Source organism: Parasteatoda tepidariorum, chromosome 9 (assembly GCF_982258835.1).
Source record: "Parasteatoda tepidariorum strain Cologne lab strain chromosome 9, Ptep-v5.0, whole genome shotgun sequence".
Taxonomy (NCBI): Eukaryota; Metazoa; Arthropoda; class Arachnida; order Araneae; family Theridiidae; genus Parasteatoda; species Parasteatoda tepidariorum.
Genome location: NC_141763.1, coordinates 50,202,083 through 51,287,219, shown reverse-complemented (window position 1 = coordinate 51,287,219; position 1,085,137 = coordinate 50,202,083). Strand labels below are relative to the sequence as shown.

The 1,085,137-nt window shown below is 28.9% G+C and overlaps 24 protein-coding genes and 2 long non-coding RNA genes across 65 annotated transcripts; 16 read left to right on the top strand and 10 right to left on the bottom strand.

Moving 5' to 3' along the window:
- Positions 1 to 12,673: 12,673 nt before the first annotated feature.
- Positions 12,674 to 19,098, top strand: LOC107456188 (uncharacterized). The gene is made up of 2 exons (XM_087151797.1): positions 12,674 to 12,970; positions 15,699 to 19,098. The coding sequence occupies exon 2, from the start codon at positions 15,718 to 15,720 to the stop codon at positions 17,845 to 17,847; it is 2,130 nt and encodes a 709-aa protein (XP_087007923.1). The 5' UTR covers positions 12,674 to 12,970; positions 15,699 to 15,717; the 3' UTR covers positions 17,848 to 19,098.
- Positions 19,099 to 22,953: 3,855 nt separating this feature from the next.
- LOC107456207 (uncharacterized) lies at positions 22,954 to 29,857 on the top strand. Of its 7 annotated transcripts, none has more exons than XM_016074007.4 (3): positions 22,954 to 23,409; positions 25,951 to 25,988; positions 27,243 to 29,857. In XM_016074007.4, exon 3 carries the CDS (start codon positions 27,283 to 27,285, stop codon positions 29,743 to 29,745), a length of 2,463 nt encoding a protein of 820 aa, XP_015929493.3. In that variant the 5' UTR covers positions 22,954 to 23,409; positions 25,951 to 25,988; positions 27,243 to 27,282; the 3' UTR covers positions 29,746 to 29,857. The 7 variants fall into 7 exon arrangements, with proteins under 7 accessions (XP_015929493.3, XP_042905685.2, XP_042905683.2 ...); XM_043049751.3 differs by lacking the exon at positions 25,951 to 25,988 and adding an exon at positions 25,896 to 25,950; XM_043049749.3 differs by having other exon boundaries at positions 25,896 to 25,988.
- A 9,681-nt stretch (positions 29,858 to 39,538) lies between these two features.
- Positions 39,539 to 47,184, top strand: LOC107456204 (uncharacterized). Of its 3 annotated transcripts, none has more exons than XM_016074004.4 (2): positions 39,539 to 39,852; positions 44,078 to 47,184. In XM_016074004.4, exon 2 carries the CDS (start codon positions 44,125 to 44,127, stop codon positions 46,831 to 46,833), a length of 2,709 nt encoding a protein of 902 aa, XP_015929490.3. In that variant the 5' UTR covers positions 39,539 to 39,852; positions 44,078 to 44,124; the 3' UTR covers positions 46,834 to 47,184. The 3 variants fall into 3 exon arrangements, with proteins under 3 accessions (XP_015929490.3, XP_015929491.3, XP_071042564.2); XM_016074005.4 differs by lacking the exon at positions 39,539 to 39,852 and adding an exon at positions 40,117 to 40,269; XM_071186463.2 differs by lacking the exon at positions 39,539 to 39,852 and adding an exon at positions 43,072 to 43,242.
- Positions 47,185 to 53,391: 6,207 nt separating this feature from the next.
- On the top strand, positions 53,392 to 64,676 carry LOC107456205 (uncharacterized). Of its 2 annotated transcripts, none has more exons than XM_087151795.1 (2): positions 53,392 to 53,411; positions 61,907 to 64,676. In XM_087151795.1, exon 2 carries the CDS (start codon positions 61,945 to 61,947, stop codon positions 64,366 to 64,368), a length of 2,424 nt encoding a protein of 807 aa, XP_087007921.1. In that variant the 5' UTR covers positions 53,392 to 53,411; positions 61,907 to 61,944; the 3' UTR covers positions 64,369 to 64,676. The 2 variants fall into 2 exon arrangements, with proteins under 2 accessions (XP_087007921.1, XP_015929492.3); XM_016074006.4 differs by lacking the exon at positions 53,392 to 53,411 and adding an exon at positions 57,395 to 57,713.
- A 6,705-nt stretch (positions 64,677 to 71,381) lies between these two features.
- Positions 71,382 to 79,564, top strand: LOC107456209 (uncharacterized). Its single transcript, XM_016074012.4, has 2 exons — positions 71,382 to 71,644; positions 76,003 to 79,564. Exon 2 carries the CDS (start codon positions 76,045 to 76,047, stop codon positions 78,274 to 78,276), a length of 2,232 nt encoding a protein of 743 aa, XP_015929498.3. The 5' UTR covers positions 71,382 to 71,644; positions 76,003 to 76,044; the 3' UTR covers positions 78,277 to 79,564.
- A 2,872-nt stretch (positions 79,565 to 82,436) lies between these two features.
- Positions 82,437 to 93,567, top strand: LOC107456208 (uncharacterized). The gene is made up of 2 exons (XM_016074011.4): positions 82,437 to 83,672; positions 89,430 to 93,567. Exon 2 carries the CDS (start codon positions 89,471 to 89,473, stop codon positions 92,531 to 92,533), a length of 3,063 nt encoding a protein of 1,020 aa, XP_015929497.3. The 5' UTR covers positions 82,437 to 83,672; positions 89,430 to 89,470; the 3' UTR covers positions 92,534 to 93,567.
- Positions 93,568 to 93,680: 113 nt separating this feature from the next.
- Positions 93,681 to 120,514, bottom strand: LOC122270822 (uncharacterized). 3 transcript variants are annotated; one of them, XR_011638075.2, is made up of 4 exons: positions 120,394 to 120,514; positions 118,933 to 119,061; positions 110,972 to 111,137; positions 93,681 to 94,044 (listed from the first exon to the last, which is right to left on the bottom strand). It is a non-coding gene; the product is annotated as an uncharacterized LOC122270822 (long non-coding RNA). The 3 variants fall into 3 exon arrangements; XR_011638076.2 differs by lacking the exon at positions 93,681 to 94,044 and adding an exon at positions 110,053 to 110,192; XR_006226008.3 differs by lacking the exons at positions 93,681 to 94,044; positions 110,972 to 111,137 and adding an exon at positions 117,356 to 117,489.
- LOC107456199 (uncharacterized) lies at positions 100,681 to 163,907 on the top strand. 3 transcript variants are annotated; one of them, XM_016073992.4, is made up of 2 exons: positions 100,681 to 100,834; positions 160,553 to 163,907. In XM_016073992.4, exon 2 carries the CDS (start codon positions 160,601 to 160,603, stop codon positions 162,602 to 162,604), a length of 2,004 nt encoding a protein of 667 aa, XP_015929478.3. In that variant the 5' UTR covers positions 100,681 to 100,834; positions 160,553 to 160,600; the 3' UTR covers positions 162,605 to 163,907. The 3 variants fall into 3 exon arrangements, with proteins under 3 accessions (XP_015929478.3, XP_042905679.2, XP_087007919.1); XM_043049745.3 differs by lacking the exon at positions 100,681 to 100,834 and adding an exon at positions 150,708 to 151,140; XM_087151793.1 differs by lacking the exon at positions 100,681 to 100,834 and adding an exon at positions 152,305 to 152,434.
- LOC107456197 (uncharacterized) lies at positions 117,360 to 130,788 on the top strand. Of its 2 annotated transcripts, none has more exons than XM_016073990.5 (2): positions 117,360 to 117,499; positions 125,372 to 130,788. In XM_016073990.5, the coding sequence occupies exon 2, from the start codon at positions 125,410 to 125,412 to the stop codon at positions 127,876 to 127,878; it is 2,469 nt and encodes an 822-aa protein (XP_015929476.3). In that variant the 5' UTR covers positions 117,360 to 117,499; positions 125,372 to 125,409; the 3' UTR covers positions 127,879 to 130,788. The 2 variants fall into 2 exon arrangements, with proteins under 2 accessions (XP_015929476.3, XP_015929475.3); XM_016073989.5 differs by lacking the exon at positions 117,360 to 117,499 and adding an exon at positions 120,493 to 120,633.
- A 4,918-nt stretch (positions 163,908 to 168,825) lies between the features above and the next one.
- Positions 168,826 to 208,746, top strand: LOC107456190 (EF-hand calcium-binding domain-containing protein 6). Its single transcript, XM_087151788.1, has 20 exons — positions 168,826 to 169,013; positions 174,310 to 174,369; positions 175,621 to 175,733; positions 178,558 to 178,677; positions 182,010 to 182,113; positions 182,914 to 182,968; positions 184,530 to 184,666; positions 184,792 to 184,953; positions 186,373 to 186,472; positions 186,547 to 186,695; positions 188,298 to 188,402; positions 188,472 to 188,574; positions 189,785 to 189,955; positions 191,373 to 191,510; positions 193,182 to 193,370; positions 197,184 to 197,414; positions 199,945 to 200,439; positions 204,675 to 204,846; positions 204,934 to 205,115; positions 208,394 to 208,746. The coding sequence occupies exons 1-20, from the start codon at positions 168,995 to 168,997 to the stop codon at positions 208,658 to 208,660; spliced, it is 3,072 nt and encodes a 1,023-aa protein (XP_087007914.1). The 5' UTR covers positions 168,826 to 168,994; the 3' UTR covers positions 208,661 to 208,746.
- Positions 208,747 to 209,321: 575 nt separating this feature from the next.
- LOC107456202 (G-rich sequence factor 1) lies at positions 209,322 to 224,263 on the bottom strand. 3 transcript variants are annotated; one of them, XM_016073999.4, is made up of 8 exons: positions 224,052 to 224,263; positions 222,859 to 222,959; positions 222,636 to 222,777; positions 219,863 to 219,961; positions 219,051 to 219,157; positions 213,124 to 213,265; positions 211,695 to 211,757; positions 209,322 to 210,024 (listed from the first exon to the last, which is right to left on the bottom strand). In XM_016073999.4, the coding sequence occupies exons 1-7, from the start codon at positions 224,128 to 224,130 to the stop codon at positions 211,720 to 211,722; spliced, it is 708 nt and encodes a 235-aa protein (XP_015929485.1). In that variant the 5' UTR covers positions 224,131 to 224,263; the 3' UTR covers positions 209,322 to 210,024; positions 211,695 to 211,719. The 3 variants fall into 3 exon arrangements, with proteins under 3 accessions (XP_015929485.1, XP_015929484.1, XP_042905677.1); XM_016073998.4 differs by having other exon boundaries at positions 209,322 to 209,441; XM_043049743.3 differs by lacking the exon at positions 209,322 to 210,024 and adding an exon at positions 211,124 to 211,257 and having other exon boundaries at positions 224,052 to 224,240.
- A 177-nt stretch (positions 224,264 to 224,440) lies between these two features.
- LOC107456194 (calcium uptake protein 1, mitochondrial) lies at positions 224,441 to 258,073 on the top strand. Of its 2 annotated transcripts, XM_016073982.4 has the most exons (13): positions 224,441 to 224,956; positions 228,501 to 228,837; positions 230,528 to 230,708; positions 232,129 to 232,291; positions 234,016 to 234,053; positions 234,359 to 234,409; positions 238,700 to 238,811; positions 246,723 to 246,805; positions 248,384 to 248,578; positions 249,612 to 249,752; positions 252,360 to 252,468; positions 255,459 to 255,548; positions 257,759 to 258,073. In XM_016073982.4, the coding sequence occupies exons 2-13, from the start codon at positions 228,521 to 228,523 to the stop codon at positions 257,911 to 257,913; spliced, it is 1,635 nt and encodes a 544-aa protein (XP_015929468.3). In that variant the 5' UTR covers positions 224,441 to 224,956; positions 228,501 to 228,520; the 3' UTR covers positions 257,914 to 258,073. The 2 variants fall into 2 exon arrangements, with proteins under 2 accessions (XP_015929468.3, XP_015929471.3); XM_016073985.4 differs by lacking the exon at positions 234,359 to 234,409 and having other exon boundaries at positions 224,442 to 224,956.
- LOC122270821 (uncharacterized) lies at positions 240,161 to 244,763 on the bottom strand. The gene has a single exon (XM_043049742.3). It carries the CDS (start codon positions 244,481 to 244,483, stop codon positions 240,272 to 240,274), a length of 4,212 nt encoding a protein of 1,403 aa, XP_042905676.2. The 5' UTR covers positions 244,484 to 244,763; the 3' UTR covers positions 240,161 to 240,271.
- A 1,862-nt stretch (positions 258,074 to 259,935) lies between the features above and the next one.
- LOC107456192 (uncharacterized) lies at positions 259,936 to 318,961 on the bottom strand. The gene is made up of 19 exons (XM_016073979.4): positions 318,321 to 318,961; positions 314,043 to 314,397; positions 312,397 to 312,762; positions 310,705 to 310,804; positions 309,011 to 309,123; positions 307,214 to 307,295; positions 305,016 to 305,154; positions 304,268 to 304,350; positions 279,925 to 280,019; positions 278,578 to 278,696; positions 278,059 to 278,131; positions 276,590 to 276,820; positions 275,734 to 275,827; positions 273,885 to 274,043; positions 272,829 to 272,916; positions 272,447 to 272,585; positions 270,301 to 270,664; positions 269,091 to 269,701; positions 259,936 to 265,752 (listed from the first exon to the last, which is right to left on the bottom strand). Exons 2-19 carry the CDS (start codon positions 314,274 to 314,276, stop codon positions 262,837 to 262,839), a joined length of 6,006 nt encoding a protein of 2,001 aa, XP_015929465.3. The 5' UTR covers positions 314,277 to 314,397; positions 318,321 to 318,961; the 3' UTR covers positions 259,936 to 262,836.
- A 54-nt stretch (positions 318,962 to 319,015) lies between these two features.
- LTV1 (LTV1 ribosome biogenesis factor) lies at positions 319,016 to 348,342 on the top strand. Of its 3 annotated transcripts, none has more exons than XM_071186052.2 (12): positions 319,016 to 319,183; positions 320,862 to 320,914; positions 322,355 to 322,492; positions 325,379 to 325,490; positions 327,576 to 327,693; positions 340,703 to 340,868; positions 341,569 to 341,655; positions 341,746 to 341,864; positions 342,367 to 342,503; positions 343,722 to 343,774; positions 346,709 to 346,912; positions 348,162 to 348,342. In XM_071186052.2, the coding sequence occupies exons 2-12, from the start codon at positions 320,912 to 320,914 to the stop codon at positions 348,270 to 348,272; spliced, it is 1,248 nt and encodes a 415-aa protein (XP_071042153.1). In that variant the 5' UTR covers positions 319,016 to 319,183; positions 320,862 to 320,911; the 3' UTR covers positions 348,273 to 348,342. The 3 variants fall into 3 exon arrangements, with proteins under 3 accessions (XP_071042153.1, XP_071042150.2, XP_071042152.1); XM_071186049.2 differs by lacking the exon at positions 319,016 to 319,183 and adding an exon at positions 319,208 to 319,323; XM_071186051.2 differs by lacking the exon at positions 319,016 to 319,183 and adding an exon at positions 319,433 to 319,573.
- LOC147804054 (uncharacterized) lies at positions 337,503 to 339,876 on the top strand. The gene has a single exon (XM_087151790.1). The coding sequence runs from the start codon at positions 337,537 to 337,539 to the stop codon at positions 339,760 to 339,762; it is 2,226 nt and encodes a 741-aa protein (XP_087007916.1). The 5' UTR covers positions 337,503 to 337,536; the 3' UTR covers positions 339,763 to 339,876.
- A 4,522-nt stretch (positions 348,343 to 352,864) lies between the features above and the next one.
- Positions 352,865 to 361,722, bottom strand: LOC107447635 (uncharacterized). The gene is made up of 4 exons (XM_087151791.1): positions 361,397 to 361,722; positions 358,913 to 359,034; positions 356,044 to 356,848; positions 352,865 to 354,708 (listed from the first exon to the last, which is right to left on the bottom strand). The coding sequence occupies exons 1-4, from the start codon at positions 361,566 to 361,568 to the stop codon at positions 354,620 to 354,622; spliced, it is 1,188 nt and encodes a 395-aa protein (XP_087007917.1). The 5' UTR covers positions 361,569 to 361,722; the 3' UTR covers positions 352,865 to 354,619.
- Positions 361,723 to 372,294: 10,572 nt separating this feature from the next.
- On the top strand, positions 372,295 to 417,866 carry LOC107447619 (uncharacterized). 2 transcript variants are annotated; one of them, XM_071186543.2, is made up of 7 exons: positions 372,295 to 372,414; positions 383,681 to 383,964; positions 385,538 to 385,921; positions 399,392 to 399,679; positions 401,447 to 401,592; positions 413,649 to 413,727; positions 416,756 to 417,866. In XM_071186543.2, exons 2-7 carry the CDS (start codon positions 383,721 to 383,723, stop codon positions 416,806 to 416,808), a joined length of 1,194 nt encoding a protein of 397 aa, XP_071042644.2. In that variant the 5' UTR covers positions 372,295 to 372,414; positions 383,681 to 383,720; the 3' UTR covers positions 416,809 to 417,866. The 2 variants fall into 2 exon arrangements, with proteins under 2 accessions (XP_071042644.2, XP_021002428.3); XM_021146769.4 differs by having other exon boundaries at positions 413,649 to 413,774.
- Positions 391,266 to 399,224, bottom strand: LOC139426730 (uncharacterized). The gene is made up of 3 exons (XM_071186545.2): positions 399,089 to 399,224; positions 393,294 to 393,366; positions 391,266 to 391,917 (listed from the first exon to the last, which is right to left on the bottom strand). Exons 1-3 carry the CDS (start codon positions 399,164 to 399,166, stop codon positions 391,304 to 391,306), a joined length of 765 nt encoding a protein of 254 aa, XP_071042646.2. The 5' UTR covers positions 399,167 to 399,224; the 3' UTR covers positions 391,266 to 391,303.
- A 547-nt stretch (positions 417,867 to 418,413) lies between the features above and the next one.
- On the bottom strand, positions 418,414 to 465,176 carry LOC107447634 (acylamino-acid-releasing enzyme). 3 transcript variants are annotated; one of them, XM_087151786.1, is made up of 24 exons: positions 464,923 to 465,176; positions 463,003 to 463,063; positions 461,026 to 461,249; positions 460,100 to 460,193; positions 458,853 to 458,928; positions 456,253 to 456,386; positions 451,687 to 451,830; positions 449,749 to 449,840; positions 449,265 to 449,305; positions 446,474 to 446,598; positions 441,559 to 441,616; positions 439,263 to 439,357; positions 437,233 to 437,311; positions 435,966 to 436,054; positions 435,696 to 435,816; positions 432,664 to 432,741; positions 432,489 to 432,569; positions 431,506 to 431,594; positions 431,150 to 431,260; positions 430,509 to 430,557; positions 426,640 to 426,670; positions 421,392 to 421,500; positions 420,725 to 420,831; positions 418,414 to 418,788 (listed from the first exon to the last, which is right to left on the bottom strand). In XM_087151786.1, the coding sequence occupies exons 1-24, from the start codon at positions 464,943 to 464,945 to the stop codon at positions 418,689 to 418,691; spliced, it is 2,211 nt and encodes a 736-aa protein (XP_087007912.1). In that variant the 5' UTR covers positions 464,946 to 465,176; the 3' UTR covers positions 418,414 to 418,688. The 3 variants fall into 3 exon arrangements, with proteins under 3 accessions (XP_087007912.1, XP_087007913.1, XP_087007911.1); XM_087151787.1 differs by having other exon boundaries at positions 464,841 to 464,967; XM_087151785.1 differs by lacking the exon at positions 463,003 to 463,063 and having other exon boundaries at positions 464,923 to 465,155.
- Positions 465,177 to 465,536: 360 nt separating this feature from the next.
- On the top strand, positions 465,537 to 498,805 carry LOC107447630 (serine/threonine-protein phosphatase 2B catalytic subunit 3). The gene is made up of 13 exons (XM_016062587.5): positions 465,537 to 465,834; positions 471,785 to 471,988; positions 474,925 to 475,049; positions 475,819 to 475,930; positions 477,738 to 477,883; positions 478,604 to 478,743; positions 481,311 to 481,388; positions 482,203 to 482,297; positions 484,493 to 484,618; positions 485,566 to 485,643; positions 488,829 to 488,913; positions 489,023 to 489,120; positions 495,875 to 498,805. The coding sequence occupies exons 1-13, from the start codon at positions 465,786 to 465,788 to the stop codon at positions 496,039 to 496,041; spliced, it is 1,503 nt and encodes a 500-aa protein (XP_015918073.1). The 5' UTR covers positions 465,537 to 465,785; the 3' UTR covers positions 496,042 to 498,805.
- Positions 498,806 to 509,474: 10,669 nt separating this feature from the next.
- LOC107447618 (uncharacterized) lies at positions 509,475 to 666,237 on the bottom strand. Of its 18 annotated transcripts, none has more exons than XM_043039528.3 (26): positions 665,888 to 666,235; positions 611,845 to 611,990; positions 606,638 to 606,753; positions 587,307 to 587,402; positions 550,693 to 550,928; positions 548,788 to 549,016; positions 548,431 to 548,481; positions 546,283 to 546,473; positions 544,419 to 544,500; positions 543,201 to 543,260; positions 540,522 to 540,624; positions 540,297 to 540,420; positions 535,829 to 535,864; positions 534,351 to 534,412; positions 529,313 to 529,476; positions 522,283 to 522,398; positions 520,188 to 520,276; positions 517,428 to 517,577; positions 517,188 to 517,302; positions 516,640 to 516,750; positions 515,315 to 515,438; positions 514,202 to 514,244; positions 513,482 to 513,563; positions 513,295 to 513,377; positions 510,695 to 510,870; positions 509,475 to 509,739 (listed from the first exon to the last, which is right to left on the bottom strand). In XM_043039528.3, the coding sequence occupies exons 1-25, from the start codon at positions 665,990 to 665,992 to the stop codon at positions 510,702 to 510,704; spliced, it is 2,883 nt and encodes a 960-aa protein (XP_042895462.1). In that variant the 5' UTR covers positions 665,993 to 666,235; the 3' UTR covers positions 509,475 to 509,739; positions 510,695 to 510,701. The 18 variants fall into 18 exon arrangements, with proteins under 18 accessions (XP_042895462.1, XP_042895463.1, XP_087007905.1 ...); XM_043039529.3 differs by having other exon boundaries at positions 513,482 to 513,560; XM_087151779.1 differs by lacking the exon at positions 665,888 to 666,235 and adding an exon at positions 654,617 to 655,006.
- Positions 666,238 to 673,414: 7,177 nt separating this feature from the next.
- Positions 673,415 to 686,118, top strand: LOC107447626 (uncharacterized). Its single transcript, XM_016062580.4, has 10 exons — positions 673,415 to 673,767; positions 673,887 to 673,978; positions 675,948 to 676,116; positions 676,948 to 677,059; positions 677,355 to 677,497; positions 678,986 to 679,124; positions 680,972 to 681,113; positions 681,776 to 681,881; positions 682,129 to 682,227; positions 683,681 to 686,118. The coding sequence occupies exons 1-10, from the start codon at positions 673,575 to 673,577 to the stop codon at positions 685,981 to 685,983; spliced, it is 3,498 nt and encodes a 1,165-aa protein (XP_015918066.3). The 5' UTR covers positions 673,415 to 673,574; the 3' UTR covers positions 685,984 to 686,118.
- Positions 686,119 to 689,367: 3,249 nt separating this feature from the next.
- Positions 689,368 to 693,578, bottom strand: LOC107447627 (uncharacterized). Its single transcript, XM_016062582.5, has 2 exons — positions 692,273 to 693,578; positions 689,368 to 689,874 (listed from the first exon to the last, which is right to left on the bottom strand). The coding sequence occupies exons 1-2, from the start codon at positions 693,293 to 693,295 to the stop codon at positions 689,536 to 689,538; spliced, it is 1,362 nt and encodes a 453-aa protein (XP_015918068.1). The 5' UTR covers positions 693,296 to 693,578; the 3' UTR covers positions 689,368 to 689,535.
- Positions 693,579 to 693,750: 172 nt separating this feature from the next.
- LOC107447617 (tyrosine-protein phosphatase non-receptor type 13) lies at positions 693,751 to 861,663 on the top strand. The gene is made up of 34 exons (XM_087151783.1): positions 693,751 to 693,889; positions 695,648 to 695,845; positions 697,804 to 697,982; positions 699,795 to 699,863; positions 701,088 to 701,177; positions 703,335 to 703,430; positions 704,979 to 705,042; positions 708,040 to 708,396; positions 711,729 to 711,852; positions 713,172 to 713,292; positions 714,033 to 714,107; positions 715,991 to 716,153; positions 717,482 to 717,623; positions 728,360 to 728,651; positions 731,502 to 731,552; positions 732,918 to 733,138; positions 733,222 to 733,313; positions 733,396 to 733,510; positions 739,476 to 739,642; positions 833,413 to 833,619; positions 835,077 to 835,237; positions 837,513 to 837,591; positions 840,865 to 841,235; positions 842,425 to 842,524; positions 843,362 to 844,045; positions 845,099 to 845,191; positions 847,067 to 847,281; positions 848,205 to 848,300; positions 848,372 to 848,461; positions 849,315 to 849,479; positions 852,038 to 852,802; positions 855,877 to 856,068; positions 858,634 to 858,725; positions 860,018 to 861,663. Exons 2-34 carry the CDS (start codon positions 695,692 to 695,694, stop codon positions 860,034 to 860,036), a joined length of 5,901 nt encoding a protein of 1,966 aa, XP_087007909.1. The 5' UTR covers positions 693,751 to 693,889; positions 695,648 to 695,691; the 3' UTR covers positions 860,037 to 861,663.
- LOC147804053 (uncharacterized) lies at positions 763,727 to 769,181 on the bottom strand. The gene is made up of 4 exons (XR_015429217.1): positions 769,039 to 769,181; positions 767,155 to 767,216; positions 766,177 to 766,241; positions 763,727 to 763,848 (listed from the first exon to the last, which is right to left on the bottom strand). It is a non-coding gene; the product is annotated as an uncharacterized LOC147804053 (long non-coding RNA).
- Positions 861,664 to 1,085,137: the final 223,474 nt, after the last annotated feature.

Below are 1,085,137 nucleotides of genomic sequence, written 5' to 3'. Positions count from 1 at the left end.
AAAATAAAAACCTTTAGAACCGAAAGTAAAAGTAAACAATAAATATATTATTCTTATCATTGCACTAAGAATTTAACAGCTTTCTACACATGCTAATGGCCGAAGACACCAGAGTAAAACTTGCAACAAAACATATTTGTATTGATACTTATATACAAATATGTTATATAACCATTGCTACAGCTTGCAACATGTTATCTCAGAGAAACAACGTTAGGTTCTGCGAGATATCATGTTGCAAGCTGAAACTAATTGTTCACATTTATATAAAAAATTATATTGATTAAATGTCTCTAATATCCCCCTTGTACTGTTCCAAATCATATATACCGTAAACCGGGGTGAGTCTGCCCATCCAGGGGCGAGTCTACCCATTTTAGTTTTATTTAATTTTCACTATTTTAAATTGCAAATAAAAAAATTTTTACCGACGGAGGACTTAGTTCAGACTCTAAGGAAGATGGCGCTGAAGTAGTTCGAACCGTTTTTATTTATTTGGTGTCTTTTTAACCGACCTGTTCAAACGTCTTTTGAGAGATTTGTATTGAAAATCAGCAAACTTTTAGTTGGTGCTCCGTAAGTATATTATTATTATTACTATTTTCACTTTGGTTAAGCGATAAACTTATCTAAGACTAAGATTGCATTAATTTTATATGAAAAAAAAACAAAAAGAATGTACGTTTTGCTGTTGTAAACAAAAAGCCAGAATTCACGGGGCGAGTCTACCCATTCGTATTTAGTTTTAATAAAGCATAATAATATAATTTAAAACTTTGTTCATATTAAAATTAAGTCATTTTAAATGAATTTGAGTATATTATTTTAATTCTGCATTGATAAATTTATCATTAATAAGAAAATTTATAGGTTAAATATAAATGTAAATATAAAATATGTTTATTTTGCCTTTTTTTTCAATTTTTATATTACAAAATTAACTTTTTTTATTTAATGCAAGTTAAATAAATTATTATTACAGATTTATTATTACAGATGGTTCGAAATTATATTCGCAAAACAAATGGATTTAAATGTTACAAAAAAATGCCACCTGAGATGGAAAAAGCTATCCGAAGGATAAAAGCCAAACAAATAACAATTCAAGATAATTGTAAATTTATATTAATTTTAATTTATTTTTGTCAACAATAATCAGAAAAAATGTTATTTTATAATGTTAATGATTATAAAAACAAAACTGTGATCAAAATGTGATAATCGATCAAATACTCAATTAGTGTTATTTTATGAATAAAAAAGTGGAATATATAATAAATTTATGAATTTTACTTCATAAATATCCTATATAGTAACTAAAATAACAATTTTATAGTAAAATTTGATTATTTACAATATTAACATTCATTTTAGTAGAATGGGTAGACTCGCCCCATACGAGAGATTTGTCAGCAGTTCTATAAAAATATACAGTAACAAATATACAGTAACAGCGTAACTGTTAATATTTTCTAAAATCGATTTCACAGCTTTAAAGAGGGACAAATAGCGATTCCGAAACACCTATTAAAAGCCTTTTTTCCTTAATATTTACAAAAGTTTGACCACTAGAAAGTTGACAAACTGAAAAAATGGGTAGACTCGCCCCGGTTTACGGTAGCCTAATTAAACAAATCTTTAAAACTATAATTAATATAACATTGATACAGCTTGGAACATGGTATCTTACAAAAACAACATGTAGTTCTGCAAGATATCAAGTTGTAAGCTGGAACTAATTAATCAAATATATATAAAAAAATTCGATTGATCAAACCTCTCATTTTCCCTGTTCCGAAATATATTCAGTTTAATTTTAAAAAAAAATTTAAAAATATGATTAAGATACCATTGCTACAGCTTGCAAACATAGTATCTTACAAAAACAACATGAAGTTCTGCAAGACACCATGTTGTAAGCTGGAACTAATTAATCAAATATACATAGAAAAATTAGATTGATAAGACCTCTCATTTCTCATTATTTTCGAGAACCATATATTTAGCTTAAATTAAGACTTTTTTTAAATATAATTAAAAAGAAATATTACATCAAAAGTTTTTGATTTATTTTAGTTTGTTTATTAAAACGAAGCACGGGTTATATAAGGAATGGTCGTTGTAATTAATCATAAAATATTATTGCTCTATAAAAGATAATTTTATTTGCCTTAAAACGTGTGTTGCTTTACGTACGTGAACTAAGTTACAAGAAACGTGACTCGATGATATTTTTAAATAAGCTCTGATAAAAATAAATACTTATATTTTTGCTTGTATAACCTTTTATGGTATATTCCTATTTGTCTTAAACTTACATAAGTAAGTATTACTTAAACTAACATGCCCTATAATTATCAAAATTTTCCCACATAAATTCTAACCTGCAAATATATTATTTAATCAGATTTAGAAAATATACTTACGTTTTTAAGACTTTTTTTCATTAAACTTCACTAATGAGATAATAATCTATCTGATTTTAGAGATTAGATTGTTAATTTGCAGATTTTCAAAATTTTATTTCTATTTCTTAATGTTTTTTGGAGATTTTAAATATCTAACTTTAAGTAAATTGTTAAGTAAAAAATGTATCATGTGTTATAACGTGCTTTGCAATCTTCTGTTAATTATGCTATAGCCAGAAGGTAAGGAAAGATTTTTTACTATGTAAAACAATTCAAAATTCAACAATTTTGTATTAGTTTTAACTATAACAAACCAAACTAAGGCAAACAAAGTTAAAGAGCACAAAAATATTTATAAAATGCAGACAGCTGTTTCGGATGCTCAAAGGGCAACCTTCATCAGTGCAACAGTTGCGCTGATTGTATTCCGTATTTGTATTACGTATTTGATTAGTGCTGACATCTTGCTTAAAATCAACTAACTATCTGCAATTACCTTAAAAATATCCCGGTACTACCATCTGGTGTGTAAAATGAGAAATAAAATGTTTTCCGGGCAAAAAAAAAGAATTAGTTTTAGTCTTATTGGCGCGTTACTACTGAACACTCCAGCCCATCAATATCACGGGAACGAGAAATAGAGGGCGAAACCTCACCCCGTCATTTTCACGGGAGCGAGAAGGAAGGGGTTAAACATTCTTTTCCAACTTTTACAGAAGCTAAACTGGCAGTTCAAGATCATAGTGAAAATGATCATCTTAAGTTAAATTCTAAAAGCACTCCGTTTATTTGTGCTTAAGAACAAGTTATGTTTGACTGTAAGTATGTATCAAGCAGATGAAGAACTTAGTGAAAACAAACAGGCTAAGTAATATTCTGAAAACAATCCATTTATTTGTGTTGAAGAAAGTGTTAATGTTTGACTGCAAGTATGCACCATGCATGTGAAGAGCTCAGCTAAAACAAGCATGTTAAGTAATATTTTGAAAGCATGTATTAAAAACATGGTAAGTAATATTCTGAAAACACTTCATTTATTTGTGCTTAAGAACAAGTTATGTTTGACTAGAGATATAAATCAGGCAAATAAAGATCTTAGTGAAAACAACATGTTAAGTAACATTCTGAAAACATTCCATCGTTTTGGGTTTAAGAGTAAGTTGCGTTTGACTGTTACATTAGACAGTTCAGGAACTTATTGAAAACTATAAGTCTAACATTCAGAAAACACTCAATTCAGTTGAAAGCAAGTTATGTTCGACTGTTAAATTCAAATATTATTTTTTTGAAAATTGCTTCTTGAGGTGTAACAGCCGCTATAATATATTTTTTAAAGGTATAATCTTCTCCACCACATGGTTTTCAATTTTGAAAAAGTTTTTAAAAAGTACAATGTATAAATAAGTTTATCTCCTGCTTTAAGAGAAATCTAAGTATTGTAATTTATTAACTGAACATTCCATAATGTTCTAGTGAAGAAGAGCATAGATAATCTAATATTTAATTTTCGAAAAAGGGAAAATACATGACAAATAAATATTTATTATAATTATTTTTTGCGTAAATCTAAGTATTAGGTACATTTTAGACAATAGCATTTCAAAACTTGAATTAAACGTTAAAAAAAGCAATTAAAAGAGTAACCCAACATGTTATGTTCTTTTACAGCTTTTTTTTCATATCAATTGATTTTGCACAGCTAGAAAATATACGCTCTATATTTATTTTAAGAATTGTTGAAACTCATTGAACAGTCTTAAAATTACTTGATTAAAAATTTTCATTCGAGTCAAAAATATACAAATTGGAAATAACAGTCTACATATTTCTAGAGCTCAAAAATAGGTGCCCATTTTCAAGACTTGCCAGACGTTCCTTCTCGTCCGGCAAGTCTTGAAAATAGCAGAATCTGAGTTCTATAGGCATAATGTAAATGAGCTGTAAAAGCTTGTTTATTTTTTTATATCTTGTTTATTTATGTATTTCGCTATACAATCAAAGTGATAGCATCATTCTTTGCCCTAAATGTTTGTAAAGACCTCTAAATCAGACGCATAAACTGAAAGTTTATTGTGAAATTTTTATAAATAATTTTTTTTTCAATGAACTTAAATCTCCATTTCAGATAAGAAAACCATGATGCTAATGTTAATAAAAGTGTAGAGAGAGAGTTTAAATGGCTTTTGTTTCGCTACGTTTCAGACACAAATATGTGATAGTTCTTTTCTTCTGTTTCGGAATTTACTGTTTATGCCATTGGTATATTGTAGGCAAAAGTTCGATCAATATGAAGGATTCAGAAGACATTTCTATAATTACCAATGCATATACCAATGCATTCCACTCTTACACATGATGTGGTAAACTATGCCAGTTATGCTGATGCCCCAACAGTAAGGTTTCTAAAAGCTCTCGATGACGCAGGAGCTCTTAATAACACTTTTCTAGTCCTCTTCAGCGATCATGGTATTCGATATGGAGCACTGAGATACACATCCATTGGTAAATTTGAAGAGAGGATGCCATTTATGTACATACACGTTCCCAAATGGTTCTTGAAGCAATATCCTAAAGTAGGAAAAAATCTGTTCGTAAACCAAGACTCATCACTCTTTTTGATATCCATGCAACTTTGAAGCACTTACTTCATCTGAATCAATACTTGTTGGAAGACACTGATGAACTAGGAGTGAGTCTTTTTAACGAAGTATCCGAGAAAAGAACATGTGAAGAGGCCAATATACAAACTCATTGGTGTCCTTGTATACATTTTGAAACTGTGCCATTACATGATTTGGTCGTAGTTACGGTTGCCTATTCTATAGAACGGTATATAAATGAACTGTTAGCTCCTCATGCTAATATTTGTGAAATGCTGGATCTTCATGCTATAACGGACACTCTAATGGTATTATCAAATGATTTAGGATGGAATTTTGCAGGGAGTGGGGACGTAATTACAAATTCAAGGAATAAGCAAACAAATTCATATTATGGTTTTGTTGACTATCTCGTCACAATAAAAACGCAACCGGGAAGTGCCATATTCGAAGGGACTGTACAGTATGACGACAAAAATAATGTTACAAAGGTACTTGATGTTAGTAGAATCAACATGTATGGCACGCAATCATGGTGTATAGACAGTCCAAATCTTCAACTTTATTGTTACTGTAAAACACAGCTAATTTGAAAGTTTTGATGTATCCGCACAACACAATACTTCCATTAAATAAAAATTTCTTCAAACCAAAACCTTCTTACTCCTGGTACTGTACGTAAAAAAGGGATACCTGATATAATTTTTAATATAATAAATGGTTTTTTTTATACACTATGCCTCAGTCTTAATAGTTCGACTTATCCTAAACATGTTAATTAATCAGTGTAGACAATATATAAAATTTCTATATCAGACTCAAAAACGTACTTCTTCTGAAAGTATTTTCAATTTATTTGGATTCCTGAGCCTTAAAATATGGAGATAACCGTAATTTCAAAGGACAAAATCTTGGTCAAGAGAGATTGCAAAAATTTGAACCATTAAATGATAATTTTAGCTTCTGTGTTGCGATGCAATACCAATGTACCAATTCTGTACCAATGTTAATTTTACTTTTTCGGGCATTTTTACTCGAATCGAAAAGTTTTTGCGCATATATAAAATTTGTTTTTCCGAAATATTTGTTTAGCCAAAGATTCCATTTCACGAAAAAAAAACTTTTTTTCGACTATTTATTATTTTTTTTTACTTATTAAAAATAACACTTACTTTAAAATTTTAAAGTGTACCAATTTAAATAATGTAATGTTATCTTTGAATGAACAGAATTTATAATTGTGTGTAAAGAGTTTTTAATTTGCTTAAAAAATTCCCGAGATATGACTGAATGAGCAAAAAAAAATTTTAACTTTATTGGGTTCAAACTTTGGATCGTTCTTTTGACCAAACTAAGGGGACCATATTTCCAAGATTGTGTCTGCCCCCTAAATTTTCGGAGTCAAAAATCCGAATCTGTTGAACAAAAGGCATGTTTATTCAGAGAAAGTACATTTGTGTATCTGAGTTCGTAATTTTAAATATGGTCTGGACTAATTAATTAGCATATTTGAGATCACGCTCTCAAACCATTAAGTTTCAGTCGTAGAAAGTAAAGATCTAATTATTAAATCAAGAGTTATACAGGGTAATCCAATTTTTTTGTCGCACTGTACCTCTGTTGTAATCATACGCAAATATTTTTCTGAATAAACAATTCAAAATTCACATGGTTGTATTCCTCATATGGTTATGCTGTTTTTCATCATACTAAGAAAATTAATTTGCCTCAGACAAAACATTTATTTGGAATGCGGTTGCAGACATTCATTTAACTGATAAGGAATGTCCTAAATTAGACAGGCAATTTTTTGAAAAAAAATCTGTCAGAAAAAAGGATTTTAAAAAAAAACAAAAACAATCATTGATTTAAATTCATGTTATACTGCAATATTTCCCCTCTCATAGTTTCTAGTTCAAAAACCTATCGGCAGAGGGCCCTGCAAAAAATGAACTTATTAAACTTAGAAATAGTATTGCATCGCAATTTTTTAAAAGCGTTCAAAGATGGAGAATATATAAGGAAATTTTCGTGGTTGTCAGAGTAATACATTCAGAGAATATATTACTCTGACTGATATATTACTATGACGTGGATGTCAGAGAATATTTTCGTGGATGTCAGAGTAAATTCTTGCAATTTAAAAAGTAACACTCAGGTCCCCACTTTATGATAATGAAACTTTTAATCATCTTACGAAAAAGTAGACTTTATTGCTATATTATCACCAGATGAAAATTAACCGCAATCGAAATTTCGATAACTTTAGGAATAACTTACGAGAAGAAAAAAATTCTGGTAAAATTACCATATTGTATGGTAATAGCATTTCTGGTAAAAAAAATTTTATTAAACCCTGGTTGATAAAACCAAATTATAAGGTATTCAATCCATTCATTTGGTAATTTTTCCGATCATATGACAGCCGTTCACAGGGAATTCTGGTTTTTCAAATTGCAGTTCTTTTCACCACACTTTTAATAAAAAATACGTAGCTGAAAAGTAAATTCAAACAAATAAATGATATTTTTGACATGCTCTAGGATATGATCATAGCTATAAAATGCTATAGATCATGATAAAATTGCAAAATTTTACCGCCATTTACCAAATTTAATCACATATTATATCGCCATATTTTATGCAATATTTTCGAGAAAACTAACATCAGTGACAATCACATATCATCATGACAGGATATGATTCTTTGATTTGTAGATCTACTATCCGCAGCGCCATCCGTCAGAAAATTACTGAACTAAAATCAGGAACTAAAGAAGGGAAAAATGTAAGTCTTGTCACATGAATTTCTTTCACGAATTTTCGAAGAACATTAAAACTGGTTCCCTAAGAAAAAATAGGAGTCATATTTTTCAAAAAATACCAGTAAGTGCCCCGAGATATATAAGCATTATTTTTTAAAAAGAAAAGAAAAGAAAGAAAGTAAGAGAAAGAATTTTTATTTAAAACAATATAAAATGCAGAAATAACGCTAAAATCCCCAATTAAAAAGTTAAATTTCTAAACAGATGCAAAATGCTGAGAAACCTTTTCTTTTTTTAGAGCTATAGACTGAAATTTGTATTTACGAATTCCCTGGTAAGTTTGCTTCATATTAATTCAAACTGTGCAGTCAGTAGCCACATTAATAAATTAATTTTTTGCACCGTGAGATGCATTTGAAACTGATTTCATATAAAGAAATATGCTTCATATTATCTAAAAATATCCTAAATAGTCTATTAATATTTAAAAAGAAACGTTCTTAAAAATATTTAATAATATCGGAAAAACGAAAAATGAAATGCAAATATTAAACGCGTAAATGGTGAAAAATCTCAAATTATAACGATAAGTTTTGAGGCAAGTGCAAAATATTATGTAACACTCCGTTTAAATTATATGTTTGGAAATCGTCCGTCGTTCCGGAAATCGTTCCGTTTCATGCAATATTGCTTAGTTTGTTTACAATTTTTTTTAAATTGGCTGTTATAAGATGGACACATTTCGAATATTTTAAATAATTTTTGACATTGAAGGTTTCATCTTAAATGAACTTTATACAAAGTATTGGACATTCAGTTTTTTTAAAATGACCATGTATAGCTTAGATATATAAGCAGGAGCAATAAATTGCGCAACAAAAACTCGACGCTGCAAAGCTTAGGAAGTTCATATTCATGTGGGTCTTATAGTCCACGGCCAAAAAATTTTATTTGGCGACTAAATGACAATAGATATTGTTTTTAGTGTTAAAAAATTGATTGAGACTTTTTAAACATTTTAACAATATTGTAAAGAAATGCTGGATCAAATTACGTTAAAAAGTGCTGGTAGTCAGAGTGGTGATAATGTTTACCTTAAATCTATTTTTACTTGAGCATGTTGCGCAGGGCCCAAGCTCAGCACTCGCCATCTAGCCAAATGCAATAAAATCGTAAATTTGGCTAATAAAATTGTGCTTCGGTTTTTTCCACTTGAAGAAAAAATATATATTTAACTCGATCCTCAAAATTACGTCAAAAAAAATTTTTCAAATCAGCATTTCAGCTGCATTCAGCATTCAACAAATCAGCATTTCTTATTCGATTACAGTTATTTTCGGTAGATGCACTGCGTAAACAATTAGAATTGGATACAAATAATATAAGCCTGAAACAAACTACTGTAAAATACAAATAAAACTCCGTTAAATAATTCTATGGGGGAAAAATTAATCATGAAAAAACTGTTAAGATTTGCACTTGGCGAAGACTTTTGAAAATTGGCGAATACTTTTAAAATTTGGTTAATTTATTAGCTAATAATTTGACATCTTTAGCCAGGGCCCTGGTTACGGAACAACAAAAACTGAAATATCGTAATTTTCACAGTAATGAAAACCATAAAGCAATTGAATCACTGTAATTAAAAAATATTACTGTAAAAATTGCGATTTAATATTTAACGGCAAAGAAATTTTTTATGAATGATTCAGTCAAAGTATTGGTGCTTTAATCGTAATTTGATCTGGACTTTTTTTTTTTTACAGAGTACGTGGAAATCAGTTAAAAATCAAATTAACGATACATTCCTTCACGTGATAACAAGACTTGAAGTTCCGCTAGTAGAGCAATCAAAAAATTATTGAATCTTTAAATCATACAGCACAAGGCTCCAGATAAAATTTGAATATTTTACAATGAGAAAAAAAATATGGTCAAAACTGCCAGAATACGATTTAATTTACCGTGTTTCTGACTCTAGGAAAATACCAAAAAGTTAACTTTAGCAGAAGCACTTTAGTAATTGCATTGGCTAAATAAACAATAAAATATGGCGATATGTGATTAAATTTGGTAAATGGCGGTAAAATTTAGCAATTTTATCATGATCTATAGCATTCTATAGCTATGATCATATCTTAGAGTATGGCAGAAATATCATTTATTTGTTTGAATTTATTTTTCAGCCACGTATTTTTTATTAAAAGTGTGGTAAAAAGTACTGTAATTCGGAAAACCAGAATTCCCTGTGAACGGCTGTCATATGATCGGAAAAATTACCAAATGAATGGATTGAACACCTTATAATTTGGTCAACCAGTCAACAATTAATCAACCAGGGTTTAATTTTAATTTTTTTTCTACCAGAAATGCCATTACCATACAATATGGTAATTTTACCTGAATTTTTTTCTTCTCGTAAGTTATTCCTAAACTTATCGAAATTTTGGCTGGGGTTGATTTTCATTTGACGATAATATTGCCATAAATTCTGCTTTTTCGTAAGATGATTAAAAGTTTCATTATCATAAAGTGAAGATTTGAGTGTTACATTTTAAATTGCAAGAATTTACTCTGGCACTCATGAAAAGGAAAATAGCAGAAAAGAAATTATCGTATTAATCACACGAATTTGTATGATGATCTTTTTTATACCGAAATATTTTATGGAACGTAAATTCTTGTTATAATGTAGGGGAGAGTGGGGTCAATTGTAACATTTTTTACTTAACTATTTTTAACTAACATTAAATCCAATATATTATTAGTATTAATTGACAGACGGGTAAAGTAGACTTTCCTCTACTAGGAAAAAAATAAATACTTTATTTTAAATGTTATTATATTAGTTATTAGTATTTTTTGACAGCCGTGCATTTCTTACAATTGTCCTCACTTACGGGGTCAATTGTAACAGTTCATAAATTCAACTAAAACATAGTTAATTATACATATTATCATAGTTGTGATATATTTTTTTATTGATCAAAATAGTAGTGGTATTTTAGGAGTGAAAATAATAATGAGAAGAGACCTAAAGGGTTAAACGTTTAACTTTAAGGGGTTAAAAATTTCAATTTATGCTGCGAAAGGTGACAAATAAAATAATGCACATGCAGCATAATATAAATGATATAGGAAACTATTGGTGGTTCTAACAGAGTTAAGTAATGGTTTGTAAACATAAGATTATTTATTTTCAGCTGTTACAATCGTCCCTTTACTTATTGTTACAATCGTCCCCAAGACGCCATTTCAGCTTCATTTGTTAAAAACAATGCTAGGTAATTAACAAAACTAATCTTTTTTTTTAAATGTTAATTAAGGTGTCCACTTACATATTCGGTTAATAATTTTTATTTGTTTAAACAAAATTACTTTGTTACAATATAATATTCTAATACCAAAAAAAGTACTTACGTAGTGTGAAAATATCTTTTGTGATGTAACTCTTTCAAAAGTACATAAAAATGGTTGCCAGCAGGGGTGTTCATGTAGATTTATTAAATACACCTTGTGCGCCACCTAGGAACCAAATCTAGAACCCGACACTCGAAATTTTTGCTCTGTTTCAATCGTACCCTGTTACAATTGACCCCACTCTCCCCTACAGTGCACAGAAAAAAACGAACACCATGAATAACTTTTAATCTAATGATAAAATTTTCACGTTGTAGGACTCAATCTTACTGACTCGAGGGGGTGACCTCAATTATGCTAATTAATAATTAATCTAGGGGGTAGCCGCAATCTGGGAAATATGATCCCAATAGATTGGTCAGGAGAGCTCTCCAAAGTATGAAACCCTTAATGTTAATTTTACTTTTTGCGTATTTCTCTACATCTTGAGAACTTTAAAGCAAATTGAAAAACTTTTACTCACAATTATAAAATTTGTTCATCCAAAGATAATTATATGCAAAAAAATAACTATTAGTAAGTATTTGTTATTTCAGTTAAGAATTATCAAAAAATTTTCGAAATGTAAGATATAAAATTTTTTGCATAGTTTCAAAGAATGGAATTTTATATGACAAAATGCAAAATTTGAGCCAAATCGGTTAAATAGTTCCTGAAAAATAAAATTTTAAGAATCTAACGTTTTTAAAATTCAATTTCTCAGGAACAATTCGACCGATTCCGCACAAATTTTGTATTTTGCCCTACAAATTACATTCTTTATGCTATACATTCTATATGATGCGAAAATCGTATACCCTATAATTTAAAAATTTTCTTAATAAAATCATTCTTAATAAAATAATAAGAAGTAATAAATATTTGCGAAGAGTTATTTTTTGTATGGAATTATCTTTGGATGAACAAATTTTAATAATTGTGTGTAAAAAAATTCCAAATCGCTTTACAAAGTCTCGAGATATAAGGAAATAAGCAAAAAGTAAAATTAACATTAAAGGATCGAAACTTTGGCCAGCTCTCCTGAACAAACTATGGTCCAGATGTCCCAGATTGCGGCTACCCCCTATATTTTGGGGGTCAGAAATCCGAATCCGTTCGAAAATAGGTATGTTTATTCAAAGAAAGTACGTTTTTGTGTCCGATTTCGTATTTAAAAATATCGTTTGCACTTATTAAATAGCATATTTGTAGGCACCTGCTCGAGCCATTAAGATTAAGTCCTAGAACGTGAAGATCCTATCCCTAGATCAAAAGTTATTCAGGGTGGTCCTTTTTTTGCCCACTATACATGTATAACTTATTCGAATATACCGAATAGTGCTACATTATCTTTCCAAAACATCAATGAAATTAAATGTTACAGTCATTATACATCTACTGTATAAAAAATTATTTTTTTATGTCCATAAAATATCTATTATGCATTAATGATTTTATGATTTAAAGCGGAACAGTAGATTCAAATCTAATAAGTACACCGTTTTCAACCACTTTTAATAAGTTATTTCCTAAAAGAAAATATTAAAAAAATGTTTTTAATTAAAATCTTTTATGAATCAAAAACATAACATTTATTTTGTTCAAAACAAATGTTGAAGAATATGTTTATTGCTTTTACCATAATTTTGTTGTTTGTCACAAAAATGTTTTGATTCGATTCAAAGAGATTTCAGACTATTAACGGAAGTGTGTTAAATTCTGTAATGTAAAGATGAGACCACGTTCATGAAAATATTGCTTATTTTGCATTTTTATACAGAAGTGATATAGCTAACAGGTTAGTAAATTTTTCTAATATCGGAATTTTATGAAACAGTTATGCTATAAATTTATTAAAGAAAACAAACATTTGATTCAGAGTCAGTAAAATATTTGAACCAAGTTATAGTGTTCTTGCATTCTACGCTGGTAATTCAAAGCACATTTTCTGATTATTTGGTTTGAATATAATAAATATGTTTATTTACTTTTAATGCAAGGGGCATTTTATTCACTTTGATCTTGAATTCTAGTCTTTTGTTTTCATATTTCTCTAATGTTGTAAAATTACTGTAAAAGAATTAAGTCAAATTATCTACAGCAAGTTTATTAAGTTTTACTGAGGTGAGTTTTTCTTTCGATAGTTAGTTGAAATTCTGTGGGGAAAAAATCTGAAACAAGAAATTTTTCACTTTTTTCAACAAAAAAAAATTTCGGACTTAATTTCAAGAGCAATTTTGCTATCACTTAGTAAACACTTATAAACCAAAGCGATTTTTCGAATAAAACCCTTTTTTTTTACTCTGTTCCATTAAAAATTAACTCGAAATTTTATTCGTACTAGTGGACTGCGACCCCTGCTCGCTAACGCTCGCCAACCCCCAAAAATTGCTACAAAATCTTATATGGTTTGCTTCGCAAACCAAACTCGCTTCGCTCGCTACTGACTTAGGTACATTGCAAATGCACAATATTCTAAGAATTCAAGACAAGCATTCAAATCCATATAACAGCTTTTTTTTTACTGAATCATTAAAACAAATTGGAATTCAAATAATTGACACGTAATTCGTTAAACCTAATAGAAATGTGCTATAGTATAAAATCTTAAGATAAAATTTCTAAAATTGATATCTCTTTAAGAAGGTTAAAATTTTGGATATAATTAAGTCTATTAAAAATTGAAATAAGTGAATTGCAATGGAAAAACCTGCATAAACAAATAAATTCTAATAAAACAAATAAATTCGTGATATAAATCAAAAATCGTCAGATAAATTCGTAATATATAAATTCGTGAAAAAAAAAGCGCTTCCGACAAAATACTAAAATAGAGATCTATCGACAAAGACTACTCACTTCTGCCTAGCTTATGCTTTCTCTGGTTATTTCAGTTTCCGTTTTTAAAAGCGCTATATGTTGAGCCATCTCAGCTAGATTTGGCATGCGACATTTTTAGCGGCAATCATTGGTCGATTTTCTACAGTTGCCATTCGGGGAGTTGTAATGAGGCTTTTTTTTGTCGCCGTGTAAGAGAAATATATATATAAATATTTTCGAATTTTTATTCCATTGTGTATTTTTTCTATATTATCCTATTTTTTTCTTTGTAATTTTTTTTGGAACAAAACAAATGCTTACAAATTTAAGTCATTTTCAATAATAATTATACTTTATTGCATTCTTCTTAACCCGATATTGCGGGGTAAACTAAATCAACATTCTTATTCATTTACTGGTGATTTTAATATTGTAATGGTGAACTGTAAAATTATTCTCGGTGATCCTTTTTTATTTTTTTTTGGAGCTCTGTGTGATCATTTTTTTTCATGTGGATGTTTCACTTCTATAGACCACTTAGTAACCCTGGGTAATATGTTAAATTAACAAATGTCTTAAATTTAAAAATGATATATGTAATACCAAATGAGAGGAATAAAATAGTATGAGTTTACATTAAAGTGCTGAAAAATTCATTCTTAACTCAAGCAAATGTTTATTAATTAATGCACCACGGAGTTCAAAAACTATTTTTCAAGTAGGAAAAAGCGAAATTATTAACTGTAGTTGCATTTTCAGAATTCAAACAAATTATGCAAAGATCGTACTCAATTTCTTTAACCTTAATTTTAAGTGTTTGAAAAAAATACTAATACAATTTAAATACTATAACAGATTTCAATTTCTGTTATAGCTATATTTATTTATATAACGCATAATTCGTAATCCCCATAAATACTATTCGCTTTTACTTAAAATCAAAACTCTCTCTTTGTATTTCTATAAAATTTACTGACAATTTAAATTAGATTTTTAGATCCCCTTCATTATTATTTCACTAAACTATTTAGAAAATCAAGATGTGATTTAGATTTGAAATTTCTCAGTTTCTTAGGAAAAGGAAAATTTAAATAAATAAATATTTAATTTTTAAAAAAATAACTCGCATAATTGTTTTTAAAATTTAAATAAACGTAAAAGTAAGCTGCAGACCTGATTCAGTGCAATATTCTAAATAAGGTATGTTACATTTATATCATATGTTATATATTTGCACACATATCGTATGTAATGTTTCATAATTACAACCCTTAACTTTCATTTTTAGAATCCTTTTTGAAATTTAAGTAAAAATTATACGCAGTTGGAAATGACAAACCGAAAGATCATAAAACTCAAAATTTGACAAATAACCATAGAGAAGCACGTGTAAAAACATCAAAGCATGTTAGGTTGCTGGGTAAAATTTATAAGTGTTTGAACTAACCACTGTTACGCTCTTTTCTCAAGTAATCAAACATGTTTTGATGGTTATACAACCACAATTCTTAATAATGATTCATCTAACTTCGATATATATTTTTCCTGTCTTAGACATTTTAAGACTCTTAATATGTACATACATTCCTTTTAACCTCATTTTAAGCAAATATTCTAAAAATTAGATTAAGAGCAGTGATTATGGAACACCATACATTTCAAATGATATCCAAATAATTTTTATCAGTGATTCATGTTTCTTTCAGGTATCAAGAATTCGGCGCAATGGCTTTTACTTTCTTACGTTACAGGAATAAATACGTAATATTGATTATGTTTGCATTAGGTGCATTCTTTGCATTCAATTGCTATATTTTAAATAAAAGTTCAACAATTTTAGATATTACAGCTGACACTGTGATTAGAACTGCCCTCCTAAAAATCCAAGGGACTGAAAAGGAAGTGGGAGACACTTCTCTAGATACACAATCCATATTCAATAAAGTATCTAACAATAGTTTCGAATTCACCCCAATTTCGTTAAACAGTGAGTATTCATTAAAGAATATCCCAAAAAGCTCACGCAAAGCCATAAAATCCACTAAAAATCATGCTTCTATAATAAACACTCCTGGCTGTAGAATACCAAAAATGGACCCTTTGGATCCTTCGGTACTTCCTTTCATTCAGGTACTGGATCCATTAATCTGCTCTGGAAGTCCCTTATTCATGACCCCTGAACCACATGGTATTGTTCATCTGAATGAATCGGTGCTGCAAAAATATTACAATTCTACAGCGAAAGATCTAGAATGCGTATATGAAGGGGTACGGCGTATCGTTACACCAGAAATGGACAGAGAAAATGGCATCTACAAGACGACTGAAAGCCAGTTAGTGTTCGATATCCCTATTAATGAAGACAACATAGCTGTGAAATGCTTTTTTAAAAACAACAATACTCATGAGCAGTACATGCCTCTCACAAGACTTAAAGAAAAAGTAGAAGAAGAAAAATCTCAACTGAAACCTTCTTCTCAGCTAAATGTAATCCTTTATGGCATTGATTCTGTTTCTAAGTTGAATTTCCTCAGACATTTCAGACAAACAAAGAGTTTTCTAAAAGACAAAATAAACATATTTGACATGAAAGGTTACACTAAAGTAGCTGATAATACATTTCCTAACCTGGTACCATTACTTACAGGTCATTTCGTTGAGTTCTATTGGAATGAATCAATGGCAGATACATTCTATTTTGATAATATAAGTTTAATTTGGAAAGATTACGCTCAGCAAGGATACAGAACATTTTTTGCTGAAGACGCTCCTTTATTTGGAACGTTCAACTACTTCAAACGGGGATTTCTGGCGCAGCCAACAGATTATTACTACAGACCATTGGCACTAATGTTAGAACACTCTACAATAAAGGAAGAACCAAGCAAATACAACTCCACTTGTTTGAATTCAGAATTAGAAATGGACCTTATCAATAACTATTTAAGGAACTTTGTTAAAACCATGGGCAACAGATCATATTTTGCTTTTGCCATGCATTCTACTCTCACTCATGATGTCTTAAATTATGCCAGTTACGCTGATGCTCCAACTGCAAGACTCCTGAAAGCCCTTGATGATGATGGTTCCCTAAATAATACTCTTTTAATCATGTTCAGTGACCATGGTATAAGATACAGTGATATCAGATTCACATACATCGGTAAATTCGAAGAGAGGATGCCATTTATGTATATACACATACCCAAATGGTTTTTAAAACAACATCCAAACATTGAAAGAAATCTCCTCATTAATCAAGGTAGACTCATCACTCATTTTGATATACATGCAACTTTGAAGCACGTGCTAAACTTGAAGCAAGATTTGTACGAAACCACTGATGAACTCGGGTTAAGTATTTTTAATGAAATACCTGATAGCAGAACATGCGAAGATGCTAATATACGTCCACATTGGTGTCCTTGCACCAGTTTTGATGCGATATCTTTGAATGACAAGACTGTGGTAAATGTTGCCGGTGCAATCGTTAGACACATAAATGAAATGCTACTTCCTTTTTCAAATGTGTGTAGTGTATTGGATCTTAAGGAAATAACAGATGCCTTACGTGGATTACCAAATAGCATTGTGCTAAAATTTAGAGGTTTAGCTGAAAATAATTCCACAATCTTGAAATTAGGCAGTACTCCTCCTACACTTGGAGATTATCTAATAACTCTGAAAACGCAACCAGGAGATGCTATGTTTGAAAGTACTGTGCGATACGATGAAGTCAGTAATATCACCAACGTATTGGATATCAGTAGAATCAATATGTATGGTAAACAGTCATGGTGCATAGACAGTCCGAGACTTAAATTGTATTGTTATTGCAAAACACAGATAGTTTAACGAGGTATCGTTATAGCAGAGATCAAGAATTATATTGCCGGATATGCTCTGGCGCATATGTTTTTAACCCTTATGGGCCCGGCAGGGTACGTAAATCTGCAAAAGGAAATGTCGATTAAATACATTTTTAATTTCAACGAAAATCGCTAAAATGTAGGTTGGATAAATAAATGGCCACGAAAATGGGTTAAAGGTATCGATTATGTCTAGATATTATTGAATTTGATTATACAAAGTAGAATGTATTATTGTCAACTTTTCCTTTTATCCTCATTATCCTTATCCTTTTATCCTTATTATCGTTATCCTTTTATCCTTATTATTCTTATCCTTTTATCCTTATCTTATCCTTTTATCCTTATTATCCTTATCATTTTATCCTTATCATCCTTATCTTATCCTTATTATCCTTATCATTTTATCCTTATCATCCTTATCTTATCCTTATTATCCTTATTCTTTTATCCTTATTATCCTTACCTTATTCTTTTATCCTTATTATCCTTATCCTTTTATCCTTATCTTTAATCATGTTAACTTATTCTTTTTTATTCCAATAGACATACTTATTTTCATTTAAACAATTTTATCTGAACAATTGCATTGTAAAAAATAATAGTTAAAAGTTTATAACGATGATTTTAACTAATATGTCGAAAGGTATGTAGATTGTAGTTAATTTGTAGTGATTCCGCTTCGCTCTATAAAGCGTCAAATCCGACAAAAATCAAAAGAGGAAGGGAAAAATAAGGTATGGCGCGTCTCCTGAAATGCGTAAAAAAATAAGAGCAACATTTCTTTGTTAAGAATGCTGTCCATTTTCTCCATCAATGCTCATTTGTACTTCATACTTCCCTGTTTATAATGCCTAATACTTCTTAGTTATACTTAAAATAAAAGTTTTGACGTAGTTATGTAGCTAATATCATTTTCCTCATATATTAATAATAGGTACATTCATATGTTTTCATTAATATGCCACAGAAAAAAATGTTCGGGCATGTAATAGCTTCATTCTGGCATGTATTTTCTAAGTCAGAATGTCCGGCAGACTGTGTAAAAATGTTAAGATCTTCCGAGCCATGCGTTATATTATGTATATGAAACTAGATGGTTCATGAATGATTAACAATAATCTGTAGATTTCACATGCATGCAATGCTATTATACTTTGCATAGCCGCAGTCATTAACTTTCCATATTTTGCAATTTTACTTGATTTTTGTTTCATAAAAATACTTAATACGTTTGGACATCGTTTCGGGTTTTCGTTTTAGATCATTTGAACGTACATAAGAGATTTTGAAAAAATCCATACATTGTAAAAAATCAGGATCATTATAAAAGCACCAGTACTTTGGGAGAATCGTCCGTAAAATTCCTTTCTACCGTAAAATAGTATACCGTAATTTTTACGGTAATATTTAATTAGAGCAGGGTTTCTTAACCTGTGGTTCATGGACCCCTTAGGGGTCCATGGGTCATATTTTAGGGGTCCACCGACTGCTCCTAATTTTTAAAACGTTTTGATCAATAATATTTAAATAACATTGATCTTTTTTTTCTTTCTAAAAGGTGAAAATACATACATATTTGAAACTAGGTGATCGAGATACCCAAAATTCAGTACGGACTGCACACAGCCCTCTAATATCCCTGTCATATTTTTAACATCCTCCACTAACCGGTTTTCAGTTTGCACCACCAGGGGCAACCCCTGATGACGTCCGCTGTACTATTTTTATTATCCCCTATCAAGCTATGTACATTTGACACCTTGTTCAGGTTACTAGATCTAGAATTTTTTACTAAGAAGAAAGCCCAGTTTTTGAAATCTGGAACATTAGACAAACTTGGATTTGGTATTCTTTAAAAACCTCTGGTTGAGGCATCTCTCAAAGTTGCATATTATATTGCTGAAAGCAAGAAACCGCATACTATTGGAGAGACGTTAATTAAGCCATATGAGCTGGAGATGATTGAATTAGTTTGTAGATTGGAACAGAGAAAAAAAAACTTGAGGCAATTCCATTTTCAAATGATGTGATACAGTCAAGAATAGTTGAAATTTCTTGCAATATCTTGAAAAAGATCATCGATGAATTGAAAGTATCGCCATTTCCCTTTAATATGCAACTGGAGGAAACTACAGATATCTCGAATTATAGTCAACTTCTTGTTTTTGTTACGTGTCTCTTGATACTATCAAGGAAGAATTTTTATTTTGTGAGTCTCTTTTGCAAACTACAAAGGCAGTTGATGTTTCAGCAATATTAAATGTTTTCTTTACCAAACAAGACTTCGGCTGGAAAGAAAAACTTCATTCACTTCGTACAGATGGAGCACCTCTGATACTTGGCAATAAATCTGGTTTTGCCCTGTTGGTGAAAAAAAAGTCTCCTAATGTTCTTGTTACTCATTGTTTTTTACATAAACATGCGCTGGCTACAAAACTCTTCCAACCAGCTTAAAAGAAGCATTATCAAACGTTATTAAAACTGTAAATTTTATTAGACGTAGAGCTCTTAATCATCGTCTCTTTAAAACGCTGTGTCAAGAAATGGACGCAGAATATGAGGTACTTCTGTACCACACGGAATTGCGCTGTCTGTCACGAGGGCAGGTTTTGAAACAATTTTTCATGTTGAAGATCGAATTATCACTTGCTCTAGAAGAAAAAGATAACTCATTCTTCGAATATTTAAACAAAAAGGATTTTACCTATAAATTGGCTTACCTGGCAGATAATTTTAACCACATGAACAATATAAGTCTTTTAATTCAAGGACCCGATATCACCATTATGGATGCAACTGAGAAACTACAAGCATTCCAATTGAAGATGCTACTTTGAAAAAAATAGAATTCAAAATGAGATATATGCAAACTTTTAAATGTTGGACGAAGTGCTTTCAGAAAATGGATCTTGGCAAGATAATTTGTTACTGAATAACTTAAAAAATGAAATCTGTGAACACCTGGAAGTACTTCAAGTTTCATTGAAAAAATATTTTAATTTAGATGAGATAACGATAAAAGATGAGTTGTGGATTCGTCATCCTTTTCTTTGTGATATAGACTGTATCGATGATTATGAACCTTACCAAAGATGAGCTTATTGATCTTAGAACAAAGTCCTTGCTAAAAATGGATTTCGATTCAAAAACATTCGGAGAGTTCTGGTCTTCTGTGAAAGTAGCCTACCCATTGCTTGTAAAGCGAGCTATTTCAGCTATAATTCCGTTAGATACAGTGTATCTTAACGAAGCCGGACTTTCCAGAGTTGTGACAATAAAAACAAAACATCGTTATCGATTGAATGTTGAACATGTTATGCGCGTTGCTTTGTCGAAAACCATCCCTCTATTCAATTTATTAATTAAGGAAAAGCAGCAACAACCTTCAGACTAAAAATTTTAATTATAAATATTTTGTATACTATTGAAATAATAAAATTAAATGCTAAAATAAATTAAATACTAAAAATGTATGTTTTTTTTAATTTTTTTTCTCAGAGGGGTGGTCCGTGACAACGTGAAAATTTTAAAAGGGGTCCATTGTATCAAAAAGGTTAAGAAACACTGAATTAGAGTGATTTAGTAATTTTACAGTTATTATTGAAAAAATTACGGTTCCGCAACATTTTCCGGTAAAAATGGATTTTACATTAAAAAAGCACCCATCCTACTTTTTACCTAATTTCATCTGTAATTTTTTACAGTGTAGGTAAGTTCATATCAGTTCTTATGAACTTACTTTTGAGGTATATGGGAATTGAAAAAATGGGTATTAAATAAAAAAAATTTGTGGTAGTTTCAGAAAATCACTTCTTTGTCTACATGTCATTTATTTGAAACTAATAGAAAGTATTTATGTAAAATGGATTAGATTGCTATTTTGTAAATTACTGCATTTTTGTGATTATTGTCAAAATCAGATTTTTTTTTCATTTCCACATTAGATCAGTTACATGGAAATTTTACTTATTTTCAATGTTTCTTTAGTCCCAAGATTTACATGTATTGTATACTAAAGAAATAAATGAATAAAAAGAACTCATTATAATTATCAAAATATTCCTAATCTCTGCTATAAATTTTTTTTCAAACATTTTATTATGTATTTTGAAATTAAAGCAACAGATTTGTATTCTCTGATTAAAACCTTCTTTTGCTTCAAAAATATATAAATCAGAAATAGCAGTCGACGTATTTCTAGCACTCAAAAATAGGCACTCATTATCAAGACTTGAAAGACGTGAATGAGCGGAAATAAAAGTGATTTAAAATATAAAGCCTAAAGTTTCCAATGGAAAATAGAAAAATAAAGAGGAGAAACTAAACAAGAAAAAAAATTATTTAACGTTAATTTCAGAATTTTCCTCGTGTTGTTTCTCACCTTTATTGTTCCATTTTCCGATGGTAACTTTGCGTTTTATTTTTCAAATCACTTTTATTTTAAATGACTTTTATTTTTTCTCATTCACATCTGGCGAGTCTTGATAATGAGCCCCTATAGCAGGTCGACTGTTATTTTCTATATATATACTTTTGAAACCCATAATCTTACCGCTTTAGTTTCTTAGGATTATTTATTTATTGTTTATTCCACAAAATTAACACAAATTACTTTTCATACAGTGATGTGTTGTTTATACCACGAAAATTAACACAAATTACTTTCTATAGAGTGATGTGTTGTTCATACTAAAGAAATTAACACAAATTACTTTTTATACAATGATGTGTTGTTTATACCACAAAAAATTAACGCAAGTTACTTTTTATACCGTGATGTGTTGTTTATACCACGAAAATTAACACAAATTACTTTCTATAGAGTGATGTGTTGTTTATACTAAAGAAATTAACACAAATTACTTTTTATACAGTGATGTGTTGTTTATACCACAAAAAATTAACGCAAGTTACTTTTTATACCATGATGTATTGTTTATACCACGAAAATTAACACAAATTACTTTCTATAGAGTAATGTGTTGTTTATACTAAAGAAATTAACACAAATTACTTTTTATACAATGATGTGTTGTTTATACCACAAAAAATTAACGCAAAATACTTTTTACACAGGGATGTGCTGCTTATACCAGGAGAATTAACACAAATTACTTTTTATGAATTAATGTGTTGTTTATACCACATAAATGAACACAAATTACTTTTTATATCGTGATGTGTTGCTTAAACTATGTACAACAACAAATCGTTGTTAATAATGTCTTAGACGCAGTAACACATTTAATTTGTAGATATTGATAACGGATAATAGCACCTGAGTACACACTTTAAAAGCATTAAAACCAATCTTGGTATTTAGATGTTTTTACAACCAAAGAAATAGGCAGTTATAATTAAAACTTTACTTCGTTCACAAAATAAGCTTTTTTACTTTAAATACAGACGTGAATTATGTACTGGTTTAAATCAAACAAACAAGTCATTGAAAAATTCAAGAAATATATAAAATTTAGAATAACAATTTCATAATATGTTTCATAAAACATTATATGTTTTGACTTTTTATCGAAGTATATAACAGGTTAGTAAAATTTTCTATTATTATATTCATCTGAAGCCATGTATTTTTTTTTTTGAAGGAAAGGGAACTAATTGAAACAATTTCTTATAAATTTTCTAAGGAATGTATTACTTTGAACATATATATATATAAATATTTTCTTTAATTAAAATTTGAACTTCTATCTTCATTTTTTTTCTTTTACAAAAGTTATTCAAACGAAAATTATCACAAAAATTTCTCTTTTTGAAAGTAATATTTGTTTACCATATAAAATAAGCAATAATTTATAGACAAGTCATAAAATTGATTATTTTCTTAAATAAAAATGACTTTAAAATTCCTGCTTTCCTTTTCCTTTTATTGAACAGAAATAAATTGAAAAAAGAAACTGTCATAATCATCTCTTTCTCTCAATTTGTTTTATTCCACACTAAAAAGTGATTGTAAAGAAGTCTCATAATTGACTACTTCAGGTATTGTTTTTTAGACAAAAAATCAATTGAAATCAAAATGGAATTAGTTTCAACCTAAAAATTATATTATTGACCAGAACTAAAGCCGTTACCTTACCTGACGGGAGATTCGGAGATTCTTGTAACTTCGATTTTTGAGATCATTTAATTAACGTTGCATTAACATTCTCTCTATATATAACGTTAATTATAATATGCACTAATATTCCTGAATTAGGCCACATATAAATTATATATTTAACTACTGATCTATATTCCAATTATGTAAACATTTTTATCAAAGACAAAATTCTATTATTATTTATTTAGTCGGAGAACATGAATAAAGTGCAATAATTAACATGTTTGACAAATCAATAATAAATGCTAGCTAAAAGTTAGGTTTCATTAATCATGTGAGTGAACAATTAAAACATTTTACGAGTTTAAATTTACAACTGTTATTAAATATAATAAAGTAAATATAATTGAAATTAATAATAACTTTACAAAATCAATCTAATTTATTCAATAATTGCCCGAATATTTTGTTTAGCCCTATAGCAAGCTCATCAAAAACTGCCAATCAAAAGCGACTATTAGCAAACAACTGCATATATATATATATATATATATATATATATATATATATATATATATATATATATATATATATATATAGAGAGAGAGAGAGAGAGAGAGAGAGAGAGAGAGAGAATTAATATTATACATGCATATAAATATAATAACAATACAAATGCATATAAAAGTAAATAGTTTGCCAAAAAACATCTTGAATAACTTTTAATCTAATTAGTGCAGAGGAGGCTTTAAATTGTAAAATTAGACGCATTTGCTTTCAAAGATAAAATACATGCCTCTTTTTCGACAGATTTGAATTTTTTATCCCCAAAATGGAGGAGTTGGCCGCAATCGGGGAAGTATGGTAACAATAGTTCCTTCAGGAGAGCGGTACACTGCGTATTTCACTATATCATGGAGATTTTTTAAGCGAATAGAAAAATATTTGCACACAAGTATATAATTAGTTTGTTCAAAGATAATTCTGTGCAAAAATTATGACTTTGAAAAATGATTTATTAATTTTTATTATTATATTTAATAATAGTCGAAAAACTTTTGAATTGTAAGGTATACACATTTTACTTTATTTTATAAGGAATGTAATTTTATAAGGCAAAATACGAAATTTGGCGAAATCAGCTGTATAGTTCTGAGAAAGTGAATTTTAAGAAAGTTGAATGTTAAAAAGTAATTTTTTGTTTGTTTTTGTATTAGTGTATAAATATTTTAAGTCAAGTTTTAAACTTAAAATTTCGAAAAACAGGACATGAACAGAGGGACGTATTTTTAATTGTTCACTTTTCAACAACCATTATATAAATTTAAGGTATACATTTCGAACCATGAATATTGCATTTCATGCGTGAAAATAACTTTACTCATTATGTTCTGTTTTTCTTTCCGAAGCAATGCAATTATTTAAAAATTTTCATTGTATAATAGTATTGTTTCGTCATAAAACTTAGAGTACTCATAATTGATCATAAAACTTATAACACAAGCCAGTTCTCAATAAAAGGCATTTTTATTACCAGTCTGTTACACGTGTCATTCTCTTTAAATTTTATTAGATGAAACGTGATAGCACAAAAACTTGACACTTAAACTGTTTCTTTTTCCTTAACCATTATTTTATAACAATCAGACTTACTTAAAGCAAAATTATATTTAGCTTAAATACACAATGATGAAAATGTTGTGAAATTTTATGAAGAGAATCATTCTGTAAGTGTGCAAAAATACTAATGTAACTCAGATAACTGTTAAAAATATTACGAAATTCTTTATTTTCTCCAAAAATTACACGGAGTTCTAATTCGATTTGTAGAAATTTGATATTTTCAAATTAGATTATTCAGTGATCTATGTTAAATCATATCATTTTCTAAAATTATCTAATTCAAAAAGTTTCCAATCTCTTCAGCATACTACTCTAATTCAGGTAGATGAAGTTTTTCGCACTTTCAGATATGCAATGGAAATATGTAATATACTGAAATGTCAATGTGAAAATATGTTCCAGGTAATGCTCTGTTCTATAGAATTTATTCTAGATAACAGGTAAATGAATTTATTTAGTCTGTAAAATAACATGAATTTTTTTAATCTTCATTATGCTGTTTAATGCTTAAACATGAAACAGTATTGTAATTATTATATATCAGCTGTTTTAATTAATTTTCGGCATTTCCAATCTTTATTGGATTTTTCAATTTGCTAGTTTAGCATAAAAGGTCATACACATCAGCGGTTTAGCTATTACGTGCATATATATACATATTTATAAAGAACTGTAAGAATGTATTTACTGTGAGAAATGTCCGTGTACCTTAGCGCTTACACGAAAGTGGCGTTCCACTACTCCAACCAAGGATGCTCTTTTACACTACTTGGTGTTAGGCCGTCGCCTTTTTTTTTTTAATTCAGTAACACAAAATTTATAATTATATTACGATATTGGTCCTAAATGAGGTGAAAAGAAAGATTATATATATTTGTTCCCAGCATACATGCAAAACATTCGATTTTATAAATAAAAATAATTTTTAAAAAAAACGCTTGTAACTATATTTTGCTGTCATTCACAATTAAAATCATATTTGCTCCTGTGTAAGAGACTGATATTTTTTCTTTACACAATTGCAGAACTTTACGTATATTGCCCTGATATAAAATTCCTCAATTCATTTATCAGTTGTGATGGCATATATTTTTCATTATCAAGAAAAATAATAAATAGAAAGCAGCTGAACCAGAAATCACCCTCGTACTTTTACAGCCTTGGCAAACGTACGACAATAATCGTGTTTTTAATGACACAGCAGTCGTCAGTTCTGATTGAAAATATAAAAAGTGCAGTAACGTCAAAAATATTTACATGTAACTACAAAATTAAGTACATTAAAATTTGTTTTTATTTTATTTTTTTAAAACACTCTCTCCTTCCAATAAATGTTAGCTAGGTGCCCCTCCCGGTAACAACTGCTGTACTATATTAAACTTAGAACAATAACTTCAATCTAGGCTTCTTTTTTCTTTGAAAAAACATTAAAACGTATTTTAAAAAACAAAGTTAAATTATTTTGGATACTAACTTTTTTCTATTTTTAAATTCCAGAAAATTAATAAATTGTTACAATTTGTTCGCTCTAACATTATTGGAAAAAGTTATGCGCGTTTACATGCTAAAAACAAGGGGAATCGAAAAATAATCTGTTTTCTTTCCTTTTAAATATTCACTAAAAATATATATATATTTAAAATTTAGTATGGCATTTCAATAGTTTGTAATATGATCCAAATCATATCTTTCAGGTGTAAAGAACCCAGGAAGTCATCTAGAATTTGAGTTTCAATGGCATTTATTTCCTTGCGTAATCGTAATCAATGTGCACTGTTACTTCTGTTTTGCTTGGCAATATACTTCTTATTCAGTTGGTTTATATTAGGAAAAAGTTCACAAATTTTAAATGATGCAACGGACATTAAGAGGAGATCGGACATCCAAAATATACACAACATAGAACAAATACACATAGAGGATGAAGCATTTATTCACAAAGATCAGTTATTAATTACATTAAATTATGAAACGAGCCTTGCAAACTTCAATAAATATGATAATTTTATTTCTAAGCGCAATAAACAGCCTTTCATGCGCGCAAGAATTGACCCGAAAAAAGCGTTTAATGGTATTGATGGTTTGCTAGCATCGCAGAAGCGCGTAAGCACAGTCTCACCTACGCATCATCCACAAATTGAAATGAAGCCAGACAACATAGAAGAAGACGTTTATTTGAAAACAGGGCTTAATACAGTGTCTCCAACATATTCACCAGACCTCGAATTGCAGCCAGACAATATAGAATCAGCTGTTTCTCTAAAAACTCCATCGTTGTCGGAAGAACAATTAAACTCTAATGATATATCAGAATTCAATACAAAAAACCAATATAATTCTACAGAAAATTTAACAAGTCACTTTATCGGCACTAATCATACCAAAAATCCTGCTTTTATAATTGACACTATGGGTTGCAGAATACCAAAACTGGATCCATGGGATCCAACTATAGTTCAGTTTATTGAGCTTCTTGATCCATTAATATGCTCCAATCGCCCTTCATTCATGACTCCTGAACCAAACGGGGTCGTTCATTTAAATGAGTCAGTGCTACAAAAATACTACAATTCCGCACCAGGTGATATGGAATGTTTATATCAAGAAGTACGACTTAATTCTACAACATCTATGATTAGAGAAGACACAATCTATTTGATGAACCAAAAGCCATTAGTATTCAATACACCTATTGATGCAGAACATATTGCTGCTATATGTTATTTTAATAACAGCAATACTCATGAGCAGTACATGCCTCTCACAAGACTCAAAGCGAAAGTGGAAGAAAAAAAATCTAAACTTATACCTTCTTCCCATCTAAATGTCATTCTCTACGGTATTGATTCCATTTCTAAACTAAATTTCTTCAGACATTTTAGACAGACAAAAGCTTTTCTAAAAGACAAAATGAACATATTTGACATGAAAGGTTACACAAAAGTGGCTGATAACACATTCCCTAACTTGGTACCAATGCTCACCGGTTATTTTGTTGACTACTTCTGGAATGAATCTATTGCAGACACATTCTTTTTTGACAACATGAATTTGATTTGGAAGGATTATTCCCGACAAGGATACAGAACATTTTTTGCTGAAGATGCTCCCTTTAATGGGATCTTCAATTACTATAAAAGAGGATTTCTTGAGCAGCCTACAGATTATTATTACAGACCACTAGCTCTGATGGTAGAAAAGTCTGTAGTAAGACACGAAGCTAAAAAATATAACTCAACATGTTTGAATTCAGATTTAGAAATGGATCTTATCAATGACTACTTAAAGAATTTTGTGAAGACAATGGGAAGCAGGCCTTATTTTGCTTTTGTCATGCATTCTACTCTTACACATGATTTAGTGAACTATGCAAGTTACACTGATGTTCCCACAGTTAAGCTGCTAAAAGCACTCGATGAACACGGATCTCTAAATAATACACTTTTGATAATGTTCAGTGACCATGGTATACGATATGGGGATCTAAGATTCACATATATAGGTAAATTCGAAGAGAGGATGCCATTTATGTACATACACATACCCAAATGGTTTTTAAAGCAGCATCCAGATATCGAAAGAAACTTTTTCGTTAACCAAGACAGACTCATCACACTTTTTGATATCCATGCAACTTTGAAGCATTTACTTCATCTGGATCAAGATTTTATGGAGGATAAAGACGAATACGGGTTGAGCCTGTTTAATGAAATACCTGAAACTAGGACATGTGAAGATGCTGAAATACTCCAACATTGGTGTCCTTGTACTAGTTTCGATCCAGTACCTTTGAACAACCTGACTGTAGTAAACGCCGCAGAGGAAATCGTTAAGCACATTAACAAAATGCTACTTCCTTACGCAGATGTGTGTAGAACATTAGAGGTCAAAGAAATAACTGATGCTCTACGAGGATTGCCAAATGATATAGTACTGAAATTCATAGGCCAAGAAGGTGTGGTCGAAAATGCAAGGATTGCAATCGGCCAAGCACCTCCAACGCTTGGAGATTATCTAATAACTTTGAGAACACAACCAGGGGACGCTATGTTTGAAGGTACTGTGCGATACGACGAGGAAAATAATATCACAAGTGTATTGGATATCAGTAGAATTAATATGTATGGAAAACAGTCATGGTGCATAGACAGTCCAAGGCTTAAGTTGTATTGTTATTGTAAAACTCAACTTAAATGACAGATATCATAGTATGTGGAAAAAATTAGCCGATACTTAACATTTGTAAACACTTAACTGAATTTTAAGGAATTTTAAAAAACTACAAAGTCTAAAAATAATTTTTCATAAATTCTATGGAATACATACTTAAAGGATCATAATTAAAGCTTCACGCATAGGTCTCAGTAAAATAAAAATTGCTAGCTCTAAAATTACTGAACTAGGAAATCTTATGGAAAATGCAATGTGAGTTATAATTAATTGTATATTGAGCTAAGTAAAAACGAATTATCATAACCACCTTCATGAGTATGCATGATGTGCTTAAGAAAGAATTATCTATGTTGTTCAATGACATTTTAATCAATAATTGTACTGAGGTTTTCAATGTGTTAATACTAGAATCCCCCACCCTTTAATCTTTAAGCGAAGGACTTGTTCAGATAAAATTTCTCTCAACGCTGCAGAAAGTTCTTCTGACATAGTACATCATATTAGTTTTATGCTCTCTCAAAACGATTTGCGTGGAAGCATTGAAAAGTTAACTCTGAAAACTAAATTCCTTCCACAGTAATTGGTAGAAATTCGGTTTTCAGTGTTTGGTTTAGTACTTTTCCTTTTATATAGATCTCAGAAAACAATTTTAATTCTTTTGACTCAGCATAACATATAATACTTATAGATTGTTTATTATTATTCTTTTGTAAATCAGACTAATACTTATCCTTTACTGCCAGCATTTAAATTATTTGTTTTCAAACATTATAAATATTTACGTTGTAGTAAATTGTCATCATATTAGTGATGAAATGCTGCTATATATTTTCAACGTAGGAAATAAATTTTAAATAATATTATTGTCATTTCTTTTAATTGTATTCTAAATCGTATTGACTGTGTTGTAAACTATTCGTTTAAATATTTAAAACATGCACACTTACAAATGTTTAACTCTTTAGAGGTTGCATAATTTTGACGGCATAAGAGCTCCTATTTTTTATTTAAGAAAATTATATGAAACTAAGTGTATGTACAATATATGCATTCATTTTTGATTTCTGGGTAAAATTTTTTGCTTGAAGTAGAAAGAAATAATTTTTGGGGAAAAATGCGACCTTTAAGGAGTTTAAAAAAATTTATCACAAAACGCAAATCACATGTACTCAAAAAGAGCCTAACTAGTAACTAAGATTACAAAAAAAAGAATATCACAATTATTCATGTTTGATGAGTGCTGACATCTAGTTTAAAATAAACTCTCCCTAAAAATATTACAAATAGTCTGGTACTGCAATCCGGCTTATAGATTGAGAAATAAACAAATTTCGGACATAAGACACTTATTGTTTTAATCTTTTTTTGGAGTATTGCTTTTCAACACTTCAGACCGGAAATATCATGAACACGAGAAATGGAAGGCGAATCTTCACCCTGTCATTTTGACGGGTTAAAGAACTAATATTAACTTCATAGTGTTTGCTGAAGTTCTTTCACTGAGGAAAATAAAAAGCCACAGTTTAAGTGCTTTTAACTCGAAGCAAATCTATAATTTAAACCATACATAGGATTTTGCTAATAAACTTACATATTTAAAAACTTTGTAATTTTTTTTTTCCAAAATCGTTAAATTGGCAAATTTTTCTTCCCAGAAAAACTTACTTAAATCATTAATTATTCTCAATTTTCTAGATTTTTATGCGTTTATTATTAAAATTCATATCAAAGACGCTTTCTTCTTCGTAAAATTATGCTTTATCTTTGCTTTTTGCGCCATTTTAATTATTAGCATAGAGGTCGAAGATAACTGTTACGAACTCAAAACAATTATATAATTATCTTATTACTTGCTTAAAAGCGTTATTTCATATAACTAGAGATCCTTCGAAAAAACGACAGCTAAAAAGGACACTCATAGGACAATTTTGTGAGTGGAAAGGCCGAACTTGGTACAGTTGTTCCTAAATTAATAAAAAGACTTTTAAAATGTATTATTGTTCCTGCTTTTATCTTTTATAATTAGAAAAATCATAGATCCGGAAAATTGAAAAATAAAATAAAATTGAAAAATAAAAAGTTTAGAAAAGGACATTTGATGTACGACTTTTTTAAAAATAAGATTGTTTTGAGCAAACTAGAAAAGGCAGGCTGGAAATATAAATAAAATATTGATGACTAAAAATTAGAAGAAAATAAAGCTAAATTTGCACCATAATTCTAATAATTAATTTTTCCCTGAAATTTTTAATGAGGAACTGTTCTTGACTTTTATTACTTTTACATAACATAATTCTATCCATTATTGTTCTGAGCCATTAATGTCATGATTCTTTGGTATATGAAAACTCAGGATGCAAAATTGCCATGAACATGGCATAACGTTGTAGTATTAATACATGTCATAGGACGTCAGCTCATTGAAAAAAAATTAGATTTTATGGAAAAAGGTACTATATTAGTTGTATTTCATTATACAACGTAATTTATTGCGTTAAATTTTAAATTTCTTAGATATTTGGAGACGAAAAATTATTAAAGTGCGTTTGACAACGAATAATAAAGGACATACCTTAAAAAGGAATTTCACAGATCTTTGGAGACGAAAAATGATTAAAGTGCATTTAGCAACAAATAATTAAGGAGACACCTTAGAAAGCAAATTAAAAGAAAAGAAAGTGAATACCTTGCCGTGAACAGTAGGGTGGAGCTCATTTTTTTTTTACGTTAATTTTTTTTTTCTTTAATTTTCATTTCGAACAGTTTGACCCACTTTTCGAGGAGGATTCAAAAATGCACCAAAAAATGCACAAAAAATTTACTAATAGAATTTTTCTCCTACAGGCATTTACCTTGAAAATTTACATATTCCTTGAAACTACAGATATTTGCCTCTATTGCACCTTAAACAAAAATATTTTTTTCAACGAACTAGTTTTTTTGAATAGAAGATCACAAATGATAAATAAATCTGTACTTCTTAACACTGAATTCAGTTTATTCCTTCATAACTGGAAAGTATAAACTAAGATAAATAAATAAATTAAAGTCATTGTAAAGTCTTATATTATTCTTTCCTGTCCTGGTGGCTTTACATTAAGAATGATTAAGTAAATAAATTTAAGTTTATACTTAATATCATCGATCCCTGTCGATATATGATGATAGCACATGTAACACAATCAAACAAGCTTCCCGATTAATTAACCCTTCAGTGTATTACTTTTTTTTTTTTTTATTTCGATTACTGTTTTCTTTACGCTGAAATTTCATTTAGAGCCTTCATCGTCTCAGCTCTTCAATTATTTTGATATATTTAGTTAAAACTGGAACACTGTAAAAAAATCCGGTAAGACGTATCGGCACTCAAGTTTTCGCTACTTTTTGCTGTAAAATCCATTTTCACTGCAAAGTTTTACGGACTAAAATATCTGATATATCGTAATTTTACTGTGATAAATACAAGTAAAGTCCCTGTAATTAAATAAATATTACTGTAAATGTTACGGTATATGATTTTACTGTAAAGATGGATTTAATGGTGAATTGAATTTTACGCATCATGCACACAGGGTTCCAGTACACTTTATCGGAATTTGATCTGGATTTTCTTACAGTGTAGATGAACATCCAAATCATTTTCTCTTCTGTCACAGGTAAGTTATATTATTTTTCCATCGCTATACGTAATACTTGATTTTTATTGCACTTAACCACACAAGTTTTTATCTTCGTCATGTAAACAAGGTTAAAGGCACCCCTGTTATCATTCTTCATTTTATTTTGCTTAGCTCAGTTTTCTTTCTTTTTTTTGGCTAGACCTATTTTATATCTCCATTTGATTTCATAAAAGAGTAGGTAATACTTTTTTTAAGTTTAGCACACTTTAGTCGATTTTGACTCGTGTATCATTAAAATCTAAATTCAGACACAAAAGTTTTGAAATAAAAATGTTGATTTCAGAAAATTCTGCATTTCTTGAATCCATTAATAAAATAAAACACATACTGGGGAATTTCTAACATATAAACTAGATTTTTTTTAAAGGAAATAAAGAAGTTTTGGGATTGTTTATGGGAAACAGGTGGGTATGCCAGCTTTTTTCATCAAATCCTTTTTTGCATTTAATTGTAAAAAATTGTTCAATGTGAAATTTGTTCAGTTCAGTATTTTTTTTGCGTACTTCAAATACTGATTTGTTCCTTTAAATTTAGTTGGTTGGTGTGTAGTAACATTTCTTGCTAATACAGGCATATTTGAAACAAAAAAAAACAAAAGACTCCTGCAAATAGTGACTTCTGCTGGCAACTGCTTTATTATAGAATAAAATAGTGATAATACGTGAACGAAATTAGCAAAACGCTCCAAAAGCATGGATGAGGGAAATTAAAACAGTTTTCCTAACTTTTTTCAAAAAGAAAAACATTTTGTATGTAAATTCTCAAAAAAAGTAGGATTATTTCGTAACTATATAGCTGTTTTTGTCATACAATTTCTCATATATATCAATAAAGTTTAAAGCTTTCAGAGGTTTGAGAAACCGGCAGTAAACTACGGGCAAAAATAAATATTTTTGAACACTCTATGCCAGAAAATATAGCTATAAGCCTTTAACTTGTATTAACTACTTTGGTTGTTATTTGCAATAATTGCATAAAATTTCGTAAATCTGGATACAATATTTATGGAGATATGGACATTTTAATAAAAATTTGTTTCATGTTTTTGCTATAACTTGAAAAATATTCTAATAAAATCAAACGAAACCTTCGGAACAATTTTTTATTATTTAAAAAATTATTATTTTATTCTTTGAAAATAATTTACTAAAAATGGCACAAGATATTAATATTTAAAATAATTTCTTTATACTGAAATATTTTTTTTCTAAGTTTTGTAATGCCTTGTATCTGATAACTATTTGAAAAAGTCCAATTTGGATATTTTAAACATTTAAAAAGTTACTTAAAATTTTCTAAGCAGTTTTTAAATTTTTTAAAGAAACCTCTAAAGGACAAGGGGTTTCCCACAAATTTTAGTTTGAAACGTATCATAAAATTTAATAAAAAAATTATAATACCTTACTCATTTAAAAACATTCTAATCTTTTAAAAATTTAAACTCTTGATAACGGCCAATGACCGTAAAATAAAATTCTGTCCATAAAAACCACCATGACCATAATAACACGAGTCTAAAAGTAATTTCTTCCGCTTAAAATACATAGTCACTGACCGTAAATTAACATTATGCTCGCAAAAGTTGTCTTCAGTAAAGACCTTCAAGTTGCTTAAGACTCCAGTGACATGTATGTCGAACCAAGGCAAATCGTTGAACAAGACAAGGTAGTGTAGTGCTGCCATCTGTCCAGGAGTGAGAAAGATGAGTGTTTGTGATCACCAGTGTGGAGGGAAAGTGAGAGATGTGTTCTTTTCGAGCCGGCAAGGTTTAAATTAAGAAATTTAAATTTGGGGGCTAATAAGTTACATATATTTATTGATAGTCCCAAAAAACAGCCAAGCAAAGTCGCTACCACAAATGAATATTTTAAGATAACCCATAGACTAATTCACGAGAGGAATACTTAATTTTACTCTGTTGCTAAGCAACCAAATTCAGGGTATTAAAAAAATTTAAATAATGTTCTGTGATAGCTGGGCGAGGTTTATTTATTAATAGTTAATAGAAAATATCTCGAAGTTTCTAGGCAATAGACAATTTTTCAGCTGATTTCTGACCAAAAAGCAGAGATATTTTTTAAATCTCCTATAAAAAGAAAATTTGAATCAATTTATAAATTATTTATGATCTTCTAAGCTTTTAGAATTTGAATATATGAACTTTTTATCAGACATATTTGAGCTTTTTTTAATGTTGTTTTACTCCCTTTATACAAGGATTTCATGCTAAAATCAAATTTGCATATCTTTTTATAACTACATACAAAATTTTAGGATAATCACTTTTGCAGCTTTGATCGAGTCTTCTAGGCAAAAAAGTTAAATAAACAAAAAAAAGTGTCTGAAAAAAATGTAAATTGTACAGTAATTCTAATGCACATTCTGTATGTCTTATATAATTTACGATATTTCTTTTTTCTATAACTGAAGGAATTGCTGAATGTTAAAATGCATTTTAAAGACAAATATGTTATGTTTAAGAAAAACATATTGAAATAATATGTTACATATTGTATGATTCATTGTTTAAAGAATCGCTTCATTCTGCCACATATTACCATGGTTTTCCATGGATATAGATGATTTGCAAATAGCACCCTGATGTTTCGATACATTCTGAAACTTATTTTCACAAATTCAAATTAAAATGTTTACATGTTACTTAATTACGATAAATTAAATTTATAACCAAATACTGGTGATTTCTTTGTTTTCTTACATATATCTGATACGATATTCTCCCTTTAAACAAAGTTCGTATGGTTCTTAAGATACTGAAATGGTGGCACAAAAGCTTAAAAGATAAAATATTCAATTCCATTAGCTCAAAATATCGGGTCTCAAAATTTTAATTTTAAAATTAAATAAAACCTTCATAGTTACAATATTGCTGCTACGGTTCTCTTACTTTTTAAAAGAACACATGAATTCTGATAGAATATTAAAATGCATATGCTTATTCTTACGAGCACAAATTCCTTATCAAAATAATGATCAAGACTCAAATCTAAAACAGAATAATAGATAATAGAAACTTCACCGCCTTCAAGAAATATGAAAAGAGAAATAAAAATCCACATGTTTCAAGCGTTCAAATATAAGAGCCCTTTCGCAAGATTCGTCAGGCGTGAATGACAAGTGACGTTAGTTATTGGAAGCTCAAAACATGTCTACTTTTATTATCATCTATTATTTTTTAAATCAATGAAGTTTTTATCTTTTTGATACAGTTTCTTGGGATTATTCATTTAGTAACACAGTATATGAAATTACTTCACGCGATATTAAAATAAGTTTTACGTAAGATAAAGGCATAGGTTCTTAGATTGAAAAAAATAATAATTAGTCTCTTCTATTTAAGAAAATCAATACAGTACATAGGGATATCCTTAATACATAGTGATATCTCTCTTTAGGACATACAAAAATTCCATCCACAATTAAAATTTAAAAAGTCTAATATGAAAAGGAAATGTTCCCCAGAACCAGGAATCAAAATTAAATAGTTGCAAGGACAGTTATTTCATACAAGTTGCTCCGTTCCGTCCTACTCGAAGTTGTTTGAAAGTGTATTTATTATTTATTGATACAAAAGTTTATTTTGCATATATTTTAGGGTGTACTTTAGGCGTAATTTGACCGAGTTTATTTTTACAACCTTATTTGCTTCAAATTATTAAATAATTTACTTAAAATAAATTATGCAAGCTATATGATTTAATACATTTATTGTATAATAGTAAACGAGGCTCCCTATTCATATCTTTAAACTTGATACCGCTATAATTAAATTAATGGAATAAACTTCGATAAATAATAATAGTTAAATTTTTTTTTCTCGTTTTAGCTTTCGAGGAATAATATGTTTCGTTATATGCTAATTCTGGATATAACGAAATTATTCAGTAGGTGCCTTGGAGCAATATCATTCTTATCCACTTATGACAAAATAAAGGAAAAATTAATATTAACAGTTTCTGTAAAAAAGTATGTGTATTTTTTTAATTAAAATAAGTTCGAAAATTACGTATGTTTTATTGCATTTTTCAAATCAGATGATGATTCTAAAATTGGCACAGCTTCGGAATCCTTTTGCGAATTTTAATTTTCAGTATTTGCTACTTATCAAAATGAAGTATTTTCTTAATGACAAATTATGCTACAATAATATCTTGGGAATTGTGCTAATGTTGAAAAATAGTTTTAACGGGAAAAAAATTTTAGACATCTTTTTTTTTTTAAAAAAAAGCTTTCTTACAGTTATTGGTGCAATTTATAAGTTTAAACGAAAAATAAAATTGCTGTTCGAATTTGTTCATTTGAAAAACAAGGAAAACAGTTATGGTTTTTTGAGTGGCACTAATATGTGTTTACTTTTTACAAACCAAACAAATAAGAAACAATAAGGTAAATAAATAAATAATTTGTTTGCTCAATTTTAGAGAAAAGGGCGCACTTATTTACTGGAGTCAGTCTGCATTGTACTGAGTAATCTAAACTTAGAAAATGTTCTTAAATTCTCATCAGCTAACTTGCTATAGTTCTGAGACTTAAAAAATTTGGTTGAGTTGATAAAAAACTTCTGAGAAGCACACGCGGACTGGTAATTACGAAATTTTATTTTAAGATTAAGACGCTATATTATAGTATATCGTCCAGTATATACCTGAGGTATTGATTTATCAAAACAAATCAATACCTCTGGGCGTACTGGATTGGAGATCGATCGTTCTCTGATTCAGGTCAAAATTACGATCTGTGGATGAATGAATGGATGTATGAATGGGTCCGCCCTATAAACGGGTATGACGTATGGTGCGGCAGAAGTCGAATTCCAGGCCATAGATGGTGCCACTGGAAAACAAGAATGATCGCACCCCTCTCTGCCTAAGCAGGCATACGTCAACAACAGCAAAACGATATATAAGATGTTGAGAAATTTTAAGAATGTTACAAATGTTGACTGTGTATTCATATTGATAATTATAAAATATACATTGAAGAAGTTGATAAATATATTATTCCAAATCTATGCATACGTATCTATAATATTGAAATTGTATCAATTATTGAATAAACAAACTAAAAAATAAAATATAATCACAATCTGATGTATAATCAGATTCCATCTGTAACATGCTTTCATAAAACTCGAAATTCGTTGAATAAAATGTTTTTTATTCAATAATGATGTAAAATGTTTTTTATTCAATTAAATGCTTTATTTAAATATCTTCACTATATTACGTATAAAATTTTAGACGACTAAAAGAGGAACATCCTATTTTATGAATAAAAAAATAATAAAAGATTAACAATCGGCTATTTTCGAAAAAAATATTAATGAAATTTTACGCTACCAGCGTGAAAGTCAAGTTCCTCCTAAGTTAACCATATTTAAATATTAATTCCCCCCTTTAAATATTTCCTCATTGCCGCCAAATGATTTTTTAAAAAGAATAAATTTTAATTTTTCTCTGATACTACTAAATAAAAACAGTTGAAACTTCAGATTTTTCAATAGAAAAATCTATAGATTAATATGGTATAAAAATTCATACCTCAGCATAATTCAAATTTTTTTTAATTCTCAATTAAATTAAATAATAAATAATAGTAAACAATTATTTCAAATTATTTTTTGCATGAAATTATCTTTGAGTAAATAGGCTTTATGAGTGGGTTAAATCTTTCTCGAATTGCTTTATTAGCTTTAAAAATATGACTAAAAATGCAAAAAGTGAAATTAACATTAAGAGGTCGAACTTTAGATCGCTCTCCTGACCAAACTATGGGGACCATATTTCAATTGTGTTAATCCTAAAAGTGGACCAAAAAATCAGCAATTGTGTTAATTAAATCTTGACGAAAATGAAATTGAAGGGACGAAGATGCCCTCGTAGATCAAATTAAAATAAATTAAATTGATAAAAAAAATTGGTTAAAGTATTTATCTATCGTAAAAAAGAGTATATCGATTAAATGAAATTTTATGACCCTCACAGCGTAGTTTCCTTGCATCGTTTCACCGTAAAAAAATACGTAAACAGTAAATTCTACAATATTAAAGTAGAAATAACCTTGAAAATCAATTACTATTTGTAGGAATATCATTTTTACGATTTATATAAAATATTAGAGCAGTTTGAGCATTTGTGAACTATGTCTTTATGTCCAATATTTAAAAATCACTATTTATATTAACTGTCTGTGCCAAATATTTCTAGAACAGCAATTTTGAACGTATATTAGAGAATCAAAATTATTTGACAGCTTTTATAAACGTTCTCTATGTGTTCATTTTTTCGTTTTTTGTTTCGTGTAGCTTTAATTTACAATTTAATGAATGCAATTTTTAGCAAACATGATATATATCTTGGATAAATTGCACAATATTTGCATTTAAAGTTATTGTTAACTGATACTCCTTTCTTGAAATTGCCACTAACAGGTAAGAACAGTTATTTTATTATTTTATTTTATAAATAGCGGTTTTCGTTAACATGACCAGATATTTATATAAATTTTATTTATATTTCTTCTCAAAATAAACACAATCAAAATTATTATACTTTAGCACATTGTAGTGTGAAATCCATATCTGATCGAAGAAAAACGAAAAATTACATTGAAATCTAGCGAAATTTATCTTCTGACGCAATCAATCAGGAATTGATGTGTTATTTGTTCTGCCTTCTTTTATAGTTATTTGTTAGATTTCGAGAGAATTTTTCTTTTCTTCGCTTTACCTTTTCTGGTCGTATTAAGTACGATCAGTACGATTTTTTGCTGTAGTGGCTGAGAACAAACAAGCAACTGGAACGGTAAAAATTCTTTAATGGCTGATAGCAGGTATACGACTGGAATGGTAAATATTCTTTGATGGATGAGGTTCTACAATTTTTCTTTTAAACGACGTATTTGAATAGTATTTTTTCTGATACTATCAAAAGTTTTTTAAATTGATGTAGACTTATGAATATAATCGTTATAAATATAATCCTTACTATTTTATTAAATGTGTTTACCTATGTTCGTCAGGAAAAGAAGAAGTAGAAATATTTAAAGAATGATTTAATATTTTTCAGCAATGTTTTAGCACGATGTTATGTCAATCATTGATATAGCAACCGTGCATAATCAAAATTATTCTTTTATAATGAAATGATAATACTCGTTTTCTGTTATACACTCTATAACAAAAAAACCGACGCACCAAGAACGCACTAAGACGCTCAAAATCGACACTCGATCAGGCTGGAATGGTGCCGACTGGGGACGTATTATGAGACGTATTATGGACATATTATGGGGACGTATTTAGCGACGAATCCCGCTTCCAACTGTGTCCTGACGATCATCGAAGACGTGTTTGGAGACGCACAGGGCAGAGGGGGGACCCTGCCTTCACTATTGCATACCACCCCGGCCCTCAACAAGGCATTATGGTCTGGGGTGCTATTTCCTTTGACAGCCGGACCCCTTTGGTCGTCATTAGAGGTACACTTACTGCACAACGGTACGTCGACGACATCCTAAGACCTGTTTTGCTACCGTTCCTTTTGCATCGCCCTGGGCTGGTTTTTCAGTAGGACAATGCCAGACCACATACGGCACGTGTTGCTATGAACTGTATGCAAGCTTGTCAAATTCTTCCTTGGCCTGCCAGATCACCAGATCTCTCTCCCATCGAACATGTCTGGGATATGATGGGAAGGCGATTGCATCTGGCACGGAATGTTCATGACCTCGTTTGACAATTGGATCGAATCTAGCAGGAAATACCGCAAGAGACCATCCGGGAGCTTTATCAGTGTATGCCACGTCGTGTGGCAGCTTGTATCCAGGCTAGAAGCGGGTCAACACCTTATTGAACTTGTTATTATAACTCTGCAATAAATTATTCAATTGTTCTGAAATTTTAATCATTTACTATTCTGTACATTGTCTTCCTATCCACCAATTTTCGTTTCAATCGGACAACTCCTTCTTGGTTCGTCAATTTTTTTGTTATAGAGTGTATTTTGATACACGTGTTTGTTTCAGTTTGTATAAGTAGCAATTTTAAAATTGTCATTTTTGTTCGTTCGCCAACCGATATCTGCGCTTACAGAATTGAAAAAAAAAATCGTTTGACTTTAACTTAAAAATGGCACTTCTATAAAAGCATTTTGATTGTAATAGTGAATCAATAAGGGAATACACAAATTAAGGATTGAATGAATAAGAGAATGAATGAATCAAAAAAAAAGAGGAAAAGTGGTAAAAATCAGGTAAATAAGTCAATGGATGGGTAAATTAGTAAAGATGTATTCAAATTAAAAAATGGGCAAATCGAAAATTAGACAAGTCACTAATTGAGTAAAATTTGTATAAATGTTTTAATCAGTTAATAAGCTTATCACTTTGAAAATAAAAATAAAAATTAATGACTCATAATTTTTGATACGGCAGTTTTCTTAAGCATTATATTTAAAAATATTATTACAATTTCAGAAAAGTAAAATAATAAAAATAGAAACTTATACAGTGAAAAAATATCATTTAGTTAATCAGCATGTGTACTAAAAAAATAGCTGCTTAAAACTACCAGAATATGGTAAAGTTTTCCATGTTTCTGGCACTAAGGGAACACTTGAAAGCCTTGTAAATATTACCGAAAAGCTTAAATAATGATTTTGCTAAAGTTAACAATAAAATATAATTTTATAATGAGCGATAAATATTTTTAATTTTATCATGATACCTTAGAGCATGGCATAAAAACTATTTACGAGATTAAATTTGCTTTTCAATTTTGTAATTTTTACTAAATGTGTGATAAATAGAACTAAAATTTTTTAAAACCATAAATTTCCAGTAAGCCGTTGTTAAATGAACTAAAAAATTACGAAATCAGTGGCCTAAATATCGTATATTTTGGTTTTTTGACCAGAACTATGTTGTTTTTTTTTACAAGAATTAGCACTACCATAAAGTATGATAATTTTACCAGAATTTTTGTCTCCGTGTATTACATAGTATACATGAAATTATCAGACATCAGTAGAGCTGCAAAATTATAATTTGAAACAGTTTATATTGTTTTTTTAATCATAAATATTTTTATTGTCAAATTGAGCCTCACAACTGTTAACAAAATACTGCAACATAAGTGTAGGCAATTAAGGACAGACAATTAAAAAGTAATGAGGATTTTGCATTTAAAATGTATAACAACGAATAATACCTATTATTATAACATCTATTATTATAATTAGTATAACACCTATGAACATGGGATAATTGGATTTATTTTTCATGCTATATCATGTGAAAACAAGTTCATGTCAATCTAAGTTCAACATAGTTGTAAAGTTATGAAAATTATATAAACTAATTGTCTAATGAAAAAATTGTTCTGCTTTTACACAAACATCTTTTATCTTTAGTGAATTATTTGGGGTCGATTCTGTCAATTTTTTTTCCAGTCAAGATAAAGAGAAAACAAAGGGTATGTAACTCGTCTAAAGAGCAATATCAGATTCATAAAACAGGTATAGGTCAATAGAATAAAACTTTCATAGCTTCTGAACTATTTGTTCCATCAAATTGCTTTTTATTTCATTCAGTTAAGCGTAAAAAAAATACATGAGAAAAAATACCTTGGTTATGTAACAGATATTGTTTAAGGTTCTTCCTTATTTCGATCCCTTTCTTCCAAAGTAAATTCAAGATGGCGGCTAAACTTTATCGATTGATTCTAAATCTGAACCAAAAATTTCAAAACATTTTCCAGCTAACCTCTTAATGTTTACAAATTCAGCATTTTTTTAATAAAATAGAAACTGGACAATAAGAGGTAAGTTTTTTTGTCATTAGTTTATTTAAAATTTAAAAAAGAAACTACAGCTGCGAATTGCTGAGATCGTTAAAACGGCCCAGTTGACCACTGGATACAATCAGTGCAATGAAAAATATAAATCCAAGAATGCACTGTTTAATCTTTTTATTTCGTTTTTTAGACTCAGATTTTGTACTAGAAAAAGCAACAAAAAAATTTTTATTTTCATATGACAGTTCAAAGTTTTTAAAAATAATTTGACTCTATTTTATGAGATAAAGTTCTTATTTAAAAAGTTATTTCAGTTTTTATGCGGTAACGTGTATCCTAAAAACACACGATGATTCGAAAATTCAGTTGATAAATAAAAGAAAATGGATGTGTTCGGTTTGCTGCAATCTACATTAGAAATCATAGCTATCATCTAAGTTTCATAATTAGTTGAAAAGTTTGTCAACAGATGGCACTGATAACTGAAGAAACAAAATAATAAAAATACACAGCAAGAATAGTATGGACTAAAGATATAAATTACCGTCTCATAAAAAAATTTCAGTTGAAATTGTTTGATAAGTAGTCAGCAGTGCCATATAGGGACAAACATTACAACGAGTTCTTAATTTGGAGAGTAAAAACACCTTAAAGCTTGATGTGTTCCTTAGCACCATACAAAGCAAACCATAAGTTTTTATATCCTTCCGTTTATCTTCAAATATTTTTTTCAAATTTCTGGTTATTTTTAGAACACACTATATGTATTCGAAATATATTTGATTAAAACCAAATACAGAAAGTAGACATAAATTTTATGAAAAATATTTTGTCTTAATTATTTAACTTGTCTCTTTTTCAGGTTTGGAAATGCGAACACTATCCACACCATCAAAGAGCTGAGATTCAATGGCATTTTTTTCTTTACGATATCGTCCCAAATACATATTTTTACTTTTATTTTGCGTTGGAACATATGTTTTATTTAGTTATTATTTCACGCAAGAAATACTTGAGCCTCGAAATGGTACACCAAATTCAGTCATAAGTTCTGCCCTTAAGACCATCCCGAAAATTGACCAAATTCATTTGGAAACTGGCAAAGTACCTGTCTATAATGAAGATATTTTACTGAATGCTGATGTTCGCAAACTAACTCGGGCAAACAACCACATACAGTATGAAAATATAAATCCAGATACAAATTTTTATTTACGTAACAAGCTAAGTGAAATTACCACAAATGCTCCTACATATCCTCCGATGAAACCAGATTCTCAAGAATTTCTCAATCTTTGGTCTGATAATCATAAAGATCACATTTTTACTAAGGCTCTTACATATCCTCCAAGGAAACCAAATTCTCAAGGATATCTTGATCGTTGGTCCGATAGTCGTAAAGATCAAATTTTGACAAATGCTCCTACATACCCACCGGTGAAACCAGATTCTCAAGAGTTCTTTGATCTTTGGTCTGATAATCGTAAAGACCGCATTTTTACTAATGCTCTTATATATCCTGCAAAGAAGCCAAATTCTCTAGGATATCTTGATCGTTGGTCCGATAGTCGTAAAGATCAAATTTTGTCAAATGCTCCTACATACCCTCCAATGCAACCAGATTCTCAAGGATTTCTTGATGTTTGGCCCAACAGTCGCAAAGATCATATTTCAACAAAAACTCCAACAACAACTGGGCAGCAATCAAACACTAATGGTGCTTTAGGTTCCACATTTGAAACTATACATGAAAACAACACGTATCCGAAAACTTTAACAACTTCATATCAGTTTGCAAAACCTACCAAAAATCCCGCTTTCATAATAGATACTCAAGGTTGCAGAATACCAAAATTAGATCCTTGGGATCCTACAATACTTCAATTCATTGAAATCCTTGATCCATTAACCTGCTCTGGTCGTCCTTTGTTCATAACTCCTGACCCAAATGGAACAGTTCATCTGAATGTGTCAATATTAGAAAAATATTATAATTCTAGTATTGATGACGTACAATGTTTTTATGCAGGCATTGGACGATATTATGAACCTAGCATGATTAGAGAAGAATTCGTTTATTTGACTGTTCAAAAACAATTAGAATTTGATAGACCAATTGATTATGACCATATAGCAGTAACATGTAATTTTAGCAATAATTATACTCATGAGCAGTATATACCTCTTGTAAGACTTAAAGACAAAAATGAAGATAATGCTAGCACAAACCCTACAAGTCTGAACGTTATTCTCTTGGGCATTGACTCAGTTTCGAAACTAAACTTTTTCAGACATTTTCCTAAAACAAAAGCTTTCTTAAAAGACAAAATGAATACTTTTGACATGAAGGGGTATACGAAAGTAGCAGACAACACATTTCCGAATTTGGTACCAATGCTTACAGGTCATTTCGTTGACTATTTTTGGAATGAGTCAATGGCCGATACATTCTTTTTTGACAACATAAGTTTGATCTGGAAAGACTACTCCAGATATGGCTACAGAACATTTTACGCTGAAGACAAGCCATATGATGGAACTTTTAATTACTTCAGAAGAGGATTTTTTGAACAACCGACTGATTATTATTACAGACCATTGGCACTAATGATCGAAGTCTCTAATTTGAGAAGTGAAGCATTAAAATACAACTCAACTTGTCTGAATTCTGAATTAGAAATGGATTTTATTAATAACTATTTAAGGAACTTTGCGAAAACCATGGATAAGAGACCATATTTTGCTTTTGCCATGCAATCTACTCTCACACATGATGTCTTGAACTACGCCAGTTATGCCGATGCCCCGACTGTGAGACTACTAAAAGCCCTTGATGATGATGGTTCACTGAACAACACCCTTCTTGTCATTTTTAGTGATCATGGTATCAGGTATGGTGATATGAGATACACATATATCGGTAAATTCGAAGAACGGATGCCTTTTATGTACATGCACATACCAAAATGGTTCCTCAATCAGAATCCTGATATCGAAAGGAATATGATCATGAACCAAGACAGACTCATTACCCTTTTTGATATCCATGCAACTTTGAAACACTTACTTCACCTGAAGAATCAAGTCTCTTTGGAGGACAGCGACGAGTTCGGGATGAGTCTTTTTAACGAAATACCAGAAAGTAGGACATGTGAAGATGCTTATATACTTCCACATTGGTGTCCTTGTACTAATTTTAACCCTGTTCCAAAGAATGATCTGGTTATTATAAGCGCTTCCAATGAGCTCGTCCGCCACATAAATGAACTTTTGCAACCTCATGCTGACGTATGTGAGACATTAGAACTTCATGAAATAAAAGACGCTTTACTCGGACTGCCTAATGAATTAGTACTAAAATTCACCGGGCGTAGGGGTATAGTTGAAAATGCAGTTATCGGATTGGGTGAGGTACCACCGACCCTTGGCGACTATCTTATCACACTCTCAACTCAACCAGGTGGTGCCATGTTTGAAGGAACTGTACGATATGACGATGAAATGGGCTTTGCGAAAGTAATGGGTATAAGTAGAATCAACATGTATGGCGCGCAATCATGGTGTATAGACAGTCCGAAACTTAAGCTTTATTGCTACTGTAAAACACAGCTTTCATGACTGTTTTGAATTATGTGATGTTTCCAAATGTAACTGAAAAAGATGACTTTACCAAATTTTACGAAAGCAAGTTAATAACAAAATATATAAATTAAGAAAATATATGAATCAACTTAGTTAACTTGCTGGATTTAAATTTTTTGTGCAATAGATTATTTTAAAAAGCCTGAACATCAATCCAATTCTCAGATTTATCTTAATATTTGATTGTTTTACATGGTTTTTTTTATGCCCGTGAAAGTTTTACGCACAAAAATATCTGTCCGTAACTTTAACTACATTCAGTAAATTATTATAGTCTTTTTTTTTGTATATTTTATGTAATAAAATAAATATAACATTTTCTTCAGTTTACTATATTCTCTTTACAAATTTCATCAGGCGCATTTCACGTTTATTTTTGTCGTCATTACATGCATTACCCTTATTCGGGATAACTTAATTCGGGATTACTCAATTTCACTTTTCAATTTAAAAATTTGGAGATTGATTGTTGCAAAATTTGGATCTACAGTTATTCTCACTCATGCATTCACACAAAGTTCTAGAAAACATGAAATAAAATCTATATAATATTTCAGAGTTTTAGTATTGTTTTTACAAGTTCTGTCAGGCACATTTCTCAATTTTTATCTTCATTCTAGCAGTATACTATGCACAATTTAAAGCAGAATATGAGCGGCGACCGTTTTAAACATTATCGTCTTGAAAGATACGCTAATACTGTTGTTGATATGTCCAATAAAGTTTTTTTTTCTTGCACCGGCAGTGACGACATATTTTGTTTTTCGTATTTTTCTCGTAAACTATGGATCGTACTGAAATGCTATTTTGGGCAGTTTTTTTTAACTCCCAATGAGGAATCTAGCCGTGCCGAGTTTATTCGGTCATTTTGGGACACCCTGTATATGATCTTCCTTCGGGGTTACTTTAGTCACTTTACAATAAGATAATTTAGAAATTAGTTAGTTGTTGCAAAATTTGAATCTATAGTTACACTCAATCTTTAAATACTTGAAAGTTTTCTAAGACATGTGTGTTAAAAACATGAGGGTATAAGTTACTCCTGGTGTAGAGTAATTATAGCAAGTTGTAAGAATTCCATATTGACTTATGTAAGTTAGTGGTAAAGTAACAAAAGGCTTTTAAAAATGTGCATATACTGCTCAAAATGTAAAAATCAATATGGATAAGTTTTTTTTAATTTTTAATGATTTTGTGATTTTATTATTAAATGGTATTTAATTTAATAATGAAAGTCCCATTAAAAATGCGAATTAAAAAGTTTGACTTCTTTTATTGATCCTTAAACACTGTTCATTAGCGGCAATGCCTGACATATTCGTAATCCTAGTTTTGTGGATAAAATGGAAGATTTTGTTATCTAGTGCGAAAAACAACAGACTATCGAAAAAATTCGAAATTGAAATAAAAACAATGAAGTTAATCAACTATTAAATCACTTTTTAATATTATGTTTAGCAATGCTGATCCTAAAATTACACTAAACACAATATTGCACTTAATTTAACAGTCAAACTCAGAATGATGTTAATGAAATTAGTGCAATGGCTTAGTGACTTAACCCTGTGAAATAGTCTAAATAGCGTCAAGTGATGGTAATCAACATAAATGATGAAATCAAAACATTTAGAAACAAATATACTATCAACATTCTAAACAACTTGGTAATATTGGAATACAATCTCATAACTTTAGATTTTACATTTCCATATGTTATATCCATCGAAAATGCCAATATACTAATTTCTAGATTTTCAGATTTCAACTAGTTATTGTTAGTAAAGCAAAGTATGATTCATAGTCAAATGGAATCAATCATTAGCTAGTAAAAAAAGAGGAATAACACTTACTAGTCAAATTCATTTTTATAAATAATTCTTCGATTCCGCTTCCAGAACTAAAATAGGTAAGTAAATTATTCACGTCGCACTAAAGCTGCACAATAAACTACTGGTAACTGTCTGGGAAAAACCCCTGAGGATGATCCGAAGACATACCATCGCAATTTTGCTAATCTGAAGAGGGGGTGGCTCCCCTGCTTTGTTATCCCGATGACCTATAGAACTAAAATTTATGTAATTTTTTTTAAATTATTGATTCATTAAAATTACAGTGAACTACTACCACACTAGGTGGCGTTAAACTTGGAATTTGCTTCATGTAGTGCCTAGATATGTGCTTTAATTTACCCAACTTTTAGGGAGGGTTCTCACTGCCTGAGATTTTTTCCACGTTGCGAGTGAGAACCTGAGTGAAGTTTTTTACGGGTAAAAATATTTCGCAATCGCATTCGCATGCAAATGTTTCGCTTTCAGTGAGAACAGCTCTTTAACTAGGTATCATGTGTACTGCTCTGAGTCATTAGCGATATCTGTCAATTTTGACCTTGAACTCATCTCAAATTTCTCAAAACTGTTCCATTAAGGCAGTTAGATGATAACTGGAACTGTTCGGTTTTTAGGCTTTGAGCTGCACTTGGAGTTCAACATTTAGTTTTGAGATAGGTCGAGAGAATATATATATATATATATATATATATATATATATATATATATATATATATATATATATATATATATATATATATATATATATATATATATATATATATATATATATATATATATATATATATATATATATATATATATATATATACAGCAGACCCAATTACGTGTTTACGACTACTAATGGTCAATCCCGTAGCCTTGTAATTTTAAACACAATACAAAAGACGAGGAAACTTCTGTATCACGTATTAAGTGAAATTTCGTGGAGGATTTTTTGATGGAAATAACCCGAAATTGCATTACATGGAGAGAAAAAACACGAAAAAATCCTATGATTAGCCTGACGGCAAGGGGACTCTAACCCCTGATCAGTCTACGACTGAGGATAATTTACGTTACCACAGTGGTCGGTGCCAGCTGGGTGCGGAATTCGTAAAGACCAGCCATCGCTGTGATTCGAACCCTGTTCACCTCATTGAAAAGTAAACGGTTTATCTCCTAAGCTAGAATGTCCGTCTCTATGAAGAAAATAAATGTTCGCACTAATTAGACCAAAATATATGACTTTATATGGCCAAAAATATTTACAAATGTACATCACTTACAATAAAAGATGTAGTAAAAGGCATCTTGAATATTCGGTAGAAAGAAATATTCCACTTGACTCACAACAACACAAAGCAAATTTTTTAAAACCCGAAGTTACATTTTAAGAACAAAATGCCACAAAATTTTCACTAATTATCTTTTAAAAAAATCCATATTTATTCACAAATAGAAAGCTTTTGAAACCCATGTTCGTAAGAAATTAAAACTTTTAACATTTCTTTTGCTTTGTGACTTGCTAACTACCAATTCGAAAACCATTGTTCAAAGCTTCTTACTTTTGAAATTAAGTAAAGTTTCTTTTATATGAACGGTGGTAAAAATTTCCTCTTTACCCCAAAAATATACATTTTTAACAATACATTTTTTGACCCATACCAGGAAAACAAAATATTTTTAATTTTTAAGGTAATGTGAAAACAATGACGGTTTGTTAGTTGTTTAAGTTTTGAAATTTGAAGCTAATTGCTTTGTAATAAACTCTTCTGTACAGTGCGCAAAATTAAAAACGGACCAATCTGAATAACTTTTGATCTATGATTACATCTTCATGTTCTAGGACACAATCTTAAAGGCTTGAGGGAATGACCTCAAATGAGCTAGTTAATTAATGCAGAAGATATTTAAAGATACGAAACAGGCAATAAAACGTACTTTTTCTGAATAAATATAAATTTTTTTTCGACGCATTCGAATATCTGACCCCCAAAGTACAAATGTAGCCGCAATCTGGGAAATGAAAACGAAACATATTTGCTAACAATTATAAAATTCGCTTATTCAGAGATTATTCCATGCAAAAAATAAATGTAAGTAAATATTTCTTTTTATTTAATGATAGTTGAAAAAAATTTTAATTGTAAGGTATAAAATATTTGACATCATTTTAAAGTATGTAATTCTACATGAAAAAAATTTGAAATATGAGCAAGATCGATCAAACAGTTCCTGAGAAATCGTATTTTGAAAAAGTCGCATTTTTAAAATAGTGGATCCTAATATGCTATTTTTTTTAAAATTGGATTCTTCTAAATTATGCAAAAAATTGTATACGTTACAATTCGAACTTTGTGTAGCTCTCCTGACCAAACTATTGGGACCCTGTTTCCAGATAGCAACTATACCGTACATTTCGGTGGTCAGAAATCTGATTCCGCCGGGAAATAGAAAACTTGTTTTTGTGTCTGATTTCGTAACTTAAAATATCGTGTTCACTAATTAATTAGCATATTTGAGGTCCCTCCCTCGAACTTTTGAGATTGAATTCCAGAACGTGATGATCCGATCATTAGATCAAAAATTATTTAGGGTGGTCCGTTTTTTATTTTGCGCTCTGTACAATCAGAAGCTTTAAATGAGGAATAAGCAAACAAATGCCTTGAATTAGGAATTCGAATGAAAATAGTTTAATAGTTTTGTTTTGCATTTTGTACAGCTGGAAGTGATTGCAGCTGTTAGTATATAAAATTTCGTAATCTAAAGATCAGACTTCAAATAGTCTTAGTTAAGGACAAACTCATTATATGTTACTCATAAAATAGCCTTTATTTATCTGAAGAAAATACCACGTGTTGTCTGCCAATGTATTTCTAACCGGAGATGTTATTCAAATAATCATTGGGCTAGGTTAAAGTTATTTTCTTTCAAGGAATTGGTTTGGTTTAAATTACGTCTTATTTTGCGTAGTAAGTAAAATAAGAGAGAAATGTTTGTATTTAGTTTTGCCCTTAATTCATTTATTTATTCACATTTCATGCATTTACGTAATTTTATTTATTTAACACATCTTACATAGACATTTTAATATCTAATATTTCAACATTTATACATATATGTCATTCGCAGTTTTCTTACTCTGTATAAATTAACTCAATTATATTTTATTTTTCACAGCGTAACATCGCAAAAAAGTTATTAATTTGTATAAGTTACCACTCAGATAATTATGTTGTTGCTTCAATGTCACTTGCGAATCTTGCAAGCCTGCTTGGTGAAACCAAGTGTATTTAAGGCAGAGGCTGTGTTTCTTGTTTTTCAGTGGTGCCATGTATGGCCAAGAATACAACTTCAGCCACTAACATGTCACAACCCATTCATACATCCAATCATTCATCCACAAATCGTAATTTTGACTTAAATCAGAGAACGATTCATCTTCAATTAAGTGCCCCAGAGATATGATTTTTTTTTATAGGAACATGGGGGACCTTGTGACCCGACAGATTTAACTTGCACCAGTCACCATTTACTACATGGGGAGTCTTCGGCCGGTGGGGATCGAAATCATGACCTCTTGGACATGGGTACAACGTCCTACCAATCAGGCTATCCAGGTTTCAGATAATTATAAAGATATGCAATAGTTAATAATATGAACAACAATTATAAACATTTCAAAAATTATTTGCTACAAATCTTATCGTAAATTTTTAATTTTTAGCTTAAAGCACTTGGAAAATATAAGTAACTACAGCTAATTAAATTATTATAATGCTTAGATAGCTAATTAAATTTTTTTAATGTCTAATATATTTTTGCCGATATAGGAACAAAAATTATTTTGGCTAATAAAACCAAAATATACGGTATTTATATCAATAATTCATGAAAAAAGACTTAAAATTACAGTAACTGACGAACAAATTGTAATTTCAGAAAATAAATAAATAAAAAAAATCGTCTTAAGTACAGAAATGAAAATGGCTCTTTCAGCGAAATGGCTCGTTTAGCATGACAACTCCATAGTGTAGTTGCATTTTAAAAGGCTGCAGATCGGCTTGTATGATACTTTTTACTACAAATTTGACCTTTAATAATTTTTCGACTAATTATCGAATGTTATATTTTTTATTCCATTATGCTTTTTGTACCTTCCCCTTCGTAATTTTAGGTGTCTAAATCACTTTTTTTTTTGGTTGCGGCAAAGTGTTAAGCAGAGGCTTAACTGATTTTTTAATAATGCTTTGATACAATAATAATATTACTAAAAAATGTAGAAAAGTATTGGATTTTTCGATTTTTTATAAGAAAAAGAACTTAAACTATATCGAGTGCCAGCAAATTATACTGTCGCTATGCAATGTAAGTGTAAAATAAATTGACATGTAAAATAATTTCTACAAAAAAACAATTAAAATTTTTGGGAAACTTGAAGCAAAATATAGAACGAAATTTATGTTTATAAAATCGAAGTAAAGTAGAATGCTTAATTTATTGTTGTTTTGCTTTAATAAAAGTCGGGTGTGATTAAAAAAACAGATAATTTCCATGTTATAGCAAATAAACACGAAAAGGAAGTTATAAAAATTGTTTTGCTTCTTATTACAGGTCTATAATTTTAAGTTTTTCAAAAAACATTTCTTACTTGAGTCTTGTAATGATGAAATAAAAGTATACTTGCTATTATTATTTTTGTCTTTTTGCTTAAAAAATTGCTATGTAAGTAAACTATTAAAATTATATATTTCATGCCAATATTATTATAACGTATTACTTGCTGTTAGTTATTTAGTTCATGCATTTATTTACAATTTAGTGCCTATTGACTTTGTGTATTTACTGTCATGATTTGCCTTAGCAGGTTACTTTTACATTTGTCAATTTTTTAGTGTATATAAAAATTCAAAATATATTTTCTATTATGTTCTCGTATTAACTTATTAATGACTCACTTTAAATCTTCCAAAACTGTTTGTAGTACCTTAAAATCAAAGGAAACTAAATCTTGCCTAAAAGATATTTAATTTGAAAAACCTCAAAAATGCTGAACCATAATACGAAATGCAAAAGATTATGTGAAACGCAATCTTGCCTGGAATATTTTGAATTTGAAAAACCTCAAAAATGTTGAACCATAATACAAAATACAAAAGATAATGTGAAACGCAATCTTGCGTGAAATATATTTAATTTGAAAAACCTCAAAAATGTTGAACCATGATACGAAGTGCAGAAGATTGTGTGAAACGCAAAACTGAACATATTTTTGCAACTGTAGTTCATAATGTATTTTTTGGGGGCAAGTATAAAATTATTTTTGAATCTTACTAAATTTTGAAACGAAACTTTTACGTTATCAATCAGGCGCTTTTAACGTGTAATGTTTCAAAATTTAAAATTAATATACTTAATTAATGTACTTAAAATTTAAAATTAATGAGAATTTAAACAAAAATGCACTTTTCTTCTGAACAAAACGTATTTAAATAGCTTTGATTTTGACTTTTAAAGAAAAGAAAGTTTACGTTATCAACCGAAAGCAAGATACGTACACGGAGAAAAAATTCTGGTAAAATTACTGTACTGTATCATAATGACAATGACATTTATAGTAAAAAAAAACGTAACTTAAGACTAAAATATACCATATTTAAACCATTCATTTGGTAAATTTTCCACTCATATGGTAAAAGTTTGCGAAAATCCTGATTTTCAAAATCATAGTTCTTATTACCACACATTTAGTGAAAAAATACAAAACTGAAAAGTATATTTAACCCAATAAGTGGTTTTTATTCTATGCCCTTAAGTATCATGATAAAATTACCACATTTACCAAATTTTATTCATAATATTCTACAGTGAATTTTGCCAAAATTATTACCAAAACACTTTCGTAAAAATTACCGAGGTCTTTGGTTTTCCAGCAGAGTAGTTGTTAAATTTCAGAGCATTAATTTTTTCTATTTTAAATTTTTATCTCTAAAATAATAAATTTGAATCAATTGAACCGAATCTGAAATTTTAATTTTTGTAATTATATTGCTTTTAGAAAAAAAATACATATTATTAATTACGTATTTTTTCAGCATGCTATCACTTAAAAAAACGAACAAGTAAACGAAATTTTTACTTTTTTCTTAGTACACTTTGAAAATTAATTTTTAATTATGACATAAATATAACAAAATGGTTAAATTTTTAATCAAACTTTTAATACGCTTTGAATATCACAAAATTTAAAATTAATCAACAATTTTGAAAAAATAACTTATTTCTTGTTAGCAACATATTAAAATACTTTTCAATTTTGATTTGAAAATTAAAAAAAAGTGTATATTATAAACCGAATGCTTGATACGAGCTACTTTTTATAAAATTGAAAATAAAGAAACAAGTAAATTTAATATTCGTTTTTTTTCGCAACGTATAAAAATATTTTTGAATCTGTCTTGAAAATGGAAAAATAATATTATGTAATCATCTGAATGCTTGAAATGTTCTGTGATTCACAAAATTCCAAACAAACTAGCATTTAAAAAGAGTTCATAATATATATACATTAAAAAAACAAACTAGTGTGAGATTATACAGTTACAGAACCATCCCTAAAAGTTTCCATGAATCGTTAGAATTCAACTCATGAATCAATCCCAAAATTTACATTTACTGTATTTTAATTATTATCCATTACTATTCCTTACGCTATTCTCATACTATTATTATACATAGTTTATTTTTTAGATTACCTAGCACTGTCTCTTATTCTGTTATCATACTAATAATATACATATTTTTGCAGTCTACAGATTTTTTTACTAATATTATCGATTATCATATGTAACAGAGCACATATTAACTTTAGATTAAAGAAAATAAGTAAAATTTTAGAATGAGTTCTCTAATTTCCATAGATATAAATTTCAGATTAAAAAATTTAAAATAATAACTAAATTTTAATTTTTATGCATGCATCAATAAAAAAAGTCAAATATACTAGAAAAATCAATCTGATTTAGCAATCTGATTTATACATTAAATTACTTAAACTTATTTTCTAAGTGGGATTTCACAATCGCATTTATTTTCATTATAATGCGTCATGTTTCGTATTTTCTTGACTGCAGTTAATACAAGCAGGCTGCTTATTTTTTGGCTGGTACTCTTCTCTCTTCTAAAACCTCATTTAATTATCCAAGTAAGGAAACATTTAATTTATTAAGGATGTAATACAGTTAAATAATTTTAAAAGAGCTCAAATAGTGTCACCTAAATAGGCGTACTATACAGTCCATGTCCGAATTATTGGACTCACCATAAGATTTTATGTAAAATCTTACTTATCAGGTGATACTACACAACTTTGTTTTTCTGTGACTGAAACCGGTTTGCACTTGTTTACGTTTTTATATCAATTGGTTAACAATGTAATGCAATACGTTAAAAATAAATACAAATAAGAAGTATATAAAAAAATCTCCTCCATAGAAGCCCATTACATGTATGTTTAAATAAAACAGTGTTGCATATGAATTCGTGCAAAGCAAGTAATTATTAAAAAACTACAGTGAGTCTAATAATTTGATCTATATGTTACAATATAATAATATAATACCTGACATAATAAATATTCCATATTTATATAATATATCATCTAATTTATCCAATCGTCGAATTTATATTATCTATCGCCTAAATTAACTTACGGTTACCCGAATGTAAGCAAGTGCAAACCGGTTTCTGTTCCGTAAAAAACAATAAAACTGTATAGTATAGACTGATAATTAAGATTTTACTGAGAATCTAGCAGTGAGTCTAATAAATTACTGTAGTCTCTGTTCCATAAATAAGAACTTTTTCCAGAGTCAAAACACAAAATAAACAGGGAATACCGAAGAAAATTACAAACAAAAAGGACGAAAAAAAAACTGTGACGAATAGGGTACAAGAAACAGAGCTGAACTAGATAATTTAACTGAAGAGGAGTGCTAAAAAAGTGAATGGTGGATGATGACTTTAGATGTTGCAAGATGTAGAATTTATAAGAAAATAGATGTCAAAAGATGTGTAAAAAAAACGTTCTTTTAAAAATTTTACTTTCAAATCTTGCGGCAACAGCAGTTCCCATCATTTCCTTTCTTTTCTTATTATTTCCTTTCTTTTCTATTATCCTATTCGATTTTATTTTATCTAACCTATTGATCAATCATATTTCCTTCATTGTTGTAACTTGTTTGTAATTTTATTTTATATCCCCGTGTTTCCCTCTTTCATTCAAAGCTCCACCATTCAAGAAGTTTCTTTATTATAAAACTGAAACTACATCATATCTTTTTTGATTACATAACTTGTGCTCTTTTCCCGATACTTAGCGATATAAATTCTACATATTTCATATATATCTACATCTTAGCGATATAAACTCTACATATTGCGACTCTAACATATTTCGCATTATCTTTTAAATTACTCTTTTTAATTGACTAGCTGCTTTTGCAAAATAATTTTAATTTTTGAAAACAATCGTCGATGAAAAAAATGAAGTGCTTTCTCAGAACAATTGTCATACCATTTACCAATGCACCAATTTACTAATAAAAACTAATAGATTATTAAAAAGTATTAAAACGCTCCTAATAAAACTTTCTGCTATTCAAAAACACACAAATGGAATAAGTGGAAGTCTAAGATCATAAATTGAGCGACTGCTTCCTAAACTCTAAGCTCGTTATAGTAATTGTTATTCATCTATTTACTTTTTATGAACAAACCTTCTTTTTCTGAATAGAAAATAGCTCATCACTTTTATTTCATGCCTGTAACGTGAAGCATTTCTATAATTCTGCAGCTAGAAAAAGTATCTGAGTATGGTCATTTCATCTGTGTTGAAATCACTTTATTTGATTATGGAAAATCGTACAAAATTAAATTTATTTACGGTTTAGCTGCATTTAATTTTATCTTGAAAAATTGAAGAAAAAAAATTTATATAGATTTCTTAAATTCTTCAAATAATGGACGGTAAGTGAACTCTTATTATTAAAAAAATTCTTATGTACATTAGTAGTTAATGCACAAGAAATGCATTTAAATTAGCATTGAGATTTTCTCTAATGCATAATTTGTATGCATAATGTAGTATGATGCATAATATGATGTATTTTTTGATGCATAATAAAGGCGAGATTTTTACTGACAATTCTGTAGATAAAAGCTATTTTAATATTTATTTCAAAAAGTACCGGCACTGAGGGTGCCCGTTCATTTTACCTTGAAAAAAAAAATTTCGGAACATGTTACTAAACAAAAAACATCGAACATGCTATAATAATGACCACAAGATTTGAGGTTTTCTCTGATGCATAATATAATATAATGCATAATGTGATGTATAATATAATGTATAATAAACGTGAGGTAATAAAAAATATTCAGATTTTTTACTGACAAATCTTCAGATAAAAGCTATTTAATTTTTATTTCAAAAAGTACCGGCACTGAGGGAGTCCGTACTTTTTACATTGAAATCCATTTTTTCGGAGCATGTTATGTAACTAAAAATCTAGCATACCGTAAGTTTTGCAACAATAATAACCGCAAAGTCACTGTATCACTTTAATTAAATAAATATTGCTGTAAAAATTATAGTATAATATTTTACGGTAAATTTTTTTTTTACCTTTAATCTATCCAAAGTGTCGGTACTTTGATCTGGAATTTAATACAACGTCCTCATGGCATAACAATGTCCTAATGGCTTAGATGTAGATAATCAGCAGCAAACAATAAGAACAAACACTTATGGCGAAATCCGTAATTAAAATTTAGTAAATTATCGCGGTAGCATAAATTTTTTAATTTTATTAAGTTTTCCTATTTCAAGATAACCCAGGAAAATTTACGAGTATACTAGCCATTTGCCTTTCTATCTCATTAACATGACTAAAATTAAACCAAATCACACATATTGATATTTCAGAGTTAAAAATAGTTTGTTTAAAAATAATTAGACATTCAATAAAAGTTTAGGATTTACAGTTATTGCGATGCAAAGATTTCTTCTTGAATATCTAATAAGTCATATTCATCGTACTTTATCCTTTGTATTCATATTCAATGACGTAATAATGGTTCTTCAGACTTACTATTTGGCATTAGTGACATGTATTAGGTGAGAAAAATGTATTTGCATTTGCCTTAAGCCTTACGTCACAATCGCTATGGCCTGATTGCAATTAGAACTATAATAGGTTAAATCGAAAATGCTTGAGACTTATTCAATTTTTTGCGCATAAGTAACCACTTTACCAGTACTACAAAGGTCGATTGCAATAAGCCTAAAAATATCAAGCTGTATGAAAAATACTGGAAATTTTCTAAATTAGTCTTGCTTTATACAAAAATAACGACAATCTTTGTAAAGAGTCAGATTTTCTACTGACTTTCGACAGATTTATATCTCTTTAGTTAAGTGCCATAGCTATACATATCTTTAGTTCATAGGTTTTACTAGTTGTGTAAGCCATATACACCGAAGAGCATTATGACCACCCTCCATCTATAACAATGGGCTCGCCCAGGTTTTCACCCGGGAACAATGTTTTCATGGGGCACATTAGGACCCATAATCCTCATAGAAAAATCCCTGACGTCTGTAAGCTACTTGAACATAGTTGCAAACCAGGTTCACCCACTCATGGCAACAGTTTTTCCTGCGGGGGATGGTGTTTACCAACAGGATAATGCACCGTGTCATAAGGGTCGAATCGTCATGGATTGGTTCGAGGAACATTCCAGGGACTTTCAAGTCATGTCTTGGCTCCCAAATTCACCTGACTTTAATCATTTAGAGCATTTGTGGTTCTACTTGGAAAACCAAATTCATGCTGCCACGCTACCCCCTCACAATGTGAAGAAATTGCAGGACCAGTTGGTGAGCGCTTGGTACCAGATACCTCAGACTACCTATCAGCACCTTGTGGAATCAGTGCCACGGCGGGTGCTAGCAGTTTCGAAGGCTAAAGGTGGTCCTACATGTTATTAACAGGGTGGTCATAATGTAATGGCTCTTCGGTGTACACGCCAATACGAACCAACATACCATACATACCAAATCGAAACAAGAAGTGCCAACTGTATTTAGAGATATATACTTTGTTTTTAGTTTCTAAACAACGGTTGTATAAGCTAAATTAATTTAGTCAAATCTAGCTGGTACTAGAAGAGCATACAAAGACTGAGAAGCGTATTTACTCTGGTAAATGGGTCTTGTGTTTTTAATATTTTGTTTAGTAAGATTTTGTTTAAAATTTAGTGTTTTTAATTTCTTTATTTAAAGTTTTTTTTGTTTAAGAAAATGAATTCATTTGATCAAAGCAAAGTAGAAGTGAATAACTGATCAAAGAAACATGTAAAGTGTTATTTTAAAAACAATCGAACCTCGAGCTTTTGAAATCAACATAGTGTGAATTACGATTACTAAATATTAATGCATTGAACCAAGTTTTCAGTTTAAGAAATTTTCAATAAAAAATATTCTGAAAACTAAATTTTATTTTCTTCTCATGTTTTTTTTTCAAAATTTCAATAAACTATCATTAAATCTACGAAATTTTTTACAAGTAGCTAAAAATTTTTTAAAATTAATGAGAAAGAGAGTTGCATTCAGATTGATGCAGATTTTGTAGAGAATTGGTTGCAATAATTTAGGAATATTCGTAGCGAGTAATAATAAATTAGTAATAATAGCGAATTAGTTGAGTAATAATAGTTGAGCAGCCTAATTGTTAACAAAACTATTTTTCCCGGAATATCCCTCAGCTTCTACCTAAACGTAGATTATAATGATCATCACCTGTCTTGTTCACTAAAAAACTAATCGCATTTTTTTTAAAGATAATTAATATTTCCCAACTATGTATAGTTATGATTGCAATTATTTATTCATTTATTATTATTATTATTATTATTATTATTTTGACAAAAATGAGGTTTCAGAAACTTTTTATCTTTGCACTTAAAATTTTATATTCGTTTATATCGTCTCTGTTGCCTGGTTGGCAGGGTGCTGGACTCACGTTTGTGGGAACGGGAATTCAAATCCAGCCGGCCGAAGACTTTTCGTATAATGGTAATTGGTGCACCTTAAATCTGTCGGGTCACATAGTTCTCCATGTTTCCATAGCAAATCAATATCTCGGAGGGTACTTAATTGGAGATTGATTGTTCTCTGCTCCAAGTCAAAATTACGATCTCTGGACGAATGAATGGATGCATGAATGGGTCAGTCCTATAAGCGGGTGTGACATGTAGGTGTGGGAGAAGTTACATTCTTGCTCATAGATGGCGCCACTAGAAAACAAGAACTGCCTTAATGGCCAACGACAGCTACAACAGCATCGTCTCTGTTCATCAACCCTGTCAATTCACTAAAATATTTTATCTTATGATAAGATGAGAATAAAAGTCTGCTCAAAACTACCAGAATACTGGAAACTGGTAAAATTTACCGTGTTCCTGGCTCTGTGTTAACATCAGCTCGGTAATTTTCACCGATGAGCTTTGGTAATGATTTTGGAAAAATTAACTATAAAATATAGATTTATAACATGTGATAAAGATTGATAAATGGGACAAAATTTGGTATATTTATCATGATGCCTTAAAGAAAGTCATAAATACCCCTTTATTTAATTACATTTACTTTTCAATTTTATATTTTTTTTATTAAATATGTGAGATAATAAAAACTACAATTTTTAAAAACCAGAATTTCCGGTAACCCATTTACAATATGAACGGAAAAGTTGTCAAATGATTGTTTTGAGTACCGCATATGGTTTCATTAACCAGAATTATGTTGTTTTTACCAGAAATATCCTTACCATACAGTAAGGTAATTTTACCAGAATTGCAACTGACGAGTGATCTAAAATTAATCTGTTTTTATAACAGATTATCTAACATAAACACTAGTTCAGGGTGTCGTGCTTTATTTTTATTTTTAAATTAAAACAAAGCACGATTCGATTGCTATGGTATGCTTAATATTCAATTGCTATGGGTAGATTGTTATGGAATAACAAAAATTTTAAACGCATTAATAGTTCATGCAAATTAAACAGTTAGTTGATAAACAATAAATGTTTCAGAATAAATAAAAATGTTTAAACATTATTGTCGATTATATTTGTTTTTTTTTTCTATTTTCACAGGTTTCAATGACTGCTACGAATAGATCCAACATGTTCCAATGGCTCCTATTTCATTACCGAACCGTTTTATGCTTATATTATTATTCTGTTTATTAAGTTTTCTCCTATTCCACTGGTATTTAATTAGAAAATGCTTAAAAGACTTAAATAAGTCCTCCAATGGAGACGAAACAAGTCTTTACAGTTGGATAGCAAGCCCTGTGCACTACCAGTATCAAAAAGCAATTGCTTTCATCAACGACTTAAAATTTCTTGAAGCTCATAATAAAGAAAAAGAATATACAAATAAAGATGAACATATACGAATAAATAATAAACTAGATCAGGAATACCTTATAGAACCAACTACAAAATTGAGTGATTCGTCTGATCTGACTTTCCCTCAACAGAACGATGCGTTAACATATAATACCATAGTTAATTTGCATCACAGCAAAATTCTGAATAACATATTAACTAATCCCGTAATAGAATCTAAGAATGATTTTAGAACAGCCATAGGGAATATTTATTCCGAGAAAAGCAATCCCATAAGTTATTTATTGTCTCAAGTGAGTTTTGAAGTGCAAGATGTTAGCCAAGCCCCAAATTCGGAAGAAATTTCGGACAGACATACCTTGACAGATTATGATTACTTATCTGATACTGTGAAAAACCCTGCTTTTATAGTTGATACGCCAAGCTGCAAGATTCCAAGATTTGATCCATGGGATCCGTCAGTAATGGAATTAATTCATTTGTATGATCCTTTGATTTGCTCAGACCTACCATTATTTATGACTCCAGAACCAAATGGAATTGTTCATCTGAATGTTTCTGCTCTAGAGAAATATTACAACGCTACTCCTGGTGACATGGATTGCTTCTATTGGGCAATATTTCGAAAATATGAACCTGAACAAGTAAGGGAAGATGATTTTTATTACGTAAGTCGAGGAAAATTACAATTTGATACACCTCTCGATGATGAACATATACTAGCTAAATGTTACTTTGGTGACAGCTACGTTCACGAGCAGTTTTTACCACTTGTAAATCTCAAAGATAAGGTTGAAGAAGAAAAATCTAAAGTCAAGTCTTCTTCACCGTTGAATGTAATTCTTCTAGGTATAGACTCTGTATCAAATCTGAATTTTATTCGACATTTTCGAAAAACAAAAACGTTTTTGGAAAAAATGAAGTTTTTTGATATGAAAGGTTACACGAAGGTTGGAGATAACACATTTCCAAATTTGGTACCAATGCTAACAGGCCATTTTGTTGAATACTACTTCAATGAGTCGATGAAAGATACTTTCTTTTTTGATAATATAAGCCTGATATGGAAAGATTATGCCAAACATGGTTATAGAACTTTTTTTGCAGATGATTCACCATATAACGGCATATTTAACTATTTCAAGAGAGGTTTCTTTGATCCTCCAACAGATTACTATTACAGACCTTTAGCGCTAGCGATTGATCATTCTGAGTTGAGACTGAAAGCCAAACATTATGAGGCGCATTGCTTAAACTCTGAATTAGAAACTGATCTCATGTATGACTACTTAAAGAATTTTGTAAAAACCATGGACAAGAGGCCTTATTTTGCATTTTGTATGGTATCTGTTCTTACGCACGATATTTCCAATTACGCCAGCTATGCCGATGCCCCTGCAGAAAGAATACTTACAGAACTTGAGAAAGTAGGAGCCCTTAACAACAGTGCTGTAGTTATATTTAGCGACCATGGCATAAGATACGGCGAAATAAGAGAAACTTACATAGGAAAATTCGAAGAAAGAATGCCATTTATGTACATATATTTTCCTAAATGGTTCTTAAATCAATATCCTAATGCGGAAAAGAGCCTTAGCATTAATCAGCATAGATTAATCACTTTATTTGATATTCATTCTACCATGAAGCACCTGTTAAACTTCAATAATTATATGGTCGAAGAAACGAACGAGCTAGGCTTAAGCCTCCTGAATGAAATTCCAGAAAGCAGAACTTGTGAAGAAGCTTCCATATCAAAACACTTTTGTCCCTGCAATGCATTTACTGAAGTATCTATTGATGATCCCGTTGTTGTCCTTGCTTCACAAGCAATTGTCAAACATATAAATGAACTATTGTACCAAAATATTGAAGTTTGCGAAACGTTGGAACTGGAGGGAATAAAAGACGCTCGCAAAAGTCAAGCGAATGAAGAGTTACTAAAAGATAAAGGTTATGTTAGTGAACATGGATATCAATTTATTGTTTTAAGTCCTAAAATTACACCTCTTAGTGAATATCAAATTACTTTAAGTGTTCAGCCAGGAGGTGGCATTTTTGAAGGCACTGTACGATATGATCCGAACAACGATATTACCAGCTTGATGGATATTAGTAGAATAAACCAGTACGGTTCGCAATCATGGTGCATAGATAGCCCTAAACTCAAGTTGTACTGCTATTGTAAGCAACAAATTGGATAAAGTTCAAACGAATGAAAATGCTAACTCCGTGCTTTATGTGAATGAAACCTGAAAAACTCACAAATTTTGAGATATTACCTATAACTTTGATTCTATAATGGAGAACCTTTTACAGAGTCGAAACAAAACGGAGAATCAAAGTTGCAAAAATCAGAGATGCAGTAGTAAATTGTAAGCAAGTTACAACACGAATGAAAGGGTGTTGATACATTGGTTAGGGAAAACACGAGATAATCTCACTAGTGAAAGAATATTAGATAAACTGCTAAGAGTTGGAAGTAAGGTGAGAACCTCAGATCTTAAAATTTTGAAGAAAAAAATTCCAAAGGAATGGGAATATTTAAAAAGAATGGGAAAACTGAAACAATTATTAACTAAATTGCATAAAATTTTTAAAAATGTGATTCCTGAAGAGTAGTGTTGAATGAGTTTAGCAGAATAACTCAACCTATCAAAATCATAAGAAGTCGCCCAGCTACGTAGAGAAATGGACAATTGTTAAATAGCTAAATCTTAAACATAGCTTTCATGCTCTTAAATTTAAACGAATAATGTTCTTCCACTTGATTTCAAAGTTAATCAATTCTGACTTTCATGACTGGACCTTTATAGCTGGCCCTTTGTAGCTGACCTTCATAGTTAATCTTTAAAACTGACCTTCATAGCTGGACTTTCAATCATTGGTTGAAGTTTTCTTCTGATAAAATCATTCAGTACTGCTCCTCGGTTACTGACCTGTATTTTTACATGACCTGAATTTTGATTTTGTAAAATTTTAATAATTCAGTAAATGACTTACTATAATTATAAAGAAATTATTATAATTATAAGGAAAATTTAACGGTAACTACTAGCCATAGGGGGAGATTAAAAAATTGCCTGGTACTTGCTACCTAATCGACACTTATTTTGTTGAAAATGCACTCAATAAGTACTTTATTATTATTATTTTAATTAAATGTGAGATTTTTCTGCATTTTTTTTATTTCCTGAATTTAATTTTTGAAAATTTAAATTTTTGAAGTGGCACACTAATTAACCAGATATAATAAATCGCAGCCTAACTGGCACACAAATCGAAAAAGGTTCGCCATCTCTGATTTAAATCTCATTTATTAACGGTTTTAATATAACTCTGAACATTCTATTGTACACCTGAACCATTTATGCAATAATTATGAAACACTTAAGCTCTATGTAGTTTCTTGTCCAAGTCAAGAACTTGTTTTACATCAATTTCATATTATGTATTTAGGAGTTGTGCAAAATAAAATTTCCTAAAATCACATAAACGTGCCTTCGTGTCTGCTGTTACAAAATGATATAAGTTTTTTCTCATTAACAATTTCAAGTAAAATGTAAGAGTATTAAAAAGTAAGTAAACCATATATTGAACTATATAGACAGTTAAATGTATTTAAACCATTGCATATTTTACACGCATTTGATATTTAACTGTAGTAGGAAGTACGTTTCCCAACTCCCCATAATAAAAACAAAACATAATTACCAGCGTGTTTAGCTGCAGAAGATTCTGCAATATTTCATCTATTTAATAATAAACTCCCTGAATTTATTAAACTAATTATACCGTGGTTCAAATAATATCATTAAAGCAGTGAAGTTTACTAACATGAGAGTCTATCGCCTCAGAATGGAGTCATTGTATCACAACTAGCTGTACTTTTGTCAGCAAATGATGCCTTTATGATGAGAAAATGAGAATTTCTTTATGTGCAAGAACCATGAATGTCCTTTTTGGGCAAGAACCATGAATGCCCAAGGTCAAGTCTCCATTGCAAGAACAGGTGAATTATGTCTCTTAGAGGACGGCAGTATGGATAGTCAAACAATACCTTGTAAGGCTTCTGTGGCCTATAGCAAATTCTGCACTTCAACAACGAAATTTCTGCAATAAGAAGTAATTTCCACTTGCTTTTGCGCATGAAATTCTGGATGCGTTTCGTATTTTCACTCGAAAATAAAACAGGTATTGATAATAATAATTGCGCACATTTCCAGATGGGTAATCATTAGTTCAAAAGTTTCCACCATGCATTGAAGTTGCCACCATGCAAAAGAACCACATTGCAATGTGGTTCATTTTTCCCCCCATCTGTACATTAGGAGCGGTTTTCAGGGTACCTCTTGAATCTAGTAAAAATTGAGCTGATATTCAATATAAACCTTCATCACAGCACAGAAAAATTACCCTTTGACTATTAGAAAAGAATATGTAGTGTAAGTGACGGGACTTCAAAAAAATTTCTGGAGGTTTCTTGCGTTCACTGCATATATTAGGGGGACAGGAAAGTAATGTCGTTTCGGTGCATTTGATATTTGTTATCAAGATTTTATTTTTAATCAATAATTCACCCTCGTTAGCAACAACCTTTCAATGCCGGATCAAAGCAAAAATGAATCGAAAAAAAATTTATTGTTTTTTTAGACTAACGAATATTGAATGCGACGAAACGACATTACTTTCCGGTCCCCCTAATACATGAAAACCTAAATGTTCACCAAAATTACCACCTATAGACTTCAAACTTGGCCACATTTATTTTACCACATTTGTTGTAACTTATACAATACGCAGAACTGCAAATCTATGAACGATTTAGGGGGGAAACCAAAGGAAACCAAAATTTAATGTCAATATTCCCTTTTTAATGTAGCATCTGAACTTTCTATTTTTCAAGTTTTCCTCATATTTTTCCTCATACATAATGGCCTATATTTTCCCTAAATACTTACCTATTTTCCGAATTTGTAAGAAATATTCTTGTAACATACCAGAACACCAGATCAGGCCACAAAAATATAGACGAAATAGTAGACGTAATAAGGATCCGATTTGTAACCTCAATATTCCCCTTCATGATGAAAACATCGAAATCTAAAGAAATTTCCGAAGATTTATTATTTTTTTCTGCGTATGTACGTGAATGCCTTCATGCGTATGTACATGAATGCCTATATCTGTCCTTAAATATTCACCCATATTTTTCAAACTTGGTCGCATTTATTATTACAATATACCTATGCACCACCCCAAACCACAAAATTATTAATGAATTAGGACAGCACAAATGAAATCTAAATTTAACGCCACTATTCCCTTTATAATGTATCATCTGAATTTTTCAAGTTTTTCTCTGATGTTTTGCTGATACATTAAGTTCTAAATTTTCCGTAAATATTAACCTGTTGTTTTCAAACTAAGTCACGTGTCTTATTGCAATAAATTAAAACAAATTAGGGTGACATAAGGTGATATCGCATTGAAACTTCAATATTTCTCTTTATAGTGAAAACGTCGTGATCTTATATTCAACTATCGAATTCGTCACAAACTAAACTATTTGGCACAAAACTTATAATTAGAGCCCGGATTTTGATGACCTAAAAAATCTCAACTAATGCCCTTAAAAAGTGCAAAAAATGCCCTTAAAAAGGGCAAAAAATGCCCTTAAAAATCCAAAAATTGCGCAAAAATGCCTTAAATAAAGTAAAAATATTGAATTAAAAAAATGTTTTGCACTTTAAAATTATTATGAGTCATTTAAAAAGTGTAAAGCAATGCAATACTTGTTCTGCGTTCATTAAAGTTCGAAAAATTTGCTTTATATCCTAAAATAACAAAAAAAGGAAAATATATTGAGGCCAAAATATTTTTATTTTGTATAGAAACTTTAATGGATATAACAACTTCCATCTCATAATATTACTAAATATCAGAATTACATTGGATTATTAAATGTTTTTTGATAATTTGAAATGTAAACGAGAGTCTCTTGTCTGAAAGTAAATTTTCATTCCTGCAGAAGCTTTTTTCAACGTCTACTGATGTTATAGGTGCGTACTTGAAAAAGACGGTCTCACTTACTGACAATTCTTCTTCAATTTGAAAAGATTTTGCTTCACCTGTTAATATTCTATAGACTTTCTTCATTGTTTGGAAGCCAGTGTAATAATGAAAATTGATAAAAAAATAATAAAAATTGGAAAAAATTAATAAAAAAACTTTAAAAAATGCATTAAAATGCAAAATACGCCCTAAAATTTAAAGAAAAATGCCCTATAAATCTAAAAAAATGCTCTAAAAGACAAAAAATGTCCAAAAATGCAAAAAATGCGAAAAAATGCAAATGTCATCAAAATCCGGGCCTTACTTATAATTTTAAGTCTATTATTAATTATTATTAGTCTATTGTTAATTATTATTAATAAACGAATAAAATTCCGTCTTCAAGCTAAAGATTATCAAAATAATTTGGAGATCAAAATAATCAAAATATCAGATTATCAAAATAATTTTTTGTCAGTATATCCGCTAATTTTATTTATTAACTTGGAGTTCCGCCATAAGATGCTCGATCATTTAGGGCTCCGTAGCTATAAAAAATTGCGAACATCTTGCCTATATTGTCTCTAAATATTAACCCATAACTCTCAAACTTGATAAGACATATTGTTATAACGGATCACACCACCACACCAAGCCACAAAATCGTAAGGGAATTAGGAGGAGCATAAGTTGGCCGAATTATAACATCAATATTCCCTTTTTCAAAGTAAACTTACTTATGAACTTTGTTTTGTGAAAACTAGAAGTAAAAATATTCGATATTTGAAATTCCAAAGGAAGAAGTATGATCCTAGTTTCATCTTTGCTTACTTCCTATTTAATTACACAATATTTGACTTTCTTCTGCTTTAATATTAATATTCTTCTCTGTATGACGCTCGCCAACATCAGTAATTGCTACGCAGTGATCATTGTTTACTTCTCATTAACCGTAAATATTTCCCACTAAAATACTAAACATTTTGGTTTCAAAATATACAATTATTGTAGTTTTATGTAAGAACATTTTACCTAGGAACAATCGTAACTAAATACACGATTACCTACATTTGACAAACAATCATTTGTACTTACAAGCAACTGTACAAAAATTAACCCAAGGAATATAGATTGTGGGACTCAATTAGAAGAAATAAATGCAAAGTAGCAATACTCGTTGAAGATATTTATAACAATTGAAATAGGAAATGGTATTCGCTCTTCAACTCTGTATTTATATTCCTGTGACCTGTAGAGCGGCCAGAAAGGCATCTTTTTCAGCAAGTTAAACAATTAGTAATTCTCGACCAAATTATCCAATGTTGCAATTTTTTATTCCATCGTATTTCTTGTACACTTTTCCACGCACGTTAGTAATTTCAAATTTCGATGTGGTATAATTTTTACGAAGCAAAACAAAATGTAATTTTAAGTTGAACACCCAAACAGGGGTGGAGCTGAAGTCTTACGATTTTTTAATATAGAGAGAAATGACTATCTTATTTTCCTGTTTCCTAAAGGTAAATAAAAACATTTTGAAAACAGTTTTGTTAAAAATACCTCAAAATATATGTCATATTGGTTTTTCATATGCTTTTTGAGAATTTGTGGCATTACATTACATAATATATGCTTAAATAAATTAAGAGGCCTGCTCTTGAAAGAAAAAATAAACAGCCTTGATTATTAAGACTTCCCAAATGTATTTTTATTGCATTTGGAGCATTTTACGAGTTTTTGAACGCTCGAAAAAACGCTTTGAAGAACTTTAATGAACAAAATCGCTGTTAAATTGAAACCAAAAGTTAAACCATTCTTATGTGCACACATACCGACCGGACTGTGTAGAGGTCAGTGAACTAGCCTTACATCAGAAATATCCTGGTTCCAATCCAGGACAAGGCATGAATGTTCTTTCATTCTCTGTCCTTACTGTAGGAGCAATGTTGGCTCACCTAATATGGTACCCCTAAGAGAGTGATTAACAAATCTGCCCTAATATGTCTCAATTGACGAATGTCAACCCAGATAGGCATTGGAAAATATATATATACTATACACACATTAAACAAAAAAATTTTTTATAACTTTTAATCTAGAGATCAGATTTTTCATTCATTATACTTCTTCATAATACTATTTCATTCATTATACTTCATACACTATGATTCTTCTTATGCTTTGAGTCTAATTTTACAAATGCTAACTAATTTGCGTAAACTTTTTTTATGTTACTAAATAAGATACAAAAGTTTTTTTTTCCTAAATAAACATATCTTTTTCTCCACTGATTGGGTTTTTAGGTTCTTATGAAAAAAAGAAGAAGCAGCGTCATACCGAAATTGGGAAAGTAATCGGAGAGTAATCAGATGTTCGGACCACTTTTATATTAATTTTATCCCTTATGTATTTCAGTATATCTCTAGGATTTAATAAAGGGATCAAAAATTATGTGTACGCAATCAGATCCCTGCAATTTAGCTCATGGTTGCGTCTAATCGCATGGTTGGGCATAGTGACTTAGCTTTACAGGCGTAATTTTCGGATCAGATTGCATTGAATACCAGCAATCAACGTCACGCGTGCGTAGCGAACCAGATTGGCTGACCCACGCGTGACGTTGATTGCAAGTATCCTCTTAGTTTTAATTTTCGGATCAGATTGCATTGAATACCAGCAATCAACGTCACGCGTGTGTTGCGAACCTGATTGACTATCCCAAGCGTAACGACGCCTTCAAGCATCCAACTATAAAACTCATTCGTTGAAATGCAATTTCATGCAAAATCAAACAGTTTAGGATAATATCGTTATGTTACATTAATAATTATCAAAAATATTTCCCAGTTTTGCTAAATTTTAAATCTTTAAATGCAAAATTGGAACGAAATCGGTAAAATAGTTTTTAAATATTAATATGTCAAAAAAGTAGTCTTTTTAAATAAAAATTGCATTTATTTTTTTAAGAGAAAAATCTCTTTAACAAGCAAGTTGGAGTGTTTAAATTATCTTGGACAATTTACGCAAGATTATTCTTATGATTATTAAATGATCATAAAAAATGATTTATTGAAAGAAACATAACTTATTAAATTGCATTATAATATCTAAAGAAGATTAAAGAAACGGAAAAAGCAATATTTTAACCTAAATCACGTTAAAATGGATTATTAATGTATGTTTATAGTATCTTTATTTTATGATCACGGCTGTTTTATCCAAAGAAAAATAACTATCTCTTGTTTTCGAGAAGATTTTATAGAATGATAAGTATTAGAATGATAAGGAAAGAGATATTCTTGGTGAATAAAAGTATTATTTCTAAAGATTTATATTATTTAAAATGAGTTTCACTGAAAGACCTGTGAAAAAAGAAATTTTGCGAAGTTCTTGACATATGAAAAGCATTATTCTTCTCAATTAAAGGTAAGACACAATGTAAAATTATCCTTAGTTCTATATAAATATATTGTAAAAAATTCCGGATGAAATTACGGTATAAAGTACCAGCACTTTGATTGCATCATCCATAAAAATCATTTTTACCGCAAAATATTATACCGCATAATTTTTACTGTAATATTTGTTTAATTAGATTAATTCAGTGTTTTTACGGCAATTATTGCTGTAAACGATTAATCAGATTTTTGATTTCGTAACATGTTCCGGTAAAACGTGACGGTACCCTGAATGCCGGAATTTTTTGCAGTATAAAAAAAGGTAATATGTCCATAAAATGTAGAATAGCTGTTTTTTTTATAAACTCATTCATTTTAAGCATTGATGCATTATTAAGCTAAAACTGAAACATTCATGCAAAAAAAAAAAAAAAAAGAATTTTAGTTTTCATGAAAATTTTTTTTAAAACAATAATTCATTAAACGAATTATTCTTATATCGTTATTTATGCAGTTCATTCAATCTAAAGGTGGAAAAAATAAGCAACAGATCGAAATGGCGGCTATACAACTCTTCTTCTAACTTTTCTTTAAACTTTTCTTTAAACTCTAAACTTCTAACTTTTCTTTAAACTTTTCTTTAAACTCTAAACTTCTAACTTTTCTTTAAACTCTAAACTTTTCTTTGTGAAGGATGTACGGTTGAAACAACAGCGTTTATAGTTTTTTGAAAAGGCAATAACTTTAAAATAGATCAAGTTTTCAGAACCAAAAGAAAAATTTTGTCTGAAAAGCAAAGAAAATTCATGCTTTCATTTTGAAACTAACATTTTTATCAATAAAAAAGCATTTAAAGATATCATAACAAACATGCTAGCAATTTTGCCATAATTTGCACAAAAGTTAGATTTTTATAAATTTTATTTATTTATAATTTTTTTTTTCATTTTTTTTTCTTTTACTTTGTTTTTTTTATCGCAAACTTTTCACTAATTTATCTAGGAAGCCAGACAGAAGATAAATATATTGATTTATTTGAATGAAATAATCATTAGAAAATATTTTGTTGTGACTTAAATACGATAAAGTGCTCTGATTACTTTTTTTTATTTTTGAGGTACGAAATTTTTGACATCTGGGGAGTTTCACCCAATTTTAGAAGCACCTGGATCCCCCTCTAAGAAGCCACCCTTTTCCGGATGAAGCTCTCAGGGACTAGAATTTTAATTTTCAGAAAATTTTATTTTATTTTTTCCAAATACTTCGAAAACCAAACAAAAATTACAGACTTCTATCTCTTTCAGGTCTGTAAATTAATGTTTGCCATTTAAAACGCGAGAGATAATTTTTCGTATTTCTCCAGTGTTCTGTATTTTTATACAACTTGTAAGATTTTAGAGATAGAAATGCCTTTAAATTATCCTGCGATTTAAACTGGAACAAAAAAAATTACGAAATATACAGAAAAATTTCCTGCATGTTTAAATACAGATTTTTCAAAAATATTTACCTTAAAAGTCTTATATTCTATTAAGCTAAGAGGAAAAATATTTCATTATTCAGTAACCAATCTATGAGAGCAGTTACAAATGTACGTAAGACAATTTTTTTTTATTTTTAGAAATAGAAAATTTTTGCTGATTTTTTTGCTTCCAAAAAAACTTTTCACCGCAAAATAAAATAAAAAAACGCATTTCCGTAAAGAATATAATTTTAAATAAAAATTCAATTTAAGTATGAAATCAATGAGTGAAAACTGATTGTGCTTTTATTATTTTTCTCACATTTTTTTACAATGTATTTTAAGAATGTCGTCCATTTAATTTCGAACTGTAAGTCTTAGTTTAGTGACATATTCTCCACAAGCTTTAAAACTTAGCATTGCATTGAAATAGTTGTAAAGTAAGGAGTTATTTCCCCTCTTTCTCTGTTAAATTGATCCAAAGAAAAATGTGTACGATAATATTGTCACACATGTTCTGACAATATATTTGTAAGGAAATATTAACATATTCAATAGTCAATCATAATTCAGTTCCACATACTTCAGGATCTTTTACACGTGCAGTGATGTCAGTGTTCTTTTTTAAGGCACGAAACGTATGCCTGTATAAATACAGAAAAATCAACCAAACCATTACCAGGAAATCACGAAATCGTGATTAGAGTCATATATAATTTCTTTCGAATTTCTGAAAGAGAAAATATATTGTTCTAAATTAATTTCAAAGATGTCGTCCTCTTCCAGAAAGAGGAAGAAAACCATTTTCATTTTCCCGTAGACATTTTTGTTTTCAAAAAATTAATACTAAACGAGATAATACTAAATAAATAATTCGAATACTAAATAAATAATTCGAGATCATACGTGATTATAGTTTGTTTAAAGTAAGAACTCCCCCAGCCATTTGTCTGTCCCCCTGGTGGTGACTATGACAACGAGGTATAACTATTTCAAGTAGAGGTGTGGGATCACTGTTCAGAACAGTTTTTGACTTGGGTCGGCGAAAAAAAGGGAATCTTTCTCTTCGGTCTATTTTTTTTGCCCTAGAGTGAGGTATTCATGTTTCCATAGCAACAGACGGCCTCAGACCTTGTGGTGTGGGGGTGGTCTTACCGTAGACAAACTATACTTCAGAACAGGAAAGCACATGCTTGATTTTAGAATTCGCAGATTTTAGATTCGAGGTACGAGTGTGGCACCGATTCTAGCGATTTTGACCAACCAACAGTGTGTCCAGGCTCATAGTCCCAAGCTAGTCTTTTCAAAAATGTCACTTTCATTATGAAATATTTTTTTAAAAAAATATATTTATTAATTTATTATTAATTACTGGTTAAAATAATTATTAAATAAAGTCATTAATAATTACTATTGCTAAATAGTTAAGGAAATTTTGTACACAAAAATAAATTTTTGTCTGAAAAGTGAAGGAAACTTATGTTTTACATTTGAAATTAACATTGAAACATTTTAAACCAACAATAAAATATAATTAAAATGGATTTTAAAGATATTATAACAATAATATAGAAAATTGTACATTAATTAGCCCAATAGTTAAGTTTTTATCTTCATAATATTTTTTTTTTCATTTTTCTTCCTTTATTTTGCTTTTTGCATCTCGCAGCACGAGTATGGTACAGGTTCGAGTGATTTTGGTTTACCAAACGTAGGTCTAGGCTCTTATCTAGACCTTTGTCAGAAAAAGAAATTTAATTATAAATTTAAAAAAAATACATAGGATTAATTTATTATTAATTATTAATTGAATTAATTAAATTAATTAATTGAATTGGTGAGTTATTAAACTAACTACAAACTAAAGTAATTAATAACTATTATTTTTAAATAGTCAAACGAATTCTGTACAAAAAAAATTATATTTTTCTGACAAAGCTTTCAGGATTTTCATCGAAAAAAAATCTATGTAACCAATCATGAGCAAGATTTAAAAGCAGCTTTTCTAGGAAACCAGTCAGTATGTTGTGGAATAGAAACATGCGATAGCTTTTAATTTTATTTCAAATTTTACTACAAAATTAAGCACTGAATTCACACAGCCCAGTTTTTGTGACCATGTCCATTACTTGCAAAAGTATTTTAAAAACGGACACTTTTAAAAAACAAATCTTTAGATAAAAGAAAAAAATTATGGTGCATATATCTGTTTCAGGAAACAGATCTTATTTTTTTCCTGGTTGGATCTCTTGTAATAGTAGCAGTAAAAGTAATATTTTTTATCAGGTGAAATGAAGCAGATCCACTTATAAGATTTTCATTCAGTTATATTTATTACATATCCAATTGCATTTCTAAATGTTTCTTATTACACAAATACCATTTGCAATCTTAAAAATATAATTAAAAATTTGGCTAAAAAGCATTATCGTAATTTAATCTATTTTGTTCAAAACTTTTCAAGGCAGTTTGAACAAAAACAGCAAATGCAATTAAGTTAATAAGATAATAAACAATACAATTAAGATAATAAATCATAGAGAAAATCTCCGATTTTGACTATTTCTTGTAACAGACATTTAAAGGCAACACGTTACTTTTAGAATTTATTTATAACTGTTACATAATCCAAAATATGTGACGCACTAAATAGTATCCAACTTTCGTTTTTATTATTTATTCTCTATCCCAAATTGTGTAGTGTCTTTCCTTTTTTGTCACTTTACTGTTAAATAGCATAAAAAAGACGAAATTACTTTTTACTTTCAGTAAAACAGCCAATTATCACAGAGATGTTCATCAATGAAAACTCATCAGGTTTCTCTATTTTAATAAATATTAAAAAAAATAACAATAAATCATATTTAGGCGCTGATTTTGTTTTAACCATAAATCAAATTAAGCAATATTTTTCCTCTTCGCAGGTCCAGAAACAACTTGACTGAAAGTAAAATTCTAACGTTCAAATGGCTTTCGATACACGTCAATACTTTGCGTATTTAATGATATTCTGTTTCGTCACTTACCTCATCATCAGCTGGTATATCTCAAAAGAACATCGCATTAACGTCAACTATAAATCAGATGCAACAGAATACAACACATTCATCATCAATCAAGAAGAAGAACATCAAATGAGCACTAAGGAAATACCATTAGTTTCTGGTAAGGAGGCGTTGGAGGATAAAGATTTCACCAACAACATATTTGGTAATATTAATGCAGACCCTCCCGCAGAAGACTCAAAAATCCAATCTGATTTACCATCTTGGCGTAAAATATTTTCAAAAGAAGCAATGAATAATCAGATAAAATCGGTCAGTTGGAATGAATATCCATATGAAGACACAAAATTAACGATGAAATTAGCTGTAAAACCAACTAAAAATCCTGCTTTTATAATTGATACATCGACATGTAGGATACCTAAATTCGACCCATGGGATTCAACATTACGTAATATAATCCATCTGTACGATCCTTTTATATGTCCGGGTCCTCCTTTATTCATGACTGCAGAACCGTATGGGAGTATTTATTTGAATTTATCAGTATTAGAAAAACATTACAATTATACTTTTGAGGATGCAAATTGTTGGTACTGGCCGGTGGTGCGCCAATACGAGCCAGATCAAATTAGAGAAGATACAATCATTTTGACTGATTCAAAGCGGCTTTATTTTTATTTCGCTCTCGATGAAGACCATATAGCAGTGAAATGTTACTTCAAAAATAACTTTACATATCAGCAGTATTTTCCCCTTGTTAGATTAAAAGATGAAGTGGAAGATAAAAAATCTGGAATCACGCCTACAGCTCCATTAAACGTTATTCTTCTAGGCATAGACTCTGTGTCAAAGTTGAATTTTTTGAGACATTTTCGACAAACTAAAGCCTTTTTGGAAGAAAATATGAAGGCTTTTGACATGAAAGGTTACACGAAGGTGGCTGATAATACTTTTTTAAACATAGTACCTATGTTAACCGGGCATTTCGTTGAATATTATTGGAACGAAACAGTCAGAGATACATTCTTTTTCGATAATATAAGCTTGATCTGGAAAGATTATGCTAAGCAGGGTTATAGAACGTTTTTTGCAGATGATGCACCATTTAATGGCATATTCAACTATTTCAAGAGAGGGTTTTTTAGAGAGCCTACTGATTACTACTATAGACCTACAGCGTTAATGATCGAACAATCCGAAGTTAGGCACGCTGCAAAACAGTACAACTCAACTTGCATAAATTCTCAACTTGAAACTGATCTTATGTACGACTATTTAATAAATTTCGTTAAGACCATGGGTGGCAGACCATACTTTGCTTTCTGCATGGTCTCTATCCTAACGCATGACGTTGCGGATTATGCAAGCTATGCTGACGCCCCTGCGGCTAGATTACTAAAAGGCCTTGATGAAACTGGAGCTCTGAATAATAGTGTTTTAGTCATATTCAGTGACCACGGCATACGGTATGGTAAAATAAGGGAAACTTACATTGGGAAGTTTGAAGAAAGGATGCCATTTATGTATATACACTTTCCAAAATGGTTTCTAGCCCAAAATTCTGACATAAACAGAAATATGATCGTAAACCAAGAACGTTTAATGACCCTCTTCGACATTCATGCTACACTGAAGCATTTGCTCAACCCTAAAAACGAATATGTAGCAGACTTTGATGAATATGGACTTAGCCTTCTTAATGAAATTCCAGAGAGCCGCACTTGTGATGATGCTGCTATTCTGCATCATTGGTGTCCTTGCAATGAATTCGAACAGTTGGAAGTAAATAACCCGGGTGTTATAAATGCTTCCCAAGCCATAGTCAAACACATAAACATGCTTTTGCAACCCCATGCCGATGTATGTGAAACTCTGGAGCTTGCCAAAGTTATGGATGCTCGACAAGGATTACCGAACGAACACGTACTCAAATATCAAGGCCATGTCAATGAAATTATAAACATGCATATAGTTTTGGGCGATGCACCACCGACATTGGGTGATTATCTCATAACACTGGAAGTCAAACCGGGGGGTGCACTTTTGGAAGGAACTGTTCGATATGATGCAGAAAATGCGGTACTAAGAGTGTTGGATATCAGCAGAATAAACATGTACGGTACGCAGTCCTGGTGCATAGATAGTGCGAAACTAAAGTTGTACTGTTTTTGCAAAGTACAGATTGAGTGAAAGTAGTGCATTCATTACTTAAGAGGAATCTATACAACGGGAGAAACACTTAGTAGAAAATATTATTTCACCTTCCTCACTAAATTGAAATTTAAAGTATAGAAAAAGTAAGTTTAGGCAAGACTAGAGAAGGCCATAAATTTTCATTTGCCGAAAAAAAATTTCAAAATTTAAAAATGCTAACAACTTATTGGAAAAGAACTTCTCCATTGCGTAATCCTAAGTTATCTTCTCACAAATTATTTTCCCTCGGATATTTTACATTTTTCCTTTCAGCATTTTCTTTTCAGAATTCACGACGAAAAATTTCTCCCGTGGTATGACGTCCTCCTAAGGTAGCAGTGGGCGTAAAATAAATTTTTCCACATAATTCAATGTTGCTGAATATTAGATCAATATTATAGTTTAACGGGCTCTAAAACATTTAACAGTGGATAAAATTAAAGTATAATCACTTAAAAATGAATTCAATGCTTGTGATTTTTTTTTTTATTCCAGTACACTATTTTTAAATGTTCTGATAAAATTTCAGATACAAAAACATGTTTGCTCCATCTCTTCTTTATGATATATAAAATAATAATAATTGGAAGAAAAAAACTAAAACTGGATAAAATGATAAGGAATCTGTGTTGCAATTTAACTATTTCAACCAATCTCGAAAAGTTTCTGTGCATTGCATTCAAAATTATTTTGAGACAAATTAATTAAAATCTTCTAGACTGACATAGAACGTGGCTGGCACTATAAGCTCAGACAAAGTGACAAATCTGCATTATTTACATATTTACATTAAAAATATGTAAGGAAATCTCATTAATTAAAAATAAACATTTACTCAGCAAAATTTGAAAGGATACATATTTAACATAATTTTATTAATCAAAATTATTGAAAATGTCCAGTCATTTTTTAGCCAATTATTTATCATACATGGAACAATTATTGTGAATTATTGTTTGTAAGAAATAAAATGGTCATAATTAACTAACTTGACTAAGAGTTATCATCCAGAGCTTAAAAGGTTTTATATTTACGAATTACACGAAGAAAATAGCTCTAGTAAGATTACCACTCTGTATATAATATTTCTAATTTAAAAAAATCATAACTCTGGTAATAAAAATCAAAATATACAATATTTAAACCATTCATTTGGTAATTTTTCAGGTCATCCAACAACGACTAACCGGAAATCCTAGGAAATATTACCGGAAAACTAACCGGAAAATATTGCGGGAAAACTAACCGGAAAATATTGCAGCATATTAAGTAAAAAAATACAAAACTTAAAAATGAATTTGCGCCATGGTCTGAGGTATCGTTATAAAATTACCAAATTTTTATCATATATTAAAAAAAACATTTTTAATTGTTAACTTTACCAAAACTTGTTAATTTTACGAAAACAATTCAGTAAAAAATTCAGAGCTTTTTAGTGATCCCATAGAGTAGATATGGCAAATTATAACATATTTTGATAGTTGAGACCATACTTTTTTCTCACTGACTGTAGAATAATCAAGGTAAGAAAGGTTTACTTAGGTTCCTATGTCATTCTTTATTGTGTTGTAACGTTGTATGAGTATAAGACGTACATGCTGTATAAGTATAAGCAAACTCTTCCCTTTTTGAGAGATGCAGGCATTGAAATAATACATACGTTTTTTTATAGAAGTTTAATAAAAATATCAACAAGTTGTCCAAATAATGTATAATTTAGCAAAAAAATATCAAATCAAACAGATAAAATTTCTAAATTACATAAAGTCTTTTGAACTTTATTATTTAATGTGTTTCTCGTGGTTTTACATTAATCCAATATTATTTTTGTCCCATATTATCTTTAAACAAATATTTTTTGTTTATAACATATGTTTTATAATTTGCTTTGTATTATAATATAGAATACTTAATAATTTCACAATAAAAATATTTTTCAATTCGCGTGTACAGTTTTTTAATATTGTAAGCAATGACCATTCTTAAAGTCTTTTTTGCATGCAATTTATTTAGCGAAGATAAAAAGAAATTACAAGGAGACGAAGCAAAAAAAATAATAAATAATGAGGTTGTAAAAAAAATATCATCATAAAACCGGAATGTTACTTATAAAAATATAGTTTTTCTTATTATTTAAAAAAAACACACGCTATTCTAGAAAATATTTCTCATGCTTGAAATATATTAATTATATAAGACTCTTATTCTAAAGATGCTTGACAAATAACATAAAATTTTTATTTCAAAGTAAATAGGTATAGATAATCTAAAATAAATATATTTACTCTTTTTGGTAATAATATTTAATCAATATAGATATAATCTTAAAATAATATTATAGACAATCGAAATACAAAATATAAATGCATGAAAAGTAATATTTATAAATTTCTTTTTTCTTATTAAGTGAGTAATAAAATATAAAAATTCCAATTTTTAAATAATAACTTAATATGATGAAACAATGTTTTTCTTTAAAATGCGTGGTCATTTAGCAACAAAAAACAAAAACAGAAATTAGCTAATTACCTTTATAATTTAGCTGCCGAAGATATTTTTCCAGAAAATTTCCAGAAAGTAAATAAAAAAAATAACGTTTATAAATGTATTTTTAAGCCTTAACTTCCTGGGACTTCAAAAGATGAGACATGAATTTATTTAAAATTTTAAGAAGAATTAAATGTTTCATGACTTTTTTTTGAAAAATATATGTCAAAATATACATTTTCTGAAAAGATAAAAAAATCGAAAATTTATATTGTTTATTAAAACTATATGCTAAATAGCATGTATGTTTTGACATGAGCTGAGCACAGTTAAAATAATTTTGAGATAAAATGATTTTGCAAAGGAAAGAAAGAAGAAAACAATTTCCAGTTAGTTATACACGGGTAAATGTTTTTTCATCTTACAAATATTTATGAAAATTTATCTCACAAGGCGCCTTGAAGAAAATCGAACAAAATCTTCAGATATTATGTGAAATAGTACATTTTAAATGAAATATAAAAATACTAAATGTTATAAATATAATAATAACATAGCATTAAAAACAATACAGATCCACAATACAGAGATAAGAAAAAAAAACAGTGTTTAGTGAAGAGATCTTCCAGCCAAAGAAGTGCAATTTCATTTTTTTTTCTTTCATCTACTTAAAATAACATCGTATATAAGTCATTTTATTTTGCGTTGCTGTACCAACCGATTAAAAACGTGTAATTCTACAAGAAATGGAGATTAACAAACAGGGGGAAATATTTCATGATTTTTATTCCTTTAAATGGCCAGACGATTTCTTTTTTTATTATTTGGGTACTTTCAACTCTAGAAGAAGTGAAGTGATTGTTTAAATCAGATTTAATTAAATACCTGTAAGCGACGTCAAGCGTGTGCGTCGAACCTGTGATTGGCTTTTGAATCCACAAATGCCTAGATTTACCAACGATGACGTCACTTGCAGGAATCCAATTAATATTTAAATAAATTTCAATTTTTATAGTTTCTAGAAAAAGTACTTAGTATTTTCATGACATGAAAGTTTTGCATCTACATGAAAGTTTTATTCGGTCTTATTTAATATGTTTTTTATGTACATACTTCATAATTGCTCTGTGAAATAATTAGTTTAAATTTTTTAAAAAAACATTCTTATAATTTTTAAAAAATTCCAATACGGTGTCAGGCTACTTTTAAAGATAATTTCAACCACCAAATCCGTAATAATTTATAACATTTTTAAACTATACTTAGTGTAGTAAGCTTCTTAAAGCAATAGAAATTTAATAATAATTAATTAAAGCAGTAAAGTGATGAAAATTGGAGAATTGAAATTCAATTTTTATTATCCTAATGTGAAACAAACTTATTCTTTTGTAACTATTTCTTAATGAAAAAAAATCAACATTTATCACATTTTAAAATAATATTAATAGAATACTAAAGGAAAATAAAGTTTATTAAATTTTAAATAATGCAAGTAACATCTAATATTTATACAATTATATCAGTAATAGATAGAATATTTCACTTTTATTTTCCTCAATTAGGATTAATTTAACATCAACTCTCGATTGTCAAAAAAAAAATATTTTTCTAAGATAAGCATGAGGAAATCATAATTGATAAAAATATAAGTATTTATTAATACATTGCTCTACATATTCATAAATTTCTAAATACTATTAATAAAATAAATTATGTGAAATTAAATGTCAATGTATCTAACTATCCCTAAATTAATTCTAACACTAGTAGTAGGCACAAATAAAACAGTTTTCATTAAATATTATAAAAATTTGTAGCTGGTGTAATTTTTAGTGCATAAATTGTTAAAATGTTAAATAAATTGGATTAAAATTGACAAAGCTAACCTATTAAGCTCGCGAGTATAAGAAAAGTTGGTTCAAAAAAAAGCTTACTTAAACTTTAAAAAAGGTTCATATGCTAGCCATTTGTATCATAGTGTTAAATCTATTGACCTAAGATGTTCCCTAATCCCTATAACTTAATCTATATTTTTTAAACCCTTAGCAAAAATGAAATTAAAATCATACATGTTAAGTATTTGCAAACTAATAAAAAGTAAAATATTTATAAAAAAACTGCCTGATCCCCTTTATTTAGGACGGTGACAAAAGCAAAAAAAAATAATAATAATAATAAGGGGGGGGAAAAAAGTAGTTTGGTTACAGGATGAAACATGAATGTATTTGTAGTAATCGCCCCTTTCACCTCCTCACAGTTTTTTTCTTCTTTTTGAGAATTTAAATTTTGCCAAATACTGATCAGTTTCTTAATACTTCAATACTGATTCACAAGTATGCAGTAGTGTTTTTGTTATTTTCTCCATTGCATAGAAATTTAATGCACTTGTGAGACCTGAAGCATTTCATTTTTCACTAGGAGTACAAAAATTATTACAAAAAGTAATGTAAGAACACTCCATATGTTTTTAGTTATATGTTCAATTTGTACGAATAAGTAGAAATAAAATGCTGAAATAAAAAAAATACGAATATGTGTAAATAAAAATGTCATTTTTCACATGGAGGTATTCAACATATTTACTATTATTTACTAATTAATTTGCTCAATACTAACTATAAAAAATATGCATTTTTAGTTAATGCTGTAATAAATTTAATATAATTTATCGTTGTACTTTTAATGGATAATATTAATTACTGACTAGAAAAATAAGATATAAAATCAGGTACTAAATATTTATACAGATGTTATTTTCCTGTGAGACCGGAAAATCGCTTTGTGCACTATTAATTTTCTAACAATGTTATGACACCAATAAAAATGTGTTTTGATATTGCTAACAAAAACGAAAGCTTTCATTTTTGGTATGATGTCTTCGATTTTGTCTGAATATGGTTATAACCGTAAGTTACACTTAATGCTGATACGAGTATTTTTTATTTCATTTTAATGATCCGAGTATTTATATAATTTTAATATTTAAATGTGTTTAAATAGTTTCTGATATTTCAATAGGATAAAAAGTTTAATTCAATATAACATGGATAGCTAGTTCAACATGTAAATTTGTTTTTAAGAATTTTTGCCAGTAAGGTCCGTAACTTTAATATCTCTACTGCAGCAAAGATATTACGATTATTGCAAACTGAATAATACGTTTGTCTTGCAATCAAAGTTAACTAGATGAAAATTCTGTAATAAATTTCAATGGTTAATATCTAAATACCTTTAAAATCATTTTGATTATCACAATGATGTTTATGTTGTTTTTTATTTAAATTATCTTATAAGATATTACAATAAATAATTTTTATTTTAATTCAATTTTCGTATAAATTTATTTCATTTCAGTCCTCGTAGATTACAAAAAAATCTTGATCAAATTTAGGTAAGAAGTACACTTTTAAAATTTTTATTCTAAAATTATGGTAAAATAACTGGCAGCTGTCTGTCCATCCGATTAACCGTAAATTTTACGGTAAAGAACATTTTTTTTCTTTATGGTTTTTTAACCATTTACAACTAGCATTATTCCAAAACGTTAAAAGGAAAAATTAATTATTTAACTAGACATAGGCGCGTCGTTTTTTAGTAAAGTAATGGGGATTGGAGAGTGCCGAACACTGGAAATTTTTCGTGTGTAGAAGGGAATTGAGGAAATATTGTGGTGTCAACACTAGGACTCGAACTCTAGTTCTGTAAGTCATGAGATTGACAGGTAAGCCCGCTCGGCTATGATATGTACGCAGTTGCAAAGAACTAAGTAGCTTCATTAGGTGGATCTAGTTGGTGCGATAAAATTCTGGTCGTTTAACTGCATAAGGTGAAAGCTGTTAATAAACAGTTTTCTCAAACTTAACAGTTTGATCACCATTTTATTTATGGCTATTTGACTGTTTTGAATAAATATGGTAAAATAACCATTCAATAAATTGTTACTTAACCATTTTTTCCGAGAAATTTTTAACAGTGTACTGCACTCAGGGTGCCGGTACTTTTAAACGCAAAATCCATTTTTACCGGTTATATGTTATGGAACAAAATATCTAATATATAGTAATTTTTACAGTAATAGTTACAGTAAAATAACTGAATCATCTAATTAAATAAACATAATTGAGAAAATTACAGTGTAATATTTTACTGTAGAATGAATTTTACGGATGATGAACCCTAAGTACCGGTACTTTATACCGTAATTAGATCAAGAATGCGTGACAGTGCAGTATTGTTAAACGACAATTAATAAGTTGAAGATTTAAATTTAAAATGAACATAAAGACCAAAACCTAACAATCTACAAAAACCATTATTAAAAAAATAACAACTGAAATAACAATGGTCTGAAACTAATATAAAAATATCAACTTTGCGTGTTATAATAATTCAGAAAGATGTTGACATTGCACGAAGTAATAACCATGGACACATCACATAAACCAGATGGCAGGAAGCAAGAAGTCTTATTTTAACCAAATCAATTCAATGCAATCAAATCAAATCATGCAAAATGCCCATGTCCCCTATTATTTATATATTAAATAATACAGTTATATGCCAATTAAACTCATATCCGTAATAGTATTAGAAATCACTAAAAGATGACAATCTCTGTATCTTTCCATTAAATTACAGTGTTGTAGTGAGAGACATTGTTCTGAAAACATTTTAAACACCCATAGTTTTACAATGTGACAACACTAAATTAAGTGGATAGCGAATTTTGACTGAGTGTTGCATAAATAAGGAATTTTTTTTACTTGAGATTTTCTGACTTGCCTATAATTCAGGTGTGAATTTTTTTTATTTCATTGTTTATTGTTGACTATGCACCGACTCTCAGCCACCAACGATTTTTTACCGTTTCAGCCGTATGTCTGCTCTCTGCCACCAAAGCAAAGAGCCATACTGATCTTATACTATATTAAGTCGACAAGCTTCGGAGATGCGTAGAGTTCGAAATAATATTTTATAAATTGTGTTTAAGTAAATTTATTCTGGCCAGCATGACACCCATGCATAAACTAAATACGGCCTCAAAAGGCTAAACAGTGCAGGGTTACCAGAGAGGGTAAAGGGAAGAAGCATGGGCTTACAAACGTATGTTAGATTGAAACGAAAGAGTCACCTTAATATCGATGCTGCCATCTAGTGACAATTATGAAACGCAAAAGCTTCTTGTTTTTCCTTTAAAGAGTATCGTACATAAAACTTACTTATTTAATCCCTTGTCATTAAAATTTTGTTTACAGGAAAAAAGAAGCAATTAACTGTTTTTTTGTTTGTTTGTTTTTTTTCAATACATAACTAAATAAATTTGCGAAGAAAAAAACTAAAAGGAAATAAATAAATATAAAATAAGCGTTTAATACTTGAATTATAAGCCTAAAATATGCATTAAAAGAAATAAAATAAATATTCCCAACTCAGAGCGTTGGATCAAGCCCCCAACCTCTAGGTCAGTAAGCTCGATTCTTATAAACTTTAACTGTCTGAACCTCTTAATCTTTTTAAAAAATAAGAAGTAAAAATAAAATAAATTATTTTGTATTTTTAGAAAAGGCGTTTTTTTTCGCTGTAAGATGAAACTGTTCTCTTTTTTCCTCTTTCTGTCTCTTTCTTCTTTTTTTTTTTTTTTTTTAATATTTCGCAGCCTGTAAAAAATTCTGTAATATGTTTTCGAGGAAATCCGAGTTCATTTGAAGACTCATTTTAAAATTTGGGAACATTTTCTGTTCTCAAATAGTTTGAAAGTTTCAGGGGACAATCAATGAAATTCGAGAGCTGTTCTCACGATTTGAGAACATCTGATGACCTATTTTGACTCCACCCGTGAACCAGACTAAAGTAAACTGGTCTGTTGCTAAGGTACCAGTAAAAAATGATGCTAAAAAGTGATGCTCAAAAAAATTAGTTTTTTTTTTTTTTTGGAAGAGTTCATTTTCTAAAAGAGGGTCATTACACAGAATCATTTAATATTTTCTATTAATCACCGTGCTAATATTATAATTCAATACAAAATATGATTTTTTGTAAATAACATGTTTTTTATTTCACCAACATAATAAAATGGTTTAAATAAAGTATGTCCGCTTTATTTAATACGTCATGATTCCATAGTGCATAATTAAACGAACTATTTTCTTTTTTTGGCCCTGTTAAAATCTCTTTGCAAATAAATGTGACTAGTAATTCTTCATTTTCCGGAAGGAGTCTGATAATATAGCATACTACTGTCATCTTTAACTAACAACTAAGCGTTATTTACGCATTAATATGCATAATATTATGTATTAAAATTAAAAATCATGACAAATTTTAAGAATACTAATCTTGAAATAAAATTATTCTTGCCATGAAAGCAATTCTTTTTAACCTCGAAACAAATGATTTGACAAATATTAGGTTGTTTAACCTTGTCACTGAATATGCGCTATCATTTTTATGCGAAATTTTAATGATTATTTAAGAATAAGCTAGTAATGGTTTTAAAAAGGAGAGACGTAATATTTTTAGTGGTTACTTGAGTAATAAAATTTATAAATTATTTCTCATAATGATGCATTTTACTCTCAGTTTATGGCAAAAAAAAGCTTTTAAAAAAATTCAAAAGAATATTTTAGGTTAACAAAAAAACAATTAAATCACATAAACCATGAAAGAAACAACAGTTTTTCTTCCTGTTTTTACATAGATAAAAGAATGTTCTCATTTTAGTTTTTTTTTCCTTCCTTTCTAAATCTCTACTGCAGAAAAAGTTTAACTTATGTTTCTCTTCGTGATATTGTTCTTATTTATTTCATTTTAAAATATTTTAATACATCGAAATCAGATACAAATAAAATACAAATCTTATTTTGGAAACCGATATTACTTTTGAAATAAATAACAGTCACCATAAAAACTATTTACGCTATATAAATAATCTCATAAAACTAGGATCAGTATTAAACATTATACACCGAAGAGCCATTACATTATGACCACCCTGCTAATTACATGTAGGACCACCTTTAGCTCTCAAGACTGCTAGCACCCGCCGTGGCATTGATTCCACAAGGTGCTGATAGGTAGTCTGAGGTATCTAGTACCAAGCGCTAACCAACTGGTCCTGCTATTCCCTCACATTGCGAGGGGGTAGCGTGGCAGCACGAACTTGGTTTTCCAAGTAGAACCACAAATGCTCTAAATGATTAAAGTCAGGTGAATTTGGGAGCCAAGACATGACTTGAAAGTCCCTGGAATGTTCCTCGAACCAATCCATGACGATTCGACTCTTATGTCATGTTGCATTATCCTGTTGGTTAACACCATCCCCCGCAGGGAAAACTGTTGCCATGAATGGGTGAACTATGTTCAAGTAGCTTACAGACGTCAGGGATTGTTCTATGAGGATTATGGGTCCTAATGTACCCCATGAAAATATTGTTCCTGGGCGAGAAACCATGAAAACCTGGGTGAGCCCATTGTTATAGATGGAGGGTGGTCATAATGTAATGGCTCTTCGGTGTACATTGTACAATGTACAATGTACGGTGTACATTGAATCCTGAAATGGTGCAAATCTGTTGCATTTTTAATAAGAATGCAAACTAAGTCATGTTCCTATTCAAGCTGAACAAGAGTCTCATGTAAATGAATAAAAATAAAAAATTGGAAAAAAAAGCTAATATGGTTTAACTATATTATGGGTGTAGAAAAAATTAAATATATTTTGGTTCAAAACACTCTAAATTTTTTAACAGTGTACGCACATCTATAATCTTATAAAAAAGATGAAGATAGGAGGATTAGTTTGCAAATCAATCGAACACTTGGTGACGTTTTATAAAAATGGCAGAAATAAAAGGATCCGACAACAAAAAGCACTGCATAGCGTAAACAAACTTAAAAATAAGAGGAGATAACGAGAAATGAAATGAGCGAATCAAACTTTTAAGTTTTAATGTTACGCAAACCTTTAATGTGAACATTACCATAAAAAAATGTGTGGAAGCCGCTTGATTCCGCACTTCAATCAATTATTCCGGGACGAAGGGGACCCAGACGCTTGAAATAGATTCGTCTTACGACAGACACCCAAGCAACAGCACAAATACGATGCAGCTCTCGGAACCAAAGCACAAATCCCCGAGTAGCGAATGAGAGTAGCACCACAAATTGAGCCAGCAAGCAGAGAAGAACAGCGAGCGCGCCAAAAACTCCGAATTAAAGCCATAAGGCAGTAATGCCACTTTTTATTTTATTTTATAACCGTTGAACTGTCCACTCAATTTTGTGTTTACGACTACTGTTTTACCTGTTAGAAAAAGAAGTGTATTTATGGTTGCTTATCCCAATGCCAAATCCATGGCAACAGCACGGGCACTACCTTTACTCATATCTAAGAGCAAACTATTTGCTTAATTAGTACCAACATTAGCATTTGAGAATTCGTTACATCGATCTATAACATTCACATATTTGAGTTTTTTATTTGAAATTTGGGGAATGGAAACATCATGTAAGACATAATTAGCACGTATGTATTACAGCTCATATAATTGATTGAAGTGATGATACGATTATTTATTTGCACAAACGCAGATTTTATAAAATGTTTCTCTCTGAAAATTATTTAATCTAAGTATTATTAATCTATATATATTTTTTATTTTCAGATTCCAGTATGCATGATTTTAAGTAAGGAATCACATCTCTAATGGCATCTTCTTCAATTAGAAGTCGCTTCACATGTTTATTAATTTTTTGCATAGTTACTTACTTTTTACTAACTCTTTATATCTTAAATATAATACCAAGATCTATAGATGAATCACCAAAACATTCAGAAAATCCTCTCGTTGATAATATTTTAGAAGAAAATACAGCAAATAGTATTATTAAACACACTAACTACGATACGGCAATTAATGTCTCCAAGAAGATTGTGGAACAGCCTAATAATTATTTTGGTTCAATGAAAGTGTTTCCTCCAAATCACTATAATAATCATTTGTTTTATAAAAAGAATACAAATGAATCTAAAATAAAACAATCAAATCGAGTTTCCAATGGAAAAAATCACTTGCCTAATAGCCTTCTACTTAAAATACTTCAAATGAGAGAAAATAGCTTTGTTATGAAATTACCCCATAAGTCTGAAACACATCATGCTTTATCAATTATTGATCCTGACATTGATTATAAAAGATATTGGGGAGCAGTTCATGGTGAAGACGATTCCAGTCAAGATGATTATGGATTATATGAGATCGAACCGGCGAAACTATCCCTATTCTCACCATCAAAATATCTAGTGTCTCGCCCCAGCGAAATAGGATCTTTTGAAGCTTCGAAGTCATCAAAAATAAAAAGTACATTAAAAGAAAAAAATATATCTTCAAAACTTTTAACACGGTTGGAAACTGATTTTGCTAGTCATATCGTATCTACTACAACGAATAAGCAGCCAAAAGCTCAAATGCCTCAATCTTCTCGTGGTAAATTAGCTGAACTAGAAACTAAAATAACCAAGCCATACATTTCCATATTACCACAGCTGAATATCAATAACAAAAACACTGCTCCACAGTCTCTAGAGCTGTCAAAACATCCAATATCTCAATTATATCGTAGTAATTTATTCGAACTAGAAAATACTGCAGATAAACAACACATTTCTATATTACCACAGCTAAATATCAGTAACAAGGAGACTGCGAAGTCACCAGATCTGTCAAAAGACCAAATATTCCAATTACATCCAGACAATTTAGCTGATCTTGAAACTAAGAGAGCTAAGCAAAATACTTCTACTTTATCGCGGTTAAATATCATTAACCATAATTATACTGATTCCATATCTGAAACTAAATATAAAGACAAAAGTTCAAAAGCGCAAAATACAGTCCAACCTGTCACTAGCCCAGCTAAAAATCTTGCTTTAATCATAGATACACCAGGATGTAAAATTCCAAAAATGGATCGTTGGGATCCATCTATATTGCATCTTATAGAGCTTCATCCTCCCTATGTTTGTTCAGACCACCCATCTTTCTTGACCCCTGAACCAAACGGTATTATTCATCTCAATATTTCCATATTGGAGAAGTACTATAATGCCACTCCAAATGACATGAAATGTTGGTATCAGGGTATATCACGCAAATATGAAGAACCGGACATTTTCAGGGAGCACGCTTTCGCAACATCTAAAGTGTTTAAGTTAGAATTTGAAACACCAATTGAATACGATCATGCGGTAGTAAAATGCTTCTTCAGCAATTATACCCATGAGCAATATTTTCCTCTACCAAGAATTAAGAAAGAAGTAGAAGAAAAAAGAATGAAAGCAAAACATGCAAAACCATTGAGTGTGCTTCTTTTAGGCATTGACTCAATATCAAAACTGAACTTTCTGAGGCATTTCAGACGAACTAAAGCTTTCATGAAAGCAAACATGAATGTTTACGACATGAAGGGATACGCAAAAGTAGGAGACAACACCTTCCCAAACCTGGTGCCAATGCTAACCGGTTACTTTGCAGAACATATTTGGAATGAATCTATTAGAGATACATTTGCTTTTGATAATGTCAGTTTTATTTGGAAGGATTATGCCCGAGACGGCTACCGAACATTTTTCGCTGAAGATGCACCATATGCTGGTACATTCAACTATATAAAAAGGGGTTTCATTGAACAACCCACTGATTATTATTATAGGCCACTGGCACTCGCAATAGCACAATCTGAGTTGAGAACAAATCACAGGCTTAACAAGTCCCCATGTCTTGATCACCAACTAGAGACTGAACTTATGTTTGACTATGTGAAAAACTTCGTAAAAACCATGGACAAAAGACCCTATTTTGCTTTCACCATGGTATCCGTTCTCACACATGACTTCTTCAATGCTGCGAGTTACGTTGATGTACCTGCATTAAGATTACTCGAAGCATTGCAAGATGCTGGAGCCTTGAACAACACTGCTTTAATTATGTTCAGTGATCACGGCTTGCGTTATGGTGATATCAGAAATACCTACATAGGTAAGTTGGAGGAAAGAATGCCATTTATGTATATACACCTACCGAAATGGTATCTCCAGGAAAACCCAGAACTCAAGAAAAACCTTGCCATCAACCAAGATCGACTTATCACTTTGTTTGACATTCACGCTACTCTAAAACATTTACTGCACTTGAATATGACGTTTCCAGAGAAAACAGATGAATTAGGCTTGAGTCTTTTTCGTGAAATTCCAGAAAACAGAACATGTGCGGATGCCAATATAAAGCAGCATTGGTGTCCATGCAACAATTTTAAACCAGTAGCAGTGAATAGTTCATTCATTATCAGTGTTTCAGAAGCAATGGTCAGTTATATAAATAAACTTCTGCTTTCTCATGCTGATGTATGCGAGACGCTGGAGTTAGAGGAAATAACAGACGCACAAATGGGACAAAGTAATGATTTGGCACTGAAATTTGAGAGAGACGAAAACGCAGGACGGAATCAAAGTATCGTTCTCGGTGATGCTCCACCTATTATCAGTGATTATCTAATAACATTTAAAACGAGACCAGGGGGTGCAATGATTGAAGGCAGTGCTCGATATGACGATGGAAGAAGGGTAGCAAAAGTCATCGGTGTAAGTAGGATAAACAAATATGGATTACAGTCTTGGTGTATTGATAGTCAGTCATTAAAGCTGTACTGCTACTGCAAAACTCAAAATAATACTCAACCCCTACTTTTTGACTATGACTTTTCTAATTGAATCAAAAACCACTGTGTTATTATTGCATATTGGGATGCAAACATTGCATTTTTGAATTGCAAATATTGTTTTAGATCATACAATACATGAATATTGTGAACAATAAAAAAATAGACTCTCGTTACATGCTTATTGTTGCTTGAAAAGAAATACGATACATCCAAACATCGTGATTAGTGACAGGCTGAGATCAATTTGTAATTTTTGCGTATGAAGAACTTTAGGCAGCATAATTATAAGTCACACTTTGAACGTATTACGACGAACACGTTTAGTGAGAAAAATCATTATTACCGTGTAGAAAATGTGTTGCATACGAATATTGCGCTGTTATTTATTAACAATTTCATAAACATGTAAACTCCCTATCTGGAAACAATATTATAGTTTTTTTTTTTTATTCTTGGAAAAAGTGTAGCACAGCTTAATTAAAATTAGATGTTTAAGTTCCATCAAAAATATATTAATATATACAGATAAATAATTGAAAATATATGAAAGTTTTAAGAGCCTAAGGCTCTGGGTTCCTCGTATGTTTTAAATTAATTATGTACTGCATGTAAAATGAATGAACAAATTATGGGTAAATATATTTCAGATCATTTATACTAATCACAACTTTCAATTTCTGTGGAGGCATTATTTGTAACAGCACATAATTTCCGTAAATTATACTTAAAATGAGCTATAACATGAGCAGTCGCATTATTTTAATTGAGTGTATTTAAAAGCATGTGGCTTAAACAGCGTTTGAAAGTTGTTACAATTTATTGTGTGTAACATTATTATGTAAATATACCCCTATTATAAACTGTTGGGATTCATTAATTACAAGCAAAAGCAAAAATTTATTTTATAGTATGCATGTACTGTAAATTTAATTTGTTTTAACTGATCAGTTCTTGCATTGTGACTGATTCTGTGTTTTTACTGTACTAATCTACATTGTACTTTGGTATGCTGTCTTAACTTAAAAGCTGCTCCGTTATGTTAGAAACTGTGTAGAAAATAAATACTGTTCTAGAGCTATGTGATTTCGGCTGTTGATTATTGTTCCTTTCTATGTTATTATTTTTTTTATCTTAACATTGTAGATACGTAATAACTGCAGAACATATCATTCAAGAAAAAACAAACATTTTATGAATTGAAAGTGAAAGAGCCTGTTATATCTATCAGTCTAAAAAAATACCGTTAAAGTTTTCCATGCCAATAAAGATAAAATTATCAAAAGATAAAGTCAATCAAAACGGCAAACTATTGAGTGTTATTTGTTTCTTAAGGTGGGACCCCACCCTGTGACGGTAAAATATTAACGTTTTTTTTTTAGCTTTTTTAAGTAATAGAGACAATGCAGAGACTCCTTATTTTGCTTATGTTATTTAGCTACAATTTAAGTCTATTTTAAAAAAATTTCTTTTACAAAATAATAAAAAATAAGTTGGTGGCAGCTGCGTGGGTGGCTGGTCATCAAAAAGTAGCACCTCACTGGCCTCATGGATTTAGAAGTCCTGAAACATAGAAAAAAAATTTTGTTCAGATTTTCTGAAACATAAAGATATTATCTAAAAAGTATCATAGCGGTTTTTTGATATTCGCAAAATTACCGAAATCGCGGCAACTTAAAAAAAAGTTACGTTTTTCAGTAAAAAAATATTCATTAAAATACTAATATAAAATCGAAATATAAAAATATCAAAAAAATCCTGTGCTACTTTCTAAAGAATATATTTTTACGTAATTTAAAATAAAGAACAGCTTATTTCGTTGTATAGATCATGAAAAAAACGTTAGGCCAGGTCAAAAAACAGCGTTTTGAGAAAATCGAGTTTAAAGTTTTGACTTATGGTAGGGGAAAACTTTTAATTTCATATATATAATGGTCCATAAATGAAATGCCTACAATAAGTTACGATATACAGTCAACAGAATGGATGAGACACAAATAAAAAAAAAATGTCGCCCTCTTAATCCGGCAGAACGGACCTTTCTACCTGCTTATCGACGACTCTCTATTTTCCGGTATAACTTCCAAACGAAGTTACGTACCGAGAAATCGTTTTAAACAGACATTAGGAAGGGTGCAAAGATTCGAAAAATGCAATAAATTTTTTTCGAATTTTTGAAATATTCAGGGTGGGGTCCCCCCTTAACAAAATTACCAAAAAAGATAGTTCTTGAGTGATGTAACATAAGAAAACCATACACAAATTTTAAAACTGATTTTTCTCTAGCGAAAATGTCGTTTAGCTTTTCATTTCTGTTAAATATCAATCTATGAAGAAATCCCTTCACTAAGTCTTAGAGTTGCTTCAAATAAAATTAGTGTTGTTTGACCGTGCTGAAAGTATGAGATGTGATGGATACATATATATTTATGCCAAATATTTTTAAACATTTGATACCACATGGGGAGCGAAATTCTAGCAGAATAGCAGTTGTGTATGGTAAAAATACATTTCTGGTTTACAAAAATCATAATTCTGGTTAATAAGATTATGGTAGCAGTTAACCGGAAATTCTGATTTTGAAAATTATTTTTATTATTGCTGCATATTTTGTAAAAAATAAAAAAATGAAAAGTGAATTTGATCAAAGAAATTATAACTATAATATATATATATATATATATATATATATACACAAATTAACATGAAAAACATGAATAAAATAAAAACTAAATGGTAGAGAAACAAGAGTGGTAAAAGCAAATAGTCGTTGTCAAGACACATCTATTGCTATAAATGCGATATTTCTGAATAAAGAATAATTATCCTAAGATAAAAATTATTCTTTATATGTGTCGATATCGCAAAAACCTTATGTTGTAAAAAATCATGAAATAAAAGAAAAATGTAAAAGGAAATCAAACTTACCGGCGTGAATTAAAACGCGGTTTAGGTTTAAAAGTACAATAATAAAACAGTTAACAAAAATCGCGAAATGTAAAATATTGCTTATAGCTTGAATCGAATATAATAAAATTAAAAAAACATTTGATCGAAGAAGAAGAAAAAAAAAATTGTTTAGGTAAAATATTAGTGCTGCCATCTATGAGACAATTAGTAAAAAGGTAATAAAATTGAAATAATAATAAAAATGTTTAACAGATTGAATAAATTAGCAGTCTTAAAAAAAAAAATCATTTATAGGGAAATTAATTTAAAAGTCAGTCTGTCAGGATAGAAAGCCGTTTATAGACTTATCCTTCATTCATAAATTCTAACATAATTTTACAGAATGCACATATCCATCTTTCATAGGGTGACTTATTTAAAAATCAGAGCCTGCATACAGGAATAGAAAACCGTTTATAGGTTTTATTCTTCATTCATACAACCTTGCATAATTTTAAAGTATACACGTATCACCTGCATTCATTTGGGGTGGTTCTTTACGAACCAGAGCCCGTTCCACTTATACAAAAATAATAAATAATTAAATAAATAAATAAATAAATAAATAAACTGTTTATTATACTGGACAATTAAAATTAAATTAATTTTAAGAGGCTACAAATATTAAAAAGTAACTAAAAAATATTTAACTAATCCAGTATAAAAGGTCATACATCCAAACTATTCCGTCCAGTGGCTTTAGGAATAGTTTATCATAGTTAGTTCCTACCTTGAAAAAATCAGAGCTTATTCTTAAAACAGAAAAATTAAATAAAAATTAAAAATTAATGTACCAAGTTTTTTAAGATTTTTTTAAAATAGAAATTAAGAAATGAACTAGGAAAATGGCTATTAATTAAATCGTTTTTATATATATCAGTATCTAATAAAAACTCGTTATAGTTAGAATTATTCCTGTAAAATCTATGAATTTGATTGGCAATAATATTAGAAAAAACCTTATTGGCTAAGTTAGAGTTGAAATCTATGCATTTTTTAACTGGAAATTTAAAATCATTTCTTTTGTCAAAAAGTTTAAATGTAATATTTTTATCTGCATTAATATTAAGAGTCAAATCTAAAAAATTTGCTGAAGAATTACTATTATTTGTTTTATTAAGAATTAATTCATTTGGATAAATATGTTTTGCTAGAATATCGAAATCATTAAAATTAATAACTAATAGATCATCAATGAATCTGAGAAAGAGAGAATCAATTGGAAGATTAACATGTGATTTTACAAATCTATATTCTTGTAGAAAAAGAAAAATATTGCAGATGTTAGTACTGAAATTATTTCCCATGGGAATACCATTAATTTGTTGAAAAAGGTGGTCATTGAAAAGAATATAATTGTTGTTAAGGTTAATATGTACTAGAAAGTTCCAGTTATCTTCATTAATAATATCACTGAGATTAAACATGCTATGAATTTGAAGAAGGTCATCATGAATTTTATTAGTTGGAAGGGAAGTATAGAGGTTTTCGAAATCAAAACAGTGAATTGAATCAACATTTTTTAAAGTTTTTAGTGTATTTAAAACCTGAATGCTATTTTTAATATTCCAATTTAAATAGTTATTATTTTTAGTAAGTTTATTAATTTTGTTATAAACTTTTTTAAGAATGTTCTCAAAGTAAATACCGATTTTTTTCATGTTACTATTAACGCCACTTGCAATAAACCTGAATTTGGTTGGAGTCTTATGGAATTTTGGATTGGCAAAAAGAAAAGGAAAATTGTTAATATTATTTGGTTTAATTTTAAGTCTTTTATAGATAGCATTAATTTTATTAATAATAATATCACTGTTGGTGTTAAGTTTTTTGTAGGTAATATTGCTATTAAATTCATTGGAAAGAAGTTGTTTGTAAAAAAATTTTCAAATAATTGCAAAATTATTACTAGCTTTATCAACAGTGGTAATACAAAATTTATTTTGAATATTTTTAATATCTTGTCTTAAAACAGAGTTAAAAATTAAATCCTTTTGAAAAACTAATTTGTCCCTTTTAATATTGATTTTAAAATCTTTAATGATATTCTCTCTCCATTCAATATTGCTATATTGAATGGAGTATTCTACCAAAATCAGAACCAAAATGATTCGGTAAAAATGACAGTGCTTTTTAGTTTTCTCATAGAGACAGAAACACAATAAATTTTATCATATTCTGGTAGTTTTGACAATATCTTAATATCAACACATTGTACATCATACATAATTTGTTATTAGAAAAGAAGGTAGAGGAAATATTTATTGTGTAAGACTTCATGCTAATTGGTTTTTGTTTATATCTTTCAATATACATTTTTTTTAAATAGTGTAAATTCAAGTAAAAAAAACTATGTACATTAGAAGGGGCCAATATCATTTTTAAAGATAAAAAATGAATTTAAAAAATTCTTGGTAAAAATTACTAAGAATTGATTAAAATCATAACAAAGCAGTTGAGTTTTTCTGTGGGCCAGAAACTTGTTTGCCTTGCCCTAATCTTTAATTTAATCTTTAATTTAATGCTCAAATTGACTGGTTTAGACAATTACAGTTTCTCTCCTTTTATTCAGAGTTTTAAAAAAAATTTGTCATATTTTACTTAATTAACATTTCTACCCTAAGACCAGTGAATCTTAACAAACGGAATCTTATTAATTTTTTTTATTTAAAGTTAGCAGTACACATCCAATTTAATGCTATATGCAATACCAGCTTTTTCATAAAGCCACTTTTGTCGTTTACTGAAACATTTGTTATCAGACCTTATACCATGCCCCCTATTTCTCGTCCCAGCGACATTTTCGGGCAGCCGTTTTCCAATCCAGGGGCTTTAACGACCCGCTCTTCTGTTTCACATTTTATTAAATAAAATGAATAATTCTTGTATTTTTTCCTTTAATTTAGGGGACAAATTTTAAAAGAAATAAAAACTTGCATTATGATTGCGCCCAACTACACCAAAGAGGAAAATCTCCAAAAAAGAGAGCTAGTCGGTAAAGACAAATTAGCTTCCGGGCTGCAGTGCTCAGAAGTAATGCACCAAAAAAATTAAAACTACCTATTTCTTATTCCCAAAATCATGATTATTTTTCAATCTATACACTAGATGGCAGTACCGCACTATATGTAACGTGTTTAGAGATAGTTCATTTTAAACTGTATGTCAGCACTTATCATTATTTCAAGCTAAAAATTAATACAAAAATTTACAATGAATACATGTATTGTGCGTGCACTTTATATTTTTAATTTTAAATAATTTTCTTGAATAAAAAAAACAGGCACTATTATGACTGTTTTTTTATGCGACCATTAAGGGGTTAATAAATTAATGATGGTAGTAGTTGGTGAGCTTTATTTTGTCTCCTTTGTTCTTTCTCAAACACTTTATTTAATCCTACCGGCCCAATAATTCATTAAATTCAATAAAAAAAAATCAATTTAATCTTTTTAAAATTAAAATAAGACTAGTGGTAAAATTTCAGCACTCTGTGTCACTTCAGAACATTGTTTTATTTTATCTTCACTTTAATCTATTCTTTATGAAATTTTTACTGCGTATGTTTTCATTTCTGTTTAATTGCAGAATGATATTGTTTCTAAAAAAGAAATGTACGAAGAGAAGATATTCCTGCAGCAATTGTCTCAAATTTAAAATATTGACCGTTATGCTTGCTCTCTGCAATTTTCTAATTTTAAGTATGATCTTAATTTTTTGAAATTGTGAATAGATATTTGTTTCTATAAACATTTTTTTTTACAGTCAAAAATAGGATTGATTTTGTTTCACCTTGATAATAACATATCAATAAATAAAAAAAAATTTAAGTCATTTAATAAAAACTAAGCTCTTTTAGTGATTGATTTCAACTTAATTTTCGAAATTCACTGCATGAGATAATGAAGGAAAATTTCCGTCAAAAAATAAAACCTATAAAAATATAAGATTTCATTAAAGTTTTGTTTCTCAATATTTTGATTAATGATTCACGCCATTACTGTAAATAGCAAATATTCTTACTTGAGCAATTACTAACATTGATATTTACTTAAATTGAATTTCCTTACTTTTGATAAAAACGTAATATGCCAAATAGTTTCAAAAAAAACTTTTTATTTTATTTCCGTTTTACATATCGCACCTGGATTATCTCTTCTATCGTACTTCTATTCAAAAGTCAAGCCAATCAAATAACCAATGGAGTTAATCCATCTTCTTGTCAACTGTAGACAGCAAATCTTTAATAAAGGTGATTTTTTTAATAAAGTTTATTTCAGACAGATTTGTCATTTTTTCATACATTTTAAAACACTCTTTGAAAATTAATTTTATCGTGAAACTTATCGTACACTAAGAAAAGATTCTGGCAAAATTACAGTACTGTATGGTAATGGCCGTCTTGGTGGAAAAAAAGCAAAAAAATATATATTTGTACGGTACTTTAACCATTAATTTGGAAATTTATGTATTCATATGGTTACGATTTACTGATGGAAATTCTGGTTTTCAAAATTATGGTTCTCATTTCCCCACATTTAGTAAAAAATACAACACTGATAAGTAAATTTAACCAAATAAATGGTTTTTATACCATTCATTATGGTATCAAGATAAAACTATCAAATTTTAGCGCAATGGCCCGAATTTTATCGCATATTATAAAACCATATTTTATTGTTATTAAAATCATTACCAAAGAGCTTCCTTAAAATATTACGGAGCTTCTTGGCGCTCTCATATAGCCAGAAATCCGGTAAATTTTACCACATTCTGGTAATCTTGACCACATTTGTTTTCTAAGAGCATGATTCAGATGTAATTTAAAAGATAACCTACTTATGCGATTCACTAACACAACATATTATCTTTTCGAACATATTAACCAAAAACCCATCAACTTTTAAGAAACCCATCGCGGAACAAAAGGTGCTACTTGATGTATGGTTAATAAAAACAGCATACACAATTCCGCCATTGAAGCTTTCCTACTATATGGAAATCACCCATCGAAATAGCCTCTTTCCTTTTTTTATTAAATCTCGTCGTCCATAAGGGAGTCCTCGTCGTGAATTTTTTGACAAATTACGACAGTTTATTATTTGCACGACCTTCATCAGAAAACTTCTCTAACTGCCGTGCTGGAAGGTCGATCGATATTCCGTTTTGATATTCAAAAAACTCAGCAACAAAAAAAGGAACTCTTCTCACTTAAAACAATGATGTTTATATTCCGGCATTCATAACAATGCGTTTAACTCGCATACTTTTACGTCTGTTTGGAAATCGCGCCTAAAGAATGGCCCTTCTCGTATTTTGATGCGTGCAGAGTGTTTCTTGTCTTGTTTGTTAGAGCCTTCAAGTGACAGGAAGTTAGCTGGATTTTGCACTGATTCTCAAAGGGGTAAGTCTGGTTTTTCGATTACAATTAAGTTGATGTATGGAACTCTATATCATTTTTGTGGAATCATTTGATATGTATTTATATATAAATCAATTCACAGTCCGACTGCCGCTATGATTGTTTATTTATTTATTTATTTATTTTTTACATAAATATTTAAAGTACTCTACTATATTTTTTCAAGCTGATATTTTTACTGAAAATCATTTTTTGTGTTTTTTTATATAAAGTAAAAATTTCAACTTTTATTTTTCTGAAACCGCTAGAGGTTTCTTTCTACGTCAAACCGAACAGAAGTTATGGTGATTTTTTTTTTTCAAAAACTTTTTATTTTATTTATCACTTTGATAATTGCGCCTTTTTTGCCAATTTCATTAAAACTAAATTTTTGGTTATTTTTCTTCATTTTAAATGCTGAAATTTTTACTAAAAATCATTTTTTTGTTTTTTATATGAAATAAAAATTTGAACTTTTATTTTTCTAAAACCGCAAGAGTTTTCTTTCTACGTCAAACCGAACAGAAGTTATGATGATTTTTGTTTTTAAAAAATCCTTTATTTTATTTATCACTTTGATAATTGCGCCTTTTTTGCCAATTTCATTAAAACTAAATTTTTGGTTATTTTTCTTCATTTTAAATGCTGAAATTTTTACTAAAAATCATTTTTTTGTTTTTTATATGAAATAAAAATTTGAACTTTTATTTTTCTAAAACCGCAAGAGTTTTCTTTCTACGTCAAACCGAACAGAAGTTATGATGATTTTTGTTTTTAAAAAATCCTTTATTTTATTTATTACTTTGATAATTGCGCCTTTTTTGCCAATTTCATTAAAACAAATTTTTTGGTTATTTTTCTTTATTTTAAATGCAATATGTCAAAATACTTTAGTTCGAATTATTTGAAATTTAGCATGAATGTTTTCTATATGCTTGTGTCTTAGGAATAGACTACGGATTAGTTAATTAAACTATTATTTCATATTTCACAGCTAAAATAAAAATAAATAATTACAATTTTAGGCTTTTTCTGCCAAATAAGCTTCGATATGTTTTTGTAAAATATTCAGACATTTATAATATGTCTAAATCTAATCACAAGGCTGAGTATTTTTGAGCACTATAAAACGAGAATAATGAAAAAATAGCAACTTTGTAAATATAGCAAAGTAATAAAATTAGGTACTATTGGATATTATTTAGATTTTAGCTTCAAATGTTCGTAAAATGAGTGGGAAATTCTGTGATAAAAATTCAATATGAAACTTTTAAAGCATTTTAATTTTTAATTTATTAAATGATTCTTAATAAATAAAATTTTAGAAAAGGGAGATTACATTCAAATAAGTATATGCTAAAAAAAATTTATCTAAAATTGACCTAAATTCTATCGAAAATTTTTTGTCTAATATTTTGTCTAAAATTAGTTATTTAAATATACTTAAAAAATTATATATTTTTTATTCGTTTCGTAGTTAGAAAATTAAAATATTTAAGAATTGATAAAAATAACTTGATAGAGATCAAAAATTGAGTTAACTAATAACTAGTTGTAAATTAATTTTCTACAGATTGTTGCTTCCGAGGTAATTAATGTTAAAGAAAAGTTAAAATTGTTATAAGCATTTGCAGTTTTTCACCGATATAAAAAATTTTTTTAAAAAAACATTTCAGAAAACATATTTCTTCTATAACTAATGTGGTTTTTGGTTTTTTATAATTTACTAATTTTTAACTAATTAAAAATGTTATTTGCATTTAAAAAAAGAAATAACTAGTCTTTAAAGATGAATTTGATGGAAATAAAATGTTTGAGGCAATATAATGATAAGCCACATTTACCATTATTTCCTTCGGAGGTGGAGACATCAAGATTTCCATGTAAACTATAAAATGCTATAGTGCTGTTAAATTGTAGAAGTTTCAGAAACTTGTAAAGTACTTATCTGAAAGCAACATCAAGTTGATATGAAAATATTATAATTGAAAAAAGTGTGGTTTACCGCTATATTGTCTCAAATCCATAAAATATACATGAAGTAAAAATCACGTACTGATTGAAATTTGTCGAATAGTTCCTAAAAAATCAAATTTTAAAGATGTCAGTTGCTTAAATTTTAATTTCTCAGAAACTATTTAACCTATTTCATTCAAAATTTGTAATTTGATATAAAAATTAGTTTTAGATGGCAAAATACAGAAAAATAATTAAAAAATAAATGCAAAAATTAACATAAAAATTAATTTCTGTATTTTTCTACATAAAATAAAGTATGTATTTTGCCACTTAAAAGTATTTAAAACTTTGTACATAGTGCAATTAATGTCCATTTGTTTTAAGAAAATACTCTTCAATCCTCAAATATTGTCAATAAATCGATAAATTAATGTCAATAAGTAGCTTATAAAAGCTTATTTTAAATTACTAAATCAAAATAACTCCAACATTTTGCATTTTTCAATATTTGAGTCTACTTTCCGCTTTTAATTAGATTTAATTCCCATTTTTTCACATCATTTGTCAGATCTTCTTTCACGACTCTGGTTTTTAATATTCGTCCTTCTTTTCTGAAAGTTATTTTAATTTTCCTGGATGAGTTCCCAATTAATTAATTTTTTCAGGGTCTTATTTCAAAACAGAAGCTAAAAATGTGATGACTCACTGCAATTTAAATGGTTAATGGAATGCCTAGCCTGTTTCATAACTATTTATCAGTGGCATTTACAAGAATTTAATTTCGTATGCATTAACGAATTGTCATGTAAATAGAACAATCTTTTATTTTTAAACTGCCGTATTTTAATTAGGAAATTTATTAAATATTATATATATATATATATATATATATATATATATATATATATATATATATATATATATATATATATATATATATATATATATATATATATATATATATATATATATATATATATATATATATATATATATATATATATATATATATATATATATATATATATATATATATATATATATATATATATATATATATATATATATATATATATATATATATATATATATTCATATATATATATATATATATATATATGAATCCCGTCTCTCATTTTTATTGCAAATCAATTGGTTTTATCGAGACAAATTCTCAATTATGACTTATGAAGGAATACCTTATTCCTAAAAACTGGGGGAGAAATAATTTATTTATATAAAAATTGTCTTACTTAAAGTTAATATCAATCATTGAGAATACCTCATTATCATCGCAGATTGATTAATTTTTGATCAATCAGTGGCCATTTTTGTTTTAATCATATAAACTTTCAACAATTAATCAACTAAAAATCCATGTTTAATTTATTAGTTTAAACATTAATTTTAATTAATAATAGTAATAATTTGTTGTTGATTTTCCTTTCAATGAATTTTTGTATGAAATGCTCAACAAAATAAGTACAATTATTATTAGCTGTTTTAAAAAATCCTTTTAAGAAAACCCTGTTAATTAGATAAATTGAATTATTTTAAAATCCTGACTACACTCTCAAAAAAAATAACAGTTAAATGCAGAATTATAATATCGGTGACTTAAAGAATAATGCGGTGATAATCTACTACAACAAAATGTGAAATTGAACCTTGAGCCATACTGTACTGTATAAAAATAGCATTTCTAATTTTTAAGAAAAAGGACAGAATTTTGGTTAAAAAATATATGCGGTATTACTTGATTAAAAGCTTCATAAGCTTCAAAAAATACAAACAGGAAAAAATAACAGTTGACATGTCTCAAGCTCTCAAAAACAAGCGACCGTTTTCAAGACTTGTCAGACGTGAATGGGAAGAAACAAAAGTGATTTGAAATAAACGGTTTGAATATTTTTCCTATCATATGATAACGGTTTGCTGGAAGTTCTGGTTTTCCAAATTATAGTCTTTTTTATCACACATTTAGTAAAATATACGAAACCGAAGAAAAAATTTAACCGAATAAATGGTTTATATGCCATGATAATATATGGTTTATATGCCATTTTTTGCCATCGCCACTAAGATCTTATTACAAAATTACTAAATTTTACCCCATTTATCAAATTTTATTGCACATTATAAAACCATATTCTGTTGTTGTTTTTTTAAAGTCATTACCAAAGCGCTAGAGTAAAAATTACTGAGCTTTTTGGTGTTCTCATAGACCCAGAAATGCGGTAAATTTTACCATATTTTGGTTGACTTCAGCCATCCTTTAATTGTGTACTACACACTTAAAAGTTCATAAAACATAAAAAAGGTAAAGCTAATGTTGCCTAATTTTATTATTAGAATTACCTTCATATTATTCTAAATTCTAACCCTTGTATTTTCTAAATATAAGCTAAAAAAATACATTTTTATCTCATAGAGTAATGACCTTATCAATGTCACTTACGGTGATTGAAAGATAGGTGTAAATGATTTACAGATAAACGAGCGAATAATAAAATGTCGCGGAATATACATAACTCTGATTTATTCTTACAAATCATTTTCGCTACTCTTGCTTTGATTTATTTCAAAAACTATGCAATATTTAATGCTTTTCCAAAAAAATTGTTCCTAAAAAACGTTTCTGCAACATAAAATAAATTTTTAAAAAAGAATTCCCTAAAGTAAATATACTTTTCTTGTATACGTTTCCTATTTCAATATATTTAAATATGTTTCAGTATTTTTATTTAGTGTTCGAAATAGTTTTTAACCCCTAAATGAAAATTTCTAAGTTCAATGCGAATTTCTAGTACTTTATTTCTTATACTTAATTAATTTCGTTTCAGCTTTATTTTTCATGTTCTACAAAAATATAAAATAAAGGTTTTACAAATTACGATTTTCAAATTTTAATAAATTTGGGCAGCATTAAAAAATTACTAGTGATTGGTTGTTGGAAAGCAACATCGTCAACTTGTATTGATCTCATGCTCAGAGCTGTAATTAAATTTTGTGCTCTCCAAATTTTTATTGTTGGAAAGTAGTCACCATTTAGATTGACGATAAACTCCATTTGGTGGAAAAAGGGTGGTACAAAATTCTGCTAGTTGTGGTCAAGGAACGATGGTAATATGTTTTGAGATAAAAAGACACAGAGCATTACCAAATGAGTGGTTTAAATTTGCATAAGGTGACAACCATGTTAATTTTTGAAAAATTAAACTAGAAACGAGATAATAAATACAACACAGTTTTCACGGTGGAAAGAAACAAAAAAAATAGTGCTTTCCACACGCATAGTTTACTTACGGTTCACCCGATTTCATTTATTTCACCTAATTTATATTTAACAGCATACTCGTACTGTATATAAAGTACTATATATAATAAAGTACTATATATATCATAAAGTACTATATATACACGTACTATATATACTCGTGCTATATATTCTCGTACTATATATATTTAAAGTTTCTTCCGATGAACTTAGTTGTTCAGTTATTGTGTTCAACGAACTAAAAGCTAAATCCTTGCTTTTATGACATTGTTTAATAATCAGGTAGTTGTTAATAATATATTTAAAAAAAGTCTTATATTGAATAGAAACTATATCAATGACTTTAGACCAATCAGTGACCATATACCGTAAAGCTGTCACCGAAAAAAAATAATAGAATAATCAAGTCTTATATTTCGCGATTTCTCCGAAGAGAAATCTTACAGTCTCTTCTATGAGTGCTTTTATGTTCTATTCATTTTACAGACTATTTAATTTTATTTAACAATTAAAAAAATAATTAATTTAAAGAAACAGTCTTTTTTTAAAGAAATCACAGTGATATACTTCAAGAATTTTCAATTAATTAATTAATTAATCATTATAAGTTAATTATCAATAATTTATCAATTTTTCAAACAACAAAAGTATTAATGGTATAATTCGACTAATGATTTTGAAAGTTTGAGCATTTAGTAGTAACGAGTCGAAATTCTATTTACAGAAAACTTAAATAGAAAATATAATTTCAAACATAGCATGCAATTTCTCTTTTCAACTATTAAGACAAAGATTGGTTTTGAAATTAGAATTCCAGACAAATAAATAATAACAGCAAATAAATAAAAATAAATTCTGTCTAATTTTTCTTATAACAAATTACATTCATAGTCATCTGTCATGCAATGCATTTCAAAAATATTTTATGACAACACAATGCGAAATGCCAGTTGCTAAGTAAATTATGCAATGATTTTTCTGCTAGGCAACATATGTTTTGTTTATATTTAGGTTGGGACTGTTGAAAATCTCAAATACGTTAAATCCTAATTAATGTAAGTAGTTCGTGAAATGTTTGTTTTATTTTTAAACCTATTTTTTTGTCGGTAGGTGAAATCTAATTTTCATTTGAAAAATAAATTGAAATTATATTTTTAAATTTGAAACAACTTTCAATGTAAGACTATATGATAATGCTTATGTACTAAAAAGGCTACGAAAAGTCTAATTTTGTTTTTAAAAAATAGTAGATTTTTAAATCTAATAATGCTTAAGATTGTTAAGCATGAGAAAAATTTGTATTCAAATTAATATAGATAATATTTTTAGACTTACATTTCATCGCTGTCAAAACATTTGTAGACCAAAATGTTCTTTGATATGCCTTATTCAGTTCTCAAATAACATTTTAAATCGATAATAAAGGAAAACAAATATTTTTAGAACATAATTTTACAAAGAACAATTTTGAAAATCATTTTCTAATTTTCAATTATAAGCATTTTTGTAAAATGTATTAAGGCCTTATCAAAGAGAAGAAAAAAAATTTCAAGTATCTTTCAGTCAGGAAAAAGTATTTAAATGTTAGTACTTTAGTGCTCGATTGTGCGAAAAAGCGAGCAACGCTTTGAATGCGAGAAAAACGTAACGTTTTTCCGTCTAACATATACAACGTTCTTCGGCGATGTTAATTACTATTTAAATAATAAGAGTTTATCATTTCTTTTTTTTAATTTTTAATTGAATTTAAGAACATCTTCTCTCTTATTCTTGCTTAATTTCAATTCTTTAAAATGCGGGAGCATTGTTTTTAATCATATCGAATACTAAAAAAGATAAAAGCACATTTTTTCTTAGCACATAATTAAATAACTATTTGATATATTCATATCAATCCAGTCAACAAAGATTATAATTTATATGTTACCTGAAATAAATTAAGCTACATAACGAATGAATTCATGAGGTATAAAATACTTTCGCTGCATTTCTATAAGATTAAATAAGGAAATTATTTTCAAATATGCAAAACTTCCCTTCGGTTAAACAAAGAAGGCTCATCGTTAGTTTAATTGAATCATAAAACTTTTTTATTAGACTTTTATAAGATTGTGCCATTATATATTTGCTCACGAAAAAACTTGTAAAAATATTGTTCTATCGTACAGAAGAATTGAAAAATTCGTCATAAAGCAGAAGAATTGATTTTGTGCAAGATAGCTATGTAGAAACGGTAGTAAAAAACTAAGAACTCATCTAATTTTTCTCATACTGATATGGCCTGATTTAGTATAATAAAAAAAAATTTACCCTAAAACAAGTAAAACTTCTTCTTTTTTATATAATCTTGCATTTTATTTTTATACTTGATTTTTTATATTTGATATATTCCGCCATTTTCCATTCCGTTAGAATTTAAGTCTATATCAAATAAGCTTCAACATAATCAAAAGTTAAGAATCAATTAAATATTTTTAGTTTCTTTAAAGCAGTTATAATTAAATATTTCAAATATTATTAAAAACTGATTTTTCGCTGAATTACCTAAAATTTAAGTATCACAAATTGGGCATTCTTTAGAATGTCTTAACAAATTGTTCAGAAGTCAATGATGGAAAAGATGCATTTCTGAATTAGAATTCTCATTTTTGGCGATTTAGCTTTGAGCTATTTTTTGTTACTTTCGACAATAATTTCAAAACGGAATCACGTGATTTTTTGAATAAATTTTAAATTAAATCTTTGACAAAAAGGCTTTTGGACTCAAGTGCGCTCTCAGTGCATTTTAAAACTTCTGCGACATTTTTTACTTTAATTTAATACATTTTGCGCAATGGAGTAATGCATTGGTTAATGTGCATTCTTTTTGTACAGATTTCAAGAATTCAAATCCATTATACGCCTTTTAATTTATTTGTATTTATTAATTGTGTTTTCTAATTGTTTTAAATTGTGCTAATTTATGTGCAGCATTCCAAAAATTAAGGTAAAGTGCGGCAAGTTTTATGTTATTTTATATGGCCAACTCCCTTCTATTAGAAAAAAACGCAGTATCAGTAATTGTAACGAAATACAACAAAATTTGTTGAATTAATCCTAAATTTATACAGCTTTCCCACTTAGTTGAAAGGAATCAATGCACGCAGTTGTAACCAAAATGTAGTTGAGAAAATAGTTAATGACATAAGTCGAAATTAAGTTTTTAATTGTGCTGTTTAGTAATTTCTAGTTTATTTTTAAAACAACTGAAGTAAAATCCCTTAAGTTTAAATGGAATTTGTTTCTAACGAAAGCATAGTGGAATAGAATAGAATTAAAAAGGAATAATATTTTCAAAGAAGTTATTTTTGACCAAGCAAAACGGGAAAAAATACAAGAAAAATTGTTGCAAACATTTTTTAGTATTAAAGAGTTCAAAATCTTTGTCAAACGATAAAGCAATTTCCAGGATAATTATTTTTCATCGCTTACTAATATTCATATACAAAAGGGGACATGCGAATTATTCCTCATGTTTTTGCCTCGTCTCTTTAACAAACATATATTGCACAATATTTAATCAGACGATACGACTGAAAAGGGAATGTTTGCCCAGTTAAGTATTCAATAATTCCCAAACTGATAAATGAATGCAAATAAGAAAACCTTTTGTACATCGCTCTTTAAATAATATTTGCTGAAATCCGTAAGATATCTTACGTCGTTTACATACCAGGGCATGTTAATTCTCTTTGATAAGCCTAAAGTCAGAAGAAAAAAAAGATAATATTTATACAGTTCAAGATTCGTGATTTTTTTTTCGTCAATTTCAAAATGTTATGGAAAAGTAAATTTAAAACACCACCATTAGATACAGTCATATTTAATAAGTCGTTAATCAAATGATTTTGTGATTATTAAAATTTTAGAGTGATTCAAGATGGGAGAAATTTGTACACACCAGTTAACAGAGTTATATAACTTTGTGGATTGAAAAACCAATTTTGTTTTGAGTCATTAGAAAGTATGCAATCTAAGAATGTAAGGTCTGAAACTACTAAGTAAAGTTCAGGACATTTCAACCTCTGCACTTTCATTTTTTAAAGATGCATTTTCTCATATCTTTCAAATCAGCACCCCGATTCCCTAAAGAAATAGTATAATGAAAAAATTAATTCGCAGATAAAATAGCGTAATTATATAACAGATTTTTAATTCATTTAGCAAAAATTGAAATTTATTCTAATAGATTGAATTTTTATATTGCATATTTAGAGGTTAGGCTACTTAGTCAATGGGAAAAAGTATATCTCAAAGCAATAACTCTCTGTACGAAAATATGAACTTCTGTTTCAATTGAGAAATCTGATCTATGTTATTAAAATGACGGCATGATATATAAATGGAATTGTATAAATTAATAAATGGCATTGCAGGGTACTGATCTAAATATAAAGCTTGGGTAGCCTAATAATTATTACGCTTAATCAGAAAGTATACAATCTAAGAATACTAGTTCCTGAAACTGTAAAGTTCATTTCAACCTCTGCACTTTCCGACAAGTTGTCATTTTGTAAAGATATATTTCCTCATATCTTTTACACCAGTACCCCAAACACCATAAGAGAATCACTATAAATGGTTATTCTTGCATGAAAAGCGTTTTTAAGGAAGTGTTTAAACATTTTTTTAAGCGTTTAACCTTACTGTTTTTCAAATCTGTTATACAAAAAATTGCTTAAAGAAAAAAAAATTGCCTTTAAATTCCACTCTTTTATTCTTCACATTTTATTTATTTATTTAAAAAAAAAAACAATTCTTAAAAAAAATTGCTGAGTCTTTTTATTGATTCGAAAATGATAATACAAATTAGCATAATGTTTGCAAATACCTGAAACTGGAAAATATCACTATTGAATACCTACTAGTGATGTCATCATAGGTAACGCTTGACATTTGTTGTTTCAGAAGCCAATTAGATTCGACATACACACGTGACGTCACTTACAGGCGTTCAATTCAATCTGATTTAAATTACATGGTTAGACATAATCACTTCTCGAGTAGCTAGTAGCCCGATTAAATTGTATTCTGTAATAAAAAAGAGAATTGAACAACAATTTTGAACAAAAAGAATTTAACAAAAAAAAAACTAGACTATATACATGGAATTACAGGTTAAAAGAAAACCCTCTTTCACAAAATCAGAAGAAATTGGAAAAAAAATACATTTTGCATTTATAAACATAATTATCAGATAACAAGCAAATAATTTAAAACAAAATATTTACAGATATCTTCTATTTAGTTCTAAACACCTTAAGAGTAAAAGTTTGCGAAAACGACTTTAAAATGGATTTCTTTTTAATCTTTAAATGCTAACAAGACAAATATCAATTCAGATTATTTACTCATTTTAAATTTATTACGATAACAATACGAGAATTATTTAAAACAAAATCTTTACAGAAATCTTTGACTTAGTACTAAATCCTTTTAAAGTAAAACGTTATTCAAAACGAATTTAAAATGGATCATATCATTTTTTAGACTTTCCTAAACGTTATTCAAACCTTTATTAAACATTAACAATCCAAATATAAATTCAGATAATTCATTAATTCTAAAATTATTAGGATAAGAATAAGGGAATTATTTAAAACTAAAACAAAACCTTTACAGAAATCTTCAACTTAATACTAAACATTTTTATAATTCATTAGCGAGCTCCATTTACAAACACGAATTTTAAATGGATCTTGTTTTCGCCTTTACTAAACGTTACTTAAACCTCTACTTAACGTTAACTCTACAAGTAACAATTCACATAATTTTCTGTTTTAAAAGTTATAAATGATGCATTCAATGAAGTATGTAATTATTAATTTCCTTATGAACATTGCTTTCTAAAACCAAAAAGCCAGTACTTATTTTTTTTCAGTTTTTATCTCATTACACAAACAAAGCATGGAAATTTTTATCTCTAAATTTAATCTTTAAGCTAACCTCAAGATAAAAGATGAACGCCCGCGTATGAAATTTTTTTATGATCACAGGTGATTTCCTTACTTTGGGGATACTTCTTTTTATCTTAAGCATTACGTGTACTAAAATATATGTTGATTCCTTGTGGATTTTATGGTAATTATCATTTGTCAAACTATTAGATACTAATTAGTTTTACAAAAATCAACCTAACGACTTGCTAGAAAATATATTTAAAAAAGTTTTAGAATAATACTTTTCCTAATAATTTAAGTAATGACCCTTGCACTTACTGCATGTGTGTACCATAACATACATGTATGATTCTTATATTTTTTAATATTTTTTATTGTTCATTTACTTATTCTCTAGTTAACAATAACTGAAACCATTGTTTTCTCAATGTTATAATATAGAAAAATTAAGCATTCATGCTTTCTATAAGATTTCAAATGTTTTTGCCGCTTACAGTTTATGTTGTGAAATATATTTTTTTATCTAATGACGATTTTAGTACGTTTTTTTTATCCTACAAAAATATTTAAAACTGAAAATTAGAAAATGATTCCTAAATAAAGTCATTAAAACAATCGTTTTTTTTATCAAAGCTTGCATTTTTCTTTTCTATTTTGAGATATTATTTTTAAAAGAAATTAAACATTTCGAGACCTTTTAGTTTCGAATTGCTCTAAATGTTAGATTGCAATTTATGGAAAATTGAAACAGAAAGTATGAAGGTTTATTCTTAAAGGAATTTTTACTAATCTGAATTTCAAACATAGTTTAGAAGTAATTGAATGATGTTAATTATCACCTTAATTCTTTTATATATGTATAAAAATATCAATCTATATTATAACAGTTTTAAAAATTATGTTACTGAGAAGATTAAAGTTTAATTTTCGAATATGGTTTATTATGTAACTAGTTTAATATTTAGTTTACATTAGATTAATATTTAATTTATTTTATTTTTCATTTTGAAACTCTAGTTTTTTTCTTAGTATTTAATCAAACTTATGAATTTCAAGTGCCTAATGGAATAAATAATAAAGTTCAGGTGAAATATTTAAAAATATTTCGTGTGTAAGAATTGCACTAAGTTTGGAATTCAAGTTTGAACTAAGTTCTAACCATATTTTAAGTTACGAACTCAGACGCACAAACATACTTTATCTCATTAAATATACTTTTCTTTCAATGGATTCGGATTTTTGACCCCCGAAATATAAGGGGTAGCCCCAATCTAGGACATATGACCCCAATAGTTTGTTCAAAACAGCGATCCAAAGTTTGGAGTCCATAATGTTAATTTGTTTTGCGTATTTCGCCATATCGCGAGAACTTCTTAAACGAATTAAGAAAATTTTACGTACAATTATAAAATTTGTTTATTCAAAGATAATTCCGTGCAAAAATTAATTTTAGTAAATATTTTAATTATTTTATTTAATAATATTTGAAACAATTTTGAATTGCAAGATATAAAATTTTCTAACATCATTTTAAAGTATTTAGGTTTACATGACATAAATTATAGAATTTGTGTGAAACCGGTTGAATAGTTCCTGTGAAATCGAGGACTTTTTTATTCTGATTTCGCAACTTGCAATATCGCCTACACTAATAAATTAGCATATTCGAGGTCAGCCCCTCGAACCATCATGTTTGAGTCCAAGAACGTGAAGATCTGATCATTAGATCAAAAGTTATTCAGGGTAATCCGTTTTTTTCGGCGCACTGTACATTAACAATGTAATTTTTTGAATATTTTTCATGAAACATTTGTAAAAATATCCGTTTCAGTGTAAATAGCCATTTGTTAGGTACAATCACCATTGTTGATGACACATATTCCTGTTACTTGGAGTGACATATCTTACACCAATTTCATTGGGAAGTAAATTTTTATTAAGGAATGAGATTTGTGCATTAAGAGTTTTATGTAATTAAGCATTTTTAGTTATTTATATATGATATAAATATATTTATAATTTTGAAAGAGGAAAGAAAATATCAACTTTATTCGAATTACAGTTATTTAATTCTACTATCTTAAGCTTAGAATTTCGAAATTAGGCTGATTGCTCTTAAATTTTTATCTTCTAAAGATAAAAGGATAGCTTTTCTTTTCGAATGATAACAGTTTTATTATGAATTCAGATGACAACAGTATTGCGTAAACACTGTTAAAAAAAAGTTTATGTTTCTTATGTTATATATGTTTAGAAATTCTTCAAATATAATCACTGTAATTTAACTTGTATAAAAACCTTAACTAGAACTACAGTAGCTCAGTGGTCAAGGCATTGATTTAATTATGTAATTCTTTATAACAAGTAACATAAATGGAATTCCTACTTAAGTCAACAAGGAAAAATTATATTTTAACTACTTTTTATTAAATGATTACAATTAATACAGGATTATTCATAATTCCCCCCGGGGTTTCGAAGCGTTATAGTAAAAAACGAAGACGAAAATGGCAAAAAAGAACATATGAAATTATTCCGAAAGTATTCAAGTTTTAATTTAAGCAGTTGCCGGTAGATGGCAGTAACATGTACCACTGAAGCCAGTTGTTGTAAAGAAAAATGGCTCTTACAGGCGGAGGGAATTATGCATAACCCTGTATAAATATGTATATACACATGACAGAATCGCAATATTCAGTGGCAAAATATAAGAGAAATTTTTTTCTCCATTATGAAATTAAATTAATTAAATTTAATTAATTCTATAATGCACGAATTTAATAATTCAAATTAATTAAATTTAAGTAATAAATTAATTATTTGAAAAAAACTGTATTAACATCACGTCTTATCCACTACAGGATTAAAAAATGTATTTGAACTTGAGTTTATGAATAAAAAGCATTTTATTAACGATTGAAAATTTAAATAAGATACATAAATATATATAAGGAGAGTGTGAATTAATTGTAGGAATTGAAGAAAAAACTTGTCTTACAGGCTACTTTGGCTTCATTTAAGGCAGGAAAAAGATCACACTAAATCATTGCTTACAAAATAATATTTATTATTATTTTTTTCATTTTCCTTCATTCACTTTCGATCTTTAGTTTTATTATAAAAACTACCAATGGGAAATTTTATCCTGTAGGAGTGTTAAACTTGTAAAAGCCAGGTTAGAAATATTTAATCGAAATTCGTTGAAGCATGGCGCCTCGGAAATATCAGTTTTAAAAATAATAAAACGACGAAGTTCATTTAGTACCTTCTCGAACTGATTGTGAACTCATCCGTTACTGCAAACCGCTTAGCAGACACGACCAAGAATAGTTTAATTACGTTCCGACCGACAGTGTTACTTGCTATGAGTGACTTTCATTTTAAGGTAATTTTTACTTTTACTAAAATAGTGAAAGGTTTTTCCAAATCATTAAGTAATAATATCACTTTCTGTTGAATGTCTTAAAAGTGTTTTTATAGTTAGTTTTATTAAAGAATAAAATTCATTTAGGCGTTTTTTTAAACGTTTACTTACAATAAATTGTTCTAGATACTGATAAATCTATGAAAATATAAATTTGTTGTTGTTTAGTTATTTTTAATTAAAAATCTTACTTTCGAAAATCTTTTGGGTTAAAATTTCAAAATTCAATCAAGTAATTTTGCCTTATAATATATAATTAAGACAAAAATAATTCCTCAAGTATACTTTTTTCTTTTCTCCAAGCTTTGGACATGTACCTAGGTCGTCATGGACCCTTTACCATATAGCCCAAAGCTTGGCTACTGGTCCGGCTCCACCCCAGCCAAGGGACGAGTCCGGTCAGCAGGTATCCTTAAGTATACTATAATAAAGTATTTTCGTGTAGTTCTTTTTCAATGCCCACCCGATGGACACTCTCGTCGGCATTCTTTGGGCGAATTTGTTGGCCATTCCTTCAGGGGCACCATATCAACGTTGCTCCCACAGTAAGGATAGATAGTTCAAAAAATGAAAGAACATCCATGCCTTTTCCGGGATTCGAACCCAAGACATTTCTGATATAAGGTCAGTTCCCTGACCACTACATAATCCGTTTCCTTATAGTATATTTCCTTATAGTATACTTAAGGAAATTATAAGACAACCACCGGTGTAATAATGTACCGTAATAACTACAGCATTTAGATTGAGTGCATGATTGAGTCGAGTTATGGCTGCTGCTAACATATTGAACTGTCATTGTGAAGAACCAGTGTTTCGGTGTGGAACCCTTATGGCGACTTGAGGTCTACCCAACCTCAAATTGATGGGTGCCATCCTGTCTGGAAAATAATAAAAGGCCGGTACGCAATTCAGACCACATTTTCAACATTAAGCAGTTGGTCTCGGAACTATGGCAACTTTACCGCCATGAATCCCTTGGTCAATAATCGGCTTGTTATCTCGTTTGATTTCAGGTTAATGTGTTACGACATATGGCACTAAAACATGTGATTGATATTAGTAGAATAATACAACTTAAGAGATCATTGAACTTATGACGACATATAATATGCTACAACTTAGTGGGAATAATAATAATACTGCTTAACTAATGATTCATTTTAAGGGCATTCTTAACCGAAAAAGAAGAGCAGTTGTCAACATATTTACCTTGAAAATTACTTATAAATGCATATATAAATGTGGATTTTTAAATGTACTAAATATTACAACTAATTTTAATGTATTTTAAGTTAAATATTCATATTTAAGATGAATGCATAGTAACTTTATCGTGACAAGAACTTGATTTCAAGAATATTTCTGTATAAAATGATATGTACAAAAAGTATCTCCCTTTTTTCCCAGTTGTCATTATTTTTTTTTAAAAAAGTGGGTAAAAAGATTTTTATAAAAATCATTTTTAAAATGGCTTCCAACACTTATAAATAAAATCGTTGTGCTTAGAAAGCATTTCTTTTCCCTACTTTTAAATCTCTATTATTTTAATGAAAGAAAATATATCATATCAAGAAATGTTTGTTATTAAAAAATTTCATAATATAGAATGCTTATTACTTTAACAATAAAAGAAAAAAATTCTCCGAAATAGAAAAAGATATTTTTAATATCATACATCAAATATCGTTTTCATTTTTATAACTTCATAACTATGAACTTGTTTTAAAAGCGATTTCTTCAGTAGCACTTACACGTGCATAACAATGATAAAATCATCCAATTTATTGAAACTTATATCATAAATGTTATTATTAGGTAAGGCAATCAAAATGGAAAGATTTTATCAAAATTATTTGTGGACATAAGGCTAATGTAGAACACGTTTTGCGGATGTTTGGTAGAAACTGTCGCTCTTTTTGAAGACTACGCTCAATCTCTGCCACCCATAATATATTTTCTATGGGCAGCAATGAAAAAAGGTTGTGACTCAAGCCTAAATCTTGGATTCTCTGCAACCCCAGTAATCCAAAAGCAGATCTTCTTCTGAATCGAAAAGCTATAAAAAGGTAATTAATTTAATTCGTTTTTTTATGAATGATCCTTTATAATCTATTTTGCATGCAGAAAATCAATACAAAAGTGAAATATAATTATTTCCTCTTTCTTATTTTACAGTTATCTATTCTATGAAAATATCAATATTTATATCTATTTATTTCAAATAATAGTTCTGTCATGATCACATTTTTAATTTCAGATGTTACTATCACTGTATGAAATCCCAGCGTTCTATAGAAAGCCTAGTGATTGTGTAGAATGCCTGGCATTCACAGGCAAAGTAAAAATAGATGAATAAATACATTCTTTGCATAGCCATTTTATAGAATGCATAAAGGCTTTTCATTAGCTGTTCTATAGAATGTCTTGGGGATGTGCAAAACATAAATTGTTGACATTATCATTTCAAGCTCGGTTTTTCAAATTTTAATAACAGTTAATGATACTTTAGGAAATATAATACAATTATGTTGCATTGTAATAATCTGCAGTAATATTAAAAAAAACTATTCGTTAGATAGAGTAACTTCTCATCATTATATATTTAAAAAACATACTTACCATAAATTCTATAAGAAAAAAACTTCATGTTGTCAGAAAAAAAAAATTTTTTTAGCCATTTTGCTATTGAATTTAACCATGTGTGGATATAAACGAAAACATATATTTCAATACTTTTGATATTTATTTCTGTAAAATTTTTCTGTCTGGATATAAGCAAAAACACATATTTCAATACTTTTGATAATAATATCATAGAAATATACTTCCGTTAATAATAAATTTATATAACTATTTTTCTCAGCAAAAAATATGCTCAAATATCAAATTTAAATTTCGTTTTTCAACTAATTTATAATTTGAATATTTGATTATTATAAACTTTCTATAAGAGTTACCATTGCTTAAAACAGATTGTACTCACCTATCTAGTGCAATGGTAAACATTAAATTGTAATAACTTCAATAAATTTCAACAATATTTTTCGAACAATATCTTTTTAATTGAAATACTGATTATTTCGTAATTCACTTTATCAATTATTTGTAATAAAGTTTAATCTAAACCTGGTAGAATCAATTAATGATTTTCAAGCATTTTTATTGTTAAAATGAAACAATTTAGCACTTTTTTTAAAAAAAATTGTTAGGCTCCCCAAGCTATTAAAATTTTTATTTGTAAAATTGCAAATCCAAATGTAATGTTAAATGATAATAATGATATTAAATATTACTGTAACATATTAACTCTATAAATTTTAATAGCATTAATTATTCTTACAGTAAACTTCAGTTATGGAGCTCTTCATAGTAGATCTCATCATTAAGATATTTTTTTTTGGTGGCAATAATAAATGTTTCTTTTAACATATATTTAATCTTAAAATAATTTTATTTTACATTTAAGCACTTTTATTAAAAAAAAAATAAGTATGCTCACCTAGATTTGAAAATGCTTAGTTGTAACTTATAATTAACTGAACTACTTTTAACAGTATTGATCATTACTGCAATGAAACAGCTTTTCATAGTAAATATCATCTTATAATCTTCAGACGATTTCACTTCTCTGAAGAAAAAAAATAAATATTTAATTATCTTCATTACTATATCATAACTATATTTTACGTATGCGTTCAGTGAGATCTTTGAATAAAATCTCATCATATAACCTTCAGACAATTTCTCTTTACTAGTAGTAATGAATGTTCATATATTTCATTACAAAAGAGTAAAATTATTTAGTTTTTACAAACATTTAATTCTCAAATATTTCTATAGTAAAAATTTTACACTTGAGCACCTTTAGAAAAAATATGCTCAACTACATATAAAAATGCAAAGTTGTAACCTGTAATTTACTCAAATACTTTTAACAGCATTGATTATTACTTAAATATACATCTACAATCAATGATGAGCTCTTCTAAGTAAATTTCATTAAATATCCTTCAGACAATTTCTTTTCAGTAGCAATAATAATTATTTAATTATTTCTCTATAATAGTGTAAAATTATTTCATTTAAACAATCATTCAATTTTCGAATAATTCTATCTAGAAATTTTTATACTTAATCACTTGTTAAAAAGATATGCTCCCCTACAATCACTTATCATTAAAAGAAATGCTCAATGCTCAGTTGTAACATATAACATTAACTCAAGTATTTTTAACAGTAATTATCATTACTTCAACATACGTCTACAATCAATGAGCTCTTTAAAGTAAATCTCATCACATATCCTTCAGAAAATGTCTGTCCAGTAACAGAAATAAATATTTAATCTGTTCATTATAATGGTGTGAAATTATTTCATTTTAAGAATCATATATGAAAATTTTACATTTGATCACTTATTCAATAAAAATATTCACCTACAATCCTTTATTAAAAAAACCTGCAATCACTTATTAAAAAGTTATACTCAATGCTTAGTTGTAACTTATAATGAACGCAATTATTTTTAACTGTATTGATCATTACTTCATAATTCGTCTACAATCAATGAGCTCTTTAAAGCAGATCTCATTACATATCCTTCAGAAAATTTCTGTCCAGTAGCAGCAATAAATATTTAATTTGTTCATTATAATAGTGTAAAATTATTTAATTTTAAGAATCATATATGAAAATTTTACATTTAATCACTTATTCAAGCCAAATGCTCACTTAAAATTCTTTATTAAAAATTATGCTTAATTCTTAGTTGTAGTTTATAATTAACCCAATTAATTTTAACAATATTGATCATTATTTCAATATACGTCTACAATCAATGAACTCTTCATAGTAAAAATCATCAGATAGCCAAGTTTGTCACGTTTAATGTTTTCTCTCTATTTTTTCTTATTCATTGTTCAGATCGGCGTGTCAGATCATATAATATTCATGCACTTACTCTCAAATTACTCAGAGAATAGAAATGACGTCGCATTCAACATCTTGCGTATCACTTACACATTTTCGCTTTGCAAACAGGAGTGCGTTCGACATATCTTGGAGAGCAGTCTTTATTACAGCAATATGTTAAAACGAAAAATTAGTTTTGAATGATGAATATGTTATTGATATTAAGAGTTCGTAATGTTTGATCAGACAGTTTTAGTGGCTGGGGAATCAGTTCAAAATTTTTCGCAAGGTAAGGTAGTCTGTATTTTTAGTTTCTTTTTCGCAAGACGTATACTGTATTTATATACTTACAGTGTGCATTCGCTGCTTCAGATAAGTCCATTTTAAAAACCTATTTTACAACTTTTAATATTTTATCGTTATATTTCTTACTATACATAAGATTTTAATAGCATACTTATTGTAGTACAGTCGAAACTCGAATGCATCTAATTATGCCCTTTTTCCCTAATAGCTTATTTTATCACATTTATCTATTCACCTTTAGTTATTTATTATTTAATTATAATTTATTTTCCTCGTGCAATTTATTTGCATTGTAATTAGTGTCTCCGATATCTAATTTTATCATATCATTTTATTTACACGTTGTTGTTTATCATTCAATTATAACTTATTTATTTTGAGTAATTTACTTGAATAAACTTTAGATTGTATTTTTTTCTTCGTCTGTACTTTATTTTATCAAACACATCTATTCACATTTGTTGTTTATTTAATAATGATAACTTATTTGTTTCCAATAATTTATTTACTTAAACCATTTTTTCGCACTTTTTTGTTTATTATTCATTTGAAACTTAATTGTCTATAATAATTTATTTCCCTTATATTTCATTTTATCATGCATTTAAATTCACGTTCAATTGTTGTTCATTTTTCAGTTTTAACTTATTAATTATAATTAATTAAAATAAGCAATAGTTATTATCACATGTGATTAGTTTGTTCAAATTTTAAAATCTAATAATTTTTCTTCGACATGTCATTTTATTATATCTTTCCATTCACACTTTGTTGAGTATTGTTATTATTTATTATAAAGTTTTCTGTCTTATGTAATTAACTTCCTTAAATTTTACATAATAATCATTTATCTCCTATTATTTATTTCCTTACATTTTCCAATTATCAGTTTGTTGTTTATTATTCTGCTAAAACTTATTAATAATAATCATCAATTATAAGTAATAATTTTAGTCAGATGTGATTTATTTATTTTAATTTTAAATTCTAATTATTTTCCCGGATATATTATTTTGTCACATTTTTTCCCTTCACTTTTTTTTGATTATAATTATTTAATTATAAAGTTTCTTGTCCTATGTGATTAGCTTACTTACATTTTACATTCTAATTATTTTTCTGCAATTATTTATTTCCTTGAATCATCCTATTCACAGTTTGTTATTTACTAATCAGTTAAAACTTATTAATAATAATTATTAATTATAAACAATAGTTATAGTCACATGGGATTTATTTATTTAAATTTTAAATTCTAATTATCTTTCCCCTATAAATTATTTTATCACTTCTTCTTATTCACACTTCTTAATTATTATTATTTAATTATAATGTTTTATGTAAAAAACTTATACAACTAATTTGCTTAAAATTTCCATTATAATTATATTTCTCTGAATATTTAGTTCCTTTACGGCTTTCTATTCATAATTTTTATTATTTTATTCTTTTATTAAATTATAACATATTCGTTTCATGCAATTTATTTACTTTAAGGTTTTATAGAAATTATTACTTTCAGGTATCTTATTTAATCATATTTTTTAGTTACCTATCGCAGCTCTTACCATTTAACTAAAACTTAATTACCTTATGTGAAAAATTTTCATTGTTATTTTCAGTATCGTATTCACATCTTTTTATTCACAATTTTTTGTTCCTTGTCTAATTATAACTTATTTTTGTAGTGTAATTTTTTGCGTATATTTTTCCTAATTATCCTTTAATGTTAGCCGTGCAACTGTTTAATAATATTTTATTTTTATTTACAATACAATTGCGAGGTTATTCACGTGGAATTCTTTCAGCTTTATGGAGAAAATAACATAGTTTCTTCAAAATTGGATTATCTATCAAGAATTGTTATACAGTTTGTCTTTATATTTAATATATTTTTATTTTTGATGTATTTAAAGTACAAGAACTTGTACTTTTACCTCGATAACAAAAACACAATAAAACATTTAACCCCTTTAATTCAATGGACGAGCTAAGTGGAAAAACATGTTAAGTTATATTTTAAATCAGATTCAAAATGCGTAAATTCAGAATGCTGTTTACAAAGCTCCTTTTCGAATTAAACCTATCTCATTAAAAGTTTTGGTATCCTTGGTAATTTTACACTAGAAGGTACTGCCGAAATTTCATTGCTCTACAATAATTGTTTCCTGGTGTTGGGATTTTTTTTCCATCAGTATATTTAATACATTGCGTTATACATTTAATTGAATGCTCGTGGCTGAGATCTGCCTATTAATCTAAGTAAGGTATTTAAAATATTTTAATTTGCTATACTCTGCAAAATGTGATTTATAAGATTCTTTCTAAATAGATTTGTATTGTACTTGTAGACTTAAACGCCGTTATAATAGATAGGTCATTTTAGTTGTTTATTCATATTAATTGTAAATAAAAAAGAGAAAATATTAAATTAGAAGACATTGAATATTAAATTATTTGAGAAAATAATTAAATGTAAATAAAAATTAATAGTAATGTCAATTGTATTTTAAAGTGTATATTTGCAATATAAGCTTTAAAACGAAGCCTTATCATGGAAAAGTAATATTAGTTGTTTATTCATATTGAAAGTAAGTAAAAAAGATAAAATATAAAAGTTATCGAATATTAAATTATAAAATATTAAACTATAAAATTATGGAATAGTAAATTATAAAATATTAAATATAAAATTATTAGAGAAAATATTTAAATGCAAATAAAAATTAATAGTAATGTTAATTGTATTTTAAAGTGTATATTTGCAATATAAGCTTTAAAACGAAGCCTTATCATGGAAAAGTAATATTAGTTGTTTATTCATATTGAAAGTAAGTAAAAAAGATAAAATATAAAAATTATCGAATATTAAATTATAAAATATTAAACTATAAAATTATGGAATAGTAAATTATAAAATATTAAATATAAAATTATTAGAGAAAATATTTAAATGCAAATTAAAAAAAACAGTAATAATGTTAATTTTAATGAGAAATGAAGCTTTGAGAAGCACAATGTAAGAAATTAAGGGTCAAATTACGGAAAAGTGAAAAGTACCGGCACTTAGGGTGCCTGTACTTCTTTTGGATTTTACGGCAAAAAGGGTGCCGGTACTTTCTACTGTAATATCCATTTTAACTGGAACATATTACGGAACGAAAAATCTGAAATAACGTAATGTTTACAGTAATAATTACCGTAAAATAACTGAATCATTCTAATTAAATAATTATCATATTGTAAGGTTCATTTAATTAGAATGATTCAGTTATTTTTTAATTAGAATGATTCAGTTATTTTACGGTAATTATTACTATAAACATTACGGTATAATATTTCGCGGTGAAAATGGATTTTGGCTGTAAAATGGATTTTACATATGAAGCACTCAAAGTTCCGGTACTTAATTTTTACAATGTGATCAACATCCCACACGCTCACTGCCATTGGCATCCGTCAGATTGTCTAAATTTTTAGATACAATGTTATTCCAGTAGCAATAATGAATCACCTCCTACAAATCATTTCTACAGAATACTTATGCCTCTAATGCAATATGAATGATTCAGGAAAATGTAACTATGATGTGCATTTTGTGGAACATAGTATGAAACGATTGAAATATTGCTCTAAAATTTCGTTTTGTACAACTTACTGAGATGATCACGCATTATTCTGGAAACTGGTTCAAGACAAAATTTAAATTAAATAACAGGGGTGCTTAAAAATTAATAAGTGGCAAGCAGTGTATAAAAAATTTTACTTGACGATGTGAGTTTTAAACATAGTTCTGTTACAAATCTGGTAAGAAAGAAATTGGGCATAGTTATTAATTTTCCTAAAAATATAACAAAATAGAAATAAAAGAAACCAGTGAACTAGCCTCAATGATACTATATACATTTAGTGAAAAACAATGTTTACAACAGAAGCATACCAAACTTATATATCAAATTTATCTAACATACGTACTAAACAAACTGACGTATGAACTATTTCTGAAGGTTTTCAATGTAGAAAGGATAGGCACATTGTTAAGAGAATGAGCGTGGAGTGTGGGACAGAGGTGTATCCACAAAATAACTTCCAAAAATCACTATTTGAGTGCTTGTAAACTTGGTCCTCATTTCACTATTCCTGAAACCAATAAATATAACAGGTTTGACATTCAGTCCACTTTTCTTCCTACTTTCTTAGAATAAAAGTAAATATTTCCCCACATATTTTTATCAAGAAGAATATTAAGTAGCACTTCACTTTCATCTAGAATGTAGTAATGGCAAGCTTTGTTTACTAAATTTCCATCAGTCAGAGTTTGTTCATAGAGATCAAATACACTTAACTCAGTTGCCTATATATGCCCTGAGCTCTTAACTATCTATAAAAGAACTTTCTCAAAATCTCTTTTTCCAATTTTTTGGCCAAAACTACGATTGAGTAGCGATTGGGAAATTTCAATCAATTGAACGAAGTTACGCAACACTAGCTGTATATTTATTGTTACAAGTGATTCGCTGTACCAGCAAATCATAAACTAAATATTATAATTTGCGTGAAACACTTATTTACTCTTCCAGTGAAAAAAATATTTACTGAAAAAAATTATGCTTAAAAACAAATATAGATTATCTTCATTTCAAAATTTACACTACACACAGCTAACTTTTATGTAAAATTAATGTTTTTTTTTAAACTTAAACATATTTTTCTTTTTTTAGATTCCATTTACAACACCTGCACCTACAAATTATTCAAAATGCTGGGTGCTGTATCACGACGTCGTCGGTTTGTGTTTCTGATAATATTTTGCTGCCTATCATATCTTGTGTTCAGTCTGTACATCAAAAGAGATATCCCAAGCAATTTAAGTGTCGTCACAGAAATTAATGAAGATACTACTTTCATTGACCACCAAGATATTGAAAATGAGAAGTCAGAAAAGGAACCTGACGATACGAAGAATATACCGGAATCTAAAATAGTTTTACCCAATGAAGACACTACCAATACAGAAGAATCTGAAATTGATCGTAAAAAAAAATTATTACGTCTACAGCAATTCAGAAAAGCTAAAGTTCCTCCAGAGGATTTATTTTTCAAATCACGCGTGACTTTTCCAGAGGATGCTGTTTCTGGTCCTACAGACGACGACAACGATATTCAACAAATAAAAGGTTTAATTCACAAAGCTGTAACAGAACCTTACCATTCTACAAAAGATGTCCAGTCAGTAAATGATATTGAAGTCCAGTCTGTCCCTGCAGTTACAGACGGTGGTGTAACCAAAGCTCCACCGGAACAAGCCGAAACCACAGGGCCTGTTCCTAAAAGTCGGGAAAAGCTTTCTCCTACCGAAGTCTCCCATATATCATCTACTGATGCTTTGCCGGCCGTTGATCCAACTAAAAATCCAGCTTTGATAATAGATACCTCAGGTTGTAAAGTACCAAAATTAGATCCTTATGATCCGACAGTGGCTCATCTTATAAGCCTTAAAGGCGAATATATCTGCTCCGATATACCTTTATTTATGACTCCCCAACCTAATGGTATCATTCACCTCAATGTTTCAATATTGAAGCAATATTACAATTCCACACCAGATGATATTCAATGTTGGTATCAGGCTATATTACGAAAACACGAAGAGCCAGGCAATGTCAGAGAAAATGACTATAGAACAACTAAAGTTGCAGAGCTAGAATTCGATAAACCCTTGAAACATGAGTACATTGCAGCTAGATGCTATTTCAGTAACAATTACACACATGAGCAATACCTGCCCCTGGTCAAGTTGAAAACAGAAGTAGAAGAGGAAAGATCAAAAATCAAACCCCCTTCTCCCCTGAATGTCATTCTCCTTGGAATTGACTCAGTTTCGAAATTGAATTTTATAAGACATTTTCTAAAAACTAAAGCCTTTCTAAAAGACAAAATGAAGCCCTTCGAAATGAAAGGTTATACGAAAGTTGGAGACAATACATTTCCTAATTTAGTACCTATGCTGACGGGACATTTTGTAGAATATTATTGGAATGAATCAGTTCGAGACACGTTTCTATTTGACAATATCAGCTTGATTTGGAAAGATTACGCCAGAAATGGATTTAGAACATTTTATGCTGAAGATTCACCATTTTCTGGTACTTTTAATTACATCAAAAGGGGCTTTCACGATCCGCCAACCGATTATTACTATAGACCACTTGCACTAGCAATTGACCAGTCAGATTTGAGGAAGCAAGCCAAAAATGCACATCTCGATGACTGCTTAAATGCTGAGTTAGAAACTGATCTTATGTACGACTATTTGAAAAATTTTGTTAAAACCATGGATAAAAGACCGTATTGGGCATTTTGTATGGTGTCTACTCTTACCCATGATTATCTAAATAGTGCTAGCTACGCTGATCCACCAGCAACTAGGATACTTCAAATACTATCAGATGTAGGAGCACTGAATAATAGTGCTTTAGTTATATTCAGTGATCATGGTTTGAGATTCGGTGCAATAAGACACACATATGTTGGCAAATTTGAAGAAAGAATGCCTTTTATGTACATACACTTCCCGACATGGTTCCTTAAGCAGCATCCTGAATTTGAGAGAAATCTCAAAATAAATCAAGAGAGGTTAATCACTTTATTTGATCTCCATCGTACCATGAAACATTTACTTCACCTTGATTCAAAAATGGATCGAGAGCCTGAAGAGCATGGTTTGAGCCTGCTGGAAAAAATTCCAGAAAACAGAACTTGCGCTGACGCCAATATTCTGGAACATTGGTGTCCTTGCAATAACTTCGAAAAAGTAAATGTAAGTGACATAATGGTAGTTAATGCTTCCCAAACTATCGTCAACCACATAAATGAACTTCTGCTTCCTCATGCTGAAATATGTGAGACGTTGGAAGTAGCTGAAGTAACTGACGCTCGGCTAGGTCTGCCTAATAAAGTTGTTTTAAAATTTGAAAGGCATGAAAATGTTGTAGTAAACAGAACTGTAGTTTTGGGTGAAGCACCACCAACCCTTGGTGATTATCTGCTGACTCTTACGGTGAAGCCTGGTGGTGCCATATTCGAAGGAACAGTGCGATATGACGCTGAACATTCAGCATTTAAAGTTATGGGTATAAGCCGAATTAACATGTATGGAAAAACTTCATGGTGTATAAATAGCCAAAAACTTAAATTATATTGTTATTGCAAAGTTCAACAGACTTAAACTTGAAGAAAAAATTAAAATAGCATTATTTAAATTCATTGACTAAGCATCAAAGCAGAGGAAGTCATAACTACTAAAAAGCCATCATGTGTCTGCCATATAAATTTTTTATTGTAAATTTCACACAAACCTAAATCGCTTTAATATTCTGCCTATTTTTTTATTTTTAAATGTATGTTTGTAAAAAAAAATTTTTGAACTAAATACAGGCTTCTTCAAGGAATCCTGGCCTAAATGAAATGGCAAATACAAAAAGAGTAAAAAAATCACTCAAGAGCATGACGTCGCAGGAATATGAGGTCGAAAACATGGAAGTATAGATGACCCCTGTTAAATATTGGTCGTAAATGTGTCGCCTATGGGGAAATATAGTCAAATACAACTGATGTAAAATAACTACATATTGCCCATTTATATTACATTACCCATCTAGCTGTTCCACTCAGCGTTTACGACCGTATGTTCACATGTGCTTTTTTATTCTTTTTGCATGCTTACTTTGCTCTTTCAATTGAGCTATGATATTTTAAAGCATACTTATAACAATTCGACTTTGTATGCAATTCACATTTTTTTTTCACTAAAATTGGATACCTGCAAGCGATGTCACTCGTGGCTGAGCCAATTTGGTTTGATGCATGCGTGGGGCGTCGCTAGCAGGTTTCAAATCAAACCCAAGTCTTAAAGCTGTAACGTTCACACGCCAAGCACAACCACGTGATTAGACTCAAACAAACAACGTGATTATCTGAAAGCACCCAAAAGTGGATTTGTTGATTTATTACATATATTGTTATTCTATGATTTTCACAAAAGCCCCGATAATGTTTGTGTGTATATTTTTTCAGTTGTTTTATATCCAGGAATAATTGAAACTAAAATTTCCCATTCATCTCAAAATCCTAGAATAATCTAACATATTTTTAACAAATATAGTTTAAATTAATCTTAATTTTTCCATTTGTTCTTCTTGTTTGCTGTGCACGTTTACTATTTTAACGAAAAAAACATTTAAAGTTTTACATTTTACAGTTAGAATGGAAAGTAAGGATACCTATATTCATTTTTAGTGACCCCATGTGCTTACAATGAATGACAACTTAAGGACTTATTTTCGCTTCATAATGAACAGATATATCAATGCGAATGAATAAACACAGTAAAAAATTCCGGGTCAAATTATGGTAAAAAGTACTGGCGCTCAGGGTGTCGGTACATTCACCGTAAAATCCATTTTCACAATCCATATACCGTAATTTCTACTGTAATAATTACCTTAAAATCACTGACTCGCTCTTGTTAATGAAAATTAATCAAAAATTAAAGTATAATATTTTGCAGTTAAAATACGTTTTACGATAAAATGGATTTTACGGTAAAAAGAGTTTTATGGATAGTGTACCCAAAGTACCTGTACTTTATACAGTAATTTCATCGGGAATTTTTTACAGTGTACGAAAAAAATATATACCCCTAACGTATGGAAAACAGTTTTTTTTTATTATATTTGTGATTAAGTTAATTTATAACGAACCAATAAAGAAATACTTATTTTTCCCATTTTTAATTTGAGATGTTCGAGAAAGCCCCAAAAATGCTTAGAATGATAAAATAATTTTTTTAGTTGTTTTAGATAATCCCAAATGAATTAATATTCCTTGAAATATATTTTTTATTACACTTTGAGCTAAAATAATTCAAATAAATCTAACATTTTTATTAGGTCATTCAAACTTATATTCACGTGTCATGCGGAAATATATTATGTTACAATTACACTTATAATGCAAAGTAAACAAACCCATTCATTTATGGCGATCACATAAGTCATAACAAATTAAAGATTTATTTTCATTTCATCATAATTGAGTAGATTTACAATAAAATAATGAAGCACAAATATAATAAAGGAAGTATTTTTTCATTGTATTTGTGTATTTGTTGATTGATTACATATCAATTCAAAAACTAGTTTTCTTCATTGTTAGTATGTGATGTTTGCAGCAAAGGCCTGTTTTTTTTTTGTTTTTTGTTTTTTTTTTTTTTTTTTTTTTTTGAAGGATAACTGAACCTGGAAATAACTGAAGCTAAAATTTCTCAAACGTATCATTTCCTCATTATTATGAAATATTTTTTGAGTTAAAATAATTTAAATAAATCATGTCTTTTTTATTTGGCCACTTCAAATCTATGTTTACGATTATTAACGTTAACGGTCAAACTTTGTGTTATATTTAGTATGTACAGTAAACACATATAGTCATACGCAGTAAAAAATTCCGGGTCAAATTACGGTAAAAAGTACCTGTACTTTTCATCGTAAAATCCATTTTTACAAGAACATTTTAAGAAAGAAAAAAACTGATATATCTTAATTTTCACAATAATATTTATCGTAAAATTACTGAATCACTCTAATTAAACAAATATTATTGTAAAAATTATGGTGTAATATTTCACTATAAAAATGTATTTTACGGAGGTTTCTTATACCTTATTGAACCGGAATTTTTTACACTGTACATGATATATGTTGATGTTACTGTACATACATAAACTATTGCAATACCATACATGTTTACATTAATTTACAATGTATGGTAAACACATATGTTTACTATACATTACGATCTATAGATTTATTCAAAAGCGTTGTGTATTAGGGTTTGATTAATTTCAGATTTATGTGTGTTCCTAAACTATATTTACTTTTCAATCTATTTAAATCATCATCATCATCTATTTATTGTCACAAATACTCAAAATGTATACTCAAATCGAGTAGCAATGGATGTTCTGTGAAATCTAAGTCATTTATAAAAAAAAAAACATATTTTCATATTGTTACATTTTATAGATAAGTAAGTTTTTGAAGTTTTATTGAATTAAATAAATATTTGTTTGTTATTTTTTTTGCATTGCTTTGATTGAATCTTATTTTTTTCAAGAAATAGACTTGAAATAATGAAATTTCATTTGAATTATGTAGTTTTTAAAAAAAAATTTATATAATGTGCTTTAGTAACTACTAATACTCTACATTTTGTTGGAAGAAACTTCTTCTCAAGCGAATTCACTTCTTAGTAATCACAGGTAAATAATTGGAATCGAAGGAATTTTTTAACTCTTCTTAGTTTCTAAAAAATAGAAAGAAATCGGAGGAAATTTTATGTGAGCTTCAAATAGTTTTGCAATAACTTAAGTTGTTTGAGGATACGGATTTTGTTAAAGTCACTAAGCTGTAAAAAATTCCGGATACAATTACGGTAAAATATACTACCACCCTAAGTCGAGCATCTCTAAAATCCCTTTTTCCAGTAAAATATTATTTCATAGTTTTTTGAGTAATATTTCTCTACTTACAGTGATTTAGTAAGTTTACAGTAATTATTTCAGTAAAAATTATGGTATCTCTGATTTATGTTTAGCAAAAACTCACGATAAAATAAATTTAAAGGTACAACGGACAGGGGCTGAGGGTGTCGGTAGTTTTTACCGGAATTTTTTACAGTGTAATCTTAGCACAACAAATCAATTAAAATAATTGTCATCAAAATACAACATAAAATGAATAGTGACAAAGTATATAGACGTCACCAGGAATCGAAATGGAGAAAAGTATTTGATAAGTAAGTTTTCTCACACCTGAAGCATCCAGTCGTTCAAATAAAATTTTTAAAAAAAAATATTAGAAGAACAATCTTGATAACATATGGAAAGAAATTAAAATTACAACTTTCTTGGATTGGCGTGAATCTAGACATTTTTTAAAAGATAACTTACTCTAAAATTTACCGTCGGGACTACGTTTTAGTACATTTTAGATTAACATTTAAGTAACAAGCTACAAATAAACAACAAAATCTCTCAGAATCCACAGAGATGACACACGAATAATGACGAAATCTCATCAAATATTTGAAAGTTCACGTTTAGTTAAAAAATCACGTTATCTTGAGACAAAATGAATCCTGAAAAGGACAAAAAATGTCTTTCTGAATGTGGGTTTGGAATATTTTTCTGCATACTATACTTTTAGAAAACATTAGATTTTAAAACGTCGAATTACACAAATAAAATTTATCATTTGATTGTGCATATCTCATGGAAGTTTTGGTATCAATATTATTGTAATTACAGGTATAGTATCGCATATCACAAGCATCACATCACGACACCAGGATCAGAATTGTAATTCAAATGCAGACATGTATTAAATTTGGAGCTGAACATTTTAGTTTCTTTTGTAACGAACCAAATTGTTTTAAAATTAGAATTAACCTCGCGATCTAATTGATACCATTTCCAAGATCAGAATTAATTTAGATTATGAAACCCAACCAGATTTCAGAATTGCCGCCAAGCACTTTCTTTTCTTTTATGATGAACAGGAATATTTTGAAATAAGGATTCACACTGTGACCACCAATTAAGAAACATTAGAAACGATTTAGAAAATAAAATTGCTCGAAGATTTTTTCTATCCACCCAGAATGGGCATTATAAATCAAACATATAAATAGTTGAAATCAAACCAGCAATAAACGCGCTACAATGGGACAATATATTGCAGCTTAGAAAATATTAACTTCATCATATAACAACCAGTAGACTAAGAAATTCAAAGCTACTTTTTACTCAAAATCACTCAATTATTTTCAGATTCATGCGTGGAAACCGAAGTATTTCGTTAAATGATAATTCCATATTGATTAAGGATAAGTTTTAGTAAATTATGCTATTACGTCATATGTTTGAACAGTTGTTCGTACATGTACTTCTTCTTTATTTTAGATAATCACGTACGCAATGGAAAGAATAAATGGGTCATCGTCTTGACAATCTAAGAAAACATTCCATAACTTGTTTCGGGGATCTGAAATATTTAAAAGATTACTTCATTCAGTAGCAAAACCCGGATATGACGTCGAGTAGATAATGTTCTCCTACGTGAAACACCAAGGGGATTAATTTATTCAATACGGTTATAATAAAAAAAATTAGAAAACAAAATGAGTTCGAAATCGATACCGGCAATTTTTGAGCATTTAAAAGCATTCTTCTGTGGCACTAAGTTTCAGTTATAGGTTATTATATAATAACATTGAGTAGTGCTCGTTTAAAACTAAATGTATTTTATACTTCATGAGATGCGTGGTTTTGCATTAGACTTGAATATAAAGAAAGAAAAATAGCAATAAATAAATATATAGCTGAATTCCAATTTAATGAATCCCTGTTTATTAAATTTTGCAATTTTACACAAAATTCAATTTTTTCGCAAGAGAAATGAAGACAAAAAATACTATATAACGAAGACTACGTAGGAAAGAATAAACCCCGGATCAACGGATTATTCAATTATTTGGAGAAAAAAAAAGCTTTTTTTTGGCTCTTTTGATGAAATTTAATTTTTTTTCGTATTAAAAATATATTCTTATTTTCATACACTTTGATCTTTAGATAAGATTATGAGTATACAACAGCAAAGAATTCTGTTATTTATCTCTCAATACGCTTGCCTTTCCTACAATTTGCAATTCATTTAAATTGTGTTTCCGCCTGTAAATAGCACAAGTGTGCTTCTGACACTAAATCTTGGTATCATACGCTTAAGAATTAATAAATAAAAAATTCTAAACGCAGTACTAAAATATGTTTTAAAAAGTGAGATTCACAGGTACTAAAATTGACTGAACTACTATATTCATAATTTCCTGCATTTTTAGCTGTTAAAAAAAGTGTACAACTTCTAGTATGGTTATATTTTTGTATATATTGGGGTTTGTATGTATGGTTATATATTTTGTATATATTTGTATATAAAAAATTGAGAGGGAAAAAAAACAAAATGAGAAACAGCACTGAGAAAAAAATGGTCAAAACTTCCAAAATATGGTAAGATTTAATATGTTTCCGGCTCTATGGGAACACCAAAAAGCTCTATCATTTTTACCAAAACTCTTTGGTAATGATTTTGGTAAAAGTACTAATAAAATATGGTTTCATAATAATGTTTCATAAAATTCGGTAATTTAATAAATCATGATACCTTGGGCATAAAAACCATTTGTTCAGCGAAGTTAACTCTTCAGTTTTGTATTTTCTTACCAAATGTGTGGTAATAAGAACTATAGTTCTGAAAACCGAAAATTCTAGTTTACTGTTACCATATGAACGGATAAATTATTAAATGAATGGTTTAAATACCGTATATTTTGGTTTTCAATACCAGAATTGCGGATTTTTTTTTATCAGAATCGTCATTAACAAAAGGTTCGATAATTTTACCACAACTTTTTTCATCGTGTAGGGTATTTTTTTTTTATTTTGAACTTCAATATTACGAATAACGCCAATAAGCCTTCCGGTCCAGAAAAATCCATTGTATCGGGGTATGACTTTCATAACTTCTATTGTAAAATGAAGTTTTAAGCTATTGAAGATGCAGTTAGAAGAGAAAATATAACAGAGAAAAACATTATGTACCTAACAGATAAACGTCATGAGAACAAAAAATATTCTATTTTGTTGCATCACTTCAATCCACGAGTGTACGCCAAGGCAGATCAGATTATTTGAATCAGGTGGAGAAAACATATGTGATTTGGCCATATGGGAGGATTAACCAACTCTTTCTGTTTTTCTTTTCAACAGTTATTTAACTGATAAACTTCAGATTGCAGATCAAAACGGAATGCTACTACATATTATTTCTAAAATTTAGATCAAGGGCAAATTACGCGTCGCACCATTTTCATCCAGAAAAAATAATTTTTTTTTGTCTCAACTTCTTTTGTTCTGTACCCTTTTTCCTCAGCATGCATGAAAGGAAAAAAAATGTATTTTTGTACTTGAATTAATATACTTAAACTAATAATGCATTTCGTTTACTTTAATTTATATTTTAACGTGCGTTAATTTTTTTTTTTTGTTACGAAAAGTCCTCTGTACAAGAAAAAGATTGATGACAGATACCTAGGTCAAAAAGGAAATCGAGTATAGGCACAATATGGGATAGATATCTTGAGACAATTCAATTTACTGATCTAATGTAAAGTTACTCTAACATACTTAACTTTATACTGATCTAATATAAAGTTAATAGTAATTTCAGCTAAGATTGGTCATATATCATCAGTAAATAACTTTTTTGAATGTTTCGATACAGTTATTGCATGTAACATGAGGACATGCAACTCATTGTTTAAGTTTTAACACGTCTTTTATTTCGCGTTTCTTAAACCACCTTTGGAGTGGATTAAACTATTATAATGGATGTATCATATGTAATCCGGATCATATGTAATCCATATGTAATGGATGGATTGTGTGTAATTCAGAAGAACTTGAGGAGAGTAGACAGGTTCAATCATGTTTGAACACTCGTAAAAATATTTAACAAAAAGGGTAGTTTATAATTTAAAAAGTAAATAAAGCAGAAGGAAAAGTTATAAGCTACCAAATTATATTAACTTGGAGATTTTATTGCGTGAAAAAGATTATTTTTAAAGGATTTGAAAAACTTTCTTGCTAAAAGACGACTAACTTTCTATATTTCTTCTTTTTCCTGAGTTTTCTGATGTAAGTTTTCAAACCATCGTGGAAAATTAAAATCACTTTATTATTTTTTAAAGTCCTGAAAATTTTTCATATAAAACTACGTAACAAGGCAATTAATTTAATCAAGAGAGCAATCCTATTATTATTAATTTTATTAACTATATTACTTCTGATGATGTTAATTGATTATTTACTCAATTCTATTTCATAAATAACCTTTATTCCAAAGTATTTGTTTCTCAATTTTTTTTTTCATTTCCGAAATAAAATCACGTAATAAAATAAAGAATTTAAGTAACAGAACAATCCTATTATTATTCATTTTATTGACTCCGTTACTACTGATAGCGCTTATTGATTATTTACTCAATTCTATTTCGTAAATAACCTTTTATCCAAACTATTTGTTTATAAAATAGTTGTTTTCTTATTTCCAAAATAATATCACGAAAAATAAAGAATTTAATTATCAAAACAATCTTATCATGATTTAGTTTATTAACTCTATTACTACTGATAGAGTTTATTGATTATTTAAAGAATTCTCTTTGTATATGTAATAGTTTTTCATTTCCAAAATAAAACTATATAGTAAAACAAGGAATTTCATTAACATATCACTTCTTTAGTTAGTTTAATACCGATGGCGTATATTGATTATTTGAGCTTATTAATATAATAATTTATATATATAATAAGGATTTTAATTAATATAATAATGATTTTAAACAAAAGAAAAGTTGATTTCAAAATTTATCCTTGTGCCGTGAAACTAAACTTTCCTTAAATTTTGGGCCACAAATGGAAAATAGGAGATGAGAATCCTTATTTATAGCTTCAGAAGACTTTATAAATGGTGACTTCTATGCCTCGTAAAAAGAATGTAGTTCTTTTTTTATGTAAGTGTAAAACAAAAACTTACAGATTGAAAGTAATCTTGAACTGACAAGATTTAGCAATAAAAAGAATTGCATGAAGAACTTTTTTAAGAAGACAGACAAAGTCCTACCCCGGGCTGACGTGCCAATAATAATGATCACGCGCGAAATTCAAAATTAGTCATTTAATATTTGCTTAAAGAAAGATTTAAAATAAACTAGCAAACAATAAAAAGGAAAATCAAAAATCATAGTGTAATCAGTGTACGCATGATTGAAAACAAAATCAAATTCAGAATCAAATTTTCTGCAATGGACCAGTATCGTGCGATAAAGAGAGTATAACGTGACTATAAAAATATTAATTTTTCCTTTTCCTTGTGTTAGAATAAAGGCAAAATTTGAATTAGAAAATCTCATTACTGAATAGAGCTATGAACAGTAGCAATACTTAATTAGATTTATCAATGTAATTGAAATGCTTACAAAACCAAATTTTTTCCTATTATCATATGAATTCATCTAAAGTCTTACATTGATTCATTTCGTGAAAAATCCAGCAATTTTGAAAAGTTTCAGTTCAAAAATATTTGGACTCAGATATAGAGAACTGTCTTCAATTTAAGTTTTTTCATTTCATAATAGAATAATTGTAAGCATAAAATCAGCTCAACTAAAAGATAAGTTGAGCATAGTTCATTTACCTGAATACTATTATTTACAAACCTAATAAAACTGACGGAAGAAATGATCCATGCGAATTATGACATCGTATGAAAAACTTATTGTATTAACATTGTAAACATTTTTTCCGTAAGGAATAAGGATTAAAATTAAACTTTTAAAAAACTGAGACACCACATTTTGTTGTTTACATACGAATGCATTGAACCCAGTATCATAAATATCTAGATTAGCCCTTTGACGCAGATAAGACACAAGACACGTGAGACGCAGACAAGTGTCCCTTATAATATATATATATATATATATATATATATATATATATATATATATATATATATATATATATATATATATATATATATATATATATTATGGAATCATACGCTACTCAACGAAATTTATAAAAAAATTTGTTAATTAAGAACAAGCATTTTATAAAATATCATTTATACAAGTCTTAATGGTTTTTATTCATTTTTAATTCGGAAGGAACTCACTAAAAATATAAAGAACATAATTATAAAATATTAAATAAAATAAAAAAAATTCTATTAAATTTTTTTCAGGAAAAAGGGGAGCCATGCTTTGCAGAAAAACTACACATACAGTAGACGTTTACAAGTGAGCCAATAAAAAATGGGGGGAAAAAAGGTAAGGCCTCACTTAAAGGAAAATGAGCTCGCCTCTCACATTCAGAAAAAAGTATGGTCAAAACTACCAGAATATGGTAAAATTTAACGTATTTCTGACACGAAGGGAACAACTAAAAGCTCAGTAAATTTTACCAAACCACTTTAGTAATGATTTTGGTAAATTAACCAATAATACATGGTTAAATAGTATGTGCTAAAATTTGGAGAATGTAGAAAAACTTGGTCATTTTAGTATGATACCTCAGAACATGGCGTAAAAACCATTTATTGGGTTAACTTTTCTTTCAGTTTAGTATTTTTGACTAAATGTGTGGGAATACGAACTATAATTTTGAAAACCTGAATTTCCGGTAAACCATTACCATGCAAACGGAAAATAACCGAATGAATGAGTTAAATACCGTATGTTTCTGTAATTATGAACAGAACTAATTTTTCTACCAGAAATATCATCACCATACAATACGGTAGTATTACCAGAATTTCATTCTCCCTGAAATTAAGTGCTCCAGGTTAGAATCTCGGACATGTCTAGCTAATTATTATACTGCTTTTAATTATTAACGACCTCAGTGCTACGAAAAATATCCTCAGTATCTGGCGGTTAAGTTCGAATCTGTGGCCATCCGGTTACCTGAGAGAAAAGTTTTCTATATAAACGAGTTAGGCCTAGTGCGTAATCTGGGAAAATGCTTACTTTCTAAGTGTTCAAAATTGCAAAAATCTCCTCAGTGGTAGGCTGATTTCATTTGTGGTTTTCCTCTCCATATAACGCAAATGTATATACGTTTCAGAAAGGCCTGCAGAAAAGCGAGTTTCTTCCAATGCTTGATCTAGTAGTTCGTTTGCCTTTTGAGCTGTGCTCAAAATTGCAAAGAGCAAATCAAGCATTCTAGTAAGTAAAATAAAAGGGAATACGATGGTTACATATATTAGTCCTTTTCCGTTCAAGAGAAAAGATTGATTTAATTATTATCTCATTTTCATGTTCCAATTTTTGGAGTTTTACCTTTTTAATCAGACATTCAGCTACGGAAAATATTTTTTTTTTTTTTTGAAAATAACATAAATTTAAAGTTATGTAAATAATTTATGCGTGTGATTATAAATGTAGGTTCGTAACTAATAGGGAGATTTCGCACTTTTACGACAGCTTCCGTACACTCTCGTGCGCAAGATTTGACGCAACTGCGCATGCTCGCATTTACTTTAGAGGCTAAGTTTCCTTACGTTTATGTTACCGTGTATTACGTTACAAAGACAAAGCTACAAGCTTGGTGTTCATAGCTGTTAGAGGTTAATTTCGGTTTAAGCTTACGTTTGAACTAAATATAAAGACATGGAATGTTAATTTGAACAATTGTAGTGGCGAAATTTAGAAAATGAATCATGTGATATTACTAATGCGAACTAATTTATGAGCTAATTACTAATGCATTAGCGTTCGAACTAACCTGCCCATAATTTGCCGCCAAATACTGTAAGTTAGGATTAATGATGAATCTAATGAGGAAATTAAATTTCTTAAATCTAATCAACCGCGAATCTAAGTAACATGCTGCATTCTTTATAGCTGAAATTCATCCAAATATATAATCTACCAAATATTTCTGCTCACAGAACAGCAATTTTAAGTTGAGCAAAGCCTCTTAAATCGTATCCATATCCAAATCTCAACATGCCACAGCTTTGAAGAAATAGTTCACGTTCATTGCAAATGTTTGTTTTGATTTTGTGAGCAAAGTTAAAATTATATTCCACTACTTTAACGTTTTTAACTTGCAGTTTTTTGCAAAATCTCTCATTTTCATTTACGTAAGTTTGATATTTTCGTGTGTTTGGTACTACTATGCATATTTAAAATATGCGCATGCGCAAATACTTCACATGTTACGCACGGGAGCTTACGATGACAACGTAAATTTGAGAAATATCCCGAATAGTTAGTTCAAGGAACGCAAACATTTTCAGACTATTTGATATTATTATACTTACCTGAAAAAAGGTGCATCAACCTGAAAATTTTAACTTTTCTCGGGAAAGGAAATTTTAAGTTAAACCATTATGCTTCTAAATCTTGCTTAGGTTTATTCAAATCTCTATTTTTGTGCATTTTCTTACATTTTAATAAACACTTAAATTTAATTATATGAATTTTCGTAAGAGATTCAATTCTTATTAGACATATTTGAATGCATTTTAGGGTATGTTTTACTTCTTTTTAGCACTTCCTGGACATCATAATCTCCCGGTTGGCAATTCAAATCAGCGAAGACGAAGCACTTCTAAAATATATTACTAAGAAGAAAAATAAAATGAAACTCATAATATCCTGTTTAAGTCTGTGCTTCAAAATAAATTATAAGGAATAAAAATAGATCATAAAAAATTTTAAAGTTAGACGATAAAGGATTTTAAATGAAAGAAATGGTGAGAGTTTTTTTTTTTTTGTCTTTTTTTGTTGTTTTTTTAATTTTACTTATTTATTTATCTATTTTTGTATAGTTATGTTTTTTCGAGAGGGAGAGGTTCTGAATATGAATTCGAAATTTGCTGCAAAAAATTTTCTGGGAAAAAAAATTTTTTGTCCATAACTTTTTTTTGTTTGAGACAGAAAATTCTTAATTATATGTTTGAAAACTGGAAAAAATTTCGACAAAACCCATAGATACTTCAATGTGATCGTACAGTAAAATAACCAAGGAATAACGAGTTTTAAAAAAATTAACGTTAACACTGAAATGATACACTCTTATAAATCAATAAAAAAATACACTGTAAAATAATCCGGATTAAATTACTATAAAAAGCACCGGCACTCAGGGTATCAGTACTCTTTTACCTGAATATGTTACGGAAGACGTTAGGTGCAGCACCTGTTTACGAAACAAAAGATCTGATATACCGTTATTATTACAGTAAAATAATTTAATCACTCTAATTAAATAAATTTTAGTAAAAATTCGCTGTAAATGTTTCACAGAAAATATAAATTCAATAATTTAAACAGAAATTTCTTACAGTGTAGAGGCGGTTTAAAATTTTATAAAAATTATCTTTTGGGCCTTAGTTACATACCTAGGGGTCTAATAGAATAGTATTCCTCCTCTTCCCCCGCTGTATATTATTTTTCCTAAATATTCTCTAAAATTATTATTTTTAGGATTTTTACCATTTTTGATTTTTAGTATCTTTCCAATTTTTACTAAGGTTTAACTTTGGAATGATACTTGTTTGTGTTTTTTCTTTCTTCTCTTCAAATTATATATTCCCCTGAAGTCCCCCTGAAAGGAGTTTTCTCCTAACCTCTCCAAATATCTATAATATTTTATTATTCTTCTCTATGACAAGTTTTAGTTTCTCTTTTTCAATTTTTATGCAAACTTGTTAGTTTTTCCATAATTCTATCATTCTACTGAAGAACAAAAAATTTTCTCAGCCCCCATATTCCCTTACTCAAAAATTATTTTTAGAGACCTTTCTATTTTTATTTTGGTGTCTTTTTCTTCAATTTTTATTAAAAAACATAGCGACAGAGATTAAAAAATCACAGACAACTAATTTTGCTGTTTTTATACTATTGCATAGCACCGTGCACCATTAACATCTAGATTAAATCCAACACGATACGTATATGGACTAAGAAAAAAAAACACATTTTTTCTTTTTATTTTCGTTTAAAGAATTATGCTTAGTAACTTACTGAGATAATGGTCTGTTTCATGCAATATATAAAGAAAAAGGTTTAAATAAATAAAGTTTAGAATATAGCATTTTCATGCGAATGAAAAGTTTACTCAAAACAAAAATAATGATCTGACAAATTTTTTAAAAAAAACGGAAATAATAAAAAAGTTTAAAAAGCTTATTATGAAGCTAATCTTTTTCTTATAATGACATGCAAAGTTTACTTTATGGTGATTTTATATTCAGGTTTATTTTCTTAGAGTGAATGTTCAGTAATATTAAATTCGATTTCTTTATCATTTTCCAAAGTCTTCCATTTGCTGTACGTTATGTACTACAATTTAGACCTACTTTTGAGCAATGTGTTCCAGTAATGCAACAGTTACATGCTTTTATACAACCAAACCTAATGAGTTGCAAGACTCGAGGAGGTGAAAGAAAATGAGTAATTATGCGCTCAAGACCAACAGTTACAGATTTTACATGAACAAACCATTACTCTGATTCTGCTCTGCAATTCAATAATCGATGGCTCTGTCACTTTATAAAGCAATTTTTACTCCAGCCCTATCATTTATTGAATTAGGAATCAATGGTTATTTGTTGAAATTCTTTGTAAAAGTGTTTTTGCAGTTTTTTCTGTTAATGAAAAGGATGAAAAATTTTTGTTCCTCTATTCATATCATTTATATCTTTATTTCATAAATGCTTATTTCACAAAGCAATACGAGGGTTGCTATTTATATTTCTGGCCTTGGCAACAGTAAGTGTTTCTAGGCGACCGCAGACGATTTTAATCGAAAGTTTGATATTTTTAAACATAAATTCAGCAGACGATTTACCATTATAGCTTCATTTGTGCTGTTGTTGACAGTAAATTGAAAAGTTCTCCTCTTTCAAAAAAATGGAATTGAATCGTGAACATTTTCGTGCCATTATTTTTCATAACTTTCGACGTGGATTGTAAAGACAAGAGTGCTTCGATGAACTTAATTCTTTATTCAGCGATAAAGCGCCATCCTACAGCACTGTAAAAAATTGGTATAACGAATTTAATCGTGGTCGATGTTCGATCCAGGACGAATCCCGTGCAGGTCGTCCAAAATCCGTTGTTGTGCCAGAAAAGATCGATGCTGTGCGTGAACTGATAAAACAAGATCGTCATGTGACATACCGTGAGGTAGAGGCGTCTTTGGACATTAGTATGACTAGCATCAATAAAATATTGCATGAACATTTGAGCGCAAAAAAAATTTGTTCGCGTTGGATCCCGCATAATCTGACAAACGCTCAAAAAAAGGCTCGCGTCGATTGGTGCAAGGAAATGTTGGAAAAATACGTTCAAGGTACATCAAAGGCTGTGTATAACATCTACACAGGTGACGAATCATAGATCTATGCATATGAGCCGGAAACAAAACAGCAATCAACTGTATGGGTCTTCCAAGACGAGGCAAAACCAACAAAAGCTGATCGAGGAAGAAGCACATCGAAACAAATGATTGCCTGTTTCTTCGGCATTAACGGTCATGTGGCAACAGTGGCGTTAGAGCAACGCAGGACAGACAATTCTGAGTGGTACACGACCATTTGTTTGCCAGAAGTCATCGGAGAAACTCGAAAAAAGCAGAAGAACAGGCGAATCATTTTTCATCATGACAATGCGAGTTCTCACACATCGACTCAAACGAAGGCATTTCTGACGGAGCGAAAGATCGAACTGATGGGTCATCCGCCGTACAGTCCTGATTTGGCACCCAATGACTTCTTCTTATTCCCACACATCAAAAATAAATTACGTGCAGAATGATTTTCGACCCCCGAAGAAGCGGTTGATGCATTCAAAACGCATGTTTTGGAGTTACCTCAATCGGACTGGAAAAAGCGCTTTGAAAATTGGTTCAAACGCATGCAAAAGTGTATTGATCATCATGAAGAATATTTTGAAAAACAATAAAACCAATTTCGATCCTACATATTTGTTTTTTCATTATTAGGCCAGAAATATAAATAGCAACCCTCGTATAGCACCATTTAATATGCCAGGGTTTAATATCTAGAAAAATTGAAAAATTTGACATAATAATCTCTGATCATCATCTCTTGTAACATTTGGAATACTAAAGACATCAATGACTTCAACATAGTTTAAACCTTCTTTTTTTTCTTTTTTTTTGGTCAACTCTTAAAGCAGAAACTTAGAAAGGCGTTTTTGACTAATTTTCCAAATTTTAAAGACATTATTTAGAATTCTGAAGACATCAATTACTTCTACTAAGTTTGAACTGTTTTGTTCTGCTCTTCAGGTTATAACTTAGAGAGGCGTTTTTGGCAAATTTTCTAAATTTTAAAGACGTTATTTTAGAATTCTAAAGACATCAATTATTTCTACTAAGTTTGAACTGTTTTGGTCGGCTATTCAGGCTGTAACTTAGAGAGGCGCTTTTGGCTAATTTTCCAAATTTTAAAGACATTATTTTAGAATTCTAAAGGCATCAATTACTTCAATTTAGTTTGGATTGTTTGGGTCTGCTCTTCAGGTTGTAACTTAGAGAGGCGTTGTTTGCTAATTTTCTAAATTTTAAAGACGTTATTTCAGAATTCTGAAGACATCAATTACTTCTACTAAGTTTGAACTGTTTTGGTTGGCTCTTCAGGCTATAACTTAGAGAGGCGTTTTTGACTAATTTTCCAAATTTTAAAGACGTTATTTAAGAATTCTAAAGGCATCAATTACTTCAATTTAGTTTGGATTGTTTGGGTCTGTTCTTCAGGTTGTAACTTAGAGAGGCGCTTTTGGCTAATTTTCCGAATTTTAAAGGCATTATTTTAGAATTCTAAAGGCATCAGTTACTTCAATTAAGTTTGGATTGTTTGGGTCTGCTCTTCAGGCTGGAACCTAGAGAGGCGTTTTTGACTAATTTTCTAAATTTTAAATACAGTTTCTTAGAATTCTAAATACATCAATAACTTCTAACAGAGTTTATATTTAGATCGACTCTTCAGCCTGGAACCTACGGAGGCGCTTTTAATTGATTTCGTAAAAAAATATCTGAGTATTGCACTCTGCTAAGTTCTCACGGACATTCAGTGATAAATCATTATACAGAAATATACAATGTACAGAATTTTACATCATGTAAGAAAAATAAGGAGCACACCTGAAGTCTTCCTTGAATAATGATATTGTGGTGTAACTACCACTACGAATATTGAACATCAATTCACTGGTATATAAGACATGCTAACTTGATTCAATCATGAGCTACCTTTTGATAGATGAAGGTTGGCATGGTCGATAACTCCGCCTCCCGCATTGGTGACCTCCGGTTGTGATTTGAACATGCAGTAGCGCCCACTTCAAACTGGTAACGCCTACTTCGTTGGATGGTCCACATTAAACAGTTGACTTGCTACTTGTGACTGCAACAATATACAATCCTCCTCACGCTGTTGCTACTCAGTCTCGCCTCGATGAAACACAACGGCTGCCTGGATACACTAGCCTACTAATGGCAACACAAGAGCGACTACGACTGTGAAGTTAACACACCTCTCACATTCAGCACTCAAAATTCCGGTGATCTAAATTGCAGCTCTCCCGGTCTTTCACAAGTACGGCAACTAGAGGTATCCGTCCATCTAATTCTATCCCTGATAAAATTCTGGTGGGGGAGTATTGTGGCGTAACTACCACTACAAATATTAAACATCAATTCACTGGTATATAAGACATGCTAACTTGATTCAATCATGAGGTACCTTTTGATAGATGAAGGTTGGCATAGTCGATAACTCCGCCTCCCACAAAATTGCATATTTCTTGAGTAAAGATTCAATAATCGATGGCTCTATCACTTTATAAAGCAATTTTTATCCCTGCTCTATCATTCATTGAATTAGGAATCAATGGTCAATAGAAATATATTAAATTGATTACACCCCTTTCTCTCTCTCCCTTCTTCATTTCTTACAAGAAATGGAGAAAAAATATGGAGAAGAGTAAGAACAACAAATATATGGTATTAGTAAAAGATTATAAATTTATTATCTACTAAATTAACTTCACAATATAGAGCAATGAAGAGTCCCTAAAATTTTAGTTATAGGGGGAATATCTTATTTTCTAGTTAGAAACCTCAGGTTATAGAATCTTTTCAATAAGATTATCAATTTTTTTTTTTTTAATTTCTGTAAAATCGCTTTTTATATATTTAGATTTCCGAGAATGGAGAGAGGATAGTGTTAAATCCAAAGAGAGCATTTAAATTGTTATTAACTCAAGAGAATGTTATTCCACAGGGAATAAAAAATAAATGAATGAAAAACTAAAGAATCAAAAATGGAGAAGACACTTAAAACTATTGTTTCAAAAGAGTTTTAAGGAAAATTATGGTAGTTCGAAAGAATACACACCTTAGGGGATAAAAAATTTTTAGCTTTATGATAGATCTTTGAATTTCTGTTATGATTATATTTCTCATGTTCGTAATTCCTTGAAATATAAACTTGATACATATTTTTTGTATATTCCTTGATACCAATAATTAGTGATATATATATACTTTGTCTACAAAAAAATTAATCAACAAACAAGTCTTTTTCATTTCTCCTATGAATAAATTTATTTTCCATAAATAAAAAAAAATTTGTCACAAAGTGCGAATTCGTGTTTAGCATCCCAAAAATACATAAATATACAAAAAAAATTCCACCAATTTTCCAAGTAAATTCCATATTTGAGTTCTATCGCCTGAACAATTCTATAACACATACATAATTCCTTAAGAATGTTTTTTTGGAAACATCGCGTTTTAGGCTCAAAAAGAATGACAAAGCACTTCCATTTGATCAGATTTTCACATGCTGAGTTCTAATCGTGAGCAAACCTCAATGACAAAATATTTGTGCAGGCGGCATATTAAGTCACAAGATCAGGTAGTTACTATCTTTCTCTGAAAGAAGTTTGATCGCAATCTGCGTTAATCTCTGGAACTATTTGAGAAAAATCATGCAATTTTTCCATACAATTATAAAACTCTTTTCTCCTATTTATTTAATTTTATGTAAAAAGAAAATAAATTTTAAAATTACTTCCTATCTTTAAATATTACTTTATAAGAGAATTTTTGAATTTTAAATTATATAAAATTTTTACTATAATTTTATCAGACGAAATCTAGTGTTAGAGCAAACAGATTTAGGATATGAAATTTAAAAATGTGACATTTTTAAGCTATTTCAGCGTGGAAAGAAAGTAAAATTGACAAGAGTCAAAGCTTTTAGCCTTTTTTCTGCTTAAACCACATTTTTCAGATTGTAGTTACCTTCCGTATTTTGATAGTCAAGAATCAATACAGAAAAATGTGTGCTTATTCTGAGAAAGTGCGTTTTTGTGCGTGATTTCGTAACATAAAGCAGCATCTTCACAAATATTTTAGCATATTTAATCCTTTGGAATTATTTTTATTGCATCTTCAGACAGTCCGATTATTAGATAATAAGTTATTATGGCGTTGTAGTTCTCTTTTTTGCTCCCTATGCCAACTTTAACTGTCTTGCTTTAACTGTCTGCTTGACCCACATATGCTGCAACACTTCCGATAATAAGTATTTATGGCGTTGTATATCTCTTTTTTGCTCCCTACGCCAGCCAGAAACTTTAATTGTCTTGCTTTAACTGTCTACTTGACCCACATATGCTTTAAGACTTCCGTTAATAAGTAATTATGGCGTTGTATATCTCTTTTTTGCTCCATATGCAAGCCAGAAGCTTCAATTGTCTTACTTTAACTGTCTACTTGACCCACATATGCTGTAACACTTCCGATAATAAGTAATTATGGCATTGTTTATCTCTTTTTTGCTCCCTATGCAAGCCAGAAGCTTCAATTGTCTTACTTTAACTGTCTATTTGACCCACATATGCTGTAACACTTCCGATAGTAAGTAATTATGGCGTTGTAGGGGAGAGTCGGGTAGCCCCGCCCAGCGGGTACCCCCGCCCACTGTCAATTTCATATGTATAGAATATTTTTTCAAGTCAATGGGCCATTGAACATTAATTGTTATATTAAAAAAAGATTATTTTCAAAGTTTCAAGCATTTATGCAGCTGGTAACATGGTAAACAATAGTTTTGAAAATATGTTGAATACAGCAGTCGTGAAATTAGGAAAAATTGGTTGAATGTTTCGATTAAACTTCATTTTAATTTTAAAAAAATAATTTTTTCTATACATACATCATTAAAGTATGTAGTCTTAAGTTTAATTTGCACAAAGAAAGAAGTTTGTATGTAAAAAATTGTTCGAGAAATTACAAATTTGCAAAAAAATTGGATTTCGGGTAGCCCCGCTCACATGAATGTCGGGTATCACCCCCCAATTTTATTTCGTCGATAAATGTACGGTTGCAAAGATTATTATTTTATTGCTTCAAATTTGAATGTTATATGAATTTTTAACTATAAATATATGTTTTAATATTATATGAAACATAAATTTATATATTTAAAAATGAAAAATTAAATATTTTTAAAATGTAATTGATATATCCAAATTAAATTTAATATCAAGAAATCATAAATATTATGATAAGCTATTTGCTTGCTTATTTATTTTCCCTTATTTGTGAACGAATCAATCTACAGAAGCATTTAAATGCAATCAAAATACAAAGGGAATTTGTAATTTTATACGAAGTATTTTATATTAAGCTTATAAGAAGAGATCAACCAAATAAGTTTATATTGAAAAACAACCATTGTTATTAATTATTGTTACTTAAATTAAATTATTTTCGTTAAATATTTAATATAAATATATATTAATATTATAATATATTGATATACATTAATAATGATAAAAAGTATGACATTTGTTGTTATTAAATGATAGAATTCACTAAACGTATATAAATATGTAATAAATAAAATAATTTTGTGATATAAATGATAAATGAGGTTTATCTATTGTCAATACATTGGTCATTCTCATTTACACCTGAAAAAATAGCCAAAAAACACAATTTTTGTAACTGGGCGGGGCTACCCGACGCATCTTGAAAAGAGCTGAAAAACATGTTTTTTTAAATTTCTATTTTTATAAGTTTAACTATTCTTTTTTTGGTTTATTCTTTTTGAATTATTTAATTAGATAATAAACAATAGAAACCTATAAAAATGTTGATTATTACTCAGTATTATACAGAAATATAAGCAATAATCCTTAAGTGAGCGGGGCTACCCGACTCTCCCCTATATCTCTCTTTTGCTCCCTATGCCAACCAGAAACTTTAATTGTCTTACTTTAACTGTCTACTTGACCCACATAAGCTGTAACACTTCCGATAATAAGTAATTATGGCGTTGTATATCTCTTTTTTGCTCCCTATGCAAGCCAGAAGCTTCAATTGTCTTACTTTAACTGTCTACTTGACCCACATATGCTGTAACACTTCCGATAATAAGTAATTATGGCGTTGTATATCTCTTTTTTTGCTCCCTATGCAAGCCAGAAGCTTCAATTGTCTTACTTTAACTGTCTACTTGACCCACATGCTGTAACACTTCCGATAATAAGTAATTATGGCGTTGTATATCTCTTTTTCTGCTCCCTATGCAAGCCAGAAGCTTCAATTGTCTTACTTTAACTGTCTATTTGACCCACATATACTGTAACACTTCCGATAATAAGTAATTATGGCGTTGTATATCTCTTTTTTGCTCCCTATGCAAGCCAGAAGCTTTAATTGTCTTACTTTAACTATCTACTTGACCCACATATGCTGTAACACTCCCGATAATAAGTAATTATGGCATTGTATATCTCTTTTTTTGCTCCCTATGCAAGCCAAAAGCTTCAATTGTCTTACTTTAACTGTTTATTTGACCCACATATACTGTAACACTTCCGATAATAAGTAATTATGGCGTTGTATATCTCTCTTTTGCTCCCTATGCCAACCAGAAACTTTAATTGTCTTACTTTAACTGTCTACTTGACCCACATATGCTGTAACACTTCCGATTGTAAGTAATTATGACGTTGTATATCTCTCTTTTGCTCCCTATGCCAGCCAGAAACTTTAATTGTCTTACTTTAACTGTCTACTTGACCCACATATGCTGTAACACTTCCGATAATAAGTAATTATGGCGTTGTATATCTCTTTTTTGCTCCCTGTGCCAGTCAGCAACTTTAATTATCTCGCTTTAACTGTCTAATTGATCCACATATGCTATAACACTTCCGATAATAAGTAATTATTGCGTTATATTTCTCGTTTTTGCTCCCTATGCCAGCCAGCAACTTTAATTGTTTTGCTTTAACTGTCTAATTGACTCACACATGCACTAACACTTTGATGACTCACATTGCACACACATGAGTGCTACTCCAGCATCGCCTAGCATATTTTAAACTATATTAATTCTAAGTTGAACGTGGTTTCATCGAAACCTCTTCTATTTTCTGACTTTGCTCAGCAAGAACTCTGAGAAAGAAAGTGTGGTAAAAATTATCTGAATGTGATAAAACTTAAGTTTGTTATCTGGCTCTATGGGAACACCTCTAAGTAATTTTGCAAGTAAAGTGCTTTGGTAATGATTTTATCAAAATTAGCAATAAACTATGATTTTATAATATGTGATAAAATTTGGTAAATGTGGTAAAATTTGATCATTTAATCATGATACATTAGAGCATAGCCATTTATTCGGTTAAATTTACTTTTCAGTTTTATATTTACTAAATGTGTGGTAATAGGAATTATAACCTTGAAAACCAGTATTTCCTGTAAGCCGTTACCATAAAAAAGGGAAAATTACCAAATGAATTTTTTAAATACCGTATATTTTACTTTTTATTTCCAGAATTATCTTTTTTTTTTTAGAAATGTCATGACAATAGAGTACGGAAATTTCACCAGAATTTTTTTGTTCGTGTATTTTTAATATCTTTAACTTTTAAGATGTATAGAAAATAAATAAGTTTTATAAAAATAAGCCCAATGTAGCATGACCTAAAAAATATCGACCATGTAGTAAATGAACAAAAACAAAACTAAAACTGAAATTTTCAACCCTTTTTTTTTGTCCAAGTCTCGCCTTTCTTGACAAAAATATTTTTATACCCTAGTTTAATTTATTCACAGTTGAACGAATTTAATATCAGCTTCCTTCTAATTCTCTTTCCAAAAAGGTTGTTCTAACTCTCTTCTAAAATAACGAATAGAATTAAATTCTCGTAAAAATTCTCCTGTTTCTAAAGGAAAATACATAAAATGTAAATAACACCTGCTTCGAATTCGAACAATGCAAAGGTATTCACGACCACTTTTGATAGCACCAATTATTCGTGTACTTGGTGAGAAGTTCTTGAAGAACACTTTCACAATTGAATCGACTCATAAGGATCAAGGATGAAGGGATGAAAATGTGTAATCAGACGGCGCAAAGCAGATGTTACGATGCAGCACCATTTGACTAAACTGAATATCGACGTCACATAAAATTATTACAGACGCTCAAATTGGTATTCTGAGCGTTTTTACACATGACTTGCATGATATTAACTATTTGCGAAATCTTAACGAGAATCAACAGTTGAAATAGAAACCGTGAAAACGGAAGCATTCAGACGAAGTTAACTGATATCGAAGATTTATCACAGTTTTCTTTTCTGCTTTTTTATGTTCAATAATTCTGCAAAAGAGCAAACCAACGTGGTAGAAACGTAATAAAGCATACCCAAGAAAATAATCATTGAGAAGTAATTGCCGGTATAATTACAGGTAAGTAATAAAATCTGCCTTAATTTTCTCTATTTCATTTTAAATGTGAATCAAGCCTCTCAAAAATTTATGTATATATATATATATATATATATATATATATATATATATATATATATATATATATATATATATATATATATATATATATATATATATATATATATATATATATATATATATATATATATATATATATATATATATATATATATATATATATATATATATATATATATATATATATATACAGAGAGAGAGAGAGAGAGAGAGAATATAATATAGAATACAGAAAATAAAATATAAAGAAAACATTCTTGAAAAATTTCCCGTTCATGTAAGTTCATTTGAATTCGCTACTCGCTTTATAGGTTATGTTTTAAGTTTTATTCAGTTTTTCCTTTATATTTTATTTTAGTTACTGTTTATTTACTATTTTTGCTTACTGTGTTCTATTTTAATTGTTGCAATTTTTGTAAAAATTTTTTGAGTGCTCCTCACACTATTGTATTGATATATTTTGCTTTGGCTATATTGATACAATATTAGAAAACACTCTTTTTTGCGGATATAATCGTGTGGGCTGATGAAAAGATTATATCTTTCATTTTCCGGATTTTTAAAAAATAAAAATAACAAAAATATTTATATATATATATAGATTTTCTAATTAATTCATTTATTTTCTATGTACGTCTGCCTATTTTTTATAACTCATAATTTTTAAATTCTAAATTTTTCTTCTGCAGCTTTATTTATTCTGTGCGTAATTAAAACATTAAGTTTCCATAACGTTCTGTATGACTACTTACATATCGTTTTTTTTTATTTCCACTCAAATTCTACTTGTTAACATATTTCTAACTAGAAATAATTACGTTTATTAAATTCTTTTATAAGACATTTTGATTTTAATAGTTCACTTTGATCTTAAATGTATGTTCAAAAGTTGAACTTAATAATACAATTTAATTGGAAGATAGAAATTTTATAAAATTCCAAATTAATTGCGAAATAGTATTAAAGAAATTCTTTTCATTTTATTAGATTTCGGTTGAAAAAAAGAGAACTTAAGCAAACAATGGAATTCATGATTGTGAAATTCGTTTTCCAGATAAAGTGTCCCTTTATCAGTGTTTTTTTTTTCTATTTTTTTTTCATTATTCTGACCAGAATATGCGAGTAATTCTTCCAATAAAGAAACATTTAAACAGCACTCATTGTAAGATGTGTAAAAACGTTATATTCTGTAATTAGAAAAACCAAACTAGTTAATTTCATTTAGTTACTGCAAGTAAGTTGCTTTAGTTTTTCAATTTCCTTAAGTTACGCAGAAATAAATAATTGAATATTTATCTAACTTCTGTAGCAAGTACACATTGTTTTACACTAATATTCCTTTCAGTAATTAAATATTTTACACGGTTTTTGAAACAAACTTAATTAATTCAAGCAGCAACTGAAATGAGTAAAATAAAAGCGCTTTTTTTTTAAATTTTCTACTTTATTACAGCAAAAAAGAAACATAATTAGAATATTAAGTGCAAGAAATATCAAAACAATATTATCGAATTTATATTTTTAATGAAATGTTCATAGAAATTCAATATTTAATTCATTTGAAAGAGACATCAAACAGATTTTTTTTTAAAAACTAGTCTTTTTTAATTTTTAAATATATAAACATAACTTCAACTCCAAACATGCTTAATTAAAAACCGAACGGTTTTTGAAATAAACTTAATTAATTCAAGCAGCAACTGAAATGAGTAAAATACAAACGCTTTTTTTATAGATTTTCTACTTTATTACAGCAAAAAAGAAGAGTAATTAGAATATTAAGTACAAGAAATATCAAAGCAATATTATCGGATTTATATTTTTAATGAAATGTTTATAGAAGTTCAATATTTAATTCATTTGAAAGAGACATCAAATAGATTTTTTCTAAAAGCCAGCCTTTTTTAATTTTTAATATATAAACATAACTTCAACTCCAAACATGCTTAATTAAAAACCGAACGGTTTTTGAAATAAACTTAATTAATTCAAGCAGCAACTGAAATGAGTAAAATAAAAACGCTTTTTTTTTAAATTTTCTGCTTTATTACAGCAAAAAAGAAACATAATTAGAATATTAAGTACAAGAAATATCAAAACAATATTATCGAATTTATATTTTTAATGAAATGTTTATAGAAGTTCAATATTTAATTCATTTGAAAGAGACATCAAATGGATTTTTTTTAAAAACCAGCCTTTTTTAATTTTTAAATGTATAAATAAAGCTTCAATTTCAAACGTGCTTAATTAAGAACTGAAAAGTAATGATTATTTCATTGTACGCAAAAATTATAATTTTTTGTGCAAGTTTTCCAATTATACGCAACAGACAATAATTTATTGTTTCAAATTAAAAACAAACGTGTGGAAAAGATCATTTAGCATCAATAACGATTCTTAAAACAAAAACAAAAGTCAAATCAAGATGAAATATTTTTTTTCCAACAGGAATAATTAGATTGAAAAGATTTTAAGCGTTACAACAGGAATTCTAGTTCTCTGTAGGCTGTTAAAATTGTTTTCTGAACTATATTAATACAATTACACCGAAAAAGAAAACGTATTTGATTTTACAATATTTTATTGCACAAAACATTAGTTAACAGCTCTCAGTGAGCCAAAATCAGTGGTTTAAACCTTTCAAAGAATTATTTTTGTTTAAAAAGGAATATTTTTTCTTGATTTGAATTTGTTTGGAAAATTTACTTGGTATTTCAGTAAAATTAAAAAGATTAATTAATTATTGGAAATGAACATATTCTTTAACATTATTTTACATCTGAAAGCATCAATCATTCTGCTAAAGGCTCATTATGTGACAAAACCATTTTAGAGTTCAAGACATTCTGTAACTATTTTTCTGGTTCAAACCGCACACACGTAGTTTTGTTATTTTTCTTAGCTGAAAAAAAAGGGTGGTAAAATTTACTTTGCTTCTGGCTCTATGAGAACACCTCGAATCTCGGTAATGTTTACTGAAGTGATTAGTTAATGATTTTGGTAAAATTACCAATAAAATTTGGTTTCATAATATGTGATAAAATTTGATAAATGTTTTAAAATTCGATAATTTTTTCTGGATGGCAAAAAAAAAATTTTTTTTCGGTAAAATTGACTTTTCATTTTTTTATCTTTTACTAAATATGAGGTAATAAGACAATAATTTTGAAAAACAGAATTTTCAAGAAACTGTTATCATATGAATAGAAAAATTACTAAATGAATGACTTAAATGGGATATTACAGTTTTCAGAAAAAGAATTATGGTTTTTTTTTACCAAAATTCTCATTACCATACAGTACGGTAATTTGACCAAATTTTTTTACCGTGTATATGAAATAACCATTTTTTTAAACATTCATTTGTACAAATTCATTTTTGCTATCATTTTTAATGAATTATGAATAGATAGTAAAAAGATTTTATTGATTTGGGCACTATCAATGTACGTTCTTAACTATTAAACTTCGACCATTTAATTTTCTGTAAAGTTAATGAAGGAAGTGCTTCTTGTAAAATTATATTTTCCCACATAAAACCTGTTTAAAATATTGTTTTTCCCCGCGAGTCATAATAAAAGAAAAAAATAGTAAAAGAACACCTACAAGTTCAAGATTGCTCTAAATGTTCCATTTTGAAATTTTTAATTTTACTTATTTTAAGATTCCCTAAGAATTGTTCAATCTTTTGTAATATTTCTTTAACCATTGCATTGTTTTCAAACAATGTAAAACTATTATTTTGACTTACTGTACAAAAGAAGTTTTTAATTTTCCTTTGTGTTACTTTCAGTATAGTCTTTTATGTTACCTTTACTACAATTATTATTCTCTTCTCGTGCTATTTAAATGGATGATAAAACAAGCAGCTGTAACAGATCAAAAACAAGATTGACAGATTTCAACCAGAAAGACATAAATGTTGTTGTTTTTTTTATTTAAGTTTAGTTTAATTGTTTTTATGTTTGGTTCAAATTTTATAAATCGACATACCAGATTTTTAAAAAAAGATAATATTTCCCGCCGTTTCACGGCATTTTAAGTAAAATTTCAAGCAAAGAAAACTTTTAATTTCCTTCTGCGAAACATAATTTCGGGTTAAGTTAAAAAATATTGTCATTTCAACTCTTAGTTATACTAAGATATACTATTGGTAAAAATATGATATGAATCATACAAAAAATGAATAAATTATCAACGCGTTCGAAAAAAAAACGTTTTGAAAGAATCGGAGGAAAAATTGGCTAAAATATTAAGCGGAAAGAAGCTTGCACTTATTACTTTCTCTCTTTAAAGATTAAACTCTTTTAAATCTTATTCTAGGGAAAACAAAATTGCTAAACCTTTTTTCAAAAGAATCCAGTCTATTAAATGTTTATTATTTATACTTTACATTATCTGAACTTATGCCAGAATTGTACCAAATAAAAATCTGTGTCTTTCAATGTGTTCTACTGTATTCTTATGTCCTCATTGGCTCATAGCAATAAAGAAAGACAAAATAGCACACTAGAATAAAATTTTGGCGTTCCTAGCTCCATAAAAAAAACCACCTAGCATAAAAATAATTGCTTGGTATAAGGAATCATAGAAAGGATAAAAGAAAACGATTTTTATAGGTAATAAAATTAATAATTAACTTACAATATTTTGCAGTTAACTTAAAACTTTGTTCTTCGCATAGTAAAAGGAAAAAAAGGTAAAAACTAAAAGTTCAAGACAGCACTAAATGCTCCATTAGGATTTTTTTTCTCATCATTGTTTTCATTTTAAAACAAAAATAATTACTTAAAAGAGCAAGTAAGGTATTTAATTTAGAATTGCTGTACATTTTGAAAAAATAAAACACAAATTAGGAATATCATCGCTCCTCTCAACAACAAAAAATCTTAGCTCCAAAATGTTCTATACTCAAACTTATTTTTCGTTTTCTATTCCTATTTCAACTTTTGGGTTGCTGAATTCGAGCATATCTGAATCGTAACATTCGAAGCAATATTTCAAATAAAATAATAAATTGTTCTGAAAATTCCTGTTAATTACTATCTAAGTATCCATAATTATTAAAAAGCCATATGATATGAAAATTTGATCTGCAAATTTCATGTACAACAAATAGTTTTACCAAAATTGTTAAAAATAAGAGAATTGTAATTCCTTAACGCAACATTTCGTATTCCAGCTTTTTTAACTTTGCAAATTTTAAGTTACACACGGAATTTTTGTCTTTAATTTCGTCTGGAATTTTGTTTTTGAATTTTTTGTCTAATTTTTATTAATCTGTGTCAGAATGAAGGTATGCAGAAATAATAAACACTATTATCTACCACATGATATGAAGATATGAAGACTACAGAAGTTTAATATTACTTAGTCCATATAACCGTAATTCAGTTTGACCTCTTGAATGCATCATGTTCCTTTACCTTCCGTTGTATTTCAGAAAAGTATTTGGATAAGGAAAAATTAAACGTTATCTAGTTTCTCTCAATTCAGTACCATTTTATATGAACCGAACAAGAATGTATTGTATCGATAGTAAAGTCTTTTGACATTCTTTAGTAGAAAGCGTTCAAATTAAAATCTTAAAACTACCGAATAAATGATAAGATTAACGATCCAATGATTTTGAACAAACGCCTGGTAATTTAATCGTGATAGTTCTTTTTTTTTCTTTCTAGTTAAAAGAGAGTATGTCGTGAAAATCATTTTTTCTATTACTTTATAGCATTTTTCAACTAATGTATGAGCAAAAAGAGCTATTTTGAAAACCAAATTTACAATAAATTGTTACCAAAAAAACATCAAATAATATATATATATATATATATATATATATATATATATATATATATATATATATATATATATATATATATATATATATATATATATATATATATATATATATATATATATATATATATATATATATATATATATATATATATATATATATATATATATATATATAAGCAGGCGGCGGTGGCGACACGTTCAATGTGTTTAAAAGAAAGGATTTGACAGTTAGTTTCTCATACAGAAATTGAATTTGAGCATTGTTCTTGGGTAAAAAAGGAAGAAGAGAAATTGTGTAAGAAGGAGAAATGTCTACCAGCACGTGTCAGTGTTTGATCGAGGTCGAATTGGGGCCTACCGGGATTGTGGTTTATCATACCGAAGTATTGCTGGTAGCGTTGGTCGAGATCCCATTAGTGTTAGCAGAATATGGAATCGATGGGTTCATGACGGTCATATGGAACGCCATGAAGGATCTCAGAGGCCCCCTATCACTAACAGCAGAGAAGACAGACTTATCCACATGCAGTTACGTACAGTTACGTCACGAACCCTGAGTCAACAAATGGGGTCATTTGCAAGACACCAAGTGTCTGCACGAACAGTTCGACAGCGTTTGCAGCAGCATGGACTGTCAGCACGGCGACCCTGGCTTCGGCTACTCTTGACGCTGCATCACAGACAGTTTCACCTCCAATGGTGTTCCTCAAGAATGACATGACGTCGTCTTTTCAGACGAATTCAGGTTCTGTATATAGCATCATGATGGCCGCATCCGTGTTTGGCGACTTCGTGGAGAACGCGCATTGGCTGCTTGCATTTTACATCGTCATACTGGCCCATCACCTGGAATGATGTTATGGGGGGCCATTGACTACACGTGTCGATCACCTCTTGTTCGTATTGTCGGCACTTTGAACAACAGCTGTTGCATTTCTGATGTGTTAGGGCCAGTTCCCCTGCCTTATCTTCGAGGCCCCCATAACGCCACGTTTCAGCAGGACAATGCACGACCGCATATTACCCACATTGTTCTGATCTTCCTTGACACATAACATGTTCGCCTGTTGTCCTGGCCAGCACTGAAAACGATCTCTCATCAACTGAAAACGTCTGGTTAATGGTTGCCGAATGACAGGCATGTGACCACACGTCAGTCACTACGATCGATAATTGCGGTATAATGTTGAAGCTGAATGGAATGCTTCACTCGTCCATGCAATCCAATCTCTGTTCAACTCGATGCCCAGGTAATAACTGCTGTAATACTACTCTGATTACTGATTCCTCAGGATCTATACTTCCAAATATCCTGAAAATTTAATCACTTGTTCTTTCAACTGTAATGCATTTGTCCAATAAATATCATTCTGTTATTTTCATTCCTTCCCGGAGTAGCAGTTTTAATGGCCAGCAGTGTGTATATAAATGTGTGAGTTCCCTGTTCCTAAGTTTGTAATATCTTTTTAAGTTTAGTGCAGTATAACCGATCGTCTCACATTCTATGAACTCTTTTTTCAATCTACATCAATCCATTTTACTCTATGGGATATTACATAATATAACATTCGCTTAAAAAAACCTGTTTAAAACGTGGTTTTAAAAACTGGCTGAGTCTTGGAGGATTCTAATCACTTTGATAAAAAAGAACATTTATCAATTAAAAACTCATTTACATGATTCGACTCTTAACTATCCTTCTTTTCCATGATTCCAGAGGCTGACAGATGCACTAGCATTGATTCAACTTATTCATCGAATCATCATTGTTTATCATTCTTTTTCAACTCGAATCATCATTGTTTATTGTTGACGTTTTCTCTGGTCAAATTTTAGTTATTTATAGTTTATATTTTCATTGTTAAATACTTTCGATTGGTCTCAATTCTTTTGATGGTTGTTCTAAGCGTCAAATATTAAAACAGTTTGTGCTTCTTGAACCGAAGCATTAAAATTTGCTGCATAAGAAAACTGCTTAGAAAGTAAAGAAACGCTATAAGAGAAGGCGCCAATTATTTCTTGTTCCATGAAAATTATTTCGTTTTCTCCAATTGCCCAAATGCGTTTCTGCTAATAACTCTATGTATGGGGGCCGAGATATCGTGGTTGGTAGGGCACTGGGCCCATGTACAAGAGTTCGTGGGTTCGATTCCCGAATGCCGAAAACTCTCCCTGTTGTAAATGGGAACTGATGCACGTTTAATCTGTTGAGCCGCAAAGTGCTCCATGTTCCCATAACAAATCAATACCTCTGGGGGGGGGGGTACTGATCCAGTTTTCTTGTCTTCTGGATTGGTTCAAAATTACAAGGCTACGGAGTTGAACATTGGTAGTCGTAAACCCAAAATTGGGTCGGCTGTGTTTTAGTTTTCCCTTCGCCTCATTTTGTTCCGTCACTATTCTGTTCTGAAATATTTTTTCGAATTTTTTAAGCAATGGAAGGAAAGTCAAGAGCACTTCGAAACAAATTTTCATAAGCAAGCTTACATAAGTTGAAAAGTTGTACGAACCAGTATGGAATTGCATTGGAAATATGTATTGTGGGAAAGAATTCTCCTGCGTTAATGGTGGCTGGCATTCACTCCAGCAATCAAAACCGTTTTCAAACAGTGGCGTTTGTGTAATTAATGGAAACCGGCCCATAAACAGCTGTGTAAATGGAGTCCAAGATTCAGTTAAATAATAAAAACTAGCAGCGATGGCTCAGGGAATAGAGCTCTCGCCTCCCAATGAGATGACTCGAGTTCGAATACCAGCCGTGGCTGGTCGATACATGTTCCGACCAACCACAGTGCTGACGTAAATTATTCTCAATGGCAGACGGATCATGGGTTGGAGTCTTTTTACCGTCAGACTAACAATGTGTGGTTTCCGTGGGGGTTTTTTCTCTCCGTGTACCATAAATGCGAGTTAGTTCCATCAAAAAGTCCTCCACGAAGGCTAGTTTTTCTTTATGTTTGATCCAAAAGTTCTCCTGTCTTCCTAGATTGGGTTCAAAATTAAAAGGCTACGGATTGTACATTGGAAGTAGTAAACTAAAAATTTAACTGGCTGTCCAACGACGGTTATAGACTGTTTTTCTTATCGATAAGTCTACAGAGTTCCATTGTGATTGTTTCTTCCGTAGTTAAGTATGAATCTCTAATGAGTATACTTTTTGACTTCATTTTATACAAATGATTCTACCCAAAAGATATTTTATATCCGTCATTGAGCAGCCGACCCAATTTTGGGCTTACGACTACTAATGTTCATCTCCATAGCCTTGTAATTTTGAACCAATCCAAAAGACAAGAAAACTCCTGGATCAGTAACCCCAGAGGTATGATTTGTTACGGGAACATGGAGGACTTCGTGACTTGGCAGATTAAGCGTGCATCAGTCCCCCATTTACTACGAGGTGAGTCTTCGGCCGGCGGGGAATAAGTCCAGTGCTCTACCAACCAAGTTATCCCGGCCTACGTAAAAGATATATAAAGGCTGTTCTTTTCAAATTTTCAGCATTTACTTTTTATCAAGCGACTAATTAAATCTTTTTTTTCTTTTACAGGTATGGCCCTATTATGAAAAGTTTCTTCACCCTCAAACTCCTTGGACCATGTTTGCAAACATTCTAGTTCGCCGACCACGCACGTATGCATTCATAATTTGTGTTGCGTTTTTAATATTCTACATTTGGTTCGCCAATCGTGATGGCAGAGACTGGAATGACAATTATATTATGAAACTTGTAAACACTAGACTATCTCTAATAATCAGCAAAACAGAGAGACCAATCATTGTGAAGGGTAAAAACCCTGGTCTCATCCTAGACACGCCGGGATGCAAAATACCAAAGCTTGATCCATTCGATCCATCTGTGATTGACCTCTATGAGAAAACAGAAGTCTATGATTGCGCTGGCAGGCCCTTATTTATGCATTCTCAGCCAGGTGGTTCAATAGCATTAAATAAAACAGCATTAAAAGTTCATTACGATGTGAATCCCAAAGATGTTTTCTGCGTCTACCGTGGCATCTACCGGCTGCATGAAAAAGCTGGGGATGTGCGGGAAAACTCTTATAGTTATACTGAGTATGATATACTTGATTTCGATGTCCCTCTTAAACAAGACCATATTGTCGTGAACTGCGATATTGGTGGGAAAGAGAATTTCACTCAATTTTTTCCCCTGGTGTATCTCAAAAAAGAAGTTGAATCGGTAAAATCTAAAATACCAGAACCGCCTTCCCGATTAAATGTCATAATACATGCTATTGATTCAATATCAAAACTGAATTTTTTGAGGCATTTTAAGAAAACTAAACGCTTTATAAAAGAGAAGGGGAACTTTTTCGACATGAAAGGATATAACAAGGTCGGGGATAACACATTTCCGAATTTGACGCCACTGCTTACAGGGCAGCACGTTGAAGCAATCTGGAATGAAAGTGTTAAAAACAGCATGTTCTTTGATGACGTCGATATCATATGGAAGAAATACTCTGAAAAGGGATTTAGAACATTCTACGCTGAAGACAGCCCCTTTTTCGGAACATTTAACTACGCAAGACGGGGTTTCAACAATACACCAACAGATTATTATATGCGCCCTTTATACCTCGCAATGCATAAGTCAGAATTGAGGAAGAAAAAGTATTGGTATTGCTTCAATAATCAGTTGGAACCAGAAATCATGTATAACTACGTGGCAGATTTCATTGCAACTATGGGAACAAGACCATATTTTACTTTTTCGATTACATCTTCTTTAACTCATGATTATATCAATCACGCGGGCTATGCTGATGCTCCTGCAACAGATTTCCTTGAAAAAATTTGGACTACGGGTGCACTGAACAACTCTGTCGTAATCTTATTTGGTGATCATGGTTTAAGATTTGGGAAAATTAGGAACATCTACATCGGAAAATTCGAAGAAAGAATGCCTTTTCTCTACGTGCATTTTCCAACATGGTTCCTGGAACAAAATCCTGATGTACACAAGAATCTCAAAACCAATACAGAACGTTTAGTGACACTTTTTGATGTATATGCTACTATGGTACACCTGCTGAATCCCACTAAGAAACTAACACCACTGGAAAAAGTTAAGGTTTCACCATATGGATTGAGTCTCATGGAAGAAATATCGCCCTACAGAACTTGCGAAAAAGCAGGCATTTTTCAGCATTGGTGTACCTGTCAAGTATTTCAATACGTTTCTCCAATGGATCGAGAAATATTGCAGTCAGCTAAAGTGGTGAAGGATCACTTGAAAAATATAACAATAAAATATAATCAAACTTGTGCAACTATTAATGTGGACGCTGTAAAGGAGGCAAAGTTAGGACAGCTAAATGATTTGGTTCTCCGATTCCTTAAGCATGAAGGTATAATACTTGATAGAAGTGTTTCGTATGGTGAAAGAATAGTGAGATACGAAGATTTTTTAGTCACTATCACAACAAAACCGTGTGGTGATATATTTGAAGCTACTGTCAGACACAATGTTGTGGACGATTCTTATGATGTAGTAGATGTTAATAATATAGATTTTGATCCAAGTATGCATGATTGTATAGAAGATCAAAAACTTAGGCCTTTTTGTTGCTGCAAATAGTAGGTTAAATTAATATAATATGCACCGAAGAGCCATTACATTATGACCACCCTGCTAATAACATGTAGGACCACCTTTAGCCCTCAAAACTGCTAGCACCCGCCGTGGCATTGATTCCACAAGGTGCTGATAGGTAGTCTGAGGTATCTGGTACCAAACGCTCACCAATTGGTCCTGCAATTCCCTCACATTGCGAGGGGATAGCGTGACAGCACGAATTTGGTTGTCCAAGTAGGACCACAAATGCTCTATTGGAATAAGGTCGGGTGAATTTGGGAGCCAAGACATGACTTGAAAGTCACTGGAATGTTCCTCGAAACAATCCATGACTATTCGACCCTTATGAAATGGTGCATTATCCTGTTGGTAAGCACCATCCCCCGCAGGAAAAACTGTTGCCATGAATGGGTGAACTATGTTCAAGTAGCTTACAGACGTCAGGGATTGTTCTATGAGGATTATGGGTCATAATGTGCCCCATGAAAACATTGTTCCTGGGCGAGAAACCATGAAAACCTGGGCGAGCCCATTGTTATAGATGGAGGGTAGTCATAATGATCATTCAGAATGTTAAAAGTATCTCAGTAGTAACCAATATAAATAATACAAAACTACATCACAGACGCACTTCATTTAAATGCTCTGCATAGTTTCTCAATAGAGGGGTGACTTGTTTTTTGTGCGATGGGCGTACTGTGAAGAGAACATAAGTGCTTACCGTTTTTTTCTACAAATAGCAGAACTGACTGAAAATAAAAATGGATGATAAGAGTTATTAGCAGTGTACTAAGATGAAATTGAAAAGCTGAGATAATGATTTTTAAAGAATCGTATTGTCTTTTCAAGAAGAATGCGTTTATGTCATCACACAAACTTGAGCTTATCAGTGAAAGGTTGTGTCATAAGCGTGAAAACTAGTCATTTAATTTTAATCATTATGTAAGCCATCATTTTAAAAAAAAACTTTGCTAACTAATGTGTGACATTTCCCCATCTCTCTTTTGATCATTATAATACAACATGTTAATGTCTTTGCTTGAAATTCTGTGTAAATATCGCTAATTTTAAAATGCTTGTTTAATCATATGAAATCTGAGATCGAACGTTATATGAATCACATATTTTTAGACTTCATACACTTTTTTTGTTTTATATTATTTGTTTATGTAAATAAATATATTATTTATCGCTTTATTTAAAATATGCATGTACATTTTAAACATTATACTATATTTTCAGTAAACAATTTACTTCATTAATCTTGCTGCACGTGTTAACAAATAAAACTAAACTTTATTTTTTTCAAGACCGATGCGTTATTTAATACGCATTTTTTATTGCTTGCATTTCTTAGCACGCATTAAATTTTTATTCTAAGGGTAAATTCATTCAATAACTAAAAGGCTTATTTGATTGATTCACCAAAAACTAGTCATCTTAAAATCACTAATTCGAAACTCAAGTACTTTAAGAAAATCTGAAACAATTCATACTTACTCTTTACTTACTTAATACTTACACTTTCAAGAGAAAAATACAAGGAACTCACTGTAACTGTTGAGTCAATTTCTTGGCCAGGAGAGTGAAAACAAATTTATATATGTAAGACCTGTAACTAAGTTCTAAAGACAGATTTAGGCTTAAGAAAAAAAATTTATTCAAATCATCACATTAGTACTCAATATAATATTTATCATTTTTTAAGAAATGCTTTGTGTAATTAAGCTATTGTACATGAGAATGACAGCTTAAACTGTTACACACCTCAGTTCAGAACTCTAAAACTATGATAAGAGAATCAGGCGAATCATATTTTCAAAGCACTTAATCAATCCAACTGAATGTTAGGAATAAACAGTATTGCAAGAGCAAGTATAAAAACTCTCTATTTTTTCCTAAAATAATAGAAAAATTCAATGAATGTGGAATTAAGTTCTAGGTACAAACTTTCAAATGATATACCTTGGAAAACTAAAGAATTAAACAGATTCAGAAACTATTATAATACATCTTCAAATGCATGTATTTTACTAATACTACTTTAATTATTGAAATGTTGGGGTAAAAAATTTAAACAAATTAAATATGTTTAAGAAAATTTCAAATAGGCTAGAAGAGTGACTTTCAGGGAATTAAAATTATTTTAGGAAATTGTAAATGAACAATCTTTTTTCTAGGCATTTTGAAATGAAAGGAAAAAAATTGTCTGAAAAGTATAAAATATAAGACTTTTATATCTCAAGTGTATATTGCGATATTGTTAGGTTTCTGAAGAATAACTCATTTACACAATAAATACGCTTTAAAATTTAATAAATTGTAATAAAATATTTCGACCACTAAAAAGCTTTAACATCTATCATTTTTAAAAATTTAATTTGAATTGCAAAAAATAGTACTTTAAAATAACTAAGAATTTTTACTAAACTAAGTTTTTATTATTTACTTTAAATCACTTCATTTACATTAAAAGCGATTATTAATTACATTGTGAAATTTAGATTTAAAAATTTCTATTTGTGTGCTATTTGTTGTAAAATGATTTTTTAACATTATCCTTTTGAAATAAGATCAGCCAGGTACTCATTTGAGTTATGAAAAAATATATATAAATTTGGATTATAGATAAATAAATAAAACTTTTAAATCATCAATGCTCTGTTTAAATTTAAGGCCTTGCTAATTTGAAAAAAACTGACAAACTGCATGAAAAGACATATAATTTTTGCAATATTCTTTCCAATTTTGCCGACAATAAATATTTATTTGCATATCACTAAGCTGAAAATGATTTTATATTTTAGAGTTATTTCAGTAATATACTCAGATTTTCAAAAGCGATTGCCAATAGTCAAAATTGCAGACTAATTTGGTTTCGACAATCAGATTTTAATAAACTTATTATTAAAGATTAGGAAATTATGAAACGTTGCATTAGAAGTATCACTGTTGTTTCTAAATTGATGTATTTCTTATTAATTACATAACGATCATAGAAAGGAAAATTTTCTATTTTATGTAATGGGTGTTGCAATAAAATATTGTTCAAAATTTGCTGTAAATTCTCATATATCAGAAAGAGCATGTATATTTGATTTCGTTTTATTATTGCGTTAAATCTTTCAAATTTCGCAAGAATCTATCATATAAACAATAGCCATTATGAATAAAGTAAAGGTTTCAGATTTAAAATGGCAGGAATTGACAATAGCTAGGAGCAACCAAACACAAACAACAAAGAACCTTCAGACGTTATTGTTTTAAATATTTGAATTTTTAACGGATGGTCAAAGCAAGATGAAACTCAAAATAAATATATAATGAGATGTTTTAATGTTATTTTACATTTTATTGTCCATGGTAATACATAAATATGTCAGAAACAAACAATTCAAACACTATGAAATGTTTTTGTAAGTAGTTAAAATACACGCTATATGTTAATAGTTAAAATCTATAGTTTAATTCCAATTTATGTTAAAAAGTTAAAAACTAAATCCTTAGAAAAGAAGATATTTAATTTAAAAATAAATACAATTGCTAGGAGCTATATGTGCTGAGCGATATAAAAATTATAACGTCACGATCATATATTGTCAAGAAATATCGATATTTTATTAGATAGCATAATATTTTTCAAATTTTGCCGATTTAAATAACTTTTAGATAGTCAATATTTTCGTTCTCAGCACAATATAATGCAGCATTAAATAGCTAGAAACCTACAAGTGACATAATCGTAGGTAAACCAATGCATTTGTCGATTCAGAAGTCAATCAAGTTCTACACGCATGCGCACGACGTCGCTTGCAAGCATCCAATTAAAACTAATTTAAATCACTTAGTTAGGCACTGATTTAGATCACTTAGTTAAATCACTGATTTTATCCCGTCACTACTTCTCGAGTTGCAAGTTCCAAATTATCATTTTCAATAATCTTCGTGACAACACAGCATTCGGTAATTATTGTTGATAAAGACCGTGATTCAACTATTGATATAAAAATAACGATATTATTGTTGTTAACAATGATCATGATATTATCGATGTCAAAAATTTTGTGACAATTGTGTCGAAAATTTTGACTGTGAGATATTGGATTCACGATTTGTCCTGAGAGAAATTTTTAAAAACATCTTAATCTCGATATTTATTCTCCGATAATTATTTTTGCTGATAATGCCCACGATATTATCGTTATTGATAGTATTCACTGTTATTATCGTCACTGCTAATGAACGTCATATTATTACTGATAATGATCATCCCGTTATCGTTGTGAACATATTTGATGAATTCGATATTTATTGATATTCATGAATTGTTGTGAGTATAACTTATAAAATATCATTATCACAAAGTTTGAAAAATGCAGCTGTAAAAGTTACTCAAGCTCTTAAAAATATATGAAGATATTTGTCTCGATAGGAAACACACACAAAATGTAAATAAAAATGCTAAATTAAAACAAACCATTATTGCTTTAAGAGACGATTCCAAAAAAGTCACATAAATACACAAGAAATATTACTTTCGATATAAAATTAGTTTAAATTGTTTTTAGTTAATCAATAATCTTCACTTTATCAATGGAATCACAAGCGTTCGGTTAACAATGTAGGGAATAATTGGACATTGACAATTTCTAAAAACAACTCACAATTTTTAAATTTCATTTTGAAGTCCACTTTAAAAGTAATTGCTTGCAATGTCAAGAACAAAACTGTTAAGTTTGTTAATTATTTTAATAAATGATCAATTTGTGCAATAGAAATGTCAAAGCTGCCATCACTTCACTTATCTGTCCAATGGCAAGTTCAATGACTTACAGATAGCAACCAATAGGAATGCATTGGGATGTGAGTATGAGTTGTTCAATAGAGATGATGCAAACGACAATTGATTTATTTATTCCACTCAGTGATTTAGTTCAGCTTTTGGCTTGGACATCTATATTATTTCTATAAAAAGATATGCCGGACCCAGATGCTTAACTTTATTAGTTAGCTATTATCATTCAATCAATAAGCATTAAGTAGTAGTTAAATGCAGTCAACTATGTACACCACAATTATACTTTGAAATCAAACGTACTCCAATGGATTATTACTTGCTACGAATTGATCATTGATGCATTTTTAGGTGGCAGATTGAAAAGTTAAAATGGAAAGACTTGATTGGTTAATTAAACATTGTTTCATATTGGTACTTAATATATTCTATATATAAAGCACTAATATGTATAATAATAGTAGTACTATATATATATACATATATATATATATATATATATATATATATATATAGTACTATATATACATATATATATATATATATATATATATATATATATATATATATATATATATATATATATATATATATATATATATATATATATATATAGAGAGAGAGAGAGAGAGAGAGAGAGAGAGAGAGAGAGAGAGAGAGAGAGATAACAAAAAAAATGAAAAACTATTTTCTCCGTTTTTCTATTCAAGCTTAATTTACCGTGGTGAATTTAAAGAGAAAACATATTGTACTTGAAAATCTTTATCTAGTTAAATATTTTCTTTGCATAAAACTGACTTTATTTCTAAGCTATATAAAATAAGTGGTATATTATTCTTGCATTAGCTAAAAACTGATATAATAATTATAAGTAAAAGCATAATGGAAATGCATAAATAGAAAAGGAAAACAAGAAAGCATGTAGCAATTGAAACCTAAGTATGAAAAAATGAAACAAAATTATCAAAATTAAAATAAATGTTAACAAATTTGTCTTGTTACTTTAGCAATTCATAAGAATTAAATGTAGAAAATATCAACTTGATCATGATACGAAAATCAAGCTTGCACATTTATAGTTTAACAACAAAATCCAAACTACACTATTCTTCAACTCTTAGTTTTTTATCTCGGATATATAAAATACTTGAGATGGAAGTAAATGCCTCAATAATTTACTTGAATCTCGTGACATCAACTCCAACAGCAACGAAAAACTTTCCCTTTTATCGGACAATACCATAACTGTAACAAATAACACACTTCCTTATTACAAATTTCATACTTATTGTACTTTTATGGATACATAAAATATCGCTTAGAAAAAGAGCAAAACTCTATTTTTATTCATTACTAATAACAGCTCCTGAGTTCCCGATCACCATGGAAACCACTGGAAACACGTTGTCCACGATTCTCTCGTGTTCATGGTATTTTAGTACCCGTCTCCAACCCCGTGGGAACTAAATGGGATTTATATATATACCACAGACAACTAAGGTTATTTCTCTCATCGAATTTCATTCAGCTCTAAGTAATAATGATGTATTTTAAGTTATAGATTTGGATTATTCGCGGTGTCTAAATTCCTGAACAAGATGCTGCTAGAACAAGAAAGTAAGATGATTCTAATTTAAATAGCACAATTTAATTAAATTAAGTTACTTAAGGTAAAAAATATTTACATACTTAATATGAGAGAATTCAGTGTTTGTTATATATAGGGCTTAGAATAGGAAATAAATTGATCAATTTCTTTTTCTTAAGTTGTTATTTTCTTTCAGAAATAAACAAAATCAACTTTCTTCCAATGGTTCGAAATTATTTAGTATATTTTATATAAATGTTGTTATTGAGAACATGAATTTGTTTAGTTTCCGTGAATTCAGAATTTATCGCACACTGTGAAAAAAAATTATGGTCAAAACTAACAGAGTATGTTAAAATTTACCGTGTTTCCGACGTTATGGAAGCACGAAGAAGCTCTAGTTTTTACGGAAGCGTTTTGGCAATGATTTTGGTAAAATTAACAATAAAATATTGTTTCTTAATATGCTTTAAAATTTGGTGAATGCGGTAAAATTTCGTTAGCTTATCATGATGCCTTGTGGGCATGGTAAAAAAAAACATTTATTCGGTTAAATTTGCTTTTCAGTTCAGTATTTTTACTAATTGGTGGCAATAGGAACTATAAATTTGAAAACATTAATTTCCGGTAAACCGTTACCATATAAACGAAAAGAGTTACCACATGAATGGTTTAAATACCGCATATTTTAATTTTATTACAAGAATTTTAGTTTGTATTTTTACCAGAAAGGTTTTTACCCCATAGTACGGTTATCTTACCGGAATTTTTTTCTTCGAGTAGTATACTTTTAGAAAAAGCTTTTCAGATTATTTAGTCAACTTTAGAATTTTAAAAAAAAATTTGTATACTTTAAAAAGGAAAAAAAGAAATAAATTTTCTCCCAAAAATAACTTTTCTAGTAGTTTTTTTTTCTTCTTTTTTTTAAGAAGTATAACTCAACTTTTATGCAATGGTTTAGAATTCTGTAGCACAATTTAATTGAATAAAGTTGTTTAGAATATAATATAACTGTGCAGCTGTTTAGAATATGTACACTGAATTTTTGTAAATTCAGTGTTTATTACACACAGCACATTTAGTATAAGTAGTTAATAGGTCAATTTTTCCGATGGTTCAAAACTATAAAGCGCAATTTAATTAAATATTGTTATTTATTATGTTTAATTAAATATCTCATTTTAAGCAAAAATAAAGTTTGTTGCATGAAATATTTAATATAAGAAATTTATAGTTCCGTTTTTTCAAACAATTAATTTTTTTAAAGCAATTAATTATTTCAAACAATTGATTTTTTGTTTCCTTTTTCAATCCTTATTTTCCTAAAATAATATCTTTTAATTGAAAATTGATTATCAATTCTGTCAAAAGGGCCTTTCTTATAAAACGCAGCAATTAATTTTTAAAAACAAAATATAAGAACTGAGTTGGCTATATTCGAATAACTAAAAAGCAATATTCTTTTATTTGTTTATTTTTGTCATTGGAGTCTCAGAATCTTGTTCTTTAGTGTTTCCAAGCGTGAAAGTTCCTTACTAAGGCGTTTCGCTTCATAGCATTATAGACTAGGTTAGAAATCTTAAAATAATTCATTTCTCTTCCTCTGAGAAAAACGGTAAGAAATGGTGTGAAAAATAAAAGAAATTAAAATAAAATATTTCTTCACCAAAATTAATAAAAACTCCTAATTTTTATCCAAACTACTTCTTAAATTTACTTAAAAACTACCATTTTTCATGTTATAAGCTATTTTAATCAAATCATGAATATATATTCTCTCCAAATTTTTTAGAATATTTATTAGAATTCAACTAAATGAAAGTTTTTTTTTCTCTTTTTGTACGACTATTCCATAAAGCTTCTGAAATTTCGAAGCCGACGCTAGAATTGAGCTTTTTCTGATTGTTCAACAATTCTAAAATTCAAATGTAATAGAAATCTCTTTGCCAATACATTAAACAAAAACAAAAAAATACCAAATAATATCTAGAGTTCATATTCAAATGCAACTATGTTAGCGTAAATAACTTTATTGCTGAATCATAGAAGGAGAAATATGCTGCATTTAGACCATTCATTTGGTAATGTTTTCGTTCTTGTTTTATACAGTACACCGGAAATTCTGGTTTTCAAATTATAGTTCTGTTTTATTACCATACATTTAAAAAACTGAGAACTTTAAATGAGAAACTGGAAAGTAAATTTGTCTAAATAAATGGCTTTTATGCCATTCTCTAAAGTATCAAGATAAAAATACCAAAGTTTGCATCATTCTCCAAATTTTATAACATATTATAAAGCCATATTTATGGTCCATTTTACCAAAATCATTACCAAAGCGCTATTGTAAGAGTTAGCAATTAATGTTCCCATGAAGCTATTTGATGCTCCCATAGAGTCAGAAACACGGTAAATTTTACCATATTCTGGTATTTTTGGCCATATTTTATAGAAGAATATTTTGAATATTTTGGAAAAATAGCAGTTCAAAGAGCGACTTTTTATTAAAAGTTATACTTTTTATTCAGTTTTTGTTTTAAATTTGTTAATTTTTGAGAACAAAATTTGTTTCATACGTTAAAAATTACTTAGTTGTACTGTAAAAATTTCCCGATCAAATAACGAGAAGTACCAGCACACGGAGTGCCAGTGTACATTTTATCGTAATATCCATTCTTACCATAAAATTTTACAGTACAAAAAATCTAGTATACCGTAATTTTTATGCTAGTACTTACTATAAAATCACTGTATCGCTGTAATTAAATAAATATTACTGTAAAAACTACGGAATACAATTTTAAGGTAAAAATGGATTTTGCCTATGTTCTATTCAGGGTGCCAGTGCTTTTGAATGGAATTTGTTCCTGAATTTTTTTATTGAGTAGAAAATAACAGATTTGATTTGCATATCCAAAAACATATCGCGCATTAGAAAATTTATATGCACTATAAAAATGTAACTTGATCCCGCATTTATCAATCTATGGAAAATAGCGAATTTGATCTGTATATCCGAAAACATATCACGCACTAAAAAATTTATGTGCATCGGAAAAATGTAACTTGATCCCGTATGTTTTACTGTGTAGAAAATAGAGAATTTGATCTGTATATCCAAAAACACATCACGCACTAAAAAATTTATGTACACTGTAAAAAATGAGTTTCTCAAAATTGAGCAAAAATTTATTAAAATAGCTTCAGAACACATATAGTCAAATTTGAAAAATATATTCAAATTTTAAGCAGTATATAGGGTAAACCTGCCCAGTGAAGGAACATTTAATAAACATATATATTTTAAAAATAAGAATTTAAAAGTTTTTCTTTAGATTGATTGGTAACAATAGCTTACTGCCAAACAATAGGAAGTCATCTATCAATGTTTTGGAATACCTGGTCAAATAGACTTCTCTGAAAAAAATTTTGAATTTGTTATTATCTCTGCAACACCTTGTTTCATTAAAAAAATTATAAGGTGAGTGTTTGTATTTATATGTTTGAAGTGGAATTAATTACATGTAATAGTTTTATTTTTCTCACTGTGATAAAGAGAATGCAAAATATAATTATTGAAGTTAAGTTTTATTTTTTTAAGCATCATAGCATAATAAAGTACTGAGATAAGGGGGGGGGTTTATTCACTGGATCACCAAACGATGAAAAACCAGTGAAGGAACAAGTGTTCCTTTACTGGGTTTTTTCCAAGTTAATGAAAATAAAAGATAAACTTCAATTTTCTTGTACCTTTAGTGATGTTCCGCATCAAAAGTATGTTAAAAATACGAAAAACAACTTCCAACCAGTGAGGGAACAGGCATGTTCCTTTACTGGGCATAGATTTCCCAGTGAATGAACAGTATGTATTAATATGTTGACACTGTAATTTTCAATTCATGATTACAAAAAAAAGTTAAAATTTTCCAAGTATTTATATGTTATAATTTCAAGAAGAGGCTTGCTTTAAAATATTTGTAAGGCTTATAAATTCATAAAGAGCATTAAAAAATAACCAAAATTAAGTCTTCCTTTACTGGGTGTTCATTCACTGGTAAGAGCTGTTCCTTCACTTGGTCTTCTTACTACTTGTTATTTAAACCTCCAAAACTTTAAAACAATATTATGTAAGTTCTCTACAATTTTTTTACATAATTTGCTATTAGTAACAAATATGTTGGCACTGTCATTTAACTAAAATTACGAATTTTGAAATGAATATGGTTTTTTAAAAGGCAAGCGCAGCTTAAGTGTTCCCTACGCAGTTGTTAGTTTACCCTACGCATGTTTGGACAATATGCATAGTTTCAAAAGTGATATGGAAGGAAAAATATGTAAGAGGCACAAACATTGGGTGTCGGCAGGATTCGAACAAAGGGCCTTCGGGTTTCTTAAAAGATGCTCTAATCACCATTATTGTACACTCCAGTCCAAGAAGAGTTAGGAAGTTTTTTATAGTGGCCGCTGCACTGACACATACTTATTTCCAATTTCAGTGGTACAATGGTACAAAGGTTGCAGTTAGGAAATATATGGAAATAGTTTAGTCATAAGATTGGTAATTTTAATTTCACTTTTTGCTTGTTTCTCTACAGCTTAAAAACATTTAAACGAATGGAAAGTGTCATGAGGAAATGTTTGCTATTGACGTTGTTGCAAAGACACTGAAATTTCGCTTCTGTAAATGCCATTGTGCTACAGAAAAGAAACTTAAATAGATTAAGACTTAATAAGAAGAATTAATAGTTATTAGAAAATTATTTGTTTTTCGTTCTTTTTTAATAGAATTACCTAAACAAAACTAACACACTAGGAAGAAACAATATTTCACTAAATAGTCACTAAACATAATAATATTATGTAATTAAATTGTGTTAGAACTCAAAGCAATAATGAATTAATTAAATTAAATTAACAAATTTTAATGTGTTTATTAATGATGATAAAAATTATTAAATGATTATTGAATGGGATGGTGATTTAAAAAAAAAGGATTATAAAGAAGAAGAATTGTTATGAAATAGGATTACAGTTAATAAATAGTGATTAAAAACGGTAATTATTAAATAATAATTAAATAGTGACACACATAATTATTAAATGAGTTTTAAATACGATAGTAATTAGATGATGCTTGAATATAATAGCTATTATTAGTTAATTATAGCTATAATAACAACTATTAAATAGATAATTGGTAAATGTTGACTAAATATGGTTATAATTATTAAATAGGGATTCTAATAATCGATACTTAACAGGCAGAATATTTAATGAGTAAGTTCATTAATTGAGAAAGTACATACAGATATCTTGCAATTGCAGAAACCATGAAAAACCAATCCGAGAATTCAAAAAGGTCGCTAAGTTCAACTACAAGTTTAGGTAAGTACCTATAATTCAACCATAAATATGCATAGAGTGTATATAGTGTTGCTATTACTATTATTATAATAAAGCTAATGTAACTAATAGTTCGTTTTATAAACTTCAGTGTCACATTAAAGTTGGTTGGTCACCTCGAATAAAGCACGAAGTAATTATGCTGTGCTATATTACATTATGAGCTGCGATGTCTTAGTGGTTAAGGCACTAAACTGTTATGATGAATAAGTAATGTTCGTTCCCCAGAAGCCGATTTAAGTCCACCCAGCTTCAGTTTAATAAATACTAGTCGAGATTTGATGGCTCAGGGGATAAAATACTCGCCTCCCAATAAGATGACCCGGGTTCAATACGAATTCAGCACTCGGCTCTCCTCGACAACTGTGCTAGCTTAAAATATCCTCAGTGGTAGACGAATCATGGGTTGACGTCAGGTTAACCATGGGTGATCTTCGTAGTTTTCCTCTTCATGTAACGCAAATGCGGTGAGCAATCCAACTCTATGTAACGCTAATCGAAAAGTCCCCCACGTAGACAAATTTCTCCCAGTACTGGATCCAGGATTTCCCTTGCCTTCTGGATTGGGTTTGAAATTACAAGGCTACAGAGTTGAACATTAATAGTCTTAAACTCAATTGCGCAAACCACGGTTATTAAATAAAACAGATACCATCCAGTTATGGTTTCTCAGGGGATAAAGTGCGTGCCTCATAATGTGGTGACCCTGGTTTGAATCCCAGCAAAGGCTGGTCGATATGAATTCTGCACCCGGCTAGCACCAGCCACAGTGCAGACGTAAAATATCCCCTGTGGTAGAATATTCCCAGTGGCTAGTTTCTCCAATGCTTGATCCAGGAGTTCCCTTGTTTTCTGAGTTGGGTTTAGAATTACAAGACTACAGATGAACATTGTCAGTTGTGAACTCAGAATCGGGTCGGCTGTTCAACGGCGTTCATAAAATAATGTAAAATAGGTACCAGCTTGGAAAGTTAAGGCTGTCAGAATACAATACTGACCACATTGCTACCATTATGACGTTGTTCATGAAATTGCCTTAACCTCCATGACCCTCCGTGGCCCAAATGGGACTGTTGTGGTATGCTTTCCTTTGTATTATATTACGGTTGGCAAAATAGCAAAAAATTCACTCATTTTACCATGTAAAGAGAAAGCCTCAATTCTGTGTAACTTTATAGACTTATTAAAACGCATAAAATGTTTATTTAAATTAGTTTATAAATTTTTTTATAGACCTTTCTTCTGTATCTTCATTCACAAGTTTTTCTGAAAAAAGTTATAATGAGAACGATGTGAAAGAATTTGTGGCAGAAAAGCTGAATAAAAGACTAAATGATGTATTGCACGTAAGACTGTTATTTATAAATTCTTTTATGCGTTTCTTTAGTAATAATTAGTATTTTCACGTAAATTTTTATCAGATATAATATAAATGTTTAAAGTTAATTGTTTTTTGAGCTTATTAACAAATTTGGGTGATTTCTTTTTGATTAATTATACTCTAAAGTCAAATTTATGAAAGCGAAAAAGTGCCAAAAAACACAAAAACAAAAAGTAAAAACAAAACATTTAAACTAACACTCATAACAAAAATCATTTATATTATTTTCCCTTTGTTAAAATATAAAATTTGGGCAATTCCATGTGTGACGGAATGACATTTTGACTTGCAAAATAACAATTAATTGAAGTTTCTATGTATCTAATTTCAAATAAACATTTTTTTTCTCATGCATATCATTATTATTGGCATAATGCGCTTCATAAACTAAAAAAACAGGATTTTCTATCTTTTTTACTTTTAATTTTACGAACTTTTTATTTGCGTGACGGAATGACATTTTGGCAACCAAGCTTTTGGCATGCCGCTTAGAACTGGTAGTTTCTGCGAATTTTGCAGCTATTATTTTTCTGAACTATTTTATACTTTTAGTATAATGTGTAAGCAATGTAAAATGTGAATTTGGAAAATTAACCTCAGGTTGGCTAGCAGTTATTAACATCTATTTGCTGTGACGGAATGACCGTGACGGAATGACAAAAAGTTTAGTAGAAGAAAGTCTTCATTTAAAAAATGTTTTATTAATATGTAAATGATTAACAGAATGTAACAGCTAAACAGGATTAATATTTATGTAAGAATTAGTAAAAATTTCAACAGTTTGAAAATTAGGTTGTCTCTGAAGAGGTTTTATATCTAACTTGCCAATGTCACGTCTTTTCTTTGTTCTCAGGAAATTTATGCGTTATTAAGACATGTGACGGAATAACGTAAAAGAAGTTACTTTTATTTTATATATTAAACTTAAAAAGATAATGTCTTAAATGTTTAAATTTTGTACTACATGCATATTTTTATTAAAATATTGCAAAAGAAAGATGCATTTCTTTTATTTTATATGTATTTTTCAAGAAAACAATTTCAGCACAAATGTGAACAATTCACTTGTCAGCCATGTGATTACTTTAGAATGCTAACAGATTCAAAAAATTTAAAATTATCAAAAATGAAACGGCAATATGTAGACTTTGGCTATTTTTGAACATATTTTTAAAATTAAAATATGCAATTCAAAAAAAAAACAATTTCACTTAAAAGTTGACAATTTCGTGGAATTGCCCATTTAATACTTTCAGAAAAAAAAAATTTGAAAAAAGTTAACTGAAAAAACAAATTCCTTACAAACATTCATTTTTTCTTATATCAGTTTATTTGTAATAGTTATGTATTTTCCAAATAAAATATGCTATTTTCTGCTATTTACAATAACCACAAGATTCAGGAAAGTAATAACGATCAGTATTTTCTGACTAGCACTAGCCAGCACTTTTGTTAAGAGTTTATGATTAAATATGACGACTTAAAAATAAAAATTCATGCAGTAATCAGCATCATTTCTTTTTCCCTAAACATTTATAGTACGCTGTTAAAAATATATCGGAAAGAACTGTTAAATAACAATTTAGTTAATTGTTATTTTACTGCCTTCAAACGTAACAGTCAAAGAATCATAAATATGATGATATTCAAACTGTTAACTGTATGAAAAATCGCTTATTAACTGCTTTCACATAATACGGTTAAACAACCAGATTCTTATCGCATCAACTAGACCCCTCTAATGAAGCTGCTTAGTTCCCTGCTGATGAGTACATATCATAGATGATTGGGCGAATCTGTCATTCTCATGACCGACAGAGCGGAGGTTCAAGCCCCAGCGTTGACACCACGACACTCTCTTCAACACATGAAGAGTTTCAAGTGCCCTGCACTTCCCTATCTGTGTCCCTTACCATTAAATTACGGTACCTTCATTCACTCATAGATGGCAGCACCATAAACCTGTTTCTTCTCCCGATTTTAAGACCATGCTAGCTGGAAATGGTTAAAAAACCGTGTAGTTTTTTATTCATGACTTTTTTTAACCATACTTGTTTTAAGCGGTTTCACTACCGTAAAGGTGAAAAATCTACTTAACCGTAAACTTTAGATTAAGTGGATGGTCAGACTGCTGTCGGTTATTTTACCATGATTTTAGAGAGAAAATTCTAACACCTTAGAATAAGAGAAAAATCACCTTAAATATTATTTTCAGAAATTAATTAATAATAACAACGAAAGCGGGAAAAAATATTCCACTCAAAATCATATAAATTAAATAATATTCGCATTATTTTTAAATATAAAATGTAGCAATAATCCGCGATGTTCTAATAAAGTTATTTTTTACTTAAAACAGCTTTCTGTTTCATAAAATCGCAATGCTTTATTTTGAAATTGAATTTTTATTTTGTAGCTGAAACATTAATTGGATTTACCCATCAATTAATTGTTAACATTCCACACGAAAATATTCAAATTAAATAGTATTCGCTTTATTTTTAAGTAGGAAATGCTGCAGAAGCCCAAAATCTAAAAGTAATAGACAAAGTCTGTAATAGCCCATTCCAAGCAATTAGTTTCTATAAAAATGATCTTTAATTTTAATCAACTATTTGTTTGATGTAAGTATAATGCGTACATTATTTTAATTTTTATTTTTAAGTTAAAACATTAATTGTTATAACCCATAAACTTTCATTAAAATATGCATATAGAGCAAAATTTATATAATCGAATTTTTGAATATTTGAAATCATATTGAACTTAAGCAAGTTTTATTTTTGTAGGGCCTACGTACATTTGACAAGGAAAACACTGGAAAAGTTCTACCAGCTAATTTACACAACGTTCTAAATATATTTTGCTATCCATTAACTTTGATGGAATTTAAAGAACTAACGTCACAGGTTATTCTTTAATATTTTTAAGATATTAGTTTGTTATGAGCATTTTACTTTTATAAACATAAACTTTTTGAAGCTTTCAAACTCTACATTAAATTTTCAAAAATATTCTTTGAAATTTTATCACAAGATAAAGAAGTTTAAGATTAACAACAGGATTCAGGATTTGGGATTTTGTACAAAATTTATTATCTTTTGAAAATGCGACTAAGTTTCTTTAAATCGAGTAAATAAAGTAATCTAAAGCAATAAAATGTATATCTTATGAAATGAAAGTATTAGAGGTATCTTATCGAGGGCAGATAAATTTTAGGATGCTCTAAAAAATAAAACAAAAAGATATCTTTTTTCCGTCGAAAAATTTTTGTTTGAAATGTGAACGAGTATATTAAGTAATTAAGCAGAATGACTTTTGTTTTTTCTAATGCTATGTTTCATTTATAATTATAAGGAATATTATCCTATTTGATTTTTCTTTTAATGTATATTTTTCGCTTTTCACCACATATGTAAAATTTCGTGACAGAACTTTAGTATAAGTCACGATTTATAATCGATTCTCACATAGCAGTAATCAAAAAACAAAAACAACAGCATTTTTTGCAACACACAATATAAAAATTTTGTTAGTGTTTGTTGAATAAAGAAGCCAACACTGACTTTCATATCTTGCTCACTTTTCATACTTTCATGTTTTTTAATAATGTCTTATTTACAAAAAAGACTGAATAATGTCTGATGCGTAACTATTTGTCATTTTTAAATAAGGAAAGGGTTCACTTTGAGATTTCATGAATTTTGAATATTTACTTTTTATTTTTAACAAACTTATAAAATTATGTAGGTCAATGACCTAATTATCTAATTATATATATATATATATATATATATATATATATATATTATAAGCAAAAAAGTTATCGAAATCAAGTGAGACGCTCTGAAACAAAAGTATGGTAAAAACTATCAGAATATGGTAAAATCTACCGTGTTTCTGGCTTTATGGGAACAAGCACCGAAAAGCTCGGTAATTTTTTTCGAACAGCTGTGACAATGTTTTTTGAAAAATTAACAATAAAATATGGTTATAATATGTGATAAAATTTGCTTATTTTTACCATGCTTTAGAGTATGCCATTAAAAACTATTTATTCAGTTAAATTTGCTGGGATTTGTATTTTTTGCTAAATGTGTGTAAAAAGAACTACAATTTTTAGAACCCGAAAATACATGAAAAGAATTATATGAAATACTAGAAATTATATGAAAGGACAAATTACCAAATAAATAGCTTAAATACCATATATTTTGGTTTTATTAACCAGAATTACAATTTTGTCCGAATTGTTTCCTGGCTCGTATCCCCTTAACATCACTGGTACCAGAGCACCCGTCCAGGAGGTGCACTCAACATTCGGTGCAACCGCAAGGACCAGACGGCGCTTACCAGACTTACCAGCGGCCACCTTAAGTCTCTTTCCTTCGAGGGAAGTAATAAAATCTTCCCAAACTGACCCAGGTGCCACAACATGCAGGCTTCTCCCCAACATATCCTGAACTGTCTTGGACTGGACAAGACGGACATACTAAATAACCCACTTTTGGTGACCGACTTCCTCCGGGTCATGAATTTCATGGACAATGTTTAGCCCTGCTAATTTTGGGGATAAGGAAGAAGAAGACAATTTTATTTACCGGAAACGTCATTACTCAACAGTACGGTAATTTTACCAGAATGTTTTCCTCTGTGCCACATTTCAATACCTTTCCACCAGAAATCAAAAGGGTTTTGATATATTTAGTTCTACCTTCCTCAAATAGAAAGATTTAAAAAGTACTTTTTTTTTACTTCACTAAATTATTTTTGTACTCTGTTTATATAACAAGCATTCTGTAACTGAAAGCAACTGACAGAGGAAATGATATATTTTTGATATTTGGGATATCCATGGCATAAATTATACACTAATGTAAATAACGCTAATATTTATACTAAAAAGAATTTAGAAGTAATTCTGTTACTTTATGAGGCTTTCAAATTACAGTAACTTCAATTTAACGTAGTTTATTTAGCAGAAACTTTTTGCTATGTTACTTTTTATTCACCTAATTTTAAAAATATATATAGCATGAAAGCATGCATACGGAGAAGAAAAAAATCTGCTCAAATTACCGTTCGCTAATATGGTAACGATATACCGGTAATTCTAGTTTTCAAAGTTATAGTTCTTATTACCACGCATTTAAAAAAAATACATAACTGATAATTAAATTTAATTGAATAAATAGTTTTTATACCATACTCTAAAGGTATCATGAGGAAAAAAAGCTTTTGGAAACTCTATCAAATCAACACTCACATTAATACTCGTATGTACGGCTTTTGAGAAATAGCGTAAAGGTTAAGGTTTTGCCAAACGCAATGCAAAAGCTGTTATTTAAAGACATATGTTAATTTTTAAGTTAATTTTCACGCATGCGCACTAGAGTTTGGTTTGCTTTAGCGTTAACGAGAAACCGTAACCCGAAGAGCAAAAGCTCTCTCATCATGAGAGCTAATATCAATCGTGTACTTTCAACTCGAGAAGAATTAGAGTGATTACGTCTAAGCATATGATTTAAATCGGATTTAACTGAATACCTATAAGCGACGTCACGCGTGTGTGTTGAACCTGATTGGCTTCTAACTCGACGAATTCCGCGATTTACCTACGATGACGTCACTTGCTGGTATCCGATTACTAATAATGTCACCCGATTTTTATGTTACAACTAACAGAGGTTAGGCAACAGCAAGGGGATGTTGCCTTAAATTATATTATGTCAAAAGGTGTGAAATCTGTAGCAAGTGCAAATTGAAACCTGCTTCCTCCGAATAAAGCCTTGATTATCTGGAATTTTAGTAGGAGGACTTTCTCTTGCGACCAATTTTAGATTGTAACTTTGCCGGAGCGTTTGAACTCCTGGATTTGATACAGCGAAGGCTGTATTGAAGGATTGGAAACAACAACATGTCAAAAGGTGACTTAATCGTGTTTCTATTATTCAAAGTAAAAATTGCTAACTGATAAAAAAAAAAGGTTTGTTAAGGCCCTTTAGTTTCCTCAGAGCGTCCGGCAACGTCTATATGCTTAAAAGTTTATCTTTTAACCATATAGACTTTGCCGGTTGCAGTTTGGACGTTGAGGTAGCAGTTTGGAAAAAGGGCCCAAAAAAAAAAACAATCACCAATTTTGTATTAAAAAAATGTGTACTTAGTAAAGTGTGGACATTAATAGATAGGTTTCCTTATTTAATTTTATTAGAACATTCTTAATCATTTTCTTGCATTTCAGGAAAAACTAGATGGGAATGGATGTATAACCTATAGATCTTTTCTCCAAAATCTAACGGGGCGAAGAAACGAAAGAGATGATTTTAATAGGAATAGAAAGAAAGAGTAAGTCGATAATTTTATTCAAAGCAAGATTACTTTAATGCTATTATTAAGTGATTTTCCCCATACGGAGTCCGCTCCAATTGTTCTGACAATTCCGTTCGAAAACAAGCTGAATTGCTCAATGGATTTCAATTTAAGAGAAGCGTGTCGATAGTCTTTACCATCAAACGATAAACATCTGAAAAGCAGAAGAAATTTAAAATAGACCCATTGGCAGTGGGCGTGCATTGTTATAGATCTCTAGGCTAAAGTAAATTTAAATAATATGAAAATTCACAAAATCAACTCATCATCGTCCGAATAGCCTCACCTATCAATAAAGATTTTTTTAATTAAAAATAAAAAATATTCAAAGGGATGTAAGACTTGATAAAAGTTTTTTGATTAATTTATTTTTAAGGTACAGTATGAACAAAAACTGATTAAACTTTCAAACAAATCCGGTAATGTACATCGAAACGTCTATATTATACTTATTCCCGCTTGGTAAAAGACCGGCCTGGAAACATAGAGAATCGACAATAACTAATTTTCTTTTTACGTTAAATGAATTAATTGCAGCCTGTGTTCTCTGTCAATACACTTGAAAAACAGAGTATTAAAAAAATGAGTTTGAAGTATAATGAGTTATGGGGCTAGAACTCTTAAATGATCGAGCGTAAAGGACTACAACAAAAGACCAAATGAGATTTTATACATTATACATGAAAAATTTTCTTAATTATCCCTTAAAATTGAAATAAAAATGCACTTTTCTAGTTTGAAATATTTTTATTTATAGTTAATGTTTTATTTGGTAGGATGAACCTTTTAGACGAGAGTACTGAAGAATTGGAAATTAGAATGAAAAGAAAGGTATTTGAAATAAATTTTTCAATTTAAAACTTTTTGTTAAAATAATATTGCGATATTATTTAAATAGCCTAAACCTCACACTTTATTGCTTCAATTGCATTTTTTTCATATTCAAGAAGTTTCCTTTATAGTAACTCATTGTCGTTTATAATACCAGCATTAATTACAATTCACTTTTTTTTATTAAACACCATCCCTAAAGAATATGGATTATTGTGTATTAATATGGTTTAGTAGAAATATATTAACTCTTTCTTCTTTTTGCCTTGTCTGTAAGTAAAAAAATAATGAAAATGTTTTATAAACTGCTTCGCATTTAACTTTCAAGCTGGTTTAACAAACTCAATATATTTAAGGACAGTTTTCCCCAATTTGCTAATTTTAATTCTAGTTTCCCCAAAACTTACTTCTTTAAACATGTTGTGCATTAGAAATTTACTTTGCTTATTGCAAATTTCTAATACGCAGCATGTTTAAAGATAGCTTTCTCAACCATGCTATGTTTAAAATTAGCTTTCTCATACGTACTACATATATTAAATGCTATTAAATTACTATCTTACTACGCCAGAGAAGTTTCTCAAAATTTGTATGCTTAACGAAAGTTTCTCAAACTTATTATGCTAAATGCTATTGACTTTTCTCAAACGGACTCTTCTTATTCATACCTTACTCAAACATTATTCTTAATGCTATTTTTCTCAAATTAGCTAAGCTTAATACTGTATTTTTCTAACTTACCATGCCTAAAAAGTCTTACTTCAAACAAACTATGCTTAATGCTACTTTTCTCAAACCTATTATGCTTAATAGTTCTTTTCTCCAACTTATTATGCAGAATCCTACTTTCTGAAACTTACTATTCTTAATGCTACTTCTCTCAAACTTACCAGACTCAATGATGCTTTTCACAAACTTATTTAGTTTAATATCATTTTTTTCAAACTTAATATGCCTTCTTAATACTACTTTTTTCGAACTTACTATTCTTAATGCTACATTTCTCAAACTTACTAGACTTAATGCTGCTTTTCCTAAACAATCTACGCACTGAAAATATTCCGAGTAAATTTACGGAAAATAGCATTGGTATCCTGATAGCAGCATCCATAAAATTTTATTATGCAATTCTAGCAGCAATATTTATTTAGTACAAAGATTCAGGGATATTCCTATAAATATTACAGTAAAAATTACGATTTATCATATTTTTTGTTTCGTAAAATTTTAAGGCAAAATATGAAAACTCCCTGCCACTCCATACTTTTAACCGTAATTTCATCCGGAATTTCTTACTTTGTGTTTGATTTTCATTTTCATACAGTTATTTTAAACATATCTAATAAACGTGATCATTTTGCGGAATAAATAAATATTACTTAATTTCTTTGTGCTTTGATCACATAATGCATTTAATAAATTTTTATTTTTTGTAACACAAAACATCTTGTGTTTACTCCGTTAAAAAATCATTACGTCTTCATTTTTTTAAAATATGTTTTTTCAAACGTCAGAAGCGAATTCCAGATAATTGTTTTGATTTTTTAAAGTATTGTTTTAGATAAGTAAGAATCTTAAGACATTCATACGCTGTATGTGGTTATACGATCCAAATCGAGACGAGATGATCCAGAAACACGAATTCCGTGCTGTTCTAGAAAATCTGTGCTTCCATTTAACAGACGAACAATTTGACAGGTGATTTTCTTAAAACTTATTTAAATTACACTCTTCAAACAGTATTACAATGAACCTGTAAAATAAAAACAATAATAACAGTATATAAATGCCCTTAACATATAAATTATATAAATACATTTTAGGTTGTGGCTCTTATATGATCCAAACATGAGAGGTGTTTTAAACTACAAAGACTTTCTACTGAAATTAGGAACTCGAACAGAGTCATACAAAAGAATCATACCCAAAGGGATGAAATCAAAAATCCTCCACCAAACCACCACAATTGATGCTTCTGAATCAAAGTAAGATAAGTTTCATTTAGTTCGAGATCACATCTACATAAAGGGCATCTACTTTTCTCCCTGCTTGATTCTTGTGTGTGTATATATATATATATATATATATATATATATATATATATATATATATATATATATATATATATATATATATATATATATATATATATATATATATATATATATATATATATACACCCAAGTGCCATTACATTATGACCATCCTCCATCTATAACAATGGGTTCGCCCAGGTTTTCAAGGCTTCTCGCGCAGGAAAAATGTTTTCATGGGCCACACTAGGATCCATAATCCTCATAGAACAATCCCTGACGTCTGTAAGCTACTTGAACATAGTTGCAGACCAGGTTCACCCATTCATGGCAACAGTTTTTCCTACGGGGGGTGGTGTTTACCAACAGGATAATGCACCATGTCATAGGGGTCGAATCGTCGAGGAACATTCCAGTGACTTTCAAGTCATGTCTTGGCCCCCAAATTCACCTGACCTTAATCCAATCGAGAATTTGTGGTTCTACTTGGAAAATCAAATTGCTACCCCCTCGCAATGTGAGGGAATTGCAGGACCAGTTGGTGAGCGCTTGGTACCAGATACCTCAGACTACCTATCAGCACCTTGTGGAATCAATGCCATGGCGGGTGCTAGCAGTTTTGTGGGCTAAAGGTGGTCCTACATGTTATTATCAGGGTGGTCATAATGTAATGGCTCTTCGGTAAATATATATATATATATATATATATATATATAAGCGTGCTAAAAGATGGTTTTAATTATGAACTGATCTAAATTGCACTTTCTTGGGTGATATTTAAGAGTTTCAAATTCAGTTCTAATATAAGATCCCTGGTAGTTTCAGAGCCGGAAAAGGTTTAAAGTCTCAAAACAGGAAATTAATTCTTGAGAAAATTCTTCTCCATTTTTGCTGAAATTTTCTATTTTTAATCCTCTGTAATTTTCTGACTTCTGATAAGTTCTCACAGTAAGTTATCATAATTTTTATCAAAACTTTTCTTGCACTGTCTGTAATAAACCAAAATATATCTGGCAAATCTACAGCTGACGTTTTAGAATATTCTAACATTTTTGTAAATTTTTATGTAATCCTTTAAATTGAAATGATTACTACTCTTTAGTACAGGATATTTCAAAATACGTTTATCAACAAAGTTACAGTTAAAACAAAATGTAATAAAAAATTATTAATCACCATATTAAACGTTTATTACCAAAATTTTATTAAGCAAAAGAAGTTCAATAAATTAACTGTAGATAATAGTTATATTGACTTTCGTGAAAATTGAAGTTTTCATAGCTCTCGTTACAACTAATTGTTAACACATTCTAACTTCAAAATATGTTCCAAGTAACTTTTTTATAAATCATTTTATTATAACGTTTTTAGAAAAGAACGTACTCGTAAAAAGTTTGCAAAGTTAGGAAGAGATGACCCAGAAATCCAAGGACAAGTCTTCAGCAGTATTGTCGAAGTATTTCGGAAAAGAGTAAGTAAAGGTTCGGAAAGTTACATTATAACCAAGAAAGTTATACTTTACAGAAATCTTTCTTCTTTATTTAGGTTGAAAAGAACTTTCCCATTTTGCTTCGAACTTTCCGAATCAAAGACAGCAGTGATAATGGTTTTGTTTCTTTAACAGTATTTCACCAAGTATTAAACTATTTTGTGATGCCAATGTCTTCTCAATTATTCAAACAAGTCTTAACAAAGTAAGTATAGGCTTAATATAAAGAATTGAGGTGATCTGTTGGTTTTTTTATTATTATTAATTTTATTCTTTATTCATAATCGTCGTTGAACTGCCGAACCAATTTTTGGGTTACGTACTACGAATGTTCATCTATGTAGCCTTGTAATTTTGATCTCTATCCGGAAGACAAAGGGACTCCTGGATCAAGTATTGGGACAACAGACAAGAGAGATTTTGGATCAAACATAAAGAAAAGCGAGCCTTCGGGGAGAACTTTTTGATGGAACTAACCCGCATTTGCGTTACATGGAGAGGAAGACCACAAAAACCTCCAACTATTAGCCTGACGGCAAGGAGACTCTAACCCATGATGCGTTTACCACTGACGATATTGTATGTCAGCACTGTGGTCAGTGCAAGCCGGATGCGGAATTCATATCGTCCAGGTATCGCTGGGATTCGAACCCGATACCCCTCATTGGAAGGTGAACGCTCTATCCCCTGAGCCACCGCGATTCATCTGTGGCTTATTGAGAAAATCTAGGTGACATTAGTACACTGAGAAAAAAAGTATAGCCGAAATTACCAGAATATAGTAAAATTTACTATGGAGGCACAAAAAAGCTCAGTAATTTTTACCGGAACGCTTTGGTAATCGTTTTGGGAAAATTAACAATAAAACATGGTGTTATAAAGTGGGATGAAATTTGGTAAATGTGGTAAAATACAGTAGTTTTATGTTTACATCTTAGAGCATGGTATAAAAACTATTCTTTCATTTAAATATATTTACTTTTCATGCGAACTATTTTGCACACTTGAATTCCGGTAAACAGTTTCCATATAAACAAAAAATAATAAAAAATGAAATTTTTAATTTTGGTTTCAATATCCAGAATTATGGGGTTTTTTTACCAGAAATATCATTATCATACAGTACGGTAATTTTTTATCGGAATTTTTCTTCTGCGTAGATAATATTACTAGGTAATGTGAAAATAAACTAAATGCTAATGTCTTCTCAATAGTTGAAACAAGTCTTAGCAAAGTAAGCATACATAATATGAAAGATTAAAAGCTATCTGAAGTTTTTTGAAGAAAAAAAAATCAGTGACATTACTAGGTAATGTTTCCTAGATAATGTAAGAGTGTACTAAGTGCCAATGTCTTCTCAATTGTTGAAACAAGTTTTAGAAAAGTATGCATAATGTAAAGAATTGAGAGTGATTTGTGGTTTTTTGAGAAAAACTCTACATTACTAGATAAATATTACAGAATGTTCTATTTACCTATTTTTGTATTTCTCATACTTCGCATACTTTTCTACAATTTTAAAGGGTGTATTGATAAAATTATCTTTAAAACTACTTAAACAAATTACGTCAAACTAGTTATAACTACTTATATGGTAAAAAAAACTTCATATTACTCAAAGTTTTTCTCAATTTGATAAAATCGCCCATTGTCTATTAATTGGCGATCTATCGTGGAAGATTTTCGTGACAACCTTCATTTTTACGGAACTACTGTTTACAATATATTGCATACCAGTGTACTTAATTCACATGACGTAAAATTTTAAAAATTATCCTTGTTATTTCTCTTCTTTTTTAATTTTTAGTTTTAATGTTCCTACATCAGCAAACAAAATTCAATGGTATGAATTTCTAAAGAGTGTTTGCATGAAGAATGCCCACAATTCTGGAAGTAATACTCAGTATTCGAAGTAAGTATGTAATTCTTCAAATTTATTTTCTGCTTACATGCTTTTTATACAGTCATTCTTCCATTTTAGATCTTACAATTGGAGCGCTTGCAGATCTATCATTGAAAAACTGAAGAAAGCAGGAACGAGCTCAGAAAACTTCTTTAGCAAATCTTTTACTGTTCTTGATCAAGTAAGTATAGAGTAGAAATCCTCTAAACTCTCGAAACGGTTGCACTTACAATTTTAAAACCGCTGTTATTTTGAGCAAAATCGAGGAAAATGTTTATTTTTTGGCTGCAATGTCGGTTATGAGTTAATTTTATTATGTGACAAAATGAAACGTTTACGCGTTTTCCAATCAGAGCTGAAAAAATGTGTAGATTGAAAAGCAGAATGTTTTTTTTTGATCTCACTAATGTCTTTTAGAACCTCCTTTTACTAAACTTTTCGTTTGTGCTTAACTGCAACTTAAATTATGTAAATAAATGCAAATTAAATTTATGCAATACATTTAATACGAAGAAACAAAAATGTGCAACAGCAAATAAGCCGAGGAGACACCAAGAAAAGAGGAGGCCTCAGCTCGGATTCATTTAGTAGTCCGACGTAACGAATTAAACTGCGCAGTGGTGGTTAAATATGAAAGATGTCACTGCTTTCAGACTACTAAGCTGCGAAGTGGGGTAAAATACGAAAGATGCCGTTATGGTTGGACTACTAAATGATCAAATATTCTTGTTTTTGGTAACCTATGCTGAGGCCTTTTCTCTTTTAGGCGGTATTTTCGCAGCTTGTTTGCACGATAATATGGTGCAAGGTATCTGCAGCGCTGCACTGGCACTTCTGAAAATATTGCTAAAAATAAATGAAAAACAATGTGAAAAAGCGATTTATGTCCAAGGAAGCTAATTCGGAGAAAAAAGAATCGAATTTATGGTTTTGAGATCGTTCAAGAGCTTGCATAAAATTGAAATCGAAAAAATAAAAATATATATGAATATCTCCAGCATTTATTTGGATTCCTCAAAAATTTCAAAGGAAAACTCGCAATTGTTGATGTTGAGAGTAAATAAAATTCGAAAATCGGGTTAGACAAGAACCGCTTTTTGTTCGAAATCCCTCTCCACTCAAATACTTCGTCTTCACCATACTTTTTTTATTCTCTTTATCTACTCGTGGACAGAAACCGTTTTCCCCGAGTCTGTCTTCAAAGTGTAATAACTCTCGGGGAGAATCAATTTTCCACGTTACTGACTTGTCGAAAATTAGTAAACCTACAAACGTAAACAAATGGTAATTTATTCTTAATTTGTGTGAAAAATGGACATAAACCGTTCTTTCCTTTTGATCATCAAAAATTATGTTTTTTATGTTTTAATACAACGTTAACACTCTTGCAGAACAACAAAAGAACCATTACAAGAGCAGAACTGAAAAGAGCCATCAATCAACAACTCTTGTTGCCTCTGGGGGAGGAAGAATTTAGAGCATTAATGTTTATATTGGATCCTGGACATACAAATGTTGTGGACTGTCAAAACTTCCTTTCGATCTTCGAATCAATGCAAAATGTAAGTAATTCGGTTTCAAAAGAAATTAAAGTTAAACTGCTCATTTTTAAATTGAATTAACACAGCACTAATGCCTTTTTTTAAATTTTTACGTATTTATGAATGATGTGAAAAAAAAAAGTCTTAAATCATTATAATAATTCTATGATTCTCAGTACATCAATTTGTTGATTTTGGGACTTTCTTTTTCGAATTATAAAGTATTGGAAACCTTAATCATGTTATGCGCAACTTACAAACTGTTTAAGGTTTATTTGTATGTTGTACTAAGGAAAAATGTTAATAACTTTTATGTTTTTTCCCCATTGTTTATTTTTTTCCCTTTTTTAAATCTGTTTTGTTTTTATCTCTTAAGGCCTGGTTTTGTATGAAAGGTCATAGTTACAAAACGTCAGTTTAAAATGAGCGCTAACCCATGATTGGTCAATTTGTGAGTTAAACAGCATACGTCATCGAACGCTCAGATTGAACGTCAGATTCAACTGCAGTTGGATTACAACGTAACGTTAACGACAGAAGCAATGGCGGACATCATCCAACAGAGCATTGAAATCAGCCACGATTTTGATTTTAACATTAAACATAACTCTTCTTCCTCTTCATTTAGCTAAGCTATAATGCGTTTTTTCTTGGACGAAGTCATTATTTGCTCTCTAAAGCACTGGTCGACAATAACAAAATCAATACAAATTCAAAATAAATATTTGCTTACGTTATTAATGCATGCGCAATGCAAGATAATGTCTGCGTTGAACAGACTGCTCACGCTGAGCTAACAAACCAGTATTTTGTTGGCGTCAGCGGTACGTCTACGTCCCGCTGACGCCCAGATAAGGCCCTTGTCCTAAGAAACCAGGTCCCGCAGTGGACTGATCGTTAAGACACGGTTTCCAGCAGATCACCGAAGTCAAGCATCACTGGCTACGGTCAGTGTGCGGGTGGGTGACCACTTGGATCAGTCTGCGTAGGGACCGAGGGTATGCGGCATTGGTCCTCGTTAAACTGTTCTACCGTAAAGTGCTCGACTTCGCGCGCAGGTCGTCGGGCTACCGAAGCGGGGGTGCCATCCCCTCCGCAGAGGATCAAAATTGTGATGGCATGTCTTCGGATCATCCTCCGAGATGTTTCCCAGACCGTCGCCAATAGCCCATTGTGCAGCTCTAGTGCGACGTAAATTAACAACAACCTAAGAAACCAGGAATTTCTCGTTGATGAATGTTGATAGTGAGCATCTTATTTTAATCCCTCGAAACATGTCTACTTTCTTCCCTTAATTTTTAAACCTGCTGATTTTTTCCATCTGTAAATAATAGTTTTTTTTTTTGTCATTAATAAACAAAACTATTTTTATTTGATAGAAATCAATTATTTTATAAAAATGTGATAGTTAAATATCTGCTGTTTCTATTATGTCTAGGAAAAGAACAATAACTCGAATCACAGTCCAGCTAATGAAGAACTTCAAAATGAAAGAATATCACCAACACTGGCTGGGGAAAAGCTGAAAATGGAGTTTAAAAAGAACTTTAATAAAAACTTAACAAATATAGAAAAGGTATTACTATGGAATATATTTCCAATTAATAATGAAGAAAAGAAACTTCTATTTCCCTGTTAAAGGCACATTATATTGCTTCTCAAGTATAAAAGCTGTGAGAAAACTAAATTAGTCTGAAAATGTTAATTTATTTAATGAAATTCTATGAAAATGTGTAAGAAAATATTATAGGTTGAAAGAAAGGGAAGCTACTGCGGATATTCTTTGACAAATTTGTCAAAAAACCACATTAAATTTTTTTTTAAATATTTAAGTATTTTTCTAATTCTAATTTAGACTTTACCTGCATTCTGGTTTGTATCTGGAATTACAAAGTTGTTCAGGTTTTTTTTTTCTAAAAAAAGGTTATTTTTGTATATTTTAGAGTTGCCAATCTATATCATTTTACAGAGAAAATTTGATCAATAAATAAAAAAGTTATTCAAGATGCCCACTTTAATCCCCATGTCTGCATTAACCTTCTCAACCCTTACTACCTTCCCAAATGTGTAAATAGCCTATATAGTTAGCACATTTGCAAAGTTATCCATCGATATTTAGAGCCACTTTCTTGAGCAAAAAACTACTTACACTAATTCGATAATATAATAGTTTCAATAAGCGCACTAAGAACCATCTTAATTATGGTAGAACCATCTTAATTATCGTCCTTTATCTTAAGGCAATCTCACCATTTATGACTGTCATATTTGCAAACTTTAAAATCAAGAACTCGATACTAAAAAAAATCGAGCAGTACGAGCAATTTTTGTGGAAATAGGTCTTGGCGTCTTATTACGCTCATTCTACTTTTTAAAAACTTCTATAAGTTTATATTGGAAAAAAAATGAAAAAAACTGACTATTACTGAAATAACATATTGTGAACGGTACCAAGTTTTACATTTTTGAAATATTTTTAAACTTAAAAAAATTACAAGAAATTAGAGTAAGTGTAAAAAACGTAAAAAATTTTTCACAAAAGTTATTAGAACTTCTGAAAACTATTTTAATTGAGTTTTTAAAGTCAGCAAATACGAAATTCGTAAATATGGTGAAATTGCGCCAAAGTAAGCAAAATAGATGGGGAACAGCAAATATATTATAACTGTACAAGTTTAAAAAATGCTTTAATTAAAAAGTATCTCTTTCCATTTTAATAAAATGCCCATTTTAATTTAATGCCTATAAGTCCCATAATTATATACGCAGAAATAGAATTTAGCTATATACAGGGTTATTCATAATTCCCCCCGGGGTTTCTAAGCGTTATAGTAAAAAAACGGAGACGAATATGGCAAAAAAGAACATATGAAATTATTCCGAAAGTATTCAAGTTTTAATTTAAGCAGTTATCGGTAGATGGCAGTAGCATGTAAAACTGAAGACAGTTGCAGTAAAGAAAAATGGCGTTTACAGGTGGAGGGAATTATGAACAACCCTGTATATAAAAAATTTTAATGTATATGCATAGCCTTACAATGCATTTTCGTTATTGTATTATTATTTTTCATAGTATGTTATTATTATTGTATTATCACTACTAATAAGTAGTTATCAATATTATAATATATGCCTCAATTATTATAACAGCATGTACATAATTATGATAAATTTAATAATAATTTATCAATAACACGAAAAATTGCTATTTAATAGTTTTTAAGGTATCTATTTTATTATAATTTAGGCTATAAATGCATTTGATTCTGAAGAAACTGGTTTCATGCATATTGATGATTTTCGTAAAATTCTACAAAGTTTCTGCTTTCTGTTAACCGATTCTCAGTTCAGAGAAATTCTTGGTAATACTCCTGTAGTTATTAACAAGATAAATTACTCTCATTTCATAAAGAACTACAAGAAAGGTAGTTTTGAGGTAAGTGTGTTACAAAAATTGCTTCTCCGGTAAAAAAATTCTTTATTTAAACTTCAAATCAATATACTGTTTCTTATGGTAGAAATTTCTTGGTGATAGATTATGGTTTCATTATGGTAGAAAAATATCTATATTAAAAAAATACTTAAATAAACTCCCGGATTTTTGGTTCTGTACTTAAAGAAATCGAAATAGAATTTTGTTAAAAAAAAATTTACGAAAATTTAAAATGTTCGAACACTTTTCAATCACTTTTTCGCCTTAGGTGAACTACTTTTTGTAAAATTATATTTTCTCACTCATTGTATAAATCAAGCATCTATATGCACTCTTAAGAAAATCAATTAAAAATTGAACCACAATGTCAGTACCTTGAACAATAATATGGTGCAACTTTTCTGCAACCTCAATCAAACATCAAATTAAATCATATTTCAGTTGCACTATAGTACTGTATAATCACGTTCAGTTCATCAAATTTTTTATCGATAATCTAGTTCAAGTTTGAACCATAATAGGCTGAGGTAACCTGGCTAGTAGGGCGTAGGGTCCGTATCCGATAAACCTAGAGTTCGATCACCGCTGACCTCTGGGGACACTGGTTCAGAAATAGATCGTCCTCTGGTTCAGGTCAAAATTACGATCTGTGGATGATGTGCGAATGTGTCCTCCCTGTAAAACGGGGTGTGACGTATATATGTTGTCTCCGGATCATCCTCAGGAATGATTCCCAGTCCTTCACTAATAATCCATTTTGCAGCTCTAGTACGACGTAAATGAAGAGTACTAAAGTACCGAAAAAAGTGCACCATAATAAAATTTCAACACATATGAATGATACAATCGTTCAGTACTAACATTTTTGAATAAGTAGGAATCAACTCAAAAACTGTATCAAAATTAATGAAATTAGTGTAATAAAATTTATCAAAAATTAATAAATGTAGTAAACCATACAGTTTTAACAGGAATTGAGCAGGTAAAAATATTTTTCTGAATCTTTTTTTTTTCTTCCTGAACAATTGTTTTTTATTTTACCAATTGGCTTTTACTTTCTTAATAATTTTCAATCCTTAAAATAATCATATAGCTCACAATGTTTTAAGCATTTTATACTTTATGAAAGCAATTTGGAAGAAGAACCAATTGCTTAACATTTGAAATATTTTTAGCGCAATTCTCAGACCTTGACAGATGGTACGTGGTTTTAAAAAAACAGCTGTTAGAACTACTGAACATAATTCAACCAATATTTAATCGAAAAATAATTTCTTTTAAGAATATACGCTGAAACTATAACAAAAAGCAAAGATACAGAGCATATAACATTGATGCAAGTGTAACTAGAATAAATTTTGCAAATTTTTTCCCTCCAGATTTTATATAGCATGATTTTCCTTTATTTCATGAATGTTTAGTCTCTATAAGATACTGAAACTTGAAAAAATAATAATTATTCTCCGAAAACAAAATCTATTTTCAATTCTTCAGCATATTAAATGACACCAAAGATTAATAAAAGGATATATGGTTGTTTCTGTTTCAAAATTTTAAGTAATTTAAATAGTTATAATCATTATATTATACAGTTTTAGTAATAGACCTTAAGAACACAAACAATGTGGAATTTTCTTAATAAAATGACTCACAAAAAATTTCTTACATTAACAAAGAATACTTGAAAAAAAATGAAAAAATCTCGAACAATTTCTTTCTTACCCAAGTCAAAATTTTTGATGGTTTTCCATTGATAAACCAACATAATTTTGATGGTAACCATCAATAATTCCATCATGAACCATTATATTTTTTCATGGTAAACAACATAAGTAACCATCATCCCAATGTAGGAATTCGAACTGATTTATGATGGTTCAGTATAAAAATAGGAACTTGTTTTCATGGTTTGTTCATGTTGTACCATCAGAAATTTACATCATAGTTTCCTAGAAATCAAATGTTGGAATGATCGTGAGCCAGCATCACCCTAGTGCAGGGATGGCGAACCGATGGCACGCGTGCCATTTACGGCACGCGACACAATATTTTGGGCACTCCACCGATCACAATTGTTGTTACACTATGAATTGTTATTACACAAACGTTATTACACTATGAAGCATATGTAACAATTAAATTATAATTCACAAAAAACAAACAAAATAATAAACAATTATTAATAAAAAAAATTAAAAATTAATACTAAAAAAACAATTAATAACCGTAAAAAACAAGCTAACAGTAAATAACTAGCAAAAAAAATCAACAGTCCTGCTTAAACTAGCATCTTACAACCTAATATAAGTTATTGGTCATTTAATCTGCAACAACAGAAGTCACACTGATATTACTTTAGGTTGAATTACGTGTATAACTGAGACATTGCAAAAAAAAAATTTTTCAATGTAAATAAAGAGTTTTTGAGTTGATAGTATTTAGTATTATTATTTTCCCAATAATCACGAAGTCAAAATTATTTGACGGCACGTCTATGACCTCATTAAGCAATTTTTTGGAAAAAATGGCACGTTGGTGTATAAAGGTTCGCCACCCCTGCCCTAGTGTATGAATTAGGATTGATTTATGATGGACCAAAAAAATGTTTTTAAGTTATATTCCTGCTGAAAAAGCAAGAATTATTATTAAACTATCATGAAAATGCATTGCTGTACCATTATGGACCATCACGAATTTCCATCATAGTATCTTAGAAATCAAATGTTTATACGATCATGAACAACCATCATTCCAATCTAGGAATTCGGACTGATTTATGAAGGTCTAACATAAAAAATAATAATAAATTGTTTTGATGATATATTACTGAGAACTAACAATAATTCCCATTAAACCATCGTGAAAATGTATAGATGGAACCATCAGGAATTGTTAGTTCACGAGAGTCACACTTCTCTTGACGGTTAACCATCATATTATTAGAGTATCATTTTCCACCATGGATAGACGGAAGCGTGTGGTCATATCAAAAACCACGAACACATAATGGAAAATGTTGGAAGATGGTAACCATCAAAGTATATTGGACCACCATGAATCGCACTGAAACCAACATAAACCAACAAAATTTTTTGATTCGAATAAACAAGAATTTTGACTTGGGTAGTTATACATCTTTAAAGCATTTTTTTTTTTATTAAATACATGGAAATTCTTAAAGTATCAAAAACTAATTTATTTGCTACTTGTAAGTAAACTGAAAGAATTTCTCGAAAAACGTACTTTTAAGAGTAAGAGAACTCTTATCAGTACCGTCTTTACGCATGGGCACACCCGGGCAGTGCCCGAGGGTCCAGGCACTCAAGGAGTCCAGCCCGGGATTCCTTTTGATAAATTATATTTAGAAAAACTAAAAATAAACAAAATTGCCTTATTTTTTTTTTTAAATAAATATATTCCATTGTATAAAGTGTGGATTTTGTTATTCTTTCTACACATAGGGATCGATTATCATGCAAACAACAATAATTTGAGTAGCTTATCACCGGGAAGACTTAAAAAGTCAACCGAAATCTATTTTTCTGCGTTCCAATGAAGTTTTTATGTGGATTCAATCTTTTGGGGAAATCAAAATGTATTTCAATTGTTTAAATTATTGCATGTGTTATAAATGTTTTATTTTATGCATGTGAAGTTTTTTTAGTTCGATTTTAAACAGTATACAATGTTATAAGGGCCCAAAAAATTTCTGTGCTCGGGGGCCCTGCATGCTATTAAGACTGCCCTGACTCTTATATAGCTGTTTTCTTTTAATTAAAGCTTTATTGCAAATTTATTTATGTATTTCAAATAAAGGATGAAGAAAAGTGGGCACTCTGCGTGAAAAAATTAACAGCTTTCCCAGATAAAGTGAAAAAGTTGGATGCTGATGATGTAATAAGACACATTAAAGAAGCAGTAAAATGCCACAAGGACAAATTTCTTCAAGAATTTAAGGAACAAGATTTTTGCAATATCGGTATAGCTAGACAAGAAGTGGTTCAAAAACTTCTTCATAAGTATGTTTTCAGAATGAGTCCCGAACAGGTAAATTAACTTTTTCAATTCATTATATTGATAAACCTCTCGGTTTCAGTAACTTCAATTCATGCAATTTATTGAATGACTTCTCTGTTTTAATAGTTTTAATAGTTTCAATTCAAACATTTTATTGTCGCTCCCCTCTGTTTCAGTAGTTTTAATTCATACATCTTATTGGGAATCCACTCTGTTCCAGTAATTTTAATTCATTCATTTTTATCAAGGAAGTTCACTGTTTTAGTAGTTTCAATTCGTGCAATTTATTGAATAACCTCTCTCAGTTATTTCGATACAGAACCTCTCTGTTTAAATAGTTCCAATTCATCTATTTTATTAATGAAATTATCTTTTTAAGTAGTTTCAACTCATATATTTTATTAAGGATTTTCTCTGTTCTAGTAATTTCAATTTATTCATTATATTGAAGAACTTTTCTGTTTTAGTAGTTTCACTTAATTAAGGAAACTTTCTGTTTTAATATTTTCACTAACTCAAGTAAGCTCCCTGCTCTCTCTTTCAATAGTTTTCAAAAAACCTCTCTGTGCAATTCGTAAATTTTTTACGAACCTTTTTGCTTCAGTTGTTCAAATTTCTATTTTTCATTGAAGAACAGTTGTTTAAAATATACTGGATTTCAACTATTCTTAGCGAAAATAATAGCTACGGCATTTAGTGAAATGGCAATCATAAAAATTAAGGAGCAATTTATTTTTTTTTGGTTGGATAAGATTTCTAATAGTTTCGCTTATTTCAAATCTGTAATCGGTTTCACTCGGCAAGATCCAGTTTTTCTTCGTAAAAGGACATTTTTAGTCTATTTTTAGCCGGAATGTGCAATTTTAAAAACGTTATATACATTAAAAGGTCACTTAAATGTTGCAACAAACGTCTAAGAAAGTTATGGCAATTCTCATCAAGATTAAAATTGTCTACGAACTCATACCTGGAAATGTCATACGCCGCTGGAAGCGCTTACTTATTATGAACTGATTTTTCTGACATGTCATAGTAGGGAAGTGTACTTAGCCGAGTGCAAAATTTCCTGACATTTCTAAACGGTTTTAATCCTGATGATGTGCCCTAACTTCCTTATATGTTTGTCACCACTTTTAAGAGATCCACTTTCTTACATATAAGGTCTTTAAAATTGTACATTTTGACCAAGCATAGACTAAAATTGTCACTTTAAAAAGAAAAACTAAAGCTTGGAGAGAGAGGCCAATTAGAAATCCACACTCGAATAAGACAATATGAAATATTACAATCAAATGCAACATAAATTGTGTTTCCCAGTGTCAAAGTACATGTCATCAAAGTACGTTTTTATATTGTCTGACTGACGAATATTGTGAATATTTCATCTTCAATTCTAAAGTTACCATTTTTAATAACGGAATCGTGTTTTTTAATTTAAAAACGTTAACAAATTTGACTGTTTATCTAAGTTGAAAAATGGAGGTTAAAAATTAAATCCTCGCATCAGTTTAGCGTCGCTACGTTATTAGTTATTCATATCGCCAACTAACATTATATTTCTCATTAATTTACATGGATAAATGTCAAGTTAAACTTTTTTTTTCTCGTGATAAAGATGCTTCCGCCATTTTTCCAAAATAATAAATTACGTAAAGTATTATAATTTATTCCTCATTTGGAACTAAAAATAGCTCTTGATGATTTAGATACTCATTTCTTTTTATGATCACGAACGAAGTAGAATAAAGATGTATAATGAAATATTTGTTAGAAGAAAAAAAACTGTTATTAAATTTGATTGTTATACTCTATACATCTAGCATTTGCAACGATTGCATTTCATCTCCCTTTAATTTACCTAAATCGCATGAAATTTAACAAATAACTGAAAAAGGGAATAGTTTTATTTGTTATTTTACTTTTAAGCACTTTAAATTGTTTTTTGAAAGATCTATATATTTCTTTTGAGCAACGATCAAAATACATAAAAAATCGAGTTATATAATAACTTTAGAAGTCATAATAATAACTTTAAAATTATAATTTGATCCAAACAATGTAAACTGTGTTCTTTATTTATTTACATGCATTTCAAAATGAAATCTAATATATAGATAAATAAAATGTTTTAAAATAATCATCATCTCTGTATACATAATCGTCTTAGTTATCTATATATTAAAAAAACTAGTTATAAAAATATTAGGTGATTAAGTGATTAAAAGTGCAAAAGATAGTTTCGGTGGGTATCGGACCAACAGTTTCTTGGCTTAAAACCAGGTGCTCTAACATGGAAGTCAGTGTAGAAATGTACACGTACACCCCATCTCAAATCTCAATCAAATCTTGGGAAGCTGTATGTAAGATTCACGACATTAATATAAAATGTTTCATTATTGTTGTTTGTTTTTATGCTTCTTAAATTTTCACTTAAAATTTAACTATCCTTATTCAAAATTATACCATCTTTACTAATTAGAACAGATACACAAAGAAATTTTAAACTGCTGAGTCTTTTTTGTCTCATTCTTAATATTTCTTTTTTTTTATTTATTTCTAGTTCAATAATCTTTGGGAAAAGCTTCCTAAAAACGAGATTGGTTTTTTAAACTACGAAGAATTTTTAAACGAATGGTGCAATAACTACAAGTGCGATAATGGATACAGATGTTCGAGGCCTGCATCTCGAGCAAGTCAATGTTCTTTGGCGTCCTCAAAGAGATCTCTCCAATCGACACCAAGATATAATTGGAGAGAAAGACCAAAAACCGCTAGTTCGATAGCCTCTTCCAAATCTTCTTCTGCAAAGTCCTGTTTCAGACCAAGATCGGCTGCATCAAGCCATTCTACAATCATAACCAAGTCAGTTGCGATCGCAGGATCAGATGAGAACTCTGATGAAGGAAACCTTAGGCTAGAAGGCTTGAAATATGGAGTGCTTACCAATCAAGAGTATAAACAATTCCGAAAATTAGATTTCAGAAAAGAAAATCCTGGTTCACGAAGTCGAAGTATCAATGGCTCTATGTCTGCAAAAACATGCTTTGTTATACACGTAAGTAGTTTTCATTATTATTATTTTATTTTTATTTTATTTATTTTTTCGCGTAACTTTATGAAAATGAAGGCAAAAAGAAAAGAAGCTAAAGGGGATCCAAAAATAACAGAAAGGTTTAAAGACTAGTTATCAGAAAAAAAGAAAAAGAAAGCTACAGAAATATACTGTTTAAGAAGCTAATATTTTCTCTCCGAATTTCAAATTAAGCTACAAAGTTTGTCAACAGGTGGGACTGATGACTGAAAAAAAAAATCAATGTTTTCAAATTAATTACAAAGGTCGTGGTGCAGTCTTGAGAACAAAATGAACACGTCCTGTAAATATTTCAATTTAAATGTCCTTTTTTTCCCAGTGCACGCACTATTCTTTCCAAATATATATATATATATATATATATATATATATATATATATATATATATATATATATATATATATATATATATATATATATATATATATATATATATATATATATATATATATTCAAGCCTTGCTATTTTATGTTATATCTATTTATGTTATATGTCAGCAAAAAAATAAAAAAAAAAACAATCAAGATTCATGTTAAGACTGTCTGATTCTAAAATACTTTGCTTTTAAATTATAAAAAATAAAAAAAAATCTTGGCTTGAAAAGATCATTTTTACAGTATTTACTCAATTCTAATCTTTGGACGGTAGTTTTAATGCGTTTTTCAGCCCATAAACCAACAGATAAGATGAATGAGACATAAAAAAAAATCTAAGAAAATAAGTAAAAAAAAATAATTGATAGGTTAATCTGCGTTTTTCCATCTGTCTCATAAAGACAGGCACGGTAGTGACATCAGAATTAAAGACTATTATGCCAGTTTAATAGCCATTAGAGTAATAAAAACTTTTTGTCCAGCTTGCTATATTTTGACTTAAGATTCAAAACGTGCCAAAATAAAGGATTTTGTCAAGTGATTTATTTGTTCTGCATCGTTTGCGTAACTTCTACAGTTGAGATAAAACGGTGTGTCAAATCAGTAGCGATCAATCTCCGGCGTCCATTAAAATAAAAATTACCCAGTCTTTTAGAGAGAAAAAATTAAATGATTGACTTTTATTTCTAAAATTATAACAACTTATAAAATGAATTGATAACAATTAATATTTTCAGTTATCTTGTAGATAGGACAAATTCTATATTGAATAATTTGTCCCAGTAAGACATCATCGTGCCCTTACCTCATTTACCCTTAAGATATTTTTCTATTAAAAGTTGACTGCGCTAAATTTTTTGACACCCCCCCCCCCGCTCCAAATGGTTTTAAGGAAACCTTAAGTCTATTTCTCAAAGGCTTTTTCGCATAGATAAAAAACATAGTTTAAATTCTTTGCACTTAAAGTAAAGCTTTGATTTCATACTATATATATCTAACAATGAAAAATTGTCTGGGTTCGGAAATTGACCAATATTTCATATATTTAAAGAAAAAAATAATTTTACTTTTCAGGAAATCGCCAAATTGGCTACTTTTTTTCACCTTCATGTATATAAAATTTAAAATTTCCGAATAATTATCTATTTTTGCAAATTTTTCGCCCAGATCATACAGTGAGGGAGCATTTATTCAAATATTTAAAAAAGAAATCTCAAACGCTTTTGATGTTTTAGAAACGGTGAATTTTCTTCATTTTGCTTCATTATGCAATAGAGGTCGTCAGAATCAGTGTTGACGTATGCCTGTTTAGGCAGAGGGGGTGCAATTGTTCTTGTTTTTCAGTGGCGCCATCTATGATCAAGAATAGACAACCCAGCTCCCTACCGACCAGGCTATCCCGGCCTCGTCAAAATCAGTGGTCGTCAGAAAAGAACTACTGTAAAAGCTAGATGTAACAATTAGAGCATATTACGAGAAGTTCGCTATAACGGATAACTTCCAAGTCATCGTCAATTGGATTTGTAAATTACCACTCGCCTCATTGCCAGTCAACTAAAAGGAAGTGGAGACTCAAATTTGATAAACAACCTATAACTTTTCCCCATCGTTATTTATTTATTGAAAACTGTTTAACATCAATTGTCAAAAGTATATCAATTTAGAAAAACTCAGGAAAACAGAATTTTCATTAAAATGTCCAATGTCTCCATTTCAAAATTTTGATCCATCAGTTTGTGAGGGAAAGTTTTGCGTTCCCAAACATTTTTAAATAAAAAGTTCTTTAAAGTCAGTATGTTTAACTTAATTTTGCCACTTATTTATATTATTTTTATAGTTGAATTAATTTTTTATACCCCTAGATAATTTCTATAAAGAATTTTTTTTTTAAATATATCCAAGCAGAGAAAAAAAGTTTGCAATAAGTGGGTATTAAATGCAAAGGAACAATCGATATCAGTCACCGACTTACTAGGTTTGATGAAAAAAATGGCTACCAACTTATTCAAATCTACGGGCTACTAATTGAAAATTTTAAATTTTCAGGTCTACAGTCAATATGCTAATATCAAAGATAGAGAAATTTTATGTTTACAACGAGTTAGAAATTATTAGGCTTCCACTATTAAGATATATATAAATTGGTGATTCTTTTTAAACATGACATTTCAGACCAACCTTCAAATTTAAAGTCTTCAAAATAATCTAAAATTTTTTTTGTATACTTCTTTAGTTACATTTATTAATATCTTACAGGCAGCAGTGTAGTTTATTGACATTTGCTCGAGAGAAAAAATAAAATAGAAATTCACCAAATCTTGAATGCCAGGAAAATGACATATTAGCTGAGAAGTTTAAAAAACAGTCATTTTAAGTTAATATAGTAACTCAACTTAAGCCTTTATGTTAGATGGACCATACATTGCTTAAATTAATTCTTTATATCCACTGTAGAAAGAATTAAAAAAAAAAATTTTTTTTTTGTTGCTGATATGTACAGAATAAAATTATGTATAATAATCAATCATTAAATAAATAAATAACTTTGATTACATCCAACCATATTACAATCATACATAAACTTGGTATTAGGTTAACATTTGCTTTTCCTCCTTACAGTATTAGCAGTTAAAAAAATTTATGGTAACACTTCAATGTCCTGGAATTCATAAGCCAGGAAAATGACAGCCAGGATAATGACAAATTCGCCGTTTTATAGCATATAACTTTACTTTAACTTAATATTTTGGCCTAAGACGTTCACATTCTGCAGAAAACAACAGGATTTCTTAAAATAACTCAGATAAATCTATGTAGTTTATGTTATTAATGATTTCAAGAAGCCAGGAACATAACAACACAAAAACCTACTCATCTTGAAAAATTTTTTGAAATAGATTTTGAACCAGAAAATTGGTTCTTTATTCATGCAACAAGACATGTTCATATAGGAGGGTATCTAATCAATGAACATAAGATATTGATTGCTGGCTCTATCTATTTTGGTTATATACCACTAAATAAAAGTAGCCAGGAAAATGACAGATTTTCTTGGGACAAACAAATAATTGACAGAAAAAATTAATTCAAACGAAGTTTTTTTAAATAATACCCTCTGCGTATATTCTAGAAATGCTTACACCGGTTGAGATAAAAAAATTAGATATTGAAAAATTTATGGGAAGTTTTGAAGCTAGTTATTATTGGAAACATTGTTTGGGACATGCCAGGAAAATGACATTTTGAAGTTCAATTAAATTTTTTAACTAGACAAAGCAGTCAATGCTAGTGAAAAGTCATTTTAAAATGCTAACAGCAATGCAATTTATTGATTTTTTTGAAAAAAAGTTCTTTTAGTATTATAGTATTAGATCTTGGAGCAAAGAACAGTGAATTGTCATATTTCTTGAGAATCACCCATATATATATATGTATATATTAGGAATCCAAAATATTCTATATATATTAGGAAGTTGCGTTTTTGTTGTTTAAGTAAGCAATATTATACCGAAAAAGGGGAAATTGGAAAATATTTTTATTTATATCTGCTATAACGCAAACTTGTGAATATAACGATCAGCCAAGTTATTTTCTTCCTTACAAAAGAAAACAAGACCCGCAGATCATCAGCGCCTACAATGTATTCTACAAAAAATGCTATCATGCAACTACTAAGCAAGGTTGATGTTGCAATCGACTATCCACCTAAGCAATAAAACAAAATGAGATACACCTTAAAATATATGTGAAAAAAAATTGCAATTTTTATTAACCTTATATTTTACTAGCCCCATTCAATATGTTAATTTTTTCTTAATGTTTAGGAAAAAAAGGATGAAAATGCCATGAAGAATGAAATCATGAATAATGGATTTTTAGCAAATGAGGCAAATTCTTTCATAAACAGTATTAAAACAAGATGGCGAGATATTTTAAGACGTTGTAAAGTTTTGGATACAGCGAATCAGAATACTCTTCCGTGGAAAGATTTTTTAAGTAAGGACTTTTTTAAATAAAAAGCATTTTAGTGCTATTATGTTTATTAATGTTTTATACATAAATACATATATATTTTTATTAAAGGTGTTTTAGAAAAAACTGGAATTTATGTGACTTCTGCCGTTGAGCAACTTTTGAACGTTCAATTCAATATAAAAGTTGGTTTTCCTGTTAATTATTGGTTATTCTTAAAAAATATTGTACTAAATCTGGACAACTCATTGAATACAAATCACCAGATTAAGAGAACAGCAGCTTCAGTAAAAGTAAGTTGAATAGATTTCTTATTTATCAAGACTTTATTCATAAAAAATTTTGACCTTATAATCGGATTTTTGTGTACTTACCCAAGGGAAAAAATCTTGATGTTTTTCCATCGATGGCCCAACATGGTTACCATCTTGAATTCTCATCTAAGACCAACATACAACTTGATGGGACCAGCAATTTTGCCCAACATCCCAATTTAGGAATTGGCACGTTTTCAAGTTGGGCCAACATAGAATACCCAACATGGTTCGATGGATTTTCATGTTGGGACAACATAGCATTCTCAACATAGTATGATGGATTTCTATGTTGGACCAACATAGCATACCCAACATACAAGGGGTGATCAAATGAAAAGGTACGAAACGACACTGTGGGTACAAATGTAGACTTTATTCAAAATATACACCATAGGCCTGAGCACAACGATCCCACTGATGAACAAGCCGCAGGATTCTTTGCTCCCAGAATTCCTGTAGCCGTGACGAGATCCAGTCCTTCACAGCGTCCTTGAGTATGTCGTCCGAGTTGAAGAGCTTCCCTTTCAGGTGTTTCTTCAGTGGACCAAACACATGGAAATCGCAGGGCGACATGTCCGGACTGTAGGGCGGATAGTCCAACGTCTCCCACTTGAACTTGGCCAGTTCCATGTGTGTCACTCTGGAGACGTGTGGAGTCGCGTTATCATGGAGCAGAACCACACCCTCCGTGAGCAGCCCCGGTTTTTTTTATTCTTGATGGACCTGCGTAGGCGTCAGAGTGTCTCACAATACACATCGGAGTTAATGGTTTTTCTGTGCTCGTGGAAATTGGATAACACCTCGCTGCTCTTCAATCGTCGAATTTTGCAACGCGAACGCCATCCTGTCTTCATACGGACTGCCTCATCATTTGGACGACACTTTTGATAAGAGCCTCTGCTCTCTCCTGCACACGTGGGCACCAGCGCATGCTCCGATCCCAGACAGAGACTCCAATCGCATCCCGAGATGTCTCGCTACGTTCTTCCATAGCGGAATATGCACATATTTAACTGTTAAGTTTTTACGTCGTTTCATACCTTTTCATTTGATCACCCCTTGTAGTATAATGGACTTTTATATTGAGCCAGCATAACATACCCAACATAATATAATGGAGTTTTGTAATGGGCTAGCACAGAATACCCAACATAGTATGATGGATTTTTATTTTGATCCAACATAGCATACCCAACATAGTAGGATGGATTTTTAAAATGGGCCAACAAAACGAAAAAAATCTGTCATTATTCAATATAAGTAAAGCTTACTTTTGATATGTATTCTACATAAAGGGGTAGGGCTTGCTTTTGGCATAATTCTACATAAAAGGGTAAAGGGAGCAAATAAAATGGATTTTCAAATTTAAAACTAAAATTGGACAATTCAAAAATTAAATTTTGTAATTGTAAGATATTATTGTGCCTGATAGAAAGGCAAATAAAAGATTGATATATATATATTGCGAATGATTAATAAAGCTATAAAAACAGACACTAAAACTTACACTGTAAAAAAAATCCTGAAAATCTATAGTTAAACTACTGGTAGTGAAATATGACATTAATCAAGACTACTTTTCACAGATAATTTTCTGTGAAGGTTGAAAAGTACTGTTGAGACTATATTTTTCCGAAATTTTTACCTCAATTATTTACAGAACTTTTTACAGTGTACCTTCATTTAATAAATACAGCCATTTTTTAAACAGATTTCTTCTCAACTATTAAAATATAAAAGCTAAATAATTGATTATCGCTAAGTGTGTGTAGATATTCACAGATATAAATTTGTAATATTACTCTGATACTTAAATATAATGATTATTTTTGTGTTTAGAATAAAAAGTTAGTAAATGAAATAATATTTTCATTGAATAGTATTAGTTTAAAATAAAATTATTTTTTAAAAAACGATTATATATATGAAAGGTTATTCAGAAATGTTTTCTAAATTTCAGGTTTCATTTTGAAATAAAATAAAAAACAAGATACCTGGTAATAAATTCTTGTATGAAAGGAGTCAAGTGTACATGATTTTAATATTAATTTTAACATCTTTATAGAATTATATAGATTTTATACATTTATGTAGATAATATAAATAGTTAATTATTATAAACTGTTGTACACTTTCGCTACTCAAACATTAGAAGACAACAGGTATTTCGATATCTTGTTAAAACACTTGATAGTTTCAATGTATTAATTATATACATAAAAAATATCCAACAATATTTTTTACTATCTATATACATTTAATTTTATTTTTTAATGATGTTTAATTTTAAATAATGCAAAATCAATTGAAATTCCACAATTCAATGTATTTTTAACTTAATAAATTATAAAATGTTAGTGTAAGTATACAATGTATTTATAAAACATAATACTTTAGATTTGTGATAAGCTTTAATGATTAAAACAAAAGCACCTATTTCATTTTTCAAAGACAAGATAACCAATTAATAATTCAGCACTCTTTTTATTTCTTTGCCTGATTAACTATTTAACAAGGCAAACATAAATTTAAACTGCAATTTTGAACTGTTTAAGGCAGAAAGAATGAAACCAACTACAGTAGGGAACCGATTATCCGGAACGATCGGGACCATCGTTATTCCGGATAACTGATTTTTCCGGTTTTCTTAATCGCTACAAAAAGCCGTTTTTTTATTGTTAAACCCAACTAAAAAAAATTAAAAAATTTGGAAATAATCTTAAAAAGAGGAAAAAACGATGAAGTAATACACTAATGATTATTTCCAAAATGATGGTAAGGTAAACATCTTACGAAAAAGAAAGAAAAATTCTAAAATCCTATGAGAAAAAAAAAATTTAAAAAATGGAGGAGAAATTTATCAAATTTCGTTCCGGTTTTTTGGTTTTTCGGTTTTCTGAATTCCAGATAACGGGTTCTGTACTGTACTTTTAATTCAATTGTTAATATTTTATTTCAGTTTGCAGCTAATATCTCAATCTTTTAATACTTATTAAATGCAACTTCTACAAAATATAGCTATGATCAAAAAAAGTTCGGACAGTTGGCAGAAGGGATTTTCAACATTTTAGGACAGTTTTGGACAATGGGGAAATGAAAATGGTTAAAACAGGGGATTTTACTATTGAGTCAAAAACCTTGCACATCCTAGTTAATTCTTATTGCTAAATGCCTAAAAAATCACTAGATATTTTTCCTTATAATAAATTTTTCTAATAATACATTTTTCTAAACATATACATTTTATTTTTTAGGTGAATAATAATGATGTAACAGGATTGAGCAAAGCTCTTCTAACATACAAAGATAAAATTTTAAAAAATTACAGAGATTTAAGATATGCATTTCGCAGGATTGATAAAGGGCATACAGGTTTCATTAAGTCCTTAGAATTCCGAAAAATTCTTGGTTTATATAAAATTCAATTATCAGAGGAAGATTTCTTTTACATACAAGATTATTTTGACCCAAAACTCACAGAACAAATAAATTATGATGCATTTTTGAATTCTTTTACATAATATAATTTATTTGAAATGTATCAGTAACTGTATAATAATTGTAAGTTTTAATAAAGCATAAATGAGAATCATCTTTTTAATAAAAATGCATGTTCCATTTTTATCTTCACATTTATTGTTTCTTTCATAAAAATATATTCTATTTTTATCCTCACACTTATTTATTACGTCTTTCCTAAAAATATATGTTCCATTTTTATCACCACATTTGTTAACTCTTACATAAAAATATATGTTCGATTTTTATCTTCACATTTATTATCTCTTTTATAGAAATGTGTGTCCTACTTTTATCTTCATGTTATATGCTTTTCAATATCTGAATTTTAGAAATATTTTTAAAAAAAGATCAAACTTAAAACAAAGTGAATTGGAGAACCAAAAATTGTGTCTAAAATTTTAGAATTTTCAAAAATATAAGTAGATTTATCAATTATAAAAAAACTGAAAATAAATAAATTTGTAGTAGAGAAATTCAAATAAATTAGTAATTAGGGAAGAATTTTTTTTTCTTTTTTACAAATTAATGATTTTTAAAGAATGATAAATTCCCAGATATGAGAATTTAGTTAATTAAATAAGTTTATATGATAGAAAAAAGTCATAATGACAATAAATTAAAAAAATTAATATACATGTAGAAAAAAATAAATCCACAAAGTACATAAGCGAAGACAATGATTTATTTTATGAAATATTAACAAAACCCACTTCATAATGAAATATTAACACAACACTTTTTCTCCTAGAGGTATTTAAACTTCTGAATGATACTTTTATCCTACAATATAAAGAAAAAAGAGTTATAGCAAAATTAAATTAAACATAAAACATAAATAAGAAATGTTTAATTGTAGAAACACCCTACATTTACTTTGCATTAGAAATATTTAGGAATAAACTTTCAAGTTTTAACATTTAACAATTGATATAAAATATAAATAAAAAATTGCTATAAAATATGAATGAAAAAAATTATTGTAAAATATTTTGAACACGACAATTTAAATCAAACCATCTTTGAGTAGGCTATTTTTTATTTGTTTAAGTATAATTTTCCAAATATAGACCACATCCATGAAAAGCCTTTGTAAAAATGGAGCTATGACCCTGCATTTCGAGAAAAAGAAAATGCATCCTGCCAGTGATATCCATAAAAATTTTTAATAATTATAAATATTTTGATTTAAAAAAATCAGTTTTGTATTGAAAATTTAATAACTTTGCATTCTCCCTCTCTAGATACATGCTTTTTAGCTCTAGATAGATGCTTTCTCTCTGTAGACCTTTCTCTATATATTGATAGATGCCATTAAAGATCTAGGTATGGAACTTGAAAGCAATAGGCTTTTCATTTCTACGCACTGAAAAAAAATAGAAATTAATACAGATTGAAATCAAATTAATATAGATCTTTAAGCTTTTAAATTTAAAATTTTTAACTTTTAAAGACTTTTGCCTGATATATCAGTAATAAAAATTATTAATATTCTAAACTATGTCCATCCAATAAAATAATTAAATCTAAAGAAAAATAAGACCTCAGATAGAAAACTATGGAGAATCTATAGTATGGGAAATCACTGTATAATACTTTCAATATTTTATAATCCTGCACCAAATAAAAAATTTAAATTGCTGGCATTAGATAACTAATATTGTTAGTTAGATAGGAAATGTTCATTTTTTTACCTTTAAATTATATAAAAAATTACAGATAATAATTAAAGCATTTTAACGCATTGCTGCCGCCATGAAAAAGAAAAAATCCAGTCGATATTAAGAAATAATATATATTTCATGCATTAGATCTAGGGAATTTTAGAGATTCAATAAAATAAAAAAACTATATTGTACAAACAACTATAAAATAACAGCTATATTTTCCATTTATAACTGTCATTAAATGGATTTCAATGTAAGATAATTTTATATGATGTAAGATGTCAGTCAATGTAAGATTATTCAGAATTCAGAATTTTCAAAAATAATCATATATTTAATCCATTGTAACACCAGAAAGACAGATGGCGCCAAATAGGCCCCTTTTGTTTTTTCTTGCTCTATAATTCAAAAAACAATTTACTGAAAGTGTTGAGTATTTCCAACTTTTCATAATTTAATCCAATTTAAGTGCTTATTTAATCATTCGTGTAGGCATTTAAGTGCTTATTTAATCATTCAGAAATGTGTATATAGAACCTTACACCTCAAATGACAGGAGGGGCCAGAGAGACCCTTTAAGTATTTTGGTTGGTATTCCATAACTCCAGGTAGTCTTAGGTATAAGGTACCCAAGTTTCATTTTTAAAAAAAAGAGAGAAAATTTTAATATATTATTATTTATAGAGAAAAGGAAACTCAATTATTTAAGAAACAAATGCATATGTAGGCATTGAAAGGCCAGTTTAGTTAAATATTTTAATTAACCAAATTGAATAAAATACCATAGAAATTCAATAATCATGTTTATAATATGCTTTTATTAAATTATTCATGATTGCATTTTAAGATTTTGGATGTATAATTGATCTACATACAAACAATCTGGGAAGAGCCCTTCAGTCTTTTTAGGTATACAGCAATGTTCAGTTTGTCTAGTGTTGAACAGTTATAATATATTTTTTAATTAATTTTCAAATAAAAGATCTAAATTTAAAAAAAACTTACAGTTTTAGAATAAGTAAAAAATAAAAGCTTCGAATTAATTCTATAAATGAGACTTACTTCATAATTTTGCAATGATACATATTTAAATACTCAAGTAAGCAATAAGAGACATTATTTTGATTAAAAAAAATTACAGAAATTTTTCCATTTTTATGTAATTATCTTATATTACACAAAAATTATAAGAATTTTTGACTAAGCAAGGAAAAAATGACAGGTACACTAATGGTTTGCTACAATTTCAAAATATAGAGCATAAATTTAAATTTTAAAAAAAATTGAGCAACCTCATTAACTGAATATTAAGTACATTTAAGAGTGATTAATTCAAATAGTGATGATAATAACTAAAGCAATCACTTACTAACACAATATCCTTTTTCTATAGGTCAACTCTGACCTAGTGACAATTCCACAAACTTTTTACCTAAAAATAAATTGATGATGTTTTAAAAAATTTAGAAATTTTGCATTCTTAAACATACATGTATCTTTAAAATTGAAGGAAGAAATACTTATAAGACATAATTTTAGCTAATATCAAAATATTTCAGAATAAAAAAGAAAACTAAATGCAACAGTGTAACAAAAATCTATGCTAAAAAAAGTGAATAAACAACAATTTTTAAAAAGTATGCTGTATTTTCAAAACAAAACATTAAAAAAATATTTAGAATGGCAAAATAAATAAGATTAATTAAATGCAACATTAAAAAGACATTTTAAAAATGAAGTGAAATTAATGGTTTATAAATTTTAGGGTTTATTTTTTAAACAAAAAATTGAAAATAATTATAAATTTATCATCATTAAACCATACATCTACGCTAAAGAATGTTTTTATTCATATTTTTACCACAGAAGAAGCAATACTTTAAAAAAACATTTAATGGTTACACACAATCAAAAATCAATTGTCTGTTAAAAATAGATATTTACCCTGCCCTAAAAAGTCCTAGTTATGAATTTAATTAAAATGTGGTCAAAAACAGAGAAATTAGACTAAAGCAAAGTTTTGGAAGTTATTATTTTAGCAATTGTTGCTTTAATTTTCATTACATATAACATCCAATAATAATAAAACTACTTTAAATGTGTGTTAATTATTCAAAACTGAAATTTAGTACTTTTTCAATAATATAATGTATTTAAAATATAAACTTTTTTCCCCAATAAGATTTTGAAACAGAAATTCATTCCTGATGTGTTTACTTTGAAGAGTTAAAGAAAGCTCTAGGCGTTTTGCTGTTTTATATGTTGCTGCTAATGTATGAAATGACAACATACTATAAAATGCCAAGAACTTGTTTGGACATTGTTTCTATAAAATGTCTAGACATTGTTTAGAATTCTTAGCACTTTCCGGCAAGTATTAATAATGAGAAATATCATATACTTTTGCCTAATCATTGTATAGAATGCCTGTAACTTTTTAATTAGTCATTCTATGAAATATCCATACAATATGTGAAATAATAATTGTTTCATACCTAGCCTTGTTTGCCATCAGTTATTCAATAGAATGTCTAGCTATTGAGAAAAATACCATTCATTTCACACTTCTCTGGTTAATTCCAGCATTCAATATAATGCTAGATTCCATACATTGATGGTAACAAGTATGAAACAAAAAAATAAAATCAAAAAAGAGGGAAAGGGTAATTATTTATTTATTTTATGCAACATTTTATGGAAAAAATATATATAAAAATATTAAAAATAAATTTTAATATTTTTATCAACATGTATACTAAAATAATGAGACATAGCTAAAGCAAACTCTGTTTACTAACCAACATAAGTATTGTTCTTCAGCATAGCCCTAAATGCATCTTCTTTAGTCAAGAACTGTATATGAAATTCACCAGTTCGTATACCACTTTCATCATACATAGGCTTAACAGATATGGGAGCAAGACCAATAGGTGAAAATAACTAAAAATATATAGATAAAAAAAATTACATATACCCTATACAATAAAGATCAAAAAAAATTTGACAAGAATTATAAAAAAAATTTAGAAAAAAGGTGGTATACAAAATTCACTGAAAAAAGCAGAGGTGGTATACAAAAATGTTACAAAAGTAAATGATAAAAGACTGAATGATAAAAAGTGAATGATGAAAAATGAGATTCATCGACATAAATATTTTTAAATATCCATTTAAAAAAAAATCTTCCTCATAATGAAAGTTTTTTAAAAAGAATTGTTAAACGGAGGTTCTTTTAATAAACTGAAACTTTACAAGAGAAGGACTATAAAAAAAAATGTGATAAAAAGTATAATAAGGATTAATTCAAAAGTGTTAAAATACACTAAAATTTAACCATAGATCACTAAACATTCATCCATTATTCACTTTAAATTTTCGTCTGTTTTAGCAAACTCAGGATATTTTAACATATTAGCATCTTCAAATGTTGTATATGTAAAATTTTATCACTAATTACTTAATTTTATCACTTACATTGATATATTAATAAAAATTTAAAAGTATCCCATTAAAGCAATGCAAATTTGTTTAACATAAATAAATGAAGCATAAACATAAGCCAACTTTTAACGTGTGTTCCATAAACAAATGATAAATTACAGAAACACAAATTAACTTAATCTAAAGTTCAGTTATTTTCATGTATGCATTTTATGGACTCTAACTCATTGTTGAGAACCTATGAGGAAAACAAAACAAGCAATCATAGAAAAAAGATTTGGTGAAGGATATTATTGATAGCATTTTAAGAACAAAGTGCATCTTTGTTGATGCAATACATAATATTTAAGAGTGTAAATTATGTTAATAGAAATGAACAATCATTTCAGTATTATAAGAAGTACCATCATCAGTAGAGAGTAGTACAATATTAACTAAGTTACAATAAGAATTCTAGATGAAAAGAGAGGAGCAAGACGAAAAATAAAAGAGTAACTTGTTATTATAGTACTAAAAGATCGTATATTTCTGTTAACTACTTTATTTATGTTCTTCTGAGTTAAGTTCTATTTCAAATAATGAAAATGGTCTGACATCAAAATAATTCATGCATGGTAAAAAGGCATAATACATTAAATAAACAAAGGAAAGGGTAATACTTTGTGCCATATAGACTAAGGCAAAAAGCAATGCGGATAAAGCGCAAATGGAAATACAAAAATTGACATACTATAGTTTCAATTCTAATAAACATGAACCTTCCTTAGTCAAAAGGTAGTAAAGAGACAAACATGGGTTTAACCAATAGAAACAGTGGAACAAGTTTGAAGAAGGAAATAACAACAGGAAGATAAGAAACAAATGTGAGAGGATTTGGCAGGAAACCCAGGATGTATATGGATAAAATAATTTATGCATCTATATATTAATAGGCTAGCAATATTTTGTCTCCCTAAAAACTCCCAAACTACGCAACAGAATTAAACAAATAAGGTGTCGTTTTAAAGGTATTGTTATGTAGATGTGCAATAAGGTCTTAAATTATGAAAATTTCCTTTAGTTAATTAATAAAATTAATAATTTAGTTTCAACCAATGAGAATTCAGCAAATCTTTTTTCGGGTGGTTCGCATAAGCATTGGTTCCGTGAGCATCGTTTGATTTAAAGCATTTCTGAATTAATAGATTGATAAACAAAAATAAGAGTGGATAAAAAAAAACGGAACTGAATTTCTTAAAAAAAGAATTCAATATCTTTAGTTCCTTTGATAAATTTTTAGTTTCATGATAAATTTTTTGTTTCGTTACAATAGAATGGCAATGGCATCGTGCGAATATTCAAACCAAAACAAACGTTCGAATATTCAAACCAAAACAAACTTTCTACAAACAATTATTTTGATTTGAGATTTAAAACGATATCTTAGTTATTTAGTTCTATTTTTATTTATTTAGTGCCTGCTGCCTAAATAAAATGCCTGCTATCAGGCGTCGAAATATCTCTGGCAGACGTCAGAGAAATGAATGGCGGAATTCTAAACGGGAAAGCACTTCTTATTGAGATATATTCTCTGCTACAGCTCCAAATTTCTCAGCTACATGAAGAAAAGATAATCAAATTGTGAAGGGGGCAGAGAAGTGTATAAATTTCATTAAGTAATTGATTTCAATATCTGGCATTTTTATTTTAAAATTTAAATTTGTTAAAATGTTTTTATAAGATTGCGAAGCAATATGCAATGGAACTGCGAAGCAGTTCTGGGGGTTGGCGAGCGTAGCCCCCTAGTAATATATTAATGGATAAATTTGCACCAATTTAAAATTTTTAGGTACAAATATTATTTGTATTCTTTTAATATATATCAAAATAAGAGAAAACCACCTTTGTATGCTTAAGAAGAAAAAAAACTGCTATAGTTGAACAACATCTGAAGAAACAAAATTACCATGGTTAATAATTGCTATTTTTTATCTGCTATTTTTTATACTGTATAAAAATAAAATTACTGTATAAAAATAAAATTACTGTATTAAAATAAAATTACTGTATTAAAATAAAATTACTGTATGAAAATAAAATTACTGAATAAAAATAAGATTTGGAAAGCAAAACTAACTCTAGAAATCTCAATTTCATTGACAAGACATACAATTTAACATAATTTAATTGATGAATGACTCCAAAACAATGTTCATCAATTTGTGAAGTTAAAGTTTATTTGGATTAGTCTTAATACATCATGAAAGAAAATTCTTGACAATGCAGTTATTTTTCAACATCCTCAGAAATATAACATAAAATTGGAAAATGATGGGGACAAAAATAGAAAAGAGGGAAAATGATTAAAAATAGGAAAATTGTAGATCTCCGTAAGACTATCTCATCTAAGTGATATTTTGGCCAAATATTCTATAAAATCTTTTATGTTTTAAAAGATCATTTTCTTATAGGCTTTTAGACATTGATCATTTTTTTAAAAAATAACAATTACTTTAAGAAGTAACAGGTAGCAATCTTAAGAAATTACTACTTTTAGCAGTTTAGCTGCAGAATTTTTTATCCAAAGATCTTATTACAGTTTATTTCCTAGATTTGTATCCATATCAGGGGTAGAAATTTTTTAAAAAAATTACTGGTCCATAGGACCAGTAACTAAAACATTTTACTAGTCCGCACAAAACTTTACTGGTCCGTCTATGTGTTCCTATTAGCTGCAAATAAAAAAAAAATAATAAAATTTTTGATTGAAAAAATCATGATTTTTTTTTAAAAAAATCATAAATTTTTGATGTAAATCGCATTTTTTTGATTAATATTAATTTTGTATAAAAAATTAAAAAAAAAAAAATTGTGAATAAGCTCTAAAATAGTTTCTAAAATAGTTTTAAGTAACTCAAATACACAAGTTGCATAAATATACTTAGAATTTAAGAAGGAAATAAGATTAATTATGCTACTTACTAAGATTAATTAGAAAAGAATATTTTAGCAATCAAGAACTATGATTTTTACTCAATTTTGAAATAATCACAAAATTATTAAACTATACATAATCATAATGTAACAAAAATAAACAATATGATTGTTTTAGGACATAAAATATAAAAATAAAAAATAAAGGAGAAAAACATCTGAAATTAGCACGAATTATCAAGATGATTTAAACAAAGCATTTAGAAATATTAAAAAAAATTGGTAATTTGTTTAAATCTTTAGTTATTTATAATTAGTCTTACACCATAGCATTTATTATTCCTTTTGGCTTTTATTTTATAAAATATATTCTCAATTATAATTTTATATAAAAATTGTTCAGAGCTTGTTTCGTTTATAAAAACAAGTTTAAAAATAAGTAAACAAATAAGCGGAAACAAAATAATTATTTCAATTTTGAATGATCTTCCATTCTCTAAAATTAAAGGCTTAATCCTAAAATCCCCTTGACAAATTCAGCCTCTCTTGTCTCAGAAGTCTGCAGTTTGTATAGACTTACCTTTTTTTATGTAAATGCAAAGAAGATAATAGAATAAGATATGAATTTTAGAATATTATAATTAAGTTATTAAATTCCATTAATGTTAGCATTAATATAATTCAATCAGTATTTCTATTGCTTTTTTTTTTTTTAAAGAATAACAAGTGAATGTAAGTTTGAAAATAGAAACAATTTTCAATTTATGGTATTTTTTTATCCAAATAAATTTACTTGAACCAAATTATAAACATGTAATAATCAATTTTAAAAATGTCTATATCGCTTGAATTAAATAATATACACTCTAAAACAAGATTACTTTTACTTAAAACATATTATAATTTGATGTGGTGTTCTACTTTGAGTAAAATTTCGAAATTTAATTTTTTTGATTTAAATCAATGATTTTTTTTTTAAAAAAATCAAGCTGATTTAAATCAGGAAACCCTGATTTAAATACCTAGATTTTTTCAAAACTTGATGAAAAATATCAATAAAACTTATCTAGATTAACAATTTATTTGCATCATGTAAAAAATAAGTAAGTAAAATATAGTCTGCTATTTTCTGAAAAAGGTTTATTTATTTATTTATTTTTACGGAGATCTAGCACGCTAGCTTTTTTTTTTTTTTTAAACGGAGATCGGGTCCGGCGGACCACTGTTTATTATTTTATGCTGGTCCGACTCCGATTTTAGTGGTCACGGACCACCGTTAATTTCGAGCCCTGCATATAATGAACTATATCGTAAAGAAAATATTAAGCTTTGGAAAATAAAAAGATAACAAAAATACTGAATCAGACATGAAATCAATCCATTAAACAAATTGTTTGGGAAGTTGATATAAAAGATAAAATATTTACTTTGAGATAACAGAAAATCTGAAATACAAAAACTGAAATTGCGAGTTATTCCGACATAATTAAACAATTTTCATATCCATAATGAATTCATTTTTAATATTAATAACAAAAAACAAGAAGTAAAATATCAGCTGCAGAAAGTAAAGCTTGCCTGCTAAATCTTATCAATAAAATGTTTTTACATATGCAACCATTAAAAAATTTATTTTGTTTAACGATTTCAAACAAACAAAGAAGTAAAACTTCAGTTGTGAATTAGAATTTTAGCCAGCCATAACTTTTGTACAAGTGTGCTCTAGAGATCAACAGTTGGAAAATTGATGTACCATAAAAAAATTATTTTTAAATCAAACAAAAAAAACCTATAAAGAAAATATTAGCTGAGAAAAGAAAACTTAGTAAAAACTTTTTTATTAAAAACAAGAAAAATATCTGATGCAAAAATTATTATTATTATTTTTTGGCAAAACTGATTGGCACAAACATGCTTAAGAGTGCAACAGTTAAAGGGTTAAAATTATTTTTAAATCAAACAAAAAAAAACCTATAAAGAAAATATTAGCTGAGAAAAGAAAACTTAGCAAAAACTTTTTTATTAAAACAAGAAAAATATCTGATGCAAAAATTATTATTATTATTTTTCGGCAAAACTGATTGGCACAAACATGCTTAAGAGTGCAACAGTTAAAGGGTTTGCGTAATACAAAAAAATATTTTTAATTTCAAACAAATAAGAAAAAGGTTGTCTGAGAAAAAATTTTGATGGCTGAAACGTTTTCAATGAAATAAGTAAAATATCTGATGTGAAAGGAATTTTCTTCAAATGATACTTTTTGAAAAAATATGGAATGTGCTACAGTTAAGAGACTAACATAATAAATTATTTTTAATTCTAACAAAAATCAATCAAATATATAGTGATCAGAAACTTTAAATATAGTTACATCATGTATGGCTTGATCAGACATTCTTGGAGGCGCATTTTTCATTTTGACTGTGTGGCCAGATGGTAAAGGAGATCTTTCCAAGTGTTCAGAAACATTAAATGTTCCTAAAAAGATAAATATCTTATTAGCAATTTTATTTTCACACAGAAAACGTAATTTAGAATATAAAGCATTTTATATATAAATACCCTTTTCAACTTTAATTTTTTTCACATTTATTCCAAACATAAATTAGAAAACGATAATGTGAGTCACAAAAAAAATTTCTAAACTAGATATATATTTTTTGTTACTTTAAAATTTACTTTATATATATATATATATATATATATATATACTTTTATAAGTACTAACATACATACATACTTAAATCTGGAGAAAAAAATCCCTGTGTTTTCCCTGTACATATTATACACAATATATTAAGACGAAGCACAATTACTGTGCTCTTGTGTGAACTATATTCATAAGACTGTATTAGTTTTAATTGCTGTTAAAACTTAGAAAAAAAACATGGTTTGTAAAGCGGCTGTAAATGGACTATTCTATTTAGGACCAATATCGGAAAATAACGACTCTTTGAAACCTTATTGAGCTAAGATTCGTGAACATTTGTCCAATGAGGGCCCAAGTTATTTTGTTGCTAAGGTATATATATATATATATATATATATATATATATATATATATATATATATATATATATATATATATATATATATATATATATATATATATATATTTATAGAGAGACAGAGAGAGAGAAAGAGATGGATAGATACATACATAAACATATAGATAGAAATTACCTTCATTTTGTGTTTTTTCCACAGTTCTACTATCAACTATCTTCTTTGATTCTTGACTAGCATCGATAGACTTCAAAGTTAAACGAATAAAACGATTACCTAGTGAAAGATAAAATTAAATATAAAAGGTTTACAACAAAGTAAAGGTTAATACTTTGCTCTAGTAGACTAAAGTGAAAAATAACAAGAATAAATTAACATACTATAGTTTCAGTTCTACAAACAAAAACCTTCCACAAAGACCTCCATCAAATGAAGGTAGAGAAACAAAGAGACGAAGATGTATAAAGTGGTTTAACCAATAGGGACAAAGAAAACAAGTTAGTGCAAGGAAATAACAATGAGGAGATAAAAAACAGGTATGTGAGGATCTTGCGGAAATCCCAGGATGCAAAAGGTTAAATTAAAATAGATTTCCAAATACTGAGAAACAGTGAAATGCTCAAAAGATCATTAACTGAATTATTAGAACTTTTTTAAACATATTAAGACATCCAAATATCAAATTCGCAAACTGAAGAGCAGTGTTGAATGATTTTAGTGAAAAATCAAACCTGTGATTAGAATTCCAACTATGTAGAGTTATAAAAGATAGTTTAATGTCCTTATTTTAGACATACCCTTCATATTTTTTAAGTCGAAGTTTAAAGATATGTTTAGTTTGTTCAATATACACCAAACCACATTAAAATGCAATTTGATAAATACCCCAGCTATTAATAAGAGCAGTAAGGTCTTTAAAATAGGTGAAACTTAGTTTATTTAGAGATGGGGGAAAATGACTTTAAACTTAAATTTATTAAAAATGTTTGATTTTGATTCAACTTTGACTAAAAGAATACGAAAGATACGTCCAAAACAATAAACTTTCTTCTATCGTCTACACAGTAGAAATTGTAACAACAAGTTTGATTTTTCTTCGTCTAAAATCATTCAGCACTGCTCTTCCCCTTATGAACTTAATTTTCGGGACTCTTTTTATGCTTTGAAAAATTCTAATAGTTTAGTTGATGATCCTTCAAGCTTTTCAACATTTCCAAGTATTTGGAAATCCATTTTAATTTAAACTTTTGCACCCTGGGGTTCCTGCCAAATACCCTCACACCTGTTTCTTATCTTCCCATTTCATATTTCCTTGTTCAAATTTGTTTCCCTTATCTCTATTGGTTACACCACTTTACACATGTTTGTCTCTTTACCTATCTACCTTAATTTGATGTTCAGACACTGAGGAAGGTTCTTGCTTATAGGACTGAACAGAAAACAGAAGTTATAAAGAAGTTCAGAACAGAAGTTATAAAGTGAGATATGAAATTGTTATATTGTGAGTATACCAAAATGCAGTAAATATTTATTTATAGTAAAAAAGCACTGAACGAATTTTAACAAAGCATTCATTTATTTTAATAAGAATTAGGCAGCTAACAGAATAAATGATAGTAATAAAACTAACAAATACATTAAGGTATGTTTTGAAATAGTTCTATAAAAGTAAAAAATGCATTAAGAATAATGTGCCTGCTTCAAAACATCTATTTTCGTTAAATAACGTATGTGAAGTTAACTATAATAACCACATGTTTTAATTTGAAAATAAAAAAAGGCAAGAAATTAATATTTCACAAATAAAAGTGAAAGAAAAAATTTCTGAACAAGAACAGCATGATTGACAAGTCTACCATAACCTTCAAAAAGAAATTTAAAAAGACTGTGAAAGCATTCTTTTAATCTAATGAACATGTATGGTATTTCATGCCAAGTTAAATATGACAACGCAATATATAAATTTAGATATCAATGTAAAGCAATCCATATTTTGCAATTTTTTTTTTTTTAACCATAGATGGGACCACCTAGTAGCATTATCCAAAAATAAAGTTTTGGATAATACTGCCAGGTGGATAATCTAAAAAGTACATTCAAATACTTATTCCCAAGCAGAGATACCCTTTAAAATTTTATTTTGGAGTTGCAAAACATCTTTTGTTATTAGCAGTGTTAGAGCATTACAATACAATTAATTTTACTAATTCAGGATTCATTAATGAAGTATAATTCTTAAACTCACAACATTCACAGATGTATTTGCATCTCATTTCTATGACCTTCAGGCACAAAAAACAGCTTAACAAACATGTAATTAACAATTTCAGCAAAAAATTTACAAAATTTCACTCCAATTAAAACTTGAAAAGAGAGAAACTCCAATCTGATACGTGAAACACACCTTTAAATGTGAATTGGTCAACTTTGCCACTTAAGAAAATAATCGAGGGGATCATGCAATCTTCATTCATTTGAAGGAAATTCATGATGTTTCACATAGAATAATGTGCAGTAACACAAAAAAAAGAATGATTTAAATAATTTCCTTAAAACTTTTACTAAATTAGGGTAACTATACTGAAATAAATGGTTAAGTGCTTTTAACAAGCTGCTAACCCTTCCGGAAATAGCCAAAAGATAAAAAAAAGTGCCTTCTCTAGCTTGCATTCATGAGTTTATACATACTAAAGATAACAATAAAAAAAAGTAATACAAGACTAATACAAGAGTATGGTATTGAGATCACGTCCGTGTGATCTTGAACTACCCTAGCCTGTTTGATATACGATACTGTGGGCCTTTAAGGGAGAATCTTAAAGGCTCACAGTAGCTACAAAGGCCTGTTTTAAAGGGGAAGGTTGTAATACAAAGCATAGGCTGAATTAGAGACATAAAATTCATACAATAAAGGATTTTATATTAGTCATTAAATGCAAAGATTACCAACCCATAAAAGCATTTTTCTTCCTCATAGCAACAACAGCTTCAGCATGAGATGAGAATTCAACTTCACTCACAGCAGAAGTTCTACCAGATGCATCCGATTTCAAGTACACTGCTTTTGGTTTTATGCCTAATGGCTTGAAAAACTAAAGAAAAAAATACATGCTTTATATATCTACCTAATATTAACACTATCAAAGAAATAATTTCAAATGTGTGTAATTTACATCAATAACATCTCCTTCTTTAGTTTCATAATCTAAACCTCGCATCTGAACAACATGAGCTCTACTATTGCAATATCTCATAAAGATTGAAGGGTATCCACCTACAAATAAATAGAAGTAGTTATAAATTTAATTAAATGCTATAAAAAAAAAACTAGAATGGTATTTTTTTCAATGCAGTAAACCCTAGTAAGTGATTCCACTTAGACGTTTTAATGCTAAAAATACGCCAAAAAGCATAAAGTGAATGCTAAAGATAACTTTTAGCTTTCAATGGAAGCCACAATTTTCTAGCAAGAAAAGAAGGCGCTTCAGCATTTGTTGGCAAATTTATGATTCAACTTTAAAAATACATAAATAAAATTTATTTTTATTCTTCATTAATAGTTACAAGGAAAAATCAGAATAATAATGAGTACCAAATTACATTGTTTTTCGTTGATGAAGATGTTTAATCAGTCCTAATTAAAAACCTTGATTGTTCAAATATAACTCTTCTAAATTGAAATTCAATGTTCTGTATATCAAAAGACAATAATTATGAATGTGCATATTAATAGATGGATAAAAAGGCACAGAATTCAAGTTTTAAACTGGTATCTGTTTTTAGTAAAAAGAAATTTTCAAGTCCTGGTTTCTAAGAATAGGATTCATTCCAGACAAGGTTCGTGAGGTGCCCAGAGATTTTTAACATGTATTGTATATTTTTAATGCATTATTGTGACACGTGAATTTCGAATTGGAGTTGTTTTTTATGTATTCGATAAGCCAAGATTGTTGCAATTCCTTGTCATTTACTGATCCTTTTTTTTTTTTTTTTGGCTATTTCCACTTGTTTTTTCTTATTTTGAATTTTTTTTTTTTTTTGGCACTTTTTCAATGACCTGGCAAAAAATAATACTAACAATAAATTAAGTAAAAAACTACAACAAGTTTTTAAACTTAAAATTTAGCACTTTTTCAGAATGTCACTAGGTTACCAATACCATTGAGCTTTTATTAAACCATGCGGAAACGCAGCTCTTAGATCAAACCGGTAAATGATAGAGAAAAAAAAATTAGTGGTAGCGTAATTCAAGATTAACTGAAGATGAAATAATTTCAAAATTAAAATACTTAAATTATATAATAAATATTAACTTTATTAAACATTACAACCATAAGAAACTATTAATTTTATTACATAGACATACATATTTTGCTCTGCAACAAGGAAACATGAATGGAATTAGGATATAGAATCCAACTACGCACAATATTTCGAAACACCATATTTAATATATATATAACTAATTAAAATTATTTTTATTTCGATTTAAAATTACAAATTTTCAGTTTACGCAATGTTTGTTTATTTCAGCGAGTTTATTTACAATCAAAATGATTTAGTTACAGTTGCAAGTACAATTTTTTTTTCCATGCAAAGTTTTTTTTTCATCATCTCTTACGTTATTTCTTTCTCTGTATGGAATGGATAAATACTTATTGATTTTTAATTAAAAAAATAGTTAAAGAATTTTTGAAATTACGAATAACGAAATTTTAATATCTAATTGAAATGGCTCTTATTCTATACAGAAATAGTCAATGAAAATACTTGAAAAAAAGTAACCTCAACTTTAACTATAATAAATAAAAACAAATAAATTGTTATATATTTTTTTTTAAAAATTACAACACTTTATGTTTTTCATCTATTCTATGTATAAATATTCTTGTAGATTTCTTAATATTGCCGATAACATTCAATAACGCATTTTAAAACTTAAATATTGTAAAACCTATCATGTCTAGTTAGATAGTGAATAGAAGACTACGCATATATATAAAAGAATGCTCAGAAAACTCTTACTGAACACATAGCTTACTGTAATAAAAAAAAATTAGGGTAGATAATTAAACTCGCCTTAACATATAATCAACCACTTTGTTATGACAGCAACTAGAAACTAAACTTCATGGACATGGCCCGTTCTCATTTAGCCAAAAACCTCTATCTTGATTAACTACTTCCTTGGAGACCATGGCTTGTTTATTATAATAATACAGAAAGTGCCTACTTGTTCTAGTCCTAAACGTTCCTGCTGAAACTTCTTATGTAGGTGTCTATAAGCTTTATGCCATTATTTTAATTTTCAATATTTACATTAATTATTTTTCTTGGTTATTCCCTCATGTTTGTTTTACTGACTTCTTCAATGTTTAGAAAGAAATGCAAAAGATAATAATTCTATGAAAAACCTTATAATTTTGTTATTTCCATTATGTGTATGCACTTATTATTTTGAATATTATTATTCCAATTTATGTTTCCTGACCTGATTAATTAGGAAGATTGGGGATATTTCCGTATCATGATCAGTCACGCCAACTACAATCGTCAAGTTGCCAAATAGATTTTAAACTTGCAATTTTTTTAAAAATGAAGCATGTGGATGTTAGACTTGGGGTGGCTAGGAGTTATATATTTAGAGTTGGTCCCTTTCTGTGATGTTATTTTTAGTTTCTCCTGGGTTGCTGCCCAGAATTCCGTGATTATTCTGCCACAGATCATGATACGGAAATCACCCTGGAAGATTTTTGTATAAGTCAGTGTTTTCATCATAGAAAAAAAATGGGTGAGAATTTCTCACCCTTTCTCAAAAACAAGGTGAGATTTCTAAAAACTTCTCAAAAAGTTAGCTTTCTCAAAAAGTTAAGTGAGATTTCTAAAAACTAAAAAAGACACAAAAACTCTTGAAAAAAAATCATTTCTTTAATTATAATACATTTTTAACATCTTATATTTTTTAAAGCATTGAATATTTTTGGTGCATCATCATAGATGATTTTGCCTTTACAAGGTATTTGTCCATCTTACATTAGCCAGGGGTCTGTCCAGACATTTTGTGAAAGGTCCGTTTTTCGTGAAATTGTGAAAAAATTACTCACATTCTTTCAACCAGGGTCCGCTTTTATGAATTTGTGCAAATAGGGTCCGTTATAGCAACAAAAAAAATTTTCAAGGAGTTTTTAAATTGTATAGACATACAAGATTATGCTCAACACTGTAAAATTGTAATTAAGAAAAATTAAATTTTAAAAACTAAACAACAATTGCTCCTTCTAAATTAGAGATGCAACATACAAATATTTGGTATTTAGCCTATACTGCTGAATGCAGAATATTAATTTCGGACGAATAATGGAAGAATCGTCTGCCGAAGACAAAACTTAATTCGTTAGCATCCATCTTTCTTGTTTTCTGCCCTGGAAAGGGTTTATTCGATTAACAAAATAATAATGAAGATAAACAAATTTGTGAAGGGTCCGATTAAAAATGCAAGAAATTCGCAAATTTTGAAATTGATTTATAGATAGCGCGAATTTCTCGCGGTAATTTTAAATTTTGGGGCAATGATCTTTCGGTATTTATGCTAAAGTATTCACCAAGTCGTGGGGATTTTCTTTCAATAAGAGCACAGGGTTTAACTTGTAGCCACCTTGGGCAAACCTTTACATGTTTTTTTTTTTTTTTTTTGGAAATAAAAAAAAACTTTTTCAAGTTAAAAATCCATTTGAAAATTTTATAATATTTTATACATTACTAAGTGGCCAACCCAAATCTAAGTTTAGAATTATCATTGTTCAACTTTGTAACCTTGTTATTTTGAACCAGCCTTGAAGACAAGGGAACTACTAGGACAAACTAGCCTTCGTGGAAGACTTTGATAAAACTAACCGGCATTTTTGTTACACAGAAAAAAAAGCACCCTTTATTAGCCTAATGGCCAGTAGAATCTCATCCATTTTCCGTCCCCCACTAAGTATAATTTTTTATCAGCATTATGGTCGGTGCGAGCCAAGAGCAGAATTCATATAAAAAATCCACCGCTGAGATTCAAACCTGAGTCACCTCGTTGGGAAGCAAACACTCCCTGAGCCATGTTACTCCACGCAGGCAAATTTTTCCCAACTTGATACAGGAGTTCCCTTATCTTCTGGATTGGGTTCAAAATTACAAGGCTATGTGGTTGAGCATAAGTAGTTATAAACCCAAAAATTTTGTCGGCTGTTCAACAACGGCTATAAAATAAAAAAAGTAACTAATTATGCAGTTATTGTTCTCTTTCTGCAGTAACTCACTGCTTTAGATTTCCCTATTTTTCTCAACCTGTGAAGAGACACCAGTAAAAAATAAATATATTTATGAAAATTTCATTTTAAAGATTTACTATTTAGTAGATAAATTGGTTTTTATCGACTGACAAATTAATAACTTATAAATATTATAAACTGTTTTTATTTCTTTTGTAATTTTCAAATAATATTAAACATATATGAAATATTGTATTGTTTTGAGAAAAAAATAAGAAGCAAAAGTTGTTTTTAATAAACATTTTGAATAAATCCTATTATTCTAAAATGTTATTACATTAAAATGTATGAATTTAGACCAGAAACATAAAATCTATCATTGTGTAGAGCCCCGTGGCAGAATCGGAGCGACACGACGACATTGTTGTAGAATGTTACAGAGTTCTTGCAGAAAGATTTTTCTTTCGAAAGGTCAAAAAAAGAGATTGCATTTCATTTTTATAGAAATTTACACGTAATATTTGAATAATACATTTAGATAATCACTTTATTAAAAGCTCAATTTACGCCGATAGTATCGTAAATCGGTGTAATGTTTCGATTGTATTTTCGGCAGTTATTGATTTTCACATGAATTTTAAGTATCCCGATATATTTCAAACAATATGGAAAGTTTGAATCGTGCATTTGAGTATTTACTTTTTAAGCTAATAATTCTATTGAAATATTGGCAGTTATTGCTATTGATTTCTCATTTTTAAATCCGATATTTCTTGAAGGATATTTTTTATTACAACAACCGAATCTCTAAACGAAACACACGCATTTGAGAAGTCCAATCCGCACAATTTTGTCGTTGATCTTTTTTTCGGCAATTATTCGATCAATTAACAAAACATGAAGGAAATAATTTGCACCCACTCCCCAACAAAATGTGAGAATATCACCCATAATATTAGAATAAGCAATTATTACTTGTTCCATTTAAAAAAATTATCGTTTTTTTTTTTTTTTTTTTGTAAACACAACGCTTTTGTTATTTTAATTTAGTAAGTTATTATTAAAAGTATCTTGAAGAAGGATATTGGTGCTTGAGAGTTTTGTCGCAGATAGCTCGAAAAAATTCTGCCACAGGGTTGTAGAGTTCACATCAGTAGTGATTGAGGTCCTGCCCCTGAATTAATATGATAATATGAATGATCAAATACATTATTATTGATTATTTTAAATCATATGCATGGGTGACAAATTCAGCAACTATGTGTTTTTGATTATAGCTTAATTGTTAATATATTACATTAATATATAACATTTGTTAATAGCTTAGTGACGAGTTTTGCTATTCTGGCATAATTCCTACTCGTATATGAATTGAAATAGAAAGTTTGTGCTGCTATATGCTTCCAATATTTTATTCTTTTATAAAATTTGGAGTTTATTTTAATCTTAATTGTCGATTTTAAAATATTATAATTTCATTAATATTTTTTTTAATATAAAATATTATTTTGAATCATAATTTAAATCATTATTCGTATTCACTAATAAAAAAAATTTATTTTTAGAGAATAGATCTATTAGCATCATGATTGTGGAAAAATTGCCGTTGAGACTATCAAAGCTGTTAAACTATTATCCATCTATATTTTTGAGCAGTAATAGGTTTATAGAAAGACACCAACATCATCTTCTCCATGAATATGTCCCTAAAAGAACTCTTATGAGTTTGAGCAATAATAATATAATACAAAGACGTCAACATTTTTTGCTCTACGAATACATCTCTAAAAGAAATGTGAAAGATTTCCAACATTGTAGATCAAAAAGAACACCTGCTAGTGCTGCTGTTTATCAAATATTCATGGGAGTTGCTTTGGTGTTTGTTTCAGCAAATTTTCTTTGGTAAGCTCATATAATTTAGAAATATCTTCAAATTTTTATTTTGTTTTAATATAAGTGTTTTGTCTCAGTTTTAGAAATATTGAAGTGTCACTTAATTATCAATACTTGAGAAATATATATGATTTTTATAATTTCTTTTCAAATCTAAGTTATAGTTTTTCTAAACCCTTTATAAGGCCGAGGTAAGTATATCCGTCTACTTCATTAATTTTTAAATGTTGATGGATTACCAGTTAACCATTTATGATTTTGCGAGGCCATCTGCTGATAACTTCAACAAAAAAAAAAGTAAAATACTTTGTTTACATGAATGTGGGCCCAGAAGCAGAAAGTGACTAAAACTGTGACGTACATCCCAAAACAGACGAAGTCCTGCAGAACAATTTGTATCTTGAATTAAATTCTCTTTAGCCTTGACCACTGGCTGTTTCCCAGGAATGATGTTGCTTTAGAAGAGGAACATTTGACACCCTGCACGAATTTCAGCACTTTTATCAGTAATCTCCCTCTTCCATATCTTTGTCATTCTGATGAGGAAATTAATGAATTAGCTTTTGGCTGTAACATTTTTATAAAATGGGTGTATCAGTTTTTAGCAGACAGCAGGAGAAATTGATCACCATTTTTATCAAGAAAGCTTCTAAAGCAGCAAGTCGTAACAGAATTAAATTCTGAGATTTCCAATTTCATAAATTTTATGACTTTTATATTTTCCATTCCCATCGCAGAAGCAATCTGTGAATCGTGGGGATCCACAATTTACAGAATTGTTTCTAAAAGACCAAATGCTTTCAATGGAGATGAAGTTGTTGGAACAACAGACCAGCGAATGTTTTGTGTTTGCAAATGGTGCACCATCTGGGCACTTGTCCCTTCGAAAGATTTTTAAGGCTCCAAAGAAAAGATTTTTAAAGTTAGTTTATTGTTCAGATCTTTATATCATAGACATTTTATTAATAATTCATCATCATCATTGTCATTAACAAAATTTTGTACTTCAAAAGTGATTGAAAAAGTAACAAATCAAGAATGTTTGCCTTGGTTTAAAAAATATTGTAGTGCATCTGTGTATTTTAATAAATGAAAATATAGAATTTTAACGTAAAGTTGACTTTTTTTCACTGTGAAATACTTGCAGAACATTTGTATAAGTTAATAAGTGCTGTTGCAGAACATTTGAAAATATTCTGCTTATGGGAATGTGGGTAGCTGTGAAGGCTGGTCAAGAGATACCTATCCTGGGAATCTATTTTCTTTTGTGCATTATGATTTCATCATTTTTTTTTAAATCAAGTTTATTTGTAGTTATCAAAACAGAATTTATAAATTCAGTTGTTTATAAGTGCAGTAGTTCAAGTTTATAGTCAATTCTTTATAGTGGATAAAATTTTGAAATTCCAACCTACCTTTCCCTAAAAAAATAGTCTTCAAAATCAAATTAATTTTAAGTAATAAGTTAAATGAATTTGTTTTTATTAATCAGTCTCAATCCCGAAAATATTTTAATACAACATTACTATAAAGGGTTGATATGTGTACTTTTTTTATGTGTACTCAATCAAGTTAATTAGTACTATAACTGATTATTCATTTCTCTGAAGAGTGTTTTTTTTTCTAATAATGTTATTTATGTGATTTTTTAAATGTTTCCTTTCAAAACATGAAAAATATTTGGGAATCTACTTTTCAGGCTTGATTACGCAAAGGACCTCTATGGTAGGATTACAAAATCTTGGAAGGTAGATGCCGCTACTGCCCTTACTGAAAGCAAAAAGAAATCAAAAAAATCTGAAGACAATGAAGAAGAGAGTGAAATTGAAGTAAAAGAGGAAAAGAAAAAGAAAGATAGGCCTGGCTTCAGAGATCGAAAGGTGAGCCCTTCCTTTAATGATTAATTATTTTTGAATATTACTGTTCAGCATAGCCAAAAGAATCTTATCAGGTTTTAAAATTTGGTAAGACTTAGGTAACTTGAAGCAGTAAAAGAAGTTTAAAATTTGAGCTTCATAATAATAAATTTTAATATTCCAGATTTTTTTATAAATTTATTTTGAAAACATTTTATCCAAACCAACAAAAATTTAAAATTAATATTGCTCATAACTCTAATAAACAGCTGTGTCTCCACATCATTCAGAATGAAAGTGTGAAGAAAATATACATATTTTAATGAGTAATACGTGTGAATTAAATATTTTTATTAAAGACAACTTTTAGTGTTTAAACAAAACCATTATAGCACAAAGAAAGATTCGATACTTATTTGGTTTTTTGCTTCAGATATTATTTCTATTTCTTGAATTAGAGATTTTATGAATTTTAAAAAGGAAACCTTTTTTCTTTTGTGTTTTCATAAAAAAAAGTCTCAGCAGCTAAAAAAAATTAAAACAAGATACATTACAAAGAGTAAACAGTTTTAAAAAATCTGTGCAAATTGAACTAATAAAAAGAGGTAATTCAAATGTGCAGTTAAAAGTTTTAGAATTTTTTTTTTTTTTTCACAAAAATTTATTGTTTTCAGAAGTTTTTACGGGCGTGCATCAACAGTCGCTGGGCCGCAGGTTGTTCACTCCTAATTTAGTAGTTCTCCTTAAATTTATTTTTCAGACTATAATTTTTTTATTATAGAAACTCTTGAAAATGTTCTATCTTTCTAGTTCAGACATTATTTCAAATTTTACTTTTGGAAAAAGAAAAAAACCGCATTGACATTAGGGAAATTTAAGACTGGTTTGTGGAGGAATGATTAGATTTTTTTTTATTCCTAAAGTCTTAACTGGATAATGTTTTGGTATTATCAGTGTAATTTGAGGAAAATATTGATTTAGATAGAAGATTGTTTTGGAAAGGAAAATTTCTTTTGAGTTTTAACAAATTAATTTATAAAACTTTAAGTTTTAGACAAATTATTAAAAGTTGAGTTTAAGCCTATGCATTAGGATTGGGGCTTTAAATTTTCTTTGAGTTATCCAAAAAGTGAGTTATAAAATTGACTGTATGCGTTTTTTATAATAATTTAAGGACTCAAATAATTTATTTTTTAGGTATAGTAAAATGACCTTTTTGATAAACAAAAAATACTTTGTAAAAGTTGTATGTTTTATTTTTAATTGGAAATGTTTTCACTTAATTTTCTTTTTAATTTTTACAATTTCCTACATTATTTAGGTTAAAGATCATTTATTAAGCTCCAAAAAATCATTTCTAAAATTAATATTTAATTTCAAAAGGCCAAATGAATTTAATTTATGATTTTTAAATTATGCTATTAATTGGTTTACTTTTTTCTAGATCATTGAATATGAAAATCGTATTCGTGCATACTCTACACCTGATAAAATATTTCGATATTTTGCTACCCTTCGAGTATATACTGAACAAGGTGAATCAGAAATATTTATGACACCTGAAGATTTTCTTCGCTCTTTAACTCCTGGTGTTAAGCAACCTGAAGGTATTAACTTTAATTCTAGTGATGGAATATATCTTATACTTTTAAAAGTTCAAAATTCACACAAAAAAAGGGAAACTTGTACAAAGATTATCCCTTACAAAATCGCTAATAATCTAACTATAAATGTCAAATTCGCAAAAAAATTTAAATTATTGTAGTATTAGAGCACATTAAAATGCTTTTCTTATAAATTTATTGTTGCTATTTTTTTTTTTAGTCAAACGCTTTAGGGTTTTAAATAAAGCTAACCAATGCAAAACAAACAGAAATGCAATTTGTTTCAATAATAAAAATCCTTGTTTAGTGTCAAAGCACAGAATGAAAATGGAAAACACAGAGATGCTTCTTCATAGAACCAAAACTATAGTATTGTCAGTTTATGTGGCATTACTTGCGCTCTTTTCATGTCATTTTGCTTTATACATACGTTGCACAAAGTTAAACTTTTCTTTACTTGGATTTTGAGGAACATATTTGCTGAAAATAAAAATATTGTATTTTTTCTTCTTTAGTTATACTTTTCACCTTTTAAGTTATCTTTTCTTTTTCTTCAAATGTATTGCATTTAGATAAAGAAAATTCCAGCTACAAAGAAACAAAAAGGAACAGATATCTCGAAATTAATGCACAATTTGAATTATACACTATTTGTGCAATAAAATCTTAAGAGGAAAAGTGACAACTGATTAAGAGATTACTTACTGCTGCTTCATGATTATTAAAAATGAAGAACGACTTGAAAAAACAATGGGATTTTTTTATTAGATAATATTTTGAGTTTTGTTGAGTCATTTCCTGTTCATCTAAGTTTTAGTGATTAGAATCGGCTGTCGAGATCATGTAATTAAACCCTATTAGTCTTCGTTCTTTGATAATTCTGATTTTTGGAGCCTAAATTTTGTGCCCGCACGCTTAAGATAGTACGTCCTTGAAAAAACAAATTAAGTGTTCTATCAATGAAGTTCATAAACATCATTGCAAAGCAAAAAAGATAGTGAAAATATTGCAAAAGCCATAAAGACCACTTACCCAATATGCTGTTCCATCTAAAATCCTATTGTGTATCCTTTCAATAAAAAACTAACAATTTTTCATTAGAATCAGGGACTTTCTATAAGAATTACTTTTTGATTAAATTTTAGACATCTTGTATACTATAAGAGAGATATTGTTAAAAAAAAATACTAACTATCTTAGAAAATATAATACAATATTAAAAAAAAAAAATTTTTTATAAAAATATTTTTAAATATGAACTGCAGAGGAGGTTAATTTCCTTAATAGGAATTATTTTAAACTGTACTTTAAAAATTTTGTAAGTGTACTTAAATTTCCTTGTAAAGATTTCAAATGTGTATAGACCGTTGTCTTCTTTTTCCCCATATCTTTGCAAAATATCTGTATGCATATATATTGTTGCTCATATCTTAAGAAATTATTATTATTTGTTTATTACCCATACCCAATATATAAAGTATGGTAGCTGATACTTTGTAATACTTATTTGTTCACAATGCAATAAATTTATTTGTAAAAAGGTTGTTTGAAACATTTTCATTAAAATAAATGTTGCTTGAAACAATAATTTTAATGAAAATGTCTCAAATCTAACAAAATTTATAGTACTATATGTACCAAAATTCTGTTTATGTCTGTGTTTTATAAGAATGGGAAAATAATTATTTATTTATTCTAATTATTTATTTTTTTTTATGTCTACAAAGGCCTGGGTCTTGATCAATACAAAAAAGTTGAAATTAAGGTAAGGAAACTAGACTTGTGTGTTCTTCTTTATTTTTAAGATTTTAAAATACATTTGATATACATTTCTTTGATTTATCATTTGTGTTACTTTAAATTTTGATTAAAAATATGAATCTCTGGCAAAAAATGAAGTGTTAAATGTTGTTCATATGAGTACTTTAATATTTAATACTATTGATTAATATGTATTACATGAACTTCTTTGCTCATTCTGTATTTCTCTTTCTATGTATTGTTTATACTGTACTGCTTACTAGCTTATGTGTAATAAATGTGCCTCTGCGTGACTTTTTCATTTTCCAGGCTGATGCTTTTCATGTTCCTGGAAAGTTAGAAATTGATGTGCAAACTGCTGTAGGTTTATTATTTATTCTGTCAGCATGTTTTCTTGCTTTTGCATTTTATCTTTGAATGTCAAATTAAAGATTTTTACTGTAAATTAGTTTTCTTTACAAAAAATCTTATTAATCTAAATAGAGGGTGACAAAAAATAATTGGGACAAAATTTAAAACAAAATATTTCCACTGCAAACTCATTTTAGGAGATGTAATGATGCTTCTCTGGTCGTAAAATGGCTTTAAAAATATTCCATCAGACTTTTGCTCGAGCACACTCATTAATAACGGCATTTAATAATGGCACATTTCCTCACTTTCTTAAAGAATCTAGTAGCCATTGTATTTACTTAAGATTGATGTCAAATTTTTAAATAAGATTACCAAAATCATTCATATTTATTTGTATTAAGAAGAATTTTTGATTCAATGAATGAATTTTTTTTAATAATTATTTTATTTGTATTAAATAAAAGTTCTATACTATTCTGATTTTTGCTACAGTATACTTTTAAGTTGGCAATATGTTCTCATTCCCCAGATTTGGATTAAATAAATTTGGTCTGTCTTGAAGATTAGAGTTTGTTCTGAACCTCATAAGAGTTTGGAATCCTTGAAAAAAATCTTATGCAAGGAATGGAACAAAATATCAATATTTGAATTAAGGTCAGGCCTCTAGCAAAAAGTGTTTTGGTCTGTTTACAGATCTGCGTGATGTCTCTTTGAAAGTTTGTTTGTGATATTTTAATAAGCGCTAAAATTACAGTATATATATGTCCAAGTTATTTTGTGACACTCTGGTTAGATATTTTATTTATTATAAATTTTTTTATGAAAAATCTCTCAAATCATTGTGCATGTACAATATCTATATTAAGAACATTAAAACCAAATTGAGTATTCATATAAATGTTCAGTGTAAAACATTAGAATTACTAAAAGTAGTTTTGTTTAAGTGTCTTATTAATATTGTAATTTGTTATTAGTGCATGAAACTTATTTATGCATATAAAACCCTGTACTTTTGCTTTGTGATGTGTTGGTTAGAAAGCTTATCTACATACTCTCATAAGCCAATTATTTGTTCTGTGTTTTAAATTACAAATTGCTATATACATGTGATGTATACAAAATTTTCATTTGTAGTAAACCTGAATGAATTGCATCACCAATCTCACAGTTAGTCGTCGACAGAAAATTATGTAATGAGATAATCTTGATCTTAAAGATGACTCATCGTAAAGTCTTTTTCACTCCCTCAGAAGTCCAGTTCACACCCTATCTCATACCTGCCAAGTCTCCTGTTTTTTAACAGGCTCCTGTATTTTACGACTATCTCCTGTTTACCTGTATATTTTCAAATTTCTCCATGTTTGTTGAAGAAATTTTAAAAAAAAAAATTTCAATTAAATATCCTCTGATGGCAAAAATAAAATTTAAAAAGTCTTTCATTTAGACCTTTTTTTTTTTTTTTTTTGCTTATTTTTTTAAATTATAAGCAAAAAAATCTTCTTTAGATTAAGATTTATATACCTATTTTAACAAAAAAATCTGATTTATATACCTAAATGTAAATGCTTATATTATTTTTAATTTCTAATTTTGACTTACATGATTATGCATGATGCATCGAAACTTTACTCATAGCCTAAAAATGCCACTAGAAAAATCTCTGTTATTTTATTTCTCCAATGTTGGCAGGTATGCTTTCCAGGGACTTTTAAAAGACTATGAATGTTTAAGGGGATTGAATTTAGAGGAGGTTTGATAATCTGAATGTTACAGCTTATACCTTATTTTTTATGCATTCAATAATAAAATAATAATAGACCTATCATTAATTATTTTATTATTAAATGCATATAAATTCTATTAATGACTATCTTAATATAAAACTATTAAAGACATGAATGAAGGATATTTTCTTAACCCTTTCGAGCCGACTGTCACATATATGTGTCAGCAAGAAACGCGCTCACTTCCCGGCCGACACACCCGCGTGTCAGAGAGTTTTCTCGTTCACCCCCGACCGTCACTTATTTGTGCCAGCGTTTCGGAATGTTTTAAAAAATTAAATTTCTTCCAAAAGATGGCATTGTATGTCCATATGGTTTCAGATACATGTAGATTTGACCTTCTACTCAAGATGAAAGTACATTCACGTGGATTTTAGGGGAAGGAGTGGAGGGGGGGGGAATATTTTATGAGGGCTCTTTAAATTAGCACGTGACATTTATTTACAGTAAGTAAGGGAGTTTTTTTTTTTCTCTCGCTACTTTCGACTTTCGGATTAGTTTTTAGTGGATAATTAGATCTTGTAGGCTTGAATTTTTTTTTCTTTTTACCGTTAGAATGTCGAAGCGTCGAAAAATTTTGACTGAGCTGGAAATAGAGGAAATTATGCAAAATATTTCAGATATTGATTCTGAAACAGATTCGGATAGTAGTGATAGTGACACTATAATGAAAATAAAATGTGTAAAATATACATTTAAACAAGAAATAACTTGAGTAAATAAAGTATCCATAGAAATATATATAAAGCATATGTCACTTAAATACTCTACAGAACAATATTAAACAACGCGCTGTTATTTCGGTAATTTCATGGAATTAGGCTTAACATCAAAAAACCCTCCGGCCCTGGGGAGACACACGCTAGAGAGACTGCCGGCCTCAGCGGTAAGCGCGCTTTCGCGCTTTGCGTCGCGAAAGGGTTAACAAATACACTTATATCATGTGTAAATGCTGACCTATCACCTCAATGTTCATTGAAATGTTAGCAAAAATAATTATTCATTAGGATGACATTTCTAATCCTGTAAGCTCTTTAAAGTTGTTTGGAAATAGATAATGTTATATTTTTAAATGATTAGTTGTAATTACTAAAATAAGGTATCCTATTCATTTATGAGATTTGCTGCAAAAGATTTGTTATTTCAAACATACAGTTCTACTAACAGTTTTATCTTTGAATATTGAATACATAGTCTTGAGCAAAGATATTTTTTCAATAACAGTGAATATATTGATTATGAAATATGCTAAAATGTACTCATTTTTATCGTAATTTTTATCATGTAATTTTATTTATGATATTTTAATTTTGAACATTGAATAGCTAAAAATGAGGGTTTTTATCAATTTTTATTGTAAAGGCTGCAATAAAATTAAGTATTTTTATTTTATTATAATAAGGTATTTAATTTTTAAACTGAATTATCAATCTAAACAATTTTGTTATAAATTTTAAAAATTTACTTTTATTGAATCATAAAAATATTTTAGACTGCATTTACCTTCAATTTTATCAAGCTGTTAACATAATGCTTAAGTGAAAAAAATTTTTATTAATTTGACTATTCTAAAATTATTAATCCAATTTCTATGCTTCAAATATAGTATTTTTTAGTGTATAATGTGACTTTTCGAACTCCTAAATACAATGAAAGTTTGGGAGTCAAGTTCGACAATAATAATTCTTTTGGGCACAATTTTTTTTGAGAAACAAATGACGCTTATCTTTAAAAAAAAATTTGAAATATAGATAAATACAAATGTGGAAATTTACGCTATTATCTCAAAATTGAAACTTTTTATAACAAAAATAAAATCTTTCCCACTACACTGAAAATCTTTCGAGATGGTTTTTTTGATTTAAGAAATCTGAAAGATATCTTCTTTAACTTTAAGCACTACTTTTGGAATGTTATTGTAAAGTGCAAATTATTTTCTAATAAAAGGTGGTAGTAAAACAGCAGATTAATTTGAATAACTGAGTTTTATAATTGGTTAAAAATTTGTTTTTCAATAAGTATGAATTCAGGGGTCATTTTATACACTTATTGAATGCAAAATCCACTAATTTAAAGCTAAATAAAATGAGTTGAGTTATATTTTAAAAATACAGCATGTCCTGTTTTAGTTAAATAAAATTTTTCTAGTGTAAATTTAAATTAGTTCTAAGTTTAGTTAATAGTTTCTAATTTCTTAACTTTACTGATATTTTAATATTAAGAATATATTCTTGTCTGGATGCAAACAAGACTGTTTTGACTCCCAACAAAGAAAGCATTTTTTACAAATTGGGTGCTTCTGGCCTGATTGGATTTTCAGAATACATGTTAATCAAATCAAATCAAATTTTATTTAATTAACATATGAAATTAAGTATATAAAATTAATTTATAAAATAGAATTAAATAGAAAATTTTAAAGTATAAATTGAAATTAGTTCTAAGTTTAGTTAATAGTTTCTAATTTCTTTACTTTACTGATATTTTAATATTAAGAATATATTCTTGTCAGGATGCAAACAAGACTGTTTTGACTCCCAACAAAGAAAGCATTTTTTACAAATTGGGTGCTTCTGGACTGATTGGATTTTCAGAATATATGTTTCTTCTTACAATTTTGTCAGGTAGAATTTTGCTTCTTTTTTTTTTTTTCTCAGTGTATTTTCAGTTTTAATATATTTGTAATGCAGTTATTATTTGGAGAAGTAGGTATCGGAAGTTTCATCTTTGTAATTGCTGCATGCAAACATATTTAAGTAAGGCTGTTATAGGAATAGCATTATTTTTATATCTTTGGAAAACAAATATATCTAAGTTCTTAAATTGTATACTATTAAAATATTCTTTTTGATTATAAATTAAAAATGATAATTAAAAAAAAATAAAGAATTTTTGTTTTATGTGCATTCATGTTATTTTGTTTAATACAATATGATGTAACTAATTTCAAATTCATATTTGCATTACATATTGAAAATATATACTTATCACTCAGAAATGAAATAATAACACAAATCATTAAGATAATATCAGGTAAATATGGAAATAAAGTAGGGAGGTCACATTCATTCTGAGAATATTTGATTTTTTAAACTGGCTGATCCCTTCAGCAGACATATTTATACTTATTAGAAAAAAAAAGTGTAAAAGTTAAACTTTATAATTACTCTAAAAGCTTAATTGATTACTAGATTTATCTTTCATACAGTTTTGGCTGTTTCAGTTTATGTTTGGCATTTTGATTAAGCAGGAACATACTCTTTGTGATGAATATTAGTAATTATTGCTATGAATAACTATTTTATTTAATTTTTTATTAATTTAAATAATAATTAAAGCATAATTTTTTAAATTTTTTTTGTTTAAAATTTAAATGTTAAAATTGTAACTTTTTAGTAATAAAATAAAATAATTACTAGTTATGTAACTTAAGTTATTGAAATTTTTTGTTAAAATTTGATACTCACACATTAGAATAAAAAATCAGTCAACTATGACATATACCCTATAAAGATATGAGTTCCTTCAAATATTTTTATCCAACTTCAGCATTGAGTTCAACATAACAGGTTTCACTGTAGCATTTATAATTGTGCTTTTTTTATTTATTAATATGCTTTAGTAATCAATTTTTGATCTAATATCTTCAAATTTATTAAGTAATCTCTTAAGGTAAATTGTGAGCTATTTTCCTCGGGAAATATGCCAACAATGGGTTTATATTTTCTCCTTCCTATTTGGTCTAGCAATAAAATCAGAAAGCATAGCTCCGCTTAGTAAATCATTATTTATGACAGTTCCATTTATCTCAGTTTAACCATTTTAATTTCCTGCTTGTTAGGAAACATTAATATGCCAGTGTAAAAATTTATGTGTATAATTACAGTTCTCTGTACGAATTTCTATAAGGCTAAATACAGCTAACACGATTTAGCCTTCTATGTCTGTGCTGTAAAAAAAATATCTTAAACAATTTGCATAGCAAAAAAAAGTTTTATTTTATTTTATTAAGTGTAGACATAGACTAAGTCATCTTAGTGGTAAAACTTCAGATCCAATATATGAATCAATTGCTAGTCTCATTTTAAGTAAGTAATATATTTCTGAGGCAATTAATTAATTCTCCACTTTTGGCAGTCTCAGTTGTGTACAGACATGATCTAACCGTATTATCCTTAGCATTAACATCCGCTCCTTTTTCTACAAGCTTTTCAACTACTACTAAGCGTAAGTAACTAGCAGCCTTATAAAGAGGTGTTTCACCTGTATTATCCTTAGCATTAATATCGGCACCATTCTCAATCAACTTTTCTAATACTGCTAAACTACCTCCCATAGCAGCCCAGTGCAAAGGTGTTGCACCTCCTGTATCTTTAACATGAATATCTGCACCTTTCTCTATCAACTTTTCTACTACAGCTAAATGACCTAATGCAGCTGCCCAGTGCAAAGGCGTTGCATCTACAATATTCAGTGCATCAATTTCTGCACCTTTATCTATTAGCTTTTCGACAGCAGCTATAAGACCTTTTTTGGAAACACTGTGCAAAGCTGTTTCACCTTCTTCATTTCTAGCTTCAATGTTCGCACCTTTCTCTAGCAGTTTTTCTACTACAGTCAAATGATCAAATAAAGCAGCCAAGTGCAGGGCTGTTAACCCCCCATCTTCCTTGACTTCAATATCTGCACCTTTCTCTATCAACTTTTCTACTACAGCTAACTGACCTCCTGAAGCTGCCCATTGCAGGGGGGTTGCGCCACGTCCATCCTTGGCTTCAATATCTAAACCTCTCGCTATCATTTTTTCTAATACCGCTAGACCACCTCCTGTAGCAGCCCAGTGCAGAACCGTTGCACCACGTATATCCATAGCTTTAAAATCTGCACCTTTCTCTATCAACTTTTCTACCACAGCTAAATGATTAAATGATGCAGCAGAGTGAAGAGCTGTTAAGCCCCCCATCTCTGTAGCATTAATATCTGCGCCTTTCTCTATCAACTTTTCTACTACTGCTAAATGGCCTCCTGCAGCAGCCCAGTGCAAAGGTGTTATATATATAGTATTCGGAGCATTAATTTCTGCACCTTTCTCTAGCAGTTTTTCTACAACAGCTAAAATGCCTTTTTTGGAAGCACTGTGCATAGGTGTTTCACCATACTTGTTTCTAGCTTCAATTTTTGCACCTTTATCAAGTAGTTTTTCTACTACAACTATAAGATCATTCTTAGACGATGCATAGTGTAGAGGAGTGTTACGGTAACTATCCTTAATGTCTACATTCGCATCTTCTGCTTCAATTAAATAGTTGATTATTTTTACATAGCCATGTTCTATTGCTGAATGTAAAGGCATTATGCCCATATTGTCCGCAGTTGTAAAATCAGCCTGTTTAGTATCAATGAAGTACTTAACTGTGTTTTGCCGATCTAACTCTACAGCTAAGTGGAAAAGTGTTTTCCCATTAGTGTCTTTCATTGTTAGATTCATTTCTTTCATCTCTATTAAATATTTAACTATTTCTAACTGATCTCCGTAAACTGCCCAGTACAGCGCACTCTCGTTATAATTGCCGCCTTTTTCTATAAAAAATTCTAATATTTCAAAATGACCCATATGTGCTGCTTCATCTATAAGAGACATACCATCTTTATTTTTTATGTTAATACTGGCTCCTTGAGCTACAAGAAAATCAACTACATCTATTTGATCATTAAAAGCTGCTAGACCCAAGGGTGTGTAACCACTTTCCTGTCTCTTATTTAAGTTAACTCCTTGATTACTGAGGAAACTAACGATCTCTAAATGTCCTTTTTCAGCAGCAAGATGAAGTGGTGTATAATCACGTACATCACACGATTCCAATTCCACTCCTGAATTCACTAAAATGTATAAGATAGATTTCAGTCCCACTGAAGCGGCTAGGTGTAAGGCTGTTAATTCATCTTTTCCTTTTGCATTGATGTTTGTCTCGTTTATACCTAGTAATTCAAAAACAACACCTTCTTTATTAAGCAAAACAGCTAAGTGAAGTGGCGTCCAACCCTCATCAGAATGAGCATTGACATCTGTCCTGTTATCTCCGAGAAGCTGTTTAACAATCCTCGCATTCCCTGTAGTAGATGCTAGATGAAGTGCTGTCAGATTCCCATGTGATTCTAAATTAATGTCCATCTTTTTCTTACTAAGTAATATATTAATTGTTTGTTCATATCCTCCTAAAACAGCCAAATGTATTGGAGCAAGACCTTTTTCTGATTGGATATTTACATTGACTCTCTCATCAGCACACAGCATATCTACGGCATTATTTTTATTGGAAGTCACAGTCAAATGGAGTGGAGAAAAGCCACCTACAGTCTTTGCTTCAGTATCAATGTTTTCAGCTTGTAATAAATTTCCGATTGCTCTAATATGACCCATTTCTGCTGCTACATGCAATGGTGTCCAATCTAAGTTTGAAGTTACACTGACATCAGCTCCATGTCTGATTAGCCCTGTGATGAAATTTTCATATCCTAATTCAGCTGCAATATGAAGAGGAGAAAAACCATTCCCGTCTTGTGCGTTAATATCAGCACCATTGTTTACTAAAGTTAACAGTGTCCCTAGATTACCCGCTTGTGCAGCCGCATGTACTGCTTGACGTCCTTCTTCAAAAGGAATAGTAACGTTTGCCCCATTTTTGATCAATACATCAATATCCAATGCTGCAATTTCTTCATTTGCCTCTAAAGCTGAATTGTAAAGATCCCGATGAATATCTCGAAATTCAATTTGATGGTTGTTTTCAATAATGCCTACCAATTCAGGCTTCTCATGATCAAATTTTCTAAAAATAATGCGTGTTGTATCCCGTGGAGCAGTTCCTATATCAAGAGTTGGACATGCTTGTCCGTATATTGTATAAGGGATAGACCAATCACTAACTTGAGAATAAATCCCCCCATTCATATATTGCACAGCATAACTGATTTTTCTATGATCTTTCCATCCGATAAAAGGGGTTCTTATTGTAGAAGTAGTAAAGTTATATCTTATTTGTTCCCTTGGTTTGGTATTGGGTAAATTATTTATTGCCAGAAGATAGGATTTTATCTGATTAAAGTAATTTATTTTTTTTGAAACAAATTCAACAATGTTACTTTTTTTAGTTTTGATAAAATCTAAGGTTTTTACTGTATTGAGTACAATTATAACCTTATCAATTAATCCATTCATGTTATCAACTCCAATCAAAGAATTTGTAAAACCTTTCAATGTTCTTAAAGAAACAGACAAGTACTGGTTATATTTCTCTAAGTCGCTTTTTTGGTAACTTTCATTTGCAAGGTAATTGTAGCCAGTCAGTAAAAAAGATAAGATGGAATTATAAGTATTTGTTCCTAAACACAGCAAATAAAGCACTGTAAATGCTGTTTCATCATTCGCACTTTCTGGTATAGCCAGTCCTTGATTAACAATATTATTTAAAAGTGTATGTAGACTAGTAGCTGAATGGGGAGTTCTAGATTTTCTTAAATCGTTCAAGATACTATCTTCTCCTTCAAGATGAATAATAAGTTGCTCATGAGAGAGATATTTCAGAGCATTTTTTTCAAGATGGAAATATTCAATGTAAGTGATTAGTCCCGAAGTAGCCTCTTCTGCTTTGGATTTTCTTATAAAAGATCGAATCTTTTCAAAACCTTCTTTTATTTCATCTCGTGTTTTACCAAGTTGACTGGATACTGCTGCAAATCCAGATTGTATAGCAACAAAATTTTTTTCCACTTTATCTTCAACTCGTTGAATTGCTTTATAATTTCTATGTATTGCATTTAAGTTCTCTTGAATAGCACCATAATTCCTACTTAAACCATCATCTACCTGGTGAAATCTTGCACCTAATATATCCTTTATTTCATCAAATGGAATTTCGTCACAACGTAGAGCCGCATATTCAAGATCTGCAGCATATTTTACACCATAAGCAACCTTAGAAGTCACTGCAGAAGCAGCAGCAGGAGCACTACCAAAAAAACTAGCCGAGCTGAAAGCACTTGTAGCGACGTTAGCAATGTCAGCTGTTAATCCTGCTGTTAGTGATGAAGCCTTTAATGCATCACACCCTATCCTCTTAAGGGATCTTTTTTCACGCAGAAGTGTGCCTATTCTATCTGCATTATAATTTAAAATTCCTGTGACAGGTATTTTTAATGCATCAGTTTTTTCATCTGAAAGCAATAGGAACCACATTACAATTATCCTCAAACTAAAATAATTTCTGTCTCTTTTACTTTCATTAACTCTCATCATCCTTAATTCAAAGAACAGTTTTAGATCAGAACTTAAAGAATCAATGAAGAGTTATAGACCACAATGATTTTCAAACTAATGAAGAACTACAAAGATTTCGAATCATGCAAACATCTAATGTGAAACTACTATTTTTAAATGCATGATCTTCCCTAATCAAATCTTATCAGCAAAGGCGAGTAAAAATAAATAAATTGCCTTTTAATATGCATATTTTTTATCAAAATATTATTTCATGAAAGACAACACTATGAGCTTTGAAAGTTTGCGAGGTTCTATGTTTATTGATTAGATATTGATAAGATAAATATTATGCTTGTTTCACTTTCAAACTTTCATTTATTTACATCACATTCTGTATCTAACTAGCATGATTTTCTATCTTTTTTATTTATTTTTTGTATTTGTTTCAGACATTTTTAATTTGCACAGCTTTGTTAGAAATTATTTTAATTTGAACTAAGTTTTATTTTTTAATAACATATGAGGAAGGAGTTGATAAAGTAACAACTATTTTTATAAGATTTCTGATGGTCGTGTAATAGGTAGAAAGTAAGAAAATTCCATCTGTCTGGGGAAAAAATTAAAGAAAGATAAAGGTATTTTATTCAAATACTCAAAAGTCAGAGAAATGGTCTTAATCTTGCTTTGAAATACCTAAATGTCTAATATATTTTTTTTCGTAAAAATTGGGTTAAATTCTGAAAGATATTTTCTGATGCTGAATTTTTGTTCAATTTATATCAATAGAGAACCTCAAACATAGCCTCAACGTTGGTCTCATATAATGCGACTAATTGAATAAAATTATGTATCAATTTCAAAAATATTTGTTATTAATATTAAGAAAACTGTAGTACAGTTAATTTTAGAATTACCCTTAATGTATATGTCATAAATATGTCATAAATAAATGCAGAAAAAAATGTCTGTGTGTCCCTCATTTTATCTTGATGCTAATCTGCCTAAATCCTTTCATGTAATTTATTTGTTTGGTTAGTTTATTCTTATAATAATTTGTTTTAAAAAAAAATTTTTTTTTAGCTTGAATGAGAGGGAAAAGTTAGAAATTTTTTTCTAGTGTTTGTGGTTGTTCCCACCTAATAAAACCCTCAACTATAACTCTGTGACTATTTTAATTTGTAACAAAGTAAAACAAAAGTAAATATACTCAAGTTCATTTTTAATTAATATAAATAACAATATAAAATTTATTATTAATTTAAATTTTAAAAAAAAGTATACTTTTGTTATTCATTTATATTAAAATATATATAAACTTTACTTCAGTAAATAGATGAAAAATTAATTTTTACACCTAACTAGGAACTTAATACTTGAAAGCTTACTTAAAAAACTAATACTTAAAAGCTTGTAATTAATATGCAACTTAACTAGATATAAATTTTACCACTTTGTCCAATACTATCTTCGGATTATTATTGAGATTAAATTCTACTTTACAAATAGTCCATTAGTACCATTCTACTGCAACAATAACATCCAAACTTATTGGACCTAAAAATCAAAGTTTTTCAGCACTTATTTGTGCAATATTTTCGTTAGAAGCCCTTTTTTTTAAATCTCGGAGATTCAAAATAAAAATAAAAGAATTTGTATTCTATATGTTGTTATTCTTGTTTTCCTGTGGCGCCATCTATGGCCAAGAATTTTATTTCTTCCACACCCATACATCACACCTGTTAATAGGGCGAACCCAGTCATTCATCCACAAATTGTAATTTTGACCTGAAACAGAGAACTATCAATTCCCAATTCAGTACCCCCAGAGATATTGATTTGTTTTGTGAACATGTAGGACCTTGTGACCCGACAGATTTATAATGCACCAGTCACAATTTACTACACTGGGAGTTTTTGGCCGACTGGATTAGAACTCCCGTTCTAACGAACGGGAGTCCAGCACCCTGCCAATCAGGCTATCCCTGCTATTTGGATTCTTATAAATAGTTATTATGAAGCATGCAATATTCATCATCCCAAACTAGCTTTCCTTATACTTCTTTTTTATAAATCTATAATAGCAGAATGAAATTTTTATTCATCGAAAATTCATTATCATTAAAATTAAACAGTTTCTTTTTTAGTCTGGGTTTTCTTTCTTTTTTTTTTAAACAGAGTACTTATATTTTAAATAATATTCACAGAGTTAAGACCACATATTTTTAAAATTAATTTGATAATAATTGCAATCAAAATTTTGCTTTGAATTTTTCAGCGTCTAAGAGACATTTTGAAATAGCTTTTCGAATGTTTGACCTCAATGGCGATGGAAATGTTGACCATGAAGAGTTTGACAAAGTGAGTAATGTTCATTCACATTATAAAAGTTTTTATGTGTGATACTTTATATCATGATATTTTGTGTGCCCCTTTTATATTATATTTTTGCAATACTTTATTATTGCTTTATAGTTTGTGTGTTATTTTATCATTGCTTAATAATTTGTATGATACTTTATCTTAATTTAAATAGAATTTTTTTACATTGTTCATTTCAAGATAAATTTTGCGTTTTTATAACGTTTAAATATTTGGTAGTATTTAAACATTAAAATCTGTATTTTATATGTTTATTCAGTGCAATTATGATAATAAAAATTAATCTTATTCAGTCTAACATCATATATGGTGTGTTTAAAATGTCTCACAATTCTTGGAAAAAGAAAGGTTTATTGTTGAAGAATGATAAATTGAATTTCTGTATTAAAAGTAATGAATAAATAAATAAATTAAAAAAATTTATAAAAATAATTATTTGTTTATTGTTGCCACACTCTTTCTTTAATATAAACCTTATCTAAATTTCAGAATTAAAGAAATGACATTATTTGTATTGAAACTTGTGTCAGTGTATTTTATTTCTACACTTTTTTTCATGATGTAATTCAACTAAGAAGTCATTCAAATATTTAAGCGTATTTTTGGCACTTATGGGCTCCCCTCTCCGTGTGACTAAAAATAAGCAAATTACAAACTTGCTATGCTTACATCACATTACGTTGCAACATCCCTTTCTCTTGTTTTTTGCTTTAACTGTTTTTGCGCAAATTTAACTTACATTTCAATTTTGAAACTTGTACCTTTTTTTTGTATTTAAAAATATTAAAAAGGATTTAAGCGTCTTATGTAAAAGTTGCCCATACCCCTCCTCCATTCTTGTTTAGAACAAATAAAATCATGAACCCCCTCACGCTTTAAATTCTTTTGTACTATTTCATTGGTCCTTATTAAAAGTTTTGGCTTAAAACATTGAGATTTTCCAATTTAAAAACCAAATGGTTTTATGAAGATGGTAATTTAAAATACAGCCCTTTTTATTTCTAATTTTTGAAAAATTATAACCTTATGCTTAAATTGCTGTTGATTTTTAAATAATTTTAATCCATACAGTTCTTTGGCAGAAAATGTCACTAAGGGTAATCTTATTTTAATGCTAAATGTTTGATTTGAATTACTTCATGGCAATCTACTATTTTTAGATTTCTTCTTTGTTACTATATCAACCGACTAAGTGTTTCCTATTTAAGGAAGTTTATAGAAAATTTCTCCTTAATATACAAATTTCTCATTGAATATCAAAGAGAGACTATTTTTTTTTTGCTGGAAAAACAGAGTATGAAAAAGCATCTTTGGCTTTGCAAGCATTCAGCCATTTAAAATAATTCTCAATAATCACTATAATACTTTGTCATTAGCTAATTCAAGTGTTTAAGAAAACTGATAAAAAATTTCTTGTTTCAAAAAAAATTACTACACTTTAATTTTCCGCCATGCTGTTCAATAGATAAACTACTCTTAGTAGAGATTTTTGTAAAACCCTGCCCAAGTAGTTAATCAGTTATATTATTGATATACGTAATATATCTTTAATCGTAGGTCCAGACCATAATCCGGAGCCAGACCAGTGTGGGAATGCGTCACCGAGATCATTCAAATACTGGAAACTGTTATAAATTCTTTGGTAGTGCCTTATCTACATATTTCTTTGGTCCTAACTTGGATCGAAAGCTTACTATCGAAAAGTTTTTAGAATTCCAGAAACAATTACAAACTGAAATCTTGACTTTAGAGGTGAGTCTAATTGTAAAATATGGTTTCAGATAACTTGATTTCTTCTTTTTTTTTCAAAGATGTGAGATTTTTCAATACTTGAAATTACAAGATCTTTGTAAAATTATTCGTGGATTTTTTTAACCTTATTAAATAATTCTTGTGTTGAAATGCAGTGAAGGGAATATAATTTTTTTTTCTCTATTCACTTTACTTAACCTTTTTACTACAGCTCTTAACATTTTGTCTTAAAATGTGTGAGATTACAAACTAAAAGAAATATATCTAAAATTTTTGTAACTACTTAAAAGAAAATTATGCAAAGATCTTTTGGCACAAGAAGATACATTTTCTTTGTTTTCACAAAATAATATAAAATTAATTTTTTGACCTATTTGTTTGAAAAAATATATGTAATGACATGTTTATAAATTTTCTCAATGTAGTGAGGTTCCATTATAAATGGTTTTTAATGGTTCATTATTAATTTTCGTTTTTTGAACTTTCTTGTTAGAAAAAATATATGCAAAATGACATGTTTTTAAAATTTTACACTGTAATGAGGCTCTATTATTGCTGACTCTTAGTTTGAATTCATGTTGGCAGGTTTATTTATTTATAAATATATAAATTTATGAAAGACAAAAGTGTTGAATATTTTTATTCCTTTATTTTTAGGATATTTATTTTTCTCTTAAGCAATTGTGAACTCTTTTTGTTTTAAATAAAAAGCAGCTTGTTTTTTTTTTGTTTTTTGTTTTTTTTTATTGCAGATTAATTTTACTTCTATAATTGAAAGAAACTTTTATCAGTTATCTGTTAAATCGTTTCTCACTTTAAAAAATTTCTTCATAGATATACTTAGAAAACATAAAAAATAATTTTATTTAAATGAGAGTTTTTACTTCTAAATCGTTTGTACCTGATACTTTGAGAAAAATTGGGATCTTTCTTAACTTATAAGAAATTGCTGAATAAATGTTCACTAAATGCAAATTTCAGTGCAATTACAAAGTGTTTACTTAAAACTAAACCTCTTTTCTTTCTTTAATAGTTTCAAAGAAAAAATCCAAATGCAGAAGGATTTATTCGAGAAGTTGATTTTGCAGATTTGCTTTTAACATATGCTGGATTATCAGAAAAAAAGCATATCAAGATGTTAAAACGTGTCAAGAAGATTTTCAAAAATTCCAGAGTAAGTTACAATACAGTAAAACTTGTGTAAGTTGACCACTTGTGGTGCATTGTTTTAGTGCTCAACTTAGACAAGTGGTCAACTTATAGAGGGTGTGGGTCATTGTTTACTTTTCCGTTTCCTATATCATGTTGCTATTTAATTTTTTTTTTTTTTACTTGACTTAAAAATTTTATTCTGAAAATATGCAAATGAATGTCTTAAGAAATGTGTTTAAACCTGAATGAACTTCAATTTGATACATTGTATAATTCTAATGTTTAATTAATTTTTTTTAAAAAAATTATTTCGTTAGTTATGCCTATAAAGTGTTTAATAAATATAATTTCTTAAAATATCAGAACACGAAAACATGTAATTTGAAAACTTTAACAAAATAAAATTATTTGAACACTTTAAAATTTATTTACTACACTTAAAGATCAAAGACCATAAATAAAGGATCAAAGCATATTTCAGAGCATTCATTTATTCAAATGCTTACTATTGCAACTGGAAGAACAACTTTTCAACTAATACACCTGTTTTCAATGAACGGATGAAAGAAATGGTCAAAAGCTTACAGTTTCCCCTGCTGGTCAACTCACAAATGGGTTTAGATTATCTTTTTACACTATTTCACCAAACAAGTGAAATTTTAACATATGTTGCCAAAATGACAGAAAATTTTCTTAATTTTTCTTTTCTGGTCAACTTATGAGGGTTTTAGAATAGAATTTCATAATACTCCTAGATAAAATTGACTTATTTCAGTGGTCAACATACAAGATAGACAGGTGGTCAAGTTACAAAGGTTTTGCTTCTTTATATTATATAGGAAAAATTCCGTTCTTGATAATTGAGGTCAACTTATGCAGGTGCCCAACTTACAAGGGTGGTCAACTTGGCAGGTTTCACTGTAATAGTTTTTTTTTAATCCAATGTACATGGTGTTCACAATTTATAGAAATAGTCAAACATCTCAAAAAATATGCATTGAGTAAAAAATCTGTCTCGTTCTCTCACAAATTCGGCCCTGCCCTTTGAGTGTCCCTGGTTGTAGGTTTGAGTGAAGTTTGGCGTCGTCAAAAGAGATTTTTTTCAAAATATTAAACATTATTTATTTTATCTTAAATGTATTTTTCAAGATAAATCAATTTTTAACAATTTGTAACCCAATTTCATTTTACAGTTACAAAGCAATCTATAATAGGTTATAGGTCAAGTTTTCACAATAATCTATCATGTTGTAAAAACTTGACAGTACTTTTTTCTGGAGAACCTAAATCTGCATTAAAAATAAATTTCTATTTAAAATTTTGATGCTGTTGAGGTGTCAAGTTTTATATCATAATTAGGTCTGCAAGTTTGTCGCAGGAAATTATGAAAATTACACAAATTCTAAAAAATAAGTAAAAAATTTATATAAATTTTATCTAAATCTGCATTAAAAATAAATTTCTATTTAAAATTTTGATGCTGTTGAGGTGTCAAGTTTTATATCATAATTAGGGCTGCAAGTTTGTCGCGGGAAATTATGAAAATTACACAAATTCTAAAAATTAAAAAAAAATTTATATAAATGATGCAAAAGACAGAAATTGCACAAACACTAAAAAAAGCTTAAAAATACACAACAAAAGTATTTCTTTGAATTTCAAACAATGTTAATATTTTTATTTAAATGAACAGAATTTTGGTACAAAGTATTGTACACTGTCAGATTATTCTCATTTATGCTTCGTCTTTCATCACTTAATACATTTTTATACTTAGAAAACGATCTTTCTGCGTCAACACTGTTTTTAGGCACCAACAAACTTCGAATTGCCAATTTTGGAGCGTTTGGTCTTTGATTTCCAAAACTCGATCAATTTTCCTTCACCAACGCGCAATTCCTTGACCGTTGCTTTGTAAGAAGCAATTGCTGTGAAAACTCAAACATTCTACATTCAAACTACTACTAACCCTACTAGTCCCTACTAACTACTAGCCCCCCCCTTCATCTAAGAAACTGATCCATATTTAAGAAATCACAAGAAGCCGCCTAGGAAAAGTGCAATGGCATGTATAACAATTTTTCTGTCAAAGATTTGATTTGTAACATTTTCCTTCTTTTGTGATTCCAATTTCTTTTGTATTCATACTGACTTCAGGAAGGTAATTACCCTCCCTAAGTGTGGAAAGACCACCTTACTTGACAAGATTGTGATTATCTCTTATCTCTGAACTCTTTCCATGTCATTTCGCTATTGACTCACTCCCTTAAATATCTAATCAATTTTACATGTTCAATTTAAGGTTCAGGAAAATAAAAAAAAATTTGTTTAATAAAAATAATAAATAAAAAATGAAAAGAAAATCAAATTTTAAGCAATTTTCGCACAAGTCAAAACATATTGAGAAATTTGCGGATTTTAGGAAAAAGATGACAATTTCGCGGAAATCATCGCGACGCGACAGACCTGCAGCCCTAATCATAATGCATCTTTTATAAATATTTTATGTGTGTATTTATAATTTTTGATCCTATTCTTATTTCTTGGTATTTATGACTGTTTCCATACTTTCCGGACACTCTGAAAACAATATTCAAATTAAATCTAATGTTTGTTTGTTTTTCCCTAGGGTATAAGCCTTGATGATTACTTACTTTTCTTTCACTTTTTGAATGATATTAATGATGTTGATACTGCATTAACTTTTTATCATATTGCTGGAGCATCTATTGATCCAGGTAAATAACCATGTTTACCTTTTTGAATATTATTAAAAACATTTCTTCAAGGGCATACCCAAACCCTCCTTATGCAGAGGGCAAGATATATTATTAAAAATATATTATTTTTTGACATTTAGAATAAGCATTTTTTTTTTTTAAAATATATATTTTTTTCCCTTGAAACTTACTTAACCCCTTAACGATCGGTTAATTTTCAAGAAATCAGCCATAAAAGTGCCTATTTTTTTATACACGTATATTATACATGTATTTGATTAGTGCTGACATCTAGTTTAAAATAAACTATCTACAATTACCTTAAAAATATCCTGGTACTGCCATCTGGTATGTAAAATGAAAAATAAAATGTTTTCCCGTCAAAAGAAATGAATTAGTTTTATTCTTATTGGTGGGTTACTACTGAACACTCCAGCCCAGAAATATCACGGGAGCGAGAAATAGTGGGCGAAACCTCACCCCGTCATTTTCCCGAGAGTGAGAAGGAAGGGGTTAAGAAAGCCACTGTAATGTGTTGAGAATTAGTTACTATAGGAATGAGTTACTATAATTTGGAAATAAATATTATGCTTTTATTTTATTTACCTATTTCCTCAAGAACAAAAACAAATATAGTAAGACGAAAAGGCAAATAATCTAAACAAATCCCGAGAGAGAAAGGATCAAGGCATTATTTTCAGTTCCAGTTCTAGGATAGAACTCCTCTTTCATCGCCAAAATGGCGCCACTATCCAAGACTTTGGTGTGCGACTCACACTGTGATGGCTCAGTAGTTAGGACACTGAACTGTCATAATGTGGGATCCGATCCCCAGTGGCAGCTTGAAACTCACCCAGCTTCGGATAAATGGTAACCAGCTTGTTTGGAAATGAAAGCAGCCTGTACATTGTACTAACCACATTGCCACAACTATGCTGTTGGTCCCAAAATTGTGAAGCCTTAGCCTATGACCCCCTGGCCCACAAGGACTGTTGCAGGAATGCTTTTTAACTATCATGCACATTGTTGTAGAAATGCATACTAATTTAATTGTTAATGAAATATTTGACTGAAACTAGCTTTTTTTTCTTCAGTATTTATTATATTAATAATTGAAAGTAAGTCAAAATGAAAATTACCAATTATGTGTATGTTATTGTAAATATTTTTATGAATGCCAGTATTGTAGGGGGTAGTTTTTGAGTGGCGGGAATGCTAAAGATTCCAACATTATATGAATGTGTAGCATTTTTGTAAAATGATCTATATGATTATTAGTTTTTTATTTAAAACATTTTCATTTGTTTCTATCATTTTCTTTTGCAATGCTTTAATTGTAAAAAAAAATTTTAAAAAATATAATTTTTTTCTAAGACAAAAAATATTTATAAAAATAATAGAAATCACAAATATATATAGATGTTAACTTTTAATACAGATGTTTTCAATGATAATATAGTGTAATAAAAATGCATAAATAAGCCAGATATTTTTAATAATAAATTGTTTGTATTGAAATATTGCGCTTTTTTTTAAACATCATTTACATATTTATTCATTTGGTTTTTGTTTCAAGAATTTTCATTTTTTTTTTTTAATATTTATCATGAATATAGATGTCTGTAAATTCCAATATTTTTTTTTTATTCCTGTACATCAAGTTGCATTTTAATTATCGCTTTTTTACATATTGTATTTTGTAGTAATTGATCTAGCATTGAACTCATGAATTTATCTGTTATTATATTTTTTGAAACTTAATAAATTGTGATTGTGTAAAGTAAACATAGGTAAACAATATTTTATTTCATAACCGTCATTAAACAACCTGCAAAATTTGAGTTTATGGCTTCCAATGTTCAACTCCGTAACCTAATAATTTTGAATCTAATCTAGGGAACTTTAGGATCAAGTATTATGAGAAATTTTGCTTTTGTGGAGGAACTTTTTAATGAAGCCAGAATTCGCATCGACCAGCCATGGCTGGGTGTCGAACCCGGTCACCTCATTGGGAGGCGAGCGCTCCAATGAGGTGAGCCACCAAGGCTCATAATATGAGCAGTAGTGGCTCATCAATATGAGGTCATTGAATCCTAAATTTAAGATTAGGTAGGCCTGAAAGTCTGAAAAAGTTCTTTGGAAACTTTGTGAAAATGCATTATTACCATAAAAAATACTTGCCCTAACCTACAAGCTGTTTTTAATAAATAAGCGTAGACCCTATTGTGTAATTTCTTTAGTTAAAGAAAGCATGGTTTTAATTTTATGAATTTTTGAAAAACAATGTGTTGTGTCATTTGAGCTAAACAGGTGCAGCAAAATATCGTAGTGAAAAATGAGACTAAAAAAATGATGTGCTTGTAAAATTATCTTTAATTTGTATTAAATTAAAATTGGTAGCATGGATTAAATCCATATGCAGTGAAATTCGTTCAATTGGTAAAAATTTTATAAATGTATAAAACTTTATCAAATTAATCAAAATTCTATTTTTCTTCTTTTTACTTTATTTAGTAAATTCTGGACTATCTACCACTTATAGGGGGGGGAAAAATCTAGTTTTTTTTTTTTTTTTTTTTTTTTTTTTTTTTTTAATAAGAAAATGTTCTTCATTTTAAAAATTCAGATTATTAAAAACATGAATTACTTTGCAAAAAAAAAACTGTTCTGAAACTTACAAATGTTTTTATTAAATTAAAATTTTTTGTTCAAAAGAATAAAAAAGAAAAATAGGGAAAAATTATTTAAGTCACTTTTATGGTTTTATTTCTGTGTATTCAAATGAATTTAAAAGAAATTTATTGCCATTTAATAATTTATTGTTTGTTCTTTACTTTTCTCATACTTTCTCTCAGCAATTTTCTATCCATTTTAAAAAATAATAATAATCTGCAGATGCCATGATAATCTGCAGTGTCTGCCGCCATCAAGCGCCACTTATGCAACCATGTTAACCTAGTTTGTTCTCTGTAATTTTAATGTTTAAATCTTTTTTTCTCCCTTAACAGCAACCCTGAAACATGTTGCCAAAACTGTGGCGCATTTAGACTTGAGCGATCATGTTATTGATGTTGTTTTTACACTATTTGATGAAAATCGTAAGTAATCTTATTGTATAAAAGATATATTTTAGCATTAAATCTTTAGTTTTAAATCAATTTATTTGTTAACAAATTTTAATATTAAAACTGTATTACCTCTTCTAGAAGAACTTTATGTTTCAGTCTAAATAAAATATGAATTTTTTATGCAGCCTATAAAAGAAATGAGAAAATCTCCAACCAAATTCGATTCGTTACCATGTTAGAAATATTTATCACTCTAGAAGTTAATTATACTCTAGATCTTGTTTTGTTGTTGTTTCTAATGCTACTTGCCAATACTAGCAGTTCTTCTTGGTAAAACCCAGCAAATTTAAAGCAGAGGGTGCGTTTCTTGTTTTTCATTGGTAAAATGAAAAACAATGGTCAAGAATATGATTTCAGCCACACACACACGTTTTACAGGACGGACCCATAATTTTGACCTGAACTTGGAAGACTTTGTTGCCCGACAGATTTAATGTGCACCAGTCACCATTGACTGCAAGGGGAGTCTTCAGCTGGTGAGGATCGAACTTACAATCTCTTGGACATGGGCCCAACACCCTACCAACCAGGCTAAAAATCTAAGGTAAAAAGCTTACAGAAATCATTCCTAGACACATGTTTGAAGTAAGTTTTCAAGCATGTGCTTCCACTCCCTGCTGCAGTTGATACTTGAGCCATGGCGTTGGCATCTGTATCCTTCTCAACGATATACACCTCTAGAGTTTCAACTGATTAAGGGGAAAGAAAATATCACGACAAATGGGAAATAGCTAATGCCTAACGGTAGTGGAAAGATAACTTAAATCCTTACATCATCTATGAACACAGTTATATTGAGTCTGTTTGGTTACTAAAGGCATATATCTTCCTTCTACTGCTTCATAATATTTTTCACGAGTTACCTTCTCTAAGAAATCAATATTGTGGTGCTTCCATACCTTTATAAAATAAGATAATCTTAGCAAGCCCCCGATCTTGTTTTAAATAAATTTTAGATTTTTAATGCCAAAAAATCGTAGGCTTATTTAAAAATCTGCCTCTTCGCTATTCTCGCCAGCATTTTGAAAAGTGTCAGGCTAGTCTGAAAAGTCTTCAATATTTTTTAATCTTTCTGATAATTTCAAGCTTATTAGTCAGGCCTTATGTCTTTAGACTAATCAAGAAATATGTGAAAAATATGTCTTTAGACTAATCAAGAAATATGTGAAAAATAACTCAGATTGGATTTGCTTTGGCTCATTAAAATAAATCTTTACAGCCATTTACAATATAAGGGTTGACTATTCTGAACTAACTGTGAAGTATCTTTTTTCTCCAGTGGTCAGAACTACGTCAATTTTTTTTTTTAATAAATTAATTTTTAAAGTAGTCAATTTTCTCGAAAAAATTCTCCGATTTAACTTTTTGAAACCACTCATTTAGGACAAAAATATTTACACACACATTTGTAAATTTTAAATGTAAATATCTATTCTCTGGTGGTTGCAGCAAACAAACCTCAATTTTCTCATTGAACATTTTGTGTGCTACTATGTAAGTTTTAATACTAACCTTTTTAAAGTTTTATATCTTAACAATTAGATATCTGTTGCAGATAAATTGTTCAATACATAGGTGCACATTAGTTATTGTAGCCCGAATTTTTATTACTTATTTAATATATTTTTAAATATTATTAATAGTAACAATTAAATATTTTTAAAAATCAACTTATTTTAATTTGTAATTCAATACTTTTGTTTTGTACAACTATGTAAAAATCTGACAGTAATATTTAATGTTCCTTCAAGCATAAAAGAGTCCTACATAAAATTTTGACAAAATTGCAGCCCGCCATTTGATTTCTGTTTTTTATTGTGGCCAATAAAATATATAATACAGAAAATTAAGAAATATCAAATTTCTATTTATATGAAGGCAATTTATTGTTCAAAATCATCTTTTACAAGTTTTTCTATCAACAATCAATTTTTTACGCCTCATTCAATCTTTTCTAACAATGAATATTTAATTTAAGAAATGCTAGAAAATAAATAAATATTTGTAATTGAAGCTTCTAAATTTCTTTAATTCCTCTAAAAAGTACTGCACATTTAGAAAATACTTACTTTTCTAACTAACCAGCAAAATGCATGTACATGACATATACATTTACAAAACTATGCTCTATTTGCCGAGTAATTAAGTATGTCAAATCTGATAACCTTTCTATTTTGCAGTTGACGGACAATTGAGCAATCGTGAATTTGTAGCAGTAATGAAAGAAAGGTTACATCGTGGCTTAGAGAAACCAAAAGATACGGGTTTTGTTAAGCTGATGGATTCAGTTTGGAAATGTGCAAGGTTGAAGAAACCTGTTTTGTTAGATGTTTAAAAATCATTGCACAAATTGTTATCCTTATAAAACTATTCTGTGTTGAAGTTTGCTTAGAATATTTGTTAGATCTGAAGGCCCATTTCATTCATTTATTAGTCGTTCCTATTTATGAGAAGATTCTGTAACTTAGCAAAATAAATAAATCAATAACAGCAAAGTTGTGTTTTTTTATGTATTCTATTTCTTTTTTAACTGTAAGCAAAGTAATTAAAAAAATGGTTCCCAAGTTTTACCTGCCAATCAAGCAAGTTATACATTTGCTGAATGTTCTTTTACCGAATTTTTTAGATTAGAAAATATGTAATCTTTTTAGTCTATTTCGAAGTTATAAAAGAATTTAAGTCATAAATAATCAAATTACTACAATTGTTATATTTGATGCGTCACCCAGTTTTTCGCAGAGCACTGTTAACTAAGAGCTGCTTTAAAAAAATTTTCCTCCTTAAGAATTTTAATTTTCAAGTTTTAAAAAATATTTGGAAATTAGTATGAAATTTTTTTATTTTCAGTAATAAATTCATAAGTGATAACTGTATTTTACCCCTATTTTTTAACTCAGACATAATAATTTATAACTTCGAGCTCTACCGACTCTATAAGCTGCCCCAAATAACCTGCAGTAATAGGCTGAGCAATATATGGAGAAGCCCTGAAAATACCCCCCTACTAGATGGCTCAAGGACATCAAAAATGACCTGAAAATCCTAAAGATTTGAAATTGTTACCATGGGTAGGAGGCGCTGGCGTGTTAGATGTTGAGGCAGCCAAGCAAGGGGCTGTTGCACTGACAAAGAAGAAAATTTATTTTCTGAATTAGAACACAATTTGATTTAGAATATTCCAATTATTTCCTATTCCATTTTTGTCATTCTTTAATAATTTTTTGCTACAGCTTTCATTATCAATAGTTTACACCTTCAATTCCAAACAGGAAAGAGAAAAAAAACTGTTGGAAAAAATAGTTTGATTAAAGAGTGTGACTAGATTAGGATACTTCTTTGTTAAAGATTATGAAGAAGGATGTGTAAGAAGGGAACATAAATCCTCAATGTTTAACTAGCAATTTTCTAGATTAGTTTTGAAGGTGTCTGTTAGGCTAAGATCTAAATCAAAGTTGTTTTTCTTTTTCAGCTGCATATTTTAAAAAATATAGTTATACCATGCAGCTAATTTGCACCAGTGATATTTTTATTTAATAATGGCAACCAAAACTGCTCATCCTGATGTGTTTTCAGTTTGAGATTTGTCACTTCACTTAATGTAATGTAATATTAACAAAAATTTTCTATCTCTTCCAAAACAAAATTGTATTAATAAAAAAAAAAAAAAAGATAACAGTTCACTCTACCAAAAAGCGATTTTGCATGAGCAAATAAAAGCAACTTAACAATTGCCACGGTTGAGCTACAAAGTTAAAAAAAAAAAGGTAAAGAATGCAACAATCAACTTATTTTATCCCATTATTGGTTAGAAGTTTCAATTTAATTTTGCACACTATTTAAATACCATGAAAAATATATGATACTTAAAATATGTAAGTGCCAACAAAAAGGAAGCTATTAAATAGAGTTAAAAAATGACAGTACATAAGTGTTTTCAAACACAGATTGATTATACAGCTAAATAATATGTTCGAATGTATACAGACTTAAAAAGCAAAATACTATACTTCTAATCACTTTTATTTATAAATAAAGCAAAATAGTAAAGAAATGCACATGCTACCGTGGTGCTTGTCCATTTGCCTTTATCTAAGCTTTACTCATGCATAAATATAGCACAAAGTATACCCTCTTCAATCAGATCATTTTTATTTATTTTATTTCAGATAATAATTGTCTTTGTGTAATTTCATTTATTAAAAAGCAGTTATGCTACTTTTTATTCTATAATATGCCCTTAAAGAAACTAAATCCTTGCCCTAAGAAATTTTGATTTTAGATAGACCCTGCACAATAATGACCCATTAACAACAAACGAAGGGGAAAATAGTGTCAGGAGAAGAACACAAGAAAATACTTTTTTTTTATCAAAAGAAAGACAAAATATTTTATTGCATAGATGAAAATGACGATTCATACACACTGCATTTTTTAAAACACGTTATTGCTGACACACAGTTTTCTTTTTTAAAAAAAAATTAAAACATGAAATAAAAATTGCAACACCTTGAAATGCTTACAAAAATATGAAACATTCGCACAGGATCACATGATTGACATATTCGATTGTAAAAAAAACCCTCATAACCAAACTATCTAAATAAAAAAAGAAAAGTGCAAATTTATACAACTGCAAATGAGTAGAATGTTTATTATAATAAATATTACAATAGAAAATTATACAAATATGATTCTATTTTGTATTTGCTATAAATATTTAACGAATATTACAAGTATTTTTTTTAACAACATTGAGAACTGATCGATTTTATAACTCTTCCTCTATTATTAAAACTTTATTTAAATATTAATTCTCACTAAACACAGAATTAAAGCTTCATCAGTACAAGAGCTCAGCTCAAGAAATTACAGCTATTTAAAATATATTTCCTTTTAAATGCATAACATCATGTAAATTGCAACTTAAATTTTATAGAAAACCGGGAATGATACCAAGATTTTACCACTAAGGAGATAAATCTTATGATGGGGCCTAATTGATATATTATTATAAATACATAATATCGATATACAGTACAGAACCCGTTATCCGGAAATCAGAAAACCAAAAAACCGGAACGAAATTCGATACATTTTCCCGCCATTTTTTAAAAAAAAAATTTTTTCCTCTTAAGATTTTAGGATTTTTCTTTCTTTTTTGAAAGATGTTAACCTTACCATCACTTATAATCATTAGTGTATTACTTCATCGTTTTTTTTTCTTTTTAAGATAATTTCCAAATATTATTTTTTTTTAGTTGGGTTTAACAAAAACGGCTTTTGTAGCGATTCAGAAAACCGAAAAAATCAGTTATCCGGAATAGCGATGGTGCCGATCATTCCGGATAATCGGTTCCCTACTGTATTTAATAATCAAGATGCTGATTTTTTTTTTGCATAAAAAGGTCAGTTCAAATATTATGTAAGCACTAAGGAGAAGATATGGAAGCAAAACAAAAAAAATTCTTCGCTTTATGTAGTTTAACAATTAAGTCAAAAAACTACCACAAGTATATTTAAATCATATCTACTAAAGTAAATTTTTAAAAAAAATCAGAGCAACAAAAATTACTTTCTGAATAAGTTTCTGAATTTAAATTAATTTTTTAAGTAAAATTAACTTGTCAAATAAACTTTGTTTATTGAAGTGATTGCTGATAATAAAAAAAAAAATTACCTTATTTTTTTTAAATCTTATGCAACGCAAGCATGAGTGCAAGGTTAGGGATTTGCTTGATTTTTGGTATTTGAAGGATCCTACACCTATTTCATCTAGACTTAAAATACCTTGATAAAGAACTATGATTTAACAAAATCATATCAAGTTAAGAATCTTTTTAAACATTTTATTAGTTTTAAGGTATTGATTAATTTTGATCTTTCCATTTAGTATACTAAAAAAAAACTTCATTATTTTAAAATATTGCTTGAATAAATAAATGCAAAAGTCCATTTTTTCAGATCAAGATCTTAAATTATTCTCTTGGTAAATTCTCATGACTAATTGATAAGTCCTGAGAATATGTTTTTTAAAATAAAATCTACCATTACCTAATTAACACCTAATGAATGAAAGGTGTGTTCACCCAATAAAGCAACTGCTAATGCTTTAACAGTTCTAATTTATATTTATCATATACTTTGTAAGAAATCCTTTTAACAATAAAATATAACTATAAATGATTTAACATATGATAATAGAAATTTACCAGCAGATTTTACTATTAGTGTTACTAATAAATCCCCATTTAATAAAAAAAAAAAATAATTTCATGAGTTTTAAATGTTATGTTATTGATAGAGTAACTTGAAGGTTATCAACTCATTACATAAACAGATGGAATGTACAATCAATAGTTTAGTGAAACAAAAGCATTAAATAAATACTACTTTTAAAAGCAATGAATACTAGAAGCTTTTTAAAAAATTCATTACAAAAATATGTTACATCTTACGTTTGGTTTGAAAGAGTATGTAGAATATGTAATACAGCAGTCAGCTTAACACTTAGAGAAATGTTCACATATAAATTTGAGTTTCATAAATAATGATACTGTAAAAAATACTAATTTTCTCTTGATTAGAATAAATATAAACAAAAAAAATTTCACATGCATTAATTTTTTTAACTGTTTTATAATGCAACAAAGTTATTGAACTAGTTAATAACTGTTGAACACTGAAACTGGTCTGCTTTAGAGTTCATATTTACAATTTCTCTTATTTAAATAACAATTAATTGACATGCAAAACGACCAAGTTAAACAAACTGGCAAAGTCTAAAAAACAACAAAATAACAAACAAAAATGTTAAACAGGGGGTGAAAATTAAAATATTAATTATGCTTGTGAAGTAATGAAAGTTTTATAAATATACCATGCGCTAAATGGTAATTTCAAAAATGATTTAAGAAATGTCTAACAAATTATTTACATATTTAACAAATAGGTTTGATGTTTTATAGTACAAAGAAACTGTGAAGTACTGTACACTTAAAGTTAGTATTTACAACTAAATGGAAAATGATATTAACATTTATGTACATAGCATTTCTCCTTTTCAAAATATTTACCTAAACTTAATAGTTCTCCAAAATAGAATTGATTGCAATTTCATTTTGAGGTATTACACTAAGTACTGATAAGTATTCAGCTGAGTTTGAGATTCACCAAACCAAATTAATACTTGATTGGATTGCTGCTCTGCATCCACAGTTACAATCTCATAACTATACAAAATGTTCTGTACCAGAAAATATCACCGTCTCATCATAGCCTGAGGAGGTAAACTCTGATTTATATAACCATATGCGTACATGGGACCCTGAGGTGTAATGTTTCGAATAGTTTCTTGATATTGTCCTTGTGGATGCATATTCACAACACTCATAGGCATTGTAGGTCCAGATGTTATGTAACCCGCTGTATTCAATATAGTTGGTGCAGATGGCTGTTGCATTTGATATCCGCCGAATGCTGGGTAGCTAGCAACAATGTTAGGAGAAATAGCTATGTTAGGAGTCCTTTGTACAGGCCTGGAGTGATAACGATTATAATTTGAATATCCGTGAACTTGATTACCTGGCATGGGGGATTGGTTTTGTATTGCAGGAGCGATTGCGCGTTGGTTTTGGGGAGGAGGCGTCAGATTTGACTGATGCGATTGTGAATTATATGGTGATGGGGACATGGTTGGGTAACCAGTTGCCTGATTGGGCTGAGGATCCACAATGCCATTGGTTAACTGCTGAAGTTTAGCTAAATTGCAAGGAGAAGCTTGGTTGACATTACTGTTAGTGTAGCCAGATGGTAAATGAAATGAAGGATTTGGAACTGAATATGATGATGTGGTGATTGGCATAGAAATATGGCCCATTCTTTGCATAGAACCACGACTAGCTTGGTTAGATGGTTGCTGATGAGACAAAGATGATGTTTGTTGTTGAATCACAGATGTAATTGGAACTCCCACTACATAGGAGTTGCCTACAGGATTAGAAGCAGGAGGCGTGGAAGACATTCTTATGTTGACTGTATTGAGATAGTTATTAGATTGAACTGGTTGTGCCTGCCCAAGCAAAATGGTACCAACATTATTATTATTATTATTAACCATATTTGATAAAGCAGTCGATGCAGGATGCTGGTTATAAGACATGTCATTTTGATGATGATGGTTAGATTGTTGCATTTGATGACGTGTTAGCTGAACTGCATTTGAACAAGTCATTTTGTCAAGCAATGGATTATTCATTCTTGTTGTGACTGGTTCCGTTGGTGTACAGCCCTTATCAGGTTGACAGTAATTTCTTTGAATTTGCTCCTGATCCATGTACGGCTGAGGCGGTGTCCTTGAAGGGGGTTCGATAGAATTTGGTTGAGCTGGTTCATTACTATGCAAAGAGGATGGAGATTCTAAATTCATATTATTTACATCTGCATCCATAGAATTAAAACCACTATTTGTTGATGAATCTGGAGTATACACACCCAAATGGGTCATATCTGGAGTAGGGGTATTTTTTCTCAGTAAGGCTGGATTAGATGCTGGACGGTTATAGCACTGATTGTTTTCATTCCCTAAATCATCTTGAGGAGACCTTGATTCGTAATCTGTATGCATTTCCTCACAATTATCGTATAATCTATCACCCTTCATAGGATACAATCTTGATTTGCTAATTGATGGGGATAGCATATTTTCTCCATTGGTAAATTCTCCTTCACTTAAACTGTGACATTCGTCACCCGACGTACCAGCGGAGACAGGCTGTTGATGATGTCCATTGTCAGAAGCAGGAGTTTGGGGGGTGGGCGGTAGTTGGTTAGAGTGAAAGCTTTCATCTCCTTCAGAAAGATAATGTGGAGCATTACAACTCACAACAGATACATTAGAATATTCGTGTGACGCAATATTATTTGAATTAAGCATGGTTATTTCAGATTTATTTTGTTGCATTGAATTTTGATTTGAATTTGTAAGTTCATCGTGACAGCTTTCAGGAGAGACTTCAGGAGATTTGACAGTTGGAGAGTTTGGTAAAAAATGTTGTTCATTGTCATTTACAGACTGGTTATTATCATTTACAGACTGGTTATTATCATTAACAGACTGGTAATTATCATTAACAGACTGGTTATTATCATTTGCAGACTGTTTATCATCATTTACAGGCTGGTTATTATCATTCACGGGCTGGTTATCATCATTTACAACCTGATTTTCATCCTCTACAGGCTGATTGTTATCATTTACATGGTCACATATAGAGGACACTACTGACTTAACATCATTAGAACATTCTGAAAAATCATCAGCAGATTGGGGTTGACTTTGCATTAATTCACTGCCATCTGAAGAAACAACACAGCTTGGAGGGCTTCCACCTCGTGACACTTCTAAATTTTCAACATGTTTATCTTGTTCGTTAATCTGATCATTATCAGAAATATTTCCATTGCTTTCAATTAAATTAGAAGTTTCAGATTTCTCATAATCTGTGGATAAGTTTTCTGTTTTATCTCCTGAATTGTGAGACAGTCTAACAGTTTCAGTTTCTGCAAGAGAGAGACTAGTCTCTTCTTTTAGTTGTTTCTTTGAACTTGCATTATCAGAATCAGAAAGTATTTTCTTTTGTTCGCTTAACTGGTCTTTGAAATTTGAAAGTTTATTAGAATCAATTTTTTCACGATCATCTATTTCCATCTCTTCAACACACGAAGAATAACTGGAGTCGCTTTCTTGGTTTTGTTCTGAATTTTTTGTTTGATTTTCTCGAGGTTCATTGTTTATTTCATTTTCACCACGAATAACATTTTCAAGAGTATTAATTTCATCCATATCACAGCTTATGTTCTTACACTTGTCAGCATCATTAACAGCCAAAGAGGTCTCATTTAATGATACATTATTCAAGTCTTTACTCACAATATCTTGAGTGTTGTCCACCAAGTTGTAAGTAGAAGTAGGTGTTGAGTTTGATTCTTGTTTGATACCAGGATCATCATTTTCTTTGTTATTGTTCACTAAGAGAGCATCAGGTTCTTTATTATCTGTTAAAGGCATGGTAACATCTGTTGAGGGCTCAGCATTATCAGTTGAAGAGTTAATCTTATTTTCTTCATCTTTATTTGAAGGAGCATCTTCCACAGCACCACTAAACGACTCAGACATCTGAAATAGCAATTTTAAGTTACCAGAAATAATGTGACTATTCTTTTTTAATAAAATCATCAATTTATTATTACTTATTTACATACTAAAACAATAATGAATATATATTATAATAAGTTTTGAAATGAGTTGATTAGCACAAGAATGTAAATCAGCTATACTGTTAGAAACCTAAAGTGAATTACTAGTTAAATGGATCAAATGGTCTTGTACACACACTAAGTCTGGCATAAAAATACAGAAAAAAAATTTCTAGACCTATGTTAACCAAATAAAAGGAAATTCCGAAGAGTTAGTTTATTCATTTTTCTATTTGAAGTATTCTATTTGAGTATAACTTAAACAAAACTCCAATATAGATTGTCAATCATCTGGATCACATAAAGAAAAAATATGTAGAGAACTGGATAAATTTGAAGACATCACAATACATTTCTGAGTTATATTTAAAAAACATATCACAGCTGTTCTGAAAGCTGAAATTTTTTGAAATTTTCAAGTATGTTTGATAGTTTTAATTCCAAGTTATATATTACTCAAATTATCAAATATAACTTCATTGAAACTACTGAAGACACAGTAATATTTCATTAAAAAATAATTGTTTTAAAAACATTTTTAAAAAAAAACGGAACTTAATATTTTTAATTGGTGTTTCACTGATTTCTAATACACGTAAATAATGAAAAAAATTATAATTTGTTAAAATGGTACATTTAGTGGTTATTCCCAATCTTATTATAAATTAATTGTTAAACAAATTAAAATCATTTTAAATAAATTGTTTAAAAAAAAAGAGCAATTCAAATTTTCAGACAACTAATTTCCATCATACAAGATTTAATTTAAGTTTCTACCCAAATTCTCACTTAAGTTTCACAGTAAAAATTTTTATTTAAACAAGTTTTCTTCAAGTTATCATTTTAGAGTCATAAAAATTCTGAAACAGCAAATTAATTAATATAGATAAGGTGCTTTGATCACTTTTGTAAAATTAAATTCAATTTATTTTTATCCAGTTAAACATATCAAATGTTTGTTGTTTTAAAATTGTTAACCAAGTCTTCTGAAGAAAACAGAGGCATGCCTGATTTAATGATGAGAAGTCAGGGATGAGAGTAGTCAGAGAGTAAAAAAGAGGAAATCCAAGAATATATATAGATATATATATATATAAAAATCGCACTTTTTTGTCAAATTTTTGTTTAAACTTGTAATACATGTGATTATAAATCCCGAATGAGGCTTTTAAATCACGTGAATATGAAACTCTACATCAAACTTAAAAAATGCGAAAATACAAATCATGATGCGTAATTTTTAGATCAAGATGCATAATTTTAAAATCGCGCGATATTACAACCGCAAAAACGAATCACGACATTGGATTTTAAGCTCGCGTAGCTACATAGGGTTTTAAAAGCTCGTAAATACAAATCGCGATATTGGTTTTTTAAATCTTGTAAATAAGAATCGCAATGTACAATATTTAAATGGCCTGAATAAGAATCGCAACGTTCAACTTTTAAATCAGGTAAATACGAAAATCGATGTTTGATAATAAAATCGCGATTTTAAAAATGCAAAACACGATATTAGATTTTTAAATCTCGTAAATACGAGTCATAATGTGCGATATTTAAAAAGCGTAAATAAGAATTGCAATGCACAACTTTTAAATCAGGTAAATACGAAAATCGATGATTGATATTAAAATCGCGTGAATAAAAATCGAGATATTTGCAGAGTCTGGACTTGGGATTTCTAAAAGGCTTGTTTGAATTGTTTTTTGTTTACACAATAAATAAAAATTTACAAGATTAATTGAATGAGCAAATAAATATTTTCACCACAAATCCACCTCTATTTTTTTTTCCGCTTTTTTTGTTTGCTTTCTCTCCAGAATACAAGAAGCAGCGACGTCTAAATTACGAAAATACGAGCTATCCCGCCGACGGATAAAAAATACGGAAAATCTTATTTTCTGTGCGTGAAATCGGAGAAAATAGCTGAAATAAGTAAACATGCGGAAGGATTAGCAGCTAGGACGTAGTTTGAATTTTCTGTTTTTCTTTGAAAATCGTAAATATAATAATTTGATTTCAACGACTGAATTTTTTTTAAAAAAAAAAAAACGGGATATTTATAAATAAATAAAAAATAAAAAAAACGAAACTTTTAAAGAATCTGAGTTTTTGATAAAAAGGCTGAAATTCGAGAGACAAAAGCGAAAAAAATCTCATCCCTGTATAAAGATCAACCAGTTTTATCCCAAGGAAATGATTTTTAGAGAAACTTCAGAGGGAGGAATGAGGACTTCAATAATTTCGCTCCGCGGAAAATTTAATTCCTCATAAAATATTTTAAGCAAAAAAAAAATTTCAGCGGAAATTAGCGGGAAAAATGGAAAAATCGGAGAAAAAGCGGAAATCCGCGAAAGAATCTCATCCCTGAGAAGTTATCAGTAACAGGGGTAATTGTGAGCCCAAGTCAAAATTCCGGAAAATTTCCCGAGTTAAAAAAAAGTTTAAATAGAAAAATTAGAAAAAAATTTAAATACGATTTTTTTTTCCCTCCTTTTTCTCAATATTTCTCAGTTTACTTAAAATATATTTAAAATTTTACACATACCTATACCATTTACACACACCAATGATAACCTGGTGAAGTAATTAAAATTTATAAATATGTCTTTCTTTCTTCAGTTTATGGTTATAATAACTATTTACTGATAAAAAATGAATATTAATCATGAATATAAGCTTATAAAGTATCTGGCTCTCCCTTACTAACAAATAAAATGAACTATGTTTTTAAGTTCCACCTTTGAAAATTTGATTTCCGGAAACTTCTGTGATCAATGATTTTTTTAAACGTCTGGACCTTCGATCTCTGGAAACTTCCGGATCACTGTTAGCGAAAATTCCGGATTTTTGCCATAGCACAATCAGCCCTGCAGTAAATTAACCAAAATATATTTAACTAAACTAAACTCAGTGACGTGACAGCCCATAGAGAGCCAAGGCCTACTGTACCCATCTCAGTTTTCTTGACCTTGGGCTCTGGGGTGCAGGAGCAGATGTTCCAGTTAGGTGGCCAGCCGAACGCGAAACCCCCAGTGTTTAGTTCCCACGCATGCTTGGTACTCATTTATCGACCCACTGAAGGGATGAAAAGCTGAGTCAACCTTGCCCGACCCAAGGATCGAACCCAGGACCTGTGGCACGGGAGAGCAAACCCCCACTGCTCAGCCACCGAGTGTAAAAATCTATTTATTTTCAGTAAAATGACTAGTCTTTTTCTTTGAGTTTCATTAAGTAATTAATATCATTTCTTACCTTGGGTCGACCTCTTTTCTTTGGTGGCTTCTTCACAGGCGAGGAAGGTGCAGGTCTTTTAGCTCGCCTAGGCAAAGATCTCCAATTTAATTCCTCAGAATCTTCCTTAATTTCCTCAGATTCTTTAAATTCTGAATTTTGAGCTTGAAGTGAAGGAGGATCAACTGGAGCTTGATTTTGTTCCACCAAGCTTTCTGTACTAGTAGCAGGCATCAAACAGGGTGGTGTAGTACTGTTATCATTTTCAACAGAAGGAGATGAGTTGGATTTGGTTTCAGTACTTTCTTTTTCTGGAATTATACTGTCTAGAATAGGATCTTCAATAATTGGAGAGCCACTAGCAGTCATAGGCTGCTCGCAAGCGATTTCAGTTTCTGACAAAGTTAACTTCTGGTGCCGTAATCTCATGCTATATTCGGCTTTTTTGTATTCTTTTCTATTTCTTTTCTTTAACTTGAGCAATTTTCTGTTTGATGCAGATTCCATTAGGCTAGGGTTAGAATTAAGTATTTTGGCCAATCTTTTTACTTCCTTGGAAAGCTTTTTCTTACGTTCAAGTTTTTTCATCTGTAATTTGTTCACTTTCTTCAAAAGATTATTCTTATTTTTTCCTAAAAATAACATAATTATTTAGGACCTTAAATATATTGTCATAAAAATTGCAAATCAAATGAGAAATATTAACAAATTTAGAAGAATTCATAGATAGAAGATAAAATTCGAAGTTTTGAAAAATAAACACAATGCTATTTTATAGTACAATGCAAACTATGATAAACTAACAACAATCTTAAAAGAAGTGTTTAAAAAACTGATTTTAAATAATTTAAACTATTAACTATGAATGTTTAATTTATTTTTTCCAATAACTGATAAGTAAAACAACCAAAAGCAAAAATTTGTGTTTTTCAAGAAAAATGAGTAAGGTGCAATGTTAGTTAAAATACTACTAGCTTATCTGATTTTCATCTGAGTTTAAACATTGTATTAATAAAGATAAAAAGATGCTGACAACATTAACAACATATAACCTAAATATTTTTAAAATAAAAACACATCTTGTTTAGTCGAACTTCTAAAAAAAATCTTCGACACCGGGACATGGTGAGTTAAAGCTAGCTCCTAATTTCATCACACCTTTTCATCCTTTTTTATGATTTAGTAAAGGAAAAACTATAGAAATCAAAAAGTTATATTTAAAAAAACTTACTCTTTTTATTTTTGAATACTTTAGTTTCAAATATGCTCTTCTTTTTCTTGTGTTTTTTAGGAGGTTTGACTGGTTTTTCTGGAGTTGTACTTTCTTGCAGAGATGATGTAGAATTATTTTCTTTTAAGTCTTTCCCAAATAAATCACTTTTAACAACATTTTCATCCAAAACAGCATCAACGCTATCTTGCACTTTATCTGATTTTCTTTTATACTTGTGGTACTTTTCAGATTTATGAAACGTCTGGTCATAATTTTCTTTTTCGGAATTGTTGTCTGGTTTTGTAGAGCATGATTTATAAGTCCTTTCAGAAGTTGGCGATGGAGTAGTTTCACTCCCTGAGTTATCGGAGTCATCTTCATTCTAAAACATAATATAAAAATATTGTGATCCAATAAAGAAAAAAATAAATAGATAACATTGAAATAAATGTGAAATAATTAATACTGAATGGGTAATGAATTGATGCATCAGAAACTATCGATTCAATGCAATCATCGCCAATCTGATGTTTAGATTGGATATTTTTCGAAGCATCGGATATTGTGATTTGCTGAGATGTTTTCGATATTTCCCGATGTATCATTGATATTGATGTCTACACACGCGATGTTAAGCATAGTTCCCGATCGTACATCAATGTCTGCAAGCTCACACGAAGAGCATTATCCTCCTTAAATGTGCAGAGATAGCTGCGGTGATGATCGCTATCTTTCCCGGTCCCTTTTACATCGGGACTCATCGTTTTGCTGACATGATGAATGCGATTGAGAATCAAAGTGTTGCTGAATCTTTTAGTTAGGGAAGGGTTTTTTCTTAATTGTGTGTGTACAAATCTTGTTGATTTCTCTACATTCAATCCAGCCATTTAATGTTTTTTAACCGCTATTTTGCAGAAATCCACATCTGTAAACATTGAGAATTAATTATAAAAAGATTCAATTTACTAATTGCAAATTTACGCAGAACTAAATGTCAAATATTATTGTACCGAAACATCAAGATGCATCGAAATATCAAGATGTTAACATGACGATGCGTTATGATGCCAAAATCTTAACATCGTGCAGCTCTACTAAATGGGGGAAATATGAGGGTTGAAGCTTATATGGGAGCAACACTGCTGTAGAGATTACACCCAACCATATAATACTTGTTCCACACATTATATTATCCTTTACTTCAGGGCAAATGGATTCTTTCTTCAATATCATGCACACACGTAGTGCACTGACAAAAAGAACAGAGCCTTGAGGTGGCAAAACTAATAGTTACCTACGGCCACTAAATTTGGTAAATGGTGATTAAAAAAGTCTCCCAATCATCACTTTTTTTACCAAAAATGTACCACATATGCATTTTTATTATTTTTTTTAATAAATATGGAATTAGGAATATTTTACAATATACTGTTCTAGAGATTCTTCAGGAGTTAAAATGCTATTCCATTAAAACTATTGAAAGAACAGGCACCACTAGTGTGCAGGATTCCCACTCAATTTCAGAAAAAAAATATTCCCTGATTTTCCAGGTATATTAGGTAAATTTCAATGAAAATCAATACCATATTTTATCCATACTACAAAATTTTTCTTCAGAAAATTTTGATTCTTTTATTGGTAATGCCACGTATTAGATTTTCTATGTAAAATAAATATAATATATGAGGAAGGAAGCATTTCAGTTCGTCTAAAATGTTAAATTTTTACAATAAATAATTGTTATAGATGTTAGAATTATTTAACTCAAATCTCAACAACTGACAATTTTAAGACTGGTTTGTTTCCAGGTATAACGAAGGAATTTTCCAGGTTTTTGTAAAAAAAATTGATTCCCTGATTTTTGGAGTTGAAATAAAATTCCCCTGACAATTCCAGGTTTGCCCTGTTCTCCCTGACCCATGGGAACCCTGAATGACTACTTTGAAACAAAAATCTCAGTGTATCAGTTGTAAAAAAAAATAGTTGTCGTTACTAAAATTTAACCCACATAAATTTGATTCGTGAACTACAAAGAAAAATAGTAAAAACGTTACAGACTATTAAACAAATATTAAGTACATTTAAAAAAGGATGCTTGTGAAATTATTACTTATTATGTAAGCAAAATTTTTTCAAGCATTCTATAAAAATAATGAAAACAAACCTTATCAGAATATAGGTGGTTAGTAATTAACGGTATCCAACGTAGGCATTCTGGATCTAATTCTATTCTTTTGTGACGATTTGCAACTACTTTGTCCATGTGCTCATCTAATACTTTTCTGCTCAAAGATATTATAAGCCTAAAAAAAGGGGCAATAATATGTTAATAAAATAACATATTATTAAGAATATGTTAATTTTATTACAATGTAATGTTAAAGACTTGACTTTTATTAACCTAAAATTAATTTTAAGACCTTTTATTAACTAACATTTCCATAACAATTCAATTAAGTTTTTGAACTTTAGTAAATAAGAAACATCATAAAATAAGATACATAAAATAATTTATAGTTAAATGAAAAAATTGAACATATGCTTACTTGTTTTCTTCATTTAGCTGAATCATATTCAATTCCTTCATGGTACTAATTATGTCTAAAGCACTTATGCCTGTTTCCTGAGCTATATCTAACAAATAAAATTTCTATTTTACAAACTGAGTTTCAAAGTACAATCAAGTTTAAAAAAAATTTAAGTATCAATACTTTTTGCATATGCTAATATTTGTAAGAAAACATAAAATATAATGAAATGGGTAATAACTGCTATGATTTTTCTTTTAAAATCAACACAATTAAATTATTCTGATTGTTACATTTTTCCGCCTTAAAAGTTTCATCTCTAACAACTTATTGAAAAATATTTAAAAAAAAAAAAAAAAAAAAAACTACTTTTGGTCTTATCCACATACTGCAAAAAATTAGTCAAATAATTATATATTTGAAGGAAAAATGAAATACTGAGAATTTAATTTGTGGGTTTTTATTTATATGGACTATTATTTTATAAATCCATTATTTTGTTTAATATTATAAAATGAAATTAAAAATTTTGGAGCACCTTTCTGTGCAGGGAGATATAATGTTGGAGAAACTCATCTGCAATCCAACTATTGTTTGATGCACTAATTCAAAAAATTAATTTTTAATTATATCATAGTTATTATTAATCGATATTAAATGCAGAAATAAATAAAAATATTAAAAAAATTTTCAATCGCAATTTATCATATTTTATCGCCCAATAGAAGATGAAAAAATTAATAAAAAGAAATTTGGAATCTTTTACTTTTTTATTACTTAAGACTTTAATTTAGGGACACAAATTCTTGTACAACCTGTAATATTAACAAAAAAGAAATATAGATGCTTCTTTGAATCATAATTTTTAACAAGTATTTTTTTTTACTAGAATCAGAAGAAATAACATTTTTTTTTCAGCTGCATTGCTTGTGAATCAAAATTGTAAATAAGAAATTATGAAGAAGAAAAAAAAACATGAATCAAATACGATAAGAAAACAAAACATTACATGTATAATTGTAGAACAATAAAACAAGATATTTTTTATGAAAAAATTATTCAAATAAAACTTACTTTTGATATTTATTTGATGATTGCTTTGTTTTTCATGCCATTCATGGATATATTCTAGTAATACACTTTTCCAATATGACATATAACTTATTTTACCTAAGTCAGATAAAGGTTTTTCAGGAGTACCTGGCAAGCCTTCCTTTCTAGATAACAAGTAACCTAGAACAAAATATTCAAATTAACAAATATCCACATTTTGACACTGCTAAATTATTCATGTAATAAAATAATAAAATAATCTTGAAAACGTAATAAAATAATAAAAAGCAGTAATAATAAATATTTATCATTAAAGATCTATTTAAACCTAAAAAAAAAAAAAATACAAGCTGAAAATATGCATATTTTATATGCATATCATATGTCCCCTTACAATGATAATTACCTAAAAAGAAATTACTCACTTTTATGAAAATTAAAATTAAATACGACAATGAAGTCTACAAATTTTTCTACTGTTCATAATAAAGCTATAGCAGTACTTAATTAATAATAATATAACATGCAAAAAAAGGGGGGCTAAAAAAATTTTACGCTTAACCATGAAATTTAAGATACATTTATTATGAAAACATTAGAATAGTATCCGAACAAAAACAAGTTTTCAAAGAAAAATATTTTCAGCTGATATAAGGTGAAACAATTTTACAAAATAGAGAAATAGTCACTGAAAAACTGGTAAGTTATTGACACGTACTGACAAAATAAATAAAATTTTGGGAACCGGGGGAAATTCTTAGAAGCCAGTTTCTCGAATAATTGTGACATTATCACATTAACTGCAAAAGGAAAAATTAGCTTCTCACAGAAAAACTTGACCGCTTATTAGTGACTTGGGGTCAAATCTTGTTTCTTTTAATAATGAAGGAGTTAAATATTAAATTAAAAAATTAAATTCAGAAAAATTTTAAGAAAATAAACATCTTAAATTGGAATTCCCATAATTTAGTAATACAAACTATGAAATAAATACTAAAGCAGCAGGTTAATAAATATTCTTTCTTTTAATAGCAGGTTAATAAATATTCTTTCTTTTAATGTACTAACATTAAATTCCATACATATACATAAACATTGCTTTTGAGTTTTATAGTTATCTATTAATTAATAAAACTATCCAACAAAGAAGATTCAATCAATTTTAACTTTTTTTCTTAATGAATCCTCCTGCTTATAATACTTTAAATATAAGTAACAAAATAATATGTTAAAAAAGGTAATGGACAAGGGTTGCATCAATTATCCTCAGGAATTCCATTATTTAAATGGAATTTCTGAGAATAACTTACTCAGAAATTTAATGATTATGAAAAAAATAGCTATTTCCTGGAACACAATTTTTAATAACTAAAACATTTAAAATGGACAAAAAATTAAGATAACTTAGTGCACAGACTAACAGTTCATAATAAGAAAGGTGCCACTAGTAGCTATAAATCACATTTACAGTCATGGGTTTCTATGCAATTCTCAATCTTTCTGATGTACTTTATCTTTCCCCTTAAGTTTTGTCAATTTTTTATTAAATCACTCTGTGCAGCAAGGAAAAAAAATTCTTTGGTGCACAGTTTATTAAAATATTCTTAAATTACAATTTTAAACATTAAAGGCCCTGATCTTTTAAATAAAACTAACAGGATGAGTAATATCAGATTATTAACTTACAGCATAAAATGAATAAAATTCAAAATAATATATAAAAATATACATGAGCAACTTTATATCAATTTATTATACTAAATGTAACAAGTATTTTTAAAAAAGAAATGTTATGACAACATTTTAAAACATATCACTGATATACCCTTCCCTAGAAAATAACAAAATTATTTAGACTTAATATACTTACTAAAGTCAATCAGAAATCTTCCATACCCCTGGCGTTGATATTGAGGCATAGTCATAATGCAAGAAACATTGTACCTTTGTTGACATAACTTTTCCTAAAAACAAATTAATAGGTAAGCATGGTTTAAACGCACATATTGACACTTCATATACAAAGTAGCTGAACTGTATACTTGAAAATGAGCTTAAAATAATCTTATTTCTAGTGAAAAAGCTAAACTTTTGTTTCCTTTATTCCAAAATTCAAAAAATTGTCTTAAAATAGCAGACTAAGCACTTATTCATACCACAAAGCAATGTAAAAGTGAAACACATAGCAAAACTAGCATGGTATAAGCATAGGCTAAGGGCAAGAAGAAAGATACTTTTCGTTTTTAGAAAACTGTTCATCTATTTTAAGTTTTACACAAACACTTATACATAAATACACATTCAAATAAAAAAATATATTTGTATATATACATAACACTTAAAATAAACAATTTTCTCAATATAAAAAAGTATACCTCCCACTTGGTTATAAGTACTAAAAGATATCTAATGTTAATTACAATACATTTTCCTTTACAAGGCAATTTTAAAAAAAGTAATCTATTAAAAGACAAATTAAATTCAAGAGTAAATATTAAATACACTTTCAAGACTTTTAACCTGTCCATACTTCATCGACAAAAGCAGTTTGGTAGGTCTCATTAATTGAAAGCAACTACTCATTAGAGGTTAGAAATGATAAAAATAATCAACACTAACCATCGAACCAAGAGGATAGAAATGATAAAAATAATCAACACTAACCATCAAACACAGAGGATAGAAATGATAAAAATAATCAACACTAAACATCAAACCAATCTTACCTTAGAGAAATAACCAATAAAATGGCAGCCTGTAGCATCATTTATTGTTAACACATAAAACAGAAAAGGCTCAACATCATAATACAGAGTTTTGTGGTCCAGAAATAATTTAGCAAGAAGACAAACATTTTGACAGTACAGTTTATTCACATTCCCATCAACTTCAAACACCGACAGTTCATCTTTGCGATAAATTTCTGTTCCTGGTGGGTGTGTCCAGTTGCATTTTCTCTGTTTGAAAAAAAAAAGCACATTAAACCTTAAGAACATCAACATGCAAATGAATAACAAAAATATAATAACATAAATAGTCAAATCTTACAATTTTAACGGTCAAATACTCACTAAATTTAATGCCCATAAATTCTTACTGTCTAAAAAAAATGCAGATAAGCAGGGTCTGTTCAGAAGAAATTTGGGTCTGTTAACGTAGCCAAATCGTTCAAGGGAAAATAAGTACATTTAAGTACTTTTTAAGCACTTAAAAACATGTAAGCACTATATACATTAACAAAATTTTAAATAATTTTCAAAGACTCTACATGATCATGATAAAATAACTAGTTTCTGACAAAGAACTCTTTTCTTGATTATATTAACCACCATAAAAAGGTCGAGAGATTTTTCAGTTCAATATCAAAGAGTGGAAAAAGAAGCCTGAAATTGAGAATATCTCGCAAAATGCTGCAGAGTTGGACATGAGAGTGCAAGAATCTCACCGAACCCACCCCAGTAGATGCACATGCAGACCTGCAAGTATTTCGTCAAACAAGTAAAATGATTGGCACTTTTATGACGGTACACTGAAATGTATTATGTTTAAATGAATTGTGAAAACTACGCTTTTGAATAATATGTGGAGAAAATTAACATGATAAAGAAAAAAATCTCATTTTCAAAAAGGAAAAATTAAGCATTTTTTAAAAACACCTAATAAAAGATAATACCTTTAAGGGCTCTTAAAAAATGAAAAAAAAAGCACCTTTAAGCACTTTTTTAAAACGCTACACCTATTTAGATGTAGTTGCACAATAATTTAAAGGTGATTATATTTTTTGAAAGTTATATTTAATTGGATAAAAATTTTTATGCAAAACTGTGTTCAGTCAAATGTAATTAAAATAATGAATACAAAACAGCATTAAAACAATATTAAGAATTAAATTTTCATACTAGATTTAAATTTGATCTTAATGGAATTGGAAACTAAATCTTTGAAACCAAATCTGCATTAATATAATAAAATAAATGAAATATAATAAAATAAATTTTGTTATGATATAAATTTTGAAATAATATTATTCATTGTTATAATAAAAAATATTTTCTTAACTAAGTCCAACACTATACTTTAAATATAAAGTGCATTAGTATTTAAAGGACATAAAAATAATAAACAGCAGTAAAAATGATACAACTATAAAGAAAGTTTAGCATATTTATGATGAAAATCAAAATCAAACACTTACCATATGCCTAAGGAGAATGTTTTTGCTCTTCATGTACTTCAAACAAAATTCACAGAGGAATAATTTAGGCAACCTATAAAAACAACGTGATATACAAACATGAATTCACATGCTAAAAAAATAAATCCATAATAACATATAATTTAGTATAACATGAAGCTAAAAGATTAGAATTATTAGATTTGATTGATTGATTTGGAAAATATAACTGCCAGTTATGGATAAGTTAGAATAGATATTTTAATAAAAACATATAAAAAAATATTCAACAGAAACAAACTTACTGAACCTGACAGGATTTATGAATGTTGATAAATCTTATAAGTAGTTAAGTTTCAGTAAAAATAGATATTTAAGTAAGAATACGTAAGGTAATTTTATGAACTATTAATAACACTTGACAAAAACATGATCAAAAATACACTTAAAGTAATCGATAAATTCAAACCCCATAGTTGTCAAATAATAAATTAAACAATGCATAAAAACTTTCAGAGATTTAAAAAAAAAAAAAAATACCTAGCATATTCTTGAGGATATGGAGAAGAATACCATGTTTCAATACCAAACTTGCCAAATTCAATTGCACCTGGACTTCTACCTTGTGGCTCTGGAGGAATTGAACCATGACCCATTGCCTACCAAAATAAGTTGTTTTTTTTTAATAAAAACTTGGAAAATACAATACACAAGTTATACAAATGATAAACGATAGGGAAAAAAAAAAGCTAAATAATTCAGCTTTTGTAGTTCATCACAAAAATATAAATAAGGTTTTGGTAAAAAAAAAAAAAAAAAAAAAGCTGTAAAGTAATAAAGAGTAATATTAATTTCTAAAATTATCTAAGATAAAGAGTAATTTTAAGATCCGAATTAGATTTGTATTTAGAGCGTTTGGACAATTACCATATTGTCATCTGTGGCAGAATAATCCGAAAGTCTAGGTAACCTCCCAGCAGCGGCCCGCAAGAAGCAAAAAAAATTATTATAGCAGACGCCGTCTGGGGAGATTTCTGTATACTTGATCTGTGGCAGAATAATCACCAAGTCTTGGCGATTGTAGTTGGCGCGACAAATCACGATACGGATATATTCCCCACTGTCTCGCAGGCTTATAGCCACGCTTCGGCAAACCTCTACAATTTTTTTTTTTTTTAAAAAGAAATTTCAAAGTTTAAATCTGTTTAGAGTCTTGGCAGTTGTATTTGGCGCAACAGGTCCCGATACAGAAATATTGCCAAAGTATTAATACATATTAAAAAATAGATGTTACAAATATAATATTCACTGAATGAGATGTGGTGGCTCAGGGGATAGAGCGCTCTCTTCCCAATGAGGTGACCAGGGTTTGATCCCAGCGATAGCTGGTTGAGTCGAATTCCAAACAAAGCTCGCACCGACCATAGTGCTGACGCAAAATATCCTCAGTGGTAGACTGATCATGGGTTAGATTCCCCTTACAGACCGGCTAACCGTGGAAGGTTTTCGTAGTTTTCTGCTCCATGCAACACAAATGCAAGTTAGTTCCATCAAAAAGTCCTCCACGAAGGCAAATTTCTCTCAATATTTGATCCAGGAGTTCCCGTGTCTTCTGGATTGGGTTAAAAATTACAAGGCTATTAAGTTTAACATTATTAGCCGTAAACCCTGAATTAAAAGGGCAACTGTTCAACGACAGTCATAAAAAAATATTCACTGAAAAGAACATTATAATCAGCTACAGTATAGCGAAAAAAAGAATAAAAGTTATAGAATTTTGACATTTGCTGGGTTGACTAATAAGCATAGTTTCGAAATGCTAAAAATTAGGAACCTAAAATTAAACTTAAGGTTTTCATAAAATGAAATACATAAAAATTATCTTACTTGTAAAGCAGTTTCTTGAACGTTTCTGAAAATATTTACATCGTTTTCAGTAACACCAGGTGGTAAAGTTGATTTTGGTTCAGTGACAGTGTTATCTAAAGATAAAAAAGAAAATTTAATTTGTAAATAAAATATGCAATAAATCATAACAAACCTACTGATAAATAATTTAACATTTCAATCTTTGAAAAACCAAAACTGATAATGTTTATTAAAATCTTCCAGGCAATACCATGCATAAACAAAAGTGAATTATGCATGAGCTGTGGACAACGGGAATATATATGTTATTTATTACTCAAAATTTCTAACTAAATTTTGGCAGATTGACAAATCTGTCTTACACTTTCAATTCGTTCACATGTTAAATCGTAAATTATATAAAAAATTTTAATAAAAGAAAGAAAAATAAATTCTTCAAAAATAAAAAAGTGACATTTTGGGGATATTTCCGTAACTTGATCTGCAGCAATAAAATCGTCTAGTTCAAGTACGGGCAGTGGCTCGTCGAGAAACTTAAATAAAGAAAAAAATTTTAAAAATTGACTGACTTAAAAGGTATAACTCGTAGGTACCCTCAGGCAAACTTCTACATGTTTTTTTGTTGTTTTTTTTTTAAATATGCAAGTTTAAAATTCATTAAAGAAACAACACTTTAATACATTTCATTTATTTTTATAAAATGTTGTAATAAAATTCATTAAAGAAACAACACTTTAATACATTTCATTTATTTTTATAAAATGTTGTAACATATTAAGTTAATTATTTTTCATAAAAGATGTGAAATGCATACTTTTGAACTTCTATAATACTTCTGTCTGTTAGTTGACAAGACACTTAATATTATTTGGCCCAACTGTCTATTAAAATAAAGAGTAGACTTCTGCATCATGATCTGCAGAATAATCACTATCTTGGCAACTTCCAGGCAGTGGTCTGTGAAAAACTAAAAAGTATCACAGAAAAGAACCAACTGGAAGGGTATCACTCATATCAACCCCCAGGGCAACACTTGCATGCTTTTTTTTTCTTCTTTTTTTAAATCCATTTGGCACCTTTGCAAGTGTAGTTAGCAGGACATATCATAATATGGAAATATTCCAAAATAAAAACTACATTCTCAACTTAATATATTTCTACTAAATATTCAAGAGAAATCACATTGTGTATATGAATATTGAAGAAAGATTTGTTTTGCCTAGAGCAGTGTTTCCCAAAGTGTGGTACGTGTACCCCCAGGGGTACGGGAACAATTTAGCTGGGGTGCGTGTTCTTATGCAAAATATCTTGCAACAAATGAAAATTTCAAAAAAATTTATTTAAAAACAAAGCTAGCCGTGAAAATTTACGATAACGTATTTTTCTATTCGCTATTTTTTACAGAGTTAACAGTTAATAACTAAAATATGTTAATAAAAATAAAAATATTTTTTAAAAAAATACATTAATTTTTTTATTAGTGGAACACAGCGTTACGAAAAATTTAGAAAAAGTACACAAAAGTCATAAGTTTGGGAAACACTGGCCTAGAGAAGCCTAGAATAATTTTTTTCTATTAATGCACTCTTTTCTAAACCAATTTACTTTAAACCAATAATTAAAATTTTTAAAACTGTCTTTAAAATTTTCAGATGATTAGCTTAAATATGAACACTATAATTTTATTCTGAATTTTTAGTTTATAATAATTTCAAACACTTAAGTTACAGACATAAGCTATATCATCGTTTTTAAAATAAGTATTATTAATATATATTATGAGACCATTCGGCTGGAAAATAAAAAAAAATTAAAAATAGAAAAAAAATCGATTTATATAAAAAAAAAACATTAATTTTGCTCAATTATAATATACTGTAACAACAATTTTAGGCATGAGCCATTATCTATGTAAATAAAGCACATCCCCCATTCCTTATCTTTTACTCTGATTATGTAAGATCACAAGTACTCTGTACTAAACAAGAAAAAAAAGTCTTTAAATAAATTTAACTGCTAATTAGTTTATAGAAGTACCCAAAAATAAAATTCATAATAATTTTAAACACTAACTCTTTGAACTTAATTTAAAATACAAATATAAAAAGTGTAAAAAAAGCTTTAAGAAATATATAAAAAGTATAAAAAAAGCTTAAAGAAAAATATAAAAAGTATAAAAAAGCTCAAAGAAAAATATAAAATAATAGTCATTCAACTGTCTTTAAAATATGTAAAAATAAAAACATTTATTTTCAATAATGCAATCGTGCATGAAAATTAAAAACAATTAATCTTTGTTATCTATTTTTAAAACCTTCTCAAACTGCAAACAATTTAAAAAAATTTATTTCTTTTAATCTGACTAAAAAAAGCAAAACATTTTTCCTATTAAATATGCAGGTGTTTAAAAATAGAAAATAATTTGAGACACTCACTAATTAAAACAGATAATCAGCAGCGAGAATCAACAAAAAAAAACGCAAACGTTATCCACTAATTTCAATTTCACAATATAAATCACGTCAAGATCTCCCCCCCCCCTCACAAAACCAACTACGCAGCAAAACCCGAGGTGATTCGAAAAACAGCGCGGACGCAATATCGATATAACACAAAAACACACATACGGCCTGCAGCTACTTACGGCGGCGAGACGAGAAACGACTAAATTACGCCATTGATGAGGTGACTTAAGGTGAAGCACGGCTTTATAAAAACACAACCTCACAGAAACTTTTCTAAACAAATCACACAGGTAAACAATGACGATTTCAGTTCGAAGGCAGACGATTCTGTAAACTAAATAATATTAGCAGAAGACGATGAATAATAGTTTGTTTCCACCCGCGTGAGCATGAAAGAGATCGTCCGCAATTGACATCTGCAGATTTCCATCGTTTGCGAAATGTTTACATCCTGCCTATGGGACACGATCGGTGGAGGGTGAGGGATAGTGTGGAGGGAGACAGAGAAGGTGTAGAGTAGAGGCGGGAGAACTTCCTTCTCGCAACGCTCCCGCTTCGTTTTAGATTTTTCCCACGAGTGTAGCGGTTTCTGTGTTTAGCGATTTCATCGGGGTCATATTGAAATAGGTTTTTATAGGAGGGATAGACTGTAATTTTTTTTCTTCTTCTCTCCCCTCCTCAACCTTTTTTAAACCAGAAGTTCGTTCCTTTTGCTATTGTTGGAGGTATTTTAATGACTTCAAACTAGAAAAGCATGTTTGTCGGGAATAATCTTCGCTGGTCGCAGATTAATTTGTTATCACTCTGGAAGACCCGAAGTTAGTGAATGTCGACATTCGCTAATTTCGCTTTGGTGGAAGTTCGAATATACTTATTAAATATCATTAGTTGCTTATGTCGATGTTCGAGAATAATTATTGTATTTTCTTTCACGCTAGCAACTGTTTACATTCAGATTGCATTCTAAGACTAAGGGGGAAATGATGCAAAATAGATTTTTTAATTAAACATTCACTGATGAGGGTTGAAATTTTTTAATGTAACAGCGAAATAATATTAAGGAATGAATAATTACAGGCGACAATGTGAATGCTCCCATTCACCGAATGTCGACTTAACACAGGTTAAGATATGAATGAAACACAGTCTCGGTAAAAGCAAATAAATATGTGTTTGTAATTCGATTTTTATTTTTTAAAGTACCTGTACTTTTACAAACACGGTGTATTTCGTTATAACAACCCTTAAAATACATTTCTAGAATTATTGTCAAAAAAAAGGTCAAAAATTAATATTTAAATGAGAAAAGAAAAAAAAAAAAACGCTATAAAATTCTAAATAGTCCTTACTGAAAAATGCGAGACTGAAAAACACTTTAAACATGGAGAAGATGGAAAGTTATAACTAGAAACCGCTCCAAATTTCTTCCGGGAATCTTGCGATTGCCGCCTGCCTCATTAGTGATTCGGCAGATTTTGATAGAGTTTTTGTTTCTCCCTCGCTTACATATTAATTTGTAACTTGTAGTTTGATTATTTAGTTTCCCATTTCATGACGTAGCCGAGTTTCTGCTTAAATATCTCATAAATTTCGTTTCACTCATATTTTCATTAGAGTCGGAAATTTCGTAAAGGGATAAAAAAAAAAAAATAATGTCCAGACCACACCACGCCCTTAAAAAACATTCTATAAATCGATTTTTTTTTCAGAAACATTCAATAAATTTGCACTATTTTTTTAATAATTGATTGAACTGTTACAACACAAAAGAAAGATGAATGCGAATTTTAGTAACAGGGTTGCTCAGCCGTGTTTCGAAGGGCGTAAAAGATTTTGTAAAAGTATGGACATATATTTGGAAAAAGACTTCAAATGCAAACTGTCGACAAAGTTACCTTTTATAAAAAAAAATTTGCTATTCTAAAAAATCTATTTAAATTACTTACTCGATATAGATTATTCCATACTGAAGGCTTTAAATGAACTCAAATTGAAACAAGGAAATCCGAACGCTTGTAAAATGCATATAAAACAATGACCCTGACCATAATTGTCTTAAGCGGCCATCAATATAAACATACAGACAAGTAGAAAACAAACAAGTTCTTAACATATTCAGAACAAATGCTAAAAAGGGTATTTTAACAGGTTTGGCATCTAAAACGCCCTTTCTATCTTTACAGATGTAACAAGGTCACACGTAACTTCATAAGCATTACAAATGGATAAAGAAAAATATTTTAAAAAATTAAATGCGTGTTTAACACATCGCCAGAAACGAGATATGTTGTCTTTCAGGAATTTTGTTTTTCCTTTGCGGTGAAGAAGATAATTTACGCTATTTACGTACATTTTTACAGTTTGTGAAAGAAAACTTAAAATACTAAATTTATCGATTGAATACTGTGCTCCGCTACTTCCGTTCATTGATATTTTATGGTCGTAGCAAATAAGACCAAGTCTCTTGGCTTACCATTACAAAAAAGCTGGACCTAAGATTGAATACTGTGCTCTGTTACTTTCTTCCATTGATGTTTTATGGCCGGAACAAATAAGACCAAGTCTCTTGGTTTACATTAACAATAAGAGGAACCTAAGATTATCGATTAAAAATTGTACTTTTTTCCATTGATATTTTATGGTCGTAGCAAATAAGACCAAATCTCTAGGTTTACCATTACAAATAAAAAGGACCTAAGATAATCGAATGAATACTGTGCTCTGCTACTTTCGTCCATTGTTATTTTATGGTCGTAGAAAATAAGACTAAATTTCTTGGTTTACCATAACAAAAAAGGGCGACCTAAGATAACCAAATAAATACGGTGCTCTGTTACTTTCTTCCATTGATATTTTATGGCCGGAACAAATAAGACCAAGTCTCTTGATTTACCATTACAAAAAAGCTGGACCTAAGATAATCGATTAAATACTGTGCTCCTCTACTTTCGTCCATTGATATTTTATGGTCGTAGCAAATAAGACCAAGTCTCTTGGTTTACCATTACAAAAAAGGGGGACCTAAGATAATCGAATGAATACTGTGCTCTGTTACTTTCGTCCATTGATATTTTATGGCCGGAACAAATAAGACCAAATCTCTTGGTTTACATCAACAATAAGAGGAACCTATGATTATCGATTAAATACTGTACTTTTTTCCATTGATATTTTATGGCCCGAACAAATAAAACAGTCTCTTGGTTTGCCATAACAAGGGGGACCAAAAATTAGCGATTAAATATTGTGCCGCCAATCGGCCATAATTATTTTAATAGCCAAATCAACATGAGCAAAGTCAAAACAAAGTTGAAACAATTTTTCAGCTAAAATTTTAAGGTGAAAAAAAAAAACCTCTTTTTCTTAATTGATAAAAGATTTCTACCTCCATACGAAATATACAAATATACTTTGTCTCGGCGGAGAAGAAATAATTAAATTAAAAAGAAATTTTAATATAAAAAAATACAAGTTCTCTACACTATTTTTCTGTTAAAAAAACTTCTATGCTCAATAAATAAACAATAATTAATATGACATCAGCTTCTTTCTTCACTTCAAATTTTAAGGTGAAGAAAATTTATTCTTTCTCCCTACTTAATAAAAAGATACCAAGAAAAATACACAAAGTACAAAAATAAAATAAAGAAATAAGTAAATAAAAAGAAATTTTCAAATTTAAAGATATCTCAAGTTTTTCCATTTAAAATTTCTGTTCTTAAAACGACTTTTCACGCCGCCATTTATTGAAAACAAAAGATGTTTTTCACTGTTAGAGGAAGGTCTAATTTTTTTTAAACGAAAACATCAAATAATGATTTAAACTGACCTATATTTTTTCTAATATAAATGTCAAGTCAAACAGAAAAATAGGCTTTCTTCCTCGAATTAGGCAATATTGAGAGAAGAGTTTTTAACTGTGCACGCCCGCACCCTTCTCTTACTCTAAAAAAATATATATAACTTAACACAGATTCACTTTCCAGAAATTAAGATTGTGAAAACAGCCTAAGGGAGAATGAAATTTTTTGTTCATCACTCTTAACTTAACCCGTTAACCTTGTCAGAAAACATCTCCTCACAATTATGAAACAAAAAAGACTACGACCGCGTAACAATCGCGCAAATCCTTCTTAAATGAAATCATTGGTGCGAAACTAGATTTGACAAAGAGATGACCTTAAAAAGAGAAAATACCTGTGAAGCCAGCTCGGTTTCGGTCACCTTAGGGGGACCTTTTTCTTCATTCGCCTCCGTGCACAACCTTGAGGAGACCGAGAAAAGGTAGCAGAGACCACAAGTGAAGTAGAAATAGAAAAGTAGCCATTCGATTGCACCTGGTTACGGACAGATGGTGACGAATAATAAAAAAGCATATGTTTTTCGCTTATTAAATGGCGAATGAACGCTTCCCCTACTCGTCAGCTTTGAAGCGTCAGAGGGCTCATTATAATTGAGGGAATCGGGCTTAGTTGTTAATACGCAGGTTCGCAAATATACTATAATGTTAACGAAAATATTTATATTATTTTATACAGAACAAAATAAAATGTGTGCTTTTTCCCGCACTCACGAAACGAAACTGATACACAAATAAGATATGCGACGGTTCGCTTTGACAGTTTAATGAATTTAACGATTGATTCTATTCAGTCCTGTTTGCCCAAATTCAAGGTAATTAAATATTTAATTGATTCCCTAATCATATCTACATTTCAGAGAGTAATGAGATTTTTTTTTAAATATTAATAAAATTAATTAATAAAAAATGTCACCTAGTACTCTTTCCACTAAGCTTTTCAATTTATAAGATGTAATCACAATATCGTAAGTTCTTCATTATTATTGAAAATTACGAAATACATACATTTGAAATTGACTGAAAATTAAGTACACAATATTAAATTAAAATAAATATAATTCAAGCTCTCGTCTTATTCAAATAATAATCATAACACATTTTTTTTCTATTCAGCAATTACTACAAAGAATGAAAAACGTTTTTTTCTTCTCTTTTGCTAGCTTATTTACTGAAAGCTGTCTGGCGACTTTTCGTACGATTAATATGCAAGCAAAATGCTTGATGATATGTATTCTTGGAATCTTGTTTTATTTATACGTATGTTACTTTTCTAATGAACGACATGAGTTCTTTTACCCCACCCTCCATAGCGCTTGCTAATGCAGCCTCCCCAATTTCTCTCGGCTACTGCGCTTTTTTTTTCTTCTTTTTTTTTAAACAGTTTAGATATTTACCTTCATTTTCTATTTTTTAGTTCGCAACTTGGCGTTTCATTTTTCAAATCTGCTTTCTTTTCCTAATTCCCATCAAGTGAGTCTTTTGCATGAGCGCCTATTTTCGAGTGCTCAAAGCATCGACATTTCCCATCCTATTAATTTTCCATACACCTCATGAGAGTTGTATAAAAATGCAGCAATCTTGATTGCAGCTTTTTCAATAATGGATTGTAGAAGCCACGAAGTAAGTAGCGACGAAAACTCGGCAAATTATTTTATGATTTTTCTCCAGACTGATTTTATCAAATTTCCCTCATTTTTCTTACCAGTGCAAAAAATAAAAAATTATGACTAATTTTTTAGTTACTTTCTGATTTCATATTTTAAAAAAAAACACCCCTGCTTGCAATAAGAGTTAAAAATAAACAAATTTTTAGAAATATAACAAGACCAATATTTTTTTAAAAAATTGACATATAGGTTAATTAATTTCCCTTACTTTTTCAAATATTTTAATTCAGGGTTTTACTTTTATTTTTATTTACTCGTAAGTAAAAACTAAAGACTTGGAGGGAAAAATAATAAGAATCTTCAAAATAGTATAATTGCTTATTATCAGATATATATTCCCACAGCTATAGTGCCAATTATTTGTCATTCTTAAATAAATAAATAAAAATTAAATAAACACGAGGTTAAGCGATCATGGAGAAATAAAACGTAAGGAAAGAGAGAGGGCGTGAAAAAAAAAGAGTCCACACAAGCGAAATCTGCACTAATACTAAATCAAATGCAGTTGACTTTCTTAAAAATGCAAGTCACATTATTAATCACCACCGTTTATTCTTCACTCCAACATTACAATCATCCAGCGATATTAGACATTAAGGACCTTTAAAAACCTTGAAACAAATTTAAGTACTTTTTCAATGGACTTTCAGTTTTTTAAGGAGTGTGGAAACCCTATAATAAAATTCCCTAACATTTCCAGATCGATAAAACTCCCTAACTTTTTCCCTGTTCTCCCCGATTTCTACTTTGGACCACCTTCAGAACCGAAAAAATAAACAGGTACTAAATAAATCATAGGATTAGAAAACGCAAGGTAAAATATATATTGACTGACATTCTAAACCAAAACAATAACGAGATGACACATTTGTTTTCTAATATTGTTAGACAGAATTTTTGACGAATCACAAAAAAAAAGGGATTTTTTTTTTAAAAAATAGCATTTAGGTCATCTAAATCGATGTTTTTCCATATTTAATAAATACCACCTAACTCCTTAACAAAATATGACGTAAAAATAAACTAATACTATTCATTATTAATGAAAAAAAATACACAGGTTGTAGCGAAAAGTAGATTAAAAGATGTTCCAAAAAAACATTATTTCAAAAGTAAACGCGTGGAAGACATCAGACGTTTGACCTATTTTTGACTACACTTTTATTTATTTAAAATAAATGTCTAGTTGATTCATTTTATAACACAGATATGGTAAGGGTACGATTCAAAATACACTATAAAATTTTTAAATATTTAAATTATGTATTAACAATAATAAAAAAAACATTTTTTTAATCGTTGGTGAAACTACACAATCGTGACAGTTCGATTAATAGGCAATAGCAATGTTTGATTATGATGAATAGAATGTTGATGTAGTGTTTAGAAATTAAAAATGAAATGATTTTTTTTAAAATAAATTTAAAATGAAACATTAGGTATTTAAAATTTATGTTCATGGAAAATTTATTCCCTGACAATTTCTAAGTATATTGCAAAATTGCATCCAATCTTAGTTATAGTGAATATTCGTTACGCTATTGCTGTATGTATATATTATACTTATAGTACTACTAAATGCCTTCCTTTATAGCGCTTTGCATTCTTTGTATTGTATGATAAAAATCGCTTTATGAATAAACAGCGCAAGTAAAGAAAAAAAAAATGAAAACGCTGAGTAACTTTTGAAAGTCGGGGTAGCCTGGTCGGTAGGGAGCTGAGCCCATGTCCGAGAGTTCGTGGGTTCGAACCCCGCCGGCCGAAGACTCCCCATGTAGTTGGTGACTGATGCACATTAAAATTCTGTCGAGTCGCAAAGTCCTCCATGTTCCCATAACAAATCAATACTGGATTGGAGATCGATCGTTCTCTGATTCAGGTCAAAATTACGATCGGTGGATGAATGAATGGGTCCGCCTTATAAACAGGTGTGACGTATGGGGTTGGCAGAAGTCAAATTCTTGGCCATAGATGGAGCGACTGAAAAACAAGAATCGCACACTCTGCCTTAAATTTGCTCGATTTCACCAAGCAGGCTTGCCCGTGTGGCAAATGGCATTAGAACCAACCAAGATTTTCACACACTTAGACTAAAGTTTAGCTGCTTGAAATATGCTAATCAAATAGAGCAGACGATATAAGTAATAATATCAGACACAAAATACAAACTTTTTCTGAATAAACATGCCTTTCCCTTCTAAAAACAGTAGCCACAATCTGGAAAAAATTTTCCCAATAGTTAAGCAGGAGGAGGAAAGTTTGGACCCCTTATGGATAATTTCCTTTTAGAGCATTTCGCTATACGTCGAGTACATTATAAATGACTTGAATTGCACACAATTACAAAATTCATTTATTCAAAAAATAATTTCAATTAAAAAAATAACTTCTAAAACCTTTATTATTTTATTTAATTAGTAACTGATTAAAAAACGTTGAAGTGTAAAATATTCACATTTTCTCTTCATTTATAGGTCATTTTAAATGACAAAATACAAAATTTGAAAGTAATCGGACTAATAGCATCTGTATTATCCCATTTTAAAAAGACGTATGTTTAAAAATTGACTTTCTGCAAGCTATTCGACAAATTTCATTCAAATTTTGCATTTATGCATTCAAAATAAACTTTAAAGTAATGCAAATATTTACAAAGCCCATAAAAAATTGACAGAAAACTACTAGTTTTTCTTGTCAGACCAATAATTTATCCTAACTTGGAGTACTTTTCTACCAGCATTATTAAATGTCTCGTCATAATAAGTGAATAATAAGCAGAATATACTTCTAACAGGACAAGAGTTTATGTTTGTTGTTTCAGTTGAGACCTGCACTATTCAAAAGGTGTTTGGGAGAGGCTTGTTTTGAGTTACAGTTGGCACACGTCTGAAAGACTTTCTGCCCCCAGCACAAATGTGAGGCATTTACATTGACCACTTGTAAGCTAATGACTCAAATTCAACAATAATCACTCAAATTAATGGACTAAGATAATTTTATTCAAGCATAGTGTTCAGTGGTAAATGTAAAACTAAAGAGAGGAAGGGTAGAAAAAAAAAATTTATAAATTGCTTGCGCTCAGCGCCATCTGGTGTTATAAATCTTAATTAATAGTAAAATTATTATTCACAATTATTAACAACTAACAAATGGTGGACTGAACAACTCTATCACCTTCAATGGTAAGGGCACCACTTGCACCCTAAGTCTGTCTATTATACCAAGGGTGCTTCAGAGGAACAATCCAAAGCTGTCAATTTGAAATTTCTACTATGAAGGACCTCAAGAAAAGGCCAAAGAGTCATTTGATAATGGCAATATTAGAGGCCCCTTCCGTGTATCAACAATTTTATTGACATAGAGGCCATTGTGCAACAATATTCGTTGGAAGTATATTCTGTGGTGCTCGAAAAAGTATTTAAGAGTATTATGGATTTAAGCAGATATTTTGTCACCAACTTCAGCATATTGCCAACATTGGAGAAATAAAATAACGGAGATTTTACTAGCGAAATTTTTTAGGCTACAAGTAAAGTTTTTATACATCATGCTTAATCATATAAGTCAAAAAGAGAGAGTTAAAATAGGAAATAATATAAGCACTTACATTTAGCAAAGTAAAAAATATGTATGTAAATCTTAATTTAAAGATTTCTTTAAACCATTATTTATAATTAATCAAACTATAAACAATCAACATACTCCAGTACTGGCAATAGCACTATCTGTAAAGGAATATAAGAAGTATTTTTGCCATCAGAGGTTATTTTATCGCCAATATTTTTATTTATTTTTTAATAATTTCTTCAACAAATACAGAGAAAATTTGTAAATATACGGGTAAACAGGAGATAGTTATAAAATACAGGAGTCTTTGTTAAGACTTGGCAGACATGCTTTAGTACACTTACTTAGATGCTGGATTGCACTTGCACTATCTGGATTGTACTATCTGATAGAATCCAAGTATCTGTGGATGGTCTTACAGATTTAATAGCACGGAGTGCCATGCTTATGGCACTCTATGCTCAATTAGCTCAGATCTAAAAACAGAGCAGAAATCCAGGTTTCCAATCTTAAATTATCTAATCTAATTTTAAAAATCAGAGGTTTTTAATGAAGTCACCATGACCAAAAGAGTTGCATGTCTTTGCTGCCACCAGTATGAATTTCATTAAAAGTATCCGAGATTTGGTTAACAACCTCAAAAGCAAGCTCAAGGGTAAGAAATCCGTCAAATCTTTACTTCTGTTAATACGTGTTTCAAGTTCAGGTATAAAATGTACTCCAGGAAGGTCTTCAAGAGGGTTGTCTTTAGATTGATCGCAAGGAGTGCTCCTCAACATCTTATTTAAAAAGGTCCACTAAGCTCGTTACAGTATTTAGTATCATTGATTCTTCTCAGATTCAAATAACACTAGACCAGTAGGGCAGATACATCTTGTCTAATACCAGTGATTAAGCAAGCAGCATTTGATTGAACTCTTTCTAGTTTTGCTAAATTAGTGGCTGATGCATAGAAATAAATTTGTGAACCATTCTCCAGGAGGGGTCTGATCAGAGAGGTATAGGTATGTCTAAGAATATAGGAGTCAGCACCCTACTCTTCTTAAAATATATTTCAACTAATTCAGCCTCTTTCTGCATTTATTTACCAGAAAATTGTTTGTTACTGAGAACATCAGGATCCAAAATTCTTATCCAGATATTTGGGATGTTTTTTAAAAGGCCGAGTTTGGCCAACCAATTTGACATCAGGCTGATAGTTGTAAACAAGTCAATTGGTTGTGAAGAAGCTAGAAATAGACTTTGGAACATTGAAATTCAGTTTGTGATTCTCAGAAAATCTCAGTAGCTCAGCGAGGGTATCTCATTTTTCAATTTGACCAATACAGGTTTCTTAGTGGTTCAAAAACAAAGTCAGGACATTTTACAAAAAAAATCAATAAATTTTTTGGCTCAATATATATTCACTATATTATTTTTAGAAAGGAAACAAATGGCAAAAAATAATATAACCCGTCAATTTAAAATTTTGATTTTGCGGCATATTTCTGTGATTCTCCACAACATAAAAAAAGAAAAGAAAAAACACAGGCAACCAACAACCAACATTTCTAAATAAAAAATTAAGATACGAACAAATTAATCAGAAATGACAAATTAAATATTTTAAAAAAATTATGCATTTTCATACATGATTACTAAGTAACTGTAACAAACCTTGGAACCTGTCTTTTCTTGATTTTGGAAATAGATTCCTCAACATAAAGATAGATTGAAATAAGTTTAAAAAAATAAATAAAACTGTTAATTATAGTTATTTTCATGCAACAATAAATTACTTTTAACCTAAATCTAATGTAATCTACAGAAAGAAATGCATGCAAAAATAAACAAATGTTAAGAAAACTTAATGCTACATACATCGTAATCGATACAAAATTTGGAAACTAGATCAAAATTTTAAGAAAGAAAACACTAAGAAATTAAACAGTAACTTTAAAAATATTTTCAATTTTGTAATAAATTAAATAAAGTGTATAAGAAATGCAAAACAATGCTTTCATTGCAATTTGACAGATAAGAGGGGCGGGGGAAATCACGACTTAAAAATGTTAATGAGTTTATCTTTAACATCATTTTCTAATCAGCGATCAGTCATATAAATAAAAAAAATCTCGATAGCAAAAATGCTTAGTTTCCTTTTCACCAAAAGGCTGAAACAAGATTATGGGTCTAAATGAGGAGTAATTTAAGAATGTCCTCTAAATTCTAACTATCGTATATTTGAGTTTTTTAGAAGTATTAAGCTATCATCATTAAATTAAATAAAACAATGATATAAGCATTGCAAAACAACTAAGTTCTTAACTGTATGCTCAAATTCTACGCAAACTGAAATTAGTTAATAATCTTAAGATTTTTTAACTATGTTTACTACTTATTAAAATAAAACAATCATTAAAAGAATTGCCTGGGATCTTAAAATAGAGTGCAATACTTCATATTTTATTATTTCATATTTTTAGACAATGAAAACATTTAGTGCAATTTTTATTTTAACCAAAAATTATGCAAAATTAGAGGCATTGAGGGAAAAAAATAAAGTTGCTCAGTCACTTCTTTTAAAAAATGAAAAATATACGTAAATAAAATCATTGCTATTACAATAACATAAGAAAAAGCCTGTAAAAAATAATAACATATAATGTTATGTCTTTTAAGTAACTTCAATAGTTACAGATTAATTTAGGAACAAAACAATCACTAATTCTTAACAGACAATAAATTTACAATATTTTCTAAAATAGCAGCCACAACAAAATACTCTTAGCAGTATTTAATTTTTATATCAGGCATATAAAAGTTAAATACTGCTTCAGCAAGTACATGGTTAGATACTTTTATCGAGAAAAAGACGAAAGAAATCATAATGTAAAAGAAAGGTTTCATTTCTTTTAAAAATTTGCTCTTCTTCAGAGCACTATGAGTGTAACTCTTGTTGCACATGAACTTAGGGTCAAGTGTCTGCTACAGACTTATGATGAGGGGGAAAAATGCATTACAAAGAAAAAATTTTGTTAAATACTGATTCAGCAATAATTCCTTCTGCTGAGGAAAAGGGGTATTACAAAGAAGTAGTTCCATTTTTGACGATAACTGTTTTTAATCAGGAAAACATTTTGAATTTTACTTTTCAAACTAAACTACTTTTCACATTGAGATGTCTAGTTTTTCTTAATTCTTGTCTAGTGAAAGTAATTTTAAAATAATTTAGATGGTTCTATTAAAATTCCGTGTTCATCAAAATTGCAAATTCTAAACAAACAAAACAAAAAAAAATCTAGAATATCTAAACAAAATGCTAAAAATCAGGACGAATAAGAAAATAGTTTTTATCCGGAATAATCAGAACAACTACCAACATCATCAGCAAACAGACAGGACTCGCAAATTCTGGATATAACTTTCTAAATACCCGTTAGGGCTGGGCAATGTCAGAATTTCGATATTGTGGTATATTGTGAGCTTCATATCACGATATTATGATATACCGCGGTAATTAAATTGTTATGTATATTATAAATGCTAAGACTATTTTGCAATTAAAAATTAATGTGTTTAAAGAGCATCATTTAAAAAAAATGGGGTACTTATCCTATATTAGCTCGCAGCATAATTATCCCATGGAATCAACTAATTATAAAGCATCATTATTTTAAAACAGAAAAATTTTATTAATATAAACATCAATTACTAATATAAACATCAAAACAATTATAAACATCAAAACAGTTATAAACATCAACACAATTATAAACATCAACAATTATAAATATCAACACAATTATAAACATCACAAGGAGATCCGACAATCTCGGATATTTTTAAAATCAGAAGCACGCTATTCTCAAAATGAAACCAAAATCAGTAACTAAGTATACCATGGAGGGTTGATATAACGCGCGGGTGTTTGAAATCCGATATCGCCAATACCACGGATATGACGCATGCGCTTTAAAGTCAAATGATACCACAATATATTGTAGGAGAAATTTCTAGCTGCCAAGAGGAGGTACCGTAAATATTACGCGCAAGCCTTTGAGTTCTTCACCCCTAAATCAATCACGTGCCATACCAATACCTCCTAGATACCATACCATACCGCCACTTTCTCGCCGCCGGTCGGCCGAAGATATTGGTTAGCGGTGAGTACCGAGAGGTGCAGGCATACCGAAGTTCAATAACTCGGTATTGCCGAAGAATATACTTCCGAATATCATTACCGCGGTATCAAAGAAATACCGGTAAATGACGGTATTACGGTATATTGCCTAGGCCTAATACCCGTAATAAACAAGAAAAAAAGAGGAAGATTTAAAACTGTCCCTTGAGGAACACCTTGGCTCAGCTAAAATTATTTAGACCAAGAGTTCAATGGTTCAAATCAGGACAATATCTTACAAAAAAAATCAGAACATAGAACGGTTTTTAGTATGGTTTGCTTTGTAATCAGAATACTTTAAATATATGCAAACAAAATATTTGTAGGAAACTAATAACTAAAAATAAAAATAAAAAATTTTATCTACAGTTTTAAAAATTTCCTCTTTTCCCTATTTCTTTGACCATTAAAAAAAAAGTAGCACTTACTTCAAAAAACAACTAAGATTTGTGTATCAAAACCAATACTATCAAAAATCTAGTGAATTACTACCTAATTTAATAACTAATTACACAACTTATTAAAATAATAATAATCACTAAAAAGGATTGCCTATGATCTAAAATTAAAGTTCAATATGACTTTACTTCCTATTTTTAAGTAATGAGGAGTGTTAGAGAAAACTTGGAATTTTTATTTTAAACAACATTTATGCAAAACTAAAAGCATTGAAGAAAAAAAAGAATTTATTTTTCATAAGACGAAAATTCGTTACTCAGGATAGTGAAACCCCATTCTCCTCTCTAACAAAGGCAATGAACTTTTAGTTCGCCACAGTTACAATAATATAACAAAATGCCCATATACACAACAAACCAAAATAACAGACAATCTTGTGTCTTTTAAGCAACTTCAACAGTCACAAATCATTTTATTTACCAAATAATAGTTTATTTATAAAAGATTATAAAACTACAATACATTAAATAATAGCAATTGTAGTGTTCTTGATAGGGTTCAAAATTACAAGGCTACGGAGTTGAACATTGGTAGTCGTAAACTCAAAATGGGGTTGGCTGTTTAACAACAGTTAAAAATAAAATAAAATTATTATTTTAACACCAAGTTCTGTTTCAAGAACTAAGAGGATTTTTTTTTTTCTATTTCACTTTTTTTCAACTTTTCTTTTTTTCTTCTTTTTTTTTAATCTTTTTCATAGCTGTTAATTTTTTGTTTACATTAAATAGTTCTAATAGTGTTATCTGCTTTATGATTATTTTCAATAATGACTTATATAGAAATAATGATTTTTTTTAAAAGAAAAAAAAATTGCTATTTGGCAGTCAAATATTCGGTTTTTAGCCGAATATTCAGTATTTGGCGATTCGGCCAAATCACTATTTGTTAAATCATTAATTTCAACTTTTAATGCCAGGCATATGTTGGAGTTTAGCAAGATTAGATTCTTTTATTCAAAAATAATGAAATTTTAATATGGAAGAAAGGTAAAAGAATAATTAGGCACTTTTTAAAATTACCTTCAAGTGTTTATCGATTTTTTTATAAATATTTCTTCATTGCCCTTTTAATAAATTTCTATTTTTTGATACAATAAATAATTATATTAATATCACTTAATTCATCTTGATTTTTAATCAAAAACGTAAAACTGAATTAATTACAGATAGAGATACAAAAACAGAAAGAAAATATTTACTCCTATGCCGAGCTACATTACATAAAATATTTACGGTATCCTATGCTTCGCTTGATAGGTCAAATGCCTGTCCCAGGCTAATGATGAATATAGGTGTAAAATGACAAAAATAGAAAATAATATAGTATAAAAGGTGGTATTTATTAATAAGAAAATTAGATTTGGCAATACAGGGTTCCCACTCTTTTAAAAAAGCAAAACTTAAGGACTTAATTATTTAAAAAATTAAGGACTTTTTTGAAAAATTATGGACCATAAAAATATTATGACTGTTTATAATTGAATATACACATACGACCAGTGACAGTACCAATTATTTACATTTCTTAAAAAACTCAATAAAAAAAAATAAATAACTATTTTATTACAATCTAAGTATTGACATAATTGTATAAATTTAACATGTTTGCCAAAGTACGACCAGGCAATTTTTGCAAAACTGAGTTGGTTTCTTTTTCAGATTGTTAAAGATTATCAACATCTACGAAACTAATCCGTATTCCATTTTTAATGATTTCATTGAAATCGAATTGTAAAATTAGGTTCGGAAATTAAGATTTACAATTTTTTCATATATTAAAAAAAAAAAAAGAGTAAATAAAGAAATTTCGGAAAAACATTGAAAAATTATTAATACAAGTCTTTATATTTTGCTGCTAAATATGCATCACATTCAGTTGTGTGCCAATTTTTTTAAATATCCAGTTGCGCCAAAAAAATTCTTTCTCTTCTTTTAATAAAATGTTTCATTTATAAGGGTATATATTAAAAGAAGTAACACTAAAAAGTTGATTTAGAAATATGCATGAGAGTAGTTTCTTCTTTAATGATATGTTAAATTAAGTCCTATTTCAAATAAAAACAGGCCATACTAATATCTAAGCACATCAAATCATTCCACTTTATAAAAATTATTTATAAAATTTATAAATAATTATGAATTTATCAATAAATACTTTTTCTTAATTTTTATAGAATAAAAATACAATTACGTTTGAAAAGATTTATAATTTCAAACAGTCATAACGCTATAGAAAATTGATTTTTATATTTTAAATTACAATATTTCTACCAAAAATTTTTTAAAAAAAATTTAAAAAAACTATGTAAATGTTGTTTGAAGAAAAATATGAAGGTGATAAATAACCATTAACAATTTCAAGATTAAAAAAAGAAGCCATTAATTTAATTAATAAGAATTATCCAGGGTGGCCACTCAAAACAGATTTCAAATTTCCCTGATTTTTCCAGGTTTTCCAGGTAAAAATCTTAAAATTTCCAGGTTTGTGTTTTTTTCCTTTTTTCTTATAAAGTGTAGGATGTGTACAAGAAAAGTGCCTGTATTATAAAATATCTTATTCAAAATGTCATTTTTTAAACATATCTTGAAAAAAAATTAATTTTCTTGCAAGATATTTTTTTATTATTTTTTAATGTTCTGGTACAACATTAATTTTTAAAAAATTAAGACGTGGAGAAAATAATATGTTCAGCTTGCAGAATATATTGTTTTTATTGAATTTAATGTGTTACTTTAAGTAGCATTTGCTCAAAGTGTACCTACAAAATGACAAAATCAGAATAACCAATAAAACCATGGATAAGTATTGTTTAATATATTTTCATTAAGGAAAAGAAAACCGTTTCAGGTGATTATATATCAATAATTTTGAATAATTACAGTTGCTCCCAAAAGTGTTCACTCACTTATAACTTATATTGAAATAGGAAATAAAAATTCAATAATTAAAATGAATATTTCACAATGGGTATTTGATGATAAGATGTATAATCTATTCTCAGCAAAACTGCACGCAATATTTTAAAAACAAAGCAAAAGTTAATTATTTAATCAAATAGTAACAAAAATGTTACCCCACGAAAGTCATCGTACATTTAAATGTTTTGGATAAGAGAATTAAAATTATCGTCAATTGCTTTTTTTATTTAATTATTTTTCATTTAATTTTTTATTTCTTTATTAGCAATTTAGAATCAAACCTATAATAACAAAATTATATTTTAATTTTTGCTTGCTAACTCCGTAATATTTTATTTTATCATTTAAAAATGACTTGTGGTCGTAATAAAATAGACCAAATTTGGTTATTTGTCTTCATAAGAGGTAAATCAGTAATGAATATGTTAAATTAGTTTACTGTATTCAATTGAACTGTGCAATATGTGATAAAATGCTTAAAAGAAGGACTTCATATCAGGGATTAAAATTATAAATTTTGTGGAAAAATTCATAAATTTGTAATTGAGTGTTGTAAAAGTTTCTATAAAAATTTTAAAAAAATATTCTGCACGAATTTCACCTGACAAAAGAAAAAACTAGTAACACATATTTTCAACCTTTAAAAGCTATTGTAGATGATAAAGGAAACTCCACTAAATGTTAATTTAACAAAAAATTAGATTTACTAATAGACTGAGCTTTTCGTTAAAAGTGTATGATGACTTTTGTGGGATAAAGTTTTTGTCATTTTTTGATGATTGATTCCTTAAAAATAAACTTTTCCTTTGTTTTTAAAATATTTCATATAGTCATTAAAAATATATCAGTTTTGTTAAGATTAGAACACATTTTTTGTCATTAAATATACATTCTGAAACATTCATTTTAATTAATGGATAGCCTTATTTCATTGAAAGTCATAAGTGTATCAACACTTTTGTGAATCACTGTAATTACATTCCAATATAAAGCTGTACTGTGCACTGCATTATACTGTATTTCATCTTACCAGTGCTTTTTATAAAATTCACTGATCATATTTTCCTTAAACCAATATCTCAAGTCAAATTTTTAAATAATGGTATTTTGAAATAGCATTTTTATTTTAAGAGATTCAGTATCAAAAAATAAATGTCAGAAATGTAAAATTGTCTAATTTTTAGTTCTCTACTCAATAGAAGAAAAAAAATAGATAAAACTCCTCAAAAGTTATACTTTTTTGATTTTTTTCCTTATTTGAAATGTAAACATTTAAAGAATTTCAATCTAAACACAGTTTTTTAGTTTAGCACAGTTAATTGTTTTTGTTTGAACAACTGGAATCTTGTACAGTGCAGAACTAAAACTCTAAGTTTCGTTTACATTCTCCTGGCTAAACACATATGAATAAAAAAATTATATTTTACGTATATACATCATTTAATATGTTTCCTATATATTCCTTAGTCATTGTCAGCTTTTTTAGGTAAAAATAGGAATAGTTTTGAAATATCATCTCTGGAATGCAAGCAACATTTACGAACTTTCGATACTGTGATAACTATACAATTCGAATTTTGAATAAAAAAACTAATATATACTAACAAAACCGTAAAATTTGATATTAATATATAGTTAGTTCTAAAAAAAAACTTTTTTCAAAATAAAAATATACTATAAAAGGTTAAAATGAAATAGAAAAAATTAGCATTGTAACAAGAATTGTAACAATTTGTCGACACATTGCTGTTAGTGATGGGGGGAAATGCGTGATTGGTAGGTTTGCTGAGAAAAAATAATTTACAGACTTCTTTGAGTTCAAAAGCTTTCAGAAAAAGCGTGCAATATAAAATCTATTATTATAAAATTTTAATTTTTAGAGAATTTAATAAAGTTAAAAATACAAAAACATTTTGACTCATTTTGTCAAAATAGAAAAAAATTACCACTCTCAATTGCGAACAAACTTGTATCATTGTGTGAACACGGACAGAATTTAAAAACCGAATTCTAACCCCCTCTTCCACCATAACCTTTGCCTTTCCTAAATTGCACAGTCTGCATAGAGATCAAAGACATTTGCTTAGCAATCATATGAGAATTTTATGTTGTATTCTAGTTTAACAGGGTTATAATGGAGCAAATTTTGATGAAAGCAAAGTAAGTTGATGATATTTTAACTGTTTGGAGATACATTTCCGTCTAAAAAATGTGGGTATAATGGATGAAACAATTTAAATTAAGAAAATTAGCAAATAATTTAAATTAGTGAAATTGAAAAAATATATAAGAAAAAATTTCAAGTTTTTCTTTAAAATTCCCAGGTTTTCCAGGTTTTTATCCATATTTCCCTGATTTTTCCAGGTTTTTCCCAGTATAAAAAAAATTCCCTGATAATTCCAGGTTTTCAAGGTTTTCCAGGTGGGTGGCCACCCTGTTATCACCTCAAATATTTTAGAATAAATATTTATTATAATTAGGGCTGAAAGTTTGTCGTGGGAAAAAAGACCCCAAATTTGCGGAAAATTTTGAAAATTACACAAATTCTAAACATAAATAAAAAAATTTATATAAATGATGCAAAAGACAGAAATTGCGCAAATAATAAAAAAAAACTTAAAAATACACAACAAAAGTATTTCTTTGAATTTCAAGCAATATTAATATTTTTATTTAAATGAACAGAATTTTGGTACAAAGTATTGTACATTGACAGATTATTCTCATTTATCCTTCGACTTTCATCACTTAATACATTTTTATACTTAGAAAACGATCTTTCTGCGTCAACGCTGTTTTTAGGCACCGACAAACTTCGAATTGCCACTTTTGCCAATTTTGGAGCGTTCGGTCTTTGATTTCCAAAACTCGATCAATTTTTCTTCACCAATGCGCAATTCCTTGACCGTTGCTTTGTAGGAAGTAATTGCTGTGAAAACTCAAACATTCTACATTCAAACTACTAGTTACAAGTCCCTACTAACTACTAGTCCCCCCCCCTTCATCTAAGAAACTGATCCATATTTAAGAAATCACAAGAAGTCGCCTAGGAAAAACTAACTGGATAGTAGAAAGTCAGTAGAAATTTCATTGCCCAGTGCGATAGCATGTATAACAATTTTTCTGTCAAAGATTTGATTTATAACATTTTCCTTCTTTTGTGATTCCAATTTCTTTTATACTCTTACTGACTTCAGGAAGGTAATTACCCTCCCTAAGTGTAGAAAGACCACCTTAGTTGACAAGATTCTGATTATCTCTTATCTCTGAACTATTTTCATGTCATTTTGTTATTGATTCACTCCCCTAAATATCTAATCAATTTTACATGTTCGATTTAAGGTTCAGGAAAATAAAAAATTCTGCTTAATAAAAATAATAAATAAAATAAAAAATCACATTTCAAGCAATTTTCGCACAAGTCAAGACATATTGAGAAATTCGCGTATTTTAGGAAAAAAGATGAAAATTTTGCGGAAATCATCGCGACAAACCTGCAGTCCTAATTATAATTAATATTTTTAATAAGCATAATCTTTAGTGGCATACAAATAAATATGAATAAACATTAAAGTTTATTTTTTTAAAACAATAAAATTAATTTATTTTATATTCTGCATAAGATTTATTTTATTTTCTGCATAAGATTTATTTTATTTTCTGCATAAGATTTATTTTATTTTCCGCATAAGATTTAATTTATTTTCTACATAAGATTTATTTTATTTTCCGCATAAGACTTATTTTATTTTCTGCATAAGATATCAACAAATTCGAATGCATTTGGTATACAGGTTCACATATACAGTGCGTGGGGGGGGGGATAAAGCAAAGAAAAACAAACAATTTGAATAACTTTTGAGTTAAATGATTAAATTTCAACGTACTAGGACTGAATCTTAATAGTTTGAAGGGGTGACCTCAAACATGCTGATTACAATAATTAGTGCAGCTCATATTTTTAGCATGAAATCGGCCACAAAAACATAAGACTTTTAAATAGAGAACTTTTAACCATAAAGCAAGTTATTTTAAGAATATATATTTAAAAATAAAAGCCCATAAATAAATTCCTCTAAAAAAAGAAAAAAGAACAAAATCAATAATTTAGTGAAAATTAAATCTGAGTCCCGTTAGCACACAGCTCCGGGCATTCGCCCGCATTGCTCACCCTTTCCCACAACTCCTTAGAACTATAAGTTATCTTCAATTTCCAAAGTAAGAAAACAACAAATCTTCAGTTTCCCTTCCAAACTAATTACCTCGCATTCTTAAAGTTTGGTAATAAGGTTTAACAAATGTTTTGTGTTCACAAAATAGAGAAAAGTTACCATTTATTTATTTAAAAAAAAAAAAATTCACTATCATCAAAATAGCAGAAAAATAATTGAATTAAAAAATAATAATTGATTTGCATAAAAAATAATTACATTTATACACAACTTGGCTGAAAACTGTCTATTGTGGATTGCGGAACATTTTGACTTAAACAATTAAGAGATTAATTACCAAATGGAGACAATTAATTAAACAATACTTTAATAATTACAGATAGATCAGATGCTGTATGCATAAAATATAAGTTTAAATTTTCTAATGTCAACATTAGCTACAGCATTTTTTTAAAATACTGTAGCAATAATATAATTAAAACCAGTTCATATAACATATTAAGTTATTTTTAACTTGATACTTTATAAATAATTCAACAAATGTACATGCCCACAAAGAACTAGCCTACTTAATTTACTCTATATACTAAATATACTTAACTATATACACAAGCCATGGCAATTTTTTATATATTTGCAGGTTCATAAATTTATATATATAACACTGATTTTAAGACAGAAACAAAAAATTTCTTTAGTAAAAAACAGCATTAGAAATATACAAAACAGAAAAGATATTATATATATATATATATTTATATATTTTCTTTTTGGAATCAATTTTTTACACCTCAAATCTCTAATTCTGAACTAACCAAGCTACCATATAAGCCACAGGGCACTTTTTTCTACTGATTTTCATGCCTTTTATTATTATTATAATTTATGTAAGTAATTATATAATTATAATTATTAATATTGCGATGAGGTATTACAATTATAATAGGAGAGAAGTAAAATTGAAATACTTCCGAACTGATATAGAAATGTAATGTTAAAAGGTGAAACAATATTATTTTCATAAGAAAAATAAAGAAAAAAAATTAAATTAAAAAATGCTTTTAGAGTCATGCAAAAATCTATATTTACCTTCACTGCTACTTGAGTCACTGGAACATTGTGATTCTTTTTTGGAATGTGTAGATTTCTTTTTTATGACAGAATATGTTTGGCTGAAATAAAAAGTACAGTATTAAATTCACACATTCAAATTTATAACAAATTATTTTGGAATAATTTTACAATATTTGACTTTTGATAAAAAATTAAACTGCTCAACTTTTTTGGTCATAATAATAGATAAATAAAAAGTTTAAAAAAGATTTCAACTAATGACTTATTATAATTTAAATTAATGGTAAAAAATGTTATTTTGAAGATTTAAAAAAATTTTATAATAAAATAACAGTTTCAAGCATTTAATAATTAGCTTCAGAAAAAGAATCAAGAAGCAGCAGTACAATTATTGCAATAATAAATGTGTGGATGAAGAATGAAAAAATATACTAACAGTCAATGCTCATTAACTGTTGAATGCTAAGCATTCAACAGTTCTTTCCACTACTTATAGATTCTATAAAGGTATAATTCTGAGAAGTGATACATATTTCAGAGAATTCTAAAAAGTTTAAAACAGTTAAACTATTATGGACATTAAATACTGCTTTAATTTATTTCTATTATTAATATAAATGTTATTTTAGAATGAAACAATAGTACCATAAGCAATCTTTTAAATTTATTAAAATTAATATGACAATGACGATTATTAACCATTTCTTATTATTACACTATTAATTTTGAAAAATTTATCTAAATTGTAAAATTAAATACTCACTTTTTGATTTTCCGTACAGCACTAAATTTAAAATTGTGCTTTTTATATCTTTCTTTGACGCTGTTTGCCACTCTATTTATATGATTTTTCTCCTTTTTTGCCACAGACTTCTTTTTACAATTATCACAACTCCAAGTACCTACAAAAAATTGAAACATAAAATATCATAGAATGATATACAAATTTCCACTGTGCAAATATAAAAGAACTAAGGAATCGAAAAGAAAGAAGAGAAAATTATTAATTCACGAAAGATAAATATACAAAAGGACAGTTTAAGAATCAATAAAAAAGTGTTTATATAATATTTTTAACAATAGGTTTATTAATATCATATATTTGAATTTGTGTAACCATAACATGGCCAGGGTGCATAGCGAGATTTTTCAACAAAAAATAAGCACCTTTTAAATATTTTTTAAGCACTCAATGAATATTTTTAATCACTTTCCGAAAAAAAATTAGTGCAGCAATAAAATAGTTATCTGTGCAGCAATAAAAATTATTTTTTCTATCGTTTAAAGTATAAACATAAATTAATAAAATTCAAAAACATTTTCAAAAACTTTGAGTCATAGGTTCGTGAACCAGTGACTAGAAGACATTACGAGTCTGTACACATTTTCGCAGGTCAAAATACGTGTGTCTATTAGAATTTTCCTTAAAAAAAACTTGAGAAACTTAATTTATATGAAAAATTAGAATTCAAAGTAAGTTTACAATCATAATGAAATAAGCAATTTTGTGACAATAACACAGACCAAAACATGAAACTGAAAATCAAAAAAATCGATACAGTACAAAACCCCTGTACATTGATTGCCTATCCCGAATAGTCCACTGATAATTATTTTATGTGGATTAAATCATATCTTAGGGTTTCCAGACCAGAATAAATTGAGATCTGCATAGAGACACAACCCATAACTCAACAGAAAAAGTAGTGGCAATGACAAATATAATTAAATTCAAATAGCATTGTCTATTTAGATTTTCTTATAAAAACATCACTATAACAGTCAAATTTCCCTTGACACATTATGCAAAAGCCACATTATATCCTAAGTAGTACAAAAATTACATAAAATGTGATAAAGAATCTAACAACAGATTTTAACTAAAAATATTTTGCTTAGTCTTAATTTAATAATTCACAAATAAACAGACGGAAAGGTCAAATGAACTTTCTTCCAAAGCCAAATGAGCATTCAGATAACAAATATAAATAACTTTACATCTCTTCCACAAAAATAATTTACTTTAACTAGAATATATTTTGAATTATTTTGAGCTAATATCTAGACTTAACCATGAAAGCCTTCTATTCTAGTCAGTAAAGCATTTGTAATTCAGTAAACATTTGAGGATTGATCTTACTCACAGATGTTAATAGCCAAATTATGTTTTAGTAGCAGTTATTGTCACATGTCACTAGATGGCAAAGATATATACTGCAATAATTTTTATATAGTAATTCGCAATTATTAAACAATTCAAATTTGCAATTCAAACATGATTTGAAATTTATGTTTCTTATAAAGAAGATATTCGCCATGGCAATGAAAGGAAGAGTCGAAACGTCCAGTGAACTTGCTGCATGTATGATTCAACAGAATCAGCAATGTTGACTGTTCAACGACTTAAATGGTCAGTGATTGCCTGTAACAAAGAACTCATACTGCCTGCTGTTGCTTGTAAAAGTTAACAGCCAGTAATTTTGACTCATGATTATATATGAAAACTTGCTACTATTGTCTAGAATAAAGACTGTCTGCACCTACTTAGTATAAAATTTCATTAATGCTGTCTGCATAGCTATTATAAACAGCTTTCTTGCAGAATAAAAATTATCTTCTAATTTAAGTTTTCTGAATTTCTCAGATTTAAGTTTTCTGATTTAAATTTTCTTCGTAACAGATCAGTGTCAATTCAAAATATAAGTCGGGAGAACAGTGTGAAACAACTTATATAGTACAACTTATTTCAATAAAGACTATTTTCAAAAACATATTAGTCATTTTCTTTTTAAAATATCCATGATAATCCAAGTAAACTAAAAGTACACAGTAGTTAAATGAATAAAATACTAATATTATTAAAAAATGTATCATTAAAGCAGCCGTTTATGAGAAACCTCAATATAAAATACAAACTACTAAAATATATTATTTAAACCGATATATTAAGTTTTCACAAACCTCTTGCAGGCCTTGGAAAACATGGAGTAGTACAAGTGGCATGGTATATTTTGTCACACAAATTGCAGCACAGCATACGTTTCTAAAAATGTTAAATGTAAAATATTAAAAGAGACGTTTAAAAAAATAATTTAAAAAACTACAAATAATATTCAAATAAACCAAAGGACAATGACTCTAGGATTGAAGACAATCAAATTTAGGGTCTCGTGCTTTATGGATACTTACAAATGACTGTCACTTACTCTTTAAGAAAACAGATTGTTCAGTTATTATTTCTAACATTATTTTTAAATAGAAATAGTTTTCAGATTGCTTCATTTTACTTAAATTAACAAACAAAATATGAATAATTAAAAAAAAACACTTCTACTTTAATGTGAATTGTTACTTTAAAATAAAATAAGGTATAAAATTGGGTTAATTTTGAAAAATTAGTATTAGTAAATAGAAGAGGATAATAATAAATTTTTTTCTCAATTACTTTGAATACAAAACTTTGTATAGAAATCACAAACATTTTAACATGATACTTCAAGATTCTAATGGAGGTTATTGGCATTAGGAATTTAAAGATCTTGCCGAAGTATTAACTATTATTCCTTATTGTAAACTCATAAACGTTTTATCTAATTTATTCAAATTAATTGTAATGTAATTGTTTATTCAAATTAATTGGCCAAAGAAAAAATCAAGACAACGTTCTTCAAAAAAAAAATTTTAACACTACAGTTATACCAGACTTAAAAGTATTATTTGCCACACCAAAGTATAGTAGACAAATATTATAATACAAATGAATAATAAATATTCTATTTTTAATTTCAAGTATAATTTTATTAATGAAGTATTTTACCACTCATAATAGTTTGAAAAAAATATATGGAAAATTTTTATAGTACTGTCTCAAAAATAAATTAATTAAATAAAGACTAATAAAACAACATCACTTTATTTATTCCTCTCATATGAGTTTATATCAATTTTTGTAAACTTTCTTTATCAAATAATTTCAAAGTAGGGTTTCAATAATCTCGAATTAAAAACAGAATAAATATTAGTGCCGAAATTTAACGAATTATCAGACAATTCACCTTTCTAAAATTTTCTGACATGATTACTCTGTTATTGATTGAAATCAATTATATTTAAAATTGAATAAAAGAGATGAATCAATAATTGAGAAACTACAAAATGCCAGTCTATAAGATTAAGTGTTAAATAAAAACAATAAATCATAAAATTTATTCCTCTCCTTAAAAATTTGATAATAAAAAATTGTTAATTACTTTTCTTCTTTTTTTTTTTTATACCTAAGTTGGCTGAATTCATAAAAATGTTAACCAATGAATCTCGCGGTCAAGGTTATATCTCCTGAACAAATTAGCGTACAATCTTAAGTTCGAACTATTAAATTTTGGGATTTTTACGATCATTATTGAAATGAAAAGATATTGGAACGTAAATCCAAATCTTTCAATTCTTTACATCAATTATTATAAAACCTGTATCAGTATAATTTTTACTGGTAGAAAATTTAACATTTTGAGCACACACAAAAATCAGAAATATCAGGACAAGTTAAAAATCAGGCTAAAAATAGAGACAAAATATCTTTTAGCTGGAATATCAGAACATCTACGAACCCTACTTTTTCCAGTCAGATATTAAAATGGTTTAATGATAAACATTAAAGAATTTCATTCATATTAAAATGATTTGCATATCTGTGAAATTAAAATTAAACTAGTAAAGATAATATTAATAAAAGTACTTCTGTGAGAAAAATAACATTACTTTTTCAGTTTTTTCTCCACATATAACACATATTTTACAATGAAAACACTCCCATTTTGATTCATTAATTACTTTCAGAGCTTGGGGCAGCAATCCAAAACAAGAAGGATGTCCTAAGAAAATAAACAAAATATTTTGAAAAAAAATTAACACTTTGATCAAGAGACAAAAAAAAAATAATTAATAAATAAATAAATAATTAGAAATTACTTACGCACGAAATTCATAAGAATCACTTATTTACAAAATGAAAGTGCAAAGAGAAATTAAAAAAAATTATAAAATATGAAATCAAAATAATTCAAAAATATTAAATTATTACATAATTAGACAACGTGAATGAGAAAAAAAAATTGACTCCATTCAAAAAAATTAAATATTCCTTGTGATAAACCTTTCCAGTTTTTATTATAGTAGCTAAAAAAAATTCTAAATAATAAAATTCTGAAAGTGCATACACAGAAACCCAAAATTATATTTTAAAAAAATACATACACAACATTTCAATTAGGGCTAGATGCTCTAAAAATAAAATTTAAAGTTGCCGATTTGGAGTAATTTGCTCTCTCCGTATATAAACAAAAATACATTTACTTATGAAAAAATTTAGTCAATAAAAATTAAAAACTTTTAAAAAATAAAATTTTTGTAGCACGCAAAACACATCAACACTCTGCAACTTGAAAAATAAAATTAAAAAAAAATCTAAAAGTTACTTGATAAATAAGAGGAAAATAAATGAATAATTAAAATATGGTTAACTATCTCTTTCAAAATACATTTATAATTTCAAAAATAAAAATAGAACACAAAAACTTAGAGAAATAATATTTATTTTTGCTATATCATGGCAAGTTTTTTCAAGGAAATAATTATACTTTCAATCACAGAAAAAAAAAACATGATTTTTAGCAACTTTTATGTCCATTTTTTTAAATGACTTGCTTTAATCTTTTATTATCTCTTCCTAGCAAACAAAGGACATCATTTTCTTTCCCAATTAAACATTTATAGCTCAGCTAACTTTGACTTCATCTCATAATTTTTTAATATCACGGATACGAATCGCGATATTAGATTTTCAAATAGTCTGAACATGAATCTGGATGTGCGGTTTTGAAACAGAGTGAAGAAGAATCGCTATGTGTAATGTTTAAATAGCGCAACTATGAATCTCAATGTGTGATTTTAAACAGTGAAAAGATGAATCACAACATATGATTTTTAAAACAAATAGCATTGTGACTCTATTCTAGATGAAAGAAATATTAAAATGATTTAATAATTCCTGAGAAATAAAAATTATAACTAATCATGTTTTTAAATTTTAATCACTCAAAAACTATTTAAATAATTGTTAAAAACTGAAATATGATTTTTGATTAAAGCAATCTAAATTAAAAAATCTATTCTCAAACTAAGACAATATTGCACCAACATCTCAGCTTGCTTTCATCTTCGAAAATACAATAAAAAATTACAAAACATAAAAAAAATCAATTCTCCAGTTTTTACAACTTTTAAATTTACGAAACTGTTGAAATAACAAAGTGTATTGCATATCCATCAATTTTAAAAATTACACAGAAATTTTTATAAAAATTTGACAAGACAATTTTAGAAAGAAATTCACAAATGATAACTTGAAATATAGAATTATACTTAAATTTGAATATCAGGAAGATTCTACATACCAGAGCTATTACATATGTGACAATTAAGCAGGCATTCAAATCGGCCATTTCTTGCAAAAGCACCTTCTTTGCAGAATTGACAAACCATCAAAGGAATTTTCTAACAAGAAAAATTACAATTAAACATTTTGTTTAAAACTAATTTAATCTTTCATTTCCTGGTCACTAAAAGTACTTTTGCGGATGATTTTATGATGGCATCGTTAAAATTTAAACATTCTCATTATTCTGAAAGTGGTCAAATTTTTTTAGGCAATTAAGGATTGGGACTAACAGAATTACAGTGCGTAAAAGAAATGGCTTTAGCTTTTGATCAAATAGTTGAATAGCTTTTGATCTAATGAACGGATCTTCAAATTCTAGGAATCCAACTTCATAGTTAGAGGGGGTGACCTAAAATATGTTAATTAGTGAAGGACAATATTTTAAGTTATGAACTCAGGCACAAAAACATACTTTCTCTGAATAAGCATATCTTTTTTACATAGCTGCAATCTGTGAAATATAGTCCCAACAGTATGGTCAAGAGAGAGGCCAAAAGTTTGACCCCTTAAAGTCAGTTTTACTTTTTGCGTAGTTCGCCATTTTGAAATCTTTTTCAGCAAAATGAAAATTTTTCTTCCAGAATTATAAGATTTTTTTATTATTTATCATTAATTATTCTTTTAATTTTATTAATTGGCAAAAAAATTTGAATTGTAAGGCATTCATAATTTTACATCACTTTAAAATGTGTCATTTTACAAGGCAAAATATAAAATTTAAACAAAATCGGTTGAATAGATCCTGAGGAATCAAATTTTAAAAAAGTAACATGATTAAAAATGTATTTCTCAGGAGCTAATCAACAGATTTCACTCAAACTTTGTATTTTGCCATGTAAAATTACATACTTTAAAATGATGTAATAAATTGTATACCTTACAATTCAAAATTTTTTTGACTATTATTAAATAAAATTATTAAAAAAAATAAATATATATTAAAATTATTGGGTTTTTGAATTGCGTAAATATGAATCGTGATGCACATGATTTTTTAGATCCAGTGAATAGGAATAACGACATCGGATTTTAAACTTGCTTAAATATGAATCGTGATGCATGCTTTTTAAATTAGGTAAATACGAAAATTGATGTTAGATATTAAAATTGCATGAACATGAATCTCGATATTAGAGGATTCCGGCGTTGTTTCAAATATTAAAAACTACGAAAATCCGACAAACCAAAAATTATATTTGCAGAAGAGTCACATGTTTGAAAACATCTCGCTAACACAATTCAGCGAAGGTTTCAAAATTTAAATTCCAGATTGTAGAACTTAATTCTTACTTTAAATTTTAAATTGCGGTGAAAATTTCATCGGATTTTATGTTCTGACTCGTGGAAGAATGCAAATCAGAGGTCTTGATATACGCGGAATTCTGCACACAAAAAAATCACTCCTTATTTTTAGTTTCTAGACCTGGAGAAATGATACGAGAAACCCGGAATACAATCTACCCTGAAAAAACTATTTTTTATTACTATTTTGCAAATTCCAAACATATTTCAAAGTAACAAATTTGTCTTATGCAAAATAGTATATCTAGTTATATTATATATAGTTTACAATCAATCAGTATATCTTTCCTTCCTCCTTTATGCAATTTTTAAATTTTATATAAATTAACTTATAAGAATACACTACCTTATTTGGACTTGAAACAGGTGTATGAGAGAGAGTTGATGGATCAAGAGACCCCTTGCGGAAGGACAACCTCTTTAACTTGTAATTCCTTCCTTCGTGAATAATCAATCCATTAGAAACAGCTCTCTTTGCTGACTGAAGAAGCTGTTGTCCAAGATCAGTACCCGGATCAATACTAAGGGAAAAAGTCTGCCGTAAGTATTTCTCGATGGATCGCAAAGTGGAACCATTGTTCTCCCCTAATTCTCGTATTGCTCTGATAATGACTTTACCAAGATCAGCCCCAGAATGCACACGAAGAGTACGGCTTTTCATGTTGCACATTGCACCGGGGTCTTTGTAAGACAACAACCCTTTACAGTAAACCTGAAAAATACATTGAAAATAAAATATGCTTGGGAAAATTGAATGAAAACTTTTAATCAAATTAAGTTTAAAGATGTTTGAGTACTGGGAAATTTAATACACCAATAAATATATCACTTTTAAAAATCTATTAGTTAATTGTTTACTATATTATAGCAGACAAACAAGGATGGAAATCACTCTTATGTTCACAGACATCTGATTACTGGAAGAAGAAATTATGTGAAATTTCAAAGTGTTTCCTTTATTTTCTTCATCAATACTTAGAATTAAAAAACATTAAACAAGGTGAGATCCAAAAATAATTAGGAATTTAGAAAATAATTTACATCTAAAATATATGCATAAATTGTGGCATAGAGGAATTGATACAATTTTGATTGACAACAATTATTTGTAATATGAACTGAATATTTATAATCTAAAAAATAATTTCCTCTTTTTTTTCAATATTTTAGTAACTGTTTTTACAAAAACCAGTAAATAAGTTTCAATAATTTTGGCTTAATTCTTATAGACAATATACATAGTATAAATCATAATTTAATAGCAATCATAATGAAAGTATCGTGCATGACTTTACTTCAAATAAAATTTCCCAAAAGACAAAGAAAAAAAGCTTATACCAAATTTCTTTCAGTTATTATCAGATTAGACAATTTTTGACACTCTTCAACAGGTTTTTGATGAGTAATGTCAAAAGTCAGTTTTTGACATAAAAAGCCAACCCTGCACCTTTTGTCTGAGAATTCTGTTTCTGCTTAAGTTTTATAATTGTTTGGTTTACTTGTCTTTTGATAATAGGGGTTTTCAACAATGTAGGAATTTTGGCATAGATCTGCAACTTCACTAAATCTTAACAATGTGGATAATGAGTATGAGTTTTGAAGAATGGCTATCACAGCTTGACACAAATTTCAGAGAGAAAAAAGAATATTTTATGATTCATCGACTATCACATACAAGATTACAGCACCAAGCTAGCCTTTTTTCTGCTAACATTATTTGAAACTTAAGCCTATACACCTAAGTGTTAAAAAAAAACTTAAGTTACCATATTTTATTCTGTTTTCAATTAGTCGAATTTTCTACAACTCGAAATATTTTTAGCTTCCAAAGAGACTTTGAATTATTAAAGGCAATTACACTAACTGCACTAAGGAAATTACAGTCATTTAAAAGTATAACTTTTAAAAATTGGGGGCCATTTTAAGTAATTTCATTGAATATTTTTAATCAAACTAAGTAATACAAGAATTTTCTATTAAACTATAGCATACCTTTAATATCAATCCTTTATTTACTGCTTTTTCTAACTGATCAATAACAGTCTGTCTATGAATGTTATGTGTTTGATTAATAACATTGCAAATACGATCAACAGATGCTCTTTGCTTTTGGTATTTAACTTTTCTAATGGCAGCAATCAACCATTTTACTATGGTTGAATTGCTTTCATCGTCATCACTTCCTTCGTCTTGCATTCTTTCCTCCTTTAAGTCACGTCTATGCATAACACTCAAAAAACTTTTCAAAATAATAAACCTTACAAAACATGCTCTTAAATGAAATCAGGCTGAAGAAAGGCATTAAAATTGCTTACATCAGCCAAAAGCTTCAATAAATTAAAGTAACCTGCAAAAATAAAAGGCAAATAATAATATAAGAAAACAAGCAACATCTTTGTACTGACAAAATTAAAATGATACATGCAAAATTAAAATGAAATTCCAGCAAAATAATAATTGTTGATAGTTTTATAATTAAAAGTTTTGCTGCATTACTAACATTTAGACTGAAAAAAAAAAGGATCAATTAAAAAAAATTAGCAGAAATCAGGGTTGGGTTTTTGACGTCAAAAAGTGGTTTTTGACATGACAAGGGTATAATACTGGTTTAAACCGTCAAAAACCCGTCAAAAATGTCAAAAACTAAAGTTTGCCAATAAAATATATAAACTTCAAAACTACCAACAGTTGCCATGCATTATATTGAAATTTAATTATACTATAGGTAATCAGCAGGTTTTAAAATATTTTTTTAATTAAAATTAAGGTAAAATAACAGATTTAAAATCTCAGTAATTTATATTCAAATGCATGTGCAGAAACATTTTGCGCAAAATTTTTTTAAATATTTATATTTTGAAAAAAAAATTTTTTTTTTGATACTTAAGAAAATTAAAAGTTTATTACTATGCATTTTTGACATATAAGGAACATATAACTAATATTTATAAGGAACTTACAAGTTATGTTGTATAAATACAAACTTGATACAAGTGTATGAAAAAAAAATTTAATGTTATACCGAATATCTTTATTATCCAGTATGTTAATTTGAATTTAAAAGTAGTTATATTTGTGAATAATGATAAATATAATTCATATTGTTTATTATATTTATTTATAATTATTACACTTATCATTTTAAAACAATTTTTACCTCTTAATTTTTTTCCCCCACTTGTATTAAGAATACAAATAATGCATATCTTGAAAGCAAGAAGTAATTATTCAACAGCTGAATATTTAGATATTCAACAAAACTATGTATATAGTATTCAGCAAAATGAAATTCACAAGTATTTGGATAAACTAAATTTTCAGCATAGTAAATGAATAGGCTGAATATACTGTAAATCGACACTAACTACTCTGTGTATTTAACAGAAAGCACTTAAATTTGTATTGTCTTATGTTAAAAAGATTATTAAGAAGATTTAAAAGAATATTAAAAAGATTTTTCTTTAAAAGATGTCTAATGTGCAAAACTGCTAATGTTTATCTTTAAAAATGTCTAATTTTTAGTATAATCTATACTATACACTAAATTTGGTTATAAATAAATTTCTTAATAATATCACTGCAGATTTTCAATAACACATGAAAATGAATACATAATATTACAAAAGATGTGAGCTTTCAAAAGTACAAGATTTTGGTTACTATTCAAAATATAAGTGTTTCTTCAAAATTTTAAATTTATTTTTTCTAGAACATATTTAGAAACACTATCCTTCTTTAAAAAATATATAAATTTTATGTATTAATTAAATTTCACATATGAATATAGGTTTTTGACATTTTCGACATTTTTGACAGTGAGGTTTTTGACGTGACGGTTTAAACCATGGTTTAAACTGTCAAAAACTGTCACATGTCAAAAACCTGCCAACCCTGGCAGAAATATTCTAGGAAATCATGCATATTAAAGAAAGAATTCTGAGAAATACTTTATTTTTTGAAAATAAATGAAATAACATGCAAAACAAAAATTAAGAAAGCTAAAGAATTAAAATAAAGAGCAAATATAAACACATGTACCTAATGTGCAAAAAGCAAATGTTTAGTCATACAAGTGAGCTGATTTTAAAAATCAATTTTATAAATAGAATTAGTAAGGCGTGTTTTGTAATATAACGACATAAACGTCAAGGTAGCGATACTGTTTATAGGAATCGGTAATAGTTATGCCAATATAGAACAAAGAAGTTCAATACAGTGATATACTACATTTAAATTTGCACAGTAATGTAATGGAAAATTTTATTAAATTAAGATATTATTTATATTCTATATCCATACTACACTCGTCATCAAATTTTGGCAACAATTGGGAAATGACACATGAGAAATCAAAAGATTCTTAAAAGGCACAACTTAAAACCACTTTTGGGCCCTGTGGCAGAATCTGCAAGATATCTGCACACACAATCTGTAATATATCTGCAAGATAAAATAATTAAATACCATGAAATCTGTAGCAGCAATTACCCACTAAAAAACAGATCAATGACGAAATGCCCAGACTCGTTAATACAAACATGGTAGCTTAAATGCATACTTCGTTTCAAGATTCGTTTGTTGTAATAAATAATACTGTATTAAAAATATCGGGTTTTAAAAACTATGTAGAAAACAAAAGCAATAACTGCCAAAAAATATCAAGAGAATATTTGCCTTAAAAAGTAAATGATCAAATGTGCAATTTGTATCTCCCATATCACTTGAAAAATATTGGGATATCTAAAAACCGTGTGAAAAGCAATGTGAATAACTGCCGAAAATAAAACCAAAATGGATTTACAATATCTGCCTACATTGAGAGCTTCAAAATATTATTATTTAAATGCACTATTTGAATTTTACGTATACATTTCTGCAGAAAAGCAAATCAAAAAAATATCTTTCTGTAAGAAGTCTGTAAACTTCTGCGACCACTTCTGCCATGGCTTCTCAGCAGACCAAATTTTTAAAAAATTCACTAAATGGGGAATAGAAGCGGCACCACTGCCGAGGCACCAAATGAATTTTAAATTTCCAAATGTTTTTAATAAAACTTGTACAGGTTTTCCCGAGGATGGCTTCAAGTTATATATTATTATATATATATAATATTACTTTTTCAGTTACAACCATCTATGATTTCATCTTTTTTTCTTAAGTTTTTCGTAGACTTCTACCAGAACACAGAACTCAACCCACTAGTAGAAAAACATGCATTCACTTTAGAGGCGGCAGCTACCGCAAAAATAAAAAAACAGTTGTTTTAAAATTATGTTGAATTTAGTCCAAAGTTGAAAGAATATTCACATATCAATAACTGTTCTTGTCAACTATAATTTACAAGATGCCAAGTGAAACTACCAGGATGTCATACTTAAAATATATTTTTAGAATACCAAGTTGTTTACTTAGGAGTGGCTTCGGGTTTTACTTTTTAAACTTAACCAATTTTTTTTCTTTAGTTTCATGCTTGCCAATAACTGGTTGTTGTCAAAACATGGTAATAATTTATGTGCAGTCATAGATACAGAAAACAAATTGGATCAACATGCACAAAAATATATTTACACACTAATGAAAAAAATGGAGCATCTGAGGAAACTTTTCTCCCAATTACTGTTCATAAAGGGGGACATTATTTGACAGATGTTTATGCACTGCCAAACCGTAAAAACAGAGTAACTTTAATGTCGTTGGTACAATGGAATTTATCCATTCATGTAGTTACGCATACATGGTAAAAAAAACACTTTGAAATGATAAATGAAAGGGAAAAAATTTTATTTAGAAATGATATCTAAATATTATAAAAATACAGCAAAGATGATTATCCTAAAAGTACTACCAAGTGCATCATTTCTGAGAAATATCATTTCATTCATTTACTTTGGGAATGCAGACTTACTTAAATTGGGAATGCAGAATTAATTCGCATTAACTTCTGTATCTAATTTGGATAACAGATTGCATTTTAAAATAACAACCTTAACTTTTTCAAAGAAAAAAATATAATCTAAGGGTGCAATTTAAAAAAAACTGGAAAACATTAAGAAAATAAATAAAATTTCTAATGCAGTAATAAATTGGATGATTACCTATGTGGAAAACAAAGGAATATAAAAATTTTAGCTATAAAATCACCATAAATATCATATAATAATTTTGCTACATTCGATTTTAGTGATCATAAGAAATTAACACAATGTATTCAAATCACAAAGTATGACATACATCTAAAAAAATATATATTTTCAAGATTTTTGAACTCACCATATTTAATGGAATTCGTCACTAACTAGATATAAATTACTAATTATGCATGATTCACAATAGGTATTTTGTGTAAAATTACGACAAATATCACATAAAGTATTTTCCTTTCTATCATCTACAGATGATAAGCCGTACGAGTACACTATGTTTTGAATCTCAACCAAATCACTTCAACAACACTGCTGTTTAACTCCTATAGTATAAACATGGTTTTCTATGATCGACGAAGAAACATGAGTCTCTGCTAAAATTAAATAATCCTTCTCATAAAATAAAAAACTACATAGTCACCCACATACAGGAAAAAGCTTCGATTCCGACGAAACAACTAAAACAAAAGACGAGAATTATAAATATGGCTGCAGAATAAATAAGTATATCGCCTCGTCGAGTCAAACTGTGTTTGGTACGATTAGGCGGGTTCAATTAAATAAGTTGTTTCAATCACCCAACATAAAATGTGTATATATGCTGTATCTGATATTAGTGTCACACATAATATTCTAAAACACTTTTTCAGACTTATTTCTTTATTTAGGCGACTTTTTTTCAAGAAAATCTATTATTTCACCACGTACTTCCACTCACACAACAAAGATTCGTTAAACAACGAATTGTGATTGGTTAATTTAGCGGATAGAAAAAAATTGACAGTCCTCTTTTGAAAAAAAAAATTCTTGGTTTAAAAAATTAGCCACTAGAGAGCGTTTACACGAGATGAAAAAAAGTCGGCAACCGCAGGGCGGTAAATTTTAAAATTAAGTGAAATTTATTGAATGAATTAAAGTGATAGAGAAAATTAAAATAAAATACATTTTAAACATTAATCAACTCAAAAGCCTTCATCATTACAATACGAGGTATAAAAATCATATTTTTCTAACTTAACCGCACTTGCATTCACAGAGATATATGGGTTTCTTTTCTTTATTCTTATCTCTTTGCAATTCACAAGGATCTCGAGATGTAAAATTGGCACATTTGCATTGCTTAAACAAGAGTAATAATTCCCTTATTAATCAGTATCGCATTATTTGAAAATCACCCTCTGAAACTTTTTTTCAAATTTTTGGTTAGCATTGGCACGCTGATAACTATTTTTTCGCAAAGACAGGCAGCCGGATTCATTTGTATCTCTTTCTGGTAATTTTTGGCACGCATGCCAAGCAAATTGGTTTTCTCCTTGTAAATTTAAAGTATTTTGTAAAATATTTGTTACGCATTACTTTTTCAAAAAGAAAACCTTCAAGGTAACTTAAATTAGATCTATTATTTTAGGAAAGTTTTATTATTCAAGAGTTATGTAGTTGGTATATTCATTACGCTGTGTTATTGTTTTCTATTTCCAGCAACTTAATAATGTCAGATTCATAATAACTGAGGGTTGTTAAATCCTTAGATATAATCTGTGTAAGTGTGGGAACAATCGTAGTCATAATGTCATCGACAAGTTGTGTTGAAAATCAAGCAGTGGCACGGAATGAGTTTAAAAGAAACATCGTAAAATAAACTTGAAGAGTATGACTCTTAGGAACTCCATTCAAAGCACTACATTTTTTTTTCATTTATTTTGCAAATGTGAAAATTTTTGTCGTGCCTACAAATACTGATGCGGAAATAAGTACTGATTTGGATAAAAAATATTAGTTTTCTCTTTACACTCTTATTGTACAAAATTTTTATTTAATACGTGATGTTCTTAAGGAATTATCATTGTATTAATAAATATATTAAATTGTGTCATGGGACTCTCTCTAGATAAAATAAAGCATGGGGTACATAAAATGATGGAAATACTTCTATATTAATGCATTTCTTCATAGTTCTTTAGGAATACTTAACTAATTATTTTCAGAAGTGTTTAAATCATGCAATTTTTAATACATATCAATGAAGTTTAAAGGTTTGAGGAACCGTCAATAAATTGTAATCGGAAAATAATGTTTTTCAACACCCTATGCCAAAAAGTATAGCAATAGATTTCTAACTTGTGACAGTTATTTTGGTTACACAAAATTTCGTGAGCCTAGCTTAAATTTTAAAAAAGAGAAACAAACTATTTTGTCTTACTTTTTTTTTCTACTATAACTTTTAAAATATTTAATAAAGTTAAGTAAAAATTTTAGAGAAATTTAAAATTAATTATGAAATTTTTGTTTTCAAATTTGAGAAAGAATTAATACTGCACAAGATATGAATAATAAAGGTAGCACTTTTATGGGCTTGCACGGCAAAAAAATTTATTAAAAAAAATTATCTTAATTTGTAGTGAATCATATTTGGCAACTATTTAAAAAAATTCCAATTGAAATATCTTAAAATTTGAAGAATTTTCCAGCAATTCGCTAAAGTAATGTTCAAGCCACCTACATTAGTTTAAGTAATCTTCAAAGAACAGGACTTTGGAATGGCTGTTAGCCCAGTTTGTACGCATTTTACTTTAATTTCATCTTTTAGAATTAAAGAGTTTTAAAAAAAATTTCTGATTTTTATTGTTCATTTTCGCAATTCATTTTTCAATTGTCTTCTTTTTTTCAGACCATCCACTTTTTCATTATCGGTTACCTGCACTATCGGATCATTACACTATGGTGAGTTAATTATGCTATTACTGTATTTTATGCAAAAAATATTGCATTTTTAGTGTGCAATATTAATTTACTTGTGTTTTTGCAGAAGTATATCGATAAATATATAGCAAATTTTGCATAAATACACGGAACTAATCTAAACAAAGTACCTTATTAAAAAAATCATCATTTGTTGACAATGTTGTTTCGTCTCATATCATAAATATATATCAGGGGTAACTTTGGAGTTTTTGAGAAAGGTCCAATTTTTATGTAAATATGAAAAATCTACTCATAACTTAGTGAATTTTGAAAATTAAGTTCTCTCAGAATGAGACTTGTATCTGATTTTGCAAATTATTGTCTTCTCAATAAGTTGATCAATAAGTCCATAAATTGATTTAAATAAGTAAAAATTGAGGACCTGAAAAACATTCACATTCAAAAATATATCCTTAAATGTTACAAAAATACATATAGATTGCTACTAGGTATGTTATATTTAAGTTAAACATATAAATTTTAAAAAAATAAAATGGTGCTCAAAACGGTGAAATTGAAAATACCCAAATGAAAGGTTTAAAATATTTGTTTAATAATAATTGCAATTTATATATAATGTATGGCATTGGAGTTTAAGCCAAAAAAAATAATAAATAAATAAATATGTGTCTTTTTGCCACTTAATTTGAAAATATCGATATGCTTTTAAAAATTAAAAATATTGTATCACGTCCATTTAATTTATAAAAAATTTTGTAAAGAGTTTTTAACTAACCCAAATTTCTTCTGAAGTGTTTCTCGTATGTATGCATTTCAGTATTTTCCAACAATGGACTACTTAGTGCAAGCCAAAAGAAAGGATGTTTGAAATTGATAATACCGAACATAACTAACATTTGAACAATTGTTTTCTTTAAAGCTTTGTCTTTTTCCCCTGTTTTAACTCATAAATTTTTATAAATTGTGAATCGATAAAAATAATTTTTGAATAACAATTATAGATAATACGAAATCGTGTATAGTTTGAGTTACAAATTATGATTTCTAACAAAAGAATAATTAAACAAGTGTGGTATGTTTATTTCCCCTTATTATTATTATTTGGATCAAATAAAATCTAATCGAGTGTAGCAACCAATCAAAGAACCACACAGTGTTTTTTTTTATTATTATTATTTTTTTTATTGTATGGTTGTTAAATCCCTTTATATTTTCACACTCTATTATGACTCAAAAGTTTTAAATCAAGAGTTTCAATATGACACTTAGACATTTTGTCATTCTTGAAACATTATTATAGTAAGACCAATATTTTATTGAGAATGTTATTATACTAAAGGTTAATTTCTTTTTTATTAAAAAATATACTCCAAGGTATATTGCATTAATTTGACTTATGATGAAAGGTTTATCAATATAAATAAGGTGATGTTATTTAATTTTTTTTCTTTTCTTTAGCCTACAAAAAAGAAGCGAGCTTTTACAAAGAAAAACTCTACAAAATATATGGTTTTACATGGCCATGAATCAGCATTAAATGCTGATGGAAAAACGCTTGAACATGAGTGGGTTGAAATCAAAGGAAATTACAAACCAGTATGTAAATTTTAGTGTCTTTATTTCATATCATCTTTATTACAGTTCTTGCTACTGATATTCATATGAATTTTTAAATTTCGATATTTTCTTATGATATTATTTTTTTAAAAATTAATTTGAATCACACATTTGTGTAATTACTTATTGGCACGCTTGATTCCCACTTATCCCATATGATTATTCGATCATGTTTTTTTTTTTTTTTTGTTTTGTTTTTTTGCAGTTATTGCGGTTGATTTTCACGTGATTCCTGAATTAAATCCTGATATTATTATGAAATGTGAAATTCAAATCGTTCTCCTAAGGATTCACTATTTAATGCAATAATTTTATCCGTATTCTCATTTCTACATCCTTATTCGATAATTTCACTCATGATTTTTGCATATTTTTTAAAATCTTAATATTTTTAATATGATATATATTTTACTATTTGTGAATCTCAAAACATACATTTTATTGACCCTTTCTGATGCGTATCATTTTATCCTAAAAGAACCTGGTTTAATCATCAATCTTTTTTAAAATGTTGCCATAAATCTCGCAATTTTAAATGTTTTTATGTGCCCACTACTTGCAAAGGGCTATGTTAATGAAAATAATTTATTAAATAAAAAAAATCTTTACATTTTAGAAATGTTAGTGTTGTGCAGGGTTGGAGTTTTTGCCGGCAAAAAGGGGTTTTTGCCAGGACAGTGGCAAAAACCTGGTAAAAACCGGCAAAAACTGGTAAAAACCGGCAAAAACCAAATTATCTAAATTGCTGATTAAATATTATTACAAAATACTTGAAACAAATTTAAATCAATCATAAGGAATAATAATTTTGATACATTTTCATGAAAAAATTATTTTTAATATATTAATAATTAATATACCTAAGGGTAATAATTTTTAAAAGATTGAAAGTTTTTGATCTCTTTTCATTTTAGAATCCTAAAATAAATGTTTTTTTACAAATAAATATTATTATTTGTATAATACTATTATTTATTATAAAAAATTATTATTTGTACAATAATTAACTACACATGTTGATAGATATTTTATGCTTTAAATTATATTTGTATTAATTTAAAAATAAGTTCATTTCACTGGAAAAAAGAGAATAATCACAAATTTTCCAATCAATAATGTTTTAAACTACTAAAATGATACATTATCATTTAATTATGGAATAATAGTTTTGTTAATTTTTTTGTAATTATTTATATTCATAGTATATATTTCAATTTTAGGAATAATTTTGTATCAAAAATGTGTTTTTGTCCTCTCATCTTGGAAAATATAGGTTTTTGCCACTTTGCTTGGGAAAAACCTGTTTTTGCCAGGACGGTTTTTACCGGTATTTACCATGGTTTTTTCCACCTGCGGCAAAATCTTGCCAACCTTGGTGTTGTGTATAAAAATAACTTTTTTTTTTTATTTGTCTTGGATGTGCAAAAAAGAGAGAGAGAGAAATTAAGTACTGAAAAAACTACTCATTGGGGGAAAAAAAGTTTACATAATTTCTTTTTCCGGCAATCTTCTTCTGGTATATCATTTTTTTAATCTGTAAGAAAATGAATCCTGTCGCATGGTGCATATCGTTTTTAAAAAGTGCTTAAAGGTCCTTATTTTTGTTTTTTAAACGCCCTTAAAGGTGCTTTTTTTCATTGGGTGTTTTTAAAAAGTGCTTAGTTTTTCCTTTTCGAAAATCAGATTTTTTTCTTTACCATGTTGATTTTCACTACGTATTGTGCAAAAGCGTTATTTTCACATTTTTCTATTCAGCATTTTCCCAATTCATTCAACCGCAATCTATTTCAGTGTACCGTCTATCCATAGCGTATGAAAGTGCTAATCATTTTACATGTTTGATGAAATACTTGCAGGTCCGCATGTGCGTCAACTGAGCTGGGTTTGGTGAGATTGCACTCTCATGCACAGCTCTGCTTCATTCTCAATTTCAGGCTTCATTTTCCAGATCTGGTATTGAACCAAAAAATCTTTCGATTATTTTATAATGACTAATCTAATATAATCAAGAAAAGAGTTTTTTGTCAGAAACTAGTCATATAATCATGATCATGTAAAATCTTTGAAAATTATTTTGCATTTTGTTATTGTTTATAGTGCTTAAAAATATTTTTGAGTGCTTAAAAAGTACTTAAAAGGTGCTTATGCACCCTGTATCATTTAGAAAAATTTCCATATCTCACGCCTGTAACTTGGAATATTTTATGTTCTCTTTATTGGAGATAATACTTAGTATTATTTATTCTTACATTTGTTATATTCTGAATATTTTATTATAAATGCATATGATAATTACCTTTTGCTTTACATTTAAGTTTCGCCCAGGACCAAATATTAATTTATCATTTATAGATCATTAAATATATGTTATTCTGTAAACAGCTGTTAGCTGTTAAACTTTTTAACAACGAATAAATATGTACAATTTACAATACATCCTAAAATGTGTAAAGGATGTTCTATAATGACAGTCCTTAATGAAGTAATATATACAATAGCGGGCACAAATTAATATTAATTCTTACAAAGGGACAGAAAACATAAAAATCTACTTGGTTGCCTAAAAAAACAAAAGCAATTGAGAGCAGATTATTAAAAATGCCTCTAAGTTTTTTCAGAGAATCTAGCGGGCTTTGATGTTTATCATATAAATTTTCTACTAGTGATTTGACAGATTTTACCGGTATTTTATTTCTCTCTCACTTTAATATTGATTTTACGTCTCTAATATCGGCACATACTTTTTCTTAATTTTAGAAAGAATTATAAATGTATACTTTAAGGGTGGTTGTTATGCAACATGTTTGCGATATGTGTATGCAAAAGCAGGCACTTTTATAACTTCCATTTAATATGCACTTTTAGGGAGCTTCTCTGATAATGGGCAAACTTGCTGAGTTGATGGGTGAATCTGATTCGCCTGTACCACATGCATCATCAAGCACACGTCCAAACATGGCTGCTCAACCATCTAGAGGTAATTTATTTTTTTTTATTATTATTATTGTCAATACACATTGCTTAGAAGTATAGTGGAACCTGCAAAGTTGACCTGTCAACAGGTTTCTTCCACAACCTCATTTATCCAATATAATAAAAATGTGTGAAACCTTTAGCCTGTCTCAAGTGTCTTCCGCGTATGTTGATCATTGGAGTAAGTCAAAGTCTTAAAGCGTTATTGAAAGCTATTCTAAACCCTTCATAAGTTGACAAAAAGAAATATTTTCATACTATTTATGTTACAAATTAAAATTTCACTTATTTAATGAAATTTTATTAAAAGGTAAACAAAATCTTTAATATAGCCATAGTTCAATTAAATGAGATCTTTTGTAACTAGTAGGAATTGTAATTACATTTAATAAACTAAATTTTAAAATGAATAGATTATAATAATAAATGGATTAATAAATAGATAAATAAATAGATTAAGTTTTTTAATTGTTCCATGTGTTCTAGGTACTGATGTTCAAAAAAATTATTTGTAATAAATAATCCTCATGCATAACTTGCAAAAAAATGTAGATATCTTTTCTTTTTTTAAATTATCAGTTAAGTTTTTAATGTATGTAACAAATTGTAATTCATTCTTCAAATAATCTCATATCTTGTGAAGTATGGGGATAGTTAAATAAATCAAATAAAATTGGAAAAAATTTATAAAATAAAGTTTTAAAGTAATGTTTAAAGAACTTTGTTTATATTTTATTTATTTTGTAATATATAAGAAATATATGAATAACTTGGTATAATAAATATTTTTAAAAAAAGACACAGTCCTCTAAGTTAAGTACCTCTCTAAATCGACAACTGAAGGAATACACCACAAATGCTCAACTTGCACAAATCTCACTGTACTAAATAAAATAAAAAAATCACTATTTTTTTTCAATGTAAATTGAGTTCACATTCCACAAAATATGTTAATTGTTGTTTACCTAATAAAAATTTATCATGATATTTGCTTTTTAAAATATTCTACCTATATTTGTAATAGAAAACTAATAATAAAAACGAAAAATCGTGACTGATTCAGTTATTTATTTGTTAAAGTTTTAATGCTCAGTATATTTTTAACTATTAATACTGCATCCAATTTTTAAAGTTCGTTAGCTTTTTTTTCCACCAACAGAAATATATTTGATTGTTTGGTATTGAGTTAGGGACGAATTAACACCCATATCACTGCACTATTCAATCATTTATTTTATTGAACTACTTTAATTATTTTAATTGATCATTTTTAACCAATGTGTTTAGTTCTGACATTTCTTTTTCTTAAATATCAAATTTCATGGCTGCAGCTTATGCATGAGTGCCACTCTTCAGTGCTGAGAAAAAATAATCAGTGAACTAAATCCTATCCTCCTATTAATCTTTTCCTAATATGTTTTTTAAATTTTTAAAACAAATTCCTTGAATAATGTATAAAAAAATTTTCGTAAAAAATAAATTTAAAAAAAAAAAAAACTATTTCTTAAACATTATTGCTAAATGATCCAAGACTGATATTGCACTGCAATAAAAGAATGAGAATGATTGAACTTCAGTACCGGCTTGGATTTGTATTCCCCCCCCCCCATATTTTCTAACACTAGCTAGAGTTTTATTAATTATTTTTTTTTAATAAAATTTAAAATTCTGTAATAAAAACTTCATAATAAAGTGAAAAATATGTAGAGATAACGAAATGTTTGCAGTGTATTTATACAAAAATTGATTTAAAAATATATATGAGGTTAGCTGTTATTTAAGAAAAATAAACTAGTCATTGATATAGTATGTGGGCCATTCTCATGGAAGAGTACATTCTTCAGTTAAGTGAGCTATAAATTTCTGAATATTCTGCTAAGCAATGCTAGACTATGCTAATTGGTCAAAAAACGGTCTTAAAAAATTTTTAGGCTTGCAGGCATTCATATATGCCAGAACTGCCGCTCTCCACAAACTACTGTATTTATTCTCTTTTATTGTTTAATTTTATTTTAATATATTTTATGTGCATTTAAGTATTTTATGTAATTCTTTTTTTTTACCCTTCTACAAATAAAAAAAAAAATAGAGCCAGATTTAGAAGCAATACTTAACCAGTTTGAGGATGCATCAGGTTCAGAAGATGAAGATGTTTTCAGTAACATGAAAAAAGAGTTGAAAAAAATTCAGCTTCCTGGTGGTGAAAAGTAAACTATTGCTGTTGTTAATACTTTTAACTTTACAAATATTACAATATAGCTCATATTTTAAAATTTTTGCAGTTGTGATAGTTTTCTGCTTTTTAAAGTAGTCTCTCTTTATTTGTTTTTTACTGAAATTCTGCTTTATTCTTTAAATATTCCACTCTTTACAGAAATATTTTTATATGGAATTAACTTTTTCAAACCAATGTTTTTATTTTTATTATTCTATTTAAAGAAAAATTATAGCTATTGTCTAAGACACCACTCTAGTCATCTATTTTAAATTACTCAGCCGGTCTAGTTATGTTTGAAATTTCCTTATGCCTTTGACATTAGCATCCATTTCCATGCTTTCTTTTTTGTTTATTTTTTTTTCTGATAATCCAAGAAAGATAAATCTAAACAGATATGATAAGACCGAAAATTCTTTCCACTCATGTCATATCTTGATGTCTAACAGCATGAATTCCACCCCAACCCTCCATAGTGCTTGGAAGCGCTTAATGCGTTGATTTGCATGTCTTAGCTACCCAGATTTTTCTAGTTATATTTTTCACCTTTATTTTATTTTCCACAGACAATTTCGCTTTTTTCATCTTCACATCTGTTTAGTTTTCTTTATTCACATCTAATTAGTCGCGTGAATGAGGGCCTGTTTTGAGCTTTCAAAAATCTTCAATTTTTTAGATAATTTTAAAGTAGGTAGATAATTTTAAAATCGTGTGCATACGAATTTTGATATTTCGTTTTAAAATCAAGTGAATACGAATCTCGATGTTTAATTTTAAAGTTTCGTTTATACGAATCTCGATGTTTGATTTTAAAATCTCGAGAATACGAATTTTGACGTTTATTTTTAACAGCACTTGAATACGAATCTTGATACAGTAGAACTCTGATTTAAGGCCACTTTCCCATCCCCCTCGTGAATAAAAACATCCTGCCCTTAGCGTCATTTATTTACTATATAAATAATGTAGAATAAGTCCAGTATTAAGAGTGCTTTCCTTTACTACTACCTGGAAATACCGACTACGGATCATTCCATGTTTTCTTTATTTTTCTCCTGTTGAGGATGATAACAAAAGAACTTCAACACAGACAAGTGAAGAAGATCACATCGCATTTGTTAGAATGGTGTTTATCTTTCAAGTGTTAAGTTCGTCATCCCATGTTGAGGTGATATCCATTACACACAAATGTTACACCACGTCCTCTATAAGTTATATGTCTAGTATTGCACTGACCAGTGAAACAAATTCTATTCTCCTTTTACACCTATGTTTGTTTAATAATCGAACAATGGAAGTAGGTTAATATGATGTCATTGGGAACCTAAAGGCGGCGTGGTTAAAAAAAACGCACCTTCTTTTTCTTCTCATTTATTTTGAAATTGTACTGAAAAAATTGCTGCAAAACGGAAAAGCTAGCATTATTGAAAAAACTAAACAATTTGTTCGTACGAAAAGTGAATTGGCCTCGTCTTTAGGACTTCTTCTTTTAAAACAATTCTTCATCAGCAAGAGGTCATAGAATCAAAATTACAGGCTTTAGGAAAGAACCTCAAAAAAGTGAAGGCGATGAGATCTACTCCTTATGCAGAACTGGAAAAGATTTTGATGGAATGGACTCAGCAAGCACATTCTGAAAATCTACCAATTAACAGATCAATTTTTAAAGAAAAGGCTCTGGAAATTGCAGCCCTTCTCAATTTGAAAGGTTTTGCAGCGTCAAACGGCTGGCTTGACAGGTTTAAAAATAGAAATAATTTGGCATATCATGCTATGTGTGGTGAATCGCAAAGTGTGGATGAAACAACTATTGAAGATTGGAAAAGTAAGACGTTGCCAACACTAATACAAAATTATTCTGCAAGGAACTTTTTCAATGTAGAAGAAACTGGATTATTTTTTAATCTGTTTCCTGATAAGACATCATCATAAAAGCAGAGCAATGTAATGGAGGAAGATTGTCCAAGGAAAGGTTAACTGTTCTTCTATGGTGCAGCTCTGATGGAAGTAAAAAGTTTATACCCCTCATTATCAGTGGCTATACAAATTCATGTTGCTTCAAAAATGTTAAAACTTTTCAAAACACCTACTTAAGTTTGAAATATTTTATTAAAACAATGGATTATATTGAATTTTTAAAACGTATTTGTGTTTGTTTGTTTGTTTTTTTTTCTAGTTCATATAGTAAATAAGATAAATATGTATTATTGTGCTATTTTACATAAGTTACCTTTTCATACCGCCGATATTGTGACTTTCCGCTTCTAACAACGTTTGTGACCAGTCCTGCGAAAGTTGTTAAATCGATGTTCTATTGTATTTGATTTTAAAATCACGTGCACACGAGTTTTGGAATTTTATTTTAAAATCGAGTGAATATGAATCTCATTAAAAAAAATTATAATTTAGATCAAATTCTTAATGTTATGAACAGCATTGATTCTTGTATTCAGTTCGCCTTTGAATTAGAGTCTGATCAAAAACTTCCTTTCTTAGATGTTCTTGTGACTCGGAATGAAAATTCATTCCATACTACTGTCTTTCGTAAACCTTTTGCTGTTTCTCTTCCCCCTCACTACAAATCCTCCCAACCAAAAACTTGCATCTTTTCGGTCTTTTGTCTACCGTGCGGTAAATATTTGTTCTAACATTGATTTTCCTGATGCATAATTAAATTACATCAAAGCCATTGCTCATGACAGAGGTTATTCTCCTAACGTTATTGATAATATTTATAAAAACTTAACTAAACAATCACCTACCGAAATACCTTCCAAAGAATTTTCTAACAATTTAGTCATTTTACCCTATTTTCCTAAAATAAGTCTGCAAGTTGCTAATATCCTGAAGAAGTTTGATTTTAATATTATTTTTAGTCCCATTAATAAGATGAAATTTTCTAATCTCTAACAGCCCATTGACAGTCAAAGTAACTGGGGTATATACCAAATTAATTGCCAATGCCATGGGTGGATAGTGAATTTGTGGGGTCCTGGGCTGAAACTACTTAGGGGCCCTAATAGCCATTTTGTCAAAAAACTGTTTTCTATAGTGATGTAGATAAGTATATAGAAGAAAATTGGACAATAATTTTTTTTTCATTATTTATTTTTATTTGTATATACAAACAGCAACTGTACAACATTATTGCAAAAGAAATTGACAGGTTATGTGTAGTTTTATTATATAAATTACAAAGCAACCTTTCTGCATTTTTGTGCTGCAAATTCCTTTATTTGCTCATCACATTGTAAGTCCTTCGTTAAATCACAATTTATGGAAAGAACTGATAAATGGTTTAGTCGATGGTTCGACATTGTTGTCCTATATTTGTTTTCTATATATGACATCCTGGAGAAAGAGCCCTCAGCTTCGCAGCTAGTAATTGGCAACGTTAAAAAAATCTTTAAGATAGTATAGCAATTTGGGAAAACATCAATAAGTTTCTTTTCATAAATTTGCATAAAAATTTCACTGTAAGAGGTGTAAGACTCTGGCTTAGACTGAAGTAAGTAAGATTTTAACTGAATGCACTCATTCGCTAAATGCTCGTCTGCGTCATCTGGATAATAATCAACAATATTACGTACACTTTCCAGATCCATGTATTCCATATTTTTGTCTTGCCAATCCATTAAAAATTTGAATTTCTTGCTATACATCTCATAGACTTGGCTCCTTTTATTTAAATCCATAATCAGCTTATCCAACGCAACGTTTAGCGTGTCTCTTTTAAATTTTTCTGCCCCGTATACTGAGAATTTATCTGTAGACTAATCTGAAAATTTTGGAGTATTGCGTCTCTTGTTTATGTCATTGTAGTCCATTCCCACACTAGTACTAAATTTTTTAGCTTTTTCTTAGTATTCCTTTAGCTTCTGATCTGATTGGTACCTTACTGCTCACGAAGTCTTTTAATGACACAATTAACTTGTTACCTTCACAAATATCTAAACCAGTGCTCTGTATTTTTTTATTAATTAAATTAAATCTCCCCAAAAAATAATTAAAATTGCACTATCGAGTTTCGCCATTTTATTGAATAACTTTCGTGCCTCTTTCCGGAAGTCAACTTTCTCATCCTCATTTTAGCTGAAACGTTCGAAAATTTTCATACTGTCATCATAATTATTTTTCAAAGCTTCGACAGCATCATAGTGACAAGACCATCTGGTCTGGCTTAAACTTTTTAACGTAAATTTGAGTTTTGTTTCATGATTTAACAGTTCCCACCTATGGGTCAAAGTAGAAAAGAACACGTATATTTTTTGCACTACACTGATGAGTGCATTACAATAATGAGTGCATATTTTTTGCACTACAATAATGATTGTTACAATAATGAGTGCAGTAATTCACAAATTATCATTAAAAATCGATTAAAAAGTTCATTTAGTATTAAAAAAATACATTAAAAACAAAAAAAAACATGATTTATAATTCTTTTTACTTACCAACTAAAAGCAGGAAATCTTTTCTTATACTGATTATGTACTTTCAATTATAAGTAAAATAAGAGAAAGGTCTTTATAACTTTTGAGTTATCATTTATTAGTAAACTAAACAAGTTTGTCACTTTGACGACGAGAACAGAAGTGCGTGGAAAAGAAACAAAATTACGTCGGGCGTTAAGCGGCGCGGCAGGAAGTCTCCCGTAAGAGACGCGAAAAAATACACTGACCAAGTTTTTTTTTAATATTAGATATTTTTTTTAATTCAAAATATCACCTATTGTTTTCAGTGGGGACTGGGGCCCTTTGTATCCACGGGGCCCTGGGCTTCAGCCCAAAAAGCCCTTAAGTAGATCCGCCCCTGGCCAATGCGGCCTTTCATATATTGGCCAAACTAAGCGTGCCGTATCAAGGAACATGAAGCCTATGTCAAAAAACAAGAATTAAAACGCTCATCTATTGCCCAACATTGTTCGGACTCTAATCATAATTTTGATTTTTCTTCTTCTAAAGTCATTCAAAATTGTTCTTCAATTTTTGATTTAGATTTTTATGAGTCCTATAATATTTTCAAAAATTCCAAACTGTTGATCAATGACCTATCCAGCGTTCCTTATCTTTCTCCTGTTTGGAAATCTATGATTAAACCTTGCTTCCCATTCGTCGTCATCCTTTCACCCTTCCCTCCTATTGGCCGTTGCTCTAACCCCCTAGTGACGTCACCTTTCTCTATATATTTACCCTATTTTCTCACATTTCTTTCTGTTGCACTGATGAAGGTTGCCCTTTGAGCATCCGAAACAGCTGTCTGCATTTAATAATACTTTTGTGCTCTTTAACGTTGTTTACCTTAGTTTTTATGAATCTCATTGTTTGATTTTAAAATTGCATGAATACGAATTCCGACGTGTAATTTAAAAGTCGTGTGCATACGAATCTCGATATTTCATTTTAAAATAGCGTGAATATGAAAACTGCCTGGATGTAATTCCGAAGCATAATTTTTAGTCCACTTGATTACAAATCTTAATTGTGGCTTTTAAATCATATGAATACAAAACGCAATATTTGATATGAAATCGTAAAAATATGAAATGTGATGCGCGATTGTAATAAATAGGATATAGATATTGTAATAGAAATTGTGATGTGCAATTTTAAGTCATGCTAATGTAATTTTAAATCGCATTTGCATTGAGATAAAAAAGAGTGCTTTTTTTCCCCCTCATGAATTCCAAAAAGTCACTTTCTTTGTAGAGGTGGATTTTTTTTCTTTTTTAGTTAATAGCTTTAAAAAAATCTCGCAATGGTTACCAATTTTCCGTGAACTGTGTTTAAACGTTCGTGTATGTTATACAAGTATGCCCATAACAACTTCAGTATTCAAATCTACAAACTTGGAAAAAAATTACTTATACAGGGTGGCCACTCACTCTGGAAACCGGGAATTCTCAGGGAATTTTGAAATACCACTGGAAAACCGGGAATTCTCAGGGAATTTCACGTCAATTCTGGAAAATAATTTTGTCGCGCGTCGCCGCTCTTTTCTTCCCATTCCGCTATGTTTAGTTTTTCGGAGCGAAACGCATCTGCTTCATCGCGTTCAAGCATCACGTGATTATCCTCCAATGAACGCTTCGTGTTCTTGTGCCTTTTTGTGGATGTTGGAACTGAAGAACAAGAATCATTCAGAAAAATCAGAGCAGTGTTCAACAAAGGAAGTTCGTTCTGGAATGATATTGGTAAGTTTTGATTTTTGTATTCTATTAATTTTATAGGATCGCAATTTTATTGAGAATTGAAATAAAAATATTTAAAAGTGCTTTAATTTATGTAAATAAGCTATAATTATGCTTTAATTTATGTGAAATTTCGAATCCATATTTGACCATTACGAATTATATCGAGAATTTGAATTAAAATAATATTCTGATTTAAAAATCTCGAATAAAAAAACCGATGTTTTTTTATCATTAAATTAATTAAACTATTTTTCATTTTAAACAAAAGTCTATTGTAGAATTTCGAATATTTTTTGCTTCATTAATTTTTAACTTTTTTGTGTAAATTTTATTATTTTTCATCGAGCATCCCGATTTTAAAACAAAAAAAAAAATTCCTTATAGAAAAGTTTTATTATTTTTCAGTAACTTTGTACTTTTAAGCCAAGAAATCGAATTCTGAAATCAAAAAAAAAAAAAAAAATTAATAATAATAATAATAAATTAAAAAAATCATACAATTTAAAGTAGAAAAAAGTAATGGATTTTTTCTTTGATTAATAATTTAATCTAATTATTTGTTTATCATTTCATTTGAAACAAAAATTTTATCGTAAAATTTCGAATTAATATCAGAAATTAAGTATAATTTATGAGACAAGTACATCGATTGGAAAATTTTGTTTTTCTATTTTCCAGTAACTTTACATTATTTGATTTTTATTATTTTTCCCACAGAATTCCAATTTTAATTTAAAAATTGTTATCTAGGGACGTTTTTGTTTTATTATTTTTCAGTAACTTTTTATTATCTAATTTTACATAGAAATTTGAATAGTAAAATAAGACAAATTTATCGATGTATACAATTAAGAGTAGAAAAAATTAGGCTAATTTTTTTTACCTCATATTAAAAATTTTATTGTGAAATTTCGAATTTTTGTTGGAATTTAGGTATAATTTGAGTGATAAATAAATCGATAGTGAAATTTTGTTTTTGCTTTTGTTTTCGTTTTCCAGTAACTTTTATTACGCGATTTTTATTATTTTTTTATTGAAAATTCTAATTTTAAAATGTTAATTTGTTGTTCGAACGAGAGTTCGACAGCTAATTTTTTTTTAAATGTTTTTGATTAAAAAAGTAAATAAATGCGGCAATTTTATAGAGAGAATGAATGATGGATGGATTTATTTACGGCACACAATGGGCAAATTGCGACAATTAGGAAACATCCCGTAGCATCAAAATCTCGAAATTTATGTTATAATTTGTAATATAAAAGTTATTTCTTTTAAAAAGTTTTAAATCTCATAAATGAAATCGAGAATAAATAAATAAAATAAAAACATTTAAAAAAATTAGCTGACGAATTGCCGTGCAAACAACGAATTAACTAGTGTTACCAAAACGGCGAAATTCATAACGTCATTTTTTGCAACTTGACGGGTTCTTGGTGACTTTAAAATTCCATATGAATTTGCCAGTCATAAACAAAGCCATCAACTGGTATAACACCAATTAAAAATGAACCAATGCATTAGATTTAGGAATTTAGGGGAAGTAATGTTATAAACGTGTAGAAACAATAAAAATAATCTTTACTTTTTTCCACACAGATTTGTAGAAGAAAAAAAACTTATGATTAAATTAAAGAAAAAGTCTACAAATCCTCTAGATAAATCAAGAAATTTGCTAACAAACATCGCCCCTGACCTTGAAGATCATTAGATCCAAAGGGGGCAGGGAAGGGACAAATGTTTTATTTTCTCCTGTGTTTATTTTCTTGTTCTGATAAGCTGCTATTAATCAAACTTAAAGGAGTGGCAAGCTGATTTCGTTTTCTCTTTTATTTAAGAGGGGGTGGGGAAAATGCATCGCACAGGCATAGCAATGAATGTTTGTGAGGAAGTTAAAAAATGAAGTGAGAGTGTTAAGGAACTTGAAACATCTGGCTAAGAGTATTGATTTTAAAGGTGAAATCTGAGATTTATTTTCAATCATCCACTTCAGTTACTCAGTTTTGTTATTTATTATGGTGAATTGTTTTATTATTTCGGATAATGCATTATTTAATCAGCAGTTATATTCATCTATTTGACATCAATTAACAAAACAATATTTTTTTGTTGAATAAATTCTGATTTCTTAGAAATGCGATATCATTAGCAAGTTTTTCTTGATGTGCAATCACATCTGCTTTCGTTAAATATAGTCTTTTAATAAAAAATAAATAAAATAAAGGAAGATTGTTTATTAATTTAAGCATATAGTTATTTGTTAATAAAAGCAGGCGATTATTTTATAAAGAAGATGGCAGTTTTTTTTTTTTTTTTTTAAATTTTGATCTGTTTTTCTGATTCCACTGCGTTTTTTTTTTTTTTTTTTTTTTAGGATAAATTTTGTACTTAATGATAAAATTCATGAATAAAAAGAATTAAATTATTAAGTTTTTTTTTTTTAATTCCGTTTATCTTATAATATCCTGTATCTTCGAGATTTTAATACTACGATGAAATTGCGATTTCAAACGAGCAGGATAAATAAAATTGCACTAATGACGAAGTTAGCAATTGTCGCCATGGCGCGTTTGGCAGAACTAGTGACTCTTAGATCGGGGGATCAAATCCCAGCTTCCGGCGATTCTTTAGAAAGCTGAAACTTATAAATAAAGTTAACTTGAATCTTGATCTTAACTTGAATCTTAATATTCTGATTGCTTGGCTTTCAAATATTCTTCTGAAACTAAAGGAATTGAGAATTCAAGTTTTATAATCAATTAGCGATCTTATTAAATACTTAAGCATTAGATTTGCTTTGAACATAAATTAGTTATTAAAATTTTGTAACAAAAATAAAATCTTATCTATTTTTGCAGCTGGAAAAAATTTGAACGTTACTGGAAATAAAAAATAAATTAAAAAAGAATTATTGTTCCAGTTTAAATAGAAGTCCACAATATTGTTCTAATTTGAAAGTTTTATGACATTTATTTTCATGATAGTCATTTGACTTACAAAAGATCTTTCGTTAAAAATGACTATTGTTTTTTTTTAATTTATTCCAGCTTTTTTTTTTTTTTTTTTTTTATTTTCTGGAGGAGGCTCTAAAAATAAGGGGTGCGTATTATAGGCCAGGAATTAAGGTAGATGCTTTGTAACCAAGGTGATCATTAATTGTTTATGTTTTTAATTGACGAAAAATTTTTTAGATTATTTTTTATTTTCCTCAAGAACAACGCCTTTTTTTCATTTTATCATTTTTTAAGATTAAAATGAAAACATTCATTTATTTTCCTTAGTGCAGTTATCATCTGCTATGATAATAGTTAGCTAGTGGAGTGCATTAAGTATCTAGACCTTTTCTCAAAAAATGAGCGGGAATATTTAACAATTCCGGTTTTTTTTTTGGTGGGTTACTAGCCCCTTTATTGATAGAAAAAGCTTATTAGAAGTTTTAATACATTTATGACAAGATTTATTCAGAATGTGACTAACTAAATTCTATTTTGTAATGTGATTAGCTAAATTCTATTGTTTTTTTTTTTTTTTTGCAGATTTGTAGTCTGTTTTTCTGTAACCTTTTTTCAGTAGTTAAATTTATTTTCAAAATACAAACTAAAACAAAGTGTTTATAAAGATTTTATTTTTAGGTGTCTTGAAACGATGGCGCCTGGTTTTAAAACATCATTTAAGACCGAATGGATGGAAATTCCTCATTATGCCCCATGGTTACGTGAGTGCCTGACTGACAAATTTTCTGCAGTGTGTAAATTATGCAATTCTGTATTTTCCCTGAGCAATATGGGAAAACAAGCACTAACTAGTCATCAGAAATCCAGGAAACACAAAAAAGCCATTATTAGCAGAAATATGTCTAATGATTTGAGGAGTGCATTTGGTGAACAAGATTCTACTACCAAAAATCTTGTATTTAATTCTCTAAATGAGCCAGCTAAAAAGGATGCAACATTAGTTTCTTTTCTGAGATCAGAAAGTGTATCAGAAGCAGAAATCTTGTGGTGTTTGTATGCAGTGATGGAACACTCTTCTTTTCGTTCTGCGGGTCGGGCAGTACTTTTAATGAAAAAAATTTTTACTGACAGTGAGATAGTGAAAAAAATATCTCTACAAAGAACCAAAATAGCATACACCTGTGTTCATGGTATTGCTCCATATTATAGGGAGAAATTACAAAAAACCATAGCTAGCTGTGATTATTTAGTTATAGGCTTTGATGAAAGTCTAAATAAAATCGCTCAGAAACAACAAATGGACGTAAGTGTTCGACTTTGGAATAAAGATTCAAATAAAGTGCAGACACGATATTTGACATCAGTATTTCTTGGTCATTCGACAGCAAAGGATTTGTTGGATAATTTCAAAGAAGCCCTTTCCCAATTTTCCATCAATAAAAATAAAATAATTCAAATATCTATGGATGGACCTAATGTTAACCATAAATTTCTTAATGATCTTAAAAAAGAACTTGAGGAAATGCCACAAGATCCTGTGCTGTTAGATATAGGTAGCTGTGGACTGCATACAATCCATTGTGGGTTTAAACATGCAATAAAGTCTACAGGATGGAATGTAGTGGACTTTTTACGGGCGCTATACTACATTTTTAAAGATGTACCATCACATAGAGCTGATTTCATATATTTCACTGGATGTGAAAAATTTCCAAAGAAATTTTGTGCAATCCGATGGGTTCAAAATGTAGAAGTTGCTGAGAGGGCATTAGAAATGTTGCCTCATATTTTCGAATTTGTAAAAGCAGCAAAGAAGGAGAAAAAAATCTATGTTGGCTCAAAAAATTTCAGTGTACTCTCGGAGTGTATCAAAGACAGTTTCTTTGCTGCAAAATTGGCATTTTTTCAGTCATTAGCTGCTTTTATTGAACCATTTCTCACAGAATTTCAGAGTGATGCTCCATTAGCTCCTTTACTTTTCTCTAATTTAACATCAGTTTTAAGATCTTTTCTTGATAAATTTGTAAAACCCGATATTTTAGTGGAGAACTCTTCAAAATTAGGAAAAATAGATTTGTCATTGGCAGATAATCTGCTTCCAATCAACAAAGTTGCTCTCAGTTTTGCAGTTAAGGATGAAATAAGGAAAATTAAAGATTCTTCACCTTCTGAAGAATTTTCATTTAGGAAAGAATGTGCAATTGCTTATAAAAAATTCTGTGAAAAGATTTTAGAAAGATCACCTTTAAAATTCCAGTTAACAAGGGGGCTATCTTGTCTTGATCCTGGTGTAATTTTAAATACAGCAATTGCTGAAAAACGGCTTTCATCTTGCCTTTCAATGTTGGTATCTAGCAATTGGATATCAGGTGTCAAGGCTGACAGTGTGAAAAATAGTTACAAAACGTTCATTCGGAATCCTCTAGTTAAGAAAGAAATGGAGCAATTTGAGAAGAGGGAAAAACGACTAGATAATGTTTTCTTCTCTCTATTTGAAGTTTGCAATGCACCAGAAAATTTACGTTCCTTTGTTAAGTTTCTCCTTATATTGTCACACGGAATTGCTTTTATAGAAAGGGGCTTTTCTATTAATTCAGATTGTTTAATAGAAAATCAACATGAAGATAGTTTAGTTGCTCTAAGGCAAATTCATGATGGTGTTACGGATGCTGGTGGTGTTGACAATATAACTGTGACGAAATCCATGATAAACTACGGAAAACAGTCTCACACACGTTATATCGAAGTATTAGAAAAAAGGAAGGTGGCAACAGAAGAAAAAAAGAAAGTTATGTTAGAAAAGAGGCAAAATGAAAAATTAAAAAGAGAACTGCATGCTAAAAAACAAAAATTAACAGCTGATTTTCATTTAGAAACTTCTTTAATTGATGAACAATTAAAAGCTATAAGAAATTAATTTTTAAAAGCTTTCAATTATTCACTTGTTCAGCTATTTATACTGTACAATTTGATTAACTCCACTTTATAAAACATCTCAAACTTAAGTGTCAAAGAATATATTAATATATATATATAGGTATATTTTTTATATTTATATTTAAAATAAGTTTCCCAGATAATATATATGAACAACATTATATGACTAATATTTTTGGCTTTTCATTTATTGATAATTTATTTCACAAGTAATTTCGATCTCAATTCTTAATTTTTAGTTTGATGGAGTTGATCAATTTGTGTAATAAGCTATTTATATAACAACTTTTTATTTTATACAAAATAAAGTTTCTAAAATTCCTTGAAATGTAGATTTTTATCTTTATAATTTTTATAAACTATTATTAATTTTTAAGTTTATTTTTATGGTTGAGTATACAACAGTTATTTTTTTATATGTAAATTTTATGGCTGCTATTTCAATAATCTATATTTTTAGCAGAAATATGTGTATTAATATATATTGGTGCTAGAAATGCCTAACTTTTTACACCTGTTTTATCAGAGAACGTTTGCACTTTTTTCTTCATTTTAATGTGTCATCAGATCTTGTAAATGTGTATCCACATTTGTAAAAGAAATTCATACAATACATTTTAAATGCAACACAGCTGTATATATATTTTATTTACTGTATATTGTTGTATAGCTAATAAATTTATGAAGTCTCGTTAATGTTGCGTTGTGGTATCTGGAATTTTAGAAATTTACTCTGGAAAGTCTGGAAAACTCAGGGAATTTTTTTTGGTCTGGAGAGTGGCCACCCTGTTATAAGAAATCTATCAAAGTTGTGTTAAATTACAATTGGAAAGTTCAAAACAAATATTACTATTAAAAAAAATAACCAGACTATATTCATTGTAATAATTCTTCAATATTCATAATTTTTTTTTAACTAGATTAAATCCAGATGATTTTATTGTGGAAGAAGAATATGAGGATGATGATGATCTAAGCCAGGATGAAGCAGATGATTTTTCTGATGCTGGTTCTGATTTAAGTGAAACATCAAGTCCAGATAATTCTACACAAAAACAAAAGAGTTGTCCAAAATATATGGTCAAGGTATGGAATGTTGTGCTAATATAACTTTTATCTTCAACAAAAAGTAATATTGCTCTTTGTAAATATCAGTCCCAGCAACATTCTTGCTGAATTTTTTGTAAAAAGGCATCCTGAATCAAAATATGATCCCTGTTTTCCCTTATCACCCACTGTTTCTTATATTTTTGTGGCAATAATTTGAATGCAGGTAAAGGTATATTTTAGCTTTTTAATTTCCTTTCTTCTGAGGGTAAAAGTTTTAGAACATAACTATTAAAAAAACGTAAAGGGTAAGTCCTAAAATTTTTGAAGAAAATAGTAAGCTATGATTATTTTTTCTTCTTTTTTATTATGTACAAAAATTTTGATGATTCACTGTGTAACAGTGGCACATTCAATAATGTTTACGCCTCATAGTTTGTGTAATTGAAAATTTTCATACTTTCATAAATATTAATTACAATAACAAGCATAACCTATTATAATGCAGTTAAAATAATCCCTCTCCTTCCAAATCAAATCCATAAATATGAAATTATCAAAAAGTAAGGAACATAAAAAAGAGCTTCCCAAAAAACGGTTGTTGATGGGGAAATTGGTCATATCCAGTTTCAGGACATCATTTTATGTTTGAATAAACAGGATTGGGAAAAAAAAATAATAATTTTACTTAATAATGCTTTCCTTTTTTTTTATATAATAAAATAGTTTTTTATTTTAGAAATTGGAAGAGTATGATGATTTTTTTTCTTCTTTGGAGCAAAATAGTCCAGAAAACTTAAATACTGCCAAAGAGAAAATAGAAAAGGTAATATCTAATGTAAATTTGCTTCTGTAAAAATTAATTATTACTTCCTTTCCTTAAATTTAGTATGAACTTCCTTAATGTCTTTTTCAGAAAATGGAAGAGTATGAAGAAGACCAAATTGGGCCTTTAGAGGATGAAGAGATCTTTGGCTATCTCACTGGTGAAAATGAACATATTGATTACTATCTAGGAAAAAAGAAACTGCGAGAGTGAGTTTTTTCCTTTCGTTTATTAGTAATGTATAAATTCGTGATTTGCTCTTTTCCATCCTTTTGAATATGATTCTATTTATTCATAAACAGTTATTGTGCAATGTTTGTGATCAACATCAAATATGCCTATTTACTGGCATGAGAAACTAAGTTCTTACCTTGTTCATAATCAGGATCTTTATTCAGAAATTAATCAGTCAATGTGATTGATTAATTTCTGAACCGGTAAGTACCAATGTACATACCGGTTTACAGAATCAAAGGAGTTAATTATCCTACATTCAATTTTTAATTTTAGACTTGTTACCATACGTAGTGAATTGAGTTCTTTGTATTATTTTCTCCTTTATTGATCCTTTTAAATTGCCAATTATGTTAATTGTTTGACAATATTGTAATGTAAATTCTAATTTAAACTTTTTAAGTTATGTGAGCTTGTAAATGTGAAGTTCATAAGTATATTTTTAAAAAAAAAATTTTTTTTCCTTCTTCTCAAAAGGGAAGATCTTGAAATAGGAAAATGTGATGATACATTAAGAGAGAAAATTCTGAAGTACTCTGAGGAAGATCATGTAGAAAAGCTAATTGAAATTGTCACTGAACATCCCGTTGAATTCGACTGTGAATCTATTATAAGTGAGTTAAGTGTTTTTTTCTTTTATATATTTATCATTGATGAGTTCTCCCTAGGAATGAAAAAGGGCAGGGCCCTGTCTTTCAGAAAAGGGAACTATAAGTTTTGAAAGGGCACTAAATCAATGGTGTAAAAATTTATAAAAGTGTAATAAGTAATAATTGAATTAGATCTCCAACAATATTTAAATTACCCTCTTATACTTTTTTATGTGTATATTTCAAAAAATAATTCTCTCTCATTATCAGAGTAAGAGAAAAATTTGTAGTTTATAAAAATAATTAAAGGTGTGCTAATAGATAATCTCGACACAAATTTTTTCCAAAAAAAGTGGAAAGTTATTTATTTAAAAAAATAATTTTAAAACTTAAAACTATTAAGAAATTTATTAATATACCCCATTAAATAAGATATTTTAAAAATTTTATGAGTTAACAATAATCCTAAGAAAGTAAATTTTTGTAATAGTAATCGGAATTAAACCTATAAGCTCAGATAATTTTACCAGTGTGTAATTATTATTTAAACAGTAAATTAATATTTTTTAAAATGGAATATGAATAAAAAGGCAGTGTTTTCAAGGAATGGGCGGTTTATTTTTATAAAAGGAGAATGTGGGTGCATTTATAGGGATCAAACGGCAGGCATGGGGCAGAGTAAATTTAAGAGTTATCTTCTGTTCTTTGTTTACCTTTTAATTTTATTTATGCATTAATAGCTAAATGCATAAACACTGCACTGATAGTTTAATATTTTAAGTGTGCATCAGCATCTCATTACACCTATATATATATATATATATATATATATATATATATATATATATATATATATATATATATTTACTTACATTTTTTATACAAAAGACTCTATTTAAAAAAATATTTATAAGACAGGGATGACTTTAATGTTTAGAATTAAGGTCTCTGATGCATTATGTATATGATTTGCATTATTTGTGATAATTTAAAAATGTTGTAATAGTTTTGATCTGTGCTGTTCTCTTCAATCTCTTTTTTTTTTCCATAAAAGTAGAATTGTGTATACTATTTTTTTTAATTATTTGTTTTATTTTAATGTTAATAATTGGTTAATTAAAATTGACGAATGCATTAAGTGTAAAAGTACCAATTTTTTATGCTATTAAAAAAATTTGCAACTAGTATTAATATTTTATAATCTAAAAATTTATTAGGATATGTTTCTATTTTGTTTTATAGGTACATATTCTAACAAATACAATCATCCATCAATAATTAGGGAAGAAGGAAAGGTAAATTTCTTGTATTTTATTTCCTTTTTTTCTTTCTAAATAATAGCATCTCCTTTCTACAATGCTACAGCATTTTCACAACAATCCATGGTGATTCCATGGGTATTTTATAAAGCTTATGTTAGGTAGTGAAGTTGATTGTTTTGCTTTACCTTTGCTGAAAACTCTTGAATAGTTTAGTTAAACTATCTTAGCTTCCACTTTTACTAAAAAAGAGTATGTTATGTTGCCTGCAGAAAAATAAATAAAATACAGTTGTAAGAATAGAATCCTTCCTAAGAAATATAAATGAGAAAAATTTACTAAAAATTCAGAATTAGATATTGCGTTGTACAAGTAGTTATACAGTAGAAATTGCATTGCAGTAATTAATGCACAAAAGTAATGAATTATGGTCATGATCATTTTTAACTCAGGTTGACAACTAAATTTCTGCTGCTTTTTGCAAATTTGTTTTAAGTGAGGGATTTGTTAAAAGTTTAATCTTAACACATACAGAGTCCTTCAAAATCCCAGAAAACGTTCTATCAGTTTTTGAAGAGCCCTAAATATTTACTATTTTTTAAGCAATAAACAATTACTTTTATTATCGTCTGAAACGGATAGTCCCGTGATTATTCTCGATTTGACGTCACCCAAGCCCATCTTCCGGTCATTTACAATCGTTGTGCTGTGAAAGCCATTAGGTTCTTTCTTTCTTTTGAATTTTCATAATTAAATCCAACTATTTTAGATGATAAATAACTATGTGAGAACAAAAATATGCCCTAATGTAACTTAATGAAAATGTGAGCTTACTATAACGTGTTTTTATAATATTTTAAATTTCAATGGTACTCACTGAAACATTGTTAAATAGTTGACAAAATTTTCTAGTTCTTTAGCAAGATTTTTTAGGCTTTATAAAAAAGGTGTTAGCGTGAGTTATGGATTCCTGATATTACTTATTAAAATGATGAGTTTTAAATAGAAAATAATTTTGTTCCTTCATAACCATTTGTTATGAAAGTATCAGTATATCAGTAGCCTTATGAAAAAAATTGTGATCCCAGCATAACTATTAATCCATTTTTCAACAAAAAAATCTTTTAAAAAGAAGTTTAAAGAAAAGATAAATAATATAGTCCAGTTGATTTTATTCACATTATTTTAGTTAACGTTAATCTATGTTATAAGAATATTGAACTGAAGAATATGCATTTATTTAGTTCCACATTACAGAAACCGGAATTAAATTTTATTATTACATATTAAAGTAATTTTTCAAGATAACAAAACTCCTATTTACTCAAAGTATAACAATTTTAACAACGATATTAACATTACTGTCTACTTAATTATTTAATGAATAATAAAATGTACATTGGAATTTCATTTCATTGTGCATAATTTTTTTTTTTTAATTCTTTAGCTTTAGTGAAATAAAGAAGTTTAGCTTAATGATTTTTGCTGAAATTATGTGGTTATATTAAATATCATTAAGTGAATATATTGCATAAAGAGGAATTAAAATGTATAAATTTAAAAATAAAAATGGTTTCTAACTAAAGAGAAATTTCTATTTACTCAAAGAATAATATTGAGAATAGATATGAGCATTAATGTGTATTTAAATACGTACATTAATAAAAAAAGAAATAAACTGCATTAGTAAATATATACTTTAAAATATATTTAAACTCGAGTAAAAAAAAATTTTAAAAGGCAAATCTAAATTTTATTACCTCAATATTTTAACCTAAGCACATGGGTTATAACGATGATGAATGGATATATTTCAATGAACTAGATTTATGAAAACATTAATTTTTTAATGCAAAATCGAATAATAAAATCATTCACGCTATATTTAAATGTAAACTATTTCTATCCAATATGCGACTAACTTTAATTCGGCTGTAATTGAACATTCTTTTAACTTAAAAATAAGCGGAATAAAATAATATTTTCAATGAACTTTAATACCACTGATTTTATGTGGAATAAAATTATTCGCTGTGATAAGCTGAATATTCATTTCTCCAGCTATTTTAGTGATAAATAAACAGTTTGAAGTTTTAATCCTTCCATTTTGCTTACACTCCCAAAGCCATAAAATTCACGAAATTTTTACTAATAATATGCAGAGGGTGTTCATACGATATAAGTGATATCAAAACTAATAAAGCATTGAAATACCTTAGAGGATGGAGGCAGCACGTTACCATACCATGACGTCATAAACAATCTGAGATTGTTTTTTATTGCATCACTTACAGAGGCTTTTTGGGTAATTTAAATGTTTAATAATTAAATAAATAAACGTTTAAGGGAGAGAAAAAAACCCAATTAGATATTCTGTTTTAGAAGGGAATTTCCAATAAGTTAGGATTGAAAATAAAATAAAAATTAAGAGATACTGTGATTGTCTATTGCACTTCATCAAACTGAACTGGATGCGCAGAATGAGCTTAGGGATCGAAATTTCCATTTTTAAACTTAGCATACCAATCGTAGCAGTTCTTTCAGATAAAACACCCTCTCCATACACAGTACGAATGTCATGAGCTTTTTATGATACTTTATGACCTTAAATTAAAAATAAAAAGTGAGATAACAAAAAACACTCTTTTTTTTTTTCTCAATGTGACATTCAAAATTAACATAAATTAACTCAAACAAAAAACCGACACAGATTCAAGTAGAGCAAAACATTCACTTTCGAATGATCTAAGACATTATGCTAAAAGCGTCTAATGGCATGCAGAATGTTAAAATTATAAGCAATCTGGGTCATGAGTCTTTTGGTTTAAAACAATTTTGATATTGTTGTTCAATGCTCCAAACCTCAAAAAAGTGAGAATTATACCTTGAAAATATCTTACTTGTAACTGAATTTTATTTCTATTTAATGTTTTTTTATGTAAAAAAATTTTTTTTTCCCCTATCCTACAGATAAGAAAAATAAAAATACCCAATAATCCACTACAAAAGCAATTAACGAAAAGCAAGCTAAAACAGTTAGAATCAGAATCCGAAAGTGAAGAATATTCAGATGATGATGCTGTCTCTGTAGCTTCAACTATAAATATAAGACCTAAAGGAGAAACTCCTGAACAAAGACTTGAAAGAAAAAAGTTCTTTAAACAAGTGAAAAGCGTAAGTTTTTTTTTATTTTTGAAACCATGTATTCAATGTCATATTTCCTATTTGTATTGAAAGCTTAAAGCATTAGTACTTCAGTTACATCTGAACTTGAAATTTTACTTAAATAATTTTCATCCATATACTATTTTTATTACTGAGTTACTATAATGGTTACATTGATTATTTAAAAATTAATTTTAAGACTTAAAATTCATTTAAGCTTCAATGTCTTTTTTTTTTTTTTAATCTATTCTCAATGCTAAAAACATATTATGGTCCAATGAAAGATAAGAGACCCCCTTCCATTTTTTCTTTCACTTCTGATAAATCTCTTTACTGAGCATTAGGAAATTATTTAATTTAAATATTATATTCCTAATTTTGTGCCCTCCTCCAACAAGTCTTTAAATTGTGAACATTTATTCTCTCAACAGGAACTTACCTAGTTGTGTTTTATACAAAAAGATTTTTCCTACTCTCAGCAAGTTAAAAGTTATTCTTAATGAGTTTAAATACTTACCAATATACCTAATTAATTATATTTAGGAAAAATTAATGACTGATATTAATGAAAATAGTTTTTGGAAGAAAATAAATAATGATTAATTTTGAAAAGCTGTCATCTTGGTTTATTTGCCACAAACACTAAAAAAAGCTATATAGAAATAGTAACTTTGGGTTTTTGACTACAGATTCAAAAAATAATCATTTAATTGCACAGAATCCTATGTAATAACTCATTATTTTTCCTTCTGGGCCATGCAGCTGAAACCCTCCCCATGAAAGTGTATACTACAGATAATTTTTTATCTAAATTTTTGTACAGAAAACAAACGAAAATTCATCATTAAAACATCTCTCAACTAATAAAAAAAGAAAGCAAACATAAATAAGGATACTTCTTTTTTCTGTAACTTAATTACAGACTTAACTCTAGGGATTTATTTCATTTTTTAGTATTGTATAAAATTAGTACTAATATGTATATTAGCAAATTTAGTTATGTGTAAGTGAGATAAAGCTAAATTCCTACAATAATAATATGTTGAGGTTTCAAAGTTGGATTCATAAAGATAGCGCTGCTGACTCTGTAAATTCTAATACTGGGCTTTTACCTATGTTAGATAATATACTAAGCATTGAACCATTGGTTAAATTCTACGAAAATTTCCCGTATATAAACTTAGAGAAAACCAGGACTTTTTATCAGAGAGTTAATTATCAAATGTTAGTACATTTACTTGCAATTTTATTTTTCTAGGAAAATCGGAAATTGAAAAAAGAAAATAAAATTGCTTTCAAGAATGAGAAGAAATTCCAACAAACCCAAGCAATGAATGTTCAAAATAACAGAGGAATAAGATTATTCTGACATCTTTTAAACCTGTATAAAACTTGTTATAAATTGTTTTTAATATATTATATCGTTTATTAAGATGGAACTTTTTGTCATTTTTGTTCATTTACCCAAAGCATATATATATATATAAAACTTAGAGGGATGTTTTTTTACTTATTTTTTCAACTTACATATTATGCTTCATAGGATTCTTTTTGACTTCTGTGTCCATAGTATGTCGTGAAATGCATGAAAAATGTCCTTGATTAGTATTTTTAATACACAAGTTACAATAAATAAAAACTGTCCTGAAAGATACTACTTGAGGTCATATAACCAGGGCTAGGCGTGAGATACTTTTCTCACTTAATGCCACTATTATAAAATATCGTAACTTTTATTCACTGTTTTTAAGGCTTAATCATTTATCTCACTTTTTTTTAAATTTCACAATCCCCCCCCCTCATTTCAATCAAAAGAAAGATATTACAATCCTCTTGCACTAATAAAGAAGGACTATGGGTGGGGTGTAGAAGAGGATTGAATATGTGAAGAAAAATTGACAATTTCCACTTCCAAATGAATTCCCCTAGAAATGCAAGAGAGCCATTCACTGTATTGAGGAATGATTTTAGTCATCATCTATCTTAACTTCCGTTTACTTATCTGCCGTGGAGTTGCAGAACATGAAATTTTTTGTATTTCTCATTGAATTGAATTTCCTTATCCTGTATGTGCTTAATAGAGTATAATTTTGCATCATAGAAATTAAGCACTCTTAAAAGTTCTTATTTTACATTAAAAGTGCATAAAAGTTCTTCAGGGTGGCCACTCAAATCCGATTTAAAATTTCCCCGATTTTTCCAGGTTTTCCAGATAAAAATCATAAAATTTCCAGGTTTTTGTTTCTTTATTCATATAAAGTATAGGATGTGTAAGGGAAAAGTGTCGATATTATAAAATATTTTATTCAAAATGTTATTTTTTTAACATATCATCTTGAAAAAAATAATTTATTTTGACAATTTTCAAGATTTTTTTTAATGTTTTGGTACAAAATATCGAATCAAAAATCACATTGACCAACAAAAGAGTAAAATTAAATATAAATACAGTGGAGCATCGTTTATACGACGCCGAAGGGACCACCGAAAAACGTCGTATAAACGATAACGTCGTATAATCGATTTTTACTTCTAGAACTGAAACTAACTCTGTTTTCAGTTAATTTTAATGTTTAGCGTGTTGATTTGCATAAATTTCTAAATTAGACAAAGCAAAACAAACAAATAACCAAAGAAGAAAAATTGCTGTGAGCAATTTGAATGTATGTTACTTTAAATTATATTTTCTTGCTATTAGTCTCTACAATGCAATGCTTTGAATAGCGAGTTGAACTTACTGCTTTCTATGATGAAATTTTAGATTCTAATCACGGCCAAATCTAATGGCTGAAGCGCACTTGTGCAATTTGCAGGAAAAAAGAGAGCTTTTACATTTTCCAAAATAATTAGTATCGATGGGTGGGCTGGACATTGGTCGATGAATAGCAAAATTTTTCGTTTTTGCCTCTTCGTAACATTGTCTAGTTTTTTCAATCATCTGGTAAAAATTACGGTCGTCATCCCTTGTTGGCACACTTTTCTGTATCATTCATGTTGGCAAATTCCGCCCTTTTTTAAAATACACAAGAAAAAATTAAATAAACGTGAACAAAATCTAAAAACCGACGTATAACCGATTCCGTGCGTCGTATAAACAATATATTTTTACATTAAAATGAATAGGAATGATTTGGGACCACACTAAAACGTCGTATAAGTGATCGTCGTATAAACGATGCTCCACTGTATATAGTTGGTTCTTAAAAAAACGTTTTTTTGAAATATGTTATAAAAGGTTAAAATGAAATAGAAAAAATTAGCATTAATGCAACAATTGTAACGATTTGTCGACAAACATTGCTGTTAGCGATTGTAAAAAAATGTGTGATTGGTTGGTTTGCTGAGAAAAATAATTCAGATTTCCTTGATTAGGAGTAGAAAAGCTTTCAGAAAAAGACTGCGATATAAAATCTATTATTAAATTATAACCAACTAATTTTTGGAGAATTTTATAAAGTTAAAAATACAAAAACATTTTGTCAAAATAGAAAAAAAAATTACCACCAAAGCATTGGAACAAAGTTGAGCCATAAATGGATTCAGCCCAAGGAGAGAATTTAAAAAAAAATAATATCCTAATCCCTTTTTCCACCCCCACCAGAATCTTGCCTAAATTGCACAGTCCCATAGCAATCAAAGGTTTCTACATTCGTTTAGCAACTGTGTGAGAATTTTATGTGGCATTCTAGTTTAACAGAGCTGTAATGGAGCAAATTTTGATGCAAGCAAAGTATAACTAAGTTGATGATATTTCAACTGTTTGGCGATACATTTCCGTTTAAAAAAAAGTGGGTATAATGGATGAAATAATTTAAATTAAGAAAATTAGTAAATAATTTAAATTAGTGAAATTAAAAAAATTATCAAAGAAAAATTTCCAGCTCTTCTTTAAAATTCCCTGATTTTTCCAGGTTTTTATCCAAATTTCCCTGATATTTCCAGGTTTTTTCCAGTATAAAAAAATTCCCTGATAATTCCAGGTGGGTGGCCACCCTGTTCTTTTTCTTCCTAAGAAAAATGTAAATAAAATATTTACTTTTATTACCCATTGGCAAAAATGGGTGTTGTTTTAGGTTTGATGTTGTGCACCCCTTATTTGGAGGTCGTCACTCTTCAAGTGTAATAGTTGAACAGTGTGCATGTGTTGCTGTGGCACAGCTACTGTTTGATAATTTTTTAGAATTCTTTTTTTTTTCACTTATTTAATTTTGTTATGCAGTTGGCGAGTTTATTTTTGAGATATGGGACCAGAGATCCCATAAATACTTCTTGAGTTGTAAAAAGAAGAGAATTTCATCATTTGAATACTTTTGTTTTTATGAAGAATCGGAAATTCTAACCTACAGTTCAAACTGGATAGTTTTCAATATTAATTCAGGTGAATATCACAAATAAAGGTTAAAAAAAAATTAGACAACCATTTTGCCATTGGGTAAAAAATCGCCTTTCAGCGAGCACAATTTTTATTATTTTTTTCCCTTTTCATAAGATGTTATGTGAATCTAGTAGTCTGTTTTGACACGTAATTTCACGGTTTTATTATTATTACTTTTGATGTCAGTTATTAAGAATTTTTTCAGTCCTTTCTATGTAGTTTTTCAAATTGGGCTGTTTTTTATGCAATGTTTTCAGAATTTCAAATTGATTCACCTTAAATTTTCTTGGTTCTATCAGTCAAATGAAGTTCTGCTAGTTTTTTTTTCTCCCACAGTCTTTTAAATCTCCATATTTTAATTATTACGATGTTGATTATGTGACATATATTTCAGTAACAACTATCTGTTAATGATTTATTCGAAAATCGTTCTTGGACCTATTTGATTTCGTGATTTCTTAGTTTTATTTCTAGTGTTTACCTTAGGCAATTTTTTCCACCCTTTCCTTATGGTTTTTTAATACTATGTTATTACAGTACAGAACCCGTTATCCGGAAATCAAAATTCCAAAAATTTTCCCGCCATTTTTTTTCCTCATAGGATTTTTTCGTTTTTGAAATAATCACTAGTGTATTACTTCGTTTTCTTTATAAGAGTTCCAAATGTTTTTTTTTTTTTAGTCTGGTTTAACAATAAATAAAAAAAAAACGTTTTTTTGTAGCGATTTAGAAAAATCAGTTATGCAGAATAGCGATGGTCCCAATTAATCGGTTCCATACTGTACTTGCCTTATTCCTTAAAGTTAACTTTTTTTACACACTCGATTCAGGACGATTACATTGTAAAGTAATGTTTTTCGACAGTTTTTGCATTCATTTAATTTCATATTAATACGGTGTTATATTTTTGATTAATTCGATGTTGTAGCGACAATTGTTCATGATTTATTAAAAAATCACTTTTAACGGCTCTATCGTGATTCCACTTTTTTTTTTACCAGAGAGTTTTTTCAACCATTTTTATTTTTTTAAACAATGTTATTAGTTGGGAAAAATTAGAAAGTATTCTATATGTAATTTAAAAAAATTAAATAGCAGTAAACAGCTACAACTATAAATGTTTCTAAACCAATTTTTTAAAGCTATTAGGATGTTGCATGAATATTAATACTGTTTTTATTAAGTCACTATCACTTTTTTCACTATGACCTGCACTGAGCCCTACATAACCTAATGCAAAACTGCAATATAATATGCACTAAGAGGCAGATTATAAGCAACTAATTTTTATGTCTACAACTTTTGCAATGATTATCAGTTCTTCAGTCTGTTTCTGCTAAGGATACAAAATTGTGATTACTTCACATTTCTACTAGTAATTATGGATAAAAATGGTTTGTGATTATATACAGCATTTGGATTATAGTGTGTTAAAGCTTTATAATTTACTTAGCAGGGAAATTAAGCTCAGTGAACCATGTGATTATACTGGAAAAAAAGTTATAGTAAATGAAACATATCAAGCTAGTTTATGGAAAGGAAACTATGTTCCAATAAAAGATTGTAAGACATAAAAAAATATTCCATAACCATTAAAAACTTTTATTTTGGCTACATAATGTACAAAATAGAGATGGAGATGTATCAGATTTATTGTAAGTTGTATTTAGAAGATAATATCAAAATGTCTAAAAGAGGAAAAAAAAACTTTTTTCCACGTGTGGTAAATTTGATTATTCAGTTAACTATGAAAATGATCCAGATAAAAATGAAATTTAGAAAAGATATTGTAAAAAAACTTATGTAATTTTGCAAAAAATGAAAATAAAATATTAAATAGAAATATGCATGTGCCAGGCTAAAATAAATAATGCACTTATTGTAATTTTTTTCTTTAAAGTAAGAAAGAGATACTATTAGATGTTTGCTTTCAATCAAATAACTAAGTTAATTTGAAAACTTGTTGCTTAGGTTTTATCTAAACAAAAGAATTAGTTTTTTCAAATATACATCTTACATACAATTTAATGTAAAATTTTAACAAACAAGAAAATAGTTAATAAATTACAGGGAAAATAAAAAACTTAAGAGCCATAAGTAGTAGCGTTGAAACACATAAATGATACTTCAGGGAAAATTTTGACAGAAATCCCCTGGATCCCTTTCTTTTAGTAATATTATAGTTTTCAAAAAAATTTAATTTATTTAAAAAGAAAAAATTATTTGTCCCAACAACAACTAACAATTAAAAATATTTTTTTAACACTAACATGCATTCTAATGACGGTTGTGAAGAACTATTGGACAAAAATTCTTGTTTTTCATAGAAATCAGGTTATTAAAATTTTCAACACGATTTGTCGAAAATAATGTGTTAGCAACTGGATAACTGAGCATCAACAACTGACGGTTATAACATGACGTATCATAACTGACAATTAACAACTATTAATTATGAGGTTCTTGATCTAATTTATAACCAGGGGTCTGTTTAGAAGAAATTTGGGTCCGTTAACGGACCCTTCACAAAATATCTTTTCATAAGAACGGACCCTTCACAAAATATCTTTTCATAAGAACGGACCCTTCACAAAATGATTTTTCTTTTAATCGGACCCTTCACAAATTTGTTTATCTTCATTATTATTTTGTTAATCGAATAAACCCTTTCCAGGGCGGAAAACAAGAAAGATGGATGTAAACGAATTAAGTTTTGTCTTCGGTAGACAATTCTTCCATTATTCGTCCGAAATTAATATTCTGCATTCCGCAGTATAGGCTAAATACCAAATATTTGTATGTTGCGTCTCTAATTTAGAAGCAGCAATTGTTGTTAAATTTTTAAAATTTAATTTTTTTAATTATAATTTTACAGTGTTGAGCATAATCTTGTGTGTCTTTACAATTTAAAAACTCCTTGAAAAAGTTTTTTTTTTACAATAACGGACCCTATTTGCACAAATTCATAAAAGCGGACCCTGGTTGAAAGGATGTGAGTAATTTTTTCCCAATTTCACGAAAAACGGACCTTTCACAAAATGTCTGGACAGACCCCTGATAACTAACTATTACATCGATTATATATTTTAAATTCATTAATGAAACATACAGTACATTATACACATTTTAAAACAGCTATTTTAAAAATTTAGAAAAATTATTACTCTTACTTTGTAAAAGATTAAATCTAAACCTTTTTATTCAACTTTAAACAATAAAAAGATAATGCGCATCTTAATTGCACAACATTTAAAAATTGTCCATAACATTTTTCGAGTGTCATTGCAATTGGTTGCAAACACAACTAAAATAAATCAATTATAACCTAAAAAAATATTTAACTAAGGACGCCTTCTTTTCATAGGTGAACTTTTCTTCTTTTTCTTATCAATTGAATCTCCTTTAATAGCAGGTGAAGATTTTCTTGAACCTTCAAAAGAAAAAAATTTTAATAAGATAATAAAATATTTCTAAATCAAAAGCATTTTACATTTAGCAATCAAAACTTTAATGAAATGTTACTGAATAAATGTATCAATTCTACTTTTTTTTTAAAAATAAATATTGAAAAAGAATTAAAATACTTAATATTTCTAACTAAATCATTTAATTACTACAAACTAATCCCTGATTAAGTAAAACATAGCTAGTTTTATTGAAACTCCAAGCACTCACGAATTATAAAGTCGGAGGCAATAATTCATAAATCAAATAAGTAAATTCATCAATTTAGTTTTTAAATAATTATTAAAAAAGAACATAATTAAAATGCTTAAATTATTCAATTAATTCATACAAATGACTAATTGAATTAAACTAGCTAGTTTTATTTAAGCTCAAATCTCTAGCCAAATAGTCAAAGGCTTATTAAATTAATCAATTTATGAGTAAATGTATCAATTTAACAGCAAATTATTTTACATACAGCTGATAAAAAATTATTCTTCTTAGGTTTCACAATATTTTTTCTTTAGATTTTTCTATTTTTTATATTTAATAATAACTATTTTTTATATTTAATAATAACAATAAAAAAAAAACTTAAGTCACTGATCCTTAGGAACAGTCACTACATTATTAGCCTGAACTAATTATTAGATTATTTTAAAGAAAAGTTAATAAATTGAAATTAAATTACTATGAAATGTCAAAATTATGAATGATGAAATCTTTTATTTTGTGGAGGTGGGGGAACCAAAACAGCACACCTTCCTTTCACATAAATTACTAGTCGAGCTACATTGAAAATGATTTAATGACGATCCAAGTCAAATTTTAGTGGTCTTGGACCACCATTAATTACAAAAATTCTCATATTTCCTTATTCTCTAGAAATAACTTTATTGTTAGATAATCTAAGAAAGACAACAAAAAAACGGAACCTTAAGAAACAAACCAAAATTAATGATATTAATAACCCTGTTTATTATATATTATTTGTAATATTTTCTGTATTAAATAAGCACAAATTTAAATTTAGAAATATGACAACAGGGGTGTATTTGCAGAAAATGTGATTTCTTACAAATTTCACTTATTACTATGATTAAGATATTGCACAAATGTGCATGTCACTTTCAATTAGGATCAAAATAGACTTTACACTTTTACGATAACAGTTTTACCTTATTGATTATGCTGATTGCCAACATATATTATTTTTACAGCCCACTTATCAAAACTAAGTCACGCATCACTGGCGTACAAAATTTAGAAATTCCATACCTAAAATTCAATTTTGGTCAAAATCAATATATATATATACCTGAAAGAACAGATGAGTCAGAATCTTCATGCCTGCTCCCTTTACTAGAAACACTTGATGCTCGATCACTTTTACTCTTGGTACTTGGAATGTCACTAACTCTTCTTGAAGAATCCTGATCACTTTTCCTACTCTCTGTTTTGGAACTTTTTTTACTCTGAGAACTATCGCTGGGAGTAGAGACTTTACTTTTCTTAACTGAAGAGTCTTTTTCACTCTTTATCTTCTTTGAAGAACTGCTAGGAGTATCGGTTTTATTTGGCTTAGTTACAGTACTTTGTTCTTGCTTAGCTGATTTTTTTGAAGCACTGTTGCTCTCAGGTTTTGGAGTTTTCTTTGAAGTTATAGGGGTACTGGTTTCTGTTTTCAATTTTTTAGTTGGTGGCTCAGGAGTTTCTTCCTTAACAGAAGTTTGATCACTTTTGGAATTTTTGGCTGTAAAAGGGCTTGAAGAACGCTTCACTTTATTCAGCTTAGTTGTTAAAGGAGATTCTTGTCTAGTTTTACTTTCAGAAATACTAGAAGGTTTTGTCTCACTTTTTTTCAAATATTGTTTTGTAGTTTTACCACTAACAGGAGTAGCAAATGTACTTTTAGAATTTGATGAAGGTGTGCCGTTTTGTTTTGATTTTGTAGCATTCGATTTCTTCGATGCTTTGTAGTTATGTTCACTTTTAGAGTCTCGACTGTCATCATCAACATCACTCAATGAGACATTTAATTGCTCTTTAGCTAAATCATAGAAGCTAGATGGCAGATCATAATCTACTTCTTCGTTTGGAAATGGTAAAATTTCAGATTCATGCTGAAAAATAATTAACATTGATAAAATATTTAATATTACAAAAAGGACTAACAAAAGAAATTAAGTTAGAAATAATGACAAAAAAAATTTTAGCAACATAAAAATTAGAAATAAAAGTTATCTTCTGTTGGAAAATAAAGAATTCTAGTATAATGGCATTCACCATTTATTTGGACCCAAATATTCAAATTTTACCACTAGTAATGTTCATTAATCTATTTCTTTAAAAAAAAATAGATAAAAATTTAATATTTTATTTTGGGACTATTTAGAAATTAAAATCATTTTTACAACCATTTAGTTTTAGCCAAACCAGAATGAAAAAAAATATTATTTTGAAATTCCTTTGTACTATTTCCCTAAATTTACAGGTAGAAGTATCATTTTGCTTCTTAGTGAAAAAACTATTTATACCAGGGTTGGAGTTTTTGCCGGCAAAAAGGGGTTTTTGCCAGGACAGTGGCAAAAACCTGGTAAAAACCGGCAAAAACTGGTAAAAACCGGCAAAAACCAAATTATCTAAATTGCTGATTAAATATTCTTACAAAATACTTGAAACAAATTTAAATCAATCATAAGGAATAATAATTTTGATACATTACCTGAAAAAATTATTTTTAACATATTAATAATTAATATAAGGGTAATAATTTTTAAAAGATTGAAAGTTTTTGTCCTCTTTTCATTTTAGAATCCTTAAATTAATGTTTTTTTACAAATAAATAAATATTATTATTTGTATATTATTATTATTTTTATTTATTATAAAAAATTATTATTTGTACAATAATTAACTACACATGTTGCTAGATATTGTATGCTTTAAATTATATGTAGTTATATTAATTTAAAATAAGTTCATTTCACTGGAAAAAGAATAATCACAAATTTTCCAATCAATGTTATAAACTACTAAAATGATATATTATTACATTATAATTTAATTATGGATTAATAATTTTGTGAATTTTTTTGTATTTATTTATATTTATAGTATATATTTTAATTTTAGGAATAATTTTGTATCAAAAATGTGTTTTTGTCCTCTCATCTTGGAAAGTATAGGTTTTTGCCACTTTTTGCCAATTTGCTTGGCAAAAACCTGTTTTTGCCAGGACGGTTTTTACCGGTTTTTACCATGGTTTTTTCCACCTGCGGCAAAATCTTGCCAACCCTGATTTATACAAAGCAACATTTAATTCTAAATCAATAACAAATTATATTCTTTTTCTGAAATTTATTTCATTTATATATATATTTTTTTTGAAATATGGCTTACTCCAAATTCCCTTTTTTTCACGATCTATTTTTCTCTATACATTTTTTTGCAGCAAAAAAGAAAACCATGATGAACAAAACTATACCAGTAATAAGTGTAAAACAACTAAAACAAAACTTCCAAGATTTCTTTAACGAAACAGATACAGCTAATTAGCAAACTGTTTATTAATTACTCATATGAAAATAAATTCTGTGTAGTCTTAGAAAACAAAAAGTTTTTATTCAAGGCATCGTGTATAGATGGAAAAAAAAATTCGCAAAATAAACCTTAGATAACCAAGATATTGCTACTGCATCGTTTTGTCTTTCATTAAAGCAGTCATAGAGATTTTGTTGCACTTAATTTATCAAATTAAACAAAATTCTCTCTATTTTCGGAATATTAAAAAAGCTTTTTTCTAATTCCTGAATAGTGAAAATTTCAAGGATTTCAGAGTCCTGAATAGGTTAAGATTTATCAGTCATTTAAGCTTCTAGCTATAATACCTTTCCTAGATAAATATAGAATTATGACTTTTTGAAACATAACTTTTTTTCAAACAATAAAATTAAAAATAATAAAAAAAGTCAGAAAAACAAAAGTCTAAAAGGAATATGCAAAATACATACACCTAAAAACAGATATTTTAAATGAAAACTAAAGTGGAAACAAAATTATTAACCTTTTATTAGCATCTTAGTTTCTATGCTTAGTTTCTTTAAGTTAAGTATACATACATTGAAATGAGCACAGGTTTTTACAAAAGCATCAAAAGAAAAAAAAATTCTTAAAATTGCACTTACCAAAGCAGCCATGTCATAAAGAGAATCTAAATGATTCCAGATTACCTTAGAAGAAATTTCTCTCTCTAGAACTGTGCTAAATTTTCTATGAATGCATACCATCATAAAGTGACGATTCACACCTTAAACAATTATTAAATTTAAAGAATTGGAAAAATGTAATAGAAAAAAAATCACAATTTTTAATAACTTATTTTCAATAAATAAAAAACTTAAAGGGAAAGGTGCTCAGAGAGAAAAACATCAGCTTTAGAAAAATAAATGAAGACCAAGAGAGAAAAATGGCTTTTGTCCAAGGAGGTCGATACTGAGAAAAACGAATTTTCAAGGTTTGAGATTTTTTAGGAGCAAATAATTTAATTGAAATTGTGAAAATAAAAGTATACACAAATGTCACAAGCATATATTTAGATCAGGGTTGGCAAGTTTTTGACACATGACGGTTTTTACTGTCATGTCAAAAACCCATAGTTTTGGTAAAACTGTATTTTTATTTGAGTTAACTGCTTATAAATTAAAATTAATTCATTTTTGGGCAATAAAATTAGAAAAAAACTTGTTAAAAGATACCTAAGAACAGATTCTTGCATTTTCCCAACATGATTATATCAAAACATACTATTTGAAGTAAAATATTAGGATACTAAACAAAATTTTCAACATTTCCAAGCATCATTTTGTTTGGCATATTACATTACTGAAGAATGTCAAGTCATTCTTGACTTAGAGTTTGTTAGTAGCTGCAAGTTTTGAAAGTTTTGTTTAGCTTATTTCTAATATTTAAGAAATGCCAAATTTTAAATTCTTCTTTTTAGTTCTTCAATTTATTAATAGTTTCAAGCTTTTTTGTTTGTTTATTTCTAACAATTAAGAAGTGCAAAATTTTGAATCCTTTGCAAATTAAGCTATAATGATAAAGTAAGTATCATCTAATTTCAGTAAGTATATTGCAATATTTCTATATGAATGTATATCCTTCTATAAGAATGCATGTATATAGTTGCAAAATCAATAGCAATCATTTACAACATTCATTTATAAAGGCAATTATGTGAAAATAATATATAATTGTCTGCTACATACCATAAATTAAAGAAAACAGTAGGTTTTTGACGGTTTTTACCACTGTCATGTCAAAAATCAGTTTTCGGCGGCAAAAACCCAACCCTGATTTAGATCCACTAGAAATTTCAAAACAACTTGACTTAAGTCCAAATTTTTGAAACATATCAAAACATTTTAATTTTTGACTACTTAAAAGGTGGATCTTAGAATAGCCCACCCCATGGCGATGTTTATAAATTTTGCCAAGCAAGTTTTTGAAATATCACCAAACTAGGATTCTGGAAGATATTTCAAGGAGATTGTTATTTTAAACGTTTGATCACATCACCAAAATTCTCAAACCTGATTCGTTATACATTTTTAACCATTATTTCATTTTTTAATTTTTTCTGTTCGGTACTGGTTGAAAATGGCCAGAGAATTTTTAACTATATTGAATGAAAAAGGTAAGAGAGCGATGATTGAATGGTATATGAATCAAAATTTAATTTCGAAAACGAATGAATGCCCTAAATGTGAAGAACAAATAAGTTTGATTGATCGAAAGAATATGCTGAATGGTTTTGAATGGAGAAAGCGTGGAATGAGTGCGGGGGGAGATTTCCGTATTGCGATCTATGGCAGAATAATTGCCAAGTCGGGGCAACTTCCGGCAGTGGCCCACAAGAAACTAAAATAAAACATCACAGAAAGGGACCAACTTGAAAGGTCGTACCACCCCCAGGCAAATATCAACAGGTTTTTTTCTTTTTTTAAAAATTGCAAGTTTAAAATCTATTTGGCACCTCGGCAATTGCAGTTGACATGACAGATCTGGATACGGAAGTATCCCTGAACGTGGTTGCACATGATGTTTATCAGAGTGTTAGGATAGGTATACCCCTCTGGTGACAAAAGATAAACCATCAAAGTGATGGTAAAGAATTTTTAATACAATTGAAAAACATTTTAATAAATTTGCAATAATTTAAGTCTTTTTTTTTAATAATCAAAAAGCAACAGTGATCCCAGTAATAATCGCCAACTTGGCGAGATTTAAAAAAGTCGCCAAGATGTGGGCTTTTCCAGGATTTTACCCAAATTAACAATAAAAAAAAGAATGATATTGATGCACTCTGTATGGTGAATTCAGTGCATAAAATATGAACTTATCATATGCAATATTCATTTATACTTTTGTAACTTTCCTTTAATAATAAATAACCTTTACAGTTCACTAATTTTGCATTTCCTTGTTATTTCCACATATACCAAACAATAGTTATTAGATGCATACTATGCAAGCCAGCATCAGCAAAAACTTATAATGGAGGAGGAACCGCAAATTAACAAAATGGACAGCCATGTCTGATTTTTCGAAAAATGTAAATAAGTATTTTGATATAAAATTGAACTCAAACAAAAAGCAATTCTTCTCACCAACAGGTTTCAAACCACGCATTGCATAAAATAATCTTCGTTCTACTTTACAATCCCAGTCTATTTTATCTTCGGAAAGCATTTCTTCGTTTTCTTTTTCGTTCACCGCGTTTGGTTCCATAGTATTGCTCTTTAGGTGGACACCTGAGTTATTTGTATTTGCGTCTAACATGTATATTAGTAGAATTCCAATTAATCAACATAAAAATTCGAATTTTCTCTTAAGACTTGTTATATCTATAATAAAAGAAATCATTGCACTTTTCGAAATAGATGGTTGACCGTGTAAAGCTAAGCGTAGATGGCGCTGGGGGTCAAAATTCGCCATCGTTCTTCCGGTTTACTACTTCCAACTGATTTTTACGCCTAAGCTTGAAAAAAGGCACTATTCGTGTTTAAAACCTAAATTTAATATCATTTCTAGAAAACCTAAAGTTAAGTTTGCAGCTTATCATAACAATTTAAACAACATAAATAACTGGGTAAAAAAAAAAATTAGTTTTTATGGTGGTAAATCAGCAAATATTTTTACTTATCAACCGAAAGACGGGCAGAAATAGAAAACCAAACATGCATTATGAACGAAATTATAATGGCAGTGTTTACCTGCATTTTGAAACATTCATCGTTAAAAAATAACTAACATAATAGATTTTTTGAATTATTTTATGAGAATCTTCATTTATAATAGATTTTGAACTTGCAAATTAATTTAAAATTAAACACTTAGAGGCTTCCCCCGGGGTGGCTACGAGATATACCCTTCGAAGTCTGTGATTAATTTTTAGTTTCCTAGCTATTATTTTAAAGTAGATTGCGATACCGGAATATTCCCTATAATTAAATTCTTATTCTTTAAACTCGTTAGATTCATGATATGTTTTTATTAAATTATTTTAACTAAGCAAACTTTAAACCAAGGTGATATTATATGCAATATGAGTCTTCCAACAAATACTGACTTTACTAATTTTAATATTGTTGAAATCGATGAGAATCTTTATTCTTGTAAAATATGCAATCGAAATTTGTCCAGAGAAGAATATTTTGCTACTCACAATCGAACTCATACTGGTGAAAAACCTTATTTTTGTTGTATGTGTAATAAGAGATTTTCAAGGAAAAGTAAACTAACTGCTCATAGTGTAGTTCATACTGGTGATAAACCTTATACTTGTAGTGTATGTCAGAAGAGCTTTTCTTGGCAGAAAACTCTAATTGCTCACCGTCATAGTCATACAGATAAACCTTATTATTGTAGCCTTTGTAATGAAAGCTTTTCAGAGAAACATGCATTAACTCAACACAAAATGGTTCATGCTTGCAAAAACCGCTGCAGCGTATGTAATAAAAAATTTTCCTCAAAAAGTAATCTAACTGCTCATAGTGTGGTTCATACTAGTGAGAAACCTTTTACTTGTAGTATATGTAAAAAAAGTTTTTCTCGGCTGGCAACTCTAAAATATCATTTTCTTGTTCACACTGGGGAAAAACCTCATTCTTGTAGCATATGTAATAAGAAATTTTCTTTAAAAGCAGCTCTAACTGACCACTTTCGTGTTCACACAGGTGAGAAACCTTATTCTTGTAGTATATGTGATAAGAGTTTCTCAACTAAAGTTCTTCTATGTGGTCACAGTAAAGTACATACTAGTGAAAAACCGTATTCTTGTACTAGATGTAATAAGGTATTTTCTCGTAAGTATAATCTAACTCGCCACTTTCTTCTTCACAGTGAATGATATTCTTGCAGTACATGTGATAAAAATTTATCTTCTAAAAATAAAACTGGAGATTGTCAAACTCATATTTGTACTCATACCCCCTTTTTTATTTTTTATCTTGCTAAAAAGTTAACCATATAATTTTAATTTTTAAGATAAATCACTCATTTTCTCTTATAAAAAAAACTTTGAAGAGTGGACCAATAAGACCAGAGTATGATGGTCCAACACATTGGACCACCTAACCAAAATGTATTCAGAAACAATATTGTTAGATAAATATTATTTCATGCAGTAATTGTATTATATTCTTTAGCATCTAAGATTAAAAACCATTTCTAAAGATTAGAAAAATATATATGTCTTAAAATGTTCAAATAAAAATTAATAATTCTTTTTGTACCTACACCTCACAATTATCAAATTTTATTAATAAAATTTTTTACACCTTGCTTAATAATAAAAAAGTTACTTAATTTCAAGATGAATTTAAAGTGCTTTTTTAAGTAATTTTTATGAAATATTTGTCAATTTTTTTATGAATTTAAATAATTGATTTTTAATTTTAAAAAAACTGATTTTTAATTTTAAAAAAAGCATGTAAGATGAAATACTTATCTTAATCACTAATTTATTTTTATTTTATAACCGTTGTTGAACAGCCGACCCAATTTTGGGTTTACAACTACTAATGTTTAGCTCCGTAGCCTTGTAATTTTGAACCCAATACAGATGACAAGGAATCTCCAGGATCAGAACCCCTCGAGGTATGTTTTGCTATGGGAACATGGAGGACTTTGTGACTTGACAGATTTAACGTGCATTAATCACCATTTACTACACGGGGAGACTTCGGCCAGCAAGTATTGAACCCACGACCTCTTGGACATGGGCTCAGTGCCCTATCAATCAGGCTATCCCGGCCCTTTTAATCACTGAAAAGAACTTGACGAATCTACATTCATAAACTAATCACGAAAAAAGGTAACAAATATTCATCATACGTTTATCACCATGCCAATCAGCCAAACATGTGATGGACGCCGCCAAAAGACGTATTTTTATGTTTACATCTAGTCTAGAGCCCCTGAATTAATCTAGTCTATGTTTCCAATGAACGGACTATAATAGTGCAACTTTTTAAATGGAAAAAACTAAGAGAAATGTTTAAAACCATTTAAATAATAGTTCGTAGATCCAGCCTACCTTGTCTCCTATAAAATAAAAGCAATCCAGCTTCCCATACTTTCGAGAAACCTTATACTTGTAATGTATGTACTAAGAGTTTTTTTCTGCTAACAGTTCTAGAATGTCATTTCCTTGTTCGCACTGGTGAGATACCTCATTCTTGCAGTAAATATGTTATCTGAGTTCATCAAAGAATGAATGATTGGAAAAAGTGCTGAATCTAAAATTGTTCTTTTAAATTTATTTCTATGTTAGTTATTTTAGTAATTGTGTAAATTTTTATTTTAGAGATTTTGTTATTTTATTAAACTGTGTTTTACAAATTCAGTTGTTGTCTTTTTTTGATATTTTTTTGGTTCTAGATATTTTATTTTTTAATTATGACTCTTGCAAGTTAAAAAAATCTATTTGAGTTGAAAAAAGTTTTTAAATTTCGAATCTTGGAAATATTGTCGTAATAGTTAGATCAGAAGAGCAGTCCTAAGTTTGGGCACCTTAAGGTCAATTTTAGTTTTGCGTACTTCGCTTTGTCTCGAGAACCTTTTAGCTGAAAATTTTTTGCAATCATAAAATCCGTTTATCCTAAGATAATCCCATGCAAAAATTATCTTTGAAAAAAAAAACATTTTATTTTATTTAATAATAATCACAAAAAAATTAGAATTGTAAGGTATAAAAATTTTTACACCATTTTAAAGAATTTAATTTCCTGTAATAGAGTACAAAACTTGAGAGAAATCGGTCAAATAGTTCCTGAAAAATCGAATTTTAAATATACGACATAAACTTTTTAGCTATTTGTATTTTGTCATATAAAATTATGTTCCATAAAATGATGTGGAACATTTTATGTCTTAATATTAATAAATAAATATTATAAATTGCGTTCAAAAACTTTTCTATTTTTGTAAAAAGTTGTCGAGATATGACGAAATGCGCAAAAAGTAAAATTAACAATAACTTTGAACCACTTTCCTAACCAAATTGTTGGGACCGTATTTCCCAGGTTGCAGCTACCCTCTATATTTTTAGGGTCAGATATCCACTGAGATAAATTTACAATTATTAGTAATAAATTACATTTTTGTGTCGTAACTTAAAATATCGTCTGCACAAATATAAAGTCTTGATAATCTGCCTCTATTTATTGTACGTTGTGGTAAAAATTGTGTATAAACTCGCCGTTTTGTGGCAGATGAGCAGTTTCTCATCCTACACAAGCTCATCGTTTCATTGCCTACTTACAGCACAAACCGCCCCCCCCCCTCAACCATTACAAATCAACTATCATCATTATTCGGGGCTCTTTCTTTTTACAGCTATGATAGGAATGCCGCGTAATTTTAACCCCGGTCGGCGCCTGAGCACGGTCCCTCTTTCCAAACTTCCACACACTACGACTTGATTTAACGTGCTGACCTCCCTAGAGCATATGCTCTCATTCATTCCATGTTCCAATTTTGCGTTTTAGAGATATTGTTCACGCTTTGCGAATAAAAATCGGACGAAAGCACATCACTTTGCAATTTCAAAAATAATATATACAGTATTCCAAAATGTGGCTGACAAATCAAATTCAAAGGGATGATAAAAGTCATTGAAAGGTTTCAAACCAAACCTCGTAGAGAAGACGAAAATCGCGAAAAACGCATGTTGGGTCTGAATCTAGAGACGATAAAGGAGGTCAATTGGCATCTTCGTCAGCAGGGACGGATCCAGAAATTTTTCCTGGGGAGGGGGTCATAGACTCAGATTCCCCCTTAAATAATTTTTAAAACATTTTATTTTTTTTTTGTAAATTATTAAAAAAAAAAATTTTTTTTTCAATTTGGGGGAGGGGAGGCTCAAGACCCCTATACCCCCCCCCCCCGCTGGATCCGCTACTGTTCGTCAGTTGGTAGTTCAGTTAGCATCTTCGAGCGCATGAGGGGATTGTTTTTACGTAATTATAAACTGTGCAATGTCGTCAGCGAGTGCCATTTCGTACAAGACTTATAACAATATTCAAATAAATATTTTTGTAGTTAGCGAGTTTGTAATTCTTTTCAGCGTACCGTGAAAATCTGCAAATGTTTTTGTGTGATTTTCCCCATCACAAAGTTGTCCATGACCCCTTGTTATATGATAGATTTTCCTCTTCTTGATGTCTTCAGCCCCCTTGTGTATGTCTGTCAGATTTCAGAATACTTTGTATAAACTAATTGCAATTCGGTAAGTAACTGGTCTTCGTCAGCCATGGCGAATAACTCATGCGTTAGACAGGTTGAAATTCATTTCTGTAATTTTAAACCACCGTTTTCAAAAAGCAATGTGTAGGTAACCAACGTCTAAGTTATATTCTTCCTGACAAAAGAAAAATTCTTCCTCAATTTTTATAAATCCTATCGAGCGAAATAGGTGTTCATTTTCAAGATTTACGTAAACCAGTCATTCACGTCTGGAAAGTCTTGAAAATGGGCAACTATTTTTGAGAGCTTGAAACATATCAAATGTTACATAATCTGTAAATGAAGTTTGTTTAATCGCGTAATATCTTACCGCTTCAAGTTTCTTGGAATTATTTATTTATCTAACACGTGTGATATTGATTTCAAACATACGGTTTTTGTTTGCGTTTTGTATATTAGAATAGCAAAAATACAAAATATTTAGAAAAACTCTTTTCTACTGAAAAGGAAGGAAAAAAAAAGAAGAGCCCTACTGCTTGATATTTTAAAGTGATTTCAAATGTTTAAGAAAAATCCCTAATATAAGACACTCTTTTTAAATATTAAGTTTGGAATATAAATAGTAATTATGTCCACTATTATTATGTCTAATGCACATATAACCTGTGTAAATCATTAGGAATCGGTTGAATTTGCAAAATTAAGAAGCACAGCAGTGTTATCTCAAAAATTAAAAATGTTTTAACAACTTGTAAAATCCAGAAAAAGTCTCCTTAGTTAGGATAATGAAAGAACATATTGAATACCTAAGCTCTATTTGTTATTATCTTGGGCCATGGTTGTTTTTAAGCAGATTTATAATTATATATATATAACGTAACAAAATATTCTCTAGCGTTTGATACTAAAAATAATGCTCTTCAACAACGTACTTAACAAATTCGACAACGGTTCTTTTTTTCCTATAAACTCCCCCATAAATACTACTGCAGCTTAACAGAAGGATTCGGTTTTCTAACTGTCATGAGCACACAATCTACGTATGCGTTAGATTGTTTCTGCTTGAGTCCCTCAGCTACAATGAGGGCGCAGCATATTAGGGAACTATCGTAAATTCTCTTCTTTCCATTTGGGTCGCCAATTTCAAGTATTGAAATTATTTCTTGCATAATTATTCTAATTTTAAAATTTAAGCGCAGCTACTCTGAAGCTACCACAAGGTTGCCAAGTTTGAAGGAGTTGCGAGGAAAAGTTTGAACTGGAATAAGATATACGTTAAAAATCAGTTTAATAATTCCTCAAAACTAGTATAACTTTTTTTTTCAGAGCTGTGAAAATGGTATACTTAGCAACACTTTTCGAAAAGTGAGCTAATATTTTATTTTTCAAATAAATTTTTGAAAAATTCTATTTTCCGTGTTTGCGACTATCAAAGTTCAAGTCCATACTGATGTACATAAGCTCTCAGTGCAGCTTATTTCAGACTAAACAAACCCTTTTTTGAAGATTTTCTATTTATATTTCTTGGCATAGTTTTATATTTTCTTCCAAACTGACGCTCACTTGTTAAAATAAAGCAAGTTTCAAACGATTTCCTCGTTGCAAAAATTACAGGCGATACATATGCTCTCCTTTCAGCGTTTGTCCGATAAAACAAGCCTTATTTAAAAAATTTCGTTTTATATTTCTGTTCGTATTTTCTTCTAAATTGATGCTCACTTGCTAAAATAAAGCAAGTTTCGAACAATTTCCTGGTTGCAAAAAAAATACAGAAAATTCGCAAACTGTCCGTCTCTAAATTACATATATATATGCTCTCATTTTAGCCTGTGTCGGACAAAACAAGCCTTATTTAAAAACTCTCGTTTTATATTTGTAAGCATATTATTGTATTTTCTTTCAAATTGACTCTCACTTGAATAAAGCAAGTTTCAAACGATTTCCTCCCTGCAAAAAAATACAGAAAATTCTCAAATTGTCTATCTTTAAATTAGCGATAAGTATATGCTCTCATTTTAGCTGGTGTCGGACAAAACAAGCCTTATTTAAAAATTCGTTTTTTATATTTCTTGGAATGTCTTTATATTTCTTGAATTTTTTTTCTTCTTTTCTTAACAGTTGACTCTTTACTTTTTTAATATGAAGCATATTCAAAGGATTACTTCCAAGTTAGATTTTGATTTTCTGTTCGTACGCCTTCAAAGAGGCTTTGTCGGATTTCAATAGAGTTTTTTGTATTTCATCTCTTAAATATTAACTAGCAACCCTTCAATATACTTTTTCGACTTTAGTTTTGACAAGGATTCTAAAAATGTATATTAAGCTCTTCTTTAAGAAACACCTTATATTTTTACCCTATTGGTATAATATGGTGAATATCGATATTTTTTTTATCTTTTAAGTAAATTTAATTATTATACACTGTCGTTCATAAATATATAGACAGAGGTATTAATTTCAAATATGACTTTAAATTTTTAAACAATGGTTAATTTTTTTAATTAACATATAAAAGTGCACCAGTAAAATAAATTTTATCAAAATATTTTATTGTGTTTAAAATTTGTGAATCAAACAAACAAAAAATATGCCGGGTCACTAATATTAAAAATAATCTAATGTTTAATGAGCATTTTAAAAATAATATAGTTGCACTATATAATAGTTGCAATAGTTAAAATATTACAGTTGCAGTGCACAGTGGCCACCCTGAAGTCCTGACTTTTCATCTCCAGACTATTTTCCATGGGAATGTTTAAAAATAGTTGCTTACGCAGATTGCCCGACAACCATCTCCAAACTAAGAGCGAAAATTGAAGAAAAGGCCAAAAACGTTTTCCAACAAATGTTGGTTTAGGTCTTCGATAATTTCTTTTAGCATGCGAATGCTTGTAAAAATTTTAATGGAGGTCATTTTTAACATTTCATGCAATATGTACACCATAAAAATTCCATTTCTCAGTCTTCCATGTTTCGTTTTTCTGGGTTTCGTTTTATTTGGGTCATACTGTACGATTACGGATACACTCTTCGTGGCCCACTGCAAAATATATACAAAGCGAGACAAAACCAGCTTTTCTGATTCTAACAGCCCAAGATCATACGGACATGATCTTTATACAGTGCTCTCAAATTAGTTAGGAGATGGAGAATGTAAAGTATACAGAGCCTAACTAAGTCAGGGGCATACGGGGCAGTTGCCCCGGGCCCCCACATCAGAGGGGGCCCCTGAATAGAATAGAAAGTTTATTTTAGGTTTCCTTCTTTAATGAACTTTTTTTTAAACGAAATATCAGTATAGTGTGAAATCCATCAGTTTTATGTTAGTTTCTTCATTAATCTATCGTATGAACACCAAAAAATCTATATTTCGTAAATCCATGGCTTTCTAGTGCGGAATTCAGCTAAATTTGTCTCAATTGCGATAGACAAATTTTGCCAATCAAAAGCCTGTATTTTTGCATATCGCAAAATGCGATATGTTTACAAAAATACGGGCTTCTGATTGGCTTAATAATAAAGCCATCGTAATTGCGAAAATTTAACTGAATTCAGCCCTACTGTCAGCAAAGATATGAATTTTTCGTAGTTAGATGACAAAATCAAAAAACTCCATTCGGCATGATGGGCATAGAATTGTCAGAAAATCAATAAAATGGACAGAACGATATTTTGTCTGACCATTGGAGGGTAGGGACTTAATAGCTATTTTATGTTCTATTCCATTTTCTTGTTATCTATATTGAGGTGAAAACTTTAAATACCTCCATAAAGTTCCATTCTTCATTACTAAAGTAGTGAAGCAGAATGCCCCCCCCTCCCCACGACAACGTTTTTGGCTCGGTCTCCAATTAATCTAAGTCTGGCTCTGAAAGTATACGTTGGGTATACTTTCGGAGTATGTGGACCTATGGAAGGGCTTATTTTTCATTCTGCTGGTCCTGAAGGGATTAAATGAGTAGAACGAATCCCAACCAGTAGCTGTAACCGTGATTACTTTTTTGAAACCTTTAGAAGTGTGAGAAGATGGTGTTGCTGGATAATACAGTTTAAACCTCCTAAGGAATAACTGAATGCCAACAGATACTGTTCTAATTCTTATGATTCGACTTACATTTCAGAGTTCATAGTTTTATTGGAATCAGGATGAAATCAGTTTTTCCACATGCAGAAATTTCATCACAGAGCAAAAAACAGAACCTCCTTTTAAATGAGGACTAAAACCACGTTTTTTCCTCTACGTACGTTATGCCAGTAGTCACTAGAACCGTCCGTATAAATTAAAGAGTTTTTCCTCGGAAAATATTATTCTTTTCGAATTGATATTATCCGGTATCCATTTAATAACAGCTACTTTATGTACGATTTTATGATGTTTTGCTAAATGCGGTTTTCGGTTTTTATAAATCTAGTGAAATCACATAGATTAAAAATTCTTAAAACAGTTTTAACTAAGAAATATTTTTATCATACTCACTAGCAATTTGCAGAGTAAACATTTCTTTCAGAGAAGCGATATGCATTTTATTGCGATTGAATGATATGCATTTTATTGCGTGGAGTTATTTTGGGTTTGGCTCCTCTTTTTTTTAACAAATCCATATATATATTATGGATATATTTTTTGCGGATATAATCGTGTGGGATCGCGTAAAAAGATTATATCTTTTATTTTCCGGATTTTATAAAAAAAAATTATCTTTTTTTTTTCTTCTTCCCTTAATTTTTTTTTTAATTGTTATCCCCCCCCCCATTATTTTTTTCTCCATATGTCTGTAATTTTCCTTTGCTTTATCTTCATTTTGAACTTATATATATATTTTCAATTGGGTACTTGATGCAAGTCGAGTACAAGTGAAATGATTATACCTGACCATGAGATTTAAATCAGATTTCATTTGATTTGATTGCTAAGCAACGTCAGGAGAAACGTCGATTCTTATTGGTCTCTGAATCTACAAATGCCACGATTTACCTACAATGACTTCACTTGCAGCTATCCAATTCTCTGCGGCATTTTTAAAACTAAATCTCGGACGGTAAAAAACCTTTTTTTTTTAGAAGAAAGATAAATGAAAACGATATTTTTGGAGAATGAAATTAACATTTGCTGTAAATTAAGTCTGTTTTGGAAATTTTAATAAAAGGTAATAGTGTCGTTAAATGTATTTATGTGCCAAAATGCATGATAAATATTTTAAATATTTAATTAGAATTTCTGAGGTATAAGTAACATTTACTTTTAAAATATGTTATAGAAGTGATTGCCTAAATAAAAACCAATACAATGTTTAGAAAATTACGTTATCGTTTGCTTTTTAAGAGACAGGATCGTCCTTATGTTTGAACCGCAATGTATTACTACCATTTATTATATTTTCAATCTTTTCAATTTGGAACTTGTAAATAAATGTCGACAATAAATGGTTGATTATCCTGAATAAATGCACTTCCCCCTAGGGGGTCTTGTTTCATGGTTTGCGAACTCTAACATAGTTCTTCCTATTTTTTTCACAACAGAACACTTCGCATTTTTTTTTTTTTTACCCCTTCCCTATTTCTTTAAGTTTCTCAAAACTATATGAAGATTTCCTTCTAACTAGAACATGTGGCTGATGATATCAGTTTTCTTATCGCTTCCAATCAGGGATTATACTGAGATAAACTTTGCATATCTGTGGTGACTTAAGACCGCCCACATTTTGAACAACCACCAATAAAGGTGCTAGGCACATCCCACAGAGAAAAAAAGAGCTGGATCCTTATGTTTCATTGGACAAATGCCTTGGAGATGCATTTTTTTTTCTGACTTCGTTTATCGCTTTGAATCTCCAAGGATGCCGAAGAAAACGATTCAAGATAAAGCTTATCTTTAAATTAAAAGTAATAAGGCTGTTTGATCAATATCTTCTGTTGTCGAAGTGGTTTTATATATAGGGTATGATTATTTTTTCATTTATTATCTCTATTGTTTATCTTGATGGCTTGGACCAAAGATTTTTGATAATAAAATGTCACATTTAAAGAATAATCACTATATGAAGCACATAATTAACATCTTGCAGCTCTTTATGTTTTTCAAATGTTTAGATACAGCCGTCTATTTATTTATATGTATTTGAAATGATGTTTATTTTATTCAAAGTTATTTAATTATTTTTATTACTTAACTTGATCGCTTGGATTAAATGGGTTTGGAATTAAAATGTCACATTTAAAGAGAAAACACAATTAGTTCCTGAAGTTTTTTAAAAAATTTTTTAGAAACAGCTGCATAGTTTTCTTATACTTCACGAGTAAAATTTATTTGAAAGTTGTTTCGGAATTTTGTGTAATTTATGTATCAATTATGACATGAATTGACTGCATATTTATTTATATAATAGCTTTCAGTCGCATGAAATTTGATTTTATTATGGTTTTTTTTATTTTATTTAACAGGTCTTATTGTTTGTTTTTATAGTTATTTGTCACTGTTTCTTATAACTTATTTACTGAATAATACAAAAAACAATATTAGATGCGTTTTAAATTCTGAGTAAATAAGTTAACCCCAAATTTATTAAATAAATAAAAAGTGAAAGAATTTTTTTTCCCCTTCATAACAAGGAATTTTTTCTTTTTTTCTTCGGGTTCTCTCATGGAGTAGTTATATTGTATACTCGTGGAGTAGTACACTATACAGTTGTAATACTATACAATTGTTGTCTCGTGGAGTAGTTATATTATATACCAAGCTATTGCACCCCTGTCGGGCATCGTTTTCTTCCCACTCCCCCATTGGGGCGAACATAAAAAAATGTTCGAAAAAGGCTACTGTTTTGCAGAGAGACATAATTATAATCTTAAAAACTTTAATTTATTCATTTATTTATTTGTAAATGAGAATAAATATTAAGAGCATGCGAGAAGGTGTTCTTTTAACTAAGAATTTACCACCAACTTCCTGATCAATCTTTTTCTCAGAAAATTCTGAGAGTCAAGTCTTCTGTTTGTGTCCATATGGAAAATTATTCAACACCCTTATGGAATAGAGGGAGACAAGAAGACAGTTCTGACCCCATCGTCCTCGCGTGACCACACTTTTTGGGACTGATTATAATGTATGCACGCTTTCTCTACATTCAATGAAGAAAATAATTTTGAAAAATATCACACCGTTTAACGTTAAAAATTCCATTCTTAAATTATTTTGAAGAAATAAAGTAAAGAAATAAAGTATCAAGTTTTTTTCTTCTCATTTTTTTTAAAAATTTGCTCTTAGTATAGTGTATATATTCACGTATGCTAATAAATTTAATTATAACTACTCAGATATGAGCTAAAATATTAAAATAGACTACTTGTAACACCTATACCTACCAAGTTGTCTTATGAGCTATAATAAGGTGGTGCTCAGTTATTCTTTGGTTAAAAATGCATGTGCTAAACCAAGAGAAATAATTTTCCTACTTATTGGGAAAAAATGTTTTTTAATTTTTTTTTAATTTAAAAAAAAAAAAAATTAGCTGTTGTTGTTGTAGTTGATTTACGTTACACTAGAGCTGCACAATGGGATATTGGCGACAGTCTGGGAAACATCCCTGAGGATGATCCAACGACCTGCCCGCCAAGTCGACCACTTTACGGTAGAACAGTTTAAGAATTAGCAGAATGATTTAGCGCTCACTTACCATTGATATAACTTGGGTTCGAATCCCTATGTAATTCGTATACTGCTCTCGATTTGCCTTATTTTTTTATATTGTAAATTTTATTTATTTATTTGGCAAGAATTTTCCATGAAATGGAAAAGAAAAAATAATACCGCATAATCATTAAGAATTAATGTTTTTCTGCTTTGTAGATATACAATGTGCCTGAAAACGGATAAACTAGAATAACTTTTGATATAATCATCGGATCTTCACGTTCTAAGATTCAATCTTAATGATTCGAGGAGGGTGATCTCAAATATGCTAATTAATTGGTGTAGATGATACTTTAAGTTGCGAAATGAGACACAAAGACGCACTTTCTCTTACAGCCTTTTTTCAACGGAATCTGATTTTTGACCTTCGCAATATAGGGGTAGCCGCAATCTGGGAAATATGGTCGGCATAGTTTAATCAGGAGGGGGATCCAAAGTTTGGACCCCTTATTGTTAATTTTACTTTTTGTGTATTTCGCCATATCTCGAACTTTTTAACTGAATATTTTTTGCAAGCAATCATAAAATTTTTGCACACAGTTATAAAATTCGCCTATGCAAAGATAATTCCACACAAAAACTAAATTTTAGTAATCTATTATCTAGTCTAGTTAGTATCTATTATTTTTTAATATTTTATTTAATAATGGCATAAAAAATTTTGAATTGTAAGGTAGATAATTTGTTCCATAATTTTGCATGACAAAATACAAAATTCGAGAGAAATCGGTTTAATAGTTTTTTGAGAAATTGAATTTTATATAAATGACTTCTTTAAAATTCGGCTTATTAGGAATTATTGGATCGATTTTGCTCAAATTTTGTATTTTGCCTTGTAAATTTACGTACTTTAAAATGATGTAAAAAATTGTATAGCTAAAAATTCAAATTTTTTTCGACTATTAATAAATTAAATAATAAAAAATTATAAATATTTACTAAAATTTAATTTTTTATTGAATTATTTTTGAACAAACGAATGTTGTAATTGTGTGCATAAATTTTTCAATTCGCTTAAAAAATTCTTGAAATATGGCGAAACACGCAAAAAGCGAAATTAACATTAAGGGGTCTAAATTTTGGATCTCTCTCCTGCCCAAAATGTGTGGATCATGCTTCCCAGATTGCGACTGACCCCTAATTTTGAGGGTCAGAAATCCAAAAAAAGAGGTATATTATTTCAGAGAAAGAACGTTTCTTTTTGGGTCTGATTTTGTAATCTAAAACATCATCCGCAGTAACTAATTTGCATATTTGAGGTCAAACCTCATGAACCATTAAGGTAGAGTCCTAGAATGTGAAGATCCAATCATTAAATCAAAAGTTATTCATGGTGATTAATTTTTTTTGGCACACTGTACATTGCATGGTTTATTCCCTTTCCTTTTAATTAGCAAATGAACGATTAATACTTAATCTACTTAATATGCTTTAAAACTTAAAAAACGTATTAAAATAAAAATAATCTATTAAATTGTAAAGAAAATATAAAAAATTAATGTCGTAATTTTTTTCTGGAAATTTTTGCGACATATACTAGTTTAGTATTATTTTAATACACTTTCCATAAGCGCAAATATGTTTTCTCTAAATCACAATTTCATTCCGTTGTTTTGAAAATTTTAAATACAGCAAAAGTTTGATATATTGAGATATTACGATACCTTAAAAATATTTATATTTAAGATACAAAAATTCTTTGTTTACAACTAGTTAAAAATTATTTGCTTTCCATTATACCGGCAAAAATTCATTTTTCTGCTTTTTAAATTAACAAAGTTATAGGAAAGAGAGCAAAGTGGCGTTTTTATTTATGTCTGATATTAATATAGAAAGTTATCATCATTTCTCCTTATTTTCCTCTTTAAATCTTAATTCCTTAAGTTATTAAAGCAAATATATACGGATTACCATCAGCTAAATTATCTTCCTATATATAAATGTAGGAATCTTTTGCTATAATCATCAATTTTGTTATATACTACTTCAAATGGATGTACAGTGTGCAAAAAAATAAATAAACGGGCTAAACTGAATAACTTTTGATCTATTGACAGAATTTTGACTTCATGTTCTAGCACTCAATCTTATTGATTTGAGAGAATGACCTCAAATATGCTAATGAATTAGTGTAGATGATATAAAGTTACGGAATCAGACACAAAAACATACTTTCTCTGTTTTAAAATACCTATTTTTCGACGAATTCGGATTTCTGACTCCTAAAATATAGAGCATAGCAGCAATCTAAGAAGTAGGGTAAAATCAGGTGATCAGTCCAAAGTTTGGATCCCTTAAGGTTAATTTTTATTTTTGCGCATTACACGATCTATTCGATTACATATCGAGAATTTTTTAAGCGAATTGAAAAATTTCTGCGAGCAATTATAAAATTCCTTTTTCTAAAGATAGTTTCATGCTAAATATAATTTTTAGTTAACATTTATTATTTTATAATAATCGAAAAACTTTTGAATTGTAAGATACACAATTTCTTACTTCATTTTAAAGAATGCAATTTTATAAGGCAAGAGACAAAATTTGAGTGAAATCTGTCGAATAGTTTCTGAGGAATCGAATTTTGAACATTAAAATAAATTACATTAATTTACATTAAAATAAATCTGCGTTTTATAGTATCAAAATTATTGATATTTACATATTAGTAACACATTTTTGAAAAAAAGAATGATTTGAGAAAAGTATGAACTGTAAAATACGTTTTAATTTAAATATCTTGAATTCATTTGTGTGAGAAAGTTTTAAATGAAACGAGAAAGTTTTAAGAGAAAGCTTTAAACTTAATACATATGTTCCCGTACCTGACTATGGTCGGATAAGGTTCTTTTTTTATTCAAAAGTAAATAAATAAAAACTAGTAGCATACATATTTCATAATTAACTTTCATCTTGCGAAGGGAAGCACGATGGCTTTAATGGAAACCTGGCCATCCCATAACCATAACTGACAATCCGAACTGTTGCTAGAAAAGCACCAGTTGGTAGAGCAGAAATAAATTAAATAGAAAGGAGAAACTAAAAAATTAGTTCAAAAAAGAAGAGAAAGAAAAAAAACTGAAAAGCACAGTGCCCAACTAGATCCACATATATGTTTAAAATACTATCTTTAAAAGTAGATAAGATTTTTTTTAAATATTTTTTATACGTCTAAACATAAATGTTTCTAAGAAATTTTTTCTTATTAACCGTACAAGTTGGCATCCATGTGTAAACTAATATAAAGTTTTTAATTCGGACCTGTAAGTTATACGGAACTGTAAGGAATCCGAATTTGTAGGCAAAAAATATTCCGATACGATTAAATTAATTATATTATACTAATTATTAGATATTCATACGGGATAGTGTCATAAAACTTTAAAGAATGAAAATCTGTCAATGGGCCAAAAGTTATTAAGGGTGATCCGTTTAAATTAATAATTTACTTTATTGCTAATGCGACTTAATAAATGATTATATTTTTCAATTCATTGTTATATGGTTCACGTATAATCACATATTTACTTGTTAGTGGCCCTAGGCAACCATCTAAAAAATTTATTCCAGCTTTTTCTTCTTTTTTGTTTTTTAACCATGAAGACTTTTTGAATCTCACAGTAATATGCAAGGCACATTTACAAGTTATTTAGGTAAATTTTTTGGGGTTAAAAACAAAACATTGTTTATATGTAGGCGATAAGATGTTTCTCTGTTATCAATAGAAATTTAGGAAGCTTGCAAACTACTTACCTGGAAACATTTTAAACGGAAAAAAGTTAATTTTATTAAAATGTCACCTGAGGAAAAAATGCTACTTATCACTGCATTGTAAGAGCCTTCAAACCTAAAATTACGAGGGATACCAAGAAAATAAGTATCTATATACCTTTATAGTTGTATTTACTAAAGTATGTGCTAAATACAAATAAATTAAATAATAAATTTTTGCAAACCTGAATACTTCTCTTCTTGACATGTCTGAAAAGCTACTTTCCAATCAAACTTGAAGAGGAAAGCGCCACAATTTTGATACATATTTACACTTAAATAGGAGGTCATTTATGAGTCAAATTTAAAAATTGATGTTTCTAATTTTTGATATAGTTGAAAACATAATTCTTCAGTGTTAAAATTTTTTGATTTATTTGAATAAAAATTTCACTTTTTTAGTAACATTTTTCGCTACTAATGTTTAAAAAAAAATTTAAAAAATTTTATTAGAATTTTGTGTTAATTTTTTTTAAAAAATCATGAAATAACATAAAAATTGTCCCATGAATTTGTTTGGAAAATATTAAAGTACTAAAAAATATATGTCCCGAATTTCGTTCAGTTACCTGTTCTAAAGTTAGAAAAAAATATGAAAAGAAGGATAATTGAGAAAGTTTCAGCACGCCTTGAATTTCGAAATTTTGGAAAGCGCAATCAAGTCGTTCAGTGAGAAAAAAAAAAAAAAAAAACGGACTATTTTCAATAACTTTTGATCTCATGATCGGATCTTCACATTCTAGGATTCAAACTTAATCGTTCGAGGGAGTGATTTCAAATATGTTTACTAATTAGTGCAGCAGACGATATTTTTAAGCCACGAAATCAGTCACAAAACTTACTTTCTCTGAATAAACATATCTTTTTTTTCGGTTTTGTATTTCTGACCCCGAAAATATAGGGTGTAGCCACAATCTCGGAAATATTTTCCTCATAAATTGCTCAGGATGGCGATCCAAAGTTTTGGCCCCTTAATGGTAATTTTACGTTTTGCGTATTTCGCCATATCTTTCGAACATGCATTGAAGCAAATAAAAAAAATTAATTTGCACACAATTTTAAAATTCGCCTATCCAAAGAAAATTCCATGCAAAAAAAAATACATTTTAGTTAATATTCATTATTTTTAACAATTTTATTAAGTAATAGTTGAAAAATTTTTTGAATTGTAAGGTATAAAATTTTTCGCGTCATTTTAAAGTATGTAACGTTACATGGCAAAACACAAAATTTGAGTGAAATCAATAGAATAGTTCGTTAGAAATCAAATTTTAAATATGTAATTTTTTTCAAAATTTGATTTCTCAGGAACAATTCAACCGATTTCTCTCAAATTTTGTATTTCGCCATGCAAAATTACATTCTTTAAAATGATGCAAAAAAAAAATTTTTTTTTTTATACTTAACAATTCAAAATTTTTCTACAATTATTCTATGAAGTTGTAAAAAATAATAAACATTTACTAAAATGTATTATTTGTATGGAATTTTCCTTGGATAAACGAATTTTGTAATTGTGTGCAAAAAATGTTCAATTCGCTTACAAATCTCGAGATATAGCGAAATACGCAGAAACTCAAATTAACATTAAGGGGTATAAAATAACATTAACTTTTGAATTGCTAGTTTGATCTAACTATGGGGACCGTATTTCCCAGTTTGAGGCTACCTTAGGGGTCACAAATTTAAAACTGTTTATTCAGAGAAAGTGCGTTTGAGTGTGCTTGATTTCGTAACTTGAAATATCGTCTACGTCTACACTAATTAATTGACATATTTGAGGTCACCCGCTCGAATCATTAAGACTGAGTCTCAGAAAATGAAGATCTGGTTATTAGATCCAAAGTTATTCAAGGACGTTTTTTTTTTTTTTTTTTTTTTTTTTTCCTTTTTTTGTGTGTGTGTGTGTGTGCACTGTACATCGCTTTCTAATCACCGATCTCAAAGATCAGTGTTTCTAATTGACATAAAAATATACTTTTTCTCATCGTTTTAAATACTATTATTTATCATTGTTATTGATGAAAATAAAATTTATTATTTTTAAGATATTTGCAACCTGGCCCCACTAAAGTGGACACTATACCACTGGAGAAACTTTTCATCATAAATTCTGTATCACCTCCATTGGTTGTTCAAATTTTGCAATAAAAAACATTAGTTTCAAATGGTAAAAAAATATAAATGTGTCAAATGCAAAATATCAAAATGCAGACAATTTATTGTAGGTTTATCACCTCACTGCAGGACACGGGATTTCGTGAAATTTTTAGTTTATTTCACCCACACTATACAGCGTCCTATTAAAAGGACATGGGAATTTGAAGTTAAATTTTTTATTTTATTTCTCCTGCAGTATAATGACCTTTTATTCGTAAAAGTTAACGATCTTAATTTTTACCAATGGTTTAGCTTTATTTTAGAGCGTATGACAATTTAAAGAATTTTTATTAATAAATTCCATAAATTGTAAAAAAAAATAATTAATAAATAAAAAAAATAAAATGAAAAACTCTATGACAATGAGAAAAATACAAAAATTATCCCTCAATTCTCAAATAAAGTAGAATTTTTTTCTAACTATATGTTATAGTAGACTTTTCGAATTCAAAGAGGATGGCAAAACGAACCAAGATTTGAATTATTCAAAATTCAAAAATAAGCATTGATTAAAAAAAATAACGATAATTATTGTGACGTAAGATCAAATTAAATACAATATTTCACAAAGAATAAACTTATCTTAAAATCATCTTAAATTTTAATCTTGACCTACAGCTTATAAATTTATAATAAATTTAATTGTAAATTCTTAATTACATAATTTGCGCACATTCACGTGTTTATTTTTACATTTACCTAAAAATATTTCATGACAAGTTTGCTGAATTATCAAAATCTTCAATATCATCAATAGCATCATGACGTTAGTTTGTTAGCTTTCAAGATGTGTTTGAGATTCAATAATTCTTCTAGAATATGAATCATTTTTAAAGCTTCAGAAGGGAAGGGTACTTCTAGGGAACATTTTTTTTCTTCTGTTGCATAAGATATTTTAACAGATCTTAGATACTTTCATATCGGTGACTTCAAATCTGCAATCGCTTCCTCTCTTCAAGCTACAGTTATTTTTTAAATGGCATTTTTAGATCGAAATGTGCAAGTTTAATTTACAATGTGCAAGTTGAAATTAGTTTTGCTAATACAACTACAGATTTTCTCAAAATAACATTTTTAGTCCATTTTCTGTTCAAACTCAAGTTTAAAACCGTTATATATAAGAGGGGGTGGCGTAAATGTTGTGACAAACTTCTTTGGGAGTTAGTTATTTTCATATAACCGTCGTTGAACAGCTGACCCAATTTTGGCCGATGCGTCGTTGAACAGCCGACCAATACTGATCTTCAACTCCGTAACCTTGTAATTTTGAACTAATCTAGAAGACAAGGAAACTCCGGGATCAGTACCACCAGAAGTATGATTTGTTTTGGGAACATGGTGGACTTTGAGACTCGACAGATTTAACGTGCATCAGTCACCATTTACTATGGGGAGTCTTCGGCCAGCAAGTATTAAATCCACGGCTCAGTGCCCTATCAATCAGGCTATCCTTTAATCACGGATTGAAATTTACAAATCTACATTCATAAACAAATCACAAAAAAAGGTAACAAATATTTGTCGTATGTTTATCACCATGCAAATCAGCCAAACATGTGATGGACGCCGCCAAAAGAAGTATTTTCATATTTACATCTAATCTTACAACTGCCCATACTGGCGAGGTTCGATAAAACGACCTCTTGGATATGGGCCCAGTTTGCGTAGGATCCCATGCCCGGAATCTTCCTCGTACGTCTCTAAGCATACTTCCCTATAATGAACTTCCCTATAATGAACAGGTCATCACAGAGAAGCGCCGTACGACTTTTCCGGGCATGGAATCCTGCGCATTTTCAATCCTGATGATGTGTCCTAATTCCCTTCGGAAGTTTGTCGAAACATGTACGCGACCCCTGTTATATATGACATTTTTTAACTTGTGTGTTTAGATAAAAAAAAATGGACTAAGAATGTCCTTTTAATATAAATCTGCTTTAAGAGCATAACTAATTTCAGATTTGAAATCCACACACCCAAATTAGGCAAGATCAAGTATTTATACAAATGCAGCTAAAAATTTGTTCCCCAGTGTCATTTCTGTTTTCATTTGGAATTTTTTCTCAATTCTTCATACATAATGTCTAAAAAATTTGAGGGAGAAGACTTTTAAAAACTTAAGAAGATAGAATTGTTTTAATTTCTTCTACATCAAATTTCGAATAAACAAAAATTGACAAATGTTCGAATTATAGGCCTTAAATTTTAACATTAATATCATTTGGGAATTCTAGAGGAATTAACATTAATCCGAATTACCTAGTATTTTAGAATTATTTACATTCGAATAAATAAGAGTCAACTGCATCAAAAGAAAATCTTTAAATTCTAACTCTACAGGAAGCAAAATAGATATAAAACGACACAAGTATAAGTTTTTGTTTAGCTTTAGTAGCGTTTGCATACCTGCCAACTCTTCCGGATTTTCCGGAAGATTTTATTTTCAAATTTAAAGTGGTGGCAATACTCAGGTTATTCCAATTAATTTTTTGAATTATAATGATAGTTATAAATAAGTTTGACTACCACTACATAGAAATAATTATAATCATTATATGAAAGCATAACTATTCTTGCTCACGCGAATTTCAACGGGATCTAAATATAAATATATTTTTGAGTCAGATTGTTTTAAAACCGCAGCAAAATATTTTGCTATACAAAAAGTTTTGTTCAACTATCTTTCAAATCATTATTATAAAAAGCTTATGAGAAACTTTCAATCAAATTAAAAAAAAAAAAAAAAAAAAAAAAAAAAAAAAAAAAAAAAAGAGGAAATCCAACGTGAAGAGAAAAATATACGAAGAACACAGGGAAAAAAATTTCATATTTAAATCTGATTTTTCAGAAAATTAAGGGCTGTTCAAATATTTTATCGAATTTTTTTTACCTTTTCTAAAAGCAAAAATTTGCAAATCTTCCTCATCCTCGCATTCAAAGTCGCAACACCTCACCCCCTGTTTTATGCTTGACTTAGACTTTTACTGCAGTAATATAATTTTAGAATTAAATTCTAATAAGAAATGCAACTTTGCATAAAGCAAAATTAATGTTTCAATTTATTGAATGAAATTTTGAGTAGAAAATTCTTTTAAAATATATTACGTGTTCATTTTGTGTACAAAACTCTTGACCTCTCAAAAATTTGGTAGAAATTTTTTTCTTATTTAACTTCTACTCCAAATTTTAAAATTTTCCACTTCTTAATGTTTTTGTTACATAATTTATTTTGTTTTTAAGGAAAACTTTTTTTATACATCTTCTGTAAGCATTACTCAAACTCATCCTCCTAATCGTTTGTCAGCAGTGCGACCCATTCCTCGGATAGGTGCTAGCATGCTATTTACACAAAACGCAAAAATGCCAATTTATGTTTTTTGAAAAAAATATTAGAACCATCGCGTACTAATCTTTTAATCGAATAATTTTTAATTTTGATGTAACATTTTGTTTATAGTCAAGAAACAAATATATATTTGTTCGAAAATTTGACAATTTTTAAGGTCTGTCGTCCCCTTTTCGGATTAAGTAATATTTCTGAATCTAACATTTGAATACAATTGGAACTTTTAATTATCGTTTGCAGAAAAATCCTGGAGTGCTACAGTGTATATGACCGAACAGCTATGGGCGGCACATGGATGGGCGATGAAGGGAATGCGAGCTCTGCTATCCCGCCACCACCGCCGCATCCCACGCGGTGGGGATACGGCCCAGAATCTCAACTCAGTATCGTTACGGGTGAGGATACTAACAACGCATATTTTCATTTAAGTGTGGAGAATGGCATGCCGTGTTACACAACTGCACCAATGCGGTCATATAGATCATCACAGACTGAGGGATGTAATTATAGAACCGGATCGCATGGTAAGTGTTGTATGTTAAATTTCTTAGCTCCTCACTACCCCTACATAGCACGTGGAAATGCATTTTACTCTGATTTTCTCCTCTCGACCACAGTTCTTGATCTGTTTGATTTTTCTAGCTTCATTTCTCGCCTTTATTTTTCCATTTTTTATTACAACTTAAAGTTTATATTGGAGATCGAAATAGGCTACAGGTGACGTAATTAAATGAGAATACAAAGTTATACATTTTACCAAAAAGTGTATTACTCTTGGAGGTTCACGTTTACCCTAATATTGTACTATGATATGTCGTGATTATGGCCATGATCATAGATATCACGGCTAAGTATACCATACGATATACCATGATAGTTGAACACTGTAAAAAATTACTGCTAAAAACATAATAATTCTGCAACTTTCTTACTGAGAATTTCTGTTCGCTAAAACTACAGAAATTTACTGTTAAATTGCATCGTAATCTGTACTAAGAGGCATTTTTTCTGTTAACAAATAATATCTGTAACCATTGAACACATAAGATTTTATTTGTTGGGTACAGATTTTTTCAGTTTTGAAAATGAAAAACTTTGGTATGAAAGCGGCAACAAATAATTTGATACATTGAAACAGATGCCGACCAGCCTCTATGGTGGTCAAGGAGTTAGCCTCCTACTAGAAAGGTCCAGTGTTGGAATTCCACTTCAGAACGGCTGAACTAAACGATAGAAGAAAAATAATAATTCTACTATAATTGTTTCAAACTTGATGGTTTTCGATATCTTAAATCATGCAAAAGAGGAAAAATTAAAAGCTAATCAAAATTTTAGAAATCTGGTTCACTATGCAAACCAGAGGGTACACAGCTACCTTCATGCCGAATTTCTCTGCCTTACCCTTACCCATAGAAAATATCTGGTGCTTACAAATATTTTCTGTAGTGATTTTCCAACGGAAACTTCTGCCAACGTGTTTTTTCGGTAGCATACGGATAATCTATGGCAACTTTGTAGCCCTAGATTTTCCGTAGTATAACGATGCTTACGCAATTTTACGTTTACAGTGCTTACGTAGAAATGAATGGAATTTATTTCAATACATTTATTCTAATGTTTTTATTCTTGCGAAGTGCATTTGATACACCATTTACTAAAGGTAAAATAGTCCAAATATACATTTGCTTGCAATAAGTACGGAATCCTCGCTCAGCCATTGAGTGCTAAATAATAATTTTAGTCAGCATCAGTTTAGAAAACTGATTTTGAAGAACAAATTAAAAGTATTTAACTTTCGGAGAAAACAATTACAGACATTATTTTTCAGAAATTTCCATTTGGAATATTTAATTGGTAACTTTTTAAATTGTGCTAGCATAGAATGTCTCAGTGTTTGACGCATGCATTTGTAATTTACTAAAATTCCCATACAAGTTTCATGAACTTTTTTCTTCTTCTAATAGGGACACTCTGCAAACGAATTCATCCTCAACAGTTCATTAAATATCTAGTGAACTATGTTTCAGAGTTTCACACATGCTTTTGTAACTTATTTAGATTCGTGATCCATGTCTAATGAAGATTCTTTTCTTGCAGTTGGGTCTCTCTATAGACCAGGTCATCCTGGTAGTTCCATTCCACCTCCACCAACATGGTTTTCACCAGAAAATTCTTGTCAAATGGGGGCAACTCCAGGACAGTGGTACCCACCACCAGCAACTATAGCTACCGCGTATCAAACAAATAAATTCCAACATTCGTTGGAATCCCATCACAGTCCACAAAAATCCTTCCATTACTATTATGGATTCCCGCCCACACCTCCCAGCGAAGGAACAAACGAGATATCATCAGTTGATGGAACAACTTATTGCTACGAAGAGAACAGAAACTTCCCAGAAGCTAACAGACCACCAGTGGTTAGTGTGGGGTCATCATTTTATCCGAACACAGCGACACAAGATTTTGCTCAATCACAAGGTAAAATTTTATTTGTGCTATCGATCTAGGTTACTTCGGCCAGTTTTCAGTAAAAAATTTGTACATTTCTCTGTTAGAGAATGGAAATAATTTCTAGATTTAATTCTAGTCTAAAAGAGTTTGAGTGTGTTTTCATTGTTTTCTCTGTCAGTAAAAATTCAAAAACAAAATGGTCAAAGTTATCCCTACGACCGGGATAAATTTATGTGTAGACGGGAACATATTTTAAAAGTTATAACTTTCATGCTTAAAACCTTCACTTTTAAACTAATAAAAGTAGTGAGTTGTTTCGATTGAACTGGACATAAGACATTAGATAATAAATATTGCAGAAACGTAAATAATTCCAAGTGAAAAAAAAGGAGTAAAAATGAGTATAAAACTGTATTTTTTATGCATAAAGCGTTAGTAACTTCGAATATTTATAATTTTATAACTCTTCTGATATTTATAATTCTATAACTTATATTAATAACTTCTATATGAATAATAATTTTATATCTTTTTAGTTCTATCGACTTAGGATTGGTTTTATTCTTTTCAGCAAAATAAAACACTTTAAATTAAAAATAATAAAAAATAAAAGAACCTCTAATTTGTCTAGATGGAGATATTTTTCTCCTCTTGAATAAGAGAAATTTTAAAATATAATCCATAAAATATATATATATATATATATATATATATATATATATATATATATATATATATATATATATATATATATATATATATCTTTAAAAAATTACACAGGTTTTCATTAAAAAAAATGTTTTTATTTATTCTCATCTTAGACTAGCCAGTTTTCCAGTTTTTTATCTCCAGTTTTATCCAGTAGTAACGAATTACGATACCAAATGCTTATACTTTTCTCTAATAGTTTAAAGCAGTATTTCTCAACGCGTATCCCACGCCCCACAGGGGGGGGGCAATTCGATTGTTAAGGGGGACACGAGTTTTACCCTTTTGCTCCGGGCCATTTAAATGCAATGCTCGATTTCGGTGTCAAAATTGAAAGAAAAAAGCAAATTCTTAAATAATTGCGGCCAATAAATATTATAAATTCGTTTGAAGAGATCAAAATATCAACTGGGCTTTTGGCGTCGTCAAGTTAACCTCCTTGCGGCAAACGGCAGGCTCCACGTGAACCCCCGGATGCTTTAAAATCTCGCTAAACAAGGCAGTTGTTCGCCCCTGACTGGCCCGTCGCAACTTCTGCAGTGTTTCGCAGCATTCAGTGATAGAAATCAATACCATAGCATGTATTTTATGCCAGCCACGCTTGACCAACGAATCAATGAAACGAGGTTGTCTTGAGGCGCATTTGAAGGCGAAACATAATGCTCATATTAATTCAGATTTGAATTAATTTCAAATTTTGAAAAGAGGACAACAGTAAAGTCTCTATTTACTGCTCGCACTTCAACTCATAATCGTATTCTTGAGGCTAGTTGTTTAATTTCTTTTTTCATCGCTAAATCTGGATAAAATCATACTGTAGGAGAGAATTTCATAAAACCGTCAGTATCAGCATTTCTTGAAACGGTTCTTGAAAAAGATGACACAGATGTAAAAGCTATGCTACTCAGTAACAATACTGTTAGCAGAAGAATAGACGAAATGAGCGAAGATATTGAAAAACAACTTGTTGAAAAGCTAAAAACAAGAAAATTCTCAGTGCAAATGGATGAATCAACTTTGATGGATAGTGCGGCAGTATTGATAACTTACGTAAGATATATTGATAAAGGGCCTCCATATGTTATAAAAGGAGCTACAGTTAATAAATTTTTTCCCAATATATCCTGGTACACAACTAAGTTCATTTAAGTTTGTATAAATAAACTTAGATATATTTTGTGTTAAAAAATGACTATAATACAAGAGAACTTTGATATTATTAGGGCAGCAATATTTTTTTTATTTTAATTTTACGCTTAAGAAAATAGTTTGCTTGGCGGATAGCATTTGATAAGTCTTGCAGTTTTTTATATTTATGAAATGCGTGTTTTGTGTTTAAAAAATGACCGTAATACAGGAGAATTTCGAATTTAATAGGATTACAGTATTTTGTTCTGTTTTCAGCATTCGTCGAAAGTGAGATCAATAAAAATTCACCATAATCAGTTGGCGAGAAAAATGTCTCCAAACATTCGGTGCAAACTCACAACAAATCAATTCTGGAACTTTAATCAATGTTAAAGCGTTTTGCCAAGAAATTGTATATTAATGAAAAAAAATTTAACATAGCACATTTTCTTTACTTTTGTTTCCTAGGACGTTAATATTTTCTCGTTGGATCTTAATTTTCTCCTGTTTACTAATAGTAAGCCCCTGATTATATTACTTTTTATTTAATTGTAATTCCAAATGTATGTAAAAACAATTTCGCGTTTGGTGTTTTTTATTCCTTATCAAAATTTTAGTTTTAGAGTTTTTATTTATAATGAATGCTGTAAAACGGGAGTAAGCAGGAAGAAGTTCAATGAATACCACCAGGTAGATCTTGCAATGAGTTTTCAACGTCAGAGGGCCACAAGGCTGCAATTTGTGCAAGAATATGATATAATGATACATACCTATCTTTAACTGTTAATGTAGCAATATATTTGCTTCCTTTTAACTACGTTTTACATATTATTTGTATCTTTAATTACTTAATTAATATGTTACTCTTTTCTGTAGATTGTGACCTTTTCGTTCATTTATTAATTATTGAAACACACTTGTTGCATAACAAAGCACTAAATTTTATTAGTAAAAAAAAGTTTTTTTTTCTTTCCCATAAAAAATTAAAAAATTTTTTTTCACTAACTTAAATTCCTCTGAACTTTTCTTCTTTCTGTTGAACAGAATACTATACTAACAAAAATAATTGCTGAATAGCGTCAATATCACAATAATGGGTATTAACCCTTCTTTAAAGCGTCATTTTTTTGCAGCTTGAACCTGATCATTCAACAATTTCACAGGTTCTTTTTTTCATTTCGTTGGCTAAATTAATTTCAATTATTTTGCTTATTTTATATGAAATATTAAAAATGGCGGTGATATTTCCATATCGTGATATGCCGCTGCAAATGGATTCTAAATTTGTAATTTTTTTCAAAAAGTGTTGAGAAGTTTACCCAGGGTAGGCTACTAGTTATATCATTCGAATTGGTCTCTTTTTAGTATTTTATTTTAAAGTTTTCGCAGGCTACTACCCGGGAGTTTCCAAGACTTGGCAATTATTCTGCAGCAGATCACGATACGGAATTCTTCCCGAAATGGTTGTCACTTAAAATAATAATAATAATAAAAGCAGTTGACCGTTGTTTTATGTTGACCGTTATTTTATATTGACCGTTATTTTATATTAAACCATTATTTTATATTGACAACCTTTTCGGATGAGCGAAATGGAAAAGTACCAAATTAACTACTCATTTAAAAACTTAAAATAAGGAATAAAAACAAAGTCAGATTTTTTTATTTTTTTTTTTTTATTATTTCATTTTTTTGTTGAAATATTTTTTTTACAATAGTTTGGTTAATGTGAATTTTCTTTTTTAGAAATTTAAATAATCAAACCCTTATCTTCTATATAATTATAAGAATGTCATTTTTTTTTTGACAGTCTGAATTTTTTTTTAAAATCAATTTATAATGCTGTAATTTATCAAAGGATCAAGGAAGAAATCGGTAGTTTCGAACATGACCGCTACTTAATCTTGATCATAATTTTTATAATTCAATTCCAGTCCATTAATCAAGTCCAGTTCCGGTCCATTTATCAAGTCCAGTTAAAAATTGAAACGTAATTTACTACAACACACTCTTTCAATCAAGGAAAGCAAGCTGTTGGACCATTCATATTTTCCTCTAGTTTTTTGAGAGTGGTAATGGTATCATCGATCAACGAGTCCAATATGGAATCGGCTATTTGTAATTTAACCATTACTTCCTCTTGATTGTAATTGATCCAATCTGGCTCTTCCTCTTTGATCTCATTTATTAGAATGTTATCCACAAGGTCTCTATCCTTGCAACCAAATTTCATAATAGACCACGGAGGTCTCTTACTTTTCCATGCAGTTATTTGAGGTTCTGGTGAGAGCCCTAAGGTTTTTTCCACTTCTTTTTGAAGCACGGGCAATATTTTATTTTTATCGCACGGGAAAGTTGGCTTAGGAGTTAGCCTTTTTGGCTTCAGCCATGGTTGAGGCACTTCTTGTGTCTCTCTAAAGAGATATTAAATAACTTTAAGGAAATTATTTTAACTACATGACACAGCTTAAATCTATAAGTAAAATAAAATTTTTTAATTCGTGATCATCATGACACTGGTGATCATCTTCAACTACGAAATTTTTTTTTAATGTTTCAGTATGTCTGCCTTCAACCAAATTTATCTTACAGGATAAGCTTTGAAAATACTCATGAATCAAGTACAACAACGTTTTTTCTTCTTGTAAGATTATTTTATTTTTATCGTTACCCAGTATTGTACTTTCATTTTGCAAAAACTAGTTTGGACCAGTGTGATCAAAAAGTAAAACATCGAAAACTTAAATAGAGCAGTAGAACACATAAATATTTTTTTGATACTGGAGTCCTAAATTTTGTGTTTTCGTTATCTATTTGGCTTCCAAATTTTTTTTCTTTAATTTATTTTTTTGAAATTTTTATCACTAATATGGTGTAATATAAATGTTAAGGGAAGTGTTTATATATATATATATATATATATATATATATATATATATATATATATATATATATATATATATATATATATATATATATATATATATATATATATATATATATATATATATATATATATATATATATATATATATATATATATATATATATATATATATATATATACTGTTGCATAGAAAAGAAAAAAAATCCAGATAAGGTAAATTTAGACAGAAAGATTTCGTTTCTCTGGCCCTGTACTTTTTACCTTCATGACTTTACATTTTTAAACATTAAAAACAAAAAAGGCTGCTTAGCCTAAAAAAAGCTATAAATAATGGCTGTTTTATAAATATTTTATTATTAATTTTAAATGTTCTTTTATGGTGCAAAGGTCAGCTCTTTTGATGTAAAGATCTTCAGTAGCTATGTCCTCAATGTTAATTGCAGGATTGGGGCAATTTCAGCTGCAATATTTTCACACCCAATTGTTCCTTTGTAGTTCTTCGAGACAAGTTTATAGCATTTCTACTAGGTAAGATCTCAATGCAGAGAAACATTTTATTGATTAGATGAAAATTTTAGCATTTTGCAATAAAATCGTTTTTCAAAAAGATTTGAAAGTGAAACGTAATATTTTATTGACCCAAGCCTTTCTATTCCAAGTTAAGAATTGTTACAGAAATTTTTTACTCACTGATATAAATCCACCAATATTTCTTTAGAAACATCGAAAATCAAATCCAAATATGCAATTTGGCAAGGGTTTGCAAGCCCCAATTTGTCTATCACATTATCAAAGCAAGGATCACTGATGTCCACTAACATGCTTCCTTTGCTTTTGGCAGCAATAAACACATCAATTAGATGTTCCATAATGACACCAATATTTTCCACCACCTGAGCAATGGGATCATTCTGATCACTTGCAATGCAAACCTTTTCAGGTGAGGATTGGTCTTTTTGTGTCATAGCTAAAATTTCCTTCGGCCCATCATGGACACCAAGCATCTCAAGTAACTCCGCATCTGTCAATATTTCTCCAGATTTTTCCACAGATGCTTTCTCAATTTTATCAGTCAACATCGATTTTAAGTTGACCTGAAGCATATCAAAGAGCTCATCATCCGTCAACCCTTCTCCCAAGCTGACAAAAATATCCGGCTCTTTTTTATCGACCGGCACTGGTCTCACATTGACACCAAGTGTGTCAAAAAGTTCCTCATCCGTCGGAACTTCCAATTCATCATTCACATCAAATGCATCAGCTTTAGTTCCTCTACTAGAACTCAACTCAACGCTGATGCCTTTTTTGAAAATAAAAAGAAATGAAAAAAAAAAAAAAAACTTTTACCAAGTGCAAACATAGAAATCTTACTAATTATCATTATACGTTAAAATATTTCTTGCTTGAAGCGTAGAAATTTTTTCGCGTCAATCATCTGAATTTAAAATATTAATCACAATTAAATTTATAACTTTAATTTCATTCATAATTTTAATTTTATTCGAAATTTAATTTGCAAAAAATACCTACAGGGAGATCTAAATAATATGTCAGTGCAGTTTCTAGCCTCCCTCTTTTTTTAAATTGACTTGGTGCAAATTAAATGTCCAATATCAATAGAAAATGATTTTGTGCATAGCATACTTTCCCCTCCGATTAAGCTGAAATATTCTTCTACAGTTACTGTTAAAAATGTACGCTAAAAACAGAATCAATGAATTGGCCATTAGGCAGTGGTTTTTATGGTTTTTTACTTTATATTTGGTCCTGGAAAAATGAATGATAAACAATATGATTTTATTTCTGAAAGTTAATCTCGTTAAACTGACATGCCGACATGATTTCCACCTCACCGCACTGTTCATAAACCTCCCTAAGCTAACAGCCATGAAGTTCTTTAACAGCAAGGAGATGCCCATTCTTATTTAAAGCAAAAGATAACGCGGACATAGTTTTAAGCTACAGTGTCGTCTTATATCATTCCTTGTTTCCAATATTAAAAATAAATTATGCTACGATTTATGCAACCAATTATTCTACAAGGTGTTTACGTATTTGTTACGTTACGTATACCGGGCAGTGGCACTTAACTCGACCTAGTATGACTAGACCTTTGATAAATGTCTGAAATATATACTAGGTCTAGTTAAGTGTCATTGCCCGGTATACCCTACACTGATGTTTTTTTAAGGTTCAGTGCTACTGCCGGGTATACATTTGCCCGATAAACACTACACTGATGTTTTTTTAAGGTTCAATGTCACTGCCCGGTAAGCAATACACTGATGTTTTTTGAGGTTCAGTGCTACTGCACGGTATACATTTGCCCGGTATACCCTACACTGATATTTTTTTAAGGTCAAGTGCCATTGCCCGGTATATATTTGCCCGATACTCCAAACACTGATGTTTCTTCTAATCTATCGTCAGTAAGTATTAAAATATTGAATAAATGTAATTATATCCAGGAATAAATTAATATCAAATCGAATGATGTTTTGAATTTGTCATTTTTAAATGACATTTTGACGAATCGGAGATGTATTTTATACTTTGCCGGTAACATATATATATATACACACAACTAATTATTTTGCTGTAAGCTGCTTACGTACTGAAATTTTACCAAGGATTATTAAATTATTAATAGACATATAAAGAAAAATAGTGTATTACCATCTTTGTCTGAAAAATCCTCACTCGAATAAATCGATTCCTCACTACTCAAAGTTTCAGCAATTTTCATTGACTGAAAGATAAATGAAATTAAGTTAATAATTTGAATTAATTTCATAGAAGTTTATACGAGGAAAAAAAAAGAAGTTTCATAAATGCAATCGGAAATATCCAAAACTAAATCAAAACGAATAATTTTCCATCAGGATTACATTAGCATGAAAATGATCGAAATAATTTTGCTGAATAATAATAATACGAAATTTGTTTGTATTTGAAACTAAGTAGAGTATTTGTTTCCTTTCTTATTTTTGTGCTTTATTTTTATTTTATTTCCATATTTTTGCAGATAGCAGGGAAAAATTACTGACAGTGAGAAGACATTCATTTCAAATATTTTACCCTTAAATTTACATCAATTGCATAAAAAGATATCCATGCATATTAAAAGAATTGAGATGTAATTTTCATTAAGTATTAAGTATAATTATGAATATGTAAACTAAATTAATACATAAAGGGCAAAAGTATTTTTCAAAATTTCAGAAATAAAAAGTTGTCCTAAAGAATTATTACTTTCAAAATCAAACCACTCTGTATTTCAATAACAAAATTTTGATAAAAGCTAACCACAGATATTTGGCAGTATATCACTTTTAGTTTATGGAGACTGTAATAACTGGCTGAGATGCTAGTTTAACCAGAACGCTAATGACGTTAGTATTTGTATGAGGAATGTTACCATTTACCTGAAACGCCAAATCATCATTCTCGCCATCATCAACATCACAATCGCCGCCACAGCAGCACAAATAAGCGAAAAATCGCTTTATTCGTTGAAAGTATTCCATAATGGAATCAAAATCGCTTTTTGAAAACTTTTGAATAAAATTCAAGTTATCGCCCCAAATACAAGTTTTGGAATGACAGAAATATATTTCAACAATGTGATTGTTAACGTTTTAAACAATGATCTTGTTTTGCCGTACTGTCTTAACAATTGAAAATAATTTTTCTGCGCTTAATGACATTGTTAAGAAGTTTTATAAAAAAGCTATTATTGTTAATAATATGACATTGTTTCAGAATGATTAAATAGGGGTGCGCAACCTTCTAGAGTGAAGGAGTAGTGTGTCAATTTTTTCTCAGTTTGACCACTAAAAGGTCGCAAATCATTTTTCTCGATAAACTAAGTAATAAATAAGAGAATAATGTACTTTTAAATTTTAGAATATTTATTTTAAAAAAACTTACCGGGTAACAACGGTGTATAAATCAACATTTTTAACCCCAAAATTGTACGAAAATCGAAGGGTCGATTTATACACGTATAATAAAGTCGGACACACGTTTATCGTGAAATATTAATACATTATAAACAATGAAATTAACTTTGTATCAATTTCTACAGCATAGACTTTGCAAAAACTATTATTAATATGTTGTATGCAATAATCTTTGATTTTTCTTTTGCAATATTTGTTTGCATGTGAAGGTCTTCTTTAAAAAAGAAACATTAATTATGTTTATAAAAAAAATATTACCAAGGAAAGTAAAGATAATTTATTCAAGAGTAATTCAAAATATGCAGCACAATGACACATTTTAAAGCATAAAAGAAAGCTACAAAAGTTTAAAGATTCCAGATTATAATCTATGTTGGATTCAATCACGTTAAAGGTATCTTCATACTGATTCCAGTCTGCAATGGATTCTACTTCATTCTTTATCTGCTGAATTCCACAAAAAATCGACTTCCACAAAGAATTTGATATTTCAAACTTCTTAAACAATAACATTCGATTTCACTTTTTTCCAAGGTTTAGAATCTTCTCTGTTCCACAGTAAAATGGCCGTTAATGGAGGTTGGTCGTTTTTAGGGGTTACTTTCACTGACTTGAAAATGTTATCGAAGCTACATGATTTTTCGCAAACGATTTTTATTTTTGTGTAATTTTCTCTGTGCGGAAAGACATTTTGAGTCGGCGTCATGAAAACCAGACAGATGATTTAAATTTAGCGTCAATTAAAATGATTCCTACTCATATAATTATGCGTAAAAACAAATTTACAATTATGAATGATATAGCCATTTTAAATAATTACGCAATTATGTTTTTTGTTTATGTTTGTATTTAAATTTATGCCATAAAAGTTCGTTAGCTTTAAAAAGGGAAAGAAGTTTGTTAGTTTGAGATGCTTAGTTTTTTCTCAAATAACTTTTATTCCTAATTCAACTTTCAACTTTAAAAATAAATCATTATTAGCATCGTCCTTATTGCACTCTGACTGCAACATGAGTTTGTAGATCTTTTTCAGAGATCGTCAAAATGAAGTCTATAAGTAAGAGCCTCACGCAAATATTTCAATTAGATTACTTATTTGCTTTGGTGATTTTAATATTTTTTCATGTTTCCCTTTTTGACCCTTTCGCATTTAGTGCAGATGTTTGACCTGTCACTGGGGGGGGGGGGTCAGTTTGATGGTCTCTCCTAAAGGTTTTCTTCGACACAAAGTCGCCAAAAAACTCCGTGACTCCCAAAAGTGATCTTAAATAGAGAAGGTTGCTACATAGAATTGATCTTATATAGTGATCTGACTATATTTTTATTATATAGGGCAATTCCACGGAAGTGTCAACTTTTAAGTAAAATTTCTTTTTTATGAATTGCATATTTTAATTTTAAAAATATGTTCAAAAATAGCCAAAGTCTACATATTGTCGTTTCATTTTTGATAATTTTAAATTTTTTGAATCTGGCAGCATTCTAAAGTAATCACATGGCTGACAAGTGAATTGTCCACATTTGTGCTAAAATTGTTTTCTTGAAAAATACTTATAAAATAAAAGAAATGTATCTTTCTTTTGCAATATTTTGATAAAAATATGCATATAGAACAAAATTTAAACATTTAAAACATTATCATTTTAAGTTTAATATATAAAATAAAAGTAACTTCTTTTACGTCATTCCGTCACATGTCTTAATAATGCATACATTTCCTGAGAACGAAGATAAGATGTGACATTGGCAAGTTAGATATAAAACCTCTTCAGAGACAAACTAATTTTCAAACTGTTGAAATTTTTACTAATTCTTACATAAATATTAATCCTGTTTAGCTGTTACATTCTGTTTTGTCATTTACATATTAATAAAACATTTTTTAAATGAAGGCTTTCTTCTACTAAACTTTTTGTCATTCCGTCACGGTCATTCCGTCACAGCAAATAGATGTTAATAACTGTTAGCCAACCTGAGGTTAATTTTCCAAATTCACATTTTACATTGTTACACATTATACTAAAAGTATAAAATAGTTCAGAAAAATAATAGCTTCAAAATTCGCAGAAACTACCAGTTCTAAGCGGCATGCCAAAAGCTTGGTTGCAAAATGTCATTCCGTCACGCAAATAAAAAGTTCGTAAAATTAAAAGTAAAAAAGATAGAAAATCCTGTTTTTTTAGTTTATGCAGCGCATTATGCCAATAATAATGATATGCATTAGAAATTTTTTTTTTATTTGAAATTAGATACATAGAAACTTCAATTAATTGTTATTTTGCAAGTCAAAATGTCATTCCGTCACATATGGAATTGCCCTATAAGGTATAGATTGAACAAAAAGAAATATTTCGTTGAAAAACAGGAATGCAAATCTTTTAATGAAGTTAAAGAGATTCAAAGTGAGTTAAGTTTAAACAAAATCCATATAGAGCAAAATAAGGTCCGACATTTAGAAGAAAAAATTCTCTAGTTGAAGAAAATATTTTTTTAATGCAATATTTGTTAATGTTTCAATTTTCCTAATTGAAATGATTTCCCCAGTTATACTACTATTTAGCTATACCAGTTATACTGCTATGTATTTTTATTTAAAAAAGCGTTTAAAAGCTAAACTTTCAAATAATATACGGACTTATGTATTTTTAATATGAGAAATTTAAAAGAGCTCTGCCGAGTTGTAAAAAATACTAATTTACTCAAAATAATAATCTATTTTTATTTTACAAAGACTAAGCACAGCTGAAACTTCCCATCTTTAAAGTTATAGCCAAAAATAATAATAATAATTTAAAGTAGAGTTTCCCAACGTGGGGAGGCGCATTTGAAGGCGAAACATAATGCTCATATTAATTCAGATTTAAATTACTTTCAAACTTTAAAGAAAAACTTTGAAAAGAGGACAACAGTAAAGTCTCTATTTACTGCTCACACTTCAACTCATAATCGTATTCTTGAGGCTAGTTATCAAATTTCCTTATTCATCGCTAAATCTGGAAAAAAATCATACTATAGGAGAGAATTTCATAAAATCGTCAATATCAGCATTTCTTAAAACGGTTCTTGAAAAAAATGACAAAGATGTAAAGGCTATGCCACTCAGTAACAATACTGTTACCAGAAGAAAAAATGAAATGAGTGAAGATATTGAAAAACAACTTGTTGAAAAGCTAAAAACAAGAAAATTCTCAGTGTAAATGAATGAATCAACTTTGATAGACAGTGTGGCAGTATTGATAACTTACGTAAGATTTATTGATAAAGAGCATTTTGCTGAAGAAATGTTGTTTTGTGAAAGATTACAAAGCACCACTACCTCCAAAGATATTATATAATAAGCTAAAAAAAAACTACTTAGATGTCAATAATATACCAAAAACAAAATATAACATCTTGTGCTGCAGATCATATGCTCCTAATATGATGGGCAAGAAAAATGGCTACTTAAAGTTGATGAAAGATGCGAATCCAGTGCTTCTTGTGCATTGTGTTATTCATAGGGAAAATTTGGTAGCTGAAAACATCTCGCCTGTTCTAAATGAAGTACTACATTCAGTAATAAAGTGTATCAATGCTATTAAATCTAATGCCAAATGTGAGCGTTTCTTCAAGCTATTTTGTGAAGAACAAGATGCAGAATGTCAGAAATATATTAACAACAAAAACTTTGATTGGCTCCAAAAATGTGAAGTAAATAATACCGCTTTACTTGTTATTGTCGATCATCTGAAAATTCTATCGGCTGATTTAAAAGAATGATTTTCTGCTATAAAACAAATTGATTTTCCAACATGGATGATGCAGCCAATGTTAGTAGATTTGTCTGATATATCAAATATGCAGTATCAAAAGGAACTCGCAGAAATGCAAAATGATGAGTCAGTTAAGACTTTAATTAATATAAAAGGAGTGATGGCATGGCTTTGTGAGGAAACAGAAATCAAATACCCAAATTCAACCAAATATGCAAGAAAACTATTGCTAACCGTTTCCATCTTCATATTCAGCTGAATGTGGATTTAGTGCTGTAAATGATTTACTGGTAAAAAAAAAAAAAGAAATCGTCTGGATATAACACAGCGGGGAGACTTGAGGCGGAAGCTAACCAAATTGGAACATAAAATCTCTGTGCAGCAAGCATCAAGCACAAGGATCTCCCTAAATTAAAATATTAAATTACTATAGAAAAAATGTTCTTAAAATTATTTCGACTTTGAATTTTAGTTTTTCATTATATGTTTTGAAAATTTACTAACTGTGTATCGTTAACAATTTCCATGTGATTTCTTCTTAAAACCTATCATTTAAGTTTCTTAAATGAACAATTCAAATTTTTAGCATTAAAAATCACGTATATGTTACATAGGGGGGCATAAGAGTTTTAGAAAGGCTTAGGCGAGGCATGGCACAAAAAAAGATTGGGAAACACTGGTTTAAAGTATATACAATATGGTAACTACGAAAATCTAATTTGAGAAAAAATGGAAAGGCATAAAAAAAAATTTCTACTTTTCCTGAAATCAGCATCCAAAAATCTATCATTAGTTTCAAAGCAATTTTTCGATGGATACCTGAAAATAACGTCATCGCAGGTAAATCGTGGCAGGTTTGTCGATTCACAAGCCAATCAGGTTCGACACAAACGCGTGACGTCGCTTACAGGTATCCAATTAAATCCGATTTAAATCACATGGTTAGGCATAATCACTTCATTTCTTCTTGAGTTGCAAGTACCCATTTGGAATTTTTTTCTTTCAAATTTCATGATATACAAAAGGTAGGCAACTTATTTATATTGCAATATTTTTTTAGGTCACAGTTTTCCTTGTTCCTGTCGCCAAACCATTCAGAATCATTTATCAACATCACAATCATTAACTCAGGTGTCTCCTCGTTTCACTACTCTGAATCCCCCACATAATTCTATAACTTCACATACTACACCAGTACCAATATCAAATGGGCCTTTACCAGCTTCCCAGCAATCTAACAGATCAACAGAGTCAGCAAAAATTAAAAGCAACAGTGATAATAAATCCAGGAAAGCAACTAAGGAAGCAAAACAGAGAAGACATAAAGGGAAAAGCAGAACAAATACAGGTAAATAAATAACCACACTGATGTCTAAATAACCATAAAAATAGCGACTATTTGAAAAATTAATTAAATGAAAAGGATTTTTTATAGAAATATACGGTTTGCTGCGTTCTCCTTAGAAACTAGTTTACTTATTTTTGTGAAGTATCAAAGTTACTTATAAAGCTCGTCAACAGATGGCGTCAGAGAAAAAATACAAAGCGCTGTTTCCAAGATAATTGCTAATTGCATCAACAACGTGACACGATCTGATGCCAAAATTTTAGAGGCACGTGCGAATATTTTTGTTGGAATATCTGACATGCATATTAAAATAGTGATATATTATATGTTACATTCAGTCACCAGCGCCATTTGTTGGTAAGCTTTGTAACTAAAATTGAAATATCATGAAACTCTGGTTACGTAAATGGATCATGACAAACTGTGTATTTCTTCATCTTTCTAATTTTTTTTGATTTTCAAACCGTCGGCCATTTTCAGGACATCAAATGAAATATATATTATAATCTTGCATACGTTATTCCAATTGTTTTGTATACATTTAGTGGATTTTTAAGTTAAAATTTTTGATTTTCGTCTCTTCGATATGCTTTGTTTTTAACAAACTTCTGATGATAGAATATTATACAAGATCGCAACGCGTTAAAATTTTTTTTTTTTTAAATGAAAAAAAGAGTAAATAGTTTGCTCTAGGACAGGGATGGCGAACCAATGGCACGCGTGCCATTCATGACACGAGACACAATATTTTGGGCAAGCCACCCATCACAAAGTTCACTATGAAGCATATTAACAATTAAATTAAAATTCACAAAAAAAATTATTAACAAAAAAATTAACAATTAATGCCAAAAAAAACTCAATTAATAACCATAAAAAACAAGCTAACAATAAATAACTAGCAAAAAAATTTAACAGTCTTGCTTTAACTAACATACAATCTAATATAAGTTATTTGTCATCTAATTTGCGACAACAGAAGACACACTGATGTTACTTTAAGTTGAATTATGCGAATAACTGAGACATTGCAAAAATTTTTCTCTCTCCATAATATATAAAGAGTTTTGAGTTGATAGTATTTAGTATTATTACTTTCCCAAAATCACGAAATCAAAATTATTTGATGGCACGTCTAGGACCACATTAAACAATTTTTTAGAAAAAATGGCACGTTGGTGCAAAAAGGTTCGCCACCCCTGCTCTAGGACTTCTAAATTGCTTCTTAAAAATGCAAAAATCAAGTGTTACTATAACTGAAAGAAGGATATTTTAAATTAAAATTTCCATCCATAAAAAAACAAAGAATGAAAAGTGGTTAAAATTTGAAGAAATAATTATAAATTTAGAAACCAATGATAACAACAAAATGCAGTACAAAGCTCTAATTTTTTTTCGCTTTGTGGAAAGAGATGAAGTTCATATATTTTAGCTTCCTCTTCATTTACCTGATTTAGATCTTTGTGACCTTTTTCTTTTGCCTCCTTTATTTCCTTCTGTAAAATTACATTAATTTATGTAAGAGCACTTTTCGAAGAATAAACTAATCGTTAGACAGTTTGTAAAAAATGGATTGAAAAAACTCATTTACTCTCATCCAGTGGAAAAATTCATTAACTTTGGTTCCAAGCAAGGAACGAAATTATAGATTATAATGGTGACAACTATGACACTAAAAATTTAATTTTCTTTGGCTAATAATTGTTTTATGATTTTTTTATTTCCTTATTTTGGAAACTTAAAACAGATATGTATTGCTTCCAGTAGAAGGTCGAGAATGTGTAAATTGCGGTGCGACGTCCACTCCTCTTTGGCGACGAGATGGCACTGGTCATTATTTGTGCAATGCATGCGGTCTTTATTACAAAATGAATGGACACAGCAGACCTCTAGTGAAGCCTAAAAGAAGATTGGTAAGTGAAACAGTTGCACTTTATTATCTCTTAATTCTATGCAATAATTGTTCATTTAATCCTTTTCTCAATAAATATACTACTCTAAGCAATCCCCCTTGCAGCATTACCCCTGGATAACGTTATTTTTCGAAGCTCTATCTCCAAGAAAAATAAAGAAGCTATAGTTTAAATGCCTTACACTTGAAGCCAAGCAATGATTTTAAACTATATATAGAATCTTGCCATGAAGAGTTATCTGAGCTTTAGAACAGACGTATAACTCTAACATTTTATAAGTCAAACGTTTTTAAAAGTCGCCAATTTGGCGATATTTTTCCTCCTTGACAAACATTATCGAAATCACTGCCTTATTCTCAGTTTTTGAAAATTTTATGAGCCCAGATAATGCAGCATTGGAGTAAGATTTTAAATTTTGAAAAATTATGCCTCAAACGCTTTTCATTTTCACAAAACTGTGGCATTTCTCCATATTGACGTTTTGCGCCATTTTCAAAATAAGTGTAGACAGTGCTGGCTTTAGATAAGCTTAACTTGACCTAACAGTCATAAGTAACAGTTGCAAACTCACAGTAGTTATAAAAATAGCATATTATTCGCAGAAAAGCATCATTTCATGTTACGACGGAGCCTTCGAAAAACAGCCTTAAAGGAACGTCATACCACGGGAGAAACTTTTCATTTTTCCCGGACTTCTTTTTAGAAAAAGCGAGTTATAACTAACTTAAGAGTAAACCTTGAAATTTCAAGTACTAAGAAGAAAATTTCAAAATTTCAAACTAAAAATGAGAAGGTAACTTAGGATTACGAAATGAAGTAGTTCTCTACCAGTAATTTATTTGTATTTTGATGCTTTGACTTTTTTTTTTACGGTGATAGCTTATTTTATTTTATTTTCTTATAACCGTCGTTAAACAGCCGACCCAATTTTGGTTTTACGACTACTAATGTTGATCTCCGAAGTCTTGTAATTTTTTAAACCAATCCAGAAAACAAGGGAACTCCTGGATCATGTATTGGGAGAAATTTTACCTTCGCGGAGGACTTTTTGATGAAGCTAACTCGCATTTGCGTTACATGAGGAAGAAAACCACGAGGACCTCCCACAGTTAGACTAATGGTAATGAGACTCTAACCCAGGGGTAGCCAAACTTTTTTGATCATCGACCCCTACATAATTTTTCGAAATCTCCATCGACCCCCATAAAAGTAATTTTCTGCTAATTAAAATAAAACTCTATTAGATACTGTGTTTGTACATTTATTTTATGATTTTGAACATTTATTAAAGTAATAGTACGTAGTGTAACAATAGTTTTATGAAAAATATATTAATGCTGAAATATAAATACATTAATATTTATGAAATAATAAGTAATTATAAGTAAGTAGAAATAATAAGTAAAGTAACTACGGATTTATTGCTTCTTAATCAACGCCTGGTGTTTTTTTTCTTTTTTTTTTCGTGTGCATGATTCGTTATATTGGGTTCCAAAATTGGTCAATTTTAGTCTTAAATCCCCTCGAAACTCCACATTTATTTCTCTTCTTAGTTAAGATTGAATTTACGTGACTGAAACCGGCTTCAACCATATAGGAACTTGGGAATGCTATCATAAATGGCTGAGCTATTTCGTGAAGTTTTACATGTTTTTGCATTATATTTATATTTGTCCAAAATTTGCTTATTGTAAAATTTAAAAAGCGCCTTTGCTTCAAATCCCCATAGTAATTCAGCAAGTTCATCTTGCAGGTTGATGTCTACGTTTTCAATTTGAGCAGAAAATGGCACAATAATCCAATCAGGGATGTCAATGTTTTCCAAATCAACAAAACGCAGTTTAAAATCACCGCTCAATTTTTGAAGATTACCTGTATATATTTCCAAATCTTCTTTTATTTCTAATTGTCACATATCTGAAAAATACTGATAATCCTTCGACCAATTGACCCTTCCTCATCGGATCGACCCCCTGGCTCAGATCGACCCCCTCTTATGTTAAATAGACCCCTGGGGGTCTATATAGACCACTTTGGCGACCTCTGCTCTAACCCATGTTCCTTCAACCACTGAGGATAATTTACGTCAGAACTGTGGTCGGTGCGAGCTCGGTGCGGAATTCGCTTCAACCAGCCATTGCTGGAATTCGAACCCGGTTCACCTCATTGGAAGGCGAACGCTCTATCCCCTGAGCAACCACAGTTATTTATAACTTATTGTAGGTTCGCTTGAATTAATTTTCTTCTTCTTTCTTTTAAATTTTAAATTAGTAATGAAGATGAAGGAGAATTGCTCATTTAATACACCATTTCTTCTATTCGAGGTCTTATCGTGTACATTTGTCGCAACTTTAATTTAGTACAAAATCAAACCATATTATAGTACTAATTAATTTTTCTTGAACTTGGTTACACGATATTATGATTCAATTTAACATTTTATTAAAATTGCAATACAGTACCTACGTTACAACACTGAAACAATTTTTGTTAGGTCAATTTGTATTAACATTGCCAAAAGTTCTTTTTTTGCTGACACTGCAATGTTTAAAAATAATTAATCTAAAATTTGCTCAAAATCATATATGTTATTAAAATTTTAAATTTTTTTTATTTATTAAAGAATGTTTAGTAATTATCATTTTCAATTACATTTAATTAAAAAAGAAGTTTACAATATGTTATCTCCTATCTATCCATAAATTTCAATGTTTTTTGAGAAAGTTGGTTTAGTAATATAAATGTTAGTTAGCTTGTAACTAATAATTAATTATCGAAAAATCATAAAATTTTATCAGACAAATCTAGTTGACTAAGAGACTAACGATACTGACTATGGAAGAATAGGACTTTCAACGTTATTTGGTCAATTTTTACTGAATTTCTCACAACACTTACCCGGAAAGGGATAAAACATAATTAAATCAAACTTTTCTTTAGACAAAGGACATTTTAGGATTGAAATAAATGAGCAGCATATAGAGTAGCTGCAATGAACATTGAATTGGATCGTCGGATTTTCTTCAATGATGTGGTGTAATGTACAGTACTCAAAATAAAAAATAGCGGAACACCCAAAATAACTTTTAATCTAACGATCAGATTTTTACGCTCTAAAACTCAATCTTAATGGTTCGATGGAGTGGCCTTAAATATGTAATTAGTTAGAGCAGACGACAATTTAAGTTACCAAATCAAACACAAAAACGTACTTCTAAATAAACATACTCCCCCCCCCCCCGGTGCCTGGAAAATATGGTCCCAAAAGTATAGACAAGAAAGCGGTCGAAAGTTTGGACTCCTTGATGTTTATTTTACTTTTAGAATATTCCGTCATTTCTCGAGAACGTTTTAAGCGAATTAAAAATTTTTGCACTCAATTATAAGATTTATCTATTCAAAGACAATTCCATACAAAAAATAACCTTTAAGTAAGTATTTATTATTTTTTATTATTATTTTCTTTCCTAATAGTCAAAAGATTTCTGAATTGTAAGATATACAACTACTTAAATTATTTTAAATTGCAAAGTACTAAGTTTGAACTATATCGGTCAAATATTTTCTGTGAAATCGAATTTTAAAAAAGTCATACATTTAAAATTCATTTCTCAAAAATTATTAGACCAATTTTGTTCGAACTTTAAATTTTGTCAAATAAAATTACGTTCTTTGAAATGATGTAAAAATTTGTATACCTTACAAATCAAAATTTTTTCGACTAATAAATGAAATAATAAATAATAGTAAATCTAGATTAAAAAAGAAATTTTTTTTCTTCATGGAATTATATTCGCATAAACTAATTTTATAATTGCGAGCAAAAATGTTTTGATTCGCCTTAAAAGTTCTCGAGATATAGTGAATACGTAAATAGTCAAATTAACAATAAGGTGTCCACACTTTCAATCGCTGTCATGACCAAACTATTGGAGCCATATATCACAGATAATAGCTACCCTTTATATCTTGAAAACCAGGAATCCAAATCTGTCTGGAAAAAAAAATTTACCTCTATTCATAAGAAGTACATTTTGGTGTCTGATTTCGAAACTTAAAAATATCATTTGCACTAATTAATTAGCTTATTTGAAGACAGCGAACCATTGAGTCCCAGTATGGAAATCTATTCAAAAGTTACTCAAAATGCAACGTTGCTTTTTAATATCGAAAATACTTGCGAAAAAATATTAAGTTAATTAATAAGTATTGTTGTAGTACATAAGTTTTATTGGTTTTTAAATTATAGACATCATTGATTTTTAAAATCATAATTTCAACTTTAACATGCTACGTGATTGCTATTGTACTCGCAATTTTATAATTATGAAATTTGTAAATTTTAACTAGATACGGTGTACATTTTTCACAGTGTACAGTTTGTATGTACAGTGTACAGTTTTTAGCTGTACGTTAAAAACTGCATACTGTACATACAAAAGAATAAAAATATTAAAACGTTCACCTTCTTAAGGCAGGTTCATGAGACAAAAATATCTATTCCACATGAAAATACCACATATTCGGTTGTGTTAAGTGAAAATACATCATTTGGGGAAAGTAAAAAGTTATTGCCAAAATGCAAAAGAGAATAAAAAGGGACAATATTTTAATAGAACGATCTTGCTTTTCCAAATGAAATAAAGACGTTATTGTTTTCAAGACTTACAATAAATGACCGTACGTAGAACACGACTCAACTAAAGTCGTTTTTGGCAGCATTTGTAGGGGGAAAAAACGTTTCTATCAGGTCTGAGGGATTTTAAGTCATTAGTCGGGGACAGGTGCTTCCCGGAATATAAGAGATGAAGATAGCTATCTTATCAGATGCCACAGATCTGCTGGAGATTCCGCAATTGGAGAATGCGACTTGCGGTAATTTTTTGAATTGATATTATTAGTTGGACGAAATATGGTACCTACACATGTTTTTTTTTTTTTTAATTTATAACCGTTGTTGAACAACCGGCCCCTACACATGTTTAGGAATGTATATTATACTGTTTTATTAAAAAAATTTGCAGGGGTGGGGATAACTTTATTTAACATATGGGTGTTCAAACTTCATTCGCCAAGGGAAATGTAGGAAAAAAAAAAAAAAAAAAACCTGTCGACCCCTGTCCCGTAAAATATAAAAAATTCGCGGCATAAATAATTTGCTATCAGCATTTTATTTATTTATTCATCTATTATTTATTTATTATTCATTATCATTATTATTAATTATCATTGTTTATTTACTATTATTTATTTATTATTAATATTAATTATCATTATTTATTTAATATATATTTATTTATCATTATTTATTTTGCTTTCTTTAAAAATAGAATAAAGTGATCAAATAAAATCATTCGTAGATGAATTTTAACTGGAAATTTTCAATAGCCTTAATTGTAAATTAGGTGTCCCGCAGTGGACTGATCGTTAAGACACGGTTCCCAGCAGATCACCGAAGTCAAGCATCACTGGCTGCGGTCAGTGTGCGTATGGGTGACCACTTGGATCAGTCTGCGTAGGGACCGAGGGTGTGCGGTATTGGTCCTCTTTAAACTGTTCTACCGTAAAGTGCTCGACTTCGCGTGCAGGTCGTCAAGCTACCAAAGCAGCGGTGTCTTCCCCTCTGCAGAAGATCAAAATTGTGATGGCATGTCTTCGGAGCATCCTCAGGGATGTTTCCCAGACCGTCGCAAATAGCCCACTGTGCAGCTTTAGTGCGACGTAAATGAACTACAACTACAACAACTGTAAATTAGACAATACCTTTTTTTCTGGCTGCATTTCGTCGTGTTTTTATATTTCATGTATTTCCTGTTTCTGCTTGTCAGCAAAAAATTTACTCTAATTTTACTCTGTTTAGCTCATTAGGACGTATTTAAAATTATTCAACAAAATTTTCTTAATATCATTATAGCATACAGGAAGCTCATAATTTCAAGCAAATGATGTAAAATACTTTACTTTACTTCCTCAAAATATTTCATCGTGATTTATTTTAGTGAATATTTTAAAATTCCCAAATTCTAGAAAACAATTCAAGTAGAGAAAGAACAATAGAAAATGAGTTCTGAAATTATGGCAACTAAATGGAAAATATATATAAAGCACTTATAAACACGCTATTTAAAAAATATTCGATTACATATATTAATTTGAACTATGAATTCATTTTAAAACGGTAGTTCATTTATTATGGTCCTATACTGCCGTGCAATTGAAAAAAAAGAACGCATGTATTTATGACAGATTTCGAGTAAAGTGGCTGGACAACTATTTTCTTTCTTTTGCTTATGCTACGAAAGCTAAAGTAGAATTTTAAAAAACTGATAGAACAATTTTTTTTAATAGATAACTTATATAAAAATGCCATTTCGAATTTTTTGTCGTTCATATACATAAAAATCTCAATTTTGAATTTTTTTTTTATCTTTGAATCGATTTTTTTATTGCATGGCAGTTTAATGCTTGGAATTTTCTCTGATGTTAAAGTATTTCTATAAAAGTAATTTGTAATGTATCTAAAATTTATCATGTTCTGGAAAATGAATGTTTTCTTTAAAAAAAAAAAAGGAAAAAAAAACCTATTTCCTAAATGAAAATTTTTTTTTTTGATGCGAAATTTAAGAAGGAATAGAAATTTTGTATGTGTTTGGGGGCGTAATATATTCCTTTCTTATATCAGCTTTTTTTTTTCTTTAAGGTCTTAAGAAATCACAATTGTTAGGTTTTCAATTTAAAAGAAAAACTATATTTTATAAACATATAAGCCACAGCTCTTTCTATTTTAAATAGACAGCACTGAAAAGCAATAGAATATTATTTTATAAAAAAGTTTTAATTATCTTTAATAATAATGTCATTATTTACAAGCAAGTGAGCGTAACAGCGCAAAAACATTGGGCAATTAGAAACCCCTCTTACTATGAAAAAGATCTAAATTCAGATACACTTGAATCTAATCTTTTAATCTCCGCAAAATCTCTTTGTCGCATCTACGTGCTTTTCATTTCAAGAAACTAATACCTTGTCTTATTCTCGGTATAGAATGAGAAGAAAAAGGAATAATTCATGGGTATCGTCTGCTTTATTCATTTCACTTCTTTGAAAAGGGAAACATTTGCTGGTAAATGTGTATTTTGCTGAAACATGAAACTATCTTTCAGACGATATGTAAAACAATTTGCGGAATAAATAGAATTATTATACAGTGTTGAATACTATACATATATCAGCTCTTTTTAAGGAAATTCTTTCTTAAAATTCCTTAACTTGTCTGTCTAAAAATGCTTTTCTTATCGTGAAATGAAGTGAGCTTTTTTAAAGCATGGTAAGCCACATTAATTTCTATATGCATATAAATATTGCTTGATTTTTTAAAATTTCATTTAATGCAGTACTGTTGACAAATTGAAATCTTCTAATTTCACAAAAACGTTAAGCAATTAGAAATCTAAATCGTCTGCTTTATTTATTTCACTTCTTTATAAAACGAAACATTTCCACTTAAATACGTTTTTTGCTGAAGCGTGAAACTATCAGTCAAACGATATGTAAAACAATTTGTGGAATAAATAGAATAAATACTAGATATTAGACTTTTTTTTTTTTAACGAATCCAGGTATTGTTTGATTTTCTTATATTTCATTTAACATAGTTCTACTGACATGCTGAAACCTTCCAATTTCGCACAAATATTAAGTAATTAAAAATCTAAAATCGATGATATTTCCTTTCCATACTATTTTATCACCACAGAACTTTTTTGCCAGATCTACGTTCAATTCATTTCAAAAAACAAATACCTTGTATTACTATTTTCGGCATAGAAAGAGTAAAAATAATCCACGAGTATTGCTTGCTTTAGTACATTAGGCTGATTTGTTCATTTCACTAATTTGAAAAGGGAATCGTTTTCTGGTAAATATGCCTTTTCTAAAACAGTAAACTGTCAGTCAGGCGAATTGTAAGATAATGTGGGTAACAAATAAAATTATTATGCAATGTTTAAGTACATTAAGATTTTTGTACTTTTTGAAGAAATTATTTCTAAGAACTCCCATTTTCTTAAAAAAATCTTTTCTATTAAGAGAACGTGAAACAAATTTTTATAGTTGGTAAGTTACATTAATTTTAATAATAAATGCTTATATAATAAATGCAACTGCCGTCATTTTTAATTAACCGTTACAAAATTCATTGTTCAAAATACTTTTCGACATAAAAATTTAGCATTATAATAACTTTTTATTGCATTGTATGATATCAGATTATTTTCAGTAAATTCATAGGAAAAGTTATCGCTATAATGCGATTCGGACATCGCAGTTTCAGTTTTAAAAAAAAAATCTAAAATTATTTCATAGAAACAAGTTTAAAATACTCGCTTAGTAAAAAAGCAGAGAACTTGTCGAAGTTCCAACGATGCAGTTATAATGGTTCAATGGGCTAACTTAATATATTCTAATTAATTTGCGAAGACGATATTTTAAGTTACGAAATAAGGCACAAAAACGTATTTTCTAAGAATAAACATGTTTTTTTCTTTTCGACGGATTTTGATTTTTAATCTTTAAAGTATGCGTGACCGTAAACAGAAAATTGAAATACTATATTTTAATCAGAAGAGCGGTGAAAAGTTTGGCGCTATTAATTGAATATAAATTTAATTCCAGGTTTCTGAAAATCATAACTTGTTAAAAAGAAAGTCGTAGCTCTAGGAACTCTTCCAAGGAACCCTAGGGCTCTTGCGAAACACCACTTAGGATACTCTGCACTATGCATCGAAAACCACCAGTAACGAAAAGGTTGGATTTTTCGCTACAAATAAGAATGTTGGCGGACGGGCAGATTAACTCAAAGAAACTCTGAAAGAACTACTCTCAGCAATAATTTCCAAAAATAGATTTGTTTTTGTTTTTAAGAAGTTTATGTTATCAGTGTGAAAAATCTCTCTTCAGGCGCTTGCAAACTTAAGTGGCCGAATGCCAAAACAGCGGTTGGGTAATTAGAATTATTGGGGTTGTGTAACAAGACAAGCAAAAACGATTACAACTTAGTACCTCTATCTTAGCTTCATTATGTCAATGCAACACTGTTAAATACCTTAGTAAGATAATTAATATACTGTCATAATGAAAGTTACCAGACGCGCATCGTAGAATATTTATAAATCTGAGCAGACAATCGCGCATTTAATTTTATGGCGTATGTCAAAAACAAAGTTGGATAACTTGTAGATTTCAGAATTAAAAATTCTGTTATGAAAACATTGTTGAGGCTAAATAAAGATAACTAGAGCAGAAATGAAACGAGAAACTGGTTTAAAGCTTATAAGACATCGATTTAGGCTTAGATGGATTGGTAGTAGTAATACAATAGTAATAACCATTGGGACTTTTTTACAGTTTTAAACCAAATAGACCAGTGTCCAATGGTTTAAAACAGTGGTTATAAATAAAATAGGATATTTCTATAATGAATTTACAACAGAGGCATTCGAAAACGCATCAAAAACAGTGGAAATATACAAAACGTTCCGTAATCACTCCGGATCTTAGTATATATTTTTAGAATCCTTGTCAAAAATGAAGTAAAAAAGTGCCGAGATCACTCCGGGTCTTAGTACTATGTATTTTTAGAATCTTGTCAAAAATAAAGTAAAAAAGTGTAAAAAAGTGCCGAAATCACTCCAGGTCTTAGTATGTATTTTAAGAATCTTGTCAAAAATGAGGTAAAAGAGTGTAAAAAAGTGATACAAAAGTAATTTTTAGAATCTTGTCAAAAATGAAGTAAGAAAGTGTAAAAAAGTGCCGAAATCACTCCGGGTCTTAATACGTATTTTTAGAATCTTATCCAAAATGAAGTAAAAAAGTACCGAAATTTTCGACCACTTTCCCGCCTAAGCTATTGAGACATGTTTTAAAGTCAGGCTTCCTCAAAACTGTTCGCCAAGTAATGACAGCGGTTTTTTTTTTTTTTTTTCTTTTTTTTTTTTTTTACAGTTGCTTGGAGGCTCCTCCTCCTGCTTACTAAACAGAAATTGAATTAAAAAACAATTTTGAGCAACGTTAAAGTATGATATTTAAATCAATGACAAAGCATTTAATTTCTATAATTTGCATTTAAAAAGTTATTCGCTCATGTTAGATTAAAACTCATTTTATATTGTGACAACAATTATACGAAATTAATACAAATAATTATCAAATGTAAATATCAAACTGAATTTGAAACTGCACGTATAAAAAATATTCTGTTTATTATGATGAATCTTGAACATATTGACTCAATACAAAGAAATGAATGCGAAATAATTTTTATGGGACCTTCTCATAAATGGGACTTCTATCATTATGACAGTTCGAATAGGAAATGGTTTATATCTCCAAGGTCTTATGGTTTAAAAAATTTAATATAATAAAGACTTATATCCGGCAAAACGTTCTCTCTCTCACTTCTTTTTTTTTTCTTTGTTGCTTTCAACTTCAACTCAAGCACGATTTAATAAAATAAACATATCACGATACAAATCAAGATCATTTTTAAAGCAAAAATATTAAAAAAATTCATGAAAAAGAAGCATTAAAAGTTGTAAATACTATACACAGTTATAACTTGCAAACACGATATTAAATTCACCAAGTAAATTCACTTCACTCAGTTATTAAATTCACTCAGTAGCTGTACTGTTGAAAGTTAAAAAAAACGCGTGGTATTCTTTACAAGTTTATTGCATTTTTTCTAATATTTGATCGTGCCTAATTCGGGTGTGGGAATTTCAAATCAGATGTAGTTCCACTCCTAAAGCCCCATATAATTTTTTTGAAAAATATGACACTATTAGTCTATTTTTTATCGAAATGTACAAGTTTAAAAACGTTATATATAATAAGAGTTCGTGAAAATGCTATGACAAGCTTTTATGATAGTTAAGGCACGCCATTACATAAAAAACCATGTCCGGAAACGTCATCATACGCTGCTAGTGGCGCTTCTCTATTATGAACTGTTCAGAAGTGAACGAAGAAACAGTTCATAATAGGAAAACGCACCTAGCGGAGTGTAACGACATTTCCGAGCAAGGGTTCCTGTACAATTTTAATCCTAATGATGTGCTCTAACTCCCCTGGGAGTTTGTCGCGACATTTGCGCACTCCTATGTTGTATATAACGTTTTTAAACTTGTACATTTCTATTAAAAAATAAACTAAAAATGTCACTGTAAAAAAAAAAAATCTTGGAGAGAAACCCATTGCAGATTTGAAATAAATCAGACATTTCTATTAAAAAATAAACTAAAAATGTCACTGTAAAAAAAAATCTTGGAGAGAAACCCATTGCAGATTTGAAATAAATCAGACATACGAAAGTATCAAAGATCTGTTCAAAAAATCTGATGCATCAGGAAAAAAAAAAAAAAAAAAAATCCCTAGTGTATCTATCGAATGCTACAATTTTTTATTCCATGGCACTTCCAGTATGCTTTTTCTATAATACTTGGAAATTTCTCGATTATAAATGTTACAGTTTTTACGCAGCTAAGCAAAATGTAACATCAAGTTGAACATTGTAATGTTGTTGAATGCAACAGAAGTTGACACCACTTACAATTTTTTTAATCTTAAGATTGAATTCTAATTTATGTAATAGGTTAAAATACTAATTGTCCTTCCTTCCTTCCTCAATGGCACGACAGCCCCGGGTGGGCCCTGGCCTTCTCAATCAACTTCCTCCAGTCCTGCCTTCGCCTGGCAGTTGTCTTCCAGAAATACTAATTGTGCATACTTTTAATATTAATTGTGTAGTATTTTTGTCATATTTTAAGTAAAAATCCTAAAAATATATATTTTAAGGGTGGCATAATGAGAATCCCGTAGGTGACATTCTGCATAATGAGAATCCCGGAGATTTGTTTTTAAAATGTATTCCTGTTTATTCATTGTTATATTTCCCTCGCAGAACAACTCCATAGTTGAATTATTTATTTTAGAATTGAAAGTAGATGGCAGTAACACTTCAATAAATATATATTTTTTTCTTTCTTCTTTGATCGCAGTCTTCTTCGAAAAGAATTGGGACAAGCTGTGCCAACTGTTACACTACAACGACCACACTATGGAGAAGAAACCACCATGGTGAGCCCGTCTGCAATGCCTGCGGACTATACTTTAAGCTGCATAATGTGAGCTTATTTCATTTTATTGATGATCAAATTTGTATTGTTTTTATGCCTTTTTTTTTTGTATGATAGCTCATACGAGGGTCACTTTGAAACTTTTGAGATACACCTAGGTTTTTAATGTTTTACTTACGACATTTTAGGAGTAGTTTCCTCCATCATTAATACACTTTTGTAGACTGATTTTCCAAAGATTAAATACCTAAAACCATTCATTTCTTGAAATCGATGAAAAAAAATTGCATTTATAACCACATCAATTTCCTCTTCGAAATATAAACGACGACCTTTTTTAAATTTAAAAAAAAAAGGTAGCAAACAGATGGATTTAAATACGCCTGCTGATAATACAAGTTTGATTTTGGTTCTGATCACTACAAGAGATTTTATCGTCAATCGAAATGTTGACCATTTTCCGATTAGCTAGAGTCCTCAAATTGGAATTCTTTGCCTAGTGACCAAGTATCCTATGCTTCTATATTTTATAGCTGCTTAAAATTTCGACTTAGTCAAAATAAAATTAATCAAAATAGAAATATTTAATTAAAAATTAGTAATAAAAATATTTAATTTAACTAAAATTAATTGTATTCAACAAATACATGTAATTGATACCAACGTTTTTATAGATGCATTTTATGTTTTGTGATTATTCAATTACAGTCCCTGGCCAAATTATTATACGCACTATAAGATTCTACGTAAAATCTTAATTATCAGGTGATACTATACAGCTTTATTGTTTTTAAGCGACAGAAACCGGTTTGCACTAGTTTACGTTCGTGTATCAATTGGTTAAATTAGACGATGTATAATATAAATTCTACAATTGGATAAATGAGATGATATATAATATAAATATAGACTATTTATTATATCACTTATTATATTATAATAATCCGACCAAGTTATTGATTACATGTTTTGCACGAGTTTATACGCAATAATTTTATACATGTAATGGGTTTTTATTCAGGAGATTTTTTATATATTTCCCATTTGTATTTATTTTTAACGTATGGCATTACACTGTCAACCAATTGATATACGATCATAAACAAGTTTAAACCGGTTTCAATCGCGTAAAAACAATAAAGCTTTATAGTATCACCTGATAATTAAGATTTTACATAGAATCTTATAGTGCGTCGAATTATTTTTCCAGGTGACATACATTCTATCATTTGGTCTAATTATTTGGCCAGGTGACAGGTATAGCAAGATCCAGCGAATGTGTTTTTGTACAAGAAACTGTACTGTTAATCCTGATGAATGGGAAGATGCAATGTGAAGCAAAGTTCCCTAACATTCACTTCTTGGAGAATTAATGGAAGACATTTAGTGATATAATAGCTTGCTGTCACTGTCTTACATTATTTCTTTCATTGCACGTTGTCTTTTCCTCATGATCGGCGTGAGATCATTTTTAATCACCCCCTCCCATATATGGCAACGTTAATTTTAAAAAGTTACGAGTAAAAGTACAAGTATATTTAAAAAAAGTAACGAGTAAAAAATAGAAAGTTCTTATTTTAAAAAGTAACGAGTAAAAAGTACAAGTAAAAGTACAAATACTAGACAAAAAAAGTAACGATTTAAAAGTACATTTCTAGGAAAGCGAAAATTCAAAGTAACCTAAAATTTTATTGAATAATATTCTTATGTTCTTTAATGTTTTTGCAAAATTGTTGTTATTTATTTAATTATTTTTAATTTTGAAAGTTAAGGATATTAATTTATTTTTAAATTCGGAAGAATATTATAATATAATTTTATAATATAATCGTATAATATAATTTTAAAATCAAATCTAATTTCAATATCAAACTTTTTATAGATTTGCACGAAAAAGAAATTTTATCTGTTGATTTTAATTTTTAGTTTATTATTTATATTTATTTAAATTACCATTGATTTAAAATTGTTTTACTCTTTAGAAACGCGTTTTAAAAGCACAAACATAAAGCAAACAAGGGGTTTCAGATAGCTTTGTGATCTTTGAGCTAGTAAAAAATAATTGAATGTGCAGTATTAGTTGAAACAGAAGGTATTTAAACACGAAGATACCTGTGAATGCATATATATTGTACATTAATTTTATAAATTAAAAAAACATAAGCATTTTTTTAAAATTTTTTTTTAGAAAGTTTAACGAGTTTTAGAAAAAAGTAACGATTTCATTCGATATTTCCGTTACAAATACTTGTACTTTTTCCCTAAAAAAGTATCGAAAGTACAAGTACTAAATTTAAAAAGTAACGAAGTACAAGTAAAAGTACGTACTTTTTACTTATACCGGCGGTACAAGTAGCGAAAGTAAAAGTACTGCCATATATGCCCCCTCCCCACCGTTACAATCTTAAAAGTTGTAGAAAATTTAGAAACTATCCACTATATTTAAACATAAATCGTCTTAATTATATATTTGTCACTTAAATGTTATGTGCAAAACCATTTTTAAATAATTGAAAATATACCTGAAATTTGAATAATAGTGTATGGAGGAAGTATCCATAGAACAACGTTTGAATAAAAAATGCTAACGCACGATTTCTTTCTTTCTTTTTTTGCAATTGTGTGAATATAAATCTCAAATTGTTATTTTTAAATGCTGTGAATTCGAATCTTAATGGGAGATTTTTAAATTAGACGAATATGAATCCTGGATGTGTTATTTAAAACCATGTGAATGCAGATCGTGAAGAGTAATTTTAAATCGCGTTTGCACAGGTAGGAAAAAGCGTATAAAGCTAATCTATTCCGCAGAAACTCGAAAAAGTGGAACTTTCTATTAAAAAGCAGAATTTTTCTTTTTATTAAATTTAAATAAAAAGTGAAATTCTGTCAAAAAGCAAAAAATCATCTCTTATTTTAACTATCATGTTCACTTCCATTTTTAAAATTTTCCTTTTATATGGTGTGTAATTGTTTCACAATAAGGCTTTTGGATAAATAGTAAATTTATAAAGATTTTATTATTTCAGATGAAACGCCCTGCTGCAATGAAAAAAGATGGCATACAAACCAGAAACCGTAAGATATCCTCCAGATGCCGAAAGAAAAAACTCTACCAAGCTTTGGATCACAGTAGCAGACCAGTTTGCAATAGGGATTACATTAACTACAATAGTTTTTCTCAATGTAATCGTGCCCCAACATACATAGAACAGGACAATTTGACAGGAAATAACTTATTTTCAAGTGACTGTATGACTGCTTCAGCCACTGCAAACCTGAATAATATGAACAATGTTCAACATTCTGGATATGTACTTCATTCCTATCCACAGGCAATGATTGGTGCAATTTAACTTGTTTCAAAAATTTTTCTAATGAACTATCTCAGTGCCTTATACATACTAAGAGTCCTAAATTAGACTAACAGTTTTAAAAACTTTTTGTAAAAGTAAAGGGTTAAAAAAATTATTACAATAATTCATGTGACAGAGTATAGATGTTCCCTTCCAAAGTTCTTGGTTTTAGTTCAAAGTTTTTTTGGTAGATGGCATTGCAGACCGTAAAAGTATGAATTAAAGAAAAATAATTAAAAATCACATCACAACATAATATTGCTATTAATAATACATATTGAAAACATTGCAATGTGATTTTTATTCCTTAATAGATTTCGAAAAAATTTGATGCTAATTTCAAATTTTTTTTCTCTTCTTTACGGGTTTAACATATGTAGCGCCATCTGTCAAAAACAATTTGCACTAAATTAGAAACTCTTGGAAAAAAATATTAAGTCCTGTCATATAAATTTGTTGCTGTCCTGTCACATAATTAAAGTTTTAAAAAACTATCAGTTTAATTTAGGATGCCATATAGATTTAAAGGACTATTTGTCAACATAAGAAATTTCATTTCAGAGAACTGTAAAATCTAGTCCACACCCTTGCATGCCGTTTTTTGCTGATTAAGAGAAAAAAAGATTTCATTGAAAAGATGCGCGAAAATGGTAACAGACAGAAAAAAAAAAGAAATTCAATATTGTGCTTCATCACATTATTTCTCGTGAAATAAATGTTGAATGTCAACACAAAAATTTGGAACTTGTACCTGTTATACAATAAACTTTTCATTTCATTTCAAGATAACTGTGTGAAATCAATAAATCAATTACAGAATCTTAGAACTTTCAGGGAACCTCAGAGGACTTTTTATAAAATAATAAAGTTAAATTAATGATAAATATAATTGCTTGTCTATGGGGAATTCATTAGAAGGAATAAGAAAGAAATAGTCAGTAAGAACAGAATAAGAATGGAATAGTCAATCAAAACAGAAGAAATAAGAACAGATATAGAATTAGAATTATTAGTACACCCCTGAAATGTTTTTTAAAACAGTTTCCACTCTCTTTTGAAATTACAATTGCCAATAATTCTTGAGTTATTTTTTTTACAGTAGGAATTTGAGTTAAAAAATTAAAAATAAATTAACAAACAAAAAAGAAAATTTATTCTTACAAATTGAAAGTTTTCTGCAAATTCCAGGGACAGAAAAGATTTTTTTTCTTCTTTTTTGTGAGTTTCTAAGAAAATACATTCTCAGTACAATTGCTCAAAATATTGATTTAAGCATAGGTTAGTATTGTAGTCTAAGTGAAAAGTTATAACTATAATGAAAAGTCTGAATATAACATTCATATTTTTAATAAATTTATTATTTCAAAATTAGGTTACATGAATTTGATTAGAAAAAAAAATCAAACTTTAAAAAAAAATCATTAAGTTTTAAAATATATTACACAAATTAACAATAACAGATGACATGAAATTTCACATTAGTTATTACATTATCTATAACAAAATTAAAATTTCACACTAAAAGTTTCATTATTTAATAAGGAAAATTAATAAAGCCTTAAGAGCATATCTTCAAGAAAGTAAATAAAACTTGAAATCGAAAAATCTAGGAAGAATATTTTTCCAACCAAAGAGCAGTTTGCATGAATACATCAGCATCATGTGGAGTTTTCTTAAGTGAATGGCAGTCTTCATACACATAAATCCTAAAATAATAAAAGTAACTCTAAATTCAAAAGAAAAATATTTCATGCTAAAAAATTCAAAAATAAAATTAATTAAGTGGTAAGCAGAAACTGATTGTGGTAGCAATATAGTGGATGATTAAAGTAAGAAAAGTACACACACTAACGGCTGCAAATTAATATCTAAGCAAGATGAAAGCAAAAAACACATTAAAAGTTTGTCAAATCATTAGCGAGGATGGTGGTATAAAAAAAGATGAAAAGATGATATAAAAGATGATCTTCATAACCTGATGATGCTTGGTTGATGGGTAATACACCCATCAACTAAGAAGAACCACCCTTTATGTTATGTTTTTTTCAGCAACCAAGAAAGTATTGATTGATGTTTTTCCTCTTTGCTGATTTGTTAGATTTTGATAGCGTTTTTTCTTTACCAAAATATTAATTAGCAATCTTTAATGTGTATATTTTTTGGATTTCATTTTTGTCAAAGATTTTTAAAAAAAGAACGGTCTTTACATAACATCCTGCATCTGTATCACAAAACAAGCACAATATGTTCAACCTAACTTTCAAACTTTTTAGCTGTCAATGCACTTCGATAAAGTTTTTAAAAAAATATAAAAATAATTTTTTATTAAGTCATATAATAATATTAGGGCAGTAAAAGTAGCTAAATAATCAGCAAAACCAAGACATTAAAACAAAGCTTTAATTATCTACAAACTTTTTATTATCCATCTCATAATAAGTAGTAAAAAATCACATAACTTTAGGATGGGGTAAATATGAAGAAACTTACATACTGCTATTTAAATATATGAGGTATTGATATTACTGTAGCATACTGTACGATTATTCAAAAACTGAAACAACAAAGTTCATAGTTCAGAAGTTATAAGGATTTTATGTACAAGAAATACAATATTGTACTTTTACCTATTTACACAACTAAGATTGCTATTTAGACAAGCAAAGTATTGATTTTTGTGTATTTTTTTATGCAGAATCGAATAAGACCAAATACGAGTTATTAAGACTAATAGTTCGAAAGTTGCAAGGATTTGTATGTATAAAAAGTATACTCTTGTAGCTATTTACAATTGGCATTGTTTTTTTATAAATCTTTGGACAAGTGAGATATTGTTTTTATGTGTGTTTTGTCAAGCTGAATTGCAAAAGAATGTGCTTATGTATGTGTCAATAGGACTAATAGTTTAGAAGTTATAAGGGTTTTGTGCATAAAAAGTACACATTTGTTCTTGCATCCATTTACAAATTTGATATAATTATCCAAATAAGGAGTATTCTTTTCCATGAAATTTTTTTCATGACTATTCAAATAAAATTTTTAATTTAGAAGTTATCAAGATTTTCTTTTTCCGCATAAAAAGTATAGTATTATTGAAAAGTACTTTGAATCAAACCCTTATGACCATGAATCATGTACCATGAATCAAACCCTTATGACTTCTTAACTTATTTATACTCTATTGGCTTGAGTTTGTCTCTTTCAATTCAGCCACCCTCCCAAATAAAAACTCTGAAAGAAATTGCTTGTGTTACCTGCATAGTAAATACAAGTCAAATACATTAATTTTTAAAGGTAAAACTTCTATAACTTTCGAACTGTAAGTCTTATTGTTTCAAGACTGGCCTTTTTAAAATTTAGCATAAAATTATGCACCACAAACAATACTTCATTTACCTACATAGCAGTAAGTTTTTTCCTCACGCAGAAGCCAGGTATGAGAGGTTTGGTACTTATTTTTATGACAGTTTGCTCCAGGTTAGACTTTTTTTGAACCAATTTAAATTCGACTTTATTTTGTAATTTATGAACAAATACTGGTTTGTTGACTACTACCAACTTCTCCTCTGAACTAAGCACGTTAACAGTTAAAAATAATTAGAAATTAGTTTTAATTTGACTATTATACAGAAATGCACTCACTCAACAGGAACTTTTCTTGCTTTAAGTATTTTATAATACTTGAGACCTTGGGCATATGGGACGCGTAGGTCTTTACTTCCAAGCAGAAGTAAAACAGGTGTACAAACCTATAGGGCAGAGAAATGAGATTTAATAATATACAGTTGATTGAAATTTCATTAAAAACATACAAATGAATAAAAAAACTTTTTTTTATATTCATAAATTAGTAACATTTATTAAATTCATGAAGAGAGAGATAAAATAAAAATAGCTCTTTGACTAAAAAAAATCACAAATATGACAAATATTTTAGTTAGTTCCAGGGCCCGCACTAAGGATTTCAAATTATTAGCCAGTAAAATAGCCAAATATCACAAGTATCCACCAAATGCAAATCCTAACTATTTTTTAATGATTAATTTGTTTTCTCATACAAAACTATTTTATGGTAGTTTGTTTCTGGCTTATATTATTTGGACCCAATATATTTTTATTGGTATATTATTTTGCCCCAATTATATTTATGCAATGTATCTACCAAAAATGACAGTAATCGAATAAAAAGTACAGATTTGTTTAGAAAAATTCATTTTGACGTAATTTGGTGGATCGCTAATTTTTTTACCAAACCAGAAATTTTAAAATAAGCTAATGAATATAAATAATTTTTAGATCATATATTTACATTTTCCACATATCTTATAGGTGATTTTTCCCACATTGATTTTAACTGGTCAGGATTAATTGCAGTTGATGGATCATACATATCTCCACAGCCTCCTTCCACCCAGTTCCTTCAGTAAAAAAAAAATATTTTTATTGAAATTATAACATTGCAAGAGATATAATTACAACTTCATATTTCGTATAAAATAATAGTTTAACATTAAATACAGTTAATTCAAAATTAATACTCACTTTCAATTTTTAAACCTCTAATCAATTACAAAGATCAATGCTAAGGTAATAGAACTAATTGGCTCAACCAGATAGGAATATGGTACATCAAACTTAATATCAGTAGTGTACTTTAAGGTTAGGCATTTCAGTTTATTTTACTTGATACAGATAGAATCAGAATTTATCTTAAGACAGGGGTCCTCAAACTTTGGTTCAGAATTATCAATAATATGGTCGGAAATTGTGGACTTGATAGGCAGGGTTAGTATGATTTAAGCCAGGATTAAATTCTTGATTTAAATCACCTGTAATTTTTGAAAAGCCATTAATATAAAAAAGTGGAATTTTTCTTCTTCTTTAATTAACATATGAAGTGCTTTTTTTTCGTACAATATAGTTATTACATTCTTTCGAGTGCGTTTTTTTAAAAAGTCTGATTTCAGTGATATTGGAGGTTTTTTACTAAAAATAAGAGATATACACATAAATTATGATATACCTATGCCTATCTTTTATGGGAAAAAAATCATTGATTTTAATAAATAATTTCTCAAAATTATTTAAATAAACAGAATTTTTTAAAATATTAACCCTCTGACTGCTCATCCTGCGATTTCCACGGGCAACTCAATTGTAGCAAAATCTGGTCATCCCGCGATTTCCGCGGGCATGTGTTTTTCTTCCTTCATTGATGAGCGCATCCTGTTTATTCCCCGTTTAGCAGTATTAGACGTTTAATTTACGTTTTGACCAACAGATGTCGTTAGTTGTCTACTAAATTGCCGCATTTGAAGGCGCATAGTGCAAAGCGATTTTGAAAGCAATTTCGGTCCACAAATTGAGCAGTCAGAGGGTTAATTTGAGAATAAATGCTTTTTAACAATATAATTAAAAATAAATTATTTAGGGGGTGATTTTTAAGTGATATTTCATGATGGAGATTTCTTACTAAGAAATAATAAAAAGAGTTATGCATGTAAATTATTATATTTCAAAATAGACCAAAAATTGAGCAGTCAGAGGGTTAATTTGAGAATAAATGCTTTTTAACAATATAATTAAAAATAAATTATTTAGGGGGTGATTTTTAAGTGATATTTCATGATGGAGAATTCTTACTAAGAAATAATAAAAAGAGTTATGCATGTAAATTATTATATTTCAAAATAGACTAAAAATAAAAGTAGACTAAACATCGATATTAGTGTCATGCAACTTTTAAATTATAATTTTCCATTAAACGTATGCAAAATAATTTGCGCACAATTTTTTAAATTTTTCATTATATGTATTTAGTTTTATGCATATTTCAATTCAGTGCATCGAAAACTTATTTAATAAGTAGCTTATATATATCAACCAGAGTAACAAAAAATGATTTTTTTCAGTTATTTTCTCATTCTAAACTAATTTACTCTTCATTAGGGATTTACCTGACAGTCTTCTAATCTTTAATATTCATTAGAAAGGCGAGCTCAAAATAAAAAAATGATTTTCTTTATCTAATGCTGTTCAATTTAACTTTAAATAATTATAAAATAATTTTAACCATTTAGTTAGAAATGTTAACTATTTTATCAATGATATTGTTTTCAAACAATATTAAATACTATTAATACTTATCAGTAGACAGCGGATAATATGCAATTGCATATTTTAGCACTTTTTGCCATTTGTGCATATAAATGCATAAAAAGGTATATTTGCTCTTATAAATGCATATTTTCAGCATTTTATGGCTTTCCCCTCCTAAAACCGTATCACTATTCTTTTTATGTTAGCATAAGGAACGCTTTAAATTTTGTTTTGTCGTTCTTTATCACCTGAAAGGATCAGCTGGATTGATGTTGCTGGGGGTGATTGCAATCACGTGAAAAAGATGTAGAAATGAGGTGTGTGTCGGGAAGGGGGGTACAAAGGGCCAACCCAAACAGACATTCGTCATAGAAACCTCAGAAAGGGATGGTCAGATATTCTATGAAGGGATGTCTTTTCCTGGAATAAATAATTGTCAATCTGTGTGGGAAAAATAAGGCTTCTGTGGTAGGTAGAAAATGACCTCCCTTTCCTGTGATTGATTAGTTAAAAGGTGGAGTGAATACATTTTCGGAGAGAGCTGCTATTCTAACATATTTCGATAGTCCATCCGATAGATAGATAGTTTCGACATCTATCAGTTGAATACGTAGTTAGTGAAGCTTTGAATGTTATTTTTGACTGCGGAATTTTATAATATGCCAAAAATTAAGTCGACTAAATCAAATTTAATGAAGACATGGATTTCGGACTATGGGAAGGACTTTACGACCGATGGGGAAATAGTATTTTGTGTGATTTATCAAAAACATATTTCCTGTGAAAAAAGTACCAAAAAGATCAACATATAAAGACTAATGCTCACTCCGCGAAGAAAAAGCAGAATACAAAAGGATTTGTTCAAAGTTTATTAACTATTCCTGTTCAAGCAGCTAAAAAGGAAAGTGATTTTTCTAGTGATTTATGCAAAGCCTTAGTAAGCAGCAATATTCCTTTAAAAAGTTAAATAATCCAACCTTAAGACAGTTTTTAAAAAAATATTGTACCAATCAGATCATTCCCGATGAATCGACTTTAAGAAAGAACTACCTTAAACCGATATATATCGAAGTACTGGATGATATTCGACGAGATATTGGAGATGGCCCTATATGGATTGAAGTCGATGAGACGACAGATAAGTGCGGTCGCTATATTGCTCATTTTATTTGTGGAAAAATGGATAATATTCCTACTTGACCAAATCTTCTAGCAAGCAAAGCCCTTGAAAAAGTCAATCATTCAACCATAGCAAGGTTTGTCAATGATTCTATCAGATTATTATGGCCTGATAGAGATGGTTCTGAAGATGTTTTGATTTTTGTCAGTGATGCCGCTCCGTATATGGTCAAATCTGCAGCAGCACTGGAAATTTTTTATCCCAGAATGCTTCATATTACATGTTTGGCTTATGCTGTTCACAGACTGGCTGAGACTGTTCGAGAAGTATTCTCCTCTGTGAATGATTTGATTTCTTGTATCAAGAAAGTTTTTCTCAAGGCACCTGTGTGCATAAAATTGTATAAAGAAATGTATCCTGATTTGCCCTTACCTCCACAGCCTGTGATAACTAGGTGGGGTACATGGATTGAAGCTGCACGTTTTTACGTTAATAATTTTGATGCAATAAAGTCAGTTGTAGATGCAATTGACAGTTCCTGTGTTTCCTCATTTTATGTCACAAAAGAATTACTACAGGATATCTCTTTGCAGAAGAACTTGGCCATAATTGACACTCACTTTTCTTTCTTAAGTGGAGCAATAACAAAGGTCGAAACACGAGGTCTTCCACTGGCTGAGGCCATATCCGAAATTGAAAAAATTCAACAGTGCATCAATGCTCTTCCAGACTCAGTTGGGAAGAAAGTAAAAGAAAAATGGTGTTCCGTTCAAAACAAAAATTCGGGTTTTGCAGCAGTGAAGAAGATAAATGATTTTCTTAATGGAAACAGAACTGAACTTCCAGAGAAAGTAAAACCAATGAGTACGAAATTGTACAAGTTTTGTTCAATAACATCGGTTGACGTGGAGAGGTCATTTTCTGCTTTTAAAATGATCTTTGATGACCGACGACATCAATTAACCCTTGAAAATTTGGAAAAACACTTAGTTGTGTATTGCAACAAAAATTATTCAGTTTAATTAAATCTTTCCGGAAAATGCGATGATTTTTCTTCTCTCATTTATCATACTTCAGTTTTAGGCTTTTTCATCAGAAATGTGTAGATTCAAGTAAGAAATATTTTGATTTTCTTCCTTTTAACAAAAAAATGTTTTAGCTGTGTTTGTTGGAAATAGTAGTATTTAAATAAGTTGAACTTTTAATTTCCATTTTAAATACATATTTCTAGTTTTAAGAGCATATATTCAAATTTTTTAGAGCATATTTGCATGCATATTTTGTCTGTTTTTTAGTGCATATAATCCGCTGTCTACTTATCAGATATTTTGGTTGGTAAATGTAAACTAATCTGATTTAAACAACAACAAAAAAATCTGATTTTTTAAAAAGTGTTTTAATAAAATCATGACTTTTGCCAACCCTGCTGTTTAGCAAGGTAACTGGTTCACCGCAGCTTATTATGATTATATTGAAAAATTACAACAAGAGCAAATCTTTCAAAATAATAATAAAAAGAAACATTAATAAATGATGAAAAAATTGAACATTGATTAGTTGTTATGCTTCTGATTGGTATTTTGCAAGATTCTGATAAATGAGTATTTGTAAGATTTACACTTTGTTGATCTGCAATTTTACACATAAACTATGTCATGGCAAATGCTATTATTTTATAATTGAATATGGGTGTAAAATAAAAAATTATAAATATTGATTTCCTGCCCAAACGTCAATGACGAGTTAACTAGACAATGCAAGTGCAATAATTCGTCATTGGTGAACAATTTTTGGATGTAAAAAGACTAGTTAACTTGTCACTGGTAAACAATGTGTTCAAATGTAAATAATGAAATTTATCCTAAAAACTCAAAACAAATGAGAGGCATACCCCTCCATGATAAATATCTCATGTGCAGGCTAGTTCTGTAAAAATATTTTAACAGAATACAAAACTACAGCATGTTTGTATGATCAAGCATTGCCAACATCTAAGATTTTTTAAAAAGTAATGCAGGTATGTAAAAACGCACATCAGAGAGGTGGTCAGAAAATTAAAATGTCATGCAAAAGGCTTAAAATATCAAAAAACATACGAAAGATGAAGAGGGGAAATTTCTATAAAAACTTCATCTTTCTACAGTTCAACTTAAACTAAGTAATGTTATCTTTGAAACTTTGTTTTGCCCCTCAAACCAGGTTCTAGTATCTAAGAGATAATGATAAGGTATAATCTAAAACAAATTAAAAATCTAATATGATAAATTTTTAAATCGGAAGAAAAAAAAAGACAGAAATTAAATTTAAATGCAACTTTTCTTTCTCCAAAATTTCTTACCAATCAGGGATATCAGTTGTCTCAGTCATGCCTAAAACATGTAAAAAAGAATTTTAAAAACAGTAACATTACATGACTTAAAGCAAAAATTAATGTTATTCAATGATAAAATAATTCTTTTATTGCATTCATTTAAAACAATAAGATAACAAAACAAGAAAGCTTTAAAAGTAAATAATTAAAAAAATTTTTTTTCTCAAAATTAAACATATTTTTTTTAATTTATAAGCAAATGACAATGATTTAATTTATTTTGTTCAATTAAGTATATTAATATATCTGCCACACTAAACGGATTAATATTGTAACGTAACAGAGTGACAACTGAGCTAAAAGCATCAATTCCTCGAGAGGTAATGCTAAAATAATGTTGCTTGAGAGACACACACGAGAAGTGATGTTCTTTTTTTTTGTCGTTGAAAAGGAGAGTTTTTTTCTGAGAAGAGATATTTCGTTTGGGTAATATTTTGTGATTTTTCGTGTGAAGGTTTAAATAAATTGTTTGGTACAACTCACGTCTTATTTCTGGTTGTTGTGACACAACAGAATTTTTCTGGTGGCAGCGGCGGGATATAGTAAGAGTAGTTGATTTAAGGTAGTCAGTTATTGTATATTTAGTTTTTTATCAGTTGTAAATTATGGCTTTTCTTCATAAAGCGAAAAAAGTGGATTTGATAGAATTGGCCGACGAATTAGGTGAATCTGTTCCACCTCAAGCAAATGTTTGTGAAATTAAAAAAATAATTCAAACTAGTCAACATTATGAGGCTGAGGATGTAAAGATGTGTTTGACTCGTATAACGGAGGAGAGAATTAGGCGAGAAGAACTTGAAAAACAAGAACGGCGAGAAGAACTTGAAAAACAAGAACGGCGAGAAGAACTTGAAAGAGAAAGACAAGAACGGCGAGAAGAACTTGAAAGACAAGAACGGCGAGAAGAACTTGAAAGACAAGAGCGGCGAGAAGAACTTGAACGGCAACATCAATTGGAATTGCGTAAACTCGAATTAGAAGCAAATTCTCAAATTCAGCACCAAAACAGACCGGTATCAGGTGAAACAAATCATAAAATACAGATTTTACAAATAACACCAAAATTTAATGAAGGTAAAGATGAAATGTCGTTGTATCTGATAAATTTTGAACGTCGAGCAGAAATTGCACAAATTCCTAAAGATGAATGGGTGCCTTACCTATTGAGCGTAGTACCACCCGACATTTCAAATATGTTGGCGAGAGAGTCCCCTAATGATGCCAATAACTACGACTTTGTAAAAGAATTGATTCTTAAACAATATAAGCTTAATGCAGAGGAACTCAAACAAAATTTTTATCGACATTTTAAATCACCTGAAAAATCTTGGTGAAATTTTGCACAAGAATTAAATTGCTATTTTAGCGAATGGGTTTCTGAAGCAAAAATTACCACTTTCGATGATCTTAAGAGTTTGATGGTTACCGAGCAAATGAAACGTCATGTACCAAATGACATGAGAGATCATTTTCTTGAAGATTGGATGGAATTGAATTCTTATACCAAATTAGCCGGAAAATTGGACGACTATGAAAGTTTAAAAAACAGTTTCAAGGAAAAGTCTGTGTCTTATAATCGAAGTAACCAAGATGATTCTTGGCGATTTCCGAACCAAAGTGATACCAGAACTGAAGAAAAGTTGACTTGGCAGAAAAATAATGTTAAAGAAAATGTTCGCGAAAGAGAATTTGAAAGAAGAAGACAGCTTAGATGCTATGAATGTGGTTCTTATGATCATCTACGCCCTCAATGTCCCAAGGCGAAAACAAATTCTGAAACTGTGGCTTCGCTTCACGTTTCGGAATCAAGGTTTCCTGATAGTATAATGACACCATATACGAGCATTGGCGTGGTAAATGGCGTTGGCATTTCAATACTACGAGACACTGGCGCAACCTTGGATTTAATTCCTAGGAGATTTGTAAAACCTGAAATGTACACGGGTGAATCTGTTTGGATAAAAACTCCAATACAGGAAGAATCATTTTGCTTTCCATTAGCCGAAGTTGAATTAAACTGTAAGTTAGGAAAAGTGGTTACTAAGGCAGCTGTATTAGGTGATTCTCTTGATAAAGGGTATTATTTATTGGGTAACAAAACGGCTGCTCTATTGGAAAATTCGCTTGAAGTCCCAATGATAAGTGCTGTAATGACTCGAAAACAAGAAAATATGAATGAAAGGAGGGAAGTGGAAAATAAAGATAATGTACAGCTCGGTATAGTCTATTCCAATGAACACATCGTTACTTCTGATCAAACGGCGAAAAACGATGACTTACTCACTGAAAAGATTCGTGACTACAATTTTACTGTTTATTTTCCTGTTTATTTTCCCTTACTGTTTTATTTTCCTATATACCGATAAACAAAACAGTTTTATGTCAACCTATATAGATCAGTTTTGACAAAATTTTATGTATGTTTTTTTGCCATTTCCTACTTTTGCAAAGAAAACTCTGTGGAAGGGAGGAGTTAGACTGTAACGTAACAGAGTGACAACTGAGCTAAAAGCATCAATTCCTCGAGAGGTAATGCTAAAATAATGTTGCTTGAGAGACACATACGAGAAGTGATGTTCTTTTTTTTTGTCGTTGAAAAGGAGAGTTTTTTTCTGAGAAGAGATATTTCGTTTGGGTAATATTTTGTGATTTTTCGTGTGAAGGTTTAAATAAATTGTTTGGTACAACTCACGTCTTATTTCTGGTTGTTGTGACACAACAATATATAACCTAAAAGGCTCCCAACTAATCTTTATTGCTTAATTTAAATTCTTCTTAATTTATTCAAAACTAAACATATTTTTCGCACTTAAACTTTAGAATAAAAATCTCAGTGTTATTTTTAACAAATAAACAATACTGAAGTCTAACATCAGACTGAATTTTTTTCTACTGCTTTTTTCATATTTTTGAATAATTGCACCTTTAAAGAGCTAGTAGGAATTTGAAATTTTAAGTGAAAGCATTGAAAGTCAAATGGATGAAGTAGGGAATGCATTTATTGGCGAAAGACTATCATAAGAAATGTAAACAAATGACTTTGAGCTGAACAGACAAAGACACGGATAAACTATTAAAAGTTTTTTTATTTAAAAAAAATTCATTTATTTGCAAAGTAGGCCTACAAACATTTATCTGCTGCAAATTGTGGACTAAATTGGTTAAATTTTTATCACGTTTACAAAAGTGTGTTTTTAATAATTCATATTACTTTTATATATTGATTGTATGTTAAGATATCAAATTTTATTCTTTTCATGTTAACTGCACTTCCAACACAGGGAAAGTATTGCAAATAGATACATTTTTTAAAATATTTTATGCGGTCGTTAAAAATTTCAGGGGGGGAAGATTTAACATAAAAAGCTTCAAGTAGTCTTTTCATGTTATAACTTAATTTAAATTCTTCTTCTTAATTTATTATTCACAATTAGTCGTTTTCTCATACTTAATTATTCAGTTCCTCTTTTTGTATTCTATATTTAGATCTCAAGCATGCATAAGTTAACATTTTATAGTCTTCCTTTAAACAGAACTAGGAGAATCATATTATTCCCTCGACCTATTTAATGGACCAATTGTAATCACTCAGGTTTCCATAAGATTTAACAAAACATCGGGACTTTTTTGCAAGATTTTCCCTAATTTTTATTCTGGAGCACTTTGATTGTGTGCAACTTGGATGATTGCTCTCTAATAAAAATGGATAAATAAAGATTGATGTCTTCTTTCCTTTTCTTTAAACCTGTTTCCATCCCATCTCTAGGCAATGGCTTTACATATTATATAAACTTGAAAATAAAAACTTTAATTTTTCGAATATTTTAAAGATGTACCTGCAATATCAACAACAGGATTCAAAAGAACAGCACCTTTATAAAAGTCCTAAAAAAATTAATTAAAATCAATTTATTTTACAAAATATAAATTACAAAAAATATAAAGACAAAATTACAAAAAAGAAAAAAGAAAAAAAGAGAATGAAGATATATGTAAATGAATATAATCTAAAAAAATAGAATGTACAATTTTATGAAGCATGAGCAGATAAGATAAACTTTTTTTTTTACAAAATAGCACTATTTTAAATATTATATATAAATAAAACATTAATTTGAATACTTTTTCGATTTACAATTATTACATACCTATTATTAAATTCTACCTGGAATAAAAATTTCTTAAAATATTCATCAGAAAATATGTTTGCATTTTCGAAAATATTCATCAGAAAAGGTGACAACTCTAATATTTCAACAAAAAATGATAAACTAGATATTGAAAAAAGTAATTTTTGTTTTCAAATGATAAAGTTGCAATGAAGTTTAAAAACTTAATTTCATTGTAACTTTATTAAAAAAAAATCTCATAACAATGATCAAAGTGAACTTTAATAATATATTATATATATATATATACTAAATAAAAATAAAACAAATAATTTTAATAAAAAGAATAGAAATATAACTTAACATACTGGATACTGCCCCACCAAATGTGCACCAAGAAATCCACCATGTGAGCCACCAATGACAAAACTATTCTTGATTGTAAAATCAGATTGATTTTTTATCCACTCAGCAATTTGCTATATATGAAAGAATTAAAAATATTTCAGCAAAAAAAGGTTAATTTAAGAATGATTTTCAAAATTTTTACAACAATATTTCATAGCATAAAATATTTCAATATATTTGAAGCTAATTTTTACATAAAAAAATAATGGTATTGTGCTTTGTTGTTTCAAGACAAATTGAAGAAGACTCTTTTTGTTAATGAAACAGAAAATAACATTATTTGAAAGGAGAAATAAAAATGAAAAGAAAAACTGACCTGAACTTCTTCAACATCGTGCTTGCCGACATTACCAGGTAAAGAATGGATGCTATTTTCCCCAAATCCCACTGAACCTCGATAATTAACTGTTAAATGAGAATTATTTTTATTTACAATGAACATGAAAACAATACTAAAATATGTAACAAAGCTTCATTAATAAGGTCTTTTCACGCAGTGGGTTAAGGAAAAAAAATTTGCAAAATTCTTAAAAGATGTCACTTGTATATGTTTTATAGTGTTAAACCACATCTTATTTATTTGTAATTTGAAATTTTAAAAAAATATTTTGTGAATGTCAAAGGAAATTATTGTTGCGTAGAGTAAAAAAAAATCATGTTATAGCCATACTATGAGATCAAAAGATCATTACTTTGAGAAACAAAATACTGAGGAACAGAATTCCCCAAAGAAAGAATACTAAAAATATTTAAAAATATTAATTGAAGTGATAACTTTAGACAAACAAATTCCACAAATGACTCACAAGATGGTCTAAATTATATCCCTTGCATTTATTTGAGTTAAACCACAAATTATTTTTTAATAACTAGTAATGTGTCATTGTCAAGCAGGAATTTATCATAAAATAAAATAAACAAAAACACAAAATATCACAGGACAGACTAATTTACTAAATATCACGAGACAGAATTTCTTACTTACAAAATATTTATATGCGAGAATAATTTTAAAAAAAATAAAAATTTAAAGATTAAATTTATTGTAGTTATTGATGTACACAAGACTACAGACATATAGCAAGATAATAGGGAGTTAGCTGCAATTTATAATTCTCTAAGCTTTCGGAATTAAAAGTCTTGTAAGAAATAAGCTATATTGAGTTTAAAAGTACACCAATGAAGAAAACATTATTAAATATAATCAATTTATTTAAAATAACTCTGATTAAAAATAACAGTAAATTGCAATGAGTATAAATTGCCATTGGAAAAATAGGTAATAGCTCAAAAACTCACCTAAACAATTAACATAATTCAACTTCGTAAAAGCTACTATGCCTTTTAAGAAATTCGGAGTATAAGAGGAGTGAGGACCACCTGAAATACATGAAAGTACAATACTGATCAGATTTAATATTATATATTTGAAGTTGAAAAAGTTGTTTGAAAAATATTAATGTGTATAATATACCATGTGGTCTGATGATAGCTGATGATATATTTTGCTTATTAGCAGGTGTAGTTATAATGGCTTCAAAACAGTGCTCAGCTATAGAAGAAAAAAAATTGCTTATTACATAATACAAGGTCCGGCTATTAATTTCCAGGACTGACGTAACTGTAGGAGAACGAAAAGCCGGAAGATGGCGCTAATGATTGCATATTGAAGAATGCTTTCTTGCGCATGTGCAGTGCAATCGGCACCATACTCATGCAAGTGGTTCTCGTAGAAAGGCGCATTAAAACGTAGCTCTTAAATTCCTGTTGTCGAAGTGAAAATGGAGCAAGAATAAACATTAAATGTTGCTTCAAATTGGGCAAGACAGCTGCGGAAACCTACAAATTGTTAAAACAAGTTTACGACGAGGAAGCATTATGTCGCTCAAGAACTTTTTAATGGTTTAAAAGCTTTCGGGACTGCGCGAAAGCGTGGAAAATGATCCACACACAGGTTGGCCGCAGTCGTTACGCACGCCCGAAGCAATTGAAAAAGTTCGCCTCCACACATTGCGCTGCCTGTGAGGCTATTCTTAACCCAACATGGTGTCGTTAAGATGCAGCATCCACCATACTCTCCAGACCTAGCACCCGCAGACTGTTACCTAAGCTGAAAAATTCGCTGAAGGGGACAAGATTTCAAGATGTCGAAGCCATCAAGAAGACTGTAACGTCACTATTAAAGAGCATTCCCGAAAGAGGACTTTAAAACTTCTTTCCGAAATTTGTACAGCCGAGCACAGACGTGCATTACGGCTGATGAGGATTACTTCGAATAATATTAAATGGCTATGCGTTTAATTTTATTTTCTTCTGAATTATTCTATGAGTCCTGGAAATTAATAGCCAGACCTTGTAAATTAAATTTCCACAACAGTTTTATGCATAAAAAAAATTAAAAGCTTCATTACTAGTTTCTTAATGCAAGGAATTGCAAAAGAAAATCACTTTTTTCAACTGTAAATTTCCAACTACACATTGCTATTGCATAATTCCTAGTCACTGTTTTCTATAACTATGCGTGTAAATAGAACATTTAATCAAACATACATACATACAGAGGGATAGAGAGAAAACCCCAAAGGAACAATATAAGACAAGATATCTGCTCAAAGTGGGGGCTTAAAGCCTATCTAGTATCACACTGATAGGTAGCAGCTAATCTGAGAAAATGTTGTTGTTTATGGGTGCCACTCTAAAAAAATTTCAAGACTGAACCTATTTTTTAGTCTATTTATATGATCAGAAATTTATAGATCATTTTAAACGAGAATGATCCATATATATTATATCAATAACTTGATTACTTGTTCTAAAAAGATACATCTATTTTCTTCATTTTCCCTTTTTTTAAGGCAAACAAAACAAAAATAACAGCTAACCTCATATCTTTTTGCAAAAATCTCTATTCATATCTTTACTTATTTTTCACTTATTTTTCAAATTTTGTCCTATTTCTATAAATTCCATTTTTAAAAAAAATAATCCTATATTTTTAATTGATTTGGCAGAAAATACTCATTATCATTTTCTTAAAGAAAACGAAAATATAATTTTTACTTTTAAAACTTAATTAACAATTGCTTCCAATAATTCCCATTATAGCCTCAGCTACATCAGATCCATGAGTCAAAATTGGTTGCAAGAGAATATCTTCTAAGGGAAATTCCAGAATATCGAGGATGTGTTCGGGGGAAGCTGGTTCTAAATTGCTTTTGCAACATGATGGGAAGACTTTGAGCCTAAAATTGAAAGTTAAGAATTTTAAATGGCCACTGGTGAATCAAGAAACTGCCGTTTGATTCGATCAATTACCTATAAATTCTAGAGCACCACCACTTTCTCTGCCCAACCAGTGGAGAACAGGAGGGGTTAACCATAGTTGCCTGTCGCAGCTTTTATTTCCTCAGAGAGAAAATCTCTTGATAGGTAATGAGGTAGTCAGATGTTGCAACCTCAGTGGTACCCCTTTTAGCTAGGCTATCTGCCACTTCATTACCAGGGTCACCAACATAATCTGAGAAGTAAAAGCGGTCTATGCACAATGTTGTGGAGCCTTAACCACCATGACACCTTTAGCAAACAACTGACTGCTGCTGCTAATAATATTTATTTTATGTTCATGTCGGCCAGGAAATAAAGAAAAGAATTCATTTTTGGGGGACAGTGAAGTATATGTCTCCTTAATAATTAGAAATCTCTTAAGTCCCCCTAAACATTTCAGACAAATAAAGAAAAGATTCATTAATTATCATGAATTTATGCTCATAAAAAGTTAAATCAAGAAAGATATTATAATTTTTTAGAAGATGTTTAGCAAATTGAAGAATAATTTTTTTTATATGGGAAATTTAGAGAACTGATTTTTTTGATTTAGTCCCCCTCAAAAATTGAACCCCAGTGACTATTTATTTTGACATGCCACTATTTACAACATCTTGGTTCATGAATTGTAACAATTACCAGTAGAGATTCCAGAGTGGTAGGATGTGAAAATTATTAGGGCCTAATTTTCTTTAACTTTTTATTGATTTAAGAACAATTTGATCATTAGTTTTTGTGTTTGGATTTGAGAATGTACGCTGTTTTATCTGCAAAATACTCTGTTATTTAACTGGTATACACTTTTTTTCTATTAAATCATTTAGCTAACTATTCTCTTTTTTCTGTTTCTGCCCTACAAATTATTATATTCTTATTTATGGAGGTGTTCAGGTTAAAGAAAGATTAATCTATTTCTATTTTTGTTATAGATAATCCACAACAAAGCAATTTTCCTTTTTAAACATTTTTTAAAAAAGAAAAAAATGGTTAATTATATACTTAAGAGATAAAACTGTTAAAATTTTAAGGGTTTATATTATTGCCTAAAATAAGTGGGGCAGTTTTAATCCTACAACCTCTGAAAGGGTTAATGAAAATATATCATCAAAATAATTTTTTGTTCTTTAAACAAAAAATTTTTAAAGCTAATTTAAGAATTATTTCCCATATTTTTTTACCTACTTTTTTCAGCATTTATTTGGACAACTTTCCATTCAATGTCAGGGTGCTTTATGGGTTTATTAGAATCCAGATATTTCCAACTAACAGAAATGTTTTCACCCTTGCTTATTTTGCCAATAACCTAAATAGTAAATTCTTAATTGAATTTATTTGTATAAAACAACAGGATAAATAATAAATCAATACACAAAAAAACATATAAAAATAATTATGATCACAAAGAGAAAGTCAAGAAAATTTATAATCAATAATTAAATTGGAAGAGCATACCAAACAAGGTTCAATATTAGGTGAAGAAAATTCAGCAAGGATGAAATTTTCATTGATGCTGAAAACTGTACTTGTACCAAAAGAGTCTTCTAAAAATAATAAGATTATGAAAATTAACAGAAGTATAAGCAGTAACTTGCTTTTTATGCTTATAAAATTGTTATTTTAAACATATTAATGGAAAATTTAACATATTAAATTAATATAATGATATTGATTGCCAAATATTTAACATCTGCGACAAAACTCTAGCACTAATATCTTTCTGCGAGATACTTTTAATAATAGCAAAACATATACGTTACTAATTTAAAATAACAAAAGCGCTGTGCTTACAGCAACAACAAAAAATTATTATAATTTTTAATTGAAAATGTAAAACCTTTTCATTCTTATATTATGCTTTTGTTGCTTTACGTTGGGGGAAAACTCACTCATTATTTCCTTCTTTGCAATTCGTAAATAATCTTCACAATAAAAATCATGAAATCCGAAAAAAAGATAGACAACAAAATCACGCGAATTGGACTCCTCAAAAATAGATCTCAAATGCATGTTTCGTTTCGAGATAAGGTTGTTGTAATAAATATCGCATAAAAAAATATCGGATTTAAAAACTATGGAGAAATCAATGGCAATAACTGCCAAAATTTCGATAGAATCATAGCCTTAAAAAATAAGTATTCAAATGCACAATTCGAATTTTCCATATTGTTTGAAATATATAAGAATATTTAAAAACCATGTGAAAATTAATATTAGTAACTGCCGAAAATTAAATAAAAAAATTACATCAATTTACGATGCGAATCGGCATAAATTTAGTGCATCAAAAAGTGTTTATCTAAACGTAAGATTTAAAAATTACATGACAATTTCTGTGCAAAAAAAACTACAATTTTTTACTTTTCAAAAGAAAAATCTTTCTGCAAGATCTTTGTAATGTTCTGCGACAATGTCACCCTGATTCTGCCACGGGGAACACATGTATACTGATTTGCCAAGGTTATATGCAATAAGGTATAAGTGCATATATATGTCATAAACAAATATTCATATGTGGTATTAATACCACATATATGATTCAATAGTTTTTTCAATTTTTAGAACCATTAATTAGTACAATAAATTTTTTAAAACCTTATTTACATCAATTTAAAATGTAGAAAAAATAAAATTCTTAGAACAATTACATAAATATCTATTTTAAGTGTGTGACAAAAATCTAAATTAATCATGAAAAAGGAGGTATGCAAGAGATACTAACCCACACCTTCTGGGTGAGAGAGTACTTTTGGCTCTATTCTTTGGATTGTTCCATTATCAGTATCAATACAAAGTATGGACTAGAATACATATGTTTGAATTAAAATATTGACAAAAAGTATTTAAATAAACTGTTGTTAACATAAAATTTGGAGGTAATAAATTAAATGAATGTTTTTATTTTTGTTTAATTTATCTTTAACATTATGCATGTGTAAAAATTAAATATTGAAAAGCTGACAGAGAATCAACAAAGTAAAATTTATTGTTTTTGAAAATTGTTTTTATGAAAATAAATACCAGCAAAAATTAAATAAATAAAGAAAACGTAAAAAACAAGTAAACTATTAAAAACATATAATTTGAGTTTTTTAAATTGGAAATAATAATTAAATATCTATAAAATATTTCAGAAATAGTTTTGCATTTAACATTTTATGTAAATGTGAAAAAAATAAGCATCTTTTCCCATTAATTTTGATTTTAGTACTATAGAATATTTTTGTTAAAATTAATACACATTACAATGTACAATTATAATAATACAATGGTTTTGCATTTAATATTTTATATAAATGCGAAACAAATAAGCATCTTTTCCCATTAACTTTGATTTTAGTACTATGGATTATTTTTGTTAAAATTAATACAATGGTTTTGCATTTAATATTTTATATAAATGCGAAACAAATAAGCATCTTTTCCCATTAACTTTGATTTTAGTACTATAGATTATTTTTGTTAAAATTAATACACGTTACTTAAGTTAAACATTATTGGTGTCAATAATAGCAAGATGTTTTTTTTATGGTTCTTCTGAACAAATAAGTATTTTCATTCTATAAATGTACATAAAACGTTTTCTTTTTATTTCACTACACATAAATTAAAACTAATTAAGTATCATTGGTATCAATAATAATAAAGTGATTTTTCATGTTTTATTTTATTTTATATCCATCGTAGAACAGCTGACCCGATTTCGGGTTTACGACTACTAATGTTCAACTTCGTAGCTTTGTAATTTTGAACCAATCCAGAAGACAAGGAAACTCCTGGATCAGTACCCCCAGAGGTATTGATTTGTTATGGGAACATGGAGGACTTTGTGACTCGACAGATTTAATGTGCATCAGTCACCATTTACTACACGGGGCCACACGGCATTTACTTTCGGCCGGCGGGAATCGAACCCACGAACTCTTAGATATGGGGCCAGTGTCCTACCAACCAGGCTATCCCGGCCTGTTTTTTTTTATGTTTCTCCTAAATGAATTAGCTAGTATCAATTTCCCATGAACTTTGCCTCTCAATATGTTAAAAAATTTTTTCCTTCATTTCAATTACTGCTGATTTTGCATATTATACATCCATCGAATATATTTCAAAAAAATTACTATAAACAAAATAAACACACCATGTGAGATAATTTAAAAAACATTAATTTGATGATGATTTTCCTCATAAGATTTTAGGATTTTTCTTTCTTTTTTGAAAGATGTCACCTTACCATCATTGTGGAAATAATCATTAGTGTAATTACCTTACCATCATTTTGGAAATAATCATTAGTGTATTATTTAATCGTTTTTTCTTCTTTTTAAGATTATTTCCAAAATTTTTTTTTTAAGTTGGGTTTAACAATAAAAAAAAAACGGCTCTTTGTAGCGATTCAGAAAACCGGAAAAATCAGTTATCCGGAATAGCGATGGTCCCGATCGTTCCGGATAATCGGTTCCCTACTGTACTTCTAATGTAAGTAACAAAAATCTATATGATTTGAAAATAAAAACAATGCATTTTAAATATTAAGAAAAGCAATGTATGCAATTTTTATAACCATTAGAATATTTTAGGAGAAGAATTCATGCAAATTTGTTTTTTAACAGACACTTCCAACTGTTATCTAAAGTTTGAAGCAATAGGAAATAAAATCTCAAATTATTAAGATTTACTTAGTAATTGCACTTGTATACAGGTATTATGACAAAAAGAATATATTTTTATTTTAAATATAGGTTTTGTACTCACAAGAAAGCTTCGCCATTGACTAGTTAAAAATAAATTATTTTTAAACCAACATCTTTGAGGCACTGAAGTTACATATAAACCAGGAAAATCTGCAACTGAAAAAAAAAAAAACTTTAAAATTCATTCTAATTATTTTATAAAAATAGAAACTTTAAATTTGGCTGAAAAAGTTGCAATGTAAAACGTGTTAAACACATGTTATTACATATTCAACGCAAGGAATTCTAATGATACAATAAATGGGAGAGCTGAGTGGATAATGTGCATTACACAAATTTTAGTTACCACAGCGATAAAAGTGAATTAAGAATATGTATTTATTTTTTGTCTATTATCTTCTAATCAACAGAATCTGAAAATCCTTAAAATTCATTTAAACTATTTGCGTGATTGCATATGCACTTTTGATGTTATAATATGCAGATACTGTTACTTTTCTACTGTTAGTCATCAACTATTGCCAAATGCACTTGGAAGGTTCGTCCACACCAAAAATATTCAAAGATAGTCAGTACCTTCATTCACCGAGATCTCCGAAAGTTAATGACTTGACCAAATAAATCTATAATGTTTATTATAAAGATCAAACTGTCTTCATCTGAAATTATAGAAAACTCAATTTTTTAAAACACGTCACATCCTTTTTCCATTAAGTTCTTTGTCTAACGTAGACAAAAAAATATCAAGAAGTTTGGATAGAAAGTTATAATCCTGGTGAAAGAAGGGTTCATACTTTGTAAACTATTTCCCGAGTTTGATTGTAAAGTCTATGCTCTTCAGTATGACTTACCATTACTACGACCCTTTCATTAAAGATCGCTGTAGCCCCGTTCGTTGTTCCAAGTATGCAATGTAATTCTAACTCTCATTAAAATGTCTGAGCTGTTCATTCCACTATGGTGACCAAAATTATGTTAAATTTTTTTTCAATTCCCAGATAATCATTCTAAAAACAGGAGTTAGAAATTTCCACACTTTAAAAATTAACATTTTACCTTTGACAAGTCTCAAGAAAACTATTCAAACCTCTGTTTCTTTTATGGATGCAAATCAATGAACATGAGGCATCTAAAATTTTAAGATGAATGAAGAAAGAGTGACTGAGATTCCTAACCTGGGAGGTCTTGGGTGTAATTTAGGGCAAAAGAAAATTCTAAAATATGGATTATTTACCATTATTAAAAATTGAAAGTATATATTGGCCCCATCATTTAGAAATCAGGGTTTCCTATACAATTAAAACCTTTTAAAATTTCTTTTCAAAGGGTTCAATAGTTTTCATGTTTGAAAATTGTATTCTCTCTTTCTGTGAAGTGTTGTAAGAGGTGGTTTATTTTGAAGTTAAAACATGTAGTATTAACTGCATTCTTCTGGATTTTAGTTTTGCTTAGTTCTCTGCAAGTATGTAATTTAGAGAAAATAGCTGCTCCTAACCTTTGTGATGTTACATGCTTAGAGTGGATATTAAAATTTTTAAAGAAAGTGGATTGAAGAAAAACATCAAAATCACAAATGGCTAAATTATTCAAAATTTCAAAAAGCACTTTGTTTGAATAATTAAAAATAGAAGAGCAATTCATGCTATCACTCTTGTGAAGTAAAAATTCAAATCTAGAAAAAGCACTGAATGATTGGCTAAAGTTTAAGTAACATTAAATGATGTTATTTGAAACATTTTAAAGTATTTTTAACCTTTACTAAAACCGCTGTACTAAATGCACTATATTAAAAAATACTTATATTTTATTGAGATAAAATAACTGAATAATAGTCAGTTTTCTAATGTTATTTAAAATGTAGCATGTTTTTGTCAAAATAAGTACAGTATTCATAAAATATAAGTAAATATTTGCACTAATTTTATATATAGAGAGATCTCAGGTTATAACTCTCGCTTTCGTTTGGACAATGAGAGGTCATTATATCGAGCGCCAACTGTAATTTCCGGAGAAAATAATAATTCTAATAGAATAATACAAGTAGTGTATCAATTAAGAACACATGAAGATAATACTGATAGATAAAGCAACACCAATAAAAGCACGGAAAATTGAGAGTTACTATACATAAATATAGAACCACCATCTCTTATATGCTGGATGTCCTCCAATACAGGATGTAATATTTCAACATCAGAATAAAAATTTAAATAGACACCCATGAATTATTATCAAGAGATGCATTTAACTATACGAAACTTGACTTAACAAACATAAAAGTTTTAGAACTTAAGATAAATTATAAATAAAATTTAAGTTATTTAAGTTGCCTCAGTAAATGAAATATACATTCTTACTTCCAGGGCTATCAACAAGGTCTATCACAGTAGAAATTTGTTTACTTTCCCAATCATACTGAAAGAAAAAAAAAATCAGCTGCTTTTTAAAGACTATACATAATATATTTATATTGGACAAAAAACAAAAATTCAAATTATAAATTCTGCATTGAAAACTGCAAACCACTATTAGATTTTCAAAAAAATTCATTTATTGTAATTTGTTTAAAAAATAATTTTATAGTATACATATCAGGAAACATTTTTTTAAGAATTTTCATATTTATTGACATATCTTCAGATTTCAAATTATTTGATTAAACATTTACAGTAGGGGTGCTCAACCTGCGGCCCGCGGGCCAAATGCGGCCCGCCAACCCTCGATGTGCGGCCCGCGGCCGCAATCTGAACAAAATGAAAAAAAATTAAATATTTGTTTTTGAAAAATAATGAAAAAAATTCGGTAATTTAAATTTACACTTTTAAGTTTTTGACGCACCCAATCTCAATCAATGTAGTTTTTCGATGGTTAACGCTACGGATTTCGGCATAGTTTTAAAAATCACAATATTTTTAATACATCATTATTACGATTTACGAATTTTAATTACCACTTTTGACGCTTTTCGTATGTGCCGATTCCAATGACTTTTCGGTAGTTATTGCTACCCATTTTCAAGTAGTTTCTGAAATAGCGATTTTAAAAAGTTATGAAACGCTTTATTTGTGCAAACTTCATGGAAAATCTAAATGACTTTAGATCCTTTCTTCAACAGTTATTGCTGCACATTTACGCCCGGTTTTTAAAACTTCGATATTTTAGCCAGATATTATTACGAATCGCGAGTAAAGAATCGCTCATTTAGCTAACCATTTTTTGACATGGCTTATTTGTAACGATTTTATCGCAAATCAAATTATTTTTCAATCGTTATTTTAGAAATTATTGCTACACATTTCTACAAGGTTTTGAAAGTATCGATATTTTTTATACGCTATTGCGACATTTTAATTTCAAATCTCGCATTTAAATTACATAAAATTTTGATGGACTTTATTTACTCCAATTTCATCTAAAATATTAAAGTATTTTGGTTATTGTTTTAGTAGTTATTACGTTTTCCCCGTGATTTAAAAAGATTATGATATTTTTAATACTTTGCCAGCAAACGAGTTTTGAATCGCGCATTAAAATAATTATTTATTATTTTTTACGTGCTCTGTTTGTGCCGATTTTATCATTTGCGTTGTACCGATTTTAACACGAATTTTTTAAGAGGTTTTTCGAAAGTGTTTTTTCTTCTTTCCCGTTATTGCTGCATTTTTATTTGTGATTTGGAATATACCTGATTTTTTCACACAATATTACAACTCGTGAAATTCGATTCAGTTTTAATTTTTTTTCGTAACTTAAAAAGTAATTACGTATCTTAGCCAAATCAACACATTCCCAGGAAAAAAAACGAGATGTGTTTATATTAAACGCGGTCCGTTTTGCAAAAAAAAAAAAAAAAAAAAATTCAAAACACGGCATAATTTTTTAGTCCCATGAACACGTGCAAGTTTAACAACACACATCGAACCTATTCTTTTTGTTGCCACATGTAATTTAAAAGTCATATATCGTAATTTGTATTTACGCGATCTGAAAATTGCGCATCGCATTTCGTATTAACATTAACGAGATTTTAAAAAAAATCCATCGCGCTTCGTATTTCGGGATTTAAAATCACTTATCGCGATTCGTGTTCTGGCATTTAAAATATCATCCGTTGCTACTTTTCTTGCACGCGTTTTAAAATCCATATATTGCGATTCATATTAATGCATTTTAAAAATCAAGTGTTGTGAGTAGTCCTTTCGCAATTTAAAAGCCACACGATTCGTATTCACGCGATTTGAAAAACAAGCATCGAGTTTATTATTTACGCAATTTAAAAATCACACATGGCAATTCGTATTCAAGCAATTAAAAAATAACACATAGCAATTCGTATTCAAGCAATTAAAAAATAACACATCGCTATTTGTATTTCCTCGATTTAAAAACCCAGAAAGGAAGAACACCATCTTGGACAAATTCCAAAACTGATTATGTTATTTGCTCTAACTTTAATACTACTCACAACAACAGCTTCTGTGGAAAGACTGTTTTCCAGAATGAATTTGGCCTGTTCAAAATTACAGAGTAGTCTTTAAATACAATCATTACATTTTCATTTAATGGCTCAAAAAATATCACATGATCAAGTATATAAAATTATCACAATATTCCAAAATTTTGCAAATTACAGTGTAACCATTAAGAAATTTTTTAAACCATTTTCTATCTTCTTGGAGCATTTTATATCATTTATGATTATATGCTGGGAAATGATTTGTATATCATTAAATTTTAACTGTATAAAAAATTTAATCAAGATAAGTTTCGAAAAGTAATGTAAATTTTATTGATTGTGCATTAATTGTAAATAGTAAGTGTCATGTTAAAAATATATTCGTCATAAAAAGTTGTAAACAAGTATGTTAATAGTTTTTTATTATTAAGGAATATAGTTCCTTAAAATTTAATGTGTTTTCTTTCTTTCTTTTTCTTCCCTCTCTTAGCCTCTTATTATTAATTTAAAATAAAAATGTCTGAAAGATAAAGTACATTCCCTAATAAATGCTAAATCTTATTTTCCACTTAAGGGGTTTTGTTTTAGTTTTAATCATTTTTAACCCTATAAACTTTCTTTAAATCAAAGTATTTAACTTGAATTTATATTAATGACTAGAATATTTATTTATTTGAAATTTAATTCCATAAAAAAAAATTTAACGCTAAAATTTATGTTTAAATGGACTTTTGTATTTTGTAATGTGATAAAAAAAATTTCAATTTTTCCATAGTTTTTTAATTATTTCAATTTATCTAAATTTTTTCCGATAAATTGATTCTGATTTTCGAATTCTGTTTTCCTTCTTAAGTAATCAGTTTTGCATTTTCTAATTTAAAACGTTTTAAAGTATTGTATTTTCTGCAAAGAGATTACCAGGTTAACCGACAAAAGGATTTTAGTGTTATATAAACAATGATATTTATATAACAATCACCACCAACAATTGCTTTCAATATGTCGGTCTAAACACTTAGGTATGCGGCCCTTCATTGGTCAATCTACTGTGCATGTGGCCCTCCACTGAAAAAGGTTGTGCACCCCTAATTTACAGTATATACAATACCTTTACTAATATTGTTTCTGTTACATGTTGTGCGTTTTTTAAAGCATTTTATTAATAGATAAACAAAAAGTTTATGGCTTTCTGCAAAAAAAAATTAAAAAACTACATACATAATAAAAAACATAAATCTGTGTGCACTGGTAGCTAAATTAGTAATATATATACTTTAAAATTTATATAAAATGCAAATTGATGTTATTATGCCAGCAATTATGAAAAACATTGTTTTGAGAAAACACTAAAGATTGCAAGAGCTTACTTCAATCCAAGGCTATAATATGCCTTTGTCAAATAAGAACGCACAGACATAAATGAGAAATTGTTATGAAATTTTTTTTAATGTTATACAGCAAAATATGCCTTATAAGCAAAATACAGGCAAAAAATGTATTAAAAAATTATTTCTTTTAATAAAATCATGATCTGTGTAAGCTTAGTACGTAAGGTGTAAGAAGGAAAACGCTCTAGAAACGCTTTAGGCCATATCTTTTAAATTTATATCTGTAAAAAAATTAAATTTACAACTTTTTTAAATCTGAGGTAGGCAATCAAAATAATTATCCAGAAATAAGGAAAAGATTCATTGCAGAAAATCATTGATTGATTTCTTTCTGGTGTAAGATCTTTATTTAAATCTCATTTGATGAAAAGATGGACTAAAATACTACAATACAAGATACTGTTAAAATCACCTTAATTTGTGCTTCAAAAGAGACGGAGATATTTTGATGAAGAAGGAAGAAAAAGTCTTGTCCGTCTCCTAGAGGAAAGTTATCAAAAATATTTTGGAAAACAAGAATAGTTTTAAGAAAGCACCATTTAAAGATTGTATAAGCTCATTTTAACTCAGTGTTATAATATGCTTTTGTAAAATAAGAATACACAGACATTAATGAGAAATCGTTTTAAACCATTTTTTATGTGACATGGCAAAATCAATAAATTTATCTTATAATCAAAACACAGGCAATAAAATGATTAAAGAATTATTTCTTTAAATAAGATCATGATCTACATAAAATCAGTATATGTACTGGAGTAAGAATAAAAACTCTTTAGAAATGTTTGAGGCTATATCTTAAATATATATTTGTAAAAACAATTATGACTTTTTCAAATCTGAGGTAGACAATCAAAATAATTATCCGGAATTAAGAAACAGGGTCATTGTAGCAAGTCACCGATTGAATTTTTTTTTTTTTTTTTTGGTTTAAGATTTTTCAAAATCTCAGTTAATAGATGGGCTAAAATTCAACTATTTAAGGTGCTGTTAAAAGCTTTCTTCATTTGTGCTTCAAACAAGATGGTGACATTTTGATGGAAAAGGAAGGAAAAGTCTTGTCAGTCTTCGAGAGGAAAGATTTTGAAACGATGTTGGAAAACAACACCTTAAAAATTTAAAGTCAATATCTGTAAAAAGGGTCACCGTTTGAAGAAAACTTGGGCCTACATAAGGCTGTAGAGCCAATGCTGATGATGTAAGTTATTATAAAAAGGTAAAAAACAAAATTTTGCACCAGCAGTGTCACTTTAAGAAGCTGAAAAATGTCTAATTTTGCATAATAACCAAGCATCAGCAAAAAAGGGCTACACAACTATTAAATTCATGTGAAAAAAAACTTATGAACAAATAACAAACTAAGTTCCCTTTAAAGAACCTGCCCTGGTGCTTCCCTTTAAAGAAAGAAACAATAAGAAATAATTATACCTTTTTAAGCTTTGATCCACTGAAATGAGGACCACCAACTTTATTTTCCAAATAAAATAAAGATTTGAAGTCCAAGCTGAATCGGGGGTTTCGGACAGAGACATTACTTTCTCCAGTGATGCAGTCTGAAACCAATTATGCGTAACATTATGCATTAGTTTGTGCTAAGTAATATGTTTTTTATTCTATTGATATTTCATTAAAAAAGATTTCCAAAATTATAATAATATTAAAGTTGAACTTTGATATGTGTGATAAGAGAATTGGGGATAAAATAAATTTTGATTTTTTATTGTTTTGAACTCAAAATATGAAGTTCAAAACAAAAGAGTTGTGCTAATTATTGAATAAATAAAAGTATTAAGTTCATACACAAAGGGATTTCAAATTTGAAAAAAAGCATACCTTATCTAAGATTTAAACAATGTCAGGTCTAAGGAAAAAATAACAAATTTATAAGTCAAGTAAATGAACTGCAATTAAAATTTCAGTTTTTAAAAAAAGGTTAAAAAAAGGCTGGACAGTTACAATTAGAGTTTTATGATTTTCCTAGGGACTTCATAGGAAATCACTGTTTTCTTCAAGAAAATAATCTGAAATCATTGATATGGTACATTTAATTATGATAATAAGAAAAATATATAAGGCATTTCTATTTAATAGATTAAAATTTTGGCAACAAGATTTTTCAAAATTGTGTATTTTTTTTTTTAAATTATTAATTTTATAGTATGAAGTACAATAAGATATCATAAAGCTTGTATAATGGAATGAAAATTTTGTTGTAAACGAAAAATAAATAGTGAGGCGACTCAGTAACCAAGGCTACATACCATTCTTTAAAACTTGCCAAAATAAAGAATGCAAACTTGTTAATATCCATTATTCTATTGGCTTTAACAGTAATTTCCAGAAAAAAACATTTGCATTTAAATTTAATCCATCCCAAATCTATTAATTGTATCTGTAACAGCTTCACTATATCAGTTCAGATAAGCTATAGTGAGCCTTCAAGGGACCGAAATTTCGGTTCACTATATCCGTTACGCAGATAATTTGCCTAATGGTTCCCAAACTCCTCCCTTTTATTGCACATTATTCAAATAAATGACTGAAAAATATTATGTAGTAGCAAAAAATGTGTTATTTTTCATTACTCGTCTTGCTTAAAAAAAAAAATTTGTAATCTTTAGCTGATGAGCAATCCTCAACATCAGTTATGGAAACACTTCCCGATTCTCAGATAATTATTCCTGAATTTCTGTTATTCCGTTTTTTAAACCTGTCTAACCAGCCATTCGAGCACATGAAAGTAGTCTCATAAAAACATTTAGCAAATTCATCCACATTTGTCCAGATACAGGAAAATTGCGGCTTTTTCGAATGGTGAACCACTTCAGTAATGCTTCTTCATCATCCTTGTGATCTGCTTTTCTCAACTTATTCTGACATCTAAATTTTTTTCATGAGCAGAAATTATTAATTGCCTATTTTTCCATATGTTACAAACTTCAGATTTGGATAGTTTATATTCCCTGAAAATATCAAAAAAATGAAGAAAAAAATCAGTCGAAGACAGAAAAAAGTTCATTATATCCAACTTCCTCACTTTTTTGGTTCACTATATCCACAAAAAATGACATTATGCGTGTATAGCAAGGCAAGGGACCGAACATTTGGTTCACTATATCCGGGAGTTCACTATAAACCATGTTCACTATAGCGGGGTTTGACTGTATATTTATTTTTATAATGTTTTACTGATTCAGGACTCAAACTAAGACTTAAGCTTTACAACACATATCTTAAGATTCCTTATAATTATTTATGATAAGATATTATTATATAGGACCTTAATATATATAATTTATATGAAGAAGAAAAAGCTATTTAGGGGATGCTTTTAAACCATATGCTATTTTATGGCTTGTATAAAACATAAACATGAAGAAAAAAAATCTAAATTTTTGATTATTTATTCAAAGAAATTCATTTAAATTTGATTAAAATCCTTTTAACTTCAATTTGAAAATTAGCAGATAATGAGTTTAAAATTTATATGTTTTAATATGATACCATACAAAATAGTACAGTAAGAATCAAAGTTCGAAAAAAAAACCCTGCAATTTAAACTAATGATTCGAAATAAAACTTTTTTTAATTGCAGTTAACTTATTAGTTGTTTGATAATTTAATAAAATATATTAATAAAGACAATTTATGTATACAATTATTATCAGAAATAATCAATTATTATCAATAATTTTTGAATTTTTTTTCCAAAAATTATAATTAATATCAACTACATATCAACCATAATATAATAATATCAACAACAGATACTAAAGTTAAAAATAAAATGCACTGGAAAGATTGATTTAATATGTTAAAAAGAAACATTAACATATTCAGATTCCTGAGGATCACAAATTTGAGAACAATTTTTCTTTCATAATTATGTTTTGTTTGAAAAAGTCATTAACTGCAAATACTAAGTTAAAATGCTAATTGCGGGAACTGTTTCCTTGTAAAATAAATTTCAAAAACATGAATCAACAAGCATTAATTATTCAATTTAAAGGGTGTAAGGCAACTAATCAATTAGAGGAGTAGAAATCAAAAACACATTAACCTTTCCAAATAGAATTTCATGCAATCTCAAGTCGAATTTAAATTGATCAATTGAAGAATAAGATAATAAACCAAATAAAGAGAATTAAAATGTCTTTGATAATGAATAGACATAAAATTATTAATGTTAAAAAGGAAAGTTCATAGAAGACAAACTTACCTATTTCTTTAGTTTGACGATTATAAACGTAAATAGCTGAGCTAAAATATGGAAATAAAAAAATTATAAAAAGTAAAATTTTTTCAAAATTTTGATTTAATACATGTAGATTAAATAATAAGAGAGAATTCTACCAGAAGCCTAAAGTGTATGAGTATAGAATATAAAATTTTTAGTTTAAAAAATTTTTTTTGTTAAAAATATAGAAAGCAGCATTTGAAAAAGCTTTCACAATGTAATATTATACAACTGATGAATGCATAATAACTAAGAATCGGTTTAACTTACTTCAACTCCTAAATCAATGCAAATATACATATTTATAATTAATATTCCATAAATTAATACAATTATGTGTAAGCTTATTATAAACCTATTACTTAAAGTGTTTAAGAAGTAAATATAATAAATTTTTAATAAAATGTACAGTTTAGAATACCTTATTCAAAGCTATTTATAAGATGGAAAGGATATATATGCTTACCTGCGGTTTGTACAAGATCGAAGACCTAGTCTCCTGGGAAATTCTTTATAGCCGACAAAAATGACAGTTTCATCACCAGGCCCCCAAATTGCCTATATAATGTAAATTATTATTAAGATTAACTATTTTAAGAAAATATCTGCTGAAAAAGAATATAGCAATATTCCATAATGAAACGTGCAATTACTCAAAATCATTTTACCTGTTATTTTTCCTACAAAAAGTTCTAGTTTTTCTGTGTTTTATTCAATGATAAAGTTTTTAGCTATGTAAGGAGAATGAAATTCTTTGCAAACTTGGACAGATGAAAATTAGTCAGTTCATAAATTAATTGAAAATGATTTAAAAAAACTATTATAAAAACAAAATTTTACCAACTTTCTTTAAAAAAAAGAAGAAAAGAAACTCCAGATTTACTGAGTTAATTGCACGAAAAGTATATATATATATATAAAAATGTTACATTCCCGCATTGTGCAATTATTTTGTCTCATTAAAATGCAAATCACTTAATCATTTTGAATGCCAGCATTGTAACAAAACAAAGCTCATATTAAACCCATATTTCTTTTTTATTTTTTATAGTTTTTTCCTTACATTTAATTTTCCTTAAATTTTAGCCAAAATTACTCAGGGGCAACTCACACACAGATAATCAGAAGAGCATTGCATCTAGTATATTATAGAGAAATAGGGGTTGAGGAAAAAAAAAAAAAAAACAGTTTACTGAAATTATGAGATCACTTGACCAACAATGGGATCCAACTGTACATATGAGAGATCCTTCAACTGGTATCAGCAACCATACTCATTCTAATGTAGCAGCACAGTAAAAAAAAAAAAATTTACATCAGACCCATATTTGTTTTCAGACTTTGTAAATATTTTTTTTCTTCGTATGTTTAATTTTTCACTAAGTCAGAATGGTCTATTCATACATAGATAACACCTGAGAAAAAAATTTTTTTTTCATTTTCTGTTGTATGAGATTCTTTAATGGATCCTAGATATTTTTCAAGGCACTGATTTCAAATATGCACTCAATTTTTCCTTCCAAACTGCATTTTTTTTAATAAAAAAAAAAGAAGATATTTTTAGTCTATTTTTTTGTCGAAATGTACAAGTTTAAAAACACTATATTTAACAAATGGTAATGTAAATGTTGTGACATGTAATGTCTTAGGAGTTGGGGCAGATAATCAGGATTAAAATCGTACAGGTCGTATAATCGTCCAGAAATGTCGTAATTCTGTTATGGGAGCTTCCCTATTATAATCTGTTTCTTCCTATGCTTTTGAACAGGTCAGAGAGTAGAGAAACACCCTAGCCGCATACAATGACATTTCCGGGAATAAGTTCTTGTGCAATTTTAATCCTGGCAATGTGCCTTAACTCTTGTAGAAGTTTGTCGCAGTATTTTTATGACTCCTGTTTTACATATAAGGTTTTTAAGCTTGCACATTTCAACAAAAAGAGCAAAACTAATTTCAGTTTTGAAATCCCCAATCCCAAATTCAAGTATCAAGAATTTGTATAAATGAAAGTTAAAAAAATTTTATCCATTGCAATCAAGAGTATGTGTTATTTATAAAAAAATAATAAAAAGGAAGAATTATATAACCAGTGATAGAATTCAATTGGTATGTACCAATACATATGTACTGGTTCTTATAAATCGAATTAGCAAACATGTATGTTCTATTAAGAGTTCTATTGGAAACATTGTAGCAAAACTTGGTTCATATTATACCTATAGAATATAACTAGAAATATTGTTGCACGTCTTATACAATTAAAATTTTAGATTTAAAATATATTATAGTCAGTTACTAGAATTAAACTACTGTCAACACGTTGAAAAGAAAACATGACTGCTTCTCGGTTAAATTACAACTTTAGATATAAATTAATTGATTAGAAGTTTTTAGATAAATTTACCTCTCCAATGCTAAGCTCATTATATAATTTGTCTGATGATATAATTTCTGTAGTAGCAGTTTTCAAGTCTAAGATTATGGCTACAGAATGATGACTGCCAACGAGATCTTCACCCCATTCTTCTCTATACGCATATTCAGATCCCTACAAATAAATAAAACCATGTAAATTGAAATAAAAAAAAAAAATTTCAGAAAAAGAGAAAAACAAACTTAAATTACTGATTATTTGAACTTTAATTTTTGTACGTAAATATAAGTTGATTCAGAAGTTTTTTTTTTCTTCTTCTTTTTCTACTACATGCTTTGTTTTTCCTTTTCTTCTCCATATTTCCTCCTCTTAATATTAAAAATTAATGTGCTGTTATGTTGAATAATGTAGCATAAGTTTCCACTCTCCCTCAGTTCAAATAAATAAAACCAAATTAATAAAAATAAACATTTTTCCAAAAAAAAAAAAAAAAAAGAGAGAGAGAGAGCAAACAACTGATACAGTAGAACTTTAATTACTGATTATTTGTACCTTCAATATTTTTGTAAGGCAAAGTTGATTCAGAAGTTTTCTTCTTTTCTATTACACATTTAGTTTCTCCTTGTCTTCTACTTATTTCCTCCTTTTTATAAAGATTAATGTGCTTTGTCATGTTGAATAATGAAGCACAACTTTTCACTTTCCCATCTCTGTAATCTGATGTCGATTCAGTTCAGATAAATAAAACCCTGCTGATAAAAATAAACATTTTTTTGAAAAAAAGAGAAAAATAAACAACCGATCACTGATTTTGTGTACCTTTATTTTTGTAAAGCTAAGTTTCAGGAGATTTTTCTTTTCTTTTTTTATTACACGTTTAGTTTTTCATTTTTCTTATTTACTTCTTTTTATAATAAAGATTAATGTGTTTTGTCATGTTGAAGAATGAAGTAAAACTTTCCACTCTCCCATCTCCATGATCTGATGTTGAACAGTTCAGATAAATAAAACCATGTTAATCAAATTAAACTTCTTTTTTTTTCTTAAAAAAAAAGAGAGAGAAAGAGAAACAACTCATATAAAACTTCTATTACTGATTATTGAACCTTTAATATTTTTGTAAAGCTAAGTTGATTTAGATGTTTTTTTCCTCTTTTTCAACAACATGCTTGGTTTTTCCTTTTCTTCTCCTTATTTCTTCTTCTTTAAAGTATAACGTACCATCAAGTTGAACAAGGCAGCACAATTTTCCACTCTCCCATTTCCATATTCTGAAGTAGGTTTGGTTCAAAATTCATCGCCTAGAATATTTACACTTACGCTTTTCCTCCTGCACAATTAAACTAAGGATGTTTTTAAAAATAAAAGAAGCAGGTTGTGATACTTGGCTAAGTTAAGAGGGAAATAATAAAATGCTCAGGTAATATGCTCCCAAAAGCTTTATCTTTTTGTACTGAAATCTACGTAAGGAAATTATTCCTAGAATCTACAGTAATTATTAAGGAATATGAGATTATAACATTTCGCAATTGTTCTCCGTGGCTAAGTTAGAAACTTTTATTACAGCTGTTTAGTACAAATGTTAAGGCATAGGAAAGGTGAGAATACGCACAACTTTATCATAATGCTACATTTTTAAGCCATGTGTTAAAATCACAAATTATTGCATAAGATAATTGTTTATTCATAATATGACATGAGTTCAATTTGCTAAAAAAATAGTAATAATGATACTTTAAAACTGAGTAAAAAAAAATAGCACGATTTGCTTTAACAAATTTTTTTATTAGAGTCAAACACAATTACACAGATCTGTGTTTATATTTACACAATTTAGAGTCAAATTTAATAGTAAATTTTAAAATTGCATAGATTAAAATCAAATAAAATCAGAGTAGTCCTTAAATTTATAAATTATTATTTTTTAAATGAAAAAGAATGAAATGTAAACACAAAAAGGATATTGAACCTTTTTAAATCACTAATATTTTTAAAAAAGTTTATTTAAGCTATTAAAACTATTCACCACCTTCTTCCAGCATTAAATCCTTTATTTTATTGAATAATAGATATATTTTAAAAAGAAGTAAAACAATCAGAACCGTCACGACTTTGCAATGCACCTAGGATAACGAATAACTTAAAATAATATTAAAGAACTTACCTAATATTAAAGAAATAAATAAAAAAATTTGTTGTTACAAATTTTGTTCCTAACAACTTAACATTTGTCACTATTTTTTGTCCGTTTTAATATAGTTTAATTTTACATTATACCTACACAACTGTGGCACTTAGAAATGAGGAGATTAAAGGCATTGCTCAAAAATCCTCTTAAGATGTTTAAATAAATCTTACTTTCTAATTCTATATGTTTCATTTGAATAATGTTTTATTGTGCAGGCATCTAGAAATGTGAAGACTACTACTTTCAATCAAAATTTTTAAATTTTAATACTAAAAATAAATTTAAATAAATAAATATATACATGTATATATACACATATACAGTCGGACCTCTATTTAATGAAGTTGCTAAATCCAGATAATAAGTTCGTTAAATAGAAAATCACCTTTTAAAATACTTAAGCAACACAAAACAGGTTTTAAATTCATAAACACTAGACATAATTTAAATAGCAATTGATGCACTTTTATCTTGTAAACTAGTATCTACTATTTATTTCATAAATCCTAACCACAAAAGAAATTTGCATGGAAAGCAAGAATATAGCAAAACATTATACAGTGTTGCACTATCATGCTATACACATTTTCAACTAAAAAAAGCATAAAAGTATAAAAAATCAGAATTTATGTATAAAATTATAGTTGCATTTATTATAAAAGTAATTTTAAACATACATTACCACATGCGTTCTTAAGTTTAATTGCTACGGATAAAATTCGTTAATTTGAACTGAGTTTTTCGTTTGAAATACAAACAAAAAGGGAAAGGGAATTTACTGCTTTCTCTAAGATAATTTTTAGAGAAAACAGTAATACATTACATAAAGCAACAGCTTAGAAAATTAATTCAAGGTCATTTCCCCCATAAAATGCATTAACAAATTTGAAATGTTAAGAAATATTTCGGAAAATAGGGAAAGTAGATCTCAATGAAAAGTTCATTAAATAGAAAATTCACTGCACTATTTGGAAGTTATTTTACACAGAAATTTCCAAAATGTTCTTGGTTCCTCAAAAAAATTCGTAAAATAGAGAAATTTGCAAAATGGAAGTTCGCTAAAGAGAAGTCCGACTGTTATATATATATATATTTGTGGGGATAGCAAGAGTGGTCGTCTTTGAAAATAAAAAGAGGCACTGATCTTTAACAAAAACATATATTGAAAAGAAATTTACATAAATACAGACGATTAACAATCACATAAATAACATAAAAAAATTAATGAGTAAGAGTTCGTCGTTACGATCTTTCATAATCATAACTCCTCTTTGGAGTCCATATACGTCTTTTTCGATTAGTTCTCTAATGTCTTAGGGAAATTCCCATTGCGTCCTAGTCATGCGTACAGGGATCAGCTTGCGGCTTACATTGACTGGCGGGACTTAACTTCTAGCTTACGGCTTTCAGTGTACAGGAACTGGCACCACATATATATGTATACAGGGGTTTGTCCAGGTCAAATTTATTACCGTTTAGCGTTGCCTTCACAAATTCAACTTTAGGAAAAACTTCCACAAAATACTTTTTCTCAAAATTTTATTTTCGTATCCCTTGAGAAATGATAAATTCAGATTTTTGTGTTGATTTTTTAATATAATTTTTAACTTTCACAAATTATGTCTACATTTTCACAAAATGGGTACAACTAAAAAAAAACCTAGACAGACCCCTGATATATATATATATATATATATATATATATATATATATATATATATATATATATATATATATATATATATATATATATATATATATATATATATATATATATATATATATATATATATATAGATTGAATATTACTGGCACTAAAAATATTATCAGCAAGTACATTTGAACCACAGTATATGAATCTCAAGCAATATTGTCTAAAAGCTCTGACCAGAAGATAGATTTAAATGGTAGATAAGTTGATTGCCCCAAGTGACTAGTTCTTTTAATTTCAAAGCATAGAATTTACTCTAACTTTTCGTTTTTTAAACCAACTGAAATTTTATGTACATATTATAAATAGAGGAGGATGAAAACCATCTGATTTATTTTTATGTAAAATATCTTTAAAAGAAAAGAAAAAAAAAACTCAATTATGTTGCTTTATTTCTTTTCTTAATATTTTCATGCATATTTTGCTTTATAATAATATTTCATGACTTTCATTTGCTATCTTTTTGCATATAAATGTTAGTCACTTTTCGTAAAAATATAACTATGAGATATGCAAGCACGATAAATTAATCTTATTTTTTAGGATAAAAAATAGAACAATTAATTTTCATTCAAACAGTATATTTATTTATAGAAATGCAACTCTTCTTTATCACCTAAATCTATGCAAAAAATGAACAAATAATATTTTATTTGAGCTGTGAAAAGTAAAGGTAAGGTAAAGTCTGAAATCTTACTCTGTTTTCTTTTGTATCATCTTCTACAGTAGTTTTGTTAAGAATTTTAAAATAAGATGAGCTCTTTGGTTGCTTAGCTTCCGCTGTATATAAGATAAAATTTTCATCAGAACTCCAAGCCAAAAAACCAAAAGCTGTAAATAAATAAAAATAAAATAAATAAAAAAAAATAAAAAAAACCATTTAAAAAATAATAAACCCACATTTATACAAAGTGAAACTAAAAATAAAAAACAACTTTGCAAAGTTGTATAGTTCTAAATTATCATAAAAACAATATTAAGTAATAAAGGCAATATTAATTTAAAATAATAATTACAATAAGGTGACAATTAATGAATAAATGAACTAGTGTTTTGATATAATTTAGATTTAAGTTAGGAAAAGCTAGAGAAAGGTTAACAAAAGGGAAGTAACATGCTGCACTATCTTCTGACAATTAACAAAGAAGTCATTTCTGTTACTACTGTAAAACTAGCAGGCATATAAAACAAATTTTTAAAAAAAGTAGTAACTAGAGTTAAAAAAAATAGGGTACCTTTTTTAAATACAGTCAATTCGCTATAACTCGAAGTACGATAACTCGAATATTACTGTAACTCGATTTTTTTAAGGGGTCCCGACCCTTTTATCTTCAATTTCATGTTAATTATTCTCGATTACTCGAATTTTACTCCCTTTAACTCGACTTTTTGTGTGGATCTTTTAATGTTTTCAATATTGATGAAATAGGTTATTTTTTAAATGTCTTCCAAATAAGACTATGATGTTTAAAGATGAAAACTGCTCAGGGGGTAAAATGAGCAAGGAACGTTTGACTGTCCTAGCTGAAGAAATGTGTCTGGGACAGAGAAATTGCCCTTACTTGTTATCGGAAAATACCAAAATCTCCGATGTTTCAAGAATGTAAAAACTTATCCTTTGGATTACAATTCTAACAAAAAGTTTTGGATGACATCAGTTTTATTTGAAGACTATGTAAGAAAATTGGATCGGTAATTCTTCGCTAAAAAAATGAAAAGCGATACTCTTTATGGATAAATGCACAGTGCATAGTGATCCACTTAATTTGAAAGCAGTAAACTTGCAGTTTCTCCCGCCAAACACAACAGCAAAGTTGCAGCCGATGGACCAGGATACCATAAAGTGCTTCAAACAGTCTTATCGTAAATGGCTTGTCAAAAAAAATTATCTTAAATATTGTAAGCATTTAGAAGATTTGTAATTAATAAGCATTTATTAAATAATCCGACAATATTTTGAAAGACCAAAACCGAAACTAACGGTAAGTCGAACTTCCGATATGTCGAAGTTTTTCGTCAGTCCTATCAGATTCGAGTTATCGCGAATTCACTGTATATAGGATTTAAATTAAAGATTGGATACTTTTCTAACATTTCATAAAAATATGGGAACTATAAGATATAGGAAAGTAAAGGGAGAGTATAATGCCGGGTGAAGTATACTGTAACGTGATAAGAGAAAGTAGAGATAAATATGTCTATTCAAAACCCTGAATTGGTTAAGAAACCAACTTTGATCCTTAGTCAATTAGTACAAATGTTAAAAATAGAAAACAAAAATTAATAACAAGCAGGGAAAGTATTAAAAATAATTGGAATACCACAACAGATTTAAAACAACATTACTTTTTTTTTAATGAATCCATTTTTAATACAGAACTGCCTACATTATAAGCTTTGCTATAACAGGATACTCCACAATTTCCAAAAACTATAAGCATTTAATAAAGGCAACATTTTCAGTTTCTTTAAGAATATCTATACCATTTGGATATGCCCCTCATCAGTCAGTTATCAACACAATTTTCAAGCCTAATCAGAGGTAACAATGCTGCACAATTGACAAAGTTGTTCAATTTTTTGTTTTGCTATTGAATAATTGTAAAACTGGCAATCGTATAAAATAATTTTTAAAAAAAATAGATAAATTTTTTTAAATATATAGGATTTAAATGAAAGATTGGATACTTTTAAGCATTTTATAAAAATATGGGATTTATAAAGAAATAGGAAGTCTTCTGCTTTTGCAGGGTTAAGTCAATGAAGAATGATAAGGGAAAGTAGAGATAAATATTTTTATACAAAACTCCAATAATCAGTTAATGTTAAAAATGGAAAATAAAAACTACTAACAAATATCGAAAGTAATAGATATAATTGGAGCATCACAATAGATTTAAAACAGCATAATATCAAGAATTTTTCTTTTAAATAAAACCATTTTCTTAAAATAAACTAATAAAAATATGAAAATAGATAGTAGTGCATTGAGTAGGAAATTTTCCCATGAGCTTGTACATGAGCTTAATCATACTAGCTTGCCTTTAACCCAAATAAGTAAAAAGATCAGGGAATAAATTTTCATTGCCATATTTCAATATCTGGGATAAAAACAAGCATTGTTAAACAAGTTCTAAACACTATTATTGTGAGAGCTAAACTTGCTTAACATAAAGAACAAATTTATTAAACGGACGAGAAAAACATCACAAAATATTTACACTGAAAATATAGATAATATCTATGTAATAAATTTAATTATTTTTCAACAGAACATTAAAAACAAAATGAATTTACCATTGGTGTTGATTTTTCCATGGTCATCTCTGTCAGTTAGCTCAAATGTGTTTACTTTTTTACTCTCATTCCATATCTGTGAAAAGATTGAAAACAGTTAGTGTAAAGAAATAAATTGTGAAGAAAATTAATGGAAATTTCATAGTTAATTAAATTTTTTTTCTTCTTAAAAGTTACAAAGCATGCAATAAGCTATAAAATTATCAAATAGTAATTTAAAGTTTCATAGAGAAAAAGAACATGTCTCTTAATTCTACAGCAGACATAAAATGAAACCCAAAACCATGAAAAAACATAAAAGCAAAATGTCAATAAATCTAAATTTCAAGCCCAAACCTGCAAAACCCATGCGTGAAAGTAGATATTTTATCAAAAAACCACATACCCCTGAGAAAATCACGAACAATCAGTACATTTTATGTCTATTTAAATTTTTTATTTTTTAAAAAAAAATTAATTTGATAGTTTTTTTAAGTAAAATAATTTAATTCTTTTTAAAAAAAAATCATAAAAATAAATAAATGAATTGACATAAGGAGTTTGACATTCGATGCAACATTTTGTTCGGCAACAGAAACACCACTTTGTTTGACATCCAATGCAATTTTTTTTTTAGATATCAGGTGTTTAGTATCAGGTCCCACCCTAAACCCTTAAAAAATGTAAAGGCAAAAACCATGGGGAAAAAAAACCCATAAATTTCAGCCCAAAATCTGCACAAAAAAAAAAGGTGCGAAAGTCAGTATGTGGTTTTGATTTCCTTGTAGATGTTAAATGCTATGCGTTATGCATAATATATTACATACTATTATATGATTTTTCGTCCAAAACTTAAAAGAGCGTAATTTGTAAAGAACAATTTTCAAAAAATAGGCTATTTAAACACTTTTTAGATTTTTAAATTTGTAATTTAATAAATTTGATATTTTTAAAAAAATATAAATTTGATATTTTTAAAAAAATATAAATTTAAAAAAAAAATCCATGAAATTTTTAATTGATTTATCAAAAATAACAAATGTTATATTCATCTATCAATCAATCCAATACCTATTATTGCTCAAATGACTGAGATGAAGCAAAGGTTAGAACTATATGTCAAATAAGTACAAGGCATATCTACCAAAAAGTAATTAAAAGTTATTTTGCTATATAGCTAAAATAAGAATTTTAACATGATTGAAAATAAAGCAAATTTCCAGCAATAAGCAATGGCTTAAAATATTCATAAATACAGATAAACTTACCTCCAAATCATAACATTCATTAGAATTCTTTGAAGACTTGTTTCCCCTTATAATAGCCTGCTTCTCTCCCGATTTACTAAATGACTGATGCACCCTAAATAATAAATTTAATTAAATACAATTATAAAGAGTAATATTTTGCTTGAAAATAATATGAGCTTCAAACTAATGATTTCACATTTGATTTTTTAACTGAGTTTATAATAGGGATAGCAGTGGTTCTTAAACAATGCAGAGAAGTACCCAAAAATTGAAAATAATAATAATAAACTGGAAATTTACATGCTAAAAAAATTATAAAGACATTACTACAGCATGTAATAGTTGAATATTATTAAAAAAAACACAGTAATAAAATTCAAATCATTAAAAAAAAAAAAAAAAAAAAAACTGTTGAAATGGCTAAAAAAATTTCTGGATTTTTATAGAAAAAAATAAATATTTAAATAGGTTTAAAAAATTGCAATTACTGAGGAATTAAAGTAACAAATTTTAAAGATTTAAACATATTTGATAGTAAATTTCTAAGAGTATATACTCTAAAATGAATTTCTAAATATTTATATCTTAAAAGTAAAGCATCCTACAAACATTTTTATTTTTCAATTTTATTAATTTAAATACATTTTTATAAAGAATAAAGTTTTTAAGCTTATTTTTATGACAATTTACATCTTATTTTTTAATATATTTAGAGATTTTTTCCAAAATTTATAAAATAATTTTGTTTGAAAAAATAAGTATGCCTTTACTTTATGTTAATTCATTAAAATAATATTTTTGTTTCTTTAAGCTCTTTGACAACATCCAAAAACCCCATCAACCTCAAAAACCAGATTAAAAGTATTACACCAAGCTTTCTATTTCGTTGCGTCTCTATCAGATACTTAAAAGAAATTTAAAAGTAAAGCTTAAATAAAACTTACAAAGAATTTGTATCATAAGGTATTCCTGTAGAAATAATTTTAAAGCTTTCACTGTCAAACACATAATCACGAGAGAAACTAGTCTTTTCTAGCTTAACTAAATCTTGAGAGCTCCAAGTGCTATGTAATAACAGTGTCTTGTTGCTTGCTTTAGGCAAGATAACAGCAGAGGTTACAGCAGGCACAGCTGATATTTCTTTATAAAGCCCAACATATTGTTCAGTCTAAAAAGTAAAATATTATAAGTAACAAAAAAAAAAAATCTTAACCATTGATAATTAAATATGATTATGTTGAATTGTAAGGTATACAAATTTTTGCATCATTTTAAATAATATAATTTCACATGGCGAAAAGCAAAATCGGTCAAATAGTTCCTGAGAAATTAGTTTCACATATACAGTACAGAACCCGTTATCCGGAAATCAGAAAACCGGAAAACCAAAAAACCGGAACGAAATTCAAGGAATTTTCCTGCCATTTAAAAAAAAAAAATTTTTTTTCCTCATAAGATTTTAGGATTTTTCTTTCTTTTTTGAAAGATTTTTACCTTACCCTCATTTTGGAAATAATCATTAGTGTATTACTTCATCGTTTTTTTCTTCTTTTTAAGATTATATTTCCAAATTTTTTTTTAGTTGGGTTTAACAATAAAAAAAAACTGCTTTTTGTAGCAATTCAGAAAACCGGAAAAATCAGTTATCCTGAATAGCGATGGTCCCGATGGTTCCGGATAATCAGTTCATTACTGTACAACTTTTTTGAAATTAAATTTCTCAGGAACTATTTGACCGATTTTGCAAAAATTTTGTATCTTGCAAAGTTAAATTATCTTCTTTAAAATGATGGAAAAAATTGTATGCCTTACAATTCAAAATTTTTCGACCATTATTAAATAACAAATACTTACTAAGTTATCTGTGGATAAACAAATTTTATAAAAGGGTGCAAAAATTTTTCAATTCGCTTAAAAAATTCTCGAGATATAGCAAAATATGCAAAAAGTAAGATTAACATTAAGGGGTCCAAACTTTAGAGCAGCTCTTCTGACCAAGCTATTGGGATATTATTTTCCATTAACTTCCTATATTTTGGGGTCAAAAATTCAAATCCGTCAACAAAAAAAAAAGAAGAAAAAAAAGGCGTGCTTATTCAGAGAAAGTAAATTTTGTGTCTAATTCCGTAACTTATATCATTTTATATCATGATAATAAATATCATATGCACTTATTAATTAGCCTATTTGAGTACACCCTTCATTCAAACATTGAGATTGAGTCCTAGAATGTGAAGATTCGCTCATTCAATCAAAAGTTATTAAGGATGGTCCCTTTTTTTTTGCTCACTGCCATAGAGCTCATATTGCTTAATACCATAGATAGGAACAAAGAAAGCTACTACTAAAGTCACTGAATAATGAAATCAGAAATTTAAAAATTTAATTTGTAAAAAGAGAACTAATACAATATTAAAACACATGAAATTAAATATAAATATTAAGGTAACCACAATTAGTTTTAAAATATCCAAATAAAACCTGATATGAAATTAATTATTTTAGATTTGGTGGTTTATAATATAATATTTCTTTAACTGTCAACCATTTTTTTGCGCTTTTCTAAACAGAAAAACAGTTTTACCCAAGGGTTATTAAACAGGGATACTGTGTTTGGCAAGGAAATTTTTGCACAAATTCACATAAAAAGCAATTCAAAAGGCTAAAAGAGCTTTCTCGATTTCTTATTTTTAAAAATGCTGTAGTGGTTTCCACAATAACATTAACAAGACCAAGGCATTTGAAAAACTCAAACTGAAAAATTAATGTGTATTTTATAACTAATATAATGCTACAAAATCATAAACAGAGAAATCTGCTGATGCAATTTATCAGATTATATTTCAATTTACATATAAAAACATATATATGTACATATTTAATACATTTTTCAGAACATATTTAATAAATTTTGGCATTACTTTTGTTGACATTGTGGATAGAAAATTAGTTTTTGATGTGGTCCTTATGATATGGTGTAACCTAAAAATATGAAGAATGCATTTATTTAATTAATTGTAATACATTTCAAAACAAACATTCTCGAGTAAGAAATAAAATTTCAATACAAATTTATTTATACAAGCTGTTTTTTTTTAAAAAAAGAGAATAGGCAAATAAATTTAGATTATTTCAGATATTTTATGGTTATGAGGATGTTTCCTTTTCAATACCTATTCATGTTAACTGAAATTGCCATTTTAACTAGAAACAATTGAAAGAAAATACACAAATGGTTGACTGAATGTAAACAATAACAAGCTTCTTAATAGCGGAAGAAATTCAGAAAACTTCTGGTGTATCTCTCTGCTTATGAGGCGATGTGGGAACAGGCTTAATATTCAAGGAAGTTTTATTATTGCGATTTTTGTTTAAATTTACGGGCAATTAGGGGATATTTCCTTATTGTGATGTTGTTAATTTACGTCGCACTAGAGCTGCACAATGGGCTATTGGTGACGGTCTGGGAAACATTCCGGAGGATGATCCGAAGACATGCCATCGCAATTTTGATCCTCTGCGGAGGGGATGGCACCCCTGCTTCGGTAGCTCGAGGACCTGCACGCGAAGTCGAGCACTTTACGGTAGCACCGTTTAACGAGGACCAATACCGCACATCCTCGGTCCCTACGCAGACTGATCCAAGTGGTCACCCACCCGCACACTGACCGTAGCCAGTGATGCTTGACTTCGGTGATCTGCTGGGAACCGTGTCTTAACGATCAGTCCACTGTGGGACTTATTGTGATCTGTCAAGCTAACAATAATGACCAAGGTGCCAGGCAGATTTCAAACTTGCAAATAAATAAATAAAAAACATGTAGATGTTTGCGCGGGTGGTTCCGAGCTATACCTTTTGAGTTGGTCCCTTTCTGTGATGTTTTTTTTTAGTTTCTCGTGGGCCGCCGCACGAAAGTTGCCAAGACTTGGCGATTATTCTGTTATAGATCATGATACAGAAATCTCCCCTGCAATTTTACCACTCATACGAGTTTTCTTCAATTTATAAATTCTAACAGGTGGAAACACTACAAGTATAATAATATTGGATGGTGCTTTATTTTAATAACCGCTAAGGCCATCTGCGTTTAACTTTACACGATCAACCGTAAATAGTGTTTGCCCAAGAGTGGTTGAGTTTATTCCATATTGTGTGTTTTTTTAGTTTCTCCATTGGTAATGCCCAAAACTCGCCAGACTTTTTGACATAGGCACCACCAAAGAAATCTTCCCAAGGAATTTGGGCAAATATTTTTAATAGATTATTAATCAGGGTTGGCAAGTTTTTGACATGTTAGTTTTTTACTGTGTTAGACATAGATAAAACCATCACAAACAGCTTATATACATAGTTTTTTGCTGATTTCCACAAATTAATTAAAAGAGTGTTCTTAAATGTTCTAATACTGAACTTCTCATGACTCTCTATTATAATGTTTACCAACATTATTGTTTCACCTAATTATTGTTTCCTTTATCTCCTTTATTTACAAATTTCCGACGTTTTAAATCATCACATTCTTCCATATATATCTGATAAGATAATGCTAGTTTCAAACAAATTCAAAAATTCAGAAAACATTAAAAAGTGAAATTAATTTGATGGGGAAACGATGCCGTTTCTTCCTGCAGAGGTTTTTTGTTTCCCGTTTTGTTTTAAACAAGCTACATAGTAATAAATTAACTTGAGCATTTACACGAAATATTTTACAAAAAAAAAAGGAGTTGGCAAAAAATTCAGCATATAAATATATTTTACTTAATTTTTCTCGCATAAAATCAATTATTCATACAGCAACATGAAGTTTGGGGTCACTTTTACAAAGAAATAACAAAATTACCATATAAATTTCAATATTTTCATCAATATCTTGAAAATTTAAAACTAAACATGATAACAAAACAGAACACTTTTCACCATATTTTATACTTTGTGTTCTGATTGTACGGAATAAATTGAAAACTTCTCTCATTCTTCTTTCATAACTATGACTTGCTCACGAAATTAAAAAACGACAAAGTATCGTTACGTTGCAACCGTTCGTTATGCGAACAATTAACAATAAACTAGAAAATTGTACAGCTTCACATTTATAATTTTTTGAAAGAAAAAAAATACAAAAAGGCTTGTATGTAGCATATGATGTAATTAATTTAAATGAAACACATTTTTAAATATATCCTAGAATTATTAATTTCAATCAAATAAATCGTCTAAAATATTCGTGTCAACGCTAATAACTTGAATATAATATTGCAATAACTAAATTAATAATCTATTATGAAAAAATTCATTCTATGATTCTGCTTGATTTAAAATATCATTAATTTTTGTTAAATTTATGGATATGTGAAATAAAAATCCTTGAACATGCAAACTCTTCGTCGGATTTTGTTTATATATTTTAATTATTTTATTTTGAGTATTAAAATCTAGTACAATTATATTTATTTCACAGTTCATTAGAGTTTCGTGTTACTTTAGTTTCGTTTTCTCCATACAACTTCTACCTGGATTTTATTATTTAACAGGTGGTTTCGGTATTTAAGTCCCACATTGGCAACGTCGTCTACTAGTAGTGCCGAAACGAATCGTTCATTGCAGTATGGATGCTAAATATTAAATTCTTTCAGTTTGTAGCTAATAAAAACAAATCTTTTCAGTAATTGGTTATTTATAATTAAATTTAGTTTATGCATCATTATGACAGCTAATAACGTTAAAGCGGTACCATCTGATCGTATTGTAAAAAGTTAGTATCTCAAATTGCTATGTTTAAAAAGTGTATTTTTTATAGCTTTTTCCTCATAGGGTAATTCTTCTCACGGAATTGATACAATTTGAAATAACTTTTGTATTTAATAAGTGAGCTTTCTTATTGGTATTTATTATCTTGCTAATTGAAAGATCAATAATTCTTTCTGGCCTAGATAGTTAACCTTGTAACATTTAATGCATATTTTATAAAGGATAGAGCTTTCATGCTAGATTGCTTTTTTTAACGTATCGGTAATCGAATTTTAAATTTCTTATAATTTTATTAAATATTTTATGAAAAAATAGTATTTTGAAGTGTATAATGTTTATTAGAATTACAAAATATGTTTATTATGATTAATGTATGTTGAATTACGATGATTTATAGTGTATTTTATATTAAAGTTCTGCAGTTTCATATTTATTTGAAAATTGATATTTCTATAATTTCAATCATTTTTTTGTTGTCGGTAATTGATAGTTTTTCAGCAGTTATGGTTCCTAATGAAAAAAGAAGAAATGTTTAGTATTTTTTTAAATTGATATTATTTTACTTCAGCTGTACAAATACAGGTAGGATAAATGTATTATAAAGCAAGTGTAAACTTTGGTTTTTGCCAAAAAGTAATTGTATTGCTTAATTTTATGTAGCATTTTTTTTTTCTAAATTAAATTAAAGCTCTTATATAAAAATTCCATAATATATGGGATAGGGGTACTAAGTAAAAAAGTTGAGAGATTTGATGAAAATTGTCTTTAAATTATCTTAGCTATAAATATGTTTGAAAGAATTATTGGAAACTTAATATATAAGTAATTTATATATAGTAAAAAAAAAACACAGTTTTTTGAAAAACTTTACACACTAACTGTAATTTTTTTAGAAGAAAAACTAAAGTTTGCAATTCAAAATATTTTTTGTAAATATCATATATAAGGAGAGGTAGGTTGGTCAGACCAAGGGTAACATTGGACAGGGCTTAATTATTTTAATACTATTAAATATGTTAGCTTGTTTTTTTCCATTAACATGTTGCACTACTAGTACTATAAATTCTGTAAAAGAATCATATGCCTCAGCAAAAGGGTGCCATTTTTATTTGAACAAGTTGTAATTTAGCATCGCTACATAATTTTTAAACTTAACTACTTTACCTTCTAAAATTTATTTGTTTCTGTAGAAATACAGCAATGAATTACAATTATTCCACTAGATAACATTTTACAAGATAACAGCTTGTTACATTTACAGGTTCTCTACTAATAAACTTTCCTCTTGTCTACAAATGAACATTTTATGTACATAAATTACACTATTGTAGTTTTATTCACCATAAATAAAAAAAAATTTGTTTGAAATGTTGCTTTTCACCTTTTATTAAACTAGAACAAAATTTAAAATATAGCTCTTAAGATAAATGGGCAAAAAAGACTTTTTAAGGAGACTATCTTGAACCTATGCTGCTAAAAATTAACAAAAAATTTCCAAGTACTTAAATTTAAAAAAAAAAAAATGAACTATTAAATTTTTATAAAACATTAGGTATTCTTTATAAGGAAGTACGACTAAGATCAAAATTTTTACAGGTATAAGATTTTGAGATTGTATATTTTTAATATCAATATTGAACATGATAGAAATAGTTTAAATAGTTTTTATGTTTAACAAATGTTTATTAAATAATAATGTATAAAGATGTCTAATTTTTCCTGAACCTGATTCAGGAAATATCAGGCTTTTAATTACACTTCTATTGTCTGATATATTTTTTTACTTCTATCGGTTTTCAATTATAGTATTCATGCCAAAAGAAATAATTGTTTGCAGTAGAAATGTTTTCTTTGGCAATTAGAGACTTGTTTTATTAAACTTTAAATCTATTAATCTTTAAAATGATTAATATTTATCTTTCATATTGTTTTTGTATATTTTTTTGTCATGTGGTAGACCAATGTACTAAAGTGTTGGGTTACATTAGTCCATTGTTCAGTTTTTTATTTTTTTTTTCCTCAAAAGAATTAATTCGAATAAAATTTCCAACAGAACTTTTTAAAAACGATTTTGATTGGTGAGAAATAAGCTATTTATCTTGTAAAAAAAAAAAACTTCAGCAATATTTTTTTAATGAGGCAAAAAATCAAAACTGAAAAGTAGATCTATTGACTCAAACTCCCCTTTCTAAGTTATATATAGTGTACCTAGTTTAATATATAATTAAAATACTATGTAAATTATTCACAATTTGGCGTATTGATTGGCGTATAATGATTGTGACAAAATTGCTAGTGTTTTTATTGCATCAAAGAAAAATTATTTTTGTATTAATTGACACTAACCAGGGATCTGTCAAGGCCAAATCTACTACTTTTTACCAGTACCTTCACAAATTTAACTTTAGGAAAAACGGTAGTTTCACAAAATACTTTTTCTTGAAATATTTTTGTATGCCTTAAGAAACGATAAATCCATATTTATACCATATTTTTGTGTTGATTTTTTAATATAATTTTAAAATTTCACAAATTATGTCTAAATTTTCACAAAATAGGTACCTCTCAGAAAAACCTAGACAGACCCCTGTTAACTAATAGTTCTTTAAAAGCTCTATAATTTTTTTATGCCCATATTTGTAAAAAATTTTATATCTCAAATCTATTGAACTAATAATCCTATAATGTATTAATTATTGTATTCCTTGAATCAACTGTTTTGTTCCAGAATCTATATATAAATTTAAATTGTGAATTTTGAATTCAGAATTTTTAAATTAATAAATTTTAAAAAAAATCACACAAGGGGACCAACTTGAAGGGTATAGCCACTACCCATAAGGGTACCCAATAGCCACTAGTTGAATTTTAGTTTGTAGCAGAGAATATTGTGCTATGCTGTACTTGAAACACATTTACATTTTAGCATTAAATAGGCTTGTTATTACATGTTGTAATTTATGATCATTGAAAGTTCCTTGGATCATTGAATAATATGAAGGTCAACTCCGACAAGACATATGTAGAGTCTTTTTCTCTCATGCACCAACCTTTTCACCCACAAATTTATTACTAAGGTCTCCAGAAACCATCTGATAACTTCAAATACTTGGGTGTGGTTTTGGACAGGCAACTTACACGGAGATCTCATTTGGAAGACACTGTCATGCTCTGAAAAGACTTCATCTTTTAAAAATACTAGCAGGCTCCAAATGGAACTGCTCAAAAGCAATTTTGAATTCTTCTTACAAAGCGTATATTTTGCCCGTTTTTGATTACTGTTGCTAGCCACTGATCACAGGATCAGAGCCGGTTCTTTACCTTCTTGAGATTTTTCAAAATCAGCCTCTGGGATTGATTATGGGAGTTGTGAAAACTACACCTATTGACTGTGTGCTGCTCAGCAGGGATAACAAGCCTTTCAAGATGATTATTCAGGTGAAAGCCCTTTTCCTTTGGGGGAAATTACTTAGAACTTCTGGCTGATTGACTCTGTTGAGTCTGGATTCCCTAGTTAATGGGAGAAACATGAAAACACAAATTGGATTCCTGCAGGGAATTACAGATATAGTATCTAAGTTTGATTTGAATTTCGTGGTTGCACACTTCTCTCTTCCCATCAACCTCATTATTAGCAAAGGATTTTCTCTCTGCCTTGATCTGATCTTGTATGTCTCAAAAGCGGAGACTAGTGATACAGTTTTAAGAACTCTCGCTCTCGAAACAATGGAATCCTTTTACCCTGGGGAGGAATGGTTAAGAATTTATATTGATGGTTCCTGAATGAGCGGTTGTGTTGACGCCGGTGCTAGTGTTTGCTGTGAACTTTGTTGCCTTTATGCTCCCAATGGTGTTTATCAATCGGCTGTTGATGGTGAGATTGAAGCCATTTCCCAAGTCCTGACACAACTTTGGCAACATCTAGGCTTTTTTTCAAAAATTGTATGATTCACGCACATCAAGTGATTGATGCATCCAGCTGATCTAGAACTTTAATCCTAGCTAATTACTTAAATCTTCTCAACTGGTTTGCCAGCAATAATAAGACAGTAATGCTTCAATGGATTCTGCCCCACTGTGGATTTCTGGTAAATTAGAGGGCCGATTTCCAGGCAAAAAGAAGGGGGGGGGGCATTGTCCACCAGAGAATCCTAGTCTTCCTTTTAATAATATCATATGTCTAATAAAGAACATCTTCAGGGACTATTTCCGCAAAGAACTCAAAAATTGCAATTTGAATAAGACATGGTTTAAACAGATTCTCCATGTCACTTGGAAGCCTAGGATGAAATCTGTCACCATGTATTGTCTGATATCTAGACGTGATTACCTGAATAAACATCTACGGTGCATCAGACTGGTTCCTGATCTTTTTTTTACCTTGGGTGATCTCCACGAAGAGTTGGACTTGTCTCCTCTGTTTAGATGCCCTGCTCTTCTCCAGACATCAATCTGGGAACGCTACTGGACTGCTGGCTTTCATTCATAGATTTATTGTTTGTTACATATTCAATTGTCTTTTAATGAGCCTTTGGAAATAATAATAAAAAATAGGTTGTAATTTTGAATTTATTGCATTTTAGTTAGAGAGTTGACAAGGATCTCTCTAGAATAAATTTGAGCCATTAAAAGATGCTATTCAAATTATTTTATCTTTAAAACAGATAATTTAAGAAAACATTTTATCTCAAAAATGGCCTTTTTACAATATTTTTCATTTTAAAAACAGACCAACACAAAATTCTTCCTTCGAAAAGTTGATGAATAACGTCTTCAATTGGCGCTCAATCTGTAATAAAAGGGATTAAATATTTGTAAATACTATTAAATGGTTTTATAATTTATTTAAATGGAAAAAGACTTTTTTCATAAATTTATTAAATTTTTATTCATTTGTCTATATTTTTACTAAATTATGAAAGCAGAATCTTATGCAGACCCCTTGCTAATGGGCAGTTGTATCAGTTGTTAACTTTAAAGATATTGCAACAAAATATGTTATTGTAATTTTCATTAGTTTTCATATGTTATTGTTGTAAAAGATCAGGGAAATTAATTTTGTGATTCTTTTAGGTTTTTTTTTAGTTGTAATAACACATTTTTGTTCAATTTTTAATACATTTAAATCGTATATTTGCTTTCATTAAACAATTTTTAATGCAGTGATATAGTTTTATGTATTGCCATGTCAATTTTTAGTTAAACCTTAATTATAATTCTATTTTTAAAAATTTAACATTATAAATCGAAATTGTTACCATGTATTTTTTAAATAGAATCTGAAGTGAATATTTACAATACTCTTAATAATAGTAGCAGTTTCTTTAACCTTCTTTAGTTTTAGCAGTTTACCAAATCTGAGGTTAATATTCAGACTAAAATGTACAGAGTTAATGAAATATTATAAAAAATGTTCTCAATTATTTTCTATAACATTTTTTTTTCTATTAAAAAGGTGAATGCTCTTGTTATAAGTAAAACTTCCAACTTAGAGGTTGTATGTTATGTTCCTAAAGTTAACCTTAAAATTATTTGAAGTTCAATAATTAAATTTTTAAGAAAAAAAAATTATTATCCGTATATTGAAAATAACTATCTGTATACTGAAATGTACAGAGTTAATGATCTATTATAGAAAATTTTCTCAATTATTCTATAATTTTTTTTTAATGCTCCTCTTATAAGTAAATCTGCCAACTTATAGTGTGCATGCTATGCTCCTAAAGTTGACCTTAAAATTATTTGAAGTTCAGTATTAAATTTAAAAAAAAAAAAATAACTATCTGTATATAAAGTTAAGTTAGCTGCTTTTTAAAAACAGCAGTTTTCAAAAGAAAAATGAATTGTATAAGTTGTACAAGTTTCCTATTTCTATTATTCATTGTTATTAATTATTTTATTAAAAGTATAGTCAATTATGTTCTTGGTTTTTTCTAATTTTAATTATTTTTTAGGCGTTCCTTTTCCGCCCAGCCATAAGCTGAATATTAGTGAAGTTTTCGATTCTAAAAATGGAAAGCCGCGAATGGATGTTCTGAAACAGCATTTTGTGTTAGAAGGAAGATTGGATGAACCTTGTGCTTTAAAAATTATTAATGAAGGCGCTGCACTTTTAAGGGCTGAAAAAACTATGATTGATATTGAAGCACCAGTCACAGGTATTTTACTAAAATTTGTTCATGATTTTGTAAAAAATATAAAAAAATAAATCTGTTTAGCAGGTTTGGCAAGTTTTTGACAATTGTTAAAAACCTCAAAATTTTGGAGTAAGGATAATGATTAGCTATTATAAATATGAAATATTTATAAATAAACATACAAATAAAATTGCAAGTGATCAATCAATTATGCTCTTGGATTATTTTGACATTAAACTCTCGTTTGGTTTTGGCAATTAATGTCAAAAATAAAAATTCTTTTTGTAGGAAATATTAAATAATTAGGTTTTAAAATGTGTAAAATTGCAATTTATCCAATCTGTTTATTTGTTTAATTATTAAAAATACAACAACAATCATCTTTTAAAAACACACAACAATCATCTATTCATTACATGTAAAATCAATTTTCATTTACTCCCATTTTAACACCTCTCCTGAAGTCTGTGGTTACAAGAAAATTAGTTTTGTAGCTCTCTGTATTATGGAAATTCGAAAGTATTCCTTTGATTGATGCTAAGCTGTATAAATTGGAATGTAGACTTACTAAAACTATTATAAAATGATAAAACAACATTTAATTAGGAAATTTATTCTAATATCTGTACTAAATTATTGATAGTAACTTAATTAAACCTTTGAATTGATTGATTGAAAAAATTATTAACTCATTTAAACAAACATTTATATATTTTTTAAAATTATAAATGGTTTGCTTATCAAGGAATATATTATTGTCATGATTTATTGGAAATATTCATGAACAAATAAGCAGGAGTGTGGAAAATTCTTTGAGCCTAATATTTCCTTAGAAGAAAATTTCTTTTTGAATCAAAATTTCCCAAAACTGTTAGTCTTTTGGCATAATAACTTTTTTTAAATAATATTTAAAATGGTATATTATGGGCCTTGATCTTTCCAAGTCAATCTGCACTTATCTGTAATATTAAGATTTAATGGTAATGATACTGATAATCACAATTTTCTTTCTTTTTCCTTTTTAAACAGTGCTGAAAGTAGCTGATATGTACTTAATTAAAGCTTAAAATGTTTGTTATTTAGTAAATACATAGCTACAAACTCTACTCGATTTTGCCAGTTTCTCCTGGTTTACTGGTTTAATAAAAATTCACCTGGTTTTTGTACATTTTGGAAAATTCCCTAAAATTGAGTAGGTTTTCTAAAAAATTCCCTATTGAAATAGAATTTTTTGCACAGATTAATGCTTGCTTGAATATTTAAATAAATATCCTTAATATATAATGAAGCAAGCCTCATTTATAGAAATCAGTTTAAAAAACTCTTTTTATTCTGAAATGCTCAGTTTATTTTTTTCTGAACTCCTTTTTTAATATAATTAAAAATCTTTTTAACTAATGATGAATTAAATAATTATTAATTACTATTCAAAATTATGGGTAAACATAATGCATGACATTTCAAGCATATTTAATGGCAATCATAACTGGAAAATATTAGTTTTTGTATTTTAATGATTATAAAAATCCCTAAAATTCCCTATGTGTAAAATATTTAGTACATAATTCAACAATTATCATGAAATTTATATTTTGTAAAATCTGCTGGATTTTTTCCTATCCATGTTGGTAGTAAATAAATGTAAATAAATTTGAAAAAGTTAATTGGTAGTATTTGAATGACTAATGTTTTAAAATGGCTACTGCATCATCTTGTTTCAAAATCTGACATTTTTGTATGAGATAGTTCAAAACATATTCTAATCTTAATCATTAACTGTTTTCTAAAATGATTCTTTATAAAATTTTGTCCAATTTGTTCCCTAACAGGCATTAACTAAATTGCACCAAAAATTAACTTTAGTTGCAAAAGGGGAATTTAGTAATTTTTCCTGAATTTTTATGATAAATTATTTATGCTGCATTAAAAAATATTTCTCTTTTTAAAAGAATCAACCATATAAATGTAAATTTATTCCTTTGAAAATATATCTACTCTTGCAAACTGCAGAATTAATTCCTCAAAACTTTTTTAAAAGACCAAACACCAATGTAAATAGCTTTCAAAACTGTAGAATTAGTTTCCTATCAGTTGAAAAGGATTAATATTTTATTTATTTATTATAAGGAACAGAAAGTAGAAATATTTATTTTCATTTCTATTGTGCTTGATTATGAATTTATTTTCCTGATTATGTAACATACATATTGTGAAATTGTTTACCTTGAAAACTTTTCACTTCTTTCTTATTATGTTCAACATGTGTATTCAAATATTATTTTTAAGAATTTGTTTGTTTTAAATCACATGTGACATATTTTGTATTTTAGTTATCAATGGTATTATTTCCCAATGTTTATAACATGATTTAAGAGAAAAATAAAGATGTAGAATATAATCTGTAAGTTAAATTTTTCAAATAACTGCCTTTAAAAAAATGAAGAAGGAAATATATATAGATATAAAATGTTTTTTTTTTATTATATTATTATTTTATGTATATATATATATATATATATATATATATATATATATATATATATATATATATATATATATATATATATATATATATATTTGTAAGCAATAGGTTTATAAGAATTCTACATTGAGCAATATTGTCAAGCTGCCTTTCCACTATAATTCATATTGTTTAAAAGAAAAAAAAGAAAAATAATTCAAACGAGTTTATTCTGTTGAGAGAGATCTTAGACTGAGGAATCTTTGAATCAACCAATGGCAATCTATGGTTCCAGACAGAGACAGATGGAGGAAACTCATGGAGAGGGCTCTGGCTTGTGACAGGCTGCAGTGCTAAAAAGGAAGATAATTAAAAAAATAATAATAATTTCTAATTAAACAATAATAATGATAAATCCTAAATCATAATAATAAATAATAAAAATATATTCATTTAACTGAAGTTTGTTTTTAATTTTAATCATCTTAATTTTCAGTTTGTGGAGATATACATGGTCAGTTTTTTGATCTAATGAAATTATTTGAAGTTGGAGGTCCGCCTGCTACAACTAAATATTTATTTCTTGGAGATTATGTGGATAGAGGATATTTTAGCATAGAGGTTTGTTTTTTAACTATTTTTCTTTGTTTAAACTATTTAAATTGTGTATAAATTTCTTATTAATATTTGATTCATTTTCCTAGCTGTGTTCCCTTATCTTGAAAAAAAAAATGTTTTAATGAGAAAAAATGATTGCTTTCAACTCAAAATTTTTGCTAATTATCAAATGCTTAAAAATTTTATAAACTTATTATATCGCCAAAAAGGTAGTCTTCAATTTATTTAGTTATTTTTATTATCAAAAAAAGCATTTAAAATTTTTTTTTTTTTACTAAGTGTAATCTGTATTATTCGTCAGTTAAGACAAACAATAAATTTTTTTTTTTATTTTTTTTATTTTAATAAACAAAAACTAGTTTCCACTTTTATGTAAAATTAAGTGCTTTATGCATAAAATTTTTTCTCTTTATCAGTTGTCAGTAGGGTAAAGCTTAAATCTATTTTTTACTTTTTCTCTGGATTTGAGAATACAAGAATTTTCTACTTTCACAATATATTACAACAGTCTTAAGTTATTAGCTGACCTATTATTATTAAATAAAATAAAAAAAATCTCAATATTTTGTATTAAAAATTTATTTATGTGATAAAATACTTTTTATGCTAATAAGAATTTTTTGTTTCTAAGGAGCTAATAAAATTGGTATGATGTGCTATTTTTGGCTGTGATGAAATAAATTTTATGATTGTAATTAAGAATGTGTTTTCACTTTTTAAAAAATTCATGATATTTATTGTCATCAAATATACATGATCAATTTTATTTCAGTGTGTTCTTTATTTATGGTCTCTGAAGTTGAATTATCCCACTACGATATTTTTGCTGAGAGGAAATCATGAGTGTCGACATTTAACTGAGTATTTCACGTTTAAAACAGAATGTAAGCACTTTTCTTTTTCGTGTGAAAATGTATAAACTATTAGGTTAATTTTTTTAAAACTTTATTTTGTGTTTATATATGATGATAATTTAATGTCATTTTAAATGTTATTGTAATTTGATATTTATATGATAATATATTAATGCCTAAGCACTTTTAAAGGAAATAAAAATGTCGTACCGTGGAATTAAAATTGTTTAATTTAATGCATTTAAATTTTTTATATGTTTAAAAAATACTATTAAATTTAATTTCTGATTAGTTGTGAAGAAATATACAGTTTTATAAAGCAAATATTTATGATAAATGTGAGCATTTTTAATTCATTAAATTAAGGCATTTGAAAAATTATACTAAATTTAACTTAAAATTAATGAAAGGTGTCCAAAAATTTATGGTGATTATTCAGAATTCCTAAGAATTACTGTTGAACAGCCTTTGAGAATTACAGCCTTTGAAACTCTGTGGCTTACAGGCCTCAGTTTAGTTTAAATTAGTTTTTATAAAATTATTATTAACCCTGATAAATTTATAAAGAAATAATGAAAAAAATATTGAATAATATTCCTATCTCTGTAAAAGGAGTTTGTCTGTATACGTAATTGTGCTAGATGTGATTTTTTCTATGATATTGGCTTGTAGTCAATTTGGCATAGGACCTGTTTGTTTTCTTACCTTGCAAACATGTTTTTTTAATGTAATTTAATTGAGAAATATGCTTGGAAGAATAATCTTTGCTCAAATCAAATGTACGTAGTATTTAGAGATTTAAACTTTGTTTAGTTGGATCAAGCTCAATGTGTGTTTTTAGGATTGTGTATTTTAATTTCGAAAAAAATATTTTAAACATTACATTTTACCATTTTTTTTAAAAAATTAACCACGTCGTAAGTTACCCCATCTCAAAAAGTTCTTTTTAGTTTTTATTTTAAACTAGAAGAACCAGAACTTCAAGTATTTAGTAAACAAATCATTTGTCTTTACCTGAAGTTAATCAATTTTACTAATTTGTTTAATTAGTATGCTTATTAAATATATTAGATCAGTGGTTCCCAAATGGTTTTCTGCCGAGCCCTGGGGTTCTGAAAATTAAGATTTTTTTCTTTAACTAGTAATGATTTTTGAAACCTGTAATTATATTTAGATCTGTAATCCATTATTTATTGAAAGTTTTGATTATCATTTTTAAATTATGCTAATAAAAAAGTAATGGCAAATTTTTGTTTAAAAAAATATAATTTTTCTTCTGACTATATAGAAAATTAATTTTGAAAATAACATGTTCGACATTGCATTATTATTTCCCATCGCTCTTTTAAAATCGAAATGAACTAACTATAATCATTAATAAAGAAATATGTTTTCCTAATAACTTTTTCAACATTTATAGCAGTTATATTTAGAAAACCATTCTGCTTATTTTGTTCATTTTGAACTTGTGTGTACACACTAAAAACAAATTCATAACTAAACTAGATACAGCTTCAGGACTGCTAATTTAACTGTCGGACAAAAAACCAATTTTAGGATTATTAAAGAAAGAAAGAAAAAAAAACGAAAATTTCAGTCCTCTTATTAAGTATTTTCAAAATAAAGTCTCTCATTGATTATTAATATTTTTGCAATTGTCTTAATATACTTTATTTATTAAGTATATTATTATATTAAGTCTCTGCCGAAAGAAGTTTAATCGTTTAGGGTTCCATAGCCTGAAAAAATTGGGAACCGCTGCCTTAAATTTTATTTTATCTCTTTCTTTTACTCAACTTGCTATGATATAACATTTACAGAATAATATTTATTACAGGTAAAATTAAATATTCAGAACGTGTGTATGATGCCTGTATGGATGCCTTTGACTGCCTACCTTTATCTGCTCTTATGAATCAGCAATTCCTTTGTGTTCATGGCGGACTCTCCCCTGAAGTTCATAACTTGGATGATATAAGAAAGGTTCACTTTTTTAATGCTACATTCAATTTAAAACTAAATTAGCTATTTGAATTGTTTTCCTTTATCTATAAAATGTGTGAATTTTTTGTGATTATGTCTATTATATTTTAAAAAATTTTTAGTGTAATTAGTCATTTTTTTGTGTAATTAGTCATTATTGTTTGCATAATGCAGATGCCAATGTTATCAAAAAAATTTTTTTTTGAAGGAAAATTTCATTCTTTTGTTTTAAATATTTGATTTTTTCCTCTTTCAAAAACTAAGCTTTTCATCAAAGTATAGTAGATGTAAAAGGGGAAATATGCAAATCAGGATTATCACATAATTATCTATCTACTGAAAACTAACAGCTGTTTAAAAGTAGCTAAAGTGTTTCATATTCCTATTTAGTCAAATTTGAACACTTGTAACCCCAGGTGCGCACATTTTCTGGGACAATCAGCTACGGTATTATTATAACCAAAAATGTGATTTTGATTAATTTTTTTTACTTAATTGCAAACTTTTAAAAAGGTAAAATATTAAATCAATTAATTTAAGTTTGAAGTTTTAAATTTTTTTTTTTTCATTTGTCATATTTTTCTGAGGGCTGTAAACTCTCATTACTTGCATAGAAAAGTGGAAACATTTTAAGCTACCTGTCTGCCTGTGATTTTATGGTTTTTAAGTTAAATACCTATTGTATAAAATTAAACTAAAATTTTGTTGCTTTGTTCGCAGCTTGATCGATTTAAGGAGCCTCCGGCATTTGGACCCATGTGCGATCTTTTGTGGTCAGATCCACTTGAAGATTTTGGGAATGAAAAGCACAGTGAACATTTCAGCCACAATAGTGTCAGAGGGTGCTCATACTTTTACAGGTATGTTTTAATGTTATGGATATTAGTTTGTAGTTTTCAAGTCTTTCAGGGTTGCAAAAAACCTGGGGTTTTCTAGAAAAACCCAATCCGGGTGGGTTTATCTGGTTTTTGTTGGACTTTTTTGGGTTTTTTTGGGCTTTTTATGTTTAAATGGAGTTTTTTTCAAAAGAGAGGGCAGGAATAAGTCTTATTTTAAAAAAGCCTGTTATAATATTAATAATTAAGTTTAATTTTATAAATTGACTTAGCATATAGGTAATTAATAATTAATACAAATAAATTTATGCAAAAGTCTGAAAAAAGTTTCATCTGACATCACGATACAAAACGTTATATGTATTCACCTACATCTCACATTTGAAACTTATTTTAACACAGGATTGCTTTTTATTTATATTTTAGTCTTAAAAAATATTTGAGGAAATTTTTTTATTTGCATAGAAAGTGAATCAAAGGCACTGACTAAGCCATACAGTCAGATCTAGCCAACAAGGTGACTCTCCAGTCTCCAACATAGTTAGATTTTTCAGCTTAGGTTAATTTTTTTAGGCTAGACTACATATATATTTGAATAGAATAGCTCTTTTATATAACAGAGGATAAAAAGAAATCAATCTTAGAAAAACCCACTTTAGGGTGGGTTTCACCCACTGGGTAAGTGGGTTTTTTGCAACCCTGTGTTTGGTGATTTCTTAAATGTATTCTTTCACTTAAATAATGAAAAATGCTTATACTAGAATTTAAATAAAGTTTCTCAAATTCAGAAATTCTTGCGCAATAAAGCTAAAACAAATAATATCATAACCAATATTTAAACTACATTCAAAAGTAATTGATGCATAATAATAGAACAGCTAATACAAATTTTTCAAACTCGAAATGAAAAGTTAATTATAGTACTTGTCATTTGTAGGAAACAAGTTTAAATTTAAGACCAAACCCAATCTAACAAGTTTAGCATCATATTGGGGAGACTACATTAACACTGAAAAGGAATATTTTCAAAATATATAGTAATTTGAACATCATAGTCATAATTTGTATCCTTTTTCAAGGGATAAAGTGTACTGTATCCAGTGTTTTCACTACAGCGCGAGAATCTCGTATATTTTTTTCGTTTCTCTCATTAAAAAATTATTACCGCGAGAAATTCGCGCATTCTATAAACCAATTTCAAAATTTGCGAATTTCTCGCATTTTGAAAAGAATTTCTCATTGCACCATTTAGAATAAAATCCTTTTCACTTTTCTTCCTGGATCTTTCATTATTTTCAATATCTACCTCATTATCTAGCTTCCCTATTTACCAGTATTGTTCAGAACCTTTAAGAACAACAGAACACCATCCCTCTGAACCTCTTTCAGAACGCATTTCTCTGGAACCATGTGTTTACTGTAGGTAAGGTTTCTTCATGTAAGACATTCAAATTTTTTGTGCATTAATGCAAGATGGACAAATACGTTGTAAAGGCAATATCTTCTACTCCAAAACGGACAAATGAAAATGAAACAAATGTGGGCAGAAACGATCGAAATGAAACAAATATGCATTTGAGCAACCTAAGGAGAATAGCTGATGAAAAAGTAGATATAGAACATTTTCCATATGATGATGCAGCAAAAATATTCAATGCTTTAAAAATTAGAAGATGTTAAAAATGTACATTAAAGAAATTATTTTTTTTCCAAGTCTCTTTGTGTTTTTTTTTTTTTTTTTTTTTTTTTTTAATTTTTAGAAATCTTACTTAACTTTTTGAAATCTCACCCTGTTTTTAAGAAAGGGTGAGAAATTCTCACCCATTTTTTTTCTGCGATGAAAACACTGGTATCTTTTAAAACCATCTTTCATCTCGCTTATACTCCTACCTTATATATCTAGAGATTGATCTGTACAAAAACCTTCTCCAACTGTCTTAATTTCACGCTTCAGTTTCTGTCAGAATTGTTTTACAATTTTTTTTCCTTTATAGGATTTTATTTCCTTTATAGTGAAATGCTTAAAAAGAAAAGTTAAAAGATCTTTTTTTTTTCCTTCCCCCAAATTAATTATAGATTATGAAAAATGCTACCATATAGCAACAATAATTGGATAGTAATATATTAGCAAATTTGTTTCTCTAATCATTAAATTGGGGATGGAGGTATTTAAAAAATTTCTGAAACAGTGTTGGATTATATCTTTGTTGATATTAATTATTAAAATGTATCTGGATAGATATTAGCTATTTATTTCTGACCCATTGTCCTCAGATGAGTTCTAGCAATTTTTACCCTCCATGGTTTCAAAAATCTGACTTACTATGTCTTAAGCCATTTGGTATTCTATCTTCTTTAGCTAATAAAATTTTATGACATAAAATACCTTTTTTTTTCCATTAAACATATTTTATCATTGTATTTTTTTACTTACAGTTTAGCACTAAAGTCCCGTTCTATTCTTTAGCCATTTAATTATGCTATCAAACTTATCTATATTTTCTTTTTAACAGTTATTACATTCTTGTTATGAATTAAAACCTGGGTGTTGATCTGTAAATAATTTGCTTCCTTATCTATCTTCCTTCTAGTTATGCAGCATGTTGTGAATTTTTACAACAAAACAACCTTTTATCAGTAATACGAGCACATGAAGCCCAAGATGCTGGGTATGTTTTAGTTATTTTTTGCATTTTATTTAGATATGCTGAATATTGTTCCTAAAATTGTTGAAAAATTATTTCCACTGCCGTGAGTGTTTGTAATTATTATGATATAATATCTGTTTAAATAATAAACAATGTACAGAAATATTTTTTCTGTACATTAAAATTTAGTGTTTTATTCAAAGTGGCATTGTGTAATAATTGCTATTGTACATAACATATTCCGTCTTCTAGATGAGAATTTGTGAACTATCCTAAATTTTTGTTGATTCGTTAACTTCTAAAATTTATATACTTTTTTTGTGTACTTCATATGATTTCTTTTTCAGTTACTGTAAAAAAAAAAAAAAAAAAACGCTGAATGACTGGCAACATTTATTAACAGTTTAGCAACAATAATAAAACAATTAAATTTATAAATTATCTAACGTTAAAGATAATCTTTTCTTTTTTTAAAATATGCACATTTTTATTTATTACTTTAAATTTTTATAAAATTTATAATATGGAGGGGAGAGTCAAAGGTAATTGAATTCTAAAATTTCAGAAATTTTGAACAGTCTTGTTTTGAAAAAGTTTTAAATTATAATTCTGAACTTAAATTTATACTTGGTATTATTATATAAGTGCAGAGATAGACTATTCATAAATCTCTTAATAAGTTTTTTTTTTTTAGTTATTTTCATTGATTTACATTACTTTATTTACTCTACATTATTATTTAATTTATATTAATGCTCTCGACTGTTTTAAAGGTTAAATTGCATGGATGGAGGTTATGTGTAGTATTTTCATTTTTCCCTCATTAAATTTTCAGTTATAGAATGTACAGAAAAAGTCAGACAACTGGTTTCCCTTCACTCATCACCATATTTTCAGCTCCGAACTACTTGGATGTGTACAACAACAAAGGTAAACAGTCGATTTGACCATTATATTTAAGAATAGTTGTGTTTAACCATTTCTAGATTGTATATAAATATTCTAAATTGCTTAGTGACAGGGTTGGCTTTTTGCCGGCAGAAACTGGTTTTTGCCATGCCAGTGGCAGAAACTGGTTATAACCGGTAAAGACCGGCAAGAACTGGCCGAAATTAAAAAACTTCTATATTAATTCTAGTAATTGGTTAATGACATTTTATTTAAGTAAACTGAAAAATTTAACTCCATGTAACTGCAACAAACTTATTAATTCACTGTTTGTAAATATATATTATTTTGTTTATATTAAATATAAATAGTGCAGCATATCAAATATTTATGCAAAATAAAGAATAAAGTACTGTTATAATAAATATAAATACTAGATTTTAGTTTATTGTATTAAACTCTGAAATTCAGTAATTATTATCATTTAACTCTTAACATCGTCGCCAATAGCCCATTGTGCAGCTCTAGTGCGACGTAAATTAACAACAACAACAACTCATAACATAACTGAATAGAGCTATTTTCCAATAGTTTTTATTCTTTTCAAGACATAATTTGTATGGTAACAATCCAATTATTATAACAGTAACAGTTTTAATCTTTTGTGCATAGCAATGCCTGCTAGTTCTGCTGTACTTAAGAGAATCTTCTCAAATTTCTCGTTCGTGCGTAGTAAATTGAGAAATTGTTTAGGTTTAGAAACTGCATCAAAACTTGTCTTTTGATATATATTACTGCAGAGTGCAAACAATGTAATGTTTGATTTTGAATGGTGATAATTTTGTAAATAAATTGTTTACTTTGTTTAGCATTTAATTTGTTTAGGATTTAATTGTTTTTTCTATGAATTATCCATTGTATGTCAATCTCAGTACTTACTTTTATGTCATTTTCTGAATTTCTACCACAAATGTGGCAGAAAAGGGGTTTCTGCCATGCCAGTTTTAACCGGTTTCTACCAGTGGTTTTAACCACCTCGGAAGAAACTTGCCAACCTTGCTTATTGATGTTAAAATTAGACATTGATTTAAGCTTTTTTTTTTAATTGATCATTATATTTAAGAATAGTTGTGTTTAACTATTTCTAGATTGTATACAAATATTGTAAATTGCCTACAAATTTTAGTGATGTTAAAATTACACAATTATTTGATTTTTTTTTTTTTAAATCCTACAATTTAAAATGACACTGAAAGACTTTTTTTTAATCAAAAAAATGTTTTCTAATTTTTTTATTACTTATAAATGATTTCATAGCAAAATATAGCAAACCATATAAATGCTTCGTTAAAAGTTTCATTGTAATTTTTGTAAAAAAAATATAAATCAGATTTAAATAAAATAAACTAATATAGTTTTTAAAAGGCAGTTGGTTTTAAAGGGATAATAATACTGTGAGAAAGTTTCCAAAAATTATTATTTTTTAATTTTTTTATATTTGAACAATGAGCATATTCAAAAACATTTTGTGTAAGTTTAAGAGATATAAGAAAATAAAGCTTATGTTTTGAGAATAGGGAAATACTTAATTTACCTATTGAAATTCAAAATTTACTGAAAATTATTAATCTAGTTTTTGAAGGAAATTTGTGTTAAGTTTTACATTCCTTTAATCATATTCGAAACATTTTTTACCATTTTAAATTTTCTTAATGTATGCTCCTTTTTGGCAATGATGAAATTAATAGGGTTTTTTTTTTTAATGATAGTCTATCTGCTAAAAATATTTATTTATTGTAATTTTTTTCTATTTTTGTGACTTTGCTGAAGCTGGTGTCTTTTTTGTTTCTTAAATCAGACAGCTGACATTTTGCGATCTCGCATTCAAGCACTCCTGATTGTGAACTAATGAAATGATTAAGAAACAGTACATTTAAATTGGTGCACAGATAAATGATATACATATTCAAAAACTTTAAATGTTGCTTTCTCTAAACAGTGTTTTCTTATTGATGGACTTAACTACATAAAATAATTATGCTTTCAAAGACAGAAAACAACTTTCCAAAATTCTAGGAGAAAATTATATTTTTGTAGTATTTAAAACATAAAATTATCTGATTAATTCTAAAAGTCAAGTTTTACTTTATCGAAACAGAAAGCACTGGCTCAAGTCAGTTTACTTTACTATTTTATTCTTCGAATATAATAAATATTGCATTTTCTCTCCATATTAGCCGCAGTTTTGAAGTATGAAAACAATGTGATGAATATTCGACAATTTAATTGTTCTCCACACCCCTACTGGTTGCCAAATTTTATGGATGTATTCACATGGTCTCTTCCTTTTGTTGGAGAGAAGGGTATGTATTATATATAGATGCAAAAGCTATTTTTTTTTATGATGTACTAAAATTTGCCACACAACACAAATTAGTGATGTATGTATATTTTTCAACAAGTACAATTTTTAGTTTTTCCATTTTCTAGTTTATTTAATTTATTACATTTACATGCATTTTTAAATTTTCTTTTGTCCATACAATATTAAACTCTACTTTTCTTTATTAATCCCCTAATTTTCTTAAACATTTAATTTATTGTTCAAGTGTTTAAAAAATAAATATCCTCTGCTGTGCAATTTTCTGTTTATCATTAATAATTTGTAATTGTAAGGAAATTTTTTTATATTTTAAAGAATATTTTAATTTTTCTACCGAAGAATATTTGAATTTAAAGAACTCTTAATTGACCCATATCATAATAAAATCCAAATAAAACAAATGCTATTTCAAAGTAATTACATATAATTTCAAAAGTATCTTGAAAAAGATCTAAATCGTGATTTTTAAAAAAAGATCTTTTATAAAATTCTGAACTACCTTCATAAAAGAGTCTTTCACATTGTTTTAAAATTTAGAAAACAATTCTTTAACTCATGATCATTTTTGTGTAAATGATTGACTATATCACACAAAAATCCAAAAGAATATAAATGTGAAATTTGCAAAAATTACTTTCATAGTTATTCAATACATTTTTATATTAACCAAAATTATTTTCACCAAACCTCGTTCCTTTCTTTTTTTTTTTTTTACAAATTCTAAACTGGTTTATATAAAATTTTTAAAGATTCGCAACATTATTATGAATATAATTGTCTTAAGTTAACTACAATACATAATCATAATTTTGTTTATTTTAGTCAATATTATGTTTTAAAACAATTCAAAAGATTTTCAAATTTCGTTGTTTTTTTTCAATTCATTGTGGGTTTTATTATTTAGAAAAATAATCTATTTTAATTTAGTGACTGAGATGCTTCTTAATGTGCTCAATATTTGCTCGGATGATGAACTTATGTCTGAAGGAGATGATACATTTGAAGGTAAGAATCAAGTTTTGTTTCTTTTGCATATTGTTTTGAATTTAAATTAAGTATTGACATATAAATTTATTGAATTTGATTATAAAATAATATATTTTTTAAGGTGAAATGATAAAACATGTATTGGAATTCTTAGAACATAAAAAAAACATCACATTTTTAAGTAGATCTTAAATTTACAATGATACCATTACTATAGTTGTTATAATATGGCAATGATATAATTATAAAACATATCTGTCCATGGATGGCCAAGAGTTTATGTGCCCAGCCCAGTTTTCTTGACCCTGGGCTCTGGGGGTTAGAAGCAGATATTTCGGTTGGATTATCAAATTTGGAACCCTCAGTGATTAGTTCCCAAACATGCTTTTACTGAATAAATATTATTTAAATTTTTCATTAAGTTTCTATGATCTAGTTACTTGATAACAAATTAGCAAAATAAAAGTTTCATGAAGTAATAAATGTAATTGAATATGAATATGCAAATCTGCATTCTTTATACTTTATTCTCACAAGAATTCTATTAAATTTTTTTCTACTTTGTAAAAATCATTATTGTTGCTGGAGTTTCAACTATGCAATTAAGCATCTAGAGCAGAGGCCGCCAAAGTGGTCTATATAGACCCCCAGGGGTCTATTTAACAAAAGCTGGGGTCAATTTGAGACAGGGGGGGCGAATGGGGGTCGATCCGAATCGGAAGGTTCGATTGTGGGTCGGGGGAAAAAAAACAGTTCTCAATACGCAAATCACACATACCTAATTAAGTATGTAAAATTTGTGAATTTTTTTTATAATTGACTCAATATCAGTTTCTTTATAAAACATAAATTAATAAACGTATATTTATTGGGGTGAAACAAGTATTTACGTACCACCGCGCTGTGGCACGAACTCAGCGCAGTTTATAAGTCATATGCATATGTGCGCTTGTCCAAATGTCACGTGTGACGAGCATTGACGTTACAAATGCAAATATCATACACAGTTTCAGCTGTCTTTGCAAACTGTGTTGAATATTTGCAGTGTCATTATTAAAATTTTTATAGTTTTGGATAATTAGTTATTGTTTCGTTAAAACCGTTCGTTTAGTTTAGATATCAATTTCAATTATCAATGCACAAAAAAGAAGGTAAGCATTAATAATATGGATTAGTACAGCCTGCGACAAAACTATAGCACACTTTGTATTTTTTTACGAAAATTACAAAATGATGAAAATTAAAATTGACCAATTTTGAACCCAATATACGAACCTTGCAAAAAAACACCAGGCACACCCATCTCATTGATCAAGAAGCAGTAAATCTTTAGTTGCTTTTCTTATCATATCTACTTATGCATAGTTACTTATTATTTAATAATAAGGTATTTAAATTTCAATATTAATATATTTTTCATAAAACTATTGTTACACAATGTACTATTACTTTAATAAATGTTTAAAATCGTAAAATAAATGTATAAACACAGTATCTAATAGAGTTTTATTTTAATTAACAGAAAATTACTTTTGTGGGGGTCGATGGAGATTTCGAAAAATCATATAGGGGTCGATGATCAAAAAAGTTTGGCGATCCCTGATCTAGAGCAAACTTTATTTATTCATATTTTAATTTTTTTTCTAAGTTGTGGAAGAGAGTTATTTGTAAAATAGTTTTCTAATATATAAATATTTTTTAAATTGAAAGTTTTTTACAACTATCATACAATCATGATGCTCAGTATGGTGCTAAGAAAGAAATTTAATTTCTAAACACATCTTTAGTTGTAACTTTTTATAACTTTCGTTTGTCCATGTTCAGGACACTTGGTCTTGTATATAACTTTTGAAAAAACTTGAATTTTCGAAAAGAAAAATCACTTTTTCTTAAATTACTCAATAATGTACTTTGCTAGGGTCATAAAGGTGAAGCAATGTTGGGTAATATGGTTTGCATTGTACACAAGCGACCTTTGCTTTATATACAAACTGGTACCCATCTTGAAATCAGCAAATCAAATTCCATTATGATTAACTTGATTGAATGATGACAAATTCTTATTTTCATTAGTAGGACAGCTATTCATAAGATCTGCATCTTAACCAAGATAAGGTATTGCATTTGGCTCGAAATTATGTAAAAAAATCATATAGCAAAGCACAATTGAAACAAGTAAATTTTTTATTAAGCTTAATTTGAAATTATCCAAATGTTGGAAACTTGATTTCTAAATCAAACTATCAAAATATAAATTTAAGCTGGGCATAACCTAAAAAAGGGCAGTTACGATAATAATTACATATTTTGTTAAGTTTCATGAAAGTTCATTTAAAATTTTTATTATTCATAACCAGAGGTCTGCTAATCTTCGTCTCGTCACGGCCCCTGAAAAATTATAGCTTGTGTCCAATATTTTAAAAAAAAGTAATCTATTTTTAGTTTTAAGCCTAAACTTCTAAATATTTTATGGAAGAAAGAAAATGGTTTTAAACATAATTCCATACTTCTGGACAATTTCTTTATTTTTAGATATTAAATTAATAGAATAATAGTAATTGTGTAATTTCAGTTGAACTATTAGCTGTTTTACTACTTTTGATTCCATGACATGCTGGCCTTAAAAATTAGACCTGTCTCTTGGAATTTTGTTGACCATTATCCCCTTTTTACTATTTTGTATGTCACATATCTCTGTGATAAGTTGCAGTGATTTAGGGTGCATAGCAATTTTAAAAAGTACTTAAAGGTGCTTTTTTTTAAGCACTTAGAGGTGCTTTTTTTTATTCAGGATTTCTAAAAAGCACTTAATTTGCTATTTTTTAAACAGAGATATTTTTGCTGCTTGGATTGTCGTTCTAAATTACAAAAAAAGCATGATTTTCGCAATTGTCTCTGCAATATTTACTAGTTATTTTATCTAGATTATGTAAAGTTTTTGAAAATGTTTGTGAATTTTATTGATTTTATGTTTATAAATCAAGAATTTTTAATGATAAAAAAAATTTCTTTATTGCTATACAGATCCTAATTAAAAAATTTTTTTAGAAAGTGATTAAAATATTTTTTGAGTGCTTAAAAAGTACTTAAACGGGGCTTATTTTTTGTTGAAAATTCTTGCTACACATCTTCTGATAAAAAAAAAATAGATTATGTCGTATTTTATAATATTGTTCAAAAAATAATTTTTGATAACTGTTTAGGTGGTGCTGGAAGTGCAAGAAAGGAAGTTATAAGGAATAAGATTCGTGCCATTGGGAAAATGGCTCGCGTCTTTTCAGTTTTGCGGTCAGTGTTAGCTCTTTTATTTGCTTTTTTCTATGAATCTTTACGTTATTGAATTTCATACTACAGCTAATTCATAGTAGCTGTAACAGTAAGTTATTATTTTTTTTAGAGAGGAGAGTGAAAGCGTACTTCAACTTAAAGGCCTCACACCTGCTGGCACATTGCCAAGAGGAGCCCTTTCAGGCGGTAGTGAGACTTTGCAGAACGGTAAGTAGGATGAAGATTTATTATTAGTGAAATTTTTTGATAAAGGATTTTTTTTGCAGTCTCTTTTATTAATACTTTACTTATTCTTTGCTGTTACACTTTGAGTCTGAGTTGTATTGTCTATTCTACGCTATTGCAGGGATGAGATTTTTCTGCTTTATAGCGGATTTCAGCTTTTTTCACTTTTATCTCTTGTATTTCAGCTTTATTATCAAAAATTCAGATTTTTCTAAAAATTTCACTTTTTTTTTATAAGCATTCCGCTTTTTCTGAAAATTCACCGATTTTCAAAGAGTAACAGAAAATTCAAACTACATAGTTACCAATCCTTTCTCATTTTTACTTATTTTGGCTATTTTCTCCCCTTTTACTCCAGGGTTCCCGCGGCCTTGAAAAGTACTTGAATTTCATTTTTATTTTCAAGGGCCCCTAGAAGTACTTGAAAATGATGTTAGATCCTTGAAAATTTCAAAATGACCTTGAAAAGTATCGAAAACTCAGGAAAACAGCTCTATTTCCAGTATTTCTATGTTTAACTTTTTGACGCGCGTAAGTGTGAGAGAATGACTTCCCCGTCTTTCAGATGATGACACGTATTGTTTGATTTTAGGATTTTATGTACGTTTGGCTGATTTTAGGAATTTTAAATATTGGGAACTGCGCCAGATTCTCACAAAGTCTCGATTCTTATTCAGGCGATTTTAATATCAATCATCGATTTTCGTATTAGACTTATTTAAAAATTATGTGTTGCAGGGATGAAAGACTTCCACCAAAAAGCGGAAATCCGCTTTTTTCCCCCTATTTTGAAAATTTCCGACCATGCTCCCAAAACTAAAATTTTTGGGAAGTCCTATTGGAGAAACCCAATTCCCGAACGACAGTCGGGTTACCGCGACTTCTGCTATAGAGTGGAAAGGAGTCTAAGCGTTTCGATACGAGCGCCGATATTTGATTTTTTTTTTTTTTTTTTGTTTGGCTGATTTTTGGATTTTTAAATACTAGGAACTGCACCGGAATTTGCTAAAATCGCGATTTTTAATCAAACGATTTTAATATCAATCATCGATTTTTGTATTTAACTGATTTAAAAATTACGTGTTGCAATTTTTTACGCGATTTAAAAATCGTACTAGCAATTCCTATTCACTCAATTTCAAAATCCAATATCGCGATTTGTATTTAAGCGTTTTTAAAACCCAATATCGCGATTTGTATTCTCGTGAGTTTAAAATCCAACGTCGCGATTCGTATTCACGCATTTTTAAATCCAACTTTGCGATTCGTTATCACGCAGTTGTAATATCAGATATCGTTTTTCGTATTTGTACGCTATTTAAAAATTACTCACTGCGATTCGTATTCACGTGATCTAAAAATTATGCATCGTGATTCTTATTTCCGCGATTTAAAAATTCAATATCGCAATTTGTATTTTTGTGTGTTTAAAATCCAACAGCGTGATTCGTAATCACGGGATTTTAAAATCCAATATCGTGATTCATATTCACGCGATTTTAAAATCCAACAGCACGATTCATATTCACGCGATTTTAAATCCAATATCGTGATTCATATTCACGCGATTTTAAAATCCAAAATCGCGATTCATATTCACGCGATTTTAAAATCCAATATCGTGATTCATATTCATGCGATTTTAAAATTCAATATCGCGATTCATATTCACGCGATTTTAAAATCTAATATCGTGATTCATATTCACGCGATTTTAAAATCCAATATCGTGATTCATATTCACGCGATTTTAAAATCCAATATCGCGATTCATATTCACGCGGTTTTATAATCCAACAGCATGATTCACATTCGCGCAATTTTAAAATCCAAAATCGCGATTCATATTCACGCGATTTTAAAATCCAACAGCACGATTCATATTCACGCGATTTTAAAATCCAATTTCGTGATTCATATTCACGCGATTTTGAAATCCAAAATCGCGATTCATATTCATGCAATTTTATAATCCAATATCAAGATTTATATTCACACGATTTTAGAACCCAATATCGCGATTCTTGAAGAAGTAGAAGTAAGCTTTCTCTTGAATTAGTTACTGTAAAGATGTGATATATTTTTCATTAGTGAGTAATTTAATAGTCGCGCCTTCCTATAATTGCTTAATTTTTTTTAATATAGTGGTCAAAATTTTAAAATTATATTTAAGAAAAATTTAAAGTTAACTGTCTAAATGCTTCTGCCACTTTAAATATTGAATAAATATCTCCCAGCATAGTTAAAAGTTGCTTTTATAAATCTCAGTATCATATAGAGCACTCTCCCCCCCTCCTCCTAGTGACCTGCGTTGTAAAAGTTCAGCTTTTTTTATTTTTGTCCACTTTAATGCCTGGTGTTGCAATTCGTTTTCGCGTGATTCAAAAATCGTACTCGCAATTCCCATTAAAGCAATTTAAAAATCTAATATCGCAATTTGTACTTAAGCGTTTTTTTAGCGCACTTAGTTTTTCCGCGAGTTTAAAATCCAATGTCGCTATTCGTATTCACGCATTTTGCGATATCAAACATTGATTTTCGTATTTATACTCGATTTGAAAACTACTCGTTGCAATTCATATTCACGTGACCATGTCAAGTGCGTATGATCGATGCTACTGAAAAAAAGTTAATTCAAGTACGAGTGGTTAATTAAAAAAGTCAGTGACCAAAATTGTTACTAAGAATCTATCAGAAGGTATTGAGGTGAAAGTTGGCAACTGTTTCAATTTAAAATGGTTGACTGGTAATAAATTTAAAATGATAATCAAGCCGCAACATCCAATAATTGATTAATTTTCTTAAATAGAAAAGTGGTCGAAATTTCAAAATTATATTTAAGAACAATTTAAATTTCACTGTCTAAATGCTTCTGCCACTTTAAATATTAAATAAAAGTCTCCCGGCAGAGTTGTTTTTAAATATCTAATTGATATCACAGTATTATATAGAACATTCCCCCTACCCCGTCTTCTGCCCGAATCTTTGCTTATTCAGACTTTGTATACCTAGCTTAAAATGAGCTTTAATGCAAAATTCAAACCTGACGTTTTTATGCATCATGAATTTTATTCTCGACATGATGCCAATCACCCTTGCTTTTTATATATATATATATATATATATATATATATACTTAGATCACTTTCCGAAATCAAGAGAGAGCAATGTAAGTCTTATTTTTCAGTACTGCTATTATCGACTAACATTTATCGTCAAAACATTTTAGTTTAAAATGTTAAATTTTATCTATCTAGTTGTCTATCTTTAACTAAAATTTAAGTCCTTGAGAATTTTATAATAAGTCTTAAAAAGTCCTTGAAAAGTACTTGAATTTTATTTTTATAGTAGAGCATGAACCCTGTACTCGCAGCAGATAAGATTTTCCGAATTTTTTACCCGTACTCCAGATAGATCCGATTTTTGTGACAAGCCGTTTAGAGGTCCCAGGCCTGGAATCTGCTAATATCTCGATTCTTATTCACAAGATTTTAATATCAAACATAGCTTTTCATATTTGCGTGTTGCGATTCTTATTCACGCGATTTGAATATTGTACGCTGCGATTCTTATTTACGAGATTTAAAAATCCGATATTGTGATTCGTATTTACGCCTTTTTAAAAACCTATGTAGCGATTCGTATACACGCAAGTTTAAAATTCAAGGTCTTGATTTGCTCATGCGGTTTATAATATCAAACATTGATTTTCGTACTTATACGTGATTTTAAAATAAGCCGTTTGGATTCACATTTACGCATTCTAAAAATTACGCATCATAATTCTTATTTATGCAATCTAAAAATTGCGCATCATGATTCGTATTTACGCGATCTAAAAATTATGAATAGTGATTTGTATTTACACGTTTTAAAAGTTCTATATCCCAGTTTGTATTTTCTCATTTTCAAAATCGTATATCTAGTTTCATATCCATGTGAGTTCAAAATCCATAATTGTTATTCATATTCACGCAATTTTAAGATCAACTATCGCGATTCTAGTAAGAAGTAATTTTTTTTTTAATTACTTACTATAAAGGTGACTGCTTTTCTAATGACGATTATTAGTATATGTAAGTGTTACAACATCAGAGAAACTGGAAGGGAATATATTCAAAACTTACATTCTATGCTTGCAAAGAAGAAAAAATAGGATTTGTCACAAGATGTTTGAAGATGGACTAACGACTAAATATAGCAAACATAAAAGATATAGCAAACAAAAGCAATCACTTAAAAAGGGATTTAATTTAATTATTATTATTTTTTTTGGAAAAAGAGTTAATTAACTCATCATCAAAATTTTATTTATAATTGCTGTTATTTATACTATAAAATGCAAAATTCTTATCAAATAAAAAGCAATTATTTAAACAGTTGCTGATAGTCATGTAATTTTTCAAACTAAAATAGCAATTTTTGTATGTTAAGGAGTTGCTATATATTTCTACTTCCCTGTTATTGATATGTTTCAAAGGCTCTAGTTAGATTAGACTATAATATGAACATAATAATTCGATCCATTGTTAAAGTTTTTTTTTCCCAATATAATTTAAAAAGTAATATTACTGATATATTTGCTATAAATCACATAACAGTATTTATTAAAAGAAATGAAATATTAATGTATATTCTCAGTAGTTTTAATTTGCTAAACCAAGCAGTTTTTTAAGTAGTAATTGTCACTTATGTGAACTGAGGAAAAATATAATTTCCAGCTTTATTTTTTCAATTGGTAATTTTTATTTTCACTAAATGTTAAATATCAATGTAATCATTTATATAATGATAGATTAGTACACTTTTATATGTCAACACATTATTTATTACCTTAAACCAGACCTGCCAACTCTCCTGCTTTTAGCAGGAGTCTCCTGCTTTTGCCTCAAATCTTCGCCCTCAGGTCTTCAGGGTGTTTTCTCCTGCTTTTTTCTATTTAGTGCAAGATAGAGGGAAAAAACAAAAATTTGTGCAATTTCCTTCCCAACTTGTGCTTCAGATCATGCTCGGCATTTATTTAGAAAAGTTTTGCCCCATAGCAACATCACTAAAAATTACGGTGAGTGTGAACCAAAACAGCAGCAATAACCAATGAAATGGCAAAATCAGAGATATCTTGGACACCATTAGGCAAAATGTTTTTTCACTTTCTATAGATGCCAGTTTTTTTTTTTTAAATAATGCTAAATCAGCAACATCTGCAGTTTTAAAACAGTAGCAGATAAAAAAAAAATTACGAAATACATTTATAAAGTATTGTATTCATTATTGACATATTTTGTTAGTTTTTGGACTTCTTCCTAAATTTGAAAAAATAAAAAGATATGTTTTAATATAATTCTATACAACCTTATATTTTATAGTAAGAACACGTATCTTTATTAGTCAGTGTCAGAATCTTATTGTGGTCTATTTTGTGTAATGTAAATAATATATTTTGAAATAAACTTCTTGTAGGAAGTGTGAATCAGGTTTAATTTTCAATATTGTGCTATGTCGTGATACAGAAAGAGTCTCCTGCTTTTTTATTTTCTAAGGTTGGCAGGTCTGCCTTAAACTGTCTGGAGTTTATTATTAAAGGGTTGCGCTTGCATAAAATTTACTATCATGGAAATTCAGCTTTTTTGCCTTTTGGCTAATCTCATCGTGGCTCATTGAGTTTCATGAGCAAGTGTCACACTAAATGACTTTCTTCTTTTCAAGAACTTGAAGTTATTTTTTACTGACAAAAAGTCCAAAATGACGGTGCTCAGATCCATTACTCAATGGTTCCAAAAGCAGCAAACATTTATCCTCTTTATGATACCTGAACAGTGGTGATACTTGTGTTGGAAAACCATTTTGACCTTGTAGTTCATTATTTAGGCCTTAGCCTCTTAATGAGGCTTTTTTTTTCTTATAAGTAATATTAAAGTATTTTTGGGCCTGTGATTGATTTATAAAAATAAATTACTTTTTACATTAAAATTTTTTTGGTGGTGGAATTTTCAAATATTTACCCAATGTAAATAATAGGCCATAAACTCAAACTTCCGCGTTTATAATTACCCGAATTTATGAATTCTGTGCATAAATAAACTTGATGAGAAATGATTAAAAAAAAACATGTTACACTCGAGAGAAAATGGCTGCCCAGTGTTGGCCTCTTTTCTATACCTTTATTGTTACCAGACAGTTATAGCCAGACAAATCGTAAGTGGGAAAGTAGCTACCCATTGACATTTAAAAATTAATGAATATTGTGAGATGTATACTTTCCATGTCCTTATCTTCTCTTTATTTGGCACTACAGCCCTGGGCGGGCCTTAACCTGCCGCACAATGTTTCTCCAGACTTTCCAGTTGGAGAGCTTTAAAGTTTTCAAATCTATCCAAGATATCCATCCACCTTTTCTTTGGTTTGCCTATTGCACATGGGCTTCCAATGCAAGATCTTTACCACTCGGTTGTCAGGTGATCTCTCAATGTGACCAAGCCATGAAAGCGTCTCTGCATTGATGAATTTTACATTATTTCTATGCTTGATAGATAAGAGCTTCCAGTCCATCATTAGTTCTTATTCTCCGAGTTGTATTGCTCCAATAAGCCCATGTCCTTATAAAGGTTCTAAATGAGTGTTTGCTTTTTTTCATTGTCATTGTTAAACTTGCTTTCTGGTTTACTTATGTATGTTTATCTTTGCGTAAACGTGCAGCATTTCCCTATGATAATATACTGTTATGTTTTATTTGCAGCTTTAGCTGGATTCTCCCCTCATCGTAAAATAGCCAACTTTGAAGAAGCAAAAGGCCTAGATAAAATTAATGAGCGTATGCCACCCCGGAAAGATGCCCTTTCATCTCCAGGTGACGAGTCTGCTTACTCATTAAGCCGCTCTTCCACTTCGCCCAATAAATCTTGAAAACATTATTAATTCAGAAAATACTAATTGCAGTTGCATTGTTGTAAATGTCTTATGTGTGTGTGTGTGTGATTCTGCGGGTCTGCCATGCCTCTAATGCCGCCCACCTTGTTGAGAGCCCACAATCTTTCAGATTCTATAATTTTTTTTAAACAACCTACCTGTTGGCATTGCAAGGCTTTTCAGAAGTTTTTCTAATCATGAGTGAATTTTTCATTTAAGTTCTCAGAGTGCATTTACTTGTATCTAAAAGTTTATATATATTTTGTGTCTTTCTTTTCTTTCTTTTTTTTATACTTAAAAGAGTTGAGTTTAATATAGTTGATGTTAGTTTAGGTATTTTTGCCTGGATTTTTACAGAATTTTTAGTATAAAATGATTAGTTTGATATTTGGAAATTTGACTTTTAGACTTGAAAGTCATTTTGTTATAAGTTATTTGGAGATTGTTTATAGGCTAATGTCAATGCTAAAATTTTTGAATAGTTTCAGGAATTATTACCCATACCCCCACTAACCCCCTCACTTTTTACACTTGACTTGAAGATATCAAAAAAATTCTATTTTTCTCTAAACTCTATTAAATGAGTCACTGTTTTATAAATCTTAATCTCTGATTTATATGAGTATTTTTTTAAATTAGTGGTTCTTTACATCAATTTGTACCATTCTTTGAACAATAAGTAATTTCGTACAAAATTAAACAATAATTTTTAAAAACTAAACCAAAAAATTTTATAAATCTTGAAATATTAGTTTCATATTTAGAACAGTGCTATAATACTGAATAGTTATTTTTTTAAACTTATAAGTTAGAACAGATGACTTTCAGATTTCGTGCAATTATGATTTTTTTTTAAAAAATATGTTTTGTTGATGCTGTAAAATGTATGCTTGCAAATTTGTTGAATTTTTAAGCGTCTTAGTAATTAAGTTTGATTGAAAACATTGTTTATAATTCAATTTTTTATAATATCTATTAAGTATTTTTTTTTTGTTCTGTTTACCATTATATAATGTATTTATTTACTGAAAAATTGTTTCAAACTTTGAGTTTCACAGAACTTAACCCATTTTAAGCCAAGAATAAAAGTTTTATAAAATGGGCTATTTTCTTTTAAATATGCTTAAATTACTTTCATTAATGCACTGAAGAAGTTTTGTGCGTGAAAAATAATACTTTATTTAAGCAATGAAATGGTGCATAAATGGTAATAAAATGCATAATGGTAAATAAAATGGTCATTTTATTTATAGAACTTGCACTTTTAATCAATAATACAAACATGTTTACTCTAAAGTGGAAAAATTATACATTTTCAAAAAGTCTAATTTGTCAAAAAAATGTTTCAAATTTAAAAAAACTACAGTATTCAAAAAATTTCTTAACAGAAAATATTTACTTCAGTTGAATTAGTAATATTTTGACGATGTCTTCAGAACCCTTAAAAATAATTGAAAAATAAACTTAGTGAAAAATATGCATCATAGATAAAATAAAAATATTGGGTTTACACTCCTTTGGCTGAAAATGGGTTAAAATCATTTTACAAATGAAAATATAATTCAAAAACTCTAAAGTATGTTTAATAATGTATTTTAATCAAAATTAATTTAAATCTACTTCGCTGGCTCATACAGATCATTTAAATGCAGTAAAAATTTTCCGATTCTGACTTTTCACTTTATTTTTTCATTCTCTCCCATCTTTAAAATTACAATTCTGTTAACCTGATATCGTAGTAGATAAAAGAAGAAGTTAGATTTAGATTTCAAACAAAACTTTTTTGTACCCAGTGTATCTTTTTTTTTTTTACTTCTGTTTCCAAGTTAATTAATGGGGTTTTTTTACAGTTAAATTTGCTGTTTCTTTTAACTGGTGTTTGTCTACAATTATTTTAGTAATTCAAAAATTAATACAATTTCTCGCAGAATAGCTGATGATTGTACTAACTTACAAATTATCAATCTTAATGAATTTTAAAAATACTTTTATTGAAAAAGGTATTTTTGTTGTTTTTTGCAAGTTGAAATACGAACACTAATTTCAAAACTTGAATATAATCTTGTTACCAAAATGTTGTTCAATTCGTCTTTACAAAGTTTTTTATATATCCATAAGAACACTTGTTATTTTTACATCTGAGTGACAAATTAACTACTGAAGTCCTGTTAAAGTAAAAATTTTGCTTAATGCAGTTACTAATGTAGTATAAGATAAAAATAATTTCTTTGACATATCATATTTCTTTAATGCTCACTTCTAAAAAAAGTTTTATAAAATTTTTTGGGTGGTTGTAGCAATTCAGCATATATTTATATGAACTATCTTATTCTCATTTTACCTAATACTTAACTGTATAAATCTTTATTACAAATTACTTTGTTAGAATTTTATGCAATTACATATCAATTACAAAGTTCTGTGTAATTACATATAAAATAATAATTTTCAGGAAAAAAATATTTAATACAATTATGAATGAAACCTTTATTTCTATATGAGTATTTTTGTAAATGTAACCCTTGAGAAAACTTATGTAATTTGCAATTGGGATTGGCATTGTTTAATCTCTGTAGCATACTTATTGAACTTACTTTCTTCTTTAAATACCAAAATTTATCAGGGTTGAAATTTAAAGTAAATAAAATAAATTTGTCACTGGCCCAAATGACTAGCAACTAAAAGTTTTTACTAGTTAGTATACATTTACACAAATCCAATTACATGTCTCTATTAGATTGTTTGTTTGTTTTTTTAAAAAGGAAAAGTTAATGGTAATTTAAACGCAAAATCAGATACAACAAATGTGTATCAATAACCATTTTTTTTATGCTATTTTGTGACAAAATCACAGACCTTAAACCAAAAACCGAAACAGCCTACTATCCTTTACATTGATTATTGGTGCAGGGGACCACTAATAATTTTTTTTATTGTTGTCCAATTCCATATTTTAGTGATTTCGCATCAAGAGACCATTAATTTCAAGCCCTGCTTATATTCAAGACTACTATCTTTTTCTATAATTAATTAAATTTATGTATATTTTTGTTCCATTCGCAATTTTGCAACTTAGTGACTGATAATGAATACAAAATTCTAAGGATATCTGCAATGGCAATAGTTAATAATTGCCATAACAGTTACAGTTGTTGACAGTGACAACATTTGTTAAATTGCAATTGTTAGCACTTTTTCTACCATCATCTTTTATTTTGAAATTTAAAAGAAAAAAATGATCGTAATATTGCTTAAAAGAATAAGAGAACTAAATTGCAGTGCATTGAGCACAAAATAATGCTTGGAAGATCTCTTTTGAAACTAAACTTTTTCTATTGCCCCTTTATTTTCTGAAAATCTCTTAAATCCCTCAATTTTGAAATTTAAAAATTTTATCTCAAGAGCCACTAAGTTAAAACAATACTTTCCGAAACTTTTTCTTTCAGCGTGTAACTTATTGAAATAGATTAGTAATTTCAATACACACACAGTAATTACTATCAAATTATTAATATATTTTTTAAGAATAGAAAAAAAAATGTACATTTGATTGTCATATGAATTAAGCGTGGCTGATAAGGAGAGAAAAAAAAAACTATATTTTAAACAGCGCAATATTTAATGAATGTGAGTTGAGCTATTATTTTTATTGTTATTTTTTAATGTGTTCCTTGGGATTTAAACCAAAATATGTGTGTGTTACTTTATTGCAATGAGTGCACTTATCTAAGAACTGTATTTCATATCTCCTGGAAGAACATTTTGCTTTTGTACCTTGTATGTCTTTATTATATCTTTTTGAAGAGTAGAACTCGTACTGTATATCAACAGATTCAAACATGTGCAATATATTACAGAAGCTATAATAGATTCTATGTATTTTCTTGCTTACAGGATTCAAACTGTTGTAGTTAGATTCTTGTGGTTAAACATTTCAGCACTTTTATAGATTATGAAGATTTAAATGCAGCATATTCTATAGAATAACCAATTTCCTTTGTCTCATAATATATAAGATAAAATATATATATCAACTGCCATCTCAATGTACGATGTTTTACATAATTTCTCTCGGCTGGAAGACGTACTTTTTTTATTAATATCACTAACCGTGTATTTTTATTATTGTATTTTGTCCATGTAGTATGTTCAGTACATGCAAGTAGAGACAGATAATGCATCTTAGATTATTTAACCCTGGTCTTGGTTTTAGGGGGTGATATGACTTTCTGTTAAATAGTAGATTGAATTTCATAATAAATTGAATAATTGTAAAAAATGTTGTGTGCATAGATCATAGTTCTGGTTTATTCATAAAATAAGAAAAACCTTTAATTAAGTGAATGCAGTTTTTTGAATTATTAATAGTTACATAAGAATGTATAATAAAGTCCATATGCCTTTGATTTAAGCACTTTAATTTGAACAAAACAACAATTTTAAGCAGATTTTCTTAAGTCTTAAAAAATTCAAATTTATCTTTAATTCTTCAGCAAATACAATATTTTATACCTATTAAGGGTGATAAAAGAATGACTAATAATCTCTGTTTTAATTTTTTTAGCAATTTGTAAATATAAAATTTATTAGTGTCTCTAAAATATTCCGATTTTAAATGTTAATTAGAAATTGTTAGAAATTAGAATAGAAAGTTAAAAATATCTTTGAACGTAACAATATCCTTTTTTAATTTTGCTGAAACTTAATTAAAATTAACTGTTGCTTAATGAATATTTTTTTGTCTACAATATATTCAGTTCTATTATTTTTGTTTGGCTCTTAATCTGAAATTTGATTCCGTTCTTTGAAATTACTACTATTTTAAGCAACTTGCTTTTTTTTCTTCATAAAATTTTATAGTATACTCTATCAATGTTTCATTTCAAACTAGCATTGCATTTGAGGGATTTTTTTTTTATTTATATTTAACCAAAATTTTATTGATTTGCTGAATTTAATTGCATTTAAATGTTTTCTTATATGTTTTATGGGAAAAAAAATTTTACTGCAATTTAAAATCTGTAACATATTTCCTTTAATGTTAACTCATATTGCTCAATTTTTTTTATAACATTTTGTGTGTTTTTTTTTTTATTTAAAATGATTTTAACAGTAACTTAAAGTGTTTTTTTTTTTTTTTTTTTTTTTTTGTATTAAGTCCTGTTTTGTTTTAAAATATCCAATTAGAATGCTGCTTTATGAAGCTCTAATATATACCATGCCAGGGTTAAAATTAAAATTTATTTGAATAGCTCTTCGCAATTTAATTTCTAAATTTAATCTTTTTTAATTAAATTGCTTAGCAATTATAATTACTGCTATAAGACAATCGCTATTTTCTATGAAACAATTTCTGCTCTATAGTTGAAATTACATAAAATTACTACTGCATTTTATTTTGAAATTATTATCCTGAGATTTTATTTTCTTAGTTAAGGCATCTATTATCATTTGCCATTAGTACAAATAGAAGTCACTAGATACTTCAAACATTCTTATCAATTTCATAACTTGTTGTTATCACATTTCTATAAAAAGGTAGCACAGTTTTAAATTAACTTCAAATCAGCAAATTTATGAATTCTTTTAGAGATTTTTTTTAACTGTATTTTTGCTCTGCAAGTAAATTAAAGTATTAATTATGTAAGTATTCCTGTATATACATTATAGGGTTTGTTTTTCTTTTATTGGTATTTTATGTAAAATTTATATTTATGTTATGAGTATATTATGATTTCTATCGATTTGATATTGAAAATGTTAGTTATTTTGTAAATACAACAATCAATGAAACCAATAGTGTGCTTTGTTCAATGTTCATGAAAACAATACATTGATAACATAAAAGCCATTTCATTATTAGTTATAGTTAGATTCAACAACAAATAATGAAATGGTTATAATGGTTTGATTACTTGTTACATTAGAACATTATATTTTAAGAAACTTAAAAAATTAAACATACTATTTAAAGACTGTATTTGTTAGATTGTACCAGTTATTAACTGTTATATCTAATTGTTATTTTGTCAATCAATACTGGTGTTATTATTTTTTTTAAAATAATTTATGTTTAAAAAATGTTAAAAATATTGGTTTCACTTCTTTGATCTTTGTTATTAATCTCCTCGAATATTAGAATTTTTCAGATTATTTATTTTAAAAAATTGCATTTCTACTTTGAAATAGCAATTAGAATATAAAGAAATTTTCTATGTTGCACAATATTTGTGTGTGAATCTAAAATTGTTTTTATCTGCCAAAATCATTTTTGAAAATTTAACCAGATTTATTGATTAATAGTTCTTAGTCAATTTTTTGTTGTTGTTGTGTGTGTTTTATCTATTTATATAAGTTTTGTTTTTTTTTTCTTCAAATTTTATAAATATTGTTAATTTTTCTTGAGTTTATTCACAGATAGCATACTATATAGAAAAAGCATTCTAAGGATTTTTTTTATTTGCTTATTTGGAAAAACCATTTTACCCACTTAAAATTTCAGGTTAAACATTTGCATTTTTTTGAAAAAGTTTTGATTTAACTCTACAGAAATGCCATCTTTCTAAAGCTTTCGGTATATATATATATATATATATATATATATATATATATATATATATATATATATATATATATATATATATATATATATATATATATATATATATATAATAATAATAATAAATTTAATATAGAAACAGTTTTTTTTATTTTATTCTCCATTTTGAGATTGTCATTTACTAAATTTAGCCTTGTCATTTTTCAGCAAAATTTAATGTTTTCATTCTGTTGATTTTAAAAAAATTAGAGTAATCCCATACTGTCTTATGAAGTGTTTAAAGTCAAAAATAGGGTGGTTTTGCTGGTTCAATTTTGATTAATATCATTTTTCCTGTTATAAAATAATCTTTATGATACAGCAATGTTGATGAAATCATAATTCATATTTTTAACTAACCATTAAATTTGAAATTAAGGATTTTATGTTAGTTCAATTTTATGATATAAAATTTTATTTGGGTATGTATTCTAAAGTCTGATAATTTAATTTAAGCTTCAAGTTTGATAAACTTTGCAATCATTGAAATGTAGGCATTTTTTTAAAAAGAACCTCTGAAATTATTATAAACAAATATTACATTTGTTAACTACAAAAAGAGCTTTGTAAAGTTGGCATTATTGTGTATATGAAATATTATTTTACAATTACATCTGCAGTTTATTATTTATTTTTATGTTATTTAATAAGTTTAATTATTACTTCAGTAGTATAGTAATTTTTTTCTCCCGCAATGAATGGAATGACCAAGTATTTATGATTTTACTTGTCTGTATAGTATATATTTATGTGAAGTATATTTATTCACTTGTGTGTGTATATACATGTGAAGTAGTTTAAATTTATTTTATGGTCTGTAAGTGTTCATTTGTGTTTATTATTTTTTAATTATTATAAACTTGTTTATTATTAATCTAGTTTCTATTTTTATCTGAAATTTTTTGTTATATATACAGTTGTATATTTTTTAGATGAGTTGTTATGTATAAGATTATTTGGAATTATTGTGCTTTTATTTCTAAATTTTAGACTATGACTCTGATGGTTGTGTTTTTATAATTTTTTTTTATTCAATTTAAATGGGGGAATTCTTTTCAATGCATTTATGTGCAACTTCAACTTTTGATTGTCTTGTTTGAATGTATTTTGTGTGCAATATTATCAGTTAAAAAAATAACTTATTATAAGTTGTGTTCTTTTTTTATATTTTTTTAAAATTTTCCAAAATTTAATTTACTTTTGTTGCATGTTTTACTTCTTCCCTCTGGAATTCGTAGCAATTGGTGATTTACACTTGTTTTAAGTATAAATGTTCTTCCGATTTTTGATCAGAAACATATTTACCATCATCAGGTAGCAGTGTTGTGTATAGCATCATTTTTGGGCTATAAATTATTAAAAATCTTTAGAATTTGGAACAACATCAAAATAGGTTTTTCCGCTTATGATATTCAAAACTGGCTGTATTTTTAAGCTATTTATCATGTACTAAATATTATCATTAAGGGCATGTTTACTATTAAAATTTTTTTTTTTTTTTTTTTTTTTTTTAAGCTTTTCAAATTTTGATATTTATTTTAACTAATAGCTTTATAAAGCTCTTCATATTATATTTTTATTTAATTTACAAAAACTTTGTACCTTAAATTAGTTAAAGTTGAAAAATAGTGAAATCAATTTCAGCATATTTCATTTATTGACTTAGGTGGTATAACATAAGAAAAAATTCACTGTTTAATATTATTTTAATTTTTCTCCAAAATATAAAATCAGATAATAAGAATCTCATAAAAAAAGACACATTTTTTTAGCATTTATTTGTATTTTTAAATAGCTGATGCATGAAAGATGGACTTAAAAATATGATATGTTGTGAATTTTGCAGATGTTTAGCTATGCACTTAAGTTTTAGAAACATATAATTAAAATCATTGTTTTAATTCCTATGTAGTCAGATGTGAAAAAACCACAAAGAATGACAAAACAAATGTTCGTAACATTTATTTCTATTTCTGCATAATTGTTGGGAAAAAATTCCCATTTTTCTTTATTTCTTTTTCATTTTTTTTAAAAACAAGATGGAATGTGAAATTGATGCATTTTTAGTTTTATAAAATTTTACATATCCACATTTAGGTTTTGGGTGTACATTGAGGTAATATAACAATTCTTTAATTTTTTATTCAACTATTAAATCAGTTAATAAAAATAGCATAAACATAAGACAAAACAATTAATTATAATATATTAATTAAATATCATTTAGTTCTATTTATATTGCTATTTTTCTTTTCATTTAAAATAAAGATGGACTTTGAATTTGATACATTTTTAGTTTTATAAAATTTTAAATACATTTAGGCTTTTAATATATATTAAGATAATATATTTATGTTAATTTTTCCTCAAACTATTAAATCAGTTAATAAGAATGACATAAATATGAGACAAAACAAATATTTTTAGTATTTCTATCTTTGCATAGCTGACAAAAATCATGTTTGTTTTTTTTTCTTCTTTTTTATAAAGACAAAAGATGGATTTAAAATTTGATATATTTTCAGTAATATAAAAAAAAGAAACCAAACTTATATACTGAAATATTTTTTTACTTGTAATTTTACAATTATGTATGATGGCATATAAGGAGAAAAAAAAAGATATTTTTTTCTGTTATGCGCCACAAATAAAAATACTTTTTCACATTTAACTTCAATTTACTAGAATTATTTTTAGTGCATGAATTGTATCATAAAAAATTTGGACCTTTGTCTTCTTTTTTCTATCTTGTGTAATAATCTGCTAAAAGCAGCCTTGTGAATCACATGCAAGAGTATAAATGGTGTCTTGTAAAGCTTTGCTAATTTTACATGTTCTTTATCAAAAACTTTTGGATGTTAAATGGATTTAGGTGTACTAGCACAACATCAATTTCCAGTGTTATTAAAATTTTAAATACCGTTGAACATTTTTCCAATTTTGAACTTTTTGAGAATGTAATAATTTAGAAAGCATCTTTATAACGTAATGAACTTGTTGTATAATATTTACCCATGTGTCATCAGAATTACTATATCTATCTAAGCTGTGAATAATGAAAATGTTGATATCAAAAATATGAAATGGGATTTTATTACATTCACTGATATATCTTTAGTAGATATTAAATATGGCGTGTATATTCTTGTGCTGAAAATTTAAGAAAAATATTGAGTTATAATATAATTATTTTATATGTAGTTAGTTGCTTTTATTGTAAACTTAACCTGCCAGATTTGTAGAATCTCTAAATTAATTGTTGAAATGTGGTTCTTCATCTAATTCTTTAATTATGCTTTGAAAAACTAATAGCTGCGAACCTTAAAATTAATGATGCTAAATGATTTTCCACTAAAACCTTCATTTGTGGAGTAGTTGCTGGGAAATAAGTCATTTAATTCAGTGATTAAAATGTGAGGCTGGTTAATTGATGCCTTACTAATGAGTTGAATTTGTTAGTTAAATGTATGCTTAATCTAGAATTGTTATGAAATTAAACCATATAAATGTTTCTAATTTTTTTTTAATACTGAAATAAATTCCAATAAATTTTTATGCATACTTGTTTACATAAAACAATTAAAACATTTTATTTGTTGCTTATTGTAAGCAGATTTTTATTAAACTATTTTAATCAGAAATTATATAATTGAGTAATTTTTTTTTAGCCTTAATTATCATTCAATTTGTCACGCACAGTTCTTAAGTTCAATATTTTGTTTTCACAGACTAAAAATTTACCAATCGTGAATATTATTTTATAAAAAAAATTCATTTAATTAAGAATCTGTCAATATGACATTGCTCTTTTGACGTTGATTACTTTAAAAATATTTTGTTGATATTAAAATCAAATCGCCGTATAAAAGTTTGTTGGAACCATGTACACATTTTTTTTAATTCATGTTTGACTGTTATATTGTAGAAGTATTTTCTGATTTAAGTTTTTTTTTTATGTGTATCTCTTCAAAACATTGTTTATAAAAGTATATTAATTTGTTACAAAAAATTAAGCATGATACTGTTTCTAAAAGTTAGTAAATACCGACTGACGGCAGCTACCAAGTCTGATTCTTCTTTTAAGTCTGTATGCTTAAAAAAAAATCCCTTTTTGATAAAGTCATTTATTTTATGTTGTTTAAATAATTCCCTTTTAACACCTTTACTGACACCGGTGATATTCAAAAAGCCTTTATTATGGCAGTGAAGGTATTAAATAGAGTAGAACTCCAATTATTCAGGTTAATTGAGACCAGGCCTAATACGAATCATCATATAATTCAGGAAGGTAAAGTTTCTTAAAACATTTTAATGTAACTGTTACAAAAATAATACTTTTGTACCATGCTTTTTTGCTGCATGTCATTAGCGATATTTTATCACCACTTTAATTGACAAATGTTTTTGCCTTAATTACCCGTTACTCGATTATCCAAATAATTGGAGTGCTGCTGTGTGTATAGTAATTCCTCTTTAAGTACTTACTAGAAGGGTTTTTGATCCAAGTCCTTTTTATTCCCATCATTGTTTTGCCCTTATTGTTTGTTTTTTGACCTTTTGTGACATTGGCAGGTCTAGTAACACGCACGGTGAAGTGAAATGTTTAAAAATTGCTTATCAAATACTCTGGATACCATATATAAATACTCCATTTTGTGTCTGCTACTCTAGAATAGAAAAAAAAAAGAAGTCAGCCTATTCTTGTGAGTGTTTTAACTAAGAGCCTGGTTTGATTCCTGTTCTCTATCATTCACATTCGATGAATGGCATTAAAACATTCATCTCTCTTCTTGATCTGTGATCCAGCATTTGATAAAACCTCAAGTCATTATGTGTTAAACCACTTACAACATTTTTCTGACTTTAAAAAAAAACATGTGGTGCATCTAGATTTAAAGAGGAAAGGAAACAGAATGGTGGGAAAAGAAAGAATGATGTGCCATATGTGTATCACAAGGCGTTCTCTACACATAAATCAGATTTTTACTCTTATTATAACTCTAAGTGTTCTGGTCTGCTTCTAAGCATTTTGATCTGTGAGTATGGTGTAAAGTTTCTGTCTAAGGTATTTTAAAATGCTGTAGAAAAAAAAAGTATCTCTTGCTCATGATGAAGTGTGTCAATAGAATAAAATAAAAAATATTATGTCTGTTTATTAGTTGTAGTCCCTTTTCCTTATTGAGTTGGTTTATTTAAATCTCTACCGATTTTATTAAATTTTACAGTTTATTTAATTTAATTTTTAATTAATTAATTTAATTAGTTTAATTTTTTATTAAATTTTTTTTATCGGTTGTCCTGAAAATGGCTGATGATTGGAGAATCAATTACAAGAAAACAAAAGAAGATAAAAATATATGCTTAGGAAATGAGAATATATATTCTTGCAAAGTTTAAAAATTAGTTACTAAGTTTGTCAACAGATGGAGTTGATGACTTGCAAAACTGTAAAACAATATTATGTTACACATTCCAACTGAAATTTCGGCATCTGTTAATTTTGTCTTCATTGCTGGTGCAAATGGTGGTTATTTTGAAGACATGTTTTATTGTATTTTTAGTAGGCACCATCTGTTGGCAAAATTAATAACTACTTTTAAAACTTGTTGCGAATAAGCTCTCTGGTGTCTTAAGCAGCTCACAGTAAACCATGCACTTTCAGTTTTTTTATTGAATCAGTATTTTCTTCAGTATGATAATTTGGAAAAGCAATTAAAGGAAAGTAGAAGAAGATAAAAATGTATACTCGAATATATATTCTCACCAAGTTTCAAAATTAGTTTACTAAGTTCGTCAACAAATGAACGCTCGATACGTTGTTGACTTGCAAAACTGTAAAATAATTTTTATGTTAAACATTGCAACTGAAATTTTGGTATTTGCATCTCTTAATTTTTTCCTCATTTCTGGTTCAAATGGTGGTTATTTTGAAAACATGTTTTATAGTATTTTTAGCGAGTGCCATCTGTTGACAAACTTGTTAGCTAATTTTAAAACTTGGTAAAAATATGTTCTCTGGTGTCTTAAGCAGCACACAGTAAACCATGCACTTTCAGTTTTTTTATTGATTTTTGAATTGCTAATCAAAAAACGACAGACTTTCTGAAGTTTTTTCACATTTTGTCGTTATAAAGACAACTGAATTTATTCCGTACTAATTAGAAAAGTATACACAATATACATATTGATCAAAGTCATTGCCATAATTAAAATTGGTAAAATGACAATTGGATTGCAGTTCTCCCAATAAAGAATATTGTCAGATCATTAACATAATAGCTTGTTTTAAAACTCTAAAATTAATTTTCTATATTTTTGCTATAATGCATTTACATTAATTTGCCTATTTTATAGGTTTAATACTAAAATGCACAAGTGATTATGATTTGTATAGTTTACTTTATGTACATAGTGTTTTTATGAAGGCTTTTATTTTATAACTGTTTTTATCAAGTTGTATGAAATTTTACTTTTACATAGAAAAAATACATGAATATATGTTATTTCGTTATGAGAAATTGCATGCCAGCTTTTAATTAACACATTCACAGAAAGTTAGACAGTTGAGCATTTTTTGTGCTTGTAAATATTTTTGTGAATACATGTTAATCTGCATTTGTCACAATCTAACATTCGCTGCTACATGTTTGCATTAATTTTTAATTTCTTTGATACATGTATTAAAAAGTATTTAAGATTTCGTTAAACGTTCTGAATAGTTTATGTTGTGCCCTGTGTTGAGTGTTAGTTTTTTAATTTTTTATTAATGATTACCGTGTACCACTTTCAATGAATGAGTTATTCAAATGCAATATAATTAAGCAACATCACAGTTGGGTCAACATATTTATTTTCATGACATAAAATATTTTATAAATCTATAGTTAAAATCGAGTTTTGAAACGTTTCTATAAATTTTTTTGAACACATGCAGTATTTAACAAACTTTTGATAATATGCTTTTGTATTATCTGAGAAATTATGCTGCAATATATATGATATGATATATTTTAAGCAGCAAAACAAAAAAATGTCTTTGCAACATCTGCAGAAATCATGAAGACTAGAAACAAACACTTCATGCTGTAAAACAACATCTGTAGGGAAAAAAAATTATGAATTAATTTTTAAAAGTTATTGATGTATTCAAAAGAAACAATTAATAATTATAGTATGGTTTACATAACACAATAATGTGGAAACACAAATATATATTATATATTTTATGTTGAAATAAAATGTTATATCCAATATATATATATATGCATGCAGGGTGTTTTGTAATCACCACTCTTAATATATATTTCTTAAATACCTTGTCAGTTATGGAGTCAACAAAAATATTAATATTAGGACTTGTGAATCAACATTTGAGCAAGTAAAAAAATTTTTTCGATAAAGTTAAGAATCATAAATGAGATTAAAATTAAAAACATCAAAACCTGTTGATTTTCTGAAATTATGGAGAGGAAGCGGTTGGAGATCATAGAAATCACATTCAAATGCCATGCAACGAACGAACTGGTTTTAGTTTTATTAGTCCTCTTTTTCTCATATAGTAGTTTTTTTTTTCCTTGTCATATTTCGATACTTTTTTTTTGTTTGTCAGATTTCGATACATTTAAATTTTCTCCTTGAATCTTACAACTTAATTTTAGCCAAAATATTTAAGGAGAAGATTATTTTTGAAGTAAATAATATTTCAGTTAAAAAATATATGTCCATTAAAATAACGTGAGCTGCGTTCGTTCCGTGGTTAAAGGCACTGATTACCTTATCGTTGTGAAGGACTGGGGTTCGATCCTTAGTGGCAGCTCGAAGCCCGCCAATCTTCAGATCGATGCGTATTAGTCTGCCTGGGAAGTAAGGGCGGCTTGTGTGTAATCCTGCCCCCATTGCTGTCTTCGGGCCCGTTGGTTATGAAATTGTGGAGCCTTAACCCCCGGCCCACAACAGATAGTTGTGAGATTGCTTTACTTTTAATAAAATGATGTTAGTGAAGTTATTCCAGCTCGGTGATTCATATTTAAATTTATAGATTCTAAAACTTACAAGCCTCTCATATCCTTTCAACATAATTTCCAGGGAACGTTCCGAATTGTCCTGTTCTTAATGAAGTTCCTACATACCAACCATCATCGCATTTTTCCATCACATAGACAGTATCGCCCTCTTTTAATTCTAACTCGTCATCATTTTGTGGTTTGTAAGTGTACAATGATCGGTAGCTAAAAAAAGGAAAAAGGGATCATTTTTAAGCAATGCTTTAGATGCAAAATTTTAACTTAGCTTACTATAAACAGAACAATTAGTAAACATTGCAAGTTATTATTTTTTTTTGCAGGTTTCAATTATTTTGCTTCGAAAGTAAAATTAAAAATAAACTCAAAAAAAATCCCTTAATTTTTTCTTTATTCCTAACATATGCCTCGTTAATTAGAAGACCATGAACTTCATAAAAAAAATACTGTGTACTTCATAAAAAAAAATACCAACTGAAAGAATGTTTTTATGAAGTAAATTTGCTACAACCTTATCATGAGCTCAAGTATTCATGAAATAATTTCACTAACAATCCTCTGCGATAGTGCCGATCTTCTGTGATGACGCCTTAAAGATTCGTAATCGAAATCTTTATTAAAAGTGTAAAATTTATAATAAGCAAGGTTTAAAAACTATTTTTTAAAGCAGTACTTTTCAAGCTTGGAGGGAAATTGTATCGCAATATTTGAGAGAAAGATTTTGTGGAGTATACTTGGTGGTGTAAATGAAAACAATAACTGGAGAAGGAAATTTAACTTTGAACTGTACAAGAGATTTATAAACAACCTGATATTGTTAAATACATAAAAATGAGATGGATGGCCCACGTGATTCGAATGAGTGATGACAATACAATAAAAAAAGATACTGCTTTTTAGACCCACTGGAACAAGAAAGCGGAGAAGGCCGCGATTGAGATGGACTGACTCAGTGGAGTCTGATTTTCTTGCAATTAATGAAAAGAATTGGAGATCAAAGATAAATCGGAAGTCGTCATGGCGAAATCTTCAGAGGAAGGCATTGGCTCACATCGGGCTGTCTGGCCAACTATGATGATGATGACTAAATGAAGTAACTTTTCAATGAGCTCAAGTGAAAATAAAAAAACCAACCTCATACTCTCACTCAATTCAAATTTTTGCGAGGATGATTTGATTTTTTACGTTGTTTCGGCACTAAATTATACCTTTTAAAATAATTCATATTTATTAGCGTGAAAAAAAACTCTAAATTTTTGCAAGGTTTAACTCTTTGACGCAGATGGGATATGGGTGTATCTTTTACAGATTTTTTTTCTGAAGCTCTAGTTATCAGAAAAAATATATTTTGGTATTTTTTAATAATGAAAAACAGTTTAGTTACTAAACAAATCTGTTAAATTATTAAAATTATATTTGTAATAAAATCTAAAAAAAGTAGTTTAAAAAGAGAATTTTTTTTCATTTGTATTCAAGCATTTATCAATAATTGATTTTGTAATTTAATGAAATTTCGATGATGAATAACTGTTTCTCTTAGATCCAAATAACTACAAATTTGAAAAATTATTGATTGGAAGTGAGCTAAAATTGGAAGATTTTACCCTTAATGCAGAAAAAGACACCGGCGTTTTATGCAGTATTTTATAACCATAAATTATTAAAATGCTAAATATAATATTTTTTGACTTAAAATAATGAAAGAATGTGTTTATCATAATGTTTAATAAAAATATGCTCAATAAAAATTCTGCATCAAAGGGTTAAACATTAATTAGCTTTCCACAGACAAAATGAATAAGAAAAATCATACAATTAAATTAAGAGGGTTGTATTTTAAGTAAGGGCCGTTTCGTTGTATAAACTAATTGATGACGCGTGCGTTGCAACGAGTTCTTGTGTCGTGTCCCAGCATTCCTTAGGAACAACTGTGCTCAGTTGCAGCTGTGTACGGTCAGTTCTGTATCCTTAAAATGCTCAAATTTAACGAATCGCCGCCACGCACGAGACACTGTCAGTGATGCGTTTTCAGCCGACAAAAAACCTGTCTACTGCATTAATTCACTAGCAGATTTGTGAAGTAGCAAAATTCACTGCCAGGTTTACAGGGAATTTTTTCTACTCTATGACAATGACTCTCTCAGCAGCTCAGATCCTAGCTTTATTGAACTCTTTTGGTTGGGAAGTTTTGGACCATCCCTCCCTATAGTCCAGACCTTGTACTGAGTGATTTTCTTCATCTTCTCCGATATTTCAAACATCATTTTGGCTGCAATCAGTACAACAATGACTAATACGTGACCTCTTTGATAACGGAGCAGGCGGCAAATTTGTATGAAGAGGGTATTCTAAATCTAGTTATAAAATATGATAAGCGTTTAAACAAATTTGGCAGCTTTGCAAAAGAGAAACGTATGAAGAATCTGAAAATAAATTTGTTACTTGAAAATTTACTTTCATTTGGTTTTATTTTCAAACGGCCCTTACTTAAAAAAAAAAAAAAAAAAAAAAAAAAAAAAAAAAAAACAGCAACAACCCTCATACTTTTAAAATGCAACTGAAGACATTTTTGGTTCAGGCTTAAGTAATCATTATTTTTGAAAAAATGTATGACTGATGATATCTACTTACGGTATAGGTTCATTGTAAGTATCTATATGGAGGGTTTGGGTGAGAGAAGATTTGCCATCTAGTTTGTCTAGTTTGAGAGTAGGCTGAAAGTAATAAAATATGAAACAATAAGTATTTTCAATGCTATTTGAAAATCGCGAAACAAATTAATTAATTTCACAACTGGAAAGAAAAGGATTTTAATTACTTTTTCCTGATTTGGCCTGAGTCCGGTATTGAATGTTGGGCCTTCATTAGATTTTGGTGGTGATCCATTAATAATAGGACTGCTAAAAACATACATTTTAATTTTTATTGATATTAAGTACTGGGATTGTTTTTATTATATATTTTTTTAAAAAGTCAATCAATATGCACGATGCTCTATAATGATCACCCGTAACATGTATTTTTAGCATACTTATAAACAAGTTTGCACATTAGAGGTCGTAAATTGATATTTAAGATAGAAAAAATTAAAGCGCTAACAAAAACTAAAGAATCACTGCTGAGGAAGGGGAGACTGAAAGTATGTTATATTGCCAGGGGAAACAGAGTAATTGAATGGCGATTATTAGATATGACTTAATATTTCGTCAGACAAACTGGTTTTGTTGATGGACAGACTTCAAAAGCGTTTTTTTTTTTTTTTTCGTCCTCGCTTAAATATTAATAGACGTCAAATGTGCATACTTTTTTGCTTTCACTATTATTTTGAAAATTTATCTTAAAGATGATAGTTTTGGAACATTTTGTGCATAATAATAGTTTACAATGCATTGGAAATTTTTTTTTTAATCAATGTAAAAGCAAGTACGGCAGTATAAATGAATATAGAATTGTTTAATAAGTGTAACAATTTCATTTTATACGTTTATAATATAGAATGTTAATTTAAATTGAAGTTTTTTAAAAAAAAAATACTCACAATACTGGACTTGCTGGTGGTTTGGGAGATATGGCTCGAGGGCCTATAATTAACAGAATAAAGAAGTTAGTAGATGAAGATATGCAATTATTTTTGTTTTTAAAAAATAAATTGTTTTTTTAAAAAAAGTAATTATTAACAAAGAAGAATTGCGTTATAAATCTTCGTTCATCGTTTGAAAGTTGAAATTATAGCCTGCGTTCTGGAAACAAACAAGCGTTAAACAAGGATGTAAAAAACCAAAGAAAAGGTTAAGATGGAGATTTTATACTATTTTTAAAAATTTGGATTTTGCAGATGACATCGTGCTTATGCATACCTGCCAAGCGCAAAATTTTATTTCTATATTTAAAGTGGTAATAAAATGTATGTTTTCTATATATTCTTTGCATTTATAAACTTAATATATAATCTTTTTGGCCACCACTATTTTTTAAAAAATTAAGCATATATATTAATATGTAATGTAATGTAGTGCTAGTCAGCGTAAGCTTTTTCAAAATACAGCGTATGTTTCTGCCTAAAATTTTAATTAAAATTTTACTACCACTTGGGAAAATCATTCTCGAAAGGATTACAAGTTGGCAGGTATGCTTATGCCATAAAAATACTCTTGATCTTGAAAATAAGACACAATTATTCAGTAAATGTGCAAATTTTGTGGGTTTATATATAAATAAAAGGAAAACCCAAACAATTAAAAAATACTAATGTTGCAAAATTTTGAAGAAAATATATAAAATATATATCATTTAAAATTGATAGAAAATTGAAACAGTGTGGATAAATTCTTGGATCTTGGTTCTGCTTTTGATAGCAATGGCGGCAAGGCCTGAGGAGCTTAAGCCAAGGGCCCCCTAAATGTGACAAATAATTCCTTTTTGTGTTTTTCCTTAAGAATTCATTTCATAATTAGAATTTCCTTTGGAATTTTCATAATTATAATTTTAAAATTAAAAGTGGCCTCATTTCGATTTGGTTTCTTTATAATATTTTAGAATTATAATATTCTAGAAACGTTTATAGTTTTGTCACATATATCGCTATTAAATATTACCACTTTGATAAAAAGTTTTAAATATGTATGTAAACATTGTGTAACCAAAAACTTACCAGGACTCTCTCCTGGTTCTTGAAGAACTTGAACGTATGAAACAGGGAAAATGCCTTTCTTGGTACCTAAGCGCCCTTCGTACCAATTTCGATCAGCTTTCCTTAATAGAATAACTTTTTCTCCCTGAAAAAAAATAATAAACGATCTACAACTGCAATTCGCAACTTTTTGTTGCAAAACAAGATGAATTATAATTTTAATTTTTGGTCGGATTCTGTAATTTCTACAGGATGTTTTAAAATTCGATTGATAAATTCAGGGAGTTGATAAAGGCATCAAAAGGATGAAAAATTACCATAGATTTTGTGCAGTATAACAGCTATCGGGGTTTGCGCTGCTAAATTGTAAGTTTCTCTAATCAACCATTAAAATAACATAAAAGCTTATTTTTTGCATGTTAAAGTAAAACAATTTTCGCGATTGTTACAAAAATCCTTAATACACTGGGTGTCTCAAAATTCAATCAATAAATTCAGCTGGGTGATAAAAAGTATCAAGATTATCATAGATTGTAGGTCGCAAAGCACATTGAGTGGGTGAAAATCGCAAACGAAAAAAAAAAACAAAAAAAAAACATACAGGTTTTAACGTCGCGTTGGAAAATCATTACAAAAGCTAACCACAAAAATATTTATTTGATTAATTATTACCAAAGCTGAAGTGACGTTTGCTGATGTCATTGCACAGTCTACAACGTCGTAAAAAGGTTTCCCAGACACCCTCGAAGTTGCTAGATATGCTTTTCGTGTCGTGACAATCATCGCGTTGAGATCCTCTTGCTTGATTGCTTTTTATGCAATTTTCGGCCGTTTACCGTGTTTTGCGGTCGATGTTTTATGTCAAGTTTTCATCCTTCTGATGCTTTTTATCACTTCTCAGAATTAAAATTTTTGGACACTTTGTGCATTAAGAAGTTATAAAGCAATCGCAAAATAATTGTATGGATTTGAGCACGCTAGTTAGTCGGTGATATTGACGAAAATTGATAATATGTCAAAAAAAATCCTGTTTGTGATGGTTAGGAAATAATAGGAATTATGATTGTCATTGAGCACGGATTTTAATTACGGTTTGAGTACTCCAGTTAGTCGGAAAGTGGTTATTTTGAATGTGAAATTCCAATCTCATACGCACTAAAACAAATTTAGAAAAACGTAACAAAAAGGAAAAGTCATAAGGCAGTTTTTGGGTAGTGGAACCTTTATTAATCTAAAGGAAAACTATCTGAAGTGTTTTCATTATTTGAATAAGCTATAAAAATTCTTTTGGAAGCATTCCGCCTAAAATACTCTAAAGAGGAAAAACAAATCATGGTTTAACTTACTTTGAAAAGAGATAATTCCATTGGTGTTTGGGCTCTGAAGTTGTATTTGACTATTGCTTCCCCTTCCATTGCTTTTCGAGGTTGCAAATTTGCTTTTTCATTGGGGATAATCTAAGCATGTGTAAAAATATTAGAATTACTAAAAAAATACAATATGAGCTGAAATGATGGGAATTAAACAGATATCTCAAACTTATATTCTTTGTAACATAAAATAGGGATCTAAAGGCTAAGAGATTTCCCCATTTTTCACTACCATGGTTTCGGCAAATCTTACTTTTTCCCCACCCCAGTATATTCGAGATTAAGAAACGTTGTGGCTTAGAAGGGACGCAAGCTTTGCCGAAACCGTGGCAACAGTGGAGGAGAAAACGTAGAGAGTAGGAAAATCGCGTAATTTTGAGATGTCTATTCTATTTCGAAAGAGTATAATGAGGACAAAGAATAAGAATATTTTTTTAGAATTAATTTTTAACCGAAATGCCACTAGATCCCCGTTTCTGAAATTATGTTTAGGTGCATGCATTAATACTTTAAATGAAACTTACTTCTACATAAGAAACAGGAAATATGCCTATTAGACCGTGATGTTCGCCTTCGTACCAATTTCTGTCAAGTAGCTTATTGATATAAACTATATCTCCTTTATTCAGACTAAGCTCTCTTAAAAAAAGAAAAACACACCATGAGCGAGATATGCTCATTTATTTATTTAAATATTAAAAAAAAAAAATACAATTTATAAATTATACTTTAAGTATGCAATCTTACATTAAATCACTTATTACCTGGTAGTTTGTGCTGTAAAAGGATATATAGCCCTGGCCATAGTCTTTGGTGGAGGACCCCTATGGTATCCAGATGGACTCAATCTGTAATAGGCAGAGTCAAATGGATTGTCGTAGCGATTGAGAGGAATTGGAGATTTTTGAGATGGTCTGTTGAATATACATGAAAAATGCGTTAATACAGTTTAAGTATTTGCATAAGAGAGGAATGGAGAAAATAACATATAAGGAATACGATAAACAGAGATATTATAAAATGGATGAATTCAATCATAATTTATCTCTTTTATGACACAAACTGAGATAAATAACTGTAGAATCATCATTTAAATCAGCGGCTCTAAATTTTTTACGGCGAACGATCAACCTTCTTTCATTGGAACCCTGATTTTACAAATAAAGTATAGAGAGATGCCAACTTGCTGCGGACAGCAAATAAATATTTTAAGGTGGTAGTTTATCAATTGTGATTCTTGGTTTAATAAATTCAATTTAGTACATTTTTATCCACCACTATTTCTAAATAATTTGTAGGCTTATATAATTCACCACTTTATAGTAGTTACGTCATGCTATACCTTTTAAAAAGCAAGCAAAAATAGCCAAATATTTGCAAAATTTAGTTTGTGGTTTTTACCGTTTTTTTAAAAATTATTTTAGCGTGTCGGGAGCACTGAAGTATATAAAAACATTTGTGAGCCTGTTAATTAATAAAATACTTCTTTCATTTATTAAAATATATATAATTAGAAAATATTTAACAAGAGGAATGAAATTTTTCCATCGTTTGACCATTAATAATCTTAAATTAGTAGTCTCAATCTGGGAAATATGTTACCTATAACTTTATGTCAAGAAAACAGTCGAAAGTCATATAAATGGAATTATTTAAGTGAATCAAATACTTTTTTTGCTCACAATTATCAAATCTGATGGAATGAGCGTCGGATGAATGATTCTAATTCTTTACTATTTTTTAAAATTCTGTTTAACAATAACTAAAAAATTTAAAACTATGGTATAAAATTTTTTACATTATTTGAAACAATGCAATTTTAAATTAATTGAATTAAGAACGGATTTCGTTACTTAAAATATCGTCTAAACATATTAGTAAGCATGTTCTAGGTTAAACACCCAAACTATTCAGATTGCACCTAAAATTATCATAGTATTTTTTTTTTCTTTTCTTTTCAATTTCATTTTTCTGTATATATAGTAAATTTAATTTCGGTACAAGTAGTTAATTTAAATACACGCAGTTAATTTGAATCTACATAGAAGGGGTGAACACAAGTTTGGATAAACCGTTTGATAATTAACTACCTTAATCTTCTCAGCTAATATGTTCTATGTATTATAAGGCTAATTATTAGTTTAAATGAAGTGTTTTACCGAACTATTCAATGAAAGAATACATTAAACGAAATTTAAGAATAAAGTATTTAATATCTTAGCCCGGCATCACGAGCATCTGCTTCGTCTATTAAAGACTTAAAACAATTAAGCAAAATATTTGAAAGCGCTGTAAATAAATAAATGAAAATCAAAATTTATTTAAGCGAAATATGGAAGATCCAGAATATTAATAGCTAAAAAGCCAAATTAGTTCAAATTAAGAGCAAATACATCATTCCAGCGGAACCACAATTTCATAGAAAAAGTAAATAAAGATCGAATGCAAGTAGGTAGGTATTTTATTTACGTCGCACTAGAGTTGGACAATGGGCTATTGGCAACTGGGAAACATCCTCAAGGATGTTCCGAAGACATGCCAATCCAATTTTGATACTCTGCAGAGAGGATGGCTCCTCCGCTTTGGCAGTCCGGCGACCTACACGCGAAGTCGAGCACTTTACGGTAGAACAGTTTAACGATTCCGCGCACTCTCGGTCCCTACGTAGGCTGATTAAAGTGGTCACCCACCCGCTTACTGACAGCAGCCAGTGATGCTTGAATTCGATGTTTTACTGGGAACCGTGTCTTTACGATCAGGCCACTGCGGGTCAAAGACCGAACGTATTTACCAATAAAAGACTATGTTTAAAAGCACTTAATAATCGGAAAGAAATTTTTTCATCGTTTAATCTTTGATAATCTTAAGTTAAATTTTTATGTAAGACAGTTAAATTCGAAGTCACGTGCTGTATAGTTATGCATTTGTTTTTGGTGTAAAGTAGGCTTGTAGCTGAAAATAAATAAAATATGCTTTTTTTTTAAATTTATTATTTACTATTTTAAAACGAACTGCTGCAAACGTTGAACATTGTTATTAGTAAAAGATAGTTCTTTATTAACTAATTTAGTAATTTTATTTTCATTTGAAAAGCACGATGAAAAATAATAATGAAAGTTTTATAGATATATGATCTTTTCATAATTTATTCAATAGAAAAAGTATATTTATTAAAAAATTATATTTATTAAAATATTTTTTTTCTATGGTATTTTACTTTAAATAATTTCATAGGGGCAACCGAAATATGAAATAAATAATGGATTAATGATTAGATCTAACTATAGTCAAAGATTTCTAAGGTTACGAATTGAAACAAATATCCTAAGTCTCGAAACTATTTAACACTTCCGTGAAACGCCAAAAATGTCAACAATTTACAACAATAATGAAAATGAAACTATTATCACAATAATAGTTTTAAATTTACAAAATTGTTGTATCTATAACATCGTTTCAGTTACTACATTTTTCGATGCATGTGACAAATCAATTGTGAAAAGAAAGCATTAATATCTACATACGTGAAAAAATCACTGTGCCTTCTCATTTCAATTTCTGCTAGTTCCTGTTGTTGTTTCTTTCTTCGTTCTTCTTCATACAATTTTCGCATCTGAAAATTAAAATCGCGATACATTAAGGAAGGTAATAGAAACAAATAAATGAATGACACTATTAAAACTAACATCTACAATAATTGAAGTTTTTTTTTTAAATTTCAGACAGTGTGTCTTAGTTGCGTTTTGAATTTGATTGATTAGTGGTTGCTGTGATAGACATGCACACCATACAAGCATACACCAAATAGGATATACAGTCGCTGACCAAAATATTCGTTGCACTATAAAATTTTATGAAAAATCTTAATTATCAGGTAATACTATACAGTTCTTACGAGACTGAAATCGATTTGCACTTGTTCGTGTATCAATTGGTTGAATTAGACGATATATAATATATAAATATAGAACATTTATTATATCAGGTATTATATTAGTATATTACAATAATTATACCAAATTATTAGATGTACTGTAGTGTTTTAAGAATTGCATGTTTTGCACGTGTTGATATGCAATATTTTTATATTTAAACATGCATGCAATGGATTTTAATTCCAGAGATATTTTATATAGGGGAGAGTGGGGTCAATTGTAACATTTTTTACTTAACTATTTTTAACTAACAAAAAATCCATTATATTATTAGTATTAATTGACAGACGAGTAAAGTAGACTATCCTCTACTAGAAAAAAAAAACCTTATTTTAAATGTTATTATATTAGTTATTAACAATTTTTGACAGTCGTGAATTTGTTACAATTGTCCCCACTTACGGGGTCAATTGTAACAGTTCATAAATTCAACTAAAACATAGTTAATTATACATATTATCATAGTTGTGATAAATTTTTTTATTGATCTAAATAGTAGTGATATTTTAGGAGTAAAAATAATAACGAGCAGAGACCTAAAGGGTTAAACTTTTAATTTTAAGGTATTGAAAATTTTAATTTATGCTGTGAAAGGTGACAAATAAAATAATGCGCATGCAACATAATATAAATGATATAGTAAACTATTGGTGGTTCTTAAAGAGTTAAGTAATGGTTTGTAAACATAAGATTATTTATTTTCAGCTGTTACAGTCGTCCCTTTACTTATTGTTACAATCGTCCCCAAGACGCCATTTCAGCTTCATTTGTTGAAAACAATGCTAGTTAATTAAGAAAACTAATCTTTTTTTTTAAATGTTAATTAAGGTGTCCACTTACATATTCGGTTAATAATTTTTATTTGTTTAAACAAAATTACTTTGTTACAATATAATATTCTAATACCAAAAAAAGTACTTACGTAGCGTGAAAATATCTTTTGTGATATAACTCTTTCAAAAGTACATAAAAATGGTTGCCAGCAGGGGTGTACATGTAGATTTTTTAAATGCACCTTTGGCGCCACCTAGGAACCAAATCTAGAACCCGACACTCGAAATTTTTGCTATGTTACAATCGTACCTTGTTACAATTGACCCCACTCTCCCCTACTTCCTATTTGTATTCATTTTTAAATTTTACTCAATCATTGCATTCATGACAATATTAACAAATTGACCGAAGAACATAAACAAGTACAAACCGGTTTCAGCAGCATAAGAACAATAAAGCTGTATAGTATAACCTGATAATTAAGATTTTACTTAGAATCTTAGAGTATGTCTAATAATTTGGTCAGGGACTGTAATTGAATAATTACAAAACAGAAAATGCAACTATAAAAACATTGGTATTAATTATAAGTATTTGTTAAACACAATTTTAATTAAAAATATTTCTATTTTTAGTAATTTTATTTTGACTGAGTCGAAATTTTAAACGGCAATAAAATAAAAACATTTAAGAAACATAGGATATTTGGTCACCAGTTATAAAGAACTCTAATTTGAGAACTCTAGCTAATCGAAAAATGGTCAACATTTCGATTGACGATAAAATCTCTTTAGTGATCAGAACCCAAATGAAACTTGAATTATCAGCAGGCGTATTTAAATCCGTATTTTTATTTAATAAGTTAAGTAACTGTGATATTAAGAGTGATTTTGAATAAATTTTAGCTTACCGCGTCTTCTTGAATTTTCTTTAATTCCTCTTCTTCTATGTAATCTTTTTCAAGATGTCTTATGGGAGCGCGATAGTGAATATTTACTTCCGTTTCTTGATACTGATGCGGAGACGCTGTAAATAAAATTTCATTTAATAATAAAGTTTTATTCAAAACTTTTTCACGTAGTGAAACAAACAAAAATATTTTCGTCATTTTAAATTCGATTAGTACGAATTCGAATTACTGTCTGCATTAGTCTTCTTCCTGATGAAATCCTTAAAAATGGTGTTTCTGAGGTGTTGAGGTTGATTTGAGATTTATTTGAAGTAGACTTCAAAAACAAGCTTAAAAAATCAACCTCCAGAGGTGTAAAGGTGTATGTGTAGCCTTGTAATTTTGAACCCAATCCAGAAGACAAGGGAACTCTTGAATCAAGTATTGGACGAAATTTTGCCTTTGTGGAGGACTTTTCGATGGAACTAACCCGCATTTGCGTTACAAGGAGAGGAAAACCACGAAAACCTTCCACGGTTTAGCCTAATGGTAAGGGGACTCTAACCCATGATCCATTTACAACTGAAGATATTTTACGTCAGCACTGCTGTTGGCGCGAGCCGGGAGCGGAATTCGAATCAACCAGCCATCGCTGGGATTCGAACCTGGTTCATCATTGGAAGACGAGCGCTCTATACCCTGAACCACCAGGGCTCTAAATTTATTTATTAGTAAATGTCTACTCTTACTACTGTTTTGTTTTTATATTTTGCTAATTTGTTTATTTTTAATAACGATATATTAAATATGTTTTTGCGACTTCCTTTAATTTTTAATCTAATCTCAATTACATTTACCAAAAAGTGTAGTTATTTTTAATAATCGCGGTTATTATTAATATTAACCAGATTTACTACTTTAACTGTAAAATATATTAAGAAACTAGTAATTAAGTTTAATTAACTACTTAAAAAATTCTTATTTAATTTTAATTTTTTTAATTTTTAGGAGCAAATTTAAAAGTTTTCTCAAATATTTTCGTAATTAAATTCAAAATGAAAAAATTTTAATTATGTTTTTATTTTTTTAGACAGTAAAAAATTTTAATTTAATTAATACATTTCCTCAAATAATTTATGTAAATAAAACATTATCAATAATATAAATAAAACTTAAATAAAATAAAACATTTTAAGATTTAAAAATACCAAACTGAATTTTGAAATCAGTTTTTTTAATTTAAATATTTAAAAAAATCATTACTCATTTTAAATAAATTAAAATTAAAACTTTTTTCCAGATGGGATGCAAAATACTAGTTACAAAATAGATCTTTTAAATGTTCGGTCACCCATTCACATAAATTCAGAGCTCGCGCAAAGGATTTCAAATTATTAGCCAATAAATTAGCCAAATATCAAAAGTATTCGACAATTTTCGAAAGTCTTCGCCAAATGTAAATCTTAACAATTTTTTATGATTAATTTTTTCACCGTAGAAAGTTATTTTACGGTAGTTTGCTTCAGGCTTATATTATTTGGACTCGATTTCTAATTCGTTATGCGGCACATCTATCGAAAGTTACTGTTATCGAATAAAAAATAATGAATTGTTTAAAAAAATTCACTTTGACGTAATTTTGACGATCGATTTAAATATATATTTTTCTTTCCAGTGGAAAAAATCATTCGCGAATACTCTCGCCAAAACACTATTTTATTCGTCAAATTTACGTGTACGATAAAATTAAATGAGACAAAAATGGAAGAGTCCAATTATAATCAAAACATACAAAACAGTGCTTAAAACGAAGTGCTGAAATTTATAGAGAAGAAGTCTTCAGTTTCCCTTTTCCAAGATTCCAAAAAACATGCAATAGATAGTGCAAACAGTGTGATGAGAAAGTACAAAATGAGTGCCAAGATTTAAGATTATGATAATTTCCCAGAGTGCAATTTCCATGTGTGTTCCGTGCTTTTAATGTGCTTAAAAATCTTTAAACCTGGTTGCAGACTCCAATCTTTATCTTCAATAAACTTCTTCACGTAAGGCCTGGGAGATGAGTTAGTAACACGTAAATATGGATTTATTTTAAGTTTTTGCATGAAATTAGAAATTGGCTTATACATGTTCATAATTTCTGATCTTCGTGGGCAAATATCCTCGAACATTGGAAGTTTTTCATCATGATTCCAGGACACTGAATTAAAGGATGTTGTGACGAAGGGTCGAAGGTAAAGATCATCAACGTTAGAAATAGGTGCCCGATTCATTGAATTTTCAGTCGAGGAATTACTACAACTCTCCCACTCATGTCTGTCTTCATATTTAACATTGGTCATGAATCTATTTTCTGGGGAATCCGTAAACTCAAGTTTCAAGGAGGTATTCAAATAATCCTTAGGACTACGGATATTTAAAGGAAGGCTAAGATCACTGAAGATGTTGCTGTGGAAGGTAAAAGGGTCGAATTCTTGCTTAACATTCAAATTGTTATTGAGATCATCTAAATGAAAAGTTCTGTCGCCAAGGTCTGACGCAGAATACTCCAATTTAATTTCCTGTTGGAAAGTATTTACCGCAGGCAATAACGGCTCTGGTTCAAATCTTTTGATTAAATTTTGAACTGACCCCGAAGAGTATTTAGCAAAAGCAGGTGACTTTTTAAACGGATAAGATCTTCGTTTTTCAACTTGATTTACCATGGTGTTTGAGGAGATGCCGTCGGGCACGCTGCACCACCTAGTCAACGACGAACCACCAAGTGAATGCGTTGTACCATTTCTAAGTGTCAATGATTTTTCCAGTTTTCGTTTTATTTGAGCAACTGTACCGGTTCGAATAATGCGAGTTGTATGAATATCGTGGCATTCGGTGGTGCAGAAGGATTTTGAAGTATCCCTGTAGCTCTGGAATGAATTCTCCGAGCTAGAAACATCTACTGACTCTGGCGACAAATCTAAGCAGGACATAGCCCTTTCCGGTACGTAATGGGGAGAGAATAATCTAGAAAAACTTCTAGTTTCATCTTCTTCGGTATTTCTTAAATCACAATACGACAAATTTCTGGAAAGATTGGATTTGTTGCTTCTAAGATGTGGCTTTTCAGATATTTTCTCAAAATACTTAACTCTTCGCTGGACGTGATTTGGAATTTCAGCATCATCGATGGAACTGTTGAGGCTTGGAGATGAGCGATATTTAGCAGAATTGAGCTCTGAGGAATCGGCTTCTGAATCACAATATTTAGTAGGTGAGTCCTTATCTCGCGATAGAGCATGCCATTCATTGGACAAAAACGCCCCTTTACTTTCCCTGTCCTTAAAACGTTTTGGAGAGTTTTTGAAATCGGCAGTTAGGTATCGGGAGTATTGTGCTTGTTTACAAGAATGGTGGGTGATCATTTCTAGTTTTTGAAGATAAAGCATGCTGTTATACTTCTTAACTAAATTCGAAACTGATGCAGAATACAGCATTCTCTTATACTGAAATGACATACGAAATGTTTGGAGACTTTGGTGGTTTCTGCCAAAAGTTTGTTGGTATAACTGTTTTAAGTTGCCAACAGAGGAATGCTTGCATTTCAGATTGATATCAAGATCCTTATGCCAGTGAGGGCAAGATATACTTCTACTTGAAATCGACACAGTTTTAACTTGCATATGGTGCAGTCCATTACATGAGTTTGGTGCTTCTCCTAATGTTGCATAATAGTTCTTCAAACGAGTGAAGCTTCTAGATTTTGGAGTAGATTGCACCATAGCTGTAGCATATTCTTGATACACTAATGCATTCTTTTCATTCAGCATTAAATTATTATTGCGAGATAATTTGTTATTTCGGAAATTATTCAAAGATTTAATAGAATTATTAGACACGCAATTGGATTTTGTAGAAGAAGGATTGGTACTGAGCATATTGTCTGTGGATGATTTACATGAGTTAACGAATTGCTTAAATGGAGTCAAGCGTTGTTTCATTTTATTGTAAGACACGTCCAAATGCAATTTGTTGTCAGCTTCGTTTTTACTTAAGGTAGGGTTCGAAATTAATTTTTGATCTCGCTTAAAAGAATGAGACATAGGTTTATGATGATTTTTTAATAAAAGTTTAACAGTTGATAAATAATCAGGAGCGCAATCATTAGCTTTAAACAGAAAATTTTCATTCATTTTTAAAAAGGTTTTTAGTGGATTCACATTGGATAAGTGACCACACTGCAACTTTTTATTGTTTTGCGAAACAGAATGAACTACGTGGGACTTTAAGCCTCTTGTGGAAGTAATTGAAGAGAATGATATAGGCGGCAATATAGTTATCATCCGAGTGGAGAAAGACTTATTTATTTTGGATATAGTTGCTTTTTTGCATGGATCACTATAATGATGATCAATTGGTAATGACTGAGACAAATTTCTTTGCACAGTGACGGAATCAAAGTTTTCTCTAAATCGATTTTTGTTTACTTTTAAATTTTGATTTTCATCAGCACATTTTAACTCAGAAACATCGATAGAGGTGTCTGGTAATACCGATATTGATGTTGAACATAAATTGTCTTTCTCATCTATAGAACAATTGCTAATTATTTTCGGGTTTTTCGAAATTTCTTCTTGCTTCAAGCTTAATCTTGTTCTGCTGAGGTTATTATTATCAGAATTAATATGATTATTATTAAAATTATCAATATGTCTTTGTTGGTGTTGATTTAACTGTTTTATTTCACTTTTATAGTCAAAGCTTTCCGTCTGTAATGCGTTATCGTTCTGATGCCCGTTTGAAGTTTCATGCTCCATAAATGATTTTAAAGTTCCACCCACAGTGTCATGGCTTACAGAACTACAATATTCAGGTTTTAAACCTTGAGGATCGCTTTTAGTTTGGCTAAAAAACGAAAAGTCATTTAAGGTAGAATCTGTAGAAATGTGATGCGGCATCTGCTTCAATGCAGATGTAGAATTTCTACTATCAATCTGCTTAAGACGAGCAGCTTCAGAATTTAAAAACGAAAACTTTTTTGATGAGGCTCTTATAGGAGGTACAGGAGCTGTATTCTTAACAGACATTGTAGTTGGTGCATATATGGATCGGATTTGAGGAAATGGCTTTGCTATTGAGTTCGTTATCTTTATTTGAAGCGTAGAATGCGATGTAGTCTTATAATCGGCGCGATTAAATGGTTGTGACTTTAGTAATGCGTGCCTTAAATCTTGATTGCGGATTTCTGAAACACAAATTTAGTTAAAATGATATTAATTTACAAAAGATATAAAAGATAATATAATTATAAACATTAACAGTAAAAGCATTTAATTTTTGAGTGAACAAAAGCTTGTTAAATTGTTTCAATAAGTGTAGCAAAATGTTGTCTTTTAATAAAGTATTATCTGTTGAAATTTTTCTATTACTAATTATGCTATATTTATAAACTTTCATATAATGTTTTATATAGAACTTATTATAATGTTTATATTTAAAGCTATGCTTTATATTTATAAACTCTCATATTGCATTTTACTGGTCGCAAGTAGTATTATTTAAAACTTTTGTGCACAGTTTAAAAAAAATGACATGGAAAAATGGCATATCAGTAACTCTATTTCATAAAACTTGCACGTAGTTTATAGTAAACATAAAAATATAAAAATACATAATATAATACTATCGGAATACTTTTTCTTATGTAATATCTTTTACTCGTTACATAATTCAACAGTCATTTTACTGAGTTTGGACATTTTTTCAAAAAATATATGATTGGATCGAATATGAATAATGCAAGAACCACTATACAGCTCCAAAAACTCAGACTTAAGGGAAAAAACTAAACATTGCACACTAAAGGTTTTATATATACTCAAGTTGTCCTAAAAACTATATACCGCAGAGCTTTTTCTTTTTATAAATACGAATGGGACTTGTATTTATGTAACTAAAGCTAACAGCTAGAACCAAGTGATTTTTCGTAAAGTGTCATATGCTATTAAAATACTGCGGAAACAAATTGAAAGATGATTTTAAATGATCCTAGATGCATGTGCTGAAATAAGATAAGAAATCTGATTGATACTATCTATACGATGTTAAATTCTTAAGAAAATCGAATAAAAATTGAACAATTAATCAATTCATGGATAGATAGTCTTAGAGATAATCTCCGAGTTGGAGTTTATCGACTACTTCCCCTTTTAGCTTCAAAAGATTGACTACATTTAATGTAATAAACGGGTATAAAAATATTTTAAATGTTACCATGAAATTTCGGAATTAGGTAAATGTTAACTTAATCATGTCGATATCCACGTAGTTGTTTGGTGAAAAAATTCAGTCATTATTAAATTGAATTTATTCATTAATGTCATTATTTCACTTCTACACCTAAAAATGACGACCTACATCATTGTAAGATTCCTATGGACATTTGCTGGTGTAAGTGAGAAATAATGATCTACAACAAAAATATTTTATTCAACATTCACAATATGCTGATGCAAGTAAGAAAAAAGAAAAGTTAATAAATATTTTTCGAAAATTCCTCAAAGCATTTATTTAAATGTTGATGCTCATCCGAGTATGAATCTTAATGCTCCAGACCCTCGATTCGGCCCCACGGGAACATGCATGTCCCGCAGACAAAAACACCACTGGAAAAAGTGTCCCGTCTAAAGAATCCGGTGGGACGCATAGGTCCCCCCCCCCCATTTGCTAAAATAGTTACTTTTTTATTTTATATTGGCAGAATTGTTTATCAAATAAGGTAATACTTGATCTATTAAAGACGTAATGTGCTTATTTAATGGAAAAGAAAACTTGAAAATGTTAGCATTAAATAATTTCAGTCAAATATAAGTTTTAATTTTCTATTTACGACCAATATATTTACGGATAAAAATAAGACTACATCATAACAGCAAGCTTAATTATCGAGAAAAAAAAATCAAAATTTTAAAAAAATTCTAATTTAACGTAAAATATCTAACTACTAAGTCTAATGTGAATATAAAGTCGTTCTATTTTCATTTATTTATATCAGAGATTTTGACTTATTTACCTGTAGGTTTTTCTGGCACAGTTTTCCGGAGACCGGTGAGGGGTATTTCTCCTCCTTTTTGTATTTCTTTGTACCAGGATTTCTGTTGCTCCGGATCTACTTCGATGTTTCTTCCAGTTTTTCGTATTAGCGTTGAATCTGATTCATAACCATCACTTAAGAGGCTTTAAAAGATATAAAAACATACTCATTATCTCTGAGGAAAAAGGTATGGTCAAAGCTACCCGAACATGGTAATATTTATCATGTTTCTGACTCTACGGGGACACCAAAAAACTCGGTAATTTTAACTAAAGCACTTTGTGATGATTTAGGCAAAATTAGCAATAACATACAGTTTTACAATGTGTGATGAAATTTTGTAATTTTATCATGATACCTTAATAGAGCATAGCATTAAAAACCATTTATTCAGTTAAATTTATTTTTCAGTTTCGTATTTTTTACTAAATGTGTGGTAATAAGAACTATAATTTTAAAACAGCTATCACATACGAAAGGAAAAATTACCAAAAGAATAAATTAAATACCTTATATTTTAGCTTTATTAACTAGAATTATGTTTGTTTTTTCTTTACTCGAAATGCCATTACCGTACATTTGGATAATTTTATCGAAATTTTTTTCTTAGTTTGAAATCAATAATAAGAACAACTTGATTAAAAGGCATTACATGAACAAATTAAAAGCGTATTTTGAGAAGCAATAATATACTATAGAAGTATAAGTAGCGATAATAATAATAAAAAAAGAATGGGACAAAAAATACTTGAAAAGCTCATAAAAACATTAATCAGCAAAATGTCTTTTATAACTTTGATTAATTAGGTCCTAACCATCATATTTATCTTTAGATGATAGGAATAAATCTTATTTTGTAGTCTTCTTTATTTATGAGAAGTGGATGATTTATTTGCAAACTTCTAACAAATCCTTGGAGGACTGATAGATCTATGCAACTGCAAGCTAAATATTTTTTTTAACGGAAATATATAAGATTATCACTAAAATATATCCTGCCTGAAAAACATTCTAGTGTCGCGGAAAGACATTAACCGATTTTTCTAGATATATTTTATTTGATGCATTTAACTAAATTCATGCAATATCTATGTTATTATTTTAACATGCAGTAAATGATTCTAAGATTTTAGTTAACGATAAATATTAAAAAAAATAATTAAAAAAAATAAATCAAAGTAAATTTTATTTTCAAATTTTTGAGATTTTCGCATTAGAAATTAATAATTTATAAATTGAGTTCATACACAAAATATTAGAGTTCACACAAAATTAAAGTTTGAATTAAAGATAATGAAATCAATAGCATAATGATAGACTTAGAACTAATATGAATATTGGTAAGCCTATTTAAATATTTGTATAAATACAAATGGCGGACAGTATTTTTCGCTAAAGAAATTTTATACATTTTTTATTTTTCGATGTAAACTTAATATAGTTAAAAATAATTTAAAAATTAAGAAATTTGAAATGTGTAAAATAATTTACAATATACTAATTTCTATAATTTAAAGTAATTTAAACTAAATGTGTTGTATTAAAAACTATGATTTTAAATTCCGAATTTTCGGTAAACCGTTACTACATGAACGGAAAAATTACCAAATGAATGGTTTAAATAACGTAAAATTTAGTTTTATCCGAATTTTGTCACCGTATGGACTAAATTTTCTTTCGTTTATAAAGCTTTTATTTTCCTTTTCCTTTTTTTAATTAGTTTCTTTTCACATTTTTTAAAGTATTAAAAATAAGAAAGACCTTTTCCTTTTAACATTTTTTAAAGAATTCACAATAAGAAACTGTGTGTTTTCAAAAAGCTATCAAATTTAATAATTTTTTAAAAGTCTCCTAATAGTTGATAGAAAATTTTGTTCTGAATTGAAATGCAACAGAAGATTTTAAAGAAAATAATACTCGTAAAATATCATTAAATGCCCTTAATATACTGAATTTGTAAAATATATTACATTTACTTATTTCTTATTACAAAATAGATTATAAATACATACCTTTACTTTTAAACAAGTTATTCTGCTAAATTAAGTCAAATTGTCTCATAAGTCTAATTTACAAAAAAATTAAAGTAGCAACTTGATCACTTTTTATTGCAGATAATTTATCAACACTATTCAATCATTTTGCAATAATATTATTGTCCTAAAAATATTGACTTTCATAAACTTGTAGAAATTCTTTTGCAACTTCCATAAGTTAAAATCGGAATGCGAATGATCATATAACAATAGCGAAAATACTTTTATGAAATAATCATCAAAAGTAGAACATCTCAGGAATCGATACTAACTTCATTTCTTTTGAAGTACTCGGCGAATGTTACTGTATATACATCTGGAAAACTTCGCATAATACTTTTTCCTTAGCTGAGAAGTAATGCAATTTGGGTAAAAAGGGCCAATTTCTTACTTTTCCATGTTTTCTTGTCAATGTTTTTTATGTGTTTCTATACCAACCACTGTGTTTTAAGTTTTTTTGCTCGATATTTTTATTTTTCATTTTATTTAAGCATTAAGATTAGTTAAGAACAATAACAAACTTATTAATTACAATGAATTAATGAAATGAATTATTAACAGTTAAAATTATCAAGTTCTGAATACAAAATATATCTGGAAATATTCGCACAATGCTTTTACCTTAGCTGAGAAATAATATAATTCGGGTAAAAAAGGGCCAATTTCTTACATTCTGCATGTTTTTTTCTTCTTCTGTCAATGTTATTTAAGTATTCCTATATCAATCACTGTAACTTGAGTTTTTTTGCTCGATATTTTTATTTTTAATTTTAAACGCTAATAATAGTTAAGAACAACAACAAATCTATAAATTATAAAAAATTAATTAAATAAATTTTTTAACAGTTGAAATTATCAAGTTCTGAATACAAATTTCTTTACTTTGCTTTAAGCTCTTTTAAATACGCAACCTATAAAATTTGAAATGAAAATACAAAAATAATGTTTTTCAGACAGGTTTAATTCTTGTAATGTTAACCAGTGGGAAAGGTAAAAAAAACATTATCTCTTTATGTTAACACCCTTTTTTTAGTGAATAGACGTTTGTTTGACGTTTACTTATATTTTTGCACTTTCCATAAAAATCAAAACTTATGATCTGAAATAAATTAGCGTTTTAAATTATCAGGTTCTTAATGCACATTTCTTTATTTTATATATATTTTTAAATTTTTTTATTTATTTTTTTTGCTGCAGCCAAAATTTTTTTTGAATCACCGACTCCCAAAAATTTTAGAATTCTCTAACCGACCGCCCTCCTTAAAAAATGATTAAAAAAGAAGAAAATACGTACCTGCTTTTTAAATGATTTATTTTATTTTGACAAAATCAAATTTTCAAATAAAATGAGAACGATGTGCATGATTTTAATTATACGTGTTGTTATCAAAGAGCCCTCCTTTATTTTTATATGCATGTTCCTAAAGTAGCATTGTTTGGACAAAAAATTTCTTCTTAAAAATATTGAGTTCATATTTTTTTGACATATACGTTTGTTTTTGAAAGAATTAATGCTCATTTTTGAATCTTAATCAAGCTTCAAATGAGTTCCTTATTGCAAAAAATTATTATTACAAAAAAGAAGAAGAAAAAACGCGAATTGTCCTTCTTTTCATCTATTATACTTATTCGTCGATATACTTAAGAAATCATTGTTTGGAGTAAGCAAATCCTTCGTAAAACTTTTGATTACTTATTTCTTGACACATATGGATATCTTTGGAAAAATTACCACTCACTTCGTAATCGGAAACAAATTTCGAAGGAAATCCTCATTGCAAAAAATTATATAAAATGCGCAAAATGTCCTCCTTTATTTATATATATATGCTCATAACGTAGCATTGTTCTATGTCCTCTTATAATAATGAATAGATGTTTGTCAGACGTTAATCCAATTTCCTTTATTAAAAAAAATGCAGTTTTCTTAAATATGAACTCAAATTTAACACGTGAATTTTAAAGAAATAATAAAACATTTAAAAGGAAAACAGGTAATATAAAAAAAATTAAAGTCAATTTCTACTTAGGACAACAAAGAATTTTTTTTATTTTATATTACTTGCTTATTCTTAATTTTAAAAAATATCTCCTAATACAATTCTATAAAAAGTTATAAGTGCATTTATCAGTGCTTATGAATGCTGAATACGTTTGGTATTATTTTATATAAATATATAATATATATTTCTCCCATATAAAACTAAAACAAATTAATTAAATTTAATTAATGAATTTATATTTAAAAAAAACTGCATTAACATTAAGTGTCATCCACTATAAGTTTAAAAAAATGTAGTAGGGAGCCGATTATCCGGAACAATCGGGACCATCGCTATTCCGGATAACTGATTTTTCCGGTTTTCTGAATCGCTACAAAAAGCCGTTTTTTTATTGTCAAACTCAACTAAAAAAAATATATATTTGGAAATAATCTTAAAAAGAAGAAAAAACGATGAAGTAATACACTAATTGCAATGATTGTTTTCAAAATGATGGTAAGGTAAACATCTTTCAAAAAAGAAAGAAAAATCTTGAAATCTTATGAGGAAAAAAAAATTATTTTTTTTTAAAAATGGCGGGAAAATTTATCGAATTTCGTTCCGGTTTTTCGGTTTTCCGGTTTTCTGATTTCCGGATAACGGATTCTGTACTGTATTTGAACTTGAGTGGATGAATAAAAAGTATTTTATTAACGATTGAAAATTTGAACAAGGTATATAAATATAAATAGGGAGAGTGTGAACTAATAGTAGGAATTGAAAAAAGAGATTTCAGAAGAAAACAAAATAGATCAAAGAAGTTTATAAGAAAATTACATGCACACGATGGTTAAAAAATTAAACACAACAGGAAAAACTTAGATAAGAAAGAAAAGTAGGACATAGAAGTTAAAAGAAATAATAAATCAAATAATAAAACATAACGTAATTATGAAGATAAATAATAGAATAAAGAAGTTAAAGAAGCATCTAACTTACACATTTGGCCACCGACGGCTGAGTCCTTGCTGGGTTTTCGGACTACTTCCTAAATATTCATGCTGCAATAGTAAAGAAGACAATGAGAAATAAAATTGATATAAACCCTAATCAGTCAGAAAAAGATGTGCGTTATGCAATAAAAGGTATCTTAAATACTCATTACACACTTCACCCTCCGTACATTTGTTTCAATTTGACTAAATAGTGAATATTTATTCCCTTCAAAAGGAGTTTCTATGCTCTCGCAGTATAAAAGAAACAAAGCAAACAAAAATACATTTTTCTGTAGTACCGTAGAAGAAATAAATACATATAATTAAATTATGACTAGTACTTAAATAGGTTAAAAAAGAAAAATTGATGCAGCATTTTATTTTTGATCATAACTGACTGTAATGGACTGTATACACTGAGAAAAAAAATTATATTTAGAGCTTCCAGAATATGATAAAATTGACAGTGTGTTTTGCTGTATGGGAACATCAAAAGGCTTGGTAATTTTTACCGACGCGCTTTGGTAATGACTTTGATAAAATTAAAAACGGAATATAGTTTCATAATATCTGATAACATTTGGTAAATTTCGGTAATTTTATCATGATATTTTAACACATACCATAACACAAAAACCATTTATTCAGTTACATTTAATTTTCAGACTTGTATTTTTTACTAAATGTGTGGTAATAAGAATTATAATTTCAAATACCACAATTTCCAGGAAACCGTAATCATAACAAGCGGAAAAATTACCAAATGAATGGTTCAAATAGCGTATATTTCGATTTTATTAATCAGAATTATGTTTTCACCAGAAATGTCATTACAGTACGGAAATTTTTTACCGGAATTTTTTTCTCTGTGTATCATCTGAAAAAGTCAGTTTTTTTAAATTCTAATTTATTGAAAGTTAATAAAAATTGAAATAAGAGTAAATGAAGTGGGAAGTTATTTTAATAAAAATTATTAAAAAGCTTTGACTTATTTTTAAACTAAAATTATTTGCCTTTTAAACTCAGAAAATCAATGTAATTTCTCATAAATAAAATAGACAGTAAATGTATAATCCGTAAAAAGTTACAATTCGAAATCAAATTAGAATACGTTCATTTATAACTGAATTATTAAATGTCCGAACAGCATAAGCGAGATAATTTGTGCTAAAAATCAATTTTCTTGAGAAAAAATACAAATGTTTTACATATTAAAAACAACGTTAACTACAGCGTCGGAGAATATTTGAATCGAAACATTTCATACAAATAAATTAATTAAACATCTTCGGGTATAAATCTCATTTAATAAAAAGAGAAATAGTTTTGTGCACTTTTTAAAATTTTTGAAAAAATACGGTTGGTTATTGGAAAATTAGTAATGGTTGAGGTCATTTTATGAGTTAAACAAAATTAAAGTGTTAGACAAGCCAGGCTAAATGTGCTGAAAAATAGCATGCCTAAAACAGCCTTTAATCATACCAGATCATCCATTGAATCCCAAAAATCGCTCCAAAACTGTAAAAAACAGCTAAATTAACTTTTAAAAAGCAATTAAAAATTGATACTCTTATTAATGTGCAAGTTAATAAGCAATAAAACACAATTAAACTAAGCATGATTAGTTACTATAAAAATTCAAAAGAAATCTATTGAAAAATTTCAGTAAGTCTAATTTTTAGTTTACGAGTGTAGTTTTTAAATAAGAGAGTATAATTTTTAGATTAGTGAGTGTAATTTTTGGTTAAATGAATGCAATTTTTAGTTAAGTGAGTATAATTTTCAGAGTGTAATTTTCAGTTTAGTGAGTTTTATTTTATGTTAAGTGAGTATAATTTTCAGTTTAGGGAGTGTAATTTTCAGTTTAGAGAGTGTAATTTTCAGTTCAGAGAATGTAGTTTTTAGTTTAGTGAGTGTAATTTTAAGTTTAAATTTATATGCTTTTGAAAGATTTCGAAAGAATGGTGATTCTTCAGTATCATTAAAGGTTTTAGATTTAAAATTTTTTTTACCGAAAAACTAATGCTGTATCGAAAAAGTTATTAATAAAACTCTTTAGTTTTCATTAAATGTAATTATTGTTTTTCTGAATCTCTTAGACTACTGATAAGTAGAACTTGAAATTTACAAATGTTATGAATTTTATAATCATAATGTACAAAGATTTAAGAAAAGAAAAATACAATTTTCAGTTTTTGCAGTTACCGAAGAAAAACAAAACAAAAAAAAAAATGCAATGAAAAATTGCATAGTTAAAAGAAATTTCAAAATTAAATGACAGCATTTTTTCACCGAAACAATCATATAAAATAAACGTAAGGTGAGAGAGAATTAAATTACATTACATATTGCAACTGCGTTTAAAAAATTGCAGAAAGCTTAAAAAATGAAAAAAAAAACATCAATATGAGTTTTTTAGAATGATTGCAAGCTAGAATAAATATATTCATTCTTACCATCTCATACTCATTGTAAAAGACTTATAAGCCTACTGAGTAAGGACATAAATTCAAATTTGAGTACACTTCTTTATTGATGAAAATTCTTTTATTCCAATATCACTTACACTGGAATCAGATCTAGACTATAATAAAAATGGGTGCAGCTTTTTTCTCTATCTTAACGATAGATTTCATTTGATTGAGTGGCAAAACAAATTTTTTTTTCATGCACTCAAGGGCAGCGATTCCCAAACCTTTTTATTTTTTTCTATCCACGACCCAAAATTAGTAAGTTTAACGAAACTATTTTTAAAAATTAAAAATGCATATTATTATATAAAATGCAACAAAAGTTTAGATTTTAGAAACGCATAAGACCAGGAGTTCAGCCAATGATTAAAAATTTGCATAAAATAGATATGCTAGAATAATGAGGACTTGATCATAATACTAAGTATGATAAACTGAATATATGATCGATAAAGTGAGCAAACATTAAATTATTTTATTGTTTGCCAAAAATTTTTTCCTAGATTTAAAATTAAAAAGGAATTGATTTCGAGACATTTTACTTATCAATTTTGGAAGACACTGCGACTCCAATTCAGGTCCATAACTTAAGTATTGAACTCCCCTTTCAAGAGCAAGGATCGAATATAATTTCACAAATAATTGCCTCGTAAATGAATGCTTCCGTATCTGTATTATTTTAATCTAACTCAAAGGGCAAAACGAAATTGTTCCGAAATATTTTAATTATCCATTTTGGAAGACACTGCGACTCCAATTCAGGTCCATAACTTAAGTATTGAACTCCCCTTTCAAGAGCAAGGATCGAATATAATTACACAAATACTTGCCTCATAAATGAATACTTCCGTATCTGTATTATTTTAATCTAACTCAAAAGGCAAAACGAAATTGTTCCGAAATATTTTAATTATCCATTTTGGAAGACACTGCGACTCCAATTCAGGTCCATAACTTAAATATTGAATTCCCCTTTCAAGAGTAAGGATCGAATATAATTACACAAATACTTGCCTCATAAATGAATGCTTCCGTATATGTATTTTTTTAATCTAACTCAAAATGTAAGGGTCCTCATAGGTGAACTATCATACTAATTTGCCTTTGAGAAGAACTTTTAAAGTGAATAACTCTTACTTATCTAATAAACGATTTTCTTCGTATTTTATAGTTTCTTTGACTCAGACGACAAAAGAACTCGCACTCAAAAAGTAGGTTAGCAGTTTCCCGATCTGGAAAGGAAAATTACGAAAATCGATAACATTCAGCGCGACTGTGGTACATGATCCGTCAATCTTTGATAAAGCATTACTTAATAAAATAGGTCAGCTTTGGATAAAAGTAACATACCTAACCATAGCCGGGATTCGAACTTGGGCCACTTGTTGCATCTAAAGTTAGCGGTATATGTCGAAAACAGTAGTAGTTCGTGCTCTATGTGACATTTTAATCAGAATATCATTACATTAGTATCTTTCAAGGAACTTCGTACTTTTTTAGACTAAACCAAGTAATTTTGAAATTTAAATAAACCAAGTAGAAAATTTTTAAATAAAAAACTCAATATTTAAGAATGGTTTCAAAGAGTGAATTTTTAATTTTATTGCTCTTATTTTTTGCATAAATAAGATTTTCCTTTTAAAAAAAGCACGAGATTGACTTAATTCTAAGTAGTAGACAAGGAAATATTTTAAATAAACTTCAAGAAATCTCATTTCAATTACATTTTTTACAAAATTTATAAAGAAAGTAGTATTACAAAACCATGTAAATAGTCCGTATGTTTTCTCTCTTTATTAAAAACCGTTAGACCGCCGCTGTTTCTGTTTCGGGTGTTAACCTTAATATTACATTTTGGTTTTCTACACAAAAACCACAAATCTTAAAAATTTGAAATTATTAATGCATGTAGAAAATGTACGTTGAAATAAAACGTTGAAACGATTACGTTGAAATAAAAAATTTAACATACGATAATTCGTTCGAGAATTACGAATTGTTAAATCAGTAGAAAAAAATTCCATTCGGGTGCTCTACATGTCGCAGGAATGCATCTACAGAATTGAAAATTTGGCATGCTGATAAAGCCAAATTTTTTTATGTTTCTTTCAAAACTCTACTTTGTTCGAAAGTTATTTAAATTTTTTCGCAAATTTTTTAAAAAAAATTTCCGCGAATTTTTACTTAAACGCGCAAAAGCTATATGACTTAGAAATTTAAAATTATGATTACGTTGAAGGTACAAGGAGTAGGTAGGAATAAAAAATTTTACAACTCGATTATTAGATTAGGAATAATTAACTAGTAAACTTGTAGTCAAAAAACCACGTTGGCCGATGTAACTCCCGCTGAAATGCAACTACGGGTTTGAAATTTTACTTGCTGATAGGAAAATTTTTAATTATAAAATTAACGTTAGTTTTTTTTTTTCGAAATTCTCATTTGTTCAAAAAATATTGCACTTTTTTCTTTAAATATTAATTATTGAAACAAAAGTTGTTGAAAAATTTCTCTCTTGCGATTTTTACTTCATAAATTCGCACTTCATGTCAAAAAGGAACAAAAATGACTAAATAAAAAATAAGTGTGAGGAATTACATGTAGCCAGATATAAATCTTGATATTTGCATCGAAATTTTTAAAAATATAAAGAATGATGAGAGATAGAAACTGTCTCCAATGCAAACTGTTATATGACATAAGGTTATCATTTTATATTGTTAAGAAGTAAAATAAATTCTCATTTATATTTTCTTATATCATCGCCAATTCTGCAATCCTAAGTTTAAATTTGTTTTTCAAGTACAGTTGATTAGTTTTCAAATCCAGGTATTCCTTCATTTCGGTACGTTTAATATATTAAGAAAAAAATTTCTAACATATATTACGTATTTTATAAAAAAAAATCATTTTTTTCATCGAATTTCAAGGAAAAGAAATAATTACTGAAGAGCAACGAAGTGGTATGTGAGCAGAGCGAACAAGAGACTAAATTTCCTAATTTGTAAAAAATATTTAGGTTTATTTATTATTTTTTTTGCTGCTACCAAATACCTGATGTTTTCTCAATTCAATCAAGCACTATAAAACATTAGCAATTTGTGATAAATCCTCATAGCAATTGAATCTATGCAAATGACGTCATCGTAGAAAAATTGTGATATTGGTAGATTAGAAATCAATCAGGTTCGACACGCAAGCGTGACGTCATTCATAGGCACCCAATTTTAGAGCCCCTGAATTAGACATAGGAGCCTTATAGTATAGGAGCCTTACCCAATTTAAATCTGATTGAAATCACATGGTTCGGCATAATCACTTCACTTCTTCTAGAGTTGCAAGTACCGATTCAAAACAAACAAAATTATATTTTCGTAACTGAGAATGCGAAAAAAAATATTTGCATATTATTCTTCTTCTACAAACGTTGTATTTTTAAAATAAAAAGAATAAAATACCCAATAAAAAAAAAAACTTACTTTTTGAAACTCCTTCTCAGCTAACGAGGACTTTCCCGGTTCGTATTCTGCGATGCTCCGTGGTTCCACTTTGTAAACTTCACGTCGAGGCTCGTGTCGTATTATTGTCGTATCAACAGGTAACCTACGCATGAAAAATAACTAATTTAATGAAAGAATGCCGAAAGAACTCGTAAAACAATGGGAACTCTTTTATTAAAATAAGATGAATGAAGAAGTGCTTACGGGCTAAGTTTTTCTGGGGATGTCTGGCGCATATTTGTGACAGGCATAGATTTTTCGGGCTTACGTCTATAATCTGAAGTAGCATATTTCGCTTTCAACTTTTCTGAAAGAAAAAAAATATTTATTTTATTATTATTTAATGTGAACAATTGAAATAGCATGTTTTTTTCACGTCATCCAAATTCTTCCATAAAGCTGAATAAATGAGTTGGACTACCTTAAATTTTTTCCAAAAAACGTAATAGTTTTTGTTTCGAGGTTGCTATGAGTTTTACATTTCCCGAATCGTATAATTGCGATCAATCAAAAAATACATATTTAGTGTACTATCCGGAGCCTTGTAGTGCAGATATTAGAGAGCTTTTTCATAGTGTTTGTCATCCGTTAACCGTCACCAGAAGCTCAAAAAGCGTTATGTTAGAGTTGGGGGAGGACCTTAACCTTATGAAAAATCACTCTACTTTGTTCAGCGCGAACCATTTTTGAAAAAAGTTTGAATATTACGGCTTTTTTTTGTATTCTTTCCTTGCATGTTTATAAAAAAAATGAATATAAATAAAAAAATTTATTAATTAACTAAACCAGGGGTCTGTTTAGAAGAAATTTAAGTCCGTTAACGGACCCTTCGCAAAATATCTTTTCATAAAAATGGACCTTTCACAAAATATTTTTACTTAAAAACGGACCCTTCACAAAATAATTAATCTTTTAATCGGACCCTTCACAATTTTTTTTTTATCTTCATTATTGTTTTGTTAATCGAATAAACCCTTCTCAGGAAGGGGGGGGGGAGAAAGACTTAAGTAAACGAACTAAGTTTTGACTTCGGCAAACGCTTCTTCCTTTATTCGTTCGAAATGAATATTCTGCGTTCAGCGGTATAGGCTAAATAGCAAATATTTGTATGTTTTATCTCTAATTTAGCAGCAGCAATTGCTGTTTATTCTTTAAAATTCAATTTTTTTAAATTATAATTTTACAGTGTTGAGCATAATCTTGTATGTCTTTACAATTTAAAAACTCCTTGAAAAAGTTTTTTGCAATAACAGGACTCTATTTGCATAAATTCACAAAAGCAGGACCCTGGTTGAAAGAATGCGACTCAACGTTTATTTTATATTCACAAATTACGAGTCATTTTTTCACAATTTTACAAAAACAGGACCTTTCACAAAATGTCTGGTCAGACCCCTGTAATCCCTTCATTTTGAGCCACGATGGCTCAGGGGATAGAGCGTTCGCCTTCCAATGCGGCGAACTGGGTTCGAATCCCAGTCGATACGAATTCCGCATCCGGCTTACACCGACCACAGTGCTGACGTGAAATATCCTCAATGGTAGACGGATCATTGGTCAGAGTCCCTTAGCCGTCAAGCTAACCGTAGGAGATTCTCGTGGTCCTCCTCTCCATGTAACGCAAATGCAGGTCAGTTCCATCAAAAAAAGTCCTCCACGAAAGCAAATTTCTCTCAATACTTGATCCAGGATTTCCCTTGTCTTCTGGATTGAGTTCAAAATTAAGGCAACGGAGTTGAACATTAGTAGTCCTAAACCCAAAAATTGGGTCACCTGTTCAATGATAGTTATAAAATAAAGTAAGATCCCATTTTCTTTCTAATGCCAGCAATATTGCTAAATATTTAAATTTTAAAATAAATTTAAACAAAATTTTGAAATATGAGCAATGATCAAGTAAAAAAAAAGAAAGATGTTTATGCATTGATGTAGTTGTCATCTTCTGAAATATTGCTTCATTTACGGAATGTTATCTGATGATGATTTTCGCGTTATGCAAGGTGATGATGTGATTTGTCATTTTGGGTTCTCGCTTCGTTTGCCAGTTTATCGACTGTTTTGTTCTCCCAAATGATTTACTCTAGAACATTATAATAAATGATTTGTTAGACACGAAAAATAAAACTAGAATAATTAGATTGGAAACTTAGTAGAAACAGGAATATATTGGGAAAACTAGAATAATACTTCAGTTTTTGTTTGGTTGTTGTAGTTCATTTACGTCGCAGTAGAGCTGCACAATGGGCTATTGGCGACGGCCTCACAATTTTGATCTTCTGCAGAGAGATTGGCACCTTTGCTTCGGTAGCGCGACGACCTGCACGAGAAATCGAGCACTTTACGGTAGAACAGTTTAACGAGGACCGATAACGCTCACCCTCGAACCGTACGCAGATTGATCCACCGGCACACTGACCGCAACCAGTGATGCTTGACTTCGCTGATCAACTGGGAACCGTGTCTTAACGATCAGTCCACTGCGGGACCAGTTTTTGGCTGAAATGATTAAAGAAAATAGAAGAAAAAACTTCAAATCCTCATGATCCTTGAACTTGAAAGCTCATTACTATAAAGAGCAAAATTATAATTGGTACTCAATCTTTGTTATATATTTTTTCTTTTAATGTAAGATAGAAATCTTTTTTTAACACAAATTCTGAACGACATCAATGGATCAGTTTGGTATAAAAATTAAATAATTCGATCATAAATAACTATTACGCCTTTATCTATAAGATCATGATTATAAGTTTTGGTGTTTAGGATCGAAATATTTCGAACGTAACACGCATTACATTAATAAGAAAATATTGGTTCATTACTAAAAGGAATTAAGCAATTATTTATTTTCATAATCATTAACATATAAAATTATTTTCATACCATTTCGATCAAACTCGGGTTCAGACATGTATCCACCAAGATGAACCATTTGTGTATGACCTAAGTAAAATATATATATATATTCAGTATATCTGATTATATTTTTACATCCGTTTTTAATGTATTTTAGACTCTTTATCAAAAAATAAGGTTAAAAAAAATACACACACTTAATAATCGCATATTGATATTTTAGCAGGAAAAAATGATTCTCTAAATCTAACAAATCACCACTCAGGAAAGATCAGGACTGAAGACATCAAAGCATGTTTGATTATCGGTTCAAACAAAAGGAGTTGAAGGTTAGATTATTAGAAGAACAAAGTTTCACCAGGAAACCAAACTGATTTTGGTATTATTCATACATTGTTTCTCTGTAGTGATTCGTTAGAATTTGATTCGTTTTTGTTTTTTCTCTCACTTAAATATTTTTTTGTATTTTATTTCCAATGGCAGATTATAGACAGTAACAGCATACATAAACATCGAATAAAAATAAGAACAGAAACAAAAGATGCTGCAACAAAGTCTATTAATCACAACATGCCCCTAGCTTCCCAATAGAGAGCAGTGATAGAATTCTTGCAAAGTGCAGAGCAGCGGAGAAGGTGCGTGGAGTCCATGTCCTCACCAGAACTGCAAAGAGTGCATACCGGGGAAGGAACGATACCAAATCTAGACAGATGTTTCCGCAGACAGTCATGACCGGTAGCCAAACGGAATTCAGCCACCGCTCTTCGTCTTGGGCAATTTCGCAAATTTAGGTAGCCCTCCAAGACTTAGTAGAAATACGGTCGATAAGTTCTTAATGAGCACAGGTCTTAAAGGTCCTCTTAATAAGCTGTTTGATGGAACAGAAGGGCATAATGTGCGCAGAAGTCTGAATAATTAAGGCTCCTTTTTTTGCTAAGTAGTCTGCACTTTCATTACCCGTAACCCCGCAATGGGCAGAAACCCACTGGATAACAATGGTTTTCGTAAGGGATGCTGGGTATTCAAATTGGAGGTGGCAATGCAAGCAAAGCAGCTCTTAAGTCACATAGGACAACAGCTTTTTTAAAAAGATTCTTCCTTAAATATAGATTTGCGATTCTCCATAAGCATTTTTTTTTTAACTTCATTTTCGAGAAAGCTCTTAAATATGCGTATTAAGAGTGGACATTATAGAAGAACACGCTGCCTTACAAAAAAGTTATAACGTTGGAAAATGTAACTTACCACCTTCGTTAGGAAATTTAACTCTATGCAACGACTTATACATGCTTTTATACCAGTCACTGGCGTATTCTTCTTTTACACCCTGTAAAGAAAAGAAAATATATTTTTATAAAATCCGGCTTAAATATTTGTTTTTGTTTATTTGAATAGGCATTTTAAAATCTTCTCTATAGATAACTAACAAAAAAAATTTCATCAAAATAATATAAAATAGAAATGTTACAATCTCATGCTGTATTTTCTTCATGCATTTCAAAAAAAAAAAATTCGGATCAAATTATGGTAAAAAAAAACATTGTACTTTTACGGTATAAGTACTACGATAAAAGTACTTATAAAATGTATAAGTACTTTTCACCGTCAAATCCAATTTCACCAGAGCATATTAAGGAACAAAAAATCTGATATACCGTAATTTTTACAGTAATAATTACTGTAAAATTGCTGAATAAGTCTAATTAAATATTACTACAAAAATTACGCTATAATATTTTCCGGTAAAAATAGAGCTTGCGATAAAATAGATTTTACAGATGATGCACCTAAAGTGCTGGTTTTTTATACTGCAATTTTTTACAATGTGTATCAAAAAATTATACATCTACAAAAACTATTTTCATCTCTATTTGATGTTATACAGATTGTTCCGTATTCAAATCCTTTAATGCATATTTTTAGAATCCTTATCAAAAGCGAAGTATAGAAAAGTTCACGTTTAAGGTTGCAAAATAATATCAAAGTGGAAAAAAATGAAAAATTCAAAAAAGCTTAAGATATCATTAAAGAGAAAGGTGACGTTAAAAAAATTAAACCAGTTGTTGTTGCTGTTGACGTATGTCGGTTTAGGCAGAGGGGGTACGATTGTTCTTGTTTTCCAGTGGCGCCATCTATGGCCAAGAATTCGACTTCTGCCACACCGTACGTCACACCCGTTTATAGGGCATAACCATTTATACATCCATTCATTCATCCACAGATCGTAATTTTGACCTGAATCAGAGAACGATCGATTTCCAATCCAGTACCCCCAGAGGTGTTGATTTGTTATGGGAACATGGAGGACTTTTGCGACTCGACAGATTTAAAGTGCATCAGTTACTTTACAACACGGCTTTCTTCGGCCGGCTGGGTTCGAACCAGGCTATCCCGGCCTATTAAACCAGTTTAATTGCCATAGTGATTATTAGACACACCATTAAGTTTCGTTCAACCACTAAACAAGTTTTGATGTTTTTGAACAAGTCTTCCTGATTAGTGTTTCATTAAATTTTTTATTTTCTCCTCGGATGAGCAGTAATTTAAGTCCCCTAATGCACATGAAATTTTACTACTTTTTTGACAGTTCTGAAATCATATATTAAAGATAGTAATTAAGGTAAACCTGCACTGTTTTTGAATAAAGGAGGTCTTCATAAACGAAAATTTAAAATATAACGGGGAAAATTGCAAATAATTCTACTCATTCGTATACTATAAACAATTCCGGATCAAATTACGGTATAAAGTATCAGCTCTTTGGGTGCATCATCCGTAAAATTCTTTTAACCGTGAAATTTATTTTCACCGTAAAATATTATAATTGTTAAAGTAATACTTACCGTAAAATAACTGAATCCCTCTATTTTAAATAAATATTACTATGAAAATTACGGTATAATATTTTACGGTAAAACTGAAGTTTACAATAAAATGGATTTTACGGGTGATGCACGGTAACGGAATCACGGTAATTACGGGTTCACGGTAAAAAGTTCCGGCACTGACTGTGCGGGTACTTTTTACCGTAATTTGATCTGAATTTTTTTACAGTGTAGCTAAGCCTAAGTGTATTAAAATGTATTTAATATTTGTTGACATGCCTTACCGTTCGAAGACCTACTGGAATTCCATATTCTGTTGGACCAATGCCATCATATTTGGGAGGTTGACCCTTAACAGAATGCGTTGTGGTTTCTGTCGTAACTGTTGGCACAGCATAATAGCTGTCCGTGTGTACTTTGTCACCTTCGACGATCACTTTTTGGTCAATTAAAACTGCATTCTTTGGTATCGGTGCTGAAAACAAAAAATATTGATCAAATTTCATCAATCAGCTTTTTTAATGTTTTACGGTATAAAATCTAACACTCTGATTTAATAGGAAGTTTAGTTAGAACTTTAAAGAGTTCTTGTGGAGTTTAATAAAAAAAATATATATAATAAATGCAAATGATTATTTAAAGAGAAAAAATTCTTATATTATTAAATAAATAGTTGTAGGTGTTATTTAACAACAAAGGTAATTCAGATGAAAAATGTCAAAAACAATTAGCTAAGCATTTGAAGCAGAAAGAGGAATAGTTCAATTTTTTTTGTTTAAAATAGTGAAGAATGGTAAAATGGCGATTCTCGTTATTTGAACTTGAGCTTAAGTAATTTGAATTGAGAAAAAGTTTTCAAATTATTACAGCCGTAAGATTTGGTAACTAGGTTTAACATTAATAAAAATAAAATGGAACAAAAAATATTCAAAATTATTAATGAATTAGTTAACAGATAAAGAAATCCCTTTCAAATAGTTCTCCGTAGAAAATGTTCATTTAATGCGTCAAAGTATATGAAAAAAGTTTAATCTATTGTCTGTCTAAATGATGAATTTTCGTCTTATTTTATTCAAAAAGAAATATTTCAAGTTGAAGTGTTAGAAACGCTCCGAAAAACAGCTCTTTATCATACCTCCTCATTGCGTACTAACTTTCTCTTAAATGTATTATTTTTTAATTGAATATGGAATATCAACTGGAAGATACTGGAGTGTTCAACTTATTCTACAGAAATGCATATCAGTCAAGCAAATTTTGAAAACTCATTTCAATGCATTTTTTAGAAAGAATATGAATGTTGAGTTTTTCTCTACTTTAACATTAGAAAATATGCCCTTAAGTATCATTTTATGACTTCTACCATATAGGTAGTTACTTAAAGACTTGATAGTAGAATTTTCAGTGTTGATTTTCGCCAGAATTTTCATAAATTCAAATTTGTCTATGACCCTAATTCAGTCAGACAGAGAATATTATTGTAAAAATTAGGCTTAATCTAACAAGAAAACTTTAAATTTTGCACACATAGAGTAGATAAAAAAATATTACAAAGCAAATGTTGTTATAAATGCGTTAATTTACTTAAAATGTTTTATTCACTTTTAAATTAATGAATAAGGGAAAGTTAAAGAATTAAGGAAATCTCTATACAGTCAATAAACTACACAGCAAAAAATTACAGTACAAAGTATCGGCACTGAGGATTCCGGTTCTTTTTACCGTAAAACCCATTTTTACGGGAACATGTTACGGAACAAAAAATCTGATATACTGCAATTTCAGTAACTATCACCATAAAATCACTGGATCGCTCGAATTAAGAAAGTATGGCAGTAAAAATTACGGTATAGTATTTGGCAGTTCTAAAATAGATTTTACGATTAAAAGAATTTTAAGGATGATGCACCTAAAGTACCGGAGCTTTATAACGTAATTTGATCCGGAATTTTCTACTGTGCAGCAATTTTTTACCGCGTTTTTTGGAAATTGAAAAATTAATTTATTATTTTTTTCTTGTCTTTTAAATTTTAATTCTTCAAAAAAAATTTCATTTACATAAAGAAAATTAATTGGAATTTTTAAAAAATTATCAATATTCTCTAGTAAACAAATAGTAATTGAGTAGGTTTAAAAAATAAAAAAAAAAGAATAATATTTCTGTTTCTCTATCAGCATTTTTTAGCCTTTAAAAAATGAGGGGGAAAATAATCTACAGATGCTGTAATAATCTGCTACCAGTCATTCACTGTCTTAAGAATTTCACCATGTAGCTAATTTAAAAAAATGTTTGATAAGGCTTTAATAATGCATGACAAGGGCGGTGTTTAGAGAGCATTCTGCCACAACACTCGTTTCAGAACACATTATTTCTCAAAAACAGTTTTGAATGAAATTAATGAATTAACTATTTGATGACTGAATTTACTTACTTGTGTCAGGCTTGTCTTCTATATAAATAGCGCCCTTTGGTATTTGTCCTTCTATCAGAATAAAAACAAATATTAATTAAAAGAGCATTATACATCAAAAGGTGCTATTAGTTGAAAAGCTAAGTGGAAGAATATGTTTACTCAGATTTCTATGTATCAATCGGCTGTAAATGTAAAACACTATTTTATTCCAGGAAAATTTTAAATAAGTCGGTTTTTAATGAAAGAAAATCTTTATACGTGGTGTTTTCATGTTTTCACGCATTTTACGTTTGGGTTTAAAATTCAATTGGATGACAGTTATTCTTCCACTAAGTTTTTATTTTTATTTTTTATTGGTAAATAAAATATATTTGCCTCTAGCTTTTTGTAAAAGTGTAATTGTCGGACTTTGGGAAGGAGGTAAATGACTACTCCATCCACTTTTTGTGAAAGTAGTTGGTGCAGATGATATATCTGGAGGTTTGTAGTCTTCTGTTGGTCCATTACTCGTAGAGGAATCTGATTTCTTGAGGTTTTCTGCAGGTTTAGGAGATTCGAGTTTAGATTCTGATTTCTCTGGTTCTTTTTTCTTTGGTATATCATTCTAAAAACAAAAAGAAAACGATTCACAAAATGGAAAAATGGTACTTGTATTTTATACTCTTAGAATAAGGCATTTTATTTTATTTTGTAACTGATGTTGAAAAGCCGACCCAATTTTTGGGTTTACGACTACTAATGTTCAACTACGTAGCCTTGTAATTTTGAACTCAATCCAGAAGACAAGGTCAAATATTGGGAGAAAGTTGCCTTTTAGTAGAATAAGGTATGACCAAAACAACCAGAATATGGCAATATTTGCAGTGGTTTTGGGTCTATGGGACACAGAAATGTATTGTTTAATGAAAGTATAAAGAATTCAAATTAACTATGTTTCTCAAAAATATTATGAGGTATAAGGATGAAGAAAAAAATAGTGGTAAATCACTTGCGTTTTGTAATAAATAAAAATATATTTATTCAAAAAAAATTTTGGTTCTTTTTCCCAATTTTTTTTTCCATAGATCAAATTTTTAATATCAACAAATCGACTATATTGTTAGTGCAATTTTCTCATCTGTAAAAATGAGGCTACATTTTATTAATAAATTATTTGCTTGTTTAATAACGTCACTTTTATTAATTGGAGTATGTTAACTGAACCCTTCAAATCTGCATCACAATTTTGAATGGGAAAAGAAATAAAGAAATAGTATTCTTCATTCAAAATAAAAAGTTCATTCGAATGCGAAAATTAATAACATGTGAATCACTTGTCAATGGTGCAAAGGTACTTACTTTAATACATAGTTCTATAAAAGTGAAAAAATTATTTTGGGCGTTAAAATGATATCTTTATTGCTTTAGAATAATAAAAATGATTCCATTTAAAATGATGATTAAAAGTTATTTTGATTATGAGTTAATATTAATTAAAATTATTATTATATATATTGCAACACAATGAAATACATTATAATCAAGTCTTTATTTTACTAAGGAAATATGATTTCGCAATCATCTTTTATTTACTTCATAGATTATTGATGCACTTTATTTATCTCCTCATACAAAGAAACACGATTTTTGTTTTGACATTTAGAACAATATTCTCAATAAAAGTCCCCCCTCTACACTAAAATGCTTGTTTACAGTTTTATTCCGTTATTTTATAATATCTACACATGTTTTTGGTCACTTTAAGATTGCGTAACCCTTTTTCATTATTGCACCTACAATTTTGAAATATTGAACTAATTGTTTTAGTATAAATCAGACGGACCATTAATCGAAGTCTTAAGTCTTTTTAAGTTCCTTTTAAATAAAAGATCGATCCGAAAGTAGTTCCCAAAACAATTTTTTTTATTTTGTATCTAAAGGAAGCTCAAAGCTATGGCTGGACGCTGAATTTATTTTTCTTAGACTGTAGAGAAGAATTAAACAGACAATGACTTTCTGTTTCTTTACGTTTAAATAATCTTCTCAAAACTACATATTAAGGGAGATGATAATAGAACACCTGGTACGTAAACTTAATCGTTGCTTCCATGCTAAATTAATGAATATGTTTTTTAATTCAATTACATAGTTTAAAACTCATTGTACTTTGAATTTTTGACCTTAAGATACTTTAGCTTTTCCTCTAATATAAGCAATCATTAGAAACAATTTGGCATAAACATTTGCAACGCGTTTTACTAAAGAAAAAGTTATGTATTTGTAGTTTATGGATGCATGTACCTGTTGTGCAGTTGTTGTCATTTTTGGAGATTTGATTTCGAGCTTCACTGGTCTAAACTGAACCTCACACGGCGCACCAAACGGTTGCCAAACTGGACTGGATTCTTCTTCCTTCTCTTGTTTGGTGGGAGTATTGTTTTTATCTTCGTTTGACTGTAGAGGTTCTGGACTTTTGTTTGAAGTTCGGAGATTGCAGTTTAAACGAAGATTGGCACGTTTTGTTGTAGGTGACCATACTGTAAAAAGAAATGTAAATTGAATATATTATTGATGAATGGCAACTTAGATGCTATAAAATATATAGGTTACATCTTATGAGTTTAATATAAATAACACCGAAGTGATCCACTGAGCATTTTTGTCTTTTATTTCCGTTAGTCTAAGTTCACAACACCATTTAAAAGGCATGGAGTAATATTGTTCACGTTTGGTGCTGTATAGCCAATTTTTTGAAATTTTATAACCGGAATTGAACAGTCGACCCAATTTTTCGGTTTGCGACTGCTAATGATCAACTCCATAGCCTTGTAAGTTTGAACCCAATAAAGAAGACAAAGGAGCTCCTGGATCAAGTATTGGGGAAAATTTGCCTTCGTGGATGACTTTTTGATGGAACTAAACCGCATTTGCGTTATATGGAGAGGAAGACCACTATAAGCCTCACGGCAAGGGGACTCTAACCCATGATCTGTCTACCACTGAGAATATTTTACGTCAGCACTGTGGTCGGTGCAAGCCGGATGCGGAATTCGCATCGACCAGCCATCGTCGGGATTCGAACCCGATTCACCTCATTGAAAGGCGAACATTCTATCCCCTGAGCCATTTTTGACTTTTGTACCAATGAAATCAAAATTCCAGCTAATCCAGATATAACGTATATCCTAGCCAAAATGGCTCGGTTAGAGCAATCGCCCCTTAATAAGGTTAAATAACTAAGAGAACCGTACATTGCTCCTGAACGATTAGTGCCAACCATAGGGCTGATGCTAAGCATATCCAGTATTAGACAGATTATGAGTTGGAATCCCTTGGCCATCAAGCCAACTGTGAGATTTTTCTGGTTATCCTCTCCCTTTAACGCAAATCCATGCTGGTTCCAGAAAAAAAGAGAAGGAGAGTTTAGTTAAACCAAAGTATTATACGAGAGTTCCCTTACTTTCTGGATTGGGTTCAAAATTACAAGGTTACGGATTTAATTATTGATAGCCGCAAATCAATATTAAATTTACTGACTGAATAATACAACTATTTAACAAAGGTGATGAGTAACTTACATCGAGATATAATTCAGAGAAAAAGTCTTCATATCTTTAAAATTTTGCAAAGTGCCACGTGAAGTCATAAAGGAATTTTAAAAGAAACTATCAAGCATCTTCATAATGAAAAAAAAATGAGTAAGGGCTTTAGTTGAAGATACCACAATACTTATGTAAGGTTAGTTTTAGACAATTGCAAACCTTGTCATTAAGCTAAGTTGGTTAAAAAATTAAAAAGGATTTAGGCACCTACAAAAATTTAAGCATATCGGTTCTCTAATAATTTAAATATCATCATTCTATCCCTCATGCAGTTTATAAAAACGTTCAAATCTTAAAGTATTAATATGTTCCTTTTGAAATTATAATATTTCATTAAACTTCTGTAAAGGGTAAAGATTATATACAAGCAAAGTAATAATATTAAAAAGGCAAAGTAATTATAACAAATAATAGTTTTTCTAAAACAAATTAAAAAAATGTCAAAAAAGTAATGTTAATATAAGTTTAAAATAGGTATTGATCAGAGCATTAAAAGAAATATTTCTAAATGAAATTAAAATATTTGTTCAAATATTAATTTACAAAAAATGAAAGTGATCTGAAATTCAGTTAATAATTTAAAAATAAGCACATAACGAATGTACTAAAACAAAATTTTAACCTTTGATGTTAATTTTTGTAAAAAATCAGAAATAAGTTGATTTTTTTAAATTCTATGAACAACTAAACTTATAAAATTATTTTGTTGTAAAATTAAACCATATGTGGGTCAAATGAAAAACTACATAAATTTTTAAAAGAAAAGTTTAAAAGAGTGGTAATATATCACGAAAAATAGCACCGGTTAAAAACATTACTTTAACAATTGTATGAATTTAATGATCGACTCGTTTCTGACCGTTGAACTCGAATTTCTTATAATTGTTTATTCCAATGAAATTATGCATTTTTAAAAAAATGTACAAAATGGATTTGTAGTTTAAAGAAAGTAATTTATATTTTAATTCTTCAATTCTGCTTTTCATAAATAGTATTATTATCATATAATGTAAGAATTGACAAAAATCGCTTATGAGAACAAGATGGGATTAAGATAAAAATATAAATAAAAAAAATTATAAAATGTTTCAGTTTAATAATTTTTTTTTTAAAAATTACTTGATGATAAAGTATTATTTGTATACGATTTATATTTCTTTTCAATAAACTTCAAAACTAACTCTTGTGTATTAATCAATTTTTTTTCTCAAAATATCCTACTGCATTCTACTTAACATTTAAATGCATTAAATTCTAATTTAGCAAATTTAAATTCTAATCTATCGTTAAGATTATACACTGGCAGAATTTTCATTCTAAAATTACAATAAAATAACTGACAACAGCCTATCCATCCAAATAACGGTAAAGTTTATAGTTAGGAACATTTTTTCACTTCTGCGGATTTGAAACTGCTTACAACTGGTTTGATTAAAAACCGCGAATACAAAACCATACGGTTTTGTAATCATTTACAAAGAGCATGGTTTCAAAATCGTAAAAATGAAATGCAACTGGACATAGGAGTTAAGTTACGTTAGGCCTTTCATTATATAATGAACACTGGAGTTAGGTTGTGGTTGAATAGTGTTTTATCAAGTGTACCGTGGAATGTAGCTTAATTAGTTTATCTAGTGGTTCCCCCTAACGGGTGAGATGGAAAATAATGACTTTTTGTAATAAGCATATCTGTGATGCTGCCATCTATGCATAAAAGAGAGTTTCGTACTCCAGTTGTCCAAAAGTACCAATTGAGGAACGGTGGACACTGAAAACTCATCACGTGTTGAAGGAAAGGAAGAAATAATGTGTTAAAGCTGGAGTTTGAACTACCGTTCAGCCGGTAATGATATAGACAAATCTGATCTGTTTGTTTTGATTGAATGTGGTAAGATAAAAAATTTAACTAACAGTTACTAAGCATTTTTTCCCAGAAATTTTTAATCGTGCATAACTCTTAAAAAAAAACTCTTTTCATTCATTTCGTTTTGCTTTTTTTAATTTCCTTTACAGTTTTGAATAGGCAAATTTAAAATATTATTTGCAATCATTTAAATCGAAAGTATTTAAGTCAAAAGTATTGAAAGTCTTGCGGCCTTGCGGAATTTTGTTTTTAATGTAAATTTGTAAATTTTTCTTCTTTTCGTTTTCTACTTACAACTGTAAGCCTCATGCTATACTTTGTGGTGCATGAGGAGTTTTAAGTCGTTTAAATAAAAATAAAAAAAATAAAAAAATCATTTAAATCATAACAATAAAAAGTTTTACTCATTTGTTATTTGTTTCCCCGCTATACACCTAGCAGTGAATGAAAGCTGGTTTTAAGATATTGTTGTGCAGGAAACTTCACTAGCTGGTTTGTGGTTATAAATGCTGGGTGGTGAAAAAAAAATCGGAACTCTAAAATAGAACAGTGACATTTATTTTCTTAATGCTCTTTACCACTAGTATATTTTGAGCTACAAAAATATTTTGGGAAGTTTTGGTTATGTATAACGTCATTTTTAATTCTAAAATCCTTTGTATAGATAAACAAAATTTGCGCATCGCAATCGATAACGCAATCAAATATCCTAATTTAAGCTTCGAATCATGTTTTGTGGTTATATAATTAAAAAAAAATATTCAGAGATAAAAACGAAACTATGCATTACAAGAATTAAAATAATTGAACCAAATTGAGAAACAAAAATCGAATAGTTATTTTAAATGAACTGGAGAACGCCATAAAAAATAAAATATTGCACTTAAATAATTATAAAATGATATATAAAAGAAGAAAATAAACTCACAAATTTCTAGGAAAAGAATTTGGTGAATTATAAAATAGCACATAAAAAACGAAAATAATAATAATATAAATGACATTTTTATGTGTATGAGTTTCATAACATATTGTAAAAGTAACTTTTACGTAAACATTTTTAGCTATATAATTACTTTATCGAAAAAAACTGATCGTGATAAAGGCATTAAATACAAAATCAGAGTAGAAGGGTTTATAAACTATTATAAGAGGAATTTTTAAAAAATAGGAATAAAATATAATAAAAAGAACCGGTGCTCAAGGTACAAGAACTTTTTACCCTAAAATCCATTTTTACCGGAACATGATACGGAACAAAAAATTTGCAATTTTAATTTTTATAGTCATGAAAACCGAAATATCACTGAATATATTATTGTAAAAATAAGGTATAATATTTTACGGTAAAAATAGATTTTACGGATGATGCACCGTAAGTGCCGGTACTTTAAACCATAATTTAATGTGGAATTGGAGGGTTTTAAGTACGGAATGAATGTAAAATAATGCAGGTGTAGAAAATTTCAACACTTTTTGAGCATTAGAAATGCAGAAAATATAATGCAAAATTATATGAATTAAACTATGTCATATGCTATTCAAAATGACTTGCATAAAGGAAAAAAATAACTAATAGTAATTAAAATATAATCAGAACATTGCTATCTGATATATAATACCAAATATTATACAATATGATATAAAATATTATTATAATTACCTCTTATAGTACTATAATCACTAAACTGATAGAGTTTCATTTTTTATATAAATTTTAATTATAATCAAATTATTTAACACAACAGCTAATATTTTAAAGCATATATAAAAAGAGTGATGTGTTTACAGAACTATTCTACTCAATAATATACTAGAATCTAACAATCGTACTTCCATTTTTAACCTATCAATTGTATTAAGACTCTTTAAATAATCTAATCTTTGGAATCATTCAGTAAACATTATCTTTTGAATGATGAATCATTGTATTAAAATTATTTTCGTCACTTTTACGCAAAACGCTAATCATAATTTGAAAAAAGCTATCTCTTCCCTCTGTAAATGTGACGTATGTGTAAAATCATTGGTTAAATTTTTCATTCTGCAATTACTCAATAATCAAAGAGTTGGTTGGCAATTAAAGCTTATGAAACATTTCTAATTTGAAATTGAATTTTAAATGAAAGTCTCCTTAAAATGTGCAAAAGTTTAGTGAATACAAAATGCTTTTATCGATTAAAGTTTAGAAATATTTTCCATAAACTGATGACTACAATGGAAATAAGGGTTTTTTTAAGATAAATTTTTATATATTTTAGCTGTTTTTATTTTAACCATAGTTATACTTTAATCAATAATTAGGATAAACTATATCTATAGTTTAATCTTATTTACAAGTAAATGATAATTTAAAATATAATACACTGAGAAAAAAAGTATTATGAACACTTTTAGAATAAGGTTAAATTTACCGTACTTCTGGTTCTATGGGATTTACAATTTATAATTCTCTAATTTTCACCGAAGCGCTTCGGTACTAATTGCGGTAATAACTTTGGTAACATGATAAACGTGGTAATTTTATCGCGATACCTTAGAGCAAGGCATAAAGACAATTTATTCGGTTAAGTTAACTTTTCAATTTTGTATTTTTTTTTCTAATTTGGTTGTAATATGTACTATAATTTTGAAAACCAGAAATTCCGGTAAGCCGTTACCATTATATGAACGGAAAAATTATCCAAATAAATGGTTTAAATACTGCATTTTTTGGTTTTATTACCAAAATTATCGTTTTTCTACCAGAAATGTCTTTAACATACCGTACAGTAATATTACACAAAAAAATTTCACCGTATAGATTTATAACATTTAAAAATGTAACGTAATTTCAAATTAAATACAAATATAATGTTGTATAAAATATAAGAATTTTTTTTTATTTTATTGTGTGTATAGACTATGCCGTATATATTGACTATAATTTTGTTTCAGCTAAAATTATAGTTTTAGTTATATTTCACTTTAGATTGTATAACGAACTATTCACAGATGGAAAAAAAGAAGCAAGCTTTTCTTGTTTACTAAAGTTTGTTGATTCAAAAAGATAATTAACACTAGAAAGGGGGGAAATTAGTATATACCTATATTGCCCAAAAGCAGTCAAAATGACTGGATTGTGAATGCATAAATAAATTTGTTTAAAATTAATTTTTAACATTTTTCATATTATTTACAGTTATATAACAAGTTATTAGTAAATATTAACAATAAAAAAATTATATGTTGTACAAAAACTCACAAAATTCTAAGAAATTGTGTCATTATAAACGCCATTGTTTTTCTAATTGAAATTAAAAGCAGTCAAAATGACTTCCTTCGGCAATCTAGGGTTAAACAGAAACACAAAATCTCATTGAATACGAAGGTAAAGGTGAATCAATATTTAAACTGCAATTTCCTATTTAGTTTATTTTAATTTAAAATAAGCATAAAGTTTGTTCACAAACAAGTAAAGCAGATATAAACAAACAAAATGTAAAGAACTAAGTGTGAAACAAGTGGAAAGTATTTAAAGGTTTTACTTAGTTATGATTGATATAAATAATTAAATGGCTTCATTATAAAAAATGCTGGATCAAATTACGGTAAAAAGTACCATTCCATTTTTACCCGAACATGTAACGGAACAAAAAATCTGATATACCGTAATTTTTATAGTAATAATTAGCGTATAAACACTGAATCATTGTAAATATTACTACAAAATTTACGGTATAACATTTTACAGTAAAAATTTATTTTATGGCAAAATTTATTTATGGGACAATGCACCCAAAGTGCCGATACTTTTTACTGTAATTCGATCCGGAACTTTTAACAGTATAATATCAGCTACTTTAGTTAATGTATACAGTTGCTTTAGATTGTAGCTCGGTAATTTTTACCGTACCGTTTTGGTAAGGATTTTGGTAAAGTTAAAAATAAAATATGATTTTATAACATGTGATAAAATTTGGTAATTAAGGTGAAATTCATGTTTTTCACGATACCTTAGAGCATGGTATAAAATCCATTTATTCGGTTAAATTTACTTTTCGGGATAGTATTCTTTACTGAATGTGTTGTAATAAGAACTATAATTTTGAAAACCAAAATTTCTAGAAAATCATTACCATATTAACGGAAAAGTTGCCAAATGGATGATTTAAATACCGCATATTTTGTTTTTAATAACTAGAATTAAGTTTTTTTTTTTTTTTTTTTTTTTTTTTTTTTTTTTTTTTTTTTTAAATTTTGAAAACTAGAAATGTCATTACTAAGCAGTATGGAAGTTCATTATATTTCTCCCCGTCAGTTAAACAGAATCAGTGATTCCTTCTAATTTAAGCAAGATCGATTAATTAAAATCGTAATTAATATATCACTATCGATATCAATACACTAAATTATTAAAAAAAATAGTATCAATACTACAAAGCATCGAATAGCATCAATACTTTTCTTTTTATCCTTTTTCGATGTTAATCAGTGATACTTTCTTTTGATGCTGATTGATTCGATTATTAACAGCTCTCCAATAAAAATTAATAATACCTATTAAATATTAAATAATTATTTTTTTGGTTATAGATTATACAATAATTTGTAAATATTAATCCTAAAATATGATCTTCTCTTAATTAATGTAACTTTAACTAACAAAAACTAACCAACTTTTAACTAAAGTAAATTGTTATTAAAGCTCACCATTGTATTTTCCATCTATCTAACTTAATAGAGTTGAGTTTCTATTACAAGTTGCAGGTGTCAAATCCTGTCCTAAATTACATTTCATCCGTGGGAGTTTATCCAATTCAGTCACATTAGCCGTAACTTGAAGTTAAATGAAATCAGCGATTTTTTCCAGTTGAAGCAAGATAGTCTGAGACAAGTTGCTTCCGGGAACTTCTTGTTCCATATTGTTCTAAAAAGGAGCGTTACTAAGACATCATAATCAACCGTGGCCAAACAGTGCCTTACTGGCATTGCTTCGACAATTCAAGACCAATTTAACAGGCATGATGCAATTGAGGAGGCAAAAAAAAGAGTTATTTATATTTTTCAAGATGTCTGTTGGTTTAGAAAATAAACTTGGAAGAAGCCAACTCTTGCCAACAGCTCCTTGCCCATGGCAAAATATTGAATCGGATCCAAAATGATTCATTGAAATGATTTTTATCTCGTCATTAGTGTTTAAAACTAAATTATTTTTGTAAGAAAATAAAATAATGTTTAAACAAAGATGACAAGAAAATTCGATGAAATTAAGTTTTTATAGCTTCTTTAAACATGAATTCGAGAATTTTTAGAAAATTTAACATATTTTAAAATGTCGAATAATATTTCCTATTATCAATTGCTTCAGATTAATAAAAATATTTCACTTTTCTTTAAAAATGTTTAAATCATCTTTAAAAATAAAATGTTTGTTATTAAACATAGGGGAGAGTGGGGTCAATTGTAAAATTTTTTACTTAACTATTTTTAACTAACAAAAAATCCAATATATTATTAGTATTAATTGACAGACGAGTAAAGTAGACTATCCTCTACTAGAAAAAAAATACCTTATTTTAAATGTTATTATATTAGTTATTAACACTTTTTGACAGTCGTGCACTTGCTACAATTGTCCCTACTTACGGGGTCAATTGTAACAGTTCATAAATTCAACTAAAACATAGTTAATTATACATATTATCATAGTTGTGATATATTTTTTTATTGATCAAAATAGTAGTGATATTTTAGGAGTCAAAATAATAATTAGCAGAAACCTAAAGGGTTAAACTTTTAACTTTAAGGGGTTAAAAATTTTAATTTATGCTGTGAAAGGTGACAAATAAAATAATGCACATGCAACATACTATAAATGATATAGGAAACTATTGGTGGTTCTTAAAGAGTTAAGTAATGGTTTGTAAACATAAGATTATTTATTTTCAGCTGTTACAATCGTCCCCAAGACGCCATTTCAGCTTCATTTGTTAAAAACAATGCTAGTTAATTAACAAAACTAACCTTTTTTTTTTAATGTTAATTAAGGTGTCTTCTTACATATTCGGTTTATAATTTTTATTTGTTTAAACAAAATTACTTTGTAACAATATAATATTATAATACCAAAAAAAGAACTTACGTATCGTGAAAATATCTTTTGTGATGTAACTCTTTCAAAAGTACATAAAAATGGTTGCCAGCAGGGTTGTACATGTAGATTTATTAAATTTGTACATGTAGATTTGTGCGCCACCTAGGAACCAAATCTAGAACCCGACACTCGAAATTTTTGCTCTGTTACAATCGTATCCTCTTACAATTGACCCCACTCTCCCCTACGATTACGACTGCTTAAGAGCGGCATTACTGTTTCGATAAGTGGATGAACTATAAAAATTAGTTAAATAAAATAGGATTGTGTCGACGATATCTCTGGCCCCCAATGGACTGTTGCAGAAATACTTCGAATTATACCAAGGAAAAAATTTTAAGCTAATTATCTCTTATTATATAATAAAAAATAATCAAGCCCCTTTTCAATATGGGCATAAGGAACTGGATTCTCTTTGTTATAACGTTCTTTGAAAAGTACGTTTCCCATTTAATTCTAGAATTCTTTGGTAAAATTTATATCAGATTAACCTACAAAATTATAAGACATGTTAAGCAATTATCCAAGAACTTTTTCTTTAAAATATCAGCCACTTAATCCATAATCACTCCCCCCCCCCTCAAAAAAATATTCTTAAACTATTTTTAACACTGAAACTCTCAAAAGAAATCAATTCAGGGTTGAAGCAAAATATCACTACATTGAGCTGAAATACCAAGAAACTTAGCTACAAATTTAAAATAGTGCTGAAATGAAAGATATTTCGTTTAAGTTAAACCATAGCATAAAATGGTTCACGAGGCAAAGTGAGTCAGTGATTAAGGCAAGGTAAAGAACCAAGGATTTATACTTGGAGGTGACTTGAAGTTCGCACAATTTATTTTATCAAAGATTTTAAGGAGTAAAGGACCCCGGTGTTTAACCTTTGAGCGCAGTATTTTTATTAAACATATTTTTCATGCATTGTTTCCTTACTTTGTGCTAATTTTGGTCTAAATAAGTGAAAAAATATTACATTTATCATTCTAATAACTTACGGTTATGAAACACAGCATGAAATATTCAATTAGAAGCAATAATTTTTCAAATTTGGACTTAATTAGTTCTAGTTATTCTTTCACAGTTATTCCTCATTGAAATTTCTTTAATTTACACAATTAATTATTGACACATTTTTGAATATGAATTTAAAAAAAAAAATTCAAACTACTTTCTTTGGACTTTATATTTTAGTGCAAATTCAAATCTGATAATTTAACAGACTTTTTCAGTAACTATTAGACTATTTTTTATAATTAAAAATTTCAAAACATTTCTCACTATATGTATGTGTTTTTTTGAAATTTTGACGCCCAGCACTTTATTTGATATTGATAAAGTTCTTTCTCAAAACAAAAAAATAAAAAACTTTTTGAAGTGTTCACTAACTGACCCCTTCAAATACAGCTATTTATAATATTAAATAAACAAAAGAATGCAATGCGTGAAATCCAAGTCAAAATTAGGATCCTTTAAATGTAGGCCACACAGTAATTCTATCCTCATATCACAATTAAGTCATAAAGGACTTTAACAATGCCTATGCTGTAGATAAATTGCTCTCTTTTTCTTGTCTCTATGCATCTATAGCATAATCGTTTACTCGAATGGTATCGCTTGCCAAACGCTGTGTACAGGGTGGAGGTAGCGGGTTTGAATCCCGCTGTTACCTAAGGATGTATCTTCGTGCTGTCCTTCTCTGTATTGCGCTATCTGTTCTAATTTTAACATAAGGTTAATAAGCCTAAATTGAGGAAACAAGTCTGCAAATTTATGTAAATCCAATAAGGGGCCGTTCAAAAAGTACGTACATCCCGAAGGGGGGGGGAGGGGATTTGCTATTATGTACGGTTTTGTACGATGGGGAGGGGGGGGAGGTACTATACAAAGTACGTACTTTATAAACATACACCAAATTTAAATTTGACTTCATCCTACACACTCCTTAAGTAAATATTTAATTTTATTTAAAACATAATTATTTTAATTTTTATGAAAAAGGGGGGTAGACTAATAAAATGTACGTACTCTAAGGGGGGGAGTAAGACCTTATGTACGGTAATGTACGAAGGGGGGGGAGGGGTTTAAAATTTCTCCATTTTTGTGTACGTACTTTTTGAACGGCCCCTAAACAAATAAAACGATAATCATAGTAGTAACTAAAATCTTTTATGATTCAATGATATGAGACAAGTTAAAAATTACTCTGCAGCCTACATTTGAAGGTGATTTGGATTTCAAGCATTGCATTCTTTTGATTAAATATATTATATACATATATGGCAACGTTACTTTTAAAAAGTAACGAGTAAAAGTACAAGTATTTTTAAAAAAAGTAACGAGTAAAAAGTTCTCATTTTAAAAAGTAACGAGTAAAAAGTACAAGTAAAAGTACAAGTACTAAACAAAAAAAGTAACGATTTAAAAGTACATTTCTAGAAAATCGAAAATTCAAAGTAACCTAAAATTTTATTGAATAATATTTTTATGTTCTTTAATGTTTTTGCAAAATTGTTGCTATTTATTTAATTATTTTTAATTTTGAAAGTTATGGATATCAATTTATTTTTAAATTCGGAAGAATATTATAATATAATTTTATAATATAATCGTATAATATAATTTTAAAATCAAATATAATTTTAATATCAAACTTTTTATGGATTTGCGCGAAAAAGAAATTTTATCTATTGATTTTAATTTTTAGTTTATTATTTTTATTTATTTAAATTACCATTGATTTAAAATTGTTTTACTCTTTAGAAGCGCGTTTTAAAAGCACAAACATAAACAAAGCAAACACGGGGTTTCAGATAGCTTTGAGCTAGTAAAAAATAATTGAATGTGCAGTATAAGTTGAAACAGAAGGTATTTAAACGCGAAGTTAGCTATGAATGCATATATATTGCTCATTAATTTTATAAATTAAAAAAACGTAAGCAGTTTTTTTAATTATTTTTTTTTAGAAAGCTTACCGAGTTTTAGAAAAAAGTAACGATTTCATTCGATATTTCCGTTACAAATACATGTACTTTTTCTCTAAAAAAGTAACGAAAGTGCAAGTAAAAGTACTAAATTTAAAAAGTAACGAAGTACAAGTAAAAGTACGTACTTTCTACTTGTACCGGCGGTACAAGTAACGAAAGTAAAAGTACTGCCATATATGATTATATACAGCTGCATTTATATTTCTTTGGTCTGAGAAAGAAATTTGATATCAATTTCAAATGAAAGGGTGGGCGTCAAAATTTCAAAAAAGCACTTACATATACTAAAAAATATTTATATAACATTTTAATTTTTTTTTTCTTTTTCCATGTCGTGATATATCTATAGCATAGGCGTCGCTAAAATCGTTTATGATTCGAATATGATAGAAAGCAAGTTAAAAATTACTGGGTAGCCTACATTTATAGGACCCTACTCTCGATTTTGATTTTAAGCACTGCATTCCACAGTTTACATAATATAATAAATAGCTGTATAGAGGGGATCATTTAGGGGATACTTAAAATATTTTTTATATTCTTTTGGTCTGAGAAAGAAATTTGATATCAATTTCAAATGAAAGGGTGGGCGTCAAAATTTCAAAAAAGCACTTACATATACTAAAAAATATTTAAATAACATTTTTAATTTTTTTTTTTCTTTTTCCTTGTCTTGATATATCTATAGCATAGGCGTCGCTAAAATCGTTTATGATTCGAATATGATAGAAAGCAAGTTAAAAATTACTGGGTAGCCTACATTTATAGGACCCTACTCTCGATTTTGATTTTAAGCACTGCATTCCACAGTTTACATAATATAATAAATAGCTGTATAGAGGGAGTCATTTAGGGGATACTTAAAATATTTTTTATATTCTTTTGGTATATCAAATGAAAAGGTGGGCGTCAAAATTTCAAAAAACACATACATATACTGAAAAATATTTATAAATCATTTTCATATTTTCTTATTTTAATTTTCATTTTTCTCGATATATCTATAGCAGGGGTTTCCAACTTACATGAGGCCGGGGGCCACAATTAAGAACATAAATCAAATGGCGGGCCGCAACTTCATCAAAATTTTATGTAGGACTCTTTTATGCTTGTAGAAACATTAAATATTACTGTCAGATTTTTACCAAGTTGTACAAAACAAAAGTATTGAAATACAAATTAAAATAAGAAGTAGATTTTTAAAAATATTTAATTGCATATTAAAAAATTCGGGCTACAATAACTTTAATGTGCACCCATGTATTAAACAATTAATGTGCAAAAGATATCTAATTGTTAAGATATAAAACTTTAAAAAGGTTGGTATTAAAACTTACATAGTAGCACACAAAATGTTCAATTACAAAATTGAGGTTTATCTGCTATAACCACCAGAGAATAGATACTTACATTTTAAATTTAGAATTTACAAATGTGTGTGTAAATATTTTCGTCCAAAATGAGTGGTTTCAAAAAGTTAAATCGGAGAATTTCTTCGAAAAAAAATATTCACAAAATACATAAAAATGAAATAGAAAAGAGCAACATACACGATTATTTTTGTGTTTGAATAAATATTTTCTTGGATGCAAAACCTGAGAAATAATTTTTTTTGCACCGTTGGTATGATAAATTTCACAGAAACAAAGAAATTAGGTTTTTATTAACGAGAAAAGTATTTTAAACCCATATAGATTTTTTACGAAAATTGTCCGCAAAAAAAAAAAATGCTAACTAATATATTTTAGTTCGCGGGCCGGATCCGGCCCTCGGGCCGCCAGTTGGAAACCACTGATCTATAGCATAGGCGTCGCGAAAATCGTTTGTGATTCAAATATGATAGAAAGCAGGTTAAAAATTACTGTGTAGTCTACATTTAGAGGATCCTACTCTCGATTTTGACTTCAAGCATTGCATTCCTTTGTTTACATAATATTTAAAATAGCTGTATTTGAGGGGAATACGGACAGCTTAAAGATTCGTATTTTTTTGGTCTGAGAAAGAAATTTGATAGCAATATCAAGTGAAAGGTTGGGCGTAAAAATTTTAAAAATCACATACATATACTAAAAAATATTTGTAAGACATTTTTAAAAAATGTTTTCTTCTTCTTATTCTCTATATATCTGTACCATAGGTGTCTCTAAAATCGTTCATGTCTCAAATATGATATGAGGCAAGTTAAATATTACTGTGTAGGCTACACTTAAAAGAGAACTCATTAGATTAAATATTTAATTAGATCGAATTAAGACTCAATGGCTGAAACCGGATTTTATGTTAAATTTATTGGTTGTTAAATTGAAACTTTTATTTCCAGTGTTTTTTCCACGGTGCTTTTTAGCCGGTACTTTTTTTCCTGCTGATAAAGACAAGAATTAAGCATTTTGCTGTCTGATAGTTTCATTTATATTGGTGTGTTCTTATTTTGATCACACTCAAGTATAAGGCATATATGAATGATTGTAAAAGTTTGTGTCTTATCTAAATTGAATGGTCCTAAGCATTGTGGTCTATAAAACATTAATTAGGCCAATACTTACCTATGGATCTGAGACCTGGAACCTAACTCAAGCTGGTGAAACTAAAATTGCCATTTTTGAGAGAAAAGTTTTGAGGGCCATCCTTGGTGGGATAAAAATAAATAATTCCTGGAGAAGACGATATAATACTGAACTGTATAAAATCTACAGAGAGCCAGATATTGTGAAATTCATTAAAATACATCGAATGAACTGGGCAGCTCACATTTTCAGAAGGAATGATGACTCAAATTTAAAAAAAATCCTGTTACACAAACCCCTAACGAACAGGAAAAGAGGTAGACCCAGGCTGAGATGGTTGGATTTAGTTGAGACTGATTTCCTTACTCTAAAGGAGAAAAACTGGCGAACAAGTGTCAAAAGTAGAGAGAAGTGGATTCGAATTCAAAGGAAGGCACTGGCCCACCCTGGGCTGTCTAGCCAGATATGATGATGATGAAGCATTGTGGTATGCGCTGGTGAGATTGCAGAGGAATGTGATCAACAAATAGGTGGACGATCTGTGAGTTTTAATCTATTTTTCACAAGTCGCTTATCACACACAACAAAACTTTGGACGTTAAAAGAAGAATCCTAAACAAATTAAAATTCATCCCGAAAATTAAATAGCAAAAACAAAATGAGGAAGAAATAAAAACTGTCCTTACGGCTTTCTTTAAAAAGTAATCATGCAGTTTCTATAGAAAACGAAATTTGAAAATGCATAAAACTTTTTGAGACAGTTATAGAAAATGCAGTCCTGATGAACAAATACTTTGTTTTATAAAATGTGTTGTACTTATTTTTGATTTCAAACCCGATGCGAACTTTTGATTAAGTATGGTCCAAGTTACCAGAATGTGGTAAAATTTATCGTGTTTCTGTTTCTATGTGAAGACCTAATCCATCCTAATGTACTGTAGATATTTAGACGACACACCCGAAAACAATTTTCTAATTATAGAAGTTGAAACTAATATACATAATTTCTTTCGATGCACATGGATGGAATACACATTTAAAAATTTAAAAAATCGCAACTATCAAACACGCAGCTTTAAATAATTCTTGAATTATAGAAGATATATAATAAAATTATTTTTAAATGATTAGGTAAACTTTTAATTATTCTTTGTAACATTACTTATTTTTTTCAAAAGATAACTAATTTCACATGAATAAATATTCACTTATATTAAACTGAATCAGTCGTTAAACTTATAAAATTTTTAAAGTGAATATTGCTTCACCAATTTTGAGTGTCAGATTTGCTTTTCGGTCTAAAATCTTTTCTTTCGTTCCAGTTTAAAATATTTTAAAAATGGATTAAAACTTGTTTTCATAGATATTACATTTTACTTGCCATTATGGATATCTTAAACCTGTTTTAACATCTGTTAATAATGCTTTTCGCAGTATTATATTTAATGAATAAAACCCAAACGTACTTTAGATTTAAAATTGAACTTCAGGTTAAAATAAATTTTCGCAGGCTTAATGAATTCTTCAACTAAATCATTGAGTTACATCTATATTGCTTCTTTTAAAAAATAGTTTAGAAAATGCACTATAGGTTAAAACGGATTTTCGCAGGCTGAATGACTTCTTCAACTAAATCATAATCGGCTACATTTTTATTTATATATTTATTTCTTAATGAAATTAATAGAAAATATATATGTCAAAAGAATTATATATTAAATATAATCCATAAATAGAGCTTATATCTAGAGCGCAATCCTTTTTTTAAAACATTTCCCACAAAGAAAGTAATAATTTTGATCTAATTATCTCAAAAAATGTGATGATGCGTCGTTAGTGGCTGGGGGAATTGAATAGTCCCACGTTACTAAGACCTATCAATATTTAAATATATTGTCCAGAAAGATACAAAAACCCTCTTTCCAAGTCAATTGTCTCTCCTCTATCTATCCACATCCACTAGTATGTAATGTTCTCTTTTTTGGGCGGCCTCCAGCGCTTACTTTAATAAAATTCTCTCTCTCTCTCTCTCTCTCTCTCTCTCTCTATATATATATATATATATATATATATATATATATATATATATAGTTCAAAATAAAAATGAAACAAAGGAACATTTCAGACTAATGAAAAAAGGGGGGGAAAGAAAATTAATAATAATAAAAATAACAAAAACTGGAGAAAAAAATCCAAAAAAAAAGGGATAGAATTCTTTTAAAAAATCCGGAAAATAAAAGATATAATCTTTTCATCAGCCCACACGATTATATCCGCAAAAAAGAGTGCTTTCTAATATTGTATCAATAAAGCCAAAGCAAAATAAATCAATACAATAGTGTGAGGAGCACTCAAAAGTTTTTTTACAAAAATTACAACAAATAAAATAGTAAAACTTATTGTTTTTCTTAATTTCATTCGTGGTTTTTTGCATTTATTTATTACGCTATATATATATATATGTATGGGTCATTCTCACAAAAACAGTCATTTTCATGTCCCCAGTATATTTATGTTTGTTTTACAGCTTACGAAAAAAAAAATTCAGGGAAAGTGTCCTTCAGAATGCAAGCTAACAAAAGAATAAAAATAAAATTATCAATTTTTATTTTTTATTTATTTTAGGTAATTAAAATATACCAATATGTCATTCCCTCACTTGTCCCCACTGTCCCCACCTAAAAAAAGAAAAAAATTGTTTCTGAAATAATTTTTTTTTTTTTACAAATTCGTGTTTTTTATTTCAGAATACTGAAATATAGAATTCAGAAAATCAATTTTAAATTTAATTTCTGATAAAAATATTTCTTGAAAAATATCCGTCCATGTAAGTTGTTATGATTTTGCTACTCGCTTTATAGTCCCCCCTTTTTAATGTTTTTTCTTTTTATTATATTTTATTATCTGTTTTTACATGTTATTTTTACTTTTTATGATCTATTTTTATGTAGTTATTTTATAAAAAAATTTTTTGAGTGCTCCTCACACTATTGTATTAATATATTTTGCTTTGGCTTTATTGATACAATATCAGAAAGCACTCTGTTTTGCGGATATAATCGTGTGGGCTGAAGAAAAGATTATATCATTTTTTTTTCTGGCTTTTTTTCCGGTTTTTTAATTAACATTTCATTTTTTTTTTTTAATAATAAAATGTTGTTTGTTAATTTTGTTTACTTATTATTTCCCACCCCCTTTTTTTCATATGTCTATAATTTTTCTTTGTTTTATTCTTCATTTTGAACTTATCTAATGAGTGCTGTTTACTTGCAGCTTAAGCGCAATAAATGATACTTATTGTTTTTCTTAACTTTCTTAGTGTTTTCTTGTATTTATTTCTTTATTATATATATATATATATATATATATATATATATATATATATATATATATTTCAGATCAGTTCAATCATCATAAATCATTGCATTCGATGCTAACATGCAAATGCATTTTAAGTTACATGTTTCATTTCAAAAATTGGTTTTGATTCTAATTCTGTTTTCTTTGTATATAAGACGAAAGTTTAGAAACACGCGATCCAATTACAATCCCGGTAACCACTCGCGTAAAATGCAGCTGCACTGCTTCTTTGAAAGTTGACGTGTTTAATCTTCAGAAAAAGAAAAAAATATTCTCTTTCACACACAGATCCCTCAAACAGAAAAAAAAAAGAAAAAAAAATGTCGGGGGTGGTTTGTATCCAGGGCAAACGCGTTATTAACAAAAAGAGGAATTGATGCCAAAGGTGACATTTTTTTTTCTTGGAAACTTAAAAAGAAAGCTGAGAAGAATATTAGCATTCCTGCTGAGGTCGGAAGGAAAAGCGATCTAAGACGGGGGGAAATGTCAGAATTTAAAATGCGTGATCTTTTCTAAGGTTCAAAAGAATGATGAATATTTTTCAAAAACTAAACCAGATCAAATTTTTTTTGCCAACTCTTAAGTAAAAAATGAATCTGCAGTGAATATATAAGATTTAAAATTTTAATCAACTGTTTCAACAGAGTGAAAATCATAGAGGTTTGCATTTTGTGTTGATAATTGCATGCAAACATTTACGCTGCATTTTATTTATCAAATTTCCTTTGAAACGTTAAACACCATGTTTGACTTGAAATTCAAATTTTGTTAAAAAAAAATTTAGTTTTGTTTATGAGGAAAACATTTAAAATTATCAAAAGTTAATAACTGTGTATCGAGGGAAAAACCTCTCACTTAATTGTTCAAAATTCCGAAATATAAAGATTAATTGATACGTCGTATTTATTGCTACTTATACATAACATAAATGATACTTTTTCATTCCCTATCTTTAACTTAATAAAGCAAAATGTAATAAAATGTGTAATTGACACATTTACAGCAACTACATTAACTACCGTTAAATGTATAATTATTAGAAGCTAAACAAATGAAAACCTAATACTAAAAATAATCAAAACCTGTTAGTATTCAAAATTGTGTTAGCTTTATCAAAAACAAATCAAAATATAATGGTTAATCAGCTTCATCAAAAATTTATTAAAAAACAGTGTTAGTTTCAGTGAATATTTGTTAAAAATAAATTTTTTATGTATTCAGAGTGGTTAAAAAGCGTATTCAATCTTGAAATATGTTATCTATTGGCATGAGACTCGATGTTTATAATCCAGATATCTCACTTGAATTGATTGGACAAATAATTTTTAGATTTAACAAAAAGTTAAAGAAAACCTAATAATAATCAAAACCTGTTAGTATTCAAAATTGTGTTAGCTTTATCAAAAACAAATCAAAATATAATGGTTAATCAGCTTCATCAAAAATTTATTCAAAAACAGTGTTAGTTTCAGTGAATATTTGTTAAAAATAAATTTTCTATGTATTCAGAGTGGTTAAAAAGCATATCAATCCTGAAATATGTTATCTATCGGGATGAGATTCGATGTTTCTAATCCAGATATCTCACTTGAATTGATTGGACAAATAATTTTTAGATTTAACAGAAAGTTAAAGAAAACCTAATACTAATCAAAACCTGTTAGTATTCAAAATTGTGTTAGCTTTATAAAAAACAAATCAAAATATAATGGTTAATAATTTTTATCAAAAACTTATTTAAAAACAGTGTTAGTTTTAGTGAATATTTGTTAAAAATAAATTTCAATGTATTCAAAGTGGTTAAAGAGCATATTCAATCCTGGAGTATGTTATATATTAGCATGTATTCGATGTTTCTAATACAAATATCTCATTTGAATTGATTGGGCAAATAATTTTTAGATTTAACAAAAAGTGTTTTCTCTGTCTATTTCAGGGCTTCCAAACTTTTTAATCACTCGGCGTATATTAAAAATATATTACCTTGATTAGTATATTAATCTAATCATAAAAGTATTTTAAGGAATTTTTTCTTACATATTTCAATACGTAGAACCCACAAGAGAACAAGATGTAATAAGTTTATTGCATAAATAAAACATCTTACAAGTTTCAAAACGAATATTGCAGTAAATTAATCGTTCAATATTTGGATCAGTATGCCTAAATCCTTTTCTATTTTCTAATTTTTCCATTTTTTCTAATATTTTTTATTACATGGAGCCCGCAAGAGAATTCTAATAAGGCTAGAAAGATGCAGTTAAAATAAGTCTATTGCATTCATAAACTACGGGTTTGAAAGTAAATATTGTAATAAAATAATTGCAATAAATATAAATGTGTAGATCGGCTAATAAAATGTTTTTAGTTTTTTCAGAAATTAGATTTTCAATTATTTAAATAAGCTATGTATCCTTCTAGCTAACAACCAACTGCATAGATTTGTTCGTTACTTAAATCTTGAAAATTCCTAGAATTTTTATTTAAGCTAGTTCAAAATTCACGTTTTGGACAAATTAGTGAACTTAATTTTGGTTTTTTAACATTTCATAACATTTATTTTTAGTATGAACCCTCTGAGCGTTAGTCCAGGCTTTTTCTGAACTTCTAGCTGCAAGCTTTCATGCATCAAAAACCCAGTTTCTCCACGTTATTCAACACGTAAGCAGTGCGCAGCAGGTAAATTTCCGTACAATTTTACCCAAAGGCTCCACACTTGGAGGTTGAAAAATCTAAAAATATTATAATATACAGAATATGCACTAAAAATTTACAAATCGAATAATTTATAATTCGAATACACTTTTAACAAAAAAAAATCAGAACCAAATTTTTAAGTAAAGGTGTTAATTGAGGAAGGTATTCATGATTTCTATTAAAAAAGCCATCCACGAAGTACGCCTTAATATGAATTCACTTAACTTTTGAGTTGGTTTCAACATTTTAAGTATACATCTAACAAATCCATTACAAAATTGCATTAATATTTATCGAGTCTATTTTTTATCGGCAGTTTAAAAGATCAATAATGGAGAAATATCTTTAAAAAGAAAAATTTCGGGAAAAATATTTTTTTTTAAAAGTTCAGCAAATGTTGAAAGGATTTTGTGATATTAACTAAATACGTTAGCGGCAATGGTATAGAGGTCTAGGCATGAAGCTGTTATTTTGAAGGGTCAGAATTCGAAGAACAGCTTCAGATCAATAGGTACCAGCTTTGTATAGAAATTAGAAGAAGCAGATTCACGATGCTGACCGCATTGCCATCATGCAGTTGGTTTGGAAATTATTGATTTTTAACACCCATAACGTCCTAGGCTGGTAACTGGCTGTTCCAGGTGCGCTTTATTTTATCATATAACATAAATGTTGACTAGATTCACTCAAAAAAATAATATATACCCCAAAACGGCAAGCAAATCTAGTTAATCTCATTATTTGAGCCGTGTTAGCTGAGAGGATAGAGCGTTCGCCTTCTAATGAGGTGAACTGGGTTCGATTCCCAGCGGTGGCTGATCGATACGAATTCCGCACCCGGCTTCCACCTACCACAGTGGTAGATGGATCATAGGTTAGAGTCCTCTTGTCGTCAGGCTAACCATTGGAGGTTTTCATGATTTTCCTCTCCATGTAACGCAAATGCGGGTTAGTTCCATCAAAAAACCCTCCTTTGCATATAAATAAATTTTCTAACTAAACTTTGCATATTAATAAATATTCTAACTAAACTTTGCATGTTAATTAATTTTCTAAGACGTTATAAGAAGTTGCATAAAACATTAAAGTTCTTTCCAGTCAACTTAAAATTAAACTTTGTAAATTAATTTCGTTTTAAAATATCGAATTACGTTCAAAGAAGTATTTAATTACATTAAATTCGGGTTCAACGGCTCGAATCGAACCAGACATTAAATTTTTATTTTAGTTAATAAGGTGCTTTTTCGGGAGGGGGCTTTTTCCTCCAGCACAAAAAGCACCATGGTTCCTATTTTCAAATTACAGAACGAAAATCAAGTAAAAACGACTTATAAAAATTAAAATAATAATTTCATAAACGAGAGTTGTGAATTAAAACTAATGAAAAAAAATTGGTAATTAAAAAAGATAAAAAAAAAACAAGAAAAACGGTATTTAGTAACTCTCAAGTGGAGTGTTTAAATTAGAACGAAGAACAAGAGGAGGAAAAGGATCAAACGCGCTTTTCAACATCCTCATCCCCCACTTGAAGAACAAGTTCGAATTGCGATAAGTATTACCGCATGCCACAAGACACTTATCCAATCTATTAATAATTTAAGTGCAACATACTCACCGGCATTTGGGGCTGAAGCTTTGAAGCTAGGACCTACAGGTGTCCCCGAAATCAACATTTTACCCCCCAGTCCTTAACTTCAACACTTGTGGATTATCCGAAATTAGAGGACTTCTTTCAAGTAATCCAAAAGGCGATGACACTCGTTCACATGTTCTTTTAATAGGATTTAGTTTTCCACAAATTGAATCAAGTATTAAACGATATTGGATAAGATTTGCAATTTAAGGCTCTTCACTCAACATTTTGCCTTAAGGTAAAAAAAAGGATATTGATTTAAACAATTAGTCAGATTGCTTTGTATTAAAAATAAGAAGATGATCTTAAGATGAGGACAAGCGTATATTAGGAGGGGAAAGAAGTAATCCTCTTCATCTGACGACTAATTTCTTGGCCTCTAAAACAAAGTTCGAAATTAGGGTGTGCCCGAAGAGTCCTGAGAAGATAAGTTGAGAGGAAAACACATTTGGCAGCCTCTCCTGTTTGGCGTTGTGGAATTGCTAAGTTTATAATCACTCAGCATCTCTCTTATCATTTGTTTTTTTATGCTTTATTTTTACTAAAAGCATGTTTTTCTTTCAAAAAACGGCTATAAGGCTTCGTGGAGAATTATTTTCAAAAAAAAAATTTTTTTTCCCAAGGATTTACTAACTATGAGAATAAGTGGAAGCGTTTAACTTTACAATTTAGACTTTTCACAAAAATTATTCATTTTTAAGCTTCATGATTAGTTTGAAATTATTTAAAAATTTCATTCTATTAGTTTAAAGTAGATTAGTTTTCTATTGTTTTTGCTATTATGCAATTATTATTTTTCAATTAGTTTAAGTTTTTATTCAATTTTTAGTTTTTAAACTTTTGACTAACATTGTGACTTTTAATCATCTTTATTAAATGTGACAATGAAGTTCAGCAACTGTAATTACATTACCACTATGTAAATTTTTATCAATTATATTCATAAGGGAAGCATTAAAAAAAATTAAATTATTATTTAATTTATAATTATTGCAAAATTTTCAATGTTAGATCAAATGGAATGTTTTTTATTCAACATTTGAAATTATTTATCAATTTAATAAAAACTAATTATTACCGATAGTTTAATTAAATTAATTACATCTTATTACATCTAAAACTAATTACATCTTATATTTTAGCCGTGTTACTAAAATTATTAGGTTTTAAGCTTCGTGATTAGTTTCTGCTAGTTTTGATATTATTCAACTAATTGAACTTAATACTTAAAATTATTATTTAATTTATAATTATTTTAAAATTATTAATGTTAGATCAAATAAAAAATTTTATTCAACTTTTGAATTAAGTTCGATATTAAAATAATTTAATAATTCAGAATAACATATTAATACTGTAATGATACCAGAAAATATTTTGATATACCTGTTGCATAAATTGAAAACATTAAAAGAAAAAGAAAACATCAGCATTTAAACATTTATTTTCTATTGCTTAGATTTTTAAAAACGTTACTCTTTAGATTTTACAAAAATGCAAAAATGCAGCAGGTTTATTTTAGCAGTAAGACTATTAATTGCTATTAGACTTTTTAAGTGAAATACAAAATATAAATATCTTTTCCTAATAATTTCAAAAATATGAGAAAAAATGAACAAAAAACAAACGCGCACATAAACATAAACTACGTTATGTTATATGAACAACAACAAAAAACAAAAAATTAAAATTTTAAAAAAAACTGCCATATTCATTTTATAATTATATTACAATATAAAAATAGTCTGAAATAGTTCCTCTTATGAGAAAACAAATATTAATTAAAATCCTATGACTGGTAAACATATACAGTTATTTTAATTTATTTTGTTTAATAAAATTTACAAAACAGCAAAATTACGTACCATTTAAATAAGTAATACTAGTAATTATCGTGATCCAAAAAGTAAGACATTTTAAGTTATGCTAACATAAAAAAAGAAAAAAATCTAAACAAGAATACAAAAGATTATCATTTTTTATAACTGAAGACGTTATCGAGAAACAACGTTCTTTCTATTCATTCAAAGATAAAAAGGTATTGTTTCGTCTGAATTAGGTAATCGTAGTAAGAAATTATCACTTTTTTAAATCAAATATTCGTATCCGCATTCGTATTGATTATTTTATATATATTGGTTACCTTCTTTCCTTGGTTAGGTAACTAACTAAACATAACACGATTTCCTCTAACTACTTAAATATAATTACCAATATTATTAAAGAAGGTTTTTCTTGAATAATCACTAATAATCAACCGATTTTAGAATTTATTAAAAATAAAAAAAATTAATTCTATTGGGATTTTTGATTACTAGACCTCTTCAATAGCATTCCTCTTTCTAGACTAAAAGATGTTCTTTTGAGTTATTATTATTATTATATAAATTTACTTTATCCTTAATTGCGATTTTGATTATTGGGAAATTTTAAATAATTTTTGTCTTTTTAATAATTATCTTTACAATATGGAAAACACATTTTTATTCAAACTGATGGAATACCACAAGGATCTAATTTTACATCTCTCTTAGATAACTTATTTTTACACTACGATGAAAAAAAAATTTACTCTTAATATTAAATTTGTTTTTAGATTTATTGATGTTTTTATTATCTTTAATTTTCAAGATTATACAATTTTGTTAAATAATATTTACCCCGAGAAATTAATATTGTTTCATAATCATGATAATATTAATTTTTTTGGATTTCGTTATTAAAAAAGAAGAAAATATTTGCTTTGTTGACTTATACGATAAAAGAAATGATTTTAATTTTAATGTAAATAAACTAATTACTTGGAATTCTAATATTTCTAAAAACATTTATTTAAATATAATTTTTAATCAAATGAATAGAGTTAAAAGAATATGCAGTAACATTTATTTATCAAAACGAAACAAATAGACAAAACTCTTTCAAAATTTGATTTAAAAAAAATAGATACCCAACTAATGTAATTAAGTTATGTATAAAATCATCGAGTTAAATGTACGTTATCATTAATAAATTTACTAAAAATTTCTTTGTTAATTTATATTTTTACCACGTGCAAATCCGTGACGAAAAATCTGTCTAAAACGGTCAAATCATGTTTCGTTTTTTTAAATAAACGTTAATTTTTTAAAATCATTAAAATTGCATAGTTAAATATCAACCTTATCATTACAAACTTTAAATTATCCAGTATAATATTATTACATTGCACACATCCATTTTCGGGCAACCCAATCTATGGTAACTAACAATTTTTTTTTTAAATTTTTTGGAAATATTTTATTTCAATAATTTATCGTCTACTCTTTTCATTTATCTTTATTAATTTCCATGTTTTCTCTACATTTTTAACTTCAGGTACATTTTTTCGGTGCTCTTTTTTCCATTTACCTTACGCCAGTTCTGAAAAGGTTAAGCAAATTATTAATTTTAAGAATTGTTTCATATCCATTCCCATCCAGCAAGCAAAATGAATATAAAGAAAAGAGATTTCTATCAATTTAAGTTATAAAAATTTTATTAAAATTAAGAAGCATATTTCAGATATTAAATTAATTTATTCGATTTAAGGAAGATTTTTTTTTCTTTTCTCTTTTTACATAACTAAACAATTCGCACTTTTGTTTTAATGTTTACAAACAGTATGAGCTAAAATTCAAACAAATGACCAAGATACAGTGTGAATTGCTTTGGTACTCAGTCGGACGAAATAAGTATCGAAAAATTTTAAATAAAAAAAAAAAACGTTTTACCTTTTAAGTTTTCGTTTATTCCTCTACAATTGAATGGTCCTCAATTGAGTAGTTGAATGTGTTCTTGTGAGTCATTATATTTGTTATTGCATTTGTAAATTTGACAGCGTCTTGTATAACATAAAATAGTTTTTTCACATTTTCAGTTTATTCGGTTTTTCTTTTATAGAAAAAACTGTTGTTGAATTTAATTCAATGGAATTAATCAACCCAACATGTTTATGTGCATATCTAACTCCAACGTATCTTAAGTTAAAAAATGAAATCGATAAAGGGTTAAATTTTGAGAGAGCATAAAGTACCGGAAATCAGATTTTAAATTAAAATAGTTGGGCATATAGCTGTTGCGATACTATAGACAAGAATAATCATCAATGTCAAATATAGAATGATTCTTTAATTTCCTTTATCACTATGAATAAAGAAAGGTCAAACTGTATGTTACGCCTGAGGTTTAGGCAGGACGTAACTTTTTTAACATTAATATTTTAATAAAGTTTAAATTAAAATCAGTTTTTTCAATAAAAAGATTAATGCAGTGAAATATTTAAAAAGAAATATGAAAATAAAATATTTGAAAATAATTATTTTAAATTTAAAATATCAATAGTATAATTTCAAATATTAAAATTTTACAAGAAATATTTGTCAATAATTTACAACTTTATACATAAAATGTAAATATTAATGATTAAAAAAATAACAAAATAAATGTTGAGCTTTTATTATTATATTTTTTTTGTTGAATATCATTAATCATGTACTATTTATACCAGAAAACAGCAAAAAATTTCAGTTAAAATTACGGTAAAAAATATTGGCACCCTGAGTGCAACATCCGTTAAATTAACCGTAAAAGTTTATACAATAATTCTTATAGAAAAATTGATTTAATTACAGTGATTCAGTGAATTTTACAGTAAATATTACAGTAAATTTAATTTTTTTGTTCCATGCAATTTCATAGTAAAAAGGGGATTTTACGGAGAAAAGTACCAGCCCTCAGGGTGCCAATAATTTTTACCATAATTTTATCTGGATCTGTTTGTTTCAGGCTTTTCTAGTCACCGATTTTATGCATAAATGTCACCTGAAATTGGCGACACGTTTGGCGGATTAAACTGCCATCAGCAACCCCATAAAGATTGGACACGGGCCCAGTGGTTATACTTTTGAAAGAAGATGGAAACTCTCTTTTATCCTGCCTATATTTAGAATCCAGGAATCCGAGCCCGGGAGCTCCCCCTTCTGCTTTCCCACCCATCAACCACCTCCGATTCTAACACCCATAAACAGAAACAGCTTTCACTTGCTCCATGGTTTTCGTCGCCAAACGTAAACACAATGTGCGACACTTGTTTGGGGGAGAGGGAAAGGGATCTTCATTCATTCAATTTTTTTTCAGGGGAAAAGATTAATGCCTAAAAAAAGTGAGGCGCCGTTACACGGGTTCAGAAACTGTTACTGAAGAGCTGTCAACGTTGTGTATTTACAATGAAAAAAAAAAAGGAAAGAAAAGAAAAAGAAAACAAGTTGTGTTTTACTCATTTCAATTTTTTTCATCTCTAATATATTTAATGTTATACATGTATAGTACCGCCAAAGGGAAAAAATTAGATAAGTTATTTTATACTAGATTATCTAGCCAATGTTCTGATTAATTACAGTGAATATTTAAAACGCAAAAAATTATTTCATATTATAACACTCATATGCTAAATACCTAGATAATCTGCACATTGTCTACTAGGCACTCGTGACAGTGAAAATAAGATCCCTGCTAAAACAACGTTTCTGCCCTTTTGAATTAACATAATACTAATTATTTATTTTTCGCTGTCTGAAAAGTCGGTAAGTGGATAGAGCACCTGGAGAAAAAAGCACCGAAAAAAAAGCACAGGGAGGAGGAACATTTGGGGAAAAGAACATCAGAAAATCACTTTTTAGGATATATCATTACTAAATTAGATTAATTTTGAGTACAAACTTTCTTCGTATCTTTCTCTATACTTTTTTATAAATATTTTAAATTAATACTTGTCCACTGGAAAATTTATAAGAAACTAATGTTTTAACACATTTTAATAATAATAAATAAAAATAATAATTATCTGTAGAATTTCATTTCTTTTATTGTATTTATAAAATGAGTATTTCCAAAATGCTACTATTGCATCACAGTTGAGATTTACTATTATTTTGCAAAGAAATCAAATTTACTTTAATAAAAAAAATTTTAACAAAAAATATTGAAAATATACTTGTTATTGGAACAGTTCTTTTTTATTTAGTCGGAATAAGGTTCAGTAATTAATTATAAATTAATACGTACATTAATTAACATAAATAAAAAATTTAAAAAAATAAGATTATTTACTTCAGACTGTATTTTTGGAATAATATCAGCTTCACTTTGATTATACTTTCTCATTACAAAAGCAGCAATAGTATAAATAATTAGTTTTATTGCTTGTTCACACTTACCCTTTTACTTACTTCAGGTCAAAAATCCTACAGATACACGTATATTGATCGTAAGGTCATGTCATGAACATTAGTTGGTCATTAGATTCATATGCCATTAAACAGTCATAAACTTTTTAAAAAATTTTCACATCAAAACTAAATAATTCTGTTATTAGTAGTATTGCATAGACACTTTTGAGGTGCTTGTTTTCCAGTGCTTTTTTGCAATGTGCTTTTTTTCCGATATATATTTTTTTTCCAATTTTTTATGCTATTTTTCCAATTATTATTTTTTTCTGTGTTACTACAGTCAAATTATCAACACATTAATTGACAGAATCAATCTTCAATCACTTTACAAACTATAATAAAAATAATTTAATGGTTGAAAATATTATTACAATTGAAGAAATTAACATAATGTCATTTATTAATTCTTTACCATCCAAGGAATCAAGCCTATCGATTCAACCAAACAATCAACAAATTAATCGATAGAATGAAAGAAACAAATTTTTGAGCTTTAACGATACAGAAACCGCTAATGTACACAATATCTGGGTAAAATTCGAAAAACTCTCTCGCCCTTTAACTGAGCAAATCAGTTAGCCTTTAACTAAGCAAATCAGCTTACAACTGTTGTTGTTGTTGTAGTCGGCCATAAAGGCAGAGGAGGTGCGATTGCTCTTGTCGATTGGTGCTATCTATGGGCAGGAATTTGACTTCTGCCACACACAAACGTCACACCAGTTTTATAAGGCGAACCCATTCAAACATCCATTTATTCATCTACAGATTGTAATTTTGTCCTGAACTAGAAAATGACCAATCTCCAATTCAGCACCCCCAAAGGTATAGTTTGTTATGGGAACACGGAGGACTTTGTGACGCAATAAATTTAACGTGCACTAGTCACCATTTACTACACGGGGAATCTTCGGCCGACAGGATTCGAACACCCAGTCACACGAACTTGAATCCAGCACCCTGCCAACCAGGCTATCCCGGCCACAGCTTAGGAGCTTAAGCGGTGACATATATAAATATTCAATTTGTCGTTCGGTTTCTCCAAGCATTTAGGAGGCTACAGATAGATAATTCACGCAAGATAATTTCAAGATGCTATAGATAATTCACACAAGGCAACCAATCGTTCACCATAAATTTAAGTGTGATATTTAAAGTAAATTGAAGATCTTCAAATGGGGCCAGTAAGTAAAAAGCAAAAAATATTAATTCAACCATTGAAAATATCCGACTACTGGTTCTCAATATATAATATATTTGAATGGTTAATTAATGGAAAGTAGTTCAGAAGTATATTTTGTAGTTGTCATTGAAAAATATGTTTTGATTTTTTAAAAAAATATATTAAACCCAAAACAAAAGCAAGTGTATAAATTTTTCCTTACATTTAATTTTCTAATAGACCACAGGAATTTTTTTTTCAATATTGTTAAAATTGATTGCTCAAAAATTATTTCTTAAAGCACTGCTACTCTAAGGAAAATTGTAGTTTCTAATTTTTATTGCCCATTTTAAAACACAAAAAGAGTTTCACTTATTCATTTAATATTTAAATGTCAATTCTGTAAATATATTACTAAACTAAGGAATAGTTGAAAAGTATGTTTTAAATAAAACTTAACTTATAACTTCCCCAAAATAACTACGGAAATTTAAATTTTGTTTCCAATAAATTTTTTTTAAGTTACTGGTAGCCCTATTAACACAGAACTTTGATAGATAATTCAAAAAATAAGTTCTTGCGTAGCAACTACATTTAAGCCTTAAAAATTTGGCATAAGTTAACAAACGGTGATTTATTCTCTTTATTTTTATTTCATTTTATTTTTATTTGTTAATTTTTTCAGAAAATTCGCTATTTTTATGAAATCAAGATGAAGAGAAAAAGGAAATAGTTTCAAAACAGTTGAATAATCGTAGTAGCAAAAGGCTAAATTGCTGGACAGTAAAAATTGTATCCTTTTATAGTTTCAAAAACTAGTGAATGACAAAAGCTCACACCCTTTATTATCAAAAATGAGTTTAAGAGCAATAGGAAAGGCACCTAAAAGAGCTTCCGGATAATGTTGTAAAAGTTTCCGGTTAATCCAAAATCTCCGCACACTGTAATTCATTTATAAGAGATACAACTGTGACCATGAATGTGTCACGTAATGCTGTCAATTCGAGTCGAAAGCGGCCCTCTGGCTAGTCAAGTGTAGCCCACGGAAAATACGATTTACCAAAAAAAGTTTTTTTTTATTTTATAACAAGCGCTAAATAGCCGATTCCTTTTGGGTTTACAATTATCAATATTCACCTCCGTAACCTTGTAATTTTGAACCCAATCCAGAAAACTCCAGTATCAAGCATTGGAACAAACAAGCCTTTGTGAAGGACTTTTTGATGGAATTAACTCGAGCCTGCGTTATGTGGAAAAGAAACCAAGAAAATCCTCTTACGTTTAGCCCGATATCATGGAGACCCAGGGTTCTCCATGATAACCCAGGGGTCTGTCCAGACATTTTGTGAAAGGTCCGTTTTTGTTAAATTGTGAAAAAATTACTCGCAATTTGTGAATATAAAATAAACGTTAAGTCACATTCTTTCAACCAGGGTCCGCTTTTGTGAATTTGTGCAAATAGGAACCGTTATTGCAAAAAAAACTTTTTCAAGGATTTTTTAAATTGTAAAGGCATACAAGATCATGCTCAACAATGCAAAATTATAATTAAAAAAATTAAATTTTAAAAAATAAACAGCAATTGCAGCTACTAAATTAGCGATGCAACATATAAATATTTGGTATTTAGCCTATACTGCTGAACGCAGAATATTCATTTCGGACGAATAAAGGAAGAAGCGTCTGCCGAAGACAAAAGTTTGTTCGTTTACATCTGTCTTTCCTCCCCCCCCCCCGCTTCCTGGGAAGGGTTTATTCGATTAACAAAAATATAATGAAGAATAACAAATTTGTGAAGGGTCCGCTTAAAAAATAAATTATTTTGTGAAGGGTCCGTTTTTAAGTTAAAATATTTTGTGAAGGGTCCGCTTTCATGAAAAGATATTTTGTGAAGGGTCCGTTAACGGACCCAAATTTCTTCTAAACAGACCCCTGTAACCGACGATCCGTCTACCACTGAGGACACTTTAAGTCAGCACTGCCTTCGGTGCGAGTCGGTAGCAGAATTCTTACCGACCAGCCATCGTTGAGATTCAAACCTAGATCATCTTTTCGAGAGATGAAAACTCTCTGAACCACCGTGACTCTTGTTGCTTTATTTTACCGAAATTACAAAAATCATTTTAAAGAACATAAATTTTTTGAATTCAAGATATGTACTAAGCCTAACTCTATCCGCCCCCGAAGGGGTCATCTAAGATAATGCAAAAGATTCAGAATACAAGTGCACATTTATAGGAACAATACAAAAAAGACCAGACTTGAAAACAATCATCGAGGTTAGTTGAAAAACATAAATGGGCGTTAAATTTCATAATTGAGCGTTATTAATTAGTTTGTTACAAAGGACAACTCCATACCCTGATAAAAATACCTTGTTGAATACCCTTTTAAAGCCATATCCTGACCTCAAAACCCATTGTTACTCATAATTTTTTTAACAAATGATTCAAAATATGACGTTAAAAAATGGCGGCATAAATATGTATTTTTAGAATTCTTGATTAAAATGTATTGGAGATCGAAAATTAGCATTGAAGTGAGGAATTTAAAAAAAATTCTATCAAATTATAGGAATTTCAGCTGAGAAGGGCTAAGAATAACATAACCAGTTTGATTGCCTGATGAAACAAATAATGCTACAAACAATTTCAAATTCTCTCGGTTTTCCTCGTTGATCAAAAAGTTTTTGAGGTTTTCAATTACGCGCACACTGGAGTAAATTTTAGAATTTCAAAACTGCTTTTGTTTTTCCTAACTGAAATATTTATTTGCTACCCTAATATGAATAACTTTTTAATTTCATTTTTGACAAGAAATCTAAAAACGCATATTAAAGTTCGTAATAACGGAAGTAATTAATCTTGTAAACATTTTAGAAGATGATAAAAAAGAGAAATATTTTTAATTAGCTTAAATGCATTATTATTGTCTTTATTGCTGAAAATTCTTTAAAACAACGATTTTTAAGTAATGCGATGAGTCATATGCTCATTGAGAATTGATCCATATCAATAAAGAGGATGAAAATTTATGAAACATAACTTTAAATGAGTAGTTAAAATTATTTTTCTGTTATAAATTTAATAAATAAACATTTAAATCGTTTTTTTAAAAAATCAGTTAAGTTAACAATAACATTTTAATTCAAAAATCTCACTTTTTAATTATCAAAATTATTTCACAGTTTTCATCAATAACATTTGTTAATTCTAAAAAAATTGCGTGCAATTGTAATATTTTGTATGAAATAGTTTGCATGTGTCGATCTATGCAGATCTATTTTAATCGTACCTGTGTGTACGCAAAAATGGGAAAAGAAAAAGGTGTTTTTTTTAAAGAAAAAATAAGTTTTTTGTCTTTATTTGCTATACACTCATAGCTGTCCACATGGATAGGAAAAAATACAGTAAGTTTTACGAAATAATATAAATTTCATGATTATTGTTGCATAATGTACTAAATATTTTACACATAGGGGAATTTTAGGGACTTTCACAGTCATCAAAATAGAAAAACTACAATATTTTCCAATTATGATTGACAATAAACATACTTGCAACGTTATGTATTATGTTACTCATAATCTCGAATATTAATGAGCATTTAATTCATCAAAGATGGTTAAAAGACTTTTTTAATTAATTTAAAAAGAGAGTTTTGAATAAAAGCAAACTGAACATTTTAGAATAAAAAGTTTTGAACTGATTTCTATAAATGAGGTTCGCTTCATTGTGTATTAGTAATACTTATTTAGATATTCTAGCAATCAAGCAATAATTTGCACAAAAATTCCATTTCAGTAGAAATTTTTTTAGATAACTTACTCAATTTTAGGGAATTTTCTGAAACATACAAAACCAGGAGAATTTTAATTAAACCAGCAGACCAGAAGAAACTGGCAAAATCCTTTATTTTTTAAAAGGACAGTATAATAAATTGATCAAAAGTTATTCAGGTAATTCAATAGCTATTTTGCTCTCTGCAGAAATTTCTAAACTTTATTAAAATATAAGAAAGTCCTTTTATCAGAAATTTAAAAAAATAATAAACATCAGTGACAAAATTTTGAATTCAGAAATATTTATACTCACTCCAACTCTAAACAAATTTAAGTGAATTTTGATTTGTAGTAAATGCTTAGAATAAGCTAATTTCAAGATCAAAAAATAGTTGGTGTAAACCAAACCTAGTCACCAAACAATACAAATGCAAATGCACTGAAATAAACTAGACTGATATTTTTGAGTGGTGTGTAATTATTTAAGGGAACGTAATTCAACAACAAAATTAATATATTGTTTTAAATAACCACAGTATGCTAAAAGACTATCACAAAATGCGCAAAAGAAAAATTCAAAAAATAAAATAGACAATATAATTGTTACCAACATATTTAAAAATATGGAAAAAAACTCAAAACTAAATGCTTTCAGTTTTACTTATATTCCATTGTTGTACAAATCAAGTTTATTTTAAAAAATATACGAGTTTATTTATGATTCATAAATTCATTACTTAAAATTATATATTTTTCCTTTAAAGATGAAATTGCGCGTAAATATTTTTCTTTCTTGGGTCTAAAAATAGTTTAAATCTGGAGCAAAAGCGGGAAATCCTGCTTTGTATCATCCGCCTACTTATTTTCTCCCAAATCGGGAATAGAGTATAGGTTATTATTTACTTCAGCCGTTGAAAGAAAAACAAACATAGTTTTTATTTTAGAACGAAACAGATTAGATGCTTTGGAAGATATACTTTAGAAAATTTATATAAATATAATATAAGGACTTTCTCTGAATTTATAAATTCAAGAAAATTTACTTTCTTACATTTCTAATTATTACTTTTTGTAAAATGACTGCACGTTAAGATTTGTTTAATTTGACAAAAGTTTCATAGAAAATATAGACGCATAAAATATGACTTTAGTGATTTTTTTTCTCGTGCTTTGTTATCGCAACAGCCAAAGTATCGCTTACCTTAAGCATTGTTTCAAAAAGAAATCTAAATTTTGCAGTTATTAACAAGTGTGTTTAAGTTTAATGCTTACGTTTAAGAGACATACTATATTTCAAAAAACCTAAGCATTAATATGTAATTTACTCGCTTTCATTAAATTACATATAAATAACATAATTATACATAATAATATAAATGACATTCAAATAACATAAATAGGAGTCATTAATGTAAAATTTGTACCATTTAGCTGAATAACGTACAAAACCATGTATATTCAAGTTATTAATTGTCAGGTCTATATTTCTAATGGTAAACGGAGATAAAAATTCTAGTGAAATTGCCGAACTGTATGGTTGTTACATTTCTGGTAAAAGAAAACATTCTTGAGATTAAAAACAAAATGCGGTATTTAAACAGTTCATTTGTTAATTTTTCCGTTCATATGGTATCGGTTTACCGGAAATTCTGGCTTTAGAAATTATAGTTCTAATTACCACACATTTAGTAAAAAGTACATATATATTTAACCAAAAAATAGTTTTTATGCTATGCTCTAAGGTATCATTATGAAAATACCAAATTTTATTACATATTTTAAAATCATATTTTATTATTAATTTTACCAAAATCATTAAAGAGCTCTTAATCCTTCTTAATCTCTATACACTTTAATAATGGCTCAATTCTAACGAACACATAGTTAAATTCAACACCTTATTAAGATTTTAACAACTATGCACGGCATAAATATTCACGATACTAATAATATGGTTCAACTTTAACTGATTTTTTATTTAGAATAGAGTATAAAGATCTAACGAAATAGAATTCAGCAGTCAACTAGCTATAGTAAATAATAAGTTCTTATATCTTATTTCTACAATATTTTGAGTTCATAAGATATTTTGTCTTATCGAGACACTATAATCCAAGATTCTAAATCAATATTGAAAGAAGCTCCATCTTTTGTCGATTTTCATAACTCTAAAATAGTTTTTAGCTCGTTGCAAGCAAACTTTTTAATTCCAAATAAAGATTGCTTATAGAGCAGCTTTTTATCAAGAGGATGCAGGAGTTATTAGCGAAACCAGTTTGATAATAGGACAATAAACTTATAATTGTGAAATTATTACTTGTTTATAGTAAAAAAATCTGGATTTAATTATGGTACAGAGTACAGATATTTTGTGTGCATCATCCGTAAAATCCATTTTTACCGTAAAATATTATGCAATAATTTTTACAGTAATATTTATTTTAATTCAGTGATTTTATGGTAATTTAGCATTTATTAATTTAAGAATTGCTGTATATCAGATTTTTGTACAGAAACATGTTCCGGAAAAGTGAATTTTACAATAAAAAATATCGACACCCCGAGTGACGGTACTTTTTACAGCAATCTGGAATTTTTTACTGTGTACCAAAATTGAATAAATACAAATAATCAGTTTGTTTTGTACTCTATAACAAAGTAATCCATGCATACATTACCTATATAATACAATGTATATATTACCTATCCATGTATATATTTCCAGCTACATATCTTTGCAAAACTCAGATATATTATACAAAAATATTAAGACTACTTTTCTTAAAATATATTGAATTCATTTGATATATTTGTTAAACAAGAGAAATACTAATTTCCGTAAACACATATTTAAGGGAATAAAATATTTAATTTAATTTCATAACACATTTATACTTTTAAGCAATAATTTGAAAATATATATGCATAATATTTTTTTTCATACCTCCATCAGAACTTGATAGTTCGTCTGAATTTAAAGAACTGACATGTATCGTTGTTGATCCAGTACTCGTCGAATCAGTCGACCAAGAATTAACATCTAAAAAAAATGTTTTGATTATATTAATACACTCAATTTAAACGCAAGATGTTTTTGAATGCATGATTTACTAACAAATCATACTTTGAAACTTAATTGCTCCATTTTAAAACCAATGTTAGATGATACGAATAAAGTAATTTTTGGATTAATGCAATATTATACGTTACAAGAAAACACATTATTACATATCCGATCCAGTTTATGTTAAAATGACTCATTTTTACATTGATTTCTTAAAAATGTAGAATTGAAATTACAATTTTTTTTTGCTTCCATCTTCGATCTTTTTAAAAAATCAAAGAAGTCGTAATATTAAAAATAAATTGTGGGAGAGGTGGACGCAGCTTTTTTTACCCAAAAAATAGATAGAAAAACTTTAAGTCAAACAATATGTCACGCATTATTGAGCCGTTATGGCTGAAGAGATAGAGCGTTCGCCTTCTAATGAAGTGAACCAGGTTCGAATCCTAGCTGTAGCCTGTCGATACAAATTCTCACTGTTCACAGTTCTGACGTGAAATATCCTCAGCTGTAGTTAGAATCTGTTAGAATCCCCTTACCGTCTGGCTAACCGTGGAAAATGCTAGGTGGTTTTCCTCTCTATGTAACGAAAATGTGGGTTTTGTTCCATCAAGTAATCCTCCACGAAGTTCCATCAAGTAATCCTCCCTCAAGTAATCCTCCACTAATTTGTCGCAAATCCAGGAGCTCTCTGGTCTTCAGGGTTGGGTTCAAAATTCCAAGGCAACGAAGTTGAACATTGATAGTCGTTAACTCAGAATTAGATCAGCAGTTCAACGCCGGTAATAAAATAAGATATCATGCACTTATCTCTAATCATAGATTTTTCAAACTCAGAACACTGTATAAGAGGTACACAGGGAAAAAAGATATTAAAAATAGTTCTCTATTAAAATTTCCACAGGCATTTAAACCTTAAACAAATGAGAAAATAAATTTCAAATTCAAACAGGATATTGTTTCCGTGAACGCATACATTACAAAATAAAAAAATAATATCATACATAATAAAAAAAAGAAAATTATTAAACTAAGTTGGAAAAATTTATTATAATTACAAAACGTTACTTTTGTTTCATTAATTTCACACAGTAACTCATAAATATAATTGTTAAATAGTAATTGTATATTAAAACCGTTCAATAAAAAGCATTAAATATTTTTTCAAATTTAACGTACACGAAAGTGATAATCATACAATTTTCTTGAACATTAACATCTAAAACATTTAGTTCCTTGTGGTTTCAAAAATTCTGAAATTTTGTCAAATTATAGTTAGGAGAAAGTGTCCCAACCTCATGACACTACGCCAATGATTACAATGCTTTAAAACGGGGTTTTTTGAGATTCGATAAGTTCGACTTTGAAGATAAAATAGAAAATTTAAAAATAAAAATAAAATCGCGCCTTATTTATAACATGTCATGACACACAATACCAGTTACGTTAACAAAACAACAAAAAATATTTATTATTTTCGTTATATTTATTCAGTAAATACTTTAGTACATATTTTGTTGTCGGTGTATAAAATCTGGCATTTTAAAAAATTCCGAGTAATTATAGAATTCTAAAGAATAATTCAATAATCAAATTCAATATAATGCATAAAATCTATCGCAAAATATGAATTGATTAATATTTCACACATTGCCAAGCCATTCTATAGAATTAATATAATGACAAACCAGCAAAGTATGAAACTATTAATATCTCAAACATTTCATAGTTGTTCTATAGAATAACTGTTGAAAATTCAACAAGCATACTATAGGCTAAGTACAAAATGGCACTCATATTTCATATGTAACGCATAAAATATGTTAGACATTCCATAGAATAACCAGCCATTTTGTAGAAAGTTGGCATTTCATTCATTAACGGTAACAAATAAAACGCAAGAAAACTTTTTTAGAAATATCGCATAGTTTTTAAATTTAATAGTCCTTTTTTTGCATTTTGCATTGATAATTGATTTCTCAAATTTTAAACCAAAATTTTTAAAAAAAATTTAAAAAATTTCAAAAATAACATCTTGTATAAATATTTGCATTTAGACAGGATGCTTTTTTTTGTCTAGTTATTTCATGATTTTTTGTAATTAATACAAAAAAAATATTTAAAAATTGTGATGTAGTCATTAAGGAGTTAAAAGTCACTTCTTTCACAGTATTTTATTCTTAATTACATATCTAATGCAAAATAAAAATATGAATGCAAAAAAATCAATTTGCCAGCAATTTAAGCGTAGTACACCAATTTATTCCGTTAAAACCTTTACACATTTTAATAATAAAATAAGATGCAATTACGTACAACTGATTTTAGTACACAAAAACAAAACACGCCAAGAAAAAGTCCGTTATTTTCAGGCAAACTTTAGTTCTCCAAGATGATCATTCCAAAAAGCGATACACAAAAGCGTATTTGTGTAGGATGGAGAAGGAGCACAGCTTTTGCCAGTGCACCATGAAATTTATTGCCAAATTGTCAGCAGGTGCTTTTTTGACAGGTTGAATGATTAAGAATAATTCCATGAAATAAAGACTTAGAAGTTCTTGAAAGCGTAATGAATAGCATTCGTGACCATAGAAATTCATTCGAAAAGAAAACTGAGAAAACATTGTGTTTAAATGCTGATAAGAATTTTCATATAAGACTACTGGATGTCATTTATCAAGAGTCTGAAAAAAATTACAGAGAATTAAGAACGGAAATTTTTTGTGAAAATACAAAAAAGTATTCACAAAAAACTCAGAAATTTCGCAGAATTGAAATATTAACTACTTTCCTATTTTTATTCATATACTTCATTCACCTCTGTAATATTAATTTTACAGAAATAAAGTATAACTCTGCAAAGTGTTTCCTAACTCTTAGACACTAAATATTTTCCATTTTCTTAACCGGAATTTTTCAGAAATAAAGTGTAACTCCGTAAGTAATTTCCCGATTTTTTTCCGCCTCTTTAATCGCTGGGGCAATATATAAAAGATATAAAAAAGTTAAAGTCTTTAATAGCAATATAAAAAAGTTAAGTGAAATCCGTACGAAAAAAGAGCAGCAGCTTTTAGCATTGGGGATATAATCCCTCAGCTGAAGCCATGGAAAAAGACAAGAAATTAGAAGCTTTGAAAGATATTCTACAACTACAAATACATTTATTTGATTATTTACTTAACTCAGGATTAATTATTTAACATTAAAAAACAGGGATTAACACTTTTTTTTAATAATTACTTAACACTAGAAAGATGAAGGAATTAAAATCATCACTTTTCGAACACAGTACACTTTTTGAATAATCACTTAACACTAGAAAAGAGAAGGAATTATTGTCAATGTTTTCGAATTTCTTAAAAACCCTAGACATATATACATCTAAAAGTAAAACAATAGTAATAATATATAAAAGTTTAGCACTTCAGCAGAAAATTGAAACTCAAAGTAAAAAATTTCCCTTCTATATTTTTAGATTTTATAACTTTCATATTAATAATTAAACATTTAATCATAAAACGAGACAGCAACACTATTACTTACTGTAAAATTCTAAGCGATGTTAGCAACAGATTTTAACTCAACCTAGCTTTAAAAATAGTTAAAGCATTTCAACTGTCATTATACATATATTTTTATCACGATACATCAACCTATGACTTTCCCATTAAATAATATCAAGTCCACTAAATTGCTGCTAGTTAGAATTAAACACCTCTCAAAATAGTCATTTCGCTATTAACGAATTAAGTAGAAAAATTTTTAAAATTCAGAGACAGTTTTTTTCCCCTTCTCTTCATCAATCAGTTACAAAGTAGTCGTATACAAAGGATAAAAAGTTTAAAATTAGAAACTTAATTCGAAACAATGTAATTCTGGCATTGCGCCGCGGATGTAAATTATCGTTCCTTCAGTTTTTATTGGAATATTGACAAGCAAAAAGTGAAATAAATTTAATTAATAGTTTCATTTGTATTGAGATCAGCCACATCAATATTTTAATTCCCCATTACTTACGAAAATTCATAGAACTATATGTCTAGTTTACAGAAAGGTTAAAGAATTATGTCATTAAGAATAACGTAAGACAAAAATTCAATGACTTTGTTCCACTGTTTTATTTTTAAAGATATAAATTGAAATTTATTTAAATGCATATAAAGAAATACTTTCGCTCTAATACTTCAGGAATCTATAAGAAACGAAACGGTATTTCAACACAAATGTTTTGGTGTATTTTATATACTTTTATTGGTATTCTCGGTGTTACTAGTAAAAAACTAATTTTACTAATAAAATTATTATATTTTTATTAATAAAATCACTGTACTTGAAGCACTTATATTAAAATAACACGCAGTAGCAATAAAATCAGAAATATTAGTGCATCAAGCAGTTTAATTATTAAGAAGTTGTTTTGTTTTAAAATTATAATGTATATAACTAATGATTAAATGGTATATAAATGTAATTTTATTGGCATAATTAAAACTCAGTGTACTCGAAGTGCTCACTGAAATTATACGAACTATAGTTAAATATTTCTGTATCAAGTCATTTAATAATTGAAAAGTTGTTTAATTTTAAAGTAATTTTTAAAAAGTAAAATATTTCATTAGTTAAGTTCCTACTTCATTGTTTAAAACTCGATGCTGAAGTACTAACTAAAATTACACGAACTGTGGTAAAATATTTGGGTATCAAGTAATTCAATTATTTAGAATTTATTTATTTCACAAATAATTTTTTATAAATTAAATAGCATTTAAATTTAATTTATAGTATAGTTTTGACATTATAGTTTAAAATTAAAATTATACGAACTATCGTGTAACATTCGAGTATCAAGTCATTTTATGATTTAGAAGTTGTTCAGTTTTTAAATAATCTTTCAAAATTGAATGGTACATTAAAAAAAAATTAGCTATAAAAGTCTTCACTTAAATTTATAATTTAAAACTTGGGCACCTTGAAGCATCTGTCAAGTTGCAGTCGATAAATGATTTGAAACATTAGTGGCTACAGTCACTGGAAAGCCGCCTTGAAATTTACAAAAACTGCAGTAAAATATACGTGTATGGACATTCATGGAAAAAAATCAAACGTTTCCTTGATTCGTGCTAAGTACATGGAAAAAATACACAACTGGAGCACAAATGTTGTCTATGAAAGTAATAAATATTTTAATACTGGGTTTTTTACGTAACTGTAATATATTGTAACATAAACTTTAAATTTAAATATTTTGCTTTTCTAATTTATATCTTTGGTCCAAAATTTCCGAAAATTTTATTCCAAAAGTTTTGTTGATATAATTAAAAGGTTGACACCTAAGTCCTTCATTTTCAATAAATAGTGCCCCCCCCCTGGCCTCTGGACATATTGCTCCCTGCTAGGAAATACATTTTGATAACCATCAATAATTAATTCCAGCACTAGATACAAAGCAAGTAGAAACAAAGATAGTAACTAGTCATTATTAAGAGTTAATAACTAAAAATCATTAGTTGAAAATAATAGCTACCCATGCAGCATGAAAGGGCAAATAAACGTTAAAAATCCGTTCGTCCGTTATAAGGTTTTGGGCTTACGTTAAAATTACGTTAATTTCACGTGATGATTTTCACCATTTCTTCATTCGTTAAAACGTATACGATAAAATTACGTTAATTTCACGTGATGATTTTCACCATTTCTTCATTCGTTAAAACGCATACGTTAAAATTACGTTAATTTCACGTAATGATTTTCACCATTTCTTCATTCGTTAAAACGTATACGTTAAAATTACGTCAATTTAACGTTATCAATTTTCCCTTTAAATAATTCGTTAAAAATACGTACATAAAATACGTTATTTTAACGTGTACATTTTATCCATTTTTTGACCGTTTTTTAAAAACGTGTTATTAACGAAAAATTGACGTTTTGTTGCATAGTTATATTTACGTAAATTGTTTGGGATTATAAACGTAAATTTAGTGGTAAAAATGCTTCAAGCAAAAAGGATGAACCTGTGAGAGCCCAAGAAAGATAATCTTTTACGTCTCACTTGAATTCGAATAAACTGAACATTGCAGATTTTCATTACAATTCATATTTAATTTTTAATACTTATAATTATTTTTGTTTTATTAAACTGGTTATAAATATTTGCTTGTTGATAATATTGAGTCGGCTCATTATCAGTAACTGACAAGGGAACTATGAGTTTTAATTCTTATATAACTAAACTATGATGAAAATTAAGAAATTTTCCAAAATACTGAATAAAGTAAAAATTTTCCACTACTTGACATGCAACGAACATAACGTAAAAACACATTATACTTAAATTTAAATTATCTCTGTCCAGAACAAGAGTCGTGGTGTAGTGGTTACAGCGTTCGCCTCAAGTGTACGGCGTCCTAGGTTCGAGCCTACTCTAGAGTGGGATGTTAATATGCGAATACTAATAATTATTATTATTCAAAGATCTTAATTTAAAAAAATTTTTTTTTGTTATTATGTAAAAATTTATTCACTATTTTTTTATATTGCAATTATCGCTCGCCATACGAGTTTTTAAAAAATAATTTATAATATACAATATTCTAATTATTATTTTCTACTTCAATCAACATGAAATAGAAACGATTATTTTTGGTTAATTTTGTTAACATTTATTTATTAATTTCTTACTTTGCAATAATCGCTTACCGTATATAAGTTTTTTCAAAATAATTGCTAAGAAATGTGTCTACTTTTAAATTCCATGTTCTTACTGCATGAAAGAGACATTTACTTTATTTTAAAATACTGATTTAATTTTTTTTTCCTTCCAAAAACTTCATAAATTGTAAAAATAGAATTAAAGTATTTTGAAAAATTTATCAATCTTGATTCTTTAATGTATATAATATTTATTAATGAAAAAAAAATACATATCAAATAACAGGTAAAAAAAGATAATTCTCATAATTAGTTTTCGTAATAAAATTTAGTGTGGGAAGTTTTAAAATATTGGTTGTTATTAAAAGACGTTTTTACACACAACAACGTTTTTACAAATTTATTAAATTTTGCTTTGAATCTTGAATTTTATAATCTGGAAATTGCTTAATTATAAAATCTTAATTGCAATAAGTAAATTATTTATGAAAATCATATATAGTAAAAAATAATATAAATTTATAAAATATAAAAAATAATATAAAATAGCATAAAATATAAATAATAATTGTAAGTTTTGTTGTAATGTCAGAAAAAAAATTTTTTTTATAAGAGCAAGTAATGATAATTCTTTATTTCTTTGCAAAATATTATTTATGAGTGAGTTTTTGTGTATGTGAAATTGAAGTACTTTTAAAAATAGTTAGAGCGTTAGTTCGGTTTATTTTTCCGAGCTGTCAGTTTTAGGCTTTCTTGCATTGAATAGTCTGTTTTTTTTTTTTTTTTTTTTTTTTTTTTTTATCATATCGGGCAATAATGTTACATAACAGGGAATTTTAGTAAAATTTACCTAGGGACAAAATGCTTGGAAGGTTTTAAATAGTTAATGAAGTTAAATAAATTGTTTTTAATTATTTAGATCATATAAATAAAAAAGAAAAGGAATTAAGTAAGGAAAAGAGAAAGTTCCTCAAAAATTGAAGTTAAGACCTAAATTTTGCAATGCTAATACATAGATCCTTAAAAAAAAAAAAAAAAAAAAAAAAAAAAAAAAAAAAAAAAAAACACCTTTAAGAAGGAAAAAAAGGTCCCGCAGTGGACTGATCGTTAAGACACGGTTCCCAACAGATCACCGAAGTCAAACATCAATGGCTGCGGTCAGTGTGCGGGTGCCACTTGGATCAGTCTGCGTAGGGACCGAGGGTGTGCGGTATTGGTCCTCGTTAAACTGTGCTACCGTAAAGTGCTCGACTTCGCGCGCACGTCGTCGGGCTACCGAAGCTGGGGTGCCATCCCCTCCGCAGAGGATCAAAATTGTGATGGCATGTCTTCGGATCATCCTCCGGGATGTTTCCCAGACCGTCGCCAATAGCCCATTGTGCAGCTCTAGTGCGACGTAAATTAACAACAACAGCAAGAAAAAAAGAAGAGAGAAATTAAATATTTGTTTTTTTCATATTTTGACATCAGTGCGACAAATTTTTTTCTTTGTTTTTTGACCAAGATTTTTTCATTTAGGCTTAGTTCCCGGTTAATCGGGGTTTTAAGGGCCATTCTAGTCCTTGACGGGGGCGGTGCTCGATCCTCGACACCACCGAGTACATGCGATATATGTGCTATTAAAATCTGTGGAATCGAGAGGCCTGTGGTCGATCGCATTACTGTGCCAAATGTACAGGGATCTGGAGAAAATTTCCTACCCCTTCAGATTTAAGTCTAAATGGATGATAAGCCTAATGTACAGCTCTAGTGCGACGTAACTAAAACTCCTACCTTCATTAATTCGTTGACACATTATCTGTTTACACTGTGTTATCTGGGAATAAAATTTCAACAAAATCTTTTTAATGTATACATACATTGCTTTTAAAATGAAGACAAATATCAGCAAGCGAAAAAACAGATTCATAAGAATTTACTTTTTTTATATTTTATCTAAAGCACTGAAGAGGGAAACGGAACGTTTAACGAAAATGGATCCTTCCAGCTGAAATTAAATATAAAATATTTAATATATTATATGAAAATAACTTGATCCACTAGAAATGTTAACAACTTGACACCCTTTTTTACCCTTATTGTTATAATCAAGTTTTCAAATGCATGATATTACCTCTTTTTTTTTCTTTTCTCCAAATGAAATCGTGATTTAAAAGGTGCTTTTTATTTAAATGTGTATTTTTTTATGTAATAAATATTTTATGAATTTTTTCAAACTATTATTTTTAACACGGTCATCACCAACAACTAAAAATGATACCTAAATCGTGAGACCATGCCTTTATGCATGCCAATTAATGTATGTAAAATCTTCACCTACGCAGACGAGAAAAACAAAAAATAAGCACGAAATTTGAGAAATAACATGTAATCATGATATAATAATTAAAATTAACCAGAGATAAATAAATGTACATGTTGATCCCATATTATGTTAATCGATAAAACTTTTACATTGGTGGATGTAGTTAGATTAAATCTTTTTGATTTGATGGAAGACCTAACGTAGAATGTATTCTACAATATCTTTCTTACTCTCATTTCGGATTAAATGGAAATCCTACAATTTATTCATTGATCAGCCTATATGATGCACAAAAAAATCAATGTATATTGTTAGTTTTACAGTTTTAAAATATAACATAATTAATGTCTCATTTAGTTAAATTACTATAGTAAGATCCTCTAATTCCTAACGATTGGATATGAAGTTCCTGGTTAGAGGAAGCAAAAAAGTGTAAAGTTTTAAAATAAATAATCACGTATTTTAAATAATCTTGTATGTCTTACGAATCAGTGATCTTAATTTATAATATTTATCTTTTAATAATAAATTATTGTTATAATAATTTTACATTTCCAGAGCATAAAACAGCAATTTTTATGAATTCATGAAAATTATAAAAAGCATTAAAATCGAGTTTTTTTATGTACAAGCTATTCAAATAATATTATACTAGTAAAAATAAAATACTATTATATCTCTGTAATGAAAATAACATTACATAACAATATAATTCCATTTTTCTTTAAGTCATCAGGTAAAATAGTAATAATTTTTTAAAAAAAAGCTTGACAGTTTTATTTAACTTTTTTAAAAATATTATATGAAAGTTATTCTACAATCTAGCATTTTATTCCAGGTTTAATTAGAATAATAATAAGAAAAATAAGAAGAAAAATCAAAAATAGAGAAAAAATTGATTAACAATATAGATTCAAAAGTACTCTCCACATTGCTTTCAGTTATTTGAGTTTTTGTTTTACAAGTGGATTAAACGATACTAAGTTTCAACTTTTCACTCCTTTTCCGTGGGAGCAAGTTCTACACAAGGATTGCTACCCCTACACTAGCTACCCCTACATTTATTTACATTGTTGCACGCGTGTGTTTACATACGCCGAATTCAATGGTAAGTTCTTTTATTCCTTACTTTAATTATTACTATTTTAGAATGTTAATTCATTATAATGCTTCACTGTCAAAAAAAGTAAATAATTATTGTAGTTAATTCTGCTTGAAATAAACACAAATATTCTAAGCCTATCATTTGCGAAGTTTAACAAACTATGACAAAACGTAACGATTTCGGAAAAAAGCAAGAGAATTTGTTGAATCTCATTTACTGTGCTTAATGTAAAGAGACGAAATACAGACCCGTTATATACGATTGTTATGCAGTTAAGATATTTTTAATAAAATCATGAATTTTTGGAAAGTTTTCTGATGATACCTAAGCTTAATCAAGGAATATTAATCTGAAATACTGAGTTAAACTAGTTGCGATCTTATGTAAAAAAAAATTCTATTTTAAAGCTTTAATTATCAAAATTATTAAATTAATGCTGCATTATTTTATTCACTTGGTAAATTTTGTTGCTATAATAAATAACAATTAACAAAAAGTAACAATTATAAGCATTATTCTGAAGATAATACTTAAATGTCATTAATCATGGTTGACTTTACACACCAAAATATGAGTAGAGGGGATATTTTCCTTCTGTGATTTGCTGCGCCTACTATTGTGGATTTCAAACTTGCATACATTTATAAAAGAAAACTTGTAGAGGTTTGCCAGGGGGTAGTGGCTACAAGTGGCTCCCTGTTGAGTTTCTTCCCATGTTTTGTTTTCAGTGTGATGATAGCCACTGGAAGTTACCAAGACCTGTTGATTATTCTGCCACAGGTGATGATAAACTAATTTTCCGGAGTGGAAAAGAATTTTAGCTAGATTTATAATGTAAATTTTTCTGTTTCACTAATTTTAGGGGATATTTCCATATATTAACCTGTCACACTAACTACAATAGCCAAGCTACCAAATAGATATAAACTTGAAATTTTTTTTGAAAAAAACCTGAATGTTTGCCAAATGGTTACGAGTTATATCTTTCGAGTTGGTCCCTTTCTGTGATTTTTTAACTTTCTTTCAGTTTCTCCGATACCAGAAGTTGCCAAGACGTGCTGATTATTCTGCCATTGTTCCTTTTATAGAGATCTCCCCTGATTTTATGAATCAAATAAAAGGGGATGTTTCCCTATTTGAACTAGATTGTGCCAACTAAAAATGTTGAAACAAGAAAAAAAATATATATTTTGTACTTTGCAAAAATTTAAAAAGAAGTATGTAGAAGTTTTCCTGAGGGTTGCTTCAACTTATATTCTCTGAGTTACTCCCATTCTGAGATATTTTCTTAATTTTTCGTGGACCGCTGGAAGTTTATAAATATTTATCCATAGGTAACAACATAGAAATACTCATTAAACTTTTAATTCCCTATTAGGGTTACTTCTGTATTGTGAGCAGTTATGCCAACTGCTATCGTCCAGGCACCAAATAGATTTCTAACTGCTAACTTTTTAAAAGAATATGTAAAGGTGTGCGAAAGGTAGCTACGAGTTATACTCTTCAAGTTGATCTCCGTTCTTTAATTTTTTTTAGTTCCTCCTGGTTGCTGCGTGGAAGTTGCTTATAAGATATAGTGATTATTCACCGGCAGATCATGATACGGGCATTTTTCTTACTGTTTTGCCTACTCAGTACGAGATGGCATTTTTATTAGCAAATGAGACGAGACAAGTGTTATGTGTGAAACAGTCCTATCATATTGTTATTAATTTGAGCTGTCTTATCTACTTACCTACTATTGTCTTATAAAGTATAAAAACTATTAGTTGTTGCATTTTTAAAAAAGTTGAGTAGTGGCATTTTCTTTTAACTTTACCTTTTTAAAGAACCAAGGGTTAAACACGCTTGATTGGTGTAAATTTTACAAGAGTCTATAGCAGATGGTTCTTCAACCAAAATGTTGTGGAAGTATCATCTTAACAAGCTATTGCAAGAGAAAATCTCACATGGACAAAATAGTTTTTTGACTATTTATTTTGCAACATGATATCTTTAAAAAGAAAAAAAAACACCCAGTTGAACATTTACTAGAAATTTTTCTTCTTATTTTTGAAACAGTTTTTGAAATTTATCAGCTAAAACGATATGGAAAATAATTGCAGTAATTTTCAATATTAAATTATCTTTAGAATTATTCTTATTCAAGCTTTTATTTAAATTTACATTGCTGTTTAAAACTTTTTTAATTCTTTTACAGTCACTGTATTCTAAAAATATGCCTAGGCAGAGGTCTGTCAAGGCCAAATTTACTACCGTTTAGCAGTACCTTCACAAATTCAACTTTAGAAAAAACATTAGTTTCACAAAATACTTTTTCTTATAATTTTATTTTTGTATTCCTTAAGAAACGATAAATCCATATTTTTGTGTTGATTTTTTAATGTAGTTTTTAATTTTTCACAAATTATGTCTAAATTTTCATAAAATAGGTACCTATCAGAAAAACCTAGACAGACCCTTGCTAGGTGAAAAAGTTCAATTGAAATTTTTATTGCTAAATTTTTCTTTTAAACAATTTTTGTCTTGGTTTTTACCTAGCTTTTTACATTTCTAAAAAACTTTGTTTTTATTAACTGTATGACACAGTAATTAAGAATGTTTCTATTGTCTTTATTCTTATCTGGAAAATATGATAATTGGAAAGACTGAGATGTAAAGCTTTAAAATTTCATTTTGAGAATTAAAATAGATTTTTCTGTTTTACATTTGTATATAATCTTTTGTTTTTTTTAGCATTTTTAAGATAACACAGCATTTTAATAACATATTTCTAATAGATTATATTTTAGTTAATGTTGCTTTATGGATACTGCTTTACAAAAAATATTATTCTTAGCATGGAAGTTTTGTTGTAACAATTATGATAATTTTTTTTTCTCTTTCTATTTTACTTCATAACTTTATTAAGTATTTCTGGTTTAGTTTTTTGTTTTCCCTTTAGCCCATTCCACTAATATAGATAAGCATGGAGTAATTTCCAATAATAAATAAACTTATTTATTCGTAAAAAATATTTATTAATGAATTTTTTTTTTAAAAATATTGCTATAAAAATATATTCTGCATTTCACCATTTTTTTTAGCTAACATTCTGCCAAACCATTACTCCTTACTTCTCTAGTTATGAATAATAAATGTGCCCGTATAAACAAAACAAAATATGTTTGAATTATTTCTATGTTTTTAAACGTATTAACTGAATGAATTTTCTTTTTCATAATCTATTGATGTACTTCTGAGGAAGATCTTTGAAAAGGATCTAGCTTTGAGAATGAACCTCCATCAAGTCTCATTTGAAGGTACCTGAATTAAGTATGTCTAAAGAAATAACTGTATTTGAATTGTTTCCTTTTTTCTTGTGCTTAAAAATGGGTAAAAAAATTCATGAAATTATAAACATGATCAAATCAATTGTTAAAAATTATTTCAGATTACTTTTGCTGATATTAAAAAAAGTAATTAAACATTGTTTACATAGGCTGCCCATGCTTCAATAACAACAAATGAAAGTACTCAAAAATTTGTCTCTTAAAATGAATTATCATATATTGTAAATATATTTTCCATGTACTGTAGAATCCTAATTATTTCATGCACAATCATCAGCCTTTGCACTATTCAACTAATTTATAATAGAAGTTTCTGGTGTAAGTTTCATCGTTAGTATCAAGTAGAATGGTAAACTGTTACTGTTTTTACCACCACTATTTTTGCTGTTCCAATGTTTTATTTCACTGACACTTAAAAAAAAAATGTGTTTTATCTGCATTAAATTAGTCTTTTTATTCATAGTCCTCCATAAGTTCAAACAAATTCTGAAACTTCTATTTTGCTTTTGAGAATTCTTCAACGATTATGCAGATTGATGAATCCCTCAAAGGCTAAGGCTACTCAAACCAAACATTTGGCAAACATTAAAATGAATTATAAAATGAATAAACAACATCAATTAGAAATTCTCGGGGAATTAAGATTTATGCATATTGCTCAGTATTTCAAATCTCCGTGGCAGAATCGCAGCGAAACGGCGACATTGTTGCAAAATTTTACAGATCTCTTGCAGAAAGATTTTTCTCTTGAAAAGAAGAAAATATTACTTTTCTTTTTTACAGAAATATTTGAACATGCAATATTTGAATCATGCATTTAGATAATCAGTTTTTGACACGCTCAATTTTCACCGATAGTATCATAAATCGACGTAATGTTTTGATAGTATTTTCGGCAGTTATTGATATTGATTTTCATTTGGTTCTTAACCATCTTGATATATTTAAACAATATGGAAAACTCGAATCGAGCATTTGAGTATCTATTTTTTAAGGCTATCTATTTTTTTTTTAAAAAAATTCTATTGAATTTTTAGAAGTTATAGATGTTGATTTCTCCTTAAATTTTAAATCAGATATTTTTTATACGATATTATTTATTACAACCTAATTTCAAAGTGTAACACGCTTTTGAGGAGTCCAATTTACGTAATTACATCATATTTTTTTTTGGGGGGGGGGGCAATTGCTACTACGGATTTCATGATATTTAATATTTTTTTATTGTGATGATTATTTACAAAATGCGAAGAAGCTAATAAAGTGTGTGTCTTCCCACCAACAAAATGTGAGAATATCACCCATAATATTAAAAAAAAATTATTTCGTGTAAATTAAGAAAATCATTATTATTATTTTTTGTTAACACAGCATATTTGCCATTTTAAATTAGCAACATATATGTTTGTTTGTATTAAAAGTATTTTGCAATTAGATCTTAGTGCTGGAGAGTTTAGTTGCAGATAGCTCAAAAACATTCTGCCACAAGATTTCAAATTATCCTTGTTTTAATTAAAATAAGCCAATTGTATATATGTTTATATATATATATATATATATATTTTTTTTTTTGTGTACATCTGCAGTTTTCTACAATTCCGCATATTAGAAATTGAACTTTCAATATTGTTAACTTTAATCAATGATTTTATATCTATGACTATACATATGATATTTTCTATTTATATGATATATCTGTCTATGATATCATCACTTTATTTTTATAAAGTTTTTTTTTTTCAATAACTTCTGCACTATATTATTATGCTTACATTAAATGAAAAAATTTTGATTTCATACTGTTTGAAAACATCTTTTATTTAAATATCTTATTTTTCCAAGTGAATGTTTTTGTGTTTATTATTTGGTGTTGAAGTATTAATGATTAAAATGCTTTGAAACACGATTCATTGTGTATATCAAGGTTGCAAAAAATGCTTACTTTTCTCTAAAAGAGTTAGACTGACTAGTTTTCATTAATTTATTATATTTTCTTGCATTTTACTGTATACATTTAGCATACTTATGTTCCAACTTTTTATTTTAACAAAAACTATTAAGTAAAATTTACGTTAAATGTGTAATATTGCAGAAAACTTGTAAGTTAAGTAGTTCATGCAATGGAAATTATCACTACTACAAACTATATGAATTACAGTTTGACAAAAAAATATATATTTGTTTTTACATCTGTAAATAAGTTTAAAAAAATTTTGATATATCTGCTCTATACTTGTTCAAAAAAATTTTTATTTTATTTTTTTGCAAGGGTGTGGAAAGTTGGTAATTTTGTTTTGCTCATATATATATATATGCAGCATTAAAAAAGATAATTTCTAATTAGTTCCAAGCATAAAATTATTATTTTTTGAAACAATTTTAAGTTTAAGGCTGTTCCTCCAAATTGTTTTTATAGTCCAAAATTGCTATACTGCATTACTCCAAACATTCTGTCATGTTGCTACAATTAACTAACACCATTGTGTTCCTTTCATTTAATCACATTTTTCGAAGAAATATTTATTAAAATATTTCTCCAAAAACTGTGTTTTGTGTGTGAAGTTTTTTTTTTTTGAAATTTTTTTATCCAGTCCTTTTTAAGTGGTTTAAACAAATAAAGTTTTTACTGCCCCCAAGCAACCTGATTGTAACACACTAGGGTCAAGGAACACAGAACCTATTTTTCCCACCCTTCCTATTTTTCCCACCATTACTAAGAATTCCGTTGTGGAAATGAATTTCTATATCACCAAACAGCTTTCTAATGTATTTTGGAGTAAAGTGTTACGTTTTAGCAGCGATTTTACAGAAATTAAAGAATTTTCAAAATAACCATTTTTTGTTTAAAAAAGCTTTAACAGAGGCAATTGTAAAATGTAATTCTTCACTTGAACTAAATAATATACAGTTTAACAAATTACTGAATTTGTTAAAATTACTCCTTTTGTATATTAAAGATACTGTTAGTGTTAAAATGCATAGTATTTTTACTGTTTTAATAAATGAGAAATTAAAAATTACGTAACTGAAACTAATCGAATTGTGTTTCTGAACTACAAGGTTCTTGCAAAATATTCTGAAGAGGAATGAAAATTGCAGCCAAGGAGCAATAAAAAAATGAAAAGAATGAGAGAGGAAAATAAAATTCTGATGATAAGTAAATAAACAAAAAGTATAGGGCAGCTTTTAGGAGTACTTTACCTGACAATGGGCACATGTCGTGGCAAGTACTGCGGTTATGAGAAAAAGTAATTTCAAATAGGAGTGTTTTGTGAATAGTTTTGTCTTGATTTTAGGTCAGCGTGGGTAAACCAATTGACACCTTTATTCCTTCATTGTTCCCCTATTAAAAATGTGCTCTTACTTGTTACCAAAGCAGCCAACAGCACCAGACTAAAACTCTGGAGGAGTTCTCCTCAAAGCCACACGAAAAATAATTTTATGTTTTGTTTATAACTTACTGCTGGCTTCAATGTAAGATTTAGTTAGGATAAAAAAAAATTATGAAATATTCTAATTCAGATTTGTGCTGTATATGTATGTAATTTTGTTGTGTAATATGTGACTAAAATTTGTAAAATAGATTTTCTTATATCTAAGTATTTGGATGTTCTCAATCGATGTATACTTAGTAGAAATTCCATGAAAATAATAAACAGTTTTAATATTTTTTTAAAATTTTTTATTTAACTGTATTTTATCTAGTCAGTATTGCTTCGCTTTAGAAATCTACTGTTGGTTGTAACAATTTAATATTATTGTCCGGTATATTTTTTTTTCATATGCTAAAATATTTATTTGTTTTCCAGGAACATTGCAGTGAAGAGGTGATAGTAACAGCGGGATGGAAGAAGTTACGAATGTTTCAGATCTGTGGCGATGTGTTATAATTGTAAATCTATATATTGTAAATATATTGTATGATAGTTGTAAAATAAATAAAACTTAATAAATCTTATTTGATTTAATGTTTTTTTCTGTATTTAAAATTATTTAGTTAACTGCTCTTCTGGATTAAAAATTTTAGTTTTACGAACATAAGACTTAGAAAAATTGTAATTTTAGTAAGTAAACAAATCAAATGGTAAATTTGGTTAATATTTTATTTTTTTACTTCGTGTGTGTGTTAAAGTAAATTTTAGTCAAATTTTTCAAGCTAAAAATTAAAATATATGCATTTAAAAAAAAATAATGAACCCAAAAGCATTCTAGAAGAGTAGATAATTTCCAGCAAGCAATTTGGAAACATGGACTTCAGGACAGCAGTAGATTTCTTAATTATTAATTTAAACTAAAAAAAAAATATTTTTTTTCCATATGGGTTTGGAAAATCATGTAAGTATTGAGTAATTTTTTCTTCTACCAATTCTTTATATTACAAACTTTTAGGAATGAAAAATGTAAAAAATTCCTGAGGGACATGAAACTTCATAAATAAACTAGTATGCTGCTGTGAAGAGGTAGAAAGATTTGCATTCCATATTCGTTGAGTTATAATTTGAATTGTAAAAATTTACAGAAAGTGTGAGATTAAAAACAAAAGCTTTTTCTAGGATTCTAAAAAAAAAACATGAATATCGGCTATTTTCCGTTATTTTAGTTTTAGTTCGAAAAGAATTAAAAGTTTTTTTTAAATAAAAAGTAAATGCTATATTTTTTAGTGTAATTAGTGCAGCGTAAACATTAAAATACGGAATGGTTTCTTTCCTTCTTAGTTAAAAAAAAAAAATTTAAAATATGCTATTGTTAACAATTCGGTTAAAATTACGATAAATTGAAATTAATTTAGTTAAATTTTCGCGAAAAATTTATCAATTCACCTAGCTCAAAATAAGCGTTAAAAATATTGATATATAAGCGTTAATAATGCGTAAATAAAGCTCAAAATAAGCGTTAATAATACGTAAATAGTATGGATAAAATACGTTTGTATTTTGGTTAAAATAACGTAAAATGTACGTTATTTTAATAAAAATAAGCGTTAAAAACACGTAAATATTCTTGGTGAAAATAACGAATTTATAGAACCAAAAATATACGTAAATAGTTTGGGGAAAAAAACGCAAAAAATACGTTAAAAATTGGTTACGAAATTCACCTTAGTCAAAATAACGGCAAAAATCCGTCATTTTTACGTTAAAAACAGCCCAAATATAAACGCTTTTTTACCTAATTCGAGACTACCACTCGAAACGGAAATAAAACGTTTTAAATAAACGTTTTTTTGCTCTAAACCTTGTGGCATTTTAACGTTATTTTCACGTAATTAATACTTATCTCTGCTGCATGGGTAGTAATTTCATTTCATTTAAACTAAATTAAAGAATCGGAAACAACGAAATAAAAGGATTACTTTTATGAGCAGAACTTTAAAAATAACAAATTAACTAGTGTGAAACTAAATTCATTTAAAAACGCTTACAAATAAATTATTATAGAGGAGTAGTACTTACTACTACACTTAAAACATTAATACATATTTACTAAGGTAAAATATTAGGAAGCAAAATGCCAGTTTCAAATTATCGACACACAGTCTGACATACGATTTAATTGCGAGGTATGTTAGCAGTGTCTCTCTTCGGAACATCACTTCTTAACATATTCTTCTAAGCTTTTTTTCATTTTTTTACTTATATATTTTTGATAAGCAGAACATGTTCTTCCACAAACAAACCCTAACATGTTCTTTTATTAAAAGAAAAAAAAAGTTAAATTGTATAGTTAAATGTATGAAATATTTGTCAACAACTTATTATTTCACAAAGCAATACCCATTCTAAAAACAAATTAAAAAATTAAATAATTTTTGACTGACCTAATTGATTCATGTATTCATCCAAGGCATTCAAATGAGAAGTCACATTATTATCTTCTTCAGTTCGACCGTTCTGATTCGCACCATTTCTATTAGTTTCTGGAATAACGATGTTCCTAATAATATAGAACAGAAATAATTTTTATATAGCTCATGGCAAGCTCAAATTCATATCATACCAGTTTGGAGGAATAGTTAGTGATTAATCTCAAAATAACCAGTGCTGATGATAACGAGTAACAAAAAGTAAAGAAAAAAAAGTATTCAGCTAAAAAATAAAAAAAATCCTACCAAAAATCTAAATCAAGCAAGGACAACTTTTATGGAAAATCTCCTATTTCAGGCAGAAAAACACTTAAAAACCCATTAAAATGCTAGCAACATCTTTCCACTCTGAGAAAAAAATATAATCAAAACTACCTGAATATGGTTAATTTTATCGTGTTTCTGACTCAATGGGAACACAAGAAAGCTCGGTAATTTTTACAGAAGCGCTTTGGTAATGATTTTGATTAAATTAATCATAAAATATGGTAGTGTAATACGTGCTAAAATTTGGTATATGTAGCAGAATTAAGAAATTTTATCATTATTGTATTGAGTATCATGTTGCCTTTGAGTGTGAAAACCATTTATTCGATTAAATTTGATTTCAGTTTTGTATTTTTTACTAAATGTTTGGTAATAAGATTTATACTTTTGAAAACCAGGATTTCCGGTAAATTACTACCATATTACCGGAAAAATTACCAACTAAATGAATAGTTTATAAATATATATTTTGGTTTTATTACCAGAATTATGGGTTTTTTTTACAAGAAATTTCGTTACTATACTGTACAATATTTTTACCAGATTTTTTCTACCGATTGGGATACAGTATTTTTCAATATATTTTCAAGTATTTTAAGAACTTGATTCTCAATAATTAGTAGTGTTTAAATTAGTTGTTTTTTATAAGTCAATGATTCACGAGTGATATAATTTAAATAATTAACAAAAATATATTAATTAACGTGTTAGTTGCACCATGGGGTCCATTAGTCTTATATCATAAACTACGAACTACAAAAAAAAAACAATAAAGGGCTAAATTATTACATGAGCTAAGATAATTTTGATATTTTATTTTACTTTTGAAATTATTCTTTTTCATAAAAATAGAACATGTCTACATTTCCAAAATATAATATCATAGCCTTTTAAGTTTGTTTTCCTACTTTATGATGAATGACGATATAAAGAGTTCTGGTCACAATTACATTAACTTTAAATGATGTTCACAAAATATGTTTTAATCCGTTTCAAAAAATTTATAATTTATATTTCCGTATACAGCAAGGTATTCGAAGTGCTGCGTGCAAGGTATATGTAAGCGATATTTTTCCTAACATTCAAATTTCCAAATTTAGCAAAACTTTAGGCCAGTTTTAATATAAAACATTAATTTATTCTGCCAAGTCTTTAACATTAGATTAAGAGAAGATACCACATTTTTAAATTTTTAAAGAGAGCGTTTCAGTTAAAAATGGCGATAATTTTATGTAAAAACTATACAATGTTGCGTATTCTATTGTTATCTAGTTGATATTCTGAAAAATTATAAATTACAAATCTAGAAACAATACTAATAAACAATTGGTCGCAAAACTGTAAATTTTGAAAAATAATTAGGCTGATCATTACATTACACAAAGCTTTTTAATTAAATATCATTTGCATTATTTGCTTTTATACTGGTTTGTATCCTAATTCATAGTAATTCAGGTATTTATTTCAAAGTATGTATTTCAAGCATTGATGCCGAAATTTAGGGATTCATATATGCTGCAATTTCTATTTCCTCCTAATTTTTTATGAAATATTAAATGTATGTTGAAATTAGAATTTTAAGTTTTTTCGCCCATCGGATAAAATAGCGCTTTATTTTGTGGAATGAAATATCACATTTCTTAACTATAAAAATTAAATTAATTAATTAACTATAAAATTAAAGTAATTTCTTTAACTATCTGAAACATATAACCAAAAATATAGATTTTTATTAAATGGACTCCTGAAACGAAAGATTGAATTTTTAAGTACATTTATTCTGTATTGACATTTTAAATACTACTACGCTATTTAAATAAATTGTTATGAATTTAAATAATAAAAACTTTATATGATATAAGACATAAACAATCCAAAATCTGAATATAATACTAGATACAAAAAAGGACGAACAACTACAACTTTTCCTCATTCAAAAAAAAAAGACTCTAAATAATATATTTATAAATAAAGGTATTTCCCAACCATTAAATAATGTAAAAGCAAAACCTTTCACTAGCATAAAACTTTTGAAAAACATACACTTTTATCTCGATATATTGCAGCAATAAAGTCGTCAGAAGCTGTAGTAAACAATGATTTACAGGTTTTGCCAACAAGAAAAGCATAAAAAAAGAATTTATAAACAATGCTGTAGAGTTTACAAAACCTACCTCTCATTTCAAAAGATAAATTAAGAACAACCAAGCGCTGTATTTTCTGTATCCCTTTACGGTCGCGCTTCTTTCAAACAAAAGTTCTCTCTTTTCCAGAGCTAGAAATGTACCTCACACAAACAATTCCTACTCTCATTAAATCATTGACAACAAAAGAAAGAAATGGTTCATAAGTATAAATTATATGATTTATTTCAGCCGATGTAAGAAACGTTGCCAAATCAAAATTATGTATCTGTTAAAAATCGTTTGCAGTTATGAAGGCGTTGTTGGTAGCATTTTGAGGTAACACCAAAATACTATATTTGCTTTCAACAGTGATGTTGCACAATAGATTCGATCATCCATTTGTTGAAGTTCCTTCCGGAGTTAATGAATAGAAGGATTTGCTAATATTCTTCCCAAATTTTTGAACCTTTTTCATTGTAGATTATTATTATTTTTTGTGTTAGAAAACGATAAGTGTCGTGGTTGACTGGTTAGTTTCCAGTTCAAAGTTTTCTAGCAATGAGATGGGTGTATTTTTCACAGTTATAATTTGCGATTTTTATGTAAGCTTCTAAAAAGGTATGAAATAAATGTGACGTCACTTTCAACAAGGTCAAGGCCTGAAAAGTGATAAAAATAAAAAGAAATACTTTGAATTAACATCATTTTATTTTTTAAAGAACCATTGAAATTAGATTTAAATTGTATTATAATCTCTAATAGTTAAAACTAACTATTTATAACCTTTTCAGAAGTACGAAACACTTGAAATTTTAAAACAAATTTCCATAACTCATATGTAAAATAAAGAAATATATTTGTTTGCGTATATTAAAAATCACAGAAGCGATTAGAGCTTTTTTATATAATATGCATAGCAGGTTATGCATGAAACTATAAATTTGTCATAGAATACCTTGAATTAATTAAATTTTCTTTTACGGGATCTGATTATTGTATGGGCAGAAGTAGCACTTGCCCTGAACCCAAAAATCTCTCAGCATAAATTTTAAATATTCAAGTTTTTTATATTCAACTTCTTTGCTTTTCTATTTTAAAAAAAAATTTTTTTTAGTATTTTAATGGTTACTTTATGAAACTTTGTGACTCAACAGTACGTTGAAGTTAAATTATTCGTAATTTACGGAATTTAAGCCGCAAGTATTGTTTTCCTTTTAAAATAAAAGTAGAAATACATGTAAAGTATAACAGTAGAAACAACACAAATTTTACTAACTGAATTATTATTAATTCTTAGTCATTCATTTAGAAATAGTTAGGTAAAATATGTCAGGCCGAAATATATATGCGTAATAATTATTTATACGTATTCTTCAAAAAATAATTCAGGGAACTCAGTTAATATTTGAGAGCTCTTAAATCAGAATTTTCCCAGGGATTTCATCTCTATTTGATCGAGCACTGGGGAACGAATCAAAATTTCAAAATAGAATGAAAAAAGTGAAAATCTGAAACGATAAGTCAAGGATTCTTAAGGGATTTTTATATCATTGTGCATTTATTACATAATAGCTGAAAATTCATTCTTTGTACGGTGAAAAAAAAATAATAAAATAAAATAAATAATAGAGAAATTTAGTATTAATGAATCGGTATTTTACATGGAACTAAAAATCGACTAACTAAACGTAGAACTAAATACTGACACAATTAAAAAAATTGAAATATTTTGAGATTTTTTATCATTGTTATTTGATGCCCTTCTAGATAACTTAACGTTATTAGATTAACGTTAAGTAAAACAAATTTTTAGATGTTCAACTCTTCAGGAACTTTAGCAGTGTCATTCAGCCCCGAAATTTATGCTAATGATCACAATCAACTCATTATAGGCAAGATTTACTCCAATCAAGCATTTTTTCTCATAAAATGGTGGCACTTTGGTACAAAACTTAAAATTTACTTCAACTACCTTTTAATTTATATTATTCAAGTTTACAAAAACAAGCATTAAAAGCATAACTTCATATAAAATAAACATGTAGATTCAGATAGCTTTAAAAATACTAATTCGGTGACGTTGCTCAAGCATTTATACCTTCCACATTAATATATTTGAACTTATCTCTACGATAGATAAATAAGGAACGTGGTATAAACTTTCAGTGAAACTCATTTTAGTTGTAAATAGAGCTGTATGCTAGCGAACATCATTGATGTTTCTTTTAAATAATTGTGAGAAAAAAATCATCTTTAGTTTAATTTTCAAGAGTATGTAACGAAGTATTTGTTTTTCATACGTTTCTCCTGAACATAATAATTATAATGTTTGAACGTTTTTTAAGATTGGAGACTCAAATCGCCCCTCGCAACTTAAGCGCACTTGCAAGTTCAAGACCCAGCGCCAACGGTTCTGGAGTTATAGGTGAGGCATTCATACAAACCCTTCCCGTAACTCTTATGAATAGTCAAATTTTAGTCAAATTTCAAATGTGTGGGAGGAAAACTGTGTCTAAATTTACGGAACACGAATGTTCCTTTGAAGTAAGAGCCCACTGATTCAAAACGATAATTTGGCGTTGCTTCAAAATTTGATGGTTCTGAAAAATAGTCTTTAAACAGTCAGAATAAATTATTATTATTATAAATTAATTATTTAAACAGTGGCAAAGACTACAGAATAAAACATACAGGTTGATGAAGTTATACTTTTGTAAAGCATATTTCATTGCACAAGTAATTTCAATCAATCTTTAAACAATTAATTACCTTTCAAGCTGAAGCTCCAAGCTATCATTAGAATCTTTTAATGCTCGCTGTGCATCAGCGTGCGTCATATCTAAAGCTGACTTTCCATTCACCGACAACACACAGTCACCTTCTTTCAAACCTTGCTGCCGCCCTTTCGAATTGACCTGCAAAAATAAATGGTACAATTTAATAAAAAGATATAAGAATATAAAATATATTATTTTCAAGTTAGGTTAAATGGGCTTAGATATAACAAATCTTCCTTTCAGAACTAGATAACACAATTCAAAACTTATTCAAAAGTCGTTTTTACGAAACTATTTCCTAGTATAGGCTCCAAGCAAACATTTTTTCATTGTGATGAAATAAATATTCCACTTTTTCAGGAATTTCGTCAAAAGTAAAGAAATCTTTCGTCATTCTACTTTACTTCCAAAAAAAAAAAAATGCGGGTGGTAATCACTTTTTTGTGGCCACCACATCAGTGAATCAAAGTCACCCCAACAACACAAGGACAGATAGATCATCATCATATCTGGCTAGACAGCCCAGGGTGGGCCAGTGCCTTCCTTTGAATTCGAATCCACTTCTCTCTACTTTTGACACTTGTTCGCCAGTTTTTCTCCTTTAGAGTAAGGAAATCAGTCTCAACTAAATCCAACCATCTCAGCCTGGGTCTACCTCTTTTCCTGTTCGTTAGGGGTTTGTGTAACAGGATTTTTTTTAAATTTGAGTCATCATTCCTTCTGAAAATGTGAGCTGCCCAGTTCATTCGATGTATTTTAATGAATTTCACAATATCTGGCTCTCTGTAGATTTTATACAGTTCAGTATTATATCGTCTTCTCCAGGAATTATTTATTTTTATCCCACCAAGGATGGCCCTCAAAACTTTTCTCTCAAAAATGGCAATTTTATTTTCACCAGCTTGAGTTAGGTTCCAGGTCTCAGATCCATACAAGGACAGATAGAATAGAGAGATAAATTACACCCATGCCCAAAGCAGGACTCAAACCCGATATCTTTCTAGTATGAGGCTAACTCCTTAATCACCATACAACCGATTGGCTTATGTCGTCATTTTAGTTTCAATAGCCTGGTCTTCCTTCTAGTTTCGTTCTGCAAGTTAACTATCTCCCACAATTAACTGCGATGAAGTTCCAAGTTAAGGAAAGATTTTCGCCATATATTTGAGAGTTCGCGATACTCAGAAATCACGGGACGAAATGATTCTCTAAGTTAACGAAATACAGCTAAAAGATAGCAGGATCGTCAAAAGTGATAGTTTTATTTCTGAGAGTGAAATTAATTCTGATCAGCTATGGTTTGTGGTCATATGTCTACTTTCATCAGCCCCAATTGCGCTCTTTGTCTTCCAGTCATATGTCCAAAGAATATAAATAGGAATGCTTATTGCATTCTTCGGTATATCGGTTCTCAATCACCATAGAAAAAAGTATGTTATCTTAAATATGCAGGTTTTTAAAATATGTATGATTCAAATGAATATTTTATAAATTGTGCTTAAGTGTAGCAGCGTTTTGCTCCCGTGAAAAAATATTATTTTTTTTTTTTAGCATTTCCCTGCATATTATCTTCGTTTTACAAAAATTATAATCTGACAATTATGACGACAACTCTGTATAAATAAAATTATTGTATCCGCAACTGGTTAAACTTGGAGAAGTGTTAATCAAAAAGCTCTCATTTGAGTTCAGTGGCCTGACCAAAGCATTACTTCATTCGACAAATAATTATGTTAAGTGTGCATGTTTATAACAGTGTAACAAATCAGAATCGGATCAGAGAAAAAGCTTAATAATGATCACAGGTATGCTTTTCAATCATGGTAATTAAGTTGGCCTAATAGTTTCAAGCGTAAAAAATGTGAAAGACTATTTAAAAATAAAAACATGAGAGTTCTTTACGTTAATTTATACCGCAAATAATTTTGGTGTATAGTTTTGGTGTTGAGGCAAACTAAAATTTTTGCAGTGCATGTAGTCACAACTCTTTACTTACTTTTTCAATGTTACAGCTTTAATTATTTATTCATTTTTGCTTGTCTAATTACTGGCAACACATATTATCGTGCGTATCAGAAATAATTCATGACTGTATTGAAAAAACATTTCATTTAAAAAATAATCACATTTTTAGTTAATTCAGACAAATTCTTTCAAACAATTGCGGCTTGCCAATTTTAGATAATGTTTTGCATGATAAGTACAGTTCCTTAATTAAAAATGTGTTAAGTTTACCTCAACACTAAAAAAAAAGGCAACTATACATCAGAATTGCTTACAGTGTGCCATCTCACACTGAGAAGTATGGTCAAAACTATCAAAATATGGTAAAATTCACCGTGTTTCTGGCTCTATTTGAGCACCAAAAGATTCGGTAATTTTTACCTATGCGCTTTGGCAATTACTTTGTTAAAAATTAACAATAAAATATGGCTTTATAATACGTGATAAAATGTGATAATTGTGGTAAAATTTGGTGATTTTATCATGATACTTCAAAGTATTGCGTAAAACCCATTTATTCGGTTAAATTCATTTTATCACTTTCGTATTTTTTACGAAATGTGTGCTAATAAAAACTATAATTTTGAAAACCAAAATAATTTTCAGTAAACCATTATCATAATGAACAAAAAATCAATAAATGAATGGTTGAAATACTGTATATATTTTTTTATTAACCAGAATTATGGGGGGGGTTTTATTGCAAAAAATGTCATTAACATACAGTGCGCTAATTTTACTAGAATTTTTTTTCCATGCAATAATTTTATTAGTAACCAATAGGATTTTATGTAGCTGTTTTATTTTACCTGTTTCCGGATAAATATTTTAATCTATTTATACAATCGGTACTAATATGTTCGTTTTTAATCACTAAACTTTTTCTTTATTGAGCATTGCCAGATCCTCTTACATTTTCTAGCAGTTCAAAAAACCAATCGTTTTGTTATTCACATCATGTATCGAAACTGCAAATTAGGCGCTGAAAATTTATTATATTGATACAACAAAATGCATGAGTATTTCGTGCAATTTGCTTCTGGGTTACACGCTACTAAATAAAAAAATACATCTCAATATGTTTAACCAACAACTCCTATTATTTGTGATCTGTGCTTGACTCCTTTAACACTATAATAACACACCAACAAATCGCTTATTAAAAACTCAACGGTAATTAGAGTGACGTTATCAATTTTAATCAAAGGAGAGCAGATCAACAAAGAATTAGTTTCTGCCCTTATATCTTGCGTGCTCTTCAATCATTGTTTTTCTCGGAGGGGTGTTTTTTCTTTGAGTGATTAAAGGAAACAAAAGACTTAGGTCTCTTTAATAAGTCAAGGTCAGATGGTCAAAAATTAATCATACGGCATGTTGAAAGGGAGATAATTAGTGTCTTCCTTGTCTTCTTTGGATTGTAGGTCGTCCTGTTGAAGATTGACCGTCAAAAACTTGAAGTTAATTTTAAGATAGGTTCTCTAAAAAATATTCAGCTATTTTATGAAATTTTGTGCAAATTAGTATAATGATTCAACTTAGTAGGCATTCAATTATTTTCAACTATTAACCCAATAAAAAGCTTGATGAAAGTAAAAACCTTGATAACAAAAATATATCTATGCGATTCTAGTATTGATCAAATTTAGGTGAAAATATGACGATTTTGGACCACGAAACATTTATATGAAAGAGATATTTAAAAAGAAGATTATGTTAAAAATAAGAATCGTTGATTGTTTCACAATCTGCCTTGTGAATGATGAGTCTATCACCATCTTTAATGTGCAACAACACCTAAAAAAATTAAGCGGCTGTTTTATATTGATAAAAACAATGAAGGAAGTTTTATTTTTGCGGAAACAAACCGAAATCAAAAGAGGGAAAAAACAAGGAAGGCATTAAGTTCAGGGTTGAATTGCAAAAATATTTCATTGTAAATCAAGCAAAACATGAAGCATGTAGTAATTTGGGAATATATTTTTATAAAATACTCGTCAAAATTACATATAACAAAAGCGTATAGGAGCATAACTGTCCAACTTACAGACCTGATTAAATCACTAATTTTTCGGGGAAAGCAAAAGATTTTTTAATTTTAAATATTAAGATTTATACTTTTAAATATAAGAGTTGCTACCACTGAAAAAGTTCCCCAACGACCTTAAAAGTTGACATGACAGATATGCAATGCAAAAAATCTGTTGATAAATTTATTATTCTAAACTAAACTCAGCGGCGCGATAGCCCATAGAGGACCAAGGTGTTGATGCGTTAGCGGAGAAGCACAGTAGTGAGTGAAAGTGTTAACTCACATAAAGAAACTTGAAGATTTAAACATTTCTTTATTTCATACAGTACCATCTCGATACAGCGTACAACTGAAGATATTTAAACATAAATACATCTTAACAAAAATGTTGGTACGTCACCGGGAACAACAACACAGTGACGTGACATAGTGAAGAGACAAGACAAGAAGTCGACTGATCCCATGCTTAGTCTTAGTCTTAGTCGTGTGGGTTGGTCGGGGTCCCTGAGGCCATAATGGCCCTTTACCCCTTCATCATGAAGTAGAAAACGTTGAGGTGAAACCTTGTGGTGAAAAGCATAAAGCTAAAGTTGAAGTGGGGAGAAAAATGGCATATTGCCATGGTGCGGAAAAGCTGTGGTGACTTGAAAAAGAGTTGAGAGTAATCAACAAAAATGAAGTCTACTGTGCTTTGCTTGAGGAAAACATCTCGCTGTTTTTAAGATTACTTATCTCGAATTCATAATTAGCATCTCCAGTCTCCGCTAGTAACTAAACTGGGCGAGGACCCGAAGGACAATAGATGTTAGTAAAGCCAGACTCCTACTAGCGAAACATGCTTCGACCAATCGGTTTCAAACGCAAATGACCGCCATTAACATGTCGGACAGGCCTAAATGCTACTAACGAAAGGTCAATGCAATCATCACGTTCACGTACGTCTAGGCTAAACAAGTTACTACTGCCGCTTACACGGTGTGTTCACGTTGACTGGATTTGAAAACTATTTCATCTTGATGTTCTGTCTTTCAAACATTGATCAGTGATCGCCGTCGCAGAAGAACTGCAGTCATCAGGTCTGAATCAAACGCTCACGAAGAGAGGAAGAGATCATCGCTAAGGCATGGAGGTGGTGACGACTGGCTGGCCGGAACACATCGATGGTCATCCCGCTGCATGGCGACCGAGCCCCCGGCTCGGAGAACTCGCAAGGCACGTCTGTCTCCTAAGGCATCTTCATCTGATCCCATGCTTACAACAATGCATGGCTTATATACAGATTCCATAATTATATGCACGGATGACGTCACTTACGTTATCTGAAAAGAAAATGTCTGTTGCCACCACACGACCGAAACTTAATTCTGTCAACTTAATGTATTCAGAGGAGTAACAAACCACTCCAACATACGGCCCCACGGTCGTGTGATCTATATCAGAGAAAAATATATTATTCACAACTTCTTTAAATTTATTATCCATTAATGGTTTTGTTAGGAATTCTGCTAAGTTATTCTTAGAATGAATAAAAGCTAATTCTACTAGATTTTCTTCAATAAGTTGTCGAATAAATTTATATCGAATATCTATATGCTTTGTCTTAAAGTTTTCACAATTATTTCTAGAGAAATGTATAGCAGCCTGATTATCACAAAACACTTTTGGTACAATTTTGTCAGGCAGAATACTAAGTTCATTAATTACTCTAGAAAACCAAACTGTTTCTTTCATACTTTCACATAAGGCAACAAATTCAGATTCCATTGAGCTAAGGGCAATACATTTTTGTTTACTTGAACGCCAACTAAAAACTACTTCTCCAAATTTTATTAAATATCCACTAGTTGAATGGCGATTACTCAAACTACAGCCCCAATTAGCATCAGAAAAACAAATTAAATTTAAATTATTAGCCTTACTTAATTTAATTTTGTAATCCTTAGTGTTAAATACATAATTCATTAAATCAACCACGATTTTCCAATGTTCGAACGTATAACCATTTGAAAATTGAGACATCAAATTTACTGAAAAACTAATATCAGGTCTCGTACGATCAGCTAAAAAAGTTAAACAGCCGATTAAAGTTCGATATTGAAATCGTTTCATTAAGTCGTTTTCAACAATATCACTTTCATTTATTTTTTCAGGAAGTTTACATCCGAGTTTTATCGGAAGACTAACATTAGACTTTGGAAGTTCTTTAAATTTTATCCTTAATTTCTCAATATACGTATTTTGATGCATTAATAAAGCACCATTGTTCATATCAAAATTTACACCTAACAAATATTTTACCTGACCTAATTCAGTTAATTCTAATTTACTTTTAATTAGTGAAATAGCATTATTAACATCAATTTGTGTTTTACCAAAAATTACAATATCATCAACATACACAATTAAAATAGTATTCTTACGTTTATAAACACAATTTAACCATTTCAATTTCTCAAATTTTAAATCTTTGAATATACTATCAAGTTCAAAGTTCCAATATCAACTACTTTGATGTAGCCCGTATAAGGATTTATGCAATAAATAAACTTTACCTTCATGACCTTTAACAATATATCCTGGAGGTTGTTTAACATATACAGGTTCCGATAAATTCCCATACAAATATGCAGACTTTACATCGACTTGATAATGACACCAGTTTAACATTGATACTAATAAAATAAATAACAATTTAATAATTGAAAAGTTAACAGGAGAAAATGTTTCTCCATAATCAATACCTGCTCTTTGTTTAAAACCCAAAGCAACAAGTCTAGCTTTGTATTTCTTAGGTTTATTATTTTCATCACATTTAACAGTGTAAACCCATTTAGTGCCTATCACTTTTGTGTTTTTAGGAAGATATACTAACTCCCACACTTTGCGTTTTTCAATCATTTTGAGTTCTTCACTCATAGCAAAATCCCCTTTTTCTCTATCTTTGCAAATTTGTGTATCCTCAAAAGTTTTGGGAAATTCAGAAAAATGACACTCGTATTCGAAATCTTCATTTGAATTTAAATCTTCCTCACTACTTGAACTTCTAGTTACGTTATTAGGATGTTTACTTTTTGCTTTAAATGAAAATTTCTCAGGTTCAAAAGAGTTTGTTTTTCTCACAATACTTTTTAACATCATTTAAAGATCTAAGTCTTAGTTTACTTGAAGGAGGATAATAAAATACATCTATTCTTTTACTTTTAGTTCTTGGACATTCTTTCCTTTCCCACTTTTCGATATCAATAGGACTTAATTTATCTAACGCTGTTTTATCACTACTAGATTCATTATCAAAGTTATCTAGCTCGTTTCTCAAATTTAGGTTGAATTTAACATATTCAAATGATTTATTTTTCCCAAATAAAGTTTCTACGCCCTTTTTGGTTTCATCAATACTAACATGAATTGTTTCAATTACTCTCCTATCGTTCGGAATAAAAATTCTGTACCCTTTGGTTCGTACAGCATATCCTACAACAATTCCAAGTTTAGCTCTAGGTTGAAATTTACTTCGATTAATTTTGGGAATATGTACATAAGCTAGTGATCCAGAAATTTTAAAGTGTCTTACTGAAGGTTTAAAACCTGACCATATTTCAATTGGACTTAAATGATTAGTTAGTTTATGCTCGCATCTGTTTTTGGTATGCACGAAAGCTAACAAAGCTTCCCCCCAAAATTTGGGTTGTAACCCACTATCATGTAACATTGCTCTTACCGCGTCCATTGCACTTCTATTAAACTTTTCTGCTATCCCGTTCATTTCTAGAGTATTTCTTTAGTCCTTTCTATTCTAATTCCAAGATTGCTTAAGAACTTTTCAAATTCTTTATGGCAAAACTCTAGCCCGTTATCAGTTCTGACACATTTTAACTTAAGATTAGTTTCCCTTTCACACTTAGCTAAATATTTCTTAAAACATTCGAAAACTTCGGTTTTACTTTTAATAACATATACATCAACTTTACGAGAAAAATCATCAATACAAGATAAGAAATATTTGTTACCACCTAAAGAGTTTACTGGAGAAGGTCCCCATAAATCACAATGCACTCTTTCTAAACAAGTTTTAGTAGTTGTATGATAAATACGATTTCGTTTAAAAGATACCCTAGTCGATTTGGCAATTTTACAACTAGTACAATTTTCGTTTTTACTTTTACTTAAGTTTTCAATGCCTTTTACCACATTATTTTAACTCATACTTTGAATTAATGGCATATTCACATGACAGAATCGTCTGTGTACAATATCTAAATTTAAAGTTGAAATTAAAGCTATATTCTTACTATCAATACTTTCGTTAAGTTTATCTTTAAATCTTGTTGGATATCCATTCAAAATATACAATTTATCTTTTCTGTTTACAGTGAACATATAATTATCAAATTTATCAAAAATTACCATTTTATTGCGGCCCCATTCAACATAGTTACCAGCAATATCAATTTTCGCTCCACTAATCAAATTACGCCTCATGTTGGGCACATATAGAACATTTTTTAAAGTAATTTCCACCTTACCTTTAATGTCCAATATAGTAAAGTCAATGTCTCCGACACCAGTGGCAATTGTTGAACTATTTGTGTCACCAACTGGAACTTCTGTCGGTGTAATCTCTTTATACCAGGAAAACCATCCTCTTTCTTTACAGAAGTGAGATGTTGCTGCAGTATCTACTAGAAATTCTCCTATGAATTGACTAGTATTAGACGATTCCACACACATAGATTCAAAATTTTCATTCAGGCTTGAATAGTCTTTTTCACATAAAAAAGCTTTCTTTCGACGTTGCACATTCACTTTCTTGAAGCATTTATCCTCAGTGTGACCCAATTTTTCACAGAACTTGCATACTACAGAACGACGAGGATTTGTTACTTCGAATTTCTTGTTAGGGTCCAGACTGCTTCCACTGAAGTTTTTCTTATTCTCTGCTTGTCTTTTATAATCTCCCTTTCGAACTTTAGTTGAATAAGCATCATTCACAAACGTAATTTTATTTTCGTCTTTTTGTTTCAATTCAATCCTTCCAGATTCCGTAATTAGTTGCTTAGTAATTGAATCGATCGTAAATTCTTCATCTTTTACTTTGTAAAGAATCTGTACCAAATTATCATATTCAGAAGGCAGATATCTTATCAGCTGAAAACACACTAAAATTGAAGGCAATTTAAATCCAGCATCCTCAATTTGTTTATTCTTCTCCAACATTCTTTTGCTATATATTCCGATCGTTTCTTCGTCGGGTGAAAATCTTGTGCTAAAGAAATCATCGACTAAACCAGCCAGACGAGCTCTCGACGTAGGTTCAAAGTTTACTTTCAGCGTTTCCCAAGCTGTCTTACCGTCTTCGGTATCAGCAATCAGGGATTGGTATTTTCGCTCGATTCCCATGTAAATTGTCGTATAGGCTCGTTGTTTTCGTAGAAGATAGGCCAATTTGTCTCTCTCAGCTGCTGTATCATCAAGTGGTATTTCTTTTCCAGTTATAAAGTCCCAGCATCTTTTTTCCATAAGTAAAACTTTCATATCAATTTTCCAGCTTCCATAATTAAAATCTCCGAGCTTTGGAAAGGCAAAAACTGTTCCATCAGTAGACTCAGCCATATTGAAAATTGAAGACTTATTTCCACTTTTCACTCCTTATTAGACTATTTATTCCATATTCCAGACCAAAGGTTTGCGGGTTCGAAGGCCCATAACCAACCGTTGATGCGTTAGCGGAGTAGCACAGTAGTGAGTGAAAGTGTTAACTCACATAAAGAAACTTGAAGATTTAAACATTTCTTTATTTCATACAGTACCATCTCGATACAGCGTACAACTGAAGATATTTAAACATAAATACATCTTAACAAAAATGTTGGTACGTCACCGGGAACAACAACACAGTGACGTGACATAGTGAAGAGACAAGACAAGAAGTCGATTGATCCCATGCTTACAACAGTGCATGGCTTATATACAGATTCCATAATTATATGCACGGATGACGTCACTTACGTTATCTGAAAAGAAAATGTCTGTTGCCACCACACGACCGAAACTTAATTCTGTCAACTTAATGTATTCAGAGGAGTAACAAACCACTCCAACACAAGGCCTACTGTGCCCATCTCAGTTTTCTTGACCTTGGGCTCTGGGGTGCAGGAGCAGATGTTCCGGTCAGGTGGTCAGCCGAAAGCGGAACCCCCAGTGTTTAGTTCCTAAGCATGCTTGGTACTCATTTATCGACCCACTGAAGGGATGAAAGGCTGAGTCAACCTTGCCCGGCCCGAAGATCGAACCAGGGACCTGTGGCAAGACAGCGCGTAGCGCTACAGCTCAGCCACCGGCCGTCAAATTTATTATTCACACAATCAAAATTCTGTCTGACAATATTTTTTCCAACTACATAACATCAAAGAACAATTAGTTCTTCATAAAATATGAATTTTAAAATGAAATTTTGAAAGAAATTAAATATGAATTTTGAAATATAAAATATGAATGACACATTTTATATTAATATTCATTAAATAGCTTACAAATGATACTCTTGTTTTGTGGTATTAGTAAGTAAGCACCATCAAACAATGCATATTCCTCTACTAATTCCTCTACTAAATAAGGGCATTGCCAAACATTTTAAAACAAAACAAAAAAAAATATCCTGGTCTCTTGCCAAAGTATAAAAAATGCAAGACAACAAATTTTGACATTCAATCGTATTATACATATTAGAGGTTGTTTGAATCATCGTTTTTGTAAAGGAACGTACACGCTTATATACACGTAACTGGAATGTGTATATACATACACTATTTGAATTGAGCAACAATCTTTTATCTCAAAGAGTAAAAACTATAGTGCTTTGAGTATTTTAGTAATAATGCATTTAATTAGTTTAGAAGCTCAAAACACAAAAAAGTTAAACATTATCAAAGAAGTCTTGAAAGAAAATGCTACTTTTTTTCTATCTTTATAGAGAAAGTATCTTTTTTACATACTTTATGAATTTTTGTGTCAAACTTTCTATGTATGATGCTTCTGTTTCTAAAATAAAGTCTTAAAAATTTGCAATGTATACACATCATCAAACTTGATTTATAAATACTTCATTCAATCTATTTACATTATGATTTAGTTTCTAAATAGTTCCTTTCAACACTAATTGGAAATTGCATTTAAAACAAATAGTTCATAGAATGTCTCTATAAACACAATTATATTATAAATTACATCGTTTGGAGATAAAACAGATTTAAATCCTTTATTCTAACCTAATCTCGTAAAATGTATAAAAACTAATGAAAAAGTTTGGATAATGAAAAAAATCACAGTACTAAAGTTTGTAAAATTACTAGGATCAACAAAAAAAAAGTATGAGCAGCAAAAAAAAAGTATTGAGGTTGATCTAAGTTTACGATTTTTCTCCCAGTTCTAAAGATTAAGCATTAGTAAAACTAAAATATTTAGATCTAAATTGTTACATAAATGATTAAGCATAACTAAAATAAAATTAAATAACTATTTGCTTGTTTGTTTGAATTGCTCTATTTTAACCTTTCATTTCTGCCTAACTTATAGCTCAGTTTGTTTCAGATTTTCGATGCCAACGCAGGTTAGGAAATTTCATCGATTTTGATACTAAATATAGTATAAGATATATATAATATAAATGTCTCGAAGACATATATAATATAAATGTCTTCGAGAAAAAATGATTCGAAGTTACAAAAATTTCACAGCAGCAAGTGTTTTTCGCCCTGTAAACATTACTTCGATATCAATTTATACACCTACTCAAAACTTATCTCTGAGAAAGATAATCAGAAACCTTTTTATTTATTATTTTTATTTTGTTTTACAGTTAAACTAGATATGATGTTAGTTCAAAGCATTTTATTAAAAAATAAAATCAAAAGAGAAAAAAAAAGTAATTGGATGAAAGCAGAGCATTAAGATAGGAAACGTGTTCTCGACACTTCATAATGTAAAAATATGAGTGTGAAATGATAACGAATGAGACGAAAAATAAAAGAGCTAATTATGATACAAAATATGAATGAAAATTGAGAGTATTATCTCAAAATTTAAAATTTGCAGTTCATATTAATTTAAAGCAACAACATTAAAGTTATAAAAAGCAAAGATAATTTTTGAAATGATAAATTTGTATTTGTAATAATCACGCAAATTTTATAATGACTCCAAATTAATACAAATTATTAAAAATATGACAGCTATAAATATTTATTCATTATATTGTTTAACCTTCTTAGTAATATATAAAGTAAGTTGAGTAACTCATAACGACAAAAATTTCATTCTTTTGTTATCAATATTGATTAAAGATTTTTTGCGAGGAGCAAATTTTATGAAGCATTTGTTTCGGTGCATTTTAATGAAACCGAAAAATAATCTGTTTTCCGCTAATTTTTTTTAACAAAAGCCTTATCTATGATTAAGCGATATAAAATTTCAGTGATAAATTACGTTAGAATGGTGTCAAATGTCTACAATTGTAAATAAATTTTGTGTGTTACATCATTATGGATAAAGATGGGGTAAGGAGAAGTATATGCTCTTGTAGTTAATCTATTTAACACATGAACTAATCAGAATCATACTCATAGCAGATTTGAATCCTTTTTTTTTCCACTGTCAAATGATTTATATCCATTTGTATTCAAACTATTAATATTTCATAACACATTATAATAATAAAATCTTTTTTTTAATCAAGCTTTTTACATCTATATTTAAGATTAATGAACAATATAATCAGGGTTTAATCAAATATTTTTGAAATTTTGCTACGTTTTTATTGAGTGGTAAAGCTGGAATAGATCTGTAACTTAATAGTTTCGAAGTCGACACAGATCCTCTTACAATGAGAGAGAGAGAAGTAAGAAAAGAGTTTCCATTCTAATAATAATATTTTATTATTAGCTATCAAATACATATGGGAAAAAAGAAACGCTTTTTTTCAAAACACGGAAAAATACGAACACTTTTCCAGTAAACGTCTGCAGCACTCCCTGCGGTAGCAAGCGTAACTATTAATTCGATCATGATTTTATTTATTTTTTTAAAATTATTTTTAATAGATTTTATGAAATTCCCTTAAATTGTTCGGTTATTTGTTTTGCTTTTATTACATAAAAGGCTTGTTAGTTTTCATTAAGGATGTCAAGTGCTAATAAACATAAAGAATGGAATGATATTTTTTGCAGTAGTTAAAAATAAACTAAGATTTGATTTAGATATTTTAACTCCTCCTTATATCTTGCTTTTAAATTTATTTCTTTGTTGAATATAATACGTATTTATAAATATACATGCAACATTAGTCTTTTGAATCAAATGAAAAAATCCATATGTATACCCACAACACAATAAAGACAAAAACGAATTTAAAAAAAAAAAAAAAAAGATTAACGGAAAAAATTTGAGAGAAAAAAGTTTTAGTTAGAAAGATTTTGTTTTCTCCCTTAAAGATGATGATATTTTCAGGTTTCAAGACCTCATTAACAACTTTTCTTTCACTAATTTACATTTCAAGATTCTTTGTTTCGATCTTGCGTAAATAAAAAAAAAATAAAAAAATATCTTAGATAAGTTATATTTCATTATTAGCTATCAAAACCCGATTTTCGATATGTTTAAATTTCATAATATATTTGACAATTTAAAAAATTTGTTTTCATTATAAGATTTTAGCATAATTAAAAGCTATAAATATAATAAAACACTTGGTCGAACTATTTTTAATTATAATGATATTAGCAAACATTTTGATTAAATAAATATATCCGATTATAAATTTCACTGTGAAGAAGAGAAATATTTTGAATTTGTTGATAAACATCATAAACATTATTACTAGTAATTTAAATATTACAGAAAGCTTAGAACTAAGAAATTTAATGTTTAAAGGCACAAAACTTAAATCCAATTACCATATATCAATCAATAAAATTCTAAAATACTTTCTTAATAACCTTAATAATTTTTGCTATATATCAAATAGATTTTCTTTACCTTTAAGTATATTAACAGAATGGAAATGTTTATTATTACTTTAAAAACATTATTTTTAATTCTAAAGAAAGTTTATATAGCAGTAACAATTCAACATTTTTTTTCTAAAATTGACCAATCAGCAAGTACACAAGAAATTTGTAACTACCCCCAAAAGCCTAAGCTGACAATAACTATGCAATCTTCTGTAAAAAATTCTATATTGAACTTTAAAATAAGGAGTTAAAAAATAATAAATATTTTAAGCTTAGTAATTTAAATAATAATATTATAATTAAAAAATTTATCTTTCTATAAGAGGTTAAAAATTAAAATTAATAATATACAATTTCCACAAAAATTTCACAAAATTCCTATTACATTTCCAATTATCACTAGTGGGTCTAATACTTACCTAATTAAACCTAGCACCATTTCCTCTAACAACTTAATTAAAATTACTAACAATATTAATATTAAAGATAATCTTTCTTGGATTATCACTAATTATCAACCTATTTTAGAATTTATTAAACAAAATAAAATTAATTCTATAGCGACCTTTGATTTCCAGGATCGCCTCAATTTCTCCTTTCTAAACTATAAAATGTTTTCTCGAGTTATTACTATCATTATAAAATATCCTTAATGGCGATTTTGATTATTGAGAAATTCTAATTAATATTTGTCTTTTTAATTATCTTTACAATGTAAAACATATTATTGTTCAAATAGGTGCAACCCCCCTAAGATTTGATTTTTCATCATTTTTCACCACTTACTTTTACACTATTCCGAAGGAAAATTATAGTACTCTTAATATTAAATTTGTCTTTAGATTTATAGATGATTTACAATTTTATTAAATAATATTTACACCGAGAAATTAATCTCGCGTCGTTATCACAATAATATTAAATTGAATATAATATTAAAATGAAAATTTCTTGAAAATTTTTTGTATTGAAGTACAAAAAAAGAAGAAAATATCTGCATTGTTGACTTATACGATAAAAGAAATGATTTTAAATTTAAAATAAATTAATTAATTACTTGGAATTCTAATGTTTATAAAAAATTTATTTAAATGCTACTTTTATTCAAATAAATAGAATTTAAGGAATTTGTAGCTATGTTCATTTATCCAAAAAAAACAAATGGACGAACTATTCCAAAATTTGATAAAATAAAACAATTTATATCCGACTAATGCAATAAAATTCTTTATAAAATCATTAAGTTATGTATGTCATAATTATTAAAAAGTTTATTAAAAATTTCTTTGTTAGCTAAATTTATCTATTTACTATGTGCAAATCCAATTCGGGCAAATCCGTGGTTATAAATCTTCTAACATTTAATTCGGGCTTAAGACCACTTATGTTCAACTCCGTAGCGTTGTAGTTTTGAACCCAATTCAGAAGACAAGGGAACTCCTGGATCAAGTATTGAGAGAAATTTGCCTCCGGGGAGGACTTTTTGATGGAACTAACCCATATTTGCGTTACATGGCGAAGAAAAGCGCGGAAACCTCCCACGGTGAGCCTGAAGGCAAGGGGACTCTAACCCATGATCAGTCTACGACTAAGGATAATTTTACGTCAGCACTACGGTCGGTGCAAGCCGGGTGAGAAATTCGTATCACCCAGACATCGCTGAGGTTCAATCCCGGATCACCTCATTGGAAGGTGAACGCTCTATCCCCTGAGCCACCACGACTCAATCTTATTAATTATAAACTTTGAATTATACAGTATAATATTATTACCCTGAGCTCATCCAGTTTCGGGCCAATCCTAGGTAACTAATAAATCAAATGCGCTTCTGTACTTCAGTGAGAAAAAGCGCTATAAAATGACCCCCCCCCCCATCCTCTATTTACGCTTCGATTTCCATATTTCGTAACCTGCAAACTTCTCACGAATATATTTCAAATCACTTTTTAAAAATGCCGGTAAGTGTAGGTTCATTTGAATTCGCTACTAACTTCATATATTACAATTAGTATTGCAATGTATAAAGCTAGTTGCCTTATAAATTTATTAATTTTCAATTACAATCTTCAAAAACATCAGAATCGCATTGTATTATCAAATGTTTTTTTACTATTCTTATTTGTGTTTTATGTTTTTTTATAAAAATAAATTTTTGCATCTTGAAAAATCTGTTTATCATCAGCGCTTGGTATAAAAAGATACATAAAATAACAAGATTCAATGCAAAATTTATACTAATTTATAAAAAGAAAAAAATTAATTCGCATGCAAAATATGCTTGAGCTGAAAAATATTATTCACAATTAATAAAAAAAAATTTGTAAAATGGAAAAAAATCTAAGTGAAAAAATTACTAAAAAACACTAAATAAAACTGAATTGCATTATCATCAATATTATAGAACAAACAAATATTAATTAAATGAATTTTATTTAATGCTCTAAAATTCAGAGCAAAATAAAGTTTTTTTTTAAAAAAATTTAATAAATAAAATTAAAACAAAAACTTTTTTTTCAGATATTCTGCCTCTTGAAAGTTTACGAAAACGAGATACATGCATACGAGATAGATATGAGATACACCGATTAACCATTCCCAAAATTTTTAATCGCTTCTCAAAATTGGGAATATATATATATATATATATATATATATATATATATATATATATATATATATATATATATATATATATATATATATATATATATATATATATATATATTCAAAACAATATGCTGAATAAATTATGAATAGAATACAGAATAGATTTATAAAAAAAAGTGCATTTTTATTTGCTATAGAATTTTTTTTCAAATTTTGCTTTAAAAAATATGTTTCTCTGGTAATCATTCTTAATGTTTCTAACAGTTTTTATTTATTTATTTTCATTTCAACAAAAACAACAATTTAACTTAATATAATTTATTTTCAGCTTATGTATACAACAAAAAACTAAGGGACACGAAAAAAAACAGATACCGTTCTAGACTTGAGAGTTCAACTGTCTGACATAAAATCTAAAGCAATGGTTGATGAAAAGAAGAAGAAATTGAATTTTTCAAAATCATTATTTTTCTAAATAATTAATAATCTTTTTTTAAATTTTTTTTACTAATGTGTCCAAAATTACTTATAAAGGTTTTCCTAGAGAAAGAGTTCCACTAAAACAAGATCGATCATATAGGATTCCATAGTTATATAGGATTCCTAATCTAATCGGTACGATTATTTAAACACGAACAATTTACCTTTTGTTTCTTTTCTTTTTGTCGTGTCTGCGAAATGCAGCTACAGCAATCTACGCCGTACATGCTGACCACCTTCCATCATAAGTATAAGTAACATTCACCGCTAAGAGGCGAGAAACTGAAAACTTGCAGCACGTGACATTTGATTGAAAAGGCATGGCTGTTTTGATGAGTAATTCAAAACAGATTAATTGTAAGAGTACAATAGGATCAACTTGAAGTACAAACCGCAAAGAAATCTCATTAAAATAGTTTTCTATAACATCAGTTTCATTGACCAATGCGTGAAAATGACAATGCAAAATTTCTTTTAAAAAATTGATTTTAACATTTTCCTTTTAAAAAATAGTATTTTGTTTTGTTTTATTCATCACGATCCATACTGGTTTCAAAAATTCTGACATTGTAAACCAGAGTATACGATATTTAAACCATTCATTCTGTAATTTTTACGATCATGTGGTAACGATTTATAGAAAAACTCTGGTTCACAAAATTTTAGTTCCTATTTCCACATACTTAGTAAAAAACAACCGAATAACTGATCTTTATGTCATGCTGTAAGGTATTATGACAAAATTACCAAATGTTACCGTATTTACCAAATGTTACTACATATTATAAAACGACTTTTTATTGTTAATTTTTTCAAAATCATTGCCAAAGCGCTACGATAAAAATTACTGAAATTTCAGTGTTCCCATAAAGCCAGAAACTTACTTAAAGTAGTATTTTTTTCTCAGTGTTCTTTTCTGCATCAATTTATTATTACCATTATTATTATTATTTATTCATTTATTTATTTTTTGAATTTCACTTATTATGATTCAAGTGTTCAGAGAGAAAATATCAGTTTCCATAAATTAGATTTATAACTGTACTATTTCAAAAGAAACAGAATTCATGTTTAGAAATTCGTATAAACTCTACCAACTTCATTTGCAGCTTATCAAATGGGCAAATATTTAAGCCTTTTTAAGAAAAGTACTTTGAATAAATGTTTTTAAATGAGTTATGTTTATCGAGAATTTTTTTTTTAATCAACTTGCATATTTTTTTTTAATATTTTATCGACTGGTTTTTTATCGACTCGTATAGAAACATTCAGACTATAAAGCACTGTAGTTTTATTTCACTAAATAAGTACATATTATTTAATCGTGGTACATGTACATGTAATTTTCGTTAGTTTATGAAATTGTTTGATTGATTAAGTGCTGTGCTAATCAATTCAAGCAGGAAAATCCTTTATACATGTAATTCTAAAGCATCATTTTTAAGGAACATTGTTTTTAAAAAATCTCTATAAACGCAAATTAGGCATTTATTCCCCTTTTCCTTTTTTTTATGTAAAAAAACACACTTTAGAACATTGTCCGCTCCTGCTTCAACTTTTCTTTTATTTAATTTTGATATACTGCTCTTTTGTTCCATGGAAAAAGGCTATATTTTATTCCTGAATAAATACAGTAGAGTCCCGATAATCCGAGCCCCGGTTATCCGAGTTTCCGCTTTAACCGAGCTATCAAATATTTTAAGGATTTTCTTGTTCTAGTTTATTTTTTATTTTTAAAAATAAATCTGAATTTTATCTTCTAAACACTCAGGAAGACGAAATCCAACAACTTGATCCGATGAAATTATCGTTAATATCGTCAATAATGAAAATGAATCTAGCGAAAATGATGAAGACAGCGATGATTAAAATCAACATATAAAAATCTCTCATACAGATGAACTAAGAGCTATCGAAAATGCTATTGAATATATAGAACAACAAAAAGAGGAGACACCAGCCTTCCTGTTATCCCTAAAAAATGGCGAAACATTGCTGCAGAAAAGCACCAAAGTCATGTAAAACAAAAAAAGATTAAGGACTTTTTTTAAATAAAAACTATTTATAAATAAAAACTATTTAATTCTAGTAAAGTATGCTTTTTATATTTTTTTAAGTAAGCTTTTTCATTTTAATATGAATTGTATGTGGTATACTCGAATAAATGTTGTATTTGTTAAATATATTACATTTATACCTACTCTTTTTCTTTCCTTTTTGTACTCTTCGTTTCAACCGAGTTTTTCAGCTATCCGAGTTAGTCGCGGTTCACATTAACTCGGATAATCGGGACTCTAAAGTGATATAGCTTACAATCCTATGTAAATGATAAATACCAATAAAACGATTTTTTTTCTTAGTTTTCACATTGTTATTTTCAATTCTCGATTATATTCGAGTGTGAAAAATTATAGCAGCATAAAATACAACGCCGTTTGAATTATCTCGAGTGTGCATGGTTTGGCCTGTTTAGCGCGCTCGAATTAACTCGAGCGCACAAGGGGTTTAGAGAACATTTTTGTAGAAAATGTTCCTTGTGCTTTGTCTCTTTAGTGTAGGTTTTAGAGAAAGTTGCCAAATGGAGCATATTGCGAAGAAAAATTTTAAAAATACTCCTAATGAAACTGGGATAAAAAATGAATTTCTTTTAAAATGAGTAGAATCTGAATTTTATAACAATAAAAAAATACTTGGTTTTTAGTTTAAAAGGAAGGGAGAAAAAGGAAGAAAGAAAAAAGACGTTAAGTTCCAGTAGAATCTGTTAATAATATTTCTCATAGATGGCGCTTTGCGTAGTGTTGTATCAGTTCACATTTTATTGAATCATTGTAAAATGAACATCATATTTTCTTGTTATTAAATATTTTTTGTTACAGAGAGTGTTTGTAATAACTTATGAAAGTCAAAATGATTTTGTCATCTAACATGGAATAAAGAAATACGAATTCATGCACGAAACGAATGATTGTACGATACCCTAAAATTAATGTATTTATCAGAAGGTAACACAGACGATGACGCTAAAGACAGTGAGCAAACTAACAAAATAGTGCCTTTGTTTACCTAAACGTGTTATAAGAATCTCGGGTACCTAAGACTTTGTGAATCTATGTTTTTCTAAAATTCTTTGGCACTTTCTTTTTCTCAAAAATCGTAGTTGTATAAAAAGATTAAATGTTTAATTATCGTGCATTGCTTAGAACAAACAAGCGAATAACAAAAATTAAATAAATAAAATAAAACAAAACAATATTATTTAAAATTGAGGTCGTATTAAGTCACACACAAATATATTTTTATTTAAAACTAATTCATTTTTTGTAATGCAAAATTATAATAAAGAACTTTACTGTATTTTAGTAATTGCCTTAAGCATTTTAGAACACAAAGTTTATAATCTTACTATATTGCTATAAAAGGAAAATGTCAGCTGCACGCTTCTGGAAGAGATTGTACAAGTTCTTAGCTGATACGCCACTTATTTTAAAATCTAGTGCATAGAGCCATTAAAATAAGCAGAGATGTCAACAAAAAAGTCTCTTGAAAGTGAGTGCTTCTTCATTTTCCACGTTAACAACTCATAGATAAAGTAGCCTTATCGAACAAAGTAGATAGAATTCTTTAAGTGAAGTTAGAAAATAAAAAGCTCCATTGTTATTCATTCATCAGAAAAGTTTTTTTATGAACCAGAGTATTTGTTAGGTATTTGATAGTAAAATAATTAAAGAATTGCTATTTCAATTAGCAATTAATGTTCTATCTTGTATTCTTATGTGTGATAGCAATTAATGAAAAGAACTTTAATAACATAACATTACTGAATAAACTTTCTAAACTTAAAGTCGGTTTTAATAATGATTTTTTTTTAAAAATTATGAAATAAGTATATATGGAAATTGAAGTTAGAAAAAAGCAAACTTAATTGTTATTCATAGATCAGAAAAAGTTTTTTTTACTATTATTTTTAATATTGAGGACTGTTCTTAGAAGATGGAAACAAACTTGTTAACAACAGCCAATTTGAATACTACGCTGAGAAAAAAAATATGGTCAAAACTACCAGAATATGGTAAAATTTACAGTGTTTTGACTCTATGGGAACACCAAAAAGCTCGGTACTTTTTACCGAAGCACTTGGGTAAAGATTTTGAGAAAATTAACATTAAAATATAGTTTCATAATATGTGATGAAATGTGGTAAATTTTGATAATTTTTATCATGATACTTTAGAACATGGCATAAAAACTAGATTTTTTTCTCCGTTTACTGGTATTTACTCCGTTTACTGTACACAAATAATAACTAATGTGCAAAATACTTTTCTACTTACGCAATTAACATGATAGCAGTTTTCCTTTTCAATGAAAACGATCCTAAACAGTAAGCTAATGTGAATAACTATGGACGCTGTGATCGTAACCCGATTTGGACTATTCGCTGTTTCGTGTGGAAGAAAATTGCATTTTGTTGTAAAAATGTTTCATAACTTTACATTCCATGGTTTTATTTTTTAAAGTTTTTCAAACTTTAAAAAATACTTTAAATATTTATATAAATTTTTAAAGGAAAGATAACTAAATATGCAGTACAAACTTTAATCTGTTTTAATAATAACACGGTTTCGCACGCTACATTTCGTCATGCATAAATACACTAGTTTTTTTCTCTGAAAATCTATTCCGCAGTAAAAAATATACATTATCTATTGCTACCATTCTTCATACTCTAATTTTTATTTATAAACTAGACACTATTGTTATTATTATTGCGTGACATTGGCACAGTGTAACATTAGCTTGCGTTGTATGGTCCTTTTCGTAAAAAGAAGAACAAAAAAATTTTTGAAGGTATTTATAGAAAACTTTTGCAGAGTAAATTCCTGTCACGGGATATAGAACCATAAATTTACTCTAAAGGTTTTATAGTGAATTGGATACCTGCAAGTGACGTCATCGTGACAGAAGCCAATCAGGCTCGACAAACGCACGTGACGTCGCTTACAGGCATCCAATTAAATCTGATTTAAATCACATGGTTAGGCACAATCATTACACTTCTTGTCGAATTGCAAGAACCCAATAAAATTTAAAATTATTTGTTGCCAGATGTTTTATGTTTAGGCCTGTGTTTATTTGTTATTTTATAGTTGAGTGAAGATCTTAGATTAAATTGTAATTAAAGTGTTAATAATATTAAAACCCTTAAGTCAATCGACTATTGTTAATAAAACAGTTTCCTTGTATAACAAAAATGCTTCAAAATTTTTCTTGTTCGATGAAATAGATAAGCATTTTTTATAATGTAAAAAGGGGGGGTATAAAATATATGGCCCCCTTACCTTAAGTAAAATGTGCAGCAATTTTGTTTCAGTTTATAATAAAAATTGGAAAAAAAGAGTTACGTGAAAATAAGCAAACACAACTTACTAAGCCACGACTTTATTTTTTCCTTTACAGACAAATAAAGAAGCCAAAGGGTGGGGTTACTCAACTGATTTATAGATTGAATGTTATGCTCCTTCCTTATTGTCAATTTTTTATTTATGTTTTTATTTATTCCGTTATTTTTGTTGCTAACACTTTTTTATGTTATATGTTATTATATACTTTATTATGTTCGTACGTTGTTAAATATGAAAAACACAACATTTTTCAGTTATAAAAAATGATATTCACTGGTTCTGTCTTCTAGGAATTATTTTAATTTTAACATTAAATAGTAAGAAAAGCTACAATCTTCATACTAAAAATACAAATGCATAATATAGAAACATATTCGCCGATAAAATAATTCTGTTTTTTTTTTTCATATCCCTGATTGAATGTAAAGCTCAACTAATAAGTTCATCTTTAAAAGAAATACTCACGAATTGTATATATCACTCAAAACTAACAATGGTTAGTGGAACAGTATTGGCCAAATTTCACTGTCTGGAAGAGTTCCCAGTCTTCTGCATTTCAATCGATTCTCTGACCTAAATTTTATAATAGCGCACATGAAACTATCTCTTCTGACTACTATCTTTAAAATGGTTTTTAAATCGCAATTGATAGGGTGGGTTTTTTTTCTTTCAAAAATCTAATATTTTCCTTGAAATTTGATTACTTTTAAAATTTACAAGATATTTCTTTCAATTAAGAAAATTTAGCTGTTGCATTCGCTTACTGCATTGCTCTTACTCTCTCTCTCTCTGTCTCTCCCTTTTTCAAAAAGAAAAAAGCAAATCACTATTTTATTTTTCCGTTCTCCTTAACTACTTAAGTAATATTTGAGCAACCCCATGGAAATGGGAATAATAAAATAAAAAACGTTTTGAAATGCTAAATAACCCATTTCTACCCATGAAATGCCGTTTCATGCATTTTTTATATACCTCATACATTTTTATGTATCAACGCGTTCTAGATATTTCTGTCAGCAAATGAAAACATTAAAATCTCCATAACTCGTATAACAAAAGAAACCGTCTTTTAAATTAAAATTATCAAACTGTGCAACATTATTTTTTCCTTTTATTAACGAATAAAAAATATCATTCAAATAAAAATATATTTTTAATAGAGGATTCGAATCATACAACTACACATATTCAGAAAAATAAATTATTATGTAATGATATGAATCAGTGATGCGGATAATACATTGGTAGAAAAGATTCGTATTGTCGAAGAAGTTCGATTCATACAACTATACACATTCAGAAAAGTGATTATTATGTATTGATATAAATCAGTGATGCGAATATCATTGAAGCAGTTCGAATCGTCTAAGAAATTCGATTCATACAACTATACTTATTGGGAAATGTGATTATAATGTATCGATATGAATCGGTATGCAAATATCATTGACAGAGAAAGTTCACATTTTCAAAGAAACTCGAATCTTGAAACTATACACATTTGGAAACGTAATTATTACGTATTGGTATGAATCAGTTATACGAATATGTTTATTTGAAATTGTAAATTTAAATCTGTAACTTGAATCGACTCAATACGAATACATCATGATACAATTGCTTTGGCTTATTAGAACTAAATTCATGATTTTCTTGCTGATAAAAATTGCTTATTTCGAATCAAAGGCTTAACAATAGACTTAATTAAATTAGTTAAAACCAATACAGTTGAATTTTTATTAAACTTTCTCAACAAATCTTTAATTTATTTTATTAAAATTTCTTTTTTTAACTTTTTGACTTAGTACAAAGCTTTTACGTGTGTTCAAGTTAAAATAAATCTTTCGGCAATTCTTTATTCCTGCTTCGTTATTAAGAGTATATATTCCTACTACACAAATAAGGTATGGTGAAAACTATCCAAATATGGTAAAATTTACCGAATTTCTGGCTCTATAGGAACAACAAAAGGCTTGGTAATTTTTACCGACGAGCTTCGGTATAAAATTAACAAAAAAATATGGTTTTACAATGTATAATAAAGCTTGACTAAAATTTAATAGTTTTATCATGATACTTTAAAACATATAGCATAAAATTCATTTTTTCGGTAAAATTGTTTTTCTGTTTTGTACATTTTTCCAAATGCGTAGTAATAAGAACTATTCTAAAAACCAGAATTTTCAGCAAATCCTAATCATTATGAACGAAAAAACTATCAAATTGATGGTTTAAATACCGTATAATTTAATTTTATTAACCAGAATTGTGTTTCTTTTTTTCCTCATTTACATGCAATGTCATTTACATACAGTACGAAAATTTTATCAGAATTTTTTTTTTTTCTCCGTAAATGTTTTGAAGAATATATTATTCTGTGTGAAGTGGCAATATTAATTTTTTTTAATTATTATCATTTTTCATTTTTTAAAATACAGAAAGAAATACTAACAGATGACTGTAGTCTGCATTTCGTACACCACTTGAAGTGTCAAGCCTTGTAATTATAAGAACGAATAGATAAATAATACTGCCCAAAAAAAGGCCTTTTGTATTAATTTTCCCCACGAAAATCGTGTTCTTTTCATCTTTCCCTCCATTAATAGATAAAGATCATAATTACTCAATTTACTAGGTCACGTGACTTAAACTCCCCTCTTCAATTTTCGAGAAAGACCTCTGATTAGCGAAGCTTTTATTCTATATGTTATACCCTGCATCTCAAGTTTTCATCTGTAATACCTTTTAACGCAATCGTGCCATGAGTCATACCTTAATAATAGATCTGTCGTCATTAGCTATGATGAAGAAGTTCGGATAGTTTTTAGATGCTTCTTCGGGGAAGTGACTTTTTTAAACTGTAAAATAAAGAGGCAATTGTATACCTCTGATGCAAAAATTTTGGCATTTTGAAATAAATACAGAGTAATTCAAAACTGTTGCTCAAAAATCTGCATCTAAGTCAGGAACAGGGTAACAGGCAAGAATCATGCAGGAATAAATAATCACAAACGCAAGGGTGACGCGAAACATGCAACGCACATCCACAGACTGAAAGATGTGCAACTGAAAACAGGTCATAAATAATGATGATTTGTTTTATAAAGACAGGTTTACACAATATTTTTGTTTCAAAGAAAGTTTTAAAGCAGGTCTTCGAAGTTGCAGCCAGCTTTACTCCATTTGTTTCCAGATTCACAAATTATTTGTGATAAAATAATTTGTGTAGAATCCGCTGGAAATGAGCCTAAGTTTTTCTTAAATTGAACCGTTTAAATTGCATGTTTATATATTCAATTTATGACGCTTTACATTAAATACTCCGTATCCTTTTCTTTTTCTTTTGGTAAAATTAGAGCAATTCTAACTAAATTATAAAAACTGCCTCAAATTATCCATTTCTGAGAACAGTTATGCGTATATGCATACAAGTGTAAAATAATATTCCCAGCCAAAAATTCGTGTTTGTAGGAAAGTATGCCAGAATTTTATTATTTTTGATATTTTTTATTAACAAGTGGGCTAATGTTACAAAAATTCTAAACAGTATTTTTTAAAGGGTAAAAACCGATAATTCAATTTAGGGTAAAACGTTTATTAAAATTTCCAAAATTATAGAAAATGATTCACTACTTTAATGTCTCACGACAATGATTCTTATAACAATTGAAAACAGATTCCAAAAGTCCTCTATTTTTAAAGCTGAATTAATTTTACGAATTAAGTTCTTTCATAAAAATGGGTCATAATGAGATTGATAAAAGACAATGTTAAAAAAAATATTTTTTTTAATAGTTTATACATTTCTTAAATTAATTTAGTTTATTTCATAATTTGTTGGATAATTTTACAATTTTTATAATTTGCATAATTATTTATAACTAGCCGCCTCAGGCGGCCAGCTGTCCGCCACGCTATGTTTCTTGGGCCTTAGCACTGCTAGTAGAGACATGATCCTCTTCCAATCTTCTTTGACGCTTCTCAGGTGTTTCTCAGACCCTAGCACTGCTAATTGAGACACGAACCTCTTCTAATATTCTTTGACGTTCCTCAGGTGTTTCTCGGGCCCTAGCACTGCTAGTTGAGACACGATCCTCTTCCAATCTTCATTGACATTTTTCTGATACTTCTTGGGCTCTAGAATTGCTTGTCGAAATTCGGTCATGTTCCATCCTTCTTTGACGTTCCACAGACGTTTCTTGGGCCCTTCTTCTTTGAGAATCTCTTAATATCTTTTTTTAATACTTTAGAACAACAATTACTATGAAAGCAAATCATGAAACTTCAATATTAAAATCTAGGTGCTTACCTGCAAACTGAAACTTTCTGAAAATAACTAATTACATTTAATAAAAACTGTTAAAATAAAGAATAGAAAAACCAAAGAGGTCCAAGGTAAGTGTGATCGTTCCTTCAAAAACAATTAAATTCCTATTTTATATATTATATAGCTACAACGCTTAAGAAAAAAAAACTAAAATGCTAAATACATGAAAAGAACACGAAAACGAATTAATTTTTATGGTATTAATTTCTATTTCTATATCGCTACAAAAATTATCGTCTTCGCTTAAGAAAAAAAAAATAGAGCGTGGAAAGAAGAAGAAAAACTTATTATAACAATTATGAACAGCGACAAATATATCAAAGCGAAGCGTTCTATTTACGTATCGAATATGTTGCCACATTTTTAATGCAAAAGTTAAACTTTTCACCACTTTGATGAATGTAAACTAATGCGTACCTTACAATTAAATTATTAATTCCTTCGTATATTATTGGTTTAAGTTGTCGAAAATTAATGTTTCATTTGTAAGGTTCGCATTAGCATACATTTATAAGAGATATGCATTTTTTAATAGTTTTTTGAATATGGCTCTTTGAAGACGAAAAAGCATAGATTTTCTTACAAAATGACTGATAACTAAAAAACTAATCCAAATTTTTGAAAAAGAAAAAAAATACTTCTTCATTATGTCAAAACACAATTATGTGTCGAGTTTCGAGCCTGGGCGAGGCTTCTGGGGCAATATATTGCGATTACAGACACACACACACACACAGCCGCTTTTATTATTATGTATAGATTAATATTATTAATATCATGCTTTAAAAAATTATTGTAATTAAAATTAACATATTTTGCAATAAATGTTTACATATTATATAAAAAAATTAATTTAGGACTAATTTTTTCACTTACCTACTTTTCTCAATAATTGTTGAAGTAAATTTTAATAAAAATCTTTTTCTTTCAAACTAGCTGTAAATTATCACAGTAATTTTGTTTCACAATTACATTTAATATTTACATTTGTTATTTTTTTATCTATACATTTAATAAAATACCGAAATTCATCAATTAAAAACCTGATACATTGAGAGCTTGGTTTACACTTGGTCAGCATGAGCAATAAACTCTCTTTTCTCCTTCAATTCACGAACGAAACGAACTTTTCTGTATCAGATTACTTCAAACATTAAAATCATGCAACCATTTAATTTTTCAAAAAAGGTTTTTTGACAACAATATTTATCAAAAAATTTAAAGTTACTATAAAAAATCATTTTTTATAAACTTAAAAATGTAAAATAAAGAATGCTTACGATTTAAAAAAAAAAAACAATTCTAAAAATTCCTTATATACAAATAAAAAAATTTCATATTGTTTCTTTTTTCTCGTCTTAAAGTTCTTAATCAGATGTAGAAAACCATTATGTAGAGAACTATTTAACTTAAAAAGAGAATAGCTGAATTCCAGTTGAAATTTATCATTCAAAATTGAAAAATACTTACCAAGAAAACGAAAAAAAATGTATTAATAATCAACACAAATGATACTATTTCCAGAAATTCGCATGATTCTTTATTGTTGTTATCTGAATTATATAGATTCAGAAATATATACTTATCTATAAAGAAGAAGAATATTCTATAACTATTACACTTCTGCACGTTCTGAAATCACATTTATTAAATTAAGCAATATTGACGTCACTTTAATTTGCGATGAATTGAAGCAAAAAAAATAATTACTTTACCGTAATACACACATCTGTAACCAGTAATCGATCACGAAATCGGAAGTTATCGGTTGCAAGTTTGTTGATGATAGAAAGGTAAAAATTATCGAGAAATTGTTCTTCAAATGTTGGATGTGTTCTGTTTCAGAGAGATTTACCAATGTTCTGGGTTGTTGTTTTTTTTTGTTTTTTTTTTTCAAATTCTTCTGTCTTTTCCTTAGGGAAATTTTGCTTCTTATTTGCTGCTAAAGAAAATGGAGTCCTACTCTGACAATGTTTCTGATAGAACCAAATGAAAACTTAATAAATAAAAGCCTGAAAATATACTACCCGCTAGAGGGCGTGTAGCGAATTTTGTAAATTTCGGGCCAGTTTTTAAAACTAATGATTTTGAAAATCAATATTTTAAATACGAATATACTAAAACAAAAAAGAAGGAAAAATTGAGTTACTGTCTGATAAACGTCTATTTATGTTAATAAATTTAAACAAAAATAAGAAAAAATACATTAACACATAATTAACTTTTTCCCCCCAACTCAAGCTCTTAACCCTTTGACGCAGATGGGAACCGGTGTCCCTTTTCAGTATTTTTTTTTTTTTTTTTTGGCGCTCTTATTGCAAGCAAAAATATATTTTGGCATTTTTTAATTACGTATAAAAAAAATGTCTAATTGTTATTGAAAAATCTGATAGATCAGCGGAATTATATTTTTACTAAAATATAAAATCCGAAAGAGTAGTTTTAAAAACAGTTTTTAAAAATTTATCAATAATTGATTTTGTAAATTAAAGAAATTTCAATGATAAAATTGTTTCTCTCAGATCTAAATAACTACAAATAAGTGCTAATTTGAAAAATTATTTTCTGAAAGTAAGCCGCGTTTGAAAGATGTTACCCTTAGAAAAAGACACCGGTGTTACAAGCTGTATTTCATAACCATAAATTATTAAAATGCTAAATACAATATTTTTCATTTATTTTGACCTAAATTTATGCAAAATAATGAAAAAAGTAAGAAAAATATGTTTAATAAAAATTCTGTGTCAAAGGGTTAAGGTTATGCTCCTTAAATGAAAACGATGGAATTGATTTTTTTAAACTATTGAATGTAGGTTTTTTTTCAATCATTTATAAATAAAGAATTTTAATTTGTTTTCTCATTGATTCACCAATATTAAAAATATGAAACGGGTTTATAAAGTGGTACAAAGATAGCCATCAGATAAAAACCCTGCATTTTCTTATGAAGTTTCTTAAGACATTTCTAAAAATAATTGTGAATGATAAAAAGACAAATGCATTTTCTGCTCACGCCTTGAAGTAAAGGAGTAGTGCCAAGATAGACACTTTATCTGTTTTATCTTTAAAAAAAGAAAGAAGCGATTCGAAGAATCTGACTAACTCGTAATAAATCAAGATTCGAAAACCACGTGATGTATTATTAAACTCGAGGTAAAAAGTCATTGTTAAATGAATTTAATTCAACTTTCTGAATAACTTATGCGTTAAAACTAATTTAGTGTAGCCATGTAAATTTGTCTAACATTATATGTTAAATTTTTAAATGGAAGACTAAAAATTAATTATTTTTGCTCAGTTAGAATAAATTAAATTACTTTTGTGATAATTTTAGTCAAACATTTTTATTTCAAAGCTGATTGCAGCAACACATACGTAATATTTTTAATGACCTTTAAGAATCCTTGATAAAAATTAGGACAAAAAGTAATATTTTTTCGTTGAAGCTAACAATAATTTATGATTTCAATATTTGTAAGCATATTTTATTGCGTCAATAAATATTTCGACATACCCTCCAACTTATGAGGATTTTGAAAATAATTCTTTCTAGTGGTAGCAAACCAAAGTAGAAATTTTTAAAGCAAATGGATCTCTCATAAAACTTTTATCAGAACTTAAGAATCTAGCCATATGGCCTGCACTTTTATAAGTAATAGTGGACAAGTTACGCTAAAAGTAATTTTCTTTAAATATTAAGACATTAATTTTGCTACCGTCTGAAAAGAAGATTTCTGAAACTACGGAAATTCCGTAGCAGTTGGAGGGTATGTTTCGACTTTTTCAACAACAAAAAAAAAGGTTCAAAGCAGGATTTATAATATTATTTATACATTAACTAGGATTACTTTTAATAAATTGAAACAAAAAGCTAATAAAAATTAAAACAAGATTACATTTATATCGAATGTGCGAAATAAAAACTCGTTATGCTGATACATTCAACACTCAAAAGTATAGTTTGCATATACTATACTTGAATGATTCGATTCACAATAAGTCAAATTTTTTTATTTTTAGAGTCAGAATCGGCGGACAATCATGCAGATCATAAGCATAGTGCACTAAGAAAAAATTTATGATCAAAACTACCAGAATGTGGTAAAATTAACCGTGTCTTTACCGTGTCGTGTGGTAAAATTAACCGTGTCGTAATTTTACAGAAGCACATTGGCAATGATTTTGGTAAAATTAACAATAAATACGATTTTACATAATAACCGTTACCAGATAAACCGTTACCACATGAACGGAAAATTTACTAAATGAATAATTTAAATATTATATATTTTGATTTTAGTGGTTTATTTATTTATTTGCAATTTTTTTTAATTTTTTTAACTAGAATTATATGTTTTTTTTTTTTTTACCAGAAATTTCATTACAATAGTACGGTAATTATAACAGAATTTCTTTCTCCGTGTAGTAGCATAGAAGTCTAAATAATAATTTGCCATTGGTGATAGTGTAATTCCAAGTCTCTTATGACAAGTCTTAAGGGTAGAATATTAGTTCGATCTAATATTCTGCCTCAACTCAAGCGGATAAAATTGCTTTTAATTCCAGAAAGAAATAATGTAAACCTAGATATTGAAATAAAGTATCATTTTCGTCGCGCTAAGCATGAGATATTTATCCCCCGAGGTCAAAGTAGAAGTCGCCTAGTCTTCTGAGTTCTAAACCAATTTATCTTTGTCTATTCATTACTATCATCCATAAGATAAAATAAATAAATTCTTTAATATTTAATAAAACGAAATAAATTTCTAGCATACTAGATATAATTTTGTTATACTCAAATTGAACAAATTCACTAATAAATGTGTGCGAAATTTTCAAAACCATTATAACCCGTTAATATGTACACTACCAATCTAATCTGCGGATTAACTAAAATCATCCGTTAAAGTGCGGAATTAAGTTTTTTCCCCGCAATTTACACAAATAATATGTTCATTAATAGTCTCCGTTTCGTTAAAGATTAAAAATTAGTCTCTCACATTAACTAATTTGTTGATTGTTTGATTGTATTAACTTGATTCTTAAGTCACTGAAAATTAAATAAATAACACTATGTTAATTTCCTTAATTGAAATAATATTTTAAACCGTTTGATTCTTCGCATTATATTTTTCAAAGTGATTGATGATTAATTCTATCAACTAACGTGTTCATTGTAGTAACTTGATTTTTAGATAACTAAAAATGAATAAATAACGTTATGTTAATTTAAGGGTATAGAAACGTTGCTGTTGTTCCAACAAAGATCCTATTTTCACTTTAACGAGAGACTAGTTGGGTAATATAAAGATTATCTAGGTAGTTCACAAATAACCTAGGTAATTTGAGAAATGAAACAATTTCTGGCACTTTAACGGAAAACCCTTATTAATCCGCAAAATAGCTAGATAATTTGTTGAATACCTGATTTTGACACTACAGCGGTAACATATCAGCTAGCGCAGCTTCTCAAGAAACTTTTAACTATTCTGTAATTCTATATTCAAAAAAAGCGGTTTCCCGAACAATGGGCAGAGTTAAGCAGTGCCTGGCTCTAACCCAATTCGCTGTTAAGAAAATAGGAGGTATAAGATGCATGATCCGAGAACCCGACTTCCGGAGGAGCCTCAACGATGACAGATGACTGCAAACACTTTCCCACTACCTCCTTTTACTTTATTTTGCGGAGAAATCTTACCCTGTATAAAAAGTATTTGACCTCGTGTTTTCAGAAATATACAATTTCGGTAATGAATTATTTAAATGGACATCAAGGACACTTTGAAAGAAAAAATATACAGATTTTAATGGCAAAACATTGAAAGAAATAATCTAAAACAACGATACTTTCCGCCTATGGAGCCCTAAATTATTAACACAGGGAAACAAATTTTTAGTTGCAAATACTTGAGCTTGCCTAATTCGGGTGTGGGCATATCAAATATGAAATTATTTTTACTCCTAAAACAACAGGTTTTTTGTTTTTATTGATTGACATTTTTGTCGAAATGTAAAAGTTTAAAAAACGTTATATATAACAGGGCGTCACGTCATCAGGATTAAAATTGTATAGGAACCCATGCCTGGAAATGTTGTTGTACGCGACTAGAAGCGCTTCACCGTTTTGACCGATCAGAAGCCCAAACACGGAAAGAAACAGTTCATATTATGAGAAGTGCCTCTAGCGGCGTATGACGACACTCCCAGTCATAGGTCTATTCAATTTCAATCCTATTGCCTATAATCCCGTAGAAGTTTGTCGCAACATTAATGCGTTCCCTTGTCATATATAAACTTGTACATTTCGAGAAAACTAAAATAAAAATTTATTTATTTTTTTTTTTTTTTGAAAAATAAAAAGAATAAAAGCTGTAGTTTGGAGAGCGAAACCGGTTGAAGATTTGAAATCAACAATACGAAAGTATCCAAGATCTGTTTAAAAACAGAAAACAGAAAACAAACAACAAAAATTGTTCCCCAATGTAATCTTTTTTTCTCCTCTCCTGCCTGAAACTTGAAAGGGAAGATTTGAAAAAAGGAACCCTTCCTGTTTTGAATTTTCTGAACATTTACGAACTCGTGGAACTGATCTAACCTATTGGCAAGACCAGTCAGAATAAGCAGCAACATCAACAACACTATTTGTTTTTTTTAAAAAAAATGTAATGTGAAGAGAAAGAAAGTGATCTTTTTTCATCGTTTCATAAATAATTGTTCTAAAATTGGGTTTTATTTCTGACAGTTGAATTCGCTAATCAAGAAAGGCTTCTAGTCTAGCTCTGGAATTAGTTATCTGACTGAAAATGAAAACAGTGAAAATTCATTAAGGTTTCCATTCAAACGAAAACGAAAAAGAAGTGTTGTAAACGTTTAAAATGGTTTTCAGAGAGACCTATTTCTCAATTATTTTATTTTCAATTGTTAGGTTAAATGGGAAATACGAAGGCAATTATTTTAATATACTGAAATAAAAAAATAACTTTATAATTATTCTCTGTTTTAAAATTTTGCTATTTCCTTTTTATTAGCACTTCGATTAAAAAATTCGAAAAAATAACCAAAATAATAAGTAAAAGATGAATAATTGATTGGATATAAATGTTATTATTAGCTCCTAAAATCGTTATTTTTCTTTAAAAAAATCCCTTACTCTCGCCACCCCTGTACCTTCTATGGAACTTTAAGGTCCAACGGAACATCTGTCGGAAACCGCTGATCTAGGATACTAATTATTTTAGTTTCAACAACCTGAAAGTGCTTTGAATTACGAGATGACTGCACTATCAAAACTATAAAATGGGCCCTTAAAAATGTCTTAGATTTGACCAGGGTGAAAAGATCTTCCAAATCTGCGGAAAATGCAATAACTCGAATTCCACACCCGATCATCTCCTCTCCTACTTTGGGGACTAAGACAATTTCTTGTTTTGGATTTTCTAAATGCATACGGACTAGCAGGTTTAGGACAGCTGTTCCGAATTTCTATCGGATGGCGGATCCTTTGGCGGACCCTCGGCTTCATCTATTAAGTTTATTAGCAATTGCCAAATAAAGACTACTAATTATTTCGAAATTGTGAAGAACTTAATTTTTTTATTATTTTGAATTGAGAAAGTTTTAACGTTTCAATCTAGATATCTAACATTTTATTTAGAATATTTCATAAAAATAACTAAATTATTTAAAAAAAATAATAGATTATTGATGAAATGTAAATATAATTACACGCTTAAAAATCGAAATTGGTTAAATAAAGTCATATCTAACTGAACCTCAATAACTTTTCTTCGGAACCCTAGGGTACAGCGGAACATTTTTTGGGAATCGCTGGACTAAGATAAGCAACAACAACAGTGCAAATGATGTATTAAAATAAAGATAAAACGTCATCATTAAATAAGTTAAATGATTTAAGAATTTTTAATTTGGCTTTTGGAATGTTGGGTACTATTTGACCGATTTCTCGCTAATTTTGCATTTTACCATTTAAAATTGCATTCTTTAAAACGATGTAAAAAAATTATATACCTCACAATTCAAAATTTTTTCGATTATTATTAAATATTAAATAAAATAATAAATAAATATTTACTAAAAGCTATATTTCGTATTGAATTATCCTTGGATAAACGACTTTTATAATTGTTAAAAAAAATTTTCTCTTCGCTTAAAATGTTCTCGAAATATGGTGAAATACGCAAAAATTAAAGTTAATATTAAGGAGTCCAAACTTTGGACAGCTCTCCTGACCAAACTATTCGAACTATATTTTCCAAATAGCATCTACTCCTATATTTTAGGTGTCAGAAATTCAAATCCGTTGAAAAAAGGGAAAGTTTATTCAGAGAAAGTACGTTTCTGTGTCAGATTTTGTAACTAAAAATATTGTCTGCATTAATTAAATAGAATATTTGAAGTCACCTCCTCGAACCATTAAGATTGAGTCCCAGAACTTGAAGATCTGATAATTAGATCAAAAGTTATTCAGGGTGGTCTGTATACATCGTACAGGGTACATCCCTTTAGCAGAAACGCTTCAGCACGGCAGCAGATGTTGCAGATTATTGTCAGTGTCTGCAGATTACTTTTCCTCTGAGATCATTATGAATATTTCTGTTGTAATTTGTTGTTCTAGTATGGTACACCTTGGTAACATTTATTGTATTAATTTTAAGCTAAACTAAATCTGCATTATTTTTTTCTGTTTTTTTAGATGCCTTAAATAGGGATTTACATTATCTTCCTTTTTAAGTATAATGTAATGTTTCAAATAAAATTTATACAATATACATTTCTTGTGCTTAATTTTTACGTACTTTAAATTTGCGAATTCAAATTTCGCTATGCATATGCTTGAGTAAGCATTATTTTTACAAGGATGGCTTTTGGTTTTACTATAATGGTTTACATTTATGGTTTTTACAATAATGATCGTTTGGGTTGCAGATAAATTTTGATTTAGAAAAATGATGATGCAGTAAATTCTGCTACCGGAGTAATTAATTTTAAGAATCCTTGTTGAAAATTAAGACATAATAATAAACACATCGGAGGGGGATTATTAAGACGGTACAATATCAAAACGGCAGATTACAAAAATTGAAAACAGTTCTGATAATAACCGAAATAATCAAGTAACACAGCCGTTTTTAACAAGCAAACCGTATCAGATTTTTAAAAAACTAAATGTGAAAATTCTTCCCAGTTAGGCACCGATAGCAACAGAGTTTCTAAATAAAAACATATCACAAAATAAAATAGTCAAAATAATTGTAAATAATAGAATTTGTATTACCAGAAATGCTTCTTTTGTTATTTTATGTAAAAATGTTGTCGGCAATCATCCATGTGATAATATCAATTCAACCCACGGATATTTTAACTCATTTCCTGTCAAAAATTCATAAATGCCACATTTTCAAGGAATGAGAAAACTGTGAGCTTATTTTTTTAAAAAAAAGTTATAGGTATTTTATACCTAAACAAAGTAAATATTTTCAATTATGAATTATCACCATAAGTTTAAAAAATCACATTCTATGGGTTCAGGGAGATACAAAATTACTTAGATTTATAATAAATGGTGTACAGTCCGCAAAAAAAAAAAGATATCACCCTGAATAACTTTTGTTCTAATGATCGGATTTTCACGATCTAAGTGTCAATCTTAATGGTTCCCGGGGGTGACCTCAAATATGCTAATTAATTAGTGCTAACTATTAATTAAGTTACGAAATCAGACACAAAAACGTACTTTCTCTGAATAAACATGTATTTTTTTTTACATATTTGGATTCCTGACCTTCAAAATAGGGGGGGTAGACAAAATTTCGAAAAAAATGGGTTGTAAATTAGGTGGCAATAAGGATTTATATATCTGGCGATGGTTTAAAAATATGCCAAATTACCTCGCCATAGAAGGGAAAATAATTTATAACAACCATAAAGAAACTGAATGAATGACAAGATGGGAAAAGATAGTGCTTCTCGTTGCTAAGCAACCAAAAGAATTTTTCGCGTTGCTTTCTGGGCTTTTTTTTTTTTTTAAATCTCCTTTAAAAAGGAAATTTAAATAAATTAATAAATTATTTTTGATTCTCCAAGATTACAGAATCTTTGAATTTTTATCTGACATTATTTATTTTTTTAAAGCTGTTTTAATGTAATTTGTATGACAGTTTTGAATTAAAACCAAATTTTCATAAGTTATCATAAATTTATGAAGAGTTGTAGGGTTAAATGCTTTTGCCCCTCACTTCGAGTTTCTTAGGAAAGGAAAAAAAAAAGCGATCAAGCAAAGGTGGACCTGAAAAAAGATAGCTATTCTGATGCATAATCGCAAAATTTTATAGAAATCACGGTATTTATTTTCGATAAAATTGTAAAACTTAGTAAATGTTATATGGCATTTTAAAAGCATTTTGATATATATATATATATATATATATATATATATATATATATATATATATATATATATATATATATATATATATCATAATAAATAAAAACAAAAAAAAACACGAAGAAAATTACGAAAAATAATAAGTTTTATTTATTGCGCATAAGCTGCAAGTAAATAGAACTCTTAAAATAAGTAAATAAGTTCAAAATGTAGAAAAAACTTGGGAAAAATTACAGAACAATAAAAAAGGGGGGAAGAAAAATAATAATAAAAATTAAACTGCAAGAAACCGGAAAAAAAAATTCCGAAAAAAGGAAAAAAATTTCTAAAAATATCCGGAAAATAAAAGATATAATCTTTTCATCAGCTTACACGATTATATCAGCAAAAAAATAGCACTTTCTATTATTGTATCAATATAGCCAAAGTAAAATATATCAATGCAATAGTTTGAGAAGCACTCAAAAAAATTTTACAAAAAAATTACAAATGTAATGGAACACAATAAGTAAAAATATCAAGCGAAATCAGAAAATTAAGTATAAAGAAGAAACAGAATAAAACATGAAACGAAATCTATAAAGCGAGCTGCGAATTCATATGAACTTATTACATGAACGTGAAATTTTTAAAGAATGATTTAAAATATTTTCGAAAAAGATAGCCACATTACAAAATATGAAACCAAAAGCGGAAATTGAGCTAAAAGCTTAAATAGAGGGGTTTTGTATTAAAGTGCGTTCTTACTGCAGTGTTGCAGTGCGTTTGATTTGTTAGTTACCAAGGATGGGCCCGAAAATGGATGTGAGCAAGGAAATATTTATTATACTGGATAATTTAAAGAAGTTAACAATTAATAAATTTAAAAAATTAATATTTATTTAAGAGAAAAAAATAGAAAGGAGAAAGAAACATGAATTGCCTGTTTCGCACATAATTTTAGCCACAGATTTGCCCGACATGGATTTGCGCGGGAAAAAATTATATAAATTAACAAAGAAATATTTTGGTAAATATATCTACAATAATATACAATTAACTCAATGATATTATATAACAAATTTTATTACTTTAGTTAGGAATCTATTGTTTTTAATCAAATTTCGAACGGGTTTTTCGATTTGTTTTTTGGATAAATAAAGTTTCATATTAAATACTTATTTAAAATAGCTATAACTGTTGAAAGCGATAAACTAGATCATAAATTAAAAGCGATGAACTAGAACGATAACTATCTCTATCACACGACTTTTTTTTTCCGAATGTCGCATACCTCCCTTAACTATATCCGTACTTCTTCAACTACGATTAAAATAAAACTTTATTTTAAGGAGCAAGTCAAGAATTTGTACTTCGTAATATTTGCAAATGATATTAAGTAAACTTAGTTTGCAGTAAAAAGAGTTGATGTTATTTACACACTCCTTTCGTTAGTTCTTTAAAAAAACATGATTAAACGAAAATTAGGTTTATAATACCCTTAATTAAACAAGAGTAACAATTGTTACAATTTTTTTCAATACTTTTTCAACTCTGACACTCTTTTCATGAGATAACTTCTTTTGCCAACGATTTTGTCCCTTTTTTTTGTTAGTTGAAACCAGCTTACGTATTCTTGTAATTTTTACATTTTATCTTTGAAATTTCAATCTCGAAAGACATGCATGAAGTGACGCATAGTCCAAAGAATCTAAGTTAAATAGTTGTAAGGCCGATTATTACGAAAACAATTAACTACTCTGGTTCAATGAAACAATTACAGTAAAACTTGTGTAAGTTGACCACTTCATGTGCATTGTTTTAGTGGCCAACGTAGACAAGTGGTCAACTTATAGAAGGGGTGGGACATTGCTTACTTTTCCGCTTCCTACATGTTGTTATACATTTAAATTTTTTTTTTTACTTGACTTAAAAATTTGATTTAGCAAATGGCCAAATGAATATCTCAAGAAATGTGTTTAAACCTAAACGAACTTCAATTTGTTACACAGAAATAATTTTAATATTTAACTAACTTTTTAAAAAAAATTATTTTGTTAGTTATGCATGTGAAGTGTTTAATAAAAATAATTTCTTAAAATATCAGAACACGAAAACATTGAATTACACGAAAACATTATTTTAACACTTTAAAATTTATTCTGTTATTACTACACATACAAGCCTATTTGCTCACTATTGCAACTGGAAGAGCAACTTTTCAACTAACACACCTGTTTTCAATGAATGAATGAAAGAAATGGTCAAAAGCTGACTCCCTACAGTTTCCCCAGATGGTCAACTCACAAAAAGGTTTAGATTAGCTTTTTACACTATTTCACCAAACAAGTGAAATATTAACATACATTGCAAAATGACAGAAAATTTTCTGAATTTTTTTTTCTGGTCAACTTATGAGGGTTTTAGAATAGAATTTCATAATACTCCTAGACAAAATTAACTTATTTCAGTGGTCAACATACAAGATAGACAGGTGGTCAAGTTACAAAGGTTTTGCTTCTTTATTATGTAGGAAAATTTCCGTTCTTGATAATTGAGGTAAACTTATTCAGGTGTAAAACTTACAAGTGTGGTCAACTTGGCAGGTTTCACTGTATAAATAAATCATTAATATTTTTGTTTTTTTATTACGAAATATTAGGAGAAATTTGTATACATAATTTCTTCAAAACGTGTGTTAAAACTATGATTATAAATTATTGAAGAAGAAAAAAGTCAAATGGAGTAAAAGAACAATTTTTGAGATGATGATTCTAAAAATAGCACGTTCTTCAAATCTTTTTACAATTTTTTATTTTAGTAGTTGTTTAACAAAACAAGGCATATCGAACATTTTCCTGATATAGCAATATTTTTTTGAACTGTGCAAAAGTTGAGAAATCATACAAACAGCTTTTAAAGAAAATATTTTCAACTTTTTAAGACAAAAGGGTAACTTAAAAGGGTTAGCGCACAAGATTAACTTTGAATGTTGAATTAAAATTGCATGCCCATAGTTTTTTGTTCATTTAAAAAACAAAACAATCTGTTAAATTTTTCCCCTGTGCGCACATACGCATTTACTTTTCATTACTCAAATAAATAAGAAGCAATAAAAAAAATAAAATTAATAATTTATCTTCATTTTTCGTAAACAATAGTATTTTTAGTAAATAGTCAGCTGTTCTGCTTCGAATGATATTGTGTGTGATCAGTAGAATATTTTTAATTTCTTAACAAGATTTAATTCTCAGATAGCTGGCAATAATTCTAAGTTTTCTTTCAATAGGAACTTAGCAATAATTTAAAAAGTAATTTCATTTTAAAGAAAAACATAAATTAAAGTACTTAAATGATTGATTAGTATATTATTGGAAAAAATATACATAATAGAATTTTAAAAAAATTGCATTAAAATTCAATAAAAAAGTTAGAAAAATAATTCTGCGAAACACGCACAGACAGGTAATTTACAAATTTATTTTAAGATTAAGGCGATATATAAGATGTAAAGAAGTTTTAAAAAACTCTACTCTAAACTCAGCTGCACGACAGCCCATGGAGGGCCAAGGCCTACTGTGCCCACCTCAGTTTTCTGGACCTAGGGCTCTGGGGTGCAGGAGCAGATGTTCCGGTCAGGTGGTCAGCCGAACGCGGAACCCCCAGTGTTTAGTTCCCAATCATGCTTGGTATTTATTTATCGACCCACTGAAGGGATGAAAGGCTGAGTCAGCCTTGCCCGGCCCGAGGAACGACATCGCGAAGCGCTACCGCTCAGCCACCGGCGGAAGTTTTAAGATGATTAAAAATGTTGACTACGCATTCGTATTAATAATTATAAAATATATATTCAAGAAATTGATAAATATATTATTCCAAATCTATGCATACGTATGTATATTATTGAAATTGTATCAGTTATTGAAAAAGAAAATCAAAAATTAAAAAATAATCACATTAAGTAAGCACAATCTGGTGCATAATCATATTCTATCAGATGCACGCCTTTATAAAACTAGACATTCGTTGAATAAAGTGTTTTTTATTCAAAATGTTTTATTCATAATTTCTTTACTGAATTACAAATAAATTATTAAATGACTAAAAAGAAACATCGTATTTTATAGTTTGAAAGAAATAAAAATAAAAAGATTAGCAAACGATTATTAGCGAAAAAAATATGAATGAAATTTTACACTACGCGCGCGAAGTCAAGTTCCTCGCAAGTTTATCACATTTTAATATTAATCGCCCCATTTAATAATTTTTTTATTGTCGCCAAATTATTTTTTTAAAAATAATTAATTTTAATTTTTTTCAGATTCTAATAAATAAAAACAGTTGAAACTTTAGATTTTTCTATTGAAAAATATGTAGATTATTATGGTATAAAAAAATTCATACCTTATAATTCAATATTTTTTCATCCTCACTTTAATTAAATAATAAAAAATAATAAATAAATATTAAAAATTATTTTTTTCATGAAATTATCTTTGGGTAAATGAGTTTTATGAGTGGGTGCAATTTTTGTTTGAATTGCTTCATTAGTTTTGAAAATATGACTGAAAACGCAAAAAGCGAAATTAACATTAAGGGGTACGAACTTTGGATCGCTCTCCTGACCAAACTATGGGGACCACATTTCCCAGATTGCGGCTACCCCCTATATTTTGAAGGTCAGGAATCCAAATATGTAAAAAAAAATACATGTTTATTCAGAGAAAGTACGTTTTTGTGTCTGATTTCGTAACTTAATTAATAGTTAGCACTAATTAATTAGCATATTTGAGGTCACCCCCGGGAACCATTAAGATTGACACTTAGATCGTGAAAATCCGATCATTAGAACAAAAGTTATTCAGGGTGATATCTTTTTTTTTTTGCTGACTGTACATCTTAGTTACAATTTTGCTTAATGAAATGAAAATGTAATACAGCTCTTTATTTTATGAAAAAAGGACGTGATTCCTCTAGAGCACAACCATAAAACAAAAGTTTAAATTCGATCATGAGAAAACAATTCAAATAACTATGCTTATTATTCACGTTTTAAATATTTTTTGATGCAATAAAGTTCTTCCAAACACATTTTTTTAATGAATTTTTTAGTAGTATACTTTTATCTCCGCTTTTTAGCACTACCGTTAACTCTACAGATGATATATATACATATATATGCAATAACTTATAATTAGTTAAGTAAAAATTTTCGCTTTTTTGCCTAAAACTTGATGGAAAAACATAAATAAATCAATCGAAACACTTCCAATTATTTTTTAAGCAACATTTTTATGATTTTTTTAACCATCCCATAAATATAAAATACGTTGTACTTTCGTTGTTAAATAAATCAATCGAAACACTTCCAATTATTTTTTAAGCAGCATTTTTATTATTTTTTTAACCATCCCATAAATATAAAATACGTTGTACTTTAAGTTTTACTTCAATATATTATCATCAATTACACATTCCACAAATACCAAAGCATACACATTTATACTTAATGCATATATATACTTACCGCACTCATTTACTAAAATTAACTGTAATCCTATTTATTGTTTTCTATGGAGAAAATTTAGTTGTATTTAGAAAACTGAATTGTTACTAACTAAAACAATTTTTTCCCCCATCACATCTCACAGTCACCATCAACGCTAGACTCGGAGGAATTTTCGAACAGTGCTTCCCTTGTCTTACATATCAGATAAGTATAATGAAATGTTTATGCATCATGGAAATTATCGTTCAAAACTTGTAAACAGTTCAGACAAGATGTTCTAACTTGTCGTCATAACATATCATATATCTTCCCACTTTTCATTTAAATCAATATATTGTGTGCCCGATTGAAATCTAAAGCTCATATTTTGAACACAAATCAATATTGAACCGCTTTGAATGTTTCTGCACTTAGATTATCGTTTGATAGGAAGTTATTAAATATCGTTTGATAAGAAGTTTAATCTAAAATATTTAAAATGGTTAGAAAAATCATTGCTTCGAATATTTAAGGAACTTCTGGTTAGAGTAATATGAATTAAAATTTCAAATAATTCAACTTCATTTGGATTAAGTCATTTGCTTTCTCACGAAAGCATTCTAAATAAGCAACTGTAAACAGAACAAAAAATTTTGATTTAGGTCATAAAAAGTTGTAAATGTGCTTTCTAAATAAGGGAATTTTTTCTACTATATGCATTTTTTTTAAATAAAGCTGAGAGTAAAAATGACAAATTTTAACATTTTTGAAAAGTGTTAGACGTTTTAAGGGACTTATAACTTTTTTATAACAAAATAAATCAAACTTAGAAAACTAGCTTTAACAGTGAACAGTTTTTATGCACGTTCAAACGTCTTAACTTATGTAATAACAAATTTACAAAATTATTAAAAGGAAAATTAAAAAATGACACGAAACTTTTTTCTTAAGGACGCAAACCGTAATTATTAATGAAACTGCTATTTCCTATTATAACATAGATTAATACACTCTATAACAAAAAAATAGACGCACCAAGAAGGAGTTGTCCGATTGAAACGAAAATTGGTGGATAGGAAGACAATGTACAGAATAGTAAAGGATTAAAATTTCAGAACAATTGAATAATTTATTGCAGAGTTGCAGTAACAAGTTCAATAAGGTGTTGACCCGCCGCTAGCCTGGATACAAGCTGCCACACGGCATGGCATAGACCGATAAAGCTCCCGGATGGTCTCCTGCGGTGTTTCCTGCCAAATTCGATCCAATTGCCGAACGAGATCATCAACATTCCGTACCAGATGCAATCGCCTTCCCATCATATCCCAGATATGCTCGATGGGAGAGAGATCTGGGGATCTGGCAGGCCAAGGAAGAGTTTGACAAGCTTGCAGACAGTTCATAGCAACATGTGCCGTATGTGGTCTGGCATTGTCCTGCTGAAAAACCAGACCAGGGCGCTGCAAAAGGAACGGTAGCAAAACAGGTCTTAGGATTTCGTCGACGTACCGCTGTGCAGTAAGTGTACCTCTAATGACGACCAAAGGGGTCCGGCTGTCAAAGGAAATGGCACCCCAGACCATAATGCCTTGTTGAGGGCCGGTGTGGCGTGCAATAGTGAAGGCAGGATCCCCCCATTGCCCTGTGCGTCTCCAAACACGTCTTCGATGATCGTCAGGACACAGTTGGAAGCGGGATTCGTCGCTAAAGACTATACGTCGCCAGTCGGCATCATTCCAGCCTGATCGAGCGTCGATTTTGCGCGTCTTAGTGCGTTCTTGGTGCGTCGATTTCTTTGTTATAGAGTGTAATTATTGAAATTCAAATTTAATAATTAGTTCACTCCATTCTGCTTTACATTTTTTAATTTATTTAAAACAAACATTAACTTTTGTTTTATTTTTAACAATAAATGATGCATTATGCTGATTTTTATTGTTTCATAACTTGGTAGATAATGATTTATATTTAGATTAATTAACTTCGCCATTAAAATATCCTTAAAAATTAAAAATTTTATGGTCGGAAATTTTTTTTGCACTTTTTAATTGTCTAATATCTAATTATACATCTAACACACAACCAAAACTTATTAAGGTATTTTTTTATTGATTAGCTAAAGTAATTTATAAATATTATTAAGGTTAGCTAAGCCTATAAATATTATTAAGGTTAGCTAAACTTATAAACATTATTAAGGCTAATTTAAGAATGCAGACGTGAATTAATTTCCATCTTGCCAGTTTTCTAGCAGCCAGTAATTAGATCCAAGTGAGCTACAGTTAATCGTTTTATAATTGGGGAGAAAATTATCGAATTAAAAGAGCAGAAATGTATAGCAAGAAAAGAAATGGTAAACTATTATAATAAGCAGTGAATTTTTTTTAGCGCTTAATACCTTGAAATTATTTAAAAAATAGTTTTAATGAAAATCCACTAACATAACATCTATTTAAAGTCATACAACGATAAGAATAGCATTGACATCACATCCGTAATAACTTTGATCTTCTTTAAAAGGAAAAAAAAAAAAAGAAAACAGTTTCTAAAATTCGCTTACTTAACTGATAAAGATAGATAAGAAAACAGTGGCATATCGAAACATCTACTTTTTTCCTCAGAACAAAGGAATGTGTTAAAACAGCAAGCAAAATTGTTTTAAATTGAAATTAATACATATTTAGAACATGCAAAAATATGTAAGCCCTAAAATTCGAAATTCTTAAATAAAATAATAAAAAAACAATTATAAATAGTTATTACAATTTTTTTTTACATTTATCTTAATATAAATACGATTTATAATCATGGGCAAATATTTTTCGATTCGCTTTAATAGTTTTCACGATATGACCCGGAAAAATAAAATAAACATTTAGCATCCAAGCTTTCTGTCGCTGTCCTGACCTAGCAATTCGAATCATATTTCCCACTTGTTTTGAGGACTTGAAATCCAACTGCGTCGAGTAAAAGGTATGTTTATTCCGAGAAAGTACATTTTTGTTTTTGATTTCGTAATTTAATCTATTTACAGAGCCTGACAAAGACAGGGGCATGCGGGGCAGTAGCCCCAGGCCCCACATCAGAGGGGGCCCCTAAATCAAATGGAAAGTTTATTTTAGACTTCCTCCCTTAATGAACTTTTTTTGAACAAAATATCAGTACACTGTAAAACCCGTCAATTTTATGTTAGCTTCTTCAATAATCTATCATATGAATACAAAAAGTTTATGTTTCGTAAATCCATGGCTTTCTAGTGCGGAATGCAGCTAAAATTTCGCAATTTCTATGGACAAATTGAGCCAATCAAAAGCCTGTATTTTTACATATCGCAAAATGCGATGTGTTTACAAAAATGCAGGCTTCTGATTGGCTTAAGTGAGCCATCGCAATTGCGAAAATTTAGTTGAATTCCGCCCTATAATCAGCAAGGATATGAATTTTTCGTAGATCGATGACAAAGTTAACAATCAGAATTGTCAGAAAATCAATAAAATGGACAGAACGTTATTTCGTCTGACCATTGGAGGGGGGGGGGAACTTTATAGCTTTTTTAGGTTCTAGTCAATTTTCTTGTTACTTATGTATAATGCGGTGAAAAATTTAAATACTTCCATAAAGTTCGGTTTTTCATTACTGCAGTAGTGAAGCAGAGGAGGCCCTCAAAGAAGTTTTTGCCCCGGGTCCCCAATTAGGCTGTCTGTTTGCACTAATTAACTAGCATATTTAAGGTTAGACCCTGAACCATTAAGATTGAGTCTTAGTTCATGAAAATTCGATCATTGAAATCAAAAGTTATTCAGGATGCTACGTTAATTTTTTCGCACACTACATTAAAAGAAAGTTTTTTACAAAAAGTCGTAAGTGGACTAAAATCAGGATATTAAATCAATAAAAACGCTTATTGTTAAAATTGTATTGTTCAGTTCTTTAAATTTTCTATTCTATCCTAATAATTTCTGCTGTTCGTGTTATAAAACACCTTAAATTCATTGCTTATTTTATTGTATGTTTCATTTATTTTTATTCATTTTTTTGATAGTTTAACCAACCGTAGCGGATAACTTTTTTTGCCACCTTAAGAATAATAGCGATTTATCTTACGCTTCTTCCGGTTTGTTGCGTAAGTCCATTTTCGTGAAAGTCCAAGGTTATAACCAGCATTTTGTTCTTGACCTGTCCATTTTATCTACGCCCTCCACCGATTCTTCCCTTAATTACAATATTGATGTTTAACTATTTAAAATCAGCAACAACAAAAAACTCTAATTTAAAATTCATTTTAAAGCAATTTTGGGTTAAAACAATTTAGTTAGTAAAATATAATAAATTTATTTAGCCTTTTGAAATATGATAATTAAATCTCTATTTTTGATCGATTCAAAACACATGTAAATCGCCCATTAGTGGAAGATGAAAAATTTGAATCTGTTTTGAATAAAAGTAAGGTTAAATGTAGGGAAATGTTAAATGGAGAATTACATGAGCAATAGCACTTAAAAGAAATTAAACGGTTAAGCTGTTTTGCTTGTTCCTTCTACAGCAACAGTAAAAGGTTTCAAATAAATAATTCCAAAAAATTGAAAGATATACTTGATAACATAAAATCTTCCTCTTCAAATGTGAAGGTGTAAAAAGTCGACATGTTGCGAGCTCCCGAAAATGGGCACTCATTCTCAAAACTGAATAAATGAGGAAAATAAAAGAGATTTGGAACAGATAATTTAAAGCTTTATTTCTAAAAAAATGATAATAATAAAGTTAAATAAAATATGCGAACATTAAAAAATTTGTATTAATGAAAAATGAATATAAAATTATGAGACAATAATTAAAAAAAAGCAAACAGTATATATGTAAAAAAAAATAATAAGTGCAGCCCACAACACAGGAAAAAAATTAGCATGAAATAAAACTTTGTGAGTTGTTGTATCCATAACACGCAGCAGGAAATTTAAAAGTTTCATGTCTAAAAAATGATAATAATTAATATAAATAAAATATATGTTTTCTTACGAAATATATTGTTTGTATTAAAAATTGGACATTAAATTACGAAATAATAGTTGACGATAATAATAATAATAAGAAGAAGAAAAACTAAAAAATAAGTGAAGCCAAAACGCATGAAAAAAAACTTAGTAAGCTAAAAAATTTATTTTTACATTTTATTAATTTTTGAAACGAATTAATCAAGATAGCTTTAACAAATTTCAAGTAATTTTTCACAACTTAAATAATATTTCTTTTAAAAAAATTGTTTCGCTTTAGTTTTATGAAAAAATAATGAAAGTTTGCAAAATACTAAAAATTTGTTAACTCGTTAACTAACGAGAAAAAAAAGTAGAAGAACGTTATGAATTCTTCTCATATATTATAAGTTTTAAAAACTTTCAATGACGTCTGCAAATTTTTAATTGCTCTTTCAGTTCTCAAATGCTATTATTCGCTTTAACTATTTTGTTCTTTTTATGTAAACATTGAATTAGTTTAAACATTGAATAAGAATTATTTTAATGTAAACATGAATAAATAAACATTTATTCTATATTACTTTTTTTTTAAATATTATACATAATTTTTACACATAAATGCCCGCTATTTTATTTAAAAATTTGAAATCTTTCCCTTCGACTGTTTATTTTTAAAAATTCGCCCGTTTTTTTATTCGAAAAATATAATCAATTTTTATGTCAAAAGTGATAAAAGTGCCATATTGCGAACTAAAAAATATTACAATTATTCTAACAATAAAGAATGAAGTTTTTAATATTTTTCCTACAACTGTTGCACAGTTTTCAGCTCCGAGTAAATCGATGCCGCAGTTTAATAAGACACAAATCGAATAATTTTCGAGTTTCATGATAAATAATGACTTTCAGGTACAACGGTTCTATAGAATAATCGAAATTATTTGACTTCCTATTATGTATACTCGTCTACAACTGTTATAGAACATTCTAAACATAATTTAACTCATACTGTATAATTTTTTATTCTTGACAATGCATACATGTCGAAGTTTACGAACCGTAAACTTTGAGATATCATGATCAACAATGAATTGTCGAAAGGAGTTCCGGTGGACATGCTAGGGCGGAACTCCGGAAACGGGAAAGTGAGAGTAAATTATGATGGGCAAAAGATCATCCACTTTTCCAAGTCTGTCAACATATATCTAAAAGAGGATGCGGAGTTTATGTAAAGGGATTCTGTTAGCTAATAATATAATCCAGCCCTATTTTTCCCTTTCAGATTCCCCCTTTTTTGAGGCTTTTTTTATTACGATTATTTTTTATAAAATTAACATAAAAAGTAATCTCTGATAATTGGGCTTAGTTGAAAATAATTTATGCAGCAATTTCAATTAACCGAAATCAAATTATCGGGCTGCAGAGGTATTGTACTTTAATTGTATTTTGAGATTTATTATGGTATTTTTTTAACAATCAACAATGTAAATAATTTTTGATAATAGTGCTTAATTGAGAGTTCATTAAACAATAATCTTGATTATCCGGTACTTGATTATTTGAGAAATGGAAAATGCCTAATTGTGTTTTGATACTTTAATATTGTAATTTTTACAGCATTAAAAAATGGAAAAATTTAATATCTGTGTTTAATTAAAAATGTCTTATTAAAATAATTAAAAATGTCTTATCTTAAAAATTATTAAAAATGTTATATTAATTAAGTAGTCTTAATTAACCAGCATCTAATTATCTGGGTAGTAGATGATCCTATATCGTGTATTAAGACTTTTTGTAAGATGAAAATAACTTCTACTAATTTTAAAACTGGCTTTGAACAGCTGACCCAATTCTGAGTTACTATCAATGTTTAACTCCGTAGCATGTAATTTTGAACGCACTTTAGAAGACAAGGGAGCTCCTGGATCAAGCATTGTGACAAACTAGACTTGGTGGAGGACTTTTTTGATGGGACTAACCCACATTTGTTTTACACGGAGAGGAAAACCGCGAAAACCATCCACTGTCTGCCCGAGGAGATTCTTATTCATGGTATATGCCTACCACTAGGAATATTTAACTTCAGCACTGTGGTTGGTGCGAGCCGGGAGCAGAATTTCTATCAGCCAGAAACCTCTGGGATTCGAACCTGGTTCACCTCATTGTTAGACGAACATTCTATCCCCATAGCCAACGCTGCCCTATAAGATGTGTTTAAAATAATTGCACGAAAACTAGAATCAAACTCAATATAAAAAATGCTTGATACAGAATACTCGATTAATGGGTTCGAATTAGTCTAGAACAGCTGTTCACAAGAAGTGTTCCGCGGAAGCCTAAGATTCCGTGGAAATCATAGAGTTAAGAGTATAAATACGAAATATACGTGGAAATACGAGGAAGTACGAAAAGGGCTGGAACACTTTTTTTTTAATCAGCTGTGATTTATTTATTTATTTATTTCATTTTTTGAGACATGTAATAGGTTTTTATCCGAATATTCATTTAATAGTTAAAGTTATTTTCATGAAATCATTTAAGTAAAATGCCAATAAAAATAAGTAGTAAAATAGTAAATATTATACACAAATGCATATGTTTTTGTCAAAAGTAAGAACTCCCCAAAAGTCTTCATCAGGACACATCTTTAATTCTATGCTATAGTTAAATGCGATATTATATATATATATTCAACATGATTTATGCATACACCAAAAACTACTAGGCTAGAAGCCACTAGCTGCAGGCCAGCAAATTCAACTGACCTAATACCTAATCTTTAGACTGTTATTGATAAAGCAATGGGGAAAAAAAATTTCTTCTCACTAAATGTTTCTAACTAAATTTGAAGTTTTCCTCTTTTTTTAACAAATTCAAACCTGCTTATTGAATTTTTTACAGCTGTCAGAATTTCACCAAAAGAAGTATGATCGTTTATGGTTACATAGCTGGAAAAAAAATTGTGAATCGCTTCTCAACACCAGTGCCCCATACTCCCCCCCCCCCAACCTTCTCATCGTCACGGGGGAGTCAACTTTTGAAACAACGTTATACAAAAACAATCAAAGCACCATAATAAATAAAATGGAAATAGTTTAATGTTCCTAATATAGTTTAATGAGCCCGGTATACCATTTGATCCAAGGCCTGGGAGTTAAAGACCACTACTCTAGACGACTAAATAGTCTTTTCCAATTGTTTTGAAACTATATTCGTTCTTAGGGCGCTTTTTCATTACACGACACGATAACGACAAAACGGATCCGATTGTCGGCGAACGACATAGAGTCAAGTAAAATACATGGTCAGCAGCGGAGTGCTTTTTCACTCACCGATACGATAACGATTATGTCGTATCCGACAAGTCGACATCGTTTGTCGGAATCAAATGTTGGTTAGACAAGCAAGTTTCTCTCAAATCGTGGCGAGTTTATTTGTTATTGTCTATCTTTTCTGTTTTATCTCCTGTTTTGATATCATTATTTTATTATTTTAATCAATTTTAAAATGAAAGTTTTATATACTGTATTCTCATGTCTGGTTATAAATTTTTAATTTTATGATGTAGCATTTTTTACATTATAATGAGGTTGAAAGACTTAAACAATCATAAAAGTTTTATTGAAAATTTTTATAAATTCATTATATGCTTTAATGAAGAGATAATATTTTTTATAATAGTAATGGTTTGATAGGAAGGCAAATAAAGACTCTTATGTATTTCAGACAGAACTCGATCTAACTACTGGTTTTTGCTTGATTGAATAATAAAAAATATGTTCCCTGATTCAACTGAAAAATTTTTTTGAAACATGATAGAGCGACTTCATAAGATAAATTTGGTAAAACTCATTCAAAAAATCATCTAAAAAGGTTATTCTAAGTTAAACTAATATTTTAATTCGATTAAAAAAGACGTTAGTACTTTAAAACATTTAAAGAATTTAAGTAATGTTAAGTGATTACAGACATAAATTAGCGAGCAGACGCCAATTCAAAAGCCATATAAAAATTATTCCTCATTGACATCACTCTTGTTCTTGGTTTCTCTCATTCAGACGTAATTTAAAAATTTATTTGGGACTTTTTGTAGCTTATGGAAAAGCAATTAAAAATCTTCTTCAACATATCTTGCCTCATTTATTTCGTGGGTACTTCCGTCGTTGCAGAAGTTGTGCTAATGCGCCAATAAAGAGCAATCCTGTTGTTCGCACACAGCGTTTTCGCATGCAGTTATCTTTTGGATTCCTTGTTGCCTTGTTTGCTGATTTCTGACGCCATTTTTAGTGCTACGAAAATGCATCTTTGGGATTTGCCAAAAACAGAACAAGATGCAATTTTATTTTTTCAGTAGCGAAATATTTTACCCCCTAAAGGAAAACGAAAATGTACCAATTCCCATGACAGGAAACTTTATTTTGGTAAACGTACGCTTTGGAAATGTAATTTAAGACAGTGTGATCAGCAAGTGGGACTTAGATGGTAGCACAATTTATTCTGACAGTTGGAAAGGTTATCAAACAAAGAAAATAGAAGGATTCCTACTGGCTAAGGTTTATCATAAATACAAATACCTTAGCAAGTAGGTATTTGCATACATTTTATTAATTCTGATACAGGAGTTCATAATACACAAACAGTTGAGAGAATAAGGGGCAGTGCAAAATGGAGGAACAAAAGACATAGAGGAACAGCGAGACATCATTTGGAATCATCATTTCATCAGAGTTCAGATGGCGACAACATCTGGTGAAGGAAAAGAGACTGTTTTGAATATATGTAAAACTCTATATCGGCCCACTTTCCACCGAAATCCGATTGACTACTTTGATTTTAAATAAAGTGTTTCGAAGTTTTAGAATTTAAATAGAGTGTTTTATTTCATGATTTGTCGCAAAAATTTTAGGTGTAGATTGGCGGCACTTAAAAACCGCCAAATCTGTAGCTGCGGTGGCGTTAATACGTAAGTACCATTTCGTGCACCCAAAAACGCTTCTGCACTGCTAGCTTTTTTCTTCTAAAATAAAGTAAGAAGTTTGAGACGACGATTATTATCCGGCATATTTAAAGTTTGCAGAAAAAAATCACAACAGAACACAAGCAACTGCTCATTCAAGCTCAAAACATTGAATGAACAAGAATTTCTACTTCTCGGACGAACGATATCGGACAAGTGAAAAAACAATTGCTTCCACGATCCGGTAATGACATTGTCGTTCACACATTTGTCGTCCGATTTTCTCGGTATCGTGTAGTGTAATGAAAAAGCGCCCTTACAGTACCGCAAAAACATTTATGACAAATAGATCTTTCTCCATAATAAAATATCTACTGAAGATATTTGAGAAGTTGAATTCGTTGAAACGAAAACAGATTTCTTTCATTTCATTCTTAACAAAACACTTTAATACTTATTGTTATTATTATTGTTATTTTTAGCATTACTATCATTTAAAATATTAAAATTAATATTCAGTCATTTCCTTTTATATTAATTAAATTATTCACATTTTCTTTTATATTAATTAAATCATTAAAGTCCTATTGAATAAGTTTACATTTTCTATTTAAAAAAAAGCATTAAAATTTATGTAAATTCAATTATTTGAGACGAGATATTTCCTGACCATTCCGGTTAATCGAGTGTCTTATGTAGTATATTACATAATTGTGTGTATAGATCTTTTTAAGCATAAAAGTATAAATTTCCAAATTACACACTAATTGAATACTTTATTTAATTGTTTTATTAAATTTTAGAGTTTCATTTAATTGTTTAACAATTAATTTTTAACAAAAAAATTATTAAAAAATGAATCTTTTATTTAAAAAAAACTGCACATTAAGAAAATTGTACAAAATTGTTACCCCTCTAGTGTTTAATTAAGTTTTTGAAAATTTTTTTTAAGGTTAATACCTAATTTTCAAAAAACTATCTAAAAAAAAAAAAAAAAAAAAAAAAAAACATTTGTCTATTCTAAAAAATTATACACTTTACTGTAATTAAAAATATATATATATAATAATAAGCGAGAGGGAGAGAGGATAACTATAAGAGAAAGGAAAAATAACTATAATTAAATGTCATAAGTGATTAATGTTTCATTTTTGTTTTTGTCTACTAGACAATATATAATCGCAAAAAAAAGAGAGAGAGAGCGAAAGTCACAATGAATTACACAGAATATAAATAAACAAGGAAATAAATAATGGCAAGTACCCAGACTGCAGAGCGCACCTTTTCGGTGTTGTACACGTGACAAAACAAATAATTGCATCACCACCACTGACATTCTAAGATGGAAGATGGGAGTAAAGATAAAAATAGAAGACTCACCCTCGAAATTACAAGAGGAGACCCTGTTCCTTTTCCTCCTCTCAAACGAAATCCCCATGGAGGAGTTCCTCTTAAATTCAACCATATACTCTTTGAAAAAGACATGAATAAATATCTTTTATTCCAAGGGAGAGCATCGCAAATAGGCGACTGACCATAACATAACCGTGCTTTTCACTGAGAATGAGCGATTGAATATTCTAAGACTTTATTATTTTAAGAAATCATATAAATCTCACTCATAAAAATAATTCATAGAACGTTTGCCACCCCACTTTATTTTTAAAATTGACGGGTAAAGAATGCGTTGTGCGCTATTCGCTGACTTTGATAATTTTCTTTATTTTTCCCAATATTTATATTTCCATTTTTATGCGAAAAATGTTTTCAATGACATCGATAGTGGCGCCATCTGTTATATCTTCATATAAATTAAAATAGAATTTGATTGATAAATTTTAAAAAAGTAGTGTAAGGTAAATAAAAAACATGAGTTCATTGCCTTGAAGACTGCATCTCATCGCTTTAACGCAAGTCAAAAATTAACTACTAACTAAATTAGCAAAATAGTTTCTAAATATTTAAAATCAAAACATAAATGACTAAATGCAAAAAAATCATTTAAAAAAAAAAGTCTTATAAATATTTAGTATTACATTTTTTTTATCGATTAAACTCCTAACTTGTTTTACATGGAAATTATTTTATTGAAAAAAGTTTTTTTGGGGGTTTATTAAAAATTATTAATGTAATAAAGCTAATAGATTATTTGAAATAAATAAAGCAAAAACACTAGTAGTAGAATATTAATAACACTTATAAAAAATAAATAATTTACAATAAATTTAAACACAAATTTTTCTTTTTTTATCCATTAAATAAATGTCTATGCTTAAAAAATCTAAGAGATTTTTATCAAGAAAATATAAAAAAAAATTTTTAAAAAAAAGCAGCTAACCGTTCATTTTTTAAATAATTAATACTCTAATTCTCAAAATATTAAAATATTTGCGAAGTAAATTCAATCAATACACACCATAGCGCGCTTACCAGTTCTTAAAAGGAAGACAATTTAAAACGTTTCTAAATATATAATACCTTAGAAATTTGAGATAGTATAATATTTAAAAACATTTCTAAATATTACATAACATCAAAAATATTTCAATCTTGGTTAGACTAAAAAAAACTTATATTAACTCCTAAAAAAATAGATAACGTTAGATATTTCAATATTAGTTTCTCTCTTTCCCAAAACCAGTCTGATTTTTTTTTCTCTCTTAAGCGTACCGAGTTTGGATTAGTTTGAATCTTACCGATTCATATGCAGAGAGGTATAAAAATCAAAAATTAAAAATAGATAGAATAAAAAGCAAATGCAGAGATGGCATGCATTTTGATAATTAAAAATTCTTCATTTGATTGAAGACACTTTAAAGCAAGTAGCATAAATTCTTATGAATGTGAACAAAACAAATCTGTGTAACCCTTTTTGCTTTCATACATGCATTTTTTACCATCTTGCTATCATTGCAATTTATTTAACAAATAAATAGTCATAGTACTTTTCAAGTGCTAGTGAGGAATTTAGTACTCACTCATTTATATTACGCAATTGGGTATAATATAGCCTACGTCACAGGTTGTGTTGTTCCTACTAAATTTAACCCATGAACGGCATTTTCTGCGAGCCTAACTTCAAGCCACAAATAAACAAACGAAGTGTTCGATCGTTTAAATAGCTGCTCGCCAGATTTTATTGCATTATAAAGAAAAGTTATTGAAACTAAATACAACTAAATAAACAACAACAACTAAAACAAATAACAACAACTACTAATAACAATAACTAAATAAACAACAACTAAATTCCATTCGTTTAGCATTGCGTCATATGTTGTTCCTACTAAATCGAAGTAGTTGTGTTTTTTTCATATTATACCCAATTACCTTATCAATCATTTTCAATTATCTTATCATTTATATTTGATAAATGCAACAAAAATAAGTATAACGCAAATTAACAGCAAATACTCTTTTTTTTTTAAATAAATGTCTTCTTTATGTAATTGAAGCTACTTGAGCTTTAAATTGGTCGTTTTCTGCCCTACTATGACATAACATATACCCTATAGAAGGTCAATCGTGAGCATCACTTGTACAATTCGTTGTAGGTACAACTCGTCATAGCAACAGTTCGTTGTGTACTCAATTTCTTGCGGTTTCGATGAAATGCATCTTAGTTCAGCAATTATAGCAATGAAAAGGGCTTTTCTTTAAAAAAATTTATTCCAAAAGTACTTTTTAAGGGGGGGGCAGAAAACTCCCCTACTCTCCTCTGTACTTTTTTTTTCTGTTGAAGCAAATGAAATAAATAGAATGAGTAGTTTAAAAAACGCTTTATTTATTAAAAAAATTATTTCTATTGATTTATGTACACTTCTAACATTGCTATCAAGAGGCTATCTGAACATGCCATGTACATTTTTCGATGTAATATTTCGTGCTGAATTAAATGGGATAAGGTTCAAGTTGATAGGATATATAGAATTTAAACTATAAGAAATTTCTTGATAATTAGTACCATTCAAAAAATAGTACTTTTATATTAAAAATCCACTAAATTTTTTTAAATACTGTAGATTTTTTTTCATTCGATTAAGCATGAAAAAATGCGAAGAAAACAATACCTCACTTGGTATATTAATATAAGATGCGTATGTAAGTGCAAACACAAAATTATACTTTTTCACACAAAATCCTTATAACTTATTAACTATTTGGCTTATCAATTCCTGTTTTAATTCAACATAAAAAGTTACATCAAAAAATATACTTTACATGATTAGATATCTCTTACATAGCAATTAAAAGCGTGTACATGTCAAAAGAAGTACTTTTTATGCACAAAATTCCTTTTAAATTTGGACCTATATTCATTCTATCTACGTGTGTATAGTCTCTTTCAGTTCAGCGTTAATAAATATATATGAAACATAGTTTCACTTGTTTAGATAGCAATATTAGTTGTGTAATTTGTACTTTTTCTAAATAAAATCTTTATATTTTCTAAACTATTCAGATAGTCTCAAGATTGGTTTAATTTAATTTAGTGCAAAAAAAAAATGGTGCGTGGAGTCCCTCCGCGCGGAAGAAATTAAACTTCGCAACCTGCGACGTTAATTGTAGAAGAATCAGCAGTCGTAGAAGGATCACTAGTTCTATTCAACGACTCTTCTTCCTGCTCCCTCGCTACCGTGCTCTGTAATCACGGTAATATTGTGCATTTTTCCCTCGTGGACCTCTTGAACCAGTGCTTGTGGTTGCCTCATCGTCTCGCCATGGAAAATGTATTTGTATTAATAATGTATGTGAATGCGTCATAATGTAATTTCAGAAGAGAAAACCTAACAATCAATTGATATTCAGAAGAGACGTACCTTGACATAACCTTAAATCCGTCGCATTGTCCGTGGAATTGTTTTCACTCATTTCTTTACAATTGTTATCCACTAAGTTTGAAAATAAAAAATACTACCCTATTAAATTATATGTGTATCAAAACAAACTAAAAAAATATTTATAGTAAAACAATACTTTTATGACTTACATTATTTTTATGCTAGTGAGAACCAAAACAATATGGAAATAAATGAGGGAAAACTGGATCCTACCACGTGATTTCCCGGCCAATAAAAATGTAGCGTTAAACGTTTAACGCAACCTTGTTGGAAGCAGGGACCGACTTACAGATTTGGGGGCCCCGGGCACAGATGAATTTGGGGGCCCCAGTTAAAGAGCCGATAAATTTTAGTTAACATGCAAGGTCTTAAACTTAATATTGAAAAAGTATTTTTCAGACCATAAAAATTGCAAGTAACATGAAACCTTATTTAGAAGTACGTCCCCCAGATATTCAGAATTTAATTTAGTGAAATTGTTAAAAAAATACAGAAATTTAATAAATATATCTAGAGGTTTTGGCTAGAATGTTAAAAATTATGAAGGAAACAAGATATTTGTACCGAAATCTGATAAAAGTAATTGAAGTCTGATAAAAGTAATCATCAACATTCGAAAATTTTTAAGATACCATAAGCAATAATTGTGGGAAAGTAGTTACAGACCATGTCAACCGTCATCTATGAAAAGGTACCCCGACATAGAGTCGAGTTAACATGTCTTATATACTAGTGAATTGTAGTTGTAATTTTGTAGTGGTAGATACGCTACAGTACTCCCCCACCAGAATTATAGCTATGATAGAATTCGATGAATGGATGCCACTAGTTGATTCATTGCTGTTTTGTGCGAAGCCGGGAGAGCTGTATTAAGATCACCGTATTTTTTTGAGTGCTGAATGTGAGAGGTGTATTAACTTCACGGTTGTAGTCGCTCCTGTGTTGCCGTTAGCAGTCGAGTGTATGCAGGCCAACGTTGTGTGTGATCGAGGTGAGACTGAGTAGCAACAACGTGAGGAGGTGCATAATGATGCAGTCACAAGTAGCAAGTCAACTGTTCCGTGTGGACCATCCAGCGAAGTAGGCGTTACTGCCGATGTAGGCGTATCCAGATCAAAGTGGGCGTTTTTGCCAAGGTAGGCGTGTTCACATCACGTCCGAAGATCACCAATGTGGGAAAGTAGTTACAGACCATGTCAACCGTCATCTATGAAAAGGTACCCCGACATAGAGTCAAGTTAACGTGTCTTATATACTAGTGAATTGTAGTTGTAATTTTGTAGTGGTAGATACGCTACAATAATGATTAATTAATGCAACAAGCTTCAGAAAAATTACTAACAGAAGTTTATAGCTGAGTCTTGTAAAAAGAATGGCCTTGCACTAGAGCATTAAAAGTTGTTATAATACTGTAATAAATAATGTCAATAGCAAATTATTTTGCTCTAGTGTGAGTGCGGAGTAAATAGTAATGATATAATGGAATAATGAAATAATGCAAGTAATTTGATAGTTGTCCCTGTTCTAAACATTCTTTCAAAGGGATCTTCTACACAAGGTTTTGTATTGGCCATGTAATGTAAAAGATCATTTATTGGGAAAAGGGGCCCCTCAAATGTTGGGGGCCCCGGGCACGTGCCCCGAATGCCCTCCTGTAAATCAGTCCCTGGTTGGAAGTCGCATAAGAAGTATAACTTCAAAAAAAACATCCGGCACAATGTCTTAAGTAAAATACAAAAAAGTAAAATTAACACTATGAAGCTCGAAGGCTTTCCTAGTTACGCTATTTGGCCCACATTTTTGCCGCTATTCCTTATGATTAAAGTCAAAAATGTGAATCCGTCTTAGAAAATAGATATGCTTATCTAGAGAAAGAACAGTGAAAGTTCGCTTTTTGCCTACAAATTGAAATTATAAAACTTGATCTATATAGTTCTTAAAAGACAGAAATTTCTGAAACAGAAATGTTTGAACAACTAGTTGTTCCAAAATTGTAACAAGTTTTGGAAAGAAGAAAATATAATGTATACATTTTATTTTCTATATTGTATTTCTATTAGATATGTACTATAGTGCAATATCTTTTGACCTCATCGATAACAGTGAATGTTAATTTTAATAGTAAAGTTGTAATCTAGGAAAATAAGGGAGCACAATAGATATGTGGTCAACAGAAGGTGCATTCTTTTCAAGTTCACGTCAGGAATTTCAAAAGCAGGAATGGAATTTTTCTTTTGTTGGAAAGAAGATAAAACTTATCCGATCATCGTAGGCAGATTGTTTCATTAAAATAATTTTTTAAAATTATAAGAAGGAAACGATGTTCGTTTTTTCACTTTTCTTGGTTGGTATCAGAAAATAATACAAATGTCTCCTCCAATTTTGTTATAATAGTGAAAAGCTAATAATTTTCAATTCGTTATGAACATGCAATTTTCGGATCCTTATTTTCAGAATTTTGGCGGTGACTAGGAAATTTGTCGTAATAGAGGATTTATCGTAACATGCCGTAATCATTATATTGCACATTTTTGCATGTCTTCATAATTTATCTGTCACCTGCAGCGTTTAGTTAATTCAATTTAATGTTTGCCTTTTGAAACACTACGGTAGCGTAATTATTGTGCTACTGTAAAAAAAATCTGCTCTTTTGATGAAAAAATATTTAGAATATTCCTTTATCATTATGTTTAAACAATTTTTTGCTTGAAACTTTTACTGGTCTTCTATCCTAAAAAATCTATGTTTCCGCGATGAAACGCTCATGGTGTTTGCTGTGAAAGTCAAATTTCTTATATAGTACTTACATACAATAATTTAAAACTAATTAAATTTAATACAGTTATATTATTAATGTATTATTAATTTCTTATGTAACTAAAATAATAAAGGAAGGAAAAATAAGAAAAAATACTACTAAGAGTATATTTTAGAGATGCTTATTAAGCTTAAAAATTCAAATTTGGGCAATCCAGAATATTTCCAACAACAAAGTCGAAATGTAGAATACTTTTCTTGCGACAAATATGTTACGACAAACACAAATATTTTGTTCAGTTAACTACTACTTAAACTACTACTTAAGTTAAACTACTTAAAAAATATTTTACACCCAACACATATCTTTTTTTTTTTTTTTAATTATTATCTGTTAGCGAAATTATTATGCTGGAAGCTGAGATCTAGAAACAACAATCATTTTCAATTTGAAGCCTTACGCAGGCATATACACCTCTCATCCCTCCCTTATAAGTAACAATAAACAAATCACAAAACCCTCCACTCGTTGGTAATTTTTGAACGGTCACAAATTAAATATTTATTTAGTTTTTGTAGTAGTAGTTGTAGTTAAATTTACATCGCAATAGAGCTGCACAATGGGCTATTGGCGACGGTCTGGGAAAAATCCCTGAGGATAATCCGAAGACAAGACATCACAATTTTGATCCTCTGCAGAGGGGATGGCACCCCTGCTTCGGTAGCCCAACAACCTGCACGTGAAGTCGAGCACTTTAAGGTAGAACAGTTTAACGAGGACCAATACCGCACACCCTCGGTCCCTACGCAGACTGATCCAAGTGGTCACCCACCCGCACGCTGACCGCAGCCAGTGATGCTTGACTTACTGGGAACCGTGTCTTAACGATCAGTTCACTGCGGAACTAGTTTTTGTAGACAATGCAAGAGTTTTGTCTACCTAACTAGATGTATTTCACTGAAACTGCAAAAAATTGTACTCGCGACGAATTGTCGCTATGACGCATTGTGCCTGCGATGAATAGTTCTCGTTTCGAATTGTGCCCACGACGAACTGTCGCTCAGACAAATTGTGCGATGAACAAATGTGCGCGTCGAATTCACGCGAGACTCAAATTCATCGCTTCGTGCTTTTGGCAGCATTGCTCTGAATCATTGTCATTCATCCATTGAATTGTTTTGTGGCTCCTTATAGTTTGAAGTCGAACTCCGAACTCGCGTCCGCGAATTTTTTGCATAGAGTAAAAATGACCCTTTGATAGGGGGGTGGAATCAAAAATTGCATCACATCTACTAAATAACTGTAACTGCCACTTATTTTGAGAAAAACTCGAATCCGTGCCTTTTTACTTTTGTTTTGCCAGTAAACAATGCAGGCACTCGTATAATTTGGTTAATTCCTTCTGTTCGACGTATTTAATAAAAGTTTAACATTAAAATATTGAATTGCACATTTCCATTATCTTGCGATGCCTAGATGTGTGAGAACAGCGCATATTTTTGAAAAGAAATGGCGTTCAGATGATGTTCGCCTACAAGAAGAAGCGAATTTTTCTTCTTTGCTTTTGCCGGACAAAATTTTAATGGGTCTTGAGAATGCTGGATATAAAACTCCATCTCCCATTCAACTAGAATCAATTCCTGTGGGCCGCTTTGGAAGGGGTACTATTTTATTGCTTTCACCCATTATATTATACATTTTTTTCTTCTCTTGTAAAATGCAATACTTATTCTCAGAATATTATCAGTAACTTAAAATAAAATTTCTCTCTCTATACTAGACTTACTTGTCCAGGCAAAATCAGGAACCGGAAAAACACTGGTGTTTACAGTGATTGCTCTTGAAAATCTTACAGAAATAAAATATCCTCAGGTATATTTTTCGTTTTATGTATTATTTATATATTTCTTGAATTGTGGTCAAAACACTTTTATCCCTTACTCAAAGTATTCCAAATTTACTTCCAACTAGTTTTAATAATTATATTGCATAGTTATAATAAAATTTTTGCAAGTGTGATAAAGGAAAATAAAATGATTTTACCAGCATATGTTCAGAATTGGACCCAATAGTTAAACAGGGTTTAATTAATAGTTTTTTTTACATCGAATGGCATGCATTTAAAAGAAATTGTTGTACTAATTTTATTGTTCTACCTGTAGGTTAGATTTTAGTTTCAAAATTTTTCATCTTTAAAAATTATGAGTGTACAAAGATGAGATTTTTCCACTTTTTAGCGAATTTCCGCCTTTTTCGCTTTTGTCTCTGAATTTCAGCCTTTTCATCAAAATCTCCGATTCTCTAAAAGTTAAAGTTTTTTTATAAATATTTCCCTTTTTCTGAAAATTCAGCCGTTATAATAAAATAATTTATATTTCTTTCTGATTTTCATAGATAAACAGAAAATTCAAACTATGTGGCTGCCAACCCTTCCACATTTTTAATAATTTTAGCTTTTTCTCTTTTACGTGCTAATCTAAAGTGACAGTAATTGAAAGTGACATAATTTTTTTATTTAAATGTTGATATTTCTAATTTACCTGTTGTGTTGTGCTTAGTATTCATGTACCTACTGACAGTATAATTGTTCGTCAATAAAAAATTGTTCATTACTCTTTTAGAATTGACTAATTTAGAATTTTATAATCCTTAGATAATCAATTTTTAATATAATATTTTGTTAGTTCTTACATTTTCTGTTTTCTCTATTTATTTGCTCTAAGCATTTTAATCTATATGTTGAATCTGTTTACTAATATTATTTTAGCTTTTTTTTAAAAATTTAGTTTTAATAAATACTAATCTTTAATCAATATGTGGTAATGGACTTAATTCGTCTTAGAGTGAAACAGATTACTAATTTTTTATTGTAATTAAATACTAACTGTACAAAATTGTAATTATTAATTTTTGATGTGCACCATAACATTAATCATGCAATTGTAAGTTTTTGGACCACTAAGTGCAGTTTAGAAGAAATTTGGGTCTGCTAATGGACCCTTTACAAAATATCTTTACATAAAAACGTACCCTTCACAAAATATTTTAACTTAAAAATGGACCCTTTGCAAAATAATTTACCTTTTAATCGGACCCTTAAAATTTGTTTATCTTCATTATTGTGTTGTTAATCGAATAAACCCTTCCCAGGAAGGGGGGGGGGAGAAAGACAAATGTAAACGAACTAAGTTTTGTCTTCTGCAGACACTTCTTCCTTTATTCGTCCGAAATGAATATTCTTAGTTCAGCAGTATAGGTTAAATACCAAATATTTGTATGTTGCATCTCTAATTTAGTAGCAGCAATTGCTATTTATTTTTTAAAATTTAATTTTTTTTTAATTATAATTTTACAGTGTTGAGTGTAGCTTCATCTACATTGCTACAATGCCACATTGAGCATAATCTTGTATGTCTTTACAATTTAAAAACTCATAGAAAAAGTTTTTTGCAATATCAGGACCGTATTTGCACAAATTCACAAAAGCAGGTCCCTGGTTGAAAGAATGTGACTCAACATTTATTTTATATTCACAAATTATGAGCAATTTCTTCACAATTTTACGAAAACGGACCTTTCACGAAAAGTCTGGACAGACCCCTTAAGTGAATATCTAGGTGGTCCTATTGCACCACCAAATTTTCATTGCTGCTGTGAACCCTAACAATGAGTAATACTAAAACATTTTCTACAATAGTAAAAAAAAATTTACAAATGATGTTCATCTTTAAAGGCCAATGCATTTTTTTCCAGTTTAGTTTACTAAATTATGTGGTTTATATTTTCACACCCAAAATTATGCATTTTACATTGTCATACTTTTATAATCTTCTTTCAACAGGTACTGATTATTGCTCCTACTCGAGAAATTGCTTTGCAAATCTGCGATGTTGTCAGAGCTGTTGGATCTGCTTTTAAGGGTTTAACTTGCAATTGCTTCATAGGTGGTATACCTGTTGATAATGATGTAGAACGAGTACATGGCTGTCAGATTATTGTTGGAACCCCTGGTAAGATTTATTAAAAGTTTTTTTTGCTGTATTTTTAATAGTGCCCTTGATTTTTAAACACAAGTTAAAAATATGAACATTTAATATTGATCAGTTACATATATTAAAAAAAAACTTCTTAAAGTTCAAATTTATGATTATTTGAAAATGTTAAATTTATTTGTTTTATTTAATGTTATTTGTTTTTATTTTTGAAGATATAGTAAACATACAAAATGTGTAAACTTCATTATTAACATTGCAACAATTATTAAAGATTTATTTAAACTAATATATACAGTCGAACTCACTTATAGCCAGCCTTGATTTAACGAGAACCTGGATTTAGCGACTTAATTGGAAATGCTTGAATAATACAATGTTTAGTCCATTGGACCATAGCTCGCTTTTTATCAGCCGAGGTCGGTTTTAGTGTGCAATATATTTGTAATTTATAAAATATCTATTTAATTCAACCACCTAATACCTTCTTGGAATTCCAATTTGATGTTGGCTGTGTTTTTCAGGCCGTAAATCATATTATAGAACCTGGCAACAAAGAGGCACCCGGTTTTAAAGGGTGAATATTGAGGTTCCTTCACACTTGTATAAGCCAGTTTGTCTGTATATAATTTAAATTAGTACCAATAATTACCTCTTATGTGATGGACCATATCTAAAAAAGTAGTTGGAGTGTTAATTCATTTGTTATCCTGCTTCTTATGTTATTTTGTGCTTGTTCTAGAAATTTGTATTTACCAATAAGGTTAACATATCCTGGATTTTACCTCTTTTATGAAAATCTACTTAATGCGTTTTTCTAATGACAGATCGAAATCATTTTTTATCTAGGACGTTTGAAGCATTTGTTATCTCTTGGAATTCTACCTGCCAATTCTATTCGCTTACTTGTGTTAGATGAAGCGGATGTTTTGCTGGAATCAAATTTTAAAGATGATTTAGAGTAAGTACTTTAAAACTTACACATTCACAGTTAACAATTTTGTTTACAATTTGAGTCCTTAACTAGGTTCTAAATATTCAACTAGATTTACTACATTAACATAAATATTGGTACTATTATAATATTTAAAACTATCATAATATTTAAGTACATAAACAACTGTAAAGAGTTCATACTTATTTAGATTATGGACTTACTAACTGAAAAAAAAAAAAATCTTTATATTTTATATATATATATATGTTTAATTTTCTACCTTGTTTTTTCCTTCTCTGACAAGTAATTTTTCTTTCAGTTTCATCTTTGTTTCTTTGCCAAAAGAAAAACAAGTGATTGCTACAAGTGCTACTTATCCTAAGGAACTTAAATCTTTGACATGCCAGTATTTTAGAAAAGCTTACTTGGCACGCCTCAACCGTAATGAGTTAACGCTCTTAGGTATTCTTTCAAACTGTATTTATGGAAATCAATTATATTACATTTTGCTGTATTTTTAAATCTATAAGCATAATAACTAAAGTTTTCACAATAAATTTTCTTTAGATTTATATTTTTTGCTTTCTTTAGATTTATATATTTTTTACTTTTTTTTATTTTCAACAGCTACTCTGGGAAATCCAACTCTTATTAATCTACTTGTACATTTTAGTAGTTTAAAATTATTGAAAGTTAAATCGTTAATGTAATATTCAGTTATTGTTTTTTATACATATTTGTTTATGTACGTACATGTATTTATGTATGCATAGTTGGACCCCGATTTAGCGAATTCATCGGGATCGAATCTTTTTATTACATCAGTGGTTAATCCTAACATAGAACTCCAAAACATTCAGCACTAACCTTATAGAACAAACAACCTCATAAAAATATCCATAATTAGAAGCTGTACAACTTATTCAGCTGTCAAAAAATAACGAATTACGCACTGTTTAATTAAAATTTTAAAATATGGATTAAGTAATGTTTGACAATTTTCTTGATTCCTGACTCAAGAAAGCTCTTTTTTTTTTTTTTTTTTTTTACTTTATTGAGAGAAGAAAATGCTGAGTCATCTGCATCTTTCTGCAATAGGTATGTTTCCAGTTTCTAAACCTTGTAAAGCACCCGAAAAGCCTGGCGCAATGTTTTTGTCAAATTCACATAAAATGTTAGGCTTCGTACTGAACAAAAAAACTTTTCAATAGCTTCACAAAGTTCTAAAAATCATATGTTCTGCAAAGCCCAAAACACCTCACTTCTGTGTGTTGTGGCATAGAGTGAGATAAGGAAGGAATTTCTCTTTCTTATCCTGTGAAAAATGTGTGACAGCTGGCTCTCATCTGCTCCGGTTGAGGTTTGTGCTTTAGTCGCCCATGTTGTCCCATTGTCTTCTCTATTTTTCCTGTTCGATAATCCAATAGTTTTCTATCAAAAATAGTTAAAACTAATCTTTTGTTGCTGAAAGATTTAAGTCATTTGGGGTCTATTTGTTATTGTGTAGGTTTTTGCCTTCATTTTGATTATGGGGGGGGGGGGGGGTGTCTGAAATGTGAAATTCAAGAAACGAGATTTTGTTAAAGCAAGGCCTAACTGTATTTTATATATATTATTTTTGTATTTATATATTGTATTTATATATATTATTTATATATGTACTTAATATATATTTTATTTTCTGGATTTAAATATTGTGGTTCCATAAATCAGCTATGAATAAGTCCGTGAAAAAAAAATTATTTGTACTGCACACTATAAAATTGATTATTATACATGAGTAAGAAATAAACATTTTGTTAGTTGGTGGCAATGCCAAAATTGATTATTTTATTTGAGTGAAGTTGGTTTTGCTAAGAAAATTTGAAAGTTGTAATTTCTGTTTTATCCATCTTTTTTATTATTTTTCTTGTAATTTATTATTGCTTATGTTTTTCTTTTTCTCTGCAGGTATGGTGCACTATATTCAGGTTTTGGAATTATCTAAAATGTCGGTTATGGCGTACAAGACTAAGCTTGAGGCATTGGAAAAAGTCTTAACATCTGTAAATTTTACTCAATGCTTGGTATTTTGCAATCTCATTACAAGGTCAGTGATTTTTTAAAATTTATCTTCACAGATTTTTTCAATGTATCTGCTTGGATTGCTGCGTTACCTGAAAAATTTAGAAATTGTCCAAGGGGAATTTTACATTTTCAAGCCAAAATCTGGAAAAGTGGGAGGGTTTGGCAAAGGCCAAGCTTGCGATTTTTGCACCAATATTTCTCATGGAACACATTTCCTGTGCAGGAGCTTCTTTTTTTCCCATTTGAAATTAATAAAAATAAAATAATGTATAAATGGCAAATATTTATTTTTTGTGGTTCACTGTGTGTTTTCTTCACATCTTGTTTTGCACTTCCATATTCCAACATAGATCAGCAATTTTTAAAAATATATCTGGAAAAGTTAAGGAATTTTATTTTTCTATTTTAGTAGCAGTCCTAATGCAACCTCACTAAAATATGCACTTCCCATATAAAATAAAACAGCCTTGTAATGATCAAAAATAATCACAAAATGCTTTTAGCAAATAAAAGTATATTTGCTCATTGTTCTTTCTTTTTTTTTCATATCTATTTAAACTGAAAAAATTATCACATTTGTTGTAAAATTATTCAAAACATTAGTTTTATTGTATGTTTTATTAATTATTTTATTCATTTTTGAGAAAGCAATGCCATGCAATTTCAAATTTCCCTTAATATTTTGTTGACTTCATTGAAAATTCTTGTAAATTACTTAATTTGCCTCATTTATATTTCTTCATTTTTATTATATAAGCTAAGGAACTACTAACTGTGTGTCAAAGCTGTTCAATATATGTATATATATATATTTATATATATATTTTTTGTGTGTGAATGCTTTTCTTGTTTCACTATTTTATAAATTAGTTTCAAATCAAAGATAATTCTTGAATATTTTAGATTTCTTTGCTCTTACTTTATTATATATTTTACAAACTAATAATATATGATATCTGTGTAAAAATTATTCAAAACAAACAATGTACTTTTCTTATTTCACAATCTTATAAATAAGTTTTATTTTTAAATTTTGGGAGATTCCTTGCACTATCAAATTTCTTGACAACTTTTACATTTTCTTTAATGATGTAACTAATAGTGATTTGGTCAAATACTGAATATTCGGCCAATAATATCGACTGATTACCAAGTATTTGGCCAAATAGTAACTATTTTTAAAATTACTAATAAATATTTCTTAATCTACAAATAAGTTTAGTCATTATTGAAAAGTAACATATTATTGGTATGGGGTGAAGGGAAAAAATATTAATAAAAATGTTTTAGATGATAAAGATAATTAGATATAATGAAATATTTAAGATTAATGAAAAACTGTCTTACAGCTATTCTAAAAAAAAAAAAAAAAAAAAAAAAAACTTGTAATGTTAAAAAGGAATCTCATTTATTTGTAAAATTTCATAAGAAGTTAATTTTTACTGTTAACACAGTCACCCAATTTCGGGTTTACGACTACTAATGTTCAACCCCTTAGCCTTGTAATTTTGAACCAATCCAGAAGACAAGGTAACTCCTGGATCAGTACCCGCAGAGGTACACAGACCCATTGCCATAAACAGAACTTGCAAAATTATATGGATACAATCTGGTACTATGAATGAGACCTAAATAAACCAGTAACTTACTGTACAAAGCACAGCAGCCAAAAGATTTTTACTATTACTTTTTTTTCTTTTAATATTTTTTTACTTATTTTTATTAGTATTTAAGACTGTTCAGGAACCACTTTTGGTCCCCTGGTCTGTAGGCTGTGCATCTCTGAACAAAAACAAGTTATTATTAAACAATTATTATTAAAAAGACTGTATCAAAAAACTTTATTTTGAAATGAATATTTCTTTCCAGAGTTGAACCTCTTTCCTATGACGTTAAAACCTGGGGTTTTACATGTACTTTTATTAGCAGTGCTAAAGAACAATGTGATCGTATCAAAGCCATTGAGTGTTTAAAACATTTTAAGTGCAAAGTTCTTGTTACCAGTGATGTAGTAAGTATTGAAAAATTTTGTTTAATTTTTTAAAATTATCATTAATTTTCTGATTTAACATTCAAAAGAAATTAGTTTTAAATGTCTATGTCTTTATTTAATTAAGCTATTAAAATGCTTAAAAAAATGTTTTTTTTTTTTAAAATAATATTTAGGGAATTTTTTTTCAAATTTCAATAATTTTTGACTGGAGGATAATTTTTGCCTCCCTTTTGTTTTCTTATAATTAAAAGTAACAAACTTTTCAACATAAAAAAAGTCTTTAACCTATTTTTTTTTTTTAAACTGCTCAAAAGCGAAGTTTCTTCAATTCAATGTTTTTCATCATAATGTTAAGTGTCATTTATCAGTATTAAAAAAAAAAATCAAGGGGGTATGTTTTTCTTTTTGGTCATTAAAATATAGGAAGTGGTTTTTAGCAAATACTGTCTTATTTGTGACTTTTTTTAAAATAGATTTATTGCTTATTTACTTATCAAACCAGTTGATATGAGAAAATATGTATGCTTTTTTTTTCCAAGTATAACTTAGTTCATATTACATAAATCTATACAAGAAAATACAGAGTTATATCTCCTGTATCGTCCTGTGCAGAATTCTTTATGAACTGTTCTTATATATTGCTATCATGTATTCCTGTAATTTATTGTTTTCTTTTTCAGACTTCCAGAGGTATTGATGCTGAGAATGTTGATCTTGTTGTCAATTTTGATAAGCCAGTTAATTCAGATGTGTATTTCCATCGTTGTGGACGTGCTGGAAGATATGGTATTAAATACCTTACTTCTTTATTGGTTTCAAATGATTTTTAGCATAAAAATTTAAAGCATGTTAAATAAAATTTTGAATATTTTTTATAAAAAAAAAAAAAAATATTTATATTGAATTGTCTTATTTCAGAGTACTAGGTTTTTATTTATAATATGTGCGTTCATTAGGTATAAGTTATGCATATTTTAATAAATTTTATTTATTTTCTGTACAAAGCAGTAATGTTTTTTAATTTTTATGTTAGGTGCAAAAGGAGTAGCCATAACTCTCCTTGATAAGAATGAGGTTGTAGCATTTGAACAGATGAAAGTAAAGCATAACTTCAAAGCATATACTCTTCCTGGTAATTATAATTTCTATTAAAGTTTACTAAATTATACAACACTGGTTTTCATATTGCTAGTATAAGTTTATATTATTCCCTGTGGCAGAATAGCAGCAACACGGCGACATTGTCGCAGAAAGTTACAGTTCTTGCAGAAAGATTTTTCTTTTGAAAAGTAAAATATCTTTTCTTTTCTACAGAAATTTACACGTAATATTTGAATCATTCATTTAGATAATCACTTTTTGGAGTTCTCAAATTACGGCGATAATATCGTTAATCGATGTAATGTTTCGATTGTATTTTCGGCAGTTATTGATATTAATGCGGATTTTAAAAACACCGATATATTTCAAACAATACTGAAAATTCGAATCCTGCATTTGAGTATTTTTTTAAAGCAGTAATTCTATCGAATTTTCGGCAGTTATTGCTATTGATTTCTCCTTAGTTTTTAAGTCCGATATTTTGTATTCGATATTATTTATTGCAAATAATCTCGAAACGAAACATGCATTTGAGAAGTCTGATTTGTGTGATTTCATTGTAAATTTTTTTGTTTTTTCTTAGAATTTCTTTTTAATCTTTTTATCTTAATCTGCAGATTGCATGATTTTAAATTCCTTTTTTTTATTGTGATGATTATTTACGAAAAAGGAAATAGTTAGTGTGTTGTTTTCTTCCCCAACAAAATCCGAGAGCATCACTCATAATATTAGAATAAAAAATTATTGCACGTTCAATTAAAAATAATTATAAAATTTTTTATTTATGTAGACACAGCGCTTTCATTATTTTTAATTAGTAACATATATGTTTGTTATTACTAAAAGTATGTTGCAGAAAGATATTAGTGCTAGATAGTTTTTTGCAGATGGCTCGGGAAAAATCTGCCACAGGGATATTATTATTTAAGTTTACAATTACTTATAAAAAATATTCACAATGAACATGTCTTAAGTATGAATAAGGGAGAAAAACTAAAATGTGTTTTTGATGTTATTAAATTGCTAAAGGAGAAAAGAATATATTTCTCCCTAACTAGGAAAATGTTTTAGAAGTTATGGACATAAAACAGCATATCCCAAACTTTCGAGTTTGGTGCAAGATATATTTATCAGTGTTAGAGGAGTATAGTTGGAATTCTTAAAAAAAAATGTAACTCTTAAAAGACCCTTAATAAGAAGGCATTTATTTAAACACGACGAATTGAATTCTCTAACTGACCTTTAATTTATATGTTCACATTATTTACATGTATTGGTGGATAAAATTCTTTCAACTCATTAATTAAGTTATTAATAGATTTCCTTTATTTACCACTAGAAAAATTACTTTTTGAAACTATGCAAATTCCATCGTAGCTGGAGGATATGAAAGAGTCTTCCTTTGTTTTCATTGCTAATTTCTATTTTTTTTAAAAATTAAAAAAGGAATGAAGTTATTTAAAAGATTTATTTTGTCCTTTCAGATCCCATTCCAGCCAATCTAATAAATATTAGGCCTGATGATTCTGACTCATCGACTGAAGATTCAGAAGGTATTGAGAATTTTTCTGAAGAATTTGAAGAAAAAGACTCTGATCATATGAATGGCAATTCTAGTGATAATAGTGGCAACTTGAAAAAAAAGAACAATAGTGCCGATTCGTGCAAATCAAACAATGCAAAAGTATCTTCCAACTTAAATGGACATACGATCAAAAAGAAAGATAAGGATACTACTCTGGAATCGAGTGCTCTTAGTGAGTTTAATACAGCAAATAAAAAGGATAACTGTACAGTGAAGAAGGAGTCCAGTGTTTCAGACAGTATAGAGCAGAATTCAGTTTCGGAAGTGGTTACAAGTAATGGCGATGATCAAATTGTTAGTGAAATTAATGGAACTGAATTAGCAAAAGATAAAAATTCATTTCTTGAATATCTAGAGAGTGGATCTAAAGATATTAGATCTTCTCCTAATAATGCTACAGGTTCTGATTCTGTTGTTGTATCTAATGATAATATCTTTTCACAAGAGCTTAAAAGTAAAACTACTTTTGAAGCAAATGGTAGCCAAGATTCTTCTGAGAAGCAGTGTATGAATAATGTCAAGAATGCATTGGAAGTTGATACTAATGGAAAAGATTCAAATGCCTCTGAGCATAATGTGAGTGAGTATGAGATTAAAGAGATAATTGAAAAATTGATTCCTTCATCAGATATGCTCGAGTCCATTAGTCAAGAGAAAAATACTGTATCAATTGATACTCCAACTTCTACGTTGTCAAATACACCAGAATTAGACAAAGTTCATAACGAAGGTTCAAATAAAACAAAGACAGTTTTAGTTCCAAATCAAATACAACTTTCAGTTGGGAAGTTTTTAATGAAATGTATGAACAATGAGGCAAATAACTCGCCAGAAATTGATTCTTCTCCCTCTTATAAAGACTGCTCTGATAATAAGACTGAAACAGACCAGGATTTAACAAAAACATTTAAAGATATTAGAGGAAATTTGACCGATTTCTATTCTAAGGTGTTTCAAGCTTATAAAGCTGAAAATCTTACTGATGCTGCAATTGAGAATGTTAACAATCTTACAATGCAGCAGGAAGAATCTGTTAAAGAAAATGTTAACCATGGCAATACAGAAGCTGTGTCCCACAAAATAACAAATTGTGATGAAAAAATAACTAAAAATATTCATGATGAACTAAAGAAAGAGGATAAAAATTCTTCTGATTTAAAATCCAGTGATGTTAATGTCTGTGATATTAGTTTGTATTCTGAAGTTCCAAATGAATCTATTATATCTGAGAAAAATAAAGCATCAGGATTTGGTCAGGTTTTTGAAAGACATGTTTTTAAAGAGAATTCTGCAGATACCTCTTCGAGTAGTTCAGATAGTGATGAGGATCCATTTTTGACTTTAGAACGTGCTTTCCACGCTGCGAAAACTTCTGAAAAAGCCAAATCTAAAACAACTTTGAATGCTAGTCAAAAAGGAGGGAAAGAGAAATATATTAATATGAAGAAAAAAAAGTTCCCTTTGGCTGCAGATAAAGGACGACATTCCTCGCCACTCGACTCTGGAGAATCGAGTGACAGCTCTACGGTTAGTTCTAGTGACGAAGATACTGAAAACATGCTTCAAGAAGTAGATGGAGCTAAGAAAATGTACAGTGGAAGGCAAAATTTTAAACGTGAATCCAAGAAATTCCATCTATCTAAACAAAGAAAATTTGAAGCCAAACCATGTAATGCAATAAGAATCAGTGATAAATTTAACAAGACTCTCACAGAATCTTCTGAAATATCAGAATCTGAAAGCCTGACTAGTTCACAATCTGTTCATAATGCTTCTACTCCCTATTTTAAAGGATCAAAATCAGCTAATAGAGGGCATCAACGTGGCACACGTGCAGCTAACTACAGAAATTTACCATTCCCAAGTCATCATTATGGAAATGTTTCTCTCATGAGTCAGCCTCAAGAGCACTCCACTAGTGCAGTGAATGATGGAAGCATCGCATCCACGAGTCAGCCTCATGAACATAATGACTGCACAGTGAACTATGGAACCTTTCCGGCCATGAATTGCCATCAGGAACGCCAGTTGGATGGCTATGCATGCAATCACCAAATTAATGGACATGCTTCGCACAATTACAGACCTAACCATGTGAATACGCCTCATATAGGTCATGAAAGTCATTGTCAAAACTGCAGCGCAGATTGGTATCAAATGTACATGAAACAATGGCAATTTATTCATTCTTCTCTATTTTGAACATTCTATTTTTTTCCCTAACGTTTTTAAAGAGCTTAAATGTTCCTTTATGTTTTTTAAACTTAATTTGTTTTTGTAAAATATACTTGTGAGTTGCATTTTAAAAATTAAAGAAAACTAAGTGTTCTGCATCAATGTTATTAAATTCATTATTTGTATATGTACTGTGTTGCTAATAAGTTTTGTATAAAAGTTTATCAAAATACATTCAACAAATATGAAGTGGAGAAAGAAGATCTGAATTCTTACTTAGCATTTACTTTAAGAGATAGAAAATAGTAAAAATCTAATGAATGTGAAAATAATCATTAAAATGTTCAGAATATATATAGTTTTTTTTCCAGTTTGATTTAAAAGTGATTTTTATAAATTATTTACTACTTTCTGGATTTTCACGAGGGATGTAGCGAATATTCGGCCCTTTCGTCGAACATTCACCAAAGTATTATTTGAAATATTATTTTTTGACAGAAGCTTTTTTAGGGGGATATTTTAATAGATTAAAAAGAATAATATAAAATCTTATTTTTTACTATATATTATTTGAAATAGTTTTTACACATTTTTGTTAAATTCAAAAACCTTTGTGTTCTGAAAGACTCGTGGAAAAGCGAAATTTGAAGAAATAAAATTAGATTACTTTATACTGAACCATGAGTTTTGTAATAAATTTTTTCTTTTTTTATTTTATTAAGGCAAGTTAATTTCATCGTTTTTTTTTAACACTTTATGTTTTAAAAATTTAGAGCTTTTTTTTTTGTTTGTTTTTCAGTATTAACTAAGGAGTATTTCAGTATTTCTAATTGATTTGATTCTTTTTTTTTTCTTGTACAATAATACAAATAATTAGTCACATAGAAAACCAAGATTCTTAACAATTATGTTATATTTCAGAATTGAGAAAAAAAAATTCTGTTTCTCCTTTAATTTTTCTTTTTATAAACATTTTTATTTTTATTTTACAGTATATTTTAAAGAGTTTTTAATGAAAGTTATTCTTTTTTATGGTTACTTTATCTTAAAAATGTGGCATTGTGAAAAAGTTCAATTAAATTTTATCTACAAATCTTTGGTTTGAAAAATTAAGAACGATTTTTGTTTTGGTTTTTATCTAGCTTTTTCAAAAGACTCATGTTTTTATTACAACATGGCAATTAAGAGGGTTCCTATTAGTCTTTTATCTTAACTTTTTTCTTGAAAAATACGGAAATTGGAAAACTGAAATGTTTAGCTTTAAAATTTTCTTTCAAAAATTGAGATCGATTTTTATCTTTTCTGTTATGCTTTTGTATATAATCTTAGTTTTTTTGTATGCATTTTAATGATGGCGCTGTATTAGACATATCTTTTTAATGTTTTTATGGAAAAAAATTTTTTAGCAAGTTTTGTTTTAAGATGTTATTTTTTTATTATTTCTTTACTTTTTATTTTATTAATAGTACTTTTTTTTTATCTTAAATATTTGTGATTTTCTTAATATATAATTATCTTTAATATATCGATTAAAGTTTTTTCCCTTTATCCCATAATGATACATCTAAGTTTTGATTATTTTTCTATAATGACTTAACTTATTTCTATATAGAAATATTTATTAATTTTCAAAAAAAATTTGCTATTCGGTCAATTTTGTTTGGCTGAATATTCGGTATTCGGCCAAATCACTTTTCGTTACATCCCTGATTTTCACAAAAAAAATCAATAAAATGTGATATTGTAACTGTGAGTTGTAAAAAATAAATCCTTACAAACAAAAAAAATGCTTTTTACTGCTTAATTTCCATATGATTAACTTTAAAATGGCACACCTATACATTTTTAAAAATATGATTTTAATAAATATCAAGTAATAAAAAAATTATGATTTTAAGAAATATTAAGTAATAAAAAATATCTTTCACTAAAAAAAACATAATTCTTAAAAAATAAATATTGTTAGAATCTTTATGCAAGTTCTTCAATTATTAATTAGTGAAAAAAATCGGGAGAAATTGATGTTTGGAACATATTTTCACAATCTTATCCTTTATGTTACTTATTCAAAATGAATAGTTATAGATCTAGAAACTGGTAAAAAAAAAATTGCATTATCATTTTATTGTTAAAACATAATTTTATTTTGAAGAATGGATTAATAAAAAATTATTGGAATTATGCTTTGCTCTGATGAGTTGTAATGTACAACAGATTGAAAACGCATATAACTAACATAACTTAGACACCTATCAATCAGGAATGTTAAAGTGACTATTTTAACATTCCTGAGACATTTTCTAGAAGTGATAGCTGAATAATCATGTAAAGTTTCAGTGATGTCACCCCTTTGAGGATCAAGTTTTGTTAGATCATATGGTCCAATGATTTTTAACATTCAAAATTAATTATGAATACTATACTTGATTGTTTTAACACTAAATTTGTTTAGGATACGTTCAATATCATACTAGTTGAACTACTTTTTAAAGCAGATAAAAAATTTAAAAAAAAAACGATTCACAGAACAATATGTGAAAGTTGATTTACAATAGTAAACTGCCAAAAAGGGAAATAAGATAAACTAATGGGATTTCAAATTAGCTTAAAGTATTAGTTCTGATCTGTCTCAAATATTATTTTTTTTGGCTATGTTCATTAGGTAAATTTACTAAGGATATTAATCTATATAACACAAAATACTATATTATGCAAAGCCTCGTACTGTAAGGTTTATGTTAAAAAGAGCTGTAGATATAAAAATGTATATTTTTTATATATGTTCCAGGTTTTTCGCATTTTCCTTAGAGGTCTAGGAACAAGGCATGCGATTTTTTTGCGAAATTTCCGCAATCTCAAGACCATCGATTAGTGTATTCACATAATTTAAAATTCCAAAATCTCAATTTGTATTTTTGTGTTCTGAAAATCCAATACCGCGATTCTTGTAAGAACTGAGTTTTTTTTCTCGGATTGGTTACATTAAAGGTATGATATTCTTCATCGATAGGAAATCTAATTATAAATCTCAGTTCAAAAAATTACATTAAATATGAATAGTATATAAATTGATATCTTGTTATCGAGGTTCACTTGGTGTCACAAATACCTCTACAAATTGTTGGAATGCTCAATTAAAAAAGTTGGAAACAGCTGTCCTATTTCATTAAGTTACCTCCATTTTGTAACTTTCAAGTTCAAAAGTTTTAAGAAAAATAGATAAATGTAAAGTGACAAAAAAAAAAAAAAAAACAAGTGAATAAAAAAAAAACTAATCTAAGATGAGATATGGGGTCTAATAATTCAAATTACTGATAACAATTCACTAGAACAATTTTTTTTTTTAAAAATAAAAAGGGATATTTTTTTATCTAACTATAATTCAAAGTTATAATTATCAAGGTTTAACTGTTTTTGATTCATTCAGCATACTTTAATACAAATTTCCATTTACAATTTCTACAAGTAACAGACATTTAGATAATTTAAGCAATAAGCTTTTAATAACATTTAATTATTTCAATACTTTTTTAAAACAATTTCATCTTTACATTTAAATAAAACATTGCACTAAACTGACTAAGAGCGTAATCTTGCACTCAATGCAACCGGCTGAATGTTTTTACAGTCTTCTAAGGATTCAAATGTATGAATTGTATCCCCTAGTAGAATATGTACAAATATTCTTCTATCATCAGCTTCAAATAAAGAATTAATTTGACCACAATAATCTTGTGCATTTGGTAAAGGAAGTGAATGCAAAAGTTCTCCGTCACTCAGTGACCATAGTCTAGTGATGTTATCTTCACCAGGAGCACACAAGATGTTAGCTGACTCATTAAAACTAAAAGTTAATTTTTTATAGAGGCTGTAGTGATGTGGATATTGAAAGACTTCTTTTTTGGCTCTCAAATCAACCTAGAAAGGAAATAGAGAAAAGTATTATTAGTTTGCTACAGTTGATAATAGATATTAGAGGATTTAAGAAGACTTTTTTTTCCCCCAACCCCCACCCGATTGACACTTCTCATTCAAGTATCAGTAGGGCAGATTTGCTGACCACTCTTTTAGGGGCTCCATATTAAGTGGGCTAACATTGCTCCCACAGTAAAGACAAATAGCACAGAGAATGAAAGAAAATCCATGCCTTGTCCAGGATTCAAACACCGGACCTTTCTGATGCAAGGTCAATTCCCTGACTACTACACAGTTCGGTAAGCGATATCAGAAAACCAATGTTATAAAAAAATAAAACAATGAGTATCACTGTAGAATTGCTTAATTATGAACCAAATATTTTTTATTTATATCTCGGTGTATAAGTCAACTTCTAAAAAAACCAAACAATATAGATTTTTAAAATTAAAAATATTTTACATTGTTAACGTATACCTTCAAATAAAGATAAATGACGTTATTAAATCTGAAAGAAATAGATGATGTTCTGGAATTTGTAACTTCATTATGGTATACACCAATACCAAATATCAAGAGTTGTAAACAATTTTATAAGCAAGTTATTAGATTAAATGAACAAATTTTTCAACGAGGACCAGTTGTATGTATTACCATAATTAATTAAGCATCACAGGTAATAATAGTAGTTAGTGATTTTTTACAGCCACCTGTAGTGAATAAGTACCAAAATGAAATAAATTCTAGGAACAATTTAAGATTTCCACCTCAGCCCACCAAGACACCAAAGGGATTTTAAACTTGAAATATGTTTTTTTTTTTTCAAAATTTTTTTAGAGTTTTGCCCCAGGATGACTACAAGTTATATCCTTTAAGTTAATATTCAGGGGTCTGTCCAGACCAAATTTACTACCATTTAGCAGTACCTTCACAAATTCAACTTTAGGAAAAACGGTAGCTTCACAAATTACTTTTTTTAAAAAATTTTATATTTGTATCCTGTGAGAAACGGTAAATCCATATTTTTTTCCAAAAATTCATAAAATAGGTACCTCTCAGAAAAACCTAGACAGACCCCTGATATTATTTATCCTTCGGTATTTCCCAGAAGTCACCAAGTACCTCTCAGAAAAACCTAGACAGACCCCTGATATTATTTATCCTTCGGTATTTCCCAGAAGTCACCAATATTTGGAGATTACTTTTAAGTTCAGATTAAGAAATCTTCCAAATATTGTAAGGGAAAGTATAAATTTATCACCTAAAAAAGGTTATAGTCAAGTAGTTTAAACGATTAGTTTAACATATCCTCATTTTATTTTAATATTTGTAAAATGCTACCAGATCACACACATCGTATCTAACCCTCTACAAAAAAACCCAGAATTTTTTAATATGAAATTCTATTATTGTAGAAAACTATCAAGCAAAACTAAGAAAACATCTAATCTATACAATCTATTAATTACTACTTTGCCATCTTTAAGAATGGAAAAAGTATTTTCAAGCATTAAGTGAGTTTAGTCTGAATTGTGAAATAGATAATGGGGAGATTTCTGTATCGTGATCTGCGGCAGAATGATCGCCAAATCTTGGCTACATCCATGCAGCATCCGAGAAATTAAAAAAACATCACACAAAGGGAGCAACTCAAAAGGTATAACTAGTTACCACCCCCAAGCAAACATCTACAGCCCTTTTTTTTAAAAAAAAATTGCAAGTTTAAAATCTATTTGGCAGTTGTCATTAGAGTAACAGATCATGATACAGGAATATTCCCATTTCTGTATCAGTACCTGATTGCACCAACTAAATTAGCTAAGATATCAAAGCTTTTTTGAACTAGCGATACATAATTGTTTGCTTAGGTACGATAAGCTTCTACAGGGTGCGTAGTGTTTTTAAAAAGTGCTTAAAGGTGCTTATTTTCATTTTTTAAAAGACCTTAAAGGTGCTTTTTTCATTGGGTGTTTTCAAAAAGTGCTTAATTTTCCCCTTTTCAAAATGAGATTTTTCCTTTACTATGTTGGTTTTTGCTTCGAATTATGCAAAAAGACACAGTTCACATTGTTCTCATTTAACGTTTTCAAAATTAATTCAACCCCAATCTATTTCGGCGTATAGTCAGTCCGTGGCGTATGAAAACGCCATTCGTTTTACATGATTCAAAATTTCATGATTTTTGACAATTGTAAAAAACAATGCCTAATTTTTTTTTAAAACAAGATAACAAGATAAAACCGTCGACTGTTAAAAACTTTCCAACCCTGCCTAATTAGGATATTTTTTTAAAGTACTTAAAAATATTTTTTGAGCGCTTGAAAAGTGCTTAAAAGGTGCTTATTTTTTGTTGAATAATTTGGCTATGCACTCAGATCTATAGATGAAAATAAATACTAACATTGAGGAGAACACTATTGAATCCACTTGCAACCACATTCCTCTCATGAGACATAAGTTTTATATATGATATATTAGTACATAAGGGTATAGTCATAGCAGGTACAGCTTCAGTACGAAGATCATAGCACACTAAGTCGCCCTGATGAAGACCACAGTACAAAATATTGCCATCACTATTGAAATCTAAAGAATACGGTTGTCCTTTTGATAACTCAATCTTCTTAGAAAAGCTCTGGTAGTCATGTAAGTAAAAGCATCTATCAGCGCCTATTGCAAATCGTTTTTTATTATCGTTCCAAGAGCAACTCCAGAGTATATCTTGATGCTCAAACCTTCTAACAATATCATCTCGCGGTGCCTCACCTCCATTATTAACTCCAGCACGAGCAAGATAGGCCATGTTTTTATGCCGAGAATAGGAATTAGCCACATAAAGTACATAATCTTGATTGCCACTAGTTAAACCACACATATCAAATACTTTGTAACTAGGTAGTGTAGCAATATGTGTGTAGGAAACTTGTGAAATACTAGTCTCAACGTTGTTGCTTTTTGAATCGAGCTTTTTGTATTGGAATGACACAGATTCAAGTAATGTGGCTGAATACTCATGATAGGTCCATGCTCCTATTATATTTCGTTTAAAACCAGTAACATAGTAGCAATTTACATAATCTGAAAAGTCTATTTGACTCATGCTGACCCATTTTAGCTGTCGCATTTTCAGTTTTAAAATTTGAGAGTTGAAATTACTCTGACTAGTCATTCCATTTTCGCGGTATGATAGGCATTGGGGAAAAGAAAATTTACTTTTTTGAGTCTTTCCACAATGTAGGTTCAATTCCAACGGTTTAAAATTCAAATGAGCTGCATCTTCTCTTCTTTTTTTATATGGATTTTCAACAGTAAGAATGGGATTCATGATTTCAGAAGCATTTCTGTAATTCGAAGCGTTATTCCATTGACGGTCATGCATTCGCAAAAAATCTTCTTCTGAAATTTCATTGTCTTCTAAGTCCATGGCTGATAATTAATTGTTTATAAACATAATAGAATGTGAAATTCTGCAACAAATATTACAAAGTTATATACATAAGTTGTGTTCAAAAATTCTGATTTAGTAGTAAACAACATGAGAAGAGTTTTGTGAAATTCATCTATAAACTTATCAATCAGTTGAACCGGTTGTATTTTATGAACTGAGAACTTTACAAAATATAATGTAACTTTAAAATTAAACAAACAAAAACTGAAAAAAATGATGAGCTGTAAAAAGTTTCGCACATTTGCGAACAATGGCGAAGCCGGGGTTTTGTTTACATTTCATATTTTTTTTAAACAAATTGCTTTTCACGAAAAATTCCAGAAATATGAGTTGGTTTTCTTCAAAAATTTGGCATTTTTAAATGAAGCTTTTAATTTATTTTTAAATTTGTAACAGGAGCAAATATTGAGAAAGATTTTGAATTTTTTTTTAACAGTGCACGAATGGCAGTCGAAATGAATTACGATTTGTTGATGTTGACAACGGTGACAGATGGCGGCTTTTGAAATCAATTGTTTATTTTCCAACTTGTCATAGACTAGCAATGATTTTCTCAAAGAAAAAAATCATGTAAATATTATAAACTTGTTTATTATGTATTATAAAGACTACCTGCTTATTGTGTTTTATTGTCCTATTCGTTTATTAGTATAAATTAAATGTAAAATATAGAGTTAAAAAGCTCAGTATTTCTATCTGATTTGATTTGTTTCCCTATTTAGAATTCTAATATTATATTTATACCTATATGTGTGATAATTAATTTGCTTGAAGGTTAGAATATAACGTGATGGATTTCTAATTCCAGTTTATGGAAACGGAACAAGTAAAGTGAAAAGTTGGTGTAATTGAATGTTGATGTTGACTAACATCAAAAATATTTGTGAGATATAATTAAAAAACTCTAAAATAAAAGTTTATGTGTACATACTTTTCGTAATAAAAATACATTTTAAATATTTCCTTAAATTCTTTTTACAATTTATCATTTTGTAAAAAAAAATTTAAAATAATATTTATTTGTATTTACTGCGGTTTAATTTTTTTTAGAATTTTCCTTATTATATTTTTCTACTTTCATTAATGTTTTTTTAATGATCGATAATAAATATTTTTTTAATGTAATTATAGACAAAGTTTATTTCTACCCTTTAAATTTTTTATTATTCTAGAGCTGGTTAACTTATTTAAATACTCCTCAAGTACCTACTAAAAAAATAATTTATAAATCTTAAGCCCTAATATATAAGTGAGAGGGGGGGGGGCATCATTATTCCATCAGAACACTGACAAGAAAGGAGAATGTTTAGTGTTCTGTTTAGTCTTCTGAAGACAAGATTTCTTCTTTTATTTACTCAGCTGTTGGTGAAGAATTCTAAATATTCTTGCATCATGGAATATTATTTGTAAACACTTGTCCCTTATTAAAATAATAGGTTATTATAATTTTTTTTACTATATCCATGTAAAGTTTTGTTGGATTCCTTGTAAATTTATTTATTTAGAATAATTTTATCTATTACATAAATTATCAGAATAAAGATTTTTGAAAGTTTTAAAAAATTGTTTTTGCCTAAAAATAGGTTTTTGCTGTTTCTTGATTATTTTTTATATTTTTGAGCAATAACAAATTTTGATTATTAAATTAAAGTATTGCTAATTTAGACTTTTATTTGCATCTATAGAAAATCAGTCTATAGTTTAGAAAATTAGTGTTGTTTTATTTCCTGTTTTGTATTTTATAATAAAATTTTATTCTAAGAATTTTTAAATAAGGTATTTTATTAATCAGACCTTCTATATATTTTTTATTGAGTAATTTTTTACTAATTTAATTTATTGTTTCTAAAGATATTTTTTGTATTTTCTTATTTATAATTCTGAAAAAAAATATTTGTATTATCTTTCTTTCTTTTTTCATGTATTGTTTATGAAAATCTTTCATGCCCTTATTATTCTTATTTGATTAAAACTAAATTTTCCAAGCTTATAAACTTTACTGCATTCGCTCTCTTATTTCTCAAAATTTTTATTAGTTTGAAAAGAATTCTCTCCCTTCCTTCCTGTTTGCTGCTAGAGTCTGGCTTCGTCTAGAACTAGATAATCCTTTGAAGCCTTATTAATGCCCAGACAGAGCTTATACTAACCTACAGAAACAAAATGAAAGTTCTATTTATTATTGTATCACCTGTCCTTATTGTACTGAATTTTTAGTACTAATGCTTATTTGTGAAAACATTATTTTTTCTAATAATTTCTTAACATTTTTTTGTCTGATTGCTATCATGGGTTATTATTTGCCTTTAAAACCAAATCCTTTGAATTTAGATGTAAAGGAACCGAATTGGAAAAGCCTTATACAGAAACTTGATATGGTGTCATATCATTGCAGCATGCCTGTACTGGAAAATGTACAAGTCTCATTAAATGAGATATTAGAAGTACGAGGAAATCCTTTAAAAGAGTATGAGTTATGGGGTCTACTGTTTCAGACAACTCAGGCTGTACAGGATATTTTTTTGCGAGGTTCGTATATAGCATCTGTATTCTTATACATACCATTCTCATATTTCTAACTTGTTTATGTATCTTTTTATGTAGTTCTTTCTCATATAATGTAAGTGGTTTTGACTTTAGAAACATATTTTTCAATGTGTTTTATACAAATACAATAGTTTTAATTAATTTATGGTACAATGTTTATTCAAGCAGTTTTTCTTGAATAACAGAGTATGATTTTTAGGTTTAATAAATTTCTTTAAAATTATGTCGTCAAATTAATTAAAAAACATTTGAAGATGTTGATTAGCTATATCACTTTAAAAAAAGAAATCAAAACTATTTTCATTCAAATTTTTTTAATTAAGATTTTTTTTCTTTCAAAATATATATTTTTTCTCATAGACTTTGCATTAGCAACAAAATATGATGTATGTGTTCTTAAGATATACAGCTAAAATGTATTTTTTATACAACCACTTATAATACTTTTGTATTTCTTTCTTTTACATGTTTGGTCATATCAATTTCTTAAAGCAATCTTTTTCTCTGCTCTGAATAAATATTATTTTATTAAATCAATATCTAAGCATTTTGAGAATTGTTAATATATCTATACATAATTACTGAAAAAAATATAGAAGAGGCTAAGTAAATATAAGTAATAGTGTTTATTTTATTTTTTTATGGAAGAACAAAGTATTTTATTAATGATTAAAAATTGATTAAAAGAAAAGTGTGCCATGGTTGTAATATCTTAGACATTATTTTTAATATTAGTTAATTCAGACATTTATAATTTTCTTTGAAACTTAATAGTTGTTTGACTGGCATAGAACTTATTAATTTATACTTTAAATTAATTGTTTTTATGCATATTTCAGTTAGTTTTTAAGCTTATTTAATTTGCTTACTTTATGCAATTTATTTCATTTATATTAAAAGTAAATAATCAGTTCTCATGAATTCAATATTTACTTTGAATATAAATAAAATAATTTTGAAGGGAATTATAATTGCTTGAGTTAATTTTTTTTAATATTTAATATTTTGTCAATCAGAATTGAAATTTTTTTTTTACTGCATCATGTAACAAAAATATATTTAATAATATTATATTTTTGCTACATGGTTCACTAAAAATGAATTTTTGCTTCTGGTTGATAAAATATTTCAAAAAATTAAACTTTATTTTTGAATAAACTAAAACTAATGTTTTTTTTTTTTTTTTTTTTTGAATTTTTTAGCTCCCGGTGGCTGAGCGGCAGCGCTTCGCGCTGCCGTGCCACAGGTCTCTGGATCGATCCTGGGGCTGGGCAGGGTTGACTCAGCCTTTCATCCCTTCTGTGGGTCGATAAATGAGTACCAAGCACGCTTTGAAACTAAACACTGGGGGTTCCGCGTTCGGCTGACCACCTGACCGGAACATCTGCTTCTGCACCCCAGAGCCCAAGGTTAAGAAAACTGAGATGGGCACAGTAGGCCTTGGCCCTCTAGGGCTGTCACCCCGCTGAGTTTAGTTTATTTATTTAGTGAAAGTTGGAGTTAGAAAGTTTTGCATTATAATTAATATTTTAAAAACCCTAAAAGAATGAATTGCAAGAGTTATAGTCATAATTGGTTAAAAAAAGACTAGTTATTATTGGATAAAAAAGATTTTTTATAGATGTTGATAATACAATATTTTTATATGAAAGAACAAGTTACAATTAGCAAATTTTCTCTAGTGTCATTGATGCAGTTTTAATTTGAATTTTTTTTTATTTGACAACAACAAATTTATAAAAACTAACTCCATATTTTTTAATTTATCATAGGCATACTAATCAATTTTATCAGAAAAGTAGTCTTAAAACTAACTTCTAATTTAATGTTGCACCTAAAATATACTTTAATAAAAATTGGATAATATTTTACTTTTAATTAAAATTCTTGATTTTTATGTTTGAGTGGTGTGTTATTTACTTTGCACTGTAATATTTTAGGGCATGCAAATGAGGATGGTGTTCCACAATATTTAGTTACGCCTGATAACCTTCTCTGCACTTCAACGGGAAGAGTTATATTAAGTGTTTCCCAACTTGAAATCATCAAAAAATCTCAATCTTGGTGCGATGAGCTTGAGGACAAAAATATTTGTTCTCAAAGTGAAATCTTGGAGAAGGTATGTATTAAAAATTGTACCATAAATTTTTTTTTTTTAGTTCAGAATATCTTATTACAGGGCTGATTGTGCTCCGGAAAAAATCCGGATTTTTCGCCAACAGTGATCCTGAAGTTTCCGGAGATCGAAGGTCCAGACGTTTCAAAAAATTATTGATCACAGAAGTTTCCGGAAATCAAATTTTCAAAGGTGGAACTAAAAAACACAGTTTATTTTATTAGTTTGTAAAGGAGAGCCAGAGAGATACTTTATAAGCTTATATTCATGATAAATATATTATATTTATATCAGTAAATAGCTGTTATAATCATAAACCCCAGAAAGAAAGACATATTTGTAAATTTTAATTACTTCTCCAGGTCATCATAGGTATGTGTAAATGGTAATAGGTATGTGCAAAATTTTAAATATATTTTAAGTAAACTAAGAAATATTGAGAAAAAGGAAGAAAAAAAACAATGTTTTAATTTTTTTCTAATTTTTCAATTTAAACCGTTTTTTTTTTTTTTTTAAACTCAAGAAATTTTCTGGAATTTTGATCTGGGCTCACAATCACCCCTGTTATTATATCCTGAACTTTTAAACATTGAACAGAATATATATTTGTTATCATTATTCTGAGCTTAATAGTCATTAAATGTTTTTGTTATTATCTTGATGTTATTATTGAATATTGCTATTTTGTGGCTGTGTTATTGGATAATTGCTATCCATATAATCTTATTTGTCTTCAAACAACTATGTATATGTTATTATTGAATATTGCTATTTCATGGATATATTAATGGGTAATTGTTAAGGTTATGAGCTTATTTGTGATTAAATGGTTTTGTTACTATGTATATATGTTTTATGTTACTATTAAATATTGCTATTTCATGACATAATATATAACATGTGCCCCGTGGCAGAGTTGCAGCGACTGTCATTGTCTCAGAACGACATTGTCTCAGAACGTTACTGAGTTTTTGCAGAAAGATTTTTCTTTTGGGAAGGGGAAAATTTTGGGTTTTCTTCCAGCATAATTTTTTGAAATATGTTTTTTTTTTCACTGCAGAATTTTTTTCAAAGATTCTCTCTTGCATATCAGAGAGGAAAGAAATAATTGTAATTTTTCTATTCTTATTTGAGATTTTTAAAAAATCGGTAATGGCAGGCTTCAGCTAGGAATTCAAATTAATAATATAAAATAAAAAATTCAGAAATAGCTAAAGTTTAAAAGATAGTTTCCTCTAAAAATGATGTTCTCTCTTTCTTTTCTTTCTTTAAAAATCATCATATTTTTCATACACTTATTTGAGTATCTTTTGAAAGTCCTATTTGCGCGATTCATGATCTTTATTTTGGGAGTTAATGCGTGGATTTTGCAATTTTTAATTTATGTACGAATTTTAATTCATTATAGTTTAATTTATTTATGAATTTTAATTTGTTTAATGATTTACAAAATTTGAAAGAGGAATAATTGGTGCATTTTTCCTTTTATAAAATGCGAGAATATCGCCTATAATATTAAAATTAAAAAAGTATTACTTTTACAATTAAAATTTTTGTACGTTTTTATTCTATGCTTTCTTTGGTAAACACAGCATTTCTGTTACTTTAAATTAGTACTTGTTATAATTAAAAGTATATTAATGAAAAATATTAGTGCTGGGGAAGTTTGTCACAGAAAGCCCGAAAAAATTCTGCCACAGGGAATGGATCTTCATCATTTATCATTATCTTTAGCTTATTTGTCATTAAATGATTTTGTTACTATGTACATATGTTTTATGTTACTGTTAAATATTGCTATTTTTCTTATCACAGATATATGTGTTTTCTATTGGCCAAACTATATTTCGTGCTGCTTACTTTAGTATTAGTGATAAAAGTCAGGTAAATAATTTAATATATCTCATTTTAAATATGTGATTTAGGTGTTTTATTTTAAATTTAGTCATGAAAAGAAATAGTTTTACTATTTTCATCAAATTTATTTTTGTTATTACACCATAAATTTTTTTTTTTAGAAAAATCCATGTTATTGTATTTTTAACAGGATTTAAATCATCTATTAGCTAGTATTGAGTGGGTATCTATTGAGTATCTAGCTAATGTATTGAGTGACTTTTTATGAATTTTTTGTAATTAGATTTTCTAAACTCACTGTAAGTTTACATGAATGTATCTTTATATACTATTGACGCAAATTTTTCCAAATACTTTTCCTAATATTTGGAAAATTTGACGATCAGAAAGTTTTTATTAGATTCAGACTCTTCCTCTGTAATTTATTCAATAATAATTCACCTATATATTATTCACTCATCAAGATATGACATCTGAGTTATATCAATTGAGCTTATTCCTGGAATTAAGGGTACGAATGTTATAAACCTAAAAATAAAAAAAAATTTAAAAAATGGAGATTTGGTGAGAAGCGCATTATTAGGATCAATTTATTTTTACTTAGGATCATTTTTTTGGTTTATTAATGCTGTCTTTTGATATTTTGACAGTATTTCTTTTTTGATCTGGGTGGTCGGAATAGGAAGGCACAGAGCCATTTCTGTTCTTTCTGAAAAGAGTGCTAGGCTGTTCATACACTTTTTATGATTTACTATGTTTTGAAAAAATGTCAGAAAAAAGGTTTTCTATTTTAAGGAAACGTACAGAATCAACCAAAAAACCATAATGAATTTGAATTCAAAATATTGAAGAATGTTCACATATTTCAGACCCTTCCTCTATTTGAACATAAGAAAAAATGAACACTTCTGTTCAACTTATTTGCCACCCACCATCTCTTGCTTGTTTAATAAAAGTGTTGTAGTGTTTTGTAAATATTAATTTTTGACCATTATATGAAGATTTAAACAGATTTTTTAGGCTTTTTTTTGTCCTGATATATTGTTAATTTCAATTGTCAAATCATTGTTTTTGGTGATTATAGCTCTACGGAATTATGACTGATATATTCTGCATTATATATGTAAAGCATGCAGTGTTGCAAAAAATAAATTAACTTTTAAAAGGAAAGGCTTTAAAGTGTTCAATGTTGGTTATTATTTATGATTTAAATTGTGTAGTTCCTAATATTAATTTTATTTTGACTTTCAGAACAAACTATCACCATTAATTAGAACTGTCTTTCAAGGATTGTGCCAAAAAGATATTGATTTGCGAATGACTTTGTCTGATGTAATACAGGTATGAGATGCATTGATTTATTGAATTCGTATTTTTTTTTGCATTGTTAAAAGAAAGATTTTACTTTATCGTTCGTAAAATATGTGGTATGAATAGATAATTCTTTTTCACTGTATATGATAATTTTGTTCAACACATCATATTATATAGCTGAAAATTAAAAACTGTTTACTGACTTCATAGGTCTTGTTAAAACTTTTAATAAAATACTATACTCCTGATGATTTTATTTATTTTTAGATATATCTAAATTAAAAATATGAGTTCGTCTTTATGCAATTTCATATAGCAAGAAGCAGCTATACTACTTTTCATGTTATAACATGTTGGTTTCTAATTGGATTGAATTTTGAATAATTTGAATTTTGTTGGAAGAATTTTTGTAAACATAGCTAATATGTGTATGGACAGTGACTTCTTGAAATTAGCCTTACTTTTAAATTATTGTTTTACATAGCAGTAGAGAATCATTAATCTGAAAATTGATTAATTGAATTGTCTAAGCAGTCTGATTGATCGATGGTCTTCCATTGTATACCACTTTTTATTTCTCTTAAGGATGTCAATTTTTTTTTGTCCCTTATTGTCCTTGGAGAGAGGATCTAAGAGTTATAATAGTCACAGTGATTTCATCCCAGAAAAAAAATGGGTAAGAATTTCTCACCCTTTCTCAAAAACAGGGTAAGATTTCAAAAAGTTAAGTGAGATATCTAAAAATTAAAAAAAAAAAAAAAGAACACAAAGAGACTTAAAAAAAAAATCATTTCTTTAATTATAATACATTTTTAACATCTTCTAATTTTTAAAGCATTGAATATTTTTTTTGCATCATCGTATGGAAAATGTTCTACATCTACTTTTTCATCAGCTATTCTCATTTGGTTGCTCAAATGCGTGTTTGTTTCGTTTTGATCGTTTCTACCCACATTAGTTTCATTTTCATTCGTCTGTTTCGGAGTAGAAGATATTGCCTTTACAAGGTATTTGTCCATCTTACATTAATGCGCAAAAAATTTTAACTTCTTACATGGAGAAACCTTACCTACGGTAAACACGAGGGTTGCTGAGAAATGCGTTTTGAAAGAGGTTCCTTGGTTCCGAGGGATGATGTTCTGTTGTTCTTAAAGGTTCTGAACAATACTGATAAATAGGGAAGCTAGATAATGGGGCAGATATTGAAAATAATGAAAGATCCAGGAATATTGAAAATAATGAAAGATCCAGGAAGGAAAATGAAACGGATTTCATTCTAAATGGCGCAATGAAAAATTTTTTTTCAAAATGCTAGAAATTCACAAATTTTGAAATTGGATTATAGAATGTACGAATTTCTCGCGGCTATCATTTTTTAATGCGAGAAAAGAAAAAAATATGCTAAATTCTCGCATTTTTGCGCTGTAGGGAAAACACTGAGTCAGCATTGAGTTAAAGCAGCAAAGATAGAATCTAAAATTATGATGAAGAGTTTATCTATAATGCCGATCAAATTGGGCTCAATTTGCTTAAGAGTGCTCTATTTGTCTGTGACAACTACAATTTGACTAAGACCACCATAAAATAGCTATCAGTGGTTAGAATTATCAGACCAGTAATCTATTAAAAAAAAACAGTGTGCTATTTTTTTTATATGGTTTTCTGGCTTGTATTTTGTCTCAAAATGAGATATGTCACATAATTGCGAACATTAAAAATTCTCATAATTGTAATTTTTCATTAAAAAAAATTTTATTGTCTTTTTTTTTACAAGAGAAACATGTAAACGGACTAATGGAATTGTATATGAACTAGTAATATCATTTATTTACTAGTGCTTCTGAGCAGTGACTAAATTTTCTTAATTTCTATCCCTGTAAAGAAACATTAGCGTAGACAAACAAGAGTACCAATTACCAGTTTAATTGCCAGAAAAAATATGAGCGGAATATACAAAAAGAAAAAGGCAAAAAACTTACCCTAGTGTTTTATTTTTAAATTAGTCTACTTATATGGATTTTTTGTTTATTGGGTTGACCTCAGTTCTGAATTGTCTGAATAATGAGCACCCTACTGTAATTGTTTTGATTGCAGTTTTTATGATTAAAATTTTAGAATTCACATGTGTCGATAAAATTCGAAGTTGAAATAAATCTTTAAAACGTACATAATTTTTTTCCTTAGGTTTGTACTCTGCATGCTGAAAAATACATGGATGGGTGTACATTTTCAAATGTGATTGTAAAGTTGCATCAAGAAGTCCTAGGAAGTTTGCCAGAGGTATGACTGTCATGAAATTATCGAATGGTTTAATGGTTAAGGCACTAGGCTGTCATTGTGAAGGACTAGGGTTTGACCCCCCAGCGGTGACTTGAAGCCCTCCCAGCTTCAAATCAATGGGTACCAGCGTGTCTGGAAGTAAAGGCGGTCCGTGTGCAATTATTGAATCCACAAAAAATTGTGGAGTCTTGACTTCCATGGCACTTCTGGTCCCCATTGGGCTATTACAGGAATGCTTTTTTTTAATAGTATTGGGATTTTGTTCTTGTACAGAATAGTTCAAAAATTTAAATAAGTTTGAAAGTTATGCAATAGATAGCAAAATTATGATTGAACAATTTTCTACAGTTGTTTTTTATCCCTCTCTTTTCTCCTTATAACTTCTCATTTACCTGTTATTATTTTGAGGCCGTTCATTACTAAATTTTTTATTTGAATTTTCAAGAGAATATTAATCTGATTTCCATTTTGGGAATAATTTATGTCACTTCTTTATCAATGTAATTATTATTTTTTTAATAATAAGCACTCTAGTTTTATTGTCAAAATGATGTAAATAAAACATAAGGTTTATAAACTATGTTAAAGGGTAAAAAGGAGCTTTGGCAATTAAAAAAAAGTTTCATTTTGTCTAGTCAAAAGATAAATATTTTTTGAAATTTTAAATTATGAAAGTATATGGACTTGCTTAATGAATTCAATTTAATATGCCATAAAACAAAGGAAAATTAATCATTAAAATGCTATTGAATATTTTTGTAAAAAATCTGGATCTACTTAATAGTTTTTCAGAAAAATTAAAAGAATTATTCTCTACAGCTAGTTTTGTAAAATTTTACTTTAAATCTTCTTTAATTCGGGAACAGTTTAAGAGATAATGTTATCAAAGGAAGCTTAGATCTATCTGTTTTGAATAGTTCATGCAAAAGAAAGAAAAAAGAATGTTTTATAAATATAGGTAATAAATATCTTCATTGCTTGTCTTCTTGCCTGAAACTGTTGTTTGCTTATGATAAGATGTCCAATATAATATAATATTAATTCTTTAACTTAATTAACAGTACATTAAATTTTATTGCAAAACTATTTTTATTTCATTTTCTTACATTAAATTTATATTAAATTGAGTACTAAGGTGTACCAATATTACTTATTAACCGACCCATATATCTATGCAACTAAGTAAGAGCACAGAACCTTTCTTAATAAAGGACTGCATTCTCAGATATAGACATGTTAACAACAATTATGGTGGTTTTTGAACATCTTTGTTATTACACTAAATCTTTTTAATCAGTCAACTTAATACGTCCCAACAAGCCACAGGTTTTGCACACCTACAATAGTGAATAATCAATAAAAAAATTCGAAATTCTACTTTGATCTTAGAAAATGCTACAAAGTCGTTTAAAGTTGTTATTTTGAAGGTCTCATGTTTACTAATGTAATCTGCGAAAATGCAACTAAATGTCTAACGTTAGATTTTAAGGATTCTGTATTCATAACCTTGTGTGTATATTTATTTGATATTTTATTTTTCTATTGCAGAATGAAATTCTATCCCAAGTTGATCAAGATATCTTAAGAGAAAATGAAGCAGATGATTTAAAAAGTAAGTATCAAAGTTAAATTTTTTAATCCTATCCAAGCTAATCTAGCATCATCAGTTTAAATTATTAAAAACTGCTAAGCGAACATTATTTATGAGCTTATGATGGGATACCCTGCTAAGCAAAGTATTCTATCATAACAAAGCACATTAGAATAAGTCGAGTCTTTGTGCTTTATCAAAGAGAGAGAGTAAAGAGGCAAGGTATACTTAGTTCTGTTGTTGATTAATTGCAACTATGATTTTTGGAATGTTTTCTTTAAATAGTTCTGCCAATATTCTTGAAATGCCTTGTAATTTATGATTTAAACATGAGTTTGATTCTTTTCTGTGTTTGATCATGTTTTGTATTCATGATACATTTATCGCATTTTTGAGTAATATTTTTTTTTAAATAGAATATCAGGTAATTCTTTTAATAGAATATCTGGTACTTTTTCCAGTGGAATATCAGGTAAAAAGTCTACAATATTTGTTATTGAACAATTATTGTTTTTTAATTAAAAATAGTTCATAACTTAAAGACTTCTGGGAATTTTTGTGTAAGTAGTTTTTTTCAATTAATTTTTGAAAAGCAATGATTTTTCTCACACAATCAGTTTTCAATATCATCCTGAGGCAAATCCACATTTTAAAAAAAAATTGTGAGATTATGCTAATCTGTGTTTTATTGCCTATACGTTTTAATTTAATCATACATTTCAATAATGATTTTGAACATTGGATATGCATGCAGTTATAGCCAGGCGTGGTTTACAAATTATGGCTTTATACATATTTTACACAATATTGCATTGTGTACCAACATGGGTTACAAATCTTAATTATCTTTAATTTAAGGATAAACATTTATTGATCATTTTAAATGTGATTCTGTTATTTTTTTTTAATTTAGCAATTTTTTTTCTATCATCATACATTAAATTATGTGCCTTATAATATCATAAGGGATTGAATAAACTTTTATGATAACCTTTTCTTTTTAATGAAGTTTATTTCATAATTCAATAAGTTAATTTTTTTAAAAATACTTTTCGTTTTCTATTTTGTAAACTTTTGTCATTAGAATAGTTATTTATTTTGTTAATTAATTTTTTTATTGTGTTTTTTTCTCTTATATGTGAATAAATAAAATAATTGTTTCATAAAAAATTATCTTCACTATTTTTCTAAATTCATTTCAATGTTTTTTTTTTAATACTTGAAAAGCAATAAATTTGCTTACATGTAATTTTTTAAGAAATTATTTTTACTCTTGTAGCATTAAATAAAATCCATAAGTCTTTTCAATTTCAGTAAGTTTATGTTTCTGAAACAATGTATAGTTCCACCAGATTTATGATAAATTTTCCTACATTCTATTCAAATGATCCTTTTTGATTTTATAGCCTTTTGATAATATAGTTCAAACCTTGTTGTGCATAATAAATTTACCTCATGTTCAAATTGCTTGATGTGGTCTACAATTTAAAATATATATCTGGATTATTTTTTCAATATTCTTTGCATATATCATATAATATAATGATCATGCTTGTGGTTTTCCCACTAACTTGCATTATTCCTCAAATTAAATTTGTCCTGTTTACGAAAATCTGCCTTTATTGTTACTTTGCTTTTTACTCTGTAATTTACAAATTGAAAATTGCATGTATCCTACAAATGCTATTTACAAACCTAATCTTGCATAATCTGCAGACAATATTTTTATATCAAGCAGTGTGATTTATACCAACATGATTTGCAAATTCCCCATTAGGATTTATGTTTAAATAATTTCTTAGCAGAACCTGACTATTTGTCTTAACAAGATTTTTGAAAACCTATTGCAATTCATACTAACCTAATTTTTTGAAGAATGTATCAATATTTAATTATAAATCTCTCATTTTGATTTAGCAGAATTCATATTCATGTGATTGAATTGTGAACCTTACACTATGATGCATACTAAGAGATTTACGAACTGCTCATTGCTACTCACATTTGAAACACTTTTTGATTTGTATTTAAAACACTGTTTGCACTGTTGTGGCTCATGTTTTCTCAGTTTGCAAAACCCTTGCCTCTGTTTCCTTTTGATTGATAATTATGTAATGTGATTTGAAAATTGGATATATCTCTTAACTTTTTGCTCATAAATCAGGCATGAGATTCTTCAAACTTTTGGTGAATTTGTCAAATTTCTAAAATTTAGAAAAAATTAAATTTCTACATTTATTATGTATTTATTCTTTTTTAATCATGTATTTAATTTATCTGTTAAGTTTAACAGTTTTTCAGATTGTACACACATTTATATATTTATAAAAAACTTGTAAAGCATGTAAATATTTTAGCACATTTTGATCAAAAGCACATTTAGCACAAAATTCATATTCATGTGATTAAACTGTGAACCTTATACTATGATGCATACTAAGAGATTTAAAAACTGCTCGTTGCTACTCACATTTAAAACTTTTTTTGCATTGCCATTTGCATTTAAAACACTTTTTGCAATCATTCTTTGTGGCTCATGTTTTCTCAGTTTACAAAACCTTGTCTCTGTTTCTTTTTGATTCATAATTATGTAATGTGATTTGAAAATCGGTCATATCTCTAACTTTTTGCTCATAAAACAGGCATGAGATTCTTCAAACTTTGGTGAAGTTGTCAGGAGCTTTCAGACTCAAACTTTGGGAGAAAATAAATTTCTAAATTATTTGTTTATTCTCTTTAATCATGATTTATCTATTAAGTTTAACAGCTTGTTAGAACAGACACATTTTTATAAAAAACTTTAAGTAAGTATGTAAATAATTTAAATGTTTCCTTTTTGTGCAAAATAGTTTCATACTCTTTTTTATTTATTTTTTCATGACCATATTTTTCCCCCGTTCTGTTCTTATATCAAAAACAAATATTGAAAGAATTTTCTGTGGATAAGCAATCACATATGTGGGTAATTAATTTTTTAATTTATGTATTCATTAACATATATATATTTTCTTCAATTAGATGCTAATAAAGAGATGCTTGATTTGGACTACAGTGTGAAATATCTATCCTATGGCCATAGATTAGGCTATCATCCTGAAATATCAGTTAACATCAATGCAGGAAATATTTTAACTGCAAAGGAGCGTTGGAAAAAAGCATATCATGGAGTTAGAGAGCAGATACTGAAATCCAAGTTACATATTTCTACCAAAGATGAAGTCCTTAAAAATTGGCAGGAGCATAAAGCTCACCAGTCAATCTTAAGAGTTTATGAAGAGTTAACTGAAAGAAGGAAAATGCTTGAATTATTACGATTGAGTATTAACATTGGCCCGTCTGCTCCTGTTGATGTGGATACAAATCTTTTAACCACCGGTTAGTTCTGTTTTTGTTTTAATATAACCGTCCTTGAACAGCCGACCAAATTTTCAGTTTACGGCTACCAATGCCCAACTCCATTATTGTTATTATTTAATGCAATAATATTGTAATGTTAAATGTACAAGGAAGAGGTTCTATTAATTTAATTATTATTGAATGAGCTAGTAGCCTAAGCTGTAGAGTTTTTTTTTTTTGGGGGGGGGAGCGTTTGAGTTTTAAACTATAATAAAATATAGCATGTACAATCTATTACAGTAGTTTCATTTTTAAATTTGCTTTTGTTTGGGTCCTTATCTGCTATCTGGATAACAGACAAAAATCTAAATTCATAATACACTGGTATAATAAATGTCAGTGTAGAATACTTTTTTGAGTTTTATTTAATTTAGTTTATGTGGTGTTTGCCTTAAGACAAATTTATTTTCAGCAATTGTAGAAGAATTTACGATTTCAAGTCCGCTATCTAAACTGATTTTTTTCTCATTATAATGTTTTTTTATCATAATGTTTTTTTCTCACTATAATATAAATTGAATTAATTAAAATAAAGGTATACCTTTGTCAAATAATTAACAAGTTGATACATTGCTGACTCATATATTAATGATACATCACTGATGTATTGATGAGGTGACTTTTAGGTTTATCTAAGTTTGTTTGGATCCCAAATAATGAATAGGTATAATTTTAGGGCCAGGATTGCCTGGTTGGTAGGGCACTGGGCTCATTGTCCAAGAGGTTGTGGGTTCAATCCTCGCTGGCTGAAGACTCCTCACGTAGTATATGGTGACTGATGCACACCAAATCTGTTAGGTCACAAAGTCCTTTATGTTCGCATAACAAATCATTCCTCTGAGAGTACTGATTCAGGAGTTTTCTTGTCTTTTGGATTGGGTTCAAAATTACAAGGCTTTGGAGTTGAACATTAGTTGTCATAAACCCAAAATTGGATCGGCTGTTCAACGACGGTTATAAAATAAATATCATTTTAAGTGTCCAAATAGTGTTTGAGAAACATGCCATATGGCTCATCTTGCTCACACTAGGACAAGTGAAGAAACTTTTTTAACTTTTGAAATAAATATGCTTGTGAAAAAAGATTACATACCAAATCTAGACTAAAAAATAGGCTAGAAATATTAAAACCATGATTCATAGTCCTGTGGGTTAGAAATAAAGGTTATGCTGACTTTGGACGAGGCACTTCTATTAATGAATGAAATGAAAAACTAAAGCTACTAAAACAAACCAGTAATCCTTTGGTGCAAATTTTTTCTTGAACATAAATTTTATACTTTTTTATTATTTTGAATTAATTAATTTGGACTAAAGTATGTGAAAAGTATTATATTTAGCATTTTAATAATTTATGATTAAATATACAGTATGAAATACCAGTGTGTTTTTCTGTGTTAAAGGTAAAATCTTTCAAACACGGCTCACTTCCAAATTATAGTTTTTCGAATTTGCAGTTTTCTAGATGTAAGAAAGCAGTTGTTTATTATTGAAACTTCTTTAATTTACAAAATCATTATTGATAAATTTTGTAACAAAATTTTTTTTTAAAAATTTAAACTACTTTTTTTAATTTTAAATTTTAAAGCAAATATAATTTTGATAATCTAACAGATTTTAAGTAACTATTAGACTGTTTTTTATTATAAAAAAATAGCAAGATATAATTTTGCTAGTATTTAGAGCTTTGGAAAATAAATATATAAATGGGACATCGGTGTCCCATCTTCGTCAAAAGTTTAAAACTACTGCTTACATTGAGAAGGAAAAAACTGTTAGATGATTTTGAAATAGCATTTATAAGGTTTTTATGATCAATGGGTGAAATTGATCATAAAAATCTTATAAATGCTATTTCAAAATTTGCTCACAGTTTTTCTCTATTTTTTTATGATCAATGGAGGAAATATGAGGCTCATCCAGAAAGTAAGTTTCCCTATTTTTTTGAAAAGAAGAACTCAAACTTTCAGGATCCTATTTATTGGCAACAAGTACAACAATGCTTCAACTATTTTTCAACATAGCCACCACCAGAATTGAGACACTTGTTGTATCGTGGGATCAACTTTTGTATCCCTCTGTCGTAGAACTCTGTCGCTTGTGAATGGAACCAGCATGTGCCGAAAAAACCGGACACCCGAACACAAAATTCAACGCTTAGGACGCTGTCAGTACGAAAAGTGATGTGCACGGTGCTCTGGGACAAAAAGGGCATTCTGCTCATTGACTTCCATCCAAACAGCAAACGCTGACTGTTACTGTGAAACAATGAATAAATTGTGACGTGCCATTCAAAACAAGAGTCGTGTAATGCTTACTGCAGGTGTTGTGCTTCTCCATGACAATGAATGATCTTACTCCCAGCGATTTTCACGTTTTCTTACACCTGAAGAAATTTCTTTCCTCCGGTGAGCGTTTTGGCAACGGCGAAGAGCTGAAGAGGCCTGTCACACATTGATTCCATTCACAGCCGGCAGAGTTCTACGACAGAGGGATACAAAAGTTGATCCCACGATGCGACAAGTGTCTCAATTCTGGTGGTGGCTATGTTGAAAAATGGCTGAAACATTGCTGTACTTGTTGCCAATAAATAGGTTCCTGAAAGTGTGAGTTCCTTTTTTTAAAAAAATAGGGAAACTTACTTTCTGGATGAGCCTCGTAGCTGGGATAGCCTGGTTGGTAGGGCGTTGGACTTGTGTTCATGAGAACTTGAGCTCGAATCCTGCTAACCGAAGAATCCCCCTGTATTAAATCTTGAAATCTTTTGGGATCACAAAGTCCTTCAAGTTCCCATAACAAATCATTACTTCTAGAGGTACGGATCCAAGAGTTCATTTGTCTTCTGGATTGAATTAAAAATTACAAGGCTACAGAGTTGAACATCAGTAGTCATAGACTCAAATTTGGGTCGGCTTCTCAATGACGGTTATAATGCGGTAAATTGCTATTAGACTCCACTTATCCTAAACCATTAATGGTTCTTGTTGTAAATAATGAACTTCCCATTTATGCCAAAGTATAAGAAAATAATATTCATTGTTTTCTGATAAAATATCTGCAAATATGTAATTACATGGTTATATTTATGTTTTTCTACCTTATCGTTGCTTGTTTAACTCTTTTTCAATCTTACATGATGCAAGCTAGCCCCATTTTTTTTTTAAATGGCCTTAAACTTAATTCTGTAGCTGAGCTGTTTCTATTGTTATGAATACTTTTTTAGCTATTTACCTTTTCTTTTAGCTTGCTTGTTTAATTACTTTTCAATGTTACATTTTTAGTCCAAGCTAACTTTATATGCTTTTTAACAGGGCTAAAACCAAAAACTATAGCTGAACTAGTCTTATTACTACAAAGACCTGCTAAGCAACCTGCCATTTCTTCTAAGTCACATACTGAAGTACAAAATGATAATAGGGCTTCTTCAAGTAGCGAGTATGTAAAAGTTTATAATATTTTGATTTAAAATTCCTCTCTGAATTTTTATAGCTGAGTTAATTTTTTTGTTTTAAATTATCAAATGGAGAATACTGAAAAACAATCAACCCAATTGTTTCAAAGGTTATGAAAAGTTTTTACAAAGTTGTTTTTTTTTTTTTTTTTTTTTTTAATTTTAAAAATCAGATAATTGCAATCTCTTTTCCACATCTTAGTGTCAAAGCAAACAAAATGTATTAAGAATCAAAAAATGGTTAAAAAGGAAACATATTTGGAATGATATTTAGAATGAAATGATTGTTAAAATAGTTCAATAACTGTTACTCACAATAATTTTATTAAATATTTCTCAAGGATATAACATAATATTCATTTTCTCTAGTTGTCTGATCTAGTTCCAATTCAATCTTTAAATGTCGATAAACTTTAGCAATCTTTTTTGAGACCAAAACTGTTATGCAATTTTGACCAAACAAGTCCACATATAGAAAACATTCAATAGCTTCTGATCTACTTATCTTAAATTTTGAGTTACTTTTCTAATTGCAACTGTGATGATAAGTAAATGTTAAAGGCATCTCATTTTGTGTCTACTGATAATGGTCTAAACTAAAATAAAAAATAAAAAAAGAAGAGCCACTGGGTTGGAAAGAATATAGAGTGTTTTTCTGAAAGGACTGCCTTTTATGTAGTTATATAATTTTTATATTACAGAGTTTAAATTAAATTAAAATTGAGAAAAAATTTTGTCAAGTTCTTATCTAATAGAAAGTGATAGGAAACTGTGTATTGATTTTATTTGTTTGTTAGTTTTTTAAAATAAATTTTATGTTTAACATTTCTTCTATTATTAATGGTGTATGCTGTTATAGATTTAATAATAAAATTATTTTATTGTCTTTAAGATTTACTATGTATTTGACCCTTATCCCTCCAAAAAAATAGCACCCAATTAAACCAAAAAACCCACATGGGTTGGAGTTTTTAACCTCAGAGTATGAAAAATACTCAGTTTAGGAATTTTTTAAAGAAAATCTGATATTTTGATGTTAACGTAGGCCCCCATCCCTGAAATCACTTTAAAAAATGGAAATATTTGATATGTCAGCTTTTTTAGATAATGGAATATTTTTAGATTTAAAATAACCACCCTTGGGAAAAAATCACCCCGACAAACTTATTTTAATAAAGTAAAAACTTTTAGAATATATTTTTGCATTAATATTTTTTTTTCAGTTATATTGTTTTATTTATTAAGGGATTGTAATTGATGTTTTGGAACTTTTCTTTTTCTATATATTTATTTTTCATTTCAGTTCTCAGTTTGCTTTTTCAAGTAATAGCTCTACTTCAGATGAAGAATGCCCTAGACAGCACTATTACAACATTCAAGAAGTTGCTTTAAAGCAACCTTTTTCAACTGATTCTGAATCTCAAGTAAGACTTGTAAAACCATAAATAAAACTTTACTCTTTTTTTTAGTACCTTTTTTTAATACCTTTTTTTTTAAATATCCATACTATTTTTTAATACATATTGCGTGACCTCCTGCCAACTTCTTCAACTTTTAGCCAGAGATTTTTTCTAAGCATTAAAAATGATTGCAAAGTTTATTTTTTAACATTCGATTTAAGTAGAATTTGTTCACCATGAAATAACAATGAATCAAAGATGTAAATAAACTTGTATTTATTTACATTACTTGTTATTTACATTTTTTGGTTACTGAAAAAAGAAAATTCTTTTCATGTTATGACAGTAACCTAAAGCTAAACTGAAGGCTATGTTAAAATTTTTTTATATAATATATTATGGCTTGCACTGAGCGCAGTGCTGATGTAAAAATTCCTCTTTGATAGACGGGTGATGGGTTAGAGTCCTTTTGCCGCGAAGCATACTATGGGAGGTTTTTGTGGTTTTTCTCTCTATGTAATGCAATTTGAGGTTTGGTCTATCGAAAAGGTCCCCCTCAAAGGCAAATTTCTCTCAATACTTGATTCAAGAGTTCTCTTGCCTTTTGGACTGGTTTCAGAAATTTCAAGGCTATAGATTTGAGCATTGGTAATTATAAACTCAAAATTGGGTCTGTTGTTTAATCACAATTTTATATAAAAGAATTCTATTTTTATCAATCTACTATGCATTTCACATTTTCAAACATAATTTATTATTTTTAGTTTCTGATGGGACCTGAATTTGTAATAAATCAGCTAAAACCTCCTGAGCATGCATCTCCTTTTTGTAAAGATGAGGTAAGTACTTGTAATATATAAAAATGATTATTTTGAATTATTTGTGTAATGGAAAAGAAAATCATAATTATATTTCTATTTACAAAATTGTATTCATATTTGGTGTTATGTGGCCATCCTTTAAATAATTTAGCGCACAACCCTTGAAAGACGTCATAATTCATCTTTTATTTACTTTTTAAAAGATATTCTATAATTTAAGCAAGATTTTGATTCTGTGCTATTAAACATTGTCAACAAATAAATAAAAAAAAGGCCGAAAAACAGCTGATAGTTCAGGGTTATTAAAAATGCCACACTGCACAAAAGATTTATACATTTCCATTGTTGAGCAATCTTTTGCTTTTTGTGTCATTTTCTGGTTGTGTAATTTGATGATCAAAAATGACTTCCTGGGTCGTGCATAGCTATCAACTCTACTGGATTTTCCAGTAAACTACGTGATTTTGCCAGTTTCTCCTGGTCTACTGGTTTAATAAAAATTCTCCTGGTTTTTGAATATGTCAAAAAATTCCCTAAAATTGAGTAAGTTTCCTAAAAAAATCTCCATAGAAATCGAATTTTTTTCCATAATGAATAAGTGTCACTAATACATAAAGCGAACCTCATTTATAAAATTCAGTTAACTATCGTAGAGGAATTAAATGCCTATTACTATTCAAAATTATGAATAAACCTAATACATAACATTTCAAGTTCTTTTAATGTGAAATCATAAGTGGAAATTATTACAGTTTTTCTTTTTTGATGACTATAAAAATCCCTAAAATACCTTATGCTTAAAATAGTTAGTACATTTTGCAACAATTATCATGAAATTAATATTAGTTCGTAAAATCTATTGGACTTTTTCCTATCCGTGCCGGCAGCTATGGTCGTGGGATTTAACAGCAATGTGTGACTTTTTTTTTTAAATTGAAGGTTTATACTAAACAAGCCTATGATCACTCAAGTGGTAAATGATAAAATTAGGTGCTATATCAACAATGGAATTCAGCCACATTTACATAAAACAGTATTAAAAGTGTAGGCATGTGGCAGCAAAGCCCCTCTCATTACCTGGCTTTCCCTTACATTACTTTAAATCATGAATTAATAAATATTTTGCAATTTAAATTTAAAAAAAGCTATATTTTCTATCAAAATTACTATTTGGTTTAGTTTTGGGACACCTTATACTAGATTTTATTTAATAAAATAGTGGAATTCCTTATAACAAGTGCGAAAGAACTGCAATATATACTCATTACAACCAGTGCTCATAGGTTTGTAAAAAATTCATTTAAGTTCTGACTAAACTATAAATATAGAACTTACTTAATTTATTTTTTATTTCTGTACAGTACAAGAGATGTTGCAAAAAAAAACCAGTTCAGCATATAATTTGCTTTGAATTATCTTATTGTCTCTTTGTTATTGTTCTTTGGATAAGACTCATGACCCGAAAAACATCATAGACATCAAAAGGAAATTCGTGGACTTGAAAAACATTAATAAAAAAGAATTTTTCCAAGAAGGAATTAAAGCTTGGGAAGTGGAAATAAGTAGAAATTTTATGAATCACGAAAATATTTCTCCCCTTAAAAAGGAGCTATACTCTAATGGACTTAGCATTTTACCAACCAAGTGTTTCTGATTTCTACGTTATATCCGAATTCTGGTTAAATCAGGGTTTGATTTACATAACCAAGTTTGACTTAACATAAAATATTTTTCAGCATACACATACAAGTATTGCTCTGATGGTATAAAAATGAAATGTTTTGCTGATGAATAGTGTTTTTTTTGTTTGAAAAAAATCTTAAAACACCATTTTTTCCCTTTTAAATAAGCATAATTTTTGTTTTATCAAATGTGAAATTAATTATATTTTCCTTCTATAGGATATTAAGAAGTTTGCCTTCACAGTTGTTGTCCACTTGCTTTCTGGAGAGACTATAGAAATTGAATGTGTTCCATCTACAAATGGAAAACAATTGATGCAATTCATTTCTGATAAGCTTAATTTACAAGAACGATATTTATTTGGATTAGTTTTTAATTATGGTGAATATGTTTGATATTTGAATTTTTTCAGTTATTTCAAATATTATTTGAAATATCCTCAGTTACTACTGTTTACTTTTTATTCAATTTTAGTATGACTGTTTTAAATAACAATTTGTGTAATTTTTATTTGTCATTTAAAAATTGTATGTGAATTTCTAATTTTTTTTATTTTTAAGAAATGATATTGATAGTTCAGGGCTCTTAAAAAATGGCTAATTATGAATTTTTTGTTGGGTTGTGAATTTATTTGTATTTTTTTTCTTTCAAAGAAGTACTTAGAGTTGCTTATTATTCATTTGAATTAATTTTGTATTCTTAAATGTAGACTATTGACAGATAGTCTACAATTAATAATATAAAATTAATAGCTGTTAATTTTATGAATAGCTTTTGGTTTTTCAAAATTGTGAGCAATCTATAATGTAATTCTATTACATGATTGAAATGTTTTGTTTACTCAAAATATTAGAGTAAAGTTTAAAAAAATGTTTTATACTTGGTAAAGCCAATACGTAATGGGAAGGGTGGCACTACTTTCAACAAACTGTGTGTATTGAGTATTTTCAAAGACCTTTAAAGTATTACTCAATACCATTATTCTAGGAATACCTTTTGAGTCTAATAGATTTCATACAGTTGTTTTAGAAATTAAGTATTTTTTTTCATAGTGTGTGAGTTATGAGTGTTAGAACTAATGAAATCCCATTACTTCTGGCTGTATTCCTTGCTTATTTTTATTATTTCATTTATAGTTTTATATTTTACATGTTTGATTGCATAATTTTTTGTTTATAGTATGAATTTGCTTTCGTTGAACTACTTATACCTTTCTTTACAAACTATAATTTTTCTACTTTAGTTTTAGAATAGAGATAAAATTCCCGGAGGATTCCTTTGAAACATGTTTTAATTTAGTTAAACACAAAGTTGTTTTTGAACTGTTTAAATTTTCACTAGATTGCCTCCATGAAAATAATTATACTGAATCAAGTATAAGAAAACAATGCCAAATGAATATCGTTATTTATTTTTGGTTTCTTGGATGTGATTTTTATCATTTTTTTTTAATATTTAATTTGGTAACATAGGCAATATTTTTTTTCTAAGTATCTAAACCTTGTCCAAAACTTGCTTGTTCTTATTTGCTAAACTTACATTATTATTTTATAATATTATGATTTTTTTATTAGTTGTGCAAGTTTTATTATATAACAATTTAGTATTTAATTGGCAGATTTTAATAATTTTATTTAGGAAATAAAATAAATTGTTGATTGAAATTGGTTGCTAAAGTAGCTTGTTTGTATTTTTTATTATCTGTTTAGGTGGTGAATATACATTTTTAGAGAAAAAGCAAAGAATTAGAGATTTGCTTCGTTACGATGCAAATTCCACTATATTTTCTAACAACATGATGCAGCTTTATCTACGAGTGAAATTTTATATTGATGACATTCATCTTATGAGGTAATTTTTATTTTGCACATTTATTTTGTCTGTAAACAATCATTCTCTTCTTAACTGAAAATAAATTTTTGTTGTATTTGTTTTAGAACCGGTGTGTCAAGAAGACAAGTTTATTTACAACTGTTTCAAATATATAAACTGACATATTCAAAAAAATTTGAACCAATCACATACAAGAGGAAAAGTTATCCTCTATTCCAGGGCTCGAAAAAACCCAGAAATTTTACTCGTCCCCGAGGACGGCTTGTCCAACAATGTACCCGTCCTCCTTTGAAACTAACCCGTCGCTTCTAAATAAATAAAAATATAATTTTCTCTTATTTATTACAAACATTTACATAAATTGCACAATGAATTAGTAGTTACTAGGATTACAAATACTAGGATTACATTATGCAGTAATATGCATTACATTATATAGTATATACTAGGTTACTAATAGTAACCTAGTATTTCCTTTGTGAAATAATTTAAATGACAAAGGTCAAGTTATCTGGAATGTCAATTTATCCGAGGGTACTGCATTTTTGAAATGAATCAAATATCACGTTTGCCAGTTCCACAATCAAGCCAATGATTTACAGAGGTTTCTGCATAGAAATCTGAAAGGGGTTTTCCATTTAGGTAGTTGTTCATAACTGAGCTAAACGCTTCTTGTTTAAGACCAGTACGTAATGTAATTCATTGTAATTATTGTAAGTTCATTGCTAAAAGCCTCTTTCAACCGCTGCAGTACTCCCAGACAGAGAAAACATCAATTCCACCATGAGCAGTATGTTGCTGTATTTCTAGATTAGAGGGTCATTTTAGAAGTGAGGCGCTAGATTCTTGTAAGATAACAAAAATTGGAAATGTATCACGAACATTAACGGGAAAATGGCCGTCCGCGCGGACGTCGGATTCTAGAAATTTGTTGTCCGCGGGAAATTTTTGACCGCCGAGGACGGGCGTGTTAAATACGGTGATATGATCTTTCAGATCTCGGGGGTTTCATTCATTACAAAACGCCTTTAACATAAAATATATTTAATAACAAGAAGGATGATGATGATGTTACAGTGTTATGGAGGAAAACTGTGTAGAAACTAACTGATTTTACATTGCTGCGCAGAGCGCCATCTATTGAGTATTAGAAATAATTAATATGGAGAAATAAATAATATTAACACACTTCCCCCCGATGAACTCTTAGTTCATAACAATTTAGTCATTTCATATATTAATCAAAGTTATTTTTCTCAAATGTAAGGTACCAATATTTAAAATATAATATAATCTTACCCTTTACAATATGAGCCCTTCTTAATTATATAAAGATTATAATGCAATAATATTAATTGAATTCTTAAAATAATATGTTTTATGAGCATTAGTTCAAACCTTTAACAAATAAATGAAATTACCTTAACCTTATAAATGAAATTATAACCTTATAAATGAAATTATTGAAATTTAAGTAAATATCAATTGATGAAATTAAATTATCATATCATGAATAATAAATCAAGCAATTTTCACAACACAAATTCTTTCACATGCAAAATATTTCAATTTTAAACAAACATGCATTTAAACAAGAGAATATATATGTATGCATATTTTCTTTAAATCAAAGAAGTTCAAATAATATCTTAAGATAAACTTAATTTGTAAGTTAAATGAATATCTTAAGTAATATTGTAAAATAAAATGTTCAAATAATAATAAATGTGAATTTAAAGTTCAAATAGAATGTTCATATTAATTTAATTGTCCACTTCTAAATTATATAATAAATTTATAGGACGTTTTATTATTGACGTATCTGTTTTCAAAGCACATGCTCTTATTTTGTTATCACGTCCTTGAAATGTTTCCACAATTTTTCCAAGTTTCCACATGCTCCTTGGAAGTTTGTTATCATGAATCAAAACAATATCATTTACCTTAAAATTTTGATTACCTTTATCCAAATTTACATAATTGACAGCTCTTAAATTTAAAAGATAATCCCTTTTCCATTTCTTCCAAAATAGATTTATAAGTCTTTCTCGATATTTAAATTTTTTAATTATCATTTTTTTGTCAATCATGCAGTCAATACCGGATAACTTGACTGACGGTAAACTTATTAATCGTCTTCCAAGTAGCATGTGGGATGGCGTTAGAGGAAAAGTTTCTGGAGAATCTGTAGTCACGTAAGTAATAGGCCTCGAGTTAATCACAGCTTCTATTTCACATAGTACTGTTTCGAGTTCTTCACTAGATAAAGATGTTTTCCTCAGTAATTTCCGAAGAATGATTTTCATTGAACGAACCATTCGCTCGTAGAATCCACCCCACCAGGGTGCTCTTTCAACGATGAATTTCCACATTATTCCTTTTGAGGAATAAAACTCACTCACTTCAGAACTGCTCAAAATAGTCCACATTTTTTTCAATTCAAACTCTGCTCGTTTGAACGTCTGAGCATTGTCTGAATAAATTACAGAACACAGTCCTCTTCTGGAAATGAAGCGACGAAAAGCAAGTAAAAATGCTTCAGTTGTTAAACTGGAAACAATTTCCAGGTGTATCGCTCGTGTAACTGCACAGGTGCATAGCATGATGTAAATCTTACTGTCAGAATCTTTCACAAATAAGGGTCCAGCAAAATCCAGGCCAGTAACTGAAAATGGAGGTGACTGTTCTATTCTGTCTTTAGAAAGAGGAGCCATAATTTCTCTTCCTGATCGAACATTGAATCTCTTACATAAGACGCATCTTCCAATTATTGACTTAATAAATTGCCGACCTTTCGGAATCCAAAACTTCTCTCGTACCTGCGTTAGTGTGTCTGAAATACCAGAGTGTAGGGTCTTTTCGTGTGCTTCCTTCACTATCAGTTCTGTAAATTTAGTTTTTGATGGTAATAGTATAGGATGTTTTTCATAATAGTTCAAATTGGAGTTCTGTAGTCTTCCACCCACAAGTAGAATCCCTTTGTCAGAAATGAACGGATTTAAGTCTCTGATTTTTGAGCACTTCTGTAAATGTTGTCCTTCCTTTAAGCAATCTATATCCTTACTGTAGTTCTTTGCTTGTACGTGTCTCAACCAAAGGTTTTCAGCTTCTTCTAATTCTTCTGCAGTTAAATCATTTTTGATTCTATCTTCTTTCTTCACTCTCAAATTTGTTATAAATCTTCTAATCCAGGCTGTTATTCGGTAAACCTTCTTAATAGAACTAAATTTGTGGATATCGAAAATTGAATCGTGAACATTATTTTCACTTCCATAATTAACTGCAATAAATTTCGATCTCTTTTCTTCATCTACATCTGCTCTTCTAAAATTTTCTTCATTTTTCGGCCATTTTTCTTCGCTTAATGTCAACCATGTTGGTCCATTAAAAATAATTGCACTTGAGAGCAAATCATTAGCACTGCATCCTCTTGATATGATATCAGCTGGATTATCGTTTCCCTTTATGTACTTCCAATTAGAAGGATCTGTTAAAGTTTGGATCTCACTTACTCTGTTTGAAATAAATGTCTTCCACTGATTTGCATTTCCTCGAATCCAACTAAGGGCTATGGTTGAGTCAGAATATAGTATATAGTTGTTATTTATTTGAAACACTTTCCTTAAAGTATCCAATAATCTGGAACCTATAAGAGTGGCCATCAGTTCTAATCTTGGTAGACTCAACTTCTTCAATGGTGCAACGCGTGCCTTTGAAGTAACAAAGCTTACGCAAAAATTTTGATTTCTTTCATATCGAATATATGCAATCGCTCCATACGCCTTCTCACTTGCGTCACAAAATATAATTATCTTATAATTCCCTACTTCGGAACAGCTATCTTCTTCATGAAAATAATATCTTGGTAGTGAAAGTTCCTTTAATACATTTACTTCCTTATACCATTTTTCCCATTTCAGTCTTAAAATGTCTCCGAATTCCTCATCCCATTCTAAGCCTTGTTCCCATATTTCTTGAAGAAGAATTTTAATTCTAATCGTGAATGCTGTTATATATCCCATTGGATCAAATAATTTCGATGATATGCGTAATACGCTTCTCTTAGTATTTTTCACATTTTCCAAAGAGTCAATTAAAGAACTTAAATCTAAATTAAATTCATCCCTTAAAGTATTCCAAATTAATCCTAAAACCTTTAAAGGTACTGTTTCTTCACTAGGATATTTTTCAAATTTCGTGTCTTGCCATTTTTGGCATAACTCCTTAGAATTACTCTTCCACTTCCTAAGATTTATTGATGCATCCTTTAATATTAATTTAGTGTCCCTGGATAATAGTAGTCCATCTTCAATCGTATTTGTACCAGTAATAAGATCGTCGACATACAAATTTTCATTTAAAACCTTACACGCCAAAGGATGAGATTCTTTATAATTTTTGATATGATACTTTATTGTTCCAGCCAGTAAAAATGTTGATGATTTTACTCCGAAAGTTACGGTTCTATTGCGAAAAACCTCAATTTTCTTGGGAGGGAATTGCTCTGACCAAAGAAATCTAAGATAGTCCCTATCATGTTCATCAATTAGCAATTGTAGGAAAGCCTTTTCACAATCAGCAATTATTCCTATCTTAAACTCGCGAAATTTTAATAGTAAAATTAAAAGATTGGGGTTTAGATTGGGACCCGATAATAAGTTATCATTTAGAGAGTAGCAATTTTTTTCTTTAGCCGAAGCATCAAAAACTATCCGTAACCTTGTAGTTTGTTTATCATTTCTAATTACTGGATGATGAGGTAAGTAATAAACCATATTTGGAACTATTGATTTATCATTAACAGGTTCTATTATTCCTTCCGATAATTGTTCTTTAAAAATACTAGCATAATTATCAAGCAAAGAAGGATTCTTATTAAAACGCGATGTTAAACTACTTAACCTTCTTTTAGACAAATTAAAATTGTCAGAAATGTTTACCTCATCTTTAAATGGTAATTTACGTATTTGCCATCCTGAAGTTTTATATTTTGTTCAAACTGTTTTAAAGTTTCTTGCTCTAAAGGTGTATTCTGAATTTTATCATTTATGCCTAAGCTTTCAATATCCCAAAATTTCCGTAACTGTAAATTTATATCATCACAAGAATTATTTTCATTAGTTAATTCCTCACAATTAAATTTTTCCTTACAATAACATAAATTTTCAATGATAGAGTCATTTTTTAAATCTGAATGAGTAATCCCAGTTACGCTTCCGCCGAGTAATGTTTCGACATAAAACAAATCTTTAGTCAACTCCTTTATGTACCCAGTGTGGAGTTTCCAATAATAATCTGCTCCAATTAATATATCAATGGAATTTATTCCTTTCGAAAGGCATAAATCAGTAAGCGCAAAATCCTCAAGCAGCAACTTTATTTTATTATTATGCGGTGGGAAAGAAGCACGTGTTATGGTACTTGAAACCAATAATTCGAACTCTGACCTTCGAGTAGGATATTTTTTATTGCTTATACTCGCCTTTACTATATCAAATGTTTTTTCTTGTGGTTCACGGCTTCCAAAAGTATAAACTAATAAATTTTCCTTTCTTATTATCGGGAGATTAAGCTTTTGAGCTAATTCTCTAGTAATGAATGACCTCATCGATGCGGAATCAAATAAAATATTTATCTCCTGCGTTTTATCTGCCAAATGTAAATTCGCAACACATGTTTGTAAGAACACTGATTGAAATTCCCCCTTTTGTCCCTCTTCGACATGAGAAACGCTGGCTACAACTGTATTTTTTTCTGCGGTTTCTTGCGAACTTTCATTTTGAGTTTTCGGAATTCCAAAACAAATTATTTCGTGATGAGATTTACTATTACATTTTTTACAAGGACTAATTTTACTCCTACATTGTGAACTTAAATGTGATTTACGGAAACATTTAAAGCAACGACCTTCGCGCATTAATCTATCTCTTTTTTCAGAAACCGACATTTTTTCACAAATAAATGAATCATGTTCTGATTTACAAAATACGCAATTAAATTTTACATTAGTAGCCAATGCTGAAGCTGTGGGAATATTCGATCTGAACTGTTTTTTGTTATTTATTACTTCCCTGGAATTATAATAATTATAGTGTTTATTTTTCTTAGCATTATCATGGAATAATGTAGATGATTCGCGTACTTGAATTTCTTCCTTAATAAATTGAATTAATTCCGATACATTAAATTCTGATTTTGATTTTCGTTTGCGGTTGTATTCTAAAGTTAAATCTTCTGGTATTAGTTTTAATAATATAGGGCATAATAAGTGTCCATATGTTCCAGAGACTACATTTAAGCTTTCTAAAGATCTAATGTTTACTTCTAAATTATCATATAAATTCCGTAATGCTCTAATATCACTAGAATTTTTTACGGGATCAAGATTTAATAGACGATTCATATGACTATTAATCACTAAATCTTCCCGCCCAAATCTATCTTTTAACAATTCTATACTTTTGATATAATTTTCTTTAGTCAAAGCAAACCCTTTAATAGCATTTAATGCAATTCCACCCAATAAACTCTTTAAATAAGTAAATTTTTGTATCTCAGTTAAACTTTCGTTTTCATGGATCGCGATTTCAAATTGATTCCAAAATTCAAGCCATAATGTTGTTTCTCCGTAAAATTTGTTTATGCTTAGTTTTGGGAGTTTAACTGCATTACTTATTTCTGGAACAAATTTAGATTGTGCGCTGTTAAATGATTCTTCTCCTCCTCTACTTTCTTTATTGTTTTCTTTCAAAAATCTTGCGATTCGAGATTGCCACTTTATTATTTTTTCCGAATATTCTTCAATTCCAGTAATTTCATTTTCTATTTCCTCACTTTCAATTAGTGGTTCAATTCGATTATTTATTGCTTTTAAACTTTTATTTTTATCAATTAACTGTTCCTTATAATCTATTAATTCTTCGATCTTTTCTTTAGTTTCAACATTATCATCATTCATCAAATTTTCAATTTTTGTTATTAATCGAGTTGTTAAAGAGCGAATTGTTTTTCTTTTATTTTTCAAATCATCGTATGAATCCATTATTTAAATCAAGTGCACTCACCTTTAATCAAATTCTTAGCTCCAGGTTGGTGCGCCAATCTTAGATACGGTGATATGATCTTTCAGATCTCGGGGTTTCATTCATTACAAAACGCCTTTAACATAAAATATATTTAATAACAAGAAGGATGATGATGATGTTACAGTGTTATGGAGGAAAACTGTGTAGAAACTAACTGATTTTACATTGCTGCGCAGAGCGCCATCTATTGAGTATTAGAAATAATTAATATGGAGAAATAAATAATATTAACAGGGCGGACGGGCTGTTTTTCGAGCCGTGCTCTATTCTATTTTTAAATGAAATAGCCAAATGGGTTTTCGTTTATTTTTCATTTTAGGATGCAATATTTGTAAACCATTAAGATATTTATAAAATATCTCTGCGTAATTAAGTACTTACTTTTGAGTATAATTACTATGGCTCAAACTAGCTATGTACTGTGTACCCGTAAAGATTTCAACTTGCAAAAGAATATCCCTATCTGGTATCAGGAGCCCAGACTCAGAAGACCTAGTACCTGGATCCGGTCAATTTTACTAGGTATCCAGAGCTAGGAAACACTGTTTTATGTTTGAGACAACCTTATACAGATTAATAGTAACCTTAAAACTATTCATAAAGATAATTATTGTTTTCAAGATCTTTGTATTCTAATAGTTTCTTAATTCTTTAAGCTGAAATAACAGTTTAGGCACTTCATATTTTACTGATGAAATTTTAATTCAAGGAAACATTCCATGTTGCTCAAAAGAAAGTCATACAAATTTAGTAATATATTTCTGAAAACTTTTTTATGATAGTTAAATAAATGAAATCTTTACCTGTGTTCATAGAAAGATTCAATTTTCCCTGCTTACTTGAACCAGGAAAAAAGTTTGAACCTATTACTTCTCATTGTTTAAACTTTAAATGTAGGTACAAACATTTTCTGCTAGTAAAATTTGATAAATATCTGGACCTAATATAATTCTAATTAGTTATGCAATGCATCTTACTGAAATTACTGTAATCAAACAAAAAGTACAGGATTTGTTCAAAAAATTCTTTTTGACCTTTTTTTTCCAGGAGGGGAATATATATATATAACGTCGTTACCGAGTGGAAGGATTAAAACAGGTCTTCGGTCGGGAAGGAGGGTACAAAATTTATTTATTAATTATTAGAACAGAGCAGTCATGAAAATATGTAAAAGTGCACACGAAAACTTGCCCTCCTTGGTTATATGTTAGGGAAAATCTTGCAAAGTAAAATCCGTAAAAAAAAGTAGCAAAGTAAAATGTCTTAATTTAGGGAAAGAGGGAAATCTTAGTAGTTGCTATTGGTTTATGAAATAGATCGAGCATTTCCCACACAGAGCAAAGGGAAATATGTCCTTCTTTTAATTAAATGCACACTTGAGCCAAAAATAGATTTAAGAACAGGATGTGGCTTTTAAAAGTGTGAGAAAGTATTTCGATTAGAATAATTAATTAGAATAACATAAAAATCAATTGAAGCTTTTTATGTTACATCCCCCCTCGCCAAAAATGTTTAATTACAATAATAAATTTTAAAAATTATCCATTTGCAAAATCTTCCCTCTGATAGAAGCACAATTAAAATGAAAAATATCAAATTTGTAATGTTGACAATATATAAAAGTAATATAAATTATAAAACATTTACATATGTTCTCATTGTAAAAATTTTAACACAATCAAAAATCTGTAGTAGCATTATCAGCAATTTTAGGATTTTCATTTTCAACAATTTTTTTGACTTAACAGTTTTTTCAGTTTCAAAAGTATTTTGTTTAAAGATCACATTACAGTTATTCTCCAAGAAGTATTCCTTATAATACCAATTTATGTTAACTCTTCAATCATGATGACAAAAATTTATAAACATTTGTTAGATATGTGTAATTTAAAATGTAAAACACAAAATACAAAAAAAAAAAACAGTTTTACAGGAGAAATTTCAATCTGAAATTAGATTTGAGTTTTGTTTACCTTGTTAGAAAACAAAATAAAAATTTTTAAAAAAAATTGACACAGTGGTTGTTATTGTGAAGTCCAAGATTTCAGTATTGTCTTTATTTCACTTAATTTATTATTTACCTTTCATATTTGTCTCCTTAATAGCAAAATACTTGAAAATTTCCTGAAATTAGGAATTTATTAATTTTCTTGGATTTGCACAATTCTGTTAACATGATTTTGACATTGTTACGCACCATTATCATATTTAGTCTCAAGAATATTAGAAAACACAAGATCATTTTCAATTCTGCTATTTGAAATTATTATTTTTTTTATATAAATATATTTATTTATTTATTTATTTTTTTTAATGTCCAAAATTTGCCTTCTGTAACATTTTTTCTTTTCTTTTTCTCTCTTATTTTTCTTTCTACTTTCTTTATATTTATACTTTTCTTTCTACATTTTTTTATACTTTAATTTTCTTTCTTGGTATTTTTATTGCAATTATTAACCCGGATTTCAGGAAATATGTGTAAAGACAAATTGCTTTTTTAATCAGAAAAGGTGATCAGTCTTCTCAGATTTTACATTACAACCCGTTTAACACAATTTATCACTAATTGAAATCCAAAACAAACTTTCAAATTTAATATGGTATTAAGGTAAATCAGTTTTTAATTTTTGACTGATCTAGCTATTTTCCTTATTTTTAATCTAAAGTGCAAGTTTGGTTAATTTGCAAATTACCTTTTATTTATTTATTTTTTTCATTTATATCTTTCTTTCTTTTTGGACATAATTTTTTTTTTTCAAAAATTTTAGTTTGGATATTTTTTAAAGTAATTTTTGTGTAGAGATCTTAATTGGTTATTTAATTTGTCACAATTGTGTGTTAGAAAATTCAAATATTTTATTTCTATTTCTTACGTGCTTTTGAAGTGAATTTGGTTACTAATACTTTTCAATTTGTGTTTGATCATTTTCCTATCTGTATGCTGGAATTGTCACTCAGCAATAAGAGACTTTGTTTTTTTATGGACATATCTGAGCTACAACTGAGCTATGAACTAATTACCAACATTGGATTCAAGCATTAATGTTTGGTTACTCATTTCTCGTCGAATTAACGAATTAATCGCATTTCTCAAGGTGACGAATGCTTATCTCTGGCCCTGAATAATATAGCTAAGTTTTGATTATTTTTCAATAAAGAATAAATTTATTTCTTTGTAAAAAATATTTATACTTCATCTTTTTAAAATTTCGAATATTTGGTATTTAACTACAGTAGGGAACCGATTATCCAGAACGATCGGGACCATCGCTATTCCGGATAACTGATTTTTCCGGTTTTCTGAATCGTTACAAAAAGCCGTTTTTTTATTGTTAAACCCAACTAAAAATAGAAAAATATTTAGAAATAATCTTAAAAAGAAGAAAAAACGATGAAGTAATACACTAATGATTATTTCTAAAATGATGGTAAGGTAAACATCTTTCAAAAAAGAAAGAAAAATCCTAAAATCTTATGAGGAAAAAAAAATTTTTTTTTAAAAATAGCGGGAAAATTTATCGAATTTCGTTCCGGTTTTTTAGTTTTCTGATTTCTGGATAACGAGTTCTGTACTGTATTTAGCCAAAATCACTATTTGGTACATCCCTTGTTGAAATATGTTATAATTATGAAATATTTGTTTTGTGATTTTTTTATTTTTGTTATTAGGACTATGAAACTGCGACATCTTTTCTATCTTCAACTGAGAAGGGATTTTCTGGATGGTCATTTTTATTGTGATAATGATTTAGCTTTTAATCTCGGCTCCATAGCATTACAATCTGAGTTTGGAAACTATGACTCTTCTGTTCATGGAAAAGAGTATTTTCTGTTAGAACATTACTTGCCTTTCTCTATCATTAAACAGTTTAATAGAAATGATGCAAAAATCAAGCTTTCTAGACAACATGATTTGTTGAAAGGAGTCTCAAAACAAATGTCAGAGTTGAAATTCATTCAGGTATCTAGAACTTATTAAATTAGGTGTAAAATATTTTTTTTAATAAAATTATTGAGTGATTTGGATTGTTGATATTTTCTGAAATGTATGTTTTTAAAAAATGTCTTTCATAGCAAGCAAAATTAACATTTCATAAACCTTACTAAAAAGATGTGAATAAATGACTCAAAATAGTATTGAAAAGATTATTTTTTTATTGTTTAAGGTTTTTTATTATTGATTTTTGGGTTAACCTCCGACATTTGAGATTTTTACAAAATATATTTTTTTAGTGATGTTGAGCAAAAACAAAAATTATTAAAACAAATAGATATTTTAATAAACCTTTATTAGAACTTAAGAACAAGACCATATGACCCCCAGATCAGTTGTTTCATGTGTTTGCTGAAATTTTTTATATGTACAGGGATGAGATTTTTCCGCTTTTTAGCGGATTTCCGCTTTTTTCACTTTTATCACTTGAATTTCAGCTTTTTTGTCAAAAATTCAGATTTTTCTAAAAATTTCACTTTTTTTTTATAAGTATTCCGCTTTTTCAGAAAATTCACTGATTTTCAAAGAGAAACAGAAAATTCAAACTAAATAGCAGCTACCAAACCTTTCTCATTTTTACTTATTTTAGCTATTTTCTCTCCTTTTACTCACAGCAGATAAGATTTTCCGAATTTTTTACCCGCCCTCCAGATAGATCCGATTTTTGTAGTTCAAACGACGCTCCTTCTGACAAGCCTTTTAGAGGTCCCAAGCCTGGAATCTGCTAATATCTCGATCTTATTCACACGATTTTAATATCAAACATAGCTTTTCATATTTGCGTGTTGCGATTCTGATTCACGTGTTTTAAGTATTGTATATTGCGATTCTTATTAAGGAGACTTAAAAATCCGATATTGTGATTCGTATTTACGCCTTTTTAAAAACCTATGTAGCGATTCGTATTCACACAAGTTTAAAATTCAATGTCTTGATTTGCTCATGCGGTTTATAATATCAAACATTGATTTTCGTATTTATACGTTATTTTAAAATAAGGCATTGTGATTCGCATTCACGCATTCTAAAAATTCAGAATTCTTATTTATGCAACCTAAAAATTACGCATCATGATTCGTATTTGCGCGATCTAAAAATTATGAATTATGATTTGTATTTATGCGTTTTAAAAATTCTATATCCCAGTTTGTATTTTCTCATGTTCAAAATCGTATATCTAGTTTCATATTCATGTGATTTCAAAATTCATAATTGTTATTCATATTCACGCAATTTTAAAATCAACTATCACGATTCTTGTAAGAAGTAAATCTTTTTTAATTAGTTGCTATAAAGGTGACTGTTTTTCTAACGACGATTATTAGTATATGTAAGTGTTACAACATCAGAGAAACTGGAAGGGAATATATTCAAAACTTACATTCTGTGCTTGCAAAGAAGAAAAAATAGGATTTGTCACAAGATGTTTGAAGATGGACTAACGACTAAATATAGCAAACAAAAGCAATCACTTAAAAAGGCATTTAATTAATTTATTTATTTATTGGAAAAAGAGTTAACTCATCATCAAAATTTTATTTATAATTGCTGTTATTTATGCTATAAAATGCAAAATTCTTATCAAATAAAAAACAATTATCTAAACAGTTGCTGATTGTCATGTAATTTTTCAAACTAAAATAGCAATTTTTGTATGTTAAGGAGTTACTATATATTTATTTCTACTTCACTGTTATTGATATGTTTCAAAGGGCTCTAGTTAGATTAGACTATAATATGAACATAATGATTCGGTCCATTGTTAAAGTTTTTTTTTTCCAATATAATTTAAAAAGTAATATTACTGATATATTTGCTATAAATCACATAACAGTATTTATTAAAAGAAATGAAATATTAATGTATATTCTCAGTAGTTTTAATTTGCTAAACCAGGTAGTTTTTCAAGTAATAATTGTCTCTTATGTGAACTGAGGAAAAATATAATTTCCAGCTTTATTTTTTCAATTGGTAATTTTTATTTTCACTAAATGTTAAGTATCAATGTAATCATTTATATAATAATAGATTAGTACACAATTGCATGTCAACACATTATTTATTACCTTAAACTGTCTGGATTTTATTATTAAAGGATTGCGCTTGCGTAAAATTTACTATCGTGGAAATTCAGCTTTTTTGCCTTTTGGCTAATCTCATCCCTGTATGTAGAGATGAGCAAAAGAATTTTAGATACCAGTTTATTAATATATTAATACATTACCTTTGCTATCACTAAAAAAAATCTTTTCTGATACTATGGAAATTCCATATCAGTTGGTCGTTATGTTTTACATTGTGCTTAGTCTCCTTATGTTAAAATTTCTTTATTAAAATTATTTATATTAAGTAATTTTGTAAATTAATTTTTACTAAAATTTCAATTTTACTAGAAATGAAATAATTAGTTTAAACTATTGCTCATTAGAAATGGTACAAAAAAAAAAGTCTTTACAATATCATTTATATTTATATAAAAATTGTTATTACTGAGAATTCCTTAACCTTGGAAACCTCGGTTAAGGAAGGAAACCAGATTTTTTTAGAATCAAATTCAAATGAGTTTGATATTCATAAAAGCTGAAAAGTGAATGCTTATCTTTTTCAATAAAAGTCCTCTCTTCATATTTTGCTTCTAGTTTTAATTAAGATAATAAATGGATGCTGACATACTTGACCTTTAAAAGTATCAATTTTTATTAAATTTCTTGTTCTATCTTCTATAAAAACTTGCTATTTAGATGAATTTTTTTTGCTATTTAGATGGAAATTTTAAAAAAAATTCAATATAATGAAAAATTTTTATATCTTTTTTAGGCTTATATGAAGTCTCCTGAGTATGGCAGTCATTTTTATAAAGTTTATCAGGTATTCATAGCTTTTTGATTTATTGTTTATAGAAAATGAATTTGATTTTTCATATTTATAAACTTCTTTCCAGCTATTATTCTTATATATTCCCATATATCATTAGTGCTTTATTTTTTTTTATATCATATGCTTTATTTTGCCTCAAAATATAAATTTATAATAAAAATATATACTTAAGCATACCTAATCAACATTCATGTTATTTTTAGCATTATAATCTGGTAAAACAAGTCTTAACTCAATGCTCTTGATCGAATTGTAAACTTTGGCCAGGCATTTAGATTGGTTTTAGATCACTCTATGTTTTAATTTTTTTTAATAGAAACTAAAGTATTTTCACTTATTTATATTATTTTTCTCTTCTTTAATTTGCTTGGTGTTAGTTTAATTTTTCAGATACCATTACTAATTCATCTGTGGTATTTATAACTGATTTCACTAATTTCAAAACCCTGAAATTTTAATCTAGTGTTTTGATAAATACTTACAAAGTGTAGTACGAATCTAGATCTTCTATCTTTTCAATGCCTCAAAGAAGAAGAAAAATTCTTTTTAAATTTCCATTGCTCCAAATGTTACTAAACATTACAAAAATAACATTAAAACAATGTCAAATGTTAAAAAACTTGACAACTTAATTTTTTTCTCTCAATTACTTTAATATAGTCTCAATTTTACAAAAAATAGAGAAAAAATATTTAAAATTAAAGTCATGAAACTCTGCTCAAAGAAATACTATTTGCTGTGTTTACTTTTAGAAAATATATTGAAAACAAACCAAATGCGTGAAAAGACATATAAGTTGTTTACCTTTTTTATTTCACACTTACTACAAATTTAGCTTGTGACTTCAAGTGTGAGTAAGTAACTCACATTTAACTGTGTTTTAGTTTCAAATTAACAACTTAAATTGTGGAACTTATCTGGTCGCTTATTTCATGTTATAGCCAGTAAAGTTTTAGAACCCTCAATTATTATCCGTATAAATAATTACATTATGTTGTGAAAATACCATGGGAGGTTCTCATGGTCTTCCTTTCCATGTAACGCAAATGCAGATTAGCTTCATCAAAAAGTCCTCCACGAAGGCAAATTTCTCTCAATACTCGATCCAGGAGCTCCCTTGTCTTCTGGATTGGGTTCAAAATTACAAGGCTGCGGAGTTGAACATTAGTAGTCGCAAACACATAAAACTGGGTCGGCTGTTCAACAACGGTTATTAAAAATAAAAAAAAATAAGGATTTTAAATATATACATTAAGGTCTTAAGGAAAGATCCTGTATAGTCATAACATGCCAGTCACCAAAATTGTTTTTCTTTTTTTTTTTTAATTAATTAATTTATTTTTTACATCTTTGTAGGATAAAAGAAATCTGTCGTCAGCTGTTTGGCTAGGAATAAGACCAATTGGAATAGATGTGTATGACAACTTATCTGGTAAAAGGACTGTCACACAAACTTACTCGTGGCAAAATATTAAACGAATATCATTTTCTAAGAAATATTTTTGCATTGCTCCAAGTAATGAAAATCATTTTGGTAAACATGTTATCTATAAGTTTTACACTGCAGAATTATCCAGGTAAGATTTAGTTACTTTGTTTATCATTTCTATTTGAATATTTTTTTGATTCTCATACTTAAAATTTTTATCTTTTGTTATAGGAGTCAGTATTTGTTTAGTATGTCAATGGCTCATCATAAATTTTTCTTGAAGTTAAGATCAGTTTCTAAAGCGTCTGAAATATTTTCAGAAGGTAAGTTTTTATTTTTATTTTAGTAATGGTTATGATTTATGTTATGAAATTTTTCACCACATTTTTATGTATTTATTTGTAGATTTAGAGGAAGATCATTTATGTGATTGTTCAAAAATTGAAACCGAAAAGGAAATGGTTTGTGATCTTTATGACTCTCATGAAAATTGTCTATTGAATGAGAAAACAGTAAACAGGTAGAGTTAATTTCTTTTTTCTGTTTTTCTTTTTTTGAAGATTTATTTTAAGCATTTTGTTTTGTAATACAGTCGAACCTCGCTAACTCGAACCTCGATTTCACGAATTTTTCGATATCTCGAAGAAGAAAAAATTCCCTTCAGATTTCCTATACACTAAATGCTAAAAAAAACTTGATTTCACGAATTTTTTTTTTTCTTATCCCTCGATAACTTGAATTTTTTTCTCCATAAATAGTGTAGATTTTTTTTTCTGAAAATAAAAAAGTATTAAAAAAAAAAAAATAAAAAATTTTAAGAATAGAAAACCAATTCTCATAATGATAAACTTTTTAAAAAAAAATGGACATAAGGAAGTCAGTGGCATGGAATGATGTGTCTCTCTCTCTATGATAATGAATGGCTTCAAGAAGGCTGGATTCATTAAAGATCACGAAAGTAGTCAAATAATCAATATCGTTAATTCTGCTGAAAATTACACCGAAAATGATCGGGACAGATTGACTGGACTCATGACACTTGATGACTTGGAATTTTATAACTTTGTAAACGTAGATGATGCAGTAACAGTGTGTGGTCAGTAGCATGACAATGATATCATTGCTCAAACGTAAGCTTCTTGTGAACTATCAGAAGAAGAGGATGAGGAAATCGAAGATTTACCACCCAAAGCACTTTCCACCCAAGATTTACCACCCAAAGCACAAGCACTTTCTGCAGTGGACACTGTAAGGAGGTTTATTTGAGAGGCAGCCAAATATGTCAGAGGAGACATTTAAAGCTATAGTCCACTTAGAAAGTGCTGCAGACAAACTTTCTTACACATCTCTTAAGCAAACAACAATTGAATCTTTTTTTAAATGAAAGTGTAAAAAGTGTAAATAAGTTATGTAAAGAGCATTTTTCTTTATTCTACCATCGATAACATGCGATTTTCGATAATTCGAATTTTCGGTATCTCGAATTTTTTCTCCTCTCCCTTCAAGTTCGAGATATCGAGGTTTGACTGTATTTTAGTTGCAATTTAGTATCAAATATGCCAATAATTAAAGAGTAACTATTTTTTAAGCATCAAAGAATATACTCTTTTAAGCAAGTTTTATTAAATTTTTCATGATTAAATAAACATTTTGTGATCCAACCTGCTTTTAGTTTATTCTTGAAAACAAGTTGCGTTTATTGAAACATCAAAATTTATTATAAATTTTTTGGTTGGTCTAAATTTTGTAGTTAAAATAAAAATCCTTTTGATATTTTAAAATATTTTAATAAAAGTTCCAATGAGTACCTTCTTTAAATTTTATTTTATTAAATATTTTTAATAAGTTATTAAGTCATATTTGGAAAACTCCAAAATGAAAATAGCTGATCCAAATTTATTATTTGAGTAAAATGTCAAAAGAAAAAAAAAATTTTTTTAAAGTGTCCTGTGCTCTGAAGTTTGTGATTAAATATACTTTTTCTTTTATTAATAATTTGGTGTATGCTCATGATAGTATGAAATTATTATAATAACTTTGATTTTAAAATATATGCAGTTCTTATATCTGTTGAGGTAATCAGTGCATAAAAAGATTTAAAAATTATAATTTTACTTGTTGGGTACATTGCTGATATTTACTAATAAAAACTTTTTGTGCAGATAATGTCTGTATAGGGCGACACTGAGACAATAAAACCATTTGGTGCATAATTTTTATTAAACATATTTTTCATACTTTTTTTCAATTGTTTTTGTATTAATTTAGGTCAAAAGTATAAGCAAAAAATATCATTTTTAGCAGTGGTGGCTCAGGGGATAGAGCGTTTGCCTTCCAATGAGGTAAACCAGTTTCGAATCCCAGAAATGACAAGTCGATATGAATTCCGCATTCGGCTTGCACCGACTGATGCTGATATAAATATCCTCAGTGGTAGATCGATCATGGGTTGGAGTCCCCTTGCTGTCAGGCTAACCATGGGAGATTTTTGTGGCTATCCTCACTATGTAATGCAAATGTGGGTTAGTTCCATCAAAAAATCCTCCACGAAGGCAAATTTCTCCAAATACTCGATCCAGGAGTTCCCTTGCCTTCTGGATTAGGTTCAAAATTACAAGGCTACGGAGTTGAACATTGGTAGTCCAAAACCCAAAATTGGGTCGGCTGTTCAACAACAGTTATAAAATAAAATAAAATATGTAGCGTTTTCCTAATTTATGGTTATGAAATACAGCATGAAATATGGTATCTTTTTCTACATTAAAGGCAATCACGGCTCACTTCCAAACAATAATTTTTCAAATTTGCACTTATTGGTAATTATTTAGATATAAAAGAAACAGTTCTTCATCTTGAAATTTGCACTTATTGGTAATTATGTAGGTATAAAAGAAACAGTTCTTCATCTTGAAAATTCATCAATTTACAAAATCAGTTATTGATAACGTTTTGAATATGAATGAAAAAAAATATTCACAAGCATCTTTTTTTGAATTTTACATTTTAGTAATTTAATAATCAGATTTTTTTTTAGTAATTATTAGATTGTTTTCTTTAATTAAAAATTCCAAAATATATTTTGCATCAGAAAAATATAAAAGGGACATCGGTGTCCCATTTGCCTTAAGGCGGCACGGTACCAAAAAATAAATAACTGTTATTTTAAATTAAAAAGCTTAAAATACAAAAGATAATGAAAGAAATAACATGAAATAATACTTTTTGAAGAGAAATTCTTTTAAAAAGTCAGTAGTTAGTGTAATATTTCAAAAAAATTGAAATTTTTTAAACTTTTTAAAAACCCTAAGGCTTTTTCAAAAATAGACTTATTTAAAATTTTTTTTTTTGAAAATGTTAATTAAACATATTAACATAAAAATTTGCATGGAATAGTAAATATATGTGATAGTTATTTATTTAGAATTTTTTTTTCAATTTAGTACCAAAAAAATGCAAAAAAGTAACATTTTTTGACTTTAAGAATCATTTAAAAAAATTCTTTTAATCACAAAGCTTATTCCATACAAATTTTTAAAGAACATATATCTCAAAACACTCATAAAAAATTTTAGAGCTCTGAGTCATTTTTTAAAAAAGCCTTAGCATTTTGAATGCATTGAAATACCCCAAAATAGAAAGCTGAGAAAAAGGCATTTAAAGTTTTGAAACAAGAAAAAAATTTATTTAGAGAAATTGCATGCACAACTTGTATGCAAATAATTATTTACCATATATTTATAAGTACAAAAAACAAATTTGGAAGTTTAGAGTCTATTTATAACAAAGTTTTAGTAGTTTTTGCATACAATATAGTACCATAAAACTAAGAGTCGAAAAAATGATATTACTTCATTACAAGCAAGAAAACTATTTAACATATTTTTACTCAAATTTTTATAGATTATACTTGATATCAGTTGTTAACAAAAATTCAATGTTTTAAATCAAATATAATAAAACTAAAAATTTGAATTTTTAAATAAGTTTAATGTGTCTGAAAAATAATACTAAAATAAAATCAGATATTCACACAATTCACATAAATATTTTCGTAGCTTGATCCAGAAAAAATTATGAACTAGCAAGGAAAATTTTATATAATCTAATTATTAAGATATATTTTAAGATTTGTCAACAATTAAAGTATGTTATTTTTCTTAATTCCATTCATAAAAATGAATAAATAAAACACAAATTGGTGAATAGATCGCGACAGTTTTTCTCTAAAACGTTTCAGAGCACTTTGTTGATATGCAGTGCATGCTCGTTTTCTGCGTGGCATTTTAAAAAATATAAAACAAAAAGCAACAAATAAAAATATAACTAACTATTTAACAAAAAAATAACGAAGCGATAACAAAAAAGTATTCAAATATGGCCTTGAAAAAGACCGTTGTTGTAAAAAAACGTTGATAACCAGCTAGAAGCACTCTAAAAAAAAACAAAATAATCAATTAGATGTGTACACAGCATATGAAAAATATCTCTTGGTAACTTGCTTTAGCTTACAGCTTTTATCTACTAAAATCAAAATTAATTTATGGCATATTTTTGTTGCTAAAAACGCATGCATTGAATGTTTGTTTACATTGAGCCACGCCCCCTTTGACAGCTGTGAAGCGACAACAACTATTAAAAAATGTCATAACTTCTTTTAAAATCAAAGTATCGCTCTGAAATTTTGTACACATACTTAAAAATGTTCAATCTTTCAAAAAATGCAATAAAAAAAATATCGAAATTTTGGTCGAAAATTAAGTACTGTGCCGCCTTAAAGGGTTAAGGGACAGTAATAATTGTCTCTTCTATTATCTTGTTCCCTATTTGTGTTAAAATATGAATATCATGAAATAAAATTTTCAATTTTATTTAAAACAGTTAAGAATTTTTTTTTTGAAGGAAAATTAACATTAAAGGTTTATAGAATATATTTTGCAAATTCAAGTTTGCTACTAAAACAAATGTTTAGTACATTGTCCTAAAGTATTTTATCTTTTAACGTGAATACATAAACATGCATTGAGATATTTAATTGTAATTAACTTTTTAACCACAATAATGATGCTGGGTGACATTTGCTGTTTATCACATAAAACTCTAAATACAAAGATTTTTAATTCAAGACTTTTATGTATCTAAAGTATTATCTTTAAAACATATCTCGCTATCAAAAAAATCGTAAATTCTTCCACTCTTTTTGGTTGTTCAACTTTGCCTAACATAATAAGACACCCATTTTATGTTTTTAACTATAAATTAATAAGTTTAAATTTTTTTTAAGTATATTTGATAATTTTTCAAATCAAAGTATCTATTTATTATGTTATGACTTTATAAAAAAATTTTTTTATTTTCATTAACTTGTAAGGAAAAAAAATTTTTTGAATGAAAAGCAATCACCATCAGAGTTGGTGAGTTGTACGAACGTGGGATGTAGCCTCCTTCTGAAATTAAAAAAATAAATAATTAGTCAGTACAAAATTTTAAAACAATTTTTTAAGTTGAATTGATATAACTAAGACGCCCGGCAGCAGAGTGGTAGGTCTCTTGTGCTACAGGTCCTGGGTTCTATCCTCGGGCCAGGCAAGGTTGATTCAGCCTTTCATCCCTTTAGTGGGTCGATAAAATGAGTACCAAGCATGCTTGGGGACTAAACATTGGAGGTCCGCGTTTGGTTGACCACCCAAATGAAACATCTGCTCCTGCACCCCAGAGCCCGAGAGCAAAGAAACTGAGATGGGCACAGTAGGCATTGGCCCTCTATGGGCTGTCGCGTCACTGAGTTTAGTTTAGATATAAGTAAACTGTGACCGCTCATAGATGTGATTTATTATATTCCATAGACATTATTTTGATATAAATTAAAAACATTTTTTAATTATTTGCATGCATAGTATATTTATATTACTTAAAACACGGATGCCACAGGTCACGGAGAACAGGAAAAACCTTTAATTGTCAGGGAATTTTATTTTGACTCTAAACAGAAACCTAGAAAATTCTTACATTATTCTTGGAAAATAAACAGTCTTACAATTGTCATAACATAAACAGTATTAAATTTTAATTTAAACAGTATTAAATTAATAAACAGTATTAATAAACAGTATTAAATTTTGAGTTAAATAATTCCAACATCTATTACAATTATTTGTTATGAAAATTGCAAATTTTAGTGAAACTTTTCCATGTTTCTATTCTCATCCAGTGATTAATTTTTTTTTTTTTTTTTTTTGCTCACAAAATCTAATATTTGACATAAAAAATTTGAAAAATAAAGTTTTCTGATGAAAAATTGCATTGTTTAAATAAAATATGGTCTGGATTTACTTTAAAATTTTTCTGAAATACCTGAAAAAGTCATAGACTTTTTTTGCTGAAATTAAGTGGTAACCCTGTTAAATTTTTAATATTAAAAATTTTTATTTGGTAAATTATTTTGTGTAATTTTAAGAAATTCTAATTTTCATTTTCTTCATTTACAGTGTCCTCAAACCTCTAAATGAATCCCAATTCAGAAATACTTTGCCATTGTTGAGTAGAGATCGATACTCTAAAGCTTCCCCAAAACGAGTTGTTCGTTCATCATCAGATCCATACCCTGGAAAAAGAAGAAAATCAGAATACTTTAGCATCGTAAGCTCAACCAAAGGTAATTTTTTTTAATATTTTCTTTTATAAATGCTGTTTGACAACTTCAATAATTTCAAGTACTAGTTTTAAAACTTAAAAGTAAATGTGATGATTTCTGTTGCAAACTAAAGGCTTCGTAGTGGGCCAAAGAAGAAATCAGAACAAAAATTTTTTTTAGCAAAAATCAGGATATTTTTTAGACATGTACCAGACTAATTTTAAAAACAGACAAAGCAAAAAATTTATAATTTGCTCTACTAAAGTATAATAAAGGCAAGTTTAATATATTATTTTTATGCAAAATTTTCTTTTTTTAGTTTCAAAATTACTTTGTAGTGGTCCAAGGAAGAAATCAGAACAACAATTTTTTAAAACAAAAATCAGGATATTTTCGGAGGATCAAATTCAGTTATCAGGAGGATCAAATTCAGTTATTACATTTTTATAAATTTTAACAGTGGCAAGTGAGTGCACTTTCAAAACTCAAAGTGCCCTTTTCTGCAAAGAGGCATCCTGGCCTTTTTTATTCCTAGGGAGAGCTCTGAATTAAGATCCTATTTCATTTAATAGAAACTGTTTTAATTTACATTTGATGTTCCGATTGAACCTGAGCTACATTTTTTACATTGAAAAGTCTTAACATTGTCATATTTTCATTAGCAGAGTTAGAATTTAAAGATTCAAATGGTTTGGAAGTTTATTAAAATATTTATAACTTCTATATTACTTTGAGTTTGAAGGATAAATTCGAATTTCTAGTTTATCTGCCATTTAGGTATTTTGTTAGCTATCAAAATGTAATAAAAAATGCACCCTCCTCACCATTTATTCATAGCTGAATCATAGTGGAACATGAACACATTTACGTAGATTGTCCTACTTCATTTCTTTATTTGTTTAAAATGTTTAACAGAATCGATGTTCTATAGTTATATGATGGTTTATCTAATTAAATTATGTTTTAACTGAGAAAATTAATGAGTGAATGATGATCATTGTCATTGAATGATGAGGAGTACTCAATAATTTTCCTCAAATTATTATCAATTTTCATTTCAATTCCTTTTCTATCCCCCTTCCTGTTTTACATTCTTCTTTAACTATGTCGTCCTAATTTCTAGAAGAAGTATGTGCAATTTATTAACCCCATGTTCATGGGTGGCAAACTGAACTTTGCTATCTATGACTATCTATTTCTACACATTATACATGTTAATGAGACAGTAGATATTTTGACTAAAGAGTAATCCGTCGGCACACCTGATTCATTAACTTATTCTCAAGTGCTAGAAATGCTTTTTGGACCATCCAGCCTGTTCACCAATTCTGATGCCACAATTGGCATTACATATTTCCTACCTTTTAAAATATCTTTAATTACTTAAACTTATTTTATTAATAGAATTATATTTAAATTAAATCAAAGAGTTAATCTTTTAAAGGGAGTAAATTATTTTATTCTTTTCTTATCGATCAATGTAACGGCTAACTTTTTATTTCAATACTAATATAGACTCATTAATTTACTGCTGTGCCTAATCGAAAACATTTATAGCTTTTTATTCTTAAATTTCTTACCGCAAATATGTTTCAGTTACATGATTGTAATAATTCTCACAGTTTTGCTGGCCAAAGTATTTTCAAAGCCAATATTGAATATGCAGGGTTGGCTTTGTTTTGGCTACGTTATATTTTCATAATTCGCCAATTTTGGATCTACTATTCATGCTTCTCCTGTGTCCATTGGGAACGAATACGTTTAATTTCAATTCAAAATTTGTAGCGACTGGGGTTGCCCTTGCGAGCCTTCCCAGTCCCGATCCTTGAATATCTTTATTATTCATCCTAGCAAAAAACTTCTCGAATATGTTATCTTGATCCCTTTAAGGGATTTCTTTTTTATGATTTGTATTTCATATATGGCCATTTTTTTAAAGTTACAAATTCTAGCCTAATAAATCAAATTTTTACTTAAAAGATTTTTATTAATTCCTGGAGATCATCATTTTGTGACATCCATAAAATAAGAGGTGTTGATAACTGCCAAAAATCCATGATGAATATATATATATATATATATATATATATATATATATATATATATATATATATATATTACCACTATATGCTAATAATGGCGATCACCACCGCTATACCAATGATACCAAGGAAAGTGCCCCGGGATGCTTTACCACTCAAGTTTTGTAAGTGGTACCCAGCGGACATCACCAGACTTGTCAGTAGACATTTGAGATCTCTGTCTTTTTCTAGTAGAAAAAAAAGGTTTTTCCCACCCTGTGTTAAGTGTGCTGACCATCAGACCACCCCTCACTATATATTAGATTGCCTGGGGCTTTCCAGACAAGGTCTTTTCATAAACCCAATTCTAGTAGTATTAGACTTTCTTAGAGTGACAGATTTCATAGACCTGATTTAGCATTGCTAAACAACGGAGATATGCAACGACAACATTATTGCTATACATATCTATGTGACTTACGTTATCTATTGCTGCACTTCTTTCAATCTTTCAGTAAGAAATTTCAAAGTATTCCGATAAGAAAGATCGTAACTTTTTATTTTCATCTTTAAAACAGGTCTTTTAAAATTTGATTTTGCAAATTAGTGAGAATTTTATTAAACATATTTTTAATAAAATTCTTAAATATAAAATTGGTTTTAACATATTTTGGATTTTGTATTGATTTTGTTCTTTCAAATTTAGTTTGAAGTGCAGTCGCTGTACTTACTTTGTTGATATACGAAGAAAAAAAAATTAAATTACTGCATATGTAGGGTCTGAAAACTAATCCCCTTTGCCCAAAATGCAACTTGAACCTTACCAATCCTGCCTATACCTTAACATGCTGTAAGAGCCAGCTGCATTTCAGTTCTTGGTTCCTAATTGTTTCAAAATGCAGATTTGGTTTAGATGTTGTTATCAATCAAGTAGGAATGAAAACAACAGCAATAAAAATATATTAAAATTTTAAACTGTTAAATGAATGATAATGTTGGTTATGGGAAATATTTGGCTCTGATTTATTTAGACTTACCACTGTTTATCCAAATCTCAGGCTCAGGACATGATTTCATTTTTTTAAAATCAGCAGCAAAATTTGCTAAAGCTAAAAAATACTACTACCAAAATCAGGGTTCATGCAAGCATTTTTTAAAGTGGTATCACAAAACATTTTTTTATTCAGGAAATTCAAATAATAATTGCTGTATGACTTGAAACGATCCCTGAAAGGTAAGTATAATATGATGATATTTATACTCGTATGAAAGTTAAAATACTCAAATGCGCTATTCCGAATAAATCTGTAATAATAATATCGTATTTAAAGCACTGAGATTTTAAAACGATGTGAAAATCGTCTGGCCGGAAGTAAAATAACTAATTCTAATTACTGATGAAAAAGCGAATGGAAAATGACATTTACGGCGGCATAGTCGCGAGTAAAGATTCGCAAAAAGCGAAAATTTGAAATTCATGATTGTAATAACATATTAAAAATATCGTTATTTGCAAAAGTATGTGAAAAAGACCATAAAAACGAAGAATAATTACCAAGAAAATAGTCAGAAAATGACGTAGATAAGCGATAAAATTGTCGAGAATGAAGCACGTCAATAGGCGATTGCTCAAATTCGAAATTCTTGTGTCCCTGCTATCGTATTAATCATTATTATAAGTATCGTATTAAAAGAATCAGAATTTAATAAACCATGTTAAAACAGCCGAAGAAACGATAAATAACTCCCCCAAAAAATAAGATCGTGAAACAAGGGGGATTTAAGAAGATATCGTCGCGAAGTGAGTGCATCAAAAAATATTTACTCAGATTTGAAATTCACGTGTCATGATAGCATTATATTAAAAATAGCGGAATTTGGATGACCATGCACATCAAGAAGTGATTACTCAAATTCGAATTTCGAGAATCGCAATATTATCGTATTGAAAATATTGAAATCTTATGGTGATCTCTGAAAAAACGACGAATAACTATCGAGAAAAATGATCGGAAAAGGATGAGGATTAACGATGGAATCGAGAGCGCTAAAAAGTGCTAACTTTGCTTTACTTTGATAACTAAATCGCTTGACACAATAACGTCGTATTAAAAATATCGGAATTTAAAAAATCGCATGAAAGAAATTATCAAAAATCCAGACCATTAGACGTTATTTTTTATTATAACCGTCATTGAACAGCTGGCCTACTTTTGAGTTAACAACTACCAATGTTCAACTCCATAGCCTTGTAATTTTGAACCCAATTTAGATGACAAGGGCTCCTAGATCATGTATTTGGGAGAAAGTTGACTCCGTGGAGGACTTTTTGATGGAATTAACCAGCATTTGCGTAACGTGGAGAGGAAAACCTCAAAACCTCCCACGGTTAGCCTGACAGCAAAGGCACTCTAAACCATGATCCGTCTACCACTGTGGTCGGTGTCAGCCGGGTGCGGAATTCGTATCTACCAGCCATGGCTGGGATTTGAACCTAGGACACATTTTCGGGAGTCGAGCGCTTTATCCCCTCTGAGCCGCCACCATACATAGTTCGATTTAAAAAACGCCTTGCTTCTTAATGCCTATTAGACGTTACTAGTAATTTTTGCTACTGCGCTTTTAAAAATAAAAAAAATTAGCAATTTACTACTTACTAGTCGATGTCATCGCGCCCTGTACTACTATGTGTGAAATTATTTTGACATTTATAGTAGACTTCACCAAATGCATCTTTAAAGACCATTAAGCTTGAAAACTAAACAATGATTTTGATAAAATCTGCATTAAAATTCTTTTGCGAAATTGCTGGTTGTCCTTATTGTTTCTAAACTGAAAAGTGTTTGAACTTTAAAAATATAAACAAAAGAATATGACAATCATATTGAAAAATTTAAATAAATAAAAAACTATTATTTTAAGTTTCGATTTTCATAATACTTAATACAATCGTATCATGTGCTTTGTGACTTTTATTTTTGATAAAAATCACAATAGATGGTATTGTGATTATGCAGGAAACTCTAATGCATATATAGGGCAAGATAAAAATATTTTTCATGCAAGATTGATTATTATGTAATCTTGAGATAGTTATGTATTTTAAAGACACAAGCCTGGGTTAAGGGATTAAAAATATATCTATTGTACTTATGCATAGTAAATATGCATGAACACAGCTTTAAATGTGTCATATTTGTTACTTATATTTTTAAACTATTAAATTGTATATTTACAGATATCTCAATTTTCATATAAGACAGATTGATGTGCTATATTTTCTTACTTTTAACATTTGCTTAATTTTCAATTTTAATTATAGACTCACTTATTCTAGATTATATATATTTTTTTAAATATATATATGGGGAAAAAAATTAGAACTAAATTTTTATTAAATTAAAATTAGAATTTCAAATTGCTATAAACCAAAAAATCCTCAGTGTTCTTTATCATCTAATTTCAGTTCGTTAATTTTGATTAATTTATTACACTATCATATTTGTCAAGAAATTCATTATTTCTTATTATTTTGTACCAATCAGAAAGAAAAAAATTTACAATTTTTCTAAACCAAAAATATTTTTAATTTATTTAAAACAAGCTATTATATATCCTCCCATTTATGTAGAAATTATTATCTTTCAGTGTTTTGTACTAATCAGAAAAAGAATTCTCTTTTAATAAAACTATGCATCAATATTTTTATTTAATATCTATGATATATTTTTCCTTCTTCTTTTTTTAGTTGTGGCATAAGGTTAATACAATTGCAAGAATAATTTTGTAAATAACTTAACTACAATTACTACACGCAAATACTTTTATCACAATTTTTTGTTATTAATAATTTACTTTTCTGATTATTTCAAACTTGGGTTTATAGAAATAAGTTTACAAATGGCGACTAACGAGGAAAGTGGTTATGGATTGAATAATACATATTCTATTAAGTATCGAACTGCTTGAAATTCGGCAATTTTAGCGAAAACTTCAATTTTTTTTAAATCCATATTTAAACTTCAGTTCATTAGCTTTCCAATCTTTAAAATTTTTATCTCCGATTTTTAGAAATAAAGTTAGATTTTTTTCTTTTGTGCTGACAGACGAAACGGAAACCGGAAGTCGACTCAAGAAAACGAAACCAAAATGGTTTTTGTTTTGCTTTGAGTATTTAATCCTAATTTATTTGAATAATTTATATTAAGACAAAATTATTATTACTATTTTTTTGTTAGACTTTTCTTACATTTCAGAATTTTTTTGCATTTTCTAAAGAACATTGATTTTGAGAAAAAATTTTTACGTTAACACACATTACAAAAAAAGTTTATAATAGAATTCTTTGAAATTTGGAATGCAGATCTTGAATAATGAATGTTATCGCTGTTTTAAACTTAGAAGCTATATAAGGTCTCAGTTAGAATTTATTTTCATCAAGCTTTAAGAAAAATGTTTAGAAGTTTTATTTAAAAATTCTATATTAAATAATGTATCTTGTTCTTTTTTTTTTTAAATCTTTTTAAGATTTTTGTTTAAAATACAGGTAATTACATTATTAATGATGAAAAAAAATATTTTTTAAAAATTATGCATTGCAATTTGTTGTAGAGCTGTTAGCGTGGCATGATAAATTTTTAGTTTTTAAACTTAAATTTACCCTTATTTTAGAAAATATTGTATAATTTTTTTTAAAAAACTTTTCTTTAAATTTATAGTTTTAGGACCCTGTTTACCAAACTTAAAGTTGAAATTTTTATTGAGCCTCAAAAAAAAAAAAAAAAAAAATTATCGGATACCCTTGTTGTTTCATATTTTAAGAGTAGTATCAACCCTATTTAAGCCAGTTAGTTGACTTACATAGAGTGACATAAAGAGGAAAAAAATCGTTTTTCTTTTTTTTTACAACCAAAAAATTAATTTATTATTAAATTTAACAGTATTTAAATTCTATCAATGCATGAAATTAAAGAAATAAAACTTAAAATTCTCATTAAAAAATTTTAATTTTATTTGAAATAATTCTTTAAAATTACATTTCAATAAGACAGGATATGAACTTCCAAATTATTTTTTAAAGAGAGTGATTGAAGAGAAAACTTCTTCTATAGTTCTATATTATATTTATTATATATACTTGATTGAAATTACACATATTCAGATTTATGGATTCGAAATTTCTCTCGTTTGTTAAATCAACTGTACTCGTAAATGTTTTTTATCTTTAAATAAACCATTTATTTAATTAATTGATTTCTTTTCCTTCATTTTCATTTCACATTGTTGCAATTCCCTTTGAAAAAGATTATTATTACCGGAAATGACTTGATTAGGGTGCCCTCTTTTTGTTTGAGACAACTATCAGTTCAAAGAACGCATAAATTTGTGTATTAGACAAACGGAAGTAGATTTTTTCTTCTTTCTGTTACGACCGAAAAAAAATATTGTTTTTTAAGCAAATCTTAGATTGAAGCAATAAAATAAAGTTTTATATGGAATTATTTATAACTAATAACAAACGGAATTTTTTTGATCCTCTTTACGTAAAAAAAACTATTACTATTATTAAAATCTATTATTTGGAATGCATTAATAATGTTTATTTTTTATTAACAAACGATTTTTATAATTATCGCCATTACAAAGTAGCAAAATCGTTTTCAAAGTATAAAATCGTTTTCTAATTTTCAGTTTTAATCTTTTGTTTTGGAATAAAATACCAAATTACATTTTCTCATTCACATTTTATTTTCTTCAATTATATGAGAGTTTTACCTCCCTATTATGCCCAAGTAATCCTTCCTCCTATTTTGTTTGCTCATTTTCTTCTTTATTTAGTTTTCATATTAGATATAGTTTGTAGCGTTATAGTTGTATTAAGCACGTATTGTCATTAGATTTTGCTTTTGTGCCGTTAAATTGTTTTATTTTTTCCAATCCAAAACTATCTTTATAAGATAAATTAGTGGCCCAAACAGCAGCCATGTTTTTAGGGATTCGCCAACTTCAGGGAGCATTGACTCAAGGAATAATACAGTAAATTTCTTATCATTCAAGATAAATACTTAGCACTATGATTCGTGATTTTTTTAAAATGTGAAAACTATTTTAAACATTCAAAACTTCTAACACAATGAAAAAGCTAGCTGTAATAACGACAGAGTCTACTTTGGCAATGTGAAGAGTATAAATATTACATATACTTGAACGGGGACAGCAGTCTGGAAGTAACTTTTCCTTAATTTTTCTAATGATTTCAGAGACATATCAAAACAACCATTAACTTGAACTACTTTCATTGATTCTTCAAGTAAGAGGTAGACATTATTTTTACTTCCAAATGTATCAAAACATCAAAAGACTTAACGAAACGAAACTATCAGTTAAATACACCACTTAATATGATGACTGATTGGATATGCGAGGGTGGTTCTGTTCTACGATTGTAGATCAACCTGACAGGTGAAAGTCGTCCTTGGAAAAACCACCCCCTCCCCTTCTCTTTTCCTTTTGTCGTGCACGCGTGTGATGTGTTTACGGAATATTATTATCAGTTCGTCGCATTCCGTCGATTTCTTCAGCTCTCACTTCTGCACGCTGTCTCTTCGTTTTCCACCTCTGGGATTTTGGTTCTCACATGGTTGGATTGATTTCCTTTTTTCGCGCGGTCTTGCGTTGATGGCTGGCCATCGGATTACATCTCCGCCTACTACTACTCCTCGTCTTCTGTATTGAAGCGAAAAGCAGAAATCCTCCGTGATGTTGAAATTTTGTCAGGGATATGGCGGTGGTCAACATCGCGTTCAAGGTGAGATTTTTCTTTTTTTTTTAAAAAAACTATCTGTAAATGTCATCGTCATTTCTTCAAACATAATGTGAGAATTTTCAAACGAAATACTACTAGTTTTAAATAGAGGTCTACGAATTCTGGTCGTCACGGCGCCTAGAAAATTGTAGCTGGCGTCCTAATATTTTACAGACATAAGATTTCTGACTTTCGGGCTGAAATTCCGACGAATACTAAAAATTGCGATGAATTTTTTCATAGAATAAATAGTGAGAGAAAATGTTATGTTAAATGTTTATTTTATCTTAATATTTCTATATAAATTTATTGTTTTACTTTATTATTTTATTCTCTTCAATAGTGCAATTCTGTAAAAGTTTAATAGTTTGTTCTACTATCTGCATGTACACATATATTTTTAAAAGAGATGTAAATTAGTTTAATTTTTTTTCTTTTTGTACAAAATAATTTCACGCACTTTTTTTTAAATCATGATTTGAGTTGATAGTTGTTTTCAAAATTTTTGTTTTTCTACCCACTCCTATGTCTTATTTAATTTAAAAAGAGTACTTTCGAAGAAAAAAAAATTTTTTTTTTCCTGATATAACTTGTATAATTGTCTGTGCATTAAGATTATATACAATACCTCTAACTACTTTATTTATTTTTTGTGAATATTAAATTCAAAATTTAAATTGTCTTTTTTGTTATTCAAATTAGCTAGAGATCTTTCGGTATTTTCCATTCCATAACATATTTTTTTCCATTACCTAGTCGTATATATTGATATTCGTCATTCGGATATTAAAAAGGCAGATATGTTGACCACTTTTTCAGGAGCATCATATTAGTGGGTCAACGTTGCCCACACCTTAAGAAGGACAGAAAGTACATAGAAAAAAGAAGGAAAGAACAACAGTGCTCTGACTGGGATACGAACCCGGGATCTTTCTGACATGAAGTCAGCTACCTTACCACTATACAGCCGGTCGGACTATTCCATAATATCTGGCTGCTATAAATTGTTCTTGGCTCCAAAAAATAATAATTCTTTCGTGGTTGCCGATGTTAGCACTTTTGTAAAACCCTGTTTTTAAGGAATGATTGAAATAGCCCCTATCCCTCCTCAGTCATAAACTAAAATATCGTCCGATAAGAACAAAATTATATTAAGAATAACTTCATATTAAAGAATTTTTTAAAAGATCGCAATATATCGTTCTAAAATATTTATATTTTGCAATGTATCCTGATGTTTTCTAATTCAACTAATTGGCGTTAGTTTTATTGTTATTAGTATTTTTGTTGCCAACATTCATTGATTATTGAAGGATAATTACTATTGATATAAATGATTGATATTGAAATTATTCGATATTGTAATTAGCGTTGTTGATAATACTCGCAAAATTTACATTTTTTTTTTCTCGATACTGATCACAATATTTTTGTATTCAATAATTATTCGATACTATAATTAACCTTGCTGATAATACTCTCGAAATTTTAATATATGTTTTTTTTTCTTTCTCGGTATTGATTACAATATTTTTGTATTCAATAATTATCGTTATTGAAAGTATTTGTGGCATCATTGATATTGTAAAGTGAAGAAATTACAATCATAAATATCTATTTCTCTTAGATCTAAATAAGTGAAAATTTGAAAAATTATTGTTAGGAAGATTTTACGTTAAACCCAGAAAAAGACACCGGCCCTGCGGCATAATTTTTTCGAGCTATCTGCTACAAAACTCTCTAGCACAAACATCTTTCTGCAAGATACTTTTAATAATAACAAACATTTATGTTACTAATTTAAAATAACAAAAGCGCCATGTTTGAAAAAAAAAACTGATATTTTTTTAATTGAACATGTAATAATTTTTTATTCTAATATTATGGGTGATCTTTCATTTTCGGGAGGGGGGGGGACAACGCACAATTTATTTATTTCTTCGCATTTTGTAAATAATCATTACAATAAAAAATAATATAAAGCATGAAATCCGTAGTAGTAATTGCCGGAAAAAAAAGATTGACGACGAAATCACACGAATCGGACTCCTCAAATGCGAGCTTCGTTTCGAGATCAGGTTGTTGTAATAAATAATATCGTATAAAAATATCGGATTTAAAAACTATGAAGAAATCAATAGCAATAAATGCCGAAAAATCGATACAATTATTTCCTTAAAAAGTAAATGCTCAAGTGCATGTTTCAAATTTTCAATATTGTTTGAACTGTATCGAGGTATTTAAAAAAAACCACGTGAAAATCAATATCAATAACTGTCAAAAATACAATCGAAACATTACATAGATTTACGATGCTATTGACGTAAATTGGGCGCGTTAAAAAGTTACTATCTAATTGCATGAAGCAAATATTACGTGTAAATTTGTGTAGGAAAGAAAAGTAAATTTTTTTGCCTTTCGAAAGAAAAATTTTTCTGCAAGAAGTAAGTAGCGTTCTGCGACAGTGTCGCTACAATTCTGCCAGAGGGGATACCTGTATTTCATAGCCATAAATTATTTAAATGTTAACATTTCCCCCTTGTTTTAATCTAAATTAATACAAAATATTGTAAAAAGTATGAAAAATATGTGTATTAAAAATTCTGTGTCGAAGTGTTAAATTAAAGATTCTATTTTTTTATTTTATTTTTTAAATTTGTACGGACCTAATATATTAATTTTGTTCTTCATTAACTTTGTTTTGATTATGACCACTCTTTTAAAAGTCGAAAAGAAAAAGAAGGAAACATGGGAACTATCTAATTGTTCAACATTTACCGTCTCCTATACAGCGTTCTTTAAATTTGGAAAATTTTGAACAGGTAAAATTTTGAATTTTAAAAAACCCGTTTACATATCATCGTATTATGACATCGGGCGGAACTCAAGATGACTAAAAATTTAATAATTCTATTGAAGGTTGTGGTATTTCGCCTTACGTCATCAGAGAGGGGTTCAACTATGGAAGCGACGTTGTTGGAGATTGCATAGAAACCAGATAACACCATATCTCGACATCTGTTTTGAGCTACATTAAAAATCCATATGGATATTATTTTGTCATCATTCGTGCTCAAGCGATATTTGACAGTAAAAAACTCACAAGATAATATAAAAATCTTAAGCTGAAAGTTATTTCTGTTGTGTTAGAAAATATGTTGAAATTCAGTTGCTATTGAAGTTTAACTCCAAACATTCGGTTTTTATGGGAATATTTTACGTTTAAATCAAAATCGTTAGCAGACAAAAAAGGATTATAGTCAGTAAACAGGAAAACAATCTCAAACTTGTTCGGCTAATAGTTCATCATCGTCCTTTCATTCTGTAATACAAATTGTTATTACTTTTTGTTTGATTGGTGTGTATTGCAAAATTTACAGTTCCAAAGCAGGTATTTTTGAGCTTAATTACTCTAATCTTATTCATTCAATTAAAAATTTGTTTAAATAAAAAGCAATTTTAAAAAACTTTGAAAAAATGTTCCAAAAGGGCATTTTAAACCAATTAACAAAAAACTCGTTCAAACAACTTGCAAAGTAAAGAAATAAAATTGCATTGTGTTTTAAATTGATAATTTAATTAAGTAATTTAATTAATTATTTATGCGGCATTAAAAAGCTAGATTTCGAATTACGATTCCAGGTAGAACAATAAATATTACCGCTTAAAGAATATAAAATTCTCGCTTTCTCTATATCCATACCTGCGATTTTGTTGCTTTGAAAATTGTTCAAAAATCATTCAAGCATATTATCATTCGTTTATATTTTTCTACTAAGTTTTTTTTATACTGTAAGCAAACAATCAAGAATTAACGCAAGACATTTGATTGCATCTATTATTGCTCAATTCGCGGCACTTTTTTGATCATCATAAAAGTTGAGAAAAGAAAAGCGATTCTCTATAGCAAACGATTTATAAAGCTAAAAGGCAAAAAAATTACTTTCATATCAATTTGATGCCTACAAATGACGTCATCGTAGGCAAATAGTGGCATTTGTCAATTCAGAGGCAACTCGTTTGACACACCCGCGTGACGTCGCTTTCAGGCATCCAATTAAATCTGATTTAAATTATATGGTTAGTCATAATCACTTCATTTCTTCTCGAGTTGCAAGTGTCCAATTCTTATCTTTTGTTTTGGAATAAAGTGTGTTTAAAACAAAGTTCTTTTTTTAAATAAAATTTCGTTCAAAAGGTTACAACAAAAGATAGTATTGCAAAATAAAATTCAGTTATTGTGCAGAAACAGATTTATTAAGTAACTATTTCAGTGCTCTGAAATAATGACAGATATAGAAAATCTCGTAACTGTGTAGATAGCCGATAGTGAAAATTCATTAGCATTCAAGAATCCTGTCTTCTAATTGTTGCTGCCGAAAAGTGGAACAAGGTTAATTGGTACACATTTTCATTCGTTAAGTGATCAGCTTTGTTTTAACCTTCTATTCTATTTTGAGTTTACGTTGCCCTGAAATTCCTTGTAGATCTTGACATTCAGATTCGCAAATCAATTAATAAGACTTAAAAAAATGACGCATAGTAGAAATATTTACCGCAAAAAAAAAATACAAGCTTGTCCGTGACCCTAGGTTGAATCGTTTAAGGATTCAGATTTTAGTGCATGGGAATTTTAAATAATCTGAATCAAATTACCTGTTATTATCGTAATTATAATTATAAAAATTATCGTAACTATATTTATTTTAAATTCTTGTTTTAATAAATTTGTAATGAGACTAATAAGTCTGAAATATATTTGTAGCAGAAATTTAAGCTCGTTTATATAATGTGAACGATATAAATAAAGTGATAAAAAAAGTTTAAATCTATTGGTGGCAAAAATTTCTGGTTGGTTCCTATAATGAAATTCGAACGATATAGATATAGTGCGAAAAATTTGAAGTTCATTGGTTGTCGAAATTTTTGTTATATATTGCTAACAAAATTGAAATATATCTACACAAATTTATGTTTGTCTTCATATTGGGAACGATATCCGTATAGTACTAATACAGTTCTATCAGTTGAAAAAACTTACTTTAAATCAAGGAGTTGCAGAAATTTATAATGTGGATATTATAGATTTAATGAGAATGAAATAACGTAAACGATATAAGTATGGTGATAATTAGAATTAAAATCGCACTCACTGGAACTGAGTGAGAGGGGAACTATCTATGTCCCTATTTTAAGTTAATTAAAATCAATTAGTAAAGTCCCTTCCCCCTCCCCCCCAGTTTTTACTTTTCATTAAATGAAAGACGTTGCTTAAAAATCAATTATATTATTATCAAACATTCGAGAAAAACGGATTTGTAGTTTTAAAAAAAATAGCTTAATAGTTTTTTTCTTTCTTTCTTTATTTAATTTTTGGTAATGGTACAAGAGGTATGGTATGCTATGCTGCACTCAGCTCTAAATAAACGAAATTTACGATAATGCTTATTCAAGGTTAAATGAAAGTAAACTTAATTGTAAAAAACTAAGTCTAACGCAAGAATTTAAATGAAGAACCCCAAGCAACAAAATAACTTGGGCCTTCATCGGCCATTCATGAATCTTGGCTCAGTTAGGGTTAAAAGGGCCTTTATATTCCGATATCGGTCGTATATAGAATTGTCAGATTCATCCGATATTTTATATCCATTATTTAGCCAATGTAGGTTCTATATTGGCCAATGTAGACCCTATATAGGTTATTCTAGGACCAATGTTAAAAAATCTAGACATCCCAATATCGGACCCTCGGTGCATGTTCTTATAGGACCCATATCGAGCCAATTTTGAGCCCAACTGTGGTCAAGGTAAAATATTTGCTAGTGTTCCGACATCAATGGAGAATTAGTTTAAATGATTTGTTTTAAATCGTCTGCCAACTTTTGTAAATATAATAACTGCAACTCTGGCTGGTTGCTAGGCAACCCAAACGATTTAAAACAATTATTTAAACAATTGGGTATAATATGAAAAAAACACAACTACTTCGATTTAGTAGGAACAACATATGACGCAATGCTAAACGAATGGAATTTAGTTGTTGTTTATTTAGTTATTGTTATTAGTAGTTGTTGTTATTTGTTTTAGTTGTTGTTGTTTATTTAGTTGTATTTAGTTTCAATAACTTTTCTTTATAATGCAATAAAATCTGGCGAGCAGCTATTTAAACGATCGAACACTTCGTTTGTTTATTTGTGGCTTGAAGTTAGGCTCGCAGAAAATGCCGTTCATGGGTTAAATTTAGTAGGAACAACACAACCTGTGACGTAGGCTATATTATACCCAATTGTGAAACTTTTGAAAAGTGTTACCGTTATGTATATATCACACTTTATTTTATTTATTTAATTTTGTTAAAAAAAAAATAGGAATGTTTTTACAAAAAATACAAATTACATTACTGTGATTTAAAAGATTGTGATTTTTTTATTTATTAATACTGACGATGATTGAACAAGCAATAATATGAAATTAATGTTCTTTCCTTCTTCAAAATCAGTGCAAGCTTTGGAATATCATTCCTCTCGTAATCTAAAAATGTCTGGCGAAAGAATTCGATTCATGTCGGTCTTACGTAATTTTCTGACACTTTGGTATGTGCTATCAATCTGTTATAACTGTGTGTCTTCAGCTGTTCGCTTAACTTTAAATTTATGTTCGCCCTTATATCGCATTCTTTTCTAGTTTTACATTCCATTCTTTTTCTGCGATGCCATTTTTTTATTTCATTTGATTTTTTTTCCTTGTTCTGGAAGTTTTATGATGTTAATTCTTAAGAATCTCATCTTTCGCCTTAAATATTGTGCCGGGTGTCAAAAAGTGAGTGTTGAAAACAAGTTCTTGAAAACGCGTCTTATTTTTATGAGTTGGGTGGGGGAGTAATATTTCATAAGTTATCAGTCAATCTCAATGGGGGAAGGGACAATTTAGGCAAACGTCTGTACTTTTTTTTATCATTCTTTTACTTATTTTTTTTAATCGTTTTCAAAAATATAGGCTCAAGCTGGAAGTTCGTCTAAAGTTTTTCCAAATTTATATTTATTACGAAAAAGAAATATAAATGTATTTAATAGAACCGTGGTGGCCCAGGGGATAGATCTTCTGCTCCCTGCCCGCAACGACTACAGTGCTGACGTAAAATATCCTCTGTGGTAGACAGATCACACCACGGGTTTAGAATCACATTGTCGTCAGGCTAATCGCCGGAGGTTTTCCTCTCCATCAGCGAAAATGAAGATTAGTTCAATTAAAGAGCCCTTCACGAAGACTAGTTTGTCCCAATGCTCGATCCAGGAGTTCCCTTGTTTTCTCTGTTGGGTTCAAAATAACAAGGCTACGGAGTTAAATATTGATAGTCATTAACTCAAAATTTGGGATGGCTGTTCAACAGAGTTAATAAATATAAGATGGAAAGTTTTTTTTTTTTAACAAAAAGAATTTAAAAAATATAGTGTTTTGCGCTAAGTATCTACAATTAATTAGTTGCACTGATCCAACATTTTGATTCTGAGGGGCATTTTAAAATATTTTATTAACATATTCTTAGCAATTTTGGACTCATATTTAAAGGACCTTATATCATATTTAAAGCACCCTTGAGGGTGAACCTTTATCAGATTGACAATTGGTTCCACGAACTACAGACGATCGTCTTATTTCCTTCTTTTATTTTATTTAATTTAACCTTTACTTTTGCTCCAGATTTAGTTTATGACAGCGTTTGATTTTGTAATTTTTTTTAAAACTTTTAGTGCGTGTTATTTGCGTTTGATCAGTATGGCCGCTTCTGGTTCTTATGCCCTTTAACTCTGCATTCAACCAAACAATCTTTTCTCACATTTATATAACCCAAAGATAGTTCAATGCAACTTTTAAACTACTCTTTAGTATAAAAACCTTAAACTGAAAAAAAGTTAAATTTCTCTTCGTTATAAGAAGATTGATCTACTTATTTTAAAAATATCTATTTTTTCAGTTGTAACTTCATGAACTTATAAGTGAATTAACTTATAAGTTGTATAAATTTGTCAAAATCCGTTGATATTTTATTTAATCAGCAGTTATTAAAATTGAACAGCATTTTTAAGATTATATGGATGTTGAAATGTTTAAGGAACAGATGATAGATAAAAAGGAATGAAAATAGAATTTTAGAACAACTTGTTTTCTAATCGGTGTCCTCAAAGGCAAAACACGCACAAATTTTTCCTCTGCGAACTGGGATTCTGCCTTAGGTACAGTTTCTTTTACTTTCTTAATACTGAATAAATGTTATTTATTTTTTTGAGAGGGGTAGGTAGAATTTAAATGATGTATATTTATTTCAGCACCTTAAAATCTATTTAAATATCTATTTTTTTTATTATTTATTTATTTTGTTACTGGTGTCAATATCAAGGTGGAGTTATTATCTTGGTAAGTGCATGAAAATCTTATGATTAGGTCTAAGGGACTGTTTAAATATTGCGTAAGCGCTCCTAACGTGAAGAGGGGGTGGGGGAGTGATTTGCAAATTTTGCTAACAAGGGAGAAGGGGTTGCTAGAGCAATGCTTACTTAGGACAAAAAAAATCCCCTCATTTTCAAAATTTTATTAAAGTGCAAAATAAAAGATGTAAAAAAAAAAATACGTGGAAAAATTTCAAATTTAAAATAAAAGTTGAATTTTGGAAGAAATTTTTTTATTTTCGAATTGTTTTAGAGTTTTAAAAAGCAAAACGAAAACTCAAAAGAATTTTAACTATATAATTCAAAATTTTAAAAAATAAATTAAAACTTACATTTTGTTTTATGCAAAGTGACGTCTTTTATTTGAATTTAATCCTAAAATTGGATTAATACTGTAAAAGTCAAAGCAAAACTCAGGGAGGGGGGTTGTTACGACTTTCTTACGTAAGCATAGTATGAGAGTTTGCGATTTGCTTATTTTTGTTGACTAAGGAGAAAGGAAAGTCCAAAATTGCGGAAAATTTGTTGCGCACGCAATATTTGAACAGCCCTAATGTTAGTCTGTTTTTCATATAATTGCAATTTAGCCCGCTCAATGAAATTGAAATACAATTTATTTCAGTCAAATAAACGGATTATTCTATTTTAAGATATGTTTATTAGTTAAATTTTAAAGGATAATTTTACAATTTTCTTTTTTAATTTGAAACGGTATACATTGTAAATAATTAACTAGTTATTCTATTTGAAATTGTAAGTTTCGCATCCTTATCTATATATAAGTAGTATAATAGCTAATTAAAATTGAAATAATACCGAAAAAAGACTTACGATTGTTTTATTTCATTTGTCTCAACACATATTTGCCTGAGCATATTTCGATGTTTTTTTTTATTAAAATTATATAGAACACTATAAATTATATGAATCTCCTGCTCAGCATTCCTGGACGACGTGACATTATCCCCCCCCCCCTGCGTGTCTTTTTTTTGGAGGAGGATTCAGAGGGAGGCAAAGATGGCAATTGCCATCCCCTTCTAGGTCACCAGATTTAATAGTGGGACAATATATAATAATTATTTTTAATATAATAGTGTAAGTTTACTTAATATCATTTACAGTAACAGACTTATATTTGTTAATTTTTATTGTTACTTACGGTTATTAATTAATATAATTGGGAGATTTTGCATAGCGTTTGTCTTGCGTTAATTGTAACTCTAATCTTATTTCCTACCCCTTAACAATACCGCCATTTGTTGGGAAATTTGTTGTCAAACTTGAGAGAGTGTTAACGTCAGATTTGGGGGAAACAGTAGCGCTTTGCAAAATCTCTCTAATTTTAATGTAAGCTACGGTAGAAAAGTGATTTTAAACTAAATTCATGTTTAATAATAAGATTTAAGTGCCATTCCACAGCAATATGAATACTACTTAAGTAAATCTTTTTTTTAATAAGAATACTATTTAAAAATAAAATTAGAATATTAATGATGAAACAAATAAAAGTTCGTTAGGTATGAATATTACCAGATCAAATTTTAATGAATTTTTTAAAGGGGAAAAAAAAAGCCGGATTCGTTGTCAACCGCTCTTGTATTTCTATCTACTATTTATATCATAAACCCTTTCTCCCCATTGCGTGAACAAGATCTGGATTTACCCTTCTTATGTATTCAAAGCAATAAGAGGAAAATGTAGTGTCTATTTTCAACCTACCGCGTTTTTTTTTCTTTTTAATTATTAATTCTTACAATAATAGAACAACAAAAAAAAATCCATTTTGGTTAGCGATTAAAATATTTTTTCTACTATCTTTCCAACATAGGGAATTTAACGTTGTTTTACGTAAAATTATCCGAAAACCTAATACAATTTTGTACTGGAAAAGTACAATTTTCCCTTGATGTAAATTAAATGCAATACTTATTTATAATTTGCAAAATACCATTGATTTTTGATATAAAATTTAGTTTTATGGAAACTTCTTTTTAAAACATATTTATAAACAAAATAAACACGTGGTTTCAGATAACTTAAAAATTAATTAGCTACATGCAAACTAAACTAAAACTTAACTCAGTGACACGACAGCCCATAGAGGGCCAAGGCCTAGTGTACCCATCTCAGTTTTCTTAACCTGGGCTGTGGGGTGCAGAAGCAGATGTTTCGGTCAGGTGGGCAGCCGAACACGGAACCCCCAGTGTTTAATTCCCAAGCATGCTTGGTACTAATTTATCGACCCAGTGAAGGGATGAAAGGCTGAGTCAACCTTGCCCGACCTGAGGATCGAACCCAGGACCTGACGCCCGATGGCTGAGTGGTACCGCTTCGCTCTCCCGTGCCACCGGTTCTGATATGCAAACATCACCATACATGGAAACTTTAAAAATTTCACGAGAAAAAGAATCGTCTGCAGTTTAATTTTTAGCAAGCCTAGTTGTAGACTAATGAAAATATTCTATTTTTTGAAAGATTTCTCCCACACGAACTAATTGAAACTTATAACAATTTTTAGAATCGTGGACTAAATCTACCCTTTTCACACACTTTCTAAATTTCAAGACGCTAGTAATAAGTTTAAGACTATAAGCTCGCTTAAGACTATAAGTTTTAAGCCAGACACACAAACTCTTTGACTGTTATAGATAATTTGGTGCCACTAAATTTTCTTCTCTCAGCGGAATATATCAATATCCGTTTTGCCATTGCAGAAATGATTATATAGAAATGTGCTGTGCTTTAGTATTTAGCATTAATGAAACATTTCTATCTATTTTGTAATGTCGGTGCAAATATAAGTGATATGTATTAAAATCACATATTTTACCGAATTTTGATTTTAGCTTTTTTTTAACATTGAAATTTATTAAAAGACCGCATTGTTCCACTTTTGTTGCTGCCTGTTTAATTCGGCTGGACGATTTCATGTAAATAGTTTATGCGGCTATGCCGCCCTTTTCGCAAATAAATGCCATTTAATGTTTCCTGTGCATACAACTGTGTCACTGTTTGAATGTGTCACTAACAGATGTAAATTATGAATTTTTATGTTTGTTATTCTATAACAAATATGACATTTTCAAAAAGTTAAGAAAAAAATTTATTACCAATGCATTAATAAACACCTATTTCCGATTCGATTATTTTCAAAACGTTTCGTGTAAAAATTTTATAAATTATATTTCTTTTTTTATAAGCTTAACGTTTTAGTAAAATGATTTTCTTATTTTATTCACATGTAATGGTTATTCTGATTATAAATGGGTTGTTTTTTAAAAGTTAAAATTTTGTAAAGTATGTTCTTTTATAAGCTAATAGATTATTGAAAACTTCATTCTCTTCAGAAATGTGCAAATTGGAAATAACAGTCGACTTGTTTCAAGCTCTCAAAAATAGGCGCCCATTTTCAAGATTTGCCAAACGTGAAACGTGAGAAGAAACAATTTTTAAAGGGCGTTTTGCGCCCTTGAAACATATTGACTATTATTTCCAATTAGTATATTTTTTATGCGAATGAAGCTTTTTATAAAGTAATATCATACCGTTTCAGTTTCTTAGGATTACCTATTTAAGCTGCTAATATTAATTATCTTATTCTGATTACAAACAGTAGCGTCATTTTCAAAAAGGTTATAAAAATATTATTTTTCAAAACTTTTATGTCATATAAAGATGTATAACTCCGTGTCTGCTTTTTGTATGCTTAAAATTTGAATAATATTTATCTTATTGTTTCATTATAACGATATTCTTTTTACGAATGCGGTATGTTCAAAAAGGTTTAATAGAATGTGTGATTAAAGTATCAATGAAAATGTTCTTTTATTTATTTATTTTAAAATTTAGAAAATATGCTTTTTTAGACTTCAAAACGCACGTAAAAGGTAGCCATATCACGGAGAAACTTTTCATCGCTAATTTGCTTTCACTTCTATTACTAATTTAAGAGAAAGAAAAAATGAGTTAAGGCAAACCTTAAGTAACCCATGAAATCTCAATTGCTGAAAAAAAATGTCTGAGTATCAAAAGGCAAACAAATTATTCGAAGAGAACGTCATTGGTTATATTCTCATAATCGTAATCCTGGGTTATATTCAGGGTTCGCCAAGTGGGCCCACTTTGAAAAAACCCGCCCGGGTTTTATTGGGTGGGCCCACCTTGAAAAAACCCACTTGGAACGATAAGTGGGTTTTTTCAAAATAAAAAATTTTTTTTTTTTTACTAGAACTTATTGTTTCACATTTATTTTTATATAATTTATTGTGCAGCATAAATTTGTCAAATAGAGTTGTATGATTTATATGATTAAGTTTTTAATATTAGTAAAGTAAAAGAAACTCAAATATTCATATAATTTTTATAGTAGGTGCTATTGAAAACTTCAAATGGGTTTTTTCAAAAAAGTAATATTTTAATGATATTAAATCAAATAAAAATTTAAATAATATAGTCTGAAAAGATCAATTTTTCAACTATAGTTGCATGCTTTATATATTAATAAACAGGTAATATAATACATACAGGTAATATAATATATTAAAAAAAATTGAAAAGAAACAATTTTTTTCTTTTTTTACCAAGTGATACATTAACAAATTTAAACAGTTTTATTTTCTAGCTTAAGAAAAAAAAAAGCTAAAACTTTTTATAGGAGAACTTTTTAAAATTATTTATCTAAAAATGAAATCCTTTTCTAGGGTTAATTATTTGAAAACAAATGGGACAAGTAACTGATACTCTTTATAATTATATGTAGTTTTAATTTCACTTTCTATTAATCTTATTATAGAAACATGTAAGACCATTAAATATTTATTTCAGTTTTTTATTTAACTCAAGTCAGATGAAATTTTAGTTTTTACTGATTATAAATATTTACAGATTATAATTTTATAATGGGTAATATCCATATGTTTAATAAATATAGTAAATAAATGTGTGTGAAAACAAAAAGATTAATAAACTTGTTCCTTTTATATTACTGCATTTATATTTTATAATTCTTGAGTTAAAAAATTATGAAACGTAATGTACTTAAAAATAAAGAAGATTCAAATATGTATTAGTGATAATGCGCCATTTAAACTTAATATAAAATACATATAACCAGGGTTCCCCAAGTGGGCCCACTTTGAAAAAACCCACTTGGTGGTTTTTTTCACAAATTGTTTTTTTTTTTTAAATTTGGTTCAAAAAGAAGTATCTCCTAATACTATCATTGGACATATCGTTGAAGTTAACAAATATTTTAGAAATGTGCATCAAGCACATGGATGGGCAAATGAAAAAAACTGCTTGATGACCAAATGATACTAGGTGGAATTCATATTGTGAGCGCGTAAAAACTTTTGCCAATAATTACCATAAATATGAAGAGATTGTTCTTGAACAATTTTATATGTCAAAAAAATTAAATAATGTTGGGCTTTACCAATAAACTATCAATTGGGAAAAACAGATATCAATTGTTTCTGAAGCTTTAAAAAAGCTTCAACCAGAAAACATTTCAATTTCAGAACCTGTTGAAATATGAATTAACTTACTATCGTCCCAACAAGCACACAACTTTTGGGCTAGTGAAGGGACAATGCCGGCTCACCTAAAGTGCCATTACGGCGGGCTTTTCATTGCCGTATCGGTTCCGTTAATAAAGTGAAATCTGGGCCAGAATGAGGGCCAGTGCATGGCATTTCAGGCAAACTTCTGGCAATCGTTGAAGGACCGGGACTATTTTGTTGCCTCTGGATTGCTTTGCCATTTTTGCCTGTTAAATACCGGGGAAAAATTTTTTTTTCACAGAATAAAGAGAAAATTGCCGTAAAGGCTTTTATTGAACCTTTATGATGTCTTTTTTGCCTTTTTATCAAAAGCTGAATACGTTCACTGGCATACGTCGTTGCCTCGCTTGCCGTTAAGGCACCTTAACTGTAGGCTGATTAGAAAACGTCTATGCCGTTTTCGCCTATATCGCACCTTTATTTCAGGTGTTTAGGCCAACTTCTTTGCCTTATTTACCAATGCACCACCCTTAACTCACCTCAAACTCGGTTCAATAGAAAGTTTTAATGGCGTCCTTGCCGGTATCACACCTTTATTTTAGGTGTCTCGGCATTTTTTTTATTTTTTATTATTAGAACTTAGCTTTTAATTTCAAAGGCTTCTTGCTGCATTTTGTTACAATTCTTATTTAGGGAACATAAATTGTCACGAGTGTTTGTTCTACTCGGCTGATATCAGTGATAGTAATTTATTGATTCTTAGCTTTTTATATTGTAATATAACAACAACTGTCATTACATGCATACTGTTTTATGACAATATAAAAAACAAAATGGTGTAAAACAATTATTTAATTTATAACCAAATGTCCAATGAATCTTCGTACAATAAAATAGACTTTTTTTTATTTCATTTTAAACAATTATAAGCGCTATCATTTAAAGTAGAAGCATATAAAAAAAAATCTTTTTGAATTGAGTATTTAAATTTTTTAAGCATTTTGAGATAGAGGAAATTAAGTACAAATTTTTATTCTAAAATAAAACACAATGCAACTCAATAAATAAGTTATTTAAGTTTTTAAAATAATGCTTATATATTTAAAACCTACATCTAGCTTTTATTGATAGAAACTTACACACAAAAGTTTATTTATCCTATAATTTTGTGTATATTCATCAAGTCATTAATTTTATTAAATATTAGATAAACAGTATATATCATAAATAGTTTTTTCAAAAAAAAAATATTTTGTACTAGTAAATAATACACCATTTTAGTAATTTTAAATATATAAAAGCAGGAATTTTAACAACAATAAAGCTTAAAATAAACCATGAAGGAGTTTTATTTCCTTGTAACAAATCAATACATCTGTATACACTATTTACATATGGACAAATATATTTTCTTTATCCCATTCCAGAAGCTTTATTTCAATGAGCCTTTTTCCTGCAAAAAATAAAGCAATTTATTTTACTATAGATATATTAAATGTTCACAGAAAAAAAAATATCATTGATTTAAATCAACTGATTTATTAAAAGCCATGGATTAAGACAAGCTGATTATTTTTACAAAAAATTATTAATTTAATTATAAAAATATGATATTGAATTTAGTTAATAAATATGCATTCTTTAGGTTGCATTTAAAAAAAACAACTAAGATCTGATTTCAGAGATAATGATAGTATTTCACTAAGAAATAATAAAAGAGATATGTATGTAAATTATTATAGTCATACATCCCTTTAATGATTATACTTAAGAAAAGTATTGATTTAAAGAAATAGATTTGAAAAAAATCAATTACTTAAATAAACTTATCATTTAACTATTATAATTATAAATACTTTTTATACTATGTAACTAATAAAAACATTATTTATAGTATGTTTAATTCAAGTCTTCTTTTTTTTCCATTAATAAGGTTATTTACTAAGAAATGGTGAAAGGGATATGCAAGCAAATTATTATTTTTTAAAATAGATCAACTGCCAAACATATTAAAATTATTCACATTTCATTTTTTAATTATTTAAATGCAGTTCATATATATGTAGCTCATAGATATCAAGACTTATTCTACCCAAAGTAATTTAAAAAAGTTTTTTCAGCAATGCAATCTGATCTAAACTAATTTAATCTGCTTTAGATATCTAATTGAAAAATAGTATCACAAACTTTAACATTCATTAGCAAATTGAGAATGAAAAACATAATTATAATTCTATTTATTCAATTAGTTTTGTAATAATTAAATAATTTTAACCATCTTAGTTAGAAATGTTAACTATTGTAGCTATAATAATATTTTAAAGTAATGTTAAGTGTTATGAAAACAATTCATTCAATGTTTTGAATGGTAAACGTAGAAAAAAAAATTTTTTTTAAATGATTTTCTTAAACCCAACAATTTATTAACAATATTCATGTTATATTTAATTTTATTTAATGCGACATTATATTAATAACCAAATTGCTGGTACATTATACATTTATCAGTTAACTGTAAAAAAAAATTAACAAAAAAGTATAATTTGCTCTAAATATAAATTTTTTAATTCCAGAAACAAAGCTTGAATAATTTTTTTAATTCTATTAATGAGCGATTCGTAACAGTTTGAGATTGATAATTAGGAAATGTTAATAGTACTTCTGTAACCAGTATCAATTATTTAATATTATTTCATACCAATATTTATTTAAAATCTGCAATTAAATTCGTGACATCCTTAATAAATTACTTTTAAGTGGAGTTTCAATTATTTTGAAAGGAAGGCAAAGTAAATATATGTGTCTTGGCATTTATATATATATATATATATGTATATGTATATATATATATTACATCAGAAATACAAATCTTTTGATTATTCAAACTGATAGTTTTAGGAACTGCATTAGTATTTGTAGAATATGTGATAACAAAAACAACAAAATCGAACACAGACATTGTCAGAAATCAGAGCAAAAAGCTAAAAAAACATGAGAATAAAGTTTTTTTTTCTTTATCAGGAATTCAGAAATTTCAGGACTATGAACTCGGATATTATTTAACTTATTAAATAAACTATTATGCTAAAATAAATGGAGAGAAAATTTATACTTTATTATTAAACTATTAGTATAAAAACTTACTTTTATTATATCTTTCCTTATCAATTTTGTATCTTTTTTATCAAATAATTATAATGCACCATATAAGAAAACGCTTTTTAATTATCATTCATATAAAATATATATGATATATTGCCTTAAATATATAAAAATTTATATTATGTTAATGGATTAAAAAATAAATATGTTCCATGAAATTTAATTACATACTAATATCATAAATTATACACATCTAAATAATAACATTAATTAAACAATATTGAAATATAGCATTTCTATATTACGGGCAAGCAAGGTAGAAAATCATTCTTTATGGTATCACTAAAATCAAATTTAAATGCTGAATGTTTATTTTGCTTGCTAAATAAAGCTGCATACTTAAATATTTAGTTCTTTCCTTTTTTATCAGATATTTTGTTAATATATTTAAAGAAAAGAGTGGATATTTTTAGTTGTTTATTGAAAATATTAATTAATAGTTAAAGGAATAGTTAAATGCTATGAAAGACCTTGAATTGGCTCGGTTAATTTCAATTGGCTTAAAATAATGTTCCACAAATTGTTTTAAAAAAACACAAAACCCCCAGTTTAAACAAAAAAAACTGGTTTCTTTTCAACCATATGGTAACCTAAGGTAAAATATAAATTTATTTCTTACCATCCTTTTTGTTGATTTTTAAATTTTGAGTTTTATCTTCATTGTTGATCTTCCATCCTGACTCCCTATGAAAGAAAAAAAAACTATAATTAGAATATGATAGTTGTAAAATTAGTTAAAACAAAAACAACAAAATCGAAACATTAAAAAAAAAAACTGTTTCTAAAATCATGTATGAAGATTAATGTAAATATTTTTATTTCAGTTATGGAATATGACAATAAGTTCATTGTTTATCATTTATCTTGTTTATACTCTAAGCATGTGGTGTGTTAGAGGAACTAAATGTGAATTGATAAATTCAATAAAACTTAGCACGAGCTTGTAGGGGAATACTTTTAGCCTTTCAGCCCAAATTTAATGTGGACAAAGTTTTTAATTTTTTTCATGTATTTTTTTAAGTAAAAAATATTTGCTAAAATAATTGCTTTAATACGAATATTATATGCTGGTGAAACTTATGGAAAAATGAAATGTTATATAATATTATCATTTCAAATAAAATAACGAAAAATATTTCGTTATTCATTCATAACTTTACGTAGTTATTTTAACAGTAAAAATAATTTCTTTTAAAATTTTGTTTTCTAACTAATTAAAAAAATAGAATGATAAAAAAATGTTATAACAGGCATGAAAACAGAGAAAACAAATACTAAAATATCGTAATGATATAAAATTGTCAGCACATCTTTTCACCTAATTTATACATTTATAAAGTGCATTTTTCATTTATTACGAAACCTTATTAAGAAATTATTAAATAAGACTATTGCAAAAATATAAATATAAAAGCTTATATGAGTAATAAAAACACTTGTTATTAATAAAGACTGTGTTAGAGAAATACATAAAGTGAACTTAATTTTGATAAGCACAATAATTATTAATTAAAAAAATCAAAATTCTTTTGCAAATCAAAAATATGTGATTTAATTGAAAAAAATATTAATATTTAATGTTTCACTATGTTCTTACCTTATTTAGCTGTTGATGGCTGTTGATCGCTGGATTAGCATTTCTTGGATCTTTCGCCCTGTCTTTCCATAAAAGAAAAGGAATAAATTAGAGTATGATCGTCATAAAAACAGTTAAAAATCAACAAAATCAAAACTGTTTCTAACTAATTATATTTTATAATTTTTGTTAAAAACAATTTTTTGATTTAAATGAAATTAATTTTGATTTAAAGGAAAGAGAAGGATCATATATTAAAATTACGGCGAATATTTATATTTTTGGTAACTGACGATAAGTTGAATGTTTACCAAATTTTACCTTACCAAATTTTCTCTTAAAATTTTTTTGATTCTAATTTAGAAAAAGAACTAGTCTTTTAGCCAATTAGAATTAAAATAAATAGATAAATTAGAATTAAAATAAATAGACAAATTCTAAATAAAGCTTTTGTTAGTTAGGGCTCCCTCTCAATTTTAAAAATATAATTTCCTGAATTTTTGAGGAATAGTTTCCAACAATTTTTAGATTATATATTTCCACTACACAGTTATCATCATAAATTTTAATTAAACAATTAATAAAAATTCTTTTTTGTAGAAAATGTATACACTTTCTTAAACACAAAATTGTCAAAGGTGAAGGCTGAACAGGTATATTTTAGAATTAACAACCATTTAAAAACTCAAAATAGTAAATTAAGAAGAAGATAAATTACATGAGATAAATTATAGATTTTGCACAATAACTGGAAAAAAAGAATTAGTAATCGTCTTTATAGCATTGAGGACCAACAATATTTAATACAAAAAGCTTTATTTCATGAAAAAAATTATTATACAGAAAATATTATTATACTTATGAATAAATTTTAAAAATAATAACCATGAAATAATATTCTAATTTCTATTCAAAAAAATTGAACGTAATTTTAAATTAAATTTGCTTTATAAAAAATTCAGTTTTACAACATAATAATTTTATAACGAATTAATTCATTTTAAAACAAATTTAATCGTAAAATTAAACTTAATATAAAGATTTGAAATGTTCTTATACCTCTACAGCAATTCATTAAATGCAAAAGAAGTATAAAAACAACAAAATAAAAATTAGAAATACTGTCCTTCTATTTAATATGTCATTTTGTTATTTATTTATTTAGAACAAAGAATATATTATATTGAGTATCAAAACAAATATTTAAATTGTTTAAAAATATATTCTGAAAATACTCAAAAAAACTTTAAAAGTGGAAGTGTTTAGTGGAACAATTTTTACATGTTTACCAACGTTATTATTATTTTTTTTAATTTAAAAAAGTCAAAGCAGAAAAATATCAAAATTAAAGTATAATTTAAATATAAAGTAACTAATTAGAGATGAGAAAATTTAAACTCTTGCTATTTATTTATTTATTTTATGGTGGTTCAAAAAAATATTTCTTCTTATATCTAATCAAAATTATTATTTGAAACAATAAGTGACACCCGCGGTTTAGATAATTCAAATAATGTTTTTTAACAATCCTTCAGAGAAAAAATATGGCTACCGAAATGAAGTAAATTATTAAATTAATCAATGCTTCCGAAAAATGAAAGAAGCATTTTTAATTAAAGCATAAGAAATCATAAATTTTTCTTTTATTAGATAGAGTTAATTGAACTTTTATTTATTAAAAAAATCGTCTAATTCATTTTAAAACTAAACTAGCAGCTTAAACTAAACAACAGGAAAGCATAAGATAAAATAGCCAACTGAAGTATTATAGTTATAAAACATAATTTCTAAAAACTTAGCAAATAAAATCAAAGCGAATTAAACTAATTTTAAAAAGCTATTTAATAAATAAGTTAAAAAAATTTTTAAATTACATGAACTAAAGAGAAAAAACTTGTTACTTACTTGTTACTTAGTGCCACCATTTCTATTTTTCGAAGAAAGAAGAAAACTAGGGGCTACGTTTATCTCCTTCTTTTTACACCCTTTTCGCCAAATGAATCTTTTAGCTTGTTCTATACATAGAAGTAATCAACGACCTCCTACTGAGCAGCTTTTCCGTACTTGAAAGGAATGTTTCTTAGAATTGGGGGTAGGGGACAAAATGTGCTTCCCCACATTCTTTTTAGTTCAAGGACTTCAAACATACTTATCTGGTGATTTCAAACCGTAATGAATATCTATTTTGAATTCTTAAAGACAATTTCTGGTCCTCATAATAAAAAATTAATCTGCACTAAAATATTTTATTAACTATTAGCAATAAGCAAGCTTACTAAATTAAAAAATTATTGAAGTCAAAATTCATTTGAGTACTTTTCGTAAGAAAAATTTTTAATACATATAAACTGGGAAATAATGCTTACATATATATTTTGATTTGCGAAGTAGTAAATTAGAATATCGTTTCTTTATAATGAACAGTAAAGATTCCATAATTAAGGACGTTTAAGTAAATAAACCATTTTTTAGGTTTCATCAGCTTTTTAACAATTTTAGTACATAAAAACACGTTCTACTTTTATGAATTATTTTTTATAAATAATTAAATAACTTTAATTGGGCAAATTTATTTACATTAGCAAACTGGTTTAGTAAAATATAATATTAGCACTACAAAATTATAAATTTTTAAAAAAATATATATATATTTTCGTCTAAAAGTCTTTATAAATCACTCCCCGAGTTAAGAATTTTTTTGTTTTTGTTTATGAATGAATGCATGACGACTGGTTTTTTTTTATATCATTCAATTACATTACTAAAAAATAATTATATTTTTGGTTGAAAGCTAATGATCAGAAAGATTTAAAATCCTAAATAACCAACTGCAACAAATTCATTACCTTGGATACTTAAAGCAAAAATTTGAGGTTACTTTATTTTTCTACTAAATACTTACTTCTTTTAACTATCTTTATAAGGATAATGATGTTCTTTTAACTTTCTTACAGACGATATTCATACGATGAAATTCTATTTAGCTATGCATATTTATACTTTCTATGGCATTAAAATTCAGGATTTTTAAATTCTTTAACATAAAAATCGTAACTTTAACTTTAAAACTTTATTTTATTTACGTTTAAGCAACAACATTGATTTTAGAAATCCATTATTAGTTTTCAAACAGTTTTATTTAGTTTATATTTTAAATTTATGCTTTGAAACACACTTATATACACGCAGTTTATATTTCAAAACATGCATCGAAATTTTTTGAAGTAACATCAGTTTTTATTTTGCTATTATTTGCATAGCTATAACACATGAAAAACGTTATTTTTTATTTTATCATTTGAAACTTTAAATATTTCATTAAATGCATAGTTAAAAATTACCTGTCTATTTTTTGTTTAAAAATCATTCCATTTATACAAAAATAAAAAATAGCAGGCTTTACCCTTTTCTTACTCCGCTCACTCCCGTAATTGCTTATCGTTCATTCATCATTGATTTTTTTTCTTTATATATACTTCCTTAAGCTGCAATATTTTTCACTTTTCGCAAAACACATAACATTTTGTTTTCAAAATATACAAGTATTGCAGCTTTATGTAAGAACATTTTGCTAAGCATAATGAAATAGAGGATTTAATAAATTTGAAAAATAATTATCTGTACTTGAAAGAAAAAAAAACTTAAGGAATTTAGATTGTGTAACTCAATTGGAAAAAAAAAGAGAAGTAATATTACTCGTTAACAAGACTTATTGAAGTTTAAACAGGGAACGGTTTTAGCGTTATTTATTAAGTTTATTGTTTTTAAAAATGTCAATATAATTATTAAGAGTGATATTAGGCAACAAACAAATCTCTCTCTCTCTGGCTGTCTTTCGCTACTTTTTATTGACAACAACTTGAGCGCATGTTTATAAAATAAATTTTTTATGACAATGGATAAATAGTCAATGGTCAATATTTAAAGCAAAAAAACTTAAAGAAAGATATAACGAATGAGTATTTAAATTTTCAATTGCTTTCAAACATATTGGAATTTCAAAACAAAATTCTTGTTAAGTTTACACATAAACCCGCCCTTTCAGCAAATTAAATTTTAACCAAGTTACCTTTCAGCCAACTACGCGAAGAAAAAGTTTTTCTTAAATTACCGCATTCTATGATAATAACATTTTTTCAAAACAAAACCATAGCTCTGTTAATAAAACCAAGTATTTAAACCATTTATTTGGTAATTTTTTTGTTAAAATGATAGCAGTTAACCGGATACTCTAGCTTTCAAAATTATAGCTCTTTTAACCTCACATTTAGTAAAAAATATAAAACTGAATAGTAAATTTTTCTGAACAAATGGTTTTTATACAGTGCTCTAAACTATCATGGTAAAATTATAAAATTTTACCACGTTTTTCGCATTTCAACTCATATTATAAAATCTAAATTTTTTATTACTTTACCGAAAACATTACTAAACCACTTCGTTAAAAAATACTGAGCTTTTTGGTTTTTCCCTATAGCCGGAAATAAAGTAAGTTTTACAATATTTTGGTAGTTTTGATTAAATTTTCTTTTCTAGCAAACATATCAACCAATCGCAGTATTTTTTTATTAACAATTAGTGATTTTTAAGTTAACAATCGAAATCGAAATTTTCTCTACAACTCATCATAAGAACAATCACGTGAAAAGAAAAAGAAGAAAAAAGGTGCGTAAAAGGCAATAATAAAATTGCAATTAATTTTCGAACATATTTGAATACCGGTATTAATTTCAAGATCAAAATTAGCCTTTACAGAGCGCAAAATTTCTAATTAGTATTTGCATTTCTGTGTTCTACAAAGCAGCCAGTACAGTATTTTTTTACACCAGATTTTGCAGATAACAATTTCCAAACTAATTATAGAATAGTCATTTTCATTTTCATCGCACTCTCTGTTCATTTTTCTGTAATCCTTTGTAATTTTATTTTATAACTGTTGTTGAACAGCCAACCCGAATTTGATCTCATGGTTACCAGTGTTCAACTTTATATCCTTGTAATTTTGAATCTAAACCAAGAAATAAGAGAACTCCTGTACAAAAGTATCGGGAACGAATTGCCTTCGTGGAGAACTTTTTCATGGTGAGATAAACCACGAAAACCTCCCGTGATTAGCAAGACGAAGATGGGACTCTAATAATCCACGATGCGTCTATCACTTGGAATATTTTATGTCAGCCGGGTACGAAATTCGTATCAACCAGCAATTCTTAAGATTCAAATCCTCAAAACTCATTAGTTGGCTAGCGTTCCTTCCCCTGAGCCTCCACCGCTTATCCTTCGTAATTTGAAACTTCTAAATCTTATATTTTTTGTACAGCAAAGCAAAATGTAAAGTTAAAATAAACACCCAAAAATAGCGGAGGGGACTTCGCTCCTTAGGACTTTTTTATTCAGAGGGAAACGTATTATAGTAAATATTTCTTTCAGGATTCGGCTCAATAATTTAGTAGTTTTCCTGCCACTGTTTATGAATTTTTTCATATAAAAATTAAATAAAAATACAATATATTGATAATTTTTTGCAGAATATTTTTCTAATTAAAAAGATTAAATCCAGTTTAGAAGTATCTGAGTTAACTCCTCAAAGTAAATATACTAAAAAATAGACATTTAAGTGCATGATTTATAAAAGATCCAACATTTTACGCATTTGTGTCTAGTTGAATAGTACTAATTTTTGAAGTTGCGAAATAAGAAGACTTAACAATTTTATTACCATTAATTTTCTTCCTTTTTTTAATAATTTATTAACAGTGTCTAACTTGTGCTTGAAAAAAAATATTAAACATTTCTTTAATTAGTAAAACAAATTCTAACAAGAAATTTTAAAATAATCCTACTTAAAAGTTATTACTATAATGGGGAAAAAAATACTATGATGCTTCTTCAGAGTTTCATAACAGTTAAACTTCTGTTTGCGCATTTGTTTAAGAAATATAATGTGCTTACGTTGTAAAAAAATCAAGATATTCAAGAAATATCGCAGTGATGCATGAACACGAAGCTTATTACAAATTTATCAGATAAATTACTCAAATTTTTGAGGGTTCAAAGAATCTAATTTCTTGTTTTTTAATGTTCTTTTTTTACCTGCACAAAAATATATATGTGTTTATATTTGAAGCATTTAAAGAAACTTGATTAATTTGTATCATGGCGTACTATAAACGTACTATATTATCTCAATAGTTGTGAAAGACTCAAATAGTCGTTCACCATGATTTAAATAATTTACAAACTTTCGACTGCTTAGATAAAGAGATGGAAGATAAAGAAAAGAACGAAAAATGATGTTGTGTAGTCTGAACATTTTAGCCAATTTAATAAATGAAATACGGTTAGAAGTTTCCACCTTAACTCATAAAAATTAGGACATTAAAAAATTAAAATGTATGAATTACAAAAGATCTAACTTTTATTGCATTTGTGTCCAGATGAGAGAAAAATTTGATTTTACTAATTTATGAAATAAGAAGATTTAACAATTTCGTTACCGTTAATTTTTCGTTTATAGTTTTCTTTTTATATTTTAGCTTTCTTTATTAGTGCACGAACCACGAGATATAGCTAATTAAGTAAGCTACCGATTTATTATATCAATTGTTAAAATTAAGGAAGGTTGAAACTGATTTCTCGCTTTATAATGTTTTTTTTTCCTACAAACAAATATATCTGCTTATAATTTTAAAACACATGAATGAGAATGAATTTGATTTATTTGAATCATTTACAAACTCTTGACTGTTCAGATACAAGGGGTTTAAAAATCCAAAAAAGTGCAAAAAATTATGATGCTTAGTTGTACCCATAAATCATAAAAAGCGAAACTCTCTCCATTTTTAACAAGTTATATTACTAATCAAATAAGACTTTAATATTGAATCAAAAAATATTTTTAAAAAGTTAGAGTTTATTTATGTATTTATTTTTTATTTACTTTTACAATTTCCCATATCCGGTTGAAAGATTTTTGTTAGATGCATAAGAAATAGAATTTTGATCTGTAAAAGATTTTTACTGTGTATTGCTTTTCGCAATCTATGAAATATGAGAATTTTCCGTTTTTCTGTTATACATTTGCTTATTTATTTTTTTAGAAAAAATAAATAGTTCAATTAAAAGCTTATTGCAAACAATTGAAAACAAAATTGGTTTTATGAAAATGTTAAATAATAATAATCATCAGCAATATAAGGAAATAAATAAAAACTGAAATTTTAGTGAAGAAAAAAAAAAAAAAATTGGAAAAGTGTAAAGTTCCTCAAGAACTCTGACCCCCAACAGGGTGGGATGCGAGAAGCGCATAACCGGACGTCGTTAACTTCTCAATTTACCATACACTAACAAAGAGAGGAAAAGCTCAAAATAAGATCCTGTATTTGTAAGTGTATTTGCACACAAATACACTTACAAACTCCTTTTTATTCCTGAAATTCTATTGCATAAAATTAATTGACCATTAAAATTCTTATGATTCTCTTTTTGATATAGACTTTACATTTAATATATACAGTAAAAAATCGCTAGTTCTTACCACGTACAAAAGTGCTTGCATTACAAACTACTAATTTTAGTGCAATAATTACCAATAATACAAATTATTATAATTTTATCGAAAACTATTTAAAACAGCACTAATTCGAGGAATTAATTATCATGATGGGTCGTGTAAAGAAGGGACAGTGAGTAAACTTTGTTTTTACGAAAATAATTCAAAATAATATTTTCATTTAATATCTGTCATAGTAGCGTAAAGATTAAAGTGTTAAAATTCTGAGTAGGAAACTAAACTCCTTTAATTTTCTATTAAGATATGTATACTGAACTGCTCTAAATTGATTTTATGGGGATATTTATTTGAGCTAAGTCAAATAAAGAATAAATAAATTAATGCGGCAAAAGAATTACGCAGCGTAAATTACTCAACGTTATGTTGAATTACAAGTTCTTCAAAATAAATATTCTACAAAAAATATGCAAATCAAATAATTTTTTTTTTTTTACAAAATAAAGAGTAAAAATTTAACTTAACTATGTCGTATTTGTTAAACTTCTTTATTCTTACTATAATTGCGAAATTTATTATATTTAACTGTAAATAAACTAAGAATAAGTTACTAGATATCAGATATTATTTATATAAAATTTTATTGAAAGATTGGTTTGAACTGTTTTCTAAAAACAGAATCAATTCAAAAAAAGATTATTAAAGTAAAAAATTAAAAAAAAGTATGTGTTATTAAGAGAAAGAAATATACTATACAATTACAATTTTATTCGTTAATAAAATGATTAATGGAAGTTACAGAATACTATTTGTTTAATAACATGAGAGAATTGTAATTGCATTATTCCAATCACTGGATACCCATTAATCATTTTTTTTTTCTTGGATAGATTTTTTTTAAGGTCGTCATTAATTACAGAAGGTGTCTAAATTAATTTTTGTCCTTTTGTCAGTCAATGGGCTAAATTGATTTTTAATTCCAGCCAATATACGTTTCGCAGAAAATTCTTTTCTTTCTTCAGTATTAATATTTATATAATAATTGCTGCCAAAAAGAAGAACAATAGTTGTGTATAAGTTAATTATAAAACGAATATAAAATTGCTTTAAGGTAATTTAATGTAACACTATTAAAATTACCCTCTGGTGAAAGTAAAAAGAAAAAGGTCAGTCTGTAAAACAATGAATTCCAAGAATTTCAAAAATTACCTTCTTTATTTTTAATTATATCATTTCGAGATGCTTTTTGATTTTCGAGATGCTATCATGATTTTTTTCATGACTCTTAGAATTCTTTACTTAAGATAATAGTGTTGAAGTTAATCTAATCGATTAAATTGGTCTAATCGAAAAGTGCGAACGCATGAGAACCTAGAATAATAGCATTAACACTGACCATTCCTGAAAATTCTTTTTATATGAAGTTGGAAAAATAAACTGCATTGTTAAATTAACGTGAAACGAGCAGATATTAATAAATTTCCTTCTCTGTCAGAAAACTGAATAAATTTCCTTCTCTGTCAGAAAACTGAAAAGGTCACTGATACCGCCACTGTTTTGGGGTTTTCAACTTAACGTTACATTTTATCAAACACTGTTTGATTTAGAAACTTCAAATTACGTTAATATGTAGGAAATTGAACGGAGATTACAATGGAATTAAAAAATAATTCTAAAATTAAGTCAAGATTATTTTTACTCTTATACTTGTTAGAAAAATAACATGCGGGCCGCTCTGTGACCGCAAGAATTCAGCTGCGGAAGTTAAATTTGGTATGCTGAAAGAGCCAAGTTTGTTTTTAACCGTAACATAGAGTCTTTATTTCCTTTTAGAAACTCTTATTTGTTTGAAAGTTATTACAATTTAAAAGTTTTTTTTTCATTTTTTCTTTAACTAATAATTATTTATTGATTGTTGTGGAAAAAGTTTTCATTTACGCGATTTTCATAATATCCCTCTTGACTTAATATTAAAAATAATGAAAATAAAGAAAAAAATATTATATAGAAAAAGGCTAGGTGTTGCCAAATATAAAACTTCGACATTTTATACCGACATTTGAAAATATGTGTAGAATAAAGAGAAATAAGAATTGTTTCTTATATGATCGGTTAACAAGAAAAAATTACTTCTAATTTATAAATTCTTTTCATTGTGTCGCACACTCTGCCTTTCTAAAATGTAATTTTTTTAAGCGCAGTTATTTATCATTCAAATCCAGCTATCCTTTTTATTTTGTCAAAATTAACAAGTTAATATAATGAACTTAAATAAAAGTATAATAATTTTACATTAAGCAAATAATTTTTAATCGACTTTTCAGGAAAAAAAAAACTTTTAAGAACATTGTTAAGAACAGTTTGTGCCAAATGCCTCTAGTTCTGAGAGAATAAAAAAACGAATTTGCGCGCGGGCATAAACTGCTTTTTCCATAGAACATCTTCAATGCGTAATAACTCTCGGCGAGACCGTTTTTCCTTCTTCTTCATTTGTCAAAACTTAGGAATCCTTAAAATGCAACTGCTGGCAATCCAATCGTAATTTTTACTTAAAAAAGTGGAAGAAAACAATTTGTACTTGATCTTCAATTATTTCAAACTTGATGAATGAGATTCAACTACAGGGATTATCGAGCGTAGCGAACAGGTGACGGTGCCTCCATGTAGAAAACAAGGATACATAAAAATAAATTGTGTCGAACAACTATTATCAGTAAGCGTATGATTAATATTTAAAATTGTCTCTAAAAAAGGACTGTAGAAGCTGATCAATTGATAAAAATTTATCTGCTGCAGTCAAGGTATAAATTATCGTCACTATCTGAAAAACATTTAATATATTTAAATATTAGCATGTTTACGAATTATGACCTGATTTTGAATTTTTTTTAAATTAACGTCAAACTTTAACCGGATTTCAATAAATTAGTTCAAAAAGAACTGCATTCTTTAAAAAGGAGGTATGAAAATGATTCATTGGATTCGTTTTGTACTATGAAAATTGCCAAGTCGATTCGGCAGCATGAAATACTATTTCATTTTTCACCAGTTTATGGTTAAAAGAGCTCCACTTCACTTAGTTCTAATTACATAATCATTCAATTTCGTCTAAATAGTTATGCCTTTTCTGAAATATTGATTTGCAAATTTACCGTAAATTCAAAACTATACCTACAGTTTAATGGGACAAACAGATAAAATTTCGGTTCTCTTACCGTTATTTTAATATTTCAGCCATATTTCTGTTATTAGTTCCTAAGATTTAAAACATAGCACAATTTTAAAATTTGTTAACCCAAAACCCCTTGTGAGAAAAAAACAATGTTTTTAATTCATGTATAGGAAACATTTTGCAAATGACATTTGAAAATGATTAAATGTATGTTTATTATTTTGTATTGTTATGTTTCTTTCATTTTTCTACAACTAGGGAACATTACTGGAAAATGAGTAATTTTTCACACAATGCATTTTTATTTAAATCTTATATCGACTTCGTAGAAGAAAAAATCGGTGACTTTTTTTTCAATCCTGCTGTAACTTTTGTATTTTTTCCAGCTTTAAATACTATGCTATTTTTATTAACACTTGAATTGAAGTATGTGACGAATGTAGTGTAAAGAAAGATTGAAACAGAGAAATTTAATGTTTAATTTTGTCTAATTTGCTATTTAAAGAATTTAGTTTCAAAATAAAACTCAATAACGCAATTATGGTTTTAAATAACTACTCCGCTATTTAATTGGTTAAGGCAATATGCAGTAGAACATTTTTTTATTTATGTCACATTTTATGCTAGAATAAATAGTGCAGACCCTTGCCACACATGAATGATAAATTTGCTTGACTATAGTAAGCAGAAGGGAGAGGGGGGGGGGATATTGTCGCCGCAGTCTCCTCAATTGGTTATGCCTGGACAAAAGCCGTACCGACTGTGATTCTGTGTAAATTGGCGAAATTCTATCAAAGTTAAAAGAAAGGCAACCCTACAAGACCCTACACTTTATATTTTCTGCCATCTATCCGCAGGACTCAGAAACACGTCTAGAGTAAAAAATAAAAAACAGCGCCATCTATGTATTGCATTCAAAACAGTTTTTTTTCCTTAATGTATATAAACTATTTTAAAAATAAATTAATGCTGCATGAAAAAATATTTTTGTAATGCAAATAAAAAATAAATATAATTAACGTTTTGAAAGTATAATTTTAATTTTTATTTATATTCTGTATTATAAGTTTTTAAAAAAAATTATTTGCTTAATATTTTGAAGTTTAATTAATAAAAATATCCAAATGTATTTTTATTACTTAAAAACGTATATTTAAGAATAAAATTTCCTAAACAATTATTATTTTCAAGTATTGCTTAAAAGTTTAGGGGAAAAAAAGTTATTTACTTTATTAGACTAGACATTTGCTATAAACAGTCAGAAAATTTAAACACGATTTTTTTAAAATTCAAAATTCTTAAGACCATTTAAACTATTTTGAATCCAGTTTTTAAGAAGTAAGTGATTAAACTAAGATATTAAATTTGAAATGAACATTAAAATAAAAATAAAATAAAAAACAATTTATATAAATAAAACGTTTACTATTATAAATGGTATACATTCATTATTACAAAACACTTAAATTGTAATAAAAGTTAGTAAATTAATGTAATAAAAAAGCCCATCTCATTAAAAATCCTTGCTCTAAATTCAAGATATTTATAATTTCTAGGAGGATTTAAGCAATTTACAATATTTTTTTATTCATTTATTTTCTATAAAATGGATTTTTTTATTTACATGAATTTTAAACTTACCTATTCATTTTTGTTTTAGAGAAGGTTTAAAAAAGGAGTAATAGTCTGGAAAAAATTTATGTTAATTTCATTTGGGGCTTACAGTAATAATTTTCAAGCGACCAAAACATAAACAATGGGAAAAGTTTTCATATCGCTTCTTCCTAAAATGACAAAAAATAGACAATGACGGACCTTTAGCCTTTTACTGCTATCATATAAATTATACTAGATTTTTTTTTTTTTACCATGAATTACAAAAATGATGGATTTTTTATTGAATCCTTTAACGTTAAAAATAAATGTATCGCTTATTCAATAAAAAAATAATAATAAGTCTTCAATAAGAAAAAGTCTTCAATAAGTATTCAATTCAATAAGTCTTTCTTAAGTACATGTTTGATACAATAAATTTAACAAAATTTTATAATAAACAATCGAAAAAATAAAAACTTTTTCTCAATGAACAAAGGAATTGTTCTAGTTAAAAGTATTAATATTTATTCTTATTTTTAAGGGAATATGTATTAAATTTTTCTAGAAAGAAAGAATATATTATATTTCGAGTTAAAAATTATACTTCAGAAAATGATTTCAAAAAGAAAAAATAAATAATTATATATATTTATTTAAAAATTTTAATAAAATTTAAAATGATTATTTTTTAATAAAATTATTTTTTTAAAAAATATAATAGGTAATACCACATAAAGTATATTTAGATTACAGTAAAATAATAAAATTCAAGTTTTTAATATTCTATGTAAAAAATTAGCAGTTTTCAAAGAATAATAAAAGTTGTTTTTTTCCTCTCAAAAATACGGTTAACGTTTTATGGATTTTTTCCATTCTCTCCTGATTTTTTTCAAATTTTTGAGTTAAAAGCACATTTTTTACCAACTCTGCATCTATTCATTATTAATCTATTGTAACATTACACTTAATTAACGGTATACAATAAAGGTCCTGTAACTAATTAAGTGTAAGAGGCCAAACAACGGTATACAATAAAGGTCCAGTAACTAATTAAGTGTAAGAGGCCAAACAACGGTTTTATTTTTCGGGCCTGTATAGGTGAAGAGTTATTCCGCCTCTTCCTGAAATGCCTCAAAACAAACGATAAAGGACCCTATTGTACTTGCCTTTTGCCGTTACCCTACCTAGAATGCCAGCTTACGGCCTTACGTTTGCCGTGAGGTGTGTGCTTACTGGGGTGTGATGAATTAGAATCCCATAAACATTTTGTTAAAAGATCAGGCTGTTCAGCCACATCATTTATCAGCATATACATCCTGGATCCCGAAACAAGGGGACAATTTTTAAATGATGAACAAGACCAATTAGCAGAAAGCTGTCTTTCTAAGCATCATCCAGAATTTCTGCCACGTGTTATGGCATCCAAAATTTCCGATCCTGAATACTTTCCAAAATCAATGATGCTTGACACTGTTATTGAACAGTTTTCATCAAAAAATAGTGAAAAATTATGGCAAAAAAAAATAAATAAATAAGTAAATAAATAAAATTCCTAGCTTCCACAAAATTTCTGTCAATTCTTTTTTCTTTGCACTCAGCACCAGCATTTTCTGTCTCTATCGAAAGACACTTTTCAACTTTCGGTTTGGTGCAGAGTAAACTTCGAAATAGATTAGGAATAGATAAAGCTACAAAACTCGTAAAAATGTATTGCCATCTAAGAGAGAAATGTAGACACTTTGAATCTGTTGTATGATAATAATAATAAAGGAAAAAATTGACCTTTTTTTTTAAGTTAACTCTTAACATCTGCTGACAATTTTTAACTATTTGGAGAAAGTTTATCACAATTAAAAAACAGTTAAAAATTAAAATATTACTTTTAAGATTTTTTAAATATTTTTAAGATTTCATTTGAATACAATTTATTTTGTTTCTTTTAATCATGTTTAAAAATATTGAAAGCAAACAAAAAAAAATTTATTAAGTGATACATTAAACAACAATAAACAAATTTAAAGTTTTATTATCTGATTTTAAAAAAATGAGCTCTAAATTTTTATATATGCTTTTTAATAATTTTAAGATTAATTTGTTTTTTGAAACTATAAAGTTAAAATGCATATATTTATCTAAATATTTGAAAAAAGGGACAAAATAACTGATACTCTTTATAATTATACATAATTTTAATTTCACTTTCTATTAATCGTATTATAAAAACATTGAAGACCATTAAATATTTATTCCAGTTTAATTTTATTACAGGTAAAAGTCAGATGAAATTTTAGTGTTTACTTATACAATACTATTTAATAAATAAAATTATTTTCACAGTAAAATTTATGAGCACTAAATGAAAAAACCCAATTTTCCCCGGGTTTTTTCAAATAAAACCCAATTTACCCCGGGTTTTTTCAATAAAACCCAGGCGGGTTGGGTTTTTTCAAAAATCCCCGGGTTTTTTCAAACCCTGGTTATATTCTCATAATTTATTTTAATTTGGATATTTTAAGAAAATTTTTCTTTTCAGTATTTGAAACTTTATGGCTTACTCTATGTTTTCCTGGAACTCACTTTTTCTGTATTTTAAATTTCCACTTAGTTACGGATATGATTGAGAATTTGCGACGAAACGTTTCTGCCAAAGGATAATTGGATTTAAGTCCTTGCAATGATGTAGTGTGCATTTCTATAATTAAATCTTTTTTTACAAGAAAACACAACTAAGAATTGTTTCTGTAAATAACAATAAAATCTCTACTTTTTTCTGCGGGCAATAATTCAAAATACTCCAGAATGACGCAAATTACTATCATCCATTTTGTTTCCTGCCAACAAATTGAGAAGCTCCTTTGTCATTTCTGTAATGATACTCTTTTGCATTTGTCGTCATTTCGGACTTCTGTTTATTCTTCTGTCAAAGCTGATACCCGTTCATAGGAAATGTTTTTTTTTTACCTGGAAAAATCTTCAAGTAACCTTGAAATAATCATGCATTCCTTTTCTGCACGTAAATTTGTTTCTGTCGTTTTTCGACATGTTTATACACACACTCATGTGAAAGATTAGATACCTGATGTTTGATGTGCCAAGAAAAAAAACCCACTTATTTTGACCTAATATACAACAGACACTAATTGCTATTCATTAAAATGTGAGTTTTTGTATGATTGAAGGTCTATAAAGTACCGGTGCACGCCATTTTGAATTTAAATGGCGTACTTTTAAGAATGAAAAACTAAGTGCATATTTAATGTAAGTATCAAACATACGGGTGTAAGTATTAAACATACGGGTAATTCTTATGAAGACTCTTATTTTAAAGTTCTTGAAATGGGAAAAAAAAAAACGTTAAGTGAATTGTAATTTTTTTAATACATTAAGACTAGAAAAAAATATTTTTATTAATAGAGGCTTATTTATTGAATAATTAATGCTCAAGAAATAGCTTCTAGAAACTTCAGTATCATTTTCTCTCTTTAGCCTTCATTTCCTTACTTAAGCATCTTTCCTTACTTTAGCATCTTTCCCTCACTTTAGCATCTTTCCCTCACTTTAGCATCATTCCCTCACTTTAGCATCATTCCCTCTCTTTAGCATTCATTTCCTTACTTAAGCATCTTTCCTCACTTTAGCATATCTCCCTTACCTTAGTATCATTCCCTCACTTTAGCTTCATTCCCTCACTTTAGCATCATTCCCTCACTTTAGCATTATTTCCTCTCTTTAGCATTCATTTCCTTACCTAAGCATCTTTCCTTACTTTAGCATCTTTCCCTTACTTTAGTATCATTCCCTCACTTTAGCTTCATTCCCTCACTTTAGCATCATTCCCTCACTATAGCATCATTCCCTCTCTTTAGCATTCATTTCCTTACTTAAGCATCTTTCCTTACTTTAGCATCTTTCCCTTACTTTAGTATCATTCCCTCACTTTAGCTTCATTCCCTCACTTTAGCATCATTCCCTCACTATAGCATCATTCCCTCTCTTTAGCATTCATTTCCTTACTTAAGCATCTTTCCCTTACTTTAGCTTCATTCCCTCACTTTAGCTTCATTCCCTCACTTTAGCTTCATTCCCTCACTTTAGCATCGTCTCTCATTTTTGGAACATTTCCTGAGTTTAGTTCATTCCTTCATGTTAATATCATTCCTTTACTTAAGCATCATTCCTTCACTTTAGCATAATTCCTTCACTTTAGCATCGTCTCTCATTTTCGGAACATTTCCTGAGTTTAGCATCATTCCTTCATGTTAGTATCATTCCTTTACTTAAGCATCATTCCCATAATCTAGCAAGCACCATTCCCTCACTTCAGCATCATCATCATCCCCTTACTTTAGCACCAGTTGCGTACAGATCAGATAATGATTCAATTTTTAGATACTATTTTTTTTAAAGAAAAATCACAATAAATGTAAAAAATGTTACATGATGTTATTTTATTTTTCTGTATAATGATTTTATTTAATTCAAACTTTTTAATACTGACAATCCATAATTTCAAGATAATTCTAGCATTTTTAAAATGTTTTATTTTCTGACTATTAGTTATGCTAGATATCAATCTTCTTGTTAAGAATTTGAAAAACTTTCGCTGTAAATTAATTATACTAGGGGGCTAAGCCCCTTATATGCTGCCGCTCAGCAACCCCAATGATGGCTTCGCAATAATTGTTTCTTAGCATAAAAAAAAGATTTTTTTTTTCGCCTATGAAAGTTGAAATAATTCTCTTAAAATACATAAACTTAGTTATTTTTATCTCGTTAAAGCAAAATTTAAGCAAAAAAAAATAAAAAATATCTGTTAAAATTTTTTTACCGCATTTCCTAATAGTTTTCAATTTTTTAAATTAAATTTTAATTTAAAAAAATGCCTTTTATTTAAAACTTAAATGCCTTTTATTTAAAACTTGAGTTTTTCTCATAATTGAAGGTCTTATTGTGAAACTTTAGACCAGAGACTGTTGATTGTCGAAATTTATTTTTTCTTCAATGATGTCATAACTCATATTTTTAGATAATGTCTGAAGGTTATTTTTTTTATACCTTTAATCTTTTGTATGTATTTCTGTTAAATTTAAAAAATACAAGATTTTTTTCAAACATTTTGAACTTCATTTCTCTTTTTCTTACACTTATCCTTGTTTCACAAAGGCATTTACAATTATTTATTTTTTTTTAAATTCAACAATAATAGCTGTTGGTGATAATTTGTATTTTGTGATATAACAATAAATCCTGCTTGCAACGCGAGGGAAACACGTGAAACATTTATTGTAGTTAAGTGGCGCAGTTACATTTTTAACCCTACAGCAGATAGGAAAGTGGTCGGGATTTCGATTGCTGATGATTTGGCGATAAAATCTTCGGTCGGGAAACCATTAAAACTTGCATTGTTGTAAAACATGGAACTCCTGCGAAATTGATAATTTTATCTTATAGAATACTGATAATTCTACTTCTAGCTCTCTGGAAACGATTGAAACTTAAGGATTCCCATAAGTGCAAATGCAATTTAAGCTCTAAAGCTTAATCGGAATTCGGAATTTTGACTGAAGACAAACTCTAACTGGTGATAATATGACAATAAGTTCTGTTACTGTACTACCAACCGTATTTTTATTCTACATTCGTAAACGGAATCCTTTCTGTGACAAACTAGATCTTTGATTTGGTTCTTTAGCGGCTTCAACTATCAAATTAGTTAAAGCTTCACAAACTGCCAGGCGCCAATCTTAACAATAAAGACCTTTTTTTAATTGGCGAGGTTCTGCTTGATCAGCTCTTTTCAAAAAATGCTTCTTGGTCACTGAATACTCTCTTCACGTAACTGTTTCAATTGCCACGAAGTTACGTCTTTGATCTCTCAAGCTATATAAAGCACTTCCAACAACTTCCTTTTCCCACGATGCTTAAGAATGTTTATTTTGGGTTCTGTATTTGAAAGAAAAGATTCTTTAGAAAAAGGAAAAGGCAAAAACAAAAAACCACTTTATCTTTGTTTTTAATTGTAGATATCTAACCATGGAACTGATTCGTCTTGGATCGCTGCTCAAATAGGCAGCTATATCGCCTCTTTAAATGAAAGAGAAAGAAAAAAAAGCTTCTTGGTCTGTTACTGTTAGAGAAGACTTTCTTGTTAATTAAAATAGACTCATTAGGTCGGTCAGTGGGTCGTGATTTCAAAGTCTGGCATCTTCTTAGTTATTTCTTGTGTGGTCTTTTTCTTTGATCTTTTGTTGTCCGTAAACGGTTGAATGGTGATAAAATCTAAATCTATAACATTCAACAATCGATATAGTTTTTTTTTTTATTATTTCGGCTACTTTAGTCTTCAGATAAGATCGTATAATTTTCTAAAAGGCAACATGCTTCAGTGCAACGTTTAATGGACTTTGCAAACGTGTCTTTTATAAAGTGAAACTATATGAAAGAGCTTTTTCCTATAACCTTAATCAGTAAGACATGAACAGGGTTATTCAGTTCTCCGTTCATTGGAACTGCCCCCTAATTCTCCACTAAATATATTTTTTTTATTACTTATCCGTAGAAATTATAAGATACAAGTGGGGCAATTTAATGGTCCCAGTGCTTTATACTATAAGTTTATAGTATAATTTTATAATACGGAGATAGATCCTATTCAGATGAAGTTGTGTTTTTTTAAAAAGATAAACACGAGTTCTACGACCCCAAATTGTACAGCAATTTTAAATCTTTTGCATCAGAACGAAAGAACTCTTACCGTCTTAGAATCTGGAGCTGTCTGTCTAATGAAAAAACTTCTCCGGTCTTAGAATCTGGAGTCTGTCTAATGCAAAAACTCCTCCGGTCTTAGAATCTGGAGCTGTTTGCTGCTACCGAAACAAGAAAAAGCGCACTTCAAAGAGGGAAGGATTTGTTACTGTCTGTCTAATGTCTAACGAAAGTACGCCTCCCGTCTTAGAATCTGGAGCTGTCTGTCTAATGTCTAACGAAGGAACTCCTCCGGTCTTAGAATCTGGAGCTGTTTGCTGCTATCGAAACAAGAGAAAGCGCACTTAAAGAGTGAAGGATTTGGTACTGTGTGTCTAATGTCTAATGAAAGAACTTCTACCGTCTTAGAATCTGGAGCAGTTTGCTGCTATCGAAACAAGAAAAAAGCGCACTTCAAAAGGAGAAGGATTTGGTACTGTCTGTATAATGTCTAACGAAAGAACGCCTACCGTCTGGAGCTGTCTGCTGTTATCGAAACAAGAAGAAGCGCACTTCAAAGAGGAAAGGATTTGTTACTGTCTGTCTAATATCTAACGAAAGAACGCCTCCCGTCTTGGAATCTGGAACTGTCTGTCTAATGTCTAACGAAAGAACTCCTTCGGTCTTAGAATTTGGAACTATTTGCTACCATCGAAACAAGAAAAAGCGCACTTTAAAGAGGGAAGCATTTGATACTGTCTGTCTAATGTCTAACGAAAGAACTCCTCCGGTCTTAGAATCTGGAGCTGTTTGCTGCGATAGAGACAAAAAAAAGCGCTCTTCAAAAAGAAAAGGATTTGTTACACTCTGTCTAATGTCTGACGAAAGAAATCCTCCCGTCTTAGAGACCTTTGTTGCTATAGAAGCAAAGAAAAGCGCATTTGTGAGATGGAAGATTTTGATACTTTTCTCGCCGACCCGAGTCGAAACAGAGCCTTAATTTTCAACCTCACATCCCTATGCATTATGTAGTTTAACTTCGTAACCATTCTTATGCTCTACATAATTGGCGAGAGAAGTTCTCGTTAGACAGACAGTTATTCTTAGTCGATTTGAGTAAGACCTGCTCTAAGTGCTTACTCCCATACCCATACTGAAATAGTTTCATAACCAACCATTGTCGCCGATAGTGCTCTAAACAGTTGGTAAAAGGAATTCTTTTGTTAGACAGAGACAGCAATTTATAACTCCGTTTTAAAAAATTTCCAGATTATGTGATATCTTTTGTGATTTCGCATTTTTGCTAACCTATCAGCTCTTGTGCCATGACACTCTATATTCAATGAATGCAGATCAAATACAATATATTGAATTGGAATTCAAATTTGAAGTGAAGAAATTCATATTTGAAGTGAAATTGATTATTTATTTATTAATTCTCGAGTTTTTAATTAATCTTAAATTAGACATTGGTAAACTGCCATCCTGGCACACATGCATTCGTTTGATGAAATTTGCAATCACAATTTTATTTTTTCTTATTACCGGAGTTGAACAGACGACCAAGTACTGAGTTTACGACTATCAACGTTCAACCCCGTAGCTTTGTAATTTTGAACATAACCCAGAAGATAAAGGAACTCCGAGATCAAACATTGGGACAGTCTATTTTGATGGAACTAACCCACACTTGCCATGGACAGGAAAACTTCCCACGGTTAGCCCGACGGCAAGGGAATTCTAACCCATGATCCGTTAACCACTTAGAATATTTTCGTAAGCACTGTAGTCGGCGCGAGCCGGGAGTTGCAGAATTCGTATAACCAGCCACCTTTGGGATTCGAACTTGGGTCACTTCATTGGGAGACGAACGATCGATCCCTCCTCCACCCCGGCTCTCAGTTTGCGGTAAATGTAGTTGTATCTCAATGATGCTAAATCTTCCAAGACGGGTACTTGCCCTGTGGGCTTTCTCACATGGAACATTTAATTCGAAGTTGTATACACCCTGTAATGTGTGGCACAAATAAATAGTCCAGGTTGGAAACTATTATTTATTTAAAACTCTTCGTTTCCACAACACAAACAAATACACACACACACATGAAATGATATATAAAAAATCTCGAGCGAGAGAACGTTCAAAAGTCCGTGTTCTCCTTTTCACTTCTTCGAATCAACTCCACATCTCCTCTCCCAAAAGTGGCCCCCACTCGCCAAGATAGGCGCGCTTACTTCCATAAGTGTTATAATTTATTTCTGTCTCTGTTTATTAAAATACGGAATTGAAATCTTACAAACACCTCCAACCACCAGACTTTGCCTTTCCCGATACATAGGGGAAAGCAAAGGAAGAAAAACTTTCCCTTTGGTGAAGTAAGGTAGGGAGTTCTCTCATCATCACCAGGCCATAAGATAAAATTTTACCATCTAAGAAACGTTTAGTTCTTCATATACATATGTAGATATAAGTTCAGGAGTTTGTAGAATATAGAAGGATATAAATATAATATGCATATGAAATCTTGCTAACAAAAATTTTCAACATTTATGTACATGCACTTACTACATAAAACAATTTAGTTAAATACAGAAATCTATGCAAAACATTTGATTATAAATACAAAACAATTAAATATGAATACAAAACATGTTAATATGAATATTAAACAATATAAAACATAATTTAGAATGAATGTAAACCAATAAGAAAAAATAATATTCCTTATCAATCCTTGTATAAAGGATTTCGACTTAAACAGTCTACGTTAGAGTTATCCTTTCCTCTTTTATGTTCTATCGTATAATTATACGATTGCAATGCCAAAGACCAGCGAAGAAGTCGCGGATTTTGTCCGGCATTCTTTTTCAGCCAAACAAGAGGATTGTGATCTGTTTGGATACAAAATTCTGTTTGCCCATCAATATATCCCTTTAACTTTTTAACACCGTATAAGATTGCAGCGCATTCCTTTTCGGTTGTGGAATATTTTTGCTCAGCTGATGTGAATTTTTTGCTTAAGTACAAAATCGGATGTTCATTTCCCTCATCATCTTTTTGAGCTAAGATAATCCCATATCCTAAATCTGACGAATCTGTTTGCAAAATAAATGGTTTTGAAAAATCTGGCGCATGTAAAATAGGCTTATTCGCAAGTTTGTCCTTTAAAGAATTAAATGCTTGAGTGCATTCCTCATTCCACACAACTTTCCCTTTTTTATTTTTACCCTTTAACAGTTCCGTGAGTGGCGCAGTTATCACCGAAAACATAGGAATGTATTGACGGTAATATCCAGCCAAACCTAAGAAAGCCCTAATTTCTGTTTTACAAGTGGGTATAGGAAAATTTTGAATAGTTTTCACTTTAAGTTCCGCGGGTGAACGTTTTCCCTTACCAACAACATGCCCAAGATATTTTACTTCCTCTTGCACAAATTTACACTTAGTTGGTTTTATAGTCAAGTTAGCATTCTTTATTCGCCTTAAAACCTCTTGTAAATGTTGCAAGTGCTCTTCCCAAGTTTGCGAAAATATCGCAATGTCATCAAGATAAGGAATTGCGAAATCCTCACACCCTTTTAAAATTTCACTAATCATCTTACTAAAGTGATATGGGGCATTTTTGAGCCCGAACGGCATACGCAAAGGTCTATAAGTTCCAAACATTGTGGCAAAAGCGGCTTTTTTCTGAGCACTACTGCTCAACGGAATTTGCCAATATCCTTTGGTTAAATCAATTAAACTGATATATTTGGCAGCTGCTACAGTTTCTACTCGCTGTTCAATATTCGGAATAGGATAAAATTTAGTTAGCGTTATTTCATTCAATTTACGATAATCTATACAGGGCCTAGGTTCCTTACCCGGAGTTTCAACTAAGATCATTGGGGATATATAATCAGAATCGCCTGGTTCTATAATATTATACTTTAACATTTTATCAATTTCCGCTTTAAGCAATTCATTTTGACGATGTGTCACTCTATAGGGTTTTTGTTGAATTCTTTTATCACTAGTTAGTTCAATATCGTGCTCAACTAAATGCGTTTTCCCCGGAATATTGGAAAACATTTTACGATACTGAAATAACAAGTTTTTTAATTGGTTGATTTGTTCCTCATTTAACCTTGCATTTAAATTATTTGATTCAACTATTTCGTTAAAATCATACACATTAGGATCGGATAACATGTAAGGGAAGTCTGCATCAATTTCAGACTCAAAGGACTCATTCTTCGTAAGATCTACTATATTAACTAGTTCAGGTCTTTTACAATAAGACTTTAGCATGTTAATGTGATAAACTTTATTTTGTTCCTGTTTACCCTCAAAACTAACCACATAATTGGTCTCAGATAACTTTTTTTCAATTCGACCTGGTCCTTTCCATTGAGGAGCTAATTTATGAGGTCGGTTTACGGTAAAGACAAGCACTGAGTCACCCTCGTGAAATTCCCGTTTAACAGCATTACGATCGTACCAATTTTTCCTTTTGTCCCTAGTTTCTTCCATTTTTTCTTTAGCTAAATCCTGGCTTCGTTTTAAGCGATTTATTAACTCAAAAACGTATTGTACTACCGTATTCTCCTCGTCGGAAGGATCTAACCATTTTTCGTACAATAATGCGTTGGGAGTCCTAAGATTATTTCCATGCACAAGCTCAGAAGGACTAAACCCAGTACTATCATGCGTTACAGTTCTTAATGCAAAAAGAGCAAGAGGTATTTGACTTTCCCAGTCAGGAGCAGCTTCAATGCATAAAACTTTCAGAATTCGTTTTATAGAACGATGGAAGCGCTCGATTGGATTACTCTGTGGATGGTAAACAGAACTCCTAACAATCTTCACCCCAAACCTCTCAAGGAATTCTACCGTTAACGCACTCGCAAAATACTTGCCCTGGTCGGTTTGAATTACTTTAGGGAAACCCATCCGACTAAATATCAACAAAAGAGCGTTAACAACTGATTTGGAAGTTAAATTTTGTACTGGGATAGCATCAGGGTATTTCGAGGACAAACACATTGCTGTAATAAGATACTTATTGCCCTGTGTAGACGTTGGCAGTGGTCCACATGCATCCACATTAATTTTACAAAAAACTTCCGATATTATAGGTACAGTCATTAACGGTGCTTTCTTTTGGTCGAATGGTTTTCCTACTCGCTGACAAGCATCACACGACTTAACATATTCTTCAATATCTTTATAACAATTTGGCCAGTAAAAATGCCTCCCCAAATTGCCCTTCGTTTTATTGATCCCTAAATGACAAGATGTGTCTTCGTGACTTATCTTTTTAACTTGCTCCCTAAGTGTTTCCGGAACAACGATCTGATTTTTTTCAAACCCCAATTTATCTATTTTTCTTCTCACTAAAACCCCATTAATTATTTTAAAATCAGTTTGATTATCCTCATTTTCAGCTAACTCAAATAATGGTACTAACTCTTTGCTTTTTTTCTGTTCTTCAATAAAAGTACTAGAGTCTATTTTAATAACATCTAGAGTCGAGTCATTTTTATCTAACTGAGGTAAAACGTCCATATCTTGTGAATCACTCCCTTTCTCACTCTCTTCAAGTTCAACGTTTTCCTCTTCGACGTCTAACTCCTTGTCGACTAAATTTTCCTGATTTTTAATCTGTTGATTTTGAGACCTTGTAATAACGGCATTTACAGTTTCAATTTTTGAACCACCATTTCCCCCAGATTGTTCAAAAAGAGACGCAGTTTCGTTTCCTAAAAGATAACGTCCCTGATCTAAGTCATTTCCGACAACTACAGCTTTAGTTGTTATCATGCCTAAATTACACTCTACATCAATTTTAGCGACAGGTAAACATGTCATATGGTTATCAAAAATATGCTTAACCCAAACGTGTTCTCCTGTCATTCTATCCCTACTGACATATTTCTGACAAACAACATCAACAGTTGCTCCTGTATCCCTGAGAATGGGCATCTTGAATCCATTTATTTTACCCTCAAAAGTGTACGGATCTAATAAGTTTTTATCTGATCTTGTTTCGATCCTATTTGCCTCAGATTTCGGAATTCTAAGGTTAGGACATTGTGGCCGGAGATGTTCCATAGAACCACATTCATAACATCTTAACTTCCTTTTTTGGTCAAAAGAAATATCTGGTTTACTTGCAGAACTACGCGTTTCATTATTTTTCCTCCAAGAGAAATTTTTATCTTTGTATTTATAATCCCCGAAATTATTATTTCTATTGGACTTATACATAGTTTTGTTTCTAGGGTCGCCAGGTTTAGATTTCCCATTAATGATTTTCCTAGCATCCTCAAATTCCTCAATCTTTGTTACAAATTCTTTAGGCGACTTTATAGAGGCCCATTCTTCAAGAAAATGCTCTTTAAATTCAATCGGAACCCTTCTTTTAATCTGATCTACTAACATTAAATCTTTGAGCTCTTGAAAAGTTTCAATTTTAAGGCCTGCAAGCCACCCATCCTGATAAGTGCTTAATTCGTGATAGAAATCATACCACGTTGAATCGGAATTCTTTTGTGATTTTACTAACAATTGCCTAAATTTTTCGGCACTTAATTTAAATCTGATTAGTAACAAAGATTTAACATTTGGATACTCACGAGTTAATTCCTCTGACTCTCGAGCAATTAAATTATTTATTTCTGTCGGTAGTGTACCGATAAGATATGACACCCACCTGTCTGCAGGAATTTTTAACACCTTAACCTGTCTCTCAAACAGTTCGAGAAATAAACTTATATCATCTGTTTTTATGTTAAATTTTGGCATAAGCTTTTGAAAATTTTGACTAAAAGTAGAATCTACAACTGATGTAGAAACATTGGTATCCTGTTTTGTTTTAAGACATTCGAGTTCAAACCGTTTTATTTCTAATTCGAATTCTCTGTCCTTCTCCTGTTTCACTAATTCGAATTCCCGATCTTTTTCCTGTTTCTTTAATTCAAATTCCCGATCTCTCTCTTCCTTGTCTAACCTTTCTTTTTCAATCCTAGTATTTATCGTACTTTCACATAAATTTTTAACAAATTCTTCCTCATAGTTTTCACTACTAACTATCTTTTGTTTTAAACCAATTATTTTAAGGTCCTCCGAAACCTCTACTCCCAATTCTTCCGCGATCACAAACAGATCACACTTTTTAGCCTTACTTAAAAAAGACATTTTACAAATGTATAAGTAGATCTTACTATAACAATAATAAATCAAGTAAATAATTCAAAAAGCAAGACTTAAAAATTCTAATAACTACCACTATAATTGGTTTACAAAAATAAGAGGAAATAGATCATTTATCTCTCCACTTGAACGTAAGAGAGGAAAAAAAAATATCACAACTTAATATTAAATTCTATAAAAAGAAATTAATGCTCTTCTCCTTTACAACTATAAAAATGAATTCAATTCTACTACATAAATAACTCACTTCGCCAATCGGCTACTCTTAACATAAACAGTCTCCTTTCCTCCCCCTCTCAACTGAATAGAGGAAAAGAAAAAACAAAAACGAATTCTCATATATTTCTGCTGGCGCCAAAAAGGCTGACGCATCAAAGAGTCTATATTTCGTTTTCTTAATTCTAAAATGAGTTTCGCTTAAGATCAATTAAAAGCACTCAAACTGAATTATATAGCTTTACATAACTATATATATATATAAAACTGCTGCACAAATGTGAGCCTACTATCAATAAAATAAATCTACACTAGATGAAAACCAGATTTCGTTAAAATATTTCATCTAAATCAATGTCAAACGAATAGGTTCAGAACTGACGTTCTTAACCATTTTCTTCCTACATATAAACAATTCAAATCCACATCCCCTTCATATCAATGAAAATCACTATTTTTAGTAAAATACAATATCAGAACAAATACCATATAAAAACAAAAATTCTCAAGTTGAGAATACCAAGATATTATTAATTCTTATGATAAGAATAACTTAAACTTAATCAATATCCATGTAATATCAACATTCACAATACACATGTATTCATAATACATTCCCTTTTTTGTAACAACACGGGCGTGTTCAATTTTTTTCCAGGTTGGAAAAATTATTCGAAAATATTTCAATATTTATGAAAAATAAACATTCACAATACATTCCCTTCTCTGCAACACTGGTGTGTTAATTTTTTTTTCCAGGTTGGAAAAATTATTCGAAGATATTATGGCCTGGGATGTGAAACAAAATGAGAACACATACCTTTTTTCTCCCGATCTCGGTGGAACCTCCAATAAATATACTTGTCTGTAATGTGTGGCACAAATAAATAGTCCAGGTTGGAAACTATTATTTATTTAAAACTCTTCGTTTCCACAACACAAACAAATACACACACACACATGAAATGATATATAAAAAATCTCGAGCGAGAGAACGTTCAAAAGTCCGTGTTCTCCTTTTCACTTCTTCGAATCAACTCCACATCTCCTCTCCCAAAAGTGGCCCCCACTCGCCAAGATAGGCGCGCTTACTTCCATAAGTGTTATAATTTATTTCTGTCTCTGTTTATTAAAATACGGAATTGAAATCTTACAACCCAATCCTTTTCACCTTAACGGAAATTTACCCCTTTTTCTTACATTTCTATGGAGCAGTGGTTAATTATTACGTTAGATAAAAAAAGGAACAAATTTTTAAATGTTGAAAAAAGTTCGAAATCTGAACCGTGATTGTTCTTCCCTATCTGTCATCGAATCGTTGTCCCTTCCGAATGTTTGTGCTTCACTGCTAAACCAACAAAATAAATAATCAGGATTTCTATCAATATTAAATAAAGCTTTTAAACGTGTCATTTAAAAACACTTTTTGTTCGAAAATAAAGTGTTATTTGATGGATTCAAGCGTGAGTAATAAGATACGTAACAATTATTGCAATAAGTAAGTAACAATTATTTCTTTGTAATGCTTGAATAATAAGATTACGTAGATACAAGTAATGCGATTACGCGGTTGTTAATAATATTTAAGTGCTTGTTTACAAAAAGTAAAATAATGCCAGCATACAACAGCAATAAAATAAAGCACATATGGCGCACAAAAAAAACAATTATAATTTGATTGGAAAAAAAGAATTAATTAAAAAAATAATTCTCTAATTTTTAATATAATCCTTTTCCCCGTAACAATATAAAATTAATTCTCTATTTTGTTGAAATGCACTTTTGGATGAGATTAATAAATAAGATATCATTTGAACTTAAGTATATGACATTATACGTGATGTATAAGACCACCTTGATCAATACCTCCTAGATGGAAGGTATTGCCTTGGAGGTATTGCCTTGATACGGGAGTAATAAGATAACGTGAATTATAAGTGATGGAGAACCGTATAAAACTAAACACAGATGGCGCTGGCGGATGGAGAAGGCACAGTAATAAAGACTTACATGTTATGAACGTATCCTATTTATTTTTTCGCCGTAGCCTAAAAAACACGCCATCGTAAATTGTTATTGAACATTTACTGTTTATAATATAACGTACTGCACTATTTACCATTCAATTTGTAAATCCTTTACCTTTAGCGTATGAATATAACTCTTAAAACATGACATCCCTTAACTTTTTAGTCATGATATTATTGATTCATGGCTCAAAACCTTTTAAAATTTATAAATTACAGAAAAATCTTTTGAATGGTAAAATTACGCTCAAATTTAAAAACAAATCTCTGTAATAAAACTTCGTAGAACAGCGGTTCCCAATATTTATCGGCTATAAAACCTTTAATGTTTGATCTTCTTTAGTCGCAACCCTTAGTCCTAGTTTGTCAATGAAGTTCATTAGCAATTAGGAATTTATCAAAGAAACATTGCCGATTATTCAAAAAATAATTAATCAGAGAAGTGAAATATTTCATTGTTTTATCAAGAATAAATTGGGTTATATGTCAGACAGTCGAAATCGCATGTTTGGAACGACATCTAGTCTATTTTTAACTTGTTTTCGGTGAACGCATATGTTGAAAATGAGTAATATAATTTTAATTATCGTTTGCGTTAAAATAAAAAAGCGAAAAAGAACTCATAAAAAATGAGAATAGTTATAAGCGAAATATATTTATTTATTTTCGAATTTAGTTTTGTTTTGGAATGGAAATTCTTAAGGAAAATACTAATGCAATTTCATATTGTAATGTTTAATCTTTTTCTTTTTCGTATTTTTTTTAAGTATTTAATAAATAATAGATTAATGAATGGATATAAATTCAATTAAACTTCTGGCTTCGAAAATCGTTATAGGTTAAAAAAAATAAAAGACAAAAATAACTGAGGAAACCACTGTGGCCTTTTGAGAGCCACTGTCTTAGAATATCAAGCCATAAAAGCAGAGGGATATACCATAGGTTTTCTGGATTCCGTTCCTGTTATAGAATCTTGATATTCAATACACTGTTCCTTATCCATAGGATTGTGCCATTAATATTTATAAAAGTTTATTTATGACACAGAAGATAATGCCAACGTACCACAGCTATGAAATAATGCACATATAACAGTTTTAAGAAACTGCCAAACACATATAAATTCTTGAAAAGAAAGTTTTAAGGCATTATTTCTTCCTGTGGGAATATACTAAATTATTTTCTCATTACTTCAAGATGAGATAAATTGTTGAAATAAATGCAAATCGGACCTAGTTACGACTTACTTTATTGGGGTATAAAAACACTCCTCTTCTAGCATCCATACCCAATTAACTAAATCTAAAACCATAAATACTTATCCTTATTTGAACAGAAGATACCAACAGAAAATGGGTTTATAGCCGCCATTTAAATTACCTGCCCAATCTTTTTACAACTTCATTCTTTATCTTGTTTTCTCATGTCAAGACTTTTAGGGAAATTGTTCCATTTTCATTTACTTATTGAATTTCACTTCCTTGATGTATTATTATTCTGAAAAGGAATCACATTATTAAATTTTCCTCGTTTTCATTCGAAACAACGATGTTTAAAATGTAACCTTTGCCGATCGTCGTGGTCTTTTCTGAGTTAACGACCATGACTTGCTTGAAAGTGTATTTGTAGATCTCAATTGCTTTTGTTTATTATCTCGAGGGCGAATTTGAGACTTGCTTTCGCGGCTGGCAATTTTATTGTGTTTGGCCGATAAGTGGAAGTATTTTTTTTTATTTTTTAACAGAAAGTTTTGAATAATTATCGTTTAGGTGGCAGTGAACGAGAAATTTTCCAAGGATTCTTATTCAAGGAAGGATTTTCTTTTCATATCAGAAGCCGCTTACAATGCTATGTGGTGGATTGTGAACATATCTTCATGTTTTAAAATCGTCGTTTGTAAATTGCATTATAAAATCTCTTTTCGTCAAAAACTAATGTTGAACATGTTTTATTAACCCTTCAGAATATTACTTTTTCATTATTTGGTGAAGAAGGGTTTAAATGTTTATTCCCCGACTAGTAATAATTTTCTTTTGTTAAATATTTTTTCCCCTATTTACTTCCAATTTTAAAAACAGTGACAAAATTCATTTAGTGTATTGAATTTTGATCATTTTAGTTCGAAAGAACAATGTTAAAAAAGTTATAACTTTTGCTATTGTGGTTTTTGAGTTAATAACCATATTTGTATGTCTTTATTGCTTTTGTTAATTAGCTTAAGGGTAAATTTAAGATTTGCCTTCGCAGTTAGCAATTTTATTTTAATTGACCGATAAGTATTTTTCTTTCTAAAAGAAAGTTATAAATAACTATCGTTAAGGTGGCAGTTAAAATTGAGATTTTTTTTAAGGTTTCATTTTTATGGGAGTATTTTCTGTTCATAGCAAAAATCTCTAACAATACAATCGTATGGATTGTGAATTAATTTTCATGTCTCAAAATCTTTGTCTAAAAATAGTTTGATAAAATCTCTTCTTCGACAATGACTAATATCGAACATAACGTTTTTTTTTTCCCTTTCCTTTTTAAGTATTATTATTTCTTATTTGTTGCTGTGAAGGTTTAAAATGAAGATCTACCGAGGTAGTAATAATTTCTTTCATTTGTTCAAAGGAATCTCTCTCCTGCGTTAATTCTTAAATATCAGTGAAATTAAACTATAATTCTAAATTATGTTGCCTACATAAATTAACAACATTTAAAATTAATGAAATTAAATAAAAAAATCAATTACACAAGCTTTAATACTCTAGTTTACATGAACTGGCCGTTTTTCATCTTTCATTTCTACCCAACTTATTACTAAGTTTATTTCAGATTATTCGCTATTCTTACTTAACGGGAAGATCGCGCATCGTGTTTTGTGTTTTTATGATATATCAATTGTCGATTATCGTATCCATGCGATTTAAAAGTCACTATTATGATTCGTGTGTGTTCAATTGATTTAAAAATTGTGCGTCGAGTTTCGTATTAATTCAATTTTTAAATCAAGTATCGAAATTCGTATTAACGCGATTTTAAAATCAAGCATCGAAATTCGTATTCACACGAATTTGGAATTAAATATCGTGATGATACGCGTGATTTAAAAATCACACTTTGAGATTCATATTCACACAATTTAAATAAATAAATTAAGTCCCCTATCAATATTTTTATTAAAACGTTGATAACATTCTGTACATAACTGTTTCATACATACACTTTTTTCTTGCTAAAATTTCAGGTATTTTTTCAATTATTTAAAAAGTGTTTTCCCGCATAACATTTTTAGATTTCTATTTTCATCTTTTTTTTTCCTTTTTTTTTTTTAAACTCATCCCTGTCGTGTGCAACAATATTAAGTTTTATTAAAAGTTGAAACTAGCTACAAGAGTTAATCAATTGCCCGCAGAAAGTTTTTTAATTGATATTTTGCGATTGCAAAAATTTTTTCTTTTTATCTAAATCTGTTGAAGCGACATCGCAGCTTATGAATTCCTTAACCTAATTATCTTTACTTACTTAATTATTTGCTGAGATAGAAAGTTATAAGGAAAAATGATATAAAAAAAATTTAAACGAATTCTCACATGTAGATTAATGATTTGTAGATAGAGTATTAAGGGCATAACTTAAAAATTCTTTTATCTCTTTCAGAGCTGAATGAAATTCGACGTAAATCTGGTTTTTTCTCCATTAAAAATGTATAACTATCACAAGATTAACGATACGTTCAAAGGCAACATTAATTCAAACTCTCACGATTTGGGAGGGATAATACCAGTTGGACTGTTTACGGATGCATTTTCATTCTCTATATAGCATTGTTCTCGAAAAAGAAAGGGGAAAAAAAAGAGAACAGATACTGGCTGGAAGCAAGGGCGTTCACGTAATCCGAAAATATAACCTAAAACGATAAGAGCTACAATCGAAATTTCGTAATTCCTTTTTTAACAAATAAACGGAAATTAACTCTAGTATAACGGGAAACAGAAAAATCCTGTTTGTGATTTTCATTCAACGCTTTCCAAGTTAAACTGATGTGATCGCTTTAATAATTTTACCAATAATCAATATTATAACCTAAAACGATATAAGAGAAATTTCGAAATTCCTTTTTTAATGGAAATCAATTCTAGTATAACGGGGAAAAAGGAAATCCTGTTCATGATTTTCTATCTACACTTTCCAAGTAAAACTGATGTAATCGCGTTAGTAATTTAACCAATTATTCATAAAAAAAGAAATCGTGCGTTGATATCGCTTTAATAATTAAATCAATAATTCAAATTATATTCTACAAAACTATGCTAGAGCAACAAGTAAAACTTTGTAATTCCTTCTTTAACAAAGAGGGAGAAATTAACTCTTTATTCCAGTTTTTTCGGAAAACAGGAAATACTGTTCACGATTTACATTCTATGCTCTCTAAGTATTTAATATATTTTAAAACATTTAGATAATTTAAAATATTACCTAAAACAACTAGAGCAATAGTGAAATCTCGTAATATGTCTTTTAACAAATCAGTGGAATCGATTTAGTATTTTTTGATTAAAAATATACCAAAGTTAGCTTCATTGGCTGTGAAAAAAGAATCGATTTGGCATTTTTTGAGTAAAAATTCTACCAAAGCTTGCTTTATTAGCTGTGGAGACGAAATAAATTGGGTATTTTTTGAGTTAAAAATACACCTAAGTTTGCTTCATTGGCTGCGGAGACGGAATTGATTTGGTATTTGATTAAAAATAAATCAAAGTTAGCTTCATTGGCTGTGGAGAAGAAATCGTAATTTGGCATTTTTTGAGTAAAAATGTACCAAAGCTTGCTTCATAAGCTGTGAAGACGAAATCAATTGGGTCTTTTTTGAGTTAAAAATACACCTAAGTTTGCTTCATTGGCTGCGGAAAAGGAATCGATTTGGCATTTTTTGAGTAAAAATATACCAAAGTTTACTTCATTGGCTGTGGAGAAGGAATCGATTTGGCATTTTTTGAGTAAAAATACACAAAAGTTTGCTTCATTGGCTGCGGAGAAGGAATCGATTTGGCATTTTTTGAGTAAAAATATACCAAAGTTTACTTCATTGGCTGTGGAGAAGGAATCGATTTGGCATTTTTTGAGTAAAAATACACAAAAGTTTGCTTCATTGGCTGCGGAGACGGAATTGATTTGGTATTTGATTAAAAATAAATCAAAGTTAGCTTCATTGGCTGTGGAGAAGAAATCGTAATTTGGCATTTTTTGAGTAAAAATGTACCAAAGCTTGCTTCATAAGCTGCGAAGACGAAATCAATTGGGTATTTTTTGAGTTAAAAATACACCTAAGTTTGCTTCATTGGCTGCGGAGAAGGAATCGATTTGGCATTTTTTGAGTAAAAATATACCAAAGTTTACTTCATTGGCTGTGGAGAAGGAATCGATTTGGCATTTTTTGAGTAAAAATACACAAAAGTTTGCTTCATTGGCTGTGGAGCAGGAATCGATTTGGCATTTTTTGAGTAAAAATACACCAAAGTTTGCTTCATTAACTGCAGAAACGGAATCTAGGAGTCTAAGACGTTGTGCAAGAGTCAGTTGAAAAGATAGGTTTAAAGTTTCGGTTCTATAAGTTAAGAAAAGAAGTCTTTTATGATATGAAAAATTATTAAGAGAAATATTGCTAGTTTTGTGAGTATTTACTCGAGTAGCTGTTTCAAAATTAATAAAAAGTGAATGCAAATGTAATATTAATACTTTTTAGAATTCGAGGACAATTCTACCAACACTTGTAATCTTAACGTAGGTGGGATAAAATATTTGACTTCTAGGACTTGAAGACAATTTTATTGGAACATAAGAAGGAGTCAGACTCGGACTCTCAGAAAAGCCCGTAGTCGTCATTTTATTTACCAGCTTTACACTTCTGATTTTAAAATAAGTGGGATAAAATATCCGACTATCTAAGTACATAAATTTCCTATTATCTGTAGGGACAAAGCTTTAGTTTATTATCATCATATTAACGATTATGAAGAGGAGCATATGATTATGTATGGTCTTTTTTGAACCAGGCTCCTAATTTTGACAGTGATTGGAATATTTTATTATTATCTTTTTTTAAATGGAAAAAAAAATATGTATCAAAGGACATTCACTATAATTTTTTTTCCAGCTACATTGAAAGAATCACAAGATATTATCTAAACACGTATTTGCTGTTAAAAATAAATGCGAATGAAAAACAAAATTATATAATCGATGAATCGTTGATTTCCAAGACAGTCGCATATGTTATTATTCACAAAGCACCTGCAGTCAATGAACTTCAAAAGTAAGAACAATAAACGATACAACGAACGAGTCGTAAGGAATAGTTAGACTGCCCGTAACAATTTTTTTTTTTTTCTTCCTTCAAAGATTAGAAATTGTATTTCCGGACTTAAAACGCGAAAAGCCCGATCGGAGTTCGTCCATATGTTAATTCAATCAAGCCTTTTTTTCTTCTTCTTCCTATTCGTCATCGCAGTAAAATTAAAAAGATGATCAAAACAAAAGAACTAGGATCTTGATGCCAAAAACGAAGCACAAAATAATGCACGGAAACGTTTCCGATGCATGACATCATGCAGCATAAGCTGATTGAGATAAGGTTTTTAGAGTTTTTTTCTAAAACCTATAATTTAGGAAGCATCGCCTATATTCTAGAGATAATGGTGTTCTGTGGATTTTGCTGAAATGCCGATTTTTTATAAAATTAGTCCACACTAGGAAAAATAGTTTTTCTTTCCTTTTTTTATCCTTTGCTCTTCAATGCTTTAAAAGTGCCTTAATACTTAATTGGGGATCCCGCAGTGGCTCAGTGTGTAGAGCGGTCACCTCCTAATGAGTTGACTCGGGTCCGTCTGGTCGATACAAATTATGCTGCTGGTTCGCGCTCGCTGTTCTGACTTAAAAATGGTAAGTGGTAAGCTGGTAATGGGTAAAAAAAACCTTTTCCGTCTAACTAACCGTGGGAGGTTATCGTGTTTTTCCTTTTCATGTAACGTAAATGTGGGTTAGTTCCATCAAAAAGTCCTCCAGGAAAATCTAATTCGTTAGTAAGCTTGATCCAAAAGTTCCTTGTCCTCTGAGTTGGGTTCAAAATTACAACGCTAATGAATTGAACATTGATAGCCGTAAACTCAAAATTGGATAGACTTTTTAACTTTCGTTATGAAGTTATATTTTACAATCGGACCAGAACTCGAACAGCTTGATGGATTGATTTCAAGTTTAAATTCTATATTTAATATTATATATTTTTTATGAATTTATTTTATTTCATTCTTTTTCCATGTTGCGTACAACTTTCTGCTGGTTTTAGAGCATTTATTTTTTAAAATGTGCACTATTCTTTCTAACTGAATCGCTGCAGTTAATTTCATACATAATCTAAATAAATTTTGTTCTTCATCTAAACGTAAAAATTGCTGTCGTTGTATACCCTGCCATACACATTTCAAAAATAAACGCTTTATCGATGAAGACCTACTTTAAGACATGGTTGTTGGTAAGTGGCAAAAAAAAGAATTTTGATGTTTCGATAAGTTAATGAGAAAAAAAAAACACTTTCTCGAAATAAGAAAAGAAAAAAAAAATGAATAAACTGTGTAAAAGATTTAAAAATAAATTGTCGTTAAATTTTGTATAAATTTGGTTTTTTGCAAAATCTAATCTTTAAAATTAACCTGTCGCGAGTTTTTTTTATTTATAACTGTCGTTGAACAGCTGACCCAATTTTGGGTTTACGACAGCTAATGTTCAACTCCGTAGCCTTGTAATTTTGAACCAATTCAGAAGGCAAGGAAACTCTTCAGTACGTCCAGAGGTATGATTTGTTATGGGAACATGGAGCACTTGAGACTCGAGAGATTTAACGTGCATCAATCATCATTTACACGGGGAGCCTTCGGTCGGAGGGGATTGAACCCATGACCTTTTGGACATGGACCCAGTGTCCTACCAACCAGGCTATCCCGACCCTTGTTTCGAGTTCGTCATGAATTAGATATTGTGAAACACCAAAATTCCATTGATATAAGTGGAAATTAGACATCTATAAAACATCTGCTATAAGTTTTGCCACAAATTAAATCTTGAAGAATAACGAAATGTCATTGGTTGCAAGTATAAGTCCGCTATTAATAAAATACCTGCTGTAAGTTTCGGCGCCAAATGGGATGTTGAAAAACACCAAAATTCAATTGGTTGCAAGTGAAAATTTGGCAATTAAAAAAAAAACCTGCTGTAAGTCTTGCCACAAATAAACGAACACCCTAATTCAATTGGTAAAGAGGAATTCAGAATTTCTATCAGTTGGAAATAACTTTTACTAGACTTGGAGAGATAATTAAATAAATCAACTTTTTTTTACTTTAAAATTTATTTGATTTGCACGAATTTCGCATGAGTTATTACTTTCTTTTATAAATTCTAATTACCATATTCACAATTTGAAGGCCACATAATAATCTCACGGCGCCATTCATTCCGAGCGTCTTCCTACAAGTAATACTAATTCCAGCAGTGAAAGGATGGATGCCTTTCTTCTGATGTGAATAAAAGTGACACATCCAACAAAAGTAACTTCCTCTCCCATGTCGTGATCAGAATCAATAACAACATCAACTGTCAACGACAAATCAACCTAGTTTCCTAGAACAGGAAATGAAGAAGACTCAACTTCTTCATCATCCATCGCCAAAAGCAAACCGCGGAATCAAAATAATCCATCCATTGGAAAGTTTGTTACTCTTGCTGGAATTGTTTTAATTTGAATTTTCCCTCTTTTTATCGCATTGTGTTCCACTGTGTTCAAGATCGAAACCTGTTCTGTCGGGGGGCCTGTTCGAGTGTGACCTACTGTTTTCGCTTGCACGCCACTTGATTTTGGACTCTAGTGGATGTTGGTCCTGTTTTTCTTTTTGTGTGCTCAACGCTGTGTTTCTCGGGCTGAGTTGTTTATGTTCTGGATTTTTTTTATTTGTTACCCCCTTTTTGACATTTTTTTGTGTCTCGGTTCTGTGAAACATGATTGAGGATACATCTATTGCCTTGTTCAAGTTCCGTGCTGTAAGTTTCTGTATTTTATTTAGTCTATTTAGAACTATGTGTTTTTGTAATTCTCACTTTCCCTTGGCGGGAATTGTGTTTTGGCTTTTGAAATAGTGTGTTTATTTTACTCTTTTGTGTAATCAAATCTTATTAAGAAATTTTAATATCAGTATTGTATTATATTTTAAACGTTTTAACTTAGTTTTTCTCAATTAATTCTTTTAAATTATGAGCTTCAAGATGTGTGTCCAACTTTTCGTTTGTTGTATACCAATTCTATCAGATTCCTGTGCCTAAAAGTAATTTTTTATTATTATTTTCGAAAATGTGTTATTTTAGTAAGTTAATACTGAGAAGAAATACATTTTTATCTGTGAAGTGGAACATTTACTTTAATTTTTGTTAACGGCAGGGCTGATTGTGCTCCGGAAAAAATCCGGATTTCCGGATTTTTTGCTAACCGTGACCCGGAAGTTTCCGGAGATCGAAGGTTCAGACGTTTCAAAAAATCATTGATCACAAAAGTTTCTGGAAATCAAATTTTCGAAGGTGGAACTTAAAAACACAGTTTATTTTATTTGTAAGGGAGAGCCAGATACTTTATAAGCTTATATTCTAGATTAATATTCATTTTTTATCAGTAAATAGTTATTATAATCATAAATTCAAGAAAAAAAGACATATTTTTAAATTTTAATTACTTCTCCAGGTCGAGATAGGTATTTGTAAATGGTATAGGTATGTGTAGAATTTTAAATATATTTTAAGTAAACTAAGAAATATTGAGAAAAAGGAAAAAAACCTTGTTCAAATTTTTTTCTAATTTTCGAATTAATTTTTTTTTTTTTTTTTTTTTTTTTTTTTTTTAATCAAGAAATTTTCCGGAATTTTGACTTGGGCTCACAATCACGCGTGTAACGGACGAATTTAATTTTTGCATTTAAAATTACTGCAACAAAATATATGAAGTTAAATTAGAGTGTTGCCGCATCGTGATTTATCGCTCCAAATGTATATTAAACTTACAAATTTTATGTATAAAAAAAAACATGTATAGGTTTACCCGGGGGGGGGGCGGAGCTACGAGTTTTTTTTTTTTTTTTTTAAGTTTATTGTGGGGCTTTTGCTTGCCCGGTAGTTTGCCAAGACATGACAATTATTCTGCAGCGATTCTCACGATAGGGAAATCTTCCCAATAATAGCATAACCAAGAATATTTGTGTAAAAAATAACTAATGCATTAAAGTATAGTTCAATATATTATGTCAGCACATAAAGGAAGAGGTTTGTGACTTCTTTTCGGTGAAATGAGCACTGTTTACGTAAGACCCAGAATTCCCTCATGTGTCAAAATTCCTTATAAACTGCATGAACATTTAAATTCAGTCAAAAGACAAATTATTATAAACAAGTGCTCATTTTTTTTTCTGACGAGGAGGTAGCCACAATTATCAAAAATATGCTTATACGTAATATTTGAATGGTCTTGAACACAAAAATTGACTAGAAATTTTACTATCGTTGTGTTTCGTATTTTTAAATTTTAATGCATGTTACACTAATATTAATCCTTTGAAATTAGTACACTTTTAACTGTCTGTTTAACCATTTCATGACGATTTTTTTTTAATGGTGTGAAAAAAAGGGGAAGAGAAATAATTCAAGGAAGAAAATAACTTCCACATCTGTGTCCACTGAGCTTTGGTGGTAATTTATGAATGAAAAGATATTATTTTTTATTTCAGTAACCAAGCGGATTTTGGTTTTTCTTTTTTTGTTGTAACCTATGAACGTAAAATTTTTTTAAAAAATCATATTTTTAAGAAGATTTCCGTATTGTGATCTGTGGCAGAAATATCGCCAATTCTTAGCGGCTTCTGGGCAACGGCCCGTGAGGAATTTACAAAAAATAAATAAATAAAATAAAAAATCACGGAAGGGGACCAAATTGAAGTATATGACTAGTGGGTCATTCCATGTCAGTTCATCCAGCCATGGCACCCACCGTCTCAGATTTTGATGAAAATTTGTACACTTATAGAGTTTTTTATGCTGATTTCAAAAATATCAATTATATTTAAATCGGTTAAAGGGTTTAAAAGTTATAAGAATTTATATTTTTGCCAAAATGGCACATTTGCCGCCATTTTGATTCATACATCAAAGGCTATTAATGATTGTAACTCACCTTATATTTGTGATAGAGCAATAATTTTTTTATTATTTTGTTCAGAATAAAGTAATCTGTCATATAAACACTTTTTTTTGCAAATAAGTATCTTACTTATTTAGTAAATGGGTCTATTTTGCAGTTTTTTGATCAGCGGAGTTGAGTAACTTCAGGAGATTATTTCTGGCAACTCGCCCCCTTCAATTTCAAAAATATTTTATTCAAAGATAGTTGAAAGTGCAAACTAACATCTGATACAAAAATTTTGATGGGCCGTTCACTCACTTTTAAAAAAAAAAATATTTTTCTTATGAATCATTATGCGTTAAAAGTACTCGTAGTTTGATGATTTATAGTCCTTAATTATAACTAGAGTATAATAAAATGATATAAAAAAATGTGAATGGTAGAAAAATATGTAAAATAAAGTAATCATTTATTAAATTATTTTTTTCTTCTTTCTTCGAGCCCTCCCCCCCCCTCAAAAAAGAAAAGAAGAAAGGAAAAAATTTGAGACTGAGCAAGACAAACACAATTTCTGGCCAAGAATTGCTGAAATTTGCACTTTAGCTCAGTATGTTTTAGCCTGATCTACACTTATGACATGAAGGGAGACTTTCTTGGTCTTATTGGAAGGAGAATTAAATGAGTCACAATTTTTTTTCATTTTCTTATATAGGGTGACCTGGGATAGTTCCTGATCAAAAAATGCAAACATCTATTTTGTGAAAAAACTATTCAAGATAGAATTTCAATATTTACTGGAAGTTTGAGACTATATGAGATGAGTCCTATGCTACCTTCTTTTGTTGGAAAATCTAATTAGAATTTAAAAGATTTAAATACTTAGTGATCAGGAATTACCCCTTCTATTGATCATTTCTGGAGTAATTCCTGATCACTTCTGGGGTAATTACTGATCACCAGTTTTTATAGTAAAGGGGCTGTTTAAAAATAATTATACAGTGGTAATTAACAAATAAGACATCAAGATCAAACAAATAAACCAAAGAGATATGTTTAAGCAGCTAATAAAACGATTTATTTAAAAGCAAAGAATAAAGATTAACACTTTAAATTTTCCAAAAACCTTTGCATCCTGCCATACATTTTAGGCAAGCAGCCAACTCATTCTCATGTTCTGTTGGAATATAAGAAAGAGTTCCCACATAAGTTACTTTTGCTGGATTTTTTAACTTCATTAAGTGAGAGTGTAAAGTTAAGTAAGGTATGTCAACAGCTCTGACAGTAGCTCTCACACTGAAATTTCATTTTCAATCATTAAAAGAAATTCACTAATTTTGCTTTCTAGAAGCTTAGTATCTTTTTTAGTGTTATAATTTCTCACCATATTTATATTAGGCAAATTTATAAACTTAAAAATTATTCTAACAATGTACACACATAAAATTAAGATAGAAGCAAGGTAAGGCAAACCAGAAATGGGGCAAATCAGAACACATTTGTCTTGTATACAGTTAATAAACTAATTTTGTGATTACAGTTAAAATATATTTTAATGGTTGTTCCACTTAATAAATATGAACTGCCATTTAAGAAAAGACAATTAGCTATTTTTAATACTATTTATAAAAAGAAATGACAATGATTAGGAATTACCCCAGTGATCAATAATTACCCCATGGGGGGCAACATTTGATATAGTTTCCTATAATTAATTATAATGCTTACAGTAGATGTGAAACAATTAAACAAAAACTTACACTATTTTTATATCAAAGAAAAAGAAAGTAACTCAAAATATTTATTATTAAGAGAAGGAGGAATATTTATTATTTTACATCATTTTGTTATACTCTAGTTATAATTAAGGACTATAAATCATCAAACTACGAGTACTTTTAGCGCATAATGATTCATAAGAAAATTTTTTTTTTTAAAAAAGTGAGTGAACGGCCCATCAAAATTTTTATATCAGATGTTAGTTTGCACTTTCAACTATCTTTGAATAAAATATTTTTGAAATTGAAGGGGGCGAGTTGCCAGAAATAATCTCATGAAGTTACTCAACTCCGTTCATCAAAAAACTGCAAAACAGACCCATTTACAAAATAAATAAGGTACTTATTAACAAAAAAAGTGTTTATATGACAGATTACTTTATTCTGAACAAAATAAAAAAAAATTATTGCTCTATCACAAATATAAGGTGAGTTACAATCATTAATAGCCTTTGATGTATGAATCAAAATGGCGGCAAATGTGCCATTTTGGCAAAAATACAAATGCTTATAACTTTTAAACCCCTTAACCAATTTAAGTATAATTGATATTTTTGAAATCAGCACAAAAAATTCTATAAGTGTACAAATTTTCATCAAAATCTGAGACGGTGGGTGCCATTTTTGTAAAATCCTGTATGATTTGACATGGAATGACCCTAGTAGCCATCCTCGGGCAAACCTCTACATGTTTTCTTTTCTTTCTTTCTTTTTTCTTTTTTTTTTTTTAAGAAAATTTGCAAGTTTAAAATTTATTTGGCGCCTTGACGATTGTAGTTGGCGTGATAAGTCTCGATAAGGAAATATACCCATACCCTTAGCTTACACGAAATGTTAAAACTATTGGTAAGATTGTATTTAATTAAAAACACCTTGAAAAATAAATGTACACACGTGTACGTTTATTTATTTCATATAAAATTCTTTGTTACGTTGTATTTAATTAAAAACACCTCGAAAAATAAATGTACACACGTGTACGTTTATTTATTTCATATAAAATTCTTTGTTACGTTGTATTTAATTAAAAACACCTCGAAAAATAAATGTACACACGTGTACGTTTATTTATTTCATATAAAATTCTTTGTTACGTTTCTTCAGGATGCTAAAAACTTAATACATCTAATATTATTTTTATCAAATATTAACGAATTGTTCAGATAAGCCACAACACAGACTGCCCAAAAATTTACTTCACACTTATCAAAAAAAACTCTACTTGTTGAGTTAATATTAATCCGGAGCAATCAGAACACTTTGACCAAATTTTTTAGTTATGCATAAAAAATAAAAATTACGCCAGGTAATTGTCACTCTACATCAAAATTCTTTGACCCTTGTCAAAGCTTCGTAATTCCATTCCAATATACCGTGAGAAACTGATATGCGAGAACACTCTTCGAGCAAGGGCATTAACACGTTCTCTAAGTAAAATTTGCATACGTTAAAATTAATGAGTTTTTAACTCCTCTTCGATAAGAATCAGCTTCTGTCATTACTTAGGAAATGTATTACAGTAATAAAGAATAAGTTATGCGTCTCTTTATATATGATATCGTTCTTGCATAATAACTTAGGAGTTCGTGAAGTATATATAATAGTTCTTTTAATTATTTATTTATATTTTTTTTAATTTAGTACTAAGAAGTATGTAAATTACTTTTACTGAGTAATCTCTTTTTTATTTTATCTTACTATAAATTTGGATACTGATTCGCATCATCGTTTTGACTTAAATTCGAATAGTAGACAATATTGATTTAAATAGTATGATTCAATTTGTCTTGTTTGGGATATGTTGATTTGATCCTTGGTATTGAATTTGTTTATTAAATCAGAAATTTAAATCTTGGTTCGTAGTAAATTTGATTATTTCTAAGATAATATTATACTATAAATTTGGCTACCGAATCGAGTATTTCGAATCATTATTTTGATTGTAATTCGATTATCTTGTTTGGAATATGTTGATTTGATCCGTGGTATCGAATTTGTTTTTAAATCAGAGATTTAAATCTTGGTTCGTAATACTAATTAAGTTAATTTGAATATTGTAATTCGAATATTTAGTTTGGAATATGTTGATTTGATCCGTGGTATCGAATTTGTTTTTTAATCAGAAATTTAAATCTTGGTTCGTAATAATTAAGTTAATTTGAATATTGTAATTCGAATATCTTGTTTGGAATATGTTGATTTGATCCGTGGTATCGAATTTGTTTTTGAATCAGAAATTTAAATCTTGGTTCGTAATAAATTTGATTATTTCTGAGGTAATATTATGAACTATAAATTTGGCTACTGAATCGAGTATTTCGAATCATTATTTTGATTGGAATTCAAATAGGAGATTAAGTAATTTGAATAATATAATTTGAATATCTTGTTTGGAATATGTATGGTATATGAGATCTTAGAAATCGTTATTTTATGAGATACTAGTATAATTTTTAGTGTATGGATTGTTAATAAGACTTCATATACTATAAATTTGAGTATTGAATCCTTATTTTCACTCTTAATTCAAATAGAAGATTATGTTGAATTGAAAAATATTATTTAAATATTTTGTTATGAATGTGTTGATTTGATCAGAAGTTTCGAAATAGCTTTTTAAAATCATAAATTCGAATCATGGTTTGTAACAAATTCGGTAATTTCTAAGAACTCGTACTATAAATTTGAATACCTAATCGAGTATTCGAATACGAGATTCTTATGTTGATTTGAGATTCGGTATATTTATTTATCATTGTTACGAATATGTTGATTTGTATAAGTGGTTTCTAGTTAGTTTTCCAAAACCGTCGTTTAAATCTGCTAATTCGAAATGCATATGAAAATTTCTAAGGCTTAATATTGAAATAATGCTTAAGTATCTTTTTCCCTTTCTCATCAAAATATTTTCCCTTCTTTCATAAAAATTCGCGAATTGTAACCCTTCACTATTATTGCACAGTATTGATTTATTTTTAATCATAATTTTCTTCCCTCCCAAGAAAATTTTGTAATTTACCAGCATTTCTCACCTCCCCCCACCTGTGTGCTTACATAATACACTGGTTATCATAAATTAAGGAAAATTCACAAAAATCGCGATAACTCAAGAAATTACACATGGAATTTTATGAAACTTACCCACAATATACAACACATAGTAAGGTATTAAACAACATAAAAAGAAATTATCAGACATTAATAGTAGTATAGAAATTAGCACATGTATAAAATAAACAAATTGGAAGTATCGGTTTGCAATAGAAAAAGTACCTTTAATATGGAATATGATTGCCTCTAGAAGCAATACAGCACAAACAGCGATGTGTGATGCTTTCAATTATGCGGTCTATCAGTTCAATAGGAAGTGAGAGCCATTGCTCTTGTAAAGCAGTTGCAAGCGTGGCAAGGGTCTGAGGGGGCGGATTGATGGCAGATACACGCCTCCCTAGAGCATCCCAAACGTGCTCGATAGGATTCAAGTCCGGGGATCGAGCTGGCCACTCCATGCGAGTAATTGTTTCCTGTTGAAGATAATCATCAACAATGCGAGCTCTGTGTGGTCTTGCATTATCGTCCTGTAACAGGAAGCAATCACCAATTGCCCCGGCATATGGGCGCACATAAGCATCAAGGATGTTGTCTCGATAAACCTGAGCATTCACGGTTCCCCTTGGAAAGACATGGAGGTATGTGCGCCCTCCTAAGGATATGCCTCCCCAAACACAGACACTGCCTCTTCCGTATGCATCTCTTTCACGGATGTTTGATGGATGATAACGGGTCCCAGGTTCTCTCCATATCAAATAACGTCTACTGTCACTTTCTAGACTAAACCTGGACTCATCCGTAAAGAGAACAGGCCTCCATTGATCTGACGTCCAGTGGACATGTTGTCGGGCCCACTGCAAACGGTCTCTCCTATGGCGTGATGTGAGCGGCACGCAAATGGCTGGTCGTCTCGCATACAGACCACCTTCGTGGAGCCTTCTGCGCACAGTTGACGTTGACACCAACCTTCCGGTGGCTGCAGCAAGAGAGGATCTAAGATGTGTCGGAGTAGCGGTTCTATTCCTGCGTGCACTTAATGTCAAATATCGGTCATCGGCACTGGTCGTAACAGTTGGCCGTCCTTGACTGAACCTCCTAGATGCCGAATCTGTGGTTTGAAATTGCCTCCAAAGTCTATGAACCACAGATGGACTCACATTTAGCCATCTGGCCACTTCTGATTGACTCTGCCCTGCCTCTAGTCTCCCGATGGCTCTCCATCGTAGTTCTTCAGGCAAATGATGCTTAGAGGTCATTATTACGAATTGGCTATCTCAGATTTTCAATGTCGCAATCACAGTAAAATTTGTGTGCTTTCTCTCAAACTTGGACTTTTATGCTCCAGGCAGATGACGTAAGCCGAGTGCAGCGCCACTAATTTGCATATTGCAATTTTACTCAGCTACTCTTAGTGGACAACATATGCAAATTTTGCACGGTTTGGCTTACTTTTGAAAGAGTTATCGCTATTTTTGTGATTTTTCCTTAATTTATGATAACCAGTGTATTTAAACAACGCCTTATTCAGTTTATTCAAATCTAATGACTTCAATGTTGTTCTTAACTTATTCGATTTTTTTTAATAAGATTCGAAACCTTAAATCGAAACTTTTTTTTTTCTGAACTATTGTTGAAAACGAATTAATTGTTCGCTTTCCTTGACATTAATATTTTTATTTATGTATTTTATTTTATTTCAACGACGAAACACACACTATAAATAAAAAAATTTTGAAAAATCTAGTTACAGTGTTGTGCAATAAGAGGGGGAAAAAGTTCATCATTGCAACGATAAAACGTTTGAAATAATTTTTAAGAACAGTAAAAGACGTATTAAAAAAAAAAAAAACTGCTTAGAAATTTGTTAGGAACATTTTATATTTTCAAGAGATTCAAATCAGACCTTTTTCATGAGTTAACGATTAAAAATATACAAGTCTGAAGGAAAAAAAAAAAAATTCTTTTTAAAGTGTTTTCTGCACCTGCTTAGTATGAAAGAACTACTTTAAATGCTCATTGCTTGTGCCATTTTTAATTTTTTTTTCAAATCTTAAAGCGGAAATTCTGTTATTAATTAAAAACTACCCCGAAAATTTTGTTTCATTTCATTGAATATTTTTAAAACTTATAACAAAAAAAAATTTTTAATGCAAAAAAAGTCAGTTTTTTATTTATAAAAGTATACTTATCTTAATAAGCATTTTAGCTAGGCTTACGAAATTGTATGCAATTATTGCATATAATAACTAAATAACCAAAGTAATAGAAGCAAGTTTATCGCTATGTTTTCTTACATAGGGTGTTAAAAAAACACTTTTTTATCATATTCACTTTTTTATCATATTTTTTTAACTTGTAAAAAAAAAATTTTTTTCGTAACCGGTCTCTCAAACCTCTGAAAACTTAAAATTTTCATTGTTAAGTATGAGAAATCCCATGCCCTAAAACACCTTAAGTCATAAAATAAGTATTTCTTGAGAAATTTTTTTTTTAAAATGTCAAAAACAGAAAGTTTTTCTGTAAGTATTGTAGTTTTGAATCAAGTACTGTCTTGTTTGTGCAAAAAATGGTTATTATAATGATTAATTGTCATTTTAATTAGGAATAAATATTTAGTTGTCGTTAAATTCTAAATAGCTTTTCACAAATCAGATTCAAGCGTTTTGTTATCCTTCCAAGCTGCTCGGGTTTGCAAAATAAAATTTAATTATCTTTTTTTCATTCAGTCATCAAATCAGTTCCACTTCCCGTCTGCTCCAGCAAACAATCCTTTATTTTCAACTCTTTGAGTCCAAAAAAAAAGTTATGTTGCCATATCTATTTTTAAGTTAGAACCTTGCTTTTTTTTCTCTCTCTCTTGCAACCTTTACTTTCTTATCATACGAGGTCATCTTATGATCGATCGTATCCAATTTTCCGTGACGGCATAGCGTCTATTCTTTTGAGCCTATAACGAACCCACCATTGTCCGAAAAGCTGACCTTTCTTCATTTAAGATTGGCACCCATTAAGTAATCTTATGGGTGAACAATGTGAAAGCTATGCGAGGTATGGCCGTGTTCTTCTGGTACGGCGCGTTCGTGTATGGTATTTGTGGTATTTCTTGATGCAACACTCGATAACGTAGCTGGACGTTGCTATTTTAATCTGATTTACTTTCAGCATCTTTGTGATACAAAGAAAAATAATTGTTTTGGCTTTTCGTGTATTTCTTTTTGGAGTTAGAAATCAGCGACAGTAGCTTGTATTGCTTTATTGTCTGGCAACTATCAATTTAATTGTCTTAGTATTTTTATATTTTGCTATGATAAATACTTTTTTTTGTCCCCGACATTTTGAAAGCATTCCATTGTCTGCTTCTGAGAATTTTGTACGGAGCAGCTGAAGACCTAGAGGAAAAAATGGTGAAAGCTGTTAGTGAGAAAAACGAATTTCAAGGTTTAAGATTTTTTTTTTTTTTTAGCAAGTATCGATTGATTGGAATCGTAAAAATAAAAATATATAATTAACAGTAAAGCTCCGAGGTTCAGTGCTTTTAATCCAACAGATACCTAATTCTGTCCTAACCAAATAATTCTACTATTTATAATCAAAAAATATCTCTGGTTGGTTGGGTTCTAATGCCACTTCTTCTTCTTGCTTGAGCTTGTCAGATATGTGGCACCTCTGCACATGTTGCATTTTGTACCATACTCCAAGCCCAATTTTTCCTAGTTCCATTGTCTCGGGTCGCCTACTTTATTAATATAGTCTGACAGTCCCTTAATGGAATTAAGGTGAAGCTCTTTAGGATATGGATTGCCTAAGGTAGTGAGGCGCGTAAGGGCGAGGGCATCACATTCGTATAGGATGTGATGTGCTGATTCTACCCTAATGCCACTTTATTGTAGGATTCTTTTTTATTAGATTTTCTTATATTTGACTTGCTTGTAAATAAAATTATCACGTAAATAATTGAATTTTGAAGATCTGATGTTAACTATCAATTTATTCATTTTTTTTTCAAGAATTGTAAGCATTTCAAAACGTTTATATTATTACCAGAATAAATTCTGGTTCCATTATTATTGACCATTCCTGCTTTGTAGTTTTGGCTGTTTAACTCGTTCAACTTTTTGGCTAGCTATGCGAACGCATACTACCATCTTGTCCTGTTCATTGTTTTAAAATTTAATGTAACGTCACTGCGATTAAGATAACCACTGTAATTTAAGATAATCTTTTTGTTGTTATTTTCAACTTAGTTTATTAAATTGGCTTGTATTTTTGTTCAAAAAAATAATCGTTCTGCGCTTTGAGAGAGGGTGATCTTTCGTAGTCACGCTTTATGCTCACTTCCTCTATAATAAAAAACGTTATGCACCGTCGCTTCTTTCAAGTTTACTGGCAATTTGTCAGTAAAAACCACTTTATTGGATCCTTACAAACCATAATTTTAGAGGTATCTGGCCATGGGGTATACATTCTCGCAATTCCTGCATGTTGGTCGACACTTTCCCCGATGATTCTAGAAATGCTCGAATCGCTTCTCTGAATCGTCTTCTGTCGTCGAAAGTAACATTTTTTGGCAGAAAATAACAACAGGTGCAATTTGTTTCCAATTTTGTTCTATGTGCATCACGCGAAACGAAAATAAATGTAATAATCGTTATGTATTGTTTTGTTTTTGTTTAATTTTTTTCTTGGACACCAAGGCTTAGTGGTGACCATACTGTGCAATTACATTGCTTTACAAAATTATTAAGACCACCGCAAATATCACTCATTTTTATAGTAGACTGCATAAAATAAATAATATTGAAAAAGTGAAGCAACTGAAATAAGTTATACATCTGAAGTAAATAAAAAAACGAGAAAAAAAATTGTTAGCTTCACGCACCAAACGATTTTTTAAAATATGGGGGTTACATTAAGTATAAGACCACCTGTTTATTTTTTCAAAATCGTTTGAGTTTTCGAAATCTTTTTATTTTTTCTTTGAAAATCGTATGTAAACTTTAACTTTGCATCGTAGAAAACTCAAATGATAATTATAAAGAAAATAAGAATTTAATTTTTGTTTTCACAAGAAAATTCCCAGTGTCACTCGAAAAGAATTATCTGAACTGGAAGTACGAAAAATTTGGTTTTTAAAGGTTCTGGAAAGTCAGAACGTGAAATATGTAAGTTGATTAAACGTTCTAAAACTGTTGTTAATAATTTTTTAAGCAAAAAAAAAAAAAAAAAAATTCTTACGGAAAATTGAATGATTAGATAGGAAGCGCAAATTATCAGCTCAGGATAATGGATGCACTTTCAGACTTCCAAAGAAACAGAACAATCTGTCCACATTTTTCTAATTAAAATAAATAATGATTTCTAAATTATATTCATTTTTATTTATCTTTGCTGTTAAAAATACCTATATTCATGCATAGCGATCTCAGTTTAGATTGAAGTAGTAAAAAATTTTATTTGATAAAACATTAAAATCGTAATTCTAATCTTATAGACCCCCTTTTTCTAATAAAAAAAATTTCTAAATAATATCTACTTCTATTTATCTCTTTGTAAATTCATTTTTAATCATAGTATGGTCACAGTTATGATTGAAGTAGGAAAAAACTAATTTAATATTTGATAAAAAAATTATAATCGTACCAAAAGCCTGCCCACATTTTCCTTAGTAAAATTTTTTTTTTCTAATTATTACCAATTTTTATTTGTGTCTATAAATACCGACATTCATACATAGTGGTTTCATTTAAAATTGAAGTAAACAAATGTAATTTATTCAGCTAATTTCTTTTGCAAATTGCTAGTGAAGTGAACTGAAGAGGAACTTAAAAATCAAAAAGAATACCCCAGTTCATTTTAAAGAACATGCGTTGTTATTGTTTGTAGCCTACATTTATGTTGATTTTACCGATAAAAAAGTGAATCACAATACCCTTAAATAACCTTTATTGTTACAATCTTTTTTAGAATCTTCGGTATGTTTGGATCTGTTTTTAATTAAACTACTATTGTTCTAAAAATCTAATTACTGGATATTGTTTCTCTGTTTGATATCGTGTGATTTGTTCCATTTCTGTGCCCTTTTATGCTTAGATTTTTATAAGCTGTTTTAAAATTCTTTAGAAAATATTTGTTTTAAATTGTTAAAATGTTTATGTGATATGTATTTAGAATATATGCGAGCATTTCTATGCATTTAAATAACTTTAATCAGAGATGATGTCATATAATAAATAACTCTAATCATAGATCATACATACATTCATTCAATTCCAATGCTTCATTGAGCTCATAAAAATTTGCAAAAACAGAAAATAAGGCAGTGATTTTGATAATTTTCAATTAGGAGGAAAAATTTCGCCAAATTGGCAATTTTTAAAAAAGGTTCCTAACTTTTAAAATATATAAACTTTTTGTCTTCTAAAGCCTTGATAATTCTTCACGGCAGGATTATAAATATAGTTTAAAATCATCGCATTGCATTAAGTGTGAGGCACTTTACCTATGTTTTTTTTATTTTCCTTGGCGACATATTTCCGAAAAACCCCTTTAGGCTGGAAAAGAATTCATCTCCGAATAATAAGATTTAAGGCGAAGACGTAGCAGTGTTAAAGGCACACAGAAACTTTCACAGCGTCTACAAAAATACTTTGATCAAATTGACAATTTTTTTATTTATTAAAAAAAACGAAGATTAATATTCGTTATTAAAAATTTCTTATGTATTAAATTTCTAAATTAAATTGGGTTTTTTTTTTTTTGGAGGGGGTGGCTCTTGTTTTACCCATCCATTGTTGAACTACAAAAAACATTTATTATTTAAAATATCAAAATTTTTTGTAACTATAACTCTCCCCCCCCCAAAAAAAAAGAAAGAAATTACACTATGTGTTCTTAATTATTTCTTAAATAAATAGATTAATTATTACCACTTCGTGAACTATTCCTCAGACATATCCAACCAGAGATCACATGTTTATTTTATTGCTGGCGAAGAAGAGTTCGGTACTGAAGCAGACGATATGAAGAAAGTTCATACAATCTCATTGACTGGCAGCAGTGAGCTACAAGCGGGGTATCAATGAACTCTAATCATGTGGACGCAGGATGGGGAACGAAATGTTCGATTTCACTCCTTTTCACTACACTAGATTAAGCTAGTTGTTGTCATTTTCGACATGCCTCACTGATCAAACACTTAGACATGATGATTTGTTTGCCACAATAAGCTTGTTTAACAGTCGTCCGTAGTGTAGGGGTTCGTGAAATCCGATTTATTTTTAGCACAACACTATGGATATTATTTCAACCTTAATGTATTTTCGTGTCGGTTTTAATCTCTTCTAGGCAGGATTATTCTTACTCTGTATGCTTTGGTGATTGATCTTTCTTAGCTCATACCTGGTGTTAAAAAAAGAATCTTAGCGTTTAGTATTGCATATGATAAATTAAAAGTGATTGATGAAGCAACAGCAAAATCTATCACTTTTTTGACATGGTATTTAAATAAGAAACCTGGGGGCATTTTTAAGAACTTCTCGCCTATTAATGACTTTTATTTGACAAAATCAGACCGTAAGTCTGGCGTTTGGACCCTTGGTTTTACTGAGTTGAATATTAATTCGTTGCAAATCTTATATCTCGGTAAAAGCCAATGTGGTAAGTCTGGAAAAGCAAAAATTACTGCAGTTATAATTATCGAATTTTTGTTAAATGATCTTCATTTTCAACGCTTTATTTTTTTTAAACGAAAACGCCAAGAGAAAAAGAAAGAAATATTCAAACATATATGCACCCTGTGTCAGAATTACGACGATATTGTCGTAGAACTTTACAGTGTTCTTGCAAAAAAAATTTTAATTTGGGAAGTAAAAAACTTAATTTTTCTTTTCTAAAAAAAAAAAAAAAAAAAAAAAAAAATTTTTTTTTTTTTTTTTTTTTTTTTTTTTTTTTTTTGAATTATATTCTAAAGATGCTTTTCTCGCGCTTCGGGGGAGAAGAAATGCTGTGATTTTTCTATTCTCATTTGAGAATAATAATAATAAGATAATCGGTTCAACAATTTCAAATTTATAATATTAAATTCCAAAATCTTAAAAGTTTAAAAGATTGCTCGCTATAGAAATGACGTTCTTTCTTTATTTTTTTAAAGAACACCATATTTTTCATTTTAATAAAATATGACTGTGAGTGGGGATTTTGTTAACGTTAAACTGATATTTATTTAATTTAAACTATTTCGAGATAGCTAGTTTTCGAGATAATCTATTCTAAAAAGTGAAGAAAAAAAAATTTATTCTAAAATTTTACTCTAAAAAGTAGTCGTGAAACATAGGAATAGCTATTAATAATTCTGTATGTAATGATAATTGACTATAAGTCTAAATACAGCAATGATAATTTTTAAAAGACAAAAAATAATCATGCATTAAATAGAAAAGAATTCGTTTACTTACATTGTGATTTTTTTCCCGAAAAAAATGCTATTTCTAAAATGAAAAATATTCGACCAACCTAAGTATGAAATTGATTTAAGCAAATTTTAAGAAAAAAACTTTAATAAAAAAATTTTTTAAATTAGTCAAAATGGAAAAGCGCTATAAGCAGCTAAAAGCAAATTTTTCTTATGTGAACAATTTGAATAAAAAGTTAGGAGCCAAAAACAAACAAGAACGAAATTTTAAAGATATATATGTTAGCAAAAACAGCACATCATCGGGGGACACGCTGTCTGGTGACACACAGGAGCCTTTCTGTATTCAGTGGTTAAACCAAAAACTGATTGTGCCCCGAGGCCCCATAATGGATAAACTAAATAAGAAAACGCAATCAAATATTGAAATAAAGATGAAAATTTCAACGATCCGTAATCTTACTATTCATATTAATATAAATTAAACCTGATAGTTAAAAAAAATAATTATTAATACATATTTAAAATATAAAAAAATATATAAATAACTAACCATTGCGGGAACAGGATCAGAAACTCTATTTCAATATAATCTATATCATGAAATAATAATTTAAATATTAATTTCCAAACAAGATTGTGCATTGCAACTAATCTAGATATGAAAATATGAAATTCAATCAAAGTATGAAATTGATTTAAGCAAGAAAAAGAAAAAAATCTTTAAAATAAGTCAAAATAGAAAAGCACTAAAAGCAGCTAAACTTATTACTTTATTTAAACTTATTTCTTTATTTAATATTTATCATGTAAATTCAACCCGTTGTTCTCAAGTTTTTTTCTCTTTTTTTAAGAAAGAATGATTTTATAATGTAATTCCTAATCATAATATAGAATTTTCTCGTTTTCCTGACTTAAAAGTTGCTAAAACGCTCTCTCTCTCTCTCTCTTTCAATACATTAGTTTTAACCATGCACCATAAACCTTGAAAAAGCACTGAATGAATGCGTATTATTTATGAATAGATAATTACTAACATCCACATTCCTTGTTTAAAAAAAGAATCAACGCTATTCACTAACCAACCTTCCTGGGAAAAAAAAATTATATATATACCAACCTTGAAACACTAAAAAATGAAATTCAGAATTTCGATTTCATTCTCTTTTCCTTTCATAAAAATGTGTTACGAGGCTTCTGGGAAAATGTTGATAGGGCAACACTGTAGGCGTTGAACTCTCAATTGTTTTTTTTGGGTGGAATAAAAAAAAATGTTTAGTCGCCAGTCAGTTTGATAAAAAAAATCATGTTTCTGGAAGCATACATTACCTCATTTTGCCTTCTTTTTTTAAAAAAAAAGTGTGTTTTGAACTGTTGTCATCCGAGATACATTAGGGATTGTCACGCTTCGTTATATGTAACGCTTACCGAGATACCTTTGCCATCAACTTTAGGAATTTAACGGAAATATGAAAATTATTATCTCTTTATTTCGAATGGCGCAATGGATAAAAGTGATTTTTTTTTTGTGTTTATTAGGCTGGCTTTATTTTGAATTGGTCACTGTTGCAAGTAATGAGCAAGGCATGATAAAATATTGATTTTCAAATCTTTATCCGCTGGGCTCTGCAGATAAATATTCAAATTTTATTATTTGCATTTGGGTTCGCAAAAATGAACATGAAATGCCCCTGTACCTGATGAATTAACTATACTGCAAAAGTATAAAACTTAATCAGAGAAGATGAAAGAGATGCTGTTATAGTGCACGGAAGATAATTTTTTTTTAATTTAACATAATTTTTTTCTTCATAAAAAAATTACTTTTCTTTTGTCTGTAAAACAAAAATTTATCTGCGGCATCCAACACTTGCAACACCTAAAATAGAGAAGGCCTATCACGAATCAATATAGTACACCGACCTGACGAACATAAACTGCGCAGTGAAGGAAAAATAAGGAACATGTCACTACTTTCGGGCTACTAATTTGCACAGTGGGGGAAAATACAAAAGATGTCGTGACGTTTAGACTATTAAAAGATCAAATTTTTTGTTTATGTAATCCGTGCTGAGGTTGTCTCTCATCTAAGAGATATTGCGCCGTTCCGCGCTTGTTCTGCTGCGGGGAAGAGGGATTTACTTATTGAATTTATTACGTACTTGGCGCTCTTATGCTGCGAATTTTAGCTGTAAATTGTTTGGCGAAGATATTGTTTTGCACCACCGCAAATCAAAGCACATCTCCTGGATTAAACATAGATGGCTATTATTTGAAAGTGATTGTCTCAAAGTAGAAATCCTGATCGAAATTCCTTGTTATTATGCATTCATTAACTTTAAAACTTATGAATTTAAGAAGCCGGGATGATACAGAGAATAGTGGGCTCACGTAGGTTGTTTTCTACGACCACAGTGCTGATAATAAACATCCCCATTGGTAGACGGGTTATGGATTATAGTCTCATTGCCACCGGGCTAACTGTGGAAGGTTCTCGTGGTTTTCTTCTACACGGAACGCAAATGTAGATTAACTTCACTCAAAAACTACTCCACGAAGGCGAGTTTATTCTAACACTTGATCATGGAGTTCCCTTGTCTCCAGAGTTAGGTTCAAAATAGCAAGTCTTATATCGTAAATATACAAAATAAATCAAAAGTTCTGGTTTTTTACATTTCTTGACAGTCTCGATGTCCTGAGAATTAAAGATAGTGCTGAGTATTTGCAATGTTGAGTGATTCTAATACAGATTTAATATGTTAAATAATTAGATTACAAATTTTACTGTGTTAAGTGATTAGTGTTTGATGAAAAAAAATATACAACAATTATATTTTTATAAAGATCGTTATTCCATATAGACACCTCTAAAGTGACTATTAATGAGCGTAATAATTAAAGTCAGGAATTTCTTCGTTTAGAACAGCGTTCAAAACTAGTAAGCTTTTAATGTCATGTATTTACTTAAAATGGTAATAGCAACCATTAGGTTAACCGTGAGATTTGTTCCTTTCCATGCAACGCGGACCAAAATGCTATCAAAAAATCCTCCACGAAAGCTAGTTGGTCCCTATGCCTGATCCAGGAATTCCCTTGTCTGCTGGGTTAGGTTCGAAATTACTAGGCTACGGAGTTGAGCATAGATAATCGTGAACATAAAAATGGGTCTGCTGCTCAACACTGGTTATTGAAACAAATAATATAAATGAAAAAGTGTACCATGCGATTTGCTTTATTTTTAATCTTTATTATATTCTATGTATTTATGCCAGGGTTGGCAGGTTTTTGACATGTGGCAGTTTTTGACGGTTTAAACCGTCACGTCAAAAATATCAAAAACCTATATTCATATGTGAAATTTAATTAATACATAAAATTTATATATATCTTATAAAGGATTTGTAGAATTAGCCATACAACTTTTATCATGCCCTGCCAGTTCTGATTCAATAGAACGGATGTTTTCCAATTTTGGACTAATTCATTCGAAACTCCGTAATAGATTAGGAACAGAAAAATGTTCAAAACTAGTTATGTGCTACCGTATGCTGCGAGGAGCAAATGAACTAGACTATTGAATTTTGAATTAAATTTCTACTTCCATCATTTTCATTTTGATTATGTAGTGTGATGCATGTTCTAATTTTTAAAATTATGTATTTAATTAGGATAATTAAAAAATGTCCATAATAATTTGTTTAAATATTTCATGGATCAGTGACTGTAATGTTCGTCTGTTTAGTTTGACTTTTGTGATTGGTTGTTAGTTTTTCAGGAAAATCAGTAATTCTGAGATTTAAATCTTCAATTTTTTTTAATTCATAGTTAACATAAGACAATACAAATTTAAGTGCTTTCTGTTAAATACACAGAGTAGTTAGTGTCGATTTACAGTATATTCGGCCTATTTATTTACTATGCTGAAAATTTAGTTCATCCAAATACTTGTGAATTTCATCTTGCTGAATACTATATAGTTTTGTTGAATATCTAAGTATTCAGCTGTTGAATAATTACTTCTTGCTTTCAAGATATGCATTATTTGTATTCTTAATACAAGTGGAGAAAAAAAATTGTTTTAAAATGATAAGTGTAATAATTATAAATAAATATAATAAACAATAGGAATTATATTTATCATTATTCATAAATATAACTACTTTTAAATTCAAATTAACATACTGGATGAGAAAGATATTCGGTATAACAGTAAAAAAAAAAATTTATACACTTGTATCAAGTTTGTATTTATACAACATAACTTGTAAGTTCCTTATAAATATTAGTTATATGTTCCTTAGATGTCAAAAATGCATAGTAATAAACTTTTAATTTTCTTAAATATCAAAAAAAAAAAAAAAAATTTTTTTTCAAAATATAAATATTTAAACAATTTTTGTGCAAAATTTTTCTGCACATGCATTTGAATATAAATTTCTGAGATTTTTAAATCTGTTATTTTACCTTAATTTTAATTAAAAAATATTTTAAAACCTGCTGATTACCTATAGTATAATTAAATTTCAATATAATGCATGGCAACTGTTGGTAGTTTTGAAGTTCATATATTTTCTTGGCAAACTTCAGTTTTTGACGGTTTAAACCAGTATTATACCCTTGTGTCAAAAACCACTTTTTGACGTCAAAAACCCAACCCTGATTTATGCTAAGCTAGTTGCTGTCACAACATAAAAATAGTAGCAAAAACATTTCTTGGGTACATGTTTTCTTTAAAAGCCACCAGCGGTCACAAAGAAATATTTTTGTGACCTTGCTTTTGATATTTTAAACGTTTTCCTCATCTCTAACAATTCTATCGAGTTTAATCTATGCTATGTCAGTTCCTTATAGACATTTTATGTATTGAAAGTTATTTACCGAAATAATTAGAAATAAATAATGTGAAGTTCAGATCTTTCCTTCCTGCAGTCTTTGTAAGTTTTATTTTGATTTGAGTAATATTTCTCTAAGAACCAACATGTTGATTTTATTGTTGATTCGTTGGTGGTATTACAAAATTTTAAAACTAGCTAAAAAATTTGTCGCCGCTGCTTACTTTATTTCGTCGCCAATTTTAGTGCCTTGGGCTTTTCTTTTTATGGTTGTGGTAGCGGTGGGTCGTTTTTATCTGCGAGCCTTGGCTTCAATTTTAACACTAATATGGTTACCAGCTTACGTAATTAGATTTTTCTTGTCTAAAGTTTTGATCGTTTTCAAACGTCGAGGTAAGTTAGTTTGTAAATAAAATTGTTAGTAAATATTATTTAAAAATTTATGTAAAAATATAGAACTATAAAAATATTCTTTATTGCAGCCTTCTGTAAAATTCCCTCAAGAATTAATTCCTTGTTTTTGAATATCGTGTTTTTATTGTGTAGAATCATAAACGATGTTTTTATTTTATGCAATTGATAATGTAAATTAGTCAGTTTTATTTTATGTTTTGGTGATTGTAACATGTTATTTGTTAGTTATTAATAATGTAATTTTTGAATATATCAACATCAAACGCAAGTTAAAGCCATTTCGGATAGTTTTTCATTTTTACAAATTGTTTAAAACTTTTTTTATTCGTAGTATAAATTACAATAATTATTGGGGGGAAAATAGAACGAGTACGCGAGTCACTAAGTTTTGTTACAAAACGCCGTTTTATTAACATTTATCGGTACCTCTGTTGTATTTTGTCTTCAAATCTTTCCCCTGTGGTGTCAATACGAATATTTTAAATTAATGCCTTAACCTACTAATTAAATAAACCTAAAATTATTTTAATAATATCTTGTTTTAAGAAAAATATCAGGGATATGCCTCTCTTAATATTAACTGTGTGTTAAAATTATGTTCTAAGCTACATTTTGTCCTACTCAAAACAAAATTTTGAAGAAGAAAAATTGCCCAAGGAATTAGAACTGTTTCTGAAAAAAAGTTGTTTAATATTCTAAATTTAAAAAATAAGAATTTCTCATTTAAGGATATTTTAATACAAATTGAATAAATCTCTAAAACCAGTTGATAAATTTTGGTAAATTATCTAATTCGGATTTCTCCCAGTTCCTACGAATCGAAAAATTGTATTACAGTTTAAGAGCTAAAAACTTCTATAAACAGAAGATTTAATTTCACACCTGAGTTTTCTACTCCGTTTTGATACTGTATTTATATTAACAAATTCGATTTGTTTATTGATAGTTGAAATTTTCAATTCAGAAATTGGTGTTAATAACAAATTTTATGTTTTTAAATCAGTTAAAAAAAATGCCTTATGTCTATTTCGCATTATTGCGGGGGGAAATTCCTTTAGTAATAATGAAAATAAAAAAAGAATGTTAATAATATAAATTAGTGCAATCTGCGAAATAAGTGATAAAAATTCGGAATTATCGCAGCCTGTTTTTTCATTCGTCTTATTGATGAACTTATGTTTTTTCACACCTACACTAAAAAATATCAACATTCAACAGTGAATGTTAAATAAAATAAAATTTTATTGAGAAATATTGTACGTAAAATTTAAAATATTTTTATGAATAGTGAAATTTATGAAAACATTTTATTCAGCATTAACTATCAATGTATGCTGAATGTCGAATTTGCCGGTATTTCATTCAACATTCATTATCAGTGCAGGCTGAATGTCGAATATGCATGTGGAAGCGAAAAATAGTGACATTCAAAAAAATATTCATTATCATCGGTGAACACTGAATGTCAAATTTGCAGGTGTAAGTTAAAAATAATATTTAATAAAATATTTTATTCAACATTCACCATCAGTGCAAGCTGAATGTCGGTATTTTCTGGTGTAAGAAATAATGAAATTGAGTAAAACATTCACTAAAGCGACCAAGTGCATATCAATTCGCACTAATTTCGTTCTACTATTGCATCGACGTTGCGAAGTTATTTTCCTTTCTTAAAAACAGATTTTGGGGTGTGGTATAATGCATTGTAGATTCCACATGTCTGTTATAATCTATTTTTATGAAGTTCCGCGTAATAAATAAAAAGATTGAGAACTCGTACTTTAGGTCACACATAAATAAGACTATAGCGGAAGCTATTGATGCTAATCGATTATTTCTGTTACAGGCATCGAACAGAACTATTACAAGCAATAAGACAAAAAGCAAGAATTGATTGGAAAGATTTTGGTACAAAAGTTGAGCTTGGGCTCGTTTTTTTTTTATTTTATTTATTTTTTTTTTTTTATGCCAGAAGTCTTTTAAATCCAAGCACGTCAGATATCGATATGTTTAGATTTAGGCGATTATTCACAAAGGCAAAAAAGCCAAAAATAAGGCGGTGTGATAAATTATAATAAATGACTTATTTTATAGTCATGGAGATTTTTTACACTTAGTAATTTTTTAAATTTTTTCATACTTAATAACTGAAAGAAACTAATTTTAAAATTATCTGTTTAGTTTGAAGATAGTATGAAAGTAAATAGAAACTTCATCACGAGTCCCCACACTTACTGTTGATGAGTGGACTTAAAAACCAGTTTGATTACCTGTTGAAGCTTGAGGGGATAATCTAATAATCAACTTTAAATTCCTGTTTTCTACTGCAATCTGTCAGATTTTGATATTTTCAGTCCTGTTTTCTTTAGTAATTCTTTTTTTTTCTCACTTGTTCTGCCATGACAAATGTTCATATTTTAATTTACTTCATTTTTGGTATTAATTCTAAATAGGAATTAATGCCTATTAATTCTATAATTTGAGGGTATTGACCTCAATATACATTTACAACATATACAATAACAGATATTGACCTTGTATAATATAGTTGCTATGTCGAACTTAATTCTCCATGAAGGTCAAAATTTAAAAGGCAAAAAGAGCGTGATATAAGTAAAAAATTAGCAAATATCCCTACCATAAAAATAACTTGGGCCCTCATGGAACCAATATTCAGGAATCTTGACTTAATAAGGATTCAAAAACCCGATATATTTCCAATATTGGGCCTATATAGAATTGACCGATTCCTCCAATATTTTAGACACTTTAAAACCAATTTCGACCCTTACCCAGAATTGCCAGATTCTCCTTATATTTTAAATTCATTATTCTGCTAATATAGTACCCCTATATAGGCCGATATTGGACCTGTAGAAGACCAATATTAAAAATTCTAGATATCCTAATATTGGTCTATCGGTGCATGTTGTTATAAGACCCATATTGAGTCAATTTTTAGTCCAACTGGGGCCAAGGTATATTGTTGCGAGGGATCAATTTAACACTAATTTATGTTTGTAATTTCAGTTGCAACAAAATGAAATTTTAAAACAGATGCAAAATAATTCGTAAGCAAGTTCGTGCATCGCACTCTATCAAAAATTTGAGTTTTCATCTCTATTAAGATAAGTTTTTAAGGGTATTCAAATAACCGAAATCCTATCCTAACAAATGGGTATTCTTTAAAAATGAATTCATGGTGCAAATGGGTTCGTTGTATTTTGAAAATCGTCACCTCAAAACTAGCGTTTCTCCGAAATCGATTTGACTCTTAAAAAAGAAAGACCAAAGCGATACGTTAACTTGTTTCTCTTAAGCTTTTAACAAAGACATTTAACACTTGTTATCCAATCTATAAAGAATTGGGGCACTTATTATTTGCGCTCACATCCGTTTACGAATTTTATTCGCGTTTTAACAAAGTTCACATGATGTTGAAATTGTAAAGAATGAGGAATAAAAATTAAAAAAAAGTTTGCTTGGAGCAATATTTTGCCAGCACTTTTTTATTTATTCTATTTTATTTGCTCTGTCATTTTATCGTGAGAATAATCGGATTTCCTTGTCTTATTAATGGCTTATTTTGTCTGTATGTGGATTTTGGTTGTGTTACAAATAATCGATTAACATTTTATTAAAGAGAGGTGTTGAAGTTTTGCATAATTCAACTGGTTTTCATCGTAATTTTTATTTTCCCTTCCGCATTACTTGCCGAGTTAGAGGAAAGTTTACGCGAAATAGCTATGTTAAATCTGATAGGATAGGGTTAATGCTTGGAACTATTTCATTTGTTCCACAATTAAAAGAGGTTTGAGGTAGTGTACTTATTATGTAATGTTCCAGAAATATCTCTTATAGCTGTTCTCGTTCATAGATTGTTTTTTTTCGATAACAGTTCAATTTTTGATATAGTTCATTGGTGTTGCACTTCAGGGGGGAATCCTAGAATAGCCCACCCGTTGGCGACTTTTTTGAAATCTTGCCAAGTTGGCGATTATTACTTGGATCAACGTTGTTTTTTTGTTATTAAAAAACAATTTAAAATATTGCAAATTTATTAAAATAGTTTGAATAAAATTAAAATAATCAAAATAAACGCTCTATAAAGTGGCAACATATCTGCTCGAAATATCTTCATGAAACCTAGTTTTTTTTTCGACCATGGAATCCTATACGATCAACCTTCTTTCCCTGGAACCCCAATTAAATAAATAAAATGTTAACAATCAGTGAAATGTTAATCAGTTAAAACAATTGTGAAAGAAATAACCAATAAATAAATTCTTCATTTTGAAAATATTTAGAAGTATGGATTCTTTCTTAAATTAGGTTTTGTGTCCGTCAGTTGAATTTGCAATAAAGGAGCTGAAATTAGTCTAGCAATCAATTTTTTTTTTTGACGCAAACACAGAAGCTGAAAATGAGTGAAATAAGTCGAATTAATATTTTTCTGTTTAAAGAAAACTAGAAGAAAAAAAAAATTTTTTTTAAATGTTGAAAATGATTATTGGGGAAACATAAATCTTTGTTAAAGAATTCATATATTTTATTTTGATTTTAAAAGTGCGATGGGAAACATAAATGCATTATTAATAGAAAAATTATATCTTTTTACCTTAAACAATTTTGCAAAAACAACCGGAATATTAAATAAAAAATGGATGAGATTTAAATATAATAACAGGTTTTAAAAAAATGGAAAAGAACTGCTTAACAAATGTCCTAACTCTTGGTCCCCATTAAATCTTACGCGATACCCAAGGCTTGACACTTGATATGGTAATCGGCGAAGACTTCTTCAACTTCTAAATCTGTAATTTGCCCTAGGGCAACGGGGACTAAATAGCATAGATATTCGGAGTAAAATGTGGCAGTTGGTGGCTGAAATAGTATGCTGTGGTGTACAGCTCAAGTAAACATTTATAAGATATAATGTGAGATAAAACACAGAAAACTTAATAAATATCAAATAATGAGTATTGAAGTTTAAATACAATTTAATTATCTAAGGGGGAACAAATATCTAGGGGTGGTATTCTCCCGAGCCGAGAATCCACCTTTGTTCTTTTCGGGAGGGTACCCAAGGGATTCGCGGAACACCACTTAAGAACCGCTGGCTTAGACCCCCTTATATTTTTCAAGTACTGAGTTGAGATGTTACTGAAGAGCTCTTTCAATGGGAAAGTATACATCCGTCTAAAAACCTTGAACGGTGCATGTGCACGGCAAAACTTAAAATGCAATGAAGTAATGAACAAAGAGATTTATGATCTACAATTGATCATTAGGAGGACAATTATTTAAATAAGTCATCCCAAAGACTGAATTGGTATGCAATGGTTTGACAAGCAACAATTTATAACCTCACACTATTCGACACGTCAAAAGGAGATAACAAACCTCCAAATGTAATGAAAGGGAAGAGTTAAGCCCAACACAATTAACTAAAGCTGAATCAGAAAGGTTTATGTAAATTTAATGATGGAGTAATGCTAAATAATTATGTTACAAGGTATAAGAATCTCCCATCAATAATATCGATTCAATAATCAACTTGAATCGATAAGTGAGAGGCTAATCGAATACAATTTCCCTTTCACGCATTGGCTTAAGAGTCACTGATTTTCAACAATGGGCTATTAGCCAAGATCTTTTTCTCCATGGGAAGACTTTCATTCAATTAATTATGATTAAGTACAAATAAGATTTTTTTTTTAATGTTAATCATAAATTCCACTTATAAATGTAATTGCGTAAATACATCATGATTAGCGAACATATTGTGAATGAAAGTCGATTATAAGTAGTTTCTCTTAAATTTAAACGACGGTAATAGTAAATGTATAGAAGTAAATATAGTAAGCACACACATACCAAACAGAATAAAAATCTTTCTTTTTTTTTAACGAAAGAATTTTAGTTCTAAGATTTAAAAAGTAGCAGAACGCTTGGAATGGCAATCAAAGAAGTTGCCTGAATTATTCCATTTTGCACATTTAAATTTTTATCAGTGACAAATCACTGACAATTATATGTAAAGTATTTTATTTTAAAACAGAGTTAATTCAGCTACTTTTTTTGAACTATCATATGCACAGTAACAGTGTTATAAGTTCATAAATTGTTAATGGAACATATGTTAGGTGCTACTAAGTTCTTTTATATATTCTGCTTTTTCCGTACTACCTCTGATTTTAGAAATCAGAAGTGGGTTTTGGTGATAATTCAATAATCGTGTGATAGAAGATGGTTTGGGAGATCTACGATTTTGGCAATTTTTGTCTGATTAAGTTCCAAAAGAGAGTAACACAGATTGTGTAACAACGGTGTTTGGCTGGTTGGCATTGCCATAATACAACTTTTTATTAATGGTGAATCTCTTCTTTTTTTGTTATTAATGGTGAATAATATCAAATTGAATCATTTTTAAAAACATTTATATTAAAACAATTCAAATAAAACTTCCGAGATAAAGCAATATGAGAGCTGTGCAGTAACTAAACATGAGTCTGTCTCGGACACATGGTTAAATTTTCATTAACTTTTTTACCCCTTTTAAACATACAGTTTACAAAGAGGGTTTCTGATCTTGCAGCCGATAAATCACTTTAAATTTTGGTTTAAATTTCTGATCTTCAAAACCTGAAAAAGTCTGAGATTTTTTTAATGTCTAAAAATAAATCGGGCTCGCCGACGAAGATAAATTTCTTTGGATAGGATTTTTTCGAACGTATTTTTAAATCTTAAATTTTTTTAATATCAGGTAAAATGCAATTCACTATTTATCTCCAACCATTTGAATAAATTTAATAAATTTCTGATTATTTTAATTGTTAACTTCCAAAACAACTTAAAAAATACGAAAGTAATTTAACCTTGGCCTTTGGTCTACGCTTTGTTGATTTGGCGATCTCGGCTGGTCCAAGGTCATGGTCCTATGGACTTTCCTTCTGAGCAAAGTTTTTTTTTATTTCTTTCTTTTTCTACTGTCTTTTCGTGCGAGAGATGCAAAGCCGTGGAGCTTCGAATTGTTTTTCTTTTTTAAATTCTTGTTTATTTTCGTTCTTATCCAATTGTTTTGCAGGAATTGCGTGTGTTTTTATCTCTCACGCTCTTTCATATAATCACGAATTTCTGCCCAATAAAAGTAGATGTTTTGGTCATTAATTTTTCACATTTATTTCTCGATCTTATGTCTTTTTCTTTCACCCCCCCCCTTCCGTTCTCCCTTATGATAAGAAAATATCTATTCTTAATTCTTGACGCTTGATGAGAAATTGCTGCACGCTGTCATTTTAGTGAAATTAGCTCATTTTAGTGAAAAACTATTCCAAAAATAAATTATTTATTTCAGAATAAAATATATATATATATATATATATATATATATATATATATATATATATATATATATATATATATATATATATATATATATATATATATATATATATATATATATATATATATATTATTTATAATATCTGAAATAAAATATTTATTTCAGAAGTTTCCAAGCATTTTCAAGATGTGCCACCCTTACAAAATTAAAATAACTTTAAGACACCCCAGTCCTATATATTTGTTTTTGATATGTTTATTATTTTATTTAATATGTTTTGCATGTGTTAGATAACACTATGTGCTGAGGATATAAACATATTTAATTGAACTCATACTTAAAATCCAATCAAGTTATTTATTTTAAATTACTTATAATATTCTAAGCATAAGTAATATTAAACATACATTGAGAAATTACGGTAATCGAAGGTATAGTGAATTAAGTGCAATGATGCTTGCTGTTTTATTGCATTGCTTCTCAAATCAATAATGTCAATTTTTAAGTTGCAGATTCTTCACGCTTTACGAACCCCTGATTTAAATAATTATTCTATAATTAAATAATTATTCTATAATCTTTGATTTAATAATTAAAAACAATTTGCCCCAAAAATTGTCCTGTCTCACTTTAAAATGTTATGCAAAATAAAACTTAATTCACCTCTTTCTTGGGCAGTTTTTTTTTTTTAAAAAACAGCAGGAAACTGCTTTTAAAGAAATTTCTTAAAGAACTTTTTTTTTCTTCATAATTTTAGATTTTGATGTACCCATTTTCACCATTACAAAATTTTCTGTATTTTATTAGAAATAAAAAAATATATATGAAATTATATTCTTATTTTTGTTCTTCCAGAACTGCGAACTAAAATTCCTCACACAATACCGAGAACCACATGTGAAAAACGTAGCATGAAATTAGTGAAACTGCAGAAGGATAGCAAATATGGTTTTGGTATGGTTATAACGTGTGGAAATACCTATGAGACAGTCTTGCACGGTGCTTTTGTAGAATCTGTACACCCTGGTAGCCCTGCTGATCAAGACGGCAATATCAGTCCTGGTAAGACTATATGTTCATTTATTTCTTATAGATTGTAGCGTGTCTATCACTACAATTATCAAATTCCAATTTACTAGTATTTAAGACATATTAACTCGATTCTATGTTGAGGTATCTTTTCATAGAAGGTTGACATTGTCAATATCTAATCTCAGGGATGAGATTTTTCCGCTTTTTAGCGGATCTCCGCTTTTTTCACTTTTATCTCTTGAATTTCAGCTTTTTTTTTTTTTTTTATCAAAAATTCAGATTTTTCTAAAAATTTCACTTTTTTTAATAAGTATTCCGCTTTTTCAGAAAATTCACCGATTTTCAAAGAGAAACAGAAGATTCAAACTACATAGCTATCAATCCTTTCTCATTTTTACTAATTTTAGCTATTTTGTCTCCATTTACTCGCAGCAGATAAGATTTTCCGAATTTTTTACCCGCCCTCCAGATAGATCTGATTTTTGTAGTTCAAACGACGCTGCTTCTCACAAGCCTGGAATCTGCTAATATCTTGATCTTATTCACACAATTTTAATATCAAACAAAGCTTTTCATATTTGCGTGTTGCGATTCTTATTCACGCGATTTGAATATTGTATGTTGCGATTCTTATTTACGAGATTTAAAAATCCGATATTGTGATTCGTATTTACGCCTTTTTGTATTGATGTATTTGCTATGAATCACATAACAGTATTTATTAAAAGAAATGAAATATTAATGTAAATTCTCAGTAGTTTTTATTTGCTAAACCAGGTAGTTTTTCAAGTAATAATTGTCTCTCATGTGAACTGAGGTAGCTTTATTTTTCAATTCCAGCTTTATTTTTTCAATTGGTAATTTTTATTTTCACTAAATGTTAAATATCAATGTAATCATTTATATAATAATAGATTAGTACACAATTGTATGTCAACACATTATTTATTACCTTAAACTGTCTGGAATTTATTAGTAAAGGGTTGCGCTTGCGTAAAATTTACTATCGTGGAAATTCAGCTTTTTTGCCTTTTGGCTAATCTCATCCCTGTAATCTCCCCACATTGGTGACCTTCAGACGTGATGCCTACCTTGACAGAATCTCCCTCTTCAATTTGAATACGCCTACAACAATGGATAGTCAATTGCTCAATGGTCCCCATTGAACAATTGACTTGTGACTGTAACATTGACATTATCCACATACAGTTCTCAGGATCAGCATTTAAAAGTACAGTGATCTTAATACAGCTCTCCGGACTTCTCACAAAACAGCCATGAATCAACTAGTGGTATCCGTTCATCAAATTGTATCACAGATATAATTCTGGTGGGGGAGTACTGTAGAGTGTCCACCGCTGCAATTATTCACTTCCAATTCACTAGTATATAAGACTTGTTAACTCAATTCTATGTTGGGGTACCTTTTCATAGATGAATGTTGGTGATGAATAAAATGCTAAATGATGAATTTTATTTACCATTAGGTGACCAAATTATGTTTGTGAATGGAACAGATGTTCAACATGACAATTTCATGACTGTGGTTGATCTTTTGCAACACTCTGCTAATCCTGTTGAACTTGTTGTTGCAAAGGCGAATAAAGTTAACGGCATTCCAAATTTCATTGAGAAAGAAGTGATTGAGGTAATAAATTTAATGTTGATATTTTGTATTCATTTGAAAATATGTAATTTTTTTTAAATATTTAATAATGTGGTTAAGACTACTTAATTCACAATATAAAAGAAAATATGTTTTGATCCTTGGTATGTAAACAAAAATACTGTATAAAATTTCTAATTTTTGTAAAATATTAAGTTTTTTTTATAAAATTTTACTGTACTTATGCAGTGTATTCATTGCAGAAAAAAATGGGAGAGAATTTCTCACCCTTTCTCAAAAACAGGGTGAGATTTCAAAAAGTTAAGTGAGATTTCTAAAAATTAAAAAAACACGAATAGACTTGGAAAAAAAATTATTTCTTTAATTATAATACATTTTTCACATCTTCTAATTGAGTATTTTTGCTGCATCATCATATGGAAAATGTTCTATATTTACTTTTTCATCGGCTATTATACTTATTTGGCTGAAAAATATCCGTATTTATTTCGTTTTGACCGCTTCTACCGACATTTGTTTCATTTTCAATTGTCCGTTACGGAGTAGAAGATGTCGCCTTAACAAGGTATTTGTCCATCTTACATTCATGCACAAAAAATGCAAACGTCTTACATGAAGAAACCTTACCTTCGGTGAACACGTGGTTGCAGAGAAATGTGTTCTGAAAGGGATTCCGTGGTTCGGGGGGTGGTGTTCTGCTGTTCGCACCGGTTCTGAACAATACTTATAAATAGGGAAGCTAGATACAAGGACCGATGTTCAAAATAATGAAAGATCAAGGAAGAAAAGTGAAACGGATTTTATTCAAAATTGCAAAAGACGAAATTTTTTCCAAAATTCGTGCATTTTGAAATTGATTAATAGAGTGCGCGAACTTCTCGCTTTAATCACTTTTTATTGCGAGAAAGGAAAAAAATATGCGAGATTCTCGCGTTCTCGCGCTGTAGGGAAAACACTGACTTATGTTTTTAATTATTAACTTAATTTACCTGTTAATTTAATAATGTTAAGTATTTAAATTGTAAATAATCAAATTCACTTACAATACACCAGTTTTGCTTTTGATAATTCTTTTTAATTCAGTATTTAACTAGTATAAGTTAATGCTTTACTTCAGATTGTTTGCTATTTTATATTTACTGTAAATATAAGAGTTAATTATAATATTTACTAGTTTGTTCATGGAGAAGAGATAGTTATTTTACCTTACAACAATTACATTTTTCTTTGTTATTATTTAGAAAACTACCACTTTGTATGTCAGCAGCTTTAGTAGCTCAGCTGTTTGTAAGATTAAAATTTATTCAGCCCTACAAAATGTTAGGCATTTATATTATGAAATTACACATTTTATAATGAAGTGTATAACAACAGCTCTTTAACCTTTATAATTTTTTTTTGTAAAGAATTAACTGTATCGATTCTGATCTTTATTTTTAGCAAAACGGGACAACTAAACAATTTTGTCTAAGCCTCAATCAATTGAGCGCTATGCATTCTAACATGGAATTTATGCTATGCACCCATTGGATAAATGGGGGCTAACTTGTTGGTTAGTCAACAAAGTAGTTCTGTAAACATTCCTTGTCAAAGTTTTATTTCTATAATAGTTGTTTAGAGAACTTCTTATTTCAGTTATTTTTTTTAACTTGTCTTTCCACTTAATATTAAGTTGTTTTTTTTTCCCCTCCCTAAGCGTTTTTTGGAAAGTGGCCTACTCTACCTGCCCCTTGATTCCTATAAATGCACCCTATTTGCAAAAATAAGCCACCATCCCTTAAAAACACTGTCTTTTTATTCTGAAAAATTAACTGTTAAAATATTAATTACAATCGAAAATTATCTGTGTTAATAGGTTTAATTCTCATTACTATTATAAATATTTACTTGATTATGCTTATTTTTAAGTGATTTTAATTTTTTTAAAAGTATTTATTTAAAAAATACAATGAATCTTTAACTGTTTATTTTCTAATAATTTTCAGTATAAATTATAGAAAAACTGTATGCTCAGTGATAGTCTCTTAGCATGCCGTTAATTATTATTCATAAACTATAAATTTTTCTCTTATTTAGATAATGAGTGAAAATTACTTTTTGAAATATACACACAAAATAGTATAAGACAGTTACTTAAAAATTGTTGAGGATCAAATTCAGTTATTACATAATATTACGCATTTTAATAAAGTTTTACAGTGCATTTTTCTGCAAGTAGGAATCCCTGTCTTATAACTGCTTTTTAATATTATTTGTAAAATCATAATTAAGGATCTGATATTATTTATAATTACAGAAGCCTTTTACAAAAGCAAAAGCTTGGATTTGTGGGGATGAAGAAAAAGTCATATCCACAGCTATAGAAAGTTCTGACTGTAAGATTTATTTTTAAATAATTATTATTATTTATTTCTTTATTATTATATTATTATTTAGGAAATGTAGAAGAGATTCTCATTTGCTTTGCTTTATGCTAGGTCCCGCAGTGGACTGATCGTTAAGACACGGTTCCCTGCAGATCACCGAAGTCAAGCATCACTGGCTACGGTCAGTGTGCGGGTGGGTGACCACTTGGATCATTTCGCGTAGGGACCGAGGGTGTGCGGTATTGGTCCTCGTTAAACTGTGCTACCGTAAAGTGCTCGACTCCGCGTGCAGGTCGTCGAGCTACCGAAGCGGGGGTGCCACCCCCTCCGCAGAGGATTAAAATTGTGATGGCATGTCTTAGGATCATCCTCCGGGATGCTTCCCAGACCGTCGCCAATAGCCCATTGTGCAGCTCTAGTGCGACGTAAATTAACAACAACAACAAATCTTTATGCTAGTGGTAATCAAAATATGTTTCTATATATGATTCTCGGGTTGATTTTAAGTTAGTTGCATACTACTTTTCATAAATAATTAAAAAATTCATATAAAATCTGACTTTGTTCTAGCTATTTTGTGGTTAGTTTCTTAAAATGTTGTCAAGCTTAACTTAAATAATTCAATCTTTAATTCTTAATTCTCTACTCTACAATTATAAAATAATTATGTTCCCTTTTATGAGGATTTTTTTTTCCGTGGTAATAAAAATATTTTTATTTTGTTGTATAATTCTGTGTTTAGTAAATTTGATTTTAAGTTGTTGTGTGTACCATTTCTCATAAATAATAAAATATTTCATATGAAGCATAACTTAGTGCTGGTTATTACGAGGTTAGTCTCTTAATGTGTTGGCAAACCCGAATCTTAACCCAGTCTTTACTTCTTAATTCTCAATTATAAAATAATTTACTGAAAAGTAGAGCAGCTGGCATTTCTGTAAAACTGACAAATCTCTTATAAATTCATAATATATGTAATTTTGCAATTAATTTAATCCATTGTTTCATCGATCCATTCCATTCAGCTCTGAATTGTTTTTATAAACATAGCACCTAGTGATTCATACCACTTTACCCAGAAAGAAAAATTTAGATAAAGAAGTTGAGATAATTTATTCAAAATTATTTCAAATAAAAATTTTAAAACAATTAATTGACAATTTTAAAATGTATCGTAAAACTACGAATTTAAAGTTTCCAGAATATATTTGTTAGATTTAATAACGTTAGCAATGTTGCCATACAGATTCCTCTCTCTGGTGGATTCTACTTTTTCCTTATCCACTGAGTCCTTCAAAAAATTGTCTTTACTGTCATCCGAAGAATTCAAAATACACACTTTTTAAAAGATTTCCAAAGAGAACAATATTTTTTACTTTAATATTTTAGATTTAATTTTGTATGGTTTTTTACTTCTTATGCGTTATTTAGAGATAGACTTATACACCAGACATATCAGAAATTAGCTATCTCATAATCAGAAATAAGGGTCCACTTATTCTCCTAGATGTATGGTAATCCCTTATAATTAGACTAGAATTACAATCTGAAATATCAATTGCTTTTGAAATTTACAAACAACATACAAGTTTTAAAATATTCATATGCAAGGAAAGTGTTCAGTTTTCATCAAAATTTTAAATCAATGTAAAATGATAAAATAGCAAGAAACAAAAAAAAAATTCTTATTGATATCACTGATTTTTAGATATTTGCAGAGTGTAAAATAATGATAATAAGAAACAGAGCATTTGAACAACAATTAATCTAATGAACAGTAGCTTATGGCTGTAGTAACGCTTTCCGATTCATTCCAATTTTTTACCTTCAAAATGTTAGAAGTGGTAGTAGCAATCGTCAAAATATGATCCTGGTCAGGAAAGTGAGCAGTCAAATGTTTTGTTTCCTTAATGCTACTAATACTTCTTGATGCATTTTACCATATTGTTAGAAATGAAACTGAATAAAGACATTTTTACAAGTAATTAAAACTGGTCTGCCTATAGATAATTTTATTCAAAATAAAAGATTTTTATACAATTTGTTATTTTTTTATTATTATTTTATTAAGGACTGAAATACTTTTGAGCTGTAAGCTGTACAAATTCCAACTTCATTTGAAACTGAGTAATTGTAACTGTCAAAATCGAAAATTTGAGCAGAATCACTCAAATAGTTTCTGAGTATAATTTCAATGAAGTCTTACTTTTAGTCTAGTAAGCCTTACAAAATTTCTTTTTAACTTTTTTTAAGCATTTTTAAATGTTTCGTTGCTGAGTTTGATATTTATTTAGTTGGTTAATCTTAAAAATTATATTTTCTTTATGATTCCTTCTTCATATTTATACAGGGTGTGTTAAAAGCCATGTACATTTAGGTTGAATGGTCCATAATTAAACAAAAACTTTTTAAAATTCCACACCTCCCTTCAGTTCACAATGCAAACAGTTTCAAATGTATATTAACTGGCATCGGTGATCTTGTAATCAAAAACTAGTTTTTGACCCATTTTGTTGTTCAAGAGGATGTTATGCTCAAATATTCAAGTTTTAAGGGTTATTTTTTGTTTTGTCTTGTTCTCACGGCATTGAAATGTTTTATAAGAAATCTCCTGACATAACAATACCTGATACCTCAATGGTGACTTAATTAAATCTCCATTTCAAGACAATTCGATAAATACCCGACAAGAAAAAGTCATCGAGACCTGTATTGGAGAAGAGAAAACCAAAAGAAGTTCATGATTTTGTCCCTGAAAAGCACAAAAATAGCATTAGAATGTAGAGAAAGTTGCATTTCCAATTTGAAAGAGAAAAATTACATTTTGAACATTTGGTTCAACCCTTAATATTTGTTCTAGTAAGCAAAAGGGTATACTTTGCAGTATTTATATATAAAGCAAAACAGCATGAATGAAGCACAAATAAAAGTATAGAATGTACTTTTGCGCTTTATTCACGTTTTGCTTTTGCCAATTGTTTCTCTTTCAGGATCTAGTGAAATGAACACCTTTTGACATTTTAAACATTCACTATAGCATCTAAAGTTTGCCTTATAAAAATAAAAAAGCTAACATTTCAGCTACTCTTATACTTTATATAATCTTATACTTTATATTATCTTATACTTTATATTATATTAATTCTCAAGCTGGTATTTTTATATTGTATAGACCATTAAACTTTAGTATTCATTGTCTTTGACTTCAAATTTGCCCTGTATAATAACAAAACTGAAAGAAATTTTAAGCAAAATCATTTAATTTCATATTTTCTATTTCAGTTAAATCTGAAAACATGCCGATTCCTCAACCTCGAAAGAAGTGGGTGGATCAAAATAAGCCAGTCAACTTTGATGTTCCTGATTTGACTCTAAACCATGCCACAAAGCTCATCAGTGACCATTCCTGGAAAGAAGAGACCAACAATGGATTGAATGGGCATCGTCCACGGGACAACATTCCGGACATAATAGCTTCCCAACTGAAATATGAATCTGAGCCTGTGTCTTCAAATCTCAGCAAGGAAGATATTTCGGAAAGTGAGCTCTACTCTGAGCTGTCTGAAAATGTGGACGACAACTTCCTCTTACCTGGTGAAGTGTTTCATGTTGTGTTGGACAAAAAAAATGGCTCTTTGGGCTTAAACATTTATGTAAGATTTTTTTTTAAAATTTATAAGTTCAGATAATTTTTTATTTTCTGGTAACAAATCAAATCGTTCAAAACAACTTAAATAATTTTTATAGCAAAACTAACACTGAACAACAAGGAATATGCTTCTTAACTCAATAGTCGTAGGGGTGGAGACAGGGAAGGGGAAAATTCCAGATTTGCTTTTAATCACTTTTATTTAATTTTCACAAATAAACTATATAGGGATATTTACTCTACTTAGCAATATCTTCCGATGCATGTAAAATGCCATGCTGCCACCTAATCATAATTTGAGGTATAAATCGTGCAGTTATTTAGGTTCTATATTAATTCTTCGTATCAGAATTATGCCAGTACAATTCTGCAATCAACAGTTTTTGTTAGGTAATAGTTAAATAGTATATACTTTTGCTTCGTTTTAAATGTTTGATAAGTATCTTTGTTTTTGTGCAATTAACGTTAAAAGAATTTTTCAGCATCATCCAAATAGGTTTTCAGCAGTTTAAACTGTAATAAAATTTTATACTTTAAAAAATCTAAAAACTGAGAAAAGTACAAAACATGTTTATCGATTTACTGTCCGCTAAAATGTAACTACATAGTTGAAATTTAATTTACTGATTGGACCATTTTTTATTATTTTAAAGACAGATTTCTTCCAACTTCCTATTTTTTTTAAAGTTGTTGCAAATTTAAGTGCTTTTTTTTGGGATTTTATTCTGTTTTTTAATAAATAACAATAAAAAACGACCCCGTTTTGAACTATTATAAATGTCTTCAATGTGTAAAATTACTTTTATTGAGTCTCACAATCTGTATTCCTTAGGTTTATGTAAGTACAGATGATAATTTTTTAAAATCTAGGAAATCTTATATTTCATTACAATTAAAACATGAACAAAATTTCAGCTTTCTTGTGGGAAATATTTACGTTTAAGAAGAAAGAAACAATGATGAATGTGAAGAAATTACGAGGGTTGGAGAGCAGAACCTCCTGGAAGTGTTACAAAATTTATTTAAATTGTTACAAGTTTAGATTTCTATTTGGTAGTTCTAAATTATTTGATTTATCTTTATTTGAAACTGCATTAAAAAACTGTGTAATGTTGGAAAGTAATTTCCTAATTATTATTTATTTTTAAAAATATTAGTATTTATGTATTAATAATTACTTAACGATTTTTTAGCAAGGAACTGAGCAAGGAGCTATCTCTGAGCAAAGGCACATCTTTATTCATTCGGTCATTCCTCAAGGTGCGGCTGATCTAGATGGTAGAATAAAGCGAGGTAAATGTATATTTCAAGTAAATTTTTATTTATTATGTATAATTTTGTGTCTGAATTTTTTTATGTAACTTATAGTCTTTCTTTTGTTATATATAATCATATATTAAACAAAACGGAGCTTATATGTTTTTCTTGCTAAGTTGCGTAACTTAATTTTTTAATAAGGCATAAATAAGTAATGTCAAAAAAATTCAGGTTCCCATAGGTCAGGGAAAACCTGGAATTGTCAAGGAATTTTATTTTAACACAGAAAATCAGGGAAAAGTCAGGGATTTTACAAAATCAATTGTTTTACAAAAATCTGGAATATTCCTATATCATACCTGGAAAATAACCAGTCTTAAAATTGTCCGGAACAGTAATCAGTTATTGAGATTAGAGTTAATAATTCTAACATCTATTACATTTATTTATTGTAAAATTTTCACATTTTAGTCTAACTGAAATGTTTTTATCCTCATTTAATGATATCACATTACAAGGAAAAGATTTAAAGGAAAAGATCAAAGGAAAAGATCAAAGTCAAAAGACATTACAAGGAAAAGATCAAAGTTTTCTGATGAAAATATGGTCTCAATTTTCATTGAAATTTACCTGCTGTACCTGGAAATGTCAGGGAATTTTTTTTCTGAAATTGAGTGGGAACCCTGAAAATTTTTATTTACAACAATTTAAATGGCAGAAAGAAGAAAAAAATTAAGCTTCGGCTTAGCCTCAGCTTTTATTAAAAGTTTAAATTTATATTTTCCAAGTTATTTGTTTAATCTTTGCTTATATTTCATTATTATAAATTTTATGAAATAATGCATAGAGTTCAACAATATCCGATTTTTTCAGGTGATAAGCTTATTGAAGTGAATGGAGTACTTCTGGAAAATCTTTCATATGAAGAAGTTGTTACAAAATTAAGAGAAAGTCCACAAGTTGCCCTTCTTGTCTTAGAAAAAGGGAATTTTCCAGAAACTGATCACATTCAAAATAACTCAAAGAATATTAGTGAACAACCCGTCAATTCAGAGAATATTCAACAAAACAGTGCTACTACAAAACGTTCAGTATTTGCATCTCAAAGTAAAGAACAGAATGCTAATTCAGCAGATGCAAGTACATTATCTAAATTACATAAAGACAGTGATATTGATGGATTGTCCTGTTCCTCTTTACCTACAGAACTTAATTCAGTGTTTTACGGTGCCAAAGATAACTGTTCCGTAGTACAGAGCATAGAACATGTTACTCCCCCTAGTGTTTCGCCTAAATTGTCTTCTGTCATTAAAGGTTGTAAATCTAGTCTAGATCATATCAAAGGCAATAGTTCTAAAAAGTTGCTATCTAAGCTGACATCTTATAACAGCACTCCTAACCTTGTTGATAATTCTGATGAAGAAGATATTAGAAATGAATTTAATAGATCTCTTTATCGGAATAGGAGTTCTGAAAATTTGGTTACACCTCCTATTCACTTTTTAAATCCACATCAAGCATTGAGTGATATCTATAAAAAATATTCTTTTAGAAAAGGTAATTACAAATATTAGTTGTCTTTTTTTTATTCGAATTTATAAAAGATTTTTCACTTTCTAAAAACTTTTACAGAGATTTAGACTTAGTATTTATAAGATTTCACAAGTTTGTACAAGTTTTTTACTGATCTATTCACATGACCCTAAAATTTTAATAAGACATTTTTAAAAATTTATGAAACAAAGAAAATTTTGCATTTATACTATTTAAATTTGTGTAAACAAATTGAAAATGTGTAAATGAAGCTTTATATAAATCAAAATTTCATTACTATAAGATTGAATCTTGTCTTATGCATTTATTGTGTGTAGATCATTCGAATTAAAAGTTTTAAAAAAATATTATTAAAGTGACATTTGAGAAAAATGGATCAAGAATGCATAACATTCACTTTACTAGTGAAGTGTGCTACTTTGTGACAGAACATAGCCTAACACCAAACCAAAAAAAAAAAAAAAAAAAAAAATTAAAAACCAAATCAGGAAGAAATCTTCTTGCATTCACACTTCACTTGACTGTTATTAATTACTGATCTAGGTACCATTGATAATTATTTAATTGTGGTTAGAATTTAATTTTACTTGTTTAGGACTGCTGTTTGTTTCTAGCTCTGCTTTATTAATGTTTGGAACAATAATTCTATTTAGAAGTTTGAAAAATTCAAAATTTCTAGGAGTCTTGGACCATTTTTTGGAAAACAAAATTTTTGTAATAGAAAATAGCATTTTTTTTACATTTAGACAATTAAAATTTTCTCACTTTTATAGACTAATTTCCCTTAAAATGAATGGTACTTTTGTTAAGTTCTAGTAATTTATTATTTTGTTTTTAGTTTAATTCTTTATATAATTTGTCTATAGCTGGAAACAGGTCATCGTGCCATTACACTTTTAATGCCTTTAAATATTCAAAACAATCTTTTGTATACTTTATTAAATTGAATTTTTAGTATTCATTCTTGTTGCTCTTAATTTTTTATAAATTATTATTTAAAATATGCAAGGTATCTTTTTTAAATCCTTGTTCTAACTTGTTTCTTTTTATTTCTAGGATCTTCAAGTAATGTACATCCAGTTCCCTCTGTGCCAATTAGAAAGAAAAAATTGAAGAAACTTCAAGATATTTATGATTACAGTAATCCAGGTATATTAGCGATTGTACTTATTTTGTTTCTATTTTTTTTGTGAAATGTTAGTTAATTTGTATACTCAATTACTATAGCTAATATATAGTAACTGAATATGATAAATTGAAATCATGTACTAGTATCAGGTGCACTTAATAGTTTCAGCTTAATTATTTTAAAATTCCAATGGATTGTGCTTCATAGAACACAACTTCTTATTGCCGTACATCTAAAGCAATCTGCTTTGTATTTATTAATAGATTCCAAAAGTAGTTATTCTAAATTATTCTTCGTTGTTATAAATTTTGATTTTGGTACAAAAACTACAGTATGGTTTTAAATCTACAGTTTGGTACTAAATCTAGAGTCATAGAAAGCAGGTAATAGCAGCATTTTAATAATGCGTTGTGAATTGTGACAGAATGTGCCTTATAAAACACAGCTTATGTTTTTGCTGTACATATCAAAGAGTGTGCTATGGAAATTTTAGTAAATTCTGCTCTGACAAGACAATGTAATTATATCAGTTATTAATTCTTCAGAGATATAAATTCGTGTTATATAATTTCTATTCCTCAATGAAACTAAACTAAATGGGCAGTCATAGAAAGCAAGTTTACTTGTTTTTAATTGCGACATATTGAACAACATGTGTTTTTATTGTTCATATGAAATAATGTGCTGTGGATTTTGCAAGCAACACACACACAATATACAAAAGATTTCTAGCCATTAAATTTGTAGTATACAATTTTTAGAAATTGCTGTCCTAAATCAGTGTGGCATAGTTCAAGTTTTTATTCCAGACCAAAAATACTCTATTATTTTGAATTTAGATAACTTACTATGACAATCTATTAGATAGGTTATTGTTGTTAAAGTATTGCCTGTTTTGTTTTCATTATTGCAGTTTGATTACAGATTCATAAAAAAAAGGGTGATTTTTACTGTGAGTAAAAGTGGGCTAAATGTTTTAATTGATCTAAAAAAATCTTCTAAATCACAATTCTATAGTTTTCACAATTTTATAGTCTTTGCAATTTTTATAAATTTAGTTTGACTTTTCATTCTATATGTTAATAAATTATTAAAATGTATATGTGCAGATAGCATATATATGACCCTAAATAACTTTTCAGTAATCTTAATGGTTTGTCCAATCTTAATGGTTTGAATGGCTTGAAAAATTTTAATTAATTATCACTTATCATTAATTAAGTTGGGAAATTGGGCACTAATGTGTACTTTCTTTAAATAAAAATTTGTAACTATAATGTGTGCATACTCAGTGATTATTTGACTGATTTTGCTTAAACTTAGTATTTTGTGTTAGTGTTTATTAAATTCTTTAAAATGATCTAAAAATTTGTGTATACTTCATAATTTAATATTTTTTGGGACAATCATTGAATAAAACAATAAGAAAAAATAATTATGAAGAAAAATTGCATTTTGCATCTTTTTGACCAGCAAGTTATTCAAGTGCACAAAAAGTTTTCAATTCACTTAAGAAGTTTCTGAAGTATGGCGAAAGAGGCAAAAAGTGAAAATAACTTTAAGATAGTCTTTGAACTTTGTATTGTCATAACAACTGGTGTCTATTAGGACCATATTGTGGCTAACCTAATATTTTGTTAGATACAAATCTTTCAAAAATAGTTCACAATAGCTTATTCAGAAAAAGTTTTTTTTTTATAGGATTTCATAACTTAATTATTGATTAGCACTAATTAATTATTGTATTTGAGATCAACCATTTGAACCTTGAAGATTCTCTTACTATGTGAAACACTGAAACATAGAACAAAGGTTATTCAGGGTGCTATTTTTTTTTCCTCACTGACTATACTAATTTTTATTTTTGAGCAATAAAGACATGATTTTTGTTGCAGAAAACACTTTTGAAGTATCAATTCATAAGAGCAGCCGAGGTCTTGGATTGAGTATTTGTGGTGGGACAGGAATACAGGGAAGAGATACATTTTCACAGTTGATTCGTATTCGTAAGCTTTATCCTCTGCAACCAGCTTTAGAATGTGGCAAACTACAACTGGGAGATGTTATTTTAAGTGTGAATGGAACAAATATGGTTGGATTGACTAATACCGTAAGTTGTTAAGTATAATGACATGATTTTGTTTTATTATTTATGTTTTGCCATTTAAAGTATTCTTGTATAACTTTTAAATGTGTTTGAGAACCAGTTATTTTTATTTATCTAAAACTTATCTTATTAATCAGCCATTTATTCGAAAACAATTGAAGATCAAGGGGAAGAATGGCTTTTACCCATAAAAGCTTATTCTAAGGGAAAAAAAACATAAGCCATTTTGCCCCAGTACGACTAAACTTCATTGTGTAATAACTCTCGGGAAGAACTGATTTTCCATGTTTTTGATTTGTCAAAAGTTAGTTATCACCTAAGTGCTGCAGGTAGCAATCCAATCGTTATTTTTGTGATAAATGTGAGTAAACTGTTATTCCCTTTGATCTTCAATTATTTTTATAATAAAAACACTACTAAGAGAAAAAAAAATTTTCTTCAAGGCTTTAAGATTAAAAATACTAAATATTTTTAAATTATGAATGTTAATTGATGAATATTAATAAGTTGCAATTTCTTAACTATTTTTTTTAGTTAAGTTTATAATTAAAAGGCTACTGAGTTGAGTATACATAATTTAAAGGCTAATGGTAATTGTAAACCCAAACATATTTCATTTGTTCAAAACTGACTAAAAAATAAAATAAAATATTGTGATTCTTTACTGTCAAATAGAAATTTGGGTGTTTCTTCTAACTAACTGCATATCTTTTAACCAGTAAATGCTATCAGTTCTTAGACAATACTACAAGTATAGTCTTAATTTTTTTTTCTAAAATAATCTGTAAAGCCATAATTTATAGAACTTTATTTTATGTGAAATAATTCTTTTATTAATTTAGCTCTAGATTGAGTAATATTTTGACACATAACTACCATACTTATTTTTTGTAAACAAAAACATTTCTTTCATTTTTACATTTTAGGAAGCTTTAGAAGTTTTAAGAACTACTCCTGCTGATGTAGTTTTGGAAGTTTTTCGACCGTCTAAATCATTGATTCCATGCTTTTCTTCATTTAAAGTAATTTTTTTTCTTTTTATTTACTTTTTTTTATTTTATTGGTTTTATATTAAACGATATTTTTTTTGTAGGATGGTATGTGGCCTTTCTGTGATTCATCATCTAGTTCAGCTAGCAGTTCTTTATCTAGGACTGAAAATTCTTATAATGTGGAGACAGGTGTAAGTTTCTACTTTTATATTTTTTTTTAAATATTTTTCATACTCTAAATGTTTTAAAAAAATAGGAAAATTTAAAAGCAAGCTTCACTCATAAAAACTCAAGCAGATTTTCTAAAGAAATCTGGAAACAAAAAACACCTAATTACGTAAAACACTCACTTTAATGTGTTTTGGCAAAACTGTTTTTAAATAAACTTAGAGTTTACAAACTTTAATTAAATAAATCGTTTTTAAAGACATTTCACGTAGATAATGTTGACATTGGATTATTTCCTCCAGTGTCCAATGGGAATTTGAGGAACTTGCGACCTTGAATAAAAAGACTATGTTATTCATTCTCAAAAATCAATAAGTATTTCAGAGCAATTCGGAAAGCCATGTTAATACTATAAAATAGTTAATTGTAATTCTATGTAAATAATCTAAACAAGACATTTAATGATGAGTAAATTTTAATTAATAAAATTCTACAAAGCTCCATACTGTACCCACTTTTATTTGTTGTTTTTGCAATTATTTATTTTCATGGTTTGTTTTTTTAAAAGTAGCGCAATTTACAAAATTAATTTACAAATAATATAATGCTGCAATTTTTTTATTATTATTATTATTATTGTTTTAAAAACTGTATGTTGTATGCTGGATTACTTTTTATTTTTAGATACGTAGTATAATTATTGATTTGGGACAGATAGTGAGATAAGTTTTAAATGTTATGATTACTTACAAAGTCTCTGTATTTTATTTATGAGTTAAAAGATTTAAAAAATAAAAGAGGGGCCTGTTTTTTTTAAGCATCCAGTTACAAATTAAATTTTTAAGAGATAAATGCTAATTTTAAACTATTTTGTAGGAGTTTGAGGTTACTCTTATCAAAAGGGGTGGAAGCTTGGGCTTCAGTATCTCTAAGAAAGACAGTTTACCTGATCTCCCGGATGAAGGAATTTTTGTGAAGGCATTGATTCGTGAACCAGCGATTTCCGATGGTAGAATTCAACCTGGAGACAAGATTATACAAGTATGTCTTTTCAATTTTTCATGGAACTTGTTATTAAAAGGTATTGCATTAAGGCAATTTTTGTAATCTGAATTTTTTTAGGATCAATTCAATTTTAACGATCAATTTTATCATAAAAACTGTTTTCTTACAAAACCAGTGTTGTTTTTGATTACAATTATAAACTTAATAGTAAAATTGTGAATTATTATATTAATTTAATTAACCTGATAATTAATGTTTAGTTTCATTCCTCATAATATTTAAAAGTAATTAAATTTACTTCCAATACACCATTTTTACTTTTGTTAGTTCTATTTAATTCAGTCTTTAACTAGTAAGTTAATACTTCACTTCAGATTGTTTACGATTTTATATTTACTGTATATATGAGAACTAATTTAATAGTAGAATTGTATTGTCAAATCAAAAAATGCAACATATTTTGCCAAATGTTTTAAGGTAGTCAGTCACGTTGTTCAATAATTTTTTTTTTACTTATGTTCTATTGTTAAGTCTTATATTGTTCTTTCAAAGAATAAAAGAACTTCATGAACTTTTTGTCAAAGTTGAAGTGGGAAAATATATCTTATCAATTGCAAGTAACTATTCCATTCAGAATTTAAATTCAAAGTGTAAAATGTAATGTTACCAAAGTAAATTCATATAAAAAGTTAGGAAACTTAATAGAGTAAAATTAAAAGAACCTAAAACATTTGTGAAAAATAAACTTAGAATTCACCAATGTTAAGAAATTTAAAATTAGTTTGGCAAAAAGAATTACTAACAAATCCTCCTGCAATCCTAGTTTAATGTACCTTATATAAATATATAATGAAAATTTAAATCTATTGGGGGGAAAATTAGCAATGTATTTTTTTAAACCCATAATAGATCTATATAGCGTTGATCACTCAACAATGCCTGATTTAGGCATATTTTTGAAATATCTGAATATGATATCTTTTTGTAGAATAAGTCTTCCATTTTCATATTGAACTGTAAGAAAGGTTTAATTTATATTTATCTATTAAATGGATTAAAAAAATTGCATACAAACAAACTGTGTGACACTTTGATTGTACAGTAAGGAACCGATTATCCGGAACGATCGGGACCATCGCTATTCCGGATAACGGATTTTTCCGGTTTTCTGAATCGCTACAAAAAGCCGTTTTTTTTATTGTTAAACCCAACTAAAAAAAAAGAAATATTGGGAAATAATCTTAAAAAGAAGAAAAAACGATGAAGTAATACACTAATGATTATTTCCAAAATGATGGTAAGGTAAACATCTTTCAAAGAAGAAGGAAAAATCCTAAAATCTTATGAGGAAAAAAAAAATTGTTTTAAAAATTGCGGGATAATTTATTGATTTTCGTTCCGGTTTTTTGGTTTTCCGGTTTTCTGATTTCCGGATAACGGGTCCTGTACTGTAGTTTTATGTGACATTAAAAATATAATCTGTATCCTTTTTCGTAGTTTTTTAGTGTGATTTTTTTTTTTATAGTGTGCAAAATAAAATTTTATACATTGAATAACTTTTGATCTAATGATCAGACTTTCACTTACAAGAATTCACTCTTAATAGTTGAAATTCTTTCTTCAAATATGCTAATTAATTAGTACAAACAATATTTTATGTTATAAAATCAGATACAAAAACTTTCTGAAAAACCTTTCTTTTTTTCCCTGATGGTTTAATATTCTTGACCCTCAAAATACAGAGAAAACTGCATGCAATGCGAAATTATGGTATAAATAATTTGATCATGGGAGCAGTCAAAAGTGTGAATCCCTTAATGTAAATTTTACTTTTTGCATATTTTGCCATACCTCAAGAACATTTTAAATGTGTCAGAAAATTTTGTCTATCCAAACATAAAGTCATGAAAAAATAATTTTTTATAATTATTTATTTTTATTTTATTTAATAACATCTAAAATCTGAATTTTAAGGCACAATAAATTTGAAGTAAATATGTCGAATAGTTGTGAGAAATCAGATTTTAAAAAAATCTTAAATTTAAAATTCCATTTCTGAGGAACTATTCAATCGATTTGGTTAGAATTTTCTATTTTGCATATACCTTACAATTAAAAAAAATTTTCACTATTATTCAAGAAAATAATAAAAATTATTAATATAAATGAATAAAACTTATTTTTTGTTTAGATTTATCTTTGAATAAAGGAATTTTATAATTGTGTTAAAAAAAAATTGATTCTCTTAAAAGATTCTCCAGATGTGGCCAAATGTGCAAAAAGTAAAATTTACATTAAGAAGTCCAAATTTTGACCGCTTTCCTGATCAAATTATTGAGACTATATTTTCCAGATTGCTGGTCAGCAATCTGGATTTTGTTTTCGTGTCTAATTTTGTAACTTAAAAATATGGTCTGATCTAATTAATTAGTATGAGGTCGCCATTAAGATGGAGTCAGAGTCCTAGTACATGAAGATTTGATGACTAGATCATAAGTTATTCAGGGTGTTTCTTTTCTTTTTTTAAGGCACTCTATACTATTTTATGTAATATTCTTCTGAAATTATTAATTATAATTTTTATTCTATGAAAGGTGAATGGTGTGACTGTTTCCACAATGACTCATGCTGAAGCTATTGAATTCATACGACAGGCACCAAACTCTGTCACTCTAAAACTCTACAGAAGTGAACAACCTCCAATCACCCCAGGCTACACTGAAAAAGATAACCAAATCAACAAACCTCTCAGGTGGGAAGCGGTAGAGCTCTTGAATGATCGCATGAAGCACAAAGAAAGTGGAGATGAGGGCAGTGCCGGTAAAAGAAAAATTAAAAGAAAACTGGACAGGTTTTCTAATGCACCAAGTAATGCTTCAACTGAAAGTAGCAGCACAAGCAGTAGTTCTTCAAGTGGACAAGAGCAGGTAATTGAAGAAAGTTCAAAGTCTGATGTAACTACTGATTTGAATGTTGAAGAATCTTTTTTGCAAAGAAACCTGAGGCCTAAATCTCTAGATGTCCTAAATTCGTCTGATCGTAAGCGCTTGCCAGCTTATACTGATGAAGAAAGCTTCCATAGGCAGTGCAGCGTCATGTGCACTAATGTAGACTCCAAGTCAAAGACTGTAAACAATACCAATGTGAGCCCTGCCAAGAAAGGATTTAAGAATTTGTTGAAATGGAGAGGTAGCACACTTCCTCATTCCGAGGACGATATTAGTCCTGATGTTGTTCCTCAAGTAAATTTTTCAATATCTTCCACATCCAACGAACAGAGTCTAGCCTCTCAAGATTCTGCATCAGATGATGAAAAGCCTGTACCTTTTCCTCGTACTACAAGTTGTGCTACTGAATGGGTAAACTATAATTTTTTTCTTCTTTTTTATACCTTTTTAAAAAGTTTACTTATGAGTTCTCTAGTAAAAGAGAAAAATAGTGGTTGCCACTTACCATATAGCTACTAAATTAAATAAAGTTGCCACCAAAAAAATTAACATCATTAACCACTCCTTCTTTTTGTCATTAAACATCCCGTCCTCACCACTACTTAGTTCCTGTAAATCAGTGTTTCCATCGTAGAAAAAAAATGGGTGAGAATTTCTCACCATGAGAATTTCTCAAAAACAGGGTGAGATTTAAAAAAAAAAAAAACAGACTTGAAAAAAAAATCATTTCTTTAATTTTAATGCATTTTTAACATCTTCTAATTTTTAAAGCATTGAATATTTTTGCTGCATCATTATATGGAAAATGTTCTACATCTACTTTTTCATCAGCTATTCTCATTAGGTTGCTCAAATGCGTATTTGTTTCGTTTTGATCGTTTCTACCCACATTTGTTTTATTTTCATGTGTCCGTTTCAGAGTAGAAGATATTGCCCTTACAAAGTATTTGTCCATCTTACATTAATGCGCAAAAAATTTTAACGTTTTACATGAAGAAACCTTACCTACGGTAAGCTCGTTTTTGCAGAGAAATGATTTCTGAAAGAGGTTCCATGGTTGGGAGGGATGGTGTTCTGTTGTTCTTAAAGGTTCTGAACAATACTGGTAAATAAGGAAGCTAGATAATGGGGCAGATGTTGAAAATAATGAGAGATCCATTAAGAAAAGTGAAACGGATTTTATTCTAAATGGCTCAATAAGAAATTTTTTTCAAAATGCGAGAAATTCGCTAATTTTGAAATTGGTTTATAAAATGCGCAAATTTCTCGCGGTAATCATTTTTTAATGCGAGAAAAGAAAAAAATATGCGAGATTCTCGCGCTGTAGTGAAAACACTGCTGTAAATGCATCCGGCATCTGCCGCATGAAAAGGATAATTTTTAATTTAAATATTTGGCAAGCTGTATGGTAATGAATTTCCTTTTAGAAATCTTTAAATAGGCTAAATTTAAGCACAATCAAATTATTTAAATCCTAATTTTTTTTTCAATTTTTTTAAATGAAAGGATATTATTTCTTTATTATTGCCTGAATTTCTTTAGTGACTTTTCCTGTTTCTTTTTTAATGACAGTTTGTTTCAACATCTTCTCAGATGTTGTTGAACCTTTGTTTTTTTTATTGAGGCAGTGAAGTAGAATTGGTATTGATGAAAAGAAATTCCTCAAAGAGTAGGTTGATGTTTGATTTATACCAAGTAACAATGAAGCAGAAAGAAAGTATGAACAATAAAAGAATACAAAGACAAAGAGCAGCAGAGCAATTCTAACCTTAATATTTTGTGTTTAATTAAGAGGTTTAGTTTTCCAAACTTAGTTATTATATTTCATTTTGATACAGGAGTTTAAAATTGATTAGGAGAAAAAAAAGTCAAAACAACTAAGAAAAATATTTTTTCATCACAATTTAAGAACAAAATCATTATTAAGGTTCTTTTAATGCAAAAAGTAGCCAGCAGCCACCAGATAAATTTCCCAGCCTCGCCCTTTACTTTCTAGCTAAAATGTTAAAAAGCTTCTTTCCTATTTAAGAAATTCAGAAAGCAGTTTTATCTTGCGAGAAAGTGTGGCATCACCCAAGCTAAAATTTGTATCAATAGTTAGAGCTGCCGGTCGGAAAGAGGGAGTCTTACTCATTAAACGAAAACTGAATTGCTTCAGAAGATTCTTGAAAAAACCCTAGAAAATAATTATCTTTTAAAAAAATCACTTTTTTTTAAACGCATCTAGAGGTATTTTAAAGTTCCAAAAAAGTCTGCTCAAGATTTTGATTAATATTTTTATACTGTCGATTGTAGCGGTATAAGGGTTGTATGCACCTCAAAGGAAGCATGGAGATATCTGGTTTCAATTCTATACCCTCAGCCACATTTAATGGCATAACCTGTAATGAAATATTCCATTTGCACACTTGCTGTGATAGAAAATTTTATTCTTGATTTAAAAAATTACATTAATTTTAAAATTATATAAAAAATTATTAATTATTGATTTTAATTAATTGTACAGCTATTTACCCACCACATCTCCCCCTTGCTTCGCACGAAAATAATTTAAATATGTCAAGGAAACTGATCATGTTATCTAGTTATTAAGTGCTGTCGAAATTAAACAAATTAAGTTTACCTTGATTGTTTTACTTTAAATGAGGTAAGCTAAGACCTCTTAGTTAGCATCTATGCAACTTTATAATATAGAGAGGAAATTCTGAAATTAAAATTGTTTCTTCAAAAACAATTTTATACAAAACATTGTCTAAAATTTAAACGTATGAGTCTTCCTTTTTCACATCTTGCTCCTAATAGATGGTAGCTTTAATCAATTGTGCTGACAGTTTGTGCATTGGGGGTCTTAACATTGTAAGATTGGCCATTTTACACAGAAACTATGTCATGTCTCCAGCTAGTATTTTTTAATTGAATATGAAGGTGAAGTAAAACGTTCTAAATAAACTCCATTAAGTTTTATTTGTACTGAATGAAATGAAATTAACTTTGGATATTCTATATTGCCCTGAGTTTCATAATAAAAACTTGTTAACTCTTTCATACATTAAAAAAAAAAAACATTCCTTCTCTATTAGAATTTATTCAGGCTGTGGAATCCCAGTGGTTGAAGAATTGAACTCCGATCCGGAGGAGCTAAGATTTGATCCTCTACTTTACTAAGACTATGGTCGGTCACTGAGCAGGGATCTGGGAAAATTTTTCTTCCCCTTTATATCTATGTCTAAATTAAAGTGTCCTCACAAATGTGTGTGACTGCCATCTGTCCAAGGGGCTCTGAGCCAAAACAAAGTAGTTTCATTCTTATTTTGGTCTCTTGTCTAATAAAATGCGCCCCTTCCTGACTGAATTCACAAAAAGCCAATGACTGGTGAGGTTGGCTCGTCAAAGTGTAATAGAAACTAACAGAACTTATTCGGTCAATGAAATATTTCTTTTAATTGATAACAGTTTTGAAATAATGCTTTTCCCTATATTTCTAGGTGAATACATTTGATGTAGATTTGGACAGAGGTTGGCACGGACGACTAGGATTCAGCCTTTTTGATCCACCTACTTCCTCACAAGAATCTCCCCGCAGTCTTCTACCAAATGCTCCAGAAGTAAAGGCTGTACATCCTGGAAGCCTTGCTGACAAGGATGGAAGAATTAAAGCTGGTGATCGCCTTGTCGAAGTAAGTTCTACATTTGGTGTGATGATTATTTGTATAAAATGTTTGCTCATGATTGTAAACCGTACAATATTCATTCTTAAAAACCTAATACTATTTGTAATAGAATTTTAACTGATAATGATTTATTTATTGTTAGCTCTAGCAACAGAAGTGCAAAAGCAGTGCCTCCAATTTTAAGTTATTTTATTTGTATAAGAAAATCAAAAATTTTACATGCCCTGGCATACCTGAATATCTAAGGAAACTTGGCCCTGTGGCTAAGTGGTAGTGTTTCACGCTCCCATGCCACAGATCCAGGGTACTGTTCCCAAACTGGGCAGGATTGGCTCAGACTTTCGTCCATTCACTGAGTCAGTAAAATGAGTGAGTACCAGGCATGCTTGGGGGACTAAACACTGTTGGTTCCACATTTAGTGAACCACCCAACAGGAACATCTGCTCTTGCTTGGGATGAGCACAGTAGGCTTTGGCCCTTCATGTGCTGTTGTGCCACTGAGTTTAGTTTAATTAATGAAAACGTATGAATGTAGCTATTATTAATCTATCAAAAATAATATACCTACTCATTACATTAAAATGTAAATCAGAAGTGTTTAATATTATTGACTAAGAAAAATTAGGTATGATTACAATGAACTGGACTTCCAGATAAATAAAACAATTACAGGAAATACAAATATTTATTAGAAACAAATTTTAAATAGTATTTTTTTTAATATTTTATGCTCACCTGTTGGATAAATTTTACTAAGTATAATTAAAGGAATAGAAAATAATAAGCTGACTTTGTTCTATAAATTCTAATTTATATAATTAAAATCAGTAACATATAAGTCTTGTCCAATATAATCAATTATCTAATTTTTTCCTCCTTTGGTTTATCTGTTTCCTTCCTGGTGATTTTCCTCAAAATTTAGTATTTCTGATTAAATATTTATATGTCAGAATGAAAATTTTCTCTTTATGTCTATTACACGTATATAAAAAATACAAAAAACTTAATTTACTTTGTTCAATTTCTGAAAAGTTAGAATTAAACTCAAATTTCACTGAGTTTTCATATGTGTATCTTTTATACTCACCAATTATTTATGTCTAACCCCAACATTGCACAGTCTAAATTACTTTATTTTATTAAATATGCTTGGTTTTGCATCTTTTAAAGTCAGACATAAATTACATGATGCAAATTAACTTAAGAAACCCTGTTATACGACTGTCCAGAAAAGATTAAATGATACTTATCGAAACATATTTAAGGTTTATAAAGGAATAAATGGATTTATGTAACTAGTGATGTAAAATTTTGATTAAGACTTGTTGATAAAAACGTAAAGTAAGACTTTTCTATTAAGTTTTGCTACTTTCAGAGTAGTAGATAACGCTTTACATTTCTCTTTTGTGTTACTATTTATTAACATTCTGGGTAGAATTGGTTACTTTATTTTGCGTAATTTAAACATGACAAATTAGGTTTTTCTTTCCTCAACTTTCATAACAAATATATCACAGACAATTTACTTTAAAGGGAAAAAAAAACTTTTAGTGCTCAAAATTAAAAATGATACACTTTAGTAACTCTTGATCTAGTGATTGGATTTTCACATGCTAATTCAAGCTTAGTGATTCACTACTCTTTGGATACTTTGACATGTCTTTGGAAGCATTTATGGGAATAAAAAAAATTTGCACTATTGTAAAATTCATTCCTTTAAAGATAATTTCATGCTAAAAAAAATTTTGTAACATAATTTATTATGATATTAATTTTTATTTTATTTAAAATTGGGCAGAGTTTCTTTGAATTGTAAGGCATATAATTTTAAATTGTTATTTTAATTGAAAAATACAAAATTAAAATGAAATCAATGAAATAGTTTCTGACTAAGATATATTTATTAAAATTTCATAGTTTAATATCTAACAATTAATATGCCTTAAAATTAAAAAAAAAAATTAAAAAAAAAAAGAATTTGGTTATCATTATATTAAATGTAATATAATGAAAAGATATTCTGCGTGGAACTAGCTTTCAATAAACTAGTTTGATAATTGTTAAAAAAATATTTAAACTAGTTAATTAGTTCTAGAGACATGGCAAATAAGAGAAAGTAAAATAAACATTAAGAGGTCCAAATTTTCAAATCCCCTTCGGACAAACCATTGGGACCATTTTCTGCAAGTTGTGGCCATATTTTCTAAAAAAGTTATATTTAAATAAAAGTGCTTTTTTGTATCTGATTTCATTGCTTAAAAATCCATCCTCACAAATCATTTAACATACTTAACATTTGATCTTTAGACAATTTTGATTGCATATTTGTATGTGAAAATCTGACTAATATATTTAAAAGATATCCTGTACAATCATAGTTTATAAAATATAGATAATGCCTCGGAAACATGATGTCAGAGGTTTTTTGGGCAAACCTTTTCCTCTCTTTTCTGTTATTTTCTTAAAATGATATGTTTTGAAATATTATGATTTTTAAATATTTATTTTTTACTCTAAATTCAGTCTTCCTTAGGCCAATGAAGTTACTTATTGTTACTTTCTATCCTTAGGCCAACCGTGAAAGCTTTCTAGGTAAACCTGCAGCTGAAGTTATTGATTCCCTAAGGAAGACAAGAGGTCTCATACGAATGGTATTTTGCCGGTAAGTCAAGTATAATTCAAGTTTTATTGAAAAAGGGTAATTTTATAATTTAATTTTGTGCAAAATCTAGTCATAATTAACTAAGCTTTTTTTTATGTTCAAATCATATTATGTATTTATATATTGATCATTTGAATTTTTAAATTAAGCTTGTTAAATTTGTTAAAACAGAACCTTTTATATTTTGAGCGACATAATGAAAATCTCAGTAAGGTCAATAAAGTCTCAGGTGATGCAAAAATTTTTTGATTGTTTTGAAAATTTCATTAAAATAACAAAAATACATCATACAAGTATATTATGATAACTTCGTGTTGTTGTTCATCACTCATTTTTTCTTTCTATTTCTTTTATTTGATCCATTACTCAATTACGCACTTTTATTTTCTTTTAAGTTAATATCCACTTTTAATTTTATTCCTCTATGCAAGCTTTAAGCTAATCTTATTACATTTCGATGTTATGCTTTAAAAGATATCGTGTTATGTTTTCGGTGTTATGCTCCCCTCCGCAGAGGATCAAAATTGTGATGGCATGTCTTCGGATCATCCTGCGGGATGTTTCCCAGACCGTCGCCAACACCCCATTGTGCAGCTCTAGTCGGACGTAAATTAACAACAGCTTTAAATCCTTTCCAAATTTCGAAAAAAAAAGGTAGATATTTGAATGCCCAAGATAGTATTTTTAAATTTATGAATATTTTTTGTATTTATAAATTTTTTGTTATAAAGATTTACATTGTAATTCTTTTATATAGATGACATGGATCATTATGAATAATTTTTGTAAAAAAAATGGAAAATATCTTTGTTAAGCAGTAGCAGAATAACATTTTTCTAATTTTACACACAAATTTTTTCCAATATTCTAATTCTATGAAAATGCAGAAAGGAAATTCATACGCAAATATAGTTTATTAAATTTGTTTTAATCAATACTTCCGTAACAGTCAGTTGTTAGCCAAAAAGTTCATATAGCTTCACAATTTTGCATGATGGTGGCAGTGAACAATTTAGTGTTTTTGTAAAGTGGTGTAAAAAAGTTGCTTCAGTTCTAGAAGAAAAATTACTCTCGTCTAGTGTTTTTGCAAAAAAAATAATGATCATAATTTGCAATTTGTTACCTTTTTTTTTTAAATAAACCTTTGATTACTTTTTTTTTCTAATTTGATCTTTGGAAGTGTTCTTTTTTAGTTAATTGTTTTATATAATCTGTAAATGTACTATAGTACTAAATATCTGTTACTTAATATTCTCTACTAACTCTATTTTTTTTTTCACTTCCTTCTACAGATTGGAAAAGAGAATGTAAACTTCCAGTGGAAAATAAACCATCATCTAGTCACTGTATTTGCCAGACACAATTAGTGAATATTTAATGCCATAAATTTATATTAAAGATCGCTAGGAAAACATACTTTGTCAAAGAATCTCATTCCAATTTGTTGTATATTTCCATTTTTTCAAAAATGATTATAGAGTAACTTATTTTTCTTTTCATTTTCATTCCATTTACATATATATATTCCTTCCATTTCCAATTTACATTAAATATGTGTGTGTGTAATGTTTATCATTCTTCTCTTTATTTTTAAATCACTTGGTCTCTGTCGCACATCAGTAATTGTGTTTTTCATTATTTTTGAACATATCATTTGACTGTTCTTATAAAAAAGTATTTTGTTCAGTATTTCTTTTTACACCAAAAATATTCATTTAGTTCAGTATTGCATGATCTTCAGTTTATGTGTTCAGTATTGCACCATTTATGTATTTATTCTTTATTTGCTGAAATTTTGTTCTTAAGAAAAAATTGTAATATGATTCCCTATGTTGAAATGATATTTGTAATCTGGTGGCTCTTAATTTTATTTATAACCTAAAAAATCCTCAAAAATAATGATTTTATACTTATTGTAATACAGTGATATTTTTTAAAATTTCTTTTTCTCCATTTATTCTTATATATTATAGATGTTTTTTTTATCAGTTTTTAACTGAATTCGTAAAAATTTATTAGTTTAAAGTTTTTACATTTTCTTTGATTGGTGCTTGCATTTAAGAAATCTTTGTTTCTGCATGTCATATCAGTCTATAAGGCAAATATGTGATTTTGTTTTTCTTTACTTATAACGTAATTGCATTTGTAATTTTCTCATTAGCTACAAAAATTTTAAATGAAATCTGTGTTCTAAAAGTCATATTGAGTTATGTTCCAATTCAAAAGTGTCTAGCAAAAAGTCAGAAAAAAAAATTTTCTCACCTAAATTCGATAATTTTTATAGATTTTAGGTATAGTAATAGCTATATATAATTTGGTATTTCATTTCAAATGTAAAAGACGTAGTCTTGTTGCCATTTTTATATTTGTTGCAGTTTAAGGTTATTACAAGAGTAAGGTTATTACAAGAGTATCTCTTAATCATAAAATAATGATCATAAAATGTATTATAAAATACTATACAGTACTCTGACTATTTAAAAGAAATTAATTTAAGTTTCATTTCACAGAAAGTAAATTTAATTTTTCATGAATCTCTTCTGATTCTGTGCAAAATAATTGCTATGAATTTTTTGTCATAATAATAAATAATTTAGTTTAGCATGTTATTAGAAACTACACTTATCTTGAAATTTTGTTCTGTTTATTTGTATTAACAAAAGGTTTTACGAAACAACATTCAATACATAATTATTATTTTTTTATGAACTGCAATAAATATACACCTTAAATTAAGTTTTTTGTGATTCATCATAATAAGTAAATGTATTAAGTTAATCTTTCTATTAATTTCTTTTAAATTATTTTTCAATCTGATATTTTTATGAATATTTAAATTTTCAAAGATTATTATTGCCCCTTGAATGGAAACATTGTGAAATTTTAGTGTATGTTTAATTGTGTGTTATTTTGAAAAATAAAGATTTATTGTTGCAAATAGTTGTGTTAAGACTTTCTATTTGTCTAAAGTTCAGTGGTGGCTCGTTAAAAAATGACCCTAATTTTTTGCTATATTAAAAGTACAATATTTTCTTTTTATGCCCGAAGGTTGAAAACATTTCAAAGATACATTAAAAAAATATTTAAGATAAAATTAAGTTTTAAAAATCCTAAGAAATTATTTCACTTGGAAAATCCAAGTATTAAACTCCAAAAACCAGTGATTATCTGATCATAGTTGCCACAGAGAGAACCTGACTTTTATTTATCTTTGTTTTGCTCAACTTTTGATTTTTTTTAATTGTATTTTTTATTTTAAAAAAAAATTATCACCGACGTTGAACTGGTTATCCATAATAGATTTCCGGCTACCAATATTTAACCTTGTATTTTTGAATCCAACTCAGAGGACAATGATTTTCTAGATCAAGCCTTAGAACTCTCTTTTTTTGTGTATGTAGCTAACCAACATTTGCATTTCATGGAGAAGAAAACACTCTACAATTTACCGGATTTCATGGGGATTCTAATTAAAGATCCTTGTATCTCTGCACATATTTTACATCAGCACTAATTGTTTTTGATGTGGTCAAATAAATATCGGGTGCGTGTGCGTTCATATTGACCAGCCATTCTCAAAATTTAAACCTGGGTCACCTCATTGTGAGGGGAGCTGTATCCCCTGAGCAATCTCCGCTAGGGTTAATAAGCCTTTACACTGATAAGCAAAGAGTGAGACCGTGATAAGCATTACAGAACCTTTTCAGTCATAGACTATAAATATGCTACCACTGCTTAAGATTTACCTTTTATTTCATAAAAAAATATCTGTATTAATTTCTTTTTTAAATTACATTATTTCATTGAAATTATTTTTTGGCATAAATTGTTTTTAGGAATTCATCTCTTTTTAAATTTACCCATGGCAACATGTATATCAAAATGATCTGTTGATAATGTGGCTATATGTCAAGTTTTAATTAGTTATGCAATTTTGAATTGAAAAGTATTTAAGTGAAAAAAATGGATTAAATATAGATGTAGGGATGCATTGGAATTTAGTTATAAATGAGGATTTTGGTAGTTCTGCATTATCTCTTAATATTTACGAATTTTTCAACTAACCTGAAAAGTTTTTAGCAGGGTGATTTCTCTACCAAATATTGTTGAAGAATTGAAATTAGAACACATGCACTCAGTATTAAAAAAAATCTCTTTGTGTAAATAACTGCTATTTTAATTTTCAGAGAACACCTTCAATTTGTAAATAAGTGTAATCGATGCTTTTAGATACAGAAACGTACCTTTTTCAGAAACATCCATTTTAATTCTCGAAATATGGGCATCCGCACTCTTCACCCAGAGAAACGGTTGAATTGTAGGCTTATTTATGTTATTTTTGCTTTTTTTTTCTGTCTCTTAAAATAATAACAAGAACTGAAAGTAATTATTTAGATATTTAATAAGTAATTATTTTCAGTCACTGTTATTTAACCTAAAACTTTTCAAACATGATGAATATGTATCACACTTTTAATTTTTTTTAAAAGTTACTACTGCTGTTTCAAAATTTTTCTCTAAATGTACTTTTCATTGCCGTAACTCAAAAGCTTATAGATTAAACAATATAAAATTATAGTTTAGCAAGATCTATTATCAGGGAAATTATGAAATTTTTTTTTCACTGACAGTACTTTATTAGGTTTGAAAATATGCAATGTGCGTCTCATTTCTAGTTAGTTACGCAGTGATTAAATAGTATATAATGACGGTTTTTCGTAGTTATGGAAAAACTAATTTGAATGAAATAATTTTTTGTTAACCGTATTCTTAATCTGACTTACGATTATGACTTAAGTTATAGAAACTTTCGATCTATTTAAATATTTCAAATTATTTTCAGAGTTATGAATTTTAAGACTTTGAAGCTTTGTATTTCCGAAAGATTTAACAAATGAGGTTTTTTTTTACCGTCTTTTGGATAGAGCCAAAAGACGGTATTTTCCTTTCATTGAAAAAAAGCAACTTGCATTTAAAGTTCAGTATTGAATTATTTTAAAGAATTTTATACCTTACAATTCAACTTTTTTCGATTATAGTTAAATCGAACAATTTTTTTCTAAAATTATTTTTTCTTTTGTCTAAAATTATTTTATTATTTTTTTTCTGTGGCCGAATGAGCTGTCTGTAAAAGAAGTGTTTGACTATTTTCGAAATTTCCCATATCTCTCTCTCCATATATTTAAGGACAAAATTTTTATTTCTCATAGGAAAGGTATGATATTTACTTTTCGTTATTTAAAAGAAAGTTACAGCGTTATTTTTAAAAAAATCACAGCAATTTTTGTTTATTTAATAAATTGGATCTATTAGTTTAAACATTTGACTCAAAAACTACTATTAAATTTTAAAATAATTGCTTACTCAGTGTTATTTAGGGATTACTTAAAAACAATGAACAAAAGACCGCGGCCATCTAGATATGTCTTAACCACTAACTCTCTAAATCATCTCTTAACCACTATCTCTCAAAATTGAGAATTATTATTATTTGAAAATATTACTCTATGAGACAGAAAAAAAGGCGAAATGAAGGAACCAATCAAATCAATTTAAGAACAGAGAATTTCAATAAGGGGGAGCATTACTTTAAGGAACACTAAATTTTGCTCTGGTGTGGTGTTCCCACCTATGATGTATTTTGACTGCAATATTTCTATTCGAAAGGAGAAAATCCTTTATATGTCTGGTGTAATGTATGATAATACTTTTCTTATATTCTATCAGATGAACGTATATACCCGCTTAAGAAAGCGTAATAAAAAGTATAGAATTTTTTTTTTTGTTTAATTTGTCCTTTAAACCGGAGTATTTTGTTTCAGAGACAAGGGTAGTTTTTCCCAAAAAATGTGTTTTGTTTTAGCAGTTACTTATAAAAATTTTCAGTTTGTTAATTTGTGAAATATTAAAATTAAAAAAAAATAAATATAGACATTAAATTTACCAACCAAATAATTTTCTATGGTGTCGCCATCTATGAGTGTAGTTGCAACATAATTGCACTATAACTTATTTTTTGGAATTTAAATTTTTCGAAAAAATGAATTTTTTCCCTTGAAATTACTTTTCATTCTAGTATTAAAAAATTTAAACATCTCAATAACAATGAATTGTAAAATTTTTCGGCTTGTTCACATTATATACATGTTCAAATAATGATCCCAACAAAAGGGCTTCTGATTTTCATTTCAGTATGGTACATAGAGCAAAGAATATATAATGTGTATATCCACTTATATATTCCTTGCATAGAGTCGCTTAACTATAATTTTGACAGTTATTTTATAAATGTTTATAGACACAATTTGTAAGTTTCGCTAATTTCAGTTAATTCGTAACATCTAAAGACAAGTGAGATAAAGTTAAAAGTTTAGTGCTTCTAAACTACACTAGATGGCAGCATTACATACAAAGCAAAATTAAAAGGCTTATATTTTTACTACTTTTGCCTTTGCTAAATTTTTTGTTACTGAGGCAGTTAAATGAAATGCATAAGAATCCAAATCAATGTTTGAGTCAGTTTATGAATTTTTATCAAAACATTAAGTATTTTCATTAATTATTTTTTTTTGAATCTTGTGAGATAAACTAAAACTGTTAAAATGTATAAGCATAAAAATCAATATTTGAATCAGGTGTTTATAAACTTCAACAGCTTTCTTAGTATCTGTCGGACAGATGTCTCAACGTATTAACTAAATTCATAAGATTCTAAATTAATGTTTAAGTCAGGAATATCAATCTCAATATCTTTTTTGTTCAACGGATAATAAATCCGCAAATTTCATTAACCAATTCCATGTTTATTATCATTATCAATAATATTTAGTGAGAAATTATAAAATAATAAAAAGAAAACACGTCAATCCTTTTCTGCCTCAAAAATGATACGTTTACCTTGAGACAAAGTATACGTTTTGTGCCAGATTCCGTATTTAATTCATGGACAATATTTTAATTCATAGACATCAAACTGATTAACGAATGGGTTAAAAATTAATAATAATTAATTGTTTTTAATTCATGATAGTATTAATTTATGACTGATTCTTATAAAATTAAGGTTATTAAAATATATAAGGATTGGAATCAATGTTTGTGTCAGTATACAAAATTTTAACAAAGCGTTTAAGCATCTTTATATAAATTTTTTCTTTTTAAATTTTGTTCGATAAATTACGACTGTTAAAATATATAAGCATCCAAATCAATGATTGAATCAGGAGGCTAAACTACAACAGCTTTCTTAGTCTTTATCTATTATTAACTAAATGCAATGAATCAATGTCTTCTTAAAATCAAGAAGAATCAATGTCTTAGAATCAAGAATCTTAATTTATATCAAGAATATTAATTTCAATGGCTATTTTTTTGGTACAACAGGCTATAAATATTATTTATTAAACAATTTCATCATCATTATTATTATTATTATTTCGTTTGAAACTATAATTAATAAAAATAAAAAAAACGCGTCAACAATGTCACAAACACGTCAAAAATCCGTTTCTGTCTTAAAAAAAAGTACGTTTACCCAGAGAAAGTACGTTTTGTGTCTGATTCCGTATTTTAATTCATAGGTAAATTAATTTATGAATGGATAAAAAAAGAATTGTTTTTAACTAATGATAATATTCGATTGATATTTATAAAATTAAAACTGTTAGAATGTGTTACAGTCCAAATGAATGTTCGAATCAGGAGGCTTAACTTTAAGATGTTTCGAGTCTCAACGTGATATGAATTATCACGTTTCATTGTGCATTTTCCGTTTTTCAAAATTATGAAGCAACTCATGTTTACACAGAGAAAGAAAAAAAATCTGCGTGACATGTGATTGACATTTCGGATACCTGTTTTTGTACGAAAATTTCGGAGTGTCTTCCTTTAATGCAATTTCACAAATAGGACATAAAGGGAAACTTAAGAAATTTCTTGGCATATTCGATTGAAGCACAAAAATAACGAGTTCGCCTGCAAAATTAACTGTTTCACAATTACAAATAAAAATTTATGTTTCTGTCATTTAAAATCATTTCCAGCTTATCAAAACGATCAAGACAGAACTCATTGTTTGAGATCGCCTAAATTATTCTATTTGCGTAACATGGTTTTAAAGAATTCTTTACTCAAGGTCAGATGCAGTATTAAAAACAGCTTAATTGTTTAGTTTACGGGCTTGGCAGACTGCGGGGAGACAACTCAAGGACAAAAAGTCTATATAGAAAGCTTTTTTGCTTTTCTTTCTAGCCTCTAAACTTCATTTACGTAAAAAATATTCCATTATTTTAAACTTAAATTTGGGCTATTAGATCATTGCTTATCGAATCATTACATCTTATTGCTAGCGTAAATAAACTATATAATCAAAACCTGTTTTTATTAATTATTTCCTTTTTACATTTCACGATTACATAGTTTGTAAGAAATTGACGGAAAATAGCTAACAAATTGTTAAAAAATTTTTTTATTTATTTGTGAAAATTAATGTTTTTTTAGTTGGCAAAATCTAGGATTCCGCGTCGGACCAACTTGAAGGATATAACTCGTTTCACCCGCGGGCAAACCTCTTCCCATTTTTTTTTTCTTAAAATTTTTTGCTACTTTAAAATTTCTATGGTGCCTTAGTGATTATAGTTCGCACAAACAGGTAACAAAATGAAAAATATCTCCCTGGGGCCTAATGGTCAGCGGCCGTATTCGAAAAACTCGGTTGATTTTATTTATTTTTTTTAGTTTATGAAATATACCGGATGTTCCATATTCATTGCCCTTCTTCTCCATCTTGGTTTAAAAGGTTAAAATTTTTATTTTCATTATCTCAATTCTTTTTGTTTTAAATATATTTCTTAGATGATTGAGTACCATTTCATACCGTAATATCATTTAAGTAAGATAATAATGACTTTGCTTTATAAGATACTAAAAAATAAAGATTGACGACTTCCAGAATTTTGCAGCTATTTTTTTTTTCTTCAAAAAATTAAAACAATAAAATTATTGGATAGGCAGACTAATATTGAACATTAATCTGCTTTAAGATTTTCACAAAATAACTTTTATCTCTGACGAAAATTTAGACGAAGCTAAACAATTCAAATTACGCAAAAATAAAGATCTGTTTCAAATATAAAAAACAGGAAGTATGTAAAGGTATAATTCTAACTTACCTTTCTGAAAATGCTGATTACAGAATTGTATTCGCATAATTTTGTAATAAAGAACTCTTTCGATATTCGATTCGTTATTATCTCAGTTACTTAATTTCGTTGTACCATGTTTTCTAGAATATATGGATGGATGGTTTTTGTTTGCTTTTTTCCGACAAGCGCGATATGTAACGAGGGGCAACAATGCTGAATTTTATTTATTCATTTCATTGTTTCACATTTATGTACAGGATTTTTTTAAAAAAAACAGCGTTATAAGGCGTTATGATCTTCATTATTTAATAATGATCTTTATTATATCATCCCTCTTTGGATTTATCACTCACTTTTGTTTTTCCATATAGGCTGATATAGCAAGGAGCTACTGCCCTTAATTTTTTCAAACACTATATTATTTAGAATAAAATATAGGATGAAAATAAGATCAGAATATTGTCATCTTCGTTATCGTTCAATTGGTTACTTTCGTTACGATCGTTGTTATACAGTGTAACCTCTCGGCAACGACCATTCTGTTCTACAGTAAAATAGACGTTAATGGAGTTTGGTCGGTTCTTGGGGTTACCATCATTGACTTCAGAATAGTATCGTATCATGATTTTTCGCAAACGATATTAATTTTAGTTAGTGTGATTTTCTTTGTGCGGAAATATCACTTATGTTTACGTCATAAAACCGGATTGATGAATAAAATTTAGCGTTGATAAATGATTCCGATTGATGTAATTATGTGAAAAAAAATTATCAATTAGGAATGATAAGAGCCGCGGTGGTTCAAGGGATAGTGCGTTCGTCTTTCAATGAGATGAACCGGGTTCGAATCCCAGTGATACGAATTCCGCATTCGGCTTGCACCGACCACAGTGCTGACGTAAATATCGCCAGTGCTAGACGGATCATGGGTTTGAGTTCCCTTCGGCAAAGGGAAAAATGTGGGTTAGTTTCATCATAAATTTCTCCGCGAAGGCAAATGTCTTGACCCAGAAGTTCCCTTGTTTTCGAATTTAAGTTCAAAATTACAAGGCTATGGAGTTGAACGTAGGTAGAAGTAAATCCAAAATCGGGTCGGCTGTTTAACGATGAGTTTAAAGTTATGAATCATCGAACTATTTTAAATATATAAACAATTGTATTCTTGTATAAGTTTGCATTTAATTTAGATCATAAAAATTAGTTAGTTCAAAAGATGAGAAGAGGTTTGTTTGAGATGCTTAGTTTTGTTTCAAAAATAACTTTTTTGTTAAAAAATTTAACTTTTAAAATTGTCTTAGCACTCTGACTACAATATGAGGTTGTAGTCAGATATCGTCAAAACAAGCCTCACTGTCGGATACAAGAACCGACGGAATTAAATATGAGAGGACTGAAGGAAGTAGAAGATCAAGAAGTTTCATTTGGTAGACGATTTAATAAAGATCTATTTACATATATATACAAAACATCTAACTATTAACATTTTCTTTCAGACAAGTTATTTCTACCGCTCATCTCTGTTCTATTGCAATTGAGACTGATGCCACTCAAAATATAAAAACATAAAGCTCTTACCGTAGATGGCGCTACACTCACCAAATAAGAGCCTCATACAAATATTTTGAATGCATTTTAATTTACTTATTTGTTTTGTTAACATTTTTTATTTTGATATTTTTTCACGTTTCCTTATTTGGCCTTTTCCGCATTTAGTATAGAGGTTTTCCCGGAAACTGGGATATGTTTTGATGGTGCCTCCTAAAGACAATGGAAAAAATTGCGTCCCTCCCAAAAGTGGTCGTAATTAGACCAGGGCCGTCTTAATAACAAGCAGGGGCCTTGTGCACAGAAATATTTTGGGCCCTTTAACGTGTCATACTGTTTAAAATCGAACTAAAAAACTTCACATAGGGGAGAGTTGGATAAAACGGGATAGTCGGACAAAACGGGATACGTCGCCCAGGGACCAGACTATTGCCGCTACCTAGCAGACGACGAAAGAAATCTGTTATTTGACTGTTATTATGTCATTTTCAGTGCGTTCCGTCTCGACATCACTATTTGATAGAAAGTTGTAGGTCTTAGAACTTTTTTACTCCATTTTTTGCCATTTTCTACATTTACATGCGTTGTTTGTCACATTGTACTACCTATATATATGGGATTACAATTCCGGTGAGTATTACATTTGATGAAGCATTTATTAGCGAGTATTCTCATGTATAGTTAATCTAATTTTTCTTTCACGTTTAGGCAGCAGCCATGTTTGCTTTGAAAAGTGTCTGAGTTGGATAAAACGGGACACTTATGAGTTGGATAAAACGGGATACAGTTTTTTTATGTCCCGTTTTATCCACCTATTTATTTGTTGGCTTAGTACTTCTACTATATTGTTATTACTATATTGAAAGAAAGGTAAAAAAGGCTCGTACAAATACATTAGGCCCTGAATTGGCAGCAGTGAAAAAGTTGGACAGATATGAGACAGTATTCAATGCTGAACTAGAAAAAACGCATGAGCATGTATTGGCTCTAGAAGAAAGATTATTTGGTATAACTCTAACGGACCTACGAATGCTAGCATTTGAGTTAACTGAGTGAAACAATATTAAGCATAATTTTAACATAGGAAAAAAATTGCTGGAAAGTGTTGGTTGTAACCATTCCTCCGAAATCCAGAACCCACGAGTATGGTCCGGGCAAAAGGGCTTAATCACGCTGCAGTTAAGCATTTTTTTGAACTTTTGAATTCTCTATTAAGCAAACATAAGATTACTCCAAATGATATTTACAAACTATATATAGGATTAAACTACAAGAATGAACCAAGAGAATTGAAGAAAGAACCGCTAACAAATCCCTCTTAAGGGCACCAGACACATCTCGACTGTGAAAATTATGGAATTAGCGTTCATGTTTGAAAACTCATAAAATCTTTAAAAACATACGTAGCATAATAATTTTTGTGTACTTAATTATTAAACAACAGTCTATATGAAAATGTTATAAGCAATTAAATCCCATAAATACAATTTTTATAAATTTTGCTTCACAGTTTTCTGTCAGTTAATTATGTTTTTTAGTTAGTTTTACCCAAAAATTTAAACATTGTAAACCCTATCCCGTTTTGTCCAACCCAGGTATGCTAAAACGGGATATGTAAGAGTTTGGAAAAGGATTTTTTTTCCTATTTCACAGTCATTAAAATTAGTTTAAAATATGTTTTTTCTGTGCTTCAATAAGTGATGTAACTATAAAAAAAATAATGTGTGGTTAACTTTAACAGATTTTCCGTAGTAAATAAAAACAATAATGGTATCCCGTTTTGTCCAACTTTCCCCTACATGAAATAAAGCATTTTTGAGATATGCAATAATTTTAACAAACTTAAACACTTTTTTATCACCCCAAATACTCAATGCACATAAAATAAAGTTTGTAAACTACGCGTAATTTTTTTTTTTTAATGAGAAGTTAACCAATTGCAATCCTCAAATAATAAAATAATTTACAAAACCAAGAAGATAATTGAAATAATTAAATTAAAAAAAACATAAGGGTTTAACAAATAAAAAAAAAATCAAAAGGTATGAATTATTTCGTCACACTTTCAAAGTCAGTTATTATTAAAACATCTTTCAATGCACATCCGACATAACCAGTTTAAAAATAGCTGTTCCATAGTGCTCCGTAATTCTTAACTCTTTCTCAATTATTACTTTATTTAACTAATTATGAATACTAAACGAATACTGGAGACCTTGGTTGTGGTTAAGCATATCTAGAATAATTTGTTGAGTACCTAAAAACCTCACTTTAACATAGAGAAATAGATTTCGGTTGACTTTTGAAAATTATTGTTGTTAGCATGATAATCAATCGCTTTTTATCGAGAAAAAAATGCCCACTTTTTACACGAGAATATATTTATTTAAAAAAATATATAATGAAATTTTTTGCTCTTATTTTTTTTAATACGATATAAAAAAAATAAGATTCTGAAGGACCCCTGCACTGTTCGAAATTTCTCGAAAAAATGGTTAAATAACAATTTATTGAATGGTTATTTTACCATATTTTATCAAAAAAGTCAAATAACCATAAATAAAATGGTAATCAAACAGTTAAGTTTGAGAAAAACTGTTTATTAGCTGCTTTCACCTAATACGGTTAACCAATCAGAATTTTATCTCACCAACTAGAAAAACCAAATGAAGCTACTTAGCTCTTTGCAACGGCGTACATATTATAGCCGAGACGAGAGGGATTATCTGTCAATCTCATGACCAGTAGAACTGGAGTTCGAGTCCTAGTGTTGACATTGACACCACACAATATTTCCTCCATTCCCTTCAACATATGAAGAAATTTCAATGTCCAGCACTCTCCAATGCCCATTACCTTACGAAAAGCCGAGCTCCTATGTCTTGTTAAATAATAATTTATTTTTTTTACGTTTTTGAAAAATGCTAGTTGTAAATGGTTAAAAAACCGTATAGTTTTGTATTCATGGTTTTATAACCATACTTTTTCGAAATGTTTTCAAAACCATAAAGGAAAAAGATGATCTTTAGCGTAAATTTACGGTTAATGCGATAATTTTTTACGTTTTTGAAAAATGTTGTAAATGGTCAAAAAACCGTATAGTTTTGTATTAATGGTTTTATAACCATACTTTTTCGAAATGATTTCAAAACCATAAAGGAAAAAGATGATATTTACCGTAAATTTACGGTTAATGCGATAATTTTTTACGTTTTTGAAAAATGTTGTAAATGGTTAAAAAACCGCATAGTTTTGTATTTATGGTTTTATAACCTTACTTTTTCTAAATGGTTTCAAAACCGTAAAGGATAAAGGTGATCTTTACCGTAAATTTACGGTTAATAGGATGGACAGACAGCTGCCAGTTATCTTATCATAATATTAGAATGAAAATTTTAACAGTGTGAGTGCTTCGGGACCCTGGGCACTGTCCGGGTGTACCCATGCGTTACTGGTACTGGAGGAGGTAGCTACATAGAGGTGGTCTCTCATGGGAGTTTCACTGTTTTACCCTTCATCGGATGAATCGTTCGATTTAATTCTTTCCGATAGACGTGTGATATGGCAACAGAGGTTACTGTACGTTTTTTTCTTTAATTAATATATAAACGTTTAAATTGTTATCTTACTTATTTTACGCTTGCTCGGACAACATCCTAAGCGTTATCATAACGTTTCTTTTTTTTTTCTCGACAGGCACCGATATAGCAAGAGACTAATGAACGTTAATTATGCTTATTACTTTTTCCATCCTTTCTTTTGAAGGGTGTAAAATATTTGAAACGCCATAAATTAAGAAATAAGAGTTAATTATAATCCGCCTGTAAAATTTAAAATTTTTCGCAAATTCTGTCCTCTAATCAGAATATCACCTGTTTCCTTTTCATGAAGTAAACAAAAGCTGCTACTCATCATTTCTAAATTCATTTCGCATATAAACAATTTAATATGTTTCATTAAGTGAATGAGCATATAAATCAAATCATATTTCAACCGTAGCAGCTGGAAAAATCCTATTACCGCCCAAGGGCGTTGAAGTTAGTTCTACAGACGATATGCTATAGCATATGGTGAAAAGCAACCAGCCTACCGTAGAACTTAGCTTCCGTAAACAAACGAAAAAAAAAAAAGGCTTACGTATTTATTTTTATCTGCCATCTTCTATTCATTCAAATCTATATTCATATTTATAGGATTATGTATTTAACTTTTATTTGATTCAAGAATTATGAAAATTGTCATTATTTTTCATCTTTATTTATTTTTCAATGAATACGTGATGATTTTTCTTGATGTATCTCAATTATTATTCTTTTTAAATTTTTTTTTGGGATTTGAATAAAAGATTTATTACTGCGTAAATCCTGGGCAGGATTGGGTTTGTGTACATTGTGTTGAGAAATAAGAAGAGGCATTCGCATTTAAAATATTGTTATTATTTATTCAGGTTTAAATCTTTAGTTTCGACTTTTTTAACGTAAACAACCTGATTTAAAATCTCAATGCACGACGGTTTAAGTAAATCCAATTTTTTTAAAAAAGGGTACTTCAAAGAATCAAGATGGAGTCGAAGATGGTAATTTTTACAGAAGGACGAACACAGAAATTTATTTTATTTTATTTTATAACAGTCGTTGAACAGCCAACCCAATTTTATGTGCTTACAACTGCTAAAACTCAACTCCGTAGCCTTGTAATTTTGAACCCAATCCAGAAGACAAGGGAACTCCTGGATCGAATATTGGGAGAAATTTGCCTTCATGGAGGACTTTTTGATTGAACTAACCCGCATTTGCGTTACATGGAGAGGAAGTCCACGAGAACCTCCCACGGTTAGCCTGGCGGCAAGGGGATCAAACCCATGATCCATCTACCACTGAGGATATTTCACGTCAGCGCTGTGGTCGGTGCAAGCCGGATGCGGAATTCGTATCGACTGGGATTCGAGCCCCGGTTCGCCGCATTGGAGGGCGAGCGCTCTATCCCCTGAGCCATCGCGGCTCACAGAAATGTATTTTATTTTATTTTATAACCGTCGTTGAACAGCCGACCCAATTTCATGGGTTTACGACTACTTACGTTCAACTCCGTAGCCTTGTAATTTTGAACCAATCCAGAAGACAAGGAAACTCCTGGATCAGTACCCCCAGAGGTATTGATTTGTTGTGGGAACATGGAGGACTTTGAGACTCGACAGATTTAACGTGCATCAGTCACCATTTACTACACGGGGAGTCTTCGGCCGGCGAGGATCGAACCCACGACCTCTTGGAAATGGGTCCAGCGCCCTACCGACCAGGCTATCCCGGCCCTACAGAAATGTATTAAGACATTGATGTAATAAAAGTTACGAAGATAATCAGAAGACAGGAAACGTTTGCAATTTACAGTCCCTGGCCATATTATTAAACGCACTATAAGATTCCATGTAAAATTATAATTATATGGGGATACTTTACAGCTATATTGTTTTTACTCGGATGAAACCGGTTTGCAGCTGTTTACGCTCCTGTATCGATTGGTTAACATTGTAATGCAATACGTTAAAATAAATACAAATAGGAAGTATTTAAGAACATAAAAAATCTCCTGAATAAAAACCCATTACATATATGTTGAAATATAAAAGTATTGCATATAAACTAGTGGAAATCATGCAATTATTAAAAAACAACAGTGCGGCTAGTGGTATGAACTAATTATTATAATATACTAATATAATACTTGATACAATAAATATTCCGAAAACTAAACTAAACTCAGCAGCGCGACAGCCCATAGAGGGCCAAGGCCTACTGTGCCTCTCTCAGTTTTCTTGACCTTGGGCTCTGGGGTGCAGGAGCAGATGTTCCGGTCCAGTGGTCAGCCGAACGCGGAACCTCCAGTGTTTAGTTCCCAAGCATACTTGGTACTCATTTATCGACCCACTGAAGGGATGAAAGGCTGAGTCAACCTTGCCCGGCCCGAGGATCGAACCAGGGACCTGTGGTACAACAGCGCGAAGCGCTACCGCTCAGCCACCAATAAATATTCTATATTTATATAATATATCGTCTAATTTATATTATGTATCGTCTAATTTAACCAATTGATACTCTAATGTAAACAAGTGCAAACCGGTTTCAGTCGCGTAAAAGCAATAAAGCTGTATAGTGTCTCCTGATAACTAAGATTTTACATAGAATCTTATAGTGCGTCTAGTAATTTGGCCAGAAACTGTAAATACAACTAGCGCTACACATGAGACAGAGAAGACAAATCTATAGCCCGCGTACCACAAGGTGACTTATGACAGGTATTTCGGTGGCCCGCAAGAACAAATTTAACAACTTTTTTTTTTTTTCCATTTTCATTCATTGAAAGCATCATTTTTAAAAAATCCATCTCAAATGTATTTCATTGCATGCCTCAAAGGTTGCATGCTTTAAAATATTTTGCTTAAGTTTAATATTAAACAGAAGTATCTTTAAAATTTTTAGTTTGTTTTCTACTCAATGTAGTTCTCTAATTCTCTTTTTTTTATATTTTCATTCGTTTTCCAATTGAAGAAAGTTAATAACTAAACAGCAAATATAGTTGCTCAATCTAGTTCTATGGTTCGAAATCAAAGCACGACATTTAAGAAACTTTTCTAAAAAGAAAAACTGCAAGTGATACATTAGATACATGAAAATAATAAACCGTAATTTAACTGACATGCTAATCGAAAAAGCTGCACCATCTCTGGTGCAAGATTTTCCAGCAACAGATTGATAAGATGCCCAAAACTTCGATGGTTGGACTCCATTAACACGGATTTTAAAACAATTAGGGAATTGAAATGGCAAAATCTGTTGACAAGACGAACTGCATGGGAAAATGTTTTAGAGAAGGCCAAGGCCCACCCTGAGCTGTCGTGCCAATGATGGTGATAAAAATGAAAGGGCAAAGGCGGGCGAACAAAAAGAATAAAAAAAAACGATGGGAAAATGGGGTCTCGACCGATATCCGGAGGTTGTAGAATGGTACTGCAAATAATGGTATTGTAGTATTGGATATTGTGGTATACTAAGACAATAAATAAAAATCACTCATACATAAATAAAAATCATAAATAAAAATCATTTTCATATTTATTGCACATTTACGACCAGTACTAATTACAACCGTTGATGGTCTAAGTTTTCGTCAAATTGTCGCTGAAGCAGGATAAGTAAGAAATTTCTCTGATATGACGACGCTATAGAGCGGAAGAAACTTTTCATAGCAAATTCTGTTTTACCACTTTTGGAGTTTTAAAGCTTAGAGAAAAACAAGTTCAGGTAAACTTTAGAGTAAACCATAAGGTTTCAAATGCTGAAAACAAATGTTTTTTTTTTTTTTTTTTTTTTTTTTTTTTTTAATGCGAGCAAATTGTTGCACGATTTCGTCCGCTCAATGTAGTCTTGAGTAATTCGCCGTAATTTGTTTTCATTTTGATATTTTGAGGGGGAGGGAATTCAACAATTAATTATTAGCAAAAATTTTTACTCTAGATTTATCTGATCTCACTACTTCTGTACTTTAAATTACTTGTGTAGGTAAAAGGGAATTTTCATGAAAGATTTCTCCCACGGTATAGCACCCAATATATTGTACAACAATCGGTTGAATTTTATCACTTGATGATGGAGCTCGGCGAATACTCCGTTAACATGGTTACGGCTAATCTTGCTCTTTCTCCATTTAAGTATAATCCATAACGTAAAATATTCTGAGTGATAGACGGATCATGGGTCATAATCCTCTTGCTGCTAGGCTAACGGTAGGGGTTTTCGTGGTTTTCCACTCCATGTAACGCAGATGCGGATTAGTTCCATCATAAAATTAGTTAGAATCATTTTTGTGCTTGCTTATTACTTATATTTTGACAACCCCTCCAAAATTAGCAGATAGTGTTTGTGATATTATTTTATGTTTTAATTCTTTTTTTTTCTTCCGATTTAACGAATACGATAAATTTACGATTTTTTTAATCATCCTGCATAATCGATTTGATATTGGATTGAAGGATTTTTAAAAAATCGTCTTTTAACCGATATTGCAACCTGTATACAGAAAGTTTTGTACTTGCGCAATAAAGAAAAAATAATCTCATTGTTAGTGGAACAGACTTTTTATTGCTGTATTTATTTTTTCATTTATTATTATTAGCATTATTACTTCTTTCTTATGCTGCAAAATATAAAATACTATACGCTGTCAACTTCCTCTTAACAACAAGGCGAAAATCTCGAGAAATTTCGAGATGCCGAAAAAGATATTTTATTTTTTAATTTAGTTTGTAAAGGGCTTTTTCAATTAGTTTTTCAGAATAAAGAATTAAAACTTGCAATTTTTATTTAAATTTTAAAAAATTAACCAGCAGTTTAACTGTCTACTTTTGCAATAGAGAAATGAATTTTTTTAAACTAGAGTAAGTAAAATATAATGACTTTCGAAGTATAAAGATATGATGACTAATTTTTTACATTGCAGTCATAGCAACACAAAAGACTTAAAATAATTTCCTAGAATCCAGATAAATCGTTCGATATATTTATTTTTACGTTGTAAAAGATTAAGATAATATCATTCATGATTTCAACTTCCTCATGATTCAACATGTCAATATCATTCATGATACAACAAGGAGATAATTTCTTGTTTGCGCAAGCTGAAAAACTATTTTATAATTTGTAAGGGATTAAATACTGAAGAAAAATAACATAATTGGGTATAATATAGCCTACGTCACAGGTTGTGTTGTTCCTACTAAATTTAACCCATGAACGGCATTTTCTGCGAGCCTAACTTCAAGCCACAAATAAACAAACGAAGTGTTCGATCGTTTAAATAGCTGCTTGCCAGATTTTATTGCATTATAAAGAAAAGTTATTGAAACTAAATACAACTAAATAAACAACAACAACTAAAACAAGTAACAACAACTACTAATAACAATAACTAAATAAACAACAACTAAATTCCATTCGTTTAGCATTGCGTCATATGTTGTTCCTACTAAATCGAAGTAGTTGTGTTTTTTTCATATTATACCCAATTGAACATTTATAACTAAGTATTTTCATTTCAATTTTTAGAAAAATGATCTGAAGGTTTATTGTTTAGTTTTGTTTAGGATGTGTCCTTAATTTATAATAATAAATTTATTCTTAGTTCGTAATTTTTAAATTTTAAAATAAATTGACTTAACTAGAAATGTAATGGCTTACTTTTAAACTGTAGTCATAGCAACAAAAAAGATTATTAAAATAATTTCTAGATTCCAAATAAATCGTTTGCATCTTTTTTTCATTTTTCCTTTTTGTGTCATTTTTTTTTATTGTGGAGCAAAAGATTTAGAATATACCATAGATACTTTCAACTTCCTCTTAACAACAAGGCGATAATTTCGAGAATGCACGCGTCGAAAAATATTTTATTTTTATTTTAGTTGTTTATTTCAACACTTATGTTTTATTGACTTTTCAATGATCTCGGCTTTACACATTTTATCTATACAAGATAAAATTGCAGACATACCTCTCTTAATAATTCTCCCTATCTCCGTCATCTCTAGATATAAAATATGAAATTTTATTTAATTTCTTTCTCCACATAAAGGTTGATAATACATGAAAAGAATTTTTTAAACGTGTTCGATAACGTTTTGTAAACTTGAATTAAAGAAATAAAACAGATACACGAGATTTCGTATTTTTTTTCTGGAAAGAAATATGCACTAAAAATATTATGTATAATATATAATGCAGAACAGTTTTTTAAAGTAGTTTATTAAATTTATTTTTCAAAGGAGAATTTCAAAATAAATTGATTTTCGAAGTAGGAAGACATGAAGACTTTTTTTTATAAACTGTAGTCATGGCAACAAAAAGACTTTAAAAAAAATGATTTTTAAATTCCAGATAAATCAGTTTCAACTTTTTTTTCTTCTTAGGAACTATTTGAACAAAAGCGAAACTTCCTAATTTTTCCCTGACTTTGAAAGTAAGCAGAATTATAAATAAATTAAAAATTACAAGTGTTGGCGCTGTAAACTTATCAATTTTAATCTGTTTATCCTTTTGAGAAGCATGCTTTGAAGTCAAGGCAGCGCACCAAATTACTTTTGTATTCCGTTCGAAAACTTTTATTCTCTATCTAACAGTTAATCTTCAATGGTGATAATAATCAACTAAAATAATAATTTCCGTCATTGTTAATGGCATAAAATTATAAACTTAAAACTACCGACTCTTACATTTCTTCACCCGACTAGTAATTTTCGAATAAAGCTGATGACTTCAACAGTCTCTTAAAAGTTCAGAAGAACCATAAGTACAAGCATCATTAGCGAAATAAATGAAGTTAAATAAAGTTATTCTTCGAAAACTATCATCAAAAGCGTTTCTTTTCTCATGCTTCGTCCTTCACGGAATAGTTAAAGTTACAGTTAAACAATATTACAAAGAAATGCCTAGGTTTGATTTCATAAGAGGCAGAAAGGAAATGGAATATAATATACATTACTTAACGAATAAACTAGTAAAAAAAAAGGTTGAGATTGTGAAAATGCTATTACTATTGAAAAAAAGGCTGATGGTTAAGATTAACTACTTGAAAAAAAATGTGTTTGCGGAGTTTTATGTACATTAGCACATTCAAGAATTGCAACACTTGCAACAAACCTTGAGAGTTAATTTTATGCGCAATGCGAACTTGAAATCTAACTAACAAATCAAATACAAGATTACAGGATTATTGGTACTATTTGAATTCTAACTAATTAGCGCGGATGATATAAAGATATGAAATCATACCATCCTTAAATATACCTATTTTCAATTGATTTAGTCTCAATAATTTCGGCAAGAAGGCGTTTGAAATTTTGGGCCTCCACAATGTTTATTTTACTTTTTACGAATTTCACTATATCTCTAGGTTTACTTTAGCAAAAAAGATGTTCTCATACAAAATATAATTTTAATTAATTTTGAGTTTTTTTAATATTAATATTTTCATGAGAAATATAATACATAAAATTATTTACCCTTTTTTCATTATTTTATTTAAAAACGATCAAAATTTTTCGAATTGTGAGTTACACAACTTTTCCCTTCATTATAAACTACGTACTTAAATGACGAATTACATAATTTAAGTGAAAGCGGCCCTGAATAATTTCTTTGTTATTAAATCTTTAAAAATTGTATTCTTCATTTTTATTTCTCAAGAACCAATTTTTTTTGAACCATCGTTGAAAAGCCGATTCAATGTTTTTGGGTTTACAACTATTAATGTTCAACTCCGTAGCCTTGAAAATTTTGAAACCAATCCAGAAGATAGGAGGCCTCTTGGATCAAGTATTGGGAGAAATTTGATTTCTTGGAGGTTACTTTTGATGGAACTAACCCACATTTGCGTTACACGAAGAGAAAGCTCTCCGATAGGACTCTAACCCATGATCCATCTACCACTTAAGATATTTTCTTGCCTTTTAACTGTAGTCTGTGCTAGCCGGGGGCGGAATTCGCATTGACCAGCCATCGCCGGCATTCGAATCCAGTTCACCTCATTGGAAGAAGAATACTCCATCCCCTGAGCCATCACGATATCAATTCGTTTAATAAGTTCTTGAGACATGGCGAAATAAGCAAAAAATAAAATTAAAAGGTGTAGGGGTCCAAACTTTGAATCGCTCTCCTGACCAATCTATGGGGACCAGATTGCGGCTACCTTTTATATTTTGGGGGTCAAAAATCCAAATCCGTCTGAAAAAAGGTATGTTTATTCAGAAAAAGTACGTTTTTGTGTCTGATTTCGTAACATAAAACTATCGTCTGCACATATTAATTAGCATATTTTAGGTCACCCACTCAAGTCATAAAGATTGAGTCCTAGAACGTGAAGATCGGATCATTAGATCAAAAATATTCAGGATGGTCAGTTTTCTTAGAAGCACTGTACATCTCGAGCGGACGCGGACTCGAAGAAATCCTATATAAGTCGGGCTCGGGTGGTCTCGAATTAAAATTCTTCGGTCTCAAAAAGCAAGCCCGAACTCAGCTCTAATGTGGGTAAGCGATGTGGTCCAGCTCAGAAATTTTTAATTCTACTAACGAAGTTCTAAGCAGTTGACGACTCTAGAACGTTTAATGCATGTTCTTTTTTTAATATATCGATTCAATCCTGTAGACTTAACTTAAATTTATCTCTTTATTTTCAATAAAAATTTATCTCTTTGTTTTCAATAAAAATTTATCTCTTTGTTTTCAATAAAAATTTTCGTAATTTATGTTTTTTCAAATTGCTTTTATTGACCATGGAAACTTTACCAAATTTCACAATAAATTAAAAGTTGTCCCTCTAAACGAGCTGATATTATGATTTTTGTCAATTAACTCATAACAATATGAATTAATTATTCTTTATAACGTAAGAAATCTGGTGAGCAAGCGGTCTGATTTGGGATCAGGTTGATGAGCAGCAGTTATCAGGTGCGGTGCTTTCAAGTATATCTAAATATTTTATGTTTTGAATTATTAACTACTATTAACTATACATTTTATTAATACAATCGAATAGAATAACTTGATTGTTTGATTTTTTAGTTATTAACCCAACATATCAAACATACTGTTGTTGCATAAGGTCAAATGATATAAATTTCTGAAATTTCAGAAAAATAAACTATTTATTCATTTACATTTTTATAACTTTGAAAATCGTTTTCTTTTGTAACGAATTGAATGACAACTTAACTCATTTTTTACAGGAGAAGGGAAAACAATCTAGGTGCATTAATATATTTACACAAGTGGCAACTTTTAAAACTTAAAAGTTAATGAAACAATAACAGAATAATCATATTAATTTCATAACTGATATTAATAACATTAATAATAATAATTTCATTGCTGTTAATTAGTAATAGAATTATTATTATTAATAATTCTATTACTAACATCAATCACTTAAGGATTTTATTAATTCAAGTTTATGTGCGTCAATTGTCGAGTTGTATTCGTGCTGGAGAATCTAATGTCGAAACGTTCTGTTTTTCATTTAAAATTGTGAAATTTCTAAAAGAAAGAAAAAAGAGTTTCTATAATTTTAAAGTTCGTCACTTAAAAATCGTTTTCTTTTATTGCTTTAAAATCGCTTTCTTTTGTCAATCATTTGAATGACAACTCAACTCTTTCTTCACAGGAAAAGGAAAAGGGTAAACACGAGAACACGTGTAGTCACGGATCGAAAACAACTCCAGTGGTGCGGGAGGATAGAGTGCAAAAAAGATTAAAAAAATGCCAAAACAAGGGCGTTTTGCTGATATTTTCTTTTCGAACAGCCATCTGCAAGTTGATTTTAAGAAGAAAAAAAAGTCCTTGTTTGCGATAAGCTGTCATCTCTTTTACTTTTGGTTTTCTTTTTGCACTTCAAGGTTCTTTTCGGCGGGAGTCTGTTTTGAAGTTGGTTTTCTGTGAAGGACACTTTTCAAGCAAAATACTCCTGTTCGTAGCCAGCATTTCCGCATTGTTCCATAAAAATGGGGATGCCGAATGCAGGCGTTCCCCTTCTCTGGAATATTTTAGGTTTCTCTGCATGGGAGCACATTTAAAACTATTCTTTTTTGAACTGGCGTTTTCCAAAAACGTGTCAAGAGACATTTGTCTGATTTAAAAAGATATTTATACCTACAAAATATGTGCAGATATAAACTTTTATCTACAGGGCCGCGCTTTGGGTTTTATAGGCCTTGGACGAAGCTAAACACATTAGCAGCAGTTATAAATTTCTTACTTTGAACTGAGTCGAAATTTTGAAAGAAAAGTGAAACAAATTACAAACTTGTAATGTTGAAAGACATGAGTACCAAAAGCTATACTTAAAATGTATTGTTACAATATTGAAATTTAAAAGATAATTAACGCATTACAAATTGTTCAGATTTTAAAACTTATTCACTTTGCAGGAATGCATCATGTAAACCGATATTTGGAGGCCCTAAATTTTATCAATCTAATCATTATAGTACGGAGCTGAGGTGATGGAGCTCTAGCTTTCCCATGATGCGTCTTAGGTTCGAAGCTCAGTGATAGTGATAGCATTTTGAATTTTGCGACCGGTTCGCACCGACCGCAGTGTTGACGTGAAATATCCTTATTGGTAGATGGGTCATCATGGGTTAGGTTAGAGCAGGGCTGCCTCGAAGGGAGGAGTTATTAGTTCAGGGAGCTACGGCACGTTTCGTGACGTCACGCATCACGATCCATCTATGTTTCTTCACTTTCTCTTAAGATTTTAGTAGTTTGAAAGTTGTTCTAAAGAGATTGCTTCATTCATTAAATTTCAAGCTCTGCTAGAAAGGGAATCGCCATTTCAACGAAAACGAAATTGTTGAATTTCTTTAGTAATAATTTCAAAAGAATATTTGTTTAGATATTATTTTATAACGTCCGCAGAAAAATTCAGGAGATAACTTTTTTTTTATCTAGCTGCATATTTATAATTCAAAAAATGGATCGTAAGCAGAGTAAGAAAAATTAAATCTTATTACATTTAAATATTTCAACTATAAAAATCAGATTTTTAAAAATCAATTATAAATTTCTTTTTAAATTTGGAGCATCAGTTAACCTCGAAACTTGATTTGAAACGAATTACAAGTTATTTTTTAAAATTTTTCTTCTGCTAAATTTCTGGACGTAAGAAATTTTCAGCTTTTGTCTAACTACAGAATTGTATGCAAAATGTAGTTTAGTATTAAATGTACTATAATTTAATTTATTCTAATTAAACATAATATAAATTTTGTACGTATACTTGAATTTCTTTTGCATCTTTAGTTACCATATATGCATGTATATATATCGGTCGAAAAGTTCCTGAGAAATCAAATTTTAAGTATTTGAATTTTTTAAAAATCAGTTTCTCAGGAACTATTCGGCCGATTTCGCTCGAATTTCGTATTTTGACATGAAAAATTACATTCTTTAAAATAATGTACGAAATTGTATACCTTACAATTCAAAATTTTTTCGGACATATTAAAAAATAATAAATATTTATTAAAAGTTATTTTTTGCAAGGAATTACTTTTGTGTAAACGAACTTTATACATGTGTGCAAAAAATTTTCAATTCGTTTAAGGGGACAATGGACGTTCAAAATACGAAAAATCCTTAAAATTTTGGGTTTTTGTTTTTTGTGATATTAAAAAAAATCATACTTTTCTGAATAATATACAGCAAACAGAATTCAAATTGGAGCTTTTGTTAACGAGTTATAAGAGTTTCAATTTGTATGTTGTAAGTCATTTGCATTGAAAAATATGGATTTTTCTCAGAATAAGATTTTTGGACGATTTTCTATCTTCGAAAAGTTCTTTGCGCATCAATTTTTGCTCTATTGCTCTGAAATTTTATTCAGGGATTGTTTGATGTTTGTTCTAAAGATAGAACTACAATTAGTTAGCATTGCACAAAAATTTGTGTTGCTAATATTTAAACGAAAGTTTACGAATAGTAATTTTTTGATGAAAATTTAAGAGCGATGTGTAAAAAAACTTTTGATACACATTATTGCTCTATATTGTTCTTGAAACAAGTTAAATACATTAAAGTACTTATAACCTCCTTTTTTCTATAAAAATAATTTTGAAAAAAGCAAAACTGATGCGCAAGGGACATTTTATGTATTGCTAATTTATCGTTAATTAAAAATATACTTTTAGCTATAACTTGAAAAATAACTAACGTTTTCTTAAAAAAAATTATACACAGGCTTCTATTGAGCTTACCAACATTCAATAAAAATTTCATATGGCTAGGAGGAAAATTAAAATTTTTGGTTTTGAACGTCCATTGTCCCCTTAAAGAGCTCGTGAGAAACGCAAAAAGCAAAATTACAGGGTCTAAATTCTGAACCGCTCTTATGATCAAATTATTGGGATTGTATTTTCTACATTGCGGCTATTCCCTATATTTTGGCATGTTTATTCAGAGTAAGTACGTTTTTATGTCTGATTTCGTATCTTAAAATATCGCTTGCGCTTATTAATTTCCATATTTGAGGTCAACCACTAAAACCATTAAAATTGAGTTCTAGAACGTGAAGATCCGATCATTAGATCAAAAGTTATTCAGGATGGTTCGTTTTTTTTTCTTCTTTCTTTTTCGCACTGAGCATGCTCTCTTTATGTAATCTGTTATGTTAGGCGATATCGAATATTCCTAAGTTTAATATCATTTCATTCAGTATAGATAAAATGTATTGGAGTTTATTTAGAATATTTTACTTTACTTCCATTATCAATTACAATCTAGTAGTCGGTGGCATGATATAGTTTCTGTGTAAAATCGCCCTTTCAACAAAGTGTTAATACAGAATTAGTATTACAGGTTTTGTTTTCGATTCTATTAAGATAAAATTTAAATCTAAACAATTTGAAGGGTTACCATTGTATCTTTATTGATAAAATTGTTTTGTTGTTGTTGTTGTTGTCTTCAGTCACTAAAATAAAAATTGTGCGATTGTTCTTGTTTTCCAGTTGTGCCATCTATGGCCTAGAATTCAATTTCTGCCACACCCATACGTCACACCCGTTTATAGGACGGACTCATTCATACATCCATTCATTCATCCACAGATCGTAATTTTGACCTTGTGAACGATCAATCTCCAATTCAGTACCCCCAGAGGTTTTGATTTGTTATAGGAACACGGAAAACTTTGTGACCAGACAGATTTAACGTGCACCAGTAACTTCGGCCGGCTGGATTCGAATTATTGAAATTATTGTATATCTTAAAAATGCTTTATATTATGCATGTGAAGTTTTTTAGTTCGATTTTAAACAGTATAACATGCTATAGAGGGCAAATAATAACAAATAATTAAAGTGAACGCCTACGCGAAAACTTTTTCTACATTTATTTATTTCCTCCGTTAATTAAATAGGTTTTAATACTTTCAATCCTGTTTTATTTATCAGTGGTGATTCTTTATATCTCGATAAAGTTTTTTAGCGTCTCGATAGCGTAAAAAAAGGCATTTGCAAACACTAACGTGAGTACTTTTTGAATTCTTTTTTGACAAAAAAATATATATATATTAAGAGTGAAATATATATACGTAGTAATAAAAATATAGTTAAATATATATTATAATATTACATATTTTAATTATATAATTATAATATTTTAATTATAATAATTATAATATTATAATTAAAATGTATATTAATTTCTAAAAATATTTATTAAGAGCTGTCATTTTTGATGGTTACTTTTTGTTAAGAAAAAAAAAACACATAGATTTAATTTACATCTTTCGTCAACGAAGACACTTTTTATTTGTCAACTTCTTAAGGTATTATTGTAATAATATACAACAATTGTAATAATATACAACAATAATATACAATATAATCAATAGAACTATCATTAACTAGGAACAAAAACGCTAATATTTTAACAGTTTTATTCTTTTTTAGAGTAAAAGGTGAGTGACTTCACATAATTCATCTTTGTGATTTTAATCATTAACAAACAGCACGCAATCTCCATTTGAATTTTTCTCTTTTAAATCAAATAATAGAAGTGAAAGCTTGCACGAACACTTGACATCTTTTTTCTTTCATTAATTCTATAACGGTTTACTGTTTGTTTTATTTATTTGTTCTTATGAATGCGAATAAAATCATAATTATTTTCGGTGCTTTAGAATTTTTTTTTTCAAACGATGATGTTGCGCAAAAGCTGTAAAGTCAAAGAAAATGCTTTACATTTCAGGCAAATCTAATCAAGTCAAATTATTCCAGCGGTTCCCAATTTTTTTTTCGTCAAGAGAAACCTAAATGATCGATCTTCTTTTGGCGGGACAACCAGCAGTATAAAAAAAAATGTTCATTGGCAGGTGTGAATATATTAATTAAAAAAAGATTATACTAATTATCCTGAAGCTATTTAATATCTAAAATGAAATATTTAATATTATGATTTTTTTTCTTCATGTATGCATATGCTGACAGTTTATTAACAGCTTTCCCCTAATACAATTAAACAACCAGAATTTTATGGCACCAACAAAGTCCACCAAATGACGTCACTTACTTCCTTGCAGTTGCTTACAAATTAGAGCCGAGAGGGCTAAGCTGTCAGTCTCATGGACGACAGAAATAGGGGTCACAGCGTTGACACCACAATATTTCCAGCGTCCAACACTCCCCAATTTGCATCCAACACTCTCCAATGTTCATTATCAAACGAAAAGTTGAAATTAAATTTCTTTTTCACTATTCTGAGACCATGCTACCTTTAAATGGTTAAAAAACTGTATAGTTTTGTATTCATGGTTTTATAACCATACTATTTGTAAACAGTTTCAAAACCGTAAAGGCAAAAAAGCGTTCTTTAACCTAAACTTTACGGTTAATCAAATGGATAGATTGCTGCCAGTTGTTTAACTATAATTTTAGAATGAAACAGTGCGTTAAAATGTGAAAGCAAGTGTTTTCCGCATTTAACCTATGTAATTAACAGTTTACAGTTAACATTAGTCCATTAACAGTTTCTGCATCGTTAAAATTCAGAAGTCTGTTTCTCTTATTTTAACAAATAATTTGTTCACTGTTTCATTTTATTTATAGACTTGATTCTGAGACATCAAAAAATTAGTTGACATTATGCACGGATTAAAATATTGCTTTTATAGAAGTTTGGCGTTCCCAGATGCCCCCAGTTAAAATATTTATTTCAAAGAAGTTTGCTGTTTTCATGTGCACAAAGTAAAATATTACTTTTTTGGAGGCTGTTGTTTTTAGATGTACTCAGTAAAATATTGCTTTTGAGGTAGTTTATTATTGTGCCAGTTGCATGACAATTGGGTATAATATATTAAGGAAAAAATTAAACTCGTCGTATTAACTAAGTTTAGAAAACTTTCATTAATTTTAATGCTAAATATTATCTTTCTCACTTGAGTTTTTATTAACTTGTATATTAAGCATTGAATTACAATAGGGTGCACAGCAATATAGCGTATAGCAATAAAAGTGTAACTACAATTTTTTCGCTTTAAAATAACAGTAAAATTAAATTTAACGATAAGATTATACTCATTATGATAACTATTGCTATAAAGTTCAAAAATTCTGATGCAAAAAAAATTCATTATTAAATATTGTTTTATAACACAAAAAAGCTATTCGTAGCTGATGGACAAAACTCTGAATTGGGTATAATATAAAAAAGCTATTCGTAGCTGATGGACAAAACTCTGAATTGGGTATAATATAAAAAAAACACAACTACTTCCACTTAGTAGGAATAACATTTACCATGACGCAATGCTAAATTCTATGCCACTATCCACATAAATGCCACTATCCACATAAATCAATTATTAATCAAAAATCGAATATCAATTACTTTTCTTTATAATGCAATAAAATCTGGCGAGCAGCTATTTAAGAGATCAAACACTTCGTTTGTTTATTTGTGGCTTGAAGTTAGGCTCGCAGAAAATGCCGTACATGGATTAAATTTAGTAGGAATAACACAACCTGTGACGTAGGCTATAGTATACCCAATTCAGAAAGGTGTTCGATATTCTGGCTACTGAACTGGACTAACTTGAATGGAAACTTAATATTATTAAATTTACAATTATTTTAATACTGGGCATTTTAAATTAACTAAAAAATAATAAATTTTTTTAAGAAAATAAGGGCATAACATAATTTTAAAAAAAGATAAATATACGAAGAAAACAAAAGGGATAAGGTCGTAATTTTCAGCTGTTTAAATTTGAACCGTAAAATAACTACTAAATAAAAGAAAAAGTAGACGGTAAATCTCACAATGAAAGCTGTATTTGCTTTTTGCTGCGGCATTATACATTATAAATTCAGATAGTAGCAGCCGCCCGGTTAATGGCATTAGAACACAAAGAAGATAATGTGATTTCAAATGAATTCATTCAGTTCATGGTAGCGTTCGAATTAGGCTTAGCCCATCTAGGAAAAATCTTCCTCGCTTGAAACGATTCCTGTTCCGAGAACGATTCTTAGAAAGAAACAAAGCACATCTGAAAGGAAATGAGACGCGATTGTCATAACAAATTTAATTATTTTATGCGTGTTTTTCAGCCTCGCGCAATTGATGGGGTGCAAAGGGTCGAGAATAATCTTATTCTTCGCAGCTTGTAGAGTTCATTTGTCTTTCGGTTCGTTCATCTTGGCAGAGTCAGAAATGATTATGATGATAAAAGTCGTTAATGAGGTTTTGAGAAAATGTGTTTTCATTTAGCTGGCTAAAAGTAAAAGCTGTTTAAGTTTGTTTTCAGCATGAATTTTCTAAGTTATGTCTTCTCCGGTCGAAAAAATAATTGAAGCATATACCAGAAAAAACAAAAACATGAATCATGTTGTTTTCATACTTATGAATGGCGCCACTAGTGAGACAAACAATAATTTTCTAATCTAAAGAAGCTATTTTTTTTAAAACAAAGTGTAATGCGCTTGAACAATTATTATACAAAAAGAAATAATAAATAATAATAAAAATAGAGTCCATAAATTATTTGAATTGAGTCATAATGGACACAATGATTGGTTACAATCACTAGTTCATGCAAGAATTAAGAGCTCCTTAATTTAATTATTAACTAGTTTTGTATGCCGCTGTGATTTGGGTAATTGTACTTTAAAAATGATTTGTATCGTTAAAAATTTTGTCAGTTAAAATATTTATTGAACTAGTATTTATTTGATAAAACATTTTTACCTTTAAAAAGGCTGTTAGAATATTACGTGAGCATATTTTTCTGATTTTTGATCTCTGTCACTTGCAAAATAAACAAATAACAGCCACCCAGTCCCCATGCTTACAGAACTTTCTTTTTATTCAAAATGTAATTCCCTCCAATATATTTATTTTCAAAATTTACAAGGGATTTTTTTTATTATTTGATTAAGAGAATTCAGTTACTCAATTAAGCATTGATTATACCCCTCGACCACCGAAATATGCAAATCGTAAAAATTTAATAATATTTAAACTACTCTCAATAAAAAAAAATTAAAAATTCTTAAAACACTCAATGGCGAAATGCCCTATACGTAGAGAATAGTTTTAAAGAAATTTTCTTACAATTTTTTCAAGACTAATAAAAAATAAGTTGCTAGGCAAATTAATTAAAAGGAATAAAAACCATTTTTTTTCGAAGTCTCTTGTCCTGTCATTAATTTAATAATTTTGACAGCTCTAATCAGTTAAAAACTGATTCAAATTTGATTACAAGATTTCATCTTTACATAATTGAAAGCGAGTTAACAAAAACATTTAAAAAATACTTGAATCATCGTTTAGATGTTGTTGTCGTCGGCCATTAAGGCAGAGGTGTTATTTTCCAGTGGCGCCATCTATGGCCAAGAATTCGACTTCTGCCCCACCCATACGTCACACTCGTTAATAGAGTGGACCCATTCATGCATCCACAAATCGTAATTTTGACCTGAACGATGAATCTCCAATTGAGTACCCCCAGAGGTGTTGATTTGTTATGGGGACATGGAGGACTTTGTGATACGACAGATTTAACGTGCACCAGTCACCATTTACTACACGATGAGTCTTCGGCCCACTGGATTCGAACTCCCGTTCTCGCAAACGTTAGTCCAGCGCCCTGCCAACCGGGCTATCCCGGCCATCGTTCCGATGTGAAATATGATATTAATTTTTTTAAAAAAAATTAACAAAATCAATATTTCCTGTATGACTTAAAAATTTTGCAACAAGCAAAACATATTTTTGTTTTAGAAAAAATTTTTGTTCACATAAAACTCGTAAGTTTACACAAGGTTGTTCGACTTTCAATAAATTAAAACTTTTATGATTGATTTTACTTTTTATCCTTGTCCTTTAGTTTTTAAATTTCGATCGCACACCAGCGAGGATGATGTTAGAAAACGGTTTTACACTTGAAATAATTGCATTTTAAATTTCAATATTTAGCTATTTTAAAATTAGTATGCTTTAATATTTATAAACTATTATAATTATTTTTCTCATTTTAATAATTTAAAAATTTTGAAATAGTTAGTTTTTGACAGGAACTTTTATAAGTACTTTAAAATGGTTAAAAGTCGTTTAATTCAATATAAAAAAAAATTGTTAATGGTTGAAAAAACTTCCCTTAGTTTTTGTATTAATCATTTGAAATAATTATTCTAAGTTCTCTTTAAATAAAGTTCAACATTATATAAAATTTGCAATTTAAGAAGACACAGCCTTTGCACATAATTTCTATAAGTAAAAAATGATACTTCAATAAAAGTTGAATTTTTTTACTTATTTGCATTTTGCTTGAAAAATCCGACATTTTTTAAAATACTCTATGAATGTTAGGGTGCATCAGGGAAAAATTTTATTTTTTACAACTCCAACTTTCAAGTCCGTAAAAAGTTTTCACTGCAATCACATAGTTATTTAAAAAATAATCAACGTTTAAAAAAGTAAAGCAACCGTGAATAAATAATATGTATGAAATGTAGCATTCAGGTTTCCAGGAATCTACATGAAAAACTTAATTTTTATTAACAAAACGCATATTTTCAATTCTCTATTCAATCTTCGGAATGTCGAGATGGTTTAGATCAGGGATGAGCAAACTATTAATAATAATAATAAAAAAACGATATATAAGTTTTGATTTAAATATTTAATGAGATGAATGAAATTGCGATTTCATTTTTAAGAATTCCTTATATTGAGGTTCGAAGTGAGATGTACTTATTTTAGAGAACCAGGCTAAATGCTTGTCTGTTAGTCTACTTCTGAAATGATTTTTTTTAAGGTTCATAGTTGAAAACACTTGTTCACATATATAAGATGAAGCAAACATAGCACTGATTTTCTGGGCATGAGATATTAAATTTTGGAAACTAGCTTTTGGTAATGATTTGCAAAACTCATGCTTGGGCATGTTTAGAAACAACAATAGTGCGCAATCTCTCCATGATCAATAAATAATGTTAAAACTCGCACCGGCAGAAAAATCCGCTCGTTGGAGCTTAAAATGCGTTGTGTTCCACATGGTGAAGCACAATTCACCTATGTTAGATTCGACATGTCTGATCCTCGAGAAATACAAACGCTTGTTTTAGCTAATCTGCGGCTATTCTATAAAGAACTTCTTTCAACATTTCAGCAATTGAAGCAGTCTGTGTGTCTATTTCCATCAATTCCACCAATAGCGAAAGTAAAAACGTCATCAATACTTTGTTAAAAAAGAAAGAACAAAAATAGCTTTAAACAAACTAGACAAAATAATGGATGTATAATGTATCTTGTTTATATTCGCCACGGATCGGCAAGTTTAAATTCTATCCGCGGGCTGGATAAAACCTTCCGACGGGCCACAGTAGGCCCGCTGGCCTTAGTTTGCCCATCCCTGGTTTAGATTTAGGTTTTCATGTAGATTTTGGGTGAACTACATATTACATTCATACGTAATTTTTTTATTTTTTTTTATTTAATTTTACTTTAAATTTTGAACTTCATATTTTCAAACACGAAATATAAAATTCATTTTGTATTTGTGTATTTTAAAAGAATTCAAAATTTACATTTCTTAATGAAAAAAAAAAGGAAATTCTCATTCCAGCTAATTTAAATATTTTTGAATTGGTCTGAAAAAAAACTTTCACAAAGTATGCGCCATTTTCGTCAGTAACGGATACTTAAAGCTCTGATTGATGCCAATGATCTCAATTCATCTGCCACCACATGGTGCATCCTACCAACCTCCAGTGCTCGCCTTCTATATCTGAACACCTTTTCTCAATAAATTCGAAGAACAGCTGAAGATCTAGTGATTGTCGCATAATTAAAAGAAGATCTTTGGAAATATTTTCGTTGTTGGCGACATTTGGCGGAAGGAAAACAACATTTAAATTCTCCAGGTAGCGGAGATGAAGCTGGCTGTACTAACAGATGTTAATAACTATCCATGTAACCATCACGTCGCGAACAGGAAGCCATCTAAGTATTTGTCATGAGAATATTGGCGTCGTAAAAAAACAACACGAGGAATGGAATACCAAATGATGTTAGAATAAACGAGATATTTTTTTCTTTCTTTCCGTAATTTTTATGAATGGAATCTGTCTTCAACATTGAACAAAGATTTTACAGTAAAATTCGGAGTTTTTTGATTTTAAATGCGAAATATTTTTTTTCTTCTCCGTTTTCCTAATTTTTATGAATGGAAGCTTTCTTGATACCAGAGAACGAAGATTTTATAATAAAATTTGAAGTTTTAATTTAAATTTAGAAATACTTTTTTTTCTCTTTATCCCTAATTTTTATGAATGGAATCTTTCTTGAACATAGAACAAAGTTTTTACAGTAAAATTAAAAGTTTTCATTTTAAACTAGAAAGATTTTTTTTTTCTCCTTTTCCCTAATTTTTATGAATGGAATCTTTCTTGAACATAGAACAAAGATTTTACAGAAAAATTAAAAGTTTTAATTTTAATAACGTCGCGAACAGTAAGCCATCTAAGTATTTGTCATGAGAATATTGACGACGGAAAAAAACAACACGAGGAATGGAATACCAAAATGATGTTAGAATAAACGAGATATTTTTTCTTTCTTTCCGTAATTTTTATGAATGGAATCTGTCTTCAACATTGAACAAAGATTTTACAGTAAAATTCGGAGTTTTTTGATTTTAAATGTGAAATATTTTTCTTCTTCTCCGTTTTCCTAATTTTTATGAATGTAAGCTTTCTTGATACCAAAGAACGAAGATTTCATAATAAAATTTAAAGTTTTAATTTTAATTTAGAAAGATTTTTATTTTCTCCTTTTCCCTAATTTTTATGAATGGAATCTTTCTTGAACATAGAACAAAGATTTTACAATAAAATTAAAAGTTTTCATTTTAACCTAAAAAGATTTTTTTTTCTCCTTTTCGCTAATTTTTATGAATGGAATCTTTCTTGAACATAGAACAAAGATTTTACAATAAAATTAAAAGTTTTCATTTTAACCTAGAAAGATTTTTTTTTTCTCCTTTTCCCTAATTTTTATGAATGGAATCTTTCTTGAACATAGGACAAAGATTTTACAATAAAATTAAAAGTTTTCATTTTAACCTAGAAAGATTTTTTTTCTCCTTTTTCTTAATTTTTAATAATGGAATATTTCTTGAACATAGAATGGGAATTTCATAATAAAATTCCAAGTTTTTATTTCCAGTCGTGGAAGATTTTCTTTTTTCTCCTTCTCTAATTTTTATATAAGAAATCTGTCTTCATATAAAGAAGATTTCCTAATAAAGTTCTAAGTTCTTATTTTTAACGTGTGAAAGATTTTTTTCCTTTGCCCTAATTTTGGAATCTGTCATTAACATAGAGCGAAAATTTCATAATAAAATTCAAAGTTTAAATTTTAATTATTAATCTTTCGATAAGTTTGAAGGTGATTCGCAATATTTGGTTTAGAATAGGGCTTCAAACTGTAATTGTCATTCGTTATACGTTTCTGAGTTCGACAAGTACATTTTGTACACGTATTTTTGTACATGTACATAATCTTAATAAAACATTAACTATTCAATTCTTTTTTACAGACAATAGAGTTAACTACATTTTTTTTCACTGGCCAAGCAATTTTCAACAAACTACGAATTTAGTGAAACATTAAAATTTTCTTTAATTGATTCGATTATTTTCTAATACTTTTTATACACATCTTTTTATTTTTTTTGGTTCTTCATTACCCTCCAGCTCGACTCTTATTCCTGACTTAATTAATTGATTTCATACACCGGAACAGCGCCATTTTTGTTTTTTTTGAGGGGTTTTTTCACGGTTCTTTCATATTAGGTGCGTAATTTCAATTTTTTGAACAGATGTTTTTTCTGATTAATGTACGGGGACGCCTGTAGCGACGGCTACGAGTGGGAGAACTAAGCAACCATTTCAAAAGGCGCCGTTTTTTCGATTCTTTCAAATTTAATTCCTAAACTAGTTTTTATTTATTTATTTATTACTTTCTTTGATTCACGGCTTCAGAATGATCATTGAAGAAATGTTTAGCAATAAGATATTTATCGACACATTTCAAATGAATTAAATATCTACCTTTGTTGAACAGCTGTACAGAATATGTGTGATTAACCGTCAGGTGCCTGTAAAGAATGAATTTCACTTCCTAAAATTGTTTTATAAGCGAAATTAATAATACTATAAACGAAAAAAAAATATTTGGGCCTATTGTCATCTACCACAATTAAAAGAAGTAAATTATTTTCAAGATTAGAAATTTAAATTCTTTGTAAAAAATAATTCATGCTGAGAAATTGCGTTTTTGTTTAAAGTTTGCTACTTAGCTAATTATGATTCCTTTAACTAGTTAGCTTATATATTCGCAACTGATTCGTTGAGTTTCACTGGTTTCGACCTCTCAGTTTGCGTAATCGAATTTCAAAGAATAAAAAAATACCGAAATATATATAATAATATATATATAAAAAATATATAATTAAAATATAATAAAATATATAATTAAATAAATATATAAATGAAACTAAATGATGTTTGTATTTAAAAATGTAACAATTATCCTATAATCAGATGATTAGTAATGAACAAAAGTAATTTAGTACCATTTTTTTGTAAATTAAAATCGTATTTTATTACGAAATTAGTCCACATAAATTTTTAATGTATCCGACGCATTCTAATTTCTTTAAAAATCGAAAGTTATCATGAGTCTAACTTATCTTTTATGTTAAATTTACTGTTGTAATTTTAAAGGGAAAAATTGTAGAAAATTTTTTGTTAGTATTATAAACTATATTGTAATTCAGAATTTTGTCCATCAGCTACGAATAGCTGCTTTTTTGTGTTATAAAACAATATTTAATAATGAATTTCTTTTGCATCAGAATTTTTGAACTTTATAGCAATAGTTATCATAATGAGTATAATTTTATCGTTAAATTTAATTTTACTGTTATTTTAAAGCGAAAAAATTGTAGAAACAATTTTATTGCTATACGCCATATTGCTGTGCACCCTATTGTAATTCAATGTTTTATATACAAGTTAATGAAAACTCAAGTGAGAAAGATAATATTTAGCATTAAAATTAATGAAAGTTTTCTAAACTTAGTTAATACGACGAGTTTAATTTTTTGCTTAATTTTACCGCTGCAATTTTAAAACGAAAAAAATAAAAAATAATATTGAAAATCTCTACTGAATCTGTTTGGAAAACTCTTGAAAAGCAAATAGTTAGAAATATGATTTTGATTTCCAATTGTATGATACGTTTTATGTTTGGTTATGTCTGGAAAAATTAAGTTGAATAAATTTCGAAATTTCTTAAAAGACTTAAAGCAAAACTGGAAAATAAAAAATCCAAAACTTTTCCCACATTCCAAACATTCTTTCGAACATTTTCCAAAGAACAAATTTTTTTGCAGTATTTCTAAAATAAATAATCAAATCTGAATGGAAATAATCCATGAGTAACTATTAGACAAACTATTACGGGAGTAAATACGTAAAAAAAAAAAAACTCTCATTTTAAACTTAAGTCAATATAGACCTGTTAAACACATTATAAGCTTAGTAAAACAGGTATTAAAAGAAAATCTATTTTCGTCCTTGTCGACAAAAGTAGTAAAAAAATAATATTTTATTGTACTTTACTGGTGAAGTCGTTGACCTGTAGCCTCTTTATAATCTACGTAATACTTTTGCCAAATCGATTTCTCGCCAACATCGCCAAAATGCCTTATAATTTTGATAATGTACCCAAAATTATTTGTTATTAAAGAAACAAAAAAGACATTTAGAGAAAGCACCTTGCAAAAAAGAAAAATAAAATTTTTAATTGAAATAAATTAAGTTATAATTAGTTAGAAAACTATGTTTTAAGAAATATGAGTTTTTTGTACCCAATAACTGCTTTACTTTTATTATTTATTTCATAACCGTCGTTGAACAGCCGACAAAAATTTGGGCTTACGACTACTAATGTTCAACTCCGCAGCCTTGTAATTTGAACCCAATCCAGAAGACAAGAGAACTCCTGCATCAAGTATTTATTTCTACTAACAGTTTTAGCTCTTATAAGTATAACTTCTTTCTATTGATTTCTAATTAAATAAATAACATGTAAATTTTTATTCTGTAAATTTCGAACCATAAGTAACAAGAGTTATTTTTTGCTATATTATATTAAAATGTAAGAGACACACGTACTTAATCATCAATAGTGGTTTTTGTATGCCAACCATGTCCATATCAAATGCCATTTAGAAGACGAACCATAAATCACAAATCGATAATAATCACTACTGCTAAAATATGAAATATTTATTAAAAAGGATATTGTACGCTTGGTATAGTTCGATATTTTATGCACCCTGTCATGACAATAGAAGAATAAAAATTACAATAAATAAAATAGAATTGGAATAGGTCCTTTGAAGTTAGACCGTCCAGATGAAAATGAAAGTGTAAAATGTCAGACGACAATCGGAGCAGCATTTCAATTGTTTATTTTTATTGACTCGTTCTATTCGTATAGTCAGTTACTGTTCATTAAAGAAATCTATTGTTTTTTTAACCATGCATCCGCGTTTCAAAATGGTCTTATTTATAAAAATAAATTGGATTAATTGATTTTATTAGCAAAAGAAAATGTAGTTTAACGTTAGTATTGTTCTTTAAATTACGGATTGGTAAAATAAATTGAATGACAATTAAATAAGTCAAATTAAATAAATAATAAATCATTTATGGCATTTGTCTTTTTTGACACGTTTTAGTCATTTGATTTTCTTTATAGTTCTTTAAACGAAATTTGTATTGCATAATCCATCGTATTTCGTCAATCGTATATATGTTTTATCGAATATATCTTATGAACGAGTTTAATAGAGTGTAATCAATCGTGCATCAATATTTCGCAATCAATCGTATTTTGTCAAATGCGGCTTTGATTCCCTTTTATAAACATATTTTCCTTTTAGAGAATTGGGTATAATATGAAAAAAACACAACTACTTCGATTTAGTAGGAACAACATATGACGCAATGTTAAACGAATGGAATTTAGTTGTTGTTTATTTAGTTATTGTTATTAGTAGTTGTTGTTATTTGTTTTAGTTGTTGTTGTTTATTTAGTTGTATTTAGTTTCAATAACTTTTCTTTATAATGCAATAAAATCTGGCGAGCAGCTATTTAAACGATCGAACACTTCGTTTGTTTATTTGTGGCTTGAAGTTAGGCTCGCAGAAAATGCCGTTTATGGGTTAAATTTAGTAGGAACAACACAACCTGTGACGTAGGCTATATTATACCCAATTAGATACCGCAGGTGACGTCATCGTAGGTAAATCGTGGCATTCGTTGATTCAAAGCCAATCAACACACGCGTGACGACGTTTAATAGGTATCCAATTAAATCTGATTTAAATCACATGGTTAGGTGTAATCACTTCTTCATCTTCTCGAGGTGCAAGCAAGACAAAAGTATTAAGTTTAAATAATTCTTCAGCATTATGAATATGAATTATATAAAAGAGAAAAACACTCATAACGTTAAGTAAAAAATTTAGACGAAAAAAAAAAAAGAAGAAAAGAAAGAGATAAAAGAATATTATGAACTTAATTTTTAGTTTCAAATTTGTCTAGATTTGTTTTATATTCAAAAAGCTAGAGGCTAAACAAAAATTAAACCAATGACTTTAATAAGAAATAACAAAATATTTAATAATTGTTTATTGCTGAAAATAGGTGCTTCAACCAAGGATCTGAAGAGTAAAAAAATAAGCAAATGTTTGCTTAAGATTCTGATACAACCTGCAATGATTCAAAATGAACAAATTGTTCCTCACGAAGTCAAATCTTGCTATCGAACCAAATAAGGATATTTAAATCTTACATAAGCATATTTTCGACAATTTTGGACTCTCCTTATCAACAAAATAAAAAATCACAACCCCCCCCCCCCTTGTTTATGTAAAAAAAAGTTGTGGCATAATGCCTGTTCTTGTTATTTGGTTTAACTCTGACTTTTACAGTAATAATCCAGTTTTTGGATTAAATTTAAATAAACGATGTGACTATGTATAAATAAACCTTGTATAAATAAATCTTTGTAACTTAGTATAAACCTATTTTGCGATTCGTTTTATAAAATTTTGAGTAGGATATTCTTAAGAATTTTTTGATATGCTGCTATGGTTCTGAAATTTCACCAAACATTTTCTTTCCTTACACATTTTAAAATCTTTTTGAAAATAATACGATTTTAATGCCGTGTGTAAACATTGTTTACACCCCACTCCCTTCCTCTCCACTGGTAGACAAAAATAAACAAATCGCAAACCATCTTCCCTCGTAAGTGTCTTGCATAATATTTGAGCGGCCCCAAATCAATTTTTAAATCAAATTGAATTAGCTGTGAATCAAAATTTTAGTGCTATTTTCAGACTTCAACAAAGTTTGAAAGTAATTTTTATTTATTTATAATTTTTTTTCTTTTGCAAATGTTATGTATTTTTTTATGTTGTTTTATTTCTAATGACTCTTGGCTATACTCTAATGACTCGGAAACGAAATCCTTCATTATTGCGACAATAGAGAGATTTTGCTTACCAAATATTCCGCTAACGTGGAACGTTTGGTTAACGTAAGATTTACGTAAGATTGTTACGTTTTGGTTAACGTAAGATTAGTTAGCGTTCGAGGAAACCATAATGTTTTGCTAAATCTCTCTAAAAACGTTACAGTGAGCAAAAAAATAAAAAAAATAAAAATTACATCACCCTGAATAATGTATTTTCAGGATCGGATTTTCACGTACTATGCCATTCTTCACGTTAATCTTAATGGTTCAAGGCAATTAACTAAACTACATGTTAAATAATAAATGTTTACTATTAGTGACATTACGAAGATAGCGTAATATCACTAATAGATTAACGTAAGATTTACGTAAGATTGTTACGTTTTGGTTAACGTAAGATTAGTTAACGTTCGAGGAAACCGTAATGTTTTGCAAAATCTCTCTAAAAACGTTACAGTGAGCAAAAAAAAAAAAAAAAAAAAAAAAAAAAAAAAAAATTATTACATCACCCTGAATAATGTATTTTCAGGATCGGATTTTCACGTACTATGCCATTCTTCACGTTAATCTTAATGGTTCAAGGCAATTAACTAAACTACATGTTAATTAATAAATGTTTACTATTAGTTACATTACGAAATCAGATGCTAAATCGTACTTTCTCTGAATAAACTTATTTCCGAAGAATTAGGACTTTTAACTATTAATAAATGAAGGAGTTGCAACCTGAAAAATACGATCTCAATAGTTGACTAAGAGGTGGCATGATCAGAAGTTTAGTTCATTAATTTCACTTTCTACGTATTTCGCCATAAGCTTTAAGTTTTTAGCGAATCGAAATTAATTATGATTAAAAAATAAATTTTCATCACTATCTAAAATTTTTAAGTATATTATTTAATGGTCTCGAAATTTTGAACTGTAAGGTATTGAATTTTTCTTTTATTATTTTAATAAATTTTAATTTAAAAAACAATTTGACTATTTTTATTAAAATTTTGGATTTTGTCATTTGAAATATAATATAGTTTAAAATATCGTGAAGATTATCGTATTGCTTACTGTTCCCGTTCAATATATTTATCTGTTTTGGATTACAAACAATGTTTCTTAGAAAACAATAAAAGTAGTATTCTTAGAATTTGTTTGTTTAAAAAAATAGCACCTTTGTTTAAAAAAATATTTAAAACAAAGTTTAATTTTTTATACTGATAACAGAATGTAGAACATCGCTTTTCTTGTTTTAAATTAGTATAATTCTTCTGTCAATATTTTTGTATATTAAAATAGTAATGAAAAGCGAAATTAAATTGTTAAAATTAAATTACATTTTGTCATGAATTGCATTATTGTTCCAATAAGGAGATTAAATAATTTTGAATAGCATAATTGAAAATTAAAAAATAAATATTCTTTTGATTTTATTTAAATTTTTCTCTTGTATAAAGTTTGCTTTGTTAATTGGAACCTTGGCGAATAAAGAGCACGTATCTCACAGTATCCTTTGGCCAAGATTGGAACACTTACGGAAGAAGTAACATTTGGTTATAAATTTTAATTTTAGTCACGTTGCCAGCCGTCGATAGCTCAGTTGGCAGAGCGGTGGACTGTAGATGAATTAAATAGACATCCATAGGTCGCTGGTTCGACTCCGGCTCGACGGAAATTTTTTCTTTTTCTCCATCACTAAATTTCATATTATTTGGATTAATAATAATTGAATAAATATTTTTCAAGTTAGGAAACAAACTATTGTGCAATTTTATAGAATACAAAAGAAGTATACATATGCACATATTTCTAAATATACTTCTTAAAGTTTTATTTTGAAATACAATATAACAATTCTTTTTTTCTTTTTCATTTTTTCTTTTTTTCCATCACTAAATTTCATATTATTTGGATTAATAATAATTAAATAAATTTTTCAAGTTAGGAAACAAACTATTCTGCAATTTTATGGAATTCAAAAGAAGTATACATATGCACATATTTCTAAATATACTTCTTAAAGTTTTATTTTGAAATACAATATAACAATTATTTTTTTCTTTTTCATTTTTTCTTTTTCTCCATCACTAAATTTCATATTATTTGGATTAATAATAATTAAATAAATTTTTCAAGTTAGGAAACAAACTATTCTGCAATTTTATGGAATTTAAAAGAAGTATACATATGCAGTATGCACATATTTCTAAATATACTTCTTAAAGTTTTATTTTGAAACTCAATATAACAATTCCTTTTTTCTTCTTCATTTTTTCTTTTTCTCAATCACTAAATTTCATATTATTTGGATTAATAATAATTAAATAAATATTTTTCAAGTTAGGAAACAAACTATTGTGCAATTTTATAGAATACAAAATAAGTATACATATGCACATATTTCTAAATATACTTCTTAAAGTTTTATTTTGAAATACAATATAACAATTCTTTTTTTCTTTTTCATTTTTTCTTTTTCTCCATCACTAAATTTCATATTATTTGGATTAATAATAATTAAATAAATTTTTCAAGTTAGGAAACAAACTATTCTGCAATTTTATGGAATTCAAAAGAAGTATACATATGCACATATTTCTAAATATACTTCTTAAAGTTTTATTTTGAAACTCAATATAACAATTCCTTTTTTCTTCTTCATTTTTTCTTTTTCTCAATCACTAAATTTCATATTATTTGGATTAATAATAATTAAATAAATATTTTTCTAGTTAGGAAACAATCTATTGTGTAATTTTATGGAATTCAAAAGAAGTATACATATGCACATATTTCTAAATATACTTCTTAAAGTTTTATTTTGAAACACAATATAACAATTCCTTTTTTCTTTTTCATTTTTTCTTTTTCTCAATCACTAAATTTCATATTATTTGGATTAATAATAATTAAATAAATATTTTTCAAGTTAGGAAACAAACTATTGCGTAATTTTATGGAATTCAAAAGAAGTACACATATGCACAGATTTCTAAATATACTTAAAGTTTTATTTTGAAACACAATATAACAATTCCAACAGTTATTTAAACTGTAAAAATTAATTTTATTTTTATGAATATTTAAATCTCACGGGAAAAATGTTTATGAAATGTATCATATGTAAATATTTTTACAGCACACACTATTTAATTTTTTTTTTCGTAATGGTTGGTTTTTCTTCGAAATTAATTATAACAAAAACAAATTTTTCAATTGATATTTACCAGTTTAATGTAAGCAGTGCCTTCTTCTTTTTTTTTTCTTTAAATGTGGTTAACTTAAAATCTTGAGGTTATGATAAAGATTGATTAGAAAAAGGAACAAAATTTCAGTACTACTGTTTGGTTGAATTACTTTTACAACCTGTTAAAAAATACCAGCGATCATTATATTGTACATTTTCTGTGGTTTATATCAGATCATATTGGAAAATAAAACTGTTTATATTGCCTAGAATACTGGATTTATACATTTTATACATTGACTGCCGTTTCAGTTCTTTAATTTGATTCGTTTTTAGAATTTAGCTGCAAATTTATCTACCATGTATATTCATTTGCTTGACGAATATCATATAATAAAGACCGCCAGATGGCAGCACAAGTACAGATTTTTTCGTTTAGTTTCATATGTAATATTTCTTCTATCTCCATTTAAATTATTCATTCTATTCTTCCTATATTTTAACTAACAATAAAAATACTAAGTAGATAAATACAATGAAAATAATTTTCTGACTATCATTAATTTGATTTTCTTGTCAATTAATTTAATAATATTTGATGCATACATTAATTACTATCCAAAACACCTTTTTCACTACATATTCAAAATCACCAGGCATTAAACCTCAAAATAAACGTTATTGTATTAATAAATTAAAACAGTAACTAAACTATTATAATTAATTAAAATAAATTCTAACAGTGGTATTATTTATGAGAAAAAGGCATTAATTATAACAGTTCTAGGCAAAATGAACAAAATTCATTATTAAAAAAAATCTAGAATGAATTAATATTCTGTTAAATAGCATGAATAATATTTTGATATGCTGCCATTTTCCCTAAATTCGCTATATATATTATATTTTATAATTTTATCAATGCTTAATAGTTTATTGAAAAATAAGAAAATATAAACTCTAAAGTAGTTTTTTCTAAAATTCCAGTAACAAAATGCATGAATTACGCACATGCTGACAAGCAAGAATAATTTTGATTTAGAAAAATATGAATTTCATACCGATTATATCAATTAAAATATTTAAAATACTTCAAACGTATTTCTGGCTAATTTTAGAAAAACCTGGTCTTCCGAAAAAAAAAAGTGTTAAAAATTATTAAATTGCTTACGGAAAAATTGCTGCTGTTCTAGAAAAGATCTAATTTTCACTTAAGTGAGAGACTAGAAGGTAATGTGCAGGTTATCTAGGTAGCTTAAATATTTCCTAGGTAAATTGAGAAGTAAAAAAATTTCCGGTACTTCAATGGATTACATTAGTTAACCTGTACATTACCTAGATGACAGCTGATTTTTGCACTTTAGTGGCAATCAAGCATCGTGTTTTAATCACTCGGTTGAAATTCCCTTGTTTTCAGCATTCAAAATCTCCCAACTATCAACAACGCCCCCGCAGTATTCTTAATACAATCGACAACAATTGACATTATATGTACCATTAGATTAAGTATCATTGAAGAAATCACCTGTTAAAACAACACCAGGTACACACAGACTCCTGTGTCAAACAAGGCGTTTAATCTCAATTTACGTATTGTTTCTTTTTGCTACACCTCCCCCCTTTGTGTTTTTACAACATTAATCCCCGTTGAAACAATCGTTACAGTCACATGACCTCGGAGACTTGCGCTCAATACACACTTTTTCTCGGTTTTCTAATTTTTGTCGAGGTGACTATTTTTATGTGCTATTGTCATATTGAGGTCTGTTTTGAGAGGTCTTTTTTCTTACAGCTAAATTAAATATGCTAGGAAATAAAAATAAGAGACCTAAAAGTTTTGATTGCACTTCCGAATCTTTGGGTCATGTCAAGGTTTTAAATATAAATATTGTTAAATGATAATAATACTTATTAACATTTTCACAATGTTTTATTAATGTCATTTTTTTTAATACTGTCACAGAGAGAGATACCTACATGAGTGAATCCCGGTCGAAGTTTTGTCATTTTTGACAAACTTTCGAATTCTAAAATGCCTGACCTCAAGTGTAGGAATAATTTCAATTACTTGATTTGAATCATGATTGAAATTGTGATTTAAATCGTTTGATTTTTTAAAAAAAAAATCATTGATTTATATCGATTGTGATATTTTAAAAAATAGCACTGATTTAAACCAATTGATTATTTTAAATAAATAACAAAGCTAAAAATGTTTTTATAAATATATGATTTTTTATCGTGAAAATAATCGTGATTTTATCTATTCAGTGATTATTTTGTAATAATTAAATAATATTTTCTAAACATTTTTTATCTTTTAGCTATATTGTTTTAAATAATACGAAATACTGTTAATATATTTAATCAGATAATTTGGCGAGTGTATATAAAAAATGAATAAAAAATCTGCTTAAAATTTTGAAAAAAAAAACCACCAGATTATTATTATTATTATTATTATTTTTAAATCCAACTTGGCCAACTTTGCTGACGTCTGAAAAGTTTTATTTTAGTGACTTGAATAAGAAACAGAAAATGGTTTAAACAATTTTTTTTTCGTTCTGAAAAATTGATTCTTTAAAGTTATTGACATGGAATTGGGTATATTAGTGAAATACAGCGCTGTTTTTAAATATCTGGCCTTTTAAATTGAAAAGAGAAGGGGGGGAAAAAAACTAGGCATTATTTACAATTCTTAAGTTTCCCACACTTTTTTTTAAATAAAACGATATTTTTTTAAACCAGTTTCTAAGTATTCGATTTCGGAAATAGTTATTTAGAATGTGAAATTTTTGAAGAGTAAAACATTTTATAATTCAAAAAAAGTCAAAATTGGGACACCCTATCGGCTTCCGATATTTCTTTAAGTAATAGCTTTGCTAACCAGAACAGAAAGTTTTAATTTCATTGTCCATGTTCATGAATGTCTATATAATATTTAAAATTGAAACTTTAATTTTCAATGTTATGTTACGTTGAACTTTCTATTTTACATATTACATTTTATAACCGTCGTTGAACAGCCTACCCAATTTTGACTTGTAATTTTGAACCCAATTCAGAAGACAAGGGAACTCCCGGGTTAAATATTGGGAGACATTTGGCTTCGTGGAGGACTTTTTTGATGGAACTAACCCGCTGTAGCGTATCAAGCTATATTAAAGAACTGTTCTGAGTTGTTTTATAAACGACTTTTATTTACGGACAACATAAACAGTAACAAATATGAATTACCCGTAACGGGATAGTGAAAAGATCATAAGACAGCAAGAAAAATCCGTAACGGGATATAAGGAAACTCACCTGTAGCGGGATAGATAAAATATTATAAAACAACTAGATAAAGTGCCCGTAACGGGATATATGAAAACTCAAATTCCACACAAAACTCATTCTAAAAAATCAACAACTTTCTGGTGTTCTAGTTTTATCGTCTGCTTTTATTATTTAAATTTATCTTTTTATGTGTTTATTTTATTTATGCTTTTGCCAGCCCGTTAGTTTTTAATATTTTTACTTTTATTCATGGTTTTGCAAACTAATTATCTTTCTTATATTTTTAGACTTTATACCGCATTTGCGTTACATGGAGAGGAAAGCCAGGAAACCCCCCACTGTTATCTGACGGCAAAGGCACTCTAACCAATGATCCGTCTACCACGGAGGATATTTTGCATGAGCCATGTGTTCGGTGCTAGCCAGGATTACATATTATATTAAACTCTATATTTTTAAAGTTTGAATGCCTTTATTATTTAGCCCACAATCTACCAGTGAAACAGAAGAGAGGCACTGGAAAAAAGAAAACACTTAAAATAAAAGGTTCTTGGGGAGGGGGAGGAAACAAAAGCTCCTAGAATGAAAAACAAAACAACAAAAAACTCCTTTATAAATTAGATTCGGTCAACTGAGCCCGAATTAGATCGATTTCGATTAGGTATTTATTAGAAATTAATTAATATAAAAATAGGTTGTGGTAACGTGTTTAATAATTTCAGAGTTTGAGAAATAATTTGATATTTAAGGAGAGACACTTTTCATATTTCATATCTTTTAACTTTTCTGCTATGTTTTTTTATTAACTTGTATGTGATCAGATGCTGTTAAAACTTTTGGAGCGCATTGAATCATTATATCACTTCAATTTATTCATACTTTAATATGGTGATAAATTGAATTATGTTATTGTATTTCCTAAAGAGGACGCCATGCCGCGGAAGAAAATTTTCCCCGCAAATGCTCTTTTTCCTTCATTCACTACTAATTTAAAATTTAAAGTGTAGAAAAAGTGAGTACAGATAAACCATGTAAGACATGAAGTTTCAAATACTGAAAAAAAATTTAAAATATAAAAATGAAAATAAATGCTGAGATGATAACTTATAATTAAGTATCGGAGATTTGTTGTTGTTGTTGTTAATTTACGTCGCACTAGAGCTGCACAATGGGCTATTGGCGACGATCTGGGAAACATCCCGGAGGATGATCCGAAGACATTCCATCGCAATTTTGATCCTCTGCGGAGGGGATGGCAACCCCGCTTCGGTAGCCCAACGACCTGCGCGCGAAGTCAAGCACTTAACGGTAGCACAGTTTAACGAGAACCAATACCGCACACCCTCGGTCCCTATGCAGACTGATCCAAGTGGTCACCCACCCGCACACTGACCGCAGCCAGTGATGCTTGACTTCGGTGATCTGCTGGGAACCGTGTCTTAACCATCAGTGCACTGCGGGACACGCATCGGAGAAGTTTTTTTCTAGTAATTTGTTTGCATTTTAATATTTTGAAGCATTTTTTTCAACAATTGAAACTTCATGACTTACTCTAGGCTTGCATGAACTTACTTTTTCTTTCTTTTAAATTTTAAATTAGTAATGAAGGAGAAGGAGAACTTACCAGGAAAATTTTCTTACAGGGTATGGCGTCCTCTTCAGGTGTGTTAACTCAAGGAATTTATCTATTGGTGAGTAAACAATGCTAACAAAAATCTTGAACGTTTCATTTCAATACAATTAAAAAATAATGATTATTTGATAAGCATCATTTGGATCACAATACAATAAGTATAATTACTGGAATTGAGTTGTTATTGTAGTTCATTTACGTCGTACTAGAGCTGCGCAATAGGCTATTGGCGGACGGTCTGGGAAACATCATTGAGGATGATCTGAAGACCTGCTATAACAATTTTGATCCTCTGCAGAGGGGATGGCACCCCAGCTTCGGTAGCCCGACAACCTGCGGTGGAACAGTTTAACGAGAACCGATACCGCACACTCTCGGACCCTTCGCAGACTGATTCCAAGTGGTCACCCACTCGCGCACTGACCGCAGCCAGTGATGCTTGACTTCGGCGATATGATGGGAACCGTGTCTTAACGATCAGTCCATTTTATTTTATGACCGCCGTTGAACAGCCGACCCAATTTTTGGGTTTACGACTACTAATGTTCAACGCCGTAGCCTTGTAATTTTGAACCAATCCAGAAGACAAGGAAACTCCTAGATCGGTACCCCCAGAGGTATTGATTTGTTACGATTAGCCCATTGTTGCCAAGAAATTTTAGAGCTTCGTATAAGTCCTAATCATTCAGTCAAAAAATATAAAATGTGAAAAGTTCCTTTCCAATTAATGCTTATGTATTAATTAATTTTTGATAAACTATTTATTTATATTCGAGTTAGCATTACATTTTTCACTGTACAATATTAAAGTGACTTCTATTTTCGAGACTTTTGATTATAGAATTTTCCCAGGGCATGCAGTCAAACAATTAATGAGTATACTAAAACTTTAAATCTGTTTTTAGATTACTATTGTATTATTTTTATTTAGTAAATATTTGGATTAATCGAAATGTTTCTGAAGAATAATATACGATATTTAAACAAATTTAAAAATAAAATTTAAGGTCATTGAAGTTTAAATATTGCTTAAATTTAATACATTTTCTGAATATTTTGTTGGAAAACATAAATTTTTGCAAAAGAATAATTTTCGCATACATTTACATATAAAAGAATTTAAAAAAGGCAATGTATAGCGTTCCAATGTAGTTTTGCTCTCGATTTAAATGGTTTTTGCGAACACAAACGCAACTGTTGCCGTTTTAAACATTTACGTTCAACTACAAATCTTTTGAATTTACTTACATTTTGAAAAGAATTTCGGAATCGAACCTATGGCCTTTGGATGCAAAACGGAAAGGGGTTACGGAAAAAATCGTGCCGTGTAATTGGACTAACGATAATAGAGATTGTAGGAAAGTGAGGAAGGATATAAGACCACCGGGATAATAAGCAACTTAGTAATTTTAAATTTAAAAACCGATTTAATTTGGACCGTCGAGCCAAAATTTAAAGTTATTAAACATTTATTTGAATGTATTTAGGTATTTTTTTAAAAATTAATAAATATATAAGGCTGTAATGAAATAATGATAAATTAATATATAATGAGGTGCATTTTTTCAGTGCCATTTTGTGCTCTTTTTTCCTGTGCCTTTTTTTCCAGTGAGTTCTAGAAAAAATATACTAAGAATATTTACTCAAGCATTGAAATAAAATACATAAGTTTTCCACAGAATTAAGTTTCGAATAAGAACAAAAGTTTAAAATTAAAGTAACATTTTATTTGAAAAGTCGTATAAGAACTAAATTTTCGAGTGCATTGATGCGCCATTTTGACCTTGAAAAGTATCGACCTTCAATTCATTAAAATAAGAAATAAGAAATGAACATACCTTCGAGTAGTCACGTAAGCTTTGCAAAAAGATATCTATTGTTCTCGTAATTTATGCTTTTCTTTAAATCACAATTTGGATTTCGTTTCCAAAAATAGCCCGAAAAAAATAAAAGTTTTTGAGATAAATTCAATGATTCGTTGTATTTACTCCAAGTCTCGTAGATCAAATCATTTAATTAAGGAGGATAATTAAGATTTTAAGTATATTTAGGCTTATGTTTCAAGTAGCAATTACAACAAGAAGGCGTCAATTTCTTCAGGAGACCTTTCTCTGACGATTAAATCTTGGGAATATATCTAGTAACATCAATTTTTCTATGATTTGATAACGATATTTTAAACGATATTTATTTCGATAATGTATCGAGTATTATCGATAACGTTGACACAGTGTTTAGACAGCAGTATGTATTGAGCTAAAGACTGAGGCTCTGTCACTGGTGGTTGGAAGTGCACCCAGTTTCAGATCGATGATTAACATCTTGTCTAGGAAGTAAAGACGGCCGGTGCGCAGCGCAATGCATGCTATATTGCCACTGTAATGCCTTTGTTCGAAAAATGTGGTTATGTAGCCTTAATATCCATGACTCCCTTGACCAGCAACAGGCTGTTAAGGTAGTGCCTTACTTTTTTGATAATTATCGAGCACGATATTATCGTGAGGGTTGTTGAATTTCATTTGGTTAGTCAAAATATTAACTGATCTAAAAATTGCGTAAGTTACTTAAAATGGAGTAGAATTATGGCAATACATCGCGATATTAAAATTATGATATCGACAAGCAAACTCATAAATCAGAACTTAAATAAATCTTCAACGCAGATGTGGACTGAGGGGGCAACGTTAAATACTCGTATAAATAGTATGCTTTTAATTATATATTATATATTTTTCTTAAATTAGCTTACGACTGCTATGTACAGTACGAAAAAAAGAAGAAAAGGACCATTTTGAATAGCTTTTGATCTAATGATCGGATCTTCACGTTCTGTCACTCAATCTTAATGGTTCGAGGGTTTCAAATATGCTAATTATTTAGTACAGACGATATTTTAAATTACAAAATCAGACGCAAAAAGTACTTTATTTGAACAAACATGCCATTTTTTCGAGGGATTTAGATTTCTGCCCCCACATCCCAAATATATATATATATAGTGGATAACCGTAATCTGGGAAATATGGTTCTAATAATTTAGTAAGGGGCTGTCGCAGTCTGGAAAATATAGAACTAGCAGTTAAAGCAAAAAAGATATAATAAAAAATGCAAGAATTTTAATAAATTTCTTATTACATTTTAAACTTCGTCCATTTTTTAAACTTCGTCCATTTCTCAAACAGAATTTCATACGTTTTTTTTTTTTTTCAAAAATTATTTTAAAAGTTGTGTTTTAAAAAGTTCGTGAGTAAACTTAAATTTTGAAACAGTTTGATTTTGAAATTTTCCAGAATAAAAATTTTTACACTTGAATAGCGGGCTTAGTGTCTTACTCATCTCTATCGGTATATATTAGTTCTGAAAAATATTTTCAGTGAAAAAACGTTCTAAATGGTTATAATGCTAAAGTCGTTTTTTCAGAAAACGATAACTTCATTTAAAGATGAATAAATTTATAACTTGTAAAAACAACTGAAATTAATTAATAAAACCGCCTATTATTCCAAAAATATGTTTTAACAATAAAAATTTAATCGGCATCAGAAGCAATATTAATCTGGAGATGAAAAAAAAAGGCCAAAATTGAAAAACGAAATTAATTCTATTGTTCTAACACCGGCCTTTATCATTGTTTGTTCTCTGACGACTTTTTTTTTCCATCAAGGCGAAAATTGCTTCACAAAAAAGGTAGCTTTTCCAACAAGAGGGCTCTGTTATCGTTAAGGTCAATATAAATGTATGTATGCATTGTTAATACTCTACCTTCAGATCTATTGTCTTTCTTTTCGAGGGGTTGGACAGTGATTTCAGCGGAAGTCCGTCCAAGAGGTGTAAAATGAATTCAATTTATAACTACCGACTCGTAACCAGTGACTGAGATTGAACTTATGCAAATTAGTACCAAAAAGAGAAAGATTTTGCTGTATATGCTGATTGAAATACACTCAACGCCTATCCGTTCTTGTTTTTATTCATTCTTTTTGTGTACCTTCATGGTTTTGTTGAGTGAAATGTTCTATTCCGGTTATTGCGAAAAGCCTTTTTGTATGAAATCGCAATAAGTATGCTAATTAGAAAAGCTAACAAAACAGTTAGGTCGCCGGCCTAATCTCTTATTGCATTATTATTCCAATTAAAATTTGCTTTATCATCTAACTATGAAACAAAATAAAGATATAATGATCTTCTCTTACCGTAAACATTTTTATAGACAAATTGCATTATTGTTATTATTATTTTACATATTTTTGATGTATAATGTAAATTTGGGGCAATATAATGAAGAGCATTATTTTTAAATTGATTGGAAGCGAGTTTTGAAAATAAACACCACAGACTTTTTCTAGGTAAGCAATAAAATATTTCATTATAGTGGGCAGGGGTCTGTTTAGAACAGTGTTCCTTAACCTTTTTGATATAATGGACCCCTTTTAAAAATTTTTAAGAAATCACGGACCACCCCCCTGTGAAAAAAATAATTGCAAAAAACGTTAATTATTAGAAAACATTTAATTTTATTATTTAAATAGTATAAAAAATTTTTAAAATTAAAATTTTTAATGTGAAGATTGCTGCTGATTTTCCTTACTTAACAAATTGAATTGGGGGATGGTTTTCAACAAAGCAAACGGGCATATCATGTTCAACATTCAATCGATTTCGATGTAATGTTTTTATTGTCACAATTGTGGAAAATCCCGCTTCGCAAAGATACACTGTAGCAAACGGAATTATAGCTGTCATAACTCGCTTTACAAGCAGTGGGTAGGCTTCCAAGCGTTTTAAAAATTAGGAGTAGTCAGCGGACTCCCAAAATATAACTCATGGACCCCTTAGGGGTTCATGAACCACAGGTTAAGAAACTCTGGTTTAGAAGAAATTTGGGTCCGTTAACAGACTGTTCACAAAATATATTTTCATTAAAACGGACCCTTCACAAAATATTTTAACTTAAAAACGGACCCTTCACAAAAAAATTTATCTTTTAATCGGACCCTTCACAAATTTGTTTATCTTTATTATTGTTTTGTTAATCGAATAAACCCTTCCCAGGAAGGGAGGGGGGAAGGAAAGACAGATGTAAACGAACTAAATTTAGTCTTCTTGCCTTATTCGTCCGAAATTAATATTCTGCGTTCAGCAGTATAGGCTAAATACCAAATATTTATATGCTGCATCGCTAATTTAGTAGTCGTAATTGCTGTTTATTTGATAAAATTAATATTTTTAAATTATATATTTACAGTGTTGAGCATAATCTTGTATGTCTTTACAATTTAAAAACTCCTTGAAAAAGGTTTTTTGCAATAACGGACCCTATTTGCACAAATTCACAAATTCACTCTGGTTGAAAGAATGTGACTTAACGTTTATTTTATATTCACAAACTACGAGTAATTTCTTCACAATTTTACAAAAACGGACCTTTCACAAAATGTCTGGACAGACCCCTGGTGGGCAGTTATCTAATTCCAAAAACTTGTAGCTATTTGGAAATAATACTAAGGAGCAATTGGACGTAGGGTGAAAATGCAGCTTATCAGGACATTATCTCAAACTCATTATGTTCATTTGTTTGAAGAATTTGTAATAACAAAAGAAACTTATGCATTGTAATTGAATATAATAAATGAAATTGTGAAATATATGAATTGTTTTTTTTAAATAAATCTAATTGTGAAGTATGAAATAAATACATTGCTTTCATTAATATTTTGAAGAATAGCATTGCTTGTAAATATGCTATAAATGAAATAGTTTTTAATTCTTTGCAGGATTTGTAAGATGAATACTAATTCCCCTTAACTCCAAGTCATACTGAACATCAGGCTGGCTTTACCCAGAAATTTTTGGGAAATTATAAAAAATTTTTTTGTTTGGTTAACTTAATTACTCACTTAAATGTGATATATGAATTGTTTTTTAAAAATAAATCCAATTGGGTATAATATAGCCTACGTCACAGGTTGTGTTGTTCCTACTAAATTTAACCCATGAACGGCATTTTCTGCGAGCCTAACTTCAAGCCACAAATAAACAAACGAAGTGTTCGATCGTTTAAATAGCTGCTCGCCAGATTTTATTGCATTATAAAGAAAAGTTATTGAAACTAAATACAACTAAATAAACAACAACAACTAAAACAAATAACAACAACTACTAATAACAATAACTAAATAAACAACAACTAAATTCCATTCGTTTAGCATTGCGTCATATGTTGTTCCTACTAAATCGAAGTAGTTGTGTTTTTTTCATATTATACCCAATTGTGAAGTATGAAATAAATACATTGCTTTCATTAATATTTTAATTGCATTGCTTGTAAATATGCTATGAATGAAATATCTTTTAATTATTTGCAGAATTTTTAACATAAATAGTAATTCCACTGAACTCCAAGTCAAACTGAACATCAGACTGGCTTTATCCAGAAATTGTTGTGAAATTATATTTAACTTTTTTGTTTGGTTAACTTAATTACTCACTTAAATGTGATATAGATATTAAATCCAGCAATATTTAGTATCTAGAAAATTGTATAAACAAAAACAATTTTTGTAAGTAATATTTATACTATGTGAAATTCCATCATTCTCCATCTAAAAATTTAAAATAAAACCTTGTAAGCAAATGTTCAGTGTTATGAAGTTATGATATTAAGTCACTAAGATAAAAGAATTTATGTTTGTTTACGTAAGTTTACCGGTTTTATCCAGAAAAATCCGATTTCTGGTACTTCATATCTTACGACCAGTCATTCGATAATTTGAGGAAAACGAGTTCTTATCTGGATTTTTTTTAAAAAAAAACAAAAATATTATAAAGATAAACTATCCTCATTAGTTTTAAAACAAGCAGAAAGTGTTTATCTAAAAACATATGATGAAAGACTTAAATGCAACGTATAATGTGGAATCTTGGTTGTATTTAAATTTTTGTCATGATGAAATGAGTGCAGTTTAATATCGTATGCATACAATGAAAATTAAACGAGTTTTGACACAATAGCTGAACTTAAATATTTGTTTTGTCAGTTTTTTTTTTATTTTTAAGATCAAGATTGGTAAAGATCTTATACAATTTTTTGATGATTAAGTAGGGGAGAGTGGGGTCAATTGTAACATTTTTTACTTAACTGTTTTTAACTAACAAAAAATCCACTATTTTATTAGTACTAATTGACAGACGAGTAAAGTAGACTATTCTCTACTAGAAAAAATAATAATTTCCTTATTTTAAATGTTATTATATTAGTTATTAACAATTTTTGACAGTCGTGCACTTGTTACAATTGTCCCCACTTACGGGGTCAATTGTAACAGTTCATAAATTCAACTAAAGCATAGTTAATTATACATATTATCATAGTTGTGATATATGCTTTTATTGATCAAAATTGAAGTGATATTTTAGGAGTAAAAATAATAATGAGCAGAGACCTAAAGGGTTAAACTTTTAACTTTAAAGGGTTAAAAATTTTAATTTATGCTGCGAAAGGTGACAAATGAAATAATGCACATGCAACATAATATAAATGATACACGAAACTATTGGTGGTTCTTAAAGAGTTAAGTAATGGTTTGTGAACATAAGATTATTTATTTTCAGCTGTTACAATCGTCCCTTTACTTATTGTTACAATCGTCCCCAAGACGCCATTTCAGCTTCATTTGTTAAAAACATTGTTAGTTAATTAACAAAACTAATTCTTTTTTTATTGAAATGCTAATTAAGGTGTCCACTTACATATTTGGTTAATAATTTTTATTTGTTTAAACAAAATTACTTTGTTACAATATAATAATCTAATACCAAAAAAGTACTTACGTAGCTTGAAAATATCTTTTGTGATGTAACTCTTTCAAAAGTACATAAAAATGGTTGCCAGCAGGGGTGTACATGTAGATTTATTAAATACACCTTGTGCGCCATCTAGGAACCAAATCTAGAACGCGACACTCGAAATTTTTGCTTTGTTACAATCGTACCCTGTTACAATTGACCCCACTCTCCCCTACTGTTCACACCATGAACTACATTTTAGTTAAATAAATTGTAATTTTAATACATTTTTTTAAATTTCTATTATTACTACTTATTTATGCGAAATGTGAATGAATTGGGAAAAAAAACTGCCAATAGTTTTTGCAAAGTAAATTGATACAAAATATATACAAACTAAAGCGAATGTACAGTGCGCAAAACGGACCATCCTGAATAACTTTTAATCTAATAATCGGATATTCACAGTCTAGGACTCAATATTAATGGCTCGAGGAGGTGACCTCAAATATGGTAATTAAGAAATGCAGACGATATTTAAATTTGCGAAATCAGACACAAAAATATACTTTCTCTGAATAAATATGCATTTTTTTTTGTTTTGTTTTGACGAATTTGGATTTCTGAGCCAAAAAATATAGGGGGTCGCCGCAATTAGGAAAATATAGTCCCAATAGTTTAGTCAGGAGAGCTGTTCAAAGTTTTGACCCCTTATTGTTAACTTTACTTTTTGCGTATTTTGCTATATCTCGAAAACTTTTTAAGCGAGTGGAAAAATTTTTGCACACAATTATAATATTCATTTGTTAAATATTTATTATATTTTACTGTTTTATTTAATAATGATCGAAAAAAATTTGAATCATTAAATATACAATCTTTTACATCATTTTAAAGTATATAATTTTACTTGGTAAAATACGAAATTTGAGTATTATCGGTTGAATAATTCCTGAGAAATTGAATTTCTAAAAAGGTAGATAGTTAAAATTTGATTTCTCAGGAACTATTCGGCCGATTTCGCTCAAACACACATTTTGCTATGTAATATTAATTCAAAAACCTAACCTTACAAATCAAAAATTTTTCAACCATTATTTAATAAAATAATAAATATTTAACAAACGACTTTTATAATTCTTTGCAAAAGTTTCTCCATTCGGTTAAAAAAGTTTGTGGGATATAGCTAAATACGCAAAAAGTAAAGTTAACATTAAGGGCTTAAAACTTTGGGACAACTCTCTTGTCTACATTATTGGGATTATATTTTCCTTATTGCGACTAACCCCCATATTTTGTTAGTCAGAAATCCGAGAGCATCGAAAAAAGGTATGCTTATTCAGAGAAAGTACTTTTTTGTGTCTGATTTCGTTACTTAAAATATCGTCTGCACTTGTTAATTAGCATATTTGAGGTTACTCCCTCGAGCCATTAAGATTGAATCTTAGAACATGAAGATCCAATCATTAAATCATAAGTTATTCAGGGTGGTCCGTTTCCCCCATCCCTTTTTTTTCTTTTTCTTGCACATACATATAGAATTATGGAATAACTCTCTTGACCAAACTATTAGGACCATATTTCTCAGATTGTGGTTACCAATATATTTTGGAAGTCAGAAATCCGAATCTGTCCTTGAAAAAAGGTATGTTTATTCAGAGAAAGTACTTTTTTGCGTCTGATTTCGTAACTTAAAATATCGTCTGCTCCAAATAATTAACATAATTGAGGTCACCACCTAGAACCGTTACGATTGAGACCTGGAAAGTGAAGTTCCGAGCATTATTATCCGAAGTTATTCAGGGTGATCCGTTTTATTTTTTGCTCACTGTACACGTTAAGAAATTCATAAGAAATCTAATATGCCTAAAATCTAATTAGAAACAAAGACATTTTTGAGTAAAGTTATGACAATTTTAGTTTTAATTTCACTGATTTCTAAATTAAGTAATTTAATGGAAATTACAAAAACTTAATATCCATTCGATTCTACACAGAATAGAAAAATAGAAATTCGATGAATTTTTTTATTTTTAACCATTTAAAAAAATAAATAATGTTTAAAAATTATTGCAAACATAATCTTTTTCTTTTACGTTGCTATCGAATGTTGAGGGAGGAAAAAAAGTTAAAATAAATACACTTTCTTCTGCAAGGGCAAGCTTAGGTCTAATATTATCGCCTTTGGTATATGGCAGGGATTTCTCAGCGAAACGTTAATGAATCTCTACTAAAAATACCAACTTCAAAGCCTCCTAGCGCTTGCTGTTTCCTCTTAAAAATGACGTCAAAAAAAGATCTAAACTCTTTCACAAGCTAGTTTCTTAGAAAAGTTACCGACCCTTCGTAAATGATAGAGATTTAAAGATAACCAAAACTTTTCTGATTTTCATTGTCAAAGTTACTTGTGAGTTAAAGAACTTTTTTGCCTTGCTGTTGCAAGCAAGAACAAAGGCTGATGTTTGGATTGTAATATTTATGTGTATATATATATCGCATCAGTATCTGAAAGTGCAGTTTTCTGACTAAAACTGCAATAATTAGTTTTGAATCTAAGAAGTGCACGAACATGGTTTTTAAAGACTGCTGCAAATTTGAATGGAAAATATTTGTTTCCTTTTTTATTGTTTAATTTAAATCTTAAATAATTGAAGAAAAAAACTAATCAGGGCCGTTTATGTCCGATGAAAACTTTGCTTATTTAAATCTTTCAGAACATGAAAAAAATTTAGTGGGGAAGAATAATATTTGTTCACTTTTTTCTGTTTTGTTTAGCTAAAAAAAACTATTTTTTTTTTAAGGAAAACTAATCTTTTATGCCTGTTGCAAATCTGGCGTGTTTTAACCCGTTAGACCTCGAATTTTTGAAAAGAAAAATAAATATTCGTACCCCTTTATCTGTTTTATTGAATAATGAATAAAAATATTTAATTTGTGTCTAATGCTTCCATGAAAGAAAACATTAGACTGATTTAAAATATTAAATCGAGCGTTTCGATAATACTGGCATTTTAAAACACTGCATCAAGTGAAATAAAGAAAAATAGAAAATTATTAAAATTTTTCTTTTTGCTCAAATATTTAAACAAAAATAATCGTAACACAAAAAGGCTATTTTTTCATAAATAATAAAAGAGCAATCCACGAATACCTTTAAGGTTCAATAAAAAAAAAGCGTTCATCTTCGAATAATAAATTAAATCAAAAGTGATAATTTGTATTAAATTTTTTTTTTAAACGGTCCCGAATATTAGTACCAGTTACACATACTCTATCGAAGAACTATTACGTAAAAACATTTTCTCCGCAATAGCTTCATTATTTTCAGTTTCTCATGTATGTTACATCGATCGTCATGATCAAATTGTATAAAAAATGTTCTATTTTCATAGTAACTTTATTATTTCGACTGCTTCATATGCATTCCCGATTTACGCTACATGATTTTAAAATATATAAAAATCTCTTTTTGAACCTGTTATGAGAATGCTAACCGTTAAGTGTAAAAATGACACATTAACCTCTTGATCATTTAATTATATATATATTTTTAAAGAATCTTCAGTCTTAACTAGTTCTTAGAAGAGTAATAAAAAGAAAAAATAACTAAGATTTACTAATTAGGAAGTGAGGAAGATATGTTATTATGCATAATCAGCGGTGACCCATAAACAATATTCCAGAAATAGCTAACTAGCAATTAACTAATCATATTCAAAATAGCTTGTATTTGTCTATGTAATCAAAATCCAATTCCATATCTTTTTGTAATGGATGACCTATTTAAAAGTAAATTGTAGACATAAAATAAAATACGAAAATAATCGTAATTTTTATTAGTTTAAAAAAAAAAGTATTTCTTGAAAAAAAAATTCCATTCAATTAGAAACGTGCAGCAAAAAACTTGTAGTGATCTAATACAACAGAGGATCAATTAAAAAAACTATTTCAATTGTGATTGAGTATGATTGGGTTTGAAATTAATCATGAGATGAATCGGCTACTGATTCTAAAGCAAGCAAACTGAAATTCTTATACGTGCTCTGCATAATATTGATGTTCATTTATTAACTTAACAATTCGATTTTGAAAGTTTTTTTCTTAAATAATTTAGGGATAATGAACAACAACAACCAAAATCCCCCCCTGACCAAACTATTGGGACCATATTTCCCAGATTGCGGCTACCCCCCATATCTTGGGAATCAGAAATAAAAGGTATGTTTATTCGGAGATAGTTCGTTTTTGTGTCTCATTTCGAAACTTAAAATATCTTCTGCTCTTACAAATTAGCATATTTAAGGTCACCCTGTCAAACCTCTAAAATTGAGTCCTAGAACGAAAAAATCCTATCATTAGATCAAAGGTAATTCTGGGTTTTTCCGTTTAGTAGATTATTATGTAAAAAAAATTCTCCAAAAAATATGGAAAATTAGACAAAAAGAATTGAAAATTATATTCTATGATAATATAAATCAAGACAGCTTTTCCACTGTTAAAAAACTGTAAGTAATAATAATATCAAAAAGCATTCCCACAACAGTCCGTCGTGGGCCAGGGGGTCAGGGAGGTTAAGGCTCTACAACTTCATGACAAACGGCATGATGAGGTTCAATACCGAGCACAAGCTGCCTTTACTTCCCAGACCAGCGTGTACCCATCTGCTTCAAATAGCCACTGGGGACCAATAATAGTAATAATGCAAATAAATTACACTTAAACTTATCTTCATCATTCTTATTTTAATATACGTACTAATGTATGTAACCCTTATGCATGTGCTAATTGGATTAGAATTATCTTAACTATCCTAAATAGACGCATGGAAAATTTCAAATAATTTGTTGGATGTATCCTGATAGCCGATAGTACAATAGTTTTTAGCGAAAAAAAGAAAGTTTAAAAATTTGAATTGAGATTTATTTTTTATTAAGTAAAGTAAACTAAAATTTTCCTGCATTACTGAACATTGTTAAAGTCTTATATATCTTCATCGTCATTGTTTCATAAAAGCATTATACATTTTCCAGTAAAATTGCCAATGTAAAGTCTTTTAAAGTGGTTTAAATCTTTAATTGAATATGCTTTGCTCTTAATTTATTTTGCTCTTTCATGGACAGCACATTTAAGAAAAAACATTCTTTTTCGTTTCCACTATTTTTAATGCGCCAGTTTGGCGATAATCTCATTTGTCAAAAACATAAAATTTATAAATTCGGTCATTTAAAAGCATAATAATTCTCGTCTGTGAATAATTCTTTACAGAAGGTAAAATTTTGAAAATCAAACTCATCTTCCCTCTCAGAGAAAAGGTCTCAATCAAATTAAATTTTGGAAATCAGCAAAATGATTTTCTTTTTAAAATCTCAACCCCGAAAATATTTTAACTTAATACTAGAAAAAATGGCCCTCTAAACGATAAAAGGAGGGGGGAAAAAACACTATTAGCATATTAAAGGTAGTGTATCCATGTAAATTAGCAACACAATAAAGATTACAGATTTTTTTGGTATGTTAAAGATTCGAAAATGAAGTAACGACGATAATTTTCAGTTAAAGAATTTTCATACCGTCAATTCATCAACCCCTAATTGAGCTAAATAATAGTATACTGTTTTAAAATAGTTAAGCGTTGCTTTTTAACTCGTTTCCCCTGTCAGCAATCCATACACCTGCAAAACGAATGAAAGAATAAGAAAAAAAAACTGCTTCTGAAAATAGTACGAAGTGTCTGCAAGAGTTTGAAGTCACGCCCTCCAGGTGCGACGTGTCACGATTGCTCATAAAACATGAATAGAAAATTCGTTCCATTTCACATTGTGCAAACGATAAATTGAATGTCCCGAAGAAGAAACAAAATAAAAAATGAATAATAAGATGCCATTTGGGATGCCGCACCATTCATTTTGTTTTGTTTTTATCTCATCTGATTAGTTATTACCTGAGAGTTGTTCTTTGTTCTATGTCTTCTCAAATTAAGCGCCCACTCTGAGCAGATAAAGTTGGGGTCATCCCCCTCTGAATAGCACTGTCATCAGGGCAGATGATATCGGCGATTATTCATATTGAAAATTGCTTTTTTTAATTATGGATTCAAAATTAATTTATTTATTATATTTTACAAAAATAATTGTTTTTAAACATAATTTTTCAAGGAATTTACTTATTTATTTTTAGATCAAGTCTATGGACTAAATTTCTATTACTTAAATTCCATGTCTTTTTAGACCATAGGCGAAAAATTCATACCACTTAGCATTTTCTGCTATTTTTCCGTGGATTTTTTTTTTTTTTTTTTAACCGGCTAAGAGTAATTGTGCTCTTACAAGGTTCTGGCTAATGTTCTTTTTTTTTTTTTTTTTTTAAAGTTTTTGACACATTAATTTTTCTTATCAGAGAAAAGGATTTTTTCGTAATTATAGTACAGCACTTCTAAGTAACTTAAATGTAACCAATACAGAAGTAAATAAATGCGAAATTAAATTAATGAAAATTTTATTTACTTCATACCAATTTAATTGAGACAGAAAATGAGCAACTTTATAATCTACATAATTACTATCTAAAGTTTGAGCTACAAAATGCTACTAAAATCTTAGAATAAAAATTAATCAATTTTAACTTTGGCAATAATTTTTTTTTTCTATATGATCATAAAAATATTATTTAAATTAAAAGAAGATCATTTAAAATGTTTTACTGTAACACAAAATGGAAACGCAGGGAATAAGCAAAAATTTACTCTATAAAGTTAGGATTTTTCTTTTGTACATTTGTGCGTTTCCTACACTTTGCAAATTTAAAAGAAAAATTCAAGTGAATAAATTTTTCTTTTATTTTATATTATAACTGACCCAGCCATAATAGACAATTTAATTCCGTACCCTTGTAATTTTCAACCCTACCTAGAAGGCGAAGGAGCTCCTCGATCAAGCATTGGGAGTAACTACCTCTTGGGAAGGACTTTCTGATGAAACTAAGCCACATTTGCGCTACAAGGAGAAGAAAACCACGAAAACTTTCCACGGTTTGCACGCTAAGGATATTTTGCGTCAACACTGTGGTCGGTGTGAGCCGGAAAATAAATTGAGCCAACCAGCCACTGCTGGGATTCGAACAAGGTTTATCTCCATTGGGAGGCAAATACTCCATCTCCTGATTCACAGAGGCTCCAAGTGGGCTAATTTGTAAAATTCTCACTTTTGATTTCAATGGTCGGTTGAGCAAAGTAAAACCACAACAATAATGCCTCATATTTCATATATATTGCTGACTAAAGAATAACTTATAATAAGCAACTTAGGCTTTAAAGTATTTAGATTGTTTAATTAAAAAAAACTCATTTAAATAAATTATGTAAAAAAAAAAAATATTAGTTTCGCAATTTTGAATCATTTTTACCCCTAGTTCTAAAGCAATTTTTGTACAGTAAACAATAGCGTGGAACAATAAAGGTATAATGAGTAAAAAATTTAATTTTACTGGAAATTGCAAAACAGTTTAATATGATGAAGCCCATATCACCTTCATTAAAATGCAACCCGTATCATCATAATGTAGCTCATATTATCATCAACTATGCAGAACTTGAAAACGGCAATGAATATCTTACAATCCCTCATGCTTTTAAAGCAATTCAATCATAATAAACAAAAATAAAGGAATATGTAATGAAAAAATAAAATTTCCTCCAGAATTCTTAAAATAAATAAATAAATCAGCATGATGAAGTCCTTGTCAACTTCAATAAAGGAACAATGAGTAAAATGACCAAAAACAAATGATTTTTGAGGTAAGAATTAATATTGATAAATTTTAAAAACATTTCTCATAAACAGGACCATTTAATTATTGCTATGAAAATCATTTGTCGATTGGGACTTTATATTAATAATAAAGACTACATCGTGTTCGTACTAAATTTTTAGAATAGGGCAGTTTCGTTGTCGTTTTCATTTTCTGTGTGGTTACTTTAGTAATCAACATCTGTTTTGTTCTTAATACAACTCTCATCTAAAATAAATTTTTTTTTGCTGATGTTACTACACAGGTATATTTTGTTCTCATTATTCTTTGCTTCCTTCACTATTCACCTGTTTACTTTCCACTTGATATCAGTTCAATTTATGCAATACACAGCGTTTATAAATGGTTATTGTTGAGGCATCAAAATTTATAACTATCGCTAACGACTTTTTAAATGTTTTTGAGACAATGATAAGCACGGTGACAATGACTCATTGTCACAATCTAATTTCGTTTCAGACAAAACACACTCATTTTTCTTAATATTGTTTTCAAAGTAACAGAAATTTTTTCAGCTGATCGCATCACGAGTAAAAGAAGAAAAAATTCCAGACTTTTAAGAAAGAAAAATGGCAGCTGACACAAGTGTCGTCTGCGAGGTTTCAGACAAAGGAACGCAGCTCTTTTATTTTACCATCCGAAACAAGTGGTCTCGGTCCAAAAGTGATACATATTTGAATTGTTTTCTACACAAACAACCCTCGAAGGTGTTATATAGTTACAAAATTGTTAAATTTATTTCCTATAGTCTCTTTAATGATGCGCAAAGAGCTATTTTTAATTAAGATTCTCTCCAAATTTTTTTTACGTGTGAAATGTGTACTATTGTTTGTTGTAGTCAGTGTCATAAATTATCACAGTCAGTTTGATATCTATACATTGGAATATTTATAGGGGTTGTCCATAAATGATGTCATGCTTGGAGTGGAGGGAGGGGGACTCGTGAAATTGTGACAGTTTATGACGAGGGGGATGGAGGGAATTACAAGAAGAGTGTCACCCCTCATTTTAGTTAAAATAAAAATATTTGAATCAGCAAATTAAAAATTTTCATGTAATTTCGTTTAAGTATTTTTCATCGAAATTAGTGCACATCTAATATATGATATACCCACCAATGTTATCATAAAAGGTAGGGAAAGTTTAAAAGCAAAATTTGAATTATAATCTATAACGCGTGTTTTGTATATTTTGAGTATTGGCTTCTTGTTAGCCTTGTTTGATTCTTTATTTTTACCTTTTTTTTTTTTTTTACCAAAAATGTTTTTACTATCCTCGATGAGAATATTCTTATACTTAATACTATAGCGTCTCTATAAGTATAATTGTTAAAATGTTTTCGTTACTTTTTAAAATTTTTTAATAAGCTATATAAGTTTGTGGTATAAATACTAATTTCAGTTACTAATTTCAGTACTAATATAAGTATAGGCACTAATCTAATTTCAGTTTTCCTCGTTTTTCCTATAATCCCCAAAAATAATGAATAATTTAAAATTTAACAATTAATTCTTAAAAACCATTGTAATGAATTGTAGTTTAACTTTGTTGTCATGATAGCTTTTCTATGTCTTTTTTTCTTTTTTTTAATAATCTATAAGTGCTATTTCACTATGCTTAAGTATCCAAAATATTAAAATTATAAAACTAGTCTTTAAATATTTTAAAACAAGTTCTTACATATGTTAAAAATAGAATTCAAATATGTTAAAATTAGCTTTCAAATATTTTTAAAAAAATTTTTCAAAAATTTTAAATTTAGTTTTCAATTATCTAACTTCCACTTTTTGCTTAGTTCAAAAATTATTGCAAAAGAAAAAAATTTGATACACAAAAATGTCTTGTAGTAAAATTGTTTGTTTGAAAACTTTTGTTCTTTTCCTCATCTAGAATCTTAATTGTTTAATGAAAAACAAACTCTTAAGTTATTTTTTTTAAGGGTGAAATTATTTTACTATAAGTAAATAATGTAAGTTTACAAGATTTTAAAGTTAATTTTGACATTTATTTTAGAAATGTTTTTCATTTATTTTAAAATACGGCTTTAAAGTAAGTGCGAGAACTATAAAAAACTTTTCATTTATGTGCATCACGGATCTGTACCTTTGATAATGAATAGCTATAATATAAACTAAAATAAAATATCGTTTTTTTTTAAATAAAAAAAATAAATAAATACAAGATAGATAAATGAGAAATAGTGAACGGGTCAAATGACTATGTGTCAGTTCTGGTGTTGTATTTTTAGACCATTGGTGTTTTCAACAAAGCGATTGTCATTGAAAAGAAGGGAATTATTTTTTGCCTTTGTTTGACCAGCAGTTTAACGAACCTCGAAGTTCAGCGGTTATTTCTAGAAAAAGTGAGAAAATAGAGACGGAAGCTAATCTGTGGCGCCAAACGATTTTAATGTTGAAATATAGAGTTTAGTAGGTAATTGTGTTTATCCCTAAGAAATACGCGACTAGACGCAATTATTCTTTGAAATTTTTGGAACTCTTCCTTTAAAAACATCTGCTAATTTTATTTTTCGTTTCACTTTGGAAATAGCGTACCTTGATATTTATTTTTTTTATCAAATCTTTTGGAGTTAAGATTGAACGAATGGTTAAGTTTATATGCTTCTTTAGCAACTATTTAATTTTAAACTACGCATTTAATCTGTTTACCGTTATTTTATTTTTCAAGCTAGAGTTAGTTTTTGTGTAATTCTAAGGTATTTCGCCTTCTACTCACTGCCCTTCACTAATTGTCAGTAAAAAAATTTATAAGTTAAAAGATCCTAAAATGTTTTATTCCATTAACGCAGATTTAATTCCTGAATCTATTGAGACGGAATTTAAATCTATCATTTAGCTCGGTTGTTGAAGTATCAGCAGCCTACAACTCAACTCTACAGTAGTTGTATATTTTGATTAGGTATGTTGTAATTCGAATTTTCATTAGGCTTCCAAAATTATTGTAAATATCGTAATTAAAGCGTTTTCCTTTTATAAAATTCCATAGTATTTATTTCGAATCTTTTAACATCGGTTATCAGTGCAACTTCAGCAACATGTTTGTAAATTTGTTTTTAAATTGTTATTTATTTTTCAGTTACTAAAAAAAATCGCTTATTAGGTCACCAAAAACATTATTTAGTAACAGTTCAAAAAGTTAATAATAATTGAATTCGTGAATGTACACAGTTTTGTATAAATCATATTTTCAAAGTAAATGTAACTGATCAAAACAAAATGCAACTTAATGCTGGTAAAACTGTAAAAATTGTTTTCCATAAAATGTTGCGTAATATGGCGATGTCTTCTAACATTGTCAATTGAAATATTGTAATTCTTTATATAATTACTACATAATAACACCACTTTTACGTTGAAGCTTTTAATCTTGAATAAGATTGTTACCTTGAATAAGACAAGATTTCCATTTTCCAATATTTTTAAAAAGAATAAAAATTTCTGAAATTTTAAAATAAGTTAAGTATAAGAATAAGTATAGAATAGTTAAAAAATAAAGGAAGGTTATTTAACAAATGTGTAATAAATATATCTGTGATACGAATTGAGCAGAAAAATACTTTTAAATAATAAATAAATTAATAACTTACAAATAAATACCATTATAAGCTTTAATTTTTATGTTGATAACAGACAAAAGTTTTTACTATGCTATGTTTTAGTCCAATAAGAATGCACTGACAACAATAAGATCGCTTCAAACCATTGTCTTTTCATGCTATTTAAAGGCTGAACTATTAATTTTTTGAGTCTTTTATTGTAATTCCTCATTAATGTTGTTTTCTATAACTTTGATTATCATATCCTGGAATATTTAGGAGCTGGAATCATCTTTTTATTATTTAAATTATTTTTTAGATGAAATTTTTTCTACATTTTTTTAGTTTTTCAGGTTTAAAAAATCCTATTTGTTTCATAAGTAAGCGAATTCCATTTTCAACAGATTTCCTTTTATTTCAAAAGTAATTATAGAAAAATACAAAGCAATGAAATTAAATAATAATAATTTTTATTATCCTAATTATTGTACTACTAATAATAACAGTAATTGTTAGAGTTATAATAAAAGACTTACATTTCTGCTTACGTCACTAACCAACGTCTTGATCAATATTTCTAAGAAAAAACATAAAAATGTTTATTATCAAATAATTATCATTTAAAATCAAATAATAAGGTTAAAAATAGCTATAAAAAACAGCAGTTTACAAAAAAAAATCCATATTATTTGAATCAATTTATGCCTCAACTGAATAAAGTTATAAACTGCTTCGACCTAATACTTTTGTATAATTTGAATATGTAAATAAGAATATAACTGTTTTAAGTTAATTTGAATTTGTTTCTTATATTTTTCAAACACAAAATGATAATTTAGGTGAACTCAGTGAAAATAGAAATTAAAATTTTTACCTGTAACATTCTTTTAGGATCACTGAGGTCAACTTCCTTTAAAAATTCAAGGAGTTCTAAGCAAAACGTTTATTTTTTTTTTGTGTAAACCACTGTAAGATTATTATTGTAATTATTTTTTATTTTAATTTAAAAAAATATAAACTCTGAACTTATTTACGCTTTTTAGAATTCCTATCAGTTGATAATCGAATTTATATCAGTTAATAAAAATGAAGGAAATGTTGCCATACTTTAAAATTTAAATATACAACTAATGTTGCGAACGATTTTTTTAGTAAAACTAGAAATTTTATCCATTAATGCACAATTTTTTTTTTACATAATTTCAGCAGACGATATTTTATAATGGCACAGATTTCTTCTTTTTTTTGTATTCAACGTATACTTTAACGTAACGTATATTTTAATACTATGTCTTAATATTAATAGTGTTAGTGAATGTATTTATTATCAAAATGAAGTAATCGTTTGTAATTATTTTATTAGGTTAGAAAAAAAAGTTTTCAACACATATTTTTGTGACTTTTAGGCATATAAATATTAAAAGTTAAAAAGAAATTTGCTGATTTGTTCGAGCCTGGAATCTAACCTTTCTATATCACTGATAGAATTTGTGGATGTGAGTTTCCTAGATTTTGTCTCCTCCTGTTTAGTACTAGCACAAATTGCACAGGATCGGTAATTATTTAGAATACATTAGTATTCTTCGATGTACAAATTATTTCAAAGCCGATTCGGTTCAGTAATTTTTAAAATTTGGCTCAAATTATTTTTTTTAATAGATTTGCTTCAAAAGAATTCCACTTGATTCGAAGATTAGTATAATTATTGGAATTATGTGACTCGTGTTAACTGATTCGAATATGTCTTTCAATTTGTGATTAGAATTATTTTATTTAATTGAATCGATTCATTCGATTTGAAATAGCTTCTTAATAAGATACGAATCAGTTCATTTTATTCAAATAAGCTACTCGATTTGTTAAAGGAATTAACTGATTTATAAGTAAACTGTTTTATTTGACTGAAATCAACGGTTCAATTTGTGATTCCAGTTTAATTATTCGAGTTTCTTTCGTTTGATCAGAATCATTTTTCAATTTTGTGTTTCGAGTCATTCAACGAAATTCTTTTTATTAGATTTATTAATTCAAATGGACTTCTGGGATTGAATAATGGATTCAATTTGTAATTCAAATTTACTGATTCGCTAGATTTTAAATCACCGAATTAATTCATGCTTCGAATTAGTCGATTCAAGTTTGATTACTCATCGATTCATTTCTCTCAACTCTATTGTAAAGGAGAGTATAATGAAGGTTTGTATAAAAATTATCTCAATAAATGTTATAATTTATATAGTTCGTTCATCAGGAGTTGGCACTTGGCTCCGCCTTCATCACGTGGTGTCCGACGATACTATTTCGCTATTTTTGGGAGAAAGATGTGAACAATCTTGAACAAGGTTGCTATTTGCCGATCGTATGACAAAAATATTTATTTCGCAATCTTTAAGTGCGTTTTTTTAACATTAAATATTTCATACATTTGATGATACTTTTTTCTTTAGAGTGAATAGTTTGTCCTTTTTGAGGGATTTTGCTGCAATATATTTAATAAAGCTATATATTTGATAAAACGATGTAAGTGATTGAAAAAGAATTCACTGTTTGCATTTGGCGTGTATTAAGGATTGTCTCACTTTCAAGCGCGGAAACGTTTCACTTCTTACTCCCATACTGAAAATAACTCTTTGTCCGAGGAGGTGGAGCCAAGTACCTACTCCTGGTGAACTAACCATACCTTGTTATTATGTATATTAATGTTATTTCATTCGAATTCCATTATATAACATAAAGTTTTTCCGTTTTCATAATTCATTTTAAATTGCCAACAAATGACGTAATTGACATCATATACACCAGTATCATACAAAATGCCTTACTTTCAACAATGGTTATTCCGAGTCGATGAAAAATTATGAACAGACGTTATTTATATCACGTAAGCGTTTTCATGTATTGGCTAATTTTGAGGCCACGTCATTAAATTTCCTCCAATCAGCCGTAATTAATAGAAAGCTCAATTACGCCTCATTGTTCTGCAATCATTAAGTTTTCACGTTTCTTAGGAATTTTCTTTTAACTCTGCATCACTTTCAGAGGTAATTTTCTGCTCATTTATCAATAGTATGACAAATGCTCCCATTACCGCAAAATTATCTCATTTCGAGAACGATCTGTTCTTTTTCGGTTCTTTAAACGAACACTTTATAATAATCTAAGGAAATGTCTCAAAATATGAATGATTGTTATTACCTTGTCATATGAAGAAAAAAAGTTGATAATTCGAAAAAAGAAAATATAACCCGTTAAAGATTTTTTTTTTCCTTGGATGCGTACCGATGGATATGAGTTAAGCTCTTTCTTCTACACGTTTTGCTAGAAAGAATTTAACAGTCTCGCTTAAACCAAGTTTAAACGAAAAAAGAATTTTAAATTATTTAATAATTAGGAATTAAACGTGTTTATCTTACATTGTCTCAATTATGGATGGTGGACTGGTTAATACAATTCAGCCAGGTCTTCTGGTCACAACCACTCTTTACTAAATCAATCAATCCGTTTAAAATTTGCTTACAGTATTTACTATTCCAATCAATACTTCTAAATAAATTCGCTTTCAATCTTTACTATTCCAATCAATACTTCTAAGTGAATTTGCTTACAATATTTACTATTCCAATCAATACTTCTAAATGAATTTGCTTACAATATTTACTATTTCAATCAATACTTCTAAATGAATTTGCTTACAATATTTAGTATTCCAATCAATACTTCTAAATAAATTTGCTTACAATCTTTACTATTCCAATCAATACTTCTAAATGCATTTGCTTACAATCTTTACTAGTCCAATCAATACTTCTAAATGAATTTGCTTACAATGTTTACTTTTCCAATCAATACTTCTAAATGAATTTGCTTACAATCTTTACTATTCCAATCAATACTTCTAAATGAATTTGCTTACAATATTTAGTATTCCAATCAATACTTCTAAATAAATTTGCTTACAATCTTTACTATTCCAATCAATACTTCTAAATGAATTTGCTTACAATCTTTACTATTCCAATCAATACTTCTAAATGAATTAACTTTTCTAAATGAAAGGCTTTTAACGTTGGCAATTTTTATTGAATGCAATAAAAAATTTTTTAAGAAATACCCTAGTTTTGTGTTACATCAACTAATTTACTGTTCAATATTCCATCCCTAATTCTTTATGGGAAATTACATCTTAGTTCGTGAAAATAAGATTTAAGACGTAAAAATAAGTTCAAAGTAATTTATTTTAAAATGGTGAAAACACTAGAAGTTAATTATTTTTTTTTAATGATAAATATTTTTTTTTGTTGTTGAAAGTAATTCAAACATCCTAAATTCTTTTATTTCGAGAAATTAAATTTTTTTTTCTCTTTAAGATACGAAATTACAAAAAAAAAAAAAAAAAAAAAAAAAAAAACTTCGAATGCTGTAATTGTTATTTTATATTAATACAACTTACAATTATAAAAATTATAAGAAATAAGTATTAAATGGAATTTAATTTGAAGTGGGTTTCAGATAAATGCATTTATAATCTTCCAATTTAAATTTTTTTCTGCAATTTAATTTTCCTTTCGCAAAATTATAGAACAAAAATTATTCCAATTTAAAGTAGTATTCAAGCAAATATAGTAGTATTCAAGCACGAAGTTTTATTTTATTTTGTAATGTTTATTTATAGTGTGCATTCTATTCATTTCTTTTGTTATATAAGAGTATTACAGTATTGTTTTTTTTTTCTTAGCAGGATAAATAGTTTGAGTAGATAGAAAATAATGGACGGAATAAGATTGAGTAGATGTTATATTTATGTTTGACTTTTTTTGTAAATAAGTGCAATACTTTATACGGAGTGAAAAGCTTTTAGAACATCACCTTTCACATCACAAAAATTAAAAGTTCAATTAATAGAATTATAAATTACTTATTCTTTGTTGAAAGTATTTATTAGAGCCTGTCAAAACAAATCACGCCTTTGAGAAAATGTGTATTAACTATGTTCTTTTTTTAAAAAAAAACGTTTGTTCTTTAGTTCGTGTTGATTTTTTAGTCGAAGTTGTAGTTACTGCGTTATAAATCAAGCATTGAGAATCTTCTAGAATCTAGAGGCTTCCGTGAACTTATAATTTAATTTTTATCTCTCGCAATAATGATCGGGAGACATTGATTGATGGAGTTAATGATGTTACAAACTCTCCAATCAGGCTTTAGCAAGATAATTTAAATATTATTAGGCACCGAAGAAAAAAAAAGTAAATACTACTATATGGAATATGGTAAGATTTAGCGTATTTCTGGCTCTTTGGCATTGAGAAGCGCTTTTGTAATGATTTTGGAAAAATTTACCATAAAATGTGATTTTATAATATTTAATAAAATTTGGTAATGGTGGTAAAATTTTGTAACCTCATCGTGATACATAAGAGCATGCCACAAAAGTCGTAAGGTTAAATTTACCTTTCCCTTTTATATTTTTTACAAAATGTGTGGTAATAAAAATTACTTGTGGGCTGCGCCCCCTGCTCGCTAACGCTCGCCAACCCTCGAAAATTGCTACGTAATCTTATATGGTTTGCTTTGCAAAGAAAGCTCGCTTCGCTTGCTACTAACTTAGGTGCATTGCAAATGCACAAAATTCTAAGAATTCAAAACAATCATTCAAATCCATATAACAACTTTTTTTTAAAAAAAAATTTCATCTTTTTAGTAAATACTAAGTCATTAAAATAAATTTGAATTCAAATAAGTGACATGTAATTCGTTAAACCTATTAGAAATGTGCTATAGTATAAAATCTTAAGATAAAATTTCTAAAACTGATATCTCTTTAAAAAGTTTTAAATTTTGGCTATAATTAAGTCTATTAAAAATTGCAATGGAAAAACCTGCATATACAAATAAATTCTAGTAAAACAAATAAAATCGTGATATAAATCAAAAATAGTCAAATAAATTCGTAATATATAAATTCGTGAAAAAAAGCGCTTTCGACAAAATACTAAAATAGAATCTATCGACAAAGACTACTCACTTCTACCTAGATTATGCTCTCTCTGTTATTTCAGTTTCCGTTTTTAAAAGCGCTATATGTTGAGCCATCTCAACTAGATTTGGCATGTGACATTTTCAGCGGCAATCATTGGTCGATTTTCCAGCGTTGCCATTCGAGGAATTGTAATGAGACTTTTTTTGTCGCCGTGTAAGAGAAATATATATATAGATGATTTTGAAAATCGAAATCTCAGGAAAACCGTTGAACTGTTATATGAACGGAAAAATTACGAAACGAATGGTTTAAATACCGTATATTTTGGTTTTATTAACCAGAATTATGGATTTTGTTTCACCAAAAATACCATTGTCATGCAATACGGTAACCTTCCCAGAATTTTTTTTTTAATCTGTGTGATTTGTCTATAAAATAGGAAATATAAATATCTGAATTATGAAAAGCTTATATAATATAATTTAAAATTTTGTATAATTTTAAATAATATAAAAAAAAAATTTTGTAAAAAAATATCTACTTTTTAAAAAATATGCGATTTTATTATTATAATTATAAAAAACTGTTGTTTCAGTTGAGGAAAAAAGAAATATTCAGCAATTCTACTATAGTTTAGAGTTTTGAGTCACTATTAAACTATTGAAATCGATAAATTTGTTATTTAACGTATGTCTTAATATGCTATATTCGATTGAAAACTAATGCGTGAAAAGTTGAAAATAAAGGCGATTACTTAAACAAACCATTAAAAACAGAATTGGAGATTTTTGAATTACTTTTCTAATTTTCAATTTAAAATATTGTCTTAGTGCAAATAAAGAATAAAGGCATAAACGCACAAAATAGGTTAATAATTATTTTACAGCAATTTGTGTGCTGTTCAAAATTTGAAAGCTAATTTTAACATATTTTTTTAAAGAAAATAGTGAATATATAGAAATAGAATATAGTGTTATTTTAATTTGACGTTAGATGACGATAGTTAAAAAACATAGACATTTTCAAACAATGTGAAAAAAAAATTAAATTTTATTTTATTTATATTTTATTTTTACGTTATCATTGTAAAATTAATATTATAAAAGGAGGAACGATCTACAATTGGGTACTTGCAACTCGAGAAGAAATGAATTGATTATGCCTAGCCAGTAAATTTAAATCCGATTTAATTGGATACCTGTAAGTGACGTCACGAGTGTGTGTCGAACCTGATTGGCTTTTGAATCGAAAAAAAGCCTCCGACTTACTTACGATGACGTCATTTACAAGAATCCAGTTTCTCAAACAATCGATTAAAAAAATGATTGGTGATTTTTCGAATCGTTTTCTTAACGTTTATTGTTTAACAATGCAAGATTAATTTATTTTTAAATTTAAATTTAGAAGATCTCTATTGATGAATGCATTACATTAGACTTAGAGTTTGGAAAGGAAGAAGTCTGTAAGTATATTTAGCAACAATTAGTTATCGAGTATTATTAGTAAGCCTTTCTTTCCATAGCTCATTAAAACGCTATGACGCAAACATTTTTAATAAGTGTTAGGATTTTAAATATTAGTCGTTAAAGTATAACGTTAAAGTAACCTATCGTTAAAGTATAACGTTAAAGCTACTTCACTCGAATTCACTCAAAAAACATCATCTATAAAACCCCTTAAATTTTTATTTAAAATTTCAATAACATTTTTAAATCCTCTTCAATCGCAGTACTGCATGTTTTTTTTTTCTTTCAAAAACCAATTTGAAAAGAAAAAGAAAATATAAAAATAGAATTACGTGGTTAATTGATTTACATTGATTTCAAAAAATCAATTCGCACTGAAAATAATGGCCAAAAGTGCCAAAATATTGTAAAATTTACAGTGTTTCTGGCTCTATATGAAGGAAAAGGGAAATGTGGTAAAATACGGTAATTTTACCACATTTCTTACCGCACAAAACCATTTATTCGGTTCATTTTTTTTGGTCAGTTTTGTATTTTTCACTAAATGTGAGGTAGCAAGAACTATCGTTTTGAAAACCAAAATTTCCGGCAAACCGTTTCCATGTGAACGGAAAAATTACTAAATGAATGGTTTAAATGCCGTATATTTAGGCATTAAATGCCATATTTATGGGATATTTTTTCACCAGAAATGTCATTATTATACAGAATGGTAATGTTTCCAGAATTTTTATTCCTAGTTGAATCTATTAAATGATGCCGATAAAAAATGATTGATTGTGAAAAAGCAGTAAGTTATAAAGAAAATGCTGAGTAATAAATTAAATCATGCGTAAAGCAGTAAAAAATTATGCGTAAAATAGTAAGTAATAGTAAAAATTATGTGTTGTATGTAATTGGTTAAAAATTTCCAAAAACATGAAAGATTTATAAAATATTGAAATTTTTTTTCACCAGTGTAAAACTGGATCACTTAAAGATTGCCCAAGACAATAAATATATAAGTAAAATAAAATGCAAAGAAATTTTGAAATCTACAGAAAAAGCAGTCTAGAACAACGAAAGCAAATTATACTTCATCCAAATCTTTGTTGTTATGAGGACCTAATTAATATAACATTCTTTTTCTGAAGTTTATTACTTTTTTGTTGATATTCTTCTTTAATTCATGTTCTCAAAAGAAGTTGAGTAATTACCCAATTAACTTCACAAGTAAACGTACAAGCCCTCGACAAAAATTGTACCGAGTTAAATAGATCTGTTAAGATTATCATTATTTCTATCACGTTTAGAACAAAACCCGAGAGATTAGATTCTAGCCATTTTTTTAATGTCACTATCCCTTAACAGAAAAAAAAGAACATAAATTAGAGGAAAAAGTCTTCTACATATCTGATTAATATGTTTTTCATTCATGTCGGCTGAGTTCTAAATGGATTGTTATTGCAGGGAATTCTGGGTAATCTTGAAGTTCATAATAAAGAGTACTTGGAAGCACCAAGCGATTTCGATTAATTTTGAAGAAGCACGATATTATAGAGAGCACGAAAATAATCTAAATTGTGTTATTCACCTATTTTTACTGGATCTTTATGAAGAACCTCTTTATTTTTATAATACAAACAAATGTATTATAAAAGATATGCAAACGATTTATATTAAAATGGCTTTTATTTCTTAATGGAAGCTTTAGAATTCTATTTAGAAACAAAATAGGACATTATACATAAAAAAATCGAATTATTGCTTAAAAATAATAGAATGCAGAACAAAAATAGAATAATGTTATGTAGTTAAAAAAGTCAACTCCAAAAAGGAGAATAAAATATCGCACCACAAAGTATATCTAAAAATTATTGAATTATGCAAAATATTTCATCTTGAAGAACTAGAAGTGTATTTTTTAAACAAGTTAATGATAAAGCAATTTTATGATAAAAGCATTTTTTGATGTTCTATTTTCAGCTTTTTGATACGCATTACAATGTAGACCATAGGTTCCCAAAGTGGTCCAGGTGGACCCCCAGGGGTCCATAGGAGACCACACGGAGGTCCACGTAGACGTGAAAAGGAAACAGGGGTTCACAAGTTGTAAGTGGGGGTCCACGAAAAAATTTCTGGTTTTCATAATAAAGAACAAAAGTTTTGGCTTGGATTTACCTATCAACGTGGGCAGGTAGCATCATTCACTAGGTAGGTACTCAAAAATATTCGAGTCTCAGTTCAAACACAGAATTGAAAAGAACAATAGATAATAGTACAAGTGTACACCACATGTCGAGACTTGCAAAGTGCCGCCCGTGCGCCCACTGGTATTTAAATATCCTGCATGATGACTTCAAAAATAGATTTGAAGATATTCTGACGATGGAAATACCACCATGGATCATAACCCCATTTGATGTAACGGAAGAGGCGAATGTAGTAATACAAGAGGAGCTACTTGAGCTCAGCACCAACGAGGAACTGAAGGTGAAATTTAAGAAAGGCTATCAAACATTTTGACTGCAGGCAGAAATCCCCGAAAAATATCCAGGGCTGTGGGAAATTGCTAGAAAATTTTTGATAGCGTTTCCCTCGTCATATCTTGTCGAAAGAAGTTTTTGTAGAAAGAAGTTACCAGCCTGTTAACAAAAAAAAGGAGCAGGTTGAACATCACAGAACGGGGAGATTTGAGATTACTTTTTACAAAATCGAAGCCAAATATTGATAATTTGCTGTCAATTCATTAAGTACATCCGTCTCATTAAAAGTATGACTATTTTTTATTGTTGATTTGCATTTCAGAGTTCATTTTTGATTTTTTGTCAATTGTTGATTGTTTGTAATAATAAATGTTTATAATTTTGTATAACCACAAGTATTATTTTAATAAATGGGACACAAGAAAATGTGCTACTTTTTTTTCCTTCTTAGCACCCCCAATTTAGGGTGATATTTTTTAAGAGTTTTGGGAATACAGTAGAAATGTAGCAGCAGGGGTCTACCGAAAATAGTAAAACTTTGAAAGTGGTCCACGAGAAAAAAAAGTTTGGGAACCTCTGATGTAGACTATAACCTTATATGAAAGAAGGAAACTAGCAGTGATAATCTATAAAAATTTTAATAACTCTTAACACCTTAGACAAAACACAACATGCAGTTTGAAACAAAGTTGATTAATAAGAGTAATTGGTTAACGCTTTTATTACCTTTCGGAAAGCAAATAATAAAAATCAATCATAGCAAGATTCTGAATTAATACCCTAAATAAATATGACATTTGTCGAACTTTATCGATCTGATGTCAAAGTCAATCCAAGCGCTTAAATGATGTTAACTACTATTCACTGTATACAATAATTTTTTCTTTTTTTTTGCATATAAAAAGTGGATTTTGCCTAAAATGCATAGTAGAATGTTAACTAAGGCCTGCATTCCCCTTTAAAAGCTTTCATGTTTAAAAAGTTCAAAAAATTCAATCATATTAGAAAATTCTTTAACGGTGAAACTACGGTAATCTCTAAAAAGAGAACATTCTACGATGTTCAGGGAAAATTTCTTTTTCGACATGTCCACTATTTAGCAAATATGTGTAAAAAAGCTATTGAAATTTATAAAATTAAAATGTAGACATCATATATAAATCACAAAAAGAAATTGATGAATAATTTTTGTACTAAAAATCCCACAGAAGTAACCAGAGAATTATTGGGAACCATAAATAATATTTTACTATTGAGATTTCTTTAAAAATGTAACTAATGGTGAACACGTGCCTAAGAACTTGCAGGTATTAAAAAATCGATTTGCGTTCAAAGAACTTCATTTTATTTAGGATTTGAACAGGTGTTTTTTTGTTCCATACAGAAAAGAAGAAGAAAAAAAACGATCGCTAATAAAAAAAAATATTTTTCTTGAAATTTACATAGAAAAAATGGCATAATTTGCTTACTATTGTTTCCATTTCAATATGACACAAATAGCGTGGCTAGTTTTCAATGATTGAAAAAGCATCAAAATTTTGATTGACAATTCCACAAAAGCGAAACAATCACGATATGCTCGCATTAGGGAAAATTTGTTTTGGCGAAACTGCCGGTCATTGCTCCTATACACGACAACAAAGCATTAATATGATATTAATTCTTAAAAAAAATAATCAGTGGCGAACTCTTTGGCGAGAAATTATTATGATTTTACTGCAAAAGCGCTATATTTTTTTCAGACGCATGTGTAATTTGTTGGAAATTCTATTTAACGTTCGTATTATGATTATACTAGATTTTGAAAGTTTTTTTTAATCACTATTTTGAAGTATTATATTTAAACCATACTTTTTAAATTCGTCTTTTAACTTCCATAATTTTTTTTTTCCGTTTAGTTTCGATTAACATGATTTTACTACTTGCGTCATTAATTTTTAATACCCGTATCTAATAAGACTTGTATCCAATGGGGAGCTTGGGAAGCGGAAAATCCAGTAGGTTATGTCTGGTAAATCCGGCGCCTTATTAAATCCGGTAGGTTAAAATAAAAAATTCAAGATTATTACAAAAAATTTTAACATATAAAACAACTTACATTATTAATTACAGCGAATTACATTATTGAGAAGTGAAAGTACATTTCCTAGCGTAGATTGTTTAGTTTATTTTAGCATATACATCTGATATTTGTCAAAAATTCGGTTTAACATCCGGATTATGGTTATGATAGGATTTGATAATTTTCTAATCGTAATTTTCAAGAATATTACTTAAACCACATTCTTTAACATCGTTTCAAGACTTTTATAAAGTCTTCTCTTTTTAGTTTCCATTAAAATATTATTACTACAAAAAACGAATCAGAAACTCGGAAATCAGAAAAATACTAGTTAAATCCAATCACGAGCTAAAGGTTAGAAGAAAAAAAATTCTAAAATAGTTTAAAAAATTTGAAAATGCCCCTGCTTGAATTGTGTGATTGAAAAGTGAAAATTTCGCTCATCTTTCACTATTCGCTATTTTAATTCACTTAATTATTACAATTTATTGAACTTAAAAATTTATTTTTTACCATTTTTTGAAGTTTATAATCATTAAAATTGAAGTTTATAATCATTAAAATTGAAGTTTATAATCATTTTTTGAAGTTATATTCTCATTAAAATTTATTGTTTAGTTTTCAACACTTTCTTTTAACTAATTTTCATCGCAAAATAATTTATGTATTAAATGTTGCATCATTTGTATTTTCCATACTTTCAAAAAAAAAAAAAAAACTACTGTACTAGTACATTTTGTTAATAAAGTAACTTTTTCCAGTCATTGCATTCACTTGCATTTGTTTTTGCTTATTTGCCGCTTCCATGACGATAGCCACAATAGAGAATATAATAATGACAATGAAATCAATTTTGAAATTATTACATATCGAAATGTTTGATAGCGCAGTGTGTGTGTGTTTTAAATACACGGTGAAACAAATGTTGTTAAAATTATCATACGTATAGTAATGACATTTTTGGTATGAAAAAAAAATGCATAATTCTAGTAATAAAACCCAGCATATACGGTATTTAAATCATTCATTTGGTAACGGTTTAGCAGAATTTCTGACTTTCATAATTATAGTTCGTATTACCATACATTTAAAAAAAACGCAAAACTGAAAAATAAATAAAACCGAATAAAGGGTTTTATGCCATCCTCAAAGGTATCATGATAAAATTACCACATTTACCAATTTTTATCACATACAATAAAACAATATTTAATAGTTTACTTTACCAAATTCATTGCCAAAGAGCTTCGGTAAAAATTACCGAGCTTTTTGGTGTTCCCATAGAGTCAGAAACAAGGTCAATTTTATCATAATCTGGTAGTTATGACTATACTTTTTTTCTCAGTCTATAAATGTGCGTATGTGAGTGAGATATTGATATCTAGCTCTTTTCTTATAATAATGGTTTCGCATAATTTCAATATTTTGAACAGATATTTTTTAATTAGTTATTTTTATCCATTTATGTTGCAATATATATATATATTTTTTTAAATAAAACACTTACATTTCCAATCGAACACAAAAAAGTAGAAATTTACTACCATTTGAAATTAATATTTAAATAAGTATTAATTAGTCGTAGTTAATAGTAGTAACTAATATATTAATTAGTAGTAGTTAATAGTTGTAGCTAATTAATTAATTAGTAGTAATTAAGTAAGTATTAATTAATATTAGTAGTTGTAGTATTTTAAGGAGAAACTTTTTGTAGAGTATAAGTGGGAGTGGGTGTCAAACATTTAAATTAACGACTCCGGAATTCAAATCAGAAATAATGAAACGACTCTGGGAATAAAAAAAAAATTTACATTTCTAAGTACATTTATAGCACAACAAAACACAACGAAACATTTATAGCACAACGAACATTTATAGCACAACGTACATTTATAGCACAACGAAAAACAAAAGATTGTATTTTCGTCGTTAAATTTGGACTATCGCTAAATGCAGGGTCAATATACGGGGTCCTGTATTGAAAACGTAAAAATCGTGAAGTCTACCTGCTATAACATCAAATGAGAAACAGGTGCTAATTACACGAGTACGAATGTACTCTAAATTGTGACTTCTTCCTAGTGAGACTGCATTTATTCTCCTGTTAAATAGTTTGGAAGGAAAATAAATAAACATGTCACCAAATAATTCTTTTTTATAATTCTCATATGCGACTTAAAAAAACAGGATTTTTCATAAATTATAGATTTTTTTATGAATTTTAGTAAAACCATTCATAAGGAAAATAATCACAACCCTTTATTCTAAAAATAATAACATTTAAAACCCTCAAAGAATATAAATAAGGTTGCACGCGATTATTTTGGTATTCTGAAAGTGATGCTGTTTAGAATGAATTAACTTCTCCAAGTCAAATATTTTTATTTTATTTTTAGTGTACGAGTAAAATTCATTAATAATAGCGGATATAAAGAATAAAACTATTTGGTTATAAAGCTTTAACACAGTTAAAAACCTTTAAACAAAAAGGATTCTACGTATAGTTAACAATTACTTTAATCTTTTTTATTTTAGTTTTGTATAATCGTAAGACTCTAAATATATTCTTAAGGTTTTAACGTCAAATAATATGTTGAATGTAGAACTTGAAACGAGATCTTAATCTATATAATCAATCTTATCATCCAAGTTTAATTATAGTATAGTTAATTTTCTTTAAGTTTAGAGACAATTTAGTATTTAATTTTATTTAAATATTTATTCTTTCATCGATTTTTTTAATTATATTGCTTTAACTAAAATTGTTGACAGCATTGTAAATCAAGAAATTCTTAATCAGTAAGATCACAAACGATTTATTTTATTTGTTTACTTGTTAGAAGATTAATGAAGTAATGCGATGCAAAACCGTTTCTATTTTTTAATTAAGGAATCTGTCGGATAGAACAGCGGAAAAAATTTCGAACTGTTAAAAAAAGTGTAATGAGTTCACCAGTTATATGTTTGGTCTACACCTTGAGAAAAAAAGCATAGCCAAAACTACCAGAATATCGTTCTTCTGGTTTTATTGGAATATCAAAAAGCTCGGTATTTTTATTTTTATTTTTTTTACTAAATGTGTGGTACTGTAATTTTGAAAACCATAATTTCTGTAAAACGTTATCATATGAGCGGAAAAATTACCAAGTGAATGGTTTAAATATCCTATTTTTTTATTTTTTATATCAGAATTATGTTTTTACCGAAAATGTTTTTACCGTTTTTACCATACATCAGGGAAATTTAACCAGAATATCTTTATCCGTGAATTATCGAAGAAGTAAATTTATTTTAAGAGTTCTCTATAACATTTAAGGATGTAGTAAAGATTTTTCAGAGTATCACACAAGGGTTTAATTGAATTTCAATTCATTACTTCTGTTGACTAAGTTCATTATTAAAACAATTTAACCTCAAAGTTAGAACTTATTTTCTTCGTAAATATTATTTCAGAAAAATCTTGACTGAACATAATTAATTAGGTTACAAAGTAGCGTGGACATATTTGAGTAATTACCTAGTATTTTATAAATAGGAAATAATTATTTTAAAAAATTAAATTGAAAAATAACTTAACACTTTGAACTTAATACAATTTAACTTAATACATTAAATTGAAAAATAACTAAATACTTTCTGAACAAAGCTAATTAAATTGATACATTCATTAGCGTAAAAAGAGCTGTATCTTTGTCATGCATTCAAAATATGCAATAATGAATTTATTTTAAACAAATTCTTATATGCAATAATGAATTTATTTTAAACAAATTCTTATATGAAATAATGAATTTATTTTAAACAAATTCTTATTGAATTTATGTTTTAATTATCGCCAAAAATACAGCATTTTTCTTATGCACGTACATTGTGCTATAATTAATACATTTTGATCAAGAGCTTATTAAATCAGTAAATTCGTTATTGTGAAAAATGTTGTATTTTCCTCATGCATTTAAATTATGCAACAATTAATTCTTTCTGAACAGAATATGAAATTGACGCTTTTTAGTGTAAAACAGAGATGTATCTTTTTCGATCATACAAGTTACAACTAATAATTTTTGAAACATATTCCTTAATTTACATGCAATCATAACATGTAAAGCAAATAAATTTTTTAAAAATTTTGCAACAATAAACTGTTAAAAATCAAATTTCCTTTAAATTTTTATATAAATATAAAGGCTAGTGCACCCGATTTTAACATAATTAAATAATTATTCGAGCGGAATTAGATATTTCCTTAAAAATTAATTGATATATAAGGATTAATTTCAAGATTATGGAAAAAGAATCTTTGCGTTTCATTCTATTTAACAAATTGATAAGGCTCGTTCTAAAATTATTCTAAATTTCTCTAATGCATCGCGATATAATAATATACAAGTAATACTTTTTCAAAGATGTAATTTTTTTAAAAAAAACATTTTATTAAATTGAAATATTTTATCATTTTTGTTTATATTTATAACTCATCAAAAGATTTATCCCCTAAGAGATTGTTAATTGATAAGCTATTTAAAACAATATTATACATTATGCAACTGTATATAAAATTAAAAATAAATAAAAGATTAAAAGTTCTGTCCTTTCAACTTCAAATTACACTTTGTGTCTTAACTTATTTTAAAAAGAGTGCCTAATTGTGATCAAATAAATATTTAATTACATTAAATTCGAGATCAATATAATAGTTAATAAGGTGCTTTTTTCCGACAAATTATGTCAATATAATAAAATTATAGTTTTTTTCTTCCGAATTTTACAGTGCTTTTTTTTCTATACCCCATTCACAAGCGAGTTGGAAAATATAAGGTAGTTACAATTTATTGTAACTAAAACCCAATCTCAACTTCATTTTATTGTTTCCCAAAATTATAACAGGCTCAATTCAGCGAGAACGGGTATTTTATAGCCCTAATACAAAAGTCGTGAATTCTCCACGCACTGAAAATCGATATAAAATCTGAATAACAGATATTAACCATTCCATGAAAAACCATTGCAGCCAAATCACCGTATTGCACGGCAATTGCCCAATCTAATTGCAGAAGTTAAAGAAGACCTTTAAGAGCCATAAATAAGAGAATTTTTCTGGTAAGATTTAGGTTGTTTTCCTCGGGGTACATTCGACTTTTGTTTATTTATTTATTTATAGTTGTGCTACAGTGGCGCGTGGCAGGGAAGTTAATACTCTTCCAGAACAGTGTAATCTCCTCTGCGACTCGTCTCAGCGTAATAACAGTTATTAAACTCGGGATAAATATTGCTTGGAACAGGTATCAACCTCTCTGGAGATTGAAGGTTTTGGGTGTGTCATCCTTTTTTGATGATAGATCTTACAAAAATAGGCATGACAATAGAAATAAAGGATTGGACCCATTCGCATCTAGGTATTCGGAAAAACTGTTATTTATGCGGGCAGTTATTGTTATTTTTAATCTAGGGATTTAATGATTTTTCTTAATGGATTCAAGATAAAGAGATGGTTTTAAGACGATAATCGTTGAAAACAATAACTGATATTAAATAATTGAATGGATTTTTTTAAGGGGGGGGGGAGTGGCGGTACATTTGCCCTGGGCCTTGCATTTCTAAGGTTTTAGGTGGGCCATAAGCGGTGATATTAGAAGGAAATAAGTTTACAACTATAAAAAAATTTTAATTTATAAATAAATCAATTCTAGTGTTCGAAAACCTTGTTTTTATTTTATCAGATGCTGCTGAAAAGAAAGTTGTAATCAGGGACCGATATAGACAAATTCAGGCCCAAGGCCAATTCTCCGGGGCCCCTTACAAAATATTTTGAAATTAAATTACTGAAGTTTACATAATATTTTGAGTAATTAGTCCTAACAATAGAAAAGAATCTATTGAATTGCATGATTCAAGATAAACATTCTAAGAAATTTCGAAAGCAGACAATTGAAGATTATTTTTCTAAAATGAAGTTTACGTATCGATAAATTAAAGCAAAATATAAAATAACTAAACAATGTTATGTCAAAATAAAAATAGTTTGGTGACCACAAACAATTTAAATCAGTGATTTTTGCTAAAAGTCACTGATTAGCTGAATTATTTTTTCATTGTAAGTTGTAATTATTTTTTATTTAGTGCTTAAGCCAACACAAAGCTATCCCACCTTCCATTAGATATTCTACTAATTTTTGAGGCCCCTCAGCAATTGTGGGCCCTAGGCCCATGCCTATTGGGCCTATTGCTGTAATCAGGCCCTGGTTGTAATGTCAGCATTTAAAAAAAGTTCCCGATTAAAGAAATTCCTCTGAATCAAAAAGATAGAGATTTGAATACGGAGAAGAAAAAATTCTGCTAAAGCTACCGTGCTGTATAGTCATGACAGTTTTGGTATTTAAAAAACAAAATCTGGTTAATGGCACCAAAAAATACGGTGTTTAAACGTTTGGGTAATGTTTCTGTTTAGATGGTAGCGGTTTATCGGCAATTTTGCTTTTTAAAACTAAAGTTGTAATGATCTCAAGATTGGGAGAGATAGAGCTGTCCAGAGTGCCATCAGCAGGCTCATGAGTGGACATAGTACAGGGAGCCTTATTTATGGACATAAAACTTATCGAGTGTGCACCCAGTGCACGTCAACACAAACCTCCTCAAAACAGGGTGCGTAGCCAAATCTTTCAACAAAAAATAAGCACCTTTTAAGTACTTTTTAAGAACTCAAAAAATATTTTTAAGTACTATATACATTAACAAAATAAAAATTTCAAACATAAACAAAATACAAATTTCAAACTAGTTTCTGACAAAGAACTCTTTTTCTTAATTATGTTAGCCATTATAAAATGATCAAGAGATTTTTTGGCTCGTTTTCAGAGGGCGGAAAATGAAACCTAAAATTGAGAATATCTTGCAAAATGCAGCAGAGTTGCACATGGGTGTGTAATAATCTCACCGAACCCAGCTTAATAGACGCACATGCGGACTCGTAAGTATTTCCTCAAACATGTCAAATGATTGGTGCTTTCATACGCTAACGTGCTTTGTGGTTGAATGAATTGTGAAAATTTTGAATAGAACAATGTGAAAAGCACGCTTTTACATAATACACGGAGAAAATCGACATTCCATTTCTGAAAATCTCATTCTCGAAAAGGGAAAATTAAGCACTTTTTAAAAACACCCCTTGGAAAAAGCACCTTTAAGGGCTTTTAGAAAACGAAAATCAAAAATAAGCATCTTTAAGTCCTTTTTATAAACGCTACGCACCATGCAAATCCTCCTCCGCTGCTAGGGCTTTAGAGGATCTTAAAAACTACACCTTCTATTGTATATGACTACTTGAGGATTCACGACCTTCTGGACATGGTCTTGAAGAATAAGCCACAACAGCAAAATTGAAGTTCTTATTAGTTATCATATCACTAAGTAGTTAACATAGGTCAGTCAGGCCCTCGATTGAGTCCTGGTGAGTGGAAATCCGATGATTAAATTAAGAGTTATTCAGAATATTCTGTTTATTTTTTTTGTTCTAATTTTTTGCTTTGTACATGCATTAAAGATTTTGCCACAACCCCGACGTTCGTGCATTCGAATGATCGCGCAAATGGGGTTCACAGTAAAACACTCAATTCTCTTTGCTTTACATTGCAAAATCTTAAATCTTGTGTAGGATGTTCCGCAGGTAACAATATCTATATTTGTAATACAATTCAATGGCCATTGTTATTTTAAAGACTTCTATTCAAGCAATTTTACGAGCATTTTACACCGACGTATTTTAGGCACTCTCATTAAAAATGTTTTCAACAACAGTGTAAATCAGTGGGTCATACGAGCAATAAAAACGCACTCTTTCAATTGTGATTTGAACAACGCAACCATAAAATTTGATGCCTACTATAAAGCACTTTTAAATAATGAAAAGGGTTAATAAGGAAAACATGTTGTTAATATTATATCAGGTGTGCGATAATCCCTCATGTTTCTAGAGACCTTCGAATCTCAAATGATTTAAGGTATCTGCCTGCCTTAAAATGACCGATTTCATCAAATAATTCGAATTTCTGTTTTTTGCATGTTTGAAAAGAATGAACTCTTAGGATTCTAAAAATGCTTTGTTTTCAAAATTTCGATAATTAGAAGCAAAGTTATAGCTGATTTTGAAACCGGAAGTGAGATTCCGAAACACCGGAAGTGCACTGAAAACGTCAAAATTAATTGTAAACAATGTAGTTTTGAGCCAATAAGAATTTTTTTTTGCTTGAAACGCTATTAAAAATATTAATATTTTTTTTTATATATATAATATTAATTAAACGCATCTGGCAACAAATTATGTATAAACTTTTTAAAGGAAGTGAAATTGAATGGCATCAATTTTGATATTTATATTTTCTGTTTGCTATGATTTATTCAGCGTTCAAATTTGCCACGATCTTATTAAAAAAAGCTTTAATATTAAATTGACGGTAGTTTTAGTTGTTATTTAAGTACTTTTATTTCACTTTTTAGTTATAGTAAACAAATATGCTAACATAGTAAATCTTTTTTCAAAATTATGTACTGTAAAATTTTGTGTTTTCATAAGAAAGGCATATCTTATAATGTTTATTTTAAAATAATACAGTTTTTGTTTGAAATAAAGTTAAAAATAATATTAGTGTGTAGTATGAAGTTAATATTTTTAATCATGTAGTTGTGTATACAAAATACAGCGAAAATTAACGCGTCATTTTTGCCTGTTTTATGAAAAAATATAAATATTTAACTATACTACATTCTAAAATGACTTAGGTATTGTTTGCCAATTGATTCTAACAACCTAAAACTGTTTTAGAAGGAGTTTGGTGGTAATTTGCTGTGAATTATTGCATATATAACAAACATTTTGAAAAAAAGAAAATCGCGGACTCGAGTTACTGTTTGTCGCTCAATAGAAAATTGGTTATAAAAAAAAAGATAATGAATTAAAATGCAAACTGTAAAAATCAAGAGCTACATAATGGGCTGAACTACAAATATTATTAAATTAAACCTAGTTGAATAAGTCTATGTAACTATTTTTGTTTAAGTAAATCTTTAAAAGCGTTTTCTGAAAAACTGTATTTTTCAATATTTTGATTCACGCCAGACACTCATACTCCAAAACTAATGGAAATTTTCTTATGAAATTTGGTAACAATGTTATAAACTATATATACTGTGTTTTGAACTAAAACTAAGTTTCAATTTAAATATTTGGTCATGTTACATGTATATAAACATAAAAAACTATTGAAAAAAAAGAAAAAATTGCTGTTTTTCTAGATTTTAGCACTTAATTTGGGTAATTTTTAAAATTTTCATAAACCTTTAGTTCAGAACACAGATAAGGGTCAAAATAATCTGTACAGAAAAAGAAATTGTATTTTATTCATTTAAATTAAGTGCATGGTGTCTGGCGTAAGCTCTAAATTTCGCTCATTTTAGGCTTAATTTTTCAAATATTTTAAAAACTATGCGATATTCAAAAATATTTCTCCTTGTTTATATCATTTTATGTCACACATGAACCAATAACGCATATGTTTCAGAAAAAAAATTAATTTTTAAAAAAAATTTCATCGTACCCAGGCAGTCGCCTTAAACAAGTATAAAGGAACAAACATATGAAGGTGACATTAGAGAACACAACTCGACATCGTTTGCAAATTTTAAGTGGGCAGTTTTCTGACAGCTTTATTAACGATGCATCGTAACTAGAAGAAACCGGTTCCTGATCCCCTCATTGCCGGAATTAATCTTTTCACTTTTTTTTTTCCTATCCGAGATTTATAAATCAAAATACGAAAATAATAATCTTTCTCTACTGTGCGTGTTGAAGATTCATTGTTGTTAAAAAGGTTCTTTTGAAAAGCCAAACGATAAAATAAAAGTATACTTTTTAGTTCCATTTTGTTGGCATCGGTTCTGAATGGTATGACGTAATTTTCGGACCACGAATTCGTACCCTCCGGTATTTCCGAAGAAAATAAGTCCGGTCAAATAGAAAAAAAAAAAAAATAAGAAGAATAACAGAATAAAAAAATGGTTAATGGGCATAAGATACGTGACCAGAAAATAATGAGTAACTTTTTTCGAAGATTAGATCGTAGGGGTTTTGTGTACAGGGGAATTTCTTTTATTTTCTTTTAATGCTATTATTCGTGTTTTCATTAAAAAGTCCTCTCTTATATTTTTCTGTTGTTTCCACCCTTAAACTGGTTTTTGGACGGATGTCTATTTTACTTTACATCCTCAGTGCTATTTAGGATAGAAAAATGTCAATAAAAGAACCTTGTTAATGACAATGGGGATTTCGATATGATTCTAAAAACAAACAACAAATTATATGTTTTCTTTTACTTCAAATATAATTTGACTTTAAAATTATTTTACTTAATTTTTTTATTACTTTTTACTCATTTTACTTTACATTCTCAATGCTATTCAGGACAGGAAAATGTTGATAAAATAACCATGTTAATGATAATGGTGATTGCAAAAGTCAACGACGGATTATCTGTTTTATTTTAATTCAAAAATTATTTTACATATTGCATTATACTTACTCATAGTATATATAAATATATATAACTTATATTGTATATTTAATCATAGCACATATTATTATAATTATTTTAGGCATAGTTGTTTACATTTTAATTGTTTTACTTTAGATTCTCAGTGCTATTTAATAAAAGAACCATGCTAATGACAATGGTGATTTCTGTATGATTGTAAAACCCTAAGACAGATTATCTGTTTTATTCAAATTCAAATTTTTTTTTTATTATAGTATTATACTTACTTATAGCGTATATTACTTATAGTATATATTTACTTGTAGTATATATCATTATAATTATTTCCAGCATAGTTGTTTATTTTTTAATTGTTTTACTTTACATCCTCAGTGATAGTTGGAACAGAAAAATCTGTTTAATTATCTGTTTGTTTAACCCAACGACAGATGATCTGTTTTATTTAAATTCAAAAATTATTTTTACTATAGTATTGCGCTTACTTATAGTACATATTACTTATAGTATACATTCACTTATAGTATACGCTTACCATTATAATTATTTCCCGCATAGTTGTTTATTTTTTAATTGTTTTATTTCACATCCTCAGTGATATTTGGGACAAAAAAATATCAATAAAAGAACCTTGTTAATGGTAATGGGGATTTCGATACCATTGCAAAACCAACAACAAATTATCTGTTTTCTTTTATTTCGAAAATTATTTTATTTTAAAATTATTTTTCTTAAAATTTATTTACTTTTTAATCACTTAACTTCACATCTTCAATGATATTTGGGACATAAAAACTTCACTAAAAGAACTTTATAGATGACAATGGGGATTTCGATGTGATTGCAAAAACCAACAACAAATTGTCTATTTTGCTTTAATTCAGGAATTACTTAATGAATCGAAAAGAAGTTTCCTTTATTATTAAAATAAACAAAGCTCTAAAGGGGAAAAAAAACATCCGCTATAATTCTATAATGCATTACATACTTTTTTCAAATATGCTTCGAAAAAAAGCAATAATAATAATAAATTTAAAAAAAATAACATCCTCATTAATAAGTTTTAAAATGTGTTATGGAAAGCTTTATATTAGGATTTTATTATAAAAGAAAGACATCAAGTATTATTTTCGTATTGCTTGCTAACCTAAACTCTTATAAATAAAAAACAATAAATAAAAAAGAAGAAACTGTATAATATTTTTAAGTTTGGATTTCAAAGTCGTTAAAATTTTTCTGTTTCAATAAAAAAAAAATGATGCATGAAGCCAGAACGGTTGATTGTAGCCTGAATTGTTGACTCATCTTACAATGAGGTGATCCAGGTTCGAATTCCATCGTTGGCGAATACACGCCCAGCCCGGACGGACCACAGTGCTGACATAAAATATCCTTAGTGGTAGACGGATCACGGTTTAGAATTCCCTTGAAGTTATACTTACCGTGGGATTATATCTTGGTTTTTCTCTTCATGTAATTCAAACGCTGGTACTCGGTTTAGTTCCACCAAAAAGACCTACATAACGACAAGTTTCTCCCAATGCTTGATCCTGCAGTTCCTTTGTCTTCTGTGTTGGGTTCAAAATTGCAAGGCTATGAACTTGAATATTTTTAGTCGTAAACCTGAAAATGGCATGGTGCCGTTCAAAAGCCGATTACAAAACAAAATTTATTACATTATTGGAAGACAAAGATATATGCACAGTGAGGTTTTGAATTCTAAAACACATCTTCGAGCAGAAGTTTTTTCATTTTTATATCAGTTTTCAGGTTAAGTATGCACTCAAAACAAATTTGAAATGATTATGAAACATTTATATTAAAATTTATATAATTTAGATTTTACATTTTCCTGAGGCAAGCGTTAAATTTCAAGCAGTAGCTGAAGCAAAATATTACCCACTACATTTAATCATCGTCATCATCATCGTCGGTACGATAGCCCGAGATGGGCCTTGGCCTTCTCTAGAGCATTTCTCCACGCAGTTCTCTTTGTTCCCGGTTAATGTTATACAAGTTATTGATCATGTCAGTTCAATTCCCGGATTATTTTAATATTTTAAGTAGTAGGGGTGGTAGTACTTTCCGTCGCACTACAGCTGCACATTGGCGACGGTTTAGGATCCCTGAGGGTGATTCTAAGAGCAACCAATTCAATTCTGAGTTTACAACTATCGATTTTTTACTCCGTATTTTTGTACCCAATCCGGAAGACTAAAGAACTCGTGCATCGAGCATTGGGACAAGCTAGCCTTCGTGGAGGCCATTTTGATGGAACTCACCCGCATTTGCGTTACATAGAGGGGAAAACCGCAAATACTCAAACGGTTAGCAAAACTTTTATTGAATTAATGTTGTTTCAGATATCATTATTATTAATTACTAGTGGGCTGCACCCCCTGCTCGCTAACGCTCGCCAACCCCGAAAATTGCTACGCAATCTTACATGGTTTGCTTCGCAAACCAAGCTCGCTTCGCAAATTGGAACATTGCAAATGCATTTCAAATGCCCAAAATTCTAAGGTACATTGCAAATGCACAAAATGCTTAGGTACATTGCAAATGCACAAAATTCTAAAATTTCAAAATAATCATTCAAATCCATATAACAACTTTTTTTAAAAAAAATTTACATCTTTTTAATAAATACTAAGTCATTAAAATAAATTTGAATTCAAGTAAGGACTCATTGACTGAGACTCATTTTTCAATGAATAACTGATAACAATAATAAAGCAAATAAATTCGTGAGATAAATCAAAAATCGTCAAATAAATTCGTGAGATAAATCAAAAATCGTCAAATAAATTCGTAATATATAAATTCGTGAAAAAAGGCGCTTTCGACAAAATACTAAAATAGAGATCTATCGAGAAAGACTACTCACTTCTGCCTGGCTTAATAGTATGAGATTGCCGCAGTTGAATTGTTATTTCAGTTTCCGTTTTTAAAAGCGCTATATGTTGAGCCACCTCAGCTAGATTTGGCATGTGACATTTTTAGCGGCAATCATTGGTCGATTTTCTAGCGTTGCCATTCAGGGAGTTGTAATGAGGCTCTTTTTTGTCGCCGTGTAAGAGAAATATATATATAGATTATTTCCTTCGTATCATGTAATTTTTTTTTCTCGTCATTTGTCATTTTTGTCCTTTTACTTCATGGCCTTCAATACGATTGTTACCAAATATTTGCGCTCACTAATAAAAATATTCTCAAAGCTGACAAAAAAATAAATAAATGAATAAAAAACAAGGATTGATTGTGCCAATTTAATTTTAGCTTAAAAATAACTTATTTTATTTTTGTTAATTTTTTCTTAAATACCAATTTAATAAATTTATTTGTTCATTTTAACGTCAATAAATAAATAAATAAAATAAATCAATAAAATAAATCAATAAATAAAAAGCAAAGATTGATTGTGCCAATTTAATTTTAGCTTAAAAAAACTTTTTTTTAATTTTTGTTAATTTTTTGTAAAATACCAATTTAATAATTGAAAATTTATTTGTTCACTTTAACGTCAATAAATAAATCAATAAAATAAATCAATAAGTAAAAAACAAAGATTGATGGTACCAATTTAATTTTAGCTTTAAAAAAAACTGATTTTATTTTTGTTTAATTTTTTTAAATACCAAATTAATAGTTGAAAATTTATGTGTTCACTTTAACGTCAATAAATAAATAAATGAAATAAATCAATAAATAAAAAATAAAGATTGATTGTGCCAATTTAATTTTAACTTAAAAATAACTTATTTTATTTTTGTTTAATTTTTTTAAATACCAATTTAATTACTGAAAATTTATCTGTTCACTTAAACGTCAGTTTTCATTTATTTATTATCTTCCTCTTCGGAGACTGACATCAGCTTTCATCGAACAACTTTCCGTTTCACCGACTTGACACTAAACATCAAGCAACAACCAAAAATTCCAACTCCCGTTTCCCTCTTTTCGATTGGCTACACAGCGGGGTGCTTATTTCTCTCCCTAATCGACAAATGTCAATCCTTCAAAAAACTGTTACACCACGATTCACATTGTTCTACATTTCTCTCCTAATTGCCTCTATCCTCTTATATTTGCAGAGCATGTTCAGGTTGCCTTCTTTAATTGATGGCGACGTTGGTATCAAGGTCAAACAAGGAAAGGGGTGAGTTTCAATCATTTGGTCACGTTTCAAGGTCAAGACATAAAAACAATACCAAATTTCGAACAAACACCCCGCCCCTGTGAAACTATTACTATTTTCCAATTTTATAGCACCAGATGAAAGTAATTCGAAGCTGACATTACTTTTCAGGATTTATATAACAGGTTTCGTTTTTCTAATGATGTAAAAAGTAATGTAGTACCTCAGTAAATTTAGTTTTATTTGAAAAGTCATAAATAGATTTGGGATTTGAATAGAATCCAGGGTTTTAAAAGTAATAGGCATTAAAATACGCGTATTAAAATACATGTATTTTAATGACGTATTAAAATACGTGTAAATGGCGATTTTGTAAGGTTGAAACTAGTTTAGTGAGTATGCTGTTAAGTTGTTCATTATACTGATACTTAAATACGCTTTGTCAGAAGAAAAAAGGCCATTTTGGACTTAAATGAAAATTTTATTTTAATTTTTCAATAAGTTATAATATTTAGAGTTTATATATAAGTTACTCTTTTTTTTAATTTCCTATGAGCTGCACAATCAGTCTTCCCGATGAGCAGACCTAGTACGCTCTCCAGGACCATCACTCTTTCAGGACTACCACAATGGGTGAGATACCGTTGGCCATGTTAATTTGGACGTCTAGTTTCTGCCACACTAGATGGCAGCACCGAGATTCTATTTGGATGCTAAAGTGCACTAGGAATTTAATTTTGCCGGAAATGCCAAGAGCCAATAAGGCATTCCAGGGATCTTTTACATGCCGCATAATCATACGACATGGCAGCTGAGGATTTTCTGGTGTCTGCGCTGGGAAATCCGGTGTCTGGGCCGGGGATCGAACCCGCAGACTTGGGCTCAGAAGGCCGACGACAAATCAACTGCTCCACCCAGTGACATATAAGTTACTCTACATATAAGTTATAATATCTAGAGTTTTTCAATATATTATAATTAATAATAGAATAGAATTAGGTTAAAATATTGCTTACTTCTATAATTTAAACAAATATTGATTGCAAATTAAATGTAAAGTGCGCAAAATTAAAAAAAAACAACAGAATACCCTGGATTGCTTTTGATCTATTGATCGGATATTCATGTACTAGGTCCTAGTCTTAACCCTTTACTGCTTAGCGTACCAGGTCTGGCAACATTTAATCCAAATATGTTGCAAACCACTAGAAATGTAAAATTATTTGCTTCAAAACTAACCCGTTTTTTGCTAGAACTGCGATGGCACAGGAGATAAGGCGTTCGCCTTCCAATTAGGTGAACCGAGTTTGAATCCCGGCTTGCGCCGACCACAGTGCTGTCATGAAATATCCTCAGTGGTAGACGGACCATGGGTAAGAGTCCACTTGCCCGTCAGGCAAACTGTGGGAGGTTCTCGTGGTTTTCCTCTCCATGTAACGAAAATGCTGGTTAGTTTCATCAAAAAGTCCTCCATGAAGGCGAATTTCTCTTAATACCTACCTGATCCGGAAGTTTCTTTGTCTTCTGGATTGGGTTCAAAATTACAAGGCTACGGAGTTGAACATTAGTAGTCGTAAACCCAAAAAATTGGGTCGGCTGTTTTACAACGGTTACAAAATACAATATAATTTTTTTGTTGCCATAACTATTTTTTAAGCTACAAAGAGATGAAGCATGCCTTTTCAATAAAAATACACTGACTGAGGTTGCAGCTGCTAACGTATTTCCAATCGAATGTTTGCAACAAAAGTTTCCTATTCCTCAAAGGGTTAACGGTACGGGAAAACCCGACCTTAAATATTCTGATAAATTAGTGCAGACGATATTTTAAGTTACGGAATAAAACAGAAAAGCATGCTTTCTCTAAATAATCGTATCATCTTACAGACAGATTCTTAAACATTATGTTATGCAGGATGCTGCAATCTGGACAATATGGTCTCAATATTTTGGTTAGGAGGTCGGTCGAAGTTAGGATTTAAGCGAATTATGCTTAATTTAGGATAGTCCTCATTACATATTGCAAAAATCAATAACGTTGTAAGTACAATTAAAAAGTTCGACAAGCGGGCTATAAATCAATCACACAACATTCTTCACTAACTACTAGTTTAAGAATACTATTTTAAGTATGTAAAATAAATCATTTAATTAAAACGGTATGCCCGAAGCGTTTCTAGTATAATGCGAATAAACTTTGAAAATGTCACTGCTCCCGCGAATAGGTTCTTCCTTTTTTACCTGTCAAAATTGTTGATTAAAATAACAAAAGTTAATTCTGACAGATCTTTAACTAGGCAGCAATTAACAGGACTTACAAAACTGGTTTTATAGTTATATAATGATGAAATAGTCAAGGTAGTTTGAGCTGTAGTATTTGCATGTAACTATTATCTGTGTTATAACTATTTGGAATCTTTGCTTTTCGAGAAATATTTTTATTTGATAGCGTAATACAAATGTACGCACATCAATAAAGCAGCTTGTAAATTATTTAAATGATTCACTATTTTCATTATATATGTTACTTTTAAAATAATAAAATTAGCTATTCTTAATAATAATCAGCGTTCATTATTAACAACCACATTCAAGATAAATGTGATAAATTATGCTCATTAATCGTAAAAACCGGTTATTATTTAATAATTGCTAATGAAGCTTCGTTTTGCTACGACCACAGTGCTGATGTAAAATATCCTCAGTGGTAGACGGATAATGGGCTACAGTCCACTTGTCGTCAGGTTCACCATGGGAGGTTTTCGTGGTTTATTCCTCTATGTAACGAAAATTACTTACTCAATAATAAAATTTGAAAAATACGGGGGCGTTTTTTATTTGTAATTTAATCAATATTAATTAATTTGTGACACTAATTTTTTTGATATTGGTTCGAACCATCCCTGTTTAACTAAAATTTATTATTGCTACATTCATTTAAAGATGTTTTTCGTTGTTATAAACAACAATGAAAGAAGTGAGACAAGGAATGGATAACAATGAGGGGAATAATTTGTTCTATTTTAATATAAAATTGTATATATTAAAATTTTATGTAGATTAGATTTTTTTTATGTTATCAGTATGAATTACTAAATATATTAGACAAACGATATCAACGATGTAAATTATGCACTAAATGATGGTTCAAAATTGCAATAACAATATCTAGGTATTTGAGTGAAAAACAATAACAGTATACGGAAGTTTAAAAAAAATAGTCAACAAGTCTGTTTTGTTAGACAAATAACTTGCATAACAGATTCACTACGAACATTTAAATCTAAATATAACTTCATTTCCCTGTTTAGACAGATGGATTCGAGTTGAAAAGTTTTTAGCGGGGTAATTTACGTTCTGTAACAATTTGACTTCGAAAATATCGAAGATCGTGTTAAATTAAATATAAAAAAAAAGTTAGCTTAAGCATGAGTGAAACCCAGTGAAAAAGAAAGGTCGAAAAACAAGCAAACGATCTTAAATTTGTTTTATTCTTATTTTTTCCCCCACATCTCTACTCAACATTTCTGAATGGAACGCTGTTGCCATTCTTCCGGAATGAAAGATCATCCTTTGAAAAACTTAAGTTGATCTATTTTTGTGTCTTGGCTGCTCGTAACTGTCGTTTATTGTAGAGGTGTTTACAAGCTTTTCATGGATCCAAATGTGCTTTGAGAAGAGAAACGTTTTTGGGATGGGTATTTTAAACTCGGTTCTAGTGAGCTGTAAGCTGTATTGAAGAACAGAATTGTTTACGAAAAGCTATCTTCAGTAAAGTATGCATTTTGCGCAGCAAACGATTGAGAGAAGATGTAATTTTACCTATTGTTTTGCACTGTCCTGAGGGAATTCAAAATGAAAACATGTTTTTGCTGCTTTAAATAACAAAGGAAATAAAATTGAAAGGCCAGAGAGCAAATTGCTGTTGCTTTCAATAAGTAATAAAAAACGTATATTCTTATCCTCACCTTTTTTTAAAAAGAATTCTAAATCATTCCTTATTTAATCTGATTTTAAAAGAATTTTAAACGGAATAATCACTATACTTCAGTTGAACGAAGTTCAGTTTGCAAGATTTCTAAATAATAGTTTAATGCGAACGAAATTGTAAACCTTATTGCACGTTTTCTATTTTTTACTTTATTTTTGAAAATTCTATCGGTATTCATAAGATTAGGATTTTATCATAGATTTTAATTTTTTTTCTCTTGTGCTTGAGTATCGAGGTTATGTTCATCATGACCAAACAAAAAAAAGTATGTTATATCAAAAGCTATGATTTTATTCAAGTACAAAAAAACGTAAGTAATATGTTTAAAAATAGGTTAACAGGTCGTTTTAGAGAAGTTGATTTTTCACACATTTTATTTGTTCAATAAATTCCTTTTTTTTTTTTTTTTTTTTTTTTTTCAAGTTTTGCACAGTTTTGAATATAAATTACCTTGTGTTGAAAATCTATAATGAAGGTTCATTATTAATTCTATCAATTTAATTTAATATTTTAATCCTTCTAGTCTTTTGTCATCTTTCTTTCGTTTTATTTACTTTTTAGAGGTGAATGATTGTTCCCAATTTATTCGCACTAACTACAGAGCTGATTAAAAACTATCATGAGAGCTAGGCGGCGCGGCTTGCAGGATAGAGTCCCCTTGTCAAGCTAACCGTTCAGGGTTTACGAAGTTTACTTTTCAATTACGGGTTAGTTTTACTTAAAAAGTCCTCCACTAAGGTAAGTTTGTTCCAGTGCTTGACGCGGGAGTTCCCTCTGCGTTTGGTCCAGAAGTTGAAAATTGATGCGGCCGCAAATCCGATAACGGAACGACTGTTGAACATTGGTGCAAAACAAAATAAAATAAAATGTGTTACATGGATTATTGGCTATTAACGACGATTTTTTTCAGGGAAACAGAATTTTTTTAAGCGAATAATTTCTAAAAAAAAATCGTTACTTTAAAACAAAGTTCTTTCGTACATTTGTAAGCTATTCGCATATATAATAAAAATAATTTTTTTAATCCAAATTTAAAAGTAAATAAGCAAAAATAGCGAGGTGCTGATTGGCCGTGCACCCTTCAATACAAAAACTTTATGGAAGAAAAGCTGTATACTGATAAAAAAAATGTATGGTCAAAATTATCAGAATATGATAAAATTTATAGAAACACCAAAAAACTGCAAGTTTTACAGAAGCACTTAGGTAATGATTTTGGTAAAATTAACAATAAAATAAGGTTTTTTAACAAGTGATAAAATTTAATAAATGTGGTAAAATTTGGTAATTGCACCATGATACCTTAGAGCATGGCATAAAAACCATTTATTTGGTTAAATTTTCTTTTCAGTTTTGTATATATTACTAAATGTGTGGTCATAAGAACTTTAATTTTGAAAACCAGAATTTCTGCTAAACCGTTACCATGGGAACAGAAAATTTTTTAAATGAATGGTTTAAATACCCTATATATTTTGGGTAATTTAAAATAAAATTAAAAAATTTCACATATTTCTGTAATTTAACGAATATATAATCGAAAAAAAATTGTTTTTTTTATCAAAACTTTTTTTCCAGTTGCAGAACAGGCTGTACACCCTTTAACAAGAAAGATTTCATCTCAGAAAAGCTATGGAACTGCCATTTTGTCCCCATCTCTTTGAAAAATTAAATTTTATGAAAAAAAACACTTTTTTTAAATAAATAAATTTTTGCAAGAAAATTTAATGTAATTTTTTATAATAAATGAACTTTTTTTTGCAAAAACAATTATGTCTATTTGTATAATAACTCTTTATTATGCTACTAAAGAAAGGAAAAAGTTAAATTTTACGAAAATTTTTTACATTTTTATAGAAACAATAATTTTTTAAAAATAAATTTGCAAAAAATAATTATGTGATTTTTTTTAAAAATTCTTTAAAACAAAAGCAATTTTCATTAGTTCTACAATAATTTCTTTATTATACTGCTAGTGAAATGGGAAAATTAAATTTTACAATTCAATATTTGTATTGAATTGTAAAATTTAATTTTCCCGAATTTTGATTCTTTTTTTATTGTTAGGCTGAAAAACATTCTCAAAATATACTTATTTTACCCACTATTTAATTGGCCTTAACCCATAAGAAATATGTCAGCGATATTTTAAAAAAAAAAAAAAAACGTTCCATGGCGTGTATCACCGACAACAGAATTTTCATTACTCATTTAAGTAAATACAGTTTCTCAGTAATTTGCGGCCTTCAAATGCAAAATACAAATAAAGCTTTGCTTGTATACCTGAACACACCATGCAGAGATCACCTGAATAATTAAAGTATGAGGACTTATGCAATTTGAGTTTACTTAACTAAAAAAGAAACTACATTCACGAATAGAATGCTAAATTAGCTTAATTAATGTAGTCTAGTTATTTCGCGAATTATTGTAGATAACTGAATTAATTACACGAGAATAAAGAGTCATTTGTTGAAATATTTGTTCAAAAAATGTTCACTTAGCGTGAGAATTGACGTCAATGCAAACTAGGCTGATAGTTACAATCGCGGCATGACGTTCAATTAGTAAAAAAGCCTTTTACAGGGTATTTCAAAATTATACTTTCAAAGATTTTAAATTGTGAGATAGATTTAATTTCGTATGTATAATTTGTACATTTTTAGAGCTATTCTGTTTTTTTTTTTTTTTTTTTTTTTTTGTTGAAAAAATTACCTTTCAATGCCTTTAACTCAAATTTAACTAATTAATTTTAGTTTTATTTAAACTAATTTCAATTTTCTTGACAAATAGTTATCTTGACAAATAGTTTTCTTGACAAAGAACAAAGATTTTAACAAAATCTTAACATTATAAAAGTTACGGCTAACATCTTAACATTTATTTTAACAGCTATAACATCTTAACAGTGATTTTCAAAGCTCTTTCACCAATAAAAATGAAATAAGTCACACTTTAAGTGTCTCACATCAGAAGCAAAGCTATAATTTTAAACTATATAATCTGTGAACTTTAGAACAGACGATTAACTTTATTAACTTTAACTTAATATTTAATTTTAATAATAACTTTAAATTTAATTTTAATAATAACTTTAACATTTTCCTAACAGTTGTTTAAATTTTTCCGAAATCGCTTGATACTTAAATTAAATTTGATTGGTAGTTATCCATTTCATTGGGGCAAGTAAATTCAGCTATTTTATCTATCTATTTTTTATTCTTTATTCATTTAAAGTAAAAATAAAAGGAAAAAAAATGCAAACGATTGTTTCTTTATTGACGCTTTTATAGTCTGTGGCTGCAAAATGAAAAAGAACCAATAGTTTTTTGCTTCATAGGATGAAAAGATTTAAGAAAAATAGAGGCTTTTCTTATTATTGAAATTTTACACCGTTTTCATTATTAGCATAGGAAGCACAGGTTAACGATGGAAAAACAATATGAACTGATATGAAAAATATGAACCGATGGAAAAAAAATATAAATAGATATGAACTGAATCATAAGTCAGAAATTTAAACAATTATTAGTATATTGTTGGTTAAAAACTGTTATTTCATTTGACGGCAGACGCTTAGAAGAGCAGGGAAAACAAATTTTTAAAAAGTAGATATTATAATTTTTGTACAATTCGACTGCATAAAAATTCTAGTATAGTTATTAATTTTATACGCTTTTAGCTTTTCTTAATAAATCAACTAAGCATTTTAAATCTCATTCAAAACATATAGAATAATGTAAATAATTATTTTGTTATGTTTAATTATGTGAATAGTGAACTATCTTAGAAAACAAGTCGCAATAAAATCCACAAGTTTAGCTACGGATCGCCTAAACTCATCTTAGTTATAAATTTTCTTAGGTAACTAGAAAGTTTTGGATCGAAGTAACTACGAACAGAACAGGTTTAGCTAAGTAAACTAAAATATACCAAATTTAGGAAAATTAAATGCCATAACTGAGTTAAATTATGTGACTTGTTTCATATCTAGAAATGGGATGCTCTTAACTAACTAAAGGAAATTAATAATCAGTATCTAAAAACTGGATAAGCTAACTAAAAAAAAATTGCAATTTTAGTCAAAATTTAGTCTCTGCAATTTTAGTCAAATTAGTAAATTGTGCCGCAAGTTAAACCAGGATATACGCAACCGAAAAGAATGATTGTGCCACATAATTAATAGGCGTAACTAGAAAAAAAAAACATGATGTGCCATAACTAAAAATATCATAGGCTTAGCAGAAGAAGAAAAAAATACTATGACATTTACTTAAATAATTGTCATAATTTAATTAATTAATTTGATTTAATTAAAATTTCGAAGGTTTTGTCGTTGTATGAAATAATGCATTTTTACGAATAATATGCTATTTTTATAACTACTGTGAGTTTGTAAAAGTTACTCACCACTGTTTGATCAAGTTTAACCTAACTTTAACCAGCTTCCTTTGTGCAGATTCTGAAAATGGCGCAAAACGTTTATATGTAGAAAAATCACAGATTCGAGAAAATGAAAAGCGGGTGTGCTCTAATCTTTTGATATTTAAGAATTTACTCTAGTGCTGCATTATCTTATTACAAAAAAATAAATAAGTGAGGATTTTGATAATTTAAATCTAGGCGGAAAAATGTAGACAAATTGACGGTTTTTAGCAAAAAGTCTAATAACTTTTAAAATATTTTAGTTATTTATCAATTTGAAAGGTCAGAGAGTTCTTCACGTCAAGATGGCATATATATTTTAAAATTATTGCTTTGCTTTAAGTGTAAGGAACTGAAACTGTGGCTTTTTCGATTTTCTTGCGAAAAGACTATCGAAAAAAGTAATAAAATAAAGAATGATATGTCGAATTTTGTTTTTAATTGAATAAAATTTATCAACACACACTACTGATTAAAAGAAATACTTAGCATTATTACTACTTACAGCTTTCTGAAAACAGTACTTGCTGATCTCGACATTTGATGCATGTGAGATATTGTAATATTAAGCAAAAATGTTTCATTTAACATTCACCATCAGCATGAATTGAAATAGATATAAACTGATCTATTTAAAAAAAAGAAATTTTTTTTAAAAATTCATCATCAGTGTTTGCTGAATGTTGAATATCAACATTCACCAACACGCTATTGATTAATGTAATTACAGTCGAACTCGTTTATAACGAGCTCGGATTTAACGAGGGAAACGAGAATATTTGGTTGGATCAATGTTAAGTCTATGGAACAGAAGTCGCTTTTAACGAACAAGACCCGGTTTTAGCGAGCAATATTTTTCTGTCTGGCAATCTTTTTTCTCATCTTTCTAGTCTTTCTGTCTTATCTTTTTTTCAAAATGATATGAAATGCGCGAGTTAAAAGTAAGCAGACAAACTATTTTAAATATGTAGATTAATGAAAAAAATAAATGTTTTGGTAAGAATCTTTTCCTTTATTTTTCTTTCCGTTTATATTTCCTTTCCTTTAAGACTGTAGCGCAACTAGAAATTTTTTGCTGGTTTGGGGGGGGGGTTAGTTGTCACTAAATTAAGATAAATATTTAATTAAATTAATTAATGTATTTAAAGTAAGTAAGTAAAAATTAAATTTTAAGTCAACTCAATAATTTGACCTCCCAAGCTCTTCTGGTTGCACGTCTGCCTTAAGGACCCGTTTATTACGAGCACTCGGATTTAACGAGTACATGTTACTGTCCCTTTGTGCTCGTTATAAACGAGTTCGACTGTATTACCTCTTACAACCTTCTGTCAATAGTATTTGCTGAATCTCATCATTTGTTGATGTATGTGAGATATTGTAATATTAAGTAAAAATGTTTAGCATGCAATTGAATATCGACTTTTTCTGGTCTAAATGAAAAATAATAATAACAATTACTTTAATTCTAATTTCCCCATTAGCGATTAGTGAAAGGAAAACTATTATGTATGGTAGGATATGCTTCGTGAAAAAAACCCAAAGCAAAACATTTTCTTTATCTTTTTCTGACCCACAAAATAAAATCTCTTTGTTTACTTTTGAATTTCGCAAGTTTTTTCCAACCACTCAGTTTTTTTTACGGTAATAGAACAAAATAAAAGTGCATTTCACAGTTCTATTTCACCATACTCTTCAATTACAATTCCACCCTGCATGGGATAATACAAACAAGTCCGAATTCTGATATCCCCAGTTCCACCCGAAAAATGATTGAGCGTCTATAGCGTGGGAGTATGTGATAATAGAATATTTATTCAAGAAAATAAATTTAAAAAAGATACATTATCGTCTGCAACAGGAAAACACAGAATAAATAATAAGTCAAAAATAAAAACGTATCTTAATTACCGCTTCCACCCCAAAAATCGAATTCCAAAACAAGTTCAGTTTTCCTCACGTATCCATCTTGGAATAGTGATAGGTTTAGCGAGAGCACATCGCTGTTCAGGAAGCGAAAGAGATAGGTCAAATATCTAAAGACATTCACTCATTTAATTCGGAATAAAGAAAAAATTACTTGACTACTGACGTGACAGTGAAATTCTCAAATTTCAGAGAAAAATCAGATGGAAAAAAAAAATTCTCAAAGAAATTATTGTGTCTTAGACCCCTTTCACTTTGTGAGCTAATCATGAAATCGAGTTATATACCAACAAAGAGAAAAGGGCTTTAAAATTACTTCAGAGGAAAATTATTTTTAATGTAATCTAAATATTCTAAGAACAGGCACACCAATATGATATGATATTTTGAGATGTAATATGCATACTTAAATGCAACAAGATTAATTTGTGAAGCAGTATACATAATTAAATGCAATATGATCAGTTTGTGATAAGATATACATAATTGAATGCAATATGATTAGTTTGTGATGCAGTGTGGCAAATTCAAATGCAATATGATTAGTCAGTGAGGAAATATTCAAAATTAAACGTAATTTGTGTTGTGTTATGCATAATTAAATACAATATTATTAGTTTGCTATGTTTTATCCATAATTAAAAGCATTGTGATTATTTTGTGGTGCAATATGCATCGTAAAGTGAAATATGATCTGAATAAAAATAACGAAATCTCATTAAATAATTACATGAATTAAAATTTAAAAAAATATTTTTATAAACAAAAAATTTGCTTGTTGTAAATATAGTAAGAAATCCTCTAATCACGTGATTAAAACTCGCTTTATCTTTGTACCGTCTGCGAATAATGAATGCTCATTCTAATCATATTCCTCCTCTAAGGTATGCATGAATAAAGATGAATCTAGTTAAAATAATGAATCTATTCTACCCAGTATGCATATGCATAAAACCGGCTCCCCTCTCTAGTGTCTCGTTCACTGTAAAGGTAGGCAATGACATTCATTGGCCTTCTTTCTATCTTTCCTAACCCTTTCTCTCCATCGCTAAAAAAAATAAATAAATAAGTAAATACTAGTTTCTTTTTCTCTCTAAATAGATCTCTTCTGGCGACCCTTAAACCAAACCCCTTATTTAAGAGGTACAGCAGTGTATAGGCCACTGATCCCTATCTCCGGATCTTGAACTGTAACTGTATCTGTGTTGGATAATTTAATGCCTAATTGCGTTCTCTGTCCAATTTCCCGATGTGGTTTCAGTTGTCGTTTGGATGTAGCTTGTAGCTTGCTTGTATTTCCGGGTCAAATAGATGCAGGGAATATGTTCCTATTACGATTTATTCACTTAAATTTCACATGGCTATTAACAATTTTTATTTAAGTCGCGTAGCGTAAGGCATAACGAATTTTTTGTTAGCTCTTAGCAATATTTCTTAACAAGATGCGAAAAATAAATAGCAATAAAGAAAAAACCTCTTGAGTTTTTATCGTTTGCAATTTATAGAAAATTGCAGCGAATTCGGTTGATTATAAAAAATGAGGAAATAATTCATTTTAAGTCGTCTGCGTGTTTTTGACGAACATAAAGTAGAGGATAAACGGGAATTATCTTAACTTTTTTACGTGTAATGAAATAAAATAGCTAAATTATGTTGCTTCGAATTGTCGCAACACTCATTACTGCATATCAGGAAAGTAATGAAGAACGTACAAAGCCTTAAAATAACAATAAAAACTGTGAAGTAATGCTTGAAAAATACAAAGTAATGCTTGAAATTGCGTATAAAGAACAATTAAAAAGAATGAAAGTCATGAAAAATGCGTAAAACTATAAAGTAACAAACAAAAAAATTTATTCATGAAAAAGTAGTTATATTTGCAAATACATTATGAAACTCAAAAAGAGCTTAAAAATAAACGAAGAAACGTATACGAAACTAACATTAACTAAATTTGTAGCGTTGCTGTTACTGGTACAAGTATCAACATTTTTGTTATGACTAATTTTGGGTCAAAGCTGATCAGACGATTCTCATCCACTTACAGATGATACTCATCCACACAAAATTATGTTAATTATTACAGTTCCATAATAATATATTATTATGGAGTTGCAATTATCATAATTTTACAATTCTGATGAAATATATGCAGAAACAACTTTAGCCAGGAACGGGTCAGCCTGGTTGGTAGGACACTGGTCCTGTGTTCGTGAGAACGTGAGTTCGAATCCTGCCAGCCGGAGATTTCCCGTGCATTAAATGGTGACTGGCGCACGTTAAATCTGTCGGGTTCACATAGTCCTCCGAGTTCCCATAGCATATCAATACCTCTTGCTAATTAAATGGAGATTGATCGTTTTCTAGTTCAGGTCAAAATTACGATTCATGGATGAATGAATGGAGTATGGTTGGGTCCTCTCTGTAAAACGGGCTATGACGTGTGTGTGGCTGATGTCGTGCCATAGATGGTGCCACTGAAAAGTAAGAGATACACCCTCTGCCTGAAAAATTCCCTTGATTTCAAGCAGGCTTGCTTGTATTGGCTTTGGCATAAGTAACGACAATTTTATGTTTTTTATTTATTAATTAGCTATGTTGCAGTTAAAATGGTTTCTTCATTAATTCACAGACTGATTAAGTAGTACTACAGGGTGTTCCAAACAGAGTGTTTCGTGATATTCAGGGGGGTGATAAAAGGTACTTTGAGAAAGAAAATTTACCTCAAAATAGGGAATCTCAAACCACATTAAGAGGCTAAAAACCGCAAAAAAAAAATTATGCGAGTTTCATATTCACGCAAGTAAACAACTACACAAGATATTACAAATTTGCTAACCACAAAAAGACTCATAGGTGAATTATTATAAGAATCCCCGTGTAGTAAATGGTGACTGATGCACGTTAAATCTGTCGAGTCTCAAAGTCCTCCGTGTTACCATAACAAATCATACAATAAGGGATACAGATCCCGGACTGTCTTCTGGATTGGTTCAAAATTACAAGGCCACGGAGTTCTAAATTTCGCATCGTTAGTTCAAATCGCCGGGTTGCAACGTAGAGCCAATTAACGCATAACCATAAATTCAAACCAATCTATCAATTAACAACTAACCATAAATTCAAAAAAAAAATTATTTTTAAATAAACGAGATAAGCAAATTAACACGACAAAAAGCAGTCATTTGAAGCAAAAAAGAAGACCTTGTTCTTTTTTTTTTTTAATTTCCTTAACCACAAATCTTCCCCACTTCTGTCCCTTCTTAGCGTGACACCTGATAAGATATCCAAAAAGTTAAGCACCATCAACATGCATCTGGGTGACGTTTTCTCTATATAACAATACTCTTTTTTCTGTGGACACTGCTTGGGAGGATTCCTTCTGCACTTTGGGAGAAGCGATACTTGAAAGTTGACATATGTTGGTGATTGTCACGTCTTATCACTGAAGCACCCTCCCTTTTGAGTATTTTAAGCAGGATGTTGAGCACTTTTTTTTCCGAATGTCTTTCAACAGTTGGAGGGATTCGGTGTTTTTGTAACTGATTTGTTTCGTTTAATGGCTTGTCTGGAAATGACTTCCCTTGTTTATTGATTTTTAGCAGATGTACAATAGAACTACAGAAATAACCAGTAGCTAGTAGGAAGTTCGTAACGTGTTGAACCATACTATCGTTCAGGTTTGCTGTACCTAAATATGGGACCAAGTTTAGCCGTATAATACTATTCAAACTTGATTACGCGATAATATCATTTCATTATTCAATTTTGCTGTACCTAAATATGAGGTCAAGTTGAGCCATATAATACTATTCAAACTTGATTACGCGATAATATCATTGTTCAATTTTGCTGTACCTAAATATGGGGCTAAGTTGAGCCATGTAATACTATTCAAACTTGATTACGCGATAATATCATTGTTCAATTTCGCTGTCCCTGCATTGTGCCTTATTATGGTACTTCTTAAGCAGCGATGGCTTGGGAGATAGAGCGTTCGCCTTCCAATGAGGTGAACTGGGTTCGAATCCCAGTGATGGCTGGTCGATACGAACTCGCATCCGGCTTGCACCGACCACAGTGATACATGATACTATGGATACTATCCGATATATGATACAATGGTACAACTTAAACTGTAGCATGGTTCGATTTAACATCTAATTAAGGTTGCGATGCAATAAACCATACAAATAAATCAATAAACGATACAATGAACCATAAAACGAAGCATTTCGCATCGTATTATGGTATCGTTTTTATGGTTCAACGTTAAACACTCTATCACCCATTATGCAATGCAAAGTACCACGCTGAACTTTAAAGGTTTCGATATATTCTGCTGTATTTTGTTAGAAATTTCGAAGTGTATAAGGAACGTAATGTGGTTCAAATTTGATGCAATGTCAATATGGTGCTTTATTATCTTACTTTTAAACTAGATTACACCATACTATGGTTAAATGTAAATAATTTATCATTTTAACACTTATTCAAAATAAGTTTGTAGCAATTTTTCCTCGTATTATCGTTTCAAGGCACCGATATTAGGATTCAACATTGAACTGACTTTTCTGAGAGTAATATCGATGCGATAATAAATTTTTTTTATTGTAAATACTAAACACACATGATATAAAATATTTATCATCTGGGTAAAATAAAAAAGAATATCAAAGGGGAAAACCGCATTGCAAATATATTTAAAATGTAATTATTTTTTCATAAATAAATGTTAATTTATTTATAAAACAAATAATTTTTAACCAGGCTTGTTTTTTTATTTTATTTCAAGAACAAAAGTTCACTATCATTAAACCTTAATAAATTATTCATATAAAATCTGTATAAAGCAAGTCACAAGCATTAGAGTTCAATGCCATCATTAAGATACATGCAAGCATCATCCAAACACCCACAAAATGGCTCGCATCGTATTTTTATGATCGCGAACTTTAATGTTTATTATTCGGATATATCGTAATTTTGGATTATAAAATCTCCACACACACCAGAATATAAACGCATCTAAAACAAAAAATATCAAGGAAAAAAAAAACTTTTTTTTTCAACTGAGGAAACCGATTTGTAGCTATCATCATCATAAACCGAACTCGCAACTAGCTTTTCAAGACACCTACGGCTACACCAAGTTCATATGTAAAGAAATAAAATTATGGACTATTTTTTTCGAACGTTCAAAAATACATAAATAAATAAAAACACCGATAAATAAAAATCGTATCATTAATGATACGAGTGTTTTGTGTATTACTTCGACAAAATGGCGAAGGGAATATCCATGCGTTGCAATATTCTAAAGGGATATTCGAACGTCAAATTTCCGTCGATAATTTATTCAGATCACATCTTTGAATGGTGACCTTTATATCAATCCTTTTCTTACCTTGCTTTTTGGATTCGAAGGTTGCTTAGATGTTATGCTAGATAGACATTGTAATATGAGTTGAAGATTTATCTCCCCATAATACGTTAATGCGAAGGTGTTCTTTATGTAAAAGATTATCTTTTGTGGTATTGTTATTTGACTTACGTCACTCACGAAAGTTGTTGTCCTTATTTTAATAATTATAATTTCATTATTAGATTATTTATGTAATATTACACTTCTTCAGGAGTGAAGGGATTATTAGGTTACTAATTAAAGAGAGTTCACTAATTATGGTAATTAAATAATCTGCCCATGATGGTAATAACATTTTGTTTTGATGATCAACGTGTAATTAAAAGCATATTTCTGAAAAAGAAGAATATTTTTACAAGATATTACGATTATTATACATTGTAATATACATTGCAATATTATGTATATTCTCGGAGGCAGTTTGTTGTCTGCCCAACTCCAGATCGTTTGGCACTAAAAGTAATTCTGATCACGTTGCCACCATAATGCCATTTGTTTTGAAATTGTGAGACTTCACATCCATGACCGCTTTAGTCAACAACGGGCCGTTGAGGTAATTTTTTTTAATTTTATGTGCATTCAAATATGAGTAGCTGAGTTAGTCACATATAATACGATAATACAAAGCGATTAAATTTTTTTTCGCTTTGTATAATTGTATTATGCTTGTATTGTGTTTTCGTGCATTACGATATTGCATTATGCTATCCTTCTTTCTTTAAATGTATAACAGAAATACCAACTGGTCCGCTTTCTGCCACAAAATTATTAAAGTGTTAGAGAATTAAAAGCTTGTTGAATTAAGTTCAAATTTATGTAGAGTTAAATGTTAGTTAAAACTGGAAAATTAAAATCGGTAATAACGAAGGGAATAAAAAACACGACAAAAACATTTTTTCCCACTATTTTTTCAATTTTCATTCCTGAATTTGTTTAAAAAATAAGTTTCAATTAAAAAAAAAGAATATATTTTTTACCCGGAACTTTGTGTTAATATATAAAACAATATCTCCCACTATCAAATGAATAAATGTATTTTACCCGGAACTTTGTGTTAATATATAAAACAATATCTCCCACTATCAAATGAATAAATATTTTTTATCCGAACTTTGTGTTAATATATAAAACAATGTCTCCCACTATCAAATGAATAAATATTTCTTACCCGGAACTTTGTGTTAATAAATAAAACAATATCTCCCACTATCAAATGAATATATAGTTTTTACCCGGAACTTCGTGTTAATATATAGAACAATATCTCCCACTATCAAATGAATAAATATTTTTTAACAGGAACTTTATGTTAATATATAAAACAATATCTCCCACTATCAAATGAATAAATATTTTTTACCCGGAACTTTGTGTTTATATATAAAACAATATCTCCCACTATCAAATGAATATATATTTTTTACCCGGAACTTTGTGTTAAAATATAAAACAATATCTCCCACTATCAAATGAATAAATATTTTTTAACCGGAACTTTGTGTTAATATATAAAACAATATCTCCCACTATCAAATGAATATATATTTTTTACCCGGAACTTTGTGGTAATATGTAAAACGATCAAAAGTATCCTTCCAAAAAAAACTCTCTCAATCGAAAATCGAAAGTATTTTCGTTGGTCTGTCGACTAATGGCCCATGCTTCGTGTTGTTGTCTAAATGCTTTCATGAAAGTTTTTACAAGTTTCAGCTGGCTACCCACTACCTAGCAATTTTGAAATTATCAATGTTAGTAATAAAACTCTTCAAAATTAGCCCTCTTTTACAAACGGATGTTTTCTTTGCATTTACTTCAATCAAAGAAAACAATAATAGTGTTTTTATATGTAACATTAAAAAACGAATTTCTAGCGCATTAACTTCCTTGGATGCTAACAAAAAGCAAGCGAAGCGAGAATATTGCTAGAAATAACTGGTTTCACAGTCTTACTTCTGAATATATTTTGAAATAAATTTTCATATGTGCTTCATTGGGTTCGTTGAAGAAATAAAACCTTCACTGTGAGAAACATTACATAACCATTAAAACTTTGTGTGCCATTTTCGGAGTTTAAAGCGATTTATTAGTTCACCCTTTCTTGAAAGAAACCACGTGATAAAACACAATTGGATTCGAAAAAGATTCTGTTGATGTATTTCTAGCCAATTTTCACAGCCCTTTCTTTTCATCTTCTATCTTTGAGAATTGCCAGATTCAATCATCCTTAAAAATCTAATATCTTTCTTTTTCTCTTTGTTCTCTCTTATTTTCCATTTGAAATTACGTTTCAAAATGGCAGCAACGTTTCAGGTATTTGTTTCGTTAAGGTTTTTTTGGAATGTTTGTGTCGAAGTTCTGTGTTTCCGCCATTTTACTTTTTGTGACATTGTTTGCTATTTCCTTAAAAATCAATGATTGAGGTTTTTATTCTCATAGTATTGTATTACATAATTATCCTAGTTTTAGAAAGTCTTTTCATTTATGGCAGTTAGGTCTATGTGGTTTAGTTCTTCTCATTATGGACATATTTTGTGCCATCAATATCTTACTCCCCTTTAATTATTTCAACGACACTGCAATTCCTCTTAATGTTATTGGATCACTATGGGTTTTGTTTTTGTTCCAGTCATACTTCCTATTACTTTCCATTAATTGCTTCAACGACTCTACCTTTCTTCTTAGTGTTGTTAGATCACTGCGAATTTTAATTTTATTCCATCCATTCTGCCTATTACTTTCTGTTCATTGTCTTAACGACTCTGAAGTTCCTCTCATTGTTGGATCACTATGGATTTTGATTATGTTCCACACATGTTTATATTATTTTTCGTTAATTGCTTTAATTCATTTGCATTTACTCTCATTGCTGCGGATCAAGGATTGTCTCCATACATTTTTTCTATTACTTTTCATTAATCGCTTTAACTTCTTTGCGTTTCCATTTTTTACTGTGAATTAGTATGGATTTCAATTTTGTTCCATACACACCTTCTATTATTTTCCTTTAATTGCTTTAACTTCTTTGTTCTTTCTCTCACTGTTGTGGATCACTATGGAATTCGATTCTGTTCCATCCATATTATCTATTACTTTCTGTTACGTACGCCATCGACTCTTTTCTTCCTTCATTGTTATTAAATCACTATGGATTTTAATTTCGTTCCCCATATATTTTATATTACTTTCTATTAATTGTTTTAACTACTTTTCATTTTCTTTCATTGTTGTGAATCACTATAGCTTTTAATTTCGTTCCACATATATTTTATAATGCTTTCTATTAATTGTTTTAACTACTTTGCATTTACTTTCACCGTTGTGAATCACTATAGATTTTAATTTCGTTCCACACATATTTTATATTACTTTCTGTTAATTGTTTTATCTACTTTGCATTTTTGATCACTTTAGATTTTCATTTTGTTACATTTATATTTCCTACTACTTTCCGCTGATTGTTTCAACGACTCTACATTTCTTCTCATTGTCGGTTCACTATGGGTTTTGATTTTTTTTTAAAACATATTTTTCTATTACTTTCCGTTAATTGTTGCAGAGGAAGATTTTAATGTTTTTTGACGAGTCAAAAGCTAAATGTATACTCAATGCAATCCAAATCCCAAAAACGGAATTACACAGGAAGTTTTTTGACGAGTCAATAGCTAAATGTATAGCCAATGCAATCCAAATTCCTAAAACGGAATTACACAGGAAGTTTTTTGACGAGTCAGATGCTAAATGTATAGCCAATGCAATCCAAATCCCTAAAACGTAATTACGCAGGAAGATTTTCCTGTTTTTAAGACGAGTCAAAAACTAAAAATAAATTAAAGATTATATCATTAAAAAAACTTGTTTTCCCTCAAAGATAATCAGACGAAACATTTAATTAAGCAGCAATCACGAGACTAAAATGATTATTGATTCTGCAATAAAGTTTCAGATGACATATATAACCATTTCTTCCAGAACTACATTAGATACCGTGACAAACCCACTGTAAGTAATTACCCATAGCAGTGTAATACCCGAAACGTCTTTGTTTCATGGGTACTCAGAGCGATCTTTCTTTCAATAGAACCACCTAAAATTACTCCTTCCACCTGAATAATTAGCTACCTTCATGATTTCGACATTGAAAATTAGATCACGAAATCTATTTCCAGTCTTCTACTAAATGAGAAAATCATGCCAACTTAACTACAAGCAGGCATGCAAAGGCCATCAAAGCTGTCACCACTTAAGTTGTTGTAAAAATAAAAAAAATAAAAAAGAAGTCTTAAGAGATAGTGAAAATTGCACACCTCGACCATTCGGTTACACTCTAGCGAACCTTGATTTTTTTTGTACAGCAACAAAAACAATAAAAGAAAATGGTTTTTCGTTTTGCGCAACCCTCATATTAGCGATAACTAATTTGAATAGCGCAAAAATTACGACTTGTCTGTAAGATATGGATCTAAACAAGAACCAATTTTCAAGTTTGAGTAAGCCTATTTGCTGTTCCGAGCTTTGCATTTTCAAGCTTCTTATTTTCTATCATCGACTTTTTTTTTTACCTTCCAGAGATGCTTATAGTTTCTTTGTTTAAGATTGTTGTCTTTAATTTGGCATCGCCAATTTAATTCTTGGAAGTTTGAGGCGCTATGCATCACTAGAAGTGGTAATATCTAGCTTCGGTTCCGTTGTATATTCAATCAGCCATTGAACATTGTCTGGAATCAAAAGATGCGATTGTTAGCGAAAAGTTTTTTTTTCTCTTTCATTTGCTTGTTAGGTATTCTCAAAATATTATTCCATGCACAATAAAAGAATGGTTTGGTTTAAGTTCAGTGCGAATTTTACGCTTGTTAAAATCAAATTAACGACTGCTAAAGGTTGGTTTTTACTATAACTATAATTGCTTTGCCACCCAAGTAGTTATGTATTAAATTATAACTATCTTGATATTACGTTCCATATCGAAATATCAAACAAACAAAAAAATGCCAGAGGGATCTTCCATGCTCTAAGAAGGGGATGAGAGAGTAAAATAAGAATATTACAACAGTGGATAATAAAGTTAGAATACATGAAGACATTTGTAAATGTAGGCCTAAACAACAGCCAATTTCAAAGTAAATTGTAATCCTATTTATAATTGCTAACTTAGCGTTTGCAATCTTTTCGTTATCATCAATTTTGTTTTTTAACTTTGCATGTATCTAAAGCCTTGTATATATACTTTGTATCAATGAATATGTATAAGAGAATTTGTACTTATATATTCTGTATCTAATAATTTGCACTTTTTGTATCTGATGCTTTGTACATGGTTTTTCGAAGTACCTACACTGAGAAAAAAACATGGCCCAAACTACCAGAATGTAGTAAAATGTATCGTGTTTCTGGTTCATTGGGAACACTAAGTCAATCGGTAGTTTTTACCGAAGAGCTTTGGTAACGATTTTGGTAAAATTAGCAATAAAATGTGGTTTTACACTATGTGATTAAATATTGTAAATATGGTTAAATTTAGTAATTTTACTATGTCACCTTAATAACCATTTATTCGGTTAAATTCAGTTTTCAGTTTTGTATTTTTTACTAAATGTGTGATTCTAAGAGCCATACTTTTGAAAAGCAGAATTTCCGGCAAACCGTTACCAGATGAACGGAAAAATTACCAAATGAATGATTTAAATATCTTATATTTTGGTTTTATTAACCAAAATCAAGTTTTTTTTTTTAAAATCAAAAGTGCCATGACCATACAGTACGGATATTTTTTCAGAATTTTTTTCTCCGAGTGGAATCTTTTAAGTGATGCTGATCAAAAAAAAAAGTTAAGTAATGAATGAATGAATGATTGTGAAAGAACAGTAAGTAGCAAAGAAAAAATTATGGAAAAATTACCGTGCAATGCTTGAAATGAATAAATTTTGTAATTAACGAATGCATTTGTATCAATTATTTTCTAACGCGTAAACAAGCAAAACCAAACAATAGAAAAAATATCTTATTGATATTATAATTTTATCGTCTAGAAAGCAGCTGCTTTTAAAACTTTGAATTTTGCAACCCAATCGAATCCAAATATCATCCTCACTAGCATTCCTTTTGCATCGGTTAGAAAACCAACAGAAGAATCGATTACTTCTTGGACTTGTATTCATCTGCGGATTTGCGATCATCTTGTATTCATTTGAGAACTCGGATCAGTTTGTATTCATCTGCGGACTTGGATAATCTTGTATTCATTCGTGAACTCGGATCAACTTGCATTCATCTGCGGACTTGCATCATCTTGAATTCATTTGAGAACTCGGATCAACTTGTATTCATCTGCGGACTTGCATCATCTTGAATTCATTTGAGAACTCGGATCAACTTGTATTCATCTGCGGACTTGCATTATCTTGTATTCATTTGAGAACTCGGATCAGCTTGTATTCATCTGCGGACTTGGATAATCTTGTATTCATTCGTGAACTCGGATCAACTTGCATTCATCTGCGGACTTGCATCATCTTGAATTCATTTGAGAACTCGGATTAACTTGTATTCATCTGCGGACTTGCATCATCTTGAATTCATTTGAGAACTCGGATCAGCTTGTATTCATCTGCGGACTTGCATCATCTTGAATTCATTTGAGAACTCGGATCAGCTTGCATTCATCTGCGGACTTGCATCATCTTGAATTCATTTGAGAACTCGGATCAGCTTGTATTCATCTGCGGACTTGGATAATCTTGTATCCATTCGTAAACTCGGATCAACTTGTACGTATTCATGTGCGGACTAGGATCAATGTGTGGATTTTTATCAATGTGAATGATTAGAGCCACTGGGGCTCAAGAGATAGAGCATTTGCTTTCTAATGAGGTGAACAGGGTTCGAATCTCAGCGATGGCTGGTCGATACGAATTCCTTCCCCGGCTCACGCCGACCACAGTGTTGACGTAAAATATCCTCAGTTGTAGACAGATCATGGGTTAGAGTCCCCTTGCGGTCAGGCCAACCGAGGGAGGTTTTCGTGGTTTTCCTCTCCATGTAACGCAAATGCAAGTTAGTTCCCTCAAAAAGCTTCAAATTCCCCCCAATACTTGATTCAGGAGTTCCCTTGTCTTCTGTATTGGGGTCAAAATTACAAGGCTACGGAGTTGAACATTAGTAGTCGATAGAATCAATCATCATAGAATTATATAACTAAGTGTAGAGAATCAAAGAGTTTGAAATATTAATACAATTAGATGTGAATTATGAGAATTAAATTAACAAACGATACGAAGCTGTCAATGTGCATATTTGTGCTTCCAATCAAAGAAAGAAAATTCTTGATTCCACACTTTAAGTAGACAAATCAATTTATCTGCAGATTAGCTAGGTACTGGAAAGATAACCGATTTTGGAGTTTTAGCGTGGCAATATTTGTAACTATCTGTTGTACGCAGGAAAATTCGACTGATTTAGTTTCTTATTAATTTAGAAGATTGAGGCAATATATCGTTAACACAAAAAATTGGGTCGGCTGTTCAACGACGGTTATAAAAAAATAAAAAAAATGTATGACTAGCTCCGAACTTGTAGTTACTTCTTTGAATATGATAATCATAATCTAGTAAGTAATAACGAAAAAACATTTTTATGAGTATTATAACTTTATTGAATGCAATGCAGAAATTAAAATGCAATAATAATTATATATAATTATTCATGCAATACTGAAACTATTAATGAAAGGGGATTTATACATAAAATTGAAAGAAGGGAGTCTAAGGGTTATGAAAGAGCAATACGATAGGGAAAAGTTTGAAATTCATGCTACTTTAGGGAACGCATTTTATGAAATCTTCTCAAATTACGCTGCTTATAAATAAAACAGCAACACTAGAACTTATAATTTTCATGTAATTATTCTTATATTTTTATGATCTTAAAACCAGGTGCAAATTAAATCTTGCTTCTGGTTATGATGAGCGTTGGTATCATCTTATTAAACCGAAGAAGGCTTAACCTGAATCTTACTTGCACGATGCATAAAAATTCTAAGTCACGTGTTTTAACAGTTTGATAAATTCAGTAGGTTTCTAGGGACCAAAGCAAAATTTGAGAATGATAAAGGGACATTGAACCTGAAAATTGTTTTATTGGACTTAGTATGACTATATCAGAAATTCATTAAGAAGATAGAATAAATTCATCAAAAAATATATATTTTTAAATTGTTTATAATAAAAAAGATCGTCATCAAAATGGAGCACATTTCAATTCTTGAAAAATATTGAACACTTTAAAATTTTATGACACATGAAATATTTTATTGCACTGAGAAAGGTATGGTCAGAACTACTAGAATATGGTGAAATTTGCTGTGTTTCTGGCTCTATGGGATATCAAAAAGCTAGCTAATTTTTACCGATACGCTATGGTAATGATTTTGTAAAAAATAACAAAAAATATGGTTTTAAAATTTGAGGTAAAATTTAGTAAATATATTAAAGATCAGGCAATTTTATCATGATACCTTAGAGCATGGCTTGAAAGTCATTTATTCGGTTAAATTTACTTTACTAAATGTAAATTTTGCATTTTTTTTTGTATAAGAACTACAGTTGGACCCCGATTTATGGAATTCATAGGGACCGAAAATATTATTAGCTAAATCGAAGAAAATTCGCAATATCGGGGGCAAAATAAATAAAAAATTGACTAACCTTAGGGAATATCCGAACAATAAGCAAATACACGAAATAAATAGAAATCTTGCATTTTTTATTCAGGAACTTAAAATACAGCGAATGATTACGCGCTGATTAATTTTAAATTCTACAGCATTTCGTGAGTAAGGTTTGTTTACTTCTTACTTTAAAAAGTTCTTTTTCATCGTCATGATGAGAAGAAAATACTCCTTTATTTACTGCTTTAGGTAAGATTTCACTGTTTCCAAACAGTGCAGAACATCAGAAAAAGTAACAGTTATCACTGGAGACTCATTATCATCGACTTTAGATTCCGAAGTCGCCATTCATTGTATCCTATAAATCTACTTCATTAACTTCATAAAATTCGTTGAATCGAGAAATTCGCTAAATAGGGATTCGCTAAAACGAGGTTCACTAACCCGGGGTTCGCTAACTAGGGGGTTTGACTCCAAGAGTTTGAAAACCAAAATTTTCAGTAAAACGTTACCATATGTGTGGGAAAATTACGAAATGAATGGCTCAAATATCGTACATTTTGATTTATTTAACCATAAGTACAGCTTTTGAACTGATTTTGGCTTTTTAACATAAAGCTATTTTTCATTCATCTCATGTTTCATTTCAAATTCCCTCCACGATCTTGAAACATATTTAGCAATTAACAGATTCTTGAAAAACAATTTTTTGTCCTTTTTAAAAAAATTAGATTTTTTTGACGTCTAATCGCTTTTAGAGATAGCGGTTTCAATTAATAATTGTAGAGACATCACCGTGACGTTTCAGTGCTATAATAATTTAATATTACTGTATCTATCCATTAAATGAGTGTTGCCGCACCATAGGATATCCGGTAATGTTTAAATTGTACTAAATGCGTAATGAAAAAAATCAAACTGTTTATTTTTCTTAGCTTGAAATCGACCTTCAGAAAGTTTTATATTCGTATTGTGAACACGATGGATGTTGAAATGTTATTTGCTGGTACTTAAACAGTGAAGAAATAATGGAAATTTCTATTGCGCAATACTTCTATTATATTAAGTAGTGAAAACAGAATATGCTTAAATGTTAGCAAGATTGAGTTTTCAGCCATTGCTTGCGTGACATTTCGAGGGATTATTTCTAACTATACATTTCGCTCCCAGAATAATTATATACATTCAATAATATTATTTTTATTTATTTTTTCCTAAAATTTCCTTCTTGAATCATTATTTTCGTTAATATAGCATAGTTACAGCAATTAAATAGCCCGACGACATACAGCGACAAGAAATATCAGCAATTTTAATGGATGCATTATGAAGGCATCCAAATATTTCAAAGATAACAGCAGTGATGTTTGCTAGCTTACAGCTTTAATAAAAAAATCAATTCTGTATTACTTAGTTATTTTTTATTCTTTATGACAAGTTATCTGAATAATCAACGTAGTCGTGATAGCACCCCCCCCCCCAGATTTATATTTTTAAGGTTAAATGAAACCATGCGTTTATTTTGTTCATAGTTATACTTTTAAAACGTGTTACTATAAAACTAAATAATTTAAAATCAACGGTAATTGAAATTTAAAAGAAAGTTTTGAATCAAAAAGTAAAATTAAAAGAGAAACTGTACTAATTAATAGAAAAGGAACGTTATAAAACGTCAATATTTTTATTGACTTCAATAATAATTAATTTTGGTAATAGTTACAAATTGAAGTAAAAAAAAGGAGAAAAAGCTACGTATTAAAATGCAGAATTAATGAAGAAATGGTATTAATTTGCTTAAAAATTCGTTTTTCTATTATTGATGCCTAATTTTGATAGCGATGGCTCAGGGGATAGAGCTTTCGCCCTCCAATGAGGTGAACCGGGGTTCGATCCCGGCGACGACTGGTCGATACGAATTACGCATCCGGCTTGCACCGACCACAGTGCTGACGTGAAATATCCTCCGTGGTAGACGGACCATGGGTTAGAGACCCCTTGCCGTCAAGCTAACCGTGAGAGGTTCTCGTGGACTTCCTCTCCATGTAACGCAAATGCGGGTTATCAAAAAGTCCTCCACGAAGGCAAATTTCTCCCAATACTTGATCCAGGAGTTCCCTCGTCTTCTGGGTTGGGTTCAAAATTACAATGCTACGGAGTTGAGCATTAGTAGTCGTAAGCCCAAAAATTGAGTCGGCTATTCAACGACGGTTATATATATATAAAAAATAGGTACTACTAGGACCGCTATAGCCTGGTTGGTAGGGCACTGGGCCCATGTATCGATCGCTGGTTCGATCCCCACCGGCCGAAGACTCCCCGTGTAGTAAATGGTGACTGATGCACGTCAAATATGTCGAGTCACAAAGTCCTCCATTTTCCCATAACAAATCATACCTCTGGGGGTATTGACCCAAAAGTTTCCTTGTCTTGTAAATTGGTTCTAAATTACAAGGCTATGGAGTTGAACATCAGCAGTCGTAAACCAAAATAATTGGGTCAGCTGTTCAACGACGGTTATAAAATAAAATAGGTAATACCGACGTTCTGTGGTAATTGGTGCAATTTTTATAAGTACAAAATATACCCCTGTATAGGTACAAAATATTTTATAGTAAGCCGATTATAGCTCTATCAAATACTGTATACTTTTATGATAGATTTTTTATCGTCCTTCGAAGATAAAAAAAATAGATAATTTTTTTTTCTTCTAATGACCTACGTCATACAGGCATCTGAAGGGCAGATTTGTTGGTCACTCTTTCAGGGGCACCATATTAGGTGGGCCAACGTTGCTCCCACAGTAAAGAAAGATAGTACAGAGAATGAAAAGTCTGGGATTCGAACCCAGAACCTTTCTGATGCAAGGGCAGTTCCCTAACCCCTACACAGGCCAATCGGCAGAAATAGAATATAACTTCCGAATAAAATATCATTTCCCAAATTTCATTATTTAAAATCATTTTATTGACAATAAATTTATAACAAAAAATACTGCTGTTTTTAATTATTGTTGATTTTTCCCACAACTGTTAAAATAGTATACTGATTCACGGAAACAAATGGAAACACGCAAGTAACAGTTACAAAAAAAAGTAACACAAGCTGTGTCACGATCAGTTCCTATATCGAAGAACACACCGTGACATTCCACAACTCCAGCTAAGCAATATTTACGACTTTAATAGTTCTAGGCTACAAACCACACTCCTTTTGTCAAACTCTGACACCAAACCAGGTGCTGTATATCTAATATAACTGTATAAACTTTATAATACACTAATAAAAAAAACACCTCATCCTGTAAACTATGAGGAAGATAAAAATGCAATTTTCTGATCCGATGGATTGAAAAATTCATTCGAAAACCCGACAATTTCTTTCCGAAAAGAGGCGCACACGACCAACTGTCGCTTTTTGCTCCAGTAGACATCCATAGTGCTATGTATATGTGTCAAACTATCAGCATTGCGCAGAATTTTAAATTATTACAATGGCTTAAGTGTTTAGAAACAGCATCTTTCACCTGTTTGACGCATCGATGGTGCATGTGGCGGTTGTTGGTGACCACCAAAACACTTATCTGGCGATCATTGGAGCAGAACGGGATCCAAATGAGATTTAAAATTAAGCCTCATAATCCCGCACGCAACGTATCAACCTGAGGCTAAATAGAGGTTTGGGAATCGGTGATTAATAATATTTTCGGACAGTACAATTAAGGTATTTGCACTATTCGATGCTGATGACTGTCGTGTCTTTTGACATTTGATTAAGAAATTACCATTTGGTGGACGCCTGTTAATGACAATTGTCGTGTAGATAATGCCATTTAATAATACATTAAAAAACACTGATATAAAGATTGCGAGAGTTGTACTACGAATTTTGATACATTACGTGTATTTCGATATAAAGTGTAAAATTACCATATGAACATTTTGTAAAGATTTATGTCAATAACTAGTGTGTGATATCGAAAGAATGTTTCATAGAATTATGTGGTTTAATTTCAAAATAGTTTCGATTTTAAGTAATAAAACTTTAAAAAAGTCGTATTTGTTTTACCTTACACGGAGAAATAAATTCTGGTAAAATTACTGTACCGTAAAATTACCGTATGATCATGGTAATAATACTTTTGGTGAAACAAACATAATTCTGGTTAATAAAACCAAAATATACGCTATTTAAACCATTCATTTGATAATTTCTTCGTTCATCTGGTAACAGTTTATCCAAAATTCTGACTTAGTAATTATAGTTTCTATTGCCACCAATAATACAAAACTAATACGTAAATTTAACCGAGCAAATGGTTTTTTGCCATGCTATAGGGCATCATGATAAAATTACCAAATTTTATCGCATAATATAAAACAATATTTTATCGTTAATTTTTACCAAAATCATTACCAAAGTGTTTCGGTAAAATTTACTGAGCTTTTGATGCTCCCATAGAATCAGAAACTCGGTAAGTTTACCAAATTCTGGTAGTTTAGACCATCCTTTTCTCCTCATTGTAAATTCTCAAGAACCATTTGCTCTCTTAGTGTTTTGAATATTACATAGTTTAAAATGGGGAAAAATAATCAATATATATATATATATTATGAAACTAATTTTTATTAAGTCCAACAGATCTTGTACAACACAAGCGTACTTTAGCAATTCACGATAAATTCAATTTTAAAAATTTGCTAATTAGGTCATTAAGTTCTAAAAGGGGTCTCATTATCAACACATAATCATCAAACACTTGATGTTTTCCCATCAAAAAGTTGTACGTGCCAAGACGCAAGCTGTGTTTATTTGAACCAATCCAGAAAATGTGTCTAATAAGTGGTTCAAAGCAACTAATTCCCCAGCCTATTATTGGAATTTACTTTGAATTATCAGTGATAAACACATTTCACAAACAATAGTGAAGACGTGAGCTTTCGCACATTTCTTTTAAGATAAATAAAGAAGGTATGGAGACAGATGTTGAAATTTCAAAGTACTTTTTTTTACCCCTTAAATAATGGTGAAAGAATTTGATTTGGTTACATTTATTATCAAGCTATTGATCGTATTAAGAAATTAAGTCATCGGAATTGCAAATCGGAGGAATTTTATCTAGAATCTTGGAAGCTCTTTGATTCCCTGACGTAAGACAAAGACCTTTGATTCGATGACACCATCTTAGACATACCTTGATAAGAGATATATATAATGTTTAATGTTCTATTTTTGTAAGCATAGTGAAATGATTGCTATTTTAAGACATGAAATCGAAGCGCAAGCATTACTTATAAATATTTCAATTGCTGATAAATAATTTTAAAAACGAGACTTATAAATAATTTTAAAAACCTTTCGAATTTGCTTTTTTGAAATTAAGTTCTAAAAAATATTCTAATTCGATCTAATGCTTAGTTAGAAACTTAATACCACTACAGAAATATTAAAACCATAGATGTATCAAGACTACAGCTTTATTAAGGCCACTGATTTATTAAGAACTACAAATTAAAGAGTCCTACTCTAATGCCAAACATACGGAAAATAATTTATTATTTTTAGGCGCAGGCAAATGGCAACGCTCTTTGAGTTAAAGTGAGCAATATCAGTAAATTTAATTGTTAGTCAGAGAATAAGATTATCGTTTTCATTTATTATTTTTAATTGGGTATAATATGAAAAAAACACAACTACTTCGATTTAGTAGGAACAACATATGATGCAATGCTAAACGAATGGAATTTAGTTATTGTTATTAGTAGTTGTTGTTATTTGTTTTAGTTGTTGTTGTTGTTCATTTAGTTGTATTTAGTTTCAATAACTTTTCTTTATAATGCAATAAAATCTGGCGAGCAGCTATTTAAACGATCGAACACTTCGTTTGTTTATTTGTGGCTTGAAGTTAGGCTCGCAGAAAATGCCGTTCATGGGTTAAATTTAGTAGGAACAACACAACCTGTGACGTAGGCTATATTATACCCAATTGAATCTATGAAATTCTTTTTTAATCGTTTGGTTATTTGCTTTAATTAAGTTCCATAAATATCTTGAATGTTTTGTAAAGATGTCAAGTGTTGAAGATAAAGTTGGTTAGTTCTTAGTACCTAAAAGAAAATTATAATTTGATTTAAGTATTTTAACTATTCGCTATTTTTCTTGTTCTTTAATTTGTTTCCATGGAGAAAATAGTAGATATTTATACTCTTATCATACGCTAATAAAAGAATAAATTAGGAAAACATCCAGACAATTAAATACAAAAGTGTTGTCTCTTGCGAATGTTACATAAATGCTTTTCCACACGGTTAAAAAAATTCTGGTAAAATTATCAAACCGCATAGTAATAACGTTTCTGGTAAAAAAACGTAATTCAGGTTAATAAAATTAAAATATACGGTATACAAACCATTCATTTAGTAATTTTTCCGTTCATACGGTAACAGTTTACCGGAAATTTTAGTTTTCAAAATTACAATTCTGATTACCACACAGAACTTAAAAGTAAATTTAACCAAATAAGCCTTTTTTATGCCATGATCTAAAGTATCATGATAAAATTATCAAATTTTAAGACATTCACCGAATTTTATCGCTGATTATGAAAACATATTGAATTGTTGATTTCAATAAAATAATTACCAAACCACTTTGGTAAAAATTACCGAAGTTTTTAGTGTTTCCACAGAGACAGAAACATGGTCAATTTTATCATATTCTAATAGTTTTGTCTAATAGTCTAATGGTTTTGACCATAATTTTTTTTCTCAGTGCATAAATTATCAAAATAGAATTTTCGTTTCCTTGTATACAGTTTATTTATCATACGGTCCAATTAAATTATTAGTAAACAAGCACGAGTAAATGAATTTATGACAGAGATGCTCAATCGTGGCGAGTTTATTACTCAAAATTACAGCATTCTGTTTAAGATCATTGGGAGCTCTGTGACTAGAACAAAAAGAACCTTAGAAGGCCGCGGAGTTAGGGTTTAAAGTCTGTAATAATTAATTGTATAAAAAAATACAAATACACAGACATTCGATTTTGAATACATATTTCTCAATATTTTGCTGTTTTTTCTTCCTTTTCTTTTTAGAGAAAGCAACTTCTTTTGCCTATTTCCTATTGTTTACCTATTCTGCAACTGCACTGTGGGATCATGATCTTTGGCCAAAAGTCAAAAATTAAATTGTCAACTAAAATATGTGTAGGCAGTTTTAATATAGCCCACATTAAGTATTCATAATCATTCCAAACATTATAATTTACTTTTCGGACCGACGAGAGTACAATGTAAGGAAAAATATGTTAAATTTTTTTTTTAAATGTAACTTTTAAATTTTTATTTCAGAAATATATATAGGAATTTCACCTTACTGTTACATTTTTATCAGAGTCACTAGTCTTAAATTATAGAGCAATTTTTCAATTTGTTGGATTAGTTAATACTCTTGACAAACTTATAGTTTATATCTTATCATTTGACATTTTACAATGTTTGAATGACTTTCGAAACTTGGTTCCAAAAAGTTCCACATGGTAATTAGCTAAACTTTTTTTGTTGTCTTCTTTGATGTTTCTTCTTTCGAAAAAACCTGCCGAATTTTGACCGTATTGCAAAGGTGAACTAAATATACCAAAAAACAAAAACTATGTTTTTTTTCCTTCATGTTTTCGCGTTATTTTGTAATTAATTGGCGTTATTTTGTAATATTACTTCGGAAATATAATTTGCTTTTAATTTTTAATGTAAAATTACGAAAATTATTATATTTTCCTTGCTGTATTTAATTATTTAAACGTACTATATTATTTTTTTTATTTTTGCTCGCCATATTTCAGCCGCCATTTTGTTTTTTAGGGTATTTTTAGTGTATTTCAAAATTTCAACTATGAATTCAATTTACCTGCACATAAAAACCCCTAAATAAAAACCATCAAATTTTGAAACAAATTTCATTGAAATACTAATTTTGGCCACGAAACCTTGGATTCTGGCCCACTGTGAACTGATATGAACGAATTTTAGTGTAATAGCTTTGTTTAACTTTTCACCAAACCTAAACGAAATGAAAATGAATTATGATAAGATATATTAACATTTTTAAAAACGATTTAAACGATTAAATTAAGTTATATTTGGTTACGTTATACATCTCTGAGAAAAAAAGGTGTGGTAAAAACTATCAGAATATGGTAAAATTTACCATGTTTCTGACTCTATGAGAGCACCTAAGAGTTCGGTAATTTTTTCCGAAGCACTTCGTTAATGACTTTAGTAAAATTAACTGTAAATTATAATTTTATTACATGTAATAAAACGTGGTAAAATTTGGTAATTTTATCATAATGCCTTAGAGCATGGTGTAAAAACCATTTATTTGGTTAAATTTACCTTACAGTTTTGTATTTTTTACTGAATGTGTGGTTATAAGAACTATAATTTAGAAATCAAGAATTTCCGGTAAACCGTTAATACCGTATATTTTGATTTTATTAACCAAATTATGGTTGTTGTCTTTTTTTACCTGAAATGCTATTACCATACAAAGCGGTAATTTCACAGTATGTTTTTCTCCATGATGCACAAATTTCTTTAAAATTATAATTCGTATTCTTTTTGCAGTATCAATTTCTTTAACAAAAATAAACTAAAACTCAAAGTTTCAATTATGCTTTTTCATTCAATTTTTTTCAAAATTTGATATGTTTCAAAGAATAAAAACTGTTTTAAAACATTCATAGGGAACATATCAGCCTAAATAAATGATAATTCTGTTGCTTCAATGAAATTTCTGGTTTTAAAGCACTAAGTTTACCTTTCGTTTTCTTGCATCATTACTGGTATAGTAATTATTACTGAACATTTCTTTTCTAATAGACTTCCATTTTTTTAAAATGATTTTTCCATTTAAATTTTAGTTTTATTTTTCATTTATAAATTTTTCCATTTAAAGAAATTATTTTTCATTTTCCATTTTTTTTTTGTAATTTTTCACTTTTTTCATTTTCTATTTTTTTATATAATTTTTTTAAAAATAATTTTTCTTTCTTTTTTATAATTTTACATTTAAAACTTTTGAAATAGGCATGTAATGTAAAATGTAAATAAACTGTAAATACATTTTTAAAAATTGTTGTTATATTTATAACTTAAGTAAATTCCCGAGAAACATTCTCGTTTAAAACTCAGTTTTTTTTTAAAAATGCAAATTTACTTTATATTGTGTTTTAAATATTAAATATGAAAAAAGCCAATCTCAGTATTAAAACTGTTTTTAGTATCATTTTAACGCAATTAAAAGGCTTATTATAAAACATTTCTTTTTTAAAACCGTATGTGATTTCATCTGCCAACTTTTAATTTAATCCTTTAATATCAATTATTAAATTCAGATGTCATATCTTTCTCAAGAAAAACTTTAAAAAATGTTAAATACCCTAACTTCTTTCTTCTTTACTCTAACTTTCGCATTCACAAATCCTCTTAAATTACATTTTTTTTATCGTGTTTTACATTAACTCCGGCAGTTTACTTTCTTTCATTTAATTGCTTTATAACATACAGGTGAATATTTTATTCCAGAGCAAAAATTACTATAATTATACTAAAATGGCCGATTTTCTAAAGTTTTTGGTTTTGATTTCTTAGTTTGAAGTCTTATTATTCTGAAATAAAGCATTCATGGAAGCATTCCAAATAGAATGCAATTAAATTTGATTTATTCATATGAAAACATTACCTAAGTAAATTATTCTTATAACTATATGAATAAAACAAGTTTAACTACTTCAGACAAGTATAATTTTCATAAAACTTTTAACTTTTCTCAAGATTGTGGAAACAGATAGCCATTTACTTGTGTAAAGAATACGCAGAATAATTTCAGTTTTTCGAAATGTGGGACAGCCACCAAATGGAATTGTGTTTAATAAGAATTTTCTTCAAGATTTACTTTCTTTTTTAAAACAATTTATACTTGCCGAAATGTCTTGAAAAATGAAGTTTTCGTAGATATTTTTTTATGTGGAATAATATCTAAAGAATAAGGAAATTTCTTATTTTTTATTTTATTTTTGATTGGAATTGTTAAATTTATTTGGTACCATTTAGTGCATTATTATTAAGGCTCTTAAGTATCAAATCACATATGGTATTTCTACATGGTAAAGAAAAAATTCTGAACAATTTACCATTTATCATTACCAATAAAATTTCTGGTTAAAAAAACATATTTCTAGATAATTAAACCAAACTATGGGGTATTTAAACCGTTAACGATTTAGCTTAAATTCTGATTTTCAAAATTATATTTCTTATTACCACACATTTAGTAAAAAGATTTATTGTTCAATTGTCTTTTAATGTGCCATTATAAATGAATAAAAAATTTTCAAAAAAATTAAAAAAAAAAACATTTAGTGAAAAATGCAAAACCGAAAAGTAACTTAAACCGAAAAAAAAAAAAAGGCTTTTAATGGCATACTATAAGGCAGCGATTCTCAACCTGTGGGGCGCGCCCCCCTAGGGGGGCGCGAGCACACTAGAGGGGTGGCGCGAGAATATTCAAGAGAAAATATTATTTAAAAAAATTGATTAACTGGAAGAAAGGAAAGCGCACATACTAATAGAAAACAAAATATATTTCGACATGTTTAATAACTTATTAAAGTGAAACAACTTATTAAATCAAAACTTAAGGTGCTTTGAGGATTTTTTCTAATTTTCTGATTAAGTCTGTGTGGCTGAATTTTTTTCTGTAACATCTTACATCTATCTCTAATATATACCACGTATACTTTTAATTGTAAAATAAAATTTCATTTATTTTGTAGTTCAATTTCAAAATTGTAGCTTCTGCGCCTAAGGTTTCCCACAGGTTCCATATATTGAAATCACTTTTTCACTTACTCAAATTATCTTTAGCAAAAACACTTGGACTGGCAACCGTCTTTTTAAAAAGCACTTTAAGTGTCTTGCTGGTAGGAACAAGTTTCCCGACTTTAAGAAAGATATTTGTTTTCAGAGTGTATAATTTGTTTATTGATTTTACATTGATAGTCCTTGTGTGAAATCACTAGCGATTCTTTCGAGTTAACTCATTAGAATTAATTAAGAATTACCAAGTTAATTTTTCAAAAGGATTAACTAACAAGTAAGAGTTAAATAACCATACTAGAGTTAACTTACCTAACCCATAACTAGTATAAAAATACCCAAATTTACACGAAAATATCAGAATCGACCACGAAAACACTCATAACTACCACAAAAATAAAAAAAATACCTGAAAAATAACTTAAAAATGCAAACAAAACAAAAAACTTGAAACAAAATATCGCAAACTCTACTGAAGTGCAAAAAAAGTCAAAATATTATAAAAATTTAAAAAATACCAAAGTTTCACATTTGCTTAAAATAAATTAAATCAATTGGCATTCAATTCAATCATTCCTTTTTGAGAAATAATATGCTACGTAATGATTTATAATTAACACTCTTATAGATTTCACGTTTTTTTCCGAAGGTGGCCCACGTGTCCCCAAGGTGGCACCGGTGTCGGGCCACCTTGGGAACATGCATATGGTCTCTCTCACCATTTGCACGACTTAAAACTATTAATCTGATAGATTAATTCGAATTAAAGTGATGTGGTTATAGAAAAAGAAATACATTTTCAGAAAACATATCATAACTCAAAGTTCTAAGAATTTAAACACATATAAATTACAATATCTTCTCACCCGGATATTAGAATGACAACTGCAAAAATTAAATCACTTCATACAATGGAGGCCATTCAAAGAAATATCTTCCAATTAAGCCTCGTGCACCTCAGATACAAGATTTACAATGCAGCAGGGACATCTTATGATTCAAAATAAATTTAATTTTACTTCGGGGGGTGGGCTACGTTAGGAGCACTGGCCACCTTTGGCTTACCCACCTTACTTAATCAAAACATACTAAATTAAAAAAAAAAAAAAAATAGTGACTTCCTTGGGGTTGTCTTGCAGAACAAAAATTTTTGAGGTGAGGTTTAATATTAGAAATAGACACTCTCAGTTCTGTTTCTATATTTAGCCGTGATCTATATTTTGTCTTCAAAGAAGCCACAGCAGTAAATCCAGTTTCACAAAGGTAGGATATTGAAAATGGTAATAGAATGCAGAATGCCCTTGTTTTCAGTGCAGAAAAATCATCCTCCTGCCAAAATTCAAATAGTTATTTATTACTAAATTGTATTTTGGTTTCGCCACTTGTCCTGAAGTCTATGAATTTTCCTTCCTTAGCAATTGAGAGTCCTTCGGGAGTTTTATGAAATGGATTCCTAACCCACTCGTAACTTGCTGTCAGTTTGTCGTCAGTAGGAAAATACTTTTTAAAATTCGTTGCCTGCATGGCTAAATGATTCTCAATGGTAATAAAAACATATTTTACAGGTTCTTCTTCAGCCTTTTAAGTTTTAGTACAATTATCCACATTTGCAAACATTGTTAAGTTTTTTTGCTTTAAATTTCTGCCCCACAATTCCAATTTTCTACAAAAAGCATTAACTTTATCACTCGTATCCAACATATGTGTATTTGCTCCTTGGAGTTGAAGATTCAAGTTATTTAATTTCTCGAATATGACGACCAAGTAGCTCAATTTCATCACAAATAAACAATAGTGAAAATTCTCGGTTTCCGGTCTATTATCGTCTTTTAAGAAAATGGCGATTTCTTCTCTTAATTCATAAACACGTTGCGGGAATTTCTCACGTGATAAGCATCTTGCCTCGCATTTAAATAGTAACTCTGAATGTACTGAACCCATGTCTTTACAAAGTGCGGAAAAGATTCTCGTTCTCAGGGTTCTCATTTTTATATAATTTACAACATTTACAACAGTAGTTAACAGAATATTCAAACCAGTACTCATTTCTTTCGAAACCAAAGCTTCTCTGTGGATCATGCAATGTGTCCAGACGCATTGAGGCGATTTTTGTTTTACAAGTGCTTGTATACCTTTGAACCTTCCTGATATTGAACGAGCACCATCGGTGCATATTCCGATGCAATTTTTACATTCTATGTTTGCCTCATTCATAACATCATTTAAAATAGCAAATAATGCTAGCGCTGTTGTTTTGAGTTCTATTGATTTGAAGAAAATTAGTTCTACTACTGACATAATATCACAAAATCAAACATAGGCAATTAAATGAGCATCTTTATTAATATATGTTGCTTCATCAAACTGTATTGAAAACATTTTGTCACGCAACATCGAGAAAAGCTGACACTACATTTTCAGCTGTATCACCAATTCGACAAGCAACAGTATCATTTGAAAGAGGTATGGACTGTAATTGTTTTGAAAAATTAACTCCAGACATAGTTTCTACAATCTCAATTGCTACAGGTTTTTACTTTACTTTTGTTTTGGCAGCTAGTTAAAAATAATTTAAGGACAGAATTCAAAATACTCAATATACATTACTGTTGTATACATTTTACTGTAAGTGGGGGGCGCGATGAAAATTATGATTGAAAACTGGGCCGCGAATACTGAAAGGTTGAGAAACGCTGCTATAAGGTATTATGATTTAATCATCACATTTTAACTCAATAACTAAATTTTAGCACATTTACCAAATTTTGTCACATTTACCAAACTTTATCACACCTTACAGAATCATATTTTGTAAATAATTTTATCAAAATAGTTACGAAACACTTCAGAAAATATCAAGCAGCTTTTTGGTGTTCCCATAGAGCCAAAAACACGATAAATTTTACCATATTGTGGTAGTTTTACCCATTCTTTTTTTTCTCGCAGAGTAGAAAACCTGCAAACCATTCGGAATAAATATAAGTTTGTAAATACTGATTGATATTTGATTACCATTTAGTACAAGCGTTATTTTTATTACGTAATTTCGGCAGAATAATTTTTTTATTTTAAAAAGTCGGCATGATTAACAATAAAATAGTTTTCGGTAAAACAATTAGAAAAAATGTAATCACGCAGTAAAAAAACATAAACATTATAGAATAATTTTAAACAAGTTTTGTGTAGGTTCTTATTAGAAATTGACGATCTTGATTTTTTTTTTCAATATCTAGAAGATAAATACTTTTTTCATTTCTAGTATGACCAGAATTAGAGTTTTTTAATATAATATTTTGATTTTCATATTTATAATATTCTGTTAATTTGTTAATTATTTTTAATATCATTTATTTTATTAAATTTTCCATTGAGTATAAATTTCTTAGTTAAAAATTTATTATAATCTTCACGCATACATTTTTTAACATTTCTAAATTTCAATTTTTTCTCTACTTGTATGTAACTAACTGTGCATTAAATTTTGAACTTGAAACATAAATTTTTTCCTTGTTTTCGTTTATGCATCGTTTATAGTTGTGTTTCAAAATGCTAATTTCAAATGAATATACACTGTTATAAATTTCTCTAAAAACACGGTTAAATAACAATTTATTTAATTGTTATTTTTCCATATTTAAACAAAACAGTTAAGTAACCAAACCGTTTATTAACTGTTTCCACCTAATAAAACATATGGTTAAACAACCAGAATTTTGTAGCACTAGCTGAACACACCTAACGAAGCCACTTATTTCCTTGCAGATGGGTACATATTTTAGCCGAGAGGGCTAATCTGATAGTTCGATGACGGATAGAACGGGGGTTCGAATTCCAGCGTTGACACCACAATACTTCTTCTATTTCCTTCAACGTTTGAAGAGTTTCCAATTTTTTGCACTCGCCAATTTGTGACCCTGGACTATTAGAATTTGATGTTCTTATTAATGCATAGATGGCAGCACCATAAAGCTATTAAACACAAAAAAGTCTACTATTTCTCATCTCCTACGATAGGTGAAACAACCAGGTAAACTGATTCCAACTACATTCCATGGTTCATTCGATAAACAGTATTCAACGAACACTACCTATAGAAAAGCATAGCTCCAAATGTTCACATAAATTTCTTTTTTATGGTTTTGTAACCATGCTAGTTGTAAATGGTTAAACAAACCGTATAGTTTTGTATTCATGATTCATTAACCAAATTAAATGGTTTCAATGCCATAAATGTAAAAAATGTTCTTTACCGTTAACTTTACGGTTAGTTGCTTGAACTAACTGCTGGCAGTTATTTTTTCCGTAATTTTAGAATGAAAATGCTAACTGTGTAAGTTGCCGCTAGTCATAGCATTATAGCCTTTTTGTAGCCATAGCAATTAATTTTTTTTAGAAAACTAAGAAATTTAAAAAAAAGTTGTTGTTTGTTTGTATAACTTTGGGTTGTCTAATAAATCTGTCGATTTATTGACATTTGTGGAAAATTGCAAATTAAAATTGTTCTAAAAGATAGAGTATTTATTTTACAAATGAAACATCTAAAATTTCAACATGTGAAAAGAAGCAAACATGGTGTCACCAAGTGTTGTTTTAGCAAAAATTATTAAAACTGCTTAATTTTTTTCATCTGAGTTACGTGCTTTTCAAGTCTATGATATGACTTTCGTAAATCGTGGATTTCTCCCATTTTATTATTTAAAATTCCATTAGTGGATGAATTAGGGAGAATATTGTTTTAAAATTAATATTTCAGCAATAGTTATGCAAACTTAGGGGCCGTTCGCATATCATGTCAAGCCTGGAGGGAAGATAAAGAATTGGTATCAGTTTTTGGCAAGAAGTATGACATCACAGATTCTGGAGAAAAAAAAGCTTTAAAATTAGCAAATTAAATGTTTTTACACGTTATTTTTTTAATAGTTGAACGTTTCTTTTAAATTTTAACTTTTTATTTTAATATTTGAATATAAAAACAAATATAAAAAAAGAAGTCTTTTCTAGATTCTATTAGATTTTTGTAGTAGTAGTACTTCATTTATATCGCACTAGAGCTTTCCAATGAGCTATTGGCGACGGTCTGGGAAACATCCCTGATAATGATCTGAAGACTTGGCATCACAATTTTGATTCTCTGTAGAGGGGATAATTCTCCTTTGGTAGATCCACGGCCTGCGCGCGATGTCAAGCACTTCATTGTAGAGCAATAACGAAGGCCCGATAACGCACACCCTAGTTCACTTCGCGAGCTGATATGGTTTTTTATTTTGGTTGATTTTGTTTTGAATCGAAAATAATACTGACTGAGTTTTAAATTATTCCTTGTTAAAAGTTTAAAATTAAAAGGATATCTTTGGTCTTTACGATCTATCTTAGGTCTTAAAATATCACATATTGATACCTGTAATATGATTGAAAACTTGATACTTTGTTTCTGTGCTGCAAATTTCTTTAATGCATGACATGCGAAAAAAGTTCGTTGAAGTATGACACTATGTGACGAAGGAGAGGTAAGTGTCATAAATATTGGGGGGGGGGAGTGCAGCGTTATTTAAAAATAATTCCTAAATAAATATTTTACAAGCGAAATTAAGAATCATAAGCTCAATAATATTATTTTTGATCATTTTTTTTTCTTTTTAGGAAAATTACACTTTACTAAGTGACGATTCCTCCATTTACGTATGTCGTACATGCAGACTTTAAAAAATTACATTTGGTTTAAAATTTTAGAAGTTATGACAAATTTTCTGAATATATGACCTTATCATTTACTCATACTTCAATTTTTAAAAACATTTGGAGATTTTAATTTTTTTAATAATCAAAAATAGGTTGTTGCGGATGTAACATATTGTGCTATGTCTATAACACCTGTTCTTTTAATTTTAAAAAATAATTAAATTGTTAAAAGTCACTAAAAATCGAAGGAAGTGTAAATGATACCAAAATTCATTTTATTAAAAAATATTAAAACTGTTCCAATTTTTTAAAGTTGAGTTATGCTTCTGAAATCTGCGAATTCGTAAATAGTAGAATTGCTTTTTTATTCACTGCACACAGTTTGTTGTCATATTGCTGGGATCACTTAATTATTGATTTTGAGCTCATCTAAACTTAGATTTTTTACTTTCCAGTACATCACTTATCATTTACTTTCACTAAAAAAATGAAAGTTGAAAAAAAGCCTTGATTAATATAGTTTAGCCAACATATGTTCGATTTCAAAATATCTAAGACCTTCAATATCTATTTAAAGACGTTCTCTTATCTATGGTAGACAGAAACAAGAAACAATTGTTGTGCACATATGCCGAGACGAAATCGATAATATTAAAAAACAAACCTTTTTAAAAATGCAAAAATATTGACACAAGTACTTTACGATATCTGAAAAACACAGAAGGGCGGTGTGTTTTTCTTCTAAAACATCACCTGAAGAAAAGGTGGGTGACACTGAAAAGACTTGGCATTGAGGTGTTTACTCTTGATTTTAGGCAACGTTCCAATGCCACCTGAATCGAAGATAACACTCGAGTTCTTTTTTGTTTCTCCGTGCTTAATTGCTTTTACGGGGAGTCCCTCTCTGACTGCAAGGGTTAATGTTTGTGCGGGACGTGAAGCCCTTGGTAATGATTTGCGAAATGAAATTCAGATGATGTTTTGACAGAAATGACGTGCGATTTTTTCGGTTTTTGTCACCTCTTCTGTTTTTGATATGTTAATTTCCCGCGTTTTCTATTTTCGGAGGGAGTAATAATAGAAATTCGTTTGCATCACGTTAATCTACTACAAGGAGGCTCGCGAGAGAGTAGTAGAAATTAATTCATAACATTCAAACGATAATTAAAACTAAGCAAACGAGTCGTCAAATTTGTCTTAGCCAAACGACAAATTAAAAGCTGAACTGAACTGAAAAGATGAAGATGTTGGATAATAATAGTTTTGTAATTTTATTGTAAACGTAATGAAGAATGGTATTGCGTTTTTCAGAAAAACAAATGTAGATAATAAATATTTCATAACATCAAACTATAATTAAAACTAAGCAAACGAGTCGTCAAATTTGTCTTGGCCAAACGACAAATCAAAAGCTAAACTGAACTGAAAAGATGAAGATGTTGGATAATAATAGTTTTGTAATTTTATTGTAAACGTAATGAAGAATGGTATTGCGTTTTTCAGAAAAACAAATGTAAATAATAAATATTTCATAGCATCAAACTATAATTAAAACTAAGCAAACGAGTCGTCAAATTTGTCTTGGCCAAACGACAAATCAAAAGCTAAACTGAACTGAAAAGAAGAAGATATTGTAAATTAATAGTTTTGCAATTTTATTGTAAACGAAATGAAGAATGTTATTGCGTTTTACAGAAAAATAAGTGTTAGATCTAATCTATCTATCTCTTAAAAAGATTTTAAATCTATTCGTAAATAGGCACAAGAATTAAAATTTTTACATTAAACTAATAGATTACTGCAAAAGAAAAAGAAAGAACATCTCCTGAAAAATTCTGTTCCCTCCCTGATCAGGACATAAAAAATACATACCAGTGGTAAGTTGCGTCATAATGACGTCAAACATCTTAAAATTAACATAGTTTCTGTATATTAAGAGGAAACTTTTTCAAAATTTGTTTAAACGCTTGGCCAGAGAATATCTCTGTTATTAGATTAAAATATTTTAAAAGAAAGTTTGTTTTTACGATAGAACGATAAGAAGTTAGTTCACAGGAGACTTCGACATATTTTTTTGTTGATCCAAAGTGTTTCTCATGTGATGATCACCTATTTTGATTTTCTAGTTATACACTATGTACAGTATATCCCAATAAGATCAAAAAATTTTTATCCTATTTTTATTTGGTTCTTTTTGTGAAATGTCGGAACTGAATAAAACTTAGAGGAGACAGGCTATCTGCATACTTTTGACTGTCTGACAGCCAGAGTTGGCCGTTGATTACAGTAATCGATTACAACTGTAATTGATTACAGATAATTACAGCTATGTAATCAATTACTTGTAATCACGATTACAAGTAATCAATTACTTGTAATCGTGATTACAACTTTCAAAAAATTTTGATTACAGCTGTAATCATGATTACAATTTTGATTACAGTAATCAATTACTTGTAATCACGATTACAAGTAATCAATTACTTGTAATCGTGATTACAACTATAAAAAAATTTTGATTACAGCTGTAATCATGATTACAATTTTGATTACAGTAATCAATTACTTGTAATCAAGATTACAAGTAATTGCGATTACAAGTAATCACAACAAAAACGATTACAAGTAATTATGATTACAAGTAATCAAAATATATGATTACATGTAATCATGATTACATGTAATTTGATTACATGTAATTGTGATTACTTGTAATCAAACTATACGATTACAAGTTATTACGATTGTATACTATAGTCAAGTTTTTTATGTAAGTATTCATGTGTTTACATATTTTTATGTACATAGAATACGCACGCATGAACGTACAATTTGCGATTCCTATACATACAATGTATGCACAAACGTTGTTTGTACGTACAATATTCATAATTATATTGTAATATACTTAATGCAATGCGCATATGCTTAGTACATATAATTATGCATTTATGATACATGTACGCATGTATGTTAGTTTGTACAAAAAGGCAATGTTTTGTATCTTTGTATACATAGACAATGTATGTATGAACGTATATGAAAATAATGTTTATGCGTTTGCATGCTTTTATGTACTTAAGTGCATATATTGTATAAATTTACGATAATAGCACGTATATACAATGTACGTTTGTATATAAAATTGTACGTATTTGCGAACAATATTTAAGAATGTTATTTAAAGGTACAATATATGCACATAGTTGCGTAAATAAAATGCGTACATGTATACATGCATATTTATATGTACATCGATATATGTGCACGCAAAGTATGTACTTATGTACAACTTACGTATGTACTTGTATAACTACATACTTTGTTAATACTTATGCGCATGTAATGCATGGATGTACAAAAAAATAGTTATATGCACAATGTATGCATGTGCATACAACGTATACATGTACATAATTACAAGTAATGTAAAAATACATGCGTACATTTAAATATATGTAATTACAATATACACATACATTGTGCATACATTAAAAAAATTTATATGAGTAAAGTTATTAAAATTTGTTTTAAAATTTATTCTAAGGCATATGAAACTCGACCTCATATTTTTTAGAAAGCAAACGATAATTTTATTTGGAATTTCTAAATATTAATTCCACGCATAAAATTAAGCGTTTTTCTTACCATTTAAAAATTTTCTATGAGTCATGCATTATGTTATAAAAAAAATAAATCTATATTGTCAAACATTTCATGAAAATACCTGAAAATTTTTTTTTATTCAGAGAATTTCAAAATGATATAGAACAATTAAAGCTGAAAATTAAATTTAAATATCGTTTGATTTTGTCATTTAACTTGCTTGAGTCATTAAAAGTTAACTTACATGCATTTTATTTATTGCATTGTACACATATTTAGACATAAATATAATGTACATATGTATACGTGTAATGTATGTACGCATGTACAATGTATGTACATACATTCATGTATTGTACGTGCATGTATAGTACATATGGATATGCATACTTCGAACATATGTGTATTGTACATGTGTGGATACATTCATTGGACACATATACATTGCACCATATGCATAGATAGGGATAGCATGCATGCACACATGTAAAATTTGTACGAAAGAATTATGCCCAATATATTTATGCACATATGTACTGTATATGTACACACATATGTACATTATATGAACATTATATGCTCATTTCATCATATGTACATTATATGAATATACATCTGTACGCTATATGTATATACATCTGTACAATATATGCATCTCAAATGTGTGTATGTACGTACGTTATGCATGTCGAATGCATGTATGAATATAAGTGAAATATAAATACGCCCAATGTACGTACAATCGTACACAAATGTATTATGCATATTTGGATACTTACATTGAGCATGAACATATTATGTACATGTACATAAATACACTGGACATGCATATCATGTACATGCATACATACATATATTGTACATCCTACAGATATACCTGTATTGTACATGCATACATATATTGTACTGTTCATAAATAAATTGCACATGCATGCATGAGACAATGTTCGTACAAACACAAGTACTTGTATATATATGCGTACACGAACATAGATATACATTTTACATACACAAATATTTGCATAAAATGCATATATTCATTGTGTATAAATGTACATGTCGACATTGTTTGCACATACATACGTAATTATTATCTATATACATACGTACATATATTTTATACCTACAATCTAAGTGTATGTACATGTGTGTGAAACTAAAATGTCTGAATATATGCACTAGATAAAATCATATGTACATACATTTTAGTTATATTCATTTGTACGTATACAAATGCGTACAAAATGCAGTACATGTTAATACGTGCAAAATGTATCATTATAAAATACATTCTACTATCTACTGTAAAATATAATCATTTATAAGAATACAATAGTCTTGTAATCGTGTAATTAGATTACATGTAATCATAATTACATGTAATCAAATTACATGTAATCAAATTACATGTAATCATATATTTTGATTACTTGTAATCATAATTACTTGTAATCGTTTTTGCTGTGATTACTTGTAATCGCAATTACTTGTAATCATAATTACAAGTAATTGATTACTGTAATCAAAATTGTAATCATGATTACAGCTGTAATCAAAATTTTTTGAAAATTGTAATCATGATTACAAGTAATTGATTACTGTAATCGACTATGTAATCATGATTACAGCTGTAATCAAACTTTGTAATCACGATTACAAGTAATTGATTACTGTAATCAATATTGTAATCATGATTACAGCTGTAATCAAAATTTTTGAAAATTGTAATCATGATTACAAGTAATTGATTACTGTAATCAAAAAATGTAATCGATTACATTTTTGGCCAACTCTGCTGACAGCATTATGACTGATTCTGAAATCCTTTTTCAAGACTTTGGGTGACTATGAGTTAATTAATAGATACAAGCCTTTGTCTTCAAGGAATTCTGGACAAAGTAGTCAAAATTGGATCGAAACGGTAAATTTTTGTCACCCAAAAAGGAGCTAATACTAATAGTATATAGAAGGCAAGTGAAGGTTCAATAATCTAAAACAAATATGTACTAGATATGTTACTTCATATTTAATTGCAACCATTCAACTATATAATTCAGTGTTTCTCAAAGTTTTTTACGATTGACGACCCACTAGAAAAAATAAAAATTATTTGCGGCATTTTTCATTCTGTTTTGAAGTTCGGACAAGATAATCTGTTTAGAAAGATAATCTTTATGATAGATTAGAATAAAAAAGAAACTTTTTAAGAGATTATGTGTCCTGCAAATTATCATTTTTTCCCTTTAATTTGATGATAGTTAATTAGCAAGACGTTTTTCAAATCTTTCTGAATTTCATCCAGCCTCGTTTTCTTATCTAGCTCAGCAGATGGAATTATCGCGAAGGTAAATAAAATTTTAATAGATAAGACCCATCCCACTTTCTGGGAGTACGAACTTATCACCGCCTGGATACAACTAAGTTATATAATTTTTTTTTAAAAAATAAAATTTCTCAAGGTTCAAGAAGGGTGATGCAGTCTCATTAACAATGAGATAAGAAATGAGGCAATCTCTGTTGTGAAGTCTGTTCTTATCGATTTGAAAACGGCATTGAACAATGAATCCCCCCACCCCAGTGGTTGTACTATTTTTGTCACCAGAACTAACCTGTATGAAAACTAACGCGTCAAAATAAAAAAACTGTCAAAAAAACAAACACGTTTATTGTTTGCTTTTGTTTACTGATTACAAGACGCGGTATCCATTAAATTCTACAAAGAAAAAACTAAAAGCGGAACAGCCTTTATCTTTAACTCTAAACAAAGGTCTTAAATTTTAAAACATCACTAAAATGTTGAGATCTGTCGATCTACAAATTATGATGAGCAGATTAGTTAGGGTGATTTGTTGAAATGCCGAAAAATTGCTCAAATTGCCTAGATAATCTGCAATTTGCCTAGATAATCAGCACATACCTATCAGGTACTCGTTAAAGTGAGAAAAAAATAGGAACAGCCTTTATCTTTAACTCTAAACAAAGGTCTTAAATTTTAAAACATCACTAAAATGTTGAGATCTGTCGATCTACAAATTATGATGAGCAGATTAGTTAGGGTGATTTGTTGAAATGCCGAAAAATTGCTCAAATTACCTAGATAATCTGCAATTTGCCTAGATAATCAGCACATACCTATCAGGTACTCGTTAAAGTGAAAATAAAATAGGAACAGCCTTTATCTTTAACTCTAAACAAAGGTCTTAATTTTTAAAACATCACTAAAATGTTGAGATCGGTCGATCTACAAATTATCTAGCTGATGTGCAGATTAATTAGGGTGAATTGTTGAAGTGCCGAAAAATTGCTCAAACTACCTAGGTAATCTGCAATTTACCTAGATAATCAGCACATACCTATCAGGCACTCGTTAAAGTGAAAATAAAATCTGGGGCTACTGCTGCTTTCAGGAACACTTGCTTCTCGTTTCAAAGTGGTAGTTTCCCAGATTCAATTATCTTTGCGGTCGAACTCAATGTTTCGACTAACAGGAAAAAAGCATTCACTTCTGATTTTTTTATTTTCTTATTACAACATTTATTTTGTTTCTTCGATAAATCCACAACAAATTGACAAGGGTGGAATATTTATCAATCTTTTGGGTGCGTTGTGAGGTTTTTCTAGAGAACCCATTAAGGGTTAAACATGAAGGTCCTCTCCGTGTGCTCTAACGACCAAATATTAACAATGTGTACTGAAATAAATAAATAAAAGGAACCACTGCATAAATGCGAGAGGTCCAATAAGAAGTACAAAAATATTATTTAGTAAAAATAGTTTTGTTATCTTCATCAATTAAAATACAATATTTAGAGCACATGAAGAGATGTTCAAAAAGCAAGAATGTGGTGTCGTTCGGCTGTTGGGATCTAAGTCGGCAAAGCTTACGGTTATCGATTAAAAGTTGGTGCTAAGCAACGATTTTTTCCTATTTTTATGCGATGCAGCGTTAGAGTAACTTTTCAGATATTACAACTTTAGACTGCAAACAATTTTCATTTTTACAAAACTGCGGCTTTTCTCCTTGTTGACATTTTACACCATTTTTATAAAAGAAGCTGGCTGAATTGGACAAAATTCTTAACTTAACAGTCATGAACAACAGTTACAAATTCACAACAGCTATAAGGAATAGTACATCATTCTCTAGAAACTGTCCTTTTATGTGAGGTCAGAGCCTTTAAAGAACAACTTTAACAGCAATATCTTATTATTGCTATTAAAGGAGAAATTACGAACTAAACTTCAGAGGCGTCTTAAAAGCAAGCAGAAATATTTTGGGCCCCTATAACACGTCATACTGTTTAAAATCGAACTAAAAACCTTAACATACATAAATTAAAGCATTTTTCAGGTATGCAATGAATTTAACAAACTTAAACACATTTGTATCACCCAAAAAACTCAATGCACACAAAATAAAGCATTTTTAAATTATGCATAATTTTTTTTTTTTTTGAAAATGTGATGCTAGCCAATTATAATCCCTAAATAATAAAATAAATTTTAAAACTTAGAATCTAATTAAAATAACTAAATTTAAAAAAAAAACATAAGGGTTTAACAAATGAAAAAATTCAAAAAGTATGAATTATTTCGTCACACTATTAAAGTCAGTTATTAAAACATCTTTCAATACACATCAGACATAAAAGGCTTAAAAGTTGCTGTCCCTCATAGTGCTCTGTAACTCTAAACTCTTTCAATAACTGCTTTATTTAACTAAATATAAATAGTGGTGGTGAAGCGTAACTAGAGAAATTAGTTGAGTACCTAAAAACTACATTTTAAAGTAGAAAAACAGATTTCGGCTGATTTTTTAAGTTTTTCTCGTGATAAACTATTCAAATAATTGGTGCTTGCATGGTAATCAATCACAATTTATAGAGAAAAAAAATGCGCACTTTTTACACGAGAATATATTTATTTAAAAAATATATAATGCAATGTTTTTGCTCTTAGTTTTTTCTTTTTTATACAATATATTAAAAGTAAGATTCTCAATAACCCCTGAGTGCTTGGGGCCCCATGGCACAACCCGGGTGTGCCCATGCGTAAAGACGGTACTGCTCAAATCTCTCCACACTAGGATGAAAACAACAGCCAGACTTAAATGAGCCATCAAGTAGAAATAGTTAAACAACAAATGACAAACAATTTCGTCACTTTTTATTGATGGCTTCCTATAGGATATTGATCGTTATTTTGAAATAAGATTAAGACTTAAAAAATTCAATTTATTCGTAAACTGAGTAGTGACAAGGAAAGGTAATATTCAATCACAAGTAAATTAAACCATTAATCATTATTTAAAACTTGAAGCACGTAACATTTAAAGAGGTGACTGCGCCATTTTTTTTTTTCAGTTTTAAGTAGCTGAAATGTAAAAAAGAGAAGAAGAAAAAATGGAGGTATTTTAAATAACAATTGTCTTTCCTAATACAGGAAAGAAGTTTTTGGTAAGAATTTAAAAAAAAAAAATTTTCTTCTTAATTACTGTAGTTTGATTGCATTGAAACAAATTTGGTGTAAAATTTATTTTCAATGTAAGTATAAAGTATTATATCATTATAATGTATAAGTGTGTATTATTTTTAGTAGTTTCTTTTCTTATAGAATATTTAATAATATTTTCCTTTAAGAGTAATTTGTAATATTTTTTAAAACAATTCTAATTTATGATAATAAACTTTAAATTTTATAGTGTCAAACGACAAATAAAATTGACCGATCGACTTAATTGAATTTGTCTTGACCAAAAGACAAATTAAAAAATAACTGAAAAGTTATAAGTATCGTCAAGTGAGGATAATCGAACGTAACTAAGATTCGAATTCATAATAATAAAATCAAAATTTTATAGTTTCAAACGACAAATGAAATTAAGCAAACGATTTGTCAAATTTGTTATGACCAAAAGACAAATTAAAAAATAATTGACAAGTTATAAGTATCGTCAAGTGAGGATAATCGAACGTAACTAAGATTCGAATTCATAATAAGAAAATCTAAATTTTATAGTTTCAAACGACAAATAAAATTAAGCAAACGACTTGTCAAATTTGTTTTGACCAAACGACAAATTAAAAAATAATTGAAAAGTTATAAGTATCGTCAAGTGAGGATAATCGAACGTAACTAAAATTCGAATTCGTAATAATAAAATCTAAATTTTATAGTTTCAGACGACAAATAAAATTAAGCAAACGATTTGTCAAATTTGTTTTGACCAAACGACAAATTAAAAAATAATTGAAAAGTTATAAGTATCGTCAAGTGAGGATAATCGAACGTAACTAAGATTCGAATTCATAATACAGTAGGGAACCGATTATCCGGAACGATCGGGACCATCGCTATTCCGGATAACTGATTTTTCCGGTTTTCTGAATCGCTACAAAAAACCGTTTTTTTATTGTTAAATCCAACTAAAAAAAATTTTTTTTTGTGGAAATAATCTTAAAAAGAGAAAAAAACAATGAAGTAATACACTAATGATTATTTCCAAAATGATGGTAAGGTCAACATTTTTTTAAAAAAGAAAGAAAAATCCTATAATCTTATGAGGAAAAAAAATTTTTTTTTTTTAAATGGCGGGAAAATGTATTGAATTTCGTTCCGGTTTTTTGGTTTTCCGGTTTTCTGATTTCCGGATAACGGGTTCTGTACTTAATAAAATCTAAATTTTATAGTTGCAAACGACAAATAAAATTAAGCAAACGACTTGTCCAATTTGTTTTGACCAAAAGATAAATTACTAACTAAACTGAACTGAGAAGAGGAAGATAAAGTATCGTCAATGGAGCATAATCGAATTTCCAAAGCAAGTGATTGAGTCACTGTTAAACTCATTTATTTAAATAGTAAGAAGAAAAAAATGGAACCAATTGTACTCTGAAAGTGTTCTAGAAAATCATCACCCCATGGATAGATCTTTCTACCTTGGGTCGACAAGAGCAGCTCACTAAACCGTTTCAAAGTTGTGGAATGGTTGATAATTTTAAATAAGTTTATTTGATTACCGAGTTAATCACCTTAGCTAAACTGGTTTGGTGAAGTTTGTTGTTTATCTTATTTACTATCGTTTGGAAAAAATTAATGATTTTGTAAAGAGACATTGTTCTTGTAATTTGATAAAAATACTAAGATAGCATAGTATTTTTTTTTCCTTAAGTCGCAAAGAAAAAAGGAAAAATGTTCTTTTAATGATTAATTAGTGTAAAGCATTGAGTTAAGCATTTGAATGATATTGCTTTTAAAGAAATATGAAGAAGAAAAAATATGCTCAGTTTTAATTTTGCTTATTTTTCGGTTATTATATTCATTAATATATGCTTATCAAGTCAGTGTCCAAGTTAAACTATAGGGAATAGATAGTATGAAGATAGATAGAAGTTATAATAGATATAAGTTATAATAGAAAGATAGTTGTAATAGATAGCTAAAGAAGTATTTGACTGGGATAGAATGGTTGGCAGGGCGCTGGACTCATGTTTGTGAGAACGGGGGTTCGGATCCAGTCGGCCGAAGACTCCCCGTGTAGTAAATGGTGACTGGTGCACGTTAAATCTGTCTGGCCACAAATTTCTCCATGTTCCCATAACAAATCAATACTGCAATACAATTGGAGATTGATCGTTCTCTGGTTCAGGTCAAAATTACGATCTGTGGACGAATGAATGGATGTATGAATGGGTTCACCCTGCAAACGGGTGAGACGTATGGGGGTGGCAGAAGTCAAATTCTTGACCATAGATGGCGCCACTGGAACACAAGAACAAGCGCACGCCCTCTGCTTTAATAACCGACGACAGCAACAACAAAAAAGTATTTAAATTTAGAAAAGATATTTTCTCATACGCAAAACAGTTTTCGTTAATCCGCCTTTTAAAAATGTTATTGTGCAATCACAATAATAAAATTGGATATCAGGGCTATATCAAAGCCAATAGAATAGGGTATTCATACACAGAATATATGTAACCTTTAAAGTGTAGAAATCAGTTATTCGATAGATTTTATAGCTAAAGTGCAGATTAATTAGGGTGATCCGTTAAAGAGCCGAAAATTGTTTCACTTCTCACATTACCAAGGTAATCTGCAAACTACCTAGACAATCTGCACCATACCTTCTAAGCACTATTAAAAATAAGATCTCTTCTGGAATAACAACAACGTTACTATGTCGCTCTAATTCACATAGTGTTATTTATTTATTTTTCGCTATCTATAAAAGTTAAAGTTAAGTTAAAGTTAAGTTAAAGTTAAGTTAAAGTTAAGTTAAAGTTAAGTTAAAGTTAAGTTAAAGTTAAGTTAAAGTTAAGTTAAAGTTAAGTTAAAGTTAAGTTAAAGTTAAGTTAAAGTTAAGTTAAAGTTAAGTTAAAGTTAAGTTAAAGTTAAGTTAAAGTTAAGTTAAAGTTAAGTTAAAGTTAAGTTAAAGTTAAGTTAAAGTTAAGTTAAAGTTAAGTTAAAGTTAAGCAAACAATCAACACATTGGTCGATAGAATCAATCGCCAATCTCTTAAAAAAGCAATAATACCAAGAATCAACCAATTCAAAATATTATTATAATTAAGAAAATTAACATGCAGCCATTAATTAATTTTTCGAAATCTAAAGAACCAAGTTAAAGCAATCAACGAATTAAATTATAGAATGAGAGAAACAAATTTTTGAACTTTAACGATTCGACAGCCGTTAATTTCACATTACCTTGGAAAAATGCTGGAAATGCTTAAATCCGCACTTTAACGAAGCGAATTAGCAAACGTTCGATTAACGGCTTTCGAACTTCAGCAATATCATATATATCGTCAGGTGATCAGAAAACCAAAAATACATGTTATCAGGTGATCAAAATGATCAGGAAACAAGAGGCATATGGGAAACGAATTGACATAATTTACATTAGCATGCGCATCCAAATGCAAATACTTTTTATGTTAATTCGTTTCCCGTTGCCACTTACTTCCTCTTCGTGTAGCCCACCTGTAGGCCTTAACTATTTATAGTAATAATTAAATAATTACTTAAATATTTAATACATTTTAGACTTAAGTCGCCAAACATAGAGAAAACAAGCCTATGTGTGTCCGCTTACTTCTTCTATGTGTGGAGACTTAGTCCAAAATGTAGCAAATGCCAACATTTATGGGTGAATATCAAAATACACATAGTCACTTTGGTGAATGTACAAAATATGTATTATACCCGATTTGGTATTAATTTATTAATAATACCAAATATCATTTGTATTTGTGTTAATACCAAATATAATTTTAATATTTATTTGATATTAATTATATTCGATTAGAATACATTAAGGAAAACATTAGCTTAAAGAATACCATATAAATGTAAACCGAGCTTTTTTAAAAACTGATGCTTTTTTAAGGTTAAGACCATGGATTGATTAAGACTAGAAATGATGCAACAATTTTAATCTTTCGTAACAAGATGATATGCAGAATACAAATGTGTTCCTAAAAAATACAGATCAGAGTATCTATCTATATTTGAAACAGATTGATTGATTGAAAGTAGATTTTAATGGCTTAAGAGCCACTGGGTGCATTGCTGAGTTGTACTCGAAGAAAAAGTACATACAATATTAAGGTTAGGTAAAAAAAATTCAAGGTAAAGAAATTCAAAGCAAAAAAATTCAAAAGATGGTAGTAACTATGTCCAACAGAAAGTAAAGCAAGGAGGAGGAGAAGAATTGGTAGCTAAAGCCAAAGAATATAGAGGAGAGTTATTTATCCTTCTCTATATTCTTCTATATATCCCGCTAGATTCTTTGGCTAAAGCAACGTGGAATTGTGGAACTCGTGTCAAGTTGAAAAAGAAGAATGCCCCGAGGGGAGGGGATGGGGGAACTGACAGGATTGTGCACAACATCTTCAAAACGCGATCAATACTAAATTCCGCATGGTTGTAATAAGATAATTAGTTTTTCTTGTTCAGATTATTATTGCAATAAAAATAAATTTTCAGAATAAAAAATTATGCAATAAATAAAAAAAAATTTGAAAACGATTATATGAGGATTGTTTTATGACGATGTCTTGGGAATATTTTATGAATTACTAAATATCAATAACAATATCAATTAAAAAAAAGCACATTTTAGAGTAATTTTGAAATTTATCATTTAAGGCAGCGGTTCTTAACCTATGGGTCGCGACCCAAAATTGGGTCGCGAAGCATATTTCTTGGGTCGCGCTGAGTCGAACCAAAAAAGTTAGTAATACACCAAATAATAAGTAATACCAACATCTCCTAGAAGAAGTCATTGTGGCTTACTCAGCCTAATTTTGACTTTTTTTTGGGTCGCGACATGAACATATTTCTCAAATTTGGGTCGCGGCTTAAAAAGGTTAAGAACAACTGATTTAAGGAATATATATTTCAAGAAAAAAAAGAAGATAATTTGGGCAGCGTAGTTCACAAAAATTTTTTGTTTCCTTAATAGATTTCAAATTTTTTTTGTTTTCAACGGAGATTTAATGCTTCTATTTAAAACAAATAAATAAAATTCGTAAAAACAAATTGATCTGTAGAAAACGGAATGATTTTAAATCGGAATTTCTGCAAATGGAAGAAATACTTATCATTCTGGCAGAAAGTTCTCAACTAATTTCATCGTAATTAATGCTTAATTTTGCACTGTTGCCAAACTACTGATTTAATTACTTCACAACTACAGAAAAAAACATACACAACTACTTAAAAAAAGAAAAAAAACATTCAGAAGTTTTCTTTCCTAATTATTTCTACTTTTCGTCTTTCTAGAAACATCCTTTTTTCGAAAATGTTCTTTAATTAATACAAAACGAATTTTACATTAAGATTATTGCTTGAACTTTCAACCCTGTGAAATTGCCCATTTAATTATTGTGATATAAAAAGCGAAATGATTCTAATCCTGAAATTTCTGACATTTTCTCATTCTGTCAGGAAGTTGTTCTCCTTCAAAATAGTCTTTTCTTTTCTATTTTTCAAAAAGCAATTCTCACAAATTTTTTCAAACACAAATAAAAATTAAATACAACTACACTGGAAGTAATGCTTGAGTTTAAACCACTGGGAAATTTACTTATTACGAAAAATTAAATAGGTTCATTTAATTTTTATTTTATGACCGTCGTTGAACAGCAGACCCGAATTTTGGTTTTACGACTATAAATATTCAACTCGGTAGCCTTGTAATTTTGAACCCAGTCCGGAAGACAAGGAAACTCCTGGACCAAGCATTAGGAGAAATTTGCCTTAGTGGAGGGCTTTTTGATGGAACTAATCAGCATTTGCGTTACATGGAGAGGAAAACCTCCCTCGGTTAGCCTGATGGGAAGGGGACTCTAACCATGATCCGTCTACCACTGAGGTTATTTCACGTCCGCACTGTGATCGGTGCGAGCCAAATACGGAACTCGTATCGACCAACCATCACTGGGATTCGAACCCAATTCTCCTCATTGGAAAGCGAACGCTCTATCCCCTGAGGCATCGCGGTTCAAAATAGATTTATGTTATTTTATTTTATACCCGTCGTTGAACAGATGACCCAATTTTATGAGTTTACGACTACTAATGTTCAACTCCGTAGCCTTGTAATTTTGAACCCAATCCGGAAGACAAGGAAGCTCCTTGATCCAGTATTAGGAGAAATTTGCCTTAGTGGAGGACTTTTTGATGGAGCTAGCCCGCATTTGAGTTACAGGGAGAGGAAGACCACGGGAATCTCCCGCGGTTAGCCTGACGGCAAGGGGACTCTAACCCATGATCCGTCTACCACGGAGGATATTTCGCAACAGCACTGTGATCGGTGCAAGCCGGATGCGGAATTCGTATCGACTGGGATTCGAACTTGGTTTGCCGCATCGGAAGGCGAACGCTATATCCCCTGGGCCATCGCGGCTCAAAATAGATTTATTAGTTGATTTGATCATTTCTCTCAGTCATTGTTGAATTCGAAATTTCAGAAAACGGAGGAAATATTTCATTATCGGTCCAATGACAGCAGAATTTTTATTTTCTTCTTCTGACACATTTTACCTTTTTTTATGAAATGTTTCTTACAAATATAATCTCACATACTTTTAGTTCCATTATAGGTAACGCTCCAAACTCCATCTTTCATTAAAGCAAAATTACTTTTATCATTGATTTAATCATTGTGATTCAGTTTGATAGATCGAATCGACTTCAATAGAAACGAACAATAAGGAATCGGAGTTGTAATTTCATCAATAAATCATATCAATAGATGATACGTGAAGCAGCATCCAAGACAAAGAAAATACTCTTTCGATATTTTTTAGACGTTGCTTGATTAAAAAGATGTGACGTCAGTAGGGGCAGAAGTGGTCCGATCAATACGTGCGTCGATTTCTATGCTGGTAGAATAAAAATTAGGTTTAAATCTGATTGAAATCTGTTCTGCATGTTAATAACATTCAGAAGCATAGTTTATTCTTTTTTGCACTTTTCCTACCGCATGAAATCTGCTCTAAATATATTTTGGGATGATTCTTGAAAATAATTAAATTTAGATTCTGTGCAAAGATTCTTCACGCAACAGTATATAATAACCTTCCAAATGTAAATCAGATGTTTATAGGCATCGTCTAATAAAGCATATATATTTTCATTTGTAATTTAAAATGATCTACAGTATTGAATAATAAACACAAAACACATACGGAACAATAATTAACTTCTTTAACACTAGAATAAAATGTATTCTTACAGTTAGTTCAATTTTTAGATAAATATTGAAATCGATTTTAATTTGATGATACATAAAATCTTTTTCAATTTGATGTTTTATAAAATCGTTTTCAATTTACTGAAATTCAATGATAAATATGTAAATAAGTTTTGAATTTAAAGGTAATTTCAATTCGAAGTAATTTAAATTTTAATTACAATACAAAACAATTTAGTATATTTTGTTACTCGAAGTGAAATTTAATTAATTAAAACAATTTTAATCAATTTTACTTTCAATCACTATGCAAATATTTACTTTCAGACTATATTTAATAATACGAAAAGGACTCTGTCTTAAAAAGGAAAAAAAATTACTATTTATGTTAGGAAAATATCATCTACAAAATATAAATAATCTGCTGAAATTTTATCATTAGTTTTCATCCTCAGGATTTCTAAAATCAAACATCTTTTAACTCTTACTATTGGATGCCGTAATATTTTAAATAAAATGGAATATCGTTAAAAAAATTAATGTAAGTAGCCAGCTGAAATTCTGTAATTTACAAATGCATCTAAAAATATCTTTAATTTTCACTTATAAAAAATTTTTTTCAGATACAATTCCAAAAAATTCAAAAGAATTTAAATTAAAAATTTTTTTTTAAATTTTCTTACTTGACTTAGAATAACATATTTTAGCTCATTACCGCCACGATTGGGAACTTGCACTTCAAGAAGACGAAGACCTCCCATACCCACACATGTGATCTGACGTCAGCGTCACCTGATCTTTATCAGCAAAATGGCATATTAAAGTTGAGTTAAGCTTCTCTACGAATGTTAATTAACGATAAGTTATTTAAATACAGAGACGTATCACACATCGAATTAGTTAAAATATAGTTCTTTCTCGTCTGCTTCTTTTACCCAATTAAGATTTATTATTTTTTTATGCATTTTATTGTAACTGTTGTGTATTTTTGTTTTGTGTACCTGGCAACTTAGATGAATAATTCGTTTGCTTATGCTCCACATGGCTTTGTGCCTGTCTTCGCGTTAAGTCTCTGTGTAAATATATAGTGAAAGAATTCAAATCTCTGACAAAGAATCTTTGCGAAAGAATTTAGAATGTGTCACTTAAGAGAATTGATACTTGACGGGCTTGGGTTCCTCGAAATAGAATGGAAAGAACAGTTGCTAATGTAAACAAATGCCATTTTTCAACAACCAATCAGGATCGAGATACCCATACTACGTCATAGCATGTATCCAAATGAGTTGACGAGATGCATAAAAATTAAATCTAAATATTCAAGTTTTTATAGAATTTTAAATGCAGTTGAATCTATTTCAATTATTTTATTTAAAAAAAAGGAACATGCAAATCAAAATTGAAAGCAAGGAAATAAAAACAGAAATTGGAAACATAATGAAAAAAAAATCCTTTAAACAGATTAAGAATTCGATTATAATTATGAAAAAAAAATCTGAATGGAAGAATAATGAAATGGAGATTCAAAATTGCCATTCTGTTTAAGAAATAATCAGTATGAGAAGATATGAAAAAAAAATTTAAATTCTTTTTTTTAATTACATTCAAAGCGATATCATACATTAAAGTACATAATTTAATATCGAAAGCAAGGAAATAAAACCAAATATTGGAAACAAAATGAAAAAAAAATGGTTCTCGTAGAAATTAGATTACGTTTAGTTATGAAAATTCTAAACGGAAAAACAATAGATTGGATATTCTAAAATATTTAAATAAATTTTTCCTGTTTCAAGAATAACACGCTTAAGCGTGAAAAAATTAAGAATTTTAAACTATGCATTTTAAAATTACTTTTGAAGCGATGCAATATTTATAATTACACTATCAAGTATCGAAATCTAAAGCAACTGTAAACTATAAAAGAAAGAACAACTTCTGAGTTACGCCAATGTTCAAGGTACATTTCTATTTTAAATAAAATTATATTCTTTCCAGTTAGGTGCGTTTTCTATTTTCTCACAAATGTTTTCGAAATTTTAGAGAATTATATTCATTTTCTTTTCTTGTTTAGCAATATTTAGCCTCATTCAATTATTCATTCTTTACTGTAGAGAGGTTATTATCCCGAATAACCTTTTAACCGTGACCGTAGAGTTGTAAAGTTTTTAAACAAAAACCAAACGATAGTTTTCCAGCTTCAGAAATGGTAAATAATTTCACCGGTTTTACAAGGAAAGGATGAAATAAAACAAAACGAAAAAGCGTGATTTTGATTTGCGCAAGCAAATCACGAAGGCTTTGAACTTGTAAAGCGCTCATATTCAGTTATTTTAAAATTTATTCGTCCCGCGGGCTAACACGCTTAGCTAAGAAGCTAAAATTAAGCATTATAATTCCATAATGTATAATATATCTTACTCATGAACATTATCAATTTCAAATATCAACTTTGAGAATCTTTTAGTCATAACTTTACAGATTCTTATCGCTTGTTGAATGATTGCATAAAAATTATATCAATCACTTTCAATTATAGCTTGCAATATTATACAAAACTTCTATGCTTTCTTTTGCTTATTTCCCCCAAGAAATTGTGCTTATAAAAATTTATGTGTATTTTCATAAACTGTCTCTCACTAGGGCAAAAGCTGTGAAAAAACGGTTATAATGGCATTTGAAATAATCATTTGCTGTAAATCTATTTCACTAATTTATAACTTGAAATCTAAAATTTTTGGAGATAAAAATATTCTGTAGAATATTTTATATTTACGAAATAATGTTAATATTTACTAATTTTGTATAATGCTATTGTATACAATAAATTGAAGCTCTAAACAAAATTTTTTTTAGCATTGGCATTCAAAACTCTTGTATGTTTATGAAAATATGACTACACGTACAAAGGGCAATTTGAAATTAATTTTACGAATTTGCGCCAAGTTAAATTTGCTAAATTTTTCACATAATTTTTACTAATGTCATTCTGTAAAATGGTGAAATTTTGAGTCGAGTTTTAATTTTTTTTCTACAATTAGGAGTCAAAACTCAAGCGTACATATCGAACAAAATACAAAACATACCTATCGCTGGTTCAAAGTTAAAACGACACTTCTGCACTCACTTCTTATGTTATTTGAATGAGAAGTGAGTGCAGAAGTGTCGTTTTAACTTTGAACCTGCGATATGATATGAAAATATAACTACGCGTTTAGGATAATTAATAAATTCATTTTACAAATTTTAACTGCGAAATTCTGGATTGGAGCATTAGTTTTTCTACAATTGGGAGTCGAAACTCGAATATGTTTAAGAAAATATAGCTGTATTTTTCAGGTTGTTGTGCACTTCAGAAATTAATTTTACCAATTTGCACCATTAAGCGTTCGTACTCAAGTTCATTCATGAAAATACACATTTAACGTTACAAAATATAATAAAGAAACTAATTTTAAAATTGATCGTAATAACCTGATATTTTAGAGCATAAATAGTTTCTACGGTGGTCATTTCGCAAAAAGGATACTTAGCACTCCAGAGCTAGGTCATGATTTTTGATAGTTGAAACTCGAGTTAGCTTATAAAAATATAAATACGCGTTAAACAAAGAGAGTTCAAAAATTAATTTTACGAATTAACACCACGAAATCTAGATATGTAATACTTCGCGCATGCTATTCTGTATGACATTCTTCAAAATGGTGACGCATACTCTGAAACAAGGCTTAAATATTTTCTTGCGCCCTATTTCTTTTGATTTAGGTAAACCATAATGTACTAAATTCAACTTTTTAGTTGTGGAAAGATGCTTTATTTGTTTTAAAAAAATCTTTTGCAATCAATAATTAGTTGTTACCCAAATTATCTTCGCCTTCAATTGTCTGTTCTAAAATGCTGGTATGTATATGTGCGCCATTTTTTGAAACTTTTTTTAATTTATAAAAACGGTAAAACATTTGAGTTACTTCTATAACCTAAGCTATTCAACGTACTTCTATTTGAAATCGAATTTATCAAAGTTTCGAAGAAAAAGTTAAGTAAAAATAAGTTATATAATTTTTAAAAATTTAAAGAAAAAATCAGAACCTCACTTAGCTGATAAAACTAGATAGTAAGAAAATAAATGAATGAACATAATATAGATTATATTCAAATTATCTACAGTTCAATAAGCGTCAAGTAATTTAATCTCCTAGAACGTTTTAAATTAATTATACCATCCCTTGGAATTATTCCTGGAAAGGATTTTTATAATTTCATTCAGAGCGTCATCGTACGTCACATAGCGCACATATGTTCTTTCGTAGGATGTAAACAAGGTCATTTTCAGCCTAGTCTAACAGTTTCGAGTTAGCTAATACATTTTAATGAAACCTTTCTCTAAACTCTTTTAATTCTGGCTGCCATCCATTAACCGTGATCATTAAAAAAATGAAATGGCCGAAATGCTCAGCAATATTTTATTCCATTTAAATGCACTAACGTTGTAAAAAAACAGTAGTTAATTCTATTTTCTGGTTCGCTAATTGAACTTTAATGATTATTCGGGATATCTGATTAAGCTATGCACCTGTTCTTTAGATGAGATGAATAAATTTAGAGATAGAAGTGAATTATTTATTCCATTAAGGAACAGCATTTGCGTAAAGAAGGTGGGACTTTATCGTTTGGTTTTTCTTTTTGTTGCCAGATGTGCAAATTTATCTATGTCATTTCGGGAAGACATCCATTATCTTCGTTTTGGATGTTGCTAAACAAAGGACTTTAATTTGAGAGTTGATTGTGAAGAAGAATAAAAAAGGAGAGGTGAATAAATAAAGTCAACAAACAAACAATAAAAGAAGTAAAAATGAAGAAGAAAGAAAAACCTGATTCAGCTAATGTAGATTTCTATGAAACTTCTTTTTCAAGTGAAAGAAAGAAATCATAAATTAAACAATAAATAGAGTAAAATAAGAGCATGAGAAATTAATTTATTGATTTGTTAAAAACTTGAAGTCTAAAATAATTATAGAATTTAGTTTTTTAGATAGTACACTCAGGGACAAAAAAATTTGCACACCAAGAAGGAGTCGTCAAAATGAAACGAAATTTTACATACGTAATGACTACTTTGATATAAGTAAATGATTAGAAAATCAAAGAAAAACGATAATCTTTGATTTTCTAATCATTTACTTATATCAAAGTAGTTATTACGTTTGTAAAATTTCGTTCCATTTTGACGACTCCTTCTTGGTGCGCTAATTTTTTTTTTCCATGAGTGTAATACCATACAAGAAAGTTGTTCTTTTAATAAAGCAAATTTTAAAACTCATTTTTATTTGCGTATACTATCAGCCAAGTTTGAAGTCCGGCATTCTATAGAATAGCTCAGCATTTTATAGAATGCCGGAAATTGTCAAAAAAGTATGAAATCATTAATTAGTTCACCCTTGCCTAAGCATACTATTAAATGTCAAATAACAAGCCGATAATGGCTAAAAAATGAATTTTTGATGCTTTTAATTAGACTATAGTATCATATTCCATACTTAGGCTAAAAATGCATGGCATTCTATGAAATGTTGGTTATGCGTTACATTGTAGAGAGCTTTATTACCTCATAAAAAACGAAATGGAAATCGAATAAATAGTTCCTTAATTTACAAAAACAAGTTTATCAAAATATTATCTCTTGAAAATTCATATATGCCGTGTGTTACACAAATCTAGACCAGGGGTTAGCAATTTTTTTCGACCATAAAACTTTGATTAACCTTCTTTCGGCTGAACCCCTACTTCATAGATTAAATAAATTAAGACAATTGCGTACATATTTCCCGATGAAAGACTTTATTTTAAAAAACATTAAAGAATGAACTTTTTTCATGGTTTTATCATTAATAACCTTAAGCCAATTTTTACGTCAGACAGTTAAATTCGAAGTCACGGAGCTCTATCTAGTCTTGTGATAAATTTTTTTTATGTGTAATGCATGCTTGTAGCTGAAAGTGAAATGAATAAGAAGAAATATGTTTTTCTACGAAATAAAATTGCTATAAACGTTGAAGATCGTTATTAGGAAAGCATGCTTCTTTATTAACAAATTTAGTTCATTTGAAAAACGCGATGGAAAATACGAACAAATGTTTAATAAGCGCATGATCTTTTAATAATTTATACAATATATTGCTATTAGAAAACTTATATTCTTTAAAAAAAGTATCCATTTCTTTCGCAATGGCATTTTACTTTAAATAATTTCATAAAGGCAACTGAAATTCGAAATAAAAATGGATTATTGATAAGATCTAACTATAATTGAAGGTTTCAAAGGGCACTGGTTACAACAACCATCCCAACTCTCGAAACCTCATTAACTCTTCCTAAGAGTCCTAGGGAAGAGTTAATGAGGTTCTGAGTTAATACCATTTGGGAACCGCTGATCTTGACAACAGCAACTCCACCACATTTTAATTGTTGGAACTAATTTTAATGCATGATTCTCAGACTTTCGGAAAAAGTAGTAGTGTTTTTCTCGCTTCTGAATTTCGTGATAATGTTGGTTTACTGAATTTATCCTCACATACGCTTTGCACAAAAGCCCTTGGGTTTCATGGAAGAGTTAATGAGGTCCCGAGTTAATACTATTGGGCTAAAGAGGTTCCGAGTTAATACCATTTGTGAACCGCTGATCTTGACAATAGCAACTCCACATTTTAATTGTTAGAACTAATTTTAATGCATTATTGCAAAATTTTCGGAAAAAGTAGTAGTGCTTTTCTTGCTTCTGAATTTCTTGATAATGTTGGTTAGTTGTATTTATCCTCACACATACGCTTTGCACAAAAGCCCTAGGGTTTTGTGGAAGAGTTAATAATGTTCCGAGTAAATACTATTGGGCCAAAGAGGTTCCGAGTTAATACCATTTGTGAACCGCTGATCTTGACAATAGCAACTCCACATTTTAATTGTTAGAACTAATTTTAATGCATTATTGTAAAATTTTCGGAAAAAGTAGTAGTGCTTTTCTTGCTTCTGAATTTCTTGATAATGTTGGTTAGTTGTATTTATCCTCACACATACGCTTTGCACAAAAGCCCTAGGGTTTCGTGGAAGAGTTAATAATGTTCCGAGTAAATACTATTGGGCCAAAGAGGTTCCGAGTTAATACCATTTGTGAACCGCTGATATTGACAACAGCAACTCCATCATATTTTAATTGTTAAAACTAATTTTAATGCATTATTCTCAGATTTTCGGGAAAATTAGTAGTGCTTTTCTCGCATCTGAATTTCGTGATAATGTTGGTTTGTTGTATTTATCCTCATACGCTTTGCACTATTTAATTTGTGCAAAGTTTAATCTATTAATGTAAATAAATGCAAATTTTTTTCACCCTTGTTTTTTTCCCTCGCTACGCTTCTCTTCAAGTCTATTCCCACATCCTTATTTAATTTATCGCATGCTAACAATAACATTTACATTTTCCCTTCTTCCATTAGGCTTAGTGTCATCGAGGTATACCTTGTCTTACATTTGTTTACAAATTTAACTACTAACATTTGCATATCTTAATATTGCCATTCAAAACAACTTTGCTGTTTCCGACAGTTATAGCGTGATAAGTAAATGTCTTTTGCGTGCTGCTTAAAGCTTTCGTGATTTGTATCTATAGGCTTCATACAGCTCCCGAACACGCCAGTCTATGGTAAAGAAAACTAACTATTCTTTTCCTAACACGAAAACAAACAAATGTACAATAGATGTTCTTCCTAGTTATGATTAGTGACTTAGAGAAAGGTTAGTAATCTTTACAATTGTTCGGCTGAATTCAAATTTGAAATTGATCGATTTGAAAATGGCTTTCTGGAAGAAAAAAACTATTGAATATTACAATGAGTGCACTGTAAAAAATTCCGTGTCAAATGACGGTAAAAAAGTACCGTAAAAAGTACTTTTTACAGTAAAATCCATTACCGTAAAGTCCAAGAATTAAATCACTCTAATAAATTACTTTAAAAATGGAATGTACCAGTACTTTATACCATACCGGTATGTGTGTTCGTACCGTATTGATATCGTACCGGTAACCAAAGTGCCGGTACTTTATACAGTAGTTTTTTACAGTACACAATGAGCAAAAAAAATCACCTTGAATAACTTTTGCTCTAATGATCGGATATTCACGCACTAAAAGTCGGGGTTAACTTTAAATATGCTAATTAAGATGTTCTAAACATTAACTAATTACGGAATCATATACAAAAATTTATTTTCTCTTAATAAACATGCTGGATTTAGATTTTTAGTCAGCAAAATTTCTGTGAGGGTTGGCCTCAATCTGAAAAATATAGTCTAATGGTTATTTAATATATATATATATATATGGTTAATAAAAATATTTAGTAAACATATGGTTATTTAAGTCTAAAGAGTGGACGGAAGCTTAGGCCGCTTAATGTTAGTTTTATTATTATCGTTTTTAGCCCTATCTCTCAAACTAATTGCGCAATTCAAAATATTTTTTTACCTGCTTAGAGAACTCGTTTACCCAAAGGTAATTTCATGAAATAAATATTTTTTTTATAATTGTTTATTAATTTTTCTTATTTTATTTAATAATAGTAAAAAAAAGACATTGAATTGCAAATTATCGAAATTTTTAAGTCATTTTAAATATAATTTAACTGACAAAATACAAAAATTTGAAAAAGAAAATCGGCCAAATAGTTTTCAAGTTATAAAATTTCAAAAAAGTAATAATTTTCAAGGTTTCATTTTTAAAGATGCTTTTAATCGATTTTGTCCAAAGTTTATATTTTGAGTCCCGATGGCTCAAGGGATAGAGCGTTCGCCTTCCAATGAGGTGAACCGGGTTCGAATCCCAGCGATATCTCATCGATGCGAATTCCGTGGCCAGATAGCACCGACCACAGTGCTAACGTAAGGTATCCTCAGTGGTAGACGGATCATGGGTTAGAGTCCCCTAGCAGTCAGAATAACCGTGGGAGGTTCTCGTGGTCTTCCTCACCCTCCGCAAATGAGGATTAATTCCATCAGAAAGATCTCCACGGAGGCAAACTTCTCCCAATACTTGATCCAGGAGTTCCCTTGCCTTCTGGAGTGGGTTCAAAATTACAAGGCTATGTAATTGAACATTAGTAGTCGTAAACCCAAAAATTGGGTCGACTGTTCAAAGACGGATATGAAATAAAATATAAAATAAATTTTATATTTTGTCGCTTAAAATTACGTAGTTTAAAATGGTAAAAAAAATTTATAAGCTTTAAAGCACATTATCTGTATCTTCCGGCAGTTGTCCAATAATAAAAACAATTAACTGAAAAAATCATTAAAAGTCATTTTTGACACGGAGTTATCTTTGAATATTAACGTCTTCAATAATTAAATGCGCTGACCAATTTTTTGATTCAATTAAAAAAATTCTCGAGCTAGAGCGAGAAAGAATGAAATCAACATTAAGGGTTCCAAACTTTTTCGACCTCTCCTGCACTAAACTAATGAGAACATATTGCAATTAATCCCCCCCCCCATATTTTGATGTTGAAAAATTCCAATACATGGAAATAAATCTATCTTATTATATAAAACGCTAATACGTACGTATGTATGTATCAATAAAACCGATGATATTTCTTTTCTCGCGCTGGCAACAGTTTTCATTTTTAATTGATTGGATTCGGCGCGCAAGAGCACGTAGTGAGCAACCAGATAACAATAACCAGAGTGAGCATTATCAGGTTGTTCAATTCAGATTCATGCATTAAAAACGTGACAATATTTAATTTAAACTCAATTAGGAATTGAAGTGAGAATGCTTTAAAAGGCCGCTGTTGAATTGATATTTTTCTACTGGGAGCTACCTAAACGTCTAAAAAACGTTTAAGTGTTTGTATTGAATGCATTGAATTTTTTTTATATTTCGCGTTTATTTATGCATTGAATTTTCACGCTTTAAAATGCAGAATATTAGTGAAGCAATATTTGATAATTTATTTTGCTAATATGTTTCTTATTTAGCTAATGTTTTGATTTTTTCACCATGTACAATCTAAATAGCTAATATACTTTTTTAAAAGCCAATAAGAACATTGGTAGAATTCTTCTACATAAGTACAATACTATGTCTTTGATGATAATATATTATGTCTTTGTGCTAGAACATTGTGTTCATTGGCGAGCGAGCGCAGCGAGCCATGGTTCACGGCGTGAACCACATAGGATTGCGTAGCAATTCTCGGGGGTTGGCGAGCGTTAGCGAGCAGGGGGCGGAGCCTCCTAGTATATATTTATTTAGGGAGCGTATGTATTTTGTGTATAATTCCGTAACTTAAATAATAGTTATGCTGAATATTTAGCATATTTTATATCATTATTTTCAACAATCGAGATTGGCTATTATAGTTAGTGAAAATTTGGTGAATAAAAAAATTATTCAGCATGACTACTTAGTTTTTTTTCTTCGTTTATTGCACATATTTGTGAAATTAAAACTGAATTTAAACGCAAAACATATCCCGTAAAATCTATAATATTTATAAAACAGTATGGCGTAAAAATCCTTTCTATGACAAAACGCAATACGAGTCACTCGTTGTATAAGAGTGGTGTAACTCAACAGTTTTAAAAAAAGTTTTTTTTTTTTTAATAGTACCACATTTACTTTTCGTTACAAAAGTGAAGCAAATCCAATAATTGCATTAAAATTTGTGCTGATGCATCCACTGATTCATAATTTGTTTATGCTTCTCTAACACAAATTTGCTGAAAACTTTTTATTTCAAAATTCATTGACAAGGCATTAATAGATGACGTTTGCATTGAATTATTCATGTAGGGGCAATAGCAAATAAATGGGGATCGTTACTCTTTTTAAGGTTCAATAACAGCTGTATGAACATGTATTTGAAAGCATAATTTGTGCGAGGAGCCACAGTGGCTCAGGGAGATATCTCCTCCAATAACTTCTTTTATCTCTTTTTCAAAAATAAATTTTCTTTTGCTGTCCATTTTTCAAATTATAAATTACACTAATGCGTATTTACTTATGCGAAAAATAAAAATAAATGCATAAAATTGCATGGTGCGTAGCGTTTTCTAAAAAGTGCTTAAAAGTGTTTTTTTTCGATTTTCGTTTTTTAAAAAGCCCTTAAAGGTGCTTTTTTCATTGGGTGTTTTTGAAAAGTGCTTAATTTTTTTTTCCTTTTTCGAAAATGAGATTTTTTTTCTTTACCGTGTTGATTTTCGGAACATATTATGCAAAAGCTTGCATTTCACATTGTTCTATTCAACGTTTTCACCATTCATTCAACCACAATCCATTTCGGCGTACCTTCGATCTATAGCATATGAAATAACCAATCATTTCACATGTTTGATGAAATACTTGAGAGTGAGCTCGGTTCGGTGAGATTATTGCACTCTCATGTGCAACTCTGTTTCATTTCCAGGCTTCTTTTTCCACACTCTGAAGTTGAACCGAAAAATCTCTCTTTCTTTTTATGCTGACTAATATAATCAAGAAAAGAATTCTTTGTCAGAAAACTAGTTATTTCATCATGATTATGTAAAGTCTTTAAAAATTATTTAGCATTTGTTAAATAGTATTTAAAAGTAGTTGCGTAAAAAGTACTTAAAAGGTGCTTATTTTTAGTTGAAAAATGTTGCTACGCACCCTGAATTAATACTAAGTATACTTAATTTTGCTAAAATGAAAGTAGCTGCCGTTTTTGTATGAATAGAACAATGATTTAAGAATAAAATTCATCAATGTCGTGAATAATTTGTTAAACTTTTTCTATTAAGTTTCATTAAAACATTCTTTAGATAAAAAAGAGCTTTAATTACCATGAGTTGCATCGCATTATAATCAAGATAAATCGATTAGTTACATTTAATTGCATTTTTGTCTTACTTAGCCCTTTTAGCAACAACGTAAATACTTTCAAAGTCATTTTTAACTTAGTAAGATTGCATTTAAATGAATTTTGAGTAAAAAAAAAAAAAATAATATATTCTTTTTATAGGCAGTTTAATTAAATTGAAGAGTATTATGAAAATAAATAAATTTTTTTCAAAAAGGCTACAAATTAAACTGTAAAACATTGCAAAATATTTAATATCTTCTAACTGCGGTGTTTAGCAATATTTTGTTTTTTAAACATTTAAACGGTCTAAATCTTTTTGATAATTTTATATAGTAGACAGTTGTGACCAATAATTTAAGTTAAACTAGAGTTTATATATCTTATGTTTATGAAACTTATTGTTTAATTAAATTGAAGAGTATAAAGAAAATAAATAATTTTTTTTTAAAAAGATTGCAAATTAAACTGTAAAACAATGCAAAATATTTAATTTCCTCTAACTGCAATGTTTTATTTTTTAAACACTTAAACGGTCTACATCTTTTTGACAATTTTATATAGATGTGAATTTATAAATATATGATAGATAGTCGTGATCAAAAATTTAAGTTAAACTAGAGTTTATGTATGTAACGTAGTTATATAGTTACATAATTTGGCCGTGGAACCAAAACTTGCCAAAAAGTAACAAATCAAAATTTTCGTCTTTGACTTGACATGACGAGTCGACAAGGTGTCTTTATTTGGTGACATCTCAAAATTATATAATTATATATTCTTTTTACTTAATTTGAAATGAATCTTCCGAAGGCTCTGTAGTTACATGATATCACGCATCTATTATATTTTCATGGCTGCTATTTGTAGCAGTTATTTATAACTGTTATATCAAATTTAGCATATTTTTGTAACCTCAGTATATTCTTATAGAAAAAAAAGAAATGTCGATATTTATTTAAACGCCAACAAGTTACGGAAAAAAACTGATGTACCGTAATTTTTACAATAATAACTGCCGTAAAATCACTAAATCACTGAATTTAAATAAGTATTACTGTAAAACTTAGGGTATAATATTTTACGGGAAAAATGATCTAACGGATGAAGCACCCAAAAAGTCGGTAGCTAATTTACAATCCAGCGGCATTTAACGACTCGCTCATTTTTTGGAGTCTTTCCTCTTGACTATAGTTGGTCTTAATTATAATGCAAAGTTTAATTTATTTTAAAATGTGTTACTTGAATTAAAATAAAGACAAGAATCAAGTTTTCTTTTATTTAAGCTCAGGGGATAGAGCATTCGACTTCCAATGAGGCGAACCGGGTTCGAATCCCAGTCGATACGAATTCCAGATCCGGCTTGCACCGACCACAGTGCTGACGAGAAATATCCTCAGTGGTAGACGGATCATGGGTTAGAGTGCCCTTGCCGTCAGGCTAACCGTGGGAGGTTCTCGTGGTCTTCCTCTGCATGTAACGCAACTACAGGTTAGCTCCATCAAAAAGTTCTCCACGAAGGCAAATTTCTTCCAATACTCGATCCAGGAGTTCCCTTGTCTTCTGGACTGGGTTCAAAATTACAAGGCTACGGAGTTGAACAGTAGTAGTCGTAAACCCATAAAATTGGGTCGGCTGTTCAACGATGGTTATGAAATAAAAAAAGTATTGACTATAATACAAATGACATGACTGTTATAAATGACAATTGTCGCATTAAAAAAATTAAATGCTTGAAAGTTTTGAATGTTATAACGCACTGTATGCAGAGATGCCAGCTGCTCCGGACAAGCCAAAATAATTACAAAAACGGTAAATAACTACAAAGTAAATTTTGCATATATTTGACTATTTTTGCTTTCTTTTTAAGAGGTATAGCTTGACACTAGTACTAAAAAGTGGTGAATTATATAAGTCTAATAATTATTTAGAAATAGTGATGGATAAAAATCTACTAAATTGAATTTATTAAACCAAGGATTACAATTGAAAAACTTCCACTTTAAAATATATATTTGCTGTCCGGAGCAAGTTGGCATCTCTGTGTATGTTGTATGCTGCTATGCATTTGTGCTTTTTCCATAACTTATAAAAATTCCTGCATATTCCAAATGTCTATAAAACCATCTGTATAGTTCGTCATTATTTTTAGTTATAACATAAAGCTACTAAGATCAAAACAAGTCTTATGAAAGAAGTCAAATGCTGACGTAAGTTACAATAAAATCGAAGTTTGACACACACCCATTATGTTAGAGGACATTTTCTGAAATCTAATAGCAATATTTATGGCATTTCTTCTCGGATGACGCATATGTCAAAGTTATTTGAAATGTTGGAAAAGTTGATGTGGTACTCAAAAATGATGTAAAAATTTAGCAACGTTGCATAAATGTTGTTTGTTTTGATCGGGAGCAGATGTTCAAAACATCTGACGAAACTTTAAAGTTATCCTTTGTCACTTAACAGTGTATCGATACTTCGTATGAAAACAAACAAAGCTATGTTAGCTCAGTACGATGTGACGTCACAACACAATCATCCGTGGTACCATAAAGTAAGATGTGTCATTAGTAATTACTGTTTACGATGTTCCATCCGTTAAACAACTTTTCCATTACCGATCTGATAAGTTTTTTTTTTGAAATATTGTTTTCTGCAGACGATAATTTTTTTCTTCTCGGAAATATTGTTTTCTGCAAACGATCTAACCAAGTGTGTTGCCAAGGTGTTGCCAATCAGAACAGAAATAACAATGAATAATGAATTTTTCGCCATTTTTTAATAATAATAAAAAAGGTGTTTTCAAACAGTTTGAAGTAAGTCAAGGGCATCTAAATATGCTTACATCTTGGAAAAATAATATGTGAAGAGTCAGCCGTTTTATGATTTTATCTCTTATTTTGATGCGCTGTTTGAATAAGTTACATCCGATTTTTCGCTTCAGCTATAAGATGTTGGCCTTCAGAAATGTTTATTTTTGAGATGAATATATAAGCGGGAGAACCAGTTATAAATTATATTATCGCGTAATAATATGTTTCACGCTAAAAAAATTAAATGATAGAGCATTTGGGTTAATTAAATTTCACAGACTATTAACCTTAGCTGCATTTGTATTCATTTAACTTTGATGAACACTGACTTCAATATAATTAGTAAAAGTGAATTACATTTAAGTTTAGTGGAAGGAATGATATTCGATGTTAATTAGATTTTAAGTATTCTAAAATGGCCTGAATTTTGTAGATAGCGATTTTATTTTAGTAGTGAGTTCGAGAAGACAGTAATTAGTATGAGTAGTGATTTGTCGGGAAGTTGAAGGAAGTTAAATTAGTTAAGTTTAGGCTTAGTGGGGTAACTATTAAGTAATTAGTCTGTAATTTTTATTTTATTTTGGACATAGCTCAAACCACCCGTTTGATAAAAAGGAAGTAGCTTGAAAAATTAAATGTAGTTCATAATGTGCGCTTAAAAAACTGGGCGATATTCGCTTTTCAATAAAATAGAAAGTCTTATTTTAATTGTATAATTTTATAACCGTCGTTGAACAGCTGACCCAATTTTTGGGTTTACCACTAGTAATGTTCAACTCCCTAGCCTCGTAATTTTGAATTCCATTTTGAATTCCATTCAGAAGACAAAGGAACTCCTGGATTAAGTATTGGGAGAAATTTGCCTTCATGAAGGACTTTTTGATATAACTAATCCGCATTTGTTTTTCATGGTGAGGAAAACCGCCCACCGTTAGCCTGACGGCAAGGGGACTCTACCCATGATCCGTCTACCGTTGAGGATATTTTACGTCAGTACTGTGGTCGGTGCATGCCGGGTGCGGAATTTGAATCGACCAGCCATCGTTGGAATTCGAACCCAGTTTACCTCATTGAAAGGCGAGCGTTCTGAGCTACCACGACTCATAGAAACTGATGTTGTAGAAAATAATCATATCTTGAAGTTTGTGTTAAAATAAAATAAAAACTTAGTACAAAATGCGCGTCAAAGATAATTGGCATAGCTTGAAATGCGCGTTTACAAAATTAAATGTCACACACATTGAAAAGCTTGTGTCAATATAAGAGCATTTAAGAGACTGGATACACATTGACAGTCTTAAAAAAATGCACGTTTAGGAAAAAGAAAGATAGTTTGAAAAATTAAATGTAGCTCAGATGTGCGTTAAAAAAACCGGACAAATATCGATAAAATGAACCCTTTCAGTCCCTTTTCAATAAAATTATCATATTTCAAAATACGCATTGAAGAAAATAGATATAACTTGAAATGTGTGCTAAGGCCTGTTTGGTAAAGGCCTTTTAATAGTTATTAAAAAATTTGGTTTATTGATTTACATTACATTTACATTGTGCTGCATCAAGTTTCATTAACATGCATTTCACGTTACGTTCGTTTCCTTAACTACATATTTTCAGTTATTTCACGAACGCGCAGTACATGTTTATGCCCATTTTTTAAGCACGCAATTTAAGTTATACTCCGTTTTTTCAAACTCACATATCAAACTTGGTTTGTTTTCTAAAAAGCAATATCCATTATTTAAAATGTGAATTTAATGCCATGCACACATTTTCATAAACACGCATTTCGGGCTAAAGTCCTAAATAAAACGTTTGCTGGAGAATAATATTTTTAATTCATTTCATGTATTTGAATCAATTCAAATATTAATAAATTTAAATATTAACAAATTATAATATTAATTACATTATAAAACTAAAATATTAGTAAATTGAAATATGAGTAGCAAAACTTTAAAATATGAAGGAAATCTAGAGACTTAATAATCGTAAATAAATTAATATGTAAAAAGAGCTACAAAAAAAAACAACAAATAACTTTTGATCTAATAGTCGAATTTTCACGTACGAGACTCAATTTTAACGTACACCCATCAATTAATTAGTGCAGACGATATTTTAAGTTATGAAATTGAATATACTTTCTCTGAATAAACAATTCTCTTTTTTTCAACGGATATGGTTTTTCAGCTTTAACCCATTCTGAATCGGCGAAAGAAGCTTTTCTACAGGCCCATAACGCTCTGAGAGTATGCGTACTAAAGAGAGATTAGGTCCTTCCCAATTCAAAATTTTTGTTGGTCTTCCATTGATGAACCAAATAATCTTGATGGTAATCATCAATAATTCCATCATGAACCATTATATTTTTTCATGGTAGCCAACATAAGTAACCATCTCCTCAAAGTAGGAATTCGGACTGATTTATTGATCCATTTTCTTTTAAAAAACTATCTTTCTACGATGGTCCGAAATAAGAATAGCAGCTTGTTCTGATGGTTTGTTCCGTATTGAACAGTCAGAAATTTCCATCATAGTTTCTTAGAAATCAAATGTTGTAACGATCATGAATCACCATCATCCCAATGTAGAAATTCGGACTGGTTTGTGATAGGCCATCATAAAAAATAAAAAAATAGTGCGTGGAGTCCCTCCGCGCGGAGGAAGTTAAACTTCGCAACCTGCGACGTTAATTGTAGAAGAATCAGCAGTCGTAGAAGGATCACTAGTTCTATTCAACGACTCTTTTTCCTGCTCCGCTCGCTTCCGTGCTCTGTAATCACGGTAATATGGTGCATTTTTCCCTCGTGGACCTCTTGAACCAGTGGAAGTGCTTGTGGTTGCCTCATCGTCTCGCTCTGGAAAATGTATTTATATTAATAATGTATGTGAATGCGTCATAATGTAATTTCAGAAGAGAAAAATCTAACAATCAACTGATAATCACAAGAGACGTACCTTGACATAAACTTAAATCCGTCGCATTGTCCGTGGGATTGTTTTCACTCATTTTTTACAATTGTTAAACACTAAGTTTGAAAATAAAAAATACTACCCTATTAAGTTATATGTATATTAAAGCAAACTAAAAATATATTTATATAAAAACAATACTTTTATGCTAGTGAGAACCAAAACAATATGGAAATGAATGAGGGAAAACTGGATCCTACCACGTGATTTCCCGGCCAATAAAAATGTAGCGTTAAACGTTTAACGCAACCTTGTTGGAAGTCGCATAAGAAGTATAACTTCAAAAACCCAAAATGTTTTGGTAGTATATTCCTGATGAATCAACAAGAATAATGATTAAACCATCATGGAAATGTATTGTTGTACCATTATGAACCATCACAAATTTCTATCACAGTATCTTAGAAATCAAATGTTGGAAAGATCATGGACAACTATTATGATGGCAATGTAGGAATTCGGAATGATTTATGATGGTCCAACGTAAAAAAAACCAAATTGCTTCGATGATATATTCTTGAGAACCAACAAGAATTCACATTAAACCATCATGAAAATGTATAGTTGGAAACATCATGGATTGTTGGTCCTTGAGAGTCAAACTTCTCTTGATTGTTAACCATCATAGTATTATTTTAGCATTTTCCATCGTGGAATGATGGAAGTTTGTTGGCATTTCAAAAACCATGAACACATAATGGAAATTGTTGGATGATGGTGACAATCAAATGATGTTAGACCACCATAAGTAGCATGAACCATCAAAATTGTTTGATGTGACCATCAAGAATTTTGACTTAGGTTTTGATCTTGAGCCGTTCTGGGAGACAGAAAGCTTTATTTCATGTATGATACCGTGGGTCGTGAATAAAGAATCACCTAATCACGTGATCATGTACATGTGATCACGGCCCTCAACTGGTTATCTATGAGAATAAAATACACAAAAGCGTTTGAACGTGTTGTTGTATTATGCACGTGTACAAATTTTATTTTAAAATATTTAGAGCTTTTTACTTAATAATAATCTAATCTTAAATGTTTTATTAAGTGGCCGATACAAGAACGTTGATCCATTTTCTTTTAAGAAATTATCTTTTTTACTGTCAACATAAATTAAATTTCTGTCATTCTTATTTGTTTCTACGAATGATAATTTTTCTTTGACGAGTGTTATCAGATGAGCGATAATACTTCTTTAAAATTAAACGTGATCTAGAACTCTCAAGGTCTTTATACTTTTTTTTTCTTCTTTTTTTTCTAAAAACTAATGGAAATTTTATGTTTTTAACCTGAATTTTTTTAAAATCTTATTTGCGTTGCAGCAATTTCCGAGCCTTAACTAGTTTTATCTAGTTGTTTTTGACAGATTATAAATCTGAGAGCAAACACGTATACATAAATTTGATAAATTTAAGGTAGTGTATTATTACATAAATATTTTTTTCTCTAATTTTCTGGAATTTCTTTTATCGATCAACTGGAAGTATTTGCTTTAAGAAAATAGCATGATTATATAGAAAATTGCTTTAATGGTTTTTCGAGATTAAATTGGTCTTGTAGTTTTGGAGATCCGTTACATTAGTTGCATAAAATATCTATTTTGAAATAATGTTTATGTATGATAAAGAAGTAATTCTTTTTGTTCACAATTATTAGCAAAAAAATTTATTTTCTGCTTTCAAATATCATCAGAAATTATTCGCTGTATGGAAAAATCACTAAGAAATCATCAGCTGTATTAAAAATCATTTTTTTAAAGTAATTTGTTGTAATAAATAGTAATTAGAAATTTATAAATGAAAAAAATTATTAAAGCACATCTACAGCATCAAAAATTACTTGCTGTATTAATAAATTATCGTAAATAGTGATTTGAGTTTTAAAAAAGAATCGTTTATCTCATTAAAAATCATCAAAAAATGTTATTGCTAACATGAAAGATACATCGAAATAGTAAATACTATTCATAATTACTTATTAATTAATACAAAGAAAATTTCGTAACTCTAATAAATATTTATATTCATTATTTAAAATAAAATTTATTCATTTGAAATAAATGTAGAGTTAATCGGGGGGAAATATATCCATACACTTCTTTTTTGACACATTATATGGCAACATAGTGGACAAAAACTGAAGATATGTAACACATACGAGTAGAGACGTTAAAAAATGTCTCAAGAAAAAAACCACAAATCGCTTCTGGCTATGCGAGATGAGAAAAAAAAAGTAAGCTTTATTTATTTTATTAAACTCTAATGTCATTTATAAACGATGTTCGAAGTGTTATGTTAAGATGTCGGGGTTAATCGAGTCGTCAAAGTGGGTAAGATGAGTTGAGCCAGTATTGATAAATAAAGTTTTTTTATTACTATTACAGTTATTGCAGTACCTTATACTCTCGAAAATATAGAAAAATACCAACAGGGATCATCGGTGACTTCGAGAAAGATTTTGAATGGAAGATTTAGATAGATCTTTTCGAACAAAACTGAAAATCATTGAGTTTGATTGTATAAAATGTGCTCCCATAAATTTTGGTATTATTTTTTTTTACTGAAATCAACAATATTATCCACACACAAAGGTAGTTACACTCCTTTTTTTGCCTCTTTCCTCGACTTATTGCAAAAAAAAAAAAAAAAGAAAAAAAAAAGATCTGGCAAAGAGCTCCAGTTCTTATTACAGTTGGCAGAGAGCAGAAAAAGTAGATTAAATATCAAACCTGGCAATATTTGTTGGTACCCCTGTTCCATGAATCGTCTACAAGAAAAAAAAAAGAAGATCAAAAGTACTTTAATTGTATTTTATGTGGGGTGCCCATTTCCACAAACATCAAAGCTCATCTTTTTTACATTAAAGATCATCAGAAATATACGTCCTCATCTCAAAGCTCTTTGTGCTAAGTTAAATTTCTTTTCAGGCAATTTGAGAAGGAAAAAAAAGTATTTAATATAATTTGGGTAGGATCACTGATTGTTTCTTAAACTGTGAATTATGTCCATCTTTCCCCAAACCTAATATTTTAATTTGTAACTAAATGACATTAAAATGAAATGATAAAATGAAGATACTAAAAATTTGCTAAACGATGAAATTCCTCATTAAAAATAATAAATGGCTTAACAGAATTACAATAAAGCTATTATATGGTTAAAACTATTAAACTTAGTTCCTGAAATCTCACAAATAAAAGCAATTTAAAATTCCTTATCAAGCCATCATCTCATCTACTCACAATGTTTCACTAATTTATTATTGTCGTCTCAAAGCGTCATTTTGGAAGAATACTTAGCGAGGAAGAATAAACCAGGTCTTAAAGACAATCACACCCACCCCTCGAAAAAGAAAAATATTCTTGACCTTTAAGAACAATCGTAAGAAGATCGCATATAGCATCAATTTCGAATCTTTCCGTGTTATGTTCTCTACGCACTCTCGGAGATTGATATTATTTCGTGCAGCAGCGAAATGAAGCAAGAAAAACTCGCCAAAAATGATTACAACTCTTGACTTGAAAATGATTCAGGGCAATCGTGACGGTAAACCGAGCCCCTCCTATTTTTTTCTTGGCCACCTTTGAACCTGGGCCCTGATCGAACAAACTTGTTATTTGGTATACAACCTCTCAGATTTTTTTTTTAAAATTATTATTCTTATTTCTTTACCATATCTTTTTATGTTGGTTATTGTATGATGGCGCATGCCAGGGCAATGCGTTTACGCCAAAAAGAAAATTGGATGGCAGAAACAAGAAGACATAGTGTTCCCCTCTCCACAATAGATTGGGCACAATAGAAAATCAAGATGGAATTTTTTATTTTCTTTACACGCTTGTCAAATAAAGGGTCAGGAGTTACCGAAATAATGTTCCGTATGATGTATATTCGCGATTAAGCCTGTACCAGGTTCGCTGGGGTACAATCCATAATGTGTCAGAACGATTAAGGTTGAAGAGAAAAAGTAGTTAGGCTTGTTCGTGTAACATTAGAGTGCTGAATCAATCACAATTAAAAGTTACCATCAAAAGATTCTGAGAGTCCATGTGGGGATTCTTCTTTGGTTTTGAAAACTCTTGAACCATCCCTACCCGGAATTAAAAATAATTTTGTTGGTATTGTTGTATTTATCTCTTGATTTAGTTCCTTACAGCATTAATTTTTTGCAATCCATTAATTTTTCATTAATATTAAATGTCATGGAATCAAATTCAACATTATTTTAAAAAGTTCAAATTTTTTTAAAAACTTTTTTTATTTTAAGTTGAACAATTCAGAGACAAAATGTAAAATGACATTGAAATCGGAGACAAAAGTATTCTTTCAATCATATGTACTAAAATATTTGATGAATACAATTCAATTTATTACTTGAGCTTGACGTTTTTCTTTTGGACAATGTGAAAAAACTCTTTGAGAGTCGTATTCGAAAATCGAATGATTTTTCATGATTCTCTCTGTTCGATTAACTTATTCCCATATAACTAGTACGTACAGTGCGCAAAATAAAAAGCGACCCACTTTGAATAATCTTTGATCTAATGATCGGATCTTTACGTTCTAGAACTCAGTCTTAATGGTTCGAGGGGGTGACCTCAAATATGCAAATTAATTAGGGCTGACGATATTTTAAGTTACGAAATCAGACACAAAAACTTACTTTCTCTGAATGAACATACATTTTTTTCCGCGGATTTGGATTTCTGACCCTCAAAATATAGGGGTGGTCGCAATGGTCCCAAATTTGGTCCCAATAGTTTGGCCAAGAGAGCGGTCTAAAGTTTTGACCCCTTATACTTAATTTTACTTTATTTGTATTTCAAAATATCTCGTGAACTTTTAAAGTGAACTGAAAAATTTTTGACACAATTATAAAATTCGTTTATTCAGTATTTTCAGTAAATATTTTTAAATTTTTATTACTTTATTTAATAATTCTCGAAAAATTTTTTTATCATAAGGTATACAATTTTTAAAATCATTTTAAAAAATGCAATTTAACATGCAACATACAAAATTTGAACGAAATCGGTTGAATTCCTGAAAAATCGAATTTTAAAAATACGACTTTTCTAATTAGCATATGTAATGAATGTTACAAACTTGAAGCATTAAAACTGAGTCCTAAATCGTGAATATGATCATGAGATCACAAAGAATTCATGGTATTCCATTTTTGATTTTGTGCACTGTGCATACGTGAAGTAAATATTTTGCAGGTGTGAACTTGCACAGTGTAGATTATCTTTATTCACCTTATTCCTGATGGAGGTTCTCTATTAACAGCAGATGGCAGCACAATAAGAGGCTTTTCTAACTTCCTCTTGATGATACGAATGCATTGATTGATTGACACTCTGAACTGAATTGACGTCATAGGAGGACTGCAGGACTTCCGGTTTCAATTTTTTTTCTTTTTTTAAATAATGGATGAATAATATCGGGGAAAGAAAACTTACAACTAACTTGATTAATTTTTAAATGTTAATGGGGAGGCTATTTCCACCTAAGATTTGTGAAGTCATCTGTATGCTGATAAGTTCAGAAAATACAAAAGATAAAAGTACTAATGAAGGGTTTTGTTTACATAAATGCAGATAGGAGTAAAGATTTACGTGGGACTAAGAAGCTAGACACAGAAGAGATATTTCTTCTTGCATTATAAGAAATTCTGGATTACATTACAGCATAAAGTACCGGATGCATCATTCGTAAATACCATTTTTATCTTTAAGTATTACAGCTGAAGTTTAACAGTAAGATTCATTTAAATAGAGTGATCCAGTGGTTTAAGGTAATTATAACTGTAAAAATTACGATGTATAATTTTTTGTTTCGTAACATGTTCCTGTAAAAATGGATTTTACGGTAAAAAGTACTAAACCGCGACATCTACTTTTTACCGTTTAGCTGGAATTTTTTATAGTGCATGATTTATGCGTTCTTTTATTTGATCATTTCTCATCGAGTTTAAAAAGGAGTTATAAATGCAGAATTTATGAATTAAGTTATATATAAGCTCAGAGATTCAAGTTTTTGACAAATTCTTTACAATATGTAAAACTTCACCTTCTCACCGACTTACCTTCTGACTCGAAGGAAAAATGGTCTCACAAATTAAGGTAATTTTAGGTAATAAATTAAGATCAATAACTTTTTTACAAATCAATCTCAATCCCCAAAATATTATAATACAACATTACTAGAAAAAATTGCACTATTATGAGTTAAGTCGGAAAATTTTGAGACAACATGTGAAAATGTCAAAGAGCAACCAAACTCTTAATGATGTATTCTTTCAATTATGTTTACCAAAATATTTTATGAATACAAATCAATTCTTTAAATAAATGTAACACTTTTGGAGAGTGTGAAAAACTTCCTCCGTAGTCAGACTTGATAATAGAACGATTTTGTTACTCCTCTCTGTAGTGTTGATTAATTTAAGCATAAAATAAGGGAAGGGTGAGGTGCGCGAAGTCTCTCTAATTAATTTAAAAAGCTTTTAACGAAAATAACTCTAATTTAAAAAGTTTGTTTTCTAAAATGTCCTTTTTGAGATTCGAAAGAAAAATAGAATGTATGAATGCATAGTGAATAAATCGATAATTATATCGATATATGTATGTATGAATCGATAGATGATGAATGTATGTAATAGTATGAGTTCAAAATGATTTTTACTTTAATTAGATAAGTAATTGTATTAATTTTTCCTCTTTTTAACTGCAAAATAAATTAACATTAGTTACATTTATTTCTATTTCATTGGGCCCCGATTAAGAATACGTATAAACAATTTTGTTTTATTCGTTTTTTCTAAAACTTATAAAAAAAGAGAACAAAACTAGTCTTATAACTGCTATTAAATGATTAACTATTATTTAATAACCTTAACTATTTCTCGCCTTTGTTTACTAATGTTTGAATAAGAAAACTAAGCAATTTAGAAAATAATAATGCTTATTTCTTATTTCTATATATTCAGAATGAAAAATGTCTAGAAGAGTTTTATTATTCTTTTTTTCTATAGAGACTAAAAAATTAATAAAACTAGTTTCTTAATTATTATTCACTGTATTATGAATATTTACACGAAATTTTATTTAATGATCGTTGATTTTGAGACTAAATTGAAATGCACCATTTTTTTTATTAATCATAAACATTGAGAATACACTAGTACAACCAGACAAATATTTATTTTCATTCAAACAAAAATATTATTCGAATGAATAAAAGATAATAATTTAAAGTATTATTTATCACAAACCCGATTAATCAAATTTAAACATTTCTGAGCCTACGTTCAACCGAACTATGAAAAGGTAAAGAGAAAAATTGTTCAAATTATTGAAAAAGTGAGTTTAATCTATAAATTATTAATAAATTTCCTTTAAATTTCTAAACTCCGAAACCAAAATTTTCATGCCAATTTCTAAGTTAAAAGTTACTAATTGTTTAACAAAAAAAAACTAATCAATTTTTAAAAAATGAAACTTATTTCTTAAATCTAAATATTCAAATTAAGGAAAAAATCTATAGGAGGTTTTACTTGTTATTCACTACATTAAAAATATATAAAGCAATTTTTAAAATGTCCGTTGATTGTCACATTAAATTAGAGTAAATTCAAATGCACTTTTTTTCCAGAATTACAGATGTTTTTATAGTTTTGTAAGAATTCATAAGAATATATAGAGCTCTAGATACAACCAGTTTATTATGTGTCGCAAGTAATTTTGCTTTTGTATGACTGTTTTTACCTCAGAAATGAAACACATGACAAAATCAATGTGTGGGTTTTGTCTCATTTCTTATGATTCATCGCTTCCAGATATAGATTTCGAAAGATCATAAATGTCTAGTCAAGTAATCATGATGCAATTTTCAGTCCAGGTGTTCGACTTTCTAGATGACATTGAAAATATAATTGTGGCATGTGTAAAAAAGAAGCAATAAATCTAATGTTCGATTTCAGTATCAAATAATAAAAAAGCTGAAACAATAACGTAAGAATTTCAATCACTCTAACAGATCAAAAGATTGAAGTAAATTAAATTTACTCAGGTATTACTGGGTAAATCTTAACAACTGGATGTTCTGTTCTTAATATGTAATTTTAGAATTCATGATAAATGAAATCAAGGACTTTACGAGGATTACCTTTCTATAAATAAAGTTTATTAAAAAAAATGACAGAAATAATATCTAACCAGGCTTGTTTCTTTCTGAGAAAAAACAACACCATGCAAATAAGCTGTCCACTGAAATATACAACACAACCTTATTTCTTTTTCTATCTCCTTCATCAAGATTAAGTTATCTTCATCTCTTTCCTAGACCATTAATCATTTTCCCGAACACAATGACGAGTTTAATCGTCTTAAAGAAGCGAATATTAAAGAACTTCTTCAGTAATCTGCGAATCTGAGTCTAAATGCAAAAGTAAACAAGTGAAGGAGATATGTTTGACAAGATGTCATCTTAATTTGTCCTTTTTTTATTCCTTCATCTTTAAAAGTGAATTTTCCTTTACAGTTGCGATCGCTACTCACGCGCTGAAGCTCGTCTGAATAGATTGTCTTAATTCCATTCAACTGGTGATTTAAGACAGGTGTCATTTATTTTTAACTTTCTGATTTATCGATAAAAGTTCGGTTTTATTCAATACTGTAAACTCATACTTTTTTTTTACTCCTACACAGTGAAAAATTTCCTATCAAATAACGATATAAAGTTCCAGCACGTTGGGTGCATTATCCGTAAAATCTATTCTTACTGTGAAATATTATATCGTAATTTTTACAGTAATATTTATTTGATTAGAGTGATTCAGTGATTTTACGATGATTATTACTGTAAAAGTTACGATATATCTGATTTTTTGTTCCGTAACAGGTTCCGGTAAAAAAGGATTTTACGGATAAAAGTATCGGCATCCTAACTATTGGTACTTCTTAGCGTACCAGCTCCCTGACACCCTTATAAAGTACCAGCACGTTGGGTGCATCATCCGTAAAATCTATTCTTATTGTAAAATATTTTACAGTAATATTTATTTGATTAGAGTGATTCAGTGATTTTACGATGATTATTACTGTAAAAGTTACGATACATCTGATTTTTTGCTCCGTAACAGGTTCCGGTAAAAAAGGATTTTACGGATAAAAGTATCGGCATCCTGACTATTGGTACTTCTTAGCGTACCAGCTCCCTGACACCCTTATAAAGTGCCAGCACGTTGGGTGCATCATCCGTAAAATCTATTCTTATTGTAAAATATTTTACAGTAATATTTATTTGATTAGAGTGATTCAGTGATTTTACGATGATTATTACTGTATAAGTTACGATATATCTGATTTTTTGTTCCGTAACAGGTTCCGGTAAAAAAGGATTTTACGGATAAAAGTATCGGCATCCTGACTGCCGGTACTTTTTACCGTACCTACATCCTGAATTCGGTACTTTTTACCGTAATTTGATCCGGAATTTTTAACAGCGTGTCCTCTATTTCTTTATTATTCCTCTATTATTTTTAGGTCCACTCTCAGAAACAGTTTTTGGGATCGGGATTGCGGTCGTGCAAAATTTTGCAGGAGTTTTAGCTAGATTAAAAAAAATCGCAAGACTCCAATTCTAGTTTAGTTTAAACCAGTGTCGTAAACAAACAATTTTTGCTTTTCTTCTCTCCGTTATTTATTTATCGACCACTCTCAGAAAGTATACAACCGGATATGGAGTGAGGATCGAAGAAAAATTCCCGGGAGGAGCAAAAAGTCCTATAAAATTTGCTCGACTCCGATTCCGGTTGAATAGAAGTAAGGTCCTGTAGTTTAAAAGATGAAACAAAGTTTATTTGATTTTATAAAAATAATTTTGACTAATTTTTATAATTAGTACGCGAACAAAAACAATACTGAAATAACTATTGTAATACTATTTAAATTATAACTTATCACCAATTTAACTTATCACATTTCAACATATGTTTGATTAAACTTTTGAAAAAGTGCATAATTCCCAAACCAAGTTTATATGGCTCATTTGAAAAATTGATTAAAAAGATATGTAAATAAATTCCGTGCATCAATTGTAATAATTTGGTAATTTTAGTGTATTCCCTAAAGAATCTTCAACACGAAACAAAATCTGGTAAAATTATCGTATTTGTATGGCAATAACATTTCTTGCTAAGAAACAAAAAATTGATTTACCGGAAATTCTAGTGTTCAAAACTATAATTCTTATTATTACCACACTTTGTAAAAATACAAAACTTAAGAATAAATTTTACCGAATAAATGGTTTTAATGACATGCACTAAGGTATGATGATAAAATTACCAAACATCATGGTAATAAAACCATATTTTGTTGTTAATTTTACAAAAAGTCATTACCAAAGTCCATCGGTAAAGATTTCCCTGCTTTTTGGTGTTTCCATAAAGCCAGAAACACGATAAATCTTTCCGTATTCTGCTAGTTTTAAATCTTAGTGTGAACCCTAATATCAATATTTTGAGTTGTAAAATGGTGTCAATTTGCTGCAAGATGTTAAATAATAAAATTTTTATTCACTATGACATTAAAATGAACCATGTTTTTGTTCAAGTTGATGCATATAGTAACGAGCAATCAAGTTTAAGATGTACTATGATATGGTACTTGTATAGCTTAATTTAAACCATATAATGATACTACCCACTCCAAAATTTCGAACGGTGTACTGAGCTTGTTTACACTTTTTATATACACACAAGTTATGCCCTACATAATAATAATAAGGAAAAAAACGTTTCAACAAATCTTTCATAAAATTGTTACTATATATAGTTTTTAAAAAATTTTTTTTAAATTTTTATAGATTGCAACGACAAACAAAAGAGAGGGCAGCACATTGTATTTTAAAATTTAATCTTTAATTTTTTTTCCTTATTTTTCTTAATGTGCATTTTGTGACTTTAATCAAATTACAAGTGTCAGAAACATTAAAATCGGAATTAAAAACTGTTTCGTATTACAGAAATCCTACGTCATACGATACTAAAACCAGCAGTATTAAAAATAATGTTGTTTTTTTGAAATCACTTGACATAATTCAATTTATAATCGATTCAGGTTTCACTTACATTTAATCTTTGATATTCTGAATCTTGCATTAATCAGTATAAGGTATCAGTAAACGTTTGAAATATTTCGTAATATATTATATTTTCTTTTTGGTTAGATAATCTCTGCTAACTAAGAACAAGTACTAATATATTTCATACACATCACTTTTGGTTTGAGGTTTTTAAATTGAAAAATAAGATTTTTTTAGTAATAAGTTATTTTTTTAGTAAAAGTTCATTTTTTATTCCGGTTTGTTTTTAATTATATTTTTTGTTTCATCATTCTATAATTTATTGCTTTTTTGTGACCCTATACGCCAAAAGATTAACCTATCTTCTCGTCTATCACGTGCCTTTCTTGAAGAAACCACCATTTCTGGAATGTGTATAAAAATTTCCGAGTCACATTATTTATTGGCTATAATCTTTAAAACATTTTTAGGAATGGAATTTTATTTCGAACTTTTTTATTGTTGGTGTAATGCTGATGGAATAAATTTTAAATATTGATGAAATCTTAAAGTGATATAGAGAAACCATAGATCGAAGAGTATTAACATATAATATCAACCATTTTAATACATAGCTTTTTTTTTTTTTTTAATATTATAATCTATGAGGAAAAAGCAAAAGATTGCTGTTTGCTTTGATGGTTCTTGACCGCTATACATTAAAGTTAAAATCAAAATTTTTTACCTGTGATATTTCTATGGTAAGCAAATCATTAGCAATGAGAACAAAATATGAACTGAATAATTCATTATTGATAAAAATTTTAAATAATTTTAAATCGATCAAAACAATGTGCAAAAGGTCAATGAATCACACTGAACCAACTACTTAACGAAGGCTTTTAAAGTATTGTTACAGATGTATTGTTTATAAGTACTTGATAGCAAAGTTTCGAAATAAAAAATGTAAAATATAGACATCAGCTGTTTCATTCCTATTAAAAATGCAATTATAGACCCGAGACATGAAAAAATAGAGAAACGTAGAAATTATTTTATTTGTATATATAAGAAGGTTTCTTCATTTCTCACCATTCTGTGTCTTTATATTGATAACGGAACTTTTTTTATAAAATTGAAATGGCTATCCCTTTTTAACTAATTTTTCTACGCATCTCTCTTTATTTCATCGTTACTGTATTTTTGCACATGGGTAGCAATTCAGTGAATCTTTATCTTTATCTTTTATCTTTATCTTTTATCTTTAATCTTTATCTTTTATCTTTATCTTTTATCTTTATCTTTTATCTTTATCTTTATCTTTTATCTTTATCTTTATCTTTAATCTTTATCTTTAATCTTTATCTTTTATCTTTATCTTTTATCTTTATCTTTTATCTTTATCTTTATCTTTTATCTTTATCTTTTATCTTTATCTTTTATCTTTATCTTTTATCTTTATCTTTTATCTTTATCTTTTATCTTTATCTTTTATCTTTATCTTTTATCTTTATCTTTTATCTTTATCTTTTATCTTTATCTTTTATCTTTATCTTTTATCTTTTATCTTTATCTTTTATCTTTTATCTTTATCTTTATCTTTATCTTTTATCTTTTATCTTTTATCTTTTATCTTTATCTTTTATCTTTATCTTTTATCTTTATCTTTTATCTTTATCTTTTATCTTTATCTTTTATCTTTATCTTTTATCTTTATCTTTATCTTTATCTTTTATCTTAAAAAATGATATTTTTTGTCAATTTTCTAAAACTAGGGAACAAATAATGGTAAAATAATTTCTCAAAAATCAAGTCAAAATCTCGACTTGGCTGAAATATTACTATAAATAAATTAATTTAAGTTTTTATTCTGCTAGCTAATATATTATGATTTTCTCATCATAATTAGACAATAATTTAAATTATCTAGAAATTTTAAAAAGATTAAAAGGTTTTTTTTTAAATAAAATATACATTTATATGGAATATTTTAAAAACGTTACAAAAAGTAATTTAAAATCTGACTTCCGTCTGATGTCTCGTAAGAATAGTCTATTATCCTAACAGCTGAAAAATAACTGAAATTCTAGGAATAGAACAATGGTTGTTGTTTAAATGTATACCTCGAAAACAATTTGAATGCATTCTAAGAAGTAAAAAGTTACTTTCTGTCGAAAGTATACAATTTTGTCTACTTTATGACAATGTTTACACTTGTGCAGACTGACACATTCTCAAATAAGTTTTTCACTTTATGATATGAGCTTTCAAAAGGAAATAATTTCTTTGAAATTTAAAACTTCTTGAAATGTTAACAGAATTATAAAATTCAAAAGAGCTGAGGGTTTATAATAGAAGTTTGTGAGCAGTCTCGATACTAAATTAAGCAGCAGCATTTTGGATAGTGATGTAATAAAATAATATGAACTGCCCTATAAAAATTAAAGTTATTTCCAAAAACTAACTCTCGATGATAGTCTGCATAAAGACCATAGATAATCTACAAAAGTTAACATTCTGCCGGACACAAAATCTGCTCTATGCACTGTAAAAAATAGAATTTCAGGAAACTTTCTTCGTTTTTGACGAAACCGTTTTTTTTTACATGCTCCGAGGGAGCATTTCGTGAACATTAATGACGAAATAACTATTGTTACTTCATCGAGGAAGCAAATTTCGTCAAAAAAAGAAGAAACATTTCGTCATTCTAGTTTCGATCATCTAGTCTTCATTCTAGTTAACAATCACCTACAATGCATGACGATGAAGTTCCAAGTTAAGGAAACATTTTCGTCATATACTTGTAGAGTTCGCGTCTCGTCACAAATCGTGTGATTTCGCGAGTAAAAGATTCTCAAAATTAACGAAATAAACCTCAATGATCGCTGATTCGTCAAAAGTAAATATTTTATTTCTGAGAATGTACGATATCCACCATTGTCTGCTACTATCTGGAATCTTGTAATCGTAGGTTTTAACGTTTTATCTGCCCAAGTATGCTTGGAGAATAACTAATTTCGTTAATATGCTCAAAATTAATGAAATACAGCTCAAGGATCGTTGAATCGTCAAAAGTAAATATTTTATTTCTAAGAATGTACGATAACAACCATTGTCTGCTACTATCTGAAAACTTGCAATCGATGGTTTTATCGTTGAATGTGCCAAATATGCTTGGAGAATAACTAATTTCGATATTAATTCCATTAATATTCTCAAAATTAACGAAATACAGCTCAAAGATATCTGAATCGTCAAAAGTAAGTATTTTATTTCTGAGAATGTATGCTATCCACCATTGTGTGCTACTAACTGGAAACTTGTAATCGAAGGTTTTATCGTCGAATGCGCCAAGTACACTTTGAGAATAACACGCAAGACTATCTAAATTATTAAATAAGTTTTTTTTCTTCCATTTTATTGAGAGAAAAAAAAATCCTAAAAATACATCAGCAAATTTTAACCTCTATAAATAAACTTTTTACACACTCCTTATATTTCCTTTTTTTTTCTTCTTTCGCTACAAATATCATTTCAACCCTTTACTGTGAAAGTGAAGGACACAAAATACCACTTCACTAAAATTAAAGCACGGCTACTTGACATTTCTGGGCGAAAAGGGAAAATATAATGAAGTAAAAGAATTGGATATAAGCGCGGCTCTTTTTGATCTTTTAACAAGCAGAAAACAAAAGTGCTATAAAAACACTTTATTCACGCTCTGGCTTTTATAACTGAAATTAGCATAAATTATACTTAAATTGTGTAGTCTAGGCTTATTAGAATATAAAACCACAATGTATACTATCATTTTCATGTTTTATTTGATTGAAATATTGCTAACCTAGTATTTTCCTTGATCTTTTAAGGATGTTAAGTTTTATGCTACTTGTATTGTATTTCAATTTCATTTCTTTTGTTTTGATTAAATGGCTAGATCACAAAGACTATGCCGATATTAAATATCTGTGACCTCAGGCTGTGATTTATTTAAATTTCATAATAGCTTATTATTTTTATTTTTGTAAGATGGATCTGGCATTGTTGGGGATATGATTTAATTAAAAAATACCTCATATATTTAAATTTGAAATTTACTCAAGGTTTTAAGAATTTATTTCATTACGTATTAGAATATTATTTAGTGATTCAACTAATTTCACACTGAGGAAAAAAGTATGGTCAAAACTACCAAAATGTGGTAAATTCTACCATGCTTTATGGCTCTTTGGAAACACCAGAAAGCTGGTAATTTTTACCGTAGCACTTTGATAATAACTTTTGGAAAAACTAACAATAAAGAATGGTTTTATTACCATATTGTTAGGCAACAAATGAGGTAAACTTTGGTAATTTTACCGAAAGGTTTGGTAATTTTAAAAATAGAAGTAAAATTTGTGATAACACAAAAATGTAAATTTCGAGTTGTTATTTAATTTATTTAGATCACTTGGGTGAACTTTGTTTTTAATTAGCTAGTTGTTTTCATTTCTATGTAACCCATAAGCTAACATCTACCAACTTTTAGGACTAAAAAACGCATTTTTGTAAAAGTTATTTTTTGCAAGGAATTATCTACTGATAAACGAACTTTATAATTGTGTGCAAAAACTTTTAACTTCCTCTAAAAAGTTCTAGAGGTGTGACGAAATACGCAAGAAGTAAAATTAACACTAAGGGGTCCAAACTTCGGACAGCTCTCTTGACCAAACTATTCGGGCCATATTTCCCAGATTGCGGCTATCTCCTACATTTTGAGGATAAAAAAAAATCGAATCCGTCAAAAAATAAAAAATTTATCGTACGTTTTTGTGTCTGATTTCGTAACTTAAAATATCGCCTACACTAATTAATTAGCATATTTGAAATCGCCATAAGCATATTTGAATTGAATCGTTTGAAGTCCTCAAACCATTAAGAATGATTCCTACTATTTTTATTCATTGAAATGTGTTTGACAGAACTTTCATCAAAAATTTTGATTTGCAAAGCTGTAAGTTTTTGTAAATTTTATTCACAAGTACTGTAGTAGCTTAGAAAATGGTTTAAGACACTTTAATTGATTACGTGATTTGTCATAGGTAAGTTCTTGTAAAAACTCTTACCTTACTAAATTGACCTTTCAGTAGATATTGATAAGTTTGATCATCATGTCATCATTGATGATATGACATATCCATCAGATATTGACATCCGTCATAATTCAATTCCCATTGAAGAAAAAAAAGATTTTTAATTGTGTAGCTCTTAGGTCAAGATTTATAATAAAAAAATTTCTTTTAAAATTAAAAAGTGAAAAACTTTTTTTTTATAAATATTAAATAAAAATTATTTGTAAGGTATTTAAAATTAAAACTGCATCATTATGAACTTGAATTGAGTTTGGGTTGAAATTAATCAATATGAAATTGAATGAAAATTTATTTAAAAAGCAGACTTTTTTTAAATGCATCAACTCAATTTTTATGTAATTGAATTAACTTATACTCAGTTTTTTCTGCAAGATATTTAAAGTTCCTAGACATTTTAAAGTGTCCAGACAGTTTAGGTGCCGTAAGAAGACATTCCGGAAAAATTGCATCATAGATATCAGTTTTGTTCATATGTGTAATAATACAATAATTGTAATTTTTTTTTAAGGTTTATAACAAAGACAAAGATTTGAAAACGATACGAAATTTTATTTAAAAGTCATGTAACTTTACGAAAAAAAATACATTAAAAAATAACTTCCCAGAAATCAAATGATGATAAGGCTCCAATCCCCAAACTTTTTGTTTTTTTGTTTGTTTTTGTGGAACAATAGAATACGTAGTGAAAGGTACACATACGAAAACGTGTAAAACAAATTGACGTACCAGAAAATGAGATCTTACAAAACGAAACGGCAATAATAGCCACATTTCGTACAACAATAAAAAAAACCGAAGATGATTAAACTCATCACTTCGCTGCAACCGTACCTTCCTCTGGTTCACCGTCACCTCACGTTGCTGCCAAAACAATGGAATGAAATTACACACCAATATTCCATCTATAAAGCCGTGAGTTTCGAAATACGATCAAAGTGATATGCCTTGTTAGTTTAATCTCGAAACCAAGTTATAATCTTACCTCCTTTTCTAGTATCGATAAATTATTATTCGCCCAAGTTGTCTTATCTCTCTCAATTTGAGATAAAAATTGTTATCTACTTTTTTTTTTAATATTTTTTTTTTTTCAAAAAGGATCCAGACTGCATTTTAAGAATTACCCATCTGTTACGTTGAGAGTGATACGATACTGGAGTTCGTTTACCCGGTTTTTATTATTATTATTTATTGGCTATACTTTGACGGATTACCTTTTGTTGAAAAAAAAAAATGAACTGATTAGAATATGTGATTCCAGACGCGTCCAGTTCTTTTTACCAAATTCGGACAACAAGAGGTTTTAAGGATTCCTGAGAAAAAGGACTCCTTTCATATTTAAAAATCGATAAGTGGTTATGAAGAATGAATGGTCGCAGCGGTCTTTCGAACGTTCGATTTGAATCATGAGCTGCATTTTAGATGAGCTGATTTCTGCTGTGATTCGGAATTCCGAAATTTAATCGATCTCATTTGAATATTCTAAGAAGTTGAGGTTCTTCATGTGATGCATGTTTCAAACTGCATTTTCAACAAAAATAACATAAAATGCTTTATTGTGTTTTTGGAAATAAAATTGTTTTATTTCCGATTCGGAAGTAAAACAGACTTATTTTTTGGATGTATCCGAAAATGAAAATAAAATTTTACTTAAAATTCTCCATCCACATTAAAAAAAATATGGTTAAAACTACCAAAAATCTTACCGAGTTTCTGGCTCAATAGAAACACCAAAAAAGCTCAGTACTTTTTTACCAAAGAGCTTTGGTAATGATTTTTGGTAAAATTAACATTAAAATAGGATTTTATAATATGTAATGAAATTCGGTCAGTGTGGTAACATTTGATAATTTTATCATGAAACCTTAGAGCATGGCATAAAAACAATTTATTCGGTTAAATTGACTTTTCAGTTTTGTATTTTTGACTAAATGAGTAGTAATAAAAGTTATAATTTTGAAAACTAAAATTCCCGGTAATTCGTTACCATAAGAACGGAAAAATTACCATATGAATGGTTTAAATATCGTCTATTTTATTAACCAGAGTTATGGTTATTTATACCAGAAATGTCATTACCATACAGTACGGTAATTTTTTCCAGAATTTTTTTCTCTCCGTGTACCGAAATTATTATCCGATATCTGACATGTTGTGAGCGAAACTGGTTGTAATTTCCCCAGTATCGTTAATTTAATTTTTTGTTTTTTTAAAAAAAGGAATTGATTCGAAGATTTGATTAAGGACTATTTCAGTTCTTTTACCGAATTCGGACAAGAGGTTTTTACCCTTTCGGCCCCACCTGGACATATATGTCTCGCTGACGAAAACACCATTGGGGCATATATGTCCCATCTAAAAAATCCGTTTGGTCACATGTGTCCCAACCCCCAATTGCACAAATAGTTATTTCTTTTTCTTTTGGTATAATATTCTTATTGAAATCGCAATTTGTCAATTGTAAAAGAAGAAACTGATCTAGAATGGGTTAAGGACTCTCGAGACAAAAATATTCCGTCCTATCATATCAACTTTTTCTTATGTTTTGTTTCGTGTTTTGTCTTTGTACATAACGTTACATATGTCTCATTACATCATATTTATACATTTTGCAAAACAAATATACTTAACCTCCAAAAACGCACACAAAAAATGTTCAAACTGGAAATTACATATGCAACAGTTTTCAAAAACCATCATAAAGTTAAGTTGGATGATCCTATGAGGCTGATTAAAGATGCATCTATGAATTTTAGAATTATAGTTAAAGCGAAATTTATACAACGAGGAAAAAAACATGTTTAACCACTAGGAAAAAAAATTAATAGTTTATTATGTTAGCTGAATTTTATGTAGCTATCAAAATTTATGTAGCTGAATTTTATGTAGCTATCATTCAAATAGCTATCAAAATTTTAAAAAACATTACAATTACTGATAAACGTAATTATAAATAAAATATTTTTTATTTTTATTTGGGGACATTGGTTTTAAACTTATGGCTTAAAATTTAATTATTTAAATACAAATTTGGTATTATATAACTCTAACAAAAAGAAAATAATTGTTGACTCAATAGAATGTGTATAAAAAACTTTTCGAAGCGGAAATTTTTTTTTTTACTTAGTATGAAGAATTAATCTTTCAATAGCTAGGATTTTAAATTACGACGCATATTAACCATTACTGTTTAGCTCTTTTATGACTTTTCAAAAATGCTCATGAAAATAATTTTTGTGACATGAATTTTCATATATATTTCTCCCAATAATATAACTCTTATTAGGCATATAACTTATGACATGTAACTTTCATTTCTCCTAATTTTTGCAAATGGTAGCAAGAAGAAAGCGTTCAGATAATGATGTAGCTATTTTGAGTTTCAAGTCAAGCTCTACAAAAGTTTTTTTTAAAAAATAAATAGATAAATAAATAAATAAGGGAGTTTAATTGATACTTATAGATTGTGAGGCCCATGTGTTGGAAACTGCTTTTAGAAGTTATCACCGACATGACCATTGCTCTTTCTATAACCGATAAGTTAGAATTTTAATATCGCTATATATATACAATATATCGATATTTAAAAATATATCATGGTATTTTCCGGTTTAATAACATTATATTATTTATACCATATTTTCCTTACCCAAATATCAGCACTCACAATAATTATCGATGAGTGTTATTGATACGTTATCGCGATATCAACGTATTGATAAATATAAATTACGATCTCGATATCAGTGTATTCGATTATTGTTATCATTAATAATAACAATATTGTCGTATTTCACATGCCTATGAGCATTATCGGTAGTCCTGTGTAATCTAAAATTTGGTATTATATTTACATGTTGGCAAACTTGATCGGCTTGAAGTTCCTATGACCCAAGGATGGGCGAACTAAGGCCCGCGGGCCAACAGTGGCCCGTCGGAAGGTTTTATCCTGCCCACGGATAGAATTTTAACTTGCCGATGCATGGCGAATATAAACAAGATACATTATACATCCATTATTTTGTCGTTTAAAGCTATTTGTGTTCTTTCTTTTTAAACAAAGTATTGATGACGTTTTTACTTTCTCTATTGGTGGAATTGATGGAAATAGATACACAGACAGCTTCGATTGGTAAAATGTTGAAAGCAGAAGTTCTTTATAGAATAGCCGCAGATTAACTCCAACAAGCGTTTGTCTTTCTCGAGGATCAGACATATGGAATCTAACATAGGTGAATTGTGCTTCACGTGTGGAAGACAGCGCATTTTAAGCTCCAGCGAGCGGATTTTTCTGCCTGTGCAAGTTTTAACATTATGCATGGACAGGTTGCACACTATTGTTGTTTCTAAACATGCCAAAGTTTGAGTTTAGCAAATCATTACCAAAAGCTAGTTTCCAAAATTTAATATCTCATGCTCAGAAAATCAGTGCTATGTTTGCTTCATCTTATATACGTGAACAAGTGTTTTCAACTATGAACCTTAGAAAAAATCATTTCAGAAATAGACGAACAGACAAGCATTTAGCCTGGTTCTCTAAAATAAGCACATCTCACTTCGAACCTCAATATAAGGAACTCTTAAAAATGAAATCGCAATTTCATTCATCTCATTAAATATTTATCGTTTTTTTATTATAGAAGTTTTTACTCGGCCCACTAAACTTTTTTCTCTCGATTTTTTGCCCTCGACCATAAAAGTTTGCTCCTCCCTGCTATAACCGATAAACATTCGTTAATTATTTATTAATCCAGCTACTATCATTCAATAAATAATTTAATTACTTATTTGCTGTAGGACTTTGAGAGTTTGTTGCCATTTGCATTCTCAGAAAACAACAACAAAAAATTGTAATTTTTAAAATAAAGAAAAAAATAGAAAAAAATTCGGATTGAACTTTTTTCTTCTTCAAATTTTAGTGCTATTTCCTTAACAATTGGTGTTTTTCTAAATGTTTTTTTTTTTTTAAAAAAGAGTGACGTGAGGAATAATGGGTGTACAAATCAACGGAAAAATTTAATCGGAAACAATGAGTATTTATTTTTCGAAATTTATAGAAAAAAAAATGACTTGACAATGAATGGGCTTATAAATCTTTTAAAACATTTTATCTGCAACAATTAGTATTAATTTTTACAATGCCATTAAAACAAAAATAACTAAGTCTGCTGAAATATTTTATGCGCAACAATTGGTCTTAATTTTCGAAATAATACTGAAAAAATAATTCGGGAATTAACGATTTAATGAATCTGTTAAAATTTTTTTTCCTGTAACAATTAGAAATAGTTTTCACAATATCTTTGAAACAAAAATCAATAAATCTGTAAAAACATTTTATCGATAACAATTGAAATTAGTTTTTACTAATTTTTGAAACAAAAATTACCAAATCTGCCAAAGAAAATTTTTCTGCAACAAATATTATAAGTTTCTACAATATCTAAGAAAGAAAATGGCTAAATTTGTTAAAAAAAACTTTTTTCTGAAATAATTATTCTTTGTTTTTATTCTTTGAAAAAAATTGTTATAAAACATTTTGTCTGAAACAATTAGCATTAATTTTCGAAATATTATTGGGTTGTTCGGAAAGCCATTTCGTTTTTTCCTTATGAAATTTTAAACACGCTTTTCTTATAGTGAATAAATATTTTATTTATTCACTATAAGAAATTATACATTGTTATTGATATTATTGAATATTATACATTGTCCATTCTGGCCCAATATTTCTTGCCATATTTCTAACTCATAATATTTTTGTTCTTTACTGTCAAAAAATTAATCCGGGTGATTTTTGACCTCCTCATTTGAACTAAAGGTATTACAGTCAGAGCTGTTTATAAAGACACCGAACAAAGAGTGTAAATAACTCATTTCTCGTCTCCAGTGATGATGAGCGTCAAAAGTGGATAGTTCTATTGACGTATGAGAAGCAAGTTACAAATGTCTAAAGCAACGGCATGAATTTCTTTCCGAAAGAACAATAGAAACCCAAACGTAAAACTTAGAAAACAAACCACTAGATGTTTTTAACCAGTTTGGCGGCTCAGGAGATAGAGCAATCCCATCGGTGACTGGTTGATACGAATTCTGCTCCCGGCTAGCATCCACCACAGTGTTGACGTAAAATATCATCAGTGGTAGACGGATTATGGATTAGAGTCCCCTTGCCGTCAGGCAGAGGTTCGCGTGGTCTTCCTCTCCATGTAACGCAAATGCGGGTTAGCTCCGTCAAAAAGTCCTCCACGAAGGCAAATTTCTCCCACTACTCGATCCAGGAGTTCCCTTGTCTCCTGGGTTCAAAATTACAAGGCTATGGAGTTGAGCATTAGTTGTAAACCCATAAAATTGGATTGACTGTTCGACGACGGTTAAAGGAGAGGTAAAAAGTAAGCCTTCATCACCAGCTTTCAAAATCACCTACATCATCTTTCAAAATTTATAATGATTATACGATGTAAGTGTGAAGCATCCTGCTAAAAAATACAATAAAGTCCTTGGTTGGGAAATTACTTTCTGAGCAACTTAATATGAAAAAAAATGCTTATAAATCTAATAAAACATTTTATCTGCAACAATTTATATTAATTTTCGAAATATTATTGCGAAAAAATGACTCGGGGTTTAACAAATTATTAAAATCTGTTAAAATTTTTTTTTTAAATATATTCCGTATAAGTGTTTTACTAGGTTTTTTATAACTCATAAAAATTTCACACTGTATATATTTCATCATTTACGCTTTAATAAAAGCTTTGCAGATTCACAAATTATGATAGAGTAAGATTTCATTTCCTTGCGTTTTTTTAATAAAACTCAGAACAATAATTCTTTTGCGTGATTCTCGACTAACAACTACATCGAAGTAAAATTAGAACATAAAATATTCTTACAAAATAAGAATATGCTCACGAAGAATAAAAATATATGAATATGCTTTACGAAAATGCTTTTATAATTCTGTTTTTATTAAACTCCGTTAGTTATAAGCTTCTATATGGGCTTATTAACGTTAATAATTTAGGACTCTGTTATTCGATGTGACAGAACCTGAATGCTTCTGTATTTTAAGACCCAATTCTGAGAAGAACCTCAGGGAATGTTGTCTTTGACGCCAAGTATCATTAAAAATTGACGCCTACTGTTGTCTGACCTGCAAATCACTGACTGGGGTTTTTATATCATTTTATCTTAAAAAAAAAACAATCTAATGGAAGATTAAGGAGGTTTTAGACAACTGAAATAATTAAGTTCTGAGTGAAACTCTTTTTTTTACAAGAGTGCTGTTAATGAAACAAATAAAAAATAATGTTTTCATGTAAAAAACAATGTTTTTATACAAAAATATATACTGCTAAAAATTCCGGATGAAATTATGGCAAAAGGTGCTGAAAATCCTTAAAATCCGTTTATCCGCAAAATCCATTTTTACCATAACATATTATATTGCAATTTACTGACTGAATTACATAAAATTGAATCTTATACTGAAATTAAATGAAGGAGGAATTGGAACAAGTAATTGAATAGCTAGGTAGATGAACAATAGTTCTGGAAAAAGTAATTAAACAGCTTATTAAATTAATTGCGGCACTAGAAAAAGTTTTTAATTAGCTAAGATGAACTGTTACATTGGAAAAGGTTCACTGTAAAACATTCCAAATCAAATAAAAGTACCGGCATTTTACCGTAAAATCCATTTTTACCAGAACATGTTACGGAACAAAAAATGTGATATACCGTAATTTTTATAGTAACGATTACCGCGAAATCACTGAATAACTCTACACTGAAAAAAATTCCAGATCAAATTACGGTATAAAGTTCCGGCACATTAGGCACTTGATCCGTGAAAACAATTATTATCGTAAAATATTATCCCGTAATTTTTACTGTAATATTTATTTAATTAGAGTAATTCAGTGATTTTACTGAAAATATTACTATAAAAATTACACTATATCAGATTTTCTGTTTTCTCAATTTCACGATTAAAATGACAAATTACCAAATAAATTTTTTAAATACCTTATATTTTGATTTTAATAACCGGTATATATATATATATATATATTTTTTTTTAACCAGCAATGCCAGCAGTACGATAGTTTTACCAGAATTTTTTTTTTCACCGTGTATAAATATTTCAATTTTCATTATACGTCATATTAATGAATATATTATATTAATAAATAACTTAATAATAGTATGTCGTTCAGCTTTACTTATACTTAAGTTAATATTTTTATACGAGTTCAATATATATCTAAATATCTTTCCCACAAATTCTTTCCTACTATATGCTTTGTTTGATTCTTAGAAGTTGGGGGTGGAATAATAACTGGAAAAACTTTTCAGGTTTTACGACCCCTCGTAAACGGGTAGAAAGAGTATAAAAAATATATGCCATATCCCCCATCCCACAAAAAAAAAGTCTATTTCTTTACTTATCGATTCACAGTCTAGACATAAACTAAGGTATATGATAGATCAGGGACAAGACAAGCGCCCCCTAAACCCATACTAAATCCAAACTCCAGCCTACATGTCACGTAGTCCTTGAGATTAAGGTCAAGTTTAAGGTCAGAATCTGGATTTAAAGCTTTTTCTTTTCGGTCATCAATAATACCTTTTTATCCATTTCTTACAAAGAAAAATGAGGATTTTTACTTAATATTTCGTTTGTTTGTTTTAAGGAAAACATTTTATTTGCTAATTTAATATAAGATCAGGGATTCGGTTTTTAAGAAATGAATATATATATATTTAGATTTATTTATGAATCTTTAAGCAGTATTAAAACATATTTGATAATGAGTTAATTAATTTAATGAGTGTACTATAACTCATTTTTTTATTGTTCTATTAACATGTGTTACTCTTAATAACTATTTTTGGCATTCTTTTATAAAAATTAAAAGAAAAAACGTGTGCATCTTTGTTTGCATGGACTAAACATTGTCTTATAGCAGTGTTTCCCAAAGTGTGGTACATGCACCCCCAGGGGTACGGGGACCGTTAAACGGGGGTACTCGTTCTTAGGCGAAATATCTTGCAACAAACGAAAATTTCAAAAATTTTTAGTTAAAAACAAAGCTAGCCATGAAAATTTACGATTACGTATTTTTCTATTGGCTATTTTTTGTAGAGTTAACAGTTAATAATGGATAATTAGTGGTGTCAACAACCAGTTGTGATTTTTAACTTTTGTGCAATTTTTTTTTTATCACAGCAAAAGCAATATCATCTTTCTCATTGATGCAAATAAACTTATCAACAAAACTTTCTACCTAAAAATAAAAATAAACATATTTAAAAAAATACATTCATTTTTTTATTAGTGGTGCACAGCGTTACGAAAAATTTAGGAAGGGTACACAAAAGTCATAAAGTTGGGAAACACTGTCTTATAGTATAGTTTTCTATGTTGTAGTTACTTTCCAACATATGGCTAATTGTTATTATTATTTTGCTGCAAAAGAAAGCGCTTATTAGTCGTACCAAAAATGCTTCGTCTCAATTTTCTTTTAATTGAATAGCTACAGAAATGTAAAATTTTTAAACTGTTAGCAGTCACAGTTCCACCGTTTTTATTGTCCACAATTGGTAATAACTTAACACACGTAACTTTCTACTTGTTTATTTTTTTAGTGAGTCTGTAGTAATGACAATGGCTTACCACTATCATTAATTGCTTCATCGTTATTTCCTACTCTGTTGTAGCCTTTAATTATTTTAATTAATAGAAGTAACTATTTTGATCTGCCTCATTATTCTTTTGACTCACAACAGCTGCCCTTTTCAAAGCTGCCCTCTTACAGTTTAAATTTATAACAGCAACTGTTTCAATAATGCCCCATGGTTATTTTGAATTTATAACAGCAACTGTTTCAATGATGTCCCATGATTATTTTGAATTTATAACAGCAACTGTTTCAATGATGTCCCATGATTATTTTGAATTTATAACAGCAACTGTTTCAATGATGTCCCATGATTATTTTGAATTTATAACAGCAACTGTTTCAATGATGTCCCATGATTATTTTGAATTTATAACAGCAACTGCTTCAATGATGTCCCATGATTATTTTGAATTTATAACAGCAACTGTTTCAATGATGTCCCATGATTATTTTGAATTTATAACAGCAACTGTTTCAATGATGTCCCATGATTATTTTGAATTTATAACAGCAACTGTTTCAATGATGTCCCATGATTATTTTGAATTTATAACAGCAACTGTTTCAATGATGTCCCATGATTATTTTTAATTTATAACAGCAATTATTTCGAAGCTGTCTCGTGATTATTTTGAATCACAGCAGTAACTTTTTCAATGCTGCCTCGTGATAGTTTTAATTTAAGACAGCGACTATTTCGAGATGGTCTATCGTGATTTCGAAGCTGTTTTATTTATAACAACAATTGTTGGCAAAGCTGTTCCATGACAGTTTTTATCTATAACAGCGAGCCGTTGTGGCTAAGGGGATAGAGTGCCAGATAGAGAGGGATAGAGTGCCTTCCAATGAGGTGAACCGGGTTTGAATCCCAGCAATTGCTGATCTATTCGAATTCCGCACCCACCACAGTGCTGACGTAAAATATCCTCAGTGGTAGACGGATCATGGGTTAGAGTCCCCTTGCCATCAAGCTAACCGTGGGAGGTTTTCTTGGTTTTCCTCTTCGTGCAACGCAAATGCGAAATAGTTCCATCAAAAAGTCTTCCACGAAAGGCAAATTTCTCCCAATACTTGATCCAGGAATACCTTTGTCTTCTGGAATGGGTTCAGAATTACAAGGCTACGGAGTTGAACATTAGTAGTCGTAAACCCAAAAAATTGGGTCGGCTGTTCAACGACGGTTATAAAATGAAAATTTATAACAGCAACTGTTTCAATGATGACTCATGATTACTTTGACACGCAACAGTTTTGAAGCTGTCTCGTGTGATAATTTTTTTTTATAACAGCAACTGTTTCAAAGCTAATTAATCCATCTTCTTTTTTTTGCAACAGCAAAGACCAGGTTATAAATATAAAGACCAAAGGCTGTTATCGTTCATTATTTTGAAGCGATATTTTCTTTAACATGAGGCATATCACGACAAGTCTCATGTTTAGACTTTAGCAGCAACATTTTTTTCATACTTGCTTATAATCAATTCATTCTATATAGGAAGTTTACGTAACTTTTTATATTCACTAATGAAAATTTATAACAGAAACTGTTTCAATGATGTCACATGTTTATTTTGTCACGCAACAGTTTTAAAGCTGTCACATGTGATAATTTTATTTTATAACAGCAACTGTTTCGAAGCTAATCCATCGTTTTTTTTTTCCAACAGCCAAGACCAGATTATAAATGTAAAGACCAAAAGCTGTTATAGTTTATATTGTTATAGTTATTTTAGCGATATTTTCTTTAACATGATACATATCACGACAAGTCTCATGTTTAGACTTTAGCAGCAACATTTTTGTCATACTTGCTTATAATCAATTCATTCTGTATAGGAAGTTTACGCAACTTTCCATATTCACTCACGCCACAACAAATTAATCGCAATTTCTTTTTTTTTTTTTACTAAAGGAAAGAACAAATAATTTCGAAATTTCTTTCCTTCTTTCATTAAATGCACACCTATAACTAAAAATTTTAGGTTCGTAAATCACAATCTCTTGACACTTCAATAGCGATAACAAAGTCCGATAAGGTTTAAAAAGTTGGATTCAATTTGAAGAGTAGGAATAAATCTTTATCAAAAGCGGAAAAAGAGGTTAAAAGAAGAAATATTCGAAATGTGGCGTGATCTGATGCATTACGTTTAGATCATAATTTAATAAAAAGAATGCGAGTTGCGCTGTCTTTAATGCTTAATAAATTCAAAGTCTTTAAAGTTTTATTTTCAACTACAAAATTACAGTGATTATTTTAATGATCTGTAATAATAGAAAGAGCTTGATGCACATTCAATTATAATACATATTGACCTTCGTACAATTAAACACGAAGTTTTTTTCGTATTTAACTATCCCTGTAAACAGCTTTTAGTCAAGGTTGAAAAATGAACTTCTTTTTTCATGACAAATAGTTTAATGAGTGAGATAATCGAAGAAAACGGGAGAAATTGCGTATTAGTTCGTCTAATTTTTACTATGTATTGATTACAGTAGCGGATCCAGGGGGGGTCATAGGGGTCATGACCCCCCCCCCCCAGAATTAAAAAAAAAATTACTAAAATAATAATTTTTTTATTAGTTTACAAAAGAAATAGAATATTTTAAAAATTACTATAAATATTAATTATAAATGGACTTGCATTATTAAACATTCATCGAGAAATTTATTTGGATGTTGAAAAAAATCATTGACAGATTTGCCGAAGTTTATAAAAAACGCATTACATTTATTATTTAAAGATTTTGAATACTTGAATTATTTTTGTATTGTTCTATTGTTCATTATGAAAAAAAAAATGAGAAGACTAGTATTAAAAACCCCATTTTTTTTTCAAAAAAAATATTGAAAAAAAATATTTTTATGAAAAAAATTAATTGTGGGAGGGGGGAATCTGAGTCTATGACCCCCCAGGATAAATGATTATGAGATGATTACCCCTGATTGATTATGAGAAATACTCGTGCTACTGAACATCAAAAATGGTGGCAGCTACACTACGTTATATTAAAGTAGTGTTTCACTAAGTGTTCCACTACATCAAAACCAAGGATAGTTCCTAGGGAAACACCTAGAATGTTCTTATGCACCATGTTGATGTGAAGTAACCGCCGCCATGTTTGTTGCTTCAATAACACTAGAATTTGTTATTACTGTAAAATATGAAACACATACGAGTCAGTAAAATTACTTTTACGATGCAATCTAAAGCAAGAATCATAAATTTAGGATGCACATATACAATACTTCTTAAAATTAAATAAGTTTGTTTTTTTTAATCAACATACACACAGCGCAGGGAGAATATTAATATGAATTCCAAATAGGCTTAACAAAACCGAAGTGGGTAGAAGTTAAGTTTCATAAAATTATTTTATACTACTGACAGATTTACATAACTCTTATGTGAGCATAAATATCTTAACAGCTGAAACATACGTGCATTTTATAACAATTTGTATGAATAGTTTTTGAAATCAATGCGACATAAAGATTGAAAGATATTAAAGGGGATTGATACTTACTCGGCTATGACTAGTTTATCAATTAAATCTGACAAGAAACTCTCAAATGTCACCAACACACTTCATGTAAACGAATTGCCATCTTGGCTGCCATATTGACAGCATCCTGAAATTGAACAATTATTCATCTTTAACTTCAAATAAGGATCTGAAAACATTTTTTATATATTTAAAACAGGCCCCGTCCATCATTTCAAACAAGAATTTAGTCGAATAGTTAAAATATATACTACGATAATATTCACCAAATTTATGGAGCTCCTAAAAACGCTATATTCTTTACCATTGAGCTATAGATTTGGTGTAAGCTTTATCAATTATTGGTGTTAAGATTTAACTACAACCTTTGAAGTATGTAAGAACGCTTAATTTGGTAAAATGAAGTAATCCTTCACATAATTTTTGAAGTTTTTCAGCAATTCAGATAGGTATTACACCACAGTTTATTCACTATACATTAAATGATTTGTTTCTTCTGAAGCTATTTATGATAGTGTGAACACTTCTTAAAGTTATTATGGCGCTATTTGTGATAACTCGAACGCTTTATAAAGTTATTATGATGCTATTTGTGATAACTCGAACGCTTTACAAAGTTATTATGACGCAATTTGGGATAGCATTAACATTTTATATCTAAGTCACCAAGAGGCAATTTGTGAGAATCTGAACTTTTCATATTTAAGTTATTATGAAGCAATTTGTGATAAAAATGGACATTTCATAAAGTTGTTATAACCGATTTGTAACAGCCCAAATACTTCACTAAATTGTTATGAAATTTCTAATATAAAATTTCAAACGTTTTCTAACATAGAATTTACAAATATACATATTTCAGTTGCTCTTGCTCAGGAGATAGAGCATTCGTTTTCCAATGCGGTGAACCGGGTTCGAATCCCAGCGATGCCTGGTCAATACGAATTTCGCACCCGGCTTGCACCGACCACAGTAGTGACGTAAAAACATCCTTAGTGGTTGACGGATCATGGGTGAGAGTCGCTTTGCCGCCAGACTAACTGTCGGAGGTTTTCGGGGTTTTCCTCTCGACTTAACGCAAATGCGGGTTAGTTTCATTAAAAAGTCCTCCACGAAGGCAAATTCTTCCAAATGCTTGATCCAGGAATCCCCTTGTCTTCTGAATATATATATATATATATATATATATATATATATATATATATATATATATATATATATATATATATATATATATATATATATATATATATATATATATATATATATATATATATATATATATATATATATATATATATATATAGCCCAGAGCTGCCTAGTTTAGAGACTGCACTATAACAGCGAATAATGCCAATTTTTTTTTTTTTTTTTTTTTTTTTTTGTCGTTATATGGTGCATGCATGAAATTTACCAATTTTTTCATGGAAAACTTTTTTTTCATAACCAAGAACAGTTATTCTTAGAAAGAAAAAATAATATAGTTAAAAATTTTGGTTAAAAGCTTTTATTTTCTAATTATTTAATTAGAAATTTATTAATTGTTTAATTTTCCGAAAAGTAATTTTTTATTATTAAGTTTTTTTATTTAAAAGTTTATTTAATTATAAAAGAATTTTATTCTAAACTAATACACTTTTAGTGCAAAAAAAAAACAACCTATTTCTCTGTTAAAGTATGATTACGATAGAATGTGAAAAAAATTATAATTATATTTACAACAGCAATTTACTTTTTAATTTAAAAATAGTGAAAATATTAAACAAATTAATCAACTGAACTGATATATTCTTTACTTTTTAAATATTTATACCAAAAAATTAAAATTCACTATCATTTCAACTTTACAATATGAACAAATCCCGAGTTTGAACTTGAAATTGGGCTCTTGTAACTCGAAAAAAAAGTGAAGTAATTATGCCTAACCATGTGATTAAAATCAGATTTAATTGGAAACCAGTGCGCGACGTCACGCGTTTATGTCGAACCTGATTGGCTTCTTAATCGACAAATGCCACGATTTACCTACGATGACGTCAGTAGCAGGTATCCAACTGTGCAAATAAACCGTCATGAAGAAAATTCAGAGCATTATCTCTTTGTTTTAAATTTTCCATGAGCCATGAACTGAAAAAGAGACACAATTCCAAATGTTCTTAAAATCAATTTAAAGGGATAAAAGGGGAATGAACTGAAATCAACATGTCATTGTTTAGAGCTTAAAACACGTAAATCATAAGTAACTACATCAGCTTAATTTAACCACATGACTAGTTTAAATAGAATAATAAATAAAAACTGAAGTAAGAGGGGAAAATATTTCTTTGCGTCGCTGAGGATAAATAAAAAAATTTTATTTGGTGGTCATAAAATTGCTTACAAATCTTCTAGCTTAAAACATCGGTTAAAACTTTTAAATTATTTAATTTAAAAGAGTTTAACTAATTAATTAAAAATCAAAGCTAAGTTTAATTTATTAACTCTTAACTAGGTTTAACTTATTAATTGACCCATAATTAAGTTTAATTCCTTAATGCAATGGGCACCATTTTTCAATAATGTTATGCATTCCCTGTCTCTTTTTCTTTTTTCTTTCTTTCAATATTTTTTTTCTTTTTAATGACCAGAAATTCAAACGGAGAATTACAAAAAACAGTGTTTTCTGCATATTAAACCCTGTTATATGTATCAATTTTATCAAAACCTTCTCGATATTTAGTATTCGTTCCGTTTTTAATTTCATAATTATTTTAAAATAAGACAATTATTATTTAAAAGTAAAGTAACATGATCCTTGAAGGCAATTTAGAATGTCCCATCAGAATAATAGAGTGAATTTAAAAAAATTCCATTAAATTAGTCTACCAGTAAGAACAGAGCAACATCGATTTTATGGAAGTCTAAACTCTTTCTCTTTCTTTATATTATACAGTAATTTTACAGTAATATTTATTTAATTAGAGTGATTCAGAGTTTTAACTGCAATTATTGCTGTAAAAATCACGATATATCAGACTTTTTGTTCCGTAACATGTTCCGGTAAAAATGGATTTTACGGTCAAAGTATCGATACCCTGAGTGACGGTACTTTTTACCGTAATTTAATACGAAATTTTCCCAGTGACAGTGGAACTTGTTAAGCTGAACACCCAATAAAAATCTGATCATTCAATAAAGAGAGGAAAAAACCATCGTAACCTAACCTAAACCTCCCTGGTACATTGACAGGTGAACAAAATTAAATGCGTCCAATATTATTATTATTGAATGCATTTCAAAACTCTTTAGAAATTGAACAGAAAAAAAAGGAATATTTTAATGCAATCAAATAATTTATTAGAATTTCACTAAGTTAGAAATAATATTAAAAACTTATCCAAAATTGTAGCTAGCTAATCCGAACTTAAACCTATACCCTATTGGGAATTTACCTATGGGGGAAATATAATATTTAATTTGCCTTATAAAGAACAGCAAATTTATTCTGTCAGTGTTATAAAATAAATTATGAAATAAATATAATATTAAGTTTTATAATTGTGTGGGTTCTTGTACAGTGCGCAAAATAACCGTGATATGCGTAAGATATCACAGTGAATAACTTCCGTTCTAATGATCGGATTTTCACGTATTAAGTGTCTATCTTAATGGTTCCTAGGGGTGATTTCAAATATGCTAATTAATTAGTGCTCACTATTATGTAAGTCACATCAAACACAAACATCATCAACAACATCAAAACAAACATCATCAAATCAAACACAAAAACACACTTTCTCTGATTAAAAAAATTTTTTTTTACATATTTAGATTTCTGACCCTCAAAATAGGGGGGGGGGTGTAGCCGCATCTTGGTGGTCCTATCAATTTAGTAAGTAGAGCGGTTGTGGTAGTATCAGTTTAGTAAGTAGAGTGGTTGAAAGTTTGGTCGCCGATAATGTTAATTTCACTTTTTGCGTTTTTGGTCATATCTTTAAAACCAATTGCGCAATTTAAAAATATGCACCCACTAATGAAACTTGTTTACTCAAAGATAATTTCCTGCAAAAAAAATTTTTAAAATTTTTTTATTATTTTTTATTTAAATACTGGGCGAAAAAATTTAGAATTGTGAGCCATAAGTTTTTTTTACACCATATTAATCTATGAACTTTTCTAAAGCGAAGTTGTTTTGATTAAATAGAAACTGAAAAGAAACTAAAATTAATTATCTAAAATAAAATAATTTGATGACAAAGAAGAAATATTTAAATGGAGCGATTGATGCCTAAATTTGTTAACTGACAAGGAATTTAACTTACGCAAGCCTTGATTTTCAGTTTATGAAATTGAACATTTTATTTTTCAAGTTTTGTTGTCACCATTTCAGTATCTTAAGGACCTTACTTAGATGGAGAGTATCGTATCAGATATATGTAATGATGGTGAGAATTTTAAAATAAGTTTGTAAATTAAGGGAACAGAAAAAAAAAAAGGAAATCATAGTAGCGGTATTTAGAATTACCATATCTCCTAATTTTTTTTCTGGCTCTTTTTGTTTCTTTTAACTTTTTTGCCTTGAAGACTCGATCAAAGCTGTAAAAATGATTATTCTAAAATTTCGTATATAATTATAATAAGTTAAGCAAATTTGTATTTAGTACGAAATCCTAATATAAATGAAGTAAAAACAAAGTAAAAAAAGCATATAATGTCAGATAAAAAGTTCACGTGTTTAAATTCTAAAAGCTTGGAAAATCATAAATAATTTATTACTCGATTTAAGTTTTCTTTTCGAAGGAGATTAAAAAGAAAGAAACTCTTTGCCTTTTGGTCAGAAATCAACTGAAAAAATGTCTATTACTATGAAACAGCGGAATATTTTTCTATAAACTATTAATAAATAAATCCTTCCGAGCAATCACAGAACATTATTTCATTGTCTCGTTGCTTAGCAACCGAGTAAAATTAGGTGAATAAGTCTCTTGAATAAGTCAATGGCCAAATATAGATAGCTCCCTAGCCCCTGAATTTATGATTCAACCTTTCCGATATTTTGTCTACCCCCTATTTTGAGGGTCAGGAATCCAAACAGTTAAAAAAAAATGTTTATTTAGAGAAAGTGTGTTTTTATGTCCGATTGCGTAACTTAATTGATAGTTAGCACTAAATAATGAGCATACTTGAGGTCACTCCCAGGAATCATTACGATTGACACTTAGTACGTGAAAATCCGATCATTAGAACGAAAATTATACAGGTTGATATCTTTTTTATTTTGCGCACATTGATATTTTACATTGATATTTACTGTACATTGTTATACTCTACATTTTTTTAAAAAAAAATCTTTAGAGTAAATACCTAAAATGCTAAAAACCCAACTATGCATAGTTTGTGTAAAAAGTTGTCATTTATTCGAATAATTGTTCTCTTTATTATTCTAAACAAAACTTCACTCAAAATCACGGTATGAAATACCGAAAATTTGGGTCCATCATCCGTAAAATTCATTTTTACCGTAAAATATTAAACTGTAATTTTTACAGTAATACTTACTTTAAAGTGAGTCAGTGTTTTTTCGATAATTATAACTGTAAAAATTACGGTATATCAGATTTTTTGTTCTGTAACATGATCCGGTAAAAATAGATTTTACCATAATTTGATCCGGATATTTCTACAGTGTAATTAAATAATCATTACTGTAAAAATTACGATTTAATATATTAAGATAAAAATGGATTTTACGGATGATAAACCCGATGTGCCGGTACTTTATACCATCGTTTGATGTAGTTGAACAGCTAAGTAGGTGAATTGAAGCACTGAAAAAAAGATCTTTTGTTCCATTACATGCTCCGATAAAAAGTACCGGCACCCTGAGTGCAATTACTTTTTACCGTAATTTGATACGGAATTTTTTACAGTGTGGAGGCTCTCTATTTGAAGATAAAATTGAATTATTTATAAGACAACTAAATAACAATCAAAATAACATCAGGATGAATTTGAACACTATATCTCTACAGATCATATCAGTCCTTGATATCGATTTTCTCTACAGATCCTATCAGTCCTTGATATCGATTTTATCGAGCCGAAATCGATATCCATTATTCGTACCCTACACGAAAATAATTTATTTTTCTCCCTTTAACACATTTCCTTAATGTCGAACATTGTATCACGCACTATTGTGTATTGATATATAGTTGTCCCAACAACAGCCTACCAATATTAAGCCAAAAACGATTGCGTAACACCCTTACAAAATAAATCACAACTGCACACCCCTCCGAAAACCGAATCCTTCCCTCCTTTCATTCCTGTCCCCCTAGGCATATAAAAATGTACGCCCCACAAGTTCTGTAAAGGTGGCCGTATGTGTAGGAAGGAAAAGCGGGTACATTCAGGCAGGGCCGGATTAAGACCTCTTGAGGCCCTAAGCACTGAAAATATTTTGGTGCCCCCCTCTAACAATTAAAAATACATCTGCTATTAAGTCACATGTTAATTCTAAATATAAAATCAAAATTTTTTTAAAAGAAAATATTTATTCAAATAAAAAAAATTAAAATATGATCAATTGAAAACTTTTCAATTAATATAAAAAAAACTTCTGTTTGTGCACATGTACCATGTGCAAAAAAGCAAACACTTTGAATGACTTATGATCGAAAGTTTGAACTTTTATGTATTAAGATTCAAAATACTTTAGAAAAACAGACACATCTTTTTCTAAAAAAAGCATAACTTTTTTTTTTAATGGTTCGAATTCTTGACTCTCAAAATATATAGCCATACCACGAGAATATTTTTAAACGAACTAAAAAATTTTAGCGCACAATAATAAAATTCATTTTCCTAAAAATAGTTCCTTGTCAAAAATAACTTTTAAGAAGTATTAATTATTTTATATTATTTTATTTAAGAGAATAGACGAAAGAACTTTAAATTGAAAATTTAGCAAATGTCATTTTAAATGACAAAATACAAAATTTAATGTGTATTAAATCAGTCAAATACAACTGAATTATTCAATTTTAAAAAAGTTATATATTTAACATTTCATTTCTCAAGAACTATTCGACAGATTTCGTTCAAATTTTGTATTTTACCATTTACATTTATGTTCTTTAAAATTATATAAAAGTTTGTATATTTTTAAATTGAAATTTTTTCCGACTATTAATAATAAATAATTTTTAAAAAAACTATTTTTGTCGGGAAAATATTTTTAGGTAAATGAATTTTATTATTAGGTATAAAATTTTTTCAATTCGTTTCAAAAGTTCTCGAGACATTGCGAAATGCATGAAAACTGAAATTAAATAATGGAGCCCAAACTTTCAACCTAAAAAAAAACTTTTGGGACCTTAATTTCCTTATTGCGAATATCATCCATATTTTGAGGGACAAATATCCAAATTTAACAACAACATACATATAGATATGTATATATATAGGTAGAGGAAACACGTTTGCCTGACTTAAAAAAATATCTTCTGCACCATCTAATTAGCATATTTTAAGATTGGCCCTTAAACCATTTAGATTGAGATCTAGAACCTAAGTTAAAATCCGATCATTAAATCAAGAGTTATTCAGGTTTTTTACTTTTTTTCTTTTACGCACTGTATATAATACAACATACTTTTACAAATAATAATTATTTCTTTTTCCTTATTAAACCTAATATATTAATAATGATCGGAAGAGAAATGAGGGAAAAAAAATTTTGATGAGTAAATTTATAAATGCAACAATTATCATAAATGATCCTATAAAATCTGGATTAAAAATCATAAATGAACTTATTTCATAATAACAACTCACTCTAGATTGCATCTGTGGAAAACAGAACTAATTACCTAATAAAATTATTACTATTTTGTTTAATATTTTGGACATTCTCTTAATTAGGTAACCTGTCAAAGGTACAGAAGAGTTTAGGAGCAATAAATAACTATCAATTAAATCGTAATTTGACTAGTAAAAAAATGACCTTTTAGAAAAAATGATAGAAATCACTTAAAACTACTCCATTAAACCTGTACATAAAATTCTCATAAGTGATAGCAGTAACTTTGGTCTGAAAAAGCTGTCTCAGTAAATAAACACTCTGTCCTCAATAAGTAAATAAATGCAAAAACAAAATACTTTAAATAACTATAAATTCAATTAACAGATTTTCGTTTACAAATTTAGAACATTCGTGTTTTTATAATACAAAACAAAAACATAAGTAGAGCAACAATGAATATAATATAAAAACTAAACTTAATTAATAATCAGTAGAACATAACAAACCATTTTTAATTTATTCACTTTTTTTTTTGGATTGTGTGTTAACGATATTTTTTATTCCTGTATGCATACGCGTACATAATACCACATAAGTTTTATAGAAAATAATTTTAGGTTTGGAAAAATACAATCCTTAGAAACATAAACAGAAATATTATATGTAATTTTATTGAACCAACATTTATCTTAAACCAACCGAAATCTACCTTGCCTACTCAAATTTTATGTACTAAATATTTCACATATTCTTTACAACATTTAAAGACAAATTCATAAAATAAATCGAAATAAAATTTGTGTATTATTACTTAAAAGTTTTATTTAATATCGAATAAATATTTAAATTATAACGTCATAGAATAAAATTTATTTCAATAAGATCAATTATTTAAAAAAATTTAGTTACTTCTTAAAACTTATAATACGGCATCCCCTCCTAAGAAATATGTCACATTGTATTTTTAACAAAAACTTGAAATTTTTTTTATTACTTTTGAGTATTATTATGTAATAGAATGTAAAAAAAATTATATAATTTTTAAAAATTGTAATTTTATTTTTTCATTTAGGTTTAATTAATTTTTTATAATTAAAATATTATAATGCTTTAGAAAAATTAAACTCTTTACTTATATTTATTTAGACATAATCAATATTGATCGATAAATAATAATTATTGATAAAATTATTTGAGGGCTACTACCTGAAGCAATATAAGCTGTTCACTATTACAGCATGCTTTCAAAAGCAAGAATAATGCTGATATAATGTTTATATTTAGAATAATGTTTCAGTACAATAAACTTTTTCTGTGCCATAATTTTACCATTTATTTTTTCCTTTCATGAAATTTATTTTTTTCTTCTCATATTTCCGTAAAAATATCATAATAATTTTTAGAGTCACAAACAATAGTTTTATTTGTTCCTTATAATTTTTATATACAAGAAATGACTTTGTTAAAATAAGGAAAAACTATCGATACTATAATTTCAATAGCCTGTTGAAATATTAACTATTTTAAGGATTAAAATGATAAAATTTAATTACCAATTGCAAATAAACTTTTAAGTTTTTAAGAAAAGATGGTTAGTTATTTCACATATTAAACATTAAATGTTACATTATATGTTAAAATAACCAACTTTGAAATACCTTCTACTAGATCTTAGTACACATTTTTACACAAAAAAAAGAAGAAAAAGAACTTTTGAATTTAAAATTTCGGTACAGGCAAAGATGACAAAAGAAAAATTTTGAAAATAAATATTTTCGAAGTGGAGAAACATCAAAGTTAACCATTTTAACAAGGCTATTTATCAAACACCTGACTTTAGCTTTTCCTAAATATAAATTAGTGATTTCGTTTGAACAAAATTAAAGTTATATTTCATTAATCTGCCTTTAAAAACCTGTTCAAAATTTAATAATTAAAATTATTTGCCCAATGAAATGGAAGATTCCTCAAGTATTGTTTATAAAAACATTTTCCTTTTCAATAAACATTGGGAACAAGGAAGGGGAACCAATTTAAATAGAATAAATGGTTACTTACGTCAACTCTAAAATTTCTGCAAGAGTCATGTTTTTCTTTATATGATCGTTGCCCGAAACTTTTCTCTTAAAATAGTCATAAAAATCAAATAGTAAAATAATCGATAAAGTTAAATAAAAATTAAACAATGCGAAAAAGTAAAATAATCTAAACACGAACCAAATTGAAACAAAATCCTGTAAACTAAGGTGCAAAGTGTTTACCAAAATATTTAATTTGTGTGTATATACGGGGGTGTGTAAATACGGGAAATTAGTTACTGATTGTAGCTTAAATAAAGTTATTGGTTGAAAATTATGTCAATCAAGAAACTTTTCTTTTCCTAGACCTCCCACTTTCTTCAATCTTAAGTCATCATTTATTTGTAGCTCTACCCCTTTGAAGGGAAGACAATTTGAATTTTCTGAGATATGGCCCTTTCCTCTAAAAAAAAGGGAAGGGGGAACGAGTCGACTAAAGGATGCTTAAAGATATCTGAGATGAAACGATGTTCTCTGTCTGTAGTAAATCAATTGGTTACACTTGTCTTGTCCTTAAAGTGGTTCTTCTCAGAAAATTTAGCTTTGTATTATAACGCATATGTTCGGGACAATCACGGTGGTCCTTTTCAAGAGCCTTTGAATTCATGAAATCGAATGCTGGCAATATACATCTTTTGTTGTTATACGGCGGGATTGTTAGTTACACGCAGAAAGCAAGATCAGGTTAAATTGGACCAAGTTTCCTAGCAGTCTGGTGCTTATAATAAAATAACAGGAACAACAATATTTTCCCCACTCGTTTATACATAATGACCAATTTTTATTTTAAGAAAAATTCATTTAAATGGACAATGGAAATACGTGAATTAATTATTTATTTATTTCAATTTGATATACACACGAGCTACAAGTAAAAATTAAGCACAACTATTAAATTTACTTTTAGTGACAGAAATAATATTATTACTATTTTCAAAATATTTACATATTCAAATTATCATCTTAATAAAAGTTGATGGAATTACATATATATATTCTCAATAATAATTTTGAGTGGCTCAAACTTTAATCATTATCATTAAGGATTTCCTTTATTAGTTATTAAACATATTTTTTAATTCAATTAATAACAATATCTTTCCTAAATTTGCTATTTATTTTTAATTTGAAATTTTCGGTACTTTTCTTATTTCCTAATATAATCGCATATAATAATACAAATTTCGTTATAAGATGTACAAAATCTATATATATATTTCTCTTACACGGCGATAAAAAAAAAGCCTCATTACAACTCCCCGAATGGCAACGCTAGAAAATAGACCAATGATGACCGCTAAAATTGTCACATGCCAAATCTAGCTAAGACGGCTCAACATATAGCGCTTTTAAAAACGGAAACGGAAATAACCAGGGAGAGCATATAGGCAAAAGTCTTTGTCGATAGATCTCTATTTTAGTTCTTTGTCGAAAGCGTTTTTTTTCTTCACGAATTCATTTGACAATTTTTGATTTATATCACGAATTTATTTGTTTTACTAGAATTTATTTGTTTATGCAGGTTTTTCCATTGTAATTCACTTATTTCAATTTTTAATAGACTTAATTATAGCCAAAATTTTAACCTTTTTAAAGAGATATCAGTTTTAGAAATTTTATCTTAAGGTTTTATACTACAGCACATTTCTAATAGGTTTAACGAATTACATGTCATTTATTTGAATTCAAATTTATTTTAATGACTTAGTATTTACTAAAAAGATGTAATTTTTTTTAGAAAAAAAAGTTGTTATATGGATTTGAATGATTGTTTTGAATTCCTAGAATTTTGTGCATTTGCAATGTACCTAAGTTAGTAGCGAGCGAAGCGAGCTTGGTTTGCGAAGTAAACCATATAACATTGCGTTGCAATTTTCGTGGGTTGGCGAGCGTTAGCGAGCAGGGGGCGCAGCCCACTAGTATAGTTTACTTGCACTAAACACAATTCAATGATTGAAAATTTGATTTTATTGCTACTTATTTCTTACATTTGTTTTTAAAATTAAATCAGTTTTAATGGGTACTCTTTTTAACGAATTTTTCTCAGTCAACGAACATCCAGTTCACATTGTGAATTTACGCATCTTTTGGGCTTAACTTTTATAACATTTGTATTTATACAAGACTCTAAGGACTAAGGAACTTGTAATTCTTTCCTTATTTAAAGACTAGCTGCTTGCATTCATATTACATAGTAGTATATATTTTAAATCTTAAAATCTAATTTCAATTCAATATTCGATATATATAGATAAAAAAAATCATAAGTGATGCGAAGTGTGTGGTCATATTTTCGCAATTTTAACCTCTTCTCCACAAAGAAATTTCGAAAAATGATACTTACACAGCTGCTTTTTCTTAATTTAGTGAATAAAAAAAATATTTGACGTAAAATTTTGAAATAAATTTTTGCAACACAACCTTTACGTAATTTGATAACTTCTTTTTCCAGTTGCAATGAAAATATAATTAAAAATATAGTATAAGCAAATATTTTTAAAAAATGTGCAGCACATAAAAACAAAAACATGCATAACACCCATTTTTTTCACATCAAAAATCACATTTTTTACATCATCAAATCATTGCATTAACATTTTGTAAACCAAATTTTTACATAAAAAAAATCAAATTGCGGAAGTATTAACTTTGCTACAACTGCGAAATATATTCTATAAACATGAATCGTAGCAGTATTTTATAGAATCATTGTAATGGATAAATAAATAGAGCTTTTATCTCATAGAAATTCACTACCTAATTTCATTATAAGACCAAAAATTTTTGATACATAACATCTTTCGTTTTTTTTTCTTTTACTGTGTAAAATTTCGTACTTAGAAATGCTTGTTATCTACTATTAAAATGGAAGCTCAAAATAATAAATTTATAGGTAATGTTTCGAAGAAAAAAATTATGTACTGCGAACATTTAGTTAGACTTTGTGGTGCCCCCTATCCTCTGGTGCCCTAAGCACTTGCTTAGTGTGCTTAATGGTTAATCCGGCCTTGCATTCAGGGGACGGGGCGCCTAAAAAAAATCGAATGTAACATTTTGGAATAATCTTGCCTTAGGCAGCAAAGACTGGATAAAAAAGAAAGAAAAAAAATTATCTATATAAAGGAAATAAAAGAAAACAAAGTCTGAAAGGTAGGGTAGAGGGGAATCAGAGATCTAATCATCCCCTCCCCCTCTTTTTAGTGTTTCCCGTTGCCTACGTGAGAGGACACTTGTACACTATGGCGAAGAACGAGGGGCGAAACGAGGGATTTGGTAGTTTTTTTTTTCTTCTTTTCCTTGCCATCAATTTCATGCTAGCAATTTTTCAAAAAGAAAAACAGCTCGAAGTTCATATAACAAACTTTTCGAGATAAAGAGATATTCCATTTTTATGACTGTTTTAGACTGACATCCCATTCAACAATGAGAGTTACGAATGAAGTTATAAGTACTGTAGAGTACTGTTATAAGTACTGAGCGAAGTTGTTTAGTTAATTATAGTTCTACTCAGTATTAATAATTCATAATTTGAAGTAGTTAACTTAGTTTTGATCCATAGTATTATAGTATTCACTTTTACGACTTATTTAAATAGATTTGCAATATGAAAGTAAACATTTAATCAAACAAGTTATTTATCTTAGTTTTAATTCATAGCATTGATTTATTGTTCATAATATTATATTTATTATTTATTGTTTATAATGCATACTTTTAATTCGCGCTATAATAGTATTAATTTTTTATGACTTTTGTAGATTGTGATTCAACAATAAAAGTTAACTTTTAACGAAAACAGCTATTTATCATAGTTTTGCTCATCGTATTAATTCATAGTTTAAAGTAGATTTTAGGTTTTTATCCATAGTATCAAGGTATTAGCTTTTACGAATTATTTAAGTAGATATGCAATGTGAAAGTAAATATTTAATCAAATAAGTTATTTTTCATAGTTTGAAATCATAGAATTGATGTATTGCTTTTTGTACTTATATATATTTTTAATTCACGCTACCACAGTATTCACTTTTTATGACTTAGTATTAATTCATATTTTATACTATATTTTAGGTTTTTATCCATAGTATCATGATATTCACTTTTACGACTTATTTAAAAAGATTTGTAAGTATTTTTTTTAATAAACAAGTTATTTATCATAGTTTGAATTTATAGAATTGATTTATTTTTTTTACTGTAGTTATAATATATATTTCTGATTCGTACTATCATAGTACTCGCTTTTTTATGACTGGGTATTAATTCATAGTTTATAATAAAGTACATAATTTTAATCCATATTATCATGGTATTCACTTTATTTAAACAGATATATAACGTAATTGCACATTTAATTAAACAAATTATTTATCATAGTTTGAATTCATAGTTTATTGTTGTTATAATTTATAGTTTTCATTCGCACTATAATCGCATTCATTTTTTATGACTTATTTAAACGGATATGCAACACGAATGTAAATATTTAATAAAACGAGTAATTTTTCACAATTTTAATTTCAGTTTTAACAATTTTTCAAAACATTACGTATTGCACAATATTTGAAAATACGCAGAGAAAAAAATTATGGTAAAATTAACGCACCGCATGGTTATGATATTTCTGGTAAAAAAAAAAGACACCACAATTGCGGTCAATAAAACTAAAATATACGGTATTAAAACAATTCATTTAGTAATTTTTCCGGTAACGGTTTTCATGGAAATTCTGGTTTTCGAAATTGTGGTTCGTTTACCACAGAATTAATAAAATACACACAACAAAAAACGTAACTTTAACCGAATAAATGGTTTTTATGCCATGCATTAAATTACAAAATTTCATCACATTTACAGAATTTTATAACGTATTATAAAACCGTTTCCTATAGCTAATTTTACCAAAATCATTACCTAGCTTTTTGGTGTTCCCATAGATCCCAGGAACGCGGTAAATTTTTACCATATTCAAGTAGTTTTGATCATATTTTTTATCTCAATTTTCTTGAAGAATATTATAGTTATAAATAATTCCTTGCCAGACATTTTAGCTCCTGTTTGTTTCTATTTACTATAGAATTTACCCATTTTGTAACTATAGGAATGAAGAACAGGAAAAAAATAAAAATGAAAACAGGAAAATTCTGCAAAGAGTGTTTGAGCTCTTCTCTAACTCGCTTAAAAAAATTTACTTATAGCTATTTTAAATAAAGCACTTTTTTTTCATTGATGCTTTATGAATACTTTTTAAAAAATCAGGAAGAAAAACTAATATAAAATTTTGTACTTTTAACTATTGCTATACTCTAAAAAATAATTTAAGAAAAAAAAGAGGAAGTAACTATTTTAAATCTGCTGAACTGTAATGGCTCTCTACATTTTTATGAATACCAATAAACAAATGGCAATCTTTGCTACTATTGTGAAAAAAGAAATTTGAAAATACATCCTAGCTAGAAGAAAAAAACAACTTCTTTTTTTTTTTTTTTTTTTTTTTTGCATGTATAAAACTCTTTTTTTATATTATTTTTTTTACGGTTAACAATGAACTTTAAAAAAAAAATGCGGAAAAGCTACAGAAGTTGATGAATTGTTTTTTCTATAAATAGCAGGGAAAAAATGAGATGAATGTATTTGAAGAGAGAACTTAAACAGACACACTAGTTAGTACAATGACTGCTTTAGGAAGAAAAAAAAAGAAAAACTGAAAGAACTGTATTATCTCAATTTGCCGTTCATAAAATCTAAAAGAATATGTTTTGCTCTTAATAGATGGAGTATATTTTAAAGTATTATATCTTAAAGTATATTTTAAAGTATTGAATATAATTTATGTAATGACGATCAATAGATATTGTCAAGGAATCAATAGATCATATTGCAATGTAAACTACACTGTAAATATTGACAGGTTTTAATTAAAATGCTAATTTGTAACATAAGCATTTCGCAACATTATTTGTAACATTAGTTGTATAATACTTGTACAATAATGTACAGCAGTTGTACATTATTTCTAACATTACTATTTGTAGAACATTTTCCTATGCCAAGAAAGACATTTTAAAAGTAAATCATCTGAAAATATCACCGTTTAATTTCATTTATTTGAAAAAGCTGAATCAATTTTTATAACCATAGTTTTAACTTGATGATGAAATGGTCCGTATGGACAAAGCACGGAGTGCATTGTTATCGATATTTTTTCTCACTGGAGCAATGAAAACAACTCGCAAAAGAGAAGACAATACTGTTCGCTAATATTCTGTTTTAGTTTAATGTATGGAGAAAATTCTATTTTGGATTGAATTCTTTCAACAAACTTGATAAAACATCTTCTTTATTTTTTTTTAAAATTCTTTAAGAAGAGAAATTAATAAAAAGGTTTCGTGCTAAATTTGTTACATAATATTCAAACCACTCATTGTAAAAGTATATCATTCTACAAAATTATCGCAATTTAAAAAATAAATAACATCAAATGTGTTGCAGTTGGAGCCAATTCATATTTTTTCCATTGGAAATTGAACGGGATCACGAATACCCCACCTCTATTTGTCTATATTAGCTCCACGAAGATTTGTCTTTGTTTATGACAAAAGCTAGCTAAGTGAAGGTATGCAGAGCAAAAGTTAATATCAAAATAGGAAGAAAAAAAACCATATAATTTATAACATATTGCCACCTTTTTCTTGAAATTCTGAAAATAAAATATGTTAATAAAAGAGTAAAGAGAAAATTTAAAAATTTAATTTTGTACTTTAAAAACTCTTTCACAAATTTCTATTAAAATATTCACAGTTTTATCATTCAATTGCACATTGAAGTGCACATCAATGTTGTCAGTTTACGATATCTCACAGATAAAATTAGACTAATAAATAAAAAAAAAGTTTTTCAAGTTGTCCACTTTAGCCTCTTGTCCACCCCCTTTAGTTCTAAAACTCGGCAAACTTTATAATGTTTATATATTATTAATATTTTCTTCCGTTAAGGCTCATATAATTTCAAACATTAGCTTTCAGCTTAAAAACGTTACAAAGATACTGACCAAACACTTAGTGCTATGAAAAACACCATTTAAAGATTTCGCTGAATGAATAAATAAATATTAGCTCTTTGTAGCTGACGATAATAAGTTCTAATAATTCGAAAAACTTTTTGTTTTTCAATTACTATAAAACATATTTTCAGCTGAGCTCTTCAATTATATATGACAAGTATAAAATCTTTGAATATACATTATTTCCTAGAATTCTTGCAATAGTATCCATATTACAAAATAATAAGTGTGATCTCTGTGTATACATATACATTGAGTTTGCAATAAATTCAATGAACAATGTATATGCTCTATATGACTTTTTTTCTAAATATGAATGGAAAATAATAAAATTTTTCTCTTAAGTATGAAAGACCCCAAAGCAGAATAGAATAATTTTTACAGTTTTTGCTACTTTTCTTTAGTAGATTGACGCACACGACCATTTCTTAACATTCAAATCGACTGCAAAATGATAAAGTGATTCCAGCAAAAACAACAATCGCAACTTTTATTTACAGATGAAGTATAGATGAAGAAAAAAAATACTCAAACCGATAGTTATTTGCATTTTGAGCACCGGCAATTTATTTCAAAATCCTGCACATGCTCAGATTACTAAGTCGTTTTTAGAACAAACAAAGCTAGTTAAAAAAATGGCCTTTTCATTTCTATGTTGTAAAAACAGATAAATAGATGAATAGTCCATTCAATTACGATACGACCTAACCGCAATTTGTAAAAAACAAACATTTATTGAATAATGCTATAGGATAATTAAGGTAACAAATACGATACAATTATATTAAAATCATATTCTAACAAGCTTTGTTATTCTTTAAAAGAAACGAAGTACGGGTGATTATATTTTTTGTTTTTCGTTTTATTTAGCATAAGAGAGTTTTGTTTTTGGATTTGGTAAGAAAATAAATCATCATCGTAATTTAGTAATTTCTCTTTCTTTAAATGATTCTTTCGTAATAAATTCAGTAACGTATCATATCTGTCATAGAAAAAGTTTGTAAATGGTAATTATTTTTGTTTGTATTAAATAGAATTTTAAGAACTTTTAAAGTAGGTTTGTTTGTTTAACAAAGCTTTGGTACATTGAAGATCAAAACTTGGTTCAAGGCAATCAAGAATACGAGCCTGTGGGTTAGGTTAGATGATATTGTTCGATTAGGGTTGCTGTAAGGATTTTCTTGCTTCTTTTTGAACGCTTTTTTTTCTTAAACTTTCTAATAATTTTGTAAACAGTTTGAATTTTTACGTCAACACGTCTTTGACATAAATTACATTGTAATGAGCATGAGGACATAATCAAATACTTATCGTTGTTATATTTAAGGCTACTTTTTCGAAGTCTTTTGTCATTGCATGAAGCGTTCTTTTTCCTACAAATAATATGCTATTATAACTGCTGTAGGTTTGCAACAAATTTTCGGCCCTGTTTGGGCAAGTTAAGCCTATCATTAACCAGCGCCCTCTATGCTAATTCTGAAAATGGTGCAAAACGTCAATATGAAGAGCCACAGTTTTGAAAAATAAAAAGCCTTTGTGATCTACACCGAAGAGCCATTACATTATGCCAGGTTTCTCGCCCAGGAACAATGTTTTCATGGGGCACATTAGGACCCATAATCCTCATGGAACAATCCCTGACGTCTGTAAGCTACTTGAACATAGTTGCAGACCAGGTTCACCCATTCATGGCAACAGTTTTTCCTGGGAGAGATGGTGTTTACCAACAGGATAATGCACCATGTCATAAGGGTCGAATCGTCGAGGAACATTCCAGTGACTTTCAAGTCATGTCTTGGCCCCCAAATTCACCTGACCTTATTCCAATAGAGCATTTGTGGTCCTACTTGGAAAACCAAATTCGTGCTGCCACGCTACCCCCTCGCAATGTGAGGGAATTGCAGGACCAGTTGGTGATCGCTTGGTACCAGATACCTCAGACTAATTATCAGCACCTTGTGGAATAAATGCCACTACGGGGACTAGCAGTTCTGAGGGCTAAAGGTGGTCCTACCCTACATGTTATTAGCAGGGTGGTCATAATGTAATGGCTCTTCGGTATAATTTTGACACGCTTTTAAAAGGTTAATCCAAAGCTACATGATCTGGGTTCTTAAAAATTTCAAAAAATTGAGAATTATTCATTTAATAACTTTAAACTATTGCAAAATTGGTGATTTTTAAAAAAAAGTTTGATAAATTTTAAAATATTTAAGTCATTCGCCCGTTCTAAATCCCTGATAATTCTTAGTGGCAAGGTGGTAGACATAGTTTAAAATTACAGCTTAGCCTCAAGTATAGAGATGTCTAAGCTGACGTCACTTCACTCACCTATCTACTGGAAATCCATCAATTATCAATCGTTTTCTGATACAACCAATAGGAATACGTTTCTATTGGGATTGGAATACGAACTGTCCAATGCGTATAGAGCAAACGAAAATTTATTGAATGATAGTGGAACATTGATCTCTAGACTGATCACTATGAAGCCAAGGAAAATAAAAAACCCACATAAACTGAGGCTTTTTTTCTCGCTTCTTGATTTTTCTTAAATTATCACAGATCACAAACCAATTATAATAGCTACGAAACCGAAAAATATACTTTAAAAGTTCAAGCAATAATTTTTCGAATCTTCTTTAAAGTAGCAGTGGTTCCTTTATAAATGTTCATATTTTCTCATTTTTGTGTGTTACGATAAAAATATCTAAGAAATCAGCCTTGACTAGATTTTATTGAGAAGTAGCATTGACTGTCTCAAAGCAAAGAGACATAACTGTCAAATTAATCAGAATATGCATAGTTTAGTTTTGGAAAGCATTGAATGTTTACGGAAGTGTATCGAATGACTGTTTCAGATAAAAATGGGAACTCCATCAATCAATCATTCGACTTTCAGTCGTTTATGGCGATTGAATATTTGATGCATAATAATTACTTTATAAGCGTTTGTGGAAATATAAATTCGTCTAAGACTTTTACGATATGTTTTATTAAGCATAACTATATCAAATAAAATTATTAAAAACATTTTTTTTAGAATACGCTCTTTATTGTGAGCGTACTAAAAATAGGGAAATAAAAGGCAAGGTTTCGTATCGTTGATTAATACCAATTTGCTTCCATTTTTTTAATCCCATAGTCAGCTAATTAGTTAGTAAATAAAGCATTCCTTTATTGTTAGCACTTTAACTATAGAAAGATAATTTTTTTTAACATAAATTTGAAAAGAAGGACAAAAATTGTAGAAAAGTGAAGCGTTGAAAAGCACAGAAGAGACATCTCACTATTTTTCAGACAGAATAAAAATGTTTTAGTATTTTTCATACAGAAACCTTATAGATAAGTTAGTTCGTGCACAGTAAAAAATTCTGAATTTAAGTACCCGCACTTTCGGTGCATCGTCCGTATAATCCATTTTTAATGTAAAGTGTTACACCCTAATTTTTACAGTAACAATTACCGTAAAATCACTGAATCACTCTAATTAAATAAATATTACTGTAAAGATTTTTCGTACTTTGCCATGTAAAATTTTCGTCACATTCTTTAAAAAGATATAAAAATTGTATACCTTACAATGCAAAATTTTTTCTTGTAATATAATAAGTAAAATAAATAATAATAAAATACATAAACAATAATAAAATAATAAACATTTACTAAAAGTTATTTTTTGCATAGAACTATCTACGGGAAAACGAACTTTATAATTGAGTGCAAAAACTTTTCAACTCGCTTAAAAAGTTCTCGAGATATGGCGAAATATTCAAGAAGTAAAATTGACATTAAGGTGTCCAAACTTCGGACCGTTCTATTGGGACCATATTTTCCAGATTGCGGCTACCCCCTATGCTTTGAGGGTCAGAAATTTGAATCAATCGTAAATAAGGTATGTTTATTTAGAGAAAGTAAGTTTTTGTGCCTGATTTTGAAATTAAAATATCGTCTGCACTTATTAATAATATTGGGTCCTAGAACGTGAAAATCCGATCATTAGTTCAAAAGTTATTCATGGTGGTCCGTTTTTTATTTTTGCACATCACAGTACACGTTACACTTCCAACGTTACTGATCTTCTTTTGTACCCGATGCTAAAACTTCTCTGATGAGAAATATTTTGTTGGATATACACCAACTAAGCCATGTTTTGGTCTCCATTTGTAAAATACTTACATTAAATTTAACATACTTACGCTGTTTATGAAATACAATACACTATTTCTGAGAATGGGCAATATCGCTAAGGAGCTGAAAATAAGGTTTGCGTTCACATTTACGTAACGTAAGTGCATCATTCTAATATATTTTCCATCAAACAACATCAAAAATATTTTCCTAAATAATAATTTTTAAACCAAAGGAAATCGTTTTTAAAGTTGCATTATCTGTTTGTAAAAACCAAATTTAAATAACTCCATATTTTATTTGCTTAATTATTTCTTCTTTTGATTTCATTATTTAAATAACAATAAAAAAAATGCGTAAACCACGTAACAAAATATCATAATTCTTATAAGGAAAAACGACTTCTGAATACTAAATGTTTTTACTATTCATTTATACAACCGGTATTTTACTATTGGATACGCAACGTTAACTATTTAGATAACCTATGATAACGTTAGTAAAAACGACAATGCTGTTCAACTTGAGACTTGGGGATTGCGTAATGATATGCAAATAAATTCAAAGACCATAACACGATTTTGTAAGAAATACGACTCAATTGGATTTTATAATTGTTTTATTTACAGAGTCCTTGGAAGGCACCACCTACTACGAATAAAAAAACATAAAATAAGAAATCGTGAAATTAATTGCTTCCGTATTGAACGAAAAAATAAATATAAATTAATAAAAAATAGTCTCACATAGCAAAAGAAAATGTTAACAATTTTATAGTAATTTTTTTAATCGGAAATTGAAAAGAATATTTTTAATCTTCATTTTAAATCAATAATCATTGTTTTTTAACGCCATTTCAAGAACTTAGGTGACGATTAAAGTTAATCTTGACGCAAATAAAAAAAAAAGCAATTAGGATAAAAAAAATTTTTTTTAACGAGTTTAATAATAATACATAATAAGCTACACGGAGTAAAAATCTTTAAGTTCATGTTCTTTTATAAATTTTTCATTATGTTCTTTTTTTAAACTTTATGTTGATTTCAATATCAATAAAAGAATTCATTTGAATGAAAATTGATCAAAACAGATTTTAAAAAAAACGAATTCGAATGAAAATTGATTAAAACAAATTAAAAAATTTAAAAGAATTCGATTGACCATTCATTAAATTTATTGTCGCCTTATTAAATTCAAAATGGTTTTACAAAACTAACGTAGATTTATAACTAAATACCTAGTATTTTTAAGTGGAATTTGAAATCAAGATTGAAACTTCTGTTTTATTGAAACACCAATACTTACATCCATTAACGAATAAAACGGATTTCAAAATCTTAAAGCAAGTATATTAAAAATATAAATCTGTTTTTAATATCGTAAATGTTAAAAAAGACTTATACAATGCTAATGCTGGAAAAATGGCTTTAAATACTAACATTAACTAATTTTGTAAAATCTAAATTTAAGAAGGGTTTTCAAGTTAAAATTATTTTTAATAAGCAGTCTTTTTATACTTTTAACAGGTTTTAATTTTCACCAATTCAATAACTGTATCCATGCACAAACAAACTGAATCGGTTCTTAAACGATGCCTTAATATTTAGAATGTGGTAATTGTTCATGAAAGAGTATTTGCTGGGGAAAAAAATTGATAAAATTATGGTATTGTGTGTTAATGACATTTCTCGCAGAAAAGAAGAAAAAAACATAATTATACTGCATGTAAACAATTTTTTTGGTACTTTTTCCTTTCATATGGTAACGGTTTACCTGAAAATTCTGATTTTAAAAATTATAGTTCGTATCACTACCCATTTAGTAAAAAGTAAAAAACTGGAAAGTAAATTTAATCGGATAAATGACTCTTATGCCTTGTTCTAGTAAAGGTACCATGAAAAAATTACCAACTTTCATCACATTTATCACATATTATGAAACCGTATTTTATTGCTAATTTTACCTAAATCATTATCAAAGCGCTTTGGGTATAAATTACCGAGTTTTTTCGTGTTTCCATGGAGACGGAAACACGGTAAACTTTACCACATTCTCTTGATCTTGACCACACGTTTCTTCTAAGCGTATTACATAAGCATAATCATGAGTAAACTAACAATTAATATGATTAATTTTATTCATTCTATTACACATATTTTTCTACGTGTATGTCTTATTTTTTCTGAATGGAATTCCTTAAGATATACAGTACAGCGTACTAGTAAACAAGGCGCCATCACTTTTTGTTGTAATTTCGAAATTTTCCGTAAAAAATAGAAAAAGCATGAGAGAATGATTACTCAGTTACTGTTGGGTTTCGAATCTGGGGATAAATATACTTTTGAAATAAAAAACTTAGCAAGGATAAAATAATTTTGAATAAAAAAGGCATAATTTTTTTAAAAAAATTAATGGATTAAAATGCGATTGAGAATTTGTTATTTGTGAGTCAATGGGTTATATCAGGGGTTTCCAACTTACATGAGGCCGAGAGCCGCAATTAAAAACACTAGTCAAATGGCGGGACGCAACTTTATCAAAATTTGATATAGGACTCTTTTATGTTTGAAAGAACATTAAATATTACTGTCAGATTTTTATAAAGTTGTGCTAAACAAAAGTATTAAATTACAACTTAAAATAAGAAATACATTTTTACCTGAGAAATAAAATGTTTTTTTTTTTTTTTTTTTTTGCACCGTTGGTATGTTAAATTTCACAGAAACGAAGAAATTAGGTTTTGTTTAACGAAAGAAAAGTATTTTAAACCCTTAAAGATTTTTTACGAAAATTGTCAGCAAAAAAATGACAACTAATATATTTTAGTTCGGGGGCCGGATGTGGCTCGCGGGCCGCCAGCTGGTAACCACTGGGTTATATAACATAAAATAAATGACTACTTAAAATGGTCAAATGTGGACTAAACTTAATGGAAAATTTACGGATTATGCTTTGATATGATGGCTTCGCCGCTGATGTTTTTTAGTTTAACGAAAAATATCACCAGCAAAAGCAGAAATTCCGGCTTGAAAATCATTAGAAGCAAAAAATCATTTAACAAAAAAAGGATATATTGTTCCAATGACAAACACAATAACTTTTCTACAATCGAGTGTAACAATAACAAATTAATAACTTGTAACTCCAGCTTCTTAAGAAACCCCGTTGAGTGAAACATATTACTTTCATTCAACTCAGTTCATGCCAGATATGAATCATTGTGAATTCTTTTGGCTGTTATTCCGTATTGTGCTGTTTTATATTCCCGACTAATGAATAACAACAGATCTTTCCCGCTGTTCATACACAGATGCTGGGTGAATGTTTTTTTCTGAGTGAATTATGAAGTGTGACATTTTCTTGGCATAAAAATCGAAAACAGCAGTTTCGGAGTTGAATTGTAGCCACTTCTTAAATTTTCTGAACCCGGAATGGTTCGCGATCCCCGTAAATAAGCTTGAGGGGAGAACCGAATGGTAATAAATTTGACAGGCCTAAGGACATATAAGTTCTTTCTGGCAATGCTTCAATGGCTTGAAAGCATGCCATTCAATATGCTTGCTACTTTTTTTTTTTTTTTAAATAATTTTTTCCTTCTTCTATTTCTAACCCCCCACAGAAGATGACACGGTCTAAATCGAAATTTTTTTAAATCACTGAAAATTCTTGTTTGAAAAAAAAATTTTAAAAAAAACTATTGTTGTATATTAAGTAGTTTAAATAATATCGTTTTCTAGCTGAAAAAAAAATGAGAAAAAAAACTATTGTTGTATATTAAGTAGTTTAATACTATAGTTTTCTAGCCGAAAAAAAAATGAAAAACAAAAACTATTGTTGTATATTAAGTAGTTTAATAATATCGTTTTCTAGCTGAATAGCCGTTCTTCGTACGAGGGAAAAACAAAAAGTAAATAATTAATAAATCGGTTCTGAAGAGCACTACTGGAACACTAAATACACAAAACAAAAATTAAGCATTACGTGCGTCAAAAATACTAGGGCGAATTTTTTCCCTTTTCCTAAATGAATTACTACCATTTCTACATTAATTTTGATTTTATCGGACGTATGTAAATTTTTATTTCTGACGATTTTTTACTTTTCTCCTTAACGAATTAATACCATTGCTCCACTAATTTTTCTTTTTAGTACATAGCTTTTTTTAAAATTTTTTTATTTCAACTAGCATCTATCACCAAAATGAAGTAAGCAACATTGACATCAATAACAGAGTAGCGATTTATTCTTCAATTAAACGATAAAATTTTTTTCTGAATTATTTTATCTTTCTACAACGTACCTTATTTCTTATTACAAATAGAACCTATTATCTAAATTAATTCAGCCTCAATGTCGTCAACAATAGTGCGACGATTTTGTATGCTTCTCCTAAATGAATTAATACCATTTCTCTATAAGTTCAGCTTTTTATCACTTATTTTTTCTTCTTCTTTCATTTACTATTGATTTCAGCTTATTTAGTTTTATAGAAACACGTTTTAAAAGCAAAATAATATCGTGGTTTCAGGTAACTGGGTACTTGCACTTCAAGAAGAAGATCTCGGACACCCACACATGTGACCTATGACGTCAGCGCAAGTTGATAGTTATAAATAAAGTGGTTAGTTAAGGTTGAGCTAAGTTTCTCCACATGAGTTAGAATGTTAATTAACTTAAAATTAATTAAATACAGTGCTGTATCACACCTCGAAATTGTTGAAATATAATTCTTTATCCTCTACGCCCTTTACTTAGATTTATTATTTTTTTATGTATATAACTGTAACCATGATATATTTTTGTTTTGTGTACCTGGCAACTTCGTTGCATTATTAACTCCTTTATGTTCTACATGACTTCATGCCTGTCTTTGTGTTAAATAAGAAAGATATGGTGATGGAATTAAAATATTTGTGAAAGAATATAGATTATGTCACTTAAGATACCTGACGGAGCTTGGGTTACTCGAAATAGAATGGAAAGAACAGTTGTTATCGTAAACAAAGCCACGCTTCAACAACCAATCAAGATCGAGATACTCAAGCTGCGTCACTTGTAGGTATCCCACTAGATTGGTGAATTCGGAAATACTAAATTGGTCAAGAAGCCCACTTATACTTCCACTTAAGTTTATCCGTAAACCGCGTAAAAAAATATATTAAAGATTAATTAAGAAATAATTATTATCATTTTCTATTAGTGAGAGCTATAAGCTAGCAGACGTCAATAATGTTATCGTTTAAAATGTTTGATAAATTAGAATCAACTTCTGTTTATATTAATACGATGTCTAGTTGGCATCGAAACTATGGCAACCAATACAAAAGGTTCATTTTTCAAAAGTCTCAATTAAGCAATATAATTGAAATTTTTGAAAGATTTTTTGGATCTGGAGACAAAATTGACATTTTCAGTCGCAAAGAAAAAAAAGTATGGTTGAAACTACCAGAATATGGTAAGATTTACCCTGTTTCCGGCTCTGTGGGACCGCCAAAAAGCTCTATAATTTTTACCGAAATGCTTCGGTAATGATTTTAGTAAAATTATCAATAAAATACAGTTTTTATGATACGTAATAAAATTCGGTTGATTTAAACATGATAATTCAGAACTTGGCATAAAAACCATTTATTTGGGTAAAGTTACTTTTCAGTTTTGTCTTTTTTACTAAATGTGTGAAGCGCTTTTACTAAATATGAACTATAGTTTTTTAAACCAGAATGAATTACCGATGTACCATAACCATATGGTCGGAAATGTGGAATATT

Coding starts and splice junctions, on each gene's coding strand:
- LOC107456194 (XM_016073982.4), top strand. CDS start 228,521: ATGATTGTGGAAAAATTGCCGTTGAGACTATCAAAGCTGTTAAACTAT. Junction 234,410..238,699: donor AAATTGATGTGCAAACTGCT/GTAGGTTTATTA, acceptor TATTCTTGTCAG/GATGCAAACAAGACTGTTTT. Junction 238,812..246,722: donor TCTTCTTACAATTTTGTCAG/GTAGAATTTTGC, acceptor TGAATTTTTCAG/CGTCTAAGAGACATTTTGAA.
- LOC107447618 (XM_043039528.3), bottom strand. CDS start 665,992: ATGTCTTTTTCAAAGAGTATATGGTTGAATTTAAGAGGAACTCCTCCA. Junction 549,017..550,692: donor TGACAACAACTGCACAACAG/GTACATGCATCC, acceptor TTTTGTTTTTAG/AATGATATACCAAAGAAAAA. Junction 548,482..548,787: donor ACTTTTACAAAAAGCTAGAG/GCAAATATATTT, acceptor TTATTCTGATAG/AAGGACAAATACCAAAGGGC.
- LOC107456207 (XM_016074009.4), top strand. CDS start 27,283: ATGGCATTTATTTCCTTGCGTAATCGTAATCAATGTGCACTGTTACTT.
- LOC107456202 (XM_016073999.4), bottom strand. CDS start 224,130: ATGGTGTTTCGAAATATTGTGCGTAGTTGGATTCTATATCCTAATTCC. Junction 219,962..222,635: donor GAAGAAAAATGCTTTTATGG/GTTGGTAATCTT, acceptor ATCTTTCACTAG/GTAATCGTTTTATTCGTTTA. Junction 219,158..219,862: donor GGAAAAAACACAAAATGAAG/GTAATTTCTATC, acceptor TTATCTTTTTAG/GAACATTTAATGTTTCTGAA.
- LOC147804054 (XM_087151790.1), top strand. CDS start 337,537: ATGGCGCCTGGTTTTAAAACATCATTTAAGACCGAATGGATGGAAATT.
- LOC122270821 (XM_043049742.3), bottom strand. CDS start 244,483: ATGATGAGAGTTAATGAAAGTAAAAGAGACAGAAATTATTTTAGTTTG.
- LOC107456190 (XM_087151788.1), top strand. Junction 193,371..197,183: donor ACAAGAAAGGTAGTTTTGAG/GTAAGTGTGTTA, acceptor TTTCAAATAAAG/GATGAAGAAAAGTGGGCACT. Junction 204,847..204,933: donor TCCGTGGAAAGATTTTTTAA/GTAAGGACTTTT, acceptor TTTTTATTAAAG/GTGTTTTAGAAAAAACTGGA.
- LOC107456208 (XM_016074011.4), top strand. CDS start 89,471: ATGGCATCTTCTTCAATTAGAAGTCGCTTCACATGTTTATTAATTTTT.
- LOC107447617 (XM_087151783.1), top strand. CDS start 695,692: ATGGTGTCATATCATTGCAGCATGCCTGTACTGGAAAATGTACAAGTC. Junction 728,652..731,501: donor CAGAGTTGAAATTCATTCAG/GTATCTAGAACT, acceptor TATCTTTTTTAG/GCTTATATGAAGTCTCCTGA. Junction 835,238..837,512: donor TTGAGAAAGAAGTGATTGAG/GTAATAAATTTA, acceptor TTATAATTACAG/AAGCCTTTTACAAAAGCAAA.
- LOC107447627 (XM_016062582.5), bottom strand. CDS start 693,295: ATGGACTTAGAAGACAATGAAATTTCAGAAGAAGATTTTTTGCGAATG. Junction 689,875..692,272: donor TCAATAGTGTTCTCCTCAAT/GTTAGTATTTAT, acceptor TTTCCTTTCTAG/GTTGATTTGAGAGCCAAAAA.
- LOC107456199 (XM_016073992.4), top strand. CDS start 160,601: ATGTTTGCAAACATTCTAGTTCGCCGACCACGCACGTATGCATTCATA.
- LOC107447619 (XM_021146769.4), top strand. CDS start 383,721: ATGGGCGGCACATGGATGGGCGATGAAGGGAATGCGAGCTCTGCTATC. Junction 385,922..399,391: donor AGATTTTGCTCAATCACAAG/GTAAAATTTTAT, acceptor ATATTTTTTTAG/GTCACAGTTTTCCTTGTTCC. Junction 399,680..401,446: donor GAAAAGCAGAACAAATACAG/GTAAATAAATAA, acceptor TGCTTCCAGTAG/AAGGTCGAGAATGTGTAAAT.
- LOC107456188 (XM_087151797.1), top strand. CDS start 15,718: ATGGCTTTTACTTTCTTACGTTACAGGAATAAATACGTAATATTGATT.
- LOC107456204 (XM_016074004.4), top strand. CDS start 44,125: ATGGCATTTTTTTCTTTACGATATCGTCCCAAATACATATTTTTACTT.
- LOC107447634 (XM_087151785.1), bottom strand. CDS start 465,054: ATGAGAGAAGTTTTCAATTTATTCCGTACAATCAGAACACAAAGTATA. Junction 437,312..439,262: donor GTCAATGGCGAAGCTTTCTT/GTGAGTACAAAA, acceptor TATGTATTCTAG/TCCATACTTTGTATTGATAC. Junction 420,832..421,391: donor CTATAAGATATGTGGAAAAT/GTAAATATATGA, acceptor TCTGCCCTATAG/GTTTGTACACCTGTTTTACT.
- LOC139426730 (XM_071186545.2), bottom strand. CDS start 399,166: ATGACGTTATTTTCAGGTATCCATCGAAAAATTGCTTTGAAACTAATG. Junction 393,367..399,088: donor GGATGCTGATTTCAGGAAAA/GTAGAAATTTTT, acceptor TTTATCTTTCAG/TCAATGAAAATTGCTGAAAC. Junction 391,918..393,293: donor GGATTTTTCAGACAAAGATG/GTAATACACTAT, acceptor TTTTCAAAAAAG/GCATCAGCGTTGAGTTGAGT.
- LOC107456197 (XM_016073989.5), top strand. CDS start 120,579: ATGTTTGATCAGACAGTTTTAGTGGCTGGGGAATCAGTTCAAAATTTT. Junction 120,634..125,371: donor AGTTCAAAATTTTTCGCAAG/GTAAGGTAGTCT, acceptor TTCTTTTTTTAG/ATTCCATTTACAACACCTGC.
- LOC107447635 (XM_087151791.1), bottom strand. CDS start 361,568: ATGTTAGACGCAAATACAAATAACTCAGGTGTCCACCTAAAGAGCAAT. Junction 359,035..361,396: donor GCGTGGTTTGAAACCTGTTG/GTGAGAAGAATT, acceptor TAATTGTTTAAG/GTGTGAATCGTCACTTTATG. Junction 356,849..358,912: donor TTTATGACATGGCTGCTTTG/GTAAGTGCAATT, acceptor ATTATTTTTCAG/CATGAATCTGAAATTTTACC.
- LOC107456192 (XM_016073979.4), bottom strand. CDS start 314,276: ATGCATAGACGTGACTTAAAGGAGGAAAGAATGCAAGACGAAGGAAGT. Junction 278,132..278,577: donor TATCCTCAAGAATATGCTAG/GTATTTTTTTTT, acceptor TTGTTTTTATAG/GTTGCCTAAATTATTCCTCT. Junction 265,753..269,090: donor AGAAAAGAGGTCGACCCAAG/GTAAGAAATGAT, acceptor TTGCTATTTCAG/ATGTCTGAGTCGTTTAGTGG.
- LOC107447630 (XM_016062587.5), top strand. CDS start 465,786: ATGACAGCTAATAACGTTAAAGCGGTACCATCTGATCGTATTGTAAAA. Junction 471,989..474,924: donor TATTGAAGCACCAGTCACAG/GTATTTTACTAA, acceptor CTTAATTTTCAG/TTTGTGGAGATATACATGGT. Junction 475,050..475,818: donor GAGGATATTTTAGCATAGAG/GTTTGTTTTTTA, acceptor ATTTTATTTCAG/TGTGTTCTTTATTTATGGTC.
- LTV1 (XM_071186049.2), top strand. CDS start 319,236: ATGGGTTTCTTTTCTTTATTCTTATCTCTTTGCAATTCACAAGGATCT. Junction 319,324..320,861: donor TTTGCATTGCTTAAACAAGA/GTAATAATTCCC, acceptor TCTTTTTTTCAG/ACCATCCACTTTTTCATTAT. Junction 325,491..327,575: donor GGCTGCTCAACCATCTAGAG/GTAATTTATTTT, acceptor AAAAAAAAATAG/AGCCAGATTTAGAAGCAATA.
- LOC107456209 (XM_016074012.4), top strand. CDS start 76,045: ATGGCTTTCGATACACGTCAATACTTTGCGTATTTAATGATATTCTGT.
- LOC107456205 (XM_087151795.1), top strand. CDS start 61,945: ATGGCTCCTATTTCATTACCGAACCGTTTTATGCTTATATTATTATTC.
- LOC107447626 (XM_016062580.4), top strand. CDS start 673,575: ATGCCTAGATGTGTGAGAACAGCGCATATTTTTGAAAAGAAATGGCGT. Junction 677,498..678,985: donor TAATGAGTTAACGCTCTTAG/GTATTCTTTCAA, acceptor TTTTCTCTGCAG/GTATGGTGCACTATATTCAG. Junction 681,114..681,775: donor TTCTTGTTACCAGTGATGTA/GTAAGTATTGAA, acceptor TTTCTTTTTCAG/ACTTCCAGAGGTATTGATGC.